This window comes from Castor canadensis, chromosome 7, assembly GCF_047511655.1.
Source record: "Castor canadensis chromosome 7, mCasCan1.hap1v2, whole genome shotgun sequence".
Taxonomy (NCBI): Eukaryota; Metazoa; Chordata; class Mammalia; order Rodentia; family Castoridae; genus Castor; species Castor canadensis.
The window spans coordinates 98,523,849-99,572,753 of NC_133392.1; the positions used below are offsets into that span (position 1 = coordinate 98,523,849).

Sequence of the window (1,048,905 nt, forward strand, 5' to 3'; positions counted from 1 at the left end):
AAAGAATATGTCACGGAGGACAGACTTTGAAAATGGCTGCTCAGCTGTCTATAGTCTTTAGGACTGTGGACTCTGGAATCAATCTCACCGGGTATGAATTCAGGTTCTACCTCTTATTGCCTTTATAAAAATGAGGGTATAACAGTATCCATGTGGGGTTATTGTAAAAATATTTATTTGCAGTGCGTCTAAAATAGTTCCTGCAACCCAGTATTATACGTGTATTACCTAGTTTTGGGGGCTTTTTTTTCCAGATCTTGGGCCTAGGTTAGGTGAATGTCTTCTCCTATTAGTTCCAAACTGCTTTGGAGATGTAAGCAGCAATTTTAACAGAGTTTAATCATGAAATTTTGGAATCCTAACACCCAATTTCAAAGTATAGGAGAAGATTGCTGTCTGGAGAAGCATGATATTTTTCTCTTTGTAATTATTATTTTTCAAATTTCTAAGAATAAGGCAGGGCTAATTTGATAATTAAAAAAAACATAAAGATGGAAAACAGAAAATAATTCAGTATCTTTACTCCTACTGAGAAATGGAGGTGGTGGAGAGAGTGGTTTGAAGAAAAGATTATTGCTTTCATTTCAATCAGTGAGCTCATCAGCCAGGAAACAGAAGAGTTGAGAGGCCCTGCTCCTGCCCCCCAGCCAGGCGGCCCACACTGCACCTGGGAGCTCGGTAAGTTAGAGACTTAGCCAAAAACCAGAGAAATGAATAAAATAGAATAAAGAATACTCAGTTTGAGTTTCATGAGTTATTCTGATGAAAATGCACAAAGCGAAGCAGGAAAGAAAAGGACATCAATAAGTTTGGATGGTTATTTAATGTGAATTTATGGACTTCATTACAAGAAAACATTGATTAACAATAACTTACTTCCAAAGAAAATTTGATGTGTACCAAAACTTGAAAGTAAAATTAATAAACACTTGAGCACTGTTCTCATAGTTTTAGGTTACAAGATTCTTTTGTATCATAATTTAGTCCATTTATAAAGGGGTACAATGAGAAGGAAATGTGGTAGAAAATGTTATTAAAATATGCATAGCATTAGTCCCAATGACTACTATATTGATTGCTAAATTTCCTGCATGTTATGGAAACAAATTAAATGAATCTTATCATCAAATTACAAATGATGGTCACAGATTCTTAAGAGTAGGAGGGGGACTTTAAAGCCCAACCACTCTAGCTTCATATACAAGGTGGCATTACAATATGCACTGTAAATGACAGGTGTAAGACCCCAGAGGGAACCTCCAACCTGTCTGTACTATGCAGATCTTACCCTAATCAGTAATAATAAAACAGCTGCCACTTAGCAACCCCTGTGTTCTGGGAACAGTGCTCAGTTTTTGTTTGTTGGTTTCAGTCATGCACCTGATTTTCCCCCTTTATGTCACTTATCACATTTGTAACACTATTTTACTAGTGCATTTATCTGGTCACTGTTCATTTCTTCACTAAACTGAAAATTGTTTGAGGGCAAAAATCATGACTACTTTGCTCACTGCTGTATCCCCAATCCCTTACTACATAGCCTGGAACCCACCAAATGTATGTTAAATTGATGTTCTCGGTTCTTGGTGTTCACCCTATTTTAACAGTAAGGGGAACTAAAAATGAATGAGGTACTACCTCAAAGCTAGTAAATGTCAGAACCAAGATTCAGACTCTGCTCCATTTGACCACAAAAGCCATTGATTGTTGTTCTTTTCTTTTCTTTTTTGGCAGTTGTAGGGGGCCTCTGGCTTGCTAGGCAGATGTTGTATCACTTGAGCCATTTTGCCATCCTTCCCTCTTGAGATATGATCTTACTTTGTGCCCAGACCAATATAGATCATGATCTTTCTATTTATGCTTCCCAAATAGCTGGGGTTACAGGTGTACACTACCATGCCCAGATATTTGTTGAGATGAATCTCTCCAACTTTTTGCCCTAGGGTAGCTTTGAACCCCAATATTCCCAGTCTCTACTGCCTAAGCAGCTAGGATTATAAGCTTGAGTCACTGTGTCTAGCCTGCCACAATTGTTTTACTAATCTTCCCAGCAATCCAATTAGTTTGAAGGAAATTTATTCAATTTCAAGTGAATTGCACTCAATTCCTTCTCTCTCCCAAAGAAGAATAAAGTGTGAGCTTAAAACCTGCATTTCAGTTTTCTATAGGATGGGACTTCAAGTTTCTGTAAAATATTGCTTTATATATATCAAAATTTTATGAACACTCACCATTGGTAATCATCCCTGTGACTGCCTTTTCTCTCCTAATCCATAGTGCACATCCTATATGCTGAAGCCAGCCTGTACTGGTTCCTAGACCTATTGTTAAGGCTTGAGGAATTTTGTGAGCTACTTGTTTAGTTAAAAATTAAACTCACAAAGAAATAAATTTTACTTAAAACAAAAGAAATTGCAATGAAGAAAGGATAATCTTTTAGCAAATTGTACTGGAACAATTGGACTTCTGTGTACCAAAGAATGAACCTTAAAACTTCACCATATAGCGGGGTTGGGGATTTTGCTCAGTGGAAGAGCGCTTGCCTGGCAAGTGCAAGGCCCTGAGTTCAGTTCCCAGCACCAGAAAAAAAAAAAAAAAAAAACCAAAACTTCACCATATAAAATTAACTCAAAATGGATCATGGATCTAAATGTAAATGTAAAACTATAAAACTTTTATGAGGAAAAACACATGAGGAAATATTCAGGATCTAATCCTCAATGAGAAGTTCTTAGACATGACACCAAAAGCATGTTCGATAAAAGAAAAAATGATAAATTTTACTTCATCAAGATTAAAAAATTTTTTGTGTGGTACTGAGGAAATTGAACTCAGGGCCCCAACACTTGCTAGGCAGGCACTGTACCACTTGAGCCACTCCACCAGCAAGATTAAAAACTTTTATGTTGCAAGACCCTTTCAAGAGGATGAAAGGAAAAAGTTACAGACTCAGAGAAAAAACTTCTCAACCATGTGTCGGATGAATTTCTTATATCTTGAATATTCAGAGAGCTCTTAAAACCCAATGGTAAAGAAGCAAATAATCCACTTAGAAAACTGGCAGGAGATATGAAGAGACACTTGAAGAAGTGTGTTAGGTGGCAAGTGGGCACATGGTAAGATGTCTACACTGTGAGCCATTAGGGAATGCAAATCAAAAATCAAAACCACAAGATGTCAGTACATGACAATTAGAACACAAAATGCTGGGAAGGATATGGAGAAGTTTGATCTCTCATACATGCTGGTGGAAGGTGAATCAGTACAATCACCATGGGAAATAGTTTGGAAATGTCTTGCACTAATCGTGTGACCCCACCATTCACTCTTAGGTGCTTATCTCAGAAAAATGAAAAATTACATCCACACAAATCTGGACACAACTGTTTATGACAAATCCATCATAATAGCAAAACTGTAGGAACAATTCAGATATCCATTAATGGGCGAATGGTGAAACAAAGACTGATATAGCTATACAATGGAGTACTACTCTGTAATATGAGGAATGATACATGCCTCTTTGTAGGTGGAAATCCAGGGAATGTTCAGTGGATGGAGAAACATGTAGGGAATTAGTGAAACATGCCTCTGGGTGCTTCTCTTTCCAGAGAGGATTAGCTTAAGAGGGAAGACTTTCCCTGAGAGCGGGTGGCACCATCCCAAAGGCTGAAGGCCCGTATGGAATAAAAGAGGAAGAGGAGAAAGTCAGCCAGCAGGAGCAAGGGCATTTTCTCTCTGTGCTTCCTGTGCTCCAGGAGGTGAACAGTCTTCTACTCTACACACTCAAGCCACCATGATATTTTACCTCACCAAAAGCCAAGGACTATGGACTGAAATCTCTGAATCTGGGAGCCAAATAAATCTTCCTCCTTTCAGGTTGTTTGTGTCAGGTGTTTTGTCATAGCAACAATAAAAGTAACTGACACCACAAAAAAGGTCAGTCTCAAAAGTTCGCATTGTATATGGTTCCATATTTATTTACAACATATGGAAATAATAAAACTATAGAAATGGAAAACAGGTGAGTGGTTGTCAGAGGATGGGTGTGAGGATAACAGAGAAACCATGATACAGCTAGAGAGAGAGAGACAGAGAGAGAAAGAGAGAGAGGAGAAAGAGGGAGAGAAAGAGCAAGAGAGAGAGAGAGAGAGGAAGAAGGAGAGGGAGAGAGGACTCCTCTGTGGTCTCTTCTTATGAGGTTAAAAATCTTATCATGGAGGCTCTTAATAACCTAACAAAAAACTCTGCCTCCAAATACCGTCTCATAGTGGTGGTTCATCATAGGAATTTTGGAGGTGCACCAACACAAACATTCAAATATCCAGTCCATAATAGTGGAAATATTTTATGAGGTCTGCTAAAGTACTTTTTCCCACATCTGCATTTAGTGATATTCCGTTAGTAGTTAGAAACCACTCATATAGAATATTTATCACAGAAGTAATAAAAACCAATCACTAACTACCAGAACTTAGCGTATTGTACTGTTGATTGTTAAAAAAACTGAAACAAAACTGGTAAAATGTTTCAGCTGGAGGAGCAAGTTCTGGTGTTTTATTGCATAGTACAGTGACTGTGGTCAATAATAATGTGTTATATATTTCTAAATAGCTAGTAAACAGGATTTGGAATGTTCTTACCACAAAGAAATGATACATGTTTAAGGTGATATATTTGCTAATTACTTTGATTCAGTAATTACACAATGTTTACATGCATTGAAATATCACATTATACCCACAAATATGTATAATCACTATGTCAATCAAAAAGTAATATAAAACTTGAAAAATAAAAACAAAGTGAAACTGACAGATAAAATGTCATTGTTGTAGATTAAACCTAAAATGTGTCATGTTTGTAGCCATTACACAGTGAATAACTTCGGAAAAATAGTTTTCTATTATTTAAAAAGTAATTTTTGAGTTGACTGTCAGTGGTTCACACCAGTAATCCTAGCTCCTTGGGGGGCTGAGATTGGTAGGATTACAGTTCAAGGCCAGCCCAGGCAGAACGTTCTTGAGAACCCATCTCAAAAGAGTGGGGCATAGTGGTGTGTACCTGTTATCCCAGTGACAACAGGAAGCATAAATAAGAGAATCAAAGTCCAGGCCTGCCGGGACAGAGAGATTTATCTCTAAAATAACCAGAACAAAAAAGGGTGGAGGTGTGGCTCAAGTGGTATAGCAGCTGTCTTATAAGCCTAAATCCCTGAGTTCAAAACCCAGTACCACTAAAAAAAGAAAAAAATTTTTTGATTCAGTAAAGAAGTTACATTATTGAGAACTGAGCAAAGTTTCAACAAAGGTCTTTTTGTTTAACATTCTTCTTACTTACTAAAGTAATAAAAATATCAACATGTTCCTGTTAGAATTGCATTCGTTCACCTATTACATTCTTAGCTCAGCTGCCAACATTCTTCCAAAACTGATTGGCAATATGAAATTTTCCACAAGTATTGCATATTTTTTCTGTTATTTATCAATTATAAATAACACTTTTTTATTAGCAAAATTAATAATAAACCTAACCAGGTATATGTAGTATATATGAACATTTTTAAAAGAGCTAGGTGTTCAACGATTTACCCACACAACACTAGTTTAAACCCAATCTTCTCTCTGCTCTTACTTCGGGGGAGAGAATCACAATTCTCTGGTCTTTGAAGTGGTGGTTGTAGGCTAATTGCATTGCATGTGGCTTTTATAGTTTGTAAATGTCATGTTTCAGGGAGACTGATTTGATGCAGGGTACATTCAGAGCTGCGTATTGACGAGTCAATGACCCATTCCAGCTATAAACCCCATGGACCTCAGGGAAAGGCCCTAGTTTCCCCTCTAACAGCTGGGTCACTTCTAACTTGTTTCTTTACAACAGAGTTTACAAGCATTCTAATGGTTTTCCTATTTCTTTTGGTATAACAAAATCAGAAAAGAATTCTTCATGGCAGGTGGCTCATGAGATTAATTCCATTTGGTCTTTTCCTAATAACACTAAATGTTTTACACTCACCATCCCTTTGTTGTAAACATGTACTGGCCAAAGATTAAACTTCTCAACTGACTTACTGTTTGGCTCCAGGCATATTTCATGATTTTCAGGCTCATTTTTACTTTTTACCCCTAATTTTAGTGCCCAGAACCTACTCTTCTTGTGAGATTCAGCCCAGTTAGACCTCTTCCTGTGTTGTTCCTTCTCTAATATATTTGATGTGGAAAAATGTATCTTTTTCTCAGAATCACCTGAGAATCTAGACAAATATCCCTATGGCATCAGTCCTATTTCTCCCTATCTCACTGCAACATGTCCTATGTTTCCTTGAGGACACATCTCCTTCCTAATTCAGCTCTAACTTTCACTACTATGACTAATTTAATGCCTGTACATAGTAAAAACTTTAAAAGTGTGATTCAAAGGAGTGAATAGGCCACATGTCACCAAATGAATAAATTAGTTCCTTTCTTTAGGCCTTAGTTGCCTGCAAGTTGGGAATGATAAGAGGTTATAGATGTGTTACATGAAACATAATTATCTATGATATGCCTATAATCATATGGTAGGTAATACACAGCTACCACTTTGGCACTGTCTTTAACATGTTATAATTCTTGGTACCAGGTTCGGGTTTCAGTGACTGTGTCCATGAATTATCTGCTGCAGTCCAGTGGAAGGACACTGGCCTGAAAGTCAGGAATCAGAAGACATAAACTCTCACCTTGGTTCTGTCCACTGTGCATGACCTTGGCTCAGTTAGCCTCTCTGGGTTTCAGATCCTTGTTTGTAAGATGTGTGTGTACATGGGGAGAAGGCTGAGACTCTGCAGCACTCAGTGTCTATACCTGTCCAGTGTTGTATGACAAGTCCCCTCAGGCTGAGCTGGCTCCCAGCGACAGGCAGTGCTCTGCCTTCTGTAACTTCTTTTTCCTAATGCATGGGCTCTCCCTCAGCAGGGAGCAAAGGCCGTCCAGGTGATGAATTAGTGGTACAAAGACACCTGACCACTCCACTTTAGGGACTGTACTGACTAGAGAAGGATTATTGCCTTCATCAGTTTATGACCATAGTGACCATTTAGAAGTTATGGAACAGAATAATCAATGCCACCAAGTTCCAGAGGTAACGTGTCTAATGGTTTTTCTCTTCGCAAGTCCTACGGGTGAGATGCCTCTCGAGTTGATTGACCTGGTGACACTGCTCCAATTCATCCTCCCCAGGATTGGAGGCCACAGGAATGGTGACCTCAATTACAGAGGCAGGAACACAATGCTCAGAATAACAAGGGTGTCACAGCTGGAAGAGCCCTTGCCTAGTCCAAACATTGGATTTTACACATGAGGAAACTGGAGCGCACAGAGGCCAGAGGACATCTTCAAGGTCGCAGAGTGAGTTAGTGACAGAGCTGGATCTAGATAGTGCACATGGAGTCCTGGGTGACAGCTTCTGCTCCTCCTGCCTGCCCTACACATCTCAGGCCAGGAGCATCTTTGAGGGGAGATGGGAGTTCCCAAAGATGCACAGATAGGCAGTGTTCAGAGTACCATCCTTCTCTTGGTCCTCAATTCCAAATAAGATCTGACAGGTCACAACTGGGGGAGAGTTGAAGTTGGTCTTGGGAAAAACTAATTTCCATTTCTTCACTTCCATGAGAGTGGCAATGCCTTTGTCTTCAGTGCATGTTCTGTTGGGTTTGATTATTCTGGAACCACAAGCAACTGGTGCTAGGGGCCCTTCATTTTCATGGCTGAGCACACATCTAGCAATGTGGATTACAAGGACCAGTGGTTTTGTATCCAGAATTCTATCTGTCAGGACGTGGAAGTCACCTGCTGGACCATGAGCTCCCTGGGAGGAGCACCAGGCCTGGCACTTGGAAGACATTCCAAATGTGGTTTGAATGAGTCTACATGGTGTCACTCATACTGGTGACCACAATGTCACAGGACAAACAGAATATGGACGGACTCGGCAGTACATCCTGGTTAGGAATTGAGGACAAGGTCGCTAATGAGAGGCTCAGGAAGGAAACTTATGGTTCTTGACATGTACTGGAGTAAGGAAAACATCCACTCTAACTTTTTCTTCTAATTGGTATCTCAAGCCCACCTTATCTGAGGATGCCAAGGATGCAAGAGGCAGGGCAAGAGGCTTCTGCATTTGTCTGGAGATCCTCCCCTGCAAGAGTATGAATGTGTTGGTGCAGGACTAGAGGGATTTGAGGGGATGATATGTGTGTGCCTGTATTTTATCTTCTGCCTTAACATTTTCCTAATGCCTTGGTTTCCCTTAATTATTCCTACTTTGTTTAAATGTCCACTAGATAAAGCTGTTAGGATGAAAAATATAACTTTCTTGGTAGTACTGGGGTTTGAACTAAGGGCCCTTATTTGCTAAGCAGGTGCTCTACTATTTGAGCCATGCTTCCAGCCCTTTTTGGCTTTATATTTTGGATTGGGTCTCATGCTTTTTGCCTAGGGGCAGCCTTGAGCTGCAATCCTCCTACCTATACCTTCCCATGTAGCAGAGATTACAGAAATGAACCAGCACACTCAGATTGTTTGCTGAGATGGGGTTCTGCTAGCTTTGTGTCCAGGTGGCCTAGAACAATGAGGTTCCTGATCACTGCCTCCTAAGGAGGTGGGATTATAGGCATGTACTATCATTCCCAGCCTTATAAAACTTTTAAGGTTAATTAATATTTCAGATGGCTTCGTACTATAAACTCAATATTTTTGAAACATTTTAATAATCAAGACCTAATTTAAACCTGAAGAATTCAACATTTCAGTTCTTAAAAAGCTTAATTTCTACTTATTTCCTGCTAAATGATAGAGCACATTTTCAAAAAGTTACTGCTCTTAGGCCAGCATCCTATATTATCATCAATCCAGGTATATAAATATATTCATCCTAAACTCTAGCCAATGGCTAATGAAAAAAAAAAAAGAAAATTCATGAATTTTGGACCTGACTGCATTTTTGTTCTTAAAATTAATCTGCTACTAATAAATAAACTATTGTTTGGAGGTTGAATTGTCACACATACATATTAGAACTTATAAGTGACTATAAGTTAGTAGAGTGGGTTTGAGTTTTGATAAGTATATTTCATAAGCTTGGTATTTCACAAAAGGAAATTAGACTTGGTTAATATTTTCACATACTAATATCTCTTAATTCTGTAATCTGCTAAGATGACAACCTATTCATTCAGTGATAGGTATACCCACTTAAAAATAGCTAAGTTGAGATTTGGAGGTGTGGCTCAAGTGAAAGAACACCTGCTTTGCAAGTGGAAAGCCCTGAGTTCAAACCCTAGTCCCATTAAAAAAGTGAAAAAAAAGCCACCTAGGAAAACTAGGTAAGTTATGTATGTAAAAATGTGTGTGCTTGTCCTTATACGTCTATAATTCATCTTCACATTTAGACACCAAAGCACAAATCCAAAATCTTAAATTCTTAAGTGAATTTATTTAAAGTGTTAAAACTAAGCAACATCTGGTTAAATTTTTTTTCACCTACCAATCGATCACTCTGGACCACTCTTGTGAAAAAGCTCACAAGGCAATTTGGGTTGAAGTTATTTTTCTTCTTTGACTCTTCCACATTCAGCTTTGTATTAGCATGTTCAATAAAGCAAGTAACACTTCCACTGGATTACAGGGAACCATTCTTGACCCTCAGTTCATTCCAGTTGGAGGTAATTACTCCCAGCTAAAGTGAAGTATTGAAGACAGCCTTCAATTCTGTTGAATTATTATGTAGATTGGAAACCAGACCTCCCAATTCTTCTCTTAAAACAGCACTGTGACTGTATTCTCTACTTTGTCAAATAGAAAAGTCAACCTGATTTTTCTGAGGGGAAACCTTTTACTGAAAATATAACATACTGGTCCTGGGCCTACCTGATGGAGAAAATGACCTAACTGCCTGGGGACTGAAGTCAGGAATTAATAAATCAACTAGGTAACATGTATACATCCAGCATGTCATCGGAAGAGCAGAACATAGCTTTTCCTTTCTCTTTCCATATGGTGCACTGAAAATACAAGCTTTTGATTAGGTATTCTAAGTAGCAACTCTGAAATTTAGCCAGTCATTGGATAATTTTGTTGTTGATCTGAGTCTAGATGGAAACTCTGAACATTAACTCATTTAAATTCAAATCAATCACTTCTGTACACTAAGAACTCATCTCTGGATTAATAGTATTTACAGTAAAATGGAGCAGAGCTTCTCTCAGCCTCATTCCACGAATCAATAAAAAACAACAGTAAAAGGCTATTTTTTTCTGTAAATACCTAAATGACTTCATAGCCATTATTCCACTCAGAGGAGAAATTATTCTTATATCACAGTGAGGGAGAGAGAACGCATGGTTCCTATTAGGGCTAATGGAAGCCAGATGCAAAGTTCAGTTGTCAGAAAGAGAGTGATTTGCCACAGGCCCAGAGAACTGGAGAGAAATTTACCAATTAGTTCTTCCTAAATGAAACAGCATACTGTTTGACTCTCTCCTTCAAGAGCGCATAAAGCACAGGACCACCATGCATCTCTGAAAAGGAAAGGTGTAATACCCTGTATAAATTTAAAAGATGGAAAATATAATAATACAAGCTTAAACATAGGGGACTGTGCATTAGTTATTCTGCACAGTGTAGAAAATTAAAGTCTGTAAGATATAGAAACATTACACTTGAAAAATAGAGAATTGAGGGGAGAGGAATGACCTATGAATTTGGTCCATGTCCAGAGGGTAGGCTCAGGCACAGTCTACTGCATTTCCACAACTTCTCATTTTCTAACATTATTCTTCTTGTCTAGTTACACTATTTTGATCCAGTCTTTTTAATCTTTTTTCCCCTTTATTCCCACAAACCTCATCTCAGTCATCTTTAATGTAATTTATTGGCAATCATAATCTTGAAGAACAACTCAACCTCTACTCTGAGTCCTTCTGGATGCCTTTTTTCAGGTTTAGATGAATCCTAGAATCTTAGAATGTCAGACCAGGCTCCTGTCAGAGGGAGGATTTCACAGACCCTCACTACAAAGGAACCACCCCAAAGCCATTTGACGCAGTGACTTTGGCATTGTTCCCACGGTTCTGGGCCAGGACAGAATCCAGAGTCAGCCTCATGTTCCCTGGAGGACCACTCCAGGCCAAGCTACTCAGTATCCCCAGGCAGCAGTGGGAATGTCTATCTTGTTTCCAGACATCTTATATCTCAAAAGATGGTCAGGCTTTTTCTTAAGTTGGTGTAACTTAATTTGCTAAGCTTCAAATTTCATTTCCTCCCAGGTAAATCCTGAGCTTAAAAATCTATAACTATGGGTCCAAAACAAATGCTGGGAAGAAAACCAAGTGAAAGGAAGCAGAGAGAGATTTCTCTGGGAGAGTCACATCATTAGGCTAGGTGCTGAAATGGCATAGTCCGTCTCATGTTAATCTTAGAGCCTGTCTCTTAAGTAAGGATGCTGCTTTAGAGAAAGTGTGCTATCCTTCCTTCTGGAAGAATCATTCTTCAGGATGCAGTGCAATTCATTCATTCAATCATTCATTCACTGATCAATAACATATATTGAATTCAGATTACACCTCTGTTCAAGACACTGGGGATGCTACAGTGAACAAATGGATAAAAATCTCTGCTCTTGTGTGCTTTTCATTCTTGGCGGGGGGAGGTACAGACTAAATAATTATTGGTATAAGAAAGGGAGATGGGGGCAAATCTAACAAAAGTCCTTTCCCAAACAAAACTTTCTTTTTCCTACTGCATCACAATGCAGATCACGTTTTAGCTCCCAATCATCTTGTCTTACTATTAGCTGTGACAATGATATAACAACCTTCATTTCTCTCTTTAGAAAAAATGAAAGTGATGCTGAAGGAATTGTTGCCAGTGTTCTCAGACAGAACTGGATACATTTTCCTCTAGATTTCTGGCCCTGAATATCAGGTGTGTGCTACCGGGATGAAAACTATTGCCTTGGGCAGCCTTGGGGTGAGAGAAGCAAAGCCAGGGACACACAGTCCTCCCCTCTTTTGATCTGTCTTCATTTGGGCTGCTCAGCACATGACCACCAAACAAATTACCTGCTGGGCCCCCATCCCTCCTGGATCCTATGTGTGCAAACCCACACCCTAACTTTCCTTAAAGAATGAAACATTCAGGTATTATTACGCCAAAGAAATCCCATACCATTTGACATGCACACTAACCAAATCTAGTTTACTGACCTGCCTTCCTATTTTACAAGTAGTTTCCATGAATTAGATGCATATATTGTCACAATACTGAACTAAAAACACAAATTATATATTGAGACATCCGGGGGAAAAAACCAGATTCTTGGTAAACTGCCATCCTTCTTGCAGCTCTGATTGCTGTAATAGAGGAATCTTGGGTTGGAAAACCCAGGTTGCTTCAGGATGGCATGTCCCATGGCAGAAGTCAGTGAAGCTGGGTTTCACCCTTCAGGGTGTGGAGGCTGGTTTGGAAAAAGATGTGCTCTGACTAGGGATCACTTTTTGTTTGTTTTATTCTTTTTGTGTTTTATACTTTTGAAGTAGTGTCTCACTATATAGCTTAGGCTGGCCCAGAACTGCTTCACCATCCTGTATGCTGAGCATTTGTCATTACACTCAGCAGGAATACTTAGAACTCCTCAAATATAAGGTTTCAGTGCAATGACTTGGGACTTTAATTTTTCAGTCTCCTTATTTTCTACAGTTTTTAAATGTAGAGAGATCAGTATCTATAGTCAAAGAACCTGGGCTCTTTTCAGTTTGGCACTGATTAGCTAACCAACCTTCAGTCACAGATAGGTTACCAGTGTATGTTGGTGTGTTTGTGGGATGGCAATCAAGCATAATGGTTAAGACTGTGGACCCTAGGGCTCAGCTTTCTGGGTTTGAATCTCACCTCTACCACTTGTAAGTTACTTCTCTTTAGCTCCGTGTCTTCATCTATAAAATGGGAACACTGCACTCACCTCAGGCTGATGCAAGAACAAATAAATTAAACCCCTAATATGTTTAAGGCAGCACAACTCAATAAACATTAGTTATGGTGAGAGACTGCTTGTGAAAAACAAGCAGTTTTGATTAGTCAAGCTCTTTGTAAGTGTCCATTTTTACTCTTAATGTTATCATCGCTCTAGGGAGAAATAAGTTGTTCTTTACGGAATTAAAGGTGACTCGAAGTATGCTTCTAGGGGCATATTTATGTTTTTAGTTCATTGGTTTGCTAAGTATCTGTGAAAAAATCCAGGGTACATCAACTGCTTTGGATCTTGAGTCACGTTCTGTCTAGACCTGGCGTTGGGCTGAGCTGCTACAGATGTCTGTGGAGATAGAGGGCAGGAGGACAGGAGACTTCTGCCATCATGTCATCCCATTTTCCCAGAAGGCCAATGGATGACCTCATCTATTTCAGAGCTGGGTTTCTCTGATTCAGGTCTAAGAGAAAAACCAAGTAAGTTAGGTCCCCAACAGATTTCAGACAACACCAAGCCTAGAGTTGCCAAGACCCAGAAGCTGTGCTACAGGGCTGAGAGAAGCGCCATGTTGGTTCAGTGCACCACTTGGCACTCGGTACCTGACAGTGCCGAGACATAGGGCTTCATATGTATCTCCATGGGCTGAATGAAGGAATGCACATTCATTGGGAGGATTTCCTCCAGGTGCTCTTAGACATAGATATCAGGGCACCAACTGTCCCAACTATTTTGGATAGAGATCTGTTAGGTGTAGCTTACTATGTATCTACTGCATACCTAGTAAGAATGTTGGCCCTTTGTGTGACAGACATGTGAGGATAGATGGTAAAAGACATCTGAATGCTATTTTTACTACTTTTTTCTTCACTCTTTTTTCTGTTGTCTGGATTGAGGTTGTAAATCCCTTTCAGTGAAGGGTAAGCTTATGAGATCTGAAGGCTGAAAAAAAAAAAAAGAAATCTGAATGCTAATTAAATAAGTCAGAAAAATAATTAAAAGCAATTTATGTAATAGTGTTTGCTAAAGTAGCTGGCTCCAAAGTCTACGTTGTTCTTGTAAGTTAGAAGAAAAAGGCTTGTTTTTGATGTTCTCCCACCATAGATGGGTGAGGAGGGAAAAATGGAAGCATTTGTGGGAAACAGGTAAGCAAACAATTCCTTTAGAAGCAAAGAACCTGAGCAGAAGAATAGGTCAGTATTTCCTCCAGAATCTGCATAAGGCCTCTTCATACTTCCATCTGGTCACCCTTCTACCTCGCTAGGCCTGTCTCTCTTTTTCACCCCAAAACTAGTGTTCTTCAGAATCCATTCTGAGAGCTATTACCCTAACCCTCAGAGTGCTACTTTGTTAATGGCAAGTGTGTTCATTTCCTAGGGCTGCCTCAGCAAATTGCCTAAAGTGGTGGCTTAAAATAATAAGAATAAATTCTCTCACAGTTCTGGAGGCCAGCAGTCACAAATTGAGTTGCTGGGAGTACCACACTCCTTGCCAAGGCTCTAGGGGAGAATCCTTCCTTGCCATGTGTGGCTCCAAGTGTTCCTATATCACTCCAACTTCTGTCTCTAATTTATCAGGCTGTCTCCTCTTCTCTGTGTCTGTGTCTGCTCTTCCAGCTCTTAAAGGAACATTTGTTATTGGACTTAGGGTGTACCTGGGTAATCCAGGATGACCCGATTTCAAGATCCTTAACTATATTATATCTGCAATGATCATTTTTCCCAAATAAGGTCATATAGGCTCTGGGCATTAGAATCTGGAATATGTTTTGGAGAGTCACCATTCAATCCATTAAAGCAAGTGAGAATAGCAACACATCCTCTTAGCTCAATTTGTGAGGCTCACACAGAACTCTGAGCATTACATCCCACAAAGATGGTGAGTGATGAAGTACCTGTATTGATTGCAATATGGAGGTACAGGATGAAGAGCTAAATCCAGGTCCATTTCAGAAGGCTCTTCCTAATTTTCCTGTATGCTGTCTGCTGCATGTTCAGTGCAAACAGCTGAGCATAACACTGGATATTTAAGAAGGCACAATGGCAGTTTAAGAGGTCTGTGAGGCCAAGGAATTTCAAAATGCCCAACCCATTCCCAAACTCACAGAGATGTCATCCTGACATCTGGTCAGCATGGCCACATTTTCTACCTCTTGTCCCCCACTGCTACTGCACTAGAGCTGTGCCCAGTGATGACAACTTTCCATTAATACTCCCAATTAAAATGCTAATTTTGTGAGGCTCCAAAGAAATTTTCTGAAAATCTACAAAGGCATCACTGAGTCACAGCAATCCAGTGCAACCAGTTGTGATTGTCAGTCCGACCTACATTTTTTATATTTGGGTTGCGTTTTCCCTAGGAATCCGAAAAAACAGGTTACAGAAAGGTGGGGAGTCAGACAAAGCAAAATTTGTGCACTCCACAGCCTCTAACTAAGCTTGATGTGAGTGAGAAAGAAAGGTGTGTGAAGTTGACCACTGTGGTATGGGTGCTGCTTGTCAGTCTCGTCATCTCACATGAGATGAAGCAGCCAGAGGCTGTGTGGGGTGCAAGAGTTTCTTCATTTCTCCAGATCTCAAGTTTCATCATCCTGAGGGATCCACACTGCACCCCTTCTAAGGCCCCTTTCCTTTAACACATTTTAAATAGCCTGCCATAAAAATGCACTCCAATATGGGTATGAGTATGGGTGCCAGTGCGCACGTGTATCAGCTAGCATTTGTTAATTATTTGAGATGAGCAAGCACTACACTAGTGCCATTGCCAGTTTTACTTACCAGGCACAAGCCTATCAGGTTAATATGAAGCCCTCCAGGCTTAATAACGGTAATAAAACAGCAACTAGTATTTATTGAATACTTATTTCATACCAGATATAACAGTAATGAGTTGAATTCAACCTGAGCACAGAAAGCTTTATTCCTCTAAAAACCAGACACCTAAACAATGAAGGACTGGGATGTAAAACAGGGCATGTTAAAAGAGAGGGCACTACAAAAGACCAAAAATCGTATGTTCTCTCTCATATGTGGACATTAGATCAAGGGCAAACACAACAAGGGGATTGGACTTTGAGCACATGATAAAAGCAAGAGCACACAAGGGAGGGGTGAGGATAGATAAGACACCTAAAAAATTAGCTAGCATTTGTTGCCCTTAACTCAGAGAAACTAAAGCAGATCCTTAAAAAGCAACCGAGGCCAATAGGAAAAGGGGACCAGGAACTAGAGAAAAGGTTAGATCAAAAAGAATTAACCTAGAAAGTAACACACACGCACAAGAAATTAATGTGAGTCAACTCCCTGTATAGCTATCCTTATCTCAACCAGGAACACTTGTTCCTTCCTATTATTGCTTATACTCTCTCTTCAACAAAATTAGAAATAAGGGCAAAATAGTTTCTGCTGGATATTGAGGGGGTGGGGGGGAGAGGGAGGGGGTGGAGTGGGTGGTAAGGGAGGGGGTGAGGGCAGGGGGGAGAAATGACCCAAGCCTTGTATGCACATATGAATAATAAAACAATAAAAAAAAAAGAGAGGGCACTGGTGGGAGGGGGAGGGTAAAAGAAGAAAGCAAAGAGGGTGAATATGGTTGATACACTTTCTGTACAAGAATGAACAGGAACATTGAAACCTGTTGAAGCCATCTTAAGAAGGGAAAATAATGGAGGAAATGAAACAATTCAGGGCATAACACATGTATATATGGAAATATCACAATGAACCCCCCTGCATAACTGTCATATACCAACAAAAATGTTTTCTTAAAAAAAAGGACAGGAGGGTAAAACAGGTCCTGTCTGTGTGTGGGGACCAGCAGGAGGCGGTGGGCATAAGGAAATGGTGAAGTAGGGTGAATATTGGGGGGAGTATTTTGTATTCCTTTGTGAAAACAGAGCAATGAAACAAATTGAAATTGTTCTGAGAAGAGGGAGAGGGGATGAGGGAAAATGATAGGGGGTGACTCTAACTAAGATATAATGTAAGCACTTTTGTAATTGTCACAATGTACCCTCTGTACACCTATAAGATGCTAATAAAAATAAATTAAAAAGAAAGTTGTATTCTCTACCATTTGGTCACCCCAATCATATCTTCTGCTCTTGTCTCCAACTGATACTTAAACTAGAGTTGTTCCCAGTAAGGATGATTTTACTTAAAACTCATAACTTGTTAAGCTTCAAATCTAAGTGTTTAGTGAAACCACAGATGCATAACTAATCTCCGACAACCCAGTTAAGCCAGATGTGAGTGCCAGTCTTATGATTTTGGAGTTGTACATGCATTCACAGGTAAATAATTAATTGTAACTACCCTGTAAGGAAGGTACCACGAATATTCCCATTTTACAGATAAGGAATTTGGGGCCTGGAGTGGCTCAGCAACTTCCTCAAGGTCATTCAGCTAGTAGTCGCTGTTGTGAGTCAGTTCTAGGGAATCTCACACTAGCTGGACTCTAAGTTCCGTGAAGGCAGGCACTGTGCTTGTTACTTCTATCTCCCAGGTGTCTATCCCAGCTCTTGGCACATAGTTGGTGATCAGTAAATACTTGTGGAATAACTGAAAGTCTAATTCATGTCCCACACCTATAGCTACTATATGCTATACAGATCACATAATCATCTCTGTCATTGATCTTGTAGTTGGTGACAAGAAGGACAGTTCTAATAAGCATGGGAAGGTCAACGCAATTTCTTCTATCTCCACTCCAGGAAATTAGCTGAAACCTGTATACATTTTGTTGACAATGGGCTCTTTCTTGCTTCACAAGAATGTGGGTCTGGAAGCTGCTAGTGTCGGGGGTCTAAGGGCGGATAAACCTGTTCCTTTGGCTTCCATTCTGGAAAAGGTATCCCTACTGTAGTACTAATTTTGCTGTGGGCCAGCTTTCTGGTTCATGGGTTGTGTGAGTGACTGTCACATCTATGATCACTTTTCACCATGCATCTTCCTTTTATCCACAAATAATGTTTTGCTTTGCAGTCACCAGAACTAGCCCTAAGTTAAAGTGTTTTCCAGCCCTACCAGAAGAGAAGTGGAAAGAGAGAGTGCCCCAACAACACTCCACCTGCTAATTCTAAGGCCAAGGCCAAGTGGAGCCACCTGTCCCATTAGAGTTGACAGAGTGTCTCTGAGACTAAAAGATGCTGCCCAGACCTCAGCCACCTCCCTAGCACCAGTGTGCAGAGGAAGAGTCCTGGGGAAAAAGCTTGCTGTAAATCAAAAATGTTTAGCTCATTGGAACCCAGAGGGTTGATTGTTTAGTAAATATTTCATCGAGAACATCAGCTGTGGAATTTGGATGCTTAAGTAATGCAGATAATTAAATGTAAACAATTAAAAATTAATAACGTTTGAAATGCTAAGCACAATTAGGCAGACAATGTATCACTGATGAGGGGTCCCCTCGTGCTGAATATCTGCTAACAACCTTCAGGGATTGTCACAAAAGAAATGTCCTCCAGCACTCCAAGAAGTTGTTCCAGGATTCAGCCATTCATGTTGACTTTTGAAAAGTGTGATCTGCAGGTCTTCTGCTAAAAGCTACTTCTGTGCCGGAATCTCTATAAATGAGCTGCACAGGACATTTATTGGGGCTTTTGTGAAGAGGGCCAGAGAAGATTCTGTAAGTATTTCTAGAAATCATACTTCCAATCAGAAGAAGTGAGAGATGAAACAAAAATGAATTCATGTTTGTTTAGTGAATGATGTCATGGAAACAGACTCTCTGGAGAGTTGTTCCATTTATTGTTTTCTTCTCTTGCTCCCTCATCTTCAATCATTTCCCTTTTCCTCCCCAGTAGTTATGACTTTCAGTCTAAAAATAATACATTTAATGTTCCTCATTTTATAGAGAATTTTTTTCAACGTGTCTCCCCATTAAAGCAGAGAGCTCTCCTCTTTCCTTTCTTTTCTCATGAAATTTCTTGAAAGAGTGAGGGCACTTTCCTTCTTCACTCTCTACAGCTCCTTCTCCCTGGTGTGGCAGCCTGGCTCTGTCCTCATACCATGCAATAACTTTTCTTACCAAGTTTGCCTATGCTGTCCTACTGGATTAATCCAATGACCACCTTCACCTCTCTGCAAGCTGTTAGGCTCACAACTCCATTCTGAAATTTTCTCCTTTGATTTTAGCTCTAGCATTTTCACCTAGTGCTCTTTCTACCACTCTGATGATCACTTCTTAGTTCCTGACCTGCCTTTAAATGTGAGCTTTCCCCCTCAGTTCTTTTCTTCTCTCCACAGGGCCTATGAACTAAAATTCAACAGAGAAAAGGTAAGAAACGTAAGTGTATAAAATGGATAAGAGATAAGAAGGGTGTAAGACAATAGAGAATGGTGGGTACTGTGGCAAACAGATATTGGATACCTTCTCCCTAAAATAATTCAAACTGGAACATAGACAGTTCTTGTAAATTTTACTGGCCTGGTGGATCAGGGGAGAAAAACTTACTTTTTTCCAAATGCTCCTCTGTAATGAAGGGGCTGAGAGTATCAGATACAGGTTCCCACTGTTTTTTTCTTGCCACCTTTATGTTTTTCACCAAATAGCAGACGCTGAGCACAAGGTGTACTCGTCAGCTGAAAGCCAGCTAAGTGCACTCATTGCCTGTTCTTCCTTTCAACTCACATGATTCTGATGTGGAAGTGCCTATTGGATGTTTGTCTTCGCTCTTTCTTCTATAGCTCACAGGCCTCAACTCTTCCTTATACCACCTTCCATTGAGCTAATATTTTCTTTTTATAAAAAAAGATGAGAAGCTGATATATTTTAATTGCACTGGTAATTTAATAAGGTTATTGTTATTTTTGTTAGTGTTATACTTACAAACCTATGAGTTTTTGAGAGGTCTGCCAAATTCCTATTTTCCCCATAAGTCCTATTATTTTTAGTGCATAATTTTGGAAAACTTTTGTCTTTTAGAAAAGCCTGTTTATTCAAGCATCAAAAACACAAAGATAGGCAATCAAAAACCAAAAACTACCTGCAGGGCCAATTTAGGACCTCTGCTCCATATCCTCTCCCTGAATGACCTTGTTTTTCTTCTTGGGTTCTATGACCTCTGCTATGTTGTAGACTCCAAGACCCCTGGACTGTATATCCTTCAGCTCAGACCAGGCTCTTGAAAGGTAGATGATATTTATTACCTACAAAACATCTCAATGTGGCATTCCCAAGGAATGTGTCCAAAATGAGTCTTTTATAGCTCCCCTTTTTGTCTGCCCTTCCAATGCGTGAGTGCACACACACACACACACACACACACACACACACACACTTGTCACATTGGTCAGTGTTGAGTCTCTCCTTTCTCTCACTTCTACCTTCAGAGGGCCACAAAGTCTTCTCCATTCTCTCTCTGAAACAGCTTTTACATCCAGCCCCCCTGCAGCCAATTCTGCAGTCACTGCCCTCATCGAACACCTCATATTTTGGCTAAAGAAATCCACAAACCTTGGGCTGTTTTTCTGGCTCCATTCTTTCTTTACTTCAATATAACTTCCACAATGAGGTTTCAGACAGTTGGAGAGATACAGTGAGAGGAATTGGTAAAGACCAAATAAGCTGTTCTCAACTCTCCCATTTTGGTCAGAATCAGCCTTATTTCTTCACAGTCTTTACTGAGTCATAAGGATAATTGTTATTGGTTAGGTAGGTTAGGAGAAAAAAGTCAGTATTCTGAGAATCACCTAAATTTTCCACTTCATAATTGTTAATAGTAAACAAGGTTGATTTTTTTGAGCATGTGACATTTAGATTGTAAGGTATCTGTTGAATGAAGGATGGAACACAAACCATCAGTACCTTGATAAACCAGGAAACTCCCTAACAATCTCTACATACCTTCTGATTTCAGACTCTGTCTTATTATCTTTCCATTAGTAAAGAGAAAGGGTGAGATGTCTGGTATTTGGTCAGAATCTTCATTCTTCTTCCTCAGAGAACAAACAGTAGATTGACTTTGGGGGATCTCTGGCTTCCTGGAGTGCCTGGAGAACTGACAATGTACTCCATGGGATGGCTGTGGCCTAATAACAACACCTTCTATCTAGTCTTTTGCCTTATTTTGTAGTCAGACTCTTTGCTTCTACCTACAGGAAGCTCTCTGAGTCTAAAGATGTTCAATAATTGGTTTATGATGTTTAATAAGTAAATTAGAAATTGTTTCTCTGCTTCTATGATGGTTAATGCACCATCTTAAATGGTTGGCTAAAACAAATTTCTCATCTTCACATTCACTTAGTAACTTCCAGTTACCTAACTAGTTATGAATAGGCTCCTCACTTAGGCATTTCAGAATCTTTATAATAGGATCCCACCTACCTGTCCACCTTCAGTCCTCATTCAGGTGAAGACTACTGGTAAGAGTCCTCTCAGTCTTATTTATGAGTACATCCTACTGATGCCCTTTTCCTACTCTCTGGCATGTCTTTTCCTTTCATCCTTGTTGGTTCAGATAATTATTTCCTTCTTTGATTCACTCTTCCCTTTAAAAGTGAGCATGTGGTCTCTTTCTGTAGCATTTTAGACAACAGTTATTTGTTTTCTTGATTTATTATCTGTATTAATTTCTTGATAATAATCATGATGTTTTGTTCAATTATGCATCTTTTAGAATGATAACAAAATGGCATCTCTGAGTCTTAGACATGGTTCCCAGGCTCCTTTGCCAGGTCTTCCCCTGTGGAGAATCATTAGGGTACTATTTTTAACTCTCATAATTTCAATGTGTTTCTCATGGATTAAAAAAATTTGTCTACTAACAACTTCAAATGCCTATCTTCACTTTTAGTTTTTCATATGAACTTTGACCCATACAACTAAGAGTATGGAAGACTCAACACATACAATGGAATTTTTGAACTCTAAGTTGTTTAGGAAGGAGGAGAAGAGAAAAAAGAAAACATTTTTTTAAAAAAGAGAATAACCTCCATTTAAAAAAAGAAAGACTTTTCCACTGGTCCTAAAATTACAAACTCCTAAAAAGGCCTTAAAATCATCTAGTCCAAATCCTTATTTACAGGTGAAAACCCACATCTGCTGGTACAAAGTCCAATGCTCTTCACTACATGGTACCATATAACCTACGCTTTAAGCCTTATCTTTCATATCTGAGATGCATCATTAGTAGCAGAACAATTAATGCAGTTTCAAAACATAAGTTATTACAAAATACTCCATTTGGAGAACCTCAAAACACAACTTAGTTACCTTATAATAATGTTCTCTAAATTAAGGGTTGAGTCCCTGTGGAAAGGACCCCCTTCCCTCAGATTCCAATAGCAGATCCATGTAAACTCTCAAAGGAAGAGCAGCCTTCAGTGGAACTTGCCGGTGTACTTGGCTCTCTTGAAAGGCTCCACCACAAGAGAAACGTGCCATTATTTTTGGTGTGCATTTTTTTCTTACTACCTTGCAGACTGTGAAAAGGTTTCGTTCTTACTATACTTTGAATATAAAAATGTTGCCAAATCAGACATTTGGCTTTAACAAGCTATGTCCCAATAAAATGAAGTGATAGACGGGATACTATAGAACATACAAAAGGCACAGTGTCTCAGCTATGTAAAGAGCTTCAAAAGTATGTAAAAATACTAAGACTTCTGGGAAATACTCAAAGTAAAATTCATGAAATGAAATACAATGAATAACTACGCACAAAATGTGCAATTCAACTGGTGTTTATTTTTCAATTTGTTTATTTATTTGGTGGTACTGGAATCCTGAACTCAAGGCTTCACAGTTGCTCTACCTCTTGAGCCATGGCTCTAGCCCTTTTTTCCCTGGCTATTTTGGAGATAGGGTCTGGCTTTTGCCCAGGCTGGCCTTGACTGTGATCCTCCTGTTTTATGCTTCTCACTGTAGCTGTAAACGGCACATGCCACTGCACCCAGCTTTTTTCCATTGAGATTGGGGGGGGTGTCTCACTAACTTTTTGTCTAGTGTGGCCTTGAGCTATCCTCCCAATCCCAAGTTTCCCAAGGGATTACAGGTGTGAGCTACCAGTGCCTGATCCTCTTTTGCATTTTTTTTTCTTACAATACTGGAGTTTCAACTCAGTACTGGAGTTTGGACTCAGGGCTTTGCACATGCTAGGCAGGTGCTTTATTGCTTAAGACCCATTTTTGTTTTACTAGTTTATTTTTCAGGTAGGATGTCCACAATACTCTTATCTAATCTTCCCACATAACTGGGACCACAGATATGAGTCACTGTGTCTGGCTAACTAGAGGTATCTTTATTGCCTGTTATAAGCAAACTTCTCTTGGAAAATTAAAAAATGTTTTTATTTCTGTAGCAATTAACCTTTCAGCCACATTAGAAGAAAGTTCAAAGTGTTTGGAGGAATCAGACAGGAACTAATTGTTGGTTCTTTCTCTTACTAACAAATGACAGCTCAGAATTTCTACTTCAACTGGTAAGAAATTAATATGATACTTCAAAGAGTTACTGTCATGTATTCTTGAGGTGTCATACATAGGGTCTGGCAAGGAGGCCATGCCTAATCACTGTAAGCTCATGAGAGAGTAGGACTTAATTTTGTGCATGTCTGCATACTCAGGAGCTAGAGAAGGTGTGGACTTTACAGGCATTTAATAATAATTACAACCCATGAATTAAATTGCATCAAAACGGTTTGACTTATTATCTTGCTGTAGGTTTTTATACAAATCCTAGATGTTTTTCTATAGATGGTAGGGTCAAAAGTCTTAATTTTTGTGCTAATGTTGCGATTCAATTGTTGGATGTCTAGACAATTTCCCTTTTGCAAGAAAAAAATGGACTTAACCAAGGAATTTAAATCATAACAACCAAGTAATACAATGTCAATTTCATTCCCAAATTAATTATATTACTTCTAGTTATTTAGTACTTCATAGCAGAAGTAACTTGCCAGCCTACACTTCACATATATATATTTATTCAATTCAATAACAGTATGCTTTGCCACATTCACTGAATATTGCTACTACTGATGATTTGTGCCTAAATAATAACTCCTGAATAGAACTTACTGTTTTATGGGTCTTTGGTGGGATTTTTAAAAAATAAATTCTGCACAAGGGATGGCATTAAAAAGCAAAAAACCCCCCATAATCTGAGTTTTCCCTGATGCAGACATTGTATTAGTTTCCTTTTATGAATCTCAGCAATAAAATCACTTTGACACACTGTCATTATTTATTATTTATTTTCCACATATTTCCAAAAAAAAGGATTTAGAGTAGTCCATTTTAACATGCTGTTAGAGTCTTCAAAATTTGCTTCTCTGCAAACAGCCATGAAATTGAATATATTCAGCTAAGTCCAGGCTAACATACTACAGAACCAACTCCTTCTGTGACAAATAAATAAGAGTGTTTATTACATGCCCACATACTTATTTTGCTGGAATAACTTCTATTAAATTAGCAATTAAGCAAAATAAAATTTGAATTATGAAACAACCAATAGCACAATGAGCTGAAAGTAATTATAATCTAATTTGTGAGCACTTGTGTACAGCTTTTAAATATTACCTATGAATTCATGATATGACCGATTAGCTCAAAATGTCAAATGGTAACTGAAGACTCAACAGAGGCTTTGTGAAGGGGGCTGTCTTCTTCCCTGCCTCCCTTCCTTCCTTATTTTTATTTTTTCTTTTTTCTTCAAGAGTGCTTCAGAAGAACTGGCAAGCAAGAGTTTCTCATTTAGCCTGTTAATAACTACCAAAATATTCACAGTATTCCCTGGGCTTTTTACCACTTCTCACATGGTTGGATTTTAGCATGCAGGCCTTATTCTCAACCCAATTACCTGGATATGAAGCCAGAACTTCGCAGCTGTCACAAAACCTATACCATTTTAAGAAGGCATTCCTAAAAGAAGGCAAGAAAAAAATACGGGGATTTTTATCACAGACAATATGTGAAATTGCACCTCACTGACAAAGCCATTGCAGAAGCTGGGTGATAATATTATTATAGTAATTACCATATGTCTTACATCAAATGCAACTCCAGTTTTATTATCATTCAGGTTTCCGGAAAGAGATAGGGAGAGAGCTGTCACAGTTAGACAGAGAGCTTGTCCTCTATTCAACTGCCAGCTCCCCTCTGAAACACAAGCTTTCTATTCTACTAAAGGAAATACAATTATAACTCCATTTGCATTGAGAACAAGAGAAGCCCTAGGTTAATTACAGGTAAGGTTCTGTTTACATTCCCTGGGGCTAGCCACAGCCAGATTCCATTTCCAAGGTGAAAAAAAGCTGCCGGAGTTTGAACTAAATCCACATTTTTTATTCTACTCTTGAAATTCTGTGTGGCCAAAGGGAGCCTGTCACTCAAAGATCTTTCAAACATAACCTCAGAAACCTTCATTTTCCAGAGTCTGAATGTAGTCAAAGAACCCAAAGTTCACAACTCAAAGCCTAAACAAAAGAAAAGATGTAGGTCTAAGGCTACCTATGTGAGAATCTGGAAAAAAGGGGTGACATCATGTGTATTGTCAACATTATGTAATCAATTGATTAAAAAGCTTAAAAAGATGAGGGGTTTCTTTTTGTTTAGTTTTTAAAAAAATTTTTTTTTTTTTTTTTAGTGGTACTGGGGTTGGAACTCAGGGCCTCGTGCTTGCTAGGTAGGCGCTCTACCACTTGAGCCATTCCACCAGAGGAGGCCCCCACTTTAAGGAGACATTGCAGACCAAAGAATACCAAGGAGCAGATAGAATGTGGTTACTGTTGCTCAAGGGGGAACCTGTGCTATCCTTGGGGAAGACTGTTATTTTGGTGTTAATAGATCAGGACAAGTTCAAACTAATATTCATAAACTAACCTACAAAGTCTCTCAATTTAGAAAATGGGCCACTCAGGGATGGTTTGCTTAGGAAAATACCTGATCATGGTTATCCTGGCTTCTCCCCTTCTTGAGACCTCTAGTATCTATTTTACTCCTTTTCACCATTGGTCCTTGCTTTATTAATGTTCTAACAAAATTTGTTTCGTCTCATCTCCAGGCCATGAAGTTACAAATGATGTTACAATATGGGTTCCATTCCCTACCACCTGACCCTCCAGTGCCTCTCAGTCCTCAGGACCACGCTTCTACAAAATTTCATTCTGTTATTCAATTAGACTTTCCATGTCCCCACAGACTGCCCTATAACCTCTGCAAGAACAACAAATATGTAGGCAGTACATCTCTATGTCCTGTTGAGTCTGGAGACCTAAGACAGATGAGTGAGTAGCCCATCCCCCATGGAGAGCAGTATCATTCCTGCATCCTGAGGAGTTAGAGGCCTGCATTCCTGCACCCTGAAAGGGAGTTGTAAACTGCATTTCTGCATCCTAAAGAAAAGATACAGGGGCTGATAGATCTGCCACAGGGCTGATGAGCAAAATGCTCTCAAGATTGTTTCCCCTCCCCCAATAAAGGTGCAAACCAAACCAGTTCACCTGAGAAAGCCCGTGAATCCATGGCCAATGAGAAAAACCCACCTAACCCAGAGTTAGAACGTCCATAAAAAACCCAGCCTTCACCTGAGTAGCAAGCTACCGGCTTCCAGACTCCGCTACATTTCTACCTTTCCTTTCTCTCTCATAAATCCTACTTTATATACTGGCTTTGGCACATCATTCAGCTGCCTCATGAGCTAGTTCTCTGGCCTGTGAAGGTACGGACCCTCAGCAACACTTCAAACTGGCACATAACAGCCCCTACTCAGCTTGAAGCAGTTACCAGATAAGACATTTGCCCCACTAAAACCAGGGTTGGTTTTGTTGTTCTGTCAGGGAGGCATATGGAAGAGACCTCCATTTTAAGGGGACATGGTAGACAAAGGAATACCAAGGAACAGATGGAAATGTGGGGAGTGGATCTACAAAGAGATGTTCCTGTGTGCTCAAAATTCAAACCAAGGCTTGAGGAAGACACAACCAATCATTAAGATCCACATAAAGGGAGACAGCCAATCAAAAGTGGCCTAACCCTGAGATATAAAACTTACTCTGAATCCTGGTCATTGTCTCCTCTTTTAATTGCATCCTAATAAATCATTGCTTTCTCCCTTTCTCCCTCTTGGTATATCCTTTTACCAACCCTTGGCTCCCCAAAATCCAAGAAAATAATTCCATACATGTGTACAGTGTACTTTGAAAAAGTTTACCTTTCCATTATATTTCTATTTCTGTTCTTCCTCCCCCTTCTTCAAACAGTGTTTGGTGGGTTCCTTATGCTATCTTCATATGCATATGTGTAGTGAGCTTCCATCATCTTCACCCCTTGAAATCCTTTCCTTTCCCTGCCACCTCTCACTGCTCTCACATATAATTCAGTCCCCCATATACATTCATGTCCCATCATTATCATCGTCTCGTCATTGTCATTGTCGTCATCATTGGCATCATTTTAGGTCTAGGTTCCACAAATGAGCAACAATATGTGATATTTGGCCATTTGAGCTTGGCTTACATCACTCAGCATGATCTTCAGTTCCATCCATTTTCCTGCAAATGATGTAATTTAATTTTTCCATAAGATAAGTTTGAGTAGTAAAAGTAGAGTCTTGGATGCTATTTCACTAAGTACACTAAGAGGACTATATACTGACAAGAGACTGAGGGTTAAAAAATGCCCTCACCTGCAAGAATTCTTGCTTCCCTCTCTTTCTCCCTCCTTCCTTCCTTCCTTCTCCTGTCTCTCTCTCTCTCTCTCTCTCTCTTTCATAGGAAATCATGGGCCAGCCATACTAACCACAGACAATGTCAGGGATGTGTCTCTGCTCCTAGTTTTACAGAGCCACTTATTTCTCTTGATTTTGATTCAGCTTTCCAAAAACATGGACAGAGCAGGTATTATGGCATTTATGTTCTTGCCAAGTCACTCTCAGGCTGTTTAGCTGTCTGGTTGTAACTTGAAAGTCTCGTGAATACTATAAAATCTAGATGTTGAAGCTAACTTCTTTTGGTTTTTGTCCATTACCTCTCTCTTTGTTAATCTGCTCATTCTCATTACTATACGACAGATTTTTTCTTTTATTTTTTATTACTTGTTTTCTGCTTCCTCTCCTTCCCTACAAAATGCACACAAGAATCTTACTTCCTGAAGTAGGGATCCTAGAATGGCATCAAAGAGAAAACAAGCATCTAGTCATTGTATTAAATGAGAAATAACTGACTACAATTTCAGAAGATCTGGATGTTGGCCCTGGTATAGGCATTGTCAGAGGACTATCCATACATAGATGATCTAGATTTGGAAACTATTTTCCTGGTAGACTCTTTCTCTAGAGAAAAAGATTCGACTTCTGTTTAAAAAATGGAATGGAAAACAATTCCAGTTTCATGAGCTTAGGCTTCTGAAGAAAAGCAAGTTACCTCTAAAGAGTTGTAATGCACACACAGTTTAAAGAAGAGCCAGTCCCAGAGAAAGATGAGGGATGAGACTTACCTGATTTCCTTTAAATTGGGAGAAGAAAGTGGTGGGTACTGAATTTTTTTTACACTGGAAAGGTAAGCATACCACTCCACTGCAAAAAGCATCTCTTACAAATTTCTTACTTCTAACCTGAAGACCTATAACTATGCTGAATTAAAACAAAACAAAACAAGAGCCTACTTTGTCAGCTAAGAAGCATAAAACTACAGTGATGGCTACTCTTAATCTTCGACTTGAATGGATTGAGAAACACATAAAAGATTGGTAAAGTACACCTCTGGATGTGTCTGTGATGATAATGTCCAGATAGGATTAGATCATGAGGGCTCTGACCTAATGAGTGGATTAATCCTTTGATGAATCCATAACATGAAGGCTTTCTACCAGGTGATGAAAGGTAGGAAGTCAGATCTCTTTGGAGGAATTAGATCCCTGGGGGTGTGTTCTTAGGGGCCAACAAATAAAAAAAGTATATCATCATTTAAAGAAAACTCTGTCCTAGAGTCACTGTTCCCCATCAGTTGTCACTACGAGAATATTTACCTTTACTTCCTTATTTCTAACTTGCTTAGTGACTCTGAAATCCAGCTTCCATTCCACCTTGCTAAGGTCAACAATCCCTCTCTAATTCCTAAGTCAAATCAACTCAGGTCTCATTTTGCTTGTGTATTTGGTAAGCTGTTCATCTTGAAACTCTTGGCATTTTTGAAATCACTCTGACTTAATCTTGTTTACCTCCTTGATCGTTGTTCCTTTTGTTGATTCTTCTGCATGATCTTTAAATGTTGCTTCTTCCCTAGGTCCGATACTGAGTCATTTTTACCTCTTATAGATATCAAATAATTGAATCCATTTTAGCTGTTCTAATTACCACATGGAAGATGCTAATAACTTGAAAAAGATTTTTTTTTATCACATCTATCTTCAGAAATCTAGATTTATGTGCCTGATACATCCCAAGACATAGTCATGCCATATCAACATATGGGAAAATGAGTTGCTATCCACTAACCGAAAGTCTTTTGCAGTTAAACTTTTAAAAATACTATTAAATATGTCTGGGTGTACCTCAGTGATAGAGTGCTTTCCTGACATGCATGAGAATGTGTGTGAGTTGAATCCCCACCATCACCACCACACACACACACACAAACACAAAACTATGAATATAAATATAGTAACTGGTTTTATCATTAAGCACCATACACCTAAATCCCTCAGTCAGGCTTGCTAAGATGGCAGATACTGATAAAAAAAGAAAAAAAACGAGCAATGAGTCTTAATTACTATTTTACCTACAAAATATGCTTTGAAGCTAAATTTGGGTAAGTCAAAGTATCATTTTAGTTTAGGGGAGAATTACAATATTGCCCCCAATTAGCAATTTAAAATAGCACACACTTACTGTTCCACAGTTTCTGCGGGTCAAAAGTCTGGCCCTGTTTTACTGGGATTCACAAGCCCTGTTGGCAAGGCTGTTGGTAGAATTTAGTTCTTTGCAGTGTATTTCTGGCTGTTCAAGGAGCCCATGTTCTGCTACTAGAAGATGCCAGCAGTTTCTTGCTAAGGGATTCCCCATGCAGCTGCCTACTTTATTCCATCAAGTGAAGGAGGAACTTCCACCTCATATCATGCTGTCACCTAGCTGAATCATGAACACCTATCACTGTTGCCATTTTATATTGCTTAGAAACACGTCACAGTTCCTGTGCACATTTGAGAGCAGGGTGTGACACAGGGATGAATACCAGAAGATAGGGACCATCTCGTCTCTCTGACACAGAGAAAAAGGAAAAATCACATATTTTTCCTTTATGCATAGATTTCATAGGTATCTTAATTTTTGGCTGACCTCAAGTAATCTCTTCTCTAGTTAATTAAGAAATATGCAGAAGTTTATGAGTGACTGCCAACAAGATTCTTTAGTGGAGCTGTTTTGTAAGGAATCCATTCTCCAAGTTAGACGCTTAGATTTTCTATTTTACGTTTCTTTCAATGTACCCACACAAAGGAACAGGGAATTGCAATAATGTGGATAAAAAAATTTGTAGATTTGCCAATCATTTTAGCATCCTTCTCCCAAAGAGCCTGCTAGAGAATAATGTAATTAATTCATTTGAGTTTTACTCTTCCCTCCATCTGTTCTAGAGGAAAGAGGAGGGTAGGGAGAAGGGAACTGATGTAATAAACCAACAAAACTGTTTACTATGCCAGTCTACAATTGCTACTACTACTCCCAGAAAAAAAAAAAAAAGAAAAAAACAGGGTTACTCACAAACTAATACTTTAAAACTACATTATTTCTTTAATAATTTTACATACTGGCCTGAAAATACAAGTGACGTGTGTGTGGACTTATTTACTTAACAAATACTTGAAGGCCTACACTCTATGCCAGGCACAGAGTTCTGGATAGCTTACACATATAAGCTATCCTCATAACAATGGCATCAGTTAAGAACCATTACTATCTTGATTTTACAAAGTGATAAGGCAGAAGAATTAAAGATAGATCAAGCAAGTTCCAAAGGCTGCAAAACTGGTAGGGGCAGGGATCAGAATTTGAAGAAGAACGGCCTCCAACCTTTGCCCATCCAATGTTGATAAGATGCATACACAAATGTGAGCTACAGCTGTAATTTTAAATGACCCAGGGGTCGTATAAAATTTTTTAAAGGAGCCAGGTGAAATTACTTTTAATAATATGTTTATTAAACATAAAATTTCAAAAATATTATTTAGTTATATAAATAACCTACAAATTATTGAGATATTCTAACATTAAAAAATACTACATCTTGAAAACCTGGTGTGTATTTTACAGTTACAGCACAACTTGAATCAGACTAGCACATTGTAAGGACTAATAGCCACATGTGGTTATTGTCTGCCCTAATGGACTCACTGTGCTGTCGGGAGAACAGCCCAGATGCACTTTTTGAATTTATTTCTTTAATATGAGGGGATGCTTGATTTGTTCATCCACTCTGAAACTTGAAAGCATGTGAATTGGACAAACAAGACTATTGAGTTATTCCATTAGATTTTAACTGCCTGAAGGCAGGGGTGATTTCTACCATTTCCAACACCATGTTCTTGGTGCCAAGAACAATGTTCATAAAATAGCAAGCACTCAACAAATATTTTTGAAAGGAAGAAAGGAAGGCTTGAAGGGAACTTTTAACCATCAGTTGCTCACATTAATTGCTCAATATATCAAGGTGGGGAGATTGGATTCACTCAGTTGAATTCATCAATTGTCTCCTTGTGCCCATGATGATACCAAACCCTGAGGATATACAGGTGACAGGCCCAGATCTTGTTCTAAAGATGCACACAATGGGGGCAGATATGTAAACAATACAGTGTGAGTGTGGAAACGAACCTGGACAGTCTTGGGAATGGTTAATGGGCTCTGGACAGGTGCAGGTGGGGTAGGAGAGAATGGATGGCAAGAGGCCACATCTTGAAGAGAAAAGATGACAGTTGACAAGGCCAGGTTAAGAGTAGACATGAATATTTGTGAAATTAGGCACCATTCTTATTTACTATAGCTATCCAAGTATGCACCTGACCGTTAATACTTGGGGTAGATCCACACATCTGATTTAGGTCAAATGCCATGAAAACTGCAAGCAAAACTCTCACTGTTTCAAAACAACTCCAAAACATGGGTAAAACAGTAGAAACGACATGCTGCATTTATTGCTATGAAATTGGAAAAAACACTCCTACTGAATTAGGAATATTAAGGACTTGATGTGACACAGTTGATGTAGTGCAAATAATCACAAGCATTTCCTGTTAGTAAAAGCCACACTTCCAAAAGCATAATTTTGGTTCGGCACACTGTAATGAGTACTGCTTTAATGCATCACGTCATGTTAAAAATCAATGAAGAATGAAAATACAAGTACAGTATTCAAAACAATTCAGATTAGAATAAAGCTGTCGACCTTTATGTCCTATTCCCTGGTCTTAGTAAAAAAAAGAGAAAAAAGCAGAGCTGGTAGTAAAATGTGGACTATTATTCCACCCTGTTTGGTAATGGAAGTCTCATAATATATATTATTGAGTAACAGCAAAGTAATATGAGCTCTGTCTGGGGACTCCCTCCCAACCATGCATTCCCAGATTGTCCCCATCAAGCTGTGCTTTCCTCCAATAAATCACACATTGAAAAGATCACCATGTTCAACTTTGAACCCCAAATTGGGTCCTACAACATATGGTTAATCTTCTGAAAAGCAACATTAATAGTGGCATGCACAATTATACTAGAATCACAAATAAATGACTTTAACAGATTTATGAACAACCTCTATGAATAAACTCATCGATCAAATTTAAATGCTTGAATGATGCAATAATGCCATTTATTAGATGTGTATAAAAAGAATGGATGCCTTTTATTGTTGTCAAGAGTAAGAAAATGCCATAGAGATCATTAGGGATCCCGTAGTTAAGGATTAGAAAAAAAAAGGCCACGTGTCCCATGAAAACAGAATGGACCAGTGCACAGAAAAAAGCTTGAGTGTCAAATTAAAATTCTATCTAACAAGCACACGAATTAAATGTGCTATAGTTCTCTGTCACCTACAAGAAAAAATTGTCTTTCTCCCCCAGGGCTACCTTTCCTTAATACGCATCTTATCTACTTTTTCAAGATCTCACAAGAGGGCCTTTGCTAAATCTTTGCCCCTTTCCCAATATTGAGAGGGGAAAACCAATCTCACTTTGCTTCCAATCTCTCTCCTTACTAGAATTCTAAGGATCACTGCTACTTTATTTTCTCTCTCTCTTCATTACCTAACTACCCTACAATACCACTATTTATAGTGGTGAGAAACCAAAAAAAAAAAAAAAAAACCATATAAATATAGCTAACAATAGGAAGCAATGGTACACTCCTAACATGTATTTATATATTCATTAAAATATGTTGTTAGGTTTTTAAAAGCATGGGGAAAAAAAACAAAGCAATGTTAATAAAAGCCAAATATGAGATCATATGTTAGGTATTATTTGAAGGTATTAAAATATATACATAATTTTAAAATTTATGCCCAGTAAGAACATCATAAATCAAAAGACAAATAACAAATTGGGGAAATATTTGTAATACATGATAGGCATGAAATATGGATTTGTAATATAAAATAAATCTTCACAGAGCAATTTTAAACAGAATGAAAATCCCAACATGGGAAATTTGCAAGAGAAATAAAATGATCAACAAATATATGAAAAGGTGTTTGACTATGCTATTAGTGAAAAAGTGCAAGTAAAAATGACTCATCATTTTTATCTAACAAATGGGGTAAATATTTCATTTTCTCCTGGTAAGTAGAGGAAATATTGGTGACTCTGATGAGGATGTGGGAATCCATGTTTTTCTATGTGTTGCCATGGAGAGCATAAAGTCTCAGAAACTTTCTTTTGGCAGTCCTAAAATAAATGTCAAAATCGATCCAGCAAATACTCTTTGAGAAATTTATCTCAAGGAGGCATTAGATTAAATTAGGTACAAGTAGAAGAAATTTCACTGAAGCATTACTTTAGAAAAAAGAAAACTAGAAAAAAATCCTAAATAATAAAAAATAAAGGATTAGCATACAACATTCTAGGACATCTATCCCTCCATTTAAGGGAATCACGTGCAACCATTAATATCTGTTGTCGTTATGGTAAGATCTCTCTCAAATTCAACTGAATGAAAAACACAAGATGCAGGGCATGATAAAGAGGTTGAACCCTTCCATAACTTATAGGGATAATAGTGTGGAGATATGAACAAAAAGATGACTAGGTGTTCACTGTCTTAACTAGGGTTGTCGCTCCCTGATGGGATTCATTTTTCTACATTATTTGAATTTTCTAAGTAAGTATTTTAATTTAAAAAAGTATTTCTATAGAGAAAATATGGGCTGGAACATAGCTCAAGTGATAGAGGTTTTGCTTAGCATGAATGGGACCCTGGGTTCAATCCCTAGAACTGCAATAATAATAATAATAATGGTAATGATCAGACTGAGAATCTAAAGGACAGATGAGAGAGTCAGTATCCCATCCCCTATGGAGAGCACGATGAGGAGAAGATACACGGTCTCCAAATCTGCCATGGGGCTGATAGATAGGATGCTCTCAAGGTTGTTACTCCCCTGATAAGGGGCCAACAGACCAGCTCATTGAAGAGAGCCCGTGCTTGTGAATCCATGACTAACGGAAAGAACCCACCTAACCCAGAGTTAAAGCGTCCATAAAAAGCCCCAGCTTTCACCTCAGTGGGGAGCAACCAGTTTCCTGGCTCTGCTGCACTGCTCTAGCTGCAGACTTTTCTTTTTCTAATAAATCTACCTGTGTGTGCACTATCCATGTCTTGTGAGCTTATTCCTAAGCCCAGGAAAAGACAAGAACCCTGGAGCAGCCCCCCTGTACCCCACAACAGTAATAATAAAAATAGAAATAAAAGAATAAATATGCTATTGACACTTGTTAGGTTACTTTTTCTTTTAGAGCATTCAATATTTTTACTATTATTTTGCTTTATTTTTAAAACAACACCACTAAAGTCAAGTAAGAAGACCATGGCTGTAGAACATCTTGGTTGTTTCTATGGCTTACCTATTGTGAATAGTGCTGCAATAAACATGGGTGTGCAAGTGCCTTTGTTGTAACCTGACTCACATTCCTTCAGGTATATCCCTAGGAATGACACTGCTGGATCATATGGCATTTCTATTTTTAGTTTTTTGAGGAGCATCCATACTGTTTTCCATAGTGGTTGTACTAATCTACATTCCTCCCATCAGCATATGAGGGTTCCTTTCTCCCCACATCCTCACCAACATTTGTTGTTGTTTTTGATGGTAGCCATTCTAACGGGAGTAAGGTGAAATCTTAATGTGCTTTTGATTTGCATTTCCTTTAGGGCCAGGAATGTTGAAAATTTCTTCATGTGAGTTTTGTTCATTTGGACATCTTCCTTTGAAAGAGCTCTGTTCAGTTCATTTCCCCATTTCTACATTGGGTCATTGATATTTTGGGAGTTTAGTTTTTTGAGTTCCCTGTATATATTCTGGTTATTAATCCCTTGTCAGATGTATAGCTGGCAAAGATTTTCTCCTATTCTGTGGGTGGCCTCTTCAATCTGGTGACCATTTCTTTTGTTGTGTAGAAGCTTTTAGTTTCAAGCAGTCCTATTTGTCAATCTTTTCTCTTAGTTGCTGAGCCATTTGAGTTCTATTTAGGAAGTTATTCCCTATGCCTATTAGTTCCAATGTATTCTCTGCTCTTTCCTGCACTAGTTCCAAGTTTCTGGACTTATATGAAGGTCCTTAATTCACTTTAAGAAAATGTGGTGTTTATATGCAATGGATTTTTATTCAGCCATAAAGAAGAATGAAACTTTGCTGTCTGCAGGTAAATGGATGGAACTGGAGAAAATCATCTTAGGTGACATTAGCCAGGTTCAGAAAGCCAAAGGTCACATGTTTTCTCTTATATGTGCAATATAGACTCAATACAAATACAAGCAATATTATGAAAAACAGGTAACACTAAGGTGAAGTCACTAAAGGGATAGTAGGGAGGGTAAAAGAAGGAAGTTAAGAAGGTGAACATAGGTGATGTACTTTCTATACAAGAATGAATGTAGAATTTTTAAACCTGTTGAAATCACCATAACAGACTAAGGTAGAAAGAAGAAAAATAGAGGGGGATGAACCAATTCGGATTATAACACATATATACTGGAAATGTCACAATGAAACGTCCTATATGGTTATTAAACAAACAAAAATGTCTTTTTTATTTTTCAAAAATGGGGAACAGGAAGGCAAAACAAGTCCTGTCGGGTGGGTGGGGGGTGGTGCCAGTGTAAAGAAAGGGTGTAGGAGGGTGAGTATGGAGAACTATTATGTACTCCTGCTTGCAAATGGATCAATGAGACCTGCTGAAACTATTTCAGGAATGGGGGAGGGGGGTAAAGGAGAGTGATGGAGGGGATGAATTCAACTATGATACATTGCAAGAATATTGGTGAATATCACAATGTAACCCCAGCACAACAATAACATGAGAAAAATTTTAAAAAGAAGACCACGGAGTTACTGCTACCCGATTCCCTGGGTGCTTCCTAGCAGGTCCAGTTGCTGAGTTTTCCTACAACTATGTCATCAGGTATGGGAAGTGTCAGGGTTCTGCTAACATGATCATGTCAGTAACCCATAAAACCTTCCTGTGGCATCCTAAGGGCTGCAGTTGTGTTGAAAGTCCTGCTTTCAGTGTTGCTGGCTGAAATGTGTCAGTCTAGCTCCCTGTCATCTTTGCTCTCTAAAGTTGACAAATGCAAAACAAGCAGAAATTTTGAAATGACAGTTTTTATCTCCCACAGGTTTAAGAATGGAAGAAATGTTTAAATTAATTAACAGAACTCCTGAAAAATTAGTACTTAACTATATATTTATACATTTGATTTTAAAACACCTCATTAGTTAAGCATGATGGCACACACATATAAGCCCAGTATTCAGGAAGCTGAAGCAAGGGGATGGAGAGTTTGAGGCCAGCCTGTGCTACATAGCAAGATCCTGTCTCAAGAGAATACAATAAAAAAAAAAAAACACATTAATGATGGAATGTATAATGTGGGGTATACATGCCACTTTGTTTCTTCTTTAGATATTTGCTTTGAGTGATTATATCTATCAATGCAGCTTTAAAATGCATTTAAATGAATGCATTTAAGGAGATGTTCTGTCACTTGAAATTTTAAAGCTAAGGACAGACTGCTATTATTTGGAATTTGATTTGAATACAGTGTTGACCAAGAGCAGGAAAATGGACTCTGCTCTGTGCCATTCAGCCTTACAGTCTTCAAGTATGAATTGAAGCAATGCTTTTGGTTTTGACTCAGCAAATTCATATTGAATGGTAAAAATTTAATAAAAACCAGGCCATCTAGAATTACTTTTAATTTTAAAGCAGTGAATCAAATATGTAACTATTGCTTAGAGGACTATACCCATCAGGAATGTCTGGACAAAAAGATCACACGTTCCTTAGCCTATTAAGGTTTTTTGGACTCCCCTGCTTCCCTTTGCAGGTCACCCTTGGCCTGGAATTCTGGGAGTTTGTGCTCATAGGACTGTAGATGCTCCAGTCATTGTTGTACCCCAGTGATAGGACAAAGGGGAAAATGCCCAAATGTGAGGAGCTAAATAAACGTGTTTGAATATTCCATCAGTGAAGTTGTCTTTTGCAGAGAAAAAGGAGACAGACAAAATAAGGATTATAAACATTTTAGTGAAAGGACAGTGAATTATTATTCATTGGTTTTCTCCATGGAGTCCAACAGACACAAAGCTTGACCTCATTAATGTGTGGGTTTGCCCTACCACTCAGCAACTACTTGTGTATCTCCACAAAGAAGTGACTGCGGTTGATCTACCAATGTGCAGGAGCTGGACCTGCCCTTAAAAAACTCGATTTGAATGAACCTTTCCAATGGAAAGACTGTCTTCAGAGACATAGGCAATGGGACTCCCCGTTCAGGATTCTGCTTTTGGCTTCTCACAGTTGAAATCTGAATGGAAGGGCATAGTGGAGACTGATAAAGCAAAGCACTGAAATGCTTTAGTTTGTGTGCTTTGAAGATATAAATAATAGTTCTTTTATCTGGAAGTAAAAGTCCTTAATTCAGGCCTGGGTTATGTGGACGTGCTCACACATCCACACACATAAACTAAGACCACCCAGCAGCAATTTGTCTGTCTCATGCTTTGGTATCACAGCAGGGCCGATTTCCCCACACTTGGCTCTAATGCTCATTTTAGTCTTACCATACTGTGTTTATTTGAGCATGTTTTCAATAGGACTTTCATTTGATGTATTTGCAAAAGCCGTGGAATACAGCATGCAGTAACTTTTCTTCAGAATGGTGTATTAATTTTGAAAGTGTTAGAGCTGATACATTCTAGTTTCCATGAATATCTGTGGGATATTTACCAGTTGGGATAGGGGATGGTCATATCTTGGGATCATGCTCTTCCAAATACACTTAAATATGCCCATTGTTCTGCTGCAAATTTGTGAGACCTAACCTCAGTGAGGCTAGTGACCAAACTGGATAATCTTATTATTCACCTCTAGCAAACAAGTACCATTCACATGGGCTACTCCAAATCCTGTCTTATGGCTATAATTGCATTCTCCTTCCTTGATCTTCTACTCTTTAGTTTTTGAGACACGATCTCACTGTGTAGCCCAGACTGGTCACAAACTTGTCATTCTCCTGTTTCAGCCTCCCAAGTGCTGGGATTAAGGCATGTACCACCATGCCCAGTTTGGAGCGCCATGTTTTTTCTCTTCTCTTTTTTTCATTATGCAATATGGTTTGATTTTTAAGTAAACTTTTATTTTGAAGTAATTTAAACTCACATGCAGTTATAAGAAATAATACAAAGATCCTATTTGTCTTTACCTATATTCTACAACTGTAATACCTTGCATAAGTAAAAGACATTATTATCACAACTAGGACATTAACATAGATTACAGAACATTTCAACACCACAAGGTTACCTCATGTTACCCTCTTATAGATTTACTGTTTTTTTTTTCCTTTTTGGCCATGGATATTTAATTGCTCCAGCACCATTTGTTGGCAATGTTGTCTTTCTTCCACTGAAAAGCTTTTACATTTTTGTTGACAATCAGTCGGACATATTTGTGTGGTTCTATTTCTGGGTTTTCTGTTCTATTTCATGACTCTGTGTCTATCCTTCTAGCAATACCAAATTATGTTGATTATTGTAGCTATATCAAATAAGATGATTGCTCTCATTTTAATTTTTTTCAAAATGATTTAACAATTCTAGGGCCTGTGCCTTTTGTATAAATTTTAGTCTATTTTTTGTGAACACATGCTATAATGGTGAATAAGGTAAATATGGTTAAAGTACATATGAAAATAGAATGATGAAATCTGTTGAAATTGTTTTAAAGAGAGAGGGAGAGAGTATGGGCAAGAGGGGAGAGATAGAAGTCAGGAATTTGATTGGGGTACATTGTATGCATGTATGGAAATATTACAATGAAATCCTTTTGTATAACTAATATATGCTAATTAAAATGTAATGTAAAAAGTAAAATAAATATACTTTAAAAACATGTTGCTTTATCTTACAGGAAGTATACTAAATCAATAGATCAGTTTGGGAAAAATTGACAATTTACTATGTTGATTATTCTAGTCCATGAATATAGTATGTCTTTCCATTTATTTAGATAATCTACATTTTTAGTGTATTTTGTGGTTTGTAGCATATAGGTTCTGTACATGTTTTTGTTAAGTTTGCACATAAATGTCATTTATTTGGAGTGATTGAAATAGTTTTGAGACTTAAATGTTGATTTCCATATGATCATTGTGAATAAATAGAAATGCAATTGCTTTGTGCCTGTTAATCTTTTACCTTGTGACCTTACTCAACCTATTCATTATTTCTGGCAGTAGTCTTGTTGATGTTGTTTTACTTTTTTTAAGTAGATTTCTTGGAACTTCCTATATAGATAATTATGTCATCTGAAAATAGGGGCAGTTTCACTTCTTCCTTTTCAATATTTGTGTTTGCGTTAGTCAGACTTTTTAATTACTGTGACCAGGTAACAATTTAAAGAAGGAATGACTTATATTGGCTCCTGATGTTTGGGCCATGGTGAGGCAGAGTATCATGGCAGAAGGGAGAGGAGGAAAGTTTCGAGGATTAAAGAGAGCAAGAGGAAGGCTCTTGGGACAAGATATAGCTCCCAGGGACATGCACTTGGCTAGAATCCACTTATAAAGTTTCTACCAATTCCCAATAATGCCATCAAATTGTGAATCCATCTGTGGATTAATCCAATGATGAAAGACGAGCCCTCATGATCCAAGCTCTTCTCAATGTTTGTGTCCAACTAGTTGGAAACCATGCCTTTAGTACAGGAGTCTCTGGGAGGATGTTTCCTGTCCAAACCATAAGTGTCTTTTTATTTTCTTTATCTTATCTTATTTCAGGGACTGGAATTTTCACTGCTATGCTTAGTAAGAGTGATACCAAGCATCCTTTTCTTGTTCCTGATCTTAAAGGGGAAATATTCAGTCATTGTAAGAATGATGGTAGGGGGCTGGTAGAGTGGCTCAAGTGGTGGAACGCCTGCCTAGCAAGTGTGAGGTGCTGAGTTCAAACCCCAATGCCACCAAAAAAACAAAAATGATGATGGCTGTAGGGTTGTTGTTTGTAGACATTTTTTCCAGTTGATGAAATCTCCTCTATTTTTAGTTTATTGAGAATTTTTATGGTAAATGGGTATTAGAATTTGTCAAATGCTCTTCTCTGTCAATTGATATGATCATGTTTTTTTTTTTCTTATTAGCCTGTTAATATGGTGATTGACTGACTTTCAAGGGGTGAATTAGTTTTGCACACCTTTGAAGTTTTAGTTACAAATTCAGTTTCACTACTAGTTATAGGACTGCTCTATTTGAAGTTTGGTATTGGTAGTTTCTAAGGAATGATACTATTTTTTCAAAGTCACATTTATGAGGACAAAGCTGCTCATATCCCATTATTATCCTTTTTAATAGCTGCAGAATTTGTAGTGATATCCTTATTTTATTCTTGATACTGGTGATTTGTGTCTTCTCTTTTTATATCTTCATCAGTCTTACTGGAATTTTATCAATTTTATTGTTTTTTTGTTGAATAATAAGCTTTTTGTTTCATTGATTGTCTCTGCTGTTTTCTTGTTTTATAATTCTCACTCTTCTTTATATTGAAGATCAAGTCCCCAAGACAGGAGAAGATGAGCTCTTTCTCTCTCATTTTCTCCTTGGTTTGTTCTCCTCTTTTCTATCATTCCTTCTTCACTAGTCAAAGGCTCCTTCCTGAGGTTAAACATTCCTTTCCCAGCTTTGTTTCTCCTCTAAGATTATGTCACATCCAGTAATTTTGATTTCTCTTTAATCTTTAAGTTACTTCTTAGCCTAAAAATTTGCTCCCACCTCTATTCCATCCTAAAGAAGTCCCTAAGGCATAATTACCAGGACACTATTACCTACAGCTTTCCTTTACCACTAAACTTCCCAAACAAGGCAGTCAACATTCTCTATACTTACTTTTATTCATTTAGGCTACTCTTCTTCTCATGACTTTGCCTTAATTATGATTCAGTTTCCTTTTGATTCTATTTGTCAGCTTTTACTTCTCCTGACACTAACTACTCACTAACTGTTGGTTTATTCTGCTCCAACCAGTTCTGATATCTCTTTTCTTCTTTCCATTGTATGTCTTCAGTATTCTGTGTCTTCTGCCCACAGTTACCCGTGTGAACTCATCTTTGGTTATTTGAGTTTCTGCAAAATAGAGTATTTGACTGATTGGCCAGACACTCTTGAGCACCAATGCCTGAGGGACCACATCTATTTGTAAGAATAGCCCAAAGTCTGACTTTGGGTCAGCTGCCATTCCCTAATCCAATCAGCTGTGTATAGGCAGGAAAGTAGAATGGGTACCCAGCATGATAACTATGCATAAGAAACTTGGCAGAAGATAGTGGACTTCTATTTAACAGAGTAATCCACAATTTAAATTTTCAGATTGGATACACTTATGGTATGAGGTTTAGGTTTTGACCATCTTTAGTAAAGGAGATAAACAGATTATCGAATGATAGATCTTATATTTGAACTTTCAAATCTTTTTAAAATAAATAGTAATTTTTAAAAATAAATAGTAATAGTTTTAGGCATAAATTTATTCACAGTTTCTGTGGCACATGTACCTGAAATTCACCAAAATTATCAGATTATATGGCTCCTTTTCCTTTAAGATATCAGATAATAAGGAGACTCAATCATGGAAAGTTACTGAATTTATAATAGCTTGATATTCAGTTTCTAAGTTTTTACTTCTTTGTAGAAGGCAAGATGAAAAATTCACTAGCACTTCACAAATCCAGATATGTAGAGCTAACTCCAAAAGCTGTTCTAAGATACTGGACTCTCCTTTCTTGGACAGGATTGATATGCATACACTTTCCTTTCCCTTTTTTTCTAATTTACATGTAAAATAAAGTCATGACCAGAAAGATGAATGCAGCATGTCAAGACATGATCCTGGACATTATTTCTCACTGTCTTATTTTTCCACAAATGTTTCCATCTTTGAGCCTCAGCACAGCTTTCCAATCTTATTTAATGCCATAGTTATGGTGTTTTCTCTGATTTTTATTAGCAGCCTTCTCTGTGAAGCTGGTTATGGGAATTTTCTATTATTTCCTGCACAATGCTGACAAATTCATTTGGGATTACTACAGTTCTCATTGTCACTTTAGCTTTAACTCTCTGATCACAAAACAAAGTTATTTTGGAGCAATCGTGTTCTGAGTTTGCCAAGATTAAAATGAAGGAAGGTCAGAAATTTTTTTTTTTTAAGTAACTTAGAACTCTTGACTTCACCTTTGGAAATTCAGCTTAGTTCAGCCCACGTTTACTCAGCATTTAAACACTGTGAGGCATAGCAGTGTAAGATGAATTAATACAAGCTCTAAAATCAAAGATTATGCAGTGGAGTAAATGAGACAGCTGTGTATATACCTATTGTGGCCAGCCACTGGTAAATTTCCTCTGGATAACAGGAAAAAGGCACCTTGTACTTTTGAGGAAGGGAAGAGAGAGTGTTAGAGAAAAATTTTGAACAAGATGCCTGAGCCACACCTGAAACAATGAATAGAAATTCATTAAGGGGAGAAGATAAGAGATTTGTGGGATATCGGGAGAAATTCAGGAGCTGGAATAAATGATGTGAACAATGGTACAGACAGCTTTTGATGCACGTGGAAACTTACTTGATATTTATTACTCTGGAGAATAACATAGCAGTCTGGGAAAAGTGCCCAGGGATCAGCAGGGCTAGATGGAAGGGGCTGTCCCAGCCATGCTAAGAAGTTTTCACTTAATTCTCAGGTTAGAGGAAGTCTGGGAGCTGTTTAAATTGGGAGAGCCCTGGTTATACTTGTTTTTTCAAAGGAATCACTCAGTCAACTGCATAGTAGATGAATTTGAAGGGGTGAAACCAGAGGCAGTGAACTCTGTGCTCACAATTAAAGACAAACTTGAAAGTCTGAGCACCAAGGCTCTAGTTAAAGGAGCAGAGAGATGCTTACTTAAGAAAATTAAATGGTAGGATTTTGATGCTATTTTATAGTATTCTGATGACATTCCAGGCAATCTAACCTAGGAATACAAAGAAATGGAGGAAAAAATGGAAAGTGGGTAGAATACAATCCTCATGATCTTTCATTTACAGAGCTTACTTCTTATCAATAAACCTTCTTTTAAATGTGTGTGTGTGTGAAACAGAGTTAATTTAACAAAGTTGCTTTCAGCTGAGGAGAGTGTGTATTCAAAAGCATCAACGTTTGGCAAATACTGAAGCAGAGAGAAGGAGAAGTGTCTGGTGCACTGCTTGGTGTCCCATTCTTCTGACCTCTCCATCAATGATGCTGTGGTAAAAACAATCCATAAATCAAAAGCATTTTATTTGAGATCTCTTCTTCTCCTCCTTCTTAAACAGTGACAGAGCCAGAAAAGAGATGGAAAGTACATCAGTACCTTGACTTTCTCTTCTATGGCTCCATTTTCTGGAAGGATGATAATTGCTATTAGCTTTCATATTTTAATAGCTTTTTGTCGTTGTGTAGTGTAATAGCTAATTTATGGAGCAGCTGAGTAGGTCATGGGGATGCTCAGACATTTGGTCAAACGTATTCTTAGTGTGTTTGTGAGGAAATTTCTGGGTAAGATTCACACTTGAATCCACATATTGCTCTCTCTAATGAGAGTGGGCTTCATGCAATCAGGAGAAGACCTGAATAGAACGAAAAGGTCCAGTGAGAAAGATAATGTCCTGGTGAAGGCTTGAACTGAAACAGGTCTTTTCTTGCTTTTGGCTTTGAACTGAAAAATCAGCTTTTCTTAGGTTTTGCCCCTGTCATCTTACAGCATAAAACTTATGCTATTGGCCTTCCCAAGTCTCTAGCTTGTCAACTGCAGACATTGGAACTTCTCAAACTCCACACATGCCAATTCATTAGAATGAGCCAATCACTCACTTTTGCTGGTGGATCCCAAAATCTTGATGTTTTTAAGAACATATCCACTCACTGAAAAATAAACTTTAGACCTACATCACAACTGTAAGACAAAATTTCTTCATCATGGAAGTTTTTAGCTGCAGTCTCTGAGATCAATATCTGGCATTTGTATATGGAATACAGAGGAGTGGTTTCTTTGGTTCTTGCTGTTGTTTTGGATTTTTTCCTTTTAAAGAGAACTTAAAACAAGAAGACTAAGAGCCTTTCTGGTAATGTGTGGCTGTTTTAAAATGCAGAACAAGAAATGATTTGTTAGAAACAATGTGAAGCAGCTGTGTACAGCTGTGTGAGGCTGATTCAGGCTTTTCCCTCCTTGTTGTGGTGTCTCTCCTAACCTCTACCTGCAAACATTATGTCTCAGAGATACTTAGAGATGGGAACAGGAGTGCTTTCCATCAGTATGTGAATTCCCTTCTTGGTTCAAAGGTAAAAATACTTTTCTCCTAAAAACTCTGAATGCTGTGAGTCAGTGGGAGATCTATTCTACAAGGGTGATTTCGTGAGTTGATTTTTGCTTTTATGCAGATGCCTCATTCAATCTTCCTTTACTTTGATAGAAAACATGCTTTCTCTTCACCTTCCAACTTTTAAATGCACAAAATGACTGTTATTACCACCTAGTTTTATTAATCTTGACAGAGTTCTACTCTAGTTTTAGCTCTCCTGAGTAAGCATCTGGGCTGTTTTGATAACGAGAAGTTCTTCAATCAAAGATGAACATAGCTCTGTATACTGTGCTCTCAGTGTACATGGAATTCTAAAGCATGAGGGGTGAGCTTGATTCAAACCTGGTTTTAATCAGCTAAGATTTCAGTGGGTGCATGTTAAGGTTTGAATATGAAATGTCTCCCACAGATTTGTGTGTTAGTCCCCAGCTGGTGGCACTATTTTGGGAGGTTCTGGAAACTTGAGGTGCAGCTCAGTTGGAAGAAGTAGGTTACTGGGAATGGCTTCTTGGGGGTACCTTGTTCCTGGCCCCTTCCTGTCTTTCTCTGTTTCCTGTCCATTATGAGGTGAAGGCTGTCCTCCACCACACGCTCCTGCCCCAGTGATGTTCTGCCCAAGTGCCTGGTTCAAATGATCATGGACTGAACCATTTTATTCTGTGAGCCTCTCTTCCTGTAAGTTTTTTAACATGAGGCATTTTGCCACAGCAATGCTAAAGTAACTAACATAGTGCTGAACTTGAATTATACTATATATTTTTAGCCTTGACCACATACTTAAATGTAGTGTTTACCTAATGTGAAATCAGAGGAACAAAATGTTATAATTGCAGGGATTTTGAAAAACATAAACCACCATTATCTGTATCTCTATCTCCAGCAGCATAAATACCTCTAATTTGATAGATATAGTTGTTAATGATGACAATATACATATAGCTTAGGATATTCATATATGCATCTTCAAGCTTACACTGCTAACGACCTCTTGTAATGTTCTAATTAGGAGCACACGATCCTCCGTATTTTATGTTTTAAAGTTAATATGGAAACTTTATAGGTGTTTCAACAGGTATCAAACTGATTATTTAAAACTAAGATTTCCAGATCTCTAAGTTAAAGAACAGACAAAACAAAACCTCTTATCAATGTCTAAATAATGTGTTTGGTTGACTTATTTGGAAAATCAATCCAGACAGCTAAAATACTATCCCCTGAAATCACTGTATTTACATGGATTTTATTTTTTAAAAAGATTTAAAAAATTACACATCTTTAACTACTGCAATTGTGACACTGCATATCACCACCCGCATGTTCTAATTCCATGATTGCATATATTTACACAAATTATATAATAAGATGCAATTACAATAATTACAGAGGAATAGGCAACAATTGAAAAAATTACAAATTCCCACTAAAATAACACTAAATGATAAGAAAATCATCAGACAACCAGTAAAAGAAAAGAAAGTGTTTTAAGATGAACCCAACCATAACATAGTTACCGATCTAGCAAAATACCATAGTCTTAGCAAACTGAACCATGTTCTGCAGGGAAATTTGAGGCCTACGTTTCAAGGGTAAAGTAATGTTTCCTTTGCATTTTTTCCTAGTCCTAGAATATGAGTGTTTAACATCTTGACTTTCCTAAACGTATTATGGCTAAAGAGGCTTTTTCACTGATGATTTCTTGTTGTTATTTCAAAGAAAAGAGGAAGGATAAATACTAGAGTCATAAAACACAAACAACTCTATGGAATTTTAACAAGGACAGAATAGGCCCTGTCATGGTTTTCTTGTCTTTTTGTCTCTAACCTGTTTCCAAGTTCACATGTCACTTTCAAGGATAGAAGGTTCGAGAGTGTTATTTGTCCAATCATTTTCTTTTCTAGGAAAATGTATTCACAAGACAAATTATGCAACTCAAACATTTGAATTCTTTATAAATCCTCTATTAATTGACCTATAGAGTATTTTATTTATATCCCAATTTCTCACTGTTTTGTATTCAAATATCATTAATATAAAAAGTTTGTCTTTTTGATTTCTTTTTTGCAAATATTTTATTAGATCTGAGAGCATGTCTTTCTAGATCACAATAGTGAAAAATTCACAACCTGACACAATAGAATTTTTTCGCAAAATGAGCTTAGATTTATCTTCATTCTAGCTTATTCATATTTCCTATGTATTCCAGGCATTGTATTGAGTTTCTTATTCACATTATATTTTATCTACTACTTCATGACAATCCGATGTGATGAGGTCTCCTATTGGCAGAATCCCCTTTTTATAGGTGTAGAAAATGAGGCTTTGAGAGGTTATGTAAAGAGATAGGTAGCAGATTACAAAGCAGTTGAACCAAGATTTGAATTGACCTGTCTTAAGCATTTATATAAATATTTACTTCCAGTTGTATTGTAGATATGAGGTTGTGAAGATATGAACATGGACATGACATAATCACTGCTGTTGAGGCACATCATGTCTCATAGATTAGAGAGAGACACAAACACCAATGATCCAATATAAAAAGTGCCGAGAGGCCCAAACAAGCTTTACTATGCAAATAAAGCAGCAGTAGATGCTTGCTTAAGGAAGCCATAGATGCTTCATGTATTTTGCTGTACGGAAGCATGATTTTAGCAAAAATTGTGCAGTGATCATCTAAAGTAGGGAATATATCAGATTCCTTAAGAAATGAAACTACTACATAATTTCAGAAAACAAAATTTCAATTTCTTACAGCATTAATGAATTGCATAGAACTATACATTCATTGATTCACTGAATGGAGCAATCTATTTTTCATTCATGAACAAATAATTTTTAAGTACTTGCTCTGAGTTAGGTACTGCATAAGGCTCTGAGGATGCAAGAATGAAGAAGGATTACAAGGTACCTGCCATCATGGAACCTGAACCCCTAAAAACAGCCCAAGAGAGATGGTGCTGTGTGGAGGGAGGAAAAGATGCTATGGAGGCAGACAGGAAAACTCCAACGCAGATGACTTCTAGGGAAAGAGGCCTAAAAGAATGTTCTGAAGCAAAAAGGAGGTGCAAGAACCTAGTGTCTGGTGGCAAGTTATTGTGTAAAAGCTTTGGGAAGAAAGTGTGTGCTGTGGTCTGAATGTTGCATCCCGTTTAGATCAGATGTTGAAAGCCAATCACCAGTGTGCTGGTGTTTGGTGAGTGACTGGATTACTGTATTATAAAAGAGGGTTAAGAGAGATCCCGTGCCCCTTCTGCCATGAAAGGATATGGTGAAAAGACCACTGTTTCTTATCATGTGGGACCTTGATCTTGGACTTCCCAGGCTGTAGTACAGTGGAAAACATACTTCTATTGTTTATAAGCTACCCAGTCTCTGGTATTTTGTTACAGCAGTCAGCTATGGTTTAAATATAGCCTATCTCCTCCAAAAGTCATGTAGGAGTTCAATCTCTAATGTGAAGTGTTAAGATGATGGAAATTTAACCAAACTATGTTGTTTAGAGGTGGAGCCTTTGGGAAGTGATTGGAATTAAGTGAGGCCATTAAGGGTGGCGCCCCTATGACTGAATACTGGAGGCATTATGAGAGGGAGAGAGACCACAACACATGTGCGCTCTCAGTCTTCTGCCTCAAAACTCTGCTATCAAGAAGACAAGATCCAGGCTCTTCACCTTGGACTTCCAGCACTATGAGCCAAAATGCTTCTTTTCTTTAAAATTTACCTAGTTTGTGGTATTATGTTATCAGCAACAGAAAATGGGCTAAAACACAAACTGATACAGAATATATGGCAAAATATGAACCTAAGAGAATTTTAGTCGCTTGGAGCATGGGTGGGAAAGAGAAAATGGTGAGAGGTGAGTGGATAGTATCAATAGAAAGAAAATCTGTTGCACTGAAAGAGTTTTGGGCTAATTGTGCATATTGGAGATAAACCCTGCTAGAAGTATGCAGGTGGTCTTGCATGCTAGAAACATCTCATGTTACCCTAATAGAAATGTTGTGTCATGAACTACATTAATGTTTTTTCTCATTTGTGTTTAGTCTGACATATGAAAGCATGGATAAAATATAAAGAAGAAGGTTGGGATGTTCTTGGAAACAAAGTGACAGTGATTTAAGGGTGTAGCTAGAGTTCATTAAGTGAAACAGAGGCAAAAACGAAGTTTGAGCATATGTTTTGATGGTCCCAATTACAAGATTTCCTTTTTAATCTTAATAAGGAACAAACTTCATTGCAAATGAAGTATTGAGAAACTAGGGACAGAGCAATGTGGACCCTCGGATGGAGATGGAAGATTTTGAATTCAGCATAGAGTGATTTGACATGGGGAAGTACTTGTGTGGTGAATTAAAGGCGCTTTCCAGAATCAGGTGATGTATGAAATGTTGAAGAGAGCTTTCTCTCACTAGTGCAGTTGCAGCCTGAGAAACTCAACTAAATGTCTGTCTCTACTGGTTGTCAGTACTCCACAGAAAGATCATTGTCTTTGACTTGCTGGCTTTTATAATTATCTTCCACTATTAACAAATCTGACACTATGCTGCCCTAATTGTTCTTTCTGTCCTTTCTGCCAGCAAAGATGATTGGCATGATCTGTCAATAGGAACAGGGAGGTCCACAGTAGCTAGAGTAGTCAGCATCAATATCATGATTATATCCTATAAACCATGTTAAGGATTTTATCCTAAGAATTATAGAAACCCAAAGAATGGTTCTAGGTAGAGAGATGACAATGAAATTGAATTGAAATCTAAGAATTCAATTTTTAGGAAGATCCCTTTGGTGATAATGAATTAAAGGGTACCTGGGGTAGATGACAACAGGAAGTGGGGGAAGAGTGGAGGAATGATGGTGACTTCTAAATGGCAACAGTAAAGATGCAGAACATGGATGGATTCAGGTGATAATATGGAAGGACTGATAAGAATTATGGCATGGGACATGCAGAATCCAAGGATGATACCTAAGTAAAAGATTTTGGAAACTGCTTTAACAATAATTAATAGAGAATAAATATAGGAAACCATAATAAAGAGACAATTTTGGTGGCAGAAGAAGACTGAGTTTGTGAGTTTTATTTTGAATGTCTTGAAATGGGGTATCCATTGGACATTCAAGGATATATACCTAGTAAGTGTTGGAGAGGCAGATCTACAAATTAGGAGAGAGACTGAGGGCACAGACATATGTCTTGCATGAATCATGTACACTTCCAGGAAATGCAAATCAAAACCACATTAAGTTTCCACCTCAGTCCTGTCAGAATGGCTATCATCAAGAACACAAACAACAACAAATGTTGGCAAGGATATGGAAAAAGGATACACTATTGGTGGGAATGTAAATTGTATAACCACTATGGAAAACAGCATGGAGTCTCCTCAAAAAACTAAAAGTATGATCCAGCAATACCACTCCTAGTCATATATCCTAAGGAATGTAAACCAGGATACAATAAAGACACTTGCACAACCACATTTATTGCAGCATTATTCACAATAATCAAGCTGTGGAAATATACCAGATGCCCTATAATTGATGAATGGATTAATATATATTATACACACACACACACACACACACATATACAACGGAATATTATTATCCATAAAGAAGAATAAAATTTTGTCTTTTATAGGTAAATGGATGGAACTGAAGAACATTAAGTAAAGTAAGCCAGGTTCAGAAAGACAAAGACTGCATATTTTCTCTCATATGTGGAAGACAGATCCATATACACATATGAGCATTATCATATCCATATGTATATATGCATGTATACACATACATGCACATATATATATATATATACACATACATATTACATGTTTCCAAAAGTGGGGCTGAGAGATGAGACTAAGGGAGGAGGAAGAGAAGAAAAGAATGATAGGGAGTGAATAATACTGAAATTCATTATATTTGAGTAGGAACAAGATACAGCAAAATGCATTGAAAACTGTTGGACAATACAGTGTAGGAAGAAAAGGGCAAGGAACGGTAAAATGCAGGAAGTTAGACTGATTAAAGTATAATATATTTACAGGTAAAATACCAAGGCAAAACCCCACTGAACAGTGAATAGACAAATAATGAAGGACAGGAATGAAAAGCAGGTCAAATTAAGAGGAGGGTAATAGATTGATGGAGAAGGCAAAGGAGGGTGCATGTGGCTGAGGTATTTTCTGTACAGGTATGAATATGGAACACTGAAACCTGTAGAAGTTATTTTAAGAAGGTGAGTGGGGGACGGGGGAGTATAATGAAGGGGATGAACCAAACTGGGTACAATATATGTATATATGTAAATGTCACAACAAAATTCCCTGTATAATTATCATATATTAATAAAAATGCTTTAAAAATTGTGTACACTTGCAAGTAAAAGAGACAAGTTTAATTTCCAAATACATATACTTAACTATTTAAGAGAACTTTCTGTTTATATTCCACCTTACCAATCAGAAGTGTCTTCTTAAGATTCTTGTCATGCCTGTACTCAACAATCAAAAACTTATAGGACGAGTACTATATTTAATGATGACATTCCTCTAAAATCCAACACTTTAAGTGGCATTAATTCTCTTCTCTCATCTTATACAGACTTTCAAGAATAATTATCTTATCAGGAAGTTCAAAAGTTCATATATTATTCTAACTGCCTCTCTCAATTCAAATTCTTTCTTCATCTTTCTCAAGAGTCATGAAAGACACCACCACTTTATTCCCACCAAGGGAGGAAATGGTTCCTGAGAAATGCTGCCAACAAACACCACTGTGAGAAATGTTGAGGGAGGCTTTATTCTAGAAACTCTTGGAAACCTCAATTTGCATAGGGTGGGTCACTTTTCTTGTCATATTCTCCATCTTGAAAGGGCTTTTAACTTGGCTGTCTTACTGCCCTGTAAAAAGAATTTTTGTGGGCACTATTTCACATTTTCTTAGAATTTTTTGTTGCTAGAAAACAGTTTAGGAACCATTTACCACCCTTAATTTTATCCCTTCTCCCCCCAAAATCTTAGAATTACAGCATTTTATTTACTTTCAAGCAGTCAGGTCATGCTAACTTTCTGCATGCCGATGAAAGCAAGGTGGTTCAGTACCATGGACAGAACACCCATCACTCCAGCTACAAACTCACTCTGCTCCAAGGAAAGACAGCAGCAAAGCAGAGATATGAACATATCACTCTCCTGGTCCAAATAATCCTGCCTTCATCAAACAAACAGAAATGTGCCCTACTACATTTACTGGGAAGGCTTTCTTAGTGATACAAAAGTACTATTTTATTCTGTGAAAATAATTTTTCAATGCAGAAATTTTGTCTTTACACGTGGAAAAATTATGCTTATTCATTATCAACACACAGAAGTGTGGTGTTTCACAGAATTGAAGATCCCTTCCCTCCCTCAGTCAGAGTTTTAATTCTGCCCTAATAGTTAGCAATTCTATTTCTTAATGATTAACAATCAAGAAAGAGGACAGCTTCTGATTTAGACATAGGTACAAAACAGATAAGCATACCATTTTGTATCTGATTTACACCCCTAAATAAACCTGTCATCTCTGTGCTAATATGGGAGGGATGATGTTAGGCTGGCATGACAAATGTGGCACGTGATGACCACAACCATTGTTAATCTGATATTAGGAAGAGCTTCCGGACACTTCACTTCCAAGACAGTAAGGGTGAAATGATTAAGAATAGGAGGCCTATTCTTTCTGTGCTGAGGGAACACCCTGCAACTCTGATTACTGTGATTACTCTCCACTGCATCCGTGGGAAAGATCTCTACACCTGGATTGGAGATAAACATGCTTTTTATCATGTTTACTCTTTACTTTTTTTCACTTTTATTAGAATAACATACATAGAAAAAGGTGTATAAACAAATGTGCCACTCAATGAATTTTCATAAATTAAGCACCTTGTGGACACAGCCCCCAGGCCAAGAACTAGGACACTGCCGGTGCCCACAGTCCTTCCCCTGCCACTCATCCACCACAGCCCCTTACAAAGACAGATGCTTGCCTGGACTCCTACAACACATTCATTATGCTCATTTTTGTACTTCATATAAATGGAATCATACAGTGTCTACTTTCAAGAACGGCTCTTTTTCTCAACATTGGGTTGTAAGCATCATACATGTTGTGTGTGTTTTAAGTTTATTCATTCTTGCTGCCATATGGTATTGCACTCTGAATATGCCACAATTTATTTTTTCAAACACTGATGGACTTGGGGCTCATAACTGGTTGCTATAGACACTTATGTACAATTCATTTAGTGAAATTGGATGCCTGTCATAGCACCTGCAACTGTGAATTTGAGTTCCCTCCCTTTCCTCTTCTCAAATGAGATTGAACACACTCCTCGCTTTGTAAATACCAAACAACCTCAAAGACATGTGTAGCAACCCTCTGCTTTATTCATCCCTTCCCAGGCAAATTACTTTCTGCCTATTGACAGTGCACATTTAGGTGGACTCCTTTCCTGGAAGAGACAAGGAGTATACAGCCTGAGCCTGAGTCTGAGCCAGATACAGCATCACATTCTTTATTTTATTATATTCATATATGCATACAATGTTTGGGTCATTTCTCCCCTCATCCCCCCTCCCCCCCACTTCTCCCCTTCCCCCCACCCCTTCTCTTACCCTCCCAACCCCTCACTACCAGGCAGAAACTATTTTGCCCTTATTTCTAATTTTGTTGCAGAGAGAGTATAAGCAATAATAGGAAGGAACAAGGGTTTTGCTGGTTGAGATAAGGATAACTATACAGGGAGTTGACTCACATTGATTTCCTGTGTGTGTGTGTTACCTTCTAGGTTAATTCTTTTTGATCTAACCTTTTCTCTAGTTCCTGGTCCCCTTCTCCTATTGGCCTCAGTCACTTTAAAGTATCTGCTTTAGTTTCTCTGTGTTGAGGGCAACAAATGCTATCTAGTTTTTTAGATGTTTTACCTATCCTCATACCTTCCTTGTGTGCTCTCACTTTATCATGTGATCAAAGTCCAATCCCCTTATTATGTTTGCCCTTGATCTAATGTCAGCATATGAAGGAGAACATAACGATTTTTGGTCTTTTGGGCCAGAGAGTATCACATTCTTGTTTTGTTTTACTTTTACAACAGTTTTATTGATTTATAACTCACAATAACATGCAATTCACCCATTAAGTTGAGTAAATTTTAGTAAATTCAGAGATAGATGAAAATGTCACCACAGTTAGTTTACATTTTTAACACAAGAACTCCTTGCCCTTTAGCTGTCACCTTATCTACTCATCCCCCACCAAGCTTGAGCAATCACTAATCTAGTTGCTATTTCTGTGGGTTTTGCCTGTAGACATTTCATACAAATGGAATCATATAATATACAGACTTTGTGACTGTCTTTTTTAAAACAGCATAATGGTCTCAGAGTTCACATTGTAGCATCTACTAATACTCCACTCCTTTTTATGCTCAAGTAACATTCCATTCATACCATATGTTGTTTATCCATCCAAAAACTGATAGACATAACGTTGTATAACATGTGAAAATTTTCTCTTAACTAGATGCTTTCATTTACACTGGTATATACCTAGGAGTAGAATTGTTGTGATATATAGTAACTGTATGTATAACCATTTGAGGGTTTGCCATACTCCCTGTCATAAAGTGACAGTATCATTTGGCATTCCTATCAGGTGTATATGAGGGATGAAATTTCTTCATAGCCTTGCCAGCACTTATTGTTTTACCTCCTTGAATACAGCCATCTCAGGGGTGGCATCTTCCTATGGCTATGATTTGCATTTTCTGATCACTAATGATGCAGACAATCTTATCATATACTTGTAGTCCATTTGTACATCTTTTTTGGAGTAATGCCTATTTTGATCCTTGGCTCATTTTTAAATTGTGCTTTTTAAATTATTGAATTGTAAGAGTTCTTTTTAATTTTTATTATTATATTATTGTAGTACTGGGGTTCATTGTGACATTACAAAAGTGCTTACAATATATCTTAGTTAAATTCATCCCCTCCATCATTCTTTACTCCCCTACCTCTATTCTTAAAATATTTTCAACAGGTCTTATTTTTCCATTTTCTTACGTGAGTATATAACACTTCCACCACATAAATTATAAGAGTTCTTTATATATTCAAGATACAAGTCTCATGTGAGATTGTCTTCACCTTTTGTGTGTGTGTAGTTATTGGGCTTTGAACTCCACTTGCTCAGCAAGAGCTCTGTCACTTCAGCCAGGCCTCCACATCTCTGTGCTTTAGGTTATGTTTTCAGATAGGGGCTTCAGTTTTTGTCCAGGGCTGGATACAGATTGAAATCCTCTTACCTAGGCCTCCTGTATAGCTGGTACCACAGTCACACACCACCAAGCCCAGTTTATTTGATGAGATGGGGTCAGGCTGGTCTTGAGCTGTGATCCTCCTAATCTTCAATTCCCATATGTGAGATTATGGGAATGCACCACTATGCTTGGCAATTTTGTTGAATGAACCAATGAAAAACTCTGCTTTTGCTGATTTGTTGTTTTTGTTCGTTTTGTATAATAGGGTTTGAACTCAGAGCCCTATGCTCCTAAGCAGGCCTACCACCATGCCCTCAGCTTACCTTCTGGATAGTGTTCTTTTTGAAGCACAGAAAATTTTAATTTGATAAAACAAGTTCTTTCTGGGGGTTGGTACCAGTGGGGGGGGGGGGAGGATATAAGGAAGGGATGTGCGAGGGTGACTCTGATGGAAATATTTACTCATGTATGAAAACGGAAAAATAAGGCCTGTTGAACCTATTCCAGGAATGGGAGAAGGGGGGTAAAGGAGAATTATGGAGGAGGTCAATTCAACTATTATATATTGTAAGAACTTTGGTAAATGTCACAGTGTACCCAAAGTAACAACAATAATAAAAAAGTTCCCTGAAAAAATAAAATTTTAATTTGGATGAAAACCAATTTATTTTTTCTTTTGTTGTTCATGCTTTTGCTGCCATACCTAAGAACTCACTGCCACATTTGAGGTCATGCAGATTTACCTTCAAGTTTTCTCCTTAGTGTTTTACATGCACCTCTATTTATATTTTTGTTCTATTTTGAATTAACTTTTCATATGGTGTGAGGTAAGAGTCCAATTTCATGTTTTACATGCAGATAAGCAGTCACTCCAGCACTATTTGTTGAAAAGGATTATTCTTTCTTCATTGAATGGTCTTGACACTCTTGTTAAAGTTCACTGACAACACACTCATGGGTTTATTTCTAGGCTCTCATTTCCATCTCATAGACATGTGCCTATCTGTATGGTAGCAATGCATGCCTTGACTACTGTCACTTTATTATAAGTTTGAAATGTGAAAGCTTCCAACTTTAGTCTTTTCAAGAGTATTTTAACTGTGATGAGTCCCTTGTGCTCCCATGAGTTCTGAGATCAGTTTGTCAATCTGTACACAACCAGCAGAGATTCCAACAGTATTGTGGTGGGGAGCACTATCTTCCTAACAATTTGAAGTCTTCAGATCCATGAATTTGAACTCTTTTTCTATTTATTTAGATCTTCTTTCATTTTTTCTAAAATATTTTATAGTTTTCATAGAATATGCTTTGTATTTCTTTTGTTACATTTATTCCTATTTTATTCTTTTTGATGCTATTTTTATAAATGGAAGTATTTCCTTCATTTCATTTTCATGCTGTTCATTGCAAGTGTATGAAATGCAACTGATTTTTGTATTATGGATCTTTTATCCTGAAACCTTGGTGCATTCATTTATTGCTTTAGCAGATTTTAGTGGATTCCTAGAGACTTTCTTTATAATCCTCTCATTAAAAAACAATTATAACTAAAAAGTAACTTGGTTATTTCAGGGTATCATTTTGTATCAGTTTTCTGGAGGTGGGAAGATAGTCCCTTTTGAACCTGGGGCAGTAGTATCGCAAAGAAATTCAGGACAGAAGGGATACACCCCACTATTCTCTGATCTGGCAAAACAAAAACAAGTGATGTTTGCTATTAGAAACAGGTTCCACTTATATGGTCCATTTTACATGGCTACCTCATGAACACACCCAAGAGAAATTTAAAATCAGCTAAATTAAGGTGAGAAAACAAAACTCAAATCAATAAAGACATGTTAGAACTTTCCAAAAAGACTAAAGATTTTCTTTGCTACTCTAGGCAAAATATCAAGGAAATATTAACCAGTTCAGAAGACCAATGCAGTGAGCCTTTGCAAGTAGAAAATTCACTCATAGCCAGCACAAAACATTTCTCACTCAAAAGACCTTGTTTTTCCAAAATGCCCTGTTCTCTAGTTTCATGTTATGTTATCAGCAGTTTTTGAATGTACCATAATTTATCTTCACGTTTCCCAGACACAGTGTTAGATGACTTGTAATGAAATCACTAAAATGATACTGCAGCAGACTGTGAAAACATATATAACTACAGCCTGACTCAAATTCTTCCACCTAAAAACCTAGGATTTATAATTTAACACTTATCACTTCCTCCCCCTGCCCCCGCTGAAGATGACATTAGTGCTGCCCTCTGGTGACTAATTCTGAGAGGGGGCATTAGAGATAGCAGGTGGGTCCAGCCTCCTTTTAACCTTAACTGGAAAAGTCCTAAAAAACTGATCAGTATGTTGTGATATGCAGTGACACCTTTTGTTTTAACAAAAGAGCATTAAGGACTAAGGAAGCAAAATTATCAGGTGAATTCATATTCTTTATGACTTGGGAGTATTTTGAGGGTCTGTTGTTGATGTGTGAAATTCACCAACTATGTATTTTCATCAGAAGAGGATATTGAGACGAACAAATGTACCACAAACACTTATTTCAACTATTTCATTCCTCAAATTTTATGTTCTAAAACAAAACTCCTGAGGGACTTTATAAAGTATTTAAGTGAGAACTTAATTGACATCAGATATCAATTAAACACTGACCAAGCAGAGTTTATTTGCTTTTAAAACACTGATGTTCTTAGAAAGTGTTAATCCATTAGACTGTTCAAAACTCATTATCTGAATTAATTGGATAGCCAGATAATTCTCAACCAGACAGTTATTAAACTACAAAAATATTAATCAGCAATAAATGTATCTACATGTGACATTTTAATCACTGAAGAAATAAGAAATATGTATTTAAGAAAAGTTCTTATTTGTGTGAAAATGAAAGGTTTGAAATGAAAATTTGTTAGTTTATTCACTTTTGAAATCAGAATGGCTACTTTCTTATTTTCACTTTTTGGGAACTGAGTAAAGTCCTAGAAAGAAAGAAATAATTGGCTCATCTTTACGGCAGACTTGATAATATCAACATTTTCTTTTGTGAGAGTATGTCCTAATTCTGGGTTAACACTAAAGGTTTCTTAGAGAAATTAATCTTTCCAGTATGTTGTGACCTATATAACCTTTAGTAAATGTTATTAGAAATCCGAAGTCCTTGGTTATCACTAAAGATTGTAGTGAAAACATCCAACCTTACATAAATAAGGTAATTTCATGTATCAAAGAAAACTCAATACTTACCCCACTCCAAATCAGTCCTATCACATACCTACCACACACAAGGTATGTGGTGGCATTTTAAAGAATTTGAGTTAACTGTTGGAACCTCACCATCTGCATTCGTGAATCTACATTGTTGAAAGACAACATCACAAAAGAAAAAGGTGGTTTCCATCCTTGGTCATGACCTCAATTACCCCATGACAACAGGGTGCCTATCAAGTTCACAGGGAAGGTCCATTGGGCACAGCTGGATGCAAAGTTTTCCTGCCTAAAGTGTCCCCCATGTAGTGTTTCTCCTGTGTGCTCCAAACTCCCGTGTCACCAGGTATCATTACCTACACTTGGTTGATTTTTGTTGCAACTCCGCACATGTAGCTCTTTGGGATCCTGATTACTGCTGCTTCAGGAAAGTGTACATAACAGAAGGTCATTTACCTAGAGACCTTTTTCAGGCAGCTCAAAAGTAGATTCAAAGCAAACTTCAAAAAGTTTTATGACAACTCAGTTTCTGTTTCAGCTTCCAGGAGGGTTGAGGCTAAACTTGAGGGATCTGGCAGATTTTAGCAAGGCAAACAGTATATGGATATATTTCTCCCCTTCTACAGATGTTTTCCATGGTCAACACTCTCTTGAGCCTATTTCAGATTTAAAGAAAAATCTAAAGGCCTACCATACAGGATGGATTTTAAAATGTTTACATTTGTGTACAATGGCCACATTTCAAGGTTCAAGATAAAGCTATGAATATAAGTTGTACCTTTTTTTTCTCTGTACTGAGTTTCAACTCAGAGCTTCTTGCATGCTAGGCAGGTGCTCTATAGTTTAAGCCATGCTTCCAGCCCTCTTTGCTCTGGTTATGTTTGAGATGGGGTCTCCTTTTTGTTCCAGCTGGCTTGGACTGCAATCCTCCTATTTTATGTTTCCTGCCTTTGCTGGGATGATAGGAGCAAGCCAGCACACCTAGCTTTTTCCCTGTTGAAGTGGGTCTCTTGAATTTCTTTTTGCCTGGGGTGGCCTGGAACCATGATCCTCCTGATCTCATCCTCCTATGTAGCTTGGGGTGATAGGTGTGACCCACCAGCACCCAACTCATACCTTCTATTAATAGCTAATATTTCCTGAGTTCTTCTTATGTGCTGGGTATCATACTTCAGAGGATGTTGTAATACTTATTTTCTTATTAAATCCCCTCTGTAATCTAATGGAGTAGATACAGTATGTTACTCCTTATATTATAGAAATAATTGAGAGTCAAAAAATAATTAAGTGAATTGCCTAAAACCACAGCCAGTTAATAAAAGATCTAAGATTCAAATTCATTTTCCCTCCAAAGCCAGTGCACTTAGCATTATACTATAATTTTCCTCTCCTGGTTTTGATGCTTTTTTTTTTTTAAAGACAGGGTCTCACTATGGACCCTAGACTCTGGCCTCAAACTCTGTCGTTCAGCTTCAACCTCCCAAGAGCTGGAATTACAGGTGTACTCCACCACACTTGACCTTGATGTCTTCTTTAACTCCTCTTTTCCGGCCTTTTATACCATTTCTGCCTGAATAAGCTGGTTTGAAGGATGGAATCCAAGTCCACCTTTTCTTTCCCACTCTTCCATTTTCTTTCCTTTCCTATTAACAAACTTTTACAAAACACTTTACTCTGTGCAAAACTGTCTTCTGAGGACTGGGTCTCCAAAGCTTACATAATCCTGAGGGTAAGCACTACATTATTTTTTCATTGTGATATCTCTTATGCTTGCCAAAACTACAGGTATAAATTAAAGAGTGAATGCATAAATGATATTTAGAATACAAATCCTGCTGTCTAAGAACCTCGCATGCTTGGGGCTACAGCACTAAATCTGGATACCCCAGCACATGTGATATTTGTTGCTGAGAACAAATAAGTTATGGTAAGCAAGGGACACACACTAATTCATTTTGGGGAGCTGCCCATGAAGCAGCTAGAGGTGCTTATTACTAAACTGCACATTTAATTGTCTTTCTTTTCTTTCCACAACTGCACAGACTGAGGTGCAAAAACTCAAAAAGAGAGATTTGATTATGTGTGCAGGGCTCTTTGTGCTGCTTATATTGGCTTCTTTGTTACTTAAAGAACTCCAGGTATAGGAAGTTCATTGTTCTCTTCTTTCCTAAATTTCCTCTATATTAGCTACTCTTTGCTTAAAAAATGTGTAATGCATGGTCCTGCCAAAGTGGCTTCTGTGCTTCCATCTCAAACATGTGATATTGTATTAGGAGTGAGATTAATTTGGATGGAATAGTTGAAAAGATAACTAGATGTTCCTAGAATTGAAAGGAAGGTTGGAGAGAGTGCTTTTGTTGTATTACTACTCATAAACATACAGACTCTTCATAAAGATGGTGTCAGAAACCCAATTTATCTTCATTGTTTATAAGTAAGGGTGAATAGCTTCCCAGGTGAATGGAAAATCACTGTGACTAAAGGGGACGATGTCCTAAACATGGCTCTCTATTTAAGATCTAACTTAAGGTGTTGCTACCTATCGCAAAATGTGATCTTTTGCAACAACAGCATCAAAAACAATTGCAGCAACAAAAGTGGTAGTCTTTTTCTTGGTCCATAGTAACATTCTCATGGGAGTATTTTTATTTGAAACTGTCATGTTCACGTAATGAAATCAAGCTTCCTGCAAATGTGAGCTCAGAGAGACTTGAGAAATTTACAACCTCTTAACTGCTCACTCAATAGTGTAAAAACTAGACCTGTGCTTCTTCTTAGGCTACATAAACCAACAACAAAAACAAAACCCTCTTGCCTGCACAGGCATCGTCACAGAATCTTTGGAAATAACAACAAATTATTATTTTCCACGGCCAGTAATAACCAGTGTCCAAATCAGTCTTAAGCTTGTAAGAATGCATGATGCCTGATGTGGCTGGTGTCAACATGAGTAACTGTCTCTGTCTCTCTCTCTCTCTCTGTACACACACACACACACACACACACAAGACAACTGAATAGGGGAGAGAATTGTTTTCTCAACAAGTGATGCTGGACAACTGGCGATCCACATGCAAGAGACAAAGTGGAACCCCTGAATCACATCGTACAAACAATGAATGCAAACTGGATCATTGACCTATAGGAAGAGTGAAAATTATACAACTTTTAGAAGAAAACACAGGAGTGATTATTCATGATAATGGACTAGGTGGTATTTCCTTAAATATAATACCAAAAGCAAAAGTGAAAAAAAGAAAACAATAGGTACGTTATTATCATCAAAATTAAAAACTTTTATGCCCTAAGAAATACTGTGAAGAAAATGGAGAGACAATTTACAGAATAAGAGGAAATGATTTGGAAATCATATATTTCACATAGGACTTGTGTTCAGATTACATAAAGAATGCTTACAACTCACCATAAAATATGAATGATCCAATTAAAAATAAGTGAAGGATCTGAATAGACTTTTCTCCAGAAAAGATGTACAATAAGAACACAAAATGATGCTCAACACCATTATTAATTAGAGAAACACACATCAAAGCCAGAACTAGACACTATTTCATATCCATATCCATTTGGCTGAAACAAAAATGATGTGATAACATGCATTGGGGCAAGGATGTAGATAAATTTTGACACCTATTGCTGGTAGAATATAAAAGCCTCTGGAAAACCATTCAGCAGTTCCTCCAAGGGTCAACCCTTGTATTGCCATATAATTTAGTAATTCCACTCCTAAGTATGTACTCATGAGCTGTAAGAACATATGCTCCCTACAAAACTTGTACTTCCATAAATAGAGGTCTGCATAATGATGGTTAAATATATGTGATGGATTGCTGCTACATTAAAAAAATTACATTGGAGTCAAGTGCTAGTGGCTCAGGCCTGTAATGATAGTTACTTGGGAGGCTGAGATTAGGAGGATTATGGTTTGAGGCCAGTACAGGAAAATATTTCATGTGATCCTATCTCCAAAATAACCAGAGCAAAATGAACTGGAGGTGAGACTCAAGTGATAGAGTGCCTGCTTTGCAAAAGTAAAGCCTTGAGTTCAAACCCCAGATACCCCTCAACACAAAAAATATACTATGTATACATATATGTGTTGTGTGGCATGAGACTTGAGATGTTTATTTGAAAAGACATGATATCATTTGCTACCAATTCTCTGTATAATCCTCCACTTCCTTATTTGTGATTATCTTTTAATGATGTGTAAATTGATATATACTGTGTGATCTCATCTATGTAAATGCATGTGAAAAAAAAGAACTTAAAACATTCCAGACTTTTACAATAGCTATGCTATTTCTAGCTTCTAAAAATTCCTAAGGATTCTTTGTTTAGTATTTTCTTCTACTTTTCTATGTTTGTAAATTAACCACGCTATTTATTATTCTGGGAAAGCAAAATTCTAACTGGGTATGGTGGTTCCTGATTGTGATTGTGGCTACTTGTGAGGCAGAGATTGGAGGACCATGTGCAAGGCCATCCAGAGCAAAGGTTAGGGAGACCCCATCTCAACCAACTAAAAATTGGAAGTGGTGGCTAACTTCTAGCATCCCTGATTCACAGGGGAGCTGGGAGAATCATGGTCTAGGCCTGCCCAGGCACAAATCCAAGACCTTATTAAAAAATACCTAAGGCAAAAAGAGCTGGGGCATGGCTCAAGTGGTAGAGCACCCACACAGTCAGCACAAGACCCTGAGTTCAAACCCTAAAACTGCCAAAAAAAAAAAAAGCAATATTCTAAAATTTGCCACTGATTATAGAATTTCAAAAAAAGTAAGAGAAACAGTTTTAAAATTTTTTATTAAGCAAGATAACAAATAAGGAAGATCCACAGAGCTCAAAAAATGATTGTCCATTCAATCTAGCATAATGAGTGGACATTGAAGACAGATGCTAAGGTAAAACTGCGGGTCCCTTCACTTAAATCCTGAGTCTCAATGGCCAGTGAGGGACAAGAGGAGCACTGAACCTGGGGGGTCCTGGAAGGTCATAAATCTGTAGAAAGTCTAAACTAGAAAAAAAAAATCCAGCCAGCACAGGGAAAGTAAAAGAAAGCCTGTCTGTTCTGTCCTGGGCTCTAAGTGAGGAGGGGCCAAATACCTTCTTCTCTGCATAAAAATTGAGAATTGGTAAAAGTCATGTAGACTTGTGGCTGCACTCACACTACTGGTATGTATGCAGAAAGTTTGTGGTCAGGTTTAGTAGGTAAAGCCCTTAGAGTTCAGCAGAAGCAAACAATCTTTCTTTGGAGGAATGAATTTCAGGTAACTATGGATTTCCAAAGACATAGTTCAGATGAACAGAACATCATGATAAACATGTAAGTCCACACTAACACAATGAAAACATAGGGAGTTCATTTTAATGAAATCAGCACAAAACCAAAGAGCATTCTTAATCCTACAAGGATTTAAGATTATGAAGTTATCAGATACAAAAATAAAATGTATATAAGGAAGAAGATGCTAGGAGAAAAGATAAAATTTGAAAAAAAAACTAGGAATGATAAATAAAATTATTAAAATAAAATACTTTGGAAAAATACTTGATGGATGACTTAGATAGTAGATTAGACACAGCTAAATAGAGAATTATGAAACTAAAAGAAATATTAGAAAAAGTTGCCCAGAATGCAGCACAGTGAGCAAAACATTATGAAGAGAGTAGAATAATGGAGAGACAAGGCACTTAAAAAAAAGGTTTAATATACTTAAAAAATTATCTTAATTAGTCTGATAGGAAACAATTTAATATTAAGAATGCCAGAAAGAAAACACAGGGGAATCATCACAAAATGCTAAGAGAAAATAACTGACGTGGACAAAAGTAATTTTAGATGGACTAAAACTGTATTGCCATCAATAGAACTGCATCAGTGGAGGGTCTAAAGTTGTATTTCAGGCTGGGGATATAGGTTGCAAAATAGTTTAATGATGAGCAAAGAAATTGGTAGTGCACAGGGAAACCTACACAGGTATTGTCTGAAACAATAATAAGAATGTTAACATCCAACTTACCAAGCTTAATAGAAAATAAGGCAACACAATGGCATATAAGATTAGTGTTCACATTGACCAGACTCAAAGTACTAAGGTCCTTGAATTATCTGGAAAGAGAATAAACATATTTATCTACTCACTTACATGTGGTTTGTACCTAAAATGTCCCCCAAAGACTAATGTGTTAAAGGCTTGATCAACAATGCACCAATGTTCAGATGTAGGGCTTTGGGGAAGTGGCTGCATCATAAGGGTTCAGATCTTGTAAATAATCTTATTAATCCATTGACATAATTGAGTGAATTTTTGGGAAGCGGCGGAAAAGTGGAAGATGGGGTCTAGTTGGAGGAAGTAGGTCACTGGGGACATGCCCTTGAAGGGTATACCTTGTCCCCAGTCCCTCCCTAACACTCTCTGCTTCCTAGCAGCTATGAGGTGAGCATCTCTGCCCCACCCTGTCCTTCTGCTTTGATGAACTGCCTTACCCCAGACCCAGAAATAATGGAGCCAGCCAACCATGGACTGAAACCTGAAAGCAGGAGACAAAATAAGTTCTTCCTCTTTTAAGTTGATTTTCTCTAGTGTTTTGTCATAGTGATAGAAGACTGACTAATACAATGTGGAATGTAGAAAAGTTGACCTTATAAGGGCAGAGGGTAGAAAGGTGTTTCTCAGAGCCGGGGGTGATTAGAGGAAGGATGGGGAAATGCTGGTCAAAAGATAAAAAATTTCACTCAGACAGGAGCTCTATTTTGCAGCTTGGTGACAATAGTTCACAACGGTATATTATATTCTTGAAAATTGCCATCAAAATAAATTTTCCATGTTCTTACTATAAATTTAGCCATTCCACCATGTACACAAGTATCAAAACACCATGTTGTTCACAATAAATACATATTTAAAATGTATTAATTAAGACTTTGGTAAGTAAGCATATTCAAAATTCAAGAATGATATTAAAAGAACAGAAATAAAGGGTGCAATTTGCAAACCAGTATAGGTTAAAAAATGCAGTAAGTGTGGGGGTAGGAAATAGAAGAAGGAGAAAAAAGTAAACTAAAAAAAAAGCAAAAGCAAAAATAGTGTCAAATACAAAAACAATGTTATAATGACAGGAAAAAAATCAATATATAAGTATTATATTGCAAAAATCACAACAAATATAAATGAGCTAAACCCAACACTTAAAACATAATGATTATAAATTTAAAGTCAATTCCAGCTGCATACTGTCCTTATAGGATCTCCATATTACTCTTAATGTCAGACAGGAGGGTCTTCCAATCTGTGTCCTATGCTTGTGTCTTGCCACTCAAATTGTGGATCTTGACCAATAGCAGGGGCACCACTGAGGAGCCTGTTAAAAGTGCTGACACTCAGATCCACCTCAGATTTAGAGACTTAGAATCTGCATTTCAATACGCTCCCCAGGTGATCCATCTGCACATGAATATCAGGGAAGCTCGGCTTTAAGTGGCAAAGCATGTCACATGCAAACACATGAAATTTACTGAAGATCACATGGCCATATCCAGCACTTTTGTCACAGCACCATCTATAATCCCAAACATCAACTGTTGTGTCCAGTACTGCAGAAGAAGTGCCTCTCTACTTTCCTTGCCCTATATCCTTGAAACAAAAGACCACTGTGCTTAAATGCCATGACTTGTGTGTTGTACAGCTGCAAAGAAGCCGGCCACTGCTTCAGTGCTTGTACAGGGAGAGAGGGATAGAATGAGCAGAATTTGATACTGTAGTAAAATAAAAACTATGAAATGTTAGGGAAAAATTGAAAAAAATAGATAAATAGGCAGCCTGCTTAAATTTTTTAAAACTGGAAATAATGAAAACAGGTAGACTTCTGTCAAGCAATACCCACAAAAGTCCTCAAGCAGCATACTGTACGTTTTCTATTTAATGAAGATGTAAAACAATAAAAATGAGCAAGAGATTGATTCTGATCAAATTCATAACTGGAATAGGTCAAATGAAACCTTTGAAGCTGGATAATCTTTCCTAAATGAAGACATAATTCCTAAATAAAGCAACTGGAATATATGTGGAACTCAAATTCGCACACTTGCATAGGTCCTGCTATAAATATTAGGGGCCGGCCTAGACATACATGAAACCTAAGGACACAGAAAGCCTTAAAAGTATAAGGTGGAAAAAAGACCCAAAGGAGAAGGTTCAGCAAAGAACACCTTAATGGCTACTTAAGTATCAAGAAAAATGAAAACAAAATAGACAAAATCAAACACACTTTAAAAAACACATTACAGGCTCACATTAATTATTTTAAAAGAGTTTAATGCAAAAATAAACCAAAATTATGTAATTAACTATACCAAAGTGGCAGGATTAGGGGACCATTTCTCTTCTCTTTTTTTTTTCCCAAAAATGTTACATATGTTTTTTACACAAAGAAATAAAGTTAACACAACAAATTGGTGTCTCTTTATTTTTCTCTTACTTGTGTGTGTGTGGGGGGGACAGACAGAGAGAGAGAAGGAGGAAGCAGCTGCAGCGAGAGCAGCTCTGCAAGTATGAGAACTGGAGTCTAGGGTATGGGTTGAGACAGAAAAAAAAAAGGAGGAAAAGGGAGGAGGAACTACAGTAATGGAATGGGAGCACCAGTGTTCATTGCAGCATTATTCTCAACTGCTCAAAGCTGGACATGCCCCAAGAGTCCATCAGAATAAGAAAGGGTGCTTAATAGAAGGGGCGAATATGATCAAAGTATATTATATGCATGTATAAAAGTGTCATAATGAAACCCCTTGCTTTGTGTAATTTAATATATGCTAAAAAGATGGTACAAGAATAAAATGTGGTATATCCATACAATGGGACATTATTCAGCATTAAAAAGGTATCAGGTTGTGATAATGCTACCATATTGATGAACTCTGAAAACATTATTCTAACTTAAATTAGTTAGACATGAATGGGTTTACATGCCTTATAAAGGGGCTCAATGGAGGGAGCTTGTTCTCTCTTACCCTTCCACCTTCAGCCATGTGAGGACACAGCTTTCCTGTGTGACAATATTGGATGATTTCACTTATATGAAATATCTAGGTTAGGCAAAGTCACAGGGAAATATAAAAAAAAGGAATGGGGAAGGAAGAATGGGCAAGTCATTGCACAGAGAATCTGTTAGGGGTGATAAAAAATTGGAAATAAACAGTGGTTATCATTGCTAACACTGAATATAGAGATCCACTGAATTGTGCATTTAAAAATTGTTAAAATTGTAAATTATCTACATACATTTTCACAATGAAAGCATTTCTAAACACGACTAAAAGATAAGTGACTTTTCAATCCAGAGGAAAAAAAGAGTATTCAGCCACAAAACAAGGGGCTGATTTGGGAAAGAGTTTGTTTGCAAGCTCTGGTGTTTTCAGACTCCTTCTTTGACTTAGAAGGCACCCACCAAGACATACGAAGCATATCTGCTGCTAGCTGACTGAAAAGCATGGGGCAGGCAGGCCCCAGGTTCTTAATGACAGTTGTTCTACTCATGAAGTGAAAGAATAATGGAGTTCTGGGATTATGCCAAAATCAAGATATAAAAGCACCTCTTGAAAAAACATGATGAATGAAAAGTAACCCAGAGACTTTATAGATTACAAAAAATCAAGAAAAACAGAATTCAAGAAGTTGAGTTAAAATAAGATAACGAAATTGAAGTGTTTTGTAAAATTAGATTAAAAAGATATTCAGAAAATGTCACAGAAATAAAAAAGGTGATAATTTTAATTACTTGTGCTTCAAATTTTCTTTTTGGGAAAGATAGTTATATCAAAGTAAACCTGTCTTATATACGAACAGAGAATTAAAGCTGCACCACCTATGGAAAAGGAATTAAATCAACCACGTGCTGGAAGTGCCCTGGGAAGGTACCTTGGGCCATACCCCCAAAGCAGCTAAGGATTGACTGGAGGAAATTTAGAGAAAAGCGACAAGGATAATTAAGGGAATACTGAGAATGATTTATAAAACTTAAAAATTGCTAGAGCACATTCTACTCCCAGGAAAACAGGCAGGGGTGAGTGCTAGGGAGAGAAGCATCTGGACAGATGAAATGTTCTAGGCCCCTCAAGCACAGAGGAGAGTTCAATCTCGTGGAGGGAAAACATACCTCATGACTATGCACAGAGACTCCAGCACAAACGTGGAAACACATTTCCTAATTATACCAACTCTAATTGGAATCTATTTTGGTTTTGAGCTGAAAAACAAGCTATGTCTTAGCTAGTCCCAAACAATAAGCCTCACATCCTCTTTCACACCACTGACCACTTCCTATTGGTAAACCAATGCCCACATGGACCTTACATATTCAGCACAGAAAGTAAAACATTAAAAGTACATTCAAATGTCACACATACACATTTTGATATGTCTGGAAACATCTGTAGGGAAATGCATTAACACATCAAGAGTAATTATGTTCTAGTGTAGATTTATGAATAATTGTTGCTTTCCTTTTTGCTTTTTTCATTTCGAGAAGACAATGGGTGCATATACATTTACAATTGGGAAGGGAGTAGCATTTGTTTTTCAGAGCTAGAATACTGGCTCTCTGTTTTTCTTATTTATTTGTTCACTTTTTATTTATTTATTTATTTATTGAGACAGGGTCTCAAAAGAACTTGAGATCTTCCTGCCTCAGCCTCTGAAGTGCTAGGGTCACACCTGTGCACCACCACACTCTGCTTTTCTTCTTTTCTTTTGACTGCTGTGGGGGAGGTGAAGCCTCCCAACAGAAGCCTGTCTATGCTCTCTAATACGGTCAATAGGCATAATTTGTATGAAATGCTGCTGAGTTTTTTGTGTTCATAGGTGGACATAAAACCTATGAATGGAACCCCATTCCATCAAATCTTCCAAAGGTTTGTGTACTCTGTGGGCTCATGAAGAATGGTTCTTAACTTGCAGACCAGTCAATATTGAGATTGATTGATTGATTGAAATTTTTGGGCAGCACTGGACTCTGCCACTTGAGCTGTACCTTCAGCCCTTTTATTCCAGTATTCTAGTATTCAAATAGGGTGTCAATCTCCACTCCTGAGTGCTGGGACTGAGGGGAGAGCCACCGCACCTGGCCAATATTGACATTTAAAATTCGTAGAGGACTCGAGTGCTCATTATAGACTCACTGTCATGCTCATTCCAGAACAAAATCTGGTTGCTACTTTTCCTCAGCAGTCCTGGGTCCCAGTCGAAGGAACTTACTTTGACTGATTCTTCTACCTATTAATATTCTGAATTATTGAACAGGACACCAAATCACATTCAATGTAACAATGTCAAACAACTGTGACCCCTTCATAGACAATGCAGAGCCTGTGACAAGCCACCTTTATTTGCCTTTCTGGAACCCAATCAATATTTCATGTCATATGACTAGTCCCTCTGGTTATAGGAAAGAAGCAAGTAATGTTATTTCTCTCTCCAGTCCTTGTTCTTCATCCTGGATCTAATCATATTATCTTTACCTGCTGCAGTTTGAATGTACCCCCTCCAAAATTCAGGCGCTGCCTATGTGATGGTATTAAGAGGGGCCTTTAAGCAAGGTTTAGGTTTTATGAATGGTCTTAGATGCTTGACCAGGGAGTTTGTTCTCTCTTGCTTCCCCTACCCCTTGTCAGCCATATGAGACCACAACTCCTCACTCATCTTTCAGGATGCAGCCCTCACCAGACACCACCCTGCAGAACTGTTAGAAATAAATTTCTATTCTTTATAAATTACCCAGCCTTTGGAATTCTGTTCTAGCAACACAAAATAGATTAACACCACCCTTCACTAATGCAGGCTCATTCAGTTGTGATACCCTGATCTTCATGTTATCTTTCTCTGATGTTTATTTTTGACTTTTTTGGGGGCAGTGCTGGATTTTGAACTCAGGGCCTTATGCTTGCTAGCCAGGTGCTCTACTATTTGAGCCATACCCCCAAACCATTTTTTTAAACTTTTGAATTAAAAATCCATCACATTTCAAGCTGATCCCCAAACCACACAGATTGTTAGTTAGAGCTATGGCACGACTGATTCTTCAAGAGATTTGTAAAGGTTACAGCATCAAGGCTAAGCTTCGCTCTGTGTGGTTGGGGCACTGGAGTGGGGACATGCGTTCCTACATCCACTCTCCCTTTTCCATGTTCTGAAATATAAGCAAAGTGTTATAATTTTCTGAACATTCATTGTTCAAAACTTGTATAAGTGGAATAAAAATGAAATGAATTGGCTTTATGATTTTTAGTGCAGAGTGGAAGCAGACACCACTTCAGGTAATGTGAGACAACTTTGTAAGTTCCTGACAGCAGGCACGCAGGTGCATCACTGCGAGTAACTCCAAATATGGATCCCATACACTTGAAGTTCATTTAGAAGTACAGAACACACTTTTGTTTCCAATCAAATGCTTTTGAATGAATTAGGAACCAGACTCTCTCTTGACAAATTTTACATTACTTTATGGCCAATTTCTTTTGGATGTAAGTGGAATGAATACACTTTCCTTAGAAGTTGCTGACAAACTTAAATGATTCAAAAGAATGATAATTGTTCTCTCTATAGCTGTGTGGGAAATGAAAGAAGAAACCACACTCTATTCCATATTTCTAATAGTCCTCTACCTGGTAAGATTTATTATGTGTCAAAGTCTCCCTTGATAAGAACAAACTCTGCCCACCTCACTACAGAATTGTTACACAGTGTAGTCCCTGCTAGTGCATTTATTCCACACCCCACTGGCTCTACTGCAGGTGGAGGGTTTAATTCCTATTGTACCGGCATGCATTACCACATCTCCATGAACAGCTTGCTTCAGTTCTAACCATAACACCACTGTTTTCCATTTTGCTCAAGTCAGTGTGTGGTATTAAGATGCACAGCAAGGTTCAAAATTAGATGAAGTTGAAGTGCCATCTGGGAACATCCTCAGACTCTTTTCACCAACAATTGAGAGGCAATCATGAACCACAACCCCCCTTGCAGTGGGGAAGTTGCATTTAGACTGTCTGCACAGACACAGTGGGATGGGCAACCATACAATCTCAGGGCAGGCAACAACCTTAGGGATCTTTGTCCTTTGGCCACCAGCCAGAGCTTACTCAGACCACAGCAACAGTCTGCTAACTGATCCTTCTGGACATTTAACCTATGACTACTTCAAATTATGCCACGCCAAAGCAAGAATGATCCATTGAACCACACATCTCACGGAGTTACTCCTCTAATTTACTCTTTAAAGACTTCCCAATGCCTTCTGGATAAGTTCCAGTCTCTGTAGCATGTAAATAATTCTATCCAAATCTGCACTGCAATTTTATAACTATTTCTCTGCCGCTCACAGATGTTTCATGGAGTCAGGGATTATATCTTATTCATCATTAGTTGGCCTCCTGAGTCCTGAACACAATGCCTGGCAGGCACATGATATTATGTGACAAGTGAGGAATGAAAAAATACTGTTCATCTTCCTCTTCAGAGTAGCTCAGTACCAGAAGTTATATGACTTGCCCAAGAGCTCACAAGTAAAAAGCTTGGGCATATTTCCCTGCTTTCTGTGATACTATAGTGCTCTTAAATATGGCCATTACTGCATCTCAACATCTGTTTTCCCATTCTGAAAGGGTCATCGGATGCTGCCCTGTATTTAAAAGGGAAGCAGAAATGAAAGATATGTATGCCACATATGCAAAGTCTTTGTGCTCCATTTGTCATCTCTGTCCATTCCTGTGATTAATGAGCCTATTAGCCAGATTTGTTCAAACTCTTCATATTATATAATCACAACAGGACTCTTCCTACCCAACTTTCAATGAAGATTTACTGAGCTCTGACATGTATAAGAAACAGGATGGATAAATTACATTCTTGGCCTCAAGAAGACAGACCAGTCAGGAAGACCACAGGAGGACAAATAATTGCAGTATTGTGTGATCAGAGTTTTGTGCAAGATACAAGGTATATTTTAGCACTTACTAAGGTATTATTATAAAACAGTCATGCACAGCATGACATTTTGGTCAAAACAGACTGCATAGATGATGCTGGTCCATAAGATTATATGACCAGGTGATATCATAGCCATCTTAGTTTGTGTAAGTATACTCCATGATATTCCCATAACAACAAAATTTCCTAATGATATATTTCTCAGAGTGAATCCTCATGGTTAAGTGTTGCCTGACTATACTTATTTCCTCCACTGGACAGAGACTAGGTCCTTCACCTTGTTTCTCCCTCCCTCCCCCATCATGTCTAACACATAGTAGGTACTCAGTCAATATGTGATCAATTGACTGATGCATAGATTGTCTGAGGAGAATGTCTGCTCTAGTCTACATGGAGGTTGTATTATAGAAAATTGTAGAAAGGAGATATGTGAGCTGGATCTTAATGAATGATTAATTCTTTATCTGGCAAATAAAAGGAGAAAGGATATTTCTTGCTGAAGAAAAAGCAGGTAAGTGTGAAATAGCAAGCTGTGTTCCCAGAGTGCATGGAGCCTGGTCTGAGGAGAGCCGTGGGAGGTGAAGTTGGAGAAGTAGGCCAGGCAGACCCTGTTAAGCCTTCCTAAGGTATCCGAACTTGACCCTCTAGGCAACGGGGAGTCATTGGATGCATGCAAGGAACATAAGTGGATCTGTAAGTAGAAACTCAATAATGCTTGTAGTTCAGCAACTGGAGATATCCCATATGTGCAATTAATTTTCAGAATATGCTTCCTTATAAAAAATAATTGTTTAACTTTGCATTTCAGACTGCCAGAGCATACTTAGATTCTGTGAGGTTCTCAGAAACTCTGCAGATAACTTCTTAGCCATGAAGAGAGAATATAATTTTTAAAAGTTTCCTTTTCATTTTGAGCTATAACAACAATCAAGGTTAATTTTCTCTACCATAGGTAAAGTGGTTTCTTCTTTGCCTGAAGTAATGCAGAATAAGCACTCCATCTCAGAAGTTAGGGGGGAGTCAATGATATTTGCAGAATGGCTGTTTTTCAAACACTTGGTTAACTGAATCTCCTGATGATGGTTTCTTCCCACTGTGGAAAGATAATTCAGCTAAATGAGTGGTCTGGTTGTGGCATTTTCTGCTAGTAATTAAACCTGACTCCCTTTGTCTTGGTAAACTCTGATTTGCAAGTTGTTACAATTGCATTAGTATCATGGCACCTTTAGAGTACCCATTGCAAAGCCAGTCATTGGTGGAAGATTCTCTTTACCTATCCAGAGGCATAGTCTCATATTCATTTCAGAATAATAAGATGTTTAAATATTTATTTCTTTGCAATAACTGGGTAGGCCAAGGCTCTTCATCTTAATAAATTCTGTCCAAATAATGTGGAGTCACTGCTTAGAAGATATTGGCACTGAATTTCCTCGATGATAATGATGTTCGTGTCAGATTCACATTTTATCCCCAGCTCTGCCACTAACCCGTGACCTTGGACAAATCATCTGACTACTCGTGAATTCCTTTTGATGATTTTTAAGTTTCCCATGTAGCTCAAAAATTCTGAGTATGTTTTAAGAGATGTGATTAGTGCGAGAAGGTAGAATTGAATTAGTTATAGAACTACAAATTGTGGCAGGAGAAATTGATATTTATGACATGTAGCATTTCCTTTTGATTAACTCCAAATGGTCAGAAACTCTTGAGAGAGGCTCATTTTAGGAGAAATTTAAAATCATTACATAGATAATACTCATTCATCTGACAAATATTTGTTGAAGACTCAGGCATTATGTTAAATCCTAGAAATACAATGACAAGAAAGAGGAAGAAAAAATCCCCAGCTTCCAGAAGCTGACTGTTTAGCAGGGAAGACAGACAATTCTAGACAAGAAATAACAATAAATCAGAACAAATATTATCATGGGATTCCAGCTGTGAAGACAGACATACAGCTCGGATCTAACATGTCAGGGGAGACTTCCCGTGGATGGGCTGTCTAAGCTGTGAACATGCATACTGTGATTTTTGTTTGGGGAAACATACCGCAAAAACATGCAAGAAAAAAATTTGTCCCAGGCCCAGACTAAGCATTTAAGACTAAAAGAGCACGTGGAAAGGAATCTGAATATAGCTCACAAATGCCCCTATTTCACAAGTATTAGCAATCAGTTGATCATAAATTCACTGACTTCAAAGAGATTTCTGCTTTTGGATCAAGTTTAAGGATACTGGCAATAATATTTTTAAGAGACAATCTATCATTGTCTTTCTATACTTAGGATTTTATACAAATGTTCAGAGAGTATATAATAGATATACTTGTTGATTGATGATGTGTTTTAATTTTTCAAAATCCTTTTTCATCTTCAATCTCCCTTCATCCCAATATTTACAAGATGGAATTATGTTACACTGCTACCTAACTCTAAAGGATAAGCTTCCAGTCCTGACCTGATTGTAAATATTCTGTCCTTTGACCACCAGAATTACATTTACATTCATCACAGCACAAATTAGAAGAACTGACTTAGATGGTTACCATGGGTTAAGAGAGACAGTTAGACCAGGTTATTCTCCTCAAGAGTCCAGGAGACATTATGTCTCACCAAAGGAAAACCATGCAGAAAAAGAAAACCATGCAAAAACTCAGTATTTTGGATGTATAATCAACCACTTTGCAGTTGCTTTGCTATCCAAGTTGGTTAGTAATTATTCCTTGGATGACATAGATATACAAATCCACCTATGGGTTAATAAATAGTGGAATGCTACTTTGAAAGCTTTGTAAACTTCTACGGTAATAATAGTATTTAACTTATTTTATAGTTGGAGAAAGATCACAGAAATTGCCACTTTTTTGTATCTTTTTTGTATCATTTGATTTATTATTTCCTGCTTTCATATTATTATTCAGCACTTGCTTTATTATTTAACTTTTTTTTTGCTTCTTTGTTTTTTCTCTCCAATTTGATCAAAGGTTCTTTGAGGGTAGGAACTGTGTACTTTCTCCAGAAGTCCAATTTTGAAGCTATTAGGCCTTCAATGAGTATTTATTAAGGTTATGAATTGTTCAAAGACCCTCAAAAGGAATTAGCCTCAGAACTCATTGTGATGACTAAAAAATTTCAAACAGCAATTCTCAAACTTTAATGTACACAAGAATCATAAGGAAAGCTTGCTAAATGTAGATTCCTATCTCTCGTTCCTAAAGGTTCTTATGTTTTAAATCATCCTCTTCTCTTCCTCCCCACTATTATCCTTACTCTTTTTTTTTTTTTCGAAAAACAAGACAAGGGCCTTGGGATACACAGATGGTTGTTGTACAGAAAGAAGTTGACATACAATGAAGTAGCTCTGTGCTTCTCCTCCCCACTCCCACTTTCTTCTTTATTTCAGGAAATATTTATTATGTACCCACATGTGCCACAAACTATTCTAGGTCTTGAAGTTAAGCTGCTCAACAAGATGTACAAAGACTTTGTTGGCACAGCACTTAAGATTCTAGATGGAACAGGGCAGAAAATAGACAAATAACTTTATATTATTTCAGACACTGTTATGTGTTACAAGGAAAATAAAATAGGCTAATATGCCAGAGAATGACTGTTGAGGGGGTACTCAAGAATGTGGTCCCAAGAAGATGAATTAAATGACAAGAAAGAACTAGCCATGCAAAAGACCTTAGGGAAGACTTTTCCAGGAAAAGGAGATAGCAAGTGCTAAGGTATTAAAGAAAAGAATCAGCAAGAAATCCAGCATGCTGGGAACTTGAGAGGAAGCCAGGTTAAACTCATCCCCCAGGAACAGGAGGATGGGGGAATATTGAAGTTACTCCCAAGGGAAGCTGGAAAAAGTTCCTAGCTGTCACAGAGTTCAGGAAGGCTAAGTATTTTAATAAATGTCATCAAAACACTTCTCATCACATTATGATAACTCCTTATCCTTAAAAAACAATTCATTTCATGAATCCTTTTGATCAGTTCTTTTTGGTAACAAGATTTCAGCATCATGGGCAGATTGCATTTTGTAATATTTGAGTACTAAAAATTAGCTCACTAAATTTCCTTGAGATCCACATGATTATTCAAAAATCATCAAACAAAGCCTAATAAGTGATATAAACTTGCCTTCTGTAATTTATTTACTTTTCTAAAGGAGAAATACTTATTCCACAATTTCAGAATAAGTTGTATAATGTTCTTTTATTCAGGCTTTGAGTTATTTTTCCATTCTTTCATTGACTTGTCTTACCACTTACAACTGCACATGTACCAATTAATAGTCATAGCTTCAAGCAGTTTTAATAACTGAGTGTCTAAGGAAGGAAAGAACCAAGGACAAGCATGTTATTGGTATGTGGAAAACCCATCCCTGGGGCTCTTCTGAAGTGAGGAGACTGCTGCTCAGCCTCAGACCTCACCAATCACTCACTGCCCTTTCATAAATCATCTCACAAAGAAGGGCAGTCCAGGTGACCATGGGCCTTCTGTGATAAGGGCCTGTCCACTGGAAGTGGGAATCTGCTCATGGTTTCATTTCACAGATAAAGTCATGGCAAATGACTTTATCTACACAGACCAGATCCAGACAGGAAACCCATTTGCATTCTCTTTCTCCTTTACTCTGCTGTAAGACTTGGCTCTCTCCTTTGAGGGTTCCTTGATTGTGTGTGTGTGTGTGTGTGTGTGTGTGTGTGTGATACATTATGCTGCAGTTCCAAATGCAAAAGTTTCCCACAGCTATGAATAACCAAGAAAATTGGTTTCTTTACTTGTGTTTGGCCAACATGGTTAGAAATCAATGGCTTCCAAAATGGGAACCAGGAGAGTAATGACAGATACACTTGCAGCAAGGTGGAAATGAGCTGGTGGAACATTTGTGGGGAAAGGTATGGGAAGAGGGGCTAGTGAAGAAGAGAAAGACTCTAACAGAAAAGGAAATACTTTCATTCTGACAAGAAACTCTGAGTAGCCTTCATTTAGTCATACTGGAATTACAATTGCAGCTCACATCCTTTGTAAGAGAGGAAGTAGGGTAGAAGAGCACGCAAAGTGATATTTTAAGCTCCAACACTGCTCATCACTGACTTGACTTGCAGCCTATCTTTCAACAAAAGCACAAAGTGATTTAATCTCAGCAGTAATTTAGTTTGCAGCCATATGAGACAAGACTATCGTTGTAGGCAGGCTGTAATTTGTGAAATTCAGGTGCCGGGGATTAGGACCACCTGTTGAATTTAATCTTGGAGTTATAATGTTAATGCCATCGTGTAACTGAACATAAACACTACATATTTATCAGTCTTTGGGACCTCCAGCTATGGAGATGTGAACAGTTTCCTAAATACTGTCTGTAACTCTCTGCAGACTCTGCGAATCAACATCAAATAAAAAGTCTGTTGGAATTCTGATTCAATATGCAACAGCATATGGCTTTGTGGACATCCTATTTAGCCTATCCTATAATTTTTCTGAGGCCTGATGTGAGAGTGAAAAATGAAAAGCAATCTGAGTGTCCTTGGCAATGTAAGAACAGGAAAGTGCTTATTTCTTACCCTATCCTGTGTTAATTGGGAAAAAATTCCTAGCAATATTCTAACAAATGATTTTCACCCCTGCCTAAGCAAGACTGTTGGAGGAACAAACAAAACCTAATTAAACAGTAAGCTCTGGAGAGGACAGAAACATGTTACACATGCACCCTCACGTGGTCATCAGAAATGGCCCACTTTCCAGACAGCTAAACAGTAGCAGTAAAGCAGGTCAGTGAATGCATTTTGAGCAGAAGTTTACATTAGTTCTGTGAAAGGAAACAGATACTGCCTAAAGAGAAGGCCCAGTCTGGCCTTGAACTCTCCATCTTCCTGTCTCTGCTTAGGATCACAGGTGTGTGCACCACCATGTTCTGGGAGATGTTGTTTTTTGACTATGAAAGAATTTCCTTGATACTGGTAATTTTTGGCAAAGAACACCTTCCTCTGCCAAGAATTCCAAGGACTTTCACATAATATTTATCATTCACATGGTACTTCACAGTTTATAAAACCCTTCTAGTATAGATCATTTGATTCATGTAGATAGATCATTTGATTCATGTAGAGTTGCAGTATTTCTTCCACCACAAAAAAGAGCTGCTCTTCATTCTAATGATATGAGACTCTGATACATTGAAAATGGAATCCAAGAGATCTGAGTGAATAAATGTTATTTTGAAAATGAACATGAGGGCGTCATGCTTTCTCTTAATTTATCAACATTCTTAGCTGGTGTCCGGCCAGCAGAATATAGGGAGGAAAGTATTAGGAACATCATCCCCAAAATAGATCAGAACTTTCAGTAAATTGATCCTCTGACACCCCTATTAATCACAGTTTCACAAGTATTAGCCATTTCTACTTAACAAATAGCCATGGAAACTCACCAATTCAATATATTCCTAAGATACCAGTTATACAGAAACACCACATCCACACACAGCCAGAAGCCCATGTCTAGACTGCCCTAGAACTTCAGCCCTTATCAATTGTTTGCACATGCAGATCCAAAGCATGTAATCAATCAACAACTAAGAAAGAAAACTGAGCTATAATTGTTAACCTAATGGTGCTCAGCTTTCGGATTTTAAGTCTATCCCAAATCACTTCCTAATCATAATGCCCCCTCCTTCTGCTTCCATGAAATCTTCCCAGCACTAGTTCCACCTTTTCTAAGAAACTTTTCTTATTCCTTCCAGAGAGTGTGACCTTTCTCCTCTGTATCCCCCAGCACTGTTTATGACTAGCATTTACTCTCTATCTTTACCAGTTTGTCTACAGGTATCATGATATGTTTTGTTTTTGGCAGGCTCTGTACAATTCCTAAAGGCTGGGTTCCATCTTAAATTGTTTTATACCCTCCAAATTCTTATCATTATGCACTGCACAGGTGAATGGCAATATTTTGATCATTACTTAAAAAGAAATTTGGCTTTCTCACGTATGGTCAGAGCAATCTTTGCACACAGAAAGAACATCAGCAAAATATTACTTTGGTTTCTTTCACAGTCTTTAGTAAAATAAAAAGTAAAAGAGGTAAGAGATTTCAAGAAATCCTGTAGCTCCATAGAACAGATACAGAGTGGAAGTGTGTTTTAATAAAAACATTAGCAGGTTCAAATACTGAGGGATACATTTAAACTGTTTTAAAATATCTTCACAATCAGGAAACTTGATTAGGATTCTCCCAGAGGCTTCCTACACTGAAACCAGAGATTTATTATTCCAGGGAAAGGAGGCTCAATTTTTAAAAAAAAAATCAGCTTATTAATTATTAGCCAAACCATGCAGTAACTTCCTGGAAGGCAGAGGAAAACAGGCTTTCAAGCCAATGGGAGCTGAGTTTGTGCCTGGAGCTCTCCTAGGCAGCGCCGGCACCGCTCCCTAGGGCTGAGATAAATCAGCTCAGAGCGATCCAGGGAGAGATCAGAGGGGAGCCTGTGCGCCTCAGCAGCGGCCAGAGGCTGCCTGCTACTAGCCCTCGTCCCGCGACGAGAAACGCAGTTGTAATTCCTCCACCATTCCAGGTTTCCTTCTACCAGGGCGCGACTTTGCAGCCAAATCCCAGGTTTTAAGCAATAGGACATCCCCTGACAGCTGCAATTCTGGGGCTCAGAGGATTCCAGTTTCAGGGCCGGTTCCTATTAGGCAATTGAGCTTCGGGGTCCTCTCATCTCATTCCTCCTCCCTGAGAAACTTTGCATCCTTCTCCAAATAGAATTCACACCAAGTAGGAGTAGCCCACCCCATCCCAGCTGGTCCACTCCCCCTTCTAGCCTCTGAATGGCACCTACTCACGGTGCCTCCCAGTCCCAAGAAAGGGGGAAGGCTCAGGTGTGCGGGATCCCCAGGCTGAGTGGCGGGCAGGCCGTCACCTTGTGGTCCGCCACACTGAGGTATCCGTCCAGCTGCCGCGGTCCCGCGGGGGCTGCGACGCGCGGCTGGGGACTGCTCTCTGCGGCGGGCTGCGCGCTACCTGTCGCCGGCGCCTGTTGTTGCTGCTGCTGCTGCGGGGGCCGCTCCTTCTGGCCGCCGAGGCTGCTGTACACGAGCAACAAGCTGGTGCACATGGTGGTGAGCGCTAAACACACTGCCAGACCATGGCGCTGCAGAAGAGAGCAGAAGACAGCAGCTGAACCACGACCCGGGAGGAGTGCGCCCCGCGGGGACACCGGCCAGGCCGGCGGGGGTGACCCGGGCCGCAGCCCCGAGACACACAGCGGGGACAGAGGAGGCTCGGTCCCCGCGCGTATGGTATGGCAAGCAGTGCTCCCCGCGCGTCGCTGGCTCCTGGCCGCCGCCGCTGCCGCCCAGATCCCTCGGTAGAGGGCAGGTGGTGCGCGGCGCCAGGCTGCGGGAGGGAGAGCGCGCCCGCAGCCAGGGTAGGGGTGGGTTTGTACTTCGGGGAGGGGCCCTGCGCCCCAGCCATCCTGAAGGAATCTTTAGTCCTTGCGCACCCTCCTTCTTGGGTCCCGGGGACTCTACCGCGGCGATCCTGGCAAGTTTGAAATCCGACAAGGAAACCAAGAAAGTCTGGAAAGGTCCCCCCTCCCCGCCCCTCTTAGTTTTTGCCAGGCTGTTGCTTTGGGGTGTCCTCTTTCTCCGGAGCAATATACCCACTCCTCCAGCTCTCCGCCTGCCCCTCTGACCACTCGCTGGAGACCCGGGAGCCCAGGCAACCCGACTACCCATCCCGGATTCCCATTCAGGCAGAGCCAGGGAATCCGGAGGGGACACGGAGCAGGTGGAAAGTTGTCCCTTTGTAACAGGCGACCTCGCCGCACAAGGTTAGGTACCCCCCGAGGCTCCCGGCTGTGGCCCGGGTACGCTGCGCCCGGGGAGTCCTCGCCTCTGCCCAGTGGAGTTGCACCACCGACTCACCATCAGGGTCTTCATTTTGGGCACCTCTTTTGTGCGGAATCCTCAGGCACGCGCGTCCGGAGTCACTTTTTCTTGGCGGGTTTCCATGGTGGGTGATGGGGCAGAGGCGGCTGGGATTTTCGCCCGGCGGCTGGCCGCGGCTGAGCGGGCGCAGGAGCCGCGGGATCGGGGAAGCGCCGCTGTTGCCGAGATTAGAGACAGAATTAAAACTGAACCGGACCCTCGTAGTCGCTCAGTGATCTACACAACTGCCGCCTGCCGCCGCCTGCTGGGTCCTAAAGACCTCTGCATCCCCCTCTCCGCCCCCAAATAATCTTTTCAGCAGAGTGAATTTTCTGGGGTGAGAGATGGTGTACCCATTGTGTGAGGACTTATTTATCTTTTATGAAGTCATCGAGCAAAAAGGAAGGAGATCTCCAATTCAATTCTGAATGTGATAGCCATTTAAAAATTTACGAAGTGAATTTTCGATTATGTGGTTTTGATAAAAACAAGTCAACTCCCCAAATGTCAGTAGCATTTATGTTCATTGCCTGGAGAAATCTATCATGAAATTATTTGTCCTTAAAAAATTTGTATTATTTCAGTTTTACAGTTAAGTGTACAAATTTTCTCTTCCCCTTTAATTTTATTTTTCCAAATCCAGTTATTCTTATGCAATCTTTAGATCATAATGTTTCATTTAAATTATTTCATTCATTATTTGCTTCCAAGGTTACAGTTTATATTTCTACTTGACCTTTCAGGTTACTAGTGATAGCTAAATGATTTTAAAGTTTTTGAACCATTCAGCAAATCGTATTCACACGATTAACTGAGCCTATAGATTCTTCCTAATTTCCATGAAGGATTTCTGGCTGCTAGAGATAAAACTGCTCATAGCTTATTTCCTAAGAATTCCAAGGCCCTTGGTGCTTTCCTTTTGTTGAGCTGCTACACTGAAGGTACATAATTTCACTTTCACAACTTTGATTAAAAGTAAAAACATAATTATTGTCCAATGTTAAGGAATTCACATCGATAGCCTATTTTAAGGATACTCTCTTCCCTGCATTGAATTACAAATGGCATTTGTTAAATGCCTAATTTACCTGAAAACATATTTCTTGTGAAATTGCTCAGTGAAAATAGTTGTCTTAATGTATTACTTAATACTTCACCTGTAGCAGTGTAATGTTAAAAATTCCATTAAGATGGAAATGATCAACAGGCCAACTGAACCATGGGCACAAGAGCTTTCTCAAGGCCAAAAAAGGCATTACAATCCTTTTTTAATCTCCACTAATCTACTGCTAGACTGATGATACAACAGGAACTATTTTTAACTTATGAGGCATCCTTCCCTACTTCCTATTAAGACAGTTAAGTGATTGGTTCAAGAACGAATATCAGTGCAATGCATTTGGGAGAGGGCAAAAAATCACGTGACTTAGCCTTTCAAGGAAAAACAAAAAACTGGAAACACTGCCCAACATGCCAGCCTTGAAGCTATTTATTCAACTTGTGCTTCAGGCATGAATAGTACCAGTTGTTAGGGAGGAACAGCAGCAGCCAGAAGAAAATCTTATCGGGTCTTGGCAATTCTTTTTTTGTATGGTTGCACTTGACACTCAAATTAATGAAACAAAGGACCGACTTGATGAATCGTTGCAAGCAGATTATCTGGGTTTCTCCAGGGCTCCTTCTGAGATCCTCCTAGATGAAGCCTCTGCATTTTTCAGGACTGTTCTTCCTCCATCTAGCCCAGTGGCCGATAAAACACTTCTAATATATTTCTCCATGCCAAACAGAGACATCATCTTTATGATTTAAGCTCAGAGCAGCACGTTGGACAGCTGTTACACGGTATGTCTGACCAAATTCATTAAGCTTAGGCTTTCTTTCTCCCTTCTGGGATAGCAGTTAGCTACTTGCAAAATCTACTTATGAAATGATCAGGGTAAATTTAAAAGTTTAATTTTGAGCTTGATTTGAGTTACTTCAAAGCTTTCAAATATTTGATTAAATTGAGGGGACTATTTTAGGCATTTTGATCTGAGAGCTAAATGGACAAGGCATTGGTAGGGGAAGGGCAGATAAAGAAAACAAGTAACACAAGTTAATTCAGTTTGGTCATCATTTAATGATGGGTCTGTATTGGGGATTACAAAGATGAATGAAACACAGGGAATTTTCTCTAAGGGTACAGAACCTAAAGTGAGCATAGACATGTGTGGCATGTGTATGTGTGTTTGTGTATGATTTGAGACAAGTCCATGAATAGACAACAAAAGGCAGAGTGCTTTAGAGTCAACATATATTTATCAAGCACCTACTCTGTTGAGCACCTAATATGTGCCAGGTATTAGGACACCTGAATCAAGGAACTCACAGGCTATTCTCAAATCTGTACTATGTACCTTCATGTTTCAAAGAGCTAGGAATAGCCAACATATCTAATCTGTTTTTTCAACTTTTGATTGCCTACTTATTTAAGATTTAAGGGGTTTGAGATTTCAAGGGCATCCTTCTATATTTATGTAACTTTATGCAAACCTTTAAGTTAATAACTTGAAGAGCCAGAAAGAGTAGAAAATAGGCAGCAATCACAAATACTCGATTGACTTGGAGATAAGCAGACAGGTAGACAAGTCAGCGAAGCATTTTTAGTTCATCTAACTTGCACAGTTCAATACAAAGGGAGTCCAGGAATCACAATTTGCTTCTCAGAACCCAAGTAGCTGAGATGGATTTCTCACCATTTAAAATTTTGCCACATTTCTGCTCTGGTGCTATCACATTCAATCAAATAGATTCCTATTTTTGAAAAAAAAAAAGAAAAGAATGGAATGGAAAAGAAATTGAGTGTTCCACAATGTAGGTTATGTGATAAAATGAAGCTGAGAATTTATGAAGCAAGGCATGTTGGAGGCGATGAGGCAGCAGGTGGAATCTGGAGCTTAGAGGGTATGCTGGCCTGTGTACACAGCCACAGAGACAGCACAAAACCACCAAAGGAGGAGGAAAGACAGACTATTGGAATCCAAGAGCCCTGCTCCAACGCCTAAGTGACTTTTAATGCAGGAATAAACATTTTACACACTTCCAAGATGGATGAAAAGCAGAAAATGACACAATGCAAACTGAATTTGTGAAACAACTGCTTCTCACCTTACGTTCTTAATGGAAAAGAAGAAAGTTCTGCAAAGTGCAACAAAAAGAGAAGGCTTAATAATGAAAGTCCATAAACAAGTTTGATAAACAGTTCATTTGTGTTTTGCAGTTTCCTTAACTTTCTGCATTTCAGAGGCTGGGCCCAGAGGACTGGTTGATTGGGAACAAGTCCTTGGAATCATGCTACTAGCATCCAAATTCTGACCTTATCATTTGATGCTCTGCGACCTTGGGTATCTTACTTAACCTTGCTTTAGTTTCCTCATTTGCGAAACAGCACCTCAATGTATTGTTATGAAGATTAAATGAGACTAACTTCACTACAGGTGAAGTGTCTAAGTTAACAATTAATAGATCGTTCATAAGACTTTATGATTGTGATTAACAAACTGGGCTTGAAGGCAAAACCTCAGGGCTCGAGGCTTATTGATGATAGCAGCAGGACCTCGAGCAAGGGACTTATAAAAAAATTCAAAAGACTGTTAATGTTTCTCTAAAATGGATATAACTCTATCCCACAAATTGTTAGAAGGCTTGTTAAGATATTGATTATGTGAAGGCTTTGAAAACTGTGAAGCTTTGCATATGCAAGGTAATAACATGATTTTTGTTCCCACAAAGGTTGATGTGTAAGGAATGGGAAAATGGTGTGAACCTTTAAGAGGTGGGGGCCTTGAGGGAGGTCCTTCGGTCATTGGAAGGTCCTCAACAGGGATTGTGGGACCTCAGCTTTCTCTGCTTCCTGGCTCATTATATGATCCTTCTTCCTGACTATCCCACCATCTGCCATTTTCCATGTGGTCAGCACCAGAACTGAGCTGATGCAGATGGCAAGCACTCAAATTTCTTAAACCCTGAGCTAAATAAACCTCTTCTCTTGTTATGTCAAGCGTCTTGGGCTTTTTATTATAGAGATGAAAAGATGATGAGTACAAATTGTAATTAATTCATTCACTCAGCAAATATCAGTTTGGCATCTACTATGTGCTAGGCATTATTCTAGGCCCAAGAGATGTAAAAGACATGCAAAGACTCTGCTCCATGAGGCTTACATTCAAGTGAAGGAAAACTTAATAGGAGTGAATGACTTGTGCAAAAGATATGAAGTAAGAGAGAGCTTGCTGGGGGTGTTGAGAAGGCGGAGAAGAGGTTGGAGGGGATGGAACCTGAGGGAGTGAAAAGGCAGAAGGGCAGAGAATATTCTGGGGTCATGTGGCTTAGGTTCTGGCAGGCCATAACGTGGATAGTGTGAAGGAAACTCAATGGGAGTTTCAATGCTAGCAAAGGTCATGGATTGCTAATATTTTCAAAAGATCACTCGGGTGCCATGCTAAGATTAGTTTGGGGGAAGCGAGAGTGGGAAAGGGGAGAACATTTAGGCTAATGTAGTAGCCTAAGTGAGAGTAGACTCATTCATGCTTTTAAAAATACCTGAATTAAGAATTTGCTGGTTATTGGATGAGATACAAGGAGGGAAGAGGCAAGGAAAACTGCAAGGCTTTTGAACTGGGCAACTGGAAGATGCAATTGCATTTCCGAGGTGGGGATTCTGTGTAAGAAGCAGGTGGGTGGAGTAGAGATGGAGAATGTGGATTTAGACATCCTCAGCATGAGATAGCTCAGCCACTTACAGTTCAGACACAATGTTGGGCTGTGATTCAGGAACTGGTCATCATGAACACGAGTGATGTGATCTCCTGGGAAAGAGCCAGGACACAGAAGGGAATTCACAGTTCTGAGCTCTGAGTGCTGCCAGTTTCAGATGCCAAGAAAAAGGAGGACTTGTGAGTAGTGACCATAACACTGAAAACCAGTATTTGACTATCAGAATTTGATGTGATTTAGGTGGCTGATTATTTTCATTTTGAATGGATTTTCCATGTGAAGGCAGTTAGTCATTTATGTTTTCAAAACACTTTTCAAATTCTATTATCGTACCAAGCACATTCAGTCATATTTATTCTTGTATTTATTGTTGATCTTCTCTTCTGCACTATAAATTTTCTAGTACTGGGACTGTGTCTTATTACTGTTTATATCCACTAAGCCAGGCACAAAACTGAAAACGATAACAGTAATCATTAACGTTTATCTAGCCCTTACTATGTGCCAGCATTATTCTAAGAGCTTTACAAATATTAACTGATTTAGCCCCCAAAACAGCCCCAAGACATAGGCACTATTACTAGTTCCACTTCATAAATGAATGAGCCAAAAGTCAGAGTTATTTCCCCAAAGACATGCATATAGTTAAGTGGTACTGTTGCTCTTAATAAATATTTGTTAAAAATAGATACTTGTTAAAGGATGAATGAATAGAAGTTTATTTCATAAAAGTTTCCATGACCAAGTTCTTCTACTGAACTCTAAATTGGACTGATTTACAAGAATTCAGCCAAAATCCAATCTTTAGATAATATAATTATCTAAATTATGAAATTCCTCATTTCATGATATGCTTGTTTGCTATTTTTATTTATCTATATATATATACAATAGTAAAATACATAAAACTTTACTGTGAAATTTGATGAGTACTGACAGAATCATATACCTGTTAACCAGCACCACTCAAGATACATATCATTACTGTCACCCCAGAAAGTACCTTCCTGTTTCCTTGCAGGCATACTACTTCCACCCCTAAAAGAAAGCCAGGAAACCCCTGTTCTGATTTTATAAGTACAAATTAGTTTTGCTTGTTCTAGAACTCACTATAGCTAATGCCATACATACGTACCTTTTTAGTCTGACCTCCTTCACTTAGGCATAGTATTTTTGAGTTCTGTTCATGCTATTGAATACATTAATAGCTTGCTCCTTTTTCTCATTGAATTCTTGTATTTATTGTGTAAACACAGTACAGTTTTTTAATCTATTCTCCTGTCAAGATACATTTGGGTTGTTGACAGTTCAGGGCTCTAAGCTGTTAAGAACATTCGTGTGCTGGTGTTTTGTATGTATGCTTTCATTTGTCATTCTACCTGGGAGTGGGATGATTGGGCCATATGATAGGTATATGTTAACTTCAGAAGAAACCGAGAAACTGTTTTTCAAAGTGGTTGTACCATTTTATGTTCCCACCAAAAATGATGAGTTTAAATTGTACATTCTTGTCAGTACTTGGTGTCATCAGTCTTTTTAATGTATTTTGTTTTTCCAAAGATTTCTATATTTTTTGAGATAAAGTTAAAAAAAATCTTTGCTTAGCATCCAGGACAGCCTCCAAACTGTGTGCTTGCAACTCCTTTTGAGGCTCATCTACTGACCTTTTATATAAGAACCCTTGGAAGTAGCCATAAAAACTGTTCTCTGGGGCTGGGAGCTGTAGCTCAAGTGATAGAGCCTCTGCCTAGCAAGACCCTGAGTTCAAGCCTCAGTACCACCAAAAAAAAAAAAAAACAAACAAAAAAAACCTGTTCTTTGAATTTATGGTATTTAAAGTCACTTGCTTAGTCTTTATAAAAGTACTTCTATCTTTGCATCTCAGCATGGACCCATCCACCAGCAGTCTTGCTCTCTAAACTTCCAGGTGGAAGTAAGGCTCCTTTCTTATGCTCCAAGTACCAACTGGAATCCCACAGACCAGGTTTGGCTCAGCCTCTGACACTTTACTCTTATCTGACCAACAGAAACCATTGATTGCTGTTCTCAATTTCCTCATTTATAATACATGGATCATCAAACCTTTCTAGCAGAGTGTTTGTCTGTGTAGACAAAATATACTAATTATGTAAAGTGTTCATCACTCTTCTGGGTATACAGATGGATCAATCTAAAGTTACGTCTTTCACAGGGACTGCCTGATTGGTGTAAAGAGAGGTACATTGATCCTTCAAAAGCTTATTGAGCTTATAAAAAAACAATAGTTACTACATATTTGTGCCTGCTGTCAGGTGTTGTGCTCATTATAGGCAACAGCTTATTTAATCCTCAAAATGACTATCTGTGGTAAATAATAGCAGCATTTCTATTTCACCAATGAGGAAACTGAGATATGCAGATGTCAGGCCATTTGTCCACAGTCACATGGTTTGAAAGTGACAGACTCAGATTTGACCAGTTCTGCCTGACTGCAGGGCCCTCTTACCACTTCCACATTCTGTTTTCTTAGTCCAGTCCCCAGCTGGATGCTGGAGATGCAAGAGGTGTAAGACAACCCTCACTGAGAGGACAGATCCATGAGCAGCTAATTACAACCCAATGAGCTACGTGTAAAAGTTAGCTAGAAACAAAGAAATAGAATGGTTCCAATGTGATTTTGGCAAAGGGGAAATGGTCAGCTAGTTTTAAAGGATCACTATAAAAAGGCCAGGAAAAGGAAACATTGGCAGTGTTTGTTCCAGACAGAGGGTTAACATGAACAAAGGCATGGAAGCATGAAACCTACTGATAGGTGCTTAGAAGAAAAAAGTTGTTTGTGAATGAGGCAGGGAGTTGTTCCATACTGGTGTGCAGATTGGGCACTGCACAAGGATACATCAAAGCAGACATCACTCATCACACAATTGCCAGGTATAACTGAAAATGACCATCAAGTATTTTGCTTTTTGCTTAGTAGTATGTGATAACAGTTGTCCAGTAGATAGAAGTGAAAGTATTATGAATAACAGATCCTTTATAAATTTGCACCACAGCATTGTTTGTTCCAGGAGTAGTCTGCTCAGAGTAACTTTCTAGGTAGTTGTTGTTGGAGATAGACAGTGAGAAGAGGGTGGATTTGTGGATGGAAAGCCAGAGCAGCTACGAGACTGTTGCAGAAGTTCGAGTGGGAGATAAAGACTTTGGTCAAAGCCATATTGATCAGGATGGATTCAAACACACTTTGGCAAGTGTTCTATTGTAATGGCTATCGTAGATCAAATCTTAAGTTTTCATAAGCAGATTAAAAAATACAAAGCATTGCTTTTCCCAAGTAAAATACTATGTACAATCCTGGCCACATTTCAGAATGATATAGAATAATAATAAAAGTGGCTTACATCTTGTCTCAGTTTGAGTTCTCTCAGAAGCACCCTGGGATAGGGATGTGCATGCAAGTATTTATTTGGCAGGTGAAGCCCATTGGGGGAGTAGGGAAGGAAAGGCTGCCAATAAACTGTGTGTTATCAAGCAAGTTACTACTGCTGGCAACTGGAGCTCAGTTCTGCTGGGAAAATTCTGGCAGCCAGTGTAGACCTTGGGCCTTAGTTATTCCCCCACCCCCCACCCTCCAGGGGTAAGAGTGTTGGGACTGACTCTGCTTGAGGGCTGCTCTGGGTCAGGGGCAGTGGCAGTGATTCTTTGGCACATACAGCCTGCAGCACAGGTGGTGAAGTAGGCAGGCCCTGGAGGCTGGAAAATTCCCTCCTGCAGATATGCAGGTGCGAGAAGTTTCAAGTCCCCAATTTTCACTGAAGTGGCAAAAGCACTGGAACATGGGCGAGCACAACAGCAGCTGGTGCACATGGAAATTGTTCTGCAGAATTTTCACAGGATTCACATTCATTATGTCAGGTGAACTTCCCAGTAACCTTGGAAGGCAGAAGAGCATGAGGCTAGGCATCCAGGTCCTCAGGTTCCAAACCTTCCTGCTATTCCAAACAGAAATCTCTAGTCAAGGTCTCTCTTTTTATCCTACTGACTTGCTTACATCTCAGTTTCCTGATCTCCATTGTGAGTGGTTGAACTTAGTTAGAAACTTTGTATTATTCACATTTGTTTTCCAGTGCCTAGCAAATAGTAGGTGCTTAGTAAGTGAGATTGTGAAAGAATGAAGGATTATTATCACCACCATTTTAACTTTGTCAAAATAGGGACTGAGGGAGCTAAGCAACTTGCTTAGTTAGTAGTGATGGAATTTGAACTCAGTTCTTTTGCTGTCCTCTCCAGGCTTGAACTGTAACACAGCTCAGCAAGGTGACACGGCTAATGCTTGCTGAGTGTGGTGATGGAGTATTTGTGAATATATGCCAAAAAAGAATTACATCCACTTCTCCAAAGGGAGCAACTCAAAGTTGCATTGGTTACTCCAACGTGGGACTGACAATCACTGAACAAATCCTCTTTCTTTAGTTTTATTATGATACTGCATCAATATTATATAGATAGGAGATAGGGAAAATAAAGAGGGAAGAAAAAGACATTAATTAAACTATATAAATACATTCATGAAGGTAGTATTTGAGAGTAGACTGACAACTATGAGGGAGAAACCTGGAGCTTCAGTAGAAGGAGCTTTGCACATTAGGAATCAATTTTCATATCTGTATGTATACATATATAATACCTCAAAGTAAACTGAGGAAAGGAAATAGGGACCAACACCATGATCCCCATAAAAGAAAATATTTTCCTCCAAATACTAAACATAAAGAGCTATCCCTGTGGGAGTCAATGTAACATCCAAAGCTGACCTGGAAAACTCCCTGTGCCCTGGCTGAATCAGGAAGTCGAGGGTGACACTGGTTGCACCTAAAGGATGACATTGCTGTGCAATGTAAGGGGAGTGGCTGCAAGAGGGGGAGCCCATCAGAGTTTTCCAAGTGAATAATAAGTGAATTCTTGGCTGTCCGTAGTTTTGGTAATGTAGAAGGCATGATTGATCCATATGCATCTTTTTGCCTTTTTCCCTCCACACTAATTTATATAATTCAAGCCTTCTTAGTTTTGTTTTGAAATATTACATATTCCACATTATTACATATTAAAGTAGATGATTTTATTAAGCAGTGGTGAAATGGTAAAGTTTAAAAAGTCAACATTTTTAAAAGGTCAATACCTTGCCCCCTAAACAGAAGAACTAACTAGGCGATTTTCAAATTCCTTTTCATCTGTGGAAACTACATTTCACCTCAGTGTAAGAATAAGGATACAGAGTCTGTTGATCTCTGTTTCAGTTGCAGCTGTACCACTTATAAACTGTAACTTTCAATAAGATCCCAAATCTGACTCCATCTGTTTTATCTATGCAAGGAAGATTAAATGCTGCCTTCTTGTAAGGAGACAATTTAAGAACTGAATTAGATATACATAGCTTTTCTATAAACTTAATTGTATTAGTCATTTTTGGTTATTATAACAAAATACCTAAAACAGGCTAATTTTATAAAGTAAAGAGGTTTATTTAGCTCACAGTTTCTGAGAGTCAAGGGCAAGGTACCAACACGGGTTCTACTCTGGTTAGATGGCAGATGGCATCTATGGGGTAGAAACACATAGAAGTTAGGGAGCATCTCAAGGGTGTTTTTTAAAGTAACAACTTCCTCTTATAAGAGCTCACTCCAAGATAGCATTCTTTTCTGAGGACAGTGCCCTAGTGACCTAAGGTCCAAACTCGTCAAGGTGTAGACCATTTCTTAATTCTACCATCTTGGTTCTATCTTGTGAACCAAGTATTTAACACATGAACCTTTGGGGGATACCCAAGCCATATCCCAACTAGAGCATTAATCTACATAAAATTTCTCTTGGTTAGTTGCTACCTCCTTTTTACTGTGCCTCAGTTTTCTTTCTGAGGCACACATAGGCATAATATCTTCTTCACATAGTTTCTAAGCAGTAGTGTTGGTATTTGTACATAAGCTTAAAAAACAAAGCTTTGACTGGTGCCAGTGGCTCATGCCTGTAATTCTAGCTACTCAGGAGGCAGAGATCAGGAGGATTGCAGTTCTAAGCCAGCCCGGGCAAATAGTTCATGAGACCCTATCTCAAAAAAATCCATCATAAAATAAAAAGGCTGGTAGAGTGGTTCAAGGTGAAGGTCCTGAGTTCAAGCCCCAGAACTGCAAAAACAAACACAAAACACAAAAAACAAAGTTTTATCAACTATTTTTGTCATTGAAATTACATCTTACCTGGAGAATCACTATATGAATTGAAACTGGAGCTGCTCTGGTTAAGGCAGATGTGGGAGTCCCAGATGTCTTCCTCCTCCTTGAGGCAGTCACTGACAGGGCTCCTTGGAAAACAAACACAACATGGAAACCACTTGCCTCCCTAAGGCTTCTAGAGAAAAGCAAACATTAATAAAAAATGAGAACAGGTTGATGGATCCCTATACAACATGTTCTGTTTGTAGTGCCTTATATGTCTTATTGGATGCTTCAGACATAACTGCTTCTACTGTCATTCCACAAATAAACAGCTGCAGACAACAGCCATGACAGCACGTTTTATTGGGTCTGTTTTTATGAGGTCCAAGCATGGGTAGATCAATGGCATGCTCAGATGGTATTGCATTACTATTTATACTTAAATATCAATTTAAACTCTTTGGAAAATGTTAATTCATTTGTTCATTTATTCAGTGAATATCGATAAAGCACAAAGTATGGATCTGATATGGTGCTGGTATGGGCTGAAGACACTGAAACAGGAACTAAACCATGTACTATTACACATCCCCTTTCTCAGTCATGTCACTGGGCACCTGCAGGTGCCTCCACTGCCAGCCCAGGTCCCCCTGTGCACAGTCTGGATGACCACTTCTTGTCACTCCATCTCAACCCAGACACTGACATCTTTCTCCCACTCATCTTCATCTGTTCTGTGATGTATCTATCTTCTCCTCCAGTAGAAGTGTGTGTTGTTTCAGTCTCTATTTTCAAAATCTCCTTTCCAGTGTTAACTTCTCACATAGATTTATTTCCCTTTGTAATTCAGACAGAAGGCTGGGATCTCTTTTAGCAGGTTATCACTGAAGGGACAGGGCTGCCATGGCACCTAACTTAGATGATCACGAACTTATCTCACAACTGGCACAGACCCCGCACATGGCAGGCCCTCAGTTACATGTGAAAAGAAATACCATGCGATCATTCACAATTTATGCATTGTTATTCATCAAAGACTTGAATATATGGAGGTCATTTCTTCCTTTTGTAAGTTATTAAATGGAATTTATGAACCCTCAGATTCATGGGGTTGGGATGAATAGAATAAAATTGAGGCAGTAAAGCTGTATTCCATACTTTGCTCAGAACTTCTTTCACACACATTTTCATAACCCAATAATAGTTTGCAGCTGTAAAAGTGATTTTTCTACTTGGACATTTGCTACTACGGTTGACATTATTTCATATTTACACAACTAGTTATATGTACTGATAAGCAGAGTTTTAATTTTTGCATATAAATTTGATCCCTAGATTTACATGTGTCAATAAGTAAAAAGGCCAATTGACAATGAGATTTGAACTGAAGTGACTTGACATGTGCTTCTAGGATTAATTAATTAATTGTTTCACCTATCAAGCAATCATTGAGAATCTGCCCTGTAGCCAGCCATAGGCAAGATGCTGATAATACAGATGAGAGTTTCTCAGGCTATCAGCAGACGCAGTTCTGTGTGGACAGCAAATGCTAGCACTGTGTTCATGGTGTGGTGGCAGGAAGAAGGCAGGAGCAATCAGCACACATGTTTTAAGTTATAGGTTTTGTTATTATTTAGGTGTGATGGGGCCAACAGATCAGATATTCCAAGAGGAAGGGCAAGACATGTTCCGGGGGCCACATGAAGAAGGACTCCTGTCAGTTAGAAAGCAGGGCCAGAGGTAGTGCTGGGGGGTGTAGTATGGGTAAGAGTCTTACTTGTGGTTAGGCAGGCTGGGAAGAAGAGCTGTCTCTAGCTGTCTGGTCCCTGGTCCCGAGGTAGTTAGGGTAGGTAGATGAGGGCTGATAAGGAAGGTAGTTAGGGTACTGCTCTGTACTAGTTACTTTGCATATCAAAGGCATGCTTCCAGGTGTTTACTGTCTCTGGGAATTAGCTAACCCTTGCAGCAGCAAGGCTAAAGATGTCAAGCATCAAAATATATAAAATAAAAAATATATAATTAATATAACCATGTGAGGCCAGGGCAGTCAGGAGGACAGTCCTAAACCAGATGGTAAAAAGCCTTCTGGGCAGATGGTTTATCTTAAGTGAATGCCCAAGTACATGGCAGAAATTGGTTTACTTCAATATGTTTTGAATCTGCAGTGAGAATGCAACCTGAGTAACAAGTTAGGAGTGGAAATAGAGTGAGGGGCGAGGTCATGAAGTCTGCTTGGTTACAGATTTTGCATTTTATTTTGAGAACAGTAGGAATAGCTGAAGGAGGAGAGAGAATTATTTTAGTTTACTTCTGTTTGGTGAAAATCTATGCTATTAAATCTATGCTACTTAAAAATTAATGAGGTTTCATATTTCATTTTTGCAAGATAAACAACATGATATGTTTAGTACTTTCAGTGTTTATGTAAAGAATGTTTACTCTTTCTTTCCTGGGGATTGTAAATCCTTTCTGTTCTCTTTCCACTGCCCACCCGGCAGGCAGGTAGCATAGCAGATAGGCAGGAATTAGAAGACCAGCGTCTTGGTTATTGCACTAGTTGAGCCTTTTCATTTCTCCAGGGAGATGCCCAGTGATTCAGATCATGCCTGGGAGCCAGACAATGGACATTAATCCTTACAGTGTAGCCGGAGGCGAATTATTTAATTTCTATCTCAGTTTCCTCATGTGTAAAATGGAAATAATAAGAACATCTATGGCATAGCATTAAGAGGATTTAGATTTTCTTTCCCCACCTTTTATGCCTCTGACAGCACCAACTCTGGGCATATGAATGCTTTATGCCATGCTATGGTGGTATGCAATGAACTAAAAACGCACTTCATAGCAGAATAAAAGGCAATGAGATCATGCTTATGGAAATCACTGGTACTATTACTTCAACTTCCAGTCTCAAAGCCTCTTCTGCAGTGGAAGAATGGAGTATTGAGGACTATTGTTCTTGCTTGATGCGAAGATTCTCTGAAAGCTGGTGTGTTGTTCCAGATGTTGCTATAGATCAGAGATTTGTATGTTGATTTTCTTCCCACTATTTTCCATGAATAAGATGCAGACATCTGGGAACCAATGGCTAGAGGGGGAGTGGTGTCTTCCGTGATTACATCTACTAGCTTCCTAACAACATTTGTCCTGCCTGTCTTATAATGCTGGGTTCTATTTCTACCAGGAAACACAATAATTGTCCCTTTGATTTGAAGGCTGCCAATGCTGCCTTCACCTTTCAGGTTCTTCATGCCAGTAGGCAATAACACAAACAATTTGTATTGTGGCTGGACTGCTTGACCTTAAGTAATAAGGCAAAACAGGGCATGAATAGTGAGCAGTAAGAATGGAAACAGTAGGTGCTGAATGGAATCTTTACTGTTACAACACTTCATAGGCAGATCCAACAACTAGTCAGATTGCTAACAAATGAAAGTCTGCCTTAAAGAACTGGGTACCAAGAGCTCCAAGGATTGAGTTAATGCTTCAAAGCAAGAACAAAGAGGGGTAGCTTTGACCTGTATTTCCTTATGTGCATCATAGTTGCATACATACATATATAGTAAAACTCCATTGTAACACTAAAAGTGGAGCCCAAAGCTTAAAATTGTACTATTATGAGGTTGGCGAAAAAATATTTATTATTTTGTGTTTTAGTCACTATGAAATAAAAGGAAATGTTTCCATTACTAGTTTTATAGGAAATATACCATCTATTATAAACAGAGTCTATCCTGTACACTAAATTAATCAAATTTCAAATTATTGTAAGGCAGACACTCCCTAATGTGCCCTTTATCCTAACTCTCAAGAAGGTAAGAATTTTGGTCCAGCCCAATTTTAGAACAGAAGCTGGGTGGAACATAGGAATTAATCAAAATCAAATCATATCACACCAACATAATTCTTTCTTTTGGGGGTGGAGGAGTGGTACATTTTTTGATTTGATAAGGTTTCATTTATTTTACCTAATAAAGATAATGCTTAAATTAAGTCTTAAAGATTATAGAATTGAGTTTTGTTAGTTTTCTTGTTGAAAAATTACCTCTGACCCTATTCTTGTTAAGTAGATGGCATTCTCAACTAAGAGATTTTGATCTCTCTCACCAATGAGTAATTTTCTGAGGGCACTGTGTCCTAGGCCAATCAGACTTTCCCTCCCAGGACATGAGGATTTGCACAGAGTAAGGAAAAGATAAGCACAAAATCTGAAGTGGATTCTCCCAGTGGTGGCACATTCATGACTGGCCTCTTCCACCGGGATCTCTCTTTCTCTTGTCTTTTCTGAGCCTGTTTCTTTTAATAACCCTTTAATTTTGTACATCATCCTATATCCTTCCAAAACATTTGCTTTGTATTACAGTGTATGAATCAGAGACTTAGATCTAGTAACCCTAACTAAGACTGGAAAAGCTATTAAAACAGGCAGAAAAGGAAGGGGCAAGTACTCCTGATGTAAGGATCATGATCACAGCATAATGAGTCTGAATAACTACAAGTAGCTCAGAATAGACAGTCAGGGCAGAATTAATCATTGCGGAGTTTAAAACCCTGTTTTGTTGTTCCCACTATGTAGCCTATGGATTCCTAGTATAGGACATACTGTGAAAACCAAACACATGAAGAATCCATATGTGACCAGTGGATTGAACAAGATCTGTAGAATTTCTATCATGTCATCTTCTGTGTGAAAAAAGAGTAAAGTACAAGAGATCTAAGTCAGCAGTTGTCAACTGTGAAGTGACTAACATGCTTGTCTATCATGGTACAATTTGATACTAATATTAGTTGAAATGCCAAAGTTTGTAGGTACACTGCTTCTTTGTAAATTAGAGCAGATTCAAGCTGTCCCTTCTATAAATCTGTCTTGTCTACATGCATTCTGATTTGCTTTCTTGAATGGAAGAGAATGGAGTGGGATTTTAAGTGCTGCTCCAAGAATTGCACACAAATAGCCATCTATCCTATCACAATCACAGAGCATGGGAGTCACTGGTATTATGTGACACAGATGATTACAGCAGCAATATATTGTTATGGTGCTTGTCAAGGTATAGTTCCATAATTAGTTCAGATTTTTAAAATCTTACCAATGGGTATATATTTGTTATTTATTTTGTTAAAAATTACAAATTTGCTGAGTGTGGTGGCTCACACTTGTAATCCCAGCTACTTGGGAGGGTGGAGGTAGGAGGATTACCATTGGAGATTGCCCCAGGCAAAAGTGAGAGGCCCTATCTTAAATATAACTAAAGCTAAAAAGGACTCAGGGTGTGGTTTAACTGGTAGAGCACTTGCCTAGCAAGCTCAAGGCCCTGAGTTTAAACCCCAGTACTGCCAAAAATAAGTATATATAACAACTTACGCAAATGGTAACTGAACAGTGCACAAGGCTCCAAATTCTTTTTGCCTAGATTATGAACAGTTGTGAACATTTTGCCACATTTACTCTATCTCCCCTTACAATTCATGTATACAATAGATATGTGATATTGTATTTCTATGATATTTTCACATCAAAATCATGTTGTTTCTGGTTATGAGGAGACACTGAGTAAGCTCAAACTATGGGTCTTGGTCTCTTTAGTCTTCTTTGATCTGGAATAGTGCTTTAGTTTTTTATATCCATAAGAGTTTTAAACAGTACAGATCTTTCATTCTTTAGGACAGCTTTTCTCAAGACGTGAACCACACCTTGTTTTTAAATTTTCTAGTAGCTACGTTACAAAAAGCCAAACAAATCAGGGGAAATTAATTGTAATAAGATACGTGCTTAACCCAACACATTTAGCATGTGACCATTTAAAAATGTGTTATCAGTACCAAGAGAAACTCCATAAAACTATCAGCAGATTTCTCAACAGAAAATTTGCGGCCTAGTAGAGATTATTTTAAAGTATTGAAAGAAAGAAAGAAAAAAAAAGCCCTCCCAGCTAAGAATACTGTACTCTACAAAGCTGTCCTTCAGAAATAAAGGTGAGATAAGGATCTTCTCACACAAACAAAAGCCAAAGGAGAGAATCATCAATAAACCTACCATATTAACTCTAGTACAAAAGTTAAAGAATGCAAGTATTAAAAAAATCAGTATAAGTAAAATAATTTGTTAATGGGTCAGCAACATAAAAAAGAAGTGAAGTGTGAAATCAACAGCATAGAGTGAGCTGGGTGTCAGTGGCTCTCGCCTGCAATCCTAGCTACTCAGGAGGCAGAGATCAGGAGGATCTCGGTTCGAAGCCTGCCTGGAGAAATAGTTTGAGAAACTCTATCTCTAAAATATCCAACACAAAAAAGGACTGATGGAGTGGCTCAAGGTATAGGCCCTGAGTTCAAACCCTAGCACTGCAAAAAAAAAAAAAATAGCATAAGTGTGAAGGGGAGAAAGTAAAACTATGGAGTTTTTATAGATGATTGAGGTTAAGTGTTAATCATCTTAAAATGACTGTTAGAACTATGTGAAGTTATGTGATTCTCACGATAACCACAGGAGAAAAAGACTCTAGCCGGTACATAAAAGATAAAAAGAAATAAATTAAATGAAATCATAATACTAAAAAATCATAAAATTCACAAAGGAAGAAATAAGAAAGAAAAGGACTACAAAACAGTCAGAAAGCAAAGAACAAAGTGGCAAGAATAAGTCCTTATCTATTAATGATACTTTAAATGTAAATGATTTAAATTTTCTAATGAAAAGGCATACTCTGACTGAGTAGGTAAAAAATAGATATAACAAATTGTTACCTATAAAAGAATCACTTTAGCTTTGAGGACACAGATGGGCTGTAAGTGAAGGGTGGAAAAGGATATTCCTAACAAATTTTAAACAAAAGAGAGCAGGATAACTATACTTATGAAAGATAAACTAGGCTTTAAGCAAAAAAACTATCATAAGAGATTAAGAGATAAAGAAGATCATTATGTGATTAAAGAGTCAGTTCAATAGGATTATCTAACAATTGTAAATATATATGTGTTCAATATCTAAGCACCAAAATATGTAAAGGAAACACTGACAGATCTGAAGGGGGAAGTATGCAGCAATGAAATAATAAGAAACTTCAAATTACTATTCTCTAATGGGTAGACCATTCACAGAGAAAATCACAAGGAAACAGCATAACTAAACACTATATAGATGACTAGACTTAGGAGTCGTGGACAGAACAACATATGTTCTTCTTAAGCACAAGGAATATTCTCCAGGATGGATCATATGTTAGGTCATAGAACAAATCTTAACAAATTTATGAAGATTGAAATCTTTTCCAATCACAGTGGAACAAACCAGAAGTTAGTAACAGTAAGAAAATGAAAATTTATAAATATACAGAGCTAAAATAACACATTTTCAACAACCATTTGATCAAGAAGAAATAAAAAGGAAATTTGAAAAATATCTTGAAACAAATGAAAATTAACCCACAACATACTAAAACTTATGAGATGCACTAAAAGCAGTGCTAAGAAGGAAGTTTATAATAATAAGTGCCTATGTTTAAAAAAGAAGAAAGATCTCAAATAAACAATCTAACATTTCATACCAAAGAATTAGAAAATAAGTGCAAACAGAACTCCAAGTTAGCAAAAGAAAAGAAATAATAAAGATGAGAGGAGAAAAAAATGAAATGGAAAACAGAAAAATAATAGAAAAAGTCAGAAAAACTAAGGTTTTTGTTTTTTGAGAAATAAATATGATAAATCCTTAGCTAGACTAAGAAAAAAGAGATAAAAATCAGGTAAATAAAATAAAAAGGGAAAAATTACAGCATACAGAACAAAAATTAAAATGGTAAGGGACTCTTTTTTAGGGGGGCAGTTCTAGGGTTTGAACTCAGACCCTTGTACTTGCTATGCAAGCACTATACCACTTGAGCCGCACCTCCATCTGATAAGGGAATCTTATTAATAATTTTATGCCAACAAATTAGACCTAGAAGAAATAGATAAATTTCTAGAAATATATAACCAGAAAAACTGAATCAAGAAGAAATAGGAAATCTGAACAGACCAATAGCAAATAAGGACACTGAGTGTGGAATCAAATAAAGAAAAGCCAAGGACCAGATGGCTTCATAGGAAAATTCTTTCAAACATTTAGAGAAGAATTAATATGAATCTTTCTTAAACTATTCAAAAAATAAAAGAGAACACTTCTAATTTCATTTTATGAGGGAAAATTCACTTTGACATAAAGTGAGGCAGAGGTGTAAGAAAACTGTATTTCTTTTGAATATATATACAAAAGTCCCCCATAAAATCCTAGCAAATCAAATTAAACAGCAAGCTAAAAGGATTGTACATGATGACCCAATGGGAATTATTTTTGGGATACAAGGATGTTCAACATCAGTCAATCAACCAATCAATCAATCTGATGCTCCATATTAAAAGTTTTTTTTTTAAAAGATGATAATCTCAATAGGCACAGATAAGGCATTTGAAAGTTCGCCATCCATTCATGATTAAAATTGCCAACAAAGTAGGTATGGAAGCAATTTACCTTAACACAATAAATGCCATTTATGAAATGTCCACAGCTAGCATCACAATCAATGGGGAAAAACCAAAGCTTTTCTTCTGAGATCCAGTACAAAGATGCTCGCTCACTTTCACTTTTCACCATGGTACTGTAAGTCCTAGATATAGCAATTAGGCAAGGAAAAAAATGATACCAATCATAAATGAATAGGTAAAATTATCTCTGTGTGTAGATTGACATGGTCACGTATGTAAAAATTCCTAAAGACTCAACAAAAATGTGTTAGAGCTAATAAAGTAATCCCAAAAACTTGACTTTCTATACACTACCAAATTATTTGAAAACACAAGTAATAAAGCAATCCTGTTCACAATAGCAACAAAATATTTAAAAATAAGCTTAACCAAAGAATTGAATGACTGTACACTGAAATTTATAAAACATTGATAAAGGATATTAAAGAAGACACAAATAAAGGGAAAGGCATCCCATATTCACAGGTTGAAATAAAGAATATTTCAAAATATCCATACTATTCAAACTGATGAACAGATTCCATTTAACCCCTATCAAAATTCCAGTGGAATTCTTTATATAAACAGAAAAGATAATTCTAAAAATCATACAGTTCCACAAAAGACCATGAACAGTCATGGTGACACTGAGCAAGAAGAACAAAGCCAGAGATTTCACACTTTTTTAAATTTCAAAATATATTACCAATCTACAGTAATCTAAATTGTATAGTACTGGCATAAAAATTGACACAAAGATCAATGAAAGAGAATAGAAATCCTAGAAATAAGTTCATGCATCTAAAGTCAAGTGACATTTGACAGAGGCATCAAGAACACATATTGGGGAAAAGGTCTTTTTTTCAAAAAATGATATTAGGAAAACTAGATACCCAAATGCAGAAGAATGAAATTGAACCTTTATGTCATACCATATACAAAAATAAACTAAAAATGGATTAAAGACTTAAACACAAATCCCCAAACCATAAATGACTAGAAGAAAAGCTTCTTGACCTTGGCCTGGGCAGTGATTCTTAGTTATAACACCAAAAGAATATGCAATAAAAGCAAAAATGGAGAAGTAGGACTGCATGAACAAAACACGTTATAAACAGTAAAGGAAACTATCAGCAGAGTAAAAAGGCAATAAGAGAATAGGAGAAAATATTTGTAATCTATACATCTGATAAAATGCCCCAAATATGTATGAAATTCAAATAACTCAATAGCAGAAACAAAACAACAACAAAAACCTCAGTTTAAAATGGGCTAAGAACCTGATAGACGTTTCTCAAAGAAATACAAATGGCAAATAAACATATGAAAAGATGCTCAATATCACCAATCATCAGGGAAATACAAATCAAAACTATAATGAGATATTTCAAATTTCTTAAAATGACAAAAGATAAGTGTTGGCAGAGATGTGGAGAAAAAGGAACTCTTGTATGCTGTTGGTGTGAATGTAAATTGATTCAGCCATGATTGAAAACTGTATGGGTGGTTCTCAGAAAATTAAAAGTGGGACTACCATATGATCCAAGAGTCCCATTTCTAGGCATGTAACCAGAGAAAATGAAATCAGTATCTCAGAGGTGTGTCTATCCTTGTGTTCATCTCCGCATTATTCACAAGAGTCAAGATACAGAAATATGGAACCAACAGTGTCCATAGATAGATGAATGAATAAAGAAATTATAACATGCATATATTAACGTACATATATATTTATGTACACATGCATTGGTATTTATTTATATATCCATCAAAACCCCATAAATTCACACTGATGCCTCTAATTCTAATCTGGTATCTTAGAGTATTTCTAGTCTTCCACTTTTGCATATTTTAAGTCCTTTCTCCAACAGTGAGAACCTTAACTGCCATTATTTTCAGTATATTTATTTACAGCATTTATCCAGTCCCCCTGCATGTCACCAATCTTTGAATCATGCTTGCTGTCTCTTTGTCCTCAGCTCTGTTGGCATGTCTCTGGCCCTGTTGCCACCTACTTGGTTCCACTGTCCTCTTCCCTGCACCCCTGTCTCCTCCCATGAGGGAGCCCTGTCCTCACCCTGCTATACTTCAACCATACAAATACCGAAGGCTCCCCTAACAAACAATTGTGATATTATTTGCTCTTTTTCACCACAAAATGTGGGGAGCAGGCTTGGGTCAGCAATGGGTAGATTCTTGTGTCTATGTGACACTTGTGTTGTGTAGTACAGTGGAGAAGCCACTTACAGCCACTGACGTTGGCCATGAGAAGCTACTTCAGAGAATCAAGCTGGGGAGTGACACGATTAGATTTGTGCTTTAGAAGGATTATATTGGCCTCCATGTGGAGAAACCAGAGGAAAGAGATACACCATGAGAATGCATGGAGAAGGACAGTGCAAGAGGAAAGACATTTGAGAACTGACACAGAGTGAACCTCAGAGCACAGTGCCTGAGAGCAACCCTGGAAGACGTACATTTTAGATTCTAGTGGAAGGTGCACTGCCTGTGGAGGGTTAAACTGACAGAGGTGATTTTACCTCAGGCTGTGACCTGCTATTGGAGATTGTGCTAACTCTAGGCTCCCAATGTAGCTTTTATTTAGTGGAATGTATTTCCATTTAACATTTGTAAATACTGTTGGAGAGCTCCTTGGTCTTTTTTTTTTTTTGACAAGGATTTGAATCACTCTTGATATCAAAACCAATCTAGTAACTCGTTTTTGAAATCTTACAAATATTGAATAAAATTCAGTTTGGCACCTTTTGAAATGTATTTCTGCACCATGAAAAAAATATGTTGCTGAATTATTTAGATAATTTCCTGAGAAAGAAAGTGGACCAGCCTTAACTGGATGTTACTTCCTGTGTCTAGGGAATTCCCCTTCTTCTTTCCTGTTCTCATGCTCTTCCTTCCGGCAGGCTCACACAGCCTGGAAGGGAGGGTTAACCCCACCCTCCTCACCACCTCCATCACCAGTGACTTCTCATGTAAGGTAATGCTGTGTGACTGAAATGTCTCTTTACTGTCCAACGAGAGCGACATTGACTTTTCTCTGCTGAGAGATCCATAATCCAGAACACAACACAATACATTCAACAACAGAAAAGATGTTAGCACACCTTTTTGCATACATTGAGAAGCATTGGTAATCTGCTAAATCACTCATCTTGATGATATTCTCAACTCTTCTCCTCAGAGGGTGAGCAAGTGTGCAAGCATTCAGCCAAGGCTGTCCAAAAATATAGGTGGGCAAGGTGTGACAAGATGGAGGTATTTGTTACCTAAATTTTTTTCTTTATCTGCTGCTATTGTTTAAAATTATTTTTAGAAATTCATCCCTTGATTTATGGGAATATTTCCTGTCCCAGAATAAAAATTCCTCTGGGGTGTCAATAATTGTGAGGATTCTGAGCTTTTACTTACTTGCAAGTTAACGAATTAGCTCTACGATTTCATAGAGGATGGCAGGAAACATGAGATTCCTGGGCCAGAGACAAAGAAGTTAATGACTGAGAGCACAGCAAATATGAGCTTCATTCTTGCAATTGTTTCCCTTGCTCCTGAGTTGTTCAGAGGACACATGGAGGCAGGCCCAGGTGATGCAGTCTTTTAAGATAAAGCTTCTGCCTTCTTTGTTCTGGAAGGAGAAAGCATCTTCTAATGCTACTAATCCTGGCTCGAGAAACAAATACTTTTTCTGTCTTGCAGAGAACTCTTCCAAGGCTGTTTGGTTTGTAAACATCCTTGAGAAGATAGTTCTGTTCAAAAGGTGATAGAAGACATGTAGAAATTTTAAGAGGAATTAGCAACTTTACACCAAGAATACTGAAGGGCATTTTCACGAGTCTTTAAATTCTAGCCCTAAGAACTGTTCTTCATAATAGGGTAACAAATTAGATAAGATCATTTTTGGGGGGAATTAGGATGGCTACATGAAGAAGTTATTTAAGGTTAGATTGGATATCAAACAAGACCAGACAATTTTTCTGGTTGTCTTGGAAGCAATGGTACTTAGAGTGATTTTATGATTATTTGTGCATCAGGGTAAAGTTAAGCTACTGTAACAGAGACCTCACCAACATGGAAGCTCAAATAAGGTAGGTGTTAACCTTTCATCTAACAGTCCCCAGGTAAATGGGTCAATGGACCAAGGTGAAAGGCCATTCTGTTTCAAAGATTCCCTTTGTTACTTAAGATTGATTTTTCATCTCTACTGTTTGGGTTCTGAAAGCACCCAGAGCCTTGTAAGGATCACACATTTCTGGACTATCATCATTTCATTTCTGGTAGGAATTGCTCAATTCTTTTCTGAGGTTTATTATGTGTCATGTAATCTTGACCGACAGCCAATAATAACAAGCATAGAGTTTAAATTTCAGTTTTTCAACCTCTTCTTCAAAGATGCCTGCTCAGTAACACATCATCTGCCTCCTGTATTCCTTCAGGTGATGGTTTGATGGTTTTACCAAATACATTACACATATCTCCATCTCACTAACTTCATTCTTAAGATTTCACTACCAAGCCAATGTCACATATTATAATTTTTTGTTTTTGTTTTCCTTTGTTATTTGGTACCAGCTCACCATTTTGCTTCGAATGTATACATTAGTCATAGTGAGATGGTGCAGCAGATTGTGTTATTGTTTCTAATTATTTTCCATACTTCCCCGTGAAACAATTATAATTCTTTGCACCATTGTACTGAGGCTAGTAAGCTATTTGACTTGCTTTGAACAATGAAATGAGGATAAGAAGTGTGTGTATCACTTCTGAACAGAAGAATTAAAAGTTGCCACATGGTTCTACCAGCTCTCCTGCCTCTCCCGTTATAAGAACAATGATGTTTAGGATAGCAGCTACTTCTTCACTCTGAGTCTCAGAATGAAGATAACACATAGAGCAGAGAGACAATCCATTGCCACTTCTGATATGAGAGCATCTAATAGTGCCATGAACCACTGATATTTTGTGGATTTTTTCTTTTCACAGCAGAACTTAGTGAAAGCTAACTGATAAAGCCAGACTACACTTTAATAATACATAAATTTCCAGATCTCAGGGGCTTAGCATGAAAAGTTCAATGCTTTTATTTAGGGCATGGTAAAGTCCTTAGGGTATAGCCTCCTTTAGCCATCACTAAATGAACTATAATGAACAGCTATGGCTTTGAACTTACCTAACCAGCTTCTATTTGTACCACATTTAACCAAATCCACTCTTAAAGGCCTAAAATGATATTTTTATTTTATTATACTTCAAATCCTCTGCCTCCTGCCCCCAAAATCCTACAAAGAACTTGTATGTATAGTTTGATATTTACCATTCAAAAATTACCATGTTTTAATTTTGGAGGTACCATGTTTTTAATCATTAAAGAAGGATTACCTTCAATTGCTCTAAATGAATTACATTCTATTTTCCAAATTTAATACTCTTGAACTTGTTCCAGAAGCTATACTGGAGAACTGGTCTTATGGGGTAGAGAGCTACTTGGGCCTGTTTAACCTTGTAAGAGGAAGGCTTGGAGAATTCTGCCTTCTTGTTCCCAGTCTTAAACCTCACATAGCATTTCTAAATGGTCCAAAGTGATCTGCCTATTTCTATCTTACCTAAAGGTGGTGATTAAAATTAGCTTAGTGCTAAAGCTTTAAACATCTTTGAGCAGATTTTTAGCAGCTCAGTCTATCTTTGATTAGGATATGTTCATTTAGGTATTCCAACCCTTTTAAAAACTCTTCAGTAAATTTCCAAGCCTCTTGTCTAACACAACTGACCGATTGCCTTTCCAACTCACAGCCCTAAAGGAGTCTAAAATCATTTCTCTGACATTCCCATCGACTAATTGGACTTTGATTGGTGTCAGCTGCTGCCAACTGTGATAAAACTGTTTTCAGTAAGCCTTGACATTCTAGAGGTGACATTAGGTCACTCCTCACACATAAACAGGAAAGTTTTAGCATTAAGGGAAGTTAATGCTATGGAGAGTCATTCATTCAACTGACCTGAATTAAAAGCTCACTATGTGCCAGGTCCTGCTGGAATGGGGTCAAAACTTATTCCCTTTTCCAAATTCTCACCAGAAAGAGCAAATTTATAAAATTGGAAATGGTGGTAAGTTCAGACTGAAGGAAATGTGGAGCTATGTGTGGAGGAAGAGCCATGTGTGGGTAGATAGAAGGAGACATAGTGGAAGTCCACAGCAGCCATTAGCACTGGCAGTGGGGAACTCTGCATGACAGGTGTGTGTGTGTGTTTTCTTAATTTACCTGCAACTGGTACTGGAATTCCCAGAGTGAGGCCGATATGGAAACAACAGACTCTGACATATAGCTCCTGACACACACATATGAAGCAGTCCTCTCTGGACTTATACACAACCACTCATTCCATTATCACATACCACAGGAGGTCAGTCCTATCATTCTATGTGTAGAGGAGGAAACTGGCCCCTTCTTAGTACCCATAAAGGTTTGCATTTGGCCCAGTTTTCAGTTAAATTGCACAGCCTCCTAATGAAAGCAGTTGTGCCAAGTAGAGGTAGGAAGCAGGAGGCCCAGTTCACATACGACTGCTGAAACACATGGAAGAGAACCTGAATTGCTGGCTCAGAAATGAGGCCCATAGACGCTGCAGCCTCCTCCCCATTTCCTGGGGCAGCCAGATGTCTCACTTGCAAAGTGAAACTACAGTAAATCTAAATCTTCTCCTTTTCTATTTGTCTTGAGTATGAAATATTTGATGAGGGACCTATATTCTCAGTGGCAGAATCTGCCTGAACTCTTGATGCTGGGCAAACAGAGCTGTTCCTCTACTGAGTAGCAAACAGAAACCTCACTGGATAAGCCAGAAGAAGCAGAGGCTCAAAGGACAAGGGCAAATTTACCCTTTAAGTCATGAGAAGAAGAAAGAAAATGCTCAGATAATCTCTCGTTTATAGTTTCAATAAGAAGATATTGCATTTATGGTGCAGATGCTGACAATCCTAAAAACATCCAAGAGCTGAAAGTGTTTCTGGGGTGTTACAAACATGAATTCTGAATTTATGCACTGGAAGAAGCAGACAGGAAATGGAACACAATGGAAATCTGAACTGTCAAATGAGAAATAAGCTTGAAAAATTGTTTCAAGACACTAAGGAAAAGTTAAAGGAATGGAAACAATCAGAGAAAGGAGATATAAGGTACCAACTTCTTGATCTAATGTCACATATTTGAAATGCCTTTAGGACAAGACACAATAAATGTAGGGAAGTCACAATCAGAGGAATAGTAAAAGAAAACTATAAGTGGAGAAAGAACTTAAATCTTAGAGGTGGAATAATTAAAATGGCTAAGATATGTCAGGGCAAAGTATTAAATTTCAATGATTTTTCAGCTCTTAAAGCAGGCAGTTCAAGGGAAACAGATTCATTATGAAAGAAAAGAGTCTAGTTGTCATCAGAACACTTTAAAATGAACACTGAGGGAAATAATGGGACATTGTCAATATAGTTTTAAGGGAAAATATGTTATTTTTTTTCTAGAATTCCAGTTGTACCACACTTGTCTTCACGTAGGAGGGTAGAAGAAAATAATCTCCAGTGTGCAAGGCTTCAGAAAGCATACTGTTAGTATAGCCTTCCTGAAAAAATTACTTGAAGAAGTGCTCCAGTGAGCCAAGAAATTAATCATAATAAAGAATTTAGAAATCAGGAAGATTTATCAAAGAAAATGTAGTGAAAGATGGAACCAGTGAAATTGCATTAAGTTTAGACAACTATTGCTAATGTAGTTATGAAGCTTACTGCAAATGTCAAAATAAAGGGAAAGAGAAGATGCATATTGTAATAAAAAGAATTAAGATAGAAATTCCTAGATGATTTAAACACAAACTGAGTGGTGGTGATGGTGGTGGTGGTGTGTGTGTGTGTGTGTGTGCCATATTTGCTGTTCACAAATAGATACATACACACACATATCTTCACTTAAGTTTCTAGAAAGCTTTAAAGATGATCACAATTTCATAGGTTAAAATCCTTTTGTTTTTGGTGGTTGAAATCCTCCTCTCATCCTATGCACATGCCCACACACCTGAAAATAAAAGAGATTAACAGTGAACAGTGCTCTGGCCAAGACAGCAGCAAATCTGACTCTAACTGCTGGGCTTCCCCTTCATCTGCATAGGATCTCTAAGGACTTGTAACAAAATCCTTGAGCTCATAGAGAAAAATTTAAAAATTATTGTCCTAGTAGAATAAAATGAATAAAACTATTGTTCCATTAAATCACAACTTTTGCCAATGTGTTATGTGTGACTAGGTGGCAGGTATGTCATGAGATACTGGTTTCTGACAGTTGGGTGACTGGGCAGGCCTGGAGCTGTTGGAGGCCTATTGCCTTTGACCTCATCCAGGATTCCTTGAAGGGTGGAGTAAACTGAGAATATGTGCCTTGGTTCCCTTAGGCTGGCGATGTATCTGCCTTCATTTTTACTCTGCTCCATTGTACTGTTCACTGCACAGGCCAGGAGTTCCACTACTGCCAGTGTATCTCTTTCAGCAGCCAATGTTAGCAAGATTTTATGGGAGGAAGGCACTTAAAATAGTGGCCCCAGGTGGCACAGGTCCTGTGTGTGGTCTTCCAGTGGTTACAGCTCCTTGTGATAACCCCAATCTCTGTATTCACATGTATCTGAAACTGTCCATTTCTGGCCGAGAGCCTTTGTAGTACAATAGCTAGTTCCAGGATGGCCTTTCTAAGAATATATGCTCATTCTGAAAATGAGAGCATTACCATTATTTTTAACTACTCAACATGGGAAATTTCAATGGCTTCAAAATCCATTCACATTATCACAAGAAATTTCAATATTACATTAATAGATGAAAGGAAACGGTATTAGTTTCTTTAAATATAATTTGAACACGTACATTTTTGAATTATTATTAAAATGCTTTACATTTTTTATCACCTAACTGTGCAAACAAAATTTATTATTATAGTACCTATAAGGAATTTAAAAATGTCAGCATGAAAAATTCTTTATCAGGAATTTTGTGTAGTTATTTCAAATATAAAACCTAATATAAATAAAAGCTAGAGTTGTGGAAGCAAGCTCAAGTTTTTCATTAACCATCTTGAAGATACTTTTAATTGGAAACTTTACATAAATTCAATATTTAATATGTTCCTCAAATTTGCCTTTTTTACATTCTTAATTGTAATTTTATATAAAGAAAATATATTTCACTTTAAGCTCTATATGAGGTGCCCTCATTTTTCTTCCAGTTTATTGGTAGGGGAAGGGAATTCCAAGAATTATTTCTTATGTGTTTGTGTGATAAAGTAAAAGAAGTTAGGAGGTATTATATTAGGAAATAAGAGCAGAATAAAGGAAGCTCATTTGAACACTAGCTGTTGTGTATTAACTGAAGGAAAAAAGCAGTAAAATAATTTGTATGGTTCATTTTTATTTTTGCAAAATAAAAATGTAAAATTATCACAGTGGATATGTGTGGCTGTCTCCCCAGGGCACATGGTTTCTTACTTCTGTATATTGTCCCTCTTCAGCCCATACAAGCAGCCCTGTTTATAGAACACGTACGTATACATGCCCCTGTCTACAGCTTCTTGGATCAGGGATGATGGGGTCTTTGATGAATTCTTAATTTGTTCCCAGGGAACTTTGGGATTGTGGACAAGAGTGTAGAGTCTCGGTCTGGCTGTCTTGAATAGAGGAGATTTAAGAGCACAGGATGTTGGTACTATCCATTTTCTGTCACAGGATGAGGAAATAGAGGTGAAGGACTCAGTGAACAGATTTTCCCAATTCCCTGCAGCGTTTTAGTGTGTTTCTAAGACCTGGTGCATTTCTGCTTATAAGTTCAGGGAGACATTCTACTATTCTTGTTTTAAATTCCCTTTTGCTTTAATTACTTCAATTAGACTTCCTCTGCCCTCATTCAATGAGTTAATTATCTGTATATTAATTCATAGGGAATGATGAAAGAGAAGGATACCTACACTAAAATATTAGCTTAAATTTGGATGGTTAGCTAAGAAGAATTTGGTTTCTTTTTACTTTTGTCCTAAGCAAAACCTTCCCAAGAAGCATGTATTATTCTTGTGATAAGAAAAAAATGAGAAAAAATATTTATTAGATGATAAGAAGTTGGGTAATAATGTTTTAGCTGAATTTACATGTAAGCTCCTAATTTTGAGCTGTTTGATACATGATGTAAAATGAAAGATAGCTGGTTGAGGTTATAGTTTAATGGTAGAGCTCTTGCCTCGCAAGCTCAAGGGCTTGGGTTTAATCCCCACAGCCACAAAAATAACCATACATACATACAGACATACACACATAAAGTGGAAGATCGAATAACTCTGAAAAGACTGGTCTTTGTTATTATTACCATAACACTAAATAAAAACAGAGCAATCTATAACAAATATTGCCTTATAGGGGAGGAACTTACAGGCTTTTTATTAGAGTATAAGTCATACTCTATTTAGAGAAATATCTTGTGAAGGGAAAGACATTTGCCCTGAATTTAAAAAGAAAATTAGAACAAAGTAGGACAAACTAAGATCCCTGATCCTTCCCCAGTGGTAGCTGATGCTCCTCTGCAATGTCTGAAACATCAAGTGAGATTTCAAGGAAGTCTGACCCATGTCAATATCCTAGGGCAGTCAGGGTATTCCATTTAGGAGCTGCCCATTGGTGAGTGGATTAACAAGAGTTGCTAGTGAAGCTAAGAGAAGGTTCCGACTCTCCAAAAACAGATTGCTTTCAAAATGTCAGGAAAATTGGAGCCATTGAAACCCTACATTTAAATTTCAAATTCTGTCGGGGCTGGGGAGGAGGGGCGTGAGTGAAAACTTCCTTCTGAATTCAGTGTCTTCCAGAGAGAAGATATAAACACTTAACACATTAATAATTTGGCAAAGTTGGCCATCTGACTCAAAAACCTCACATGCTGAAATAATTCATCCTGAAAATTGTGTGGTTTTATGCTTAGCACAGATGGGTTCACCTGTGTGAATTTCTGTTCTTATTTAATGTTGTCTTTAAGATGAGAAATGGAAGGTTGACATTTTCTGATGCATTTTCACTGGCAAGACTTCAGCAGAAATAATCACTAGCATTATTTGACTGATGACAATACAATGGGGGTAAAATGAATGATGACAACCCGTTGCATCTACACTTTGGATGAGAAAAGGATATGAGTTTGCTCTAGTAGAGAGGATCACTTTTTTTTTTTTCCTCCTCCATATTTAACCCTAAAGCTCGCTTGGATCTTATTCCTCAGTCTGTCACAAACTCTAGCTAGTCCCAAACTGTAGGACCCAGTGACTCTGAATGTTGACATCTCTGTTTTCTGAGCCCAAATGTCATTTACAACTGGCAGTAATGAATTTCTCAGTTTCCTCATCAAGGTAGGTCCAGGTTGGGTTTCAGTGACCTGGTTTAAACCTTAATTCCCAACAGTAAGACTTTGAAAGGTGACCTCACCTCATTGAATTCTGTTTTCCTTCTTTGTAGAAAGAGCTAATAATACTCACTCCTAAAGCAGTTGTGCAAATAAAGTGTGGTGACATAATGCACACTGCTGCAGAATATTTCTGTGTTAATCTATATTATATCTAGAGGTTTAATTTAAGTTCCAACATTGTCTGCCTTGAAGAACGTCTGCTATAGACTCTCCTTATCTTTTTACAAATATTCTTTGTTTGTTGCATCTGATTCAAATTTCTTCAGGACCACCTAGACATTTGCTAACTGAAGGTTCTCTAGACTATACTTCTTGTATTTGTCTTTAGTTGTTATAATATGAGGATTATAGTGAAGTCAATAGCTTGGAAACAAGATTTGCCTCTGAGAGTTACACTATTAAACCATCGCAAATTGGACTTTGCTTGGATTTACCCTACACAGTTGTTGTGAAGACTAAAGGAGGTAATGTAGGAAGCTGTTAGCATGATGCACAAACATGGCTATGTGAGTGGTGATGTTGGTTATGTTAGATAGTCTTAAGAGTGCCAGGAAAAACATTAATTATAAGTAGTATGTTGTAGATTTTTTCCAATCAAAGATTAGAGTAATGGGTATAGGATAGAGATTGCCAATAAGGCTATACTCCTCTGCTCACATGCTATCTAGAATCCTGGATTAGGAAAGATACTGAAGGTGCATTTTAGGTCAGAGGGAAAGTGTGCCATGGCTGATTAGAGACTTCAGATATGAAAGCAGGAAGTGGTGATGGATAGCAGTTATTTAGTAGCTTGCTTCTAGGTTCCTTCCTTCCTTCCTTCCTTCTTTTCTACATTCCTTCCTTTTCTTCTTTTCTTTTTTCCTTCCTGAAGCCTGCTTAGGTAGATCAAAAGATTCCATCTTTCAGCTATCTTACTCATCACCATTTCCTAGTGTAAAAAATATTCTGTGATGACAAAAAACTGGAGAACAAAATAATGAAATTCATACTTAAATTCTTCCATGTTAGAGACTGAAAACTTATAAAACAAAAAAGTCATTATAAATATTAGGTTTAATTAATCCCATAAATAATTGAAGCAAAAATAAAACTACAGTAACAGTACTTAAGAAGCAAGGATTGCACCCACTGAAAACCCTGATCAATCAAAGCAATACTAGTGGAGCTCTAACGACAGCTTTCTTCCTATAGTGTGAATTTAGTTACCATAGGCCAAGGCAATAGAATGTTTCTAATGTTGCCATATCCTGAAAAGCCATCAGATTTTGTTGAATCTTAAATTAGAAGCTTCTCTAAATTCTAATTACAAATTAATTTTAGATTAATGTGCCAAAGATTACTAATGGTTCACTAGTATCTGTGAATGGACACTGGGCATAATAATTTTATGTGTTCATTTGTTTTGTGGAGATTAAATAAGATGCTAAATATAACACCAAAGACATTGGCTGGCATACAGCACGAGCACAAAAAACATTAGTTATTATTAATTTTAGGAATTCTAGTAAAATGCTACTACTAATTCCTTAAATTCGTGTCTATCTGCTTATGCTATTCCAACTACACCACTTAAATGTACTTCTTTTATGATCTTGAAACATGTTTTTTAAAAGCATATTGTTTTGCAAAGACTAACATTTCATTCCTTTATATGTCTAGTTATTTATAAATGCCTGCAATGAGCCAGATACCATGCAGATTATCATTGAGGGGGAGGAACTCACTAAAATGAATGCCATGGTACATAACCCTTAGCAACTGCGAGTCATTCTGGGTGTGCATGGCTGCCTGGCTTTGTCTGATAACTTCTGTGATCTGGCCCCAAGCCACCTTTCCTAATGAATTTACATTATGCTCTGTGCACATTGAACCAAGTGTTTTCTAAGCAATCCGTGTGTTTTCCTATCCTTATGTTGTATTCTTATATCTTCTAGTTGGAAAGATTCCCATGCTTGCTTTTAGAAGAAATGGATTAACTATAACCTCACCTGTAAACTCTTGCTTTAGTATCAGAGTCTGAAAGCAAGCTTCCCTTCTTCACATGGCTGTAGCAGTCCTTTTGGTGAATAATGGATACGTGAATGATCAAATAAATGTGTATACTGTGGTAGTCATAGAATGTGGGGTAAAGTGTGTGTTGGGAATACTGGGTGAATCTACAGAATATGGTACATCAGTGGCTTGGCCTGTATATATGCTGCAGGTCACACTGCATACTGGGGCACCAGTTCTGGAATCAAGCTTCAGTTCCACTACTCTACTGTATCACCTCAAGAGAGTTACTCAATTTTTTATCTGTGAAATGGAAATAACAATGGTATCTACATTATAGAGTCCTGAGAATTAAATGAGATAAGAAATATTAAGCTCTTGGGTAGATTGTAGGAATTCAATAAATGTAAACTATTATCATTTTCTGTTTTCTGTGCTTGTTACTCTTTATTTGCCTATAAAAGACTAGACCCAATGCTAGGTTTTGTTGGCCTCTCCTTTTGGGCAGATAACCATTATAATTTTATGCAAATATAAAACTGGAGACCATCAAGAAACTATTTGGAGTATTAAGAAATGTGGTTTATAGAAGTTATACTACCTTTTACATATAAGCCAATTCTCCAGTTGGCCACTTCTGTGTAGTTCCTACTCCATTCTCTTTCAAGTTCACATCTATCACATTTATGGTCATTTCCTCTTGTTAGCTGGCAATAGTTGAGACCAATTAAAATGCAATTAATAAGTGATAACTCCAATGTAGAATGATGTTGGATTGTGCAGAGGAGTTTGGAGACAAGCAGCTCAGCAGGCCTGTCATATTGGCAGAGTATACTGGAAACTCAGTTGAATGTTCTTTGAAAACAACTGAAATGCTTTCCTATGAGTATCACCAATAAAGCACAAAAAAGTATAACCAAAGAGTGTATTGATGTGGTGCTGTTTTGCAGCAAATTTCCTTAATTAGGGACAAAACCATCTTTCATGTTTTATGTGTTTAAGTAATGTATTCCAACCACTGTAACAGGAACTTTGGATAGCATAATTTGGAAGGAAAAGTGCAGATGAGAAGATTTGAGCCTTATCTCCTGCAACACTACAAAGGATGTGAAGCAGCATTTGAGGTCAGTCAGAGGTTCTGGGAAATCATTTCACATGAGGTGTTTAAGCTATACCTATTTGCAGTTTCATAGTTTCCAAGTGGACTGGTAGGCCAGACAATGATTAGGTGAATTCCTCATAAAATAGAACTGAAAGATGTTTGAACTGGGGATGAAACAAGACAGGAAGAAATGACATGGGAGAGAGGAGCTAGAGAAAAAGATGGCATGTATGAAAGTGGTTTAGCTGTACTGGTTATCTGCTCTGACTTTCTCAGTAGAGTTTAGTGTGTCCTGTGTTCAGATTGCTTACAATGTAACCCTTTTTCCCCTCCAAAGTGTTCTGGATTATGTCCTATGTTGTATAGCTAGTGGAGTTAAATTGAAGTGCTCAGTTTCACTCTCATAAGCCCAGAAGAAGTAGCATGGACCAGAATCTGCTCCCAAGGTCCTGATGAAAGTCCAAGTTGTCTAATAGAGGCTTAGCAAGAAAAAAAGAGACTACATCCAGAAAAGCCTAGATACATTCATTTGGTGACTTAGATAATAAAGATGAGACATATAAGGCCAGCAGGATAGCAGGATAATCAAGTGTGTTTGTATGTAATGTAAAATTGGTTCCTTGGGGATTAATAATCTGTTCATCTGGGTTCTCCTGTTCATCTTGTGGCAGAATTGTCACTCCCACTTCAAGGTGGTTGAAGTAAGACAACAAAAGATGAATCTTGTGGTTACTTCTAGGATGAAAAGTTTATTCAAGGAGATGGGGTTAGAGGGATATGGTCAAAGGGGATTGTCCTAGTCCAAGGACTGGAACTTGTTGCTCTGGAAGCAATCTCTCTCTTTTCAGAAAGCAGACCCTACCTGTTCAATCATTTCCTTAGTTCCCTGCATGTCCACCTGGTTGGGGACAACTGCTACCTGGGAGAGAATAATTTAGCTGTGTCTCCTTTTGGCAGAACATGTACCAATAATTAGTCCAAGAGTGCTAGTATGACTCCTATGTAAGAGTGGTACTAAAGATTCTACCCATTGCTGTAAGACAATAAAGTTTCCATGAATAAAAATAAACAAAAGTGACTGTTCCAATGTGACATGAAAATTGTACAAATAGAAGACAATATATAGAGACATATAACACACACACAAGGTGAGTGTAATAAGACTGCAAGACATATGGTCAATTTTTAAAAGTCAATTGCATAGGCATACAATGACAATGAATAACTCTAACGTGTTAATTTTAAGTAGAATATGTTCTAAAATAGCAATAAAATATGATACTAAGGAATAAATTTAAACAAAGATGTCCAAGTCCTTTGTGTTGAAATTCTGCTGAAAAGAACACCTAGATAAATAGAGACATGGCATGTTTCCACATATAGTGATCAGAGCTCCTATAATCAAGATGTTAAAATATCAATTGAGTTTTTATAAAATTTGATAGATTATATCCAAACTTGGTGACATTCTTGGCAAACATAGCCAAGAACATCATGAAAAGAGAAAATGTAGGAGAACTTGACCTATCAGCGATAATGATTTATTATAAATCTTATATTTGCTTAATAGATGGACATATAAAGAGATCACTTAAATAGGAAGGAGAGCCAGGAAAAGACTCACTCATCTGCAGAAGTCTGATACACACAGAGCTTGCACTTCACATCAAGGGCAAGATGGACTATGCAATCAATGGTTGGTCCAATTGGCTGTCTTTGTGGAAACAAGTAAAATTGGATCTCTACCTCATATTCCAAACAAGTCCATTTCAGGTGAATTAAAAGTTTAAAAGTGAAACTTTTAAAAGAGAATATAGGGTAAAATCATTACTTACCTCAGGTAGAGATGTGTTTTTAAATAATTCACACAAAATATGTACCATAAATTACAAAGTAATAAATGTGATCACATTTATAAAAAAGTATGTGTTTTTTGGAAGACAGAGAAATAAAGAGGAAACATAAAAGAGAAATGAGCACAAAACAGTGAAAGACAGTTTACATAAGAAGTTCTAAAGTTGATGAATATATGATGAAATTATCCAACCTAATTAGTAATCAAGGAATACAAATTAAAATGGTAATGAATTAGTATCTTATACTCATCAAACTGACAAAGTTGAGCCATACTAGGTTTGGTGAAAATGTGAGACACATAGACCTGAGGCAGTGTAAATCAGTACAATCACTTTTGAAAATGATTTTTTATTAATTATTATTTTAATTGTGCATAGTTATGAGGTACAGTGTGGTAATTTGAAACATATATATAATGTGTAATTATCAGATCAGAGTAGTTAGCATTTCCATATCTTTAAACACTTAAAAATTTTTATTAGTGCATAATTATCACCTAGTTATAAAGTGCAGTGTGATAATACAACACATGAATGTTATATGCACTGAAAAAATCAGTTCTCCTCATTACTTTGTGTTGGAGCCTTTGAGCTCTTGTCTTCTGGTAGTCTATAGAGTACATATTAGGTTATAGTAAATTTAGTTACCCTGCTGTGCTGTAGAGGACTAGAACTTATTACTTCTATCTCCCTGGATTTTAGTATCCATTATCCAATCTCTGTCTATCTGCTTCTCTTCCCATAGCCTCTTATAATTACCATTCTACATTCAGATGGCATTAGTTTTTAAATGTGAACAAAAGCATATCCTGTTACCTAGCAATTTCATTCATGGGATGCATTGTAGAGAAGTTCTTGCTCATGTATGCAATGTATAAGTATATTCATACCATGTTTGCTTAAATGTTCAGCTAAATGTCCATTGACAGAAGAATCAACCAATAAGTGACATACTCTACAGTAGTGAAGATGATTGAATACAGCTAAATGTTTTATCACGGATAAGTCAAAAGCATAATGTGGAGTGAAGAAAGAGAATCGCAAAAGAACACAGTATGATTCCACTTCAATAAAGTCCAAATATATAAAAATCAATAACTAACATATTTTGGAGTTTGTATATATATATAATAAAACTATTCTAAGGGCTATAATTTTTGTGGATGGGGGACACAAACAAAGCAATAGAGAAGACCTTCAATAGCTAGAATTTACTAGAATTGATAATTCTCTATTTTTTAATTTCACTCTGGGCACATGAATGTTCACTTAGTTATTCTTTATGCCTTAGTGTTCACCAGGCATACTTTTTGAATATATGAAGGATTTTGTGAAAAATAAATTTTTAAAGAGTTTTCAGCTGGACACAGATTTTCATCAACTGATGCAGGCAGTCCAATTATTTCCCTATTTACAGCTGGATTTGTACTTTTAACTTTGGCTCATCCCTGAACAAATTTACTGAACATGGTCTAGTGATCAGATTAGCAGCTCTCTGTACTGTTTTAGCCAATCTCAACCTCAGCATATGCATAATACAATTTTAATGAACCAGAACAACGTATTTAGTCATCTAATATAGGCAGTTTCCCCATTAGCAATTTCACAGGAAATCCCTCAGTATGTAATTTCTATTAGTGACTTTATTATGAAGTTCCATGGCTGCCTGCTGGGGCTGTACCAAAAGCCATATTTGATGATCTCAACAAATGTTACTTCCTCAGTGAAGCCTTTCCCAATGCCTGAAGGCAGACTTTGTTACTCCCTTCTGCTCATCCCAGTGGTCATTTCCTTGTTCGCAAAATGGACAGTCCTGACAACTGCCTTATGGGTTACCATGAAGAATAAACCAGATAATGCAGTGCGGTGAGCACTGACAAATATCCATTCTGATATTTGTGTTTGTCTTTATATTACTATCACTCTTATCCACACTTTTATGACTCTATTATTATTTATAATATAATAATATTATAAATTCTAATTTTAATTATTTATTCTATTCTATTCTATAAATAATTCTATTCTAATTATTTATACCACTATCTCCCTCTGAAGTGTGTTACTCATTTGTGTGTCCCTGGTGCTAGTATTGTCCTTGGATATAATCAAAGGAAATAGTGATGTCAAAAGACAAAATTGCGATTTAGTTAAAGATACAATTTTCCAATTGGGCAACATTCATTCATAAAATGGAATGAGGGCTCAATGAGCTGAGAAGAGAAGGTTGGTTTTATAATAGAAAAGTGCCGAAAAAAGCAAAAACAAAGAACAAAGAGAGGTCTGGTGATTTCAAAGTTGACAGAGAAACTGAGCAGTAGAAAAATAACGGCTAACCTGGTTAACATCAGGCTACCTCAAATTATTTTTGTGTGTGTCAGGACTGAAGCAGAGGGAATTTTAGTGTCATGCTGACTGAAACTGGCCTCTTTGTGAAATTTGGCTATTATCTCTCCCTCTTGATTTCTCAGAAAGTCAGGCAACAACTTAGTTTTCGTTTGGTGACATGTTATGAGTGACTTCATTTTGACTTTTGGTCCTGTCTAGTGGGGCCTCATGCAGGAGCTTTGCCCACAATAATGGGCTCCTGAAATATTTACTTAACAATGAGATGATGGCAGGGAACTCAGAAATATTCCATGAAGAAAGTGAGAAATATTCACCCTTCATCAGGTAGTTTAACATTCTGGTAAAAATAAATTCTGTTCATCACCACTTAGCTTGGTCAGAAAATGTAGGACCCAAACATGAGCAAAATCCTTTTTCCCTAAATGTAGTTAGTTTCTTGAAAAAATCTATTTTGGAGAGAAGGCAGAAAAGAAAAACACCAACCATTTAGTGTTGGGCTTGATTCACAGACTGTACACTTTGTTATTCTGTATGCATCAGCCTGAAAAATCAGTGACAGCTCAGATGATGCCAAACAAAGTTAGGGTATGGAACAGTAGTTAGTCCGATCTTCCAAAGTTCTTACATTTGAATCTTTATCTATGATGGATTGTAGTTATGTAGTCATAGGCTAACAGTGTTTAAGAATTTCGCTGTTTGAGAGGCAACATAGTGTGATGTAATGTGTAATATAGATCAGTATGAAAGTTTATTGGGGATTTTATGAGTTTGATTACTAAGCATTAAAATATATTTGGTTAGAGAGTTTTTAAAGATATAATTATGTGGTTACAAACACTTGAAGATAATTTGTGTTATATTAATGGAATAAAATATAACAAATTGGTGGATTTGGGGGGATTGACTTCAGATAATAAGCACTTTCAAGGCACTATCAAAATGGAGAGAAGGAGGTTGTGAGAATTTATGTTTTTGTATCTACAATAATGGTGACAGCCAGGGACATGGAGTCAGAATTTTGTTAAGTGGGCTGGAAGTCTTCCTCCCAAGTAGCTAGGATTACAGACATGAGCCATTGGTGCCTGCTTCAAATTCTTATTTGCTCATAAACATTTGCTGAGTTAGATCCTATGCTGGAATCTGGGAAAGAAAGACAAGATACTGTTTTTATTTATTTAGTTTTGGTTTTTTGTTTGTTTGTTTGGAGGAACTTACTACCCAGTTGAGAAGACAGACAGGTGAACAAGTGTGGTAACCATTTTATCAAGAATGAAGAAAGTGCTAGATGCCTTCTAGTAGTCATCTTTTCTTACAAATAAGAATCCTGAATTTTTTTTGTTAAGAACATGATCCTTTGACTAAAATACTATCCTCCCAATCTTATTTTATAGTCAGATATGTCTTGCAATTAAGTTATAGTCAATTAAAACGTAAGCATAAGTTCTTGGTGTAGTATCTGGGATGTTGCTTAATGGTACAGGGAGATTTCCTTATTTTGTGTCCTTTTCTTTTTCTGGTATTGGGAATGTGGGAATGGTATCTGGAGCTTAAGCAGTCATCTTCAGCCTGAGGTGGAAGTCTTATAGGAAGAGAATGTTGCATCAGCAAAGCACAGTTATAACCAAATCTAGGTCCTTGGTGACCACAATACCAGTCTCTAACTTGGGATTCTTACTATCAATTTACATTATGTAAGCAATTTTTTTTTTGGTTAAGTTGATGTTCTTTAAATTTTTCTGCAACTTGTAGCTTACCTTAGTTGAGTTAATGCAACAGAATACAGTGAGGGACACTAATTAGGGACTGGTTACCTTTGCGTTAGGGTACCAGGAAAGTTCACAGAAGGCGATGGCTAAGCAGGTTGAGGAGGATGAGAAGAGGGGCCACCCACCCGACATGGTGCTGGTTTAGGAGGTAAGTACTGCATTTATTCATAGACACAATGTATACCTTCTAGATAAGCTGATTAGAAGATGGTTTGAGAGCCCTTGCACAAATTGGCCTGCCATTTTCCTAATAAGAGAGGTCTGGAGATCTTCATTGAGAAGACGAAACAGCTGGTCTGGTATTTTGTGATTTACTCAGGGGTGTGTGTGTGTGTGTGTGTGTGTGTGTGTGTGTGTGTGTGTGTGATATTTTGGAAATACTAATAAATGTTTTTTCTTCCTATTTTCTTTTAGTCTTTGACCTTTGTCCTACATTTGATCAGTTAGACTAGTTGGTATTCACTGACTAAGAAGAAAAAAGTAACTATATACAAAAGAGAAAAGGGAATTGCTTTCCTGGCTTTTGGATTTTGACAGCACAGACTCTGAGACTCCCAGACAAAGACTGGAGTGGCTTTCTCTCAGCAGGGGTAGAGATGGCAGAGAAGCAGCATGTAGGAGTCCCTGAGAAAGGAGCTGTGTATGTGCTGCTTCCTGGGCCTAGCTCCAGGCTGGGGTGGGTGAAGTCTGGAAAACCCAGGTGGGCTTGTGAGATCTGAATCCAGAGTGTCTCTGAGGCCTCTCCTGGGTAAAGCCCTGGATGAGCCGCAGGCTCCAGAAGAGAAGTGAGTATGAGGTGTGTAGACAGATGGGGTCTTACACACTAAGAATTCTCCTGGATTCTTGTGTGACATAGGAGCTGCAAAATGATTCCTGGGTGTCCAAAAGTGGTCTAAGTAGTGAAGAAAGAGAGGCACTAAACCCAACAAGTCTGGTGAAGTAGGAAAAATGCCTCAGTAGCTACTAGAAAGGACATTTCTGAGACTGTTGTATGCTGTATGGATCTTGTGTTTCTGGTGGGAACACACAATCACGAATCACTTTCAGGGTGTATGGGTGCCAGAAATAATGATGAAGTACGTAAATTGTGTACAGTTATGCCTTCTGAAGATCGAAGCCAAAGTTGAAGCTAAGTACCAGCTTTTGGCAAAATCCCAGGCCTGAAACTAAACTTCACTTCCAACCTCATACATCATTTCACTTTTTTTTTTTTTTTGTGGTGCTGGGGATTGATCCCAGGGATTTGCACATGCTAGGCAAGCACTCTCCCGCTTGAGCCATGCCAGAGCCTTTTTGTCTGAATTTTGTGTTTGAGATTGGTCTTACTACAGTTGTCAAAGCTGGTCTCAAACTTGTGATCCTCGTGCTTTCACCTCCCAAGTAGTTGGGATTATGGGCCTGCACTACTGTGTCCAGCTACTCAATCTCTTTTATGCCTTCCATGTACTCCACTGGGTACACAGTCTGATAGATGAGAGCACTGATCCTCACAGAGGTTAATCAACTGGATCAAGGTTGTATCAGTATACAAAGCTAGAGTTGTGAATCCAAGGATCTCCTTAAGGACAAAACTGGGTGAGGCTTTCTGGCAGTCTTCATGGGCTGCACTCCTGGACTCTTTCTTGCTTTGCATCCAATTTGGAGGTCTCAGCTGGTAGGTATGACAGGCCTGGGAAATCCTCTGCAACCCTAGAGAACTCTCTGTTTGTGAGGTAAATCTCAAAGTCATAGCACTGCTCTTTAGGATGGAGAGTGAAGTGAGGGAAGAAGGCAGGTAGAAATGTCTGTCACTGAGACCCACAGAAGTCTATGTTACTTTGCAGCAAACCACTATGGGATCTATTCAGCTCTGATCAATTTGCAAATGAAAGAAACATAGTAGTTGTCCTAAACCAATGGATTAGAAAATCAGAAGGGACCTTGGGGATTACCCAATGTGACCACTTTCATAACCTATGAATTTCCTTAGTAGGATCTTTGATGTAGAGGTTATTTTCTTTCTCCCTACCATCTCTTGTTTTAATAGAGGAGTTCTAACCTGATTGAGCAAAAAGTCTCTCTGTTCTACCAGTGAGCAAAGGGTAATGGCCAGATACTAGGGAGGAGTAGCCTTTATTGTCTGAAAGGAACAAGTAAGACCAAAGCTCAAGGGTTTCTGTCAAAATTCCAATGCACTCACTGATCATGGCAGAAGAAGAATATTGGAGCTGAGTATACCATAGACAGGGCTATGGACCCCGATTTCAAGGCATTCCTCAAGGTAGTTATTAACAATAGGGCAATGTTATTGGCTAATTTACTCAAAGAACAAGCATTATTGGAAGAATTCAATCTGAACAATGTGCTGTTTTATGGCTAGTGCATGTAGGTTCACCTGTATGAATTTACTGTGCTTATTTAATACCCCTTTAAGATGAAAAATGATGCTAGCTCCGTGTTAATAGCATCTTTTGATGCTGAGAAAATGTTCCTGTAGATTGAATAGCAGTTGCTTCTTCTGCAGATGGAGATTGAAAACTTTATCTAGAATGTCTTGCCATGATGATGGTGTCACTCACAAATGTTAGCACCAGAGTGCACACTCATGAAGCATCACATCACCGTAGGTATCTTGACTTTGCAAGCTCGCTGGCCAACGATGTCCTGAGTCAGAGAGCCTTTGTCAGTTGCCATCAAGTTGGTAGAAAAGAAACAGCTAACTAACTCATATTTCAATTTACAGGTTTGTTCTTGTGATATTTTCCATCACATGGTATAGTTTGCTTTTTTATCCTATATCTTACTACTGTATCACTTTGAGTCTGAAAAGCACAGCATCAGGAAAAATGATAGATTTATGGAGACACTCCAGTTATGAAATTATTCAGAGGTCTTTTAGAGATTCTGAAAGTGATGGAGAACTTGCTATGGTAATACTCCAGGAAATATGGGAGCACAAGGGCTGGCTATTGATCTTTCCTGGGGCTCAGATTCCCTGTCTATAAACTCTGAAAGTATCTGTTAGCTCTAAATATCTCATAAATCTCTACCCCACTTTTAAGAACAGATTCTTAGAAAACTCTGTTTAGGTACACATCATTTTCTCATTATTTGCTATATAAGACAGTGTAAACTGGGTATGGTGCTGAGCAGAAATTAGCACTGGGTTAGGACTCTGGAGACAAACTGTAGCTTTAATCCATAGAGCTGCATGACATTGAGCAAATCATTGAACTTCTCCAAGTCTTAGTTCATTTATTTATGAATGAAAACACTGGATTAAACTATGAATTTTTTCCTTAGTTCTAAAATTTAAGATCTATTGAGATTCTAAAATATTCAAAATGTACAAAACAACAATTATATATAATAATGTATTCCTCTTTTTTCTTTGAATTAGAGTGTATGGATTGTACAAAGAAGTTTCATTGTGACATTTTATACATACACTCATGCAATGTACTTTGATCAAATTCACTCCTCTGTTACTGTTTCTTATCCTTTCCCTTTTAAAACAATTTTAATGGGTTTTATTTTCATACATGTATATGAAGTTCTTTGCTTATATCCATCCCCTGCCCTCTTCTTTCACCCTCCCTCCTCCCCATGATTGCTTTGGCTTCTTTCTTTAGAAAGAAAAGGGGTTAACCTGTGGGGGCTCTTACAATGGGGATTGTGGATGGAATACTCATATTTGATATCCTAATGCTTTTCAACATGGTATCTATAGATTCCTGAGGCATCATAAATACATACTGAGGTGTCAGCAAGTTCTGAAGACTGAGAAACACTGGTGCAGAGACACCAAAGCAAACAATATGAAGGAGTTCAGAACATATACCCCAAAATATCCTTCTCTGTCATATTGATTATTTTAAGTGAATAGTCACTTGAAATACAACAATATAAGAAGCACATTCTGAAAGTGTGTCCTTTTTCATCCTGAGAATAGAAGGTAAAATGTCCATGTGAAAGATTCTGTCCTTATATCAGGATGAAGGAACCTTCCTAAAACCAGGGATAGAAAGAGAGGCTCAGAGAAATCTATACAAACCAACCTTGTTAAACAAAGCCTTACTTCCTCGTCACTTCTCCAAGATGAACTAGTCTTGCCTAAGCTTCTTTGCCTTGTCATGTTTTCACAATTTACTACTCTTTGTCCAATTTAGTGTAAAAGCATTCAACTCTAACTGCTGCTTTGGGTTCTCTTTTATTTTTTTTGCAAAGACTTCCATGTACATGTAAAAAAACGAAGTGTTATGCTTTTTCTCTTTTAATCTGTTTTATGTTAGCTTAATTCTTTAGTCCAGATAGAGACCCTATGATGGTAGAGAAGAAATACATCCTTCTCTACATGGACCTAGCATCCAATTCCAAGTGGATGAGTAGAAGTGGGTAGAAATTGGAAGTAGAAGTAGTGGGTCTACTGATCATGGTCTTGATAGCAAATAGAGGGACATCCCAGCTGAATAACTTGAGAACAGTTTCTAAAGAAGTTGTTTACAAAGATTCACAGGTTGTAGACTAATCATAAAGGGTAGTATGGGCACCCAGACACCATTAATGTTTTCAGGTTAGCAAGAATGGAGGAAGGAGCAGTCCTCAGAATAGACCAGAGAAGAAGTTGTGACCTTCAAATGGGGACACAGCCAGCCTACGGAAAAACACCCCATGTTTTCCCTTCTTCCTTTCTCCAGTTTCCCTATTGACTGAGTTCAACCTGGCACAAGGAAAGGGCAGGTAAGCCTCCAGGGGGCAGAGGATGAGAAGGTGAAGCAGGAAGATGGATCCGTAGAAGCAAAAGGAAGATAGACTACAGGGGGTTAGAGAAAAAGAGAAGGGAAGGTTAGGAATTCCTAAGCCCTTACAAAAGCACTACTCAAACATTCAGCACCATTTGTACTGCAGATAGGCTTTGCTTTGTGTGATTATATTTCATAATGTCCCATAAATTAATATCTTTTGTGGTACCTCTCTACTTACGGTTCCTAGTACAACATTCTGCACGTGAGGAAGCTCAACAAAGATGTGTTGGTCTGATTAGGTGGATACTTATTAATGCTTTAAATTTGAAGCTAAAATTTAGAGGAATGTGATAGTCTCTTAAAATTCATACTTTTCCTACACATTGATAGAAACAAAGGACATAAAACTTTTCTAGAGTTCATGTTTTCAGGAAATGAAATAAAATGGGGAAAAACATGGTAGAATTTTATTTTAATTATCAGTTATTATTAATGATCCAATTTTGTTTCACCATACCCTTTCAAGGTCGCTATCTTAAACTGGACCTTAAAACAACACTTTGATTTTTTAAAATATTTATTTATTTGTTTGCTTTTTCCCTTCCCTTTACAGATGAAGAGAATGAGGCATAGAGAGGTTGAGCAATTTGCCTGAAGGTCACACTGCAAGCAAATAGAACTGCTCCCAATGTAGACTCAACCATTGATTTTTACTTTAAAAAGACTCCATACATGATTCCCTGGGGCAGGGGGATGTCAGACTACTAATTTATTCATCTCCTATCTTTTCTTTTTGTAAATGGAAAATATGACAATTTTATTTGCAACCTAATGGACTAATTTTTTTTTTGAGAATTGAATTTAAATGATATCATCAATCACCTAGCCAGATGATATATGGCTTTGGGAAACAAAATTAAAATAGTTAAAGCAGTTAAGCATATATTTTGTTTCTCTTTTGCATTTTTAACAGAACCAGAATATAGTACATTCACCAATACCTGTTTATTGTTTACAAAATGCTGTAGTTAACTTGTGCTTTTCTTTAATTGAGCAAACTTCATGTCAAATTCAGATTCTACAGATGGATTGTTTAGAAATGAAATGTCAAGTTTCTTAGTCACACATCTAATTTCTTTTTGACCTCAGAGAATTCCCCAAATTTAATGAAACTGCTAGGTAAGGGAATGCAAAGAATTGCCTGCTATCAGGCAGCTTTCTTCTCCTTATGAATTGTTATGGTATCTACTTTGCAATCACTAAATGGTGGTCTCAGGAACACCCATCTGTCGTGCCTAATTAGGGACTATAAATGAGTCTTCAACAAATATTTCATTAAAAATGAGATTTCCAAGTAACAGAAAAATATTACACATAGCTATAATGACTAGTGCTTTACAGAAATATTACAGAGAAATAGGGAGAAAATGAATAATATACTATATTATCTCAATTTTAATTAGACTCATAGAATGTTAAAATAGGAAGAGAGCTCAGAGAGAAAGCGGCTAGAAGGTAGAGAACTAAACATTCATTTAAATAAATATGCTTCCTTTAATAGCCATAGGATCACTAGAAAGTTGGAATAATTGTTGGTATTTTACATACGAGAAGTGGGGGTTAAGAGAGGCTATGTAATTTGTCTAACATCACACAGTTGAAAATGGAAAAGTCAGAATTCCAACCTGGGCTTATGTGATTTGATTGTGCAAACTCATACTAATGAGTCAGTTACATTAATAAGATCAGAACCCAGACTTTCTGACTTATAGCTCAAAACTCTTCACACTATAGTACCTCTAAGCAAGAGTGGACCTTACCTAAAGAACAAGGCCTTGATAGGTAGCAGTTAGACATGAGTGATGGAACTATGCAAAGGGAACCCTAACGTGGAGAGTCCTTGAGTCAGCATGTCTGTGCTGAAAGCCCTGTTCACTCTCTCTCATGGCCTGTTTGCTCACATGCTGCAAGTGAGACTTTTCTAGACATAGGCTTCTGGTTCCACATTTTAAAAAAATGCAAAACTTAAAAAGAACCCCCAACATAACATAGGGAGGGTTATGATGCAAACTGATACACCAAACTGAGAAGGGCAAACTGAGAAGGCCTGGTGTGCCCTGAACCTTGCCTCAAATGAGAAACAGGCTCTGGTCAAATCAAGTTAAGTTGGGTACTTGGACTGATAGTAATTGCCTTTTGTTCATTACCATGTCATTAGAATCTCATCCTACTCTTCAAATCCCCCCATGGGTTTTTCTTAGAAGGGCATGGGTGATCCCACCCACACAGTGATTCTTTAGAAGTATCCTAATGCTTTCATAGCTCTCATGTTAATCGCTCCCTGTAGTCTGGTCTTGGGGAAGGATCTGATGCTCTAAGCCCCTTAAACTTCAGTAGAAGCCTGTGCCAGGGTGGATGTCATAGTGGTTCTGGATCTTTCCTTCTGGGATGACCCACTTTCACCTCTGAAAGCGCCTTCTATTCTAATAAACTATATGTTTTACTACTCTGCTTTCTGTCTTGCCTGAAATCACCTCTCACAGTTAGGATGGCTGCATTGACCTCTGGTAACAGCCTGAGGCTTTGAATGTTCTTTTTTTCTTCTAGTAACTCTCCTGTATCCTCTCTAACACCCAACATATGAGCATTTATTTATCCATGCATGTGAAGCCCATTGAACAAGTGGCCAAGAGGAAGAGCCAAAGAATCATCTATATCTATTCCCTTTTCTTCTTTATAATGAACTTAAATTCTTACAATAGGTGATACTCCAAGTGCATTAAGGATTTCAGCGTCTTCATAACTATTGGATAAAGCCTTGAACCTGAATGGGCATAATTGGCTTTAGGACCTATTACCATATGCAAATTAAGTATCAGAAAACTTCAAAGACTTATTGAAAAACCATCCATTCATGTCAAGTTCTACAACCAAGTTTTCTGACCTGTAGGAGACTGTGTTATGCCCTCACATTATGTTTTTGTAGAAACAACACTGCTACCCAAAGAAGAGGTTAAAAACTAAAAAAAAAGTATGCCCCATGGCATGGTCTGTTGAATCAGTGGACACTAAAAAAATGTCAGAAAGTATTTGATTGATATCTAAGAAGAAAGAATAAATTATTTTTGAAAGGAAAACTAATTTGGCTCTGGATTTTGGAAGTATTAGAGCAACATTTTGAGAGGTCTGAGAAGAAAGAACGAAGAGTAACCCAAGGATTTGTATAAAGCCAAGCTATTTGTGAAAAAAGACATTCTCAAACATTTGAGCTATAATTGATGAAGATATCAAGCCAATCATGAGACTCAAAATGAAGAGCTCCAACATTAGAAAGTCATAGCAAGAAAGAAAGAAGTAGGAAACCACAAGAATTGTGGGTGAAGATCAAAATGTCCATATGTGGTATGAAAAGGCATGAAAATTAGGATGGCTTCATGAGCACATTCAAGTAAAAATGAATGTATATAAAATATTTATATACCTTCCCCACATTACTTGCTCATCATGAAGACATATGGATTGAATTGGGAAAGGATGAGGAAGATCAGCACTTATTATCATGCAAAGTATTACTTTCATAACATAGTAAACATTTTTTGGTGGTACTGGGATTTGAATTCAGGCCTTTGCACCTGCTAGGAAGTTACCTACTGCTTCAGCCACACATCCAACTATTAAGTATATTTTAAAAATTTGACAATAAAAGTGGTCTAGCAAATAGAGATTTACCTTAAAACTTTAGCATAAATTAGAGTTGGGTATAGTGGCGCATATATGTAATTTCAGCTACTTAAGAGTCATAGGTAAGAGAATTGCAGTTTGGGGCTGGGCCCAAACAAAAAACATAAGATCCTATCTTAAAAATAAACTAAAGCAAAAAGGTCAAAGGGCTGGGGGTGCAGCTTGGGCAGTGCACTGGCACTGAGAGAGAGAGAGACAGAGAGAGAGAGAGAGAGAGAGAGAGAGAGAGAGATTTTCTGAATAAGATCCTAAACTTTATCCAGGCATTTTGGCTTATTTACATAAGAAATGATTTTGATATAAATGAGACACGGTATTATTCTACAAGTGATACTGCAAGCAGAACTTCCAGCTATTTCTCTGCTCAGGTGATTGGAGTGTGAGAGCAAAGCAGGAAGACAACACGACCAAAAGCTCATAGCTAAGTCCTCACATTGTAGGACGGTCCTAATATGAATGACATATAATCTCACCAAGGATATTTTTCGTGTTCCCTTCCAATTTTTATTTTGTGTATGACCTTACAACTAACACCACCTGTATTTTAACACAATTTATATTTCTATTATTTTGAATGATTGAAAATAAAACATTTTTACAATACTGAAGATATTTTCAAAAGTACTGATGCATTTTATTTGAGTGTCCATGAAAAAATTTTAAAGCAAAAATGCTGAGTGACAACAATGTAATTTGGTATTCTTTTGTTAAGAAATAATTACCTATGAAATTCTGTTTTAGCTAAGACAATTAACCAAGAACAGAAGAAGTTCGATAACTATTCTTTTATAGGATACTGTTATGTTATTGATGATTTAAAAATTATTAATAAGCAATCTGGTTGTCCAAAACTTCAGACATAAATGTGTGTTTTAGTATGTCTATTGAAGTGTGTGTCTATGTGTATGGGTTTGCAGTTGTGAAAATTTGAGTCTGACAAAATGTAGCAAGGATGATCCACTTCCTCTCATTTCATGTTCTCTTCAGTCTACTGAAATTGCAGAATAGGCAAGAGGATAAGAATTTACATTTGAGTATACAGAGCTCAGAACTGTCCTTTGGTGGGTTCTGTCAGGTTGGCCTCCTTGAGACTCAATCAACAAGTATTCACTAAGAACTTCTTATGTATTAGGCAGAACTAGGCACTTGGAATGCAATTGAGAACATGGTTATAATCTCAGTATTTTAGGTAATTTTCGTGAGTTGGTTTCCCTGAGCTGAAGATTTAGTAGGTTGTGTTCTCAGAATCAACATGTAGGGTCGTAAAGAGGGGAAGGCAGAACTGTGCAGAAAGTGTGAGCTGCATTGTACCTCAGTGGATCATCACCACTTAGTGCTTATTCTCCAAATTCTTTTCTTGAGCTTCTTGCTCCTTTATTCCTGTCTTTCTTTTTTCAGGCCCTCAGCTAACAAGCCAAGCCATTTGCCACTGTCTATGCCTCCACTTATATTTTCACCTGGAGCCACTTCTCTTCTGACACAAATTGGATGACCTGGTAAACTGCCCAAAGCTCTTCCCAGCGAGAGGATTTCCACTCATTACCATCTGTCAGGGAAACCTTGGAGTGAGGCTAGATGCTGCCACTGTCTATTTTCAGCTTTTACTCCTGTACCACATGTAGTTAACTGTGAACCAAGGTGTCATTTGTTAGTGGGTCCTGAGGGAGCTCCCATGGGACCATGGCCATTGAAGAACAGGTGAGATGTAGGAAATGTGCTGGTGCAAAACAGTGGTAGGCAACATGAGGATCTGTCCTGACTCCTCTTGTTGCTTGTTTGTGTTCTTAAGAGTTGCTCATGCTTAGTCCTGGTGAACACTTCTAATTCAAGAGGGTTTCTTCTGGGTCCATCCAATTTTGTGAGTCGGTGAGTTTGAGAGAACTCAGGTCATGATGGATAGTTCTGATCATGGTCATTTGATTTCCTGTGGTCTGTCTCTTATAAAGCCCTAGGACGAGACCTCAAATACATACTGCTGTCTCTTCAAGTGACTGCAGCGATTTCTGATAGGGTGGAAAAGAATTCATTTGTCAAGTCAATGGCCGTACAGTGTTATCTGAAGTTGCGTACTGTTTTACTATAGATAACATATCTAGCATAGCTGCAGTTGGTGTTTCTACATTTTGAGGCTATTGTAAATGGAATTGTTTTCATACATTCTTTTTCCGTTTGCTCATTGTTAGTGTATAGAAATGCTAATGATTTTTCTATGTTGATTTTATATCCTGCTACCTTGCTATAGCTATTGATGATGTCTAGAAGCTTCTGAGTAGAGTTTTTTGGGTCTTTAAGGTATAGGATCATGTCGTCTGCAAATAGGGATATTTTGACAGTTTCTTTACCTATTTGTATTCCTTTTATTCCTTCTTCTTGCCTAATTGCTCTGGCTAGGAATTCCAGTACTATGTTGAATAGGAGTGGAGATAGTGGGCATCCTTGTCTGGTTCCTGATTTTAGAGGGAATGGTTTCAGTTTTTCTCCATTAAGTATAATGCTGGCTGTAGGTTTGTCATATATAGCTTTTATAATGTTGAGGTACTTTCCTTCTATTCCTAGTTTTCTTAGAGCTTTTATCATGAAATGATGTTGGATCTTATCAAAGGCTTTTTCTGCATCTATTGAGATGATCAAGTGGTTTTTGTCTTTGCTTCTGTTAATGTGGTTTATTACGTTTATTGATTTTCGTATGTTGAACCACCCCTGCATCCCTGGGATGAAGCCTGCTTGGTCGTGGTGAATACTCTTGTTTCTACATTTTGAGTTTTGGGTAGTATACAATTATCCTCCAGGGTCCATCTGCTGCATTATAGAGACCAAACTTATGAATTAAATGCTGCTATAATGGGGCTTGGTACCCAACAGCCTTTAGGTCTAGGAGTGGCACTAATGCCTGCCATTCCCTGAGATGTGATATTATTTTAATTTTTTAATCTGATTTTTGAGTGTAGAGCAATTTTGGAGGCTCCTACTTGGTTTTCCTCACTATGGCAGCTCTTACTCTACAGGCTGAGCCTTTCCTGTATCCGTTATGCTAATCACTAGATGTGTTCATTCCAATTATATATTGGGCACTGAGAAAATGAATACTAAGTAGGTCGTGAGCTTAATGAACCCACTGTGATCTAGTCCTGGGCCCATGCTCTATTTATTGCCTGGTGCCTGTATATCTTCATGAAAATGGAAGACCATGATTCACTTTGGGTCTTCCAATCTCAATGTCAACACAGATTTTGTGTCCAAGAGGACTTCCAGTGTTTGGGTTATATCCTTTCTTCAGTGTACAGATACTAAAGTAAATGGCTATACATGTGATACTCTTGGGGTGTAATATAATATGTCTAGTTCCTGGCACAGAGCTCTTAAAACTCTTAATTTCCTGAGTGATATGGGTATTATTAATAATAAGCGCTTTTCAACCCTACCTGACTTTTTTAATGAGATGACTCTTGGTGTGCCCCTGGGTAGTTTCAGGTCAGGAGCTTGTTGCCAGAACCAACCATGTGATTAGACGGTTGGAACTGTCATCCTCATCCTCTTACCTCCAGGGAAGGGAGAGGATATAGAGCTTGAGCTCAATCATCAATGGCCAGTGATTTATTCAATCATATCTATGTACTCTAACCACCATAGAAACCCTAAACAACTAGGTTTGGAGAGCTTCTAAGTTGGAAAACACTGAAAGTGCTGAGGGATAGTAAGCTCAGAGATGGCATGGAAATTCTGTGCACCCTGCACCTATACCTGGTCCTATGTAGCCTTTGCACTTGGCTATTTTTGAGTTGTATCCTTTATAGTTAGTTGATGATAGTAAGTAAACTATTTCCTTGAGTTGTGTGAACACTTTTAGCAAATTCTCCACCCTCCCCCCGCCCTGCCACTTTACGAGTCAGAGTTGTGAGTTAAAACAGCACATAATGGGAAGTCATTATTGTGTTAACTTGTGTGGCAATGTTCGGCCTTTATTGTTTTAGTCAATGGATTCTGGGTTGAAACGTAGCTCAAGCCTAAATACTGGACACAGAATTGTAACTTTTTATTGAGGTGACTGATTTCTTCCTTGATTCTCATCTTTGCAAGGTATCACTTTATTATTCCTGATTTCTTTTGATTGCGTATAATTGAGTAGTACGAATTTTGGTTGCCCATCTGTTCCCCCCTTGGAAATGCAACACACAATTAATCATCCTCCATATCCTCTGTAAGAAGGGCCCCTACCAGCAGACATTCTCATTTTGCCACTCAGCATAGTTGAACCTATCTGGATTTTAATGTTTCAGAGTCCTATCAGCCCCTACGATTCATGAGTCAGGGGTGTAATGGGATCTTTAACTACTGGTACCCATCTCACCCCTGCATTTCTTTTTTTAATGATTTTATTAGCATGTAATAATTACACAGGGGGATACATTATGATATTTACATATGTGCTTATAATATTTATTAGTTAGATTTATCCCCTCCATCATTCTCCATCATCCCTTCTTGCTCCCCTTCTTAGAACAATTTCAAAAGGTGTCATTCTTTCTATTTTCATATATGGATACAAAATACATTCACATTATACACTCTCATTCTCCCTTTCCTTATGCCCACTCTCCTGCCACTGGTACCTACCCCTGAAAAATATTTATTTTTCCCTCCTGCCCTTCATTATTTTTTGTTAATTGTATATTGATAGTCCAAAGGGGTTTTGCTTTGGTAGTTCAGGTATGTATATATCATGCTTTTATCAAATTAACCCCCTTCCCTCTGGTACTCATTTTCTATCATCATGCTCCTCTAATATTCAACAGTTTACTGTACAGTGAATTATATTATATTCAGATATAAATGTGTTGTTTCAATATTTTTCATTCTCTAACATTTTCTTTCTCTCTCTCACCTCCCGTAGCCCTCTAGACAGACTCACTAATACAATTTTGTTCACTCTGTCACTATATATATGCATATGTATGATCATATATGTTTCTATATATACATTTAACTTATAGGTCTAGCTTCCACATATGAAAGAAAACATGTGACCTTTGATTTTTTGAACTTGGCTTACTTCGCTTAACATGAAGTGCTTCAGTTGTATACATTTACCTGCAAACAACATAATTTTATTCTTCTTTATGGCTGAACAAAACTCCATTGGATATATATATACCACATTTTCTTAATCCATTCATCAGTTGTATGGCATCTGGGCTGCTTCCAAAGCTTGGCTATTGTAAATAGTGCTGCAATAAACATGGGTGTGCAAGTGGTTCTATCATATCCTGGAGTACATTCTTTTGGGTATATGCCTAGGAGAGGCACTGCTGGATAGTAAAGTAGGTCTACTTTTAGTTTTTGCACAACTTCTACATTGCTTTCCATAGTGGTTGCATTAATTGCCATCCCCACCAAGAGTGTAGAAGTGTTGCTTTTCCCCCACATCCTCGACAGCGTTTGTTGTTTGTATTATTGATGACAGCCATTCTGACTGGGGTGAGGTGGAATCTCAACGTAGTTTTGTTTGCATTTCCCTCTGGCCAAAGATGTTGAGTATTATTCATAAGCTTATTGGCCATTTGTACTTCCTCTTTTGAGAACTGTCTATTCAGTTCATTTGCCCCTTTATTCAGTGGTTGTTGATTCTTTGAGAGGTTAGTTTTTTGAACTCTGTATATTCTGGTTATTAATCCCTTGTCGGATGTATAGCTGGCAAAGATTTTCTCCCATTTCATAGTCTTTTCAGTCTAGTACTGTTTTCTTTGCTGTGCAGAAGCTTTTTAGTTCCCTGTAGTACCATTTGTCAATACTTTCTCTTAATTGCTGAGCTATTGGAGTTCTAGTCATAAAGTTATTACCTGTGCCTATGTGGTCCAATGTGTTCCCTATTTCTTCTTGGATTAATTTCACTGTTTGAATCTTACATTAAAATCTTTAATCCATTTTGAATTGATGTGAGTGCAAAGTGAGAGACTGGGATCTAAATTCAGTCTTCTGCAGGTGGAAATCCAGTTTTTCCAGCACCATTTGTTGAAGAGGCTATCTTTTCTCCAGCACATATTTTGGGCACCTTTGTCAAAAATCAGATGACTATAGTTGTGGGTTTGTGTCAAGGTCCTTTATTCTATTCCATTGGTCTTCATGTCTTCTTCCATGCCAGTACTATGCTGTATTCAATACTGTGGCTCTGAAGTATAATTTGAAGTCAGGTATTGTGATATCTCCAGCATTGCTCTTTTGGCTCAGGATTGCTTTGGCTATTCAAGGTCTTTTGTGCTTCCATATGAACTTTAAGATTGACTTTTCTATCTTGGTGAAGAATGTTGTTGGAATTTTGATAGCGGTTATAGGTTGCTTTTGGTAGTATAGACATTTTCACAACATTGATTCTGCTGATCCATGTGATATCTTTCCATCTTCTGATGGCTTCATTGATTTCTCTATTTTGTGACTTGTAGTTTTCATTGTATAGGTCGGTCACCTCCTTTGTTAAATTTGATCCTAGGTATTTTAAATTTTTTTGAGGCTATTGTGAATGATGTTGTTTTCCTGATTTCTTTCTCAGACTGTTCATTGTTTGTATGTAGAAATGCTACTGATTTTTGTGTATTGATTTTGTATTCTACTACTTTGCTGAAAGTGTTTATGAAAACTAAGTGTTTTTGGTAGAGTGTTTAGGGTCTTTCAGGTATAGGATCATATCAATTGCAAATGGAGACAAATTGATTTCTCCCTTCCCTTGTATTTCTTTCTCCTGACTTATTTCTCTGGCTAGGAATTCCAGCACTATGTTGGATAAGAGTTCACTCCTGGATTTTTTACTGGTTTGGTACTATGGACTGTGGTTTGTTCAGCCTTATATAGCATATCTATTTCATTTTGACCTACTTCTTTTAATTTCTTATTCCTTTATTTTACCATATAACATACTTATTCTAGCTCTCTTTGTGTGATCATCATTTTTGTCATCTTGTAGGTGACATTAGCATACTCACATAATCTCCACAAATCCTTCCCAGGCTATTAAATCTTATATATACACAAGATATACTCATAAGCTTTTTATGTCAAGCAATATGTTCAACCTTCTCGATCAACTACCCTCAGAATCAAGTCCCATGTGCATGTTCCCAGCCCCTGCCATTATATACTTGCCATTCCTTGCAACTCCTTTGAGGTATGCATTCCTCTTTTTCAAGTCCAACATATCTTTATTGGGTGATTTTGAAATTTTACTCTAGGTTATTTGCCTAGAAACTAGGAGAGAAGGTAGGGTCAATTCTGGAGAGAGACACATTTTGTCTTGGAGAGTCCTTTTGCATTCTCATTAAACAAGGGAGGACTGATTTTTTTTAAACACTGGAGTTCTTCTGCAGGCTCAGAGGGTTCAGGGAATCTGGGCTTCAGTGATTTCAGGTGCATCAATGAAGATATCCCCATCCCATGTATTAGGGTCACATTCTCTATCAGCCAGGGCCTTGAGTATTGCATAGCAGACCTCCCTTCATTAGGAATTTAACTTCCTTTGGGGCTCTACTGTTCTTCCAATGAAGTCCTTGGGCTTGGTCCTCAGATTTTTCTGTCTTCCTGCTGTAGGTGGTGAAGCATCTTTATATGCTTCCAAACAAGTCCTCTGGCTTTCACACTAACCTTTTCATTGATGATTAAGCACTCCTAACTTTGTGTTATCTTTTTTCTCTGAGATCAGTTTGGCTTAGCAATAGCCACCCAATTCCTTTCTAATTATAGATACAATTTCTCCCATATCTCTTAAAATTCTGGTAGATCATCCAGCAAGTACATTACCTTCCACTGATGTACCTTCTCAGTTGACCACTGGTGAAGGTTTTAACAATTTCACTATGTGTCAGAGACTCTCTGTGTTCCATCTGCCACCAGTGATTGGATTCTTGGTGCCAGCAGATGGTAGATGATTGAGCACCAGAATTCTGTTCCAGTGCCTCTTCCTCTAGTCACCCCTGCACCAACTGTTTCAAGCTTAATTTCCTGGGATGCTGATTCTGAGGTGGAGATTAATGTGCATGATCTTTATTGGAGAGATTTTCAAATGTGGAAGGAAGTCTGGTGGGACAGAGGGAGAAGTTGAGATGTGATGCAATCTATTTGCATGCTAATGGAAGTTCTAAGATTGGCATAAGCATTTGAAGTGGCCCTGAGTTGTGGCAAAAGAGCCTAATATCCCCATATGGATGAGGTTCCAAGGATCCTGGCTGCTCTAGAAAGGAGTTGTGACCTAGGGTAAGGTGGCTTCATTCATGACTGAGATGCCTATAGAAGCTGACAATGAAGAGAATCCTGGCAGCACTCGCCACTGGGACAAGGCACTTTCTTTCTACAGAGTCTGCAAGGTAGTGCATTAGGGTTCACTATAGCTGTAATAATGACGATTGGCATATCTCAGGACTTGGTATGTACCAAGAACTCTGCTATGTGCATTACTTATATGATCACATTTAATTTTCTATAGAACCTGTGGTATATGTTTCCAATTTTTAAAATGAGACATGGAAAATTAAGGTAACTTTTCTGAGGTGACAGGTTGTAAGCAACACAGGAATTGGGATTTGGACTTATACTCAGCCTTTCTCAATTTCAAAGCTGAATTAATCCATGCACTGAAATTTAGCCCAGCTGAATGAGAATCGAGGTAGGTCTTTTGTTGCCCATTCTACCCTCTTCCTTGGGTATTCTTACTTTATTTTTTTGTTTTGTGCTGCTGGGGGTCCAACCCGGGGTCATGCACATGCTAAACAAGTGCTCTACCACCAACCTACACTTCCAACTCTTCTTCCTTGGGTATTCTTTATTCACATTCACTCATGCTATTTGCCTATACTGGGCTTTTGTGCAAATTAGAAAAAGATGGTCCCCTTGTATTAATAAGTATCAAAGTTTCATGGGCAAGAGATTTGTCCAGAAAATAGCTTCCCTTTAAAAAATACACTTTTTATTAACATATATTAATTGTAGAAAATAATGGGTTTCATTATGACATTTTCATGTGTTGTACATAATGTACTTTAGTCATATTCATCTCCCATTCTCTGTTATCTCCCCTCTTCCCTTGATAACCTTTCTATTCCCAAATAGCCCCTTATACTTTCATGTCTTTTTTCATAAGAGAAAGACATGATATTTGTCTTTCTGAGTGCTTTTTCTTCAGTTGGTGATTTCCAGTTCCATCCACTATCTTGCAAATTGCCTGATTTTGTTCTTTATGGATGAATAATATTCCATCATCTATATACACCACATTTTCTTTATCCATTCATCTGCTGTTGGGCACCTAGGCTGATTACATAACTGTTGTTGTGAATAATGTCATGAAAACATAGATATGCAAGTGTCTCTATTATATGCTGACTTTGATTCCTTTGTTTATATACCCAGGAATGATATAGTTGGATCATATAGTAGTTCTACTTTTAGATTGAGGAACATCCTAGTATGGATTAATATATTTCGTTTATTTCCATAGTGGCCAAGCTAATTTACATTTCCACCAACCATGAGTAAGAATTCGCTTCTCCCACATCCACGCCAGAGTTGCTTTTTTGTTTTCTTCATAATTGCATTCTGATTGTGGTGGGACAGAATCTCAGTGTAGTTTTGGATTTGTATTTCCTTGATGGCTAAAGGTGTTGAACATTTTTTCCATGTACTTATTAGCTACTTGTAATTTTTTTTGAAAACTGCCTGTTCAAAAGTTCATTTGCTTGTTTATTATTTGGATTATTTGTTCTTTTGGTGTTCAGTGAAAACATCATTTGCCCCAGAGACCTTGGATCCACTGTAGGAGAGAAAGCTTGGCAAGTCACACCCAGATTGGATTTCTGCCTCTACTTGATCCCTTGGATCCGTTACTGTGCATAGCACTTTCCCCAGTGAATGGTTTCAGTGGTGCTGTTTAATATAGTTGGCTTCTAAATCCTCATTTCCAGTCCATAACTGCATCCTGAGTGTCTTGCTTGTTCAATCAATTGGCCACTAGATGCTCCCATTTGTAATTTCTTCTCACACCTAAAACTGATCATTTACAAAGGCAAATTCTTCATCTTTCTTTTCCATCTCCACAAAAATATGTTACTTATTTTGTATTTTCTAACTTGCCCATAGGCGCTACCAATGAAAAATGGCACTGCCATGACTCCTTTTCCAAGTATAGAAACATGAACTTAACTACCCAGAATTCATCTGGCTCTATAGTGATGAATAAGACAGATATCAGAATCCAGTTCCATGTGTGTACTCTCAGTCCTCACTGAGTGTTTGTCTTAGTGGGAGTCAGACAATAGCTAAGAAACAAATAGATTTATAAACAAATAGCTAATAAACAATTAAGATTGCTATTATGAAAAACATTTTCAGGGTGATGTGATAGGAATTGAAGAAGGGATACATTTTTAATAAGGTGATCATGGACTGCATCTTCAATAGACAACTTTTTAACTGAGACATGAAGGGAGAAAAGAAGAAAAGAGGCAAGTGCAGATGTTTCAAATCTGATGAGTCATTTGTAGTGCTTCATCTTCCTACATCCCACACAACCCAGGTCTATGGCTTCTATTTCCTACACTGCTCATGAATTAGCCTCCTTTAGTTCCACTGCGTGGTTTTGCTTTTAGACCATCATGCATTTTTGGTTTAATTATTTCATGTATCTAGCTGCACTATGGCCAACTGTCCTTTCTCTCCATTCAGCCTCAATAAGCACACACAAAATCGATCATACTTCCCGTCTTAAAGTCAGACAGTAACTCCTTTTCTTTTTAAAGATAAAGCTCACATGTCTTAGAACAGAATACTCTTTATCCTACCTTGGATCTCTCTAGTCTTTCCTGATTCCCTCTTCTAATTCCCTGTGTGTGTCCTGCCTCTTAGTCGTATTGGATCACTTACAATGCCTTTGGTTCCCTTCATTCCATGTATGGTTGCATATTCTGTGTGTCTCTCCTGAAACATGTCACCACCTCCCTTACAGCATATTAGCATGCTTGGGGCTGAAGTTTGTGGCTGCCTCACTTTCCTTGAGAGTTGTTAGCTGTACCCTCAAATGGCATCTTTCTTTGTCATATCTGAAGCCTTCAGTTGAAGGCATCTTGATGGTTTGATTTACTTTGTTTTCTCTTGTTCCCATTTCAGTTTAAAGCACTCTTGGGTAAGTTCCCAAATCTTCTTCCAAACACATTCCTCTAGATTTTGTGATATGTATTGCATCTCTTGTCAGTAATTGCCTCCAACAGCCAAGTCCTGTTCAGTTTAAAATTTGCATAGAGGTATTTGACTCAATGTGTTTCTTTCCCTTACACAGACAGAAATGTTTGTTGAAAGAATGAATTAAAGTGCACAGTGGGTCCCAAGTCCTTCTGTTTCCAAGTAGAATTTCAAACCCATGGGGGTGAAATCCAGATTTCTCTTGTTTGGACTGGCTTTAGAAATATTCTCATTTCACTCAGTATTTATTCATTCCTTCAGATATCATGTATTGAACATCTCAGCGGTTCTGAGCACGGATGTGAAATGAAATACACATTGGTTGAATCCCATTCCAAAACTTAACTCTTGTGCAAGGAAGTTTAAAATTTTCTGCATTTCAGGTTATTTATCTGACACTGATAAAGTGGGCACAGAAAGTATTCAAATGATATTTTGAGGCTTGAAATAAGATGGTACCTGTAGTACTGTGGCCAATGCCTGGCTCACAGTGAGTACTCAATAAGCAGAGGTTTAAAATAATATTTACACAAAGGTATCTGTGCCAGTTGCTAGGTATAGATTTTGGATTTTTCTCCAGAAAGTCAATGAGTATTCTGCACACCTACCAAGTCAGAATGTACTGGGTCATCTTCATGTCACAATGATAATAACAAAAACAATACTTGTCTGTTTACTTGGCAGCTACTTTGTGTCAACCTATGCTACACGTGTTGCAAATCTTGTCACTAATTTTCACAGTTATTCTACTGATACTGAATGTGGGAACATCTGATTCATTGATAATAGAAATAAAGCTGAGGCAAAGAGAATGAATTCACAGGCAAAAGCTTCAATAGAGGATCTTCCTAAAGACATAGAATGGGATGTGAGGGGATATGAAGTTAGAGGCTCAACAGCATTGACAGGAAGCTCTGTCTTCCCCTCCCTGCCTCCATCCCAAATCAATAGAAGGAACAGTCCTTTTAGTGGATTGCTGGGGAGAGCAAGAGTCTGAAAATTTTCTATTGTTCATGGCATTTTGAAGAAGTTTTTTTTCTCATGTTTTAAGAGATTTTTTTTTCATGTAAGATACAGACCAGTGGCGTGTTTGTCTTGGATCACATTATGGCACTGCCTTGCTCTTTATGGTGTTCAGTTAACAAGTGGTAGTCTGAGTCTAGGTCTAGCTTATTAGAAATCATACACTCATCTATTCCTTCTAGAAACTGTAAGAGAACTTATCTCATTTTACTGGAAAATTTAAGTGCTGGCATATACCTCCGTTCTTGAGTCTGGCAAGAGAATAATTCAGGCAAGATGCAAAAATATAAAAGTAATAGTAAAATTTATTAGAATGGAATCTAGCATAATCTAGGATAAAAGTGTGAAGAAATGGAGAAAAGGGGAGAAACATTTCTTGCTTCCCATCCAGGAAATGGGAGTTAAACACTCTTGTTCTTATATTTTCTCAGTTGGAATACATGTGGTCAGGTGTGGCAGCCTCTAATCATTAAGGTAATGGATCATATTGGCTAAGATGGGTGGTAAAACAGGGTGATGCTATCTAGGCCTACCCAAAACACAGTGACAAATAGGTGTGCTTTGGAACTTTTCTTTGGCAGACAAGCCCTTGCCTCTACCCATTCAAGGTGCCTTCCAGCACCTCCCAAAAGATACAGGTTGTCCCTCTATTTCTCCCTGTTCTTGTAACTTAACATCTAAAAAGGGGTGGGAGGGGCTAGCTGCTCTGACTTTTTAGTTTTTACTTTTTTGTTTCAATGTATGAGTTTGGTCCTTTTAACATTTATTAAAAATGATATAATTTCCCTGTCTCCTCTTCTATCTGGCCTGCCTCACCCATCACTCATGGCTAACTGCTTCCTAACATTATCACTGAATGCATATCTCCCTTCTTTCATGTTAGTAGAGACTCTGCTTCCACATTTTCATATTTTAAGAAATTTCTTTCTTTTACAATTGTTCGTAAACATATATATATATGTTACAGCTCTCATGGCATTATTTTATCCTTATTTTAATTTTGTCAAATTTGTTGAACTTACCAATAATCCAAGCCACTTCTTAATAAATTTATTGTTTTATCTAATAATAAGTAGTAAAGATTAACTGAAAAAAAAAAGCATAAGAATGAAATAAAACACACACCAATCCTCACCTTCCAGGCTATTCTTAATATTTGATCTTTATTGCTTTCTGCACAATGGAGTATTTTTTATTGCTCAGCTCCTGGATAAATTGTCTAGGAACCTATCATCTTGGCAATAGAAAGCATTACTCATGCTTTCTCATCTTAATTTGCTTATCTGTTGATGTGTTTGCATTTTAACTCACATAATTGGCCACCACCTAGTTAAAAAGTCAAATGGAATTTTTGATAGCAAATACTGGTCCTATCTACCATGAAAGTCTTTGGAATTACCCTCACTTGAAAAATACCTGCTTTGTTAGAATCCTGGTGAAAGGAATATGAGGTTTCAGCGGGCCCCAACCCCCTTGTTGGAGAAACCAGTACCAAACACTCCGTGTAGATAAGATATAGAATGTGAGGAATGCAAGATGTGCGGTACGTGCAAGATGTGAAGTACGTGCAGGATGTGCTCTGCCTGCTTATCTAATGTTGATAACAAAAATATGCACGCCACTGCAGTCTATATAAGACTTCCCCCTAAGAGGCTCAGGGTCTTGCTTTCCTAACCGGTCCTGCGTGTCCGTGTGGGAGCTCGACCCTGGCTAGCCAGTCCAATAAACTCTGCTTTGTTGATTGCATTCACGCCTGGCTCTCTGTCTCTCGGGGGAATAGGATTCTGGGTCCTAACATTTGGAGGTCCCACCGAGATTCCATTTTCTCGAGAGACAGAACTTGCCTGCGAGAAAGCAGGGGCAATCCCAAGTCCTAGGCATTGGGAGGGGATCCCAGACCCTCATTTGGAGGAACTTGAGTGTTCCATTTGGGCCGCGGCGGGGATTCGGCCAATCCCCAGGGAGATTCATTCTGGGAATCTTGCAAGGAGGACCACAGGGTCCTATTGGGAGAGGCTTTCCTCTCATTTGGGCTCGAGCATTTTAGGAACCCTGGCGCCAGGTGAAGAACTAATTGAGCTAGTCGACCGACCACCCGTCAAGTGGACGCCTTTCGGCCTGATATCCCAGTTGGACGGTGAGGAGGTTGCGCACCAGTGTGAGAGAAGGACCGGTCCGAGCGAGTGCTGGAGAGTGTTGTGTGTGTGTGGAATTATTGTTGCCTTTACCCTTTTTGTTCTATCTCTCTTGGTGTTTGAGTCTCCTTCCACAATGGGACAGGGACAAACAACCCCAAAGTCTCTGATCCTTTCTCACTTTTCAGAAGTTAAAGAAAGGGCCTTAAATGCAGGTCTGGTCATCAAGAAAGGTAAGTTCGACACCTTTTGTTCTGCAGAGTGGCCCACCTTTGGAGTCGGGTGGCCCATTCAAGGTTCCCTCTCCCTAGACCTGATCACTAAGGTTAAAGCAGTCATTTTTCAGCCAGACAATCGAGGCCATCCAGACCAAGTTCCTTACATTTTGGTTTGGGAGGAATTGGTGAGGAACCCTCCCCCTTGGTTAACAGTTTTTCTGACCCACCCCTCCAGTTCGGCCCCCGGGGCTAAAACCCCAGTCACGCCCGCCTTGGTCATAAAGGAGGAGGAAAAACTTCCTCTTCCCACCTTGACCGGTCCTCAAATTAGGGCATCTCCTTCACCATCTCCGATCTTACCAGAGAGTTCCCCCCTTTACCCATCCCTCGCAGGGGCAGAGGAAGATCGGCCGCCTCCATACGTGACTCCCCCTGGCCAAGCCAGTGCCCCGGAGGAGGAAATTTCCTCATCCTCCTCAGCAGGACTGGCAGCAGGAGGAGGAATGGGTCGAAGACTTCGCCCCCGAGGGATCCGGGAAAGGGAGGGGGAAGACGGGCCTTCCTCATCAACACATGGGGAGGAAACTGTCCCTACACTTCCAGTCCGGATGGTAGGCCAAGGGGGACCAGGAGGGGGGCAACAGTTTCAGTACTGGCCCTTCTCCTCCAGTGATCTATATAACTGGAGGATGCAGAACCCGCCCTTTTCTGAAGACCCCAAGTGTCTCATAGATCTCTTGGAGTCCATCATGCATACACACCGCCCCACTTGGGATGACTGTCATCAGCTGCTCAATACTCTTTTTACGACGGAGGAACGAGAGCGCATCCTCAACGAAGCGAGGAAGAACGTCTTGGGGGATAATGGGAGACCCACAACTCTCCAACCGGCCATAGACGAGGCTTTTCCCCTACGCCGCCCTGATTGGGATTTCGGGACCGCAGAAGGTAGGGAGCGTCTTCGGATCTACCGCCAGACTCTTATGGCCGGTCTCTGAGCGGCCGCTAGAAGGCCCACCAATTTTGCAAAAGTAAAAGCAGTCATTCAAGGGGAAAACGAAAGCCCAGCCGGTTTCTTAGAGCGCCTCTATGAGGCATACCGTCAGTACACCCCGATTGACCCTGAGGCGGACCTCCACCGGTCTGCTGTGGTACTCTCATTCATTAATCAGGCAGCCCCAGACATTAGGAGAAAACTCAATAAACAGGAAAACTTAGGGGAGATGACTATAAGGGAAATGCTACAGGTAGCAGAAAAGGTCTTTACCGCTAGGGAAACTCCAGAAGAAAGGGAGGAAAGACAGAGAAAGGAAGACAGGGAGGCCCAGGAGAAATTGAGAAAGGAGGACCGGGAGTTCCAGGCTAAGGAAAACCGAAAGCAACAGAGAGAAATGGCTCGTATTTTCCTAGCGGGTGTCCGGGACCAACCCAGGGGAGGGGGCCACACCAGGACCCCGGATAAGGAACACTGTTTTTACTGTAAGGAAATGGGGCATTGGAAGAGAGAATGTCCTAAGTTAAAGGGAAGAAGAGGGTTTGGAAGGAGACCGGGGGAAAACAGGGAAAGGGAACGAGCAGTAGAGCAGGCCAGAGTCTTCCTAGCCGGAGAAGAGGACTGAAGGAGACGGGGCTCGGACCCCCTCCCCGAGTCCTGGATAACAATGCATGTGGAGGGGAAGCCGATGGGGTTCATGGTGGATACCGGCGCCCAATATTCGGTTTTAAACAAGGCACATGGACCTTTGAACAAGGCACGAACAAGTGTTGTTCAGGGGGCCACCGGTACGCAGTTATGTACATGGACTACCAAAAGAAAGGTGAACTTAGGAAAACACCAGGTCACACACTCCTTCTTGGTCGTCCCTGAGAGCCCCGCTCCCCTGCTCGGACGGGACCTACTCACCAAAATAGGGGCCCATATCCATTTTGAACCAGATGGAATAATTGTGACTGATCGAGAAGGGAGCCCGATTCATGTCTTGTCCCTATCATTGGCTGACGAGCATCGTCTGTTTGAGAGTCAACAGGAACCAGGAGGGGACATGACTCATTGGGTAAAAAGATTTCCCACGGCCTGGGCGGAGACTGCGGGAACCGGCCTCGCCAAACACCTCCCGCCCGTAGTTATACAATTGAAGGCTTCTGCTCTCCCCATTCAGGTGAAACAGTATCCTATGCCTGAGGAGGCCCGAAGAGGCATAGCCCCTCATATCCACAGACTAATAAAGGAAGGAGTACTGCGGCCTTGTCAGTCTGCCTGGAATACTCCTCTGCTCCCCGTCCGAAAGCCGGGGAGCGGGGACTATAGGCCTGTGCAAGACCTACGAAAGGTAAACGAGCGGACGGAGGACATTCATCCCACCGTTCCGAATCCCTATACCTTGCTCAGCCACCTACCCCCCTCCCGAGTATGGTATACAACCCTTGACTTGAAAGATGCTTTCTTCAGCATTCCATTGTCAGAAATTAGTCAGCCGCTATTTGCTTTCGAATGGCAAGAAGATGGGGGGCAACCCGGACAGCTCACTTGGACCAGACTGCCGCAAGGATTTAAAAACTCTCCCACCCTGTTTAACGAGGCCTTGAGCCAGGACCTGGAATCTTTTCGTCGGAGTCACCCACAAGTCACTCTATTACAGTATGTTGATGACTTACTATTAGTGGCAGAAACCCGAGAGGAGTGCATCAAGGCTACTGAACACCTGCTAACGGAATTAGGTGAGCTGGGGTATCGGGCAGGTGCCAAGAAAACCCACATCTGTAAAAGGTCAGTGACATATTTGGGTTATCGGATTGCAGATGGAGCAAGATGGCTGACTGATGCCATGAAACAGACTATTCTAGCTATCCCATCCCCGACCTCCACTAGGGGAGTGAGAGAATTCCTGGGCTCCGCGGGGTTCTGTAGACTCTGGATTCCAGGATTTGCGGAAATAGCCAGACCCCTATATGAGGCCACCAAAGAAACTCCGGACTGGAGTTGGGGAGAGAGAGAACAACAGGCTTTTGTTCGGCTAAAAGACGCTCTTTTGCAGGCCCCTGCCTTAGCCTTGCCAGATCCTACAAGACCATTCACTCTGTTTGTAGATGAGAAAAAGGGGGTAGCCAAAGGAGTCTTGACCCAACAGCTAGGTCCCTGGAAGAGACTAGTGGCATACTTTTCCAAGAAATTAGACGCAGTAGTGGCAGGATGGCCCCCCTGCCTCCGCATCATAGCGGCCATTGCCGTGCTGGTGAGAAAAAGCCGATAAACTAACCTTTGGACAGGCCCTCTGGGTAACGGCCCCTCACCCGGTGGAGGGAATCCTTAAACAACCCCCTGGGAAATGGATGACGAATGCCAGGCTCACCCACTACCAGGGGCTCTTGTTGGATTCCCCTCGGATCACCTTCACAGATCCCGTAATCCTGAACCCTGCCACCTTGTTGCCTAACCCGGAACTGCAGACACCTGTCCATAACTGCAAAGAATTCCTCTCCGAAGTTACACAGGTACGGGCTGACCTAAAGGATACCCCCCTGTCCGACTGCAAATTAAACTGGTACACGGATGGAAGCAGTTTTTTTCAAGATGGAGCCCGAAGGGCAGGGGCAGCTGTAGTTGACCAAGAAGGAAATACGGTATGGAGCAGCGCCCTCCCACCCGGAACATCAGCCCAAAAAGCGGAATTAATTGCCTTGGCAGAGGCCCTGGAGAGGGCAAAAGGAAAGTGAGTCAATATCTACACTGATAGCCGCTATGCTTTCGGTACCATCCATGTCCACGGGGCCATCTATCGCGAAAGAGGATTCCGCACAGCAGAAGGAAAACATCTAAAGAACCTAGCCGAAGTCCAGCGTCTATTAATGGCAGTGGAAAAACCGAAGGCAGTGGCAGTGATGTATGTCCCAGGCCACCAGTCTGCCAAGACGCCGGAAGCTGTCGGTAACAACAGAGCAGATCAAGAAGCAAAGAGAGTAGCAATGGTGAGTCCTCCCATGGAGACAGGGCAACCTCCCACGGTTGCGGCGATAGACGTGCCGGTCCCAGAGCTCCCTCCGCTACCCCCCCGACCAGAATACTCCACAGAGGATTTCACTTGGATGAGAGCCCACTCCCCCTTTAGAGACGGGGAAGACGGATGGAAAAGCGACTTGGAAGGCAAGTTAATTCTGCCTGAAAAACTCGGACGATTCCTGTTGACTAACTTACATAAGTCCACCCATTTGGGGCGGAGAAAATTACTAGACTTGTTGACATCTGCGCAGCTCCGATTTCCGAACCAGACCATAGCAGTCCGCCAAATTGTGGAAGATTGTGCCAGCTGCACAATCATGAAACCAGGACGAAGGGAGGGGCACCATACAGGTACTCGGGAATGGGGGAGGGCTCCGGGAAGAAGTTGGGAAGTGGATTTTACTGAGGTAAAACTGGGAAAGTTTGGGTACAAATATTTGCTGGTATTCATAGATACCTTTTCAGGCTGGGTGGAGGCTTTTCCTACAAAGAAGGAGACGAGTCAGGTAGTGGCAAAGGCTTTGCTAGAGGAAATCATACCCAGATATGGGGTGCCCGAGGCAATTGGGTCAGATAACGGTCCGGCTTTTGTTAGTAAGGTCCTGCAGGGACTAGCCCAGACTATGGGGGCCAATTGGAAGCTACATTGTGAATATAACCCCCAGAGCTCAGGGCAAGTAGAAAGGATGAATAGGACACTAAAGGAGACTTTAGCCAAATTGGCCCTGGAGACTGGCGGTGATTGGGTGACGCTCCTTCCCTTGGCCATCTTCCGAGTCCGGAACTCCCCCTATGTCCATGGGCTAACTCCCTTTGAGATCCTGTATGGGGCTCCACCCCCCATCATTCAGAGGACCTTAAGCCCAGAACTAGGTGATCTGGCCCCAAATTACCTGACCATGTTGCAGGCTTTAGCTAAAGTGCAACAACGGATTTGGCCCTTAATTCAAGCATACCACGCTGTTAAGAGGGACCCGGCTCCGGAACATGGCATAGTCCCGGGTGACATGGTATGGGTTAAAAGGCATCAGTCCAAAACCCTAGAGCCTAGATGGAAAGGACCTTATGTTGTACTGTTTACTACCCCTACCGCCCTCAAGGTTGATGGCATCGGACCTTGGATCCACCACTCCCACGTGCGTCGAGCCAATCATCAAAAACAAGAAGGGGTCAAGGAGTGGACTGTACGGCGGCACCCAGACAACCCATTAAAGCTAAAGCTTTTGTGGCCCCGGGAACATGCAGAGCCTTCAGGAGCAGCCACGGATGGGGTGGCTGATCGCTCTGATCTTGCTCAATGCCCAGAGCGGGAGCCTCACAGAAACCAACCCTCACCAGCCCTATAAGCAAACCTGGATACTCACCGATGGGGAGACTCATACCACCCTCAACGAGACTACTCGCACTGCCCCCATAGGAACTTGGTGGCCGGAGCTTCAGTTCTGCTTCAGAGACATCAATCCTGCCTACAAGTCTACTGCCCCGGAGTCAGCCCGATGTTATGGGTTTTATGCCTGCCCCGGCCATAAAAAGAACCAGGAATGTGGGGGGATACAATACTCCTTCTGTAGGTCATGGGCATGTGTCACATCCAATGATAGTGAATGGAAATGGGGGATATCAAAATCAGACCTAGTCAAATTTGCCTTTGTAAATAGGATATTAAGGGGGCACAGAATTCCAATACCCACCCATAAATGCCAGCCCACGGATCTAGATAGAATCAAGGTCACTTTCACTGAAACTGGCAAGAAGGACACCCCTGGGTGGATACAAGGTAAGGTATGGGGACTTGTATTTTATAAATATGGTGGACATGCTGGCTCGACCATAGTGGTCAGATTAAAAATTGAGCCCATAGGGCCACCGTCCACAGCAGTAGGCCCTAATAAGGTACTTAGGCCGCCCAATGTAAAGCCATCTCCCCAACCTTCCACAACTCACCACATTCCCTCAACCGTAGCTCGGGCTAATGTTACAACTCCAAGACCATCAGAAACCAGCCCTCCCCTGGTGAGGCCCAGTCTCATGACCGCATCTAAAGACCCCCTCTGGGAGCTAGTGGGTGCTGCCTTCCTGACGTTAAACCACACCAACCCTACATGACTAACTCCTGTTGGTTATGTTATGATGTGAGGCCCCCATTCTATGAGGCAATAGGGCTAAACACCACTCACGATACCTCATCTGAGGAAAACCCTACTCAATGTTCCTGGGGAGACCGTAAGAGAGGTCTGACCATACAGCAGGTAAGCGGCCAAGGAACCTGCTTAGGAAAAGTGCCAAAGAACAGACGGGACTTATGTACTGTTATTAACGCCAGTTCTACCTGGGGAAATGCTATTAACTGGGTAATTCCAAAGGACAATGGGTGGTGGCTATGCTCGCGGTCCGGACTCACCCCATGCCTATCAACTAAGGTGTTTAACAGCTCTAAAGAATTCTGTGTTATAGTGGTTGTGCTGCCCCGCATCCTCTATCATTCGGAGGAAAGTCTATATTCATACTGGAATATAGGAACAGGTGAGAGAAAGAAGAGAGAGCCTATTTCTACACTAACCATTGCTACCCTACTTAGCCTAGGGGTGGCTGGGGCAGGGACCGGCATAGCCTCCCTGGCTACTCAACATAAAGGGATGTCTTCGCTGCGCGCAGCCATAGACGAAGATATAGAGAGAATAGAAACCTCCATTAGCCACCTAGAAAAATCCCTCACTTCTCTGTCTGAGGTAGTACTTCAAAACCGACGAGGTCTGGACTTGTTGTTCCTCCAAAAAGGGGGACTATGCGTTGCTCTAGGGGAAGAATGTTGTTTTTACGCTGACCATACCGGAGTTGTTCGTGACTCCATGTCTAAACTCCGAAAGAGCCTGGAACAAAGAAAACGAGAAAAAGAGGCAGGGGAAAGCTGGTTCGAGTCTTGGTTTAACCAGTCCCCATGGTTGGCTACCCTTTTATCTGCACTGGCAGGGCCAATAATAATCATCCTACTGCTTGTTACCATAGGACCCTGGATTCTAAACCGACTTATGACTTTTGTCAAAAGTCGAATTAATACTATCCAACTTCTGGTCCTCCGCCAACAATATCAGGCTCTTCATCCTCTTGAGGATGATTCCTCAATTTAGGCCATAAGAAAGGGGGGAATGAAAGGAATATGAGGTTTCAGCGGGCCCCAACCCCCTTGTTGGAGAAACCAGTACCAAACACTCCGTGTAGATAAGATATAGAATGTGAGGAATGCAAGATGTGCGGTACGTGCAAGATGTGAAGTACGTGCAGGATGTGCTCTGCCTGCTTATCTAATGTTGATAACAAAAATATGCACGCCACTGCAGTCTATATAAGACTTCCCCCTAAGAGGCTCAGGGTCTTGCTTTCCTAACCGGTCCTGCGTGTCCGTGTGGGAGCTCGACCCTGGCTAGCCAGTCCAATAAACTCTGCTTTGTTGATTGCATTCACGCCTGGCTCTCTGTCTCTCGGGGGAATAGGATTCCGGGTCCTAACACTGGTTACATAAAGAACACTGGGCATAGATTAAAAAATTTAAGCTTGCTTAGTTAGTCTTCTCAACCTCCATAATCTTTTTTTTCTCTTATTTTTTATTGTTTTATTATTCATATGTGCATACAAGGCTTGGGTCATTTCTCCCCCCGTCCCCACCCCCTCCCTTACCACTCATTCCACCCCCTCCCTCTCCTCCCCACCCCCTCAATACCCAGCAGAAACTATTTTGCCCTTATCACTAATTTTGTTGAGAGAGAATATAAGCAATAATAGGAAGGAACAAATGTTTTTTGCTTGTTGAGATAAGGATAGCCAAAGGAGTTGACTCACATTAATTTCCTGTGCGTGTGTGTTACCTTCTAGGTTAATTCTTTTTGATCTAACCTTTTCTCTAGTTCCTGGTTCCCTTCTCCTATTGGCCTCAGTTGCTTTTAAGGTATCTGCTTTAGTTTCTCTGCGTTAAGGGCAACAAATGCTAGCTAATTTTATAGGTGCTATCCTCACCCCTCCCTTGTGTGCTCTCACTTTTATCATGTGCTCAAAGTCCAATCCCCTTGTTGTGTTTGCCCTTGATCTAATGTCCGCATATGAGGGAGAACATACGATTTTTGGTCTTCTGGGCCAGGCTAACCTCACTCAGAATGATGTTCTCTAATTCCATCCATTTACCAGCGAATGATAACATTTCGTTCTTCTTCATGGCTGCATAAAATTCTATAGTGTATAGATACCACAATTTCTTGATCCATTCATCAGTAGTGGGGCATCTTGGCTGTTTCCATAACTTGGCTATTGTGAATAGTGCTGCAATAAACATGGGTGTGCGGGTGTCTCTGGTGTAACCTGTGTCACAGTCTTTTGGGAATATCCCCAAGAGTGCTATTGCTGGATCATATGGTAGATCAATGTTTAGCTTTGTAAGTAGTCTCCAAATTTTTTTCCAGAGTGGTTGTACTAGTTTACATTCCCACCAACAGTGTAAGAGGGTTCCTTTCTCCCCGCATCCTTGCCAACACCTGTTGTTCATGGTGTTGCTAATAATGGCTATTCTAACAGGGGTGAGGTGGAATCTTAGTGTGGTTTTGATTTGCATTTCCTTTATTGCTAGAGATGGTGAGCATTTTTTCATGTGTTTTCTGGCCATTTGAATTTCTTCTTTTGAGAAAGTTCTGTTTAGTTCACTTGCCCATTTCTTTATTGGTTCATTAGTTTTGCGAGAATTTAGTTTTTTAAGTCCCCTATATATTCTGGTTATCAGTCCTTTGTCTGATGTGTAGCTGGCAAATATTTTCTCCCACTCTGTGGGTGTTCTCTTCAGTTTAGAGACCACTTCTTTTGTTGAGCAGAAGCTTTTTAGTTTTATGAAGTCTCATTTATCTATGCTATCTCTTAGTTGTTGTGCTGCTGAGGTTCCATTGAGAAAGTTCTTACCTATACCTACTAACTCCAGAGTATTTCCTACTCTTTCCTGTATCAACTTTAGAGTTTGTGGTCTGATATTAAGATCCTTGATCCATTTTTCCATCTTCTAAAATGTTAGTAGTAACTTAAATGAATTAAAGTCAAAATACTGCCAAACTTTACTGAGTTCAGGAAACACTGCTATTCATAGAACTTAGTTTCATGAAGCTATATACATTCTAAATACATAAGGAAGATGGGCAGTGCTAAATATTTTGGATATGAATGGAAATCCACCAAAAGGAAGATAATATTGAAAGGAGTTCAGAAAAGCATGATGAAGAAGTATTCTTGACTTTGTACCAGTGTTTCCTTCCTTTTTCAAAACTGTATTCATCCCAGTTTGTTCAATCAATATTAATGCATTAAAATAATAAAAATAAACACATAAAAGGTTCACATAAATCTTTTGGAAAATGAACAAAGCCCAACGGAAAAATGGGTCAAAATAGGATATATAAACATGTTTTATAAAGGAAGAAATATGGACAACAAATACAATATTCTAATTGACACTCAAAGAAAAATAAGTTTACATGAGACTATTATTACTCAAAGCAATATTAAAGGTTTTTTAAAATTGTTAATATTCAGATTTAGCAAACATATGATGAAATGAACTCATGCTGCCAGTGGGAAGCAATTTGGAAATTTGTATTGAAAACCTTATTCTTCATATCCTTTGATGCAAAAATCCCCTTCCAGAATCACACCTAAGGAAATAATGACATGTATATATAAAGGTTTAGAAACAAATGTGTTTATTCTTGTACTATTTAATAAAAGGAAAACATTTGCAATTAGGTTAGGGCTAGGTAGAGTATGCATATCTGAGTAATGAAATACTGTGCTATTAAAAATATATGTATGAAGAATCTTTAATGACATGGTAAAATTACATTATATTTTATAAGATACATAATTGTATATTTAGGCTGTTAGCAATTATGTGAAGATAGCCCAAACACTGGAAATAAATATGTCTTATAAAAAACTAACAGAGGTTATTCATTGTTATTGGCTGAATTTTAATTGATGTCTTTCTACTTCTTACATTATCCTTTCTATGAGTCCTCAATAGAAAAATAATAAGTGTTATTTTTAAAAAATAGCAACACATCAGAACATTCTTCTTACTATCTATCACCACTTCCAAGTTATTTTGTCCATTTAGTATGTCTTGGAAAAATTGTCTTGATTTTGTTTCCTCCATATCTTCATTTGAGATGAAGGACTGGAGGCAGTAATCCATGACTCTTACAGTCCTCAGAGACCTTACTTCTCCTGACCTTGGCAGTGTTCCCTAAATCTCAGTCTGCTTTTGTTATTGCCCTTGGGACCAGAGTCCTCTTAAGACCCTAAGAAACTCCCCATTTCCCTCCTGTTAATTCCTTTAAGTAGAGGGAGTGTTTACCTGGAGGCTGCCAACTCCTACCTATAAATCAAAGTAATTGGCTGAAGTTAGTCAGAAATATAAGGAGGGCACATTCCTCAGAGGTAAGACAATGATGAGTTGGTTCCACCTGTAGTCATTTTCCAACCCCTTGGTTCTTTGTCTCTAACATTATGGTCTTGATGACTTATGAGTTTCTGAATTAGGGAGAATTGGTTCAAGTCTTGGTTTTCTCTGGCTTTGATCAGAACACCATATTTATTATACAAATACTCAAGAGACATTGATAATCAAGATAAATTGTGCTTTGAATGGTTGCTATCACAGAACACCCCATAAAATCCTCAATTCCTGAGACAGTTAGCCAAACCAAAATGCAAGGATGCTTGACTGTGTGGTGCTTTGAAAACAGGAGTATGCTAAAAGTTTCCCTTTGTTATTTCGCATTTGGTATTGATAATAGGCCCTTTGTTCAGTATTGCTCTTTATTCATTATCCAGCCTAGATGCTAATAAAAATAACCAACACTGAGTAATATGAGTAACATTTTTTACAAGGAGCTCTCATATATATAAAGTATCTCATTTAAGAGAGGAAGTCAGCATGGTAAAGTAAGAGGAATTCACGCTTTGGATTCAGACACATCTAGACTTAAGTGTCAAGCACATACCATGTGCTACTTATGGGACCAATCTGTACATTTGGAAATAATGCTTGCTTTGGGTATTTGATGTGAAGATTATAAGTTACATATGCAACTACCTGGATAGCTCATTCTTTTATTCATCATTTAAAAGTCTTTATGCTTGTTTAACTTCAGTAATCAAAGAAATATGAGTAAAAATAACATACCATAGAGGGGGGAGACAAATCAAATGCTATTGCTATTTACATAGAACTTACAATCTGTTTTGCTTACCTAATCATAAGCCAAATAAACAGTAAATTGAAAATTGCCACTGTGGTATATGCAATAAAGTGTGGTTTTCTGATCCTGGTCAAGTAGGAAGTTGTACTCAAGTGAGATCTGAATGTTATTTATAAGTTCCCCAGGGACAGAGAATAAAGACAGCATTTCAGAGGAGGAGATGGTGTGTAGAAGGGCTGGGAGTATAACAAATATGTGGACTGACAGAGAGCAAGGGAAAGAAGGGCAAAGGTCAGGCCGTGGAGGGACTTCTGGGTGAATTTACAAGCTTGTCTTTATCCTAAGAACAAAGCAAAACCATTTGAGAGCATGATTATATTGCATTTTGAAAATTGTGGCAAAGTTATAAAAACTAGTTAGAGGGAGTTCAGAGAAGATGCAATTAGATCAGTTAAGAGACTAGCAGTCAGCACAGAGATCATGGTAGTTTGGATGAAGATGGTGGTGGCGAAATACGGAAAAGTCCTAAGAAACACTTACAAGGCAAAATTGATTATGGAAAAACTGTGTGCATTGAGGAGAATGTCTGCAAAGCCTCCCCAGTTTCTAGATTATACAACCCAAAGCAATAAAACCAATTTTAAATGGCAAAGGTCAGTAGTTCCTTATCTGGATATGTTGAATTTGAATAACAAGAGGAGAATTAAATAGCACATAGTCAACTTTTAATAAAATGAAATGTATACATTGTACATGTAAACATTTATGTTCATAATAATATAAGAAATTGCCTGTAATTATTCCGGAGGCTAGTACTTCCTATACTTCTCAGAATCCTTAGTTGTGGACAACTCTAATCCATTCTAGCATATCAATTATTAGTTAAAGACAACTAGTTAACTCAGTAATCTATAATAGAGCTAGAGACTAGTTTTGAATAAACTCATAAGCATGACTAACAGGAGCAAAACACAGGAAAAACGCCCAACCATGCCCCTGGACTGCTTTACACTTGTTAAGTATGAGACTGAGAATCCAGAACTGTGGCAGCAACAGGGACCAGACATCTCTGTCAATTCTTACCAGAAAAGCTGATAAGCCCGTGTTTGTCCCTATGAGTATAGACATACTATTACACAATGCTGACTTCTGCATCCAAAATGTGGGTGGCTTTGAATGATAGATGTAAATCAGATGACAAGCAATCATCCTAGCAGATTAGAAGAGGGCTGGATGAGTTTTTTTTAATTCATTTATTCATATGTGCATACATTGTGCCATTTTCTCCCCAGTCCTCCCCCTTCTCTCTCTCCCTCCTCACGTATCTTGCTTCCAGGCAGAACCTGTTCTGCCCTTTTCTCCAACTTAGTTGAAAAGTAGACATAAGCAATAATCAGAAAGACACAGCATTTTTGCTAGTTGAGATAAGAGCTATAAAGAGAGATTCCTAGCATTGCTTCCATGCACTTGTGTATTACAACCCAAAATAATTCATCTGTACCTGACCATTTCACTACTTCCTGCACACCTTCCCAAATTGACCTCTGTCATTTTAAGGATACTTTATTAGCTCCTCTGCAATGGGGACATCAAACACTTTCAAGTTTTGGGTTTCCTACCTATCCCCATCCCTCCCGTATGTGCTCTCCCCTTAGCGTGTGACTCAAGTCCAACAACATTGCTGCATTTGCCCTAGATCTAAATTCCACATATGAGGAAGAACATATGATATTTGGTCTTCTGAGCCTGGCTAACCTTACTCAGGATGATGTTCTCCAGTTCCATCCATTTACTTGTGAATGATAAGATTTCATTCATCTTCACAGCTGAGTAAAACTCCATTGTGTATAAATACCACATTTTCTTAATCCATTTGTCAGTAGTGGGGTATCTTGGTTGTTTCCATAACTTGGCTATTGTGAATAGTGCTGCAATAAACATGGGTGTGCAGGTGCTTCTGGAGTAACCTGAGTTGCATTCCTTTGAGTATATCCTTAGGAGTGGGATTGCTGGATCATATGGCAGATCTAGTTTAGATTTTTAAGAAGCCTCCATATTGTTTTCCAGAGTGGTTGCACTAGCTTGCATTCCCACCAGCAGCGTATGAGGATTCCTTTTTCCTCACATCCTTGCCAACACCTGTTGTTGGTGGTGTTTTTGATGATAGCTATTCTAACAGGGGTAAGGAGGAATCTTAGTGTGGTTTTGATTTACATTTCTTTTATGGCCAGAGATGGTGAGCATTTTTTCATGTGTTTTTTGGCCATTTGAATTTCTTCTTTTGAGAAAGTTCTGTTTAGTTCAGTTGCTCATTTCTTTATTGGTTCACTGATTTTTGGGAGAGTTTAGTTTTTTGAGTTCCCTTTATATTCTGGTTATCAGTCCTTAGTCTGATGTATAGCTGGCAAATATTTTCTCCCACTCTGTGGGTGTTCTCTTCAGTTTAGAGACCATTTCTTTTGTTGTGCAGAAGCTTTTTAATTTTATGTAGTCCCAATTGTCCATCCTTTCTCTTAGTTGCTGAGCTTCTGGGGTTCTATTGAGGAAGTCCTTGCCAATACCTATTACTTCCAGAGTATTCTCTGCTCTTTCCTGTACTAACTTCAGAGTTTTGGGTCTGATATTAAAGTCCTTGATCCATTTTGAGTTGATACTAGTACAGGGTGATAAACATGGATCTAGTTTCAGTTTTTTTCAGGTGGATAACCACTTTTCCCAGCAACATTTGTTGAAGAGGCTGTCTTTTCTCCATCATATGTTTTTGGTGCCTTTGTCAAAAATAAGGTGGGCATAGCTGTGTGGATTCATATCTGGGTCCTCTATACTGTTCCTCTGGTCTTCATGTCTGTTTTTGTGCCAGTACCATGCTGTTTTTATTGCTATGGCTTTGTAATATAGTTTGAAGTTGGATATTGTGATACCTCCAGCATTGCTCTTTTCGCTGAGTAATGCCTTGGCTATCCGTGGTCTCTTATGTTTACAAATGAACTTTAGGGTAGATTTTTCAATCTCTGTGATGAATGTCATTGGGATTTTGATGGTAATTGCATTGAACATGTAGATTGTTTTTGGTAGTATAGCCATTTTTACTATGTTGATTCTACCAATCCATGAGCACGAGAGGTCTTTCCACCTTCTATAGTCTTCCTTGATCTCTTTCTTCAGGAGTTTGTAGTTCTCCTTATAGAGGTCATTCACATCCTTTGTTAAGTTTACTCCTAGGTATTTGATTTTTTTTTTTTGAGGCTATTGTAAATGGAATTGTTTCCATATATTTTTTTTCAGTTTGTTTATTGTTGGTGTATAGAAAAGCTAATGATTTTTGTAAGTTGATTTTGTATCCTGCCACCTTACTGTAGCTGTTTATGGTGTCTAGGAGTTTTGGGTAGTTTTTTGGGTCTTTAAGATATAGGATCATGTCATCTGCAAATAGGGATATTTTGATAGTTTCTTTATCTATTTGTATTCTTTTTATTTCTTCTTTTTGCCTAATTGCTCTGGCTGGGAATTCCAGGACTATGTTGAATAAGAGTGGGGATAATGGGTACCCTTGCCTCTTTCCTGACTTTGGGGGAAATGGTTTCATTTTTTCTCCATTAAGTATGATGCTGGCTATAGGTTTGTCATACGTAGCCTCTATAATGTTGAGGTACATTCCTTCTATTCCTAGTTTTCTTAGAGCTTTTATCATGAAGTGGTGTTGGATCATTTGGAAGGCTTTTCCTGCATCTATTTAGATGATCAAGTGGTTTTTGTCTTTGCTTTTATTAATGGGCTGTATTACATTTATAGATTTGCATATGTTGAACCACCCCTGCATCCCTGGGATGAAGCTGACTTGGTCAGGGTGAATGATCTTTCTGATGTGTTGTTGGATTCAGTTTGCCATTATTTTATTGAGGATTTTTGCATTGATGTTCATTAAGGAGATTGGCCTATAGTTCTCCTTTTTGGAGGTGTCTTTGTCTGGTTTTGGGATGAGTGTAATACTAGCTTCAAAAATGAGTTAGGTAGTGTTCTTTCCCTTTCTAGTTTGTGGAAAAGTTTAAGGTGAGTTGGTATTAGTTCTTCTTTAAGGGTCTGACAGAATTCAGCAGAGAATCCATCAAGTCCTGGACTTTTCTTTTTTGGGAGACTCTTTATTGTTGCTTCAATTTCATTTTGTGTTATAGATCTATTCAGGTGATTAATATCTTCTTGGTTCAATTTTGGATAGTCACAAGTATCTAGGAATTTGTCCATGTCTTCAAGATTTTCAAATTTATTAAAATATAGGTTCTCAAAGTAGTCTCTGATGATTTCCTGGATTTCTGTGGTATTTGTTGTTATCTCCCCTTTTGCATTTCTGATTTTACTTATTTGGAGTTTTTCTGTCTTCATTTTAGTCAGGTTTGTCAGGGGTCTGTCAATCTTATTTATTTTTTCAAAGAACCAATGTTTTGTTTTGTTGATTCTTTGTATGTTTTTTTGGTTTCTATTTCATAAATTTTGGCAATTATTTTAATTATTTCTCTCTTTCTGCTTGTTTTGGAATTTGCTTGTTCTTGTTTTTCTAGGAGTTTGAGATATAGCATTAGGTCATTGATTTGAGTTCTTTCTGTCCTTTTAATATATGCACTCATGGCCATAAACTTTCCTCTTAAGACTGCCTTTGCTGTGTCCCATAGGTTCTGGTAGGTAATGTTTTCATTTTCATTAACTTCCAGGAGCCTTTTAATTTCTTCTTTTATTTAATCAATGACCCATTGATCATTGAGCAATGTGTTGTTCAGCTTCTGATTGTTTGCATGCTTTCTGGTGTTGTTTTTGTTGTTGAATTCTAGTTTTAATGCATTGTGATCAGATAGAATTCATGGGAATATTTCTGTTTTCTTCTATTTGCTGAGGCTTGCTTTGTCCCCTAAGATATGATCAATTTTGGAGAAAGTTCTATGGGCTGCTGAGAAGAATGTATATTGTGCAGCAGTTGGATGAAATATTCCGTAGACATCAGCTAGGTCCATTTAATCTATGGTGTGATTTAGCTCTAGAATTTCTTTATTGATTTTTTGTTTGGATGAACTATCTATTGGTGATAGTGGGGCATTAAAGTCTCCCACTACCACTGTGTTGGAGTCTACATATGTTTTTAGGTCCTTCAGAGTATGTTTGATGAAATTGGGTGCATTGACCTTGGGTGCATATAGGTCGATAATTGTTATTTCCTTTTGGTGTATTTCCCCTTTTATTAGTATGGAGTGTCCTTCTTTATCTCATTTGATCAATGTAATTTTGAAGTCTACTTTGTCCGAGATAAGTATTGCTACTCCTGCCTGTTCTGGGGGAGTATTAGCTTGGTAAATCTTCTTCCAGCCTTTACCCTAAGCCAGTGCTTGTTTCTGTCAATAAGATGGTTATCCTGTAAACAACAGATTGTTGGATCTTCCTTTTTAATCCACTTTTCCAAACAGTGTCTTTTGATGGGGGGGTTAAGTCCATTAACATTCAGTGTTAGTATTGATATGTATGTGGTGATTCCTGTCATTTATTTGTTTTTGTTGTTTAAGGGTTTGATTGTGTGCAGCTGAATCAATGTTACTCTCTGATTCCTTGTCTTTTCTTCTCCTGTGGTTTGGTACTGTTTGTCCTCTCATGGTTTTGTTTGATTTCATTTTCTGTGTGCAGAATTCCTTGAAGAATCTTTTGTAGTAGTGGCTTGGTGGTCATATATTGTTTTAGTTTCTGCTTATCATGGAAGACTTTTACTGCTTCATCTATTTTGAATGATAATTTTGCTGGGTAGAGTATCCTAGGGTTGAAGTTATTTTCACTCAGTGCCTGGAATACCTCACTCCATGCCCTTTTTGCTTTTAAGATTTCCATTGAGAAATCTGCTGTGATTTTGATGGGTTTAACCTTTATATGTTATTTGTTTTTTCTCTCTTACAGGCTTCAACATTCTTTCTCTATTCTCTGTGCTTGTTGTTTTAATGATAATATGTTGTGGGGTAGTTCTATTTTGGTCAAGTCTGCTTGTTTGGTGTCCTAGAGGTTTTCTGCACCTGAATGGTCATAGCTTTCTCTAGATTTGGGAAATTTTCTGTTATTATTTTGTTGAATATATTACAAATCCCTTTGCCTTGAACCTCTTCTTCTTCTTCAATGCCCATGATTCTCAGGTTTGGTCTTTTGATGGAGTCAGTGAGTTCTTGCATATTCCTTTCACAGGTCTTGAATTGTTTGAGTAATAGCTCTTCAGTTTTTCCTTTAATTTCCATTTCATCTTCAAGTTCTGAGGTTCTGTCTTCTGCTTGTTCTAGTCTGCTAGAGTGGCCTTCCATTGTGTTTTATATTTCTGTTTCATTTTTTTTTCCTGAGGTTTTCCATATCATGGGTCACTTCCTCTTTAATATTGTCAATTTTCAGCTTTAAGTCATTTATCTCTCTATTTATAGTGTTCTCTTTTTCACTTTGGTGTTTACTTAGAGCTCCTATGAGTTCATTTATTTGTTTCTGTGTCTTCTCATACCTTTCATTTTTGGTGTCTTGGAATTTCTTGAGTGCCTCTTGTACGTTATTGTTGACCATGTCTAGTATCATCTCCATGAAATTCTCAGTGATTAATTGCAGGATTTCTTCTTTGAGAATGATCTTGTGGGCATTGCTGGTTTCCTTGGTGTCATTTATCTTTGTTTTGTTGGAGTCTGGAACTGGGTATCCATTTTCTTCATTTCCTTCTGAATCTTGTATTAAATTATTTTTGGGGGGAGAATGGCTTCTATCATTTTTTTGTCTTTGCATCGCTCCACTTGGTACTGTGTAACTATGTTCTTAATAAGCTATTGGTGGTTTCAGTTACCTGTGTTCTTTCCCTTGGTTAAATTTTGTTTTGTGGATGTATTGGATTTTTAGCTTAGTGTATGTATGCTATTTCTGTTCCTGGTCTGGGTGTAATTTAACTAGTATTAACTAACTCACAGTAGTAAAACTAATAAAACAAAACAAAACCAAAGAAATCAATGGAGAGAGATGAACAAACAAACACAAACAAACAAACACACAAAAAACCTCCAGGTTCAGGAACAACGGAATTTCAGTCTTAGTAGTTCTGGTGTTACTCCTTCAGCATCCAGTCCTGGTGTTGGTGTTTAAGCAGAGGCTCTGTCTTAGTCTTGCTAGGTGGTTGGGACATCTCACCAGTTTTTCTTCTGTCTTTCAGTGGCAGCTGCTTAGTCAGCTCCTCCCTCAGTGAGGTGTGGCCTGTCCTCAGGTTCTGGATATCAGCTCTGTAGCCCACCAATCATCCTGTTGTTGATCTGCTGAATGTCTCCCAAGCAGGTTTGGAGCTGGCATCTGGTGGCACAGGAGCCTTCCTGTTTTCTCAGTGTAACGTGGCATGCAGAAGCTTTGTACAGGCTAGGGATTCAGAGTTTCAAAGTTTTGATTATTCTTTGTGCTTTATTTCTGCCAAGTGTGGCTGCAGCAAGATTTTTGATTTATGGAGCTCACACTATCTGCTTCTGCACCCTAGTTGCCATCTTGGATCTCCAGATGTCATACACATGTACTTGTGCAGTTAATCCCTTCAGTAGTCTGAATAGGTTGATATATATACATGGGAAGGAATGCAGCAATCACCTTATCTCAATCCTCATATTTACTGTCTTCTTTTCTTATATAGCACATGAGATAGATATAATTGGTGTGGACTCAGCAGCTGTGCTTGGGCTCCCAGTGGCCTGTCGGGTGGCAGCATTGGGATCCTTGGGCTCCATTGGCCCTAGCTGAGTTTTGGCTCCCATGAGCTCCAGGAAGTTCTGCCAGGTGTCTGTCTTCTGGATAAGTTTTGAGTTAGCCTCTTTACAGTGTCTGCTAGGCTTCCTCTTTAGCACTTTAACATTTAGGCACATGTCTTTTCCAGTGATTAACCTTAGAAACAACAGTAAGCTTCTCTTAACATAATATAGCCCTTCCTCATATAAGCAAACCAAACTTACCTTCCTTCCAAGAGATAGAAAGAGGTGGACAGGGGCAAAGACAGCTTTTTGCCCACTTTTCTTCTTTACTAAACCTGATTTTCATCTGGACTGGAAAAGGCTCAGTTTTAAGTGAAAAAAATCCACATTTCCCAGGTTCTTTTGTCAATGGAGGTGGCCATGTCACATAGTTCTAGGTAGTTAAATATGAGTAAAAGTTGTGAGGTAGGATTCTGGAAAAACCTTTCAAAAGGGATAGGAGCAAGTGATAATAACATTCTCCATTTTTGACCTTGATGCTTTCCTCTTCTTTTGGCCTGGAACCTGGAATGTGGATGGACTGGCTGATGCTTTAGTTTGTGACCAGTCCAAGGGGGATAGTGAAAGAAGCCTTAACCCTGACATAGCCAAGACTTTTCATAGCCATAGTCTGCCTCTTATAGGCTTCCTCTTATAGGAGGAGAGCAAGGTCCTAGCTCTCTGTTCTTTCTTTTATTCTCTGGAGTTTTCTAACATAAGCACCCAAACCAAATTCCTGCTCAATAGACCTTTTAACTGGGCTCTCATATTCTCCTTGCTCCTTCACATTAATTTTCTACTCCATTTTCAGGTGAAAATAATGATATAATTTTTATTCAAAGCCGTTCAATAATTTTCCTTTAATTTTAGAATAATTCCATAACCTCTAGACTGGTCCACAAGCCACATCACACTCTGCCTACCTCTTCAATCCCACCTCAAGGGACTTGTCCTTCCCTCACCAAGGTTTGGATGTTTTTCTATCTAAGAGCATTCTACAATTCCTCTCCTTAACAGGAAATTATTTTCACTCCAATTTGATCTTAGCATTAGTCACTTCTCTATGTAGGCCTACTCTGACCCCCATAATCTAAATTAGGCATTGCTTGTCAATCTTTCTGCTGCATGAAGTTATTTTTCTTCCATATCTCTTATGGAAAATTGCATTTAAATATAAGCTTATTTCTTTGCTGCTTCCCTCCTTCAATCATGATCTCCATGAGGATAAAGCCTTTATCTGCATGGTTGATACTTAAACAGAGCACAGATCCTTGAGAGAGTAGATATTTAATAAATATTGGTTGAATGGAAAATGAGTTAATACATCAACCCTGCTATAGCTCACGCATTTCAGCAATCAAATCTTATATGTATTCATAGACACAGAATCAAATAGAGTCACAACATCTTATTGTGGTAAAGGAGAAGAGCTGGAGAAGAACAGAGAGACAAATTTTTTTAAGGCTCACATTATCACTTTGTCCCAAATCTTAAAAAGTTCTAGAATCATAAATTAATTTGTCAAACAATTTGTATTCATTTTGTCAGTTGTCAAATATTTATTGTATGCCAAGCACTAAGCAAGGAGGGAATGATTAGAGATGACAGATATCCTGTTCTTGGAAAGCACATGCATAGATATATATGGCTACAATGTCTGTGTAAAAGGAGCTTCAACAGCTTCTGGGGCCACAAAATCAGGGCACATAATTCAGCCTAGAATTTCAAATGCAAGAGAAAGTTTCAAAGAAAAGGTGAAATGGGATGCCTTGACAATAAGTAGAAGTTCTACAGGTTGATGGGGACAGGGGTGGAATTTCAGTTGGAAGGCACAGTATGTGCAAAGACATGGAAATCTTAAATAGAAAGGCCACCACAGAACAGGGGCATTTATGGGAAATGCAGGCAGGTCCTGCTCTGAATGTTCAACTCAGCTGTCACCATGCAGGGGAACTCTCTAGACTTGATATGCTAGGCTTCTCCCTGTCATGGCCTACAGTGCACTGTGTTATGAATGCTCATTTATTTCTTTGTCTCTCCCTCTAGACTGCATAGAAGTGTGCAATGAATATGTGCTAGTGGACTTTTGAATCTGAGCGGAGAACAGATCATGGAAGGCATAAGGCATGAACATATGAGTGGTGTGGCTGGGTTATTATTTTTGATAGATTACCATGGTTTGGGAACTGAGGGGAAGGCTGATTTAGAGGGGCTGAAAATGGAGGCAGGGAGAACAGTAGAAGAGTATTGAAATAGAGAAACTGTGGCAAATTCACCTTGTACTTAAAAGAAAGTCTCTTTTGTTAAGCACCTTAAAAAATGATCATTAGGAAGAGCTTGAGGCAGGCAAATAATGATTCAACCTTTTTCCACATTTCTTATATAAAGCAAGCCCCAAAGCCTCATGGAGCATTTCTTCAATATGATTTTGGTAGAAATGTAAGTAATCTACTTCCCTCCTCTTTGGTTCCGAGCCCATCTTCCCTCTTTCTCTCCCTTTCATCAGAAAACTTCTTGAATATAAGTCACATCCATTCTCAACTCAGCCATTTCTCAAACAACGGCAAAACATGCTTTCACTACTTTACTGAAAATTCTCACATTGTCTAAATGGTTCATTTGTTGACAGCTCTTTGGCTTCTAAAATCATGTTTTTTCCAAAATCTGAAATCTTACTCATGTTTTTCTCTTTTCATGCCCAGGCTCATCCCCACTCAACAGTTGATCTACTTCACTGGTATTGCCATTTAAATGTTAAATTTCCCTTCCCCTTGCTTCCCAGTCCACTCAGAACAATGCCATTGTCACTCACCTCCCAAGCCTCAATTATAATCAATACATCTGACTTTCAAATCATTTCTTTTTCTTTCAAATGAATGTCTCATAGCTAACTCAAACTCAGTGTATCTAAATGTGAATGCATCAGCTCCCCTCCCCCCATAAAACCTAGTCTGCATCCCTTATCTTTGTTAATGAAATCGTCATCTGCTCAATTAGCCAAGGTGTAATCCTCAGAGTAATTCTTGACTCCTCTTTCCCTGTCTCTTATGCATCCTTAAATCCAATTAATAACCAAGTCTGATTAATCCTATCTACAGACTAACTTTTGAATTATGGTATAATGAGCAGAATTTTCCAAAAGTGATGCTGGAAGTGCATTTTCATCCTTTGAACAATGTCTTCTCCAGGGGGAGAGGCTGTCCCTAAGCTGCCTCTTATGGGACAAGAGGATTCCTTCTTCCAGCCAGGTCAGCTACACCATTTCCTGGGCCCAAGCCTTCCAGAGTCTAAAAACTATGCTCCTAGTCATTTCCTAAAGTGCTAGAACCTCCAATTCAGACAGTTGTGTATCAGAAACCCTCTGTATTCCTCCAAATGGCAAGTTTTCTTTCTCAAACTTGTCCTGTAAAAAGACAGATGCAGGGCTGGGTTGGAGGCAGTTTTCCACTGGAATGAAGATGCAAAATGCATGTCTGGCAGAACTCAGACTCTAGGTTAATCCTCTGTGGAATAACATTAAGTTCTGGGGCTCTTGCTTTTCTTGACTTCTTAACCCAGTCTGTATGCTATCCTCTTCCCTGATCAAGCCCATTCCTTAACCCTTGCCAGGTGCCCTTGCAAAATATATCTCAACTCATTGGACATGGTAGGAGAAGAGCCACAAAGTGCCCACTTGGCATGCCATGCTCCAAGCCCCCCCCTCTCTCCGGATGAAATTCAGCAGCATCTCATGCATCATCTCACTACCTCTCCACTGGGCTTCTGTAACAGCTTCCTAACTGAGCTGCTTCCTCACCTCATGCCTGCCAGCAGCCTAACCTCCACATATTCTCTGAGGGTAAATCTAAAATAAAAATTGGATCACCTATTCCTCCTTTTAAATCTTTTAGTAGCAACATGGGGCCTATACTGGTGTTTTTCTCTTAAAGAAAACAGTTCTTTTGGACTCCCAGTGGGTTTAAATTATTTATTATAATAATAACAAAATATATAGACACATAGACTAGGTATAACAACTTTTATTCCTCATAGATAATATACAAATATAAATTTTAAAAATATTCGCTTAATGATGGGCACACATTGTGAGAAATGTACCATTAGGCAATTTCAGTCATGAGAACAATACAAAACACACACTAAGACAGCTACATCACAAGATGATATAATCTTATGGAGGTACTGCGTCATAAGGGACTAATGCTGAGTGAAATATCATTGTGTGGTGCATGACCATTTACAACTAAATACAAATCAACTTCAAAACCAACAGAATTCTAATTAACAACATTAATGTGAGATTAATAATAGAAGGAAAAACTGAATATATTACTGTTATGTCTTTAATCTGTTTTTATATCTTAAATTTAAATTACTGAAGTAGGCTATGTTGTTTACTTATGAATACTGTTCACAATGGTATTAAGTGATGCCACAGTTTCATTTCCTATTTTTGGATATTCAGAACACCTACTTATACTAATTTTGCAATTATTGTAGAACAATTTTAATGAGCTGCCCCTTGATCCCATGAGGCTATCTTGTTCACTTGAAGATAAGGTTATCATTATGGTATATTTAAATCTGCATTAAATGCTTACCTAATCTAATTATTACTAGATTTGTGAACAGGAAAATAATATCTCAAGTTATTTTTTGTTTCTTTTACTTGTTGAAAAAATAGTTATAGCCCTGGTACCGAGACAGAAGAAAGACAGGGGTAAATACTGGAAGTGACCCATTCAGACCATGTTGAAATGGCTTGAACCTAAATCAGGTTTTCTCTCATTGTCTCCATTATGAAGGAAATCTTTTCAAACTCCATCAAAAGCCTTCTTTATACAGTGTCCCATGATGTTATGTGGACTTTACTTGGCATAAATAAAGCATTTAACTTAACAAATTTGTCTCTGTTCATTTATTATAAGCCAGAAACACTTAGCAGGCAATGTTATCATAATTTCACATTAGAGTATCAATTTGCTGTCTACCTTAAGAAACAAAAATGCCATTCTAGGAAAATGTATTTATTTCAATTATCAGTGAGAAAGAAAGGTTTTGTCATTATAACTGATAAAATAATTCTACATGAATACAGCAAATTCAATGTAGGACAATTGTCGTTTTGCCATTTGGATGTGTCAATCTAACTCCATGCTATTAAATACACTTACTGACCCATTAAAAGTTGAAAACTGTCACTTCAGGTCAGGGTTGCAAACTCATGGTGAAGTATTTTGTTTGGACTACACAGCTATTTCTTTTGAAGCCTCTTTTTAATACTTTTTAAAATGAAGTTTATAATCTCTAGAATACCTTTGTCCTTCCCACTCTTGACTGTTTTAGAGCTGGCATGGTCATTTATTTACAAAACGGAATCTACTGAATAGTCAACTGCCACACGGCATCCAAGGTGACTATAATGTAACCATGGACACCAAATATGGCAATAACTAAATGATCCAGAATATGTATGTATGTGTCTGTGTGTGCATTCATTCATTTTAAGGTTTTGTGTGTTCTTGTTTTGTTTAGTTTAGATTCTCATCAAAATGGGAGGGGATTGTTTTTCTAAGAGAAGTTTTGCATCCCAAGAATTTTCTCTCACTTCTTCTGCCTTAAGGGCCCATGGACTCCAGTTCAAGTATTGTTGGAATTAAAGCTTTAATTCCTTAAATAAGTGTCTGTAATTATTTGGATATGAAATGTTCCCCAAAGGCTCATGTATTGAATGTTTGGTCCCTCGCTGGTGGTGCTATATTGGGAAGTTCTGGAAGCGTTAGGAGATGGGGTCTAGGTGGAGGAAGTAGTTCACTGGGGATGTGCCTTTGAAGGTTATACCTGGTTCTGGGTTAGTTTCTCTCTGCTTCCTGTCCACCAGCCTCCTTCTCTACATGGTCCTGCCACCATGATATTCTCCTTCACCAGGGGCCCAGAGTCAATGGACTATGGACTAAAATCTCTGAAATTGTGAACTAAAATAAATCTTCCCCCCCTTAAGTAGTTATCTCAAGTATTTTGGTAGTAACTATGTAAAAGTAACTAATACAGTGGTCATTTAATTTAGTGCCAATATTAACTTTCAGCAGACCTACCCTTCTCACCTACTATATAATCTGTCCTCTAGTTGCATGAATTTCTCCTCTTTCTTTAAACATCCCATGAATGACAATGTCTCGATGCCTGCACACATCTTTCTTCTGCCTAGGATGCCCACCTCATTAGGTTGACAAACTCCCAGTCCTCTCTTAAGATTCTCCATGATGCAGTTGACATGTCATCCCCTAGTGAAAGCTTTTTAAGTGTCCATGATAGAATTAATTTTCTTTGTACTCCATGTTCCCCATAGCACTGCTTAAAAAGACTTTATTATAGCACCAATTCCCTTGGCATTGTTACGAATTCTTGGTGAGTCACTCATTAAGTTCTCTATATCGTCTCTTTCCATAGAAGATTGAAGAACTGCACCATCACCATTCTTCCAAAGACCAGAGATAGTATAAACTTGTCACAGGGTAAATGCAGATGATAAGAATAAATGAAGGAAAATGAAAAGTGAAGGTCAAGGGCCGTGATAAAGAGATCTAAATCTCTTCCAAACTCAAGGCACATATAATTTGTAGCTATAAGCCTTGAGTATAATTTCCCATTTCTGTAAAATCAGCTGCCATTGTCTTTTCAAATGATGATCCAATCCAATTCTCTCTCCTATCCTTCTGAGAATCTGATTTAAATTTGTATTAGACAAGCTTCTAGTGTCTTCTATGCATTTTATCTTTTCTATTCTCTTTAATTTAGTTTCTTTCTACTATATTCTGTACAATATTTTCTAACTTATCTTCTAGTTCACTAATTTTCTCTTCATCTGTTTTTAACACATGGTTTAAATACAGCAACTTAATTCTTAATTTCGCTTATTATAATTTAAGTTTTAACAGCCCTATTTGATTCTTCTCAAATCTGCTATGTAATTTTTGTAGTTTATTTCTTGTATGTAAAAGTGAGCCTTTTACTTCTTTAAATGTGATAAGCAAGATGTATTATTTTATTGTCTATTTCTGATAATTTAAGCATATCAAGTGTTTGCATGTATACAAGATAACCTTTTGTCCTGCTGCACCTTAGGACCTTACCATTATAGTGCATGCTGACCTAACTTCTGTCAGCATTTGCTTCTCTTCGAGAGTTTTGTCTAGTGATCTAACCCCACAGGCCTGAATAACTGGACCACTAACCAACTCTGGGAGTCACTTTGATTCTGCTATCTTGCCTCTAAGGTAGATAAATCTGAGGGGTTGTGTTTTTTTTAGATCTCAGAGTTCCCCAGACTGATTGAGCTCACAGAGGTAACTAGCTTAGCAATACAACCTTTACTGACTGCTTCCCCTTCTCTGTATCATTCCTCTACTTCTCTGCTGACTTTCTCCACTCAAATCCTTGACTCAGTGAACCCCACTTTAAGATGACTAGTGTGCCTCTATTGCTTGTTTTTTCCTGCTTATCTTGTTTAGAACACCCTGTTTCATTACTTCCTAGTTACATTTCTGTACTAGATATTATATTTAAAATATTTATATGTTATTGGAGATATATGATTACATATTTATTCAAAAAGAGGTCTTGTTGGCCTCTGCTTGAAGCTTGGGACAATACTGATCTTGGATAACATTAATCAGAGTTTAAATTTTGAGGTTCCCTCCCTCTCCTCTAGTGGCTCTAAACCCAGGCTGCAAGTCCAGCAAGGGCTGATTTATATCTGGTTAACTCTTGAGATTGTAGCCCTTTGGGGTCCTACATTAATGTAAGATCATTGTCAGACTTCCCAGACTGGGCAGATCATGGAGTTTCATTTTTCCTCCCATCTTTCAAGGTCACTAGAACCACAACTTGATTTTATAGTTATTTCTTCCAATTTCTGGGCAATTGAGCTCAGAACAAAAGCAGCTCTAAGTGCTGGGCTTACTTCTCTCTATCTTCAGCTCTTCCTAGCTTATAGTGAGTCATTCTTGGGGGAGTTGTTAGCTCTTCTGTGCTTGTAAAAAGATGCTTTTTATATTTCATCACTCCTTTTTTGCTGTTTTCAGTGAGAAGGTTGACTAAAATTACCTACATTGTCATCACTAGAAGAAACTTCTAGATGGTAGCTTTACTACAAACCTTCTCTGAGCCTTAAGTTTGATCATCCCCCGCACCTGGAACAGTGCCAGGCACATGGTTAGTGCTCAACAAATGTGTGCTGTTGAAAGAATCTTAGGCCAAGGATGGCAGCACCTCACCTAAAGAGCTGTATTAAGGGAAAAGGGAATGAGATAGTACATATGAAAACTCAGATTCAAGAAACCATTGGTTACTTCTAGAGTGGCTTAGTGATCTGCTCAAGGTCCCAGAGCCAAGTGAGGAAAGAGGCACAAGTGGAAACTAAGATTTCTGATTCCCATTAGAAATGATGCTCCAAAGACAAAACTGTTTCAGTCTTAGGAAGGCAAATCTTCTTGGGAGTGAGGGAGCTCACTGCAAATGGCCTCCTGTCAGGACAAAATTATTTCAGTACAACCTGACCTCTTCCCAGGTTCTTCCTGGTTGCACATAAATTAACCATGTTAACTCACAGTGAGGTGATTCTGCATTGCATGCACAATTCTGTGAAACAACAAACCAACGAAATGTAGCACACATAGCACTGGGTGGGGGGATAGCATGGGAGAAAGGAAGCTTTTCTCTGGCCACAGTCTCTGCCTTTAAATTGAGCCTAGATCTGTATTGCATCTGGCTGGAACTACACTATAGAATGTGACAAGAGGATTGCTGTTGTAACCTGAACATTTAATCAATTCATCTTGAGTATCATTCATTAAGATTGGCTTAGTTAACATTCACTCTGTTCAGTTTGCCTCATAAAACATTTTACTGAGGCCATACTGTGTGCTGGGGTTCAGAGATTAGAACTCCTGGTAATATGCATAATCTTCCTCAAAGAGACTATTGTCAAGCTAGTATACAAAGACACAGGAATGCAATTATTCTATATTAAAACACTTCACTATCAGTGTCCTCAAAGAATTATTTATTTAGGGTCAGGGCATGGGGAATTTTTACAAGCAAGTTCTCTAAAACTTTGATCATAGATTACATGTTACCTCCTTGATCCAATGAAAGTTGACACCACAGTAGACACTGATCTCTAATTAGCCTAGAATTGGATTCAAATGAAGTCTAATGGAGCACTGAAGAGCTAACAACACCCCCAATAATGACTCAGCTAAAAGCTAGGAGCTGTTGAGGATGGAGAGAAGTAAACCCAGCACTTAAAGCTGAGGTTTCTCTGAGCACAGTTGCTGAATTGGAAGAAATAGCCATAAAATCAAATTGTGGTCCTGGTGGCCTTGAAAGATGGGAGTCAAAATATGACTCCATGGCTTGCTCAGTCTGGGAAGTATGACAAGTGTCCTACATCAGTGTGGGACCCCCAAAGGACTATAGTCTTAATTGGTTTAGAGCAACTAGAGGGAGGACAGGGAACCTCAAAATTTAAACTCTGATTATGGACTGGGAGCAGACTCACTTAATATTGCTATGTGCATGTGTGTTTGTTTCAGCTGTGTGTCCTTTGGCTGTGGGTCAATTCTATTTCCCTGGACCTGAATTTCTCCAACTGATGGAAGGAAACAATGTTCTTAGTTGAAAATGCAGGCTACAGAAAAGCTGGAGACTATGCAAATCTTCTGAGAAATCTGTTTCTTGCCAAATTATTCATTTGCTTTACAAATTCAAAAGCTGGGATAAGTTTCAGGAAAAGAAAGAAAAAGAAATCTGATCAGATAAGCTTCCATTCTTCCTAGCTTTTGGGCACTAATTCACTCTGAACAGATCCAGCTTTCACTATGTAATATTTTCACACATCTCTCAAGGGTTTGAAGAAAAGACAGTTTCTTGATTTAGTGGTCTGGTAATGGGCAGTATGTGTGTATGTATGTGTGTGTGTGTTGTGAGGGGTTATGATGAGAAAGAGGGAGAATAAAACCTACCTTGAACAAAAATAATGCATACCCAAAGTGGATCTGGCACTTGACACTGAGAAGGATAAATTTTCTGCATAGCGTTTGATATAAATGGGAAAAGGGAGGGAGGGAATGGTGCCGTATCAGCACAGGGATTGCAAATGCAATAAAAACAGTACCTGAAACTAAGAGGGCGAATGGGAAATAGTTTACAACACTCTGCACAGAAAAATAGAAAGCAGGTATAGTGGTTTAAATGGACAAAAATAAGTGGTGAATCAGGAAAAGAAGGAAGACAGGGAGGGGAGGGAAGAGGGAAAGAAAGAAAACAAAGCAGAGAGAGAGAGAACAGAGAGAAAGGAACAAGAGCGAGAAAAAGAAGGAAGAAGTACAGAAGGGATTATTTCTGGAAGACCTTGGTCCATTTCTTAAAACGCTTTGAAAATAAGAAGTTAGTTTCCATTAAGAACTGCTCCCCCACCTTTCCTTATAAAACCTCGTTGTTTGCACCATTTGTTTACCCCAGCATCTAGTCTCTTTTAGCATCCAGAATTTCCCTGTGAAGTTTTCTGATAAAACAGCTGTAACTGAAGTATTAAAATGAATTTCTGTCTTATGAAGAGCATGGTAAAGTAAATTTCTAACAGTAGAAGTGTGGGATCATGGTAGAGAGAGTTTCCTTCCCGGAAACTTCATGCCTCACATCTTCCTGGAGAATGATAGAGGACAAACAAGGATTCTAAGAGATGGAGAGAAACACCAAGAGAGAATTTATGGAGAAATAGGGTACGTAACAATATTCACCCATGGAGGTACATTTCATAAAGTCAAGAGGGTAGCCTCCAGCTAGTATTGTGATTATCAGAGTGGGCAAGAGAGGAAACAATTATTGATTACCCAGTAAGTGTCAAGCATATTGCCATTGGTATGGGTTGTCTCAGTTCTTATAATACCCATTTTACAGAGAAAAAGTAGGACTTGAGAAGATTTAGAAATTCACTTAAGGTAAATCTGACATCTAATTGCTACAAATAGTAATAAAAATAGTTATTACATACTGAGAGCTTAGTTTGTGCCACACACTGGGTTAAACACTTTGTAAATATTATCCAATTTAATCTTCACAATGACATTTTGAAACAGAATACATTTCCCCAAACTATTGGAGAAGCAAAGATCCCATAACCAGAGAGTGGCAGAGACTGGACTAAACCCAGGTCTGGCTGATTGCAGACCCTAAGTGTGGTTTTCATCATGGAGTCTCAGTTGGCAGCCCTCCCATAGCACCTATGCTGTGGTCCTGTTTTCCTTGTGGCAATTGATTTCCACATTCCCAGATTCTAGCTCTTTATAGTGCATTCTCCTGTTTTCCTTGAACTCTCTTACTGATGCCCTCCACTCTGACCTTGATCTCTCCCCCCAACCTCTTCTACAAAAGAAAAATATGCCCTTTGCAGTAGGCACTGTTCTGTACTTATCAAATCTTCAAAACAACTCAGCAAAATAGATATTAGTATCTCTGCCTCACAGATGAGGAAACTGAGGCTTAGAGGGTTTAGTTAACTTGCCCAAGGTCACACTCTGGAAAGTGGTGGATGTGGAATTCAGCATTAAACCCATCTCACTGTGAGGCCTGTGTCCTTCCACTTCTCTGCAGGGCTCCTTGAACATGTTCTGGGGAATAATCCTGTGCTCTCAGTGGGGCAGGGGATTAGAATTCTGAACAAAGTGCTTTCTAATCATTTTACTGTCAGAAGGGCCTCCACTTTACTTAGGACCAAACTCCAATTTTTCCAGTGTGAAAAGAAGCCTTTGCAAAACAGAAAAAGTACTTTCATTCCAGCGAGAGCCCTAGGAATAAAAAAAAAAAAAGAATGTGCAAAGAAAAGCAGTAGGGGAGATAGCTAATACTGCTAGTTTCATTCTCAAAAAGGGGAAAAGAGACATTTTAGAAAGGATCTATTGTGTGAACTTGAAAACATGAAGCAGGGTCAGAAGTGCTGTGTTGCAGGCCTGTGGAGGAAGTAGCCACCAGAAGAATAGCCTTGATTGCAAGCCAGTGTTAATTAGGCTTGTGGGGCCTGCAATGAGCAGAGAAGATTGGGTTCTACACTAACCATCAGTTCCCACGTGAAGGCCTTTTATAATATGAAAAATTATTTAATTCTCCTTTTACATCGTCCTCTTGAATCCTCATACTAATGAAATAGTTATCTGGGGAAATAGCAGCAACAAAATATAAAATACTAAACAGCGATATCTTTTTAAAAGTTTTAGCAAGGATTTATTTTAGTATAACAGGACATAATATAGACAAGCTGGTGGGGGCGGGAGGAAAAGAAAGAGAAACATTTCCTGTTCCTCACACAGGAAATGAAAGCAAAGACTCCAATTTTTTTTTAAAATGCCCACAAGAAGAAGCTAGGAAATTGATACCTGATTTCTAGGCATGTTTACAGCCTTGTGTACCATGGGTCAGAGGTAATTTTCTCTTATGAAGAATTTACAAGTTTCCAAATGTATCACGTTGAAGATAGCCTGGATTCAGCAGAAGACTTGGCTTAACCATGAGAAAACCAAAACAAAACAAAAAACAAAGCAAAAACATGAAAGTAAAGTAGGGATGGATGTTTACCAAAGAGGAGGAGGGGCAAGACACCTGGGAAAAGAGAATGAGGGTTATTTCCCCTTGGTTTATTCTCATGATACTCTCAACTTCCAGTTCTTGCTATCCTTTAACATTGCTTGTTCATTGTCTGTCTCCCTTGATAAAACTGAAAAGCTCCCTGAGGTTGGGGCTATATCAAGCAATCTCCATGAAACAGTAGTAATTGGGAATTTTGCTCTGAAGTCAATTTGTTTTTATAATCCAGATCCACTACCTGTTAGCTTTGTAGCTGTGGGAAAGTTCAGTCTCTTAAGCAGTATTGCAAGGATGATGGCAATACCTGCCACACAGGGCTGTTAGAAAAACTGAACCATTTAGTATTTGTTAGAATAATGCCTGGTGCCCATGTGAACTAGGTAAACTGCTACTATTCTTCACACCTATAGTCTCATTACTTAGCATGGTGCTTATGTAGAATAGTTGGGAGAAAAAAAGGAATGAATTGGTATAGAAGTGAAACAAATGTTTTATTTCTGTTTCCCTTTAGAAGGAAATAGGTTTTTTTTTCCTTAAGAACAAATTTGCCAAACTAGCTTTATTCTTTTTCCCATATGCTAGAATAAAGTTGAAAGCAGGATAAGTGCTTGAGTGATACACTGATAATTTTTGTGTTCTTAATAAGTCTAATATCATATGGAACACCAAATTGTGTCTGTGAAAAGGCAATTCACATCCACCCTTGAACATATTCTGGTTCTCAGTGAATATGCTTTAGCTTTACCTCTAAATGGAATGAAAGTTGACCCATTGGGAATTCCGTAGAACAAAGAGCTTCCCTGTTTAGAACTTCCTTTGAAGCCAATTCATTATTCTTGTTGTGAATTTTAATGTCTCCACTCTTTTTCTTTAAAGTCATATGCTAAAATGCCTACTATGGAGGATATACCTGATCAAGAAATGAATAATTCTTCCCCAGGGCAGTAAGTACAGATGACTGAGTTGAGACTGCTTACTCGGGGCAGTGGCACAATCAGAATGATTCATTTAATTTGGTATGAAGCTGACGTCTATGGCTTGAATGTGTCCCTCAAATGTTCTTGTGCTGGAAGCTTGGTTTCCGTGAGGTGATGCTAGGAAGTGCTGGAACCTTTAAGAGGTGGGACTTCTTCCAAGGCAATCAGGACAATGGGGGTGCAGCCATTGGTAGGGATTAACATAGTTCTTGTGGGACTCCAGTTAGTTCCCCTTAAAGGCTGTTATAAAAGAGCAAGACTGGCCTGTCCCCATTCTCTGGTTTCCTGTCTTGCCACGCGATTCCTCTCACATGTACTCCCACCATGATGCCATATGCGAGGTAGAACAAATGGGGCTTCATTGTCTTCAACTTTCAGCCTCTAAAACTGAGGGCTAAATGAATGCTTTTTCTTTATACATTACCCATCTTGAGGTATTTTGTTACAGCATTGAAAAGTAGACTAATACAATGATAAATTTGGAACACTTTAATATTTCTCCCTTCTTTCAGTATGGTTTCTAACAGCCCTGAATGGCCTTACTAAACCTTGTTGGTTGGTTTTGTGTTCAATGGATATATATTTTTTTAATGTCCTCTTCTCCTGTTTTGAGACACCCTGAAGAGATGGAATAATGTTGTCTATATGGACTGCCTGATGCTTATAATCTCTCTGGATTTTAAGCAAAGTAAATGGTCACTGTGATGTCAGCTCTGTTGTGTGTATTCTGAGGTTATGATTTCTTGCCTTTTAGAAAGGTATTTCAGATAGCCTAGAAAAGGAAATAACTTTAAAGGGTAAGGCTTAATAACAATGATATGAAAAATCAGGTATAGCATGCAAAGCTATGGTCAAGGTACAACCTCAAGCCTCTCAGGTAAGAGAATAGAGTTCATTTCAATTTTTCAGTTATTATTAAGTTAGTATTTCACTTCATTTTTTATCTTAAGTAAGGGAACTCAAATGCTAAATTTCTCCTTTAGTAATTTTTCAAATTAAACTTTTAATTTTGAGATAATTATAGATTCACATATAGTTGTAAAAAATAGTACCCTTTACACAGTTTTCCCTAATGAGGATCTTTTAAAATTAAAATACTAATCACTGATCTGTTCTCTAGTTCTATAATTTTGTCATTTCAAGAACATTATATAAATAAAATCATATAATTTTACCTATGGGTAATGACGAGGGGTAAAAGTTAAGAATTAAAACCCTTAACTGGTGCTGCTGTTAACTGGCAATATGACCTCAGGGAAATCATCTTTCCTCATCTTTACAAAGACAGATCTGTGCAAGTGAGTTTCTTGCCAACTTGGACTGCATAGAGAGACCCTGTTTCAAAAAACAGAACAACAATAACAAAGGTACATTGAATGACCTCAAAGATCCTTTCCAATTCAAAATGATGTGATATTAGATGCATCTGAGTTGCCATTGGAGGGGAGAGCTGAGGCTTGGGGACACTGGGTCCTTTTCCAGGCCTTTTGTAGAAGGTGTTCACTGTCATGTTTTCCTTTCTAGTAGCCACATTTGGGTCCCTTCCTACCATGCAAAAATATCCCTTTATTTTCAGTTATAGAAAGCAGAAGAATACTCAGAACTTTTCTGTAGTTAAGTGGGGTTATAGAGACAACTCTGAAACTCACTTAAATAGGAGAGGCATAAAAACCTTTGTTTGAAACTCTTCTTCTCTTACTCTCCTTGAATCCTACCAAGAAGACACCGGAGTGCAGCACCATACAGGGATGGATACTCCCTGCAATGGTGTGCCCCCAGGTCACACAGACTTCAGGGCAGAAGCTGATGGGAGCACAGGAGGTCTCTGGGCTGCTACATCAAATTCAAGTTGCGATATCAGGAACAGCTTTACAATATCTGAACTGTGCAGTTGCAAAGGGCCTCATGCCTAGAAGTGGTTTAATAGTATGTCCTGAAATTCCCCATAATTTTATCCTTGAACTTATGTTTTGTAAGTAGAGTCCACTGTGGTTTTGGAGTAGGTGTGTGAAATGAAGGCATTGTATGTGTTTTCTGTTGTCCCTTGACACCCATTCACATGGTTCTAGTGTCCTCAAGAGGATAGATTTCTGGTGAATCTACCATGTGTGAAAACTCAGTGAGATTCAACGTCAGTATAAGGTAACTGTGCTATGTTTACAACTGAGTACACATGGGCACTGACAGCCCTAAGAAGCCATGCTTTCCATTCTAATCAGAAGTTTCATGGAATACAGAAGGAAGGCAACGGTGTTCCGAGAAATGTGAATGACCAGGACCCTTGTTGTACTCTTTACTTGTGTTGCTTCCCTGAGAATGCTGAGACTGATAAAGCATAAGAGAAGGAGTATATGAGGATATACCCAAAGGAATGCGACACGGGTTACTCCAGAGGCACCTGCACACCCATGTTCATTGCAGTGCTAGTCACAATAGCCAAGTTACGGAAACAGCCAAGATGCCCCACCACTAATGAATGGATCAAGAAAATGTGGTATTTATACACAATGGAATTTTACTCAGCCATGAAGAAGAATGAAATCTTATCATTTGCAGGTAAATGGATGGAACTGGAGAACATCGTTCTGAGCGAGGTTAGCTAGGCTCAGAAGACCAAAAATCGTATGTTCTCCCTCATATGCAGTCTTTAGATCAAGGGCAAATACAGCAATGTTGTAGGACTTGGGTCACATGACAAGGGAGAACATATATGGGAGGTACAGGGTTAGATAGAAAACCCAAAACATGAAAGCATTTGATGTCCCCACTGCAGAGGAACTAATACAGAAACCTTAAAGCAACAGAGGTCAACATGAGAAGGGGATCAGGAACCAGTGTAAAGATAAGTTAGAGATGAATCAACCTGGGTTGTAACACATTTGTACATGAAAGCAGTGCTAGGAATCTGTCTGTATAGCCGTCCTTATCTCAACTAGCAAAAACGTTATGTCTTTCTTATTATTGCTTATTTCTACTCTTCAACGGAACTGGAGAAAAGGGCAGAACAGGTTCTGCCTGAAGGTCAGGGGAGAAGGGGGGGCAGGGCAAGAGGGAGAAATGACCCAAACAATGTACGCCCATGTGAATAAATGAAAAATAAAAAAAGAGAGGAGTCTATAATTCCTACTCTTTTTAGTCCTTCTGCACTCATCAGTAAGGCAAAGGTAGAGTGTGCATGTACCAAGAAGTGACATACAGTCAGCTGAGTTAGCTTTGTGCAGTGTTCCCATTATGCCAGTAAAAGCAGCACACACTTGGATATGTAACCTATGAAATGAGTGTTGTGTGATTTTGAATATCAGTATATGCCCTGATATTTACTTTTAAAACAGGCATTGTATAAGAACTATAAATAGCAGAATTTATAATAACAATTTAAGATTGTAATTTTTTCTTTATTTACAACATTAAAGAAAAAAGAAGAAAAAACTCTGTGATGAATTCAGAGAGAGACTACAGAAGAAAGAGAAAGAAAGCTTTCTATTTTAGTATGATTAGTAACAGTTTCCCCATTTTTTTTATTAGGGGCTCCATATTTTCATTTTGCAAGGGGCCCCACAAATTATGTAACCAGCTCTGAATGGTGGTGAGATACTGAACACATACAGTTAGAAAAAAGCCTCTTTAGGGCACAGTTGAATTTTTTTGATTTAAAGAAAGTGAAGTTGTAAGAAATATTTTGTAAGAAATTCAGTAAGAAATGTTTTGTTTTGTTTGAGGAGGATGCAGGATACTCAAACAATGAAGGAAAAATTGAGAAAATAAATTCAGAAAAAGCATAAAACAGGACAGTGAACCAGGTATAACAATCAAAGGGCAGTGCTGTTGGGGCATCCTAACTGCCGGGGATCTGCTCCAAATGATAATTGTGCATGACTACACTGCTCCTCTCAGCAGTCTCAATCAGCAAGGAGAGTTTGGTTGGTTCCCATCGGCTTGCCATTTAGCTAGAGGAAGACAGACTTCCTACACTTTACAGACTTTACAGTACTCCAAATTTCACACAAAAGGAGGGAGTCATTTCCCAAATAGGAATTGGGATGCTATGCCATAGGAAGAGACTGAATTTTTAAATGAATGAATGCCCATTAAATAAGAAAGACATTCTGAAAAGGGTACTGAGTATATGATTTTCCTGTTGTGCACACCAAAGTTCTGACTTTAATAATTAGGTAAACCTCACCATCCTATATATCTATGAATAGCAAACCTTTTTTTACTTATTCCTTTATTATTCATGCAAAAATGTATATTGAGACACTACAACTTACTCCATAAATGTTAAATACTCATGCTAAATATTGATGATATTAAAGACAGACATGGTCTTCATCTCCACAGTTTATAATTAAGAAAGACTAAGATATTTAAAAGGATTAGTAAAGATTATGGGAAAATAATGATCATACATTTTATGATATACTGATATCTAAAAAATTATGCACAAAGGAAACACAATCTTTCCTTTTGAGTAGGTGATAGAAACCTGTAGCCAGGGTTTGCAAACACATACCCATATTCATTTTTAAAACACTACTATTTTAGGCTCTGGCATGACTAACTCTAGGACCTGGTATGGGTAACTCTCCTTTCAGATCTATGTCATACACTAGAGCTTAGTAGTTAAGAGAATGGGATCTTAGAACTCAACTGCCTGGATTCAAACTTGGTAGCTGTGTAAGCTTGGGCATGTTATAGAATTTTTCTGTTCCCACCTGTAAAATGGAAACAATCCCTGGACCTACCTGGATAGATGTCATTAAATGCTAAGCTATGTCTGAGTTTGCTTTGAATTCACCTTTATTGCTCACATTCTCTAAGCTCTTTGGAAATATGACCCTCTCCTCCTTGTCTAGATTACAGTGCTTTTGTTAGACTTTTCTGTAATGATGGAAATGTTTTATATTTGTTCTTTCCAAAATACCCTTTAGTCACATGGAGCCCTTGACCTCTTGAAATGTGTCATCAAGGAACTGAATTTTTACTTCGATTTAATTTAGTTAAAATTTAAATTTAAATGGCCACATGTGGCTAATGGCTGCCACAGTGCAAGGAAAAGGGACTTAAATTAGATAAAGGACAACATAAAATCTTAGAGACACATTGGGAGTTCTCTGATAGTAATATAGCTGAGTTGAGGAGAAGAGAATGCTAAAAAGTTCCTTTTTCTCCCTTTCTTCCTTTGCTCTTCCATTTTTGTTCCTATTGTTTTATATAGCTTGGATTTTGAAGGACACTTCAGTGATCAGACTCATTATAATTTGGAATTCTGAGGAGTACAAGATGGTAACAAAGTGAAGGTGGAAGTCAGTAGGATCTTAACATCCAGCCTTGAGTTTTAGCCTAAAGATCAACATATTCTTGTGTTTCCATATATACTAGCTCAGTTCATCAGGGTACAAGACCTGATAAAGAGACAATTGGAGTAAGTCTAGTTAGTGACTGAATTTGTTTGTATTTTCTGAGGACTCTGTTGGGCCTGTCTGAACATTGGAAACCAAGATGGTAGCTAGAATTCAGAGAATTTAGTTCTTGGTTATGAAACTTCAGGAAAGACCACAGCCTTTTAAATTTTCTATTTATAGCCCTGCTCTGAATTCCTTTTAGGTATAATCTTAGAAATAATATTGCTCCAAAAGATTTTGCAAACTGCTGATCTCTTGATTCCTGTTAAGATGGTACATCAGGAGATTGTCAAGAAATGTGCCCTTTTGCCTTCAGCATTTTCTTGAAAGTAAATGAAATGTTCCTTAGACTGTTGGGAGTATCCACACTGCCTTGAGAAGAATGAGAATTGTGACAATTGCAAAGAGGAAAAAGCATCAATTGAGTGTTTCTAACTTTCAAAAGAAGCTACTGGAGCCAATAGCTACACTATAGGAGACTCCAGTTTGAACTTTTTTTTTTTTAGTAGAAAAGTAGCTTTCTGTTTTTCTCCCTGTTGGAGAGAAACATGGGCTTTATGCATTAATATTAAACATTCACCTCTGGACACAGTAATCAAGAGTACATTCCCAAGCTTTAGTACAAATTCTGGTCATCTTGCTAGCCCCTTCAATTCCATTTAGCCCATTCACCAAATGTATTAAGTGACAACTCTAAACCGGGCATCTGGCTAGTTGCTGGTGATAGAAAATTGAAGAACCATGTTTATGAATGCCCACAGTCTGGACACAGCTTACTTCTGCATATTTCCTTAAAGATGATGCTGTTTATTTAATATACAACTGTTGCCAGTGTGGGGCACCTGGTAGACACAGAAACATGCCGACAAATGAACTTGTTTTTTTTTCTTTCTTGGCTGTAAACTATCACCGGCTCATTCATAGTGACAAATACAGCCCTTAACGAGGTGAAAGAAGGTATTTGGTGTTCTGCCCACTCCTGCCCCTTTTTATTTTGACAATTCAACCTCTGTCATTCTAGCTTTTCAGCCCTAAAACCCTTAACCAAACCCCTTAACTGCTTCAGTGTCTCCCCTCCCCCATCTCCAGGACAGGCTCCCAAAGCTGAATTCTTACTGGCTTAGTTGTTCTCATTTAGCTCTGGGGGGACAGCTGCTTGAAGGTGGCTGAGTGGGTAGCTGGAGGCTGTCCAGCTCCATTTGGCTTAGACTAATAATTTAGAAGGTTTTTTTTCTTTCATTTGTTTCTCATTCTGGGTTGAAAAAAGTGGAAATGTGTCTGCTGAGTGGGATGTAAAGGTAGCATGTGGGCGAGGCTGAAAGAATGGGAGTGGATGCATCATTCCTGCCACCTGTTAGCTGCGAAATTCAGTTCCTTTCTCTTTTGTGCTTTGTTGCCACCATCTGCCAAGCTATATTAGTCAGGTGTCTTTGGTTGCATGTAATAGGAACTTGACCTCACACAAGTAAAATGATTGTTTAAGGATACAGGAATTTTTCACAGAACCCAACGATAGGAGTACAGGTAGACCTCCAGAAGGACCTGAATGAGCACCTGAGAAGTCTTGGGTCTCTTCCCATCCTTGTCTTCTCATGATTCACTAACATTTCTCTCTCTTCTCTCTCTCTCTCTCTCTCTCTCTCTCTCTCTCTCTCTCTCTCTCTCTCTCTCCCTCTCTATCCTCTTTCATCCAACAGATAGAATGTGATCACCTCACAGCACTAAATTCAGATCTTCCAGTGCCATTCAGCTGCAGAGAACAATACTTCTCAGTTCCAGTACCTCATTCACTTCTGCTTGGTAAACTTTGGTCTGGTGTATATCCCTTGGCTAACCAACCTCATTGAGAGGAGTGGGGGTAGATTCAGTATAAACTGGATAGAAAAGCCACTTCTGTGGAGCAAGAGATAATTCTCAAACAAGGTGAGATATTTGGGGATTGGGCAGACTTACTAAATAAGCTTATCCCCAGTGACATACTATACCATATTCTCTTTTCCCTGGTAGATCTTTTTGGTTTATTACTCATGTGGCTTTACTATAAGGAACATGTAAGCACTGTGTTTCATCCAGCTGCCTACCTGTACCAGGCCAGGTCCATAGAATGGCAGGCACTGGGATTCCAGAGGTTATGGATCTCCACGTATTAATATATTAGTCATCAGTCTCTAAATTCCTTGCGTAATGGGTTTGTCAGTAGAGGTGTTGAGGTCTATGAACTTATGAATATCTCTGTCCAATTAACTGAGTATCCAGTGACAAGAATAAGGGATCAGTAACTCTTTGGATTTCTGGAATCCTCAGTTTTCTCCTACACATCAAGAAAAAGGAAGGGTGATATTTGAAGGCGTGAATACTTGTATTGAAGTCCTGACTCTGCTGATTATGCATACAACAATGCAATCATAGCCTATTTCCTCATCTGTACCTTGGTTTGCTGGTCCCCAAGTAATGATAATAGTGACCAACTCATTAATGAATTTGACAACTGACCCTGTGACTCAATCTTCTTAGCCCTAACCCATGCTGCTAGGTGCAGCATTGCTCCAGGCCTGTGATACAGTGTGCCTGCTCTCAGACATTTTACCATGAAATATATTTTAATTATCAGAGCATGTAGCATGTATTTTACAATTAATATGAAGTATTTTAGATTTGAATAGAACCATAAAGAACAGTAGAGGGAACACTAGTGTATTCAAGATCAGCTTAAAAAATGAAATATCCCCATGGTAGGAGAAGTCCCTTTTAGTCCCTTCCTGAGCACACACTCTTTCTCCTCTCCTGAAGTAATTGCCCCCAGAATTTGGAATTTATCATTGCCATGCATGTCTGCATATGTTTGTGTTACAAACTGAATTGTACCCTTCAAAAATGTGCTCACAGTACCTGTGAATGGGACTTCGTTTGGAAATGGGGTCTGTACAACCGACCAAGTTAGGAAGAGATTATTCGGGTACACCCTAAACCAATATGACTGTGCCCTTATAGAAAGGAAGAATTTGGACACAGAGGCAGACACACACAGAGGGGAATGCTATGTGAAGATGAGGGCAGAGGCAAAGGTCTGTTCTTGAAAACAGGACATGTTCCTGAAAACCAAGGACACCAGAAATTACTGGTAAAATACCCAAAACAATGAGAGAAGCAAGGAACACACTTTTTTTCTGCCTCAGAAAGAACCAATCCTGCTGACAACTTGGTCTCACATTTTTAGTTTTCAATGCTGTGAGACAATAATTTTTGGTTGTTTAAGGCACCCTTTGGTGGCACTTTGTCATAGCAGCCCTAGAAAATTAATACAACTTATTACATCTGCATGTGTCCCTAAAAAAACCATTTGTTTGCTTATATATTTAAAACTTTATATGAATTATACTGTGCTTCAAGTAGTCTTCCAGGAAATGAAATTTTTCTATTAAAATTATGTTTCTGAGATGTTCATTGGTAGTTTTAATGTCTCATTTTTATTGTTGCATAGTAGCCCATTTTATGAATCAAGTTTAGTTCATACAATTTAATCATTCATTTTCCTAAACATGGACCTCCCAAAAGACACAACTATGTACATTTTTATGAATATCTTCTTATACATATTTGAGATAAAACTCCCTAGAGTTTAAACATAGGAATTCAATTTATGTTATTATATTGCAAATTTTTACCACCACCACCCAACAATATCTTCTGACTATTTATTTATTTAATTTTTTTTTTGAGACAGAGACTCACTATGTAGCCCAGGCTAGCCATGAACTCATGATTCTTCTGCCTCTGTCTTCCAAGTACTGACCTAAACCATGAAGCACGTTCTGATGGACTTTTAAATTGCTTCCAATTTGGTCAGTGTGCCTAAATCAGATATTTAAAACCATGAAAGCTTCTGTGAACCAGTAAATATGAGGTGCTATGGGAATATGGGAGAGGCCTGGAAAGAATGGTACAGGTGGTATGGTAAGAGAAGTAACACCTAAAGTAGGAAGAGAAGTGTAAGTAGGCATTAGGGAAGGGAGGTGGGGAAGGTGCTGGGGTAGGGAAAAGCTTCACTGAAAGTGCAGAGGTGAGGATAAATGTGGCATTGTTGAACAGGGAATAGAGAGCACCTTCACTAAGACTAAGAACTCTTGCTGGAGGGGCAACAATGGTCAACACACCTTTGATACTCATTATCTTCTATTGCCTCCAGCTACAGGACATATGCCTTGAAAGTTGAATGAAGAAATAATCTCTCCCTTTTTTTTTTTCTGGTGGTAAGCTTGAGCCATGGTTGTGGTCCTTTTTTCTGTGGTTATTTTTGAGATAGGGTCTTGCTTTTTTTTTTTTTTTTTTCCTCATGGGCTGGCCTTGAACTGCAATCCTTCTGATCTCAACCTCCCAAGTAACTAGTATTAGAGGCATAAGTCAACATGCCTGGCAAGAAACATTCTTTCATAAATCATTGTGGATTTAGGTCAGAGTTCAAAAACTGGGGCTAGAGGGGCTAACATAGATCTTCAAATGTATTTTGTTTGCCACAATAATTTTTGTATTTTATGCCTTTAGTATTAAATAGCATTAAGTAAATTCAGTTCCCAGAATTCTTTACTGTCTTATATACACACCCCTTTGACTCAGTTCTTATCTCTCTGACCTCTGACCTCTGAAGTAATTTACATGCGAACCCCTAGCTAAGACTATACTGATGTGTGTGTGGAGTGGACAATCATCTAACCTGGGGATAAATTGCATAATTGAGATGCTCTGATGCTCTAGTTGAGGTACTTCTGAGATATTGTTCTAGTGGTGAATTACGGGAAAGAAAACTCATCTGGAGAATTCAGTTTCTGCCTTGCACATGGAACTGGACTCCATGTCTCTCTTAGCAAGGAGACATACATGGGAGCCCATTTGGCATCACATATTGCTGTTTCTCACGACTACAGGAACCTGATTTGGAATAGTGTATTGGGTGGGTTTGGGGAAGATCTGGGAATGGGAAGGGGTGCAGTTTTCCTGGAAAAGACAGAGATTTCTACCGAGACTTCAGAAAGCAGGCCTTTGGGGTAGGAACTTGCTACCATAATGGCAGGGAGTCATGGTAAATAGTGGGGAAGCACGTATGAGAGATGCCTCCCTTTCAAGGTTCAGGAGAGTCCAGTTCAGTGAACCTTCTGTTCTCATCTAGATTTGTAACTGCTTTCTGAGATTGCCCCAATTCTTCTGTTAAATTGCAATCTGCCTGGTGCACAGACTGGTGTTATTGAATTTGGGGAGATTGAGAGGTAAGAGAGCAGGGGTTCTCCTGACTCATCTTGCAAAATGTATGGGGCCCATTCGCTGTGCTACAGGTCAGACTCATGGTATCAGCAGTGGTTTAGGAGATAGGTCCATGGAATCCTGAAAGAGCCAGCACAGGATACTAGAGGAATATATCTGAGAGGACCATAACCCTGAATGTCATGGGTTCGTCTCACATTGCTTTTTGATCTTGGCAAATTCGAATCACCAAGGAACTTAAAATAACCCCAAACCACGTACTGCAGCCAGCACTAGTTATGAACCACAATCTCTGGAGGGAGGATCCAAGCACCAATATCTTTATTAAACATCCCAGATGGTTCCAGTGTTTATCCGAGATGGAGAATCGTTAGATTAGAGAATGCTGCCTTCTGAAAGGGACCAGAGGGGCCCACGACACGCTTCTCTTGCATTTAGTCTCAATAACAAAATAAAGGGTATTTGAGTAGAAATTCACCATCTCAGGGCTTCCATGCTGTTGTAAAAGTGATTATTAGTGGAAACAATAACAACAAAAATGGATGACTTTGGGATGGGAAGGAGGAAAGTGTAGTGAGAAAATGTTTTCATTTTTTCCATCTGTTTGTAAAAACTTTGCAAAGTATTAGGAATTTTGCCAAACGAAAGTTGGATTTCCACCATATTTTATCTCTCATAGCAATTCTGATGCCTGGTGTCAAACGCCTTCCTGAACCAACCTCCAGTTCAAAGACCCCAAAGAAGTTGTGCACCCCATGTCAGAAGTTTATTCTTCCTTCAACTTACAATATGTTTCAACTCTGAGGGCATTTAGCAGGAATTGCTTAGAAAACACCCTGCAGGTTGCTGTCATAATGATGCAGTTTTTAAAGAACACCCTAGACCACTTGGAGGGAATCACTAACCACACTCCTGCGTTTCCTTTTCTTTCCTAGTCTCCAAGCTTTCTGCAGTTCTTTGGTTTGGTTTCCAAGGTAGAATTTACGATATGTTGTTGACTGAAGAACGATTCGATTTTATACAACAGTCTTGTTGGGTTTCAATTTCTCACCAGGAGGACCAAGTAACATTTTCCCATAGCTTTTCCAATAACATTTCTTGTGTATTTTGTTCCATGTCTGCCCTTCAGGTGGAATGGATGGGGAGACAGGTAAACACATGTTGTTTTGTCAATGCAGGTCTCCAGGACATGTTTTCCTTTCTTTTTCTAAATAGGGCAGAAAATTCAGCAGTGTTTCTGTGTGTGTCTGTCTATGTGCATGTGTGTGTGTGTGTGTGTGGGTGGGTGTGTACACTTGTTTGGATCCTTTGCGGGGTGGTGTGGGGTGTGAATAAAGAAGAAAACAGACCTTCTTCTGTGGATTCAAATAATGGCCAAGTGGGAAATCAGGCTTTCCTTACAGACATTGCTTGCATGAGTCTCATGACACATTGTACTGGCATTGGACTCAATCTTTAATCTTTCTGCTCAGAGGCTCGTTTAACCTGGTAAGTAGCTCTTTCATCTGGATATGTTGGGATTTAGAGGATGGAATCAAATGCCCCAAAAGTTTGCTTGCAAAGTCTCATTTTTAACCAGAGGAGGCCAACTGCTGTTTATAACAGAAGCACCTCCTTTTTTCTGTGTACTTGGGAGCTCAGTTGAATGGGTTTTCTTTAAAAAATAACAGATTTTATAATCTTCCCATCTGTTTTCAAATGATTTATTTAATATTTGTTTCGCATCACAATTTGGGTGTCACTTCCCACATCTTCTAGCCGCATACTTGACGCTAGTTTCACTCCAGTTAAATGCTCCTGTTTGGCTCTCCTCCTTTCTGCACTGCCACTGTTCGTTTCCCCCCCTTCTCATGTCAGGCCTAAAAAGACTCCACAGGTGTTGTCATACTTAGCATAGTTTCCTATAATGGTTGAATGAAGACGGTGCCTCTGCGGTGTCTAATATGAGTCCATGGGCTAAATCGATAATGAGCCTGTCGAGACAAATAGGCCCACAATTGTTCTAGCCAGGACAAAAGAGGCGAGCAAAATGCCAATTGCAGACGCAGTGGTGAAGCGAGCTGCTGAGAGCAGACAGGACCGGATTAATGAAATCGCAAGCGCTCAGCTTGCACCCGGAACTAAAGCAGCTTTGGGAAAGGCAGATGGCGAAAAATAAGCCAAAGTTAATCGCAAAGTCAGGCTTCCAATCCAGCAGCAGCTGCTTGAAAAGGAAAGCGCATCAGCGGCGGCACGGTGTCTTCTCTCCTGCTCCGTCAGGCAGGGGGATATGCAGAGCCCGGCGGGATTAGCAGGGCGACAACCCACAGCGCAGCGCTGCCAGGGCCAGGGCGGCTGCGGATCCCGGGCGCGCGCGGGCTTGGGGCGCGGTGGCCGCTGATGTGCCAGTCCAGGGAGGCCAGCTGTGGGTCTGATTGCCACAGCAGCAAGGGCAGCTCTGGAGCCCCGGCCCCCTCTCATTTTCCTTCCACTCATGAAACCGCCAGCACCAGGCACTATTGTTTCCTCTCCATTCTTCCTGGACTGCCAGCAATCAGCAAGTCTGCTCTCAAGTGCACGACCTCATTTAAAGGGCTTTGGCAGAATGTGAGCGACATGCTTTTCCCCTCCTTTAATGACGGCGTCCCTTTTTGCCACTTGATTCTGAATCTGTCATAATTGCTAAGAAGAGAATCTATGTCCAGGACTTTGTAACACTCCCATTCTTCTCCCAGGAGAGGAAAAAGACTTGCCTGGAATTTATTCTCACGGTTGTTACAGACAATGACTATGATTTAAGTCTCAGGCTGCTCTTGAATTGGGCTACTTGAAGTCTGATTGAATTTTGGAGAGCTATTCCATGGAACACTACAGAGATGTAAATGGGTGTCATCAAAATGGATTTTCCAGTCACCTAAATTTGAGAAATACTGAGTTTTTATAGAGGTTTTTGTTGCACAAAATGTTTTCTTACTGTAAGTGGTTCAATATTTTTAAGATAACTCATGTGCCTTGCTGGTGTGGAAAATGGACAGAGTGCAAAATAGCATCCTTTTTTTTTTTTTGGTTTTTGGAAGAGTATTTGGTATGGGTAGAATTGTATCTTCCAAAGTTTACTTATTGAATTCCTAATTCCAAGTACTCCAGAGTGTGGTCTTCTTTGAAAACAGAGATCCTGCATATGTTGTGAATTAAGATAAGGTCATATTGGCTCAGGCAAAACCCCCAGTGCGATACGGGCAGCATCCTTTTAAAAAGGGACAGAGACAGACACACACAGGGAGAATGCCTGTGAAGACTGTAGTTTCTGAGAACCAGAAACTACAAGAGAGTCCTGCAACCAGAGGAACCATAACAGGGTAGATGGCACTTGGATCTCAGGCTGCCAGTTTCCAGACCTCTGAACACAATGTCTGTGTGTCTGTTGTTTAAGCTACGCAGGTCAAGTCCTTTGTCATGACAGCCTCAGGAACACTGTTTGAAGGAACAAATGCTGTTTAACTGGTTTATCAGAATAGCAGTTATAGCAGTGTAAGAACATAGTCACAGAAGTTTAAGATTTTAGGCAGTTTGAGGTTCAATTTAAGATTTTCTGTATATTTCTGAGTGAGTTAACTCTGACTATATTGATGCTATTTTGCATGTAAAAGAAAATTATTAGGCCAATCATGTATTTTCTAAAGCAAATGGACACACTGTTTTCTTATATTCCCAAACACTCAAATTATAAAACTCGTTTCATTACTTAAGCTGACGATAATTCTTCTGTCTTACCTGAATAACCGCTGCAGCCTTTAATTACATAGGTTGGCAAAAGTGTCCCAGGAGTGACCCTCGCCTGCCTGAGTTCTATTCCTACATCCCACTGGCTTGAATTAAAGTGGAATGTTTTGTGACTCATGGCTGCACATGAGTGAGTGGTGCAGCTATTTTTTGACATTATTTGAACTTTTAAATATTAAAGAAACCAATGAAATATACCAAAAAATCAACATCTATAATGACCATGCATTAATGATATTGTTTATAAAAGTAAAGGATATTTCCAGAAACAAAAAGGTTGAAAAAACAAATTGTCCTGGTGTACTGATGTCTTGCGTGTTTTGAGTGCTATCTACCAGGTATGACGTAAATGCTTTTTATGTATAAATTCAATTAATCCTCACCAAAGACTACAAGATTAAAATGATCTTTATTTTACAGCTGAGAAAACTAAGGTTTAAAAAGCTTGCTAGGGTCACCCACCTGCTGGTAGGTGGTAAAGCAGAGAGTTGAAACTGTAATTCAGGCTTCTGGAGATGTGTGATTTTGTAATCTGAACATCCTATGATCTTAAATCTAATAAGATGATGTTTTCCAAAAAAAAAAAAGAAAAACCTCAGTAGACTTACTCAGATGTGTTTGGGAGTGAGTGTGTGTGCTGCCCCCCACCCCCAACCCCCATGCTGTTGATCTGTGATAGCATCACCCCCAGCACTCTAGAGTTCAGACAGCCCTAACCTGTAGCACAGGCTGCAAGCCAGCCAGGGATCCAGAATGGAAAAAAATACACTGTGCTGTTCATGGAGGGGATTTCTCAGGTAGCCAGGGGAAATGGCTTATTTTTCTCATCAGTCATGTACGTTTTGTGTAGACGTACAGTTTGAGCAACTTTTTAAAGGTGAGTACAAATCAATCATTTCAGTTGATATTTTGAAAATTCTGCAAGGTGGCAGAAAGTTAATGTATCAAGGTTTAAAACAACGAAAACAAAACTAAAATGCATTACATTTAACCTCAAAACCCAGGCTGTGATTGTGTTGATCTTGATTTATGTGTGCATGTGTGTATGTGTGTGTGCATGCATTTGTATATTATATATATGTGTATAATGAGATTTGGATTTGACAGCCAGGAGATAGGAAATACACTATATAAACCACTTAAAAGGGAATAGCATTAAGCACATCGATGACCTTCTGTACCTAGAAATAACCATGTAGATATACCTTTGCAAGGGAAAACCTTTGCAGTGCAGCATGATTTAGTAAAAGGACACATGTTCCGGGAGCAGGCAAACATGGGGTTCCAATTCCAGCTCCTAGTCTTCCTTGCTGTGGAATTTTGGAGAAGTCAATATTTTGGTTCATTCAAGCTGCTGTAACAAAATACCATGAACTGGGGGGCTTTAAACAACAAACATCTACTTCTCATGGTCCTCAATGCTAGGAAGTCTCAGTGTCTAGAGAGAGCCCACTCGTTACAGATGGCATGTCCTCTTTGTGTCTTCAAACAGGCACACAAGCTCCTTGGGCCTCTTTTATAAGGCACTAATCTCACCCATGAGTGCTCTACCTTTCTGATCTAATTACCTCTCAAAGATCCCACCTCTTGATATTAGCACATTGGGAATTAGGTTTCAACACGTGAAATTTGGAAGGACACAAATGTTCAGATTATAGCAATCACTTAATCATTCTGAGTCTATTTCATTTATAAAATGGGAAAAAGAAAGCTCATTTTGTAGTTTTTAAAATGAAGATTGGACTATTCGTATCCAGTGGCTAGCATTATTATTGACCAAAAGAGAATTTCACTTTTTTAACAAATATTTATATAGCACTTATATTGCCAATCCATTTTCTAAGTGATTTATAAATATTTGTAACTATGACAGATATAATTATTATGTGTAATTTTACAATGAGAAAAATGAGGCATTGAGAGGGTAAGTAACTTGCCCAAGGTCACAGAGCAGGTAAATGCTAGGCAGCCTGCTGCCAGAGACAATGCTCTTAGTCATTCTGTAATACCCTGATAAACGAAGCTGAGATAGTTTCAATTTTAAGTATTTATCAGTCAACCATATTTGAAAGAGATATTTTCCCAGAACACCAGACACAAAAGAAATAGATATGGACATATTGCATATGGATTTACTTAGCTATGAATGTATGCTATTAAAATGCATAGACATTATACAGTGTGGATTTTTCTTTTCACTAGTGGTTGGCAATAGTGTGTGGGCATTGACTTCCCAGATGGCTCTTATGACTCTCTTGTCTCTTCCCAGTTGCTTTATTGTGTCCTTTAGCCTGATGATCCCATCGTCCACCATCTCCCAAGATTCTGCCTTGACTCTCACTGAATACACAGGCTCTCAAAATCTCTCACTGCCACTCTCCCAACCACTTTCCTGATTCCATCCACCTTTCTGTCCTTATTCCTTTGTCCTCATTCTATCACATGTATCCAGTTTTCTCCCTCTTAACTCAGGACTGTGTCTGTCCTGTCCAAAGCCTGAAATCCCATCCAGTTCTTGCTTTTCTCCTTTCCTTGGGTGACACATATCTTGAGGGAGAGTTTGTATGAGCCACCTCTCCTTTCTCTTGTGAAATCCACTTCTCAATTCCTGAAATCAATTTGGCTTCTTTCTACAACACTTGACTAAATAGCTCTCATGGTGGTCATCAGCACTGTGTTAATTGTTGAATAAAATAGCTTCTTCACAGCCATCACAGTTGACCACTCAGCAAGACCCTCATGGTCTGGCCCAAGGCCAACTCACTTGCCTCACTTCCTATTCCACCCTCTTTAGAGCCCTGGTTCTGGAGGCCTATCTACTCTCCCACACACAGCAGTACTGCTCCATTGCTTTGCATGTGCCGATGCCTTTTCCCCTGGAGCACTCTACTGTCTGATATTTGCATGCCTCTGTCCTCTTCATTCAGATTTCTGTGCAAATATTCCTCCTTAAAAAAAAAATCCTCTTTAAAACATGCCATATCAAATGGCATCCACTTTGTGCATGTTGTCAATCCCCTCACATTAAATATTTTCAAAGTGTGAAATACTTGCCATCCCAGGTCTGCCTTCCTCAGAATGTAATTCCAGGATGGCAGGGACTCTTTCTCCTTGTTTGTGGGTACATTTATAGCACCTACAGCAGTGCCTGGGTCAGAGTAGATGTTCTGTAAATATTGGGTTGAATGAAAATTTGAATGTCCCCATCTCAGCTTTGGTTCTCCTTTTGCCTTTCTGACCATGCCTTCCCTTGCTTGTACTTGATCTGCCTCACCCACCTAGGTGTAGCACAGCATCATTTTTGGTCCTTTTTCTTTCCTAATTTACATGTCGCTCTTGAGCAATCTTATTCTTTTTGGTGACTTCGGCCTTCCCTTATGTGGATATCTTTTAGGTCTTTATTTCCTGAACCTTCCTACTAAGAGATAGATCTATATTTCTAATACTCTTATGCAGAGGTACCTCCAACTCAGCACGGACAAAGGAGAGTTAGTTGTCTTTTGTCTTCGTTGAAGGCACTACAACTAAGCTGAACACTTCCTGCCTTTGGCTTACATTTTTAAGTTCTAGAATTCTACTTTGGAAGAAATCCAATCCATTTCTTTTGACATGCTTAAGGCCAGGCCTCATCCTCTCTTGCCTAGACTATTTGATTAGTCCTCTCCCTGTCTCCAGCTATTCTTATCTCTAATCCAATACTTCATACAAAATGTTTCCAGAGTTCTTTTTCTAAAATGGAAATTTGGCCATTATTTCCTCTTTTAAGAATCTTGTTGGATTCCTCCCACCTTCACATTAACATCTGAACTCTCATCCACAGACCCTCATGATGATCTTAAGATGCTTTAAATTGGCTGTAAGAGAACAAAAGATTTAATGAGATTTGTAGCATTGGACCTGGTGTCTTTTCTTCTGGGCAGCAAGGAGAATGTTCTGATGCTGGCCTTTCTCATACCCCAGCCAGGCTCAGTTATGGCAGGAAAAGCCAAAGGTTTCTCAGTACATCGTCAGGGAAGGTGCAGGGTGGGTTAGTGAACATAATTTGTTAACCCAACACTACACCAACTGCCAAAATGTCCTCTCCTCCAAAGACATGGAATTTTTCCTGAAGAAGATTAACAAGTATTTTTCTATGAGGTTTGCTTACTTCATAAGAGATAATGGTAATACTTATCTTTCAGTTCATTGTAAGTATTATTCTGCTTATATGTAACAAATAATTCAATCATTAAACAATGTTAGGCAGATGCTGTGATTTTCCCCATTTTATAAATGAAGAAATTCAGGCACAAAGAGGCTAAGTAGCTTTCTGGGGGTCTTATAGAGACGGGTAGATCTGGATTAAAATTCAGGTAATATGACTTCAGTATTAGTAAAAAGAAAATAATGTTGTGGGACCTGGAAGTCTCAATGAAAGGGAGACAAGATTAGAAGTGGGGAATCACATTCCCTCCTTTTTTCTCTGGAGTGCTCAGTGACTGAGTTGAAGAGAATGTCCTACTGAAGCAAGAACATGCAGGAGGAAATTTTATGGGGAGGAATAGTTTTCTTGAACAATAGTTTTGGTGACTGAACAGAGATAGAAAGGGTTTTGATATAAAGAAGAAATGGTAGGGGAAGAAGAGGAAAAGAGGGAGAGATACAGAGAGACCCCAGAGATGAATGTGGCCTCTTTCCCTTTGAGGCACTGAGAGAGTATAGAAAGTCCTTCTGTTATTTGGCACAAGATATAACTCCATGAATTGAATTGTGGCCCTTTATACATTTCTCACTTCCTAGCTTCTTTCCCTCCAACAAGTCATACAGCGTTGAATGTTTTGGGGCGTTTGGTCAGGTGGAAGTAGACTCATAGAGGAGCCCTCTTCTTTGCATTTTGGTGACAAAGGGTCTGCAGGGATACTGGTCTTGTGAATGAGCTAAGTTTGAGTGCTGGAGAGACCCAAGATGAGCTCCAGACGCAATAGTGCTAAGCTTGTCATTGCCCAGAACAGTGCCCCAGTACAAAGTAAGGGCTGCCACAACTGTACTCACTGGCTTTAGGTACATCGAAAGACTCACCTTTGATCATAGTTGTCTCATCAGCCAGGACTTCTCCTCCTACATTGGAGTGTGTCAGTGAGGTGCTGTCATGGATGAATTCCCCATCTTCCTCCTGTTCTTGTTCCTTTCCCTTCTATAGAGGTCTTGTAGGTGTCGAAGGACCTGGGATGTATTTCTATTATCATATAAAGTGCATAAAATTACGATTTTTCTCCCTAAATAGTGAATTCTTCTAAAAGCAAATTTTAAATTCCATTCTTGGTATTCCCAGCAAGGAGCATAGAGCACATGGTAGATACTTAATAAATGTTTGATGAATACATAAATGAATGAATACCTGTAAAACATTTAATGGTCCTGCAGCTGTTGCTGCTGTCACTCCTCATGCATCTCATTGGATCCTTTTCTTTTTTTCTCCTTGGCACTCTGTTCCCTCTGAGGAGTAAACAACCCCTTTTCCCCTTAGGTGATTCCAAGGGCTTCATTAGTTACAAGGCAGTTCTTATGGCATGCAAATAATCCTTGATCCATTGTCCTTTCTGTTTCCTACTAAAAAACATTAACCTCCTTTGTATTAGAATTCTCTGCTTAAGAATTCACACCAGAAAGACTTTAATTCTTGGTAATGATTATGGAAAATTTCACTGAAGGATTTATTCCATACTGGCTAATGTGCTAGGCACTACAACACATTTTCTCATTTAATCCTTAGACTAATCTCCATTTTAAAAAGCGTTGTTTTTCATTTTAAAATATAGATGCTGAGGCTTTAAGAGGTTGAGTAACTTGCCTAAGACCATCTTATTAAGTGAAGAAGTCAAAATTCAAAAACGGATTCATCTGAATCCAAAACTCCACGCGAGTTGGAGCAGTGATGAGATCCGTGTTTCAGAAGACAATCTGGAATGCTGGGTGGGGACAGCTCTGGGGTGGGCAACATGTCCAGAGTTGGAGAGGCAAATATGAGCACAAGGCTGTGGTGCCTGCAAGAGATGACTGGGACTTCAGGGGACAAAAGCAAACAGATTGAAAATATATTTAGGACATAACATTTGAGGAACTTTGTGGTAGATTAGACAAGAGAAGACTTGCTGGTAACCATCTGAGGCAGGCTAGGATTAGGGAAAGTTTGGGACTCATAGAAAAACATTACATTTCAGGATGCCCCTGCTCTGGCTCAGAGACTGCCCTCACCTGGCCCTGGAGGTGAGGAGTGTGGAACTACCCACACTCCTCCACATTCATGGATTATTGGATGGGAATCAACTGGTTCTTCCCCTCCCATAGATTAGCATAAATTTTAAAAGCACCTGGAGAAGAGAAGCACTCTGTCTGCTTCCAGATTCCCACCTGGGCCCACCATATAATTCCCTTTCTAACTTTTAATAAAAGTTACACCCATGTGTCCTGCCATGGATTCTTCCCCAAAGGACCCAAAGAATTTCTGATCACAGACTTCACCCCTACAACAGCACTTCTAATACCTGATTTGTTGACATGTTGTGATCATCATAAGAAGATCACAAAGGGAATAGGGATTGGTGAAACGATAATGAAGTCAGTTGGGGTAGTATCAAATATTGTGTCCTTGGGCATATCCAATTCAAAGTTCTACTAGACCTTTGTATATAGGATCCTGAAATTCAGAGGGAATGCCTTGACTCTCTTACATCACCACTTGTGCTATGTGACAATTTGAGTTAATATTCTTTTTAGTTAGTAGAAGCCTTCCATGTAACGGTCAGAGGAAATCACGGGAGTGTCACATCCTCTAAGTGAAACCTGGCCCATAATATCCTGTTAAACGCATATGTGAGGTTTTCCTTTATATTGCTTTTTGCCATTGCCTGAAATAATTCTGCATCCTATTTTTAATATATTTAATATTGCTCACTGTCAGAAACAAATAGCTGGTTGTGTCCCCTGTATGTCTACCTCAAAGGTACTTTGTTGTGAGATGAACTACCCACCCCTACCAATTATCTCCAACTGTCTCTTTGAAAATATATGTTGCAGTATCTGCTTTTATTCCACTATACTTCTAACTTAAAAAAATTTCTATTACATTTGGCCCTTCATTTTAGCCTTGTTTATAATCCTGGACAGAACTGAAAATACCATGATTAAATACATCTGAGAGTCCCAGCTCAGATTATTTTACCAAAGGAAACTGCAAAATGCTCTGAGATGAAAAGGACCACAGGATGGTAACAAGTGGTAAAAACCATTACCTCTTTGAACAAAGGAAAGAGGACATGCAAACCAAAATGGGCTGAGTACTGATCTCCTCTTAAACTGGGTGTCCAGTAGAGTTTTCTTGATGTAGCTGAACAACCTTCTTTTTTTTTTTTTTTGGTGTGAAAGCCCAATAAAATTGTAAAAAGCTGGTTCTTACTAGAGAAGCTGAAAACTTCACAATTGTTTTCCCATACCCTGGACATTAAGGCATTAAAGTATGGGTACATACCAAGTTGCTGGCAATTAGAGGTGGCCACTCAGGCTTGTAACTGGCTGTTTGAGAAGAACTATGTGGACTGCACTCTGGTGACAGTAGCAGTGGCAGCAGCCACTTTTAGAGGCAGATGAAAGTGGGTCTGGGGATAGAATGCTGTGTCTACTGCCCCTGGGTTGGGAGGACACATTGTGGAGTCTGTGCCCTGCTCTGGACAGTGTGGTTTTATCAGGCCATTTCTGCAGTATGTGGTTTTGGACACTTCTTTTGTCTGCAGAGCCCTATGCCGGCCACCCAAAACCCTTTAATGAAATCTATTTTCTGCTCACATTTGCCAGAGTTGTCTGTTGCTTGCAACTGAGTGACACATCCAAATTCCATGTGACATACTCAATTTTAAGGATCTCAACACTCTGTTCTTCTATAGCTTTTCTCTGAGAATGTCATTAGAATGACTTTTACTTTGTCTTGAATTGTAGTTACATATTTCTAAATCAGGTTTTTGAGAGCATAGAGTATATTTTATTCATCTTTGCATCCTTCTGCTAATGCCCTAGTCCAATTGCCTTGGACATAGCAATGATTATTTGTAAAGTGGACTTGAGTCAGATGTAGATAGAGCTTTATAGATGCAAGAAAACAGCATGGGCTAAACCTGCTTCTGAGAGTGGATGTGGATCTCTGAAAAACAGTAAAGAAAAGAGTCAAACATTATCTTTTCATAGTCAGACTTTAGGCAGTGAGCTGTTCCCCCATGAGGCTTTGCCTTTTAGGTCCAGGCCATGAGCAGAAGTGGCCAGAGTGATGGTGGTAGTCCTCCTCTAAGCATCTCTCATCAGGCTTTATTCACTGAACAATAATAGTCTGCATCTCAAAGCCTACTAGGTCCTCTGGTGAGCTGTTGTAGTGTATCTGATGCAATTCCTGCTTTCAGCAGGGTTGATAGAAGCTTCTTTCCCTATCAAAGGGGGAAAAAAGTATTCCATAGAGACTATGCATGTGCTCTATCTATATCACATCTTATTTTTCAAGATCTTGCTTTCCTTTATGGGTATTAAAGATGAACTCTTGTGAAATTTGCATTTATTTCTCATACATAATGTCCACTAGCCTAATTTTTCATGGTGCTCACTGGACGTGTCCCTTATGGTACTTGCAGTTGTACTTCCCTGTATTTGGTATAAGTCTACTGATTACACTTTTACTATGTTATGCTGATCAAACCTGAAATTGACTTGTTTTTACCATGGACATGAATTGAGCTCCTTCCCATTTTAACCCCATCTTTGAAGTTAATTATTGTTGTTGCCACATATTTACTTTGCCATTTCAATTGTGGTCTTGACCCTTTCTTACACTATGGTCTTAAAGAGATATGTGAATTTCATTTCTCTTTTACTTCTTACCTCTATACTGCTATTTACCAAGGGTATATGTAATGTATTTTCCCCACACTGTAGAGCGAATACTGTTTAATTTGGTGGAGAGATATATTTGCTCTGAAAAATCTAAAAGAATTCATCTAGTTCCTTTTTCCCGGAGCGCTAATGTTAAGTGTGAATTTGCTTTCATCTAGCTAGGTTCTTCAGAACAGGGCTTAAGAGTACAGTATGGTGTAGTAATTAAAGTGCAGCATCTGATATCAGACTGCTAGGGATCAAATTCAAGCTTTTCCAGTGAATAGTTTTGACTTTGATCCTTGATTTCCTTGTCTGCAATAAGAGCATAATAATCTACCTCAATCTTGTCATGAGGAATAAATTAATTTTCATAGATAGAGACTTCGAGCGTGGTTCTTAGTAAGACCTTGATCAGTGTTAGCAATTATTGTCCAATTTCCCCTTCCTTATTTCATTTGCAAGTGATAAGGAGTATTAAATTGTATACTTTGGTATTAGGTATTCTCAGTTTTTACCCAAGAAAGAAATCCAGTTGCTGAGAGGTTTCCAGTTCACTGAGGTCTATATTTTGAGTAAGAATAGGACACTTTTTCTTGAGGGTTTTTCTGTATAGCCCAGGTTGTCCTCAATCTTGAGATCCTCCTGTCTCTGCCTCCTAATTGTTGGGATTACAGGTCTGAGCCACCACACCAGCATAGTAGTAGTAGGATTATCTGGAAAGAAGAGAATTTCTTCTTTTAGACCATAAGATTCAATTAATTTTAATGGCGCATACATGTACAGGGAAGCAGCATATAGAAATAGACAAAGTTATGCTGCTATTCAAAGTAATTCTTGCAAAGTAAAACACATATTCTAAGTGAATAAACTCATTCACCAAAGTGAATTTCACAGGAAATTAACAATTTAATCTTAAGAGTTTATTATTCTTTTTGAGGGGGGCAGTACTGGCATTTGAACTTAGGGCCTCACACTTGCTAGGCAGATGCCCTACCACTTGAGCCACTCTGCCAGCCATGTTTTGTGTTGGGTATTTGCCTGGGCTGGCCTCAAACCTCGATCCCCCTGATCTCTGTCTCCCAAGTAGCTAGGATTATAAGCATGAGCTCTTGGTGCCCAGCAAGTGTTTATTTTTCTTACCATTCGTGTCTCAGGTCAAATATTGATGCCTCAAAAGAACTCTTCCCTAGCCATCTTAGCTAAACAGACTCCCATCCTAGTCACTCTATCTCCTTACAACTTCTTAATGGCTTTATAGTATAGAACAGAAATTATCTTCTTCATTTATTTTTATTGTCTTGCTTTCTGCCCCTCTTACAATAAAATGTAAGTTCCATGAGGATATAGGATGTTTAGCTTAATGTTATATATATCTCTCTGTGTTAGAATCGTGCTGGGACATAACAGTGTCTCAATAAAAACACATTTGTTTGACTGAATATTTCATGAAGACTGTGCTAAGGAAGTTGATTTTATTTTGAGGTATAATAAGTGCAGTTGAAGGATTTTGTGCAACTGAGTAATATGATTTGATTTACATATTAGGAACACAGTAGCCAATATCGTGAGCATCCCATCTCCTTTAGAAGGCAAGAAATTAAATTTACTTTTGAACTTAAACTGAGAATACTCACAAATGTTATTAGGATACAATGAGAATCATAGGTTTAGAGGAATTGAGGATTAGAAGAGTAAAAGACAAAAAGAAAATAGAAAGCAGAAGAGGAGAAGGAGAAAGAGAAGCAAATATAAAAATTAAAGCCTTGTGAAAATGAATACCTAGGAAAATTAACAACCAAATGGATACATCTCAAGGAGAGAGGGAAAGACTTATGAAGTTTAAATGAATTAAAAGAGTTCCCTTTGGCCAGGCATGGTGGCTCATGCCTGTAATCTCAGCTTACTCAGGATGTGGAAATTAGGAGAATCTTGGTTCTAGACCAGCCTGGGAAAAAGAAAAAAAAAAGATCAATCCTCTCTCTCTACAAATGTCTATAATCCTAGCCGCTCAAGAGGCATAGGAAGAACAATGGTTATCTCAGGCTGGTTCAGGAAAAAAAAAAAACTTACCCAGAAAAATAATGTAAAGAAAAAATGGCAGAGGAGAAGCAACCAACCAACCCAATGAATTTTCTAGCATGAACTGTATGCATCATGGGATGAGCTTCTCTTGAGACTGACTTGCAACTTCTTAGCTGCTCCATCATCTTTTCACCTACACTTTTGTGAAATTTTGTTGTCAAGATCCATGGACTTAGTGATCCAGGAAGTTGCCTATATCATAGGAACATTGTTTAGCCCTTGAATGTCACCTCTAAGCACCAAACTGTTTGTGAGATTGGGGTGAGGGTGCCAATGATCTGAGTGACTATTTATATCAGTACAATGGTGGTGGCTGTTAACCACAGGGAAGAATAACAGGTCTGTTTAATTTCTGGACTCAAGTTCTAGAATCTTAGGTGGGGAATAGAAGAGGGCACATAATTAACTCTGAGTTAATGGAAGGAAAACAGTAATGAATCACACCAAAAAGTAGATCAGTTGAAAGCTGCGAATAAGACTGGGCTGGGCTTTGGAATGTACCCTGTGACTTCTTTGGCAGAAGAGTTATATCTTATTTGCGTTGCTTGAGCCAATAGCAAAATTAGTGTGTATTCCCTCTGCATTTAAAAGATACTCGGCAGCATGTGGATTGGATGGAAAAAGAGTAGGTGGAAAGAGAAGGGAAGAGAAGGGAAGGGGAGGGGAGGGAGAGGAGAGAGAAGCAGCCCAGATCAGGTTGACTGGCCAGAAGTTTCAGGTCAAGGTAAAAACTTACCACTTGTAACCTGTATGATGTGAGACCATATGTGCACAGCAAAGAATAAGCTACAATCAAGTGATAAAATCAAATCACCAACCCAACAGATTAGTGATTATTATTATTCAATAAATAAATAAATGTTTATTGAATGAATAAAAAGATTTTTTCTCTGTATTCCACTGAAAAATCTGCAAAAGGTTTGTTAACTATTGTTTAATTTTTATTGGATGCTATCTTGCTAAGAAAGCACAGAGATCCTCTTTATTTTTTTTTTCTTTCCTTCATCGGACTGACCCCTAAAATAGTTTTTAGGTCTTGGTATAAAATTAGCTGTAGCAACCAGAACTTAATACATCAATTTGAACTTTGGTGAAAATGCTATTTTTGCAAAGCTATGTGTGATTAGCTTTTAGGTATATGTTTTTAAAAGTGTGTAGAATGACTTACTTTAGTCTGAGGTCTGGTGACCTTGGTGTTTGGCTACTTTTGATACCTGTCAATACAATGAGTGCACATTTAGTTTCTGCTGATGAAATAGAAGCCTTGTCTTGCTTGGCCTGCTGTTTCCGACAAGGGTTAGGACTGCTCTCTGTGTGCCTGCCTAGAGGAGGTATTATGGTCAACCCTCCAGACCAGGCTCAGGCATGGAATATTCAGCCATCCATGTTCCTGCTGGGACCCACTGACAAAGTGATCCAGATCTCAGAATATCTGAGGCTATCAGAACAACACCCACTAGCAGGTTGCTCCATACCTTGCCTGGAGTGGTGAGAAACTTGAAACCTTACTGTCTTCTTAGGCAGGGATCCTCCATTCTCTTTTCACTGGATCTCAGCAGTGCCAAGACATTAAAACCTGTTTGTGTTTGCATCCAGATGGTGTGCATCTATTATTCTATGTAAATAGACTAATCCTGGAGAGAGTCTGTTTTGCATCTCTATCATCAGACTACATAGGCATCTGTTCTAAAATGCCTTGTCTCTAATATCTCAGATACACCTATAAGTAAGTGTAGACACTACATTACATCAGTAGAACATCCCACTTTAGGATGAAGACATACAGGGGACAATTCTGCACAAACACCAACCAACCACCCTTGAGAGAGTTACATCATTCCTACAGTTGTGACCTAGCAGTTCTGTCAACAGAATTTGTAAGGTTTTCAATTAAGAGTGCTCATTGTCATAGATTATTCTTATTCATTGTTTCCATATTGCAAGCAAAATACAGAAAGAAAACCAAAGTTCAGGTGGCTCTGTGACACTTGTTAATGTTCTTTTATGTCACAGAATGCTGAGTGGTGTCCCTTATTGCTGATTTAAAATAAGGGTTTCATTTATATTGTTAATTGTGTTTAACTGCATGTAAAAGAAAGTTGACCTCAGTGGTTTAACAGAATAGAGGTTTATTTCTTTGATGTACTGAAGTTTGGCAGTAGATATGCTTATGCTTTAGGGTGAATCCATGTTCTCATCCAGGACCCAGGCTCTGCTTCCCTCTCTACTTTAACATTCTCATCTTTTCTGCTTGACTTTCTTCCTTATGCTCAGAAGACTGCTTTTCCTCTGGGCATCATATCCAATTCCAGTAAGAAATGGGGTGTGGATGGCACAGTTGAGGACAGACAAAGGGCAAAAGAGATATGCTGGATGAGTTTGTCCTTTTCTGTCAGGGAAACAATAATTTTCCTACATTCATGACCAAATATCTTTCTATTTCCATATCTTTGTTTAAAATAGGATGGCCACCCTACTTGCTCTATTAGTGGGATTTTTTTGAGGAGTGGGGAGTATGGATATTGTCCAGGTAACTTTTATTTTCGCAAGCTGTAAGATGTGGGGTATAATTTCCAAATTCATTAATTTTTTTGATATTTTAATGATTTATTAGAGAGGTTACTTCAAGCTTCTGATAACCAGATTCTGACAAATGTTGTAGATGCAGTGATGCTGTGGAAATTAGTGCTGGATCTCAAGAGCCTCCTTTATTTTTCTTCTGTAGTAGACTTTGAGCTCAGGGTCATTATTTTTCTCCTTCACTATTTATTCCCCAAGCATCTAATGCATCAAATATAGTAAGAGCTCCAAAGAACACATTTAATGATGAGTGTATGCATGAGTATGAGTCAGTATATGTGGGATTTGGCACCATCAACAACTGGCTATAATACTCTGAACATGGGATTTGACCTTTTCATGTCTGTTTTTTTTCTGCCTCTGAAGATATGGCATTATATCACAAAGGGCCTCATGAGGTTGTATAGAAGGTCAAGCAAGATGTGTGATAAACATTGCTTGCATTTCTGTAGGATACACATTTCTTAAATGTTGTAGTTATTTAAAATTTGCAAAGTGCTTTCAGTTCTATTGTCCTCTTGATTTCTTAGTTCTAATCTCCCCAGCCCCACCTCTGACCTGTGGTGGAGTGAGCAGACATCACTGAATCTACAGCTAGCAGATTAAGACATTAAAGTTCAGATGGTATTTATGACTGATCTGAGCTAACATAAATTATAAGTGCCAAAGCTTGATGTTTAGATTTGAGAAAAATAGGATGTTAAGGCTTCCTTATTTATATCCTGCTTTTTTCCCAAAAGGATTTAAGTAAGTAAGGTATTATCATTTTAATCTGGCTACTCTGAGAAACACATATATGAAATAGTTTATCTATAGTTTAAAAGATAAGGTACCATTTTGCCCCCTGAAGAAAAGGTTGAAAGTCCTCTGAAAGGTTTTCAAGGAAATAGGGACCCAAGAATATAGAACAAAAGGACTTGAAGCACCATAAAATTTAGGCAAAGTATTGTTAACTAATGAGCATTTTAATACTCTACAATGGGTTAATAAGGTTACTTTCTCTGGCAATTTTAAAACATAAAACACTGCTGGGAGGTAATGTACTTCCAGCAAAAAGAGAACAGACCATGTGGTCTGCCTCCCTAAGTATGCCTTTGAGCAGTATAATCTCTAAACTCTTAGAATTCATTATCACTTCTGCTTATTTACTGCAAAATAACAACTGACACTTTACAATTTACAAGTGCTTTCACACATAGCCTCTCATTTAATTCTCACAACAACCTTCTAATATATTATGCACATTTTGCAAGAAGAAGTAAGTAACCAAACTAAAACTTGAGCCAAGTTCTTCTGCCTCTACATCAGATGTTTTTTTCTAGACAACTCATTCTATGACTCATTTTATAGACAACTCATACCTACTTCGATGTGCTCATGTCATGGCCGGGTTGCTGGTAGGCTCATCATCCTCCAGTTTAAACCTGGTGCTTCTCTGGTCCTTGGACTATAGACCGGCCTTAGTTAGGGGAACTACCTTGTACTCAGAGTCTGAGTCAGAGACCTAGGACTCAAACTGTACTATTTTCTCTTCCACCTCTCTGCAAACTTTCAAATATATCTCAACATTTTCCTTCTTTGCGTTATCACTGCACTTTTTCCATTTAAAGTCTTTACCACATTTTATCAGAATTATTAAAATAATTTTCCTCCCAGGTTTTATCTTTAAGCATTTCTTCCTTAACTCCAACCTGGGACCAGAGTGAAGAGTTTTTAGCCGGAGAGAAAAGTGATGAGATCCTCATGGAAATCCCTGGCCTAGAGCATCTCTGTTGTCTACAGTAGTGCTTCTTAGAGTTCAGGTATTTTCATAGCCCTTTCAAATTATTGTCATAGTCTGATGTCTTGTTCAAAGTAAACCAATACCCATAGACACAATTTAGGAGAATCCATGCAGCCAATTCATATCATGGGTTCTTATCAGTCTCCCAAACACTTATGAGAGCAGTTTCAGTTGGTTCAAGATTGGAAACATTTCTGCCAAACTCTATGCCTGAAATTCATGAGTCTAAGTTTGATGCACCATCAGAACAATAACTATTTTAACCTACTCAAGGAAATAAAATTAGTGAAATCATGAATGAGATATATGCGTTAAAATACATACATAATTATTATTATAGAAAGTTTGTGTGTCATCTAAAACCACCTCCCCTCTACCGGTGGTGAATCTAGTAAACTTTTGAAAACTTACTAGTATGATCTAAATGATTCTGTGTTTTGGCCTTTATCTCACTAGGTAGTCTTATCTGTAAGATGATTGCAGGTTGGCTATATAACTTATAAACCAAATCAAGATACTTTGAAATGTGAGGTAGGGTGCTCTTGATAGCTAGAACAAAAGGAATAAAACTGTACCAGCTCAGAAAAAACTAAGCATGTGGTCTCCATATTCATCTGCTCTTTCCCTAATTATCATTTTAAGGACTTGAGCAATACTGACATATTTTTAGGTCTTTGTACCAACCATGTGATTTCAAATCTTTGAGTTTCTGTACCTCCTGTTCTTTCAGTTTGGAAACCATTTATTAGTTTTCTTCTCATATCTAATTCCTACCTAGTAGCTTCTTCAGGAAACCTTTCTAGGCTTCAAACTATACAAAATGATGCTCCCAGTATTTCTTGAGAATTCTAAACATACATTTACCTCCTTTTAACTCTCCAGAACAGGTACCATGCCTGATTTTGTTTCCTGAAGCACATAACACAGTTCAAGTGATACATCAGTGGCAGGCAGATACACTCAGTGGATCCATGGTATATATGGTGCTGAGCTCAATCCCTGCCTTATTGATGATTTGGCACTACTCTAAAACATTGGAGAATTGCTCTAGGGAAGTGATGGCTGTCTCTCCTGTCTTTTCCATATATTTCTTTATCTTCTGTGCAGAGGCAGAAAGTCATGATACTTAAGACATAGTTTAGTTATTAGACAGGCCTGACTTAGAATTCCTGCTTTGCAGTTAATAGTTTTATGGTATTAAACCAATTATTCAATTTTCCCAAACCTAAATTTCCCTTGTCTATAAAATCTAGATGATAATAAAACCCACACATGAGAATGTTATACCGATTAACACAACTGTGACACATCTGAAATGATGGCTGTAGTGCTTGGCTTTCACAATGCTCTCATTATAAATGACTGAGAGTGATGTTAATTAAATGATGAAATAGGAAGACCCAAGTCTTCCTTCCTCCCACAAACACTCCAATTCAGCAATAGTTCACAGACACCTTCCCTTTGTGAGAAATGAGAAACTGATTAAAGGGGTCCTAAACCCTGGGAGAAAGCAAAAATGGATTCACTGAAGCTTACTTAGGCAGATTTGTGACACCTTCTCCCTAGAGACCCTGACTCTAGTGTAGCACCATATGATCAGAAAGAGACTCCTAACGTAGCTTCACTTAGGAGAGACAGGGCATTGGTTCATACTTCCAGCATCCCAGCTTTTACAAGGAGGCTCCCTAGAAGGCTGGCTTGTATCTTGCCAGCCTTGGAGCTCTGATAAGTCTGGCTTAGTCTAGCTGTCTGGAGGTGGTGGTATCTCGGGCTGGTAAATGTCATTAGCGACCTCCCATACACACACTCAGTTTAGAGTGAATGGATGGAAAGTCCCATATTTGGATCCCCTGGGGAAGAGGAAGGTCACTGAAAATAACAGAAAGAGGACCAGAAGGAAAGAAAAAGGAATAAAAAGAGTGAAGACAACTTAAGAGAATGATGGAAACAATCAAATGGATATATCAGCATTATGAGAATGCCAGAAGAAGATAGTCAGGAAAAGAAACCCTATTCTAAGAAAAAATGACTAAAATCTTCCCAAATCTGGGGAAGGAAATGTATGCTCAAATCCAAGAAGTTCAAATGACAGCAAATAAATTGAGCAAAAAGAAAGTAAGACTGAGACACATCACCAAATTTTCAAAAGTCAAAGAGGATTTTGAAATCAGCAAGAGAAAAATAATTTGTCACATATAAAGGAGTTTCCATAAGACAATGAGCAGATTTCTCATCAAAAACTTTGCATATCAGAAGTGAGTGGGATGATACATTCCAAGTGCTGAGAGAAAAAATGTCAACCATGAATACTATACCAGAAAAATAAACTGCTTTTCAAAAATAGAGTGATACAGACTTTCCTACACAAACAAAAGCTGAAGTTTAACACCACTAGATTTGCCTTACAGGAAATGTTAAAGGGAATTCTTCAAGTTGAAATGCACAGATGGTAAACTACAATACCACAGCATAAAAAATATAAAACTTGATAATAAAGGTATGTATCTAAATATGTGTATATATATGTACATATATATAAAATACAGAATACTATAATACTGTAATAGTGGGGATTAAATCACTTTTGATTCTAGTATAAAAGCTAAAAGACTGAATATGTTAAAATATACAGTATATAGAGATGTAAATTGTGACAAGAATGATGCAAAGTATAGGGGGGAGAAGTTAAATGCAGAGTTCTTCTGTGAGATTGAGCTTCATTTGTTTGGCTTTTTGATGGAACTGGAGTTTGAACTCTAGTTTGAACTCCAGGGCCTTGTGTTTGCTTGGCAAGTGCTCTAACACTTGAGCCATGACCCAGCCCTGAATTTCAATTGTTATCACCTTGAAATAAGTTGTGAGAACTCTCAGATAAGATATTTTATGTAAGTCTTAATGTAAAAACACACACACATATTCCTACAGAAATTACACGAAAAAGGAGTCCAAACATGTCTACATACACAGACACAAACACACACAGAAATTAATAAAACACAAAAAAGACAGAAAAGAAGAAAATACAAACCAAAGAACTATGCAAATAACAGAAACTAATAAAATGGCAACATTAAATACTTTTCCCTTAATAACTACTTTAAGTATAACTGGACTGACATTCTCAATAAATAGGTATGGAGTGAGTGAATGAGTTAAAAAAAAAAAAACAAAACACCAAGATCCAACTAGATACTGTCAGAATAAACTCCATTCATATTTAAGGACACAAATAGTTTTGAAAGTGAAGGGATGGAAACAGATATTGCATGCAAATGATGACTAAAAGAGAGCAGAGAAATAAGAATGTTTTATAATAATTATATATTAAATTAAATATAATTTACAATAATTAAAGCATCAATCCATTGGGAAGATATAGCATATGCACACAATATGTAAACATAAAGCAAACATTGAAAAATTGAAGGGATAAACAAAGAGCAATAAAATAATGGTAGGAGAATTTAGTACTCAACTTTAAATAATGGATGGAACACCCAAGCAGAAGATCAATAAAGAAATAGAGGATTTGAATAGTACCGTAGGGCAAATGTAGCTAACAAGTATATACAGAACATTCTACCCAATAGCAGCAGAATACACATTCTTCTCAAGCTCACATCTATCCTGGTTCTTTCTCCAGGATAGATCACATTACATCACAAAACAAGGCAGCAAATTTAAGAAAATTGAATTCATACCAAACATATTGTGTAACCATATGAAACAAAACTGTAAATCAATAGCAGATGGAAACTTGAAAAATTCACAAATATGTGGAAATTAAACAGCATACTATTGAATAACTATTGAGTCAAAGGGCAATAAGAAAGAAATTAGAAAACCATAAAATAGGGACACAGCAAGCAATAGTACTAAGAGGAAAGTTCATAGACATAAATGGCTATGTTAAGAAAGAAGAAAAATCTTAAGCAACTTAATTTTACACCTCAAGGAACTAGAAAAATACTAAGCCCAAAATTAGAAAAATGAAGTCAAATCTGCAGACTTAAAAAAATAAAATTCTGTAATGAGTGAGAAGATCAATGACTGTTGATAATGTTACGTTGATTGAAATAAGTCAGGCACAGAAAGACAAATACTGCATGATGTTACTTATGTGTGGTATCTAAAATCATAAAATTCATACAGAATAGAGTGGTGGTTGCCTGGTGCTGGGATAAGGGAATTGTAGGGAATTACTAGTTGTCAGGCATAAAGTTTAAGTAAAGCAAGATAAGTAAACTTTAGAGATCTGCTGTACAACATTGCGTTGTAGTCAATAGTAATACATTATACACTTAAAACTTTGCTAAGGAGGTAGAGCTCTCATTAACTCTTCTTACTACAATAAGATGAAATAAGCTGCCAGAAGGAATTCTCAATTAATTGACACTAAGTTTTGAATACCTGATGGAAAGGATGCTCAAAATAAAAATGACATTCAGTTAAAAATAATATAAGTGGAAGAATTAACTGATGAGTAAAATGTGTACTTCAGAATAAAGCAATGAGTGGAAGTGGTGATATTCTAGAGAATGTAATCTTTTTTTCCTGAATTATTAGAGAACCTTGAGTTTCTAAAGTCATGATTGGTTTAAATCAATCATAAAGAAACATTCACTGAGTTCTGAAGAAATGTGGAACAAATTCAGTGTGTTAAAAATGCAATGAACATATACATTAGGCAGCATGGATTTCCTGACATGCAAAGTGGGCTCAAGTAGTAGAGCATTTGCCTGGCAAGCATAAGGCCCTGAGTTCAAACTTCAGAACTGCTAAAAATTATAATAAAAATGAAACTCATATATTCATATGCACATTTACATATAGAACTTACTTGCAATAGTGGGACTGTTTGATGGGTCTCGGGCGGAAGAGGGAGAGGAAAAGAGAATGAAAGAGAGTGAGCAATATCGAAATGCATCTGTGTAGGCATAACAAAACACACTGAAAGCTGTTGAATAATGGGGGTGGGGAAAGGGTGAGGGAGAATAGTAAAGAGAGTTAATCTGACTAAAGTACAGTATAGTCACAGTTGAAATGCCATCATGAAACCCATTTGAACAATGAATATGGACTTAAAATGAAGGAGAGGATTGTAAAACTGGTCCTGTTGGAGGAGGGAGGTACTCATGGGAAGGGGAGGGTGAAAGGAGGGAATAAAGGAGGGTGAATATGGCCAATGTACTTTATATACTTATACGAAATAGAACAAAGCTTCCTGTACTCATTTTAAGTGGTGGGGGAGAAGAATGAGGGAGAATGATGGTGGGGGTGAACCTAAGCAAGTAGAAATGTCACAATGAAACTCACTGTACAATAAATACATACTAATAAAATGTAAAAAAAATGAATCTCTTGAAAATATTATTGTTTTTCTTCCATATCACAGAAATCATTGACTTCTTTTCTTTGGAACCCCTAATGTCACATCTTCTGTTTATTTAAAAAGAAAGTTTTAAATCCCTAGTGCCATCTTCTCCTGTCTCATGAACAATCTGATTAATTAATCAATTGGACTATGATTAATTGATGAACCAGTCATTGGATGCCTGTTACATCCAGGTGCTTTTCTATGCTCTCATCCTGTGTTAGGCATTGCAAAATGTACAGGTGATGATAAAGTAATTATTTGCCCTTGGGACTCAAGTAGCTCAGACAAAGTTTTAATTATATAAACTTCATAAATGTGGCAGATAGGTCCTTGACAAAGCTGTGTCCAGATACCAAGGAGCATAGGGCTGAGATACCTGCATACTCAGCTTTCTAAGGTTGTGACATAATGTCTCAGAATAACAACTTAAAGGAGAAAAGATTTACTTGGGATCATGATTTTTTTCGGAGGTTTCAGTCCATGGCCAGGTGTCTGGGTTTCTTTTAAGCCTGTGGAGAGGCAGAAACAACATGGTGGAAGGGTGAGGCCAAGAAAAGCTGATCATCTTGTGGCAGTCAGGAAGCAGAGAAAGTAGTTAAGAAGCTGGAGATAAGATATACCCTTCAAAGTCACACTCCCAGTGACCACCTTCCTCCAACTAGGCCACAACTCCTGAGAGCCTATTCAGTTATGAGATCATCATTGATGAGGTTCGCACCCATATGATCAAATCATCTCTCAACATTGACACTTGCTGATGACCAAGCTTTCAACACATGAGCCTTTTTTAGTAGGGGAGGGGGCCACTTTGTATCCAAATAGTACCTAATTTCCTATGGGAGTGGGGAGAACATGTCATGAAAAGCTTCCGTCCCACTTCAGTGAATTTTTTTTTAAATGGAGATTACCCAACATGGATGATCTCATCATTCAATGAAGATTTTCAAAGAGCAAAAGCAAGGAACTTTTTCTGACTTGCCAGATTAATAGGGCTGTGAGGCAAGCACTAGGAACCCATCCCTGTCTCTCTGCAACACACCCCTAATTCCTATCCCCTAAACCTCAATGCCAAGATACAGAGTATTGAGTGTGGTAAGCAAAGAGGTAATTAATTAGGTGACCTCTGCAATGCTGGAGAAAAACCCACCTCGGAAATCTCAGCTTATGAGGCAACAGGAGTGAGAGAAGTGAATTCTGAGGACAAGAAGGGTCAGGCTGGGTGACTTGACGATGGGAGTAGCATTACAAGTAAGGGAATCATAGGACAAGGAAGAGAAGAAAGCTTCAGTGGACATTTATCCTACTTTATAGGGTATAACTTTAAAGAACTAATCTTGTTTTCTGATTATAAATAGAAATTTCTTTCTGCCCAAATGTTCTTTCATTTTCCTCATGTTCTAAACAAAATGAATACTGTTAGCCATGTCCTAGTACTATGTAAGCACTCTTGGGACAGGGTGAATTTGAACATTGATTAGAAAGACGGCACAATTCTAGTCTTTGAACAGCTCCAGGCAAACTCTGTCAATTGTTAGCTAATGAGTTCCAACAACTCATCAGTCATTTTTTTATGTCTCTATAAATGTGCTGAAAAAACCCAACACATTAAAAGTGTGGAGGCTGCCAATATCTGGCATGCTGTCCCTTGACCACCTTGGTGGCATTGCATCCTTGAAATATTCATTTAACCATCTCAGATCTGGGTACTTAAAATAAACCTTATTACATTGCCATAGAGTACAAAGATCATGTCTAGTAAAACTGTTCCAGTTTGGAATGATTAGCAAAATGGGCTCTCTTAAAACAATTATAAACATCATGATGCTCACTCTGTACTGCCAGAAATTATATTAACCAACATGTTGCTGGATAGCTGTCCTAACAAAAATAAAAAGTATTTATAGTTATTAAAATGAAGTATGAACATAAGCATTGAGATGACCACAAAGTTTGTATGAAAATGATTGCTTTCGAAGTTCTCAAAGGCTTTGTTCCATGATACATCCAAACATTCTATTTGAAATTTATTTATGCATTTAATTGCTTGGGAAGCTTACACTTTCTCTCTGTTAGTGTAATGTTAAATTGCAGGCCATTTTCTCAATTTAATTTATTGATTTAATTTTCAACAAATGCTTACTGAGGGTTTCTCTGTGCTCAATACTATTTTACATCTCTAAGACTTAAAGCAGGAATTGTCCATCCTGAGTTCTAAGGAAAAAAGAAAGTTTGATGAACAAAATCAAGAGTTTAGTGTAAAACTTTTTGAAGTCACTTTTTGGACATTCAAACAGAGTTATCATCAAGATAGTCATAATTGTGTCTGTAGCTCACACAGGATGCAATTGGAGATGTAGATTTGGTCATCATGAGAGTCAATGAAAGGTGGGGGGGGGGTGGGGAGGAGGGGAGTCAGCAGATTGACCATTCTTGTAGGGGCAAAGGAGACCTGGATTGGGAGGACCAGAGAAAAAGAAATGAAGGGCAGTATTCAGAAAGTAGGACAATTGAGAGGCTGTGTTTGTTATTGGTGAAAATGATCCCCTTGTTAGGATCGTAGGAGGTGCTGAAGTGGAGAGTGGAGGACATTATGTTAGGAAACTGTGAAGACCCCCCCTGAGCATGATAAAGCCACTTACAATGACTGCAGGACCAAAAGTAGAGATGAAGACAGAGGTTAAGATGCTTTAACCACCAAGCTTGAGAAGCAGGGATCTGGATGTTGTTGGTTGCAACCAGGAAGGATGGAGGGTGTCAAATGTTGACAGCATATGCTTTAATGGGTCTGGGAGAAAGGAGGGCACTGGTTTAGAAGCAGCAAAGTGGAACAACCAGGGCATGCCCTACCCCATGCCCAAGACACAGAAGGGGGACATTCAGCCTTGGGAGAGTTGCTAGGAAGGCAGCTTCTTCAGGGGGGAAATCTTGGTTCCAATTAGAACATTGGAATCCTCTGGGGGAAAACTTGTTAAAACACAAATTGAAAAAAAAAAAAAAAACACAAATTGCAGGGCCCAAACCTGAGAGTTTTGGATTCAGCAAGTCTTGGTAGCACTCAAGAATTTGCATGTCTAAATTCCCTAGATATTGGTGCTGCTGATCCACAGGCCATCCATGGATTCTGGGGCCCAAAGACTTAGAGCCAGAAGTCTAGAGAAGAGGTTCAAGTGTGAGGAGACCACTGATAATAGACTGAATGTCAGAGGGTAGTGTGGAAGTTTTGGGAGAACAAGGAGGAATGTGACAATGAGTGAAAATGATCAGCGTGATCATTGGAGAAATCAGAGATGTGAGATGTTCTGGGATTAGTTTTCATTATCTTTGGAAGGAATGTAATTAGTGAAAGCTTGGTGTTCAGGTCACTGGGCAGACCTTTACCTCTATCCCTTGCAGTGTTGTGTAGGTCTGGAGGATGGTGAGGGGACTCCATAAGGCAGCTCTCCCTTTAGGGAAGTTCTACAAGTTTACAAGTTATGCAGGGACACTTATTAGGAACAGGAGATGTGACCTGCAGACCATTGACTCTCTCCCTTGCAGAGAGGGGCTGCTTTGGCAGAGGACAAGCTGGTTGGAAAACACCAGCAGCTGAGCATATGCAGCTCCAGGTATTGGGTCATCTGGGCTAGGGGTGACTTAAAAACAAGTTAAGTCAAGAGACATTGAGCACCTCTTTTGCATATTTCATAGTGGTGGGTTCTGTTGTGGGAGGTCAGACTCTGCCCAGTAGTGCCCTGGAGGTGCAGGAAGGAGAGGAGATTGATTTATCAGGACTCTTTTTATTGCTAATTGCTTGGAGTGATTATTTGCAGGTCCAAGTGGATCCAGGTGCTCAAACCCTGTCATCTGGGCTCTCTCTTCCATGCTCCCTTTTTCAATGATTTCAGCTGTGTTGGCTGCATTTCCAGAAAACTCTCTTTCTAGTGGTAATCTACAACCCCAAGCTTACGTCTTACCACTCTCAAAACCCAAAAATTTAAAAAAGGAAACCTTCCCTTTTCAAATAGTCCCCCATAAATTTTAGTGATGGGCCAATCCTTGAGCCAATCACTGTAGCTATGGGACAGACGTTCCCATTTGACCTGCTTATCCTGTGTCCTGGAAAAGGAGGGTACTCATGAGGGTTCTCTATCAGCCCCACCTGAGCCAATGGACTGAAAGCAGAGAAAACTAGTTTCCTAAAAGAAAATTGTATATTATGACATAAAACGATACTACATGTAGTAATACTGTTCATTGAAAAACAATGTTCTTAAATCTTGGTTCTAGGGGTTTTACATGCATTAACTATTTGATTTTCACAAAGTCTGGCAAGAACATTACTGTTATTATTCCTACTTTGCTCCAAGCACAGAGAGATTAAGTCATTCCCTAAGCTTATGTGGCTTGTGAATGGCAGAGTGGAACCTGCGTAAGGAGCAAGGACAGAGTGCAATGTGGGGACAAGGGAGTGGGAGAGAAGGAGGAACCCAGAGAGATCTATTTCAAGGTGGATGAAAGGCGTGGCACTGGCAGGTGAGGTAGGACAGTAGCTGGTGAATAAGGGTGAAGGCATATTCTCAATGTAATGGGAAGGGAGTTTAGATTGTGACCCAGTAATGCTGTAATTGGTAACACTCCTGGATGGGAAGACGGCATTAAAATGAAGAACTGGAAATGGGGTAGAAGGGAGAATAATGGAGGGTATGAACCAAATCAGAGTATAAAACATGTATATATGGAAATGCGACAACAAAACACCTGATGTAACTATCATATACTGATAAAAATGTTGAAAGAAACTCAGCACTGGGCACACTGAAAACTTTAGACAAGTGACAATGAACTTAATGAGGCTCCACTGGGTTGAGATATTGCTGTCACCATCATTTACTCCCTCTGCATGCAGAATAAATCTGAGGTGGCACAAATGTTGAAGGAGAGAAGATTTGGGTCATGTGTCTTACTGGTACTTCCTTGGCCTGTTGGTGGGAGCAATCATACACTTTCTATCTGCTTTTCAATTTCACTCCATGAATCTGGATTGTTTTGTTTATAGACCCACTCTCTGTTCCCCTTGAGCCAGAGTGATGTATAATTATGCTGATCTTGAGTACTGCCATAAGGATTTCCAATTTATTATCTCACACCATACTTTTCAATAAGGTTGAGGAATGGGAAATTTACAGTCACCAGGCTTGTAGGGAACCAGGCACTGTTTCCTTTGGAAACCCTTTGGTGAAAGAATCTTCAGGATGACAGTGTGTTGGGCACGGTTAGGCTGAGGAGATAGATTTTGAGCTGCCTTTGAAAGAGGCCCCTTCATCTTCCTGTGTAGGTTTTCCTATTCTTATTTGCTGTCAATTGATCATAACAGCTACAATAAAATCCACTTCACCTTAATAAAAACGAACCAGAGAGACTCATTCTATATATTCCAACATCACTTGCACAAGTGCTGATTATTGATCTGAAAACAGGCTGTGCCTTAGCCTGGTAATGTTTAGCTCATTTTCCCCCTTCAGCTTTCAGTAACAGCCTCTGTTGCCTACTCCAGAATTGCCCTAGCAGAATGAGATGATAGCAGACAGTCCAGAAAATCTCTCCTGGGTCAACAATTCATCATTAGGAAAATTGCAGAGGCCCAAGTATGCTTGCTGAACAGTTAACAACTCATGCTTTTCTCCCCCATATATCAGATGTGTTAGGCTTGCTGATTCTCATCGTTAAATTCAATTTCTTCAGTATGGTTGATAATTATGATATTGAACAATTGACTTTGCATAACCACATAACCAAAGCTGACTTGGCTGTCATTACAGTGAAAAGCAAAATGTCAGTGGCTGCAGCTGAATGCCACAGACCCCTAAAGAACTGTGAAGAAAGATGAAACTCAAAAGCATCTAATTCTTCTTTCCAATTGAGCTGTCTCGCCAGCTCCTCCTTGTGAAGTGAGAAGTAGATGTCTTAGAAGTGACAGCAAAATGACACCAGGGCCATGGATACCTTTGCTTTCATTCCTTGATTTCCATCCTCTTCAACTCACCAAGTTTACTGGTTGATGAGGTCATTTTGCCAAGGGCACAGACCTCAGAGCTGTTTCAAGATAGAGACATCAAGCAGAGTGCTGTGCCTCTTATTTTATTGTGGACAATAAGCCCTGTAATATTCTGTTCTATTCAATAGAGGTTTACTGAGTACCTACATGTTTCAAGCTTTCTGCTGGGAGCTGTGGGTTCATGTGATTTGTGTACACCTTGTTTCTGTTTCTGTTTGAAAGTGCCACCTGGATGTTTCCTGGGGTAGGCATTTCACTGTCAGCTAGATTTCCACTCGACTCTATGGCTGTCATAGTGTGTCATTGTGTCATTCATACTCTCACACAAACCAGACTGAAGGGAGCCACTCAGTGGTTGAAATTCCAGGTGTTTTGATCTTCAAGTGGGGAGTTGATACTAGACTATACAGAGGTGGCTGACCATCGCTTTGTGCCTTTGGGTAGACTCAGAAAAATAGGAGGGGATCTGGGTGTAGCTCAGTGGTAGAGCACTTATGCAAGGCCCTGAGTTTGAGCCCCAGCACCATAAACAAATTTGGGTAAGAAGATTTGAATGTGGCTTGGCAATGCATATTTAAGGACATTCTACAGGTGAATAAAAAATAAGGGTTTATAATGATCTAGAGAAAACTGTTACTATATTTGCTACTTTAGTATTTTCTCTGCACATATTCATATGCCACATACAGGTGTGTAACATGTATAGTTAAATTTATAAAATAGAGATATGCTATTTTATACCCTTTATTTTTTCTAATGAAAAAGATGTCATGAATATGTATTCACCTATTCCATACACAAGTATTACCTATCTGTGTACCTATTGTGTTCTAGGCATAGTACATTGGGAACAAAAGAGGTAAATCCAGATTTCATTGAGATATTCATTCTAGTAGGCATGTAGAAAGAATAGAAAATAAAGAAACAAGCCAGAAAATAAAATGAAAACCCAATGGAGTGATGTGATAGATGGAGCTCAAGACTTGATACTTTGGTTTGGATGGGCAGGGCAGCCTTCTTCAGAAACTGATAAACAGTGGATTGAAGGACCAAAAAAAAAAAAAAAAAACAAAGACAAAAAACCAACCATGAGAAGATCTGGGGAAGAGCATTCCCGGAAGACAGAGACTAGCTAATGCAAATGCTGACGTAGTGACCCAGCTCAGTGGGCTGTAGGAATAAGAAGGTCTCAGCAAGAGGAGATGGAGAGGGGAAGAGAAGTGTGGAATGAGGATAGAGAAGGAGGAAAGGATCAGCAATTTTTTTTCTACAGTTTTTTGTGTGTGATCAAAGCCACTGGAGAGGTTTATGTTTTCGTGAGTATTTTTTTTTTTTTTTCAAGAAAGGGTCTCATTATATAGCCCAGTCTTGCCTCCATTTTATAATCCTACTTTTGCTATCCTACTGCTGGGATTACAGGCATGTGTACTTGGCCACTGAAGGCCTTAAAAAGGGGAATGAAAAGAATGCATTTTTATTTTTAACCCCTCTCCCCAAGAAAAAGCTGTAACTTTTGTGTAAGAATGGATTATGGGGGAAGAATGTAACCAGGGTTGCCACTGAAGAGTTAAGGTGGTCCTTGAGAAAGAAAACTCACATGAACTTCTGTATGCTTTAATCAGGTATGAGAAAACTCCATTAGCATCTAGCAAGGTCACAGGGCACATTGGAAATGGAGAAGGAGAGACAAAAATAAACAATGAAAGAGAGAGAGAGGGAGAGAGAGAGAGAGACTTTTCACTCAGACAAATGTCTTCTAGGTGGTGAATGTGTGGAAATCTTGGTTTGCCTAAAATATATAGATAGTATTTGGGAAATAATACTGTTTATGAAATAAGTGCTGGATGTTAAGAAGGAGCAGAAGCTGTGGAGAGATGTGATTTGAATTCTGCCCTGTTAACCTTGTCAGTCTGTGCAAACTATGCTTGGCATAGTAGCATGTATCTGTAATACCAGCTATTTAGGAAGCAGAGATTAAAAGGATCAAGGTTCAAGGCCAGCCCTGGTAGAAAGTTAGCAAGACCTCATCTCAACTAATAAGCTGGATGTGGTAGTTCATGTCTGCAATACCAGCTAAGGCAGGAGGCATAGGTAGGAGGATTCGTGGTCCAAAGCCAGCCCTAGGCAAAAACACATGAATCTGACTGAAAAAATAATGAAAGCAAAAAAGGGTTGAGGGCATGGTTCAAGCAGTAGAGCACTTGCCTAGCAAGCATAAGGCTCTGAGATCAAACTCTAGTATTATCAAAAAAAAAAAAAAAAAAGAAAAAGAAAATTGTGCAACCTCTCTCAGGTCTTCAGTTTTAGCATCTGCAAAATGGAGATTGGCTTTCCTATCTTGCAGAGCTATTGTAAAGAATAGATATAACCATTGTGCAAAGTGCCTAGAATCCAACTAACACTCACTTCCTTCTCTTCATTGCTTTTCTTGTTTGGTCTATACAACCAGTCTAACATGCTTTCTCTGAAGTCTATTTCTGTGTGGACTCATCTACATATGTTGAGACCAAAATACATGACAGCTTCTGTCTCTGTAGTCACCCCTGTCTTCCTGTCCAGTGAATCCTGTGGCCACTTTTTGGTGGATGAAGCTTTGAGCATCCAAGCTGTGAGCCCATTGGGTCACAGTTTGGCTCTGCTGAGCTGGGTAAGGACCATGCAGCATGTAAACAATGGCATCTCTTAAAATATTTTTCATCCCTCATTTTGATGGATGCTTCTGTTCTTCACGTTTGTCCTTTGAGGAAAGAGAAGGAAACTAATAGCTCCTCCTGGTGACAGGTAATTACAAACCAAGAGCTACATGAGCACCTGCACAATGCCAGATGTCTTACTAAGAAAGAGCAAGGAAGAGAGATGTTTAAAATTTCACCCCTCTTCCTGATGTGACAGAGAATGGAGTACACTCTGAATTACCGTTAAACACAAGAAGTTTACTTGGCCAGTTTTAGAATAACCTAGAAGTAGAGTCAGGAGTGGCTTAAGCACCCAATTTCTAGAAGTCTTTGATTTCCAGAGTTCTAAAAAACTTGATTCTGAAAGTTTTTGCCAGTATTTTTATTGTTTTTATGGTTGGATGGAATTCAGGTTTCTTTACCCTGTAGTTTTTGCTGGTATCAATTCCCCTTAGTGAATTTTCTCTTGCCAAATGGATGTTTTCTCCAGAGTCCATATATGCTTCATGATTTTTTATTAGAACTATACATTTTTGAATGGTATAATATCAGTTCTGGATTTGGCTGTATTCCTTTAAATAGTATTAGGGATGTAGGTAAATTACTTGGAAGAAGTTTTCTTTCAAGTCCTATCAAGTTTTGTGAATTGAAGGTAGATTCTGAATAGTCTTTAATCAGGGGTGACCTGTTAGCTATAGTATTGGACTCTATCCAATACTATACATATTAGTAATTTTTTTCATTTTCGTTGGTTTTTCCAATCTGATCCTGAAGGAGCTCCAGGGATTAGTCTGTGTGCTGTCTTTTTGTTTTCTGTCTATCAAGTATGTGCATCTGAGGATACAGAGATTTGAGGTGCCCTCTGCAGAGCTCTTGAAGCTATGTGCAGCTCTCTCATCTCTACTATTCTGATCGCAAATTCTTGTCATTATGAAACGAGCCCCCTCAACTCAAGTGAAACTCCTAACGTATTTTGCACTCCCCACCACCCCTGGTCTGAGGCCTGGAAACTCACCCTGAGCAGAAACAGGAAAGGTTGTAAGACTTATTTATTTTTTAAAAACTTCAGCCAGCACTAATCTGTACAGCCTTCTGTCCAAGGACTGAAAACCAGTGTTCCATAGAGTGTGTCTGGTTCTCCAGTTATTTAGGGTAAGATGTTAGTACAGTCTGATATTCCATCATGGCCAGAAACAGAGGCCTAACCTAGACACAGATAGCACTAATTTTATTGTTCCTTTGGTCATCATTTTTTTTCTATTTCCCATGCCATCCTTCTGTTTGGATATATATTTTGTTTTGCTGAAATATATTCCATTAGAAGTGGTTCTTGGGAGGTATGCTTTCAAAATGTTTGCATGTCTAAAAGTATTCCATCTTTCCTTCATTTGTGGGCTTGGCAAAGAAATTTGTGTTCAAAATAAATATACCTAGTAACATTGTTCTATTGTTTTACAGAATGTGGTGTTTCATAAGATTGCTGACAGCAATTTGTTGACAGTCTGTTTTACTTCTTTAGAAGCATTTAAAATTTTCTGTTTTCCTTTAAAAGCATTTAAAACTCGGAAATGCATGTGTTCCATGAACCAAAATACAATTGTTTTGATGGGAGCAGGGTGGATAAATGCATTTTTAAAAATCTAGCATTGTGGAAAAAACCTACAGAAAATAGTTTCTCCCCAACAAATTTTTCTGAATTCCTGGTCACCCACAGGCTTTCTCTGATGCCTCAGGTTCGCCTTGACTCCTCTTACTTGCATTTGTGTCCTCCTTACATTTTGAACTTCCTCAGCCAGTCTGATGATGGCTTTTGTGTACTTTTGTAGGATATTGAGCCCTGTGAAGTAAGCCTGTATTATCTATTTAACAATCATTTCTGCTATACATAGAAACATAGGCTAAAATTTTTATTTTCCTTATAAATAAAATACAAGTTGTCAGAGAGATCTGCTGTATGCTAGAGGTTTTCATTGTTCATTTATACAAATGTTCTGAAATTAAGGTGTCAACTTTATATAGCTATGTCCTAAGGAAAGACATTTCAGATAGAAATCCCAGTTCCAAAATGAGGATGACATATACTTACTCATAAATATTATAGCCTATTAAATTAATTTGAGGTTTAAAAAGGCACAAAATAATGATATTAGAGGGTGATAATGTGTCAAAGGAAGCATTGCAATGCTTATTTTACTTTGTGAAGTGTTCTCAAATTATGTAATGTCATCAAAACTCCAGCCATGATATGGAAGCTAGAGCAGTTGATTAAAAGTATTTAAAACAGATTTGCCTTTGTATGTGTGTGTTAACTTAGTATGTCTGTTGTTATGTAGCATATCTCTTCCAGATATTCTGCAAAAAAGAGGAAAAATGATAAATAATTTAGGGTGGATGCTATTTGTATGAATCTAATTTCTAAAAGGCAGGTTTCCATATCACTGCAGCATATTCTGACAGATGTTTGATCTGACACATGCAATGTGAGAAAAGGATGAGTCACTTTCTTTTGGAATTTTAACATCTTGTGCAATGAGGCATTCTTTTAAATGCTTTGATCAACAATATTTGTCACTGTCCTCCCTATGGCCACAGAACAAACTATTTTCAGTCTCATGGATTTTTACAGATGAAAAGAGTTTATTAGGGGTTCTGAATACATTGTAGAGTTCAACTGTGTACTCTGGGTGGGGGGAAAATTGAATAAAATATGAAAGAATACATATTTAGGTGTTAACTTTGGTAAAATTGCCTTCAACCCCAGGGAATGGAGTCAGTGGCAGCAGAATGCTGGGGGATTAAGCCAGGCTGGGTTTCATCAGTACCACATTGCTCTGACTTCTGGTACGCTGGTGCTTCAGAATAAGTACTGCAGAAAGCGACAGTAGCCAGTCTAATAGCTTCAAACAACCCTGCCCAGGTAAAAAGACTGGAGGAATGGGAGAGTTCTTTTAGAAATAAATGTTTCTCAATAGGAAAACTGAAGGTAGGGTAAAGAAAAGGTGAATGCTTGAGATTTAAGACAGAAAACCTCACACGTATGCAATGAAGAAAGGCCAGTTGAGAAAGAAGACTTATTGAGATACACTGAGGCAAGGGAGAAATTCTGAGCAACGTGAATTCCTCATAACAAATGCCTCTTTGTAGCCAGAATAAATGCCTACCACAGAAGAGCAGCACTTGGTAGAGACAGAAGACATCATCTTGGCTGTGCTGTCAGTCAATCTAATTGGAGAAGGAACTTTGGGCAAGCCAGATACAGGGAAGTTTTAACTTTTTACAAAGGGAGAAAAATAAAGAGTCAAGAACTTCTATCTTAGGAGAAAGAATTTAGGACAGTAGGGATAATTAATCCCCACAAATGTCAGCTGGTTACATTTAAATTGGCACTTTTGTACATTGCTGGTGACAGTTTTAAACTATTATAATCCTCTTGAAAGCAATATGGAGACACAAAGCGGGACTGTCAAGATGGTCATAGCCCTTAACCCAGGGATGTCCCCCTAGGGAATGTACACTAAGGAAAGAATTCCACAGGAGCAGGAAATCTATTTGCAGGAAAGCATTCATTATAACAGCAAATACAACAAGTCTGAGAAAAAATACGTATAAAACAGTTGTGCACTTGTTTAGTAAATTATGGAACATTTAGTCTATGGAATATTACTCAGCCATTAAAATTATAATTATGAAGTCCATGAAAGATAAAGAAAAATGTTTATACTATTATGTTAAAAGGGAATAGTGGAATTAAAATGTTGTGTACGTTATGACTTCATGTGTTAAAAATATGCATGTGAGTAGAAAGAAAAGGTGCAAAACTATATGGTGATGTTAGTTTGGAAGACTTGTGGATGACTGTTCTGTTTCAAAGCTGTGTTTAGTAAATGATAATATATTTTAAATAAAATTCAATAGAAATAGTACTTGTAAAGGACAATAAAAATAGTAAGTAATGGTGTAAAGTGATGTATGTGTGATATAAACTATGTTTTATAATAAAGATGGTTACGTGGAGTTATATGTCCAATGGAGCTGTTCTAAGACTGAGAATTAAGTGTACAACTTTCTTTACCTCACCATCAGTTAGAGAGATGGATGGAAACAAAGCTGACAAGCCTAAAAGCTTGTTGAATGGAACAGAATTGCTAATTCTGCACCCATCAAAAGGCACCCTTTGACGAAATAGATTAAAAAGGAAGATCCAACAATTTGTTGCTTACAGGAGACCCATCTCACCGACAGAAATAAACATAGGCTTAGGATGAAAAGCTGGAAGAAGATTTACCAAGCCAATGGCCCCCGAAAACAGGCAGGAATAGCAATACTTATCTCTGACAAAGTAGACTTCAAACCTACATTGATCAAATGAGATAAAGAAGGACATTCCATACTAATAAAAGGGGAAATAGACCAAAAGTAAATAATAATCATCAAACTGTATGCACCCAATGTCAACGCACCTAATTTCATCAAGCATACCCTGAAAGACCTAAAAGCATATATAAACGCCAACACAGTGGTTGTGGGAGATTTTAACACCCCACTATCATCAATAGATAGGTCATCCAAACAAAAAATCAATAAAGAAATCCAAGATCTAAAATATACAATAGATCAAATGGACCTACTTGATGTCTACAGAACATTTCATCCAACTTCTACACAATATACATTCTTCTCAGCAGCCCATGGGACCTTCTCCAAAATAGATCATATCCTAGGGCACAAAGCAAGCCTCAGTAAATATAAGAAAATAGAAATTATACCATGCATTCTATCTGATCACAATGCAATAAAACTAGAACTCAAGAACAAAAGTAAAGACAAAAAACATGCAAACATCTGGAAATTGAATAACTCATTACTTAATGAACAATGGGTCATTGATGAAATAAAAGAGGAAATTAAAAAGTTCCTGGAAGTCAATGAAAATGAAAACACAACCTACCGGAACCTATGGGACACAGCAAAGGCAGTCCTGAGAGGAAAGTTTATAGCCATGAGTGCATATATTAAAAAGACTGAAAGATCCCAAATCAATGACCTAATGATACATCTCAAACTCCTAGAAAAACAAGAACAAGCAAATCCCAAAACAAATAGAAGGAGAGAAATAATAAAAATAAGAGCCAAAATCAACAAAATAGAAAACAAAAAAACCATACATAGAATTAATGAAACAAAAAGTTGGTTCTTTGAAAAAATAAACAAGATCGACAGACCCCTGGCAAACCTGATTAAAATGAGGAGAGAAAAAACCCAAATTAGTAGAATCAGGAATGCAAAAGGGGAGATAACAACAAACACCATGGAAGTCCAGGAAATCATCAGAGACTACTTCAAGAACCTATATTCAAATAAGTTTGAAAATCTTAAAGAAATGGACAGATTTCTAGATACATATGATCATCCAAAACTGAATAAGAGGAAATTAATCACCTGAATAGATCTATAACACAAAATGAAATTGAAGCAGCAATCAAGAGTCTCCCCAAAAAGAAAAGTCCAGGACTGATGGATTCTCTGCTGAATTCTATCAGACCTTTAAAGAAGAACTGATACCAACCCTCCTTAAACTGTTCCATGAAATAGAAAGGGAAGGAAAACTGCCAAACACATTTTTTGAGGCCAGTATTACACTTATCCCAAAACCAGGCAAAGACACCTCCAAAAAGGAGAACTACAGGCCAATCTCCTTAATGAACATTGATGCAAAAATCCTCAACAAAATAATGGCAAACCGAATTCAACAACACATCAAAAAGATTATTCACCACAACCAAGTAGGCTTCATCCCAGGGATGCAGGGGTGGTTCAACATATGAAAATCAATAAACGTAATAAACCACATTAACAGAAGCAAAGACAAAAACCACTTGATCATCTCAATAGATGCAGAAAAAGCCTTTGATAAGATCCAACACCATTTCATGATAAAAGCTCTAAGAAAACTAGGAATAGAAGGAAAGTACCTCAACATTATAAAAGCTATATATGACAAACCTACAGCCAGCATTATACTTAATGGTGAAAAACTGAAACCATTCCCTCTAAAATCAGGAACCAGACAAGGATGCCCACTATCTCCACTCCTATTCAACATAGTACTGGAATTCCTAGCCAGAGCAATTAGGCAAGAAGAAGGAATAAAAGGAATACAAATAGGTAAAGAAACTGTCAAAATATCCCTATTTGCAGATGACATGATCCTATGCCTTAAACACCCAAAAAACTCTACTCAGAAGCTTCTAGACATCATCAAGGTAGCAGGATAAAAAATCAACATAGAAAAATCATTAGCATTTCTATACAGTACTAATGAGCAAACTGAAAAAGAATACATGAAAATAATTCCATTTACAATAGCCTCAAAAAAAATCAAATACCTAGGTGTAAACCTAACAAAAGATGTGAAAGACCTCTACAAGGAAAACTATACACTTCTGAAGAAAGAGATTGAGGAAGACTATAGAAAGTGGAGAGATCTCCCATGCTCATGGATTGGTAGAATCAACATAGTAAAAATGTCGATACTCCCTAAAGTAATCTACATGTTTAATGCAATTCCCATCAAAATTCCAATGACATTCATTAAAGAGATCGAAAAATCTACTGTGAAATTTATATGGAAACACAGGAAGCCATGAATAGCCAAGGCAATACTCAGTCAAAAGAACAATGCAGGAGGTATCACAATGCCTGACTTCAAACTATATTACAAAGCAGTAGCAATAAAAACAGCATGGTACTGGCACAAAAACAGACATGAAGACCAGTGGAACAGAATAGAGGACCCAGATAGGAAGCCACACAACTATAACCAACTTGTCTTTGACAAAGGAGCTAAAAATATATGATGAGAAATAGCAGCCTATTCAACAAAAACTGCTGGGAAAACTGGTTAGCAGCCTCCAAAAAACTGAAACTAGATCCATGTATATCACCCTATACCAACATTATCTCAAAATAGATCAAGGATCTTAATGTCAGACCACAAACTCTAAAGTTGATACAGGAAAAAGTAGGAAATACTCTGGAGTTAGTAGGTATAGGTAAGAACTTTCTCAATGGAACCCCAGCAGCACAGAAACTAAGAGATAGCATAGATAAATGGGACCTCATAAAACTAAAAAGCTTCTGCTCATCAAAAGAAATGGTCTCTAAACTGAAGAGAACACCCACAAGTGGGAGAAAATATTTGCCAGCTACACATCAGACAAAGGACTGATAACCAGAATATATAAGGAACTTAAAAAACTAAATTCTCCCCAAACTAATGAACCAATAAAGAAATGGGCAAATGAGCTAAACAGAATTTTCTCAAAAGAAGAAATTCAAATGGCCAAAAAACACATGAAAAAATGCTCACCATCTCTAGCAATAAAGGAAATGCAAATTAAAACCACATTAAGATTCCACCTCACCCCTGTTAGAATAGCCATCATTAGCAACACCACCACCAACAGGTGTTGGCGAGGATTCGGGGAAAAAGGAACCCTCTTACATTGTTGGTGGGAATGTAAACTAGTACAACCACTCTGGAAAAAAATTTGGAGGCTACTTACAAAGCTAAACATTGATCTACCATTTGATCCATCAATACCACTCTTGGGGATATACCCAAAAGACTGTGACATAGGTTACTCCAGAGGCACCTGCACACCCATGTTTATTGCGGCACTATTCACAATAACCAAGTTATGGAAACAGCCACGATGCCCCACTACTGACGAATGGATCAAGAAAATGTGGTATCTATACACAATGGAATTTTATGCAGCCATGAAGAAGAACGAAATGTTATCATTCGCTGGTAAATGGATGGACTTGGAGAACATCATTCTGAGTGAGGTTAGCCTGGCCCAAAAGACCAAAAATCATATGTTCTCCCTCATATGTGGCAAACACAACAAGGGGATTGAACTTTGATCACAAGATAAAGCGAGAGTGCACACAAGGGAGATATGAGGATAGGTAAGACATCTAAAAATTTAGCCAGCATTTGTTGCCCTCAATGCAGAGAAACTAAAGCAGATACCTTGAAAGCAACTGAGGCCAATAGGAGAAGGGGACCAGGAACTAGAGAAAAGTTTAGATCAAAAAGAATTAACCTAGAAGGTAACACACATGCACAGGAAATCAATGTGAGTCAACTCCCTGTATAGCTATCCTTATCTCAACCAGCAAAACCCTTGTTTCTTCCTATTATTGCTTATAATTCTCTCTTCAACAAAATTAGTGATAAGGGCAAGATAGTTTCTGCCAGGTAGTGAGGGGGTTGGGGGGAGAGGGAGGGGGCGGAGTGGGTGGTAAGGGACGGGGGAGAAATGACCCAAGCATTGTATGTACATATGAATAATAAAAAAATAAAAATAAAAAAAAGAATTGCTAATTCTGACTTTCCTGTAACTCTCACCATTGTCCATTCCAAATATGGACTTTTGTGTGTACAGAAAAAGGTATTCAACATGTAATCACAATTTAACCAATGATTACTATGTGTCCCTGTATATAATATATTCTAACTAGGCTGGAAACTAGAATTTTTCCAGACCTTAGAAACTATCAATCATAGTTCTTTCTCTCACTCATTAGCGTAGCTATGACCAGGAAGGACTACCCTGATTTGGGGTGGTAATGACTCCTTTGTTTTGCTTGCCTTTTCTCATGTGTCCCAGGTGTAGAAAATTGTGTTAATCATCAGTCTTGGTTCATGACACTCTGCCATAATTGGTCTATGTATGGCCTTCTACTTTCATTTATTTCATAATGATATGATAAAACTCACATGGAACTAAGCCATTACCACTAACTTAAAGCTTCCTCTGTGTTCCTCAACTGTCTTTTCCCACTGCCTACTCGGCAAAGGTATACTGAATTGTATATTATTCAGGATTCTGAATTTTGTACTACTCTTTCCTTCCTCTTTTTAGAAATACTTTAACTACATATGTATCTTTAAACAGTTTATATTTAATTTTTTTCTGGTTTTAAATTTATCTAGAGGGAGTTATACCATGTGCATTCCTTAGCAACTTGACTTTTCACAAAAATTATGTTTTTAAACTTTATCCCTATTGATGTGTCTATGTATAGTTTGTTAATTTTCACCTATGAGTAGTATTTGAAAGTAGTATTTGATTATATGAATGTACAACAACTTATTTATTCAGTTTTGTGTTGATTGGCACTTGTGTTTTCAGACACTAGAATTATCAGCAGTGCCCTTGTGAACAGTTTTGAATATGTCTCTGGATGTATTCCTAAGGAGAGTCTCTGGTTACATTCTGGAGGTTCACCAAATGTATAGTTTGGCATAGGTTAAAAATCAATATTCAACCAAAATTTGAGAACAAGCATAAATGCCATCAGAATATAATCAAATCTATTATATATAATAAAATCTGGAATTTTATATACAAATGTAGTTATAACTTAACTATGAAAATTTAAGTGGTCAAATTTCAAGCATTTGAAATGGCACACATTTCTCAGTGCTTGATCACATCAGTTCTGTTGACGACCCTATAGTCACCATACTGTACTCTTACAATAGACACTTGCTTTGAATTATGTTCAGGTGAAAACCAGGTATCATTTTGCCCACTTTGCCAGTGCTATAGAGAACAGACTACAGTTTGTAATGGAAGTGTTAACACCAACTACTGTCATGATTTCCTTTCTTTCTGTGGTAATAGGCTACTGTGAAGTCAAAGCTTCACTTCAAGTTCTAGACTTGAACATTTGGTCTAGTGATGATATAATTTTATAGAAGCTAACTAAAGCTTTGGGTACCATTTAAAGAAAATTATGTCTATTTTCAGAAGTAGACTGGAGGCTTATATCTTCACTTATATACTTAAAATTTTTACCTTTAATTTTTCATACACCCATAAAATTGAAGGAAAAAAGGTCTCTAAATGTTGGATTTAGAAATGAGCTAATAAAATGATGTGATTAGCTTTCAAGATAACAATAAAAGAAGTCATATGGAAATTTTCTTTTTTCTCTCTTTGTATTTTTGAGACAGAGTCATGCTATGTTGCCCAGCCTAGCCTCAGACTTTCTATGTAGTACAGGGTGGCCTTGAACTCATGATCCTCCTGCCTCAGTTTCCTAAGTTATGGGATTGCAGGTAGGGGTCACCAAGTCCAGGAAAATTTTCATCTGTATTTAAGAATTCATTGCATGCACAATTTTAGACTCTTCCTTTGAGAGGAATGATAGAGAATGTCTTCTCAACAGGTGTCAGGTAAATACTGGCGTTTTCAAGACACAATTCTGTTGCTTCTATAGCTGCTTCAAGTGAATAAATTATTTCGTTGTGTGCTAGCACATCTTCCTTTATTGATAGTATTTTCTATAATGCATTAAAGTTTTTGTTCTAATACTAGCTTATTTTTTTTTAAAAAATCATGTTCTAGGACAATACAAGTCATTTCTAGAACCTCTTGTGTGTCATGGAGATTGACTTTGGTGGAGGAAGCACAAAATCATTGTGTTTATGACCAGTAATTCTACAACATTGTTGTTTAAAACTGAACATATGATTGAGGATGTGAACAAAATGTCACATGTGCATTATTTTTAAACCACTCTTGGTCTTTGCTATATAGTTTCATCATTAATACAATTGGTTATATATGTTTACTGCTTTTTTCCTGGAGTTAACCAAAATGATGAACAAAATTCACCCAATAAACATGTATAGAACACAGTATCCAACAATTATTGGATGCACATTCTTTCAAACATAACCAAAATCTGAATAATTTGTGGTTCAAAAAACAAATTTTTAAGCATTAGAATCATAGAGAAACATCCTCTGAGCACAATAAAGTTAACCTAAGAGTAAATAACTTAAAATTACATACATATTTAAAAAATTTCAAGTGCACTCTTCTACAGAAAACACATGGATCACAAATGAAATCAGATTGGAAATTAGAAAACATTTTGAGATGATAGTTATGAACATGCTATCCGTCAAACACTGGTTCAGTAAAAACTATTTTGAGTGAAACGTATGGCTTTAAAGGCTGAAAATGCTGAAATTTGTAAAGTAGAAAAGCTAAAAAAATAAGCAAATGACCCAAATTAAAATGAGAAAATAACAGCATAATAAATTCAAAGAATAAAAAGAGCAGAAATTAATGAATATAATTAAGATTTATAACATAGAGGGTTAAATAGACAACAGGTTCTTTGAAAAGATGCAGAAACTGCACACATGAAAAAGTAAAAGATTATCAGTTTATAGGCAGTCTCATGAAAATAAATTAGATAATATAGATGAGATAGCTAATGTCTATTAAAAATAGAAGGTACAATATAATACATATCTAAATGATAATATGTAATGTTCTAGAAAAATGTCTATCCAAATCTGACTCAAAAAGAAATAGGAAATCTGAGCTATAATTAAAGAATTTGTATCAGTAGCTGTCTAAATTCTTCCCAAAATGCAAACTCAAGGACCAGATGATTTCACTGGCAAGTTTCACCAAGCATTCAAGGAAAAGGTACTTCTAATCATAGACTATTCAAGAAATATGAAGAGGATGAATGCTGTCACACTCATCACACTAGCTTAATTTTCATACTGAGAATTGAAAAGAGTTATTTAATACAGGAAGAAGAACACTTATAAACATTGCTGCAAAACCTCTAAACAAAATATTAACAACCAAATGTAGCAATGTATAAGGATAATATATCATAGCTACTTTGGGTTTGACTCAAGAATTCAGGATTGATTTAACATTAGAAACATAGGTTAATATAATTACTTATCTCATCAGCTGAAAAAGAAAAGTTCACATGATTATCCTCCACAGATGCACAAAAATTGCACCACAAAAGTTAACATCTATACATGATTTAAATTCTGAGCAAACTAGGGAAGTTTCTTAACCCATAAAAATTATAAGAATTTTTATCAAACCTTGTGCTTAAAGTGGGTGTTAACAGTTTCACCTTTGATGTCAATGAAGGGGAACAGGTTCCCATTCACTCTTCTTTTAGTATTTGTTGGAGATCTTAGCCAGCATAATAAGGCAAGAAAAGGAAATAAAAGAATTGTAAGGAAACACAGCTGTCATTTTCAACTATGATACTGAGCATTATTAGAATAGTTTTTCACTGAGTCTATTCTTTTTATCAGTTGTTAAAACTCATCATTAGTTTCTACCACTAAGAAAGTAAAAAAGAGATGCCAATTAAATTCTGAAACCATGCTGACAATAGTCCTACTGCTGTGTGAATCTTTCATCGTACTGAGGGATTTCTGTTTCTCCAGTTCTTGTAGTATACAAGGGAGTTCTCCTGCACTGTTTTATTACACACAAAATAAGTATGGTTTGTACTTATTTTGCACTTATTGAAGTAATCACATCACACCACTTTCGTCTACTTGTAGACATTCTCCTTTTTTTGTATAGTACTTGATTATTATTTTGCAAGTAAAAACATTTCAATTTTTCCTCTTCAAATACATATTAATATCTAATTTATGCTCTGTTGCTCTGTTTCTGTGCCTTTTGTGTACTCAATAACTTCCCCCAATACCTAATAGCAGTGTAATTGTAAAGACATTTTAATCAACATTTATACTTAGCACATGTAGCTATGACCGAGTTCACTCATTCATAGGCAATGATGACTACTACTTAGAAAGTGATTATAAAATAGATTCTAAGATTCATTTCAATTTCAGAGATGTTAAAATGTGCAAAGAGGTACACTGTGGAACTGGTTAAATAGAAGACATTTTAGCAAATTTGCAAGTTGCAAGATCAATATAGAAAAAAAGATTGTCTTTCTTTACTAAGCACAGACAGAACACTCAGGTGAGTCTGGAGTTGGTAGTTTTGCCCTGTGTAGAAGGCAATGGAAGGTGGGGTGAAATGAACTACACAAAAGCTTCCTCCCACTTCCTGCTTCTCTTCTACTCTAGGAACTTTCACACTACAGCCTGCACCCTAAGAGCCAGTTACCTCTCTCTCTCCAGGAGTTTCTTACATTGCTTTTGCAATATTTGGGAATCACAAATCTTTGTATGGCTTCACTTCTTGGAGAATGGACATCTGAGTAAAGTTTTTCTTCTAACAGAAAAATTTAATTTAGAATTTTCTAAACCTCTTTAAATCTATCATATTTAATGTGTGTGTATGTGTGTTTCTTTTAAGAAACAAGGACATGAGAGGGACTGAAGTTAATCAACATTGCTATAGAATGGGAGAAAGTCACCATAGGATTCCTTTCTCAGTTTTAGCATTTGTAATCTTTGTAGGTATATATCCGAAATAAGTACTTTTACCAAGTCCTGCCATTCAGAATAATTTAAATAAATTATCACAATATTTGTTACTGGCACTTTCAAAGATCTAATGAAAGCTATTGAATGCACTAAGTACATTAGAGTGATGGGTCTGGTATATATTTTCTTTAGTTGGGTCAATTCTGTTTTGACATCTCAAATCTAAAGAGAATTTGAGATCCTTTTCTACAACTACTTTATACTAAATCCTTTCAGAAAACTTCCAAGAGTTGATTAGCTAATTGTCTTGTATTGAATGAACTCTAATGATAGTTACTCTATGATTGACCAATCTTTTGCTACCTCTCTTTTTGATAACTAACCATTTTTTGAAATGTGTTACCACCAAAAGATCCCTTGCTTATTGAGACAGGTAGGAAACCTGTTTTCAGACACATGGATGCTATCTTTTCACCCTTCAATTGTTTTCACAGCCATGTTAGCCACAGTCTTTCTGGATGATTCCTTTGACTTCATCAGGTAATGCATCTCTTTTTGTTAATCACACAACATGACTTTCTTATCGATCCTACCTACCCTGTACCTTTTCTTTTCCCATCTCAGTTATTGTGCTATGAGCAGACAAACGAAATAAAATACATTTACAGTCTGCTTTGGGAGAAAATGGTTGTCAAAAATAGCACTACTCCATGGATTTTTTTTCCACAGTGACACAGCTGACTGCTTCATTAACAAAAACAAATGTTTATTTAAATAGTAATATTGCATAGCCAAGGAAGATGAAAAAGTATTATTCAGTTTTCATCATCAGCAATCAAATTATATCAAAAGTCTTACTATACAATTTATATTATGAAAATTAAAGCAGTACCCTGAAACTTTTCTAGAGCTTTTGATATGACAGAGCTTTTGGGATGGAATATTTTGGTAGAGTTTTGATGTGACACAAATACATGTTAAATATGTTTGTTGATTTTTTTTTCTTTACTGGAGAGTTATTGGGGCCAATAAACTATAAACTACTAGAGGGTCAATTTTATAGTTATTTCCTTTGGTCTATTTTTTGTGAGCAAGCTTATTGTGGAGGGAAATTGACAGTGGGAGAATTCTTTCCTGGGTGTCAGTTTTGCCTTGTGACCTATGGTAAGTTCTTTTCCTCATCTGTTTGCCCAGGCAAGTTGTCAGGATTCTCAACAGTTGAGTTTGCTGTTTTGAAAATACATTTAAGCTCCATTCACTGTTTATGTCAAGTATCCCTGTTGTGGTAGTGTCAAGTAGAAGTTAAGAGTTTGAGTTCTGGACTTAACAGTTATTAGCTATGATTTTGGCAAGTTACTTTATTTCTCATAGTCTCAGTTTCCTCATCTCTAAAGTGGGAATAATAAATGTACATACCTCATAGGGTTTAAATGAGAAAATCTATATAATCATATAGTCCAGAGACAGGAGGACAGTGAATTATAATAAGTGTTAGTAGTTATGGTTAAAAACATGAGGACAGATGAGCAGAGGAGGAGATGTGTGCATCATAGGTGTTATGGGATAAAAGGCCCAACTTGACGTTTGCCATATCTGCTACATGTTATCAAAAAAGCTTCTATTGTGCTTAACAAAAGAATGAACTGTAAAGTATAGAAGAGTCCCAAAAGAACATAGAGCTGAAATGGATTGGAAAAAATTAGCAATGGCAATCTATTAACTATAAAAACTATTTTAATCTTCAGAAGAAAAGAAAAGCTAATGCAATAAATGGAAGTGAGATAATCTTGCAAGGGATAATTAAATGATGAGTAGAATACTTTTTAAAAATGACATAAGACCTAAATCAAAGCTTTCAGCTAATGTTTGAGTACTTAAGGCATACCAGATGTCTTACAAAAGAACTTTCAGCCTTATACTGAGACCCCAAAGAGAGCAAACAAACAAAATCCAATCAAAGAGGAGATAGTCAACTATAGAGAATAAGTTTAATTCTTGAATCATTTCCTTATCCATCTTTATCAGCATACCTCCCAAAGTAATGCAAACTACTGTATCAGACAGAATGGGCAAGACCAGACCACAGGAAGTGACATATCCAGAAATGTCAAGCAATAACTGGAAGGCATTCAACTTTATTAGCATGAGTGCTACAGACCATGGGTTAACAATCCCATAACCACTGACTGATGTAGCTTTCATTTGCTGGAGAAGCCCCACAAATTTAACATGGTAAAAGATAAATCAGAGCTCCTGATAAAACCATTAAGTCTTAAGTGTTAATTTCCTTAGTGAAATCTCCACTCTACCACCTTGTTATGTATGAATCATGGCATTAACCTGAGAAAGCAGTGCTCAGAGACCCTGAGGACTCAGCTTCATGACTCTAGCCTAGGTCATGTCCTTAAACTTCTGGTAAAAGCTACTAATTTTTAAGAACCTATTTCTAGAAGTTCCAAAAAAATGGAAAGGCAAGCTGGGGGACAGGTGGATACCTGAACAAATGAAAAATTCAGATACATTTCACAGGGATCTCATGGATTTTTAGAAATACTTTGAACAACAGCCATGGCCACTGGGGTGCTGTAATGACATGCCCCATTATAAAATGTAACACTAAGTAAATGTAGGAGTGGAAATTTAACAATTGAACATTTAATGGCTGCAATTATGGCAAAAGAATAATGAACCTATTAGACAGGAGAACTGGCATTTTCTCCACAGCTTATTGGAATACAGCTGTGAAAAAGTAATACAGCAGCATACTTAAGAATGGTTATTAAAAGGGGATAATGCATTCTGTTTACACTGACAGAGCAATTTTTCTTCTGAAATGAAATGGTGCTTTTTGGCTATCAGACATATGAACTCAGATATGATGAATCCTACTATTTAAAGGTAATGTATTTTCAGATATGCTTGTCTAGTTGTAAATGATGTCTCTACTAAGACCATAAGGGTGAGATCTTTTGGGGGAAGAAATGGAAAAAGATGTCAAAATGGACTTATAAACACTAAATAAATCACTGGAAGAAAAGTGGGCTAAATTTTAACTGATTCAAATAGCTGCAATAAATGAAATAGCTACAAGTTCAAAGATGAGGGTTGTCAAGAGAAGGTGTTCAGAACAATTACATGATCTATGAAATCATCATTTTGGTGTCCAGGAGTGATGGATGTGTCCCATTAAATCTTTAAATGTATACACTCCTCAGAACAATTTATATGGCCCTCTCCACTTTCAAATATATCTTTCCAAATGTAGTTATCAGAACCCTGGGAGTCAGCCAAACAACCAGGCTGGCTGAAAACAATAATCTAGACAAGGGGTCAGGCACTGAAGTGTAGTTGAAGGGTAAGAAAAGTGTCCCACCTAAGTGCACTTGATAGAATGGAGAAGGCTTAGTCCCTCAACACCTCAGCACCTGCCCAGAGATTGACTTTGAAGGGGAAGATACATTCCTGTAACAAGCTGTCATTCCTGGCCATTTTCAAGGTAGATTAGAGGATATAAAATAGAAGTCTAATAAAAATCAGAGATCTTAGGCGTGAATCCTCTGGTTCATTCCTCTGCTCCCTGGCAAGACCAATTCAAGCCACCTAAAACAGTGGAGGAGATTCCTTCATTTTGAATTTTTCAATAAGGAAGACTTGTGTTTAAGATAGTAAGTATGGTTGGGTACATTTTTCTCTGTGGGAAAAGACTATGCGAAACTCAAGCTGAGGTCCCTTTTCCTACTACTGTTCAGTAATTTTATGGGACATGATTAAAGTATGGTGATCAGAAAACTTGCCTGGAAAATTCCGTTGTACAGAGGCCCTACCTACTCCAGCTTGCATTTTGCAGCAATCCAATCACCTGCCTGAAGTTTTCAGCCAGTTGTTCTTAGTATGTCCTAGATCACAAGTTAATTTTGGAAGTGACTGTATAAAATGGTGTGTTCTATCCAGTTTAGGACCATTTTGAAGTCTGATACATGTAAAATGAACAAAGCAAAGGAAGTTGCTTGGGGGAGGGAATGAATATGAGTCTGTTAAATAAGAAGATACTTTTTATAGTTTGGAGGTCACAGACATTTTTGAAAATCTAATGGCCTCTGTAGACAATCACTCCAGAACATGCAAGAAGATGAACATAGTTGAAGTGCTTTCTATTTAAGTATGAATATGGAGCACTCAAACCTGTTGAAATCACCTCAAGAAGACTAAGGTGGAAAGGATAATAATGGAGGGGATGAATCAATTCATGGTGTAATACATATATATGAAGAAATGTCACAATGAAACTCCATCTATATCATCATAAACACACAAAAATATCTTTTATTTAAAAATGAAGGACAAGAAGGTAAAATAAGTCCTGTGGGGGGCATAAGAAAAGGGTGAAGAAGGAGGAATGTGGTGGAAGTACTATGTATTCTGTATAAAAATGGAACAATAGACCTGTTGAAACTGTTCTTTCTAAGAAGGCGGGAAGGGGGAAAAGGAGAAAGATGGAGGGGGAGAATCTAACTAAGATATATTATAAGCACTTTCGTAAATGTCACAATGTGTCCTCAGTATAGCTACAATATGCAAAGAAAGAAAAGCTTACCTGAAATTTCAGGGCTAGATACTTAGTAGGAAGTCTGTAGTCTTAGATTGAGGTTTATACAAGAAGTGTACAGGAATCAACTTTTACAGCCCTTCATCCAAATCAAGGTGGTTCTCAAACATTTGATTAGATAAGGCCAATGAGAATGGATACATTAAATGTATTCAGTTAAAAATAACTATAGCTAAATAATTTTCCCATCCTTCCTATCTGTCAGATTCTGACTGGATTTGATTTCATCCTCCCTTTCTTCCCATGTTTAGGTTGGTAGAGGGAGCAATGGAGAACAGAATGTCCAGTGAGTGTGCAAAGTAGAAGAATTTTAGGCAACCAGCTCCTAGTAGTGAAAGTGGACTATTAGTGTGAAGAGGGGAAAATAATGAAAGACTAGAGAATGATTTTGTCCATGTTTTCTACCTCCTCTGGTCTGACCTCTGAAGCAGCCTTCTCTCCATCCAAATTCAAAATGATGGGAAGTACTGAGGACTCCTTACATCACGGGGGTCAATAAAAATGGGTGGAAAAGGTCAGTCCCTTTGTAGGGTTTCCACATTGCCCTCCAGTACTGCATCTGCCTTGCTCTGATTTTTGTGCCTGCCCTCCTGCTGCCCACACTCCTTGACCCTTCTTAGAGGTTTCTCCTTGAATTTTGGGTCTGGTCTTAAAGTCAAAATGTTGTATGTCTCTCATACTTTCGGACAAGTTTGTGTTTAGATTTTTTTCACACTTGCTTGAGTGAACCTCTCTTTCTTGGTTAGCAGTTGCTCAACCAACTCCTACTTCCCAGACTCTGGAACTCAGAAAGACAGCCTGAGAGTGGTCCTGACCTTGTGCTTGCAGAAGCCTCTGTTTTCTGCTATTCTGGGTATGGGTGATAGAAGAAAGAGGACGAGAATTATTGCTAAGGTGGGATAGGAGGTGGGGAGGGAGAGGAGGGCACGTGCGCGAAAGTACTGAAATTTAAACTTCTGGCTTCTTTTATCAGATCATACAAACAGGTTAGTAAGAGGTTAGAAATGCAGGTTAGAAGAGGGCATCCATCCTATAATTTTAGATATGTGCAGTGTTTCAGATCACAGTGCCTTTGTGCAGTGAAATACAGTGATTCTTTAAAAATACCATAATTATCTTAGGAGGAGTATAATTATATTGCTTTGTGTGTATTAAAATTGTCAATTTGTTAAATGGCAATATTTAATGTACGTATCCTGATTTGTCATTTCTTTATTTTCATAAAGAAGCCTGGTACCATAAAAAAAGGTAAAAGAGATACAGAGGAAATAATCTACTTTTGTCTTTTTCTGAGAAGCCATGATAAATGAAAGAGAGGATAGAGGGGGAAAGAAAAAAAGGTGAAAAAAATAAAAAAGATTAAAAGATAGGTCTTTTATTACAGGTGCCAGTGAAGAGATTTTGTCTGTCTTTCTTCATGATCCTTTTTTCCATCACCTCCATTTTTGCCGTTAAAAGCTAAAATGCTCTTTTCCTCTTGCTTTCTGCTGCCCAATTGTATCTGATAAATATTTGCAAATTAAATATGCAGAGGACCTGGTGTGGCTTCCCTAATAGTGTTCTAAAAGGTTTTATTAGATACTAAAATATGAAGTGCCAAAATTCTCTGGTTCTGTGACTTCACATAGTATAGTCTTGATAAACATTCATTTTACTGAATGTGAGTCAGTGAGTTTTGAAAGGATCATGTATTTTGAAGATTCTCTCTAAATACCTATCGCCAAACAATGAATAGCTCTGCCTCCAGATGTCCCCAGGGATCATTTGGGTAGTGAATTGGCTTTGCTCACTTATGACTCATAAATTCCACTTTCTGTACCACAGAAATGTCTGGCTAGTCAGGAACTTTGAGTTTCTAGCCCAAGCTCTGTCTTAAAATATTTGAGTGGTCTTGAGTAAGCCCCTTAACCCTCCTATGTTATTAATTTTTTCCTCTGAAAATATAAGTAATCAATTAGGATGACATGAAAGATGTTTTATATATATCTAAATGTTTGAGGTTCTGTGATTTTAAGTATCGTCATCTAATATAACGCTATGGGTATCACATGATGCAAAAACTCAGTCCTAGACATTTTGTTGTCTGAGTATGCTGTATCAGCATTTCTAAGGCAAACTGACATCTAAGCATACAAATGTGCAGCCCTTGTTTTTCTGAATATATGAAAAGCTTATTTTCACTTGGCATGTTAGAACAGGGCAGTAAGAAGTTGGACAATTGAAGAAGGCTTATCATTATTAATGAATTTATGCAAAAATTTCAACAGAACACACCTCTTCTTAGGTTGTCATGATGAGATTTGGTAAAAGTCTGAAGCAGGCCCTAGCCTGCTTTTAGAAATTATGACACCATGTTTAGACACATTTTATTGCAGTGGGACTCAGTTGAAAGAATCAACCTATTGTGTTCCTTGCACTAGAATTTGCAGCCATGAAGTAATGGTACAAATTATTTTCTTTAGGAAGTGCATTTTGTTTATTAGAAAATAAAGAAATAAAGCTAAAGTCTGGCAAGTGAGATGCTCAAGAAGGTGATAAATAAGAAGTAGGAAATAATACTGAGACAACGTATCTTTGTGAAAGTATACTCACCATAGCTAATATCTGAGGCAAATATTTTAGATGTTGATTTGGCTCATAAATGCAGTTATCAATAGGGTGAAATCAGAATAATTCTTAGAGAATGCATGTATTTTTAAAAAAGAATATATGTAGCGCTTCATGAATAAGTGTGAAGATTTGTTATCAACAGAAAAATTAAAAAACACTAAGGGAAAACTGTTCAGAAGAAATCCTTCAAGCCTATGCCACTTTAGGTAACACTGTGTTTTGCAGAAAAGGGAAGCAGACAACTAGATTCATTAACATGCAGCATGATCTTTTCAATATCTTTGTTGCTAGCATTCCATGTTCACAGTGAGGAAAGTAACTGTAGCCAATGTATCCTTTTCTTTGGTTTCCTTTATCTTTAGCAGGTTTTGAGAAAAATAACATTTAAAAATACAATACAGAAATTCCTGCACTGGGGAATAGCTATACCCTTTCAAATCTAACAAATTAGGCAAGGCCTTTATTTTTTTCTCTTTACTCTCCCTATAGAATATCACTGCACATATCTCTACCAGTATATTAATAATATTTAATGATAATTATATTAGCAACATTAATAATGAATTTAACTCCTTTTGCAGTTGAATCAATTCCTTTGTGCTAAAAGAAAATCATTAGTAATTCTGTATTAACTCACAAGATTTTGCAATTATTTCAATGCTGAATTTTCATACTTCCACAGAGACATGGTAAATAAATAAGGCCTTTGAGTGTAACAATTCAAACCTTTTCACTTCAGTGTTTGTCATCAGTCATAAGGAAAGGAAGAGCAAGTTCTTAGGCATGAAAAGGGGCTAAGAGTTTGTAACTTCACTTGCCAATGTCAGCGGAAGGCTTCTTTAGCAATGTACAACTGGGGTTGAGGTTGTACTTTTTACTTCTTTTCTAGTATTTTAATACATCTGGTTTATTTGCTGCTTTGTCTCAGTGCACAGAGCAACCTTTTATATTTATTAGGATCCTACTACATTAAATAAAGCTCTAAATATCCTTGGATTGGTACAATCAATGTTTATTGTTCATTTATGGCACAGTCTGATGGGAATCCTAGGTACCTGTCATCAAAGTCTATTGGTGACCAGTTTATTTCCATCTTGCAACTCAGGAATCTCAGAATTCTTTGCTCCTAACTTCTTGGCTGGAAAAGAAAACTTGAAGAAGGGACGTCTATCTACTCTCATGGGCCTCAGATTCTAAGGGATGCAGACTTCCTATATTTATCCACTAATAGGAATTAGCCACATGACCCCATTTAGATGCACCAGGGCAGAAAAATACAGTGATGCTCTTGAACGTTGTGTGGATAGTAACATTCTCAGCCATGTCTTGAGAAAAATGAGAATTATGTATTTCTAATGGAAGGAAGGAGGACAAAAATCCAAAGTGTAGCTAGTAGAACAAAGAAATCATTCTTTTTCTTAAGACTGTGTAGGGTTTTTTTTTTCGATGAATGAATTTTGGATTCAGTAATATCAATATTTCTAACATCACTGATGCTAGTACCATATTTGTGTGCTGGGTATTTCCATTTGGGAAAACACTTTTAAAACAGTGTATACTCAGAATCGTTCACAGTTTCTGACAGATAATTGTTGCTTCTCAATAAATATTTGTTGACTTAACAAATGTATGTCAATTCTATTCAAGCATCTAACAACCTTGCATCCCATCACTGGTTAGCTGATGGTGCCCCTGGTGGCAATATAATTTTGCCATAGATGACTTTGCTACAGCTCGTAAAGATCACTGGGAAGCAAATGAGCAGAGCTGCCCTCTTTCTTCTTTGGTTCTGCCCAGCCAGCTGGTGTATGTGAAACTTTCCTGAACCTCTCTGTATGGAAAAGAAAAAGACATCCAATTCATGGCAACATTCTGTGCAGCTGTTCTGGGTCAGGCAGCCTCTTTTGCAATTTTCGCAGTCACTAAGGATCATTTCATCTCAAGAGTCCACTGCCTCCAACTTGGGGCTCCCCATTTACATTGTAGTGTCATTTCCATTCATGTCAGCAGTAATGGAAGTTGTCATAGAATATCTTACCTGGGAGGTTTTTATGGTAGGAGCTTTATAGGATTAGAAGTTGTGTGCATCATTTCCACCCATATCCCACTGGTGAAAACATAGTCATATGCCATATCCAGTTGCAAGAAAACTGGGAAATGATTTCTAGTGATCATTCTAGGAGAAGAATAATGGTAGCCTCTGTAAAAGTAGTCAACAATGGTAAACAGATGTGGTATTCAATAGTTAAGTATGTGTTCTTGGAAAATGTCAGGTCAATGGTACATAAGATTTTAATTCACACTCAACAGATATATATTTTATCTCTATTGATTCTTTCTCACAAGTTGCCACCCACTGAATAATGGAATAATGGAAAAAGAGAAGAAATTAGATTTTAGTTTGATTGAATGATGCAATCTCATACAAGCCTTCTGCTGTGGTTTGAATATTTGTCCCCCTAAAGGTTCATGTTTGGGGAGCTAGGTTTCCAGGGTGGCAGTACTGGGAGGTTATGGAATCTTTGAGAAGTAAGGCCTAGTGGGAGGTCCTAGTTCAATTAGAGGAATACCCTCAAAAGGCATGAAGATATTTCTTGTGGAAGGCTGACTAGTTATGTGAGAGAATTAATAAAAACCTGAGCCTGGCTCTGCCAAGTCTTGCACTGCTTCCTCTGTGCCAGCTTTTCTTTCCATAGGAGATCCTGCCATTGTCATCCACCATGATGTGATGCACCTACAGGGGCCCTCACTGGAACTAAACCTGCCTCAAGTATTTCATTATAGTAGTGAAAAGCTAACTGATACACTTTTTTATCTGATGTGGTCCTTATCAATATTTGGTTGGTTACTTGAAAATTTTAGTGAGGCAGGAAATCATAAAATGTCAAGTACACTAAGAATTTTAGCTTAAAACATGTAAATACACACTGCTTTGCCTAGCTCTTAATATAAGTTCAAAGACTGTCACTATATATGGATGTGTTGATTGAAGTCTACCTTATCTTTCTTGCATAAACTACATATTCTATTTGCTTTTTAATAATTTTTAAGTTTCTCTTTTCTTAAAATAAAGAAGCAAACTTCTACTCAATCTTTAAATATGGTCTCTCCCAAATCTAACTTGACAGTCATTTAACAAAAGGATACAATTCAGAGAGTTTTAATATATTCACAGACTTGTGCAGCTATCACTACAATCTACTTTTAGAACATTTCATTACTCCCCAAAGAAATGGGGCATTCTTTGCAGCTACTCTCCGACTCTCCCTTCCCCCAGCTCCTGGAAACCACTACTCACATTTGTTTCTGTGAATTTGCTGTTTTGTAATCTTTCAAACTGAAGCTCTAATGCTAAGTGTTGATTTTGTTTCCAAGTTCTTGGTGTTACTGATCAGGCTCTGATAAGCATCGAATAATATATGTTTTACATTTTCTTTACTTATGTATTTGTTTTTCTTGCCTTTATTTTCTCTTTTAAATTGGTTCTTTTTAATTAACAAATAAAGTATATATTTATAATTTACAACATGATGTTTTGAAATACTTATGTATTGTGGAATGGCTAAATTGAGGTAATTAATATATGACTTGACTTACACACTTATTTTTGTGGTAAGAACACTTACCTTAGAGATTTGCAAGAATATAATACATTGTTGCTGTCATGTCCATGTTACCCATGAGCTCTCTTGAACTTATTCCTCCAGTTTAGCTTTAATTCTTATTAAAGGATTTTGCACTCTTTAATGAACATTGTCTCTACTCCTCACTCCCAAGCCTCCAGTAACCACCATTCTATCTGCTTCTCTGAGTCCAACATTTTTTAATTCCACGTGGAAGTCAGATTATGTGATATTTGTCTTTTGTGCCTGGTTTATTTCACTTTTCAAAACACTTAGATTCATCCATATTGTCACATACTGCAGAATTTCCTTCCTTTTTTTTTAAGGCAGAATAGTATTTTATTGTGTGTATATATCACATTTTCTTTCTTTCCTTCTTTTCCTTCTTACCTTCTTCCTTCTCTCTCTCTCTCTGTCTTTTCTTTTTTTTCATGGTATGGGACTTGAACTCGGGGTCATCCTATAGGCAGATACTCTACCACTTGAGCCATGCCTCCAGCCTGTTTTTTTTTCTTTCATTTTTCTTCCTTCCTTTCTTCCTTTCTCTCTCTCTCTCTCTCTCTCTTCTTTCTTTCTTTCTTTTTCCTTCTCTCTCTCTCTTTCTTTCTTTTTTGGCTTTAGGTTATTTTTCAGATTTGGTCTCATGTTTCTGCCCAGGTGGATCTCTGTTTATAATCCTCCTGCCTACGCCTCCCTTCTAGCTAGAATTACAAAAATGTACCACCACATCCAGCTTGTTTGTTAAGATGGGGGTCTTGCCAAACTTTTGCCCAGGGCTCTCCTGATCTCTCCCTCCAGAGTAGCTAAGATTACAAGCACAAGCTACCATATTCAACTTCCTCTCCTCTCCCCTCTCTCTTCTCCTTTCCTTCCTTTTCTTTTTCTTTCTTTTTAAAAACATAGTCTTGCTATATAACCCAGGCTGGCCTTAAATTATGTGCCTCCTGCCTCAGCCTCCCAAGTGCAGGGATATATCTCATTTTCTTTACCTATTGATGGACTCTTAGCATGATTCTATACCTTGGCTATTAGGAGTAATGCTGCAATGAACATGGGAGTGCAGATATAAAGTGATTCATTCAGACCAAGATTTTCTGAGACATTCATATTTATTTTTAATGGTGAAATATGTCAAAAAAACCAAAATATATACAATTAAGCAGCATGTGTCTACTACTCAGCTTTAGAAATACCACTTTACTTGTACACTAGAAGCCCAGTAAGTTCCCCTTTTCATTGTACTAATGCTCTTCTTCCCCTTCTGAGGTAACTGCTACTTGATTTATGTTAACCACTTCCATTGCTTCCTGTATAGTTTATTCGATGTGTATACATCTCTGAAAAGATAGTTTTATTTTGCTATTTTTTCATTTTGTATATATGTAATCATATGGCATGACAACTTTTTTGTTCGAAATCATTTTGATTTCATATTTCTGTTGTCTATTCATTTTCATTGCTTTATATTATTCCATATTTTGAACACTCCACACTTTACCCATTCTGCTATTGGTGGGTTGATTAGGGTGTGCTACTATGAGTATTGTGCATGACTCCTTATGTGCATATACACGAGTTATGTGTCTGTATCTAAGAGTGGCAGTACTGGGTGATAGGTAACCGGAATGTTCAAAATCACTATATAATGACAGTTTTCCAAAGAGGCTATCACAATTTACAATCCTACAGCTGTGTAGGAGTGTTCTTATGGTGCCCATAATTACCAATGTATTTTCTTACTATTTATGTGGGACACTAATTCATTGTTAGATATATGTCACATGTATCTTTTTGATGGTTTCTAGATTCTTATTTCACTCTCTTTGTTGGGTAATTTGATGCATAGGAATTTAAAAAATTCCATGTAACCAAAATGATTGTTTTTTAGCTTATAAATAATGTTCCATATGTTAAATCCTTACTATGAAACGGTCTTAAAGAAATTCTTCTGTGTTCTGTTTTGATAGTTTTATAATTTTTTCACATGTAAATATTTAAATTATCCTGAATTGATTTTTGTATCTGGTATGAGTTACGTATCCACTTCTTTTTTTTTTCTTGTATTATTCATATGTGCATACAAGGCTTGGGTCATTTCTCCCCCCTGCCCCCACCCCCTCCCTTACCACCCACTCCACTCCCTCCCTCTCCCCCCCACCCCCTCAATACCCAGCAGAAACTATTTTGCCCTTATTTCTAATTTTGTTGTAGAGAGAATATAAGCAATAATAGGAAGGAACAAGGGTTTTTGCTGGTTGAGATAAGGATAGCTATACAGGGTATTGACTCACATTGATTTCCTGTGCGTGTGTGTTTCTTTCTATGCTAATTCTTTTTGATCTCACCTTTTCTCTAGTTCCTGGTCCCCTTTTCCTGTTGGCCTCAGGCGTATCTGCTTTAGTTTCTCTGCGTTAAGGGCAACAAATGCTAGCTAATTTTTTAGGTGTCTTACCTATCCTCACCCCTCCCTTGTGTGCTCTCGCTTTTATCATGTGCTCAAAGTCCAATCCCCTTGTTGTGTTTGCCCTTGATCTAATGTCCACATATGAGGGAGAACATACGATTTTTGGTCTTTTGGGCCAGGCTAACCTCACTCAGAATGATGTTCTCCAATTCCATCCATTTACCAGCGAATGATAACATTTCGTTCTTCTTCATGGCTGCATAAAATTCCATTGTGTATAGATACCACATTTTCTTAATCCATTCATCAGTTATGGAAACAGCCAAGATGCCCCTCCACTTCTTTTTTTATCTTCTGAATAAACAATTGTCCTGAGCCTTTTATTACGTAATCCATCATTGCTCTACTAATTTGCAATGTCAGTTTTCTCAACATCAGGCTTCTATATGATATAGATTTATTTATGGTCTCGCTTGCTGTTCTTCTGGGTTATCTGCTCCTGAGTTGATGCAAAGCCAGCAGTGGCTATAGTTTTATAATTACTTTTTATATCTTGTAGAGAAACTTTCTTTAATTTCAATTTATGGAAAACACTCAACTTCATAACATTGAGTCTTCCTACCTTTGAACTTGGCACAGTTCTCCATTTATTTTGAATATTTTAAGGTCTTTCAATAAGAGTTTATGGTTTTATCCTTGGAAGCCTTCTATATATTTTCTTAATTTATTACTGGTTAATATATATCTCTTGGCATTATATATATGTAAGATCATATATTCTAGCTTTTGCTGATGTGTAGAAATGCTAAAAATATTTACTTTACTGAGACATTGTAGAGTATTTTGACTTGTCAATGTACATAGTTACAAAATCACTAAGTTATAAGAATTTCATTTCCCTTTTTCTTACATCTTATACAAGTAGAGATAATTGCATTTCTTGCTGTATTGAAAATCATCAAATGCTTTTCCTGTCATCATTGAGATGCTCATAGCATTTTCCTCTTTTATCTATTTAGAAAGGGAATTAAATTTATTGGTGTTTGCCAATGTTAAGCCAATCTCAAATTTTTTTGATAAATCAACTTTGTCATGACAATTATATCTAATCATGCTCCAGAATTTTTTGGTCATAATTTAGCATTTATACATGTGTGCTCACAAGAGATATTGGACTGCAATTTTTTCCTTTTTATCATCATTATCAGATTTTGGTATCCAAATTATGCCAGACTCAATAAATAAAAATAGATTACATTCTTCTTTTTCTCTACTGTAGGAATAGCTTGTAAAAGATTAGAATAATGTGTCATTAGAGTATTCAGTAGCAATGCCAGTAAAAACAGCCAAAAAGTATTCTGGTTTAATTTTATTAATGATTATGTGACTATTTAATTTTCTCATTTATTCATAAGTCAATTTTGGTAAGTGACAGCTGTCTGGGAACCTTGTGGTCTCATCTTAGTTTTCAGAATTTTTTGGCATGCTGTTGATCATAAATTTCTCTTTTTATTACTTAATCTTTGTTCCATGGGTAGATAAACTATACTTTGCCTTCTTAAAATTGTGACTTTTCTTTTGTAATTATGTTTTCCAAAGTTTTGCCTATTTTGAAAAACTTATCTTTCTTAAAGAATGGATATTTGATTTGTTCATACTCTTTATAGTGGCTTCCTCCTCACATTTCATTGATTTTTGTTCTCACCTCTATTATTTCCTTCTTCCCATTTTTTTAGGTTTATCCTGGTATTATGCTTCTAACTAAATAGGCTGAATATTAATCCATTAATTATCAGCTGTTTTATTTCCTAATGTAAACATGTAGGGCTATAATTTCTCCTCTAAGTTGGAGAAATTATATATTGGTTATATATGACAAGTTTGCATATTGAATGAATGATGCTTCAATTATTCTCCAGTTGTAAATATTTCCTAACTTCCACTGCAATTTTTTTTAGCAAGGAGTTGTTTTGAAGTATGGTTTTAAATTCCAAACACTTAGGGTTTTCTAGTTTTTTAAAAATTTGATTCCTAACTAATGTATTCATTATGATCAGAAATTAAGTTATGTTTGGTATTAACCTTTAAATTTTACTGAGGCTCTATGATGCAGCACGTCATTAATTTTCATAAATAGTTCATGTGTACCAGAAATGAGTGTGTATTCCAGAGTTTGGGGTATAATATTCTTGCTATTTGGAAATTGTTCATTATGCTGCTTCACATATCTTTCCTCCATTTTGACTCATTATTCTCTGAATTGTTGAGAACGTTATGTTTAAGTACCCTATTACAATAGCCAAGTTTAGTTTAATAATGGACTTTCAAATACACTCTTGAGAAAGTAGATGGACTTAGGAGTCTTGGAGTTCAGAGGAGAGGTCCAAAGTGGAAAAGCAAATGTAAGAATCATTGTATTCTTAATCTCTCAGACCAAGACACTGGATGAGATAACACAAAGTAAAAATAAGAAAGAAGTCTGAGGACTCAGCCATAGGACACTCCAGCATTTATAACTGAGAACAGATGGAGGATCAGACAAAAAAGACCTCAATAGATGGGAGCAGAAGTCTATGTTATCAGCGTTCCAAAAAGTAGTTATTACTTTCTTAGCTTCTGGAATTCATGGTGCTGGGGCCCTGTATTTCCCATCCAAGAGCTATGAAGAAGGGGAAGCTTGATATTTGTGCTCAGGCTCACTTTCTCTGCTACCTTGCTGCATACTCACCTTTTTTTCTGATGCAGCCCTCCCCACTGTGAGGCAGTATCCTCCATAGGGCTGTAAATGGAGTGCAGCAACAGTCCTTGAGCCCTGACAGTTCTGGCCCTCAACCCAAACACCCTCTTCCCAGGATAGAGTTCATCGCACCATGTTTTCACCACCTCCCCTGCTGAATTCCTACCCACATTTCCTAGCAGCTGAAAGGGACAAGGTTGGTTTTTATTTTTTTATGTATTTATTTTGGGGGTCAGTATTGGGGCCTTACTCGGGCCCTTACTCTTGTTGGGCAAGTGCTCTACTATTTGAATCATGCCCCCCAACCCTGGTTTTCTTTCTTTCTTTTTTTTGCCTGTACTGTATTATTTTGCTCTTTATCCAGCATCTATAGAAAAAGAGTTATTCCTGAGGCTGGGGATGTAAGTCAGTGGTTAGAGTACTTACCTAGCCTGCACGAGGCTCTGGGATCCATCTCTAGCACCACACATACACAAAAAAAGTTTTTCTCCACATTGGTAGAGAAGCAGATGGTCAAATATGAGTTAAAGAACTTTGGAAAAAAGGTTAATGTTTTGCAATTAATAATCTGTAATATTTAGCCTGTAAGAAAGGTAAATTCCCTACTTATCTTTCCTCCCACACACTCATAAAATGGCTCTTAGCTAGACTTTTGAGAAAGATGGCTGCAAGAGACAGGTCTAGTCAGGGAGATTAAAATATAACACCTGAAAGAAAGATATTGTTGGAAACCTTGAGGACATTGACCATGATGAGTCTTTAGCTAACCATCAGGGGTTATCCATAGAAGGATAAATGATTCAACTCATCCAGTACAAGGTCTGTAGGGGAATACTGTCCTTAGACCTGGGGTATAGTTTTCTGTGTTCTCTGTACTTTAAGGGAAAGAAATTCTGGCACTTCTTTGTCAATATTCCTCTTTACTGGGGTAAAATGCCACAGAAAAGTGAAGAATGTGCATCTTCTTCCTTACTTCCAATTTCTTTGCCTCTTTCTGGGTACCTATAACCCATGGTTCAAAGCGTGCTACAAGGGCCTGTGGCAAACTCTTTCCTATTCTCTCTTCCCAAGTATGGACCATACCTCAAATGAGCATCCCTCTAGGCCCTAGGGATGGCTGGTGGGTGGGGGTGCAATGGAGCTTGGCAGGTGGATGGGAATGTCTAGATAGGTTTGCACATGCCATCCTGTGAGATGGAATCAGAATGGGAAGAATGAGCAGTGAACTATTGAGAGTTCCCCAAACTACCATTTTCTAGCATGGAACTTAGATGATTCAAAGAGTTCTTAAATTCAAAAAGAGTTTTCCAAGTTGTTATGAAGGTATTTATCAAGGTAGGATGTTAGAACAGATTTTATTTAACATTTTATAAGATTGATTAATAAGCTATAAAAATTTAAATATATTGTATGTCATATTCTTGGTACTGTAGATATTAGGGATGGGGTGTGGGAGGACTGTGATAAGGCTGGTATGCACGTAAAATAATCTCATAGACAACACATGTATGTGCAATATCCAAGTAAATTTTTTTATTTGTTAGGGTTTTTTTTGTTTATTTATCTATTTACTTATTTGCTGGACTTATTTATTAAGTGCTTCACGATTGTAAAGCAGGTTCTAACTGCTTGAGCCACACATTCAGTCCATTACGCTCTAGTTATTTTTTGGAGATGGGGGGTCTCATAAACTTTTTGCCCAGGCTGACCTTGAACCACAATTCTCCTGATCTCAAGCCTCTCAAGTAGTTAGCATTACAGGCATGCACAACTGGTGTCTGGCTCAATTCATTTTAAAAATAATAAATGTTTTAGTTGTCACTTTTAGTAAGTGTTAGTAAAATGTCACTTTTTAGTACGTGTTTTGCTGTACCTCTTTCTAAACACAGGGTCCTAGCAAACATCCTAACTGCCTTATCTGCAGTGCAATCCTATGAACTGGGCTGATTTCCTTACTCTTCTGCCATCCAAAAAGCAACTTCCTTATCCAGGAGGTGTGCCTCACCACCCTCTGTTTTTTCTTATAGTCCTGCTGAGTTGGAATGTGCCATCTTGCTAATTCCCTTCTACTCTACATGCAGCAGAATCCTACTGTTTCTCCAGGCATAATATGAAGTCCAACCTGTGTTCATTTCTGATCTCTATCTATGTTCTGCTTGCCCAGTAGCATGTAAGTCCTTGAAATCAGGCAGCATATCTGATTCATCCTTGTCTCTCCAGACCTCTCCAGAATCCCACACATGCAGGCATGGGCTTTTAGGGAAAATAAATAAATTCCCTGATTTGTGTAGCATATGCATCTGGCATGGTGGGTGTAGCCCTGGACGATAGGTGAAATATAAGTAAGAAGGCTGCTTCTCTTGTGTATATTGTCTAACCAATTGATTTAGAATCCATTTTTAAAAAGGTTTTGTGGTTATCATTCTATAAATTAAAGTTACTAGTATAGTTGTGAGATCATAGTTGGTTTTTGATCAGACCTTGTTAAGTTGATTTGAGAAAAAATGGATGTGAAGAAAATGACTTAAGATATGAATGAAAACCAGCATTTCTAAAACAGTGATGAATGTAATGCATGTTAGGGAGGAAGGAAGAGAGAAAATTTGAAGAAGACTGGAAATTAACTCAGGATCCTACAGTGAGAATTCTGATTTCTCTTCTCTATCCCTGTCCTTATTTTTAGGAATCAAAAAGATCTTAGAGGTGATCTCCACTGTCAATTCACCCTTTCCGCTTAGTACAGGCTGTCATGCTGCTTGACAGTTGCATATTTCTATATAGTCCATACAACTTACAAATACCTTCCTTCCTTCTGCCTTGAAAAGTAGTGCTGGCTGTTTGGCTCTGTCTTATCCCCTAGACCAATCAGAGGCTTAAAAAAAAAAACCATACTAATTCCCATTGGTCTTGAATGTGAATAGTCAAGAAAATTCAAGGAATATTTAAATAATTTTTTTCTGAACATTATTAGCACAGCAGCGAATTAATTTCATCACAGCTTTAAGTTTTTTTTTTTAAAAAAAACATGATCCCAGATAATACAATTGAGATGGCTAAAAAAAAAGTGTGAATCAAGCCAAAAGCTACGTTATGTTTAGGCAATATGTCAGGATAACACCTTTCACACAATCAAGTCAAATAAAAATAGGAACAGAGAGTGAGGTGGCTGCTGAGATGGGGAAACCTGCCATGGCCATGTCCCTGTCACACTATAGGGATAGGGTTGGGTATGAGATGAGCCAGAAACAGGTGTTAGGACAAGTAGAACTGTTAGCAAGAACACACAATAAAATTTCCATGCATTCTTTTTTTAAAAAATTTATTTATTAGCATAATATAGTAGTATCTGGGCTACATAGTGACATTTACAAAAGTGCTTATAATATATCTTAGTGAGATGTACATGCTCCATATTTCTCCTTTATACCCCTCCCCTCCTTTTTAGGACAGTTTCAGCAGGTCTTATTATTCCACTTTCATTCAAGAATACATAGTAATTCCACCATATTTACCCTCCCTCACTCTTTCCTTATACCTTCCCCATTCCCACTGGTACCAACCCCTCCTCCTGGGCAGGACCTGTTATGCCCTCTTATTCTTCACTTTTGTAGAAGGAAGAGGAAAAAAAAGACATTTTTTGCTTGTTTAAGATAGCTACACAGGGAGTTTCCTTGTGACATTTCCATGTATATATGTATTATAACCCCAGTTGATTCATCTCATCTATTTTTCTTCATTCTACCTTAGTCCCTTTCTTATGATGATTTCAGCTAGTTTAAAAATTCTATATTTTCTGAGTCTTGGTTTCTTCATGTTTCATTAAATTTTTGGATAACATGAAACCAGAACTAATGGACAATATTAGAGATTTTATAGATACACCAAAGAGATCTCAACAGGTTGCAGCAAATAGGCTCCACCTTGAAAGAAATTTAATAAGGAACCATGTAAATTTCTATTCTTATGATTAAAAAAACCTTACATCATCAAACATACAAATATAGTAGTAATTATATACACTCCCAGAGTAAAACTAATAGTATGTTTTTGTAAAAGAAAGGAGGCACCAGTTTTTAAGTTCCTTTTTATAAAGGAAATGACACATGAATTAAGTCTTGATGGATTTCCCAGAAAAATACTTTTGGCAAGAGATTACATGCATTACTCTGGAGGGGGTCATCAGATAGAAATGTTAAAGAAGACTTCAGATCATTGGAAGTCATATATAATCAGTAGAACTGATAAGAATATGGTGGGCTATTTCCAGAACTAGGTAACACTAGTTAACTGGAAATATTCCACGTTCACATAGAGTATATTCCACGTTCACATACAGTATATTCCACGTTCACATAGAGTATATTCCAGTAACACCTGCACTGAAAGCAGGAGAGCATAGTCACTAAGAGCACACATAAACTGCCTCAATTGAGATCCCAACTCTGCCTCTTATAAGATGTCCCTTTTTGTGCTTCAGTTTCCCCATCTATAAAATGGAGTTAAAAATAGTGTCTTCCTTAAATGTTTGTTGTGATGATTAAGTAATTAACAAATGTAAAGCACATTAGTGTTATGCATATTTTAGACATTATAAGTGGTAATATTTTTGAAAGCATTGTTATAGAAGAAAGTCAGGTTTTGGATGAGTTTTGTTGGATAATCAATAAGGGGTCTTCTTCCTTGAGATGTTTTTATATAATATTCCTTAAAATATTAAAATTGCCAGTTGATCACTAGACAAGGTATTTTCAAAAACAAAATGACAGCAATCCACATTTCTCTAAAACATCTTTGACCATCCTTTTTTGAATAATAATGAATAGCATGTTTCAACATTATTTGAACAATTACTCCATGACTCTCAAAAGAAAATAACTCCCCTGTAAACAAGCCTTTGGGCATCTGGGGTCATTAGGGAGAGAGGTGAAAAGGAGAAACAGATGTGAATCAAAATTAAATTTATTTCAGAAGGGATCAGTCTATAAAATGACTTAATAGTGTGTCATATATAAAATGAAAGACAATTGCTCTGGCCATGGAGGACATGTCTGTTTACTACAAATCTTGAGCTTCTTCAGGAACAGGATGGCATCCCTGATGGGGATTTCCACCAGGGATTGCCAGAGTATTACCAAAGTGTCCCTTCTAGAATGCAAATTCACCATGCCTAACAGCCTTCAGAAGCTTCCCACAAGTCTACAGTATGACATATGAACTCTCTAATAAGCCATCACTAACCATTGTGAAGTCCCAACTCCTCACCCTTTTTCTAAGAGAGGATGCTGACTACGGTGGGAATGCTTGTTACAACACAGCTCACTCCTGGCTCTGCCTTAACAGCAGCAATAGCACTGAACAAAGCTCTAAGGAAAATAGCCAAAGATGGCTGAGCCCTTTTCTCTGGCACCGTGTCTTCCAGCTAAACTGGAGGTGTAATTCACAGAAGCAATTGTGAAGCTGCAACTCTTGACAAATTAATTCCATAACAGAAATCAATCATGGTACTTGTTGTCAGCATACATAATATTTTGAGTTTCCTGTCTTGCACCACTGAGACGAAGACCTTCTTGACCTTGACTGCATGAAATGAATGTGCTGATACATTAATGTAATCAGCTGATCACTGCCTGTGCCATCATCCCTGGTCTGCTTCTCAGAGATCAGTGTTGCACTCCTGTCTCCCATTGAGGTACCTAAGCCAACCAAATTACCATTATTTGACAGCAGAAAGAATGTCTCCTTTAGCCAAAAATAGTAGCCATAGCAACATCCTGAGGAGGTCTTATATTTGACTGGTCACCTCAGGCGATATTTCAGCTGATTTGTCTGCTAGCTTTTTCCCTGAAGTATCTGCCAGCCTAGGGGGTGGGGGGAGAAAAAGCACATACTGGAAATCCCAGTTTGACTGCAGAGAAAATAATCACCTGTTCAGAAAATGCCCTTGCTTACTCCTGGGCTAAAGAGACTAAGTGGGAAAGGGAACATGGACAGGCAGCTGGAAGAGCACATCACTGCATAATAAGCAAAGTGCAGATGTTGGTGCCATGAAGTGACAAGGTGGATGGGGTGGAGAGAAGGAAAATAACCTCTCTTTTTTAAGATTAGAGGAGTTGAGGGATCAGACTACACGTGTCAATGTCATTGCAGATAAGGAAGAAGAACCCTTGGGGAACAGGGCTATTGACTCACCCATTGGACTATGCAAGAGTTTCTCAGGTGGGTAAAGATTTTCACTGTCAATGTCATCTCAGAAGCAAAGCTTCTAAGCACCCTAGAGTGACCGTCACTAGAAGTATTGTTTCAGCTGTAAGGAACACTCTTGCTGGTTTCCCCTCATTGGTTATTTGTGGATAAAACAAAAGGTATTTGAGCTTCTCAGAAAGGATTGCTGGTGTGGCCATCATCCCCAGCATCTGATGCCAATATTGAAGCCTGTGTCTGATGTCTAACCAGAAGAAACCCTGCATGAGTATTTTAATTAGAAAAAGACAGCTAGGGGACACACCTGGACTTAGATACCTGAGTGCCAAATGAGATGTTTCATTGTCAAAGCTCTAAATTTACTATTTTATAAAATGATCATGTAACAAAGAAAATAGCTAATTAATCATTTCATTATTTGACTGATATAACAAAGCACAAAGTGACAGTGAAAAAAAAAACAGCATTGGGAAACATCTGTCCTACTCTGATGCTCAGAATTTCACAGCCTAGGACAGCATCTGCAGATAGAGGTTTTAAAAAACTGAAATAGAGAAATCTTCAAATAGCATGTTAGAGAGATGCCGCCAGGGAATAAACTCTAGGTAAAGTTTGCTTTCAAACCTGTACATAGAATTTACTGTTCTTTGAAATGGTAGTGCACCTCTGTACAGAAGAAATCATGTTCAAGTTGGCAGTGATTTAATGAATACAAGAAAATTATCCTGGAATTTACTATGTATAGTCTTTCTTATGCTCAGGGCTTTCTTAAGCGTCTTACTAACAAGCAATTATACTGCCAACAGACCAGAGATGGGTGGGCCATAGTAAAATGTCTGCTCTTATCCTAGTGGCTTATAAATTGCCTGGGATAACTCCTTGACTGCTGGGGGAGCGTTGGTTGTTCATGTCATAGCTGTCTCTGCATATGCATGAATGGGCAATGAGATCTGAGATTCCTTCCAGTTAGTGGAACTTAATAGAAAACTCCACTTGTAGCCTCTTCCTTTAAGGCTAAAGCAAACCACTGTTGGGTGGGAAGGGCCATCCATATTTACTGAAAATGTGCTGCCCAAAGACAGATGACTCAAAATCACACAAGAAAATAAAAGCATCCAGCTTAATTGTTTTTATTATAAAATAGATGATTAGTCTACAGAAAATTCAAATAAGCATGAAGGCAAAAAAAAACCAACTTATAATATCATGTCATGGCACAGTGCCTGATGTATAATGGGCACTTAGGAAATACTTGTTAAATAAATATTTTCCTTCTTTCTTTTTAATGATAATGCATTCAATGTTTAAATAAAAATTGAATCATATTGTATCTACTTTTATGGAATCTGATTGTAAAAATTTTAGCACTAGATTATGAATAGCTTTCCAAATCATTAAATATTCTTGTATACCAGTTTTACATGGCTACTTGGCATTACTTTGTTGAACATATTTGAAGTAAAAATCATATGGCATTTAGTAAAGTAATGTCATTCTTTCATCCATCCAGTAAATATTTTTTGAACAATTACAATGTGCCAGGTTCTAATCTAGATACTTCCACTCAATAAAGGCACAGACAAAATTCTTGACTTCAATTAACTTGGGTTGTGAGGAGGGGAGACAGACCACAATATTAAGCTCAATGAATAAGTGTTTGAAGATGACAGCATCATAGGAGAGAGTAGGGCTGGATAAAGGGATGGAGTATAATAGGGATGTATGGGCAGGACAATGATTTTAAAAGGTGATCCTTGAATAAAATCTTGAAGGAAAATAGAAATGTGGACACATACATGTTTTGGAGAAAATATTTCTGGCAGGGAAGTCACATAAGTCAACAACACGAAAGTCAGAGTATAATAGGCAAGTTGAAGGAACAGCAAGTCAGCTAGACCATACGCGGTGGGATGAGAATAGAAAAATGAGGTCAGAGAAGAAAAGCAGAAAGGTTAAGGAAGGGCTTATGAGATAATGATATTTGGTTTTTTTCTGAGGGAAATTGGGAGTCCTGGAGTGATCTGAGCAGAGTAGTGATACGATCTGTTTTCTGTTTTCACAGAATCTGCCCGAGTGCTATGTTGTAAATAGAACATTAAGGGAGAAGGTAGGAGCAGAGAGATCAATTAGAGGGTGACTGCAGTGAAGCAAACAATGGTGATGATGACTCAAGGCAGTGTAAGATAGCAAAGGTAGGAAGAAGTTCCATTCTATGTAAGTTTTGAAGGTATACCCAATGGTGTTGGTGATGTTGGGTAGGGTTTGATGTACAAGGGAAAGGAAAGAGTGGAAGGCAACTCAAGGTGCTTGGTCTGGGCAACTGGAAAGGCAGAGTTGTTGAATAGGAAGGCTGTGAAATGATTTCAGAAGGCAGAGATTGGGATTCAGTTTGTGTCACAGTAAGTTTGAGATCACTATTAACCATCCATGTGGAGGTTTTGAAGGTAGTCCCAAAAGTATATGATGTCAAGGGTTGAGTTGAGTTTTGTCAAGGGTTGAGTTGAGTTTAAGAGTCTTTTCAGAAGAGGGCAGAACAGGTCCTGCCCACAGTTGTTGGGTGGGGGAGACTTAGTACCAGTGGGAGGGAGGAGGTGGCAGGAAAAAGGGGTAAGAGGGTGAATACCATGTGAAAAGTGTGTGTACATGTATGTAAATGCAAAAATGGTACCTGTTGAAACTATTCCAGGAATGGCGGGGGGCAAATAAAGGAGAGTGGTGAAAGGGGTGAATTCAAATATAATATGTTTGATACATTGTAAGAACTTTTGTAAATACCACAATGTACCCCCACCCAGCACAACAATAAAATAAATAAATAAATAAAAGAGCCTGTTAAGAAAGTCCAGGATGTAAATAGAGTTTGGGGAGTCATGAATATAAAAATAGCATAAAATTGAAGGGACTGGATGAGATCACATGAGTATAAGTATGGCTGACTGAGAGGGGAGAATCAGAGAAAGGAGAATAAGGTGTTCCTACATTAGGATGTCTACCAAGACAAGACAAGGAATCAGTGTAAAATACTAAGAGGAACAACCAGCAAGTTAGGAGGAAACCCAAGTGTATGGGCTCCTTCAAGCCATGTAGAGACAATGTACTAAGGAGGAAGGAATGATTAACGAGGTCAATAGCTGTTACTAGGGTTATTGCTGCTAGTCATGTGTATTATTATAGTCATGTGTATTATTATTGCTGCTAGTCATGTATTGCATGCTAGTCATGCTGCCTTGTGTAAAGTAGAAACTATGCATCCTCTTTTGAGAGGTGAGCTCCTTAAATCTGTAACAGCAAATGCATGTGGCTAGATTCCCTCCTCTCTACCACTGACCCTACTTTTCAGGTGTTTTTATGTAGGTACAACCTGCACAATTGTGCATGGTCACCCCAGGTGTTGATAAGGGTCAAGAAATGATTGTTGAATTTAGCAGTGGTCTAAACTACCTCAACAACGAGTCTAAAAGGGATTGAGAGTATAGACAGTGTAGAAAGCACAGACAGTGAATACAGTTAGCATTTAGAGGACATTTGCCTCAAGGAAGAGCAGAGAAATATGGCAGTAGCTGGTGCAGGGTATAGCAAGTATATTTTTGTGCTAATGGGAGCGATCCATGACATCATCTTCTCTTATCTGGACCATGGTAGTGGCTTTCCCTCTTTTTTCCTTATGTTCACTTTTTCATCCTACAATATTTCCTCCAATCTCCCTTGAGGAGGATGCTCCTGAATTATAGATCAAATAATGTCTCTTCCTATAACACTCAAAATAGTATCCAAGGTCCTTGCTATGATCTGCAAGATCCTTCTTGGCTAGCTCCCCTTCCAGATTTCCTATCGCTTCTTCTCTCCAATAAAACTCCAGCCTCGCCGGACACCTTTTCTTTCTTTCTTTTCATTTTTTTATTTTAAGACAGTTGTTTAAATTCATTCATTCATATATGCATACATTGTTTGGGCCATTTCTCCCCCCTTCCCCTGCCCTCTCCCTCCTCCTGAGCCCCCTTGCTTCCAGGCAGAACCTGTTCTGACCTTTTCTCCAATTTTGTTGAAAAGTAGATATAAGCAATAATAAGAAAGACAGAGTGTTTTTGCTAGTTGAGATAAGGGTAACTATACAGAGAGAGTCCTAGCATTGCTTCCATACACAAATGTATTACAACCCGAATTCATTCATCTCTTCCTGATTTCTTCACTACTTCCCGGTCACCTTTCCATATTGGCCTTTGTCTCTTTAGGGTTTCTGTATTAGCTCCTCTGCAGTGGGGACATCAAACACTTTCATGTTTTGGGTTTCCTACTTATCCCCATTCCTCCCATATGTGCTCTCCTCTTAGTGTGTGACCCAAGTCCAACAACATTACTGCCTTTGCCCTAGATCTAAAGTCCACATATGAGGGAGAACATATGATTTTTGGTCTTCTGAGCCTGGCTAACCTCACTCAGGATGATGTTCTCCAGTTCCATCCATTTACTTGCAAATGATGAGATTTCATTCTTTTTCAAGGCTGAGTAAAACTCCATTGTGTATAATACCACATTTTATTAATCCATTCGTCAGTAGTGGTACATCTTGGCTGTTTCCATAACTTGGCTATTGTGAATAGCATTGCAATAAACACGGATGTGCAGGTGCCTCTGGAGTAATCTGAGTCACATTCCTTTGGGTATATCCCCAGGAGTGGAATTGATGGATCATATGGCAGATCTATGTTTAGATTTTTAAGAAGCCTCCATATTGTTTTCCAGAGTGGTTGCACTAGCTTGTATTCCCACCAGCAGTGTATGAGGGTTCCTTTTTCCCCACATCCTCACCAACACCTGTTGTTGGTGGTGTTTTTGATGATGGCTAGTCTCACAGGGGTGGTTTTGATTTGCATTTCCTTTATGACCAGAGAAGGTAAGCATTTTTTCATGTGTTTTTTGGCCATTTGAATTTCTTCTTTTGAGAAAGTTCTGTTTAGTTCAGTTGCTCATTTCTTTATTGGTTCATTGATTTTGGGAGAGTTTAGTTTTTTGAGTTCCCTTTAAATTCTGGTTATCAGTCCTTTGTCTGACGTACAGCTGGCAAGTAGTTTCTCCCACTTTGTGGGTGGTCTCTTCAGTTTAGAGACCATTTCTTTTGTTGTGCAGAAGCTTTTTAATTTTATGCAGTCCCAATTGTCCATCCTTCTCTTAGTTGCTGAGCTGCTGGGGTTGTATTGAGGAAGTCCTTGCCTATAACTATTACTTCAAGAGTATTCCCTGCTCTTTCCTGTACTAACTTCAGAATTTTAAGTCTGATATTAAGGTCCTTGATCCATTTTGAGTTGACACTAGTACAGGGTGATAAACATGGATCCAGTTTCAGTTTCTTGTAGGCAGATAACCACTTTTCCTAGCAACATTTGTTGAAGAGGCTGTCTTTTTTCCCTCATATGTTTTTGGCGCCTTTGTCAAAAGTAAGGTGGGCATAGTTGCGTGGATTCATATCCAGGTCCTCTATTCTGTTCTACTGGTCTTCATGTCTGTTTTTGTGCCAGTACCATACTGTTTTTACTGCTATTGCTTTGTAATATAATTTGAAGTCAGGTATTGTGGTACCTCCAACATTGCTCTTTTTGCTGAGTATTACCTTGGCTATTCATGGTCTCTTGTGTTTCCAAATGAATTTTAGGGTAGATTTTTCAATCTCTCTGATGAATGTCACTGGGATTTTGATGGGAATTGCATTAAACATGTAGATTGCTTTTGGTAGTATAGCCATTTTTACTATGTTGATGCTACCAATCCATCAGCACAGGAGATCTTTCCACTCTCTGTAGTCTTCCCTGATCTCTTTCTTCAGAGGTTATTAGTTCTCCTTGTAGAGGTCATTGACATCCTTTTCTTCATCCATCAAACAGAGCATTCTCCCAGCTCCAGGCTTCTGCACTTGATGTTCCTTCCATGTGGAGTTCTCTTCTCCATAATTCTTCATGAGTTTTCTCACTTCACTCAGGTTTCTCTTAAATGTTGCCTCTTTGGTCCTTGTTGACCGCCTTATGATCTCAATGAGACTCCCTATTTCATTACCACACTTTTCCCTTCATTGTATCAGTCAACACATGACTTTATGTATTTCCTTTTAACTGTCTGTCTCCCCCTACAAGTGTAGTTTTATAAAGACAGAGACTTTGTCTCAATTTCTGGGTTTACCTCTAGCTTATACATTCATGTCTGGCATGTATAAAATGCTCTATAAGTATATTTTAAATAAAGGAGTACATGGATAATTGAAAAAAAGTGTTACAATTAATTCTATGAATAATTAAATTCTAATGTTAGAATATTAAATAATGCTATTTAACAAATAGCATTTAAGAATATTATAACAATTAAATATAATATAGCAGTTAAATATATCATATTTAATAATTATTAAATATTTAATTAAGAATTGTGGGTTTGAGTTCTGTTTGGCCTCTAGAGATGAGTAGAGAGTTTCTGTACCCTTCTTTTCAACATACATAAGTGCTCAAAAGATATTTTATCCAATGGAAAAGGACCTTTGAGTCAACCCAATGATACTTCAGAATTTTTAATTTAATGAAAATACTTTGGTAGAAAATAAAATCAGAGACATCTTCAGTTGCAGTGTAAAGAACCCTGGGAATGCATTAGAAGGCCTGGCTTAAGTCTGTTCTATTTATTAGTGCTGTGCAACTTTCTATAGGTCACTATCTCATCTACTTCTATTGCCTCATTGCTTAAGGGCCAAGGGACATATCTGGGATAGTGCTAAATAAATGTGCATAAATATTTCTGCAGATGAAAAGCAAGCAAGGCTGATCTTTGAAGAGGGGAGCACAAACATGCAGAGTTCTGTGGTGGCATGGGTAGCATCTGGGTCTTTACAATGTGTCCCTCAGGAAGAAAAATGAGATTGTTTTTGAGACTGCAGTAAAGAATCATTTCAAAAGTGGTATTTTCCAACTCTAATAAGTTTGTGATCAAACAATCAGTATCTGGGGTAAAGGCCATTGCTTTCCACCAAGTGACCTGGAAGCCGGTACTATATATTTAATGTCAAGAGTGTGCAAGTACAAGCAGTTTCAGCTGTGAAGAACAGAAAATAAAACCACCCAGTGTGACAGCCCAGCCATCCCCTGCTAGCTGGGAGCTGAAAGGTGTGCCCACACAGGGCCTCCTGGATGGACTACCTGACAAGTGCCAGTTTGTTCCTGGGGTGACCAGAGGTGGCACTTTAAACACAGCATTTGTGTATGCTAGCTGCAAGGAGAGAGGAGCTGAGGGCAGGATGTGTGGTGATCAACAGCAGGAGTATGGAAATAGCCCAGGGACCTCTCTTCTTTTTTCCCTCCCTCTGGTGCCACTTCTTTGTGCCTCTTCCTACTCCATGCCCCCTTTCCACCATCACCTTCCTCTCTTTACTCAGTCCACATGTGACCTACTACAGTTACTCTGAGCTCATATCATTCTATTTCCTGTGGCCCCAAAGAGCTATCAATAGCTCCTTGCTTGCCCAGTTCTGGTATTTACATAGGAATCTCACATAAACATTTGCAGCCTGGTCACATGAATCTTGGTCACTTCCTCTCTTTAGTTTGGACTGATTGCCCTTGAGAGAGATGTCCATCTTTTGTCAACCAGCATAGCAAAATGAGGTCATGTGATACAGAGGATGGCTGGACTCATTGACCAAGGCATGGTGGCTCATGTCTGTAATTTCAGCTACTTGGGAGACAAATAATCAAGAGGTCATGGTTCAAGGTCAGCCCAGGCAAAAAGCTAGGAACTCTCCATCTCAATAAAACAAGCCAGTCATGGTGGTGTGTGTCTGCAATCCCAGCTATTTGGGATGAGTAGGAAGGGGTATCATGGTCCAAAACTAGTCCCAAGCAAAACCATAAGACCCTATCTAAAATGTAACTAAAGCAAAAATAAGAAAAAGGACTTGGGGCATGGCTCAAGTTTTAGAGTGTCTTCCTAGCAAGTACCACAAGGCTCTGAGTTCAAACCTCAGTCCTCAGTCCTGCCATGAAGACTGAGGGAGAGAGAGAGAGGGGAAGGAGATAGACAGAGACAGAGGAAGAGAGAGAGAGAGATAGAGAGAGAGATCCCCTGAGGAGGGACTTGGGGCATAGATTCTTGGAATGACCCTCTGCTTAGGTGAGTTAATGTCATGTGTATACATTGCCTCTTCCAGAATTATTAATTCCTCAGAAAGCAGAAGCTGTTATTCAGAAATAGTTTCAACAGGTCACCAAATCTCCCTCTTAAAGACTTTATTTTCTTTTCATCTTGACCATTAGTCTAAAACATTTTATGTCACTGTTACTAATTTTCAAGGCTAACAAAGTGATTTCTAGCATGCTGAGAAAGGGGCTTATGCACTAAGTTCTGTTAAGTTGCAAGAGTTATTTCACCATACAGACTTTTCTTATGGTAGCCTTAGGCTGCCTGATGTACAAACCTTCCCAGTGTGGTACAACCTGGGATCCTACTGCACCTCCCCTAGCATGCCCACTTACGCAATTCTAAGTTCTTCAGGAGCTTCTTTCTGCTTCCTAGCAGTGAGAACTGTACATCAGGCCATAGCCTTATGTTTTCAGAGACATCTTTTTGATTTTTTACAAGGTCAACCATTCAGTGCACCTGAGGACATTCTGCAAACTTTCACATGTACGAATGAAAAATGAAGGGTTCCCTGGCCAGCTGCAGGAGATTACAGTTTCCTGCTCCTATCATCAATACCCCTGATACCATCTGCCTGGAGAAATTAATTTTGGGGTCTCAGCAGCATAAGGATAGGAGCTGAAAATACTCTGTCCCTTGGCACTCAGGTATTGGTACTGCTTGAGGGCATTCCTGGCCGAGGGGTTAGACAATCATGTGGCCTTGCGACATCTCATCAAAGTGAAGTTTAGGAAGTTCTCAAGCCACACACAGCCCTATTAGAGCCAGAAGACTGAATCTTTTGAGAATTCTGTGACCTTCTTCATCATACCCAGTGGCCAGCCCAGTTGTTGTTTACTAAAAAGAAAAGTGAGAAGCTTCAGCTTTGAAGATTAATGGGGCTCACTTAAGGTGGCCATGACTCCCATTCATTTTTACATTTCTGGATTGGTTGAAGGCAACAGTCACATAAATAGATTTCTGATGGGTAGACAATCTTTCCATGTTGGAGAGCACTAGGAAGAATATGGAATTTCACACATCATCTGTAAAGTCTGCTCATCCAGAACGGTTATATGGGAGCACCTGGAAGTAGTATCCAAACTATGTCTTTTCTCACCAGGAAGTTGGATGATGAAGATGAAGAATATGATGACAATGTATCATCCTGTGGATATTAAGTGACTTAGATAAGGCCAGGTAGGTAGAAAGTGGCCCTGGTGCTGGAGAGACAAGTTTCTGTAATCATTCAGGCTAAATGTACAGATATTTGAGAGTTTTACACATGCATGAATTGGTTCACTCCTAGTTTATCCAGGCTGGTTGCCTTTCTAACTAGTTTTAAGAAGTGAAACTATTGACCTGGATATGCAGGGGCTCCACTGCTGCTTCCTTCTTAGTTCACCATCTATCTTCCTAGAAAGTATGGGTGCTGTTTTGAAAGGAGACTTATATTGGGGAGTTCCCTAGAAAGCTGGTCCACACCTATATTTACTTTTCATACACAGCGTGCCACAGTCTTTCTGGTATTTACTTTGTGTTTGGCAACACAATACTGAGTCTAAAATTAGTTTCAATGACTACTGAAAGAAAAGAACCCCACTTGTGACAGTTCTGTTTCTTGTGAGCATAATGCACAAACCATGTTGCCAGGTTCGTCTTCTGATGAGAGCAGAGTGATCAGATATGCACAACCACACAGACCTGAGAGGACCTTCCCTGAGATTCATCAGGTAAGCTAATACAGGACTTCCTGTTTTAAAGGCACTGTAATGCAACCTGCCACAGCTTCGAATTCAATGCAAAGTTAAATAACCAATCCAAGGGAGTTATATTACTCACTTGTGCAACAAAAATAACTTGTCCTGAGAGATTTCACTAGCAAGACAGGTTCGTGGCATGGGTGGAAATGACACTCCATTTAACATTTAACAGGTAAAATTATTTAATAAGGTCTTTCATGGATTTAAAAACATTAGCATTTCTTTCTTGCTCTCAAACACACACACACACACACACACACACACACACACACACACACACACACACACTTTCTCTCTTACCACTCCTTCCTCTTCCCCTTTCTTGAGCTCTGTGTATCAATGAAATTTGTAAATTCCAACAAGTTTTTATTCACTGTAATTGTGTTACTGAAGATATCTCTAGTACAACTTGCTATAAGAAAGGAGTAATTAAAAAGAAAGAAAGAAAAAGAAGAAAAGACAAAAAGAAAGGAACCATTGTACCCAGTATAAAATAACTTCTCTCCTGGAAAGATATCCAACAAATATCTTTCTTACCATACTATTAAATAACAGAGTTCATTATTTTCCTCATTAATGTAAGAAAATATTTAGGTATCTAACCACTTTCTTGTCTACTATGGATGTTGAGCATTGAAGTTGGGAAAACTCTGGCAGAGGAAATATGGAGGACAGGGGTGAAGAGTATCAAAATCAAGACTGTAGTCAACATTTCAACATTTGTACATGTGTACTGGGCCAGAACTAACTTATTAAGCTCTATAGGTATGCAGAAGGCCATTGCACCGGTAAAGTGACTTGCTTATCCTTGAGTGTGAGGGAGAAGCTCACTTGTGTTCCACTTCTGTCAGGTTCCATCATCCTTTCCTTATGGTGTTCCCTAATCTACATTATGCAAAAGATGGATGACATCCAGGAGCAAATGACACACCATCTACAGCAGGCTCAAGTGTGTGAGGGCACTCATCATAGAGAATCAGTGATCTGACCTGCCTTGGAATTAGAAGATTTTCAACTTCTTCAGGCCTCATTATCTGTACTAGCTAACTTTCCATTACTGTGACAAATATCTGTGATAGTTAACTTAAAAAAAGGAAAGGTTTATGTTGGCTCATAGTTTCAGAGGCTTCAGTCTGTGGTCAGTTGGCCTCACTGTTTTGGGCCTGTGGCAAGGCAGCACATCAGAGCAGGAGCACATGGTGGAGGAAATTTCTCACCTCATGGTGGCCTGGAAGCAAACAAAAGAGGAAAAAGACTGGTATCCCACAATACCATTTGAGGGCATGCCCCTAAGATCTAAAACTTCCACTAGGCCCCATCTCTTAAAGATTCAACCACCTTCCAATTGCATCAAAGCTGAGGACCAATTCTTCATTACCTAGTCCTTTGGACATTCCAGATCCAAACTACAGCACAATCCCTGCTTGTTAATGTGGATAAATTAATCTAAAATGCAAAATACTCCCCCAGGTCTTTCTAGCTCTGCATTAATTTATTGAGCCTGAAGTGTGATATTAGTTATTCTGTTCACCTAGTGCTTACCACCAGCACATCCCCTCTGGTTTTCCTGGATATATTTGTTATCTTAAAGCTCTGTCTAGGTTTTAGCAGCTTAAAATGGAATAGGAATTGTCACATATCACATTTGAATGGTGACTCTGTCATACAAAAGCACTCAGTTCCATCAGAAGAGTAGGATATAAAATAATTCCTTAATTAGTTTAGGTGGTGGCTCTGTATGCACGTGTGTGTTAGTGTTTGTGTGGAGTATGTGTGCATGTGTGTTTGAGTACATATGTGTGTGTGCATGCAAATGTGTATGTATGTTTGTGTGTATGCATGTTTGTGTGTGTGCGTGTGTTTGTGTATGTGTGTGTTTGTGTATGTGCATGTTTATGTTTGTGTATGTGTGCATGCATATGTGTGCGTGCATGCACGTTTGTGTAGTGGGCTGTGATTGGTGAGGTTGAAGGGAGATAGATGAGATGCATTTTGAAGTATTCTTCATCTATGTAGGAAAAAGATGCTTCTCATGAGATTTTCCCCTTTTTAGGGTTAGTATATTTTATAAAATAAAGACTCCAAAATAATGATTCAGTAGCCATGCTTAGTTTGTCTTCTTCGGAAATGAACTTATGGGCTGGGTAGACATTAGAGTCCCTTTGGCACCTGGAAGAGGTTGTAGGTGATGCATTTTCAGCCATGTCCCAAGTTAATAGGTCACATGGAAAAAATACAGTCTTGATTAGAGCCAGTTTCACAGTTTAAACAATATATCCTCCATCCTACAGATCACCCATAGGACTTAAGGTCAGTGAGTAGAATACCAAAGTACAGAACCTTACAAATCTGGAGAAAATTACCTTCAGCTGCATGAAAAGCATGATCAATTTCAAGAAATATCTTTATTTTTAGAGTGTGGTGACTAACAACCTACTTAACCTTGAGATTCTGATATTATAGGAGCTACAGTGTGGTCCAGCATTGGCAAGATAATGATGAAGCTTCTTTGTTCAGAGAGAGATTTATCTGAAGGCTATTATGCTATGCTGATATTAAGATTAAAAAAGAAAAAAATGTGTAGGCGGGTAAGCAAATCAAGCATAGTATTTTGATCTGAGAGAAATTGAAAGACATTTTCTAAGGCAAAGACATTTTCTAAGTTCCTTTTGTTTAAATAAATTGTCCTCCTCCCACACTTTTGAGGACTATTTTGGTTGCTGATGATTCAGTTTAGGAAACTTTTTAGTGCATGGTTTTTACTTGATAAGACTGACTTCTGCAATCATGTTTTACAGAGAAATTCTCCAGATGTGTAGCCCATGTGTTTGGTGAAAACCACATATCATCATCAGTACTCAGAACTATTCCCAGAAAACTTCAGGGAATTAAGATTGCTTTTACATATAATTGACATTTACTTAATTTTTTCTTTTGTTATTGGTGGTAAAATACTATAAAATGTGTCATTTTAAGTATATAATTTAATTCAGTAACATTAATTATATCCACATTGTAGTGTAAGTATCAGTACTACCCATTTCCAAACTTTTTCTCATCCTAAAAAGAGTCACTGTAACTATTAACCAATAAGTCACCATGATCCCCCCTCCCCAGTCCCTGGTAACTGACAATCTGTTTTCTTTTACTATGAATTCTCTTATTCTATGTACTTTCTATAAACAGAAATATATACTATCTGCCATTTATATATGGCTTGTTTCATGTGGCTTGTTTAACATACTATAATGTTTACAAGGATTACCTATATTGTAGCATTTATAGAAAATTATTTCTTTTAAATTTTTTGGTGGGAATGGAATTTTGAACTCAGGACCTCATGCTTGCTAGGCAAGCACTCTAACATTTGACCCAGACCATGGGACCTAGGAAATTCATTCTTTTTTGTAGCTGAATAATATTTCAATGCACATACAGATCACATTTTGTTCATTGGAAGTGATGGAACTTGGGGTGTCTTCATCTTTTGGCCCTTGTGAACATGGTACAACTACTTAGTTTTTTTTAAAACGTGCAATAGACACTTGCTGAAGAGTAGTTCTTCCTTGGAAGATGAATTATTTAAGGATCAGTTTGTCAATACCTTTGCTGAGGAAAAGAGTTTTCAGCTCTACTCTGTCTGATCAGAATGGTGGGAACCACACTCTTGCTTTGAATGTAGAGTCAGCAAAGTCTCTTAAGAGCTTGCCCTAGCTCCACCAAGATGAACAGCAATACAACTGTCTCTGGATCCCCAGTAAACCTAGATAATAAGCCATGCTCAGATTCAATTCCAAAAGTAGAAGAGAAGTGAGGCTCTAGGAGATGAGCAAGTGGCTGAATTAGTACAAACAGAAAATTAGCAGTTGGATGGGCTGTTTGTGTTTAGAGCTAAGAATAATGAGCCCATCAAAGGTTCATTCAGGAAATAGAACCAATATGGATAAGATGGGAGACTCAGCTGCTTTCAAAATTGTCAGAAGGACTGATGGAATAGGTACTAGGAGAAGACCATTCTTCACTCATGGGATGGCAGTTATTACTCCGAAGCCATCACTGGTATGAATAATTCAAGAATCCCCTCTTATCTCTGTGATCCAGGATTTTGGAACCTGGAATTATTGGGTGGTTTAACCAATACCTCCTCTCCACTACTTTTTTTTCTTTTTCTAAGGTGGTCTGAACAGAGAAATAAAAATATTTATAGATTATTTGAAAAACTTTTAAAAATAAAAATACAGTACTTTGTGCAAAAGCACATTTTTGGTATTTCTGGTAATTGCTGAAAGATTTTTGTCTTTCAACAAAACTTTAGAAACTACATGTCTAGTGAAATTCACAGCATCTAATTGTAACTAACATCTTTGCATGATATTTTTTGTTTTTTAGAAATTGAGATATGGTAGTGTGGTGATGAGACTGCAGAGTAGGGAAGGGTAATGAATTAACATTGAAATTCAGGCACAGAATGAGGCAGCCTCAACTGGGAATTCAAAGGTTCAAGGAAAGTAGGAAGAGGGGAGCAGATGTTGAGTAAGAGGTGATCTAAGTGGGCTGTAAAGTTTGAGTCTCACACTTGTACACCAATGTTCATCACAGCACTATTCACAATAGCCAAGTTTTGGAAATAACCCAGGTACCCTACAACTGATGAATGAATCAAGAAAATGTGGCATATATACGCAATGGTGTATTACTCAACCATAAAGAATAATGATATGTGGGTTAAAGATAAATGGATGCAATTGGAGGACATCATGTTAAGTGAAGTAAGCCAGGCTCAGAAACACCAAGTCTTCATGCTTTTTCTCATGCATGGAAGATAGATCCAAAGATAAACACATACACAAAAACAAGCATGAGCATATGCAAACTCAGATTTAGAACATTTTTGTTATAGTGAAACTACTCTATGGAACTCAGGGAAAGAGGAAAAGGAAAAGAGAATGATAGAGTATCCGTAATATAGCATAACATAGTATGTGAAGGTAGAGGATATAAGGATGTGCACTGAAAGCTGCTGAAAAATGGGGATGGGAGGTAAAGGGGTAAGGGAGAGTAATGGAAGGGGTTGAATGGACCAAAGTAAAATATACCTACAGTGGGCATACATTGAGACACCCCTCTGAACATCAACTTAAATGTTAATAATAAAAAACAGAACTGTAATATATGTACCATGGGGGGGTAGTAGTGGGGGCGATGGTGAATGAAGAAGATTAAGGTGATGATATGTGATAGATGGACTTCATATACCTATATGAAACAGAACTAAGAAACCTCTTGCAATTGCTTTAAGTGGGGTGTTGAGGGAGTTGATGGGAAGAGATGATGGGAGCAGTGTCACTAATGCACAGTATAAGTCTAATTGGAATTGTCACTATGAATCCCCCCATATAATGAATACATCCTAATAAAAAAATCTTTAAAAAGTTTGAGTCTCAGCAAGAAATGGAAGGAGGTTATATACAAAAGCTTCACTTTTGTTCTCTGTTTGTGAAATAGCAGTCTTGCTGCAGTACTTTTGGAGAGGGGCTGGGCAGCTGCGTGAGTGTGTCTGGTGGAGGAGCTGAGTTTGAGAGAAGGAGAAGAGCAGGTATGACTTGGTGCTTTCTCTCTCTTCTGGGAGCTGGCTGCCTCAAGAAGTACATAGTTCATTCTGTCCTTCCACATTGGTAGTTTTACAGGGGCTCAAGTAGAGAGGTGGGAACCTTTATTGTTCAGCCCAACTCACGATTCTCTGGGTTAAATATTTGAATGTTAATGTCTTGGGAATTTCATAAGAGAAAATGGTTTAAACTCAAATAGCTTGGAGTTTTGTTGTTGGAATATCTTTAGGTCATACCACCTTATTACAAAATACTAAGTCAGACATGGTGACTGGACATGATTTAAGGTGGGGGACCACATCGGAGAGTGAATTTTCAGCCTGAGTATGGAATGACTTTGTGCTTTCCTGTCCTTTACCCACTTTAGAGTCCTGAAGGGTGGGGCAAAAATCTAAGCTGCCCACTAGGGAATAATTAACAGCAATTTCTTTCCTCAAGAAATATCCATACCCCGACTGACACTTAGGTTAGGGAATATCTGGGAGAACCCCATTTCTTCTTGCTTCCTTATGGGGGAATTTTAACTACTTAACGCATTTGGTGACACTGCATTCACATGATCCAGTCTTTTTCTCTCCCTGGAGTCTTGGGAGACAGTTGTTGACAAAAAGCATGAATTATGTTGTGCTTTGCTTCTTCCTTTCAAGGCAAGCCTATGACTGTTCACACTTCCAATGACTGTGAATGGGCAAGTCTGTTCAAATCAGTGCAGAGTGTTACTAGGCCCTTCAATCAGTCACTAGTCTCATTCATACTCTGTCTAACTTGGATTTTTCTCTTCGTTGATCTGAAGTTGGGTGGGGAAGAGAGAAGTGTGCTACAGACTAGCATTCTCAAATCCTTACAGGTACAAGTAGGGAGACTTTTTCTCTTTCCTTTAGCTTAGGATATATTGTATGGTGTACAAATGAGGGTCCTAGTGTCACATCTGGATGGCAGATCCACCACACCAGTGATGCAGCCTTCTGGCTGCAACAATCTTCCCATTCATGATGAACTTTTGCTGTGCATTTGCTTTTCAAGTGGATTAACAGTCAGACATAATTTTGTAAACAGTATTCAGATAAACTGAATGGGGTTTCACATAACTCAGTTTCACTACAGTATTTCATGTAAAGGAACACAATCCAGTAACAAGAGTAACCAAAAAGTTCTTTAGTTCCATTTTTTCTAATATTGCATTAAAGGAAGGACAGTAAAAAGGCTTCAATTAAAATTAAACAGAAGCACCTATTCAAAAATCCTCCTTGTTCTCCATTTTTTTACACTCCTGATTGCTTGCCTAGCCTTCTGCTCAAAACTTTGCCAGTCTCCTCTCCACTATGGTAATTGCTCTGTTGCTTCATCTCTCCTTTCCATTCTTATTTCATTATATATCTACTTCATCTCCTTTACCTATTTGTAGTATTCTTTAGAAGAAGTGAAATCTCATTGTCAACATGAACTTTTTAATATATGAAAGTACCTTTGAACATAGAAAGAACTTGGTTTTACTTAGTTACCTGGATTTTAAGTTAATTAGACTATTTATATCAATCATAATTTTAAAACTCAGAATTCTTTAAGCTTTTAAGTTGGACATTAAGACTTGTTATTCTATTTATGGATTTAGAAATTTTAGCATAGAATAAAAGCAATTTATCAATATTGATTAACAACATATTAAATTTGCTGTGACTTATCAATTGGACAATTTTGCATTCCTGCCCTTCATTACTTGTCCTTCAGAAAAGCATTGTTGGAAGAGCCCAGTATCTTTTTCTTTGCCAGCTGGCATGATGCACTGTCAGTGGTTGGCACTGGAGAGACCCTGCAGCAGGGACGGCTGTCTTCCTGGTTTCTGTGTCCTCTTAGAAAGTGCTTTTTTGTTTTTTTAAGGCCATAGTTGCTTCTCTTCTTTATCTTTTCATGCATGCATATAATGTACTTTGATCAAGTTCACCTCCTCTATAACTTTTTTGTCCTCCTCTCCCCACTTTTAAACAATTGTAATGGTTTTTACTGTCATATTTTCATACACATGAAAAAAGTACTTTGAACATACTCATCCATTCCTTTTGTTCTCTCCCATCTTGCTGATTCATACTCCAACACAGTTTGTTTTATACTGTGTCATTTTCTTAGGTATAGGTTCCAAATGTGTGAGAGAACATGTAATATTTCTTTCTTATTCTGGTTTCTTTTTTTAACATAATGATCTATAGTTCCATATATTTTCATGAAAATGACATAATGAATATAATGAATAATACTCCATTGTGTAAATATACCATTTTCTTTATCCATTCATCAGTGATTGGTACGTAGGCTGAATCCATAGTTTGGGTACTGAGAAGAATGCCACTATGAGCATGGGTGTAAGGGTATATTTATTGTAGACTGACTTACATTCCTTTGGATACATGCCCAGGAGTTGAATAGTAAGATCATCTGGTAGTTCTATTTTTACTTTTTTTGAGGAAACTCCATACTGGTTTCCATAATGGTTGCACCAATTTGCATCTCTACCAGCAGTGTATAAGGGTTCTTCTTTGCCTACTCTCTCACCAGCATTTGTTGTTTTTTTCTTGATAACTGTCTTTCTGTCTAGGGTGAGATGGAATTTCAGTGTCATTTTTATTGCATTTGCTTTATGGCTAAGGGTTTTGAACATTTCTTTGTGTGTTTATTGGCTGTTATACTTCTTCTCTTGAGAAATAGCTATTCAATTCACTTGCCCATTTATTAATTATGTTGTTTGTTCTTTTGGTATTTAATTATTGGAGCTCTTTATATATTTTAGATATTTATCCATTTATCTGATGAATAGCTGGTGAAGGTTTTCTCCCATTTTGTAGGTTGACTCTTGATGCTTGTAATTATTTCTTTTCTTGTGCAGAAGCTTTTAAACCTGAATAATCCTATTGCCAATTCTTCCTCTTATTTCCTGAGCAATTGTAGTCCTGTTCAGAAAAGTATGTACTAGGATCCACTGCTATGCCTATATCTTCAAGCATTTTCCTTAGCCCTCCTGCCGTAGTTTCGAAGTTCAGATTTTACATTAAGATATAATCAGCCCAAGACCCCCCTTAACCAATGAGAGGATAAAGAAAATGTGGAATATAAACATAGTGGGTTATTTAACAATAAAGGAGAATGAAATTATGTTGTTTGCAGGAAACTGGATGTAACAAGAGGTCATCATGTTAAATGAAATAACACAGATTAGAAAAGACAAATATGGCATTTTCTTTTCTCATATGCCTATCAGGCATTTGTTCATGTCCTCTTTAATTTTATTATTTACTCATAACCATTTTTGAATTCTTTGAGATTTTATTTACTTTATTGTAATTGGTATTTGTTACTGTGGGGTTGAGTTTTGGAGGAGTCATGTTATCTTGTCTTTCATATACCTTGTGTTTCTGCATTGGGATTTGTGCAGTAGAAGCCTAATCTTTGGTTTGAGGTTTTAATCACCTGTAGTCTTTCAACTGAAATAGTCTCAGTGTCTAGCAGAACAGTGTAGTGGCAGGGATGAAGTGCTATTTCTCAATATTGGACTGGGGATGTGGCTCAGTAGCCAACCATTCACTCACAAGGTCAGGGCACTGGGCCTAATCCCCAGCACTGCTGAGATCATGAAAGCTAGTAGGAGTTTCTTGTAGAAGGGTTGTTTTTCCACTCTGGGTTACTTTCACTATAGAAGCTTCTTTTCTTTGTGTACTAGGATCCACTTCTCACTGCAGGGAGCTTTATAATCTATTGACCAGGCAGGTCCCCACTTGCTCCATAAACTCAGTTTGTGTCTCCAGGAGCAGCAAGTGAATGTGTCAAAGTGGGAGGAGGAAACAAAGTACTGAGTTTTGTGCTGGCTGGGGGAAAACAAAGGGATCTTGGCACTCTGCCTGAGGCATCATTGCTTTTATATCTTACCCAGGAGTTCCCCTCCCTTTGAGGGAAAGGAGGCTGAGGAAATCATGTGATTTGGAAGGCCTGGCTGTAGGGTCCTCAGTTCTACCTGGCAGCCACACATACTACATGCAGTTCTCAGAGGAGGGTCTCAATACCTTCAGACTCTGTTCAGCAGTTTTCTCTTAGAAAATTATTGCAGCAGGTGTGGCTTCTCTCAGTGTTCCACTACCTTAGCATGAATGTCAGTTCCAAAACTCTTAGTTCAAGTGACTATTTCTCCTCCAACTTCTGCAGTCAGCAGCACCTGGCAGCCAGTGGCTTCCCCAGCATCCTTTCAAGGGGTTTGGTAGCAACCTTCCCTGGCAAGGCAACCCTATAAGCACTTTGAGAGTGGATTTCTGCGAAGTTACAAGGGGAGAATTTCCCAACAGTTCTAGCAGTAGAGCACCACATTGGCTTCTCTGCTATTCAGTGACCCACAATCAAGCCTTTTCCAGCAAGGTCTGGATCTCAGCCCTGGGCACACCTCTTCCTAAGGTAAGACTTACCTAAGGTAAGACTGCTTATTTTACCTGCTACCTCTACATCTTTAGAGTTTACTTTCTACTAGGTAATCTTATTGCTCCATTTCCCTATTGTGGGTAATAACTCACATAAGCTTTTTTTATGAAATTTCTGTCTTATTATTGGAGCCTCTAACATGTGCTGCTTGGACACTCATCTGTACACCATACAATACAGCACAGATAAAACAAGAAGTCTCGTGTATAGATCTAACTCATTAAATATGTAGATTTTTAAACTTTACATATATACTTAGTACATTTAATTTTCTTTTAATCACTTAAAATGGCTGAAAGTGCAAACTTAAAGTCTTAATAAGTGAAATGTCCCAATACTTTAGCAGTCCTTATAAGTTTAATAGATTAAATTTATAAATGTGGGAAATTTCAAGTTCACATGAACATTCCAATTTATTTACAAACTTTGTCAAACTGTTGTAGAGCTTTCAACTTAAATTATAGCTCTCAAATCAATTCCTGATTTATATTTGTCATCAAAAGGCCAACTTTTTCAGATTTTTCAATATTCTAGGTAATATTAAATAATTTAATAAAGAAATATGAATTATCTGGATCTTAACACAACAGTATTTACACAATAATTTGAGATACTTATTCATTCTTGTATTTATTTCCAATCTTTCCCAGGGTAGAAAATACACCCAGTTATGGAACAGTTTTGCGTCTGTTTAGCTAAGGTTACTGAATCAACAGCTCATACTCCTATTACTTGCCATGTTGGACAGATAATAGTGATACTTACTGGGAAAGATTTTGAGTACAGGGAAGGTAGGTGAATTGCATTCATACGTGTTGTTCTTTCTGAAACATATATAGATATGTTTAGTCCTTTTCATAGACTAGTCCTTTTTATAGACGAGTCAGTGGAAAAATGAAAGATCAGAACCTAATTTTTTCATGTGACTTAGGAATTAGGAATCCTCTATTTTCATTCAGATTTTAGTTAACCTCTGTTGGGAGGTTCACTGTAGACTTCTGACCCCACTGAGATGTATAAAAATGAACTTTTGGCCTGGAACATTTCCTTACCAAGTGCTTCAGTATCCTCCTAGTCTATGCTGAGCTTATCACTTTGTGTGGTGATCTCCTTGTTTCAGATTCAATGTGTACCTCTCTTTGTCCTGCTTAAGCATTTGTGTTATATGACACCTGGTCAACACTGGTACCATATCTATTACTTCTGTTACCTGTGAGGAGAGGCAGGTCCTTCTGTAGAAGCACAAGAGGGATGTATGCAGGTTAACTGCCCTGTGGCTGCTAGCCATAAGGGAGGGACATTCACCACTGAAACTGCTTTTGCTCTGTGTCTGCTCTGTATGAGCAAAGATTGTTTCATTCAGGGTTTGATGGCACTGTATTTTTCTTGGTGACCCTAATACCAAGATGCACTGGATGGAAGTGCTTGGACTTCAACCCCAATGATGGGCAACAGATATCACTTGCTCAACAATTTCTTTCAATTCTGGGGTGAACTCTGAATTTCTTTAGCAACCAGTCATAATTTTAAAGTCATTTTAGTGCCATTGGATTAGGTTATGCTTTCCTACTTAAATTTTTGTCTGATTCTTGAGGCCTCAACTCTAAAGTATAATTTAATAACGTCTTGAAGCTGACCCAGAAAGGAAAATCCATTTGTGAAAAGATAGTAGGATTGTAGGCTGAGTGAACTTTGTGAACATGGTTTCTTGCATTTCTATTACATTTGTGTTTCTGAGCTCAAATGGTGTGGCCCAGTGAACAGCTAGATTGAGGGTATGGTCCTTTTTCATTTTTATGCTATCTAATCTGTTCACTTCAACAGTGATTCTTATAGCCATCCTTATTTTTTAATAGATTTCTTGATTTCATTTTTTAGTTCACACCAGTCTTGGGGATAATGAAGAGCTTTTGTTTTTGGACCAGAATCTTTAAAATCTGGCCTCATCACTTTCCCATAGGTCCCACATACCTTATACATCTGAACTATTAAAAACTACCATGCTTTAAAACTACTCTGTTTTTCATGCTTTGTGATACTCACAGTATAAATTGTTTTTCTTGCTTCATTCTCATATAAACGCTGTGTGGTAGGTATTTTTCATCACATTTTGGTGGGTGAAGAAACTGAGAAAATTTCCTCAACCCCCCCTCTCACAGAATGTCTACATCATGTCAGGTATGCTTCTGGTGCCAGAGACAGATGGTGAGCAAGACAGTGGTCCCTGCCCTATCAGAGTTTACAGTCTAGTGTGTGGAGAAGAGTGGTATAGACGCATATATAATTATACAACGTGATCAATATAGAACCTGACCAAGGGCAGAGATCAGGAAAATCCTCTCTGAAGAAGTGACATTTTAGCTATAGACAGAATGTCTGCATCCTTCCCAAATGCATATATTGAAATCTCATCTCCCAGTGTGATGGTATTTGGAGTAGGAGTCTTTGAGAAGTGGTTAAGTCATAGAGGTAGTACCTTTGCAATTGAGATTAGTGTCCTCATAAAAGAGTCCTCAGAGGACTCATCCACTTCTTCCAACTTGACCATGAATTTCACAGCCTCCCAAACTGTGAGAAATAAATTTCTGTTATTTATAAGTCATTTGGTCTATGGTATTCTGTACTAACAGCCTGAATGGTCTAAGGCATGTGGTTTGTTTAAAATCCTCTAAAGATTCCATTAGTTGAAAACTGTCAAAAGCATGTGATTTTTAGCTTCTAACAGACATGGATTCAACTTTTAGCTTTAATTTTTAATATCTGTGCTAACCTATCTGAGCTTCAGTTTCCTCATTTGTAAAGTGGCACTGATGTTAACAATGATGCCAACAATAACAAGGACAGAGAACTCACAGGTAAAGATTAAACTAGATGATGTATGTAAGCATTCAGTAAAATGTCTGGCATCCAGATTTTAATCTCTTTTGCATTCCTTGCTCTTGTCCACTTTTGCCCTCCATTTCTGTTGAGTAGTTTTAAATCTAATTCTTAAGAGCATGACCATTAGTCTTGTAGCCCTTTCTTTTTGGAAAGAGCATGGAGCCTTCATGCAAATACAATTTTTAGAGGCGTGTTCTCAGGTCCAACACCCTAAGTAGATAGGCAGATTTCATTCCTATCTCACATACAAAATACCCATTGCTTATCAGAAAAAGCTCTTTACAATGAACCAAAGATGAAAGTACAAACAAAAACTTATCTTCTACAACATTCTTGCCAGTTTTTCTCTGTGGGGTTTTATCATTCATAAGGAAAGCCAGAGACCCTTGCTCATTGCCACTGATTATGCAGGTCTCCTGTTTGCTGTGCAGGCCATGGCCTGGCAGTGCTGAAACTGCCAGCCCAGGATGTAATTACTGCCAATTGCATTGGGACATTTTATGTGAGAGGATGCCCAGTTACAGAGCACACAGAGAAGCAAAACACTGATTATTTAATTTGCATTGTTTTTCCATGAATCTTAAGAAACTCCCTTCTGCAAAGAGTGTGGAGGCAAAATGATTAAGACAGAACAGCCAGTATAGAATGAAATAAACCTAGCTGATTATAAGAAAAGAGGAGGAAAGAAAACTCACAGAAGCAGAAATGGTAATAAAAAACAATGTTATTTAAATAATACTATATCTTTCCTGCCTTATCATCTTGATTACATTCAACTAATCTACAAAATTGAAAGGTAATGAGCAGTATTTCCTTAAAGCACATTAAATAATAGTGTCAAAATGCAAATTTATTCATTAAGTATAGATGAGTATGTTAAATATTCATGAATTGTTGCTCACAGTATATAATTAATGCCATGGTCTTTGTGTCCAGAGCACTGAGAAGATGAAAGGTTGTACTATCACTGTTATAAACTGATACTATTCTCCCACATACCTGGCAGGGCAAAGGTTAGGAACCTGTCAGACCCCAATTGAACTTCATTTTATCAACACATCATATTGCTTGAATATGGCTATCTGATGACTCAAGATTTATTCTTCCAACTCCTGCTGTCTGATAATCTGGGTGGGGAATAAATATTTTAGGCTTGAAGAAACTCTTGTTTGGCCTGAATATACTAGATCTGAAGTTCTCTTTTATTTGGTTTTTGACCTCGGGCAAATGGAAGCATTTTATAAAAGTCTCCCTTTTAAGCAGAAAATGTCATGTTTTTTATCTTCTTCTCTGCACCCATTTTTTTTCCTTAAGCTTAGTCCTTTCTTTGGGGAAGAGTGCCTTAGGTTTAGAATCTCTTGAAAATACAGTCCACTTCCCCCCCCCACACACACACCATGGACCATCTTATCTAGGGCCATAGGAGGTTGAAAATCATTTTGCTTCTTATATTGCTAGTATATCTTTGTAGGTTTTAAAAGTTAAAGCACCCATTCATGGCATTCTTTATTAACTTTATACTTGTATCACCTTTCATTTTGATTCACAATTATTATTATTGGTACCTACAGAAACACAAGTGTAAAAATTTCATATTTTTACCAAAATTAAAGAAGCTTAGATTTTTATTTTCCTTTTATGTCTTCCTAAGTATATTAATAAACTTTGTAGGGCTTAGAAGTTTTAGAGACAGGTGACAGATTCTTCCATTTCTGTAGCTTATTAAGAATTAGATGTAAATGATACCTTTTATATGTTAAAGTATATAAACTTATCTTTATTTCTGAGAGGTAGATTGGATTCTTGCTCCAAGTTCTTTGTCTCTCCATATATTGTAATCTTATAACCACACTTTGTGCCATATGATTTTTCTCAATACATTCCCCAAGAGTGGCTAGAGTATGTTTCTTTGCTTCACTGATGTGGTATGTAGTTATCTAACTTGTTTTGATCAATGAAATGTTGGTCAAAGTAAAAATGAACCAGCTCAAAGTCAAGCTTTGAAAGGCATCAGGTGCGCTCATTCATTCTGCAATGCTTCTGTCATTTACCATGAGATGAGCATGCCCCAGGGAGCTACTAATTCATGGCATATGAAAGAAACATGGAGCTGACCTGATCTTCCCCTTAGGCTGGACTCAAATCCAGTGTGGATCAGCTGAATTCTAGATACCCCCTGCCTACCTGAAAACCTATGAGGGTGAATGTTCTGATAGGACATTGGTTTTGGAGCTTGAGTGTACACATGTACATGTGTGTTTAATGTAGTAAATATACACAACATAAAATTCACCATTTGACCACTTATAAGTGTGGCATTATGTTATTAAGTACATTGAAATTGTTGTGTGAGTGTCACTACTATCCAGCTCTAGAGCTTTTTCATTTTCCACAATTGAAACTATACTCATTAAATGCTAACTCTCCATTTCTCCCTCCCTCATGCCCCTGCCAACACTATTTTACTTTCTCTTTATGAATTTGATTAGTCTAGGAATGTCATATAAGAGGAATTATATAATATTTGTCCTTTTGTGGATGGCTTCAGGGTTCAATCATGTTCAGCATGCATAAGAATTTCCTTCTTTGTAAGGCTGAGTAATTTTTTATTATATTTATATATTGCATTTTGCTTATCTATTTGCCAGTGGACACTGGATTACTTCCACCTTTTAGCTATTATGAACAATTCTGCCATGAGTATGCAAATCACTGTTTAAGTCCCTGCTTTCACTTCTTTTGGGTATATACACAGAAATGTGATTCTTGGAACACATGGTAATTTTATGTGTTTTTTTGTTTGTTGGTTTTGATGGGACTAGAGTTTGAACTCAGGGCTTTCTGCTTGCAAAGCAGGTGCTCTACAGCTTGAGCCACACCTCTAGTTCATTTTGCTCTGGTTATTTTGGAGATGGGGGTCTCAGGAACTGTTTGCCCAGATTGGCCTCAAACTGTGATCCTCTGGGTCTCACCCTACCAAGTAGCTAAGATTACAGGCATGAGCCTCTGGCTCCTGGCTTCTGTTTTATTTTTTGAGGAATTATGATACTGTTTTTCACAGTGGCTAGACCACTTTCTACTCTCACCAGTAATGCATGAGGGTTCCAGTTTCTCCACATCCTTCTCAAAGTAGTCATTTTTTAAAATAATAGCTTTTCTTATAGAGGTGAAGTGATACCTCACTGTGGTTTTGATTCATATTTTTCTAATGACTAGTTATGTTGAATAAACTTTTGTGTGCTTATTGCCATTTGTATGTATTTGAGAAATATCTATTCAAGTCATTTTACTTTTAGATCAGCAGTTACTCATTAATGCAATATATATTAGCACTGGAAAAAACATAAAAAAAGGCATAGCGGTTCTACTTGGAGAAATTCCAGTAAATTTATTTATCCTTTTTACACTTTTTGTGTCACTTGAATATTTTTGTGATTATACATCATTTATAAAATTAGAGAGGGCAATAAATTTATATTCTTACAATTTAATTAATTACTTAGACAATAAGAGCAAAGAAGTGGTTCCAAATCCATATTGGAATCAAAAGCTCTTTTTTCTTTTTTTTTTGTCAGTCCTAGGGTTTTAACTCAAGGCCTAATCCTTGCTAGGCAGGCACTCCACCAGCACTTTTTGGATAGAGTTTCATGGTTTTGCCCAGGACCCTGGTTCAGACCGTGATCCTCCTAACTATAGCCTCCCACATAACTGGGACCACATGTGCCATCATACCTGGCTTGTTGGCTGAAATGGGGTCTCACTACATTTCATGATTTCTGATTTCTCTTGAGAGGAGTTAGGCCTGCCTTTCATCATGCCAATATCAACTTAGGGCTGAGCAATGTCTGCAGACTCATCTTCCCTCTCTCTGAAATCTCTTCTCATGGTTGCTCCATTTGAATTTGTGACTCCTGGACAAAACAGAGTTGTGTGGGAGTTTGGGACATCTCACTTCCTCAAGTTCCCAGATATTCTATGTGGAGACCATGGAATAATGGAAAATGTTTAAGATCTGAACTCAAACAAGACTAAAGCCAAAAATCATGTCTTATTTTCGTTTCCTGATGACATTGCATCAATATTTCAATTCCTCAAACGTCTTCTCGCTTATTTATAAAATGATGCTAGCCTTATGAGAATTACATGTGCTGACATATTTGAAAAAAAAAGTCTGAAAGTGAGTATTAGATGCTAAATACTATTTAGAATACTTTTAATCAGTGTCTTTGGACCCATCATTTCCCACAATGTCTGGGACATTCTTTGTTTAGGACTCCACACCTATGTTCCTTTCTCCTTCAAATTTTTGCCTAAAAGTCATCACAGTGACATCTGTTCTGACCACCATTCTATTTATTTTTTCTCTCTATGTTTCACTTTTGATAGCACTTATGATTATAGTTTCAAGTTCACTAACTTTTTTCCTGTGCTGTTAATCTAATCTATTGTTTGTTCTTTCCAGTATATTTTTAAGCACATATGTTGCAGTTTTCATCTCTATAAATTTGATATGGTTCTTTTCATGTCTTAGCTCTTTGAACATATGGAAAATACTAAGACAATTGTTTTAATATCCTTGTTTGCTAATTCTAACATATGTGTCAATTCTAGTTTGCTTTTAATTGTTTTTTTCTTTATATTTTATTGCTGCTTTGTATTCCTAGCAATTATTTTATTGAATTACACACATTGTGGGGTTTACTTTTTTGGCACTGGACATCTTTGTAGTTCTACAGAGATTTTTGAACTTTATTCTGGGATGCAGTTAAATTACTGAAAGGTAGTTTAATACTTTGGGGTTTTAATGCTTTAAGGTTTGTTAGGTGGAACAGGGCACTATTAAACTGAGGGCTAATTGTTGCCCATTACTCAGTCAAGAATTTTCTGAGCTATGTACTTAATGCTCTGTAAATTATGGGGCTTTCCAGTTTTGCTGGTGAGAAAGGCACTATTCTCAGCTCTGTGTGAGCCCTGGAAATGGCTTCCTCTGATCCATTTGGATAATTGATTCCCTGAACCATAATGTATGTGCTGATGAGCACATAACTGAAGACCCTATAGACCTAGTGCAACTATCCACAGTTCTCTCCATGTGTGTCTTCTTCCTATCTGCCATATTTCTCCTTTCACATGTTTCTTCCTCTTTACTCTGTCACCCTTTTTGGCCATAGTTTCCTAGAATCTCAGTTTCCTCTTCTGTACTCAGGGTGCCCACCAAACTCTGACTGAGATTCATTCTTGAGACATGGCTTGGAAACTCTCAAGGTGATCAGCTGGGCAGTCACAAGGCTCACCTTGTTTGTTTCCAATTCTGAGATATCACTGCCCTTTGTTGCCTGGCATCTGGTATCTTGAAAACCTATGTTTTGTATGGCTACTTTACTTTTTTGTTGTTTCAGACAGAAAAGTAAATTAAGCTTCTCCTTATCTTGGTCAGAAGAGGAAGTTTTCAGTGTTTTTTCTTTAACTTTTTTTTTTGAAAATTTAGTCTTTTGTATATACCACAGTAAAGGTCAGAGGGCTTGAATTTATTTCTGTCAGCTATTGATAGAAGAAAGCTACTTTTGCATGGGTGAAGACTAGTACTCTTTGACTTTCTTAAATGATACATTTAAAATTTTAGAACTAGAAATATGAAACATGTATTTACATGGATCTAAATCTTTCTCTTGCAACTAGCCCTTTGCTCTTTTCAGACAAAAGTAACAATGGCCAGCCTATGCAACTACAACCTCTCACATCTGAGCAAGAATTTTATGATTTGTTATATAGCTGAGTGCCTTCAGCATTTAATCATGTTAATAGCTACTGAATGGGATATGTGGCTTTTGTAGCTGGGGTTTAGAGAGATTAAGACTCACTACTCAAAGTCATGCATTTTATGAGTGGTGAATCTGGAAACTCTCAGATTCCTCATGTGAGAATTTGGATGTCTCCTGGATTCCCTTTGATTGTTAGTTTTAAATGAGAAATTAGGTGAAAATTCACAGTCACAGTGCCTTGAACGAAGCAAGCCCCCCATACTTCATTAGCATCAGTGTTTTGCTAAGGTCACACAGTAAGTTGGAGTCAGGATTTAAAAGTCACTTCTTCTGACTTCAGAGCCTTAGTTTTTAACCATTGGTATCTGCCTACAATTCTACAGGCATTAAATCTATTATCTATTTCATATCATGTATTAAAGTGTCATCTATTTCATATAAACTTTGATGCGATTAGAAGCATGGCTTCAATTCCTGCCTAGAAAATCTGACAAACAGGAAAGTTTAAGAGAAAAAAACAGCAAGATAAAATCATAGGAGAGAGAACACGTGGTTTGCAGAGAAGCAAGCTTCTCTATGGAAGGCTCACTAGATGAATTTCCTATCTGCCTCAAACCTGAGACAAGATAGTGTGTTCAGAGCAGACCAACGAAGAGGAATGCATGGGATGCTATCAGAAATCTCTGGGGATTATCAGTCAAATTGGAAACATGTAAATACTAGAATATAGCAAGTAGTCTTCCATGATTATTAACTGAGTAGTTCAGGAGGTAGATGATATGATCCACAAGATCAAGGAAAGAGATGTGACCAGAAAGGTCATAGACCTTGCCATCCATGGATGGGGTTCCTGATAGCTTCAAGGATCACAGAACACAAAAAGGAGCATAAAGGAAACTTAACCCCCAAAATAATAAAGATCAAGCCAAGAGATCAGTGAGAAAACAAGAAAAGGAAAAGAAATGCATCAGCAATAGTCAGATGGGTGGAGTTGTTTCTGTAACCCTGTTACTTTATCATATCCAGCTCACCAGAGTGCAGGCAATAGCTATAGCTGTCACTTAGAAATCACCTGAGTTTTTCCTCCCACTCACATGGTTACCCTGTTAACTTTCCCCCTTCTCCTCATAGTTTTAGGATTGAAGCTAAATGGGGATTTCCCATATCCGCTTCCCCTACACACAGAGCTTCCCCATTATCAACATTCCCTATCAAAGTGCAACACTTGTAATATGATTATTACCCAGAGTCCATAGTTTGCATTGATTCACTATTAGCGTTGTATATGCTACAGGCTTGGACAAACTTAAAATGATATATATCCACCATTATAGTATTAGAGTAATTTTACTGGCCTGAAAATTCTCTGTACTCCACCTATTCATCCCTCTCATCTCCTGGCAACTAATGATCCTTGCTGTACCTGTACTGTTGTCTTTTCCAGATTGGCACCTAGTTGGAATGACATAGTCTGTACCCTTGTCATATTAGCTCTCTTCAGTTATTAATACACATTTAAACTTCTTCCATATCTTTTCTTGGCTAAAACCCTCATTTCTCTTTACTACTGAATGATATCCCATTTTCTGGGTATACCAATTTATTTACCCACTCACCTATTGGAAAACATCTTAAGTGCTTTCAAGTTTTGCAATTATGAATAAAGCTGCTATATGTAGATGTAGATATGCTTTATGTAGATGTAGATTTCAGCTGGTTTAGGAAAATACCAAGGATTATGATTGTTGGATCCTATGGGAAGAGTATATATAGTTTTGTAAGAAATCTCCAAACTGTCTTCCAAAGTGTTTGTACTGTTTTGTATTTCCACCAAGAATGAATGAGAGTTCCTCTTGCTTCACATTCTTTGGACTTTGGCCATTTTACTAAGTGTATGGTGGTGCCTCATTGTTGTTTACTTCTTTTATAGCATAAAATGTTATAAAAGAACTGTTCATATCTTATTTCCTATGTGTATATCTTTTTCGGTAACATGTCTGCTAACGTCATTGTTCATACCTTAAGTAACTGAGCATTTTATTTTATGTTTATTTTCCTTTGCCTCCTTCCTGGCTGCTTATGCTCACTAAATTCTGAGAACTTAATGTCAGCTAAGTTCAGCCTCCCTGCAGTGATGTGCTAACTGAGTGCTTGGGCATGGAGGGACTTGATTTGATATTTGGTATTTCATGGTGGAAACACTCTCATCACGTTGATTTCAGGCTGCAGGCAGAGTTGGGAAGGGTTTGCACAGTTGGTTTGGGGATCCCTGAGAGTGGGATGCATCACACTGTAGGATTGAACACCCGAACAAACAAGTCAGGGTGCTCATTAAAGTCATTTTCTGAAGGGAGATCTTTAAAATGCAGCTTCTGTAGATAAAGGCTTTTTAAAACTTTTGATTTTTGTTATTTTATTCTTGAATTAATATACATGAATAATATGAGGTGAATTCATTGCAGTAATTCCATACATGCATAACATATACTTTGAATAAGTTTACCCCTTCCATTTTATTTCCATATCCCCCCCACCTTTTGCTAGGGAGACACTCTACCACAGGAGCCATGCTGTCAGACCTTTCCCCTCTCTTTGCAAACAGTGGGGAATTTCATCATGTATATATATATTTTGTACTTTGATCCTTTGCACTTCTCTGTATCCTTTCCTTTCCCCTTCCACCCTCCTGCTGACATCCCCCCACCCCACAGAGTTCACCATTTACATTCAGGCACCATCATCAGCATTATCATTTGAGGTCTAGGTTGCACAAATGAGTAAGAACTTATGATATTTGGTCTTTTGAGCTGGGCTAATCTCACTCAGCATGATGATCTCCAGGTCCATCAATTTTACTGCAAAATGACATAATTTCATTTTTCTTTATGGCTGAGTGATATTCTCTGTGTGTGTGTGTGTGTGTGTGTGTGTAATATTTTCTTTGTATAATATTTTCTTTATCCATTCACAATTTGGCTATTGTGAAGAGAGTTGCAATAAACACAAGTATGCAGTACTTCTCTTGTATATTGATTTATACTCCTTCAGATATATGTCTAAGAGTGGTATGGCAGGTTTATGAGGTAGGTCTGTGGTCTGTTTTTAGTTTTTCAAGGAAACTCCATACTGATTTCCATAGTGGTTACATTAGTTTATATTCCTACCAACAGTGTATGAGGAGTCCTTTCCCCCACTTCCTTGTCAGCATTTGTAATTTGTTTTCAGATGGCCAATCTGACTGGTGTGAGAGAATCTTAGTGTAGTTTGGATTTGCATTTCCTTCATGGCTAAGGATATTGAACATTTCTTCACGTATTTATTAGCCATTTGTATTTCTTCTTCTGAGTACCATCTGATGAATTTGTTTGCCTATTTATGCATTGGATCATTTGTTGTTTTGCTATTTAGATTTTTGAACTATTTATATATTCTGAATATTAATCCATTATCTGTTGAACAGCTGTAGCAGATTTCTCTCCCATTCTATGGGTTGTCTCTTGGTAACTTGTTTCTTTTGATGTACAAAAACTTTTAATTTTATGCAGTTTTATTTTTTCAATTCTTGCTCCAATTTCCTAGGCAATTGAAGTCCTATTCAGAAAATAATTACCTATATCTTCTGGAGTTTTTCCTGTTTTTTGCTATTGCAGTTTCAGTGTCTTAGATCTTACATTAAGATCTTTGATGCACTTGGAGTTGATTTTTGTGTAGGATGAGAGATAGAGTCTAGTTTCAGTCTTCTTTACATAAAGAAGACGTAGATATCTATCTATCTACATAGATAGTTTTCCCAGCACCATTTTTGAAGAGACTGCCTCTTCTCCTGTGTATGTTTTGACTCCTTCATCAGAGATAAGTTGTATACTTGTATGTCTGGGTCTTTTATTCTGCACCACGGTCTTCACGTCTATTTTTGTGCCAGTACCGTACTGCTTATGTTACTATGGTTCTGTAGTATAATTTGAAGCATGATATTGTGATAGCTTTTGCTTAGGACTACTTTTGCTATTTGGGACATTTTATGCTTCCATATGAATTTTATGACCAATTTTTCTATTTCTGCAAAGAATGACCTTGGGATTTTGATAGGCATTGCATTGAATCCTTAGGTTGCTTTCGATAATATAACCATTATTATGCTATTTCTGCCAATCCATGAACATGGGGAGTCTTTCAACCTTCTGATATCTTCTTTGTTTTCTTTCTTCATGGTTTTATAGTTTTCACTGTAGAGGTTTTTCACCTCCCTGATTAAGTTTATATCTAGTTTTTTTTTTTTTGAGGCTATTGTGAATGGGATTGTTTACCTGATTTCTTTCTCAGCCTGTTCACTTGGTATATAGAAAAGCTACCGGTTTTTGTGTGTTGATTTTGTATCCTGCTATGTTTCTAAAAGTACTTATCAGATCTAGGAGTTTTTGATGGAATCTTTGGTGTCTTTTAATTATAAAATCATATCATTTGCAAATAGGGATAATTTGACTTCTTCCTTACATATTTGAATCCCTCTTTTTTTTCTTTGTCTTGCCTATTGCTCAGGCTAGGAATTTCAGTACCATATTGAATAAGAGTGGGGAGAGTGGAAACACTTGTGCTGTTCCTAACTTTAGAAAAAGTGATTTAATTTTTCCCCATTTAATATAATGCTGACTATAGGTTTGCCATATATAGTCTTTTTTTTGGTAAAATTTTTATTAGGATATATTCATTAGAAGGGAGGGATTCATAGTGACAATTCCAATTAGATTTATATTGTACGTTAATTACATCACCCCCATCATCTCTCCCCCTCAATTCCCGCCCTGCCCCACTTAAAGCAATTACAAGAGGTTTCTTAGTTCTGTTTCATATAGGTATATGAAGTCCACCTATTACATACTGTCACCTTAATCTCCTTCCTTCACCCTCCCTCCTCCCACTAGTGCTCCTCCATACATATACCATACATAATTTACAGTCATGTTTTTCATTATTAATATTTAAGTTGATGTTCAAAGGGGTGTGTCAATGTTTGCCCACTGTGGCTACACTTTATTTTGGTCCGTTCAACCCCTTCCATTACTCTCCCTTTCTCCTTTACCTCCCATCCACATTTCTCAGCAGCTTTCAATATACATCCTTGTATCCTCTACCTTCACATCTTATGTTATGTGATATTACTGATGCTCTTTCTCTTTTTCTTTCCCTCTTTCCCTGAGTTCCATAGAGTAGCTCCCACTTTTATAAACATGTTCTACATCTGAGTTTATATATGACCCTGATTGTTTTTGTATATCTGTTTGTCTTTGGATCGATCTTCCACGTATGAGAGAAAATATATGGCCTTTGTGTTTCTGAGCCTGATTTACTTCACTTAACATCATGTCCTCCAGTTGTATCCATTTTATAGCCTTTATTATGTTAACTACATTCCTTCTATTTCTAGTTTATTCAGACCTTTTATTATGAATGGATGTTGAATTTTGCCAAAGGCTTTTTCTACATCAATTGAGATGATGTCCTTGATTCTGTTTAGGTGCTGTATTATATTTTTAAATCTGGTTGCTTTCTTATTTTTGATTTCTAAGTTCTTTATATATTTTGGCTAATACTCCTTTATCAAATGTTTGAACTCCTTTTGAAGATGTTGTCTCCAAATCTGTGGCTTGCTTTTCATTCTTTTGACACTGTCTCTCACAAAGCAGTTTTAATTAAGTCCAGTTTTTCAACTCTTTCTTTTATAGATTGTGCTTTTGGTGTTGTGTCTAAAAGTCATTGCCAATCCAAAGTCATTTACATTTTCTCCTTCATTACATTCTAGGAACTCTATAGCTTCAGATATCACATTTAGATCTGTGTTCTATTTTGAGAATTTTTTCTGGTTTGGGGGAGAATACAAGGCTTTTGTCTACATTTATCTGTTTGCATGTGGATGTCTAGTTGATGCAGCACCATCTATTGAAAAGGCTATCTATACTCATTGTGCTGCCTTTGATCCTTTGTCACATACATGTTAACTAGTTTATGTGAGTCCTTTTCTGGACTCTCTATTCTGTTCTATTGATCCATTTGTGTATACTTTGATCAATACCACCCATCGGTATTATTGCAGTTTCATACTAAGTCTTGAAGTTGAGGAGTATCTGATTTTCTTCTTTTACTTTAAAATTATGTTGGCTATTATGAGGGTTTTTTGTTTTTGTTTTTGCTTCTCATCACCTTTATAATTGCTTTATCAATACCCACAAAAAAACTTGCTGAGATTTTTGTTAGGATTATATTGAATCTATTGGAAAAGCTGAGAGGAACTGAACATCTGAACGTGGATTGCCTCTCCATTTATTTAGACAGCCTATGTTTCCTTAAATCAGACTAGTATAATTTTCCTCTTGTATATTTTGCACATATTTTACTATATTTATACCTATGTATTGTTCTTTGTATCTTTGACCCTTCATTCTAGCTTTCCTGGACTTTCCAAGGCCTTCCTCAGTGTATTTTTGCTCACCTAGTGGGTGTTATTCTCAGACTGATTCATTCCCCCTTACTGTTTCACCTAGCTTTTACTTTTATGGTGAGTGCTCTGTGATCATACAGTGTAGGAGTTCTTAGACTCTGGTCAAGCTGAGCCTTTGGAGCAAGAGCACCAGTGCCCTGAACCATCACCATACTGAGTCAGAAGCTTCAGGATATCCTGAAACCCAGAATGTGGTGAGTGGCTTTTGAAACAATTTTGCACCTTGATTCTATTATTACCCTACAGATGCTTTCCTACCTTTCCCTCTTAACTTATGCTCCCTGTCAGTTTGCTTGCTTTCTTTTTTGGTTGGTTGTTTGTGGAGCTGGGGACTGAGCCCAGTGCCTCCCACATACTAGACATGTTCTGTACCACTGAGCTACATCTGCTGCCAAACTCCCTGATAATTTGAAAAATGTTCAGTCTCTACAACCAGCCAGACCTGGGATAGAGTATCACTTATTGCTTATTAACAACTAGAGTGGCCTTGAGCGACTCAGCCTTTCTGAACCTCATTTTCCTCATCCGTAAGAGGGGAGTAACAATAATCTTCATAGAGTTGATGTCAGGATTAAAATAGAGAACCCCATCACTTATTTGTCCCCTCCCTTCTTTTCATCAACTATCCTGTTCATTCTGTTCTTCTTTCCTACTGTATCTAGGGTATTATCAAGAAATTCCCCTGAACTGTTTTGAATGTGTTTTATTATTAAAAATAATACAGTTGAGGAGACATGACTATTCATTTTAATAAAGCAAAGTTAAAACCCGTGTAACCCCTTTTAGGGCTCGTGCTTCAGAATGTCCTGTACTCTTCCCTTTTTCTTAAAGGACTTCTATCACTCTCTTATACTAACCTTAGACTCACTTCCTCCCTGTTTACACAGATTTCCTTGTACTTTTCTGCATGGAAGTCCTGGTACTTGCTTGTGTGCCAGGAATTCCCATGAGGATGAAGTTAGGAATAGGAACCAAAGATGACATAGGGGAAGGACAAGAAAACTGACAGAAGGGCAGCAATCAAAATCACCTGTGCAAAAACTAACTCTAATTCTATCTGGGGCAATGTCATTTTCTAAAGACTTCCATCTGTAGAGAATCAAGGCCTAGTAGTGGTATTATTTGGCTCTACTAGAGCTCAGTATCCAGTGACTAGCAGAGTGGTTCTTTAGGGAATCTTTCCAAAGATGGTGAAGGTTACTGTTAGCAGCTCCAGGGCAATGCCTTAAGAGGAATTACAACTGGGCTGCATTTCTGAATAGGGCTGTAGTTCCAGGGTGAGGGAGTGGTAATCAGAGGCCTGAGAAGAGAGTCATGCTAACAGGTTAGCCCTAGGAGCTGGAGATTAGACTGAGAAGTTCAGACTGGAAACCTATTTCTAGTTCTTAGTTTTCTAAATTCATTTCAGGCAAGAGTTCATCACAGACTCCAATTTTAGTCTAATGGCTAAATTTTTCCGAAACCCATGGAAGGGTGAGGGGTTGGAGTGTCAAATGTAGCCAGGGCTGACATGCTGCTCATTTTATCCCTCCTTTTCTGCCCATATGCTCACAACACTGTTGTCCACTTAGCTTTTGAGCAGGAGCAGAGCTGGTCTTCTTATAAGGACCACCCTATTAACCTTCAATACTTGGGCAATTGTTTCCTTCTTCCTGTAAAGTTTATGCCGTTTCACTCTATCCTTGACTATTTTTCCAAATTTTTGTAATCTTTTGGCTTTAGGTAACTCCTCACCATTCACAGAGCATTGTGGCTGCCATGTTTTCTTCCATCCTGTCATTATCCTCCTTTGTGACCTGGAAGCAACCAGTGTATTGAACAAATGGTTTAAGATTATGATCAACATACAATCATATGTCTTATATAGTCCTTTTAAAGTTTATTGAGTGGAGGTGACATTTTCCTTTGTCCCAGTATAAAGATTTGGACAGGCAATGACTTTTCTGGTCATTTTCAGGTAATAAACCTTGTCATTTAAATCATGAAAAACAAGAGTTATTTAAGTAATTAAATATTTTTGTCCCATGTAAGAGTCAGTGTTATGAATATGATTTCGCTCTCAGGTATTGTCCATTTTCAGCTCTTCCTGGCTTCAGGTTAGATACTTTTACTCTCTGTTCTTCCCCTAATAGCTGCCTTTCCATTTGTTATGCCATTGAGCTCTTTCCTAAGATCTTGGGGCTGGACTGTGAAGTGGGGAGGGTAAGGGGTTACACCTGTTTTTGTTTGTCTGAGTATCTTCCAGGTCTGTGGGCTTGAAAGATGTTAACCCTTTTCCTTATGGGGCTCCAAAGGATCCCAGAGTATCCTTCTCTCCTATAGTTCTTTTGATCTGGATGATGGATCTCTATCCATTGCTTTGAGAAGGTCTGCGCGTTGGGATGAATCACTTACTCTCATGTCTGTGCAACAAAGCAGGCAGGGAGTCTTTCATCCTCTAGATTTTTCCACTCTTTGCTTTAGCTGTTTTAAATGGGTTAGGTTCCAGGTCTCTGTTTTTCTCAACTTCAGGAAATAGATTTCAAAACTTCTACCATCTTCCTGAGTTTGGAATAAGAGGCTAGAACTTTTTCCACATAAAAGAAGGTGGGGACTCAAGCAGGATGATAGCTTTCTTCAAAGAAATTTCTTCATCAGCTCCTCTCTTCATCCATTGATCCCTCTTTTGTATTCTCATAGTGAGTAAGGGGGCTCAAGATTCCCAGTAAATTGTCTTTTGGTAGAAATTTTTCCATTTCATCTTAAACGTCAAAAAAGGGGCAATTAGTTATTCATAATGTCTTTTATTTAACTTTTTACTATCTGTAATATTGGAAAATAAAAACAATTATTTATCTTTTTTAAATAACCAATATTATTTATCTTTTTAAAATAACCAACTTTTAGCTATGCTGATTTTTAAAATTGTTTTTCTATTTTCTAATTAATTACTACTTCCTCTTTTCTTTACTACTTCTACCCTTCACTTTCTTAGGATTTATTTTATTATTCTTTTTCTACCTTCTTGAAGTGGATGTTTAGTCCATAGCTTTCTAGGCTTTATTTTGACCTACTCTATGCATGGAAAGTAATACACTTCCGTCTATGAATATCTTTTGCTGGGTCACATAAGCATTAATATGTCATATCTTCATTATCTAGTTTAAAGTATTTTCTATTTCCATTGCGACTTTTCCCTTTGACCTATGGGTGATTTGGAAATATATACATCAGTTCTCTAGTTTTCTTTATTTTTATTTATAGCATTATTCCACTCTAACAAGACTATTCTTTGTTCAGTTTCAATCTCTTAAAATACTTAAAGACTTGTTTCAATGTTTATCATATGCTCAATTTTGGAAACTGTTTACTTTATTAAACATTATATTTTGTTAGTTGGGGATATGAGGTCCTATTATTTCAATTATGATTGTTTTGATAATTATATTGATCAGAAATTCTAAATCCTTGCTGATTTTAAAATTGCTTTTTTTGTATCACAGTTTTGTTAAAATTGCCACGTATGGTAATGGACTTTTCCAGTCAACTTATTTCTATGAGTTTTCCTGTGTATATTTTGAGTCTCTGTAATTAGGTGAATACAAATCTGAAACTGTTATGTCTCTTTGGTGTATTGACAATTTTTTCATGGAATGCCCTGCTTTATCCTTAGAAGTACTTATTTTGCCTTCAAGCATGCTTCGTTGGTATTGGTTCAGATACATCATCTTTGTTTAATCAGTATTTGCTCAGTTTATCTGCTTTTACCTTTTTATATACATTCATATACTTATATTTAACATGTATGTCTTATGAAAAACATATTTTTTCTGTGTCATTCTGTATCATTTAGTTTATATCATTTATTTGCTGATAAATAGAGTTTGAATCTATCATCTTAACCATTTGGGGTATATTGGCTCCTTTTGTCTTGTGTTCCTTCATTTATATTTTATAATCTTTTTATTGGATTGGATATTTTTATGTTTATTCATTTACATATGTATGTATTTATCTGAACTCAGGACCTCACACTTGCTAGGCAGCCTCTCTTACTGCTTAAGCTACTCCACCAGCAAGTATTTTTTTTTCATTTTTCTTTTATTATTCATATGTGCATACAAGGCTTGGTTCATTTCTCCCCCCTGCCCCCACCCCCTCCCTTACCACCCACTCCGCCCCCTCTCTCTCCCCCACCAAATACCCAGCACCAGCAAGTATTTTTAATACTACATTTTACCATCACTGTTTGTTTTATAATCTTTAATTATTTTAGTGGTTATCTCATCATTGCAATTTATCTTTTACTCATTAAAGTCTAATATCAGTTTATCCTTTAAGTATTTCCTAGATGATCTAAGGAATATAGAAAACTTTATTTACTCTACTCATGTTTACTAGTTATGTCATATTTCTGTTGAATATATATTGTAAATTCTACAAATATATCATTATTTTATGTGATCAATATTCATATTTATCTGTTCTATTGCTCTTCATTACTTTCTATACTTCTATTTCTAGCTGAGATATTTTACCATCTGTCTCAAGAAATCCTTTGTTACTTATTTCAATCCAGGTCGACTGGTGAAAATTCATTTGGGTGAAGATGTCATTGTTTTAATTTCACATTTATAGGATATCATCACTGGTTATAAAACTGATGATTGTCAGCTTTGAAAATAGTACTGTAATCTCCTGATTTCATGGTTTCTATCGAGAAGCCGGCTGTCATTATGATCATTGCTCTTGAAATTAATGTGTTCTTTTTTCCTCTACTGTTTTTACATTTTTGTCTTTGTCTGTGAGTTTTTTAAAACATTTTTCCCAGTTGTAGTATGAGATGCCTAAGTGTTGTTTTCTTTGTATTTATCTTTGTTGGAGTTTAAAGTACTTCTTGATGTTTTTCTTGTTTTAGAAAATGTTTTTGCCATGCATTTTCCAGTTTTCTCATTTTTTTCCCTCCATGTAGGATTTCAACTGCATGTATGCTAATCTTTTTTCTTGTATTTTGGCCTGGGTGTTTACTACTGGTCTATCTTCTAAAATACTAGTCCTCTCTTAGCTATATCTAGTCTGCTGTGAAATCCACCTAACAAGTTCTTAATTTTAGTTTTTGAAGTTTCCTGTTGTAGAATTTCCATTTGATTTACTTATCTGCTGAATCATTCATTTTCTTCAATATATCAGGCACAGTTATTTTTGCTTTTCACATGATAATTGTAATGTGTATATCCCTCATTGGTTCATTTCCATTGTCTTCTATTTCTCTTTTTGGTACCTTCAACTGGTTTGCTTAATAGATGTTTATTTATTTATTTTTGGATTTTGCATATGAAGATATATAGAAATAATTAGACTCTAAATTATATTATTTTCCTTCAAAGAGGATTTATTTTTCTTGGCGGGCAGTTTGGCTGGTGGCAGAGCCTTTTAATTAAATGAGATCAAGATGATTGGAATTTTGTTTCAGAAGGGCTAGTATAGACTAGAAAATATACTAGTCTTCTTTTAGTGAGTAGCCCTTCAAGGATCTCAATTAAAACCTTAGATGTTATTTGAATCCCTTCTTTCTGTCAGGACCGGAACATGAATTTTTTTTCCTCCCAAGCTCTGTGAGACTGCTAAAAATTTTACTTAGCCTACAAATTAGGAAATGCTTTCAAGGGAAAAGCAGAACTAAATGTCAGGCCTACTACTTTGCATTTTCCCTCTTGGAGAATCTTGGCTGATCCTTATTCCTTGATAGTTCCCTAGTGTTTTCCAACAGATTTTTTTGTTCACATTTTATCCAGCCCTCCTAGTTGTTCCTGGCAGTAAAGGTTAGTCTTATACATGATAATATATGCCATTATTGGAATAAAACTCTTATCATACTTTTCAAATTGTAATTTTTGGCATAGATAGTTTATCTTTACTACTGGGTAGTAAATTCCTGGAAGGCAGGTACACTTTTTATTTGTAACACATTCCCCTACATACAGTATATAATCATTATTATTGAATTAATGAATTTTTATTGGGAATGTTCCAATAAAAAAAATTAACACCAAACTCATTTTCTTTTGTTTTTTAATTCTTTTTTTGTGGTACTGGGGTTTGAACTCAGAACCTCACACTTGCTAGGTAGGTGCTCTACCATTTGAGCTACTCTACCAGCCCTCATTTTCTTTAAGAGTTAAAATTTCACATAAAATCCTATTGAAAAGTCATTGTGATAAATGAATATAGACTCAGAAAAGTGAACCAGCTAAACTACATAAAAGTTTTAAGGTAATGTCAGAAGAGTCAGACACAGAAATTCTGAAAACCTTTAACTCCCCAGGATTTATTCGTTATATGTGAAACTGGTGTTCTCACAGTGACACTTTGATCCAACATCTTCATGTTGTCAGAGTGTGGAGCCTTAACACCTCAAAGCATTCCTCTGATTTTGATCCACAACCATAATCAGGTTTTGATCCATTTCAGAAAAGAGGTCTAATCTCTGGAGTCCATTGGCAGCCATGGAACCAGAGGAATCACTATGCACAGACCAAAGGCCCAGCAAGGGGCAAACGACTGATAAATGTGTTGCTGAAAATGTTTGTCCACTTCCTCTTCCATTTCCTGGTTTACCTGAAATAACTTTATTTCTTTTTGAAATTGTTCATCAACTATTTAAGTCACTCGAATTATAATTTGTATTATTGCATAATTTAAGAACTATTTTTAGTGTTTACCTTGGGCTAACTATCATCAAAATGCTACAGACTGGTGGATGCAGAGAAGGATGTGAAATAATTTTAAATCTGTTGAAATCAGCATAACAAGGGGACTAAGGTAGGAAGGAGAAATATGGAGGGGATAAACCAATTCAGATTATAATCCATATATACATGGAAATGTCATAATGAAACTCCCTGTATAGACATCTTAAACAAATAAAAATGCCTTTTAAAAAAAAAAAAAGAAGGACAAAAAGGTAAAACAGGTCCTGTCTGGGAATTGGTACCAGTGGGAAGGGGAGAGGGGCATAAGAAAAGGGTGAAGGAGAGTGAATATGGTGGGAATATTACATACTCATGTATGAAAATGCAACAATAAGGGCTATTTAAACTATTCTAAGAAGGGTAGTGGGAGAATAAAGGAGAATGATGGAGGGGGTGAATCTAACTAAGATATATTGTAAATATTTTTGTGTCACAATGTTCAGCACAACAAGAAGATGCTAATGAAAAAAGAATAGTATTAAATAGAGTTTTTGCACCCAAATTGGGATAAAGGGGTGTGTGTGTGTGTGTGTTTGTATATGTGTGATGACATATAGAATGAAGAGAGAAGAAAGTCTAGACAGAATGAAACCAGCTTTCATACATACTCATGTATGAAAATGCAACAATAAGGGCTATTTAAACACAGCCAGCTTTCAAATTCCAGATTGAAGTCTTGTTGAAAATACATGTTCATTGAAGGAACAAATAGATTTCTAGAAAATTGTTGGAGTGCAGATTCTAATTGCTGCAGAAAGTGCTTAGATGTGAGTTGCTTTCAACTGAGGTCACAGAAAGATGGTCCTTTAGATTTATAGGATTTGACAAAAGAAAAGCACTGCTGAAGTTTTGCCTATTTTCATCAATACAGGAAGAGAATTGGAGGTTCCAATAGACAGGAAGGTTTGTGAACTCACAGTCCTTATAATTAGGGTTTTAATCTGAGAGTTGAACAGTCCAAGAAAATATGGACAAGGGAATTCTCGGGGAAAGGTTTAGAAAAGAGAAACCACACATCAGCCCACAGTTGAGCATTTGAGCACTGGGTCCTGGAAACCTGAGCCAAGAGAGATTCTGACTGCCTTAGATGGAAAGGTTTCAAACCAGTTAAGTGGTTTACTCAGTTTGCTGGGTGCACAGATACAGTGCCTGACTTCTTAACATGGGTTCAACCAAATCCTTCATCTTACCAAGAAAGAATGATGATGGTAAAAACTTTTCTTTCAACTCACTGGTGAAATGGTTCTAACCATATTTTGTAGTTGACCAAACTGAAGAATATAATGTTTTGATAATTAAGAGATAAAATTTCATTAAGTTAATCTTTTATGTCTTATAGTTATTTACTAAGTACATAAAATGTGCCTGCTGCTATTATGAAATTCTTGGGGAACCATAAAATAAAAATGTCGACTTTGAATAGTTTTGACTGATAGTACTAGAAAATCCTTCAAAAATAGGCACTTCAAGGATAGTATGTTTCCTGTTTCCAGGCAATTTTCACCATCTATGTTTTGATGATCCAAGCTGGCATTCACATTCCTAGGACTAAGTAGAAGGAAGAATGAATAATAATTGACTTTGATTATTATTTTATATCTAATAAAGTTAACTTTTATGCACAGTTTTTTAGTTTGATGTTTAAATGAATTTATACAATCACCACCACAAGTAAGATATAGAACAATTTTGAAATCTCTCAAAATTCCTTCATGTTTTGTCATTTTGTCACCACCCACCCAACTCAAGCCCAGGCCACCACTTCCCTGACTCTCTACCTTTATAGTTCTTCCTTTCCAAGAATGTCGCATAAATGGAATCATATAGTGAGTTTTTAGTATTGACAACTTTCCCATGGCATGATGTGTTTGACATTTGCCCATATTGTAAGAAGAAGAGTTCACTTCATTTTGTTGAAGAGTACTACTCCTTGTGTAGATGAGCCACAATGAATCCAGTACCCATTGAAGGGCATTTGGTTGCCTCCAGTTTGGGAAGATTATGAATAATGTTGATATAAATGTTCATGTTTCTTCTGAAGATAAATTACTTCCTTAATACATAAGAGTGGGACTTTTAAGCCCTCGAGCATATTAACTGTACCTTAATATTATAAGAAATGGCTAACCTGTTTCCATTGTGGTTGTACTAGTTTGCAGTTTCTTATCCAATGTATGAGATCAGGTTGCTACCTGTGTTTACCAGCACTTAAAATTGTGGCATTCTGTTTGTTTTGTTGCTTTTTTGTTATTGTTGTCCATTTTCTGAATTTTTTTAGCTATTCTAATATATATGTTTGTGATGATATTTCATTGTGGTGAAAGTTAAAATTTTATTTCAACTTGTAGGTCTTCATTGGAGAAATAGCTGCCTATGATGGTTGATTTTATGTGTCAATTTAGATAGGCTATAAATAATCAATTATTATATCTGAATTATCACATCTGAATATTGCTGTGATGGTATTATTTAGATGACAATAACATTTAAGTCAGTAGACTTTGAGTAAAGCAGCCTACCCACCATAATGCAGTGAGCCTCATTTAATCAGTTGAAGCTAGGACTTCTAGTTCAAGGACAAATAGGAATGATGGCAGTAGACATCTTTGCCTTACTACAAAAAATAGGAGAAAAGCATTTTTTTTCTTTCATCATTCAATATGATATTAGGTTGTAGGCTTTTTTCATATACAGATTAAAGGTTCCACTTTTTTCTCCTTCCTCTCTGTAATTTCCCCCCAGTGGTTGTCTCCTAGGGACACCTTTTTTGGTGTTCTGTCTAAAAGTCCAGGCCTTTAGCTTGCCTGCATTGCTCTGTACTTTCCCCAGTTTGGTTCACCTTGAAGTGAAGCACTCAGAGAAAAGAGTCCTCAGAACCACAGCTGTCACTGTTACCACAACTACAGCTCCATCCTGCATGAGAGAAAATTTTCCTGGGAACTTTCCTGACAATGCATGATATACGGATTCAGAGTTTTTACTAGTCCAGGAAATATGAAGGGAAAAAATCACAGATAAACATAAAGCAGAACTTCACTGCTCTATAAGATGTCCTTCAAGCTTTCATTTTGATTCCCCATCTAATTGTTATCACTTATTGTTCAAAGCTCTCAGTTTCTTTAGGGTTTTTTTCCTAAGGATTTTAGTTGCAATCAACAGGAGACAGGGTAGATAATACTCACTCTTTGAATGGAACCGAAAACGTGTCAGCTATCTCTTAAAGAGGCTCTATCTTCATGCTTATTCAACACTTGTTGGCCAGGACTTGATATGACCAGACCAATCTGCAAGGATGCATACAAATTTGGCTGACCATAGGCCCAGCCAAAAATTAGAGACTCTGTTACCATGGAAGAATGGGAAAAATTTCAAGGTCTAATTGAGAAGTTAAGTATGCAAACCAGCTGTTACATTATTATGTCCTAAGTGCTATATGACAGGTTTATCCTGTGAGAATGTTTATACAATGAAATGTAGGGTGCGCTAAGGGAAGTTGTATAGGTCCCAAAACTATTGTAATATTTTGAGAAACTTTATAGAAGTCATGTTTACCTTTGACTAAGTTGTATAAGTTAGTAAAGCATGGCACTTCTTTTCTTCTATAATTCTATAAACTCAATTAGCAATTCCAGTTCTCTCATGCTGATTAGAAGTTTTTAATTGATGCAAAGTTTCTTAGTTATTAACATTGTAAAACAACTATTTCTTACTTAATAAATGCAAATACAATAGATAATATCTTTCAAAACACAGAATCTTCATGTTGCTGGTGGGTTTTCTCAGTCTAAATTCTTTTGACGCTAAATAGCAAAATAACAAAAATCCAGCTTGAGTTTTAGATCGTTTTTCTGAAATAAAAAAGAAAAGGGCCATTTATTGGTTCATGTAATTGGGGAGAACATACTGTAATAGGCACTAGACACAATTGTGGGGGTGGGAGTTTCAAAATTATCATCAGTTAGCTTTTGTCTCTTCACTTATATGCATTTAATGGGGTTTTTTTTCCCATTAAAGGGAAGATGCTGTTGGAAAGAGAGGCTATTAACACATCTTTATAGCAATGTCTCTGAGAAGAATCACTTCCTTTCTCCCAGAATCTATGCATCAATCATAGGGGAGGGCGATGATTTCCCATGCTTGGGATAGGTGCCTCTGAGCTGCATCAGACTCCATAGCAACTAGACACCATTCCAAAGCAATCGCCATGCTATATAACATTTGACTTACCCTTGTTTACAGACTCACCTTATGGCCAGACTTTTTAGTAGATGAAGAGGGCGGGAAAAGGAAAGAGTTGTGTCGGGAAAAGCAAAGCAGCAGATACCCAACATTATATGGAGTGCAATAAGAAATATTACACCTGAGGTTATTTTGCTATCTTTTTTGTTGAATATCTTATTTTTTTTTAAATTTAGTTCCGTACGTGTATCATCCACAAGATTTTCCTTTGAGAAAGGTCACAACCAGAGAAGTTTTTTAAATTATTACATACAATATATTCAAACTTAACTTTCTTCTTTCTGTCAAGAGTTCTGAATTGTTACTTTGTGTTCCCAAGTCAGGAATATTATCTATCATTAGAGCCAGAAAGGAAATCTCAATTTCATTTTAGCCATAGGTGGTGTAGATCTGAAAGCTCTTTATTTTATTTTTTCTCTATCCTTTTGCCACATTCCAGCTGTGATATAGGTAACCTAGCAACAGACTTGAGTGTTAATTTGAAATATAGTTTCTTACTTTAAAAAATCTCAAACTATTTTTACTTAAACTTTTAACTGTCACTTAGTAAATATTTGTTAAATGAATAACTGATTGGTTGGCACCTGGTAAATATTGTTGATTTAGATTATCAAATTTATTTTTGTCTTTTTTTGAGATCTTGCAATTTTCCCTCTATACCCAACATTGTATGCATGTTTCATCCTAATTTTTAAAAAGTCACTTCAGCTTTTTCTTTTTTCTTTTTTGGCCTGTGGCTTATGCATTTCTGCTAACAACATTCCTGACATCACATTAATTTTAAAAACTTGAATGCATTTCTCATTCTTTATTTCTTTCCATCATCTTAGAACCTACCCAGTAACAAACCGTATGGGATATTCAATTCAAAATGTGATTGTTCCTGTTTGAGAAGCCAAATCACAAATGATCCATGCTTAGCAACAGATTTTACGCTGTAACTCTTGACAAAGGTTGTGATAATACTCCTTCTATATCTATTCATTCTGCTATGCCTCCTTTCATCACCAAACCTCTAATTTAAATATGTAATACTCATTTTACCAGTCATTTGTACCATTGTAAACAGGGCAACTTTTCAAAAGTCATTTTTCCCTTTCTTTTCTTTGTTTTCCTTGCATAGTCACCTCTACAGGATTATTTCTAACTGGATTCAATCTCTTAAGATACATGCCAGATTTATTACAACTTTGTATATATTGGTAAATTTGGTTCATTATCATACTTGACATAAGGAAATATGGAAATATTGCTGATCAATGTCAAGATGGGAAAGATAGGCATCAGTATTCTGCTTTTACTGACTTGTTAGAATTCACATAGCTTCCCTGAGATTCAAGTGTCAAGTGTCATTGTTGAAGCTTATTAAAAATATATCTTTTTTAGCTATAGATGGAGTAGTAGGTAGTTTAAAAGAAGTTCCCCCATGGTACTGTTTTTCTGGTCTTAAATAACTTCCTTTGACCAATAGAATATCTTAACATTGAGGGCATGGCATGGCTGTGATTAGATTATAAGTGAGTAATTTATGAGCAGATTCTGTGCTTTGGTGATTTTGATGAAGCAAGCTGCCATGTTGTGAACTGTCTTATGGAGGGACCCATATGGCAAGAAACTAGCTGACAGCAATCAATGAACTGAATATGGTCAACAGTCACAAGATTTTGGAAGCGAATCCTTCTATTGTTTATTTTTTCAATGAAACATCAGCCTTGGATTGCAGTTTCATGAGAGACACTAAGGAAGAGGATATATACATGCCATGCTTCTATTCCTGGCCCATAGAAATTGTGATATAATAAATATGTGTTGTCTTAAAGAACTAAGTTTTTTTGTGGTAATTTGCACAGCAATACTAATAGAAACAGCCACCCAATCCTTTGTTCTTTTATAATATTTTAGTACATATTTCTGTCATAGCACTTTTCACATCCTGTTCTCCACTGTATAGATGACTCCTAAATTTAAGCTAAACCTGTCTCCCGAGCTTTATATATAAAACTTTACTTCATTTTCTGGTTATTAGTCCCTTGTCCAATGTATAGATGACCAAGATTTTCTCCCATTCCGTAGAAGGCCTCTTCAATTGACCATTTCTTTTATTCTACAGAAGCTTTTTCATTGCATGTAGTCCCATTTGTTAATCCTTTCTCTTAGTTGCTGAGCCCTTTGTCAAAAATTAGGTGGGCATAATTGTGTAGATTCCTATCTGGGTCTTCTATTCTGTTCCACTAGTCTTTGTGTCTGTTCTTGTGCCAGTACCATCCTGTTTTTATTATTATGGCTCTGTAGTATAATTTGAAAAAAAAATGTCAAGTATTGTGATACCTCCAGCATTACTTTTTTTGCTTGGGATAGCCTTGACTATTTGTGGTCTTTTATGCTGCCACATGAACTTTAGAATTGATTTTTCAGTCTCAGTGATGAATGTCATTGGTGTTTTTATGGGAATTGTATTGAACATGTAGATTGTTTTTAGTAGTATATCCATTTTTACTATGTTGATTCTTCCAATCCATAAGCATGGGAAATCATTTCATCTTCTGTAATCTTCCATTTCTTTTTCTTCAGTGGTTTGTAGTTTTTCTTATAGAAGTCATTCACATCCTTTGCTAAGTTTATTCCTAGGTATTTGACTTTTTTTTGAGACTATTGTAAATGTAATTGTTTTCCTATATTCTTTGTCAATCTGTTCATTGTTTGGTGTACAGAAAGGCTACTGACTTTTGTAAATTGATTTTGTATTCTGCTACTTTGCTGAAGCTGTTTATAGCATCTAGGAGATTTTGGGTCTTTTAGGTATAAAGATCATGTTATATGTAAATAGAAATATTTTGATTTCTTCCTTACCTATTTGTATTCCTTTAATTTCTTCTTCCTGTCTTATTGCTCTGGCTAGGAATTCCAATACTATGTTGAATAGGAGTGGAGAGAGTGGACAACCTTGTCTCATTCCTAACTTTGGGGAAAATAGTTTCAGTTTTTCCCCATTAAGTATGATGTTGGCTATATGTTTGTCATATATAGCCTTTATTATATTGAAGTACATTTCTTCTATTCCTAGTTTCATCAGAGTTTTTATCATGAAATGGTGCTGAATTTTATCAAAGGCTTTTTCTGCATCTATTGAGATGATCAAGTGGTTTTCGTCTTTGGTTCTGTTAATATGCTGTATTACATTTGATGACTTGTGTATGTTGAACCATCCCTGCATCCCTGGGATGAAGCTGACTTGGTCATGGTGTATGATCTTTCTGATATATATGCTGTTCAATTCAGTTTGCCATTATTTTATTGAGGATTTTTATACCAGTGTTCATTAAAGAGATTGGCTTGTAGTTCTCTTTTTTTGATGTGTCCTTGTCCAGTTCGAGGGTAAGTATAATGTTGGTTTCAGAAAATGAGTTAGGCAGTGCTCCTTCCTTTTTTATTTGATGGAAAAGTTTAAGAAGTGTTGGTATTAGTTCTTTAAAGGTCTGATAGAAATCAGTGGAGAATCTGTCAGGTCCTGGACTTTTCTTTTTTGGGAGACTATTGCTGCTTCAATTTCATTGCATGTTACTGTTTGGGTGATTAATATCCTCTTGGTTCAATTTTGAACGGTCATATATATCTAGAAATTTGTTCATTTCTTCTAGAATTTCCAATTTATTTGAATATAGGTTTTCAAATTAGTCCTTGATGATTTCTTTGATGTTTGTTATTTCTCCTTTATTGTTTATTAATTTGGGTCTTTTCCCTCCACATTTTAGCCAGATTTGCCAAAGGTTTGTCAATCTTATTTTTTCAAAGAATAAGCTTTTTGTTTTGCTGATTTCTTTGTCTCTATTTTGTTGATTTCAGCCCTTATTTTTATTATCTCTCTCCTGGTTGTTTTGGATTTAATGTGTTCTTGTTTTTCTAGGAGTTTGTGATGCAACTTTAGGTCATTATTTGAGGTCTTTCTGTGTTTTTAAAATATGCATTCATGGCTATAAACTTTCCTCTTATGACATGCCTTTGGTGTGTCCCATAGGTTCTGATAGGCTGTGTTTTCATTTTCATTAAATTTGAGGAACTTTTTGATTTCCTCCCTTATTTCTTGGATGACCCACTGATCATTGAGTAATGTGTTATTCAACCTCCAATTGTTTGTGTATTCTCTGCTGCTTCTTTTGTTGTTGAGTTCTAGTATTATTGCATTGTGATCAGACAGTATGCAGGGGTAATTTCAGTTTTCTTTTATTTCTTGAGGCTTGCTTTGTGCCCTAAGATATAGTCTATTTTGGAGAAAGTTCCATGGGCTGCTGATTAGAATGTATATTATGCTGTTGCAGGATGGAATACTTTGTCGACATCTGTCAGTTCCATTAGATCTATGGTGTCATTCAGTCCTAGAATTTAAATCAATGACTCAGTAAAGAAATGGGCAAATGAACTGAACAGAGTCTTTTCAAAGGAAGAAGTCCAAATGGCTAAAAAAGAAAAACATGAAAAAATGCTCACCATCCCTGGCCATGAAGGAAATGCAAATCAAAACCACAATAAGACTCCATCTTACTTCTGTTACAATAGTGACCATCAAGAACATAAATGACAACAAATGTTGGAGAGGATGCAGGGGAAAGGGAGCCCTCATACACTGCTGGTAAGAATGTAAGCTAGTACAACCACTATGGAAAACAAGAATGGAGTCCCCTTAAAAAACTAAAAACAGGCCTGCCATATGATCCAGCAGTACCACTCCTAGGGAGATACATGAAGGATTGTGAGTCAGCTTACAGCAAAGGCACCCATACACCCATGTTTATTGTAGCACTGTTCACAATAGATAAGCTATGGAAACAGCCAAGATGCCCCACTACTGAGAAATGGGTTAAGAAAACGTGGCATTTATATACAATAGAATTTTATTCAGCCACAAAGAAGAATGAAAACCTGTCATTTACAGGTAAATGGATGGAACTGGAGAACATCCTCATAAGTGAAATTAGCCAGACTCAGAAGGACAAAAGCTGCATTCTCTCTCTTAGGTGGAATGTAGACCTAATACAAATACAGCAATATTATGAAACACTGGTCACACTAAGGGAGTTCACACATAGTAGAGGTAAGGAAACTAAGAATATGTTTGATATACTTGCTAAACAAGAATGAATATAGAAATCTTAAACATACTGAAACTACCTATGAAGAAAATTAGAGGAGGTAAGCCAATTGGGGTTATAATACATATATACATAGATTATCACAAGGAAACTCCCTGTATAGCTACCTTTATCTCAAACAAGCTAAAATGTCATGTTTTTCATTTTATCTTTTACCTTTTTTCTTCTACAAAATTGGAGAACAGGAGGGTGAAACAAGTTCTGCCCAGGAGAGAGGGCTGGCGACAGTGGGAGGGGAGAGGTGATGAGGAAAGGGGGTAGGAGGGTGAATATGGTGCAAAAAAATGTGTAAACATATATGTAAATGCAAAAGTGATACCTGTTGAAACTACTCCAGGAGTCAGAGGATGGGGGATAAAGGAGAAAGAAAGAGGGGGTGAATTCATGTATGATATATTTGATACATTGTAAGAACCTGTATAAATGCCACAATGTATTTCCACCCAGCACAATAAAAGAAAAATTAATAAATCAAATAGAACTTTACTTCAGCGTCCTATATGCACTTCAAACTGATCCTGTCTAAAACTTAATAGAGTTCCAACCTCTATTCTTTCTTATCTCAGGAAGTAGTATTAACACTCTCTTAATTGTTAAAGCCAAAACTTATGAATTACCCTTGATTTTTCTCTCCTTTCTATGACTCCTTTAAACAATAAGTCATAATACTCTTTAAAAAGAATCTTTCCATACTTTGCATGCTTTGCTCTTATAATAAAAATAAACTACTTATCGCAGTGTATAAGACTTGTGTGAACTGACCTTTGATTACATTGCTCATTTATCCCTAACCACCACCTTCCACCTCTCACTCCTATAGTTTTCTTCTATCCATCCATGCTAACTAAACCTCTTTCATATTCTGGAATATGGTGTGCTTTCTCTGCTCAACACAACTTCCTGCATTACATTATTTCTTGTACATTTTTGCTTTCTTCACATCCCCTTCACTCAATACACTTACATTCATCATCCTGGTCTCAGTTTAAATCCACTTTCTTCAGGAAGTCTGTCTTGACCATTTGGGACTGTCTGCCTAGCCAACCTCTTGTCTGTGTTAATAATTCTTAAATTATCCAATACACCACCCTCCCCCATTTTAGTTACTTTTTCTGGCTGTGACACAATACCTGAGAGAACACTTAGGGGAGGAAGGATTTATTTTTGTTCACAGTTTCAGCCCATTGTTGGCTGACCTCTGTTGCTTCTGGACTGTGGTGAGGCAGAATATCATGGCAGAAGGCTATGGCAGAATAAACCTGTTTAACTCATAGCAGCCAGGAGGCAGACAGCAAGAACCAAGAAGGGGCCACAGACAAGATAAACCCTTCAAAGACACACCCCCTGTGACCAGTTTCCTCTGACCAGGCCCTACTACTAACTCCATTCAACTATGAGGTTAACACTGATAAGGTTAGCATCTTCATGATCAATCACTTCTTCATAGCACCTTCAGCTGGGGACCAAGCCATCAACACTTGTGCCTTTGGGGGGCATTTCATAACCAAACCACAGCATCCTAGAACACTTTTATTTATCTCAATCTAGCACTTATAACATTGTTTAAATAGTCTTACTACTTTCTTGTCTCTCACTGTATTGCAAACTCCATAGAAGCAGGAACTATGTTGAAAGTGTTCACCAGTGAACTCTTTATGCCTACTAGAAGGTTCAGTTTTAATTTGTATTTCCTGTTCACTCTGGCGTTGGGTGTCTTTTCATGCATTCATTGGTCATTCATAGAACTTCTCTTGTGAGGTTTTTGTTAAACTTGTTTGCCCACTTTTAGTTGAGACATTCATCTCTTTATCATTAAATTTTAAGAGTTCTTGGTTAGATATACAGAGAGGTAGATAGGTAGATGATATATGTACTGTAAATATTTTCTCCAGTCTTTGTTTTCCTAAAATATCTTTGAAAAAGGAGCTTTTAAATTTTATCAAATCCATTTATCAACATTTTTCTTTCATGATCTCTGTCTTTTGGGGTGAGTCTTAGGAAATCTTTTCTACCCCAAAGTCATGAAGGTTTTATTCTTTGTTTTCTTCCAGAAATTTTAGTTTTGTCTTTTATGTTTAGGTTAATTATCCATTTCAGGCTCTTTTTTCCATGTAGTACCACATGGAATTTGATATTTATTTTTTCAGCGTGGATATCTGGTTGTATCAACATCTGATGTCTAAAAGATGTTCCTTTTCATCAAATTACCTTCACATCACTATAGGAAATCATTTGACCAAATATATGGGAATCTATTTCTGGATTCTAGAATACAACCTTGACCAGAGCTTATGAAACCCCTGTGTGGCCCTTTCAGCTGATACACACTGGGGGAGAAGAATGACTAGGAAACAATATAAGATTTTGGCAGAAATTGAGAAGAGACATGGAAAAATATTGAATTATGGTAATCAACTAGGTATGTCCTGCTCCTCTGCCTTTCTTCTCCACCCAGAGTAAATTGTTAACCATGCCTGGGACCCGATGGATCACTTCCAGGGAGATAAAAGTGGGCTATTTAGAAGCTGCAATCCATCCACTTATTCAAATAAAAGAGATAAAAGAAGGTGATTCTTCCATTAGGTTTTCTTTAGACAACAGGTAAAAGTTGGGACAGAGACATACAATGATTTTTGCTTTCCCAATCTGTTTCTTAGCTCTGCTGAAGTCTCCAATTACATGCATATAGCTATCATTACATTAGAAAATTTTTATTCAGGCTCTGTAGGTAAGTATAGATGAAGCCAGCATAAGAAAACATAATCAGGATAATTCACATTCATGGTAGTTCCTAAAGCTGAGGGTGAATGCATATCAAGAATAATAACACACAACTAATTGATCTGCGTGGATAAAAGGGGATGAAATGGATCCATATTTATACCTAAATTGGTTCCACATACCATGCTATTTGAATTCACAGGTTACTCTGAAATATCTTTGAAAGGTGCTGTTTGTTCAATGAATACATTTAAAAATAGTACCAGAACTTGTCTGAACCCTGACCCCCTAGCAAATTCCAGAGAAGATAGAAGAATTCTTAGCATTTTACTATACTATGGATGTTTTCATTTCATTTTTCAAAAATAACCTCTACATTTCCAAATAAACATTGCCCTTCTACAAGACATGGCAGTCAGACAGCCTCATCTTGTGTTGGATGAAAGCACTTCTATGTCTTAGTGGCTGTCTCCTCTATCACCCATTTCAATAAGGCATTACTAATAGAGTTCAAGATGCACTTCCTGAAATCCAGCATGCACAATGTCATCCTGAGAGTCTGAATCACTCTATAGGTATTTTGGAACATTACTTGCACATATACATAATACAATGACAACTTTTATATCTGAATCCCCATTCCTTTATGCTTCTGTATACATATGATGTTTTTTGGTTGCAAAATTCTTTTGCACATTCCCTTATTTTGAGTCACCTTAAGTTATTTAGAATTTTGATTTATTTTTTTAACTCTTCGATTGCAGCCAATATACCTCTGTATTCTCCAGAACCCTAATGCAGTATCACAAGTATATTTATTAGGTATTTGTTGAGATGATATATTTTGCTCAGATATTAATATAGGCTAGGATTAATTTCCTAGCTACATACTAATCATATTATCAAGCTTTCACTCTGGTTGTACTGCCAGGAGCACAATTAAGCTCCTGGCCTATCCAATTCTCAGTACTGAGAAGACAGGTTTGACAGTGTGGGATGATTAAAATGCTTAATGTTCAATTAGCCTTCTTGGATTAACTCTAGTAAAGGAAAAAGAAGGTGATTTAAAGTTGCATTATGGTGAGTAAGTATTATTCTACAAAAACCTTAAGAGGGCAATTTGAAAAGGGCATTGATTGCTTAAAACTTAAAATATCCAAGGCTACACTTTGAAACTACAAAGACCAGATAAAAGGATTATAAATATACTGAAAGTGAGTGGTACAGACTAGAAACTGAAAAATGCAACAAAACTCAGTATGAAGAATTTATTTAATCAAGCAGAAACAGGAAAAGGTAGACAATATAAGTGACTCCTAAATCTACAGTGACATCCATTATCATAAATTACCAATATGAGGTATGCTATGACATTAAATGTAATTTTCTAGAGTCATTAGATTTCAGAGAAATATCACAATAGTAAGTATATAAAAAGATGGGTACATGAATTGTGAACGAATTTCCCTGCACTGGAAAGTAAAGAAATTTATACCTTCTTGTGAAGTTTTATAAGAATGAAGTCAGGATAGGCAAAAACAGAGCTCAAAATGATGGTGGTAGTGGAGATGTAGTATCGGGTATGTACCTTATCTAAATTAATCAAATGTACTCCCCAAATTTGGGAACCAATTCTGAACATAAAATGGGTGATTTTGCTGTCATCAGAAGTAATCTGTTTGAAGAGATGACTTCTGAAAGTACTGCTGCTAAGACCAGGGACTCTCAAACAGACGGATTTTAGGTTTATTTCTTCTAAAACTTCAATGTCCTGTCTTTCTGTACACATGGGAGTTGTAGTCTATTTCACAGAAACTGAGTAGCATCTAGAAGGAGCCTTAGTGGCTACTGAGTCCAACCAGCTAATCAGAGGAGGCACTGAAAACTGGGGTCTACTCTGTAAATACTTCACATGATTCCACCTACTCTAACATGCACACTAATTTTGAACTCCTCTAAATGGCCTCCAAAAATAACATTTGAAGTTTCATTTATTTACTCTAGTTCTGTCCAATGGAGTTGAAGAGTTTTAAGCTAATTTTGTTCCTACATTAATGCCTTTTATGTATTTGAATTTACTTCTCTCTAAAACATTCTTTTAATCTGGTTTAGTGTTTCTAACTCATGGTGTAATATAATCTCTACTTCCTTCACAATAAATAGAAAAAATGAACAAAATACAGGAAGAGATAGTTCGTGAAAGAAGAAATATAAATCATGATAAATATGCAAAATTTAAAATTTCCATAATGATTAAATGCTAATTAAATGACAGTAACCTTTATTAGCACATATAAAGTTAGCAAGAAAGAAAAAACACACTGTTTTTTGCAAGGACTCAGGGAAGCAAGCACCACTGTATGGAGATACAATAAAAGAAAAAAAATCACAGAAGTTTTCAAAAATTTATGAATAAAGCTGTTTGCTATATAGGAAAATGTGAGAAGAGAGGAATGTTTGAACAGAGTATGACACAGTTTCATTATTGAAAAATGTTTTAGTATAAGTTAATGACATCAAAGAAAATGCTTGTAATTTCTTATTAAGGAGACAAAGCAGTGAGAAGCACCATCACACACATATAATTTTATTAATAATATCTAAAGAAAAATACTAGATGAATACAGGGCATGTGATACTGGGAAACATACTTTCCAGTCTTTTACATTTCCAGCAATGAAAATACATTACTTTCCAATAAAAACTGAATAATAATAATAAGTTTTAAAAATACAACAAGAGTGGTTTGCCCAGTCTTGATTCTTTGCTTTTAGACTCCTCTGTGGATCTTAGTGTGTTAGTGACCTTTTAAATTGCTGTGCTCCTAGTAGAGGGCTCTAAATCTCCAAATATGTTCCATGAGTACTAATATTAAGTCATGCTCCTCTCTTTTTTGAACTTAAATGTTCTGGCTTTGCATTTGTTGCTATCAAATATCATTTGGCTTCATTGAATTCATGTATTGTGCTGTTGACTACATTTTATTTTATTCTTTTGTTCCATACTCAGTTCCATGTGATTCACAGATCCATTTGCATGACATTAATGTCCTTATCAAGCTTTAATGTGCTTTTCTCCATCAGAATGTGGAGTATGCTCCCCATTTTTTTTTAATTAGGGAGGAAAAACATTGTAATCAGCATTACCAAATGACGAATTGGTCAAACTGCTACAATTAGATTATTTCAAACTACCATTGAAGATGAAAGCCATTCTATGTAAATTTCATTGCATATGTTACACTACTGGGAAAATTTCATCATTTGGTGGAAATTTTGGGTATTTTTCAAGTGATTTCATAAGCATGGAAAATGGCATATTTGAAAAGTTTTATCAGTTATAGATGTAAGAACTCTTAATGCAGAGTGTAAGGTGCTGTTGGTATATATTGTATGCTTGTGTTATTAAAGAATTTTAATCATAAGCATAGGGATAGTAAAGCTACCACTCTTATTATGCTATACAATTTATTAAGTAAAGCACCATAAGATATTCTTCTCACCAGTCACAACTCAGAGATTCAAACCTGTGTCATTTACCTACACCAGGCTCTACAGTTTCTTATCCTTACAAGGAATTTCACATTGATCTGGATGAAGATAAACATTGACAGATTCTTTTCTCTAATTATTCTGCTAATTAGAATTTCTCTAATTATTTCCTGCTAATCTCTCTCATGGGAAAGCTAAGAAAATTTGTATGCTAATATGCAAAACACTTTTTTTCTAATATAGCATAAAGTTTTCTATTAGGTGAGAAAGAATTTAGGAGGCAAAATTCTGAGATGTTAAGGGAAAAGATTTCTAGATACATTTGAGAAAATAATGTCAAATGGAAGAAAGTATTGGGAAGAGGAGAAATATATTGTGAGAGAAAGAAATTGCAAAAGACCCTCTTCTCTTAGTAATATACCAGTATGTTTTGATTTGGTCCAGTCCACTTATGGCAGATTAGTACTTTTTTGGAGCAAATTCATATGCCAATGAGTACAAAGAATAAAAGGAATGAGACGTATATTTGCAATTTTAAGATTTCAGAACCAGAAACCTCATTTTATTTTTCTTTAAAGGAAGCATTACAGAACTGCATAGAGCCGAAGACCAAAGGAGACCTGAAAAGGGAGACTCATCTTTGTGACTTCTTATGAAGGAATAGGCACAAAAGAAAAGAAGGCGTTGATCAGAGGTGAAGTGGAGCCATCTTACTTTAACCACACATCATTAGGACATGAAAAGTCCTGTTGCTTCTATTGTTGATAGACTAAAGTCACTTCAAAGTGTTTCTGGCTTACCAATTGCTCTCTGTACTAACTTAGACAAAAGAAACCATATTCTCTTCAGGCATAATAGAACCTAATCAAGATTTTGTTCCCTGCTTTCTTTTCTTTCAGGTGTGGGTACTGACATCCTTGCAGAGAAAGTTTTTTTCTCAAAAATTAGCATTATAAAAAAACCCTTCCATACAGGTGCATAAAACTGGATGAATTTTTTTTTACTATATGTCATCATGTTCAAGAATATTGTGGCAGAGATAGGTGTTCACAAGAACACCTGTTTCTTTTCCTCTTGGGCCCCAAATTAGACTGCATCGCCCACTTCACTACCAGGCCAGGTAACTGAGTCTGGCAAATGGAATGGATGGACTGATGTACACAACTTCCACACTTGCTCATGAAACACTTGCACATGAGATCCCTCATGGAGCTCTTTCTGCATTTGCAGGCCAAACAGAGAGGACTTGAAGGACTTGGAGGAAGGCAAAGCCTTATGATGAGCGTGCCTTTGTCTGGAAGCATGCTGGTTAGAGAAGATCATCTATGTGGGACTCCTGCTTTAGAGAAAAGCCAACTTCACTCTGTTAAGTCACGGACATTTTGGGGTCCTTGGTGACATCTATGTAATCTTGGACAAATCACTTTACTTCTCTGTGCTTCAATTTCTTCACATGTGAAATGGGGATAATAACACTATGTACCTCAAGAGGATTTGGGGGGATATTTGGGGATAAAGTATTCAGCCATTGAACAATCATGGAATCTAAATTACTGTTATTTGGTTCCAAAGAATACTCTTATTTTAATCAGATCCAAATATAGCTCTCTTGTAGAGTTGCTCAATTACTATAAGCTGACTTGTGAAATGAGAAACTATCCAAATATGACATTCAACTGCAATAGTATTGAGTTTAAAGAAAAAAGATAAGGGATAAAAAGAGAAATAGGAGAAGGAAGAAAGGCAGGAATGAGGAACACAAGGAAGAAAAAAGGAAGTCTCTATTGTAAGCAGCTTATCCACTAACCCAACTTTGTTAGTCAGTCTGGCACAGCATGGAATGAGATTTATTTCAGTATCAGGTGAAAATATGTACTAAGCAAATTCTAAAGACTGACCAACACCTTCTCTTGTTATCAAGGGCAATAATATCCTGAATATCTTTCTACCTTAAATACTGAGTATATTGACTGTCCCCACCATTTGTCTTTTAATCACAAATATCACCTGACTTCTTTAACTAGCCTTACTTCTCCTGCTGTAAAAATGAAACAAACTGAAGTACGCTAACAGCCCTTTGCCACTCTGTAAGCTTTATTCTAAAATGCAGTGCCTATAAATAAAGCAATGATACTAGAAAAAAAATCTTTCACCAAGTCTACAACTGTGTATTTACAGCCTCCTCTGTAAATAGATGAAGATTACAGGTTTTAAAAGTGAATGAGAGTCTATAGCAAAAATTGTGTGAACTCAGAAAGAAACAAGTGAAGCATAAAATATACTATATGGGATAGAAATGCTATTTACAGAAAAGTAGTGACAACAAAGTTAAACACAAGGAAATTAGTACTTTGTAGGTTGAGTAACAAGGAACCATAAAACATCCTGATTTTGGTCCCTTTGCAGTTTCTTAGAGGAAACTTCTCACTACATGGGCAAATACAAGAATTTGGAAGTTGACTATTAATCAAGATTTTGTCATCTTTATGAAAGTGAACTTCTATTTTTCTGAAGTCTCCTAAGCATGGACAAAAGAGACATATTTGAAGAGAAAGAAGAACTTTTATACCTCAAAAACAAGCTATGCCTATTCTGAAAAAAAAAAAAAAAAAGAACTTAAAAAACAGCTAAATAGATTTTCTGCATTGTTACAATGCCCAAGGACAGCCTGGAGTCAATGCCTTAGCAGTTTCCATGCAGTCTTATTCTGGGAGGCTCTCTAAGATTCAGCAAAAGCAAGCAACAGAACAGCACACTGTTTCTAAGCCACAAGAACCATTTCCAGAACCAGTGTATACAATTTCAAAATTCTCCAATCCTAACACTATCATATAAGTGGACTGTAAAGGGAAAACCCTTTTAAGTCCTACAGGCTGATTGACTTCTTCCAGAATTGTATGTGAGCTCAAAGACCACGGGCAGTGCAGAGACGAACAGGAAGCCAAAGGGTAGTATTTCACTGTCCAGTGCTGATGGAGTATTTCACTAACACAAGCAGCTAGGTTAGTCTGAAGATAAGGACACATTTGTTTTGGGGACAAGTTATCCCCAGAGCATACCATAGGGCAGCCTCCATCACACAACAGCTCTTGACAAGAAAAAGTTAGAAATTTATCTCCATATTCTTTATACTCATCTCAAAATTTTACATTACTAGAACATGGACTAGTCTCAACAACAAATGTGGAAAATGGAGATACAGACAAGTACTGGGATATGTGCATCTAATTATGCAAATATGTCTTCACTTCAGTGTGGAAATGATCCCAAGTAGATCAACATTAGTGGGAACTCCTTATTTCCATGAATATATTCTTTTAGTAAATAACATATGCATTTTTCCCAGCTACTATTTTGGACTTTTAAAAAAGTAGTGGAGCCAGGCCTGGTGACACAGGCCTGTAATCCTAGCACTTGGGTGACTGAGGCAGGAGGATTATGTGGTGAGTTGGAAGCCAACATGGGCTATACAGCAAGACTTTGTCTCAAAACAAAACAAAACAGTGGAAAAGTATTAGAGAATATGACAGGAGATGAGAATTTGGGTCTTTTTACTGCTATTAGTTCATTTTATAACTATGATCAAGTCATTTCATCTTGATGGGTCTGTTTTCTCAACTCCAAGATAGAGCGGTTTGATTGGCTGATCTCTAAAACCCCTTTTTTTTTTCTAAAACTCTAGACTACTTAGAAAGACCAGCTGTGCCTCTTTCAGTCATTAGATGTATCAAACTATGGGATCTTGCCTGTTAAAAATGCAGTTAATGACAAAACATTTTCCCCTCCTGGTCCCGGAACTGTAATTCATTTGTTGTGCTAAGAAATGCAAACAATTGACACTGGACAACATAGTTGATTCTTTCATTTGACATGCCATATTAAATGCTAGGTAGTTATGTTAAAACAAGTAAGCCATCTGTTTATATCTTCCTGCTTATCAAAATTAAACTGATCTCATAATTAATATCCAATTTATACTACCAGTTGAAGTAATTGAGTGCTGTTTTTTTCTAAGGAAGCTATGAGTGATTCTTTTCTGAAGGCTTTATACTTCTTAGAAAGTCAGCATGCCCCTAGGTCAGACTCTTGCTCCCAGACCAGCTGATTCAGATCAAATCCTCAAGGGGCAATCTCCTTATATAATTTTCTTTTTTCACAATGGTCACAGTTCTCTAGCTATATAATAAAAATCATGCAAATTTGAATTTTGTCTATGCTAAAGACTATCTTATTTGAATAGGAGGACCAGTGTTCATTTACTTCTGCATGAATGAAGCCTGATGCAATGTTTTTCAATGTGACTTTCGCTGAGCTGCAATCCTCAGAGCCTTGCGATACAGATTGCTATACTTACAGTCTGATTTGTGACAACTGTGGCATCTAATTGTGTTCTCAGTTCTGGATTTAGCGGCTTCTCTCATTTTATTCTTGTGGCCAGCTATTGAATATGATTTTATGTACTTTCAGCAATCAGTACATTTACTTGGGATCTTTGCTTTTTTCATCAGGATTCAGAATGAAACCCAACAAATTTCAGACTGAGTCTAAAATAGGATTTTCTGTGATTCACACATATCAGTGAGGAATACAGCATTACATGTATGCTTTTATATATAGTTGTGAATATATATGTATGTATATGCCTACAAATATATTAACACACACAAATGGACTCTAGGTGCATATATATAAACATCCTCCACCAAATTGCTTTTCCTTTGATAAATTTGGTAGCAATATAAAATCATATGTTATCATATCAATGCAAATCATACTGCTTTTCATATTTACTCTCTTTTAACGTATATGTTTTTTATGCTAGTTTCAGAAATTTGTGGCCATTTTTCCATAGTCCATTTATTTGCCTATTGCCTTGGGTAGTAGTAAAACATTTTTAAAATTTTTTCCCAGGTATTGATGACCGTCTGGAATATGTACACCTCTGTGCTGAGTGAGTTGACTTAAATTTTCCAATGTTGGGTGAAATCTTTTTCGGTGCACTAGAACTTACGGGAATGACTAGATATTTACATGACAAAGAATTCTCTATGAGCTGCTTCTTAGCTTTACTCCATCAGCAAATCTGAGATGGAAACTTTCTTCTCAACATGGGAGGAATTAAATTTTGCATTCCTGCTAGAATTAGGAAACCAGAATAAAGAAGAACAGGAAATGGAAGCAGAGAAAATTAAAACTACAGAAAAAAGTAAGTTGTGAGATTCTATCAAAATCTTGATTACACTGGAAACCACTCAGTTGGGTTACTAAGTTAAGAATAAGAGTTTTTTGTTTGTTTCTTATTTTGAGGAGGGAGTGAGAGAAAGGAGGGGGAGAAAGAAAGAGGGGACAGTAACAATCAAAAATATTATAGAATAGGGGTTTCATGAAAATAAGGACAGAAGAGAGGGGAAAGGAGGATGGGAGGGGAGTGGAAGGGAGGAGAGACAAGAGCAGAGGAAAAAAAATACCTACCTCACTCCTCCAAAGAAAACATTACTAGTGTTAAGTCTGGAGTCTGCCTGTTCCAGACACATAGAGTGAGGGAGGCAGGTACCGCAAAAGTCTCCTTGGTGAGAGAAAGCTATGGTGAGGCAAGCAGATAAGCAAGTTTTCAAAACTCTCTCATCAGTCAGAGTTAAAGCAAATAGACTAGGAAACTAAATAAATTAGGTAATATCATTTCCTGAAGCATTCTGATAAATCAAGGATTCCTTTTTATTTAAAAGTAAACTTCTATATCACAATAGGAAGGAAAAAAGTCAGCTTTACAATATTAACTTTTGTGTCTATTTTTCTTTGAGTAGGCATTTCTATCCACCATTAGTTCAAAAAAACTAAAATTCATAAAACTGAAAACCACTTAAAGAATACGAACTCTCTACAGTGACGAAACTGGAGCTTGGTAATTTTTATGGATGTGGGTACTGGGGTAATAAAATGGCAGGAGAGAGCAGGAAGGAGATTTTTACTAAAGACGAAGATGGCACATTTGAATGATAACTTACCATGATATTTAGCACTGGTGAATATCTGCAAAGTGTTCCTGAGATGAAATACATTGTTACTTCAAGCCTCCAAAACATTGTTTGAATTGAAATTGGCTTTTGTTTGAATCATTCTGCAAGGATGTTTTTAGAATTTTAGCTACTGTCTCAGCAAATCAACTCTAAAATTTAATGTGCAAAGAGAATATGGAGAACTGAGTTGTCTTGCACCTGGGACAGGAATCTGTATTTCTCTGTTTTTATTCCTTGCTATTGTTTCTACACCCTTATGTTTGCCTCATTTGGAGTCGCTAATGAACAAACAAAAGTACCTCAATTCATAGGAATCCTAGTCTATGGTCAACACAATCCTCATGATGCTTTTTTCCATAATCTTGATATAACATGTTATATTTGGCACTGAAAGCAATTGGTTACTAGTTTACATAAGTGCTATTCTGTATAAACATTAGCAAGCAGAGCAATTTGGAATATATCAGAATAATCAACAAATTACAGATCATCTGCTAGAGAGGTGCCAGAGTGAGCAGGCAATAGTCCAATGAAGTGGTTATGGACTTCAGATGGTACAGCATACATGAGAGGATTCTAAATGACAAAGCGCTTTGGATATTAAGGTCATTATTATTGTTGCTATTATGGTATAACAACAAAAACACTCTGGGGAAAAATTAGCCCCAAGAAGGAAAAAGCTGTAGTCAGATTTAACACAAGGAATTATCCATGTCTAGCAGTTTGCACTTGGCAATGGTAACATAATATACAGAGAGACACATCTTGGGCCTATAAAGTAGAAATTTGAATATACAAATATATATTATGAAGTATGATAGGATACAAATTGATGTAAAAAATATGCTTTGCTTTCCCTGTTTCATGATTTTAAAAAGCGTGTAATTTTGTATTGTTGGATGCTAAAGAAGACTTAGGAACCCTTTTGGTTATGTTCTAAGAATGTTTTCACAGTATATGTTATTACAGTGTTGCAACTGGTATCTTACATGTTAAATAGCCTTCTGAAATATTTAGGACTCAACCAAAAATAACTAAACATTAATATAGATCATGGTAATAATATGTTTAGTTACATTGTTTTGAGTAGTGAGAATGAAATCAGTAGGCAAAGTAGAAATTCATCAAGATTTGCTAGTGGGTACATTTTGAATTAAGTGTTTGAGATAGTCAAGTAATCCTGATGTGAGGAACCTCCAGAAAGCCTTCACTGTTAATCAGTTAATGGCCTGAGACTTCAGTTGTAGAAAGTACTGAAGAAAGATGGTATATCAGAAAGAAATACCTTCCATCCCTCAGGCTAACTAGTAACTGTGGTGAGATACTTGTACCCTGATAGCACTTCTTGGGACAGTGTTTGACAATCAACCATTCTTCCAGATGGTGGCACTGCCCCGGTTCAAGAGGTCATGAACTTAATAACTTTGCCTAATGAAGCCAACTTCACATGGCATTTGGACACTGCTATTTAAGACTTCTGGACAGATCTCTTGAAGAATAATCTTCTCATTTCTTAGGTCACAGTTGTCATGTCACTGGCCTTCATTTTGACTCCAGTTAAATTATAAAGTGTGATATGTAGATCCTTCAGAAAACAGAATGCGTAGAACTACCCATGGAGAGTTGAAGCACAGTAAAGAATCCCAAGTTCAAATTGCTAGCAGAGTCACCAGCCATGCTGGAGAATGTACAGGAGCTTGATCATCACTGTTGTCTTCATCATCACCATCCTTAACCTCATGAGCATCACAGTTACTGTATCATGATCAGAATCGGTGGCATAGCAAGATCGGAAGAACCAGCATCAAGACACTGTCCAGTTTGGGTGTGTAAATGTTATTCCGTGCTTCTTGGCCCATTTGGCAAACACTTTCTTTTCAGTAATAAATCTGTGTCCCCCATATGGGGCATGTTCGTGAAGAAAATACTCATCACATTCATCTCTTCCTTGTTCATAATAATGATAAGGAACTTTTCTATACCCTTCTGTCCTAGAAAAGAAAAGAAAAAGGAGAGAAGGATTGAGATGAAGCATGAAGTGTTCATTTATAAGAATCCATTATGTGTCCAGTAAATGCATTTACTTGCAAACCTGCAGATGATCCTTGTCGATGAACTCAGTTAAAAGCTATTGTGTATGAAAGCTTTTAGGAAGATGTACCAGGTTCTTAGTGCCTTAATCAAATAAAATTTATATGTCACAATTATATTCAAACATATGGCTATCCTTTGAAAGAGGAAATGGTATATAATAGAAGAAAACTTTGGGTAGCCTGATGGTTTTGCGGAACTTCTAGAAACTTTTCACAATAAGATTTGGGGTTAGGGCTGGAGGCATGTGTCAAGTGGTAGAGCACCTGCCTGGTATGTGCAAGGCCCTGAGTTCAAATTCCAGTACCATAAAAAAAAAAGATTTGGGGTTCATATATGCTCATTATACTTAATAGTTGGGGCAGAAATATTTGTTGAAGATTGTGGCTGAGAGTTACCATTTTGACAATATGATTAAAACAGTCTCTGAATTATGTTGGGCCAGTTATTGACAGAGAAATATATTACATTATTCTGATGAAGCATGGAAGGTTTGTTTTATTATCTAATTAGAAACTATCCCACCAGCTAGGATATACTGTAGATAAATACACTTGTTTTAAATAAGGATCTGGCAGATTATTCACTTCTTAGTGAATATAATTTCGGGGAACTCTTGTTAAGTTGTCAGTTTCTTTGAGGCTTCAGGACATTTTGTCCTTCATGATCAAATATAATCATTGACTAGATAGCTATCTATCAAGCCATTAGAGCACCAAAAAGACAAACTTGCTTTTGCAAATGAAATTACCTCCAAACTTGTTCTGTATTTCCAAGCCACAAGTCCCAAATATGACACTGATTAAGGGAAAAGTGTTCTTTCTGACATTTGACATTAGACTGTGGTAAATATTTTCCTTTTCATCACCCCTAAAAGTCACAATTTGATGCACTGACAATAAAATGTCATGTCAGCAAAGAACACCAGGAAATAATTGTTCCTTTATCTGTTTCTCAGATTTATGGCATTAAAATGAATTGTGATATTTTGACAAGATATCAGAATTGGAGCTGCATAAAAATAATTTCCTGTGATCTTACTTGCAGTAGGTGTCATTTATCATCCCGTAGACGTGGATGCTATAACAAGCATCCATTGCCAGAATGAAGGTAAACCACCCCGTGCTGAGATAGGAGCCAGACTGGACTCTATGAGAGAACAAAACAGACAAAAACAAACAAAACAAAACACAGAAAACATAGAGCAACAAGAAAGTGCAGTGAGAAACAAGCAACACTTTATCAAAAACATAGCACTGTTATCAGGAAAAAGCATTAACAACTTGACACTCTGTCAAGGATACACACTTATTTTGAATTATCTCTGAATAATTTATAGGCAGGCTCTTGCTCTTACTACCTTAAGCCTCAAAGCCATATTGTGTGGAAGAGAAGCCATATGGCAAATATCTGAAGTCAAATAATTCTGCTTCCTTCAGGTGAAAAATAATTTATTTGATTTTCCATATGACACAAATTAGTGCTATATATCAGAGGATGGATTTTTCTAAAAGTTGCTTAGAGCCCTGATGAGAACAGAATGATAATGGTGCTGTCTTGCTTACCTGGACATAACACTTTCTCAAAGACTCAAAGAATGCAGTACAGGTGAATGACTTGGTATGATAGCATTCCAAGAGTTTTTCTAAACAGCTTTCTGGGCTTCATGAGACAAGATTTTTCCTTTGTACGGCCTGTGTTACCAATCTCTTCACACTTTTACTCAGATGAATCATCTACATGTGCCAATCACTATTAGATATTAGGGATAGCAGTTACCAAGACAACCAAAGTTTCTATCTTTATGAGGGCAGAAGGGTTGAATTTAGAGGTAGTTGTATATAGTCTAAGGGTTGGTAACAGAAGGCCTTTTTGATAATGGAAGCAAAAAATCTGAAAGGGGGAAAAATAGAAAAGAGGGTATGTGTGGCAAGGTGGAAAGAAGTCATGTGGACTATACCAGGAAATGTGTGGCAAGGACAAAAATCACAAACACAAGGTATGCTTGGTGTGTTCAGGGAAGCACATGAGGTGGGAGTAAATGCAGTTAGAGGTGGTGCCAGGTGGAGGAGTTTGCAAATTCCAGATCAACATATGTCTCCATATCTGTCCATAGCCAAGGTGACATACTTCAAATGAAACTGCCTGAAATCTCACCCTGTAGGGGCAAATGGATCACCCTAGGTTGTTTAGCAGCTGTGCAGCAGTACCTCTTGAAAATAATGTATTTCCTATCTTTCATTTAAACTTTGTGACTGGATGGAGCCCAGCCAGTTCTTCTGCCAAGTGACACCCAGAGACCTCTCTGAGTACAGCCCTCCAACCAGTAGTTGCTCTGTCTTGATATCCAGTACTTTGCGTGCACTTCTCTGGTACCAAGCCATTCATATGTTACAATTAGCACTCCCAAATCTTTTCTTCCATTTAAATCAGAGACTAGTATCAAATTACTTACAACAGGCCAGCATCCCAGGAGCAACACAAACTCACAGTGGGGATTGATAACTGAATATTATAGCCCTTATTTTTATTGACTTTGTGTGAATTTCAAGAAGAGGCAAACTCAGCCCACACATATCTCCTCTGTGTACTTGTCACTGAGTCTGCAATGACACTGCATAAGTAGCCATTCCTTTGCATCACCTGGTACATATTTTCTAAACAGAAAATGGTCATCTGTTTATATCTGTGGGAGGTTCATTCAAGAACTCCTAAGGCTACTAAAATCTGTAGATGCTCAAGTTCTTTACATAATAGTGTAGTATTGGCATCAAAGCTACATACATCCTCCTCTATGTTTCAGATTGTCTCTAGATTACATATAATACCTAATACAATACAAACTCTGTGTAAGTAGTAGCCATACTGTATTATTTAGGGAATAATGATAACAAAAATATTCTCTTGGCTTCTATACAGATATAACTTTCTTTTGATCTATAGTCGGAAGGTGCAGAACTTGCAGATTCAGGAGCCCAATGTATTCAAGAAATTGGACCACATTGTATTCTTTTCATTTTTCTCTTGAAAGGAATAGTAGTAGCAATGTAGGGCCAGCATATGTGCTAAATGAGTGGGAAGAAGTTCCTTAGGAAGGTGAGATAGACTACAGAGAAACTTTGCTTAATATGGGTCTTAACCTGTAGTCATTCTGCACTCTGGAGTCTGAGGAGGCGCAACAATGATCTGTTTATTTGAAAACTGAAAGGGATCATAAGAGGAAAGTGTCTTGACAAAAAGTTCCCAAATTGAATCTAGAAATTTTGTTTAGGTACTGACTTTTTCTGCCTATTCTTCCTACTGAATTGTATACCTTCTTCTCTTTTTGTTTTCTCGCACTACTTTTTCTACACTTACACTCCTTTTATGTCCTATCTATACTTCCTCATTACTAGCCTTGCCAAGTACTAATAGAGATCATTAAAAATTATAGCATTTGTTTATACATGATGGGAAAAAACATGTCTCCCTTCTCCTGCTTACTTCTGTTTTTCAACAAATATCTATTGATGCGCTAACACACATCACTCTCTGTGCCAAAAGCTGGTGCTGAATACTTTCTTAAGGAGCACATGATCCAATGGGGGAGGCACACATTCTACCACAACTGATCACAGTCAGTGCAGTATAGTACAAGCCTGTGTTGCAGTCAGAACAGAGTGCAGTACAGCGTTGAAGTGAGGATACCTGCTTTCACATTCCAGCTCTGCCACTGCTAGAATGTGAGGCTGTGGACAACTCATTTAGCCTCTTTGGGCCTCACTGTCCATTTCTAACATAAGATGGTTGAACAAAAGTCATGTCTAAGGTTCTTTCCAATTTTAAAATTAAATGATTCTGTGGTCACCATTTTTATAGCAAATTTGCGATTAAGCTTTAACCACTGGGCAGTACTATGCTCCATGCATGTTGGATGTTAGAATTGACAAACATTTTCTATTGAGTGATGGGCATGACACTAAATGCATGTGGTATATATGAAAAGGAGAATTGAATAGAAAGGGTTTGCCTTATAATGCTGGTGGCTATAATAACTAAAATTTTGGGGAGAGAAGCTCCATGTTTCTCTTTTTCACACTACCACTCATGGTAGGTACAAAAATGACTTTCCAAGGTCAAGTACCCAACTAGTCCTTGGTGTTGAGAGGAAAGCTTAATTTGAGTGAGAATAAATATAAACTGGAGAAAAATGTGATTCCTATGACATGGTCCCTTCACACAACTGCCAAGTAGCAATATGATACTCTAGCTCAAGGATAAAAGAGGATGCTTTGTGTGACATATTGACCCCAACTCCACATATAAAGTCATCTGATTTCTCTAGCCCAGCCCACTTAGTTATTTCTGAGAATTCAACAGTAAGCATTCACAATGGAACCCTCAAATGGTAAGTAGGATGTAACTGTCACACTGATTCCTCCTATATTTTTCTTCTCTTGAACCCATCCTGTGAAACATCTTTCCACCTAACCACCCAATAAGAAAAAGTTTTAACACATTTATGATACACAATTCCTTTTAGGTCTACCCTGATTCCGGGTAGATAGACCATGGTAATTAGCTCCAAAACTCTTCAAACCATATGTGTTGCATTTGATTTAGACTAGGTAGGCTCACACTGCCCAAGTGTTCTGTCCTAAAAATAGCACTTAATTAGATAGTTGCATTATTTTCCCCTAATGCCTCTGATTTGACCTGTGAAATGGCATGAGGTTTCCTACTTACAGTGCATGCTGGGGCTTTCAAAGTGGTTTCTTCTTAAAATAGTTAGAGCCAATGCCCCTACAAGTGATGCCTGCAGTGGAGAAATGTCACTGCTGGATTAATCTAGGAAGTTTTCCAAATAAATAGCCTGGTGAGTTGAGTCCCTGAAGGAATGCACTGCCTGGATGACATTGGCTCTGGGAATCTCTGGTAGCTGTACTACTTCCAAATTCAGAAATGAGTATAAATTCTATCCAAGTAGCCCTTTTAAGGTTCAACTTTTTTAAAAAAAGGTTTGAACTAATGAACCTGAAATTGTTTCTGGTTTTCAACTTGGGGATACCTAGTGATGAGTATCAAATGCCTTTAAAAAATTCTTAAAGAATATCTCTGGGTCCAAACATTATCTTGTAATTTGTCACTCATGAACACAACACTAACAATGTACCAGCTGGCCATCAGCCATTGCACATTTTTATACCTTCCACATTTGAGGATCGATAAGAACAATTATTGTCATCTACAAATAAACAGTCAAGATTCCCATAGGGATGATAAGAGAATTTAAGCCCTTAATTCAGTACAATAGGAAAGTTTAAATTAATGCAGCAGAATAATGATTCATGCAGAGGAAGATAAAGGCAGGAGTGTTATCAGGAAGCTATCAATCATTTGTGTCCACTGGCCAGGCTCTGCATCCCACTGCTCTTTGGTAATCAAGATACTTACAACTTGGAAACTACTTAAATTTATTTGGTCGTCTCTTGGAAAAATGATGCTGTCAACACCTTGATGTAGCACATGCTTGAAGGCATGTCACTTAAAATATGATCTTTCATCTAGTTTATTACTGTGATAAAATATAAGCTACTTTACCCCTTGATGTTTACCCCTACTCCTTGATATCTAAAGGCCCATCACATGAATGCATGGATTTGTTGTCTGTCAAGCTGTCCTTTTTTGTAAAAAACCAATATCAGTATTTTTGGCTGCTTCCCTATTGTTTTTTTTTTCGTTTCTTTCTTTTTCTCAGTACTGGGGTTTGAACTCAGTACCTATACCTCGAGCCCTCCACCAGCCCTTTTTTGTGATGGGTTTTTTCAAGATAGGGTCTCATGAACTATTTGCCAAGACTGGCTTCGAACTGCAATCTTCCTGATGTCTGCCTCCTGAGTAGCTAGGATTACAGGTGTGAGCCACCGGCGCCCAGCCTTGCTTAGTTTTGACCATCCTCTTCCTCATTTCTGGAAACATTGTGAAGCACTTTTATTACATTCTACACTTCCTTTTGGATAATTCCAGGGCAGAAATTGAGTAATCTGAAATGGTTACTTTTCAAAAGAAAACTGCATTATGTTGACATTACTATATATTCTCAGGATGTTCTGCTAATTACTTGACACCTAATGGTGGGTTTTGAGTGTGAGAAGCTAATACTTTGATGGACAAAATAACAGCAATTTCTGTAGTTCAGGCTTCTCAGTTTTGGCACTAACTGACATTTTGGATGAGATAATTGTTTGTTGTGATGGGCTGCCGTGGGCAGTTCTGTTTCACATTTTACCAGATTCCCTGCTGTTCCAAACTCACTTGGATCCTAAGAAAACAAGAGACTTCTTGACTTCCATGTCTTCTCCTGGCTTAGGATGGCATGCTCTGAAGGTATCCCTGACCCTAAAAAGCCAGGTTCTCCTTATCTCCAGTACCTATTCTGCTTCTCACTGCCTTCAGCCTTTCCTCATCCAGCTAAGCATCCTAGCTCCTTTTCCTTTCTTTATACATTTAGCTGAAGCCATTCAGGTTTGACCAATACTAAACCATTATCCTACCTTTTAAATGCAATCCTAGGAATCAGCAAATTCACTTGGACTAGAAACAAACAGCAAATCCTGATCTGCAATGGGGAATTTGCAATGGAGAGTGGAAAAGAAATTATCAGGTGGGAACAAGGACAAGGAGTTCAGAGCCTCAGTCTCTGTGGCTGCCTCCTTTTATCAAAGGCTTCCTTTGGTGGCCTTTGACTCAAATTTTGCAGCCTCAAATCTGTGTTTTGTATTTCTCCCATGAACCAATGAAAGTCAAGCCTGGGGCCCTCAAAGCTAACATTTCAAAAGCTTAATAAGCATTTATCAAAGCCTGAAGGGGATCAAGATCCTCCCAATAATGGAGGTTTATTGGAGAGCACTATATTGGCAGAAGCTTCTGAAATCTGCTATAGTCAGGAGCAAAGAGGGAATTTAAAAAAAAGAATTAATCAATATTTCATGTCTTGTTTTTACATCATTGGACCTCAGTTCTCTCATCAATATACTATACTGGAAGGATAAATGAAAATAGCAAAGTAACTTTCCAGATACCTTCCTAGGAAGAAGGAGTACCTCGCAGAACACAGATATTCAATTAAAAGCATTCTTTCCCCCGTTTCTTTCAAAAGAATACATTTAAACAAAGAGACTCCACAAGAAAAACAGCTGAGATTATCACCAGTACCTTGAGATTCAGTCTAATATTGTATACTAGTCTAATGGAAGCAGAGCTCAAAGTGTGGAAACAATTTCAGCCATCCCCAAGTCATATATTTTTGTAAATCATTCGATAGTCAGGAGCTATGGAAATGCTGTGGAGTTTGCCTATTATATTAACACTGTATATTTATACTATCTATCAATTGAATGTGCCTAGTGAATTTTTAGACAGCAACAACTTTCTGCAAATCAGGCAGCAGAATTCTCAGTCTTGGCTTGAATCATTTGCAAATGGTTATAAAATTTTCAAATGGATAAAAATATCATCCCATGGATGGTAATTCTTAAGAGAATGTGCCAAGTTAAAGGTATCCAGGTCTGGAAAATAATGAAAAATAGTCCATGGGTAAATGGAAAAAGCAGTAAATCTTAGAGGAAGACTGTAGTGTTATCTCAATCAGCTAATGCAAAATGCCTGTGCTAATCAGTAGGCACTTAGACTGTGAATATAACAAATAGTTTTCCTGCCGTAGAATCAACAGGACCCTCTGACTAGTAATGAATGCAATGAAAGTGTACAAAAGAAGCATAATAAGAAATGACTGTGTTCTTTTCAAAATGTACATTTAAAAGTAAAATAGTACAGCTCCCAAAGGCATGATTTATGGCTGCTGTAGGAATAGAAGATACCACTCACAAAAATTACTTTGTTCATTCATCTCAGAAATTAAAAGGTTATTTTGTACTTGCCCTTGGGTTTTAATGACCTTTCAATTGGAAATGCTGATTTTTGGGATTTCATTCACTCTTAAATGAACAATGGAACCCCAGGAATAGCAGGGATGGATGATGGAGATTTTCTTGGTCCACTTCATTTACCAGACACTGGTCCTCAACCACTTAATATGGATGAGTGCTATGGATTGGGCTGCCTCCCCCAACATTCATACATTGAAGCTGTAACCCTCATGTGATGTATTTGGTATTTGGAAATGGTGTCTTTGGGAGATAATTAGTTTCGAGTGAAGTTATAAGGGTGAGTCCCTCATGATGACATTAGTTTCCTTTTAAGAAGAGGCATTAGAGTTCCTCCTTCTTCTGTCATGTGAGGACACAGCAAAAGGACAGCCATCTCTAAGCTGGGAAGACACCCATCAGCAGAAATCAATAGCACTGGTACCTTGATCCTGGACCTCCAGCCTCCAGAACAGTGAGAAAAAATTCCTGTTGTTTAAGCCATGAACTCTATGGTATTTTGACATATGATAGCCAGAGCAGAATAAGACAGTGGGTGTCCTCAAAGCTCTTCCCCAACAAACTCCCCATTGTGTTTTCCAGTAATTCTTTTTCCTAAATTTTGTTCCAATCATTTGAGTCCACTTATTGCTCCTTAGACACATCTTGTATGCCTCTGTCTTTTTACTTTTTATTTATGTATGATCCCTTCTTCTTGAAATGTCCTTTCCAATTTCTAATCTACCAAGCTTTAATTCTGCCTGCTCTCATCCACTCAAGAAACATTTGTTGAGTACATGGGATTTGTGAGGAACTGCACTGGCACTGGAAATACCAAGTTGCCCCTGGTCTCAACTCAGGTTCAAGTCAGGGGGACAGACAAGAAGACTATTTTCAAAACTGCAACTGTCAAGTTGGTAATTCTCCTCCAAGTGCTATAGGAATATTGAGGGAAGAGCAAGAGACACAGCTGGGGGAATTGTGGAAGGTAATTCCTCTTTCAGTAGGAGGTAAGAGCTACAGGATAAGAATAAGCCAGAAAACTAGCCAGAAAAGAGGAAGAGGAGACACTTTCAGGCTGAGAGACTGGCCTATGTAGCTGTACTGAGGTGTGAAAATAACAGGAATGCAGGTTAGAGGTGACCTGTCCCCTAATCTCAAATGGACCTCAAAACAACATTGGTATTTATTTCAATAACAGACTATTGGCTAGAGATGGCATGCCTAACAAACACTGATTTATTTTTCTTTCTTACATTACATTTTGAAATATTAGAGCAATCCTAATGTTTTGTATAGCTATTTTTTCAGATGAATAGAATTTATGGATCTGAGAAAAGTACCCAGAAGAAAATTGGCAGAATTATGTTTTTTCTTCCTCATTAAATTCCTTATTAATTCAGAATTGAGAATGAATGTAAACAACATATGACTAAGAATAAAAACAATTAAAAATGTGTAGTGATGGATGCATCTAGTAGTGCTCATCTGCCTTATGAACTACTTAACAAATCATGAGCAAACTCATCCATTCTCCACTTACCATCAGGCAGGCTCCCTCTGTACACACCTGGAGGCTCTTGACCCATTCCATTTATAAAGGAAACAGTTTTTATCTAAACACTTAACTTGCTGAGGTAGTGTTTTTTAATTTATTAATGAAAATGAAAACAGGTACTGCTGCTGCTGTAAAGATGAGAACACTTTGAAACACTAAACTTAGTGACCTCTAAATACCTCCTCCATCTAGGGATGTTTCTGGAAGAAGGATGACACTATATACTTTTCATACTCAATCTCTACCTTAAGTAACTCTGTCATCTTCTCTGGATCCTTGGTTTTCTCAAATGGCCCCAAACTTTGAAGACACACAAAATTCAGAAAGCCTTGTGGGTTCTAGTTTCAGACTATCAAACTACTCCAGAGGCCCTTGTCTCAATGGCCAAAGATTTTTATGCTTCTTTCATGTGCTAGATTGTATCATTCATTCCATTCCTGAATGTAGCTTGCTTGCGTGCAGAAACTTTTCTGCCACATTGACTTTTATCTTGGCCAAATGACTTGTTGTGACTGATGGAATATTAGTAGAAATGACCTTTGTGATAGTTTCCAATAGAGATTTTTAAGAAGCATCACAAGGTTTCCATTTCATATACTCTTCCTATCCATCACAGGAATGACACATCCCAGGTAGAGGTTTCTTCAGCTTACATACTGGGATGAGAAAACCCATGAAACAGACAGAAGCCCAAACTAAAACCAAGTCCATCGAAGCTTACTAGAGGAATATCTGATCACAGACTTCCGAATAGCAAATAAAATATTCTTAAAAGTTATTGAGTTCCAGTATTATCTGTTATGCAGTAAAAAGTTGATTAAAATTTCTAATTGATAACTATTATTTACAGAGACATTGTGTCAGTAACTGTACAATGGTCATCTCAAAGCCTCCATCCTGTAGGGAGTATTAATATTCCCATTGTACAAAGGTTTAAGGGTGTATAAAGTGATGTATTTGCCCAAAGACAGGCTGACATCAGGGAACTCGGGTTCTAAAATAAATACTTTCTTGTCATCATTCTCAGTATTGCACAAGGCATCATGTGTCTGCTACAGCAGCCACCAAGGATATCAACACTTCTTCTGGATCTACTATTAATCCTCTGGGAAATCCTGGACATGCCACTTCTTCCTGGATACAGTTTCTCTGATGATAGAATAAGAAGATTGGCTTGGGCAGGCTTAGAGTCTTTCATCAATAACTGTAATTTTATAAAAGTCCATGTTAGAGAAATTATAAACACATGGTTATATTTTTAGTACTTCATCACTTTCTACATTTATGTTTGTAACTTCAATTCAAAACACTTTTTAGAATCTCAGCCATAGTTGTGTTCAAACAATAGCTTTATGCCATTGATATGTACATATGACTCAGCTGTAAAAGAAGTAAGGAGGTAAGTCCTGAAATAAAGATGAACTTCCTGGATCTACTGTACTCCTCAGGTCTGGCCTCCTCCCAGTCCTTTGTTTCTATAGTCGTCTAATAAATTACTGACTTCAGTTTATATCAGCTGAAGGAGTTCTGTTCCTTGCAATCAAAGACTGAAGTTGGATTGGTTGACCTATAAGATCTTTTACAACACAACTGAGTCCATCAAATATTCTCAGTATAATTAGGGACTTTATTCCCAACTAATCCTTGACTCTTACTAACAATCCTTCTTTGATCTGATCCTACTTTTATACTTGGGCTCCAAAAAGTTGCTTCTTACCCTTCAACTTATCTTGAAATCATGCCTTTCTTAAATTGATGTGTGCTTCCATTTTCTGAATGTGAATCATCTTTCTCTACCTGTTCCTCTGCTCACCCAATAAAAGTAATTAAAGGAACAGTTTGGCTTTCTCTTCTAGCTCCCCTATAAGTCATTCCTTTTCCATGTATTTTCCTCATGACTTAACAGAAAGAAAAAAAGATGGTAATCAGGTAGGAGTATATCTAAACAGATAAGAGATCTTTCCTTTTTAGAAGAGAAATGAAATGATTCACATTCCCCATTTTTTTATATAACCAGAAATCATGTTAAAACAAGTTTTTTAGAAATGATTCTAGCAAAGAATCAGACTCAAACTTGCCTCTGATAAAAATGCTTTCTGAGTTCCTAGTCTCTTTCAAGATGAAAATTTACATTTAAGAAATAACTTTAAGGATTTAAGACAGTGATTTGAGATGATTTTTACCCCAGGAAGAGATGGGCGATCCAAGTCAACCTCAGCTAGAGCCAAGCCATCAGTCACACATAAAAATGGAATTTAAAAATACAAAGCAGCTCTGACCTTCCTCTAGTTAAAAAATAAATTTTGTAGCCACTTCTTGCCTATCCAAAGCTATTGTTGTCTTTCTGACTGAGTTACATGGCTCAATAAGTCCTGAGATAAATTATTTGAAAGGGAATACTTATTTTCAACAGGACAACCTATTTCCTATTGAAAAACTTCCATTTCTTCCATCTATTAAAATTGTTTTCATCTGGCTCATTAAAGGGAGATAATTCAATCAGAAAAGGTCAGAAGCAAAACCTGACTTATGAGTCTTCAGGCATTTAGAATTTTAGAGTTTTAACCTAAAGAAGAGTCTTGAAAGCCCATTGTTTTTTTGCCAATATGCTGAGATTAATTGACTATCTTATGCATAATATCTTTGCAAAACAATAGGGTATCATTAGTCCATCAAACCAGGTGCTGGTCTAGTGCTCTTACTCCAGCAAATTCCTCAAGGGGAACCTTCCTGCTCCACCCGAAAACCAATAGTTAAATCAGTTAGTGATGGAATCTTCCTTGAAACAGTGGAAAGCTAATGGATTTTCACCGATTATTCGGGTATTTGTTCACTGTACTAGAACTCCATGACCATTAAATTTTACTTAGGAATTTCAATTCCATAGAAAGTCTCTATTCCTCTTTATTCTTGAATCTCCTGTTGGGATGGGGTTTAAGAGGAAAACTCCTTTGTTTGAGGTCCATTCAGATTTTTCAGTTTAACTGGGTTCCTTGTTTGGTGTAAGAATCTCTTCTGTGGCAGTGGCATCGTTTCCATTGTTTCGCTGTATAGCTTAGCCACCACCAGTAGGGGGAAGCCCTGTGCATTTGTTCCCTACAGTAAATCTGTTTTTTGCTAAGAAGTCCTTCTATGCATATGCTGCCCAAGCCAGAATCTCCAGAAGCCTATAGATCTTACCTCTTTTCACATTGGGGAAAAAAATTAAAAATACCCAAAAAGTATCAAGAAGAGTGGTGAATTCCAGCCCTTTCAGGACCATTTTATTCACTAGAGGAAGATAGAGGCAGTAATTCCCTTCTTCAAACAGAAGATAAAATTTCCATGTGTCTGTGGAATTGTTGAAGTGCAGTATTTTTGTTGATCTAGAGTAACCAAAATGCCAGAAAGAGGGGAGTAGAACACAGAGCCAAAGCAGTATATCCTAGAAAATGCCAAACCCCCCACAAAATAGAACTTAGAACATGTCCTTTATTTGAGCAGCTGATTAAAATGAGAGCATGTTGTATCTCCACTGATTTTCCTACAATGCAACAGTTACAGAATGTGAGAAAAAGAAATCTCTATGCTCATCTATGAAAACAACAACACTCAGCAAAACTGTAAAGGAGATACTCCAGCTGGCAAATTTGTGCTCATTAGTTGTTGACAACACTTCATGTCCATTTTTCTGAACTCTGAAATTCTGACTATAAGGGTTGCAGGGAAATGACCAGAAGCAAGAGTTACTGAACTCTAAGAGCTGTTGGATAGCTCTTTTTGGAGCCCTCTTATATTCCTTCTCTTCTTTCCTGTGGTACATCTTTTAAGGGTCCATTAGCTTGCCACAAACATGAAAAGAACTACAGATTTAGAGTTGAAACAAAAGACATGAAATTTTGTGAAAAACTTACCCCCAAATAAGAAAATAGATCAAAGGCAGTTTCTTTCATTCGTCATGAACTGGACAGAGGGAACTGGCAAGTGATGCGATCTCCTTCCCCATTATTGCAGTATCATTCTTTATGCTCTTGGAGCTCAATAGTCCAGCTTCCCACTTCTGAGATACCCTTTACTATCAAGAGATCAAAGTCTGTTGTAGGTTGCAAGACCACAGCACTATTCATCCTTGCATCAATACCCTAGTAACCTAGGCCCCACCCTCCACTCCCTGAAGCTCCAGTCAAGATCTCCCTAAAGTCATTGTTTCTGAATCCTCTCTACCCTTTCCACTTCCCACCTCTGCTACTTATACTGAATTCAGATTTTATTCTCTGGGTATTTGTACTTACTAAATTTTATTAAAGCCTTCCTAGGTGATTGTATTCTGGTGCCCAGGAGGCAGAGCTGAAAGTCATTTCTGTATATGGCAGGTAGGCTTAAAGACTCTATTAGAAGTTGATTTCTGCTTTATTATGAGTTAAATTAGCTTCTGATGATTGGTCTGAGAATCTAGCCACTATTTTAAAATTTGTTCCTTTAGGAAACTATGTCACAGTTTATAAATAGCTGAGTTGCAAACTGACTGGAAACTTGCCAGGGAAGGAATGCTGGCCCATAGAGGTGCTGCATCTATCTAAGCCAACTGTGTCTGGCATAGAGTAGGAACTCAGTTAGACCAAGTTGAACAATTTTTGGAAGGTAGCCTCTTCAAAGTAGGAAACTGCCAACATATTTTTCCCCCAAGGAAATTTAAACATTTTGCTGCTGTTTGCTTATTGATGATGTAACAGAGACTTACTGATGTGTCTGGGGCTGTACCAGGGATACAAACCAAATTAGCACTCCCAGTTCTGTAGGCCTCACATGCAGCTCTTGTAGTGATTTACCTCCAGGATCAAGTTTTAAAAACGCTTTTCTTCTGATCAGTTGATCCATAACTCAGATAGAACTCTGACTTTATCTAATAGGATTGAAATCTGCTCTCTGCCTTTTTTTTTATACATAGTAAAGGGCCAGTCACATATAGTAGGCAATAGAAAAGAGAATGAACACTGTGCTCCAAAAGCCAGGAAGATGTGTTCCCTTACTCATTGGGTCTACAGAAGATATATTGACACCATGACACTTCTTCACTGTTGAATTCCTGAAATCATGAGATAAAATATCAATTTAACTAAATTAATTTCAGTGTCTTCAGTATTGGCTGCAAAACAAACTCTTAGAGAATTAGGCATGCCACTTGTGCCATCCTGGTAGAAAGTACACACCTTAGGTACTCTCATGGCAGTCAGACCCAGGCCATTCTGTAGACATGGGTAAGGCTAGCTCCTCCCTGCTTCTGCTGCCACCAAGCACTCTTATTGCTATGGCCTCCAGTTTCACAGTGAAAGGCCAGAAGGTGATATTTGCATACTAGTTTCCCAAAAAAAGGCTTTCCTAGTTCTATCAGCACAAAGCTCTTTCAATCATGTCCAACTCAAAAGTATCATTTTATTCATCACAAGGCCACTTTACAATTTTAAATGGCTTTGGTCCTGCCACTTCTCTGAGTAACCATGACCATAAAAGCAGTTGCCATCCACCTCAGGCTGTGCTTGTAGCAATCCTTTCAGACTAGCCTACTGTTAATAGGACTAATGCATTCAGAATGGTGCTTAGATTCATTGAAGAGGCTTTTTTCAAAGTGCAACTGCTGATTTTGTACACTGTAAGAGAAGAAAAACTAAGTGCTTGCAACTTGGGTCTGAGAACTGTTTCCTACTGCTGGCAGTTGAAGAATCAATAGCAATATTAACACAGCCAAGGAAGATATCAGGTAGTGGATGGCTCCAGCTCCTGAATTATTTCAGATTATTTTACATTATTAATTCATTAACTCTTTTTTTGTGGGACTGCAGTTTGATCTCAGGGCTTTGTGCTTGCAAGACACATACTCTATCACTTGAGGCACACCTTCAGTCCATTTTGCTCTGGTTATTTTGGAGATAGGAGCTTGGGAACTACTTGCCAGGGCTGGCCTTGAAACTCAGTCCTCCTGATCTCAGCGTCCCAAGCATCTAGGATCACAGGCGTGAGCCACTGGTGCCCGACCAGTGACATATTTGATTAAAGGCACCACTCTCCCCCAGAATGTTGACGTCATCATTGACTTTGTCCTCTTCTCAATCCTTCACACACCAGTAGTTAAGTAAGTCTTGTCAATTATTTCTCTATGTTGTCATTTGTATGTTTTTTTCTTTGCTTCCCACTAATACATTCAAAGCCTGCTTACAAGGAGCCTGAGTAGGCCTCAGATCACCATCTCCATCCCCTGTGGTACGTATACGGAATCTATGGTCACCTTTCACTGAGATAATAGCTGGGCTGGTGACAACAGTAAATCCAGTCCCAGGGAGGCGTCATCATCTCCAAATATGTCTCATTGCAGTCTTGACTGTTCTTTAAAAATTATGAAAAATGGAAGATGAGGAAGGAAGTTAATATTGGAAGACTATTTCCAGTAAGGTGTTGGAACTGAGAAACTACCTGCTGGGTTAGACACAAAATCAATATTATTTGATTCAGCCCGACAATGCATTGTGGCACTTTCCCACATCTTCTCTTTCAAGAAGGCAATACATCAGGAAAATCAGATTTTTCTCTAATCAAGGGTAAAGAATGATTTTTAGCTCTGTGATAATCAAGGAACTTCAAAGAACTCACTGTTGGTTAAAATATTACAGTCATTCAGATCCTGATTTCATATTGCTGCATGCCATAGAAATCTTCTTTTGATTATTATTAATTTTTTTTTACTTTGTATGCCACTAGAGGAGCAGCAGCATTTAATAAGCATATGAAACATAAGCCTAGAACTATTTAATGGGAGGGCTTTTGTATGAATGGGTTATTAGCTTCCTCCAACAGTGCACCTGGATGAATGTGCTGCTTTGACCAGAGGGGAGGAGGGTGCAGAGGGGGAAATCAGGTCCCTATTGATCACCATTATTTTCCTCTAACATACTTGCTTCTTCTCTTTGGCATTCATCACATGACTGAGAATAATAGGAATAGATACATACTCTTAGCCATTTCTTTCTGTTGTTGCAAAAGAAATACATCCACTATTTGATCACAAACAATTGTTTCATGTGAAATTAGTGCTTTGGACAAAGGAACTGTTACTTTTATTTTTATTTTCAGGCTTCCCAGCATATGTAGAAATAAATAAAGAAAACTAATAACTTGTTAGTTTATTTACAAAACAATCATTTTGAATATGGATATGTTAATATTCAAATTTTTTTATGTTAAAATATCTGAGACCATTATTATATCTTGATAGTAGTGGGAAAGGAGAGCTGAAAATCAAAGTTTCAGTGCTGTGAAACATACCAACCAAAAAAGGATAAGAATGAGTGTTTATTGCCTAGAGAGTTTCTCTGTGTGTGTGTGTGTGTGTGTGTGTGTGTGTGTATAATAATCAGGAAAAAAAATTCTTTTCTCTCAATTTTATTTACAGTCCACACTTTAGGACATCTACTGAACAAAAACAGAAGACCACACCCTGCATTTATTTAATAAACAGCATGCACTTATTTAATAAACACCAAGAAGATAGCAAGGTGCTTGCCATGAGTCTGGCAAGGCACAGCTTGCTTTTTAGTGTTGAGTAATTCCTGTAGCAGGAAAAAATAGCATATTAATATCTTTGTGTCCTTTTCTTACTAGGCCTTCAGAAGATCCATGATCTATTCTGCCTATAATAATACGGCATCTTTCTGAATAAAGGGTTCTATGACTTAGGGAGAAACTGGTCTCAAAAGTGGCCTTAACACCCATTTCTACCTTTATAAACCATAAATGTCCCTCAACGTTGCCTCAAAGAAAGTGTTTCATAAACAGGGTTAATATTCTTTGACCCTCTTTTGGGGGTTCTAGTCCCCACAATTCACCCAGCTCCCTTCCTCCCTCCAGACCTTCCTAATTGTCATCTCACTTTTTCTCAGCCTCAGGGACGTGCCTGTGGAGAAGTTTGAGTCCTCTGCCTGGGATTCTATTATTTTCTTCTTCCCTGACGTGACTTTGATGCTTCCCTGTTCTGCAGTGAGTTGGAGTGACAAGAGCAAGGAATTATTGCTTCTAAGCAGAGTAGGCTGAGTGCACCGCTAACCCTCTGGAGCAACAAGCAATCGTGTTTACCACAGCAAGGAAAAATGGAGACTTGAAACCTCATCAGTAAAGAGAATAGAGGTAACAGGGGAATTTAATTACAAGCTCACTGACAACCAGTTAGCACTGTGTTTGGGTTCATTTCTCTCGGCTATTTTAGAAAATATTTCAAATTAAGAAAGTAAAATCCTATGATAATTCCCATGATGCATAAATTGTTCCAGAGCCCAGAAAAATATGGAGCATTTCCCAATTCATATTACCAATCCAGCATCACACTGATACTAAAATCCAAGAAAGAGACAAAAGTGAATAGACAAAAAAAAAAAAAAATGACAGTACAAAACTCATTTATAACTACAGACTCAAAAATCCTCAATTAAAACCTCACTATCTGGTCATAGCACTAAATTAAATAGCCCTAATTTATGACCAAGTGGTTTCTATTACAAGAATGCAAAGATGATTTAATATAAGGAAAATTATTAATATAACACTTCTCAAGTGTGTTAGATTAAGCCCTAAGTCAATGGGATGCTAATAGGTGTTATATAAAAGGAGAGAGAAGCAGGTGATGTTTAGAAATGAGGAGTGTAACAAAGTTAGCTGAGTTGTTGACTCATATACTAATGAGAAAATGAATCTATAAGAAGAGAATAATATCCCACACAGCATTTTCCCAAACTATTTGGTCAGACAGTATCCCCTTACCCCCAAACTTTTCATGGAGCATCCTATGGAAGAAGCATTCTTTGGCAAACATTTTTGATCAATCTTCTATTAATTTAATTTATTGTATCATTCAAGGAAGAAATACCCTATCATTTCTTCAACCAGTGCCCAAAATAATTTGATAGACTTCAGCATTCAGTCTAAATAAATATTTTTGATCTGTGACTAAAAGAATAAATTCTTAACATTTAATTAAGAACATCTCTGTTAAACTAAAGGCACACCTCACAAGTAATGGTCAAATCTAGAGGCATATGTCATTAAAATCAGGAATTTTTTTTTTTTTTTGGCAGCACCGGGGTTTGAATTCAAGGCTTCATGCTAGGGAGGCACTCTTATCACTTGAGCCACTCTGCTAACCCCTTTTTGTGACTTTTTTTTTTTTTTTTTTTGAGATAGGATCTCATGAACTAATTACCAGGGACTGACTTTGAAATATGATCCTCCTGATTTCTGCCTCCTGAGTAGCTAGGATTACCAGTGTGAGCCACCAGCGCCCTGCTAGAAATTTTAGTTCATGAAATGATGTGAAATGTTAACAATGAGTAGAAGCAGAAATCTTCTATCTGGACAAATAATTGTTTAGAAATAGTAGAAGGAAACTAAAATATATTAGAACAGGAGAGTTCGGTGAAATGGTTGAAGAAAAAATCATTACAAAAGTGGTTAAATAAAAAAAATTATTTAAGAAATGAATAGTTTTCTTTTATAACCAGGGCCAATAGTTAGAAAACACTAACCGTGCTATAACCCTAAATTCATAACTACAGCAAAAGTATAAAAATATTAAAGAATAACCTTACTAAAAATTTGAGTACTTTCAATGCTGCTGAATGGTCAATTCACCCCAAATAATGTTTGAATACAATTCCGGTCAAAATTCACTAGAACAAAAATCACTGCAAAGGAAAAATACATTGACTAAGTGGGGAAAAAGCATTGGTAACACACATGGAATTCAAAAGGTTAATGGTTTTTAACATAAAAATCTCTCTGTTAAATTGATTGGTAAAGAGTACAGTCTGGAGGAGGAAGCACATATTCACACACAAACCTACTTCCAGCTCTGGGTCTTTGGTTTTATGCTTATACTGATCACAGATTGTGGAATTCCAAGATGAATTTAGAATATAAGTCTAGACAAGTCAGGTGGTCATGGTGAGGTCTTGAAGTGATCAGATGATAGATGGAGTGGAGGAATGGAGTTCAAGAAAAACAGAATTGGTGTTGAAGGAATACCAGCACATGACATGTGAGCAGAGGGCAAGAAGCCAAAGAGAGACAGAGAAGTCACAGCAGAGACATCATTTGATGCATAGCTCTCATAGACTTTGCTACAAATTACATTTATTGACTCTTCCTATGTCACAGAGAGTATTTGTTTTCATAGGATAAAACTCTAATACAGCAGCCAAATTAGGTGCTTTTCTTTATGAATTTCTGAGAGTGAGTTTCCAGCAGTTTCTAAACACATTTGATTACAGAACAAACATCTGGAATTTCATAGAACAGAGCCCAGAAAATACTAAACTGGTTATTTTATGTTCTTTATGTAAAGAAGTTAAATCGACTGATTCATTATAATAAGGTACTCCTTATCTATTAGAGTTAAAAATTGAGTTGATTTTTTTCTCACTTTTCAAATATTCAATCATTCTTTCAAAGAACTGTGATTTCACAAGGCCCAGCCAATTCTTTTCAAAGTTCTGAGTGAAGTCACAAAGATTTACAAACATGAACCAAATGTGTGCATACACACCAACACCAAGTTTTCCTCTACACGCTTGGCTTTTAATGTTCCCTTTAATTTTCCCCAGATTTACATTTATCATTATAATGAACTATTTTGTACATGTGAAGGATTGTAGGTAATGTGTTCAGAGGTCCACAGGATAATAATAAACCACCAAGCTTAAGAAATGGAGTGTTACGGATTTGGGTGCTATGTTCCTACCCCATCTTCCTGGAAGAAGTAGTCATTACTTTAGTTTTTGGGTTTATTACTCCATTTTTTGGAATACAGTTTTATTATATTGTAAAAATGTGTCTGTGAGCAAGATATCATTTGGTTTTGTGAGTTTTTCATCTTTACATAAATGGCATCATTTTGCATATATTCCTGGGACTTAGCCTTTTCGTTCAATAGTTTCTTCATGAGATTCATCTCTGTTAATGCCTGTGACTTAAGTTCATTCAATTTTTTTTACTACCATAGTAAAATTCATACTAAATACAGAGCAATGTATTTACCATTCTTTTGTCAATGGATATACAGGATGCTCCCAGTTTTGTTCTTCCTCTTGCAGACGTTACCACTAGGAACATTCACATGCCATACTAATGTTTATTTAGAGAAATATCTAAGAGTAGAATTTTAGGGGAACAGTAAGATAATTCTTTTTCAAGAGATGGGGACCAGTTTATACCTCAATCAACAGTATTTATGAACTCTTCTATCTGTCTTCAGGAATACATGTATTTTCAGATTTTAAATTTTTTGCCTATCTGGTAGGTGTTAAATGATATTTAAATTTGATTTGAATTTGCATTGCCCTGATTACTAATGAAGTTGAGAATTTTTTCATGTGTTTATTAGCTATTCATGTTTCTTCTGTGAAATGCTTGTTCAGATTATTGCTTACTTTTTCCAATGGATTGTTGTCTTTTCCCTAATAGCTTTTTTAGAAGTGCTTTATGCTACTCCCATTTGCAGTGTTATAAATATCTTCTTCCCAATGGTTTTTCTTTTTCCTTTTTTTTGACAGTACTGGGGTTGGAACTCAGGTGCTCTACTGCTTGAGGCACTTCCCTAGCCCTTCTTACTCTGGTTATTTTTGGGACAGGGTCTCACCTTTTGTCCAGGTCAGCTTTGAACCATGATCTTCCCTATTATAGCCTTCCAAGTAGCTGATTACAGGCATGAGCCACCAGCACCCAGCTTTTCTTTTTACTTATTCCCCTTTGGCTGAAAATCAGTCAATTAATTAAATTGATTAAATTAAAATGTAAAACTAATTAATTTACTAAATAAGATAAATTAATGAAAGTAACAGCATAATATTCATCTTTTCCTTACAATTTGTGCTTGGGTGGCTATTTTAAAGCAATCTATCTATAATCTGACATCAAATCTAAGATTTTTAAAAAGTGGTGTTTTTAATTGACTCCTAGTAATTGTGATGTTTTCATACATGCATCCATTGTGTAAGATTTCCTTTAAAACATATTAGGTTTGCTTGTCTTGCAACTTAAAATCATGTATCTGTTACTTTAGCATCTTACTATTATTCTAACAACTTACAAACAAAATGGTTTGGGAGGTTTCAAATTCAGTTTTTTACCTTTCCTCCTTCATTTCCCCCTTTTCTCACCCATCCATCCACATAAATTTTCATGACTTTCTTCTGAATCCTGTGATGTGGGCACACTTACAATACCCACAAGTGCCATGTTTGTATTCCCTTTCTTCACCCAAACTCATCCAGTTTTGCTTCCCCAGTACGGGTGAAGGGTTCCCTTCTCCTAACTCTTACATCATCCATCTCTCTTACTTTGGCTTGTTCCCATGTGCTATTAACAATCCTTGGTCAAGCTTCTCATAGATAGGGATCTCTGTCATTTTTCTCTTTGCTGAAGCCACATAGATATACAGCCTCTGTCTCATGAGGACCTCATCTCTCTCAACTGTGCAAAGCAATGAGACGTGCATGTCTCAGAAGTGTCTTCTTTCCTGTATTCCCCAGCTTCCCTGAACATTTCTTTTCTTTGTGGAGGGCATGTGGAGGATTGAACTCCGAGCCTTTCTTGCACTAGCTGGGCAAGTGCTGTACCACTTGAGCCATGCCTTCAGTCCTGTTTGCTTTAGTTTATTTATTTATTTTAAACATTTTTATTAGTATATTGCTTCAGATTATTTTTACAGATATGGTCTCCTTCTTTTTGCCCAGTCCCTGCCTGGAACAGAGATCCTCCTATCTCTGCCTTCTGCCTAGGTGGGATTATAGGAATGAACCACTACTCCTGGCCCCTTCCTTGAACATTTTGGCAACTGTCTGTTTTCACTCAATTGTGTAGAAGAAGGATAACTCCCATTGAGTACAGGACCCCTACTTCTAACTTGACTTCCTTTTATTGTTTGGAAATCTCTTCCTTTCACACTTTTTCTTCTCCGAATATGATACTTAGCTGATTGCTCTCAGCAGTGCCTGTGCTAATCTCCTCCATAATAATCTCCTATTTTCCATTCCTTCCTTTCTCACTGGCTTCTTCTCCCTTCTCCATCTTTAGGTCATAAACTCCACAGGATTTTCTTTAGGAGGCCAAGGGTTGAATCTTGGCTTGGCCACTGATTAGCTGTTCTAATCTTGGGAGGAAAGTCAAGGGATCTCTCTCAGTCAGTGTCTTTGTAAGTGGGAATAATTATCCCTACCTCAATAGATTGTTGGAAGGCTTAAATACAACCTAGTGTTTGAAACTGAGCTTCATGCCAGCACAAGGTAGGAGGTCTGCATGTGTTCATTTGCCTTATTTGTCCTGTAATTCAATTTAATCTTTTAAAATCGTCTCTTTCAACCCTGAAAAACAAGTTTCTATTGCTTCCTGAGCTAAGATTTAAATACTTTTACCTTATAATTTTATCTCTTTAAAATAGGACATAATATTGTAATTCCTTTCTTGCTCTGAAAATAACTACACACTTCCTTCAAATTACCTTACTTCACTTATTGCTATTTATCCAGTTATATTACAAAGAATACTAGACAACAGAAAGCAAAAATAACTCAAACTAGTGAGCTTGAAGATACTGTTTTCCTGAAAGAGAAGGCTGTTCAGTTCATATGGCTTTAATATGTCTTATCTATTTTATAGATGACCATTTCCAGTAAATTTTTCATGGAAATGACATTTGGAAAAATACATTAGATAAATGGCTTCTGAAATAGTGTTCTAATCTAATTATTAAAGCCAATCCATATTTATAAGTTGAAAGATGGCAAAAATATTGCTTTGATGCACTTATTTTATAATAACCTTGACATGTTTCAGAACGTACCAGAAAGACATCTTCAAGACAGAACACAACACACTCATAGCACAGTGAAATAGCCACAGAGCCACTGTAGATTCATACACCAGTTGAGGTAGACACTGGCATACATTCAGAACTAAGACTTTTTTGGAGGGGAAGAGGCAGAGGAAAATGAGTAGGAATCCTGATTTATAAATTCTTGTGTCTTTATTTAATAGCAGAATGTATTTACTCAGAGAAGATAAGACTGAATATGGAGATGGGAATGAAATAAGATTTTTCATTTGAGAGACACTATTTTGTCTTAGTTCAGGCTGCTGTAACAAAACCCTATTAATTGGATGACTTATAAACAACAGAAATTTCTTTCTTGTAGTGTGAGCTAGAAGTCCAAGGGCAGGGTCCAGTGTGACTGAGCACTGGTGAGCGTCCTCGTCTTTGTGTAGACTGCAGACTTCTTCTCGTACCATCACACACCAGAGACCACAGAGGGGAAGCAAGCTCTCTCTAGACTCTGAGGGCTTTACTATCCAATCTTAATTATATCCCAAAGGCCCCATCCTTTAATCCCAACACATTGGAGGATATATTTCATCAGAAGAATTTTGAAGGTGCACAAGCATTTAGTCTCTAACACTTACTTTGGAAACAATCTTTGTTCTCAGCTGGGTGCTGATTCATGTCTGTAATCTTAGCTACTCAGGAGGTTGAGGTCATGAAAATTGCTGTTCTAGGCTAGCCTTAGGAAAAAGTTCATGAGACTCCAACTCAACAGAAAAAGTTAGGAAAGGTAGTGTGCATCTGTTATCCCAGTTACTTCAGGAATCATAAATAGAAGGATCATGGTCCAGGCAAAAAGTGAGAACCTATCTCAAAATTAACCAGAGCAAAAAGGGCTGGCAGTGTAGCACAAGAAATAGAGCACCCACTTAGCAAAAACAAAGCCCTAGGTTCAAACCCCAGTACCACAATAAAAACTTTTGTTCTAAAATAGATGTGAGTTCCTATTTCTCTCTCAGCTGGATCAATTTTCCAGCTTCAGAGAATAAACAAAGTATATAAGATATAAAACCGTATGTTCTGATAGTTGAGTTAATGAGCATAATCTCACTGATGTGTATCACCCAAAATAATAAAATATGATGGAAAATAGAACTATTTATTCATATTTTCTAAGCATCACTCCCCTCTCCCTTGAAAAGTGGGCTAAAAATGAGGGGGAGTAAAATAACCAAACAACTCATTTTATTATAATCACTTGGGTATTTCAGGTAATTTATTCTTCGAGATTGAAGTATACTTTATTTTCTACATAGCACTCAGCTCCTTTCACCACAAACTGTTTATAATAGTGCCTGTACAGTCAGCCCATATTTTAAAGTTGAAAAGAAATAAAAAAACTTACATAAACCTTTCAATTATTTGTATGCATAAGAGAATTAAAAAAGATAATTTATTTTAATATGAACAGCTAATGAAAAATAAATGAGAAGTATTAATGGTATTTCTTCTATCAGATTTATAGAAATAAACAATCTTAATATATCAGTAAGAAAAAAGCAATTCAATGAACCCACAAGCATGAAAAAAAACAGAAGCAAGTAATACTAATAAACCTAGATTTTGAAAGTAAATATTTCAGTACTCTTCAGTTGTGTAAAATTATTTTCTCTTCCCCTGAAAAGCACAAAAATGGAGCAAGAATGAATTACATATACTTATATTTCATATTTTTGTTGGAAATTTTTTACATAGGTATAAGCAGAGGTGCACAGTAGACATTGGTATTATTGAAGAAAATGCCCTAATCAGTCCTCCCTTAAGCACTTGGTAGAAAGAATCCTTCTCTGTCAGTCCAATAGAAGCTTAGCACTTATTATTTAATTTGTAACTATTTATGGCAGGAATAAGCAGAGAAGATCTGTGCTTGTCTATAATGAACAATTGAATTGGAGCAGAGAAGAGATCAGTAGAAGGATTAGTAGAGGTTTGAAAAGGTATTTTGCTTTTTCCAATCATTGAATATAGTGGAATAGATACAAAAAAGGTTTTTTGATCCAGAAAGATTGAAATAGGATTATAATTCATATTTCTTTCTTTTTTCAATTTGAATACTGAATCTGTAAACAATGTTTTGCAAGACACCTGCACTTATCAGCAGCCTCCAGACCTTTCTTTGACACCTAGGGACAGCTCAGCCTTCTGAAAGTCATGGATGCTGTGGGTAGATAGATGTGCACAAATGCAGGGATCCCTGTTCTCCTGGAGTCTGACCTGTACCCACTCAGGAAGAATCTGCCATATTGATTGAGAAAACATTTGATTATGACTATAGATTGAATGTCTGTGTCCCTGCACAACGTGAAACCTAATCCCCAATGTGATGGTTATTTGGAAGTGGGGCCTTTGTGATATGATTAGCTAATGAGGGTGGAGACTTCATGAATGTTAGACACCAATATCAGCCCCCTTACAAAAGAGACAACAGTGAGATCTTTGACCCTTTTTCCAACATTTGAGAACAGTGGAAAGATGCCATCTATGGACCAGGAGGGGGCCTTCCTCAGGCACTGAAACTAATGGAGACTTGCTCTTGGACGTCCCAGCCTCTGGAAGTGTGAAAAATAAATTTCTGTCATTTAAACCACCCAGTCTATAATATTTTTGTCTTAACGTCCCAAACAGACTAAGTCAGTTATATAATGTAAACTAAGCCTGGATGACTGAGATCAGGGCCTGGAGGAGAGGAAGCACGGGAGGTAAAACAAAAATCCTTAAATGAAAGCATCACTTTACGAGTGAATGCCCTGGGGGAAATGGCACAGACCCCAGATGTTTGATTTGAGCTCAGCATCCAATCTCTTTGAATTCAGTTTCTTCATTAGTAAAATGACAATAAAAATACTGAGACCCTCTACTTACTTCAGTTTTTCAAAAGCCATTCAGAAGTCCATTTGTTTAAGTACAAAATAATCAATTTTCAAGTTTCCAAATGGCCATCTAAGCTGGTCCTTCAAAGTTGAAAACCAAGAATACTCTCTCTTTCTTTCTTATTGGTATATCTTATTTGAGAGTCATCTTTTTTTCAAAATGGAGTTCATTTATCTCCAAAACTCTGAAAAGTATATCACTTATGCCCTCCTCCCACGAACCCTACCCATGATGGTCAGAGGGAGAGTTGCAGGCTCCAGTTTCTGAACTCCATGCCTAGCCCACTTCTTCAAATGGTACAGAGCTGGATCTGTACACGTGAACCTGTGGAACCACGATTTGCACAGGTACCACTTGGCTACCTCTCCATGCTTCTCAAACCATGCTTGGCCATTGCTGGGTTAATGTATAGTGTGCTTGAATCTCAGTACACTCGATCAGATGGCTAAAATATACATTTCTTAATTTTTATCTTAAACTTCCATTTGTCCAGGTGACACAAATGCAATCACTCTCAAATTCAGAGCCTTTTCTGTCAACTCAGGTTGTTTATCGCACTCATTCCTGGAGCTGCATGTTTGTTCTAGGTGACTTATGTGGTATTATCTCGTCCTTGGTCACCATTGTGTTCATGCTGGCTTCCCCCACATATCCCCGATCCCATTGAGTATCTCTGGTCACCGACCCATGCAATTTACAGCCAGTAAACTTTGCATCCTGCTCTTTCTCAGGTACTTTTGAGCCTGTCTTGAATTCACTGGAAACACTCATACCACGTGGAGTACAGAGGAGCCTATAAGGCTGTCGGGTTTCTCTACTAGTTCACTCCTTTCAGTCACCATTATCATTTTGAAGTTGTTAATCAGGATGCCTGCTGCAAAGTGATCAAAACATTCCTTTTCCAAGTTCTATTGATAACCTGCTTGGGTAGGTAGAGAGCAGGGAATGTTCCTCTCTCGGCCCTGCAGGATTGCCATTATTTATGGATAGTAGGAGGAAGGTGTTTATTGGAGATTGTGATATCTTGAGGGCTCCCTGCCCTGATCTCTCATCCACTGATTGTATTCTCTGGCCCATTTTAACTATTAGTAAGTAAAAGGCTTTAGTTATTGTATTATTGCCATTTTACTAATAAAGAAACTAAACCCAAAGAAATTGAGTGACAGGCTCAAATCAAACAGCTAATAAAGTATCAGAGCTAGGATTGAAGTAGGGTCTCTGCTCTTTCCACTGAGCTGCTCCTAAATTGTCTGTCTTATTTTCAAGTGTTACATTTCAAATATCCCCTGTTAATTTGACTTGTGGGAGAGTTAGCTCATTTAGCATTGACTTTGGGTCAGATTTTGAATCAGGCCAATAGTGTGACCATGGCCTCGCTGTTCCTTTCTTTATCTGTAAATAGAAATTATAACAATAGCAACAGAAAGGGGCAGAAAGTTATTGTGAAGATAAATTGAATTAATTTAGCTATAGTGCTTAGAACAGTACCTATAAAGTAGCATGTGTTATTTTGTGTTTATTTTTATCTTCTGGCAATCATTAGATGAATCATACTCTAAGAAAAGCTCTAAGGAAATGGTAGAAAGGACAAAGCTGTTTGCATGGGAGGTGAGGTGGGCAGTGACAGACACATTGATCTGTACATAAAATACTATCGCCAGTAAGCAAAAGGGTGAGTGTGTGGGAGGGGGTTGGAGGACATGCTGCATCCTTTAAGAGTTCTGGTGTCCTTTATAAAGAGACAAGTAAAGAAAAAGACAGGAGAAGGCCGAAGACAAAAATCATACTATACAACATGAAGAAAGTGTCATGAAAAGATAGGATCCTGGTTTCTATGCCAATCTCCTCAGAAGACAAAAATAAGGTGACAAAGACAAGCTGGCTCTCAATGCTTTCTGTATGGCAAAAGTTAGGTAAAGTGGTATGTGCGTGTGTGTATGAATTTATTTCTCAGCATTTTGGTGGCTGGGAAGCTCAAGATCAAGGTGTCAGCAGTTTCAGTGTCTGGTGAGGGCTCTCTTCTTCTAGAGGTGGACCTCTATATTGCAGAATGGGTCTGGAATTTTCCTTGAGCTTCTTTGTAAGGGGATTAATTCTACTCATGAGGATTCCAAATTTAGGACTTGTTTTCTAAGACCCCCCCACTCCTAGTAGATTATGATCTTGGGGATTAGGACTTGAATTTATGAATTTGGGGAGGATGTAAACATTCAGATTCTGTGTGTATGTCTGGGCTCTGTGTGGGAGAACCTTCAGTTCCTAGGTAAGAATAGTTTCCCACTTTCAGGGAAGGAAACTCATCACCATCATCACCAGGTCTTGGCACAGGGTAAGCAAGCAATATGTATTTATTGAATAAATACGTAAGATGATTTAAAATTACTAGTTGGTCATATAGAAACACCTGACTGTGACTTTGTTGGAGCTTCTCCCTGATCACCCACAACTCTGGGTAGGAGTATCTGACAGGCCTGTCTCATCAACCAAATGAGGAAACCAATCAGTGGAAAGCGCTCAGTACCTTGTTTGGTTTATGCTTTTAGACTCAGACTAGACTATGGATTTTCTAACCTGTTATTAATGTCCCCACAAATCTCTCAGGCTAGTAAATCTCAGAAAACAGAGAAGTAGTTAGTAACAAGGGGAAAATGAAACCTTTAAAACCATCTCTTAAATTGAGCTCAAGGATAATTATGGACTCACAAGTATAACCATGTTCATTCAAAATTGAATTTAGGTCTAAAGTGAGTAACTGACAGCATCTCACTTGTCTCCTGTGTGTGAACCCCAGACATCCGCAGCTCACCAAGTCTGTCATCCACTGACAGCAATAGTTGTAACAAATGTTCCTTCACGTGGAATATGGTGAAAGGGCCTCGGCTGATGTTATTTCAATTTCATTATGACTTAGTGGTACTAATCATTCACTTGTTAGCAATTTCTATCTCACAATATGTTGCTTTATTTTGGGATATGATTTGCTGGGTTAAATTCCTTAAATCAAAAATTTGAGCAAGACCCTGACTTCAGTTTCCAGTACACAAAAAATTAGAAACTGTCATATTTCTGATAAACATCCATACTACAAGAAAGTACAAAGTTGTCTATATTGACTATCGTAGAAGTGAGAATCTAAGAAGAACTTTTCAGTTAATACTAAGCTATACTTTCTGTCTTTACTCAGATTCATGCTCCCTCCTTTCCTGGGACACTAATTGTGAACTACTGTGCATCTGAGTTGTGTTAAAGGAGGAGGCTGCCTCACGTAAACAGGACATGGTCTCTAGCTGGAGAAACCAACTGCCTAAATGGCACTGAAAAAAATAATTATAATTCCACATGATAAGTAAAATAAAAGAGGCATGAATAAATTATTAAGGAAGTAATTAATTCTGCTTGGGCAGCAAAGGAGAAATAAAAGCTAAAACGCAGGTCCTTGAAGAGTATTCCAGGAGTCCTCCAGACTTGTGTTAATAAGCAAGGCCCACATTGCATGTGTTTATCTGAATTGAAAAAATAAACCCTGCATTTTCTGATACAGTGCTTCTCACCGTTGGCTGCACATTAAAGTCACCTGGGCAGCTCTTAAAAAAATGGAGATGAGGGGACTACACAAATCAATTAAATCAGAATCCGTGGAGGGAGTCCCAGTACTTAACAAAACTTTTCTCTGAGTAATTCTGACTTGTCACTCGACTTGAATACAACCTTCCCATAGTAATCAGCGATAGGACAATCTTTTTGCCCTAAGTCAAGGGGACCATTATTTTGAGGGGAGGATAAAAGATGGAGCAGAACCGTATGTATGCATGCAAAGAAAGTATAAGAAAAACACAAAGGTTTAAAATCTACAACTTCACTTTTATATACCTAGCTTCAGTCAATGTAAAAATAAATCAACAATGTAAGAATACATATGTGTATATATGTGTATATATATGCATATACATACACCAGGCCATATGGATTTGATTATTGATAATTGCAAATGATGTTTTTGATTATTAATGACTGAGCTTTGAAAATTGCTCATCGGTATGTAGACCTGATGACTCTTGTATGCTAAAGATTTTTGGATTCTAAGTACCTAAATATTTCCCACTGCAATTAAGCTATCCTGCCTGGTTCCTGAAAATGTCATGTGTACAATGGATTAAATAGACTATATTAGCAATTAAAATCCACCCCTTTTTAATAAAAAACTGAGGTAATCTGGATAAAGTATAGACTTTAACCATACTGTAATATATAAATGCTGTATATAAATGTTCATTGTTGTGACAAATAGAAACAGCAATATTAGATGCTCCGAAGAGAAGAAATGGGTGTGAGATAAAAGTGGATGCTCTCTGCACAATATATATATATATACACTCTCTTTGCAATATATAGTATATGTAAGACTGTTCAACATCTTAAAGTTTCTTTTTAAAAAAAGTCTCCCTTTTCTGTTTTTAAAGCTGATATGCATAGCCCAATGCCACCTTTCTCCTTCTGCATGAGAATTTGACCTTCTGTTAACTTTCTAGCTCTCTCACTTATAAGCTAATAAGATAAAATATCAACTATATTGCCAGGCCAACATTGCTTATGATAAAATGACACCTGGTTGATAAGTTGCATCTGAGCTGCAAGAACTATGAACAATGGACAGGAAGTCATAGCTGTAGGCTTCCTTAAGTGTGGGGACTCCTGATTGGCATGATCCTTTTGGGTCATGGAAACTCTCCCTGTGTAGTCTTTCTAGGAGATAGTGACTCCTAGGAGGCATACATAAAGTTTTTAATTCAAGGCAGCAGTCACATGTGCCTGTCACGAGACTCATTTAAACTGCTACCAAGATGCCTGGAGAATGGCTCTGGAAGGTCATATGGATTCTTCAAGGGGTCTTCCGGAGAAGAGAGCTTCATGCTGCCCTATTGGCAAGTTGTATTTCCTGTTCTAGAGTTTTTTTTGGTTACCAAATTGCCAAATGTGCCCCGTGGGAGAACTGTGAGATTGTAAAAGGACCATCATCTGATGGATATTGACTGCCTGTATCATTACCCACTAGGGGAGGCTGTAGACAGGTGAGAAATGGTGAACTATTTTCATTCATATATCCAGACATATCTGTTGAATGATTCTAAGATCATTGGTGGCATTAGGTACTTGACTAATTCAGTGATACCATATTTTTTTCACAGATGACAAAAAAAGAAAGAACCCAAAGAAACACAGCTCTTTATTACTTGCCTATGTATGTATGCACGTATGTGTGTGTCTCCTATTGGTCTATGCATGCATTATCAATCCATCCACTCATCTACCTATCCATCTATTTATCCATTGTTATTGATGTTTTCCTTTATGGGGAACAATAAATAAAAATAATTTATGACAGGGTTTAATTTGGCAATACAAGTCCTCTGAAAAGCTAGAAGTAACAAGAGGGTATGAGAGATATTTTCTACTTTAGAAGGTCCTGAAAAACAATAAGGATATTGAGATAAGGGACAGACATATTTCTTTGTAAGAGAAGGCCATAACCTTTTTTAAAAAGGTGGGTAGATGAGGTGTGATCTTTTCTGTTTAAAATTTTTTTTGTTTTCTGCTTGCAGTTGGAAATAATGTAATATATTGTAATATTGACAGATGGGATCACTAGCCCTTTAACTCAAAAAAAATTAGTATGGATGTATAGAAACAGCTTCATTTAAAAACTAGCTTTGTTTTTATGTTAGTAGTTTTTCTCAGAAAAGTCTATTTTTTTCCTAGAGCTACAACAAAAATCATATGGTCAATATGACTAGCTATCAGTAGCCACTGCAAATTTTCCCCTAACATGTTCAGAGCTATGTTCAAAGCCAATCCAGGAGCTTCTTGTGGATAAAACAGAGGAGAAAGGGCAGCATGTAGACCCTTCTGGGGTCTTTCTTAGGTTCCTTGTAATGGGCTTTGCATGAATCTGGGGAATCCTCAGAGATTTCTGTGGGTGAGAAGGTGACTTATTCCAAATAAGTAAGTGCCATCCTTTGCCATCTCTGTTCTTATGACCTATCACATCAGCATGCTTATCACCTCAAACTGAAACCATTGATTGACAGGTCTATGTTTCATACTAGACTCCAATGTGGGTGCTCTAAGAGCAGAGGCTGGGTGCCATTCATCTTTGATCACTACTAGTAACAAGCATCACTTCTCTTTTTTTTTCTTTTTCTTTTATTATTCATATGTGCACACAAGGCTTGATTCATTTCTCCCCCCTGCCCCCACCCCCTCCCTTACCACCACTCCACTCCCTCCCTCTCCCCACCACCCCCTCAATACCCAGCAGGAACTATTTTGCCCTTATTTCTAATTTTGTTGTAGAGAGAGTATAAGCAATAACAGGAAGGGACAAGGGTTTTTGCTGGTTGAGATAAGGATAGCTATACAGGGCATTGACTCACATTGATTCCTGTGCATGTGTGTTACTTTCTAGGTTAATTCTTTTTGATCTAACCTTTTCTCCAGCACCTGTTCCCCTTTTCCTATTGGCCTCAGTTGCATTTAAGGTATCTGCTTTAGTTTCTCTGCATTAAGGGCAACAAATGCTAGCTAATTTTTTAGGTGTCTTACCTATCCTCACCCCTCCCTTGTGTGCTCTCACTTTTATCATGTGCTCATAGTCTAATCCTATTGTTGTGTTTGCCCTTGATCTAATGTCCACATGTGAGAGAGAACATACGATTTTTGGTCTTTTGGGCCAGGCTAACCTCAGTCAGACTGATGTTCTCCAATTCCATCCATTTACCAGCGAATGATAACAATTCGTTCTTCTTCATGGCTGCATAAAATTCCATTGTGTATAGATACCACATTTTCTTAATCCATTCGTCAGTGGTGGGGCATCTTGGCTGTTTCCGTAACTTGGCTGTTGTGACAAGCATCACTTCTAGTAAGCACTCAATGATTAATTATTGGAAAGAAAATGAACTTTTGGGGAAGTAAGGCAAACAGTTTCAGAGGAAGTGTCTATAGGACAATTCTAAAACTCTGAACAGGATTTGGTATACTCTTTACCTAAGAAGGAAAACAGAAAGTTCATTCAGAGAGATACTTGATAAAACCTACTTTTTATTCTTTCAAGTTCTGTTTCTCAAAATTATGCCCTATTCAAGGCCACCAGAGTCTTCTGGTTCCTTTTCTATCTGAGGTAAGTGGTTATTTCCAAATATTCACCATGCTGCAATTTTGTTATCAATGTGGCTGATCAGAATTCTAGGTAGGTGCTAATAGTCTTGTTGCTATTAGGGATATCAAATTTAAAATTAACAATGCAACCACACAAAACTCCGGTTATAACATCACAATTAGGTCTGAGAAACAACACAGTTTTTTACAGAAGCTTTTTTTGCTTCTATACTATACTTTGCCTGATAAGCACTTGCCAACAAAGCCATCATACTAATTACAATTTGTTATACAAAGGGCAGGAAAACTGATAAATGGTGCATTGATTATTTTCTTTCTGAAATAATTCTTCTGTTCTTGTCCTCAAGTTACATTTGGATAATAAATGGAGGCCTTAAGTGCTTTCCACAGAAATTATTTAGGAGAAATACTATTGACAGTTTTAATTCTTAGCAACTGTGAGTAGATATTCATTAAAAAACACTGGAAGACAGATGAATATTAAGCATTCTTTGTGCACAAAAAAGAATTGTCCTTTTAAAAGTAGCTCAGATGCTCTTGGCTTCTTCGTAAGATTCTTCAATTCCTGCTATTCCTATTCCTAGTTATGTAAGTTGCATCTTCCTCTCCTCTCTATCTCCAGATGGCTGTGCCAAAGAAGCAAGATAACTCTCAGCAATTATCCTGGTTTTCCTGTCCTGGAAAGGTCAAAAAATGATAGCTACTTTGTCCAAGGAGAATGACTAGTCAAGAACAGAAATTGAGGGAGTGGGGAAATGTGAACCAATCACAAGTCTACAGAGAGACCAGGAGCCTGGGATGAAAATGAGTAGGGAGTGTAGAGCAAGAGTCAGGGTCAAAGTTTTCATGACATCTTCTCTTCCCTAACTATCCTCTCCTAGTAAATCTGTGCAAAAGGCCTAGAGCTCCCTCTCTTTGGACACTTCCCTCATGTGTACACCGTATGCCTCTTCCATAACATGTCCCAAACTGATCTCTGCATGTTTTTCCGTCCTTTTCCAATTTCTGTATCATCATCTCTGTTTACGACACCATCAGTCCTCTGGGCTGGAAACACTTGCTCATCATCCCTATTTGTTCTCTCTTGACTACACATATTATTCAAAATGTTTCTGAACTTCCTTCTTTCCATCTTCTTTCACTTAGAGCCTTGTTATCTCTACTCTGAGCAGCTTTAATCACTTCTAACAGGTTTCTCTGCTTTTAGTCTTTTCTCCTACTTACCTATATCCTAAATTGCTGCCACAGTGAGTTTCCTATAATGCAGACCAAATTATGTCATCCACTCTCCCCCAATTTCAAATACTTGACTGCTTTCCCCCATGCAGGCTAGCTATTCTTCTAGTATTCTTCACCTTGCATAAGAAAATCTTCAAAATTGTATCCCTGTTATGTTTTTGGCTTCACATCTGCAGGTTGACCATCTGCTTGCATGGTATGTTGGATTTGTTTGGAATAATGGGCAGCACTCCATTCTGTGCCGTTTGTAGATTAAAACAGATATTTGTTCTTCAGATACTATATGCCAAATGTTCTCGTAGGTCCACACACATGCAGTGCCCTTGCATATGTTCTTATAGAATGTCCTTCATAAGCTTCCGTTAAAATTCTGCTCATATACTACCTCCTCTGTGTAGTCTTCACTGGAGGACCAGAGGCCACCAGCATTTTCCATGCTACCAGAATTTATTGATCTCACATACACAGCTCTGATATGACAGCATAAATATGTGCATTGCTCTCTCTTCCTCTCACTAAATCAAGAGTTAAAGTGCTTAAAGACAGAAGCTGTGTCTCATTCATCCATGCATCCTCAGTGATCAGTGTAGTGCCTGGCATGCAGTAGGTACCTGTCAAATATTTTCTGAATGAATGACAATCTGTGTCCAGGATAAATCTGCTTTATACGTAATTGCCCTGTACTTTTAGCATCACCAGACAAACCTCCCTATCCTTCTCATACACCTTCCTAAGTCAACATAATTCCCTAAATTTCTCCATCAAAGTAAAATTTATTTTTCTGGAAAATAAAAATAAGCACAACTGGAAGGGAGGTTAATAATGATTGTATCAGGATTATGGGTGGGTTTTCAGAGGCAACCTGGGCATATACAAGCACACACACACACACACATATGTACCCCACTAATCCTTCATATCTCATTTGTATTTGTTTGGAAAACCTTCCCTGATCCTTCCCCCAGATTAAATGAAGTGCCCTTGTCATGTATTCCTTTAGAATCAAATATCCTCCTTTAAAACCCTATTCACCTTTAATTATATTTATTTATGTAATCATATGATTCTATTTCCCCTTACAAACCATAAGTACAACAGAGCAGACTCCTTGTCTGTTACATAGGGATAGGCAAAACATATTTGTTGCATAATAAACAAATGAGTGATCCTTAATCTTCATACTTAGCCAAGGTAAGCAATGTTATCGTAGATAGTTTTCAGAGAAAATGGACATTGAGTACAATTAAGTAATCTGTCCAAGGTTACACAGTTAGGGATGAAAACTTTGTTCAGATACTAGATTTCTGCATATGGGTTTCCTCTATCACAGAGAACTAATCTATAGCTACTTTAAAACTTTACATAAATGAGTTCAGCTTTATTACTCACTGTTGAATGCTTAAGAAAATTTCAAACATGAGTTAAAAAAATATGAGTGGGTCCACAGAGGGTTTGTCTGTTTTGATCTCTCAGCTCTGATTGGAAATAAATCAGCATTAACAGTGTAGCTGAAATTTCTACTATGAAGATCCATAGGGGTACCTGAAGCCTAATAATAGAAAATGTAAGCCTAGCTTTTTCTCTAACATATGATTCTTGTATAATTCCCAGTGTGAGTTTGAAATAATTAAAAAAGTAATCTGACATTTGCAATATAATGAAATATATCTGACAACTGGGTGTTGAAGAACTTACTGTTGTATTATTTCTCCTACAGAATGGTTGTATTCTTTCCTATTAAAAGGCACTGGAAAGTAATGGCAAATAAAATGTGGTCACATTGTGCAACTGCTCTGAACCTCAGTAAGGTACAGAGCTTGATTACACAAAGTTCTACAGACCGAGCTAATGGGGAACAGAATCACAGACACATTTTGAAAACAGAGGGAGCATAAGGAAGCATAACAGTTACACAGAGCACATTTTACAAGGCCACTTAATGGTCTTGCTCTTAGCTGTCATTGAACTTAGAGTTGACTAAAATACATCCCAGCTTACAGGGTGAAAAGAAATGTTCCACCCACTAAAAAACAGAGCTAGAGCTCACCTCCCACCTCTCAAAGAAAACTATTTTTCTCCCTACTTCCCATGCTTGGTATGGAAAAGAACCCTATGCCAGAAGGGGTACTGGTTGTCAAGGAAGAACTGGTTTCTAACTCATTAGGTTTCTGAATGCCCAGTTCATCTGTTTCTGTTGGGATCATGCTATTTTAAAAGCTAATTTAAGCTACTTTCATAATTAAGTTGGTATTTCCATTCCTCTTCTTTCAGCTGTGTTCTCTTAATATCACTCAAGGAGTCAAACAGCTATGAACAGAGCTCCAAGGAGTTGGTTTCCCCACCTGACATGTTGCATCATATTAATTCTGAATTTCAGATATGAATTATTTTAATGTCCCATTTTATAAGCCATTCATTGTCTGGATTCTTATAAGAATTAGCAAATTTTATTCTTTACTTTATAAAACTCTCACCAGGTTTTCTCTTTCTGAAGGGATAATGACAAACAGGTCAGAGCATATTTGTCCTGAGAGCCCAGCAAAATTCTTCATACCAGGGCAATGGGCAGGCCTTCTGGGGATTATAGATAGACTATATGTCAGGAAGCACAGTGTGAAGAGAAATTCAGTTTAGAGCTGGGTTTTTCGCCTGGGAAAGTGTAAAATTCTTGAAAACTACTGTATAAGTATTTGCTTATCATGCGAATTAATTTAGTTCTGATGAAAAGTTCCCATACTTACAGAATAACAAAAGGAGAGATATTTACAAATGGTATGAAATACTAGAGAACACAGCAGTGCTTTGCTATAAGGGAATGCTCTGGTACATTATTTGTGCACTTTTGTTTTAGTTCAGAGCTGTGTAATCACAGCTTAAACATATTGACTTTCTCATTCTACTGATTCAATAGGTAGAAAAAGAGTCAAATCACCACATAGTATGGTGAGTGTTTCAGTCATGGTTGAGAAAAGAAATAGAAACTACTCTAAGTAGTTCAAATAGAAAAAATTTTATACCTGGAATTAATTGCATACGTGATAGAAGACCTGAAAAGCCAATCAGAATAGATGGAGGCAACCAAAGACTTGCAACAGCAGAAATTCACTACCTAAAGAAGTGAATTTCTATAGAAAGGGAAGGAAAACTGCCAAACACATTTTATGAAGCCAGTATTACACTTATCCCAAAGCCAGGCACAGACACCTCCAAAAAGGAGAACTATAGGCCAATCTCCTTAATGAACATTGATGCAAAAATCCTCAACAAAATAATGGCAAACCGAATACAGCAACACATCAAAAAGATTATTCACCACGACCAAGTAGGCTTCATCCCAGGGATGCAGGGGTGGTTCAACATACGAAAATCAATAAATGTAATAAACCACATTAACAGAAGCAAAGACAAAAACCACTTGATCATCTCAATAGATGCAGAAAAAGCCTTTGATAAGATCCAACATCATTTCATGATAAAAGCTCTAAGAAAACTACAAATAGAAGGAAAGTACCTCAACATTATAAAAGCTATATATGACAAACCTACAGCCAGCATTATACTTAATGGAGAAAAACTGAAACCATTCCCTCTAAAATCAGGAACCAGACAAGGATGCCCACTATCTCCACTCCTATTCAACATAGTACTGGAATTCCTAGCCAGAGCAATTAGGCAAGAAGAAGGAATAAAAGGAATACAAATAGGTAAAGAAACTGTCAAAATATCCCTATTTGCAGATGACATGATCCTATACCTTAAAGACCCAAAAAACTCTACTCAGAAGCTTCTAGACATCATCGATAGCTATAGCAAGGTAGCAGGATATAAAATCAATGTAGAAAAATCATTAGCATTTCTATATACTAACAATGAGCAAACGGAAAAAGAATGTATGAAAACAATTCCATTTACAATAGCCTCAAAAAAAATCAAATACCTAGGTGTAAACCTAACAAAAGATGTGAAAGACCTCTACAAGGAAAACTATACACTTCTGAAGAAAGAGATTGAGGAAGACTATAGAAAGTGGAGAGATCTCCCATGCTCATGGATTGGTAGAATCAACATAGTAAAAATGTCGATACTCTCTAAAGTAATCTACATGTTTAATGCAATTCCCATCAAAATTCCAATGACATTCATTAAAGAGATCGAGAAATCTACCATGAAATTTATATGGAAACACAAGAGGCCACGAATAGCCAAGGCAATACTCAGTCAAAAGAACAATGCAGGAGGTATCACAATGCCTGACTTCAAACTATATTACAAAGCAATAACAATAAAAACAGCATGGTACTGGCACAAAAACAGACATGAAGACCAGTGGAACAGAATAGAGGACCCAGATATGAAGCCACACAACTATAAGCAACTTATCTTTGACAAAGGAGTTAAAAATATACGATGGAGAAATAGCAGCCTATTCAACAAAAACTGCTGGGAAAACTGGTTAGCAGTCTGCAAAAAACTGAAACTAGATCCATGTATATCACCCTATACCAAGATTAACTCAAAATGGATCAAAGATCTTAATATCAGACCCCAAACTCTTAAGGTGATACAGGAAAGAGTAGGAAATACTCTGGAGTTAGTAGGTATAGGTAAGAACTTTCTCAATGAAACCCTAGCAGCACAGCAACTAAGAGATAGCATAGATAAATGGGACCTCATAAAGCTAAAAAGCTTCTGTTCATCAAAAGAAATGGTCTCTAAACTGAAGAGAACACCCACAGAGTGGGAGAAAATATTTGCCAACTATACATCAGACAAAGGACTGATAACCAGAATATATAGGGAACTCAAAAACTAAATTCTCCCAAAACTAATGAACCAATAAAGAAATGGGCAAGTGGACTAAACAGAACTTTCTCAAAAGAAGAAATTCAAATGGCCAGAAAACACATGAAAAAATGCTCACCATCTCTAGCAATAAAGGAAATGCAAATTAAAGCCACATTAAGATTCCACCTCACCCCTGTTAGAATAGCCATCATCAGCAACACCACCAACAACAGGTGTTGGCGAGGATGTGGGGAAAAAGGAACCCTCTTACACTGTTGGTGGGAATGTAAACTAGTACAACCACTCTGGAAAAAAATTTGGAGGCTACTTAAAAAGCTAGACATCGATCTACCATTTGATCCAGCAATACCACTCTTGGGGATATACCCAAAAGACTGTGACACAGGTTACTCCAGAGGCACCTGCACACCCATGTTTATTGTGGCACTATTCACAATAGCCAAGTTATGGAAACAGCCAAGATGCCCCACCACTGACGAATGGATTAAGAAAATGTAGTATCTATACACAATGGAATTTTATGCAGCCATGAAGAAGAACGAAATGTTATCATTCGCTGGTAAATGGATGGAATTGGAGAACATCATTCTGAGTGAGGTTAGCCTGGCCCAAAAGACCAAAAATCATATGTTCTCCCTCATATGTGGACATTAGATCAAGGGCAAACACAACAAGGGGATTGGACTATGAGCACATGATAAAAGCGAGAGCACACAAGGAAGAGGTGAGGATAGGTAAGACACCTAAAAAACTAGCTAGCATTTGTTGCCCTTAACGCAGAGAAACTAAAGCAGATACCTTAAAAGCAACTGAGGCCAATAGGAAAAGGGGAACAGGTACTAGAGAAAAGGTTAGATCAAAAAGAATTAACCTAGAAGGTAACATCCACGCACAGGAAATCAATGTGAATCAACTCCCTGTATAGCTATCTTTATCTCAACCAGCAAAAACCCTTGTGCCTTCCTATTATTGCTTATACTCTTTCTTCAACAAAATTAGAAATAAGGGCAAAATAGTTTCTGCTGGGTATTGGGTGGGGGGAGGGAGGGGGCGGAGTGGGTGGTAAGGGAGGGGGAGGGGGCAGGGGGGAGAAATGACCCAAGCCTTGTATGCACATATGAATAATAAAAGAAAAAGAAAAAAAAAAGAAGTGAATTTCTAGAAGTCAGTAAGCTCATGATGGAGACTGGAGACTGCTCAGAGAAGCTGGGACCATGGAGGAAAGGGATTCCAGTTGGAGTGACGCTAGAGGGAACACAATTTCTGCTGGAAATGCTTCTCTGAGGCAGAGGGAGAATTGTCTTGACTGCCCTCCTCCTCTCATCTTCCAACATTCTACTATTGTCTCCTGTGCTTTGCCCCTGAGAGTTTCATATGCTGGAAGCTTGGTCCCCACGTTTGGGTTTGAGGTGGTGGAACCTTTTAGGAGGTGAAGTTTACTACAAGGTAATTAGGTCATGGGACCCCCTGTTCCTGAAAGGAATTAATTGCAGATCTTGTGGACTAGATTATTTCTCTCATGAATGGGCTCTTATAGGGGAGCCTGAGACTTGTCCCTAAGTCCCTTTTCTGAGTGTGCTATTAACCATTGTTGACAGGCTCCTACCATTGTGATGCATCTACCATGTGGTTCTTACCATAGCTGAGCAGATGCCTGTGCCATGCTTTTGAATCTCCAGAGCTAGAAGCCAAATACATCTCTTTTCTTTATTATGTACTTAGCCTCAGGTACTTAAAATAGGTACACAAAACAGGCTGAGTCATACTCTATTTGGTCTGAACTACCCAGAAGCGTGTTGTCAAGGGTGCCTGGAAGGTGGTATTTCCTATGACTGACAGCAGGGGAGAGCAATGGTTCAAAGCATAAGCAGGCAAATGACCAGCTCACCATAGCATTCCACCCATGGCAAATAACACGTACAGAGGTTTTGTGCTATAAAGCATGAAAACATAGGTGACTTTTACTTCTCCTTTGCTTCTGTTTCTTAGTAACTCTTATTTACCTATCCTGTGTGCCCTTTATAACACACAGATGCTAGAGTTTACTGTGCTAGAAAAGCATGGATCAGAGGATATTCAAAAGGAGAAGACAGCTGGCAAAGGCATTGTAGACTTTATTTGAATACAGCTTTATTTAAAAAATCTTTTCTCAAATGGTACAATGTTTTATGTCTGTTAAAAGTAATACTTCTTTTGACAAGAACTACATTAAAAAATAAAGGATAAAAAGCAAGAGAAAGAGAGAAAAGGAAAGGAAATAAAGGAAAAGAAAAATATTCATGACTACTGTGAATTTACTGGGCCCATTATTTATTTTTTTTGGACGGCTTTAGAGGCTGAGAGAGTACAAGAGAAATGGGCGCTAGACTGAGGTCTGGTCTGGCAAGGAGCAGAGTGGCTGTGGGTAAGAGTAGCGAAAGGGGAGATGTATGCTGTATGCATCTATTTTCCCTCTGTCCCCTCTGGCTTATACCAGATTCCTGGGCAATGCTTCCTCATGGTCTCCACAGGCTCTCTGAGGACCTGGTAGATTCTTCTTGGTAACACTTCCAGGAAGCTGGTGCTGCCACAGCCAACAGTGGGATTCATCCGTACCTGCTGGTGTTTGTGATTCTGCCTCTCCCAAACCCCAAGGCTTCAGACTTTGTCACCCATATGACATTTCTCTTGTCCTGTAGCTCATTAGGTCTGAATGGAACTGTGGGAAGGCCAAGATCTCCACAGAATTTAAGTATCAAGGTCATAACTGTCCAGAACTTGACTACACACTGAATGATCTCACTTAATCCTCACACCAATATCAGTTTATAGATGCAGACAGACTATAAGAGTAAATAATTTGTACAGTAACTCGAGTGGCACAGCCTAAAAGTAGGATTTGAGCTGCCTCCGTTGCATACAAACATACAGTGCACTATATTGTCTCAGACAACTCAGCACCAGCACCAGGACAGAGCAGAGTTGTGAGGCCTCTTTCCACATTTATGAAGCTTTCATCATCTAGAGACTCTGTCCTTAACCAGGCATCTGAAGCCCACAGTCAGAGATCTGGACTCACAGGAGCTGAGGAAAACTGGGTGGGCAGGAATGTCTGCCCAGGGACAGTGTCCATGCTCACTGTTTACTGGCCAGAACTCCCACAACATGGAGTCCTTGTCCCTAGACTCTTACATAGCCTTCCATCTCAGAGTGAGTTGGTGTCAGGGAATCAAACATGTTTCTTTCTTGTCTTTTCTCATTTAGGGGGCTGTATCGACTTCTTACAGCTTATTTTGTGTCATTTATCAGAATGAATACAAAGTCATCCTAATAATAATCTGCCCAACTAACCTTCATATTTGGTGTCTGGAGAATAACAGAAATCTTTTCATTTCAGTTTTAAAGCACTGTTCCATCCAGCCAACTGACGGAGAACTGACACATAATCTAACCTAAAGGTTATGGACCAGTAAGTAAATGCAGAAATTCTATTAGTTTTCAGACTTGAGATTTATGCCATTCATTTAAAATGAAATAAAAATCCTATACAGAAATAGGGGGAAAGCCCCACCATGGACAGATTCATTTTTAACAGTATTCACTTACCTATTACACACAGCCAAGACGGCAGTAGTTTCTACATCATGTAGATACTTTTTATTCAGTAAATACAAAGACAGGAAATTATTCAGACAATAAATAGCACATAGAGAATAATAGATATATTTTGAAGAAATATTAAAACACTGATTAATGTAACATTATGAACAAGTACCTTGCCTAAAAAGAGAGAAAAATTAAAATGTCTTTGGTTCTTAATGAAACTGCACCAGGCTTATATAAATCTAAATTCCTCACCCTAACCTGAGTTTAAAATAATGGGCTAATGTGACAGTGCTTTACAAATCCTAGCAATGAACATTACCATTTATTACCAGAATGAGTGATAATAGGAGTAGCAGAGAGATAGTGCATATTGGGAAGTGTCCAAAGAGTTTAGCAAGACAATATTTCTTTTTCACAATACTAAGATAAAACAGTCATAAAACTGAGAGTTCATTTCATTCATTTGGAGGAGAAAGGCAGGTGGGTGTTCTGGTTAAACAGATTGCAACCCTCTCCTATAGGAACGTAAAGGAAAACGAACAAACACAAGAAGTAATATTCACTACACAGTGCAAGAAGGTGCATGGATTTCAAGCCTATCACTGTAATTAAATTTCGATGTTGACACAGTACATCTCAACATTCGGAATTCTAAATATAGTTTATACAGTGCCTGTGAGCAAAATGCACTGCACATGAATATTTATCTCAGTAGCAAAGATGCTTCTGCCACAAGCTTAGAAAACAAGGGTTGAGATTAGGACAGACCAAAACAGAGCCCAAAGAATTTGAAAGCAATAATGTCAAAATAGTTGCAATGATCTCGTGGCCTCATCCGAGGCAGTGGTTTTCAAGCATTTTTGGCTGCAGACCCCTTGGAACAAATGAAATCTAATAGAAGCCAAATATTTGAAATAGACTGAAGTGGAATAAGTCAGCTGACTTCCCGGGGTCGGGGTGACAGGGAAGCAATGTAATCTAGACCCCTGAATTTCAGTACCATAGTAGACTTTGAGAAGCACAACCTAAATCGACTGTTTAACCAATAAATAAGTAAAATTTAAAAAAACCCACTTGGTACTTGATTAAGTTTAAGATACTGTAGTGATCTGAAAGGCAAGGACAGATGGTAGAGGACAATGTACTCCAAAGTAAAGTCTTGAGGAACTGGTTGATTATGATAGGTAAGAAGCAATAAGGTTACAAGACATAAATGTTATTTATTTACTTTCTGTCAGGAAAAGGAAGATGTGATGATCTCTTTGTTATGTCCAGGCCCTCAATTGTGGCCCTGGTTCCTGCATGGACTGTGCCCCCTCTCTGTGTCTGTCTCCATCCCCACTCTGTCCACCTGTGCTGTCTGAGATGGGTTCTGGGTTCAGGTTCTCCCCCTGCTGGAAGTGCCTGGGACTGCAAGATGCTTTTAGGCCAAACAGATCTGTTAGCATTAGCCTAGATGGCCTCAAGCACATTCTTAGTTTATTAATCAGCTTAGTTAACCATGCTGTGCTACCAAAAAACCCCAAGTCCTCAGTGACTTATAGCAATTTATTGCTGGCTAATATTGCATGACAATAATAGATTGGCTAGATAGATATCTGCATCTCTCTGGAACCCAGGCTAATGGAACACTCATATTTGGCACACTGTTGGCCTTACAACAGAGAAAAAGGCATTTGGCAGTGTATTATACAAGGCCTCTGAAAGCTTCTACTTGGAAATAGCACACATCACTTCCACTGACATGCGATTGGACAAAATAAGTTAACTGTGATTTAAGAAAGCTTTTTAAAAATTTTTTTGTTTTATTATTCATATGTGCATACAATGCTTGGGTCATTTCTCCCCCCTGCCCCCACTCCCTCCCTTACCACCCACTCCACCCCCTCCCTCTCCCCCCTACCCCCTCAATACCCGGCAGAAACTATTTTGCTCTTATCTCTAATTTTGTTGTAGAGAGAGTATAAGCAATAATAGGAAGGAACAAGGGTTTTTGCTGGTTGAGATAAGGATAGCTATACAGGGAGTTGACTCACATTGATTTCCTGTGCATGTGTGTTACCTTCTAGGTTAATTCTTTTTGATCTCACCTTTTAAGAAAGCTTTAAGCTTTAAGAAAGTTGAACTCAGGCCTGGTGCCTATAATCTAGCTACTATTGGAGTAGAGATCAAGAGGTCTTAGTTCAAGGCCAGCCTGGGCAAAAAGCTAGTGAGATGTCACCTCAATAAAAATGAGCTGGGTGTGATGGCACATGCCTATGTTCCTGGCTAAGGTGGGAAGCATAAATAGGAGGATCACAGTCCAGGCTGGCTCAGGCAAAAACATGAGACCCTGTCTCAAAAATAACTGAAGCTAAAAAGGCTGGGGGCATGGTTCAAGTGGTAGCACACCTGCCTAGCAAGCCGGAGGCCCTGAGTTCAAACCCCAGTACTGGTCCTCTCCCCCTGCAAAAAAAGTTCAACTCAACCATCTCAGCTTAGTTTCTTTTGTTTCAATGGTGGATGCTATATTCCTCCAGAGGTGGCATGACTCAGGTCAATTTCCAGTGAGAAGCAGAAGTAGAATTTATTATATATTCTTCCTTTAAAGCTTGTTTCTTCTTTTAGGAATGTCCACTAAATAATTTAATGCCTGATGCTGCTGCTAGTATTTTAAATATCTGAAAAGCAGGGCTACCTACATGTTCTGAGCAAAAGGATTACTGTGCCTTAGTGCTGATTCTCCCTGGTGGATGTTTTTATGGAATCCTATAATTATAAAATCATAACTTCAAAAATAATTTCCAAATACATTAAGAGTGATAGATACAATTTGTATTAAGAAGATTTAGTGTTTACATCACAGAAGCTTATTGGTGAATTCATAAATTGACAGGTCCTTAATATAGGCATTAATTCATCATCTACTGTAAATTAAACAAGCACTGTGGGCAGATAAAAACCTGCTTTCCTGAAGTTCAGGAAAACAATCCATCCTAGGAGGGAGCTGATATCCTAAATAGTATATTTAATATCTGACATCATCCTAGCTTTACCATTTACTTGCCTTGGGCAAGTAATCTAACTTCTGTAATCCTCCCCCTACATAAAGTGTAGTGAATATAAGTAACTACCTCGTAGATTTGTTGTCAAGATTTCTAGAGATAATGAAAAACACTTAATTGTGTCTATAGCATAGCAAGTACCCAATAAACATTAGTTATGGTCCTCATCACTACCACGGCCAGATTGTACGTTGGCATAGTGGTGAGGAAGAGAATTTAGCTCTGTAGAATTTCATCTGCAAAAGATCTGAAGGGCTTCATTGAAGAGGCTTAAGGTATGTTAAAAGCATAATGTAGCTATTTAAAAAGCTAGCATCAGCCCAAATAATAAAGGGAGATGCTATATTGTGGGAAAATTAATTCTATTTTGGTCTTTCCAGGTCAAAACTCACCTATAGAATTAGGCCTTCAGGTGTGGGACACTCACTTCTGCCCTTGCATCATCTATGGTCCTAAGCATATAGTTTCTATAAAGATGAGCTCCTGATATTATAATGTCAAGTGCTCTTCCATTTTTGTTAAATCACTAGAAGTCATGACATGCACTAGCCTTAGTTTCTTCTAGGAATTTTTCAGACAAACGTTGGTCAATCCTACAGGGATGCTTTACAATGCCCTTCAGAATGTCAAAAGGACTTATATCAATCCCTAATTTCCTGCTGATCTTTACCATCTGTTACCTTGACCTTTTCATCAAAGGCTCTTCATGCTGCTGGAAGCCCTGTATGTTAACACTCAGTATGATATTCTTCTTGTGTTTCTTTGCCTCAGTCTCAGTACTACCATTTGCATACATTTTGTCTGCCATTATGGTTTCAAACTGTTCACCAGAACACAAAAATATATGGCAGAAAGAGAGATTCCCGAGGGTATATTACACACATTGCTGAATACTTTGAACTCAGTATGGTGCAGTAGAGTGTTCACTGGCTGAGAACATTTGCCATATGGGGCACAAACGTTTGCTGCCTCAAAGCATCCAGTACATCTCATTGGTTCAGAATATGCTGGCACTCTGAGATTGAAAAATTATGTATTAACAGTATGTTGTAATGAATTGTTCTGTAAATACATAGATATTTCTTTGAGGGGAACTATTTCAAATACAAATAGTATTGCAACAATCCATGTGGCGAGGGGCAGTACTAAATGGAACATGTTCAAATTTAGTAGTGCTTTAAGGGGGATAGCAGTAGGTCATTGTTTGCTTAGCCATAATCAGGTCATGAGGGACATAAGAAACTTGGTCAGAGCAACCAGGATTGTAAACCTCTGAAGGACAGCACAGTACATATCAAAGCTACTTTCAAGCCACAAAAGAGAGCTTACATTCTCTGTCCTGTTCCAAAGGACAGAGGAGGAACAAAAACTGGATATGATAAAACAGCACATTTTTGCCCAGCTTGAGAGAAGATTTTCTAACATTTAATACTATCCAGTGAAGGAATAGTTTACATTCTGTGGTAATGAACTCTGTATCTCTAGAGGGATAAATTTGGATGACCATTTGTTCAGGGTGCTATATGTATATGAGGAGTGCAGAATTCTATAAACTATGGACACAGATTCTTTGACATTCCTTCCATTGAAAGGAATCTGTGTGGACCTGTAATTGCTTTAATTAATTAGTATATGATAATGACACTGTGTGACTTCCAAGGCTAGGTCCAAACAGTCTATACAATGTCTGCCTGATTTTCTTGATTCTTTGTGTTTGATGGGCTCCATCTCTGAAACCACCCTCCATACTGTCAGAAATTGGAGCCCTATGGAAAGATTACATGTGGGATGCACAATTGAAATTAGGTATAAGCATTCATTTATGTCAATTTTGTCATTTGAAAAATTAGGAACAAAATTCTACTAACATATAATATCCTGCATGAAAATGGTGCCCTCATCATCCATCCATCTGCATGTCAGAGTCAACATGTCAAATATTCTCTGAACATATTGTAACATATTCTGATAAGTGGTTCAGTCAAATTGGTTTATGTACTTATTATGATTTTTAGTTTTAACTTACTGATTAGCCCTCTCAAAGTGGGCAAGGGCCTCAAAGAGATTTCTACAAATGACTTATAGATTGGCAAAAAATAATAACAATGCAAATTGATGGACATAACTGAAAGAGCTGATACATGTCCTAAGTCAAGTTTCCAACTAACAACACTGCCAGAGTAAAACCTACAGTTTCATCTGATGAGAACTAACTAAACCATTTGGAAATTATCCAAGAGACAATCTGAATTATATACTTACATCTAGCATCTGAGTGACCCTCACCTGAATGATTATTGTGTCTTGGCATAACGATTAATAATGATAATATATGCAAATTTGTAACTAATAAATAAAAACAGAATGTTGCAAGAGTATGAAATTTCAAATGTTGCATAATTTTTGACCCACAAATGTCAATTTCATGTGACTCAGCTTAATTTATTGAAATTAAATACTGAAACTTTTTTTTGCCCTTGGGATGAGTGCAGTAAAAAACTATATATAGACTAGTGGTTTGAGGAATAAGACATTTGATAAGCAAGGATTTGGGATTAAGTGCACAGGAAATGATGTACCATTGTTTCCTAATCTTTTCTGTGTGTGTGAAATTGATACATGACATGTTACAAAATCCTTAGTTTCTCTGTCTTGGGGATAAATAATTTTATTATAACACATAGATCCTTTCCAATTAGGGTGGTTCCTAGTGCCCTGATAAGATTATGAAGCACTGACTTGAATGAACATGGTTATACTTTGCAGTGATCTATCTAGAAAATCAACACTCCTTAGGAAAAAAACAAGCCTTTAAAAAGAATGATCTTTATGGGAGCCGGTGGTTATAGAGAATTTTAGTGCCAATAAAAAGAAGATGAGGATTACTTGTTCCTTTGAGGCCGTAAGGTAATTAAAAAACAATATTTAGTGGCTTTTAGCACACCTATTTCCATGAAATCTCAACACTAAACAATTCAGGGAAACCAGAATAGATAAATCACCTAAACAAATCAGAAAAAATGGATAAAGCAACCGTAATTCTATGCAACCTCCACCCTTTTCAGATTCATTAAATTATTACAGCCTCTTGGCACAAAATCTCATAATACTCCAAAGCATGTATCTCACTTTGGTGCTTGTTAAAATTAGTGTCTAAAAGACCTCACAGGGAATGCTTTCTGCACAAGGGACAGTTTTCTGTTGAAGCCTTCTTCCCACGTGGCTCAGGAAATATACATTCAATCTGCTTGTGCAATATCAAGTCTCTTATCAGCTAAGTTTGTTCTCAATTTCCAAAATCAGATGTATGTTTCAAACTAAATGATGATCATGGGTTTGCTTACCCATTTGTTTTTTTAGTCATTGATTCTTTTAGCAATTATTCAAGTGACTACTCTGTGCTAGGCATTGAGGAAGACACAAAATATCACAGCAATTTGTAATCTGGGGCTAAAGGACCACCAACAAATTACAATTCTAAACATCAGGTGACTTTGACTCCTTAAAATAACATAATATGTGAGGAGAATAAAATGGGTTGTTGAAAACTAATGTGTACAAACACTTTTGTGTATGTCAATAATTTACATACATAAAACTAGCTCCTTCAGATGCTATCCCAAAGTTAAAATCATGTGACAGACACATGGAAAGAGCCAGGGACAGAAAGGGGAGCTTCAGTAAAGGGAGAGAGTAGCAGCTACTTTTCAAAGTCCCTGGGATATAATATCCCAAGCAGAGTTAAGAGTGGACAGGAATATGTCAAAAACCTTTAGAGCCAATTTTATGAGTCTCCTACTGAGAGATGATGGGTCAATTTGAACATCAACAGAAATAATAACTACAATAGATTGAAATACTTCAATAAATTTTAAATCTCTGTGTTTTATATGATATTTAAAAAATTATTAAATACTGATGGAAACTGCCAAGGAACCAACTTGTTATTTTCAAAACTGTAAATACAAAGGGGAGGAGGATAAGAAAGAAAGGAGGGGGTGAATTTGATCAAAGTACATTATACGTATTTGTATGGAAGTATCATAATGACACCCCTTCATACAATTAATATATAAAAACAAAGAAACCCCTAAATACTGAATCAAGAAATTACTATTTCTTTTCTGCACTAACTGTACCACTGGTAGCTAAAGAGTAGATAATGGAATATATGAAAATATTACATATAATAAATGAAGAAGGCATAAGAAAACAAGAACATTACTACTTTGTAATTTCTATTGCATAAGTGAATCTAGACATTGGACATCACAGCTTATGTCTTAAAAAGAGGTCATAGATACTGTGTGCTTTTCTGTTAAGATACTAGACATGTAAGTGTCTTCTCAAAAAATAAATGTGAATGTAAGCAAACTTCTAGAGCCACCTACTAATTTCAGTCATGTGCCATATAACAAAATTTCAGTCATGACAGATGGCATCTGTGTCTGAGGTCCCATGAGGTTATATTCCTAGTGATGTCAAAGTTATGTTAGTTTGTGTGAGCATACTCTATGACATAACAATGGCAAAACTGTGACTTTTTCAGAACATATTCCTGATGTAAGACTGCAGTATGACCTTGGATTCACACCAGAATAATACTGGTGCGGGTCAGGTTTGGAGAGGTGTGTGTGTGACTGATAATGGAAAAGGGGCAGTGTAGACCAATGAGTCAATGCTTATTGAGGTGGTGATGGATATGTGAAAGTTCATTTTATATTAGTCCACTAATATTTGTGTATGTTTAGGATTCTCCATAATAAAAAGCAAAAAGAAGACAATTAATGGACATACAAACTCATATAACCAAAAGGCTAGCAGACATTGTCAAGTTTAGAACTTTCAGATTTTCCAGTGAAATTATCACACATTCAACAGTCTGGTTTTCTCAGATTCAAATCTATAGCCAACATGGAAATATGAATATATGTTAGCATGATAGAAATAAAACAGGAGCTCTCTCTCTCTCTCTCTCTGCATTAGTAAAGAATGTGTGTATGTCCACACACACACACGAACTTATGTATACATAGATATATCCCCAGATGCATCTTATTGATATTCTGCTTGAAACTGTTTTTAACGTTGTTGGGGAAGCCATCTCAGGCTGACAACAAATGAACTAATGTTTCAATTAGCACACAAACACGTTTCAGATTATGTACCAGACAAATGATCTTAGTAGCATGGGTAGGGTGCATTTACAAAATGTGTCCATGTGAGTGAGCAAGTACACACTCAAAGATTAAAAGAATTTTATCCAATGTCTGTGTCTAGGTCAATTTTAGCCTGGAGAAAATGCACTGGATCAAGGAATTCCACACTTTAGAGAAGCTGCAAATTTCCTGGGATAATTTAATACTGAATATATAGAATCTAACAAATCAAGCAATAAAAAGGTAGTTCTCCTGCTTTTCATATTAAAGGTCAAAGCATCCATTTTCATAACTGTACTATGACATGCTAGTACAATGAAATTGAAGCTAGATAATACAAGCAAACAAATAGTTCCAAACTCCTGGAAAATAACAAGCTCTAGATTATGATAGAATAGTCATTCCTCTGATTGCTTACCACATCTAGTTGTTTACACAACATTGAAACCCTTATGGGTCCCTGCATTATTAGAGAAAATTAGCATGTTTTGAGAAAGTCATGGATTACTGCAGATGAAAGTGTTTTACTGACAGGAGTTTTATGGTTGGCAAATGTGATTATATATCCATTAGCATCTGCAAGCCAAACAAACGTGTCACGAACCTCACGAACCTCTCAGAAACACTTCAGTGTGGATTTCTTACTTCCAACTGTTTCAAACAGACACAAGTAGTTTTATCCAGGCATAACTAATGACAAATTTCAACAAACTGCTTAGTAAACTAGGGCAAGTTATTTCTGTCACTTAAACAATTATCAATGTCCCATCTGCTATCTGAGACTATCAGAAAAGAATCATCTGTCATTGTCATTTTTTGAAATGTGGCAAATGTTGACCATCTATTTAATGAGTCTGCTGTCCTCACCCACTAAACATATTGAAATATTATAGGAGAGAAATTTGAGGCATTTGTAAATAGTGTCCTTCTCCAACTGAACAGAATAAGACATAAAAAATGAGAAAGCCGCCCTTCCAGATCTGCTAGCTCTGTTCGTACAGTACTGCTAGGGCTGGAGTGGTTCTCATGGTGCTGAGGTATGTCTGCAGTTTGCATCATCATAACCAGAGCAACATGCAGGAGAGGACGTCTTGATGCTCTGAGGGTGGTGATGCTAAATATTTTCCCTCATTACCGCAGTTTTGTTTTTTGACAAATGCTGGTGTGTTGTAATGAACTTTAAGCAACAGCTGGAGGAAGAAGACATGCCAGTTTTCAAGGTCTATGGGAAACAGGAATGTTTTTATGACATGATTTATAAATGATATTATATCTATGAAATTTTAATGCTTTAATTTTGGCCCACATGGCATGAATTAGTGAGCCAAGATACTATCAGGCCTCATTTTCATAAGCGCAATTTCCACTAAAGGATGAAGGGGCCATAGCTCTTGTTAAAGGTTACCATCCCAGCAGGAGACAGAGGCAACAGAAAGCTAGCATGGCCTTTTCTGCAGGAAAAGGCCTTTTTTCCTTTTGCAGGAATCAAAAGCTCTCCACTCTATAGTCTTGTAATCAAAATCAGAGTAATGGGAAGATGAATAAGTTTTACTTCAATAAGATTTAAGGAAAATTAGATAAAGCAAAACAGAACAAAAGAGCAAAAACATTTGAAAATATTCACATATCACAATGCCTCTTCCTTTTTGGCCATAGCTAACTAATTATGCAGCAAGTCTACAAAAAAAGAGCCATGATCTTTGTCTTTGAGCTACAGAAATATTTTGCTTTGTCTTGCTTCATTTTATTTTGTTTCCTTGTTCTGTACTTCCCTGCTTTTTGGAGGGAGTGAGGGGGATAAAAAGTAGTGGCTGCTCAGTCAATCAACACTGCACCCTCACCCTGTACTAGACATCTAGACTACATTGCACAAAAATGTCAGAGCCCGTTTTAGTTTCATAGTCTAGGTAGGGAGAGAAAAATAACCATGACAGAACAATCTCTCAGAGTGGATGGTTACACTGTGTTAAGTGACAGACTAAATAGTTCAAGGAGAAAGGAAACCAAGGATGTCTAGAACAGTCAGGAAAGGGCTCCAAGAAAAGATGAAGACTTAAGCTTGACCAGGGTACTGAGCACAATAGACTTTTGATAGCTTCAAGAAGATGAGAGGACACTCTTGGCAAGAGATCCTACTGGATCAATAATGGCACTCAAGAGACTGTGGATAATGAGTGTATTTAGTAGTTTCAAAAGCATTATATATGCAAAGTGACTTCTTTGGCTGTGAGGATCCTCTCATTTCTTATGATTACTGTGGACATGGTTAATGGGCTTCCCAGGATTCACTCCCTGGCATGCTTTCTGAAAAGTCATCTGTACATTTCAAAGTTATTGTACAACTTTTAGAAAAGTAAGTGTGTAACATTGGTTCTAAGGTATAAATGATGTCTCCTTTGCAAACCAGGGTAATTTGCAATTGAGTATTTCACCTGTTCTTGGGGTGTAGTTACCTGTTTTTGTCTGACTTCTAAGTACTAGATTGCCATAATTCCTTGGTCTAACTGCAGCAGAGGCAAAGCTGTTATCAACTATGGATTGACAATTAATCAACTTTGCAAGAATTAATTCAAAAGAAAGTCAAATTTGCTTTTTGGAAATTCCATGATATCAAAACTTTAGTCTAGCGGGAGATACAAAAGCACTTAATTTTCCATAGTGCCATTAACCTCTATACTTTGGTCTTCACTGTGCTATCATGGTCAGAAACACCCACTGTCAAATGACTAATAATCCTTTTCTTTGTTGCATCTGACAGTCTCCAGAGAAGAAGCAGAGAAATTCTTTGTGCAGAGTTGCCTAAGGTTTCCCTAGCTGGCCCTGACTATACTGGCCACCTGTTTCCTGTTGGAAGAAATTATCCTTTTCCCCCACCAACCTTCTGTTCCTTGTCTCAGACTAATGATGATATATGGGGTGCTGTGTTCCTTCTAATTATGAAAATTGCTTTCTATTGGTTCCAAGATTTATATTTGATATCTTCTCAGAATCTTGGTTAGCCTCTGTGCCTTGGGGGCCCTTAAGTAAAATTAGCTCTTAGAGCCCCCATATGGGATCTGACACCAGGAGCTCTTATTTATAAAAGGAGAAGAGTGGTACTTCAAGGAAAAGATACCAGTTCTCTACTATGTGGTCCATTCACCACCAAGCCTGGGCTTCCATAACTTAAGAGAACTTACTGGACCCTGAGACCAACCACCATCATTTGTGACCACATCACTGACCACCATTGCTTCCCTCACATTTTCTTTCCTATGCTGATTCTTTGCCATGTGACTCCTTACCCATGTTTGTGGGGGCAAACATGTAAATCCTGAGAGTTACTCCTGATGCTTCTACCACTCTCATATTAGTTATCAAGTCTCCCTCCTCAACATCTTCTAACCCAGCCACTCAATCCATCCATACTTTATTACTTTATTTTATTTTGCAGGGCTGGGGATTAAAGCCAGGGCCTTATGCGTGTGAGGCAAGTGCTCTGTCACTAAACATACTTTATTTTAGGCTCTCATGATTTCTCACTTGGATTGTAGAAAATAGGTAGCAATGTTTACTTTGTCACACCTGCCCTCTTTGCCTTCACCCTTGCTTCACTTTAATTTTCCATACTTAGTCCAAATGATTGCTCTGAAGTGCAAATCTGTCGTCATTATTCCCATCCTCTAAAGCCTTCAGTAGCTCCCTATTTCTTCAGATCAAGTGCAAGTCCTTTGCCAGCAGTGCCTGAAAGCTCTTCCCCTATTTGTAAGTAACTCTGATTTGTTCCTATGACATCTTACAGATGTCGTTCATAACTGTGTGCTTATTCTAACACAATATTGGCTGGACTCTTTCCATGAACTCCTTTGGAGGTTGGAGGGATACCCTTTCTCATTTGTCTGTGCATTCTTAACACTAATGGTAGTGTTTGACATAACCTAGGTTCTCAATGTATGTTTGGTAGATAAATCTGAATAAAGCCTGTCTTCCTGATTGGCCATTAAGGACAAAAAGGATATAACACTAGTCTCAGGTGCTACTGTATATCACAAGATGGAGAGATAACTCGATTTTTCTTTTAATAATGAAACTGTTAGTGTGTTTGTGTTAGATGTTGGGAAGGAACCTGAGAACCTAAAATAGATTTTTAATTTTCCATGCACATAAAAATAAACTTTTGCTATTACTCAAAACAAGGCATTTCATCACTGGCTTCTCCATGATAGTATGCTCTGCATATTTGAGTCTCTTTCTAGTTATAAAAATATGTATTTTGGCTGCTTCAAACTGCAATTCCATATCCATGGTTTCTACTACAGTGATTCAGCAAATCAAATATCCTTGACCAATGGAAGAATTCTGACATGAGTTCTTCAAGGTCAATGTCTTTACCTTAGCACACGTCTGGAGAATGACCATAGAGCAGGGAGGGAGGAAGGGACCCCCTTCTCAACTAGCAAGTGAGTTACTCAACCTGCTTCAAGCAATGACAGAGGTCAAAGCAGATTGCCTCACCACCATGCCTTCCCTGTGCCACTGCTGCTCTTTGATACACTCTAATTTTTTTTTTTATCAGAAGTCTTCTTGGATGTTTGAACTTTGAAGCTTGAGGAAGAAATACATACATTTCTGCTGCCTCAAAAGGTTCCCAGAGACTTTTGAGCAGGGGGGCAGGGGTTTGAACTCAGGGCTTCACACTTGCAAAACAGGCACTCTACCACTTGAGTCACATCTCCAGTCGATTTTCCTGTGGTTATTTTGAAGATGGGGTCTTGTGAACTACTTGCCATGCTAGCCTGGAATTACAATCCTCCTGATTTCAATCTCCCAAGTAGCTCAGATTACAGGCTTGAGCCACCAGTGCCTGGCTCCCAGAGACTTGTATATTACTTTCAATAGAATAAATGATAGACCCATGGATTTCAGATTAATAGAAGGAAGACTATTTTAAAAACTAGAACTACTGGCTGATAGAATGAGCTGCCTAAAGAAGTAGATAACTTTCTGTGTGAGACATTCAAAACGAGGCTGATAATTACTGTTTAATATGTTAGGAAAGAGTCAGCCATGGGGAGCAGTAGTGTGTAGAGCAGGTAGGAACAGAGAGGGCAGACCATGTGAGTTCATCTCTGAGATTCTATGATACTAATAGATGTTAATCAATTGGCAATAAATTTTATATGTAGACTTAAATAATGGTCAAAAGGCTATAAAGTATCATCCAGAAATAACACTTATATGACTATTTCATTTTTATGTAATCCACTATTTTAGAAATGTAGTTTAGATAAAACTTCTTGATTTTGAATTTAACATATAATCATTCAAAACTAAGCTGGATACTAAATCCTGGACGTCTTATCTAAGACAATTTGGCCGCACAATTTTTATCAGACTGTCAAGTTTTCTACTTCTACCCTATCTTTTCCACTTTCTGTAGATTATATCCTCTACAAAGACATTTTGCATTATTCATGACAGTATTTCTAGTATCTAAGCAGTGCTTGGCATATAGTAGGTGTTCGATGAATATTTATTGAATTATGAGCATCTTATTACCCACAAGATTTCATGAAAAAGATAAAGGTATGTCTTGATCCAGAACAAATATTTTCCTTGAATTCTTCTCTACTGCCCCTGCCACCTAACCACTCCCACTCATAATTACTTTAAAGATTTCAAGAATATCACCAGACTACTCATAACTCCCAAGAAGTATAAGAGCAGAAGATAAATTTAAAATGTTTACAGTATATATATATATATATATATATGTAATATATATATACATATATATATACTGTATCTATCTATATATATATAGAGAGAGAGAGAGGAAAGGAGGGAGGGAGAGATGATGATGATGATAGATAGGTAGGAAATTCAGAAATGTGCTTATCCTTCTTTATGCGTTTCCATTTTAAATAATTTTTTTCTAAAATAAAAATTTATTGCTTATGTACAAAAATAAAAGAAGGAAAGAAAAGATACCACCTCAGTAATACCTATTGGAGCAATATTTTAAAAAGATGGAGTCAAGAAGATATTTTTCCTTTTCCTTATGTAGATAACACATAAGCAATGTGTCCAGATCACAAAGTCAGACAAGAGAGCTAAGCACTTAGGGGCACTTCTTGGGTTGCTACCCTTCTGTGCAATATGCACACAGAGCCCTGCTCCCTCAGGAACAAGAACACTATTCTGGTGTTGATGCTATATGTGATACTGTTGCCATATGACAATTAATGAGGGGATTTCTAATGTGGAAGGGGGAGGAACGTGACATGATGACCTTTCGTTATATTGCCTCTGACATTCCACCAAGTGACTGGATGCTTCTGTGAGGACCTAAAAGGCAGTTCCACTCACTTGCACTGGTAAGCACTTAAGAAGTGGCTGTTGTAATCAGAAGATGCCTTGCATGGCCCTGGGACAAAGACATGGCCAAGTGAATTCTGAGGTTTGTTCCTCATTGCTTTAGCCAGAAGCACAACTGGATGATGAAGCTTATTTCCCCACGACTCTTCTGGCAACTCACTTCTAATCTAACCACATTGATCACTGAGCAAAAATGATCACTTCTACAAAAGTTAGTTAACTTTCTGGGCTGTGGTCTGAGATCAGCGAAGCTTCCCTTTAAATGGTAAGACAAGCAATTTCATTTTCTTCTAGTGAGTTTAAAGTACTAAGTCACTACCTTGAATTGTTCAGAATGGTATCTTCTTGTCTTCTTGCCAAGCTGTGAGACTAACAATTCTTCTGACAGGGTGAAAAATTCCTTAGCTCCCTGCTGTCTCTGCAACAAATTTCCTTCATCAACTAATTCACTAATTTGGGCCTTCTTGAGAACTCAGTTAATTTGTAAGAACAGGTGGCTCATCCATGAGTGTTCAATAAGGATCCATACATGATTACACATATAGCCTTAAGAACAAATGATAAAATAAATGTGTGTATTTACGGAGAAACTGAAGAGACAGACAAGAGATTCTTCAGTAGCTAACAGTGTGCATCTGGTGATCTGGCAAAACTCTTCCAAAACTGATAGGGGGAAGGAATAGAAGCAGGTGACCTAAAACTATTAAGTCCTTGTCACATGGATAATTCACTATTCATAGGAAAAGTACCAAAAGGTGATAGATTTGAAGCAAACCATAAACACTATTAATCACAGTTTCACTCATATTTTTTCATCTATTCTTATGTTTACCTAAATTTGACTTCATTCATTTATGCTACACTTATTGAGCAGTTAATAGCACTTACTAAATGTGAGTGCTACTTCAGTCACCAAAGTCAGTGGCTATCTTCTTTCATTCTAAAAAGAGAAAATACTATGTTATGTGGTTAAGAAAATACCATTATCATGTTTATATACTAAATTAGATGCTGAGGTATTACTGGGATAGATAAGAAAAAGGATTGCTTGAATAAAAAAATTAGAAAGATAATCATTCTGCCAATTGATTGGACATAAAATAACCAAAGAAAAGAATGATGGCAAAAAATCTGACTGATGTTTTTGTCAAACTTAAGAAATTGACTTTTTTTCTCACAACGAAGATATAACTTGATTAGTAAAACATGCCTAACATACCAGAAAAATAAAAGATACAAAATGATGTTAACATGTTGAATCTGGTTTAAAAGGGTAATTATTTTTGCTAAGAGTTTCTATAAGAAAACACAGGAACTCCATCCATCTTCCTTTTTTTTCTTAGTATGGAACTAACCAAACCTGTCTGGAAATTTCATAAATCACTATCTTGCAACCCAACAGAACCAAATAGTATAAAGTACAAGGAGTACCACAATAGTTTTGAATTAACACACACATAACAGGGTGATAATTAATTCAGTCATTTTTTATATATGGTAAATGAAGAGCACCAGCTCACTCAGGCACAATGGACCTTTTTTTCCTTGTTTATAATCTAGCTCTCCTTCTATTCTTTTATCTAGAAAAAAATGTTTGCATTTATAAGAGTGTAAATACTTCTAGTTCTCTTAAAGTTTAAAATAAAGGTTAATGGAGGTGAAGAATCCAACACAGTTCTTGAACAAAACATGATTTCTAAAAGAAAGAGGATCTAGTTTCTACAGCCTCTGATAAAATCATGACTGTGAAAGTCCTTCAACTAGTAAAAGGATTACTAGCCTTTATAAATGTGAAAATTATTCCTTTTAACAGTTGATAGTGAAAATTATTCCTTTTAACAGTAGATAGATACTGAGGTCACCAATACCTTTTGCTTCAAGAGGGACTTGGTTATTTATTCACCTACATTAATTTGTTCATTTGTTCTAAAAAACATTTACTGAATATCTATCAAGAGCTGGGTATCATGATGAGTGCAAGGACTATTAAGGCAAATAGAATGCCATCATTAGTGACCAGAGTAAATTAGCAAGTGTAGAAGAGGGGTATGTGAACTGCAGATGGGAGTCTAGACCACATTTCTCAGTAGAGGTGATGACTGTTCTAAAGTAAGTTGAAGACAGATGAAGAAGGGTGTTGGAATATAGGAAGTATTCAATGCAAAGGGAAAGCGCAGAGTGATTTAAAGAAAGACACAATGACACTACATACCGTGAAAATAAAAGTGATTTGATGTAGCTGTAGAGGTAAGAGGAGGGAGCCATGGAAGTAGGAGATAATTTCAGGATGAATTTTTCAGTCTCCTGTTCTAAACTGAGGTCAAGGTACAGTGGGGAAATATGAGATAATTTAATCAGGAGTGTGATGATTGAATTTGCATTTTGGAGGCCATATCAGAAGCAGGAATAATGTTTCAGAAGAATTGTGGTAATGTGGTGGAGAAATAACAACTAAAAGACAGTGGAAATGAATAGAAGTAAACAAATAAAATGCAATGCAGAAGATGTTAGAAGAAATTGGCTAACTGAACTCTGGCTGTAAGCCTGGATAGAAGCCACTTCTGTCATCAAGGTTAAAAAAATAAGCCAAGGAGCAGTTTTGGCAGAGGAGGGCATGCACTCAGTTTTGGACAATTTTGAGTTGCAGTTACTTACAAGGCTACTGAAGTAGAGACACCTAGCAGATCACCAGTAGTTGGTCAGGATCTCAGTAGGCAGGCATAGGCTGAGGATATGAATGTACAAATAAGTACCTGAAGCAGTTGTCCGGTTGGAGTCACCTATGAATTAGGTGTAGAATGGGAATGGATAGAAGTAACAGGAAAGTGCTAGAGAGATGATATTTCTAGATCAAGAAGAAGAAGATTCAAAGAAGAAGATGGAGAAAGAACAATCAGAATAGTGTTCACTAAAGTAAGAGAATACTTCAATAGAGATATATCAAATGCTCACAAAGTACAAATAAAAACAGAAACAAAAAATGCCCATGTACTTTAGCAACACAGGATGTCATTGATAAGTTTACTGGCGTGGTAGTATGATAATCCAATCATATGAATTAAAATAAATGAATATTTAGGGAAAGAGATACTGAAGTTATCAAGTATGGATGGACTTGATCATAGTAAATAAAAGAGATGATAGCATTGGGAGAATAAAAAATAACAAAAGATGGATGGAATTTCTTTTTTTGGGGCAGTACTGGAATTTGAACTCAGGGCCTAGTACTTGCTAGGCAGGTGCTCTACCACTTTAGCCACATGCCCCCAACCACAAATTTTATTCTATACAGCATAAGGAAAAATCTGAGGGCAGAAAACCCAAAGCACAGGTGAAGAATTGCCCATTACTATACATACATTTTATGATATTCCATAAAGGTTTACATTTTATAAAGATATTCCATAAAAGTTTAAATTCCTTATTGATTTAAGATGGAAATTATTAGCTCAACCAACATGAGTCCACGGTATTCATAAATGGCCAGATTAACTACTTAGATTCATTACTTCCATAATTCAGCGTACAGCCAGGTCCTTCTTTAACTGTGCCCTTTATCACAGAAAATGGATCAAGTTCACACCTAGCCTCAGATAGAAAACAATCACTGATTTAGATTGCCTTAACATGGATGAGATGCCACATTGCTTGATTCTTGAGAAGTAAATATTAGAAACTTCCTTAAGCTTATGAATGTCAAATCCAAAAAAAACTGGAACTGCATGGCATAAAAAAAAAAACTCTGATGCTTATGTGGTCAGTGATAAAATGCCGATCTAATCCAAAAGAATCAGTATTGAACTGTAGCCCCTGCAGCAGCTAATTACTCAGTGTTGCTTCTAGTGATACGATGATATTTGGCTGTATAACCTAACCTGCAATCAAAACGAATATACAGGGCAAAAAGAAAGCTCACTGTCCGCTGTCCTCCATGCGCTTGACGGTAGTCCCACAGGGGAGTAATTATTTGAGGAGGGAATGTGTGTTTTCCTCAAGCAACCAAATTTTCACATCCAGGCAGCACTTCTTCTAACGTTGACTTGCTAATAAAGTTGCATTTGCAACTGGCATTACCATGATTTTATTTTGAATGTGTCATTTGATTTGCCTAGGAATCTCGTTATGATTTGTCTGGGCTAATTTTGCAGCAGGACAAACACAGACTTTCTTCTAGTTGTTTCGGTTCTCACAAGGTTCATCTGGCAGCCTTGTACTTGGGTAAATAAGTCACCTGCCACGTTTCTATTCATTTTTGCCAAGCCAAAATCTATTTTCAGGTTGGAATATTTCCTCCTCCTTGCATTACTGAACTCGTTTTGTACCAATACAACAAATGTATCTTGGAAAGAAAATGTAACTTGAAAGTGAAGAAACCAGCAGGGCTTTTTGTTCTGTTTTGTTTTTGTTGCCTTCACTTCAAACAAGTGTATATTTAGGCAGCAGAGACAGCAGTATATAGCCTTCATTCATTTCCCTAGAGAATGGTTTATCAACTGCTGAAAAAGGAGTTATTTTTTTCTCCAAAACGCACATCAGATCTTTTGACAAGAAGTAGTCATTAAGGTCTGTTCTGTGCGGTTCTATATGCGTGGGATGCTTCTGCAGACAGGCCAACCCCTGGGGCTGTTAAACCCCATTATTCTTCTCAACTTTCCTCTAGGTTTCGAGCTACAGAAAGAACAAAATAAATTGAATTAACACAATCCATTTGGAAAATGAATCTTTTGTAATGGGTTCCAGGAAATGTTTAGTGCAGGCATGGATATGACTAGCATTTCCACTCACGCCCGGGATGACTCTGCTTTTGAGGCATGGGCGGTGACATTCTTGGCAAACCTGGGATTTGAGGCAACAGCTCATTAATGCACCTGCACGCTAAGTAACGTACTGTGTGTCAGTGTTTCCGCGGCGCCTTTCCATTGCCTCTTCTCCTTGATGTAGAACCTCAGTCTGCTATTGTTTGTTGGGTAAAAACTGCCGGCATGAAGTGGGTGTTAATCCATGCATTGGTTCAGTGTAGTCGGGCTCCTGTAGAGATTCCAAATTACGCTGTGACTGCACAGGGTTTGTAGACAGCTCTCACGCTGAGATAGAGATGGTCTGCAAACAGAGCGCCGGGAAGAAAGTATGCACACGACACAGAAGCGGGCTTGGGCACAAACCTGGAACATTTCCGTAGGTGGGTTTGGTGTGTTAAAACAACACGACATGCTTCACGTAGAAATCAGCTTAATGACTGGAAGAGATGTGCAGGTGTCCTGGAAAGGGAAGGGCTCAAAGCAAGCCTCTGCTGTGTAGCTATGGTCTGGTCTTGGGAAGCCATGAGAGCCCTTTGAACTTTACAAACAGGGTGTAATGACACTGGCTTCACGAGGTGGCTTACAAGATGAAATGACATGGTAGATAAGGAACCTCCTTGTGCCCACAATGTGTTAACTGGGTATGCTTCAAGGAACCAGGAATACGAACGATTCAGATATGATTCCTGCCTTGAAGTTAAACTGTTTTCTTCTTTAATTTCTAAAGCTTCTTCTTGCATTTCTATAAGATGTCAAGGTCAAAGACATCAAATATTTTTATTTTTACCATGCAGATGGGACTACTGAGGCACAAAGATATATAATTATTTGCTGAAAGAAAATTTAATATATACTCATTAGAGAGCCAGTGATCCTGACACCAAACTGATAGTGCTAAGTTCAGAAGTTTGGAAGGCAGGGACTGTTCTCCCTTATCACAGTCCACGCACTGATTACAAAGCTCCACATCCACTCTGGACAGGCTGAAAAACTGTGAGGTAAATAACTGAAATGCACAGTGGTTTCTTGGAAACCAAAATATAAAGATGTAGGAGAGATACCTATTTCCCATAAGTACCAGCTTGATTTGATTTGGGCTGTTGAAAGCATATCTTTGAAATACCAAAGGAATTAAAACTGCAATATTACTAACTATCTTCACATTTGGATATTACTGCGTTTGGTGGGGTGACTGCTTTGTGGTACTTCTTTTAAATGGTTTATTGTAGAAGAGGAAAGAAAAATATGACATTTTAGAACACTAGTTTTAGTATATCATCAGAAACGATCTTTCATTTTGCTTGTTTTTTCTACAAGCAAATTGATTCTTCCCCAGTTTCTTTGATTATTGTTCTCTTGTTGGTACCTTATTTTACCAGTCATATCAAAAGTAAGGGTGTGATCAATCCTACGAATATGCACTATCTTAGAGCCTACAGTGGCTTGCATGGTATATTAAACTTGGTATTCAAATTCCAATCAGATTTCTTATGGTTCTAGGAAACTTTAAAACCAAGAATAAGAGAGTATCATGACTTGAAACAGTATATTTAATTTGACCCAGACATCCCCTGAAACCAAAGTACAAAAGTATCTTGTTTTTTTAATATATAACAGAAATATTAATATCCTTTCTTTCTCCCTCTTTCCTTTCTTTGAGCTGTCTCCTTCCTTCACTCTTTTCTTTTCTTCCTTTCTTTCATTTAACACGTAATTATTGAGTGTAGAGAGGGCCCACTGTTTGAGATTGCCTGAGATGGAGTAGGCTACCAGGATGTGGAATTTCCCTTGCTAACACTGAGAAATTCCTGAGTAAACTGGAATGAGTTGGCCATAGTAATTGAGGATGTACTTTGTGTCAGGTGTTATTCTTACGTGTTAGACATTCAGCAATAAATCAAGCAGACCCTCTTCCCACATAGTGTACTTTCCAATGAGGAGAGGCAGTTGAAGACATTCTGACAATGTAAGTGCTAGGAAGAAGAATTAACAGGATAAAAGAAAGAGAATGATTGGTAAATCAAGAGGACTTTTCTTTTGGGTGGGCCAACACACCCTTTCTGGTTAGGTGGCATTTGAGTGAGATATGTGGGAAGTGAGACACAGGGTAGTTCAATAATGAGTGCTCCTGAGGCAGGAAAGTGCAGGAGGTTTAAAGAAAGGAGGTTAGTGTGACTAGAAAAGACAGAGGCACAAGGTGGGAGTTTGAGTTTTTATTCTGAATCCCATAGGAAGCCACTGAAAAGTTACTTAAGATTATAAGGAAGGTTCTGGTTGCTGTGTAGAGATAAACCACAAGGACGGATGATAGTTAGCAGGTTCTTGTCCTTTCTTTATTGAGTTGTTTTGAATATGAATTGCTCTTCACCTTCTATTTGTTAAGCAATCAGCAGTATACAGCAGGCTATGTCATTTTGAAGTAGGATTTGGGAAATACTTGCTGGTTGGGATTTTTCTGTGCTCCAGAGAGCCATATGGCACCTGCCATTCTGCTACCTAATATCTGTTATCCAAACAAGTCACTATTTCTTCAAAAACAAAATCTCTGTTAACCAAGGTGAATATATAATTCACCTGACTAGTTTCTAAGTGATATCAGAATAATAAAGTGTTACTTAGAATAATAACTGAGGTAAAAAGAAACTCAAAATAGAAACTTTTTCAAGGAAAATTTGTACAAGGAAGCAATGCTAGGAATATCTCTGTATAGCTATCCTTATCTCAGCTAGCAAAAATGCTTTGTCTTTCTTATTATTGCTATGTCTTCTCTTCAACAAAATTAGAGAAAAGGGCAAAATGGGTTCTGCCTGGAAGTGGAGGGGTTGGGAGGAGGGGGGGGGGGGAGAAATGGCCCAAACAATGTATGCACATGTAAATAAATGAATAAAAAAATTAAAAAAAAAAAGAAAAAAGGCTTCTTACTACATTATGTAGAGATAGTAATTTTGAATTATATTAATGAACTGTTTTCTTCTGAATTTCTTTGTGCACAACCCCATGTTGTTCAAACTGTTATCTCTAGGGAGCATTAGGAGTGCAGGGCAGCATTACAAAGGTAAAAGGAGAGTGGATTTGCATGTTTATGTATCTAGATCTTTGGTTCTGCAACAAGCCAATAGTTTTAAACAACTGAGTCTGTTGAAAAAGACCAGGATTGTCTAAGATGTGTTGGATTCAATGTGTGCACTGCTATTGTTTGAATATTGAATGCCCTACAAAGATCCAATCTGTGGTGCTACTATGGAAGTGTGGAACCTTTAACAGGTGGGGCCTAGAGGATAGGATTCGTCATTACAAAGCACCCCTTTTTTTTCTTTTCTTGTCTTGATATTTTTCTTTCTTTTTTTTAAACCATATGTAGCAAAGTTATATTTATTCATTTGTTTTTATTTTTTCATTTATTCATATGTACATACAAAATGTTTGGGCCATTTCTCCTCCCTACCCCATTTCCATCCCTTCCCTCTCCTCCCCACCCCCTCGCTTCCAGGCAGAAACTATTCTGCCCTTATCTCTAATTTTGTTGAAGAAAGAGTATAAACAATAATAAGAAAGACAAAGCAATTTTGCTAGCTGAGATAAGGATAGCTATACAGGGAGATTCCTAGCAGTGCTTCCATGTACAAATGTGTTACATTCTAAGTTGATTTTTCTCTAACTGACCTTTTCTCCAGTTCCTGATCCCATTCTCCTATTGACCTCTGTCACTTTAAAGTTTCTGCATTAGTTCCTCTCCATTGAGGACATCAAATACTATCATGTTTTTTGGGTTTCTTACCTATCCTCGTACCTCCTGTGTGTGCTTTTGCCTTATTATGTAACCCAAGTTCAACAACATTGCTGCATTTGCCCTAGATCTAAAGACCGCATATGAGGGAGAACTTATGATTTTTGCTCTTCTGAGCCTGGCTAACCTCGCTCAGAATGATGGTCTCCAGTTCCATCCATTTACTTGCGAATGATAAGATGCCTACAGTGCACCCTTAAGGGATTATTGAATCCCTGGTTCCTCTTCTTCCTCCCTTTTCTTTACTTTCTGGACACCATGAGGAGAATAGACCTCCTCTACCATGCACTCCCACCATGCTGCACTATGCCATTCCTCCCTTTTCTTTACTTTCTGGACACCATGAGGAGAATAGACCTCCTCTACCATGCACTCCCACCATGCTGCACTATGCCATCACAGGTCCAAGGCAACAGGACCAAGTGACCATAGACTGGAAAATCTGAAAATGTGAGCCAAAATAAACCTTGCCTTCTTTTAATTGGTTATTTCAGATATTTTTGTCACAATGACAGAAAGCTGGCTGACACACACACACACACACAAAGTCAGGTACATTTGTGAGTTTTCTATAAGGTAGAGAAGGCAGCTTTTCTTCTACTTTAGCTGAGTTGGGAGGTTTAGTTTCCTAGGAAGAAGGCCATGACTCAGAGGAAGCCCATTCAAGACAGGAAGAGAAAATGAAAGTCTCTGCTTTCCCTGAGGAATTTCCCTATGGGAATAAGCAAGGAGAGAATAAGGAGGTGAGTCTACAAGAGAACAGTCCTCATGCTGCCTGGGAGAGAGGACAGTTGTGCCCTGAGTGGAGACCACAGGGGTGACTCCACCAAAATGCGATAGTCTGAGGTCAGCTCTCCAAAATCCTCAATTCCTGTGTGGTGCAGAAAGCATCCAGAAGTTTCCTCCCTGCATGCCAGAAGATGGCAGCAGGAAGGAGAGACATCTGGTGAGCTTTGAGGTGGGTCCCCTCAGTTGGTTTAGCATGGTCAGTCCCTTTAAACCTTGCTCAATGGGAGCCCAGAAAAAAGCACCGGCAACATGAATGAGATCAAAAAGGGTCTCTCCCCTGGACGACCAGGAGCAAGCCCCTTCCAGCATACCACGCACCATTGTTGGGAACAAAAAGGGTGAGAAGAATTCTGAAAGACCAAGAAATTTCCTGCAGGTAGGATTTTAAATGAAACCAAGAAACAGAAGTAGTACATTAAAGTTTTTCTACCACCCAGGAGTAAGGCAAGTGCTCACAAAATTGGATCCTTTTCTGGAAAAAGAAGATGTTGCATTGCATATTTAAGTTTGGTGTGTTAATTTTTGATCTCCCCCATTTGGCATCACCAGTGGATATAACACAGGTGTATCACTGAACCTCAAATATGGCCTGGAGGTGAACACTGAAGTCATTTGCCCTGGCATTCTTTTGAATTAAATACTTAGTAGGTGTGATACAGGTTGTGTGGGGCATAAAGCCTTTATGATTAGAGTGAGTGTGGGTCATTAAGAAAAAATAAATTACAGGGCCTGGAGGGGTGGCTCACACTGTAATTCTAGATATTCAGGAGATGGAGAGAGGAGAATCATGGTTAGAGGCTAGTCTGGGCAGAAGGTAACAGAGACCTCCTTTCTCAAAAAACAAGCTGGGTGTGGTGGAACACGTTTGCAATCCCAGCTATGTGGGAGATACAGGTAGGAGAATTGGAATCTGAGGTTGCCACAGGAAAAACTTGGGATCCTAGCTGAAAAATAACCTAAAGGGCAAAAGGGCTTGAGTTGTGGCTCAAGTGTTAGAGTGCTTTCCTAGCAAATATAAGGCCCTGAGTTCAAACCTCAGTATCATAAACAAACAAATACCTATGTACATATATATGTATATATATATATATATATACACGTTACAAATACAAAATGTATACAAAAGTAAATATTCAGAATAAAAAAATTAAATCAAACAAAGTTATTGGAAACTTGGAGGTTCGGTTTCTTCTGGAGAGTGGGAATGTGGTCAAGTTCATCATATGGTCACTCACATATCCCTTGTCCACTGCTGGATGCCCTTTTCTAGCAGTATTAGGAACATTTACTCTCCATTAGCCAAAGTAACTTTAAAGAGGCTGCAAGGAGCAAAAACATTTGCTGATCATTCTCTTAGAAGCAGTGCTAATAACCATTCTATGGGCTTTACTTTTTCGATGGAGAAAAAGGTTTTGCTTCGTATTTTTTTCATGACAAAATCAAATACAACATTTATCGAACAGCTAAATGGCACAGTTTTCTCCACTGGGTAAATTAAATAAAACAATGTATATGAAGTCCTTTGTAACTATACCATCCTAAATTAATGTAAACCATTTTTATTATTGTTATTGTTGTTATTATTTCTACTGCTTTGGGGCATGAATGCTAAATTGGATTTCAAGTATGGTTGACTTTGCTATCAGGATGCTTCTGAGATTTGAAAATCCAAATATTATCTTTTCTTTTTATGGTACTGGGGTTTGAACTCAGGCCTTTAACGCTTGCTAGGCAGGCACTCTACACGTGAGTCACTCCATCAGTCATTGCAAATATTCTTACTTTAGGGAATAATGAAGAAAACTATGGGCAAAAGAGCAATATTTTAAAGAAACAGTCAGTATGACTTCTAGAGATAACTCCAGATAAAAAAGGCAGCAAAAGCCTGCCTCTCCAGGTTCATCCCTTTGTCAGCGTATGGAAAGTGATGCAAACTTCAAAACAGATGCCTCAACAAAGGTTTAATTTCTTGTGTGGCTCAAGGCCTAACATCCCTTTCTCCTTTTATTCCAGGTTTCCTGCTTGTTTGGTTTAGTGAAGGTTGCCAAGCAAGATTGAAAACTGATTGATTTCCCATTTTGATACTACTACATTGCTGGTTGTATTATTCTTTAGTGGTGTTCATTAAATATTTAATGGAATCTTAAGAGAAAAATTCTGTCTGTGTAATGTAAACATATTGCTTGGTTGCTTGAAAGGGTCACATCTTGATTACACTGAATGTAAGGAGTATCGATAGTACCTTCTCAGTTTCCAGAAAGATGCTGTCAGTAAACACCCAACCCAGCACCAAGGCGCCTCTGTCCTTTGTGCAGAGCCCAAATGTTCTGATGGTGAAAGAATTGGTCCAGGCCCACAAGGTGCCTGATTGTTTCATCTGCACATCTGACTAACAATTGCAATTCTTGAAACTGGAATGCTAATTTGAGACTTTGTCTCTCTGACCCTTATTGTGCAAACATTATACATTCCATAATCTGCAGCAATATTGATCACTTATTAAACATACAAAAGTTTTCAAGTGTTACCTTAATAATAATAACACCTGTTTTTACAAAGCAGAATGAAAGAGAAGGGGTAGATGTTGCAGAGATGTGAATTTTGCTTCCAACAGTAAAATCAGTTAAAATGATTGTCCAGCTAGACAGGCTAACTCAGGAGCTGGTGGACAGACACTAGCTCTGGGTGATTTTAAATAAAGTGGTGGTTACCCCCCAACAGAGATGATGTTGATGATGTTGAGACAGCCTTCTGGGTGACCTCCATATAATCCTGCATTTGTTTCTACCATATCGTTCCCACCGCCACTATGCTAATTCAGTTCCCTGGACTAAACCAATATTCATTGCTTGTTTCCTTGTCTATTATCTCAACCTCTTATAACCTGTCTTCAACTATGACATGTAGTGATCTTTTCTTTTTTAATAGCTTAATTCTGTTGCTAACTCATACACCATATGATTCACACTTTTTAAGTGGGTTCAGTGGATTTTAGTATACACACTGCATTGTGCATGCATCACTACAATCTAATTTTAAGATATTTTCATTAGCCCAAAGAGAAACCCTTCACCATTAGTGGTCACTTCTCATTCTCACTACTGCCTCCTTACCTCAGTCTCAGGAAGCAACTAATCTACTGTCTCTATTGATTTGCCTATTCTAGATATTTCATATAAATAGAATCATATAATATGTGGTTTGGGGGGACTGGCTGGCTTCACTTAGCATAATGTTTTCAAGATTCATCCATGTTTTTAGCATGTCTTATTTCAGTAGTTGATGGGGTTGTAGGTTGTTTGCACACTTTGGCTATAAGAATAATGCTGCTATAAACAACCACGTAGAAGTTTTTGGATGGACATGTTTTATTTTTTCTTGACTTAGAATTACAGGATCACATGTAAGCTTTATGTTTAACATTCTGAAGAATGGCCAGACTGTCTCAAAGTGCAATGCCATTTTGTATACCCAGATAAACGAAGGGTCCAATTTCTTCATCATTGTTAATACTTTCTACTACCCATCATCCTAGTAAGTATGAAGAGGTGTGTTGTGGTTTAATATGCATTTTCCAGATTCCTTATAATGTTAAGCATATTTTCATTTGTGTATCTTCTTTGAGCAATTATTATTCTAATCCTTGAGCCTTTAAAAATTGTGTTGTAATAAATCTTTATGTATTCTAGATAAGAGTCTGTAATCTGATGTATAATTTGCAATTATTGTCTCCCATCTTGTGTTTTGGATTTTCACTTTTTTGATGTCCCTCTTTTAAACAAAAAAGCTTTTACTTTCAATAAAGTCTTAGTTTTCTTTTTTATTTTACTGTTGTTGCTTATACTTCTAGTATCAAATTTAAGAAATCATTTCCTAACCAAAGATCATGAGAATTTACTACTATATTTTCTTCTAGGAGTTTTATAGTTTTAGTTCCTATACTTAGGAACTAAAATTAGTTAATTTTATTTTGAAGTTTTAACAGTATTTATTTTAGCATAACAGAATTAAGTATGGGGTAGGAGGAGAGAAAGAGAGAAAAGATACCTCCGGCTAGAAGTGCAGGGGTGGGAGACAAAATTAGTTAATTTAAATTTGTTAATTTTTGTGTATTGTTTGAGGTAGTGATCCAGTTTCTTTGTTTTGCATGTGCAAATGCAGTTGTTGTAACACCATTTGTTGAATGGGTGATTTTTGCTACACATAAATCAGTGTTCATTGCCTTTTTCACTCAAAATTCTTCAGTAATTCACAAGATTTTTAGACTTGGTATTCATGAACCTTGTCTCCAGTAGACCTTTAATATTCACCCTCACTTTGTTTCAATCACTCAGCACTTGCTGTGTCTTTCTCATTCATCTGTTCATATGTCCTCATTGGAATCACCAACTCAGTTGAAAGCAGGAAGAATCCCTTAAGGGAAGCAGTAGCCCATCCCTCATCATATCACAGCTAATATTAATGAAGTGTAGAGAAACTGCAATTCATGCTGAGTGTCTGCTTACTTTGCATTTGTTGCCATTTTGTTCTTTAATTATTTCAAATAATTCCTTATGTGTTTTTACCTCTCTGATTATAATCTTCTTGAAGATTTATTGAAGCTTCCTTGCATGTGATTTTTGTGTGTGTTAACAATAAAGTATGTCCTTTTTCTAATAAGTTGACATTTCTAGTGTCTTCCTGAATTGTATCTTGATATTATTGAAGGAAGCTCTTACTTTTAAGAGAATATAGGCTATTTTATAAATGACAATAATGAACTGGTCTGTTTCCATTACACGGAAAGGAAAAGACTTAATCTGCTAAAGAAAATATTTAGGTATTCTTGGGCCAATCATGCAAATGTTTTGAACCTCAGTTTCTACTTATAAAATGACCTAATACCTATATCCTATTTTTTTCTTGAGTATTAAACAAGTTCATACTTAATATTTATCAAGTGCTTGCTTGTGGTAGCTGCCTATGAAATATTAGTTACTTTTATCATCATAGTCATTATGATGATTGTCAGCATTTCTAGAGTAGAACTGGTCCTTAGCAGCCCAGGAATTGGAACGTATTTCTCCTTCAGGGCATTGAAGCCGCTCTTTATTAGCCTGTCTGAATTAATAGAGTCTCTCTGATTGCTAACTTTCTTCCAATGACTATAAATGCTTAGAAAAATATATGAAACAAATGTTAAAAATCACAAGTTTCTACTCAATCCTACATTAAGTCACTGTTTAAAGAAGCTTGTTTCCACTCTTGGGGATATACCCAAAAGACTGTGACACAGGTTACTCCACAGGCACCTGCACACCCATGTTTATTGCGGCACTATTCACAATAGCCAAGTTATGGAAACAGCCAAGATGCCCCACCACTGATGAATGGATCAAGAAAATGTGGTATCTGTACACAATGGAATTTTATGCAGCCATGAAGAAGAATGAAATGTTATCGTTCACTGGTAAATGGATGGAATTGGAGAACATCATTCTGAGTGAGGTTAGCCTGGCCCAAAAGACCAAAAATCGTATGTTCTCCCTCACATGTGGACATTAGATCAAGGGCAAACACAACAAGGGGATTGGACTTTGAGCACATGATAAAAGTGAGAGCCCACAAGGGAGGGGTGAGGTAGGTAAGACACCTAAAAAACCAGATAGCATTTGTACCCTCAACACAGAGAAACTAAAGCAGATACTTTAAAGCAACTGAGGCCAATAGAAGGGGACCAGGAACTAGAGAAAAGGTTAGATCAAGAAGAATTAACCTAGAAGGTAACACACATGCACAGGAAATTAATGTGAGTCAACTCCCTGTATAGCTATCCTTATCTCCTCTAACAAAAACCCTTGTTCCTTCCTATTATTGCTTATACTCTCTCTTCAACAAAATTAGAGATAAGGGCAAAAGAGTTTCTGCCGGGTAGTGAGGGAGTGGGGAGGAGAGGGAGGGGGCGGAGTGGGTGGTAACGGAGGGGGTGGGGGCAGGGGGAGAAATGACCCAAACATTGTATGCAAATATGAATAAAAAAAATTAAAAAAAAATAAAATAAAGGAGCTTGTTTTATTAACCAAGTAAACCTCTTGACTCTGATCCCCAGAGAAGGAAGAACTTATGTCCCAGAGTACACTGTCTTATTAAGAAAGAACATGCCCCACGGAAAGCATCCTCATTAGTTCAGTTCTCCCAGCAATCTTTAGGTTGAATGTTTTTTGAAGTTGAGTAAATTTGCTTAATTGGCTTCTCCCCTCCTAGCAGAAGTTTTGGGGGAAAGATGTATATCTGGAAATCTAATTACATATCCTAACTATAACCTGAGAAGCTTAAAATTCACAGATGTACTTTATCTGTCAAATATGGAGACAGTTGGCAAATGCAGGCCATAAAGATGGGGATTTAGTACCCAACTGCATGAATTGTTGCTGTGTTCCTATGTTTATTACTTCACAATTAATCTAGGAGATAACTCCCAGGAGTGTGTTGTCTTTCTCCTTATCTTCTACATGATGGCAGTGGAGGGAGGGAAGAGAAAAGAATATCCTCGTAATATATAACCATTTGGAATAGGGTATTTGGTTCACAAATCCTTGAATGAAGGAATGGAATTAAATGTTCTAATCAATTTCTGAAATCTTTTTTAAAGTCAACAGACCAGGTCATCACATTATTATCACTATGTGTACATAGTTTTTTTTTTTTGGTACAGTAATTTCTCAGTAATTATATGCATATGTGCATGTAATTAGGAGAAATATTCAAAAAGGGAACTGCTCAGCAACCATCAAAACCATATTTCTACATTGGCTTGGCATTTTACCACCAAGAGCAATTACACTGAAATAATTTTGTATTATTGAAGCTCTCATTATTGAGCAGAACATAGTTCCTTTGTTGAGCATCAGAACAACAAAAGATCTTACATACATAAAAGTCTCAAAATGATGCAATTACCAAAGGTGAATAAAAACAGAGAGAAAACAGAAGTGGTTCTAAAAGAATAAGAGCAAAGCCATTCTCCATCACAAGCCATCATCAGGACAGCTCCCAAGAAGACAAGTCCTCCAGGTGCCCGCACAGTACCTTGTTACCTTAAGCAGGTAGGCTTACCTCCTAAATGATTCTGGCACAGGTGTCACCAGGTCTGTAGACATATGGCCAACATGATCCATCTCCTCAGAAAATAGGGTAATTATAGCACTGGCTCAAGTTACACCAGAATTCCTTGGCTCATAGATTTTCAAATCCCAGATGTATTTCTGAGGAGCTTCTACTAACCCTTCATTTCATGGTCAAAAATAAGCAGAACTGAAGTCTGCCTTGAGAAAACCTGCCCACATTTCTCCCCAGCCACCTAGTTTCAAAGCTTCCTGCATAAATCTTCAGACCCAACAGAAGACAGAGCCTCAGCCAGAATCGGACGCTGCAACATCCTGGGCCCCAACCAGTGGAAAGCCTTCCTCTGCCCCACTGCACTGAGCCCCGTCCCAGGAATGTCTGCCTTGAGAAAACTGCCATGCCATTTCTCCCCATGGCCAGTTTCAAAACGGCATGCATAAATCTGCAGACCTAACAGCTTACTATACAAACTGTACACGTCCCCAACCCCCTGAAGTCCCTGACACTAGCATCCTCCACTACAACAGTGGAAATACACCCAAACACACACAAGGGCCACAAAGCTCAGTAGCCCCCATTGCTCTTCCTCCACCCACCCCCCCTTTCCACCACTACCCTTTTAGTGCCACCTTTACCAATTACCCAAATTTCTAAATCCAGCCCAACAGCCATTATTTCCCAACTCCCACTGTTTAAAGATATTATCACCAAGGGGTTTTCTATATAACAGGTAAGCAACTGGTCTGAGATTGAACCTGTGAATTTGATTTTGATTATTTATACCTCTAGGCAGGAACAGAAATAACACACCAACCTAGCTAACACCTAAGTCAATCACAACACAAAAATTAAGTCAAGGGAAAGAAAACAGGCAATTAAAACCACAAACTAATCAATCAAGAATATAGCTGCACAGCACTAATTGGAGTGAAGGGGAGAAGAAGGGAAGGAAATTACACTCCTCAAAAACACAATTCAATAGAGGACTTACTGGGAAATGAAGAAAATGGATGTTTTGTTCCTGACCCCAACAAAACAATGATAAATGTCACTAATGAGCCCAGTAACACCCACAAAAAATCTCTCAAAGAGGAAATCATGGAAGAGGTCACTGAGAAACTCATGGAAAAGATGCAGTTAACCAGAAAGTACAAGATGTACTCAAGAAAGTTCAAGACACCACAAATAAAGAACTTCAGAAGAAACAGAAACATCTAAATGAATTCAGAGAGGATTTCAGCAAAAAACAAAGTAAAACAAAGAACACCATATAAAAAGAGATATATGAAATAAAGAAGCCACTACTACAGAAGACTCCACAAGGAATTCTGCCCACAGAAGATGAAAGCAAATAAAACCACAAGAGGATGGGAAGTATCAAACCACAGGAGAAGAAAAGACAAGGAATCAGAGAACAACATTGATTCAGCTACACACACTCAAATCCTTAAACAACAACAAAAAAAAATGGCAAGATTCACCAAATACCTATCAATATTAACAGTGAATGTCAATGGACTCAACACTCCCAACAAAAGACACCATTTGGCAAACTGGATTAAAAAAGAAGATCTGACAATCTGTTGTTTACAAGAGACCCATTTTATTGACAGACATAAATGCTGGCTTAGGGTGAAAGGATGGAAGAAGATTTACCAAGCTAATGGTCCCCGAGAATAGGCAGGAGTAGCAATACTTATATCAGACAAAGTAGACTTCAAACTTACATTGGTCAAATGAAACAAAGGAGGTAACCTCATAGTAATAAAAGGGGCAATACATCAAAAGGAAATGGCAATTATCATTCTATATGCACTCAATGTTAGTGCACCCAACCTCATCAAATTTACACAAGGACTTAAAAGCACATATAGACACCAACACAGTGGTAGTGGGAGACTTTAATCCTCTCTATCACGAATAGATAAGTCATCCAGACAAAAAAATCAACAAAGAAATCCTAGACCTAAATGACACCATAGATCAAATGGACCTAACTGATGGATGTCTACAGACTATTTCATTTGGCAACAGCACAATATATGTTCTTTTTAGCAGCCCATGGAACGTTCTACAAAATAGATCATATATTAGGGCACCAAGAAAGCCTCAACAAATATAAGAAAATTGAAATAACCCCCTGCATTCTATCTGATCACAATGTAATAAAACTAGAACTCGACAACAAAAGAAGCAGCAAAAAATACACAAACAATTGGAGGCTGAACAACACATTGCTCAATGATCAGTGGGTCACAGAAGAAGTAAGAGAGGAAATAAAAAAAGTTCCTGGAATTTAATGAAAATGAAAACACAACCTATCAGAACTGATGGCACACAGCAAAGGCAGTCATAAGAGGAAAGTTTTTAGCTATGACTGCATATATTAAAAGGACAGAAAGACCTCAAATAAATGACCTAATACTACATCTCAAACTCCTGGAAAAATAAGAATAAGCAAAACTCAAAACAAGCAGGAGGAGAGAAATAATAAAAATAAGGACTGAAGTTAATGAAATAGAGACTAAAAAAAAAAAACCTATACAAACAATCAGTGAAACAAAAAGCTGATTCTTTGAAAAAAATATACAAGATTGACAAGCTCCTGACAAATCTGACTAAAAGGGGAGGGAAAAGAACATAATTAGTAAAATCAGAAAAGAAGAAGAGGAGATAACAACAAACACCAAGAAAATTTAGGGAATCATCAGAGACTACTTTGAGAATCTATATTCCAATGAATTGGAAAATCTTGAAGAAATGGACAAATTTCTAGAAACTTATGACCATCCAAAACTGAACCAAGATGATATTAGCCATCTAAACAACATGTAATGAAACTGAAGTAGTAATAAAGAGTCTCCCCAAAAAAGAGAAGTCTAGGACCTCACAGATTCTCTGCCTAATTATCTATAAAGAAGAATTAATGCCAATACTCCTTAAACTTTTCCATAAAATAGAAAGGGAAGGAACACTGCCTAACTCATTCTATGAAACCAGTATTACACTCTTCCCAAAACTGGACAAGGAACACATCCAAAAAGGAAAACTACAGGCCAATCTCCTTAATGAACATTGATGCAAAAAATCCTCAATAAAATAATGGCACACCCATTCCAACAACATATCAGAAAGATTATTCACCATGACCCAGTCGGCTTCATCTCAGAGATGCAGGGATGGTTCAGCATATGCAAATCATTAATTGTAATACAGCATATTAATAGAAGCAAAGACAAAAAGCATTTGATCACCTCAATAGATGCAGAAAAAGCCTTTGATAAGATTCAACACCATTTCATGATAAAAGCTGTGAGGAAACTAGGAATAGAAGGAGTGTACCTCAACAAAATAAAGACTATATATGACAAACCTATAGCCAACATTATACTTAATGGGGAAAAACTGAAACCATTTCCCCTAAAGTCAGGAACGAGACAGGGTGCCCACTCTCCCCACTCTTATTCAACATACTCCTGGAATTCCTAGTCAGAGCAATAAGGCAAGAAGAAGAAACAAAAAGGAATACAAATTGGTAAAGTGGTAGTCAAACTATCCCTATTTGCAGATGACATGATCTTATATCTTAAAGACCTGAAAAACTCCACCCCAAAACTCCTAGATACTATAAACAGCTTCAGCAAAGCAGCAAGATACAAAATTAACTTACAAAAATGTGTAGCCTTTCTATACACCAACAACAAACAGATTGAGAAAGAATATAGGAAAACAATTCCGTTTACAATAGCCTCAAAAAAAATCAAATACCTAGGAATAAACTTAACAAAGGATGTAAATGACCGCTACAAGGAGAACTACAAACCTGTGAAGAAAGAGACTGAAGAAGACTATAGAAGTTGGAAAGATCTCCTATGCTTATGGATTGGCAGAATAAACATAGTAAACATAGCTATATACCAAAAGCAATCTACATGTTCATTGCAATTCACATCAAAATCCCAATGACATTCATCACAGAAATTTAACAATGTACCTTAATGTTCACTTGGAAACACAAGCCAAGACAATACTGAGCAAAAGGAGCAATGCTGGAGGTATCACAATACTCAGCTTCAAACTATACTACAGAGTCATAGCAACAAAAACAGTATAATACTGGCACAAAAGCAGATATGAAGACTAGTAGAACAGAAAAGAGGACCCAGATATGCACCCATGCAGCTATGCCCACCTAATTTGTGACAAAGGTGCCAAAAATATATCATGGGAAAAATGACAGCCTCTTCAACAACTATTGCTGGGGGAACTGGCTATCTGCCTGTAGAAAACTAAAACTAGATCCATACTTGTCACCCTGTACTAGTATCAACTCAAAGTGAGTTAAGGACCTTAATACGAGGCAAGACACCTTGAATTTAGTACAGGAAAGAGTAGGGAATACACTGGAAGCAATAGGTATAGGCAAGGATTTCCTCAGTAGAACCCAAGTGGCTCAGCAAGTAAGAGAAAGGGTTGACAAATGGGACTACATGAAATTAAAAACCTTCTGCAAAACAAAAGAAATGGTCTCTAAATTGAAGAGACCACCCACAGAATGGGAGAAAATCTTTGCTAGCTATGTATCAGACAAAGGACTGATAACCAAAATATACAGGGAGCTCAAAAACAAAACTCCCCCAAAATCAATGAATCAATAAAGAAGTGGGCAACTGAACTAAACAGAACTTTTTCCAAGGAAGAAGTCCAAATGGCCAAAAAAACACATGAAAAAATGCTGACCTTTTCTGGCCATAAAGGAAATCACATCTAAACCACACCAAGTTTTCACCTCACTACTGTTAGAATTGCCACCCACCAAGAACACCACCACCAACAAATGTTGGTGAGGATGCAGGGAAGAAGGACCCTAACACACTGCTGGTAGAAATGTAAGCTAGTACAAGTACTATAGAAAACAATATGGAGGCTTCTTGACAAACTGAAAATAGATCTGCCATATAATTCAGCAATACCATTCCTAGGGATATACCAGAAGAAATGTGACTCTGGTTACTTTAAAGGCACCTGCACACTCATGTTTATTGCAGCACTATTTCAAGCTATGGAAACAGTCAAGATGCCCCAAGACAGACAAATGGATTAAGAAAATGTGTTATTTATATACAATGGAATTTTATTCAGCCACGAAGAATAATAAAATATTGTCATTCGCAGGTAAATGGATGGAATTGAAGATCATCATCTGTAGCACAGTTAGTCAAGCTCAGAAGGCCAAAAATCACATATTCTCCTTCATATGCAGATTGCAGACTTAAAACAAATGCAGTAATATTACTGGATATGATACGGGTCACACACTAAGGGGAGACTGCACATGGGAGGGATATGGAAAGGGAAGGAAACAAAAAACGTGAATGTGGTTGATGTGCTCACTGTATAAGGAGCAAATATAATAATCTTAAATTGGCAGAAGCCACTATGGGAAGGGGACTAGGAAGTGGTGAAGAGATCTTATAGAGATGAACCAATATGAGTTGTAATATACATATGCATGGAAACAACACAAGTTATAGTTATCTTCAGCTCAAACTATCAAAAACACCATGGCTTTTTTTATTACCTTTTATGTTTTTGTTCTCAACAAAATCGAAGAACAAGAGGGCGGAACAGGTTCTGCTGGGAGCAAGGGGAGGAGGCCCAAATAGTGTATATACATGTAAAAATGATAAAAAAAAATATGCAGAGCTAACACTTCCACCTTCCTCATCTCTCTCTGCTTGTATCTTTTGCTACTATTATATAAATTTCATGTGTTTCACTTTTAAACTATAGAAATTGTAAGAAATGAAAGAAATAGTAAGTTAAGCATGTAAAGATTTAAAATTAAATTATGTGAATCATGTAAAAATACAATTGTTTAAAAAAATCTTCAAGATTTTTGTCCCTTAGTAAAAGACCTAAGTGTTTCTTTGAAACATTCTTTGTAAACAATGAGTATTATTTTAGGAATGAAAAGATGTCTTAACATTAAACATTGTTAACAAATGAAAAATAATTATGATAAACAACAGATGCTCCCAAAAGTACTTAATGAAATTTAACAGCAATCTATGTGTAAAATTTTAGTAAACTAGAAACAAAAGGAACCTTCTTAAATTGATAAGTATTATCTATGAAAAACCTGTAGTATCAAACTTAATGGTAAAAAAAAATTACTTAGGATTTAAATTTAACCAAGGAAGTGAATAATCTCTCCAACGAAAATTATAAAACACTGTTGAAAGAAATTGAAATTGATTAAGAAATTGAAATTACAAAAAAACTGATGAGCAAAACCACTGCATGTAAAGACATACCATGTTCATGGATTGGAAGAATTTATATTGTTAAAATATCCACACTACCCAAAGCCATCTACAGTTTCTATATAGTTCGTATCAAAATACCAATGACATTTTTCACAGAAAAAAGAAAAAAACCTCTTGAAATTTCTATGGAACCACAGAAGACCCCAAATAGCCAAAGTCAATCCTGAGCAAAAAAGAACAAAGATATTGTATTAACATCTGACTTCAAAACATACTACCAAAACGCATGGTACTACCATTAAAACAAACAAACAAACAAAATAGCCCATGTGATAGAACATGGAACAAAATAGAAACCCAGAAATAAATCTACATATTTATAGTAAACTGATCATCAACAAAGGTAGCAAGAACCTACATTAGAGAAAGAAAAGTCTCTTCAATAAAGGGTTCTGGGAAAAATTGGTATCCATATGCAGAAGAAACAATCTCAATCCCTATCTCTCACCATGTAAAAAAAAAAAAACTCTAATTTGATCAAAGACATAAATGAAGAATCCCAAACTATGAAAGTACTAAAAGAAAACATAGGAGAAATACTTTAGAATATTGGTTTAGGCAAAATTTTTTGGATATGACTCCAAAATCATAGAATACAAAAGCAAAAATGTACAGCAATTATAGCAAACTAAGAAAACAAAGTGAAGTGGCAACCTACAGGATAGGAGGAGATATTTTCAAAGTATTTATCTGACAAGACCTTAATTCCCAGAATATGTAAGGAACTCAAACAAGTCAATAGCAAAAAGAAAAAAACCCCACAAATAATCCAGTTAAAAGTGGATTTTAAAGTAGGCAGATAACCTGAATAGACATTTTTCTTTTCTTTTATTTCTTTATTTTTTTTCTTTATTCATTTATTCATATGTGTATATATTTTTGGGCCATTTCTCTCCCCTGCCCCCCATCCCCTCCCTCTCTCCTCCACCTCCTCACTTCCAGGCAGAACCTGTTCTGCCCATTTCTCCAATTTTGTTGAAGAGAAGACATAAGCAATAATAAGAAAGACATAGAATTTTTGCTAGTTGAGATAAGGATAGCTATACAGAGAGATTCCTAGCATTGCTTCCATGCACAAGTGTATTACAATCTGAATTGATTCATCTTTCCCAGACCTCTTTGCTACTGCTTGGTCACCTTCCCATATTGACCTCTGTCATTTTAAGGTTACTGTATTAGCTCCTCTGCAGTGGGGACATCAAATACTTTCAAGTTTCGGGTTTCCTACCTTTCTCTCTGAATAGACATTTTTCAAAAGTGGTCATACCAATGGTGAACAAACATATGAAAACATGCTCAACATCACTAATCATAAGGGAAATGCAAATCACAGCCACCATGAAGTATCATCTTACCTTAGTTAGAATGGCTAATATCAGAAAGACTAAAATTAGCATGTGCTTGCAAGGATGTGCAGAAAGGGGGACCCTCACACACTGGAGATGGGAATGTGAACTAGTACAGTTATTACAGAAAACAATATGGAGTTTCCTCACAAAACTAGAAATAGAACTACCATATGATCCAGTAATCACACTAGTAGGTATATTTCCAGAGGAACTGAAATCAGTATGCTGAAGAGACGTCTGTACTCTCATGTTTATTGTAGCACTATGCATAATAGCCAAGACATAGAATCAACCTAGGTCCCCATCAGCAGATAAATAGATAAAAACTATAATATAGACAGATAGATGGATAGATAGATAGAAAGTTATTCAGTCATAAACATGAATGACATTCTGTCATTTGTAGCAAGATTGGTGGAACTAGAAGACATTATTATAAGTGAGATAAGTCAGGCACAGAAAGAAAACACAGAGGCTAAAAAGTTGATCTCACAGAAGTAGAGAGAATAATAGTTACCAGAGCCTAGGGAGGGTGTGGGGTGAAGGTGGAGAGAAGATGATTATCAGACAGAAGTGTCCAACAGATGGGCGAAAATAACTTCTAATGTTTTGTGGCTTCACAAAATAACTATGGTTGAAAACAGTTGAATATTTCAAAAAAATAGTTAATAGAGAGGATTTTCAATATTTCTGACACAAGACATGATAAATGTCTGAGGTGATAGGTACATCAAATAGTCTTATCTGATCCTTACACATTGTGTATGTATATACACACATACATAGATATGTATGTACTGAAATGTCATACTATACTCCATAAGCATGGATAATGACTATGTGTCCTTTAAATATAAAAATATAATAAAGTTCAAACCACTGAGTGATAGATTGATAAATTTTACTATATTAAAATTTAATAATCCTATTCATTAAGCAATATGAAAAGTCCAGCAACATTCTGGTAAAATACATTTTCAATGTATGAGAGCCAGAATACACAAGGAACTTTATGAATCATAAGAAAAAACAATTCTCCATTTTCTCAAAAAGAATATGGAAAACAAATAGCTAATTTTCATAAAAGGAAAACCTTATGGGTCAACACACCTACTGAAAGAAACTTAGCCTTCCTCATTGTTTGGGATATACATTAGACCTTGGTATTTATCTATGGTTCCAAGAAGACCCCTGTGGAAGAGAACCATGAATGCTCAAGACGCAAAGAGCTCAGTATATACTATGGATGCTTGATTCATTTTTGCCCATAACCCTACCAAACTTCCTCTAAAGATAGATTGCCTTTCAACAATTCTAATGTTTTCACTTTATCACTTAAATTAAGTGCATTACATGCCCTTTTGGCTTAGGAAGATTATCATAACTTTTACCATGCTTTTTGGGCACCACCTGCTTTTAGGTGGTAGATTTGCACAAAATGAAGGGCAGGAAAACATTCAGCACATCACACAAAGATTTAAGCACAACTAAGGATGACACAGGACTGACTGAGAGCTTCTCCATATCAACTGAGTTGTATCATGCCTATATGGAAATTAAAATTTTTTGGTTTTGAAATTTCCTTTGATTTTTAAAATTTATTTTTTAACTATGGTTGGTCAAAACTGTTCATAATAAATCTGTGAATAAGGTGATTTTACTATACCAAATAAAAACAATATGATATTGTTTTACAAAATCAGAGTTTGATATTATCAACTATTGAGTATAGAAAGAGTTTCTCTCATTCACTGCTAATGAGAATATTAATTAAAACAACTATCTTGTTAGAACACTTTTGGCCAAATCAAAGAAAACTAAAGAAATCTATTTCCCTTTAAATTTATTTTTAGACATATTCCATAGACCAAGAAGCCCTCACATGTGTGACAAAGAAATATATAAAAGAATGCTGATTGTATGTAGCATTATTTGCAATAGGGAAAGATTTTTAGCAATCAAAATGCTTATCCATTCAAAAATGGAAAAATAAATTTCAGGATAGTCCCATAACAAAACACTACACATTCACATGCAAAAATGTCATTAAATATTAATAACAAGATACACTAAAAAGGTAATAATATTTTTAGAACTTTTTTATATGGTGTTTGTATAAAACATAATACATATAGCTTAAAAACATGCAAAATAGTATCTCGCAATTTCATATGAGGTATGGATATTTACATAGCTAGTCAGTATAAAAACACACAGTGGAGTGGTAATTCAACTTAAGGGCAGTGGTTACTTCCACAGAGAGAAAGGCAGGAGCATGTAACCAGGAAAAAGGACGCAAGGATTTCAACATTATGGGAAATGCTTTTGTTCTTAAAATACCGCAACATCAATAAATCTCACAAGCCCAGGTCAAAAGTCTGTGAATGTGATAGAGCTGAGTGTGGATATTTGAATGCTCATAATTTCATTTCATATATACCTGTCTTTATATGTGAAATAGTTTGCAACAAATACAAAGAGGGTATGAGTACATTAAAATTTGTTAATCAGAATCCTATTGTTTTAGAAAGTTTTGATTGTATGATAATTTCAGAGGTAGCTCCTCTTCTCTTTTTACCTACAAGTCAAGCAGCCCACAAATTAAGCAATATTTATTAAGTACCTATCATTTGTCATGACAAAGCTAGTATATTGTTCAGCTTTGTATTACTATAACAAAATACCTAAGGCAATTAACTCACAAAGAGAAAAGGGAGGCTCCTTCACTTTGGGCCTCTGAGAGAATAGCACATCATGTCAGGAGCATGTGGCAGATCAAACTGGTTGCATCATGAGACTAGAAGCGAAGAGAGACAGGAAGGGACTAGGATTCCAAACCCCCCTTCAAGAGCATGCCCCTAATGACCTCCCACTAGTCATTACCTCTGAAAGGTCCATATCACCTTCCAATACCACTACCTTCAGGACCAAACCTTTAACAGAGGACCTTTGGGGGATACTCATTCAAACTGTAGCAGCTAGGTTCTAGGGATACAGTGGTGAGAAGACCAGCTATGGAGTATATATGTAGCCATCCTAGTGGGATTATAAATTGGGTTACAAGTACAGATCATGATCAATGCCATGAAGAGAAGAAGTAGGGAACTATGACAGAGAGTAATTAAGAGTGAGGGTGGGGAGTAGGAGAGGCAGAATGAAAGTTATTCACATCTGCTTCTCTTTTGCCTTCCTCTAGTGTGGAGGCTGGAAAGCTAATCATAGCTTTCTAGATTTGCAAGTGACAGTTCTAACCAATTAAATAGAGTCAGGAGTCTCTGGAGACAAAGCTCTGTTTTGGATGAAAAATCAAAGACACACTGGAAGAAATAATGAAGATGGAAGCTATTGGCATAGAGGTGGAACACAGAGATGGACACTGGCTCCTTGAGATGCTGCTGTGTCATGGTACCAGCACTAGACTCTTCACTGCTGTGCTTTGTTTCAATCAAGTGAATGAGTATCTACCAGCCCAAACCAGCGTCAGTGTGAAAATTATCCCAAATAGACCCAAAACATAACATGGACTTTTCTTTTTAGAAGTGACATTTAAATGAGAGGAGAGGAATGTGAGGGAGCCCTCTGGCATACAAGACTCCAGCAGAAAGAGAAACATGTGTTTCTGAGGTTGGCATGACTGAAGAACTCAAGGAAGCCCACTGAGCCTGGTATTTAATAATGGCACTGTGAGGGTTTGCAATTGACCAGGAAGCTGAGTACTTGACTCTCTTAGGCAATAGGTTAAGATCAGTGCAGTTAATGATCTGTAAACAAACACACACTCAATAGCACCAAGGGTACTTGCTGTTTTTAGAGTCCCCAGTCTATAAAACAAAGAAGCACCCTTTATTCATCCCCTTGGATATTTGCGATTGATGTTTTAAAAATGAAATCCACCAATTCCACCTTTATTCCAAATGTGCAGACTTCTCTACCCCTCCTAACAGCCCAGGGCAGGGTGGGGTAGAATGTTAGCACTGTGTTCCCTTTGATATAAAGTAAATTGCAATGATAGGATTTAACCAGAGCCTAGCCAACCATGTCTTAGGTTTTCCTGTGCTGAAAGGTTTCTGTTTTCTTCTGTTCATGTCTGAATGCAAAGAGGCAACTTCACTGCTGAAAAGTCTGACTTGACTAACACAAATCCAAGTTCTTTTAATCCTGTCCTCACCGAACACTAAGGAAAAGGTTGGCTGACTTTTTAATGGGCTTCTGATTGGTCTAGCTCCTGGATCCTATGCTCTTTTGGCAAAGCAAAGTGATTTTATAAGATAGTACTTACTGAGCACCTGGCTAGGCAGAGTGCCGGTTCAGGCAAGAAGCCTATTGCTTGGAAGAATGTTTCCATTTTCATCAGAAAAATCTTCATTTGATGAGTATTTTGCAAGTTTCCACTTGGCTATTTCAGAACAGACCTGGATATTTATTCTTAGTTTCCTGGCCTCTCCTTTCCTTTCCCTTAGCTTTCTGCATCTAAACTACAGCTATCCAATCCTTCTGATCTTTCCTCAGGTTCCTGAATTCATTCGCTCTTGTTGCTATTCTCTGCACTCTCTCCAAATTGCCTGAGCTTTCCTAGTAATGAAGTGGTGGGAACACAACATGTGGTGCCAGGTGCTGTTCGGCAAGAACTGTCCACAGAAGAACCATTATTCTGTGTCCTTCTGCACCGGCAGCTTCAATCTGGACTTCCCTTCTTCTGCCAGACTATGTGGCTAGTCTGAATTTAATTTGCAGACCACCAGGCCTCCCGGGCCTACTTTAGCATCGCTGTGAATGATAAAGGCTCTGTGTTTGGATGCTCTTTCCCCAGGTGTATTCATTGCCTCACCATTTTCAAATGCTCACAAAGTTATTATTCCCAGCTTACATTCCTCAAATCTCAAAGGTCATTTACATTTTATTTGTGTTGCCAGAGCTGCTTACAATACTTTCCAAATTGGAATCATTAGTAAATTCCAAAAGTGAGTAGCTTGTTCCTTTTATCCATCCAGGTCATGAATAAGAATGCTTAAATAAGAGTCAGATCTGCAGCTGCAGCAACAGTCTAGGTGGCACATTTTCTTAATTCTCTTTCGGCATCATCACTCTGGAACTTCTTAGTTTACTGGAGTTTTTCAGCCAATCTTAAATCCACATATGCAATCTTCCAAATATGTATTGAGAATCATACCAGGTCCCAGAATACAGTCCAAATCATGTAAGGCACATCACTGCCCTTCAAAAGTTTCTCTTACATTAGAGGATCTAAGGTCTTCCATAATTTAATATTTAATAAGTATCTTCAGTATGACAAACACCATTAGGTGCTGAGATTCCAAATGGAGAAAGTACAGAATGTATAGAATGCCAATCTTCAATGAGTTTCCAGTGTAGCAACTGATGGCAGGTAATTACAATACAATGTGAAAATGCTAATGAAATATATACGTGGGATTGTAGATTGTGCAGCCTCTGTTTCTTCATCTGTAAAATGACACCAATTTCAAAGTTGTAGTTAAAGTTTGTGTGAGATGAAGTATAGACAATATTCAGTGCAGTGCATGCCACAAAGCACTACGAATGGTATTATTGGTAATAGTTGCAAGCACAATAATGAATTATTATTATTATTATTATTATTCCTCACATTCAATCTGATTGGTTGGGGCTACCTTGGATACAATAATAGGTGAATTCAGAAACCTATTCTAGGTTCAGTAGGGTGACTGACAATACTGAGATGGGCAGGAAGAGGAGATATTTATGCAAGTGTTTATACTGACTCTGCTACACACAAATAACTAAGGTACAATGTGCAATGTGATCTTCTGACTTTGGAATGCCACAAAGTGCACGGGATGTAACTGGCTTTGCATTGTAGGATAAAAAGGATCTGATGTCATATTGTAGGAGCTGTGCTGCTCTTTGACTTTTAGTCCTATACTAAATTGATTCAGAAACTATGGATGTTTTAAGCTTGGAGTCTAAGAGGTCAGGTGAAGCTGGATTTGGATAAGATTTTCGGCTACCAAAATGAGGTCATTCCTTCTTAGGGCAGTTGCAGAAATACAGGGTAGCGGCTTGCAGCTGCTGTTCCACAACAAAATTCTCACTGATCTGCCGAGAAAATTATGCAACAAAGTCTCCTTAACTTAGAGGACTGATATTGTGTTCTATTTTGTGGCTGTTAAAATGTCATCTCTCTCTTTGATGATGAGAGAGAAATTTGATGATGCTTTGAAATTTTTCTGTCTTGGATTGGGCCAAAAGATGTTAGAAGTTCCAAAGTGCTTATTCCCATGAGCCTTATCTCTTCCCATGGCTTTAAATACCAATGATTATGCTGATAACTCCTAAATGCATGTCTACTGGCAAAACATTCACCTGTGCTTCTGACACATATCCTCCTGCATTCTATATCTCACAGGCACCTTACATTTAACTAGTCCCAAAAGGAACTCTTGACTTTCCCTTCCTACTCTACCTTGTTCCTGTTTTAATCTCAGTAAACAGTATTTTGAAAGGCAACTTGCTCTAGCCAGGAATATTGGAATCATCTTTGATAAGGCCTCTGTTTTCCCTCCCTCTCCTCATCTAGCAATTGCTTCAGCAATTTGAGTTTCAAGAGCTGTTTCAAATCCAGCTATTCACCAGCACCATGGCCATCACACTAGTCACAGTTGGGGCACTGAAGTTCCATGCCAACTAATCTCACTTCTCTACTCTTGATTCCCCCGACCCTTCCCTCAGTAGCATTCAGAGCCATCTTCCACAACATTAATCCTGCCTAAAATTCTTTACAGGCCATCCATTACTCTTAACATAGAGTTCACAATTCTTACCACGGCCTACAAGGGCCTAGGTAGTCTTCGGTTCATTAAGTACAAGCATCAGTTTCAAAGGAGACTTTCCTGACATCCTCTGTCCCTATAAAATTAATATGTAACATGCTCATAGACGGCCATATTTATTCTGGTCAGAACATTTATATCAATGTGAAAACACACACATGCACACACATTAGTGTAATTAATTGATTGACACTATCTCTTCCACCAGGCGATAGGACGTGGATTGTGTCTAACTTGTTTTTCCTTGCATTCTCAGAGTATGCCTTAATAGCTATAAATAGTATATGCTCAATAAAAATTCACTGAATTACCAAATGTGTAAAAAAGGAAAACATATATACATCTTTACTTAGTGACATAAAAAAGAAGATCACCCTTTAGAAGACTTAATTAATAATAATAATTTTTTTCTTGGTTCTGAAATTCAAATTACTGTTCTGTATTTGAAAAAGATACATCAGCTTGAGCCTCTGGATGTTACCAGGAGGCACAGAGCTATACAAATGGCCTTTCAGAGCTTCAGAGGAGGTGCTCCTAAGAATAGCTAATGGTAGGCTGGTTCCCAACTCCTGAGGTGGAGCAGTTTCTTTGGACTAATTCTAGGTCTAGATCTTTCAGAGTTGCAAACTCTGGGCATGACTCTAGAACTTCTTAATTTAATGCAAGAAAAGAAAAACAGTAACCGTACATAGTATTCATCTCAAATTTAAATGTTACAATTTGGAAGAATTTAGTTGCATAATTTTGTCTAATTTGCTACAAAGGTATAAAAATAGAAAATAGAAATATTTATTTAAGGTGAAACTGTGCCCATACACCAGTTGGTTCTACAGTATCCCAACTCAGGACATTGGGCTATCAATTAGAAAAGCAAGATTCTAAGCCAACCAATCAGATTTACATTCCCAGTAGCAGCTTGCATTATAGCATTTGGATTGTTATATCAAACAATTTTATTGAGATCCAGATGTTCCAGTTCCTGACCTTTCCTGAGTGAGTGGTTGTTAGGTACTCCTGTCCAAAAACAAGGCAGTCAGTACTTAACTGGAGGGTACCACATTTGTCAAATGCTCTCCAAAGAATATGAAATTGCTTGTCATCTTTGTCAAAATTACATGTGAATGGGATATTTTCTATCTGTATTGTAATTAAAAACTCAATTAAAAGAAGTTTTGAAATCATTATCAACTTTTTCAGGCATGAGTTGTTCTGCAGAAAAGCAAGCTGTTTGTCACTTAAGCATTTATCAGCATTCGGAAGATGGCTGGATTCCAAAACAGGGCCTAGGAAAAGGAGAGATGTGGCTCACAGTGGAAGCAACACAAAGGAGAGCAAAAGCAAGGCAGGAGAGCAGCCTGTTACATAGCGATTCCTCCCATGCCAGCACCACTGTGTGTGACTGCAACTCTCTAACTAGGTTGTGCCATTTCATTAACGTCGAGGACCACTGTCCCTAATGAGTCTTTTCAAAATGAGCAAACAGGAGGTAGCTTATTGTTATGGCTCTCATTTGTAATGTGCCTATCTATCAGATGGATATTATTGGAAAAAATTAATTGCCTTACAGTGGGTGCCACTGAGTGTAAGTACACTTGGTTCTTTGGGAAATGATTACCCTAAGTGGCTGATCATTTTAATTGACTACGGAGGGTAGGTGTGAGAGTGATGAGAACGAAGCAAGCATGTATGCTTATCTGAAAGGGAAACTCCATTTTATATTTGTGTAGCTGAGGCTGGATGAGAGAGCAGCCCAACCTCTGCTTGCAGCTGATTAAACCAGCCAACTTATTTGTTTATTTTGGTGGTACTGGGGTTTGAACTCAGGGCCTTGTCCTTGCTAGGCAGAGACTCTACCACTTGAGCTACTCCACCAGCCCATTTTTTTGTGTTGAGTATCTTTGTGTTGAGTATTTTCCGTCTAGGCTGGCTTGGACTGCAATCTTCATACTAGTGCTCGTCTTATAGTTGGGATAATGGGCATGTGCCACCATGCCCAGCCGTTGATTGAGATGGGGGTCTCTTGAACTTCTTGTATGGGGTGGCCTTAAACCTGGTCCTCCTGCTCTCTGTATTCTGAGTAGCTGGGAGTACTGACTTCGGCCACTGTGGCAGAGAAGCAGGCATTTTTTTTTAAATTAGGGCATAGATTAGTACTAATAATTCAATAGCAGGCTGTATTTATTGAACGTTTGCTATGTACTGGCAATGAGACTAAGCTGTTTAAATTCACAATCACATTGAATCAACACAACAATTTTGAGATACTTCACAACTTGCAAGTGGCAATCTAGAAGCAAATCAGTTTGCTTCTAAAAACTAGTATGCTGAATCACAAAGCTGTACATTTTAGACCCAGACTCAACAGAGAATGGTGCCCTGGGGTATTATCACTATTGGCTTAGCCATTCTATCAGCTTGGGCATAGACAGTACATCCAAGGATAAGGCATTCAGATGAGTCCAAGAAACCTCTATGGAATTTTTTCTTCTATTAATTTAGAGATTGTTTTGATATATTGGAAAACACTATTTTTTAAGGAGAAAACGGCTTAACCTTTACAGTTATTGTAGCAGTAAAAAGCACAAGTTATTTTGTCAAGTACCATAGATTCAAATTTTCCTGTCTATGAAGACAAAGCCGGTGAATGGTACTCCTAACCTGCAGCAGGAAACTTGCCATGAATCAAGGCAAGGCCATAGAAATCCGGAGTCTCCATGCAGAAACTGGATACTCCTGAGAAGGTTGACCCAGTTAGCTGGGTGGCATATTTATATCTTCAAATGAAATGGCTTATAATATGCCTACATGCAGACAACGGTGGATATTTTAAGGGGAAGACAGAGGCAGAAGATCTCCAGCATGGCTGGAGCAAAGCAACACATTGCTCAAAGCAATGTGGAGGTGGAAGGGGATCAGATGCTTGGGAGGAGACTCCATCAGGCAGCATAGGAACCTGCTTAAGTGAAGGGGGTGAGCTAAAGGCCACTGAGAGGGAACTCTGAAAAGGACAATGAGGCACTTCCAAGATGGAGCTTATCTGTTTAGTGTGTGTTCAGTCTTAGCAGGATGAGTAAGTACTAATGGCCTTTGCCCTGAAGTCAGGAGGTATCTCTCTTCCTCTTCTATTCCCCATTGTCCACCCCCTCCTTCAAGTTTCCCTCCTACACAGACATCAAAATTAAAGTCCTTCCTGCTTAAGGCCAACCTTTCTTCTAGATCTCTTCCCTTCCTCTCTCACTTTTCTGGGAGTACGCTATATCACTTTTTTCTTTTACCATGCTCATCTATCTTTTCCTATTACTGGTTCCCTCCTCTCAGCCTCCAACCTTGCTTACATTTCTGTACTCTTTATTTTTTTTATTTTTTATTTTTTTGGCAGAACTGGGGTTTGAACTCAGGGCTTTGTGCTTACTAGGCAGGCACTCTACCACTTGAGCCACAACTCCATCCCTCTGTACTCTTTAAATAACCCATTCTCTACCCTGATCTTCCTTGAGCCACTATCACATCTATTCTCTTTCCTCCCATCCAAAGTTCTCATAAAGAAGGACTCTGTGCTCCCTTTCCCTGCATCCATTCCTCAACTGACCAGAGTCTCAAATGTAGGGAAATTTCTGTAATAAAGTCACCTAAAGCCATGACTTTCCTCAATCGAGGGATCTTTTTTAAGTCCTTGTCCTGGATCCCATTGCTTTTGTATCACTTTGGATCACATCACCTTTCTGTATCTCTATTCCTCTGATCTCTGTGATGTGACACTCTCTTTGGCCCATTGTAATTAAGTTTCATCCTGGACCCTTTTCTTGGCTTTCTCTTCTTTGATCCACTCTCTAAAAGTTGGTATCACCCAGGACTCTATTTTTGCCTCTGTTCTCTGAGGCCTCATCTTCTCTCAAGGTTTTAGTTACTACTTATATATTTATAACTTAAAAATAGGAATTTCCTACTCAGATCTGTTGTTCACAATTCACGACATAATGCCCTGTTGCTTCTTAGACACCTTAAAATGTCTTATGGAAACCTTAAAATAAGCATGACAAAAAGAACATATATCTTCTCCCCTATACCTAATTCTTCAGTAATTCTGTATGTGTATTATACTACAAATTATCTAATAAGCTAACGAACTGTGAGTTTGAGGGTCAGTCTCACTCATTCATAAAATCAATCACTCACATAGCCATTCTTAGCTATTTTTCAAATAGGTCCTCTACGTTCCACTCAACTATCCCTGACAAAATTCAGGGTCTTTCACCTAGATTACGGCAATACCCTCCTCACTGATCCCTGTGACTCTTAAATACACCTGTGTACACCCCTATAGGGACTATGTTATCTCCTGTTTCATTAAATTTCTATCAAAACAGGATAAAATCTCAACCTTTAGCATAAAATACAGACCTCTTCTAATCTGGCTTCTAGAGAGTTATCTTCTGCTAGTCTCCACTTGATATTTTAAGCTCTAGTAGTATGAACCTCTTTACTGACCCAGAATTCATCATGCTATTTCTTACCCTAAAGCTGCATACAAGCTACCCCTCCTCTGAGATTCCCTTGTCCTCATCTCCCTAATTTCCTCTGAACTCTTTGATTACAAAAACTTGGGGATCCCATTCTGTGCTCCCAAGTGCCTTGGCATGTCTGTATCTCTTACCATTGCACTTAGCACAGTATATTAACATTATCTGTTTTTATGTCTGTTTCTCCAACATAAGTATGAAATCACTATGGGCAAACATCCATATTACTGCTTCTCTGTGAATCTCTAAGGACCTAAAGCAGTTCCTGTAATGTAGTGGGCACACTTCTGCTTTTTATTTAATGAAATAACAAATATGTGTATAGGACTTAAGATATTTCAAATTGCCTTTTTATATATGATCTACTTTAACTCATGGCAACCCTTCCTATGAATTCAAATTGCATATTTTATTTTAACTTACACCATATATTTAAAAAGGGCAACTTCAGCTGAGAATATTCTGAGAAACACAGTACAAAGTCCTTATTAGAGCATAATTCACCATTATTTTAATAGGAAATTATGGTACTCCCCAGTTCATGAGTTAAAAAATTCCAGTTCACTATATTTAAGTCTTACAGTTTACTCTAGTGTTTCTGAGATTGAAAACAAATTATTTGTGATCATTTTCCTATGTTGTTCTTGACAAATGAATATTTTACCTACCTATTTCCCAACCTTTTTAGTACAAGCTTTAATCCTCTGTAGTCCAAAAATTTCTAGTCCATATGGAGTTGCCAGTTCTCATCTTGCATTTTTATCTGATTTTTTGGTTAGCTTTTAAATGGCAGATGAATTCACAAATTGGATTTTGCATGTAAAAACATTATACTGAAATGATGTTTGATTAAGACTTCTTTTGCTTGGTAGAATAGTAGTTATCAAATTCTATTTTTGCTCATGAAGCAAATACAGTTATTATAAAACTTGCAGCCCAATTACCAATACCACTTAATGTATTTTCTTTAAGAAAAATAGCTTTACCTTTTGACCTAACAAAAAAGAAGCCTTATAGAAACAAACAAGCTTATGCTTTAAATGCTGATCAGAATTTTAATAATGGTTTATCCAATATGTGGATCCACTTCCCTAAGGATAAGAGAAATCAAATTAGATTATTTAGTTACTACTTCCTTATGAAAGGGAAAAATGTCATCTGCTTATATCAAATTCCCAGTTCTATGCTATTTCCATTTCCAAGTGACTGTTCTATAGAAGAAGCAGTCATTTCAAGATTCGGGTCCCAATATCTTTCTTGGCTGCTACGTGATCTTAAAGGACAATATTATTTCCTGTGCTTCGCTCTGCAAACGTTATGAAAATTAGTACTTTTCCACTACCAGAGAAAACAAGTTTGGTCCTGAAGGAAATAATACTGTGGCCTGGGGATTAATGTGTTATGAAAGGAACCTGTGAATTTCAGCAATGACACTAGAATTGTGGTACTCTGATTTATACATAACCATGAGGACCAGATTTTCTGATTTATACATAACCATGAGGCCAGGCAAGAGTTTATCACAAAGACCAGTAGAATATTTTAAATTTATGAAAATAATTGTAAACACTTGTATAGCACTTACTGTATGCCAGAAACTTTTCTAAGCACTTTACAGATTATTTTATTCTTCCAACCTTTCTGAGAGCCTAAAAATGGGAACCACAAGCCATGCTCATAACTCCACCCAGTACTATCTCTTCCACACCCTACTGCCTAAAATGATTACTCTGTGCTTCATAATTTCATAGTACACATGGTCTTGCTTCACACTGAAAAATGTCTAATGAAGTCACAGTCTTAACAAGTTGGAGTGGACAGGATGAGGACCTGAGAAATCATCTGGTCTAACCAAGACCCAGAGAAGTTACCTGATATACCCAGTGTCATACACTGCAGTGTCAGATTAGAAATTAGAACACAGGTACCCTGACCTCTACTATTCCATAATCTCCTTCTTATGTGAGTGGGGAGACACTCATTTAGTTCAAACCTATTACCTGACCATCTAAAAACATGCCAGGCACCATATTAGATATTGGAGATATGGTTGTGAATAAAAAATACCTAACTTTATGTAGTTATGCTATTCAAATCATGAAAAAACAGGGATTTATTAAGCACCAATTATATACTGAGCTTCAAAGCAGGTCTACAGAGGTGGTGATGGGTGAAGAAGGGAGAGGGGAGGGTTTATCCTTGATCTCAAAAGAATTACGTAAAAGATGGGAAAAACATGAAATATTCATAGGAAAGTAAAAAAACAGCATACAATTAACTATAACTCCAGTTGTATCGTAGATGAATACAAAGGGATTTCAGAGAAGGGGAGTGCTATGGTTGGAATGTCCCCTCCAAAGCCCATATTGAAATTTCATTGCCATTGTAACAGTATTAAGAGGTGAGATCTTTAAGAGGAGACTAGGTCATGAAGGCATGAATGAATTAATGTTGTTATTGTGGTAGTGGTTTAGTTTTATGAGGCAGAACAGGTTTGTTATAAAAGTAAATTCCATTCGGTTTCTTCTCAGTGTGTCTCACATGCACTTACTTGCTCTTCTGCAATGCTATGAGGCAGCACAAAGGCCCTTTGCTACAGGCCTCCAGAATGGTGAGCAAAATAAATTTCTTTTCTTTATGAATTACATAGCCTGATATTCTATTACAGAGGTAGAAAATGGACTAAGACAGGGAGATCCAGAGAGTATGGGAGAACTGAATGTCCAGTTCCCTACCATGGAATATGCAGTGGCCACAGAGGTAGAGATGTGGACCACAGAGACAGAGATGTAGATGGACTTCAAAGGTGTAGGACTGAGCAAATAAAATTAAAAAAAAGCTTAAATGTAATATTATTTATGTAAACTAAAATATATGCACCCACAATAATATTTTGGCATAGGTATATGGAATAAGGAAAGATGCACTTAAAACATATTAGAGTGAGACTCTAAATTCAATCCCCAACAATGAACATAAAAAGACAACCAAAACCAAAACAAACAGAATAAGAACCATAAAAAAATGCTTTTGTCTACACAAACAGGGGGAAAGGACTAGGAATAAATATAATAAATGCCTTAATAGATTCACTGAAAAATGAGATCAGGGCTCTCACTGACCAATGAAAACATGTTATGACCTGATCGTGTCAACTGTCTCTATTAAATCCAAGGAAAAGCTCATGATGACCTGGGATTGACAAGAGTGGAGCTTTGTAGGATGTAGCCATGTTCATGCTGAGAGAGGGATGGGAAAGGCCATCTGGATGAGGGGATAGGAGGAGACAGCAGAGACCTGCTATGCTTTGAGACAAAAGAACAATGGAGAGAGTGGAAGAATATGGTAACTGTGGGTTGGGTCTCTTAGGGGAGCCCTCAGAAACTAAGCAAAAGTCTCAGACTTGAGGGGGGTAGAAAACACAGACTGAAATGAGGTTCTGGAACAGGTAAGCAATGTAGAGGAAAAGAACAATAAAGATAGCCTAGGAGCATCCTCACGAAGAAGAACCTGGGTAGCAAAGCATCTTGGAATCCATCTGTGGTGGATGAAGGCCTGTGGTAGGAGTGTCCGTGGGAAGAAGAAGGAGAAGAACGGGCATTGCTGTGGTGTAAATAAGTTTGCCTCCTCTGAAACACATGTTCACATTTGATTGGTGTTGGGATGTGGGGCCTTTAGGAATGATTATGTCACTAAAAGGGATAAATTCTTTTCCTGTGGGAGTAAGTTCTTGCTCTCACAGGGCAGAATTGGTATTTGGGGAGTGGGTTGTTATAAAGTAAGTTTGCTTCTCATGTTTTCTCTCTTCTTTGGGCATCCATTTGCCCTTTCACCTTTCACCACATTGTGACACAGTTTGAGAATACTCACCATGCTGCCCCCATGTCCTTGGAATTCCCAGCATCCAGAGCCATGAGCAAAATAAATGTTCTCCCTTTTAAATTCCCAGTCTCTGGTATTATGTGATAGCAACAGAAAAAAGATTAAGACAGACATGTTTCCTGAGAACACCACAACAATGCCATGGGGATGTGCTAGTTTGGTTCTTTGCTCAGGCCGTTTTTGAAAGTTTGCTTCATTTTTGAAAGTAGCCATGGTTCCTGAAAGCAGTTAAGTGGGTCACTTGCTTAGCTTTCCTTAGTGGTAGATTAATTAGCCAGCTGTAACTCCCGGATCTCTATTTTTAAATAATGACTTGCATAAATCTCCAAAGACAAGAACTCACCACTGGTACACAGCACAATTCAGCAGCTGCAAGTTATTATGCCCAGTGGAAATTAAATATCTTTTAGGGAAATCATGCAAGATCTCATGATAAATATGAAATTAACCCCTGCCACCTCTAGGCCCACCTCATCTTTTCACTCGCCTGCTATTCTAATAAGCAGAGTCTCTGGGGTCCTGAAATGACAGCAGAATTGGCAATATTTTAAAAACGCATTATTCATCTATGAACATCCACAGAACCTTTGTCCTTCATTGGGCTAGAAGTTCTGGAAATCAAAAATCAATAAATATACCCAACAGGCCCCTCCTTCAATATCATGAACCCAAGGTCACATGGAAAGATATTGCTAATTGTATGGATGTAAACAAATAAACAAATGAATTTTATCATTTAAGTCTTCTTTTTCCCTCTGCCTAACATCCTCAAATTCATACTTCTCTTTTCTTCTGACCAAATATATGCCAATTCTTTATTCCTTCTTTATTTCCAAGCTCCAGGTTTCAGATGCCATGTGAGTTTTTACTTTTCCTTTTCACTCCCCATCTTTACATTAGGTTTGGGTTCTTATAGTTTGTAGGGATATGAAACACTGTGTTCTTAGTCAGACTGAAAACAGTAAAGGAGATACAAGAGCTGGCCACAAGTAATTCTGACAAAGCTGCATTAGGAAGGGCCCTAAGGTTTGAAGTAGCATTTGGCACTCATTTGTAAATGAATGTTTAATAAGATGACAGTCAACCCATTTGACATAACCATCAAGTGGAGGGAGGACTTGCTCTGTCTTGTCACTTTCAGTAACCGGCTGATATCAGACCACCCCAACGTTTTGGCAGGAAAGTCCTGGGAGAGAGAAAATGTGATATTCAAGTTTCCTACATTATTATACAGACTTCCTAACAAATTTCTCATCTCCCTCTTGAGCATCAAAAATCGAGAATCCCGGAGAGAACAGCGAAGTAACATCTCAATACAGGTGATATAATTTTAGGTCACATGTGAAGCAGAGGAAATCAGTAAGAATCTGAAAAGAGAAACAGAGCCCATGATCATTATGTCCCCTGGGCTTGGGAAGGCCCATTGCTCAAGCTTATCACTGGACTTGAGATTGGGTGTTTTTTTTTTTTTTTTAATCAGTTACTCCACTTCATAATGGCTTCTCTTAACTTGACACACTCTCTAGGATGTCTCTGACTTTCCCAGAGAGGGCTGCAAACTAATGCTGCCAGGCAACACTGTTTTCTTTCTATCTGAGCCTGGCTGCAGCCTGGGCCCTCACCTTGACCTTTGACCTGCTCTGCTAAGAAGTTAACACTGTTCCTGCCTCCAGCTAATAGCTTACAATATTGCTGAATTGAGTGTATCTTATCAATTTTGTGAACTTTAGTCTTTGGCATAAAGGTCATTTTTGTGTTTTGCACCTGGAATCATATTGTAATGAGGCAAATCATACTCTCTTACAGTCAATGAGGGGGAAAAATGCATACAAAACAGAAATTACTCCTAAAATGACCTTGCTAGATTTCTTTATCTGGCTAACAGAGCCTGTCTCGATATATAAAAAACCAATGGGCAAATTTGTCATATATCCGAGCAGCCCAATCCCATGTTAGCAAACGTGCTTTTATGGAACATATGGCACAAGCCCGTTAATAGTGTGCACAGTTGATGAATTCCCAGTGTAGAACCAGTGGTGTTTACTGATTCACTGCCACCCTGCCCCAGGCTGCCTTCAAAAACGTCAGAAAAATAAAATGTCATCCGTATTTGCATTCAAAAGTTAGTCCATATTTACACATGCTAATAAAAACAAAAGCTTGCTTTGTAAAGGAAGATGCACACTCCATCATCAATGTTCCAAGAGGCCCAAGTGTTTGACATGTTCTGAATACACTGCATTCACTGCAATAGCACTCTGAAAGAAATAGATATGCTGATTTATGGTTTCCCACCTCTTGCTGGGTGGATAGAGTCTTAGAGTAGATGTCTATCATTTAGGGCTGGTGGTACCTGCAGATCACTCACTTTGCAAACAATTTGCCTTATATTTTTCTTAATACCTGAAGAAATATTTGATACAGCCGCAAATGAGATAGCTGTAAGTATAGCCACAGCTTGATGAAGCTCCGTAACTTCTCTGCCCTTTTCATTAATAGTCAGCTCCTTCTCCAGCTCCCTGACTTGCTCTCTTGACTAGACTATAGCGTTTTGGGTCATTAAGTATGGTATGAAGTTCTGCCTCTGAAAATCACTGACAATGTCACCATGAGCAAGTCACTTAACCTCTCTGGGCCCCAATCCCTTATCCATTGAAAATGGATGAATTACAGCATTTGCCTTTTAAGGATTTAAGTAACAAGAGATAGAAACCCACTTCAAACTATTTGAAGAGAAACAAGAATATGTTTATTGATCCACGTGACTGGGAGACATACTGGTCTACCTAACCAAATCAAGACGGGGACCAGGGCCTCAAATTTTAGAATCAAAACTAAAGTCCCTAAAACTCACTCCCTCCTTCATCTCAACTCATCTCTGCTTAGCTTTGTTCTTTTCTGCTATGACTATACTTTCTTCATTTGGCAATGCTCTTCTCTTGTAGACCTAATATCACATTTTTTAGTAAAATGAACCAATTGGTAATGTTGTTTATTTTTTACTCTCTCTCTCTTTTTTTTTTTTTTGATATATTGGGGTTCAAACTCAGGGCTTCAAGCTTGCTAAACATTCTACCACTTGAGCCACTCTGCCAGCCCCTATTCTTTACTTTCAGATCAAAGCCATATTTAGTGTTCTAGGGGAGACCTCAAACTAGCTGCAGATAAGTACTGTGACTGAACAGATGTGGGGTCAGGTCCACCCCTATACATGGGTTAAAGGTAGTGGCTAGAGTGAGTTGCCAGAATAAGAGGAATAAAAACCCTGTTGAACAAATAAGGTGAAAAAGAAAACCTATTCCTCTAGTGACCTATCTCACCTAGTTGCAAGGGTCCTGGCACACAGCAAATGGTGAATGTGCTTTGTAAATTGCCAAAAGTTATATATGAGTCATAGAAAAAGAATTACCAAATTCTATTTGTTACTCTTCTATTTGACTGAAACTGACCTAGACCATTCTAGTGACAATTACATTGATAATGCAAGGAGCAATTACTGCATGTCAGGAATGGCTTTCCTTAGCATCTTGTATGTATGGGCTGGGAAGTAGGTACTATTAATGTCTCTAGTTGTCACCTAAGTAAATTGGTTGAGAGAGAGATAAAGCAATTTTCTCACAGTCACATAACTAGTGGTGGAGTTAGGGTTTGGAAGCAAATTCTGGGCCAGAGTTTCTATTCCCCTTCTTCTTATAACAGAGTATGGAGTATATAGTAGGTTGAAAAGCAACTAATATTTTGACCATAGATGTGCTGAAAACTCCATAAGATTTGTAATTGTGCTTATCTGACTCATAGTTGCATAATTTTGTTATGTTAAGGCCTGCATGACAGGTATGAGAAGAGCAGAGATAATTAGGATTGGGCTAGAATTTTGAGTGTCTGCATATCATTCAAATAATAGTGATGTTGAAAATGAATATGTACATCCATTTTTCTGAAATTCAGAAAAGATGCATAATATTCAGGTGCCTAATAACTTGGCTGCTAGTTAATCATGTCTGACACTTATATAGCACTTCACCTTTTAAAATAATTTTAGAATATGTTAATTCATTAATCCCTACAACATTCATGTGAGGCAGAGAAGGTTATGGGCCTGAAGGATCCTGCCTCTGATCTCTCTGCCTTTGGTATCCAAATACTTGGTAGACTGGAGAAGGAAGAAAAGAATTGGATAAACTAAGCAAGGAAACATGCAGTCAAGAATGACAGAGAATTTGAGGTAGTCAATGTGAAAGAACCATCCTCTGACTTTGTAGTGGTTTGCCTTTGGCAAATAAATCTTTAATATATATTATTAATATTATGTGGATAATATTATTTTTTCACTTCTGATTGGTTAACTGTAAGAAAATAACCATCAACTTGTGTCTCCACTATCAAATGCATATACCCTAATCATGTGACCCTATCAATGGTTGTTTCCCCTGATTAAAAGTGCTTTTAGTTATAAATTTTCATATTTGCGTACTTGCATTCTAAGACCTATTTCCTACCCCCAATTCTATTTTTCTAAAATCAAGTATTGGCCCAATGTTACTTTCTGATATGGTCTTAGCCATGTTCAATTTTAGATTCTCTTGTTTCCTTGTCATTTGGAGGCATTCCCATTAATTGAATGACATAAAAATCAGACCCAACCCAGACTGACATACAGGAATGTGTCTGTTTAGTAAAGAGTTATCTTCTTACTAGCATCATTTCCTTCCACCTTCTCAGAATACTAAAAATTAAAGAGAAATCTGTACAGCACAATAGCTATGAGCTCAAATTCTAGGATCACAAGGAGCTGGGTTCAAACTGATTGAACTGATTACTACCTATGTGACCTTAGACAAGTTGCTCAATGTCTCTGAGTGTATTTCCACAGGGTAGTCTCAGTACCTGCTTCATAGAGCGGTGACAAGATTAAATAATCACGCATAGGCTTAGCACAGTGCCAGAGATATAGTAAATGCTTAGAAGTAAATATTATTAACTGTCTTCAGATTTTTCTGATATCTTCACATTCAATATTAAGGCATGATATTGAAGGTACCTGAAAATGATAAACTCACAAATTCTACGTATGATTTTCTGTGGAACGGGAATTTATTGTGGTCTGTGTTAATACACAATGATTTTTACCCATCCAGGCTAGAAACAGAAATGTTCTAAATCACCCAAAAGGTCAGCAGCTTGTCATCAGTCAGCAGACTAATATGCAGTGTTGACCCTGAGCAAAGTCAGGGAACAGCTGACTTGTCTATGATGGGCCTGAATTTGTCTGCTCATGCCCTCTTCTCTCTTGTTGGGGTGTTAGTCTCATTCCACTATATTTGGGGTAATTGAAGGCTTTTTGGATGCCTTGGAAATCCCAACATCTAAATGACCAATTTACTCACTTAGGAGTGCTATTCAGGCAGCATAAGACTCTTGAGATTACTAATGTTAGCTCTGTCCATTTCCCATAACCACGTTATTAAGTTGGGAAGGTGGTTTTCCAGTTCTTTTCCCTCTCTTCAAATAGCTACAAAGATAATTTACAATAAGGATACGTGACAAAATCTTGATTACATATTAGCATGAGACATGATAAGGGTGTTAGGAGTTGGGTAAGGTGGTATCATGTTCATGGATTAATTTGCCATGTCTGAAAAAGTAGCTTTTTTTTCTTTTTCTTTTAGAATTACTCCACTGGGGCAAAATATAGAACGAAGCATTCAAACCACAGTGTTCAAGGAGAATGAACACTTACTTCACAGACACAATTACAACTGCCAGGGGAGAAAATTTTTCCCAAACTATTTAATCTCTGAAATGGGCAATAAGCTTGTCAGCCTCTTGGGCATTTCAACCTTGATGCAATGGTTCATAGCAAATCTTTCCATGACCAAAACTCATCAGATTCATCAAGTATCTCCATTCTCTCGCAATAAAAGTCTTTTAAGGCTCTGAGGATGAAGCAAGCTTTGTGTGTGTAATATATGCTTCTCTCTGTCACCAATGCAAAACCTGGAGATGTGCTAGAAAAAGGGGCCTAAAAATGAGGATATTTATCTTGCAAGTGTTTGAGATGTTATTTCTAAGTTAATCTCACCTACAAATCAAAGAGTCCAATTCAGTTCAAGTTCAATTCAAGCTTGTCTTCCAGAACATCTAGTAAATCCTCAAAAACATGAACTGTGTACTTTGTTTCTCACTTTCTGCCTACCCCTCTCAGCCCTATGAGTCCCTACGGCAATGAGAAATATTAGGATTAAGACTGGAATTAGCACTCAGAGAATTCGCTAGAACTAGACATTTTTCTTTTCTTTTTTTATTATCATGTCTATTAATGACTGCGACATCATAAACAATAAAGTTTAATTAGGAACTAAAGTGTTTACAACAAATAAATATGAAGGAAGTATTCAAAAACAGCAGGAAGGATAATATTTTAAAACATTTAAATTGCAAATGATGTTATTGATGGAACTTTTAAAAGAAATTTTGTGTTTGGGTAAAACAGAAAGCAAGAAGTCTAAAGGGAAGTATTGATTCAATGGCATTTGTGAACAAATAAATATTTAGGATGGATCAATTTGCAATCATGAGCAGATGCTTCAGGAAATATAAAAGCTAATAGGAGCTGTCCTTAATTTCTACCTCACTAAGTCAATGAGAAAAAATAAAACTCAACTTAAAGGCTTCCAGAGTAATGACATGACTCATTAGTGTTAAGGTCACTTCAGATTAAAGGATTCATCTTCAGTTACTGAGAGAAGATAATTTTTAATGAGTTTCATGCATGAATATTTGGAAAGGGTTATAGTGCACTTTTTGGACATAAAACCACCTGAGGCTGTAACCACAAAGGCTCTATGTTTTCTGGACCATATGCTAATAAAAATTTTGCCCCACTTTGATTTTATAGCTCATTGCTTGATTATCATGGATGGGAATGGAATTTGTATGCTTCCTAATCCACTGATACAGAAGTGTTGCAAACTAAATAATTGGGATAAATGCTAGAAAAAAGGGAAATATCTATCCCTATAGAGAGATTTGCAAAGGAAGGGAGAAGATGAGCCTTCATTCCACTAACTAATGTAATGGAAGTTAACTCAAAAGATAATGAAAGACAAGGAAGGTCACACAACTTTTTCTGAATTCTCTGAAGTATAGTTAGTAAGTTTGTCATTAATTTTGGTATTTGCTCTTGAGGTGGGAAAATGAGAAGCCTTTGGTAACAAAAATTTATGTTTGGAGAAACTTGCTGAATAACTAGTCTTGATTCTCACAAACAAGTTAGGTAAATAATTATTTCATGAGAAATGAAATATTTTGAGTGAAAAATCATCGAAGAAGTCCAAAATGTGAGAAATAAAGGGACTGGAATATTTGTAGATAGTCGTGGTTCTTCTTGAACCAGTTGTGAGAAAGACATTAGATTAAGGTTCTCTCCACAGAGTTGGAATACTAACAAACAATGCAAGTGAACATTTGTTCTTTAGCTCCTGGGATAACCTATAACCTAATTCGTTTCTATGTCGGAGAAGAAAAAAGCAGAAGCTGACCTTTTTGGAATTCTTTTCTAGGGGCTAGGAATGATGGCAATTTCATTTCCTAGTAGAATTATGTTTCTTCTTACTCTGTGTTTGAATTACAAAAGAACAGAAGTATAGCATTCCTCATTGAAGTTCTTTAAGCTACACGCTGATACTCTGATCTATTTTTATTTATTTTTCAATTTAAATTCAAAGTCAGTGTTCCTAGGTGCCTTCACAACATGCTGCAGACCTATGGGAAATGTTCTCTGACTCCTCTGTGTAGCTAAAGTTTGGCCTCATTTTGATCAATTAATATTTCAGACAGTTAAATTTTTCTGATATTGGAATAGATGCTGCTTTCCAGAAAAGTCTATGTTATTCATTTTCTTTTCAAAGCCTTGTTTTTGACTAAAAAAATGCACTGATGATTTCATAGTGACAGGATGCTATGTAGAAATGAGAATATAATCTTTGAAAAGTACGACTTCTTATGTGTTCAGTAACATTTCTCTTAAATTTCTCTTTTCATGAGTTTTTTTTCTTTTCTAAAGGGAAATATAAGTGTTAGGAGAGAACTGAACTATCTATCACAATTACATATATTTAGAACTACTACAAAATCTGGAGGGACAAGATTTAAAAGATTTAAAGTCCTTCATTTTTTAAATTATCCTCTGAGATATCTTAGCAGTTGGAGAAAGATTGTTTTTATTTTTGTTTAAGTTTTGCTAGGAGCATAGAATATTCCAGGTTCTGTAATGAAACAAAATATTTGTTTTTATTTCTCTAATGCTAAATACAATATTTTGGACCATTAAAAGAACTACTAGTCATCCTATGAGTGATCCAGTTAATCTAGGCATGGTGGCATCTGCCTGTACTTCCAGCACTTGGAAGGCTGAAGCGGGAGGAACATGAGTTTAAGGTCAGTCTGGGCTTTGAACCTTGTCTAATAAAAAAAAAAAAAAAGCCCAAAAACGAAAGAGAGTGAGAGGAAAAGAAAGAGGACTATGAAATTCATGCATTCATTTTTAATAGTTATTTAATAAATAAATGATGCATACCTACTATATGTATTACATATGCTAAGCATGGACATGAATAACACAGTCTCTACCTTTAAGAAATTTATCTATAGTAACAGAGAGACATAATCAGGTACTATAATACAAGACAATGGGTTCAAAATGCAATGGGATTTCTAGTTCAAGACAGCTTACTGAGGGAACATGGCCATATTCCCTTTCAGGTTACTACTAGTTGACCTTTTAACAAACCATTGTAAAAGCCAGGGCAAGACTGGAAGACTGGTCTTCCTAACAGCAGAGCAATAGACTCATAGGAATTCAAGGAAGACATAAATAAGAACACATTGACAGGCTTACTGGTTCCATGAACATTAAAGCAGTTTTAGTAGGGAAATTTACCTGCTGAAGAGAATTTTAAAAAGAAAAAATAAACACAATAAGCATAAAATCATCCATTTAAAGATACATAATAAACAGCATGGAAATAAGGACTAGAAGCTGAAACGATGGGAGAAAAAGGGTGATGGAAAAGTATCATAGTGGTTTTCAGCTGGATTTCCCCTAAAAGCTCATGAGGAACCTTGGTATGAGTAGGCTAGGAAACTGGATGTTCTTTATAAAGAGGGCTATACTGCAAGGGAGAGAGAAATGAGTAAACATTTTGTTACTTAAATAGAATAGAGTCACAAAATTAGATACTTAAGGAGCCCCAAAATACCACTGATTCATCCTTCAAAATACATGCCAAATTTTGAAGGTATACATAGTTGCTAAACTATTAACTCTGAGAAGTAGAGTGGAATTTTTGTACTTTTAGGTACTAAGAAGACAAAGACCTGCTAAGATGAATGGACTTATTGAATAAAACAGTCTCCTAATTGCAGTCAATAGAAGTCTCTGGATTGGAGACAAATAAAGCCAAACATAGAGTGAGTCTTTAAACTTCCAGCTAGGGAGGTGGTGAACACATTATTTTCAGAGAAACACCAATAAGATTATAGCTGATTTCTCAGTAGAATGATGTAACATTGAAATACTATCTTAAAAGTGTTCAGTATAACTATCATTGTAGCATTCTACACTGAGTGAAAATGTGGCTCCAAAATAAAGTTCAAATAAAAACATTTCCAGAAACATAAAAATTAAAACAATTGGTGCCAAAAAGACTGTTCTAAGGAAATATTAAAGGAAGTTCTTTAGTCAAAAGAATATGATCAAAGAGCAAAATGCAGAAATGGAGAAAGAAATTAACAGGGATAGAAAATAAATATGTAGACAATTATAAGTAAATATTGATGACAAAAAACAACAACAATGGTTGTATCTGGGTAGTTTAAACATATAAAGAATTAAAATGCATGACAACAATAAACCATAGGGATAAATGAAAATAAAGTGTTCTAAGGTTATTTCATAATTGTGAAAGAGGTAAAAGTAATCATTTATAGTACTGTAACAAGACATGGATGCATATTTAAACCCTTAATTATTATAACAGTTGTTTAAGTAAAAACTAATATCATAGTAGATAGAAATATTGAATGATGGAAATCACTTGATTAATCCAAAAGAAAACAAGTAAGCAAAAGGCATTTTTAAAAAATGAGGCCAAGTAGTAAGTAAATAATAATAAGGTGGATATAAGCGCATATATGTCAGTAAGTATATTAATAAACAAAATAGTCCAAGTAAAAAACTAGTATTTTCAGTCTTCATTTAAAAAAATAGGTAAAAATTTAAAAAATTCTGAGCTTCCAATAGCAAGCTAGTATCATGTACCATGCAATAACCAACCAAAGAAAATTTGTGAAGCTGTACTAACAGCAGTTAACATGGCTTTAATGCAAGAAAGTGTTATTAGAAATATTATAATGATAAGGTGTCAATTAACCAGGAAAATATATCATCTTTAAATACATCCAAAAAAAAAAAACTTAGCAGAACTCTGGAATCTATAATCCATAAAGATAAAAGAACCTATGAAATAAATGAACTTTGCCAAAAACAAGCAAGCACAACAACCACAGAAAATCTACAACTGAAAGTAGCTAGAGTGGGTGCTTGGACCAGCAATATTTACTATTATTATTATTATTATTATTATGTGTGTGAGTGTGTATGTATGGGTGTATACACTATGCCAATCCTTAGTCTCAGGGCAGATGGCTCAAATATGTAGTTCTAGAATTGTGCTACAAATGTGTCTTTATAAAATGTGAATTCTGAGAAGTGCTTCTGACAGGTTTTGGTCTCCTGTACCTAGATGAGGATATGAACTCTGCTTTAAGAGGAGCTTTTCTAGTTATATGTCTCTCTTTCTTTGTCTAATCCCTAGAACAAAGGCTACTGTTATTGGAGTTTATATTTGCTGCTAGTTCAATAGGGATTCTCATTTGTGCTGAGTAAATAAGATGTCACTATCAATACTTTTCAATCAAGATCCTCATATACAAATATAAGCAAACATCCATGAATTGCTAAGCATTTGAGCAAACTACAGCTTGAAAAAGAGTCACTGACTCAACAAGCAGAAGTAACCACTAAGGAGACAGAAGTGAATAGAGGAAACAGGAATGGGTGTGTATATATATATATTTTTTTACACTTCTTTTTTTTTCTTTTATTATTCATATGTGCATACAAGGCTTGGGTCATTTCTCCCCCCTGCCCCCACCCCCTCCCTTACCACCAACTCCACCCCCTCCCTCTCCCCCCAACCCCCTCAATACCCAGCAGAAACTATTTTGCCCTTATTTCTAATTTTGTTGTAGAGAGAGTATAAGCAATAATAGGAAGGAACAAGGGTTTTTGCTGGTTGAGATAAGGATAGCTATACAGGGCATTGACTCACATTGATTTCCTGTGCGTATTTTTACACTTCTTAAAATATTATAAATATCTATGATGTACGAAACTGGCCTCAAAAACAGATGGGCAAAATCCTTAAAAACTAAAGACACAACTACTATAATCTTACAAATCAGCAAACTAGTTAAAATTGAATAGTGCACTAGAAAATCAAAATTAAAGACTTCTAGTGAAAGGTACAAATGGCAAAATGTTGAATAGTATGAAAGAAAATATAACTAATGGAGAATGAAAGCAAATGCTGAGTATTAATAAAGAACAGCTAGATACATTTCCACGATTGTAAAGCTGCACTAATACAATAGTCATGTGCTGCATATGACTATTTAAACTGAAGATTAAATTATTTTAAATTTACCAAATTTAAAAAATTTAAGCCCTCCATCTACTACCCACATTTCAAAGGCTCAAATGCCACATGTGGTGAGTGGCTTCCATTTTGAGCAGTGCAGTGAGAAAATATCACTTACAAAAGAACAAAGAGGTAACTGATGTTATTCTCTTCACCAGAAAGTTTGGGTGCACAATGTCTTCCAAGTTCTGAAGGAACAAGATTTTTATCCCGGGATTTCACATTTAAATTATCTTTAATGTGTGATGATTGAGTTGACATTTTCAGAAGCAAGATGTCAAAATGTTTTATCCCATAGGATCTTTTTGAAGGGAATACTTGAAGATATACCCAAGAAAAAACAAAAAACAACAATACCATCAAAAAATGAAAAGAATCTAAAAAAAAAATAAAGTGAGATGGAAGAAAGCTAGGCAATTATTTAACCAGAATGCATGTGGATAGGCCAAAAAATTATTGATAATAAGCTGTAACATTTAATGCAGTTTCTCCAAAATAATTACTAAATACATTTTTTTAATGAACTAAATATATAATTGCTGATCATGTCAACAAAACACAGGGAAAGGCAGAGAGATGGAAGGGATATGAAAAGTATTAAAGGTCTAATACAGAAGGAACAGTTGAAGAATGTATTTAAGTCAACATAGAATTGGAAATTGTATATTTACAAAGCATATTTAAATATACACTATGGGACAATAAAGGATTGTAATTACCAAAGAAGGAATGAAGGAAAAAATAAACCCAATGAAATCAACTTAATACAAAAAAAGATAAAAATGTTAAGAATATATAATCAGTTATAATAATACACATGAATTAATAGAATAACACATTAAAATATGGAAGCCCTAAAGGACACTCAAAACAGCTTCACCTATATACTCTTTACTATAGTCATACCTACATTAAAACAGCACAAAACAGTTCAAGACTGGTCCTGTTAATCACAAATATACTTGAGTCTAAAATGAAAAGGTTGAAAATGATAAGATAATATATCATATATACAAGTATCTCTTAATATCTGCAGTGGATTGGTTCCAGGACATGCCACAGATACTAGAATCTGTGGATTCTCAAATCCTTTATATGAAATGGCATAGTCTATGCATATTCGCTATATGAGAGAATCATTTAGAGATTACATATAATATCTAATATAATCTTAATTCTATGCAAATAGTTGTGATACTGTATTTTTAGGTATTAACTATAAGAAAAAAAATTGCACATGTTCAATATAGACACTTTAAAAAAATTTGATCTAATATCCATAAAGTACTTACAAAAACCAATTGTGAAGTCATAGAAGGTTTCCATACAATTTTAAAAGTAGATATTAAGTTCTACTTGTTCTGAATAAATAGTAAAAATCAACAAGAAAACTCCAATTATAAATGTAAAGATACCCCTTACTTTTATTAAATCTTGACTTAGATCTGGTATACCCCCAAATGTTCATGTGTTAAAGGCTTGGCTCCCAGCTTGTGGTGCTATTGGGAGGTGGTGAAACATAAGGGAGTAAGGCTGAGTGGAAGGAAGTTAGGTCATTGGGGATGTGACCATGAAGGAGAGATTGGGAGCCTGGCCCCTCCTCTTCCTCTCTCCTTGCTTTCTTGCTGCCAAGAAGTGAGCAACTCTGCAGCATCCCATTCTACTTGCCTTGCCACAAACCTGGAAGCAAAAGGCCAACTGACCATGGATGAAACCTCTGAAACTTCACAGTTTAAATGCAATGAATCTTTCTTCCTTTAAGTTGATTTATCTTAGGTGTTTATCACAATGGCAGAAAGCTTACTAGTAATGCATGATTTTAAGAGGAACTCAAAATTAAATCAAACTCTGTTTAAAAGTGAATAGAATTAGAACACATATCAAAATGGGCTGCCCCCCAGTAAAAAAAAGGAAAAAGTGTGGCCTGACAATGTACAAATTAACAAGAAAAAATGCTGGAAATAATGAATCAACTTGATTAAAACTAAACAAATAAAAGAATGTTGAGGAAAGAGTTAATAAGGGCAGGAAGGAAACATAGCAGTAATTGATGATAAACCGTAAAAAGGCAGGTTTCAAGGATAAAGAAAAATCCATAAAATTGAAGAGTCTAGTGAAAAACTACATGAGACAAATGAAGTAAAATAAAAATAAACTTTTCTAAATGCCAAAAATAAGATATTAAAAGTGAACTTAAAAGGTCAAATTCATTATAAAATCATAAAACACATGGCTACTAAAAACATACAAGACCCGTATGAAAAAACATGGTGAAATTTTAGTGTAAGACACACATAAAAAGTGACTTAAATAAATGAAGCACTATACCATATTTTTGGGAGGGAAGAGTCCATACTTAAAATGTGTTGATTCTCTTGACATAACACTAAAAACTTTATAAAATATCAATGAATGTCCCATGATTATTATTCAATTCAAACAGATAATTTTTTAGTTTATCTGAAACAATAATATGTGCATGAATCCCAAAGAAAAATTTAAAATTCATAATTGTTTAAATTTTCTATATTGAAAAAACTATAATACACAAAGTTAAAAGGTAAGTAGGAGGAAATAACTCAAGCATGTATAAGATACAAAGGCTTAATATTCATTTTATAGAGTTCTTTCAAAAAACTCTAAAGATAAGCCAATAAAAACCTGAATAAAGAGGATGCAGCTCACCTGTAGAGAGCCTGCTTTGCATGATCAAGGCCTTGGGTTTGATGACCCACCTCACAGATCAACCACAAAAACCCAAACAAAGGAATATTCATAAGAAACACATTGCCTAAAAAACAAAGACAATGTTGGTCAAGATTACTAGTATAGGGAAAAATAAATTAAAATGAGATGATCTTTTTGCTGATTAGACTGTGAATGTAAGAAATATTTATAAATTTTTTGAAAATGTGACAAACAGCACAATCAACTGCTTATTACCCAGGCACAGTTCTTTTAGAAGAAATCTGTCAGTGTATGGCTGTCAAAATACAAAATGTACATACTCTCTTATCTTGTAACCTTACTTGTAGGAATCTTTTCTATCAAAAATCTTGAATTCATCAAAAGGCATATATGATCAGTAATAGCAAAAAAATGTAAAGAAGAGTTTTTCACTTTCTGGTTATAGAAGCCTAATTCAAATAGTTTAAAGGAAAACAAAAAGGAAAGCATACTTATTAAAAGCAAACCATAGGGAAAAGGAAGTGTGTGAATATATGTGTGTATACATACACACAAGTATATGTGCATTTTCTATGTCTACATATGTATGTATGTATCTTTAGCCCTATATAACCCCCAAGATATATTGTTGAATAAAAATTTAAAAATTAAGTAGCAGAATAGGAGGAGGCTGAAAGAACAAACACTACACATAGTGCATGGTGCACTGGCTTGGGAAAGTGCTAGACTGTTACCAGGAGTTACCCATGGACAGCAGCAGGGTTTGAAGACCTGAAGGTAATCTTTCTCATTTGTAATTCTATTTTCCAATGTAGCAAACTCCTCCCCCACAAGAATCATAATAGTCGACTATGAGGTTTTCATGTGAAAATAAACATTTAAAGAAGAAAAAATTATTTTATGGGAGTACAGAGAAAGAAGAGACTAATGCCAGGAAACAATTCCAAATTTTGAGGCTAAGATCCACTTCTTGTCATTTCAGAGGTTAGGAGACGTAAATATTTCTCAGATTGCCATGACATGCAGTATAGATGTCTATAAGAAGTAAAAACAAATCATAAGCGGACTCAGGAGAGAGCTATTACTTCAAATACATTATCTAATAATTCATCTTATTCCATCACTTAATGCTGAGAGAAAATTCAATGCATTTGAAATCATGTATTCATATCCCTAAACTGAACAGCATATTGATTATGATATTCATTTCTGACATTCAAGAGGCCTTTGATGTGGAGCCCTTTCCATTTTTAAGTGTCCTCAAATCACCCACGATTGTACTGCCATTCAAAGGGCAAAAAGGCACAACGAAGGGTGATACCTTCTGTTCAGTTTAGTTGAATTTAGCAAACTGTGGCTTCATGGAGTTTATGTGTCACATAGTGTGCAAGGGCTGGGGAGGGAAAGAAGAAAATTCTATGTCTTTCCCTGGAGAATCTTCAAATCTCCAGAAAGAGCAGAGGCATAAGCACCATCTGAGCTGTGTTCTAGTCATTGTGGGAAAAGGCTAGGGGAACACATAGAAGCTGGCGATGTGAAAAACAGCAGGATTTAGCCAGAAGGGACATGAAACAATAGAGCTGACTGCAAGGAGGCAGAACTACTCCTTCTGGACTGTAAATGGCCAGAACTGTAGGAAAAGAGGGTGGAGGCCAGCCAGGTCAGAGAGGTGGAGACTCTTGAGGGCTTCAGATGGAGAATTAAAGATTTCAGGCTCTATTTTGGGAAAGACTTGAAGGGTTTTAAGTCTCAGAGTTAGATTTACTTTGTAAATTGTGTGCTCTAAGAGAAAAAAAGATAAGGATGCTAGTTAGGAACTAGTAGAAGACCCTGATGTCCTGAACTCAGTGCAATATTATGCAGGGGTAGTGGAGATGTGTTTGAGAACCCTCTCTAGGAAGTCATTTTGCCAGATGTGGGTTAAGAGGATTATATTAGTTATTGTGTATAAAGATCTTAGACAGTATACACCATATGACTGCTGTTACGTTGTTGCATCTATCTTGCTGTCTCTCTATCTTTGTACTTTCTGCTTCCACTTCTTCCCGCGTGCTGCTCTTTGTTCCCATAGCTCAGTCTATCGTAACACATTCTGATATTCTATGTGCTGTCTCTGACTGTGGGCTTCTAGATTGAAAAGTCTGTATGTTATTTGTATTTCCTTTCCAGTACCCAGGACACTGACTGGCCTTGAGGTATTTTTGATGAGAGTAGGAGCCAAAGGTCACAATATTTTACATATACTATTTTTAGCTCATAAATCATGCCTTAAAGTGTAAAGAAATAAACTTCGGTTTGAACATCCATTCTTAATTTCCTTCCCAGAGCTCCAAGTATGCTGTGAATTAAATTCTGTCCTTTGTATTTATGTTGTGATCTCTTCATCTGACATGGAAAATCTGTGCCATCCAATACTTTGACTTTAGCAGTAACAGATGACAATTCAGGACAGCTCACTATGTTTAACTGTACCCTGCATTTTCTGCTTCAGCTCTCAAAAAATACACTCTTTATTACCTTCATATTAATATTCAAAGGACTAAGAAAAGCTTTTCTTTCCGTGGTAGGTAATGATCCCCTGAAGATGTCCCTCCTCAACCCTTGAAACTTGTGACTATGTTACATTCCAGGGCAAAAACAGACTTCATTGCTGTTATTGAGTTAAGGGTCTTGACTTGCACAGCTAATACTGGACTTTAGGTCCAATCACAGGGATTCATAAAAAAGAAAGAGGGAGAGGAAATTCAGAAAGGGAAATGTGAATGTGGAAGCAGAGGTCAGTGAAGTAAGATCATGAGCCCAGCAAAGTGGGCAGCTTTGTACTACTTCTGGAAAAAGAAAGGAAACAGATTCTCCACCAAAGTTTCCAGAAGGAATACTGCTTTGGCAATCCATTTTAGACTTCTAACTTCAGAGCTGTAAGAAAACAAATTCATGTTGTTTTAAACCACTAAGTTTGTGATAATTTGTTACAGCAGCAAGAGGAAACTAATGCATTCCCCAAGTCAAACAGCATCAATTCAGATCCTTTCCACTTTATTTATTCCCTTTAATGTAGCCTTGCTACCTCAAAAACTCCTCTTGCATTTTAAAGTATCAGAATAATCATGGCTTCTGATTCTTTTGATGATTTTAATCAAGAAATTGCTGTAGTATAAGACAACCCCAATGTAAATTTCCTAATTTTAATATGAATGTCAATCTATCCATGCCAGATTTCTGAATTCCTGCCAATATTTTTTTGAATGTCAATTGGATACCAGCTATGCTCAGTGCAGAGACCCTCATCTTCCATTTTGTATTTCTCTGTTCCTTTGCCTGTTTCTTTGTTTTAGGCTGCATTAGGTAACAAATGATACGGCCTGAGATCATCAAAATTCAAATCTTTTTACACTATATCAAAAATCGAAGAATCGCTTTATTTTTCCTAAATAAATAATTCCATTCACATTTGTCGACTGAGTTTAAAGATGACAAGCTGTTCAATTCTTAAGGCTCTTATATTAGAAGCATGCCAGAACTAGAAAATTCTGTCCTACTTAAGGTATTTATTCTAAATGTATATTGTCCTTACTAAGTTGACACTCTAAGCTTACCATCTGGTTATCCTGGCAATTTACATATATTTTTTATGTGACAAAAAAACCCCTTTCTTTTTGGCTCTTAAATGAGAAATATGCCCAGTGTCTCAGAAATCAGATGAAAAATTTCAACTTTTCCATAACATAATAATGACAGTGTGTTTCAGTAGGTATAAAATTTTAGTGCATAAAATGGGGACAATGAAAGGCAATCATGGGGATATACATGACCTGATGTTCATCTAGAATTTTGATCTCCAGCTCAGCTTCTAGCAGATTCTTATTGTGAAGCCCTCCTTCTCTCTCATGAGTCTCTTCTAGATGCCTCTTCAACAACACTGCCAGGCCCCTCTCATGACCTAGAGGTCATGCTTCAGCAATATGGAGGCCCAGTATCAAACTTCAAACATGTGCAGGCTTCCTGTGTCTTACTGCAGAGATACTAAGGGCTGTCAACAGAAATTAGAGTATTCAAGTTTTTCTGTCATTATATCTCTACTGTGTTGGGCCAAATTCCTTAAAAACAAGTCTACTAGCTGATATAATGAAATGCAAAGAGCCAATCAGCACATGAAAAGATGCTAAACTATTAGCTATTAGGAAAATCCCAATAAAACAATGAGGTACTCCCTCACACCCATTACAATGGCAAAAATAAAAAAGAGAGGTAATAACAAGTACTGATGAGAATGGGGGGAAATTGGAACTCTTATACACTGCTAACTGGGAATGCAAAATGGTGCCGTTGCTGTGGACAACAGTCTAGCACTTCCTAGAAAGTCTTACAGAGTCACCATATGACTCACCAATTCCATTATTAGATACTTAAGAAAAATAAAGACTTGTGTCCTCAGAAAAACTTGTATATGAATGTTCATAACTGTGTATTATTAACAGCAGTCAAAGAGTAGAAACAACACCAAGTGAGCATCAGGTGATAAGTTTATAAATAATATGTCATATATTCATATAGTAAAATATTATTCATCCACAAAAAGAATGAAGTACTGATAATACTACATTGCAGAAGAACCCTGAAAACATGTTAAGGGAAAGAAGCTATCTACAAAGGACCATATATCTTGTTTATATAGACTATTCAGATTGGGTAAATCTATACAACCAGAAAGTAGATTAGTGGTAGCCTGGGTCTAGAGGGTGCTAGCTGGATAAGGACCATGGGGTTTCATTTTGGAGTGATACAAATATTCTAAAATTGATTATGGTGATGATTGTACAACTCTGAATATGCTAAAAACCATTGAATTATATACTTTGAGTGGGAGAATTACATGGCATGTAAATTATAGCTTAATAAAGCAGTCATTTTTAAAGAAGTAGAAGGAAAATGAATGTTTTCTACAGAGCTTGTTTTCTGAGTTGTGCCATTGGTTAACTGCCCATGTTTATCTCCTTTAATCACCTTTACCTCTAGCCTGAACTACTTTTTACTTAGAGTTCAAACTAGCAGGTGCTCCTGGAAGACACAATTCTATACTGGTCAGAATTTTACATATTGACGAATGGATTAAGAAAATGTGGTATCTATACATAATGGAATTCTATGCAGCCATGAAGAAGAACGAAATGTTATCATTCGCCGGTAAATGGATGGAATTGGAGAACATCATTCTGAGTGAGGTTAGCCTGGCCCAAAAGACCAAAAGTTGTATGTTCTCCCTCATATGTGGACATTAGATCAAGGGCAAACACAACAAGGGGATTGGACTTGGAGCACATGATAAAAGCGAGAGCACACAAGGGAGGGGTGAGGATAGGTAAGACACCTAAAAAATTAGCTAGCATTTGTTGCCCTTAACGCAGAGAAACTAAAGCAGATACCTTAAAAGCAACTGAGGCCAATAGGAAAAGGGACCAGTAACTACAGAAAAGGTTAGATTAAAAAGAATTAACCTAGAAGGTAACACATACACAGGAAATTAATGTGAGTCAACTCCCTGTATAGCTATCCTTATCTCAACCAGCAAAAACACTTGTTCCTTCCTATTATTGCTTATATTCTCTCTTCAACAAAATTAGAGATAAGGGCAAAATAGTTTCTGCTGGGTATTGAGGGGGTGGGGGGAAGAGGGAGGGGGTGGAGTTGGTGGTAAGGGAGGGGGTGGGGGCATGGGGGAGAAATGACCCAAGCCTTGTATGCACATATGAATAATAAAACAATAAAAAAAGAATTTTACATATTTTGTTTAGTTTGTGTAATAACAAATAGCAGAAACATTTGTTTGATCCTATTTGCTTCTTCCTGAACTCTCTGGTCAGAGACCAACTGCGTGTCATTTTTCTTTATTTCCCTAGAAATGTTCACCTTAAATATTTATTTCTGCTGCCTTCCAGTTATGCTTCAAGGCTCAGCTCCACTATGTCAACATTTATATCTATTTACTTCTACTGACTTCTAGTAATTTCTCCATGACCTGCCCTACGGGGAGAGATGACAACCAATTGCCTTTATGACATGCTCTGAGTGTTGACATCTGATCCAAGCCTCCTTAGGCAAATTGTCTACATCCTCCTCTTTTCACTAGCAAAGACATCGGCCTCAGACTTGAAACCCCCATTATTAGTCTCTCTTTGGAATAAGACACTAAAGCTTTTCTCGAAGTATAAATGTAACTTGGGAAGGAAAACATATTGGTATATCTTAAATATGTCCCCCAATATAGAGTCAAAACCAATAGTTACTCAATATTTTTAAGGAATGAGTTGGAAAAGTCTGAAGCAACCTAAGGAAAGTTTTGCTATGTGGCAACCTCAGCAAAAGTAATGGAGAAAATTCACAGAGCCAGGGAAAACCTCAGGGCAATCAAAATTTGTTTAAGTGGGCCACCAAAGAAGAGAAAGGGACCATTAAAGAAGGTAAAAGGTTTTGTTGTAAGAGATCTTTCACTTAATTTATAAGTTTGCTTTGGATAGGACCACATTCTTTCCTTCTTAGGATATAAGTCTTTTTTCTCTTTTCCATCTTAATGCAATAACACTGTGCTACTCTTGAACTTCTGTCATATTTCAGTGGTAGAAGAAGTGAGTGCTCTCCCCTCCAAGTTTACATTAACAAAGTGTTGCAAGAGGTCTGGGGTTGTAGCTCAGTGGTAGAGTGTCTAGAATGCACAAGGCCTCAGCTTCAATTTCTAGCACCGCAATAAAACAAACAAACTGTTGCAAGAGTCTCAAGATCCAACAGGGTGAAGGGTACCATGTGAAATGTGAACAAAAGAGCTTCATGATTTCACAGGTCCCATTCCAAAGAACCATACCAACATTCTGGAATTTATTAGTATGTAATGTGTCAAATAAAGCTGAAGTTTCATATGTAGCACTTTATTAAATAATGATTACGTCCCAAGGTAGGAGCTGAACATATTTCAGTTCTTCCTCCACTGTTAAGTAAGGAGATTAACCTCAGCAACTATTGACAAGTATGAACAGTCAGATCAACAAATGCTTGGCACTGAAAATAAGTGGCACCGCTTCCCCCGTGCTTTTGTTATTTCACATGACCTTTTAAAAATTATTTTTGACTTTTAAGATTAGCAAAAGGGAAAGACCAATGATAGCATAACCTAAGGCCTCACATTCTGAGCTCCCTTTTTAGTGCCTTTAAATAGGCAATGCTGTATTTCAAGCAGAACCCAGCAAGAGGGACTAGACCTGCTTCTCCAGAGATGTGGAAGTACTTTTACTTCTAAACTTATTGAAGTCTTTGCCTCATCTGAAATAAAATTTTCAAATTAGACTGACTGACTCTTGCCAGTCTAAGCTCCAGTTTAGGTTTTACTTGGACCTATTTCTAAAGTGAAGAACTATCATTCCCTGTGATGTCAACAATTGATGTAGTACAAGCTTTAGTTTGATTACATGTCTAAATATTATGTGACATGTTGCCTTGAGTTTTTCAATGACAGCTTTGGCTGTCCAGTTCTTGCCTAAGTATTTAATTAGTACATCACTACTAAAAATACTAACACTTGTACTCGGTACCTGAAAATATTTTGCCGTATTATCCATAAAGCACTGTTTTGTTCAGTTAGGTCTGTGATGGGAAGACGTGTTTCTCATCATTGGGTAAATTGCTTTTCCTATGTGAAACTGTGGTATGAAAAAGACAGATAGAAACCTCTACCTTTCCATCCGAGACAGTGCAACATCTGAAGCATGGAGGAAAAAATGGGAGTGAGATCAATCCTATTAAAAGGCTTCTATGCAACAGAACACCTTTCTATAATCTAAAACTTTTTAAAAAATGGCCAAATATCTAGTACCAATACTAGCAGATAGTACTACTTAATAATAGGCATGGTGGTACATACTTATGATCTCAGCTGCTTAGAAGGCAGAGGTAAAAGAATCTCAAGTATGAGGTCAGCTCAGGCAAAGTTGGGGAGATTTTATCTCAAAAACAATATTCAAAAATACAAATAAAAGGACTGGGGGCATTGGTCAATTCATAGAATACTTGCTAGGAGGCCATGAGTTTAATCCCTAGTACTGCAAAAATCAAAAAACAAAAAATGGAAAAGCTCAAATAGAAAATGATATAACTCAGATGTAACAATAATAAAAGCTTACTATAATAAGATTTATCATGTTACTGCAACACAAATTTTGTTAGGCTCTTTCAAATCTAAGACTCCATACAGTGAAGACGCAAAATAACATGATGTTATTCTATAAAACAAGCACCCAACATTCTTTGAGTTTCCTATTCTACATATATATTTGATTGTCATTTACATTTTTGTATACTTTGTATGCAGATTACATTCATGTGGCCTGAATGTGTTGTTCTATTCATGTTGACTATTCACTTACTTTTCCTTCAAGTGTTTATTCAACACCATAGTGGGTTGCATAGTGTACCATTCCTTACCCCATCACCACCAATATGTCTTCCAGGATCCTCAGAATATGCCCATATGTGTGAAAAAGATCTTTGTAGAAGTAATAAAGATAAGAAAGTTAAGATGACATTATCTTGGTTTAAAGTAAACCCTATATCTAATGGCAAGTTCTTAGAAGAGAAGAAACAGACACAGAGACACAGACAAACACACAAAATGAGTATGGTGGCAGAGATAGGAGTTACACAGCTATAAGCTAAAGACTGTTAGAGTCACTGGAAGTTAGGAGAGAGGCATGGACTAGATAGTTTGAAGAGCCTCCAGAAGAAAGTAATACCATTAACACCTTGATTTCAGATTTATATTCTCCAGAACTATGAGAGAATAAGCCACCAATGTGTAGTGATTTGTTATGGTAGTAAAAAGACCTAATATAAATTCTGGCCTTGTGCCAAGAGCTGCACTAGGCACTTAACACATAGAAATGAAAAACTCCAGTTCCTTCCTCTGTGGTCACATGGGGGCAGAATAACCAATGAAGTGACAATGGCCTTGCAATGGAATGAACTGGGAACCATGAGAATGTCAAGGAGAAGAATCAATCCAGACAGTGAACATGAAGTAGTCAGGGAAGCCTTCAGGAAAAGCAATGGTTGAGTTGAGTTTGTAAAGACTTTCCAGATTATTCAAACCCGCTTAGCACCAAACACACATTTCAGTCGACTATTACACTCCTGAAGAGTACAGAATGTTTAAAGCAAGTAGTCCTGACAGTGTCTACCATTCTTCTAGATTTTAAGACTTCTCTAACTTCTCAAAGCTCCTTCCCTACTAGATTTTTTTTTCTTTTTTTTGCCATACTGGGGCTTGAACTCAGGCTTGAGTAGCTTGAGACACTCCACCAGCCCAATTTTTTATGATAGGGTTTTTTGAAATAGGGTCTTACGAACTATTTGCCTGAGCTGGTTTCGAACTGCTATCCTCCTGATCTCTGCCTCCTGAGTAGCTAGGATTACAGGTGTGAGCCACTAGCACCTGGCCTCACTATATTTTACTAGACCAACAATTTGCTTCATAAAAATTAATAATTCAACAGAGAGTCAAATACAATTGTTCATTTTCCTATTAGCCTACTACCTTATGGTTAAATATCAAAAATACTGAATCTATAATGAAAACTGTAAGTGACCAAAGAAAGATATCAGAAGATGAAATGATCTCCCATGCTCATGGATCAGTGGAATCAACATTGTGAAAATAGCTACACTATCAAAAGCAATCTATATGTTCAATGCAATCCCCATCAAAATTTCAATGTTGTTCTTCACAGTGATTTAAAAAAATCAACCTTAAAGTTCATAAGGAAGCACAAAATATCTTGAATAATTAAGGTAATACTGAGCCAAAAGAGCAACACTGGAGGTATCACAATACCTAACTTCAAACTATACTACAGAGCCATAGCAATAAAAACAGCATGGTACTGGCACAAAAACAGACATGAAGACCAATGGAACAGAATTGAAGGCCCAGACATAAATCCACACAATTTCAGCCATTGGATTTTTGACAAAAGAGCCCAAAACATATGGTGGAGAAAAGACAGCCTATTCAACAAATGTTGCTGGGAAAAATGGATATCTGCATGCAGAAGACTGAAACTAGATTTCTGTCTTTCACCCTGTGTTAATATAAATTCAACATGGATCAAAGAACTTACTATAAGGTCTGAAACTTTGAAACTGTTATAGGGAAGAATAGGGAGAACACTGGACAATATATGCATAGGAAACAACTATCTGAATAAAGCTCCAATTGTTTAGCAATTTAAAAAAAAAGGATTGACAAATAGGACTGAATGAAACTGAAAATCTACTGCACAGCAAAGGAAATGGTCACCGCACTGCAGAGGCAGCCCACCAGAACAGGAGAAAACCTTAGCCGGTTATATATCTGACAAGGGATTAATAGCTAGAATTTACAGGGAGCTCAAAAAAAAAATAAATCTCAAAGAATCAATGACACAGTGAAGAAATGGACAACTGAACTGAATAGAACTTTCTCAAAAGACGTCTAAATGGCCAAAAAACACATAAAGAAATGCTCAACATCTCTGGCCATAAAGTAAATGCAAATCAAAATCATGTTAAGATTCTACCTCACTCCTGTTAGAATGGCTACCATCAAGAACACAAACAACAACAAATATTGGTGAGGATATGGGGAAAAAGGAATCTTCGTATATTGCTGGTGGGAATGTAAATTGAAAACATTATGGATGCTCCTCAAAAAACTTAAAAAAACACTGACATGATCTAGCAATGTCACTTCTGGGCATATATCTAAAGGATACAATATAGACACTTTCACATCCATGTTTACTGGAGCATTATTCATAATTCCCAAGATATGGAAACAGCCCAAATGTCCTATAATTGATAAATATATTAAGAAAATGTGGTATATAAATACAATGGAATATTATCAGCCATAAAGAATGAAATTGTGTTATTCACGGGTAAATGGATGGAATTGGAGATCATTATGTTAAGTAAGCCAGGTTCAAAAAGACAAAGCTTTCCCGTCTTCTTGTATAGGGAAAATAGATCTAAATACAAAAGCAAGCATTATCATACACACCTGTATACATATAGAACATATTTCCAATAGTGGGACTGTTGGAGGAGACTAGGGGATGAGGGAAAGAAGAAGAGAATGGTTGAGAGTGAATAATATTGAAACATTTCACATCTGCATAGGAACAAGACACAATGAAAACACTGAAAACTGTTGAACAATATGGGGTTGGGGGAAAGAGTAAAGAAGAGTGATAGAGGGGATTAGAATGATTAAAGCACTAATTATTTATGGGTAAAAAACCAAGGAAAAAACTTGCTGTACAATGAAGCACAAGGATGCAAACCAGGTCATGTTAAGGGCAGGGCACTACTGGGAGAGGGAGGGTAAATGAAGAGGGTAAAAGAGGGTGAATATGGTCGATGTATTTTCTATACATGTATGAATATGAAACATCGAAACCTGTTGAGGTCATTTTAAAAGGGGGAAGAGGGAGAGTAATGGAGGGGATGAACCAAACCAGGGTACATCATACTCTTATGTGAAAATATCACAATGAAATACCCTGTACAACTATAATTTACTAATAAAAACGTTAAAAAAGAAGAAATGCAAGTGAAAAAAGGAAAGAAATACTGAAAATACTGATTTCAAAAACCCACCCTGTCTGAGGGTGTGGGATTTCAATAATTTCTTTGGGTTAAGATTGTATCTTCTATAAAAATTGTCCCTCATGGTAAGAACAGATTTTGTTATTACCTGTCAGTAATACCTTAGCAGGAACTAGCCCAACGGTTCCTATCTGCCATTCCCACTATCTGGTGGTAGGACAGAGGCATAACGATGGCAGTGGTGGAAAAGCAAATGGACAGCCCATGCTGGGGTGCCCTCTCTGTCTGGTTGAAACAAACTAAGCCAAATATAAGGAGTTGGACATCAGGGTGAATGCTGGTGGGGATGAGAGGATCAGCAGGACACACAACTGGAAAAATCAAACCAGTGAAGGCAAGAGTGAGCTGTAAGAGTGGCTTTGTCATTGGTGGCTTTACCTATGGCAATCCAATTTGCTCACGGTGTTTGGTGGACCAGTTATTCTCTTGGGCCTGCTTCCTTAAATTCTTTCATGGTTTCATTTATTTTAGCACATAGAGATTGAAGGATACAACTTTTTTTTCTGTTTGTTTTATTAGGATGTATTTGTTGTACAGGGAGGATTCATTGTAACAATTCTGAATAGGCTTATGTTGTTCATTGGTTGGCTTATCCCACCACCTGTCCCCTCAACATCCCCCCACTTAAAACTATTGCAAGAGGTTTCTTCCTTCTATTTTGTGTAAGTACATGAAGTCCATCAACCATATTCCCTTACATTAATCTCCTTTGTTCACCCTCCCCTTCCTACAAGTACCCCTCCCACTGTACCTATTTTACAGTCCAGTCTTTCATTATTTATATTTAAGTCAATGTTCAAAGGGGGTTCTCTATGTATCCCCACTGTGAGTATACTTTATTTTGGTCTGTTCAACCCCTTCTATTACTCTCCCTTACCCCTTTACCTCCCATCCCCTGTTTTTCAACAGCTTTCAATACATACCCTTATTTCCTCTGCCTTTATAGATGTTATGTTTTATGATACTGTTTATGTTCTATCATTCTCTTTTTCTTCCCCTCCTTCTGAGTTCCATTGAGTATTCTGACATTACAAATACGTTCTAAATATGAGCTTGTACATGATTATGCTTATTTTTGTGTTTATATTTATCTTTTTCATTTATATTCCACATAAGAGAGAAAACCTGCAGCTTTTCTGTTTCTGAGCCTGACTTACTTCACTTAACATGACATCCTCCAATTGCATCCATTTACCTTAAACCACATGTTGTCATTATTCGTTATGACTGAGTAAAACTCCATTGTGTATATACACCACAATTTCTTGATCCATTCATCAGTTGTAGGGCATCTGGATTGTTTCCACAGCTTGGTTATTGTGAATAGTGCTGCAATGAACATTGGGATACAGGTGTCTCTATTGTATCCGATTTACATTCCTTTGGGTATATGACCACAAGCAGTATCACTGGATCATATGGCAGGTCTATCTTTAGCTTTCTGAGGAATCTCCATACTGCCTTCCATAATGGTTGTACTAATTTGCATTCCCACCAACAATGTATAAGGGTTCCTGTTTTGCTGCATCATCACCAGCATTTATTGTTGTTTTTGCGCTTGATCATGGCTGTTCTAACCGGAGTGAGATGAAATCTAAGTGTAGTTTTGATTTACATCTCTTTTATAGCTAGGGAAGTTGGATACTTCTTCATGTATTTATTGGCCATTTGTATCTCTTCCTTTCAGAATGCCCTCTTTAATTCATGTGCACATTTCTTCATTGGGATGTTGATTCTTTGGCGGTTGAGTTTTTTGAATTCCCTATAGATTCTGGATATTAGTCCTTTATTGGATGAAGAACTGGCAAAGATTTTCTCTTATTCTGTAGGCAGTTTCCTAAGTCTAATTACTGTTTCTTTTTGCAGAGCAGAAGCTTTGTAGTTTGATGCAGTCCTATTTATTTATTGTTTCTCTTAGATGTTTACACTTTTGAGTTCTATTTAGAAAGTTGCTCTGTATGCCTGTCTAGTCCAGGGTATTTCTTACTACTTCCTGTAGTTGTTTCAAAGTGTCAGGCCTTATATTAGGGTTTGTGATCCACTTTGAGTTGATATTGGTATAGGGTAGGACACAGGGATATAGTTTCAGTTTTCTGCATAAAGCATACAACTTGTAAATTATGTTTCAAGTCACCTGATCTATAGCTGTACTTCAAACTCTATCTACACTGAGATTACTGTTCAAAAATTTTCAGCCAGAAATGTGTGGTTTTCCCCATATATCCCTGTAATATTCTGACATTCAGTCCTCTACATTAGTGATATTAAAATATTGTTAATTCATTTTATTTCTTTCCTTTTAAAAAATGTTGTCCTGGCACCTGCACATCCATGTTTATTGCGGCACTGTTCACAATAGCCAAGTTATGGAAACAGCCGAGATGTCCCACCACTGACGAATGGATTAAGAAAATGTGGTATCTATACACAATGGAATTTTATGCAGCCATGAAGAAGAACGAAATGTTACCATTCGCTGGTAAATGGATGGAATTGGAGAACATCATTCTGAGTGAGGTTAGCCTGGCTCAAAACACCAAAAAACGTATGTTCTCCCTCATATGTGGACATTAGATCAAGGGCAAACACAACAAGGGGATTGGACTATAAGCACATGATAAAAGTGAGAGCACACAAGGGAGGGATGAGGATAGGTAAGACACCTAAAAAACTAGCTAGCATTTGTTGCCCTTAACGCAGAGAAACTAAAGCAGATACCTTAAAGCAACTGAGGCCAATAGGAAAAGGGGAACAGGTACTAGAGAAAAGGTTAGATCAAAAAGAATTAACCTAGAAGGTAACACCCACGCACAGGAAATCAATGTGAGTCAATGCCCTGTATAGCTATCCTTATCTCAACCAGCAAAAACCCTTGTTCCTTCCTATTATTGCTTATACTCTCTCTACAGCAAAATTAGAAATAAGGGCAAAATAGTTTCTGCTGGGTATTGGGGGGGGAGAGGGAGAGGGCGGAGTGGGTGGTAAGGGAGGGGGTGGGGGCAGTGGGGAGAAATGAACCAATCCTTGTATGCACATATGAATAATAAAAGAAAAAAAATGTTGTCCTGGGTGAGGGTACATTGTGGCATTTACAAAAGTTCTTACAATGTATCAATATATCATACTTGAATTCACCCCCTCCACTGCTCTCCTTTATCTCTCCCCCTCCACACATTCCTGGAATGGTTTCAGCAGGTATCATTTTTGCATTTACAAGCATGTGTACACATTTTTTGTAGCATATACACCCTCCTATCCCATTTCCCCACCACCTCACCCCTCCCAATCAATGATTTCTGGGTTTTGTGTGTGTGTGTGTTACAGTGAAAAGAACACAAGTTTGTAGTAAGACAGAGCTAGTTTTGGAACTATCATCATCTTAAGCAAATTATTTCATCTCTTCTAGCTTCAGTTTCTTCCATACATTATGCTACGTTGTGTTATGGGTTGAATTTTGTCATTCTAAAATTTATATGTTAAAATCTGAACCTCCAGTACTTAACAATATGACAGGTCTTTATAGAGATAATCAAGTTAAAATGAGATCATTGTGGTAGGCCATAAACTAACATAACCAGTGTCCTTATAAAAAGTTCTGATCTTTCTTTAGGTATCAGGAAGAAATCCCTTGATCTCAAAAAACGTAGATGCTGTCCCTGAAATAGGATGAGAACATGATCCAGTTGTGGCCAACAAAATGTATGGGGAAGCTGCTGGAAGATCTGAGAAATATGGTTTTTCCTGTGCCAAGAGGACAGGAAGAGCAGGGCTGCCCTTTGCCACCCTTTGTCCCAGGTTTTGAAGTGAATTGTGGGAGGATGCAGTGCTTGATGCTGCTGTAGGTGTCTGAATGTAGGAACATGGGAGAGTTCAAAATCAGGAGCTCTGATTTCATTGATTTGTGGAATCAATTCCGGTATTTGTGTACATTCAAGCTGCTTGAATATAAAAAAAAAATAAATAAACTTTTGTTGTCCGGGCCCAGTTAGTCAGGGATTCTGGGATTATCTGGAAGCTATATGACTTCTATTTCACAGAGTAGTCATTAAACACTGGCTCTTTTTCCCCTTGCATTGAAGCTTCTGTGGCTTTGTTCTTCAATCTTCCTTTTGAGACATACTTATTTTGGCTACCTTGATATCCTGCTTCTCTACCTTTGGTTTCATTTATTTGGGAAACTGCAATTAACTTGTCCATCAGTCATGGCCTTTACAATGACCAATCTCATGAAATTTGCTTCCTTCAGACTGTTTTCCACAGTCTGGCCTCCTCTCCTGCTTTTTCACCTCAACATACGATTACCTTGTCCGCAGGTGTTTGTTTTGTGAAACTTGGAGTAGAAGCTCCTTTTCTTTTGAATCATTTGCCTTGCAAACCATTCTGTACACATAAGGGATTTACAGAATATAGACTGAGCATAACCAGGGCTTTAGTGAGTGGTTGCAGCAGAGAACAGATGGGAAGGAGCGTAGAGACATTGAATAGGCTCTGACCTTTTCTACCAGTAGGTCAGTGTTTAATTTGGCTCAAGATAATAGCAAGCAAAATTCCGAAATGAGAGATGGAATGTAAGAGAAGAGAGAGGGAAGAGAGAGACAAGGAAGGGAGTGTATTTTAAACTGGTTTCCATTTAAAACATTGTGGCCAACATTGGAGGAACAAGGGTAAAAACAGACCTCCTCCTAAGGTCTTGCTATACTGCTCTAGGAGTATTCATGACATATTTTTCCAGAGGAGTTATGAATATATGGTCACATATAATTATAGGTAACATTTACTACAATAGCCTTTTTGTTTTGTACAAATGAGTTCACTGTAAATACTATCCTGCAATCTATTCTTTTATTTGAGAATATATCTTAGACACTTTTTCCACCTCTGTATACATTCCAGAAGTGCTTGAGTAAATGATGAAGTTACTTACTAATAATTGCTCTTCAGAAAGGAAAGATAATTGTCATTGGGTCCTTTCAAAGCCTCATGTTATGGGCTTCTTTCATTAATTTCGAACAAAAGATTGATGCTTGGAAGATACCTTAGTTTGAAAACACATCATTCAATACAAATTTGGAATATTTATTAAGATCACTGAAATTGATAAAAAAAAAACAAGGAGGACAAAATGTTTATCATAAATTAGCTTTTATGACTGGGAGTAAGAAGTCAAAATTTTAAGCTTAAGAGTATATAAAAAAAGACTTTCAGGGAATTCCAAGATGGCGGCTAGAGGTAGGAAGCAGAAAGCTAGCCTCCTATAGTGAAATCTTGGAGAGACGCTGGAGACACACTTTGCAGGCATAATCACCGAGAAAAGGCATAACTTTGACTCCTCCACATCTCCAGCTGGAGCAGAGAATCTCCACTTCACGTTAAACGGAGAACCGAGGAGGCCCCCGGGCCGCCAGTGGCCGGCGCCCATACGGCTTGGGAAGACGCGGACCAGGTGAGCTTCGTGGTACCGCGGTTCCCCCACAGACAAGCCTGGGCCAGAGCAGCATAGCCCCCTGGACAGACTGACCTCCACCCGGGAAAAAAGAGAAACAGTACTAAGCAATAAGAACAGTTAAGACACGCTGGAAAGAGGGTGGGGCGCCCTGAGCGCTGAAGATTGGGGGAAGGGAATCCTTCCCGGGACTGTAAATAAATGAGCCGGGCGGGCCGGAGAGGCTCTGGCGGGAGCGGGGCGCACCCAGCAACCAGGAGCGGGGACACTTGTGAGAGGAGGGAAGACCCACTTCCCATGTGAAGTGTAAATAAACACGCAGGCCTGACAACGCGGGGCAGTGTCACCTTTCCCAGTGCAGCAAACAAAGCCTGTGGGACCAGGTGAGTGCTAGCTCACCCCAGAGATCTGCATAAATAACGCCGCCAGCTACAGGCTGAGAGCAGCAGGCAGGCAAGCCACAGTTGCAGATACCACTCTCAGAACTGCCTCCAGACGCTTTTTTTTCTTTTTCTCCCTACCTTTGATGAGAGAACAACCGAATTACACCTGCAAGCCGAAAAACTTACTGAAACTGTATTGCATTTGAACTGGGGACACTTGGTGGGGCTTTTTTTTTTTTTTTTTTAATCTTCTGTGTGTGTGTGAGTGTAGTTTTGTTCTACTCTATGCATCCCCTTTGATGAGACAACTACAGAACAACATCTGAGGCACCAACTCCAGGACTGGATGTTGAGACGGACATCCAAATTATTAAGGCTGAAATTGCATTGCATATAAACTTGGAAGTTTTTTGGTTTTTTTTTTAATTTTCTATTTTCCATTTTATTTTAATTCATTTTTATATATAGATATTACTTTCATATACTTATTTTTTATTTTTTTATCTTTGATTTTCAATCCTCTCTCTGTCTCTCTATTGTCTGTTCAGCTTACTGTCGATTAGCACACTAACGCTCCCTGTTTATACCTTTCAAACTCTCTTGTCTGATACCTTGTTCTGCTTTCTCCCTCTTGTCTGTATATTTGTTTTCCCCTTTTCTTTAACTTCTTGCTTTCCATCTCAGCTCACTCTTCCATTCTCAATATTACCATTGTTATTATTACAAGCTAGAAAATACTTAATTACACACAGTACAGGGACAGTAACAACACCAAGGACAATGACAGGAAGACAGAAAAAACAAGGAAACCAGTTTCCCCACAGCAAAAAATTAGTACAGGAACCAGAGGGGAATGAAGAGAACAGAAACTCAGATCCAGACTCCAACAAAATGAAGATAAACTATGCCAAAGGACCCAATGAAGCCCACAAGAATAATTTAAAAGAAGACATACTACAAGTACTCAATGAGAATTTTATAGAGATGATACTGGATAGGGTCAACCAAAATGTACAGGAGACACTCAAGAAATTCCAAGACAATAAAAATAGAGAATTTGAAAAAGCAAAAGAAGAAATGAAGGAAACCATAGAAGCACTGTATAAACACCAAAGTGAAAGAGAGAACACAATGAATAAATGGATAAATGAACTCAGGACAAAAATAGACAACAATAAAGAAGAAAACAGCCAGGATATGGAAAACCTCAGAAAAAAGAACGAAACAGAACTGCAAAACAAAACGGAAGGCCAATCAAGCAGAATAGAACAAACAGAAGACAGAATCTCAGAACTTGAAGATGAAATGGTAATTAAAGGAAAAACTGAAGAACTATTAATTAAACAACTCAAGACCTGTGAAAAGAAAATGCAAGAACTCACTGACTCCATCAAAAGACCAAACTTGAGAATCATGGGCATCGAAGAAGGAGAAGAGGTGCAAGCGAAGGGAATGCGTAATATATTCAACAAAATAATAACGGAAAATTTCCCAAATCTAGAGAAAGATATTCCCATACAGATGCAAGAGGCCTCCAGGACACCAAACAGACCAGATCAAAATAGAACTACTCCACAACATATCATCATTAAAACAACAAGTTCAGAAACTAAGGAAAGAATATTGAAGGCTGTAAAGAGAAAAAACAAGTAACATACAAAGGTAAACCCATCAAAATCACAGCAGACTTCTCAACAGAAACATTAAAAGCAAGAAGAGCGTGGGGTGAGATCTTCCGGGCACTGAATGAAAATAACTTCAACCCCAGGATACTCTACCCAGCAAAGCTATCATTCAAAATAGATGGAGCAATAAAAGTCTTCCATGATAAGCAGAAACTAAAACAATATGTGACCACAAAGCCACCATTACAAAAGATTCTGCAAGGGATCCTGCACACAGAAAGTGACACCCAACTTAACCATAAAAAGGCAGGCAGCACCAAACCACAGGATAAGAAAAAGCAAGACAGTAGAGAGTAACATCAAGTTAGGTACACACAATCAAACCTTCAAACAACTAAGATAACTAAATGGCAGGAATCACCACATACCTATCAGTACTAACACTTAATGTTAATGGACTTAATTCACCCATCAAAAGACACCGTTTGACAAAATGGATTAAAAAAGAAGATCCAACAATTTGTTGCTTACAGGAGACTCATCTCACCGACAGAAATAAGCATATGCTTAGGATGAAAGGCTGGAAGAAGTTTTACCAAGCCAATGGCCCCCAAAAACAAGCAGGAGTAGCAATACTTATCTCTGACAAAGTAGACTTCAAACCTACATTGATCAAACGAGATAAAGAAGGACATTCCATACTAATAAAAGGGGAAATAGACCAAAAGGAAATAATAATCATCAATCTGTACGCAACCAATGTCAACGCACCCAATTTCATCAAACATACCCTGAAAGACCTAAAAGCATATATAAACGCCAACACAGTGGTTGTGGGAGACTTTAACACTTCATTATCATCAATAGATAGGTCATCCAAACAAAAACTCAATAAAGAAATCCAAGATCTAAAATATGCAATAGATCAAGTGGACCTAGTAGATGTCTACAGAACATTTCATCCAACCTCTACACAATATACATTCTTCTCAGCAGCCCATGGAACCTTCTCCAAAATAGATCATATCCTAGGGCACAAAGCAAGCCTCAGCAAATATAAGAAAATAGAAATAATACCATGCATACTATCTGACCACAATGCAGTAAAAGTAGAACTCAACAACAAAAGTAAAGACAAAAAACATGCAAACAGCTGGAAACTAAATAACTCATTACTTAATGAAGAATGGATCATCGATGCAATAAAAGAGGAAATTAAAATGTTCCTGGAAGTCAATGAAAATGAAAACACAACCTACCGGAACCTATGGGACACAGCTAAGGCAGTCTTGAGAGGAAAGTTTATAGCCATGAGTGCATATATTAAAAAGATTGAAAGATCCCAAATCAATGACCTAATGATACATCTCAAACTCCTAGAAAAACAAGAACAAGCAAATCCCAAAACAAATAGAAGGAGAGAAATAATAAAAATAAGAGCTGAAATCAACGAAATAGAAACCAAAAAAACCATACAAAGAATTAATGAAACAAAAAGTTGGTTCTTTGAAAAAATAAACAAGATCGATAGACCCCTGGCAAACCTGACTAAAATGAGGAGAGAAAAAAACTCAAATTAGTAGAATTAGGAATGCAAAAGGGGAGATAACAACAAACACCATGGAAGTCCAGGAAATCATCAGAGACTACTTTGAGAACCTATATTCAAATAAATTTGAAAATCTAAAAAAATGGACAGATTTCTAGATACATATGATCATCCAAAACTGAACCAAGAGGAAATTAATCACCTGAATAGACCTATAACACAAAATGAAATTGAAGCAGCAATCAAGAGTCTCCCCAAAAAGAAAAGTCCAGGACCTGATGGATTCTCTGCTGAATTCTATCAGACCTTTAAAGAAGAACTGATACCAACCCTCCTTAAACTGTTCCATGAAATAGAAAGGGAAGGAAAACTGCCAAACACATTTTATGAAGCCAGTATTACACTTATCCCAAAACCAAGCAAAGACACCTCCAAAAAGGAGAACTATAGGCCAATCTCCTTAATGAACATTGATGCAAAAATCCTCAACAAAATAATGGCAAATCGAATTCAGCAACACATCAAAAAGATTATTCACCACGACCAGGTAGGCTTCATCCCAAGGATGCAGGGGTGGTTCAACATACGAAAATCAATAAACGTAATAAACCACATTAACAGAAGCAAAGACAAAAACCACTTGATCATCTCAATAGATGCAGAAAAAGCCTTTGATAAGATCCAACATCATTTCATGATAAAAGCTCTAAGAAAACTAGGAATAGAAGGAAAGTTCCTAGACATTATAAAAGCTATATATGACAAACCTACAGCCAGCATTATACTTAACGGAGAAAAATTAAAACCATTCCCTCTAAAATCAGGAACCAGACAAGGATGCCCACTATCTCCACTCCTATTCAACATAGTACTGGAATTCCTAGCCAGAGCAATTAGGCAAGAAGAAGGAATAAAAGGAATACAAATAGGTAAAGAAACTGTCAAAATATCCCTATTTGCAGACGACATGATCCTATACCTTAAAGACCCAAAAAACTCTACTCAGAAGCTTCTAGACATCATCGATAGCTATAGCAAGGTAGCAGGATATAAAATCAACATAGAAAAATCATTAGCATTTCTATACACTAACAATGAGCAAACGGAAAAAGAATGTATGAAAACAATTCCATTTACAATAGCCTCAAAAAAAATCAAATACCTAGGTGTAAACCTAACAAAAGATGTGAAAGACCTCTACAAGGAAAACTATACACTTCTGAAGAAAGAGATTGAGGAAGACTATAGAAAGTGGAGAGATCTCCCATGCTCATGGATTGGTAGAATCAACATAGTAAAAATGTCGATACTCCCCAAAGTAATCTACATGTTTAATGCAATTCCCATCAAAATTCCAATGACATTCATTAAAGAGATTGAAAAATCTACTGTGAAATTTATATGGAAACACAAGAGGCTACGAATAGCCAAGGCAATACTCAGTCAAAAGAACAACGCAGGAGGTATCACAATACCTGACTTCAAACTATATTACAAAGCAATAACAATAAAAACAGCATGGTACTGGCACAAAAACAGACATGAAGACCAGTGGAACAGAATAGAGGATCCAGATATGAAGCCACACAACTATATCCAACTTATCTTTGACAAAGGAGCTAAAAATATACGATGGAGAAATAGCAGCCTCTTCAACAAAAACTGCTGGGAAAACTGGTTAGCAGTCTGCAAAAAACTGAAACTAGATCCATGTATATCACCCTATACCAAGATTAACTCAAAATGGATCAAGGATCTTAATATCAGACTCCAAACTCTTAAGTTGATACAAGAAAGAATAGGAAATACTCTGGAGTTAGTAGGTATAGGTAAGAACTTTCTCAATGAAACCCCAGCAGCACAGCAACTAAGAGATAGCATAGATAAATGGGACCTCATAAAACTAAAAAGCTTCTGTTCATCAAAAGAAATGGTCTCTAAACTGAAGAGAACACCCACAGAGTGGGAGAAAATATTTGCCAATTATACATCAGACAAAGGACTGATAACCAGAATATACAAGGAACTTAAAAAACTAAATTCTCCCAAAACTAATGAACCAATAAAGAAATGGGCATGTGAACTAAACAGAACTTTCTCAAAAGAAGAAATTCAAATGGCCAGAAAACACATGAAAAAATGCTCACCATCTCTAGCAATAAAGGAAATGCAAATTAAAACCACACTAAGATTCCACCTCACCCCTGTTAGAATAGCCATCATCAGCAACACCACCAACAACAGGTGTTGGCGAGGATACGGGGAAAAAGGAACCCTCTTACACTGTTGGTGGGAATGTAGACTAGTACAACCACTCTGGAAAAAAATTTGGAGGCTACTTAAAAAGCTGGACATCGATCTACCATTTGATCCAGCAATACCACTCTTGGGGATATACCCAAAAGACTGTTACTCCAGAGGCACCTGCACATCCATGTTTATTGCGGCACTATTCACAATAGCCAAGTTATGGAAACAGCCAAGATGCCCCAGCACAGACGAATGGATTAAGAAAATGTGGTATCTATACACAATGGAATTTTATGCAGCCATGAAGAGGAACGAAATGTTATCATTCGCTGGTAAATGGATGGAATTGGAGAACATCATTCTGAGTGAGGTTAGCCTGGCCCAAAAGACCAAAAATCATATGTTCTCCCTCATATGTGGACATTAGATCAAGGGCAAACACAACAAGGGGATTGGACTATGAGCACATGATAAAAGCGAGAGCACACAAGGGAGGGGTGAGGATAGGAAAGACACCTAAAAAACTAGCTAGCATTTGTTGCCCTTAACGCAGAGAAACTAAAGCAGATACCTTAAAGCAACTGAGGCCAATAGGAAAAGGGGAACAGGTACTAGAGAAAAGGTTAGATCAAAAAGAATTAACCTAGAAGGTAACACCTACGCACAGGAAATCAATGTGAGTCAATGCTCTGTATAGCTATCCTTATCTCAACCAGCAAAACCCCTTGTTCCTTCCTATTATTGCTTATACTCTCTCTACAACAAAATTAGAGATAAGGGCAAAATAGTTTCTGCTGGGTATTGAGGGGGGGGAGCGGGAGGGGGTGGAGTGGGTGGTAAGGGAGGGGGTGGGGGCAGGGGGGTGAAATGAACCAAGCCTTGTATGCACATATGAATAATAAAAGAAAAATGAAAAAAAAAAAAAGACTTTCAAAGATCATGTATTAAGCAACAGAATAAGTACTTGCATTGTAAAATCCCACATACATACCTATAGAATAAATGATAATAAAATAATTTCCCTGATATTATGTTAATGGGTGCTTGTAGTTTGGGATAAAATTTCTAGCAAGAACATTATATGTGTGCCAACAAATGGTGCATCTCAAGTAACAGATGGAAATAAAGCAAATGTACTCTGAAAAATATGTGTTAGATGATTCAGAAAGCAGCCCCAGTTCATAAGAGACTAATGTCAAAGATGCATTGAAGTATATAAGTAATACTGATTCAAGAAATACAAAAAGTAGAAATATTTTTAAAGTGATATGTTATATATGTTATCTTAAATGTGAATATGCAACTTGAGTAATTAAATATAAGCAGATATTTGATATTTTCATTTATAATTCTAAAAGCCTATATTCACATGCATCACCACATAAGTTGTCTAGAGTCTTTTTAAAAATATCTCTCTGTTGAGGAATAAATGATTCCACATTCTAAGCAAGTTGTTATTAGAGTAGAATGGACGATCCACCCATTCTTAATGTTTGCATAGTGCTCTATTATAGAGATGGATCATGTTTTATTTTGTCAGTTTATTGATGGCCTTTACATTTTATGTTCTATAGTTACAAACAAGATTATAATTACTTCCCTCAGATGTTTTCAGGGACTCTTGCAAGTATATCTATGGGATAAATCCCTTCAAGAACCATTTCTGGGTCAACTTACAGTGTAGTTGGCTAGAATTTTTCACAGCTTTATTTTCTTTCTTGCTTATCAAAAGGGAGGTTCAAGAAGTACAGTGCATTTGAGTTACACTATAAGTGGTGGCCAAAATCAGGAAATGTTTTATTATCTTATGTATTTTCAATCAGAAAGCCATGGGAATCTTTCCCCTCCACTAAAGCCCAGGGCTCAACGAACACAGAAGGATCCCACAAGTGGAGAACCTAGTGGAACGAGAGCCTGATAGCTGGAAACTTATGGGAAATCTTGAAAGAAGTATTGTGTGTTAAGTATAGCTGATCAGTGTATCAGAATATAGAAAAGTAGTTAGGGTCTTGTCCCAGCCACTTGCCAGTGAAGTGACCTTGGACAAATTGCTCAAACTTCAGTACATTTCTTCTTCTACAAAAAGAAAACCCTTTCTTTTCTGCCTCTGTTTTTCTCTGCTGCCTTGAAAATCAAAAGAAGCAAGGTTTATCAAATGCTCTTGACTCCACACAGTCTACATAAATGGCTAAGCAACTCAGATCTGAAAAGTGTAAAGTGTAGAGTATTTTTAGAAATTGAATATCTCCCTTAAATTAGGTAAAAAGTAATGCAAATTTGTGAGTCAACTAAATAGACTCTAAGCAAGGTTAAGAGATATTTTCTAAACACTTCTTGTCCTCTATGAATCAAAACCATCCCAGACACCATAAGCCTTCAGGTTTAAATGACCCTCACATTCAGGAAGTTCCACCATGAGTCTCATTACCACTGGAAACTGGTGATTGGAAAGAAATCTAAGCACACATTCCTCCTCTCTTAGGCATTCTAAGCAACTGAGTACAGAAAGAGACAACATGTGATCAAAATGAAGTATCAGCATTATTGATGATAAAAGGCATTGGGGAATGTGAAAGATCTCCTAACACCTTCTCTGAGCCTCAATTTCAGGAATGCATACCCCTGCCCTAGCTACCTGGTGTAAGCAGAAATTCAGAAACCAGGACTCTTTTCAGAGCCTTGAGTGGGCCTCAGGAAATAGCTCCTGTATGGCCTGTTTATAGTATGGGGTCACAGGGGCAGAGCCCTCTGAGCAAAGTCCTCTCATGTCCAGGGATTGAGAGAGAATTCAGCCCTAGGGTAGTCTGTGTTTGTTTCAGTATTGTGGTCCTGCTCCTGACCAACTCCACCCAAAACTACAGGCTGTCCACATTCACCCCTTTCAGATGAAGGCTCACCCTGTGAGGAGAGTGAGGGTACTAAGAGAGAAGAAGGAAGTGTGCCTCCTTCCTGCATGTGTAGAGGTACTGAATGAAATTCCCTTGTCTTCTATGGGAAAGACCAGGAAAGAGAAAAGAGAAAAATCAGTATTCATCTCCTAAGAGTATGGGATTTGATGAAGACATTCTTGGTTCTGAATCTACCCACAATAGCTGGGTACCTTCAGGTAATTATTTAAACTATCTGAGCCTAGAATGCTTCCTCTTTAAAGGGGCATATAAATACTTATCTGCCAGACTAGGTGAAACAATTAAAGAGACAATATACGTGAGGCATTTATAAAGTAAAGTTACTGGAGCACAATGTGAACTCAATAAAGGTTTATTTTCTTCTCTATCCCCCTAAATCTCTTCTAAGGATCAAGCTCAGTTTTGGTCCTTCACCTCAGTGAAGGTGAATAGTCACAGATCAACCTTCATCTATTGTTCAGTTTCACTTATCAAAGCTAATACAATTGTCCTCCCCCTCCTTAGCTACACCTTCACTTGCCATGGTCTCAGCTATCAATGGTCACCCATGGTCCAAAAACATTAAACTGAAAATTCCATAAATAAATAATTGATTTTTACATAACTTTTATTATAGTATATTGTTATAGCTGCTGTACTTTATTATTAATTATTATTACTAATCTCTTGCTGTGCCAAATTTATAAAATAAACTTTATTATAGAAATATTTCATACAGGAAAAGACAGAGTATATACAATTGGCTCTTTCTATCTGTGGGTTTCATATCAGTGAATTCAATCCAACATGGATCAAAAATATTTTCAAAAATTTCATGTGTATTGAACATGTACAGACTGTTTTTCTTGTCACTGTTCCCTAAAAATATTATATAATAACTATTTATCTTGGCACAAGTGACTCATGCCTGCAACCCTAGCTATTTGAGAGACTGAGATTGGAAAGACAGTGGTTCAAAGCCAGTCTGGCAAAATAGTTCTTGAGACCTCTCATCTCCAAAACAACCAGAGCAAAATGGACTAGAGGTGTGGCTCAAGTGGTAGAGTGCCTGCTTTGCAACATGAAGTCCTGAGCTCAAACCCTAATTCCGCCAAAAAATAAAAACAAACAAATAAATACTTAGATTGTATTAGATGTTATAAGTAATTTAGAGATGATTTAAAGTATGTAGTTGGATGTACACAAGTTATATGTAAATACCATACCATTTTTTATAAGGGACATAAACATTTACAGATTTTCATATTCTCTGGGAATCCTAAAAATAATCCCTTGTGGATTTCTAGGGACATCTGTATAGCATTCAGTGTTATCTTCAGTTTCATGCATTCACACCAGATAAGGAGGAGCTACTATAATACCATTTCTTTTATCCTCTTCCAGCAGAGTATCATAACCAAATCCTGGACTTCACTGTCGCCCTCTTCAGACCCTTCTAGTCCTCTCCATTTCTCTTAGTCTGTGGAGGAACAGCCTAAGAGGGCTCTTTAGGTCTAACAGGGTCCATAAGCACAGGTCCTTTTCTTCCTGTGGTCTCCATAGCAGTCTGTCCACAGTTAAGTCCTCTCCTGGCCAGGACCACAGAGTCCCTTTCTTTTAATTCACTTTGTTTCAATGACTCCTCATTTCCTGCCATTCCAGAGAATGTGACTCCCCCTTCCTCAGAGAGTCCCAAATAAGGGTTATTAATTTTCATGACTGGGTCTCCAGAAGAAAGCAGACCATCTGGTACCATTGATAATGATCCAAATTGTACATTTTAAAAATACATCTCTCCAAATAAATGAAAAATAAAAGAACTAATAATAAAGTTAGTTTCTCCACCCATCTGAAGAAGCTGGCTGGCAGAATGAACACAGAACTGGGGACGCTCCCACCTGAGGCCATGGAGAAGTCAGCCTTCAAAGGCAGTGACTTCTGGGTGCAGACATATGGAGAGGTCATTTGTTTCTCATTTACCCAACAGATAAGAATATGGAAATAGTCTCAGTCCATTTGTTTGATGGGCCTCCTAGGCTGGTGATAAACAATCAATACAATTAGTTTTGGCTCATCATCATTAAGAAACCCTCACTGCTGGGACACAATTTAATTATACCTCTCCATCCACGGGAAAGGGAACCTTGTGAGATGGGTGCTGTGTTTTCAGGTAGCCAGTGAGAGGCTCCCAGGCTGTGTCTGTAGATTCCTTGGTGGCATTGTGCACGTGTAAGGCAGAGCAACAGGCTGTCCAGGACGGTGTTCCTGCTGCAACGCCTTGAGAATTCATTTGTGCAAATCTGCATTCGGTGTGGAGCTCAGACATGTAACAATACTAACAGACTGAAACAATGAGTAAAGATGAAAATGACATCTAGTCCAGCACTAAAGTCTAACCAGAAGCCAGAATGCCTGGAGTGGGTTCAAGTGTTCCCCCATCCACCCTGTGACAGTGACAGGGTTATAGACCGCCTTCTGCCTCAGCCTTCCAGCTTACTTTCTGGTACATTATAACTCGCAAGTAGCTAATAGCCTGTAAATGAGACCTGGGAACTTAACCTTGTTTATCAAAAGCACTCTTTGGACCACAGTTAGTGCTCAATGGACTTAAACTTTTGAATAACACCTGTCTACATTACAGATAGACTGTTTCATGTAGAGGAACAATTTCCCAATTTCCCACTTACTTCCCTTACCTCCAAGTAGACCCCACTCTTACACCAAAGCCAAAAGGATGATTGCAATTCGGAAGTTATCTTAGAAAAATGAGTGTGGCTAACATCTAATGTTCAAATGAGGAAACTAAGGCACAGAGTGGTTAATCTACTTGTCCAGAATGCCAAGCTTGATGACAAAAATTTGAAACTTGAATCTAAAATTCAGTTGAAGGGTTTCCTGTGCTATAAGTGAGTATTTCCAAAGTTGCCCATTAAGGATGCTTTCGTAAGTAACAAAATATCTTCAATGTTTGATTTAGTGTTTCAGCCTATAGTCCCTTCCTACTGCTTTCCTAACAGGTCATCAATGAAGTAAAATTGCTTGTTCAAGATCAGCCAGCTTTTAAATTATAAGCGCCATTGTTATTAAATATGTAGTTTTGGTGACTTTATGTCACCTTCTTTCCCAAAGTACTGTGAGGTACTCATTGATTTAAAAGCTTATATTCTACATCTACATTCTACAACTAGAGGTGATCTATATAGCAAGGCTTATAGCTACCAGACTTGAAGAAAGTGAAAAATAACTGATTTTTATTAAATGAGAGAGTGATGGCATAGTGCGTAGCATCACTTGCCCTAATTAACACATAAGATTTCTCATAATCTTCTTTAAGATCACAAATGTAAGCCAGGCGCCGGGGACTCATGACTATAATCCTAACTATTCAAGAAGCAGAGATCAGGAAGATCATGGCTGGAAGTCAGTCTGGACAAATAGTTCATGAGACCTTATCTCAAAAAAAACCAGCACAAGGTAAAGGATATAAGGATGTATATTGAGAGCTGTTGAAAAATGGGGGGTGGGGGGTGGGAGGTAAAGCAGTAAGGGAGAGTAATGGAAGGGGTTAAATGGACCAAAGTAAAGTGTATCTACAGTGGGCCTACATTGAGACACCCTTTTGAACATCAAGTTAAATATTAATAACAAAAAAACAGGACTATAAAATAGGTAGTGGAGGGTACTAGTGGGAGGGGAGATGGTGAATGAAGGAGATTAAGGTGACAGTATTTGATTGACAGACTTCATATACCTATATTAAACAGAACTAAGAAACCTCTTATGATTGCTTTAATTGGGGCAGGGAGGGGACTGAAGGGGAGAGATGATGGGGGCAATGTAACTAATGTGCGGTGTAAGTCTAATCAGAATTATCACTATGAGTCCCCCCATATAATGAATAAAAAAAAAGTTAACAAAAGAAAGAAAGAAAGAAAAAACCCATCACAAAAAAGGGGTGGTGGAATGGCTCAAGGTGTAGGCCTTAAGTTCAAGTCCCTCCAAAAAAAAAAAAGAAGAAAAAATCACAAAGGTACTCATAGCATATATTGTAATCAAAACAAGAACTCCTACACTTAAATATCTGCCTACTTCATATCCAACAATGTTATGATGACAAGCCCAAACTTTACTCCAAGAAAGAAAGGCAACTTTACCTTAAACTAAGATTCCCCCTTCCCACTAGAATGCCAGAAATAAGATGGCTAGATGTATAAAGTGGTATGGATTCCAGAAAGGGTAGGATATGACTAAGTTACATTTCCACAAAATGTATTAGGAACATCACACTGGGGATGGATTTAGAAATCTGGTTGCCAAGATTGGTTGAGGTTGTGATAAGACATCAAGACATTTAGACAACATATTCTAGATTTGAGAGACTTCACAGAGTTGCAGAAAATTATGGAGATGCTGACATAGCAGAAAGTCCTGGTAAGGGTCTGGATAGAGGTGATAAAGGAGCTCTGATGATAAAAAGAGAACACTTTCTAAACCTGCTCAGATATCCTGAGAAAATGGCCCTCACACAAGAGAACTTTCATATTGTGAAGATTCTTGGAAAGTTTGTTGATACCAATTTGGAAACATTCTAAGTGACCAAGTTCAACACTTCTTCAATATATGTTATATATGTGTAAAAATCAGACTATAAAAAGATAAAAATCATATCCTGCCTCTGCTTTATCTTCTATGCTGAAGAGTTAGAAATGCATCCATATCTGTTATTCCATATAAAGTAGACAGATGAACATTATTTCAAAAGGAGAAGAGAACATTTAACAAATTACTAACTGAAGAGTTAGTTTTTTGAAATAACAGTGCAATATCGAGAGCGAAGGGTAGGCTTGAGAAGAGAGACCAGAGGTAAAGAAGTTATAGCTATAGTTTTTGTTTCTTTCTTTCACGCTAGGACCACATTGTGGTCTCTAGTATAATTAAATTCCGTCAAGTCTTCCTCCAAAGGTTATTTTACATTGTCAACTCCTCAGTTTCTCTTGCTTTTGTGCTCCTGTAGGTCATATGTTTTGGTCTTTGTCAACTCTACATAGCAGCATCTGCCTCTCTAGCTACTTGAAAAACCTCCAGCACAAGTCATTTTACAAGAGATGCTCTTTACTTCCAAAGACAGCATTGAATTTTGAAAGGTTTCTGAAGGATATAAGTAAATGGAAAAAACAAATCTAAAATTGAACTTGATGGGGAGAGAAAGTAAATCTAATGATACTTTAAACACAATTCAACAAAAATAAGGTATCTACTTTCTGTTGCACACCATCCCCTCTCATGACCTTGTATCAAGGTGAAGTAAGATTGTAGGATTGGAAACAACTGCCCCAATCTAGGACACCTTGAAATGACCTCTCCATTTAAGAAAATCAGCTAGTTGGTAAAACAGGTGAAGAAACATTCTTCATGAATGACCTTGACATTACCCTGCAACAGATCTACAAAATCCTCAAACATCTCAAGCCATGTGCTTGGTCTTACATATTTATTTAATCCCTACCTTCAGGCCCTCCTTTATTCATTGTCTTATTTTGAGTCTGCTTACATTTTTGCTCAGTACTTCCTTCAGAGTACTTTATATGTATGCTAGTAGTCTTATACTATGGCCTACTTCCACATTCAAGTTAGGTGTACATATTGCTATAGTTTGGATCTGAAATATCCCCCAGAGGCCTATGTGTTAAAGGTTTGGTCCATAGCCCATTGCCTAACTGTAAGGTGGTAGAGCCTTTAGGAGGAACCTAGTAGGAGGTGTTCAGGTCATTGGAAGCATATCTTTTAAAAGGGTAGTGTGACCCTGGCCTTCCTCTTTCTCTTTGTCACTTCCTGGCCATGAAGGAAAAGGTTTGCTATACCATACACTCTCTCCATCATGTGCTACCCCCACAACCAGAGACTCAAAAGCAATGTGCTCATCCAATCTGGAATCTCTAAAACTGTGATACAAAATAGCCCTTTTTTTCTTCACAACTTGATTATTGTAAGAGTTTTTAGAGTGGTGAAAGCAGACTGACTCATATTTCTACTTCCTTGTATTACCAGGGTGCTACAACGTAAGAGGTGGTTTGTTGTCCCAAGATATTTCATATGGCATGGGTCAAGTTCATTACTGGTGATAGGTCATTGCTAATCAGTTTTCTTTCAAATGTAGGAAAATCACATTAAGCTTTTACAAGCATATAATGAGCTATTTTCTTTTCAATAATAAGTGAGTTTTTTCATTTTAATTTTCTTATATTTGTATTCCTAGAGCAATATTTTTTGATGTAAGCCTATTTTCCTCGCTTAAGCCTACTAAATCTAAACCATCATTAAATCTACAATTTTATGTTATTTACTTCCCACCACTGTGTTTTATTTAGTTGGCATTAGAACCTCCTGGTCACTTTGTAGAGGACCAATGGGATTATCGAACATCAATGGGGTTGTTCCTTTTCATCTATTCATGAGATCCCCAGTTCTCCTCAGAAAGACAATGTGCCAATTTATAGAAAAGTAAAGAGTAGTTATGGCACAAGAAAATCTAATGAACTGCAGTACAGGTCACCTTCTTTTCTAAATCTTGGTTTACTCATAGTCAAATAGAAATGACAATAGATGCTGCTGGTGAGAGAGGACAGTTGTGTGCATCTAATTGTATATACTCATCAAGGGGTTAAATGAAAAGCTTTAGCTGAACACTCAGCTCTGTGAGACAGACCAGCCTGCAGGACTCAAAAGGCAACAACCAAACTAATTATATGGCTCATAAGCAATTTGGCCACGCTAAGGATATGAAAGTTTTGAGAGAGAAAAGAAATAAGGGGGAGTTTCTTTGAAAAGAGCTATGCTGTGAGTTTCCCTTCCTCACAGTGCTGTATGCCTCCTTGTTTCTAATCTAGGGAAAGGACTTTGACAGGACCAATTGGAAATTTGGTATCTGTCCTCTGCAGCCGGGGAGATAAAATGAGCGGACATCTCACGTCCACTGGCAACAATGGCACAGTGTCTCCTAGAGGTTCCTGGGCCACAAGATGTGAGTTTCCCTGAGATTAAACGCAGACCAGTAAACAAGGGAACCAGAATGAGGTTATGTTAGCTCCATTCTGTGCAATGGGGTCTTTGACATGGAGACTGAAATCTCAGCAAATAGAAGCTGGTGATAAATACCCCCTCCCATTCTCCTAATTCCTGGGGACTACAAAGGAGGAAGGAATGACTCGGAAGAAAATGCTTTACTTATATCAAGAGGACCATGCAGCTGAGAGGTTCCCAGATTTAGGAATGAGAGAAGCATTCCAAAGAACTCGAGAGGATTCCATAGGAGACAGAGTTTTAATATGGGCCAGGCCCAGAGGCAGGAAGCTGACTTATAGCAGAATTGTAGATGAAAGAATTTGCCTCTCCTACCTCTTGCTTCAACTTTCTATAAATACCAGCTAGCTAGTTCAGAGAGCAGTAAGAGAGAAAAAAAGTCAAATGGATCATATTCCCAGGCTTCAGGCCCACTGAGAGGAGAGAGAAAGTACCTTTAATTTTGGATAAGTTGGAAAGTTTCACTATTACATGAGACCGGACATTTGAAATGCCAAACTGGACACTGTTTTGTTACTTAAAGTGACCATAATACTTTCAATTACTTAAAAGATATCAGAAAAGCCATGGGAATACCTAAATTGAATTTTCATCCAATAGCAAAGGAAGGAATGAATATATTTTAAAGGGAGAGGTGATAAAAATAATTTTATCATTGCATTCCAAAAGTTGTTTGTGTGCAACGTATTTGAGATACACATACACACACACAATGCAGGTGTGCATTCACATATATACTACCAATAGTATTCTAAAAAATTGAATTGTCTACAGAGACCACAATGTATAAAGGAAATTTCCAAGGCAAATCCAACATATATAGATTTTTTTTTTTATGTTCCTGGATCCTAAAACTAACTTCACCATTTTGAGAAACCCAGCAAGGGCAGTGTGGTAAGAGGGAGCCAGGTTAAGGAACTTCATCAGAAGGTGCCTCATGACAGTATCCACCTCCCTACTGCACTCCAAGTCTGGTGCAGGGGTCTTCAGGAAGATCATTGGGAGACCTGTGGGCTGGGTATCCCCATCAGGAGATAGAGAGGCCCCTACTAACTACCCTCCCCTCCCAGTGTCTGTTGGGCAAGTTGTGAATTTTTCCCAAGAAGCAGAAGTGGGTTTACTAGGGACAAATGGGAATTTAATTTTTTTTTACATCACCCATACAAGTCAGCCTGGAAGATGTGCACTGAGGCTGAATATACACTTCCAGCTACTAGTGGACTTGGTCCTCTACCTCCGGGAGGGGAGAAGACATAATGTGAACTCAAGTTCAGAGTTTTGATTATTCTAGGTTACTAAGAGTGATGACAACTAACTGAATTGAGACTAAGTTTATGACTCAGAGGCATTTTAGGATGTCTATTATCTATGAGTGAGTGTGGGAATGGTAGAGAAATTATGGGCAGGGAATGAGAATTCCTTCTTCTAAAATATTTAAAGGATTATGGAAAATGGAAGTTTCCTATCAATTGATAAAAGCCAACAATAATACAACCAGTGACTAGAATAGTCCCAGAACTTAGTGAATACTTCATAAAGATATATTTTGCTAATAAATAGCAAGCTGCATGGAAACACACACAACACATACACCTATAACTCTGGAATCTATAAAGTTTCCAAAAGTAATACTTCAAACTAGTAAATTATTAAAATAACTATTGGATACAATAGTATCCAATGACCTACAATAGTCATGAGTAAACTTTGCAGTGGAGAACATTCCTCCATCAACAATTCATTCATTCACAAAGTCAGGTGATAAATGTTGCTAAACAATTACTGTATCCCAGGTTTCATTCTGGGCACTGGAGATACAGTAATGATGCAGCTACTTACTGTCTTCACAGATCTCCCTGCCCAGAGGGAAGGCACACCAGAAAACAAAGAGTAACTTCCAAAAACCAGCTATAATTTTGACTTGTGGAGAAGAAAGGAAGGGAAAAGAAAGATGAACACAAATTTTCACAAGTGAGGTTTGCCTTGGGACTGCTGAATTCTGGATAGCCAGTGGTCACATGAAAGACAGCATGGAATTAGAAAATAGCAGTACCAGCAAAGCATGACAGAGGGCAGAGGCTGCCAAAATGCATTTTACTCTTCACAATTTGTGCAGAACTGGTTCTGGAAGTGGAAGCCAAACTACATTATAGAATCATGGACAACATACAGATGCTACAATGGAGAAAGGATGACTAGTGGTAGTTGAAGGGCTAGAATGCCCGTAAATGTAAGTTGGCTTACATTGTCTTGTTTTTATCCATGTAGTCATTCATTCAAGAAATATTTATTAAGTGTTGTCTTTGAACTGGTCCTCATAACCACAGGATGAGTCTGGGCTCTGGGGAATTGTGACTTGGAAGTGCATCCTGGTCCTCACGTAACTGAGTTACCTCTTCCTCCCAGGAGTTCTCATTCTGCTCATCTCATAGAGAAAGCAGTCACATAGTTGAGCAACTAAGAAGATGGACTTTGGAATCAACCCTATCTAGGTTTGGTATGGGTGACCTAGTTACTTAATGTTCCAGAATTTCAGTTTCTTCATAGGTAAAAATGCACCTTGTCGCAGGGCTGCTGGGTGGGTGAAATAAAACAATGCAAGTAAAGAACTTGGCTCCATGCCTTGTACTTTGGAAGGCCTGGATAAAGGTTAGCTATTTGTCATTATTCTTCTCTTCTTTTCTTTTCTGCTTGCCTTTCTGGGAAATTGGACACTGTTCTCACCACAAATGCCACAGTGTTTAAAATATTTTTACATTGTGAAGTCACTTAATATTGGTATGTGGATGGAAGCAATTCTAGGAATCTCTCTGTATAGCTATCTTTATCTCAACTAGCAAAAATGCTTTTGTGCTTCTTATTATTGTTTATACTCTCTCCAACAAAATTAGAGATAAGGGCAGAACAGTTTCTGCCTGCAAGAGAGGGGGTAGGGGGGAGAGGAAGAAGGCAGTGGGAGAGGGAGGGGGCGGGGTGGGGGGTAGGAGGGTGAAATGACCCAAACATTGTATGCACAAATCTTTGAATCACACACAAAAAAAATTCCTTTTAATCAGTGCTATTCTTAACAACTCAGAAGCAACACAGTGATTATAACTCTAGAAGGAGTGAAATCACAGGGGCTCATAACCTTTCAGAAAATAAAAATCCTTTGGACCGAAATTCCAAATGCTGGCTCTTACTGCAAAGGTGAGGTTTTTTTAACGTATGAAGAAAATTTGATAAAATTCTCTTTGACAAATTTCTGAGTCTTTGGAGCATGAAAAACGAGTTTCTTTTCCCTTGAAAGAAATTCTGGGTGTCTTTTTCAGTGTATGAATATCTCAATAGGCAGCTTGATTTTCAAATGTCAAACTTGCCACTGAACTTGGTTCTTGAGTAGGACAAATGCCTTTGATTTGTTTGAAGAAATTTGATTTGGAAATAGTCAAGTGATTAGTTGTTGAGACTAAGGCTTTGAAGTCACAGAGTACAGATTTCTATTATAGGCCCTTGTGGAGATAGATATTTGCATGTAAAACAGTTCCAGAAATTTTGCATATGCTTAGATATTAAAATAAGCAGGCCTAATGCATTTGTAAGATCCCATCTGTCACATACACAATACACTTTAAAATGCTACCTGATGAGAAATGTATTTTTGTTGTTTAACCTTAACTGCATAGGAGAATGAACACAAGAGTGCAGATGAACTATGGTTATTGAAGTCCAAAATGCAAGTTATATTTCATTCTCTACATCACACATTTGGGATACACTTAAATAATAGCTGTTATGAGATCTACATTTGAAAGAAAGTTAAGAATTTCAAGCTGAACCAATGAAAGCCAAGAATCATTCAAGCATAAAAATGGAAGTCTTTTAGACTTTGAAAGGTTATAACATCCAATCCTTACCTGAAGGTATAGTCTTATAAGATGTTAGGCTCTGGGAAGACCCAAAGGAGATCACCTACTCTACCTAAACCTTTTATTTTAAAAATAAAGAAATTGGAGTCCAAGTTAGAGTTCATTGAAACCTTGTTGTGCTTTTCTTTCAGACTTTCATTAGAAAATTCTACAACTTCCCTAGCAACACATTCTAGTGTTTAATCACCAGGGAACTGAAACTATCTTAATTTCCACCAATTAAGCCTATTTTCTTGATGTGTATACATTTAAGTAATAGTATGCCATACATCTCTGTTAATGACTAATGCTAGAACATGACTCTATGACAAAATATTAGAAATGGGAATTAATTATTCTGGACATCAGAAAGCTCACAAGGGACCTTACCACACGGAGGTTTTCCACAGATGTTCAGTTTTCTTAGGATGATGCAAGGTCAAGGGGGAGTCTGGGTCTGAATTTCAGATCAGTCTCTTACAAACTGGAAGTGGGCAAATTAATTATCTTCTCTAAGTCTCTATTTCTTCATGGATAATGACAGTGAATACTAGTAGAATAATATTAAAAATAAAAGAAAATTAACCAGCCTAATTAAACACTCGATATATGACATCTTCATTGGGGTTGATGTTATTGTTATAATCAATATTTGTAGGAGAGTAAAAACATTAGTGATTGTTATCACTGTATCTTATTTTAAGCTATAATACATCTTTATAGTTTTCTGCTATAAAGAGCATTTGGGGACTAGTATTTGAGCAGGGGTGAGCAGTATCTTACAGCTGATTACTAAAGGATTTTTTTTCTTCTTCCTTCTTGGAGATCATTAAGTGTGACAGCAGCTAGAGGTACTGTGTGTCCCTTTCAGTGACTATAGACTATGTGACATTTCCATATCGTTCAGATCTATGATTTCCTGTCTTGTCAACATCATCTTCACATTCCAACTCTTTTTTTTTTCATGTGACATTCACTTCGTGTTTACACTTAAAGGAAACTTAAGATCAGATAAGGAAAGCAACATGTACAAAGTTTATGTTCAAATTCAAGATCCAGTTATAAGAAATTGCCATTCTTTCATCTTTTTTTCAGAAACACAGAAGGTAAGTCTTGCCTATTATCACCTGAGATTCTAATTTATCTGGGGAATTCCAAATGCTTATTGATAGTAGTTTCTCTTATGCAAATCCCTTTTTATTTAGAAGGTGAATATTAATGTGTACCATAATGAAAAGAAAATCCTCTAAGTTCTCATTCTCTCAGTCAATACAAATTGATGTTACAACATGACTGGTTAAGAAACAAATACCTTTATTATTTCCATTTGTTAGTTTCACATTTTTAATTATGGATCTGGGAGTTGCCAATTCTGATGCCTTAATCAACCAAGATTTAGGGACTTTACTACATACAGTCAGTTCAGTATGCTATATTAAAAAAACAAAAAAGTGAAATTTTTACTTGTGATTGACTCACAAAAGGGATAAATTCTTCCAGGGGAAGAAGATCTTGTAGGAGGCTTTGTGAGGCTTGGGGTAAGGGAAGTCCTTTTGATTTTGTCTGTTTCTATAATCCAGTGATGCCTCCCCCAAATCTGCTTCCTAGAGTAACTTCTTCTGGTGATGTAAAGACACATACAGTTCAAAATACCCTATCTTGGTGTGGAGTAGACAAATTTTAGTTTGGCTGTAACATTCTAGAAAACTATTTTAGGTGTTCTGACAGGAATGGATAAACCAGGGCAAGGACTAGGGTTACAGATTTGACCTAGAAAAGAAGGTCTACCAGAGAAAAACTAGAAACATATGACTGGCAAAAATAGTGGTAATGGATGTATCTGGATTTTAGAACTAAAAAAACCAAGTCATTTCTCTTGTGGGTAATAAAATCCATTTTCTGAATGAGAGTTAGAATTACTGGGTCTGTAGGACAAGGAACCTGACTTCAGTGAGGAATTCAAAGCTCCCTAGAAATTAGTGGCAGTAAGTCAATTGGAAGAGAAGAATCTGGATACACAAAATACAGGACAAGTATTGGTTCACCTTGGGAATTAAAAGAACTTCATAAGAAAATAAACCAGGAGGAACTCTAGAAGACAGAAATCAGTATGTTTGCAAAAGCTCAAGACAGGTGGTCTACTATCCAGTAAAGTAACTTCCTTGACCCAAATAAAATAGCACCAGACTGCCAGAACATGCTGAAAATGATGAGTACAAAGTTAATGAGACAGTCCAGTCCTAAATAGGCTGAGACCTAATTTAAAGACCATAATATAGACTAAAGGGAAATTAGTCCATGACCAGGCAAATAGAAGAGAATCAGATGAATTAGGAGATCCAGCACACAGAAACACATATGTTCTTAAGACCTGGAGGTAAGCAAGAATGAGAGATCTTTTATCTACAGTGAGAGGCAAGGCCTATATGCAGAAGCAGCTCATAGCTACTTTCTCGACACTCTGTACTACCTACCCTTCCAAAGATGACCATGCCATGAATAAGTCCAGTTCAAAGATACTTTCCTTGGTCATAGGCCCATGCATTTCATAATGCTAAACAAAAGGGCTCAAGGGTAGATTCCACAGAAAAGTGGGATCTTGAAGGTATCTGTTTGGAGCAAGGTATGAAATAAAATCTTCAGAGACTTTGTTTCTTTAGTTTACTGTTTTGTCACTAATACTTAGAATAGTGTCTAGCAAGTAATAGCTGTTCTCTAAATCTGTGTTAAGTGGACTAATGACAGAATGAATCAGTAAAAGGAAGGTAGAGAGTATGACCCTTGCCCTGAGAACGCCTGCAGTGAAGAGCCCCACGAAGGCCAAGAGCGATGGGCCACTCTGTCCTAAGCCCAGGAACAAGTGTGCACAGGTTGACATGGTCTTGAGTTGCTTTTCTTCCTTGACAATGTGCTCTTTATAAGCCAGCTTTCCCTCCCTATTGAGTTGTTGAAATGTCTAAGGCCAGGCTCCAGTATAGACTTAAGGTGAAAAGAACAAAGCTCCTTGATCTAATTTATTCCAGGCCCTATATCCTACTAAGACCAACCCAACAGAAAGGATACTCCTGGTCCAGCCTGGATCACAGGGGACAGCATTCAGGCACAGGTCCAGTATGTCAGTCCAGCTTCTCCTTTACCTGACCTAGGTTCTCAGGGTGAAAAGGAACACCCTAGATTGTGAGTCATGATTCCATATGCCCTTTTAAACTTAAAGTTACCTCATTTGTTTTAAAATTATTTCTTCTTTTTATGTATTTTTATAGTCAGTAGGAAATGGAGGGAAAGACAGAAAAATAAAGAGGGGGAAATGGCTGTACTGATGTCTCTATGGAAGCATCTTGGGTCATGAGTCAGAGAAAAAGGAAAAGATCAAGACATTTGTGGCTTCTCATTCGCTTTTTAAAATACTTACTGGCACAAGGACCCCAGTAATAAATAAAACAAATTTATACTAGAGTAAGAATCAGAAAACTACATTCTATGGGTCAGATTCGACCACTGATCTGTTTGTGTAAGTTAAGAGTAGCTTTTATATTTTTTAAGGGCTGTGAAAAGTAACAAAGAGCTCATATATGGCCTACAAGGCTAAAGTACTATCTGGTGCTTCACAGAAAAAGTTTGTTGAGTCCTGCATTAGAATATTCTTTACCCAAAATTATGAACAAAAAAACCAAGGAGGAGATGGTAAGGGTATGTCAGTTTTGGTTCTTTTGAACATTTACAAAAATTCTATGAAACAATAGAAATTGTCCCTTGAGAGGGAAATCTTAATGGCATTCATAAATTGTGAAATGACTTACTCTTATATACTATTATGTTCCCAATAATCTATTAAATATTTATTACATTTAAATTGACCAAAATGTAGTTGGGCTTCATTCCCTTACATTATAAATAGTCTTGAAAAATATTCTCAATGATAATCCAAATATATAAAAGGCTCAAATTGTGAATAATTCCAGTGATTTTAGTGATCACTTATTTCCTTATGAGACTAAGTGCTTCTCATACACTGTCTGCTTATTCTTCAAAACACCCCGATGAGATACACTATTCTCCCCATCTCATAGCTGAAGCTACTGGGGCTCAGAGGGATGAATAGTGCATCCTAGGCCTCATAATTAGTAAGTGACAAAGATGGACTTGAATTCAATTCTAGTTGAACACAGAGCATGAGCTGCTATGCTATACTGTAGGGTCTCTCTTAAAAGAGAGATGGTATATTTTATTTTTCATTCTTTTTGCAAATATTACACAATTTGGTGAGAGGGCAGGTAAAACATCACTGCCTCAGCATTCTCTGCCTCCTCTGTGTGCACACAGAACAACAGTACCCTTTCTGAAGGTTTTAAGAATCCATAAAAGGAAAGCATCTCTTATCCTTCCATTGTGATCTAAAGAGCTGATTTAGGGTTTCTTATTTTCATTTGGTGCTATTGAAAGGGTGAACCTCTGAATGGTGGTAATTTTAGTTGAGTGTGTATATTGGTTTTCTTATTTTTACTTAGCCAGTAAAGCCTTCCAAGAGGTGCACCTAAAATAAGATACAGTCCTACAGGACAGCAGGTTGGCTCTTTGATTCCTTCTACCTCTCTCTTTGCATTCTCCCTTTGCCTTCGCTTGATGTCTCCACTTTTGCTCCTAAACACTAGAATTTGAAAGGAGTTAGCTAGAACAACGTGAAAGGACAACCAACTGCTTCTTTTTGTTTGAAACTTCTAAGAGCTCCAACCCCTACTCCACCCTCTGCTTCTGACCTGCTAACCTCCAGCTGCTCACAGCATTTTTACCTGGAGGTTGTGTTGTCATATCAAGAAATGACAACTACTAGTTGGACTTATATTTCTCAAAAATTCAGGTCTTTATCTAGACCAAATTGCTGCCTGCAACATTATTTTCTTAGTCATAGTTTCCAAATAATCCTTATTTCTCTTCTTATCCTTTGCCCCTCCCTGATCCAATCATACTCAACCTTGCCATCCACTGTTCTCTTAGATTTTCCTCTACCTCGCCTTCTGAACTTTCCAGCTCATCAGCTGACATCTGGTTTGTGTCTGTGGTCTTTTAATTTGTCTCTTTGCCTTGAGACCCTTTTCCTTCACACCCTGTTGCAGCATGGCAGGGTTCTCAAAGCTTATCGGCTTAAAGCAACAGCCATCACTTATTTGCTCACAGCTCTGCATGTGAGTAGGGTTCATTGGCAATGGCTGCTCTCTATCCCACATGTCTTGGCTGGGGTAACTTGACTTGGCACTGCTGGAAGCAAGCTGCTGCTGCTAACATGTCTGGCTTCTCTGCTGGGACTGCCTTGGTCTACCTCTTCCCAAGGTTTCATCCTCTTGGGCCTCTGTCATCTGGTCTTTCTTGTTAGCAGTCCAGGAAGCTGGACTTGTTTAACATAATACCTCAGGACTACAGGAGGGCAAGAATGGAAAGGCAGTAAGTATCTTTTAGAGCACAGACAGAGAAGTTATATTGCACCACTTCTGCCTCATCCTCATCAAAGCAATTTATAAATGTAGCCCAGATTCAAGGGGAAAGGGGTTCTACTTCTTGATTGGAAAAAATGATATAATAACATTGCAAAAGGGCATGTAGGATAAGAGGACTTTTTGTATGATCATCACAAGATAAACCCATATTATAATTGCATGTGTCTACATTAATGGATTCCAGTCTACTCAAAAACAGAATAGTCATTCTAATAAAATGTGCATTTCTTATCTGTAAGTGTTTTTAAGATGGAATGGAAGGAATAAGCTTAGAACCTAATGCAATGCTAAAGTCTACTTCCCTAGTAGCATTGCAAATTTGTAAGAAAGAGAAAAAAAAGTATGGATATAATAATCACTCATTAATTTCTGCTTTAAAGAAATCAATTAAATTCTAACTTCACATAGTAGACTACAAAAATTTTCAAATGGTTCTTGACTAGTCATATCCAGAAATGTGCCACAAACACCGGTGTCTCATGTTAAGAGCACAGTTTCTCATGATAGCACAACTCTTGCTCCTCTGGTCAGACTCTATTCTGGCCAGTGTCATCTGTGTCCAGCAGTTACCGCCATGTGACTTCCTCATTTCTCAGTCCTACTCTATTCCTCACTCTCGCAACCTCTTCTCTACCCCAAATGACCTTGTTCCTGTTTCACAAAGACAGCATATTATTAGTCTTAAACACTTAAACTCTGTTCTCCCCACTCATAAGACATGCACACTATGTTTTTCTCTCTTTATTATACTCATGCCAGCCCTAGCCTTAGATAGTAAAAGCTCCTCCTATCCAAGTTTCACTGATCCATCCATCCACCTCATGTCTGAGTTCCATCCTCCCTCACCTCAGTAATATTACTCCAGCAATTAATCCCTCTCCTTCCTATATCATCAACCTCTCACTCTCTGAGAGCCACTTATTTTCCTCTATCAAAGTATTCATCTTTTGCCTATTGGGGAAATAAACTTTCTAATTTCTGCCTCCTATCAGACCATGCCCTCCTATTCTCTCCAGTCTTCATAGTCAAGCTTCTGAATAGTCTCAAAGTTCTGTCTTAGCATACTCATAAAAAACAAAGACTAACATTTAGTAGGTATTTGTAATGAAATTGATATTGCTCTAAGTACTTTCCCCACCTGAAACTTTAACTCATTTACTCCTCATAACAAACTTGGAATAGTCCCATTTTTGTATTATAGAAGAGGAGATTGAAATGAGAGAGAGAGAGAGAGAGAGAGAGAGAGAGAGAGAGAGAACAGAGCTGGAGTTTTAACTTGGTGACCTAGGTCTAGAGCCTATGTTTCACTCACCAAATTATTGACTCAAATGATTTCCATCCTGTGCAGTCTGGCTTCAGCCTGAAATTGCTCTCCCATAGGTCACCAAGGCCATTTAAGTTGTCAATATCCATTGACACCTATTGGTTCCCATCTAACTCAGCTGAAAAATTATTCATGAAGAGGAAAACTGAAATAAAAGGAAAGAAGAGAAAGGTTTCTAGTCTGTTAAACAGGATTAGATGGCAGCATGGGACACTGTTTCATCCAGTATGGCTAAGATCACGAAAATGAATCTCACCTACCTGGCTAGGATTTAGCTACTTTAGACCAAACTTCTATACCTGAAATGTTAGTGAGTCCAAATCACAGACTCACAAATGAAGGCAAGTTGCTCAAATGTATTTGCAAGTGACCCTACAAATCTAATGCTTACTTCATTAGACACCAAGTCTGCTAGAGCTGCTGAGAACTTTGACTCACTAACACTTCCACAGAACATGAGTTTACAAAGATCTTTGGCTATTAGATGCACTTTATAAACCTCAGTCTTTTAACAATGGGTCAGTGACATCAATAAGTACAATCCTTGAGGACAGTTTCTATTATTTTTTTTAAAAAGATCTAACTCTGCTTAAGTTAGAAGTCTGATATCTTTGTAAAAGCTGTTTGTAAAAGAAAAATGACAAATTTTAAAAAAATTATGCCAAAAGACTGAAAAATGAAAAACAAAGGAAAAGAGTTCATTCTTAGATATGTGAATATTTTAAATTTCTAGTTCATTCAGAGAGTCAGCAAATGTTTCCTGTTATGTTGGCCACATTCATGTCATCATGTGGACAGAGAGATTTGGGAGAAAGCAGGGGCCTACTCTCCTAGGCTTTAAATGCCAGTGCACAATAAATGTGCAAATTGGATGAACATTTTTTCATTCATGAGGCAGGTGTTGATTGCCCATCATGGGCAGGTAAATCACTTCTTTTAAGGATCCCATCTTCAATGAACTTATAAATTATTGGAGGTGAAAAGACAAGAACACCACAGCAATAATAAAAAATAGAAAAAGACTTTAAGCACTTCGATTAGCAATGACACATAGTGGTTGACAAAAAATTGTTAAATAAGTAGGAAGACTGGCTCATGTTAAATGCTCCAATTAGATGAAGGAAATCAGTAGATGTTCTATGAAGACAGCATCTGAACAGGACCTTAAAGAGATTCAGACTAGCTGTGACAGCCAACAGAGAGACATTCCAGGATAAACACAGAGAAGCAGGAGACCTCAAAAGATATGTAACCAGTTGCCTTTGTCAAGATTGGGAGGTAAATAGGAAGGGAGGTTAGCCAAGGACTTGGTATTTTAACTAGTAAGTAATAAAGAGCAATCAACAATATTGAAGAGTTGCAGGACCGGATTAGAATGTTAAGTTAGGAAGATGACTTGGCAGCAGGGTATTAACATAGATGTTTGTTGTCTGTAGGAGATTCTGAGAGGGAAGGAGATCAAGTCATGTTTGCCTCTGTCTCAACAATCTGCACAGGATCCAATCATTAGCAAGGCATGTCATGCACATAGAGCATCCAACTGCTGCTTCTGGTAAAAGTATATCAGCACAACCATTCCTACCTCATAACCTAGCCCAGCTTGTGAAGATGTAATCCTGGCTCCAGGAGAGGACTGTGGCCTAGGCACTATCTTGGCCTCATCAATGAACTTGTAGGATGGACAAGTAACTCAGTTTGAACTGAGATCAGGACTTGAGCTTTTAATACAAATTCTTGGGGGGAGGAAAGGCTCTTTACTTTTTCTTCTATTGGGTTTGGGGAATCTTGAGAGAAAAACCTGTTTGAAAATGGAGACAGCATAGGAAAAAACATATTACATGTTTGCACTGTAGCTTCCTTAATTTGTGTAACTTGCAACTGAAATCCTTTCTGATGCAATAAGAACTTTATTTAACGAATACACATAAGAATGAGTGACTGGTTTTATGCGTGGAAATAGAATAAATGTGGTGGAAGAGGAACCTACTACATCATTTCCCACCCTAGATATCAATGATCAATTTCATGTGGAATCTCTTTCACCTGTAACCCATGAATCATTTCCACCCAACAACATTATGATCTATGCTTCTATGGAGTCAGTTACAGGGAATCAAAATGGTCCACTCCTAGTAGCAATGCACTAAATCCATTGACTGGTTTATTGTAGAACCTAGGCTTCAGAGAGAAAAAAGTCATGAAGGATCCTGTTTACTTAAAAAAAAAAGCCACAAATTATTAACTATGGAATCCAGATCATTATTGTGTGGGCCCTGACATACTGATGTGGAATGGAAAGTAAACCTTCAGCCTTTTCTTCAAGATGGCAACATCTTGGTCTTAAAGTTATGGTTATAATAATAATGACAATGAAGGTAATTTCATTGCAAAAAAAGTGATTAGCAGTATAAATGTCACCTAGTTTACCCAAATAACCTCCTGGCAAATACTTGAGGAGCTATTTTGATTGACACTCACCTGAAACAAAGGCTCCACTGACGTAAACACTTCAATGCCCATCAGAACACTTCAAATCATTTCATTCTAGGATCTCACTGCAAACTGGTCACAGCCACTCAACCTTCCCATGGGTTGCATTGAATTGTCATGGCTTTGGCTATTCTGAAATAAAGTAACTGCTCATCTCTGTTTCACCTATTGTTATATTGGTACATTTCATACACCATTTATAAACCTCCCAGTGAAATTTATCGTGAATATTTTTTGGTGCGAGTCACATTCTATCAACATATTAGAAACAAGTGTTCCAGCCACTAAACAAAACTTTTGTATGAAGAAAAATGAATTGAAATGTGTTTTGGATTCAGCTCACCTTAATACAGTTAACTGGATTAGCTGTCAGGGATATGACTCTTTGTGAATTATTTGATAAATGTGTGACTTTTTTTCTTCGGGGTTCTGACTTTAATTTATTCCATGCTTACTGAAAGCCTGTGCTATACAAGACACGGTGCTATGTCCTGGGGCAATTCCATGTTTTATACTATTAGATATCATCCTTCAAATCCACAAGGAAGTATCAAAATTGTAAATGCTGGGCACAGTAAGGAGAAAACAGGAGCAGGTGTTACGGTGTAATAAATAGGGAAAAAGAAATGCTTTAGTAAGTCTTTTATTATGGCAAAAATCATTTTTGGTTAATTCCCAGTATAAACCTTTGCAACACGTAACTGAGGAATTTAAAAGACACAGATGCAATAATTGTCTTCTGTATAACATTCTTTTATTATCTAGCTAATAGTACTGTAATAATCAATAGTTTACTCTTTTCTGAAACTACAAAGGTAGAAAAGGCAAGTGAGTCTATATCAGCATATACAGTGGGCAAGGAAAGATGTGTCTCCAGAATATTTCTCTCCTTCCCTCTTTCTCTTCCTCCTCCACCTCTCTTTTCTTTCATAAACATTTACCAATATTTAAAACAAATAACAAGGTAAGGAGAAATTCCATAAGGCTTGGCTAGTGTCAAGCCTTGTCTAAACAATAAATCATATTGTGTAGAAATTCTTTCTAATGATTACACTAGCCAATCACACCCTGGACTGGGAAACCCTGAGGTCCTTCAAGGTCAGTTGGGATGATAGGAATACAGCTCCTCAAGTATTACAAACAGGGATAAAAACATTTTGGTAAAAGGTAAATAAAGAACATACATAGAACCGTAACTACCTCACCCTTTTGTCAATACATTTAGAGGGGTGGGTAAAGGTAGCCTTGAGAATTTGCTTCATCCTATAAACTTCAGGGCTAACAAAGATGGTGATGAGAACCTGACTAATTTGGGAGCCAGTCTTCTTTATAATAAGACTATAATAAATGTTTGAACTTCAGAAACAAAAACTACAGTATTCTCATTTTTAGTGTGTTCTATTTTGTAAGATTCAAGCCTAAAGGGCTTTTTGTTTCTTATAACATTAAGAATAATCCAAGCTGGGTACCATTGACTCATGCCGGCAATCCTAGGTATTCAGGAGGCTGAGATCAGGAAGCCACCCCGGGCAAATAGTACCTGAGACCCTATCTCTAAATAACCAGAGCAAAGTAGACTAGAGGTATGACTTGAGCCATAGAGGGACTGCTTTGCAAGCATGAAACCCTCAGTTTAAACCCAAGTCTCACAAACAACAAAAAAATAAAATAAAATAAAAGAATAATCCAGGAAGCTAACATCAGATTCTTTGATGTGTCCCAAATAGCTATTTCAATTAAAGGCAATATGTGTAAACATTTAGGGGCAAAATATTTATCTAGTTGCTGACTTAAATGAAAGTCTTTTGCTGTCTGTTATTTTAATTTTTTCAGGATTTTATGAACCCAGAAACTTTAAAAGATGGGAAAACATGGAGACAAACCCACCTTCACTTACTCTGCCTACTATTGTAAAATGAAGGGAAAGAGGAAGGGAGGAAGGAAGGAGGAAGGAAGGAAGGGGATAGAGGAAGGAAGGAATGAAAAAGGGATTATCCTGGTGTATATATAACACAACATTATTAGCAAAAAGTAGTTTCAGGGAAAAAAAAAAGGTGTAAGACTGTCAGGAAGAGTTTGTGTATATATGTAAATACCAATATCTGACATTTCAATGCAAACTATTCACCGCTGGAGTAAGTAGAAACAATAAGAATCATATTCTATGCATGATTTTACATCTCACTTTTTCACGAAACTTTACTCTAGACATTTTACTAAGATTAACACATATTTAACTTAATTTCTAATGCTTCCTTAATAGGTCATTATATGACTATCGCATGCTTTTTCACTCATTCTGTGTTGTTAGATATTTAGGTTACTTATGAGAATTTTTTCTGTGTTTATAAGTCTAATTGCAAGCCTGGCAGGAAAATATCACCTATACTCACATTCTCTTTCCATTTTATACTACTTTGGAATAACCACCTCCCCTCAAAACCTATTTTACCTGTTCACATCAGGACAGTTCAAAGTTCATGAACACAAGCTACATCATTTCATCACGCTAAAAGAAATTACTTCTACTGAGTTACCTGATGAGATGCTCTTACTCCAAGTGCCAACATTAAAACTCCCCCAAAGAGTTATGCATGGTGGTACACCTATAATCCCAGCTACTCAGAAGGTGAGGGTTGGAAGCTGAAGGATTGTGAATTCAAGGCCAGCCTGGACAAAATGTAGCAAGAACCTGTCTCTAAACAAAATGAAAACTAAAGGACTGAGGGTATGGCTTTTCCAGCATATGCAAGGCCCTGAGTTCAGTCACCAGTATCACAAAATAAAACAAAATCAAAAGAACAAAAGTGGAATGTTTCATTATTTTAGAAGTATGTATCTTTCTTTTGTTCATCTATTTGGCTTCTATTTTCCAAATTTGATCATATAAATGTTAATTTTCCAAATCCTTGGCAAACTCAGGCTTCAAAGGTTTATTATACTTTAACAACTATATTATTGTAAGGAAAGTTTCAATTAAAACTTTCTCATTGATATTAATCTTCACAATCAAGTACTTTTTAGATTCTAATTATTACTAAATATAAAATAACACTGTAAAATTAAATTTAAATGCTAAATATGAACACATTTTGGAAAATCTCATTCCTCTTATGTGTGTAATAATTTTTCTGCTTCAATGACCTTGATGTCATAAAATTTTATGCCATCAGTTAGATTTCATGTATTAAAGTGATAGATTTTACAAAATTGACTAAGAGTCTCCACTTTTGAATACTTAGGTTGTTTCTAACAATAAAAGTTATTAAAAGTTCACTAATAAAAGTTCTGTGCTGAACAACTTATCTTTTTCAATTCTTCTCAATGATTTTCAAGTGTGAAATTCCTAGAACTATAATTATATAGTACCAAAGGATATGAATACTTTTATATATTGCCAAAGTGTTTTCCAAAGCAATTACATTGCTACCAAGAGTATGTAAGTGCAGAAGCTTCACCAATATTGTACCAGCAGGAAGTATTATACCTTAAAAATGTTTTCTAATCTGACAGATGTAAAATGGTAATTGTTCATGGTTTGTAATCTGTCTATTTCTATGTGTTGCTTTCTGAAAAACCCTAGAGGGCTATGTGCAGAACTCTCCTTGGCACTGTGTGTGAACTAGTGGTCAGAATAGGCAGATGAATAAGTGAAATGGGTCACCCCAGAGCAATTTCAGTTCCATGAGTAATCTTTCCTTTTCTACATAAAAAATGATATGGGGAGTTGGTATAAGTGTGTATCTCCTTACAGCTGAAACTGTATCATCTTCACAATGATTTAACCCAACTATTTGAAATTAAAGGTCAGTTTTTTTGGAGACTAACAATATTCCACTTAGATTTACTTGATATTAGGGCTATTACAAACCAAGAGAGGGAGAAATGTTTGTTACAACACAGTTTATTTTATATGAGCATCCTTTACTCCAAGAGTCATAAAACATTTTACAGTGATACATAAGCTAATGGTCCTTGTAGAATGCTGATTTTTCAATGTTTACTTAACTTGTGATGAAAAATTGGTTGTTTTATTTTCTGGCAGGTAACAGCTGACTTTTCAATAACTCTGTTAAAGAAAATAATCCCAGAAGTTAAGAAATACTACAGACCCAGACCATCATGATTTACCCTTTTATAAAGCCTCAAACAGAACCAAGGAAATGTAACTTTCTGGTGAAAACAAAGAAGAAGAAGAAAAGAATTAGGAAAACAGAATCAATCCTTACCATCAGGGAAAAATCTGTCAACTAAGTAAGTTTTGTGGAGTTTTTTTCCCCAAAAAAAGAAATGAGAAATATCCTGTCTTTTCCCAGTAAGTCTGCAACTCCTCAGCTGCTCTGTGTTTGGCTGATATGACATTTAAATGATAAAGCAAGAGTATTTGAAGTCTACCATATCAAATATAACAACTGCTCCCCAAGGAACTAGTAAAAAGAATCAATGTCTGTAGTGTTGGATGCTTTAGGCTTGTGGTATTATTTTCCTAAATTAAATGTATAAGAGACTGGATGGCTTTCTTTTGCTTTGCCAGAGAAGTCAAACATCATTACTCCCCATTGAGATGACAGTGACAGTTTTCAGATAGTAGTCTTGCCTTTCTTTTTTCTTCTGCTTCCAGTCCTTCATCTAGTACAGAAATTCTGGGAAATACTTGCTTCCAGAGGAATAAAGTACAGAGTTCTAAAACCACATAGGAATATCTCATCCAAGAAATAATAAAGCCTTTTATTCCCCAAGGACATAAGTTCAAAGTCTAGAATCAGAAGTAAGGTTCATTGGGCCATCAAGCAAACAACTCAAAATCCAAAATTCAGGAAATTTAATTTTTAACTGTTATCCACTTATAGTTTTCCCAGGATTTTTTAGTAGTATGGAGTTCAGTTATTCCTCCTTCTTCCTCAAATTCCATGCCCTCTAATCTTTTCCCACTGAAAGAAAAAAGAGATGAATCTGAATGAAAAATTTTCAACTTATAGTACCTGATTTAAAAATTGTTTGAAGGTTTGGTAAGTTTAAATTTGATGCCAAATGCAGCTCTTGGCAAAGTTGGTGCCAAAAATAGTTTTTGTGAGAGCTGAAATAGTGGAAGGAATCATTCTGAGTTAAATCTTAGCTCTGACTATCACTAGTTGTATAGCCCTAGACAAGTCACTTATCCTCTTTTGCTTCTAGCTTCTCCATCTATAAAACGTAAGAAAGAATTACTTCATAGAGTAGCTGTGATGATTTAAATTGATGATTTAGCTGAGTGTGGTGGCGTACACTCCTCCGTAATTACAACACTCCAGAGGCAAGAAGATCGTGAACTTGAGACCAGCTTGGGCTACATAGTGAGACCCTGTTTCAAAAAAACAAAACAAACAGACGATAACTTGATACCTTGAAGGTCTGAGTATGGTAACGATCAAGTATAAAGCCCAACATAGAGCAGGCAATGAATAAATCATCATTAACTCTGCTGTCACTGTTGCCATTGCTAGGTTTTTAAATTATGATCTCATTCTTCCCTGAGATCAGATGGCAACACTTAAAAATAAGACTCACAAAGTGGAGGCTAATGTCAACTTTTCAGCAGGAGCTGAATTCCCTTACTCTTCTGTAAGACTTTTCCTCCCAGGACATTTACCTCCAGCCTGTCCACAGAGCCCAGTGAACTGGGTAATTAACGATGAAGGCTCTGACCTATTCATGGGTCATGATCAACATCACCCACAATGGCAAATAGTTATTGAGCTTTTCAAGTATCCGTTGGATAGAGATAAAACATATTTGGAGGAATCAGAAGTTGCTATTTTAAATACCTTTCCTCATTGATTAATAAGCTGGCTTCCTGGAAACATATATTAAAATAAATAAATGGTTTCAACCATATGGCAGAAAACGAGCTAAGGCATAAAAGCTAGGAGCACAGAAAGGTCCTAAAAGGAAAAATGTAGAATTAAAGTGGTGCTCAGTGGCTTCAATCCGCCAGAGGGATGATTTGGACAGATGTGGGGAGTGTAGCAAACCCATGAGGGATCTCACAGGACCACGGGCTTGTCATAGAATGCGATGAAAGGACAAGAGGAGGGAGGGGCAGTCGTCAGAATGCTAACAGAAGCAACTGCCTGAAGAGGATGCCTGGAAGGAACTGTGACTTTTGGTGGAGGGATAGCACCAGCCTGGGGTGACCTTGCAAGAACAGAGTTGGGACAGTACAACTCCAACCTCACTCTTTTCCCTCTGTCCTGACATGGTTTTAATAGTTCCCACTAAAACATGTAAGTGTTTGAGCTATGGAGTGAGAGTCTTGAATAGACTCCTGTTGTCTCACAAGTGACTGAGTTCTCACTCTCAGGACTGGATTAGTTACCTCTTATGAAAGAACATTGCTGCTCATGTTTTGCCTCCTCCTTAGGTGCCCTCTTGCCCTTTGGTCTGTCATGAGTTGAAGGTACACAAGACCTTCACAGCAGCTGAGTAGATGCTTGGTGCCATGCACCATTATAAACCTCTTTGTTTTATAAATTATCTAGTCTCATGTAATCTATTATAGCATTGACTAAACCCAACCAGAAGCCAGACTGAAGAGAGTCTTGGGCTGCAGTTCATAAAGGCCATCTTCTTAGAGAACAGAGCAAGATGGAGATGCTCAGAGTGGGCCTGAGAGGGCAAATGAGAATCTTCAGTCTACCCACAGACCCAGGCAAGATGAATCCAAGCCCTGCAAAGGGAAACCTTCTAGGCTAAGATGTCTTTGAGAACAGAGAATGAACCTTGTTCACTTTTGTAACCTCAGTGTCCAGCAATTGCTTAGCTCAGAGTCAGCATTCAACAAATATCTGGTTTGGGAAAGGCAGCATTGTTTGGTATTCACTTCAGTATTAGATTTTTTAAGAAAAGCATTTTCAATTTGCTGCTCAACCGATCAAAAGCTTGTCTCTGCAGAGTCATAGAGAAATATGAAAATAGACAAAGTGACAAAAGTTTGGCATGTGAAGTCAAAACTGTCTTATCTCCAATGAGCTGTGCAAGGAGGCTCTGCACATGAATGCATTCCCTAGCAAAGTCTGGCTCCTCACAGCAAGTTTAAGTTTAAGTACTCTGTGAATACTATTGGCTGATATAAATGGAGCCCCCACAATTTACCTAAAGTAGTAGAGCTTTTAGGTTAACATTTGGAGGAAAAAATTTAAAGAAGGTATGAAATGAAATAATTCTGCAAATTTCAGTGAAACACCCACAATTAAAAATTTTTAGAACTTTCAGGGTTTTTTTCCTATTAACTTCTCTGCAATATTTATATTTTAGCATCTTTAAAATAACTGCACTGAGATTAAACTTTTGTGATAATTTTATAAGTTTTGACTAAATATAAGTACTTAGGAACTGTTTAAGCAGGACAAATGATGTTTGGTCACAAGTCACAAATTGGGATGTCATTTAAGGCAGCATATTTCAAACAATAAGCAATATACTTTGCAGAGGTATTCAGCACACACTCAGGTATGTGCTGGGACACAATGGGACATCCCAAGCATGCTGTGTACCACTGAGCTACGCTCCCAACTCCGCGATGTAAAATGTTTTCTTAGTGTGCTTAGTGGTCAAACATTTTGAAATACACTACTTAAATAAGCATCCCAATGTGATATCTACCCTGCTGACACCATGACATAGTATATGGTATTTAATTAGTGCTATTGATATATCTAATTATCCTCTATTTAAGTATCTTCTATTTAATTGTCCACCTTAAAAAAATGCTATGTCTTTCCATGTGCCATTCACGCTTCTAAATCGTGTTTTTTTCTATTCTCCTTGAAGAAAAATGCTGACTGCCACCTTTAAATTAATTTCATGATCCGCTAATGGGTAGGATCCTCCAGATTTAAAAGATTTGCTTGAATTAGTCCACATGTAAATGCTAATTGTAGAAAATAAGAAAGCATAAGGAAGTCTAAAAAGGAAACAATGAGAACTAAATGAAACTAAAATGAAAAACAATTCGGTAATTTATCCAAGGCTGGACTCTTTTTATATTGAGTTGGGAGAGAGGACAAGAGATGACCTATTAATTTACTCATGTACACATTTATATACACATTTATATTTTTTGCATATTTATTCCATGAACTTTGGACTGCTATTCTGTGTTGTGTCTTGAAATCTATGCTCACAAAAAGCCCACTCTGTGGGAAGATGGAGACTGGTATGGAGATGGATACTATGTTGATGACAGCACATGACATAGAGACACGGGCAGGGTGCTAGGGAAGCAGGAGGCCATGTGGTCAGCCCTGCTGGCATACTGAGTGTCAGACATACTGTCCACAAGAGAACATGGTGAAGATAAGAGTAGGGAGCTTTAAGAAACTGCCCAGCTGAGTCTTTTAGGACAGCAATCAGAACCTAGGTCTGATCTTTGTTCTGTCTTTTACTACTTGAATAACCTTGATCAACCTTCTGAGCCTCACTCTTTACATCTGTAAAATGAAAGGGTAATAGCACCCTCCTGTGAGGTTTCACTAAGGATTAAGTAGGAAGATGTACATAAAGGAGGCTAGTGGCACATAACATGATTACTGCTATATAAAAATTGCTATGAATAAAGATCATCATTGCTTTCCCCCTCAAAGATGGTGGCAAGAACTCTCTTGCAAAGCAGTCTCATAAATTATTAGACTTTTTGAGTTGGGTCATCTTGAGCTTATAACAAGCCCTGCAGATGCTCATGCTAAGGCAGAAACCTCAGCTTGGAGACTTTCAAGGAGAAGGAGGTGGTATAAAATGTCCAGCCTGAAGCACTACTCTTCTGAAGTGAGCATCTTTTCCTGAAGTTTTAACACTGTTACCTGAAGCACTTAATTGTGTGTTCTTAAATATTTTGATGCTTTTGAAGCTTAAGGGCACAGGGTATAATTACTTACAGATGAATATGAAACAAGGAATAAAAAGCTGTGAAACTCCAAAGTCTGCCATGGGCAACCATGAGGGGAGAAACTACTTAAATATAAAACACAGCATATTAAAGTTGTACTAAGATTCAAATGATAACTGATCGCTGATCACTATGGGTTTTGGAGTTAGAGGATTCAGTGGAGGTTATTCAGAAGCACGGCGTCATGAAGAACAATTTTACAGCAAGAAGAATAAAGCAGAGTTAGATTAAATAAGACAATGACCAATCTTGACTCCCAGAATGCAATTTCTTCCTCCAGCTTTCCCAACTTAGGCTTTTTTGTCCTATGAATTTGCTTTAATAAAATAAGACGATCAAATAAAATGAACACAAATACTATTCTACTCACCTCATCCAAAACCTATAGAAGTCTAACCCGAGCATTATAAACCTGTCACTCTTTCCCTCCTGTCCATTTACTGAAAATACTTAAACTAATTCAGAAATTCTAAGTCTCTCACTTAGCTATTGGACATAAAAAGGAATCCATCCACATTATCTAGCTAAATGTTTCCATAGAGAATGATTTTGGAAGAGAATATGAAGAAAAGTAAATGCTCTTTAAAAGACATCCATGCCTATGTATTAAATCAAATAAATGATAGATAACAGGCTGCTAGCTTAGGTTGTAATCTTGTTACTGCTTAGAGCAATTGTTAATGCAAATGAAGAATAATGAAATCAGGGCCATTTAGCAATTGTCTTTGATGGCAATGGTGACTTCCAGAAATGCATAGCAAAGAGACTTTTCAGGTGCAATAATGTGACTCAGTTCTGCAGTGTCTAGTTCCTTGCTGGAATCAAAGGCTGCCTTGTTTCTTGATAGGTGAAGCCAGAGGGGCAATGATCAAAGGGAAATAAATGAGAAAGTGACCTCTCAGGGGACAGTGGGCAAATAACTTAGCAAAATTTACCCTTGAGACTTTTGCAATAATTTCTAATAAAATAGCCAACCAGTAACTCATATATTGCCTAAAGTTTTCTGTTTAGAACACTATGGCACAAAGACTAACAACCCAGTTTAAAAAATGGACAAATGCCAGCGTCAGTGGCTCCTCTGGATTTCTGCTTCCTTAGTAGCCACATCCTCCCAATCTCAGCCACTTACACAGCACAAAACATGTTCTTAAACTGTCATTCTCACTCAGTAATAAGGGATGTAAAAATATCTTCAATTTTAAACAGATAAAACGTGGAGCAAGATGCAAGACCCATGTAAATTTTTAAGACTATATAAGGCTTAAAAGGAATTTCTCATGAGCCTCCAGACTCTGAAGGGACAATTTCACTGTCCTCTGCCTTTAGGGACATGTAAAGACAATTTGTAAACTGCAACAGACCATGAAAGCCTGATCCCATGCTTACAATGCTCTGGTGAGGTTGGATTTTTATAGATAAGGATAAGAAGTCATGGAAAATTTAGGCAATTTTCTTTTATGGGTATAGCAACCATGTGACTCAGGTATCCTAAAGGGCAAAGCAAAATGCTGGACTAGAAAACCAGTGGGGTTTTGTTGAAAGTTGGTACTTAGAGAACAGTCATGCAACTGTGCTCCACCTGAGAGGAAGCTGCAGGGTCCTCTTCTGTGAAATAAAGAGAGATGGACCCAACAGAGAATGGGGGTAAAAACTTGCAGCTGAATCCTCCAAAGTGGCACACTGAAAAGGAAGATCGTTGGCAACCTAGCAGTCAGGGATCTCCACAAATAGGAGATGGGGGTGTTTTCTGGAGAAGTTCGATGTCTCCTTGGAGTAAAATCCATATATCCTAAATTACAAGTCCTCCCAAAGAGCCGACTTAGCAAGATCAAGCTACAGCAAACACAAAACCTTCACTCATCACACAACTTTTATCAATCTTTTTCTTGCTAAATGTAAACCACCAGCAGCAGATGACTATAAATTGAGGATAGCTATCAAAATAAAAGCCAAAAATCAAAATATACATACAACATGGAAGTGGGAAGAAGTAATGTGGATGTCTAATATGTGTGAGAAACAGAAGAAAATGTAATGATATGAAGCAAATAAGAAAACACATGGCATGTATAAAATAGGGATGAAAAGAGAATCTGTAAGAGAAACAACCTGATAATGCAAAAGGACTCTTAAAAAATTAACAGCTGAATATTAGAAATATACTAATTGGGTAGATGTAATGGTGCATGCCTGTAATCCAAGCATGAGGGAGACTGAAGCAGGAGGATCATGAACTTGAAGCGAGTCTGGGCTACAAAAGGAGAACCTGTCTCAAAAAAATAATGGGAAGATATATTTCAGTAATTTAAGTAAATCTCCAAGAGTGTAGAATAAAAGGACAAAGAGAAGGATGTTAGAAAAATAAGCCAATAGACCAAATTCATATCTTATAAAACCCCAACAAAATTTCCATTAAAAGCTGAGACAAATACAAAGGAGGAAATTATCAAAGAAATAATTCAAGAACATTTTCCCGGAACTTCAGAGCAAATTAAAATCTCTACATTCAAGATCCTTACTGAAGGAGAATTCCAAGATGGCGGCTAGAGGTAGGAAGCAGAAAGCGACCCTCCTATGGTGAAATCTTGGAGAGACGCTGGAGACACACTTTGCAGGCATAATCACCGAGAAAAGGCATAACTTTGACCCCTCCACACCTCCAGCCGGCGCAGAGAATCTCCACTTCACGTTAAATGGAGAACCGAGGAGGCCCCCCGGGGCCGCCAGTGGCCGGCGCCCATACGGCGTGGGAAGACGCGGACCAGCTTACTGTCGATTAGTACACTAACACTCCCTGTTTATACCTTTGAAACTCTCTTGTCTGATACCTTGTTCTGCTTTCTCCCTCTTGTCTGTATATTTGTTTTCCCCTTCTCTTTAACTTCTTGCTTTCCATCTCAGCTCACTCTTCCATTCTCAATATTACCATTGTTATTATTACAAGCTAGAAAATACTTAATTACACACAGTACAGGGACAGTAACAACACCAAGGACAATGACAGGAAGACAGAAAAAACAAGGAAACCAGTTTCCCCACAGCAAAAAATTAGTACAGGAACCAGAGGGGAATGAAGAGAACAGAAACTCAGAGCCAGACCCAACAAAATGAAGATAAACTATGCCAAAGGACCCAATGAAGCCTACAAGAATAATTTAAAAGAAGACATACTACAAGTACTCAATGAGAATTTTATAGAGATGATACTGGATAGGGTCAACCAAAATGTACAGGAGACACTCAAGAAATTCCAAGACAATAAAAATAGAGAATTTGAAAAAGCAAAAGAAGAAATAAAGGAAACCATAGAAGCACTGTATAAACACCAAAGTGAAAGAGAGAACACAATGAATAAATGGATAAATGAACTCAGGACAAAAATAGACAACAATAAAGAAGAAAACAGCCAGGATATGGAAAACCTCAGAAAAAAGAACGAAACAGAACTGCAAAACAAAACGGAAGGCCAATCCAGCAGAATAGAACAAACAGAAGACAGAATCTCAGAACTTGAAGATGAAATGGTAATTAAAGGAAAAACTGAAGAACTATTAATTAAACAACTCAAGACCTGTGAAAAGAAAATGCAAGAACTCACTGACTCCATCAAAAGACCAAACTTGAGAATCATGGGCATCGAAGAAGGAGAAGAGGTGCAAGCGAAGGGAATGCGTAATATATTCAACAAAATAATAACGGAAAATTTCCCAAATCTAGAGAAAGATATTCCCATACAGATGCAAGAGGCCTCCAGGACACCAAACAGACCAGATCAAAATAGAACTACTCCACGACATATCATCATTAAAACAACAAGTTCAGAAACTAAGGAAAGAATATTGAAGGCTGCAAGAGAGAAAAAACAAGTAACATACAAAGGTAAACCCATCAAAATCACAGCAGACTTCTCAACAGAAACATTAAAAGCAAGAAGAGCGTGGGGTGAGATCTTCCGGGCACTGAATGAAAATAACTTCAACCCCAGGATACTCTACCCAGCAAAGCTATCATTCAAAATAGATGGAGCAATAAAAGTCTTCCATGATAAGCAGAAACTAAAACAATATGTGACCACAAAGCCACCATTACAAAAGATTCTGCAAGGGATCCTGCACACAGAAAGTGACACCCAACTTAACCATGAAAAGGCAGGCAGCACCAAACCACAGGATAAGAAAAAGCAAGACAGTAGAGAGTAACATCAAGTTAGGTACACACAATCAAACCTTCAAACAACTAAGATAACTAAATGGCAGGAATCACCACATACCTATCAGTACTAACACTTAATGTTAATGGACTTAATTCACCCATCAAAAGACACCGTTTGACAAAATGGATTAAAAAAGAAGATCCAACAATTTGTTGCTTACAGGAGACTCATCTCACCGACAGAAATAAGCATATGCTTAGGATGAAAGGCTGGAAGAAGATTTACCAAGCCAATGGCCCCCGAAAACAAGCAGGAGTAGCAATACTTATCTCTGACAAAGTAGACTTCAAACCTACATTGATCAAACGAGATAAAGAAGGACATTCCATACTAATAAAAGGGGAAATAGACCAAAAGGAAATAATAATCATCAATCTGTACGCACCCAATGTCAACGCACCCAATTTCATCAAACATACCCTGAAAGACCTAAAAGCATATATAAACGCCAACACAGTGGTTGTGGGAGACTTTAACACTCCATTATCATCAATAGATAGGTCATCCAAACAAAAACTCAATAAAGAAATCCAAGATCTAAAATATGCAATAGACCAAGTGGACCTAGTAGATGTCTACAGAACATTTCATCCAACCTCTACACAATATACATTCTTCTCAGCAGCCCATGGAACCTTCTCCAAAATAGATCATATCCTAGGGCACAAAGCAAGCCTCAGCAAATATAAGAAAATAGAAATAATACCATGCATACTATCTGACCACAATGCAGTAAAAGTAGAACTCAACAACAAAAGTAAAGACAAAAAACATGCAAACAGCTGGAAACTAAATAACTCATTACTTAATGAAGAATGGATCATCGATGCAATAAAAGAGGAAATTAAAAAGTTCCTAGAAGTCAATGAAAATGAAAACACAACCTACCGGAACCTATGGGACACAGCTAAGGCAGTCTTGAGAGGAAAGTTTATAGCCATGAGTGCATATATTAAAAAGATTGAAAGATCCCAAATCAATGACCTAATGATACATCTCAAACTCCTAGAAAAACAAGAACAAGCAAATCCCAAAACAAATAGAAGGAGAGAAATAATAAAAATAAGAGCTGAAATCAACGAAATACAAACCAAAAAAACCATACAAAGAATTAATGAAACAAAAAGTTGGTTCTTTGAAAAAATAAACAAGATCGATAGACCCCTGGCAAACCTGACTAAAATGAGGAGAGAAAAAACCCAAATTAGTAGAATCAGGAATGCAAAAGGGGAGATAACAACAAACACCATGGAAGTCCAGGAAATCATCAGAGACTACTTTGAGAACCTATATTCAAATAAATTTGAAAATCTAAAAGAAATGGACAGATTTCTAGATACATGTGATCATCCAAAACTGAACCAAGAGGAAATTAATCACCTGAATAGACCTATAACACAAAATGAAATTGAAGCAGCAATCAAGAGTCTCCCCAAAAAGAAAAGTCCAGGACCTGATGGATTCTCTGCTGAATTCTATCAGACCTTTAAAGAAGAACTGATACCAACCCTCCTTAAACTGTTCCATGAAATAGAAAGGGAAGGAAAACTGGCAAACACATTTTATGAAGCCAGTATTACACTTATCCCAAAACCAGGCAAAGACACCTCCAAAAAGGAGAACTATAGGCCAATCTCCTTAATGAACATTGATGCAAAAATCCTCAACAAAATAATGGCAAATCGAATTCAGCAACACATCAAAAAGATTATTCACCACAACCAGGTAGGCTTCATCCCAGGGATGCAGGGGTGGTTCAACATACGAAAATCAATAAACGTAATAAACCACATTAACAGAAGCAAAGACAAAAACCACTTGATCATCTCAATAGATGCAGAAAAAGCCTTTGATAAGATCCAACATCATTTCATGATAAAAGCTCTAAGAAAACTACGAATAGAAGGAAAGTACCTCGACATTATAAAAGCTATATATGACAAACCTACAGCCAGCATTATACTTAATGGAGAAAAACTGAAACCATTCCCTCTAAAATCAGGAACCAGACAAGGATGCCCACTATCTCCACTCCTATTCAACATAGTACTGGAATTCCTAGCCAGAGCAATTAGGCAAGAAGAAGGAATAAAAGGAATACAAATAGGTAAAGAAACTGTCAAAATATCCCTATTTGCAGATGACATGATCCTATACCTTAAAGACCCAAAAAACTCTACTCAGAAGCTTCTAGACATCATCAATAGCTATAGCAAGGTAGCAGGATATAAAATCAACATAGAAAAATCATTAGCATTTCTATACACTAACAATGAGCAAATGGAAAAAGAATGTATGAAAACAATTCCATTTACAATAGTCTCAAAAAAAATCAAATACCTAGGTGTAAACCTAACAAAAGACGTGAAAGACCTCTACAAGGAAAACTATAAACTTCTGAAGAAAGAGATTGAGGAAGACTATAGAAAGTGGAGAGATCTCCCATGCTCATGGATTGGTAGAATCAACATAGTAAAAATGTCTATACTCCCAAAAGTAATCTACATGTTTAATGCAATTCCCATCAAAATTCCAATGACATTCATCAAAGAGATTGAAAAATCTACTGTTAAATTTATATGGAAACACAAGAGGCCACGAATAGCCAAGGCAATACTCAGTCAAAAGAACAACGCAGGAGGTATCACAATACCTGACTTCAAACTATATTACAAAGCAATAACAATAAAAACAGCATGGTACTGGCACAAAAACAGACATGAAGACCAGTGGAACAGAATAGAGGATCCAGATACGAAGCCACACAACTATGAGCAACTTGTCTTTGACAAAGGAGCTAAAAATATACGATGGAGAAATAGCAGCCTCTTCAATAAAAACTGCTGGGAAAACTGGTTAGCAGTCTGCAAAAAACTGAAACTAGATCCATGTATATCACCCTATACCAAGATTAACTCAAAATGGATCAAGGATCTTAATATCAGACCCCAAACTCTTAAGTTGATACAAGAAAGAGTAGGAAATACTCTGGAGTTAGTAGGTATAGGTAAGAACTTTCTCAATGAAACCCCAGCAGCACAGCAACTAAGAGATAGCATAGATAAATGGGACCTCATAAAACTAAAAAGCTTCTGTTCATCAAAAGAAATGGTCTCTAAACTGAAGAGAACACCCACAGAGTGGGAGAAAATATTTGCCAACTATACATCAGACAAAGGACTGATAACCAGAATATACAGGGAACTTAAAAAACTAAATTCTCCCAAAACTAATGAACCAATAAAGAAATGGGCATGTGAACTAAACAGAACTTTCTCAAAAGAAGAAATTCAAATGGCCAGAAAACACATGAAAAAATGCTCACCATCTCTAGCAATAAAGGAAATGCAAATTAAAACCACACTAAGATTCCACCTCACCCCTGTTAGAATAGCCATCATCAGCAACACCACCAACAACAGGTGTTGGCGAGGATACGGGGAAAAAGGAACCCTCTTACACTGTTGGTGGGAATGTAGACTAGTACAACCACTCTGGAAAAAAATTTGGAGGCTACTTAAAAAGCTGGACATCGATCTACCATTTGATCCAGCAATACCACTCTTGGGGATATACCCAAAAGACTGTTACTCCAGAGGCACCTGCACATCCATGTTTATTGTGGCACTATTCACAATAGCCAAGTTATGGAAACAGCCAAGATGCCCCAGCACAGATGAATGGATTAAGAAAATGTGGTATCTATACACAATGGAATTTTATGCAGCCATGAAGAAGAACGAAATGTTATCATTCGCTGGTAAATGGATGGAATTGGAGAACATCATTCTGAGTGAGGTTAGCCTGGCTCAAAAGACCAAAAATCGTATGTTCTCCCTCATATGTGGACATTAGATCAAGGGCAAACACAACAATGGGATTGAACTTTCAGCACATGATAAAAGCTAGAGCACACAAGGGAGGGGTGAGGATAGGTAAGACACCTAAAAAACTAGCTAGCATTTGTTGCCCTTAACGCAGAGAAACTAAAGCAGATACCTTAAAGCAACTGAGGCCAATAGGAAAAGGGGACCAGGAACTAGAGAAAAGGTTAGATTAAAAAGAATTAACCTAGAAGGTAACACCCACGCACAGGAAATCAATGTGAGTCAATGCCCTGTATAGCTATTCTTACCTCAACCAGCAAAACCCCTTGTTCCTTCCTATTATTGCTTATACTCTCTCTACAACAAAATTAGAGATAAGGGCAAAATAGTTTCTGCTGGGTATTGAGGGGGGGAGCGGGAGGGGGTGGAGTGGGTGGTAAGGGAGGGGGTGGGGGCAGGGGGGAGAAATAAACCAAGCCTTGTATGCACATATGAATAATAAAAGAAAAATGAAAAAAAAAAAAAAAAAAAAGATCCTTACTGAAGCCTAGCACAATTCATTTAAGACTCATATTTAAGTACACCATATTTAAATATCATATCTCCAGGAACCAAAAGCATTCTTAAACTTTCCAAAGAGGAAAAACCAAAATAGTGTCAGATCTTACCAGTAGAAAACAATAAAAATAATGTCCCCCAAATTCTCTTGGAAATGATTTTCCATATGCATTGTATACTTGACCAATTATTCAAATATAAGAATAGAACAGAGGCTTTTTGACACAAAAACATATTTTTTCAAAGAAATATGTTCAAAGAACATATTTTTCTCATTTACCATTTCTTAGGACTCTTTTGTAGGATGTAATCTAACAAAATAAGTTCAGAAACCAAGAAGGAGGGGTACAGAGAAAAGTCCATGATATTCTGGAAAAGGCAAAATTATGGAAACATGAAAAGATCACGGTTTCCAGAGACTAGCAGGGAGGGTGGCATGTATTAATGCGAAGAACACAGAAGACTTTTAGGGCAATGGAACCCTCTATATGATGGTATATTGATGGACATATGCCATCATCTATCTAAGCCTAAAGACTGTTCGACACCATTAGGGCTGTACTAATCCTAATGTAAACTCTAGACTTTGGGTGATAGCGATATGTCGATGTAGGCTCATCAACTGTAATATAACACTCTGGTGGGAGATACTGATAGTGGGAGACTGTGCATGTGTAGGGACAAGGGGTATATGGAATATTTCTGTATCTTCCTCTCAGGTTTTCAGGTTTGTGTGTGTGTGTGTGTGTGTGTGTGTGTGTGTATTATTTTGTTTTGTTATGTTCTGAGACAGAGTCTCACTGTGTAACCCAAGCTGGCCTTGAACATGTGATCTTTCTGTCTCAGCCTCCTGAGTGCTGGGATTATAAGTGTGTGCCACCCAAGGGAGGGGTGAGGATAGGTAAGACACCTAAAAAATTAGCTAACATTTGTTGCCCTTAACGCAGAGAAACTAAAGCAGATACCTTAAAAGCAACTGAGGCCAATAGGAGAAGGGGACCAGGAACTAGAGAAAAGGTTAGATCAAAAAGAATTAACCTAGAAGGTAACACACATGCACAGGAAATTAAGGTGAGTCAACTCCCTGTATAGCTATCCTTATTTCAAGGAGCAAAAACATGTGTTCCTTCCTATTATTGTTTACACTCTCTCTTCAACAAAATTAGAGATAAGGGCAAAATAGTTTCTGCCCGGTATTGAGGGGGTGGGAGGAAGAGGGAGGGGGCTGAGTGGGTGGTAAGGGAGGGGGTGGGGGCAGGGGGGAGAAATGACCCAAGCATTGTATGCACATATGAATAATAAAACAATAGAAAAAATTAAAATAAAAAAAAAAAGTGTGTGCCACCATACTCAGCTTAAAACTAGTTTTCTTTCTTTCCCTTCCTCCTTCCCTCCCTCCCTTCATTTGTTTGTTCCTTTCTTCCTTCCTTCTTTCCTCATTTCCTTCCTTCCTCCCTCCCTTCCTTCCTTCCTTCCTCTCTTCTCCTCTACTCTCCTTCTCACTGCATTGAGGGATCAGATTTAGGGCCTTGTACATGCTGGGCAAGTGTTCTACCATTGAGCTATATCCCCAGCCTCCTCTCATTTTTTTCTGTAAACCTAAACCTGTTCTATGAGATGAAGTCTATTAACAAAAACATTATCACTCCCCACAAAAAGGTCTATCAAAACAAGAAACATAACCAAAGCATTTTGCTTGGTTGGTTTTGCAATATGTATGCAGTTAAACACTGAACTTTTGCTTTAAACAAGAATTAGGATAAAGCTATACTGGGAAGATGGGAGGAAAAGGTATGTGGGGACATGAGAGAGATAAATTCTCAAATACCATCAAAGGAATTTCATAGATTATATCTAAAACTGAGACACCAAAGAAGCATATGCACATCACTTAGAAACCTGGGGATAAACAGTATCAGCCAAAGGACTGGGGAGTGATTGCTGCTAGAAGACAGATGCTGAGTTATAAGGGCTGGAGGAGGTTGCTATTTTAAAACAGATTTTTAAGTATATCCATGCATTATTTTCATAAAAATGACAGTTAATTTTAAAAAGAATTCTATGGTGTCCTGTAGTCGAGGATTAAAGAAATTTTGGAATAACCAATGCATTAAGATACTACAAGTCATTAAATACCATATTAAAATGAATCTTTATCCATAAGAAAAAAGGCATGGGAAAAACAAAAGTAGGTTACAGGAGTAATAAACAGTTTGCATATACTGTGGCTACAAAAATGTATGCTTTCTTGAAGGCTGATGGTTTAATAAGATGTATTTGTTACTAAGATGCAGGGATTCTCAAACTTGAGCACGAATCAGAATCACTTGGAGGACTTGTTTAAAAAATATTTAGGGGCTATAACCAGAGTTTCTGATTTAGGAGGTCTAGGGTGTAACACATCCCCTAGGCCAGCTGCTGTTCTTGGTCTAGGACTCACTTTGGACACCACTAGGATGGTTACATACAGGATTCTCGGATACACCTTGTGACCATGGGAGTCATGGAAGCCTTTCTGAGGGATATGCTGCCTACTTGCATCTTGAGTCTTTGAAATTCTCACAAAATCAAAAAGACACTCACAATTCTATTGGAAAATCTTGATTTACCAATGATAAGGTTGTACATACTAACTACAAACACTATTTTTCCTTGCTGTGGACTAGAATTTTGTAATCACTAGTGAATATTCGTGAAAAAACAACATCTGTGCTTGGCATTTTTATATATCTTTGATTAATGAAATGAGTAAATGAAAAATTTATTCCTTAAGAATTGTAGTTTGTAAATGTTCACCATCTCTAGCCATAAAGGAAATGCAAATCAAAACCATACTAAGATTCCACCTCACCCCTGTTAGAATAGCCATCATCAAAAACACCAACAACAACAGGTGTTGGTGAGGATGTGGGGAAAAAGGAACCCTCATACACTACTGGTGGGAATGCAAACTAGTGCAACCACTCTAGAAAACAATATGGAGGCTTCTTAAAAATCTAAACATAGATCTGCCATTTGATACATCAATCCCACTCCTGAGGATATACCCAAAGGAATGCAACACAGGTTAATCCAGAGGCACCTGGACACCCATGTTTATTGCAGCACTATTCACAATAGCCAAATTATGGAAACAGCCAAGATGCCCCACTACTGACGAATGGATTAAGAAAATGTGGTATTTATATACAATGGAATTTTACTCAGCCATGAAGAAGAACGAAATGTTATCATTTTCAAGTAAATGGGTGAAACTGGAGAACATCATCCTGAGCAAGGTCAGCCAAGCTCAGAAGACCAAAAATTGTATGTTTTCCCTCATATGCGGACTTCAGATCTAGGGCAAATGCAGCAATGTTGTAGGACTTAAGTCACATGCTAAGGGGAGAGCACATACGGGAGGTGGAGGATAGGTAGGAAACCCAAAACTTGAAAATGTCTGATGTCCCTACTACAGAGGAGCTAATACAGAAACCTTAAAGTGACAGAGGTCAATATGGGAAGGGAATTAGGAACTAGTGAAAAGGTCAGTTAAAGATGAATCAACTTGGGTTGTAACACATTTGTACATGGAAGCAATGCTAAGACTCTCTCTGTATAGCTATCTTTCTCTCAACTAGCAAAAATGCTTTGTCTTTCTTATTATTGCTTATGTCTTCTCTTCAACAAAATTAGAGATAAGGACAGAACAGGTTCTGCCTGGAAGCAAGGGGGAGTGGGGGGAGAGGGGGGAGGCAGGGGGGAGGAATGGTCCAAACAATGTATGCACATGTGAATAAATGAATAAAAATAAAAGAATTTTAGTTTGTTATCAGAGAACAAGAGGGTAGAGCAGGATCTGCCCAGAAGAGGGGGGAAGGAGGGAGGAAGGTGGCCCAAATAATGTATACACATGTAAGTAAATGTAAAAACAATAAAATAAAATTTAAAAAAAGAAATGTGGTTTGTTGATCAAAATCTTCAAGCCAGGGATGACTGGGAGTGTCCAGACTGAGTTTGGAGACTCTGGTGATGAGAGAACCTTGCTGGTCCTGGCTCAGTCCAACAAGGAGAGGGCACACATTGCCAGGTGGTTATGAGATGGCCAGCACAGCTCACTATGAGATGCTGCTTCTTACTTCATTTCTCCAGAGGACAGGCCAGCATGGAAAGTGGAGTAAGACCAGTAAGACTCCCTACAAGAGTCCAGACACTGGCCCCGGCACTTGATAGTCCTTATAACAGAAAGGGCATTGCTACGTGTTTAGGATGTTGAGGAAACATCATAAAAATGCATCTTTTTGGCCAGTTGGTTTCTCCTTTTTTTTTTCTTCTTTTAATTTTTTCCCTAAGGATAACAATAAGACAGGCTGTTCTCTAGTTTCATCGCAATATTTCGTGAACTTGCTTGTTCTCTAACTGGACTATGTGGCTAGCTCAATGCTGGATCCAGAATTGGTAGTAAATAAAAATTGTTACGTAAGTAGGTAAACAAGTGTACTAACTCTGGAGGATTGGGTCACACATTCAGAGCATGAAAAAAAATGTTCTTTCCTCTGGTTTCAGAAAAGTGAGAAAGGATCTGCTAATATCTCTTAACCTAGGTAAATGCTACCCAGCTCGCAGCTATCAATTTACTGACCAGGAGAGGAAAATCCCTAAGTGTGTACATGAGGATGCCCATAGTTGGCCAAGTCTATCAGAAATGAAACACTAAACCACCTTCCTCAGAAAGTGGCCAAGTTCTTGCTTCTGATTTTGTGGGCAGTAGGTTAGTTCCAGTTATCCAAAACATTGGTCTCCTGTTGAGAAATAATTGAGAATGCTCTTTTCTGCCCTTTTATATTTATTAAAATGCCAAATTGCATTAAATACCACTAAAGAGTCTCTAGAGAGCAAAAGCAAACAGTACTTATGTGAAATACAACTTTCCTGCCATCTGTCTGGGATGGGACTTGACCCCTGTCATGCATTAGGCATGACTAGAAGGCTACTTTCTATTATGATAACTAAATTTTTAAATCAATTTGTTTCAAAATTCCTACAGTAATTTTATAAAGCATTACACTGTGTGCTTGGAAAACTTGAAAAGTTCAAAAAAGATAAGTCATTTTCTCCGTTGTACTTTGACTAAAGCTATTGAAAATAGAAAGTAAAATCCTTCTGGGTAGAGTATGGGAAGGGAAAGACGTGTAAGAATTGCAGGGGGCCATGGGTTTTCTGCTCCTGTTAGTGCTTCTGACAGTTCTGTCTCTTACCCTGCAAGAGAAGCATACAGACAGGTGGAAAACCTCTCCAAATTCTAGCCCAAATGAACTGATTGAGTCTTTACTCGTTAAGCCAAGCTAGATGACACTGCCTTTTTAGTTGTCCTAGAAACTGTCTGAATTAACAATAGTAAGTATGACTTTGGCTTTGGTTTGGCCAAGACACTTAGATCTTATCATTAAAACATACGTCAGTAAATGTGCTGATATAAAGTCAGGGTTGGTAGTCTCAAGTCTCATTCTGGTCTTCAAAAGTGGAGACTTCAAGGAAGAGAAATTTTGAGTAATCATAATTGTTATAGATGTCAGACATCATAGAAGAAAGTTAACAGAAAGCCAGTAATTTGAAGAGGAAAAAGTAAAACTCTTAAACACAGTGGGAGACCATTTTGATCTTTATCAGTCCTAGGTGTGAAAAAAATAAGGGCTGAATTCAGCAGGAGTCTGATGGAGGAGGAATAGCTAAGTTATTCTGATTTAGATATTTGAATCTTAAATTCCATTAAAGAAATACGTACTCTGATTGCCAGTCCCCTTGTGTTGGTGAGACTCAAAAGAAAGATGTAAGAGAATGTCGATGTACCCACTAAGTCAGGCACATTTTTTTTTTTTTTTTTTTTTTTTGCGATATGAGACTAATGTCACGCTGAGTGCAAGTCAGGGGAATTCTTGTCAGATAGCAGATCTGTTATTGGTGACAGATTGAAAAGGTATGATGTGCTCTTGGCTGATTGAGCACAAAAAATATCCCTTATTTTTTTCCCCTAGACCACACTATCACTCATTAAAGCCTGAAATGAGTTATATCACAATACTGAGAGATTGCCACTTGGACATATTTAGAATAAAACTAATATAAACAACTATTAACTCTCATGCTAACGAATGCAAACAGTGATGCAAATATCCTAAAATAGTGTAACATCAGAAAATCACTTATTTCTGGTATATTGTATTATTTGAAAGGTAACAGTTTGGCTTTGTGTTTCGGTTGTAGAAATGTGAAAATTAATCACATTTATAAAACTGGGGTAGGAGAAATAAATCAAGGATTGGAGTTTTTCTGTAGATAAATTCTAGGGGACAGATTTAGAGTTAACTAATCATTAACCTGCAAAGTTACATGCACTCATGTTTTGGAAGAGGAAATTGCATCTGGTATCAATTTACCTAATCTAGGACACATAACAGAGATCCCAGATTCTCACTTCTGATTGCAAATCCTTCTCTCTCAGCCACACCCCTTGTTCCAAGCACTTGCACATTTGTCCTTACCAAAGTGGACCGGAAGAGCATACATAAGTCCACAAAAGCTTTGAAAATTGATTCACAAGATATCTTCAAAGAGTTGTTTAGTGAAGATCAAAACTGTCATCAAGAAGAACTTTTCCTTTCAACATGTATCCTCAGAGAGCTTGGCCAGAGAAAGAATTAGATTTGAGACTAATGTTTTTGGGTATTTTCAATATAGGATGAGTAAGTGTGTGGGCTCTAGAATCAGGTTAGGTTCAAATCCTGCCTTGACCACATGTTTTTCTTGAAGCCCCTCCATTGCTTGCAAGGGAAAGTAACGTAATCTTTCTGAGGCTGACTTGCCTTGCTGTAAAATGAAGACAGTAGTTGTACCTAACTCATGTATAGGATTATTGGTACGATCAAATGAGATAATTTATATAATACACTGCCCAGGGTTTGACACACAGTGGGTTCAATAAAATATATTTGTGATAATTACATGCACACATACCTTTCAGTGGTTTGAGTTACACAAACCCACATTCTTTCACATATTCTTAAAGTTTGATGTTACATTGCGTTATGTTCTTTTTCTACTTGTTAAGATTTTGGAAAAAAAAAAAAAGGTCCATCTTTTATTTTGTTTTCTCTGCCTTACTACTGCCAGCAGGATATCTTATGATAAAAACAAGTTTTAAAATTTCCATTTACTTACATAGTGAGTCCTAAAATTAATCAATTAAAGTTTAAGGGGCTATATTATATTTCAGGATGGTTTGAAGGAAAACTTCTAAAACAGAATTTGATAATGATAAGATTCTATCAAATAAAATTCTATAGAAGAGGAAAAGGATAAATCTGTAGTATGTATTTTGGCCTAGGCATAGTTTCTGCTTTGAAATTCTGGTTCATGTTTATCCCCATCCTGGCTCAATCAACTCTAACATCACCCCTAAGTAGTTAGGTCTTGGAGCTCACATTTTCGTAAACCTCCATTTTTTTTTTCAATAGAGTTTGCTTTTTGAAAGTATAAACAACAAAGTCACAAAATCTTGATCCGGCCCTTTCTGATCTTGGCTTAAGAGTTCTCTCCAATTTTTTCTATTTAGACATTTCTACCAACCCAACTCCTCCAACATACTTCACACCTTCATGCTTTTGTGGTTTTTTTTTCCTCAGGCTGTTAACCTTTGCCTGGGAAATTCTTTCCCACTTTCCTCCTAAAAATCTAGTCATGATTACATTCTATCAAGTACATACTCAGGATCAGAGAGTGTTCTAAGCTCTTACAACACATAACTAACTTCTGCTATAAACCTATGGGGTAGTATTTTTATTGCCTGTATTTACTGAAGAGAAAAGTGAGGCACGTAGAGATTAAGAAATGTGGCCAAAGTCACACTGAAGATAAGTAGAATCAACTTTTTGTTTTGTTTAGCTTTTTGGTGTTTTGAGACAGAATTTCATGCCCATACTGACCTGATTCTTGCTATGTAACCCAGGCTGTCCTTGAACTGACAATCCTATTGCCCTGCCTCCCAAGCAATGTACTTATAGGCATGCACCACTATGCCCAGCTGGAATTTACTTCTGATCAGTTAGAATTCTGTCCTCTTTTCTGACGGAGACTCTTGTTTTTACTGCCATTTGGGGACTTGTTGCAGTTTGCAACCTTCTTTCATTTGCCTTTGAATCCTCAGTGCCCAGCACTGAACCTTACATTTAGTAGGTGCATAATGTTTACTAACTGTGTGAATTCAAATAAGAAAATCACAGCTACATGCTCTGCAGAGAATATCATGGCTGCTATTGTATCTTTAGTTGGTTGCAAAAATGGATTTAGTGACAACTGAACAGAAATGAGAGTGGGTAGATGAAAGGACATAAACAGATTCAGAGATGGTAGGCTTTTGTAAAAGTGTGTGCTTCAACCCACAGATATAACCAAATGCCTTACACTCTTAAATCTTGAAGAGCTACTGAAGCATATAAGGAGAAATTGAAAACATCAAGTATAGCTTTTCAAAGTCCCAAACCTTTATAAACAAACTTCCTTTTTTCATTTTTATACATTTTATTTTAAGCTATACATACTAGGGAGAGTTAAAAGCCTCTTTGAAGCAGATTGGTTTAGATTTGACAGTAACTCTTTTGCCAAAATCCTTTACTGCACCATCCTCTAGGACTCTCTATTCCCCTTAGCTATCACAGGAAAACCAATGACAAATGATGTTGCAGGCCCTCCCTTGAAGATCACATATCCTGACCAATGGTTTAGGTGAAAAGTCTTCATGTTACTATAGCAAATCATCAGCTTTCTCCAAAGACATCTCAGTCCCCACTTTATTTAGTCTTCCAAAAAAAAGACACATAGCAATAAGCAATCGGTCTTATTTCAGAGACAAAAAGTTAAATGAACTATGGGATATTTAACTCTCATAGTATTACTTATCTGATTTCCAAGTTAATATTTATTGAGCATGGTGTTGCAGATATAAAAAGAATGACACTACTCCTTGTTCTCAAGGAAGCTTGTGCTCTAGCAGGTCAAGAGGACTTTTGTTCATGTTACTATTTTATTCTAAAGTCTGTCCAGAAATGTGATCAACCAGAGGAAAGAAAGAACCATTCCACCTAGGCACAGGCATAGCAGGGAGGGTCTGTGGAGGCCATGACACTTCTGAGCATCTCAGAAACACAAGATGTGGCTAGGGGAAAGGTATGGAGAAGATGAAGTGAGAAGCACAATCATAGGTCAAAGGAAAAGTACTCATGAGCAAGGCAAGAAGAGAAGGTTGACATACTGACATATGGGACCACAGGATGATTAATGACTAAAAAGGAGAAGAGAGAGAGAAAGAGAAGAGAATAAAAATATTTTGTTCTAGCTTATATAAGAAAGGCAGGCCTGAAGCCATGAATCACACATAAGAATGTGAGGTATAGGAATTAATCCAATTAAATGATATATTTAAAAAGTCAGCATATGCTCTTTGACAGCATCTCATTTAGTGATGGCAGAAGTATTTAAGGAAAATTGAAAGGTCCATGTGGTCCTCCTACATGGACCACAAGTCATCAGCATTTATAAAACCAGCATAAAGATTTCCTTCAAAAATTTTAGAAGATTGATCATTTTAAGCAAAACTAAGTTTAAATTAAGTTTATGTTACACCTAGAGTATTCAGATCTTTTTATTTTGACATTTTTTAAAAAATAAAACTTAATTGAGAACCTGTTATTTACTAAGTAAATCCATAGAATTGATTTTTAACAAACTGAGAAAACACAAAAATTATAGTTCCAAATGAAGCAAAATAATCACTGTTATTATTTATGTAGAATTACATGTATTTTTCTGTAACAAGTAATTTTTCAAGAAAGAAAGAACTTCATTTTAGACTAAAAGTAAACCAGGGAATGTTGTATTTATCAGAGAACAAATTCACTTTGGAAATAAAAAAAAATTTGACAGTGAGCACAATCACTCAGTCAAAAATCTTACTGAATGAAATTGCTGAGAAGCAGTGACACGAAACCCAACAGAGCTGCTCCAATAGAGGATCCCATGTGTCAGAAAAGGGGTCTTGAATGACTGTCTTGAGAGGCCTGAGCAACCTGGGCTGAAGAAGTTCCAAGGATAGGATCTTCTCTTCTAACAGGTAGGACTTCTTTCTGCTTTTTCATTCAGTCTCCATTTTATAAACTACATTTCTGTTGAGGATGTGAGTGGTAAGGGAACACATAAAACAAACAAATTAAAAAGAAACTTTTCCTCATTTTGGGGTATCACACGTTCAGTTGATTAAGGGTATTCAGAGCTGCATGGAATTACAGATTAAAAAGTAGCATAAGAATGCCGTGTGGACAGTAGTAACAGCAGGTTGGCTGAGTGCTCAGCAAAGCACATCCAGGATGAAGGTCTGGTTAGAGCAAGAATCTGCTTTATAACATGCCACTAGATGGGAGATAAAATTCCTAGTACATGCAAAGATTTAGTTCCTAAAAAAGGTGCTGACAAAATCAAGAGTGATTTCAGTTTTCAAACTGGGACATCTTTCAAAATTAAGCAAAGGAATCCTGAAGTTGGGGGTGTTGCTTACTATCATGCCTGAGGCCCTGGGTTTGATCCCCAGCGCTACCATAAAGAAAAAGAAGAGAAGAAAAAGCAATCAATGATTATATTGTATAACATCTTAGATGAAGATAAGGTTGTAACATCATATTATTCTATTATTTACCCTGTGTACAGGACAATATCACTATGTCACAATTCTCTCATCTGTGCAGAAAGAAGGGGATTTTTTTCTTGTTCAGTTATTGAAAAGACTGAATGAAATAATGTGAGAAAAGTAATTGATACTGTGCCTGGCACAAAGCCAAGGTCCATTAATTGCTTTTAAAAAGCGCTAGTACTTTTATAACCACTATATTTTTGGTTGAGAACTTATTTCCAATATCAAATGTATTAAATAATGGCTGCTGCAGCACAAATATGAAAAAATAGACACATTGACCTTGATTTCTTAAGGATTACTGAGCCCTCACTAAATTAAAAAAGTTGTTACTTGGGATCCTTCAATAATAATACTGGCTAAGAAAGCATTGTTCCTTTAGGCTTAAGTTTACAACCCAATGCTTCAATGACCAACAGTTTCCTAAATGTGATATTCTGATGGACTTTCAGGTCCTTCAGGAATTGCTGCTATCTTCAATTAGCTGTCCTTAAATCTTTCTTAGATCAAGGTCTCATTTCATAATTAGCAGTTCGAGCTTAAATGAGTTTATAAAATTGCATATTGACAGAGAGAAAATTTATATTTTCCATCCAAATGCTTTAATGCAAAAGAGATTGGATTACAAATTTCATTCAAGGGAGATTTTTTAAATTAAAAAAGTAATTTTAGTTTTCATTCCATGTGGAGGGTTTTTAGAAAAGGTGAGGCATAAGGCATAACAGGGCTGTTATTGATTGATATTCTCAATGGTTCATAGAAATTTATCCTCTGAAAATAATTTACCAATACAACCATGAACACATCAAAGCTATTATTATTTTGAAGTTACACTGAAATATTGACCTGAGTTATATGGAAACTACTTTTTCATGAATGAGGAAAAAAATATTAATTTGGGGGGAATTATAGTTAAGTCTTTTTAGCTTGGCTCAAAAACATTATTCAGGGACTGTATTACCAAGGCTTCAGTAAAAGCACTTCACGTTTTTAGATTTATTCAAGAATTTACCCAGCATTCAAGACAGTCATTACCTATGATCAACTATGGGGATGTCAAAGTCTTTAATGCTTCCTTTAACCTTTGCTATAGCAAATAAATGAGAATGGTTCTTTTTTTTAAAGAGAAGACACTAAGCATTTTTTGCCATTTGCTACATGCACATATTCACTTCATAAACTTTTCTTTTATAATATGCACATATTTATTTAATCACTTATTTTACTTACATATGAACCAGTAACAATTATAATGTGTACTCTTCATTTTATATATATATATCTCCTCAAATTATTTTTAGATCATAATCTTGATATTTTAATCATCCTTTTGATATATATATTTTAAAATATTCCCTAATCTATATACCATTTAATATTAAATGAACAAATTATCAACTCAAATTTAAAGATAGGGAAACTGAGATAGTGAGAAACAAAATGACTAAGTACTAAATGTGAATTATCAAAATGTAAATGTCAATAAAAGCCATCTTCCAGTAATAGCTCATAATATGCAGCTATCCACATCTACCTACCAATTGTAATGAATTCAATGCAAAGACAATATTGTTCATATGAAGATAAAAAATGCCATAATATAGCCTGTTAACTCTAATCTCTTCTACTCTCTTCTGTAAATAGATACCTTTTCTAAAATACTTCCTTATAATCCTACTTTGAATTTATTTGCTAATGCATTTGCATTTATTCCTAGAAGAAAACTCTTTAAAGAAATTTCCACATTACTTATTGTTGCTCATAGTAGGTGTTCAATAAATGCTTGTGGGATAAATAAATGAAGTGCTGATTGCCACGGTATGTGAGCTTGATTTCTTAGAACTGACTGAACAAAGTGCTTAGAACATGACAGCTGGTATATATGAAACACCAGGCATGTGTTCACAGTGGAGCAGGAGCACTTTGAGTGACAAGAGTTTCACAGACACATAAAAATGGGCCTCCTCTCTGGCCAGAGTTTATTACTTCTGTCTCTGATTTCTGCTACCTTAAAAAGGAGCAAACCTATATTAATGACCCCTCTGATTGGAAGGAAATTTTGGAGCCTATATTTCATTCAGGGCCATGCTACTTGAGTTTCTAGAACACCTAGCATGGTTTTCTTTTTGAGGTTATTGGAAAAAGAGTGAGCGAATAGCAACACTTGCCAGACAGTTAAGTGAGCATGCAGTAGTCAGTAAGAGCAATCAGCTTGCTCACATCTGTAGTCCCAGCTACTCAGGAGGCAGAAATCAGGAGGATGGTGGTTTGAAGCCAGTCTGGGCAAATAGTTTGTGAGAATGTATCTTGAAAATACTCAACACAATAAAAGGCTGGTGGAGTGGCTCAAGTGGTAGAGTACCTGCCTAGCAAGTCTGGGGCCTTAAGTTCAAATCCTAGTACTACCAAAAAAAAGAAAAAGAAAAAAATAGGAATCAACAAATGGATAAAACAAAATAAATAATCTTTGCAACCACAGTGTGATATTATCATGATGAATAAGCATAATAGTGCTTCACCTCTATCTGCTATCATAAGAAGCTTCTAAAAATAACTGCCATGTTAGATTAAGGGTGCTGCATTCCATAAGGCAAGCAATGTGGTTTCCCTGCATTTCTTCCACTTAGGAGCTGAGCCCTGGGAATCAACAGAAGTGACCCATAACTTGCAGTTTTGTAGGTTCCTGCTAACTATTGGATCACTTCCACAGTCCCTGTGGACTGCTGTCCATCTCCAGCTCAGCCAGCCATTGTAGTGATGCTTAGTGATGAAGACAGATAAGGAAAAAGAGGCTGAGGAGAGAACTAAAAGCAAGACGCAAAGCCAGGCACTTATTAAGATTTTTTTTCTGGAAAAATAGAAATAGTTTGCTTTTCTTTTTAACTACAAATATTTGTACATATGTACCATCAAATGATTTCAGGAAATACAGAATGCCATAACCAAGAAAAGAGAAATCATGCATAACTCCACCACCCACGGTGCTGACTATCCTTTTGGACTTTAAAATATATTGAATACATGTCCACATTGCAAAATAAAATAAAAAGGAAAACCTGCAATAGGAGTGGGGATAAAATCTCTTTGTTCCTCTTACAGTAAAACAAACTCAACCAATTTACCAAACAAACAAACAAAAAACTTAAGGAAATCAAAACAAGAATAAACTCTAACAAGAATGACAAACATCACCAGAAATCTAAAAGCTACACAGGACAGAGAAAGCTTTCAGAGCAAGAAAGAAAAGATAGTAATCAAGTCAGTCTGTCTCTAAGAATGGCAGCACTGAAAAGCTGTAAGTGGCAGAGGCAAGAGCTCCGAGAAAGAACAAAGAGGTACAGAGGGACCAGAGTGAGCAGGTACCAGAGAGAAGGAGGAGAGAAAAGACAGCACAAGAGGTGGAAGCAGGAGGGATGGCAGAAGGTCTCCTCCACAAGAAGAAAAGCAACATAATGAGAAGGAAGATGACCCCATATGTTACCCTTGAGGATCAGCTGCAGAAGTGTGGGAGCTGCAGGATCCCTTTTAAAAAATTGTTCTCATTGAACAATAAAAGCATTTTGATAGTACAAATGAAGGGAAAAACTTCAGTTATATTCAATACCCATAATTCAAAAAAAGATACATTTTTCAGCATTATAAAAGAAAAAAATTGTTGAGGGCAACTTAGCTACATATTTCAGCTAGAATTTTTCATTATATAAAAGAAAAGATTTCTTACCTAAAGAAGTTGAAAATTCATGTCCACACAAAAATCTGCACAGGGAAGTTTATTCATAGTGTACAAAACTTGGAAGCAATCATAATACCCTTCAGTAGGTGAGTGGATCAATCAACTGGTATAGACAATGGAATATTGTTCAGCACTACAAACAAATGAGCTATCAAGACATGAAAAGATGTAGAGGAAGCTTAAGTGCATATTACTAAGTGAAAGATGGCAATCTGAGAAGCTTGCATATTGTATGATTCCAAATTACATGACACACTAAAAAAGGCAAAAACGATAGAAACAGTAAAAAGATCAGGAAGGAGTTACTGAGGATGAATAGGCTGAACACAGAGGAATTTTAAAGTAGTGAAAATACTCTCTATGGCACTAGAATGGTAGATACTGTTATTATATAAATACAAATGTCCAAACCCATACAATGAACAACACAAGTAAGCCCTAATGTAAAAAAAGGACTTTTGGAGATCATGACATGTTAACATAGATTCATCAATTGTAATAATATATGTACCCATCTGACAAGGGTTTGTAGATAGGGTGGGAGGATGTAGGTGTGTTGTGGCAGGGAGTAATGCAATTTTTCTGTTCCTTCTTCTGGATTTCACTGTTAGCTTTAAATGGCTGTTTAAAAAAAGTCTTAAAAAAAAACAAACAACTTCCAATAAATAAATAATGAATAAATAAATAAATAAATAAGATATTTTAAAAGGGACTCAGCTTCTTATCCTATTCCTATATCCTGTTTAATTTGTAGCTCTTACTACATAGATGAGAACACGCAGCATGCAAGAGATTTCTGGGAAAAACTGATTTGATGGGAAATTATGCAGGGTGTGTGTGTGTGTATGTGTGTGTGAGAGAGAGAGAGGTAGGGGTGAGAGAGACAAAGACAGAAACAGAGACAAAGAGAAGAGGGAGAATTTGTGATGGATTTGTCTCTATGAAATAAAGAGTTTCATGGTACTGGGGACATGGTTCAGGTGTAGAGCACTTGCTTAGCAAGCATAAGGCTCCAAGTTCAAATGCTGGTACCTGGCAATACTCATCAAAATCCCAATGACACTCATCACAGAGATTGAAAAATTGACACTGAAGTTCATTTGGAAATACAAGAGGCAAATGGCCAAGGCAATACTCAGCAAAAAGAACAATGCTGAAGGTATCACAATACCCAACTTCAAACTATATTACAAAGCAATAGCAATAAAAACAACATGGTACTGGCACAAAAACAGACATGAAGATCAGTGGAACAGAACAGAGGACCTGGATATGAATCCACACAACTATACCCACCTCATTTTTGACAAGGTGCCAAAAGCATATGATGGAGAAAAGGCAGCCTCTTCAACAAATGTTGCTGGGAAAAGTGGTTATCCATCTGCAAGAAACTGATACTAGTTGATACTACCTATAGTTTACCATGCTATAGTAGTATCAACTCAAAATGGATCAAGGTTCTTAATATCAGACCCGAAACTCTAAAGTTAGTACAGGAAAGAGCAGGGAGTACTCTGGAAGCAATAGGTATAGGCCAGGACTTCCTCGATAGAACCCCAGCAGCTCAGCAACTAAGAGAAAGGATGGACATCTTTCCAGGCCACAACTAAGAGAAAGGATGGCATCTTTCCAGGCCACAGTCCCTATGGCCTAATTCCTCCCACGCACAGGAAATCAATGTGAGTCAATGCCCAATGGGACGTCATAAAATTAAAAAGTTTCTGCACAACAAAAGAAATGGTCTCTAAACTGAAGAGACCACCCACAGACTGAGAGAAAATATTTGCCAGCTATACATTAGACAAAGGACTGATAACCAGAATATACAGGAAACTTAAACAGGAAACTCCCAAAATCAATGAACCAATAAAGAAATGGGCAACTAAACTAAACAGAACTTTCTCAAAAGAAGAAATTCAAATGGCCAGAAAACACATGAAAAAATGCTCACCATCTCTAGCCATAAAGGAAATGCAAATCAAAACCACACTAAGATTCCACCTCACCCCTATTAGAATAGCCATCATCAAAAACACCACCAACAACAGGTGTTGGTGAGGATGTGGGGAAAAAGGAACCTTCATACACTGTTGGTGGGAATGCAAGATAGTGCAACCACTCTAGAAAACAATATGGAGGCTTCTTAAAAATCTAAACATAGATCTTCCATATGATCCATCAATTCCACTCCTGGGGATATATCCAAAGGAATGCGACACAGGTTACTCCAGAGGCACCTGGACATCCATGCTTATTGCAGCACTATTCACAATAGCCAAGTTATGGAAACAGCCAAGATGCCCCACTGCTGACGAATGGATTAAGAAAATGTGGTATCTATGCACAATGGAATTTTACTCAGCCATGAAGAAGAATGAAATCTTATCATTCTCAAGTAAATGGATGGAACTGGAGAACATCATTCTGAGCAAGGTTAGCCAGGCTCAGAAGACCAAAAATCATATGTTCTCCCTCGTATGTGGACTTTAGATCTAGAGCAAAGGCAGTAATGTTGTTGGACTTGGGTCACAAGCTGAGGGGAGAGCACATATGGGAGGTATGGGGATAGGTAGGAAACCCAAAACATGAAAGTGTTTGATGTCCCAAAGGCAGAGTAACTAATATAGAAACCTTAAAGCAACCGAGGTCAATATGGGAAGGTGACCAGGAACTAGTGAAAAGGTCAGATAAAGATGAATCAATTTGGGTTGTAACACACTTGTTCATGGAAGCAATGCTAGGAATCTCTCTGTATAGCTATCCTTATCTCAACTGGCAAAAACACTTTGTCTTTCTTATTATTGCTTATGTCTTCTCTTCAACAAAATTGGAGAAAAGGGCAGAACAGGTTCTGCCTGGAAGCAAGGAGGGGTAGGGGGAGAGGGAGGGGGTAAGGGGTAAGGGGGAGAAATGGACCAAACAATGTATACACATATAAATAAATGAATAAAAAAATTTTATTGTAAAAAAATGCTAGTACCTGAAGTAAACAAAATAAATAAATACATACATATGTAAAATAAGCTATAAAAATTCAGGGGGAATTGTCTTGAATTTTATTTATTTTCAGCCAAAATGTAATTTCCAATTTAGTTGGATCCACCTAGAACACTATTTTTAAAAAATCATTGTATTTTGATTCTGGATCTCATCACCCATTTTAAAGTAGAAGAAATAATGCCTGAGATGGTGGGAAGTTACCTGCCCACGCTTATCCAATTAGTAAGTAGCAAGGTGGAGGCAAGCACTCAGTGTAAACCTGCTTTTATTTCTGGGGTTCACTATGAACATTGCTTACAGATGGCCCAGCACCTGCTCAAAACTAAAATCAAGCAATTTAAGGGCCCTATTAGAATAAGAAATTGAGGCAGTTATCCATGGCAGAAGGGAATAGCCAGGGCTGTGATGTTGATCCCTGCTGTCTGTCTTCTCCTAAACACTTGCTGTTAAATAGGTACTTCCCTCAGGGGAAAATCTTTGAGTTCAGGGCAGAGTGGATGGCCCTTGATTCTGCCACAAGGTTTTACAAGACTCCTGTAAGAAAGAATCTCAGAAAACATTGCTTCTAAGCATAAAATCAGCTTCGGGCAGATTTCAGGAGTTGCAAGAAGGCTTTTGAGTACTGCTTCCAAAGTGTTTACAAAATTGACATTCTCATCAACAAATATTTGTGGAGGATCCAATATACACCAGATACTCTGCAAGTCAGCCATTGGGGCTAACAGTCTTGTCAATCTTGTTGGGCAGCCAGAATTATACATAAAAGATAGGCAGTCAAAGCAGTCTATACAAGGAGCAAGATACAGGGCAGGAAAACAAGTGCTTGAGGAAGGCGAGATAAATGGGGCTATTAGAGATAGCTGCGTGAAAGAGTTGAGTCTTGAGCTGTACTATAAAAGATTAATATGACAAGAGTATAAAAGAAAGGACATCTCAGCTGAGGAAATGGAGCCTTCAAAGATGCAAGGCATAGAATGTGCACTGGGGATTAATGAGCAGACATATTTGGTTTGGCTAGACTATTTGTAGGGACTAGCAGGTCACAAACTTACAGAAAAGGTTGGACAAAATTCTCAGAAAGATAAGGATGCCAAGTGAAAGCTATTACAAGCAAAGAAAAGCCATCAAAGTTTGTGGGTAGGTAAATGAAATGAAAAGTGATTTAGGAAAATTAATCTAGTGAGTGTACAAAATGTAGATTGAAGGATATAAAATGAGAAATGAGAAATGATGGGGAACATTATAATAGTCTAGGTGTGGGATGATAAGACCCCTGAAGTAGAAATAAGGCTATAATCAAAGAAAATTATGAGATAAGAGGTGGTACACCATCAGATTTTGATTTGGAAAGATGAGCAAATTTAGACAGATTATGTTTCACATAGAAAATGTCTAACAGACAATCTAGTTGAAAAGACCAGTGCTTAACAGTGGTATCAGAGATGGAGATAATATGTAACAGAGTTGGTTGATCCTAGGGGAGTGAATGAGTTCTACTGGGAAGGAATGTTCCAATTGTGATAAATATATAAAGAAAACAGAAGTACAACAATGGTCAGTGTTGTGGCGTCTTAGAATGATGGCAGCCAACTTCTACCTGGATTTTCTTGAATAATCTGGTTCCTGATATTTCCTGATGACCCAAGACTAATGATGCTTGTGGTCAAGGGTCATCCCAGCGACAGAAAGAAGCTCCATAGTCTACCATTCCGAAAGCAACATTTGTGCTGTCAGAAACCCTTGTGACTTTGCCAATGCCTTCCAGGTTCAAGTCTTAAACTTCTATTTTAGGAAAGATACCAATCCCATATGCAGGGTCTCTATGATGTTTTCCATATCATTAGCTAATGATTTTTTTTAAAGGTGGGAAAATAAAGTGATTAAATATACAACAAAATGTTAGTGAAGAAAGTTTGACAGTAGCTTGGAATTATTCTTGTGATATTATAATGGGTACAATCATAATAATGTTTAATAATGTTTAGTAATGCTTACCATGTGCCAGACTCTGGCTATGAAATTTATATTTATTTTAATTCTAACAAAAATGCAAAAGGCAGATTTAAATTTTATCCTTATTACACACACATGAAAACTAAGAATTTACACCTTGTCTAGATCACATAAAATCTGGTGGACAGTTGTGCACTATAATCTGCAGAAAGGAACCAAGATCTCCTTGATCTGTCACTAACCCAAATTTGGGTAAACTTCCTCTAACCTGAGAATTCAGTATGACAGTTTAGTGTTAAAAATAAAACACAAATGAATCTATTGCACACAAACATACATACATACACACAAATTTGTGTGAGGGAAAAGGCTAATGAATATTTTAAATATATCATTGACAAAATCTAAGAAACTTACAGTAAGAACACACATTTCTAGTTCTAGAACTGAAACTTATATTTCAGCCCCCTCACAGCTCCAGTACAGTTGTTCATAGGATTGATGGTCATATTTCAAAACTCATATTAGAGATAGGTCTCACAGTCAGGCATGGTGGCACACAACAGCTACTTGGGAGGCAGAGGCAGGAGGATCATGAGTTTGAGGCCAGCCTGGATGTCAGCAATACATTCTATCTCCAAAACAAAATAAAAACAAAAAGGCTGAGGAAATGACTCAAGAGGTACAGTACTTTGCCTAGCAAGTATGAGGCCCTGGTTTCAATTTCAATCCCTAGTACCACCAAAAAAAGAAAAAAGAAAAGAAAAATAGAGACAGAAAGGCCTTGGCATCACTAATGTCTACACACACACTATTTCAAGCAAAATATTGCCCACTTACAAGAAGTGCAGAAATGTTGTTATGCTTAATTAGATATAATTGTCACACTTTCATTAGCTATTAACATTAGATAAAGATAAACTAATGCATAATGAATTCTTTCATTGTCACATAATTGTGATTTTAATGATTTTATTATGACCATTATAATACCGTGCATATTTTCAATTTTCCCATTAGTGGGCAATTATTTATAAGGTTTTCCATTACAATCTGTCCATAGAGACTAAGTTATTAATCCTATAGTGCTGATCATAGTGTCAAAATCAATATCATGGCTATGGGGAGAATTGCAAAGTGACATGGAAAGAACAACAAAGCTACAACCAGGAAGCAGTGAATTCTGCACACACCTGAGGACATTTCAAGATGGAGAAAATAATAAGACATTAATATTCTTATGAGAAGTTCTAGTTTACAAGATTTCCTCAAGTATGTTTTTCTGATATTTTATGGCCTTAAGTCCCTAACTATTTCCTAAGACAGTTTCCATGGTATAAAATATTCAATAGCTTAAGCTTTGAAAAATGTCTTAAACAGTTTTCACCATGCAGAGAATTAAATTAAAATCCCACAAAGCCATTTCTGGGAAAGTTTTTGAATTGTTCAATTTCAAGGTTGTATGTCAAGAAGCAAAGTCCTGATGAACTATATAATTCATCCCCAAAGATGATAGAGTGGAGAAAATTCATTAGAACAAAGGCCAAGTGCAATGAGACTGGACAGGGATTATTTCCTTTCCTTTCCTTCCTTCCTTCTTTACTCCCTTCTTTTCTTCCTTCCTCTCTTCCTTTCTTCCCTCTTTTTTAAAGATCCTCCACCACCAAGTCCCCCGTTTCTTTACTGAGATCTCTGTTCCACTAAAGGGACCATGAAGTTGGCAATGGATTCCTAAGCTATGAGTGAAATGCATTTATTTACCCAATATAAGATCTTATTGAGACATCTGCTTTTTTTATTTTTGGCTACAGCTATATCATCACTTGAATGTGGTTCCTCCAGTTATCAGAGTCTCTGATGGCAGTTATATTTATCTCAAATTTATAAAAGTAGAGAAATGACTTAAATGATACTTGAAAATACAGTTTTCTACAGATTGTATCTTTCAAAGTATAAAGTGTAAAGTGGTAAAATTGTCCAAAGGAATACTGAAGGAAAAATGCTGGAACAATAGAGTAACAGAGATTTCTATGCTCTGATCCAACCCTAAGAGTTCTTGACTAATGTTACCTCTTATATTGTTGATGTAACCATCTGGAACAGCCACGTATCATCCATTCAACAAATGGACAGTGACTGACACCTATGTGCCACGTGCTCCTTGAGGGGGCAGAGACATAGCACTGTGCACGTGAAGTCCTGCTCTCATTGTGCTTACCGTTTAGTGGGGAATATTGACAAAAGCAAACCCTAATATGCCAGGCCAAAATAAGTGACATAAGAAAAACGGACATTGGTAAACAGGTTGAGGGGGTGGTGTGGTGGAGGGCCTTGTCAAGGAAGGGTTCCCTGATAAGATAACAATTGATTCAAGATCTAAAAGAAATGAAAGAAAAAAATTATGTAACTATCTGGAGGGACTCCAGAAATACTGAGTTATAGAATATATGCTTTTCAAAATAGGAAGAGGATTCATCTTCTACATTATCATAAGCTTTACTTAAGCTAACATATTTATGAGCTCATATTCTGGGCAGACTCCAAGTTTGTAGGAACAGTACATGGTTTTGATTCCTTAACAGGTCTGTGGGGGATGCAGGTGAAATCTCTAGTCCATTGATTATCTCACACTGAGGTAAAGCCTGGATTTTGGCACCATATTTTTTTTCTGCCCCAAGAACACATCTTGGTTTGCTGCACATCCTTGTGGTCAACATATTTTTAGTTTACTCTGGGATTTGTTCTGTCTTTGCAGGTTTTCTCAGCTACTTATATTTCCTTCTTACTGTCATCCTGATGAGCATGATTTATAAATATTAAAAAAAGGAGGTGAGACCAGATGCAAAGGACCTGCCAACACATGCCAGAACCTCCAGTGAGTTCCCAGTAAAGCTAGAGAATATGTTTCAAATATCAATGGATTCCTCTAGGACAATGTCTGGCACCTACTTAGAACCCAGGGAGTTATGTGCTCAAAGAATGCTCGCAAAGGACTTGAAGGAAGCTACATTTCTGTGCTGCCTATCTTAAGCCAAAATAAAAACTTCCCCTAAACAGAAGTGCTTAGTGTGGGTATATGTGGGTGCAGCAAATGGGCGTTATGTTAGTAAACAGGATGTTTTCTATCTTCCATGAGAAAGCATGGCAGCTGCTAGCTAAGCTCCTAATGGGAAGCTGCTAGTTTTATATTCTTGAAAGTCCCATTTGCATAGACCCTTTATAGAAGGCAAACTTTAGAAATGGAAGCAGTATCTGATCACCAAATCTCACTTGTGCTAGAAAGTTCCGCCTATGGTTTGTGATTTTTGGAAATGTGGATGTGCTGACAACAAAATTAACTTCTCCAAAGAGCTGAGAATTGCCTACTCTCATCATCCAGTTCACTATAATTTATATGACTTGACGAAATTAGACTGTTATTTTCATCGGGGTGATCTTTAAAATCATAAAATGATGTGTATTTTGGGAATGCCTAATTAACTCTCCTTAGTTCCACTGAGGCTTCAGCTATGACTATAAGCATTGCAAATATCACAGAGGTGTTCACATTTAGCTTTAGTAACCACAGAGAGACATTCCAAGGACTCAAAGAAAAAATGTCTATAGAAATCAGGCAGTGACATCAATTCAAATCAAATAGTGAGTCTACAGGATAAAATCAAGTATATACTCCTTTGACAAAATGTGTCTTGCATCATATAGCAAAACATAAATTTATAGTTGAAGCCAATATTAATAATCAAAACAGCAGGATTACAGAGAGACACAGACAAAGTCCATCTCTATTCACACTTTTATCCCAAACATTAACTAATATTGATTAAGCTATTTGACACAAAAGTTGCTTTAACATGTAATCAGCATCTGAAGTGAGAGCCATTTCCTAGACAATTGCCAGCACCTTGTGTCACACTTGTAAATAATGGGCTACTCCTATTGAGCGCCATCTGCTTAATAGAGAAAAATGTTCATCTTAATTAGGAAATTCTTCTTATTATTTAATATTAATGAACACCCACAATGTGCTTGGCAGCAAAGACATCAGAAACACACTCTCTGCCCACTAAGAACCCACCTGCTAAGGAAGTAAGATGAGCCAGTTTTATAGTCATTTCTGTTTTTATCAGATTTTATGTATTCCTTTCCAGATGATGGGGTTGCAAATGGTTCTCTTTTGGAAGGGTCTTCTCTCCTTATTAAAGTGGGATGGTAAGCTATCACATGCATTATGATGAAGACAAAGAGAAGATAAAGGGCAAATTAATCACAATTGCCAAGAAGCACAAGTGAAATTTGTTCCATTGATGGAAGATGCACTTCTAAATAAAACCAACCATATGTGTTCTTGACTGAACACATACCAGACTGACTACAGAAACATACCAGAAATATGGAACAGGCAGTGGAAAAGTCACCTTGAAATAGCAACTATTCTGTGTTTTGTCTTTACCATCAGAACTTATGTGTCTCCACAATGATGCAATTATTCTTTGGGACACTTTTTAATTTAAATGATATGAACAACTTGCTTAATAAAGATTTAGTGGTTAAAGATCTACTTTCAACTCAAAAAATTAAGACAGTTTGTCAACCCTTCCTTGAAGCCCCAACTATATCCCCTTCCTTTTCTCCTCCCTCCAATCAATAAAAGGTCAGGAAATTTCACAAGTTCAATATTAAAACTGTGTAAAGAAGTGTTCATGGAGAAGAATAAATGGCCTATTAGCATCAGGAGTCTCATCTTATTTATCTGCCTATAATAGTGCCTGTGCATGAATTATCCAGCAGCAACTTAAATTCTAAATTCTCCTTTAGGTGAAAATTATAAATAAAAAGATAATATTCTTTTGCTCAAATTATTGAATATTCATATATGGCTTTTTTTCTCAGGTCCTGAATTCTATTCAGTTCTCTACTTCACACGGTTTCTATGTTTCTGGAAGGTTGCCCATCCATTTTCCCAGTGTCTCACTACATGTGTCAATTGTTTTCACACTTCTCATTAAATCGTATGCTTCCTTCATGCCACCTTCATCATAAGGAAAACATACAATTAATGAAAAAGACTGCTTGACTTTGTCTTATTACTATTTTTTTTGTCCTCAGGTTTTATTGTCGCTCATAAATTAGTAATGCAAACCCCAGAGCTGAAGCTCCAAGGGAATTGTCCCAGTTATTGGCTTGTAACATGATAAGTCAGAGAAGGGCAATAATATTCAATATCTTAAATTCATGGATATACTTCCTAGATAACCACCACACCTGATAATTCAGGCAAAGTAGAAATTACATAGTAGTGGAGGTCATACTGTGATGATAGCAGTTATCAAACAGTGTCAATTTGAACTTTAAATGAATATAACTTGAAAGAAATTCATGACAGAGGGAAAATGACTAGCTCATACATTGGCAGGGTAATAAATACCTAATGAGCAAAATTGAAAAGCAAATAGTAGGCTGAACATACACCCAAATGTTGATGCTTCACTCAAAAGTCAGAGAACAGAATGATTTGTCTCTCTATCTAGAATGATAAAGCATCGCTTCCTTATAAACTAATGAGCAGCACCATCTGGCATGACTACAGGGGAGCAAAAGCATAACAGAGTGAAGAAGAAAATGACAGAGCAGTAGTAGGATTTTCCCAGGAGGTTAAAATATTTCCCATCATTAAAAATATTATAGCAAAAATACTTCTAATGTTCACACTACAGCACACCAATGGTAAAAAGATCATAGGACCAAATGCTTCCAAAATAATTGAATGTGACTCCTGTTATCTCAGAATCCTTCTGTCTGTACCACAGTGGTTCCCAAAGTGTGGCCCTAGGACTAGCAGCAACAGCATTACTTGAAAGTTTGTTAGAAATGCAAAATTCTTGACCTCAGCCCAGAAAAACCAACTTGGAAACTCTAGGGTGCACCAAGAAATCAGTTCTCCATGTGATTCTGATGTAAGTTTATGTCTGAGAACCACTGTCTTACCAATCCTAATAAACGTTTTGCCGTCTCTACTGGATAACAAATAAATTAACCAATTTGGTAACTTATCTTTGAACAACCATTTATGGACAACTGCTCCATATACTCAAGATTAAAAATCATTCAGTTCACTTCCTTACATGAAATTATGTTCTCTTTGATTAAGAGACCTTCCATCCTTGCACCCTTTTGCAGAACAAATTGCTTTAAACTTGTAACTTGATTTACTGTTCCTAAAGTATGTGTTTTCTTTGCTTTTTCTTATTTATTTATTTTTGAGGTATGGAGTTGAACTCAGGGCCTACTCCTTGAGACACTCTACTAGCCCTTTTTGTATTAGTTATTTTCGAGATAGGGCCTTGTGAACTATTTGCCCAGGGCTGGCTTTGAACTGCAATCCTCCTGCTCTCTGCCCCCTGATTAACTAGGATTAAAGGCATGAACCACTGGTGCCCATCTATTTTCTGTTTTTTAAAAGCTACTTTGATAGATCCCCTAAGACAAGTTTTGCAATATTACCTGCATTTCTTATTTCTTTAATTGTTTTCCATTCCTAAGACATTCCTAAGACAATCATCTAATTTCATCTAATCATCTAGTACATACCGTGCACTATTTCAGGTTCCTCAGCTATGTATCAGTGAATAAACTAGACAATGATCCTTACCCTTAAGGAACTTATATACTAGTGGGAGAGACACACAGAAAGCAATAAACAATAATATAAACTAGTATATTGTATGGAATATTAGACGATAAACAATGCCGGGGGAAAAAGAAAGGTAGAACATAGTAAGGAGAATTGAGAATGCTGAGCTTATGAGCAAAGATTTTTATTTTAATTGGCATCATGGTAGACTTATTGAGTGGGTGACAAACAGCTAAGGCCTGAAGGAGGTAGTCATAAAATATATTGGGATGACAGTGTTCTGGCAGCTAACTAGAGCAAACGTCCTCCAAAATGAACATGCTTAGTGTCCAGATGACTAGAGCAAAGTGAGCACAAGAGAAGTTAAATAAACAAAGGTCAGAGGGGAAATAGGGAGTGTGATCACCATAGAAGTTATTCCAAGTCATTGTAAAAATGTGTGCTTTGCAATATTATGAAAAACAAGTCACACTAAGGGGAGGTCACTAACGGGAGAGGGAGGGTAAAAGAAGGAACTTAGAATGTGAATATGGTTATGCACTTTCTATCCAAGAATGAATATAGAGTTTTTAAACCTGTTGAAATCACCATAAGAAGGGGACTAAAATAGGAAAAAAATAGAGGGGATGAACCAAATCGTGTTATAATATGTATATTCATGGAAATGTCACAATGAAACTCCCTGTAGAGCTATCTTAAATAAACAAAAATGGCATTGTTTTTCAAAAACAAAGAACAGTAAGGTAAAACAGGTCCTGTCCTGAGATTGGTACCAGTGGGGGTGGGGAAGATATAAGGAAAGTGTGAAGGAGAGTGAATGTGGTGGAAATACGATGTACTCATATATGAAAGTAGAAACATGAGACCTGTTGAAACTATTCCAGGAGTAGGGGTAGGGGGGTGGAGAATGATGGAGGGTGTGAATTCAACTAAGATACATTGCAAGCACTGTTGTAAATGTCACAATGTGCTCCCAGTACAACAACAATATGATAATAATTTTTTTAAATGTGTGTTTTGATTCTGAGGGAAAATGGAAACCGTATTGCAGGGTGTCAAGCAAAAGAGTGACATGCATAGTCTGAACTATATCAAAAGTTTGTTCATCAAATTTCCTCCAATTCTTTACATAAATTCATCAGCCATTTACACTGGAGACTGGAAGACTTTGCTGCCATTTCTTTAGGCTCATTATGAAGTTATTTAAAATATTTTCACTGCAGCGATTCACTTTCTTCATTATCAAAGAAGAAAACATTTGGTTTTCTGGAAGATAATTAAAAGATAAAGTTGGGTCTCAAAGCTCAGATTATTTTATTAGTGTTTTTAGCTCTCCTTTACTTAGGTCTTTTGTTTTTTCCATCTGTGGTAGTGGTTATATTTGCCTCTTATGACCCAAAAGAGTAACTGGGTTTTAGTGCTAGGACCTGTTGTTTTCACCAAGCAACTGACAGCTAACAAAATGGTGAGTGAAATTTTGGAACCTGTTTCACCACTGAAGAGAGACTAAAATGGAAACCTGTATTTGAGGAATAGCTCTGTAGGTGACTTATTACAAACCCAGCACCCAGTCACAAAAAAACGAGAGAAGGTAATAGATTTGCCAACCTTTGGGTAAGGTAAAGCAAGCATGGTCTCTCTGAATAGAACCAGGTAAACTTTTCTATCAGAATCCAATAGTAGAAGAATTTGCCTCTTTGGCATTGCTATAACCCTTCTGTACAAAATAAAAGCATTTTGAAATTCACAAGTATTTCACCAAAAGACAAAGAGATTTTGAAACTAAAACAACTATCAGGAGGCATTTCTTTTGTTCATTCATTTATTTATTCATCAATCCATCAGATGTTTACTGGACACCTATGACAGTGAAGCATCATATCATGGTGTCCAGGGAAACAAATGCATAAGAACTAGCATTCTCTCAAAGAGTTTATGAGCCACCTGGAGAGCCTGGACATAAATAACAGCAATATATGGTAGAAAGTGGTTATTTCTATAGAAATACAAGTATAAAGCACTCTTTTTTTTCCCCCCAGAGGAAGTAGGAGCTCTATTTACAGATATTACAAAAGCCTTCATGAAAGAGGTAACATTTGATTTGGTCATGAATTAAGGACTGCATTTGTGTACTGTGATGGAGGAAGTGCATTTTAGGCAGAGGGAAGTATCTCTGCAAAGGCACAGAGGTCCATGTCAGTAGTCACCTATGTGATAGGCAAAAAGTGCTAAACCAGAGAAGTAGCAGTGGAAATGAAAAAAGAGAAAAATGAGTTATTGCTGAGGTCATTTCATGGAATCCTAAAATATCTCTGGGGCATTTAACTGAAAGAAGTAGAGGGGAAACAAGTTTATTTGGTGTTTTGGTGGCAAAATGGTCATATTCAACAGTCTTAAGAAGTATATTGTTCCATGAAAGAAATGGACAAATAGCACAGTAAGCCAGATAAGTAAGTCCCCTGTTAAATGCGTAAGTGGCTTAGGAATAGGACAGGGTCACAAAACTGGGATCCAACTATGGATTACCCAGGCTGTATGGGAAATAGCTTTTGTTTTGTTTTGTTTTTGCAGTACTGGGGGTTGAATTCTGAGGTTTTCTTTCACTTGAGCCATGCCCCCAGTCTTCAGTTTGTTTTTCACATAATGTCTCCCCATTTTGCCTAACAAGCCTCAGACCATGTTCTTCCCTCCACCAACATCTGCTTCTCAAGTAGCTGGTAACACAGGAGTGTGTCACCACCCACAGTTTGTTTTTGAGATAAGATCTCATAAACTTTTTGCCTGCACTGGCCTCAGTCTGTGATCCTGCTATTTCCACCTCACAAGTAGCTGATATTACAGGCTTGTGCTACTATACTGGGAAAGTTGTTGTTGGGTTACTTCTCTGATTCAAAAAACAATGACATGTTATCTTGTTCATTGTCCAAAGCAATCTAAAATAGCACAATTTAAAGTGGCATCTACAGATTAACAACATTGGACTGACCTAAGGTTTTGTTAAAATGCATACTTTCAGGTCCTACCTCACATCATCTGAATCAGGAGGCAACATGACAGACATTAACCTTTGAAAAGTCTGTACTGAGCTAAAGTTCTTACTCTTTATTGAGGAAAAGACCGAGTAGGGAAGTCCATTTCCAAGGTCTGTAATTCCATATCACTGTCTCTTTGTTCACAGAGAAGTAAAAATTCAATCCAGCAAGCATTAGCTGAGCTCCTACAACATTCTAGATATTCTGCAAAGAATTTTGAAATGGTTTTCTAAGCCTTAAAAACTCTAAATGTCCAGATAGTCATAATATAGGATGAAAACTCCCCAAAAATCAACTCTGCCTTAAAAAGAGTCAAAACATGCAAGAATAAAGGGGAAAGAGATTGCTCCTGGATTATACATTGTTAAAGAAAAGTACATAACAATTCTTAATAGTCTTAATGTTGACCTAATCTTAGAGATAGTGATACAGACACAGAGTCTAAGAAAACGAAATAAAAAATAATAGGAGAGGAGAAATCCAAACTATAGAAAGAGGAGGTAAATTAATTGTAGAGGTAAATACCAAGAAAAATAAATTTAAAAATACTTTTAAAGTCTGTATAAAATTTAAAAGCCTGGATCTATTTTAACAAAGCTATTAATTTAAGGCATATTTGTCTTCAAGACTTATGGCCTTTGCAAAGTTCAAAAGTCTTTACATTGAGGTTACTATTCAGTGTAAGTGTCTCTTGGAACGTCATAGACAGTATAATCTGGCTCTGTGTGTGTGTCCGTCTATCTGTTAAGTTGCATCCTCTACCCTAGCAGATCCTTGTTTCCCTCAGTAGGTTGGTTTCAAATCTTGATCTCCACAACCCTCAGTGATATTCTCAGTCTTCCTTTTAAAAATATGATCACTAAATTTGAGATGTTGCTCTTGTTTTAATCCAAACTAAGCTGTCTTATTAAAAACATCATAATTTCATCCTGTGTGTGGGTATGTGTATACATGTCCATGTATGTGTTTTTAAATACATGAGGGATTGGTTTGGCTATTTCGATAAATTATAAGTGTCACTCTAATCCCCCATTATTAAAATAGATCTTTTCTTTTTTACTGAATTTTTAATTTACAGCATATGTGTATTAAAGAAGAGATCTAATGTAGGTCACCGGATGCCATCATGAATAATGGGAAAAAGGAATCCTTGCCCCCTAATGCTTGTTAGAGTGAAAACACAGGCCTGGATGCCTTATTATGCTTTTTGACTCAGGAGTCCTACAGATCTGCCCATGACTGCTGTGTGAACTTATTGTTCCTGCCAAAGATATCAGCTGGGGTGGGAACATTAATTCATTTTTACAGAGGCGTGACAATGATGTTCCTGAAAAAGTGCTGAGAGGCTGTATTTGCAAAGACAGTCTTCAAAAGGAAAAAAAAAGGGAAAATTGTTTTTAATGCTGTGTCTGGTTTTTCAAATCCAAGACCTTTTGTTCTTTGCCCCTTTTCTCTTGGTTCAGGTTTTCCTGGATTAAGAGCAGAGTATTGAATTAGAACTAACAAGACCTCTTTGTGTCCTCTTGGAGTCCTGGTACAATAGTAGTAATATTTCTTTGGGTGAACTTGGCACATTTTTGTGCATAGTGACTCTTACAGTAGCACAAAGTTTTGTTTTGGTTTTGGTTTTGGCCCCTCATCCTTGCCACACTGTGCTTGTTGAGGCAGTTTGCCTTGTGTACTGGCAGAGAGACCACAAAAGGGGTCCCAAATTCTCTGGGGAGAATACTTGAAACCCCCTCATATTCTAAACACTGCTAAGTACTTGCAAACCCAATTTAATCTCCATAGTCAATCACACAATGGCACAAGAAACTTTCCAAATGACCAAGCTGAAATAGGGAAACCTGAAAGGTACTTCAAACCTTTGCTAGATTATAAAACTGTCACCACAGACAACAGTGTGGAATGGCACTCTTCTTAAGACTGAGTGGGAATAAATGGAGCATGCTGGATGGAGCTGGCAAAGATGAGCAGGTAGACACTTTGATATTTACAAATCAGTGGCCATTTTGTCAGTATTTTCTGACAGTGACTTCTGTGCATCCTGCTTTCTAAACAATCCTTAAAAGTGACTCTCTTTCTTCTCACCCTCTTCACCTGAGGCAGGAACATCTTGAAACATCGATCTATTTGCTGCTAACTTTCATTAATTTTATCCATCCCTGAAGGTGGAGCTGCATTGGTGCCAGCTAATTAAGACCTATTTAGGGCATCTCAGAGTCCTTTATCTGCCTAGAATTAGCTGTGCTCTTTCTCAATTACTAGTCAATTAAATAATGTGCCTACATTTGCCAACATATTTCTGAAGTGGTACGCAAGCTGCAATTACCCACCTGCCAACAGGTAAGCAGACTATTGGCTCTCAGTGCTTCTCCAGAAAAGTTAACAATCTTTTTGCATCTGTACATGTGGCACATAATCCCATTCTTCAATGCTGAATGTGATGCCATGTGCCACGGTATGCCCAACAGCACCCCTAGGGGTTTCAGTCTTAAGATGTATGAATGCAAATGCACAAATGTCATCAGGCTAATATTATATTTGCATACCAATCATTCAAAAAGGGAAGAAACAATCCATTCTGGTCAGATTGCTTTGAATATAGAATTTTTAATTTAAAAGGTTCTGGAAGAAATGAAAGTTCTACAGAATTCATAATTCTGGTTTTCTAGAAGTATGTTAGTAAGCAAAACTATAAAGGTGACTACTGCCCAAAGGACCTAGAATTCCAAAGAAAACTGGGTCCCAGAAGATAAAGAAAAGGCAAGCACCTTCTCTTTCTAACCTGTCTGTCTTCCTTACAAGATTACCCTTTCTAATTGATAAGCCAAATAATTTTAGGTAGTAGCTAATAAAACAATTTAAATTTCATTTGGTTGGAAAATATTTCAAGATATCTGTAAGTTGGTTTAGATCTAATAAGCTCAGTAGAAAACACATTTCTTCTACTGCTTCATGCTTCTGCAGTGAGGGCTACCTTAAGACAAAAATGAAACCACTGAAAAAATGAAAAGATGCCTACCATAAGACAAAAATGAAACCACTGGACAAATGAAAAGATGACTACCATAAGTAGGAAGGTTATTTTTTTACAAATGACTTTGATGGCTTGAAGAAGCAAGCTGGGAAGAAATGTTTTCTTTGAGGAACTCCATCTAATAATTTTTCTGTCGTGACTTACTTTAACCACCAGTTACACATAATAATAGGGATTTGATCTCTCCATTAAAAACTTGATGATGAAAATGAATACTTTCTGGCAAGTTTTAGTAAGTGCAGTCGAACCAAACAAAAGTAAAATTAAATAAACACCTCTTCTTCCCTACTCACTCATGCCAATGTTACCACTTGACTTCCTCCTAGTGACTTAAGAGAAAAATACTAGAAACATTTTTAGTGATGTAATAAAAACCCACTTAGTGAGTTTAGACCTGTATCAATGTATAATCACATAAAACATATTCTTTGATGGAGAGTAATCTTAATATACTTGTACTAAACATAAAGCTTGTGGAGATATTACTCTAAGATTGCTTTGTGTGTATGTTGCAGGGTAAAGCAGATGAATTATTACACTGGTGTCTCTGGTGCCTGTGATTGTCAGCATGGAAGAAAGAAGAAACAGATGCAAGACTGGTGAGGTAAAATGAAAACCTAGTGATGCTCCCTGATTTTAATTGAAAATTTCAGTTTGAACTTGTAATAATTTTATACTTAAGCAATATACACAGCATATACTATTTATATTCTTTCTCTGTGCAATGTTAGGGTCAAGAAATAAAGATCAACTCAACAATAATGAGTACTTGTACAGAATTATGCCATATGAACTACTTAAAAGGAATCAAAGTTCTTTAGAGAAATGTTTGTTTCCAAGTATGCATGTAGCTATGAACAAGAAGAGCCTGAAACATCCTGCAATACCAGAAAACAAAGAAGCTATCCAAGACTATTAAGGTACATCAAGCGGATACAAAGCCAATTGGAAGAGTTTCCCACAGGCCAAAGTAGAACAATGAGACAATCTGAGCACGAGGGTTTAATGTTAATGAATTGAGATATCATGCTTCGAATATGTTTAAGTCTGTAAGTAAATATATAGATATTAACAATCAGGATGCTAGGGAATGACTGTATCAAAACCAGTAAGTAAAGAGAAAAGACTGGCACTGACTTTTATCTTTTGGTGACCATATGGTTAATGGAGGCAAGTTTCTCTTATGAAGTATATTCAATACATGAAAAAAGATATAATTAAATACCACCATTTTGCAACCTTAATAAATTCTTGTGTCTAGACAATGATCATTAATAGTTTCTAACATAAAAAGAGAGAAAACTAGGTAATATTCCTCCTGAAAGAAGTGCCACCTAATGGTCTTGGCAAAAATATCAGACCTGAATGCAATCAAATCTAACAGAAACACCAATGTAGAAGAATACCATGGAGGTACAATTAGAAAATGTGAATTGTGAAAAACGATGTGAAACAAATGAGTAGAGTTGTTGAGAGAGAGAGAGAGAGAGAGAAGGAAAAAAGAAGAAAAAGGAGGAGGTAGTGGAGAAGGAAGAGGAGGAGGAGGAGGAGAAGGAATACAGTTAAGAGAAATATAGGAAATGTATCCATAAATTATGATGTATGGACCTTATTCCAATCCTGATTTAAACTGTTAAAATATATTATTGAGATGACTAGAGAAATCTGTAAACTGATGAAACATATGAGGATGGTAAGGAAATGTTGATTTTTATATAAGAAATGGCACTGTATTTTTTTGGATTCTTTATCATTTAGAGAGATAAATTATTTATAAATAAAAAGCTATAATGCCTGATATATGCTTAAAATAATGCTTGGGGAAGGAGAAAGTGCATAGTGGTACACATGAAATAAGATCAGCTTTGAGTTAATAATTATTCAAGATGAACAGTGGCTAAACAGAGATTACTATCCTACTAGTCTCTGCTGTGTAAGTTTGTTTTCCTTCAGAAGTTTTTTAAAAGACTGCTGTTTGAAATTTGTCAATGAATGCCAGACTACCATGGGAAATTCTTAAGACAACACACCTTTATCACAGCTAAAGTTAGCATATAGATTTAAGTCATCCTGGTATCAGATAACAGCCTTTGAGGTCATCTTAGCCAACCTTATTTTCCAAATCAGATACTACCTAAATCACCTACTCTGTCCATTTCTAAAATACGTGCATAGTTGTCTTCTTCTGTCTGGCTGTAGTACCCAGAAGAACAATCAGACAAAAATGGACTCAATTAAAAAAACAGCAAGAATTCATCACAAAGTCATTGTAACCTTTTAAGAAACTTTAATTTTGGTAATTCTACCAATTAAATATTTCAAATTAATTTTACCAAGAGAGTAAAATTGCCAAGCAATTTTCTCACTATACAGCTCTTCTCAGCATAGACAATGGGAGAACAATTTCCCAAAGCTATTTTGTCTTCATTCCTGTTGTACAATCCACACATCAGTGACAGTGTTGTCTTACTGACAGATCACAGCAAAAGCCAACATAATACAAATTCATGGGAACAAGCACCATGCTGAGATTTTCTCTGATACCTCCAGATGACTCTAGGGCTTGCTTATGGTCATGACTGGCGGGAATACCCTGGGAGAGAGTTCTAATGAAAACCCAAAGATATCTAATTAATTGCATTGCTGTGGGCTAGTGAAGGACCAGAGGTTTCCAAAGCCCTTGAGAATGGTCATATTCATATAGAATGGTGCTACATGCGAGTGTGGTTTTTGAAGCAGCAGACCTACTTCCTTTATCTCTATTGCCTGTCTATTTGGATAGCTTATGGTATACTGATTCAAATCTAACCTTTGGGATTATTCTTGCTAACTCCAACAGTAGAAAGTTAACAGGAGGCCCATAATATGAATTTCAATGGTCTTGCATTTTCATTTGAAGCTGTACATTTTGGGTTCTCAGAAGTAGAAAAAGGTAAATTCAAATCAACCAACATTAACAGTTGGAAGTTGATCTATACAAGATTTTAAAATAATTATCATCATTGAAATTACATCCAGAGACACCAGAGACATCCTCACTCCAAGCAATACTCCAATACAGTTAAAACTTTAGATTTAATACTATTCAATATTATTCAGTGAAATCTATTCAGTGAAAGATACACATTTTTAGGAAATCAGAATGTGATATTGTAATTATAATTGAAGCTCAATTTATTTATGGTATTGCACAAACAGGCAAAATTCACAGATAATTTAAAATCTTAGCCATTGGTTTCAATATTTTACTACAGCAGTTTTTTATTAAAGCTAAATTATCAACCAAGACTGACTGATTTGTCATTCTGCTTCTCTCCCTATACTTGTTATATCTCTGAAGAGGAGGAAAAAATGGCAAGTGACTAAGTTGTAGGAGATGAGGGGGATGAAAATGGAGCAGAGAGGAAACAGGAGAAGGCAAGGGATGGGAAGAAGGAGGTAAGCAGGCCATAAGAAAAGGAAGTGGAAAAGGTGTTTCACAGAATGCTACCCAAAAATGGATGAAATACAAAATGCAAAGTGGTTTTTGGATAATCGAATGAAAGATATTTATACCTCACTTCTCTTCAATAATCCAACTCTTAATGATTTTGCATAAGTAATGCACAATTCCAATATGGTATTTTGCTTACCATGTTAGATACCAAGTTATGGTATTTAAGATTATAGGGTCTATTTCCATGCTAGAAGCTGTGCAATCTTATTAAATCACCAATAATAGACTGTTCTGTTTGTGGTCTCAGGTAAAATTTTTACCTCAAAATTTCCAGAAAAGTTTAAGTCAATGCATAATCCTGAAGTCCCTTAACATTTCTATGTTTTGAAACAGAAATATGTAGACTTCCTCTTTCAGCTGAAATCCAATTTAATCAATAGCAAATGAGCTACATAAGAAAAGATTTAAAGATATCTTGGAGAAGCATCCAGCATTTCTTGGAGTCTCAAGCCAATTAGAATAGAGAGAACAGAAGGCAGTGTAGGTGGAATTAATGGGACCTAGTTGCTGGCTCATCAAGTAATCATAATAGTCAAAAAACATGTAACAATCAGTTTAAAAAATAACTCTGTTCATTTGATAGCTGGCAAAAGGATGTAGCAAGAACTTATCATAAAAGACAGTATGGCTGCTTCAGAGAGGACTCACCTGTCTTTCCCAGTTTCCTTCTTAAAAATTCCATCACAGTAACTCATACGCTTCTCTGTGGTCACATAAATTTGGGCATTTGGATAGACATCAACCGTCTTTTTCAACATGTTGTAAACAATGCCATTGCCATCCTTCCTCATATTGCGGAAAGGGCCCCAAATAACATAAATAGTAGTGTTTGCTTCCTTGAAAAAATAGTCGGGGTTTTTCAGCAAAAGAGGTACACTAGTATGGGACACTACTCGGATCATGGTCATGCGTCCAACGTCTTCTTCATAACCCCTGGTGGGGGCATTGTTCATTCGCCAAATGCAAGATGACTGATCAATTTCATTTCCCACCTTCTGTCCAACCATCTGACCCGAGTTTGACACTATGGCACAATGGTCACAATCCAGTTGCAAAGGCTGTAAAATAGAAAGAAAAAGAAAGGTGGTAAATTTCACTTAGTCAAACAAGTTCTTCTGGGAAAATTGGTCAGAAATCCTATAATTGTCAAATGTGGAGCTATCAGAAACACATATATGCAATTCCTACAGTCGCTGCTATAGGTTATTCGATTGGCAGTATGCTCCCATTACAAAAGAAAACACATTGTTGAAAAATAATTTAACTTTCTGTATTCTCATGCTGGTTTCAAATCAGGTGTAAATCATTTTATCTTTTTTATTCTAAATAATGAATTTTTAAATTTAGAACTATAATTTCAAATAAAATAAGGAAATGTGGAAAGATTTGATCTCTGTAATAAGGCTTGTGGCTATAAAAGAAATGCAAATGAAACATATCCCGGCATCAATTCTGTATTTGGTTATATGTATGCATGGTTAAGGAGCAGTAGATAAAAATACAGAGAATTCAGCAGATGATGACGGTCTGAAGATTTTTCAAAACCCATAACTACTTAAGATAAATCCCTGGTTGGCAAAATATTATACAGGTTCTTAAAAATTTTCCCCAAGTCACCATATTCATTGGCCTTTCTGCTTACATTGATTCTAGATGAATATGGAAAGTCCTCTTTTAAGAATTCAGAGAAGCCTGTACACAGACCGTCTCTAGAGCTAGTCTAACTCCCCCATTTTTTTATTTAACCATGGAGTTAACAGAGACTCAGAAGTGAAGCATTAGTTTTCAAGACTTGTAGATGATAACAGCTGCAGTGGTAGATTCAAATCTAGATTTTCTAAATCTAGCTCTAGCTCTTTGCTTTGTTCATTTTTTCCTGCCTTTTTTCCTGCTAAAACAATCACATAAAACACTTTTGCTGCTTCTCTCCCACATGAAGAACTTGCCCTATCTTTAACACTGATAAAGAAACATGATGCTTTGGTTCTTTCCCCTTCTATTTGACTGCACATTTTGATCCTGAATTTTTATTGTGCCCTTTGGTGAGTTAACCTCTCTCACACAAGGTCCTGTTATTACTTTCCTTGTTGGGTTGTGTTCTAATTCATTGTTTAATTATACCTGTTTTCTAGATAGTGAGTTCTATAAAAACAATGTTTGTCTTCATTTTAACCACCCTCCCCAGAGGTCCCAGGAATACATTAAGTGCTTTACTGGTTGAGTTAGAATATAAAAGGAATTGAATCAAAATAATTTATTAGGAATTCAAGCACTGAACTTAATAGTAGGTAGAATTGTTGATTTAGATGAAAGGAGAAAAGCAATCCAAAAGAAACTTGTCAGCAGGCACAGTCTGTCACATCTAGGTGGATAAATTGAGAGATAAGTTACCTCAGAAAAGCCGCCTGGACAATTATCATACAATTGTAGCAGGTCACCTGTCATATGCACGGTAGGTTACTTGCACAGTACCTACCGTCTGCATGTACTATGCAGCAGTCACAGTTCCAAGTGTTAAAATTCAGCTATGAAAATATACACAAAAATCCCTGACTTAATAAAGCTTATCTTCGTTGTGGGGGTGTAGGAGGAGAACAGCATAATAAATAAATTAGCATTTTGTATAATATGTGAAAGTGTGATTAGTTTTAAAATAGAGAAAATTAAAGCAACAAAGGAAGTTAGGAAGTTGTGTGCGGGGGTGAGGTGTTGATGGAGTGAACAGAAAAAGGCCTTGCTGAGACAAATCTTTAAGGAAACACTTTAACAAGCTGAAAGGGCTGGCTGGACAGATATTTGGGGGAAAGTCAATGTATATACCTCAAAGTAGGACAGAAATAATAGGGAGAGCCATGTGGCCTGGCAGAGCCAGTGGAAAGAGCAAATAGGTATTGGGGACAGAGACAGGGGGGTGAGAATCATTTAGGGCCTTGGAGTTCTTATGTGGTGAAGAGGTAGAGGAGGGCTCTGAGGAGAGTGACTGATCTGAGAAATATTTTAATAAAAGGCAACTGTTACCATTCCACCAAGAGAGGACAGTGGTCGAACCATGGTGAAGAGCAAAGGAGGTGGAGAGAAGCTAGTCACATTCTGGATGTATACTCGAAGCTAGAGCCCACTGGATTGACCTGTGGACTGAAGGTATGAAGGGGGTTGTGAAAGAAGAGTCAAGGATAATTTCAGATTTTTAGCCTAAGACATGGGAACACTGGAGCTGCTTCGAACTGAGGAGAAGAGATGGATTCAGGAAGCAGCATCAGGGAGGAAAACCAGTTGCTCATTTCCAAACTAGGAAGACTGGAGACCATTGCAACAAGTGTCATAAGGAAACTACTCTGACTGCTTTAAAAAACTTCCCTGCCCTAATTATTAAATTAATATGAATTCATTGTAAGAAATTTGAAAAATTAAAAAAGAAGTAGATAAAAAAATATGAACTGTTCATATTTACATCACTCAGAAGCCACTACAAACATTTCATCAGATTTTCCTATTTCTACCTATATTATTTTGGACAGGTCGGGAAATACCACTTACACAATTTGGCACCATTGATTTTCATTTAATTTCATGTAATTAACCTTTCCCTTATTAGCAAATAATTCTTACAGATAATTTAAATGCCTGCTCATTATTCTACTATATGAACATGATATATATATATATATATATATATATATATATATATAATAATAATTTATTATTATTATAATAATTATAATAATAATATATGATTATAATATGATTATAATTATTATTATAATTATAATAATTATTATAATTATATTATAATTATAATTATTATAATTATAATTATATTATAATTATATTATAATGATTATAATCATTATTATAATGATTATAATAATATATCATATATATATATATATATATGATATATATATATATATATATATATATATATATATATATATAATATATATATATATATATATATATATATATATTAGTATCTAATTGACTACTGCAGGGTATTTAGGTATTCCCTGATTTTTTTCTACTTTCAAAGTGCTTTGATAAACATACTTGGTTCCCATTGTATTTTGGAGGTTAGCTGTTATTTTATTCATTTAATTTTGTTTCTTTGATTTAGTTTTTATTGTGTGCTTATAAAATACATCAGACTGGCAAAGGCATCTCTTTATTTGAATTGTCAAAAGATAATAATTTCAAAAAACTTGACTTGCAGAATCCTCAAAAATCCAGTTGTTGTCTTTTGTGGTGCTAGTGATTGAACCTAGGGCCTTGCACATGCTAGGCAAGCATTCTACCACTGAGCTATAACCCCACTTCAATTTAGAAGGTGTCTTAAGACTCTGCTATCAAAGGGGCTGCCTTTCATCTCTGCTGCCATGAGGATTCTGAATTAAGGGAAGCAGCAAGTGATGAGCGCCCTAGGCTAGAACAGGTTTACTCAAGGTGTGTGAGTATGTCAGAACACTTGGAAATGTGGCTTTATAGGTTAGTGCCATAGTGGAAACTTTTCTTTAAATTTTAATTTAATTTTATTGTTTTTACATTTACTTACATGTATATACATTGTTTGGGCCACCTCCCCACCCCACTCCCTTCCAGGCAGGATTCTCTGATTTTGTTGAAGAGAAAACATAGGAGATAATAAGAAAAGCATAGCATTTTTTGTAGTTTGAGATAAAGACAGCTATACAGAGATATCCCCAGTGCTACTTCCACACACATGTGTACATTCCACATTGGTTCATCTCTACTAGACCTCTTCACTACTTCCAATAGTGGCCTTTGCCAGTTTAAGATTACCATATTGTGAAAACTTTTTATTAGTGGGTAAATGAAGGCACAAGAGGGTGTCTTTTGAGGTCAGGCATTGACCTAAGAACCTTCTTCATCCATTTAGGAGACTATATTTTAGATAATTAGGAAGGATCAGTGTTCTTCCAGACAGGCAATTTGTGGCAGAGTTTGACATCCACTACACATAGCTGAGTTTTCCAAATTCACTTAGAGATGCAAATCAATGCCTCAGTTAAATTGTGTATGTTGTATACTCTAACTCATCACCAAGATGCATATGGTGGAGGGAGGTTGCATTCCATTTACTGTTGCAAAAAGATGCTTCATTGGATAATTCAACTGTGTTTGGGATATAGCCTCCACAAAAATAAAAAAATCAAAAAGAAGAAAGAAAAAGTCTTGGATTTGTTCTATAAAATACAATTATTTGCATTGAATTTCCCAGTCATTAGAGTGAATTAGCTGGTTCTACTATATTAGGCTTAATTTAACTAATAAGAATCAGCGTACTGGTCTCACTTGATGATTGTAACCTCTGAAAGTGATCCATTAAGACATCACAATCTGTTTCATGACAACACATTGGGATGCCACAGCTGTGCAGATTATGAGGTCAACAGCTGACTAACTACTTGAGGGCAAACAGTAGGAACAACAGTCTCTTGTTTATATGACAAATACGGGATTTGGAAGAGTGCTGGAAATGCAATGGTTTTGGGGGTAGATGATGATCCTTGAATTGTCCCCTTCTTTTTACTATCTCCTGATCACATTGTCACCATGGCTAGACTTAGAATTTCATATGTGGATACATTGCCACAATCCTGTCTAGCTGTCTGACTTCATGAATGAGGTGCCAGGTTGAATATGATGACTGCTCTACTTGCCATGTAGTTATAGGAACCAATTTTGAAATATGGTGGGAATGGAGGGTCCCATGAATGAAACATTCCTATTCATAATCAGAAGCTTGAGGCCACAAGAAGAGCTGGTGAAGTCCTAAGGGATGCAGTTAGGCCTAAGGGACACTTTTTTTTTTTTCATTCATATGTGCATACAAGGCTTGGGTCATTTCTCCCTCCTGCCCCCACCCCCTCCCTTACCACCCACTCCGCCCCCTCCCTCTCCCCCCTACTCCCTCAATACCCAGCAGAAATTATTTTGCCCTTATTTCTAATTTTGTTGTAGAGAGAGTATAAGCAATAATAGGAAGGAACGAGGGTTTTTACTGGTTGAGATAAAGATAGCTATACAGGGAGTTGACTCACATTAATTTCCTGTGCATGTGTGTTACCTTCTAGGTTAATTCTTTTTGATCTCACCTTTTCTCTAGTTCCTGGTCCCCTTTTCCTATTGGCCTCAGTTGCTTTTAAGGTATCTGCTTTAGTTTCTCTGCATTAAGGGCAACAAATGCTAGCTAGGTGTCTTACCTATCCTCACCCCTCCCTTGTGTGCTCTCACTTTTATCATGTGCTCAAAGTCCAATCCCCTTGTTGTGTTTGCCCTTGATCTAATGTCCACATATGAGGGAGAACATACGATTTTTGGTCTTTTAGGCCAGGCTAACCTCACTCAGAATGATGTTCTCCAATTCCATCCATTTACCAGTGAATGATAACATTTCATTCTTTTTCATGGCTGCATAAAATTCCATTGTGTATAGATACCACATTTTCTTAATCCATTCATCGGTGGTGGGGCATCTTGGCTGTTTCCATAACTTGGCTATTGTGAATAGTGCCGCAATAAACATGGGTGTGCAGGTGCCTCTGGAGTAACCTGTGTCACAGTCATTTGGGTATATCCTAAGGGACACGTTTGATGCCACCTTCAAACTACTGTAAGCTACTATAAAAAAAGAAATATCTTTGCACAGATGGCTGGCTTGACCTAAGAACTGCCTTATCTAGTTATCTCACTTACTTTTATTAGCGATGTTGCTACATCTTTTGATCTCGATTTTCTTTGTTAAAGGTACTGCTGTTTCTTGAACTGTTTATATTTGATTTGGGGGCCTTGTTTGAAAATATAGTCCCTACATCTTCACTGAGTTACTCTCTCTTTCTAGATTGAGGACCTAAATTTTCTAAGACCTTTGTTAAGATCTATCTGGTTCAAAAAAAATCCATCTGTTTCCAACTTATCAAGCTCTATCTTAATTTGGAATTCTTCTTTTCAGTTGAATTATATATGGTTTTTGTTCATTTTCACTAAAACACATGTGCCCTTTATCTTGTTTCTTGTATACTCTAATCATATTTCAAAACTTGTTGGGCTTGGGCTGTATCTAAACTAAAAGTACCACAAATATTCAACAGATCTTCTTTGGAAAGTTATGTCACTGTTACAGAAAGGTCACAAGTGTCAAACACTTTCTTTTATTTTGGATCTAAAATATTGATTTTTTTTTTGTAACAACACTGTATTTGTTTTGGGGTATTTTTACCTTCTGCAAGAGTATACAACTGCACATCAATATATCCATTTAAACACACTCAGTTTGAGAGTTAAGAATTTGGTAACATCTATTGAACAACCAAATAATTTTTATTTAGTACCTAACTGCACAAAGCATCATGAAGGGTAAGAAAAATTTAAAATTCTAATCAAGATGAACTTCAGTCTCAGTACACAGCTCTGAGGTGTGAGAGAGAAGTTCTGTGATCAACCAAGATCAATTTCCATACTGTTTTGGAGGCCTAAGGGATTGCCTTGAAAACCAAGGCATCTCTTGGCTAAAATGAATCTTAACACCTTGCTTCCTTGCAAGAAAAAAGAATTCTTGATTGTTAGCTGGAGCATACAAGGAGGGTAAGAAAGAGTAAAAGAAGAAATGGTATGAGAGAAATTATAAGTATAGGGCACATTTTTTGTGTGTGATTGAAAGCCTGTGATGGCTCAGTCATACTGCTCAGCATTTTATTATATTATCCCACTTAATTTTCAAAATAGATTTTTTAAATGAGTTTGTTTTTATTTCTTATTATAGAGTTGAACAAATTAAGGTAGACATGATGACCAATAACAGCAGATATCTTTCAGGTTAAAAAGAGGAGCATATGCTATCTGTCATGAAATGCACTCACAGTAGCATAAAGAAGTGGGGGATATTAAAGAAAGTTATCAATGTACAGTATTCTTCACATACACATATGCAAATACCAAGTGTCATTCAGTACATTAAAACATTAATTATAAATTAATACTTTTAAATTTGTTGCTAGTGAAAAATTTTATCAAAATAGAACAGTCTCCATGGATAAAAGGCTCCACAGGACTGCTAGAATTCACAAATAAGGGAGGAAACCAATCTTTTCTGGTAATAGTACTGGCACGGCATAAGAAATTATGTATAATTTTTTTTCTTAAAATTTTCAGTTTCTAATTTGGCTGAAATTTCATGACCAATTTTATTATGCTTAAAATGGTCCTTCACATTTGCTTTCTCAATTTGCTTTTCAAACTGTTTCTTTCACAAAAGTAGCATGTTGGATTTCTTTCTCAAGCCATAAATGATCAACATCAATATCTGAGAGGAAAAAAAAGACCATGTCAAATAATTTTGTTTTCAAAGCTGGTCTTCAAAGCTAGCAAGAATAGCTCCCCTTGCTCAAAAGCCAACTTGAGGTGCATTCACTTTAGGAACCCACAATGGTTGTTTCAAATTCATTGTCAACCAAAGATAGTCAGGCCATTCTCTAACTCATGAATCACTCTTTCTTTGGTACTTATGAAGTTCCAGAATACTAGGATACTCTGTTCCTATTGCAGGTCACTTTACACCATACATCCCTTTATTTTTATTTTATTATAAGCACAAGCATTTGATAGCACATTCATGAATTATTTTTTTAAATACTGAAAGAATGCAAGCATGAGGGAATTGATTCCCTAAGAATGTCCTATGTCCTTGATAGGAAGAGTGATAGGAAAGGTGTAGATGTTCTCGCTTTGTAAAAGTCCGAAACATTTTAATAATTAGTCATTTTTATTTCCTTGCATTTAAACAATATGCAGACTCCAGACATCATTATACCACGATATTACCAACTGATCCTTGCTTGACAAAAAGGAAGGAAGGGAGGAAAGAAGGAAGGAAGGAAGGAAGGAAAGAAGGAAGGAAGGGGGGAAGGAGGGAGGGAGAGAAGAAGGAAAAGAAATGGCCCAAACTAACAGCATACACAGGGGCACACTCAGGTGGTGGTGGGCTGGCTCACTCTTCTACATTAATGTTCATCTTGTTCCTGCAAACTATCCTGAGAGAATTCCTTGTTCTCTTTTAGGGTTTGAACCTGAAAAATTGCCCTATCTTTTTTGAATGACATATTGGAACAACCTCAAACCACTTTACATTTTAATCAGAAAGAAGAATGAAATATTTAAACTTTACTTTTTTCTCTCTGAATAAGCTTATAGGCAATGAAACAGACAATTAAAATCTGTGAAATAAAACCTACAAAACAGTGAGATTTCCCTAGCAAAAAGGTATGGCCACAATGAAAGGTCACCTGTCAACCAGTTCTAGTTATTAAATCTCAGGTGGCTCTGTGGAAAACGAAGGTCAAGACATTAAATTATGAAACAGTCAGGATTAGAAAAGGTCACCAAAAATCTAAGTGAAATTTAACCAAACCTGCTAATTCTACACCCTACTAGAAAGCAGAAACAGCCAGGCATACAGCAACACTGGATAGCTCAATTCTTTTTCCCTATTTTAACCCCAGAGTGAAAATGAATTTCTATTTGATGCTTTGAAATCTGAAATGAAACCTTCTCATCTCAAATAAAAACAGGAACTTCGATAAATATTTCAGAACAAAAATCATGTTTGAATTGAACAAGCCTAAATTATTAAAAACATTGTTGTACGCTACTCTAATGGTTGCTTTCATTTCAACCGTAAAAATGCAATTTAAAAAATAAGAGATGGGGCACTCATGGCACCTTAAATGCCTTACAGGACAATTAGCAACTCACCACTCACTAATTTACTGCTTTAATGTTGAAACAAATGAGATCCATGTTTTTCATCATCCAATTTGAATGAATTTGAACAAAGCACATTGAAGAAAGCTCCAGAGGCACACTCTTCGGTTTGCTGTCATTTATTCCTCCACTCTTACTGAATGTCTTTAGAGTTTTAGTTTTAGAGGCTTCAACATGTATAATGATGCCATTGGGGAATAGATTTTGCCTTTATTCTCCTCAATGTTCTTTGAGGTCTTTCAAGTGAAAGGTACAAAAGAGGCATTAACAATCTGGCATTGTTTTTGTTGCTTGACAAAGAAAAAATGTATTTTAATTTTTCCCATGTTTCAGGAATGATTAAGCAAGCTGTTTTCATCTATACTGAGTCACTTTCAGCAGACCTCTAACTGTGAGCAAAGAACTATGAAGACTGTTCTAGAGAGAAATCAACACAGTTCAGTCAAGGCAGCCTGTAAATATACTTCTTAGCACCTCCACAAACCAGCATCTTCCAGTTAATGCAGCTTTCAGAAGCAGTATGTATACATCACACACTATGAGTAACAGCAACATAAAAATACAGATTTGATAACCCACTGTTTGGCTCTGACTCTCTGTGGATTTGGGATATAGCATTTACTTTGGTTTCTACCTGGTGGCATTATATCCAAGCATAAAATTTAATATGGGGGTGCATAAAAATGTTAATGTCAAGAAATAATTCTACAACAGGCAACATAAAGCTATGCTTCTCAGTTGCCATAGAAGATATGTTCCTTTTATTTGGAAGTTCCTCAAGGGAATGGAACTGTCTAATCATGGAGCTGTGCCAAGAGAAAGCAGCCTGCTTTCTCTAAGCTGGGAGGCAAAAAAAAAAAAAAAAAGAAAAAACAACCAGGTCTTCTCAAACCCCAAAGGAGTTTTTCCCTGAGGACTGGAATAAGGGAAATAATTTGTATTGTACTATCACAATTGGAAAATATTAAATGTTGACTACTTGTAGGTTAATTTACCTTTAATTTATTTTCTCCTCTCTTCAGGAAGATAATCTCAGAACCTGCTGGTAACATACAATTCAGGCATGTCACATATAGAAAGAAAACTGATGCAATGGTATTTGTAGGGACATAGTTCTCAACTTACTGTACATTATAGTGATCAGGAGATGTGTCATATATAATAATGGCTGGATGCCACCTTAGTCTAAATGACATGCATGGCTCCTGATGATGGCAGCACACATTAGTATTTTCTTTTAAAGTTCTACATGATCCCCATTGGAAGATGATTTTGAGGGACATTGTCCTAGAGAAATTAGAAGTGATGAAAAGGAGAGCAGACAGTCTGATCAAGGGGATGAAAAAAATGGCAAATTCGGATCCCTGGGAACCTAAAAAGAGAAGATGCAGGGATGTGAAATCCTACCTAGTTAGTCTTTTAATTATTACAGATTGGCAAATAACAGTTACACATGAAATTATTCCTGGAAGTCAGACATTTTGAAGAGCAAGTGGAGAAGATACTGGAAGCTCACATGTAGTACCAAGCATATAGATTTTATGTCCCAGGTAGTCATTTGCTAATTATATAGCATTACAGCTTTGCTTTACATTCAGGCTAGAGTTTGCTTTGGAAGCAAGGAAAATCATGTTATCTTAAAAATTCTCTTAACTGTCATGTGGAATTCCTGTCAGCATGCAAGACTAGTAGCAAATGGAAAATTGATTGATATTCCATCAATAAATTTTTTAATTGGTCTTGTTTCTAGCTGGTGGATGCAGTGGGTTTGTAATTTGAGTGGAAGGGGTTGGTAGAGATGGAGTGATTGAAACTCTAAGAGAAGGCTCCACTAGTGGATAGTAACACTCAGTAATTTAAGAGTATAGTTGGGTTGGTAGCTTTGAAAAGGTAGAGTTTTCTTCTGATAAGACAGGAAAAAACAGCCAAGAATGAGGGGAGAACCAAATAACCATACAAGACAGGACTACAATTAGAGTTTATTCCAGAGTCTCTTATATTTCCAGAAGGCAGATATGAGTTAATTGTAGAGAGGCAAGGTGCCTGGAAGTAATGTTACTGGGCTGCAGAAGAAGGAAAGATTTTTTAGAAAGAATATTTTGAGCAAGGGAGTTAAATAAAAAGAATTGTCAATAATGACTCAGTTGGGATTTAGAATTTATAGATGGGTGATAAACCCACCATAAGATTATGTATTCTTTCCCATAATGATCAAGAGCACAGAGGCAAGATAAGAAAGAAGCTATCTAGATTGATCCAGGGCTAGAGATTGTGGGAAGTCATGTACAAAAAGTTATAAAATTGCACATAATCATGGACACTAGGAAACATGGATTCAAAGTTGAAAGTGGATGGAAATAGTAGCAAGTGAGAAAATGTAAGAGATATGGAAGGTGAATGACTTAGTGGAGTTATATACCTTTGTGAAGAAAAGAAGAGTTATGTTTACTTTGTAGATCCTAAAACTAGGCTTATATTAGGAATAAGGAAAAGAAAAGTGGCTTGCATAGGCTTTGAGTTAAAGGTCTATGATTCCAACTGGGTACAAGCTTAGGGAGAGAAGTTGTAGTATAAATTATTCCTTCTAGTATTGAAATGCAAAATCAAAGCACAGAGGATATTCCACTTGGTTGTTTTGAAAAAATATATACCATCAGGAGAACTTCTACTTCAATAATATTAATTTACAAAATTCAAACCAATTGTTCCATGGAAAATAACTCAAACTGGAAAAAAATTATCCCTTTAAAACCATCAAGAGTCCTAATAAGACGGTAAGGTACAGCAGCCTGGATACAACTGCAGTTCACTAATACAAAGGGTTACTTTTTGCTCCAGGGGCATCTGTGGCTCTGGAAGAAGAAGCTGACTTCTGTTCCTGGGAACCTCTGGAGCCTTAGGAGGACAGAAATTCAAACCCTGAGCTCAATAAGGGTAAATCCTAATTCCACTTTGAACTAAGATTCAAGGAATTTTAAGATCTATCTTAAATTAAATCTGAACTGAAATAAACCAGTCTTATAAAATATATCATCCTGTGTCATGTCAACTGGTTGTCTCCAGGAATTTCAGTTTTGTAAATTATATTATGAGGTTGTGAATGTCCAATGATCTCAGACAATTAGAACAAGCAAAGAAAATTTTTTTCTAAGGGAAAATAATTACCATCCTTGGCCTAAAATCGTTGCAACAAATAAAATTTCAAGTACAATGCCTGATAGACACAAAAAAGCCCAAACATATGAAGAAGAAAAAAACCTGTTGAAGAAAACAGTCATATAAGGACCCCACAAATGGCATTATTGGACAAAAACTAAAACTAAAAAGACTCAATCTCAGGAAAAAAAAAATATCCACATCTAAACATACCGTAGTGAAGCTTCATAAAAAAGCAAAAACAAAGGGGAAACTGGAATTAAAATTACCATAAAGGAGCCTATAATTTGAGAAAGACAGTAGTTTACTTTTAGGTCTTATATTGTCATGGGAAGAGATAGAGCATATTAAATGTCATTATATTTTCATAAACCTAGGATGGCTAGGCTTTCATAAACCTGGGGCATCAACTTTGTTTTTGAAGTCTCACTTTCTTATATCTTTAAAAATTATTGAGAACTATAAGATCCTTTATGCATGTGACTTATGTAAATACTGATGTTTAACACAGAACTTGAAATAAGGAAATTTTAGGATGGCTATCAGTTCTTTTACACTCAACAATAATATAGCCATTTTATATTAACATTAAGAACATTTCTTATAAACGTAACTGTATTTTCCAAAATAGTGAAAAAAATAACATTATTTGTATTACATTTATGCAAATTTCTTTGTTTAGCTTAATTGAAGACAGCTGGATTCTTTCTATTTTTTTTCTTTCAATCCATCATGACATGTTGTTTTGGCTAAGATAGATAAAGAAAATTCAGCTTCACATACATATGTAGTAGGAAGAAGGAGGAAATTGTAGATATTCTTTTTGAATCTATGCCAAATTCTTAGGAACAGCAGGTTTTTAAAATTTAATTAAAGTTTTTAATTAGCATACATTAATAATATGAGGGGAAGTTAATGTGATAATTCCATACATGTGTACAGAGTACTTGGAATAAGTTCACCCCTTCCATTGTATTTCTATTCCTCTTTTTCCTCCCCTGTTTCAAACAGTATTTTGTGGAAGACATATGTGCATACGAGGTATACTTCATTCTCTTCACAGGTCAGTAATGTTTCCTTTCCTCTCCTCCTTCTTCTGCTGTTCCCCCATAAACAAGCTTCCATTTATATTTACATTTGTGGCCCATTATTGTCATCATCACCATCATCATCATCATCTTAGGTCTAAGTTGCACAAAAGAGTGAGGACATGATATTTGGCCTTTAAGCTTGGGCTTATCTAACTCAGCATGATGATCTGTATTTCCATCCATTTTCCTGCAAATGACATACTTTCATTTCTCTTTATGGCTGAGCAATATTCCATCGTATGTCTGTATGTATATATATATGTACATATATGTATGAGGATGATAACAAAAATTGGTCACAAATATAGATGTATATTTCTTCTTTATCCATTTGTCATTTTTGGGCACCTTGGCTGATTGCACAATTTATCTATTGTGAACAGAGCTTGCAATAAACATTAACATTTCTTCACCTACTTAGCCATTTTTATTTCTTCTTTTGAGAACAGTCTGCTTGCTCCATTCATTTGCCCATTGATTAACTAGATTATTTGTTCTTTTGATATTTAGTTTTTTTTTTTTAGCTCTTTGTGTATTCTGGATATTAATCCTTTATCTAATGAGGAGCTGGTGAAGAGTTTCTCCCATTTTGTGGGTTGTTGTTTGATTGTGGTAATTGTTTCTTCTGATGTGCAGGGTCTGCTATATAATCAAGGCTAGCTATGTGGCCTTGAACTAGCAACTCTTGCCTCAGTGTCCCTAGTGCTGGGGTTATAGTCATGAACCACCATATGCAGCTATCTTGCACTTTTCATGAATCTTTTATTCATGCATGATTTTTGTAATATCAAATATTTTCCATTTAAAAGTATGAGTCCAAGGAGTTATGCAAGTATTCTAAATGTGGAAGCTTTCTATTATATGTTTTTTGTCTTAGTTTATTCGGGTTGCTATAACAAAGTACAATAAACTGGTTATCTTAAAAACAATATAAATGAATTTCTTGTGGCTCTGGAGGCTGCAAAGTCTGTGATCGAGGGACTGGTAGATTTGGTCTTATAAAGGTCTGCCTTCTCTTAGATGTCCTTCTAGCTGTATATCCACACAGTAGAGGTGATAGTTTGCTCTCTGAGGCCTTTTTCATAAGGACAGAAGGGTAGATTCCAAGATGGCGACTAGAGGGAAGAAGCAGAAAGCGTGCTTCCTAAAGTAAAATCTTGGAGAGACACTGGAGATACACCTTGCAGGAAAAACCACCAAGAAGAGGCAAAACTCTGACTCCTCCACACCACCAGCCCATGCATAACGTTCCTACTCCATGTTAAATGGAGAAACCAGGAGGACCCCTGCGCTGCCAGATGCCAGCTCCCAGACTGCTTGGGAAGACGCAGACCACAAGGTGAGCTAAGCAGCACACAGTACTGCCACAGACAACCCTGGGCCAGAACAGCATAAACCCCTGGACAGACTGACCCCCACAACAGGGGGAAAAAATGAGAAAAAAACAAACTGAATAATAACCAAGCAGCTGAACAAAAAAAATAAAAACAAAGACACGTAGCAAAGAGGGCCAGGGGCCCAGAGACCTGGAGAGTGGGGGAGGGGCAATCCCTCAGGTGAACTGTAAATAAACAAGACAGCAAGAGAAGGGAGGAGCAGTGGCATCAGCCCAGCAACCTGGGAGAGGGGAAAGCTTGTAACTGTGGCTGTTGTGTGGAAAGTGCCACTGGAGGGGGGGGACACTCACCATGCAAAAAGAAGTCTACAATTGCAAAAGATGGGTAGGGCTGTGTGCTGAAGAAAACAAAAGGGACATGCGTCCAGGAGAACTCTAAATAAACACAGCCTGCAGCAGCAAATGGCTGACAGTAGGAGGCAGGCAAGGTGCAGTCTCAGATAGACATTCACAAAGCTATCTCCAGATCTCCAGACTCCTCCTGTTTTTTATTTCCTCTTCCTTTGATAAGACAACAACACCAGATGCTGAAGGACTAACTGAAACTGTTTTGCATTTGAACTTGGGATTTTTGTTTCTTTGTTTTGGTTTTTGTATTTTGTTTTTTTCCCCTTTGATGACAAAGTGACAGAACTACTTCACAGGCACTGAGAAGTTTTCAGGACTGGAGTCTGAAGGAATAACACCAAAATTATTAAGACTGAAACTTTATTGCATTTGAACTTGTGGGTTTTTTGTCTTTTTAATTTTATTATTATCATTATTTATTTTAATTTTCATTATCCTCTCTCTGTCTGTCTAATGCCTATTTAACTTACTGTGGATTAGTACACAATCTCTTCCTGTTTATTTCTTTGGCTCTGTTTTCTCTTTGGTTGGGTTTTTTGTTTGTTTGTTTTGTTTTGTTTTTCCCTTTTTCTTTACCTTCTTTGCTTTCCTTCTCCTCTCACCCTTCCATTCTAGATATCACCATTGTTATTATCACAAGCTAGACAATACTGAATTGCACACAGTACAGGGACAGTAACAGTAGCAAGGGCAATGATGGGAAGACAGAAAAAAGAGGGAAACCATTTTCCTCCCAGTAATAAATTAGTACAGGAACCAGAGGGAAATGAAGAAATTAGATACCCAGATCCAGACTCTAACAAAAGAAAGATAAACTATGCCAAAGAACCCAATGAAGCCCACAAGAACAATCTGAAAGAAGAAATCCTGCAAGTAATCAATGAGAATTTTATAGAGATGATATTGGATATGGTCAACCAAAATGTACAGGAGACACTCAAGAAATTTCAAGACAACAAAAATAGAGAATTTGAGAAAACACAAGAACAAATAAAAGAAACCATAGAAGCACTGTACAAACACCAAAGTGAAACACAGAACATGATAAATAAAGAGATTAATGAACTCAGGATGAAAATAGACAATATTAAAGAGGAAGAAACTCAGGATATGGAAAACCTCAGAAAAAAGAATGAAACAGAAATGCAAAACAAAATGGAAGGGCAAACCAGCAGACTAGAAACAGCAGAAGACAGAATCTCAGAACTAGAAGATAAAATGATAATTAAAGGAAAAACTGAAGAACTATTAGTTAAACAACTCAAGACCTGTGAAAAGAAAATGCTAGAACTCACTGACTCCATCAAAAGACCAAACCTGAGAATCATGAGCATTGAAGAAGGAGAAGAGGTGCAAGCAAAGGGAATGTGTAATATATTCAACAAAATAATTACAGAAAATTTCCCAAATCTAGAGAAAACTGTGCCCATACAGTTACAGGAAACCTACAGAACTCCAAACAGACCTGACGAAAATAGAACAACCCCACAACATATTATCATTAAAACAAGTACAGAAACTAGGGAAAGAATATTGAAGGCTGTAAGAGAGAAAACAAATAACATACAAAGGTAAACCCATCAAAATCACAGCAGACTTCTCAACAGAAACATTAAAAGCAAAAAGAGCTTGGGGAGAGGTCTTCCGGGCACTGAATGAAAATAACTTCAACCCTAGGATACTCTACCCAGCAAAATTATCATTCAAAATAGATGGAGCAATAAAAGTCTTCCATGATAAGCAGAAACGAAAACAATATATGACCACAAAGCAACCACTACAAAAGACTCTTCAAACAATTCTGCACACAGAAAATGAAACCTAACATAACCTTAAGGGCAGGCAGTACCAAACTACAGGAAAAGAAAAAGCAAGAAAGTAAAGAATAACATTGATTTAGCATCACACAATCAAACCCTCAAACAACTAAGACAACTAAATGACAGGAATCACCACATACCTGTCAATACTAACACTTAATGTTAATGGACTTAATTTCCCCATCAAAAGGCATCGTTTTTCAAGCTGGATTAAAAAGGAAGATCCAACAATTTGTTGCATACAAGAGACCCATCTCATCAATAGAAATAAGCATAGGCTTAGTGTGAAAGGCTGGAAGAAAATTTACCAAGCCAATGGCCACTGAAAACAGGCAGGAGTAGCAATACTTACCTCTGACAAAGTAGACTTCAAACCTACAATGATCAAAAGAGATAAAGAAGGACATTCTATACTAATAAAAGGGGAAATAGACCAAAAGGAAATAATAATTATCAACTTATATGCACCCAATGTCAATGCACCCAATTTCATCAAACATAACCCGAAGAACCTAAAAGCATATATTAACTCCAACATAGTCGTCATGGGAGACTTTAACACCCCACTATCACCAACAGATAGGTCATCCAAACAAAAAATCAATAAAGAAATACTAGATCTAAAACATACCATAGATCAAATGGACCTAGTTGATGTCTACAGAACATTTCATTCAACTTTGACACAATATACATTCTTCTCAGCAGCTCACGTAAACTTCTCCAAAATAGATCATATCCTAGGGCACAAAGCAAACCTCAGAAAATATAAGAAAACAGAAATTATACCATGCATTCTATCAGACCACAATGCAATAAAACTAGAATTCAACAACAAAAATAAAGACAAAAAACATGCAAACAGCTAGAAACTGAATAACTCATTGTCTAATGTACAGTGGGTCATTGATAAAATAAAAGAGGAAATTAAAAGGTTCCTGGAAGTCAATGTAAATGAAAACACAACCTACCAGAACCTATGGGACACAGCAAAGGCAGTCCTCAGAGGAAAGTTTATAGCCATGAATGCATATATTAAAAAGACTGAAAGATCTCAAATCAATGACCTAATGACACATCTCAAACTCCTAGAAAAACAAGAACAAGCATATCCCAAAACAAATAGAAGGAGAGAAATGATAAAAATAAGAGCTGAAATCAATGAACTAGAAACCAAAAAAACCATACAAAGAATTAATGAAACTTATGATCATCCAAAACTAAACCAAGAGGACATTAATCACCTGAATAGATCTATAACACAAAATGAAATTGAAGCAGAAATCGTCTCCTAAAAAAGAAAAGTCTAGGACCTGATGGATTCCCTGCTGAATTCTGTCAGACCTTTAAAGAAGAACTGACACCAACCCTCCTTAAACTGTTCCATGAAATAGAAAGGGAAGGAAAACTGCCTAACACATTTTATGAAGCCAGTATTACATTTATCCCAAAACCAGGCAAAGACACCTCCAAAAAGGAGACTATAGGCCAATCTCCTTAATGAACATCAATGCAAAAATCCTCAATAAAATAATGGCAAACCGAATTCAACAACATATAAAAAGATCATTCACCATGACCAAGTAGGCTTCATCCCAGGAATGCAGGGGTGGTTCAACGTATGAAAATCAATAAACGTAATAAACCACATTAACAGAAGCAAAGACAAAAACCACTTGATCATCTCAATAGATGCAGAAAAAGCCTTTGATAAGATCCAACATCATTTCATGATAAAAGCTCTAAGAAAACTACAAATAGAAGGAAAGTACCTCAACATTATAAAAGCTATATATGACAAACCTACAGCCAGCATTATACTTAATGGTGAAAAACTGAAACCATTCCCTCTAAAATCAGGAATGAGGCAAGGATGCCCACTATCTCCACTCCTATTCAACATAGTACTGGAATTCCTAGCCAGAGCAATTAGACAAGAAGAAGGAATAAAAGGAATACAAATAGGTAAAGAAACTGTCAAAATATTCCTATTTTCAGATGATATGATCCTATACCTTAAACACCCAAAAAACTCTACTCAGAAGCTCCTAGACACCATCAATAGCTATACCAAGGTAGCAGGATATAAAATCAACATAGAAAAATCATTAGCATTTCTATACACTAACAATGAACAAACTGAGAAAGAATATATGAAAACAATTCCATTTACAATAGCCTTTAAAAAATCAAATACCTAGGTGTAAACCTAACAAAATATGTGAATGAGCTCTCCAAGGAAAACTATAATCTTCTGAAGAAAAAGATTGAGGAAGACTACAGAAAGTGGAGAGATCTCCCATGCTCATAGATTGGTAGAATCAACATAGTAAAAATGTCTATACTACCAAAAGCAATCTACATGTTTAATGCAATTCCCATCAAAACCCTAATGACATTCATCAAAGAGATTGAAAAATCTACCATTAAATATTTATGGAAACACAAGCAGACATAAATAGCCAGGGCAATACTCAGTCAAAAGAACAATGCTGGAGGTATCACAATACCCGACTTCAAACTATATTACAAAGCAATAGCAATAAAAACAGCATGGTACTGGCACAAAAACAGACATGAAGACCAGTAAAACAGAATAGAGGACCTGGATATGAAGCCACACAACTATAACCAACTTACCTTTCACAAAGGAGCTAAAAATATACGATGGAGAAAAGAGAGCCTCTTCAACAAAAACTGCTGGGAAAACTGGTTAGCAGCCTGCAAAAAACTGAAACTAGATCCGTGTTTATCACCCTATAACAATATTAACTCAAAATAGATCAAGGATCTTAATATCAAACCCAAAACTCTAAAGTTGGTACAGGAAAGAGTAGGAAATACTTTGGAACTAATAATTATAGCAAAGACTTTCTCAGTGGAACCCCAGCAGCTCAGCAATTGAGAGATAGCATAGATAAATGGGACCTCATAAAACTAAAAAGCTTCTGCTCAACAAAAGAAATGGTCTCTAAACTGAAGAGAGTGGGAGAAAATATTTGCCAGCTACACATCAGACAAAGGACTGATAACCAGAATATACAGGGAACTCAAAAAACTAAATTCTGCCAAAACTAATGAACCAATAAAGAAATGGGCAAGTGAACTAAACAGAACTTTCTCAAAAGAAGAAATTCAAATGGCCAAAAAACACAGGAAAAAATGCTCACCATATCTAGCCATAAAGGAAATGCAAATTAAAACCACACTAAGATTCCACCTCACCCCTGTTAGAATAGCCATCATTAGCAACACCACTAACAACAGGTGTTGGCGAGGATGCGGGGAAAAAGGAACCCTCTTACACTGTTGGTGGGAATGTAAACTAGTACAACCACTCTGGAAAAAATTTGGAGTCTTCTTAAAAATCTAAACATAGACCTACCATATGATCAATATACCCAAAAGGATGTGACACAGGTTACTCCAGAGGCACCTGCACACCCATGTTTATTGCGGCACTATTCACAATAGCCAAGTTATGGAAACAGCCAAGATGCCCCACCACTGACGAATGGATTAAGAAAATGTGGTATTTATACACAATGGAATTTTATGCAGCCATGAAGAAGAACGAAATGTTATCATTCGCTGGTAAATGGATGGAATTGGAGAACATCATTCTGAGTGAGGTTAGCCTGGCCCAAAAGACCAAAAATTTTATGTTCTCCCTCATATGTGGACATTAGATCAAGGGCAAACACAACAAAGGGATTGGACGTTGATCACATGATAAAGCGAGAGCACACAAGGGAGGTACGAGGATAGGTAAGACACCCAAAAAACTAGCTAGCATTTGTTGCCCTCAATGCAGAGAAACTAATGCAGATACTTTAAAGCGACAGAGGCCCATAGGAGAAGGGGGCCAGGAACTAGAGAAAAGGTTAATTCAAGAAAAATTAATTTAGAAGGTAACACATGCACAGGAGAGCAATACAAGTCAACTCCCTGTATAGCTATCCTTATCTCAACCAGCAAAAACCCTTGGTCCTTCCTATTACTGCTTATATTCTCTCTTCAGCAAAATTAGAGATAAGGGCAAAATACTTTCTGCCTGATAGCGAGGGGCTAACGGGGGAGAGAGAGGGGGCGAGGGGAAGGGGGGAGAAATGACTCAAACATCGTATGCACATATGAATAAAAGAAAAAAATAATAAGGACACTAGTCCCAGTCATGAGGGCTCTGTCCCAATTATGTAATCATCTCCCCAAAGGCCTTATTTTTAACATCATCACCTAAGGGGTTAGGATTTCAGCATAGGAAACACTGAGGGGACACAACATCACACAATGGTAATTTTAAACATATCCACTGATATTACCACCAATCTCATGAGAAAAGTCTTAAAGTTTTGAGAAAATGGCAAACAGTTGATAACGGATGCTACTTTTGACTTGAAAGCTCTATTTTTGTCAGTAGTAAAAAATGCGGCCTATTATTTTCTTGAAATGACAGGCTCACTTCACTTACTTGGTGAAAATGTCTGCCAAATACTGAAATCTGAATATTTGTAGTTTGTTATTATTTAAAGTGAAAATCGTGTGCAACGAAACTTGAATCTCATGAAATTCTTCAAAATAAAAAAATTGGAGGAAAAATAAATCGATGTAATCTGCAATATTACAGCACAATCATATCATCTCAATGGATGGAGTAAAAGAATTTGATAAAATTAATACTGACTAATGATTAAAAACTCCTAGTTAAAGGACAATAGTAGGGCACTTTCTAACATTGTAACACGTCTCTATAAACAAAAATTCCATAAGCAAACATAATAAAACTTAATAATAATAAGTTGAAAGTTTTTTCTTTGAAGTTGAGAATAAAGCAGTAATTTCCATTATGTAATGTTGTGCTGAGGCCCTAGGGAGGGAAAACATATAATGATTGGGGAAAGAAGAAATAGAAATATAATTATCTACAGATGATATGATATTATAAAAGAATTCACACATAATTTGTTATAACTTCTATTACAGTTAGAAGGATTTCTAGATACACATCAGAATGCAAAATCAATTGTACTTCACTACTAGCAACAATGAAAATTTAAGGATACTGTTTATAATTGTATCATTATTTTTATAAAAGACTTAGGAGTAAATTTAATAAAGATGTGCAAGGTCTTTGTAGAGAAAATAACTATCTTGAAAAACATTAAAAAATATCAATAATGAAGACATATAGCATGTATGTAGAATAGACCGTTGCATAATGTAAAGATATAATTTCTCAAATTCATACTAGATTCAAGGTAACCTCAGTCTATGTCCCCAAATACCACAGATTTCTTCTGTAGAACTTTGCAAGTGGATTCTAAGCAAATTTTGCACCTAATACTTAATAATAAAAATAAAAATTTTTGTGGAAATGCAAAACCCCAAGAAAGCTACAACAGTCTTAGGAGGAGGAAAGAGAAGACACAGGCACAAAGAGAAAAATGGACTCAAATAGACATAAAATGAGTTCAGGTAAGTTGTGACAGGTTGCAAGCAGTGTAGTGGAGAAAAAAATCAATTTGTTTCAAAAGTGGAGCTGAAAGAACTAGATAATCTAATGGAAGAGAAGAAATCTAGTTTACTATTTGTACACAAAACCAGGCAAATTGGAAACTTGACGGATAATACACTAATGCTTTAAGAAGAGAAAAGCAGAAAATTTTCATAACTTCACAGTAGGAAAAATTTTCTTAAATACAAAAGTACATGCAATAAAAGGGAAGATTGATAAAAGCAACTAAATTCAATTTAAGAATGGTTGTTCTTCAAAACACTAATTAAGAGAATGAAAAGGCAGCCAGGGAGGGAGAAGACCTTTCCTAGAAAGGTTAAGTTTCCAAGTATATAACAAATCCCTACAAACAGATAATGAAAGAAAAACAAAATAATAGAAGACTGGGCAAAAATTTAAATCAGGAAAATTCAAATGGCAAATAAGCATGAGAAAAGGTGCTTTTCATTAGTAGCCAGGAAAATGTAAATTACAAGAAGGAGATGAGATGTTACTGCACTCTACTGAGTTGCCTGAAATTAAAATGTTGATGATACCAAGGGTTAAAAGAATACACAGTGACTGGAAGTCTCATGCAATACCTGGTGTTAAGTGTAAACTTCAGAAAACCATGGCATTATACTGTATGTGAGTACACAAACCACACTCCGCATCCCCACAGCCCTGTAATTCAGAAATTCTACTTTCTGCTATTTATCAGTTCAAAATGCATTCTTTTATATGTCAAAATCCAGGTACAAGAACATCCAGAGAAGTGTTGTTTATAACACACTCAAATTGCAACCAGTACAATTATTTATCAGTGTATTGGTGCAAGAAAATTCTATCCAGCACTGAAAACAAGTGACCAACATGGATGGTGTTAAAGACATTATGTTGAGCAAAAGCCAGACACAAAGGAGCATACAGTAGAAGGTTCTGTTTCTATAACACTCTTAGGAGGGTAAGAGAAAGATATTTTTAGCACAATAAAGACTATCATTATGAAACCAAGACCAACACCACAACCAACAATGTTCTCTGGACATATATGTTGGGAAAATACACATACTTTCTCAAGAAATTGTTAATGCATATTAAATTCTAAAAATTATGGACGTTCATTCACTGAAAAAAATGTCTTTCATTTTGGTTAATATAGTTTCAGAAAATTATTTAGAAATCTCACCCTCCCCCACTCCATAGGAAACCAATGAGCCCCATGGGGTAATGGTTTGGATCACAGCATGGAAATTCTGAACTAGGCATATTCTTATGGGCTGGAAACAAAACCTGGGTGCCTGCTGATATCATAACTTTCTTTTGTTCTGGAAGTTCTACTCAACATAATAGCATAAGCCTAGTAGTAGGGTGAAGTAACAATACTGCAGCAGAGGAGGAAAAGTATCATTATTGTTTACAGATGATATAATATGCTTCCTTGCAAATACAAGCCAGAGATAAGCCATTAGAATTTATAGGAGAATATAAAATGATAGCCAGCTATGACATGGATACACAAAATCACTGACAATACATCAACAAAAACAGGAACAATAGAAACAAATCTAAACATGCAAATCCCTAGGAGTAAAAATTGAATAAGAATTTTGCCAATGATCTAAGAAAAATGATCGCTAAATATATGAACAAGCTGCATAAGCTATCAGTCTGGATATTTAAATATAAGTGATTTTTAAGCAGAAAAATTAATTTCCATTTGCAGACTAGATACTTGTTAAAGTTTATTTCGGGTCTAAGGTCATGTGATCTTTACTGTTGGAAGAACTTTGAATTATAGAAAACATACATTAAGGTTTAAATATAATATTTATACTTGCTTTTGAGTCTCCTATTCCTTTATCGCTATGGCAATTATAGTTTGAACTCTTTTCTTGTTTGAGTAATTATTTTTAAACTACTTTAAATCTTATTCTAGATATCATGGGTTACTGACCCAGTAAATGAAATTACTGAGCCCACAGTATTTTTAATGTTTTAATGAAGTGGCATTCTAAAATGTTCAATCCCTGTAGCCATGTAAAGTACAGCAATTATCTAAAATCGAAAATTACCACCCTTCTACTATTAGAGACTGCAGGAAGTAGACAAACTAAAGACTCCATTCAGTTTTTAGAAGATCAAAAGCAGACAATAAACAAATGGCTATTCCTAAGATGATTGAACCAAAATGTTGTGCTGAAGGGTGTGGTGCTCACTGGACAAAGAGTTAAGAGCAGCTTTCAAACGGGAGATGTCTTAGCTTGTTTTAAGCAGCTGTAATAAATATCTCAGACTGGGTAACTTAAAAAAAGCAGAGATATTTTTCTTATAGTTCCAGAAGCTGGAGAGTTCAAGGTCAAGTGTCTCGCATCTACCAAGAACCTTTCTGGTTTGCGTCATCACATGGTAGAACACAAAAGGCAAAAGGGCAAGGGAGTATGCGTGCACACACAGACATGAGTCAGGGGTTGGAGTGTAACTCATCCTTTTATCATGCTCTCACTCTGGAAATATTTAACTCCTACAATAATGGTATTAATCTATTCATGATGACAAAGTCCTCTGAACTAATCTCCCCTTAAGGTCCCACTCTTGCATTACAGATTAAATTTTGGGGAGGGTGCATTCAAACCACAGCAGGGGACTTTTGACATATTCACTAAAATATATGGACTTGAAGTTATGATCTCAGTGGGATAATTCTGATAAATAATAAAATATCAAAAAATTTAGTTTCAAAGGTCAAGCTCATTTTTATCAGAAATTCAAGAATCAAATAATATCCCATCTTCAAAATACAAAGATACTCCTATGAGTTGAGCTAGTACACAGGGTGGGCTTCATAGGGAGAAAAGGGATGAAAAAAAGCAGAAACAAGAAAATACAAGCAAATTGTTGTTTGAAAGTTACTTTCTTCACAAGGTTAAGATACAAGGGACTGCCTATCATGCCTACTCAGGTGGATTCACTCTCTTTGGATTGGTTGCTGTCAAACTCCTATTTTCTTGGAAAACTGGCCTGTTATGAGTTCATTTTGAATGTAGCACCTGGCACAAGTAACTGCATTCTGGCTTGGCTTGGTCTGGACTGTTGTGGTCCAGTGTAGGTGCTCAGTCCAAAAGGATGAGCTTGTATAAATTTTATGGATCTTAAATTTATAACTCCCTATTGGGATAATTTTGACAAAGAACAACAATGAAAACAATAGTAGAGTCACATAAACACTGAATATATAGCAATTCAGTTTACAGATGAAGAAAAGAAATTAGATCAACTGGCATAAAATGTTAAAGTGCAGCCAATTCAAAATGTAAAGAAAATTTTATTTTTGTTTCATTTCAGAAAATAAGTTTACTGACAGGCAACAATACACAGGAAGAGAAATAGGGAATCTTGGAGACATTTAGGAATGGAGACTGTGGAAAGCTAAATAATTTTTCTGGAAAAATCTGCTCTGACACTTATAAAACATTTATGTGTGTGTATTTAAGTATGGGGATAACTACTAAAAGAAAACAAGTGCCTCTCCACTGTCTATTACTGCTATTTGTTACTGATTCTCAAGCACAGCATTTTAGGCAGAGTATAGGTAATACCTCAAATACAAAGACTTATTTCAATTAATGTTCATTTCTTAGTAGAGAGGTCAAGTTCATCATAGTGTGGCCATATCATCTCTAGGTTTTTGGGTATTAGGAGCATATAAAAACTTACAAGTTCTATTTTCCAGTATGGATTAAATAAATGCACTTGTATGAAAACAGAAAAATGAGACCTGTCGAAACTATTCTAAAAATGGCATAGGGAGATAAAAGAGAAAAATAGAGCGGGTGAATTTAACTAAGATACATTGTAAATGTCACAATGTATCCCCAGTATAACAAAAATATGATGGTAAAATTAAAAATTTTTAAATATATAATTTAAAAGTTAATAATACCAAGACTTTGAAATTTTAATATGAAAGAAATATATAACTGTGTAGAATAATTTCAATACCAACAGCTTTCAACAGTTCGGCATATGCCACTCCCATCTCATTTCAAAGGAGATGGCCCAAAATATCAAGACCAAATAATCCTGGGCTGAAACTTCTAAAACTGTGAGCCAAAATCTTTTATCTCTATAAGTAGATTATCTCAGGTGTTTTTTTTTTATAGGGATTAACACAACTAGCTTCTAGCAGAATAATAGAATAAAAACAAGCGTTGGGCCAGATGTGGTGATCATGCCTGTAATCCCAGCTACTCAGGAAGAGGCAGGAAGATCATAAGTTTGAGGCCAGCCTGAGCAAAGGTAGTGAGATCCTACCTCAAAATCAAAAGGGTTGGGGAATACCTCAAGAGGTAGAGCACTTGCCTAGCATGGGTGAGATCCTAGATTCAATCCGCAGTACATAAAACAAAAAACGAAGTATCAGACTTGGGTTCAAATCCCACTCTGCCACATTTAAGCTATGAGCTCTGATATAGATTTCTCAACTTCTATTTCTTAACTCCTGGAAGCTACTAATCAGTTATCCATAAACACCTGCTATATTTGCCCTATGATAACCCTGAGTAAAATTCAGTACTACTACACATCTTGCACAAAAGGAACAGCATTCCCAGAAGGATGTAGAAAAGAACCCTTCACCCAGCACCTTATTTCTTCTAAGCCACATGCCTGCATATTATTTCTTTACAAAGTGGTTTACAGCTCCTGGCTTCTCTAAACTTGTAATCATGCCACTATTACTCAATGCGCAAAAACTCTCCAGTGACCAGGATCCACCTTTCCTAGGATTTATTGGTATTTATCAATAACAAATCATGTGATTCATAAATAAAAGCACACATACACAAATTTTATAAGGGGAAATTGGGCCTTTCTATTTTCTGCATTCATCACCTGGGGAATCCCTTCACAACTTATAAATTTGCTTTGTTTTGATTTGAACTCTCTGCTATTTTTCTTAGAAGATGCTAGCAATAAAGTTAAATGTGTTTTAAAACACATCATGTACTTGATACCTTCCTTTTTGCACATAAGTCTGCTTATAGAAAAACGCTACTTAGAAAACATCAGGAGGTAAAATGTCAGATGTACCTTAAGGATACACAGAGTTAAAACTTCTAGTGAGTAGGGTAATGAATGTAGAATATGAATGCTGAATAAAATCATTCCTCCAACTCAGGAAGGGCATAGTTTCTCAGATCTAAGTCCTTCCACTGCCCCACAGTGTAAGAATCTAAGTAAGAATCGTGATCCTTTTTTAAGTCTACTCTACAAACTTCAAAAGACAACCAGGGACAGGCAGGTTCTGCTAATGGCTGCTTCTCTCCTCTGTGTGTCTGTAAAAGTGCCCCACATGACTGACCAAAGAGAGCAAGTCAAGCTGTTTCATAGAAACAAAAGGATAGATTACCCCCCCAAAAAATTAAAATGAAACTAATTTCAAAATCAATTTCCTGGCTAATGTTAGCAAGATTGTTCTCAAATATAAACTTTTATTTGTGGTCTTTTTATGGAAAACTGGTAGGGGTATAATTATAGATAACTACAGATGGCAGTGAAGTGTATAATACATGCAAAAACGAATGATCCCAGGCTGATGTTTTTTTCCCTTGGAAAACTTTCTAATACTTCCTTATTAATAATGGGTCATTATTTAGAAACTGAAGCAGCTAAGTCCAAACACCACAAGCCCATAGCTATGCTTTGAATGTGTTCTTACAATTAGCCAGAGGCAAGTTAAATGCAGTGTAGCCTATAGCATCCCAAGCTGTGAGGTTTGACTTTTATTTCTGGACAATTGACCGGTGCTCTGTTTTGTTTTGTCTTTTTTATTGGAACGTTAGGTCAGTGGACAAAAATATCCTGATGACAGATGACATTGCCACCAAACTGCGAGCTCCAGCTCTTAGGCTGGAAGTCTAACCTCTAATTTACCCCAGTCCCAGGCTGATTAGGCCCATTATTTAATGAAGTCTCCCTTGGTTGTCTATCAAATTATTTGCATTCATGGAGAGAGAGTGATAAGCCAAAACGCTAATTATCCATTTTTCTATAATAAAGGGTCCATGCTAAGAATGACAATGAGTTATTAAAATAGCACTTTTCATCTGACATAATACATCTTAACAAGTTCTTTAAATCCAGGGATTTTCATTGTTGGGTATCTTATCTAATAAAAAGGAAGATGTTTACTTTCCATCTATTCAGACTTTACTGGCATTGGGCATCAGCTTTTGAATTTGAATGGCGTTGGAAAAATGAGAAAAGATGAGGGAAATACAGTCTTTAAAGACTGATTTTTAAAAACCTTACACTTAATGCATTGGTTTATGTCAACATTTGTCCAAATATCTGAGTCTAAAATCGTTATTGTCACATAGGAGTGAGCTTGTCCCCTAAGAGATGTCTGGCAGTGCACGTAGACTTTAGACTGTTAAAATTGGGGAAGTAATTTTGCCATCTTGTGAGTAGAAGTCAAGAATGCTGCTAAACATCCTGTAACAAGGGGCACAGCACCATTCTGCCCTCAACAGGGAACTATGCTGACCAAACTGTCAATATGCTGAGGTTGAGAAGCCCAGGTCTAAAAGAAAAAGGAACCATGGTAAGTAATTAGGCAATTACTAATGAAATTAGGCTACATAAGTTCCAAGAAAGTCTTCTGTGTTATGAGTTTTATCATTTTTTCACTAGTTTACCTTCTTAGAACAATACTAATTATACTAAGTATAGGGTTGAGCTCTAATTTCTTATGATCCCACATATGAAAGGAAGGAAGGAAGGAGGGAGGGAGGGAGGGAGGGAGGGATAGTTTTGCAAGTTGTTTCTAAAGAATCTTCAATTCTGAAACATTTGTTAGCTCTTAACTTACCTTCTACCGATCTAAACAGCATTACCTCCTATATAACCCGTGTTCATTCACACATAACCATCCAGCAGGGATAATCTCCATCCCCTGCCATGCATCCACAGAACACACACTGGAAGCCTTTCACACACAGGGATGGCCTCCATGCAAGAGCCAAAATAACCATCACCACAACGATGATTGTCATTTAAAAGTTAATAGAAATCTTGACAATTATAAATAAAATTATTTGGAGAGCAACTAACGCACTATTTTGCCTTATGTGTGAAGTCATAGCATTAAGCTTCCAGTCTGAAGTCCTAAATCATTCCTAATGACAAATCACCTTACAGGTTTAACCTCTTCCACTCTTCCTAGAGGACAGGGCCAAAAGAAAACAGTTTATTTTCTAGACAGGTTTCTGTTTCCTTGGCACACAAACTCCTGGCACTAGAGAGCTGTGAGGTACACAATGCTTTTGGGTTGGCAAGCTGTCAATATATCATTTGCCAGCTCCTCTGAGTCCTGCCAAAGCCACCAAGCAATGCTTAGCCTTCAAAGCCAAGAGCCCTTGGGAGGCAACCGTCTTCTGTGCAGAAATCAATATATGCAATATTAGCTGAAAAACTGATTACCAGGACAAGAGTTTTTAGTAAATTGTAACAACACTTTGAAGTCTGAAAGATTCTAGTATTATAACAGTTTGGTGTTTAATCTTACCAATGACACCTATGTCAGAAATTAATATCAAAGTTTCTCTCATTGGTTCAGATTCTTCCCTTAAAAAGTAAACCTGGAGATTCAAGATAATCGGAGAAAGAGTCATGAACATTTATTTATACAGAACTTATCCAAAATCCATGTATACCCAGTGAAGAAGTATTAGAATATGAGGTGACTCCACCAAACGTGAAACCAGCATACATAATAAATCACTTTCATGAATAAAGGTGCACAGAGAAAACTATCAAACCCCATTAAATCAAAAATCTTATATGTAATTGAGTTTCTATGTAGGAAATGGATTAAAGGTCAGTAAGATACAAAGATAGGAAGTGGTAGCAAATTATTCAAAGTAGAGAAAACAAATATCCAGCTGCCTTAAATTGTTGGCTATGAGGAAAAATTAAGTTATGTATGTTCTTAATGAATGATACCAAAAAGTAAGGCTGAGTATATGAAAGCTGTAGAAGCAGAATACTAACTCATCCAGAAAACAAATGCATTGGCACTTGGCCTTGCTTTGCAGTACTTTCCCATAGTATGATAATTCTTTTTCTCTTTCTTCTTGACCAACAAATTAAGTCCAAAGTCAAAATTTTCTAGAAGAAATCAATTAAAATGTCATTAATATATTTCATACTTTCTTTTTTTTATTTATCCTTTTTGTTTTTTAATGTAGTACCTGGGGTTTGAACTCACAGCCTTGTTCTTGCTAGGTAGACACTCTAACAGCCTCTGCAATACTTTCTTAAAAGAAAACTTTTTTAAGAGGATGAAGTGGTATCAAAGGTTAAATATAATGAAGTGTGTATAATATACAGTTTACAATGCCATATTTGTGGCAATTAGCTTACAAAATAAACATGGAGATTTTATTTTTTTTTACATGTTATATGGTTTTATTTATATAAAATATCCACAATAGACAAATGATGAAGACAGAAAGTAGAGTAGTGGTTGCCTAAGGCTGGGTGGAAAGCTGGGAATTGGGGAAAATGAGGAGTGAATGCTAATGTGGATGGGAGTTCTTCCTGGGTGATGAAAATATTTTTGATTGGAAGTGAAGCTCGAGCTATAGAAGCCTGAAGCCTTGAGTTGAAACCTCAATACCATCAAAATAGAAAATGATCTAAAATTCTGTTGTGATGGTTATACAACATAGAATATATTTAAAATCATTGAATTGTATGTTTATCTAGAAACATGGAGAGTTTAAACTGTAGAATGCACATCTCTTATACTCACAAGGTGTATCAGTCACAAAAGTAAAACACTAACCACACAAAGAAAGGACTGATCTCTAGCACTTTCTGGTAGAAGAAATCTTGAGGAAGCTGCTTTGCCACTGTGTTAACTCAAAAGTCAAAAAGGTTGCCAAAGCCCTTTATGTGACTTCAGGCACACTGGATTCTGGTCCTTTCAGCCATAGTCAGCCACTATACTTCATTTCTTTACATTTCTCATGCTATGCTCTTGTCCCCTTAGGACTGGGAACATTCTTTTTTTCCTGTAGCTCTTTGTCCTCCTCTCCCACTCCAATTTGCACTTGCCTTCTCATCATGTAGTACCCAGCCAAAACATCAGCTTCTCTAGGAAGTCTTTTCTTGACCCCATCCTCCCCCCTGAAGCATAAATCTTCCCCCACGAGGCCTTTAATGGATTGCAGTTTTGCATCCTCAGAGATACTTGTTATAATTACCATCACATATTTATTACTCCATTTCTTCACCTATTATCAGTTTCTCCCATTAGACCTTGAATTTCTTGGAAGAAGAGAACATTTGGTTTCCCACTATATCAACAACACTAGCAAAGTACCTGGCTCGAAGCAGGTGTTCAATAAGTATTTTTGAATGCATAAAAGTAGAACCAGAAACACTATAAATATCACACCGCTTGCAATATCAGATGTGCTTACCAACAGAGTGGTTTTAACACCTTTACTCAACAGCAACGTCAAGTAAGGTCCCACTTTATTTGCACAGCATATGATACTTTCCAGAGCACATGTCTTACATTTTAAGTTCAGTGATTTCTGCAGGATCCCTAAGAATGCGTTGACCTCAGGTTCCATTAGGTCATACAGTTTACCACCTCCTATTGAACTGAGAAAAAGCATAAAATACAATCACTGTAATGAGTGCCTAAGCCACACAACGTATGTCAGTGTGTACGTGAGCAGATGTGTGCCCATGTTTCAAGACATACCCGTAAGCAGATTTGTCATGGGCCCCCACTAGACAGACTTTGCTAAAATAGATATGTGAGGATTCAACCCCTGAGTTCTTTCCTACCCTAAAATTTCCTTTTCAAAAATTGCTTTTATAACCTGCATTTTACTTTAACATCCAAGAGGCCTTAATACGAAATTTCAGGTAAAGGACCACATTGAGTTAAAGGAATTGAATCTATAACAGATTTGAATCTGTAATACAAAGGCTACGATAACTGGAGAATCCAGGATTATAGACTTTTTCTTAATTGAGCAGGTTAGTCCATCCAGGCAATATGAAACAGAAGACAGATTTGAAGAAACCCAAAAAGTAAGGAATAAAAATACAGTTGGATTATTCATATATAGGCAACATTGTAAAATTATTTTCCGTCTCCAAGTTTAACTGAGAAAATACGCAGGGAAATTTTTAAGTATTACTAGAAAAAAAAGTATAAGGTATAAATTTCAATTGCAATTTTAATGAGGATAATAATTAGATGGTAAGTTTTATACAAACAAGGAAATCATTTTATTCTCTATACAATTCCAGCATCTAGAATAGTGTCTGACATCTAGAAGACACTTAATAAATATTTGTTGAATGAATAACAATAATAACCACTACTATTAATGTTGTTAAATACTGTACTAGGTAAGTCATTAAAATATACCAATTAATGATCACACCAACCTTAAGAGGAAGGTTTATCATTATCATTATAAAAGTGAGTCGACAAAACCCAAATTAATTCTCAAGTATCAGAGGGCAAAGCCAGCATCCCCACCCCCAGGACTGATTACAGAGCCTGCTTTCTTAACCTCTGCACTAAACGGACTTGTTGCACATCCAGAATCAAACGGAGGAGAAATGTGACCATATTTAAAAGGATGTGCAGGAAAAAAGTCAGAATTTAAGATGAACTGCAGAGCTGGGGAACGGAGTCTATTTCTGTGCGATCAGCTCACTGAACCTGCAAGTCCAGTGTCAAAGGATATGATGAAGGTGGTTAAAGGCAGGCTGGGGGTAGGAGAGGGAGATGGGAAAAAAATCGACAACAAATAAAGACTGTATTCCTTTTCCACAGTAACAACTATACCTCTAGCCACAGTATTGCCAGTGTTGTCAGAAGAATCTTACAGAAATAAGGCAGACCCTGGTTTTCAAAGAGTAATAATGAAAAAATAAAGTCCTGTGGTGCTTTTCCTCTATCAGCTCTGCTTATAAATTCATAGCACAGCATGGAAGTTATTAAAATCTCATCTGTGAGAACCACACACAGCACAAAGAGATATGAATTGGTGTTCTGTGGAGATAATGCTATCTAATGGGCAAAACAAGTAGTAGGGTTTCATTTTTATTCTGAGTACATTTGAAAAGGGCTCAGCATCCAACTAGTGAGCATGGATAGCTAACTGTCCAAAGACCATTTTCTTCTTTTCTTCCTATGGATTAATAAGTGGGATATAAAGACTGGGGTAGTTATCTGCCCAAGTCTGGGTATTCCTGTGACATTTCTTTACTTGGAACTGTCTAAAATAGAGTGGATTAAAGACTTTCCAGGCTGCCTTTACATGGAGGCGAAGCAGAGTAAATCCCCCTTCCCCCTCTCAGGACATCAGGCAGGACAAGGAGGGAGAAGCAGCTTAGGATTTGTGCTCTAGAGTCCATCAGATTTGCCTGGAGACTCAGGGTGACTTGGCTTACTACTTCTTTGTTAGGTTTGTTTGTTTAGGGCAACTTATTTGGTCAAAAGAGGCTTCTGGGAGATAGAGAAGGAGTAAGTAAATCTTATTAAAACACAATATGTCTGAAATGTCAAGGTAAAATCCCTTTGAACTATCAATATCTATCTTAGAAAATGAAGGAAAGGAAAGTAAAATAGCTCCTTTCCAGGGGTGGGTACCAGTGGGATCAGGGAGGGCATAAGGAAAGGGTGAAGAGGGGCAAATAAGGTAGATGAATTTTATATTAATGTATGAAAATAGAATAAAGATATCTGTTGAAATTGCTCTTGGGGAGGGGGGACAAAGAAGAATGATGGAGGGGGTGAATCTTATTAAGATATATTGTAAGTACATATGTAAGTGTCACAATGTATCCCCTGTATAAATTATTATATGTTAATAAAAAAAAGATGCTTCTCCTGCTGAATGTCCTGTCAGGAAAAGCCAAACCCAAGTAATAGTAGTAAATGCTATTCTATATGAAAATAGAATGTAGCAACTCAGAAGCTACAGGAGGAAACAAATTTCAGAGTATCCTATGACTTTAGTCAGCAGAATATGCCATACCTGAAATTTCTAGATTAGAAATTAATTATTAGATTAGAATTAATTATTAATACAAAATAATAATAATTTTAATTTATTTAAAATAGGTAGATTTGGAAGCCAGGAAGTTTAAACTCCAGCTAGAATGTAAAGTCACTCTATAGCCCCTGCTCCACAAGCTACCAACACCATAGGTAACCCAGAAAACATCTAAACCAAAAATGTGAAACATACAATAAAGGTGATAGCAAAGATACAAAATTAAAATGGGAGTGATTTCTGAGTTGGGACATCATTCATTCAGCAAACATTTCATGAGCACTCATTGTGTGCTAAGTCATATTCCGTGTTCTGGGAGATTCCCCAAGAAAACAAAGCCCTTATATTCATGGAGTTTACATTTGGTGCTGAGAGTAAAGATTAAAGAATACTTCCTGCAGCCCAAGTGTCACCATTGTTAAGGAAAATTAAAGGATTTGGTAACTGACTTAAAATTTCCTTAAGAAAATCTTGAATTCCCAATGTGAAAACTCAATGCTGAGTCTAAGCCGATGGCTTGAAATGAACAGCAATAATCTTGGGAGCGATGAGACCTTCGTCTTTAGCAAGCTAAGAGAGAATGAAAAGGACTACCTGGTGATGACAGGAGTACAGTATGATGAAAGGTCATCCTGGGAGATGTGGAGGCTAAATTAGCCCAATATGGGAGAGTGAGAACATTTGGGTTCTTAAAAGAAATTTTGAAATCAGATCCCTTAGATCTCTTTAAAACCTCTATGAACACATGCCAGATATCTAACTACCATGTTGGAAAAAGATCTTTTGTTAGCAATTTAGAATATTCTTCTTTCAGGAATCTTCCGCAGAGATGTGATACATATTCTCTCACTGACTATATTAGGAGATAGGAACATAAAAAGACCAGGAAGGAGTAAAACTCTCATGCTGGCATTGAGGAGCACTGGGTACTAAGTTCATTTCTAACACCAATAGTCATGAGATAGTTAGGCAAATCCTTTCATCTCTGCATATTATCTCAAGTGTCAATGTACATAATAGCACCTACCCTGTCTGAACTCTCTGGTTTGTCAGGGGAATAAAAACAAATGGATTATTAAAAAATAAGAAAGGAACACATTTGAAAGGCATTTATATAACTAATTTTCACAATTTGGTTTAATCTGCTCTGACCCTCTTTGCTGAGAGAAATAAAAAGAACAGTATCCTCAACAATAGTAATTGCTATGATTTGCTGAATACTAATACATGGGCATTACTTATTTAGCCCTTACAAAAACCCTGTGGGGTTCCTACGATTATTAGCTATGTATTACACACAAGGAAGCTGAGGCCCTAGTGAATCAAACTCAAATCTATCTGGACCTCAAAGCCCATGAATTAAACAACTAAGCCTTTCTGATTCTTACTCAGCTTTCAAGATTCACTTCAGTCCCAGTCAGTACAATTCAATTCCATCCAATCCACAAACTTTTCTTTCAGAGTTCAGTTACAAATTTGTAGGAAATTACACACACAAGTTTGCTAGACGTCCCCAGCTTCCTTAGCCACGAATGAAGAGCACAGTGGAAACAAGTGACTTTTTACAGAAGGGACTGGAACGACATGTCTCTGGCACTCACCACGTGGTCCCCATAGCAGAACACCAATCTGCTCAGGACTTTCGGCAGGGTCTTGGGGTCTCACCAGAGTTGAGAAAACAAATTCTTCACATCTTATTCCTAACACACTAATTTATGCAGCTCAATGTAAGCTCCTGGTTCATGAGCCAGACTTGTCATAGTGTAAGCTCATCCTCATCCACAGAGAGAAAACAAAATCAGCTCCCAAAATAGCTTTGCTTCCATCTTTCCAGAAATCCTGTCTTGCTGATTGCTCAGTATAGTTCTACGGATTAAAGGGATTTAAAATAAATATATGGAATGATCCAGTCTTCCAGGTAATTATAGCAACAGCCATAAACATTTATAGGGTGCTTACTTTTGTGCCAGACATTGTTGTCAGTAATTATTGACTCATTCAATTCTCAAACACACTATAAAATATGTATTGCTATGACTTTTATTTTGTAGCGAAGAAACTGAGACCCAGAGTTTAAGTGACTTGCTTGAATATTAGAGCTGGGATTAACCAAGCAGACTATCTGTGGGACTATGTCAAGAGGTGCTACATCACGCTACTCCACGTGTAATCTAGATGGGGAGGGAAAAATTAAGACAGTTAAGTAATACCATCAGTCAACATATTTATTTTGATAATAAATAATAGATAATAATGCTAATAGAATACAAAAATAGGAGTTTACTGGATGGAAGAGGATATAGAATTTGAACCTATGAAAATATCCTGTTTTTAATATTTGCCATCTTTCTTTACTTGGAAAGCAGTTGTGTATTTTTCAATCTTGAGGTGTTTTTGGTTTGGGTTTTTAAAAATACATTTTAATGAGGAATAAAATGTATTGTGAGAAAAAAAAAGTCTTATCCTGACTTGCATTACTATGGCTCAATTTTACCTGCTTCAGAATTTATAACTTTAGTGTGGATCCGTAGTAAATTCTCTGTTTTTTGTTTGTCCACAAATGTGCTCAGTTCTTCCTCATTTTAAAGGACACCTTCCCTTGATATAGAATTAGGTCAGCAACTATTTCCTGTCCTCACTTTTAAGATGCCATTCCACTGAATTCCAGATTGCACCATTTCTGTTGAAAAGACAGATTTAGGCATACCATTGCTCTTCTGAGAGTCTTGTTTCTCTGGCAGTCATGAGATTTTTTTCTTTGTCCTTGATTTTCAGCATTTTCACTTTGCTGTACCTCTGTATGATTTTGTTTGTATTTATGCTGCTTAGGATTCCTGAAGCGTCTTGAAATTTGAAGGTTTTGACAAAAACCTCAAGATTTTTGAAAAACTATTAGCCAACATAGATTCAAATGCTACTTCTGCACCATTCTTTCTCTCTCTGATTTTTAGGACTCCAAGTGTGCTTGTGATATTCCAGTGTTTCTCACACTTTTTGTCGTGAGTATTTCTCTTATTTATAATGACTTACAGACTAATTCTGTCATAAAATATATTATACGTGTTGTGGTAAACATTTGTAAAAAAGAAAAAAAAAAAAGCACTATTCCATTTCCTCATCTTGTCAGAGACCATGCCAGCAGAGGTCTTAAGATCATCCATTGAGAAGAACCATATGACAGTTTTTACAGGGTCTCATATGTCTGTTGTACCCTCTTCTTTTCTTTCATCTTTTGACTCTCAGTTCTTCCATATGCATTCTTATTAACAGATCCAGCTTTATTATTCAACTCTTCCACTATGTGTAATCTGCTAGTAAAAAACAACTCATGTCTTAAATAAGTTTTCAATTTTAGGGTTTCCATTTGATACTTATCTATGGCTTCCAGTTATGAAAGAATTTTTATATGACTTTCTTAAAACATTTTAATCAAGGTTATTTTAAAATCTGATAACCTCACAATAAAATATAATTTCTATTTTCTCTTAAAAAATTGAGTTATTTGGTACTGTTTCCTGACATGCCTGGTCATTTTCTATTGACTATCATACTGGGTAATGCTATTCTTCCACAAGGAACATTCCAATCTTTTTTGGAAGATAGAGCATAGCCAGATTATCTCGCATCTATTTTCAGTTTGCCCTTACATTGGAGTCTGGCTCTCGAGGGTGTCAGTTGAGAGTCAGCCTTGTTTACTAGTGCTCTTCTTTCTTGAGGGTTCTGACGTTCAATTTCTGTCTCTTTAGTTCTGTAGAATTGCCTTAATTTCTGCTCAGACTCTTCCCATCTTAACTGCTGCATTCTTGTTGGCTTTTTAGCATCTCACTCTGCTCATACACAGTGTTCAAGTCTGCAAATTCCTCAGAGAAGTTACACGCAGAATCCTGGCTCAGATCTCTGTGTTTTCTTTTTCTTCAGGATTTTGGTTCTTCATGTTGTGATTATCTTAATATTCCTGTATATGAATTTTTGCCTACAAATTCCACTAAATTTCCTGTGTTATCTAGCCTATTAATTCTCTGCTTAGGCCTTTTTTGACCCTTGTATGTATTGCAAATGAATTGTAGAAAAAGAGTCATGGAGCTCCTACTCACCTCAGTGCATTGTTTCTCTGAGTGATCTTAACCTCTCAAAGTCTAGTTGCTTTTGGTGCCCTCTGATACCTTCAAATGGTGGTTTATCCAGCTTCCTGGTGGAAGGTTAGTCTGATAACAGCTACTTCATCATGACTGCAAGCATTGTGCTCTTATGAGAATTAAATAATGTACAAACTAGCTAACAGTACAAAATAATACTAAATAATCAGTAAATATTTACTAGCATTATTATTATTACTATCTGTTAGCTAATTTTTATCAGGGACATCTTTTAGTATAATGTTCCTAGAAGTCTTTACTTAAAACTCCCAATTCCAAGTGTTATTTATTCCAACACTTGCCCTTATCTTTGCAAGAATGTAGATATTGCTTTGAAGTTAGATGCCTTGTGTGATAAATTCTCTTAGTGCCTTGTAATGTCTTATCATCTTGCTGTAGCAGTCCAAACTATTTTCAAGCAAAATTGTATATAGATCCCCAACGAATGGATGCATAGCCATCTACCTAATTTGTTTACTTGTATCTCAACCTTCTCTGCAATGGGTAGATAGGTGATGAGAAAGAGAAAGAGAGAGAGAGAGAGAGAAAGAGAGAGGCAGAGACAGAGACAGAGACATACACACATATTCCTGAGTTATGATGTCTTAGAACCAAAGAGTGCTGAGGAATCATTTTTTAAACTACTGCCATAGTAGTGATAATTTATGGGCACTACATTTCTTAGAGCAAAATAATCCTGAAACATTAGTGTCATAATTCGGGAAACATTACCCAGTATTTTAACCTGTTTAGGTACCATTATTGCAAGTCTCAATCCAAACTTCTGGTAATTTTTAGACGTCATTACATTTCACCAGATTCCAAGTTATCATTATATTTTCCTCCACAACAAGCTGAACACACATACTACCCCATGCACTATGCAATTTACCATCCACAATTAACAAGAACCAGATGAGGCTGCCAAGACATCTCACACATTCAGGGATGACGCTGACTCAGGATGCTCTAAACCCCAATCTTAGACTCTTCATTCCCAGAAGAGAACTGCACAAAAGTCGGCAGTTTGAAAGCAAGAGGAAGGAAAAAGGAATGGAAATGACAAAAACATGTTCTAGATTGCATGTGATATTGTTCAAGTGCAACATCACATTGAAAGGAGTTCAACAAATACAATAATTTAAAAACAATTTCATTCTTAGTTTACTCTCTCAAAAATAAAACTAAAATGCAATCTAATTTTCTAATGCTTCTCTTCCCCTTTCTTTTAATTAACTTTTTAAAGTTTGCAATTCAGAAAAAAGGCAAAAATCATACACATGTAACTTAATGAATCCGTTCAAATTATCATGGGTAAGTAACCACAATAAAAAGTTATGAAATAGAGTGATACAAGATCCCAGAAACTCTTCATCACTTTTCCCAAAGACTCCCCTTTTCATTCTCCCAAAACACAACCACTATCACAAACATATATTTAGTTTTATCTGCTTTTGAATTCTATATAAATGCCATCATAAATCATTCTCTTCTTATCACTGTGAAACTGGTCCACACTTCATGCTACACAGTGTTCCGTGACAGAAATACACAATATATATTTATCCATTCCATTGTTGATGGGAATTTTTGTTTCTAAATATGGTTATTATGAATAAAACTTATAACCATTCACGTACATGATGGTCTGCACTTTATTCATTGTGTTTGAGAACCTAAAAGTCACATTGCTAGCTAATAGGGAATGCATATGTCCAATTTTGATAGATAATAATAAAAAGTTCACCCAGGGGTCATAGTAACTATACTCAGACCAGCAGGGTAAAAGAACTCCAATTACCCTGTACTCACCAACACTGGGTCTTGTCAATCACTTTTGGTTTAGCTATTATGGCACTACTGTTAACCCTTTGAGGTTTTAATTTGCACATCCCTGATGAGTAATAAGGTTGAGTACTCTTTCATTTATTATTTATTGCCCACTTTCACTTTCCTCTTTTGTGAAATGCCTATTCACATTTCTTGCCCATTCTATGACCATTCTTATCTGCTCCTCTCCTGTCTACTCAAGACCTCAAGACCCTCAGCTCCTCTCATTAATTTTTCTTGACATAAATTGACATGGCTTAGCTGCCATACTTTTCTCTTTATCTCTTTGTTTCTCCTGATGCTCAGATTCTATCCAGTACAAGAGAGCTTAGGGCTGGTGCACTCTGAGGCATCCTTCCCACTTCCTCCAACACTGCTACTCTCTACCACCCTCTTTCTACACTACTAAAACCTAGGAAACTCCCCTTTAGATATGTCCTGTGCATTAGCTGACCTTTGAAAGCTCAGTTTCATGACTACCACTTCCCTGTACCATGTTGGGCACCTGGCACAGACTGCATTCTGCAGATGGACTAGGAGTGGAAGGACACACACAGTGGACCACTCTCAGTTCTCAGAGCCAAATTTGACTGCTTGCCAGGAGAAGCTTGCTTTCTGGGAGATGAGCCACACATTGCCTCCCACCTCTCCTAAGGTTCCTGGGGGAGAGGGGGCCTCATTTCTTAGGAAACCCAGAGCAAAAGCCATTATCCGATTCTCTTTTTCTCCACCATGGAAAACTACTTGGCCACAGTTTGACAGGCACAGATGGTGCCACCAGCTGCAAGTTTTTTCAGTTCTTGTTGACTCTAAACTGCCCTTAGTATTAATCTTTTTACAGTTTGTTCAATAGAATAGAAGATGGGGTCAAACCTCTAACTTGGGAATAAAATTCATGGTAGGGGATTTAGCAGGGTCTGGTAGAGGGTAAGATGGGATTAGAGATATTGGCAAATGGATGGGGAAAAAAAAAAGTCCTGGAAAGAAAATCCATAGATAGTCAAAATGAATTAAAGATTGTTTAAACAGAGGATCACAACCCATACAAGGAAGAGGTCCAAGAAGAGAAAAATATTCCCACATCCACTGAGGCTTTTTCTGCACTCATCTGGGGGCATCGTCTTTTCAAGTTGAGGATGGCAACATGTCACAGAGCACCTGCAACCCTCTGACTCTGGTAGACACTGAGAGGGAAAGTTTGGTTATGTGATAGCAAGGGTTTATGTGAGTTTCCCCATGTGTCACACGAGATGCATAGAACTTTACATACATTTTCTCAGTCAATCATCATGGCAATTCGATGACATAGGCTCCTTTATTAGCTTCCCCTTCTGTTTGAGACTTGGAGAGTCTGAGGGATGGAAGAGCTTCCCCAGGAGGTAAGTAGCAACCCACAAAGACCCAAGGCCTGGATACTCAGTGCCGTGGATTTCTCTGCTCCATGCTTCAGAGGTTGTAGTGAGCCCTTGGTTTTCGATTTCTTACTTATGCCCTGGAAATTTTTGCCTGAATGCTTTCTTCTAAGCCAAGATTTCTTTGAGCTATTCCTTCTGAAGTGCTTTGATTTTCACCTCTCTTCCTGTCTAAGGTGACTTTTTGGTGAGTTTTTGTTTTATTTACTTTGAGTAATTATGCATGGAGTGTTTTGGTTTGCCATTTTCATTTATTTTCAAAATTTTTAACATGTAGATAATAAAAAGTAACCCAAAAGATAGAAAAGGGGCTGTAACTCTAGTAGATTTTGCTAATTTGTATAGGTATATTATAATAGCTAGAGCAACCACTAGGAAAATTATTCAAGTGATAGACTCAAAAACACACAAATAAATAAATACATAATCTAAAAAAAGTTCAAGTAACCCACAGGCAGATAAGAAAAGAAACACTGAAGACTGAAAAAGAAAGGAAAAGAAAATAATAAAATGGCAGATTTATGATCTAGAAGAGTAATAATTTCCTCACAGATAAATAGTTTAGCCTTTAAGTAAAAGTCATGTCTGCAGATAAAAACAATGCAAGAATGTGCTGTCTGTGACACCTCCGTTAACTTGGGTGATTCTCAAGGGGATTTCAAAAGGTCACGTACTGTTTGACTCCATTTACACACATTCTTGAACTGACAAAATTGTGGATATGGAGAAGGGATTAGTGGGTGCCAGGGGAAAGGTGGGGAGAGGAGAAGAACGCATATATAGCAGGCTGTGTCTATGAGGGGCAGCTCGAGATAAACTTGTGATCCAACTGCTTTGTATCTCCACTGTGGTGTTGGTTATGCAAACTTACACATACAATAAAGATGCATGGCACTTCACACACCGTGCACACACAAAGACCCCTGAAAGTGGTGAAATTTGAACTAGATAAGTGGCTTATATCAACGTCAACTTTCTAGTGTGATATTAAACTATATTTTGCAAGATGCTGACTTTGGGGGAAGCTGGATGAAGAGTACAACAGATTTTTCTGTATTATATATATAATGCAGAATATATGTATGTGTGTATATATATATATATGTGCGTGTGTGTTAGAGACCGAAAATGGCCTCATCCACACGAAGCAGGCGCTCTGCCCCTGAGCTGCACTCCCAACACTCTAAGCATTATTTCTTAAAACTTCATGTGAAGCTATAATTATCTAAAAGTAAAAATGATTTTTAAAAGTGAGGGTAGGAGGTGAGGCCATTCAGAAATGTAGGCTTCCTATTCACCTCTGTGTCCTGATTCTCCTTCCCAACAGTAACTACCATGGCTATTTTCTTACATCTAACTTTTCTAACTTCTAGAGACAGCCTATGATTTCTTCATAGATCAACATATGCGAATGTATACACACAATCTGTACAAACTTCAGCACTATACACACTTTTACCCTATCTTACTTTATTAGCTAACATTGGAGCTTTCAGTAATGATAGAGCTCCTTTGAGGGGGCAGTACTAGGATTTGAACTCAGAGACTTGTTCTTCTTAGACAGGTGCTCTACCACTTGAGCCTCACTTCTAACTCTTTTTGCTTTAGCTATTTTTCCACAGGATCTTGTGTTTTTGCCTGGGCTGACCTCAGACTACAGTCATCCTACTTACTGCCTCCTGTGTAGCTGGGATTACAGGTGTGCACCATCAAACCCAGCTTATTGGTCAAGATGGAGTCACACTAAGTTTTTGTCCAGGCTGGCCTTCAACTGTGATCCTCTTGATCTCCACCTCCTGAGTAGCTAGGATTGCAGACATGAACTGTTGTGCCCAACAACCTCCTTGTTTTAATAGTTACATAGTATTCTATCATTTGCATAAACCTGGACTTATTTATAATCAATTCTTTCTCCACAGAAAAAACATGGCCCAACAAAATACCCAGACATTTAGTTTGTTTCCAAATATCTCCTATTATGAACAATGCCGCAGGTGAACCAGAGGACACTGAATTGATTTTCTAACCACGTCGGCCCCACCACATCCATGTCTTCTTAGAAACAATGCATGGTTCTGGGGTCTCATGAGCCAGTTCTAGACTTCCCAGACTTCACGCTGTGCTACATCCTGAACAGATGCTCGTGCATCTTCATGACTACTTCTGTGACAGTACCTCACTTGGCTTTTCGTTGTTATTTTACTATAATCAGACCTGTAACTTTTCCTTAACAAAAGTGAACCTATTTACAATTTCCTTCCAACATTTTTTTCCAATCTAGAAACATTTTCCCTCTAAATTCTCTCCCAATACCTAGAACACCTTTTCTTCTTTACTCACTACTTTCCCATGTCTTTCACAAATCATCCTCCTTCAGTGAGGAAATATTTTTCCGTACAACCCCATTTTGACAAGTAGGTCAATCAAAAGTATAGTCCTCCTTCCTTCTAAAATTCAACGGAGGGAAAGTGTCTGATCTGCCTTGCAGGTAGGTGTACAAGCTTGTTGAATAGTACACTGTATACTCTGACTAGGTGCAGGCACTTATTCTTTGGCATCCTGTGTCCCCATTCTCTCTTCAAGTACCACCTTCCCTCATCTTTGTGGAATGTCCACTTTAAACAGAATACTGGGTATAGACCAGTGAATGCTGCTACAACAAAACTAGAAAGAGAAAGAGAAAAACTGGCCACTTTCCAATGCCTAAAAAGCAATGTTGGCTATTTATCTTATTTTCATTACGGAAGCATACCTCAGATCATGCACTGGAATATTAGCTCGTTTCTACCAATGAGACAGAAAAGAAACATGATGACTGAATTCAATGTGTGTGTGTGCGTGCATATTGGTGTAAAATTAAGGTGCAACAGTAATTGACATGTCCCATGACAGATCCAAAATAGTTTCAAAACTGTCTCTGTGTAATTTAAAATGTTTCCAGTGGCCAGTGAGTGCTGAGTATATATTTGTCTAGTGAATTTGAGTGAAAAATGAGAATGCCTGTTCTTGTAAAGAGGTTCTTCTTAGAGTACCTCTGTCGACATGTCAGATACCTGTTTTATTAGGGTTGTGTGTGCCTGTGATTATGAAAGTTTAATGAAAATTACACGATGAAGCTTCCTTGGCTTTTCCTCCCAGGCAAATATTCTGTAGTCCGTGCAGTACTCTGCTGTGTGCAAACTCTGCCTTACCCCTAGCCGTTCTTACTCTGCGCAGCAGGACTATTTTAACATCTGATCTATTCCACCAGGTGAAGCAAACAAATTAGACAGAGCACTGCAGCTGCTTGATATAGGATGTCCTCATGTTTCTGCTCCCGTTTTTAATACACCCAAGCATCACATTTATTTTTTCAACAGCTGCTGCACATTGAACAGACTTCTTAATTAGCTAATGTTTGGAAAGCCCTTTGAAGATAAAAAGCCCTATATAAGTGCTAAGTGTTATTATTACCTTGACAAAAGACTTCTCTATTACCTTGGCTTACTGAGAAATGTGTGAGCTTTCCTTCTCCCTAACTAGCAGTCGTCAAACTAAGGGTACATAAATCAATGGAGAAAGAACTTAGAAATTCAGTGGTGGCCCCTGAATGCAGGCAATGGGTACTTTGACATGTTCCTTCCTGTCCTAATATAATCTTCCCCTGCCACCAAATGAATGCTGGGACTGGGAGGTAGTAAGAAAACACATTTTTCAGTCTCTAGAATGCTTTTAAAGGAAGCAAAAATACTTACACCATCCTCTTTCTTAAAGGGCCTTTTGAATATCAAATCTGCATTTGTTTCCTTTACCTTGATTTCTGAAAACAAAGCAAATGTCTGGTTATCAGAGACTGTGTCCTTACAAATAGATATCCATGGTCTGCAGATGCAAAATGAGTTGCCTGAACCAAATTCATCTCCGAGTTGCCTTCTTCCCCCTTCATTTCCAGGAGACAAGACACTAAGGAAAATCCACTAAAAAATAGAAAGCAGAGGCTAAGAAAGTCTCCACATTTCAGTCCTCTCTTTGTACTCCACCTCAACACACACACACACACACACACACACACACACTCATCTTTGCTTATCAAAAAAAAAAAAACAACCCTGCAAGGTATATCAGATGTCCTGTCCTGGAGGATCTTCCATTTTAGTATAAATAAAAAATGATAACTATAATAACAACTTGTATTGGTATCTATTTACCAGGTCCTATGCTATGTGTACATGTCTTACATATCTTATTTACTTCCCATGATGATTACAAAAGATAGTTGCTATTTTTTCCCTCTTAAACAAGTAAGAAGAAAGGCTCAGGTCCAGGAAGGTTGAGTGACACGCCCCAAGATATCAACTAAGTAGTGGAATCATAATTTAACTCAGATCTGAGCTCCTTCAACAATGATGATATTTTAAAGCCATAGTCATGAGAGCCCTGATAGTAGAATATGTAAGTATGGCACCCTCTCTGTCAGAATTTGTTATTGTAAAGCATGCAAGGACCACATCTGGCTGGAATGATCAGGGAAGTTATTGCCGAAATGAATTTCATTGCATTTGTGAGGAGATAGGTTTTCTACATCCAACAGTGTAAAAAATAGGCACTCTCTGATCACTACTTTATATTCTCCTTTCAGAACTTATTCAAGACATAGGAGGAAAAACAATGGAAAAAGATGAATTAAAGACAAATCACCATTCAGTGATGATTAATGCTTTCTTTCAGTCAGTTATTCATTGTTAAGTTAAATAAATTATTTAAATTTATTTAAAATAAATGATGCTATTCTCAGTTCAAATCTGGATACTTATAAACACAGGACAGTAGTTGTATTAACTGGCAAGTAATGAAAGTTAGGAGAAAAGAAACTGAAAAGGGAGAGAAATGATAAACTCTACCAAAAGATTCAAAATTGAAAATGCTTCCATGATAATCTTCAAACTATCTTGGCAATTGTGAATAATGCTGCAACACAACTGTTGCAGTTGTATATATATATATATATGTATATGTATATATATATATGAAAATGCTACATGCACCCCAGAAATATAAGCAATTATCTTTTGTCAATTAAGAATAAAAATATAATACCCTGTCATGGTGGTGAATGCCTCTCTCTAATCACAGCTATCTGAGAGTAGGATTGTGGTCCCAGACCAGTGGGACAAAAGCACAAAATCTTATTTGAGAAATAAACTAAATGCAAAAAGCCCTGAGTTTAATCCCCAGTACAACCAATAAACAAACAAATAAGTACATATATTTTTTAAAAAATGTATTTGGACAAGGGCTTTGCAAGCAGCGTTAGTACTGTCTGTCCATGTAGAGCTCTTAATCAGCATGCTTTTCCCATCACCTGAAACCTGCTCTCTCTGCTTTCTGGTATCAAAGTACACCTATGGAACAAGGACACACTCAACAGACTCACATGCCAAGATAAAAATTTTCTTTTGGTGTCCTCCGTAAATGAAGGTAGGAGGAAAAAGTACTATCTGTGGTTACACAGCTCTGAGGTTGCAAATTAAACAATTGTGAAGGTAGAAACCCATACTCAAGATCAACTTTGAATGAAACCCTAGGACCAGGGGACAACCCATGGCTCCCAGAGGAAAAGCAGGGGCAGGAGAAGTGAGATGCTTAGCGATGAGAGTTTGTTTGTGGCTAATATATTGGATAAATTATTCAAGAGCAACATCCTTGCGAGTCCTGTAATTACTGCCAAGTAACTGTGCTTGTTGACCTACAAAATGTAGATAAGACTAAATCTCCATTCCATACAAAATTCCTTCTAGGCTCTAGCAAACCGGGCTGCCCAAGTGACTGCTTTGAAACTCAAAATGAAGAATACAATATTGTCATTCAGAAGCTATCTCATAGGAGAGACAGAAAGTTTTAAGTAGTAGAGAAAAAAGAATCTTGGACTCATCCCTACCAGCAAATGACATCAAAATCTTCCATTATCTGACCCAACCACTCTTCCCAACAGATCTTCCATCACCACCTCCAAGGCTCTAAGCTTCTTCTAAGCTGACCCAATTGCTTTTCATGCTCCACTTACACTGTGTTGCCCACCTCAGCTTGTTAATTCCTACTGTCACATTTTTTTCTACAATGTTTTTCACCACAACTTCCAATTTCAAAACCTTCTCTTGTTCAATGTCTATGTCATGCTACTTCTTCAGAGAAGGCTTTCTCTCAGGTAGAAGTAGAAATAGCACTTCTACTTCTTTTCTCATATGAAAGCAACTTCTTTCTCTTGTACAGTGATGTCATTAAAAGGCTCTATTTTAGTGATGGCTTTATTAGTCTAGAACCTCCTTGAAAGTGATCAATAGTGCTTCAGCTTAGATCAATTCAGACACTCAGTCTGATGCTTTAAAAGTAGTGCATGAAGACAGCACAATGAAACGCACTAAACACTTTGAAAAAGGTGTGTGGGGAAGCAATGGAAATATAATGGAGGGGATGAACTTGCTTAAAGCATACTTCATGAATGTATGGAATTCCTTGAATTATTAATGTATGATAGCTCAAAAATAAAATAAAAATAATTTCAAGAAAAGTATTGCATACTAAATAATTATTTAATCTAAAATCCTCTTTATATCTCTCACTATTATCATTTATTGCCTACTGTTCTAGATCCTAAAGAGAAGCTATGAACAAATTGCACTGACATTTCTGATCTAATGGAAGTACATTTTAAAGTATGAGGCAGACAAGGAACAAAATTAAAAAGTGTAAGATAGTAAAAGTTGATTGGTAAAAGAGAAAAAATAAAGAATAAAAAGAGTATACAAAGGGTCAAGGGTGGCTAGAATTTTAGATTGGATGGACAAATAGGTAGGAGAATGGGTGGATAGATGAGTAGAAGGATAATAGTAAATGCATTCATTACATGATAAGAAAAACCTGATTTTATTAATAGTAAATGAAACCTTCCAAAACAATTTGCTATATAAATCAGCTTCTGGGGCCATAAAGGTGACAGTTTAGCTCATTTGAATAATCTTAGAAAAACAGAGAACCAAAAATTTGATTTATCAATTTATTGCCATATTGATGCAGATGACCCTAAATAACTCAGTTTTGATAAGTTATTAACCTTGCCAAAACAATGTTAGTATCTAAGAGTTTGGGAAGAAACCATGTCATTGGGTCAGAAAGAGCATGTTTTAGTTTGGGGATATTCCTATAAATAGAATGAGAATTAAGCATTTGAGATAAAAATGTAAGGCAAAGTTTAGAAGGAAAAGGGAGGACTTTTAAATTGGATGATGAATGAGTTAATTATCTGTTTCTTTTCAATCAAGTTTGGGCTGAAGACAGTTTTCAAAAAGCAAAAGAAATATATTACCTCAGACCCATAGTGACTAGTTCCTGTGTCACAGTTCAGATCATTTAGCTGCTTACAACTAACTTATTAATTTTTATGTGCAATATAGATCACTTAGACTCACTCTGTATGTCTCCCTATTCTAGAAATGAAGTGAGTACCTAGTGTAAAATTCAACAGGGTGGCAATATTTTTCATGATTGGCCCATGCTGCATTGTCACTGGGGAAAACATCGTCTTCTCTACATTATTTCAAAAATTGATTTTAGGGAAAACATTTATTTAGGGTTAAAACAGGACTTTGTTCTCTAACAATCAAAAATACTTAGTGAATAAGAACATCGTTTCAATGTTCCAAGCAGGCACTTTGAAAGAAAAAGCAGTATAGCCATTCAAGGACATTTTCGTGTCTCTTGTGATTTCCAAAGCTTAGAATATCTTAGATTTCAGATTGTCTGCCAGTTACACAGATTGCATCCCCTAATGTCTACTGTGGACTCTAAATATTTCAGGTCAAGTTCTCAACCCCTGATGTAAAGTAGGCACTGTTCCTCCTTCATCCCTATTTCCTGAGATTCTCAGAAAGAAGTGTGTAGACTGGAGGCTGTATGTGCTGTGAGGGCAGAGAGGGATGAAGGAAGCAGTCACAGTACCAACAAGAAATCAGATTGTTCAAGTTCAATTTCTAGCTCCATAACTTCTGGCTATGTGACTTTAGGCAATGTGACTAACCTCTATTTACTTTCATTTCTTCTTTGGTAAAATAAAGATAATGGAATAGAATTTCCATGAGGGTCAAATAAGTTACCATCTGTAACTCACTTACAGATAGTAATGGCTGGCAGAGGTAAGCATGTGTTATTAGTTGTTTTCTCTGCAAATCGGAGAGGAAAACACAGTGGCCAAGACTCTGGCTTGCTCAGGCTAGGGTCCAGAGTGATGTTTGGGCATTCTGACAACTGGGGGACAGCTCCCTTAAAGTATGTGCCTGAGAGGGATTCACTTATAATCCTGACAAAATAAGAAATGTGTAAATAATTTCATTCACAAGCCCTTCTTGTGTCCCAAGTACTGTGTCTGATATGCTCAGGAATGGGGAGAAAAATCAAGCAGGTTTCTCCCCTTTTGGAGATCATGGAGAGAAACAGGTCTCCAGCCAACTGGGAACCAGAGGCTTCTCCTTTCAAAAAGTGAGCTCTGCTAAGATCTGAAGAATGACTAAAACCTAACCAAACAGAGAGGGGGAGGAGCAGTCCTAAAAGTCATGGAAACAGGCACCTTCATAGACCGTTGTGAGCAGGTTCAGTAAACTAGGGCCTGTGGGACCCTGCCCAATTTTGCAAATTTAGTTTTATGGAAACACAGCCATGTTCATTCATCTGCATATTGTGTATACTACAGGTGATTATGTATGACAATGACAGAGTTGGGTAGTTTTGACAGAGACTGTACAGTCTAGGAAGCTTAAGATATTTCCTAGCTGGCCATTTACGGAAAAACTTTGCCAACCCTGGGCTTGCACACAGAGCAAGTGGCAAAGTGGTAAACATTCTCTCCATGGACTTCCTGCAGATTATTCAGGTGTTGGGTTGACAATAGTATAAAGCAAAATGGAATGACTTGACAGGTTCACTTTTCTGTGCACTTTACAAGTCAGTAATCGCCCCTGTGGCACCATGAAAGGAAGAGGTACTTTCGTAGCGTGTTTTGCATTCATGCTTTGTGGAGTCTGTTTATGGGATACATTTTTATCCAAGGTACAGGGGGGCACTAACTCATTGCATGCTGCTGAAAATAAGAACTGTGTTCCTAGTTGGCATCCTAAAGTTTCCAGCTGCATACAGAGTAAACTCACTATCTGCATCAATAACCTAACAAGCTGCCTTACAACCTTGTAAAGCAAAATGTTGAAAGAGAATGGTTTACTCCAACTGGCTACACCATCAGTTCTTGACTGAAATCACAGTTGACATACATCTGGTTCAGAGAGCTATTTGTAATACATAAGTATACTGTGGGGTTTTATAATAAAAACAAAAGTGTCAACTGAATTTTTGCCCCATTCACAATTCAGTACATGCTTCTGTATGAACTTTCCCCTACCTTTCTGCAATCTGCCCATCCTTTGTTTCTAGTTAACATTCATTTCCCCTGCTCATAAGGATTCAGATAAGTTTCACTACTTCCTATTCCCTAAGTGGAGTATGCTTACTACACAGTATTGTTTCTTGCCATCTGTTTCACTCTTATATAATACTTGAGGGGAAAGCTATGTCCTTTTCACTATTGTAGGTCCATGCCTGAGGCATCGCTGTCCTTCAGTATATATTTTCTTAATATTAAACAAAAGGAAAACCTGATAATGATTGGATTTATGCTATGGAGTGAGAATTTTATGAACAGTTTACAATTAACAAGCATAATTACATCAATAATAAGCCATATGTTTTTTATATTAACTCCCATCTCCCTCACACAAAGGAATTAGCTTAGTGTCACTCAGAATGTTCTTTTCTGACACAGTATATGTCTTGGGCTGTCTTTCTTTTTCCTGATTTTACAACCCTATCAAGTCTCACCTTGGAATCCTACAATGTCATGTTTTAATACTTGTCTGCTAGTATGGTCACTATCCTATATCAAAATTTCCACACTTACTACAAAGCCTTTGCAATATCTTTGTTATGTAAGTGTTGGTTCACTGTTTATATTACAGAGTTTTGGTTAACTTTATTTCAATGAATTTTCACTTACTCTAATTTGTCCTGTAAAGCACTGGCTTCCAAATCTCATACCCAGAAATAGTACTACTTAGCAGATATTATACTTTTCTTTTTTAAGGACTTGTGTTTTTAGCAGATCAGGGAGATGAGAGGTAGTTTTTAATACATGAGAAAAAGTAGTTTCTTGGTTGATTTCAAGTTATGATATCAAGGGCACCTTCATAATTGCTGGGAGAGAACTTTTGGTTTAATTGTTTTATATCGAAAAACACATAGAAGTTAAAACAACCAGGAAAGGACCTACAACTTCGCAGTGAAATAAGATGTTCACCAAAATAGGAGAAAAGCCATGGTACATGGCAGTCTGCATGCAATAGCCCTAAGTTTATTCTTATTCTTGTCATTTATGCTTTAGGAAAGTAGATGCCTCATGGGAGGGTGTCATAGGCCATTTTCAAAAATTTCAGGAATCAAGTAGAACTGACTACTTTTGTACTTAAGATCTACTTTCAAATATCTAACAATGTAAATAGCAGATGCTTCATTTTTGGAGATAAATTAAAAGCCAGCAAAAGAGATTGAATTTTAGAAGAGTCAATCAGATCAGAATTTAAAAAGAAGTTCCTGCATTTTTATTCACAGCTCGTCACTACCTTGAAATTAAAACAAGGGGGGGGTTGCTGTGGACAATATTAAGCTGTAGTAAAAGTTGAATCTTTCATACAGACTGGTTCATAAAGAAACATGACAGAGGGGTGAGGAATTCAGAATGAATTCAATAAAAAAAGAATTCAGTAAATTAATTTTTAATTAAGGAAGCACTTAATGTAAAAAGAGGACAGGGACTCGATTTGAAGTAGCAAGGCAATTGCTTTTACCACTGCTGGCAATTCCCAGTTTTCTCTCCGAACACACAAGTATTGCCAAGGACAGGACAGTATTAAGACTGGAGGGAAAAAGAAGAGAGAGAAGTGAATGTGAGAGACCCTGGCACAGATGTGTGGCTCAGTACAGTTGACACAACAGCTATAACCATGAATTAAATTACTGAATCCAATCTTCAGAAAATTGGAGACAAGGCAAATGGATCTATTCATCAATTGTCAGAATGTGGAAAAATTGAAATATTATGCTTGTCATTAATGTAAAAGAATTCTGGGACCTATTTTTATGTACACACAGCCCTTGTGAATTCTTAGAAAAGACCGTGGCAAGGCATTGATTTCCATTGGCACAGATCTCTAAGCAACAGTCATTTACCTCATGGAATTATCTAAGGTGTCACAGAAAACCCTGCTCACTATAGTGGTAAAACAAAAGCAATAACTTTACTACCATCAATAAATGTGGAAAGACATTTAATTTCAAAGAGTTCTTTTAAAGGATAGGTTTGTCCTAATAATTCTGTCCAAGGTTTCCTTGGTCCTTTGGGGGGCGAGGTTAAGATTCATTCATTTCCAGAGTTTATTTGCCTATCTGCCAAACACACTTAATATCCATTTTTACATTTTAAATATTTCTCAAACTGTGTTTTATAACATTATTCTATCTAAAAAATGTTTGATACCATTTTTGTTAAGGAATAGCAACCTAGAATAAGAAGCCTTATGTGTCAAAGAATTTTAAGAATTTTTTAATTACTTTAAAAGTCTGCCTTCATAAAAGAAAATCTAACCTAAAAACTTTATATTTTCAAATTACATTTAGCTAAAGAGAAAATCACAATGGCCAGGAACTGGAAGCAGCCCATAGGAAGATGAATGGATAAATGAGACATATAACATTCATACAATAAAATATTACTCAGCCTTAAAAAGCAAGAAAATCTTGAAACATGACACAATGAAATAACTCAGTCAACAACACAAACTGTGTGATTTCACGTAGTGTAGGCATCTAAAGTAGTTATATAAACAGAAAGGAGAAGGATGGCTCCTGAGGGTGAGGGAAGGGAAGAACAAGGAGTTGTTGTTTAATGAATAATTTCAGGTTTGCAAGATGGAAAAAGCCCTGGAAATCTGTTCAACAATGTGACTATACTTAGCATCACTGAAGTATACACTTAAAAATAGTTAAGATTATAATTTTTATGTTACATGTTTTTAACCATAAATTTTTAAAAGATCTAAGGTATGTTTCTGACTCATTGACATTTAATTTATCATTCATTTGCAGAGAAATCAGAGTGCCATTAAACCCTTACCTTCAGTCCATTAATTAGCTTCTAGCTCCTTTTTCCAAGACCCAAGACCTTCTGTTTTCACAGGAGTAAATGAGCAGGAGTACATGAAAAGAAAGGCTTAAATTTTCCTTGAAATTGAGGCACCAACTCCCAGAAGTCCAATGAGGTTCTAAACTTGAAAAGTACACTTGACGATCACTATTAATAACTAAGATATACCATCAGACAAATTCCCCAACCTACTTATTATGTATGAGCAGAAGCAATTATGCTTTCACACAAAAAATACACCATGTACTGCAGAGCATGGAGTCAAATTAATGCATAATATAATCTCACATAGGATAACTGATAACAGGAATATTGATTAGCTTGCAGAAATATTTTATCTCAACACTTTATGTTTTCATTATTAAGCAAGGAAATGGACAGGCATATTTATTACTAAACTATTGGATGAAATAGCTGAGGTAGAGAATATTTGAAATTGAAGCTCAAACTTGTCCATGTTCAACACAGCAGTGGTTATTAAGTGATTATGCATATATACCTTAGTGTTAGACTCCAGTGCTGGTAATATTAACATAGCTTGGTCTTTGCTCTTAAATTTTTACCATAAAATTAAGAAGATCACAAGGTCTTTTTTGAATTAGAATAGAAGCAGAACAATATGAAAGCCATAAGTAAACGCTACAGGAATACAAAAGAGAGTAGTAAATAGACTGAAGTCATAGACTTAAGGTCATTCAGATGCTCACATCAGCTATAGAAATCCACTTCCCACAGGAGTCTATTCTATTTTAGGGGAGTTCTGGCTAATTAAAAAATTTTTTCTCAGGTAGAATTAAAGTATAGCTCCCTTTAATATACAATTATTTAGAGAAGTTACATATTAATTCTCCTTTTTTATCTACTTGGTAACCCTTACTAATTATTTATCATTAATCAGCTTATTCATTTATTTAAACATTCATCAAAGTGACTGGAAAATCTAGGCAGAGCTGAACTGGTGTTCAGATATGAAAATCTGGAAGGCTTAAGAGAAGTCATGGCTAAAGATGCTCACTTGGGAATCATCAACCACAAAAGGATTTGAAATCTATCATTTCTCAAGCCACTCTCCTCTCAACTCTGCAAGCCTAACTATTCATCCATTTTAGTTGATCCTACTTTCAAATTAGCTTTCTAAACTTTTTGACAGTCATTATCATCTCTTAGCTTAATAATGCCAAACCATCTCCCCACATCCAGTTCTTCCCACTTTCAAACCAGAATTGTCCTTACAATATTAGTTTGATAAAGTACCAGACTGAGTGATTTAAATAACAGAAATCTAGCATATCAGAGGTCTGGAATGTAGAATTTAGAGATCGATATGCTGGTAGAGCCTGCCACCTCTGGAGGTGTAAGGCAAAAATCTGTTTCAGGCCTCTCCTAGCTTCTGATGGTTCCTTGGCTTGTTGTAACACAACTCCAAGCTTCACATGGCATTTTCTCTTTGTGTACTCCTACCTCTCCACATGGCATTGTTAAAAGTGAAGATACCAGTGTTAATGGTTTAGATGCCTACACTGCTCTAGTAGGACCTTAGCTTACTAGTTACATTGGCAATGAGCAATTTCCAAATAAGAACACATTTTGAGGCTTCTGGGGTTAGTACTTTAACTTACAAATTATAAAGGAACACAGTTCAACTCACAACACTTACAAAATATAAATATGATCTTGCCATCCTATTAAAATGATCTCATGGCTCTCTATTGCCACCAGGACAAAGTCCAAAATGACTTAACATGACTTACTAAATTTTTCACAATCTGCCCTTTAGATTTTCTTGTTTCATCTCTTGCAAACTTCCTTTTCCTCATTCCCTCCCCAAATTAATCAGCAATAAATATAAAATTATAAAGGCAACATGTGTTTTCATAACATTGTGCTAGAAAGATCACAAGCTACTTCCTCGCAGAAGTAATGGTTAATCTGAGTGGTAAAAGATCTGAAGGATAGATACACTGGAGAGAAAAACATTCCAGACTGAGGGAATGGTTTGTCCTCCATGCTTGAATGATGGTCTGAAGGAAGGTCAGGGAAGCATGTTCTGAGATGAGACTGGAGAGACAGGCAGTCCAGATGGACTAAGACACTGTGGACCAAATCTAGAAGGATATTGGAGAAGACACTGAAAATCATACCTAAGGAAATCAGGTAATAAAACTTTGCATTTCACAAAGTCAACTTGCAAGCCATAGAGAACTGTGAACAGCATGGAAGAGGCAAATGTGGACGTGGAAAGCCCTGTAGGAGGCTATTGGAGAAGTCTAGAGAAGAGGCAATTTTATCTTATATGAGGGTGGTAGCTTGGAAATGATCTACCTTTAAGTGGTTTAAGATACATTAGGAGGTAAAAATTGAGAACTTGAAAGTGGATTAGATATTAGAGTAAGGGTGAAAATGTCAGAGGTCACTTCTAGAATTCTGGCTTGGGTACATGGAAAGCATACAGTATCATTCATTAAAACTTGAGAGAATGGAAAAGATTCATGAGTTCCAAATGTACACATTGGCTCTAAGGAGCTTTTTAGGCACCTTGAACATGGAATTGGGAATTCAGACTCTGGTCTCATCTGAGATGGGTCTATAATTTTATCAATTCCCATCATGTAGATTATAATTAAAGACACAAGCATCACTAAATCAGAACTGAGAGGAGAGTATCTCAGACTAAGCTAGATTCCAAAATTTAATTCTAACAATTCAATATTTGATAGGGGAATAAAAGTCAGCAAGAGATTAAAATCTTTTAAAACATATCATCATGGAAACTGAAGGGAGGAAACATTTTTTAAAATGTGATCCACTAATAAATATTGCAGAATATTGCTTAAGGACAAAAAAATGAAGAATATAATACTTTGCTATAAGTTCTTTTCTCCTCTCCACGTTGAATATTCTATGTCTTCAACTGATTAGGCATTTCACAAAATTTTACCAGTTGTAGGATGTTCATCTGGTGTCACTCCAGCATGAATTGTCACTGAGCGAATATGCCACTGAGCACATTTGTTAATCCATTGTGGATACTGTGCTGAATGTGGAGGAAGGATCAAAGACAGTTCTACCAGAAGCCCAGCACAGCCTCAAGTTTATTGGAGATGTGGAGACACATATACATAGGTAAACATAAAGCAGAGTGCAACAAAAGAGTTCGTTGTTAACATTCTGAAGAGGAGGGGCATTATTTCCATTAAGTTTTCATAGCAGAGGTAACATTTGATCTGAGGCCAATTGAGAATTTAGATCCTGAAGATATGGTAGAAAAAGATCTTCCAGCTGGATAAAAAGCAAATAAAGGCAGCAAGGGTAGAAATTGGAAGCTTGTGGGGGACTGTGAAAAGGAGTACTAACAAGGAAATAAGCAGAAAGTGACTGGGGTCCCAATATCCTCTTCTAGGACACACCCACCTTTCCTTCCACAAAGCCCCATCTCCTAAATATTCCAGAACTTCCCAGTAGTGCCAGTAGGGCTGGGGAACAAGCCTTCAACATGTGGGCCTTTGGAAGATATTCCATATCCAAATTGCAGCACACAGGGATGGCCCAGGTGGAGTGAAAACTGCCCAGCAGTTACCATAATATTTATGCAGATTTACAGTTGTGTAAAAGTGATGCACATTCAGTAGAAATTATATTTCGAATTTTGGGTTTTCATTTTTTTCCAGGTTAGTGGTATGCAATCAACACTATCTCATGACACTGGGCAGTGACAGGAGTCACAGCTCCCAGTCAACCATGCAGTTAAGATGGAAAACAGCCAACACTCTACAGTGTACTGTGTTGCTAACTATGATGCTTGAGAAGCTGGGTGCATTAAATGCACTTTTGATTTATGGGAATTTAAATTACAATGGGCTCACTGGATATAACCCCATCATAAGCTGACATGCACCGGTAGTTCTTGTTGCGTTATGCTCAGGTATAGACGTGATAGGATGATCATCTGATCACTGTGGTTTGAGACCAGGGCTAGCAAATTCAGGAAATGAGTGATAGGATTAGAATGATTTTTGATGTACTCTTTTTGCTCATGACAAATGTTTTTTGTTCATTATACTCCATTAAGTTTTAGAGAACTTTGATTATCATTCCTACCACATGATTTAGCTCTATACTTTCCCTCTCCACTCCCAGCTCTGCTATGACCTTCTAATTCTGTACTTTATGCACTGAGCAACATTAAACTACTATCTTTTACTTATATTATTTTTTGTCTTTCTCTTCTCTTTATCCCAACACTAAAATATAATCTCAATTAGCCACTTTTTCTTTTTCTTTTTAACTTTATTGTTCATTGATATATCTCCAGAGCCTAGATGCAGACTTATTTTAGGCTGGCAGGCAGTGTTATTAATTACTTGATTTGTTTTGGCCTTTATATCCGGATCCCACCAAAGGCATTCTAAACAGATTGCTCTGATTCTTTAAAAACAGTAGGCACCATAATAAGTCCAGGAAGCAAAGGCAAAACAGATAGATTCAAAGAACGACAATGAAATGCGTGTCTGGAAGAGGGGTTTGAAATGAAAACATGTTAGGTTTCCAGAAGGAGTAAGTCAGAAAGATAATAGGTGCTACCAGCAAAAACAAAACCAGGGATACTAGTGAAGAAGCAGGCTTAGAAGAACACCATGATTAAAGTAATGTTCTGGAAACTGATCAACATTATGATTAAAATCATATATCCACTTCCTATAGAATATGATTTTACACTATAATTTACTATTTTGGAAAAGTGAAGAGAATTGGTAAACTGTTGCATTCTAAATAACCTTTTTCAAGCTAACAGTGCACACATGTGAGATAATACCATATGGGAAGGCAAGAGAGAGAAGCAGAACAAAGAAACTCTGACTTTGATAGATTAAACCCTTGACTTGATAAATGGTTCATGCAGATCAGTAATGGAAAGGCCTGTGTGCCAGCAAGAAGAGCCAAAAATAATCTTGTAGTTTCAAAGAGTGAATGAATGATACAGCACTCTGAGTTTGGAAAAGCCTCAGTCCTGATCATGAAATATGTATCAAAAGCATTGGCTCTGTGGGTGATATGTAAAGTTTCCTCTCTGACTGTGGTGAAAGTTATTTTTTCTGATTCAGAGTGAGCCAAATTCATATTATAGATTCTACATTTTATAATTCTTCTAACATAAATTGCTTCAAACCAAGCAAAATCCAGAATACACTTTTTCTTGGTTGGTAGAGAAGGTGGCAGTCTATAAAAGGAAATGAGCCAGCAGATTTATCCTCTTTATCACACAGGAAAATCAGAATGCATATCTCAAAGTGGAAAAGAAAGCGGTCATACATCAGAAAAATAACTGGAAGGAAATACACTAAAATGGAAATTATCTTTCATTGGAATGCACATAATTTCCACTTTATTTCTTTACAACAAATATATATTATTCTCCAATTAGGAAAAACTAAAAGGTTTCCTTTAAAAAATGCTCACTGGTACAAAGCTGTTTGGGGATTAGCTTGTGGGTCACTTTTAAGAAAATTTGACAGTGCAGCATCTTCACTGATAAAAGAAATTAATCCATGGGGGAGGATTTTTTTCCATCCCAAATCATTTTGAATTCATGCAAAAAAGAGTCTACATGATATCTTTGGAAACAACTAAAGCATAGGCGGTGCTAATCACCCAGATGTGATGCTAAGTACATCACATCAAAATCATAGATTCTTCTTAAATTCTGGTTGAGTCAACAATGTCAACCTTTACATGTAAAAATCATCTCAAATTATTTAGCATTTTTAAATCTCTTAAATGTTTCCTTATTATCTCAAGGAGCGTCTACCAAGATAGTTTTCTTTGCTTTGTTTAAAGACCATAAAAGAAAAAAAAAAACAGCAAATTAGCATGGGGTCAATAAACAAAATGATAATTGAATGACAATAAATGTGAAATTGTCTGCCCCCTGGACACATTCCCCCAAACCATCATTCTTATAAGTTTTGGAGCAACACAAGAAAAGCATAACTAACTAATCACTTGAAAGGAGTAAAAAAGAAACCTTTTCCCTCTCTAGTACTCATCCACACAGGCAACACCTCACCAAATTCCAGAAAATTTCATATATGTAAAGCCTAATGGACTACTTGATTTTAAAACCAACCAACACATCAAGCAAAACCTTCTAAATACACCAAACCTCCTGCATTGAATGACTGCACATTCATCATTGGACTCTGAAAGAATTAACTCCAAAGTCCACAAAATAAAATCTGCACACAAATATCTCTATGAAACAGGCACTGTTCAGGTACTGAGAAGGAATGCACTATTAATGGAGAAGCAGGTCCTTTTCTTCTTGGCATTGACACAGCAGAAAGCTATGAAAAAAAGATGGAATTTTACCAAAAACTAAGGTAACACTAAGAAGACTGTGCTGGATAGATGATGTCCAGACAGAGAGACAGAACAATGGGCTACAGGGTCCAGGCTGAAGCTGGAGAGACTGAATGCTTTGAGACATGGAATGGGCTTGGTCCTCACTGGAGCTGCCATCATGGAGTCATAGCAGAGGCCATGGCAGGAACAGGATCATTACTGGAAGGAGGAGATGGATATTTGGGAACCTTGCCATGACCTTTATAATGGTGGGTGGGAAATACTATCCTGGCATTGGTGGTGTTTAAAGGGGATCCTGGGAACAAAGTAAACCAACAGAGTCCCACCAGAGCAATAAGAATGCTGTTTAGAGACCCTGGGGCATTTCCATCGGCTGTTCTAGACCTACTTGCTGGGTTTGTGGAGTAGTCTAGGGCTCTAAAGGCCAAGAGTATCATGGTCCATGTCTGAGTTCCAATGTCTCTAGGACTGGCCAGAGGGAACAAACCCACAATACAGAAGAAGGCAAAGTTCATCTTCTTGCTGTCCATACTGGTGGGGCCTTTGGGAAAGAGTCAGTATTATTAGGTATTTCCACCCTTTGGGGATGAGGGATCTCAAGATTTTCAGTAGTGATGGAGAACAGTATACTGAAGGCCCTATATGGGCCAGACCACACAGGCCTTACCAGATATCATCTCACAGCTGTGAGACCCACATGCAGTCACCCTCCTGCTACCCTATTGTGACTCACTACCCAACCCTGGGCAAGGGCTTGGTCTGAGTTCAGCCATGGCTATGACCAAATTAAACACACTGGTTCAAAACAAGCAAAGTGGATAGAGTGTCTTAGTCACTAGAAGAGAAAAGTCAATATTTGTTATGTTGCCAGAGGAAGGTGAGAAACAAGTGAGCTGAAACTTTCAAGACAAGAATGGCCAGCCACTTGAAGACTGGGGTCTGAAGTGTGTACATGGAGAAAACAGCCAGTAATGGCCATTGTGGCTGGAGAGGAAATGTGGGTAAGTTTCCATAATAACCATGATAAGGAGGTTGGCATTCTGACATCAATGAAAGGCCAGAAGTGGAACCAAGGAATGGGGATTTATATTTTCAAAAGATCTCTTAGGTGATTCTGTACAGAATGAATGATGAAGACAGGGGCTGGGACACTAGCTTGGAAGCAGGAAACTAGTCAGGAATTTAGGCCAATTTATGTGGAAATGATGGCATCACGAGAGAAACAGGGAAAGCCAAGAGAAGTGGACAGATTTGGAGATACAACTGCCATGCTGATGGGTGGAATGTGAAGGAAGGCAGGCCACAAAATTTCTTTGATGCATCTTAATTTTGTCACTTGAGAAACTGAGTACATGGCAGTAACCATTACTGAGAAGTGGAGGAATAGAGAACAGGCCTGAAAATAAAACTCTATTTTGAGTATGTATCTAATTAAGCTAACTGTATATCTGCACAGGAATGTCAAGAAAACAAGAAAATATACAAGACATGAACTCATTGTAGGTCTCTTACCTAATAAAGCCTCTTTTTCCAATCTTGCAGTATGTCACTCACTGAAATGACTTTTGTGAAAGAGTTTATTTACAAGGCAGTCGAGTATGTGTAGATGGGTGAGCAAGTCTCCAATCCATCTCCCTGAAGATAGGGTTTGGGATATTTATGGGCTGAGGCATCAGGAAAGATGGTTGAACTAAGAGTAGGAAAAGTGGGTTAAGTCTAGAGGACTCACTTAGGTTTTCCCTTGGATTCATCACAGCTGGAAGTTTAAAGTTATACAGAAGGATTTAAAGTGATGGAATCAGATGAGGTCACCTAGCTATAAAATATAGATAAAGAAAAAAGGGCTCAAGCTCTTTAGTAGTTTAGCTATTAGACATGAGCCAGAGGTGAAAAGGCAAGCCAGCACGCCTGAGATAACCAGTCAGGCAGATTGAAACCCAAGGAGTGGGGACACAGTTCTAAGCACTTCACTATCTTAATTTATTGTGTCCTATGAGGCAGGTAACATTTATGCTATAAGAGGGAAAAGTAGTCAATTTGGTCAGCTGTTGTTGAAAGGTGAAGTCAGCCAAGGACATAGATAGGACTACTGGAAATGTTGGTGGCACTAATGAAGCTAACAAGGGTGCTTCAGTGTTGAAACAATTGTCTGTTGGGGGATGGGATGTAACTTAATGGTAGGGTGGACACGATGCATACTCAAGATGCTGGGATTGATTCCCAGAACCACAAAACAAAACAGAAACTACAGTTATTTGCAAATTATAAAACATATAACAATTATGTCAAAAAAATCAACTAATCAATGATAATATTTAAATAGCATTAGATTAGTATTTGTCAACTTCCATTTTTGTATTTCTAAGGAGTCTGGTTTAGAATGTTTTCCCCCATTTGTATCCCCATTCTCATGAAATGTTAATATCACAGATAAACTATACAGTTGAACCTTGATAACCACAGAGGACTGGTTCTAGTACCTCCCATGGATATCAAAATCTGTGGATGATCAAGGTCCTAGAATAAAATAATAAAATATTTGTATATAATCTACACATATCCTGCTGTATACTTTAAATCATCTCTAGATTACTTATAATAATTAGTACACTGTAAATGCTATGTAAGTAATTGTTGTGCTGTATTGTTCAGGAAATAGTGACAATAGAGTTTTCAAATAGTCAATGCAGATATATTTTTTTCTCAAATATTTTCAAGCCATGTTTGGTTAAATCTGTGGTTACTAATGACTATATCTATATTTGTACCATGACCCTTTGGAAGGCCAAAAATTATAATATCAACCCATCCCTATTTCCTGAAAATCAATTTTCACACCTCCCCCTGACCAGAGGTAGATATGTTATCATCCTTACTGAGAACACATGCAGTATAATTATAGGCTGCTGCTGGATATAGGTTAAATTGAACAATAAATTTATCATTAGAGTGGCCAGCTAATTTATTATCCAGCTGACATTTTTAGTAGAAAAAGGGTGCTACTCATATTTATGTAGGGACAGGATGCATGCACCAGAATATCACAGGCATACTAGGATATTTGACCATCCTTCTCATCATGAATTCTGAGAATACTGAAAATATCAGTATAAAATTGGAATTATATGACTCAAAAATGGACAAATAGATCCAAGACCTAGTTGTCAGAAAAATGAACGAAATGAGCAAACACGAAAAATCTAACAGACAGAAACAGAGAAAATGCAAAGCAAAATAGAAATGATAAAATTAACATAAAAACACAGATATGGTGGAGTGAAAATGTACCAGAAACCACTATATACTTTATCTTAAGAAATTTGAAATCCAGATAAAAAGGTAATTTTCTAGAGATGTGTGTATTTTAAAAATTGACTCAAGAATGAGTCAAAAATAGTAGTACAAAAGATAATGAAAGGAATTGAAAGTGTTATCAATTAAATATTTCCTCAAAGAAATTTAGGATTATATATTTCTTTAGAAAAAAATCTTAGAAATCTTCATAAAACACATAATTATTATACAACATAGTCTGTTTTGAAACTGAACAAAACAAAAATTATTTCGTTCATTAAAAAAAAACTAGCATAAGCTTATTGCCAAACTTGAAAAAATTAATACACACAAAAAAATCTAAAACCCAATCTCATGTATGAATATTGATATACACATCCAAAAGAAACTCTAGTAAATATCTCAGGGCAAGTTGATTAGTATGTGAGATCTAGGACAAAAACTGGCTTGCTTCTCAACAGCAAGTTACACTCTGAACTTTTGTGCTTAGTTTTAACACTTTTCTTTAGTCACATGAGCAAAGAGTGAGAGAAGAATGTGATGCTGCAAATCCTTTGAATTATGAAAGTGAAAAATGTGTCAGAAAATTGAGATGTGCTGAAAACAGTATCAACATTCATCAGAATAATAATGCTTAGGAAAGCTGTGGTAACCTATTGATGACTTCACAATGGTCAGTTCCTGTAATAGTACATATACTAAAAGACATTATAGCAATAATACTTCATGTTTTAGATGAGATAAAACAATGATCTAATATATTATCACAATTTTAACTTATGTCTGAGTTGGTATAATAGAAAGATTACCTAAAAAGCTGGAAAACATCTTTATTTTCAACCTGTCTTGGTTTAAAAATCTAAGATAAGATTCATGTATTTACCCTCTATTGATGATCTATTTCTTAGACTATTCATTGTACTTGAGCTGGAGAAATCTGATTCAAGATAATGGCTTTTAAAATTTGTCAGTCATAAGATACTTTCACATTCTTTTTCTTAATCTCATTAACACCTAGTAGTTAACTCTAAAAACAAATTAAAGCTTGAATATTTCTTTTTGAGCCCTATACTTAGAAAAATCTTGTCAGAGAGATACAAACATGATTACATTCATCTATTTAAAAATAGATATTGTTCTAAAAATGTAGATTTTGAAATAGATTAGATTTTTCTGTTCTTTTGAAAAAAAATTAAACATATAGGAAAAGACATTAGTAAGGGAATGTACATGTGTTTCCCTTGTACCTAGATTCACTATTTATTAACACTTAATATGTTTACTTTATATATCTTTTGTCTTTCCATATATGAGTATTTTTGTTAAACTGAAAATATGTTGCAGACCTCATGATCTTTCAGGATATTGTAAACATAATGACAGTCCTTTATGTAGGGATAATATAATTACCAAATTCAGAAAATTTAACAGTAAAATAGTATTTTTTAGTATACTGTCCACTTTCAAATTTTGCTAATAAAAGTGCTAAAATAAAGCTGTCTATTGTTTTTCAACTTTCATTATCATCCTATGTATAAAATTTGTAAACTTTAAATATGGTTATAAGACAGAACATTAGTGAGTGTAATCTAGGAGAGACACCGGAGACACACTTTGCAGGCATAATCACTGAGAAGAGGCATAACTTTGACCCCTCCACACCTCCAGCCAGCGCAGAGCATCTCCACTTCACATTAAACGGAGAAACCAGGAGGGCCCCCGGGCCACCAGTCACCTGCGCCCAGACAGCTTGGGAAGACGCAGACCAGGTGAGCTTCGCGGTATGCAGTACTCCCACAGACAAGCCTGGGCCAGAGCACCATAGCCCCCTGGACAGACTGCCCTCCACCGGGGGAAAAAAGAGAAACTGAGTAATAAACAATAAGAACAATAAAGACACTTGGGAAAGAAGGTGGGGCACACTGAGTGCCAAAGATTGGGGGAAGGGAATCCTTCCTGGGACTGTAAATAAACAAGCCGGGTGGGCCAGAGAGGCTCTGGCAGGAGTGGGGGCAGGGTGCGTGCCCAGCAACCAGGAGCAGGAAAGCTGGTGAGAGTGGCGGAGGGAGGAAAACTCCACAGGAGAGGAGGGAAGACCCACTTTCCACGTGAACTGTAAAGAAACATGGCGGCTGGCAGGAGCAGCAGCACTGCCCAGTAATCAGGAGCAGGAAAGCTTGTGAAAGTGGCAGTGAGAGGAAAACTCCACAGGAGAGGGGGAAAGACCCACCTGCCACATGAACTGTAAATAAACACGCAGGCCTGACAACACGGGTGCAGTGTCACCTTTCCCAGTGCTTGGAAAGGGGAAAGCTTGTAGCAGAGGCTCATGCACAGGAGAACTCTGAAAAACACAGCCTGAAGGGCCAGGTGAGTGCTAAGCTCACCCCAGAGATCTTCATAAATAACGCCTCCAGCAACAGCAGGCTGACAGCAGCGGGCAGGCAAGCCACAGCTGCAGATACCACTCTCAGAACTGTCTCCAGACGCTTTCTTTTTCTTTTTCTCCCTACCTTTGATGAGAGAACAACCGAATTACACCTGCAAGCTTACTTGTAAAAACTTACTGAAACTGTATTGCATTTGAACTTGGGACACTTGGTGGGTTTTTTTTGTGTGTGTGTGTAGTTTTGTTCTACTTTATGCATCCCCTTTGATGAGACAACTACAGAACAACATCTGAGGCACCATCTCCAGGATTGGAGACTGAGATGGACACCCAAATTATTAAGACTGAAACTTCATTGCATTTGAACTTGGAGGTTTTTTGGTTTTTTTTTTTTTTATTTTCTATTTTCCATTTTATTTTAATTCATTTTTATACATAGATATTTCTTTCATTTACTTATTTTTTATTTTTATTCTTATCTTCATTTTTTTTATTTTTGATTTTCAATCCTATCTCTGTCCCTCAAATATCTGTTCAGCTTACTGTCAATTAGTACACTAATGCTCCCTGTTTATACCTTTGAAACTTTCTTGTCTGAAATCTTGTTCTGTTGTCTCCCTCTTGTCCGTGTATTTGTTTTCCCCTTTTCTTTAACTTCTTGCTTTCCATCTCAGCTCACTATTCCATTCTAAATATTACCATTGTTGTTATTACAAGCTAGAAAATACTTAATTGCACACAGTACAGAGACAGTAACAACACCAAAGACAATGATGGGAAGACAGAAAAAAACAGGGAAACCAGTTTCCCCACAGCAAAAAATTAGTACAGGAACCAGAGGGGAATGAAGAGAACAGAAACTCAGATCCAGACTCCAACAAAATGAAGATAAACTATGCCAAAGGACCCAATGAAGCCCACAAGAATAATTTAAGAGAAGACATACTACAGGTACTCAATGAGAATTTTATAGAGATGATACTGGATAGGGTCAACCAAAATGTACAGGAGACACTTAAGAAATTCCAAGACAACAAAAATAGAGAATTTGAAAAAGCAAAAGAAGAAATAAAGGAAACCATAGAAGCACTGCATAAACACCAAAGTGAAACAGAGAACACGATGAATACACAGATAAATGAACTCAGGACAAAAATAGACAACATTAAAGAGGAAACCACCCAGGATATGGAAAACCTCAGAAAAAAGAATGAAACAGACTGCAAAACAAAACAGAAGGGCAATCCAGCAGAATAGAACAAACAGAAGACAGAATCTCAGAACTTGAAGATGAAATGGTAATTAAAGGAAAAACTGAAGAACTATTAATTAAACAACTCAAGACATGTAAAAAGAAAATGCAAGAACTCAGCGACTCCATCAACAGACCAAACTTGAGAATCATGGGCATCGAAGAAGGAGAAGAGGTGCAAGCGAAGGGAATGCGTAATATATTCAACAAAATAATAACGGAAAATTTCCCAAATCTAGAGAAAGATATTCCCATACAGATGCAAGAGGCCTCCAGGACACCAAACAGACCAGATCAAAATAGAACTACCCCACGACATATCATCATTAAAACAACAAGTTCAGAAACTAAGGAAAGAATATTGAAGGCTGTAAGAGAGAAAAAACAAGTAACATACAAAGGTAAACCCATCAAAATCACAGCAGACTTCTCAACAGAAACATTAAAAGCAAGAAGAGCATGGGGTGAGATCTTCTGGGCACTGAATGAAAATAACTTCAGCCCCAGGATACTCTACCCAGCAAAACTATCATTCAAAATAGATGGAGCAATAAAAGTCTTCCATGATAAGCAGAAACTAAAACAATATGTGACCACAAAGCCACCATTACAAAAGATTCTTCAAGGGATTCTGCACACAGAAAGTGAAACCCAACTTAACCATGAAAAGACAGCCAGCACCAAACCACAGGAAAAGAAAAAGCAAGACAGTAGAGAGTAACCTCAACTTAGGTACACAATCAAACCTTCAAACAACTAAGACAACTAAATGACAGGAATCACCACATACCTATCAGTACTAATGCTTAATGTTAACGGACTTAATTCACCCATCAAAAGGCACCGCTTGACGAAATGGATCAAAAAGGAAGATCCAACAATATGTTGCTTACAGGAGACCCATCTCACCGACAGATATAAGCATAGGTTTAGGATGAAAGGCTGGAAGAAGATTTATCAAGCCAATGGCCCCTGAAAACAGGCAGGAGTAGCAATATTTATCTCTGACAAAGTAGACTTCAAACGTACATTGATCAAATGAGATAAAGAAGGACATTCCATACTAATAAAAGGGGAAAGAGACCAAAAGGAAATAATAATCATCAATCTGTATGCACCGAATGTCAACACACCCAATTTCATCAAACATACCCTGAAAGACCTAAAAGCATATATTAACACCAACACAGTGGTTGTGGGAGACTTTAACACCCCATTATCATCAATAGATAGGTCATCCAAGCAAAAAATCAATAAAGAAATCCAAGATCTAAAATATGCAATCGATCAAACAGACCTAGTTGATGTCTACAGAACATTTCATCCAACTTCTACACAATATACATTGTTCTCAGCAGCCCATGGAGCCTTCTCCAAAATAGATCATATCCTAGGGCACAAAGTAAGTCTCAGCAAATATAAGAAAATAGAAATTATACCGTGCATACTACCTGATCACAATGCAGTAAAAGTAGAACTCAACAACAAAAGTAAAACAAAAAACATGCAAACAGCTGGAAACTAAATAGCTCATTACTTAATGAAGAATGGATCATTGATGAAATAAAAGAGGAAATTAAAAAGTTCCTGGAAGTCAATGAAAATGAAAACACAACCTACCAGAACTTATGGCACACAGCTAAGGCAGTCTTGAGAGGAAAGTTTATAGCCATGAGTGCATATATTAAAAAGACTGAAAGATCCCAAATCAATGACCTAATAATACATCTCAAACTCCTAGGAAAACAAGAACAAGCAAATCCCAAAACAAATAGAAGGAGAGAAATAATAAAAATAAGAGCTGAAATCAACAAAATAGAAACCAAAAAAACCATACAAAGAATTAATGAAACAAAAAGTTGGTTCTTTGAAAAAATAAACAAGATCGATAGACCCCTGGCAAACCTGACTAAAATGAGAAGAGAAAAAACCCAAATTACTAGAATCAGTAATGCAAAAGGGGAGATAACAAGAAACACCATGGAAGTCCAGGAAATCATCAGAGACTACTTTGAGAACCTATATTCAAATAATTTTGAAAATCTTAAAGAAATGGACAGATTTCTAGATACATATGATCATCCAAAACTGAACCAAGAGGAAATTAATCAACTGAATAGACCTATAACACAAAATGAAATTGAAGCAGCAATCAAGAGTCTCCCCCAAAAGAAAAGTCCAGAACCTGATGGATTCTCTGCTGAATTCTATCAGACCTTCAAAGAAGAACTGATACCAACCCTCCTTAAACTGTTCCATGAAATAGAAAGGGAAGGAAAACTGCCAAACACATTTTATGAAGCCAGTATAACACTTATCCCAAAACCAGGCAAAGACACCTCCAAAAAGGAGAACTATAGGCCAATCTCCTTAATGAACATTGATGCAAAAATCCTCAACAAAATAATGGCAAACCGAATTCAACAACACATCAAAAACATTATTCACCACGACCAAGTAGGCTTCATCCCAGGGATGCAGGGGTGGTTCAACATACGAAAATCAATAAATGTAATAAATCACATTAACAGAAGCAAAGACAAAAACCACTTGATCATCTCAATAGATGCAGAGAAAGTCTTTGATAAGCTCCAACATCATTTCATGATAAAAGCTCTAAGAAAACTACAAATAGAAGGAAAGTACCTCAACATTATAAAAGCTATATATGACAAACCTACAGCCAGCATTATACTTAATGGAGAAAAACTGAAACCATTCCTTCTAAAATTAGGAACTAGACAAGGATGCCCACTATCTCCACTCCTATTCAACATAGTACTGGAATTCCTAGCCAGAGCAATTAGACAAGAAGAAGGAATAAAAGGAATACAAATAGGTAAAGAAACTGTCAAAATATCCCTATTTGCAGATGACATGATCCTATACCTTAAAGACCTAAAAAACTCTACTCAGAAGCTTCTAGACATCATCAATAGCTATAGCAAGGTAGCAGGATATAAAATCAACATAGAAAACTCATTAGCATTTCTATACACTAACAATGAGCAAACTGAAAAGAATGTATGAAAACAATTCCATTTACAATAGCCTCAAAAAAAAATCAAATACCTAGGTGTAAACCTAACAAAAGATGTGAAAGACCTCTACAAGGAAAACTATACACTTCTGAAGAAAGAGATTGAGGAAGACTATAGAAAGTGGAGAGATCTTCCATGCTCATGGATTGGTAGAATCAACATAGTAAAAATGTCAATACTCCCTAAAGTAATCTACATGTTTAATGCAATTCCCATCAAAATTCCAATGACATTCATTAAAGAGATTGAAAAATCTACTGTGAAATTCATATGGAAACACAAGAGCCCACGAATAGCCAAGGCAATACTCAGTCAAAAGAACAATGCAGGAGGTATCACAATACCTGACTTCAAACTATATTACAAAGCAATAACAATAAAAACAGCATGGTACTGGCACAAAAACAGACATGAAGACCAGTGAAACAGAATAGAGGATCCAGATATGAAGCCACACAACTATAACCAACTTGTCTTTGACAAAGGAGCTAAAAATATACGATGGAGAAATAGCAGCCTCTTCAACAAAAACTGCTGGGAAAACTGGTTAGCAGTCTGCAAAAAACTGAAACTAGATCCATGTATATCACCCTATACCAAGATTAACTCAAAATGGATTAAGGATCTTAATATCAGACCCAAACTCAAAGTTGATACAGGAAAGAGTAGGAAGTACTCTGGATTTAATAGGTATAGGTAAGAACTTTCTCAACGAAACCCCAGCAGCACAGCAACTAAGAGATAGCATAGATAAATGTTACCTCATAAAACTAAGAAGATTCTGTTCATCAAAAGAAATGGTCTCTAAACTGAAGAGAACACCCACAGAGTGGGAGAAAATATTTGCCAGCTACACATCAGACAAAGGACTGATAACCAGAATATATAGGTAACTTAAAAAACTAAATTCTCCCAAAACTAATGAACCAATAAAGAAATGGGCAAGGGAACTAAACAGAACTTTCTCAAAAGAACAAATTCAAATGGCTAGAAAACACATGAAAAAATGCTCACCATCTCTAGCAATAAAGGAAATGCAAATTAAAACCACACTAAGATTCCACCTCACCCCTGTTAGAATAGCCATCATCACCAACACCACCAACAACAGGTGATGGCGAGGATGTGGGGAAAAAGGAACCCTCTTACACTGTTGGGAGTGTAAACTAGTACAACCACTCTGGAAAAAAATTTGGAGGCTACTTAAAAAGCTAAACATTGATCTACCATTTGATCCAGCAATACCACTCTTGGGGATATACCCAAAAGACTGTGACACAGGTTACTCCAGAGGCACCTGCACACCCATGTTTATTGTGGCACTATTCACAATAGCCAAGTTATGGAAACAGTCAAGATGCCCCACCACTGACGAATGGATTAAGAAAATGTGTTATCTATACACAATGGAATTCTATGCAGCCATGAAGAAGAATGAAATGTTATCATTCGCTGGTAAATGGATGGAATTGGAGAACATCATTCTGAGTGAGGTTAGCCTGGCCCAAAAGACCAAAAATCGTATGTTCTCCCTCATATGTGGATATTAGATCAAGGGCAAACACAACAATGGGATTGGACTTTGAGCACATGATAAAAGCGAGAGCACACAAGGGAGGGGTGAGGATAGGTAAGACACCTAAAAAATTAGCTAGCATTTGTTGCCCTTAACGCAGAGAAACTAAAGCAGATACCTTAAAAGCACCTGAGGCCAATAGGAAAAGGGGACCAGGACCTAGAGAAAAGGTTAGATCAAAAAGAATTTACCTAGAAGGTAACACACACGCACAGGAAATTAATGTGAGTCAATGCTCTGTATAGCTATCCTTATCTCAACCAGCAAAAACCCTTGTTCCTTCCTATTATTGCTTATACTCTCTCTACAACAAAATTAGAAATAAGGGCAAAATAGTTTCTGCTGGGTATTGAGGGGGTGGGCGGGAGAGGGAGTGGGCGGAGTGGGTGGTAAGGGAGGGGGTGGGGCAGGGGGGAGAAATGACCCAAGCATTGTATGCACATATGAATAATAATAATAAAAAAAAGACAGAACATTAGCAACCTCAACAATGAAAAAGGGTAAAGAAAGTAGGGGAATTAATACTCTCAGCTGGTGGATAGACAAGAGAGGCTGCCTAAGGTGATGGGAAAAGATACAGATCTAAGTTTATCCCTAAACACTACAGAGAAATACAAAAGAAGAATCAGTATACTAATAAAATTATCACACTTCGGGAATAGGACAAGAAGCAAGGTAGGGAGGAAATATGACCCAAATATTCCTCCCTTTTAATAGGGAGGCATCAATAAACAATATCTGAAGTTTATAGATCAGGGAATTGTAAAATAAGGCAAGTAAGACTATCCTCGCTTATCTACGGTTTCACATTCAAGTTTCAGTTACTTGTGGTCAACAGTGAGTCACAAATATAAATAATTCATAGATTTTAAATATGTGTCACTCTTAGTAGTGTAATGAAACCTCACTCCATCTGACTGTGTCTCATTCAGGACATGAATCATCCCTTTGTCCAGTATAGCCATGCTACATATGCTACCCTTCTCTGAGTTACTTTGTAGCTATTTCCTTTATCAGATCAACTGTCATGCACCATAGTGCTTGTGTTCAAGCCCCAAAGCGGAAGAGTAGAGATGCAAAGAAGGTATCAGTGAATAAAACATGGAAGGACAGATGAACTCTGGTACTATGTGGTAAAACTGCCGAGCATATAGGAAAAATATAGCATAGATTTAGTTCAGACATCTGTAATTTTCAAAATCGCCCAGGATTCTTGCAACATAGCCCTTGTGGATAATAGGGGACTACTGTCTAGTAGATAGTCTTATCTCAAAATACTAGTCTAGTTCTCTATGCATTTCCCTACAGCTCTGTGTCATTGGCACCACGAGAGCTATCCCCCAGTTCCAAGTCCATATCAAAGGAGAAAACAGATCCAAAAAGCCAAACTAAGAGGTTTGTAGAGCTTTTCTTTGCAGAGAACACAGAACCTGAAGAAAGGTCTAAGAAAAGGCAAAAAGGGGCAACAAACTGAAAGGAATGAAAAGGTATCTGAAGGGACAAAAAAGGGAATCACCTACACAGTCTGGAAAGCAGAAGGGACCCAGAAGACAAATTGTCCCCTGCTGTGGAGTTTCCAGTGCCAGCTCATTTCCTTGGATAATAGGTCTGATGTTCAACAGTTTGGACATTTATAAGAATACCACCTGACAAAGGATAAGAGGAAACTTTGCTCATGATTAAGGTGAAGTTAGGTTTTAGGTAGGCCAGTAGGGAATTTCCCCATCAGAGTCCAGTAAGAGCTGCCTCCCCATTGGTACTTGGATTATTTAATGCAACATTAGTAGTCATCAGAAAAAGGGAATCATCTTTTTTTTAAATTAAGGCTTTGTAGACGTTGTAGGAGAAAACAGAGCAAGATAAGGAGGTTCTGCCTTATTTTCAACTCTTCTGCACTGTTGAATGCTTTACCACACACATTTATTGCTTTTGTAAAATTTTAAAGAAAGGATTAAAACTAATGGCTTTCATTACCAAATACCTACTATGAGCCAGGCACTATGCTAGGTGAAATAAATACATTGTTTAATTTATTCTCAACAGAGTTAATTATTACATATGTAATGCCATAAACAGAGAAGCTGGTGTGCTATTAGTAGGTCAGCATTGCTTTAACAAGTGGATTAATACATGAATGCACAGCACATGTGCTTATGCACGCATGTGCGAATGAACAAATGTTGCATGTGATGCTTCAGTGGCTCTCAGAACTGCAGTCTTCTCACCACATACATGATGATTCTGCCTGGATTGCATAAAATTGCATCAGCATTTTCAAAATTCTTGGTTTTCAGGAAGGAAAATAAATTAGAAAAATCTATCACATACTGATAATTTCAATTTCTGTAGCCCCGCTTTGTTTTGGGAGTTCTCAGTCTCTGGTGGTTTGGAAGGGAGTTGGTTCATCCTGGCGCAGAAAACCTCAAATTAGAGTGAATAAATGGAGACTTGGCATAGCACTTCTGAAAGGTTGCCAACCTCTGCTCAGCTGGCTTTTTCTACATCAACTCTCATGTGCAAAGGAAATCAGAAGTACAAGTTGCTGGGAAAGATACATCCACATTTTGAAATGTACAAAAATCACAGGTGGTCTCTCACATTAAATTAGACTTTCAGGGTAAATCAATAGGGTCAGAAAGTGCACCAGACAATAAAAATACAGAATGCAACAACTGCTGCTAAATAATAAGCTATCTTGGCCAACAACACAGTGCAGTGCAGAAAGTTAGAAAATAAGTAAGGGAGGTCATTTTTCAAATACATTCTGCATGGGCTATTTTAATTTTTAGGGTTCTCCAAAAATAAAATACTTTCATGGCATACAATTTGAGACCTTCTAGTTGGAAGAACTGGAAGAACATTGTCTTATTGTACACTCCTGGCTAGAATTTGTAGAGTATTAACATAAAAAATTATCAATAGATTTGCAGAGTTCCATTTTTATGATTAAGTTCCTAAAATAAAAATCAAGCACAACTCATAACCAATATTTGTTAATCACGTGTATCAGATACCATGCTGAGCACTTTATAAGAAATTCTCCAACTTACGATGGTTGTGACATAAGGATGTTGACATCACAATGGTGTGAAAGCATTTTCTTTCCCTTTCAATACACCATTCAGTAAATTACATGAAGTGTTCAACACTTTGTTATAAAATATGATTTGTCTAATTATAGGCAAATGTAAGTGTTCTGAACATATTTAAGGCAGGCAAGACTACCTTATGCTCTTCAGTAGGTCAGGTGTATTAAATTCATTTTTGGTTTTTTGTTTTGTGTTGTTGTCTTATTACCATATTATTATTGTACTGAGGGTACATTGTGACATTTACAAAAGTCAGCACAGTATATCATAATTCACTCCTCCATCATTCTTCTTAAATTCATTTTTGTTAGGATGCAAGATGAGACTTCTGGTTGGTGACCCAAGGAGTAGACATGGGGAGGAGGAATGAGAAAGGGCAATGGTTGCCAAAGCAGGAATCTGCTCTTGCAGAGGTCACAATCTAGTGGAGGAGGCGTGTCATTAGGAATGTCTTGTGCTATTGTAAGTAACAGAAGAAGAGTGGATACACTTCATTAATTTTCTACTTTTTGTGATATCTACCATATGCAAAATTTTTGTATATATGTAATTTAAGGAATATAAATACTTATTTCCCTTTAGGGCATTTGAGTAAAAGAATTTGTTAATACAGTTAAAGCTTTCTTGTCTTTCTCCCCAGATGTAACCACTATCCTGATTTACTAAATCATGCCTTTACTATTTTTTTTGTATATGTGTCTGTTCCTAAACAATACAGTGATTCATTTTGCATATTTCTAGTGTGTTTATTCAGTCTGGGGTTCACTGAACTTCTTTAACTGAAGATTTATAGTCAATAAAACTGTGAAAAAAATGATTGCAGTTTTGATTTGATAGTTTTAACTCATAACAAGTTTGTTAGGATGTAACCCTATCAGAAGTTGCCAAGTATCCACATATGTATCATTTCATTTAGTGATGAAAATATTATTTTGTTGATATAGTTAAGAAACTTGTCCCAGAACACAGAGTTAATAATAGCAGAGCAAGAGCTTGAACAGGATCTGGCACAAGCCAGATCCATGGCTCTTACTTATGTAATAAGTAAAAATACTTTAAATTATAAGTAGTCAATTTTATCTGGAGGTACTAAGTATCTGGTATGTTTCACCAAGATTTAAATAGCTTAAATACAACCAATTCCTCACTAGAAGATCATACTATATTTTATATTCTATATCCATTCTATTCCATTCCATTCCATTTCATATTCTCTCCCTCTCTTTCTCTCTCACATACATATATATGCATCTATATACATATAGATGTATATATATAACAAAACAAATTATTCTTATACAAATGCATGAGGTATATGTCAAAGGTATATTAAAAATCACTTTAAAAGAACCAATGATACAATAAAGCAGATTTAAAAGGGAACACAAAAAACTGACAGAGGTAAGTATGTAGGCAGATGGATAGATGGATGCATGAATAGGCAATGTATGGATGTAGGAGTAACATTTTAAATTTATATAAACAAAACTGCTTGCTAGAGGGCAATAAAACCCTAACATTTGTGATTTTCAATACTGTTAGAAATCATTTACTTTTGTATAGGACAACAGCGATTTTTTTCTGTATGTTAACATTAACTTCAATGTTAATGTCTCAATGGTAGATACTAAGCCAAATAAAATTATGTTGTCAGGGTGTCCTTAGGAGTGCTTGATAGATAATGTTTTATGACAGTGAAAGGCTATGTAGTCATCTCTTTGTCTTATTTCTAAATTGTAAATGCTTTTTTGTAAAAGAGAATAAAAACACCTGAACAGATAAAATCTTAGCCCAAACTTTCTTTGCATATATGTAGTAACTCCATAATGATTATAATAACAGTAATTTCTTGAGTGGCTTATTGAGCCCTTACCATACTGAGAACAGTATCCTGTTTATTCTTTAAACCAGCCCTAAGAGTAAGCATTATTCTTACTCCTATATAATTCTATGTCATGTTTTCAGTCCATGAAACTCCAAGATAACTTGTCCAAGGTCTCAAAACTAAGAAATCACTCAGAAGGAATTTAAATCCACTGCATCTAGTTCCCAAAACATATCATTAGCAACCATAAACTACTGATTCTATAGCTTCTAGAACAACTAAAATAAATCACACAGATCCAGATTTGATTTGTATGTTTCCACTCACCTTGCTTCACAGACCATGTTCTGCAGTCTTTTCCTCCTTAGTTTACACAATCAAATCTGCACCGATCATAATTGTGCACAGAAAGACATTGCCTGAATTGTCAACCTACTCCTTGGAACAAGTGTTCTAACCATGTGCAAAGCATCTGTGTGACCACCTAATAATTGTTAAAGCATGTACTTGGGTGTGGACAGATCTCTATTGGAAACCTGCCTTCATCACCTGTCTATGACCTTGAAATTTTACTTACCTGATACAGGCTTAATTCTTCTCTCTGGTACAATGGGGAATAGCCCTTACAGGCTATTGTGAGAAACTAGTGGATGCCCATTGTAACTCAAGAAGACAGCTAACAGAGTCTCAATAATAAAATTCATATTCTAAAAGCAAATGGCAAACAATTGACATAAACTAGTGGCAAGGATTCTGATGGATTAGGATGACAGACATGTAGGACTTGATGGTGAAGAAGAAAGAGCAGAGCTTAAGTTTTGTGTGGCTGAGGAAGGCTGAACAAAGGCAATGAAAGAGACTAGGGGGACCCCAAAAGGGGAATGGAGAAACATTAGACATCACTTTTACTACCTTAAAGCATTTTTGTAGCTCTTACTCTCATATAGTGTGCTGAGGAAGAGAAAATAGGAAACCACCAGAATGATATTTACTCAGCCCTATTTGTACACCAGTACAGAACTCATTTTAATGTACATTCTCTCTCATTTAAATCTAACAATTCTGTGAGATGTAGCATATTATTTCAGATCTAATAATTTTCAAAATTCTTTATCACTCATCTATCCAGGGGCAAAAGAAATAGCCTAGAAATAGCTTAGTATAGTAGAAATGGTAGTCATCAAACACTAAGTACCAATTACTCTTCTAAGCACTGGAGACCTAGCCATCCTGGACAAAACAGAAAATCATCTCCTTGTAGAGCTCACATCCTAACAGTGGACTGCTATGGTTTGGATGTGGTTTGAGTGTGTCCCACAAAGGTTTACATGCTGGAAGTTTTGTTCTCAGTGTTGTGGTGTTGAGGTGGTGAAACTTTAAAAAAGAATGTCTAGTGGAAGGTGGTTAAGTCATAGAAGTATGGCCAACAGAGGGGACTAAGGCTGATCTCATGGGGGGTTAGTCCTTGAAAGAGCAGGTTGTTATAAGGCCAAGTCACCCCACAAGCTTAGCCCTTTCTGCAAGCAGCAGCAGATTCACTTTCTGCTTCCTTGTTGTGTTGTCACAGGATGCTGGCACCATATGCTTGTACCCTCAAGCTTTCAGAATGTAAGCCAAACAGACCTCTCGATCAGTTACTCAGTGTCTGGTATTTTATTATAGCAACACAATTGGATTAATACAGGGAGCTAGACAATAAACCAGATTAACCAGTATATCAGAAAGTATTTCAGATATTAGTAACAAGTAGGGAAAAGAATAGTTCAGGTAAAAGGAACATGAAATATAGACAGGGAGACAAGGAAACCAAGAAAGTTCTACTCAGAAGTATGAGTAAAAGCCTCCTCTCTAGACCACATGGCTCTGTTATTAAAAATCTCCCTTTATAACATGTGCTTTCACATTTTTGCAGAACAGCCAGAGTGAAAATTGTTTCCATTTCTGACCTGTAAGGATACATATACCCAGCTCTGTCACACTGATCAGGTCTCAGATTAAATTTTAGGCAGGTCTTCCCTAGCTATTCTATTTAAAGTTGGTTTTCTCATCCTTTGGTTGCTAGTCATAAATAACTCTCTAGCATAGTATCATGTTTGTTTCTTTCATAACATTTTTAACAATTTGTAATGTAACTGCATATTTGTTTATTTCCCTATTTGTCTCCCCCACCATCTAGATTACAAGTTCCAGGGAGCCCAGGATAGGGTCTTGTCCCACACTTGTGACTGCCACAACTCTTTGTTGAATGAATAAATGAGTACATCATTTGAATCAGTTCTCAAAGTTGTCTTAATCCCTCTGTAAAGACTTGTTTTACAATTACTTTTCACTAGCACATTTATTATACAATGCCAGAGAACCCTACTAGTCCATGGCATTAACACGCTCTCAAGGCTTTAAGAAAATAAAAGGCAAAGAATATCAAAGAACGTGGGAGATAGAAGGGCTTGTTTGGCCGCAATTCTGCTTTGTACTCTGTGGGTGTTGCTGTAGATGGTGAGGAGAAGAAAGGGGATGTATGATAGGAATTTGTTCTGACCTTGAGGACAAGGGAAGCTGCTGCACACCAGTGTTTGACAGGCTACAGTTCCAAAGAGTTTTTCTAGCTGTTCATCTTGGCTCCATGCCTAGTTTATTTCTGGTTTGGACTACTTTCTCAAGCTTTCTAGGATACAGATTCAGCCCCCAAAAAACTCACAGTACACACTGATCTGACCCTCTTTTATTTTCATTCCTCCAGATTCGGAGTTTCCCCATCTTCCTTCGCCTCCCTTTACTTTCCTCTTCTAGCCCCTTCAGGCTGCAGAGTTGACTGATAGGAAAGTGCAGGTCATATAAGAAGGTTGTTTCTCTGAAGGAGCGGTGTATGGAGATGTCCATTTCACTTTTATTACTATGGGTATAAAAAAGAAAAGCTCCCCCTCTCAGACAGTTCTAAAGGCATTTCATTTTTCTTATCAAAAAGTAGAGAAAGACAGCTTGGAGAAACTCATTTAGCCGAAAAAAAAAAAAATTAATGAGGAATGCCTTTCACTTACAAATGACATCTTCAGTATAAAGAAGGTTAAAATGCACACACATCTGCTATGACCTTTCCCTGGTCATGCTGAAAAGAGAGGTACAAAATGCACAGACAAAGCTCTGTACCCCTGAGGTGTTAATAGGTGAGTGGATAAGCCTGCTTTTTGACTTTAACAGTCCTCTGAGTGCCTCATACTCTGAGCCTCTAATTCCCCCCACACACACAAAAGGGAAGACCTGGTACCAAACACAAAGCCATGTGCAACACTTCAGCATCATAATTTTGTCAGCTTTTTATAAAAACTAGAGCATTTTACCACCTTCTTTGGAAAAAGCAGTGTATAGACTATATTTCAAATATTTAAATTTCATCCTTTGACAGAGTTTGACTCCGCCAAGGTCTTTGAATTTTTTTGATGGTTTCTCTCTTAGTATGGCATTACATCCCTCTGAGAGAAAGTTGATGGCTGAACCCCAACTATCTCCATGGGGTGCACCCTCCTCGGAATGCAGAGGTGTAAGGGACCTGGAGGCAACAATCTTCCATACCATTCCTAAAGGCTTACCAATGAGAAGGGAACATACAGAATCCCATCTATGGATGGGAACCTACATCTATGTTGGGAAAATACTCCTATTTCTGGGCCTCTATGCATAACTTCTATTGCCTGGGGTCATAGCTGCAAGGTCACCCTGAGGGTCACTTGGCAGACCCATAGATTCACACAGAGCGACCACAGCAATAATAACCAAGTATTTGTGTAGTGCTTTGAAGTTCACCAAGAAGTTTTATGTATGTCACCTCGAATTCTCACCACAGCCATGTAATTATTATCATTATCTATACCAGTCTCCCCTCTGCTCTTTGGATTCTTGAAAGCTTCTAGCTCAGGGCACATATTCTTGCTGTTTCCTCTGCGAACACTCTTCCTCAGGTATCCACATGGCTTTCTCTCTTACTTCCTTCAGCTTTTTGCTAAAGGCATCTTTTCACAGAATCCTTCTCTGAATGCCTCACTAAGAAACAGCCATGGACTCCAGCTCCTCACCTCACTTCATCTCCCTTCCTTGCACTTACCAGTTATGAGTCATATACATTTAGGTGTTTGGGTAGTTTATGATGCATCTCCTGTCACTTAGTTTAGTCTGTGTTGTTCGCTACTTTGTCCCAAGTGCCTAGAATAGTGGACACATAACACTTAAGAACTATTGTTGAGTGGATGATGAATACATGAATGATCGAGGCCCACGTTATAACAGGTCAAGCCTTATTTTATAGTAGAACACTTCAGATGAAAAAATGCTTTTCTCAATATATAGATTCTACTTGTTTCTGTACCAAATTACCATAAACCTAATGTCTTAAAACAACACAAATCCTTATCTTACAGTTATGCAGGTCAGAAGTACAGAAGGCTTCTTATTGGATAAATAAATGTTATCTGGTGGCTCTGTTCATCTGGAGAATCTAAGGAAGAATTCAGTTTCTAGAAGCTTCCACATCCCTCAGCTGAAGGTTCTTTCTTTCATCTTCAACTCATCTTCAAAAATAGAAGCATGGTTCTTTAAACCACTGACTCACCCTCCTGTCTACATCTTTCACTTATATGGATCCACTTAGCTAATCCAGGATAATCTTACTTTCTTAGGGTCCTTGACTTTATCGCATTTGCAAGTCCCCTTTGCCATGAAAGATATTGTATTCACAGGTTCCAGGGATTAAAATATGAGCATTTCAGGGGACTATTATTCTGTCTGCCACTCTCAAGGTCATTCAGTTAGTAAACAGCAAAGGTGAAACTACAACACAATTTAGGCCTTCCAGCCCCTGGCTGGTCCATCAGAATATAGAAAAAAGAAAGCTAGGATGATGCTGATGACAGGATGGCAACCAGTGTCAGTACTAGATCTCTCCAGGCAGGTAAAATAGCTGGGGAGCCACTCTAGGCTCTCCCATTGTGAGTTCATCTTGACTCCATCCTGAGTCAGGTGCATGTCCTGAAAGATACTAGATAACCAGATATGATCCTCATAACTAATTTCTCTGTTGTTAAACAGAATATGGACTTGGCCCATTTCTTTGGGTGAGAATCAGAAGCAAGAGTGTTCTAGAGTAAGAATTTCTCAACCTCAGCACTACTGATACTTTAGGACAGATAATTACAGTATTTGTTGGGGATGGAGGTTTTCCTGTGCATTGGTAGGCTACTTCACATCAGCATCATATTTGGCCCCTACCTACTGTCCTCATCTTTCCCCAGTTAAAACAGCCAAATTTCTATTTAGAAATGTCCCACTGGGAACAAAAATCACCCTAGTTAAAAACCACTCTAGAGGAAGCAGATCTACCCATGCTAAATGCTACAGCCCCAATGAAGAAGCCCAAGAAGCCAAGCCCCTGGAGGCATCAAGCGTCTGAGAATCTGGCATTATAGGAGTCTTTGTCTTTATCCACATTTAGGTGACCGCCATTCACAATACAATTTCTGGCTGAAATGCATTTGGCTGCACCAAGCATAAAGTGCTTTCCCATCCTGTTGGCAAAACATAATTAACCACATGACAATGGCTTTCACGTACACATTGATTCCTGTAATTTCAAGTCTCCATTACTAGATAAATCAACAGCAAAATTATATTTATCAGCAAAAGCCTCCTCTCCTGGCAGACGTTTTGTTAAATATATTAATCCTGGAAGAGTAATACTTTCCCTCAGCTTTGCAAAGCAACCCACCCATAAAAATGTTAATAGCCACAACTTCATTTCAGTATGCTGCTCTTCTGTTAGCTGTGTGGCTCCCCCATGCAGCATAGCTGTTGGCTTTTCTGAGTATTCAGTGCAATCTAGTAAATAGCTGCTCTGTGGAGGGCCACATGGCTCAGGCACCGCTAGAAGAAAGCCTTGAAATGCTCCTGTGACTGCTAATTACTTGTATGGACACACCACACAGCCCCTTAGAAATGGGCATATGGGCCAAAAAAGACAAGCGTGTAATATCACCCACCTTCCAGTTCTAAAGGGAGCTCTCCATTAGACATGACCAAATTAGGCTACCAAAGGAACCAGAAATGTCATAGCTCCCATGTGTCTTCCAATCTCCTGAGATTCTCAGCAGTCTTAGTGTTGTTTAGGGTAGGGTTTCTCAGACATGCAAACAACCCTCTGGCAAGCTCGTTAAAGATGTATGTCTGGGCTAGGCCCCGAGATTCCACACTTCCAACCAGCACCAAGAAATGGTGGTTCACAGTCCACACTATGGGTGCCAAGTATAAGACACCCTGTTTTTTTAACCCCATTACTCTTTCAATGCACAAAAAAAGTCTCCTTCACCAAGAGGCCATCCTTGAAGGGAAGACACTGGCACTCTAGTTGTGCCTCCCAAAGGGAAATTTGTTTGCTGCTTCAGTGACCTTGGATTCCAAACCCAGTGGAAAGGAAATTTCCTACCTTCTTTCTGTGCCACTCTAATTGCACAGTAGCTCCTGCCATTTGTTAGCAGGCACAACTAGCTATGCTCCTGCCTCCAAGCCAGCAGCTCCAAACTCCAGAGTCCTGCAGAGCCTGGGCCAGCATCCAGTTGCTTACACAGCAGCCACAAAGCACCTGGGGTACACAGATGATGGGTTCCATGTCCAAAGGGCTCAGTCTGGCCTTTGCTTAAGCAACAGGGAAGGGGGTGTGTAGGAGAGGGGAGAATCTGGGAGAAAGAAGAGACCAAAAGTTGGAGGCAGGGCTTTGTGTGAGGGGTCTGTCATCCCTCCAGCTGTGAGCAGATTTGAATAATTGGGGTTGAGAAATGAATGCAGGTGTCCTCTTGAGCCTGTAAAGTGAGCCCTGGTTGTCTCCACTCTGCTAGGGCATTGGCTCATCTGGAAGAAGCCCTGGCTACTTGCTAATGCAGCTGCTGTTCACAAGTACACCAGACCAAAGGGGGGGGGGGAAGAGCTAAGGAATCCCTTGGTATGGCAATGCTAGGCGATTTCTGCTTAGATGCAGATGTGGCTCCCGAATCATCTTGCACAATGTTTTCCTTTTTGACCTTACCATGTCACTCACTTTCCCTCTGCTTGATATTTTTTTTAATCAAACAATTAAGAATAAATGAGCTCCTCCACATCAAGATTCTGGGTGGGATATACTGCATCACCTGGCCATTTAGCAAGGAGGAGGAGAAACTGAGAGGTTGCCACAGCCTTACTTTCCTCGCCAATATGGAGTTAATATCACAATGATTACCTCATGAATTTCTAAGGAAAATCAAATTAGGGTATGACTATTGCAAACCTCCTACTGTGCAGAGATTCCACCAATGACAAAGAATTAAATGGAATACTAAAAACCTTGTTTACACCGCAAAGATACACAATGTTTGGGATTGGAGACCTGTAAACTACTGCCTGGGGATTCACTTACACAGTACAGTAAATATAAGGGCATTCTGTGACAATCATTAAGGAAAAGCAGGACTATTCTGTGCTTTGCAAATCTATACTGTAATAAGAAATATGTTTTGGATCACAGTTCTGTTGTTCCAGCAAATAATTGAAATGGTGCAAAAAAAAAAAAAAAATCAAGACCACCAAGCTCTACCTTGCTTCCCTCATGTAAATGCAATCTACCCTCTGTTCCTCTTGGTAAGCTAATGGCACTCTGAGGAAATCCACAGTGAGAAATTGCAGCTTCCTCCCAGCCTTCTCAGCCTGCTCACGCATTTTAATCTTTGCCTCCTGTCAAAAAGGCTTTGAGAATGTGACCCTGCCCTCCAGACTTGCTTATAATCCTTCCCAGAAATATGAGTCCTTATTAAAATCCATGCAGTCTGTTCAATGATGGAATTGTTGGCTGGCCCATATTGGATAAAATGAAAATATAAAGCAAGAACAGGAAAACAATTTTACATGGCTCTTTTGGATCAATAAAATTAACATTTTTTATCAAGAATAAGTCACTCTTATTCCAGCATGGTTAGACATATGGGATCAGTCCAAGCCTAATGGATTTATTTTTTTTTTAAAGACACTCATTCATTTACCAAACATTACTTGAGCATCTACTATGTGCTGGGCAATATGTGGTAACCACAAAGCATCATTGATAAAGGAAGTTCTAAAAGCCTTGATTAATTGCTTGCTTAGTCTTTATTGAGGTAGGTTTCAGGCAGAGTTCCTCCCCAAAAATAGTTTCTTAAAATAGATACAGGCTTTTTAATCAAACAGAGAAAATGTAGTGTTATGTAGGATTGGTAGGAAGGAAATAGAAGGGACTTGAGATACAAAAAACGATCTGATCTTTCAGGAAATTATGGCTGTACATAGGGAGACAGCTCAGCACACAATGGCACCAAGTTGCATAGCTGCTGTGCTAGAAACAGGGGTATCCTAGGAATATAAGTGCACCAAAAAGGCAATTTGAAAAGACCAGGAAGGTAAGTAGTTCACCTGGTAAATGAGGGGAGGAGCAAACATTTGTAAATTCGAAACAGTGATTCAGAATGGCCAGAACATTGAGCTCCACAGGGAAAGGATGCAAAGAGAGAGGAGCCTGGAAGGATGCAAAGAGGCAGACTGAGTGGTCACAAGAACTATATGTGGATTGATTCACAGCATGGGTTTAACCTTGTAGTCAACTTATCCACTACTTCAAGGAATACTATTAGCCCTGAAACACTTAGTACAGCCTTTGCATGGTAAAAAACCGACTCATCATGGCCTTATTTCTTTCCAGGGAAGTGGTATTGACTTTGTTCTATACAAGGCAACATAGAGCTCAGTGAAGTTAAGTACCTTATCTCAATCTGAACACTATGGGACGAACATAGGAAAATCAATCTTGCAATTTGCCAAGTCCCAACATTTCTAAATGTTTCTGAGTCCCTTTCCTGAATTAGAAGAACAAAATTAAAAGAACAAAAGGAATGACTGGAGAAAGAAAGTGCAACACATCTGCCAGCTTCACTGAAGAGAAGTTAATGGGACACAGATTCCAGTTGTTGGCAGATTAGTGATGAAACCCCCAGAAGACCATTCCAGCAGGTTCAATGCACATAAGACATCTGAAGCAAGTTTCTTATTCCCTTTGGGATCCCCATTGTCATTATCCTGGGTAAGTTCCAATGAAAACACTAAGTTGGTAGAAGATATTCTGTCCACACTGATACATTGCCATAGAATTAACTTTGGGTGAGAGAAATGGTGAGTTCAAGGAAATTTATAACATTAATGACTTTAACAAATCTGAGCTGATTAACAGGATGGCATGAACTGAAATCCTTGTGTTCTAATCAATCTTCCAGGAAGCTTCATAAAAGCACATTTAAGGGAGAAAAATCCATGAGATATTCAGAAGGTCTCTTAATAAAAAACAGAGGAATAATCAGGAAAGACACAATGTACTGACAAGTGGAGTGATTATTAGCCAGTAAGTCTTAGGTTACCACTCTGTTTGGTAAATAAATGTCTAGCTTTATATTTCTATTTACTCTCCATAAAAGGAGTCTCGATATATATTTTGAAACAAAGGCCCACCTGAGACCTAAGCTTATCAGAGCAAACACTGTCCTCATCAGTTGAAGGTGGTAGGGAAAATAAAGAGAGGGAACACTTTCATGCTAGGACTGTTAGCAGGATGGGAGCCTGTAAGGAATGGTAAAGCAAATGATTGGGCAGATGAAGAATTTGTGGCAACCTATCCAGTATTTAAGTAGATAAGTTGCAGAGCACTTAGGAAATGATGGTTATGAATAAGAAGTAATGCTAATGAAGTAGCATTTATGCAGGAAATGGGTAGCAATGGTTCTATTTGATCATTGCTTAGAGAGTTGAAGGATTAAGGATGCATTTAGATAGTTGCATGTTCACGGAGCTACTGCAAATAGGAATGCATCTGGATTAAACCCTATGGGCATTTGTTTACCTGATTAATTTCCCATTAGTTTTCTATAGCATAAACATCTCCTCATAACCATAGAAAACATTCACTTCTTTTTGAGTTCTTTTTCCCACTACTCATTGACAAGTAGTCTTTCAAGATGCCAAACTATGTGGTTGCTCATCTCCCCCCAGTGGTCAGGTGATACCACTGCATCACAGCACTCAATAGTCAAATTAACAGGGTCTCATTCAAAAGGAATGCCAGTAGTCTCATAGCAGCTAAGCTGGTTATCAATTACTAGCACTCAGTATCCATATTTACTTTCTTCTATTACTCTTGCACAATGTGCATAAGCAGAAGCTGAAAATCTGATACACAAGGGTCTTGCATGCTATTTAGATTCTGCCAATGAGATGCAACCCTGCAGGATTTGAAATGCAAGAGGTCTTGGATTCAATCTTCCTGTGTAATGGTGGCTGAAGCATGGTCGCTGGCAATTGCAAGATTTTGTAGCATTTTCTCTTACTACTGACCAGATTTGTAATATGGAAAGACTATGACACCCCCAGCAGCCTTCTACAGTTATCTGACTTTGAATAAATTATTTAATTTCTTTGTTCCTTGGATTCCTCATTTGTAAATCCTAGGAAGATAATGGTATCTATTACATAGAATTGCTTGATCCTAGGAAGATACTGGTATCTATTACATAGAGTTACTTTGAAGACTAAGTGGGACCATTTTGGAGAAGGCCTGGCATACAGAAGTACTCAATAAGGGTTAGATAAGTCTACAATAATTTGATGCCAACAGAACATATCTGTTAAGGAAAAAAATTTGATAGTAGAAGACATAAAACAGTATGTGGCATATAAAAAATTACATAACTTTAATTAGTCATAGCCAATGAACCTTTGGGTTATTCATTTTAAACTCTTATTATGTCTATAAATGTAATAGCTTAGAATCATACCAAATGTATTGTATGTGCATAATAATTAAAATCAACCTGATTTATGCAATTGTCTTCCCATACCATGCTAATATCATTTGTACTTTTCTTATTAAAAATAGTTTTGGTCTTATGTAAATGTTTATAAAATTATGAGGTAAATTCAGTCTGCCATCTTTATAAAACCTGAAGATAAACAGCACTTTCACTAATTTCCTCTAGATTCAGTGACTCATTGGCCTCACTTAACAAATGTGTGTGCTAAGGGGGAAAAACAAATTACTTAACTTCTTAGTGCTTTGTTAATTTAATATTCTCAGTTGAAAATGGAGGATACAATCAAGGTCATGGGATTATTTATGAAGTAGGATTCTGTGTCTACACACTTTGTAAACCACAAAAAACTGTGTACAATTGTTGGGTATAGTAAAAAGAGCCAAAAGAGAACCACAACTACTAAGTAGGAAAATCAGGCAAATCACCATAGAAGAAATGGTCTTTAAACTGTGCTTTGAGACATGAATATATTGTCTACATGTAAAGATGCCATATAGAAAATTGCCAGCTTGAACTAAGTCATGAAGGTGAAAAATTGTAGATCCAACATAGAACACATTGTTATTTTTCTAACATCTTTGTCTGGCTATTCTGCCACATGCACTTTGAGAATCAGTGAAGGAAAGGAGTCCTAAGTGAAATCTCCTAATTGGCTTTCTGCATAGTTAACATCACTTACAGAGAAAAATGGTTATGGGGGCAGGGATGCATTGAAAAGAGAAGGCTCATGGGCATGATTATAAAGCCTACAGAATTTAAGATGTATTCTTCTATGTTAAAAGCAAAAATGACAAAGGAAAGCTTCTTACTAGCAGAAAAATGTCAAAGTGGCTCAGATGCTGAATATTATTCAGTTGCTGTGATTTTTATGTTTTTGTCAACATAACAAATTTTGACACAGTCTCACTACTCACTGGAGAGATGAATGACCTCATGATAGGTGACTCCATTCTCAGCCTCTAAGTGAGGATAATAACAATGGCCAAGAGTGGGCTATTTAATGAAAAGGAGAATTATAATGATCATGCTGGTTTTGAGAATCAAATAAGCAAATTGACCAAAGGCCTATGCACTAAAAAAATAAATAAATAAACTCTGGAGATGCTGAGGGCAATTGGAGTTGGTCATATTCATGTGGCTCCCGTGGCTATCAAAGACAAATCTGCCTCTTTGAAGTAGACATTTAAGAAAGAAACACAAGGGCTTTTGGCACATAACTCAGCACCTAAAACTACGCCTCATTTTTATCCTCAGCGGATTTCTGACAAACGATGTCAATTTCTACCTAATTTAAAATCAAGACCACAGATTACCATATCCCACTAGTTCCTTACTTAAAGGAAGCCAGAATTTTTACTCCAAAATGCCATCCCGTCTGAAAGTTCATATTATTTCAAGAATACAGGGTTAAAAGGCTTGGTGCAGCAAGGAATGAAACACAGTTATCAACCACACTGCTTTTGAAACAGGGCTTAAGTAACTCAAAACAGCACTGCTGCTTTTGAAAAATGCAGAGAGACATAGGAGGTCAATTCATCAGCAAGCTGGCAAGAATGGTGTGGTGGTTGTTATTCCTAGCAGTATAATAGGGTAAAAAGACAGGAGAGCTAAGCTTCTGTATCTGTCCAGCTGTAGACTGTAGTAAGATAACTGACCTAACAGAAACTCACATCAGAAAGCAAAAATCTCAAGCTCCTATGTTCACCATCCATGAATTTCCCAATTCAACAGAAGCAATCAAAATCAAATCACACATGAGTCACAGACAGTTGCATCCTGAGCACAGGAAGGAGAGTCAGTATATGAACACGCTGGATGCTCTTTCTCTGCAAATGTGACTAAAACCTAGAGGTCTGGAGTCAGGATTCAAAACTATTTCAACCCTGCCACCTTGAGTATGTGTGACTGTGATGAGTTCTATGACTTATCTTAGCCTCAACATGGAATAACAATTTTATGTAACACAAAGAATATTTGTGAGAAATTTTCAAATTTAATGACCCAATAAAAAAGATACACCATGATCATTAATTTCGTATGTCAATTTGACTGGGCCAGGGTATTGAGATATTTGGTCAAATATTATTCTGAATGTTCATGAGGGTGTTTTTACATAAAATTAACATTTGAATCAACAGACTTTGTGTCTGTCAGACTTCCCTCAATAATGTGGATTGTCCTCATCCAGTTAGTTGAAGATCTGGTAAAACAAAGACTGATCTCTCTTGGCAAGAAGGAATTCTAACAGAAGGCAGCATTTGGACTCAAAGTGCAAATATTCAGAGCTGCCTACCCTGTCTCATATTGACTTAACAGGTCTCCATGATTTCATAAGCCAATCCCTTAAAATCTCTGTGTCTGTCCCTTTCTCCAAATACACACACACACACACACACACGCAAACACATACATAAATAATGAATATAACACACAAATACATCTTGTTGGTTCTATTTCTCTGGAGTACCCAATTAATGCATACTCTATAAAAAGTAATTAATTGGCAAAATATGGAAGTGCCACTTTGATTTGTTTCAAGAGGAAAATTGTTGTTATTTTAATAGATGCCAAAAAAGTCATTTGATAAAATTCAACACACTGAGGTATCATTTTAGAAAACTAACTTTTAAAAATGTTTGTATGTTTATAGAATAAAGAATGCAAAGTCAGATTAATAGTGCATTGAGTGGTCAAACATTACAAGCACTCTAAAAATCTTGTATTGTTGTTTATTATTGTTCTGTAAGTTGTATTCAACGGAATAAATGTTGTGAAGGATGAAAAAAGATGCATTTGAAAAACTGAGGTTATATAAATTGAGGTTATAATCTAAAAGAAACTTCTAAAACTAAATTAGAAACTCCAAATAGCACAGTGTAGCAACCAGATTCGAGAAAAACATATAAAATTAATAGCAGTCTGCATATCAAAAAAACTCTTATCAATATCATTTATAGAACTTGCACTCAAAATTTTAAAAATGCAAAATATCACTAAATGAAAGTTCAACATTTATTGGTCTCCTGCAACTGCTGCAAGAATTCTGCATGAAATACATATTAATGCTCTAGTTCAACAAATTAGTATAGATAAGATATTCTTAATAGAAAGAGTAATTGTTATAATAATGTGTATTTTCATAAAATTAACTACAATTTCAATAGATATTTTACCAGTATGGTAGATGAAATAATTAGTGGCAAGTTTTCACTCTCTATGCACTTACCTCTGTAGAAAGAGTATTCTTCCCACTCCATTGAGATTGGATTTGGGCACACAACTTGCCTTGGAATCGTGGTGGATAGAGGGTGCTTTCCTGCCCCCTTTGGACTTGCCTTTGGTTAATGGAACATTGTCAGTTGTGAGGACAGCAGAAACTTGCAATGTGCTTCCAAACATGGGCTTACTCACCTGCACTTTGCTTGCACCATGAAAAGAATATGCACCAGGTGACCAATGGCTAACAGTGAAGAGAGACACATAATGTAGTCCTGTTCTCAACTTGAAGCTTCTGAACTAAACCTAGCAGATCTAGCCTGGGTTTGGGGTATCCCAGCTGACCCAGAGGGACATGAATAAGAATAAATTGTTGCTCTTTAAACCACCCAGTTATGCAAATAGCTGTCTGATACAATCAATATTTCCCATTTAAGTTTATCTACAAATATTTCATCATATATTTGCATGTATTATTTATATACATTTTATTAAAATGCATTTGCCCATCTCCAGCATAAATAAGACATGGAAGAGATAGTTGGGGGAGTAGGTAAGAAGTTCAAATGAAATGTCCACCAAACTCTCTCTCCATCTTCAAGTTTTGCAATCCCTTTCCTAGCAGAGATGTGATTATTTTATTCAAGTGCTAGTTATTACTATAAGAGGCAGTAATAAGAGTAGAGACTCTGGAGTCAGGGTTCAAATCTCAGCTTCTCCATTTAGAGGTGGTTTAACTTTGGGTCTCTATTTCCTCATCTGCAGAATGACATGATAATAATGCCTAGTTCCCAAGGTTATTGATGTAAATAAAGCACAATAGTGTTTGGCACACAGTAAGCACCATTCATGTTGGCTTATTATTATTATTATCATTAGTAATTATTTTATTATCATTATCCTCATCTGGAGACATGGCTGAAAATATCATCCTGTGAGCTTTGGGAAAAATTCCTGAAAGATAGCTAAGTGTTCTCAATCCAATAAATATTATTTAAAGAAGCAATTACTGGCATAATTGTTTCAATACAATATTGAGTCACCCAAAAGTTATTGACTTTGTACTTTTCCTTCCTAGTAATTTCATAAATGATTCACATTACAAAAACCTAGGTTAGGTTATAATAGAAGAAACTGTCATCGTGCATGAGTACAGACAGAAGATTAAGAAGCTCACACTGACTTCTACATGTGTCCTTGAGGGATCTTTGAAGAACTTGTATTTCATTAGCAGGGAAGGAATTATTCTTAGAATACTAACATTTTTCCCCAAGAGAATTTTTGTATTTGATATAGAAATTTAAAACAATGGTAAATATTCATAATGCATTAGTCTTATACATTCCTTTCCTAGAGAACTAGGCTAATTTCAAATTGCTCGAAATCACCTTCTTGTCATTTTCCCCCATTTCAGTCAAAGGCAAATCCATCCTTCCAGATGCACAGGTGAAAACCCAAAAAGTCATTTTTAAAAATGAACTTTATTTAACAGAAAAACTGAGAAGATAGTAAAGAGAGTTACCATATACCCCCACTACCACTTCCCCTTCTCTCCACATCTTGTATAGGTGTTATATTTGTCACAATTAATCAGCCAGTACTGATAAATTATTATTAACTAAAGTCCATACTTGATTCAGATTTCCTTAGTTTTGACCTGACATCCTTTTTTCTGTTCCAGGAGCCCATCCAGTATACCAGATTACAGTTACTGGCTGTGGCAGGTTTTCATACTTTCCTTGTCATTGATGACCTTAACAGTTCTGAGGAATTCTGGTCAGGTGTTGTAGAATGACCCTCCTTTGGATTGTTTCAGGTGTTTTTCTCATGATTAATGGGGGTTATGAGTTTTGAGGAAAATGCCACAGAGGTAAAGTGGCATGTTCATTGCATCATTCCAAGGGTACAGTCTACTGATCTAACTTGTCACCATTGATGTTGACTTGATCACCTAACTGAGGTAGCTTGTCAGGTTTTTCCACTGACAAGTTATTACTTTTTTCTCCTTCCCATATTCTACTCTTTGAAAAGAAGTCTCTGTGAGTAGCTGATACTTAAGGAGGGACTCAATACTCACTTTTAAGTCTTACAAATAATAGATTTGTCTAGACAGTTTATTTTCATTTGTTGACAACAGAAACAGCTCCTGAGTATTTTACAGATAGACATTGCTTTAAAATATACTTTTCTATTAAGGTATGCAATATACGTTCACTGGAAAATTGGAAAACATGTTTAAGGAAAAGATATCTGAAATTCAGAATCCATAGACCACCACAGTAAGTATTCTGAGAATTGTCTCCAAATCATCTTTGTATTGTCTATATTTGAAGAGTTGAAGTAATCCTCTTTCTATATTACTCTATCACTTATAATCAGTTAACATTGCAAAAATTGTTATGTACTTTTAGACAACAAGTGTTTCATTCTTTACAACTTTAGGATCTAGTACAATATGTGGCATGTGGTGAATTTAGCAAATGCGATCCTGTGAAATCAGTGACTTCATGAATTAACAAACCCTCCAAGAAACCACTTAAAGGTGACCAAGACAATCCCAGTCTCTTTCTTTACCCACAAAGGACAATCACAGTCTCTGGCACAGAATTGCTACTTTGAGGCCTTGGAAAATTTGTTAAATCAGTATAGTATATACTTCAAAAAGCTAAAAGACAAAATGGCACATGGTAAGATGTAATGACCACAATTTGAATTAACTACAGAAGGGTTTTTGTTTGTTTGCTTATGCATTCACTTACTTATTTTTAAGTATTATATGTAATTACGTTGCCAAGTAATCTGATTTTTTTTCCTAGAATCTTGCTTCCTGCATTTTTATTCACTATTAATCATGTTAGAGTTTATGACCCAGCCCATATTCCTTTATTCTGTCATTAGAACCAGGTACATTTTAGAATTTAGGATTTTTCATATTTGAAGACAACAGAGCAAATATATAGTAAATTATGGAACACTACTCCAAGGTATAGAGAAACACACTGTAATCAAGCAGTAATATTTCCTGTAGCAAAACATGAATAATCACAATAAATAGACTGCTTTCTTCTGCATTTTATAATTAATGGTGCATTTTAACCACCCTTTGGGTCTGGGTTATGTAAATACCCTCTAAAGGAGTTTTCAACAACTTTAGCCTAGAGCTTATCACCAACTAGGGACCATTTTTTGGTTGATTTCTCAGTTTGCTGAGATCCTAGAAAATACTAGAGATAAAGTTCAAACTCTAAGACCATAGTATACAGGCCTAATATGAATTTCCAGAGATAATTCTTTCTCACCCAAAGACCAAATATATAAATAAGCTTCCTTGTCAGTTTTCTACTCCTTTTCATGTTTGATGTGTGTGTGGGGGGTCTCACTTTTTGCCTTTCCAGAGACTAGTTCTTTCTGTCCTGTAGGGTTGATATTACCAATCCCCTCAGTTACTGATCCTGATAACCCCCCAGGAAGTCATGCCATCTATGATTATGCTTATCTCTTTTTCCAGTCCTTCTCAGCTTCTAGTTCATGAAGATTTTCCTGTTTTCCAGCCAGACCAACTGGGCATTAACTAATGTGTCTATTTTATTTAGCACGACTTGGTGTTTCAGCAGAAAGGTCATCAGGTTATCTTAGTCCATGTACTGCCAGACAAGAACTCTTAATTTCATTTTCTTTTTAAGTCAGTAATCCGTTTAGTAAATACTTGGTGTATTAGTCAGTTTTGTGTAACTATAATGAAATGCCTGAGATATTTAACCTATAAAGAGAAAACATTTATTTTGGCTTACAACTTCGGAGGGTTTTTTGTGATTAACCCTTTCAATGGATTACTCTGAAAAATGAGAAATCAAATTTGATACCATCTACTTAATGACAAATTGTCTTCCAGACACTGAATCCAATCACTTAATTGGAATTACTTGAGTGTTCATTATTCTTAACAGCAAGATGGTGACTGAGTGTACATAATTACATGCAGAATGTTCAAGATCGGGCAGACTCATTGCTTTGGGCTTGTGATGAGGCAGCACATCCTCGTGGTAGTTGCATGGCAGAGTAAACTGCTCATGTCATGGCCGGCACACAAAAGATAAAGAGGAAGAGATCGGTGTCTCACAGTCTCTTTCAAAGGCATGCACCCAGTGACCTAAGGACCTCCCACTAGGCACCAATGCCTAAAAGTCCACAGTACCTCGAAAAGCACTACACTGAAGAACAAGCCTTTAAAAATCATGGGCCTTTGGGGGACACTCAACCAAATCATAGAAACTTGCAAATGTGTATTAGTCAAATATACCACTTTTCAAGCTTTTCTTGGATAACTTTTGATATAGAGGCTACATGGTTTCTCTTGGACACAATATTCAATAGTGAATATTTTTCTTTTGTGAGCATTCCTTTGCATGGTTTACTCTGAAAAATGAGAAATTACAATTTGATACATCCATTACTGACAAATTATCTTTCAGACACTGAGTATAATTGTTTAATTGGAACTATTTGAATGTTCATTATTATTAACAACAGTGGACTGACTATTATGTAAGATGGTTACTCAGCCTCCATAATTACATGCTGAATGTCAACACCATCTAGGTGGTATTTTTCCAGGATACTTGTCACAGAGACCATCTTGGTCTCTTCCTTGGTGAACCCCAATTTTAATCCTTCTTTAAAGTCCTTAGCACAGAACTAGAACAGAATGAGCACTTATTAAGTATTTGCTGATTGACTAATATTCATGGTTAATACCAACTGCCATTTGATGAATGGTTTTTGTGCCACTCTGCCAGCCTATCAGGTTAAAAAAAAGCTAACAAATACTCTTAGCACCAGAACTCTTGTTCTATCCTTCTCCAGCTCTCCTACCAAGTTATTTGCGATAGGTAAACTCTTTTTGTTTTCTTTTGCTTCTCACAAATGAAGTAACTTGATATCTGAATTTGTAATAAGCTCCCTTCAAATATGTTAACATGACAGTTGGCAAATGAACATCTTTCTACTTAAGATTCTCCAATGAATAAAATCCTCTTATATCTTCCTGGGGAAACAATTACTACAGTAAAAAACTATGATAATAATGGATCTTTCATTAATAACAGATGTGATATGTAAAGTGAAAATCAATCTCTTTTGATTGCTGATGCCTCATAGCAATAGAGAAAATTTTATGTGATAATTATATTAAAACTATATGATTTATTAGCTGAGTATAACTAGAAAGTCAGTAAGTAATAAGTAAATAGTCAGGCTTTTCCAGCCATTTTCTGCCTTCATGGTCTTTGGAAATTATGACCTTCATCCTATTCCCTTAAAAGATGAGCTAGTTTACTAAGCAATGTATTCCTAAACAGAAACATATACAGTGCTCGTCTCTTGTGGATCCTCAACCCAACTCATGGATGTGACTTCTCCCAGTAGGTTTGAGAGCACAGAGTTAGAAAAGTAGGTACTTTCATCCTAGAGGTGGCAACTTGTTTAAAGGTGAGTTACAGAATGTTTGGTGGTGGTGGTGATTGTAAAATGACTACAAAATGTCAGTGAGGACTCTTTAGCTTGCATGTAACAAAAACAGTTTAAAACACAGCACAAGTGAAAAAAAAAGATTACTGGTTTATATTCACACATCACAGCAGAGGGGAGGCTGGCTTCAAAAAATGGCTGACTTAGGACTAGAATATCATCTGGGAACTCAAATTAGCTCTACAATTTATTTCTGCTTTTCTCAGTTTCTCAGTATCATTTTCTTCAGGGATATGGTCATTGACATTCAGAGAATTGCACTATAACAGCTCTATTGCCCAAGAAAAGAGGGTCCTTCTCACACTGTTATGATGAGAGCATAATCAAATCTGGGAAGGTTCAGAGTGGCTAATCTTGGGCCATGTGCCTATCTCTTGGCCAATCATTTGATCAGCCAATCACTAGTCTGACATTCTGCTCAGCCCTCTGGTCATGAGGGAAGGGCTGGGTTCTCTTACAAAAGGGACAGGGAGAGAAGACAAGCACAAGAGGCACTATATATTAACTATTTTGTTATGTTATGTAGCGGGTATGTGTATGTTCTATGTATGTTTGTAACTACAAAAGTAGAAGTTGCTCTGTGAACATGTGCACATGTTTATACACATGCAAGCATGCATGTGTCTATCTCCTGTACATTTATATACACCAATTCATGAATAGGAATGCATGCATATGTTGCATGTAGGTGTCTTACAGGTCTGAGTGTGGTCTTTCCCTTTCTATGGATGCCATTCACATTCTAGGTTGTAACTACCCAATGAATGCATTTTCTACCTTCTTCTATAGCCCAAGGTCAGGTTGGCCTACTCGTTACCTCCATGTACAAGACTTCTTTCTCTGGAAAAAAAGGGTGTTGTATGGGCTCAAGACTCTGCCTCAAGGACCACTTGGGCACAGAGTCCTGTGTCTATGTTAGGGGTACACCAAATGAACCATTATTAGAAGTGACCCTATGTAATTTGCAGGATGGAAGGACTAAAGTGAGGGCACCCCAAAACTGAGTAACCAGCCAAACAAATGCCCGCAAGATTAGAACAAAAAGTAGTGAATCCAAGGAAAGGTAAGAAATGAATCCATAGATTTGAGGCAATCTGATTTCTAACACAGATATGAGGAGTTTGTTGCAACTTTAGATGCACCGAAATTGGCCCACTGGGTGTGGTAGGAGCAGAAGGAAAATGCACAATGTGTATTCTGACTTTCAGTTTTGCTCTTTTTTCCAACTCTACATTTTCTCTCTCTTTCCCATGCAAATCCTTCTCAGCACATGTCTGTCTCTTCCACAGAAGCTTCCTACAGTCATTCCAACCTACAGTGATGTCTGTCCCTTTTCTTTTGACACTCAATCATACATTGTCCTGAGATGTGACCATTGACTGAGAGTTGCTGTTTCACAGTCAGAATGAGAAACATAATCCTCTCTTATCCACTCAACAAATATATTCCCTCATGTTCTTGGAAAAATGATAAGTTATCTTAAAAGGACAAATTCAATATGCACATGTTGAATAAGTAATCTTTATTAGATGTTAATTTAGTTGTTTCTTTTTCTAAAGCAATTTAATAGTTGAAATTTCTTTTGCTTTATGATTACACAAATGGGAATATTCAGATTTAAATTAACAATTAAACTGCTCAGTTTGAAATTTTAGGAACATATATTTGCATATAATTGCTCTCAATATACTTGTGTAAAATTCAAACCCAATATTCCCAAACATAGAAAATGCATTCATGTCAGTCTTAGTTGCATGTGTACATTTATTTGAATGTGTGGAGAGTGTGCTTTTATTGCCAAGAAAGTCAGCTCTGTTCCTTAATTGTTACTATAACCACAATTTGGGAGATTCTATTGCAACATCAATATGTTATGCACATCTTTAATTAGGCTAGTGTGGCCTGTCTGTCACGGCACAAATATTCTTATTTAGTCTACTTTGGGCCTTCTAATGTTCTCATTTTTTAAAGAGGCATGCTTCAGCTTCATTAAATTCTTAAGCAATTCAAAGTGCAATCCTACACTCGATTGCTGTGTTCTCCGCATCCCATGCTTCTCACTTAGCACCTCTCCAGACCCAGGTGAAAGGGAATTCTTCTCCAAATCCAAGCAGCTTCTCCATGTATGGCTTTGTCACTCCCATTGATCACCAGAAAGATCTGGCTGTGGCATCCTAGGGATCATTAGAGCTCAACTCACTCTCTTTGCCAGCAGTAAATGCAAATGTGTTGCAGGTTGCTTGTTCTTCACACAACAAAAAAAGATAACACAAAGACTGAGTCGATGGAGGAAAACTACAAAGCCCACCTAGCCCAAAGTTAATTTCTTTCTCTTTCCCCCAAATCTGCCATGATCACAACAAAGACAAACAATGATGCCTTGAACCAATCTCTGTGGTACCTAAATCCTTTATCCCTTCCTTAGCTGCTATAATAAATAATTAAAAATAGTTAAAATTTGTGTTACAGAGAAAATAGGATTTACAGGATATTTCCAAGTGCATATATATATATATATTTTTTTTTAAATATGTGAATGGAAAAATGAGACCTGTTGAAACTATTCCAAGAGTGCTGGGTGTGAGGAGAAAGGAGAATGGTAGAGGGAGTGAATTCAAAGATGATATATCTGATATATTGTAAGAACTTTTATAAATGCCACCATGTACCCCCACCCAGCTTAACAACGAATAATAAATAAATAAACAAAGAAACAACACACGGTGACACATGGTTTTTACTATGTCCAAGGGCAGTCGATAACACAATAACTCTACAATAATACTATAGGCAGTTTCCATTTTCAGTCCTGTTTCCAATGGAGGATTCAGGATAGACATGGTGCATGCCTGTAATCCGAGTTATGAAGGAGGCTGAGGTAGGAGGATCTCCATCTGAAGCTGGCCCAGGCAAAAACAGGAGGCACTATCTGAAAAATAAATTTATTCAAAAGGGGGTAGGGATGTAGCTCAAGAGGTAAAGCACCTTCCTAGCAAGTGTGAGTCTCTGAGTTCAAATTCCAGTATTGCCAAGAAAATAAAAAGGTTCATCTTCAACACAGTAATTGTATGGGAGGGCAAACCTGAGCACTAGTGGGCCAGAAATTAAGGGGAGGAGAGTACCTCTATATGATTTCTGATTCAAATTTCAGTTTTACATTGACATGATTTTTGTCAACTCAAACATAAATACTAATGAGGAGTTCTGGGTTGGGTGACCAGCAGAGAATTTTAGAGTTTCAGCACTCACCTATTGCTTATACTCATCTTGCTTCTCAAGACCTCCCTCCGTACCCCCACCCCAGGATAGGAACTTTAGCATGCACTAGCTGAAAAAGGGAAAGGGGACCAGGGAAAGAATGAGGCCAAATCACCACTTGTATTCTATCTCAGTTTTCATTCTTACATTGGGAGGATTATTTTAACTCATTCAATTAACTCTTCTATGATAGTCCTCATAGTTTCACAACATATTCCTTTTTATGGGTCTGAATTCAAATACTCAATTTTTAATATAAATGAGGCTACATGCTATCTTTCTTGTGTTCCTTGTACTTTTACTTTTTGTGTGTCCCTTGTGTACAGATTAGACAAAAGTCAGATGAACTGATTAAGTGAGGTGCAGCTTAAGTAAGGCACAATTTGCAATATTCATGTTCTGTAGGAGACTGCCTATTCCTCCAGTTAGGGTAACCCAAAGAAGACCAGAACTCAGCCCATTTTTGAAAGATGAACAGAGAATCAGATTTTGTTCCTAAGCAGAACTTTTCTAGTGTCCACTAACTTTATACCTAATTCTGCTACCTCCCACCCTACATTATTTTAGATGGTACTGAAGAGATATTGCTTATAAACATCACAGTTCATAAAAATCTATGTCTACACACACCCATGTCTGGCCCAGTTGAAACATCAGGCGATAAAGCCATTTTGACAACAATCATGTTAGTAGATGCTCTAGTTCTGGAAATCATTGTTTGCATGTCCACAGATGATTAAAAAAAATCTAGGAAGTTTAGTGATTTCTACAAAGTCACTAACTATACATTTTAGGGGAAAGACACTTTTGAAAAAAAAAACCTTAAGGATCAAGATCTTGAAGCAAGTATACCAGTGTGGTCATGACCTGACTCAGTTCAGTCAAGGTTATTGACACTTCTCTGGATCAGAATAGAATGAACAGGACATTAGAGTGTGCTGCTGCCTTTAAAGTGTTGAGGCCTAGGAAGTAGCCTGGGAAGGAAAGTTTCTCTCCTCCTCCTGCTCTCTCCCATTTGTCACCCCTTACTTGCCCCCACATCTCCCAAGACAAGACATAGAAACTAGAATTCTTCTCCAAGGTGGATTACAGAAATCAGAACCCTTCCCTCCACCCCCACAAAGGCTGGCCATAAAGCCTAAAAATATTACTCTAGCTTTTCTCTAACTCTCTGTGTAAGAGTTGGGAATAAAGAAATTCTCTGACCAACCTTGTTTCATTATACGTCAAAGGACCTCCTTCCCCATTTCAGAAGGGATCCTTCCTCAAATCTGGAAGAAGGAAACACTACAACTGAGAGGCCAAGAAGAAATCGGAAAGACAAGCTTTGTGAATTTCCTTCCCTCACCCTGTTAGTATGAAATCAGACCAGTTTTGTCCAATCATTTTTCATATGGCTGTTCATGTGTCATCAAACCTAAGCATAAAAATGGACAGTTCACCCTGGGTATTTGGGTTTTCAGTCTGAAGGTTCTTGTGCTATGTAAAACTATGATCAAAAAATTGTATTACACTTTTCTCTTGTTAACCTGTCTTTTGTTATGGGGTGTTTGTTGTCCATTACCCTTTATGATTGTCAGCAGAGGTATAACCCCCTTTTCCACATCCACGCAATTACGCTTTGAGGGTCCCTATTGAAGTATTTTCCTTGGAACATCAAACCCACTACCTATTATTTTAATTATATTACTTTGACTCTTGAAGTCTTTCTCATCCCAAGTCTCTTGTTTAATGCAATCCTATATGGGAAGGTTTGCACCCAGGGCTATTATTTGGAAAGGACTAATGAACAGCCATTTGGAGTGAAAATGGAGCACTGACATGGGGATGGGGTGATATCTCCGTGGGAATGCTGGAAGGAAAGATGAAATCAATGAGGAGAGAGGTAGAAAGTCACCAAATTTTGCTTTCCTCCCAATTTAATCTGGAGCTGCTTGAATTCAGGAGAAAATCTGTGATTCTTTTGAGTGTTTATATGTTGTTTTTCAACTTACATGTGAAAATTTCTGCTCATTATGTACATTCATAATTCACAGACCAGAATTAGAGGAATAAGTCATCCGATGAAATTCCCTATTTTAGTATTTCTGTTGTGTTCTGATAGCTTAATGTCCTATTGCTTGTGTTTAGTATTTCTTGCTGTTAAATTATACAAAATGCATTGTGTGATTCCTGGTCCACAGAAGGGGTCAATAAGTACCCTACCTGGGTTCAGAATATCTTTTATTATAATAGCTTTTAATCTTTTATTTTAAAATTGACAGACACAAGTGCAGAAACCCTAAACATACTTAATAAATGATTAGAATGTAAAACCTATGTAACTTCCAACATGATCAACAACCCATCCTGATCACAAAGCACACACTCCTCCACTCCTCTCAATGATAACTGCTACTCCTACTTGTATGATGATAATTTCCTTGCTTTCTTTTTTTACTTGTGTATATGTCCCTAAGCAACATCATTTAGTTTTGCCACTTCCTGTGAACTATAAATACAATGACATCATGTGTATAATTTTACCCTTCATGTTGTCACATACAGCTGCAGTTACTTCATTATCACTGCTGTATGGAATTCCAGTGGATGCAGCACAATTTTGATTCATTCTCTGAGTTACAGATACTCAAGTATCTGGCAGTTCTGAACAACTGTGCCATGCATACTGTTTATGCCTTATGGTGTATGGGTTCATAAACATCTGTAGTGTAGAAGATACCAATGACTGAAAATGCTGTTGAACAGGATATGCAGATTTTCAACTTTACTCAGTAAGGTGAAATTGGTTTTGCCAAAGTGATTGTTCCATTTATACTCCACTACTACTATAAGTTTCTGTTGTTCCATAGTCACCAACACTTGGCATTGCCAGACATCTTAACTTTTTGCCATTCTGGTATTTAACATCTAGTGATATCTGTTGGTGCTTCATTTTTTTTTTTTACTCTTTTGATTTTAATTTGCAAAGCTCTGATGATGAATGGATTTGGGAATCTCTTTGTACTTTTATTTTCCTGAATCTAGGCTCTTTAAGATTTACATGTAAGTGCTGGCTGTCTGAATTTGGTGTTCTGATGCTAATCATACTGAACACTTCATACCATACTGATAAGCACAGGGAAGCAAAACAAACTCACCCATTGAACATAAATCTAGAGTTGAGCAACTCATACCTTGTCCTATGTGAGCCACCTAAGTAACAATTAAGTTGATGGTATTATCTGTATTTTGCAAATAAGGAAATTGAGACTCTAGGGTTGAGAAATTTATCCCAAAGCAAACATACTGCCTTTGTAAGTGTAACTAAGTATCAGAAGTGGAATTCTAACTAACCATGCCTGTGTGCCCCCAAAACCTGAACTCTTTCCAATAATGATGCTTTATCTCAAAAATCACCTGTGCAGAAGCAAAATAATGTTCAATATCTTTCAGTAAAATCATCATATTGAAAACTATATCAAAAGAAGTTCCAAGGTAGCCTGGTTAACATCTAATTAAAAAACTACATTCCTAGGTCAGTTTTCCCTTTAACATTCCAAAAATCCAATTCACAATGTTTAAACAAATGAAAGGTCTTTCATAGTAGATGGGATTTTCCTTTTGAGAGTAATTCATGAGATACTCTAGTTGCATGTTTCATTTTCAGGCTATGACAGGCACTTGTAAAATGATAAATACCATATTGTAGGGTTATAGAATATTAAATGACAGCCAGAAATTAAAGTAACAAAAGATGAGAGTGAGACAAACTATTCTCTAAGAGACATATTTTTATATAGGTAATCAATTTATTAGGACACTCAACAAATTTCAAGCAATAGACACTTAAAAAATTTACTTAAAACCAATTAAAGGATAAACATCAAGTAAGACTCCTAGAAATTCATATGTTATTAATGGTTCCCTTTTTCCCCCCAACCATAAAGGCCTAATAAAAAGCCTGTAAATCCTGGAAATACGGAAACAATTTTGAAAGAATCAAATTAACTAGAAGCAATGACTCAGGTATAAATTGCTCACAAAAGGAGATGGACCAAGCCAACTCCCAACAGCTCTCACAGGATTCTAAGAAAAACTCTAAGGAAAGGAGAAGCATTCTACATGAGACTCTCCTCTCCAGTATCTTTAGAAATGACATTTCAATGAAATCTGATACCCAAACTCTCCCCAGTCATGTAGACACACTGATGGTCTGTACCTTTGTCATCAACAAATTCAAACAAGTGTAGATTTTGTATCTATAGATATGAGCCTCACATTAATCTCACTCCACAGAAATCAAATAGTGAAAAAAATTTTATTAACCACTTCTCTACCCCTCACACATTTTCTGAGGTTCATTATTTTTTACTGTATTTCATGAGACAAATGTTTGCTGGGGAAAGTGCTAGCACAGTGTGCACTGTCTAGTTGTCAATATATGGCCATTCTCTCTTGTGCCACCAATTGGCTATAAAGATTTAAAGGTTCAGTGATTATAGGATATAAATGATTTTAACCCCTTTAAATTTAGAAACTCTTTAAATCCCATTATCTCTGCAGCTACTGTGAATTTTAAATTCAGCTTGGCCTCTTCTAGCTCCAGGTCTAAGGATTACAGAGTTTTAAAGGGTACAAATGCATTTTTGAAGTTCTAAAAAGAGCTATCCCCAACCAGTTGACCTACAGGAAATAAAGCCAGCTAGTTCTCCAGCTAGCAACTGCTGATCAGAGTTTCTAAATGGAAAGATATGTACGTTATGCCACAAACCAGCAGGAAAAATAGGTAATTGCTTCCTCAACTCCATGTGAAGTCAGTGAATTGGAAGATTTGATGTAGGAGGGGTGGTAGACTTTACACATGTGTCTGTCTAAGAATGACAAAAGAGAAAGAACCCAAAGAATCTTTCTGGGACACAGAGTAAATGCAGTGAGTTAGAAGCCATCTTGCTCCTAAAGAAAAGTTGTTACCATGGATACCCTCCAAATCGTAGGTAACCCTCTGAGGCCTTACCTCTTGTGTCCTCACATTTATGTATCCGTAGTGAGTTCGAAGGGGCCGCCTGTATGTGTAGGAGAATGGTATCCATTTTGTACCAGGTTGTCCAAAGCAGTTTAGTAGCAATGGGAAATTCACTTCATTTACAAGGCGTACAACCAGCAGGAAGAGGAATGCTGCTATGAAGCTCACCGCAATCACAGACTTTCTCTACAAAACATTCAAAAAAGAAGATGAATGAATGAATGACTTTCAACTAAAAGCAGTCACAGATGGGGTTCCTTTATTTCTCATTCTTTTTCTTTCATATGCATAAAAAGATTCTGTCATTTAGTATATTTATTTAGAGACAGAAAATAATCTTTTGGTGACCTTTGTCACCTTTGTGTGCTGGACCTCTGAGACCACGCAAAGGAGTTTTCTTGTATTCTTCCATTCTGATTCTCCCCTTCCTTACCTCCCTATCTTCTTGTGCACTTTTATCTAGTTTTCAAAGCCCAAATCAGGCATTTCCAACCATAGAAAACCTTTCCTCATTGTTCAATCCCCTCCCCTCCACCACTCTATCCCTCCCAACCTGCACAATCTAACAGAAGCAAGAAGCTGCACCACTCCTGTAGTTATTTACTTTAAAGGATTTTCTATTATTGTACTTTTTTTTCACTATGTAATTATGTGATTTTTTTGCTGCATGTAAATGTGAGTTCCTGGAAAATGAGGATGTACTATGTCACATTGTTCTCTGCATCCAATGTCCTTATCACACTACAGGCATTTAACAAATACTTGATTGAAATGGATGGATTTTTCACGTTCTTGTAGTACCAGTTTCATTATTACTTACTCTTCTGTTTTTGTGTATAGTACCCTCTACAGGCTAGAAATTCTACCTGTGGTGTAGGATGTGCAAACATAAGATTTTAAATGTTAACAAAAGGAGGAAAATTTTCATGCCAAATAGCACAAGAACCTTCCCCTACATGTGCTGTCATGGAATAAATGCAGGAGCAAATGCATCTTATTGGGGTGGGAAAGAGCAGAGATGTATTTGAGATTGACCTTAACAAAATCCTGAATGTTGATTAGTAGGATGTGTGAGCAGAACTTTCTAGGTATAGAAAACAGGCAAGAGACATAAAAGCAAGGGGTTATTCATAGGCCCAGAGCAGTTTGGTTCACTGTGAAGAACAAAGGAGAAAAAGCTCGAAATGCAAACAATTATTTTATGATGGACTGCCTTAGATACCAAGATGAGAAGTGTGTACTGAATTTGTTAGGTGATAGAAAGCAAAAGGAGATTTTTTTATCTTATTTTTTCTAAAGGTGAAAGTTATAAAGCATAATCAAATATGAGTGTTTAAGATGCTTTGGAGCAGAGACAGAATAAAGAGAATAGGTAATGACTAGTTAGGAGGCTGATCCCATTGGTGAGGACTGAGGAATTGAGGAATGGAAATTAGAGTGGAGGTAGAGGGAACAAAAAGGTGAAAAAAGACAAAAGAAACATAATATAAATGGAAGGACTAGAACTTGGCTATGGAAGGGACAAAAATGGCAGAAATAAATTTCAGAGGCAATGAGACTGAACCTACGTGACTGCAATAGTACTGGTCAGGAGAATGTGGCCAGAGCAGAAACTTATGAATGATAGTGAGAAGATAAAGCCCTTCGCTTTCTAGGTCCTCGTTTTCAGGGACTGGCTGGTCATCCTGGTGGATCCACACAAGGTCAAGACAAGAAGAAAGTGCAGAGCTGAGGGCGGACCTCAGGAACAATTCTGCTAGGAAGTGCAGGTTAAGGACAGAGTGTGATTCTCCTTTGTGAGGATAGGCTTGACTTCCTATTCTTCAAACTTAAGGGAAACCAAACAACTTTCTGAGAATAACAAATATTTGTTGTTGTTATCATTATGTTTTGAGCATGCCATTTCCTGGTGGAATTAGATTTATTTTCCTCCTCACAGAATCTCTCAAGAAAAAAAAAGAAATCCAAAGATGGTCCAGGTTACAGCCTCTGCCTGGGCAGCAGAACCAGCCCCAGAAGTCAGACACCCAAAGAAAAGTCTTCATTCTTTCTCAGCTCCTGTAATTTGTAAAACCCACATTCCTCCGTCTAGCCAGCCTAATTTTCTAATCACCTGAAGGTCCCTTGAGCTCTGCCTCCTCAAAACCCCTTATCTCACCACTAACTACCACAGCCTTACCTCATTTAACCTTCTAATCATGAAAAACTGTTTTAATTTGCTCCTTTGCGAAATCATTATGTCCTCAACATTGCAATGTGTCAAGGTAACAGCTTAAATTAGGTGATGGATCTTACAAGTTTAAAGGGACATAGACCAGAACAGATGGCTAAATAAAAGCAAAGAGGCCAGTCACCCATTAAGTAAACAGGTAAGAACCTCTTTCTTCTTCTTTTTTTTTCTTTTTTGTTGTTGCCATCCGGTAGCTGGTTACAAAGCAACAGCTTGCTTTGAAGGAGACCCAGATGGGATCTGTGCTTTTGACTATCCCGGAGCCCAGCATGATTCTTTGGTTCTCTGAGTTGCTGAACTGCACTTCATGGCTGGGGGTTTAGGGACAAAGTTGTAGAGAGCCTTTCTGAATCTGCTGATCACATACATAATGCATACATCAGAGGACAAGTAAATCAACGACTTTGTTAGAAACTTCAAGATAGAATGAAATCACAGTGGTGAAAGCCTTCTCCCTATGTCTATCAAAGGGGACCAAGTAATATGCACAGAGAAGGTAGGGAATCACTGAGAGTGGAAGCCAGGCACCCACCATCTGCAACCACCTGGAACTGTAATCACAGTGGGCAGAGTTAGCCTTTCTCCAGCCCAAATTCTGTCCTGTTGCCTCAACTTAACTCTACCTTTTCTTAGGTTTTTGTATTCCTGTTTGACATGGAAGTATTCTTATAGTGCTGATAGAAAACCACCCTGAAATTTCACTAGAAAAATCTAACTTCGAGCACCTTCTGTACTCCAGATGGTAAGGACAACAGACCGGAACACAGGTGTACATGCGCCTAGTAGTCATTTCTGTGAGATGCTGAACTTCGGCTTCAGCAACTGTAAAGCAAGCCTTAGACTAGGCACTTTGTAGTCTACACATTGCTAAGTCTGGTGAGAATGTGTGTGTGTCTATGGAAGGGATATGGGAGGTGGGCAAGTGAACCAAGGGCTAAAACACACGGCTTACATAAATGAATTCACACCTTCAAGTCACAATTGTTCATCAAGTCTATACTCTGTGTAGACTGAAAAACAGAAATAAAACCATGAATGACAGATGATGATTCCAAATAGTCATGACTTAGTGCAGCAGGCAAGTAAATAGAAAAGATATAACTCCATGTTTCAAATCTGGGAGATCTGCCTGGGTGCTGTGGAGCTCAGAGAAAGGGGAGCTCTGGAGACTGCAGGAGGGACAATTCTGGAGATATCTGTCTGCAGGGACAGTATTGAAGTGGAGTCCTGAAGAATGAGGAAGTGTTAACAACTTAAAGATGGAAAGGCCATTCCAGCCACGAGGCGCAGCAATCTGACAGGCTATAATTTGGTCAGAAATCTTCACATCATTTGACAAAAAGACTACAAAGACTCTGTAGTGGGAGAGAATGCTAGGCAGAGTTCAAATCATAAAACAAAAACTAATAAGCACAACTGCATTAAGTGAGATGCAATTATCTGTCCTATCTACTTCACATTAGGATAATGAAAGGATAAATGCATAAAGTGCTATGTCTTGTAATTCTAAATTATTATTCATTTTCCAATCAAGTGAAATGCATTAATCACTTCAGTTTATATGAAATTGCTATTTAACATACCGCAGTGCTTTGTTTCCAGTTGTTTGATTTATTCCACCAGTAAATTTATTCTGCCAGTGGCATGTTCTAGCAACAGTTTTGAGCCCATCAACTTAAAAAAATGAGAAGACTGCACATGTTTACACCTGCATTCTATATCCAACAATTTGTGTATGGAACTGATCACTGCTGCTTTTACTGAAGTGGTCAGAACATCCTTTGGATTAAGCAACCAGCAATTAGGTCAGAGAAAACACTAAGTACTTGTCAGTTTATAATGTAAAAGACTTGACTCGACAAATTTTCAGACTTCAAAAAACAGTCATTCCTCTAAGATCAGAAGCATGAACATTAAATGATACAATGGGCACAAAACGAGCACTCAAGAAATGGCGGATACTATTATGATATAATTGCTAACTGTTAGACCCTTGATGGATATTAGCCAGTTGGTAAGCACTGGTTGTGTCGTGTGAAATGGATAAGAAGAACTGAAGAAATATCTTTCTCAAATATTCCAAGCAGCTGCAAACCCTTGAACTATTTGGTACAACTTATCCATATAAGCTCTGGGAGAATGTCATTGCTCCCAAAGAGATCTGATGAATTGCTTTAGGGAAAGCTTTCTCCTTCTTTGTTCTTCATTTTGGGCAAGTCTTAAGGGGCCTACAACAGCTGAGACATTTAGAATTTAATCCCTTTTGTGCTGCAAAAATATGCATCAAAAATGTGACATTCTAGTTACTTGCTCTTTAAAGTTGGAATATAAGTTATCAGACTTTATAGCAGAAATGCCTATTTCAAAATAAAACCCATAGAGAATTCATGATGTGGGGAGAAGACACAATTGCAGAGATCTGGACCTAGTGAATTTGCAAGCTTTATTCACTTATGTATGCTTTTTTACTTTCTACCACAGAATTAGTCATTTGGCACAGAATAAAGATTTCATTAATTCAATCAGATGCTGAATTTTTTAAACTTTTTGCATAAAGGATAACTAACATATAAAGATATATTTTCTATTTAAATAATATTATTTAATGACTTGACATGCTCATGTTCCAGTGTAAAGTGGTGTTAACTTTTCTTCATATGCTGTCATGTATCCGACAATAAATGTAAAATAAATGTCAATTGAATTATTTATGTCAGTGGTCAGTTGTCTTACACATGGATGAGTTCTTATGCATTGCTTACCTGTGATCTTATCAAATGCCCATCTTTCTTCCACACACACACACACACACACATACACACACACTTACACCCCCCAAAAAATTATGTCATCAGTACAGTTCTACATTGTACCATTGGCCAACTGGTCCTCCATGAATACAATATAAAGCTTCTTGCCATTTGCAAAAAGATGAATTAGTAAAGCTGAGATTATATAAATAAAACCTTCATTTGTTTTTATCTGTTGAGTCAACAATCTGTTTGAATCCTGCTTATTAAACTATAGTAACCTCTGGGGAAAATGTCACTCATTTGTTGTGGGGCAGGGATAGAAAAAGATGGTAATAAAGGATGTCCTCATGGGCAGAGTCTATGCAGCTGCTTATCAAGGGCAGCCTTAGGCACCATAGCTGGAGATAGAATCATTGAGGTTATCAACAAGAGAGTAGTGAATGTCAAACAAGATCAATATGGGAGAATTAGCAGCAGATGACAATCCAGGAAGCTGATGAAAAAGATGTGATGTGGTAAAAGAAACAGGTTTTCAGAGGGTGGAAGGGGAGGAGCTAGAGTCAGGAAAGGAAGTGATCATGAAAAGTCTTGAATATCAGATAGTCAAAGAGTCTGCACTCACACTGTAGAATGCAAAGAGGTCTAAATGTGGGGTAGATAGATTCTGGAAAGTTCAGTCTAGAGGTGGTGTAGCCAGTGGGCGGGAAGACAGGAAAGATAACAATAAGAACAACAATAGGCTACTTCACCAGATATTACTAATGATATTAAATTTGCAGTATGAAAAATGGCAATTATTTCTTTCAGAGATTGATGTTTCTTCTCCTAGTAGGGGCAGTAGTCAAGTACGCTCAATCTAGATAAAGCATAAATGTATGAATAATAGCCATATTCTTAACAGAAGATAATAATTTAATGAGTGTTACCAGTTAAAGAAATGCTTATGTAATCTCTATTTTACAGATGAGGAAATAAAGGTATAGAGAATCTGTGCGATTTGCCCAAGGTCACAGGTGAAGGAAATGGTAAAGACAAGGCTTGAACTCAGATATTCTAACTCCAGGGCCTATATTCTAGTGTGTGAATTAAATTAAGCTGTTGTAATTGTTATTCATACCAATGGGAATAATCTCATAAAGCTGGTTCAGACATTTTATTTATTTATTTTAATATTATTTTATTTTTGATTTATCATACATTAATAATATGAGGAGATTTCATTGTGATATTCCATACATGTGTACAGGATCAGAAATTTAAAAGCGGGTGTCAGCCATAAGTAATTTTTGTATTGTAGTTTGCCATAAACAAAATATCTAATTTCATATGGAAAATTAAAAGGCTATGTAAACTATGGTAATTACATTTACTTCAAAATCAGTAATTGTGGACAAATTTAATTCCTTTTGCCTAAGTCTGGCTTTATTCTCAGTATTGAAAAAAAAAGTGACAAGGTACCCTTGGTCAGTACTCAGGAACAACAAAGCAATTTCTTTTTTGTTCTAGAGAACACTAGATGCCCTTTGTCTCATTGTAGGCAGTTGGTAGGCACCAGCGTGGTAGCATGGGGATGTCTTCCTTAGCCACAATCTCATGACCCCTTATTTATTGAAGATATCGCTAAATAGTAAAATGTTTGGTGGTTTTGTAAATAAATACTTTAAAAAGTTTAAAAATAACAGAAGTATGTTAACCCATTAATCTACTTTAAGAATTTGGGACCCATATCAGCTTCAGACATGGGTAGATATAGTTAGTAAGAATTACAAATGTAACAAACAGAGGAGGAATTTTTTCTGGGAGAAAAAAATTTTCTGGAGGAATTTTTTTTCCCCTAAGAAAATGTCCTATGATGTCAAATATTCTTGAGAAGATAAAGTTAATAGGAGTCTTATGAGTTTGTCAGATGATACAAGAGGTCACACTGAACTTTCTAACACCTATACTAAAACCATAATGAAAAATCTCCATGAGTTTTTAATATGCTTGTACATTTTCTTATTTTATTTGAAGAGTGACTTTAGGTTTTTCTGGTCTTACTGGATTTTTAAACTGCTTCAATGTCACATGAAAATAATCATGGTTACATTCTCACTGAATTTGTTTCATTTTCTTACAAATAAAAATCAGTTCCTCTCACTTTGCCTACTCATTTTTATCATATTCCCTTAGCATGTACTTTTCATAATGCACGAAGAAATCAAAGCTCCTCAGAAACACAAGACAGAGATAAGATTGATGCTGAATATGTCATGACTGGACAGATGGACACATAGACATTTAGTCCAAAGGGTCAGTTCTAATGATGAAATGAACAACAGAGACTGGGGCAGATGGTGCTGAAGCTGTTTTTTCTTTTCTCTTAACCCCTTGTTCTTATGGAATGAAATACATTTCTGCCTACCTGTGGCCCTCACCAAGCCCCTGCATTCTGTTGAAGGAAGAGAGGTGCTAACTAACCAAGGACAGTGAAAGTCATTAAGTGATAACACCAGGTGCTTTGGCTTCTGTCTCAGCCAAATCACAGTCTTCATTGGCTTTATTTGGCTTCTGCAAGTATCTATTTGTGTTTCAGAACCCAATTCTTCCTTTCAAGGAGTCCAGGACACAGAGAACAGAAACATTCTGGTGTTCTTAGTGTGATTAAGGAGTGAGTCTTGCCCAGAGCCATCAAAATTATGACAATGAATTCAGCATGTCAATGATGGTATCATTAACTGGGACCTCTCATTTTTATGTGAATCTGTATACCTTTATATTATATAGCACTGACTTTTAAAACATACTCATACCTGTCACCTCACATGAGTCTGTCACCAGTGAAGTAGGAAGGGAATGATGGATGCTTGAAAGTCTCCTCTCCCTGTTTCTAGCTGGATTCCTCACCATACTCCAGTGGTCCTTTGCTACCTAGATCCTGTGACTTTGTTCATGTTGCTACTCCCTGCTCCCTGTCACTTTCCAACACCCTCCTCTCTCCAAATCAGCTGAATTAGTGTTTCTTCCTTGGAGCTCTCTTCATTCCTCCCAGGCTTTTAGTGCATGGATCAGAGTGGGGTGGGATGGAGTGAATGGAGAAAGAAGGAAGAGAAAAGAAGAAAGAAGGGAAGAAAATAGGGAGGGAAAGCCTTTCCTTTAATTTTTGTCATGGAAAAAATCTGTGAGAAAGAGAAGAACAAAGTCTGAGAAACATCTCTCATATGTCACCAAGCACAGCATCTCAAGCTTAGGAAAGCTGAGAAAGAAATGGAAGAATTAGAGAAAGGAGGAAAGAAATACTGTTATTGTCTTTTAAATATAAATGTTAATTTATCCAAGAAGCTTCAGATTAGGATAACTAAGAAAATATTTTTTCTCTAAGGGAAAAATAAAACAACCCAGAAATTATTCTTTCCTTTTCCTTCTCTCTGGGAGATTTCTATATAGATTTGATGTGGCTCTGATGGGAAGGTGGGGGAAGAGGTTTAAGATGAAAACTATAAAGAGAACGGAGAAAACCTGATTTGTTCAATGGGACTTTTCACTGAGAAATGGCTTGGAAGTTCCTGATAGAACTTGTAAATCTGAATGGCAGTAAACTAGTAAACCAGCTTACAGCAACATTCTTTATATGACACATAATGGAATGACTTACAAGAATTCATACTTTTTTAGAAAACCAACTCTTGTCTGAGGATAATAACACTTAAAGCTAGAATCTCATATCATGGGAGGAAAAATGGATAACAACAGAGTATCTCATCTTTCTGATGAGGACAATGGTCCATTTTCTGAGGAGAAGGGATTTGTATTGTGCTCAGCAGGTATCAGGTACTTGGATAAGTGCTTCTCAGGATGAAAATGGATTTTTACCGGGAGCCTACCTGTAGACTTAGAGTGGCCAAAGTACACTAAGTAGTCAATATATTTAACATTGGCACCTTGCTTAGGCTCTTTTTTCTTACCAAAATTGCACAAAATAATAGTACCTACCCAATAAAATTAATTAAACATTCAAATGAGTTATTACATATAAAAAACCCTTAGTGTACTGGCTGGCAAAAAGAATGAGCTAAGTAAATGTGAGCTTTTACTGTAACACTGTTTCATTAACTATAAGACATCATTAGCTATCAGTTGCACTATTATTCTAAATATGATAAGGAAGAAAAAATAAGATGGAGAATCTAAGAAGAGACCTTTGTAAAAAGCTAAAACAACAATATTTCCTTGGCATAGAAATGTCCCAGAAATAAAGTTGCCATTCAGAAAAACATGCTAAGAATAAAAAAAAAGAAAAAAAAATAACCTTTCCTGGGACTATGAACCTCAAAGCAAGTACTCATGCAGATTTTTGATATGTCATACTACTGGCATAACTTAAAAATTGGTCTCAGGTTGGTAGTGTTCCCAAGTGACCATGTCTCCCAACGCTAATCCTTTCTGGAAGAATTTAACTTGTTGAAGGCTGATAAGGACTGCAATGTGGTATTGAGTATAAGACACACTTCACTCTCAGATATGTAAAAATGTAGAAAATATCTTAAAAATCAGTGAACTATGGTGGTGTCATCATTGTCATAGTTGTAGTCACCATCACCACCACCACCATCATCGTCATCTTTCACCAAGGAGATAAAGAGCATCAGAGATGGTGCCTAGACTATTATAAACATTGTTCCTCATCCCGTCCCCCAAAGAAGACATAACAACAGACCCAGAAGGAAAGAATGACAAACTTCCAGAGTTGCCTAAGTCATTGGAATTTACCAGTGTAAAATACCATTGGACTTTTATTTCTTGTTGAACTTGTACCTATAAAAAAACAACCCTCCCTTTTATTAACATGGATTAAGCCGTCTTACACATGCAGGCATATCTACCCACAACCTTATGCATAAAAATCAACCACAGCACCACCAAGCATGTCTCTAAGGAATATGCACAGTCTTCTTGTAGGTCAAAGTTGAACCTTAGCAGAGTAACACATACATATTAAAGAGTCTTTTACTGAAACACATGCAGAGTTTTGCCAGAACTCAGGTCTCATGGTAATAATAAATAGTACTGTGCCAAGATTACTTGAATTTCTAAGTAGACCAGTTTTCTTATCAATTATGAATTTAATATTGTATTGGCAGTAATTTGAATTGCTCATATAACATAAAGCTTATTAGTTTATTACTTGTAGTACCCCCTCGTAGACTAGCAAAGGCAAAAAGATCTCTACTGCTAAGCAGGAGTATACAGCACAAGGTCTGTCATCAGTGAGTCTTTGATCATTTTTACCACCACCAGATCAATCAGTGCCATATATATAATAGCTTACCAGTCATCTCAATTTGGTTGTTCTAGAAACAACTCAAATTCAACAATACAAATACTTACCCCTACCCCACTCTTCACCTTCTAAGTAGCTGCCACAAAAAGTTACTTTAGACCTCCAAGTCTCACCTCTGCTTAATAGATATATGTCTTTAAACATCGTATTTTTCTTTGCCTCTGGTTCCTCATCGTAAAATCATATAGCCTTTATGAAAATTACATAATGAATTAACACAAAAAGAACCTGGCTTACTGTATGGCATATGGTAGGCTGTTAATAATTACTAATTTCCTTTTTTTTATCCACATACCAGTTCCTTACACAAGCAATTCTTTTTAATGGAATGTCATCTTCTTTCATCTTCTTTCTTTTTTTTTTTCTCTAAAGAAAACTACTTGTCCTTCAAGACCAAATCCAAATGTCATCTACTCTGTGAAACTGCTCTGCCCTTCCAGGCAGATCTTAAAGCATGTTGTTATGATTGAATCATACTTCATATCATACAGTGATTATTTTCTTTAACAATCAAAAAATGCAGAAAATCTAAAGCAACATGCCCCATCTTCTTCTCAGACAGACATTGCTAATCAATCATAGCACCACTTCCTCTAGTCACAATGCAACTTCAGAATACCTTCAACACAATGCTCCAGATAGTAGTGGTGCTAACCAATTTACCACTTAGTATTAAACAGGTAGCTTAAGGCAAGAGGCTATAGCTTAATAAGCCTGCAGTCCATTGGCCACAAGCCACACTTTTGACTTCTCTAGACCTTGATTTTCTCATCTGTACATCCATTTTCCTAGAATCCCTGCCGGTTCCCAAGTCTAATGACTCTCTAATGAAGATCCAGGACCCTGATTGGCCAGAACTCATATCAATAACAAGGCAAGTTCACAGCACAGCTCTGGGTCAAGGCCCATCTCTTATCACAGAGTTAGGCATGCCTACAGACACTCGCAAATTGAAGCTGGTGTCTATATAATTGAAATAGAAATGAAGTGAGAATTTGTGATCTTTCAACTTGGCCGATAGCAGCTGCCACTTACCAAAGTCTACCTGATTGCAGCTATTTTGCACCTGCTGAGAAAAAGTTTGCAGCAAAAAAGATTATTTCCTTTTTTAACCCTTGGCTGAAAGTAAGCCTCTATGCTTTTTTCATCCAGCTGTAAAAACTAGATGGCCGTTGATGGGTTAACAGACATGATCAAACAACTTCCATGAAACCCTAGCTATTATAATGAGAATTTTAAATGTCCACTGAACTAGTTTGTTGAAAACTTGCAATCTTATTGGAAATGGTGCTACATAAAACAAAGAAAGCTTGAGAGTTTTTATTCTATGCATATTTCTTAAAATAAGGAGAAAATAACTCTTTGTATCTTATACTGGACTGCATAAAGTTGAAAATTTCTCTGGAGATTATTTGTTGATTTCATAAGCCAAATATTCAGATTTATTCAGTAAACATTATCATGAAAATACACACAAAGCTACTTCCCAAGGAAAGAATTGCCAGTAAATAGTTGTGAAGAACCAGAGACCATTTCTCCCAATTTAGAAAACAGACTCAATTGGTGAGTGGCTAGTCTGTAGTGGACCCCGATACTTTAACAAAACATTCAACTCTCTGCCCAAGACTCTCAATGGGCCCCAACCTCAGTGGGTATTCTTTGAAGAATTAGGTCCCAATGACTATACTTTCACAAGCACTGAAGAGCTTCGTCAACAGCACCCTGGACCACTGCCACAGACCTCTCTTCACTAAAAGTAATGACCCAAAGCAGGATGTTCTGCTCACCCTCCAATAGCAAAAAGAACCAAGCTGGAAACCATGCATGCACGGCCCTAGAAAACACAGGAGAATCTAGGCACACGTGCACAAGCATAGTCTGTTTTAGCCACATATCTCTCATACTGGTGCAGCAGGAGAAAAAAGGCCATTTCCATAACCTCATTCTAGCACCCAACCTCCAATTCCCACAATGATGCTTGGAAAACACATAATTCACATTCACACAGAAACACCATTTGCCAAATTCGTTAGGCAATTTTCCAAAGCATGAAGTTGGCCCATATTCTTAGCATATTTTGACATTTGCATGTGTTTTATTTTTAGGTGATATTCTACAAATCAGGCTTTCCTCCTGTTTTGACAAAGCCTTTTCTTTCTGAGTAAAATAGATGAGCAGTTCAGCAAGACAGGGCAGCTTTTATCTGCAGAAAAAATCTGCCTTTCAGCAGAGCAGACAATACAAGCAAAACGGAGGCAAACACACACAATATTTCCTATATGTGAATTGTGCTACTTTTTTCCTGTGGGATGTGCAAGTGGCAAGATAGTTTATTCCCATGTGGCACTGATACCAGGTCCTGAATACTTCTGAATATATCACTTTTATTGCCTTTTATATTGAATTACTGTGAAAGAAAAAAATACTTTTGTGAGAATTCAAAACCAAAATACTTTAAGAGCTTTTAGAATCTACCTCTAGGACATAAACAAAAGCTTAAGAAAACAAGTAATTCTGCTAAGGGGTAGCAGATGCCACTCCCACTGAAAGGGGGCCCCTTCACGGGAAAGTAGGCATTATCAAATATTTATGCTGACTTGCAGGAAAAAAACTGCGAGTGCTCCACTTGGGGTACAGGCACTCGAGTCCTGTCCCTCATGCCATATAATGGACAAAATTTTGCCCTAAGGTGGTTTGGCCTGGAACATTCCAGCACTTCATGCTCCTCCTGGGATTTGGTTTAAGGTACATTTCACAAGAAATCTCACCTCTTCACTGACCACTGATCATAAGAATTATCATTCAATACCTATCATTTCTTGGTTTATGGTGTGAATTGTTAGAATATTTCTTCTTCTTTCCATGCAAACAAGAATTCCACAAACCAGAATATATTGCTTCAAAATTTTCCATTCTTAGCTTGTCATTTTCTCTTGAACTGAAAAAAAGTTTTCTCTATGGAGAATCCAGGTGTTTTAGCATGATTCAAAATCCCCTTGATGACCTGACTGCTGACTGTTCATCCGGCCTCATCCCTTGGCCTCCCCCAACTCATACCACATACTTCAGTCGTACCATGCTTCTTGTGGTTCTTGGTAAACTCTTTGCTTCTTGATCACCTCAGATTTGTACACCTTGAGTACTTCTTGTTGGATATGCTTAGGACCAAAGTACTTCAGATTTTGGAGTTTTTTGGGGGGTTGGGAATATTTATACAGATTTACAGTTGTCTAATCAAAAAATCTGGAATCCAAAATGCTCCAAAATCTGAAACTTTTTGAACTTTTTGAGCATCATGTTGGTACACAAATTTTGGATTTCAGAGCACTTTAGATTTTAAATTTTAGGACTGCATATGTTAAATTTGTATAGTTATTTTTTCACTTATACAAAACTTCAGTTTCTGGGGGGAAATTTTTTCTTTAGACTCTGAAAAACTTCACTTTGTTTCTGATAGTTCCTCTAAACTTTCTATTTTATTCCTAGATTCTTCTGGAGCCCATAGCCAGGTAGATAGATGGGTAGCAAGACACATGAGAGAGACAGGATGCAGATTTAAGACAAATAGATATAAACCAATTTTATATATTTATATATAATCTGCACTAAGTCAGTCATGCTGTGATAGTAGGACTATTACTAGGGCTCTGGAATTATGGTAGGCCCTTATACATATCACCTCTAACCTTTACAACTGTAATACAAAAATACTCTTATCCCTCATTTTACAGTTAAGACAACTAATTGTCAAAGGAGATACATGATTGCCCAGGATAACTAGTTAGTAATAATGTCAAGATTCAGACCAGACTTATCTAAAACTAGTGATCATTTGTTGTATCTCATGAATAACTTACTCGTATTTATTTAGTCATATGACTGTCTACTTCAATAAGTTATAATGCCTTGAAAAAAAGGACCACATCCTGTGCTCTTCACCTTGGAAACCTCTTTGACACATTTAAGTATATAAGAAATGTTGGTGAATCAATAAGTTAAATAAAGACAATAACTAGGCTTTATGCTTGTCAGATAAAAAGTATTAGAATAGAAATTGAGATGCTTGTATAACTTTGAGTGTTTGAATCATTTTCAAGAGGTAATATAGTCAGATGATTTGAAGATAAGAAAAATTAAACTCTATTGCCAGATCCAAACTGAACAAATTACCTCCCATCCAGAGATTTCTCAACTATGTAAGTGTGGATGATAAGAGCCCTTTACTCACAGATATGTGAGGCTTAATTCTGATAAAACATGAAAATACCTTGCTTCATTTACTTCCATGTTCCATACAAATGTTGACTGATGTTGATGGTCAACTATACCTGATGAGTTTCCTCAGAGACCATTTATATCAAAATATTGTTGTTATTTTATTATGAAGAAAAATTGAAGACTAAGAGGTTTGAAATTATACACAAATGAGCACTCATCCATTGAGTGGCTGTACCAGACAAGGTATAGGGTCCAAGTTCAATTTATTCTCTCCCAAAAAGAAGTTCATGGCAGAAGAAAATATAAAGGAGAAAAACTAGCATACATTCATTATAAAAATAATGTAGTGCTTTCTTTCCCATTAGGGTTAAAATTCCTCAAGAGCTGGAACTGCCTGTGTTTCAGCCACAACTGTCATCCTAGTATAAAGTACGACACGTGAGTAGTGCCCAACAGACATTTCTTGGTTACATGTTCATGCCTCATTATTTAGTAGAACACTGCCATGGACATTTAGGGTTTCTAAGATAAGCTACACCTACAAATGAAGGTAAAAAGAATGAGAACAGAATTTTCGTCTTTTTCCTTCTTTTAGTTCATTATTTTTAGATTCATTAACATGAAAGCAAGTGACTTTCATACCATCCTCTTTTTTAATGATTATGAGAGAAAAGCAGCAAAAGAACTGATTCTTAAGAAAAGGGGAAGGATCTTGCCTTATTTAAGAAAGCAGAGCTCTGTGGAGGGAATAATGCAAACACACCATGCAGATTAAGAGATGCACTGAAAAAAGTTCTATTTAGGGAGAAGGATTTTCTTTGCAGGGTGCAGTAGGAGGGATGCTGAAAGTGACAGTCAGTACTGTCACTCTCCAAAGAGAAGAAAGAGAAGTCCTTCTTTCTCAATGCCTGTAATTTTCTACATACAAAGAGCAGATTGAAAACTGAGAGGCTGGGATTAATGGTTTATGCCTGCAACTCCAGGAGACTGGGGGCATCACAGCTTGGGCAAAGTCTGGACAAAAATGTTAGTGAGAATCATTGTCTCAACAATACCAGATATGCAGGAAGCATAAATAGGAAGAATGTGGCCCAAGTCTCAGGCAAAAATGTGAAATCCTATTCAAAGACTAGCTACAAAAGGGAGTGTGGCCCTAAATTCAAACACCAGTATAGCCGGAAGGAAGGAAGGAAGGAAGGGGAGAAAGGAGGGAGAAAGGACAGAGAGAGAGAGGAAGAGGGGGAGCAAAGAAGGAAGGAAGGGATGGAAGGAGGGAGGGAGGGAGGAAAGAAGGAGAAGAAAAGAAAAAGAAAAAAAGGAGTAGAAAGGAAAGAAAAAGAAAAGCAAGCTGGCAAATAGGAAAATAGGAGAAGAGTCAACAGAAACAAAAAAGTCCAAGAAAGGGACAAGTCAGGTCTCAGGGGGGTGACCCAAAGACATTTCCTTAGAAAGAAAAGAGACTATCTGAGCCTTTACCATCTAGGGATGGTAGGGCACGTCAGTTCTCAAAGGATGTCACTGCATAAAAATGATTTTTCTCCTTCCCACCCAGAACACATGCAATGCACATGCTTGTGAACACACACACACACACACACACACACACACACACACACTACACACACACACACTTTTCCATAAAATTTCCTTTGCTCTTCAGGCTTTCATCCTTTCTTGAATCCCTCCTCTTTAGAGAATGCGTAGTGAGGTAATCACAGATGTTAGGTCCCTAGAAAAGCAAACTTTCCCTCTCTGAACCACTAATGTGGAACCTGCCACTTCTCAGACTAGCAGTGAAGACCAAATGAAGTGATATGTGTGGAAGAGTTCAGGGCACACTATTCCCAAATATGCCACTTTGACAAATTAATTACTTTGAGCTGAAAGCACTTAAAAAACTGGCAATATAGAAAGGAATCATTGAGCTTCCTTCTGTTTCTTAGAAGCAGGAGGTAACATTCATATGGCGAATGTTATGCAAAAGATCCTCTCCTTATACAAGAAAATAGCAACACTTTTTATGAAGAATGAGAAGCAAAGACTGAGAAAACTACAAATCTTGTTAAAATCACTCGTAATCTTCTGGCCTCCCCTTGTAATTATTTGTCTTTTCACAATTTACTTTTCTTTGCCCAATTATAGTATATGTGTTCAACTCTGTGTCTCTAGGTTATGTTCTCATGGAGTTTCCAGTGCTGTGTAAAATTTGAATTAAATAAATCTGTATGTTTCTCTCTTGCTACTCTGCCTTATGTCAATTTAATTCCCAAAAGGGTAGAGATAAATTTTTGCCTTTACTACATGTATTTTGTAACTAGTACATAGTGAAGCTCAATAAATGTCTATGCCATTCTCTTCGCTTCCTAACTTTTTTATATCCATCGTTCATTAGGATACAAACAATTTATAACTAATGCGACTCAGTTGAGCAGAGGTAAGATGCACATGTGCACACAGACAGACATACACACAGACTCAAACATTCTACCTTTTACCCAATGCAATAGTACTGCAGTCCAACATCTCCAAGTAAAGAATAATACGCTTAGTAGAACATTCTCAGAGTTTTTAACTACAAAGGGCCATGCTAGTAGTACCTTGAAATACAACCTTTGGGTCTCTTTAGTTTGAAAAATCTTCAAGAAGCTCTTTGATATCAAAGAACATACCTATTTCTGGTAGCTTTAAACTATAATTGCTCAGGCTTCCTGGTGGGGAAAAAAAAAAGTCACATAAAGAAAAAGAAAAAGAAAACATCTCAATAAAGGCTTTGGGGGTTGAGGAGGAGAAAGCTCTCAGTGATTTGCAAATGTTCTTAACAGAGCTTTTCCTTTGCATAGCATGGACTGGGGCAGCTGCCAGACACAGGATCCAAATTATAATAAGAGCAACCAGTAAAGAATTACAACCTCCATAATCTGATCAGTTCTTAACAAGTTGAACATCTTCTCTTGTTCCTCACAGGTTATGTAAATTTGAATTATTTTATCATCTAAAAGGTGAACAAAATATATAAAACTAATAAAAATCTTTCCCGAACATTTTGTCTTCTTAGGGTGACAGACAAGTGCATTAACTTCACAGAATTTTATGCGAACGTATTCGAGCTAAAAACATGCTACCACATACTCATCACTCTGCTTCCCTTAACTGGGTTGAACTTGACCTTCAAAGCCCTTGAAATGAAAATTAAAAAAAAAACTTACTCTTTTTTGACATTTATGAGTGTCTTTTCTGCTTGACTGCCTTTTACCAGCTGGAAATAATAGTGAAAGCATTGTAGACGAAACCTGCTATAAACACTGACAAGAAAAAGGAAAGGGAGACAGTTTTATTTCAGGCAGGTTAAAGCTAATCTAATCAAATCTAATTCTCTCTCTTTCAGTAAGCCTACCACTAGGTTCAATTTATTTTTTGATTAGACGTGCAATATGATAGTCCTCTGTTGAACTACAGTTAAACGATAGTGAGGTTTACATTTTCCCTACAAACCATTCTGATGAAACAATAAACTTTAAATGTTTTTCTTAAAAAATATACTCTCCCTCATATTAAAGATAAGTTCTAGGAAGACTCTAAAGGAAACTTTTTCTCATGGCTTTTTGATTTTGAAACATAATGCCTGTTTCTATTCTAACCAATAATACTATACACCTGGGAGAAAAGTGGTCCTGGGTCCTAGGCTTCAGAAATTTAGGAAAAGAGATTTTTGAAAATACTGACTAATGGCAGTAAAGATGTGACATTATGTGTATTTAAATACTGACTAATGGGAACAATGAGACTTGTGACTGGAGAATGGTTAGGAATTCCTGTTACAAGGTACAAAGAGCTATCTTCTTTTCATTGAGAAAATGCACAGTCCATTATCAAAATAGTGCTTCTTGGCACAAAGCAAGAGTACATGTCCCCAAATGGTTTTGCATAAGTGACAAATGTGCTTCCTGATTATAAAGTTTCACTAACCAGGAAGTCATCCTGATTGTCCCACTCCTCCACAATGGCATAAAGCAAACGTACATTCATTTGTACATATCCACACCCTCTGGGTACATGCATACCACATGCAAGGACTTCCACATGCAGTGTGCCAGCTGTTAGGAATCATTACCTATCATGTTTGAAAGCTTTATGTTCAGAAACAGAAGAAATCTCACTGTAGGTCTTACAAGAAGAAAGAAGAAAAAGCCACTATTTTGCTTTCTCTTCAAACTAGCAGCAATGTACGACCTTCATATAAAAGACCACGAAACATAACACAGTATACTGGGATTTCAGGGAGATGTTAAAGTGCTTCTTCTATTGACCTTGCAAATGATATGAAGAGTGGTGGCCAGGACACAGAAGAAAGAAAAGCTGCCGTTGCTATCATTCTAGTCTGTGTTTTTCTATTAGCCAAAAATGTGGCTGTAGATGCTTTTGGAGTCAGTTTCCTCATGTATAAAATAAATAGAAATAGTTGGACCTAATATTTTCTTTTCTTTTTCTCTTTTCTTTCTTTCTCCTTTTACTTTATCATTTTTACATTTACTTATGTGTATACATTGTTTGTGCCACATACCCCCGCACCTCTTCAACACGCCCCCCAACCCGCTTCAGGCAGATCCTGTTCTGCCCTTTTGTTCTCTGATTTAGTTGAAGAGAAAGCATGAGATAATAAGAAAGATATGGCATTTTTGCTAGTTTGGGATAAAGATAGCTATACAGAGGATGTAATATTTTCTTAAGTCACTTCTAGATCCATATGGACATTGTGTAGCACTAATAATCACATAACATAGATTAATGTCACCATAAGAGAAGAGGACTCTAGTCGCATCTGTCAAAGCATTCACATTTATCTGCTACCAACTCTGTTGATCAATTCTGCAAAAGATAAAAAACTATGGCAATAGCATTACTGATTAAATCAACATTTGAAAAACTTGCAATAAGGTAGAAATATAGGTTTAAAAGCATTGTGATTAAATTTTATGTTATGGTTTGAATAAGAAAAGGCTCATGTGTTGAAAGCTTGGTCCCCAGCACTTGGTGCTATTGAGAGGTAATTAGACAGTGGGGGTATTAACCTAATCAATGATGTGATCCATTGATGAGCTCACAGCTGAATGGGCTGGTTGGGGTTGGGGCCTGGCTGGAGGAAGTACTTTGAAAGGTGTATCTTCTTCCTAGCTCTTTCCTGTCTTCCTGTCTTTCCAGGTACCATGAGGCAAGCAGCTCTGCTTTTCTACATGTTCCCTGCCATGATATTTTGTCTCACCACAGCCAAAGGACAGCAGATCCAAAGGACCCAGGACTAACACCCCTGAAGCTGTGAGCCAAAATGAATCCTTCCTCCCTTAAGTTGTTTCTCTGAGGCATTTTGTCACAGCTATGAAAAGCTAACACACAATGATAAATAAGATAGGTCACAAATTCAGTTAAAAACAGTTTTTTTAAAACAGTGCTCAAAAAAAAGATGGGTGGAAATGTTTCCTTGATATTGGTGGGGAGAAAAAGAAGATCTGAGTTTTTAGTAGAATAGGAAATGATTGCTAAAGAAAGTAATTAGTTTAGGGGACTAGGTGACTGGGGATTAATCAGTTCCAGAGAAGACCTGAGGAGTTCTGTTTTTGTGTTATAGATAGAAATGGGTCCACCAAGTTGAAGATGAAGGAAGCCAATGTTGACTTCATATTAATAATCATTTTGGTTTTATATATGAGAAAGGATTTATAGGGTGTTCAATGGGTTCTGGGCATAATTGAGGTATGGGGTTACAGAAACAGGCTCAGGCCCACACTGAAGCAATGAACATGCTAGTGTGAGAGGCAGTGAATGCCCAAAAGAGGAAGTCAGGTACAGTTTATTGATGACTTTAAAAGGAAATCCCATTTGGAGTGAGTTCTGAAATTAAATCTCTTTTCAACTTTAAATTTTGTTGGTCCAAGTGAATCAATCTTATTTAAAGGCACTTAGTAGACACCAAGTGTCAAGATGTTTGTTACAAGAACTTTAATGAAAGGAGGAGGACTCATGGTTACCAGTTTATTCATTTTTTTTCAACAAACACTTCATAAGGACATCCTCATACCTGTTTCCTGCAATCTCCCCCTAAGATGCAGAATGCTCAAATGGTTTCTCTTGAGCATTTCTCTGAGTCCAGGTATCCTTCCATACTATATTGAAACCACCATTTCTAACAAAATAATATTAAATTGGGACTGAGAGTGCTTTAACTTCCCATGAGATGGAACATCAACAACCAACTGCCCGTTTTTAATGTTGCTGTCAGAATATTAAGTTCCTGAGAAAGTTCACTGCTCATTACTGGTTAGGGCAATGTTTTATGACAGGCTACAATGAATACAAATCCCAAGAATTATCTTGGAGGGATCTCAAAATAGTGCTGTAAGAATTCCTCACTAAGGCAGCTCAGTCTTTGGGCTATAAATCTCTCCCAACAACACTGCTTATTCAATTTAAGGCTGCAAGCCGAGAGAGATTAATGAGATGAGTTGTCCAGTAGTCAAGGGAAGAACACAAGATCTATCCTATCTTATTTCATCTTCTGGTTTAATCATTATAAGTGTTATGTAATGTGACATTCACACATTATTGAAGACGTTCAAGGAACAAATTGCATTTCACTAATCAGCAGATCATTTTTCATTTTTCTACAGAGTCTAAAATTAATGATGCCCTCCCTTTTTTATTAAATCCTTTAAAAAAATAAGTTATATCAAATAAGAAAGTGAACATGGGAATAATAAGTATTTCCTTTTTTTTTTTTCCTTTTGCAATTTGGTGCTTTTCCTTAAGCTAACCCATTCTAACAGTGTTAGAGGCTTAAGAAGCTGCAACTTATTTTGTTTCAGTTCGTTAGATCTCTGACAAGCAACTTGCTCCTTCAGGATCCAAAATGTTCTTTTCCCACTTGATTCTTTCATGTCTGTTATTCCTCTTTAATTCGGTGGTTGTAGCACACTTGGATGCTATTTCCAAGCTGCTAATTGGGTCCCAGGGAGTGTCCCAGCTGGACTGAGGCAGTAAAGCCACAAGGAACTGGCCTGGTTCCATGCTTTGGCCAGCATCTGCTCTGGCAGGATCCCTTCTGACAGAGCAGCAGGACACCCTCCTCCCCCGGCTGGGATGGCCAATGAGGTAGGCACCCTGCCCCAGGGTTCTGTAGTCCCAGTCAGTCCACTGCTCTGATGTGCTGGTGGTTTTAATTAGGAAACTCTCAATATGCCATTGTGAAATATTGAAGGAGACTTATTCAAAAGAAGCTTGGGTTTTATGAAATTTAAACTCTTAGTACACACCAGGAAACCCTTCTATTTTAAATATGGTGGTCACTTAAAACACCTATCTCTTCCTTCCCTGCTCAAAACAAGCCAGCCTCATAAGTTATTATTCTCCATCCCCTTGATGACCTTCTTCCTTAATAATTTAAGCACTGCTTCCTCCTGACATTTCTCAATCAAACCTTTCAATTTTTACCTGTGAGTGGTAAGACAGTGCTGCTTTGGCATATGAGCATAGTAAATAGGTTGGGTCAGGCTCCAGTGTGATCCCTTCCTCCCCATTTGACTCTGAGAGCTGTCTACCTCCGGAAAGCCGCCTTTCTCTGGAGGACACACACTAGCTGATCTATCATCAGAAACAAGACAAGAAGCAGCTATGGCCTGGGATGTTACTTCTAGGAAATAGGTTACCAATAGCAAAGAACCCAATATTGGAATAAGTGTGAAGGTAGCTATGAAAGATGAGGGAGAAAAAAAAAACCAACAAATATGAATTTAGGACTGAAAGGCATGGGTTCTGTTCCTGATCTGCTACTCCTGCCTGTGTCCTAACTCCTCAGTGTCCTTTGCTGTAATATTCTTGTTTGAAGGAGCAGCTATAGAAACATAACTACATACCCAAAGAGGCAGCATTTTAACCTGTGATAAAAGAACACAAAATGGAAGCAATGTAAACTTCTACCAGAAGGTGGAATGGCTAAGTGAATAATGGGATAGTCCCGCCATGGGCTGTGGCAGTTCAACAGAGTGAAACAGGTTTGTTTGGAGCACAGCAGGGAATTGGAAATGACACCGAAAAGGGATTTCTACTTTTGTCTGTAATATTTCAATTTTCTTATATAATTATGCATTTCTTTAGTAAATGCATAAGTAGAAATTATTTTAAAAGGCAAAGAGTGCTTGTGAGATAATGCTTGTGGAACTGAAAAACAAAAAACTGCTGAATGGATAGTGAGCTTTTCTTATGAACTCTGTCCAGGCCAAACCACACATATGCAGGTCTTTTTCCTTTGGACTAGGTATAGAACAACACACCCTTACCTCAGCTCTGCTATTCCAACACCATAGTTTCCAGAAAGGACTGCTTCCATCATTCACCACACAGTACAGAGGACCAAAAAGTGATGGTGGTGGCCTCAAGGCTAAGCCTACAGAAGGCCCTTGGTGAATGCCTATTGAAAATCCTCTGTTGATCACTGGGCCTTACAGTACAAGATCTAAACTCTTTTGTAGATTCTTCCTATCAAAGCTTCATTGGGTCTAATTTAATAGGGTTGGTTTAATCCAGTGTCCCCAACTACTTTTGTCCTCTGCCCTCACTCCAAAAAAAGCTTCTTTTAACCACTATTGTTTTCCTAATCACACCACACATGAAACTTAAAGTTTTGTCCCTGTGGGAGTGTTATTGCCCCAACTGAGAACACGCAAGTAATGTTAACTATTAATGTGCCAGATTCTGCTTAAAGTCCTCCACCTGAATCAATGCATTTAATCTTATAAAAAATAGATGAACAATGGAGGCACAGAGAAGCTGACTTCTTACTCTAGATTCCACAGTGAGGATCAGAGTAGAGACCCAAACCCAGACAGTCTGCCTTCTGTCCAATGCTGCCTCTCAATAAGTGTACCCAAAAATGCTTGAGAAAAATATCTTGCCTCAAAGACAGAGATCAATGGAATTTATCCCAAATGAAACTGTGAGCACTTGGTGATGTTTGTAGCAAATAGAGGTTGAGATTAAAGGTAACACACCAGAGTGTAAGTAAGCTAAGGTCCTGTAAACACAGGTTTCGGAAACACAAGTGGGAGGAAAGAACAAACGTGCTTTTATTGGAGTTTATGGCACTGAAAAAAATAACTTCTTAGACAAGACAAGAAAATATGAAAGCATGGAGTATGCTTTGAAGGGTGAAGACTAGTTCTTCATCCACACTCACAAATCAGACCTTTGGGGCCTACACTTGATACACCAAGTAAGCAAGAACCCACTACTGCCCTTCTTCTCCCTAAAGTGGAGCCCACGTCAGTTATCTTTCCAACCTCATGGCCTATGACACAGTCATAGCCTAGATCACACAACAAAGGTAGCAGATTAAAGTCCTGGTAAGCAGAAGAGTGTGCCTATCATTCCAAAAATGAATAAACATTCCACACGGAGCAGAAGATGAATTCCCCAGGTGGCTCCTCAGCTGGGTAGTGAAGGACAGGCAATAAGAAAAACCATGGCTCACAAGCTGCATCATCCTTGACAAGTTACTTAACTTTATTACCTCAGTGTTTTTTGTTTTGTTTTGTTTTTTTGGTGGTACTGGGGATTGAATTCAGAGCCTCATGCTTACTAGGTCAGTATTCCATCACTTAAGCTGTCTCACCAGTCCTTTTTGCTATTTTTAGGGTATACATATATATATATATACTTATGGCTCACACTTTTGCCAGGCCTGCCTCAGCCTATGATCTGCCTACCTCTGCTTCCTGACTAGCTGGGATTATAGGCATGTACCACCACACACAGCTTAACTTTATGTCTTAATTTCTTCTCCTATAAAATGAGGTTAATAACAGCATTCTTATTTCACAGGTTGTAGTAATAATTAAATGTTGCACACATTTTATTTAACACATTTTGTTGTTAGCTGCATAGGGCAGTTTCAATAGTCAGGAAAGATGGAAAGAGCAGATGCTCTTTATGTATGCACTGTGTGGAAGAACAAATGCACCCAAAGGACTAACTTTTACCAATGCTTAAACTCCTTAGCTATCAGTGGTACGTTCTTCACATGACAGCCATCAAGCAGGCTTGCTTTTATAATGCCTGCAATTTGGGCTAGTGATGATAGAGTCACTCTTTAATTAACCTGCTGCTACCAGAGGGTCTTAGATAAACTCTTCATCTTCTAAACAGACAGGGTTCTTGCACCTGCTAAAAAGAATCCAAAGTAATTGCTGTTTTGGGAGGAAGGTGAGAAAGGGAGGCTCCAGTTCACTGTGATCATATAACTCTGTCTCTGATGGAATTTATGCACCATCCCTCACTCCTCTAGTGTCAACAAACAACAGAAAAATAACCTGCAGCTGTCAAAAAGCAAACTTATAAATAACTTCAACTGCCCTTATTCTCCTAACTGAGCAAATTATCTCCGTAATGATGTTGGATGGTGGCTCTGACTTCACAGGCAGACACATGCTGTGGTCATTTGTGCAAAATGAGAAATTACTTCACTTAAAAACACTTTCCATGGCCAAGGATGTGTGAGCAGAGTGCCTGCTCAAGACTGGCATTCCCGAGAACCTGCTCCCCGTGGCTTCCTTTCTGGCCCTGAGCGTCAAGAGGGCTGAGCTAGCTATGGTTTAATAATGTTTTTTAAAAAAAAAAAATTATTATTGATTTCTTCCTAAAACCATCTCTGGTCAGACAGGAAGACCAGAATTCAGAATTGATTGAAGTACATACGGGTTTTAGTGTAAATTATTTCACGTGACTGGGTTTCTTGATGGGCATTTTAAATACAGTATATCTTACTAGATCTGTTGTAAACAATCCCCATCTATCCATCCCCAATTTTCCAGAGACAACAGAAGTGAAAAGAAACTGTGAGCTTAATTAAGCACCACGATTTTTAGGTTGCAATGGTCCCACCTTCCTGAAGCCCCCACAAGGCAGCACCAACCCAAGGCTCAGGTCAAAGCATTTCCTGTCTCATAACAATTTTGACTTCCCAATTCCTACTTAGTTTGGCTGAAGCATGGCCACAAGTCACTGGCTTCCCAGCATCAACTGAGGCACTATGGAAAAAAGGAGCAAGTAATTGCTTCTCATTTCACCCAAAGAGAAGGAACATTACTCAAGTTGAGAGTAGAGATTGACAGCAAACCTCCTTCTCCTATTCCTGTGGATCTGAGAGCATGGAAAAATAAAGGGCAGGAGAAAATCTGGCCCTTTCTCTCCTCTCTCTCCCTGTTTTCTCCATGTCTAGAAATAAAGGGCAGTATGAGAGGCCTGCTTCCCTCCAGACACATTTGATCCTGGGAGGCTGAATGAAACAAATCAGATGAAGCTGCTAGCTTCTAGTAGAAAATAAATTCCCTGAGATATCTTTGTCCATGTCTGTCTGTCTAGTTCTATATATGTGTCCTTATTCTCTCTCTCTCTCTCTCTCTCTCTCTCTTTCTCTCACACACACACACCACACACACACCCTACTTTGTCAACCAGGGTGTCCCTTGTAGTCCCAGCCTAGAAAGCTATATGCTAGCCCATCTAGTCCACTCTGCTCTGGGTTTGTGAGCTAATGTTATTTTTTTCTTCTCACAGATTGGGATGGTAGTCATTTTCTTTTCCTTATGTTGGTTAAGATCTGAGCTTCTGGTTGCAGCTTCAGGATAGAAATAAGTATGTGTTCTTGCCTGCTTTAGATCTAGGTTATGCATAAAGAGTTCTCCACATGACCCAAGTCCAGTCATTTAGAAATCTGACTTGGGATCCAGATGAAGACTCAGAAAAAAATCTGATGTTCCTTTCTTTGTTTTGTTTCCTGCCTCTTACCTGGAGGGCTACCTGGGAGAAAGTATCAGAATTGTCTAGCCATCTGTCTACTTAACTGCATTCATTGACACTCCATTATGGCATGAGTTATAACCATCATCTATCTGAGGATGCCTTGGCTTCTCATATGTAATAAAGCTTGATGTTTCTGCTTCGATGTTTCTACAATGACACATAGTATGAGTCAGAAGCAACTAGATATGATCACCTTTATCTGTGAAGACTAAGAAACCATACATGAGAATCCTTCACAATAGTTTGTCTTCAGATCTAGCCACCATCCACATTTTATCTTCAAAAGATAGTTGTTCCTTTTGATACTTGGTTTTTTAACTTGTTTCTGCAATAGTCCTAATTAAAAAGTCTCCCCCCAAAATCCCCAAGCTTTTTGCTATCTCCCTGGGAAATAGAATAAAATGAAATTGATTTTCTTCTTTATCGGCAAAGCTTGTAAATTGAAGGCACAAATCCCAGGAAGCCAGAACATTAAATTTATCTTAATGTTGCTAATTGGACCAAAAAATGTCCTTTTTGTTCTTTTAGCTTATTAAAGCTTTAAAAAACAAGTAAATCCTACCTGTTCTACCATACTTTTTTATCTATTTCCTTGGTCCCCAATAAAACAGAAAAATACCCAATGCATTCTTTAAAAATGATTTCTTACATGGGAAATATTATTTGACTGTTTCTGGCCTCTAGTCTTTCTCTTTGCCAGTTTTCACTTACAATGATATACTCTTCTTGTTTGTTTTTATTTGTTAATGTATTTCCTTCTCTGATCATTTGGTGTTATCTACATACATTTGCATTCTAATTTCCTTCTGGTCTCAGAGACTTGTGAACAATTCACCTTATCTAAGACCAGATGAAAAAAATAAAATTATAAATCTAATAATGGCAATATTTTAAGCATAAATTTTTGTCCTTTCAACATCCTATACATATCTAACTCAGTTCTCTGGCCTTTCCACTGGGTTTAGCCGATCATAAAATTCTCATCTTCAACAAGCAAGGGCATAGAAAGGATGAATGACAAAGAGATTAGGGTCCTAATAACATATTCATGAAGATTCCCTTACACATGGTCACATGAAGTCTGTAAATTAGGCTCAACTTCCGCAACTACTAAATGATTTGAATGCCAACATCTGAAGAAAAGGCAACCACATATTTATTTATTGGATAGACAGGATCATAACCACTTAGAGAGGTTCACCTTGGGGATGAGGCACAAACAAAAGAACGGCAGTAAAAACACTGAAGTCATTGGCTGTTTTTCTGCTTCCCTTCTCCTCCCACCCCAGAATCACTGAAGAAACAGAAAACTCAGAGAGATGGAACTCTGTTGCAGGAGGAAGAATCTGACCATTTAAAGTCATTGCTAGGTGTGTAAAGTTAATCTCTCAAATGTAACCTTAGGCAGAACATCAAAAGAAGCAAGGCATAGAAAAGTGCAGTTGTACTAAACACACCATATTTTTCTTTTATTTCTAATTTCCAGGAGACATGGTAGGTCATCCCATCATCCCATCATACACATCTAGGGTACATGGTAGGTCAACCCATCATGTCTCCCAAGATGATTGGACAAAAGTCCCCAGTTAGAGTTGTGGTCTTGTTCAGATACATGTAACACTTTCAGTTGAGCTCTAAGTCCAAACTGCCTGAGGGTGGTTGAGTTTGTTTAAATATGAAGGGTCCATTATAATATTAAGTAGATAGAAAAATTAAAAGAAACACTACTATCAATTCAGCTGACAAGGTAGTATATTGAAGGTCAATGTGAATTTTTAAAAGTATAGTTTCCTTGTTTTAAAAAAAGAGAAATTTCAATACTCTATAATATCTGTAAATAATAATATTATAGAAAATTCTAGTAGGTCTTACCAAAGTGTCTTGGCACATTCTTGGGTATTGTGGAAGTTCAGAGGTTATGGGGACATGGGGTGATGGGACTAGAGGAAGACTTAAGAAGCAAAGTAGTAGGTGTTTCATATAGTAACTTCTCCGTAGATATGCTTACAAGAGCAAGTACAGATTTCCAAGAATCAGTTTGAAGTACAAGTAATTCCTCTGATCTTATATAATCAAAATAAAGCTGCTTCTGAGAAGTATAAATTGGTGCCATTCAGGAAAAAAAATTCCAGGAGTTATTGTAGCACTAGTAATACAGCTAAAAACTGGACACCAACTAAATATCCAATAATCAATATTGGCATATTGCTAGAGTCTAAGGCAATATTAAAGATGATACTATGCAGTGTAGCTATCTTAAATAAACAAAAATGTCTTTTTTCAAAAATGGAGGACAACTGGGCACTGGTGGTTCATGCCTATAATCTTAGCTACTCAGGAGGCAGAGATCAGAAGGATTGTGATTTGAAGCCAGTCCAGGCAAATAGTTCCAGAGACCCTATCTCGAACAAACCTTCACAAAAATGGGCTGGTGAAGTGGCTCAAGGTGTAGGTCTTGAGTTCAAACCCCAGTACTACAAAAATAATTTTTTTAAATGGAGGACAGAAAAGTAAAACAGGTCCTGTCTGGGGTTGGTACCAATGGGAGTGGGGAGGATATAAGGAAAAGGTATAGGAGGGTGAATATGGTAGAAACACTATGTACTCATGTATGAAAATTGAAAAACGAGACCTGTTGAAATTATTCTAAAAATGGAGGGAAGGGAGATAAAGGAGAATGGGGGGGTGAATTATTTAACTAAGATCTATTGTAAGCACATTTGTAAATGTCACAATGTACCCCCAGTAAACAATAAAAAGAACAATGAAGATGATACTGTGTTTTAAATGTTTTTCTTTGTGTTTCTTTTTTTGGTTTAAAATGTTTGACATGGGGAAATGTTCATTGTAAACTTGAAAGGGTTAAAATACGTAACAAAAGATTGAAGTTTAATAGCATTTAAAATGTGCATCATTTATATGAATTTATTTATATTACATCTATACATGCTCAAAGGAATTTGCATATGTGTTTGCAAGCTTCTTTCCCCTTCTTTTCCTTATTCTCTCTCCTAAGATTCATCACAGAAGCTTAATTTAGCCAAGACAGGACAAAGGGAAGGAAATGAACTGCACGAGTATACCCCAAACCTCTTCAACAAGCAGAAGGAGAAAAAAAAAAAAAAGATGAGAAACACATAATTTTTGCCTCCTCAACCAGAGCAATTACAAATTCCTTTTAATCACTTCAGGTGACTTAAGGGCATTGATTTGGGGATTAAAAAGACTTACGTGCATCCTTACCTTTTCCACTCCTATTTTCCATACATACTACCTTCCCTGTTAGTCTTTTCCTACTTTTGCATTACCATCTGAGGATATTTACACTTCACTGGTGTCATCAGTTGAACTGACATACATAGACGTGTCCACTCCAGCACCAGACACCTGGTATCACTTCACTATAAGTTCTCTTTCTCCCTTTCCTCTCTGTTCATTGCATCTAACACTAAGGTAATGGTCTTACATAGTGAGTGGAGGCCACACATGTAAACTTTTCCTTGAAAACCCCTAACCAAGTATTACGACTTATAGCAAAGTGAGGTTTGGAAACTTCCCAAGGACAAAACATCAGAAAATGAGACAAAGATGTTGAATAGTCCCTGCCACAACTAGTTTGTAATTATTATTCTCTAGGTCTGACTCCAGCGTTGTAGTTACACAGAAGGGAGCCGTTGCCCCCTTTTCAGTTTTCGACACTTTTCCCAAGTCTCTTGTCCCCAGGTGAATCCCCATCTGCATGTATCTGAACGCTGTGTGCTCTGTGTGGACAAGGAGCACAGGCAAGCTGCAGGATGTGCTGGTCACAGCCTGTTGTCAGCAGGCTACAGGCACCTCTGGCCAGCTTTACTGCTGAAAAGCAGCCAGGACTGCAATCTGACACCTCCCTCAGCCTGGAACCAAAGAAGAATATATTTTATGCCATCCATTCACCATTTTACTAAATGAACACAGAAAATTAGTTCATAATTAAGAGTGCTTTTGTTTAATGTTGGATTTTTCCAAAGTGTGCTTTTGTTTAGTGTTTTTTTTTCCCCCCTAAGACCTCAAAAAGAGAAAATCTCAGACTCAAGAGAGAAAACTATATTAATTTCAAGGCAGTATCTCAGGGCAATAATATCTTGGCTTAAAAGGGGGAAGACCCTCACATTAAGTCTACAAGAATATCTGTGGCTTTGACATTTACTACTTGTGTGGCTTTCGGCATGGTATTAAACCTCTCTGGGTTTCAGCTTTCCTATCCTTAAAGTGGGGTAATAAGTACTCAAAATCTAATGTTAAAGAGTGAAATTTATAACATGCTTAGACCAGTACATGGCACAAAGTGAGCATTGGATGAATGTTTGACATGGGGCCCAAGAAAGAGACTCAGTGGAGAGAAAGAAGACAATATTCAGCAAGCATCTGCTCTGTTAGGAGATTTCACATGTTGTCTTATTTACCGCTATGACCAAATTGCAATGGATATTATTGATCCTATTTCATAGAGAAGAAAATCGAGGCTCATACAGAATACAGTGACTTTCCCTAGTGTACACAGCCAATAAGTGACCGAGCTGGGATCTGAGCAGAGCTCTGCCTGATTCCAAATCATTTTCAATTTTTTATTATCATATTATTGTTGTATGACATTTACAAAAGTGCTTATAATATATCTTTCTCCTTAATCACCCCTCCCTCATTCTTAACATAGTTTCAACAGGTCTCACTTTTCCAAATCTTTGAACACATGATACATATAGTATTAATAATGATAGCAATGACTAGAACCACTGCCTATCATGCATCTAACTCAATCTACTGTCTCTGATGGCTACAGCAGGGACCTGCAACAGAAGGTCACAGTCCTTGTCCCTGACCACAATAAGGATGAATTTAGCTCCCCAAACAATACACTAGGTATTCATTTAACAAAAGTAATACATGCTGAAAGTATGGTACAAAAAATATAATCCATTAATTCAAAGTACAAGGGGTGTAACCACCCTGGGATGAAAACAGAAACAAGTGAGAGCAGTAGTCTCCAGTATTTCTTTACTTCACTAGCAACAGATTTTAGAGAATATATCCCCATTGTACTCAAAGAAAAATTGGCAATTGCAACTAATGAAATAAAATACATATAAACAGGAGTTCTAAAACTTTCCAACTTTCCAATTGGGTGATTACTGATTCAGAATACAGTGAAAGGAGAGGTGGAAGAAAGGAAAGAAGATGGAGAAATAGAGCAAAGCAGAGAAAGAAATGAGAAGAATGAAGAAGTGGAAGAATAAGTGAAATAAGAGGATGAAACATAAGAACAGGAGAAGGGGAGAGATTAGGAGAAAGAAAGAGACCAAATGTTTATTGGGCATTCTTTCTCAAAGACTCTTTATAACAGGGAAATGTATTAGAACTCACTCAATTAAGTAACCTGTACCTCTGTACTGTTCTGTTTTTCAAATTGCATCCATGAGGGAGATCTCTAATTCCTACTTTATTTCTGAATTCTGACGAAAATCTAGTGAGGTTCCCAAGGTCTAGTGTGCTTAGTGCAGGCATCACAAATGTGCCCAATCGTAAGAAGCAAAGAGATCATCTGAGAAATGTCTACCATGGGCTCCACTTTTGCCTCAGACAGCCACTTGCAGACATTCCTCTTGGAGCCATGACTCTGAACCCAGCTCAAATACTGTGCTCAATTATGGTCACTACTGCCTCTTACAAGCCATTAAGAATACCAGTCATCGCTTCCCACAAAAGGCTCCTCTTTCTTGTTTCTTTTGTAACAACATCTACTGCCATCCCCTAGGCTCCACGGGCCTGTTGGAAAAAGCAGGTTGATTGATAGCAACATTGTCTTCCCGCATAAGATTCCACCCTAGAGGGTCACAGATGGCGAGATGACTTGCGGAAATTTTTTCACCAAGAACACTAGGCTCAGGCATCTAGGCCATTTTCAGCAGAGAATCCTTCCTGGTGAAATCCACAGAGACTATTCACAGCCATAAGCTTTCATTTGCATTATTATTCAGAGTTTTTCGTCACAGACTATTTAAGGAAATATTAAAAGGACTCCACACAGACTGCTGCTTTACAATTCCATTCCCTGGCTGGGCTGTGGCATCAAAATGCAGTCTAGGGAAAGCATGTGCCACCTGTCTCCTTAGGTGCGCAAACCCCTCCCTGGGGACCAGTTGTCCTACTCAACCAGTGACAGAAATAAGGAAGGGATGAATAAAGTAGTTACCAAAGCTCTGTTGACTTTAGAGGTGGGAGGAGAGACTCACATAACTGGGCTACAGAATGGATTATCCATTCTGATTTTTGTATCTGATGTTTTGAAAATTCTGAACATTCATCTTGCCTGAGCGAAAGCACAATGTGAAGAACAGAATGACTTTGGAGTGGAATACACCTATTTTTAATTGACCTGTCATGAATTAGGAGTCTTATCCACTATTTTTTAATGTGGTCATTAATTGTCTCAGCATGATTTATCTTTTCCCAACAACCTACAGTGTCATCTCTGACATCTACCAAGTTTCCATATATGCATGAATTCATTTCTAGGCTCCATGTTGTGTTCCACTGCTTATCTGTCTTGGTGTCAGTACCACACTGCCAATATATATTTGCACACATATGCATACACATACGTATATGAAGTTTCAGTAGAAAATAATTTTCTAATAAAACATCAAAATATTATTTATAAGGAATAGCTTAATAATTTAAATTTTTAAATTACAAAATTTTAATTTATTAAAATAAACTTTTTTAAAGTGACAATATAAATCACAAATTGGGAAAAGATATGCAACTGATGCTGAATTAGTAAGCATAATGTTTAAGAGCTTCTACAAATCAATTAAAAAGAGAAAAACAACCCAAAATTAAAATAGGTAAAAGTCATGAACTGACAATTCACAAAAGATGAAATAAAAACACTAACAGACAAATGGAAATCTTTTCAGCCTAGTTTATTTTCTGACAAAGTAAATTGAATTACAAAGTAAATTCCATACACACCAATTTGATAAGCAACTGTGTCTCTGTACATTGGGCAATTATGATACAAATATAAAGTCAAGAAAAGAAATACTTTAGCCCTCTCTCCCATGAAGGAATAGATCTTAGTCTTAGTATCATATTACAGTCAAGAAAACATAGAGGAAGAACAAAACTAGTACCTTGATGACACTGCTGTTGAACTGTGGACAATCCTGAAGCTTGTACTACCTGTGGACTACTCAGATACACAAATCAGAGCATCTCACTATTGTCTAAAGGGAGCTACTGAAGGAAAGTAAAGCTAAGAAAGTCGTTAATTACGGAGAAAACAAAGCAGTAGAACCCAGTGTCAATAGCCTTCAAAAAGAAGGATGAAAAAATTTTTGTGGCAAAAATCAAGAGTAAGAAAAAGGACTCAAGTATTGCCCATGAAACCTCAGGTTGGGTCCTGGGAAAGGGGCAACTTGTCAAGTGTGGACACACGAACAATGACCAGAACTCTATACAGTGCTAATGGGTTGAGGTAGAGTGCCTAAAAAGGACAAGTTTATGGTTCCTGCATCTGGGAGGAAGGAGGACATTAAAAAACACAATTTAATATACTATTTCTTGAATATCTGAACTTACAGACCAAGATTCAAATCTACAACACAGGCAAAGCCCCACCATAGAATTTCATAAAGTAGGCCTTGGAGAACACTCATCTTCCTTGGAGAAAGTTTCTTGATCACACAAGTTTAACTGTAGCATGCTACAGCCTGTGGCTATTTATTCATAAAGCACTTTAGCATGTTACAGTCCTGCAATGACTCTCCCTAAATACTTTTAAGCAATGAACATTCTAGAGGAACATTTGTCACAGCCAAGAATTGCACTCAACACATTTTGGAAAATGCTGTCCTATGGGCTCCATTTGTTTATTTATTTATTTTTGTGATCTCTAGAGAGTGACATTTTCCCATCTTCTAGTGAAGCAATGCCCTCTACCACATCTGAACTCACCACAAGATGAAGTTCCTTATTTCCTGAATTTGTGTACTTCCACTGTACTGTAACAAACTGTTGCTGAAAGACTTTACCAGAAGCTGTTAAATCAAATGAGTTTGTCAGAAAATGTTCACCCTGGAAAAGCACCCCTGTCTGCCCCAGCCCTTTCAAGCCTCTGTGTTTGCATTTACTGTTTCCTTCAAAGACTGGAAGTCAGATGGAGACAACTAAGGCTAGCATTTTAAACATAATATTAGAATGTAGTAAGTTCAGACTAGAGAACAGATGACATTCTTCTATTGATTGAAGAGGTTTGGGCTGCAGAAATAGCTTTCACTCATGTTCCACTCAAGGAGTTGGAATTGCTTACTTGTGGATTCTTGATGAGGATTGATGAGTAATGGGAGAACTGTCTGATCAGAGATAAGGCTGATCAAGGTGGAACACTGAATTATTGGAGGCTGAGAGAGGTTGGGGGCAAACTCACAAGATTACCCCATACTTGCTCGGGTGACCAAGTCAACAGATTTCACAGATGAGCCTTCAAACTTATCTTTGTGCAGCAAGTATGTTTAAAAGTAAGTAAATTAGAGGTTTTATAAAACTTTAAAAATTTAAGATGTGTTAGAATATGTTCAGAGACTAATTTTAAGTCGACAAATTACTTTTTAATGTGTTTTTCTTTTTTTCTCCTTTTGATTATTTTTACATTCACTTACATGTATATACATTGTTTGTGCCATCTTCCCCCAACCCTCCCACCGAAGTCAAAGAATTAGAATATAAACTTGCCTATATATACAAGCACACACATATATATAATTGCACACACACACATGTATAATTTATGAATAGCTTAAAGAAGTTTTTTTTTTCATTATTTAGAAATGACAACAAAGCAAAACCTCCTGGAACTAGGAATATATTTTGCAAAAATTAGAAAGGAAAGTACTGAAATATTAATGACGTTTGACTTTAGATGTTGGGATTATGGCTGGCCTTTTTCTTTCTTTTAGTTTTATGTATGCTCCAAAGTTTCTGTGATAAATAGGGCTCTCACCTCTAAGCCATATAACATGTTTCCTCTCAATGAAGCAGTGAGGAAGTACAGATTTTTGCACTAGCCTTCCATAAAGCACAAGAATAGCACAGAGAGTCTGTGAGGGGTGGAGGGAGATAAGCATCTAGATACATCATTCCATTGTGCAAAGATAGGAAAATTTGCTTAAACATACTAAGAGTGGATATTTAGATTATTTTTCAATTTTTCCCTATTACAAATAAAGCTAGGGTGTGAGTTTTGCTCAATTTTTAGCATTTCATTTTTTAGGATAATGTCCTAAAAGTTAGATTAATGGATTGATGATTATCAATATCTTAAGATTCATACACATGCTTCAATATTGCTTTCTATATTAATATTTGAGGAATATATAAAAAGGTCTAACCTAACTTGCTAACTTTCAGTGTAAAAATTTTATTTATCCTTTATTGATTTTACAAACAAAAATTATTACCTTTTCAGTTTAAGTTTTGATTACAAGGAAGTTTATATCACTTCTGGTATGTTTATTTTCCATACTTGTACTTCTTATTTTGTGAATTGTTCCTCTCAGCTTTATTTTCTACGGACGCTTAGGGATTTTGCATATATATATGCAATATAATATATAATATATAATATATATAATTATATATATAATTTTACATTAAGATTATTAACCTTTTGTCCAGTATTTATTTGAATATTTTTTGGGGTTTTGTGTTAATTTTGTATGTAATAAATGTTATGTGATTTTTTTCCTATTTCTTCTTTCATTTAAATTTCCAAAGTCCTTACCTATCCAGAGATCAAATAAAAACTCACTAAATTTCCTTAGAGTTTTTTTTTATTATTTCTTTTCCTATTCAAATTCTAATCCATGTAGATTCTTATTTTGGTCAATGATATGAGATGAAAGTACAATTTGATGTTTCCCCAGATACCTAATTTTCTCAACATTCTCTTCCTGGCAATATCTTCTTTATCTAATCTATTAAATTATTCTATGTACCAGGATCTATTTCTTTTATAATAGAAAAGAGCTATTTTTAAGTTTATAAATGCAATAAAAATCTTGTCACTGAAAGGAATATGAAGTGAAGCCTTTGAAAACTTTTTAAATTGACCATTCCTCTCCTTGCACCCACCCTTGATATGTTATACAAATATTGATCCATCCTTCAAGTTGCTAGAACCAAATATAGCCCACAATTTCCATGTCATAGAGGCTTCCTCTGTTATTCTTCTCTTGCGGAGTGACCCACCAAACTAGTGAGGATGCTGAGTTTCTCCTATCCTCTCACTGGTGCCAGAGCACAAACATCAAGTCAGGCAGTCCCAAGAGCAGTGTTTGGGGTGATTGGGAAAGCCAAGGGCTCATAAACTAGGAGATGATTTCTGATGATGGTGGTGAATAGAAAAGTAGAACAATAGAATAGCAGAACGGGCACATCATGCTGTCCTAGTGGTTAAAAAAGAACATTCTGCTCTACTGGCACACACTCAGAGAGTGACACTAAGGTGAATGTGGCCCAAGTGCTGATGTAATGAAAGAATGCTGTACACACATGAGGAAGCCAGTCTTCCATCCTGTTCTGCCTCAAGTGATCTTGGAGAAGTCAATGAACTTGGTAGGACCTTGAGTACCTTATCTGTATAACAATGAGTTTGACTATTTGAGGATGTAGTTTGGAAGTTTACAAGTCAAATGTGCAGATCTATTTAGTTTCACTTGACTAGTGTTTTAATTTTTTAATGTAACAGGATTGCTTTCTATTTCTAAAAGACCCTATTATTGTTATGAAGCTAGTTTCACCCATTGTGCTGCTTATCTGTGCACAAGGGGGTGTCTAAATGATCTCTAAAGTCCCTTTCAACTTTATCAATTTACCCAAATTATCAGAAATCTACATTGGCCCTACTCTCAAAATATACGTGAAATCTGAGTACTACTCATCACCTCCAGCTACTGCCCAACTCTAAGCCACCTGCCAGGACTACTGCAATGGCTTCCTAACTGGTCTCCATGCTTTCAACCTAGCTATTCTGCAGTTTGTTCCCAATAGAAGCAACCAGAGTAGTCATCTTAAAGCATAAATCCATTCAAATGTCACTTAATTGGAGACACCTACTCTGACTTTCTCATTTTAAATAGCAGTGCCTTTCCTTGTACTCCTGATCACACTTGCCCAGCTCCATTTTTCAGATATAATAGTGCCCTACATAGGCAAGAACCATGGCTCAAACTTGTAATCTTAGTTATTCAAGAGGAGATCAGAAAGATTGCAGTTTGAGGCCAGCTTGGGCAAAAAGTTCATGAAACTCCATAGTGCATGAGACCTCTTCCCTATTTCAACCAATGGTTGGGTATGTTGGTGTGCTCTCATTCAGCTACTATGGAAGCAGGCTGGGCATAAAGCAAGACTGTATCTCAAAAAATAATGAAAACAAAAAGAGCTAAGAGTGTGGCTCAAATGGTAGAGTGCCAGCCCAGCAATTCCAAACGTGCAAGTCCTGAATTCAAACCACAGTGATGCCAATAAAAAGAAAGAGAGAGGAGAGGAGGAGAGGAGAGGAGAGGAGAAAGGGAGGGAGTTTTTGGTTTTGTAACTCAAAGCTAAAGAAAGGGAAGGAGGAAGGAAGATATTGTAAGTAATTGTTTTGGCTTTTGTAATTCAGGGACTCTCTACCACTTGAGCTGTGCCCCCCTAATCCTTTTGCTTTCAGTTCTTTTTCTCAGATAGGCGCATGTGTTTTTCCCCAGGCAAACAGGGCATTATTATCTGTTTTGTTTAGTAGTTACCATAGCCCCTACATCTAGAATAGAGTCTGGCATAGAGTATACACTCAATAAATAACTAAATAATTATGGATTTATATGTAATTTTCTCTCTCTCTTCTACAATTAATTCTTCTGGTTCTAAGAAGTTACATTAATTAAGCAGCACATCAAAATGGGAATAGGATCTTCTTCAGAAAGCACTCTGTTCCAGTAAATCACTCAATACCCACTCCACAGCCAGCAAAATTCTCAGCAAGAGTTGAGGAGACTTTTATGTGATCAGCATAAAGGCGGCCCACAAAGACACAAGTTCAAACAGGATGGAAACTTCTTTTCCACAGCTATCAAATAAGGAACAGATATGAGGATCAATTTATAAGACAAAGAAAGGAAGCCAGGCCCCAAGTGCAGGTTGGTGATACTCAAAAGAAATAGGTCAAAGTTTCATGATGTCATCTATGTTCTTTAAGCCCATCATCCCTGGAGGTTATCTCCAGGTCTGTTTGCTGAATTCAAACACACTGACAAGAAGATCTTTTGCTTCTCTGGAGTAATACATTCTCTTTCAAAGAGCTAGAAAAGGTCACCCTTGCCATCTTCCCCCCCCCACCCCGCCAAAAAAAAGAGAAAAACCCCTCAGGTGTTTGCAACAGCTTTTGGATAAATCTCTTTCAAGTGTGAACTGAATGACGACATGCTCTTCTCCCAAAGGTGACCAATCTCACCTTAGGCCCCTGGCCATTCTTCCCCACCCCCACCCCCATCAACCTAGCAGCAACTGAGGTGTGGCTCAAGACTGGCGACAGACATTTAGATTTCACAGGCCAACACTATCTAGAAATAAAGGGTTAAAGAAAGATGGAAAGAACCAGTCTAAGGTTAACTATTTTCTATTTTGTCAAGGAAATACACCCAATTGCATATTTTGGTGCACCAGTGAAAAAATATAGGTATATAATCTCAAAATAGATATAATAAGTTTAACTTTATGAAATTCATGTTTTTTTATGTGAGGGAAATTTTCTCAGGAACCAGTATTTGGGGAGCATTTATGCAATGCCCTTGAATCTCTTGTCTGGAATGCTAAAATCTCAGTCTAAGGCTCCTTTGGGGAACATGGATGAGAGTCTATCTGGATATTTCACATTAGGGCAAAAGAGAACTCTCTCTCTCTTACTTACTGAATGTCAGGTGCACATACATTAGGGTGCCCCTTTTGAGACATAGCACTCCAAGAATGGTTAGAATCTGGCTGTGAAGACCAACTTATTAGCAAGCTCTTAGATTTTGGAGGGTGTCTTCACAGCTAGGAAACTAGCCTTCCTTTTTTTTTTTTTCTTTCAGAAACCCCAACATTTGCTGATCAGAAATGGTACTTGGCAAGTGAGCAAACATGTATGTCCTTAAACTAAAAAAACCATTGGGGGAAACTCTCTCTTGGGAACCTCCAAATTCTGGGGGCTCTACTCTCCCACCTTACACTCTTCTATCTCAATAAACTCTTCTTCTTTACACTTTAAAAAATACATTAAAAAAACCCCACAAGAGTCAGTGGTAAGATAATCAATTCTTCTATAACTGGGTAGCTACCAAATAAACCTTTAAATCAGACTGCAGACCAGTGCCACACAAGTTAAATATGGCACCCAAATATATTTTTCATGTTGGAGGGGGCAACAAGGAAAAAGCATACATAAGTATACCTACTCTTTAGGTGCTTACATTTAAAATTGTGGCATTTACTGAGGTCTCTAGATTTCTGATTTCTATCTAAAAATTTGGCCACAAAGGGTCCTCATTCCAGCATGGCCACCAGTGACAGCAGTTATGCAGAGACAGGAGAGGCTGTCCTTCCTGGCAGATCTGTAAGCATCCATGTTGGATTGATAGAAACTTAGACGAGAGCAACAAAGAAAAAGTGGGAAGGAGAAGAAAAAAACAATTAAATGAATCCAGGAATAAAGGCATAGCTCATGTTGTTCACCCTGCAATTCTGTATGCTTTGTTGGTTTTGACTTTCTTCACAACTGACAGTCTGAGACCAAGGCAAAGTCAAAATTTTCATCCTGTAAGTACAATCTTACTGTAACAATAACATTAAATTCCATAAAACATTTAAACATGAAGCATAGAGCAAAATAGGCACATAAGGTGCCAAAATGTGTGATCTTGGTGGCAAAGCGACTGGAGTAGTCACAGGTGGCAGAGGGGAATTAACAAGAGACAGTAAGATGTTAAGGTACAGAGGTCTGAAAAAGTAGCCCTGAGCTGGGTCTCATCAGACCTCATCATTAGGCAGAACACCCCATGGATGGCACAAAGGAAAATACAACTGTATCAAACAGCAGGAGAAATGAGTATCAGATTCATTCAGATATCAGGTGATGCCTTAATTTCTAGCAAATCCACTTTGCTTCCTAAAGTATTTTCTTTATTTGGATTGTTGTCAAACTACTATGGGAAACTCTAAGCTAGTTAAAAATGAAATGCCTCTTAGAGTTTAGTGCATACAGACCTCAGCTTTGAGACTTTGAGATCTAATTTCTTTTCCTCCCTTCAAATCAAGTTCACTCATGCATGGCTGGCCTGGCTTGCTTTGTGTGGATACTGAAGAGGCAGACAGAACTCAGGAAGGAGTGGGCCCTGCTCATGGTGGCAGCCTCTCCTGAATGCAGCACCCCAGCACAATGGATTGCTTTTGCTTCCCCCAACACTCTCTCAAATCTGCATCAAGCATCATCAGGACAAATTTTGGCAAGTGCTGGACAATTCCACCTCCATTTGTGCATGTCGCTGGTGTGGAGTTTTGTGTGGCCTGAGTGAGATTAATGGCAAATCCACTTGGCAAAGCAAAACAAATCTCGAATTAACAAACAGAGCTGCTACCATTTCTTGTTTTATTAGCAGAGAAAGATATATTTCGTGCATTTTCTTCAGTTCAATATCTTATCTGTATCAAAATGAGGAACAAAGAGCTCATCACATCAATAATGGAATTTCAAGCAGCCGAGGGGATAGAAGTACAATTTTCTTCCCTACATAAATGGAGATCTGTGAGTTCTACAGGGAATAGATTCTTTTCAGATGAATCAATTAAAAAATTATAAAGCATTTTGGTGGCTTACTCAGGTGGACATGAGAACATCTCATACTTCCTCTGCCCTCACTACTGCAGGAAGGTAGAAAACTGGAATCTTTTTTCATAAGATATCAACTACATCCTTCATATCAAAGCAGTCACCATCATTATAGAGTCAGCCAATATTTCTCTAAGAAATCCTATCTGGGGAGGATTTACAGAATATTGGCTGCTTGTGATTCACAAAGAACCAGTTTTAAAACTGGGGTCTCAGTGCCATGAATTCATTTCACTTGCATATTACACATAATCAGAGCAAAGTCATTTCTCAGGTTCTAACCATTAGCAATTTTACAAAGGTGATACTTATGCTATCAGTCTACTTTCTTCAGAAAATATGTATTTTTTTCAAATGTAAGGATGATGAAGCTCAGAATCTTTTTAAAGTTTGAATAATATTTATTATAGTATATTGTCATAATGGGTCTGGTCTATTTTATTAGTTATGCTATTAGTCTCTTTCCAAGCCTAATTTACTTATTTTAGTATTGCATACATTTTTATTTAGCTAACATTAATAGTACATGAAGGTTCATTGTGGTAAGTCTATAGATACATACTATGCACTTTAAACAGCTTCATCTCCTCTATTATATTCACTCAACTCCCTCCCCATCTCCTCCCCGCCCCTTTTTCAAACAGTATTTGGTGGATTTCATTATGCTGTCTTTGTGTATGTGTTGGGTGTGTGTGTGTGTGTGTGTGTGTGTAATGTATGAAGATCAGATTCTTATTTAGCCTCAGTAATACCACATTTTTTCTTCAAAAATCTTTATCTTATTTACAGGTAAGCCCTGAAGAAACAGTGGCAAAAACAGAGAGGATGGTTGCAGGTATTTGTCCATGGCACATGGAAGGAAAAAGCAGAGTAGAAAGGAAATAGGAGAGGGATGCAGCTCTGCCTCACCCACATTTGGACAGAGCTTGGGCAGTATGGGAAGAGAAGCAAAAGGAAGTAACTTAGAAAGATCATAAGTGAAGCAGACTAATGACCAAATCTAGAGAAGTCAGTAAGAGCTGGAAGGAGGAGGCAAGCAAGGGTCATGATTAAGAAGCTGGACCTTGGAGTCGAACTGAGGTGCATAATTGGAGGTGATAAGTAGGAAACAAAGGGTCAGAGTCTTGAATCACAGTGATCAGGACATAGGAAAGCAATCTCAACACGGGCGCTGGCTGCCATAATCCTCAGCATTATGGAGTTATAAGGAGAGTTTTATTCTCCTTAGAGATTTGCCACTTGGCTAAGATTGGGAAGTAGGCTGGAACAGAGGGACTTCTTGCTAGAACTGCCAGCCCCCAGCCCAGTTTTTTCTCCATCCATCACGTGCCTTTCAACAAGACTTTGGCATGGCCTTACATGGGACACAACCCAAATAAAATGCTGCCATGAGTTGTCTGGGGCAGATCCTATGGTGGAGCTGAGCTTGAGTTAATGGATAGACACACAATAAAATGCATCACTAAGTTAGTCAACAACAGATGAGAGGTCAATTACTTTTCGAATTTCTGGAATGTTTGGGACCTATGTAGGACATAAGGGAACATAGTTAGTGGCTGAAACACTTACAGGGAGGTGGCACCATGAAACTTAGATGAGTGGTTAGAATCAAGATGGAGCAGATGGATGAGAATTGTAGATAGCACCTACTGAGCCAATTGTTAGATGATGTGCTAGGAGCATCTGCTGTTCTTTCATCCCTAGAGACCAATCTTATCCTCTTGGCTTTAGAGAACCTTGCTTTCATAGGCAGGAAACCACATCTGCTGTCCCGGATACCTGTGTTCTACATAGGATAAGGAAAAGTACATCTGGATCCAGGCATTGATGCAGAATCTGCTTCCCCAAAGCAGAAGTTTCAAGCTTTTCTTCTTCTGAGAATACTTCCTTTGAGACCCACCACCTTTCTGGAACAAGGATGAGAGTCCTGGCAGTAGGGACTGGGAAGTATCTACAGACATACTTGATAGAGCCAGCCTTATGCTAAAGAAGACAGTTTGTCCTGGAATATAAAGACCAAGACTCCCAGGAAAGGAAGTTTTTAGCTTGCAACTTCATGCTTACCCTGTTAATCACTGTTTCACCTGCAGGCAGGAGAGAGTTGGCCAGAGAGAAGGTGCCCAAGGACACATAGTAAACAAATAAGTGGATTCCACAACATCCAGTTTTCTACTACCAACTGTTTGCAATTGTCAAGTACTCCTGAATGTTACAATTTCTTCCTCTGCAAAATTTCTTGAATTTGACCATAATCCAGAGAAGTTCGAAGAGTTCACAGTAAAGCTCATTTGCTTAAAACCTAAAACATAGTATTTCTAACTGTGATCCTTCAACCATCTATGTATGAGACTGTTGATATCTTGGACCTCACCAGACCTAGTACACCAAAATCTTTGGGTGGGAGGTTAGGAGTGAGCACAGAATTGGAGTTTCTCAGAACAAATGCAGGTGTTACTCATGCACAGAACAATGCAAGAGTTACATTATTGAAAATATTACTCTACCTTCTAGCCCTAAACTTGAGACCTCATACATGCACTCATTTAATCCTTACATTTACCCTCAAGAGGCAAGGAACAGTCCCCTTCCTTTACAGATAAGTAAACTGACATAAACAAGCCCACACAGCCAGTGACATCAGAGGCAGCATCCATCCCAGTTCTGCCTAAATCCCAAATCCCTACTCTTACAAACTGGAATGAGTTCAATGAATGCCAGCTCTTGAACCTGTAGTAAATAAAATAGTCTGTCTCATTTTCAGTCTTACTTTATTTTCATTTTGATCATAGTAAATGCCTGTGATGAAGAACTGAGGAGAAATAGAGTTGCATTTGATGGTAGACACTTATGTTCCTTATGTTCTCACAGTCTATCAACATGAAGAGCAGTAAGGGGGGGAAAAACATGGGAAAAGAGGAAAATAGCAACACAGATGAGCGCAAGCAATGTTTGTGCAATGAAGTGAAATGTTACAACCGAGTTTTGTAGTTTTTATTTGGAATGGTTAGCAACACTGAGCTATTATCCCTTGACATGCTTAGGACATGACATTTTACCAGTAGCACCATCCCACACAACTGGTCCCTTCAGGTAACCTTGAGGGACAATAACACAGCCTTAGCTGATCTCACAATATTGAACTGGCACACTAAATCACACTTACACAGCCACACGCACAACATCACTCACTAAAGCTGCCATCTCAATTTTTTTCTTGTTACTGAGCTCAAAATGGCCTTTTTTTTCTTGAAGGCAGTTGTCACTGTCAAATGTCACCTGTAGAAGTACTCCTAGAGGAAAATGGTATTGAGTTTTATTATAGGATGTGTGAATGGTATCCTGATGCTCCTGAAAGAGTTAACCGGCTTCATATAATGAGCACTAGGCAATTTGCTTCATAAATCAGAGAACAAAGGCCAGTCGTCAGATTTACCACTGCGTTATCAAGAAAAATACATCTCTAGGTAACATCATCTAGTAGAAAAGCATCAGAATTACAGTCAACAGTCTTGGGGCACTATTCCCGCATTAATCAGTTTGGTGTTCTTAGGGTCCAAAATGACTTCCCCATCTCTTTTTTTAATCACCTGTCACAATATCTACTGCTACTATTTCAGAGGGATTTAATGAGGTTCTATAAGTCAATAAAAGAAAAAGCTTTGAACAGATAAGCTGTTATTCTAATGTGATGAATAAGGATCACATCTGAACAAAACCAGGCTTAGGTTTGGATTCTTGGTTCTGCTGGCACTCAACCCTACCTCCTACTAATCCACTCCACTGGAAACTTTTCCATCTACCATCTCAAAAGATGGATTTAAGTAAGTGATTCCTGTAAGGCACTTTGAACAACTCACAGAAAGAGACATTTGAAGCGCAAATTATTATTTTTATAGAAGACATTACAAGAGCAGGGCAGCAGTTACTACAATTACTATTCAGTGAAGAATCTCTTTAAGTGCATATGGCAGACGTGCTTGGTGAACTGAAGTATTTTCATAGGTCTTAAAGGTTTAAACTAATAACACCTATATGGTTACTGAAGATAATTTGATGACTGTAATGTAAAAGGATAGATAGGTTCATTACTACAAATGAATCTATTGCAGTATGAAGAAAAACTGAAGCCACTACTATTATGCAGACGTGGCTGCCTAGAGCTAACCCCAGCTCTTTCCAGACACCTTCTTGCTTGTTCTAAGTAATAGAATTTCAGACTGTTATCATCTTACTTGGAAGTTTCTCCATCTGTAAAATAAGGCAAATAGAGGTAATTGCCATGGCTCCTTCCAGCTGCATGAGTACAGAACGGTTCCTGTGTGTGGTACAAAATAACAATAGCATCTAACCCAACTGACACAGAATGGCTGGCAGCCTCCTCTTCACTCTCTGCTTCAGCTACCCTGACGAAGCAACTTCATGTAATATGATTGGTCCACCAGTGCCTCTCTGTTGCTGTTTTAGTTCAAACCTCCTCCTACCTTAACCAAATGTCACTCATTGCAAGATGCTACTCAGTCATAAAAAGCTAATCAACAGATGCAAGTGTATTTCCCAAGCCTACAAGAAGTATAACCCTGACTTAGGTAAAGAGTGATACTGACACAAAAACAGAAAGAGTATGTTAACTACCAAAACATTAGAGAAATGTGGCATTAGAAGGGCAAAATATGTTTTGCCAACAATAGCCAAAAGAATAAAACATGGGAGCTGAGAAACTGAATCAATTCTATTGCCAGAAAGGTATCTGATATTGTGGAGATGAAAATTTTTTCATTTTCCTCGTGCTTCAATGTTACATGCTGTATCACTCTGGGATCTCCAGGGGAACAGAGCCAATGCCCATTGATAAAAGAACATTCGACTAAACTATGATGTATCCAAACCAATATATGACTGACTGGATAAATTATGGTATAACCACGCCACATAATGTAGCCATTAAAAGACCAATACATTGTGCTGGGGATGTAGATTAGTGGAAAGAATACTTGCCTACTTTCCACAAGGCTCAGGCTTCAATTGTCAGCACTGTGCAGGGGTAGAGATGGTGTGGGAGGCAGATACATGAATGGGAGATATGTTGATCAAAGAACACAAAATTTCAGTTAAATAGGAGGTATAAGTTCAAGGGGTCTGCTATATATCATGTAGACAATAGTTAATAATATCATATGACCAATATATAGTGTACTGAAAATTGAGATTAGATTTTAAATATTCTCATTACAAAAAAAGCATGTGAAATAACACCTATGTCAATTAGCTTGATTTAGCCATTACACAATGCATACAAAAATCAAAAGATCACGTTGTACACATAAATATACATAATTTTTACTTGTCAGTTAAGAAACCTTTTTAAAAACATTTTTAAAAGGCACATATGAATTGATGTGGATAAATGTCAATGCTACATTATTAAGTTAAAAAATAAAAGAATCCTTTAAAAAATTGTTTTTAAAAATGAGCCCAAGGGGAACAAAAAGTGATGAATATATCAAACTTAATCTGAATCTGCACCTAATTATCTTCAGGTTTGACCTGATTTATCTTCAAACTAAAATGCCCTTTCCCTAGAAGCTGTATGCCATGACATGTACATGAAGTATAGCAAAGTGGTTCAGAGCACAGGCTTTGAAGTCAGAGATACCCTAGTTCATATCTCATCTCAGCAGTATCCCGCAACCTTGGGCAAGTTACCTATCTCTAAACTCCAGTTTCCTCAAGTACAACAAGATGATAATACCCTATCTCATAGGGACACTGACCTGATCAGATGAAATGATGTAAAGAAAGTGCTGAGCACAGTATTGGCACCTAGAATGTACTCAATAAGTACATTCTATTATCTAATTGCCTTAGAGATCAGCCTTTACTAAAAAGAGAAATCCTTCTGCAGTGTGACATTTAAAAGGCCACCACCGCAAAGAGTACGCTTAGGCTTCCAGGAAGGTACTTGTGAAAGCGTGGGCTGATGAATAAATGACATTTGATTTTCTATTCCAACATCTTTCCATTTCAACATTTTCTGATTAGGCAGCCACATGGCGCTCTCAAGCTGCCCAACCTCCCTCCTACATTTTCAAATCAGTCAAGACTATTCCAAATATGAAATATGGTCCCCAAGGCTCCGTGCTCGCCGTTATCACAGGTCACCCACAGGTCTTTGGGCTCTAAGACTCTAATGTAGGTGAGGTAATTAGATTGAAGAACATAGCACAGTTATTTTATGCTTTGGTCAAAAAATACAGGAAGAAGCAAGAAAGAGGGAAAGAAGACCAGAGACCAGTATCCAGTCACCCTCTGGATGCTGCCCTAGGTTCTAGACCAACCATAGAAGGAAGGAGATCATCTTTAATTTGGGACGGAGTTCCCAGATTTTAAGACAATCCCAGCTGCTTTGTAAACCAGAGCAAATACACAAGCTCATTAATGGTGAAAATGCTACTTCCCCAAATTCAATTAAATTCAACTTCAAAGTATATGTACACAGCAATATAGTCTTTATCTACCAAAAGAGAGAGGTGTTATTTTCAAAAACATATAGGTCATGGCACCCATTTCTCTTACAGTTTTCCCCACAGCAATCTGCAAAGTGATGATGCTTTTAAACTATTTAAAAGTAGGCATTGGTATTAAATTATGGGTTTATTCAGGAGAGAAAGGCTTAATTTTTATTAAAGACATATGATGTTGGTGGTATGGCAATGATAACAGCTAGCATTTATGGAGCAGTGAATAGGTGCCAGGCATTATGCTAAGTGCTTTACAAACAAAGCAGATGATAGATATTGTCACATGAAACAAGGACACAGAAAGGTCGAGTAACCATTTCCAGTTAGTGATGGAGCCAGGATTTATATTCAGACCCTCTCTCCTCAGAGCCCATAGTCAGTTCAGTACATTACAATCCACTTAGGTCTCAAAAGTCCATGTCTCTACTCTCTGTAGCATTTGGTTTCTTTTGCCATTTCAAGTTTCCATTACTGCAACTGCTTTGTTTTCTTTTTTTTGAAGCACGTGGCAACATAGAGAATTTCATTCTTATGCTTCTCACCCCCCATGCTTAATTTTTTCATCTCCTACAAGAAATCATGGCCATTTCAGCTGAGCATCATAATTCTGTATTCTTTCGGAACATGCGTTCATCTTTTATTTTCCTGAATGAGGTTTGGTTTATAGCATATAAGATAGGAAAACAGGATTGAAAAGGCTGAGAGAATATAAATCTCCTCCTGGAAACAAGATACTCTTACCACATTTGAAAGAGTTTAGAGTTCTTTGATGCCCTCATCTCACTAGAAAATTCTGGGGGAAGTAAATTTTGAGGGTCACAAGTACATACAAAATGACTTGCTATGTGTTTTTTTTTTTAAGTCTGTCATATAATCCAGTGTTTTCAATTTCTTCAATTATATTTTACATTCTGTAGTACATAGCGTCTGAGCCCTTCATTCAATCTAACTGTGTTTTCTCATTGTCAGACACTTCTTTCCTGCCAGACTACAAGCCCCTTGAAGACTAAAGTCACATCCTACAAAGTTGTGGCCCAGACGTTCCCCAGAGCCTTTTATGTAGTAGAGGCTCAAAGTTTAATTAAGTCAGAGATCATTTATTTTTTAAGCAAACTCCAAACCTCTAAGAAGTCAACATTCTAGAATACAGTGCTTTCTCCAATATTGCTTCATCCCAGGGGAGGCTTCAAGTGACAATAAAATTGATTTCTTTCCCTAGCCAAACCTAAAGCCTTGATGCCTCTGGAGTTATCACCTGGATCAAACCCATGTGTACTACTAAAGGGGTCCATTTCTTTAACAAGCTAAGGAAAAAAGGACCTGAAGAAGCAATATTTGATGACAATGTCTGGTTTTCTAGTTTAACAGTTAGGCAATTCTGGATGGAGGTGTACTGTGCTGTATAAACTGAATTATGCCAAACTAGAAAGTGCTTAATGAATAGCTACACTACCTTACTTTACAATTTACAGTCGAATATCCCTATAAAAGTTGGAGATAAGTTTATGGTGAAAAACACTTTAGATCACATGTGAGTCATTTAATTTAAGGACCAACTCTACAATGAGAACATATCCATTATCCTACACTACTTAAACATGAAAGGGTCTCTGCAATATGCTTACCGCCTTTACACAGGACACAAAGCACAATTAAAAGTCACAGCAGACGCAGAGAAACTAAAGCAGATACCTTAAAGCAACTGAGGCCAATAGGAAAAGGGGACCAGGAACTAGAGAAAAGGTTAGATCAAAAAGAATTAACCTAGAAGGTAACACCCACACACAGGAAATCAATGTGAGTCAATGCCCTGTATAGCTATCCTTATCTCAACCAGCAAAAACCCTTGTTCCTTCCTATTATTGCTTATACTCTCTCTACAACAAAATTAGAGATAAGGGCAAAATAGTTTCTGCTGGGTATTGAGGGGGGGAGCGGGAGGGGGTGGAGTGGGTGGTAAGGGAGGGGGTGGGGGCAGGGGGGAGAAATGAACCAAGCCTTGTATGCACATATGAATAATAAAAGAAAAATGAAAAAAAAAAAAAAAAAGTCACAGCAGTTTTCAGGTTCACATGAGTCAGAGGGCCTGGGGACAGTGGTGCCTGTGTCACTGGAGGGCCGTCAAAGCAGCTCCAAGTCCTCCGTCTGCTTTATAGAGTGGGTTTCTGCATAAGGTGCTGTTTGGTAAAAGGAAAGGCAACCAAAGGTGTTAAGATACTAGAAAAATAAAATAACATCATTAGGCTTCTATCACACTCTCTTTTCTCAGTATCATCCAGCAGAAAAACCAGTCACTCTTTCTCAGTTTGTATCAACTCTGAATCTCAGCTCAGTTTAGAAGCTACCGGCTTTTCTGAGAGAACTGTAGGTATAAGCCAAAAAGACAGAGAGGGAGAAAAGAACTCAAAGCAGGAAAATGAAAGAATAAACAGTAGGGAGATTACTGGCACACACACGATAATAACAGGAGCCATTATTGCTGAAGAACACAGCTAAACACATTTGAAAATTCTTTTCAATATATCAGTTCTGCCCAAACCAGTTCTAGCATGACGATACTGGCCAGAACTGGCCATGGTGCTAGTTGAAAATGCCTAGGTTCCATTCTAGATTTGCTAAATCAGAATCTTGAGGGAGTGGAGAGATACCCAGACACTGAGTATTTAACAAGTTCTAATGTTCTTCTGATGCATATTCAGGCTTCAGAAACACTAATGCAAGCCACGTCAGTGTCACGGTGCAAATTCTCAGCAATGTAATTCCTATAAAATGAATTCCTTTAAATTAAGAAATACCAAGACGTTTTTATTGGTGATAATAAAACCATATTCATGTGGTATAGGTATTAAAGCACCTTTTGACATCCAAGAAAATAAGCTGTCATTTTTTTTTAAAGTTTGGGGATTAAACCATATGCTCTAAAACCTTCTTTATAAATATGACATTATGATGTAATACTTCTCAGTAATAGTTCTATACTTGCAACAGATAAGAAAATTCCTGGCTTACTCATAATAACAAGCTGCCTTCTGACAACTGTCAAATTTTCTCATTGCTGAGACTAGAGATTCATCAAAACCAATTGCCAGCCAGACATCTGGTTTGATAAGTTTCTTTACAAAAATAATCAGTAAGCCGGAATATGGACAGGATATTCAAAATACTGTGAATGTCTCCGATTACACTGACTTTCACTTCTGTGACGGGAGTATTTTTCCCACTTTGTGAAAGCACTGTTTGGTATGGCCTGCTTATAACTTACATGCCACGTGTTTCCTCAAGCCTCATGGAGATTTTTTTTTTTAATCCTAAGTAATTTCATGTGCTCAGAATTTTCTGTACTCCAAACACACACCACTTCCTTGGAGATATCTTCTGCCATCCTCCAAGTTCATGATAAATACTAAAAGAGATTTTCAAATCTTACTTTTTAAAAAAGCCTCCAATCTAACCATGTGTATCCTTCAAATTCTCACTTTTAAAATCGGCTTCTATTTTGGATTTAGTTGATACAATTTAAACTCAACGAAGCTGTGGGATTCTAGTCGTGATACCACTTTAAAATACACCCACCCTTCAAGAAAGCAACTCATTCAGTCACTCGCTTTTATTTCCATCACTACTCTTTGCACCCATAATGGGGTCTCTTGCTGCCTCTAAGTTTTAGTAACTTTTTGTTATGATCAAGGAATATTTCAAACACTTGGCCTTCTCTTACATAAAGATTGTCTTTTAAAATAACTACAATTTTGAAAACTGCCCAGATTTGCAATCTATTTAACAATGGCTCTTACAAAGAAGCAGAATATAGAGGGAGGCAAGACCAGTACCTTTTTCTGTTCTTTTCTAAATTACAAAAGTAATTTAATGCTTGCTATAACAAGTCAAGTAATACAAATGTACACAAATGTATGTTTAAGCTAGTTTAAAGTACCTTAATTTTTCTTGTTAAAATATTATGTAGTTTCAGATTTGCCGATTCGACTTGCTATTCTTTCATAGCTCAGTGTGAATTGCCCTTGACAGTCTTTTTAAAAAAATCTTAGCCAGGTTCTCAAGCCTGAAATCCTGGCTATTTGGGAGGCTAAGATTGAGAAGATCACGGTTCAAGGCCAGCCCAGGCAAAAGTTCTCGAGACCCCATCTCGAGAACTGGGTTTGTGGGGAGTGCCTGTCATTCCAGATGTGGCAGGAAACCTAACATAGAAGGATCATGATCCAGGATGGCCTGAGGAAAAAGTGAGATCCTATTTAAAAAACAGTAGAGAAATAAGGACTGGAGGTGTGGCTTAAGTGGTAGGGCACCTGCCTAGCAAGTGCAAAGCCCTGAGCTCAAACACTAGTACACCAAAAAATAAAAAAAAAAAAAAAGAATTTTATTATTACCTTGTATCATACATTGTTTTATTATTTCCTTTATAGAAGTTCTCACAGTAAAAAGCATATTGGATCTTTATTGTATTTTCCTTGTATCATTATTTCCTGCCATTTATATTGCTCTTTGTTTTTATACATCTTTTCCTTCTACTCTTCTAGTTTCTAATTATTGTTCTCATATAGATATACTTTCTTTCCATATAAGAGATAAAAGTTAAGTCCTTAGCCTAGACACCCACAGTTTCATAGTAGGAAAAAACCTTTAAACTTTAAAAAAAAAAGGGCTCCAAACACAGTATCATGCAAGGCCAGGCAGGCAACAGTGCAGTGAAACAGGAGGGGTACAAGACATTAAGGATCAATGGGGACTGTAGCAAAGAGGACTTGAAAGCCTCTTAAATGCACTTCAATTTTTCACTAACTGAACAAAATACATACAAGGGCCAAATTCAGCCTTGCAGAGCCAGTTTGCAACCTCTGCCAGATTTTATTCCCATTCTCATTTTATGTCTCTTTCTCCAAACAGAGAGTCCAATTGATTCTTTTTTATTTGCAGTTATGGAAAAGTTCTGTAATGTAGACAGCATTTAAAAGGCAGATAATCCAAAATTTGCATGCAGATAGCTTCAGAGTACATTGCTTTTTCCACAAATTTACCATTTAACTATTATTTGTTCACACTAACCTTGCAACAAAAATGTTCTGTATTCTTCCCAAGCACAAGCAACTCTGTGGTTTTGGGGGACAGGGTAATGAATGGTCACAGGTAATGAAATTGACACAGGGCTATAGGCAACATCTGTTAAACAATATTTATGGGAGGCCATTGTTTTGGACTGAGTTCCTGCACTAAGACAAAGCAGGACCAGACCCAATCAGAATGGAGTCATTCAGGCCAGCTGCCATGCAATCAAATTAAGCTCAGAAACAGGCCAGTTTTCTAAAAGACAGTCACAGCAACCAATCAGGAGGGACACAGTTCACCTGAGCCAGCATAAGGGCGCCACCTCTGCTTTAATACAAGTAACCTGATGTCACATGATATTTACTTCCCTTTTTTTTCCATCATGCTGTTTCCTTGTTTCTGCTCAAACTGCCTTACCCAAACCAATCCTTCTAGCATGCTCAGGGGAGCACATTTATATTTCATAGAATGCTACTGGATTCACTTGTGAATTGCTAGTAAAAGCCAGTTAGATCTCTAAACTCAAGGTGTTCAAATTTTGTTTTCTGACACATCATAGAGCAAAGACAACTTAATGTAAAATTCAGGACAAATTTAAGGGCAGAAATTTACAGTGAGTAGTTGCAACAACTAGCTTCCCAAGGTCTATGGGTCAGGTTTGAATTTAGGCTTTGCAGAAGGTGGAACCTGGTAAAATAAAAGCAAGCTATTATCTCTCTTCTACCATTTTACCACTGTCAGGAGTGAATGCTTTTTCACATTAAAAGAAAAAAAGCTTTTGAAATTTGATCCAATGTAAACTCTGCCCACTGCTTACCAAAAATGGAAATAACACAAGAGGAAGAAAATTGTCATTTTCTCCTATCACAAAAGAGAGACTTCTAACACACTGAACAGGGGAGAAAAATTAAAACCATGGCATGAAAAAGCTTTGCCATCCTGATGAAGGGTGGGTCACTAATTCCCCAGCAGCTTCCTTAATTGCAGCTAAGCACACCAGTATCCAGCTTAACATTCCTTTTCTTCTTAGAGCATTGGAGCACTATTCTCCTCAGATCCACTTAAGTCTAGAAATAGTAACTGTCCTAAGAACCTAGGAAAATCGCATACTAAATTGTGTATAGTTAGCATCTATAAAGCGTTGCATGGTTTCAAGATTTCATAGGAACATTTTCATGATTCCACCCATCCATAATAGCAGAGAAATAAAGTCTTCAGCTGGGATAATAGTAAAAATTATTACAAAGAGACTCCAAACTTATAGCCTCTTCCAGACCATTGCGTCATTCACAAAGAGCTTCTATATCATTTACTACCATTTCCTTCTTAACTGCTGATTGGCCATTGAGCAGCTTTGCGAATCCTTGAAAGGATCCCAAGATCTGTGCTTCATACACCATCCTTCTACAGAATCCCACTGGAAGATGTGAGTCAGTGCACAGAAAAACCAATTGTACCCAACGCATGCCATCTGCCTGACTACTGGAAGCTAAGGAGTCAGAATGCTCTGACTAAAAATGCTAAGGATACCTGGCTTCCTTGTCTTACAGTGTTTTCAGCCCCGTGTATAACGAGCTGTGCATGGTAATTAGGGGTAATGTAATTGCATCAATAACTTGGAGGACATGCTCCAGATGAGCCCATCTTAAATAAGAAACAGTAAAAAGAATTCTATAATCTAATCGAATACAACATACACTATAGCAAAGACATGGGATATCCTAAAAAGTCTGATGCTTCACAACAATTTTGAGACCTTGTGCTGAAATAATCAATCTGTCCATCATGCTCTCAAAAAGCTTTGATTCTGTATCAGTTCAGGTTCATGTGAAGCTGTCATGCTCAAAGGCTTCATGTTTTAGGTGAGCTCCTCCATCTTAGTGCAAGCCAAAGGCAGTAATAACAGTATTTTCTTGTCTAAGATTTTACGGAACTCAGCACATGTTCATTTCTACATTCTCCCTCAGAAAAAAGATAAAGCATATTTTTTGTTTCCAGTTTGTTAAAGAAAGAATGCTGCAGAAAAGTATATAAGTTAGAAATAATTCTAATCATTGCATCCTAAGGCTCTGGAGAATTTTTTTTAAGAGAAAAACATACTTTTCTCTATTACTTCATCAGATTCTACTTTTAGGGTGTATATGAGTCTGTATTTTTGTTTCCTATGAAAATACCAACTGATATTCCAAAATAGTGAGCTAGAGCCTAAAGTATAAGCAGCACAATACAGAAGTGGTAAAATTCTACTTTATCGCCTCAATTTTTCTACTCGCCCCACTAGCGCTACACCATCGAAAGGAGAATCTGATCGATCAGCTCATGACAATAGACAGTGATTTAATATCTGACACATGGCAATAAGGTAGACTTCATCAGCAATCTTTGCTTCATGAGAGATTGCCTTATGATTCTCTACTCTACAAACCTCATTTAAACTGAACACTGTCGCAGAGCGGCTTACCAATTAAATCAAGATGTCTTAACATTACAGAAAAGAGATTCTTAAATGCAATAACAGCATTTCTCAGCTGTGTTTACAGGCTTGGACATTGATATTTAAATACCCCCAAGGATAAATTCTAGGAAGAATTTCACTTTGCACGATTTCAATTCACTAGCTTTAACAACACATCTCTCTTGGCACTAGTAGAATACAGGACTGAAAGCTTGGTCCCCAGTCCAAGAAGTAAAGAAAAAGGACTAACCTCCTGGGAACTGGTCAGATATATTAGAAATAATATGTGAATTTTCCAAACTAGTTAAATTATACATATATATATATACATTCTTACATATGTATATACACCCATATATTAAGCATAAACAGGAAATAGCTTCTACTTGATAATACTTGTCAGCATTGGCCAAATGTACCACATGTGTTTTTTTATTTGTTTATTGCTACAAAGCCCTCTAGGGAGTGTTCATATCATACTGAAGTTCAGATAAGTTAAGCAGATGAACTTGAATGGTACGAACAAATCTGGATTCAAGTTCCCTCTGACTCTAAGGCCCGTGTCCATGTAATGCCACCCACCCTGACAGGTACCACATATAGAATCAACTGAGTCTCACCCTCCATAGGTTATTCAGCATGACTAAATTCATTGCACTTGATTCTTCCAGTTTCATATCATATGAAAAGCACTTGAACCATAATGTAGCCTAATTTGAAATTTGGACATGTTTGTCTTTAGGTGGGTGAGAACAATTTTAATCATATTTGGTTCATTAAGTTCATTCCTGAAGCAGCAATCAAGAGTCTCCCCAAAAAGAAAAGTCCAGGACCTGATGGATTCTCTACTGAATTCTATCAGACCTTTAAAGAAGAACTGATATCAACCCTCCTTAAACTGTTCCACGAAATAGAAAGGGAAGGAAAACTGCCAAACACATTTTACGAAGCCAGTATTACACTTATCCCAAAACCAGGCAAAGACACCTCCAAAAAGGAGAACTATAGGCCAATCTCCTTAATGAACATTGATGCAAAAATCCTCAACAAAATAATGGCAAACTGAATCCAACAACACATCAAAAAGATTATTCACCACGACCAAGTAGGCTTCATCCCAGGGATGCAGGGGTGGTTCAACATATGAAAATCAATAAACGTAATAAACCACATTAACAGAAGCAAAGACAAAAACCACTTGATCATCTCAATAGATGCAGAAAAAGCCTTTGATAAGATCCAACACCATTTCATGATAAAAGCTCTAAGAAAACTAGGAATAGAAGGAAAGTTCCTCAACATTATAAAAGCTATATATGACAAACCTACAGCCAGCATTATACTTAATGGAGAAAAATTAAAACCATTCCCTCTAAAATCAGGAACCAGACAAGGATGCCCACTATCTCCACTCCTATTCAACATAGTACTGGAATTCCTAGCCAGAGCAATTAGGCAAGAAGAAGGAATAAAAGGAATACAAATGGGTAAAGAAACTGTCAAAATATCCCTATTTGCAGACGACATGATCCTATACCTTAAAGACCAAAAAAACTCTACTCAGAAGCTTCTAGACATCATCAATAGCTATAGCAAGGTAGCAGGATATAAAATCAACATAGAAAAATCATTAGCATTTCTATACACTAATAATGAGCAAACGGAAAAAGAATGTATGAAAACAATTCCATTTACAATAGCCTCAAAAAAAATCAAATACCTAGGTGTAAATCTAACAAAAGATGTGAAAGACCTCTACAAGGAAAACTATACACTTCTGAAGAAAGAGATTGAGGAAGACTATAGAAAGTGGAGAGATCTCCCAAGCTCATGGATTGGTAGAATCAACATAGTAAAAATGTCAATACTCCCAAAAGTAATCTACATGTTTAATGCAATTCCCATCAAAATTCCAATGACATTCATTAAAGAGATTGAAAAATCTACTGTGAAATTTATATGGAAACACAAGAGGCCACGAATAGCCAAGGCAATACTCAGTCAAAAGAACAATGCAGGAGGTATCACAATACCTGACTTCAACTATATTACAAAGCAATAACAATAAAAACAGCATGGTACTGGCACAAGAACAGACATGAAGACCAGTGGAACAGAATAGAGGACCCAGATATGAAGCCACACAACTATATCCAACTTATCTTTGACAAAGGAGCTAAAAATATACGATGGAGAAATAGCAGCCTCTTCAACAAAAACTGCTGGGAAAACTGGTTAGCAGTCTGCAAAAAACTGAAACTAGATCCATGTATATCACCCTATACCAAGATTAACTCAAAATGGATCAAGGTTCTTAATATCAGACCACAAACTCTTAAGTTGATACAGGAAAGAGTAGGAAATACTCTGGAGTTAGTAGGTATAGGTAAGAACTTTCTCAATGAAACCCCAGCAGCACAGCAACTACGAGATAGCATAGATAAATGGGACCTCATAAAACTAAAAAGCTTCTGTTCATCAAAAGAAATGGTCTCTAAACTGAAGAGAACACCCACAGAGTGGGAGAAAATATTTGCCAACTATACATCAGACAAAGGACTGATAACCAGAATATATAGGGAACTGAAAAGACTAAATTCTCCCAAAACTAATGAACCAATAAAGAAATGGGCATGTGAACTAAACAGAACTTTCTCAAAAGAAGAAATTCAAATGGCCAGAAAACAAATGAAAAAATGCTCACCATCTCTAGCAATAAAGGAAATGCAAATTAAAACCACGCTAAGATTCCACCTCACCCCTGTTAGAATAGCCATCATCAGCAACACCACCAACAACAGGTTTTGGCGAGGATGCGGGGAAAAAGGAACCCTCTTACACTGTTGGTGGGAATGTAGACTAGTACAACCACTCTGGAAAAAAATTTGGAGGCTACTTAAAAAGCTAAACATCGATCTACCATTTGATCCAGTAATACCACTCTTGGGGATATACCCAAAAGACTGTTACTCCAGAGGCACCTGCATACCCATGTTTATTGCGGCACTATTCACAATAGCCAAGTTATGGAAACAGCCAAGATGCCCCACCACTGACGAATGGTTTAAGAAAATGTGGTATCTATACACAATGGAATTCTATGCAGCCATGAAGAAGAACGAAATGTTATCATTCACTGGTAAATGGATGGAATTGGAGAACATCATTCTAAGTGAGGTTAGCCTGGCCTAAAAGACCAAAAATCGTATGTTCTCCCTCATATGTGGACATTAGATCAAGGGCAAACACAACAAGGGGATTGGACTATGAGCACATGATAAAAGCGAGCGCACACAAGGGAGGGGTGAGGATAGGTAAGACACCTAAAAAACTAGCTAGCATTTGTTGCCCTCAACGCAGAGAAACTAAAGCAGATACCTTAAAAGCAACTGAGGCCAATAGGAAAAGGGGAACAGGTACTAGAGAAAAGGTTAGTTCAAGAAGAATTAACCTAGAAGGTAACACCCACGCACAGGAAATCAATGTGAGTCAATGCCCTGTATAGCTATCCTTATCTCAACCAGCAAAAACCCTTGTTCCTTCCTATTATTGCTTATACTCTCTCTACAACAAAATTAGAAATAAGGGCAAAATAGTTTCTGCTGGGTATTGGGGGGAGAGAGGGAGGGGGTGACTGGGTGGTAAGGGAGGGGGTGGGGGCAGGGGGGGAGAAATGAACCAAGCCTTGTATGCACATATGAATAATAAAAGAAAAAGAAAAAAAAAGTTCATTCCTTTGGCCCTTATGGAACATCTCTTCTGAGTGAGGTTCCATGCTCACACAGAAAAGGGGTTCATGCAATATAGTTTCTGCTTACCTAGGAGCAGATGGGTTTAGGGTGGAGATTTGAAGTAGAAATTGAGGGAAGTAAGAAGGAAAGCAAACGATTGAAGAAATGCAGTGAAAAACTTGTGCACAATCACAAAAGTATGATCACAGCCATGACCAAAGTCTATGCATGGATCTTGAAGAAGACTCTTCGAGTTCACTTTGGAAACAAGACCTCACGGTGAGAATTTATCCAACAGAGAAGAGAAAGAAAACTCCAGACAGAGGCAGAGAATGGGCAGAAGTATGGATGCACCAAAGGCCATGGTGTGATGGGAGAACCATGAGAAATTTAGACTCAGGTTGGATAATGGATAGGAAGAGATGTTAGGACAAGAATTAGTCGGATTACATCAGATGCACAAAGATTCAGAGCTTATTCTCTAAGTACTGGAGAGTAACCAAAGATGTATGAACAAAAGACAAGCAGGATGAGGTTTAGGGTTTGAAAATAATTTTGGCATAAATGAAGAGAAAGAATTAAGGGAAAAACTGAAGGTGGCAGAATCCTTATATAGTAATAATCAGGAAAGAGGTAGAGTCTGAACTAAGGCAGTATGAGTGGAAAGGAAATCACATAAATAGACCAGAACTAGTGAAGGGAAGGTAAAAATGAGAGGACATGGTAATTGGGTAGGTGGTTATGCTGAGATCAGAGAAGGAGAACAGTCTGGTGTGGGCAGAAGAGGTGAGTAAGAAGGGAGAAAATAACTTTGATTTTAAATGTGTGAAAATTGTGCTGCCAGGATTTCTTATGCAAAGATGTATGATAGGCAAGTGGAAATTCAGGGTGGAGCCAAGCAAGAAAACATCAAAGCCATAAGAGCAGATTTAAAACCTCATGGAATTTGGCAACTGGTAGGTTCTTGGTGACTGTCAAATTGAGAGGACAATTTGAGTAGCGTGGTTGACTAATGCCAGGACACATTAAACAGAGGAGTGGATAGAAAATGTCTTACACCATTAGCAAAAGACATCTAATTGCTCCTGAGGTGAATTTTCTATCCCTTCCAAAGAGTAGAAGCTCCTTAGGACAGGCAGCATGGCAGACTCCCCCACACACCATACTTCACAGCTTTGTGTCAGACTGATAAACAAGTGCTGAATTGAAGACATAAGTGAGGTTCAAAGGGAACAGTTAAACAAAAAGGCCTTTCTCCAGGCTCTTGGAAGTACACTTAGAACTGCTGGAAAGAGACAACAGCTCTTTCTTTTTCACCTCTGCAAATAAAATTCAGGTTTCCTCCTGGCTGAAGGCCTCTGCTTATTTTCCATGGATTAACGCTTCCAAGTGAGTGGGAATTGACTTGCCAAATAGTCTAATTCACTTGGCTGGGGTGTCTCACTTAAAAAGCCATTAACAAGTCAGACTAGAGAGGTGAGGAATGTCCAATTAAAGCAGTTGCTGCAGTGTCCAAATGCCTAGCATCTGCGCCATCCTCACACCATCAGTTAGCTATGGAAATAAGATTTTAAGACTTCATTGATAGCACAGCCAAAAGTTGGTCTGGAAGCCATTGAGGCCTGACAAGAACTGGTTAGAAATTACAAACTATTGTCTTCTGTATTTCTCCATTTTTAAAGACCTGAGAGAAACTTCTCTTACTTAAACCATGATTTCTTAGATGGGACAACTTATGAGGAGTATAAGAATAATAAAGTCGGCTTTATCAAAAGTAAAAATTTTATGCATCAAAAGATGCTATCAAGAAAATGAAAAGACAATACATAGAATGGAAGAAAACATTACCAAGTCATGTCTAATAAGGAACTTGTATATAGAATATATACAGTACTTTTACAACCAATAATAAAAAGACAATCAACTTTGAAAAATGGACAAAAGATTTGAACAGGCATTTCTCTACAGATATAAAATTGACTAACAGACAGGCACGTGAAAAAGCATTCAACATTATTAATCAACAGACAAATGTAAATTAAATCCACAGGACACCCTTTCATACTCATGAGGGTGACTAAAATTTTAAAAATGGACAATGAGAAGTTTTGACAAGAATGTGTAGAAATGGTCTACCACATACATTCCTGGTAGGATTGTAAAATGATACGGCCACTTTGGTAACAGTTTGGTAATTAAACATGGAGTTGTCATATGGTGCAGCACACTGATCTCAAGTATATATACAAGAGAACTAAGAACATGTCCATAGAAAACCTGTAAACAAATGTATAACATTAGTAATATCCTAAAAGTAATTACAACAGATGAATGGATAAACAAATAAGGTAAATTCGTGCAATCCAATTTAGTTGGCAATAAACATAATAAGGTACTGATACAATATACAATGTGCATAAACCTCAAAATATGTTAAATGTAAGAAACTAGTCACAAAAGGCCACATATTATGTGTTGCTGTTTATAGAAAGTGTCCAGAATAGGCAAGTCCATAGAGTCAGAAAACAGGTTAGTAGTTGTCAAGGTTTGAGAGAAGAGAGAATGGGAAATGACTCTCAATAGGTGTTTAGTTTTTAAAGTGTAAAAGAAATAGAGATGGTTGCATGATTCTGTGAGTGTACTAAAACCCACTGAACTGTATACTTTAAACTGGTGAATCCTATGGTAAGTGAATCATATCTCAATAAAGCTATTATTGGAAAGAAGGAGGGGAGGGGAAGGAAGGGGAGGGAAGAACAAAGGAAGGAAGGAGACCTAATCTCTCAGGGTTACTCCCTCATGTGAGAACAAAAACAGACATGAGAGGATGCAATGGCCTCAAAAAAAAAAAAAAGTCTTAAAAGTCACATCAATAGAAAGAAGGTAAATCAGATCTGGAGAAGAAAAGTATAGTGTGGATCTTTGTGACCTCATTTCTAGCTGGCCTCAAATGAAACATTTTCTCAGACTCCCTAATGTGTAATCCTCTTTCCATCTTTGTCTTCTTGAACAAACAAAGGAAAAGGCAGATGGGAAAGAGAGAAAAAGGAAAGGAGGAAATGGGAAAGAGGACAGCCGAGGAAGAAGAAGGAGAGTGAAGAAGACAAAAGAGGGAGGAAGACAAGAGGAGAGAACAGAGTAGGAAAGAAGAAGAAAGGAAGTATTTGATTTCAAGAGAGCAGTATTGGAAAACACATGCTTCATGTAGGCAGTCAAAATATGGGTCTTTAACTAAAAACAAAGAAAAATAATACTTTCCTTCATTCTAAATAATAGCTATTTAGTTTCTGCTCCCTCCTTTAGAAGCTAAGGTGCAGTGATTTGATTAAAGAAAAGCTTTAGCTAGGCAAAAGGCTTTAAGTAGACATTGCTAGACTTGAAACCCATTTCCCTAATACCAAAAAGGTAATTGCTCTCAGTTTCCTTAGATTAGATCTAGAGAGAGGTTAGCTGTTATAACTGCATGCTCAGGGAGATGGTGACATTACAAAGGCTACAAAGGAGAACAAAAACAGTCTCAGCTTTGATACTGCAAATACATTTTAGAAGGGCTATTTAAAAAAGAGGAAACAAAAGAATGTTTTCCTTAATGAGAAAATTCAAAGCCAATATAGCAGTGATTGTGGGTACTGCTTTTGGATGAAAGGAAAAGGTGGGTGAACAATGGTTGCCATTTTCTGAACACCTTCTGCAGGTCAGGCACTGCAGATGTAAGATATTTAATCCCAGTAACATCCTGCAAGATAAAAACCATAATTTCTGTTTAAAGAAATCTTGCTTCTCAATTTTCACTACCCAGGATGACCCACATTCAGAAGGATTAGAGGATTCCTGCTTGCACTAAATACAAATACTTTAATGTTTACAGCAGGGCTGTCCAATAGAAGTGTGACATGAGCCATAATCTTTCATTTTTTCACATTAAAAATGAAAAAGAGAAATGGATTTCATTAATATATTTTATTTAACTCAATATATCCAAAATAGTTTCATTTCAACATGTAGCTAACAGAAAAAAAATTTTTAATGTGCCATTTGACATTCTCCTTTGAGGTAATAAGCCTGAGCAATCCAGTGTATATACTTGCAGAATTTCTTATTACAAACTCTGTTTCTGTGAGTGGCTATCATTTTGGATATTGAACTCTATAGTACTCTACAAATTCAAAATTATACAATGCATTATTCTCATTCATCTTCACAACAATTCTGGGTGAGTAATTAGATAACAAAAAAGGTAAATGATGCAAGAAAATCACATAGAATATCATAGTTTTTTTCTTTTCAATAAGGAGAAGAATGAGTTAATAAAAAGGTTGCAAAGCTGTTAGGTACAAGGCCATCTTAAACCTAGTTTTGCTTCTAAGTTAGTACTCTTTCAAAAGTGCCTTATAGTTTGGCTTTTTCCAGCTATCACAGTCTAACTTAGAGATAAAAGAGGAAAAAAGAACATTAAGGTAAAATAAATTTCCAGAACAAAAAGACTTGAAAATTACATGGCTCATAGAAACAGTTTGCTTCTAAATGTTTCATTTCCGTGTGCGTGTGTGTGTGTGTGCGTGTGTGTGTGTGTACAGATATGTTGCTATGTTGATGGTGGCGGAGGGGACTGGGCTCTACAGTCAGTCACTCAGACACTCAGGCTGAGGGGCAGCTTGGCTGCCAAATCTGCTCTAGGCATCTCCATCCGAGCTACTGAAAAGAAGATGTGAGCACAGAGGAATGAATATAGGAAATTCATGGCCAAGCCTGGAGGTGGCACCCATCACGTCTACTTATATTCCTTTGATGAACACCTAGTCAGGTGACCACATTGAACAACAAAGACTGAGACATGGAGAGAAGATGGTCAAACTAAAGAAGAATAAGAGAATGGGTTCTGGTAGATGGTTAGCAGTTTATGCTTCACATTGACTAAGTGAATATAATCCTGCCAAAAACTGAGACAGAATTGCTGGAAAAAGTAAAACAAATTAGAAACTGTATAGGCCTGAAGAGGAGAGGCTCACATTTTTAAGCATACTTAAATAAAACACCATGCTATATGTTTCTCCTAATTAATCCCCATTAAAATCTGATAAGGTTAAAAAAAATCTGATAAGGTTTCATCTTAATTTTCAAAAACAATGAGCTGCTCATGTACAAACAGCTAATAATTGTCAAATATAACTGATCTCTCAGTCAGCTCTTTCCAGCATACTAGGCCAAATGATAAAGAAATAAAAGAGAAAATATACATAGCTACCATATTGAAGGCCTGGACTGTAAGGCAATATAGCATGAACTATACTTAGGCTATTTTATTTATTCTTCCCAGCAAACTGAAAGACATAAATTTATTTATTAATTTATATTTAAGGAAACTAGGACACAGAGAGGTTAAGTAGCCTTCCCAAGGTCATATAGCTAAGCCAATAATAATTTCTGGATTTGAACTTGTCTCTGATTCCAAGGGTATACACTTTCCTAGAATTAATTTATCAATGCCATCTTACTAAGGAGAGGCAGACATAAAGCAGAGGATAAACCTTGTGTCTTGAGGTAGAAATAGACTTTAAAAAGGAGGGCAAATACAGAAGAAAAAGATTAAGGATGGAACTAGAACAGCCTTCTGTTAGTACAGGACCTTCTTTACATCTCATTTCAGCCCTGTATCAGATTTCATCACAAAGTTGGGTTGGGAAATTGATGTTTTCTCATAGGAGGTTCAAGACTTCTCTTTCCACATCTTCTCCTTGACCCCCATGGAAAAGGAATATTATCATTGACTGGTTAAGTTCAAGAATGCTGATTTGGGCTATATATTCAGAAGCTGGGAGGATAGAAAAAAAAATCATTGAGGTAAAATGCCCTACCTTGATCTCTTCCTCCATGTGGCCACAGTGCTAATAAGACTGGACCTTCAGATTCTTCCTTCTAGGAGGCCAGTAAGGACAAGACCAGGTGTTTTCCCAGGGCTCCAGGCCTAAGAAACCCAGAATGCCATGATAGCTATTGGAGCCCAGAGTCCCCTTGCTCTTGTTTTCGTTTTTGGATTATCTCTTTTTAAACATTAAAAGATTATAAGGGCAGACTCAGTGGGAAGGTAAGGCTAGTTATCTGAACTGTCCCAAGTTGAAAAACTTTTAAATACCTCAATAAGAAGTCTGAACCAAAAAAAAAAAAAAAAAAAAAAATCCCTAGCCATTGTAATTATCTGCACAATCCAATAAATTTGCATGTACTATTGCCCAAAATATTCTCTCTCACCTACTTCAACTATTTCACCTGAAAAAAATCCTACCCATCATATATCATAGTTGTTGTAACAAAAGTCTCTCCAGCTTCTCTCCACAGTTGGTTCCTTCCCCCTTTGAGCCCTCAGAGCTCTTTGTTTACTCTCTACAGAGGCAATGACACTGCATTACAATTAGCTGTGCTGCACCATCCATCTTCTGGGCTAAATTGCTGATCTCCTGGACACAGGCCATCTCTATCCATGTCCAGCACTGGGGCGGGTAGGGAACAGATCCTCCACAAACATCTACAGATGGACCAGCAAAGGAAGGTTTTAAAATACCCCAAGATGGACTGCTGGGTTGCTGGTGTTTCAGGAGGCTCAGCTTCTCCTGGCTGAAGGTTGCCTCATGCTGTGGGCATCCTCTTGTGCATTTTTCATTCTCTGTAATGGCTTCTTCTTATCATGAATTTTATTGATCTGTCTGAGCAATGAAATTTATTATTTATTAGACTTCAGTAATAGCTTTGCTCCAAAGAGCACAGTGGGAAATGTGGAGAGTCCAAGGCAACAGCAAAGAAGACCAGAACAAAGGAAGCACAGTGTGGGAAATGGAGACCAGGGACAGAAGGCTCTGGTTGGAAAGGAATTCCAAGGACAACAACTGCCCTCAGAAAAGTGGGAGCCAGGTTAGGCTCTGGAAGCCTGTGAGAGCCCCAGACTCATTCAAGCAGCCATGCAACCCAGGTTTGTCTGACAGTCTGACAGGAGAAATAGTAGAAAATGCAGTTTGAAAAGTTAAAAGCATACTACAAGTACGAAGTAATATTATTCTGTTATCATTAATCAGCATCAATATAATTCATTCAAAAGCAGGAAGTATTTCATATCTGGGAAAGTGAGTAGAAAAGTTTGGAGTGTCTATCTTCCTCTACTAAATTATGAGCCAAGCCAGGGCCATACCATATTCAGTTTTTGCACATGATAGGTGTTTAATGAAATTTTCCAAATGACACCAAACCCTTCACTCCCATCTCCAGAAATGCATTAATTCTGTCTGGAATCATAGTAGGTGACAGGGAGTTCAATGCCCTACAACTTCCTTCCATATTGGTCTGAATTCCCATGGCCCTAAGAGAGAACAGCTGATTTTCTTTCTTCCATTTACCTTAACATCTTACGAATTCTTAGCCTATGACACCAATTTAAGGTCCACCATATATCTGGAAAATTTGGAAAGAATTGATATAGATAAGTATATCTCCAAATAAGTGACTCAGTGACTCCATGTGAGCCCATCTGCACCCTCAGATACCATCAACCTGACCCTTCCTCATGTCCTCCAGCCCCACTGCATCCAGTCACTTTTATGCCTTTAACAGACACTTGCCTGACCTGGGCCTGTCCTCTCAGGAAGCTCCCCACCCCAAATGTAAGTAGTGTAAAGGCAGAAGGCAGGTTTTATGGGTGTGGGGATTACTGGCATAGGAGAGGGGACTCTGTTCACTGAATATTAGCTATACCAGGAAACTGCTACTATTTTGAAGAAATATTGATAAAATCAAAATTACTATTTTATGTCTATTAATAGTTTTGTACACCTTCCTTATTCAAAACGTTATGGTGGAACCTTGATTACACAAACTCAATACGTTATACAGAAAATTGCATTCACACACAAAAACTAAAGAGTTAGGAGTTTCTTAATGTTCTTCCACTTTTCAAAAACTTTCACAATTAGGTTGATATTAAACTCTTGTTTACAATCATAAGCAAGCTGGGAAGCCTCAGCCACACCAAAACCACTTCATCTCTCTATTCACACTATGAATTTGTAAGCTGGGGATACTGAAAATAAAGAATATACTTTGAAGGTTTCTATGAGGACTAGAAGGATGGTAAGACAACACAGAGCTTGACAAACTCTATGTCCTTAAGTAGTAATGATAATTTACCTTTTAAGATATTTACTCACCAATAAATTAGCACAAACTCTCACGCAGCACTTTATATACTGAGTTAATTCAAACCTCACTGTATGAGGTAGTGCCATGAATTGAATTGCATCCCCTCAAAATACATATTGTTGAAACCCAAGTGCCTCAGAATGTGACCTTGTTTGGCAATAGAATCATTAGTTAAAATCAGATCAGGTCATACTGGAGTAGAATGGATCGCTAATATAATTCAAGTAGTGGTACATATAAAAAGAAGAAAATTTTAAAAACTAAAATTGGGATGCTGACAAACACACAGTGAAAATACCATATGAAGATGAAGGCAGAGATGAATACCAAAGATTGCCATCAAACCACTAGAAGCCCTCAGAAGACCCTATGACACTCTGACCTCGGATTTCTAGCTTCCAAAACTGTGAGAAAACAAATTTCTAATTGAAATAACCCAGTTTTCAGTACTTGGTTACAACATCACTAGAAAACTAATGCTGGTCAGTATTCTTATGAACCCCATAACAAATATTATTAACCTGAGGCACAAGAATTCATCCATTATACCAAATGAGAGATATCTACTTAATTACAAGTCTAAGAAAATAACCCTGCCTTTCACAGGCATCCAATGCAGGCATACTTTATCACTGGATGCCCACATGTATGCATTTGGGCACTGAAATTATGGATATTTTTCCCCTTTTTGAACAATAGCTCTGTTTTTTCCTTGAAAGCCAGGTACCACCAGCTGAGTGGCTGATTCTTGATACCTCCTGCAAGGAAGTGCCCAAATGTCAGACCCTCCTAGCTTAGGGTTAGCCTTCAGCATCTCTGTTAAGAAGCTGAAGCCCTCTCTTCTTGGATCAGAGCAAAGGTGGGCTGAATTTGGGTGTGTGGGGGGGGGAATATTAACATCTGATTATCCGGGTAGTGTCCTCCAAAGTAGCCTTGTAAAGGATGCTTTGTAATGTAAATTTGGTCAATTTGCTGTTATTGTTTATATTCCTCATTTTCCATAAGCCTATTGGGAAGCAGAAAAAGGTATCCACTTATTGCTGATAAATTAGTCCCAGAAACACTAGTTTAAAAGCTGAGACTGGTTATTCAGTTCTTTCAAAACAACAACCTTTGAAAGTAACAACAAAGTGTTTCTCATGGCTGCCTCTGTTTACTACAAAATGTGTTTTGAAGATTGAATTTTCTTGGAATTGCTACACAGAGAAACTCAGGTACAGAGCCCAGTTTATAGAATAACAGCAGGGGATTCTGGAAAAGAGGTCAGATGAAGATGCAGAGCACAAAAGGCTTCAGTAGGAATAGGCATCTGCCTTCTTGCTGTGATTTGCTAGGGTCTGCAAAGCACAGGGATCTAAATTGCTTCCCACTGGCCTGGGACAGACTTCAAAATCCCACTGGGAAAGAGCAGTCTTTCAGTAATTCTTCTGCATGGGCATGAAAATGCAAACACATATTCCTCTAAACCCCAAAGCAGCTCCTCTCTCATTTTGGTCTTGGGGACTGATCAAACCCAGGACCTCACCCATGCTGGGGAGCAGAAATACCTCTTGGAGCACTCCTCAGCTAACAATGGAGTCAAAAAGTGGAGTTTCAGATCTTATATTGGGAAACAGGACAGTTTAGGAGGACCTAACCCACCACCAGGGGAGGATGCATACAAATTGAGGAGGAAGGAAGCAGAAAACCACCTGGAAGAAATGGAAGGTCCAAGAGCTAAAGGAGCAATGCAGTATGATGTGATGTGTAAGAGAACATGCTTTGGCATCACAGAGACCATTCTGAGAAAGAACTTTTCTATCTACTAATTTTATGACCTTGGACAAATTGTTTAACCTCTCAATCTACATTTTCACACGTTTTATAAAAATAATAATTCCAGATATCAGTACTTCTTAGACTGTTCATTATTACCCCTCCCTAAGGAGCCTTTTTAGACATTTGTAAATTGCCAGTCCATTAAATTTTAATGCCACAGATACACTGTGATGTGTTTATATAGTATATGTTTATCTATGTTTTAAAGAAGTAGGATCATTTGCTCCCAGGAACCATTTTTACCCTTTGGGGAGATATTGCCCTCACTGAGAATGCACTCTATATACATTTCTTGTTAGGAGGAAATGATAGGCTGTCCATGGAACTCTTAGCACAATGTTTGGCAATGGGGTAATACTAAGAATATTTAGCTGTCCTTACCCTGGTCTACCAATCAAGCACAGGCAATACTTATTTTGAAGAGATAAATGCCTTAAACAATTTGTCAGCCACACCAGCGGATTTCCCATGTGGTAGATTAAACTATAGGTCACAATTCTTTACTCCCCTGTAGTGGGATTATGCACCCATGCTCTACCTTGGTCTTCTATTTGGAGGATGTCCTTCCCCATCTTCACTTTGGGGACTACTAATCCCCATCTCAAGCAACCTGTACTTATACAAGTAAAACTTTGAAACCAAAAGCAAGTCTTTATTTATAGTTACCTTAATTTTAATCATATTAGATACTACCAAATCTCACTGAACCAACCTCTTCCAATGTTAACACTATATGAATTAGTAGTAGTGGTTTTAGTTGTAATTGTTGCAATATAATAGTATTAATGGAGAGGAATCTGGAAGGAATTGAAGGAAGGAGGGAACCAGAAGGGATCAATGCAGCAACAGTGAACATGGATTGAGCATTGACTACATAGTAGGTACTCTTCCAGTCCTTGTAGAGATGTTATTTTTAGATACTACAACAATCCTGTATGCCAGACACCCTCATGATGGAGGGGTCAACAGTCTCCCTACACTCAGAGGGAGGGACTTCTTGGTGAGGAGAAGAGGTTGCTGTTGAGCAATTTCTTCACACTCAACTTCAGTCCAGGCACATAAAAGGACTCAGAGAAAGGGGCATCTCTGGTCAGATGATCACTCAAAGGTAACACCTTTGGAAGACCAATCAGAAAAAAGGCCCCTCACTCTCAGATGGCCAGAACACAGGTTTCATCCCACCTAAGTGGAATGTGGGCTGAAATTCAGAGCATATTAATGCTCTCTCCACCAAAGCCCTTAGTTCAGAAACAACTTTCCCAACCATACGCAGCAACCCTGAGGACAAATGAACATCACACAGATCACTCAGTACCATCCCCACCACCAGGGAAAGCCCTGTTGACAACACAAAAATAAACTCAAAATCTGCCATATAATGGATAAATGTTGTTGACTTCCTGATCTACACTGATCATAGACAGGCACTTTGCAACACTGCTGGTTCCTGATGCTTCTCTCTGGTCAGTGTCCAACACTATAGGTAAAACAGTGCTCAGCTTGCTTTTTTATAAAGAAATGCAGTGTGCATTCCTGGGTTCCGGTATCAGCCTTCTTGGTCTCAAATCCTGGTCCTATTCTGAACAAACCATATGACCTTGGCCAAGACTCCCCTTTATAAAATGGAAATGATGATAGTGTCTACTTGTAACCACCGTCAAGATTTAATTAGGTGTTTTGGGTATCTATCACACATAACAACTTCAATTATTAATGGCTTAAAATAACAACCCCATTTCAAAAAATTTAAAATAGAATTACCATATGATCTTGCAATTTGATTTCTGGGTATAAGCTCAAAAGAATTGAAAGGAAGGTTTCAAAGAAATATTTGTATTCCCATCTTCATAACAGCGTTATTCTCAATAGCCATTTTGGGAGAAGCAACCCAGTTTCCTTTCACAGATCAATGGATGCACAAAGTGGTATATACATACATGCAATGGAATGTTATTCAGCTTTAAATATGAAGGAAATTCTGATGTATGCTGTGATGTGGATGAATCTTGAGGAATGCTAAACTAAGTGAACAAACCAGTCACAAAAAGATAGATATAGCATGATCTTACTTATATAAGGTATTTAGAGAAGGAAAATCTGTAGAAATATATAATGGAATGGTTGTAGCCAGGAACTGTCAGAAAAGGGAAGATGGAAAGTTGTTTAGTGGGAATAATATTTTCAGTTTTGCAATATGAAAAAGCTTTGGAGATTGGATGTCCTGCAATGTAGAATACTTAACACTACTGAATTACATACTTAGAAATGATTAACATGTTAAATTTTATGTTATGTATATTTTGTCACAATTAAAAATAAAATAACAATAAAAATTTAAATTAAAAAGCAACCATTTTCTTGGCTGATAGCTCTGTGGAACAGCAATGTGGGCTGTGCCTTGCCCACAGCCATCTGGTGGCTCAGCTGGACCGGTTGTGCAAGATGGTCTCTCACGCTCAGTAAGGGGTTGGTGCTAGCTCTTGGCTGGGCCTCCCTGTGTACATGGTCTTTCATCCCAACTCTGTGTTCCAAGAGCGGGGGAGAGACAAAGTAGAAAGGTGTCTTGTGACCTTGCCTTGCAATTTATAAGAATGTCACTTTCACCATAGTCTATGGTTCAAAATAAAGGTCACAAGTCCAGACCAGACTCAAAGAGGTGAAGGGCAGTGAGCAAATTTACATTGCAAATGTGCATGCATAAATGAGGGAAAGGAGTTATCACAGTGATATTCACAAATAAACTATCACTCAAGGTAAAGCAGTAAGAACAGTGCCTCGCACTTTACTGCACTTTGTTATATTTGCTATAAGACTCAGAAGTCCACAGGCCAGGAGGCAGCTCACTGGTAGAGTGCCTGTCTAGCATGCAGGAGGCCCTAGGTTAGATCCCTAGCACCACACACACACACACACACACAGGAAAATGTTTGACATTTCTGGAGTAGATTCTGATACCTTCCCATGTATTTCCTCTTACCAGAGAGAAGAGAAAAAGCCTTCAGTTAGTATGAGGGATCTATATTCATAACTAAATTCTAAATAAATGTAAGCAAATGAAATACTACAATATGAAATTTAATAATGATTTTATGCTTTTCCCATAAATTAATTCAATTCAGTGGGTTCACCTAATCACAACTACATGAAAATAAATTATTTTGAAAAGATACTTGGACTCTAGTATATTGCCAGAGGATCCCAAAAGCTCAACTAATAAAATAAAAGACAATTAAAAAATAATATAGGCCTTTCCCCATGAACAATGTTTAAGTATTTTTGCATCCTTCTTTTCTTTCATCTTATTAAAACTCCATAATTGGAATTTTTCAAATGCAGTAATAACAGTGTGAACACAGGTAATAAATGTAATGCAGAAAAACCAAATATAATGGTAAAATAAGGTATGATATGATTTTAAACTGTTCTTAGGCAACTGATCCAATTTCTCATCTTAACATTTATATATACTCTAAGGTTTAAGAGAAGTCATTACTGAAATGTCATTGAATTTTCATTAGAAAACGATAGAAGACCAACTGACTTTGTTTCTCACTCCTGTTGTCCTAGGTGCTATTATCAGTACAAATAAATGCATGGATGAGTGGGAGCATCTGAGTCTACTCATTTATAAGCAAAGTACTAGCCTGTTGGTGACCTACTAAAACCTATTTCCCAACCTTTTGAGGATAATGTCTGAAAAGGTTTTCCTTTACAGTATTACACTGCCTGTTATAAAGAAACCCCTCTGCTCCTCTCTTCTCAGAGGCATGAGAATGGGTTCACCTGCAGATAGTAATGCCCAATGCATACACTGACATTTAGTAATGGACTATATCATTCTGACCTTTCCACAAGTGAGACCACATCCTTTCTCTCTCAAGTCATCCATGGGCTCCTCCAGAGCTAGGAAATGCTAATGTACTCCAAGGAACAACAGCCACCTGAAATTGTCAACCCACAGAGACCTCAAAATTAAAACAGTGCTCCTGGACAATATGGTTTCCTGCCCAACCAAGCCCTGTGGAAATAAACAAAAACCAACCAAAGAAGAACAGGCAGAGGACAGGTATTCAGCACTTGCTGTAGCCAGGAACCAGTTACACTGTCGCTTGTGCTTTGCAGAGACTCAAAGGCAGGCACAAAAGTGGGAAAGCTCTATCCTAAAACAAGGAAGGCTTGAGCTATGCCTGATTGGAGGCTGATGGCAAAGACAAGCTGTAATTGAGCAGTGGACTTTCCTACGAGATTGGCTAGGCTTTCTGGTTGGTCATAAGTTGGATGTGGGGACAAAAATTTAGGGAAGCTTGTAGTTATTAATCATGCCATTTGGGACCAATCATGATAAAACTTATTGTTGAACCTCCTGGATTATTACTAGTGATAACAGTCTGAATTCTGTAAGTCTAACATACAGTAGGCTGGCTTCTGGGGCTGTTCACTGTAGATGAACAGAGGCAGGATGCTGCAGACTCTGGATAGTCTCTGCTTGTACATTTAGCCTCTCAGAACTAAATGAAACCAGAGCAGGTGCAGTGAGCACTAGCATGGTGGGTCTAATTTGAATCTGATCAAGTCCAGTGGAGGATAACTCCCTTCCTAAACCTGTACTACCTATCCAGGAGTCAATCAACATTTATCACCAGACGATAATCATCAGTGCACAGAGTTCTCTTCCTGTTTGGTGTGAGCCCCTCCAGGCAAAAACCATCATTTATGATGCTTCATTTAGAACATATAGTCACGGCAAGTGACTTTAATTAAAATTGACTCTCATCAAAAATAAAAAAAGGGTTACACATTTTATGGTGTTTTGACCAAAGAAAGAACCTCTTTTTTTAACAGAGATTTTTTTTTTCCCTAAAAGTTAACCAAGTGGGATGTCTGAGGAATGGATAATTAAAAAATAATTTGTAAGACTAACATAGTAGCTTCCTACTGAGCTCTAAAATGTACTGCTTTGGTTTGACCCAGAGAACAGAGGAGATTACAGAAAGTGGTGGATTAAATCCGACAGAAAGTAGACCAAAAATGAATCTGAAAGTCACTGTTTCACTCTGAACTGACCTTGAGTCCTAAGGTTACTGGACCACCTATGGATTAAACTAATTAACACAAACATTTGAGGAAAAGTCGCATTTGTTCCTTAAACTGCTGAGATTAATGAAAGAAAGAGAAGAACCAGAATATGAAGATACCTATGTGTGAGAAAGCTACAAGTTGGTAGCAGAGTTTGCTCTTACAGGCGTCAGGATTTGATTCATAATATTGCTGCAACCACAGGATTTTGCTTAAAATTTGCCACGCCTGAGCTATAAATGGTTGGCAAAGCTCTGTACAATGGTCCATTTCTGCCCTTCAGTAGGAAAATCCATCGTAGTCGAGGGCAAGCATATTTTGCTATAACAGACATTTTCCTGCTTTGACATCCTAACCTCAATTCTCTTGGGCCTGAAGCATAATTGTAGCTGACTGGTGTTTACCTCCAGACACACACTTTGTTAACAAAGTAATGCAATTAAATGTTCCACAAATGAGTACTTGTATGTTTTAGATTTTTTTCACCTAGATAGACTCTAGAAAGCACATCACTTACAAAAGGAGTTTAGCACAATACTTTTCGACATTCCAAGTTTTCCACAGCCACAGCTGTAAATCTCTGGCAACACACACACAAATAATACTAGAAACATCCTAGTGAGTTATTAAGTGCTGATTAGCTGATTATTACGGTTGTCAAACATTTAAAAAGAACAAGAAAGTTTTAGAATTTTCTCTATGGATTCTTAAAATATAAGTACTCATTCAGTCAATGTTAGGATGGTAGACCAAACTGACAAGTGGGATTTAAATATGTGCATGACACAATGACACACTTACATTTATCTTAGGTTAAAAACTTTAAGTATCTTCTACAAGGTTAATTATTTTTTGCAAATATTTACTGAATGCTATCTGTGCTGGTCACCAAGTCAGTGATGAAGATACAAAGATGGGTAAATACAGTCCTACCTTCAGGTACATCACTGTCTAGAGGGAAATTAAGCTGGACAAACAAGTACCTTTAATTCAACAAGATACATGGCACGAGAGAGATTGATCTTGAGTTTCCCAGGCATTCCAAATGAGATTGCAATGAATTCTTCTGGGAAGGTCCAAAGAAGGCTGTCACTCAGCCATGGTACCACCACCAACCAGTGTTTATAGCTAGCATCCACTTTGATTTATGGGGGTGATATGGCTTGTGTTCCTGAATGCAGAGGGGGAAAGCAGGTAAAGAAGGACATTCCAGGGTAGAGAACTTTTAAAACAGGAGTACAGTTCCTGAGTTTACCTATAAGTCTGAACCACCAGCTTATAGTTATAATTGCATTTGCTGTTGACTTTAACTGTGAAATCAAATCATTTTTAAATAAAACAACAGCAAATATCTGTATTTCTACAAGATAAAAAAATATTTCTCTTTTATCATAAACTGGTTAAACTCAGCTTAGGAGCTGAATTATTCTCTGATATTTCAAGTTATTAGGAATCTAGTAAAATTCCATGTGCCATTTCCAACAAGATTCCTACTGACTGTATTTGTATTCATTTTTAATTGAGTGCCACCCTCTAAAAGAAAACATAGGTCATTCCAACTAGATCATGGCAAGCCACTGAGGTTCTCTTGGAGAGTGAACAGCCCCCCCTCCCTTGGAGAGACATCCAACCTCGGGGTTGGCACAAAATGCCAAGCCAAACATCGATCACAGTTCACTTTAGGAGACAAAGTGAATTCTCTTTTTCAGAAAAAACACATAGCATTAAGTCAAATTTCAATATTTCACACCCTTCACTATCTGCCAGACAAGAAGAAAAACCCCAAGTGTAGTGTTTTATACCTACAGTCTGGGTGCAATTGATTTACTTTCATTGGAATCATTCATCTATCAGGGCTGAAAACATAAATGTCAGAGCAGCTATAATATATTTGCACCAATAAAGTCATCAGTTATGCTTCTTACTACATAGAGAGAGAGAGAGGACTTTATTAACCTTCATGAGGATTAAATACAAAAATAGCATTAAAGGGAAACACTTGGCGATATTCTGAGTAACTAGTGTGTGTGTGGGCAAGTGGCGTTGGGGGGGGTCCTAAGATGGAGGCAGAAGGAAAGTTGACTCTCAAAATAAATAGATCCTTTCAGATCTTAAATTTTGCTGTTCCCATACAGCACTCATTGTCCTCTCATCCCAATTTATCATCATTTCCTCTCCATGATGCAATTCATAGTCACATACAGCTTATTAGCAAATGATTTCCCCTGCTTTACAACAAGCTATTATCTAAGTAATATTATTTCCTTGCAGAATGAGAGAGCATTAACTAGGCTCTCTAAATCCAGGGAAGCATATGGCAGGTTAGAAACTTCAGAATAAACAGTGACATAAGCAATGCTGCCTTTGGTGGCCTTAAATATTATTGGGGCATACATATATGGGGAGTTCTGTTTCCTTCTTTAATGTTTTTTCCCCCCACACATCTGTGCTCTCTTTCTTGCCTCCATCAATGGCTAATATCAGAAAAGAAGCTTAAAATGGACTCATTCATGCGAAAACACACATCACTTAAAAATCATAATGGGGTCCCCCTTCACAGAGGAGCAAGCCTGAAGCCTGAGGTTTCTAATTATGAAATTCCTGGGGTCCATATATAGGAATGGGGACTATGGAGAATTTGTTCTTTGGGTAGGAGGCAGAAGATTCTATTTCAGAAAATTTAGAGTCATTTTAAAGTTTCCCGGAATAATAGATTTTGATTCTATCAAAGATACTTTGAAATGGAATGGCTTTCTCTTTGGATAAGCAGGTGAATACTACTTCTCAATAGATAAAAATTAGAAGGTTTGAGAAAATCACTACAAGTGTCAGCTTGTGCTCCCAAGCCACAAATCTGGAAGTAGCCATCTATACAGGGCTTCTTGTCTTATAGTACCAGCTTGACATCCACACTACCTGAAATAAACCATACCAATCCTACTGGGTCTTCTACTGCCATCAGATGCCCACATTATCACCTAATCTCCAGGGTACCATGACTCCATATCAGATCTCTCTATTCTTTTTTTTTTTTTTTTTTTTGTAGCAATACTGGAGTTTAAACTCAGGGCCTCACACTTGCTGAGCAGGTGCTACAGCACTTCAGCAATTCCATCGGCCCTTTTTGTGTTGGGTATTTTTGAGATAGGGTCTTATGAACTATTTGCCTGGGCTGGCCTCAAACCATGGTCTTCCTGATCTCCACCTCCCAAGTAGCTAGGATTATAGTCATGAACTACCAGCACACAGCCCAGATCTCTCTATTCTTTTTTTTTTTTCATATGTGCATACAATGCTTGGGTCATTTCTCTCCCCTGTCCCCAGCCCCTCCCTTACAACCCACCGCCCCCTCTCCCCCCCACCCCCTCGATACCTGGCAGAAACTATTTTGCCTTTATCTCTAATTTTGTTGAAGAGAGAGTATAAGCAATAATAGGAAGGAACAAGCGTTTTTGCTAGTTGAGATAAGGATAGCTATACAAGGAGTTGACTCATGTTAATTTCCTGTGCATGTGTGTTACCTTCTAAGTTAATTCTTTTTGATCTAACCTTTTCTCTAGTTCCTGGTCCCCTTCTCCTATTGGCCTCAGTTGCTTTTAAGGTATCTGCTGTAGTTTCTCTGCATTGAGGGCAACAAATGCTAGCTAATTATTTAGGTGTCTTACCCATCCTAATATCTCCTTTGTGTGCTCTCGTTTTTATCTTGTGATCAAAGTTCAATCCCCTTGTTGTGTTTGCCCTTGATCTAATGTCCACATATGAGGGAGAACATACGATTTTTGGTCTTTTGGGCCAGGCTAACCTCACTCAGAATGATGTTCTCCAATTCCATCCATTTACCAGCGAATGATAACATTTCATTCTTCTTCATGGCTGCACAAAATTCCATTGTGTATAGATAACACATTTTCTTGATCCATTCATCACTAGTGGGGCATCTTGGCTGTTTCCATAACTTGGCTATTGTGAATAGTGCCGCAATAAACATGGGTGTGCAGGTGCCTCTGGAGTAACCTGTGTCACAATCTTTTGGGTATATCCCCAAGAGTGGTATTGCTGGATCATATGGTAGATCAATGTTTAGCTTTTTAAGTAGCCTCCAAATTTTTTTCCAGAGTGGTTGTACTAGTTTACATTCCCACCAACAGTGTAAGAGGGTTCCTTTTTCCCCGCATCCTCGCCAACACCTGTTGTTGGTGGTGTTGCTAATGATGGCTATTCTAACAGGGGTGAGGTGGAATCTTAGTGTGGTTTTAATTTGCATTTCCTTTATGGCTAGAGATGGTGAGCATTCTTTCATATGTTTTTTGGCCATTTGAATTTCTTCTTTTGAGAAAGTTCTGTTTAGTTCACTTGCCCATTTCTTTATTGGTTCATTAGTTTTGGGAGAATTTAGTTTTTTAAGTTCCCTATATATTCTGGTTATCAGTCCTTTGTCTGATGTGTAGCTGGCAAATATTTTCTCCCACTCTGTGGGTGTTCTCTTCAGTTTAGAGACCATTTCTTTTGTTGAGCAGACCTCTCTATTCTTAAGGGATCCACCATCTTGCCCATATAAGCTGGTAAGAAAACTGCATTTTAATACAAGGCAAAGGTAATCTTGCCATGCAGAACTTTTATCAGGTTGATTTAGGGTGGATCTTTCTATCCACATAGGCCCTTTGTCCCCTAAGAGATTTACAGAGAGGCTTATAACTACCAAAATCAATCTCTAGCACCAAAAATCTTTTGTTTCATAAAACTTAGAGATATTTCTTATAATTGTGTTGAACAGAGAATCAATGTACTATTATTATTTAATATAAGAGACCAAAATACATCAACCAGGGGATGGGCAACTCAATGCCCAGATTGCATAGACTACTTATCTGCAAGAAGGAAATGTTGATTTCATCATTGTGGCTCTCCAAGTCTATCTTAGCTCCATCTAATTAAAGGACATGTCTTCTATCCTTTTCCCGAAGTATCCAACAAATATGTAATGAGCGTTACCTTTGAGTTAGCACTGCCCTCTAGACTAGGGATACAAAAATGAACAAAATGTGTTTCTTGTTCTCAAACACAGTGTAGATGTGTGATGCGTGCTATAAAAGTGGCAAAAAAATGAGACCAATATGCTGTTTCTGACAAAGTAATAAAATCTCTCCAGAAAAGGCAGGCCTGTAGTAAAATCTCTAAGGTAAAATAGAAGTTCAACAGACAAAGCTGAGGGGAGAAAAGGGCATTACAAGGAGAATGAGCATCTGGTTCAAGAATAGAATTGCCAAAAAACGTTGAGTAAGAGATCAGTGTGAGGAGAGCATCACACTGGCGGTAAGAGTGTAACACTGGACAGGTTGTCATAACAAGGTATCACAGATACCTTGGAGACTCTGCTCCTGATTCTGGATCCTCTTCATATAAGATTTTACATGAAAAATTCAGAGTTCACCAATTATTTTTTTTTAACTGTATTTCATGGTCCCAGGTTTAAAACTGCCTGCTAGAGGCAATGGTAAAGCCAGAGAGGGTCTAGCCAGAAAAATTTGTATAATCAAATGCTTTCAGGGGAAAAAAAATCATATGAGCATTAAAAAAGCATGAGCGACTGGAAGGATGAATTAGTAGAGTTGGAAAGACATTACATATCCCGGAAAAGACAGCTACACAGATTCTTAACGACTGGAAGACAGAAAGTCGTTACAATATTCTAGAAAAAGACCATTACACAGGTTTTTACCAACATTAGTAACTGTAAGATAGTAACATGGATTGATATAAGCCCTGGCCTGACCTGGATAATTTCTAAAGCACATTTCAAATGTCTAATTTTTAACACTTGGAGGTACCTCCTTCACTACAGTCAAAAAATAGAAAAAGAAAAATATACACACTGGGATGAAAAGGAAATTTTGGGATTTTCTTCTTCAAGAGGATGGTCACTCACAACAAAGGAATTCCTCCATCCATTACTCATATTATAGAGCCAAAGCACAGTTCATTCTCTTAGTAAAATCTGAGTCCATAGTGATTTCTCAGGGTTAGGATGCAGCGGCAACTTTGAAATTCAGAGCAAAATTCAGACCTACTGCCTTGAACTGTAAGTTAACTCTCCAATCCTAACTTGAATCATAGCTGGATTACAGGATTCCAAGTGTTTGTATGGATCATTTTTTACCAGGGAATTTGATTTAGTTACAGATGGAAAATGGCATACAATCAAACAATACCACTCTATATGTAATATGAAATATTCACCACATCCAACCCCACAGTTGCCCCATGCCACATGTACTTAGCAATATATGGTCAAACCCTTTCACTGTTTAGGTCCCCTTGTCACCAGAAATCCCCACATAGTACAGAGAGAGAGCTTATTTCTGTGCACAGGGAAATGATAGCTTGGAGAACCCACTTGGTCCCCAGCACCTGCCCTACTGCAGAGACAGCCTGGGGAAACCACCTGGCATTGATGTGAACTCCAGGAACACAGAGGTTTAGGTATATTAGTCACAGAATCAAATGGAACCTTAAAAACGTCTCATGAGCCCTCAATACTTCCATTTTCCTTTAGTTTTCTATCATAATGAAAAGAATAAAGCTCTGAACGTTAAGTGAGGAGCTAGGAAGGAGTTAAGAGAAGAGAATGGAAGCTTTCAGCTGAAGCAAAGCAAGATCTGCCATTTACTGTGTGAACACTTGTTATGTGCCAGGAACCTAACTGCAAATGCAAAATACTTCATCTTATTGAATCATACCAACCAACTCTCATGGCAGGAATTAGTATTTCCATTTCACAGAGGAAGAAGACAATCTCAGAATGTTTGAAGCCCAAAGTTATTCTCTGTGCCTTTACTTACGTACTTATGTGACCTTAGAAAACACATTACATAAAATTTCAAGGCTGTTTCCTTAGCCAAAACGTGGGGAAACTAATGTTACCTGTAAGAATTAAATGTGAAATTCATACAAGTACCTTAGTACCCAATACAGTAAGTGACGAATATAAGTAGCAGAAGTAATTGCTGTCTACAATAAAAATATCAACAATAATGGCCATAATAACAAATACAATAACGTGATTATCATGAAATAACAGAGCTAAAGTTCAAACATAAGTATATCTGATTCCAAAGCCCTTGGTCTTATTTCATACACGTGCAATACAATGCTTAGCTAATCAGAATGAAAATGTATAGGATGATGGTGGAGATGGTAGCATCACAGTCAGAGGCCCTGGACATAAAACGTGAGATCCTATCTGAAAAATACACTAAACCAAAATGGGCTGGGGTGTGGCTCAAGTGGTAGAGTGCTTGCAAGCACACGGCCCTGAGTTCAAATCCCAGTACCACCAAAAAAAAAATGAAGATGTAGGAATGGATGGACCTAGGGAAAGAAAAGAAGGAAGAAAGAAGGCAGGTGAGAAGGGAAGGGGAAAAGGGAAGGCAGGTAAAGAAAATGACAAATTTTTAATAAACACTGGTATATATGAATATTTAAAAATACTTCTATTACATATAATTTCTCTTCAGAAAATCTTGAACAGACTCTCTTTACTTAAAAATGTTAACACATGGCTTATATCAGTTCTTTGGGCTGGGTAGTTAATTGAAAATATTGTTTTCCTCACCATGGTATCTCCAGCCATAAGCACGTGCTCTGATATGCAGAAGGTACTCAGTAAAAAAAGATTTATTGAGTGAACTTCAGTACATTTTCATTAGACCCTTAGTACAACTACGCAATCCCATAGGCCTCTGATATGGACAGAAGGCTGCCCCCCTTTAGGAGAGCTGCAGGGTTGCTCTGCCTACAGGTGGCCTCCTGAGCCAGGATGTGTGATCAGAACCATATCCAGCCCCAATTTTACAACCTGTTTCAAATTTGTGCTTGCAAAGTATAGCCTTCAGGCTACCAGGAAGCTGAGAAACAGTCACTGTACATAGAGGAAAGGAGGCAATATTTATGCTAAGACTGAACAATTCCCAAGTTCTACCAGATGCAGGAATAAAATGTTACTGGGTAGAGAGCACTATTTTGGACTATCTTATCAAGCTAGAGATAAAATATTTGATTCACAAAGCTTTTCAACATCCTTCTGGACTATGATTAAGAGAAAAATCTTCTTCTAAAACTGAAAGAGATTTAGGATTTCAATTTAATTTCCTCTCCTCCTTAAGGAAAGCACACAAGAACGCAAAACAAAGTAACTGAGGATTTCTTTAAAATTTCTGTCAATAAAGGATTGTTATTAAAGAAGTAGAGAGAGGTTTAAATTTTTTTCCACAAGGAGTTAAAGAGTATTATTATGATTTCAAAATGTATATCTTAAAAGACCTTTGAATTGATGGATTTAATCATGTATGAAATTAAAATGAGGTGTTATCTTAAAAGGCTAAATTTATTTTTGTTCAATTCAAGGAATTTAATATATGCCCAAGGCTGACTGTTTATCAGAGTTGGCATTTTTAAAATAACAAAGGATGATGCTAATATTTTTGGCCTAACAAGATTTGTAATTTATGTAGCAGGAAGGACTTAATGTGCCAGTGATTTGTCCTCCTGCAACTGTAACTGATGACAAAGCACTAATTTTTTCACATCAAAGAAATTAAGCCCAGCTTTCCTGTGCATTATTGACCTTTCTTTACACAAAGTGGCTCAGAAGAAACAAATTACACTGCAGCAGAGTCGTGGATTTCTTTTCCGCATTGGATTTTGTTCAGTGGTTGCCCGAAAACTGCTAACAGTGAATAAAATTGTATGTTTAGAAAATGCTGTTCCCATGGGCAGAAAAGCAGAAAGGTGAAGGGCTCAAAAGTAGTCACCCTATCCTCATATTATGAAATTCTTTCTTCAAAGAAGTAAACTAAAGCCAGGCATGGTTGTATACAACTATAATCCCTGCACTTGAGAGGCTGAGGCAGGAGGAATATAAGTTTCAGGCCAGCCTGGCCTCCATAGCATGATCCTGTCTCAAAGAAAAGAAAGAAAAGGAAAGTTAAGCTATAATCAAGGAGATTCCATAGAACTAGAAGATTCCAGAGATTTCTTCAACAGCGAATACTCCAAGAGCACTTCCAAAAGCTCAGTGTTATTCTGGATATATCAGTGAACACATGGGACAAAACTCCTGGCCCATGTGGGGCTTGAGTTCTATTTTAAAAAAGACATATAAATATATACACATTTGTGTGTGTCTTTGTGTTTGAGTGTGTATGTGTGGGGGGGAGCTGTCCATGTGTGATTACGTGTGGTGATAGAGAAAAATAAAAAAGAAAGAGGGACAAGACAAAGAGTTGGGAGAGAGGTTATAATGAGAGCAAGAGCTAGAAAGACATGAGAGTCACTTGTGCAGCTATCTGGAGGAAAGCGCTTTGACCAGGAGGAACAGCACTACAAATACCTTGGGACAAGACCTTGAAGAGGTGTTTGAGGGGGTTTAACTAACATCTATGAGACTAGAGTGCCAAGACAGAGGAAGAAAGCAAGAAAGTAAGAAATGAGACCAGGAACAAAAAGAAATGTTGGTAGCTGAGTCCAACAAGAAATATTGCAGCCTCTTTAAATTTATAGCAAAATCTGTGGATTTCTGCTAATTTCCAGTGCCTGACAATCTTACCATCTCCAGAAAGCACTACTTCAACAAGTGCTACCCTATGTTCACCTCCTGATGCTTCTACCTAGTGGATCCCTTTCTACTCTGTGGTATGCCATAGACAACTGAATCCAGCTTCCAAAGACAGACAAACCAGTAATGTTCAAGATCATACCTCATTCTACTGTTCTCCAAGACAAACTTCTTTGTTTTCTTCAACCTTTCCCTTCAAATATTATAATTACGTGCCCACTCACTGTCCTGATGCTTCCAGAGCATACTCCAAGCTTTGGGCGAGCCACTCAGAACTTCAGGCAGCATGCATTCTTCCATGCAAGAAACTTTTTTAAACTGCATAAATATGGAGCAAACAGAAGTTGGCAGGACCTCCCTCTGTCCAGACCACTAGTCATCAGCACTTTTAATTTCCTACGAGTTCCAATGGGCAACTCTGGATGCCTAGTTACATTGCCAAAACTGAACTTCTGGCAGCCACCTCACTGGGTGAATAACACTGTTTATTAAGAAGTCTGAGTTGATTGCTCACTGAGGTTAAGTCCATTACTGTCACAATGTCCTTTAAATCAAGTATGAATCATAATTTTTCTCCTTAAGAAACATTAAAAGATTAAATTTAGCTCATCTTTTTAGTCTACTAAGGTCCTTCTGAATTCTGACTCCTACTCTACCTTGGGTCATCCACAAATTCAATCTGTGTATTTTGATTCATATCAGAGATGTAAACATTGGCTAGCTTACATTGGATAAACACACTATAAAACTCTACTAGAGACTCTCTTCCAGGCTGTGTTCATGATAGCTTTATATATCTCCACAATTTAACATAGTAACCAAGTGATGTTGTAATGAGTATTATTTGCCCATTACTGAAGATAAAAAAAAATGACTGCCTGTGATCACACAGGTTAAGTGAAAGCCTGAATTGAAAGTAGGTCTTTATCTGATTTCAAGCCTTATGCTCTTTTCAGTAGCTGCTTCTTATGGTTGGTTAACTAATTAACAACTCACCCAAATGCCCTATTACCTGGCAACCATCTCTGAAAGTTTCCCTTTTATCTAGTAATATTGAAACAGCATCGACTTTATTTCTGATAATCATTCCAAAGATATTTATTAAGTACCTTATATGTGCTGTCACTACAAATATTAGGGATTCAGCAAAGAAGAAAAGAGATGAAAATTCCCTCCTTCAGTGAAGCTTAGATTGCTATGCCTGTCAACAGAAGGAAACAAAGTGAACTTGTCATAACCTAGCTTGGTGAACCATTGGTGACTTTTAGTTATCACAACTCCCTTTTGTAAGTACTCAGAAATCAATCTTTTTCTGATTTCCAGAACCATTTCCAGAATTTGTATTGTAATAATCCTAAAAGCAGCTTATGTGCTTTAAGAAACAACATAGTGCTCAAATATATGAGAAGTGAGGAGTTCTGAAAATTTACTTATCTTTTCATTTACCATGAAAAGATAAAAATATCAAAGCTAGCTTTCTAGACCAGTGCTATCTAACAAAGCTTCCAGAAATAAAAGAAATGTTTCAAATCTGTACAATATGGTAACCACTATCCCATGTGGCTAGTGTGACTAATTTCAACTTAAATGTCACCCATGACTAGTAGCTGCTATACTCTGATTCACAGCTCTTGAGGAATCTAGGTTATAAACTAACAACCACTCAAAGGGGAAGAAAACACCAAGGCCTTATAAACTCAGTCGTTACAGCCCTTGGCCATTGCTCTTTCTAGGATTTCTTTCAATTACATTTAATCTTTTCCCCCAAAAAATATCCCAAGAGGCAAGTGGGTCATAAATACAAAACCTAAGCATTCACTTGGGACCTAAAACAAAATAGGTAATGGGCATACATGGAATTCGTGAAGTTTGCTTGTGCAAACATACCACTTTCATATGATTTTCACAATCCAGGAATGTGTGTGTCTGAATCGAGTCCTACCTTTCCTTAATGAAGTGCTGGTGGCCACCAGAAGTTGGTGACTTTATCTATTGGTTGTGCCAGGGAAGGCAGGATCCTGACCAGATTTCAGAGACTGACCAGACACTTGGCATTATTCACCTCTATAAAACAGTGTGTGTTTGTTGTTTTAATGTGCATGGAACAAATGCTCAATTGTCCTAGAAACTAGCACATCCTTGTGATTCTACTAGAAATAAGTGGAGCAAAAGGAATATGTCCTTAACAGAACAGAAACTGGCATAAGAACATGTGACTGCAGAATTAGTTGCTCTCAGTCCAAATATTTTACATCTCAATGATACTGGGAAGCTAAACAAAGTGAAACTTTTTGCAATTCACATACACTATTAAAACAAACAACTTCCCAAATCAAATTTTGGTATCTTAACACACAATAAAGGTTTGCTTCTTATTCGAATCATATCACAGTCTCATGTAGGTAGATGGGAGCCTTGGCTTCATACAGCATTTTCAGGAAAGCAGCATGCTTCTGTCTTATGGCTCTACTGTCCTGTAACTTTTCCACTGCCTCCTCTGCCTCCAGTCAGAAGTTAAAGGAAAAAAGAAAATGTGGAGGATTATGCAGCAAGACTTTCAGGTTTTGAAGTACTGTATGCCATTCCTGCCAAATTCTGTTCCCAAAATCCAACCTCATGGCTCTACTCAATGACTAAGAGTAACTTAGGCAATTTCCACTGTGTGTCCAGGAAGAAAAGGGGACATACACTGTACTTCTTTGTCACTATCCCTAATTTAGATTATTTAGAAAATAAGCCAACCTACATTAATGAAATGGTTCATGTATCCATTCAGTTATTCATTTTAAAGCATATGCAGTAAACATAACTACCAAAGGTTCTAGTGCTTACTGAGTCAGACTTTATAAGTTTCAGCTGATTTGTTTCCTTTCTTATATCTAAAACATGCCAGTGGCACCCACAAATATTATCTAGCCCAGTGAATAACCAACAAAATAGAATAAATCGACCCAAAAATTGGCCCTTATTTTACTAGTCTGAAAAGTTTCCTTATAAAAATCCTGAAACATTTCATGAATTTGCATTTTTAAATCATGCACCTGCATTCCAAAGTGGCTTGAAAAAAACCCTTCTCCTCAAAGAAAAAATTTCAATTGTTGATTTTCTCCAATATTATATGGTAGAAGTGGAAATGAGTCTTGATGCACTTTAAATATTTAGAGGTTTGGGATTGATAATCAAATTATCCTCATTATCATCATTACCCAGATTGTCTGTTAATATTATGCACACATCAGGTGCTTTTGTCCTGAAACACTAAGACCTTGAACTCCTCCTCATGATCCAACACCCAAGAATCTAACTCCAAGTCATTAGGAAGCATTTTTCAAATGATCAAAAAAAGAGAAGTTGCCAAAAGGAAGTTCTTGATTAAAAATCAGCATGATTACTGCAAACACAGGCTTGGGGCACCAGCCTTCACAGCCTTTTGAGAATGCTTCTTATGGGACAAATACTGCCCAGAAAACACCAATTTAATTTTAACAAAATGAGATTGTCTGGAAGCATTTCACTATATTTAACATAGGAGAGCAGCTTCCAAAAATGAGGCTTAGATTTCTGGATATAACAATTAGGAAGCCATCTAAAGGGCAAGATCCAAAGTATAATTATGGTTAAATTGAGTGTTTTTCTGAGGATAGAAATGAACTCTTTAACATGGCTGCATGAGTCCAAATGGAGAGAAAAAGTCTAACTGAAAGGCCACTGTTGTTTTGCTACCTACTGGACACACTTAAGTAAGAAAGCCTAGCAAGTGAGGGCTGCTATGGACTGAATTATATCCCACCCACCCATAATTCATATGTCGAAGCACTAATCCCCATTGCTGGTATATTTGAAGAGGGGCCTAAAAAGGTAGCTAAGATAAAGTGAGGTCATAAATTTAAGGTCCCATCACCATAGGACTGGTGACCTTATGAGAAAAGGAAGAGACACAGGGATACCTATGCACAGAGCAAAGGCTACGTGAGGACACAAAGAGAAGAAAATCACCAGAAAGCCAAGGAGCGAGGCCAAACCTGCCTCCACCTTGATTTTTAACTTCTACCCTCTAGAAGTATGGGAAATAAATTTCTGTTGTCCAAGCCACTGGGTCTTGGTGTTTTGTTATGGTAGTCCTACAAGATTAATTTAAGTATGAAACAGACAGGTTTCCAGGCAAACAGATAACAAATTTAGTCTAATATAGACAAGGTCCAAGTCAAAATAAAGGATAACATTAAGAAACATCTATCAGGTTGAAGTCTCACTTGGCATACTAGGCAGAGGAAGGGTATTTGCAGATCACATAAAGGAAAAACTAAGGTGCACACAGATCTTAGACACAACTATAGTGTGGCAAAGAAGGGGACTGTCAAGTCTCCATGTTGTTGACTTCTAGAAAATGTGGTCCTAATTGCAAGTGGACCTGCTCTGGGCCCCAAATGACCAAACAGGTTGGAAAATGGAGGCTGGCTAGACAGAGCCCCCTAAGGACATATTATTGTAAAGGAGATGTCTGAATATAATTTCAGGGGCAGCAATTCTGACTCAAATCCAGGAGCCAAAATGAGCCCCAGTATAATTTTCTAGGGAGTGAAGGACTTTGATTTAGCAGCAAGAGAGACCCATGGGCCACACAGGCTGAAATAGAAGCTAAAGCTTTGACTGCAAGTACCCTATGAAGTCAAGAATAACTGACGGAACCTAAGACATCATTCTGAGTATGTAAAAGACTAGCAAATGACAACAGTGGTTCTTTACTTTTAAGCCTTTCCTTTTTTTTTTTTCTCTTTTGCCTTTAATGATTTTATCTTGGGAATCCTCAAGATTCCAGGTAAGAAGAAATACCATCATCACCACTACCACCTAGCTAGGTTGTGCAGTATAGCTGCTAGCCCTCACAACACCTCTGTGGGCATTAGTCAAAGGTTCTCCTGTGAGGATACAGCCCTGCACCAGGTGTGAAGCTTGACGAGAGGAGCCCAGACTGGCTCTCAGCCTCCCTGGGCCATCAGCAGCCATCCTCGAACAGAACTCAGTCTGCAGAACCATATCAGACCTTCTGATGTGAAAGCCCGAGTCTGGAAAGCCTTCTGAGCCACAGTGCAATAAGACAGTGAACATTCACACTTTTATCATAGCACAAATTCAGGGGCTTTAAGAAGCACTTCAAGTGTAAAGGATTCAGGATGGAAACAGTCATTAAAACTGGCACAACATCAGGAACCTGCTCTCAAGACAATGTATCTTAGCAATTTACCAAGTAAATGTTAGAGTGGCCGCCTGCATATTCTGAGAAATCTTTGAGAATAGGAGGACCAAACAATGAGACAATGAGAGGCCTGAGAAGGCTCCAGCAAGTAGGCAAAATGAGCCACAAATCACAAAAGCCTTGAGATGAGAAGCACAATAGATAAATTTATCTCTAAAGATGAAACACTGAAGAGACCAAAGAGACCAGAAACTGGGACAAGAAGAATTAAAGAAAGCAAGAGAGAGAGAGAGAGAGTGAGAGAGAAAGAGAGCTCATTAAAATCCTTATCAGCACTAATTGACTCCAGAGAAATGTGGGGGAAAAAAATCTATAGAATTCAGTAAAAGCAACTGAAAAGGCTGTTTAATGTGAAAAATATCTATGATGCATATTGCTTCAAATTCAGGGTGACTAGAAATGGAAGAGGAAGATGTTTAAAAAGTAAATCAGCAATTCCTTTAGAAACCATATCAACATAATAGAAATAGAACCTTGCTCTGTGACTCAGGGGCAATCAGATCCCAGTCCAGTGACAGAGTCCAGAAAGAGCAACCCATCCTACCTTTCTAGCTATACAGATGATGGGCTCACGTTTGGACCATTCTCAGCCTGTTGGGTTACAACCAATGGCTTGACACTAAAAAGGTCCTGAATACATCCTTCAGAAAGTTAGACAGAAAACCCTCAGGTTTCATCCAAACAGGAACTACATGCTAGAGTCAGACTCTGAAAAGCAGAGGCACGTGGTTTGCATCTTCTAGTAGGCTGCATCTTCTAGACCTGAATCCTTTCATAGACTCCAATCCTCAAGCCAAATATTTGGTTATAAACATAAGGGGGGAATGACAAAACTGTGGCTAAATTTGCATGCTACCTTATCATTGGCAAAGCACTTGTCTTATAGAATCATTGTCCTTTTTTCACATGTTTAAATGCTTTTTAGAAGATCTTTCTGCATAATCTGTGGGAGTATGAAGGCAGAGGTGAGACCTGGGCCGGACCCGGATTTAGCTTCACACGCTGAGAAGTTACATAAATTCCCAGGTGTCTAGACTTGTCTGTGCAAGATCTTCACTGCCTTCCACCCAGGGCTCTCTCAGTTTCATGAGGAAAGGAACGCTGATGTGACCTGAACTGGAAATTTGTTGGGAATATTGGAAGAAAAGCAGGATTCATTTTCTCTTCGTTTGTTCACTCCTCAGTGTCTCCACAGTGCCTTCTCCATCAGGGCTAATGTCAATATCGTATTCAGCTGGCTGAAGGACTTGAGGAGGTGACCACCACAGACGGACAGCTTACTACTAAGTTTTAAGAGAAAGGGGTTGGTTCAGGGGGTGACTCAGGGACAAGGGGAAAAGGGAAGCTGTCAGCAAGATTCCTTATGGCATTTTCATAAGGAAGGAATGGGGGAGGGTGCTGTGCGACTTGGATTCTAAGCCAGATGCCCAAATTAAGGGGTTACACACACAGGTCTGACCACTTGCCCCAATAAGCCAAAAATAGACATGGTAATAAAGGGCAGAAAAGGGAGTTTTATCATGCTGCATAAGTAAACTGTAAGAAGAGACAAAGAAAGCACTTCGCCCATTTTCAGGGTACACACATATGAGCTCAGATAAATCATATGTGACCCTTAGAATAGGGGCAGATATATGGGGACCAAGTTCAAGTGTAGACTGGTAGGAGTACACCCTGCAAAATCATACACCTGTGTTCCCTGGTTGCTTTTTTTATTTAATCTTAATTTTAATTTATTTACTTTGCCTTACGATATCCATTTGTTCTAATAGTATTTGTTTAAAATTTTTGTTAGTATCTATTCATTATACAGGGGAGTATTCATAGCAACAATTCCAATTAGGTTTATATTGTACATTAATTACATTGACCCATTGTCTCTCCCACTCAACCCCCCCCCCACACACACTTAAAGCCATTGCAAGAGGTTTCTTGTTCTATTTCATATAGGTATATGAAGTCCATCAACCATATGTCCTCACCTTAATCTCCTAGAATCATTGTCCTTATGGTTGTCAGGACAGCCTGCAAACTTTAGTGCCATCCTAACAGCTGCCCATTTCCCTCGGGCCTAGGTGTGCTCTCACCAGTAGTGTCTGAGCAGCCCTCAAAAAGATGGACCCATGGGTTAAGAGCTGTTTAAGTGGGGAGTTCTGAGGTCCTGGCTCCCGGTGACATAAAGGGCCCTAATGAGCCTTGCTCTGGGGAAGAGGGCCACTCACTGGTAGAGCAGCTGGAAGAGGAAAAAGTATGTTACTCTGAAGCCCAGCATCAGGCTCAGGGCCTGGCTCTCCTTGCCCTCAGGACGGTGCAGCACCTTCACAAAGCAGGCTCCAAGGTAATTTTCTATGTTACTTGGGGGCATGTAAGGTGAAAGTTTAATGGCTGGTAAAGAATGTGGGCTGTGGGGAATCAACACAGGGGAGAAGATAAACTTAGCATCAATTTGAGTGGAAATCAGGAACAGCCACCCTTACTGGATATCCTCCCATATTAAGGTAAACTCCAAATAAGCAGGAGCAGAGAGTAAACACTAATACAGTGCAGCTTCCAGCATGGTACTAAATCTGTAATATAAAGAAAGGCAGCTTGACCCGAGCAAGGATGAATGGAGTCATTTTGCTGAGGGTCAACATTTAAGTGTAAGCTTAGTGGCCTAAAAGAAATGTCATTGCTCTTATCAATTATTGTTAATAAGTTGTCACCTATTGGGGCCCTTTAAGTAACAGCCTTTCCCATCTCTGAAAGGTATAGATGTATTTAGTTTTGCTCAGAAATATTAAGTCACCTACCTAATGCTCTGCAACTAGAAAGAAACAAGGTCAGGATTCAAATCTGGAAATAACTTTCACAACCAGTGTCTCTCCACCATCCCTAGTGCCTTCCACAGCTGAAAGGAGCATTAAAAGCCACCAGCCTCAGCTGTCTCAGACTGACAACAGAAGAGGCACAATTGAACTCATCCTGAAAGGTGGCATTATTTTCTCTGCTGCTCCCCTCACTTCAAAGGATCCTTTCACAGCAGCATCATGGAACTTCATTACATAGGACCTCAGAGGATCAGTTTATGTTCTCATTTTCTGTTTCTTGAAATACAAGCTTCTAGATTCCAAAGACCATGTTTCACATTTTGTTATATCCTTCTCAGTAGCTAGCACCAAGCCATAACATGGAAGGAGCTCAAGAAATACTATTAGAATAAATGAACGGTATTCCAAAGAGAGAAGTAATGTAAGAACCAAATTGGGAGGACATAATGGTGCTGAGTATGGTGAGAAACACAAAGGCAGTTTCATTCAGTTCCAAGATAGAAAATAACACCGCCATTCACTCTTGGGGGAATCCATGGTCTAATCTCCTTTAACGTCCCTAGTGCTTAATCTGTCAGTCACCACACATAGATTTAGCACTTACTGCCAGGTATTCATTCTCAATTCTTTGAAGCATAAACCCAGCAGCATCGGATAATATAGCTGTGGAAATGCTTTTGGTTTCTTTGAGAGAAAAAAATATATGCACCTTCATTATTTCTCAGTGCCACTACAGATTTCCCTCCTCCTTTATAACATAAAAGCAGCAGCAAGGGCTCCATTCATAAATGCACACTAACTTTCCCTCTGAGGTTGCCTGATGGGACCAAACAAGATGCTCTTTTGAAGGGGATCAGGTGTCAGGCTGGCATGTCACTAAATCTCTCCCTATCCTCATCTCCTCTATCATATTCACCACCCTTTTGGCCCTGAGGTCAGTCTTCCATTGGGCACAATGAATAAGGGACTGACCTGAGCTATGGGGAACCAGGAGCAGGCAGGGGGATAGAGGGGAAGGTGTAGTGGCCTGCCCACGCCAGGATGGTAAAAGGGGAGGCTGTGGACTCCTGAGTGTATACAATGGACCCTTTCTTCTACAGCAGCCACTCTGCACAATGTTGACTAGGTCAAGCACTGGGAAGACACGGAGCTCTTCTCTCAAACAGAATAACTTGAAATACTGATAGAATACAATTAAAATAATTTTATAAGTGCCTTGAGGCTAAATCAGACTTAAGCTGGCTGGTCCTTCACTCGGCACACATTGAAGAGTGCTAGGGAACTGGGAATATAAAGACAGGGAATAGATCTTGCCTGCCCACAAGGACCCCATAGTCCAGGAAACAAACAATGATAGGGGTAACAGCAGTGGTGGGGAAATCATAGAATTGCTAGCATGTGTGCCCTGCATTTATACATATCAATTCATCTAAGTCTTCACTCAGAAGAAACCACTGAGGTAAAGTACCTTTAATATGTAAGAACCCAAGGTTACTGGGACTCACATGAACTGCTATGGAACGCCAAAGACATTTCTAATATTATCTCTCAATTTTCTTAAGAGCCTCTTCAGAGTGGTTGTTTTGAAACAGCTGTAAGATGATGGGAGTAATACTTACGATGAGATAGTTCTTCCAAAACTTCCATCAAATCTCTCATCCCATAGAAAAAGTCTGCAATTGCCTGGTTCTTACATTATGATACACATAATGCTAATACTCACAATAGTACAGGTTTGAGAAACACTGTTCCTAGATAACTAACTCCTCCCATGCCCCCCTACACACACCTCACCTCCACCATTGCATGAAAAGGACTCCCACCTTCAGAGTCCTCCCAGAGCACCCAGATCCACTGGACTCCACTCTGCAGACACTAGGCTTATTTATGGACCAGATTAAGCACCCAGATCTCAATTCTAACTCTTTCACTTTAGAAGCTCAAGTAATTCTAATAATAACAGAATAAAATTTTCATCTATAATGTAGGATACATGGTGAAAATATGAAGAGAAAAAGGTATTTCCAAGAATTACTACACTTTAAGAACTCAACTCCATCATAATTAACATAAAATGTAATCATTTTTAATTTATTCACTAAATATTTACCACTTACATTTTCGTAACACTCTTTGTTGTCTGCAATTTATTTTTAACATTTAAGTGTAGACTTTCTTGTGTTTTTCTTCAACAGTTTTACATGTTACCTTTTCCCCTCATTTGACCAAATCATCTGGAAGATAAGATCTGTATCACTGATTCTGAAGCCTCCACATGCATAAGAATCCCCAGGTAGCCCGCAAAATTGACCAACCCCTGCTCAATCCCCAAAGGTTTTTTTTTTTTTAAATCGATGTTGGGAGGCTTCTTAAGCTTTCCAGAGCTTTTCATCTACCTCATAGCATTGCTTGGAATCAAGGGAGTGTTGTGAAAAAAAAAAAAAGAGAGAGAGAGAGAGTGAAACATGTGTCCACTGACAGATACTCTGATTTAATTGAAATGATTGCTACCTTCATAAATCTGATGTAGCCAACACTGTCCTGAGTGTCACCTCTATTATTGACCCAAGCGCTGACTCCACTGATGAATATTGCCTGCATCTCAAGATTTTTCTAACGTGCTTCATATGACTGTAACGTGAAGCCAAGACCAAGAATGCCCTTCCACTTCTTTGGCATGTACCCTAGGATCTAGCCTAGCACTAGTACATAATTAACTTTCATAAGTCTCCTCTAACATACAGTAAAATAATTTCATTTAAAATGTTCTAAACTCCAGTTCTACAACTTCTTATAAATTAATCAGAACCAATAAAGTTTAATTGTATGTTAAAAGTTACCATACTTGGACTCCTGTGAAAATGCAAACTGACTACCTGAAGAAGTGTTTTCTTCATTGACAGGGAATTTCTTCACAATTAAGATGAACAGCATGGCATTCGGATCTCCATTTTTAACACCAAGGGCCCAAAGGCCACATCAATATATACCTAATCAATCAACACACTGAAAGTGCACTGCTCCAAGGCCACATATAGATATGATTTGTCTGCATTTTTAAGACTGTATGCATATTGTAACTGAAAAAAAATTGAGTTCAACACCTAAGACTTACTTTCATCAGCAAAGAATGGGCAGTCTCAATTGCAAGCACTTTATACTTTACACTCCTCAATTTGAAGTTGTGTATCACCTCTCCTTCCTGTCCCAAAAACTTACCATGCACATTCATCACTTCTGACTGTAGGATTTCCTGGGAGCCATGATTAGAAGAGTATGAGGAGAGGGCTTGGGGTGGAAATGGTGGTGCTCTTTGCTCTCACTTGATCCTCAGCTATTTATAAGCAAGGCTTAGGGCTTCACTTACTAGTGTCCCTTGAGGACCTCACAGAGGCCTTTCACAAGAAAAGATCCCAATAAGTACTTGTGCTGAATAATACTCTCAATGCTTTGAATCTAATCACATACATGAGTGTAAATGTACAAACACGAGTGTAAATGTACAAACACACACACACACACACACAATGCTACACTGGATACACACTCCCCTCACAGCTCTTTAAAAGATCCCCTTGGAAAACATCAGTGGTATTTCTCTGTTATTTGGGTAAAGGACATTGCCTTTGAGTCAAAAGTGCATGCATACTTTTGTCTCTGTGTGTCACCCTTTTTATTTCAGCCAGAACATTCACATGACTTGCCCTCTATGTCCTTCAGGGGCATCTCTGACATCTGCTCTCTTTACTAGGAGTGCTGAGTCAGTCAATTACTTTTGCTTTAATGTGGATTCCATTATTTTACCAAGTCAATTCTCCCAGAGGCTTTAGGATAGTTAAATTTTACTAATGCATTTGCCAATAGATTTTGCACATGCTGAATGCTGCATACATGGGGGTTATAAGTTATTATAAACTTGAGGCTGCCACTCTGTTTCTAAGGACAGCTTCATACCCTTTTGCATGTCTTCCCTAAGAGGAATCCCAAGTGATTCATCCAACCACACTTTTTTACCTCTTTTTCTAGAGACACAGCCAATGTTTTCCCTTTTCCCCCTACTCTTCCTTATTTTTTTTTTAATGTAGTAGCTCTGCAGAAATACAGTTTATCTTTTTCTTTGTGGTCTTCTTTTTTGGAAAATCTATTTTCTCTCTGCCACTGTATCCTGGCTTCCTAAGTGAAGAGACCATTATTTTTTCTAGACACAGAGAAATGCAAACAATTGTCATGAGGGCCAACTAGCCACACAACCATCTCTAAATTCACTGTCCAATTCAGTAATGAATTCTTTTTGTGGTCAGATTTTCAGTCTCAATACATGACTTCCTTCTCACCACCAAGAGACTGCACCCTCTCTTCCTTGCCTTCACATCATATTTCAAAAGGCCACGTTACCCAGATATGGAACCATCAGTTTCACATACACACTTTTCCTTATTTTAAAAATTAATTTCAAATTTGTGCAAATTTTTCATCATCTGTGTTTATTGTTGGAGGTTTTTAGAAAATATTAACAACACTAACCCAATGACTAGCTCCACGAAACCCATCAAATGTTATTCAACTCATGAAAGACCTTGATTTCAGGAGATATACAAAGCCTGGAAACCACCATCTAACAGAAAACAGAAATGACAACTGGGCATGGCATGGCAGTACACATCTGTAATTTGAGCTATGCTGGAGGTGGAGGCAGGAGGATTCCAAGTTCAAGGACAGCCCAGGCAAAAGGTAGTGAGACTCCACCTCAAAAACAAAATACAAAACAAAAAAGGCTGGGGTCATGTTAGAGAGAGAGAGAGAGAGAGAGAGAGAAATGACAATGCAGCTCATTTTGTTGCTCCTACATCCGGGAAAGTGATTGAATTGGTTTAAACACACAGGATCATTTATTAGAATAATACACGAGCCTCTTGCAGACCTGAAAGGCATGGATGAACTTAGTCTTGAGAACTCCTTGGAAGTGGGGATTGAAATGCTCCTATCTCTCTCTATTCTCTCATTCTCTCTCTCTCTCTTTCTCTCTCTCTCTCTCTCTCTCTCTCTCTTTCTCTTTCTCACACACACGCACACATCTGTTCTCTTCTCGTTCTCTCTCTCATCTCTGTTTCTCTTCATCTTTTCTTCTATTTCTGCAGATGTGACTTCTCAATTTCTTTACTTTCACAGCAGAAAATGGTCACAACCAAAAGACATCCTGGGAATCTGTATAACCTATTACAAAGTATCAGGTGTAGGGGCTCATTAGAATAACAGTATAGAAGTTCAGTCCTAGTCCAATCAACCACTGCTTAAAAATAGATGTTATACAAAAATGGGTTTCCCATACTCACCAAATGTAGCTAATTGGGTAGGTCATCGGGAAAAGGGAAACTACACTAAGTTCAGGAGGTAACCCAGTACAAATTCAATGAAAATTTTATTTTATGCAGTCACATTTTCGATTTGAATATGCAAACAAGCTCTCATTTAATGAAGAATTTTAACTTGCCCTGATGGGATGACAGTAAATCTCAACTTCCTAACTCTTTTGGGACAAATGGGACACATAAATTAGAAAAATGAAAGTTGCCAGACCAGACTATGTAAGCCTTCTAAGAATTTTAATTCAAATATGAGCTACTGAGTGCTTTCTACATTATGCAGAAAAAGTTATGAAGCATCTTGCTTTAATTAATAGAGCGTTGAAACTATTGCTGAAATTTTTAAGGATGAAATTCAAGCACACAGCATAGAATTTTCTTCAAGTCAAATTAGCATATGGCCACAGGTCTCAATAGAATGCACTGGATCTTAGTTTCATGTAAATAATACATTAGTATCTTCAAAGGTCAAGCATCTGCTGCACATACCACTCAGGAAAAAAGTACACAATACTGCAAATGCTGATGCCTGACACTTGGCTATATGACATCATAACCCTTCAGCGATAGCTACACAATCTCTAAATTAAAGTTATTTTTTCCACCAGAAGTAAGTTTTATGAAAACAGAAATACAATTCTTCTACTCTTCAACTCAAAAGGCATTTTCCTTAAACAATGGCAAATGCTCTCTGGCTGGGAGATATATCTCCATTATGAAGTCCCCTGCATAATTCTGCAACCTAGCCAGAATCAATCTTATGTCATACAGAATCTGCCTTCCAACTCTAGACTTTAAAATGCAGAACTTCTGCTTGGGTTATATTAGGTATAAATGTTGTAATCTCCATAACCAGGATAGTCTCCTACATCTTAGAGGACCCAATCACTTCAGAATAACCCTAATAAACACCTAGAACCACGTGAAACTTCCATCTATAGAAGGGAAGGAAAGCTTTTGAACCATGGGCAGGAAGTCTGCCTCTCTTCACAGAGCTACCTCTAAGTTTCCCTGGCACATCCAATCCTTCCTCCTCTTGCCATGCTCTACTTGGTGCTAGCCAGGACCTGCCCTTAGTTCTCCACTCTTCTCACTCCATGCATCTCTCTCAGCCTTGCCCAGTTCAGCATCCAGTTGCTGATTGGCTCAGATCTTTCTTCCTGAGCCAGAGCTCCACCTAGAGATGAAAATCTCCACTTGGATCCCTCAAGGAACCTCAAATTCAACATATCTAAAATATGTCATCTCCTAATCCTCCCAAATAAATCTGTTCTTTCCGTGCCCCTGTCATCAGTGAATCCTGCTGTCATCTTCTCCAGGGCCAAAACCAGAAACTTTGCATCATCCTTGATTTCAGTCTCTCTCTCTCTCTCTCTCACTATTGACATCCAGTTAGTCTGGACAGTGGTTCTCAGCCAGGGGAAATTTTACTTCCCCAGGGGACATTTGATAATATCTGAAGACATTTTTAGTTGTCAAAGTGGGAGAAGTGGGAGTTACTACTGATATGGGAGGCAGAGGTCAGGGATGATGCTAAATATACTGCAATGAACACAACCTCAACAAAGAATCAGGCCAAAACATCAATGATGCTGAGGTTAAGAAAATTACAAATCCAGGCACTGGTGATTCATACCTGCAGTCCTAGCTACTTGGGAGGTTGCGGTCAGGAGGATCTCAGCTCAAGGTCAGGGAATTTGCCTGAACCAATCTCAGGGGAGGATCACAGTTCTAGGCCAGGCTGGGAAATAAAAATGTTTGTGGTGAGACCCGTCTTAATGATAAAAAGCTGATCATGGTAGTGTGTACTTGTCTGCCCAGCGACAATGGGAAGCATAAAATAAGAGGATTGCAGTCCAAGCTGGCCTGAGCAAAAAGCAAGACCCTATTTCCAAAATAACCAGAGCAAAAAGGGCTAGAGGAATAGCACAAGCTGTAAAGCACCGGATTAGCAAGCACAAAGACCTGAGTTCAAACGCTACCATTGTCAAAATAAAGAAGAAAACAAAACCTAAAAGCCACAGAGGTCCCTGCCTAACCTTTCTACCTTCTTATCATTCCCTACCTTCTACATTTCCACCTTGACATTTAAACTTGGAGACCCAGCAAAATTAACCTTTTCAAAGACTTTGTATTCTCCTTCTCTGTGCTGCACACACTGATCATTTGGCCAGGAATACTGTTTGCCTGCTTTCTTTACCTGACTTATTCAAAGTCTCTCTGAAGCTGTTACTTAGCCTGGGTAACCTTCCTTGTGACCCATGCATTAGATGCCCAATTAGCTCCCTTCCCTGCTCTTGTCATCATACCGTCTTCGAATTGCCTGTTGACTTATCTTCATTTAGCATATCTTTATTGGCAGCCTGAAAACTAGTTACAATTCCAAGCACTACAGGAAAGTACACTTGCACAAAATGTCCTATGAAATCAGTCAGAGAGCTCAGAGCAGGTGAGTGAAACCATCAGCAGTCAGGCATGTCTTTGGAACCCAGTCATCTGGTTTTAATAGCAGTTAGGCACAGCAAAGTAGAGCAAGTTAGAAAAAAATGTAAATATTGAATCTGTTACTGCCCAGGTTATTGTCCAGAGAGATAAAAATAAAACACAGGGAAAACTTAAATTCAAAATTTCAAAATTTCACTTGAAATGAAATCAAGTGAAACAGGAAGAACAAAAGGACATTAGTTTCCATCCATGGATTCAAATAACAGGAACTGGCTTACTGAGTAACTAGGAAAGAAAGGAACACAATATGAATTCTTGTGATGAAGTTTCCTGTAGTGTGTCACCCAAAGCATCAGTGTCACTCAGGAACTTGAGAGAAATGCAGATTCATGGCCCCAGCTCTGATCTTTCTTAACTAGAAACCCCAGAGGCAGGGACAGGGCTCAGCATCTGTGCTTGCCACCTCTTGGGCACTTGTGCTTGTCAAAGTATGAGAGCAGCTGCCTTAATTCATCAGACAACCAGAGCAAAACTCCACATTCATAATAATTGCACTTATATAGGACCTCCTATGCCAAATCCCCCTCTAAGTTGTTTATACATTAACTCACATAACAATACTACTACTTTCCTACTTTATGAATGAGGAGACACATAGGCAATGTAATTCAATTTCAACAAATTACAGAAACTCTTGGTTTCCCATGGAAAGAAATCAGAATGCCCAGAATCTTAGCTTCTGAGCTGAACAACTTAAAACCACAATTAATAATGGCTTCTCTATAGCCCACCCCATAATTATTTCACATTCCCTGATCTTTGAACTTTATACTCAAACCAAGTGCGTGGCTTGTTCTCGACTTCTCTTACGGAACTCATTCCCATGGACTAATTTCTTTAGACCAGCAGTTCTCAAATGTACTCCTGGGTGGGTGGGGAGGGTCTCTTTAAGATCCCACTAGGAACTCCAAGGTCAAAACTGTTTTTGTAATAATACTAAAACATATTTGCCTTTTTTTTTTACTATGTTGGCATTTGCACCAAGTATACAAGAGCAAATGGTGGGTGAAGTGCTAGCACTTCAACATGAATTAAAGCAGTGAGTGCAAACTGTACTAGTAATCATTGTGTTCTTCATTGCCATGTACTCTCAATAAAATAAATACCAGTTTCAATTAAGAATGTTCTTGATGAAGTAGTAAGAATTATTAATTTTGTTAGGCCTTCAGTACACATGCTTTTAACATTCTGTGTGATGAAATGGGAAAATGCATAAACCACTTCTATTGCATACATAAATACAATGGTTGTCACAAAGAAATGTTCTCATGTAAGTGCTTCAGTCACAAGTTCAACTAGTTGTGTTTTTATTGAAAACCATATTTACTTGAAAGGAAAACTAACAAAGTAAAGTTGTTTAGACTTGGGCATTTGGCAGGTGTTTTCTTGAAAATGAATGAAGCAATCTTACCACTTTAAGAAAAACAACTGACAGCATTTGATGCAATCACAAAAAAAAAACATCTACTCTTCAAGTAAAAAATATGATTTTATAAAACTTGTATTTGCCACAGAATCTCTGGCAGCTTCTCAGTCTAAAAAAATGTTTCGATAAGATATTTGAGTGGTGATATTAAGGAATGTGATTTTTTGGGTAACATATTATGAAATGTGTCAACATTTGAACAATCTGCATTAATTCAGTGAACCGACATTTTCAAATGGCCAATATAAAGATGCTACTAGATCATGCATGGGTGAGAACCCTAAAGTGCAAGCTACACCAATGGATTTGAAAGTAACTGAATATGAAAAGTTCATTGATTCAGTTTCAGATTTCACATTGCATCTAACCTTTAAAAAACTGCCAAGTGGAGTTTTGTGATAGTAACAATGCAGCATGTTCACAATAATCTGAAAAGGCTACTCAAATACTCCTCCTCTCTCCCACTGCATTTCTGTGTGAAGCTGCATTTCCTTCATCTACTTCAAACAACACAACATATTGCAACAGATTGGAGGTTGAAGTGACATGAAAATCCAGCTGTCTTCTACAAAGGCAGACATTAGATTTGTAAAAATGGTTTAAATGCCACCCTTCTTACTAATTTTTTTTGGAAAATGTAATTATTTCTCATAAAGAAATGTTACTTATGCTAACATGTAATGGACTTATTACTTTCAAATGAATTAATAAATATTTTTAAATCTTTCCAGCTTTAATTTCCAATCCTATAAACATCAATATGTATAACTCAGGTAAACAAAAGCATTTTGAGATACTCTGTACTTTTTTAAGAGTATAAAGAGACCCTGTTATACTGTGGATATGAAGTGCTCCCCCAGAAGGCTCCATGTGTTGGGAACTTGGTCCCCAGGGAGTGGCACTATTTTGCCAGGGAGTGGCACTCATTTTAGGAGATGAGACCTAGCTGGATCAAGTAGTTCCCTGGGGGTGGATGCTAAAGAGTTATCATTTTTTATTAGCATATAATAGTTGTACAGTGGGATACATTGTGATATCTACATATGTGCTTACCGTATATCTTAGTTAGATTTACCCCTTCCCTTTCCCTGCTCCCCTCCTTCTTGGAACAATTTCAAAAGTTCACTCTTCTATCTTCATATATGAATACAAAATACATCCACCATATTCACTCTCATTCACACTTTCCTTATGTCCACCCCTCCCACACTGGTATCCATCTCTAGAAAAGACTTGTTTTACTCTCCCATCCTTCATTTTTTTTTTTAGAGTGTATGTTGATAGTCCAAGGGGGTTTCACATTGGCACTTCAAGACTGTAATCAAGCTTTAATCAAATTGCTCCCCCATTATCTACTCTTTCTCTATCACCATGCCCCCTTAATATTCAACTTATGGTGCATCAGGTTATATTATATTCATACATAGATGAGCTGTTTCAATATTTTTCATTCTCTAACATTTTTCTTTCCCTCTCTCCTCTCTGGCAGTCCCCTCAGACAGACCCACTAATGCAATATTGTTCTCTCTCTCTCTCTCTAATTATATATGTATGTACATATATATGATCATATATGTTTCTATATACACATTTAGCTTATAGGTCTAGCTTCCACATGAGGCAAATCATGCAACCTTTGATTTTTTTTTTTGAACCTAGCTCTACTTCATTTAACATGAAATTCTCCAATTCCATCCATTTACCTGCAAACAACATAATTTCATTCTTTATGGCTGAATAAAACTCCATTGTGTATATATACCATATTTTCTTAATTCATTCATCCATTATGGGGTATCCAGGCTGCTTTCAAGGCTTGCCTATTGTAAACAGTACAGCAAGAAACACGGGTATGCAAGTGGCTCTATCATATCCTTGTGCACATTTCTTCCAATATATGCCCAGGAGTGTATCCCTGGATCATATGGTAGTTCTATTTTTAGATTTTGAGGAAACTCCACACTGATTTCCATAGTGGTTGCACTAATTTACATTCCTACCAACAGTGTAGAAGTGTTCCTTTTCCTCCACATCCTCGCCAGCATGTGCTGTTGTTTGTGTTATTAGTGATAGTCATTTAGACGGGGGTGAGGTGGAATCTCCATGTCGTTTTGATTTGCATTTCCTTTATGGTCAAGTATGTTGAGCAGTTCTGGTCATTTGCACTTCTTTTGAAAACTGTCTATTCAGTTCATTTGCCCATTTATTCAGTAGCTTGCTGATTCACTGAGAGGTTAGTTTTTTAACTCTAGGAAGGTATCTTATCCCTGACCCCTTCTCTGTCTCTCTCTCTCTCCCTCAGCTTTCTGTCAATCATGAGGTAAACAGCCTCTGTAGCCACATGCTCCTTCAACCATGAAGTTCTGCCTTGTCATAGGCCCAGGATCATTGGCACCAAGGACTCCACTGAAATCTCTGAAACTGTGAGTCAAAATAAATCTTTCCTCCTCTAAGTTATTATATCAGATATTTTTGTCCCTGTTCCTTCCCTTTCTATTTTGTGTAATTATTTGAACAACATTGGTGTAAGCTCTTTAAAAGTCTGGTAGAATTCAGCAGTGAATTATTCCAATCCTATTCTTTTCTTTGTTTGGGAAGCTTTTTATTACTGCTTCAATCTCATTGTTCATTATTGATTTGTTTAGGTTCGTAAGTATATGCTAATTAGCTCTTCTTTCTATGGCCCCTTGGTGATAGTAGAGTCTGTGTGTTCTTTGGTTTCCTTTTTTATCTTTGTGGTATTCACCTACCAACCAAAGGGCACTGTTTGTAGACAGAGCAGACTGAAATTACTCTGGGCTGCCCTGCTGCCCTGAACCAGATGGGGCAATCTGCAAGCTTTCTGCCAGTTAGTGCTAGTCTCCAGAGCCATTAAACATCTGGTCATGGAGTGGGGAAGCTCTATGTGTGTGATGCAGCAATCTATACCCAAACGCCATCCTTGTGGGTCTTTGACTTTCTGCAACATAGCTCCTGTTCATTATCACTTGCAGCCATTTGCTGGGCCCTCACTTTGGTACCTATTTCCCCTAATTGGCAACTCCAAATGGGAAGTGACTCCTTCTCCCCAGGGACTCTGACCAGTTTCATATGTGTGACTCACTCTACTTCTGGGACTCAAAGTCTTTTCTTTGTGCTAGAACAGTTCTCCAGGCCAGCACTTGGTGGATCAGACCTGACCCTACTAGAAGTTCTCAAAGATAGGACAAGACTCAGAGATAGAATACATCAAGATACAGACAGGAACCTCTCAAAATGGCTTCATGATACCATACCATGACTAAATGTAGGGAATAAGAGAGAACTTTCACATCCCAAAATGCTATCAGACTCCGGGGCCCTTATCTGGCTAGACTGTAATCTAGCTGGTTCTGTGAACAGGGACGTTTGTGTTTTCTAAGTCTCTCATTCATTTGTTCACCTTAGTCCCCACCCTCTGCTGCTCCACCTTCCATGGACTGTGGCAGTCTTTCTCTCCCTTTATTCAGCTCTCCAAATTCTCTATTTTCACAAGGTTCTGTCTGTTTGCTACTAAAACTTCAGTGTCTTCCTGGTGTCACCCACCTTGAAGGTTTTGGCCCTATCTACCAGAGACGCTAATGATGGGGGACACCACTAGTTCCCATCATATCTCATTTATTAAGATTATTTTGAAACTTATGAGCTAGCACAATTTGCCTTGCTAGATTTTGGACTTTCTTGGATCTGTTACTCCTTTCTTCTTTCCAATGTCTCCTTTTAGGCATTGGATGCCTATCCTATGCCTGTCCCACCACTGTACTTTGGAAGCACATAACTTCAGGCTTACAGCTGGAGAGGAATTTCACCTCAGAATGAATTGTATCTGATTCAGAAGATACTTAGATGAGACATTTGACTTTAAACTTTAGGGTTGATGCTAGAATAACTTCCAACATCTGGTAATGTTGGAATGGAATATTCCAATAGGAAATAATTCATGAGCAATGACATGAATTTTGGGAGTATCAGGTATGGAATGTTATAAACTGAACACATGTATTCTTCCAAACTTCAGATATTGATGTCCTGATATCCAGTATCCAGTGTAGTTAAATTCTGTATTTGAAGTACAGAAGCAATTAAATTTAAATAAGGTCTTAAACGTGGGTCCCTTATCTAATAGAATTAGTGTTCTTATAAAGAAAGACACAAGAGAAAATTCTCTCTCTTTTTCTCTCATCTCACACTCTCTCTCTCTTTCTCTCCCACTCCTCACTACCAGGTGAAAACACAGCAAGAAAGAGCCAGGAAAAGGCTCCACTAGACAACAAAGTGTCAAACCCTTGATTTTGGACTTCTAATGTTCAGAACTATGAGAAAATAAATTTCTGTTGCTTAAACCATCCAGTCTTTGGTATTTTGTTATGGCAACCTAAGTAGACTAAAACAGAGGAGTAGTAAGATAAGATGGATAGAGTTATTAGCACAGTTTCTGGTACACTGTGAGCATAATAAATATTGTTATTATTATTGCTATAATCCACTCAACAAATACTCATTTATTAACTCTACAGAGTTTCTATAGCTCCTGCCTTCATAATTATTCAAATAAATATGTAATTATAGTTGTATTAAATGAAGGGGGAAGGGGGAGAAATAAACAAAAAAATTATATGGGGGAAGTCAAGAATGCTAAGAGACCTAAAATAATGTGTACATATGCTAATTAGCTCAATTTAGCTATTCTACAATGTGTGCATACTTCAAAATAATATATTATGCATGATAAATATATGAAATCTTCTGTCAATTAAAATTAAACAAATCATCCTTGGTTTGTGTGTGTGTGTGTGTGTGGTACTGGAGATTGAACTCATGGCACAAGGCCCTCTACCACTTAAAGCCATACCTCCAGCCCCTAAAGAAATCATCTTTAAAGAAAAGGGAAGAGATATAGATTGGGTGGGGTGGATTTACACATCAAGCAAGGCTTCCTTGAAAAATTGTCATTATGCTGTCAACAAAAGATGAATAGATGTCTTTCATGTCTAGACTCCTAAGAGAAAATGACACGTCTACACAGGGTGGAAGAATCTGCTACTTTCATTAGTAGATATTTTTCTGTCTAATTTAAATTATACTCAGAATTAAAGAAGCTTATTTTTAGTTTTTATATGATACTACTAAACTTAATGATTATTCTGGTTTTTATATGTATGTCTTACACTTGGTGTTGGTCGAGAATTACTAAAAGAAGTAGAATTACCTTCTGAAAACATTGAAAAATGACCTTTACAGACAAAAAAAAAGCAGAAAATAAAAGGATCAATAAATAAAAGTTCCCAGTTTCCCAATTCACCTGACTAATGTTATAGTCAGAAAAAAATTAATTCATAAGGTCATACTCTTCAACAGGAGGTGAGAACAAGGACACGTGGGAGTTTATGAAAGTAGATTCCAGTCTCACTGTTAAGTGATTTTTCCTGATCAAAGAGCAGAGCAATGAAATTTTTGAAAAATGATTCACAGTGCTGAGAAGCACATCTCTTCAAATATCCCAGTGAAGGCAGTGTATTTTAGCCACTTGCTCTCAGACACAACCTTCTCATCAACACAGGTCCAGCAACAAGGTGCCAAGAGCAAGAAGAAAAGCAGCCATGCCTTCATGTTGACAGAAGCAATGAAGAGGATCTCTGAGGCTGTGTGTCAAGACAATAAAATATCAACTTGTCTCTCCTTACCTTTTCCTTTGGCATTCCCACAGATGTTCTATGACAGCAGGACTCTTCAAAATTTTTTTTCTCCAAGCCCATGAGAGTGCAAGTTCTTCAAAACAATGATTTCTAAAAAGCCTCATGAAAGAAACCTAAACCTTGGAGCCAGCAAGCTTAGTACCAATCTCAGTTTATGACTACTGGCAAAATTTGTCATGTTTCTGAGGCTGAAGATCCCCCAACTTTCAAATGAGAATAATGGCCTTCGAAGAATTTTAAAAGTACTACTACATTTGATATAGTCCCACATTTTATAACAGGATTTTATCAGTTGAATTATATAAATTTCAGGAATTAATTTAATGTACATAGTCATAGGGGATCTCTTCCAGTCTAGAGATCTGGAAAGTGTTTTGAATTGTCCAAGAGAGTATTTCATACACAGTAGAGCTCAGGTCCCCTTACTTGCATCTACACTTGGTTTCCCATCAGTGTATTTCTCCAAGGGCCCCAGAACTCACTTTCCTTAAGTTTCGTGACCAGGTCCTGCCCCTTTCCTCTCAAAAACATGACCTCACTTCCATCGTCAGTAAAGACACACACCACTTTTTACTGTTCATTTTCCAACTTCTTCAATACACACATCAATTTATATGTGGCTCATCCTTTCTTCCTTCCATCCCATCTCAGACACATGAGTGTCCCCTCATTCAGTTTAACACAATCTCCCCTTGTCCCTACATCTCAGTCCCTGCAGTCCACCAGGAACCTCAGCCATAGCTTCTTTCCTGACTGTTCAAAACTTCCTACCTAAAGTCCACACTAAGAGTACATGCTGAAATGCCCTGACCCATGCATGCCCCACCTCTAGCTAGGACTCTTCATACCCATCCTAACTTTCTGTGCAGCCAGCCTTCTGGACAACACAGTCCACATCAGTGGTTCTCAAACTTTAATGTGTAAACAAATGATCTGAAGATAGTAGTCAAATTCAGGTTCTGATTCACTAAGACTGGGACAAGCCAGAGATTCTGAATTCCTAGCAAACTCCCAGGAAATATTGATGCTGTTGGTTTGCAGGCCACACTTGAGAAGTTTCACACTCTACTTTCACTTCCCCAATTTCTGCTACTAAAATCAGTATCAGTTTTTAAATGGTTTTCTGGGGGGGAAAGAAGTATAAACATAACACACCCTTACTAACCTTCTTGTATGTCCATAAGAACAATGGCAGAGAGTGTTCCAGTTCCAGAGGCTGGGCTGAATGGCCTATAAGCTTCTTGTCACCAAGAGGAGGTCCCTGTGGGTAAATAAATATTCCAAAAACCTAGAAACTGAAGTTTTTCAACAAATGATGAAACCATTGTCTTACAAATCTGATCAAGGGTAGATTAAATTCTTAAAGCCATGTGAGCCACAGGCAAGAACCATTTCTCTATATTTGTGGAAAATTTTGAAATTTCTGGGAAATTACCTGAATACTTTGTTTTATTTGTGTTTATGAGTTTTATTTTTTAATGTTATTTCACTTTGCTTTGCTCATCTTGTTTTATTTGTCAATATAATGGTAAGTAAAATCCTTCCAGCAGCTGGGCATGTATCCCAAAACTTGCAAAGGAAGAAATATTAATCATTTCAAAAAAGCAAGAAGTTCCTGGACTGAATAGGTGGAGTCCAATGCACTTTTCTAAAAATTTTGCAGTGCAGCACAAAACTTCTTCCCTCCCATCTCTGAGCCTGCCTCTCACCCCCAATCCATTAATGGAGATAGCAGGGAAAACAGTCCTTGAGTCCTATCACAGAACACTCCTGAACAAATTACTATAAATGGCCAATTGGTGAAATGTCATGGGTGTTACATACTAGTTACTTTTGGTACATTGGTTACTAATGAGACACAATGAGATGCTGTATTTTATTTATTTATTTGTTTGATGGTACTGGGGTTTGAACTCAGGGATTAGAGCTTGCTAGGCAAGTGCTCTACCACTGCAGCCATGCCTCCAGCTCTCACAATGAAACGTTTTGAATTAGGATTGTTAAACTCTATCCCAAGAGTCAGAGGATCTCATAAGGAAATGTATATATATCCTGTGGACTTTATATCATCTGCCACTGACCTCTCAGAATTCACAATCCATGGTGATATAATGACTAGAAGCAGCTCATCCCCCTAGCCAGCCTAAGAGTTGGGTTCTCACATATTAGTCCCCACTTAATGGCCTTCAAAGGTCATGTGTCATGCCTCCAAGATGATGCTTAAACACTGTAGCCTAGACTATACGACCCTTCTCAAGCCATGGACCTGGCCTCCACAGGTCTCTGCAGCAGGTGTGGCCCTTTAATTCTCCACTTACACTGCTTATACTTCTCTTCATGAGCCTTCCTCTCCTCCATTTATATGCCAAACAAGCTAGCATCCCTATTTAAAGTTATGAAATTTCAAACTCTATAAACTTTTTTTGTTTGTTGTTGGATTTACTTTTTGCCAGTATCTGAGCTGTATCAGTCATTCTACTCACTGTTCATCCAATGGTATATCTGTCTCAAGTTATAACATTCGACTAATTATAAGGTCTTGTGACTTATATAAACTTGAGTTTAGCCACATTTCACTCCATTGTCTATTGGCCTTTCAGCTTTGGCCCAGCCAATGGAAGTGACACCAAGATGCCCAAAGTGACTGTATGCAGAGGTAGACTGGAAAGACACTAAAAGGTCCTCTGTGCCTGGGGTTTTAGAAGCAGTGGACTTATCACAAGAGTGGTAATGTACATGGGCAAAAAACCCAAATCACATTACTGTAAGAAAAGAGGTTAGGAGCCAAGCATGGTGTCTCACCTGTAATCCTAGCTACTCAGGAAGCAGAGATCAAGAGAACTGCTGCTCAAGGCCAGTTAGGGTAAAAAGTTAACAAGACATCATCTCAACCAATAAATCTGGGCACAGTGTTCAGTGCCTATCATCCCAAATACATGGAGAAACATAAATAGGAGGATCATGGTCCAGGTTGGCCCAGGCAAAAATGGCCCTATCCCCAAAATAACTAAAGCAAAAAGGGTTGGGGCATGGTTCAAGTGGTAGAGTCCCTACTTAGCAGCACAAGGCCGTGAGTTCAAACCCTAGTATCACCAAAAAAAGAAAAACTTTAGGAACTTAAGCTATGTGAAGATAGGCATACCCAGTGTATTCTGTCTGGCAAGCTCACCTGTGACTTACCATGGCTGGCAGAGCCAGAATCCCTGAAGGAAGCTCCCTTTCCCATTTGCCTTTGGAAAGATGGAGTAAGAGTTACAACTTCTTGGTGCTATCTAACTCTGCTGGAGAGACTGGCTCTACCCCTGCAGCTCACCCACACCAGTGCCTGCCAAGAACCCTGGCCAGGCCCAAGTACTTAAAAGATAATGTAATTAAAACATCAATATCCTCCACACAATAATCCTGTAGCAGATCTCTCAAGTCTAGTCCTACATTTGCTAATTCCCTCCTACTCCCAGATGCACTATGATAATCATTTTTACCTTTACCTACAAAATACATACAGCTTATTTCTGAATCTACTTATATCTCTTGATAGGCTGTTAATTACTGCTCCTTTCTTTGAAAACAAATAAGATTCTGAGTTAATGCATTTGTTAAGAGTTGTGTCTCAGGGTGATTTTACCAGGAAGCAAAACACACTAAAGAATAGGTTTCCCTATCAAAAGATGGAGGGCTGAGGAGGCATGGAGTCTCATGGTAACCCTGGGATGGACACAGTGACTGGAAGTTAGAGGCATAGATGCTGCCAGGAGTGGGTCCCTGAAAACACAAGGCTGCTCTCCACTGTTTTTGGAGGCAGGAAGTGTGAATGTGTAGTGTGTGTGAGTGTGTAGTGTGTGTGCATGTGTGTGGGGTGGGGAAACAGAAGAGTGAAGGGAGACTTCATTCAACATAGTTCAAATGTCTAAGCAGTGGGTTTGCCCGTGGACCACCTTTGACTCCGTGTGCCTACCACATGTCTCCCCATGGCTCCCAGCAGGATTACAAAGTGTTCCAGAGTACTTTGTAATAAGTAAATATTTCCATGCCTGTTGTATTGACCATGGATGCCTGAATTCAGTGTTTTATAGAAAGCCCAAGAATATTTTTAGTCATCAGTAGCATAATCTACAGAAATGATGATTGGCTTCAGTAATTATCTGTAAATTACAAATGTATTGCCTCTATCCGGTTAACCGGAATACACATACATACTATGAGTAAAATATGCATGTGCACCACAGACTACCCTAGACTTTATTCCCAGGACACACCATGGAATATCAAGAGAGTAATTAGAGAACTCCAGGATGGAAAACAACCAGAGTATTTTGGTTAAAGAAGCTGTGACTCTGAAGTATGACACATTCATCTATTGTGTGTCATAATGAAGGCAGTAATTTATTTCAGTGCCATTTAGACTGCATGGCTAGTCTACAGAAAAGCATCCAAAATATTCAGAAAAAGATCAGAAGCAAAACTACAATTTCCAAGGAACTGCTGCCAGAACTAAAACTTGAACAATAGTGAGAGGTTGCAATGGCACATTCTGAGTTTAAAAAAAAACAAAAACTCAGGCTTGAGGAAGAGAAAGAAGTCGGGGAAGGGATGGCTATGCAGTTTCCTTGGAAACTAAGTGTGATATTATTGCAGCAATAAGCCTCAGGAATCATTGTTTAGAGGGTGGAAATACTGTTCATCTGCTTAAAACTGAACAAGGGTAATTTAGAACCTAAATAATTGTGATCTCTATGAGAATCCTCAGGGAACGCTAAAGACTTCTGCAGAGTGGAGGTGCTATATACAAGCTCATAAATCTGCAGAGGAGCATGAGAAAGACTCCCCCCATGAGGTCGCGGAAGGCGACGACCGCGGAAATGAGTTACACGTACAATTTCCAGGGTGTGGATATAAATAGGCGCCAGCAGGCAGCTCACTTTCTTGCCCTCCTTGGTCTTTTCTTGTGGCCTTGGGAACACACCACAATGCCAGAGAACCAACCTGCATTTGTTACCTAGTTCTGTCACTGCCAGTTCTCTGAGCTTAACACCCTACTAACTTCACTGAGCCTCATCCAGCAAAACAAAGAAAGTACCATTTTCTTCTCAGAATTACTGTTGAGAATTGAATGAAGGAAAAAGAGCCCCAGAGCCCTGCCTGGTACATCAGAAGAGGCTCACATTCATTCTCTTCTCAATAGCCAATGGATATATTTTGCCTTGCCTGGTTTTTTTCCACCAGGGTAATCCATATGAAAAACGTAGACTTAGACTCCTTTGCAAGGGGTCTTTATAGAAACTTCTAGAGTGTGGCGCCTGGTGAAGTCAGAATTGGAGTGTGTTGGTCCTCACTGCCAACTCATGCACTGAAGAATCAGGGATGTGGTCCACACCACTGGCTCATGCCTGTAATCCTAGCTACTTGGAAGGCTGAGATCAGGAGGACTACAGTTTGAAGGAAGCCAGGCAAATAGTTCCTGAGATCCCCATCTCCAAAAATAACCAGAGCAAAAGGTATTGGAGGTATGGCTCAAGGGTCTGCCTTGCAAGCCCAAAGCCCTGAGTTCAAATCCCAGTTCCTTTAAAAAAAATCGGTAACCCAAGCATTCCTGAATCAATTCTACTCCTCATCACACACATGATCTTCTGCTGCCAGATGAACTGAATCAGGAATGCCTGAAAAACAACTGAGTAGGAGAGCATTTCACCATGATAAGAAAATAGAGCAGTTTATTTCATAAGAACTCTACTCCACTAATTACTAAGGGCAGAAACCACTTTGTGTGACAAAGCTTCCTTTTGTCAATTCCAGTGCCTTTCCTACATTGGGCCTGGTTTCAAACCCAATTCTGAATGGCCTTGTATCACAGTGATCATCCTCATTATTGGTTTGCTTTCAGTGACCATTCTAAAATGGTCAATGTGCCAGGAGCAGTGGCTCACGCCTGTACTCCTAACTACTTGAGAGGCTGAGATCAGGAGGATTGTGGTTAGAGGCCAGGTTTGGCCAATAGTTAGTTCACAAGACCCTATCTCCAAAATAACCAGAGCAAAATAGACTGGAGGTGTGGCTCAAGCTGTAGAGCACCTGCATTGCAAATGTGAAACCCTGAGTTCGAACCCCAGTCCTACATAAAACAACAACAGGTCAGTGCTCAACTGAAGAACTAGAACCCTGTGGGCTGCCTGTATGCTTATGTTTCCTAAGTCAGTTCTGGGGACTTGGATAAGCTGACAGAAACAATTCTGTCAAAGAAGGTCCCACTGAGATGCTTTTGACTCACGTAATGGGGATATCAATAAGGAAGGAAGAAAATTGTGGAAGTAAATATTAGTCATTATTAAAGTGGGTTACTTACATGGGCTCAGAGCAGAGAGAGCAGCATCAAGGAGAAATAACAGAAAGGCTAACACAAATTTGCAAGTATAATTGTACATGAATGCGTAAGTAGGCCATATATTTCCATATATATATATGTATATATATATATACATAACAATGAACTGAGGTTTTAGTAACACATATAACATATTCAACAACACATGTATGTACATATACATATATGTACAGGACATATGCACATATGTACCGATCTTCATTCAATCATATGTAACATGCATTTGATAACACATTATATAATATACATTTCATACTCACACATATAGCTGTACTTCTTTACCCTGAGGAATCGGTTTCAGAACCCCTTGCAGACCCCAAAACCTGTGAATGCTCAAGTCCCTTACATAAAATGAGGTAATATTTGCACAGAACTTATGCACATCCTGTAGTGCACTTTAAGTCAACTCTAGATTATTTATCATACCTAACACATTGTAAATACTGTGTAGTTATTACACTGCACTGTTTAAGAGAAAATGACAAGAAAAATATCTATACATGTTCATTAAAGAAACAGTTTGTTTTTAATATTTTTATCCACAGCTGGCTGAATCCACAAATGCAGAACTCATAGATATAAGAGGGCAGACTATACAGTCATTACTTGTTTCCACCCACTCTGGGGGAGTCATTTCTTAAATTTAGTATAAAAATCAACAACAAAAACAAGGACATTAAAGCTTGAAGCTTTGTGGTATTGACCATTTTCTTAAGTAAATGATAATGTAATAATATATCACTGAGCAAATGAACTGAAGAAATAAGCTTAAAATAAATTGCACAAAATCTTCCCTGGATGAGTCTAAAAATAATGAAGCTAAAGCAGTGTACAGAAAAGTCTCTAAATTCTCATTGTGTTCCCACAAGGTTTACAGGAACTAGTCCTTCCTTGTCATTCGTTTCTAGTTTTCTCCGTGATTATTAAACAGAATCACAGACAGCACTGCACAGGTACCATGTTACACACAGCAGCAGCTTCACACTCTGCAATGATCCTAACATCTAGACATAGTTACCAGCATCATAAATGCAGGCACCACTTCTCAAATGACACCTCTGCACATAGTAAAATAAGTGTTAAGTCAAAATTCAAATGACTGAAGTTGTTTTAGGTAATTCATAGGTTATAAAAACTAATGAGAAGTGAAAAAAATTATGAGGATGTTACAACACTGCCATTAAAATGAAAATCTATGTTACAACTTTATGTTCTTCAAATACCATACCAGACTGAAGCATCAACCAATATATCAAGTGTTCTGTTTCCCCCAAAAAAAGCATTTTGTTTATGTGGTATGACAGCCTTTATTAATTTTCAGAAATACCTGCACTGTAATACTTTTAAACAACAATTTATTTTTAACAACAATTTATTTGATTAGCGCTTACCACACACATTCATATTCTCTCTCCCTCTCTTTCTCCTTCTCTTTCATATATCATCAAGTATAACAAACTAACAGAAAGTAGATAGACAATCATATTTCAAAAAGAAAAGAAAGTCATAAAGTTGACATTATGAACAATTTTATGAATAGTACTAAAGGATTTAGCACATGTGTGAGAAACAATCATGCAACAAGACCCAATGAATCAGATATTAGTTACATGCTGCAGAATAGATTGTGTCTAGACTTGTCCACAAAAATGGTCTTATCGTCACTCCTTTATTGTCTCTTAAGAAGGAGTGGCCAGTGCAATTGGCCAGTGCTGCCATTCTGTGTTCGGGTTCTGATTGGACAAATAGTTGCTGATAATCAGATGGCATGATTTATTTTTTGAAAAGCCGTGGAACAATCTCCAAGGACCACCAGTAACATAAATAAGCATAGCTCACTGGTGTGAAAATGTTTATTTTATTTCAGTCTTTGAACCCAGGGCACAGAAGAAACAACTAGACAGGGTAAGTTTGATACTGGACTCTCAAATTTTTATCAGTAGGGTTTGCTGATAACATAGGGTGATACTGGCCACATCATAAAAGAGATTGGGTGACCCTTGTAGGCATGAGAAATAAGCATTCTAATTCGAATTTCTGAGTGCTCCTGTCCTATCATGGTATTAAAATAATCATGCAAATCTGCCTCCAGCTGGTCTCTGATTTGCATTCATTTTTTCTGTCTGAAATGATTTATACTTACTTGTACTCACTTCTAAATTCTAATCTTAACATTGAGTCTTAAAAGAGATTTAAAATATTTGAACTAAAGTTATAATATTAATAGGTAGCAATTAATAGCAATATTTAAGTATGGCTGACACCAAATCTGGTTAATAAGTAAACTACCTGCATGTGTGTTTGACACAGAACTGAGCAATAGCTATATGTTTTAGGCTGATGTGAAAAATAGCTAGGTAATGTGGACATTACCTTTTTTAACGCATGCATGTTAAGAACACATAAAATATCGTGTATTGGTTAAATACAAGAGGACAAAGTCTATCTGAACAAATCACATATAGTTGAAAGAGTAGAACACTCCCCATTCTGTAGTTATATTTAATTTCAATGATTTGCTAAAGAATAATAGGAAATTTTACACTGTGAAAGCCTGTATTGAGTCAAAGATTATTCATACAGAAACCCAGGAGCCATTAGCAGGTAGCCCACACTCTTCCAGAAGTAAAATAGAGACAATCAAAACTTCCCTTCCAGAAAAGCCACAGAGGATTAAAGTCAGTTCCTGGATTCCACTTCCAATTAAATTCTACTCATGCCTGAATAAATTCAGTCTTAAATCAAAGTTCAGTTAATGCTAACAATAATAATAATAATCATAATAATAGCTATTATAGTACAAATTTCATCTATTCTGAAAAACAACTTCATTTTTAAAATAATGATACTTGAACTCTGAGGAATAAGTTGCTGCATGTCACGCAATGGATAAAAGACAAAGGTGAATCTAAAACTCGGATTTACAAATAAATCTCTTTCCACAAATATTTACTGAGCACCTACCATGTGCTGGGTACTTTTCTACACTTGGGGAGTCTTTAGTGAACAAAATGCCCTGTTCTCACAGAGCTGGTATTGAAGTTTGTGAGTATGTTATAAATAGTAAACCAATAATGTCAAATGATGAAATGTATTATGAAGAAAAATAAAGCAGGGCAAAGGAAAACCAAAATATGAAATTTACAGTGGAGGTTCAATTTTATTTAAGCTGGTCTGGAAATTATGCTCTAAAAAGGCAAAATTGATCACAGTTGAAGAAAACTGAGGAAACAATACAGATACCTAATTTTGAAAAGAAATCCTTCAGGCAGAGGAAACAAGGGAAGTGGTCCAGACTCAGGAGTAGGCTTGGCCAAATGATAAATAGCAAGGAGGAAATTATGGCCAGAGGAGAGTAATCAAAGACAAATAAGTCAGAGATGAGGTGAGAGAGAGACCAGGATGAGGGACACCAGGAGGGCTATGAAGGCTTTGGATTGGACTCTGTGAAACAAGAGTCCTAAGCAAAAATACCAGGGACCCAAGTTATGTTGTAAATGGATCAATATGGTTTATGCTGGGGAAAAAAAACCTTAAGTAACAAGGGCAGAAGTTGGTAGATCAATTAAGAGACAGAGGCAAAAATCCAGGCAACAAATGCTGATGATTCAGACCAAGATGTTAACTCCACAGCTGGCGAAAATTGAGGGTCCCTGATATATTTTAAATAATTTACTAGTGAATGTAGGATGTGAGGCAGAAAGGAGATAAGAATGACGGTGGGGATTTTTATCTTAGCAAATGGAAGGACGGGGGTCACTTGCTAAGAAACCTGCAGAAAATTCATCAGGCCTAATCAGATGTACTGAATTAGAATCTACAGGGAGGAAAGGAATGCAGTCTTGTTCAGAAGCCACCCCCGACGATTTGGCAAGAAATGTCAAAGACATTTATGACTTGTAACTTGAACACGGTCATGTTTGCTTTCTCCCTGTACCATTAGAGCTCCTGAGTTGGCCCAAAATCTGCTGAGTTTTCCACATTTTTCTTTGAGGAATTCACAGGCAGAATTCTTTTCCTAAAAAATTACTCTGTGGATCTAGTGAAACTCCATTACACCCTTCTACAAAGTCTAGTACACGACCTCTCTTTCTAAAATGGCTTCCCTGTCAAGGGCAAACACAACAATGGGATTGGACTATGAGCACATGATAAAAGCGAGTGAACACAAGGGAGGGGTGAGGATAGATAAGACACCTAAAAAACTAGCTAGCATTTGTTGCCCTTAACGCAGAGAAACTAAAGCAGATACCTTAAAAGCAACTGAGGCCAATAGGAAAAGGGGACCAGGAACCAGAGTAAAGGTGAGATCAAAAAGAATTAACCTAGAAGGTAACACCCACGCACAGGAAATTAATGTGAGTCAATGCCCTGTATAGCTATCCTTATCTCAACCAGCAAAAACCCTTGTTCCTTCCTATTATTGCTTATACTCTCTCTACAACAAAATTAGAAATAAGGGCAAAATAGTTTCTGCTGGGTATTGAGGGGGTGGGGGGGAGAGGGAGGGGGCGGAGTGGGTGGTAAGGGAGGGGGTGGGGGCAGGGGGGAGAAATGAACCAAGCCTTGTATGCACATATGAATAATAAAAGAAAAAGGAAAAAAAAATAAGATAAAATAATAAAATAAAATAAAATGGCTTCCCTGGTGGGGAGGTCAGATAATTTTCTACTTCTTTACACTGTTTATTCTCCTGCACAGACGCTTTAATTAGTTTTTAATCTTACTGCATTTGTGCCTTGAGGCAGAGACTGTGAAGGTTACAGAGTTCAAAATCATGGCCTCATGATATTCCACATGTTTAGAATCAAATAACCATGACAATTCAAAAGACCAAAGCCTCACTTTCCAGTCAAACTGTCAAAGACACTGGGCCAGTTTGCTCAGGCCATTTCTGCCAAGTCTATCATTTTCTTTTCATTCTCCAACTGTTATACTAGTAGATGACTATTTCTGCCCCCTCATTCTAAGGGAGGGGCTGGAGTCTGTGATAAAATGACTCCATCACTCAAGAGTGATGAAGTCAGTGGAGCAATGCTGGACTAGAAATAATTACTGAAGGCCCGTTAGGAGAAGCCAGCAGGGACTCTGTATGAAGCAGTATCCCCTCTGAACACAGCAATATAAAAGAAAAGGAAAGAAGACTTTCTACTGTCTAGGGTATCTTAGGGAATCATCTGACAGCTTATTTATTAAATGCATTTTAATATTAATTCTCCTCTACACCATAGCTGACCTTCAAACTCATTTATAGTCTCAAGAACACAAAACACAATGGCTTAAAGAACAGACATGAAGACAGCTGCACTTAAATCCGCCTCTCCTCTACAGTTTAGTAGAAAATCAGTTTAAATGAAGTATTTAAATAATACGTTAGGTAGCTGATCTTTTAATATAGAGCCTAAATTAAATACCCAGATAAGTTAGAACCCAATTAGCTGAGATCTGAATTACTTTTCTCTGTATATTTCAGAAAAGAATGTACCACAGGAATGTACAGCAGCACGAAGACATCTTTAGCACTTTCTCCAACAAGTTTTGACTCCAAAACACTTTTTATCTTTTCCGGTCCTAAAATGAGAACTACCATCCAGAAAAATGACCCTCAAACATTCACAAATATTAAATTATATTTAATATTCTATATTTACTACATCAAAGATCAGACCCAAAAGGTTTCCGAAAGAGTTTTCTACTTAAGCCTTTTTTACATAAAATTGTGGCAAAATACACTTAACATAATCTTAACCATTGTAAGTGCACAGCTCAGTGGTATTAAATACATTCACACTATTGTACAACCATCACCTCCAGAAACTGCAAAACTGAAATTATGTTCCCATTAAATAAGAAGTTCCCATCCCCCCTCTTTAACTCTTAGTCAGAAAATTCCACTAAACTGAAACCCTCATTCTTTATATATTTTGACTGAAGTTTTATTCTTATAGAGGGTAAAATTAGTACTATCTTTTCTATGATTTCTTTCATCTTTAAGTCTGGTTTGTACATTATGCTTAAGAAAGACTGTTCTTTTGTTCCAGAAAGTCATATTTGAGCCTCAAATATCTGCAAGCCAATACTGAAGGGTGACCAATCAATATAGTTAGCCTATTGTGAATTAGAAGCTGTAGGGGAAAATCTTTCTTTACTAACTCTGAATCTGTTCCCACCATCAATGAGGATTAGAGCTGTTTTCAAAAAGATCTAGGAGATGAATACCCATACAATCACATTTTAATCTGTTTAAAGCACTAGGAAAAATGACTACCCAGCGCTCCATCAAGAAAGTGCCTGGGATCTCCTAGAAATGAGCACACTATAAGTAGTCAGACCAGCCCTTTGATGCCTAGTAACTTAGCAGGTGCAATACTGAGACCCACTCTTGGGTGGTGGGCTTTAGTTTTTATCTAGCAGCAAACCTGCAAGAAGGCAGTGTTCTCTGGAGTATGCAGCTCCAGCATAAGATGAAGCTCTGTGTCAGGCTTTCTTGGTTCTGAGTCATTAGTTCTAGGGAGGGAAGGCATTAGAAAACCTTTCAAGCCACAAACCACATATCTTAGGGAGATAGCTAATTAGAATTCACCCTAAACTGTGAAAGAATTAACAGACATTAAATAATCATTATTTATAATTGGGGAATCAAGTTACCCAGAAGAAAAAAAAAGGCAAAGCTTGGATTGCTTTGGTTAATGTTTGATTTAGAAAAATAAAAGGGTATGTATTTCCCCCAAATGACCAATAACTTATGTTCCCAAGGTTAGTAACTTGAAAACTTTTTCTGCAACAGCAATGTTAAAAACTGCAATTGGGATGTACATTCTTGAAAGGAACACACAAAAGTTTCATCCACATGTAGCCAGAGTATAGGACAAAAAGTCTGTCCGGAGCTATGGATAGTGGTCAAGAGATAATGCAGCTAAGAAGGGAGAAAGATGTTTTCTTCCTCCTTCTCAGGCAAAGCACTAATCTAAGAATTTTTTAAAAGTTTGATTTATTGGGTTTTTTCCCCTATTGTGTACTTCTTTTTCACCATTTGGTACTTCTCTTCTAAGGACATGATAGCATCAAACTTTGTAGGCTTTCTCCTCTCCTAAATAGGTTCCCACCCTACACAGCTCCATCTCCAGTGACCTATCCTTCAGAGCAATTGACCTATCCTTCAGAGCAATTGACCTCTGTGGGACCAAAGTCAATAGCTCAAGATATGGATGAAATAAGGCATCACGTTCTGTTTTGCTTTAAAATAATAGTTTTGCAATATTTAGCCTCAAAAGGTCAAATAAATGCAAGCAAAAACGAAAATATATCCTCATCCAATGGGCTAAAAATGGCAAAAATGGCAAGATTACTCAGTACAAGAAGGTGTGGAAAAATAAACATTCTCCCCAAAACTCTTGGAAGCAGTGCAGACCTGTTATAATCTCTCTGGAAGTCACTGATTTTACTTGTCCATAGTCTTTAAAATTTTTTAAGTATAATGTTGATGACTAAGAATATACAAAATAAATAATAAAAGATGTGCATAAAAATGATATGTAAAAATACTTAAGAATAAATAGAAAAATTGAAAAGCCTAAATGTCGAGCAAGAGCAGATTATCAATTAAATAATGGAACTTCCATACAATAAAATATACAGGTAGCATTAGGTAGCGTATCATAGAAAAATACCCACTGATGTGAAAAAAATCTTCATGGTTTGTGCCAGGTAAAAAAATAAAGACTAGCAAATAATATATTATGATATAATGTTATTGCATACTGATAAAAATAAATAAAATATTAGAAAGATGTTCATAAAAATATAAACAGTGGTTAATGCTGAGATTATTTTCCTTTGTGCTTCTGTGATGTTTTAGGATTTCTATACAAATCACAACACTAACTAGAATAATCTATAATTACTTAGAAAAAGATAAAAAATTTAATACAGAACACTAAAAACCACAAGAACGTCAATACCTTCAATAGAGAAATTCCAACAGAGTGTGGGGATATAGAAGTTGCCAATTGCCAGCATTGTCAGTGTAGATTGTAGCCTGCTTCTGTTATTTGGGATAACATACTCCCCAACACAGACACAGACACACACACACATGTCACTGAATAACTTTTTGGTTAAGGTCACACAAACAGAGTTTATGAAAATGCATTCTTGCCAACATTTAGTTCCTCCTTCCTTTTTTTCAAAAACATTTGGCTGTCTGTTCTACTGTAAGAAATACTGTACATCCTGTTGATTTAGAAAACTTGAAATCATGTAAATTATTCCTGGGGAATGTTTAAAAATTCATATTATTTACTCCTGAGAGACTACAACAATGTTTTTGCAGATCGCACCAGACTATTCTGTGAATCAAGGATTTTAATTTCCAAGATGCAACAGCACAGCTTTGTGCTCAGATCAATAAAAGGAAATGAGCTACCTTGGTTTGACTGCCTTCCACCAGCCACCACCACCCCCCAACACTTACTCACAGCCCTGAGTGTATCAGAACTCCATTTGTAAATTAAACTAGCTTTTCTGATACAGGAACACAGCTAACCCATGTACAGTGCAAACCACACACATGCCTTATTCTCAGAACCACAGATCTGTCTTTCTGTGCCAAATCCTTGGTCAGAAAGGAGGTGGGCTTTACAGAAGCCAAAGCTTTTTACATAGACTTTTCAGATGTCTGCAATTTTCACTCAAATACATTTTTTTGTTCTAATTCTACAAAATCAGTCTTGGAATTTATTAACATCCTTCCTCCTTCCTAACATATTTACTCCTGTACTTTTATGTTTAAGTTAACAATGGCAATTCCTGGGTTACAATACCATATTACCGTGGGCTTGATGTGATTTCACAATTTTAATAGTATATATCAAGATTGCTGACAGATAAGTGTTTTTATTTGTTTGTTTGTAGGCAGCACCGGTATTTGAACTCAAGGCCTCACACTTGTTAGGCAGGTCTCTTACCACTTAAGCCACACCTCCATCCCTTTTTTGATTAGTGTTTTAAATCCATCTGACTTGAGTATTGCATAACAAACCAACTGATCACTGAGCTCAGAATAACTGGAATCCATAGTTAGGAATCTTAGACAAACATAAATGCATTCTATGTCTACTTAATGTAAAAACAGAGCATTTTCAAAGTTTGGGATCACTCTTCTTTCTTTTTTAAAGCTGCCACGACTTTCGTTAGTAGTTCCCATATACTAAAAGGTCAGCATGGTAGTACATATCTATAATCCCAGAACTCAGGAGTCTGAGGCAGGAAGACAATGAGTTTGAAGCCAGCCTGGGCTAATCAGTGAAACCCACTCCAGATGTTTCCTTTAGTTGGGTGGGTCCTACTATCTCTGGCCTGGAGAGTGACTTACCGCATCAGTGAGTCTCAGTGGAAGCCAGCTCCTACCTCCTGCCCTCCCTTCTTGAAGCAGACTGCCTACAGATGGCCATGCTTGCCTTACAGCCTCCAGGGTGTCAGCCTTTCAATGCACCAGTGACTGCATGGGCGAATCTGGGGTGCAAGCCCAATGAACCCTTACCTGCAGGCACAGGATAAATAATCCAACCTAGACATGGTAACGATTTGATTCTCCATCCACTGGTTCTTTCATCATATTTCTCAGTTGGATAGGAGGGTGAACCAAGACCCCCACAATTTGAACATTCTGCCATGAACCTTACCAATAAGAACTTACCAATAAGAACCGACAAAAGGAGGTACTGGACTAAGGACAGCAGCTCTGAACTCTGGCACACTGTACCAAGCACAGCCATAACAGGTTTTAACTTTGGCAGTTTGCAAACTAATTTAACTGGTTGTAGTTTGGAGCTACCTTTTAACTGTTATGGCAACATCAGGTAAATGAATCTGTGGACAGATTAATGAAGTACATTAGCTTGAATCTTCACAACAGTCCTAAAACATAAAGGTTATTGTATTTCATCAAATCTAAAATGCCACTGAATGTGAGCCACACCATTATTTTATGTAACAACAAGAAAAAAAAAGACACTATGATAGCATGCCATTTATTGTAAGACACATCCATGTTTTATAGATGTTAAAATGTAAAAGAAAAAACTGTCTGATCATCGATGAACTATGCTGTTATCTTCATTTTTTTTATTGAAAGAAACTGAGGTTCCAAAGAGTGGCTTGTCATTTCATCACACACTTAGAAAATCTATCTGGATCCCAAAAGTACAGCTTTCCCACAGTACCCAGGGGACAGTACAAGATCTCAGGTAGATGCTCTAATTCAAACACCAAGCATTCCATGTTAGTCGATCACTACAGATTCAGAATTAAGCTGAGCCCTCTAGAGACTCAAAAAAGATGAAATTGGGGTTCTTCTCATCAAAAAACTTTCCATCAATATGGTAAGTCAAGAAATACACATACATAAAACTTTGAGAACAATTTTTAAAGGCATATATAATTAAGCATTGAAACCTGTAGTCCAGACTAAAACATCGTAAGTTTTTAGAGTAGCATAGAATCAGTACATTAAAGAGAGAAGATGGTGAGGCTTCAGAAAGGCACAGGCCCTGTGAGCCAGGGCTCAGGAGCCTGGGATGGAATCCAGAAAATAACAGCTGTGCTGACTGGGCTCCTCCCAGCTTTGTGCTGGACTTCACTCTGCTCTTCAGAGCAGCACATGCTCTCCTGCCCGAGAGTCTAGACACAGGCTGCTCCCTGCGTGGCACAGTCTTCCCCAGCTCTACATCTGGCATCTCCACTTTATCCTTAACATCTTCAACACCATATCCTCCATGATGCCTTATGTGATCCCAGGTCCACCTGGCCTGCCTGCTAAATGCTCTCTTAGCTCTTCAATGATTTGGCCCCTTGTAATTATTTACTTCAGTGCTTATAGATCCATTAAACCTGGACATCCCACCATGGCAGGGACTGTCCCATTTGGTTACTATCTCCAGGAATAATACAAAAAAGAAGCCCAATAAATTTTCTCATAATTATCATAACTGAACATTCACAAGCCTTATTTCATTTTATCCTCACTATGACAGACTCAGTTACATTAATTCCCCTGTCACTTGAAGTGAAGAAATTGAGGCATAGGGAGGCACATGAATTTACCCATGTCCCACAACAGAGAAGGCAGAACTCCAGCCAGGTGTGTCTGACACCAAAGGCCATGTTGTTGACCATTAGGTCATAGTCTCCTGCTCATAGATAAATGCAGGCAGGAGGGGGAAAAGTGGCATCTTGTGGTACAGAGAGGCTTACTAGCTACAATAGATAATGGACGTGCAACAGATTCAGATTAAATATTCACTGAGTAGCTGCCATGTGCCAGTTATCTGCATGGTGATTGTGTTTATTCTCACAATTGCTCCAGGGTTGGATTTATTGCCTCTACTTTATGGTGGAGAAATAGATAGGGAGGCTGTACAGCAAGACCACTCATGCCACTTAGAAGCAGCAAAGCCAAAGGGATGAGCTGTAAGTTTGGACAACTGTGAGTCCTCAACAGATTTCAGAGGATTTGGGAGCACACTTTTGGAAGATTTTTCCCCTGGCCCTGCTCTCCAATCTGAATGCTGGTTGGCTTTAGACAAATGACATCGATGGCTGTCAATTTCCAACGACTCTTTCTTACCACCCCAGTCTTCAGTGGATATTTTTTCTGACCAAGCCCTGATAATATTTAACTGAAACACTAACAAATGACACTAGAATTAGATATCATTTAGGAAAAGCAAACCAATAGAAACACATAGATCTAGCATCGGGCACTATATGGAACTGATGCGTGTGCAGACTATGTCCCAGTCAAGGGTGGCTCTACAAGGCAAATTATGTGGCCCATTGCTAGGGCAAGCCAGAGTTGTAAGAGCCAAATTACGGATCAGCTCCTTGGTAAAATTAAATTTGACACCTCTTTCCTCAGGAGACTGGGAATTATCTTCTCAACATGCACTTCTGAGCATCGTTGTCAGCCATCTGCAATATAAATTTAGATCTCAATACTGGATGCAAAGAATCTTTAGGCTGTGGTCATTAGCAGAGAGGAAAAACCTCCAAAAGTGCCACCATCCAATGGAGACCCACAGCAACTCTTCTATCCTCCAAGGAGACTGTTCTCTGTTCTGCAGCTCATGACGAACGACTGAGGGGAGGGGCTGGGAAGCAGACCAAAGAAATGGTGTGACAAAAGGTCAAAAAACCTAACTGCTGCTTGCCCCCACTCTGCTATTACTATCTCTGTGACCTTAGCATCAAAGAATTTCAGGGTTGCAAAGAATCTTTCAGGTTAGTAAGTCTGGACCCTTTACCAATGTTTGAATCCATTTCATAGTTCGGCTACAAAGTAACAACTCAGTTTACACTTCATACTCAAGTGCTAGAGAAATCATTATTTCCAGTAACTCTCCCATGCTCTACCACATCTGAGGAACTCAGAGAAGGAACCTGAAGTCTGAAAGGCAGCTAGCTCTTAACAATACCGGAGAGGAGGAGGTCATCATCCCATCCCATCACCAGGGAAAGAACTGTCGATTTTTAATCAAGGTTAAGTGATCAGGTAAGGTCCCAAAATAAAAATTTAAAGATGAATTCTTAACATAAGTGGATTATATAGAGAGTGAAAAACTCTTAAAATATTGAAACTTTAAAATAATGATTTCCATATGCCAGATTCAGATATTGAGAAAAAGAGATTTGAACTCTAAAGCCTACATGTAACAAGATAATTATAGAGCAGTGCCACTGTAATTTTGGCTGTGAGGTGGTGAAGGGCCACCAACTACTGTCAGGCTGTAAAGAGGCAGGAGCTGAACTGGAATCTAAGTGAACTTTGCTATAAGCACATTGTTTGCTTCAGTAGTGTGTGTGTGTGTGTGTGTGTGTGTGCACACGTGTGTCAGCACACATGCATACAAGACTTTCTCAATAAAGGAAGCAATATATTGCTTTCCATTTTGGGGTGAGCACCTTACCTTGACTTGAACAGTAATGTACAGTTCATAGCCTGGCCACTGTTAGACAATAAGAAAGTAGATGTTTCCTACATCATTGGACACCCCAATGGGACTGAAATGACCCTGCGACAGTTATTCCTTTGCTCTATGATACACAGGGCAGGCACTCCACTGTCACAGACAGAAGCTGTATACTGCCTTCCCTGGACTGAGGCACAGCTTTCTGCTATGCTACCAAGCCTCCTGACTTCAAACAATTCTAACACACGTCCAACCCAGCCTGCACATTGCTGCAACAAGAACGGTTTTGAAACTTCCAAACACTCATTCCCTTGCTTAAAATCCTCTAAGAGCTCTCCAAACTCTACTGCGTCAGCCTTAGCCTTTTAAGTTTAATCACCATCTACTTTCTGTCAGTGGGATTGGCAGTCATTCCCTGAACGCATTACATACTTTCATCCATCTGTGCTTTAACTTCCATTGCTCCTCTACTTGAAATACTCTCTTCTTTCTATTCATTCAGCTCATTCTTTACTACCAGTCATGACTATCATGTGTGTTCTGAAAGTTTCACCAGCTGTCCCAGGAAATATGCACAGATCCTCATGAGGGTTTGGGGGGGGTAGTGAAGTGCCCCCACTAACAAGGAAGATCTGGGACTCTACAACTCCTATCCCTAGAGCCTTGAGCAAGTTACTTAGCATACCTCGCTCCAGTTTCTCTTTCTGTTAAATGGAAACATCACAGGACTTCCCTCATAGGGTTGATATAAGGATTAAATTAGCTAATCTAGGCAAGGCATTTCACACAGTGCCTGACATAGAATAATTTTTCTGCAAATTATTATGTTCTCCAAACACTTCATCTCCTGATATTATATTGTATTAGATGCAATTATTTTCATGTGTGTTTTTTCCAACACCTTCTAAAAGGTAGACCTTTCATGAGTTTTATTGCTCTTTTTGCTTCTATCCTAGCTCAAAGTTTGATACACAGAAAGCACTAGATAAAATGTTTGTCAATAAATGCAGAAGGATACAGTTGGGTGAAGCTAGGAACAGCCTTACTCCAAGCACTGCCCATAGCACAGAGGCGGTTCAGAAATTCCTCAGTGTGTCACCATAGTTAAAGACCACCACCTGCCACCCAAGACTCTTCAACTCTCTGTCCCTTGGGAGCTGTCTGTGCCTTTCTACCCTTCTTCTCTTGTCCCTGAAAATGAAAAGGAAAGTTGTCTCCTCTGTCCATCATTGCTTAGACTGAGCTTCAACCACATAAGAGCCTGGCAGTTTAGACAGAGCCCTGACTTACCAGCAAAGTGACTTGGTAAAGTTCCTGGCTCAGCCACTTGTCGGTTTTACCATCTGGGGCAAACCTAGAACAGCAGCATGTCCTCATCTGCACAATGTGGATTCTATTTCCATCCAGTTGGTCAGGAGATAAGCCAGCAGCACAGGACTGTGCAGTTTGTATTACAGAGCACTAAGTGAATATCAAGATTCATTAATAGATGTCAGCAAAAGCTACTAATCACCAGGTACTCGCTCACTGACAAGTACCACACTAACTGCTTGGTACTTTGTCTTATGTAATGTGGTAGCTACTTTTACTTCTTACAGTAATTAAGATAACTGTATAGAAGAGGGCCTGATTCTGCCTGACAAGTTTAAAAAGAAGAGGGAGGAGGAGGAAAAGGAGAAGTAGGAGAAAAAAGAACAACAGCAAAAACAACAAGAAACCGAGGGAAAAGGTGACTTGTAAAAAAAAAAAAAACAAAAAACAAAAAAACCTTGAATTACTTAAAGAACTAATAAATCCTTAGATATCCATCCCAGGCTGGGAGGGTATGGAGCAGCCTGGTGAACCCAGGCAGGTGTTGGTGGCCCGCCCTCAGACTGTAAACACAGAGGTGCCTTAATGCTAGTAGGCCCTGTGCTGGTTTCAAATCCCTGGGTAAGAGAAGTTGATTGACAGATGAATGTTTTTACCTCAATGCACACTTGCTTACAGAAAGCAGAAATTGTTTAGTAAGCCAGCAATACACCACTAAATGAGTCTATTATGTTCCCATTTCACAGGTGAAGATTCTGACCTTAGAACCCATGTTTGCCCAAGGTATTGCGGCTTTTAATTGGTGGAACCACGTGCCAACCCAAATCTCTGATATTAAAGGAAGGACTCAGAGACTCTTTATTATACTGCCTACTTTCCAATGAAACTGGTCAAGGAAATCATCCTGTATTTTCACTAAGTCTTCAAAAATTAGCAAGCATTCCTTGCTTATACTTTCAGAGGCCATTTGTGAAGCGGCTATGAGCCAGACTGTACAGCTAGACTTCCAGGAGCTGACAAATTTGAGATGTGATTTGAGCAGGTTGTCTAACTTCATGGGCCTCCTTAGTCTTGAGTTAATATATTTAAAGATCTTTGATGGAGGGAGTGAATTCAACTATGATATGTTGTAAAAACTTTTTAAATGTCACAATGTATCCCCAGTACAACAATAATGAAATAAATAAAAAGAAAATAATGAACTTAAAACCATACCTAGAGCAAAGGCCTAGATTGGCCAACTCAGTCCTGACGAAGAAAAAAGTTGGAGAAATAACAGTACTCAGTTTCAAAATTTACAATTAAGGTTTGTATTCAAAATTGGTTGGTCCTACTGAAAGACACATAGATTAGTGGACCAGAACAGAGAGCATAAGGACATAGTCTTACACTCGCCTGACCTTTGACAAAGAAACAGAGGCAATTAATACAGAAATGAGGGTCTTTTTCAATAAAACGTACTCAAACAATTCAATGAATTCAATGTCCATACACAAAAAAAAAGAAAAAGAAGAACCTGAACACAAACCCTACATCTCACAAATACTAGTTCAAACTGGGTCATAGAACTAAAGGTCAAAACAGCAGTAAAATTTTTAGAAAAGAACAAAGGAGAAAATGTAGGTTGCCTTGTGTTTGGAGAAGAAATTTTAGATACCGTACAAAAGCATGATCCATGAAAGAAAAAATTAAGCTGCACTTCATTAAAATTAAAATTTTCTGCACGACACTATTAAAAGAATGAAAGTGCAAGCCACAGACTGTGAAAAAATATTTACAGTGCGTATCTAATAGAGGACTTATAGCCAAAGAATTCACAAAACTCAACAATTAAAAAATAAATTTTAGCTGGGCACCCATGGCTCACGCTTGTAATTGTAGCTACTCAGGAGGCAGAGATCCGAAGGTTCCTGGTTCAAAACCAGACCAGGCAAATAGTTCATGAAAGCCTATCTCGAAAATACCCGACACAAAACATGGCTGGTGGAGTGGGTCAAATGGTAAAGCATTTGCCTAAGCATGAGACCTGAGTTTAAACCCCAGTTGCTATCAAAGATAATAAATGAATAAATTTTAAATTCTCATGAGGCAGAAATCAGAAAGATCATGGTTTGAGACCAGCCCAGGTAAAAAGTTATCAAGACCACATTTCAATAAACAAGCTAGGGTGGTGATAAACAACCAAAAAAGTATCAGTATTGGTTGACTAATTCTTTTATTAGCATATTATAGTAGTACTGGGGGTATAGTGTGACACTTGTAAAAGTGTTTACAACATAACTTAGTTAGAGTCAACCCCTCCATCTTTCTCCTTTATCTCCCATTCTCTTTTCTTTGGACAGTTCCAATAGGTCTCACTGTCTCATTTTCATACATGAATACTGTTTCCTTAAGCCCTTCCCCCTCCCATTGGTACCAACCACCAAACAGGACTTATTTTACCTTCCTGTCCTTCATCTGGAAAAAAAATAGACATTTTTGTTCATTTATGGTTATACAGGGAGTTTCATTGTGGCATTTCCTTATATGTATGTATTATCCCCCACATTGGTTCATCTTCTCCATATTCACCTTTCTACTTTAGTCCTCTTCTTACGATGATTTCAGCAGGTTTGAATGTCCTATACTCACACTTGTATAGAAAGTACATCAAATTTCTATTATGTTGACTGAAAGGTATCATCCTTTTTCAAAAGTTCTTCAAAAACATTTAGAAAACATTTCACGTTTTCTGCAAGTGATTTGCAAATAACTACATTTTCAAAGACAGAAAAGAATACCAGACTGGAGTCTGGCTCAAGTGGTAGAGCCCTTGACTGAGGCCCTGGGTTCAATCCCCAGTAAGAGGAACATCAAGCAGAAATACTCTTGCAGGATACTCCTGGAGGTCTATGTGTACTTTCAAGTGGTCCTATAAGTCTTTCACCCTAGTGATGGTTCCTAGAGCTGAAGACATCAATGTCTCCTCTCAATGAGCTTAGAAACCCACAGGAGAAAAACAAAATAATTGTTTGAAAATTGATCTTAAATTAAAGGAAAAGCATATTTATCCTTAGAGAAGACTAAGAACAAGGACTTGATTATCTTAAAATATACAAAGCCAAATGTGTAAATAACCAATACCCTTTCTTCACTTTTACTATGAACAGATTAATAACAGAAAATTGAGCCAACACTAAACAGGAGGAATACAGACCAGATATCATATAACTCCTAAAACTATGAGTTTCTCAATAACTGTGGGATCCCTAAGGGCGGGGACTATGCCTTCTTTGCATCCCAGCATCTACTACAGGATCTGGTATCTATGAAGTACTTAATAAATATGTGAAAAAAAATTAATAAGACTTCATCCAAAAAAAAAAGTACATCAAGAAAGAAGGTGTTCACCTTCTTTACTTTCTTCATTTACTTTCCCCCTCCAATTAGTGCCCTCACCTTAGCATGACCTGTTTTACATTCTTGGCTCTCATTGCTTAGGTTTTTGTTTATTGTTCAGTGGGATTTTTGCATTCATATTTTACTGGTAAATATATTGTACTTAAGTCAACATAGCCACCCTCCACTGCACTTCCTCACCCTTTTCCCCCATCCTCTGTTTTTCAACAGTTTTTAGTGTGTTTTGTTTTCTCTTGTTCCTACATGAGACATATTTCATTATTGTTCACTTTCTTTTCTTCTTCTCTTTCTCCCTTAGTCTCCTCTATCAGTCCCACCTTTGAGTACATGTTCTGTGTATATTAATATATGGATATATATCATATATAATATATATGTGATATATATACATGTATATGCCATATATATATATATATGTATGTATGTATGCTATTGCTTAAATTTGTATTGGGCTTATATTCCACATACAAGAGAGAACATGTGGCCTTTGGCCTTCTGAACCTGGCTAACTTTGCCTAAGATGATGTTCTCCAGTTCCATTCATTTACCTGAAAACACAAAATTTCATTCTTCTTTGTAGCTGAGTAAAATTCCATTGTGTATAAATAGCACATTTTCTTAATCCATTCGTCAGTAGTGGGGCATCTTGGCTATTTCCATAGCTTGGCTATTGTGAATAGTGCTGCAGTAAACATGGGTGTGCAGGTGCCTTTGTTGTAACTTGACTCACATTCCTTCTGCTATATCCCTAGGAGTGGTATCGCTGGATCATATGGCAGTTCTATTTTTAGTTTTTTGAAGAGCCTCCATACTGTTTTCCATGGTGGTTGTACTAATCTACATTCCCACCAACAGTGTATAAGGATTCTTTTTTCCCCATATCTTCACCAACATTTGTTGTTGTTGGCTCACTAATTATAATAAATGTGCTACACTAATGTAAGATGTTAATAGAGAAAATGGGGAAATCTGTACAATTGTTTGATGAATCAAAAACTGTTCTAAAACAAAGTTTATTAAAGTAAGAAAACAAAAATAAACCATGAGGACACATAGCAATTCTGTAGATTATTAGCTATTTGAGTGCTTTATGTTCTTCCATGGGAATTTAAATTCAGAGGCCCAGAAGAGATGCTGTCCCTGTGTAGGTCATCACACAAGAACCCCTCACAAACCCTGAAGCAGAAACAGCACTAGAGCAGTTTTGTGGATTAACACTGGCACCTTGGTAAGGAAGAGGGTGCTCCCCATTTCCACAAATAAAAGGACAGTCACCCCCACATCTTGAAAACCAAGGAACAGGAGATGGAAAGATTCCAATTGAGGATGCTCTATAATCAGAAGAAACTTGTGAAAGTTTGAGGGAATGGAGGGAGGTGAGGAAATAGAATCAGCAAGTATGATGTCTCTTTTATTAAATATTCCTCTGAAGATAAAATCAAATCTAGATGAAAGAGAAGATGGGACAGAAGGATCATCATTTTAAAATAGAGAAGACTCAATGCTTAAATCTGGTAGGGAGTGAGCAGGAGAAAAGGAAATTTAAGTCACAAAGAGAGGGTCTATCATCAATGTCCCTAAGAACAAAATAAAATGCCATCCATGCATTAAACCATGAAATTGGCTTGGAGCAGCAAAATGGGGTAAATCTTCAACTGTAACAAGACAGAGGTAAAAAAAATGGGTACAGGTATAGTGGAGTCTGAGGTTTTCATGGCAAGAGAGGGAGAAAGAGGGAAAAGGAAAGAGGGAAAAGGAACTTCTGACCAAAGGGCAAGGAACTGATCCCACACCATGGCTGCCAAAGGACCTAGAAACCCAGAAGTCAGAGTGGTGCTTTTGTTCAATGGTTTCACTCCCCAGTGTGCTGAGCGGTAGGTGAGTGAGTAAACTGTGGCTTGTATTTCCCTTGCCTCAAGTCTCAAATCCCACCTGAATGGAAACTCTCCTGTCAGGCTGATCCACACCAAGCATGGGCACTCTTCAGAATGCGAAGTCCTGTCAGACCTTGGTGCAAGCATACTTCTGCCAAATCAAAACCAAGAGCAAAGGAGAAGAGCAGACTGGATGGGCAAGTGTGGAAAGGCCCAGGTTACAATCCCAAATCATCAATGGAACACAAATGATCAGGGATTGTGCTCATTTACAACATGAGTTTCCAGACATTAGTCTTCCCCAGCATGGCTGGGTTGGAGAGTGTTCTTAAGTTCACAATGCACCTTGAAAGTGGAAGCTGGGACCCAGAATAGCATCTTAAATGTGGTGTGCTTCTGGGGACCACAGCTAAAGTACAACCCGTTTTCCACAGTGCTATAGCTTTAAGAGTGATGAGAGTGCCCTCTTGTGGGTAAGACAAGGCCCTGCATGCCTGGTGTAAACCAGGCCTGACAAGGGTCCATGGAACTGGTTCCTGCTCAGCTTTCTCCTCTTCATAATCTTAGTGGTTAACAAGAGAGAATTGTCCACCCACATAAGTACAGGAAATTCTTGTGGGAAATGAGAAGACCCGTTTTCAGGAGTGCAGGGCTAGGTTTGGTTTCACTTCTGAACAGTCCACATTTACCTGGGTTTATAGCCCGTCCTCATCACTGAAAAGTCATCATTTCTGTAGTCCCAGGGCCAATACCTCACTGCCATTCTCAATGGTCAAGCCAATACTACACCAGGAGGAAGGTCCCAAAGAACACAGCAAAAGAGAAAACGTTTCCATTTCTGAATGTCCCACCTTTGGCCAACACCAAAACGGAGATTTTTCCTAGCACCCAGCAATCCAAAGCATCATTTTACCCAAAGGAAAATGATTTATAAAGGGGCTCAGAGGCACCAGAAACATATAGAAGTGACTAACTGTCCCCTTACTCATGGCACTATAAGACTTTCATCAAATAAAGCCATGTTTAATGTTTTATTTAAAATATAGCTTTTGCTAAAAAGCAGCACAGAAGAAGTTGCATCAATAGCAAAATCAGAAGGTTTTGACTTGAAAGGATCAAAAGGGATACCCTCTGCCTGAGTTCATTCCAGGTTTTATTGAAATGAACAAGAGGGACATAGATTAAAATCCCCTCCCCATAGGGACTCCTCAGCTGAATAGACATTTGGTGTAATTTGCATGCCCAGACCAAGTGAATTCAGAGCTGCAAGCAGCTCACAGGTACTGGTGAATCTCCTCCAGGCCTCCCAAGTACTCTGGAAAATCCATTGTTTTCTGGGAGTCCTGAGGAGGAAGCAATGGAAGGCCCGTCTTAGTCTATGTTGTTCTGGCAGCAAAAAAAGAAAGGGCAGGGAATAGAAATTATCAGTGTTCTCCAAGAACAGGAAACTTCATGTGAAATGCAAATCATCAACAACCACAAGAAAAACATTCCCAAAGATATACAAAGTAAAGTAAATTAAAATAAATATGTTATGTCATTTTCCACCTATCAGAAGAGCAAAATGAAAAAAGCCGACACATGGACACATCCATTGCTGAAGATAAGAAGAAAGAGACACCAGAAATCACTATAAAGGGGAGTATAGAAATGGTGTTCCTATTTCTGGAGAACAGTACCTTAAAAATGTGCATATTTTAAAATCCTGCAATTACCTTCTGGGAATTCTAAAATAAGATTTGGACAATTTTTTTCAATATGAATATCTGTTTTCCAAAAGTTTATAAATGATCACATGATAGTATTTAAACTTCTGACTGGACATAAATAAGAAAATGAAGACAGAATTCAACAGCCAAAAATCTCTAAGGATTAGAAGTGTTGGTGAAACCTCCAAACCCCTTCTCTACTTTTCCAGTGGACATGATCCATGGCTAATCCCATCCTTGGAAACCTCTGCCCAAGAGTCAAAATGAGTTGTCAGGCTTCCGGCTAATCTCACAAGTTCAGCATCACACACAAGCACTTTATTTGCAATCTGAATGTTTACAGTCTGCAGGGGTCATTTGCTTCTGCCAGGAAGCCAAACACAGCATCCTTAGGGTGTATCCTCCTTGGCACAGGTTCCACAGAAGCCTCAGGCTCAGCTATGGGGGTCACACAGATACTTCACTCTTCATTACCAAAGACTTTAGGCACCTGAAAATGTAAGAGTGAGTCCACCCACACCTAGCACGATGCTTTATAAACAACTCTGACCTTCATCTAAAGGAGCTCCACAAAAGTGAGGAACACAGGCAGACATCACGTGCCTCATCACCCACCTGGTGGGACAGGTTTAGAAGCTGTATCTCTATATAAATATTTTCTCCGCATCACAAATAACTTGGACAATAATGAGTCATTGTTAAAGCAATGACTGTCAGGCTCTTCCAGAATGGATCAGCAGTGTCCTTGGAAAAGCAAAAAGCTAGAAGCCCAAGTAAACACTTAAGACATGACAATGACAAAAAACCATGAATAATAAATGCCTTCAAAAATATGATCTTCCTGGGAGACTTTGTTTACACACTCAGCCATTTTTTGCTCTTTCTCTAGCTCTCAAAGAGGATTTAATCCTTTTGACAATTTTTTACTCAGAGAAAGACAAAGGAATCCATGGTAGGAAAAGGGAAATGTTGTTCCATGAATCAGGTAATGTATACCTCATAAATCACAATAAACTTAAATTTCTGCTGTGAGAAACCAAGAGGCAAGAACAGTGGAGAGGGAGTCAGGAGGCTGGGCTTCTGGCCCAGGTCTCAAGAACTTGCTCTGTGGCTGTGGCTTCAGTTGCTTTTCTGAGTTTTGGACTCTCTCTGTGTACAGATAATATCTAGGTTCCTGTGTAGGGCCTGTGGTCATTCACGTGGCCTCATGCACAAGACAGAGTTCTTAAAGCCACACCCTCACCCCTCAGCCTTCATTGTTTTGGTGCTACTGGCCTGACCTCCACCTGTAGTCCCTGCCTCTCTCTGAAGGGGCTCTGTGGCCAGTCTAGGTAGTCCCTCTAGGGAGGACAACTATTTCCCAGCCATCCTTAGTGGAACTGAGTAACAGTTGTCTGCAGGGATTGCTGGCTTGAACCACATCTTCTGCTGAGTTCCTTCCCCCATGCCCTCTCCTCATTCCCCTCCCAGTGCTCCTGAGATCATTTCCCACCTAAAATACATGCACTGGAATTCTTGTCTCGGGTCCTGCTTTTGGGGGAACCCAAATTCATTGGAAATAGTATGGCTTTCTGGCAGGAACTAACATTTTTCAAGTGGACAGTCCTTGCATCTTTAACCCACCCTTGTAGCATAAGTAGGCAATTTTCTCCAAAGCTGATTTTAATCTGACCTTTTAAAAGTGACAAAGCCTGATTTTGATGTCTTCCCCAACCTCTCTGATGGCTCCCCCTGATTTCCAGTGATTCTCACCATGGAAACAGCAATGAAGACAGAGGGCCCCTACATGCGTCTCTACTCTCCCCATCAGAATGTAGGGCCACCACCCACCGTCTGTGCTAGAGACCATCAATTTACTACTTCATTCTTAGAAAGGAGTCTAAATGATAAGGCTTTCAGACTGTGAAGTAGGCTGAGCAGGAGATTTGACTGAAGATTTGGGGCTTGACCATACCTTTTCAGTATCCAACTAATTGGAATGTCAGAGCTGCCTGGCTTACAAGAATAGCACAAAATGCTAAGCTCCACCAAGATCTAGACTATGCCTGGATTGGCAGAAACAAATTTGGCTGCAGCCAAGATCTGAAACAGGCCTTGCTGGTTCCCAGCTTGCTGCACACACAGACCACACTAGAGAAGTTTCTGTACCTGTCAAAGGTGCCATCATTGTCATCATCCAAAAGAAACAGGAGTGGGATGCAGGCTGTAAGTGTGTACTGTTAATGGCTTTCCATACTCACACATCAGACAATGTTACACAATGTCCTACCATTGCATAAGCCACACTCAGAGGAAAGGTCCTAGGCTCCACACCACCAGAAACTGGAGGTAGTCACAAAAATTACAAAGAGAAGGACATGATGAGGGGAGAACATGGCAAAATTTCAAGGAAATACCAATGCATCAGATGTGAATGATCCAAAGAAAAAAAACAATTAGGAGGCAATAGTCTACCCACACTGAGACATCCTGAAATCTAGCCCCACTCATGGATTTCCCACCTCCGAAAGAAGAGTGATTTATTGATGTTGGCCTTACTTGACACCATTAAAGAAGAGAGTAAGCAAGAAAAAAGGAGAAAAGGTTAAAGAGGAAAGTTGAAGTTGACTTGAAAGAACCCGCCTCTCACACCAAAGCACTCAACATAAAAGCCAGCCCACCAGGCCAGTGATTGATGAAGATGCCCTTACAGGAAACACAGAGGCTTTTAAATGGGGACTGTAAAAGAAAAAAAAAAAACAGATGTAGGATCTGCAGAGCTATAAGATGGAAGATATAATCTGGCTCAGCCTCTTTCTTCATTTTGCAAAGAAGGAAACGCAATGTTTGTCATGCTTTCAGATGAAGAGTTAAGTCACCTGGCACATCCCTCTCCAAGAAGAAACAAGCTCAGGTTAACCCTGTGCACTAGGGAGAGACTCCATCTTTAAGACCCTCACCATATCACTCAGGAAACATTCTCTCTCCAACACATCAAACAACCTGTAGAACTAGCTTATGATCTAGCAATCCCTCTTCTGGGTATATGTTCTAAGAAAATGAAGTCAGTGTGTCAGAGACATCTGCACTCCCATGTTGATTGCAACACTATTCAAAGGAGTCAAGACATGAAACCAACTTCAGTATCCACTAACAATGAATGGATAAAGAAAACACAATATAAATGCACGATAGGATTTTATTCAATTTTAAAGAAGAAAATTCTGCCATTTGCACTAACATGGATGAACCTGAAGGATAACAATGTGAGGTGGTAGAACCTTAGCTCACTTGTACTCCAAAACATCATGCCACACCCATAAATCCACATGATTTTTACCTGTCAGTTATACAGCAATAAAGCCAAGAATGGGAGCTGTAAATGTTGCTCCTTTGCTTACCAGTCTGTTTACAGACTAATAGAAAATGCCAGACTCCCCGAGAATATGCTCTTCCTAGCACACTAGATAAGGTAACTCTCATGGGTGAGCTTTTCCTCCTAATGTCTAGACACGGCAGACAGACCAACCATGAGTTGCTCACAGTAGTTGGTTGAATGGCTTATTAAGGTAAAACTCTTCATGCTTGTCTTTCAAACAAAAATGATTTGACCATGATGTATCAGGCACACAAAAATGGAAAAGAACCAGTCGCTGGAACACCACACCTTTAAAACAGAAAACACCACTAGCCAGGCTTTTGTCATTGAAAGAGAGATGACCAGTTGCCACATGCTGTGTTCAGTTTACATGAATTACATAATCTGATACTTATAAGAATACTGTGAGAGAGACATTACTATCCCCATTTCATAGGTGGGGAAACTGAGGCTTAAAAAGAGAATTGCTTGCTTATGGCTGCACAATGAGTAACTGGGGATGAACCAGTCTCTCCATTCCAAGCCCTTTGCTAACTTACCTCCCAAACAAATGCATGCTTTCTCTCAGTTAGTTAATTCCTCACTTGGAACAGAACAAATTTCAGGTAGGGATACACAAATAAGTGGAAAAAAATTTTATTAGATGAAAGTCCTGGGGATTAGAGAGAGTTTATGAGAGACAGGACAAGGTATTGCTTAGCTTGCCCTGAGGAGAAGAGGCATGCCATGGAAGAAAAAGAATGGCACCCTTTCCTGTGGCTGGATGGAAAGTGGTGTCAGCAGCCATGACGCTATACTTTGCAAAGGGCTGGGGGGGAGGCATGCAATCAATTTCACATTTGACAACTCATTGAAGTTATTGTGGTGTCTGAACTCATTTGGAGAGAACAAAGGAGAATCAAATAACAAAGAAAAAAGAAATAGAGGTGCTGCAGCTCCTTCCAACTCTGCTCTTTCTGATTTCTTAGAACATTCTCCTACTGGGATGAGCAGGTGAAATTTTTTCAGTGGATCTTTGCTACCAAACAAATGCCTTTTAAGAAAAAAGAAGCATTAGGGAAATAAAAATCCCTATTAATGGTTTCTTGAGGTTATGAAGCATTTATCCCAAGGGCTCCAGTGAGGGAGGCTTTCAGGATCTGGCAGAAGTACACTTTGTGAGCCTGAGACGTCAGGAAGACTATTTGACTCAAAGCACACTTTGCATTTTGGGTTTGTTCCACTCATTATAAATTTACTGAGCAGGTTCCACAATGATAGAAGGGACCTCCATGAATACCCCAGTATCCTCTTTCAGCTTAAAAGTAACATTACTACCAGGGAGAATGATAATGAAAAGGCAAGTTTATAAACAACAGCATTCCAAAGAAAGGGACTTATACAAAGAGAAAGGGCCATGATTCGAGATTTTGCAAGTCATACTGCTTAGAGAGTTAGACTCTGAAGGATGGAGATAGATGACAGTTAAATACCAAGGACAGAAAGAGTAAACAAGACATGGGTGGAGCAAGGAATAAAGACCAAACATAGGCAGGTAAGGAAACAAAGAACACTCACTCATTCATCCAATCTGTATTTGAAACATCTGCTGAAAACTTACTATTTGTGGACATTGTTGTAGGTGCCTGGGAAACAACACTAGTAAAGCAAGTACCCCAGGCTCAGGGAGCCTGTGTTCTAGCTGAGGCAAAACTGACAATAAACAAAATAAAACAAGTAGAATAGTATGTATGTGAGGTGGGGTAGTATAAAGCTTATCCCATGAAGAGACTCCAACTGCAGAGAGGATGTTAAATACTGGGGAAGGGGGAGTATGGTTGCATGTATGCTTCCTAGAATACATGTGGTCATAAATATCAGGCTAAAGCATTTGAACTTGATTTCATACACATCAAAGAGCTAAAGGAGCTTTTCTGAGAAAATACTTGTAAGAGGTTAGCAGGAAAAGTAAGTGATCAGTAGAAGTCAGCTATTGTTGGTGGTATTTAGTTTTAGGATATATTTGAAGATGTTAAATTTGCAGTAGCAAGTGGAATAATCAGACACAGTATGGAACAGAAACAGCACGTAGGAGGAACACAAAGGAGGAGGCCAAAAAGTGCATTTCACTGAACCCTGGTCTTGTTGGTTACTTCTCAGGAGGGTTCTACTTGGAAATAAATTTAGGAATGAGACAAGCTTCTTCCTGGCAGCATTTTAAAGATTCTGATTTGTCCTAGAGATAAACCAATCAACAAAACCATGCTTAACTCTTGTCTAAACCAAAATTTCCCACTCTTTCCTGGCCCATTAATTTGTTTAAGGGTGACAGGAGGCAGAATATCTGTTGAAACTTGGCAAGATGAACTCTGTAAAATGCTGATCAAGAAGGACAGTAATAAAATCCTGTAAACTGAAAAGAATGGAGGTTGTTTGGAGGGAGAAAGAGATGAGGGAGACAGAGAGAGGAGCATTGAGAGAGAGAGAGAGCTGAATGACAGGCTTTGGCAAGGATTTGACTGCGAGTGTGGGCAGGAGGTCAGGAGGAGGGTGGAGGAAGGAAGGAGCTGTCAAAGTCAGAGCAGACTAGATGCTAAGACCACTAACACGGAATTCTCAAGAACATCTCAATCAAAAGTTAAACCGCTTTTAAGGAAAGCACAATGAATGCTAACTCACTTCTGAATACCTCCCATGTGACAGCAGTGAAAACAAGGAATTAAGAAAGGGATAAGCTTCCTTTTATAAAAGGAAGTTTTAAAAAAAAAAAAAAAAAGTTGAGGCTTCAGACAGGCTCCATCCCAGATCACCCCTGCAATCAATCTTGAAAGGCTGGAGAAGGATAATGGATTCTGAAGAAGCAAAGAAAGGGAGAAGGTGTTTAGAATTAAGCCTTGCTTAATCAGGCTAGAAAGGTAAAGAACATCACAAATCATTAATCTTAAAAAGCACATCTGTCCACTCACAAAAACTTACTTAATTTAGGCATTTCTTGTTCTTAGCTGCTTAGCAGGTTGTCTGTATTTCTTAAATTACCTTTATGCCTTTTAGATGGTCATAAGTTTTAAAAAGCAAAGAAATAGTAAGCCATTTTTGTTTATTTGCCAAGTTGTCTTAGGTATAAATTATCAATGTCCCAGCCTATTCAGAGAGCAACATTTTAGTGCACTTGGAAATTCACAATTGAAAAAAAAAAATTTAGAAAAGCACACACACACAAAAACAATTTTTAATCCCACTACTCAGGGATGTTCATTGACAAAACAGTGACTTAAACAAATTAAATTTTAAATCTTAAAGTATCACGTAGATTCATACTTATCTAATTTTTCAACCCACATAGAATATATTCTGTAGCTCATAAATGCCATCAGTTCTATGATGTCATTACCACTGCACTAACACATGTCACTTGAAACAGCCAAGTGGCCCTGAATCAGAAGTGAGTGTCAAGTCACTAGGGATTACCACAATGAGAAAAGAGCAACAGGCCTGGATAGTAAGTAACTCCATGTGGAGATATCCAACAGACTGCAGCACCTCAAATGATGACGTGCAAAGGAAGTGTGTAGGGAACTTGTTCAAATGGGACACTGACTTGCTAAGTCTGGAATGGGACCTCAATTTCCCATTTCTGCCAAGGCTCCTGGCGATGGCGTGCTGCTAGTACATGTAAGGCAACCGATCTCCCAGGGCTTAAAGCAGATCACACAGTTTGATGAATGAGGCTGGGTAACAGGGACAAAGTGGTTGTATTGGTTGGCCTACTGATGCCTACTGACTCTGGAGAAGCACAGCTACTGCTGAAGTGTAAGAAGAATTGAAAGACCAGGCTCAAAAAACCATGTGCAACAGCTAAACAGAAACAGGAAATTGTAATGAGAAGTATTCTTAGTTAAGGCTGGGCAGAAGTTCAGAGTTTGGATTTTTATTACTACCCAGCTGATTCTTATGACCCAGCAAGGTCCAAACAAGCTACTGCAAGATAAGCAAGCACCCTTCACATTTTGTAATAAAAAAATTGGAAACCTGGTGCCAATAGCTCATGCATGTAATCCTAGCTACTTGGGAGGCTGAGATTGGGAGGATCATGGTTGGAAGCCAGCTGGGGCAAATAGTTTGCAAGACCAAAATAACCAGACAAAATGGACTAAAGGTGTGGCTCAAGAAGTAGAGTACCTGTTTGCAAAAGCAAAGCCCTAAATTCAAACCCCAGTTCCACCAAAAAAAAAGGAAAAAGAAATTGAAAATTCAAAAAATACAAATTCACCTGTCCTGTCACAGAGTTTAGACAAACCCAAGAGACCTTCTGCCCCCATGAAAGGAGTCATTTATTCTAATTTACACTACATGTCAAGGTGGTCCCCAAACAATCACTGAGAGCCAGTGTTTGAGAAATTCAAAGAAGCTGTCAGGCTCTGGAATTCAATTCTCATCAAGGTCAACTTTTCAAGAAGGAAGCTATCAGGAACTAGACACCAGACTGCTTATCAAAATGGGGGGAGAGAGGGGACATTTATTAGAAGAGGTAAGCATTAGGAGCTAGCATGGGCTCACTGCCCATCCCTTCTCTCAGATGAAACCAGGACAAGGGGACTGTCCTGGTCTTTTCCCTTCACTGCTAATTTTGCGGTCTTGGAGAACTGGCTGTCCCATGCTAGGTACATATAAATAGATGTTGAATAACTAAGCAAACAAATGAACAAGGAACAGGTCCACACCATCCAACATTTACGAATCTCCTACTAGGAATCAGAGCTATTAATATAAAAATAATAAAAATAGTCCTGGATCACAAGTGGTTAGCACCTGTTTTCTTAATCAGTATTTGGAAAGAAAATTACAGTTTCTTGCTTACCTGACTTATGTGCTGTTGCTTCTTCCTCCTTCCCCTTCCCTTTACCTCTGAGCAGGCATTCCTGACTTTGCTCCTTGACTTTCCTCTTTCCACTGGGGCCAAGAGTCATGTGTTCCCATCCTAGCTATGGCCTCCTGCTATGCCCCCAGCCCACATTTCTTAGTTAAGTTGCTTAGCAGTGAAGTGGGAAAAATGAAGGTTCGAGATTTGAAAACTTGGTTCGTTTATTGGCCGTTTCCATGTGTTGATGCCAAACTGAGCACTTTACGGGGAAACACTCATTTATTCTCCCAGCAACTGAATGACATTTTTTGGTTTGTTTGTTGGGTATTAAGGATTGAGTCTAGGTCTTTGTGCATGTTAATCATGCTAATTAGCTCTACCACTAAGCTACACCTCTAGCCCAACTAGAAGTATGAGGTGGTGTTTCATCATCTAACAGATGAGAAGATGAGGCCCAGGAAGACCTGTGACTAGCTCAACTAAGATGGCCAGTCAAGCAGGCTGAAACCCAGACAGTCTGCCATTAGAGCCCAGTCTCTTCACCATAACTCCAAACTAGCGCTCAATAACAAGGCCCTGGGGACATCCCAGCCTCATACTACTGTTAGCGCCCTAGCCAGCACAGCAGCAATCTCCCTTACTTCAGCAGGAAACACAGTCTTTATTTCTTTTCAAACAAAGACTCCATGCTGCTACTAGGTAGCAATTTTTCTTTTCAAAAATTTTTATCTCAGCATGGGAATGGGCCAAAGAGAAATTTATTGAATTGTGTGAAAAATGTTTATGGAACATGTATAGGCAAGAAGAAAACAATACATTGTGTTTGGTATTGTATTCCAAGAGAACTGCTTGATTGATTTTTATCAAATGTTTTAAATTCTCTTCCAGGTCATTATTCAGTGGGGACCACCTAAAGGAAAATGAGTGCAGTAAGCTTGTCTAGAGTGTGCTATGAACACTCTGTTTGTTGTTGTTGTATTGGGGGTACACTGACATCTACAAAAGTTCTTACACTACATCATAGTTGAATCCACCCTTTCTATAATTCTCCTTTATCTCCTCTCCCTGGATTCCTGGAATAGTTTCAACAGGTCTGATTTTTCCAGTTTCATACATGAGTACATATTATTTCCACCATATTCACCCTCCTACATTTTTTCTTCTATCCTGTCCCCCATCCCGATACCAACCCCCCCACAAGACAGGACCTGTTTGCCTTTCTATTCTCTGTTTTTGAAAAAAAAAAAAGACATTTTGTTTGTTAAAGATAGCTTTACAGGCAGTTTCATTGTGACATTTCCATGTATATATGTATTATAACATGAATCGGTTCATCTCCTCTATTTTTCTCCTTTCTACCTTAGTCCTCTTCTTATGGAGATTTCAACTGGTTTAAAAATTCTATATTCATTCTTGTACAGAAAGTACATTAACCATATTCACCTTCTTATCTTCCTTCTTTTACCCTCCCTCTCCCATTAGTGTGACCTATTTCTTACATTGCTTGTATTTGTTTTGGGCTTGTATCTCACATATGAGAGAGGCCATTGGCTTTCTGAACCTGGCTGACTTCACTTAAGATGATGGTCTCCAGTTCCATCCAAATGGCAAAAGTTCATTCTTCCTTATGACTGAATAAAATTCCACTGTGTATAAATACCACGTTTTCATAATCCATTCATCAGTAGTGGGGCATCTTGGCTGTTTCCATAGCTTGACTATTATGAATAGTGCTGCAATAAACATGGGTGTGCAGGTGCTTTTGTTGTAGCCTGATTTACATTCCTTCGGGTATATCCCTAGGAGTGGTATTGCTGGATCAAATGGCAGTTTTATTTTTAATTTTGGAGGAACCTCCACGCTGTTTTCTGAAGTGGTTGTACTAATTTACATTCCTGCCAACAGTGTATGAGGGTTCTTTTTTCTCCACATCCTTGCCAACATTTATCTAAACACCCTATTTCAAATATACACAGATGGGCACACGCAGAGACACACATACACACAGATCTTTGTAGAAGGTCCTGGGTTGGGGGTTGGGTCTTAGACATGCTTCTTTGAGATCACCTAGAAAGGCTCTGACAAATGAGTCTGCTAATAGGACTGTCAAGCAACTGAAGAGAAACTGCATGTTCTAGAAATACTACAAAAATTCTCTTCCCTTTAAGGACAGAAGACAAGCTAGCAGTAAAGAGATTACTTTTTAAATAAATCCAAAGTTAGTTTTAAACCCTTTACTGCCAAGATCCATTTCATTAAGTGCAAAAATAGGTTCCTTCCCACTGCCCAAAAAGCCTGCCATAAGGATAAACAGGATAAATTTAATTTTCCTAAAAATTGTTCTTAAAAAAAAATCACTATATCACTAGCTTAGGCATCTAATTTCCTTGTGATAAGAAAGTAATCCCTCTTTTGCCCTCTCCCTGCTCTAGCTGCAGGCCAACATGTTCAAGCAGAACAAAATCCAAGAAACAAAAGACATGTGAATTGACCTGATGTGGCTTGCAGCAATACGATCCTGAAGCAGATGCAAAACATAAAAGAAAAAGAGCCAGGTGTTCAAGACAGTGAATTCTGATATGGCTCTCACCAGACAGTTGAGGCTGGCTGACCCTCACTGGCTAAAATTGTCCAGATCATGATTCTTCAGTGTCTTTAAAATAACTACAGGTTCTTGAATAAAGTACTTAACATCTTTTGCTGTTTTTATTCCAGCATTACGCATCTCATGATGGCAGAGGTAGCTCTCTTTTCTTTCTTCTCTAGAAACAGGTCCTCCATCCCTACCAAGTTTGGGGTCACACTGCCACCATTCCTGCAACTAGGTGTGGCCATGTACCTTAATTTTGGGCTCTGTGTGACTGAGCATGCCATCTGTAACTTCACGCCTAATCATTAAAAAGACACTGCCTTTCCTCCTCTTCCTCTGGCTCATTTTGGCTGTGGGAAGCCAGCTGTGACTACGAGGATATGGATGACACCTTAGGAAATGGTGGTGTTCAACAGAAAAGAGGCTTGGGAAGACGCCACCTTTTCCAGATGCCTGCAATGTCTGCACGGTCATGTGAAGAGAAATAGCCTTATTTGACTTTAGTTGCTTGTGTTTTAAATCTCTTCCATGTAACAACTTAGCCTCTTCCATAATAAGTTCAGTCATCCTTGACTCCTATCCCAACAAAAATGGGATTTTTCTACCCTTCCCCTCACTTACTGCCATACCCACCTCTTTGCTTTCGGGGGATCTGTCCCAGACTGGGATGTCCTCTTCCTCACTAATGCCCCATTCTCCAAGCCCAGCAGCTCTCTCCGCTACCCTCTGTAGAACCCTCCATTAATTCTCTCAGAGTTTCTGCTGTCCTTTGATCTGAACCTCTGGCACTGGATTGATACTGAGGAGTATGGTATGCTACTTGTCTTTGAGTGTGCTCCTTCTCATTCTCATGGGACAGCCAAGTAGTATATAGGAAAAACCTACGGCCTAGGCAGGAGTCCTGGTTGATCTCAATTCCAGAGTTTGGTAGTGTTGAGAAAACAGGCAGCTAAGCTTCTCAGACTTTAATTTTTGGTTGTTTTGAAGAGCCCAAAGCACATGCTCAAAGTACCTATTATAATGAAGATGCTCAGCCCATTTTGGTTGGTCCTTTCATTTTCTGGTAGAAAAGAGGCTTGAGAAGACATCCTTGGGAATAGGTTATATTTCCACAAAACTTTGTTATAAATCTGGGCATTAAACAGGGATTTTAGTAAAAACTTTAAATGCCCCTCCCCCAAAAAACCCTTTTTTTTGGTGGGACTGTGGTTTGAACTCAGGACCTCACACTTGCTAGGCAAGCACTAGACTGCTTGAGTCACACTTCTAGTCTATTTTGCTATTTTGGAGATGGGGTCTTACAAACTATTTGCCCAGGCTGGCCTCAAACTGTGATCCTCCTGATTTCAGTCTCCCAAGTAGCTAAGATTATAGGTGTGAGCCACTGGTACATGGCTTTTGGGGGGTTTTGTTTGTTTGTTTGTTGGTGCCACAAATAAACATGATGCTGACTGTCTATGCTCAACTTTAGCCTTTCATGCCTTTTTTATTTTTAATGCATGCTATTTTTTGTTGGATCTCATCTCCTCACTTCTGACCTGGATTCTCTAAGAGTTTGCACGACTTGAGAACAAGTGTCACAGGGGCCTTGTTGGACCTAGGACATGCTGTTTGCTTCAGGATTGGCTGGGAGGAATATTAGATTCCCTAAGTCTAGCATGCCAGTTTGTGGGACCACCTCTCAGCCTGGCCAAGGACAGATGGGCTCATTTCTTTGCTGGGTTACAGACAAGCAGAACCCTCTCTAATGTAGGAATGGGGACAGCTCTTAGAACTTGCCTCCACCAGAGAGGCAAGTTATGCATTGTTGCAGGTAAGCATTATGACATGAACCACATGAGCCAGCAAGTTGTTTCAATATATCCCAAAAGAAACTGCTGAGCACCCTGGATCCACGCTGTAGAAGGGACTGCCCAGAACATCCCAGCACAGGGCAAGGAAATCAAGGCTCCAGCCTACTAAAAAATGCTGTCCATACATCCCTGTTTTCATCCAGATTAATCCGTCATTAATTATTCTAAGAAATAGTTATTGAGTACATACAAGAAATATGACAAAACTCTTATCTTTGAAGTTCTTACCACTCAGTGGGAAACAGAAGTAAGCAGGCAATTTCAATATAATCTCATAAATGCTATGCTAAAGGGAGTACAAGGATCAATGGGAAAGCTAAAGATGGAGCAGCAAGGAAAGGAGGGGACCATCTGTTTGGTTTTGGTAGAGGGGACCAGCCTAACCCCTTATCAGAATGCATGCAGGTTTTCTCACCCTTCACCTGGCAAAGAATGGGCCTGCTTTTTTAGAGGCACTGGAAAGGCAGCCAACAGCAAAAGGGGCATGAAAAGTCCACAGTGTTAATGAAATACCTTATAAACACAGAATAGGCAGGATGCAAAATTTCTCAGTGCTCAGGAGATCTTGATACCTACCTTCCATGGAGCATAAAGTTAATGTCCTTCACCATCAAAATCAATAAGAGCTAAGACAATAGACAGGCAGGGGAAGCATTCACTTCTGAAGTCAAAAAAAAAAAAAACAAAATTAGACCAATTATATTGTTCAAGAGCCTAGATTTCATGGTGAGAGGCACCATATGAAACAACCAATGATTGACAGATACATTTAACATGAGCACTTAGTAAGATAGTGAGAAAGTAAAAAGATTCTGTCCTTTGGGTATGGGAATTGATTCTAAACAGTTGGGGATTCAGCTCTTACTCATGTGTGATGCCCATCCTGTTCTGCCTTATTCTTCCTGTCACTGGGAAAGAAACATGCACACTATTTCAGAGTTAAAACATGAGAAAGCATCATTTTACAGGTGAAAATCTGAGGCTCAGAGAAGGCAAGTGACTTGTCCACCTGGTCAACAGCAAAACCAAAACTAGAATTCAGGTGCTAGATTCTTAGTGAGGGCTTGTTCCCCTGGTCCACTCCAAGCCCAGGAACCTGGAACTGGAAGAGTACTTATTTGGGAAAGGTTTTTATTTCTTAGAGACCTGTTTCCTTTAACATCTCTCCCTGTCTCTGAGAATCTGTGTCACCAGGACAAGAACTGGGAGCTATTTGAAGGATTTCAGCCTGGCTTCCTACAGGCATGAAGGTCAAGTGGAAAATCTACAGAGAAAAGAAAGCACTGTCATTAAATAGACAGCTCTTCCAAGGAAACAGCACATGTGTATCTGAGAGGATGCATGTGTACGTTTATATATGTGGATATATTTGTCTGTGTATACATACATGTATATGTAAAAGCATATGAGTGGTATACATATATATGTGTGTGTGTGTGTGTGTCTATGAGTTGTAAATGTGCATGAGAGGGTCTGTGTAGGTTTGTATGTATAATGGTGCATATGTATGCTTATGTTTATGTGATTGCATGTGTATGTATGTATTTATGGGTGTATATGTTTTTCAAAGCTTTGTCTTTATAGGGAAAAAAGGAAAAGTAGAAAATCTTTACAAGCCACTTTCAGTTGCTTTACAAAGCCATGTGTCATCCTCTGGAGAGTTTACTCGGGGGGTCTGTTTACTTGCCAGTTGTTTTCATTGTCCCTGGTGGATGGAAAAGCCACTGTACCAACATTCTCAAAAATAAATAGAGACCTAATAAAACATGTATGAAGGAGCTATGACACAAGAAGTAGATGAATACTCAAGAGGTTTCACTTCTATTTTAGAAAGAAACTACATAAAACCTGTGGAAGTGGGCAGTGACATTCTAGCAGGAAAGCTATTTGGATTTGAATGTATGGCCAATTTGAGGAGGTGCTCACCAAAAGTGTTAGAACAGCTGTGACCTAAGTTTTAAGCCCTGGTCCCAAGGCTGGTGCTGCCTCTTTTAAATATTGGTCTTGAATCATGCATTTGTTTGAACTTCCTCACTCCTCTCAACTTCATGATGCCAGGCTGGCAGTATCAATATTATCCTCAGAAAACACTCTACCCTGTGTCCTCAGGAAAAAGCCTACAGGGGAACACATCACTCTTATCACCTCACTAAAGCACTAGGGGTTCGATGACCCTCTCATTTGAAAAGTTCAGCAATCTTCCTTCAATAAGCCCTTCTGAAAATGATACTGCTTCTCCTCATGTTTGAGAGAAGGTGACATCTTTTCAAGCAGCATTTTTTTGAAGTTTCAAGACTTCAGGATGGGGTCTTCTTCACTAAACTGTAAGATCTTTGAAAACAAAGACCATGTATTTTATATCCATAAGGTCAGGACCTGTAGCAGTACACAGCTTATGCTTAATGGAATGGAGATGTGATTTAATACGTGTTTGAATACAGAGAGAAGTTTTACAAAAGAGCGAAGGTTTGCTCTGAGATGATACAACAGCACTTAGAATAAGACCCCCATGTCACTTGGGCCATGCCAGAGGTTTAATAGGGAGTGTTTGTGTCCAGGATTTGAAGAAAGCTTCCTTAGATTGCCAGTGGACTCAGAGTAATGGCTGAAAGCAGTATTTCATATTCAAATGGACATTTCCTGCTGACAAAGAGAAGCATCTTGGCTTTGAATAAGAGACTAAATCCCTTGGAAAGCCTTGCAGCCTAGAGAATCCTCACCTTGAATCCTTGGAAGCTCACACACACTAGTGCCCTTTGCAAGAATAGCCACAACTTAATGATAAGCCTTTTGTTCAAGTACTGAGCAAAAGTACTGAAGACTACACCTCAAGACTAAAGACCACGAAATCAAAATCTCCTTTGAGTAAAGAGGGATTCTGCTCTACTAGGAGTTTTTATTTCCAGCAAAGTATCCAGAACTTGCTCCGCATTTATTCAGATTCCACTCTACCTATTTCATGCCTCATGATTATCATCACTTGGATCAGCTGCCTCCCAGAAATGTGTTTCTACCAACACACCTAGACTGTGGAATGTGTTTCTTTAGAACAAGTTTCATCTCCATGCGGCTGGCCAGAGTCCAGAACTCCCAAAACATCAGGACCATACAGTAGCAAATAGCTGATGGTGACTAAAATCAGGGCAAGAATCTCTGCAATCAGGTATCCAAGGCAGCTATAAGAAATTAGAAAAGGCAGCGCCACGTAGGTTCTGGCCATTTAGCCTCGTGGGTTCCCTCCGCTCTGCATACATAGGCAGTGAGGCAGAGCAGGAGGCAGTACAGTAGGCAGAAAACAGCAAGGGCTCCCAGGTAGGCAGACACTGTTTCCAAACCCTGCCCTATTATTTCCTGGCTCTATGATCTTAACCAAGTTACCAAACCAACTGGAATTTTTATTTTATCAAAAACTTAAAAGTAGGCCGGGTGCCAGTGATTCATATCTGTAATCCTAGGATTACAGATCCTACTCACGAGGCAGAGATCAGGAGGATCGTGGCTTGAAACCAGTCCAGGCAAATTGTTCATAAGACCCTATCTTGAAAATACCCAGTTAAAAAAAAAAAACTGGCAGAGTGGCTCAAGTTGTAGAGCACCTGCCTAGCAAGTGTGAGGCCCTCAGTTCAAACTCCAGTACAAAACAATGCTTAAAAATATTAATTTCATAAGCTGTCAAAAAGACTAAATATGATGTTTTTCAAGCACCTACACTGACTCTGACACTGGGTAAATGATGTTGGGATCATTACTAGGATTTGTATGCAAACTGCTGTTACTGAAGTCTACAGATTTGGCAGACTTTGGGGGAAAATCTCTCCAAAGTGTTAGGGACAAAGACTACAGTTGCAAATCATTCTAACCAAGGGACTAAAAAAGAAAGAAATAACTTTCCAAATATTGAAACCTTTTCTAAGCAAAAGGAAGTTTCCTAGAAATGATACGCACTAGAGATGCCATATAATTTGGGGGTCAGAAGCCTTGCCAGCTCTGCTACCTAACCAACTATGAAAGCTATTTGCACATCTAAAGGGAATTTTGAGGGGAAAAGGGAAGACAAAGGTGGGGAAGAATATAATCAAAGTACATTGCATGCATATAAAAAAAAGGTCATAATGAAACACATTAAAAGTTGCAAGAAAGATTTAAAAGGGTGAAGGCAGGGATATAAGAAAGTAACAGAGGGGGTGAATATGATCAAAGCATATTATATGCATGTATGGATTTATCACAATGAAACTCTCGCATTATATAAATAATATGCATTAATAAATTGTGGGAGGAAAATAAAGTTAATACAATGGGGAAAAAACGGTATTTAAAACACATGTACACACACACACACACACACACACACACACACGCCCTTGGGGCTTTTTTTTCCCTCTTGTGAAAACCAAGTCAGGTAGAATTTACTTAGGGATCTCTACACCGAATCACAGAAGACACACTTAATGAGATTAAAATTGAGTTTGTCAAAGATGAATGACTAGATGATATATTAAAGACTGAAAATTTAGCACTAATTTCAAAAAGCTCTCACATTAGCAAGTCCTATAAATGCATTTATTTATAAGATGCGCATCAAAGAATAAAGCATCTATTGACAACAAAGCTATTTTGGAGAAAGTTTGTCTCACGACAGAAATAAATGCATTTAAAACAGCTATTGACCATGTTCTGCCATTTACTCAACCCTCTGAATTTGGTTTCTGAAAGCACATTTATAAATGGCCTGTAGCTGTCTCTTTTTATTAGCTATTTACAATGAACAGGATAAACTTCTGAAATGAAGCACCTGTGTTAAAAATTCTGCAGTCTGTCAGCCTGGTAGTCATGGGCGGTGCTGCACTGTGCAGCACTGTGCAGCTGATTCCAGAAGATTGCACATGAGCAAGCACAAAGGGCCTGACCTTAAAAGGGCCCCCATCTGGAGCAGAGGTCTTTAATGGAGCCAGAGCAGAGAAGCCTGGGGCTTGCAATGGAATCACAGATTCAAGGGCACAACTCAGACACAGACAAGCCTTTCCAGGGCACTATTGTGAGGCTCCTTCAGCACAGCACACATAGGGACACATGTGACACCTAGAATCAATTACTTGTGCCACAGATTAGAGCAGAGGCCTACAGGTGGAAACCTATGCCCAGAAGGAAAGCAGTCACCATTCTGTCTGCATGGTTGTGTGCCTGACTTGAAGTAGAAGGACCCTGAAAGGAGGATTCTGTCTTGTGTGGCAGGTAGCTTCACCATGAGTCCCTCACCTGATGTTCAGTTCACAATATGCTGTACTTAGATGGGATATTTGATAGCTATTAAAATGCAGTCAAAAGAACAGTTTGTGAAGTCAGCCCTAAGTCAGATGAGCTTTCTGGTCCTTATTAGCTATACAGCTGAGCAAGTAATAAAAACATTCTGAGGCTTACTTTCCTCAACTGCAAAGTAGAGATGATAATACATCCACCCCATTTGAGTGTTGTAGTAAATGAAGTGACTTATATAAAAATACCCAGTTCATTTTTTGTCACGTCATTTAATATTTGGCTCATTTTTAAAACAAATCATGTGACAACATGGAAAATATATATTAAGTTTCAAAATCAAAACACAGCTTTTTGTAATAAAGAGAGCAGATATACAAAATAAGAGGAAACACACTAAAATATTAGCCATGTGGCCTTTGTGTGTATAGGGGTACAAGTTTTTTTCTTTTTTCTTCTTTTCCAAATTTTCTTTGAAGAAAGCATTATATTCATAATGACAAAACTTAATAATTTTAGTAAAAGGTAGTTATTAAACCTGAGAGTTCCTGAAAGAGACAGTTTGAAGATGGATGGCTTTTATCACAAATATCTGGGGCCAGAACCATTCAGTAGTCACTGCACCTGTGGTCAGGGAAACACAGTCAGGAAATGAGCAGTGGTCAGTCCTGGATAGGTTCACATTTAAGGGGCTTTCAGGAAGGAAGAGATGAGGGAAGGAAAGAGGCTTCTAGAAACCTGGCAGAAAAAAAGTGGAGTCCCGCTTCCTGCTCCTGTGGAACTCATGGCTCAACCATTGGCTGATGTAGGACATCCATACACAGCATGAGACACAGAACATTAGCGATGAAGGAAACCTAAGGTGCCATAGGTTGGACACCAGCATCTCACAGATTGAGTTTCAAGTCCAGAAAAGTTAAATGACATCCACTTACTCTTGCTTCAACCAAACAATTTCTATTAAGTGTCAGCTATGAGCCAGCTGTGAGGAGTGGAGATACAGCTGTGAGCAAAGTCCCTGCACTCCTGACGTTTGGAAGAAGAAAGTTAGTAAATATACAAATACATAAAGTTGGAGAAGCAGCCATGCTGCAACCTGTCTGCCACTCTCCACAACTGCCCAATCAGGGACCTGGGCCAAGAACATTCCCTTCTCTAGACATCAGGTGTCCAGCCATCCCTCAGCCCCAGAGTCTTTTCCTTATTAAAAGAAATGTTTCCCTGTTCTGGGTAGACAGTGAAAAGCTTCCTTGTAATACTTTAGAATTGTGACAATGGCACCTGAACAACTTCACTTATGTATCTGCCCATGCATCTGACCAGCAGCAGGATTGTAGGGCTTTGTCTGAGGCCTGAGGGGCTATGTGCAATCCATCATCTGCACTAGCTATCAGAAAGAACCTGTCTTCATTCCGTGAGTAAACTGTTGTTCCTACCAGAGACTTCCAACTCACAGAAGAAGTAGTGGGCAGAGGTGGGGGGGCTCTAGCTTCTGGCAGCTGAGATTGCATGCTCTTGGTTGTCTTCCGTGTGTTAGGAATTGGTAGGTGAATTGTCCTGGCCCCAGTTTCTCTCTGTTAGTGGTTCACCAAAGAAACTGACTATGGCCTGGAGGAAAGCAAGTCTGTAGATCTTTTGCCGGTTCCTGGGGGTGATAAGATGAGGGAAATTTTGGACACCTCTAAGGACAAATTAGATTTAATAAGTCACTCTGTAAATTGGGGTAAATTAGGAGGAGGAGTCATAGTGGAGATACAGAAGGTGGGACCCAAAAAGGTCAGGGAAACCATCCCCTGGCTGCTAGCCACCTCACTGTTTACACACTGATTGCCCAAGCAGTTGGGACCTCAGTGTATGCTGACTGAGGCCCCAGAATGAAGCCACAAGCAGTGAGGCTCAGCTGCTACTCACTGAGGAGACCCATTTTCACAAAGCTGAATACTGTTGGTGTCACTGAAGAGGAAACAATGGAAATGTGCTTCTTCTCTGGGAGATAAGGGAATTAAAAAGACAGATGTGGGCGGAAAACTGGAGAGCCCTTGCTGCCTGGTTGGTGTGCCTGTTTGATGAGAAGGCCTTGCTGACTGAAGTATCTCCAGTTGAAAGGTTAGTTTGGGAAAGCTGACAACTTATCCTGTCCTACAGTGCATTTTCACCCACATCAGGCAGAACCAATATGATCTGACCAAGACAAATTGATGCCACTATTACTTTGGGGACTGGGAGCATGACAGTAGTGTATCCTATCACAAAGGGCCAGACCCCCAGAAAAATGGTTGAGGTAGAAATCTGGCCATTAAAATGAAGATCACAGATCTGGCTCTATGACTGTGCATGAAACTGTCCTGCAAAACACAGATCAAGAAGTCTTTATGAGGCAGGGTCCCTGACACAGAATTCATCCCCAATCTCTTCTACCAACCCATGGCATAACAGAGGTAAGACGCTGGAGAAACAGCACCAGAATGTACCATTGTTTAAGAGGAAGGGGGGACAGCAAGATAGTAGCCTCCATAACTGGGATAAGAGACCTAAGAGGTGAAAACCAGGGAAGTAGTGCCAGAAGACACTGAAAGCATTCAGCCATGATTTAAAGCAGATCGTAGTGGAGTAAGGAGTCTAAATTAGAGATGAAGGTCCTCAGGTGGACTAGTAAGGGACAGGAGGAGGAGGGTCCTCCAGATGAAAGGACTTAGAATCTGGGATTGCTGCTCTGTGTGTTCTGATACTGCCTCCCACACACACACATGCAGGAGAAAAGGCAAGCTATTGCTTGTCTCAACACCCCATTTGGATAAGTGAGAGCAGTATTTGTTCCAACCATGAGCCAGACTCAGATGGAGAGGAAGAACTGTGTCACTTGCATCCCAACCCCCTTTAAAAAAATGATTAGTGTTCAAAGAGAATGTCTAAGAGTCCATGTTCACCAAGGACCTGCAGCCATACACCCCTGTAGGGTTGGAGGGCAAACATGGGGGTGCAAACCTTCATGGAGCTATTAGATATGGGGGTTTAGGTGACATGAATCCAAACCTGCAAGGGAAGGAATGGGATAGAGGTTTGGAATGGCTTGGGAGAGTTGATCTGAACTTCAAAAGGTCTCCCTGAGACCGTTTACATGGATCTTTTACGGAAGACAAATACTCATGCATCTATGAGTGGAACCATGGCAGGGGCTGATTATTTCGATTCCCATACTGCATGCGTTATAGGTATTAATGTTTTGGTGGCCCATGGACTGAACATGCAGGGATCTGTACTTCCCCAGGGAAACATTTGAGCCATGTGTGCTCTCCCTACCCCTCAGAACTGCCCAATCCCCTATGCTCTTTTGATCCAAAATCTATTCCTGCAGGAGAGCTTCCCTCAACCTTGTCCCAATTTAACAGTCTGATTGTAAAGGCCTCCAGGGTATGGAGGCTGACCACAGGTATCAGCTTGGCTGCTAAGTACTAGACATTGCCACTGCTTTCCAGACAGCAACAGCACACTGCTGTCATGAATGTGGCTGGCCACTGCCTTTTTCTCAATTTCCCTGCAGTAGGAAGACCAAGATCAATTTGCATGTCTGCAGAATGACTTGCAAGACACTCCCACTGTCCTCCACCAGGGATCCCTTAACCATCCTACATTTGTCATCAATGGGTAGAAACCCAATTCACAGCAAGCCCAAGTCTTGCCACTGCTTTTGGTCATATGTCATATAAATGACCTTGACTATAGGTCATGATGAGGAACAAGTGGCCTTGGCTTTTCATTAGACCATCGATGTAAGGAACTATAGAGGTTGAGCTATAAATCCAGATAAAATTCAAGAACCCACCCGGCTATTTTTTAGGGCCACTTGGTCAGGAAATCAACAAAGTATGAAGATGATCAACCAGAAGTTATTGTCTCTGGATTTTCCCACCAATAGAACAGAAGGACAGTAGCTGGTGGATATTTGGACACTGGAGACACTACACACTCCATCTGGGTGTCCTTTTGCCCTTTTAATCAAGGGAGTGCCCTTCTCAACAATGAGCACTGGAAGCCACTCAACAAGCCATAGCCCAGGCACTGCCTGTGGGTGAAACCTTTAAAATCTGCTAGCCTGATAGAACTGCAGGTGTCTACAAACCCCAGCATGCTGACTGAAGATTGTGATATCCAAAAACCACCACTGAGATGCCCCACCTCTTAGATTCTGGACACATGCGATTCCTGAAGCTGCTACCTGAGATGCTTTACATGGCAGCTTCTTATTTGCTCTTGGGCTTTGGTAGAGACAAAACATCTTGTCACCAAAGCATATTATATATCTCAGAGATAGATCTGAGGTGCCCGACTTTACCTGGGTTCTCACCAATTTTGCTAACAAGATTGATGAGCCCAGCAGAGTTCCATCACTATAAGCAAAATGGTACATCCAAGATTGAACTAGGCCAGGAAGCCAAGGAATCTGTCAACTCTATGAGCAGGTGACTGCTCTGCTGGAGAGAACAGAGCCTTGCCTCCTCACCTGGCCACCTGGTGTCATAGATTTAAAGGGGCTCCATCTGAAGGCATACTTGCTTTATCAGTTGTTCAACTAAATTGAACGTTGATGGAGTCCACTGGGCCAGCACAGCTGCAAGGATAGCTTCTTCTTAACTGAACTGGAGGAAGATGCTTGACCTATGGGGCTTAATTTCATGTGGTGGTAATGGCTGTGCAAGCCACCTCACCCCACAAGCCTTGCTCCACCTTTACTGATTCCTGGGTAGTAGCAAATAATCTAGTCATTTGGTCGGGATACTGGCAACTGAATGACTGGATTATTTAGAATCCCCTGTGGGGATAAGGATTAGGGCAAGGAATGGGTAGTCTGGGTCCTCGTGGCTGTTCACAGTTTGCAAAACAAACTGCAGTGGTCATCCATTGTAGGTACATTGCCAAACCAGTCATGGAAGCCCACCTCAAATACAGAAATGGGAAAAATTCAAGTGAGTAATCTTTGAAGAGGTAGAAGCCAAAAATGTGGTGCAATCTTGCAATTCTCACCAAGTCCAAGCAGTAGAACAAGAACAAGAATCAGGATGTATGGGCAAAGAGCATCAGCAAGCCTGGGTCTGGCAGATTGATCACCCAGCCACAGACTCCTCTGATGTGTAACAGCAGTTGACACCTACCCTGGATACAGACTGGTCATGCCATGCAGCAAACAGATACCACAGGTGCCCTGAAGAAAAATCAGCCATGAGTGTGGGTACCCTACCAAAGTCTAACCAGATCAGAGTACGTCTTTTATAGCACAAGTCACAAAATAATACTCATGATTCCATGGTATATGCTGAGTCTTCTACACTTCATACCATCCACAAGCTAACAGAGCCATGGGATAATAGGATAGAATACTAAACAACAATTTCAAAAGGGACATCAAAAAGATTATTAGCAGTATGGTATTGTCACCTCACTAAAGTTATATGGGCACTCAAGTAGCACTTGAGTCAAAGGTAAACACAGTGCTGGAATGCATGTTAGGGAATAGTGAGCTTGGAAGGGGTAGAGGATGAGACAGTTGCCTGATTAAGCTACACCTAAAGAATACCAATCTCAGTGTTCACAGTCATTCCCTGTCCCCCAACCTCCTGGTACACGCTGCCCAAAGTGGTTTGTGTTCCCTGAAACAGATCTCCGTATACCCTCTCTAACTGGGAACACACTTTCCCCAAGGTGCTTACCTCCTTTAGGACCCCACAGGAAAGGGTCACGGAACACCACAAAATCAAAACCCTCTTGGTAGCCTCAGGAACTTCCAAATTCCCCTAGAAGTATGTGAATTACAGGATATGCAAAACTTATACAGGACATAACCTCAGTACCTGGATTGGATGAATAGGGCAGGAAGACTTGATTAGATCACAAGAGCAATCCATTCCTATGAAGGTAGTGGTCCCGGTGTTAGGACAGATGGCCTGGGTAATCACCCCAGAAACTCCAATCTCAAGTGATAGGACAGGAGTTTCTCTGGCCTCAAGAGGAACAGTGCAGGCATGTGGGGGGGTGGGGGTGGACAGTGATCTCTCTCCCTTTTCCTCTTCCCTCAGAATCCGGGTGATGCTCTTATTAAAATCAACAGAGCTGTAGTGAAGGGAGTGACCTGAAACAATGTTGGACCTGCTAGCCAACGCTGAAGTAATTTTCATCCCAGACTCCAATTGTGGCAACATGGCCAATACTTAACACAGAACTTCCTCAGACCATCAGTAGATCTACCCACCAAGCAACACTACTTATATAAGTTCAGGTGCAAGATTATTTCAGCATCACCTGCTGTAATGTCACCTATTATATGATTGGAAAGGATTCCTACAAGGCTTAGGTGTTACAGACTCATACTGGAACTTTAGGCAGGAATGTAGGTATAATTTTTCTCTTTAGACCACAGTCTGGCAACAGGCAGAGCCAACATATGCCTGAACAAACCAGCAGCATAACAGTCATGCTCTGTCAGGGTCATCTGTCCTGCTTTCTTTGTGGTCCTCAATGGGAAATGGAATGTATCCCCCTGGGGAAGTATCTTATTGCCTTGCATCACTGTCTATTTGGGACGGAAGGGCAGAGCAGCCCCACTCTGCTGGTCTTCTGAAAGGTGGCATCTGATGCCCTTCCTGGGGACCAAACTGATGGGTGCACTCAACTACTTAAGGGTATAGGGATACAGATACTAGAAAAGATTATAGGAAATCTCTATGATCATGGCATAAACTGCTAACACTATAGCCTTGGCCATTCAGGATCAACAGAATGTGCTGAACTTGCTAGCAGAAGCAGGGATGGATGACCAAATTGTCTTTGGGTATCTGCTGACAGAACAGATCAGTCTTGCTGTGTGTACATCCACTATCCAGGAAGGTAATCACACTCAAGTAAGATGGTTCTTATCTAAATCCATGGTCCTCATTGGTCCCATTATTTGGCCTTTTAGTTGGCTAACCTCTGCACCTGAGGCTCGTGGCTGAGAATCATATTTCAGGGAGGACCGACCATGCTCCTTGGACTGGATCCTATCAAGTGCTGCCTCAGTTGGACAGGGAGGTTCTGTGAACCATGTGAATCACTCATGACCATGTCAGAGGTACCTAAGGAAACCTCATATTTGTGGTGGCCACTGGTCCTCTTGGGACATGCTTTTTTTTTTACCTTGCATCCCAGTGAGGGTCAGGGGATATGCTGTTGGGGAAGCAGACATTACTTGGCCTGTGATCCCATCAGTGCCATTCCCAAAACAGTTCCTCATCTGGAGCTGCCATTGAGCCCCAGATTCTTTTTCTTGTTAAAAGAAATCTTTCTTTGCTCTTTCCTTACACTCCCTATGTGTGTGCATCACGGTACCTGGTTTGCTCCCCTTATATGTCTTGGAGTGAAAGAAGTGCTCACCTGCAGTCCATCATTCTATGGCAGCTAACTAGAGGAACCTGCTAACCATGAGACTGGTGCACAATGCAGATACTGGTATTGCTGTGTTTTTTTTGTTTTTTCTTTCTGTGAAAAAAACTCTATTCCAAGCAGCACCTGTGTGCTGAGTTTCCCTTGGGGACTCCAAGCCCCAGGTGATGCAGTGGGCTTCCACTCCTGATGGTTAGCACTGATATACTTTGCTATCCTCCGTGGGGTGGGAATCCTCAGCTGGGATTGGTATTGGATCTTCCTGTATCAGGTAGAAAATACTGCTACATAGAAATATAAGGCAGGGTAAAGACCAAGAAGCACATGCAAAGAATGAAAGAAGATGAAGTCAGATCATGTAGAGCCTTAAAGGCTCTCCGTGCAATGAGTACATTGGAGGGGTGTGTATGTTGTCACCTACCTTGTGTTGACAAAGTCTTCAGGCACACATTTCATGGTTTCTGGCACTAACAGAAGACAAGACTGCCTCCTTGATACATTGCCAGGCACCCTTGCATACTTGATTCCAAATAATGGGTACTACTGAAAATAGTATAAGTAATGGTAGGAAGAAATGAGATAATCTGTATAAAATATTAAACACAGTGAATGCCAAAAGCACATAATAAATGTTTATTATTTTATCACACAGTAAGACATTAAGAATAGACAAATCCATTTAACACATAAAATTTATTGCAAATAAAAACAAAGCCTTGATTTTATTTCCATCTCAGAAAGTCTACACTTTGCATAACATAGTTCTTGCCATACTTCCTTGAGTTACCAGGCACCCCTCCCCAACATCTGCCATAAGAAAATAGGAAGTTTATCTTTTCAAGCCAAAGTAGATACAGCATTCTCTGCTGCCAATTAAAATATTACTAATGGCTCAGGGCCCCATGGTACTTATTCGTGTTGATTAAAAGCCTCAGGTGCAGTCAGTCTTCCCCACAGTGAGCTGTTCCGGCCTCTTCATGGCATTTAGGTTCCAACATGGCAGCTTCCTCATGTACACAACCACCCACATCTTGGAGGGCATGCATTTCACATAGCATATCATAATGACCACAAAAAATATTGAAGATGGTTTTAGAGATCTATTTCCCTCCTCGAAACTTCTCTTTTAAAAGCACCACTGCTGCACTGGGGACCTTTGTACTTTATTGGAATCATTTTTTTCCTGTGTCTTATAAGAGGGTTTTGGAAGCACAGAATCAAGTTTACTAAAGTTTGAAGGTCATATCTTTGGTGGGCTCAAGAAAGCCAAGACGAGCTCCTTTAATTTTTTCTACACTTTTGGTGTGCACTCTTGATAGAAAATTCAGAATAAAACTGAATATGGATTTAAAAAAAAAAAAGAAGAAGGCCAAGGCATTTATCAAAGATCCTAGGGGAGTTGTTTGGAACTACAATTTGAATGCCACTAGTTACTTGGCACTTTCTTTGTACAGTCTTCTTTAATCCTTAATACACTGTGCAAGATAGAGATTACGCTTGCCATATTATAGACAAGTTAATGGAAATAAGTTTATTTGTTCAGGAGAAAGGGAGAGCTGAGTTCAAACCAGCTCTGATCCAAGGTCTATACCCTTTTTTTCTGTTAGAAAGACTTTGCTTCTCAGAGCAAAATCAGAGGACAGTATCCTTTATGTGAGTAAACAGGATGCTCACTTGATTAAGAAAAAAATGTATTTCATCATGAAATATACTGTTATTTGTATTTGATAAGGGAATTAACAATGAAGGGGAAAAAGGAAGGGAGGGAGGGAGGAAAGGAGAAAGGAAAAGAGGAAAGGAAGGAAGAAAAGGAAAGGAAAAGGGAGTGAGGAGAAGGGAAAGGGGGAAGGGAATGGAGAGAAGGGGCAGGAGGGAGGGAAGAAAATAAAAAGGGAGGGAGGGAGGAAGGGACTTTTCCCTCACTTAACAAGTTTTGTGGTGAGTAATTAATTCCATTTGAAACAGAGGCCTAAGGTTAATGACCAAGTGAGAGAACAAGGAAAAAGAACAAAGAAGAGAGGCAGGAAAAGATAGCAAAAAAGGAAGTACGTGGAGAGAAAAAGTATTAAGAACATAGAAGACTTTTTGTGCTTTGTTTCTCTTAAAATATCAGAAGTAACTTCCTTATCAGCAAGACTCTTGAGTCAGACCTCTAAAAACATCTTATGAAGCAAAGAAATGAGGCCCTATACTATTTGGGGGGGTTTCTATATTAACTTAAGTCTTGCAAATCCAATAAGATTTCCAGACAGAATCCCAGGGGAGCCTGCTGTGTCCAACAGCAGCAGGAAGATTTACACTAACTGAATATGGCTTTCCGCAGGGCCTGCTCAACTGGCTCCATCCATCTAAATAGGATTCTAATACAGATGCAGGAAATAAAAGCAAGAGACTGGTGTGGTAAGTGCCAGCAAATACGTGGTCTGGGCACAAGTGGCATTTCCTTATTAATATTTAAGAACTCATCAGGATGAAGTAGACCTTGGTGTTAAAGAAAAGGCAGAGGACAAAAAAGGTATCACCCCCAGATCCACAAAAGCTGAGAAGATTCCAGAAGCTGTCAATAAGAAAGATTTTTGAACCCAGCTACAAAGAAGTCTGCTGTCTATAGATGAGAAACACATGCCTTGCTGTACAGAGACCCGCTTCTCATCCTCTGAGCATATTCTAGGTGCTAAAATAAGGCGACAAAGGATGCTTTATGGCTCTTTCCAGATGGACTGCAGAGCCTCACACTGCCAGTTGAAAGGGGTTTAATGAGAATCTGAGTCCCACACCCAGGGAGGGGAAGAGAAGAGTGGGCAAGAGGGGAAAACCAGCACTGTGAAGTTTAAGGCTGGCAGACCAAGAGGAGCTGCTGGGAAGTCCCCAAGAAAGGCCAAAAGATAAGACAAAGAGCCACACAGAAGCCAATGGGTAAGCAGTAGATTCTGCTTAAACCTGAACAGCATTTAATTAGTAGGTCCAGGGAACCAGTAAGGAGGGGAAGGGTTGGAAAATCCTAGGGGGAGGAATTAAATTTACTTGACCTTTGGCTGTAAATATGGATTCCAGCTGAAAGAAACCTGCTGGCTACTCCTGATCAAATGAGTTCGGACAGGGCTGTCCCAGACAAATATAACACAGGCACAATTGCAGGCCGTATCTGTAATTTAAATTTTTCTAGTAGTTACTTCAACAAAATGTAAACAAGAAACAAGCAAAATGAATTTTGACATCATTTTTTACTTAACTTATATAACCAAAATATTCAATAAGTAATCAACACTTTTTATTAATGAGATAATTCATTTTATATTATCTTTGTCATATGGTGTGTACCTTACTCTTACAGTAAAATGTATTCATACATCTATATTTCAAGTACTTAGTAGCTTCATGTACCTACCATGTAAACAAATGGCAATTATTTTGGACAATGCAGATTTATAGTTTGCATGTGAACCCTACCTTTCCCCAAATTTTACTTAAACAAATAAAAAATCCTGAAGATGTATGTGATCAACAGGAGCTCTGAAAGGCCTAATAAGAGGAAAGAATATCAAATCCAGTGAAGGAACACTGGACAATTGAGGAGCTGGTTTTTTTTATGACACTATAACAAAAGAAAAAATAGGGAAAGACTGACCCTGCGTTCGCTGCTGAACAATACAACAAATGACAGCAGCTGTGAAATGGAAATCAGAGCTAGTTCCCTAGGAATAAGTCAATACACCTTTTTAATATACCATAGGCAGAGTACTGCTTGCCCCCATCAAGGGACACGCTACATTATGCAAGGGCAGGTAGAGGAGGATTGCAGCTTATCCAGGAAGACACAGGCCCCTGCCTGGCCAAGTCAATGCCATCTAAGATTTCCCTCTGGAACTGCTCAAGACCCGTTAGCCATCCCTTTACATCACCTTGAAAGAATGTGTGCAATTTCTTCATCATAGGGATACTGGCTTTCTGGCTCTTTACCTCCGACTCATCAACAAGGTGGGCTCCCCAAGGAGGAAGGATGTGATGAGTGGAATTATCCAGCTGAGGACCACCCGGCACTCCAGCAATCAGTCAGGAACCCAACTAAAGTCAGCTTCCTCCCTCCACCAGATTTTACAACCCTCACAGTTGTAGCTGAAACCAAGAAAATTCTTTTTCTCTTTGGATAACCCCAAAAGTTGTTTGTTTGAAAGTTCACCTCCGAGCAAACAAGAGTGCAAAGAAATAAAACATTGCCCCCTAAGTCTATAAAATGGATGTAGATTCCTGCCCACCTCAGCCTCCAGTCTCCAGTCTCACCTCCCACATGTGCCTACCCTCCTCAATTTCTATTTCGTACTTTAGTAATAGGAGACAGCTTATGGATGCTCTCTCTCTCTCTCTCTCTCTCTCTCTCATGCATACAAGTGCACACATCTGTGCATTCATACTTGCACACACACACACACACCCCTAAAGGAAAGGCAGAATAATAGCCAATATTTAATAGACCAAGCTTTAACAATAAACCCAAATTCCATTGCTAACATTTGCTAGCTGTGTGACCTTGGGAAAAAAATTACTCGACTTCTGTGAGTGAATTTCTCTTTCTTAAAAAAAAAAAAAGGGTATAAAAATGAAGTACACAGAGACATGTGAGAATTAAAATGCATTAATGTCCTAAAATGAGTTCATTGGAAATTAAAATGAGAAGATCTGAGAACTATACAAGTGATTACTGTTACTTATTTCACCATTATTCAGTATTCAATAAGTGAAAGCTGTGATTAGTAGTAGTAGTATTAAAATATTTACTCCTTCCTTCAAAGTTTGCCTCAGATATGACCTCATTCTGCTAGTGTTTCCTGATCAGTCACTATACCAACCCGTATGAACCACACACAAAAACACACTCATAGACTAACATGAATCTGATGCCCACCCCACCAGCTATGGCTTCCTACTCCTGCCCTTCTTACCACAGTCACAATTGTGTATAGTAACTGTCTGTTTATTGCTCGCCAGTTTCCCTACAGCAATGCTTCCTAAACATTAAATTGCAGGTAAATCACCTGGGCATCTAGTTAAATTCACATTTGGATTCAGGATTTCTGGGATTGCTCATTTCTAAGACATCTCCAGATGAGGTTGACACTGCTGGTCTACAGAGCACACTCTAAGTACCACCATGTAGACCATAAGCTCCTGCAGAGCAACAAAAGGAGCTGTCTGCACTGTGTTTCTGCACTGTACTCCAGCAGTCACTCCGTCCCTGGCACACAGCAAATGCTCAACAGATTCTGACTGAACTGATTGAAACAGTGCTACCTCAGGAGCCTCCAGAACATGGGAGGTGCTTTGGGTTAAGGTAGCATTCTCCACCCCAAAAATCTGTTTAGTCAGGAAGTTACACTGAGTATGAAAACGCTATGTGCAAGGTCGCCACACCTCATGAGCAGGTAACACAACGTGTGCACGTGATCACAAGTGGGGCATAGCCAGTGGAGAAGGCTTCCAATGAACCATTTGGAAACCTCGATGAATCTCGATGAACCTCGGAAAACACTCAGTAAACAGCTGAGTGCTATACGAGGGAGTGGAAATGCCCTCACTGGTGTGGGAGAGAGTGAGTCCTTCAACTATCCACCAATCCACCTCCCAAAAGACACAGGGCATGTTTGACTCATTCTTATTGATATTTAGGAAGGAGTCAGAAAAATAAAGAATTCGCAGATATTACAAAAATGATACCTTTCTTAACCATGTAAAATGAGAGAGTATGGGGGAGGGGCAGCACACTCTCTCCAGAACCAGAAGACCTGGATTTAAATCCTAGGTTTCACATGCATTTATTGGGCTCTTACTATGCACAAGGCATTATTCCAAGTTCTGAGAAAATGCAAATTCTGTGCCCTCATGGAACTAGCCTCTCAGGAAGGAAGGCAGGTAATGTGCTTGAAACAGATACATAAACAATGTATTGTGCATATTGCTTGGATAAGAAAACAAACTGGGACAAAGTGGCAGAGTATCAGGACAGGCACAATAACATGGAAGGTGGCCTTGAGGAAGTTCAACCTGAGCAAAGCCATGCAGACATCTGAGGAAAGAATGTTCCAAGAATGGTTAAAAAGCAAGCAGTCTGGTGTGGCTGCAGCAGAGTAAGGGAAACAGAGAGAAGGGAGGAGGTGGGAACTGCAAAGCCAAGGGGGGGCAGACAGTGGGACCTGAAACTGTGGGAAAAGACCATGCATATATTTCCTGAGTAAGATATAAACCTCTTGTAAGGCCTGTGTGCAAGGGAGTGGTGTGATGAGACTCACATTTTTAAATGTTCTGCTGCATGGAGGACTGTTGGGTGCAAGGGTGGAAGCAGGGAAACTAAATGGGAAGTTTGGGCATAAACAGTCCAGGAAAGAAAGGGTGGACAGCAAGGTGGTGGTTATGGAGATCCCAATAGGACTTGCTGATGGACTGATGAATGGAAGACAAGAGGGTGACTCCTAAGTTTGTTTGTCAAAACCTGGTATGACAAATAATGGTAAGCAAATAATGACCCCCAAAGATGTCCACATTCTAATCTCCAAAGCCTATAAATATAATACATTCCTTGCCAAAAGGGACTTCACAGGTGTGATGAGGATAAGGATCTTGACCTGGGGAAATGAAATTATCCTCGATTATCTGGGTGGATCTAACGTAGTCACAGGACTCTCGTAAGAGTAAGTTGGAGGCAGGAGAGCCAGAGTCAGAAAAAGAGACATGATGAGAAAAGCAGAGCTCAGAGTGATACAAGCCATGGGCCAATAATTGTAGAAATCTCTAGAACCTGAAAAAGCAAGGAAATGACAGCTTCCCTACAGTCCAGAAGGAAGTCAGTGCTGCCGACCCAAGGTAGACATCTCATCTCCAGAACCGTGAAGTAACAAATTTGTGCTGTTTTAAGTTGGTGATAATATGTCACAGCAGCAAAAGGAAACTTAAGGTTCTCTATAATGCCATCCATTGAGACAGAGAGGTCTGAAGAAGGAGCAGGAGTCTGGAACTCTGCTGAGGTCATGTTGGATTTAAGAGGCCCATTACCTGTCCAAATGGGAAGATGATAACCAGCCCTGGAGCTCAGAGGGAGATCAGAAATTCATATGACCTTGAACAAGTCACATAATTTCTCTGAGCTTCAACGTCTTCCAAAAAATGAGGGTTAAATTTTCTTTATCTATCTCAAGAAGACATTTTATGCAAGTGTTCAAAGTGAGCCACTAATATAAGGCATTTGTTATTCTGATAAGTCAGCTTCCAACCCAAAGGCAATGGTAGTAAGAGACCTTTTAAAGTTTTCTGTCTCTACAAAACTCATTACATCCCATCAGGCTCCTCATAACGCAGGGAGCAGCACTTAAGGCAACAAATGGCTACAATTTTCAAGGAAATACCAGATCACTCTGCACATTTCCAATTAATTGAACTGTAAAAAATCCTACCTTCCATGTTCTCACAACTTGCCACTCTCTCCTCCAGACTAGCCTTGCCAGGCTGTGACAAGCTGAGATCCAGCAGCCAAGAGATGGGCATGTGTATCTTATCTCCTACTAAGTGACAGGTGAATCTGAAAGAGCCTCAGAGTGCAGCCAGAAAAGAAAAAGCTCCCACAAAATGCAGGTCCATTCATCTGTTCATTGTACAGAGCCTGCCTAGGGCCAGGCTCCGTGCTGAGCACTCTGGATAGAGTGGAACATAAGGCAGGACCATCCTCGCGGAACCTATTTCTCACCTGCCCAGGGTGGGGCACATTAGCTCCTCACAAAGCTGGAGTCTTATGGAAGAAGTGTCCTTGCACCAATTCCCAAATCTGTTTGGATGCTACTCTCATCAGCTATAATCCTTGGGAAGAACTGAGCACAGGGCATAGTACTCACTATGGGCTCAATAACTGGTCACCTTAATTACTATAATTGCTGCTTAAGTCTCATCTAATTTTTTTTATGAACGGACTAAAATATCCCCCCAGAATTCTCCATAATGAAAACATAAACATTTGATGAAAGCACTCATTACCCCTCTTCATCTCTGTTCCAGAGCAAATCCACCAAATTTCTTTACAATCTGTTATGGTTTGAATATGAAATGTTTTCACATAGGCTCATGTGTTGAATACTTGATCCCAAGTGACGGCCTTGTTTTGAGAGATTCTGGAAACTAACTGGGGCCCAGGTGGGTGAAGTAAGTGATTAGAGGCTTGATGTTGAAGGTTTTACCTTGTCCCTAGTTCCTGACCCACTCTTTGCTTCCTCCCTCCTCCTCTAAATGCTCCTCCCACCATGGTGTTCACCTTCACCTCAGGCCCAAAGAAGTGGAGCCAGCATGCCACATATCCAACCTCCTGAAACCCTGAGGCAAAATAAATCCTTCCTTCCTTTTCTCAGGTATTTGTCACAACAATGATAAAAGTAACTAACACACCATCCCTCACATCACTGTCAGTACTCCTTCTCATCCTCATTGCTTGTTCTTATGTGTAGTTAAGTTTGGCTGCATTTCTTTTAAAACATGGACCTCAATCGAACACAGGGGTCTGAACAATGTCAAGTCTAATGGGACAATTACAGAGTAAATATTTAGCAAGACAGGACTTAATCACTGTTTCAATTATTCACAAAAAAAAAATACAAAGATTCATGTTCTAGTGTGAAATACAAATCTGGATACTCTAGATGATACAGCCAGTATTTAGAATAGTTATTTAGATCCCAGCATCTTTCTGCAACAAAACTTAAGATTTCCTCTTTATCCTTTGGTGAAACAATGCCCTTAAAATGATTGTAAATACAGTCTCCTTGTCAAAATTTGCCATCAAGCAAGGAAAAATATTTTAGTAAAATTGTGTATACATAAAAGGACTTGCCCAAGAAATATGTGACTGCTCATAGAAATACAATTTGGGAAAATCAAGAATCCACATAAATATTTCCATATTCACAAGGTTGGAGTGGCAAAGGCCTCTAACGGTACCTTTTGCGAATGTCACATGTCCTTTGCATACAAATCAGTATGCTAGGTCCTCTGTGCATAGTGCAGTGTAGTGTACTGAGCTGCTAGAGAAACTGCTGGGCTCAAACCCACCGAGCTGTGCCAGCCACAGACTGACCATGAAAAACTACCATTTGTCTGGGTGTCAATCCCCCTGCCTGCAAAATCAGGAGGTTAAATTACATCAGGGATTCTTAACCTGTTGTACAGAGACAGGTAAATCAGTGAGCTGTTTAGCTGATGACATAATAAAGATATGGATACATACATTTTGGAGGGTAAAAAAGACAGTGTTTATCAAATTCTAGGCACCACAGTAACTGCTTTACATAGTAATAGCATAACAACTGGGTATTCATGTGCCTCGTATATATTATTTTACTGAAGGATAGTATTCCCGTGAAGGATATAGTATTTTGACCCTATTTTACCAATAAGAAAGTTGTAATTCAGAAAGATCAGATGACTTGATTAAAACCACACTGCATATAAGTAGCAGAGGTAGGATTTCTACCTAGGCCTGAATCCACAGAGCCTACTCTTTTCCACTATATCACACTGCCTCCCGATTAGCTCAGTCACTAGGTAACTGGACCAGTTGATTATCATGCCACAGTGTGGGATTTTCTTTAATTTGCCAATCTGTAGACTAGACTTTCTCAAAGCTCAGCAGTGGTTGGCAGGGACTGTTCATTCAAATTAGCAAGCTGAGACCAGTCCAGCGTGAGTGGCCCTGCCATTTGCAAAAACTGCTTTCTCTAAGAGCTGATAAAGCAGCAAAGACAGCATTAGGAAAATGAAGCTGGTCATACCCATAAATAAGCCGAATTTTAGGTTTATGCTAATACTATTTGCTGTTTGCCTCACCTTCAAAATGAAATAAGACCTGAGTGGCTATAAAGACACAGATCACAGAGAATGCTACAGGTAAAAATTCATTTCTTATTTTTACATGCAAACCCATAAATTACCTTGTTCAAGTGTTTCTGCTTATACAGCAAAGTTCCTTCCCATTATGTTTCCATTCTTGGGAAAAGTGAAATTAACTTAACTTTTCCTGACCCTTCATGTCTTCAATCTAAACTACAGGACAATTGACTCTCCATGAACTAGCCAGCTATGAGGACCTTTAAAATCAAAACATGCCCCTGAAGCAGAGTTACCATGTATGTCTACAAACATTGGCACACAGAGAGAAAACAATTTCACACTAGTAACAGAAACTAACTGTGCTAGCAGAACGCAGAGATAGGGAGTGGAAGTTGTTTACAGGAATGCTATCACAGAATCTAGAACCAGACCTGGAGCGCCTGGCCTGATCTCATCTCAAGTTCTCTGTGAATTTGCTTTATTCTCTATCACAGCTCCTCAGGCAACTTGACAGAACACATCTACAGGAGCACTTCGCTTACAGAACTCTGCTTCTTCCACCACCAGGCAAGAAACTATCTCCTCTTTCTCAATTCTAATTCCATAACCTGAAGGAATCAAGTAAGCAAGCCCCTGGATCAATCAACTGAGGTTGGGACAAGAATAACCTAAAGCCACATGCCGATTCCATGGTAACTATGGAGCTAGAATTATAGAGAAACAATTTCCAGAATGGGCAAGGTAGCTAAAGGAGAGGTGATCAAGCTGTAGGCAAACAGAATAATGTGTATCCTCTCCATACCCTCCTTAGACACTTTTCTTAGATAGCCAGAAAGTTCTTGGTACAAAAAATCCAAAGTTCTCTCTGACTCCCAGGAGCCTCAAGACCCAGTGACAACCTCTGATACGCCCTCCTCTGAGCACTCTCCTTGCCACACTGAGCTCCGCTCAGTCCATTTCTCATCATCTCTTCAGTAACAGAACCTCTCTCTCAGACCAAAGCCTTTGCACAAGATTTCCCACACTCGCTCTCTGTCCCCACATTTGACCACATCCCCTCAGCCTATCTTCTACTAAGAGTCCCTTGGCCACCCTCCCAGACCACAGCAGTGATCACAACTGCTATTAAAGGGCTAGGTAGCTTCTGAGCTTATTTTTCCCTTGCCTATCATGCAATAAGCTTAATGAGAGGTAAGCCTGTATCTAACTCCATAGAGCCTAGCACAGTGCTCCCAATGGGGAATGGCCAAAAAAATACTTAATGCATATTTTCAAGTGAAAAAAATGAGTAAGTAAACTAGGTCAAATCTTAAACTTTCAAACGTAATAGTATCCAAAAGGGAAGAGTGGCCTAGAATCAAAGAAAGTATTTCTCACACCTCATTTTCCAACTCAAAACACACAGACAGGAACCAATTGGCAGGTGATTGGCTGGCAAGGACAACTCCAAAGGCATAAGGGATGCTTTGTTACACCAAGGCAACCCTGAAAACAAAGTCAAACTGTGGTCCACCAAGAAGCAGAATTCTTGCACACAAAGAAGCCAAGTCTATGTTCCCACCCCACTGTCTCTCTAAAAACAAGCTATTAGCCACTCATCTGAAAACCAGAAATCCCAAAACATCAAGGTTCTTTTTAACCTAAAAATCAAAAGACACATCAGCAAGTAATCATTACTTAGGACCCACAGCTCCTGCTAAATGTAAATGACTCTTCCTGTGGTTTTAATACTAAGTGTGGCTTTGGAACATGATTGGCATGAAGTACATTTAAATTCTTTCCCTTCAAGTTGACATAAAAAAAAAAAATAATAGCCATCCCAAATCAGTTGTGAATGATGTCAGATGGTGAGGTGCTGAGGGGTGGGGATCTTTCCAGTATACTTAGACACATACTGGAAAACATTGACATATATTTTCTACATATATATTGTGTGTGTGTGTGTATACATATATATATATACACATATATATGTAGAATATATATTGAATACATATATTGAATATATATGTAGAAAATATTCCAAACCAAGCTTATGCTCCAAGAGTCAAATTTCCACTAGGAAATGCCTGGAAAAAATCCTAAATTGTAATGTACCTATTAATTCCTATAGTATCAGTCTCATTTTTTTTTTCCTAATAAAAACAAAACCCAATTTTGAGTGAAGATAAAACTGCCACATCAATTACTGGCTATTGAAGGAAAGACTATTTTCATTCTTAGCACACCTTAGACACTTTTTAGGATATCTTCTCTATTATCAGCTCTTAGATCCAAGAGCAGAAACCCACCATTCATATACATTCTCCAGTCTGTCCTGCTCTTCAATGATTTCCTTCCATGGAGATCTCCAGCTGGACAAATAAAAGTTCTTAAAAGTAACTGACACTTAATTATGCAGTCTTTATTTTAATAAGATTTATATGAAAGAAGAAAATAAGCACCTCTCTTTCTATTGCTCAAATGTTTTATTTATACTACTTTGGCTCTGGTGTAGAAAATAAACAGGTAACCAATCACACAGGTAATGACTTTCAATTTTTATAAATGCTACCATGCTTTACATTTTGTACAGGATAGGATGCTATGAAACCCACAACTGAACCTTTCATTCTAGTTAATATTTGATGGCCATGCTTCCTATATTTTTCAGAGCAACTGTTAAATAAGCATCATGTTTTACCAATCTAGGATTACATAGTGCATATTCTTTTAGAATAGAAATTTCGTTTGTCATTTCCAAAACTAACTTCTACAAATAAGGGAATTGCTTGTCTCAGAATTTCCATCAGAAATCCCCAGGAAACAATGGTAGACAAGAGAGCCATCACTGAGTTACAAGTACCCACAGGAATTACGTTATCCAGATCTCGCTGTCACAGTCAAATAACATCTGGCCATAAGGAAGCCATTGTTGAGAGCTAAATGAGGTCCTTACATCTTCTCAAAGACACAACTGAAAGTATCCAAGAATACATTCCAGATTCTTCTTCATTCTTGCAGGATCTTACCAATTTGTTGAAATGGCTCATCCACCCTGCTTTATCACAGAGTTCTGGGTAAGATCTCATAACAATATCTTACTTGCCCTATCTGTTAGAATGTTGGAATACCGAGGAGCACTGAAACAATGTAAATATGGCTACCCTAGATAAAAGAGCTAGAGAAAAACAACACACAAAACTGCAGAGCCCCAATGGCCTTCCCAGCCAATGTCCAGCACCTCTCCTCATCCTCCCTTCCAGCCAGGCTACCAATCACACAGGTAATGACTTTCAATTTTTATAAATGCTACCATGCTTTACATTTTGTACAGGACAGGATGCTAGGAAACCCACCATTCCCAACCTCCCCCTTCCCGCCACGTGATGCTAAAAAACCCCAGCTCGTAAGAAAAAGATGGTCTCCTCCCTCTCAGAGTGCTACTCTGATAGCCGAGGGTCCCTCTCAGGTCTTTCTTCCCAAATAAAGGCCTGCTGCTGGTGAAGATCTCAGATTTTTTCTTAGTGTCTCTCCTTTTCCATTCCTTAAGTGCCTCAGTTCTTTTCCCTCATTTTTCCTTTCAGTGGTGCTGAAACCCGGGAGAGAGTTTCAAGCAGGGGTTGTCGGGTCTGGCCTTAATATGGATGCACTATGGCTAAGAGGCTGAGAAGTGCAAGGGATGCAGCCTATGCCTGCCTTCATCCCCAAATCTCTCCAAACAGCCCTCTCTCTCTTTCTCTCTCTCCTCACTGTTTTCTTCATGACTTTGAAACTATTATGCTTTCTGCTGAGCCTCCCCATTATACTGACAATTGTTTGGGGCATAGGACTAGGAGCAACTGCTCCTTCTAATTGGACTCAAGCTCAGAAAACATTGTTGGTAGGTCCTTCTGTCTAATAGCCACACTACTCTGGGGCCTGACCTCTGTTCACACATACACCCTTGACTTCCCATTCCTCTGCAACCTCCTGCAAGGCCCTTTGCCAATTCCACTTCACACATTCAACAGCAGCTCTGGTTTCTACAGGGACAGATAAGACCTGGCCTTTCTGTCTGGAACCCGGTGGCACCTTGCTGTGCAGGTCTCCAGCCATTCTTACCTTCAGTATCCCTATTCCTCCCTTTTCCTCTCACCTCCCAGCTATTTGGCCTAGGCGAGTCTGCCCCTGACTGTGTAGGTTAGAGACGTCTGTCTACTGCCCCAGGTTCGTTCTCCGGTTTTGCAAGTTTTCTCCGGGGGACATCCTAGGGAAAACTTCCTAACCTGGACCATGGGTAATACCTACTCAAAGATTCCCTCTGACTCACTCTGGGATGCCTTTTACACAACCTTATTAATAAACTGGGCCTAAAGAGAGATCTAAAACCAAAAAAATCTCATCCGTTTTTCTATGGAAATTTGGCCTCAATATAAATCAGATAATCCTCTAAATGGCCCAGATTTGGAACTTCTGATCCCAGTGTCCTCTGAGACCTTGACAACTTTATCACGAGAAACGGCAAATGGCAAGAGTTCCCTATCTCCAGGCTTTCTTCTACTTCAGATCCCGACCTTCCCTATGTTCAAATTGTTGCCCCTTTCAAATCCTTCTTCTCGACTTTCTTCCCTCTCTGTCAGCACCCAACCCCTTCTGTCAGCTTTCCACTCAAATCCTGCTGATGATCCCAGGCCTTAGTGGTCACCCCCAGACTCACTTCTCCAGACTCCCCTTCCTTTCCAGAAGGTCCCTTTGCCCTCCCCCTGGAAAATCTCTCCCCAGGTCCAGCCTCTTCCCCTCCTTTGTCCCCTCCCCACACCCAGTCATGGTCACATGCACCCATCCACATGCAGCTGCCTGTGCCTGCCCATACCCACCCAATTCCCTTTCTTCCCTTACCCACCCATGTTCCTTTTTCTATGATAGATATCTCCCAAACTCAACAATGACTGAGCTCCTTTCAGGATACCCAACAAGATAGCGTAAGGAATTTCTCCATCTCACTCGAACCTGCGCCCTCACATGTAGGGACATTTACAATCTCATAAATGACACCTTCACAGAGGATGAAAAGGAGAGAATACGGAAGGCAGAACAACATGCCGACCAACTCCATGAACAACATCCCAATAGACACCACCCCACTGCCGAGGTAGTACCTAAAACCGAGCCTCGTTGGACCTATCAAGATGGGGTCCCAGGATCAAACTCCCGGGATCATATGATCTCCTGCCTATTAGCAGGTATGGGCAAAAACAGTCATAAACAGGTCTATGACAAAATTAAAGAGGTCACACAGGATTCCCTTGAAAACCCCACCCTTTTTCTTAATCGCTTAACGGAGGCAATGACCAAAGACACCAATTAAAATCCAGCCTCCCAAGAGGGTCGTATATTCTTTTTTTTTTAATTATTCATTTATTCACATGTGCATACATTGTTTGGGTCATTTCTCCCCCCTCTCCCCCTCATTTCCAGGTAGATCCTGTTCTGCCCTTATCACTAATTTTGTTGAGAAAAAGACATAAGCATAATAAGGAAGATGAAGCACTTTTGCTAGTTGAGTTAAGGACAGCTATACAGAAATATTCCTAGCATTGCTTTCATGTACACATGTGTTACAACCCATGTTGATTCATCTCTAACTGATCTTTACACTGGTTACTGATAATTCTTACATCTCCATTTCATCAGCCAGTCAGCCCAGACATCCAAAAAAAGCTACAAAAACGCAAGGAGGGCTCCCAGATCCCCCAACAAATCTAGATTAATACGGCCTTTAAGGTCTTCAACAATAAGGATGAGGAAGCTAAACAACTAAAGGATAAAATACCTACATAAAATATCAAATGCTAGCCTCAATCCTCCAAGATCAGATGTCCCATACTGGCCCAAAAACCCCGCCCAAAGGATCCAGCAAACAGCTCCCCGCAGCCTGCTTCCGATGTGGAAACCCAGGACATTGGGCAAAGTCTTGCCCTAATCCTCACTTACTGACAAGGCCCAGTCCACAGTGTAGACAATTGGGATACTGGAAGATGAACTATCCGCAGGGAAAACAGTCTTTTCCTCACACACAGTCTCAAATCCCTAATAGCATCCCAGCCAAAGATCCAACAGTGATGTTTCCACTGGGTGACTGGCAAGGCCTGGATCATAAAGCCCTCAACACTGGCAAGTCCACTGATCAATGGGTAACAGGGAAGGTACTGGGAAAATATATTTCCTTCTTCCTCAATACCAGGGTATCGAAATCAGTTTTAATCGAATATGCAGGTCATCTCAAAAAGGCCTCCTTCCCAAAATAGTTTCTTCCTGGAAGCGAGGGGGTAGGGAGGAGAGGGAGGGGATAGGGTAGTTAAGGGAGGTGGCGGGGGGAAAGGGGGAGAAATGACCCAAAAATTGCATGTACATATGAATTAAAAAAAAAGTCCTCCTTCCCTATTGTGGTGGTAAATGGCATACCAAAAACACCTGACATCACCCTCTCCCTTTACTGCACCTTTGGATCTAAATCCTTCACTCACCCTTCCCTTGTCATTCTGTCCTGCCCCTTTCAATACTAGGAAGAGACATACTCCATATACTTGGAACCACCATTTTTGTTCCATCCATTAATCCCTGCCAACCCCTACAATCTATCCTCCCGATACAGGAGCTTCCACTGCCCAAAACCTCTCCCACCTCCTACAAGAGGTCAACCCCCAGGTTTGGGACATGTCCCACCCCTCCATAGCTTCACACCATACCCCTATTAAAATTACTCTAAGGACCCCTCTGACCCCACCGTCATTTCACAGTGTTCCCTGGGTTGAGAGAGACACATGGGAATAAGATAAATTATAGATCAACTGAAAACCTCTCACCTCCTACTCCCTGTCAACTACCCTTACAACACTTTCATCCTTCCTGTAAAGAAAAACCTAACAGCTGTTTTAGATTAGTCCAAGACCTCAGAAAGATCAGTGCTACTGTCAACCCTATTCATCCTTCGGTCCCTAACCCATATACTCTTCTCTCCCAGATTCCTCCCCAAACCTCCTTACCTCCTTCTTTTTGGTCCTAGATCTCAAAGGTGCCTTCTTTATGACTCCCTTCCCTTACACCTCTCCTCCCAACACTTATTTGCCTTCACATGGATAGATCCTATCACCCATCACACCCAGCAGTTAACTTGGACAGTCCTTCCCCAGGGATTCAGAGACTCCCCCTACTCTTTTGGCCAGGTCTTACAGCAGGATCTCAATTCCCTCGCTCTTTCCCCAAGCAAGCTCATCCAGTATGTGGATGAGCTTCTCCTGTGCAGCCACTCTAGATCTTTATGCGAGATCCACACCATACTTCTTAATTCACTGGCACACTGGGAATATCGGATATCAAGGCGTAAGGCCCAACTTATTTCAACCTCAGTCTCATACGTGGAACTTTTATTAACTCCCAGATATCATCAAATACCACAAAACAGAAAAATTGCCATATTCCAAATTCCTCTTCCAAAGACAAAAAGGGACATTCTCTCTTTTCTGGGATTAACTGGGTATTTTAGAATTTGGATCCCCAGTTACTCGATAATAACCAAACCACCATATAAGGCTGCTAAGGGAGACTCAGATGAGCCTTTACCTTGCCCCCAGACCCTCCAAACCCCTTTTAACCTCCTCAAGCAAGCCTCATCAAGAGCCTCCGCACTATCCATCCCAAATCCCAACAAGATTATTCACCTATACCTACACTCGGATAAAGGCCAAGCCTTGGGCCTGGTGGCTCAGAGTACAGGAGACTAGGTGACTCCTATAGCCTACCTCCCAAAACAACTAGACCCCATTTACAGGGACTGGCCCTGTCTAAAAGTACTGGCCACAGTGTCTCTCTTAATATTGGAAGCCCAAAAAATAATCTTTAATTTACCTATGACAGTCTGGTCGTCTCAAAATATTTAGGACTTAATCAGCCATAAAACCCTTAAGTCCATTTCCCCATCCTGTGTTCAAATCTTACACTCTTTCTTCTTACAACCTGACCTAACTTTTCAGCATTGTCAAAGACTAAACCCTGCTACTCTTCTACCCTCAAACACACCACCCGACCCTGGACCTTTAAGTCATGACTGTATTCAGATACTTGATGACTCACTCACAATCTTTCATCATATCCTAGACACTCCCATACCTGATGCCCCCACCTAGTTTATAGATGGCAGCTTTACAAAAGCCTCCACTACCACCCTGGCTAGGACAAGATACGCAATAGTTGAGGGGCATCCAAACAACACAACACACACAATAATAGACACAGATAGCCTTCCTCCTACAACTACTTCCCAACAGGCAGAAGTATATGCTCTTACATTAGAAAGGGCATTACAAAGGGCAAAAGACGAGATGGTAACATTTACACAGATTCAAAGTACACCGATAACATCATTCCTTCCAACAGCCAGATCTGGAAGGAAAAAGGTTTTCTTGACAACGAAGGGATCCCCAATAACAAATGCAAAGTACATGTGGCCCTTCTACAAGCAGCTACCTTCCCCCACAAGGCTGTTGTCCTCCACTGTAAGGGACATCAAAAGGATAACACTTTCATATCCATTAGCCATAACTTGGTAGACACCACTGCTGAACAGGCAACCCCAAAATGCCGCCCCCCCCCCAGGCCATTCTGCCAATTCACTGCAGTTGCACAGAGAAGGACACAGAGCTATTAAAAACTCAGGGGGCAAGCCAACACCAGAGCTACTGGTTTCTTAATAATACCCTTGTTCTACCAAAACAACAAATTAAACCCACATAAACAGCCCTTCATCAAGTCTTTCATTCTAACCCTCTGTCCTTACTTCATTTTATTAAAACCCATATCATCCCCAACCCCAGCTTCCACACAATGCTAAAAGAAATCTCATCTTCTTGCCCTATATGTTCCAAAACTTACCCTTTATCCAGCCCCCCTCCTTTCCTACCCATCAGGCAAGAGGGTCAGACTGACAAGTGGACTTGACTAATGTGCCCCTCTTTAAGTGCACCAGGTATCTTCTAGTTTTCATTGACACTCTAACAGGATGGATGGAAGCTTTCCCCACTACTAACAAAAGAGCCTCCATGGTAGCCACCATACTTTTAAGGGAAATAATCCCCTGTTTTGTTCTCCCCAAATCGCTGCAATCAGACATTTACTTCTACCATTGTTCCACAACTAACCTTTTACACTGGGTCAAAACAGCACTTCATACTCCATACTATCCACAATCCTCTGGAAAAGTGGAAAAGGTCAATCACACCCTAAAAACATACTCACCAGACTTACTTGGGAACTCAAAATGGGCTGGATTAAACTATTACCTTTAGCTCTCCTCCGTATCTGAGCTCTCCCCCAAATGCCTCCGCCAATTAGTCCTTTTTTTTTTTTTTTTCATTTTTCTTTTATTATTCATATGTGCATACAAGGCTTGGTTCATTTCTCCCCCCTGCCCCCACCCCCTCCCTTACCAACCACTCCACCCCCTCCCGCTCCCCCCCTCAATACCCAGCAGAAACTATGTTGCCCTTATTTCTAATTTTGTTGTAGAGAGAGTATAAGCAATAATAGGAAGGAACAAGGGGTTTTGCTGGTTGAGATAAGGATAGCTATACAGGGAGTTGACTCACATTGATTTCCTGTGAGTGTGTGTTACCACAATTAGTCCTTTTGAGGTCATGTATGGCCACCCCCTTGTAACAATGGGTCTTCCTACAACACTCTCTCACATTACCCCTCCCCTGCTTTCTTCTTCACTACTCTATATGAGGACAACACTTTGGGCACACCTGGACATCCAGCTCCCAAAACCCACCTCTTCCTCTCCTTCAAACCCCGACCCAGTTCAGATCAGGAAATGGGTTTATTACAAAGGACCCATACCCCTTCTCCCCTTACAACCTCCTTGGAAAGGAGGTTGTACCCCTATGGGGTATTTTAACAACCTCCACAGTGGCTAAACTGCAGGGATATAAACCCTGGATACATGTCTCTTCTATAAAGCGAGACTTGTCTCCCCTTGATGCACCACCCCCCCCCCCCGCCACTCTCTCATGTTTCAGGACTGCACCCACCAAAATTCATATTGCCCTTCTGCCCTCCATCCGGGAAGCAGATGAACCAACTCCTCCGACTCTACCAGACCTTCCTTCAAATACTTCAATGCCAACTTAGGAACTACCATCTACCACAAGATGACTTTCAGGAGATCATCTCAGACCTCTGACTACAGGGAGACCTCACAGACTTCATGCCAGACCAAACACTCTCCTTCCTCCTTTGCCTTTCCTTTACACTCGATCTTCACCGTTCCTCTCACAACGACTCTCTCCTTTGTCTCAACTCTCTTTACACAAGCACTCCTCATCCCACCTCTCGGACAGGTAGCTACCGCCCTACCCTCTCTGACTGCATACTCTTCCTTATTAACGCCTCCACCCAACTACTTTTAGCCATCAAAACTCATCTCTCCCCTTGGTGGGTCTGCACTCAATCCACGGAAAAGGGCTGGATGGCACATCCCACCACCTTAGTACACTGGACTGCCACAAGGGAGTCCCTGCATCAGGGCAGAATTCACCTAGGCACTATGTTCTTCACTAGCCACTCACAGAGCAATAACGCCAAATCCACTTCCCGGGCATTATGACTTAAAACTCCAATGAACACCCTTATTGAGAAGTTCTCAACCTTCAGTTCTTCCAAAAACACCTCCTCCTGTAACAGGCTCTATAGCTCAGGCCGACCTCTATAGGACAGTCCCATTATGCACACAAAGACCCCACTTTCTGGATTCTCAGCCCATAGGCTTCCTTAATACCTCCTGGTGCACACAAACCCTCTTTCTCCCAACCCCCATCATTGGCAATTCAAATTCTTCTTAAAGTGGCCTACTCTCCAACCCCCAATTTACTCATTTCATCACACCTCCATCCTACCCCCCGCTCTGCAGGCAACTTCACTGCAGCCACTTCAAAGTTTTGTAATGGGAGACTTCACCCTAGTGCCATTCCAATCTTCAGTATACTGGGACTCTACCCAAACCCCTTTTCCAAGAGTAACTGCAGACTGCTATCCACACCTCACTCCTGGCTCTTTCTCTACCCGCCAACCTACCAACTCCTTATGGAATCTCCCATGCCCACCAATGCCTCTTCCCCTCTATTGCAATCCTCTCTGTTTCTTTCTGCTCTTACTAGAGAGAGCAAAATGCAGATCGAACAGAACCCCTCCTCTCCTTCAAACTAATGGGATGTCTTTCCCTCTCCACAAGAATCTTCTTCCTATGTGAGTCACAAAAATATACATGTTTGCCTACTAACTAGATGGGAGTTTGTACACTCATCTTCTTAATTCCCCCAGTCTCATATACCACCAATTCAGAAATCATTCCCATCCCCATTGTTAACTTCATAGGTACAAAAAGGGATGTCAGTCTCACCCCCTTGGTGGTGGGACTGGGCCTTCTCACAGGAATTGGGACAGGTTCAGCTGGACTAGGAGCGTCAATTAGCCAGTTCCAAGAACTGTCAGAAGCTCTAAAAGAAAGCCTTAACGATATTACTTTACAAATCCCTGCAATCCAGGACCAGATCAACTGTCTAGTAGCTGTAGTTTTACAAAACAGGAGAGGACTAGATCTCTTCACAGCTGAAAATGGTGGTTTATGCCTTTTTCTGGGGGAAGACTGTTGTTTTTTCACCAATAAGTCTGGCACAGTCAGGGCTGGGATCAAAAATTCAAGGAAAAGGCACACCAGCTGACATCATCACGACCTACTAATACTCTTTCCTTTTTATATCCATGACTCATCATGTTGGAGGCTTCTTTCATCCTTGTTTGTTTGGCCCTAATATTCCTACCATGCCTTATTAATATTTTTCAAAAATGTTTACAGGAACATATTGCTGCCATCTCCTGAGCTACCTCAGGGGAACAACTCAAGACCATCAGGCGTCTCCAGACTTGACGACCCCCCACCCACACACACATAGTCCCCAGCCAGCTGGAGGTAGCCAAAAGACAAATGGCACCCCCACACCTATATAACAAAGAGCCTGGAATGTTAGAATGTCGAATGCTGAGGAGCTCTGAAACAATGTAAATATGGCTACCCCAGATAAAAGAGCAAGAGAAAAACAACACACAAAACTGCCCAGCCCCAATAGCCTTCCCATGTCCAGCACCTCCCCCATCTTCCCTTCCAGCCAGGCTACCTGACACCCACCTTTTCCAACCTTTCCCTTTCCCACCATGTGATGCTTAAAAACCCCAGCCTGTAAGGAAAACGCACTCTCTCCTACTTTGATGGCTGAGGGTCTGTCTCAGGCCTTTCTTCCCAAATAAAGGCCTGCTGCTTGTGAAGGTCGCAGATTCTTTCTCAGAGTGTCTCTCCTTTTCTGTTCCTTAAGTGCCTCAGTTCTTTTCCCTCATTTTTCCTTTCACTACCCCATAAGATCTAGATAAGATTGGTTAGGGATCTCCAAGCTCCATAGTCAATGAAAATATAACCACTAAAACACCTGAAGTGTTGTAGGAAAGGCTATGTTCTTTGATCACCTCAGCCTACAAGATTTTATTTCCACATTTTTCTATCTCTGTTCTTTCCCCTCCATTAATTTGGACAAAAATCTCAATGTTTTCTTCAGTTTCCACAAAGATAAATCCCTCAAAAACCATCTGTAAAATTGAGATATACTAAACTATGGTAGGTCAAAAAGAAGAAGAAAAAACAGTACAACACACAGAAAAACTAACTGAAAAATCTCACATTGGATATTACAGTCCCTAATATCTCTAGAGTTTCCAACACATAGCACCCAGTCTGAAATCTTCAGATTTTCTCTCTTCCCTCTCTTGTTGCTACTCTTTTGCACCCATGCCCAGAGTTAAACAAAACAAAATTCCTTTCACTTTCTCATGTACAAAAGATTATCCATCTCTTTTTGTGATTTGGGTCCTTATCCACTAATATTTTCAGCATTTCATAATCTAGTCCCTTATCATGGTATTTGCCAAAGTTCCCTCTCTCAGGGAAAATATGGTATCAGCTGTTAAAATTATAACCTTTTCTCATTGTATTTTGGATTTGTAAGGACCAAAGACCATGATAAGGGAGTCTTGTTACTCCAAGACTACCCAATGGTGGGCATCTGTAATCTGTCTATACAACCTGCTTCCTCAGGACTCAATTTTACCCTTGGACTCAGGTCTAGAAAGAAACTTATAGATCATTTAACAAAACCTCCTCATTTTTACAAAAGTACAGTTAGCTGATACTCCCAAAGGCACAGAGCAAGTTAGTGGCAAGTCAGAATTTCGTAGCACCCCATCCTTCCCAGGACAGTGTTGGGTTTTGTTTTGGTTTTGAGGTTGTTTGCTTTTTGTTTTTTTGACAGGATCTTACTATGTAGCCCAGACTGGCCTAGAACTAGCACTCTTCTTGCCTCAGTCTCCCAGGTATTGAGATTATAGACTTATACCTCCAATCTCATCAGAACAGTATTTATAAGGCTTCCATTTACACAGTTCTATGCTCAGAAAGTCTCAAGATTAATGCAGACAATTCAAAACAGGACAAAGCACAAAAGGTTCATGCTTACGTTTGGACTATTTTTAGGCATGCGTTTATACCTCCTCTATAAAGGAGGCAAAGGGTTCCATTTCACAGTAGGTAATAAATACCTCTGGGAGTCTTAATTTCCAGGTTTCACAATGTCCTAACATTCACAGTACAGTATATAAGGTGTAGTGACAGATCCATTTCTTTCCTGAGAACAAGATTCCAGGGCAGGAAGCAATGTGGAGAATCTGAGGGCACTAAAAGAATGAAAAGAATTAGAATAAGCACTTTGGGCAAAAGAAAGGTAGAAATGAAGGAAGTGGGCATGGCTAGTACAGCAGGTTTCCATACAAATATCCTAGAAACAAGTAAACATTAAACTACAATGATAATTCTCAGCTCACTGCCTGATCATCTCTTCTTCTGTCTTAGAATTTTTAAAATGAGTGTGCAGTCTAGTACATGTTCAAATACTGGCCATCTTTTCCCAGTGGAAATTTACCTTAATAATTTGTTAGTAGAAGAAACAATAGAAGTACAAGTAATGTGATCCCTGTGTAAACCTATGCATGAAAGCACACGCTCTCCAACCTAATTCTCAGCTAGTAATTGCTAAATTTTCTCTCTTCCTTCCTACGTGATGGGAGATTTCTCCCTCCTCTCAGTTTGCAGGGACAATGACTTCACCAGAAGTGGGTCTCACCAGCCCAGGCTCTGCATGATGCCTGGCAGGTAAGCAATGCTAGAAATAAACCAGGTAGATACGGCTGCTGCCTCTTTCTGCTTGGCCTGAGAACTGACCCAATAGACCAGAGAAAGCTGGGTTCTCCACCTGCTGCATTAAAACAATGGGGCATGGATCAGGACCAGAGTCACTGAAGACTTTGGTAAAAAAGAGAAAGAACTTGGCTGCCTCTCCTCTGTAAAGAACATTCCAGAATAACGCACAGGTAGTTCTGGACAAAGAACTACAGTAACAACATGCCACACAGCTCTTAACAAGTGACAGACTCCCAGCCCTTGGGTTTCATGCCCTTCCTGCTTCAGCTCAGTCTACAGCAGGCTTTGGTTTTCTGCATGGAAACACAATGCCCTTTACTTTAAGAATTCTTCCATTATTTTTTAAGAGGAGGGAGCAGTGGGTGTATAACCAGGAGGATGGTCAGCAAAAAGATGTATCCACATTTTGCAATTAGCCAACTCCTGTGGATGTGGATGAAGTCAGACCTATGAAGTCAGTAGCATGAACGGCAGCGGCATGAAGCCTTGATGATGGTGCTCTCTCCCTGTGTTCGAAGATTGCAAGCTGTATATGATTCCTTTCAGGAACACAAAGACTGCAGCAGATCTGTCAGGGAAACTATAAATCATCTAACTAAATAATACAAAAACAAAGCCAGAGTGTGGCAGCTTTCTGATTAGCTGTCATATTGCCACGAACAGGAACTCCAAAGGGAAATGCTACTTGATTTTAGATGTGAAAATTCTCATTTTCTTCAGACACACAAACACCACACACACACACCACAAACATCTAGAGGTTTAAGAATGTATTGTTGTACTGGTATCACTTTTTTCAAAATACCAAGACTTTAGCAAATACCCAACCCACTTTATCTAACCATTGCTGAGGTTTTCCTTTTCTTCCCTCCTAGGATATTGATTTCAATCTAAGGATTTAAATTTCCCACAAAATATTTTAGGCACCCTCACACCAAGACTCAGAAAGCTGATGGGATGAAGATGGTGGCTTTTGCTAAGGACACCTTTTTGAACATGCGTATTTCTACACAGTTCCTCTGTTTCTTTTTTAACCACCTCATAAAACTCTGGTGATTAAGCAAACAGAACTTGGCCGAACACGGTTCCGTCAAAGTCTAAGGTAAGATTCTATCTCTATTCTTAATGGAGAAATAATTGACCTGGAGATGAGAATGTGATCAGAACAGAAAGGGAATACACCACAAAGCTAGGTGTTCAAGCTGGGGATCCTCAAAAGGACTTCAAAAGATCTGTAAATTTCCTCAAATTGCATGCAAACTATGCTATGTAAGCTTTATGTTGTGTAAGCCCCTGCATACCAAGAATAATAAGAAAACAAGGATGATGCCACAAACGAGAACATTTATACAGCAAGAAGACATTCCTGGTACCAAGAGAGAGGAGAATAGTCGTTAAGAACATGGCTCTACAGGAAGACCAATCTGGGGTTGAGTCTAAGCTGTGCCTCTTAAAATTGGGAGTTAGCAAATTTTTTAACCCTCAGAGCCACAATGAAATGAGGATAAAATGGGACAGATAGGCTAGATCTCATTGCATTATTGATTATTGTGAGAAAATGGGTCCACATTTAAAGAATATTGTATTTAATCAGTACTTCATTAGCAATCGCTGATATTATTCTCAGCAGCCATTGTGCTCACTGGGTCAGTCAGGGAAGAGTTTAGTCAGGAAAGTGAGCTGAGTTCACTTCAGACTTGAAGAAATGCATGAACTACAGCTGAGAACCAGCAAGAAAATCCCCTCTGTGATCAACTAAACCCTACTTCAGTGGGGAAGACTCAGAATGAAGCCTGTGTTTCTTTCCATAATCTCATGACTGGGGAGCATGTGATGATTGTTCAGGCTCACAGGATGGGGAAAAGAGAAGTTAACTTCTCAGAGAGATGGCAAGGAATTTTCTTTTAGCCTTGAGATTGTACATGTCTTGGGCAAAGGGAATGCATCTGTCTTTCCGTTTCAGAATGAATGTTTGCACACACACCTCCCATGACAATGACAGTGAGCCTGGGGAGGAAAGACACTTAGGAAGCACCACTATCTTATCTACTCATAGCTCTTGCAAGGCAGTTTCAGTCACTATTCTCTGTCTCACGATCTTTGCTGTTGTGCTGTTAATAAATCACTGTGTTTCAATCGAAAATTAATGCTCCTCATATTTGAATTATGGATTTTTGCTTAATTTGAAAAGAAAATATTGTATTTTGTTGCTGTTACTCTGCTCTACCCGACCAAAGTACATGACTGCACAGTTACGTGGAGGACACAAATCTCAAGCATGAGGTGTAGCCCTAAAGTCAAAGCACAAAGTCCAAGGTGCACAGACTAGGAAGGAAAATAGCAAAGAGTCCGAAGAGTCCAATACCATTTCTCAGATTTATCAAAACTCTATTCTGAAGCTGGGCACCAGCGACTCATTCCTATAATCCTAGCTACTTGAAAGGCTGGGATCGGGAGGATCGTGGTTTCATGTCAGCCTGGCCATGAGACCCCATCTCAAACAATAGCTGGGCACAGTGGTACAGGCCTGTTATCCCAGCTACGCAACAAGCTGAGATCAGGAGAATAAGGTTCTGGGCCAACCTGGGTTTAGATCATCGCCCAGGTTGGCCTAGACAAATGTGAGACCCTATTTCCAAAAAGCAAAAAGGGTTGGAGGTGTGGCTCAAGCAGTACAGTGCCAGCCTAGCAAACACAAGGCCCTGAGTTCAAACCCCAGTACCACCACAAAAAAAAAAGCCCTCTGCATCATCTGCCTCTCTTGTAAATTCATTAATAATAACAATAAATTTAGAAATAAATTGATTAGTTAAAAAAAAGAAATTTCCACTTGTATTCATTATTATAACCATCATAATAACACCAAAAAAATATGATTAATTGACTGTTTATATGTTTTAAGCTAGATATTTATATATGTGTGTGTGTATATATATAGATATATATGTATATGAATTCTAAAAGACAAATATCATTGTTGTCTTGCTGTCATTTGACAGAGGAGAAAACTAAGCCTCAGAAAAGTTAAGAAACTTGCTTGGTTAAGAAATGTGCACAGAGATCAATCTAACTTCAAAGACCACCCTCTTCTGAGGTCCCTGACCTGACAACTAAACTTTCTCCACCATGTGAACATTTGCCTCTCATAAAAGAAAGCTAATCTTTCCAGTTTTTTCTAAGAAAAAATGAATAAAGAAAATTGTTTAAAGTGGTATTTGTACAATCATTTTGAGGATTTAATAGCCAGATGATTATAACACCAGCAATCCAGGATGTATTTTACAGGGCTATTAATATATGCCTTGAGTGGTCAAAGGCTTTGCCATTCACTTGGCAAGTAGTAATGGCCCATAAAGCTTGCCTTGTCGTGTCTTAATGCCCTATTGTATCATTGCATTGGTAATGAAGCACTCTCAATTTCAGTGTTATCAGCAGAGAAGAAAAAGCTAGCAAAGGGGGGGGGTAGGTGGAGGACCTCAGCCTAAGCCACTTGGCACTTCTAAGACCAAAAACAATCTCAAACCCTCAGGCTTTCAGCATCTCCATCCGAAAATTGAGGCTCAGTCTAACAAGTGAAGGCCTCTTCCAAGCTCCAACGGAGAACTTACATTCATTCAACAGCCACTCAAGGAGCACAAACCAGGTACTAGGCACCAGGCTTGCCCTGAGCCAGGGGTTAAGAACATGGCAGCTACCAATGACAAAGGCCCTGTACCTGACACTGGACTGCAAAGGGGAATGATGGCTGTGAATTGGTACACTGTCCAGTTTTACAATTTTCTCTTCTTATATACCACAAAACTTTCCAAACACAGAATTTCGATAATGGTTATAGGAAACAGAAGAAAATCAGCATGGAATGCTTTAAAACATGTGAAAGCTATCAAGATGGGGTGTGGAGAAGCATAAAACCAGGATCAGAGAAACGACATGGCATTCTGAACCTGTTTCCCTCCCTGGATGTTTCCAGGAGCTGAGGAAGCTGAGGATGGGGGACAGATCTGGGCGTACCACTTGGTTTGGATTGGGATCCGTAAGGAGCTCAACCTAGGAGGAAGACAGAACAAAGCTAAGAGGCTCCTGCAAAGGACCTGGATCATCTGTGTGCCATCTGGTTTCTAAAGCGGAACCACAAAGTGCTCACAGAAGCAAATGTACAACTCTTCTAGACTTGAAAATCCCAACTTCTACCCCAAATTAAATCTGCAAAACACTGTGCACGTGTAATGTCTCACACACAATTAAAAATCACCAAGCATATTAGAAGATAAAAAAGCTAACCACAAAAATAATCGAAAAAAAAAACACCCACAGGACCTCAGACACTAGAATTATCTGAAATGGGCTTTTAGTTAAAAACCTTACTATTTGTAGAGAAGATAAATTTGTAAGGTTGAAAATCCCTACTTAGATTGGTATTGCAAGCTGATTCATGCCCCCAACCCAAGAAAAAAAGAAATGCTTACCTTCTCATTTCTGGGACTTGTGAATATTACCCTATGTGACAAAGGAGTAAATAATGCCTTATATGGAAAATGACATAACTAAAGGGTGCTGAGGGGAGGAACTTACTTGGACTATGGAAATGAGCTCTGAATGCAGTGACACGTATCCTGATAAGAGAGTAGCAGGATTTGAAGACACACACAGAGCAGAAGGAAATGTGAAGGGGAGCAGAGAGTCAAGGTACAAGCAAAGGAATGCCTTCAGCTGCCAAATACTGGATTCTTCCCAACAGCCTCCAGAGGGAGTGTGTGAGGCTCTTAACACCCTGACTGGAAGTTTACAAAACAGTGACAAAACACATTGCTGTTGTTTACACTATGATGTTTTGGATACATTGTTACATCAGTCCTATGAAGCCAATATTAAAGGACAAACTCCAAAACTCAAATGGAAACTTTAAATGTAAAAATATTTAATGAATATTAAATATTCATTTAATAACTTAATGAATGAATGTAACTCTAGACAATAGACACAGTTGGAGCAGGACTCGGAAACCAGAAGAAGGTAATCACTAAAATAAAGCACTGGAAGGCAAATGAATTTAAAAAAAAAAAAAAAGACACATTTAGGTTTCAGTGAGAGGATAACACACATGTTATGATAGCCCAAGGAAGAGAGGAGAGTGAACAGGCAAAGTAAGATCTCACAATATGATGGCTGAGAACTATTCACAGCCATAGAAAGATACTAGGTCCCAGAAAGAGCCAAGACAAGAAGCCTAAAATCACCTAGGCACATTATAATAAAACTGCTAAACCTACAGAAAGCAAAACTTAAAATCATCCTAAAGAGAAAAAGGAACAAAAGTTAGACAGTTAGCTAACTTATCAACAGAAACAAATGAAGTCAGAAGTAAGCAAAACATCTTTAAAGTGTTGAAAAAAAATAATTAACTATCTAGAATTCTATGCCCAGAGAAAATATCCTTGAGAATGATGGGGAAATAAAGCATTTCAGATGAACAAGAACTGAAAGAATTTGTTACTAGGAGACGTCCAATAAAAGAGACAATAAAGGGTATTCTTCAGGCAAAAAGACATACATCCCAGATAGAAGATCAATGACACAGAAATGAAGAGTCAAGGAAAGAATAAATATAAGAGTAAATCAAATGCATTATGCTTGCATAAAGCAATAATCATAATAAAATAATAATAATAAAACTGTTTGGGACATTTGAAAAGCATACAAGTAAAATATACAGCAATGACTTAAATTCAAGAGAAAGAAATGCCATTAAGCCTTCTACAGCCTAAATCAAGAATGCATATTATAATTTCTAGGTTAAGCACCAAAATAATAATAAAAGTGTGAAACTTCCAAGTTCATAGAAAGGTAAGGTGAAAAGGCTAAGTAACAATCGCAATAACAAATCCTCAAACAAAGGGAGGAAAACTGGAGAAACAGGAATATGGAAGCTGCAGAACTAAAAGAAATTAATAAGACAGTAAATTTCAAACCAACTGTAATCCTGGCTACTCAAGAGGCACAGATCAGGAGGATCGCGGTTCAAAGCCAACCCGGGCAAACAGTTTGTGAGACCCTATCTCGAAAAATCTTAGCACAAAAATGGTCTGGTGGAGTGACTCAAGGTAGAGGCCCTGAGTTCAAACTCCAGTACTGCAAAAAAAAAAAAAGTAGGCAAAGGTTGTCAACCCAACCACACACTATATACAAAAAACACATCTAAAAACTAAGACTACAGAAATATGAGAATAAAGGAATTAACATATATATATATATATATATACAAAAATATATATACAATTATATACATACACACAAACACATACATGAACACACCAGGCAAATACTAAGCAAAAGAAACTTAATGTGGCTTTCTTAATATCAATAAAACAGATATTTAAAAAAAAATCTTACTAGGTATATTGAGAATAACTTAAGAGAGAATAAGACAAGTCTCAAATCATAGTAGAATTTTAACATACATCTCTCAGAAATCTAAAAAAAAGACAAAAGAAACTGGTGAGGCTGTAAACAATAAGAAGATCACAAGCAGCAAAGTTGACCAAATAAACATACATAGAACACCACACCAATATCTAGAGCACATGTATTATTTTCATGAACATGGGAAATGTCGGCATAGCCATATGCTATGAGACCAAACACATATCAACACACTTCAAGGTATTGAAATCGTTCAAAGTATGCTCTTTGCTGTTAAGAGCATGAAAGCTAGAAGCTAAAAATGAGTGATTAAAGAAGGCTAAGAAATCAGATAGAAATTAGGAGCTACTTCTAGCTGATTAAGAATAAAATGATTTCGTGTAGAACTCTCAGGACACAATAAAAGCAGTGCTTAGAGGGAGACTTCCTACTTAAGCATGTATGTTACAACAGGACAGAGCCCACAAACTAAGCATCCCATCTCAAGCACAATCATTAAAAAATCAACAAATTTTGGCCGGGCACTGGTGGCTCACCCCTGTAATCCTAGCTACTCAGAAGGCAGAGATTAGGAGGATCACAGTTGGAGGCCAGCCTCAGGTAAATAGTTCAAAAGACCCTATCTCAAAAACATCCAACACAGAAAAAAGGGATGGTGGAGTGGCCAAAGTAATAGAGTGCTTGCCTAGCAAGCTTGAAGCCCTGAGTTCAAATCCCCAGTACCACAAAGAAATCAAATTTCAAAGAAAGCAAAAGAAATAGATAAAAGATAAGGGCAGAAATGAAAAGAAACATACATTTTTTTGCCTAAGATGGCCTCAGACCATAATCCTCCTACCTATGCCTAACATGTAGCTGGGATTAAAGAAGTGCACCATAATTCCTGGCTTGTTGATATGATGGGGTCTTGCTAACTTTTTCCAGGCTAGCCTTGAACCATGATCCTCCCCATCTCTGCCTCCCAAGTAGTTGGGATTATAGGCACTAGCCACTGTGCCCAGTCAATTCAAATTTTTTAATAATTTAATACTATACAGATTTTCTATTTCTTTTGGGGTCCATTTTGGTAAGACATATATCCTAGAATTTTGCCCATTGCTTGTAAAATTTTAAGTTTATTGCCATAAAATTCTTCATGATATCTTCTTATGTATTTATTATCTATATGGTCTATGTGGTTTGGATAGTATTTTTTCCTGATCAGTGTTTCAAAGGTTTGGTAATTATTATTTTCAGGACTCCTTGTGTTGATTTTGTATATAGTATGTTTCAGTACTTAGGTTGATTCGATTTCTTGGCTATTGTATGCACTACAATAATTAAAGCAAAGCAAGGCTGAGGGTGTGGCTCAAGTAACAGAGGAATTGCAAGACCCTGAATTCAAACTCCAATACCAAAAAATACCCCAAAATCTTATAACGCTACAATAACCAAGAAATCATATCAACCTAAATGTCCATTAACTGATAACTACAAAAAAATGTGGTACACATACACAGTGGAATATTATTCAGCCATAAACAGAATGAAATACTGTCATTTGCAATAACAACATGGATGGAACTAAAGGATGCTACATTTAGTGAAATAAATCAGGCCCAGAAATGCAAACATCACATGGCATCACTCACATGTGGACTCAAAAGAGCTGATCTCATACAAGAGTACAACAGTGTGGTTTTGGAGTCTGGGAAAAATGTGGCAGGGGAGCAAGACCGAGGAAAGCTCGGTGATATTTTATTGCATGTTGGGTACCTACAGTCATCTATGCATTTCAAGGAAAATTAGTACAAAGGATTTTGAATGTTTTTAATGACAAAGAAATGATAAGTGCTTGAAGAGAATGGTATGCTTACCCTGATCTGAAAGTTATTCAATTGTGTGATGTATCAAAACATTACATAGTGTCCCATAAACATATATAATTTTATGCATTAATTTAAATTTTAATTATAATGCACAAGTGAAACAATGAAACTAGACACAGACCGTATACCTCTCACAAAAATTAACTCAAAATGAATCTCAACCTTAAATGTAAAACACAAAAGTATTAACTCCTGAAAATAGCACAGGAGAAAATTCAGAGGACTTTGGAAGTGGTGACAACTTTTCAGTTGTAACACCAAAGGCATGATCCATGGGGGAAGGGAGAGAATTGAAGCCGGACTTTAATCAAATTAGAAATTTCTGCTCTGTGAAAGACACTGTCAAGAGAATGACAAAAGCCACAAATTGAAAAGAACTGTTTACAAAGGACATATCAAACAGAGAACTGTTACATGAAACATACAAAGAAGTCTTAAGACTCAGCCATTAAAACAAATGTAAACCAATTAGAAAACAAGCCAAAGCCTTCACTAAAGAGTACATGCCTCTAGATGGCAAACAAGCATATGAAAACATGCTCCAAATCACACAGCATCACAGAAATGCAAACTAAAACAGTGTGATACTATACTGTCCCTGACAGATTAGCCAAAACTCAGAACACTGACCACACCAAATGCTGGTGAGGATGTGGAGCAGCACGAACTCTCATTCATTGCCGATGGGAATGTAAAACGGTACAGCATGTTTGTTACATGGTTTGCTAATTTCTTACAATCCTAAACATATCCTTACTGTATGATCCAGCTCTGTGCTCCTTGGTTATTACTCAAAGAATCACAGGCTTATCCATAACAGCTTTATTCATAATTTGCAAAACTTAGAAGTAAACACGTCCTTCGGTAGATGAATGTCTAAATGATCTGTGGTACACTGACACAACAGAATATATTCAGTGCAGAAAAGAAATGAGTCAAGGAGTCAAGAGAAGATAACTGCATACCACTAAGTGAAGAGTCACTCTGAAAGGCTGCATACTATATGATTCCAACTTTGTGACATTCTAGAAAAGAAAAACTACAGAGATAGTAAAAAGAGCAATGATTTCCAGGGATTAGGAAATGGGAGGGATGAACAGGCAGAACGCAAAATTTTTAGGACAGTGTGTGATGCTATACCAGCAGTTATATGTCATTATATACTTGTTCAACCCTACGGAAAGTTATGGACTCTGGGGAACCAGACTGTGTCAGTGTAGGTTCATCAAGTGTCATAAGTGTGCCTCTCTGGTGGGGGACACTGGTAACGGGGAAGCTTTGCATTTCTGGGGGTGGGGAGTGTATGAGAAATCTCTGCACCTTCAGCTCAGCTTTGCTGTGAACCTAAAACTTTCCTAAAAAAAAATAGCTGATTAAAAATTATGATGTATAATTTAAATCCTTACACATAACCCACACACACACACACATAAACCAGTTCTTGGTGACTGCACTAGAGAATTCTACCAGAAGTTAAAGAGAAGAAACAAGACTGATCATTGTCCAATACAATTAGGTTGATTCTAGAAATGTATGGTTGTTTAATATTTTAATGTTACTTACCACATTAAAGGAGAAAATTCACATAATAATTTGAGTAGACAGAAGAATAGCTTTGATAAAATTCAGTATCCTTTGATGATTTAAAACTCTAAATTGAATAAAGGGGAAATCCCTCAATATGTGTCTTTGGAAAGACTACAGAAAGCCTCGCACATATTAATGCAATAGTAAAAGTTTTCTCATTGAAATCATCATTTATTAAAGGTTGTAGCCAACACAATCACAAAGGAAAAGAAATAAAAGGCAAAACAATTAGAAAAGAACAAGTAAAAGTGACATTACTATCCAATGATGTGATCACGGATGTAGAAATCCACAGACTCTACAAATAAAATTAACAAGTGAATTTAGCAAAATTGCTAAATGTCATGTAATACTTGGAACTATATACCATATTCATTGAGTGGAAGACTCAACTTGTAAAAAATGGTAGTTCTTTCTAAGTGTATAGAGTTAAAAAAAACTTTGAAAACAAAAACGAACTTTAAAACCCCTTATTAAAGTTCTATTTACTTACAATAAAATGCATGTTTAGGAAATGGCTTGCTGATATCACAACAGGCACCCACCTGCCCCTGTGCAGTTTACTCCCTCTCCACTTCGGGCAGCCACTGATGGATTCATCACTATACTGTAATCAAGGCTGCTATAAAACTTCATACAGATAGAATCAGACTGTATGTACTATTTGATGTCTGGCTTCTTTTGCTTAATGTACTATTTTTGAGATTGACCTATACTGTTGGATGTATCAGTAATTAATTCTTTCTAGTTGTATAAATAACAGTTTGGTAGTACTTTACAGTGTATCAATATATTGGTTGTTTCTAGTTTGTAGCAATTAGAAATAAAGTTACTGTGAATATAGATGTATAGCTCTTTTTGTGGACATTTGCTCATTTCTCTTAGAGAAATACTTGGAAGTGAAATTTCTGAGGATTCAATGTAGTGTAAATAAAATCCAAGAAATAAAATTCCTTCACTTTCTTTGTGGAACTTGATGACCTAAGTCAAAACTTCAAAAGGAAATACAAAAGTCCGAGATGGACTTAAAAGATCAACAAGGTTGAAGACCCAAGTCAAACCAGAAATACAGACTTTGATAACACTTAATAAAAACCATAGTATGGTCACAGTATAAAAATGTCAAATAGAAAACAAATCAATGGAATGTAACAAAAGTTCAGAAACTGAACATTTGGGTGCTTCTGCCAAGTCCCAGTGAAAGGACAAGTCATTTTAACAAATGATGCCAGGAAAATTAGATAGCACAGGAGGAGGAGAAATATTCTAGTTCACATAACTTACAAAAAATAAATTCTAAGTGAGTTTTAGTTTTAAATTTGAAAGGCAAAATTATGCCATTTCTAAAGTTAACATACTAACATATCTTCATGAACTTGAGGTGGCAAATGACTCCTTATATAAATACTTTAGAAGTCATTGCAAAAGATTAACAAAATGGGGTGTATTCAAGTTGTTTTCTTCATCAAAGACACTAGCAAATGAGGCAATAAAAATGGAAAGTTAATAAGATGGAGAGGATATTTACAAAACATGTAATAGGAAAATATATAGTATTAATATAGATAATAAATATATAAATTCCTACACACACACACACACACACACACACACCTCAATTAATCCAACATGACTGCACTTATGCTGCAGTTTACTCATGCAAAAACGTATCTCGGTTTCAGAGGTTTCAGTTCATGGTCAACTAGCTCCACTGCATCTAGGCTGTGACAAGACAGAACCATCATGGCAAAAAAGGCATGGCAAGAAACAGCTACTCACCTCATGGCAGCCAGGAAACAAAACACTCAGTTTTTTACATTGTTTTGTTTTGTTTTGTTTTGCTTTTTTACTAGAACAGGTGGAACACACAGGAAAATATTCTAATAGCTAGTAAACAGATGAAAAGATGTTAAACTTCATTCATCATCTGAGAAATGATACCATGGCACTCCTATCTACATGTTAAAAGTTTAAAAGTCTAGCAATGCCAACTGTGTTTGTCAAGAACATGGGGGAAATAACTCTTGTACACTTTTGGTGGGAGAATAATTAGACACAATCACTTTGGAAATCCCTTTGCATTATCTGCCATCAGCAAAAGTTATGAAAGACTTTGAATAGGGAATAAAAAAAGGACTAAGTTTTCAGTGTCCAGTCAAGTACAGCTCTGTGTCATCCTTGCGTTTCTCTGTCTGAACTAGTCTATGACTAGTTAAGATGCAAAAAACTCATAATACAAAACATCCTGATCACAGAAATGGAAATGAGTTGTGTCTGGTGGAATGCAATGGATCATTATTTTATGAATGGAATAGCTTTTCATCTACTCAGAATTTCACTTCATTATCTCTTATTGCCTGTATTTATGTGAGTCCAATTCTCCTTTGAACCAGTTGTAACACTTTACTGGTTCCCTCATGACTAAATGTGTTCATTTTATTTGAGTAATGATTTTGCTTTTGAGTTTTAAAGATAACCTTTTATACTAGTAAGGCCAAAGACAACAATTATCCTATGCCCCAACAATTCCACTCCTGGGTTCACAACTACCAGAAGTGTGTGCATATCTGCCCCCAAGAGACAAGTACAAAAATATTCATAACATCATTATTTATAATAGCTAAGAACTAGAAATACCACAAATATTCATCAGTAGTCATATGGATAAGTACTCCTAAAATGAAATACATTAAGTAAGATGAATGACCCATAACTACTCATCACAACCTAAATATCATGTTAAGAAGAAGAAGCCACAAATAAATTAATACTATGTGATCCCATCTAAATGAATTCAAAACAAACTGGACCATATGAAATATATGGACCAAACTGAAATATATGATTAGGTGGCAAAACTCCTAGTAAGAAGTTCTTTGCCCTCTTTACAAAGTCAGGGCAGTGGTTTCTTTTGGGGAAGCAAAAGAAGATGAGACATGGGAATGAAGAGGAGGAACCCTTCTGAGACTCTAGTAATGGTCTGTCTTTACCTCAATGGCAGCAGCAATCATAAACATATTCACTTTACAATAAATCATTGGGCTATTTAATTGCTTAGTGTACTTTTCTTAATGCATATTATCATTCACGATAAAGAAAACATTTTTTAAAAGGCTTCAGGGAGTGAAGGACCCCATAGCCAATTAGAGACAAAAACTATAGCATTCACTGCATTATCCAACAAACAAGTTTTCCATATTAATATTCCAAGTCATTAAAGAAATGGCCTTCAGAGACTCTTTTCTAATCCCCCAAAGCAGTAAAAATAAATGCAATAAGCTGCTGAAAAGATAGGAACCCTAACAATCCTAGAGCCAGGACATTTTTTTTTTCTTAGCAGGCTTGCCAGGTTCATAAAAACTGAGTATTTTCAGCTAGAAGTTTGGGTTTAAGCTTTATCCTCTTTCCTGAAAACAGAAAATTAGCTGCCATTCAAAAGAAATTAACACCTGCATCTACTTCATTTCAAGAGAAAATTGTTTCTTTCCATAGGCCCTGTAACTTGATATACTTCTGCATACATCAGGCAGAGGTGACAGCCCCTTTGACATCAGCCTAGGTAAACGTTGCCTAGGTAACCAAGCCCTCCACTAGCCGTGCCAGCTCCTTCAATCTGTCTGGCTGACTTGCCAGACAGACAGAGTAGGCACCATTCTCACACATGGGTGGGTGAAAAGTTAGAAAATTCAACCAACAACTCTGGGCTATTCATGTTTTGATTATGTCAGAGTATTAGCGGGGCATATCTGAGAGCCTCATGGCAAAAGCTGCACATGTTTACAAGACATCCAATTTCATTCAGCCTTGAGGGGAGAAAACAACTGGAGAGGGGGGCAGTGGGGAGAGGTAGCTGAGAGGAGAGGAAGAAAGTACATGAAAGCCTCTTATGCTCTCTCCCCACTCCTCTTACACTCAATGCTGGAAAATTAACTCTTTCCTCTTTGGAATAAAAAAATAACAGTAGTTAGAAGTCACTGGACACTTGCTATGTGCCAAGGATTTATATGTAATATCTTTTTTAATTTTCTTCACAACTGTCCTTGTAAGTAGGTAGCTTTGCCTTCATTTTGTAAAAAGAAACTCAGGCTCAGAAAGCTTAACCAAGCTCACACCTCAGGAGCAGTCTATGGCTGGCAGGGAAAGCATCCTGTCGATGGACCACAAGCCCGTCCTTGCAATGAAACCTAGTAGTTTCATTAGCAGTAGTGCTAAAAGGCAACTCATTAACCACCACACACCTTGACTCTCCAGCTTTGAAATGACATATTGGGTAAAGCAACCATTAGTGATATCAAAAAGAAGAGTATATGCATATGAACAAATGAATAAATAAAAAAATAAAAAGAATTTTAAAAAAAGAAGAGTATAGCATAGTAAATAGAGTCTTTCACTAGAGACAATTTAACCAACATTATGCACACAAAGTATGCAATCTTACTTCATATTGTTCCTGATAACCACCAGTGAAGCAGGTATGATTTTTACGCCCAGCTTATCTCTGAGGTTCAAGGAGGTTTGCTGCTGATCCCCAGATTCCAGGGATGTAAATAACAAGAGTGAGGACTCCTGACTCCACAGTTCCTAACTGTCTCGTATACTGACAATGACTTTAACTGATACAGCATAAGAGTGACCGGGGACCACATGGACATTTATAACATAGGGAGCAGCATCAAGAACAAAGAAGGTTGGATCAGTGAGCGTTAATGATGATGGCTAAGTAGCCTAAAAATCAGTGAGTAATGGGACAGACTCAGAAGAAGAGAGGAATCCGTTCAGAGACAGCATTAAAATGTATTTTAAAGTTGGAACTGACTGCATCAGTACATGAAAGGAGGAGAAAAGTCATTGTTGAAGACTATACTTTCAAAGCTAGTATGGTAGCCATGCACAGTGATGCACAGCTGCAATCTCATCTACTCAGGAGAAGGAGGCAGAAGAGTCATGGGTCCAAGGCCAGCTCAGCAAAAGGTAACAAGACCCTGTCTCAAAAGCCAAAACAGAAACAAAAAAGCCATGGGCAAAGTTCAAATGGTATAGTGCTTGCCTAGTAAGCTTGAGGCCCTGGATTCAATGTGGGAGGAAGGGAAGAAGAAAAAAAAAAAAAAACTTACATGGTATTGATCCCAGAAATGCTGATCTCCCTGCATCCAAGGGCCACATTACCACAAGAACAAGCTTTAAAAATTTAAAGTATACACATGCTCTCCTTCCTTAAAATCCTTTCTTCGCTGGAACTAAGATAACACTGTCATAGGAACAGACTCTTACAGATTGATGTCTTCAGTTCACAATCCTGGCTCTGAAACATCCTAGTTGCGTAATCTCGGACAAAGGATCTCTGTACTTTGGCTTTCTTTTTGTCAAAGCATATTAATAATCAACCTTAAAGGAGTGTTGGAGAATAAGGTTATCACTGAACTAAACAGTCCCTGGCACTTGGGAAGCCTTTAGTAAATGTTAGCTTTTACGATCACCATCCCTAATACCATGGTATATAGACACATACCCCTTAACTTAGCACACAAAGTCCACCAGTTTGGTCTCTACCTCCCTCTTTGACACCATCTCAATCACTTCACCCAGGGCCAGATGCTTGCAGTTCATCCTGGCCGTGACGGCTCTCACTCCCACTTCTTATGGTGGCCTCTCTCTAGGACATGCCTTCCCACTTCTCTGCCTAAATAATTCCCCTAGCTTCCTCTTATCTTTGTCAGTCACTTTCCTGGTTCTCCTGTGGCCTTGTCTGCCTCTTTCAGAGCCCCTGTTGCTCTGTGGAGACTGTCCAGAAATGGAAATAACTGTTCTCCCTCAGCCCCCATGATTTCATTGTTGGGACAGATCCCAGTACCAAACAACAGATAAACAAGAAAAAAACAAACAAGTTGATTACCATATGCAATATTTATCACATGGGAGAAACCTCAGTGAAAAGTAACCCAGAGCAGTGGCTTAGCATCTGGCTTATATAGCATCCTCAACAAAGAACAAATTTATAGAGAAATGACAGGACAAAGGAATGAAGTTTTAGGCTTCCAAGGGTGAGAAGCTGTGAGAAAGCAAATAGTATGGGAGGAAACTAATGGAATGAGATTTGTTTGCAGATTCCGCTGATGCTTTCTTGGGCTAATAAGAGTCTACAGTTGTCTCTAGCAAGAGAGAATTCACATGCTGTCTTTACACAGAAAAGTGGGGGAACAGAGCTTTCCCTCTATTTGCTGCCTCTTCCTAATCTTCAGCTCAAACATGATTTTTATCATATATGAGGTATATTTAGGAGTAACATAAACTGCTTTCTTTTATGCTCATGCCTGTTTCCTTGTTCTATCTTGCACCTTTGAACTCTCAGGTCTTGTTGGCCTCTGCTTCTTCCCAGAAAGTTCTCAGGAAATGCTGAGGGATGGAATTCAGTCTGTTTCAGGTTCTAGCCATAGACCACAGAAGAACAATTTTTGCTAAAGTGATGGAAATCCTCCTCTATCTTTCTATACTTCCCTTTACTACAATTCATGAAAGGCTAAAAAGCAGCTCCTCATAAACAGTCCATAAAACTGTATGTGGTAATTAAGTGTCACCAGTCCACAGCACACAACACACAGCTAAGCACGCTGAGGGACTGCCTCCTTTTCATATTCAGCGGAGCTCGTTTCCTTTCCTTTCCTTTCTTTTTTTCTCCAGTAAAGTTGTACAAAACAAATATGATACAATATTTCCATTTTATCCCATCTTATTTTTAAGCTATGATTTTACACCCTGGTAAGAATGTACAATTCTTCCCTATCCTCAAGTTTTATTTCTGCTCTCTTACAAACCTAACTGAGGAATACTATGTGTTACTCCAACAAACAAAGCTCAAAATCAAAGAATTCAGCAAAGATGAGTCAAATCACCTGCCTCTAAAGATAGGTACCAAAAAAAAAAAGAAGAGGCAGGGACCAGGCTTTAAGACCACAGTGACCTGGGAAGCAGAAGAATATGACAGGAAGAGTACACAGAAAGGATCAAGCAGTCTGGCTTTGAATCCTGACTAGTGCTCAAGGCTGAGTGAGCGTGGACAACTCACAGAGGCAGATCAGTGACATAATTTGAAGGACCCTGTGCAAAACAAAAATGCAGAGCCCCTCATTCAAAATTATGAATAATTTTAAAACAGCAATTACAAAATATTAGGCCAAATATAAGACCCTTTTAGTCTTACACCTAGTCTTGTGCAACTGTACACCCTGAATGCTATGAAGCTATCCCTGCATCTAACATTGCTTGCCTCAGTTTCCTCTGCTGTCAGATAGATATAAAAAGTAGCACCAATTGGATTTCAGACTCTCATAAAAACAGCTTAGAAGTGTACTTAGAGGCTGAAGGTGTGGCTCAATGGTAAAGTGTTTGCCTAGCATACATGGAGTCCTGGGTTCAATCCCCAGCACTACAAAAGAAAAAGTGCACGTGGTACATATTAAAATATGTTAGCTTTGGCTATTATTAGTTTTTGGAAGTCAAGCTATGAAACAGAACAACTAAGGCAATAATATTAAATTACAAAATAATTATTTACCAAGGGATTAGTCACAAGATGTTTAAGTAGCAAACTTCCTTATTTAACTCTGATTAAATCTGTAAAACACTGATGCCTGTACTATTTACTAAAAAGAATATATTAGGCAAAGGAAAGTATGTCTCTAATCATGGAAGCAAACCCAATGAAGAAATATGGGCTTCAGACATAATGGTCTAAGAGACATTTTTACTTAATGTCTGTAAGAAAGGATATCACTTTCTATGTTCATACCTGCCATCCTGGCCTGTCTGTATGATGGTCTTATGTCCTGGGTGGGGCTGGTATTTAGAACATAAGTTTAGGGGTCAGTAAGAATTGAGATAGAGCTGGGAGTCGGTGGCTCAAGCCTGTAATCCTAGCTACTTGGTAAGTTGATATTGGGAGCATCATGATTAGAGGCCAGCCTGGGCACAAATTTTGGAGACTCCATCTCAACTAATAGCTGGGCATGGTGGCATGCACCTGTCTGTCACCCTAAGCTATGTGGGAGGTTGAGATCAGGATAATCACAGTTCCAGGCCAAACTGGACAAAAAACAAGTTTGCGAGACATCATCTTCATGGGAAAAAGCTGGATGTGGTGGTGTGTGCACACCGTCATTCCAACTACAAAGGTAAGCACAAACAGGAGAATCGTGGTCCAGGCTGGCCTGGGCAAAAAGCAAGACCCTATCTCCAGAAAAAACAGAAAAAAAGACTGGAGATATGGTTCAAGTAGAATGCCTGCCTAGCAAGTATGAATCCTTAAGTTTAAACCCTAGCACTGCCAAAAAAAAAGGAATTGAGATGTTGAGATGGACTCTTTGGCTCTAGATCCCCCAACTCCTTGATGTCAAGCAATTAACTTCTCCAAGCCTGTGAATCCTCATTAACAATCTAAGCTCACAGAGGGATTTAAAAATAGATTCACAACATTCTCATAACCTTTAACTGACATATATAATGTGGTGCGTAGATCAAGGATTGGCCCATATTACTGCTAAGTAAACAGTTGCTTTGAGGACAAAAACATGGGGCCAAGCCCAAGTCAGTAATGGGAAACAACCAGTAAGCATTTCAATGCAGAATAGGCCAGAGAAATCTTAATCCCCAAAAATCACCATTTAAGATCACAAGCCTAATAATTCACCATATCAGAAAGAACCTCAACTGAACCATTAAGAATCCAAGGGTATAAAAAGATGACATTTAAATTTGTGATTTTCCTGACAAAATGGAAATTTCAAAACCTGTATTAATGGCTTCACTTGTCAAGAATATTTACTTTTATTAGGACTATCAGACAGATTAATAGGCTTACTTATCCTCACTTTATGAATGACACATTCTTGAGGAAGTGTGCTCACACAGTCTGTGGTCTGGGGCCAATACAAAACCCCAGCCCAACTCCTGCATTTCAAGAAACATGTGCCTTACATATGCTGGGCTGCACCATACCCAAGGAGAGAGGTGGCCCTGCCATATTTTAATTTACAGGTTTCTGATAGAAATTCTGCCTGTGCAATCACTAAGACCACCATAATTGGCACAAATAACTTCCAAATACAAAGGACAATGAACAGAGCCAATCAAAGGACTCTGGAAACTCCAATGATGCAACAACTTATTCTACTCCCTAGCTTGATGGCTCCACCACTAATCTTCTGCTCAAAATGTCTCAACAGTCTTCTGTTATCTATAAGGTCATGTTCAAACTCCATAGTCTACCTAACTTCCCACCAGCCCTAGAATTCAGACTAAACACCAGCCATACAGAACTACTCACTAATTTCTACAAATGTCATGTTTCAGGTCCAGGACTTGAAAAGATCCCACAGTAGCTAGAGCAAATAGAATAAGAATTAAGTGAACACCTTGGCAGGGAGTGGGGAGAGAAGCAACATATCCTGTAGGCTGTGGGGTCATGAGAAAAAGACTACAACTTATTCCAAGGGAAAAGAGAAGCCATTGACTAGTGAAGAGAGAGAATGATGTCCTCTCATCTGTGATTTTAAAAGTTCCTTCTGACTGCTGTGCCAAGAATTGATACAAGAGTGAGGGGTAAAGAAGAGGAAGTTGTGGTAGGGAGACCAGTACGTGACCAAAGCACAGAGTTAGCCTGAGAGAGCTCATGCTTACCCACCAAGATGCTGGTCAAGTGTCTGCTCAGTGGTGAAACTATCCCTCTGGGGCTAAGCTGAGCTGAGCAAGTTAAATAAATGATCTTCTCATGTCCTAAGTGTGATCCAGGCTCAAAGTTCTTCAAATTAAACACAAGTTTAAGGCCTTCATTGATTTTTTTAAATTCAATTTATAAACCTCAGATCAAAATTATTTCCACAAGTTTCTTCAACAGGTATCAATACTTAGTCCATCTCCATAGCGCTGTGTGATGCTCCTCCCTACAGAGGTACAGCAGCAGATGGTTAAAGCAAATCTGAATTTGAGTCCCTGGATGTACCACCACTTCCTTAAGAGAACTACCTAACTTCCAAGAGTCTGATTTTCTGCACTTTTAAAATAAAATGGGGAATAATGTACCTCAAAGGAAAGCTATTTTACCTCTATAACGTAAGATGGTTAGTTCACCTGCTACATAGAAGGTAACTAACAAATAGTAGCTCCTGCAGGACAATAATGTTGTCCTGAGAAGGCAGGGCTCAAAGACAGTTGGTAGCTATGTGGTGACCTTGAGGACAGTAGTGTTCCCCCCCCCCCACACACACACACCCATCCTCCTTAAAAGTAGTGCTATCAACTGAATGGAAGAGTCAGCTCTACCAAGACAGCCTAGTACAACGTCTCACCAAGCTGACCCAACAAATAATGTCCAAAGTTAGGATTCCCTACATTAAATGGGATATTCAACAACCTGAATAATAACTAATTTGTATAAAATGTTTAGGTTCATTTTATCACTGGTTTGCCCAATTTGATACACATAAACAAGCACACTTAAATCTTTGGCACATAGTATTTTTCAGTGTTCTGAAATTTAAACAATGTTCTGTTTGAAATTCTGCTTGTATAATCATTGTAGTGAAATCATAATTGGGATAAGTAATTTCCATATGCAAAGGATGATGACCAGAGTCAACCCAGTGACTCTGGATACTTGAAAAGACAGTAAGACAATAGAGTGTTCTTCTGGCTCAACACTTCTACCAATTTAAAAAACATTAGTGAATCCTGATGTCTAGGGGATAAATTCTAGACAGAACCTACATGACCCTTCAGGATCTGCCCCCAGCTGGATCATCTCTTCCAGCTCTCCAAACAAGTTCAATGCCAGCCAGCCACAACTTTTCACTGTTTCCCAAAACATCATTCATGCCACCATATCGTTACACATGCTATTCTTTTTCCTAAAATTAATTCATTCCATCTGTCCCTTATTTGTTGATTGCACTGTGCTAAATAGTAGGTACACAGTGATGAACAAAAACAGCTATGAACTCTGCTCTTTTAATCTTTGGGCTAATAGCTAAATATACATGTGATCGTATTTCAAGAAAATGCTATGAACACTAATAAGGATGAACACTAATAAAGAGGGAAGTGAAATAAGGATTGCCTATTCTTGATTAGGAAGAGATCTATTTCATTAAAATAACAAGCAAAGTAAATTACACATTGGGGCTCAAAAGGTGGGAAGAAACAGCCTTGGGAGAATCTGGGAGCCATGCGTAGCAGGCAGCAGAGCAGCATCTTAAATGCTCAGGAGCAGGAAGGAACTTGAAATGGCCAGAACTGGATGGAGGGAAAGTAAGTCAGGAACCAAGGGACGGAAGCTGAGATCTAAAAGCAAGACCGTGAGCACCGTACACCACAGAAAGGCATTCAGAGTCTGTCCAAAGTGAAATAGAAAGTCACCAGAAGGTTTAAAGAAGGAACTGTCCTGATTTTATTTACCTTTTAAAAGATCACTCTGGTTATTCGGTGACATTATATGGTAATGAAGGGGACAAATGAAAGTTGGGCCAGCAGGAAAACTGCCTGGCATGCCCCCACCCAGTCAGAATGATAGGCTCAAGTTCAAACACCACCTCTGCAAGGAAATTAATTCCACCATGTCTGATGGGACTTAAGTGAATCTTCCTAATTGTGAACTAATTTGAAACTCTTTAAAGACATTCTTTAAAAGCTTCTACAGATTTAAATTCAGTTTATTTTGTCAAAACTTAAGCCATCTTTTCTTTTTCTTGGTGGTACTGAGGTTTGAACTCAGGGTCTCACATTTGCTAAGCAGGTGCTCTACCACTTGAGCCACTCTGCCAGCCCTCAAGCCATCATTTTTATTTCTGTAAGCTCCTTTGAAGTAAGCTGATTTGATACTGGAATGGATTTCAAAAGTCCTAAGTGATTCGCTGTGCTAGCAGGCAGACCACCAAAATGGAAGGGGAAAAATGAAAGATAATAAAAGAAAGGAAAACAAGGCTAATAGTCATATGAATAGACTCCTGGGGCTAAACTGCCTAGGCTCAAATCTCATCACTGCCACAGAATAGCTTTTATGATCTTGACCATTCTGGACCTCAGTTTGCTTACATGTAAAGTGGGTATAAATGAATTAACAAGTATCAAGGGCTGAGAATGATACCTAGCCCTTACTGCATGTAGTAAATGTTAGCAAGAAAAATTATAAAAATAGTGTGGCCCCACAGGTTTCCAACTTACCATGGGATGGCAGACCAAGAATTTTAGTTTTCTCCATGCCTCAGTGTACTAACAGATAAAATAAATATGACATAGTACTTTTGTAACAAATTATTTAATATTAAAAGCAATCATGTGTGTGCCTTAAATACAGTACCTACCATATACTAGGTGTCCAGAAAATGTCTGCTGATGTTATATTATTAAAGTTATTATTTTATTGTGGGCAAGCTACAAATGGTTTGTCTATGAGCTTAAAAGTATGTTCTATTAAATGTATTTTCTTCAGTCAACACCTGGATTCCAATCTTCAGCTGTCTTTTAGTAGGAATACAACCTTGGGGAAACTAACCTCTCTAAGCCTCAATTTCTCACCTATATGGAAATTTACAATAGGATCCACCTTACAAGGTTATAAAGATTAAGGGAGGTAATGTGTAAATACAAACCCCCAACACAGCACATGTAAGCATTTAGTAAATGTACTGTATCAGTACACTTCATTCAGGAAGGAATTAGGAAGAATTAGGTCTTCTATTTATCTTCATTCTCTCCACTGCTCCCCCACCCCACCCATCTACAGTACTAGGACTCTCACCGAAAGCTTAATAAATAAGTTTCCTTTCACACATCTCGATTTGCTGAAGATAAGTAGGGGGAAAAAGGCCAAGCACAGAACCTTTCAGCAGATAAGATAGATAGAGAGAAATTTCAATTTCTCTCATAGAGAAACCTAAAGTGGCATAAGTTTGGATGCCATTTCTTCTAATAAGTTTGTAATATCCTGGGTCAAAGGTGAATGAGAAGAAAAACAAGCAAACAACAATCTGAAGTCATCAATGGGCTAAAAATCACATACAGAAAGCCTGGCCCAGATCAAGTCATTAACCAGGCTGCTAAGTTAAGCAACATGACAGAATTAAATAGACATCAAATCAGTCACAGAACAAATAAGTAATCGACACACAATATGGTCAGTGAGAGAGGTTGTTTTACGCCCTGCTATAAGAATAGAAAATAAATAAACAAACAAACAAATAAATAAGGCTTCAGCCATAAGGTGGCAATGGTTCAGTACTTGCTGCCTCTGGGGAATGAATTTTCTCCTGGAAACAGGGAGAAAGGAAGGGCTACAGGGTTGAGAATGTCAGAATAAAAGACAAACACAAGGAGTAGTAAAGTCAGCCTCTAAACCATGGAAAAGATGTAAGAGATAACACCAGTGGGCCTGCCATGAACACCAGACATACAAATGATTCACCCAGAGAATTCCTAATGGAATAGCCTACATCCTGGGATTTTATCTGCCTGATAATAGAGTTCTACAAGCTTCCCTGCTCTGGGGCTGAGATGACCATTCTTTAGACATATTAGCTAATGATCCCTATGACATTTGTATCGGGAAGAGGCATGGAGCCAGAGATGAAAGGGGCTTAATCAGGAAAACGGCTGCACAATAGATGAAGGCATAGAAATAGAGAGCCAGGAAGAAGCAAAAGGGAAAACTTTACAGATCTATTTCCTTCTTTACACCAATCAGAGCTTAAATGAAGAGATTAAATCAGCAGTTTCCAATGCTTTTGCTACTTATTAAAATCCCAAACAAGGCTATGAATCATCAACATGAAAAATAAAACGCTATCCTCTTTCACCAGTGCTCGCTTTCCCGGTTCCTAATCCTTAGATAATGACTTTTTAAATATCAGACTGGCTCGACCAATAATTAAGATAGTGAACTCTGCACTAGGGCATTAACTTTTATGAGCAAAGCTAGCACAACTTGACTACAGAAGCTGTTTCTTGCACCCCTAATTTTCTGGAGGGGGGCCACAGAGTGAGAAAGGATTTGACATACAGTCAGCAGAAACTAAATTCCTTGGATTATATTCATCATAAACTGATTTTCCAGAAACAGACAAGTGATGTCACCAGAAAGAGGTTAACTTTTGTCCCAGCCACTTGCTTCTGGGGCAAAACATTTCAACATGCTTGCAGCCTCAGCCCCATATTATCAGAAAGCTTAGGATTTTAAGAGAACTATGGAGGCAGAAATCAAATGATTAGAATGCCTAAACAGTTTATTAGAATGTGCTGAACTTAAATTTCTAAATTGACCTAAATTTCTGGTCAATTTTGGATGGATGAATTTGAATCCCTGCGTGTAGCTTCCATAATTCAACAACTATTTCTTGAACTGGATGTAGTATGATACCCAAAGAGCAGTCTAAGGATGGGCAACCTCAGCACCACCTAAAGAGCTGCTACAAATACTAATGCTTGGGCCCTATACCAGACATTCAGAAATTCTGGGCGTTTGTCCTAGCTGTCTCTAGTATACTAAACCCTCCAAGGGAGTCTTAATACTCAAGTGGAGCAGAGCTGTGGTCAACTTTATCTCTTAGGAGATAAGATATCTCTTTGGGTCTGAATTCCACCCCCAGTATGTGACTTTGGGGAGGTTTTTGTTCTCTAAGTTTCAGTCTCTTCTTCCATAAAGAATGAGTGACTCATGCTCAGTAAATATCCTCAATATTCATCGTGCAAGGCACTAGAGCTAGTGCTGGTCATACATGGGAGAATCACATTGCCTTTGACCTTGATTCTTACAGGACTGAAAGAACTGAGCAGTCCAACCCAAGGTTGGCAAACTTAATCCATAAAAATATAGATATTATCATTGATTTTGCAAGCTATGCAGTCCCCCACTGCAACTTCTCAACTATGCCTCCGTGACATGAAGCATACTAGGCACTAGAAAATGAATAGATGAAGCTATGTTCCAATAAAACTAGTTTGATCACAAAATCTGAATATCATATCATTTTTGGAATCATGAAATCTTGTACTTATCTTGGTTTTTTCAGTCATTTGAAAATACAAATACCAGATTTGCCTCAGGAGCTGCAGTTTACTAATCCTGGTCTATTATTCTCAAACCAGACATGTCCAGACTCTCGTGTCAGAACCATTATTAAGCTATATGAATGAACCAGTTTCCTTCTCTGTCAGATGAAAGTAACACTGCCCAGTCTAACAGCTTGTTCTAAGGCAAATATCTGATAAGCTGCCTGGCAGAGAAAGCATTTAGCAAATAGAAACTACTGTCCTTGTTATAGTGAAATGTTCACTCATTAAAAACTCTAGTATTCTATGATATAGGAAAAGTAGTTGACACAGAGCAGAAATACAATGCAAAAGTGTAAGCAAAACAGATTGCAGGTTTACATACCGATTTGCTCTAAGCACAACATGTATCTATAAGCATACTGCTGAATTCATAGATACAAATGCACAGTGAAAAATAAGCAAATTTTACAAAGGACCTTACTCTCTGGACCTAAAAAAAGACATGGTTTATTCTGGACATCTAAATTGTTCCCATATGTGCACTACCCTCCTGGAGCAGGAAACAACTCAAATAAAAGTGTGTAAGGTCTGCCTTTGACCTCAAAGTCTCCAGGAGTTCCCACTACCACACTGAGACCAAATAGCCAACACACACATCCCACAAAGCAGCATCCCTCAGGAGAATTCACAGCTGTACAACATCTGGGAGCTGAGGGTATTGGGACCAGGATATGAAGAAACCTAGGACCCCATTTTCAGATGAGACTTCAAGGGCTCATCAAAGGCTCAACTATGCCCCTGGGTCAAGCACTCATGACTTATCATTTGCTTTCCTTTGACCTCTAAGAATCTAACCACAGATGTGTTTTCCCTTCTGATTCCAGGGGAGCAGTCCATTCCCTCTGCCTGTGCATTACTCTCATTGTCTGAGTTTAGTGGTCCCTTCTGATAGTGAGGATGGATATCTAAGAGAACATGTTGCCTGATACAGTAGTTACTAACCACGTATGCCTACTAAACATCTAATCTGCCTGGTACAACTAAGGAATCATACTTTTGTTTAATTTCATTTTAATTATTTATATCCAAATACTGATACTCCATTTGATTATTGGGAATGTTTAAACACATGTGAAGGAATTTGGATCTGTAAATTCACTTTTTAACTTTAAATCAGAAAATCTAAATATAGACCAAGTATTTCTCATAAAAATTTAGCATCTGAATTGAGAGATGTGGTGACTGTAAAATATACAACAAATTTTGAGGACTTCTTATAAAAAGGGATGTAAATATTTCATAAATAATTTTATATTAATTGTATATTGACATGACATTTGGGATATATTGGGTTAAATAAAATATATTATTGAAGTAAAATCTACATTTTTTCCTAATAGAAAATGTATAGCTGGTACCAGGTATAGTGGTATTCACTTATAATCCCTGCACTCAGGAGACTAAGGCAGGAATATTGAGAGTTCAAGGATAGTGTGGGCAACACTGCAAGACCTTAAAACCTTGGCAAAAAAAAAAAAGACAAGAAAGGAAGGAAAGAAGGAGGGAGTAAAAAAGAAAAGAGAGAAGGAAATGTATATCTGCCAAAGTGGCTACAATATATTCCTGATTATCAGCTCTGCTACAGAGCATTCAATACAGGAATTATTGTTTTCTCATATCCTTCAGTAAGCTTAAACAGACTTCAGATCAGTCCAGCTCTGACCTCTGTACCTCATGGTCTTCCCAATGCCCATACCCTAAACAACAGCTGCTCTTCTCCCTGATTGATAAGGCAAATCCTTCACAGAGACACTTGCACTTTCTCTTTCATGACAGACCAAGCAGGCATCAAACAAGACCTTAGCTCTGCTATTCTCAGGTACAAGCCCTACTTGATCCAAGGAAAGGAATCATCTCAGAATAGTTATTTGCTCATTACAGTTCTTAAAATCTATGATGAACTCCAAAACCAGACTTTAATCCCAAAGCATGACTCATTCCCAACTCAGGACATACATATTTGACTTCCAGTTCCCATGTGATCATAATCTTCACAGAGCAAGACTCAAATATAGTTTCATAACTGATCAAAGAAATTTTTATTTTTTGCGTCTGGTGAATGCACAAGTAATAAATTCACTAGGAAACAAAACAACCTTTGAAATTGGAGGGAAGTCTTTTCCAAAAAAGGATTTTTCATGAAACAGTTCTCAAATCTGAGTAAATATTAAGATATGAGTGGATGAATATGAATGCATATTCATATTTATATGTATACACTGAGACACACACAAACACTAGTTTTTACACAAATACTAGAATGATGCCAGGACAGGACTCCTCTTTACTTACCTTATGAGCTTGTAAAGATTAAGTGCAGTAATCCACAAATACAAAGCTCCACCACAGTACATGTAAGCATTCAGTCAGTGTTACAGTATTATTAGCATTCACACAGACCTTAACAAGACAATCTCTTTAGGAGTTAACTCTCTCCCACTCTCCCAAGAACCAGATGTTGTGAGCCTCCACTCCTCCACATCACACAGGAAATGAAAGAGTGGCTGGAGATATGGAGTATGGGGCAAAGGGTCTCTCAAAGAATGTTACCTACCCCCAGACTGTTCTTTATTGAAGTCTCTTGAGGTCTTAGGCCAAAGACTCTGACTTCGTTACTTTCAATCTGTTTAAAATCAGAACCAGAGCCCACTCTCAGCTCTTGAACACAGAGACAGCAATAGTGAATGCACTTTCTTGCTGACAAACCTTTAGAGAGCTGCTAACAAGGAGAGGAATTAACCAATTTGATGGCTAGCCCTCTTCCTTTCTCTGCTTAGGTGGAGATGCTAATTGGCAGTCAAATACATAAACGGTATATATCAGAATGGCTGGAGACAAACAGGTCTAGATAATCCATAACCTGAATAATGAGCTCTTTAATACCCAGGATTGGAGGTAACTGCAGCTTTCAGTAATGGGATCATGGTAGCACTTGTAAATCTTTCTCTCCAATTAGAGATATGCCTTTTTCCACTTTACCCTCAAGTCAGGAAACAAAAAAGAACTCCTCCAATGCCTAGCTTCAGGCACAAATCTGTCTTAAATTCTCACAAACAGAAATTTTTCCCATAGAGAGATTTTATAACTTTGGAAGTCACTAGTAGGCTTTCTCTATTCTCTTCAGATCTAAACCCCTTCTTTCTTCCACCAGCCTCACAATAGGTTTTTCTGATTCCAGCTCTTATCATTATTAATAATACTAATAGTGAGTTTGCTATTTGCACTTCAGATGTGTACAGCACATTCTGATTTGCACAGTGCATTTATGAAAATTCTCTTTTGGTTTTCCAACACTACCTCAAGTAGATTCAGGTTAAAGAGACTGAAGTTGATATAATTTGTGGGCTCCCTAAGAAAATGGATTTAAATTTTTTTAAAATACAAAAAAATGGGGGGGACTTCTTCCCAAAGTCTTGGAGGAACCTGATTCAAATCCAATTCTGTATCACCCAGTCTCCCTCACTCCCACCCCATCTCCTTCACCCCTACCCCCTCTCCTTCACTTCCATGCTCAAATTGACAGCACATGTGGGTCCTAAAAGCAAGGATTCACATGACTTTCCCAGAGTCAAAGGGCTATTCATCACTAGACACAGAATTAAAACTTTGTTATCTCCTAAACTCTCTGACCCTTCTAGTTCCTCTGTCACAAAGGAAACTTCAAGGTGAGAATAAAAACAACACAGTGTAAAATGGTCTCTACTAGGCAAATGTTCAGAAGCTGTCTGTATTATGTATTGCCTGGGGTAGAAGATGCTGAAAAAAACTCAAGGGCCCTACAAACATTGACTTCATCAACAATGAAGGTAAAGTACATTCTACACAACCACAGGAAGTCAGGGTCAACTTCACCTCCACCTCTCATGGAAACTGGGATGAGTTACTTAGTTTTCCTGAACGTCAGTGTCTTGATTTGCAATATAATTTTCCTTAGCCCAGAACCCACTCCAAGTACTCCAGTTGTTTAATGAACAGTAACTATCACTACCATTGCTATCATTCATCCAAAAAGCACTGCTTTTACATAAGCCACTCACCCTCGAAGTATGCTAATATACATAGCAAAAACATCTGCTCAGTCACCAAAACAGACCAGGCAGCTCCTGAGACATCAGCATTTCCTGGACAGCAGTTAGAAATCCACTGCAAATGGATTAGACGAAGTGCCTTGTCTTACTTATGTGGTGGACTTTTTTTTTCCTAGAGTTTCACATTTACAATCTGTGTACCTGGGAAGTATGTGACATTCCATACTCAGTGAAGCTATATAATTTTCAAATGCTCTGTGGCTGCATAGTTTGAGAACCACACTATCACTTGGCCATGGGTGTTTTTGGTTTTGACTTTGTTTCTGTTAATCTGGGGGAAAAAATGATCATAATGAAAGTTAAGCTGTTCCTACCTGTCCCCTCTTTTACTTCCTTACAGTTTAGTTCTGTTTCCCCTCCCTCCAGCCAGATTTGAAATTAGCTCCAGATTTTCTATAAGGAAAATAATAGGAAGAAATAGTAGCAAGAAAGATGGTGAGAATTTAAGAAGCAAGCTAATTGATAGAAACTCTAAGTTGCTTGCTATACATTAGGGTGCAAAATCCATGCTACATCCATGAAGTTGCTTACAGAAGATAGGTTAAGCTCATTTCTGTAACTGGCATCTGAGAAAAAAAATGAGTAACACCACTATATATTGAACAAACCATTAGAGACCCCTTACTAAAAGTTAGCCAAGCAAATTCAAATTCTTTCCTCAATTAAGAGTCAACTGAGCAACTACAACCACCCCTCCCAAACACTCCCACACCTCCAGGTCCACCTTTCAAAGTGCTTGGCGTACTTTCAATTACTAATTTAACCATTTGCCTATGAGTCTGTCATACTGCTTAAGATAAAAATAACACTCATTTGCAGATGCTCAGTGACCAGTCCCCTATGTGTTCACAGTCAAACAAAAGAGTTAGGTATGTAAGCAGATCCCTGACAGGACAAGGCAATATGTGCTGTTGCAGAGATAAGAACTAAGACCACAGGAACACAGAGGAAGGAAGTCTTTCACTGCAGATGCAACCCTGAAAGATGTGCGTAACTTTTGTCAGTGGAGGAAAAATGATAGCAGAGAGAATTTCTGGCAGAGAAAACAGTATGAACTAACAGTTCATAATAATTGAGGATTTAATATATGTCAGATCCTGTTTTATAGAAATTAGCTCTTTTATTCCTGTGGGCACTATTTTTGCTCCATTTCATAAATAAGGAAATTGAGACTTAGTGATATCAGAACCAGAACAAGTTGATCTGTCCTCAGAGTCCAGTTCTCAGTTCCTATGCACAAAGCCCAGATTGTGAAAGGAGGAGCTTAGTAAGTAGGTGGTGAAGTCAGCTGTGTGGACAGACACCAGAGTCCGCAGGAACTTCAATGCCATGCTGAACAGGTCTATCACAAGGTTTGAGGCCGAGATAAGCATTTAAAGCTACACATGACTATGTTAGCATTACATGACAGCACAATACTCTGAGAATAATGGAGAAGAAGGGCAAAATTGTGATAAGCCTCAAGAAAAGGAGGCTGTTTGAAAATACAAACCAAGTATGAGGTTTTGGAGGAAGGATGGGGAATAAAAGGCAGATCTGAGTTTTTCCTGAGATAGAACTACCACAATATGTTGAAAGGTTTGTCTAGGGCAGGATAAGGAAGAGTAAATGAGAAGATAGTAAGTTTATAACTTGATATCAACATTCATCCAATTTGCCATCAGTCAAGATAAATTTATAAGGACAAATGACTAAACAAAATATCAAGGATCTATTGCATTATCTTTTAACTGCTTCATGTTCATTGACTCATGAACCTGACTAAGTCATGATCTCTTTTAAGGCAGAAATTACTCCCAAATGTCTGTGTCCACATGTTCACTCAGTGTCCATTTCCATATTGAATATACAATTCAATACAATTCATCAACTATTTGTTAAGTATCAAAATTGTACAAGACACTATGCTCAAAAAGTACTTGCTGACCAAAGGTTGATATCATAAAAGAAAACAAACCTCTTATTACACAAAACTATAAAGTATCTATAATTTAAAACAGAAGAAAGACAAATGCCTAATATAAATTTGAAAGCTTAACTTCACTAATAAATAACTATAAATTAAACCAGATATTTTTCTGGTCTATCAAATTGTAAAGACTTTTACACACTCCATGAGATCGTCCCCACACTCTTGTCTTTGCTGGAGTAGCCGAGATGAGAATTTTGACCTCAGAGTCACTTGGTAAAAAGGACTTCAAGCCACTATTCCTTGAGTTGACTGTTCACTAAGAAGAGCTGCCTAACCAAGGAGCATGGCAAGAAATGACCTACCGAGATTTGGAGCTAAACTGTTTTTGATTTCTGCGATATAACAAATATTTAGCTATTCTCACTTAACCTCTACAATAACCCATTGGAAACTGGGGGTGAAATCAAAAAACTCGTTGTGGTTCTACAACTAGTAAGTAGCAGAGATGTAACTAAACCCCATATATTCTTAGCTTCCTGCTAATGCAATGTGGAATGGGCATGTTTCCCATAATTAAATGATTGTGAGGTGACTATAACTCTGTTATGAGAAGCAGTCCTGCAAATGAGCAGAATTGACCCTCCGCAGGTCCATATTCCCTAAAAGACCAACATTAGTTACTGGGGTATAAGCCTCTCCTCTTAGCTACCCATAGATGTCATCATTCGAGTCACTATTCAGGTAATAAGGACACGTTAATCCGCATCTCTGTGTCTCAGTTTTCTCATATGTAAAAATGCGCAGCATAATCTACTTCAAGAATCTGTAAAGAAATCAAAGTCTTCAACCACAGAAAAAGTTGACACTGCCTCAACAGTTATCTCACTAAAACCTAAGCTCCATCACAGAAAACCCTAGGTAGCTCCATCAGCAGCAGCAGGAAGCTGCCTTGAGTAAAGCGTTCTTTGCTCTTTCCCTCCACTCTTCCAGAGACCTTTGCTATTTTATTCTTCACACTGAAACATAAGCATTCATTTGAAAATGGGGTAAAGAGCTTACATATCCTGTGATATGAAGGAAATTAGACCATGACATCTCAAATAATCCACTTTGGAGTACTCATTATTTTGAGTTGAAGGCAACTAAGAAAAAGTAAAGGCAAAAAGTACCCTCCAGCCTCTCCCTTTCTACCTAAAAGCAGGGCATAAAATTTTCCATGAGAAACTTGTCTTCTCTATACTAGGCAGGGAAAACACCTTGATCATCAAAGGTAAGGGTCAGCACCAAGATAAATCTGTTCAAACAAACATACTTTTGTGTGTATGTATATATATATATCCTCATTAGTTTCCCCCTATATGTTTCCCAGTCACTTTCCTACAATCTACTACCTGGAGCCCTGACTTTTTCATGTGTCTTATCATATCCCCACAGTTTATTATTCTTTGTTTAAAATGGTATATAAGCCCTCAGGCCTATCCCATTCTTTGGCTCTGCATTTCTTACATTCTTTGAACTCCTCTTTATACACATAAAAACATTAGCATCAAACAAAAACTGTATGCTCTTCCCCTGTTTGTCCAGTTTTTTTGTTTTGTTTTGCTTCTTTTTGTTTGTTTGTTTGTTTTGTCAGCTTCTATTATCAAGCCCAGGCACAGAAGCTAAGAGAAAAGAGGAAATTCTTTCCTCCTCCAGATGCTAACACCTATCTAGGGCCAGCATACGGCAGAAAATGTTTCATTAAAAACAAACAAAAAAGGTGTCCATTGTTTTACCCTCACTACAACCCTGTTGAGAAATAGTTATAACTGTAAATAAATATAACTGTATACTGTTCTACAACTTGGGAAAAGAGAGACTCCAAGTTGAAGAGACTGTCTAAGATCAAATGCAAGAAGCCAAGCTTGCACTGAACTCAGGCCTTCTGACTGAAACCTTCATGTTATTCTCCATCATGTGTGTAGCCTTTGAAAGACAACATGAGGAAACAACCCATCTTGGATCATCTAGACTGTCACACACAGAGGTGTCTTTTTGCTCAAGAGTGGTAAAAACTGAATGGTATTAGGAGTTAGAGAGTCATCTTCTGAGAAAGTACAGGGAACAGCTTTAAAGTATAAGGAAAGCTGGAAGATCTGCACTTGAATCCAGGTTCGTTCTGTCCTTAACCCTGTGTACCCCAAAACACAAACTCAGAACCCTGATCTTCCTCATCTATAAAATGGTTTGGAAACAAAGCTATTTACCATTCAGGGTTTAAAAGTTATGTTAAATAAACAGACTGAGAATATGGTAAGTACTAACTAGCCAACAGTTGTTATTATGTCAGGAAAAATGGCACATGTTAAATGTTGTGCCGCACAGTACTTACCACACCCTATCTTATGTCCCCCCCCCGCCCCAGCAACTTTGATCTTACCTGAAGGAAACCAAGACTCACAGGCATTTAAGTAATTTGTCCAAGGTCACAGAGGTGGCAAGAGACTAATGTCTTTCTGCAACTAAAGTCTGATTTTTGCAGTACAACCATCTGCAACACTGATTACTTTTGGGGAAGGATAAGGAAGGCTTGGCTATGCCCCCAAATGTCTGAGGTCAATGTGAGGTGCTACGAGTGCAAGGTTAGATCAGACTCATGTGTAACTTGGGATGTGCACTAAAGATGTTTGCAGGGGGCTGGGGATATAGCTCAGTGGTAAATGTATGCTTAGCAAGTGTGAGACCCTGGGTTCAATCCCCAGCACCCCTCCCCCAAAAAAGAGATGTTTGGAACATGTGCAGAATGAGGCAGGGGAAAAACCAAAAGAAGATGACCAACAGCAAGTTTCATGTGTCTCAATTTCCCTTTCAGCAAATAACACAATAAAAATAGAAATAATGCCTCATATTTACATTTTAGTACTTGTGCTAAGAGTCTTGAGGTTAAAAATCCCATATTGTAAAAGCAATATATTACTTACTTTTGATTTTGCTAACATTTGTTATGTACCAGAAAGTGTTCTGACACAGAAGAAGTTCAGAAAAATCACAGGAAATGTTTGAACTCCTTTACTCCCAAGAAAGGGTATCATAGTCTACTGGACTCATTTCTTATTTGCATTATTAATGCCAAGGCACGTGGTAAGATGATTCAAGTAACTAAAACAGCAATAGATGGCTTCAAGCCATCCTACTGAGAAACAAAATGCTATTTTACAATAACACAAAAAAAAATCAAAAAATCGTTTTCTGATGTTTTCATTTGTCACTCACAGCTTCCCCCAAGCTGGGATCAAATAGGCCTTTGCATTCTCCAGTTAAGGTCCAGGAAACCTTCCTGCTGTGAGTGGTTTTTATCCATGCAGTCAGGTTAGGCACTTGTAGAACAGTAGGGCAGAAAAAACGGGGTTAAGAGTATACTTTCCCAGTGGGATGGAAAGTTATTCTCAAGGAAGGCCCTCCAACCTAAAAGGACAAGTCTATGAACCCGGAAGGATACTCAGTGCAAGCAAAGAACCTAGACTTGAGAAAGACCTCAACAAAAAAGGAGGTGGCGGAGTGGACTTTAGGTGTAAAATCGTGTTGTCTGTCCAAATTTATAATACAAAGGCGGTCCAAGGTTCTCTACCAATTAATGCATCTCCCTGTGAACTTTTCCAAAGTACAGCTAATGTCATGAAAGGCTAGCAGATCTCACAGAAAACTCATTCCTAAGGGACTACCTGTAAACCCAGAAGTTTTTGTCTTTGCCTTATCAAATGCTCACTAAAACTCCCCTTAGTCTCCTCCCCCAGCCCCCTTCAAGGCGCTATGGCCCTCATCACCAGCCCAGGCACTCCTCCCCAGTGGCCCCTGAAAGGCCTCAGGCTCAACAGAGCCTCGGGACTGGGGGAACACCCCTCCTCTCCTGCCATCCCCATTATTCGGCACACAGCCCTGCTCTCCCATGGAGCCAACAGTCTGCAGCTCTTTCAATGCAGGCGCGAGCAGGCAGGAATGGTGGGAAAAGAAGCCGTGCCAGCTGCATGTTTCAGAATCTCCCTCCATATGCATTTGCCAAAGGAACAAAAAGAAAATCAATGCCAGGAAAAGACAACTGAGATGAGGATGCGGTGGGACCGCGGCTGACTCGGTGCCTCTTAGCAGCAAGGGCTGGCCAACCACGCGTCCGAGCCACAGATCCGAGTCGTTACCTTCAGGATGCAGGCCATGGCGCTCCGCCGGCGCTCCTGCCACCGAGCAGCGGGCGCGCCTGGATCAGGGGCAGACTTGGCGGCAGGCTGGAGACTGGTACCGCGGCAGGACCACTCCAGTCCACATTCCCGCAAATCCAAATAAGGGGACCGCGGCGCGAGCTGCGCGGCCCCAGGCCCCGCCCCCGAGCCTCGGGCCCGCCCCCGGCCTCCGCCACTGGCCAGCGGCCCGCTCGGCCCCGCCCCCAGGTCACGTGCCGTCCCCGGCGCTGGCGCCAGCGGCAGCTGCTCGGTCCTTGCCACTTCTTTCCTTTTCTGTAAACGTTGTGTGGTTCACGGTATGCAAAGTAATCTCTGCAGCAGGCAGTGATCTGGGTCCCGCTGGGAACGAAAAGCAGCCTTTTCTTCTCGCTTCGGTCTCCTTTCACACATCAGAGAACTCCTAGCAGATACTTCACACTTTAAAAAGTTAAATAGGTTTGGCATAGTCCCTCTGCAGGCTTTGGACCCATCAAAGGATTCTTCGAAAGTAGCACGGAAGTTTTCCCCAGGCTGTTAAAGGACAGAGCCGAGCCTTCACTCTGCAAAACTCTACGATGGATATGTCAAACTATTGATTTGCTATTAATCAGCAAGCACCAATATCAATGAAAAAAAAACCATGAACTGTCTGATATGTTACGTGAATACATACATGGATTATATGCACACATAAATAAATGTATGTATATATATTTCATAAATCATTGCTCTTTCCTACTGCAAGCTTGTTTATACAAAATATATATACATAAATGTGCAGCATAGAGACAATGTATATCTGCATGTCGTGTATTGTGCATAGGTATACATTGTGTATGTATATAAAAGTGTATGTGCGTGCGCTTGTGTACATACCTAGAACTTTGCTTTTCCGTGCTATGGCTTCAGAATTTAAAAGAAGTTTGTTACAACTTCAATAACGAATTTAGATATAAATTTAGACTCGAAATTCAGAAAGGTTTTTCTGTTAGACTTAGAAATCCAGGAAGGTCCTTTTCCAGTAATCCAACATGAACTCTAACTAAAACAAAGGGTCATATGGCAGCTTTAGCTAAGAGGCAGGTGACCTGGGAAAAGATGCCCTGGTCCACTCCACCAGTCTTCACCAGGCTCTGAATCAACAAGGAAAGCCTGTTTCTCAAGCCAGAGCCAACTTAAGGGAAGTCATTTCAACAAGGAAAGTAATATATCACATGCAGAACTCCTTGGTCAGGACTGTATACTTTGGTCTTTAGCAAACCAGGAAAACTCAGTCGTTTTATTCATACATTCCATTATTAATTCAACAAACTCTTACTGAGTTACTACTAAGTGGAGGAATAAACCTTATTTGACTAACTGGACTTAAAGAGATAAAGAAATTGACTTTTGTGGCCTCTAATATCATCAAAAAATCACAACTCAGTGGGAAAGATAAGATGCATGATAAGAGCCTTAACCAAAGGAGAAGCAAAGCTCTGAGTTAGGAGGAGCAGGGCAAGAGTGGAAAGAGCACACCAAAAGTCTGTACATGTGGGAAGCAGCACAGCAGACTCTGGGAAACAGCACTTCTGAGCACTTCTGATCAAGTTTCTTTACCTCTCTTTAGTCCTTACCTTATATATTCTCACCAGAATTAAATGAGATAGTGTTTGTGAATGTGTACACCTCACTTCCTGGCACTATGCACACTTTCAAATGATGACTATTTATCTAAAGACAACTTCCACTAAGGACATTTGTAGGAGAAGATAACTCCAATGATTGCCATCATCCTTGGTTCTCTCAGGAGGATAAACACTAATGGAGCAAACATTTAGCGTCTTGTGAATTGAGCATGCCATGACGGGGCTTTGCTGAAGGTTCAGTCTACTTTAACATGGCTTTCTCAGTTGAACTCCCACCTGCCCATGTCCACACTTCTGAAAATGTAATTTTTTTTATTAGCAGGTCATACCCAAGTACAGCTGGGACTAGAGATACATTTATAACAATCTAAAACCAAACTCAAATTCTAGAATAAATCTGGTCTGGAAATTTTGCAAAATAATATTAGCAATCACTGTTTCAGATGGATCACTCAAAAAAGCTTTCAGATAGAAATAAAAACAGGTTCTGAATCTACTAGGGAATGAAAGTACAGCCAGACTTGTGGGAGGTGGGAGTGGAGGAGAATGTGGCCAAGATATTTTTGTTTTAAAACAGGCCAAACTTCAGGAATAACTTAGTCTAGCCCATAGGTGTAGAATACTTTTCCAACTCTTAAATTATGTAACTTAAAGCCAAGAGGCCCCTCTTTCCAAGAATAATAGCAATGAAATGAAAGCCCTTTGCAGCTGGATGCGACATACTGTTTGATTCTCCCACATCTAAGGATGCTATCATTCCCAGCCACTAAGCGGAGGAATGGAGATTCTGAACCCAGGGACTTAGGGGTCACTCTGCTACACTCAGCTGGTCAATATGTCAGTAAAGCAGTTTCTACCATTGGCACCCTTCAGATGTAATCTGTCACCTTATACCTGATTATAATAAATTAATTCATTAAATTAAATTTTAAAGAACAGGATAAATATGTATCCTTTCTAGAATGCATACAAGGGTACAAAACCTAGGGTAAGTATGGGGGGATAGATATTCTCTATCTGCATGCCCAGAATGCGTATACTCATCTTGTATGTTTCAACCTCCAGCCCCAGGGAAATACTTCAACAGTGACACTTCACATCTCATCTAGGTCTTCCACACAACTCTGCTGCTACCACATTCCGCCCATGAAAATAACCTCCCATCAAAGAACATCACAGCTTTCTCATTCTTATTCTATGGGACTTGCCACATAGTAGCCTGCCTACCTCCATGGTGAAAGCCTTGGGGACTGGCACTGTCACTTTTTCTGCCTCTTGTTTTCAAGTGGTTCACTAGGCTTGTCACCCATGAGAGTTCAATATGCCTTAAAACTAAGACCTCATAAGTTATAACAAGTCATGGGCTAAATTTGCCACTTCAATTCTTTTTTGTTTCATTGTAAACAACCCCATTACCAACTAATTCTCAGAGTTATACAGTTCCCTGATAGAAATAGAATCAAAAATGCAGACATAACTTTTCCAATTTCATCATGCACACATATTAATTTAATATATTTATATTCAACACAGAGTCATTTATTAAGGTTTTAATCAGATCCCAAATTTTTCCATCTTAAGATTTTAAATGAATTCCAGATATCATAAAACTTCTCTTGTCATCCACTACATAAATTATGTGTCCATAGGAGACTGTAACTGGAAGATCCATTAGAAAATGTTATGGGAAAGTCATTTTTTTACATTCTAAGCCAGAATAGGAAATGATTTTTTTTCTAGAAACCATTGCAGTGTTACAGTTTTGACCTAGAAACCTTTTCATATTCTGTAGCAGGTGTCTTGTCTGTCCACATCCATACATGTGTCTATACCTACATCCACGTCCAAGGACCTCTGTGGCTAGCCTTTCAGTTAAATATTTATGAGGTTAGGCTTCATTAGCTTCATTTGGAAAGAAGATCATTCCAAATGTCATCCAGTTTGCATTCCCAAGACATGAGCTTACTGCTATTTCAAACCTTTACACAGTTCTAATTCACCATTATCCCTGACTATACTGATACTTATCTGGGATGAACTCCCAGACCAGTTATGTAGGACTTAAAATTGCACATTTAAAATATTTTATCTTTTCCCATTCAGTAACATTCTCCCTAAATTCATCTCTGCTCTACCCTTCCTATTAAAAGTTGCCATGTTTTCTCAAACAAACAACAAAAAAATTCCTTTCAAATGAACCAATAAAGAAAAAGAAGAAATCTGGTTTTCATTAAAAGAAAAAAAATCTTAAATTAATGTTCTTTACCTAATTTTCATTACATAGAAAAACTGTAGCTTTTACTAGATTTGTTTTCTCAAAGAACTCCCCACACACACATACACACACACACAGGATTCTTTTTAAAACATAATCAGTTGAAAGTAAATATGGCTGGAAGCATTGGCATGTAGCTTGAATTTGGTTTGTATTGGATTTCTCCAAGGCTATTGGAGGCTCCATTATTAATTAAGTCTGATATTTCTTAACCATGTTTCCCAAAATTTATTTTCTTTTTATTATGAGGTTTGTCCCATGTATATTTCTCTATACTCATCTTAGATTTCTCTCTTAGTGAGGCCTCCTCTTGCATACTTTCCTGAAAATATTAGACTGGAAATTTGGTATTTGAAATGCATCTGTGGCAGATCTGATGGAAACAAACCACAGGAGGGGGGCTAACACTTGGGCATCTCCTGCAGTTTGTTTTGTCTGACCCACTTTTTTTCAAATGGTCTGGACATCACAAACCCTCTGGAAAGAGCTAAGATTTTGGTAATTCTTTGTGTCAACACCAGCCCCTTCCAGGGACTCCCTCTAATCCTCACTTTCTGTATCCATCTTAGCTGCTGTAGGAAAGGTAGAACAACAGCATGCAATCCAAAGAAGTGGAAAGGTCCAGGGAGGAGTCACTTGAAGCACCCAAACATAAGTTTTGTTATTGTGAATTGACTTCCTCTATACTAGAAACTTACAGTGGCTCCTCTTTAGGTGCAAAGTTTGGCATATATACGAGACTGCCAACATTCCTTCTCACCATTATTGCCATTATTCCCTTATACCAGGGATTGGCAGACTTTGTCAGTAAAGAGCCAAATAGTAAATATTAGGTTTTGCAAGCCATTTGGTGTCTGTCACAACAACTCAGCTCTGCCATTACGATATGAAAGCAGCCATAGACATAAACAAATGGGCAATGGCTGTGTTCCAATAAAACTGAATTTATGCATACTAAATGTACTTTGCAATGTTATGAAATATTCTTCATTTTGATTTTTTTCAACCGTTTAAAATTGTGCAATCCATTCTTAGGTCTGCAGGCCCGTGGCAATAGTTTAGCACTCCTGTCTTCACCTTTGAACTCTTGGTTCAACTAGATTTTGCCATCCTTCAAGTCCAAAACAAATCCCATTTGGCCCTTGATGTCTGTTCAAGTCACCCTGCTCTAACACAGTTTCTCCTCCTTGATTTCCAACAATAAATGTTTGAGAAATTCTTCTGGCAATTAATCATATCCTATATGCTGGCATTTCTTCTAGTAATAACTTGAGATATTATCTACATCGCTTCTTTTTTTTTTTTTTTTTTTTTTTGCCTTTAACTTTTTCCCTTACTTCTCAAAGAGATTGCAGGCTTCTGGCTTTTTTCTTTTTTTCATTCTTCACCTCTCTGGGCCCCTAGCAAGGAAATACAGCTCTTTATATGTTTGGCAAATGCTAAATAATTTGGTATAATTCATTCCACTCTGAAGAGATATGCCAAGTGATAAGAGGTTAGCAACTGTAAATTCCTAAAACTAAAAGCAGATTGTCCTGCCATTCTGAGTGCTACTCCAAGATATTAAGTCAAGAATTTCGGATGTATTATGAATTTCTCTATCATATACAATATTGTCAGATCATTTAATAATACTCTGTAAGGCATGTGTCAGATCATCTTTGCCTTTTTTATTTTTTAATCAACAGGGTGATTACTCAATTTAGATGGATTTTCCAGTTTGTGTTTAATAAGAGAGGTCTGTAATTACCCCCATGTGTATTATCAGTTGATTGAGAAATCAGTGATGCTTTTCTACCAAGTGGTAGCTGCCTTATTTCCATCGTGATTTTTAAAAAAGCATTGTAAGGTACTTTTAATCACTGATAGTGCATTGTGTTTAGCTTGTATTTATTCTAGTTAAAAATGTCTCACTGACTTAAGCTATAATTTTTCACTTTGCTTCACTTCATCTTTATTTTCATTAAAAATATGAATAGAATCTCATCAATAAATCTTTGTCTAAAAAGATGAAGAGATCTAGAGTTTCAGAATTATCAAACATTTAAATAATGGAATTTGCAGCTTTTACTGACACTTTTATAATTAAGGAATTAGTAATGAGTTACAAACTAAAAAATGGAATGTCCTAACATTACTTTTCTCTTCCAAGTGGTGAATTCAGCAATATTTAGAACAAGCACAGCAGGATCTGAGCATTAGAAAAATGTCTATTTCTTTCTTTTTTCATAAGCTAACATTTAAGAGAGTTGTCACATCTGTATCCATTCTTGAATTATAACCAGATTTTGAATTCAAAAACAGATGAAAATAGTAAGCCACTTTTTCCCTATAAACTAGCTTCTTTGTGCTTTCAAAAAAGTATGTTTATTAGCATAAGCATTACATGAATCTAAAGTTTTCAAAAGCACACATTTATCTATGTGTATAAAAACTTTAATACCTGTGCCTTTACTCTTTTGTTTGATTTATTTCTTTTTTCACTGTTTTTTTGGTGTGTTGACACTCCATTTTACCTCTTTCCTTTACCCCTTTTTAGTTTAAATTTAAGAAGAAAATTAAAGTCCTGCTGAATATTTTATCTTGAGAAAGTTCTAGTTCAGTTCACATATTTGCCTGAATAAAGGCAAATGATCAAGCAATTGGGAAAATTATGAAAGAGTTGAAATTTTATCCTATGTGCAAACTAAGAAATGGCCTATACATTTTGTGGTTGTATGAGACCTACAACCATATGAGACCTTCATAGGCCAGTGTTGTAGAATTATTCATCGTTTGGAGTCATTGAACTATTTTTTATAACAATTACTCATAAGCAGAGAATCAGTATTCCCCTAAGTCCCTGTTTCTATAAGGAAACTTGAAGAAGACCAGCCTATTGTGGTTGTGTTTAAGAAGAAAACTTGTGCCTAAGGAACTCAAACTTTTATAACAGGCAGTAGACATACTGGCCAATTACTCCTGATGGAAAAAACTATTTTTCTTCCAAGATTGGTAGCTATACAAATATCCTTGAAAAGATAATGCAGAACAAAGACATTCTGTCTCTTTGTTCACAAGGCATACCAAAATATAAAAAAGCCACTAAGAACTGTCTCTCACTAGTAGTCAGATTTATAGTACATGCCATTATGAATTTTGATTGATGTAGTGCTTTGTACATGCTCATAATAAATTTAGACCTCTGGAAAATCGTAAGTCTTTCAGTAGCGTTTGTTGAATGAATGTGATAGCTTCAAATAATTTTTTTTTAGTAAATAGAACTTTTAAAATAATAATGATAATTATATATGTAATATTTGTTTCTCCTCCAGCCACAGACATCATATTCTGTTAAAATACTCTATACTTTTAAATAAAATGCTCTACCCACTGACTCTAAAAATATTCTGTATTTCTTTTCCATTTTCTTCTGCTAAACATACATATCCATCCTATTTTTCTCTTGGCCAGAGATTACATGAAATATTACTAAAGTTTTAACTTTGTAAGAAATGGTTATTGAATTTCTGATGAATAACTCATACTCTTCTAAACATTCAAGGTGTTCAGGTTTCCCCAATAGATTTTTTCCTTCTATACTGTACTTCTTTCTCTTTTTGTCTTTATTTTCAGCACGGCCAAAAATTCCCTTGCCATGACCAAGGAGGAACCAGAGAAAGTAAATATAGTAGGGTCCTTTATTTGCAAAATCATTCTATTTTGTAATGATATGAAGCAGGCACACAGACCTAGCTACGACACAAATGTTGATAGTGTCTTAAGAAGACAATTAAGTTAACTGTGTTTATAGGAGAGATAGTACTAACACAATCCACCTTACAATGAAGAGAATCCTCCTATTTGAGGAGGAAAGCTGAGTATTTTTTAGGAACCCTCTGCTCCAGTAGTTCTAATTTTTCCAAAACCATCCTCTTGCATCAAATTAAAACTCTGCTGTTACATATAATTCTGATTTTCCAGTCTCTCCCCAGTCCCACATCCCACCTGAATTGGCCACACTCTTCCTGTTGAGTCCATGTATGTCTGCGTGTTCAGTGTTCAATGTGCGGAGTCCTGAAAGGACTGTCTGGCAATGAGCCACTGATGAGAGACATAAGATAAACACTCTCCATCCCTCTTCAGTGGTGAGTCTGCAGTCGGGGAATGGGAGTGACATCACTAAACATGTAATGTGTGATGTGTTGTGGGGTCAACTGAAGGGTAATATCTAGGAAGTATGCCTATTCAAATGACAAATCAATGTTGGCATTGAGCAGGGCACTTAGCAAAATGATGCATTTGAGATGGCATTTCCGCAGGGCACGCAGAGCCAGCAACTACGCACACCCACCCAGCCAGGAAGACAATGGGCCCACTAGTGTTCTTTAGGGGCACCTCAAGTGTCTTCTTTATGGGAGAGCAAAATAATAAGATTCAGACAAAGGTTCATCTTGATTTAAAGCAAAGACATGTTCTCCAATGAAATACTCCTGATACCTTTTAATGCTTTCTTTTATTTAGCTCTGCACTTAAAAGTGCATGTGCCTAGATACTTCTGTTCAAAATGCTTTAAGGCTAAAATTTAAGCTGACCCTAACAAGAAGCAATGCTCCTTCTACTAATCCACAATGGATTGGGTGTGGGGTGGGGGAGGCAGGAGAGGTAAAAATAATATTCAGAAGCATTAAAACACAAACAAAATCATCGAGCATGAAATAAGACCAGAAGGATAATATACTAAATAATTTTATCCATATTTATGTAGTTTTTCTTTTACCCTTCTTCTTCCACTTTTCTTTTTACTTCTCCATATTTTTCACAAAGTATTCTCTACCTGGTCTTCCTTTCTTTTCTTTAGCAATCCAAAATTCAACTCATCTTGAAATTTCTAATCCATAAACTTTCTATGATGACCATTCTAACAGGAAGTATTTATTGAACAAATTAAGTGCTTGCTGCATGCATCAAGCTGGACATGTATTCCTGAAGAAGGCAGATGTAGCTCCTGGTCTAGTGGCACCGGCAGCCTTAAATTTATCTTGCAAACTCCTAAAGTCTACTGTAACTCTGAGTCATTACATTTTAGCCAATTTTTTGAGTGCTCTCTCATTTTGCCATCCAAATGGTAGGTAACTTATCTACAGAGAATTTAGAAAAGGTAAAGCAGAAATACCTGGCTATTTTGGAGTTTGGGTGGGTTTTTTTGTTTTGTTTTGTTTAGATACCTTGGCTTAATTCTTAATTTTGCTACTCATTATTTTACCATTCTACAACTCAGAGAATTCTTTTGGGTTTCGTGAATGTCTTATTTTGAAAAATTTCAAAACTAAAGGAAAATTGAAAGAATAATACCAGAAACATCCTATATATTATCCAAAGATTCACTAATTCTTAACACGTTTTCACATTTTTTCTTCTCTCTCCACACACACATTTGTGAACACACACACACACACACACACACACTCCTGAAACATTTAGGGGTAAGTTACACACATTAAGAAACTTCATCCCTAAATTGTGTGTCTTCCAACATCGAGAATATTCCCTTACATAACTCCACATCTTTATTACATTTAGGTCGATATTTTAATGTGCTCTTTTGCACCAATAATGTTCTGTATTATTGTTTCCAATCAGGATCCAACAAAGATCATGCATTGTTTTGATTTATCATTCATGTTTTATCTCCCTTAGTCTATAACAGCTCTCTTGTTTTGTCTGTTTTGAAGAGTTGTTCACAATTTACTTGCTTGTTTTGCTGTGGGTGATTTTACCTCCCAGAGCCTTGTGTGTGCTAAGCATGTACTCTACCACTGTTACAACTCTAGCCCTGAAGAGTCACATTTAACAGTTGTTTTGAAAAGTTGTTCGGCAGAATGTTCCTCACATTTGATTGTCTGATTGTTTCTTCGTAATTACGATCAGATAAACTATCATAACAAAAATGTAGCTGTATCATTCTTCTCTCCACAATGAAGATTGTAAGACTGCAAATATTCTAAACAGTTTATGTGAGAAATAAATGACGTAATATAAATATGACAATAAGCAAACAGTAGGCGCTCAGCAAATACTTATTTTTCTCCTACTTCTGTATAATTTTTTCTAGACCATAAACCCAGTCTCAAAGTTATTCAAACTCAATGAGATTTCCCACTAACAGAGCAAAGATTATCTCCTGGTAAAGCACTTTTGGGGGCGCATACATGGCTTTGTTTATGGATCTCTTTGGTAGGCCTGTTTAGAGATGTCACTAACCTTAGAGACCCTGAGAAAGATGTCAGGTCACAGACCACATTACCAGTCACTATGGAACTTAATTACCTCAATGGTGGGGGTAGGACTGAATAAGTGAAAGTGTGGTTTCAATACAATGAACTAAGGGTTTCACAGTCCTTTGCTCGATTCATATGGTTAAAAATTACTCTGAATGTGCTTGTTCACTTTATAAGAGCAATATTGCAAAAAAATTAGTATTTCTTTGAAGGTTGAGGTTTCTCATGGTCATCCTTAGCAATAAGTGTTCAGTAACAGAGCTTACTGAAGTAAGATGGTGGTGACCTAGGAAGTTGGGCTTTACATGTACTGTTTTAGAACCATGCTCAGGAATTCACTGAAATAATTCTTAGGACTGGAAGCATAGCTCAAGCAGTAAAGTGCCTGCCTTGCAAGCACAAGCCCTAGATTCAAACCCCAATACTTTCAAAAAAAAAAGAAAAGAATTAATAATGCCTCCTATTGGTTACTGTCTTAGCATTGCTTCTTTTCTACCAAACAAAAATACAAGGGGGGGAAAACCAGTTACTCAAAGGTTCCAATGACTGAGAGTCCCATTTAACTTCCTCTTATAGTCACTAGTCTGTTGGGCTACAGTCACACAACCTTCAGCTGCAGAGAGGAGCCCTCTGACTGTGTCCCTGCAGTTGGTGGGTCATTTCCATGGCATTCAATCAAAAACTGCAAATTATTTCTAACACATGGGTATTCAGCAATTTAGCAAAGTACTCTGTCAACATGAGAGTTAACAACACAGTCAAACCAAATAACGCATCAAACAAACAAAATTGCCACTAAGTTTTATTTTGTGATGTCCCAAACTGTTTTCTGTGTGTGTCTCATGCTTGTGGAGGCCATAGGTTCCTCGTGGGAAAGAGCTGCGTCTTTTCTTTCTTTGTTTCAGAAATGTCTAGTACAATAGTGCAAGGCATGCAGTCAGATCTGATTGTGACTTGTAAAGGCCCTAAGCATTTAAAATATTATTGCATGTTAAGATGTATGCAGATACTATGCATGGTGATACATGCCTATAATCCCAGCACCAGGGAGCTGAAGCAGGAGGGTGACAAGTTCAAAGACGGCCTAGACAACATAGTGAGACTCTGTCTCAAAAAAAAAAACAACAACAACAAGGTATCAGTGCACTATTGAATAGCCATGACAATTAGTTTTAGATAATAAAATTCCTTGGATGATGTAACTTTCTACACTAATCTATTGGGAGACAGAAATCTCTGCTAACGTTCTTGCCCCAGTCAGTGAAACTCCTAAGCATTGAAAAGCTTTCACAATTTATATATCATTCCACCATTGTATAAATGTGCTCAGAATTGAAAATGCCTAAGAAAGAAAACAGTAACTTCGATTCCATTGTCATAAAGTTTACTTCTACTGTCAGAGGGGAGTAGTTTCCATTCCATTTCTCAGTCACCGTGTTCATGTGTGTACAGCTCCCCTCAAGCCTATGTAACTCCTTTACCAGAAAATTTCAGTTTAGAGTGAACTTTTTACCACATTCCCACTGCATGTCTATGTTTTCAAAAGCCTGTATCATTATTTCTTATATTTTTTGAAGCAAACATCTCCTATCTAGATTCTTATGCATCATCCAAACTGAATTTCTCATCATGGTTGTGTGCAAATACTCCAAGTTTAAAAACAAATATGATTTTGAGAGGCACTGTGTTGCTCTAACAAAGGGAACATTGTCCATCTTCCCTGACAGCTTCTCACTAATTAAAGAGGTCCTGGTGCTGTGCAGAATGCAAGGCCCCTTACACACCCCCCTGCCACCTGGCATTTTCTCTGCACAAACAGGAGAGAAAACCATTTGTAGCTTACTAGGGTCTCTGTAGTAGAAGAAAATTTAATAACATCCCAGAAAGGATAAGGAGGCAAAATTTCCTGTTGGTACATGGCTGCCTTTTTATCAGATACCACTGGCAAGAGGATTTGGTTAGAAACAGGACTCCCTTCACCACCATCTTTCAGTTATCATTCTTTAATCAATTTTTGTTGTTTTGTTGTTGTTTTTAACTGTGGTCTCTCACTAATTTTATCCATACTGATAAACAATCTTTGACATTCCATTCTCTAAAATATGGCTCTGCTAAAACACAAAAGCTGAGAGATCATTTCATGTTAGAATTGTCAATTTCAACTTCTTCATTTTCCAAACCTCATCTTTAGAAGGACATTTTGCACAAACCAACAAAGATGTGCTGGTACACACTAACCCCAGCTCTAATGTGGTGGGTCATGATGTTCCTTACAGAGCTTACAAAGGGAAATTGTCCATTTCTCCAGTTTAATATAGGTGTTTGCTTATGAAACTTCTGTCTAGAGGACATCACCTGCACACACAGCTATCCAGTTGTAAAAAGCACACAATGATATCTAACAGCCACAAGGTTTCTAATTGGTTTTCATTTCCATATGAATCTTGCTTACTCAGTTAGAAGCAACTCACAATGGACTTTATGTTAGGACAAAAGTACCAGGAATGGCAATACTCTATATTCATGCTTAAAAAATTCTAAAATCGTCCATTTGTATTCTATCATTTAACCTTTGTATCAGCCTGTGGATCATACAGCTAGTAAAAGTTAAGAGATGATAAAAAGTCCAATTCTGATGCTTTAAATCAAGGATCAGCAAACTTTTTCTGAAAAGGGCCAGATAGTAAATATTTTAGGCTTGCAAGCCATATGATTTCTGTTGCAAATAATGAGCTCTGCCCTTGGGATAAGAAAGTAACCATTAACAATGTGTTAATGAATGAGTGTGACTGTTTTCCAATAAAACTTTATTCCTCTAGACAGACAATGGGCTGTCTGTTTAAAATAAACCACTATACTTTACAGTCATGAGAAGGCAAACGTCATAAGACGGTTATAGGTCAAAAATATTGTAGCTTGAATTATCAAAAAGGTCTTTATAGAAGAGGAAGCACTTTGACAGGGCCTGAAAGATGGATTGGATCTAGATGTACATCCCCAAAGCATTGAAATTGCATGCAAGGAGACCAATATGAGCAAAGTGATGGAGGCAGCATGTGGGGTGCATGGGGGTGGGTATGCAGAGGAAGAGGAGGCGATCCCACTTGACTGAGGTACAAATATGTAAAGAACAGTAACATAAATGGGTTTTTGTTTGATTAAAAAATCTTGAATTAAAAAACAAAACCTTCATGTCAAAGAAATTGGAAAATATTGTCGGGGATGTGGCTTAAGTGGTAGAGCATTTATCTAGCATGCACACAAGGCCCCAGGTTCAATCCCCAGTATGATAAAAAAAAAAAAAAAAGAAAGAAAGAATAAAAGAAAGAAAGAAATTTGGAAATAGTATATGTTTGTGAGCAGAGGAATGTCATGAGAGAGTATATAATTATTCATTTTTCTTTATGATGATCAGAGAGATTTGTCAAGAATTAGGCTGGGTCTTAATGAGTTTAGTTGCCTTTCCAGTCACTGCAATAAACCAATCTGACATGGAAGGGTCACAATGAAAGATGGATTTGAAAAGCTGCACCACTAAACTAAAAGTGATAAGACAGCCTGTGTTGGCCTACGCCTTGAGTGGAGAAAGTGTCTGCTGAAAACATCAGATTCCTAAGGCTGCAGTGGATTCAAATTCTGCACTCATAGTCAGGTATTCAGTTTTGTTACATATTCAGGCCAAGCTTGACCGGATGGTTCTTCTGCTCATTTAGGGATAAGGTTATATTCACTCTTCTTGCTTTAGCTCCCCTGGGCCCAAAGAGGATGACTGAAGAAATGTCCACTCATATGCTTAATTGTATTGGCACTCCTCCACTTGGCCTCTGCCTCTCTAAGTAGACAGTGTTGGCTTCTTCACAGCACAGTGGTCTCAGAGTAAACAACATGATCCTGGGCTTCAAAGAGAAGCATTCCAAGTGGTAAGGATGAACGTTGGGACTCTTCTAAGGTCAATCTTGGAAGTAATAATGGTATCACTTCTGCCACATTCTGTATTCGCCGAAGCTAGTCATAGATAGCCGAAATTCAAAGGAAGGGAAAGTAAACTGCAACTCTTCATAGAAAACTGGCAAAATCACAGAAAGAGGCTTGAGAGAGAGGTTGTTGTGGCCTTCTCAGGAAACACAAGCTACCATAGGAGTTTAACACAAAAACTAAGCTGAGACCAATGAAACCCTTAGGAACCTGGGCAGAGACAAACCCGAAACCACTTCCCTAGCCCAGGCATTATGGAAATCACATGGTAAACAAAACTTGCTGCAAATGAACTTGTGACTGAAGTTACAAACCACACAGGAAAACAGGATGCAGATACAACAGAAAGCATAGCAAGCACACTGTGACCTGGAATAAGAGGAAAATAAAAGCGATTTAGGAAGAAACATATTTAAAACATGCAAGAAACAGCAGTCATAAGAACTAGAGACTATTAAAAACAAATAGTCATGTTTGGTAAACATGAAAATGAAATTGTAGTATTGAAATTAATTGAAATAAAAATTCTGACATAGTGAAAAGAGAATTAATGAAATGCAGGAAATTATTTTGGCATAAGTATAGCACAAACAATATGAAACATTAAAGAGAGTAATAGTTAAACTTGTGACATTTACATGTGCATATGTATTATAACCCAAATTAGTTCATTTCCTCTATTTTTCTTCACTCTGCCTTAGTCCCCTTCTTATGGTAGTTTCAACCAGTTTAAAATTCTATATTCATTCTTGTATAGAGGGTGCTCAGTCATATTCACCTTCTTAATTTCCTTCTTTTACGCTATCCTTCTCATATGTGACCTCCCCTTAGTATGACCTGTTTTTTATACTATTGCTATATTTGTAATACATATATACATGGAAATGTCACAAGGAAACTCCCTGTGTAGCTATCTTAAACAAGCAAAATGTTATTTTTTTCTTCTACAAAATTGGAGAACATGAGGGCAGAACAGGTCCTGCGGGGAGGAGGAGGTAGGGAAAGGGTGTAGGAGAGTGAATATGGTGCAAATACTGTATACACATGTATGTATGTAACTGTAAAAATGATGCCTGTTAAAAGTATTCCAGGAGATCAGTGGAGAGGGTGAATTCATGTATAACATACTTGATACATTATGAGAACTTTTGTGAATCCTACAATGTACCCTCACCCAACACAAGTTTTAAAAAGCTGAAAAAAAAGGTTAAACTAAGAGAGCCTAAACTACATTTAATAGGAATTCCAAAAGGAGAAATGGAAAAGATGAAGAACCAAATTCCAAAGAGATAATGGCTGAGAACTTTCCAAAAATTTTTGAAGATTTATGAACCACACTAAATCTTAAGCAGACAATTTGCTTCTTTCCAGTATTGGTGTTTGAACTCATGAACTCACACTTGCTGGGCAGGTGATCTACCACTTGAGCCACTCCCCCAGACCTTTCCCTTTCATTATTTTTCAAACAGCGTCATCCTTTATACCTGGTTAGCCTGACATGTACGAAACACTATTCTCCTATTTACATCTCTTGCATAGCTGGATGATGGGTGGGCGCCACTGCATCCAGCTTTCATTGGTTGAGGTGGGGTCTCATGAACTTTTTGCCTAGGTTGGACTCAAACTGTGATCCTCTGCCTCCCGAGTAGTTAGGATTACAGGCTTGAGCCACTGTGCCCCACCAAACAGACTAAATGTTTTAAAAATCTGTAAGTAGACACGTATTAGGGAAAGTTCACAATACCTACAACAAAAAGTAAATCTTAAGAACTACTGGAAGAGGAAAATGAGATATACTAACAATTAAACTGACTTCTTCCCAGCAACAGAAGGTAAATAATAGGATAATAAATATTTAAATGTTATTAATCTAGAAATCTATAATTATTAATAACAGGGCAAATTAACTGATGTTATTTATAAAAGATAGAAACCATTGCATCAAAATTTTTGTTACTCTACTTTATCCAAACATATTTTATATGCAATCAAATAACTCTATTTTAACAATAGCATTTGATGAGTTTTGATAAGTAAGTAGAACCTGTAACTACCACCACAACCAAGATAAAGAACATTTTCATCCCCATGAAGGGTTTCTTGCGTTCCTACTGGGTCAGTTCTTCCTCCTGCCCCCCACTGCCCTTGACCTCAACCAACCAATGTTCTGCTTTCTGTCACTGTAAATTAGATTTATTTTTCTAGTTTTTAAAATGGAATCATAGTGCATGCAATCTTTGTGTCTGGTTTCTTTCACTCTGCTTAATGTTTTTTGTGCTTCACTATCACTAGTTCATTCCTTTTTATTGCTGAGAAGTTGTTTGTTGTACAGAAAGAGAACTGATGCTTCAATATTAATTGCAGAAAAAATTAAAGTTAGAAAGTACTATTGTTGGCAGCATAGTGCAGTCTGTGATCAGAAGACTTCCAAATTCTCTGTGACCCCCTGGGAAGAATCCATGGCAGGACACATAGGTGTGAATGGAGTTTATTAAAAGTTACAGGAGGGAAAGACAAAAGGGAGCATGTGGGGCCCGGGTGGAATCTAGAGGCAGATAAGTGTGCTTCCTTTCTCCAGGTGCTTTTAAAACTTTTCTTGACCTATGGGAAGGGAGGAACCAGGTGATTTCCATCCAGTAATCCATGAGTGGGGCAGGGCATGGGCAGCCCCCAGGCCAAGTGATGGTAGTCCCAGCTGTCCGTGGGTGAGACGAGGGCAATCTACACACACACACAATATTATGTTACAGAAGTATCCTAAAAACTTGTACTAAGATGGTGAATTCTAAAACTTCTCCTTGTAACTTTGTCAGATTTACTTTAAGTGTTCAGTGTTTATATTGTTAGTAGGATACAATTCATACTTATTTTACTCTCTTGGTGTAATTTGCTTCTAATCATTATTTACACGCTGCTGACCATGCTTCTGTAGATTTAAAAACAGAAGTGGGCTGCTGCTCTTCCTTTTGCCATGAGATAAAAAACAAAATGACAAAACTAAGAAGCAGCATTAATTGAACACTAAGCATGTATCGGGTAATATACTCTGTGTGGGCATTACATCTTACTTTTTTTTTTAATAGTACTGTGTTTGAACTCAGGGCCTCACACCTGCCAGGCAGGTATGAGCCTCACCCCTATCCTTTTTTACTTTCGTTATATTTTTGAGGTAGGGTCTCGCCTTGGACTGCAATCTCTCCTATACATGCTTCCCACATAGCTGGAATGACAGACATACCACCACGCTCAGCTTTTATTGGTTCAGAGGAGGTCTCAAAAACTTTTTGCCTGGATTGACATTGAACTGCGATCCTCCAGATCTCCAGCTCCCAGGTAGCTAGGATTACAAACATGAGCCGCCACTCTGGCTTTTATCATTTACTTCTTACATCAACTTTTGAGTTCATGAAAGAGGAAATTGAGGTGTAACATCAATGGACTTGTGTCTAACTTTAGATTCACCATCTGACAAGAAGACCGCATCCACCCAGAGTTCACAAACTCCCACGGTTAACTTCCTCATCTTCTGACAGCCATAGCACATTCCTGACAGGATCCTACTAAACCACAGGCTAGTTCATTCTTATTCAAACTGTGGAGCAAAGACTCAGCTGGATTATTTCTCATGTAAAACATCCCATCTGTAGAGAAACAAGGTGGGTTTATTTTTTATAACAGTCTGCCTGGGGCTGGCCTTGTGATGGAAGTGAGAGGCAGCAGGGTGCCATGGCCATGCCTGACAGTGAAACACTGGAGATCAGGGCTGGGGAATGACATGCAGATGCAGCCCATCAAAGCCAAGAAATGTGGCCTGAAAACTGACAGCAGGGCATTTTCCCAGCTCTGCTGCAGCAGGAGCTAGGATGCTGAAAGGGTCCTTCCTCACCGCTGTCTCTGTCTGGTTGCCCAGCCCCACAATTACCAATGCCTTGCATTGAACTTCCATGGATCCGCCTTCCTTTGACCTCAATTCTTACCTCACCTTTAAATGATCTCGCAAAAAAATTTTTAGGAAAAAAGAAAAGAATTTTAAAGCAAGACACTGGAGTTCTTATGTGGGTTTTAGAAAGCTGCAAAAACTAAAACCTGAATGAATCCCACATGTTTGTATGTTACCTCGCCTAAACTTGAGTTTATGAAACCAGCCCTTTCCATAACCTGAATTATGTCTGACACAAAGGAACAGAAAGGAATGACTCATTGTCATTCTGCAGCCAGCTTGTAGTTTTCTGCCGAAAGATTATGACAAGATACAACATCGTAGGGACCTGAATGAAAAACCGTGGAAGGTAAACATTACCTTAGAACTTGCCAGACGCTGTATATATTGGCCAGTTAGTATGAGGCCTGGCTGTGGTGGGTGCTAAATAAATGGTTAGTGACAACAATGAATAATTATTTCACTTTAGAAGGCTTGGGCCAAACTATCAGTTGAATTAAGTCAAAGGAATGCTGTACTGCATTTATTTGAGCAAAGTAAAGGGACAAATGAGCAGTTGTTAAACATATTGATCCCTTGGGATTGTAAATTAGTTAGGTTCAAATCCCCGTTCTTTCCTTTGACCTTCAGCATAGCACTTAACTTCTCTGTGCCTCAGTTTCTTCCTCTGTGAAATGGGAATTATGAGGTCATATGTTAGGGTTGCTGTGAGCATTACGCTAATTAATACACATAGGCATGAGGCATGATGCCTGGGATGCAGTGAGCACTGGCAAATGCTGACTCTTGTCTTTGTTATTTCTCTAGGCCATTTTCTTTACTGTTTTACCTTTGTGAATAAAATGTAACCACAGCAATTTCAAAGAGGCTTTTTTTCTTAACACAGAGGGCTATAAACACTTAAAATCCCAGTCTCCACACCAAAATTGACTTTTGCTCATGGAGAATGTGATGGTTAGTGCAAGCCAGTGTTTCATTAAACACTGACTTTTATTATCCCCCCTTTTCACAAAAAGCACCTGTCTTTAATGAAGACAAGACTGATCTCTTCATTGACATTTTAAAAAATATGACCCTATTCTGCACCATTTGTCATCAAAATAGATAAGCATGTAAGAAACACTCTCATAGGCAACAGGATAAAAGCAGCTTTGATTTCAAGGTTAGAAGGGCTAGGCAGAAGTTTCTATGATGGGAGAGTATTTATCTATTCACAATCACTGTAACTTGGGTTCTAGGCACAGGGCCTGCCATGTACTAAGCACACTCTTAAGAGAATATGTCAAAGAATGCCTGGTTGATTCCTCTCTGCCAAATGAGATTGTTCTCTATGACTTCATCCTCCAAAGATAATGTGGTGTGGTAAAAAGAGCCTAAATAAAACACCTGCATTCAAATCCCCTGCCCCTTACTAGAAGTGTGACCTTCACCAAGACAATCTTTCTGAGCTATGCTAGAGTTTTCCTTTTGTAGATAAGGCCAGTAAGACTGCAGTAAGAACTGGAGATAGCAAATGTAAATATTTCTTGACATAAAACACTTAATATATGAGACATATTAACTTCCTGAATATTTTACTAACCATGGATTCATCTAAATTTCAGCTGAGTCTGTTTAAATCATTTTTCCTATTCCTCACATTTTCTATCTTTATGTATGAATATAGAATAATAGTAATGCACTTAGGTGTTGGAAATCAACGTATCTTGGTTCAGAGCTGTCTCTGACACATAGGGTTTGCTGCAAGGGAGACAAAGACCGAAAGAAAAGACCCTGACTTGTCATTTGCTGGCTTCATGACCTTGAGGAAGGAAGTAATGTCTCTATGCGTTAATTCTTAGATGGAAATATTAATAAATAAAACTTCAATGCATGGGGATTTTTAGAGATTAAATAAGAGCTTTGTCTTTCTTTCCTACAGAGAACCAAGTGGAGTGAACACCTAATAAATAATATGAAGGAGAAATAAATGATCAAATGAATAAACAAATGGGAAGGAAGGGAGGAAAAATGGGAGACATGAAGGAAGAAGGGAAAAAATGTGCCTCATAGCTATTTCAAAGCATAAGTATCTTACTATGAGTGTTTCCTTTTAAAACATAGGATAGTGAAATGTTGAGAGCAAATTCTGAAAGACGCTATTTGTAAAAATTAGCACTTTCTATAAGTGCATCGACTCATCCTTACCAGACCTCATTAAGCACCCAGAATACCTTGGGAAAGCACCAGATACCAAATCATGAAAAATGGGAGAAAAAATTTCCAAGGCAAAAAGATTGTTTCCTATCTTCCCAGGCATCTGTTCTTCATCCTGAAATATTTCATGCAAAATATATTTCATGTAATTTAAATAATTAACAGAAACAAATATTAAACAACTAACATAGTAACAATTCTCTTCTGATTTCATTGCCATTCTTCTAAGCCTTCAATAAGATATAAACATTCTTGTACCCAAATTGCTAACAAAATTAAGACTGTATTACAAGTTTTATTAGAAAGAATTATTTGAAAAGAAATGCTATTTGAGGTTTGTTTGTTTTTTTTTTTTAAATCATAGAAAAGCAAAACAAGCCTTTGGTACTGTGAGTTCTTTAATAAAAAATCAAAAAAGCTATTGGAGTCAATTAAATTTTTTGTATGAAGGGAACATCCAAAATGCATTGGAAATAGTCTATTTTGAGTAGTCATAGTTTTCATTTTTTCTTAAATTCATGAGACATAGATTTCACAGCTCATAATTAATTCCCAGTGCTCACATCACCATTAATTTTTAATCAAAGCAGAGCTGCTGTGAGTGCCACTGCTATTTCACCAAGGTTAGTAGGGGGTTGCTTGCAGGGCCAGAAACCCTTATTTGTTCTGTGTAGCAGAGACTGATGTCTAAAAGGATGACCAGATGCATGCTGCAGTCCCAGCTAATTACCTACAGGTTATAGGGACCAAGCTTTCTGTCTTGACTCACAAAAACAAAACAAAAAGAAAAAAGAAAGAATGAAAAATCAAAATCTATTTCACAGATAATTACATTTACATGGGCTAGGGATTTGGGGTTTCATATTCTTGGCAATGTTAGATTTAGCAGATATGTATTGCTAGAAAGTGAAGGAGTTCTCCACAATCAATTTACCATCCTTGTGCTATAGATGTATGTTTAGAGGAGCTCTCCAGACAGTATAGTAACATTGCACTGGGGAGCAGATGTGATACAAATTCATAGAACTTTTCTTACATAAAAATCACCAGACTAGGAAATGATTTCAATGTGAGTTTAAGAAGGCTCCAGACTAGCCATTCTCCAGCTCAACATTAAATAACACAAGGCAAAACCAGAGAATGAATACTTAATTTCAAACCAGGTAAGAATGCTAAACTAAGTAGAAACAAGTCCTATCAACTAAAAGAAACCCCACTGCAAGAAAATTTCTTAGATTTAATATCTTGCACAAAAGACATAACTCCATCATGTAGGTAGATATAAATAAATATATAAAGTTCATATAAATTTCTCTTAGGAAAAGCAATGTCATCTTTATAAGACCTAATAAGAGGTCTAATAAGAAAAGATTAAATCTGGCTAACCTAACTGAATCTAAATAAAACTCAAAGTGTTTTGATGTACTTTAATGAGCTACACACACATGCACAACACACACCTTAATATGTATACATGAAATGTATATATTTATTAAAGATTTTCCAACATAGAATTATTAGTGGAATGTTAGTGATCATTTTAATTTTTACTTATTATTTTATTTCCCAAATACCTAAAATGAATATATATTTTTAAGAAAAAATTAAGTATCTTTAGCCTTAAAATTATAAGCTTATTAATTCCCTCATGTACCAAATTTGATATGTGCTATAAAATAGAAGAACTTGGTCCACAATAAACTACCTAAGTAAAATAGTCTTCTTACTTAATCATGCCTCCTACTGTTGAACCTTCCATAATATAGCAACTAGCATTTAATAAGTGATTTACAGGTGCTTACACAACAAACATACTTTTCCAAAGTCTTCAGCAGTAACTGGTTGAACAACTCAGCCAATGACACTAGTATGGATAAGATTGAGTGTTACTACTCCCTGAAATTGTGCAGCTGTAAATGAAGTTTAGAACTCCATGCAACTTCAACACAACTGCAACTCCGAATAACATTGAATGCAACACAATATAAATCCAGGGTTTGTTAAATGAACTGCTCATCAATCTCAACCTTCCTTCTTACATTTTTCCTCTGTCCCTGGGTCTCCCCATGCTTGGAAGTATAAACCATTAGATAAGAAGGTTCAAATTTTTCCTACTTCAAATTATTATTGCCTGTACCGGAAGGTAATACGCTACCAAGATATCTGAATGTTCTATATTTTAAGACTCTTAACTAAAGTGTACACACCAGAAAGTAAAGAATCAGGATTTTATTTTAAAGTTGGGAATGAAGGCATATAAGCTATGAGAATGAGTGAATGAAGTCAGCAAATGCAGAAAAGTGGGAAAGGAGGAAGTATGTCCAGATGGATGAAGTAGTACCCAACTGAAGGGAAAAATGGGGCACATTTGCAAAGAGAGTTTAGGGTCTTGTTATAGAAGTGTCTAAGGGTGAGTCTATGGTGACATGTTTTATTCCTAGTAGACAGCAACCTATTGAAGGTTTCCAACCAGAGGTCAATAGGATCAAAGTGATGCTTTAAGCAGAAGATGCACTGAAGCAGGAAAGATTATTAAAGGCAGGAAGACCAACTAGAAGGAAATGCCAGTGGTTCAGGCAAGATGTGTTAAAGGCTTTAGCAAGGCAGAGGTGGAGGTATGGAGACAGGAGAGGCTGGGGGACAGATTAGTATTAAAGGAGGATTCACATATAACTTTAAGGAATGAGATAGAAATGGTCTTAGTGAAAAAAGGACGACCTGAGCATGCTTTACACTATGGAGAAGGAGCTGGCAGAAAGGAAGACATTGAATCAGTGCATGGGAGAATAAAGGAGTTGAGGTAAAAGAAAAAAAATATACATTTACTATGTGTCAGACCAAGGCTAGATATTGTGAATAAACACCAACTCTCTGAAAGCAAAATCTATATCCTTTTTCAACTTGGTATTTCCAGTACTTCACTGATAATAGGTGTTCAATAAATGTTTGTTGAATGGTGGTACACAGGGAAAAGGAAAGATTAGCTTTGGAGATACAAAAGAACACTTTCTCAAAGGCAGGGAGAAGGAAAGGAGAGCTGAAGAGCTGAGAACAGCAAACTTTATGACTCAGTAAAAAAGCAGTTGGGCATTTTGTAAGATGAAGGACAGTGATGTGGTTTGTAGGAATGATGTGGTCAAGGTTTTAGGAATAAAACAATTATTTTAAATGGTGAAATCAGAATTCACGTAGACATGTATAAAATTTTCCAAATAGCAATGATGGACTAGCTAATGTTAGGATGACCTTCTATGTGTCTATTTTCTGACTTCCATCAGTAACAACTCCCCAGACAAGGATTAGAATAGAAAATTCCAGAATAGAAGGCATTCAGGTCATCTGGTGCATAACTTCATCATGTATTTATCATATTCGTTTGAGTTGATTTTGTTTGGGTCTCTTCCAATACACAGAAATCTTTTCAAACATAAGAACTTTCCTTATGCATCTGTGTATCTCCAGTCCCAAACATGGTGCCCAGAACATCATCAGTGCTCTGTTAATATTTCTGAAACCATGAGCCAAGAGCTGTGTACCAACAGGCAGGAACAATGGAAGTTCAATGCCAAAAAGCAGATTGTGGGGCAGCAGACAGCATATCAGCTGGAAGCACATAGTAGGTAAGCATGTGGAATGATGTAAGTAGATTGTAAGAACAGTGAAGATAGTTGGCCTCAAGGAACAAAGTAGTAGGCTACAAGTGTCTAATTAAAAAAAATAAAGACAGTAGTAAGGTTGGTGCAGTGGCACAACAATGTCTAAGACCCAGTACTACCCATCATTTTTGCTCAGATTTTGGCATATCATCACCATTCACTCTGGCAGCTGTGTCAGCTATAGGTATCATTATAGTCACATATAACAAAGTCTGGTAAAAAATAAGAGGAGTTCATTTTTGTGTTAAGAAAGAAACACATTTTTAAATATCAGGTGCAGAGCTCAAGTGGTACTGGCTACATTGGGACCATCTGCCCATGCCTTAGCTATAAACTGGGCTGGAGAATCTCCAGCCTTTCCAGTTTCTATGCTGGAGGAAACTTACTCTTTGAGGAAGGAAGAAACAGCAGTGGTATGGGAGAGGTAATGATAACCAGGCAATAGCATCTTCAAGAGTAGCTGAAGGAATAGGGATCACAGTTTGGGTTTTATGTAGTGGGAGAGCCTCAGAATAACTGTCTGTTTTGCCCTCTCCACCTGCCCTCCCACACCCATAATCACATGGAATTTGCCAGGTGTATGGATAATGTAATTCAATCCCCTTCAGCTGATTGGATCAAGGGGAAACCTAGGCAATAAAGTTAGTAATCCATATAACATGGGTCAAAATGATAATCAAATCAACTAGATTCTTTTTCTGCTATTCATATTAAGGATATTAAGGATGAAAGATTCCCAAATATATTAATGTACTTTGTTCGCCTGCATTTCTCCGTAGCTTCTCGTTTGATCTACAAAAGATACTTGCCAATATCTTTAAAAAATTAATATTGTTAAAACAGAAATGCAAATGGAAAGAGAAGCATAACTATTATCTGTACCCCTTATCTAACCCTCCAAATAAATGTCTCTCTGTTTCTTGCTGTTAAAATTGCTGAATTATAACATGGGATAAACCATGGGTTATCTAACTACCAAATGGATACTGAAAGACTGTGCACAGGAATAAAATTCCTGAATGCCAACAGAGTGTTACTTCATAACAACCCTCTGAATATGGTATAATTATGATCCCCATTTTATTTTCATGCCATGATGTGTATCAAACCCAGGGCCTTGGGCATGCTAGACAAGTGATCTTCCACAAAACTACATCCCCAGCCATTATGATCCTCCTTTAAAGATGCAGTTTGCAAGTGATCTGGGGAGAAGATATCCTTGATTGCCTACCCAGGCTAACCTCACTCCAATGGACTCCACTGTACTCCTGCCTGTCCTAAATTTAGACTCTCTCAGCACAGTAATTAGTTCTAGGCCTATGGCAAAATCCACAGGGATTCTTTAAGAGTGGGAATATGATCTAATCTAGCAAATGAGGAAGTTTGCTTGGAGTTCCTATGAACATCTTCTTGCTCTGCAGACTAGCACTTGTGAGAATGGCCCTCTCTCTCTCTGCACATAGTGATCTGCAGATACAAAGCTTTCTGGTACAAGAGGATTTGCCATGATATCAGTTAGAGCCAGTTGGGCAGCAAACAATAACTTACCTAACTAAGTGGTTCATACAACTGGGGGAATATATTGTTTCACCACAGAAAGTCAGGTGGACAATTTAGGCTTAAGGTCATAACCACTCCATGTTTTCCATCTTTGTCCCCTCCGTGCTTAGCATGTTGACTTGATTCCACAGTTCCAGGTGCTACAGGAAGATGCAAGTGTCTGCTCAGAGAAGTGACATATTTCCTCCTGTGTGTATCCTTTAGCTTTAGAGAAAACTTTTCAAGAATCTCTCAGAAGATCCTCCTTTTTTCTCATTGACCATGATTGGATCACATGCCTATAACTAGAATAATTTCTTGCAAGGAGAAGTATTGTGTTGGGTTTAATTAATATTTTCCTCTAGGTTGAAAAGGTTTTGAGAACATAGAAGTACTGACAAAATCTGAACTGTCCAGAACATTTTTTTTAAAAAAGCAAGCATTGGAAAGGTGATGTACATGCAAGGAACCAACAGGGAAAATATCTGGCACACAGATGATGACAGAGGAAGGCACATGGACTCCTTGGGGGAGGAAATTATGGTTAAAAAAAAAGCCAGAACCACTGACATAAGCCACCCTACCTTGAGCTGCTGTTTTTGTCAATATCTTTTGCTTTCATTTAAGCTCATCTGAGACAGGTTTTCCATGACTTGCAGCCCAAAGCATCCTAACAGGTGCAGTTATGAAGCAGAACTCACACCTATGAACCATGTCTGAGCACTGACACCGAAGTCTAGAACCCAACCACTATGCTACACTATGTCCCCAAACCTGCCTGGGCAATGACATAGTGACCGACTATGGTCCTTCCTCCAGGATACTTAACTGGTCCTTCCTCCAGGATACTTAAGTTCTTGTTTCTCACCCAATTCTACCCTTTAGGTTATGGCAGGAAATGAAAGCCAGCTAGTCAGCTAGGTGATAATCTTCCAGGGTGCTTCTCTCACACATCTGCATCTTCCTCCATCTCCTCCTCTTTACTCTGCTTTTCCTCTTTACTGTCTCATACTTCCTATTTCCTTCTCCTTGTCTCTTAGTGTCATCTGTGCCCACATCAGGCTTCCATTTGGTGAAACAAAATGAATAGTTAAATAGTGATTTTGGAAAAGTTAAGAAAAATAAAACAGAAAGATTTGATGGAAAGAAAGACAGTAAACCACTTTTTTTTGAGTTTTGACTACTGTTTTATTTTACTTTATTCATTTATTCAAAAGCCATTTTCTTAAGTCACTGGGAAATTTGAAAGTTCTTTATGTCAGTAGGTCAATATATATTGAACACTTATTCTGTGACAGGAACTTTACTAAGCTCTAGGAATACAAGAGTGTACAAAACTGATATTCTTGGCCTTTTTGAACTTGCAATCCTGTTTTAAAGATAGACATTTACGGTATAATCGTAGATAATATAAATGTAACTGAACTAAATGCCATGTGAAGGAGAGGTGTGAGTGAAAAGTTATTACAAGAGTGCAGTGAGACAATGGGCCAAAGTTAAGTCATTTTAATTAATTTTTTAGTCTAGGTTCTTCAGAGAAACAGAACCATAAGTGTCTATGATTTATAACAAGGAATTGGCTCACATGATCACAGAAACGGAAAAGTCACATGACCTGCCATCCATAAGCTGGGGATTCAGGAAAGCCAATGGTGTGAACGCCAGTTCCAATCTGGAGTTGAAAACCAGGAGCACTGATGGTGCAGGTCTCAAAACAGTGCATAGTTTAATAGTTTAAGTGGGGGGGGAGGGGAAGGCAAGCAATGTATACACATGTGAGTAAATGTAAAAACAACAAAATCAAATGAAGGCCAAAAAAACACAAAAGCAGTGACAAGATATTAATTAATTAATTAATTTTAAAAAATAGTAAGACAGAGGGAGAGAGGGAGGGGGGAAAAGAAAGTCAGGAGGCAAAGAGAGAGGTTAGTTGGTGCTACTCAGTCCACCAATTCAAATGCTAATGTCCTCTAGACACACCCTTGCAGACATAGCCATAAATAAAGTTTAACCAGATACTTGGGTTATCTGTCCTCTGACAAGATAATTCAAATTTAACCATCACAATTACCTTGAAAGAAGAAGATTACCCAGGCAGTACACCCTGTGTGTACTAAATAACTCATTACTTAATGAAGAATGGATCATCGATGCAATAAAAGAGGAAATTAAAAAGTTCCTGGAAGTCAATGAAAATGAAAACACAACCTACCGGAACCTATGGGACACAGCTAAGGCAGTCTTGAGAGGAAAGTTTATAGCCATGAGTGCATATATTAAAAAGATTGAAAGATCCCAAATCAATGACCTAATGATATATCTCAAACTCCTAGAAAAACAAGAACAAGCAAATCCCAAAACAAATAGAAGGAGAGAAATAATAAAAATAAGAGCTGAAATCAACAAAATAGAAACCAAAAAAACCATACAGAGAATTAATGAAACAAAAAGTTGGTTCTTTGAAAAAATAAATAAGATCGATAGACCCCTGGCAAACCTGACTAAAATGAGGAAAGAAAAAACCCAAATTAGTAGAATTAGGAATGCAAAAGGGGAGATAACAACAAACACCATGGAAGTCCAGGAAATCATCAGAGACTACTTTGAGAACCTATATTCAAATAAATTTGAAAATCTAAAAGAAATGGACAGATTTCTAGATACATATGATCATCCAAAACTGAACCAAGAGGAAATTAATCACCGGAATAGACCTATAACACAAAATGAAATTGAAGCAGCAATCAAGAGTCTCCCCAAAAAGAAAAGTCCAGGACCTGATGGATTCTCTGCTGAATTCTATCAGACCTTTAAAGAAGAACTGATACCAACCCTCCTTAAACTGTTCCACGAAATAGAAAGGGAAGGAAAACTGCCAAACACATTTTATGAAGCCAGTATTACACTTATCCCAAAACCAGGCAAAGACACCTCCAAAAAGGAGAACTATAGGCCAATCTCCTTAATGAACATTGATGCAGAAATCCTCAACAAAATAATGGCAAACCGAATTCAGCAACACATCAAAAAGATTATTCACCACGACCAAGTAGGCTTCATCCCAGGAATGCAGGGGTGGTTCAACATACGAAAATCAATAAACGTAATAAACCACATTAACAGAAGCAAAGACAAAAACCACTTGATCATTTCAATAGATGCAGAAAAAGCCTTTGATAAGATTCAACACCATTTCATGATAAAAGCTCTAAGAAAACTAGGAATAGAAGGAAAGTTCCTCAACATTATAAAAGCTATATATGACAAACCTACAGCCAGCAGTATACTTAATGGAGAAAAACTAAAACCATTCCCTCTAAAATCAGGAACCAGACAAGGATGCCCACTATCTCCACTCCTATTCAACATAGTACTGGAATTCCTAGCCAGAGCAATTAGGCAAGAAGAAGGAATAAAAGGAATACAAATAGGTAAAGAAACTGTCAAAATATCCCTATTTGCAGACGACATGATCCTATACCTTAAAGACCCAAAAAACTCTACTCAGAAGCTTCTAGACATCATCAATAGCTATAGCAAGGTAGCAGGATATAAAATCAATGTAGAAAAATCATTAGCATTTCTATATACTAACAATGAGCAAACTGAAAAAGAATGTATGAAAACAATTCCATTTACAATAGCCTCAAAAAAAATCAAATACCTAGGTGTAAACCTAACAAAAGATGTGAAAGACCTCTACAAGGAAAACTATACACTTCTCAAGAAAGAGATTGAGGAAGACTATAGAAAGTGGAGAGATCTCCCATGCTCATGGATTGGTAGAATCAACATAGTAAAAAGGTCGATACTCCCTAAAGTAATCTACATGTTTAATGCAATTCCCATCAAAATTCCAATGACATTCATTAAAGAGATTGAAAAATCTACTGTTAAATTTATATGGAAACACAAGAGGCCACGAATAGCCAAGGCAATACTCAGTCAAAAGAACAATGCAGGAGGTATCACAATACCTGACTTCAAACTATATTACAAAGCAGTAACAATAAAAACAGCATGGTACTGGCACAAAAACAGACATGAAGACCAGTGAAACAGAATAGAGGACCCAGATATGAAGCCACACAACTATAAGCAACTTATCTTTGACAAAGGAGCTAAAAATATACGATGGAGAAATAGCAGCCTCTTCAACAAAAACTGCTGGGAAAACTGGTTAGCAGTCTGCAAAAAACTGAAACTAGATCCATGTATATCACTCTATACCAAGATTAACTCAAAATGGATCAAGGATCTTAATATCAGACCCCAAACTCTTAAGTTGATATGGGAAAGAGTAGGAAATACTCTGGAGTTAGTAGGTATAGGTAAGAACTTTCTCAATGAAACCCCAGCAGCACAGCAACTAAGAGATAGCATAGATAAATGGGACCTCATAAAGCTAAAAAGCTTCTGTTCATCAAAAGAAATGGTCTCTAAACTGAAGAGAACACCCACAGAGTGGGAGAAAATATTTGCCAACTATACATCAGACAAAGGACTGATAACCAGAATATATAGGGAACTTAAAAAACTAAATTCTCCCAAAACTAATGAACCAATAAAGAAATGGGCAAGTGAACTAAACAGAACTTTCTCAAAAGAAGAAATTCAAATGGCCAGAAAGCACATGGAAAAAATGCTCACCATCTCTAGCAATAAAGGAAATGCAAATTAAAACCACACTAAGATTCCACCTCACCCCTGTTAGAATAGCCATCATCAGCAACACCACCAACAACAGGTGTTGGCGAGGATGTGGGGAAAAAGGAACCCTCTTACACTGTTGCCACGTGGGAATGTAGACTAGTACGACCACTCTGGAAAAAAATTTGGAGGCTACTTAAAAAGCTGGACATCGATCTACCATTTGATCCAGCAATACCACTCTTGGGGATATACCCAAAAGACTGTTACTCCAGAGGCACCTGCACACCCATGTTTATTGTGGCACTATTCACAATAGCCAAGTTATGGAAACAGCCAAGATGCCCCACTACTGACGAATGGATTAAGAAAATGTGGTATCTATACACAATGGAATTTTATGCAGCCATGAAGAAGAACGAAATGTTACCATTCGCTGGTAAATGGATGGAATTGGAGAACATCATTCTGAGTAAGGTTAGCCTGGCCCAAAAGACCAAAAATCATATGTTCTCCCTCATATGTGGACATTAGATCAAGGGCAAACACAACAATGGGATTGGACTATGAGCACATGATAAAAGCGAGAGCACACAAGGGAGGGGTGAGGATAGGTAAGACACCTAAAAAACTAGCTAGCATTTGTTGCCCTCAACGCAGAGAAACTAAAGCAGATACCTTAAAAGCAACTGAGGCCAATAGGAAAAGGGGACCAGGAACTAGAGAAAAGATTAGTTCAAGAAGAATTAACCTAGAAGGTAACACCCACACACAGGAAATCAATGTGAGTCAATGCCCTGTATAGCTATCCTTATCTCAACCAGCAAAACCCCTTGTTCCTTCCTATTATTGCTTATACTCTCTCTACAACAAAATTAGAAATAAGGGCAAAATAGTTTTTGCTGGGTATTGAGGGGGTGGGGGGAGAGGGAGGGGGTGGAGTGGGTGGTAAGGGAGGGGGTGGGGGCAGGGGGGAGAAATAAACCAAGCCTTGTATGCACATATGAATAATAAAAGAAAAATGTAAAAAAAATAGTAAGACAGAGGGAGAGAGGGTGGGGGGAAAAGAAAGTCAGGAGGCAAAGAGAGAGGTTAGTTGGTGCTACTCAGTCCACTAATTCAAATGCTAATGTCCTCTAGACACACCCTTGCAGACATAGCCATAAATAATGTTTAACCAGATACTTGGGTTATCTGTCCTCTGACAAGATAATTCAAATGAACCATCACAATTACCTTGAAAGAAGAAGATTACCCAGGCAGTACACCCTGTGTGCTAGAGTGTATTCAATGCATTAGGAGAAAATAATTATAAGAAGCAGCTAGAGACTCTGGTTAGACACATGTGTTTGTTGAACTCTCTTATGCAAATATCAAGGAGCCGTCACTCATATAGTTAGAAAACACTACAATGAATGGGGAACCTAGAATCTTCTATGTTAAAATGTGTCATTTTCACATGGCCATAGAAATTTTCAGCACTAGTGTGTTGCCAACCAAGAAAAAAACTGAGATTCTTATTTTGTTTTGTTTTTAATGTGTCATAAAATTTCATATTAACCAAGAAGATATAAAAGCAACAGAATGAAGACTCACGTGTTCATTACTCAGTTTAGGAAATAAAATATTCCCAGTACTAAGAGTTTCACATTCCCTTTCCATAAACACAGAGGTATAATTATCCAGGATGCAGTGATTATCACCAGCCAGCATGAGTTTTATACTTTTTATAAATGTGCATATCCCAAAGAATATCCTCATTCTACATGGTCCTATACTTCACATCAATATAACTACATTATGTATATTCTTCTACAACTTGTCTCTTTTCTTTGTTGTTGTATGTATGTGATGCATTTATGTGAATCTATGGAGATCAAGCTTGTTGATTTTCACTGCTACAAAATATCCTGTTATATTCATAAATTCTCTTGAGCATAAAAATTTAGTATGCTTCAGTTTAAATCCTTCTATTAAAAAATGGTATGTTTCTCCTCTTAACTGGATCTCTTGAAATTTGCTTTAAAAATCTGTTGAGGGCTGGAGGCATTGTTCAAACCCCAGTACTGCCAAAAAAGTTCCATTTTGCCCCATGTCACAGAATAAGCACTCAACGGATAAGTCCAAAGTCTACCTCTGAAACTCTGTTTCCTGTGTTTGTTGCTTATGTGTGGTTTTTTGGTTCAAGCATACTAGGAAAGACTCTGGGAAATATCTCAGCAATGATTTTTCTCTATGACATCCTTAAATACTTTTTCTTTGCTACCACTGAAATTGCAGTAGCATCCAAGAATGATCACTCTGTAGACTCAGGAGAAGTGATGTGTTAGAAGCCTTTGTTCCTATGTGGATAGAAAGACATGTCAGCAAAGCTATCATTATTTGAATATATGACATGCCTTTCTTCTAAAAGTTCCTTAAAACTATATAATTGAATTTGTCCTGAAAATACGCCTGAGAATTAGAGGTTTCTTTAGCTCAATTGAATAAGTGGTTCTGAAGTTTCTTAGATCATCCAGATTGCACAGACTGGCTTTGATTCTTGCTCAAAAATGGCATATACTGAATTTAGCTACCTCATCCAGCTTTTGTCTTTGATAGAATAGTTAAAGCCTACATTATTCTAAGTTCTAACACTAAAAAGCTATTTCAGCCTCTGAATGGACCAAGGCTCCAAATCCCCTCGGACAGTTTTATCAGTTATGGCCCATTGGGCTGGCAGTAAAAGAAACCCAAGGGTGTTAACAAGAGGGAAATTTATTATCTCACAAAGAGTCTAGAGGTAGTCAGTTGATTCAGAGGATATCGTGGTCATAGGAGAGCCAGGTTCGGTTCTTTTTTTTAACTCTGCAGTGTCTGCTTCAGCATTAGCCTCTGGAGAGCAGAAACTGATTCAAGTGTCACCTCCAGACACAACAGCATTCAGAGGAATATATTTTCATAACTCTCTCTCAGGAATGCTTCTCAGATCCCCTCTTTTGCCCCAGTCACCAGTCTTGGCCACTAGATCACTGGTCACATGTGAATTATGTGCCCGTTACTGAACCACACATTCGTGAGGGGATGGTGCTCACAATTCTGCCAATCAGGCTGATCCCTAGGCCTGGAGTCAAATCCCCTGAAATACATGACTATGCAAGGGAGGAGGAAATGCCTAAATAAATAAAGGTCCTGGTAGAAAGGAAAAGAGGCAAGGATATAATGTAGGTAAGCCAACAGCCTTCACCAGAGCCAATTGTCTTCAAATCCCTAGATTTCAGTGACAAGGGAGTAAATAATTCCAGTTCTGCTACAGTCCCATGACAGATTTTGCAAACTCCATATCCACCCCTCCCCAAACTACCCTACGTTGGTCCCCCAAAGCTTATAGACTTCTGATCCTCAAAGCTGGTCATCAATATTTGGTCATTCATAGTCCCAAACAAAGAAGAACTGGGGCCTAGATATTAGAGTTGAGTGTGCTAAGAATGATTGTTTTAATCTAGTCTAGTTGGGATTTGGTTTGTGGTCTTAACCACGTTGCCTAACGTTAAATGACACACTAATATTCAATATTTGCTTGAAGAATTCTCTAATGTTCAATGCAAATTTTAAAGCATATGGAATTAAGTTAAATTACTAGAACCATTTCCTTTCATTCCCTTTCTTCCCATTCTCTTAAGTATGAACTGCTGCATTTCCAGGCTAGCTTGGAAAAAATAAATCCAACTTCAAGTTGGTAGTTTAGATTAACTTGAACATTAGCTTCCTGTTTTGATTGACAGCTAGTTATTTGCCAAACGCTATAGATAGACACATCCAGACATTCTGCAGGAAACTTGCCTGATCCAAAACCTTGCATATATACTTCTTTTCACATTCAGATGTTCCTAAAAATAAGTTGGTTTTTAAATGATGCCAAGATACCTGAAGATGCCAGTTCATTTTAGACAAATTTAAAAGACTGCCTCAATTTGAGTGAGGTAGCTGTCAAAAATAAGAAGGCAATGAGAAAAATCTAATGATGGGAGTCTGGGCAGATACACTGTAAACTCTTTCAGCTGTTTTTACTGCCAGCTTGAGATGCCTGTTAAGTAAACTGCAACCCAGGTCTTTAAATTATAAGGGGCTTCCAAAACTTCCAAATAAAAGGAGATTTCTGAAGCATAGGTGAGTTTTCCATCAGTTTCTCTAACCCTGTGATATACTTCTGTGAGGTTTGGTTATCACCCATGTGCTCATGAGTTTTTGAAGTATATTCAAAAATACACTAGCATCTCCCAACACTGCTTTTGCATCAGCTCCAAGACAATTCTGATTTCATCCTTAAACAACTTTGACATGTATTTCTTTCAAATACAGATTTATTCTCTGTAAGAGTCCAATAGTATTTGTGATGTACATGGAAAGAAAAGTCTTCTGACTTCAAGATAAAACCTGAAGATTTCATCAATGTACATGGTAATCAGCTGTTTGAAAGCTCCTCATTTGCTCCATTCTGCAATGTTTGCAGAGAGGATGCGTGGTGGGGGAAAGCTGAGTGAAGTTAATATGATTTTAAGCCACTTTACTGGTTCTTTCCTTTGACCCCTTTTGTATTCAACCACTGTTTCCCCCACCATATACCTTCCCAAAGGAAATCTTCCAGCTTTAGTAGCAGACAGTGGTAAGAGAAATGTACGTCAATCAAATGGCCTTCATGACACTGATCTATGGAAGAGGGAGGGACACACAAGGCACTTAGAGAAATGAGAAGAGAGTGAAATCATAAGGCAAAGAGAGAGGTTGCTGCAGTCTTAAGTCTTTTCTCTTTCTATCCTTTTAGCAAGATTCAGTCTCTTATTTTCTCTTTCTCCCCTGCGTCTTTCCCTTTCTTCAGTCTCTGAAACATGGAAAAACACTTTTTTTTAAAATGTCCTGCAGTTAAAAGATAGTAAGTATATCACTTGTGTCTGTTGTCTGCTCTCTGCCACCTGCCATGGGCACATTGTTCATCTATTAAAAATCAAGACCCAGTAAAACCCTATCTAAGCACAGCAGCTCTTCCTCCCTCCTCATCACTGTCTTCAACAACTTCCAGGAGGATAAGAGCTGCCTCTGGGTCACTAGACTTTACATGTAAGAGTTTCTGTTGGAAAAAACTAAAAATTATGTGGGATTAAAAAAGACTTTGAAAGGGAGAAGGAGGCCATGGAAGCCAAGGACCACTTTGACTGGACTTGGAAGTCAATTTTGTGGTTGAGAGATCAGTGAAGAAGTGGAGGGGTCTCGGGTGGGTACAAGATATGCAAACTTGATAGGGACCTCACCCATGTCTTACATGTAGGAGACATATAGTAAATATTATTGTACTAATTAATTATGAACAAGGGTAGTGGAGGAAAAAATCTTAGTGAGAGCTACAAAGGAAATCAACTTGAATATTTTCTAAGAATCCAACAAAGATTTGAATTCTTTTTTAATTTATTTTACTTAATGGGTTAATGTTCTTTCTGTGAGACTCTTTGCCCTGGTTCTTATTCCAGTTACTCACATACCTTGCCATCCACAATGCTAGAAAGGTTATGTCATTTAGTTAACTGCAGATTAGAACTGAGTTTGTGACTATTATGGATGAAGATCTCAATGTCAGGATAAATGTACTCTTTACATATAAAATTGTCTACCCCAAGAAAGCTATAGGTTCTTAACCACTTAACATAGTATTTTAGAGAGATAATAGTCAAATGCTTATTTTCACAAGGTATTAAGCTGAGTTATAGACTTCTAGATGAAATGTGAGAAAGCATAAAACATATGTTATGAAGTAAAATGAAGGTATCCCAGATACGTCAAGGTTCTAATGAAAGCCTCATCTTTTTGACTTGACTGATGAGTCCAAAGATGAGCATGTGATGTAAACCAGGCAAGAATGCTGCTTGAAGCTGTATTTCCCACTGCATGAAGAAATTCACCTGGAAAAAAGAAGTGTTGTAATTGGTATGCAAAAAGGAAACGTAAGAGATGGAAAGAAAGAAAGGTTGACAGGGCAATGTTCCCTGGGTCCCGCGTGTCTGTGCTCAGACATTCCCTGCTTTTGTCCTGCAGACAATTGAACAAATACTAAATAATAAACTGGTTTGAGTTGAGGTGTTTTGTCATTAGTAACCAAAATATTTCAAACTAATATGTTAATAAGTTTGGCCTTAGCTAAATCATAGAATTATTTTATTAGTCTTAGCAGTGAATCAAATGAGAGAGCAAACATTAAACACTGTAAATGCTGTCTATGGTCACTGTTCACACTGTGAGGAACTCAACTTCAAGGAAACAGGGAGTAAGAGTTACAGAAATGCTGTTGCTATGCTGTGAGAATGCAGCCTGGGATGATTAGGGGAGTCTAAGAACATTCCTAAGTCAGATGGGGAGAGAATTATGGCTGTGTTAAGTGAACTCACAGAAATTACTCAGAGCAAAGTCAGCAGAATTATCTTGCCACAAGGCCTGATAGAACAAATAGATTACCTCCTTACAGAGTTAATGTGAAATTATTTGGTGATATGAGAAAGAGAGTAGAAGAAATAACACTTCTAGAGGTAATGAAACCACCTCTGAATGTCCCTGTTTCTCCCAGGTCTCAATTGCATTCATAATTCTTGGTTGTGTGTGAACTAAATGTCACACTCAAGATTGATGAGGTACATTCAAAATTTGGCAAGTGATTCAGCCATTTTCAGTAGCTGTAAAGGCATCATCACAATGTTTAACCAGTGTTAAAGATCACCTGGAACATCTCAGATCATTGCCAATTGAAACCTATTGCCCCTAGCCAGGGGTGGTGGCACATGCCTGTAATCCCAGCACTAGGGAGGCTGAAGTGAGAGGATGGCAAGTTCGAGGCCAGCCTGGGCTACATAGCAAGGACCCTGTCTTAAAAACACAAAACAAAAACAAAAGGAAAAAATAAAAGCTCCCCCTTCGTCAGAATCTTCATTATTTGTTTTTGTTCTTAAGTGTGTGTGTCACTAGTGAAGACATCCAATAAGAAGACAGTGACTTTTAAAGATGACCAATATCCTTCAGTGAACCAATTGAAGTAATAGCCAAGGAAGATGGCCCATGGTGGGCAAGGTGGCTTTTCTGAGGCAAGGTAGGATTTGCCTCTCTAAGGCCATGGAAGTGGGACCACAGATCACAGATCTGGATTAATACACTAGGACACTTAAGTCATCCCATTTATGTGATTTAAACAGCATAGGGAAGGTCATTAATTTATCCTTATCTCAGAGTATTAAGAAATTCTTGCAAAACTGAAATTTATAGACTGCTCTTGAAAATTCCAGATATTTTCCTATCTTCAAAGTATAAAATACTCCATGATAAATGATGTTAGGATCAGATATTTTAAAAAGCTATTTAGGATAAAACACACTGTTGTCTACCCTCGAAGAAAAGAATTAACAGAAGAAAGATATTTGGCAATCATAGCTTTGATAAAATCAGGATTTCCAGAACGTGTTTCTGGAAAAATATCAAAGTGACCAAGCTTGTCTCCACAACTTTGGAGCAAGCAAGCTGCTTGGGTGAGAGTGTTAAAAGAGCAGTTTTCTTCTATCTTGTAACCTATGACAGTGACAGTGCATAGCAGGCAGTGGTTTCATCTTCAGTCTGAGCACTGCCCACTGTGACCTTGTCCAGAGAGCACCACATGCATGTCTAAAGGTAAAACTCACACATTGTTTAATTTGTCACATTTGCTCCAAATAGTTTCCTGTTTGGATATCCACTCATTTGGGAGTAAATATAGAACTGGTAGGTTGAGAACAAATGGATATTTGTGAAACCCTCAAAGGTAAACAGTGCAAAGCCCTTAGCTCTAAGCTAGCTAAGCATATGGATGTCATCTCCTGGCACAGTCAGCAAGTTTTAGACCATGAAGTTATGGAGAGGGAGTGGTCAGTTCTGAACACAAAATAACTGGAAATTGTTTCCCTGACAATGCCAACTCTAAGAACCTAGCCAGAATATAAAAAAACAAAACAAAACAAAACCCCAACTCTTAAAAAGGCAAAAGAAAAGCCAAAGCCCATGTGCTTTCCTCATACAAAAAACCTTGGCTATTACCTAAACCTTACTGATTGTGTGTGTGTGTGTGCATGTGTGTGTGTGTGTGTGTGTGTGTGTGTGTGTGTGTGTGTTGCTGGGAATTGAACTCAAGGCATCATGCATGGTAGGTAACCAGTGACAAATGGAGCAGATGCTAAGAAGCAGCATATTGATCTGCCCAACACTGTACATAAACTGGCAAAAGAAAATTTTAAAAAATATTAAAAGTTCAAAGTTTGATGCAACTAGATCCATGTTTGTCACCCTGTACAAGTATCAACTCAAACTGTATTAAGGACCTTAAAATCAGACCTGAAACCCTGAAGCTAGTACAGGAAAGAGCAGGGAATATACTGGAAGCAATAGGCATAGACAAAGACTTCCTCAGTAGAATTCAAGCAACATAGCAACTAAGAGATAGGATTGACAAATGGAACTACATGATTTTTGTACAACGAAAGAAATGGTCTCTAAATTGAAGAGGCTACCCACAGAATGGGAGAAAATCTTTGCTAGTTATACATCAGACAAGGGACTGATAACCAGAACATACAGGAAGTTCAAAAAACTAACCCCCCCAAAATCAATGACCCAATGAGGAAATGTGCAACTGAACTGAACAAAACTTTTTCAAAGGAAAAAGTACAAATGGCCAAAAAACACATGGTGGGAATGTGAGCTAGTACAACCACTATGGAAAACAGTATGGAGGCCCTTGAAAAAACTAAACATAGATGTGCCATACAATCCAACAATCCCACTCTTAGGGATATACCCAAAGGAATGTGAGTCATTTGCTACAAAGGCACCTGCACGCTCATGTTTATTGCAGCATTGTTCACAATAGCTAAGCTATGGAAACAGCTAAGATGTAAATGTGGTATTTATATACAATGGAAATTTACTCAGCCACAAAGAAGAATGAAATTTTGTCATTCTCAGGTAAATGGACAGAACTGGAGAACATCATCTTAAGTGAAGTTAGTCAGGCTCAGAAGGCCAAAAATCTCATGTTCTCCCTTATATGTGGAATTTAGACCTACAAAAATGCAAAAATATTATGGGATATGGGTCACACTAAGGGAAGGCTGCACAGGGGAGGGATAGGGTAAGAGAAGGAAAACAAAAACTTGAATATGGTTGATGTGCTCATGGTACAGGAATGAATATAGAAATCTTAAAACTGGCAGGGGCCACCATGGGGAGGGGACCAGGGAAGAGTGAAGAGTACTGGTAGAGATGAACCAGTTGGGGTTATAATGCATATATGCATGGAAACAACACAAGGAATCTCTTTGTGTAGCTACCTTTATCTCAAACTAGCAAAAACACCATGTTTCTCTAATTATATTTTTTCTTCTACAAAATTGGAGAAGAAGAGGGCAGAACATGTTCTGCCCAGAGGGTAGGGGGTTTGCTCTGGTTGGAGAGGGGAGGTGGTGGGAAAAGGGGTAGGAGGGTGAATATGACACAAATAATGTATATTTATATACATGTATATAAATGCAAAAATGATACTTGTTGAAACTGTCCAGGAATTAGGGGAGGGGGAGAAAGAGAGCAGTGGAGAGGGTGAATTCAAGTATGATGCCTTTGATACCTTGTAAGAACCTTTGTAAATGCTACAATGTATCCCCACCCAGCACAACAATAAGAGAAAAAGTTCAAAGTTTGAAAGTCACTACAAAGTCCTACCTTCCTTGTGATCATAAGGACATCACTGTAATACAGCCTGTTAGCTTCCATCTTACTGTCTATAGACATATTAGTCAAGAATCTAAAAGAAAATCATTCAGTAATACTCTGCCTATGGCTTTAAAGACAGAAAAGGATTAAGCAAGAGAAAGAGGCAAGAGGGAGGGAAAATTTTCACTGGTAACTCTCAATCTTAGAACCATGTTGTTTTAGTCTGCAGCCATAATAGAATACTGTGGCTTAAACAACATAGGTATATTTTCATACAGTTCTGGAGACTGGAAGTCCAAGACAAAGGTGCCAACAGGCTTGGTCTCTGGTAAGCGTTCTCTTCCTGGCTTGCAGATGGCTGCCTTCTCACTGCATCCTCACATAGCCTGCTCATCTACATATGTGCACTCCTGATTACTTCCTTTTCTTATAAGGACACCAGTCCAATTGCATTAGGGCCTTACACTGTGACCTTGATTAACCTTGATTTTCTCCTTAAAGTCCCTGTCTCCAAATACAGTCACTGGGGATTAAGGCTTTACCATATGGATTTGGTAGGGGAAGACATAAGTTAGTTCACAACACCTGTGAATACAGTACTTATTCAAAAGACAAACTAGAACCAAACATTACCTACAGCCTTACCCTTTTCTAATTCATACTAGGTAATTAGTCACAATAATGGGAACTCAAGATAGAGCAACAAAAATAACAACAGAATGGTTTTGCTTTAGGGTTTTTTTTTTTTAATTGTTGTTGTTGCTTTGAGACAAGTCTTGCTATGCAAACCAGGCACTAACGCTTCAACTTTCAATTCTCCTGCCCCAGCCTCTGAAGTGCTGCTGGTATTACAGGTATGTACCACCATGCCTACCTACAAAATGTTTTGACACTTAATCTTCTGGAAAATGAGCAGTTGTTTTCTAATATTTCTAAGAAGTTGTTATATATGATGAGTGAAATATAATACAGGATGTATCAAATATAGTACGCAATATATCAAATATCCTATTTTCCTTCCTTATCTTCTTTTATTCCTCTTTTTTTAAAACTTCTTAATTATTCCCCTATTTTTATTTCTTACTTATATTTTCAATGACTTTTCAGTGTAATCATTAATTTGATTGTTCCTAGAGAGCTGGACATGGTGGCGTACCTGTAGTCCTGGCTATTTGGAAGGCTGAGGCAGGAGGATTGCTTGAATCCAGGAGTTGAAGGCTAGCCTGGGCAACATAGTGAGATTAAAAAAAAAAGAAGAAGAAGAAGAAAGGAAGAAAATGAAAAAGAAAAAAAATAGCCTACACACTATTGAAAGTTCCAATTCAGTCTTGCTCATTTAAAAGTATTTAGGGTTTCCAGCCAGGCACGATGATGCATGGCTATAATCCCACTTACTTGGGAGGCAAGGCCAGTCAGGGTAATGTTACCAAGTTCCTACCTAAACCACAAAAGGGTTGAGGGTGTGGCTCAAGTGGTAGAGCACTTGCTGAGCAAGCACAAGGCCCTGGGTTCAAGCCCCCACCCCCAAAGAAAACTATTTGGGGTTTAATTCAGTGAAAATTCTGCAGTTACCCCACACCCCCTTGCTTAGAGTGGAAGGCAGCAAGGATTCTGGTTTGTAGTAGGAATTTGCTTTCTTTCCATCTACCTTTCCCACATAATTATTAATTTTGAATTGCTTAGATAATTTTTTGGCTGTCTGACTCAACTATAAAAATGTATCAGAGAAGCATAATTTTATGCACATATAATTCTAGCAAAAGACTGGAGATGTGAAATTCTAATTTGACTCATTGTCGTAAAGACGACTAAGCCAAGAAGTCAAGGCTAGTGAGAACATGAAGGCCAGTAGCTACAGTTCAGCGTTCCGGCAGCAGACTATCTCACTCACCATTCCAATGAGCTTTTCATATCTTGGCAGTTGAGGGCAGTTATTGAACAGGCCTAGTCATTTCAAGGAAATGTTTACAAGGAATACATTTTCATCTTTGACTTGTGAATTAAAGTTTCTTTTTGCCAGATATCCAAAGCACACAGGGGATGGCATAATAACTGCTTTGTTACAATAAACCTGCTGCACCAGGGACAACTGGGGACAGCTTATAAACATCTTATAATTTGCCAGAAGTACTGATGCACAGTTTTATATCAGGTTTTCCTGTTCTTTTTCAAACCTCCTGGCATTCCCCTTATCAAGATTCAACAGCAGTAGGTCCATAACTCAGCTGCCTTTTTATGCTTTAGTAGAAGGCCGAGAAAACATTTCACTGCTATAGATAACTTTCGAAAAAGTTAGATCCCTATTTAATGTGGAAAGCTCAAAATATGCCTGCTTAAAATTGTCAGTCAAGCAGTCACTGTGGAAATTACATTTACTGAGGGGGAAAGACAAGATTGAAGTGGGGAGCAGATGTCACCCAAATGGCCTTTGAAGTCAATTTTATAAACGGGGCATTGAAATTAAGGGCCATAAAATCAATTTGAGCAATTCCCAGGCTGATGACCAGCTGTAGTCAACACAGCTCCATGCTGACCCACTCACCTTCTTATTCTAATGATGGCCGTCACAAGGATTACCAGTAGTGTCAAAATGCCCCTGCTGGTGGGGAGTAGACAGGGATGAAAATAGTCACAGATTGCAGTCTTATTTTCACTTTGCATTCTGCCCTCAGAATGTCCCTCGTCTGTGTAAATTTCTGACTGTGGCTATAAAATAAACTTTCCTTTTAAATTTACCCAGAAAACACAATGTTCTTGAGAGCTAAAATTTAGTGATATAAAGACTTTTGTGACTTAAAGGCTATTTTAACCAGAGATGCTTATTTTGCAAAATGTCCGTGACTCCAGGATGCACTTGGTACTTGATACCTAAAAATTCACTGTAGTGGGGGAAGCTGTCAATGTCAATTGACATTGAAATGCTTATTTTGCAGCTTTAGTGTGTCAAGGATAGCATATGTCTCCTCTTACTAGATACAGGTAGGTGGGTGGCCTCTTAAGAGTTATGGAGCCAAGGTCATCTGTCCAGTGATTCCAAATCATAGCTGTGCAGCTGGTTTTAAGCTGGGAGCAAAGAAGCTTTTAAACTTTTGAAGGCATACCCCTGGGACACTTGAGGTAGATCCCAGGAATCTGAAGGTTTTATGCCTCCCTGGGTGATTCTGATGAGCAGTCAAGATTGGGGGCCATTTCATTACTTTAAGTCTGATTCCTCATCCCTTACAGACAATTCTGTTTTATCACCATTTAGTCTTCCCAATCACACTAAAATTCCTTGGGCTTTTGGCAAGATACACATAGGAATTTACCCCTGAAAACTCATGCAACTGGGTAAAAAGCACATTAACAAAAACAGTAACAATAAAAATACACTAGCAAGGTTTTAAAACTTCAAATGCCCAAAAAAAGGATATAGTAAATATAAGACTTAGACTTACAAAAAAGTGAAGTTGATGTGATGGAAGGGATTATGATGAGAAAGGTTAACTATTGAGTTTTAAAAATCACAAAGATTGAGAAGAACTGTGCAAGTGTTTCTAACTCAGAATTCTTGGTTAAACTGAGCCAAGAGAAACTTGGACTGAAGGGACAAGGGCTTTACGCTGTTCTCCATAGCTTGCTGTGCTCAGCTGTATGACGGCACACTGCACTCAGCCACAGTGGCTTGATGGTGCAAAACATCAAAGGACTGGAGAAAGTCCTGAATGATCCTGAGTGATGTCTGTATTATACTGATACCAATCCACTAGTGACCAACTGACATTCAGAGACACATGTCATGGTGTCATGGTTTAACAGACTTGAATCAGTCTTCCAGACAGCATTTCTTCAAAGGGTTGATTCTGCCTCTTTGTGAGCATTTCAGCCTGAGGAGGTCTACTCTGCTTCTGCAGAATTCTAATAATTAAAGCCCTTCTGTATGTTGAGCTAAAATTTGTCTTTCTGCAGTGCCTACCCATCTATCCAGGTCTAATCAGAGCTTTTCAGATATTTAGAAGTGGTAATGTCACTACCCTATACCTTCTCTTTGCCAGGCTAAGCATCCTCTGATTTTTCCATGCTCCTCACATGGCAATCCTTAGAGTCGCTGATCACTCAGTGTACATTCCTTTAAAATACTCAGGGTTTTGATATCCAAAATTATTGGCCACAGTTCTTCAGATTTAGCTGATCAATGTAAATACAAGTAAGACTACCAGCTCACTTTAACTAGACACCACATTTCTCTGGATGCAGAATAAGCTAGATAAATTTTTAGTGGTCAGATGAAATCATCAGTTCATATTGTGCTTGCAGTCACCCATGACTTCACTCTAGTTGCCTCCCAACTCCAGAGAACAGCCTTCCCTTAGTTACAGAGACCTGACATCAGGCCTCTGAGGCTACCCATTCATTGGTTAAAGGAGTTCTGCCTGTCCTCACCTTGCCAGGTCCTCCTCATGCCTCCCTAGGAGTGGCTATTTGTGATTCTGAACTTTCCCTTGAAAATTATATTATTTTCAACACATCACTTTTCAGACATTCTGATTTTGGACTGGCATATCCCTGGAAATATCCTTATCTTTTTCACATTAAGCAGAGATCACGCTCCTGACCTGAACCCAAGTTAATTCCTTGAGGATACTCATTCTGTCCATGAAAGGAGCAAGAATGACTAAAAACCCTAAGCATATTTTAGTATGCACTTTGTTAAATCACATCTCCACAGGCATATTTATAGAGGTTGGATTTGGTACACAAATGTTGAATGATGCATCCATTCCTATAAAACCTTACACTGTTAGATTTGCTATTGTATTGTAGTCTCCACGGTTCTGGACTATTATTCAACACATTTGTTACACTCCCAGATCTTTATCACTTGCCAATATGATTTTCATGGCATCAATAGTCTTTTCTAAGTCATTAATAAAATAGTTGAAGTGAAAAGAACCATGACAGACCCCTATGGACTTGGTCCTAGAAAATTCGATCCATATGACATTGATCCATGCAATTACATTCTCTGCATATTATTCTTTAATAATTTATGAACCTATAAAGTAACTAGCTAAAATATGAGCAAATGAATTATATGAAAAAGTAAGATCATTTAAAAAAACAAAGAAAACCTTTAAAATCTATCACAGATCAGAGAAGAAAAAGGAGATGTGACAAGGAATGCACCATGATATCCTGGTTGAGATCCTGGAGCAGATAAAAGGAATTAGTAGTAAGCAAAGCGAAATTTGAATAAAGTCTGTACAGTACTCTATAGTATTACACCAATGTTCATTTCTTAGTTTTGATAAATGAACATGGTTGTCTAACATGTTAACATTAGGAGAAGTTGGGTGGAGGGTATATAGGAACTCTGTACTATCTTGCAACTCTTAGTAAACCTAAAAGTAATTTCAAAATAAGGAGTTCTAAATATTTAAAATAAACATATTTTGAAACAGGCAATGAATTCTCTAAATTCTTCATTTCCTAATTGTTTCAGTATTATGTTTGAATTTGAGGTTATTTACTTCTATGGTTTCTATACTCAAACACTTTTTTCCTCAAAATTCTAGTTGTTAGACACTTACCAGCACGCCGCTCTTCAAGACCTTTTTTACTAACTAGAAGAATGGTGATAGTCTTTGCTTATGCCTTTGGCCAGAGTAGCTATTTTTTGTCAATTGAAAACTATGGAAGAATCTGATCCTCTATGTTACTCGTAAACAAAATGATTTCAAAATGATGCAGTTTTGGAGCTCTTTTGGTTTGTTTTTAACATGTTTGTTTTGTTCTTTAATTAACTTTATTTTTTAGAGCTGTTTTAGGGTCACAACAAAATGGAGCAACAATTACAGAGATACTGCATATGTCCTTTTCTCCCATGGGAATATAGGCTCCCCCATTATCAACATCCCTCTACAGAGTGTCACATTTGTTACAATTGATGAAGAAACAGTGACACATCATGATCACGAAGTCCATCATTTACATTGTGATTCACTCTTGGTGTTGAAAAGTTCAATGACAGATCCTTTCAGTACATATCCTATGAATTTGGATCAATGTGATGACATCTGCCATTATAGTATCATATAGATAGATTCCTTGCTCTAAAAATTCCCTGAGCTCTACCAGTCCTTGCTCTCTCCAAATTCCTGGAAACCACTAGTCTTTTTACTGCCTCCATAGTTTCATCTTTTCCAGAACAGCATATATTTGGAATCATACAGCCTATCACCTTTTAGAGACGCTTCTTATACTTATTAATATGCATGTAATTTTACTCCATGTTTTCTCATGACTGCTAGTTCATTTCTCCTTAGTGTTGAGTATATTGTCTGGAGACACCATAGTTTATTTATTTATTTTTAAAAATAGTTTTAGTATACTTTGAATTAGTATACATTAATAATATGAGGGGACTTCATTGTCATAATTATATACATGTGTATACTGTACTTTATATTTCCATTCTTTTCTCTCCCTCTGCCCTTTTTATGCAGTAGTTGGTGGGTTTCTTTATGCTGTCTTTGAACATATACATGTAGCATATTTTTATCTCTTTCCCCCTTAGTATCCTTTCCTTTTCCCCTCCCCCTTACTGCTAATCCCCCCTCAGACTGCCCCTTTCACATTCATGTCCCTTTATCATCATTATCATAATCACCACCACCATCATCACCGTTTTAAATCTAGGTTCCACAAATGAGCAAGAACATGCAATATTTGGCTTATCACACTCAACATGATGATCTCCAGTTTTATCCATTTCCAGCAAATGACATAATTCTATTTTTCTTTATGGCTGAGTAATATTTCATCATGTATCTGTATATATACATATATATATATACGTATATGTACATATATATATACGTATATATATATATACATATATATATATATGTATATATATATATATGCAGGTATATGATTTTCTCTATCCCAGCTTATTTATTTTGGATATGTTTTCTGGATTGCCTATGTGTCTGCATTTTCTCTCATGATTATATTTTCTTCTGAAGCAATCTGAGTTTTCTGAAAACTATAGTAATTAGAGGAGTACTTTATACTAAAATTAGAAAAATCACTTTCTTTTTATAGTCCAAACTATAAAAGGTTTGTTGCACTATTGTGCAAAAGTGTTACAGCATTAACCATGCCCTGGCAAACTCAAAACATTGCTACCTAATCACTTTATGTCCTCCGTGGAGTAGATACAGTCTTATATACCAAAATGTGGTATGATCAGGATTATATTTACCAAGTAGACTACAAAGTTGCTCCAATATACCAAGTAAATGTTTTGCTGAAATAAGACACATTACGCCAGTCCATTGACAGACTAGCCTGGTAACACCTTCTAAAAGTTTTAGACTGATCTGATGTGATTTGTTCTCAGTAAACTCTATAATTACATCAACCTCTAAAAAGTATGTGGTGACTCCCTTGATTATTGGGTTGATTGCAAACTGTCTGAGACTGAGACAAATGTAAGAGAACTGAAGGAAATTGTTTCCTAATTGTCACACTCTCAATCTGTGTTCAGGAAAACACAATCACAAAGCTTACTTTAGATTTGCTTCTATTTAACTTCATTTTAATCAAAAGCAAGTAATTAAGAAATTTTCTCTCTGGGAGACTCCTAATAAGCAAATTTCCATTATCTTTAGCCACATATTGTGAGCTGACTTTCCTTTTCTTAATGAATCTGGTATTGTGGATGTGGACATGCATTTATCTGGCCATGGGTGAGCAGAACAGAGCCCACTGAAGACATGGACCAAGGGACCTCCTCCCTGAGTACACAAATTAATAAGTGCAGGATGTAGCATTTGTGATCCAAAAGTTGAAATGGACAACAAAATCTGTATCTCTTTCTAGTCCAAGGGACTAGACATTATTATTCACATTTTTAATGAAACCATGTTAAATGGACACATCTAAAAATGTGGCAATTTAAATGACAACTTGAATAGTGGATTTTATAAATGATAATAGATATTATTTATTGTGCCATACATTCTAAATAAATGATCCCATTTAAAATAATAAGATTATTATCCCTTTTCCAGACAAGAAAATTGATGTTCAGAGACAAACTTATCCTAGATCACCAGGGTGGTAAGTGGTTGCATTCAGCCATTTTTCATTACTATAATAACGCCTCAGATAGAGGCATGCTACACTTGTAAAGATAAAAGGCTAATTTAGCTCACAGTTTTGGAAGTGCTGGCAATGAGTTCAGCTCTAGTGAGGGTGGTCTGGGCTTCATCACATCATGGTGGGGCAAAAGGATAGGAGTACATATGGGAGGAGGAGAAAACATTGGTGAAGAGGAAGGCAGAGAGACAGACAAAGAGGTCTGACAATGGCTTTAAGAAGGCACACTTCCAATTGACCTATAGACCACACACTACACTGTCCTTTTAAACATCCCATAGCCTGCATGCCATCATCACACTAAGAATGAACTTTTAAACACATAGGAACCCATGGGAGGACAACTACATTCACATCAAAACAGTGGTTGAGATAAAATTCCAACCCAGGTCTGCTGGGTACCAAAAGCCTTTCTCTTCGGCTCTGTATTCATCTGAACTACTGGACAACGAAGTAGCAAACTACTTTTTCTATAGTGAGAGTCACATGAAATATCTCTCATATCCCATCATATAATCTTTCAAAAACATACTTCAGTAAATGCATAGCTATGTGTTCATAAATTTTATACTTGTGGTGCTACAATTACATAAGAAGAATGTCATAAAAGACAAAATTTGAAAAAAATTAAATATATCCTAATATTCTCTTCTTTCAATCTAGTGTGTCACTTTGCAAGAGTATACTTGTAGTCTCTGCTCCTTCAAAATAGGGGCTACCTTTGACCAAATTTAATTAATTATATGCCATTTTGGTAAATTTTTGTGCAATTATTTTGAACTAGTGTTTTCACATGAGGGGTTATGGTTTCAAATGTAATTAATGTCACTGTGGATGACATGAAAGGAAAATGATTCTTGGAGAAGATCAAAGGGTAAAGGCCAAACCTAATTTTAGTCCTATCCAATGCCTGTGTTGAGACCTGTCTCCTCACACAGCCTCCATCGTCACATGCACTGTCTGTGCAGGAGTAGGAGTGACATCACTAACCAACTGTGTATGGCATGAGGATTAACAAAACTTTCTAAACCACAGAGCTCCTGGTAGCAACCAGAGTGCCATGTAACGTTTTCTAACTCAGATCCATCACCTGTTCTGTGGCATGACCATGGATTTGTATTAAGTGATTGAAATGTTAAGAGCCCAGGCAAAATGTAAAAAGTTTTACAAGTGGGAGAGGTTTTTTTCATCACGGAAATCATTTATGTTTTTTAGAGGATGGTGTATGTTCACTTAGTGCATGACACAGGCAGTACTTTCCTATCTTAAATTTCCAGCACATGTGGAGGAAGAGTTTTGCGGAAGAATAAGCACACTCTTGGTGTCACAATTTAGCAAGGAAGAAGGACACAAAGCAATTACACTACACAGGTCAACTGGGATGAATGAGCATCCTTATGGTGGCACAATTAAATGGGTTTTTTGTATCATTTTACTTTAGTGGTTATCAAATCATATTCAGAAGAATTCAAGAAGAAGAGCAGAAAACCATCAGGGGGTGCTCTGGTCCCCTTCTAGAACAAGCACACCTCTTCTGGTCTGATTTATATCTTGGGGATGCTTAGAGGAGTCTATTCAAAAAACACAATCTATTTTTAAAAATTAACCAAAGACCTAATATGAGTAGGATAATTTTAATGTGATCTTTATGAGTAAAATATAAGCACTTCCTGTGGTTTTTTTGTTTCTTTCTTTGTGGTACTTGGGTTTAAATGCAGGACCTTGCGTGTAAGACAGGTGCTCTATCACTTGAGCTACACCCCAATCTTTTTTGCTTTAGTTATTTTTGGGATAGGGTCTTATGTTTTATTCCCCAGGCCAGCCTGGACAGTGATCCTCCTATATGGGCTACCCATGTAGGCGGGGATGATAGGCATGCACCGTCATGCCAAGTTTTTTTTATTGGTTGAGATAGGGTCTATCTGTGGTTCATTTTTTAAAACTTGAAACAAGAATGTGAAACAAAAATCAGATGTGATAAAACTCCAACAACAAAGAATAATGTAAAAGTACAACAAATAATAATTTTATAACTTTTACTTGGGCTCCAGAACACTTGGATCCTCCAAAGTTAGCATTTCAAATAGAAACATACAAACTTAATCCCTGGTACCGATGACCTCAATGACAAAGTCACTTAGCCTGGACTGGGCTGAGTCTTCACACAGACATTTTCTGGAGAATTAATAAAAGATGTTCTGGGATTTTGAACTCTGAGTTGCTGATTATCAATCTTTGTGAGTGCTTTGGGAGAAAAATCAAGATAGGTGAGACTTCTAGCCTGCAGGGAGAAATTATAAGAATTAAAACACATGAAAAGAGCCATTGTTCTTGCTCTAAGGGTTTTTTCTGTGCCATTTTCAGTGGAGTGTAACATTCTCACTCCTTAGTGCTGACACTGTTCAACATGGGCCTCATTAGCCACTTGCTGTAGGCAAGACAGGGAACACTTCATCTCAGGTAGTTGCAACAAACCAGCATTTCAGTCATAGACTGACTGCCACAAACTTGGTGGGACCAAAATTGCTTTGACAGGAGTCACTCTCTCAAACAGACCTATTAATGCCTATGCTTCAGAGGAAAATCCTCACTGGTCATCTCAGCTCCAAATGATCTATGGCTAAATAAGCCACAGCAGGAAACAAACCTCCAGTGAGTCAGGTCTCTCACAGCTCATTACTTCTCCCCAACTTTGGCCCTTCTAAAATTCCACTCCTGAGACTGAGGTATCTCTGCTTTTACCTAGACCAACTTCATTCATCAAGAATGACATCAAATGGCTCCCGCTCTTAATCAGTTCTGTTTATAGTCATTTCTCTCTTGTCAGAATTCACTTATGTATTCAACAAATATTGATTGAGTGCCTACTATGTGTAAGGCAGTGTTGTTGTGGTTGTGGATATATTATTAAGACCCAAAAGTTTCCTGCTCTTGTTGAACTTAAAAGCAAATGGGGAGACTAGTACAACCACAATAGAGAGAAATAGAGATATGTAGATACAAACGTGTGCACAGAAGCCTATATCTGTATTTATATTTACATAGTCTGATTTCAGGAAGTAGTGATGTGAGGAAATATAAAGTCAAGTAAGAGGAATTCCTACTACCTCTGTGCCATTCACTTCCAATATAGCACCTTATATCTCGATTTAGTTTTTAATCTGTGACTGTTTTGTAAGAGTGTTAAGGGAGAGATGTACTATCTCTGTATCATCTATAATGCCTAGCTCAGGTCTTACAACAGATGTTCAATAAATATTTGTTGAATTTTCTCAATTAGATGAGATCTGTTTGCCAGCATCATGGAGAGGGATTTTAATCTGATGCTGACTAATGGACTGGCTTAGACCCATGTAAAGATGAGCAGCCTTGGGAATGTTTCACAGCTGTCACAATGACAGATGCTAATTTAGGTCACAGAAATTTTGTTTTGAAATGTGCATAGATTCCATCAATGTAATACTTACTGGAGCTACACTGTGGTGGTTCATGAGATACAATGTTCATTTTTTTCTTTATTCTCTAAAATTCTCCTGCATCCATAGATTTTTATTCTTTTTAGAATAAATTTGTAAGTATTTATTTATTTTGATAACTTTAATTTCATGTGTAAGAATTTCTCACATTAATAAATCCATAAATCATGGGGGAAAGTTACTCTGAGTGAAACAGAGTCTGCAGGAGCTCCTTTTCTGTAATGCCTTTGGCTTCCTTACATAACCAAAACCTGAATAACTTGTTCTCTATGCCATTCTCTGCCTTATGAACAAATTATACTTTACATGAAGTTACTCCATTAAATGCCTTTGAGTGCCCATGGCTACAGGATTGTCCTAGTGAAGGCTGTAGAAATGCAAGGAATAATGAAGATCTGCAGTCATCCTGGGAGTGGAGACCAGCCAGACATATAGTGTGTTAACCTTATCAGAGGATTTTTTTGCCTTCCATCTTATTACAACTAAGGAAGCAGACTATCCTTCCAGGACAAACTCACATGTGGTTGTAGAGAACAGAATTGTGATCTGGGGGATTTTAATCCTAATTAAGCCACTCACTGGCCAATTGACCTTGGTCTACGAACTTCACTTCTCTCAATTTGAATTTCCTCATTGTAAAATGGGCATAACAAGAACTGTCTTTTAGAGTGGTGGTGAGGATTAAATGAGATAAGTTATGTAAGTGCTTCATATCTCACAGAGGAGGTTCTCATTACATTGTCACTATTTTTACTTATTTTAAAAGAGGAATTTAAATAACACAATTTCCAAGAATTCAAGGCACTCATAATCTAAGTCTAGATTAGAAGAAAGAAATACAAGTAGACAACTCCAACAAATGAATAAGCAGAAAGCAATGAAAGCAATGATAGAGAGGTGCCCAGGTTTGGGAGGTTGGAGAAAGAATATCTAACTCGGGGTGTAAGAAGGCTCTCCAGTGAATGTCACCTAAGAGGTCATAAAGGGGAAGTATAAGTTCAGGAATGGGGAGAATGGAAAGGCAGTATATGTATGGAGACCACATGGAAACAAGATATAGAAGCCATCCAGTGCCGCTACCTACAAAATGCAACATGGCATGGTAAACATGGAGAGGTAAGCTGGAGGGAGAAACAGGAAGCAGCACATGGAGCTATGCCATAATAAGGATCTTGAAATCCACCCTATAGAAAATGCCATTTAAACAGTTAAATAAAAAATTGACTACATTTGAACAAAACATATTACACAAGTGGTGATGTGGAACAGGGATGAGATGGATATATTAGGAAGTGGAGAGACATTTAAATAAGATTATAAACTAGGTATGACTGTAAGGTCAAAGATCATGAATCAAGAGGCAATCTGACAGGGCTTGATAGAGCAGAAAAAGCCAAGAGAATCCATAAGCTTCTATGTAGGGGGCTGAAATACAATGAGTTTAGAAAGTCTAGGGAAATTGTAAGGACCTCATAAGGATTTAGGACCTCCCCAGGGTCCTAAAATACCACAGGAGTATAGAGTGCTGGTAGTAGTTAGAGACTTGTATGAATTGGAAAGGACATTAGGGCTCCATAAGCAACAGTGTACCTGGCACCACAGCACGGTGGTGTCAACCTCTCAAAAGTGTGTGATTTACACAAGGTAAATGCATGCCTGTGTGACATGGCAGCAAAGAACCTAGACCATTATCATAACCCCATCCTTCCACCCATGGTGTGCATGTTATGGGAAAAGAATAACCCAACTGAACAAGACTGCAGGGACTGTCTTGTTCTCAGTTGAAGCCAGGGTTTAATCAAGATCTAAGAGGAAAGCAGCATTCCGTGAAAAGAGCTGAAGGATTTAGGCGCTTTGTTAGCAGCAGCACAGGCTCTTCCCTCACCCCGAGACCTGTCAATTGCCATTCTCTCTCCAGGGATGTCAATATTAAGTGCTCTCTAATTTATTATCCCTTCTCTTCTTAGCAGAGCAGATTGTTAACTGTTCTGACCCCCGCAGTCACATGCTCCCTCACTGATGCAGTGATCAATGCCCATATCTTTTTCCTGAGAAGTTTCAAGCACCTTGGAACTCATCACAGTGGATGAGCAGCTTAAACTGCTCCTTGAGCCTCGATGTGGTCAGTTGAGTATCAGGGGTCTGTGGTCATGATTGATTCCTCTGATGGGGTGATGGGGCCAGGTGCAACTGTCACAGATGCTCACAGATACATCTGCTATTTAATGGTCATCTGCTGAAGAGGTTTTTCAGCACATCCAAACTCCCCACACTCATCAAGACTAAGCCAGCTGAGTCTTTCTAAGGATTTCATTACTTTGCAGTGTTGCAAGCAGACTTATTAACAGTTGTGAATTTCTGACTTTTAAAATCCATTCTTATTGAAGGTATGTATGAATGCTCTGATTTGGCTAATAAAATATTTAGAGGGAGAGAAACCTGTACAAGATACATAATGTATCTTGGTTATATGTGAATTCAAAGTCACTAATAAAAATCCGTGATGAACACTGAGTTTGCTTCATTCTCCTAATACAAGGACAGGGACAGAGCCAAAGTTCTGACTCTAAGCCTAACAGAAAAATCCAGCCACTGCACTGATTCCTCTTCCTCTACTTTCTGACTCCCTTCTTGATTGCTTTAGGAAAATAATTAACTCTATGCACACAGCTAAGAGACGCCTTGACATGTATTCATGCACTTGTGAATAGGCTGGATGGTGAAATTATTTTGACAAAGAGTGACCTTGCCACCCTTAAAAGTGTAAATGAAAAGCATGGTGGCATTGACAACAGGCCTCTTCTGACATAGCCAGGTGGAATCCCAGAGTGGAGACTTTGCATTTTAGAAAGACTGGCTTGGCACGGAATACACTTTCATGGGTATGTTTTCTGACTGCTTTTTGGAATCAATTTTAGGGCGAAAGTGTGTGAGACTAGAAGCAAGAAATGGAGAAAATCTTGTAGAATGGAATTTTCAAAGATAGAGTCACTTTGTGGTAGAAAATATGAGAGAGGATACTGACAACTTATCTATACAAAAGGACTCAAGTTGGGTTCTGTGAACAAGGATTTGATGGAACCTATGCTAAGCACATTTATAAACAAGATATTGAAACTTTGGATTTTTGCTTTTACCTTTTAAACTTGAGTTGTTACTTTTCAAAGCAAAAAAAAAAAAAGTGTGTGACTGCTCATAGCCAATTGAGGATATGCTGACAATTACATTTCAGCAACATTTGCAAAATTAATTTTGACCTTTCCATTGCTATGTGCATTGCAAAGGGTTTTATTTCTGCCCAGAATAATGATTTATTTTGCAGTCTATTGTTATGTCCACAGTCTATGGGTTCATACAGACGTGAACCTAAGGGATTCAGGGTGCATAAATTGTGGGGTTCAACAATGTACAATCCCAGGAGACTTGAAAAGTCCCATTCAGAACTAAGTAGCTGTGGCCTCCTAGTCCTGGCACAGAATGGAAAGGGATGAGAAACCAGAGTCTTCCTCTTGACCAGCCAAACTCAGCTAGTTGGGAAGCAAGCTGTATATTTAAGCTTTCTATTCTTTAAATTTATGTTAAAGTTAAATTTATGTCCTTATGTTTTTAAAACACAAAGGAATGACTGGCCTTTAGTTTGGTTACACTGAACATTTATTAGCTATTTTCTACATGCTAAACAAATTCAAGACACATGCTACTGAATTAGACTCAAAAAATAAACCAAGATGATGACCCATGGGATGTGGTAGTACATGAGAAAGGAACATTGTATATGGTATTAAAAAATAAAATGCCAAATATTTTAGCTATCAAAATTATTTTAATGTATATGTAAAAAAATACATTATAATGAAAGTGCCTGTACTACTAATGTATGATTTAAAAAGGAAGAAAAGTACTAAGTACAGTTTTATAATTGTTGGTATTATGTTGCAGTCCACCTTTAAGAAATGGTATCCTGCAAGCTGGGTGTGGTGATGCATGCCAATAATCCTAACATTGGGAGGCTGAGGCAGGAGGATCATGAGTTCAAGGACAGCCTGGACTACATAAAGAGACTCTGTCTGAAAAAAAAAAAAAAAAAAAAACAAGAGAAAAGAGCAAGAAAAATAAAAAAAGGAAATTGTATAGTGGTATCTTGTACCTGAGAGCACCAGGGGATCCTATAAAGGATCCCTGGCTATCTGCTGAATGCTGATCTCCTTGTCCACACACATGCAGCATTCACCACTTAAAAACCTGAATTAGCTATTCTCAACTGGCTGCTTGTGGTTTCTCTATGACAATGATCTTCAAACATCCTTGCTCATGTGTCTCTTTAAATAAATATGAAAACTAAATACCTCTTTATATAGTTAGGTTATCTAAAGTACTTCACTATTAGCACTAATTAAAAAGACACAATTTCCAGCATATCATAAATATCCATGTTTATAAATAGCAAATGATTCATTGTATTTGAAAATAAAAACAATGGAATCTAAATACCAAAGTGTTTTGATACCACCGTCACCCATTTAAAAGATACACAAGTGTGCCCTTGATGACTGGACATTTTACACCATTCCTGCCTCTGTGAAGTTTTTCCATTCCAATTCCTGCACACAATTTCACCCTAATGTAATATAATGCTATGCTTGAAAACATTTTGTTGATCACCCTATCATATTTCTCTGCTACAAATATATTTTGAAACTGAAATTTATAAGAAAAATGTATTCCTTTTGTAAATATGGAGTTCTAAGTATTAAATTGTTTATCTGTATTGTGTTCTTAACCAATATTAGTTGTACATGGTTGATTAAAGGAATGCAACTATATTTCAAATTTTGAAATGTAATTTTGAACAGAACAAGTACAATGCTATTGAAAGCCCACTTCTTAATGCAATAGATTTTTTTCTTAGTTCACATAAGCTTAGATGACAATCACTCATTGCTGAAATGAAACAGGATTCAATATTATCTCAATCCTAATTATCACTTCATGCATATAAGTTCTGAGGACTCATTCATTGATAATGGGTGGAATTTAGTGATAACAATTATTCAGTTTTTGATATCCTGAGTTAGATGCCAAAAATCACACCATGATTTGCTATCAGCCATAAATTTTTTGTGATCCTTTCTCTGACAATTCAAAGGGTTTCTTCATTCTTATTCATAACAATGAAATGAAAAGTCTGGCTTATAAAAAGGTATATTATCAGGTCATTAGGATGACTCAGTTTTCTGGGAATGATAGTAAATCATAAAAAATATACAGAGACTAATCAAATGAGTAATAGTCATTAATTAAACTTGTTATAGCACTGGGGACATAGCTCAAGTGATAGAGCACTTGCCTAGCAAGAGTAAGGCTCTGAGTTCAAAACCTCAGTACCATAAAAAGCCCAAACCAACAACAACAGCAACAGCAACAGCAACAAAATCCTCATTGTATTCTTTCACTTGGAGGCACCTTACCTATGCCTTTTTAAAATTAAAACTTGTAAATTTTTGGCTTTTCCTTCTTGTCTATAAACAAAGACTTTTATCTTTTTGCTAAATTTCTGTTCATCAGAACATATTAAAATAAGCTTAAAAGAACGTGGCAACTAGAGAGGCAGACAAGTGATTTTTAGATAGATGATAGATAATTTTCATTTCTTAATTGAAGATTTTCATAGTTGAAGGTTATTAAGTGCATAATCACAAATCTGACAGAATTATGACAGCATATCAACATCTAAAGGGTAGACATCGATCCTATTTAAAAGAGTTGGTTTTCTAAAGTCCAGTGCATCGCATGTTAGCTTGCACTTGGGGAAATTTTTATTCTAGAGTGAAAATTAACAATGCTAAGTAATAAAGGGAGGACTTTTTAATTTAATTTTATTTATTTATTTACTTATTTTTTATTATTCATATGTGCATACAATGCTTGGGTCATTTCTCCCCCCTGCCCCTACCCCCTCCCTTACTACCCACCCCACCCCCGTGATAACCGGCAGAAACTATTTTGCCCTTATCTCTAATTTTGTTGAAGAGAGAGTATAAGCAATAATAGGAAGGAACAAGGGTTTTTGCTAGTTGAGATAAGGATAGCTATACAGGGAGTTGACTCACATTAATTTCCTGTGAGTGTGGGTTACCTTCTAGGTTAATTCTTTTTGATCTAATCTTTTCTCTAGTTCCTGGTCCCCTTCTCCTATTGGCCTCAGTTGCTTTCAAGGTATCTGCTGTAGTTTCTCTGCATTAAGGGCAACAAATGCTAGCTAGTTTTTTAGGTGTCTTACCTATCCTCACCCCTCCCTTGTGTGCTCTTGCTTTTATCATGTGCTCATAGTCCAATCCCCTTGTTGTGTTTGCCCTTGATCTAATGTCCACATATGAGGGAGAACATACGATTTTTGGTTTTTTGGGCCAGGCTAACCTTACTCAGAATGATGTTCTCCAATTCCATCCATTTACCAGCGAATGATAACATTTCGTTCTTCTTCATGGCTGCATAAAATTCCATTGTGTATAGATACCACATTTTCTTGATCCATTTGTCAGTAGTGGGGCATCTTGGCTGTTTCCATAACTTGGCTATTGTGAATAGTGCTGCAATAAACATGGGTGTGCAGGTGCTTCTGGAGTAACCTGTGTCACAGTCTTTTGGGTATATCCCTAAGAGTGGTATTGCTGGATCAAATGGTAGATCAATGTTTAGCTTTTTAAGAAGCCTCCAAATTTTTTTCCAGAGTGATTGTACTAGTTTACATTCCCACCAACAGTGTAAGAGGGTTCATAAGGGGAGGACTTAAAAGTGGATCTGGGTGCATTAATCATTGTCATTAAGTGAATTCTTTACAAGAGAATTCACATATATTCTGGTTGAATTAATCTATGTCATAAAGGAGATGTCAGAAATAAAATGAATCTGCAGAGAAGAGATTGTAAAATGATTGTGAGCAGAAGCCTTATTCCCATCAAAAAAGAAAAATATGGATTCACAGTATCTCGTTGTTTTTTGATAAAAGACCAAGAAATGATTCTCCTATAGATCTATTATATCTCCTAAAATTGTTTAAAAACTACCCTTCATATGTGCTTCACTTCACAAAGATATAATGTTGATTTGTCCAAAGTACATATGGCTATTTTACTTCCCCTTCTTTGAAATCATGCAAAACATGCAACTTTGCTCATTTTTTCTTTTTTATTATTGAAAATGGTGAATAAATATGCCAGCGTGATATATGCTTCATAACCAGCAAATATTCCCCAATATCCTTGTTACACATTTTAAATACTCTAAATATGTATCTGGTATGTGTATGCCAGGATACAGTCCAGAAAACAAAAAACAAGAGGCACTTCCTGTGAAATTTACTACAGGGATTTGGCTTCCCAGGTGGTGGAGGGCTGAATGGGCAAAAAGGATCAACAAAGTAACATATGCAACAGTAGGAGTGGCTGCTTTCCAAAGAAGAGGTTAGAATTGTCACAGCCCAAAAGTTCCTAGAGTGTCCCACAGAGCTGGAGCTCAGACCTCTGAAGAGGAATTGGAGCAGTACCCAGCTGCTGCTGTACTTCTGAGAACAAGCTAACAGACTGGGTCTGAGAGCTTTACCCCCTACAGCCTCCCTATTGGTGAGCCCTTAATGAAACATGCAAAGGAGAGACATGTTAGCATCCTCACAGCCCCTCAGTGTAGTGTACTGAAAGGGAGACTTGCAGCTGAATGGTCGTAACTTAAAAACAAGCTCAACATAAGGCTGAGCCTTAAGCCTGTCACCTGGATGGTAGTGGCTGCTTCTCTGGCCAGCAGGTAGGCACCCACATTTGGGTTTTCCATTTTGACATCCCAATGCCTTGAACAGAGTCCATCAATAGTTGTCACTTAATAAATATTTGTTGAATCATTAAATGAACGAATGGAATTCAATCATAGGTCTCTCTGATTGCAAAGTGCATGATAAAATTTTCTTTTACTATCATTACAGTATTTACTGCCTTCTGCAGGGAATAAGCCAAAGAGAATCATCTCTTCTTACTTTACAAATCTGCCTGCAGGTGACCTTGGCAGCCCATTTTATGAATGTCTCGTGTGCTGCTGGAGTGAACGAGAAAGACCTGATAGAACACCGTTGGTGACTAATGACTTGCAATCTGCCTCTTTTCACAACAGATAATGGAATTTTCACTGATGATCTGTTGACATAAAACCTTTGCACACAGAGACAGCCCAGATTTTATTTTGTGCTAACCTCGAACTACAAATAAACGAAGTAATAACTGTTATGAGAATTTCGGGAATGTTTCATACATGAAAGAGAACAATATATACACATAGTCACACACACACACACATATATAATTATTCTCTTAAAACCTATAAAACCTTAAGTGACATCAGTGGCAAATAAGTTATTCGGATTATGTGGATTTCTACTTATTCTTGAGAATGTCATTCTCTACCCTTTTTGAAAGCTGCCCTGAGTCTTGCATCACTGCACAGTGAGCAGTCTCTTCTCTTCGAAACCCTGATACATTGGTGCTATTCTCATTTGCATTTTTAAAAAGAGAAAGAACAGGAAACTTGTCAGATTAAAAATAATAACTAATTCCATACAACTACATGACAATCCTTTGATTTACATGTGCTTTATCTCTAAGCAGGTAAGCATTTAAATTGTGGTGACCATCCCTTGTCAATGGTATCAGACAAAATACTCAGCTCCATGACAGCAAGATGAGGAAGTAGGTCACTGATAATTTGGACCAGAACACACACAAAAGAAACCTTTTATGTACCCATCACAGAAATTTCAAACCGTGTTACTTTTTAACAGCAATTAAGCTTGTGTTACCATGCTAAGTAAAACTCAGTAGAACTCTGGAAGCCTGTGACCGGCCCACTAAAATCTGTTCTGGTCTCTCTCACATCACCTTGAAGTTCAAGCCGTGAAGTGATGTGGATTCCTGTGGCTCCTTTTGGCAAAAGTTGAGCATTAATGTAGCTTTGGTTTTGAATGTCATTTACTGATTCATTGTGTTTTCTGAAAGGAAAAGCTGTTTTTTGCCTTTTGCTCAGTTTGGAGTAGAGGACGTTTTTCCTCTTTCTGAGGATGCCTGATTATAATCCCTGGATTTCTAATCCAGGCGAATGAGGCACTGGGTTATTTTACTTTTGTTCACACTTATCTAGGGTGGATTTTATGGCAGTTATGGTATTAAAGCCAGAGTTTCACTTGGAGAAATGAAGTGCTGGCATCTGAGCTGGAAAAGCTCAGACAGAGGTTATTTTTGCATACTGTGGAGGCATTAATGTTACAACATAGACTTTAGACATGAGAAGGTCTCCTCCTTCCAGTCCCTTCTGGTGGGGGAGATACATGCCCTTTCTCTTTTGTTGTTTCTTTCTTCTCATTGTTGTGACTCTTTCTTTTTTCTTGCTTTTTTGTCCTCTGTCTTAACCTTTGCTGATCCATGCTTAACCCTAAATATCTAAAAGACCATGGATCCCTAGTTTGAAGCAATCTTTAACCTGTGGTCTATTTTTCTACCGTCCCTCAGTGTTTGTAATTGTAAATGATAAAGAAATTCTGCAATGGTTTTATCATTCTAACTTATAGGATTGATATTTATAACTCTTTTAGATAGTACTGTAATCTTATCACCAAGATGACCTTTCCTTTATACCAGCAGTTCCCAAAGTATAGTCTAAGGAACCCTGTATATCATCAAGATCACAGAGTCTGTGAGATCACAGTTTAAAAAATACTAATAGTCAGTATGAGAGACTTTTTCACTCTCATTCTTCTACTTGTGTACAGTGGAGTTTCCAGGGACTACATGATGCATGAGATCACAACAGGCTGAATGCAGAAACCAGGGTAAAACTCCATCTGTCTTTTCTTCCTTTTTTTGGGTCAGGGGCAGTACTGGTATTTGAACTCAAGGCCTTATGCTTGCTAGGCAGGCACTATATGATTTGAACCATGCCTCTAGCCATTTTTTCCTTTAGTTATTTTTTTGGATACTATCTTGTGTTTTTGCCCAGGGCTGACCTCTGACACATCATCCTGTGCAGCTGGGATAATGAGTACACCACTACCCTCAGTTTATTTGCTGAGATGGAGTCTCACTAACATTTTGTCTAGACTGGTCTCAAACTCCTATTCTCCTGATCTCTGTATTCCAAGTAGCTGGGATTACAAGAATGAGCCACCATGCCTAGCCCATGCAAGAAATTTACAAAAATGTAAGGCAATACCATTGTTCTCACCATTTTTTGTTCTGGATAATTTAGTTAGTTTTCATAAAAATAGCTTCTTTCTGTTAACATGTAATTTGTTTTTTGTTTATTACTGTTGGTTTTTTTTTGAGATAGGGTCTCACTGTGTAGCCAACTGGCTTTAAACTTGTGATCCTCTTGCTGTACTCTCTCAAGTGTTGGGATTAAAGGTGTGCACCACCATGTTGGTTTTGTTCTCTTTAAATCAATCAGTCAATCAATCAATAATTTAAAGTAGATATCAATAGATCTAATTCACATAAAATCTCTCTAGGGTCCTCCATTTTTGAAGAATATGAAGTCCTGAGCCTAAAAGTTTGAAAAACAATGTGTTAGATTATAGCCTGTGAAGTCAAGTATTGGTCTTCATTTTAGAGTAACTTTTATAAAGTCCACAATTTACAACAGGGGAGTTAATAGGTCAAAATAATTCCTCATAGTTTAAGCTTCAAATGACATTGGGAATCTTATCACAGCTCATCATCCTCATCTTCTATTCTCTAGCCCACTCCTACTATAGGTATTTTCTCCAAATGTTTTCATTGCATCCACCTATATACCACTATAATCCATCCTGGATATTGCAACCAGGATGACCTTCTAACAATAACTATATTATCATGCTACTTCCTTGCCTAAACCTTCCATTGGTTTCCTAGCATATTAAAAACAAATTTTTGCATGGACCATAGATCCTATATGAGACTGGGCATGGTGGTACACAGCTATAATACCAGCTATTCAGGAGGTAGAGGCAGGAGGATTATAGTTCAAGGCTAGCCTGGGCAAAAGTTAGGGAGACCCTGTTTTAAAAACAAACTAAACTCAAGAAAGCTGGGGTATAGCTTAAGTGGTAGAAGGCTTGCTCAGCAAGAACAAGGCTCTGGGTTCAATCCCCAGTGCTGGGAAAAAAAATCTTATATGAGCTGGCTAGGCTGGTCTCAAGCTCCTCTTCCACCATCGTTGCTGGTCCATTCACATCAGATATCTGATTGACCTCATTTGTCACTTGTCATCTCCTCTGAGTTCTCCTAAAATACTGACACATCCCCACTCTACCCAAGCCTATCCTTCTTTATTTCCTTGTCAGCATTCCACTGCCTGACATTGTATTATATAGGATTGTGTATTGTCAGCTCCGTCCCCCAGCTGGCAGAGCAAAAGTTCCATGAGGGCAGAGACTTTGACCATCCTACACATCACAGTATTGCCAGTGTGTAGAGCAGGACTGGTACCGATTAGATGACCAATAACTATAAATAGACTTCACTTCTATAAGTGAAGTCTAAATACCTCCACTTCATTCTATAAGTGAAGTCTAAATACCTCCACATACAGAGGTGCATAAATCACAACAAAGTCTAGGTTGTAAATCAGAATAAAATTGATCTTAGCAGAGAGGTAAAGGTGAAGCTTACAGGAGAGAAGAACAAAGGATAGAATTACTACAGCTGGAAGGTTCAATGAGAGCCTCATGATGGCAGCATAACTGAAGGTGTTTAGTGGTGTTGATGTGTATATTATTGGTTGAGCTTTGCAAAGTAATCCTTTCACTTTGCTGAAGTTCTAGCTGCAATCAGGATTTTGTCTTAAAACAACTAGAGGGTCTCTTGGTTCATTTCTATATCATGAGTTAGTTCTTTCAATAGGTGACAGAAGTAAACAAAGGGAGTCAATTTTTGCAGAAGAATTGGGAGGAGGAGGAAGAGAATGGGGAGGAAAGGGAAGGGGAGAAAGAGAGAGAGTGAATGAAAAAGAAAGGGAAATGCACACACAAAGGGTATAGTCTTTACTTAGACTTTCTAGTATTTTTCTAAAAATAGAACTTTTTCTAATAAACAGCCTCAAATACCATATAAATCCATGTCACCTCTAAATACTAGATGACTTTTTGGTATAATTTGCCTTAGAACAGAGGTGTATTGGGTCTAGTGTCTCAGCGGAATTCCACAATGGAAAGCTGTCAGTGATGCCTCCTTTCTCCAGTACACACAGATTTTCTACTGTGCTGCATGCAAAACTCCCCAAGCCAGTGACAACCTTGATCAATATTTCAAGCCCTGTTTGAAATTAAAACTGTTAGGATATTTAAAAACTTGTAGTAGTGCATCAGGCTTCTTTTGCGACTCTCTCCATCATTAATTCCATTGAGAAGGATCTGATTTCTGGACTACACATCCTATCACATAAGTGTGTGAACACTAGGCTACATTGAAACTCTACATGACTCACCCATGTACACTACTGTCCCCTCTGAAGTCTCACAATTTAAACATTTTGTGTACTATGTGGCCGTCCCTATGCCTGTATTGTTGGCCTAGTCAGGCATCCATTACTTCTCTTGGTGCCTGCCTGACGGTCTGCCAAAGTGTAGGTATGTCAGGATGCTTTCAACAGCAAGACTCATCAACCACACTCAAACTGAAAATAAGGAAATGTGTCCACCCATGTAGTAAGTCCAGAATAAGGCTCAGCATTGGTTTATCCAGGGACTCAATGATATCATTAAGCACCGGGATCTTTTTCCATGCCACCACTCTTCTGTCTTAGGAATGGCTTCCCTCACAAAGCAAGGTGAGGGAATAATAATCATTATTGCTTATCATTTTGTTCACATCCAGCAGATGAAGGTGATTTGGGAAGTTGTCTCAAGAGTAATAATATTCTTTCCCAGAAGCTGTCAGAAAATCTTTGACTCTCATTGTCCTGAACTGGCTTTTGACCTACCTATTCTTGAACTATTCTTTAGCTGACTACCTATTCTTTAACTGTGCGGTGGAGGATGGAATTAACCCTATCTGCTCCTGAACCTGTTAACTGTAGAAAGTAGAACGGGCTCCCTTGACTGGGTGACAACATTCCAAACTTCATGGCTGAAGTACAATGGAGAGAGAGTGAAATTGGGATGATGACCATGTGTCAGCTATAGGAGTCTGCTGTCTCACCCCAGTTCAGGGCAATGCTGGAACTTCTTGTTTGTCTGCTTGTTGTTTTCTTTTTGAGAGACTAAAGTTTGAACTCAGGGCCTCATGTAAAACAAATGCTCTAGCACTCCAGCCCCAGCTCTTTTTGCTTTACCTTATTCTTCAGATGGGTCTCACACTTTGGCCCGGAGTCAGCCTTGGGCAGCAATCTTCCTACCTCTGTCTCCAGAGTAGCTAGGATTGCAGTCATGAACCACCATGCCTAGCTGAAACTTCTTTTATAGGCCTGACTGTGTAACTGTACTTCTCTCCAGTTCTGAAAAGCAAAACATCCTTAGGTTGAGAGCTCTCCTACTGCAGATCTGTAAACACCAGTCCTGTAGGTTCTTTAATCATTTCATTTGTGGTAGTTTGTATGGATTCACCTTTTCTCTCCACTTAGGCCGCCTTCACTTGGGAATAACTGAGTGAAGAGATCCTTTCTGATTCTCTTCTTAGATAAGAGAAGCTGTACCTTCATCCAGCCTCCTGGTTGTGTAAAACATGACATTGACTGATACACTGGCTCTGACCAGCTCCTGAAGTGACCCTGACAGCATGATTCCTCATCCTTTGCTGACTATGGCACATCTGGAGGGGACATAAAGGGACTTTAGAAGCTAATTCATTAATACCACCTTAATGCTGAAACTGTGGTTATTTTATTTGATCACAGGCATGATTTAAAAATGGAAATCTGTAATTCATGTGATCCTACTTGTCATGTGGATCTATTTGGCTCATCCAAATACTTGAACACCTCTGAGGGTACTAAGGGAATGCTGAACCCAAACTCTTTACCTAGAAGGTCTGAGATGGCCTGCAAGCCTCCCAGGGGGCATTCTCTGACAAGCCAAGTCTTCATTTGTGCTTAAGGCACACTTGGGCGTCACCTGGCTATACAAAGATGCTTTAAAAAGAAATAAATGAGCAAATTCCACAGGATTCCCCATGAACTTATGATGTAGTGAAGACTTCCTCCATGTCTACTGGAATGTTCCACTTAGGCCTTTGTTGCTCTGTCCTTTTAAGGAAGGATGATGATTCTTTCTAATGAATGATACTCACCCTTGTATGTACAGTAAATTTTACACAAGCTGTTTGCTTCTCCTGTTGCTCTTTTCTAATGTTAATTTAAAAAAAATCAAAATTATCTTTCTTAGCTTGCCTCTGCATTCTCTTTTACAGAAAGAGGGAGAAAAATGATTACATATATTGCTTTCATCATGTGAAAAGTTCTTTCCAGAAATTTTGTTCTCTTAGATCTTAACAATGAAAATTTTAAGGCATTCCTTTTTGGATGTACTTTGCTCCAAATATTTGTTCAAGACACTGTACACATGTCATGTGACTTGGTACTAGACCATGTTATCAAACATCAACTGAATCAGTATTGTAAGCAACTGTGCAATCCCACATGTAGCAATTTGAAAGTACAGGATTCTGGGTGAACCATGATGCAGCCCTTGGGCAGATTTTGAATGATGGCTTTGTACTACACAAAGCCACAAAGGAAATGAAATCCACAAACATTTGCTTGTCACCCAGATCTCTACTAACAAAATTTTATAGGTCAAATCACAAAAAATGCAGCCACTTGCCTATTTTTAGTTGAAAACTTGTTAATAAAAACAGAAGAAAGTCCTTCTCAGTACATACTTAGTGGCTGCGGGGAATTTTTTTTAAGTCAATACCACAATCCAAAGTTATGGCAGTCATTCAGGATCATTCTCTTTTGCTAGCAAATTTGATAACCAATGTTTCTGCAGCATCAGCTGAAGTTACCACTTAAAAAATTTAGCCAAAAAAGGGATTAGAAGATGCATAAGAGCTACTGACATTTTCCAAGAAAAGGCAGTAAATTCCGAAGTCAGAGCATTACTCTGTGTTGTTGTACACCATCAGTTTTGATTGTCAGTTACACATGTCCAAGCTGGCTTAAAATTGGACAAGCCTATAGTTTTGTAAACTCACTTGGAAAATGGACAAAAAATTGGACATCTCTTGTTACTATGTGTCAGTACAAACTCCTTTCTGTCATTATCTATCAATCTGAAATGCCCTTCAGTAATACAAATTTCAGGTTTGCTGTTTGCCTGAAAGTTTGCCATTGGAGCCAACTCTATTTTCTACTCACTTAACACTAAAAGAGAAGGTCTCATCATGACTCCATCACATTTGTGCCTTTGTCCTGAACAGAGACCCATTTTGAAGCACAGGAAGGACTGGGGCCCTGGTGATTGCTGGAAGAGAAAAAATGATAGTGATTTCTTTCCAAAACTCTGCTTTTGTTAGTGGTTTGGTGGGGGAAAGCCTCCCTGGAAGTCTCTCTTTTTAGTCACTTTTTGACCCTCTGTTGAATGCCTACTAGCAGGACTGTAATGATGCAAAGGCAAAAGACATCCACTTAGAAAGGGGGTAATTGTTAACTTTTGCAGCTCAAAAACAGGAAAGGCAAAAAAGTTTCCTGCTTACAGCTAGAATTCCACAAGAAATCCTGGGTAACCTGTTACATCTTCCTCTCTAACCCTATCTGTAGTGAACCCCTGAGCAACTTACATACTGCATAGTGTCTAGTTGAATTGAGTTTCTCCACTTTGTACTTATAGGATCCAAGAAAATTACTTAATCTCTCTTTTTTTTTTTTTGTGAGACTGGGGTTTGAACTCAGGGCTTTGTGCTTATGAAGCAGGCACTCTACCACTTGAGCTACACCTCCAGTCTACTCAACCTCTCTAAACCTCATTTTCCACATATATGAATAGGATTACTTCTACTACACATCTCAGAAGACTAAGTTTATGTACATAAATAAGAACTGAGGAGTGATGCTGGAATTTAAAATCAATCTGTATAAAATATTTTTATTTATTTTTCAGGACTGTGGTTTGAACTCAAGCCTTCATGCTTGTGAAGCAGGTGCTCTACAGCTTGAGCCACCACACCTTCAGCCCTTTTGATTGGTTACTTGGAGACAGGATCTCACTTTTTGCCCAGGTCAGCCTGGACGCTGATCCTACTATTTTATGCTTCCCACTCTCACTGGGATGACAGGCACATGCCACCATACCTAGCTTTTTTCTGTTGAGATGGGGTCTTACAAACTCTTTTGCTGGGCATGGCCTTGGAACTGTAAACCTCCCAATCTAAGTCTCCTGCATACCACAGGATGACAGGTGTGTAGCATTGCACCAGCTATTCCTTGAGATGGGGTCTCATGAACCCCTGCTTGGGCTGGCCTCAAGTAGTGAGCTTCTCTATCTCAGCCTTCCAAGTAGCTACGATTAAAAGTGTGAGCCATCAGCTTATGATATATATTTTAAACAATTAATATGCAGAGGAAAAACATATTTTCTGTTATATATAAAGCTAGTAAAATTATATAAATTTCATAATAAAATATAATAAATGTAATAAGGTATATAGTACAAAAAACCTACTACATTCTCTAAAATTGTTAGACAAATGTATATAGGGTTAAAATTCTATAAAATAGATGGTAAAGAAATGCACATGGCAATTATAAAAAGAGATCTCAATGTAGAACACAGGTAAAGTGGCATAAAAAGTCTGATCTAAAGCTTATATGCTAGTACCATAAATTTATGAATGATATGGGAATGAGAGAAGTTTTCCAGACCCAGCTCTATTCCACTGAAGTACCATGGTGAACTGATACCTTCTTCTTTTTTTTTTTTAATTCTTTTTAGCATTGAGCAGCACCATCAAAATAATTTTATTAGTCTCATAATTTAACGTAATGGGCACTCAATAAACATCTATCATGGGTAATAATTATGATAGTGATAGCTCTTACAAACAAAATAATAAAATTTCATTACTAACAGCTAACATTTGATTAGGTCTTTATAAAGTACTTCCCATGTATTTCCTGGTAATCTCACAGCAATCCTCTGAGAACAATGTAGTTGTCTTTTTCATAGATGGGCAAATTATATGCTGGATGGTTGAATGACTTGCTAGAAGTTGCTTGGCTTCCAGCAGTAGAGACCTTCATATTCAAATTCATTTTCCTATTTACCATCCTCTAGAGAGGTAGATGAATTTGACTGACTGAGGTCAGATTGTTGATATTTTTTAATCAATGTTTGGTGATATCATGTGGTTGATGGTAGGTGGAGTTTCCCCTTCAAAGATGATTACCTACTGCCTTTTATTTATTTTATTTTATTCTTCCCTCAAAGTTACCAGTGCAGCTGTGTCAATATTAGATCAAAGCAGTGCTCGGAAGAAATAAACCTATATGGGTTTAGTCACTCTTTCTTAAAGTTCTTTCTGGTCACTGTAAAAAAAATCCTCATCCTGTAAGAGTCTGTGGTTATTAAGAGCAACAATATGCAGCACTGTTATACTTTTTTTGGCCAGACTTCATTCAAAATTACTTTAAACTTTTTCAAAAATTAAATTTGGAGGGGAATATGATCAAAAAATATTCATGTATGAAAATCACTCAACAAAACCCATTTTGTACAATTAATAGTAGCTAATAAGAAAAGTTAAATTTTAGAAGAGTAAATTCACCTTCAAAGAGTAAAACTTTGCTACAAATCATAGATATTCAATATACAAGGGAATTCTCAAAATGGGTTCTAGAAAATTTTGATCAAAGATTCATCATTAAAATGAGTCATGTTCTGATTGTACCTGGTGTACAAAGAACTGGATAGAGTTCCACCTTAACATTGAGAGCTGAGGTAGCAAGGCTGCACAATTACCCAAATTCCAAGCAGAGGCAAGCTGTACAAAAACAGTATGATTCATACACTGGCTTATCTGAAGCAGTGGTGGAACAGGTTCAGATACTGGCTGCCATGCAACGGTAAAGAAATTAACTAAAATCTTAACAAGTTTCTAAAGGCCAAACGTTATAAATGTTACAAGTGTTACAGGAAAGATCCCCAGAAGCTTCAGACACAAGAATTTTTACTCCCAGCACAGTGGCCCCAAACTGTCTGTCACAGGAAGAGTGAGGGCACATGAGCAACTAGAGAGAGCTGCACAACCTGCAGATGTGCAGAAGGGTATTGGTCCTCTCAGAGGGCACATAAACCTTACCTGGATCCCTTCTCAGGTCCCATCTCCCTAAGAAGAAAAAGCCTTAAATTACTGGGGAAGAGCAGTTAATTATTGTGTCCCCACACAAGGCATATGTAAATACACATTGTTACTGAAGAAAGACTAGAAGAAAAAAATCCCCACCCATGGAGAAGAAATAGAAGTCCATGAGCACACAGGTACACCACTGGGGGAAGGCAGGGACCCTGTTCTGCCCATGAAACACCACAAATGTAAGACCTCTTGACTGCCAAGAAGAGGAGGGACAGAAGCACCGAGAAGGCTCCAACACAGAGGCTCAGGCACCCAGGGCCTACCTGGGACTGAGCCTGGACAGGACAGCAGAGTAGTGGAAATCAGGAAGTTATTGTAGTAATTCAGAGGAATTCAGTGATGGTGGCTTGAAGCAAGATGGGAATTTTGCATGAATTCTGAAGATATGGTTAACATTTCTTCATGGCTTGGCCTATCGGAGTAGTGTGTCACAAATTTTCTTTGCTCTTGACAATTCAATTTGATAAGCCTATCATCTAGGAATAACTAGTAATAACATTTCCTTTCACTCTGAAGGATCCTAGATTGTATAATAAATTGTATGGATTCCCTAAGTCTGAGAGATGGAGAGAAATCAAGGCTACCTCCAAATGTTTGGAAGAGCAGCTGAAAGGATGAAGTTGTTCTAAAATGGGGAAGCCTACAGCTAGTACAAGCTGGGGAGGATTGCCAGGAGCTGGGTTTGGATGTGTTGAATTTAAGATATCCATGGGACATTCAAGTGGAGAATGTCAAATAATGTCAATTTGCTGTTCACATCTATAAGTTTGGGAGGAAGGATAGACTGGAGATATAAACTTAGAAGCCATCAGTGTATAGATGGTAAAGAATTTAGACTGGAAGAGATCACAAGAGGGAAGGTAAAAATGGAAGAAAACAGGATCATGGACTGAGCCTTGGACTTCCCCCAACTCAACAAGAGATAGAAGGCTCTATTACCAACACAGGGGAATGCTATATCCTGGATACCAAGTGAAGAATGTGAAAGTGCAATTAAAAATATATCACATACGTCAACTTTTACACAGTCACGTTGACTTTTTCCCAAATTAAACTGTTAATGAGCTTTATACTTTTTACAAGTTTCTGGAATAAATGTTACATGATTATGTAAAGCCATAAATGCACTAAGAGAAAACATACATGATACACTTGCCAGATCAGGAGACTTGTGATTTAGTTTGAATTCAAAGTTGACTTGCTTTGTAACGCTAAGTCAGTCCTAGTCATAGTTGATGTGTATTTCAACTCTTCATTTGTTATATTTTAGTCCTTCAGTTCTTTAGCATTTATTATCTACCATGTGTAAAGGCCAAGCAGGATTGAAACCATATCACCTAATTACTAGGACAGGTGTGATAACGTAGAACTTTGGGAGGTACACTGTATAAGTCAGAGTCACATGGCACACATGATTTTGCTGACTATTTTTCTCTGAAGGAATGCTATGACCATGTCTCTTGGATGTCTCCAGTGCAGCCTTGTCAAAATTAGAAGCATTCCCAGACTTTCTTTCCATATACATTCGTTCATTTTCATGTTTTGAGTGTCCACTGGGTGCCAAGCCCTGCATCTTTATATTCCATCTGTGAGTATAAATATGAGTAAGACACAGTCCTTTACCTCGAGCAACTCACAATCCAATAGGACAGTCAGATGAACACGCAATGGCTCTTTTAAAGACTCCTCAGTTATTGTTCTTAACTAAGCAATGGTGAGAGCTCCTTAATGAACCACTGATGATAAAGCTTCCTCACACTACCAACAAACTTAAAGCATTTTAATGAATTTTATAATAGAGAGGAAAACTCTTCATTTTCCATAAATTTAAGATAAATAAATTAGGGGCTGGCAGCATGGCTCAGTGGTAGAATGCTTGCATAGCAAGCTCAAGGCCCTGAGTTTAAACCCCAAGACTGCCAAAACAGAAAGGAAAAAAGAAAAGAAAGGTAAAGAAATTGAAGTGAGTTAAGAACCTCCTGGAAACAAGTGGGTTCCCTAACAACATAATTATCTTAATGTTTCTTCACTGAGAGGTGAATTTTGTATAGGCAAAATAATGCACAAGAAAGTTGGAAATAAAGAGACAAGAAAATTAAGGTATTAAAGGTCCAAAAACCAACATCCTGACAGCTATTTTTAGGAACACTTACCCTGCTAAAATACAGGGGAATACCACCTTAGAATTCTCTCCAGGATTCTCTGAAACCATGGGCCAGCACTCGTATAGTTTGACCCTCCTTAATAACAAATCAAATGTTGTGTTGATTTACAACAAACTCCATGAGAAATGACAACCTCAAGGATGAGAAAACAAGTACATGAAAATGCCTTGAGGGGGAAAACATTTAGTTTCATTGCTGACTTACATAAGCAGTTACTTTGCTACTGAGAAAAGAAGAGCTCATTAAAATTAGAGGCAAAATGTTTGCCTTTCCAAGTGCAATGGCAAGAGGGAAAGACACATATTTTAGAGGGAAGAATTAAAACTAAAAGACCAACATGGAAAGAGAAAATGGCTTCAAATTTATTTGCATGAATTAATAATAACAGGGCTTTTGTAATAACCAAAGACTTTCAAGGGTTTCCTTTGAAGTTTATACCACTGACTATTTCATTTCAGAGAGAGAGAGTAAGAGAGAGATTTATCAAGAACCACAGATTCTCAATTTTCAACAATCACAGAAGGGTTAATTATGCTTATGACTGTGACTTAAGGCAATTAATTTGATTTGTTTAGGAAAAAAAATTTCTGAGTATAGATTTTCCACTGCAGCTTGTTAAATTGGTGGTTGTTTGGTTTTCACCAGTTTCTCTTATCAGTTGAATGAAGGGTGTTGATTTCATATGAGTTTAGGAAAAAAGATTATATACTTCCTTTGAAAAATCCAATACATGTCATATTCAAACAATGACAGTCTAAATTGATTTGTAAGGCCAACCTATATAATTTTCAAATATATGAATAGACTTCAAAGAATGAGATTGCTTTTGCCTCATAGACATTATCACAGATGAGGACTCCATTAAGACCATTTTCTGGGCTTTAGAAAAATTTAAATGACACCCTAATAATAGTTAACTTCCAAACATAAAACATTACCACTGAACCTAGGCAAATAAAATGTATAGTTAATCTATCATAGGAAATGCTAACACTTTGTGCTTCTACCACCCCTTTTATTCAAACAACAATAAAAATATTACAAAAGTAGGCCATCTTTAGCCTCCAAATTTAATAACATTATTGCTATAATAAGCAATGTGACAAAAATGCTTTAGGACCAAAATGTTATGTTTGACATGAAGCACTTTACCTGTGGCTCATGATGCTGGAAAGAGGAAGAAATTTCAGGGATGCCAGAAAGACCATCTGCTATGTCTCCCGTACAAGCCTCTCATAGTACCAAAGGTTCTTATCCATAATGACCCTGTTCAAAAGTAAAATATGAAAATGGGCAGGAATAAATCAATAGGTTATTAGAATTTGCCAGTATGTGATTAGGTGTTAGTGGCTATCCCTTTGGAAAGAAAATAATATATACAAGTCATAGAGGTTGTTGTGAGGTTAAATAATCAATGCATAGAAAGCACTTGGAACAGTGCTTGCACATTCTATGTAGCAGATACATCATATATAACTATATACAATTATAATTAGCTAATACAGGTTATATATAATCTCAATAGTAGTTATGAGTATTAAATAGGAAGCTGTTGTATGGTCAGTAGAATATGAGAGGAATCAGAAAGAATCCCAGAGCACTACGAAGTCTTCTTTCCTATCCAATGATACTAAAGGAAAGGCTTAAATGTATAATAAGTTACAGAGAGTTTATAAAGGAATAAATTATATCCTTTTATTCTAAGTTGGCAACCATTTTTCTTTTACTCCCATCTCTCCTACAACAGTTAACATTTTCAGTGTCATCTGAAGTTTTTAATGTGCTTATTTCAGTATAAATACCTTAGCACTCAGGAGGCCGAAGCAGGAGGATCTCAAGTTTGACACCTGCTTAGGCTACATGGTGAGTTCCAAGTCAGCTTTGGTGATACAACAAGACCCTGTCAAATCCATAAGAAAAATACTTCCTTATGTTACTAGGGAGGGACAGTTCAAAGGCTAATCCAGTTATCTGGACACTTACTCTCAGAAGCTGTTGCCAATATTCAGCATATAGACAGAGAACACATCATGCAAAGCCTGTACAGAGGTAGAAAAGTAGAGCATGCAAGAATTTCCTAGGTTAAAGTAAATCAGACAAGCATCAGGATTTTAACTCTCTTCATTGTACAATAATTAAAATATTTTAATACGTAAAAGTATAAGATCTTTTATCTATTGAGGCAGAACTGAATCCTCTGGGTGAACATTAAAAACATACAAAAACAAAAGAAAATTCTTCAGTGAATAATAAATTCCAGACTGCTCTGTGCACAGGACAAAATACCAATCTAGCACAAAACACTCATCATACTTCCTCCTAACTGAACCTCTTTTGGGTGGCTCTCTGATTTGAAATTGGCTTCAGATTGGGTCTGGCCTGGGTTTTGTACTCTAATGTGAATATACCTAAGGCAAAGAAAGACCAATGCATAAAAGAGCTCATGACTTCCTTTATTACAAATGTCATTTCAATGTGGGTCTGTTCACAGATCTTTTGCCATTTTGATGGAATAGAGAGCAAGGACTTCAATAAGCTTGTACGGTCATCTTGATCACACTGTCATCCCGACAGTCCAGGAACGCCGTCACTCAACAGCCTTGAAAATCATTCATCTGGTCATGGACCCCACGGTGTTAGAAGACTAGATTAGTACTTCTCTTGATCTGGAAGACTGCCATACCCTAAAGCATCACTGTTTCTTGGGCCCTTGCTATGAAAGGTTTTGCTTAATCCTAGTAGATTTAAAAAAAAAATGAGACAAGCACCTAAAGGCATACATAATAAAATGAAAATTTTATGAAAAGTCTGAGGAAGTTGTACATTTTGATTTTGATATACCTATACTGATATTTCTCATAGAAATGGCTCTTAGGAAAACCTTTGAAGACAACCCTGGTTCCATGACCTATAAATAATATAGAGACAAATAAGAACATTACCCTATGAGCTAAAGCCACAACAAAGTCACTAGATGGTAAGATCCTGATGAATAATATAAGCAGATCTGCAGAGGCCTCCTCATGTACAATTCCCCTTCTCCCAATCAGAGACACAGGGCAGGAGATGTAGCTCAAGCTGTGGAGCTACTGCCTAGCAGGTGCAAAGCTCTGAGTTCAAACACCAGCACCACCAAAAAAAAAAAAAATCAGAGACATAGTTTTGGATGAAATCAAGAACGGAGAATAACTGAAAGGAATGAAATCAATTTGATCAGTGTATCAGGTCATGTAACATAAACAAAGACATAAATTTTGTCCTTATTTACATCCCTGTAGTAGAGTAGAATGAGCTTCCCATTTTGCTCTTTTAAACTTTAAGTCTGGGCCAGATGTGGTGGCTCACATCCATAATTCCAGCTACTTGAGAGGCAGAGGTCAGGAGAGTCACTGTTTGAGGCCATCCTGGGAAGAATTTACTCCTCTAGCTTAACAAATAAATTAAGCATAGGTATGTACATCTGTAATCCCAGCTACATGGGATGCATAGGTAGGAAGAACATAATCTGAGACTAGCTCCAGGCAAAATACTGAGACACTCTCCAAAAAATAACTAGAGCAAAAAGAGCTAGAGGCATAGCTCATGTGGTAGAATGCCTGCCTAGCAAGAAGAAGAACAACAAACACAAAAATCAAAAAACCCTTTAAATCTAATCCCAAGCATATGCAGACCATGCTGGATTGTCTTGTACTTTTTATCTACTTCCTGAATCTCTGTCAACCCTCTCTGTGTCTCTCACTGTGTGTCTCTCTCTCTTCTTACTCCCTCTCTTCTACTCTAAGTCTTTCTTTTCAGAAATATGGTCTGACTTAGTCAGAATTAACTTGTTCCATGATTCCTGGGCAGTCTGTATCAGATTCCGTTTTCCATAAGGAAATCAGCAGTAAATTGAAGTTTCGGGAAGGAGGCATTTAAAATTATATGACCATTAATTCTGAGGCAGTATAATATTTCAAATGGAAAACACCTAAGAACTCCCGTATCAGGAATTAGATTTTCCCCATCTCCCCCATTCCCTTATATACAACCCCCTTTCCAACTAAAACAAGGAACTGGCTGCCTGCCAAGCATAGTCTGTTGTGGTATATGAATATATGAATGAAAATATCAGAATGAACTTTTCACCAAAAATATCAGCCTGTGAATGCTAGAGGGTTTCTAGTATTTCTTCCCAATCACATCGTTGGGCTGTGTGGTGATGCCATGGATCCAGATATTTTTTAAACCCCTTTATAATTCTCTTTTTCAGATTGTATCATGTCCAGATCTTTAGCTTGAAATAAATCTCTGAAGGTTGTGTATTTTATTTTTGAAATCCATCAAGTCACTTAAAGTTAGACATTATTGATGTCAAAACAAAATATGGCTACAAAATTCTATCCAGTATATATTATTCTTTTTTCAATCCCGTTTAGTGTCTAATTCTCTACCTAACACATATTCAGGATATGCAAGGAGAAACAGACAATAGATTTTCATTGCATGGCTCATAAAACAGTTCTTAAGGTCATTCTGAGAGTTTCAGATTAACCACAGAATATCCCTAGGTGTCTACTTTGGGTGGAATAGTGCTAGTTATATATATGAATAACAGTCTAGTATTCTTTTTATAAAAAATTTCATTACTTTATAGCCACATTCTTACTATGTATCCATTGATTGGGTCTGGCTATTTGCAATAGCTCATTTAATCCAGTTTAGCTTCTGCTCAGATTTACTGATATTCCTGTTAGTGAGTGATACAGACCAATCTGTGATTTTCCATTTTGATCCTGAGGAGGAGTCAACAAACATTTTCTATAAAGAAATAGTAAATACTTTAAGCTTTATAGGCCAAGGAGCAAAATTGAGGATATTGTCTAAATATTTAAGTGAAAGAGAGAAAAAAAAATTCACAAATATATTATTGATGAGATTCAATATATAACAATAACAATAACAGAATGTTTCATAATGCAGACCTACAAATGATAGGATTGCAATTCTTTTAGGAGTGATGACACTTCACTTAATTGGAGTCATAGTTAATGCCTCATATCATCAAATTTACTGCAAATGTACATCTGTAAAAACCATTCTTTGACTAGCATCAGAAAGATAAAAAGGATGCAGAGGATGTGAGGATACAGAGAAGGGAGAACTTTTGCATATTGTTAGTGAGAATGTAAATTTCTATAGCCATTACAGAAAATGGTATAGAGGTTATTTCAAAAACAAAAACAGAACTACTATATGATCCATACTATTGGGTATATATCCAAAGGAAAGGAAATTAGTATCCTGACAAGATAACTGTATTACAATGTTCATAATAAGCAAGATATAAAATCAATCTAGGTGTACATTACTAGATAAAGAAAATGTGGTACATGTACACAGTGGAATATTATTCAGACATAAAATGAGTGAAATCCTGTTATTTGCAGTGACATTGATGAGTTGGAAGTCATCACCCTAATTAAAATCAGACAGGCACAGAAGGGCAAATGCTGTCTGACATCACTCATGGGGATGCTAAGGGAGGTGATCTCATGGAGTAGAGAGTAGAACGGAGTTAGAGAGAGGAGAGAAAGATAGGGTTGGTTAAATTAGTACAAAAAATAGAAGGATAAGTTCTAGAGTTCTATAGCACAGCAGTGTAGCTACAGTTGACAGTAATTTACTGTGTGTTCTGAAATAGCTAGAAAAGACAACTGAGAATGTTCCTAACACATAGAAATGATAACTATTTTAGGTGATGTTTATTACCCTCATTTTATCATTATACATTGTACACACGTGTTGATATATCACACTGTACCCCTATTAATATGCAAGTTATTGTGACCATTCAAATAAAAATTTAAAATTCAATATGTAAATAAGAACCTTTCTTCATCTGTGGGTATTGGGCTGAATTTGGCCCAAGGGCCATAGTGTGCCAACCCCTGGTCTAGTGGCTGTGAGAAGCCATCATTGACCACAGGGGTTTGTTTGTCTCTCCAAGGAGAAGTGAAAGGAAAGGATCTGCACTGAATCTCACCAAGGTCAGTAAGATTAAGGCTACTGGCAGTCCCAAGGCCATCTCCTAGGTACTCTAGGATACAGACAGATTAAGGGGAAGGCTGAGATAACTGGGAGGCAGCTAGACCAGAATTCTGTCCTCAGAGTTAACAAATTTCATTGATTCAACACAGAGTATTCTCTGAAATTAGGTTCAGCCTTACCATCAACAATTCAATTTAATTGCAGGATTTTGTTTCTTTCTTGGTACAAGTAAAACAATGGGGGTACATCGAAGCTTCTATGAAATATGATAATATTTCTCACTCAAGTCTACAATTCAGCTGCTCTGAAGTCTCTTTATTTCTGCCTGAGTGACTACCCTCTCTTGTTAGAGCTTATGTTCTGCTTCCTTTTCCTGTTGCACAGGAAAGGGTCCTTTTGGAAATCTCATTCCCATTGAAGGCCCTGCACCAGCATTAAGAAGCTGTCAGTTTTGGATGGATTGATAGCTGGGTGTTATAGGACCTTGTTTAGGGATGGACATTCTTATAAAATTGGAGTTTACTTTTAGTAGAAAAAAAAAGTTCATTACAAATGCTAAGAGGGAAAAGAGAATTCTTGAAGGTTAGCGTGCCCAGCATACAACCTCTCCCTTCTGGATTAGCATCCCTGGAGGAGGAAATCCAGATTGATTTCTGAGCTGGCATAGAGCCCTGTTCCCTTGACAACTGCCTCTCCACACCTGATGCCAGGCGCCATCTGCTGTCCACATCAAGCAGGCGCAACGGATAGGCATCCTGTTGAAGCAACATTGTGAGAGAAATCACAAGAGATTCATGGTGAGCAAAAGAAGTTTGAACAATATATCAAGATTGAAATATAAGGAATAGAACCAGGAAGGCAGGCTCTAACCACATGAGGTGTTACTACACATGTGCCTGTTTGACCACACGGGATACGAAGGTAATATGCGAGTGATCATAATGTAACAGGACTGACGTTTTTAGAAAACAAAAAGTTACTGTGTAAAGAACATCAGAAGAGAAGTCAGATGTTCTTAGTATTTATGACTTTGCCATTAGCCAGCAGATGGATACATGGTGGATATTCTAGTAGGTATTTGAACCTAGTGTTGTGCTACATGTTCTTCATACATTATTTCATCCGAACCTCAAGAGGGACTCATTAAACCTCTGACACTTAAGTTATCAGAGAGACATCAAAATTCCATTAGGAAACTAAGCTCAAGGAAGTTAAATAATTTGCCCAAGTTCACATAGCTTGTAAGTGTCAAGGCTGAAATAGAAATTTTCTGCTTGGCATTGTGCCTGCTGCTCAGTGGGCTCTAGTTAACATTGGTTTACTGAAGAAAATGCATATCTGCATGATGGCAGAGCCACCTGTCATCACTCTTACACAGCACACATGGTGCCATTACTCCCATGCCTAAAACAATTTAGGCCATGACTTAGGGTCATCTTATTATCCTTTCTATTACTTGTGCAAAATATTCTGGAAGTAGCACTTGAGGCAGAACTCAAGAGATCTAACTCCATGGAAGGCCATGACCTCTTGGTCAAGGGGCATAAATGCAGAAAGACAAGGGAACAGCAAGCATGAGAAAATTCCACTGAAGGCCTGATCAAGAGCTAAGAACCTTGTTTATAGGAGTAAAGGTATTTCACTCATAGCCAAGCCTATTCTGGATGACTAGAAAAGTTTGCTCCCAAACTTCTTTTTGGTGATCTCCTGGCCTCATCTAAAAATTAAATGATTTCCTGGTAAAAGTCAGAATTCCAGTGTTATTTCTACCACCCCTGGCTGTCGTAACTCTCCATCCTTGTGCAAATGCCAAGAATTGCATTACATCAGTCTAGCAATGGTCTACACTGTCCTCAGTCCCCCTAGCATTCAATCCCCCCAGCGCTACACATCTCTCAAGCCAGAGATGAATCACAAACATAAGGAAAGAAAAATGTATAAACATATGGAGGAAATAAAACTCTCCCGGAAAGTGGCAGAATTTATTTTCACTCTCCGGGAGCTGTCCTCCAGACTTGCAAACCTCTACCTTCTTGAAAAAGCATCTGGAAGTTCAGAATTACTTTCATCTGGCAAATGCATGGGCTGTGATTCCTACATTTTGTATCTATTTTCTCACTTAAAACTTTTGAGAGTACTACAGGAAGAGCATTTCTCTCATCTTTCACCATCTGTACTCTTGAGGGGCTTACAGTTTGTTTAAGGGACTCCTAAAGAAAACAATAATAATATTAATTTGAATCCCAGGAAAGTTTTGGAGTAAATGAGATCATGTCTATGAAAGTTATATATAAGCTGGCAAATACTATGAGTGCATCAAGGTTCAGTTACTGTATTATGGGAATGAAAGATTTAGTGCAGGAGTTAGACTTTACACTAAACCTGGGAAGAAATCTGGAAATCTGGAAGTGGAAGTGAAAGTCTGGAAGGGGAAAGAAAAGAATTAGAGAGTCATTAACCATGTGCCTGAAGCCTTGTCCACAAATGGACAAGTTATTCTACCTCTCCAAGGCTGTGCATGGAGGCTTTAGAACCTCCATGGAGGTATATGAGGCCTAGGTTTGCCACTAACTGGTTTTCTAGCCTTGGAAAAATTATATTAGTTCTTTAAATCTTATCTTCTCCTTTGTAAAATAAGGATAATAATAGTCTATCTTACAGGGTGTTGAGAATCAAATGATACTAGAGCAGGGCCTGGAAAGTGTAAGCACTCAGTAAACACAACAATCTTCACCATGACAGGAGCCTGGTGATAACTGAATAGGATGTACACCAAGGAATAGGCTTATTGCTTAGAACATAGTACATTCTTAATACTAGCTACACGCTATGGGGACTGAGGATTTTGACTCAGACACATTGTAAGAAAAATGTCGGAAGTTTGGAGGTTGGAGATGCTAGGACATATTAAGCAACAACTCATATGGCTGAAAAACAGGTGCTTAGGGGAACTAAGGGGACCCTGACTGCAGAGACATATCGGGTCTAAAGTAGGAAGTGTGTGACTATTACATAAACAATAAAGAGCCACAGCAAGCCCTTGAGACTGATCTAATGAGAAGGGCTTTTTTTAAAGGATTAATTACCTGGCACATTTTGGAGACTGCAATGGAAGAATGGAGGTGGGAACCAAATCCACAGACAGAAAGACTAGTTCCACAAGCCTTGCAATAATCTAGGGAAGCAAATATGAAGACTTGGATTATGATAGTCAGGACATAAATGAAGAGATGGAATAAAGATATCTCATATGCAAGAACTAACAGACCATTGAAATTAATTGGTCATAATTAAAAGAATATAATGAAGAGATATAATGAAGGGATCAAAGGTAATTTTTCAGTTAAGGAAGTCAGAAAAAAGATTAGCCATTGACAGGAGATGGTTTTTGAGCACACGCATGGAAATGAAATGTTCAGGTAAAAATGTGTGGTCTGGAGTTTAGGAGCAATGTTAGAACTGGCAATAATGATCTGAAGTTCATCTAAGGGAGCTATGAGAGTGGAAGACAAAAGAACTTTTGTTGTCAGGCTCACTATGGAAAAAGAAAAAGGAAACCCTAAAAATAATATTAGCAAATCTTATTTAATGATGTATGTGTGTATATAAATGTAATAGGCATAGATAAGATACTATGATTGATGAAGATTTATTCCATGATGGATGGAAGAAATCCTTAACCATTCAAGAAAGTTTAACAATAGAAAGTCTATTAGTATAATTTAGTAATTACCAATTAAAATGAGAACTTGTTTGTTCTTCATCTATTGACCATGTCACCAAGTCAATAGATGAAGAAAAGTGTTCAATAACATTCAACATCTATTCATTATATTTTTAAAACGTCTAGGCAAACTAAGAATGAAAGAGAAATTTCTTAATGTGGTAAAGAATATCTTGGTAGCTAAAGAATCTACCAAGATAAAAATATCTTGATAGATAAAGAACATCTACCAAGATGTATAGCAAACTTTATATATACTGGTATAACATTGTAAGCATTCCATCCCAAATCAGAAATTAGAATATACACTCTCTAATTTCCATTCAATGTGGTAGTAGAGGTCCAATCTGATAAAGTGAGGTAAAGAGAAATAAAAGAAATATAAACTAATAAATAAAATGCATTATTTTTGGATGATGAGAATAATAGAGAAATTATTTAAAATTAATGAGTCATTAATAATTTTCCTGCAAATTTGCAGAATATAAGATCAATATATAAAATCAATTACACTTCTAAACACTAGCAAATAAATATATTTTTAAAGCGATCACTTATAATAGCAGCAAAGATATATTTATATAGATATCTATAGATTTTTATCTACCTATCTATACATGAATATATATAATAATGAGAAATAATTCAAATAAAATATGGAGAACATTATGGAGAAATGTTTTATGTATTATAAGATATTACATAAATTACATACACAATGTTCATGGATAAAAAGACTATTTTAAAGGTATCAATTTCTCCTAAATTCACTCATTAATTCAATGTCATTTCAATAAAGCATCCAAAAGTTTTCATGAATTTAACTATATGATTTTTCAAATGTTTATGAAAAAACAGAAGACCAAAAATGAATGTGAAAACTTTGAAGGAGAAAAACAAGAGTGAGGGATATGTTCTGTGTAGCATTGGTGCTTATTATCTATCTGTAGTAATTAAGATATTGAGATACTGACCAGAGATAGACAAAGACTAAAGGAACAGAACAGAGATTCCAGAAACTAACCCATGCACCTAATATAGACATATGTGACTTCATAGGTCACGGGGTAAAGGATAAACTATTCAATATGTTACTAAACAATTTTTCCTTGTGGAAAAAAATTAAAGTAAACAGTAATTCACACTTTAAAGAAAAAATAAATTCCAGGTGATTATAAACTTGAATGTGAAAAACCAAACTTTAAAACATTAGAATATATTGATTACAGGTATTTGTGTTTCTTACACAAGACACAAAAATCATAAGCTATGAAGGAAAATATCAATAAACTCAAATGTATTAAAATTTACAATTTAAGTTAACTACATCCCATAAAAATGAAAAGATAGACAAGTCAAATGTGTCAATAATTTGCACAACTATAAAAGCATAGTATCCATATATCATAATATTAAAAGACTCATACGAGTTAATAAAGAAAAAGACAACTCAAGTGAAAAATGAGCAAATGATACAAATAGGCAATTTTTTTTTTGGTGGGAGTGGAGTTTGAACTCAGGGCTTTGTGCTTGCAAAGCAGGTGCTCTACCACTTGAGTCACACCTCTAGTCCATTTTGCTCTGGTTACTTTGGAGATAGATTCTCACAAACTATTTGCCCTGGCTGAACCACAATCCTTTGCATCTCAGCCTCCCAGGTAGTTAGGATTATTACAGGCATGAGCACTGACGCCCAGCAAACAGGCAACTCTTAAAGAAGGAAACTCAGTGGCCAATGACACTATTAAGAGTAGCTCACATAGGAACAGATGGTGAGCAACGAGACTGAGAATCCAGTCTTGGCCCCTGGGAGTATTCGAAAAATTGTCAGCTGTTCACCTGTCTCTGAATTGCAAAATCTACCTCCAGTCATAAAGATATGAGAAGAGTAGCAATTTTATCTTGAAAATATGAACAGTAATGGGTTGAATTCACTTACCTATATAAAAGTGAGATTTATTCTGTCTTTGCAGTCTCTTAGTGATTTCCTGTGATGCACAACATATTCTTGTTTAAAGCTTTCTCTCTCTCATAAAAGGCTCAAATTCTCTAGTAATCATAGAAATGCAAATTTAAACAATGAGATATCATTATATACCCATAAAACATAAAAAATAAGAAAATGTAACAATAGTAAATGTTTGTGAGGGGATGAAGCAGCTGTAAATTTCATACACTGCTAGCAGTGTATAACTCCACATTGGAAAACAGTTTGACACTGTTTAGTAAATATGAAGGAACACATATACATATATACATATGTGCATATATGTATACATACATATGTATGGAAATATATGAACTAGCAGAGCACAACATCTAGGAAATGTAGAGTTTTCAACAGGACACAATGTCTAATAGTGCTTCAAGGAAGATGAGAATGATAAGAAATGATAGGTACATTTAGCAATTAGATCATTTTGATTCTTCAAAGAGCAGTTGTAATTGAGCAGTGAGAGTGAAATCAGATTGCAAGAGGCCGGAGTAAGAAAAGATGGAGTAGAAACAATGAGTGTTGATGCCACTCTGTGGAAGTCCAGGAATACAAGAAAGGAGGCAGAAAAAGAACTGCAGCTGCAAAGAATGCTAAGATTAAAGTTGATCCTTTTTTGTTTTGATTGTTCTGAAGGAAGGAGAGTTATAAGCCAATAGTGGAAAAGGAAATGCTAGAAATTGGAAAGAAAATACATAATTTTGTTTTAATTCTTTGGAAGTAATCACTCTCTTTACTGAGGTACATCCAGAAGATGGTATAGTAGTTGGAAGTGACAAAGTTTCCTTGGCAAGATGGGAATATAGAAAGTCTGATTCCACTGACCCTCACAGAAAGTTGAACTAGTAGTTACAGACCAGAACTTCTTTTTGTTTCTCTTTATTCATATATTCATATGTGCATACATGGTTTGGGCCATTTCTCCCCACTTCTGCCATCCCCTCCCTTTCTCCCTCAGCCCTTCGCTTCCAGGCAGAACCTGTTCTGCCCTTTTCTCCAATTTTGTTGAAGATAGACATGAGCAATAATAAAAAAGACAAAGCGTTTTTGCTAGTTGAGATAAGGATAGCTATACAGAAAGATTCCTATCATTGCTTCCATGCACAAGTGTGTTACAACCAGAATTAATTCATCTCTACCTGACCTCTTCACTACTTCCCAGTCACTTTTCCATATTGACCTCTGTCACTTTAAGGTTACTGTATTAGCTCCTATGCAGTGGGGACATCCCTGCATAGGTTTCCTACCTACCTCCATTCCTCCCTTATATGCTTTCCCCTTAGCATGTGACCCAAGTTCAACATTACTGCCTAGATCTAAAGTCCACATATGAGGGAGAACATACAATTTTTGGTCTTCTGAGTTTGGCTAACTTCGCTCAGGATGATGTTCTCCAGTTCCATCCATTGACTTACGAATGATACGATTTCATTCTATTTCATGGCTCAGTAAAATTCCATTGTGTATAAATACCACATTATCTTAATCCATTCGTCAGTAGTAGGCATCTTGGCTGTTTCCATAACTTGGCTATTGTGAATAGTGCTGCAATAAACATGGGTGTGCAGGTGCCTCTGGAGTAACCTGTGTCACAGTCCTTTGGGTGTATCCCAAGGAGTAGAACTGCTGGATCATATGGCAGATCTATGTTTAGTTTTTTACGAAGCATCCATATTGTTTTCCAGATTGTTCGCACTAGCTTGCATTCCCACCAGCAGTGTACAAGGGTTGCTTTTTTCCCCACATCCTTGCCAACAGCTGTTGGTGGTGGTGTTTTTGATGATAGCTATTCTAACAGGGGTGAGGTGAAATCTTAGTGTGGTTTTGATTTGCATTTCCTTTATGGCTGGAGATGGTGAGCATTTCTCCATATGTTTTTTGGCCTTTTGAATTTCTTCTTTTAAAAAAGTTCTGTTTAGTTCAGTTGCCCACTTCTTTATTGGTTCATTGATTTGGGGAGAGTTTAGTTTTCTGAGTTTCCTGTATATTCTGGTTATCAGTCCTTTGTCTGATGTATAGCTAGCAAATATTTTCTCCCACTCTGTGGGTGTTCTCTTCAGTTTAGAGACCATTTCTTTTGTTGTGCAAAAGCTTTTTAATTTCATGTAGTTCCATTTGTCCATCCTTTCTCTTAGTTGCTGAGCGGCTGGGGTTCTATTGAGGAAGTCCTTGCCTATACCTATTGCTTCCTGAGTATTCCGTGCTCTTTCCCATACCAACTTCAGAGTTTTAGGTCTGATATTAAGGTCCTTCATCCATTTTGAGTTGATACTAGTACAGGGTGATAAACATGGATCTAGTTTCAATTTCTTGCAGACGGATAACCACTTTTCCCAGCAACATTTGTTGAAGAGGCTGTCTTTTCTCCATCATATGTCTTTGGCGCCTTTGTCAAAAATAAAGTAGATATAGTTGTATGGATTCATATCCGGGTCCTCTATTCTGTTCCACTGGTCCTCATGTCTGTTTCTGTGCCAGATCCATGCTGTTTTTTATTGCTATTGCTTTGTAATATAGTTTGAAGTTGGGTATTGTGATACCTCCAGCATTGCTCTTTTTGCTGAGTATTGCCTTAGCTATTCGTGGTCTCTTGTGTTTCCAAATGAAAATTAAGGTAGATTTTTCAATCCCTGTGATGAGCGTCATTGGGATTTTGATGAGAATTGCATTAAACATGTAGCTTGCTTTTGGTAGACTGCCATTTTTACTATGCTGATTCTACCAATCCATGAGCACAAGAGATCTTTCCACCTTCCGTAGTCTTCCTCAATCTCTTTCTTCAGGGGCTTGTAATTCTCCTTGTAGAGGTCATTCACATCCTTTGTTAAGTTTACTCCTAGGTATTTGATTTTTTTTTGAGGCTATTGTAAATGGAATTGTTTCCATATATTCTTTCTCAGATTGTTTGTTGTTGGTGTATAGAAAAGCTAACAAATTTTGTAAGTTGATTTTGTATCCTGCCACCTTGCTGTAGCAGTTTATGGTGTTAGGAGTTTTTGGGTAGAGTTTTTTAGGTCTTTAAGATATAGCATCATGTCATCTGCAAATAGGGATATTTTGACCATTTCTTTACCTATTTGTATTCCTTTTATTTCTTCTTCTTGCTTAATTGCTCTGGCTAGGAATTCCAGTACTATGTTGAATAGGAGTGGGGACAGTGGGCACCCTTGTCCCCTTCTTGATTTTAAGGGAAATGGTTTCAGTTTTTCTCCATTAAGTATGATGTTGCTACAGGTTTGTCATATATAGCTTTACAATGTTGAGGTACATTTCTTCTATTCCTAGTTTTCTTAGAGCTTTTATCATGAAGTGGTGCTGGATCTTATCAAAGGCCTTTTCTGCATTTATTGAGATGATCAATGGTGGTTTTTATCTTTGCTTCTATTAATGTGATGTATTATAATTATAGATTTGCATATGTTGAACCACCCCTGCATCCCAGGGATGAAGCCAACTTGGTCATGGTGAATGATCTTTCTGATGTTGTTGGATTCGATTTGCCTTTATTTTATTGGGGGTTTTTACATTGATATTCATTAAGGAGACTGGCCTATAGTTCTCCTTTTTGAAGGTGTCTTTTTCTGGTTTTGGGATGAGTGTAATACTTCATTAAATGAGTTAGGCAGTATTCCTTCCTTTTCTATTTTGTGGAAAAGTATAAGAAGAGTTGGTATTAGTTCTTCTTTAAAGGTCTGATAGAATTCAGCTGAGAATCCATCAAGTCCTGGACTTTTCTTTTTTGAGAGACTCTTTATTGCTGCTTCAATTTTATTTTGTGTTATAGATCTATTCAGGTGATTAATGTCCTCTTGGTTCAGTTTTAGGTGGTTGAAATCTGTCCATTACCTCAAGATTTTCAAATTTATTGGAATATAGGTTCTCAAAGTAGTCTCTGATGATTCCTTGGATTTCCATGGTGTTTGTTGTTATCTACCCTTTTGCATTTCTGATTTTACTGATTTGGATTTTTTCTCTCCTCATTTTAGTCAGGTTTGCTGGGGGTCTGTCAATCTTGTTTATTTTTTCAAAGAACCAGCTTTTTGTTTCTATTTCATTAATTTTGGCACTTATTTTTATTATATCTCTCCTTCTGCTTGTTTTGGGTTTTGTTTGTTCTTGTTTTTCAAGGAGTCTGAGATGTAGCATTAGGTCACTGATTTGAGATCTTTCTGTCCTTTTAATATATACACTCATGGCTATAAACTTTCCTCTTAGGACTGCCTTTGCTGTGTCCCATAGGTTCTGGTAGGTCATGTTTCCATTTTCATGTTTCAACTTCCAGGAACCTTTTAACATCCTCTTTTATTTCACTGGTCATCAAGCAATGTGTTGTTCAACTTCCAACTGTTTGCATGTTTTCTACTGTTGTTTTGGCTGTTGAGTTCTAGTTTTAATGCATTGTGATCAGTTAGAATGCATGGGATTATTTCTGTTTTCTCTTGTTTGCTGAGGCTTGCTTTGTGCCCTAAGATATAATCAATTTTGGAGAAAGTTCCACGGGCTGCTGAGAAGAATGTATATTATGAGGAAGTGGGATGAAATAATTCTGTAAACATCAGCTAGGTCCATTTGATCTATGGTGTGATTTAGTTCTAGGATTTCTTTGTTGATTTTTTGTTTAGATGACATATCAATTGGTGATAGGGGAGTATTAAAGTCTCCCACTAACACTGTGTTGGAGTCTATGTATGCTTTTAGGTCCTTCAAAGTATGTTTGATGAAATTGGGTGTACTGATGTTGGGTGCATATAGGCTGATAATGGTTATTTCCTTTTGGTGTGTTTCCCCTTTTATTAGTATGGAATGTCCTTCTTTATCTCATTTGATCAATGTAAGTTTGAAGTCTACTTTGTCCAAGATAAATATTGCTACTCCTGCCTATTTTGGGGGATCATTGGCTTGGTAAATCTTCTTCCAGCCTTTTACCCTAAGCCAGTGCTTGTTTCTGTCAATGAGATGGGTCTCCTATAAACAACAGATTGTTGGATCTTCCTTTTTAATCCAGTTTGCCAGAGAGTGTCTTTTGATGGGGGAGTTAAGTTCATTAACGTTCAGTGTAGATATTGATAGGTATGGGGTGATTCCTGTCATTTACTTGTTTTTGTTGTTTGAGGGTTTGATTGTGTGCATCTGAATTAATGTTACTGTTTGATTCCTTGTCTTTCTTCTCTTGTGGTTTGGTGTTGCCTGTCCTCTCATGGTTTTGTTTGCTTTTTCTTTGTGCAGAATTCCTTGAAGAATTCTGAAGAATTGTAGTGGTGGCTTGGTGGTCATATATTGTTTTAGTTTTTGTTTATCATGGAAGACTTTTATTGCTCCATCTATTTTGAATGATAGTTTTGCTGGGTAGAGTATCTTAGGGTTGAAGTTGTTTTCATGCAGTGCCCGGAATACCTATCTCCATGCTTTTCTTGCTTTTAAGGTTTCCATTGAGAAATCTGCTGTGATTTTGATGGGTTTACCTTTGTATGTTATTTGTTTTTTCTCTCTTAAAGCTTTCCATATTCTTTCTCTATTCATTGTGCTTGTTGTTTTAATGATACTATGTCATGGGGTAGTTCTATTTTGATCAAGTCTGTTTGGTATCCTGGAGGCTTCCTGTACCTGAATGGACATAGCTATCTCTAGGTTTGGGAAATTTTCTGTTATTATTTTGTTGAATATATTATGAATCCCTTTTGCTTGCACCTATTCTCCTTCTTCAATACTCATGATTCTCAAGTTTGGTCTTTTGATGAAGTCAGTGAGTTCTTGCATGTTCCTCTCACAGGTCTTGAGTTGTATGACTAAAGCTCATCAGATCTTCCTTTAATTTCCATTTCATCTTCAAGTTCTGAGATTCTGTTTTCTACTTGTTCTAGTCTGCTAGAGTAGCCTTCTATTGTGTTTTGTATTTCTGTTGCATTCTTTTTTCTGATGTTTTCCATATTATGGGTCACTTCCTCTTTAATATTGTCTATTTTTATCTTTAATTCATTTATTTCTCTATAGTGTTCTCTATTTCACTTTGGTGTTCATTTAGGGCTCCTATGAGTTCATTTATTTGCTTCTGTGTCTTTTTGTATTCTTTATTTTTGGTGTCTTGAAATTTCTTGAGTATCTCTTGTACGTTTTGGTTAACCATGTTTAGTAACATCTCCATGAAATTCTCAGTGATTACTTGCAGGATTTCTTCTTTGAGGTTGTTCTTGTGGGCATCATTGGGTTCCTTAGCATCTTTTATCTTTGTTTTGTTGGAGTCCGGAACTGTGTATCTGTTTTCTTCATTTCCCTCTGAATCCTGTATTAAATTATTTTTGGGGGGAGAATGGTTTCCATCTCTTTTTCATCTTCCCATTGCTCCACTTGGTACCGTGTAACTATGTTTTTGATGAGCTAGTTGGTGGTTTCAATCACCTGTTTTCTTTCCCTTGGTTTAATTTTGTTTTGTGGCTGTATTGGATTTGTAGCTAAGTATGTGTGTGTTATTTCTGTCCCTGGTCTGGGTGTAATTTAGTATTTGCTAATTCACAATAATAAAACTATAACAACAACAAAAACCCCAAAGAAATCAACATGGAGAGATGAACCAACAAATACAAGCAAACAAGAAACAGAACAAACAAACAGACAAACAAACAAACAAAAATTCCAGGTTCAGGAACAATAGAATTTCAGTCTTATTTTAAATTCTGGTGTTACTCCTCTAGCATTCAATCATGGGTTGATATTTCAGCAGAAGCTCTGTCCTAGTCTCACCAGGTGGTTGGGTAGTGCTTTGTTTTGTTTTTTTCTTCTGTCTTTCAGACGCGTCTGCTTGGTCAGCTCCTCCCTCAATGGGGTGTGGCAGTTTAAGTTTGTATGTTGTCCTCAGGTTCTGGAGTCAGCTCTGTAGCCCACCAGCCATCCTGCTTTGGGGTTGGGTTCTCACTGTATTGGTTTACTGGGTGCTTGTTTCTTTCCTTGCCCCCTTTCTCTGGGATAAGGCCAGTGATCTGTCAGCCAGCCCCTTGCTGTCAGCATGTTGTGATGGTTTGCTGATTATTTTTCAATTTTGCAGTGTTGTTTGACTTTGGATGTTGCTCACTGGTGCAGGAGATGAGCTTTGTGGACTGCTACCTGTCCTATTTCAGGAAGCAGCTTATCTCCCACCTTCTGTCAGCCCTTCTGCCTTTCCAGCATTTGTTTACTGAAAGTTCATGCAGAGATCAGCTCCTTGCCTCTCCCCCCTTCTTTGGTGCTCTTTCAGAGTTCCTACCCCTCTGCTGTGTGTTAGTTTTTAGTTCCTTGTTTATTGTTCAGGTTTTTTGTTGTTGCTGCTGCTGTTTTGTGGGAGGGGGGGTAGTCAGTCTGCCCAGGGAACTATGCTGGTTTATCGTAGGGGTGGCTGGGGGAATACTGTGTGACATTTGGTTCTCACCTGTTGGTCTGCTGAATGTCTCCCAAGCAGGTTTGGAGCCAGTGTCTGGCAGTGTGGCAGCCCTCCTGTTTTCTCAGTGTAACATGGCATGGAGAAGCTTTCCATGGGCTAGGGGTTTAGGGTGTCAAAGTTTTCATTTTCCTTGCTGTTTTATTTCCACCAAGTGTGGCTCCAGCATTTCAGCAAGGTTTTAGAGTCACAGAGCTCATGCTGTCTGCTTCTGTGCCTTAGTCACCATCTTCAAGAACTTCTTTTGAAAACTTAATACTTGAACACAAGCTTTGGAGATAGCCACATGGTCTGCAGAACTTAATCAAAATCAAAATGGAAGTGTAGGAAGAATATTCTTGGTTTGACCACATTGTCCCTGTACCTCCCTGACATTGGCATATTGGAGAAAGTATTTCCTTGGACCTGTGGTTTCTATAGGTGGAAAAGAGAACCAGAACTCCAAGATGCTTCCCAGGAAGATGTCTACTCTTCCCTTTTGGGGAGTACTGAATAATGACAGCATGGTTAGATTGTCTGTAAGAAAGGAAATACTTGCCTAGTATGCACAAGGTGCTGTGTTCAATCCCCAGCACTGCACAAAAAGAAAAAAGAAAAGAAGAAAAGATAATTTATCAGGACACAGATCGTGGTGGTACCTCTGTGTTCCTGCTATCTAGGACACCTGAATGAAGATGCTATCAAACTTCATAGACCACTTTCAAAGCAGAGCTGATTGCCTTCAGAAGAATGGTGAGAAATTCAATTCAGCTTGAGTCCCTAGGCAGCCAGTCTCCATAGCCAGCCTTAGAGCCCACTCCAGTGTCACCACCCAAGAAGGGAGACACCTGCCTCCATGCATTTCAGAGACACATAGGAGCCAGACCTGTTCGATCTAGGAAGTCAAATAGCTGTTCAACTCACCCAAATGCCCACCTCACCCCTCTACCTTCACAGGGAGGCAATCCTCAATCATGTATTTCTGGAAAGCATAATGGCTGGTCCCACCAATCCTAAATAATAGCTCTGTCTAAGATCAGCCCAGCCCCCAGCCCTAACCAATCACAGATCCCCCAAAAGAGAATTGTCTGGCCAGAGAATGCATCTTATGACTAGCCAGACCAGAAGCCATCACAGTACCTAGACAGCAGCTCCACTTGATACAGAGCACAGCCAGTGGCCACAGCAGATAGCAGCCTCATACAACATCAGAAGAAAGGCATCAACCCAGCCAACTGGAGGACAAGCTCTGCCTGTCCAGGATCATCATCAGGGTGCCTTTCCAGAAGCACATGTTAGACTAAATAGTGAAGGTTTATTCTTCCCAAAGAACACATGTAAAGGCTAGGAAAGAGGGCTGTCTTCTCAAATGTCCACATTATAATGCAGGGAACCACAGACTGAGAACAATCAAGGAATCATTGACAACCCCCCAACCCCCCAAAAACTAATAAATCTCCAACAATTGACCTTAAAAAAATGGAGATATATAAAAAGGAGTCTTCCTATTATGGAGGAAGAATTCAGAATAATCCTCTTAAAGAAGAAGTAAACTACAAGGATATATGGATAAATAGTTATATGAATTAAATTGGAAAATAATATGTGAGAAAGTGAGAAGTTTGCCAAAGAAACAGAACAATAAAAAAGAATCAAAATAGAAATCCTAGAGACAAAGAATGTCCAAACTGAAAAATTGATTAGAAAGCTTCAACAGCAAACTCAATCAAGCAGAAGAAAGAATCAATGAGTTAGGAGACAGAACATCTGAAATTTTTCAGTCAGAGTGGCAAGAAGAAAAAAGGATGAAAAAGAACAAGGCCTATAGAAATTATGGGACAACATCAAGAGACAAAGCTTTGCATAAGAGGAGTTGTAAAAGAGAAGAAAGAAGATAAAGAGCCAGAAAGTATGCTATAGAAATAATAGTATATTTAAAGAAATGTAGTTTCTTTAAAGGACATTTAAGTAAATAATAAAGTGTATGTAAATAAATAATAATTTTTGCTAATCTGGAGACAGGAGGCAAAATGCAGATACAGGGACCAGAGGGGCTGTGCTTCAACCTAAAGAGTTCCTCACCAAGACATATAATAATCAAACTAAAATAATCCAAGACAAGAGAAAAGGTGTCAAGATGTATTAACAGAGGTACCTTGTATATGACTATTCAACAGAGATGAGTCAGGGCAGCAACGAAGGAAATGTATTTTGAGAAGAGTGAGAGAGGGAGAACACTGGAAATTAACAATGCATCAGGAACCATAAACAGCACAGAATCCAAAAGAGAAAAGAAAAAATCAATTCACAACTTCAACCTGGGCTAAGAGCTGGGGGTGGGGATGGAAAAGTGCAGTGACTCTGATCATAGAAACAGACCAGCAATTTTTATTCTGCAGGAGAATTCAATTGTACTAAACCTTTAAATACAGTTTTGAGACCTAACTGGTTTAAAGTGACACCTCTGCTCCAAAAAAGCTACTCACTTTGGACCTCCCACACCCCAAAACTCAAACTACTACAACTACCACCACTAGATGCCATCTTGGCTTAGTGACTGGCAGCGGAGTGCTTGACCTCACCAGAAGCCTTGGACTGGACAGAAGACTCAGCATCCTTCAGCTTCAGGACCAGCAGTTGCAATAGTCATAGCCCAAGTCCAGTCTACACTTGCTCCATAGGAATAAGGGAAGGTCTCATTCCCAGCCCACAACCTTAGGACTTTCCACTCTTATAAAGTTCCAACTTCACCTGTTCCTGACCAGCAGGATCTGGGAAAGCTTCCAGTTAAATCCCACAGCTCCAGGAATGCTGCTGGTGGCAGCCTCAAACTTCAATACCTGCACTGGATCTAGGATGGGTCTCCTTCTCAGACCCACCTTGGAACTGTTGCCACTGTTGCAAAGTCCCAGCTTCACTAGTGCCTTTCCATAGGGGTCAAGAAAAGCTCCTAGCAAGTCTTTCAGTTCCAGCAGTGTGGCTACCAATAGCCCCCAACACTCCCCACCCTGCCTGTGTCATATCTCTACACACTGGTGGAAACTAGAGAAGCTTTTCTTCCCAGACCACACCTTGGGATTGCAGCTACTGATACCTAAAGAGTTGGCATCACTGAAAATTGTCCCCAGGGATGGGGGAGGACCCATCAGTACTTTTCAGCTCTTAGACTGTAACATCCAACTCCACAATTCTCATCTTCACCAGAGCTTTTGCCGTATGACCTAGAGGGATATTTGCACTCACACCCTATAGCTGCAGGACTGCAGATATCAAAGCTACAATCACAGCATCACCTATGCTCAACCCACAGGACCTGAAGAATGTTTCTTCATGTCCTATACCTCCAGGAGAATGAATACCAGTAGCCCAAACATCACCTGCATATGTCCCCAGAAGTTCCCCAGGGAACATCTCCTCCATAGCCCTCAGAGTTCACACCATAGCTGCTAGCCAAAAGCCATGATACCACTTGTGCTTGTTCTGTAGGACTTGGAGAAGGCGCTCTCTGGGTCCCCTAGCTCCACAAAAGCAGCTAACAGTGTTAGAAACTCTAGCGGTGTAGTCACCCCGCAGAGTTGAGGGAAAGTCTCATTTGGGTTCCAAAACCTTGAGCCAATTGATTATCAGTGCCGCAGCACTACTTGTGATCATCTGGCTGAACTTGGAAAAGAGCCCACCCCATCCCATGGCTCCAGAACTCTGACTACTAGTGCCAGAGGCCCAGAAATCTTCCATATTTACCTTAAAGGTCTTGAGAAAGGCTTCCTTCACATCCTTTAGCTTGGAACCATAGCTTCTCCTGCCATCTCTGGTTAGGCAGAAAAAAGAAAGAGAAGAGGAATCAGTAATGTATTTTAGGGACACCTCAATCATGCTAAATAATCATGAGCTAGATTCTGGTTCCAAAGTAATAGGCAGCTCCAAAGAAACTAAATATGCGTCTCTGTTCCCAGAGAGTTCCATGAGTCTCAAATCCTTTGTCCTGGGTGGGGTTAGAGGAAGGTTTCAAAGCTAAGATGTTATGAGTTGGAGCTTAGCCAAAGAGAGATCTACACAAACGTGACAGGAGGAATTATGCCTACATTTTATAGGCCAATGACTATGCTCCTTTCCTATGATTGCCATACCTTTGGACCCACCCAAACCTTCCCTTTTAAGACCTCAATTCACCACCTCCCAAAAAACATACTTAGACTAAAGTTGTATGATTGGGCTTGTTGAATCCCTGATCCTCTAGTCCTGAGAGTAGTCTGGTAGCCATGTGGAAGCCTGAGCCCCTGAGATTGCCACCTCTGAGCATAAGTGGCCTATTCTGCTGATCCAAATGCACCACAAAAATATTATTTTCAATATGCCACAAGGAGGGAAGCGCTGCTAACTCATCTGTCAACAGAATTCTGCCAGCACTGGGATTTGAACTCCTTGTACTTGCTAGGCAGGCACTCTCCCACTTTAGCCATTGCCCCCAGCTATCAACAGGGCTGTGTATGGAAGCGTTTGGCTTGAAGGTGACCTTTATCCTCTCTGTGACTGAAGCACTTTTTTCCTAGCTGCTGTGACTGCTGGTAGCTGACAGCTCTCAGCTGAGTTCCTCAACCAGGCTTACCCTCCTCTAAAGAGAACCATCTCCCTGAAGGTCACGCTCACTCTCAAGAACAGCCTACATGCAGGGGTGAGAATAAGGGTCTGGCACCATTTTTCCAATCCAGTCAAGCTGGAAGAACCACCCCAGTACCAGAGTTCCTGTAGGTTCAGCTGAGCTTCTATTTCAGTGCATTACAGTTTAATTGCCTTTCTGCCAAACCCTGTTTTCTGTGCTTCTTGTAGATGATCTCAAGAGCACATCCACCAGACCTACTGTGTGCAGATCTTCATCTCAGAGGAACTGACCTGTGACAACCTCCTGATTCAGTCTCTTTCTCATAAAACTCATCCCCTCTGGAAGCACATAGAAACATAACTAAGCATGGCCTTGCTATCGCAGATGAATCTCATTTCAACGTCCATTTCCCACACAGGTTATTAAGGTCTTAATTCCTTTTATGTCTTTTGTTCTCATGAAGGTCGTGAGGTCTGTCCCGTTTGCACTATACTATACTTCTTCAGGGAGGTTTAGAGAACAAGTTTCATACAGTGGGAAGGGAAATAAAATCCACAAAAAGTAAAATAAAACCTCCAGCTGTACCATCCTCCTCCAACTCAGTGATAGATTCCAGATTGACTTGTTCATCCTATCATCTCTACTAATATAATAATCATCATCATAATAATAACCATTGCTGTCATCAGTTGTACATTTGATATATTGTAAACCCCACACTAAAAGTTTTTAAAAACGTAGTATAGCTAACTTTTCCAATCCAATGGGGAGAGTATTATTAACCTTTTCTAAGGAGGGATAATGTGAAAAGAGCCAAATTTCCTGAGAACATGCTGTTCTGGAGCTGGGAATAAACACAAGAACTTTCTCTTTCAAGGCTTGAGCATAATCCTCAGCATCACACTCTCCCTGTCCTCTATTCTTCCCTTCTCCTCAGTTCAAAGTACATTTTGGAAGGATGTTCCCTGAGGGCAGGGAATTTGGCCTGTTTTGTTCTCCTTTGTATCCTTCTGCCAACAACAGTGGCTATCATTCAACAGATGTCTGACTAGTTGTTTATTTGAATGAATGAACAAATTAATGATATCATAATCCGACCAGAGTCACAAGGATCAAGGAATATAAACTGAGGAATATGTCTGAGCTCATTTTTTTTTGGGAGGGATCCAGGGCTACTGCCAGCCAATAGTGTGTTTTTGTGAAAATTAGAAAAGAAACCCTTCCTCCAGACTCTTGCACCTATCAGAAAATTGTCCTATTATATGAACTTGTTAGAACAAGGCACTTTACTTTCAGCACAATAAACACTCACATATACAATGTCTATGATGTGAATGATGGTCTCATCAGCAGTAGCACCTACAACCTACACAACCCCATGTGGGCTCTGCCTGGGGCTGGGCAGGCCTAGTTTATGCTTTTGTGTCCTGAGTTATTTGCATCATATTTGTCTTATTGTCTGACAGATTCTGACTCACATTTGTTTTTTGATTCCTCATTTACCTCCCTTTTCTCAACTTTCAGATGATGGCTAACATCTCAGAAAGTTTGTCAGATGAGAGTTCTGTTATCACCTGGGCTCCCTGTTCCATAAAGGGTTGTGCTTGCAGAGAGCACTCATCACTCTTGGAGAGCTGTTTTCAAGAGCTGTATAATTTCCTGACATTTTTCTTGGCTTGTTGAAAAACAGATTCTCTTGAAAGATTACAATAACTTAAGTACTTTTAAAATGCTGAATGCCATCACCTCCCTTCTGAATCAAGCTTTTTTTCTCATCAGTAATTTTGCCTCTGACCTGTATTTTATAGCCTGTGTTACTCCCTTTGTTCCAGACAGATAAAACAACTGGTCTGGAAAAGGTCAAATTCAGCATGTCAAAATAATATATATTTCTACATTTTCAGTGAAAAGAAAGGGAAATTGATAGATAACATTAACCAATCCATCTCTGAGGTTGCTGAGGAAGAGACACCATATGAAATCATGAATAGCCTTTGATCAGGGACATTCAGATGCCAATATGCAAAGCAATTGAGATTTTTTAATATACAGTTCTTTATAAACAAGGCTGGGAGAAAAATATGGATGCATCAAACTAGTCTGCTGCTATGAAATGTATGAAGGCCAAAGCAAATCTGACAAACCAAAATTCTAGTTGGTGTAATTCCCACGCTACTAACATGAGTGATAGAACAATAAAGTCACCATTTATAAATTGTGGCCATTTTATCCTCAGACCTCACTTGAGAAACTTCCAAGGACAGCCCCCCACTTAAACAGAAAATCCCACACTCTAAGACAGCCCCACCCCTACCAGAGACTACCGCATGTGCTAACTTCCTTAACCTCCCCCTTCTTAAAAGCGATTCCTAGCCCAGATTCACTGCTGCGCCATCTTTTCCCTGGCCAGCCTGGCGGTTTGGGCCTGCCACTAAACTTTGCTCTGTGGACGTGAGACTTTTCTTGTGAGCTTTCTTTTTGAGTGGCATTTTTCCTAACATTTGGTGCTGTGACTCGGATCAGGGTACACTCCCGGCACTGACCTTGCTTTCCCGGCCTCCCCCACCCCATCCCGCTCTCTCTCTCTCTCAACTCCCATTCCCTTTCCCTGGGATCTGAGCTGCTTTGCTGGAACCCCTGATCCTAGAAAATGCTACTCTCTCACTAGCTCACAGGGAAGTTCCTCCGCCCCAGCACACCTCCAACCGCCATCCACCACCAGCCAATCTTCCCTCAAGGTCTTCTCTCTCGGTGAGTCCTTCTCACACACAGAGCTGTGATCTCTCTTGTCTCCTCAAAATCCTAGTGCTAGGTCTCGGCTCACTCTTGTCCTTGGGAGCCTGGTTCCCTAGGACTGTGGACCCCCGTAAGGAAGACGTTCCTCCTGGTTGCTCCACATCTCTCTCTCTCTCTCTCCTGAGGATCTGTTATTTTGAGGACACCTGTCATATCTCTCCTCAGGTCAGGCCTCACCATGGGAGTTGGACTATCCCAAATTCCTTCAGACTCCCCATTGGGATATCTCCCGGCCAACCTTGGGTCCTTTGGCCTAATGCCTGATCTTAAGCCATGAAAACCCATTTTTCTCTGTAATCAGGCATGGCCCCAATACCCATTAGACAATGCCTCCAAATGGCCACTTAATGGCACTTTCAATCCCAATATTTTAAGAGATTTATACAATTTCTGTGAGTGTGCTGGTAAATGGAAGGAACTTTCCTACATCCAATCCTTTCCCTATCTCTGCACAAACCCTCCCTCTGTACTTTCTGTTCCCCTGTGCAGACTCTATTAGTCTCTAAACCAGTTTCTATGTCAACCAATTCCTTTCCTGAACCTCCTCCTTCCCCATGTAAGCAGACTTCTTGCACTGCTTACCATGCCTGTCTCTTCCTATCTTCCTAAGGGACTTTCCCATCATGGTATTAAAGTAGTTTAAAAAAAAAGTAGTTTAACCTAGACCAGATCCCTCATTCTTCAAGTGAGGAAACTGAGGCCCAGAACAGTTCAGAGACCTGCTCTTCAGAGTGTCAGGTGTCAATGTAAAATAACAACCTTACTTTACAGCAATGTCCTAAAGAAAATCCCCTTACCTTTCTGCAGCATCTTAAAGATGCCATCAGAAAGCTTACCACAATGGACCCAGAGTCACAGGTGAGAGAGGTTCTCCTCAAAGATAAATTTCTAACAGTCATCCCCAGATATTTGTAGAAAACTCAGTCTGTGGCTGAAGGAGAAAAGTCATTGGATCAACTAACACACCTAGCCATATCTGTATATTATAACCGGGACATTACTAACAGAGAGAAAGATAAGAGACATGACCTCCTTGCTGCCCCCACCCGATTGGGGCCTACATTTTGAGTTTGCTACCATGGTGGACAGGAGGGGCATTTCTGCAGAGAATGCTTAAGGGGGGACAGCCCAGGAGACAGCCCTGCCCCCAACCAGGACTCTGTCCTCCCTGCAAAGGTAACCACTGGAGGTCTAATTGCCCCCACCTCCAGATGGAAGGCAAGGTGCCACCTCCTATGGATTGATGGGTCCTGGCCCCCTGTCTATGCTCCACTTCTTGGCATCAATGTTGAGGAGCCTCATGGTAGCCATTACTTTTTCTCCTAGTCCCTAGTCCAGTGACAAAAGTTATCATTCAGGGCAAATCTGGCCAGCCCCTAGAGTGCTAGTTTACCTGGCCTCTGGCCTGCTCTTGGGGAGACCTCCTCTTTTGTCACTCTTTCCTCATAGTACCTAAAACTCCAAAGTCCCTGCTGGGACAAGATTTACTATCTCAACTAAAAACTCAAATTTTCCTCCCCCCAGGCAGCTATCTCTGCTGCTCCCTCCTTTAGAAACAAATAGATTCCACAGTGTGATGAGATGAGTGTAGGGTGAGCCAGGACAGCCCTCCCTATTCAAATAAAACTCAAAAATCCCTCACAATTTCCACATCCAAAACAATATGCCCTCAAGCCCCTCTGAGAAATGATAAGGACTTATGCCTATCATAAATTTCTTAGAACACCAAGGGCTACTAATTAGTTACTCCAGTCTATTTAATAAATTCAAAATTCTTATAAAAGTTAATTTTAAAATACAAATTACAAAGTAAACAACTAAAAAGGGTATAGATAGGTAGTAAATATATTTTTTTGAGAAATTAAAAGAAAAAGGAATATTTTTAGGTAAGAAAGGATTTTGTAAAGCAGGGTTTGTCCTAAAGATTGTTTCAAATAAGAGAGATAAAGACAAGCCATCAAATGGTTTAATATGTTATATAAAGGTCTGAGTAAGTTTTAAAAGTATATAATAAAAAACTTTGATGTGTAATAAAGTTAAAGTTGAGTAATCTAAGAGCTGCCTAAAAGATTTTTAGGGTCATGTCAAACTAAAATCAAATTCTCTTTCTATAAAATAACAAGGTTATCTTAATATTGTACTGCTCTGAGTAACATCTACAAAAAACTGTTACAGAGAAAGATTTTATCAAAGAAATTATTTGTGTTTTCTGCTGAGATTGTCAAGCTTTAAGTACTACTAAGTCAGAGTTCATTTACATATTTACTTATGTGTCTTATCACCTTGTAACAGTGTTTTGTCTATACTTTATCTAAATATGGTACAAACATTTACAAAGTTATATACAAAATGAGCTAAAACTCTCTTTTATCCAAAGGTGTTACATTTAACCTAAATCCTGACAGCCCCTGCCTCCCACAGGTCACCTACCTAGGTGTGGCCTTAAAGGGACAGACTCACTCCCTGGGTCATGAGTGCATCAACCCAATCTTCCGATTCCCTCCCCATCCCATACCATAAAACAGCTTACAGCTTTCTTGGGAGTTACAGGATTTTGCAGAATTTAGATCTCTAGGTATGCAGTCCCTTAGCAGACACCTTTTTATGCTCCTCTTAATATTCCTATTTGGGTCTTAAGTAATGTATGGCCACCCATTTCTCTTAGAAAACTTGCCTCCAACAGACTCTGCTCTTTTGGCTGACTACCTGCCTTACCTTAACCTTATCAGGGAACTTCTCAGAAAGCATGAAGACCAGACCCTGCCCCATCCTATAACAATTTCTGTTAAACCAGGGGATCTTGTTCTCCTAAAAGGATCTTCTACCCTCTCCATTGGGACTTCGGTGGACCAGCCCTCATCTGGTCATTCTCACAACACCCACTGCTGTCAAGCTCAATGGGATCCCCAATGGCAGCACCTCTCAAGGTACAGTTAAAAAAAAATGGAGAAGGGATTGGAGGACTCTTGAAATTGTCTAGGGAAGAACATTTCACAGTGGTTCTCCTGGCCAATGCCCATCCTAATGCCTGTGTTCTTGCTCTCCTATTCTTAAGCTTCCTGCCTTGTATCACACTGCTTGTCTGCCATTGCTAATCAAAAGTTTAACCACTTGTACCTCCAGGGATATCAACCTACCAGGACGCCACAGGATTCTGAGGATCCTGCCCCTACAGTGCCCCCTTCCAGCAGGAAGCAGCTAAAGAGACCAATGCTTCACCCCAATTCCTGACCCTCAGCCCCTACCCTCATCATTATTAAAGAAAAAATGGGGGGATGATAGAACAATAATGTTGCCATTTATAAATCAGTGGCCATATTATCCTCAGACTTCACTTGAGCAACTCCCAAGGACAGCCCCTCCTTTAAACAGAAAATCCCATGCTCTAAGACAGCCCCACCCCTACCAGAGTCTACTGCACATGTGCTAACTTCTTTAACCTCCCCCTTCTATAAAAGCCATGTCTGGCCCAGATTTGCTGCTGCACCATCTTTTCCCTGGCCAGCCTGGCAGTTTGGGCCTGCCATTAAACTTTGCTCTATGGACGTGAGACTTTTCTCATGAGCTTTCTTTGCGAGCAGCATTTTTCCTAACAATGAGTATGACTGACAGTGACAAATACCAACTGTACTTTGATGATCCATTCATCCCACACTCACCATAGTAACTACACCAAATCTTAACACCCAGGTACACCAAAGTTGCTCCTTTGAGAACCCATTGTATTTTGTTTGTTCTTCTGTTGGAATATTTAGTACATTCTATGGCATTTTCAGCATAATGACCAATCTTTTTCCCATCAAATTAGGAAATGTTTGAAGGCAAAAACCACATCTTATCTATTTTTATATTGTAAGTGATAATTAGAATGTCTGGTACATCATAAATTTCCAAATGCTTTGTGGGAGTCAATTGGATAGTCCATTGATGCAGAAAAATTAGATACCTTTCTTCATTATGAAGTGCTGCTTCAGGATACTAAAGGAGGAGATGCGATTAGCAACATCCAGAATGTCCTTAAAAAATTCATTTTCACTCACAGTGTTTTTAATCCATTGAATTCCTATAATTTCTCCCAAATTTGCTTAAATTCACCCATTTCTTAGAAATCTTTGTACATTATTCTTTTGCATACAATGAGTCAAGTAACGAAATTCAGGTGCTTACTTCACCATGCTAGGCATGAAGTAAATGAGTAAAATTCCGCTAACTACTATGCCAGGAAGATGTTTCATGATGCCGCACAGCAGGTGCCATGGTGTTACCCAAATGAGGACTCTCATAAAGAGTTCCCATCCAACGAAAGACTTTTAATATCCCTTTCCATCACCCCACAGTATTCAGCAAGAATCCAGTGAAGGAAGTAAAGTCTCCCACAGTAAATAGCACTTAGTCTTTTGAAAGAATATAGTTCCTAGAGATACCAGTACAGAATGTGGTTAGAAAGGCAGTGTTTACAAGTAACAGTTGAGAGCACTTACTGTAAGCAGGGGCCTTGGTTAGGTATTTGACATACATTCATCCTCAGAGTCACCAAGGTGGGGTGAAGGTATTTTTAGAATTTATATTTTATAAAGAAACTGAAGTTTATTAAACAGATTAATGATTACCTAAGATTTCAGGGACAGCAAATAGCAAAGCCAGCCTTGAACCCGAGATTGTCTGCTGGAGCTAAGTATTGAAGCAATACCAAAGTTCACCCATGTATTTGAGTTCTTCTCTCCTGTGAGGATTACATGATTCTACCCCTCTAAGTATACTGTGGTCAAGTGCCATAAAAGACTTCATTACAAAAGTGTTGAAGATCTAGAGTCGAGTTCTGTACTTCTTGTGCCACAGTAAAGCTTGAAGCCCCATGTTGAAATGGCAGCATCATCCAATGCCCACTTCAGTTATGGGTTCATGATGATGAAAGAGAAGGAAGGATCACCTAGGGGCCAAACTAAAGGCTGTAAATATTGATGGACTAGGAGATTCTCCTAAGGAGAACAATCTGTACCTGCATGGTAGGGAATCATCACTTGCCAGTGGTTTCAAAATTGCTCCAGACTAGCTACTATAATATGTCTCCCATTCTTCATCTTACAGAATGTAAACTTTTACTGCACATGTTCTGTCCCTGTTCAGTTGCAAGGTTAAGGAGGGGGGGAGTTATTAGTACTTTCCATTTACAGTATTCCATGGGAGATTTGGGAATCTTACTCTTTCAGGAGTAGGGAGGAGTATATTCTGATTGTGTGGGGGGAGGGCAATAAACCTAGTATTTGGCCATCAGATTATGGTACGCATCACAAGTACTTTCAATGTACTTCTTCTCTCCTTTTAAAAATACTTCTCTAATTTCCCTGTTTTTTTGAAATTTGGCAAACCCAGTGCTTTGCTTTGGTCCATTTACAACATAAATGATGTAGCACTTATATGCAGATGCATTTACAATTCAGTTGCATCATCCTCTGAGCTTATTTTCCTTACTCAGCAAACCCTGAAATTTTGTGTTGAAATAGCAATGTATCTCTGAATGAACATTAATGAGCATTGTCCTGTTTACAAATAAGACATAAGAAATAAAACTTTGTTTTCTAAACACAGAGAGTTTGGTGTTTGTTACCACAGCATAAAATTTAGCATTACATAGAATAAAGGCAGTGGGAGGTAATTGAAAATCTACCTGAACTCTTCCTTAGTCATACTGTTTGTCACCTGCTCCTTAATAAAGAAGAGATGAATAGACCCAGTAAAGTTTATTATAAACACACATGTATGGCAAAAGAGCTACAGTTTATGGAGCCAGTCATATGCTGAAAATACTTTACTGATTTCCAAAAAGAACTGAGTTATAAAATTCTTTAGGGATCCCTACAGAGAGCAACCAGGTAAGGAACACCTGATATAATAGTATTTCTCATAGTATGCCTTGTGAGCACCTTACTTCAGAAACACTAGGGTCTTTGTTAAAAATCATAATTCCTAAACTAACTGCTTTTGCAAATTGTGTTTTAAGGAAATTTATTTCTCTCTAAGTATACTACATGTGTTGACTCCCAGCCTAGTAATCCCCTGTCCTTTTAAGTCAATAAAAGTTTAACACCATTAATAACTTCTTAGGAGTTAATCCTCAGCTAGTATTAAAAAGTGACTCATGATATCTAGTCTTTGAACTGGCATACTTGGTGAACTGGGAATAAGAAAGAGCCTATAATGAACAATTTATTCATTGAGGAATTCCACAGGCACATAAATAAACAAACATAGTTGACTCATGTTATTAATAAGAATTATGTTCTATATAAAACTACTCTGAATACTGAATTAGCAAATGGTGAACCACTGCTCCTATGGGAAATAAAAGTTTAGGTTCCTATGAGTTTCTGGTCACAATAATTTTTATTAACTATCAATATGTAACTTTTGTTATCAATATAAAACCTTATTTTGATTGTGTTTAAAGACATCCTTTAAAAATATATATTGTTGAACTCATGGTTAAAGCATTGTAATTTGTGCCTGAATAAAACTTATCTAACACATGTATTTTCTCTGAAAGGCTTACCAGAAGCTGCTGTGTTTGGGAACATGAAGCAGCACATCAGCACTATTCTTGGGAGCCATTTTCAGCAATGAAATCACCAACAAAGAGAAAATATGGCACTAAACAGATCATGAATGGATACTGGTTCATAGAATGTCAGTTCAAAGAAGAAGACAGAATGTAATGGTGATGGATGGTAGAATCTATGAAAGAACAAGATATGCATGTGTGGAAATATCACTGTGAAACCTTAATTAATCTGTATAATTAACATGCATTAATAATTATAATAAAAAAAGAATTTTGTAATTCTTAAATGAACAAGCCTAACATATGAATATTTAACAAAAAAAAAAAATGAAGGCAGAATGTCACCTCATTTGGCCTCGATGGGAACATGAGAGTTGCATGATACAAAGCTTTTGTCACTGTAAACATCCCCCAAATGGCTATGAATGTGCCCCAATTATTGATTTGTGGCTTACAAATAAATGTTAATGAGTAAGAAAATTTGCAAATACAAAGTCTGTAAAAAATAAAATCAACTATATACACATATACTATGGTTTTTATGTGGTTGAAGTTGTTCTTCAAAGGCTCATGTGCTAGAAGCTTGGTCCTCACAGGGCAATGCTGAGAGATGGTGGAAATTTTATGAGATGGGCCTTGTGTGGTGGATAGGTTTTAAGACAGATTAATGCTTTTCTCTAAAGAGAGTATTCTTGTTCTTGTGGGAAGTCCCATGAAAGCAGGCTGTTACAAATCAGATCATGAATTTCTCTTACTTCCTGTCTTGCCTTCTGAACTTTTCTGCATGTGCTCCCATCATTGTGATAACCATCTGTCATGAGTGCCCACCAGAGCTGAGCAGAAGCAAGCACCATGCTCTTGAAATTCTAGAAGTATGAGCTAAATACACCTTTTTTTTCCTATAAAGTGTCCAGCTTGGGTGTTTACTATAGCAACACAAAAAAGATGAAGACAGCATCCATAATAAGCAACTGCTGTTATGGAAGCATAACAAGACACAGTAGAAATGCAGGCAAAGGAAACTTAAGAATTCAAGGGAGGCAGAAAAGCCATCATAGAGCAGGTTATGCTTAGCAAAGACTTATGGAATAAACACAAATTTGACCCACTGGCAAATTCCAGGAAGAGGGAATGGGTGTCGAAAGAATATAAGACTAAACAGACTGGGAGGCCAGAATATGAGACTCCATATAAAGAAGGAGGTTAGATTTTTTACATTATGTTAATAGCAGTGACTGATATCCTGCTTAACTGAGTGGGCTCCTCAATTTGCATTTCCCTTCCATTTGACACATCGCTATTCCAGTGCCATGCACCAGGTGAGTATGAATGATTATTATCAGAACACCAATTGTTTGCCCTATACCTTTTGTAATTTCTCTTACTTAAATTTCATTTTCTAAACATGGCTTGCCTTAAAACCTCACATTATCATTTATTCACTAAGTAATTTCACATTTAGGAGACAATGTTTTGATTATATGAGAATCCAAGACATAGAACACAACGTGAATCAGTATCTGTTTAATCCTTAGATAACTACAACTCAATCAAATAAAACCAGTCAGAGTAGTTAGGATGTCTGTCATGTATCAGTAGCCTGTTTTTGACTAAACAGTGAAAAATTCCACTAAGGAAAGAATTTCTATGTATGTGGAAAATGTAAAGTATAAACCAATCCAAGGATTTGACAGGTGAACTGGCAGGCCAACTGGTCAGAACTGACACTGTTGGGGGCCCTATGGCTATTGGAGTGGATTGTTGAAGTATTTAGAGTCCTTTTGTTGCATTGCTAGCCTTAGACAGTGGCCAGGTAGGCCTGCCTTTTCTTCACCAGATGGAATTGAAACAAACCCAGATGACCAAATGTGGTCACCAGGCATCAGTTCAGGCCACTATCATCCATCACCTCTTTCAGTCTCCTAATTGTCTTTATGCTCATCTCCCTTCTCTCCCATCCATTCTTTATACTCTTATCAGAGTAGACTTTTAAAAGTGGAATTAAGGACTGAATTTGCCAATAAATGCATATGTTGAAGTCCAAATGTGACATTATTTGGGATAGGGAATTTCAAGAAGGTAATTAAGGTTAAATGAGGTCATAAGGTTAAATGAAGTCCTAATCAGACAAGACTAGTGTCCTTATAGGAAGAAATATTATTTTTCTCTCTCTTTCTCTCTTTTTCTCTTCCTCCTTTCCCTCCCTCCCTTCCCCCTCTCTATACATACACAGAAAATGTGATATGAGAAGATAGTGAGAAGGCTGCCTGCAAGTCAGGAAAAGAGGCCTCACCAGACACCTACTCTGGACTTCTAGCCTTCAGAATTTTAAGAAAATTAATTCCTTCTATTTAAGCCCCTGAGCCTATAGTATTTTCTTTCATGCACCCTGAGTAGACAAATACAATAGCAAAGCTAACACATTACTCTCCGCTTAAAAATATACAAGAGCTCTCCTAAACATGGTCTTAAGGCCCAACCTGCTTAGAAATCTCTTAACTTTCTCATGACTCCATCTTCACTCAGTATTTGAGCCATATTGGCCTTTTAAACACTTCCTAACTATGTCTAGTCTTTGCCTATGTTGTCCCCTCCTACCAGAAAGTTGTTCCCTGTTCCCTATCACAAATTCTATTTATATATTTTGACTCATCTTGGGCATCACCTCTTCCAGAAAGCTTTTGCTGACTGCCCCATCACTTCCTCTGTCCCCCTGGACTAGGTGTCCCTCCAGATATCCCATCATGCCCTGAGTATTCTCTAACAAAGCATAGACCATCCTGTGTTGCCACTTCCTGTTTACTTGACTATCTTTCTCCATTAGAGTGTAAACTTTACCAAAGCAGGGACTGTGTCTTCTTGTTTCTTGCATTTCAAGAACTAGTACATTGCCAATACTGCATTCACAAATATTGGCTGAATGCTTGAGTAAAGGGACAGTGAGCAATTCAGTACAGCTTCTTCCTCTGAGGAGAGAAAACATAGGATTTAGAATCTGAAAAAAAAAAAGGGTATAAATTCCAGTTCCACTAGCTACTTAGTGTGTGGCTTTGAGCAAGTCACTTATTCTTTCTGAGACTCAATTCTTATCTGAATAATAGGGAAGAAAATAACACCTACTTTAAAGAATGTGGTAATACTGGTTAAAATATGCATAAAGAAGCATTGTAAACAAATCTGTTAAGCATATTAGTTATTATGTACAGAGAAAATACACATATTTATTATTCAGAGGGTTAATCTTTTAATCACAGATTTCATTTTAGAAGAGTTTAATTTGGTACTGCAGGTACAGTTTTATACTATAAATGAAAATCATTGTACAGTGACTAGATTAGAATATTAGGACTCTCATGAAATGCAGCAGGAAATTGGAAAAATTTTTAAAGGCTAAGTAGAGGGAGCTGTTCAGTTCTAAGCTTTTAGCATTCACTGAAAAAAAAAAGCTAAGAAATGCACTTCGTGAAGATTTTTTTAAAAATCAAAATTCTATCCAGTATTAAATAAAAAGATAGCCTATGATAACTTTATTTGCTGACACTAAAGCAATAATTTAAAGTCAACCCATTTTCTGTGTAGTCAGGTAGAAAACTGGACATTGCAGATGATATTAAGAGATGTAGACAATGGACATCCCACTCTTCAGCTCATTCAACCATACAGTACTTTCAACTCACTTCTCTACAGACCCTGCAAGAACGCTTCATGGGCTCAGCTTCACTGAATGACCAGAGGAGCTAACAGACAGTCATGCTTATCTGAAAACTGACACATGTATTTCTCACTGATGGCTTCCTGAATTGCTTTCTTTTTAAAATTTCTAGATCAGTAATCATTTTTAAAGTTGGGGAATTGGCTGGTTTATCAGTATATGACCTACCAGTGAATAAGGATTAACCACATTGTTCACATAAGACAGGGACTTATTTTGATGAATTCCTGCTCCCAGACATCAACTGTGAATGGAGATCATGCAACAAGGTGGATTTTTCATTTGTTGTGTTTACTAAATAATAAAGTTGAATTCCATCAGTCTAGAAAATATTTCTCTAATTATTTCCTCTAAGCCCTGATAATAATAAGCTGGGCACTCCTCAGCTACCTGTCTTTTTTTTTTTTAAAGATGCATAACTTATTAAAAGGTATAGATCATTTTCACCCAAAATTAACAGGGATGAAGGAAAAGGACAACACAAAATGGTGTGAATGTGAATTGGCACAACCCTTAGAGTGGGCACATAATGAAAGCTTCTTAAATACTATAACATTCATAAAAGATGTCCCTTCTGGTAATTTGACTGTTGTTCATTTTTCCCTACTTACCTCTCGTTTGCTTAAGAGATATGTAAGACTGCTAGCCCACTAATTCTTAACTCCTACTTTAGTCATTTGTTTTCTTACTTCCTGGTTCAGCTCATAAAAGCTGGACAAATACAAATTAAATGAGAAAATGCATTTTTAAAAAGATTTAATTTCCCTCTGAAAAACAAAGAGACCTCTCTTCCCCCTTTCTTTTAGAATCTTTGTGCCCTTTTCAAGTGAAAATCTCTCCAGTGGCTAAATAAGCCTTTGGTCAGTTTCAACATTTATTTTCCAAAAAATTACTGTTAAATATCAATATGAGTTTATGCTAGTCTTGCTGATGTCTTTAGATTTTTGAAATGCAACGTGCATGGAAGATGTGCAATTATGTAGAAAGCATTAACTGTAGAAGATAGATGACTATAAAATTTCAAAGTTTACATAATATGACATGTAAAACTTTTGTTGGTAATGAATGGAAAAACCTGCATGGGACTAAATGAAACAAGATTGTTGTTTATCAAGCTGGGAAATCCTTGGCTGATGACAAAGACTCCTTCTCTGCTGTCTAAGTTATGCATATATTTACATATCTGCCTCACCTCTGCATTTCTATTTGCCTCTGAGCTCTCAGCACAGAAACTGTCCATCTCTTTCTAAAGTCAAACTTTCCTAAGGGCTCTGTCTTCCTTTGTTGGTCTATATATTAGGCAGGAAAAAGATAGTCAACAAACTTATTGATTAATTAACTTCAAAGCCACAGAAATTCTTCCCTCTGTGGCATCCTCAACAACTACATTAACCCTTATTTGACTCCTTGAAACATGAGCAAGTTTTCCCTTCCTACAAAAACAAAACAGAGTGCAACACAACTCAGTCAATTCATTTTCAATAAATGCTTAGACTTTAAATGTGTTCAGACAACTATAATGGCACCATGAGGAACACAAGTCAGGCAGTCTCTTCCCTGAAGGAACTCCTTGTGTGGCCCAGGAAATTAGACACACACACACACACACAGTGAGATGATGGCTTAAAAGAGTCTAGCTCTGCTCACACAGATCTGCAAGTCATGCCCCAATCCTAAACATCAGTCTCCTCATCTGAAAAAAACAGAAGGAATAAGGGTATAAACCTCAGGGGATTATTCACTAACACTGAAGGTGTTAGTGAATGCATAGCGTGATGTGGCTCAAAGTAAGAATATGATAAGTGTTTTTTTTTTTAATAATAAAGTACACACACACACACACACACACACACACACACACACACACACACAGATACCTAGCTGTAGGATAAGCCCACATTTCCCACATACCTTAAACCCAGTGCAGGGATTTGATGTGGCAGGCTAGAATTGGAAAAAAACAGACATCTTTTCAGTCCTCATATCTTGTATGCTACAGCCAGGTGCCCTTTTGAGAAGGGGCCTATTATTTGAGACTAAGTTATTCTAGGGACCTGAAAACAAGGAGCAATAATGGTTCAAGGAGCCTGGGGATAACCTGCCACAGTGATCAGGTGGAAGATGACTGTGAGAGGGTTGTGGAGAGGGGGGAGGATCTGACATAAATCCACTGACAAATTTAAGCAGCAGAGAGCAGAGGCAGTGACAGGCATGATGGTCAGAGACCCTGCCCTCTATGGGGGAGGAGTGAGCCTCATTACTTGAGGATCACTATGGAAATGGAGCTCCAAGTCCATGACTGGTGAAGTGCTTGGCCTCCACCTACTAGCTATATGGGGGATGTTACCAGGTGGGCTATGAGCCCAGATCCCACAGATCATGTGATTTCTCTAGCCTCCTCCCTCCCACAGGGTGGCTAACTGCTGAGCAATCTGAAAGCATTGAAACTGGCAGGCAGAGTGCCTGATTCCCTCAGTTTCCCTTCTCTAGCCCAGAACTTGTTTTGTTTGCTCCCCTTGTTGAAATTGATAACCCTTCAGTGCCAAAAACAGACACACAAGAGAAAGAAATCTTGACAAGGCAATTTTCTCTTGATCAAGAGGGTGCAAGCATGTACTCACTCCAGCTAAACAAACATGCAAGAACAAAATGGCTGACAGTGGCTCCTCCTTATATCCCTGACACAGTTGTACCTGCCCCTCACCTGGGATTTGTCCTGGTCAAAGGTTCACAGTCTTTCCCGATTGGCTAAAAGGCTTGGGGAAAGGGTTAGAGCATCAGTTTGGCAGGCAATGGAGTTGTACAGGAATCCAGAAGAAGCAAGGACCCTTTAAACATGCAAGTCACTTAAGATGGTGACCTGAGGAATTTTTAAGTAATCTAAGAGGGTAACAAATACTTTGATAGAAAATATCATTTTTCTTACACCCTCACTCTCTGACACATTTGGGAGTAGGAGGATCACTGTCTAAGGCAGGTCCTAGACAAAAATGCAAGACCCTATCTGAAAAATAACTAAAGTCAAAAAAGAGCCAGGTGTATGACTCAAGTTGTAGAGAGTGCCTGCCAATCAAGTATGGGGTCCTGAGTTCAATTCCTACTGCTGCAAAATAAAAAGAACCCAACAACAATTTAAAAAGGAAGGAGAGCATGGAATGATGTATTTCAAACCCTCAAAGAAAATAACTTTCAACCTAAATTACCATTCATAGATACCCTTCATAAATATTTAGAAATAAAAACCTTCCACTATAAATAAAAAAGGGATTTGTGATCATTATGGCAGCCTTGCAGAAGATACTTAAAGGAATTCTACACAAGAAGTAGAAGATAAACACAACTAAGAAAATACAGGAAAGAATAAATCTCACTAGATGAGTGGATAATCAAATTAGGATTGGCAAAGCATCAATAATACAAAAACAACAAAGTGATAGGAATTACTACATGCCTTTCAATAACTACTCTAAATGTGAATGGTCTCAATTCTCTAATCAAAAGACAAAGACCAGTGGACTGCATTAAAAAAGAGACCTAACCATTTGTTGCCTTCAAGAAACATACTTCATTGGGAAATACAAACACAGGTGTAAAGTGAAAGGTTGGAAAAATGTATTCCAAGAAAATGGAGCCCAGAAAAAAGCAAGAGTAGCTAAATCATATCTGACAAGTCAGATTTCAAACCAAAATTAATCAGAAGAGACAAAGAAGGTCACTTCATATTGATAAAGGGAACAGTCCATCAGGAGGATATAACACTTGTAAACATATTACCAAACATCAGAACACCCATTTCATAAAAAACTACTCTTCATAAAAGCTCAGATAGACCCCCAACACAATAATAGTATGTGACTTCAATATCCCACTCTCATAAATAGATATGTCATAGAAACAAACAAACAAAAAACCCCACAAAGGAACTTCAGAATTAAACAATACTATAAATCAAATGGGCTTACCAGACAACTACAGAATATTGTACCAAACAGCCACAATACACATTCTCTCAGCAGATCAAAACATATTTTAGAACATAAAGCAAATACAATAAAATTAAAATAATCTCCTATATTTTATCAGACCACAATAGAATAAAACAACAAGAAAAACTGCAGAAATTATGAAAACACATGGAGAGTACATGATACACTTTCGAATGATCAGTGGATCATTGAAGAAATAATGAGGGAAACCTTAAAATTCCTAAAATCATAAAAAATCATAAAAAGAAAACACAACTCTCCAGAACCTCTGGAACACAACAAAGTTTATAGCTATGAGTGTCTACACTAAAATAATCATAACAATCTCAAATAAATAACATAATGATGTACCTCAAGCTCTTAGAAAAACATGAATTCTTACATCAGTAGATGTAAGAATTAATAAAGATGGGGGCAGAAATTAATGATATGGAGACTAAATGAGCAATACAAAAAAAAATCAGTGGAACAGAGTTACTTCTTTGAACAGATAAAAAGATTGACAACCTCCAGCCAAACTAACCAAAAGAAAAAGAATTGATAAAATTAGAGATGAAAAGGGGGTTATCACAACAAATGAAATTCAGAGGATCATTAGGGAATATTTCAAAAACTTATACTCCAATAAACTAGAAAATCTAGAAGAAATGGATGAATTTCTAGATTCATATAATATACTAAAATTGAACAAGGAGAATATAAACAACTCAAACAAATCTATAATGAGTAATGAAATTGAAGTAGTAATAGTCTCCCAATAAGAAAAGCCCAGGACCTTAAGGATTCACTGATAAATCTACCAGACTTTTCAGAATAACTAATACCAATGCTCCTCAAACTATTCCACAAAAAAGAAAGGGAAGGAACAGTATTACACTGATGTCAAAACTGGATAAGTACACAACAAAAATAGGAAATTATAGGCCAATTTCCATGATGAATATAGATGCATATGTTCTCAACAAAAATGCTTACAAACCTAATTCAACAACACTTTAGAAAAATCATAACACCACAATAATCTTGGTTCTATTCTAGGGCTGCAAGAATTGTTCAACATACACAAATCAATAAATGTAACACAGCACATAAATAGAATCAAAAACAAAAAAAATCACATGATAATCTTAATAGATGGCAAAAAAAAAAAAGCCTTTGGCAAAATTCAGCATCCCTTCATGATAAAATTCCAGAAGAGGGTAGGAATAGAGGAAATGTATCTCAACATAATAAATGTTATATATGTCAAACATAAAGTCAACATCATACTAAAACTGAAACCATTTTCTCTCAAATCAGGAGCAAGATAAGGATGTCTACTTTCCCCACTCTTAATCAATACAGGGCTTTAATTCTTAGCTAGAGTAATAAGGCAAGAGAAAAACAGAAAACAGAAAAATCAATCCTAAAATTCATGTAGAAACAGAAGACCCTTGCTAGTCAAAGAAATCCTGAGCAAAAAAAAGCAATGCCGGAAGTATCACAATACCTGACTTCAAATTATACTACAGAGCCATAATAATAAAAACAGCATGCTACTGACACAAAACAGATGTGAGGGGGAAACTGACATCTTTACCCCAAGAACTGTGTGGAGAAGATTGGTGTCCAAACAAGAAATGTACCCAGCATGTGAATTGCTAAGGAAAGCTGCTTGGATCAGGAGAACAGCAGTGGAGCCTCACTGCACCAGTGCCTTTGAACAAAGACCCATCCTGGAGCCCATGACCAACACTCCCTGGAACCCACCCAACACACTCCCTGGAGCCTGTGCCCATCTGCAGTGGCAGTGAAGGCCAGAGAACTGGTACCTGCCAGGGAAAACTTACTGGGAACCAGTGGCAGCCCACAGATGTTCCAGGGAACATGGAACAGTGTGGCCTAAGAAGTTAGTGAGTGCATAGTAGCAGCAGTGGCAGAGATGGCAACACCTCCAACCCTCCCCTTCCCTCCCAGGCCTCTACCAGTGAGAACATCTGAGCAAAACTCTGACTCTGTGTGTAACTACAGTCTGTAAGTTCTGGGGTACTTGAGAGAGGATAAAGTTGCACATGTGGAAGGGATGAGACTGGCAAAATAGACAATGTAAACTACAGAGATCCTACTTAGATCTTCAAACACTCCCTGCCCATATCAGTCACCATTCCTGAGGCAGGTATCCAATTTAGCCTGCCATCTAGTAGACTAAATGACTCAGGCACAGGGTGGGGGTGAAGATCAACAGGTCAGAGGAGCAATAGGACATTCACGATTTTTACATTATTTTTGTGGTTTTTGCTGATAAATTTGTGATATAAACTTTTTACTCATTTGTAGCTTCTTTTTCTGTATACCCCAAGACCTGTTTTGCTTTCTTGTTCCCCAATTTCCCTTCTCCTTGTCTAACCATCCACAATCCTCCTTCACTACCAATACTTTTAAAGGAAAATAGATTCCTGGATTTAATTTATTTTTTTTTAACTTCTGTGGTGTTTATGTCTGTTTACCTGTCTACTCAATTTTCTCCATTGTTCTCCCCCCCTGTCTTAATATCTACTTGATCCTTCCTATCTGTCCCAGTATGCTTCTCAATTAATCCCTTCTATTAGCTCAGCCACCACCCCTTTCTGCTGCATAAATCTTTCACACCATAATATCTACTAGAACTAACCCCTGTCTCCCTCCCATCACAACCCTTACTACCTTCAGTCCTTTATGGCCACAAAGATTCATCTTTGCTTCAAAAGACAACTAAAAATACTGGAATAATAGTAGTAATTGACACTCATTAGTCAATTACTATAATTGCAAGTCTGCAGCTTAACAACTGTGAGAGGCTTAGAAGGCTTAGAAGCTAAGCCTTCATTCCTATGTGGAACAAGTGGTAGAATCCAGCATCTTGAGAAGAAGAAGCTGAAGGGTTTACTACTGAGCCACTACTCCCTCACACACACACACATCTAGAGATAAGAAAATACACCAGAACTCAACTACCACCTAATTCTGTATAGTCTTTCTTAAAACCCCAACTAAAGGAACACAGGGAACTGGAACATTCAACAACAAAAAAAAGACCCCAGATGCCTAAATCTCAATGCAGAAACATGAAGCAGCAAAGCAACAGCAATGCCTCAAAAGCCAATTCCACCACTAAGGATCCAAACAACAGCAAAGAAAAAGAAATATCAAATATTGAATTCTAAAAAATAATAGTAAAAAATGATCAATGAGCTCAAAGAGGAGAGACATAAGCTAGTGACTGAACTCTAAGAGGATATCAGTAAACAACTAAAAGAGCTCAAAGAGAATTCAAACAGATGAATAAAATTAAGACAATGCCCAATATGAAAGAGGAAATCAATAAAGAGATTAAAATCCTGAAAAACAACCAAATTGAAATGAACAGCTCAATATCCTAAATAAAAACTTCAATTGAAAGCTTGGCTAACTAAGTGGAGCAAGTTGAAAATAGAATGTCAGAAACAGAATATCAGCACAATGCATTAAAACTAGAAGTTAATAACAAAAACAATAGTAAAAAACATGCAATTGGAAGCTCAACAATATACATTGCTCAATGATCAATGGGTCATTGATGAAATAAAAGAGGAAATTAAAAGGTTCCTGGAAGTTAATGAGAATGAAAACATGACCTACCAAAACCTATGGGACACTGCAAAGGCAGTCCTGAGAGGAAAGTTTATAGCCACGAGTGCATATATTAAAAAGACTGAAAGATTGCAAATCAATGATCTAATGCTATACCTAAAATTCTTAGAAAAACAAGAACAAGCAAATCCTAAAACAAACAGGAGAGAAATAATAAAAATAAGGACTGAAATCAATGAAATAGAAATAAAAAAACCATACAAAGAATCAATGAAACAAAAAGTTGATTATTTGAAAAAGTAAACAAGATTGACAGACCCCTGGCAAACCTGACTAAAATGAGGAGAGAAAAAAATCCAAATCAGTAAAATCAGAAATACAAAAGGGGAGATAACAACAAACACCACGGATATCCAAGGAATCATCAGAGACTATTTTGAGAACCTACATTCCAATAAATTTGAAAATCTTGAGGAAATGGACAGATTTCTAGATACTTATGACCACCCAAAATTGAACCAAGAGGACATTAATCACCCGAATAGATCTATAACACAAAATGAAATTGAAGCAGCAATAAAGAGTCTCCCAAAAAAGAAACATCCAGGACTTGATGGATTCTCTGCTGAATTCTATCAGACTTTTTAAAGAAGAACTGATACCAACCCTCCTTAAACTGTTCCACAAAATAGAAAGGGAAGGAAAACTGCCTCTTCTTTGAAGCCAGTATCACACTCATCCCAAAACCAGACAAAGACACCTCTAAAAAGGAGAACTATAGGCCAATCTCCTTAATGAACATTTAAGCAAAAATCCTCAATAAAATAATGGCAAACCGAATCCAACAACACATCAGAAAGATCATTTACCATGACAAAGTTGGCTTCATCCCAGGAATGCAGGGGCGGTTCAACATACAAAAATCCATAAATGTAATACAGCACATTAGCAGAAGCAAAGATAAAAACCACTTGATCATCTCAATAGATGCAGAAAAAGCCTTCAACAAGATCCAACACCACTTCATGATAAAAGCTGTAAGAAAATTAGGAATAGAAGGAAAGTATCTCAACATTTTAAAAGTTATATATGACAAACCTACAGCCAACATCCTACTTAATGGAGAAGACTGAAACCATTTCCCCTAAAATCACGAAGGAGATAAGGGTGCCTACTATCCCCACTCCTATTCAACATAGTCCTGGAATTCCTAGCCAGAGCAATTAAGCAAGAAGAAGAAATAAAAAGAATATGAATAGGTAAAGAAATGATCAAAATATCCCTATTTACAGATGATATGATCCTATACCTCAAAGACCCAAACACTCTACCCAAAAACTCCTAGACACCATTAACAGCTACAGCAAGGTGGCAGGATACAAAATCAACTTACAAAAATCATTAGCTTTTCTATACACCAACAACGAACAATCTGAGAAAGAATATATGGAAACAATTCCATTTACAATAGCCTCAAAAAACCCCAAATACTTATGAGTAAACTTAACAAAGGGTGTAAATGACCTCTACAAGGAGAACTACAAATCCCTGAAGAAAGAGATTGAGGAAGACTACAGAAGGTGGACAGATCTCCTGTGCTCATGGATTGGTAGAATCAGCATAGTAAAAATGGCAATACTACCAAAAGAATCTATATGTTTAATGCAATTCCCATCAAAATCCCAATGACATTCATCACAGGGATTGAAAAATCTACCTTAAAGTTCATTTGGAAACACAAGAGACCACAAATAGCCAAGGCAATACTCAGCAAAAAGAGCAATGCTGGAGGTATCACAATACTTGACTTCAAACTATATTACAAAGCAATAGCAATAAAAACAGCATGGATCTGGCACAAAAACAGACATGAAGACCAGTGGAACAGAATAGAGGATCCAGATATGAATCCACACAACTATGCCCACCTTATTTTTGACAAAGGCACTAAAAAGATACAATGGAGAAAAGACAGCCTCTTCAACAAATGTTGCTGGGAAAAGTGGTTATCCATCTGCAAAAAACTGAAACTAGATCCATGTTTATCACCCTGTACTAGTATCAACTCAAAATGGATCAAGGACCTAAATATCAGACCTGAAACTCTAAAGTTGGTTCAGGAAAGAACAGGAAACACTCTGGAAGCTACTGGTATCTTCCTCAATAGAATGCCAGCAGCTCAGCAACTAAGAGAAAGTATAGCCAAGTGGGACTTCATAAAACTAAAAAGCTCCTGCACAACAAGAGAAATGGTCTGTAAACTGAAGAGGTCACCCACAGAGTGGGAGAAAATATTTGCTAGCTATACATCAGACAGAGGACTGATAAACAGAATGTACAGGAAACTCAAAAAACTAAACTCTCCCCAAATTAATGAACCAATAAAGAATGGGCAACTGAACTAAACAGAACTTTCTCAAAAGAAGAAATTCAAATGACCAAAGAACACATGAAAAAATGCTCTCCATCTCTAGCCATAAAGGAAATGCAAATCAAAACGACACTAAGATTCTACCTCACCCCTGTTAGAATAGCCATCATCAAAAACACCACTAACAAAAGTGTTGGTGAGGATGTGGGGAAAAAGGAACCCTGTACACTGCTGGTGGGAATGCAAACTAGGGCAACCACTCTGGAAAAAAATTTGGAGACTTCTGAAAAATCTAAACATAGATCTGTCATATGATCCAGTAATACCACTCTTGGGGATATACCCAAAGAAATGTGACACAGGTTACTCCAGAGGCACCTGCACACCCATGTTTATTGCAGCGCTATTCACAATAGCCAAATCATGGAAACAGCCAAGATGCCCCACTGCTGACGAATGGATTAAGAAAATGTTGTATTTATACACAGTGGAATTTTACTCAGCCATGAAGAAGAATTAAATCTTATTATTTTCAAGTAAACGGATGGAACTGGAGAACATCATTCTGAGCGAGGTTAGCCAGGCTCAGAAGACCAAAAATTGTATGTTCTCCCTCATATGTGGACTTTAGATCTGGGGCAAATGCAGCAACGTTGTTGGACTTGGGTCACATGACAAGGGGACAGCACATACAAGAGGAATGGGGATAGGTATGAAACCCAAAATTTGAAAGTGTTTGATGTCCCCACTGCAGAGGAGCTAATCCAGAAACCTTAAAGCAACAGAGGTGAACAGGAGAAGGGGATCAGGAACCAGTGTAAAGATCAGTTAGAGATGAATCAACTTGGGTTGTAACATATTTGTGCATGGAAGCAATGCTAGGAACCTCTCTGTATAGCTATCCTTAGCAAAAATGCTTTGTCTTTCTTATGATTGCTTATGTCTTCTCTTCAAGAAAATTAGAGAAAAAGGGCAGAACAGGTTCTGCCTGGAAGCGAGGAGGATTTGGGGGCTGGGAAGGGGCAGAGGGTGCAGGGGAGAAATGGCCCAAGCAATGTATGCACATGTGAATAAATAAATTTAAAAAAATAAAATTCTTAAGTTAAACTTAAAAAAAAAAAGGAACAGAATATCAGGATGTCTTTGAGAAATCAGCATGCCAACCTCAGGTATCGTTATTTGGCTTCTTTTATGAAAGAGAAAATTAAATTTCTATCATGTTTAAACAAATTATTTGTTTATCCTGTCATAGAACCATCAAATCTAGCTCTGATTGACGAAGAGCAAAAGAGAAGGTACTACTGTTTTCTGGATCTGATACTCTCAAAAGTTCCTTATCATTTTCTTCCTGACCCTATCAGCAATCTTGATATTCATAATTAAAACTGGCTTTAATTAGATTAGTTAAATTAATCTAATTAAATTGATGTCAAATTAGATTTGTGCATTTAAGTTATGGTGGGCTCACAAAATGTATTGTGTGTATAAAATGAATTTGGGTACTTTCTGTCTTTTTCTATGTGTAAACTGCTTGAAAAACACTGTGATTATCTCTTCTTTAAAAGTCATTCACACCTGCAATCCAACTATATGGAGGCAGAGATAAGAGGAAGTGGTCTTTTTTTGCCCCAGGCAAAAAAAAAAAAAAGCCAAACTTTACCTAAAAAAATACACTAAATGAAAAGGACTGAGTTGTTGTTACTCAAGTAGTATAGTGCTTGCTTAGTCAGTATGAGGCTCTGAGTTCAAACCCCAGTACTGCCAAAAAACAAAAAGAGAAAGTCAAAATTCAGCAGAGAAACTTTTGAGATTCTTCTGTCTTTTTAGATAATTGATACTTAGTCATGTTTCCAATGTCTAATAAAGAAATTGGCCTATGGGACTTTCTGCTTCTTCTTATGCCAAGTTTGATCATTTGTATTTTACTAGTAAAATATCTCTTTCCCCAAGATCTTTAAATAACTTGTCAAAAAGTTGGATTTAGTATTCTCTTTACTACATCTGCAGTTTCTTTTGTATCTCCAGTCAAAACTCTTTCCTCATTTCTAGAATTTTCTCTTTTTCTTCTATTTTATTGAAGTTTTTGTTGCAAACTTTTTGGGTCCTTTCTCAAAAACTTTTTGAGAAAATTTTTGTTTAGGTGGAGGACCTTTCTTTTCTTCTACACCATGAATTTTATATTGGCTCTGTATTGGATCCTTAGACTTTAGTCCTTTTCTCTAAGTCATCTGTCATCTGTTACCTGAAATACTGCTAAAATTCAAAGTTAGTCTGGTTGTTGTTGCTTGTAATCACCTCTTTTTGCTTGGGATATTGTGAGATTTTCTTTTTTATTTTAGAATTCAGGAATTTTACCAGGATATGCCTAGATAATTCTTTTCTCTTTAGTCTTACTGGAAGGTAGAGTGTACTCTAGTCAAGTCTTTTATCTCTCTCATCCATCTGTTGCTTTTTTTCTTACTTAGAGTTATTTTCATGTTAGGATATTTCCAAGTCTGTTCTCTTTCCCTTCATGAGTTCCTCCTTTTTGAATCTTTACTTTGTATCTTGATGAATTTGATGTTTCAGAACAATACACAGTTCTTGACTGGGACTGTGCATTTCTTCCTTCATCTAGTGAATGTTTTCATGTGTAAACCATGTTTTCAGTTCTGGACCATATATTTTATATTCTCCTTTAAGTGTTCTTTTATTTTATTTAAATTATCTATTGTCCTGTAGCTATATTTCAGCAAGAGTCCATTCCAAGAGTCATACCCACTTCTCCTGTCTCTACCTGAGTACCTTGTGTGCCTTCTAATGTTTTCTTGTCTGTTTACTAGGGGCTCAGTATACCTGTTCAACTACTTCTCAACTCCCTGAGGTCCAGTGAAACTGCATCATGATATCAATTCTCCCCTAGGACTGACCCAGAACAAGCATGTTCCTCTACCAACTTTCTCTGACAGCCACTTCCCATTGCAAAGCTTTCCGACCTAATACTTGGCTCAGAAATGGATAGGTTGGAGTTGGGGATGGAGAGGAATAAAGTCATGTTGAAGTCAGATTCTTCCCAGGATCCCTTCAAGTGTATGTAGGTGAACATGTTTTGTGTTTTCTGTGTGGTAATGAATAAGTGTGTTTTAATTAATATTTATTGAATACTTACTAATTGTACTCACTTGAATAGTGTTCCCTTGCCCCAAAGTTCATGTCCACTTGGAATATATGAAAGTGACCTATTTTGGAAACAGGTCACTTTGCAATTGTGATTAGTTAAATTTAAGATCATAGTGGATTAAGATGAGATGGGACAAAGAAAGCACTAGTATGAATCAAATGGGCCCTAAACCCAATGACTGTGTCTTAGTAAGACAATTCATGAAGAAGACAGAGACACACAAGGAAAACATCATGCACCAACAGAAGCAGAGAATGGAATAATGTGTCCACAAACATAGAAATGCTAAGAATTACTGCAACCACTAGATGCCAAAAGAGGTAAGGAATTACTTATTCTTCCTTAAACCTTCAGAGGGAACTGTAGCAGTGGCCCTGCTACCACCTTGATTTGTGACTTCCAGATTCCAGAACAGTGAGGGAATAAATTTCTGTGGTTTCAAATGACCCAGCTTGTGGTAATTTGTTACAGAAGTCCTAGGAAACTGATATATTAGGTTCAGATGTGTGAAAATTTTTATTTCAATTAACTTTAATGTTAATCTTATGAGGTGGGAGATTCCAAGATGGCGGCTAGAGGGAGGAAGCAGAAAGCGAGCCTCCTACAGTGAAATCTTGGAGAGATGCTGGAGACACACTTTGCAGGCATAATCACTGAGAAGAGGCATAACTTTGAACCCTCCACACCTCCAACCAGCACAGAGAATCTCCACTTCACATTAAATGGAGAAACCAGGAGGGCCCCCAGGCCGCCAGTCACCGGTGCCCAGATGGCTTGGGAAGACACGGACCAGGTGAACTTCGCCGTACCGCAGTACTCCCACAGACAAGCCTGGGCCAGAGCAGCATAGCTCCCTGGACAGACTGACCTCCACCAGGGGAAAAAAGAGAAACTGAGTAATAAGCAATAAGAACAAATAAGACACGCAGGAAAGAGGGTGGGGCACACTGAGTGCCGAAGATTGGGAGAAGGGAATCCTTTCTGGGACTGCAAATAAACAAGCCAGGTGGGCCGGAAAGCCTCTGGCGGGAGCAGGGGCACACACCCAGCAACCAGGAGTGGGAAAGCTGGTGAGAGTGGCGGAGGGAGGAAAACTCCACAAGAGAGGAGGGAAGACCCACTTCCCACGTGAACTGTAAAGAAACATGGCAGCTGGCAGGAGCAGCAGCACCACCCAATAATCAGGAGCAGGAAAGCTTGTGAAAGCGGAGGTGGGAGAGAATTGCACAGGAGAGTGGGGAAGACCCACTTCCCACATGAACTGTAAATAAACACGCAGGCCTGAGATTGTGGGTGCAGTGTCACCTTTCCCAGTACTTGGAAGGGGAAAGCTTGTAGCAGAGGCTCCTGCACAGGAGAAATCTGAGCAAACAAAGCCTGCAGGGCCAGGTGAGTGCTAAGCTCACCCCAGAGATGTGCATAAATAATGCCTCCAGCAACAGCAGGCTGACAGCAGCAGGCAGGCAAGGCAGAGTTGCAGATACCATTCTCAGAACTGTCTCCAGACTCTTTTTGTTTTCTTTGTCTCCCTACCTTTGATGAGAGAACAACCGAATTACACCTGCAAGCTGAAAAACTTACTGAAACTGTATTGCATTTGAACTTGGGACACGTGGTGGGGTTTTTTTTGTGCGTGTGTGTGTAGTTTTGTTCTACTTTATGCGTCCCCTTTGATGAGACAACTACAGAACAACATCTGAGGCACCATCTCCAGGATTGGACACTGAGACTTCACTGCATTTGAACCTGGAGGTTTTTTGGTTTTTTTAAATTTTCTATTTTTTCATTTTATTTTAATACATTTTTATAAATAGATTTTTCTTTCACTTACTTATTTTTTATTTTTATTCTTACCTTTTTTTTAGTTTTGATTTTCAATCCTCTCTCTGTCTCTCTAATGTCTGTTCAGCTTACTGTTGATTAGTACACTAAAGCTCCCTGTTTATACCTTTGAAATCATCTTGTCTGATACCTTGTTCTGTTTTCTCCCTCCAGTCTGTGTATTTGTTTTTCCCATTTCTTTAACTTCTTGCTTTCCATCTCAGCTCACCCTTCCATTCAAATATTACCATTGTTATAATTACAAGCTAGAAAATACATAATTGCACACAGTACAGGGACAGTAACAACACCAAAGACAATGACAGGAAGACAGTAAAAACAGGGAAACCAGTTTCCCCACAGTAAAATATTAGTACAGGAACCAGAGGGGAATGAAGAAAACAGGTACTCAGATCCAGACTCCAACAAAATGAAGATAAACTATGCCAAAGGACCCAATGAAGCCCACAAGAATAATTTAAAAGAAGACATATTACAGGTACTCAATGAGAATTTTATAGAGATGATACTGGATAGGGTCAACCAAAATGTACAGGAGACACTCAAGAAATTCCAAGACAACAAAAATAGAGAATTTGAAAAAACAAAAGAAGAAATAAAGGAAACCATAGAAGCACTGTATAAACACCAAAGTGAGAGAACACGATGAATAAACAGATAAATGAACTCAGGACAAAAATAGACAACATTAAAGAGGAAACCAGCCAGGATATGGAAAACCTCAGAAAAAAGAATGAAACAGAACTGCAAAACAAAATGGAAGGCCAATCCAGCAGAATAGAACAAACAGAAGACAGAATCTCAGAACTTGAAGATGAAATGGTAATTAAAGGAAAAACTGAAGAACTATTAATTAAACAACTCAAAACCTGTGAAAAGAAAATGCAAGAACTCACTGATTCCATCAAAACTTGAGAATCATGGGCATCGAAGAAGGAGAAGAGGAGCAAGCGAAGGGAATGTGTAATATATTTAACAAAATAATAACGGAAAATTTCCCAAATCTAGAGAAAGATATACCCATACAGATGCAAGAGGCCTCCAGGACACCAAACAGACCAGATCAAAATAGAACTACCCCACAACATATCATCATTAAAACAACAAGTTCAGAAACTAAGGAAAGAATATTGAAGGCTGTAAGAGAAAAAAAACAAGTAACATACAAATGTAAACCCATCAAAATCACAGCAGATTTCTCAACAGAAACATTAAAAGCAAGAAGAGCATGGGGTGAGATCTTCCAGGCACTGAATGAAAATAACTTCAACCCCAGGATACTCTACCCAGCAAAACTATCATTCAAAATAGATGGAGCAATAAAAGTCTTCCATGATAAGCAGAAACTAAAACAATATGTGACCACAAAGCCACCACTACAAAGGATTCTTCAAGGGATTCTGCACACAGAAAGTGAAACCCAACTTAACCATGAAAAGACAGGCAGCACCAAACCACAGGAAAAGAAAAAGCAAGACAGTAGAGAGTAACCTCAACTTAGGCACACACAATCAAACCTTCAAACACCTAAGACAACTAAATGACAGGAATCACCACATACCTATCAGTACTAATGCTTAATGTTAACGGACTTAATTCACCCATCAAAAGGCACCGCTTGATGAAATGGATTAAAAAGGAAGATCCAACAATTTGTTGCTTACAGGAGACCCATCTCACCGACAGAAATAAGCATAGGCTAAGGATGAAAGGCTGGAAGAAGATTTACCAAGCCAATGGCCCCCAAAAACAGGCAGGAGTAGCAATACTTATCTTTGACAAAGTAGACTTCAAACCTACATTGATCAAATGAGATAAAGAAAGACATTCCATACTAACAAAAGGGGAAATAGACCAAAAGGAAATTATAATTATCAACCTGTATGCACCCAATGTCAACGCACCCAATTTCATCAAACATACCCAGAAAGACATAAAAGCATATATAAACGCCAACACAGTGGTTGTGGGAGAATTTAACACCCCATTATCATCAATAGATAGGTCATCCAAACAAAAAATCAATAAAGAAATCCAAGATCTGAAATATGCAATAGATCAAATGGACCTAGTTTATGTCTACAGAACATTTCATCCAACTTCTACACAATATACATTCTTCTCAGAAGCCCATGGAACCTTCTCCAAAACAGATCATATCAGGGCACAAAGCAAGTCTCAACAAATATAAGAAAATAGAAATTATACCGTGCATACTATCTGATCACAATGCAGTAAAAGTAGAACTCAACAACAAAAGTAAAGACAAAAAATATGCAAACAGCTGGAAACTAAATAACTCATTACTTAATGAAGAATTGATCATTGGTGAAATAAAAGAGGAAATTAAAAAGTTCCTGGAAGTCAATGAAAATGAAAATGCAACCTACCGGAACCTATGGGACACAGCTAAGGCAGTCCTGACAGGAAAGTTTATAGCCATGAGTGCATATATTAAAAAGATTGAAAGATCCCAAATCAATGACCTAATGATACATCTCAAACTCCTAGAAAAACAAGAACAAACAAATCCCAAAACAAATAGAAGAAGAGAAATAATAAAAATAAGAGTTGAAATCAACGAAATAAAAACCAAAAAAACCATACAAAGAATTAATGAAACAAAAAGTTGGTTCTTTGAAAAAATAAACAAGATCGATAGACCCCTGGCAAACCTGACTAAAATGAGGAGAGAAAAAACCCAAATTAGTAGAATCAGGAATGCAAAAGGGGAGATAACAACAAACACCATGGAAGTCCAGGAAATCATCAGAGACTACTTTGAGAACCTATATTCAAATAAATTTGAAAATCTTAAAGAAATGGACAGATTTCTAGATACATATGACCACCCAAAACTGAACCAAGAGGAAATTAATCACCTAAATAGGTCTATAACACAAAATGAAATTGAAGCAGCAATCAAGAGTCTCCCAAAAAAGAAAAGTCCAGGACCTGATGGATTCTCTGCTGAATTCTATCAGACCTTTAAAGAAGAACTGATACCAACCCTCCTTAAACTGTTCCATGAAATAGAAAGGAAAGGAAAACTGCCAAACACATTTTATGAGGCCAGTATTACACTTATCCCAAAACCAGGCAAAGACACCTCCAAAAAGGAGAACTATAGGCCAATCTCCTTAATGAACACTGACGCAAAAATCCTCAACAAAATAATGGCAAACCGAATTCAGCAACACATCAAAAAGATTATTCACCACGACCAAGTAGGCTTCATCCCAGGGATGCAGGGGTGGTTCAACATACGAAAATTAATAAATGTAATAAACCACATTAACAGAAGCAAAGACAAAAACAACTTGATCATCTCAATAGATGCAGAAAAAGCCTTTGATAAGATCCAACACCATTTCATGATAAAAGCTCTAAGAAAACGAGGAATAGAAGGAAAGTACCTCAACATTATAAAAGCTATATATGACAAACCTACAGCCAGCAGTATACTTAACAGAGAAAAACTGAAACCATTCCCTCTAAAATCAGGAACCAGACAAGGATGCCCACTATCTCCACTCCTATTCAACATAGTACTGGAATTCCTAGCTAGAGCAATTAGGCAAGAAGAAGGAATAAAAGGAATACAAATAGGTAAAGAAACTGTCAAAATATCCTTATTTGCAGACGACATGATCCTATACCTTAAAGACCCAAAAAACTCTACTCAGAAGCTTCTAGACATCATCAACAGCTATAGCAAGGTAGCAGGATATAAAATCAACATAGAAAAATCATTAGCATTTCTATACACTAACAATGAGCAAACTGAAAAAGAATGTATGAAAATAATTCCATTTACAATAGCCTCAAAAAAAATCAAATACCTAGGTGTAAACCTAACAAAAGATGTGAAAGACCTCTACAAGGAAAACTATACACTTCTGAATAAAGAGATTGAGGAAGACTATAGAAAGTGGAGAGATCTCCCATGCTCATGGATTGGTAGAATCAACATAGTAAAAATGTCGATACTCCCTAAACTAATCTACATGTTTAATGAAATTCCCATCAAAATTCAATGACATTCATTAAAGAGATCGAAAAATCTACCGTGAAATTTATATGGAAACACAAGAGGCCACGAATAGCCAAGGCAATACTCAGTCAAAAGAACAATGCTGGAGACATCACAATACCTGACTTCAAACTATATTACAAAGCAATAACAATAAAAACAGCATGGTACTGGCACAAAAACAGACATGAAGACCAGTGGAACAGAATAGAGGACCCAGATATGAAGCCACAAAACTATAACCAACTTGTCTTTGACAAAGGAGCTAAAAATATACGATGGAGAAATAGCAGCCTCTTCAACAAAAACTGCTGGGAAAACTGGTTAGCAGTCTGCAAAAAACTGAAACTAAATCCATGTATATCACCCTATACCAAGATTAACTCAAAATGGATCAAGGATCTTAATATCAGACCCCAAACTCTAAAGTTGATACAGGAAAGAGTAGGAAATACTCTGGAATTAATAGGTATAGGTAAGAACTTTCTCAACGAAATCCCAGCAGCACAGCAACTAAGAGATAGCATAGATAAATGGGACCTCATAAAACTAAAAAGCTTCTGCTCATCAAAAGAAATGGTCTCTAAACTGAAGAGAACACCCACAGAGTGGGAGAAAATATTTGCCAGCTATACATCAGACAAAGGACTGATAACCAGAATATATAGGGAACTTAAAAAACTAAATTCTCCCAAAACTAATGAACCAATAAAGAAATGGGCACGTGAACTAAACAGAACTTTCTCAAAAGAAGAAATTCAAATGGCCAGAAAACACATGAAAAAATGCTCACTATCTCTAGCAATAAAGGAAATGCAAATTAAAACCACACTAAGATTCCACCTCACCCCTGTTAGAATAGCCATCATCAGCAACACCACCAACAACAGGTGTTGGCGAGGATGCGGGGAAAAAGGAACCCTCTTACACTGTTGGTGGGAATGTAAACTAGTACAACCACTCTGGAAAAAAATTTGGAGGCTACTTAAAAAGCTAGACATTGATCTACCATTTGATCCAGCAATACCACTCTTGGCGATATACCCAAAAGACTGTGACACAGGTTACTCCAGAGGCACCTGCACACCCATGTTTATTGCGGCACTATTCACAATAGCCAAGTTATGGAAACAGCCAAGATGCCCCAGCACAGACGAATGGATTAAGAAAATGTGGTATCTATACACAATGGAATTTTATGCAGCCATGAAGAAGAACAAAATGGTATCATTTGCTGGTAAATGGATGGAATTGGAGAACATCATTCTGAGTGAGGTTAGCCTGGCCCAAAAGACCAAAAATCGTATGTTCTCCCTCATATGTGGACATTAGATCAAAGGCAAACATAACAATGGGATTAGACTATGAGCACATGATAAAAGCGAGAGCACACAAGGGAGGGGTGAGGATAGGTAAGACACCTAAAAAACTAGCTAGCATTTGTTGCCCTTAATGCAGAGAAACTAAAGCAGATACCTTAAAAGCAACTGAGGCCAATAGGAAAAGGGGACCAGGAACTAAAGAAAAGGTTAGATCAAGAAGAATTAACCTAGAAGGTAACACACACACACAGGAAATCAATGAGTCAATGCCCTGTATAGCTATCCTTATCTCAACCAGCAAAAACCCTTGTTCCTTCCTATTATTGCTGATACTTTGTCTACAACAAAATTAGAAATAAGGGCAAAATAGTTTCTGCTGGGTATTGAGGGGGTGGGGGGGAGAGAGAGGGGGCGGAGTGGGTGGTAAGGGAGGGGGTGGGGGCAGGGGGGAGAAATGACCCAAGCCTTGTATGCACATATGAATAATAACAGAAAAAAATCTTATGAGGTAACAGTAATATTGTTATTCAATTGCATAGATAAGGAAACCAAGGCATATATTTAAGCCTCTTCCCCTTGATCAACTGTTAATAAGCAGTGAACTCAAACCTAAGCAAGCTGATTCTTAATCTCTGTTCTCTAAAATCCACCAGTATAGGAATTTAAGCACCGTGCATATAGTTGGTTTGGTAGGCAAATACAGATCAAATATGCCTGTTGGTAAGGACTTAGCTTGCTATTACTAGAGGATCTTCAAAGCACCTGTCCATGCAAAGAGGGAACGACGCTGGGATGCAAATGGCTTAACAGCCGCTTTGTAGCTGAGTGTGAGGTGCTACATGACAGAGAAGAGCTAATGGTACCCATGGGTCTAAACTAGTGTGCTTGGCAGGAAACACACCTTCTGATGTATGCTGGCATTATTCTATTAGGTGAAAGTATATGTTTGTAACAATGATACACTAACTGGCTAAGTTAGAGAAACTGAAAAATTGAAGATCTGGACACTGCTCTTGGAGAAAAGAACATGTGTGTCATTCAGAACTGGGGAGGGAGACTGTTCTGGTGACCAGGCAAGAAAGGCCAGGAGAAAACTGACTGATGGTGCAAAGTCCAGTGTGTGTCTCAACAGCCAGAATTGAGAGAAAAATCAATTCTGTACCAACATCTCTGAAGAACCAGACACAAAAGCTGACCTGATTGGTCATCCTAAGTCTTCAGATTGACCAAGCTTCAAATGAAAGTGCAGTTCAAAATCTTTAGGAGAAGGTAAATGACATAATGGAGTTCTGTCAGAAGAAATGGAGCTTCTCAGGAGATTACCTGTCAAGGCAGATCAGAAATTCGGGCAAGAAGAGGACAGTTCTGAAGCAAATGACAAGATGAACCATAAGGAAAAAAAGCTGGATGCCTTAAATAGCAATTCAAAGACCTTGAAGAAAGGCTGCACACTGGAAGCAGTGATGCTCACCTGCAATCCCAGCTACTTGGGAAATGGATACAGGATGATTGTGGTTTGAGGCCAACCTGGGCCAAAAGTTGGCAAAATGTTGATCTCAAAGAACAAGCCAGGCATGGTGGTACACATCTCTGTAATCCCAGCTACATAGAAGGCATAAGTAGAAAGATTGCAGTCCCAGACCAGACTGGGTAAAAATGCATGACCACATCTGAAAAATACCTAAAGCAAGGAGGGTAGAGTCATGGTCACTTGTCTAGCAAGTGTAAGGCCATGAGTTCAAACCCCAGTACCTCTAGGATGCTACAGACTTGAGACAAGTCAAACAGCAGTTACATTTGAGCTTCTTAAAGTAGATCCCCAGGCATCTAATGATCCAGGTGGCACAGGTGACAGGGAGAATTTCTTCCCTAGCCCCAGTCTTCTGAGACAGGGGGGTGACTCACACCCTTCCCCTCAGTCTATATTCTTGACCACCAAGCTTTTTTTCTTCTTCCATCATTGTCAAATCCAGTATTTCCTATGGATCCAAAAGGGGAGTTTATGGCAAGTGGGTTTTCTCTTTCTTCCTCTCATCCATAAATCATGGATAACCCTCAGCCCTCACCACCATCACCTCTCAGCCCCTGTCATGAGCTGGCTTTAGATCAAAGTGTTCTTGTCCTTATCTTCCTTCTTGGACTGGGTTTACCCTGGATACCACCATACAGAAAGTACAAGTGATATATTTACTTTGTAATATTAAATGAAAAATATAAAATATTAAATGAAATATTAAATAAAAAACTCCACATGCCTTGGAAGGAAGAGAATACTGATTAAGCTGGGCTCAGATGAAGTGAGAGGCATGGGTTGGCCAAGAGGGGACTGGAAGGCATTCTGAGTGGAGACAATAGCATTGGTGCACTCTACAGAGACGGGGTGAAGAAAACCCTGGTATGTATAAGGTAATGGTGATTTGTATTGTGATTGAGGGCCTATATGAGACAGAAAATGAGAAATGGTAAGCCTGGGCTTGATACCTGGGAAGGGGAGAGAGCAGGTCTGCTTTGTATAGGTTGTGATTTCAGCCAATCCAGGGCAGTTTCCTGATTGCAGCAAATTCCTGCTCAATCCCATTTTGATGCCTAAAATTAAAGCTCTTCAAACTATACAGCTCATTCAATTATAGAGGGGACTGGTTATAAGGACAACAATAATTCTTGTAAGTCACTGTATCACAATGCCTGAGTTTATCACAACCTTTGCTGAGAACACAAAATGTAGAGATGAGAGAACATGAAGATTTTGATCCCTGAGGTAGATGGAGGATAGGAAACCTGTGTTAATTAGTTTTCCATTGCTATAAGAAATACCTGAGATAAATCAACTAAGAGGAAAGGTTTATTTTGGCTCACAGATTTTGATGTTTCAGTATATGGCTTATTGATGCTATTGTCTTTGAGCCTGTGGTGAGGGAGTACTTCATGGCAGGGAGCATGAGGCAGAGAAATATGCTTGCATCATGGCAGCAGGGAAGCACAAAGAGACAGAAAAGGGTTGTGGGTCTGAATAGCCCCCACAATAAGCTAACTTCCTTCTACTAGGTCCCACCTTTTAAAAAAATCTTATACTAGTTTTATTGTCATTAAGATGACACAGTTTTTTTCTCTTTTTATTAGTGTTATTAATTGAACAAAGAGGTTTGATTGTGATATGTCTGTACATGCATATAATGTACTTTGACCAAATTCACCCCCATTACTCTTCCTTATTTCCCTATCACCTTTCCTAAACAATTTTTAATGATAGCCTCATCTCTTTAAGGTTCCACCACTGCCCAATAACACTAAAGGCTTTAATGTATGGGTCTTTGGGGATACTCACCCAAACCAAAGCAAAATCAAATGACACAAGAATTTTAAAAGCACTAAAAATCTTTGGTAATTGGCGAAATCACAAGATACAGAAAACAGGCTTGGTTGCTCCTCTTCCCAGGCATCAAAGGAAACAATGGAGTGAACATACAGCTCACAGAATGAGAGAAAATCTTTGACAGCTACTCATCTGACAGGGGATTAATATCCAAAAACTTGAACATCAAAGAAATTAATAATCTAATCAATAAGTGGGCAAATGAACTGAATAGACACTTTTCAAATAAAGAAATTCAAATGGCCAACAAATGCATGAAAAGATGTTCAATGTCTTTAGCCATCAGAAAAAATGCAAATCAAAACTACATTGAGATTCTATGTTACCCCAGTCAGAATGGTTATCATCAAAAAAACAAACAAGAAACATTAGTGAGGATGTGGAGGAAAAGAAACCTTTATATACTATTGGTGGGAATGTAAATTTGCATAGCTGCTATGGAGATCAGTATGGAGGTGCCTCAAAAAACTAAAAGTAGAACTACCACATGATCCTGCTATACATAACACTCCCAGTTATACATATCCAAAGGAATATGAATCTACATATGATAGAGATGTCTGCACCACATGTTTTAGCAGCTCTATTCACAATACCAAATCACAGAATCAGCCTAGGTATCCATCAATAGATGAATAGAGGTCTAAAATTTTGAAAGAACTACAGGAAGTAGTAGGAAATATGCTGGAACATATAGACATAGGAAATGGCCTTCTAAATAGAACTTTAACAGCTCAGCATTTAAGAGAAAAAATGAATAAGTGGTACTGCATCAAACTAAAAAGCTTCTGCACAGCAAAAGAAATAGTCACTGGACTTAGACTGCCCACAGAATGGGAGATAATCTTTGCCAGCTATTCATCTGATAAAGGACTAATATCCAGAATCTACAAAGAACTCAAAAAACTCAGCCCCCAAAGGATCAACACCTCAGTGAAGAAATGGGCACATGAATCGCATAGGAAAACTTCAAAGGAAGAGGTACAAATGACCAATAAATACATGAAGAAGTGTTCAACTTCCCTGGCTATAAAAGAAATGCAAATCAAAACTATACTATGTTTTCATCTTACCCCAGTTAGAATGCCCATCTTCAAGAGCAAAAATAACAACAAATGCTAGCAAGGATGCAGTGAGACAGAAATCCTTATGCGCTGTTGATAGGAATGCAAATCAGTACAACCATTATGGAAAGCAGTATGGATATTCCTCAAAAAGCTAAATTAGAACTGCCATATGATCCAGAGATACCACTTCTGGGCATTTACCCAAAGGCACATAAGTAAGGCTACATTAGTGACACTTGTACACCGATGTTTATTGCAACACATTTCCCAATAGCAAAGCTATGGAAACAACCCAGATTCCCTACAACTGATGATTGGATCAAGACAATGTGGTAAATACATATAATAGAGTTTTACTCAGTCATAAGGAAGAATGACACTATGTGGTTTGAAAGCAAACAGATGCAATTGGAGAACCTCATTAAGTGAAATAAGACAGGTTTAGAAAGATGAAGGCCATATGTTTTCTCTCATATGTGGAAGATAGATCAAAAGATAAACATATACACAAAAACAAACATGATCATAAACAAATGTATATGTAGAACATGTTTGTAGTAGTGGAACTACTCTATGGAACTTGGGGAAGGAGGGAAAGGAAAAGGGAATGGTAGAATGTCAACATTATTATAATACACAACATATGTGAAGGTAGAGGATATAAGGACATGTACTGAAAGCTGTTGAAAAATGAGGGGTAGAAAGTAAAGGGGTAAGGAAGAGTAATGGAAAGGGTCGAACTGACCAAAGTAAAGTATATTCACAGCAGGGTTACATTGAGAAATCCCTTTGAACATCGACTTAACAAATAACAAAAGATGGGACTGAAAAATAGGTACAGGATGTGTTTGTATGTGTGTGGGGTATGTATGGGAAGGGGGAGGGTAAATGAAGGAGATTAAGGTGAGGGAATCTGGTTAATGAACTTCATATACAAAATAAAACAATGAAACCTCTTGCAATTGCTTTAAGTGGGACAGAAGGGAATCGAGATGATGGGGGTGATCTCACCGATGTAGAATGTAAGCCTATTTAGAATTGTCACAATGAATCCCCCAGGTACAACAAATACATTTTAATTTAAAGAAGAAAAGAAAAAGTATATACATACACAACGATGTATTATTTATCCATTAGAAAGAATTGATAATTGCTTAATTGAAATTATGTTGTTTTTTTCAGGAAAATGAGCGGAAGTGGAAATCATGTTGAGCAAAATAAGCTGGACACAAAGTATCATATGCTTTCCCTCATACATAGAATCTAAAAAAGAAGGAGGAGCCAAACCTGCAGCCCTAGAAGGGGATCTATTAAGTAATAGGAAGGGGACCAGTGGAAGGGGGAGGAGGAGGAGAGTGTGGATAATTGGGGGAAATAAATACAATCAGGTATGAAAATGTCATAGTGAAAACCACTACTTTATACAGTTAACATTCGCTAATTGAAAAAGTTGTTTGGCAGGTGTAATAGAGATTACTAGAGCCTAGGAAGGTTTAGGGAGAGGAAGGATAGATGGCGGTTGGGTGATGGATGCCAAAACACAGTAAACTGTAAGTAATAACTTCTCGTGTTCCACAGCAAGTGGAGTGACTGCAGTTTACAATAGTAAACTATAAGTATGTTCTTCATAACGTACTTTATGAAGAACTATAAGGGAGGAGCTTGAAGGTTCCAAACACATAGTACTGATAAGGAGATGGAAATGCTAATGACTTTGATGTGATCAGTACACATTGTACATGTGTACTCAAGTATCACACTGTTCCCCATAAATATGTTCAATTATTATTAATAATCAAAAGAGTTTTGAGAGATTACTACTATCTAATCCACAGACTCCCATTCAAATTTCGCCAAGTGTCCCAGTAGCGTTTTTATGGCAAAAGGATCCAATGCAGGATCATGTGTTAGAGTTAGCTGTCATGATTTTTAATCCCTGTATGCAGGGTGGAATTCCTCAGTCTCGCCTCGATCTTCATGACTCAAAAATATTTAAAAAGGGAGAACTGTTAACTACCTTGACTAATCATTGTGCACTGTGCACATATCAAATTATTACACTATAACTCATACATGTATAAATTATAATCAATACAAATTGTTGTAAATATATATATATGTAACTAATTTCACAATTTTTCTGTAGTCTTGCCTTAGAAATGAGACTAGGAATCTGTAGGATAAAGTCCTTAAAGAATATTTATTGCCTAGAAGGCTATATTTTATTTATACACTGGGACATATGGCTTCTTAATTCCTTTTCCAATACCCTAGGATAAAAGGAAACAAATACCACAGTGCCTTATTCATTGAAAGTGCATAAATATTTTATTTCTATCACATGGTATAGAGTAAGAAAATATACTTAACCAATTTCTACTTTTCCCCAACTGCTTTTGATCTTACTTTCGATTTGCTATAAGGCTTCTTAAAAAGGCACTTCAAGGACAAACAAGTTCAAATCTGATTATTATTTCTTTTGACAATACTTATTAAAAGCTGGAAAGACAGAGGCACTGTCAATTTCTCATTTTGGTTGACCTTGTCATTTTCTAATGACATCAGTAGGAATAAAGTATATCTCTGCCAAAAGTAATATTATCTTTGCAAGAGGATATATTGGAGAAATTAATTGTCTAGTGACTTCCAATCTTTTATCTCTATACCCCAAAACCAAGGAAAAGACGATATTAATATTGGTCAAATGTATTTTCATTTAAAGTTTACTTTGGCATCCTCACTATCAAGTATAGTAAGACAAAAGTTTATAGTAACAAAGTAACACTTCCCTAATAATACCACTAATAACATTATCTCTAATGAGTCTCTGTGTCGTGCACACAAGTACATAGTTTATATTCTTTTTTAAATGTAGTTCTCCCCCAAAAGCCAAACCCTGATCTCCATCTCTCTAAATTCCAAACCCTGGTCTCCATCTTTTAAAGCTTCCATCTTTTAAAAATATTTTTTATTAGTACAAATAATAGGTTTCATTGAGACATTTTCATACATGCATATAATGTAGTTTGATCACAATCACCACCACTTTCCTGTCTTCCACCCTTCCCATAAGCCTTTTCCTCATCTCTATTGTCCCCGCTTGAAACTTCTCTTACCCAGCTTTCTTCGCTCAACACTGTTTACCATTGTCCTTCTGAAGATGAGCAACACTTTCTGCATTTCAAATCCTGAGGTCCTTTTAAAACAAAGTGATTTGGTCAGTCAGACCTGCTTTAGAGAAGATTATCTGTCATTTACCAGTTGTGCACCACAAGAAGTTATAGCACCTTCTTTTTCCTCATGTAAAAAGCAGGATTAGTCACAGAACTTGCAACATAAGCATAATGATGGTTGACTGTATGTCAACTTGACTGAACCACAGGGTGTCCAGAAATTTGGTCAAACACTATTCTGAGTATTTCTTTGAGAGTACTTTTGGATGAAAGTAACATTTAAATTGGTAGACTGACAACTCCCTGTATAGCTATCCTTATCTCAACCAGCAAAAACCCTTGTTCCTTCCTATTATTGCTTATACTTTCTCTACAACAAAATTAGAAATAAGGGCAAAATAGTTTCTGCTGGGTATTGAGGGGGTGGGGCGGAGAGGGAGGGGGTGAAGTGGGTGGTAAGGGAGGGGTTGGGGGCAGGAGGGAGAAATGACCCAAGCCTTGTATGCACATATGAATAATAAAATAAAATAAACATAATAATAATAAATAAATAAATTGGTAGACTGAGTAAAGCAGATTGCCCTCCCTAACATGGGTGGGCAGCATTCAATCAATCGAATGCCTAAGGAGAACAAAAAGGTTGACCTTTTTCCAGGTAACAGATAATTTATTCCATCTGACTGCCTGTGAGCTGAGAGACTGACTTTTTTCCTGTGTTTGAACTCAAACTGAAACCAGCTGTTATTAGGTCTCAATTTTGCTGGCCTTTAAACCGGGACTAAACCATTGATCTCCTGGATCTCCAGCTTGCTAACTCATCCCGCATATGTTGGGACTTGCCAACCTCCATAATGTATATGCAATCACATAATAGTTATATATAACTATGTTATATGTAATTATATTATAGACAATGTATTATGATATAATAAATTATTATTTACATAAATTTTGTATAATATCACACATATAGACATGTACATAAAACACAAATGGAATCAGTATATAATTTATATATGTATAATATGTTATGTACAATATATAGTAATGTATATATGTACACAATATATATGTGTTATATAAAGTGCATATGACATTATATTACATAAAAATATAACATATTTCTAGTCTATAAATTATGTACATATAACTGGGTCCATTTCCCTGGAGAACCCTGACTAATACATTAGGGTAGTAATATCTAAAGGAGGCAATGAAATAAAATACTGAGTAATTTATTGAGTACAGTGACTGGCACCTAGTAACACAAACCAATATGCAACTTACTCTCTAATAACAGTCACAATAAATGAATTGTTTAGGCCTCTTTATGAAAATACTTCAGCATCATTCTCTTGGACTTAAGACACAGAATAAAATCATAATATTGATCATCTTTGCTTATCATTCATTTCATGTGCCTTTTGTTGTCTGAATTATTTGTTGTAAAGAAACTACAAATGGGGTGATTTTAAGATCTATCTTGGGTTAGTTATTAAAGCAGTGCTATCAAGAAAAAAAAATAAAGCAGTGCTATCAAAGATGGTTTATTGCAGTGTCAAGTGTTTAGAATCCCACTGCTTACTTTCTTTTATATCTTATGCACAGATATTTTATATGCTTCGTCTCTTAGAGCAGTATTTTTCTAAAAGAAAGACTCTATGAGAAAAATAGCAGCTTAATAAATAAGCTGTTCAATCAATACAATGATACTAACCTATATCATAACAGTGATAGAATTCCTTTCTATAAAATATTCTTGTGAAAGGCATGAAATGAGAGCATGCAGAGAGAAGATGATGCAAATTGTTTTCAATGACCTGTTCACAAAATGAATCTTCCAAGTAAAACTAGAAGAGTAGATAGAGGAATCCTGACAAGAGTGGTAACCAAGTATCACATGGCATGTGACCCTCAGATCCATGACTCTGCTCACAGTATTGAACACTGATTTTGTGCGAGGTACTGTGCTTACTGCCAGGCATACAAAGTTGAGTGACACATGTTAGATGAGACATCTAAATACTCTCTAAGTGAAAATCAGGGGTAACTGAAGTTACCACATATTAAAATGAATAGTCTTTCCTTTCATTTTGAAGCAACTTACTTCTTCAATTCTTTCCTCCATGTCCACAGTTTCATCGTTAAGATCTTTTCTGTTTCTCTCCCAGACTGATAGGAAGACTTCTTGAGAATAAGAGTCAATTTTATGTTATCAAGCAGGTGACTAATATTATTTATTGTTCAAATAAAGAAAATCTAGGATAGATATTCTACATTTAAAATTTTACATTGGCAACAGGAGGATTACCTTTACATATGATTGAAAGATTGACTGAACATGATTCACAGCAAAATGTTAAGAAAGGAAAAGAATGTAAGGCTAGTGATGTTAGTCCCACTGGGTAAAGCAAGTCCTGAAACCAGGAGTTAGATCGCTGTAAAAATAAAATTAGTAAGACATTATTGAACATTTCCAAAGCCCACAATGTCATAATGTAGGAGGAGTGAAGACCACAGAGAAAATGTGTTAAAAAGGAAATCAGGTAAAAATGAATTTTTTTTGGCAATATTGGGGTTTGAACTCAGAACTTTGTGCTAGCTAGGCAAACATGCTATCATTTGACCCAAGCTTAATAAAAATGAATTCTGGGGATGGAGGTGTGGTTCAAGTGGTAGAGCACTTGCTTAGCCCTGGGTTCAATTTGCAGTACTACAAAAAAGAAAAAGAAACATGTTTTTTTAATCTTATTGTTCAACAAAAGAAAAAACAAAATTAAATATTTTTTCCTAGTTTAAAAAATATACAATTTTGAAGTAAAAAATTTCCAAACAATTAATCTCCTTAGTATATTGAAAAAACTTAAACCTTTAATTTGGGTAGTGTTTTATAAATCACAAGAGATTTTTCACATTTAATTTGTGGGGTTTTTTGGTCATTGTTTGCAAATGAGATAAAGTTAAAAGAGGCTAAAGGGTTTGTTCAAGGTTACCCTTCAGGTAAGTGGCAGAGAACTTTTGACTCCAAATCCAGTTTTCTCTCACCATTATCACACTAAAAAAGCTGAGTTGCTGCGTACATGGGAAAACCAATTCAGTTTATCAGTGAATGAATGATCTGCAAGCACAGCAGTATTTCCTAGCAAACCAGAGCCATAAAAGCTCCATCTGGAACAAACTGCCCAATTCCAGAAATAGAGGCCACATAAAAATCACACCTACCCTGAAATTAGGAAGGAAAACTCACAACACTGCTGAGTGATGGCCCAGTCACATAAGGTGGCTTCCTTGACTTTATAAAGGAGCAGTTCTCCCATTCATTATCATCATGCTGCACATATTCTCACCTGACAGATGACAGCCATGGACATAAAAGAAAAAAGTTCTTTAAACAATTTTCTCACACATTTGAAGCTTATTTCAACTTTTTCAATGACTATAACTTTGAATCAATATAATTTCTATGTTGAAAAGCTGTTAGCTCCAGTTGAAACGCTGTGTTGAAAGTTATAGAAGTAAATGCCATGAACTAACTTGTGATCACTAAGAAAAACTGAATACAGAGATTGATTCTAGTGGTGTGGGGTGAATCATAAAGGAAGTAACAAACATTAGCCCAGGGTAATCATAAAAGAGATCCTAGAGAAAGGAAGCAAGATATTGAAAGCAGAGGACAGGGGTGGCAAAATAATATGTAAAAGACAAAAATCAAGTTAATTTAGTTGGAGCAGAAGAGTTTTTTGGGGAGGTGGGTAGGGGAGAAAATGGAAGGCACCTGGGAGTGCCTGCACCAAGGAAGTAATGGTATAATTAGGAAACTTTGGCAGCTAGCAACAAGATGAATGCATACCTGGAAAATTCAAGAGTTCAGCCCTGAAAATCAAAAAACAAAACATAAGAGCTGGAAGGGAAAAAAATTGAATAATCTGGTATTCACCAACTTAACCAGGGATCAAATTTTACATCACTAATAGTTGGACAAGCAGACATCATATACCTTCTGCTTTGATGCAAAATCTCTTTCAGTATCACCTATGAGGAAAATTTATTTTTAAAAATGTTCATATTGAATCTAATGAAATTAGAGAAAATAAAAAAGAATGTAAATCTTGGCATGAGTAAACAATCAGATAAATCCACAATGTAGGATATTATAAAATTATCATGGATTCAATATCATGCTAGAAGTTGAGAACTGTTCCAAAGTCTAAAAAGACAATCGACTGCAAGGTAGAGATGTTTATTGGGTTCCTATTTTAAAAACCTAAAGTCACATCTTTGTACACATGGGAAATTTGAGTATGGAGTATATATTCAATGATTTGAAGATGAGCTGGAGAATTATGTGGTATAACCCATTTTGCATAAGAGGAAACTAAGGGTCAGGGAGCTTTCTTTCCAGTGACTTGCTCCAGATTACACTTTTAATTAACCATAGTGCCATGTTTAAAACCAGGTCATTTCCAGTACAAAGTCCATTTTACTTCTAGAAACAGATGCTGTGTATATGAACTATGTCTATTACATGGGAAAATTTAAATAACTGAGTGTATAGGATATAGGAAAGAAATGCTGCCTCTTTTTTCTTTAGATATGCCTTTTTGCAAGTCATTGGCTTGCAGGTTTGTTTTTTTACTTGCTTATTATGAAAGAGAAAGAAAGCTTTGGTTCCTGCATTTGTTTGCAGAAAAATTAGCAGAAATACGAGTATATGCTCAATTCACATTTAAGCATTGGGATGACGAGAATTGACCAAATTCAGTGATATTCCACAACAAAATGTTTTTGAACAAATATTTTATGTTAAAAACAAAAGTAGCTTTAAGAAAGTAGCCAGACATATTGATTTTAGTTAATGTTCTATGCTAGATGCTGCTCGTATTGTAAGTAAATATAGGTATTTTTAAAGGATGATCTGGAGAAAAGTAATAAGAATAAGAAGCCTAAATAATGCTAGCTTTATATCAAACTCCCTGAAGGGGTTGGTCATAGATCTGCAAATATTTAAACTTCCCATATTTTCCATAATTCTGTTCTTTGTTCTAGCTTATCATTTTGTGAATCTGAGTCCTAGACATATGATTTGTCAAGTTAGGTCCTAGTTTTATATAATGTTCTCATCATTATTACGGAAACAAAATATATCAATGATCAAATAGCCATATAGGAACACTGGGTAGTAGAACCAAAATAAAGCACAGTCTCATTATTTTGGAGAAAGAGGAAATTTACTTATAGTTTAAACCTAAGTAGAGGTAATTAATTTCCCCCAATTAATTAATAATGGGAAAAAAGTAATTTCTTTATGATATGTTGAAACTCAAGAATTTTCATAATGCAAAATGTAGCTGGAATCCTGAAGCAGAATGAGTAAGAAAGAAGACTGTAAAATAAACCCAAATTCAAATGACACCCTTGATGATGAGGACATTGTACCTTTGAGGATGTAAAGTAACAACTCACTCTGCCCATCTCTGCATACTCCCTCTGCAGCCTCCCTAAATGGAATATCCATGAGGGAAGTACCTTATCTGTTTTGCTTATTTTATCCCCAAAGCCTAGCAGTCTTGCAAACTATTCTGACAAAAAGAAGATAAAGTGAAGAGCATACTTAAGAAGGTTTTTTTTTTTTTTTTTTAAAGACAGGGTTTTACTATGTAGCTCAGGTTGGCCTCAAACTCACTTCCTCCTGCATGGGCTTCCCAAATGCTGGGATTAGGGATGTATACCACCAGGTCAGTCCAAGAAAGTCCTTAAAATACAGAATAAAAAACTGTAGAAACAGTGAGACATATATGAAATCATCAAGCTATCAGAAATAAGTTCAAAGAGAATAGTAGAAGAATTTTTAAATTGACTGGAAACTAGAATGTTTACCAGGTACCACTTAAGATTATTTTAAATGACCAGCATATAAACATGATCCAACTAAATTTGAAAATTTCTTCCTTTATGAAAGAAATCTTACAGATATTCAGAAAACTAAAATTAAAAAACAAACAAATACGTGACCTGAAATGTTTCCATAAAAGTAATTCCAAAAGATAATAGTTCAGCATTTACCAGACTTTGTAAGGGAAAGATTGTATGTAATACACAACCAGGTTATCGTTTGTGTACAAACAGAAAGTAATTTTCAGTTATACAAAGATTCATATACACAGCCCTAAGGTTACCTTCCTAAAACATTTACTTAGAAGTTTCCTCAAGAAATTAAAAGAAAAATTCAAATAAAGAGATCAAGATGGAGAAAATTAAAAAAAAAACTTATGGTTACCATTGAAACTCATCATGTATATATTCTAAACAGTTGCTAAAAATATAATAATAAGGCATTTAAAGTCTAAAGAAATGAAGTAATGATTTAGAGAACACAGGTAAACATAAAATTATTATATAACATTGATAATATAAGCTAGAACTTTATATCATCAAATGTAGAAACCCAGATAGTATCACTTTTGTTTTACTCAGTTGACAAAGAACTCACAAAGACATTCCCAAGACCAAGAAAAGGGGATATAGATCCAACATTTGATATGAAAGTATCAAGTCATCTTGTTAGAGGAGTAGGAGGGACGTGAAACTTTATTGTAGCCATCACAGGAAAACAAAATCTGCCTCAACAGGTCAGTCTCAGCTAGGGGAAATACATATTTTCAGGTTTCATCTCTCATTGTGGCCACTTTGCTAATGGGCCCATTGAACAAGCACATAGGCATCTGGGGAAAGTGACTGACATGCACAGAATATGCCATCTTGCCCACTTAATTACTAAGAGTCTTCTTTATAGGGCATGCTTTTTGGAGCTCAAAGTAGAGAAAGGCATGTCTCAAAATTCTTCGTGTTTGTGACTTTTGTCTAAAAGAATGGAAAATAAACTGATATGCAAAAAATCCCAGAAAGTTTAAAAGAACTTACCTACTTTAATTGAAAGGGAAAGACACGGTGGGACATGAAAAGTTCTGAAGCACGCTGAACTACTGCAGTGAGGTACCCACTCAGTTGCAAACACAGAACATTTTTAATGGAAAAAGGTGACTCAAAAAGGCAGAGTAGGGCCATGACTCTAGGGGCAGAGGGAAGAGGCATAAAGAACAACTTTAGTAAGTAGGCATGAATCCTGTTCAAGAAAATGGCAATGTGTCTAGATGGATTTCAGAATTGCTTCAGTCCAGTGACTGTTGTGTACCTTTGGTTATCCTTCTTTATTTGTACTTATGCCCTGCCATTGTATATTGCGTGTGGGAGACTGGTGAGGGAAGATAAATTAGCTTTTTTAATTTGCAAGTCTTCAGAGAGAGGAACAGTACTCAAGGAACCACACCCAAGGAGCCTCATCTGCACCTGGACCTGAGTAAGTGGCAAGATCTAACATTTTGAGTTGATGCTGCAATGAGTTAAGATTTAAGGTGGTGGTGGTAGATCCTAAGGGAGAGGATGAATGAGTGTTACATGGGAGAAAGATATAGATTGCGATCAGAGGGGTCTAGAGGGTGGATCTAGTGTTTCTTATGGATGAAATCACACTTAAGGAAATGTGAAACTCAGAATTACATTGCTCAAATTATTTCTTAATATATCTGTCATATTGGAACAAGTTCACATTTTCAAACCAAGCATTATAACAGAACTGACTACTTGAAAGGAAAATTAGTAGTTTGAAGATTGATTGATTGAGCATAGAATTAGAGCAAAGAACAGATTTATGCAGGAAATATAGTCTAATGATTTCTGATGAAAAGGTGATGCTTCACAACAGTGAAAGACTACAAAGACCTCAATGCTTATGCTATTCAAATTCAACAAACCCTCCAGAAAATGCTGGGTGTGTATTGCTACATGTTTCTATTAAGAACTTCCTTTTATTATGCTGGCTATATCCCTTAAGTCAAAAGCTTTAAAAATGTATTAATACCAGAGATTAACAAACCACCAAATAAAATAATTTATTCTCTGCAGATCTAAGGTATTTTGTAGTATTCATAATTGTTCATTTGATTAGCTTAACTTTAAAAGTTATTTTCCTTAAGAATTCATATCAAGTATAATTTATATCTATACTTTGTATTTTATAAATTGGTATAAAAATCAGACAGATTAGCAGAACTAGATTTAGTAATATATATAACATAATATAATGTTATATTATGTCATATAATTCAATGATTGCATATATGTAATGCATATATAGAAAATTCACTTATCTAAAATTCAAGACATTCAACTGCAATATTCATTAACCCTCTTCATTGCTATCATATAAAAATCTCCTTAAACTCTCTCTTATTAGTAAAATCCCTTATTAGGGATTTTATTCTCATTCTTTATCTGTTCTAACTTCTGCAACCTATGATGCCATGCCATCATCAACATGGACAACTCATATAATGACTTAATAATAAAATTTGCAGATTCTTTTCATTGCAATAACCTTACCTCTACTCTTGGCCTGTAGCGTGTATCTTGTCTTTGGTATAACTTTTCCATTTCAGATATATTAAATTTTACATTGTCCTCTCTATTCATAACTTCCTCCTGTTTCAAGTAGTCTTTAGCCATTGGGAGATTTAGAACCATTTTCTCCCAGTCTGACCCTTTCCTGAGCTCTCTTCCTTCCAAACTTGGACATCACTGTTGATCATTTCAAACAACTCTATGTACCACAAGATAACCAGAAAATTGCACTACTATAAAAATAAAAAATAAAATTAATTTGGTTTTGCACCCCTAATTACAAAACTAAGAAAAGAGCCATGCACTGGTGACTTCTGCCTATAATTCTAACTACTTGGGAGGCAGAGATCAGGAGGATTGCAGTTCAAAGCCAGCCTGAGCAAATAGCTTACAAGACTCTGTCTCAAAAATACCAAACACATAGACATACCTGGCAGAGCATGTCTCTCTCAAGTGGTAGAGAGCCTGCCTGGTACACATGAGACCCTTAGTTCAAACCTCAGTACCACCACAAAAAAAAAATATCCCTTAAAAGGACTGACAGAGTGGTTCAAGAGGTACAGCACCTGCATGGCAAGCATGAGGCTCTGAGTTCAAAAAGCAAAAAGTCAAAAAAAACAAGAAAAACCACATTCAACATTTTAGAAAACAAAGAAAATGAAAAATGTCACCAATAACCACATTAGAAATGACCAATATTAATATTTTGATATATATCCAATTATTTCTATTGATGTGTGTGCATATACTTTTAAAAATGTATTTTGTATTGTATGTATTAGTTTCTTTAAATCATGTGAAATTTTGGGAGGGTCAGTATTGGGATTTAAATTCAGGATTTCAGGCTTGCTAGGCAGGCATCCTACTACTTGAGCCATACATCCAGTCTTTCTTACTCTGGTTATTTTGGAGATAGGGTATTCACCCTTCTATTTTATGCTTCCCATCATCACAAGAACAACAGGTACATATGCAGCTACTGATTGAGATGATGTCTCACAAACTTTTCGCCTGGGCTGGACTGGAATCTTGACCCTTTGATCTCAGCTGCCCAAGTAGTTAGGATTACAGGCATGAGCTACCAGTCCCCAGCCTATGGTGTGCTTTTTTAAAATTCAAATGCTACTCATTATATAATAAAAATTAAAAGTTTCTACAAAACAATATCATTTTTTGAAAATCTAGCATTATAAATGACTTTCATGTAGATCCTAAAGTTATTGCTGTGGTATAATCTATGTAACAAATACTTTTGCAAATATAATGACCAAAACTCTTACAATATCACATCTGTTTCTGACACCCTATAAAGTTCTAATTGTGATATTTCTTTCTTGATTAAATATTTCTGTAATTAGAGATCACTGCATATTTTATACAATGATTGGAAACAGAATTTGGCAGAATGTCAAAACAAAGGTCTGGGTTTTTCAGTATTACCTTTTCTTTAAATAGAACATAATACCATTAGTCTTATATACTAATTTTCAAGGATACATATTATCCTGTTGTTATTACTACATTCCCATTTAAAAAAATGTACATTACTATTTTAAAAGGAAAATTTTCTTCCCTAAAATAGCCATATCAGAACCCTCCCCTTCAAACACACCTTAAGCAACATCTCTCTATATATCCCCCATTCTCCTAAACTTAGAATACTTAATAATGGAATACCTTCAAAAGGTATGTTTGAAGCCCAGAAGAATTTTTTTTTGGTTGGATATATATTAAATTGAATTTCACCAGACCATAGGCAACTTTTTTCATGCAATGCCAGGACAATATTTCTCAAGGAGAAATCCTAAGGACCATTAAAATTCAAATCATGAACAGAAGAAAAGGAAGATCTTTGGAAATGATTAAAAACATTGACAAAGAATATTTCCAATTTGAGAAAAATGTGAAGTTGGCTTCGAAAAAAAAAAAGAACCCTCCCCTTCACCTCATTAGGTAAAAGAAACATGTTAAAATGAATTCAGATTTAGGAGAGGAAGTAAGGAATTCAAAAAGCTGGCCTACTTTTCATGAGTTGAGAGTTTAAATGGCAAAACATTTTTAAACACTGTTCATTTGCTTTTAAGTATAAGAGAACTCACAGCCAGTAGTATTCAAATATTTTTAGCGGTATGGATTTTATGGAAGCTAATGCTTATAATAGACCAACACATAAAACACATGAAAAGGCCTACTTCAGATCAAATTTGAGGACATCAGTCTCAGTTACTTTCTGGTTGACATATGCCTCACCTTGTATTGGTCCCTGCCTTGCCTTGACTGGAGTACATGCTACTGGACAAATATGTATGACTTATACACTTCAATGATATTGGCAGCAGTGGTGACAGTACCTGAGACATTTTCCTTCCCCCTCTATCAGACTAGACAATCAGGTGGTGGGAGTTTGACATAGGGGTGGGAATGTGGCTGCTTCTCATGGTGGGCCTCACAAGATTTCTCTAAAAGGTTTTCAGATGGAAGAAAGCCATGTTATCCAAGTCACACAAACACAAAACAAAAACAAAACAAACAAACAGGAATTCCCTTCCAGAACTAAAACTAACAGGTGGGAATATTTAACAGAAGCCAGGAGAGAACATAAGTTCTCCCCAAATCAAATGGGAATGAATCCTCTAGATTACCTAATGTTGCTTAATCTAAGTCTGTTGCCCTCAAAATGATGCCACTTTCTCGGGGCCAGATGAAGGTCCCTGAATGGGACCTTCCCAGATAAATATGGCCAGGCTTTTCAGGTACATGCCCAAAGGATAATATGTCCATGGTAGTTGTGACAACTCACAACAGAGATTACAACACAAACACCTTGGTTTCTCCATGTATCTTACATCTCTTCCCTGCTAATTGCCAACACAATTACAGGCTCCAAATTTCCCTGTCAAGCAAATGGCAAAAGCTCAAATCAGTTCAACTGAACTCAAAGGGGGCTATGAAGAGGCTCCAAACCACAGGAAATCCCAAATTTTCCTGTCAGACAAACAACAAAAGCCCAAATTAGTTCGGATGAACCCCCCCAAATGGTTCAGAAGTGCTTCCAAACAACACAGAAAAGGGAAGGGCAAAGTTCAAGATACACCAATTAGGGATTATCTACCAAGAGTCAGACTTGAGGGCCCATCAAACTCAAATATTCATTTTGTTGCCTCATGAAAGGATGCTAAAAATTGCAGCTTATGCTGACCAAAGTCAAAAGATAAGAAAATGTTCCTGGAATAAAAAGAATTCTAGCAGCTGCATGGAACCATTTTATCTTTTTTCTCCATCCAGGGTCCACTATCTATGAGTGGCTAACACCTAAAAGGGCATATTTTGTTCCTTAATCATAGTCACCAATTCTGTTACAGGGTGTTTTAGGTCCCAGAAATAAACTCTTGGGTTTCATAGGTCTAGTCTGGTCACTCACTCCAGCATGCCAAATAAAGGATGAGTAATGGTGAAGGGCAGAGAAAGGAAGTTTATTATATGGCATGGGCAATCATGGGAAGAGGAAAAGTAGCATTTTAACTTATCTTCACTGAACAAACATTTGCTTTAGGGGAGAGCTATACATAATTATTAAATAGTTCCAGTTACAGGTGTGTTCTGGTCATCATAGGTGGCTGGAAGCAGCCACAGGTGGTTTGGCAGCTCATTGTCTCAGGATTGGTCAGGTAGGAAGGGGCTTGTTACAATGAGTCATTGAAGCCTAGCATGTGGTCTTGGTCTTTGTCTCTTGTCTGGTCCTTCTTGGACTCCAAGATGGCTACAAAGTGACTGCAAGAGAGAATGTCTCAGAGCAAAGGACTAAGATACAAAATGGAAGCGGGGATGCCTGGCTTTTTATCCTGCCTTCAGTTAATTCATGAGCCCAAGTAAGGAGTCAGTACTTATCAACAAAACAGCTTTTAAGTACCTGTCACATACTCTAAGAGTGCTGAGGTACCTGATAAGTTTGGAGCAAAAGTAAATCTTACAAAATGGAGATTACTGTCAATTCTATTTATAAAAATTAAATGATATACATGTAGAAACTAGATGCCTGCCTCTCACCCTGTACTATTAATGATATCAAGATCTCAATGTAAGACCTGAAACTACAACAGGAAAGAGTAGGGAAAACATGGGAACATATAGGCATAGGTAATAGCTTTCTGAATGGAACTCCAATAGCTCAGAAATTAAAGAAAGAATTGACAAATGAGACTGCATCAAACTAAAAACCTTTTGTATAGCAAAGGAAATAGTCACTAGACTGAAGAGACCGTCTACAGAATGGGAGAGAGTTTTGCCAGTTATATATATAACAAGCAATTAATAACCAGCATATATAGGGAGCTCAAAAAAATTAAACTCCCACCAAGCACCAGTGGATCACACCTGTAATCCTAGCTACTTGGGAGACAGAGGTCAGGAGGATCATGGTTTGAAGCCAACCCAAGCAAATAGTTCATGAGACCCTATCTCAAAAATAGCCAACACTAAAAAGGACTGGTGGAGTGGCTCAAGTGGTAGAACACCTGCCTAGCAAACATGAGGCCCTGAGATCAAACCTTATTACCACCAAAAAAACTAAACTAAACTAAATTCCCAAAGAATCAACAACCCAATTAATAAATGGGCAAAGAAACTGAACAGACAATTCTCCGCAGAAGTACAAATGGCCAATAAATACATGAATAAATGCTCAATATCCCTGGTCATAAAGGAAATGTAAATCAAAATAACATTGGAATTATAACTCACTCCAGTCAGAATGGCTATCATCCAGAACACAAACAATAACAAATTCTGGAAAGAAAGCAGGATGGGGGCACAATTAAAAGATCAAACCTATGAACCATAAATGTAGACAAACAAGAGATACAAAAGACTCATCTCACTGAATACAAAAAACCAAACACTAGCTTAGAGTCAAAGGATGGAAAAAGGTTTTCTAAGCAAATGGACCCAATGAACAGGCAGGAGTAGCTATACTCATTTCCAACAAAGTAGACTTTAGACTAAAATGAATCAGAAGAGACAATTAAGATCACTTCATTTTAATTAAAGGAACAATTCACTAAGAGGAACTATTAATTCTTAACATATATGCACCAAACACAAGGGCAACTATCTACATTAAAAAAAATCTAATGGACCTAAAAGCACAGGTAGACCTTAACACAGTGATAGTGGGAGACCTGAGTACCCCATTTTCACCTATAGATAGGTCATCCAGACAACATCAACAAAGAAACTTCAGAGCTACTTCACCCATTAGATCAAATAGACTTGGTTGATATCTACAGAGTATTTCACCCAAAAATAAAACCAGGCAATACACATTTTTTTCTAAAGCTCATGGACATTTCTCCAAAATAGATATTTTAGGACATAAACCAAGTCCCAACAAATTCAAAAAAATTGAAATAACCTCCTATATCATATCAGATCACAGTGGAATAAAACCAGATCTCAACAACAAAAGAATTCATGGAAAATATTCAAACACATAACGACTAAATAACACACTGCTGAAAGTTATGATTTCTTCTCTTATTTCTTCAACAAGAAGAAATAAGAGAAGAAATCATAAAGTTCCTAAAATCTAGAGAAAATGAAAATACAACCTACCAGAATCTGTGGGACACAGCAAAGGTCATGCTAAGAGGAACGTTTATAGCTATGAGTGCCAACATTAAAAATACAGAGACCTCTCAAACAACCTAATGATGACATACTTTAAGCTCTTAGAAATATAAGAACAAACCAAACCCAAAACCAGCAGACAGAGAGAAATAATAAAGATCAGGGCGGAAATCAATGAGATTGAGACCATGAAAAACTATACAAAGAATCAATGATACAAAAAGTTGGTTCTTTGAAAAAATTAACAAGATTGACAAACCCTTGGCCAACATGACAAAACAGAGGAGGGAAAAGACCCAAATTAATACAATCAGAGATGAGAAAGGGAACATAACCACATATACTAATGAAATCCAGAGAATTATTAGAGAGTACTTTGAAAATTTATATTCAAGCAAACTGAAAAATCTAAGTGAAATGGATAAATTCCTAGATGCATATAACTAACCATAAATGAACCAAGAAGATATTAACTACTTAAATGTTTCTATTACAAGCAATGAAATTGAAGCAGTAATAAAGAGCCTCCCTACAAAGAAGAGTCCAGGACCTGATGAATTCACAGCTGAATTTTACCGAACTTTTAAAGAAGAAATAATACCAATATTTCTCAAACATTTCCAAGAAATAGAAAAGGAAGGAACACTACCAAACACATTATATGACATCAGTATTACTCACATTCCAAAACCCCAAAGAGATGCAACCAAAAAAGAGAATTATAGACAAATAGCTTTAACAAAAATAGATGCAAAGATTCTCAACAAAATGTAGGCAAAAGGAATTCAACAGCACATTTAAAAGACCATACACCATAATCAAGTCAGTTTCATTCCAGGGATGCAAGGATGGTTCAACATACATAATCCATTAACATATTACAGCAAATAAACAGAAGCAAGGACAAAAACCACCTGATCCTCTCAAAAGATGCAGAAAAAGCCTTTGACAAAATTCAACACCCTTTCATGATAAAACCACTGAAGAAACTAGTAATAGAAGGAAAGTTCCTCAACATAATAAAGGCTATATATGACAAATGGATAGCCAACTTTATACTAAATGGAATACAATTGAAACTATTCCCATTAAAGTCAAGAATAAGATAGGGATGCCTGCTTTCCCACTCCTATTCAATTTAGTTTTCAGATTCCTAACCAGAGCAGTAAGACAAGAACACAAAATAAAAGGGATTCTAATAAGGAAGGAAGAACTCAAACTATCCCTATTGGCAGATGACATGATCCTATACCTAAAAGACCCTAAAAACTGTACCAAAAACTTCAAAATTATAAACTCTTTCAGCAAAGTAGCAGGGTACATAGTTAACATGCAGAAATCAGTAACATTCTTATATATCAACAATGAACACACTGAGAATTAAATCAGGGAAACAATCTCATTTACAATAGCCTCAAAAACAATAAAGTACCTCAGAATATATTTAATGAAGAAAACCAAAGACCTTTTTACTGAAAACTATAAACCACTGAATAGAGAAATCAAAGAAGACAACAGAAGATGGAAAGATCTTCCATGCTCATGGATTGGTAGAATGAACATTGTGAAAATGGCCATACTACCAAAAGCAATCTACATGTTCAATGCAATCCTTATCAAAATTCCAATGACATTCTGCATAAAAATAGAAAAATCAATCTTGAAATACATATGGAAACACAAAAGACCTCAAAAAGCCAAAGCAATTCTGAGCAAAAAGTCCAATACTGGAGGCATGACAATACCAATTTCAAACTATACTACAGAACCATAACAATAAAAATAGGATGGTATTGGCACAAAAACAGACAGGAAGACCAATGGATCAGAATAGAAGACCCAGACATAAACTCACACATCTGTAGCCAACTGATCTATGACAAAGGAGTCCAAAACACATGATGGAAAAAAAATAGCCTCTCAACAAATGTTGCTGGGAAAACTGGTTATCCACATGTAGAAGACTGAAACTAGATCTCTGTCTTTCATCCTGTACCAATACACTGGAACATATAGGTATAAGGAACAACTTCCTAAGTAGAACTCAAAAGGCTCAGCATCTAAGAGAAAGAATGAACAAATGGGACTGCATCAAATTCAAAGCTTCTGCACAGCAAAAGAACAGTCACTAGGCCCAAGAGACAGCTCAGAGTATGGGAGAAAATCTTTGCCAGCTACTCATTTGAAAAGGGACTAATATCCAGAATCTACAGGGAACTCAAAAAACTCAACTTCCCAAAGAATCAACACCCCAATGAAGAAATGGGCACATGAATTAAACAGGGAATTCTCAAAAGGAAGAGGAACAAATGGTCAGTAATACATAAAGATGTGTTTAACTTCTCTGGTTATAAAAGAGATGCAAATCAAAACAACACTTAGATTTCATCTCACCCCAGTTAGAATGGCCATATTCAAGGGCAATAACAACAACAAATGCTGGTGAGGATGCAGTGAAACAGGAACCCTTATACACTGTTGGTTGGAATGCAAATTAGTACAACTATGAAAGCAGTTTGGAGATTCCTCAAAAAGCTAAAGATAGAACTGCCATATAATCTGGTGATCTAGTCATCTACTCAAAGGAATGTTAAGTCAGGATACATCAGAGACACCTGTATATCAATGTTCAATGCATCAGTGTCACTGTGAATTGCTCCCCTATAAAACAAATACATCCTAATAAAAAATTATTTTAAAAAAAGAATACAAACAATAACAAATGCTGGTGATGAAGTGGGGTAGGGGTGGGGAGAAGAAGCCTTTTATACACAGTTAGTGGTAATGTAAATTAGTCAACCACTATGGAAAGAAGTATGGAGGTTCCTGAAAAAACTAAAAATAGAACTACCATACGGTCCAGTGATACCATTCCTGGGCATATATCTGAGGAATGTAAATCAGGATACAATAAAGACACTGGCACACTCAAGTTTATTGCAGCACTGTTCACAACAGCCAAGCTATGGAAACAGTCCAGATGTCCTACAACTGATGGATTAAGAAAATGTGGTATATATACATGATGAAGATCAGTCATAGAGAAGAATAAAAGTATGTCATTTGCAGGTAAATGGATGGAACTGGAAAGCATGTTAAGCAAAGTAAGCCAGGTTCAGAAAAACAAAGTTTGCATGTTTTCTGTCATATGTGAAAGCTAGACCTAAAAGATAACTGTATACATAAAAACATACTAGATCATATAAACATATGTATATATATATATATATATATATATATATATATATATATATATATGGAGAGAGAGAGAGAACATGAACATGTTTGTAATAGTGGAGTGTTTGAGGACTAGGGGAAGTTGGGAAAAGAGAATGATAGAGAGTGAATAATATCTAAATCCATTGCATCTGTATATGAAGATGCTACAATGAAACACACTGAAATCTGTTAAAAATATGGGGAAAGAGGGAAAGGAAAAAGAGTAAGAGAAGGGAGTTAATCTGATTAAAGTAAAATATAATCGTGTGAAATACCACAGCAAAACCCCTTTGAACAATGAATACACACTAAAATAATAAAGAACAGTAATGTACGATAGGTCCTGGTCAGGGTAGGTACTTGTGGGAGTGGGGAGGTTGAATAAAGAGGGCAAAGAAGGGTGAATATGGTTGATGTACTTAATATACTTGAATAAAAATAGAACAATGTGCCAGGTGCCAGTGGCTCATGCCTGTAATCCTGGCTACTCAGAAGGGAGAGATCAGGAGGATCATAGTTTGAAGCCAGCCTGGAGAAATAGTTCGTGAGATCCTATCTCAAAAAACCCTTCATATACACACAAAAAAATAGGGCTGGTGGAGTGGCTCAAGGTGAAGGCCCTGAGTTCAAGCCCCAGTACCGCAAAAGAGCAACAAAAACAACAAAACAATGAAACCTGTTGAAATTGTCTTAAGAAGAGGGAAGTAGAAAAATGATGGTGGAGGGGATGAACCTAACTAAAGCACATTGTAAGCATTTATGGAAATGTCTCAATGAAACCCCTGTACAACCAATATATGCTTATAAAAGTAATTTTAATAAGTGAAATGTGTGATAGCCCCAGTTCTCTGAAAAGCAGATGCCAATATAGAATTAAATGTAAAAGAATTTAATGAACTGAACACCTGTCAGGGAAAGGGGAGAGATTCTGAGAAGTCCAGGAGAGTTGCTAGAGTGTGATGCTAGTCTAATATCAAGTAAAGAAGCAAGGGAGGCAGGTTGGTAAGAAGACTCCTTGGCTGAGACTGGAGAAATACCAGGCATGCTAACAGCCACCATAAATTTATCATGGACATTTATGCAGCATTATCTTTTTGTTATCATTCAAAATATGTTTTTTGCTGCAATCACCAAATAAGTTGTTTATGATTCTTCTCAATGTTTCACCAGATTTAGATGGCAAAACTTTAGCCTTTTAGATTTTCTTCATTCAAGACAGAATATAAATTTATCCAGCTATGGACTGGCTGGGGGTGTGGCTCAAATAGTAAAGTGCTGAGACAGGAGGATCTGAGTTTAAGGCCAGCCTGGGCTACATAGTAGACCCTGTCTCAAAAAACGAAACAGAACAACAGCAACAAAAACACAGGGGGAAAGAAAATAGAGGAGCCATGGGTGACTCTGTACTTTCAATAAGCTTAAAGTTCAGAAGAGAAATGTATGCTGGAGTTACAGATTCTGGGAAGTCATGTGGATGACATGAAAGGAAATGAGTTTAACCAACAAAAGTCTACAAAGTGAGAAGAGGGAGATAAATTAATTTTAGAAGGGCATGAAAGTTTATGAAGTGAACAGAGTGTGACTAAGCATTCAGAGACACAGGAGCATATGGAATGCAAAACACTGAGAACATCAAAGGAGGAACTAATTCAAAAATTATAGGAACACCCCCCCCAAATCCATCAGTTATTAAGTCATATAAAAGAAGAATTATGCAGTGCCCATTGAGATAATAACAAAAGGAGCATCAGAATCTTAACAGCAGTCTCAAGTGGTGAGCAGAAGCGACATTGCAGGTAAGGAGTGCACAGTGCAAACATGAACTCAAAACATGGTTTCAGGAGTGCAGAAAGGAGAAAGGTAGGTGATTAAAGGAATATAGGGGTTACATATGTAGGATCTGTTGAATACTTTCAAGAAGGAAACTTGAGTATGTTTGTATGCTGAGAAACAGAAAAAAAAGATAAAGTTTGAAGACACATGAGAGGAAAATGGTACTTGGAATAAGGTCACTACAAAGAAAGAAGACAAACTTGAGAAGTATGTTCTGAACCAGAAGAAGATTTCTTATTGACAGGTTTAAAAAAAAAGAACCCAGAAAGTAAGACTGGTTGCTGTTGTGGGTTGAGTTGTGTGCTCACGAAATATAGGTTGAAGACCTAACCCTTGGAAATTGTGAATGCAATCTTATTTGGAAATAAGCTCTTTGAAGATGTAATTAATTTAAACTGAATTTAAAATGAGTTGGAGTGGAACTTTGTCCAATGATATCCATATAAGAAGAAGATTTGGGCATAGACAAGCAGACACAGAATAGAGAAGGCCATGTGTGCACAAGGCAGAAAATGGAGTGGTGAATCCGTAACAAAGAACAGGATTGTCAGTAAATTAACAGGGTAGGCCAGATACATGAACAGATTATCCCTCACAGCCTCCAGAAGGACCAACCCTGCTGTCACTAGATTTCAGACTTCTGTCCTCTGTAATTGTGAAAGAATAAATTTCTTTTATTTGGAGCCATTCAGGTTGGTAATTTTTTATGGCATTCTTTCAAAACTTACATGAGAATACAGAAAGTGAGAGGGAGTTTCTAGTTGAGGGAGTTTCCTCATAATTGCCTCTATTTCCACTATGAAGTAGAGAATGAAAGGATGTGAAAGACTAATGGGGTAGATGGTAGAGTGGAGGTTAGAGAAAGTGAAAGTGGTTTGAGATAATTACACAGAATGTATAGAAAGTTTGCCAGCCTCACCCATTACACTTGCTTTCTCCCAAATCAGTGCCCAAAATCTAAATCTCTCAGATTTCTCTTCTGAGTATCAGACATATCCAATTCCCTGGATGGCCAATACTTTACATTCTTCTGTCACAAGTATTATGGATGAAGTTCACATGTGATATACTTTCATGGATATTTCTAGGATTTTGTTCAATTTTTAGTGGGTTAGGCTCAACTCTACTTCTTTCCTACTCAAGAAAGCAGACCATAATATTACGGAGCAAGAGCATAGATTAACCAATTTTTGTAAAAGTAAATAATCCTCAAATGTGGGTACTTTATTGCTAACAATAAAATGCTTAGGAAACAATTCATAAATGATCAGTTTATCTGTGTTTTTAGAAAATATAAGAAAGGTTGGTGAAGAAAATTATGAGGTTTTTAAAACATTTGATTTTACTATTATACTGGAAATTTCAAGTATAAATATCTACCAGATAGGCCAGAGATTTGAGTCAGAAGTTTCACTGTACTTAATATGCCTTGGTAATAAAGAAATGAAACTTACATAATATATCAAAATATCATGGGGTACCTCATAAATAAATATAATTTTTATGTCTTTATGTATTAGTTTTAAAATAAAGTAAAAAAGATGCCTTGGGATCTTTTTGATATGAGTTAACTGAACCAATTAAAATCAGTAAATGAAATATGGAGATAGATGAAAAACTATTAGACTGTCTTGGTAAGTTCAAAGCTGGAGAACTTGGGAAATTGATGAGTTGGCCAGTCTACTAGCCCTTCTACTTCCTTAAGATTAGTTGGTGTCAATCTGGTGACTCAGTTCTGGATCAACAGTAAGTGGAGCTTGTAAGGAGCTCTATATCGAGTTCATAGGACTCAGTACTAAAAGGAAACTTGACTGGTCATTTGCATTCAATACTCTAGTTCATCAATGGTTGGAGGCTAAGGAGGGCATGTTCTGTGTTAGTGTGTGGAAAAGGTTAGTGTAAAAGCATTTATGATGGTACCAACATTACACAAAGTTTCAGTGTTGGAGAACAGTGGGACCCAGTTTTCTAACTCGCATTTCAGAACATTTTCCGGATTCCACAGGGAAGCATTCCAACTTTATTTTGTTGCAAAAAGACGGGGAAAAAAAAGTGCTAGTTTCTAATATTGAAGCAGGCTAATATTAGGGAACATTCAGGACTCAAAAATACCACATCTTAGATTAACCATGCTTTGGTTCAGGGACTCCCCTCACCTGGCTGGGAATCACCTGGTTCCTCCCTCCCATAGGTTAGCATAAGTTTTAAAAGTACCAGGAGAGAAATCTGCTCTCTTGACCTCCAGATTCTACCTGGGCTCCACCATGCTCCCTTTTGTATTTACCTTTCCTAACTTTTAATAAACTCCATTTACACCCATGTATCCTGCAATGGATTCTTCCCACAGGACACAGAGAATTTGTCAGTCTTCTGATCACAGATTGCACCAGCACTGTTAACATTTGTGGTAAAGCTAGCCAGGAGAAATGTTGAGCCCCGAGATCCTACACTTTAGAGAATCATTTTTATTCTTTCTTCTTTTCTTCCTTCTGCACAGCCAGGGGAATGAGCAGAGCTCTGCCCTCAGGAAATGTAGCTGGGAGATGTAGGGTCCAAGGGACCCAGCGTTGTCCACCCCACACATAGGATTGGTCACAAGTGGCATGGCAGGAATGCAGCTGGCAGACATAGGACCCAGCAGTGTCTGTCCAGTCAATGTGTGGTGCTCCCCTCATGACTTGGGGTTCGTGGAGAGCACTCATGCAGAGGTTCATGATTCCTACAGTTTCCCTTCAGGGCAGGCCACCTTAAATCCTCAGTTCCCTTTTCTCTTCTCCTCCCCTCCCCCATTCTCCCTTTTCTCTCCTCCCTTTCTGACTCCTGGGCCCAGGCAGCCATGTGGCCCAGAAGGCATGCTAGCCCTGGTGGGTACCAGCTCTGGCAGCCATCTCCCCATGCACTTGGGCTGGATTCCTCTCTGACCAGCCCCGCCTCCTAATCTGTTCTGTGCTATGGACTGTCAGCAGGGTCCTGGAGGGAAAGTGAGGGGCATGCTCCACCTGACAGGCCCCAGGCCTTAAACTGCCTTTGAGGTGCTCCAAAGGCCTCGCAGGTGTTCCTTGGTTCTTGCCTCTGGCAGGAGACGATTCAGTAAAAGTGACAGTAAAATTTTTTGGGAGGGCTATCTATCCACTTTCAACAGATCGAAAGCGGTTGTCTCAAAAGTGAGAACAATGGGGTCAGGTTTTAAAGTTGAAATATTTACTAAGAAACTCTAAGTTTTTGATCCTCTTGGCCCCTGGGGTACTTTTCTGAGTTTGGGTCATTGTCTTGTTAAGAAAGAAACTGAATAATCTGCTAGTTCCTGCTCTAATTGATAGAGAATTTGTTTGAAATTCTTAATCTTTGCTCTGTCTAGCTTCTAGGTTTGGATCTTTGCTTTGTTAAATTCACTTGTCAAAACTTCCCTGCTCCAGACACAGTTGTTTAGGATGTGGATCATTCTTGGGAAAAGAGTGAATAAAGCCATCAGGGTAGTGGCGAACTTTAGAACTTCCTGTGTAGCTCCTGGGCTCTGGTTACCTGGTCTTAAATAGAAATTAGCGGAGTTGGAAAGTTAAATTCAAATGATTTCTTCCTGTGGCCAGCGTTTATGCCTACCTGCTACCTATCAGGGGAACCAGGGATGTGCCTGCACTGGGAGCATCAGCTTGGATGCTGGAGGCTTGCAGTACCAGCCCGGGCCCAGCCCCACCAGTAGCAGCAACAGCGGCACTAAACAGGAGCCCAATACCCCTGTCGGGGGCCATGTGGTCTATCAGGCAGGAGGGAGCTCGCCAGTGCTGGGCATGCACCGAGATCTGTCACTGACATGGCCCAGGCTCCATGGCCACCATGCCCCCTCTGCTGCTAAAGGTGCCAGCAATGGTGGCTGCCACCCCAGGCCCCAGGTCAGAAAGCTCTTTCCTGTGTCTGCCATGCATCCATAGCCTTCTTCCTCCTCCCCCTCTGTCCTGCTGCCATGCCTGCCTACCCACCATGCTTCTGTTTGCCCTGGGCACCTGGTCCCAACTCTTGCTCTCCTTGTCCCTATAGCCTGAAGGGGTCATGGAAGTTCTCACCCCAAGATCACATTTCCCTTTCCCAGGGACACATGCCCCAGGTCCATCAATAAGTGGCTGGCGCTCTTTCCTGATGGGATTAATGGGATTATTTGCCAGATTCTAAATATAGTTTCTAAGTCTCCTTTCTTTAGGGAAGCTAACCAGGACTTGCCTGCCTAACAAATGTGAAACCATGAGCTCAAATCCCATCTTAGTTTGCTTCAATTATTTGGTCTTTTCATTAGGAGCTCATATGGGTAGTGACACCTGACTCCCATGGAGAGGTGTCTTTTACTATAACAGACTGCTATTTTGAGCCTGTATGTTGCATGTAATGTGTCTTTGGGTTCCATGTGAGAGACCCTTTGAAAAGACCATGTGGTCACAGGAAGTGCTGCCATCATGATGAAGCCACCATGTGTCCAGCACCATCTTTCCACTCCCTAGGGTTATGAAATTCATGGCTGACGTCATCTTGCCATCCTCTGGGAAAATTATAACTTGTGGTTAAAATTCTCTAAATTAATTTAGTTTTTACACATGCTGTTTTTAATACATTAATCTGTTAAGGACTGGAACAGAACAGAATATCTGAGTTAAAAATCTGTTAGAAACTACTTAAGAATCTAGCTGGCTAATCTCCTAAAGTTAATAACAAAAAATGATTTGTTTAAGAGTGCACTCTGAATTAATGTGATTGTTTTGTGTGTCTTTGTGTGTATTTTCTGTGTATGTCTTTGTCTCCTACTTATTGTGGCCACCAAGTTTTTACCTTTTTTTGAGCTCAAACATACATGCTTAAAATGACATTTTTGGGCATACCTAGGTCAAAACATCAGTGTGCATGTGTAGGTATCTTTAGGATGGTTCTTAAATTACTTTTATGTAGTTAATGTGTAAAACTGTTGTTTAAAATGCTATCTACAGTTCTAATCCCAACCAGGCCTAACTATCTTCTGCTTTAGAACTAAAGAAAATTTGTAGATAAGAATCTGTTTTATTCTTTGGTGAGTCTAGTTTACATTCAACTCTTTTATAATTAGGTTTATTGACCCATATGTTCTTGTAATTGTTATTATTAAAAAAGGTGGTTTAATTTACTTTTCTTCCTGAGTCTTTTAAGGTATAGAGTTTTATTAAAAACAGTGTTATCTAAATTCAGGTTTTTACAAAGGTTGTTTTGAGATACAAATTAAGGTCTTAAAGCTTGTAAGTTTATATATGTGTGATTGGGGTAACTATAGTTTAAAGTTTGCCTAGAAAGTTTTCTAAGGTCGAAATTTAAGGTACTAATGTATATTTAAAAATGAATTTCTGTTTTATCAAAATAACTGTCAGGGATTGTTGGTGCTATAGGCTGATACGAAATTTTACCAAAACAAAACAAAAGTTTGTCCTCCAAGTGAGGATAAACTTAAGTTTTTAGGAGTCTGCTCAATGGTGATTAATCCTGGAATACTAAATTATGGGTGTCCTTAACTTTCAATAATACAGCCTGTATTTTGGCTGTAGGGGATGCATGCAGGTCAACAACAACACTGCTGTGTGTTCCCAGCCATTCTGCTAGTTAACATCAGCAGTCTAGGATGTGATTTTTTACTGATATTCAAGCCATGAGTCTCAGTCATTGGGTTTCCTAATTTTATGCTTACTTACTTATTTCTGTTTCTGTATCTAATCACTTGAAACATTAATCTTGTTGGCATATTATTTTTTTAAATGTACTTGTTCCCCCAAAAGGATTTTCTATTACCACTTGTATCAATGATCCAAAACTATTCAGTTTTCTTGCACTGAGAAACTGTTTCCCCATCACTGACTCCTAACTTACATTAGCCAAGCTTACCTTGGTGTGATTTGGATTTGGTGGCTAATTCTATGCTGTTTATAAAAGTTCATATTATCTTTTCATTTTACATGTTGTTCTTGATATCAGGTTCTTTGCCCAGTGTATAATAGTTCTGATGCTATAATAGTTGGGTTGGCATTCAGGAGCAGCATCCCATTTAGGAACCCTTGTTTAGGTGTGTAAGAGAATGGCCCTTTAGAGAACAGCAGGAAGTCGGGGTACACTGCTGCTAGTTCTCACAGAGACATCTGCAGGGGTCCTTTAGGACAAGCCAGGTCAGAAGGACTTGCAACTGAGACTTCCAGGACGAAAGAGGATGCTTTGAGGATCTTCGAATGATCTCACTCTCTCACAAAGGGAAATTTTCCTCCATTCTTTTCCCTCTCTCTCCATCAGCCAGCCAGGGAATTCCATTCAGGAGCCCTCGCACAGAGGTGGAGCGATGACCCTTAGGAGAATGGTTCTCTCTCTTAAAGGACAGATTTTTCTTCCTTCCCTTTCCCTCTCTCTCTTTCCACCAGCCAGCATCAGGGAAGCCAACATATTAACTTGGCTGTATCCTTAAGTACTGGGAGTACTTTGATTCTGCTAACCAAAAATAAGATGACTAGTTCTCTTCATAGTCCATTTAAAATTATTTACTGTTCTTTGCATCCTGCCTAAATTAGTCTCTGGCCAGATGCAAAATCCTAAAGTATTTTTCTGGTAACCCTGAGAAAACTACATTTAAACTAAATAACTTTCAAGTGGTTCTAATACTGCTAGATGCCTTATATAATGCATCTAAATGTTATAAAATTGTTTATAGAGTTAGAAGTGTAAACAGCTATACATGTAAACAGCTACAGTGCTTTTATCTAAGATACATTCCATCTAATAAGGTCTTTGACATTTCTGCTGTTTATGACAAATGCTACAAGTTTTGCCATTTAGGCCTGACATCTGTTGTCAGATAAACATTGTTTAATCTGACATTGGCTAGATAAACTTTGTTTTATGTATATATTGCAATTGAACATTAAAACAGGGGCTATTTAAAATTACTGACACTACCTTCCCCTAATTATTGGAAAATTTAGGATTTTTAATTGTCAGTACTGTATTGACAGTAATGACAACCACCAACTTGTTACTTTACCTAACCAAAATTCAAGGTTCAAACTGTGATGTTGCTACTGGCTCCTTCATATGTTAGGTGTCTTTGTGTTCTTCAAGTATATTAGCCTTCTATAATAATTATAAAAAGGCATAGTTTGGTATAGTTTACCAAACTAGTGTCTTAACTTCTTTTATAAGTTAGTGCATATGTTCCCAATTGTAATAAGTGATGCTTAGTAATAGTATACTATTATACTAATTACTAAACTATTAGCCATGTTTAAGTTTTATTACAGTTCTGATCCTTCAGGAGCATTTACAGGCAAACCCATAAAAAATGACTCTGACAAATGCATATCTCTCAACCAGGACAGACATGCTTAAGTATTGGGATTGTTTTGTATTTTTATTGTAAAACTTTATAACTGTTGTCTGTGGACACTTTACAACAATTTAAAGGCATCAGTACATCCTCTATGGGACAATTAGATCTAATTAAGCCCAGCCTAAGAGCCATTTTTAATAAATCTCTTTGTTGCTTAATTTGACCAAAAAGATCGCATTGGCACTATGGACTTCTGATCTGTTTGATGTGTTACTTCCCCTCCTCTGTGGGACAAAATCTGACTTTCCAGGAGTTACTCCTGATCTGGGGAACAAAACTGCCAAATTGGCAGAATCTTCAGAGATGATTGTTCAGAGAAATAGTTTAAGAGGACATGAGCCCGGAGCGGTCCATGTCCCCAACTTCTTAGAGGAACAAGAGGCATTCAACCACCTGAGACAGTTCAAAAGGGCTACACAAATGAGGGGACTTCTCCCAATCTAGATGGAGTCAATTATGCCAGATCTCTAAAAGTAACCAAAGCTTAGAGATTTTAAAAATGGGCTCTTACACATGTGCTCTAGTCTTTAAGCCTTGTAAGCTTCTGAAAAAAGGCAAACATGTCTTTGGCCAAGGCCTTCTGTTTAAACAAAGGCAGTATTACTTTCTATGTGATCTAACTTCTGCCTAGGGACACTTGAGTCTTCTTTCTGTACAGAACTGACTCATTGATGTTTACTCTCTAATTGGACTGACACTTAACCCCTGATACACCTGGCCTCTGATATAGATATTTCCCCAAACAACCAGTCCTTAACTGCCCACTACAATGATAGTCCAAATAGTGGGACATCTAAGGATTAAAAATAGCTACAGGTATAAACACCTATTAAAAAAAACCCATAAGCCTCTCTGTCACTTTTCAAAATAAAAACTTAAGACTCTTTTATCCTTCCTGCTACACCTGGAAGGGCCCCTTCTGATGCTCCTATCATTGTTCATGTTTGTGTTATGCCTTCTAAACCAAATTTATCTCTTCAGAATAAATGCTTTTAAGACCCAACTCATGAGGCAACAGGGCTACTGATCTCCATAAGCAACTCAGATTTCCATGAGGAACCTTAATTGTACTGACAATAATTCAGACACCTTGTCCAAATGAGCTCCAAGGGAAAGAAATAGGAGAGACAATTTCCCATTGTAGGTATGGTATGCTGCTCCTTGCCAGTTCAAAGCAGATTCAGAAAAAGAACTCCAGCCCCTCAGCAATCTCAAAAAGATGTTTTTTTAGGGGATTTTGTCTCTCAGGGGAAATTTGAAGCAGGCTAAAATTAGGGAAAATTAGGAACTCATAAAAAATATTACATCTCAGATTAACCATGCTTGGGCTCCGGGATGCCCCTCCCCATGCATTAATTATTGGATAGGAATCACCTGTTTCCTCCCTTCCCGTAGGTTAGCATGAGTTTTAAAAGCAGCGGGAGAGGAGAAGCACATTCTCTCAGCCTCCAGATTCCACGCAGTCCCCTCCATTCTGCCCCTTGCATTTCCCTTTCCTAACTCTTAGTAAACTCCATTTACACCCATGTGTCCTGCATGGTGTGTAAATAAATCTTCCCATGGGACATAAAGAATGTGGAAGTCTTCTGATCACAGACTACACCAGTGCTGTTAACAATATGATCTGGTTAATTAGAGATTAGTTTTAACAAAATACAATATTTTTATTTGGGGCAAAATTTAGCTAAAGAAAATTTATTTTTGTTTGAGGTTGGATACAATGTAGTACTAGGTTTCAAGTCTCTATTCAACTAGTGATGCTGATCAACAGAGTGACTGCTTCAGACCAAATGACCAAGACTCACTAAGCTTACTTCTTTACTCCCTGTCTAGAAAACAGAAAGGTGTCTCTCATAACATGCTTTGGACATCAGGTAACTATAGTGATAAAAAAACCTGCTGTACACAATTCATTTATAAGTAAACTACCAAGACAAACCCCCACTGAACAAAGAACAGACACTTAAATAATGAAGGGCAAGGATGTAAAACAAGTCATGTTAAGGGGAGGGCACAAATGGGAGGGTGAAGGAAGGTGACTATGGTTGGTGCACTTTCTATATGAGTATGGAACACTGAAACCTTTTGAAGTCACTTTAAAAAGGGGAATGGGGCAGGAGGGAGAATAATGGAGGGGATGAACCAAATCAGAGTATAATACATGTATACAGGGAAATGTCACAAATAAACCCTCTGTATAACTATCATACACTGATAAAAAATGTTTTTTTTAAAAAAAGACAAAGTCACTCTAGTAACTAGTTTTAATCTCTCATTAATTTATTGATTTCCACTGCAAATTATTTTGTCCACTGACATTAATTCCCTCTGCCTAGATGATTGGATATTCAAAAGAGTTCAAATTAATAATGTTTTACTCTAGTCTTTCTTCAATCTTTTAGTCAGCTGCTCCTTTTCCTCTTAAATGATTTGTAATGCAAATGAAAGAATCTGAGAAGTTACAAGTTAGATTCTGACCTCTTAAATTAACTTCATTTAAATAGTTCTAAAGACAGGAAAGAGCAGACCTTCTTGCTTTTGAGGTGAAAAGAATCACAATTTGAAATGTCAGTTGCCTTGGGCAGGCACAGCACATTGAGTTGTATTTAAAGATAGTTTAAAGCTAGTTTCACACTGAATTATATAGAAAAGTCACTGAAGTCATCTCTTTTAATCTCCAGCAGAAAAAGGAAAAGGATTTTATTATTACTTAGCATTGGAAAAATGTTTGATGGACATAATAACAGTCCACTAATTTTACCTTTACATAATAACAGTTTCTCTCTAGAAAATAAAAAAAGCTTATAATGTTATCCAATAACTGGTATAATTTAGTGTAAATGTAAATTAGTATGATAAAAACATAGATTAAAAATTCAGTAATTATTGTGGTTGGCAATGAAGATTTGCAGTTAATGATTATGTAAGGGGTCAAAACAAATCTTTGTTAAGTCTAAAAGTATAAATTTGTGAAAACAAGTAAAACCAGCTCAGAAAAAAATAAGTTTTAAAAAGAGATCTCTCATATTTTCAGTAGGTCCAACTAACATTCCAAGGTCAGGTGAGTAATACCTTCTCTTCATAACATTAATAGGGTTCAGGATATGCCACTCCAAAATATGACAACAAAAGAGGGGTGAGGGGAAGCAGGAAGACTCTCACTTTCTCTACCATCTTTCTTAGTCAGACTATAAAACCTAGAAAAGATACTCTCTGATCTTCTTTCTCCTTCCCACCCTCCTGAAGACTCTGGAATGACAGGTGATTTTCCTTTGTACATTACTATAAACTGACTGTATAATCAACAAGAGTTAAAAGTGAATAAAATAATTACCTGTCAAAAAGAGCCTATCCAATATAATTAATGTTTATAAATACCAACGTTATTTATTATAAAGTATAACAGCCTCAAGATAAAACTGTTCTTCACAGTAAACAACCCCAGATTCTCCAATAGTGGGGAGACGAGTTTACATGAGCTCTACCATGGAAACAGACCCCTCTACTGGTGCTCATTTGGTCCTACCTACTACCCCTTAAGTCAATTTCCAATTTGGAGAACCTGTCAATCATGAAAGTTACCTGAGAACAGCAAATAAACTGGTTGGTTAAGTCTTAACATTATGTGAGATATTGTTATCTGACCATTTTCAAAGTACATTTGATTTATAAATTGCTATTTGCTTTGGTTTAGTTTTTTTTAATATTATACACATCCATCTATAAAGAATATTTTACCTTCACATTTGTGTTATAGTTAAGATTATCAAATATACAATTTATGTATATACATATAATATGAATTGACAATGTATAAAAATCAAATTACAAACTTAATAAAAGGGGAGTAGTGATGCATTAAAGAATAAAAATGTGTGCATAAGGCCCAGACTCAATCCCAAGCACAGTAAAAGAAAAAAGGAAGGAAGCAGGGAGGGTGAGAAGGAAGGAAGGAAGGAAAGAAAAGAAAATGAATACCACATGCTTCCTTTGACTTAATGGATTGTAAATCTAATTTTTGATGCAGTACTCAAATAAAGATTCATACATTGAATTAGAAGAGTGGTAAAACAATGATTCAAATAGAGTGGCACTGTTTTCAAAGACATTTTGACACATAAAATCAATTGTGTTACTGACACAGAGCATATAGGATATAGAAAAATGTTTTGAGTTCCAAAATAATTCTTGGCAATTGCCAATATTTCCAAGTTACTCAGTTTCACTGCAAAAAAAAATGCACTTGGATAATGTTTTCTAGACTTATTACAGAGTGTCTTCATTGAATTACTAAGTTTCAAACTCTCTTAGTAAATGAGAATTAGATAATAGAAGAAATATACATTTAAAAGTTTGAGGAATTTTATAAAACTAGCAAAATATTGACTATTATACTTTAAAAGAATGGATTTATGGTTTATGACTTAAAGTATTATTCATTATTCTATTATTCAGTGTCCATTATCAAGTGGCCACATGGGGCTGGCAGAGTGGCTCAAGTGGCAGAGTGCCTGGCTTAAAAGATTTGAAACTACTTATAATCTCAGAATGCAGAAATAAAGCTGGGATTAAGCTAAATAAATACATAATTAATTTGTACCTTAGAACCTTCTGCCTTCCAAAAATCAATGTTCCACTGATTATTAAGTGAGTGGTAAATTCCAATAATTTCATGTTTGAATTGCCTGAGATGCTGATTTATCAGGAAGTGGTAAGTGACGTCAGCAAGACTTCCCCCATTGAGACACTAAATTAGCAACTATACAGGGACAAACTCCCTTCTTTAAAAACCCAGGAACCAGTTAAGAGGCTCAAAACCCACAATGAGTATCAGCTTAATCTTGTTAAAATGGTCATTATCAAAAAATTAAACAGAAAGAGCCCCAGAAAATAGTAAGTGCTGACGAGGATGTGGCATGACTTTGGGCCAGATGGTGACCTTGGGTCTTCTTAGTGTCTGATGTGTTGGTGTGAGTCTCCTCATGCCAGAGTTGTATCCTTCACTGTCCAGGACAGTCCTGCATTCCTTGATATGCTGGGTGTTATTTCATTTTCACAATCATCTCCTTTCCTTAGAGGAACGTGATGATCTTGCCTGGAGCAGTAAAGACATTCTTGAGTTCCCTCACATGAGGGAATGGAGGGAAATAGAACAGTAAGAGGAAAAAAAAAAAATGTCCTGAAGGGAGACTGGGCCGCAGCACATTACTCGTAGTAGCAGCTGAATCGTGAGAAACTGAAGGAGAGGCAGCTGTGCAGCCGGAGCTGCCCGGAGGCCTAGGCCTGGGAGTGGACAACCACACTAAAAACTTCCCCGCGGGCCTCCGCCATGAACCTCCATGCATCCTGGAACAGGAAACTCCTCCCGGACCTCTTCATTGCTCATGGTCAACACGTGAAGTCAATCAGCAGGAGACTGCCCCTCGTGCCCCTAAATCCGGAGTACCATTTCAGAGACTACAGGCCCAGATGGAAACAGAGAAGGGAAGGGAGAGGGGAGTAAAAGGAAAGTCCCTAGGCACTTGGGGTACTGCAGGTTTCCCGGTGCCCCTTCTCCCCTGAGAAGCATTTTTGTTTTCGTTCTCCACTTTGCTATCTACTTAGTTATACTTTGATAATTTGATTCAATTAAAGGATGGACAGAGGGTCCTCTCGTTTACTTTGCTACTTTGTTTCAATACTTGTGGTTTCAATAAACCCTGTTTTGCTTTATGCCTTTCCCATTTGCTTTATTTCCCTGCCTTTTCATTCTTGACTGGGGGAGGAAAAGGACCCTCCTCAGAGCCTTCAGACTGTATCAGTCTTTTTAAAATGTGCAACTAAAAGCAGGCTGGTCGGTAGTGACTTATTCAGTTAAAACTAATTAGGTGATTCTTTCCTGTTACACTCATGCTGAGATTATATAATCATGTCACACACTTATGCTACACCTACAAAACTCATCTCTGGTGAAAGTGCTCAGCCAGGTCAGCCATTTGTCCTTGATGCCTGTACTGCAGTGGGTGACTACCTCTCAGTTGCTTAGTGCTTTTTTGCCATCACCTTTATAAAAACAGATGGCAGGGACCCACCTTCCCCTGAAACAGAAGTTAAGCACTGTTAAGAGCATTGTTAAATATTGTTAAAGCACGGTTGCTGATAAGCCTCTGTTTCAAGCACCCTTCGAGAAAGATTGTATTTTTCCTTTAAATGTGCTGAGATGTTGGGAGCTGGGGAGATTTATTTAATTCCCCACAGCCGTTAGATCTCTTCCAGGGTCCCAGCTGCCTTGAACTTTCCTTCTGCCACTCTCCAAAGTATGACTCCAGCTCCAGAAGGCAATGCCTCAGTGAGCATCTTATACTGGACTTTGGCCCCACAGAAGACCAACTGCCACAGCTGCCACTTCCACCCAGGCCAGAAGTGGTACACTTCTGCCCAGCAGAAGACCTGTGATTGATGCAAACACAATCATTCATTTGCATAATGGACTGTACCATCACTGGTGCAAACATGAAAGGACTGTCATGATTGATGTAGACACCCTTGTCCCCACCCCCCTTTCTGGCTATATAAATGCAACTGGGAGAGACATATTCTCTTTGGTGCCCCTGTGGTGGTACAATATCAGGTCCCAAAAAAGGCTTTCTTCGAGTGACTTGCCCACTTTTGCTGAGCTTTTAACACTAAGAAAAAGAAAAGAAGCAGCAATGTGGCAGGAGGAAGCTGCCCTGACAGTAGGGCAAGCAGAAAGTTAGGCCAGCTTAGTGGCTCCTACAAAACTGACAGGAGTGGTAGGGGTGGGCAGCAACTGGTAACAGAAAATATAGGTGGGCAGGAGGTCACCTGGGGTACAAAAAGCTGTAAGACTTAGAGCCCTGCACCCTGTGCTGCTGCCCTAGCTGTCAGAGGCCCAGGGTTGACTGCCATTGCTTACTGTCATCCATTCTTTGCCACCTGCAAACACTGCAAGAGCCAGAATAAGTGGAGGAACTTCTCACCTATCCATGATTTCTTTCTCGGTAGAGCAAAAGAACCCCAGCCAGCTGGTTTATAACATATTTTCCAAGTCTTTCAGCTATTGCTGGGACATTTTTCTGATAGGCTTCTTCATAAGTAAAAGGTGTGGGGCAAGCCAAGTTACAGATTTGTCACCCTAACTAAAATTAATTACCTCAAGGATAACAATAGGTTCAAATGTAAAATCTTCCAGATAACTCCTGGGCCTGAAATGCCTTTACTTGATGGAAAACTGTGTAAGAATTTCAGGTAGCATTTGGGACTTAACATGGCTCTTGACCTACTCATAAAACATAGAGACCAACATGCAAAAAAAAAAAAGAATCAAACTATTTCTCAGCCAGGTGTGGGATCACTCTCTTATAATCCCAGCACTGATTTTTGCCTTATTATTTTCTGGTTATTATATTCAAAGTGAACATGAGTAGTTTTTCCTGTTTATAAAAAAATACACACTAACATTCAAATTATAAAGTAAACTATAAAGAAAAAGGGGGAAATCACTCAAATTTATAAATCCAGAGATTTACATTGTCATTAATGTATATTCTAGAATACTTTTATCCCCAAATCTATCATGTTTATCTTGTTTTGTTAATATATAATTATAGAGCACTTGTTTCACGACCTAGCCATAAAAACAAAAAAGTAGCTGTCTCTTTTTAGAGAAGCAAGAGAGTAGAAATAAAGCCTCTATCCCCACATTGCCTGGGTTCAAAACTCACTTTTACTATTTACTAGACATATCACTGTGGGCAAGTCATTTTTACCCAAGAAGCTCTGCACCCCGCTTCCTTGTCTGTGGTATTATTGTAAATACTGAAGAAGTAATATATAAAATACTTAAACATACCTGGTATATAATACGTGGCATATAAGAGTTAACTATATATGACCCATATACGGTCACACAAAGATGCCTTTAATAAAGTTTTATGTAAATGAAAAGTAGCTCACAGAATAAATAATGCATAATCTTATCCCATTTGTATTAAAATGACAAAATATATAATAATATGTTTATAAATAGCATAAACATATATGAAAGGTCATTCATAAAATTGCTAACATGATTATCTCAGGGAGAGATTTTCACTGGCTCTACAATGTTTTGAATTTTTATAATTTCCACATATTTTTGAGAAATCAAAAAAAAGTTAATTTAAAAATGCCCTTTTGAGATGGAGAAAATGACAAAAGAAGAAAATAGAGAAAAACCCTCCATTTAAGAAAGACAATAATAGTTATTAGGTCATCATAATGAGAGAGTATAGAGTTTACAAAATTAAATGCAATATTGGTGAAAGTATGTTACAAAGAATCCAAAGTTATAATTTTCTCTTACTAAAGAGATATTATTCATGTGATTTAAGTAAAAATATGCAGAAAAAACAGAGAACATTGAAGTCCCTTTAAAATGTGAGTACATATACCCAAAGGTGTCAAATCTAAGACTTATCTCTCCACAAAAGGCATAGGAAGGTGGCTGAGATGTGAGCGACTATACAATATGGAAACAACCATAACATATTCCCCCTTGATTTTCCTGGGGGCAAGGATACCATATCAAGCTTGAAGTACTTATGCTTTTTTGTTTATTAGTGCTGGGGATCAAACCCAGGTCCTCACAAATGCTAGGTAAGCACTCTATCACTGAGCCACACCCCAGCCCCCACACTTGAAGTACCTTTAATGTCCAAATTGTTTATATTCTGCCTGGTTTGTAGAGGAATAATCTCTATAAAATTGAAAATTCTAAAACCTAGTTTCTGTATTTTGTTTGATATTGTATTACATCCTTTCTTACTGGGAATGACACAGTGTCTATTAGCAAGGTAATTAACCTATCTAATGAGTCTCCTTAGTTATAAAATAGGGAAATAACCTATGAGGATTAAGTGAGAACAAGTATTCATGCATAGCATGAGAACAACAGTAATTGATTATTTATGTTTATATGATGGCCTAAAAAGAAGAATCAATGTTTATTAAGATTATTTAGTCTAATGTATAAACTATGTTTTTAGCACTTGAGAAACATACGAAGTAGACTGAGCTGAATTCTTGGAAAGTTACAAGTTCTGTCTCCTAGCTCTTCTGCAGGCCGTTTCTGTCCAGTGTGTTTCTCTCAGCTGTCACCAGTTACATATACTATCTCAAGTATCTGACCTATGCTGAGTACAGATCTTCAACTATTGTGATGTCATCCAGTACTTTCTGGTAATAATGCGTATGATATTTTTCTGGCTGCAGCTTAAAGGGCACTTTCTGTTTGTGGAGCAAAGCCTACCACACTATCAAAATATGTAACTGAAGGATTACAGTATGACTACCTGTGATTTTATTTCTATATTCCTGCCTTAAGAAGCAATGAGTAAATCTTTTAAGCTATGTCGAAAGATTTCTTTTCCAAGAGGCAATATATTCTGCAATCTCATTGACAAAATTGTTAAGAGACCCTCCTTGCAGTTTTTGGGTCAGTGGGGCTATCACTGCTATGAACCTAGGATTTACAGAACATTGGCAAAAATTCTGAGGTATGTCGACTTGGATGGGTTTGACATACTACTCACAGATTATATTGCATTTGTGGAAAAGTCAGGATACCGTTTTGAACTAAATTTTAATCTTGAATTTACTGAAATTTGTGTGAATACAATTCTGTACTGGGTTTTTGCCAGAAAAGGTAATCCTGACTTTGTGGAATTGCTTCTCAAGAAGACAAAAGACTATGTTCAAGACAGAAGTTGTAACCTGGCATTGATATGGAGGTAATATCAAATGTTTTTAACTATAGAATGTCAGTTTATCTTTTTTAGTAGTAATTATACAAAATAATGTGTTGAATGATGACATTTTCATACATGTATATAACGGACATTTTATCTCAGTTAAATAAGGCAAGCACTATACATTTCACAACATGTTGCCTAGTATGTAATAAGTTGTTATTACATGCTAGGTGTCATATAACAGTTTGTCTTTGGGAGAGTACGATATTTTAATATATGGATAAATATGACTTAATTGCTCATTTGTTTACTCCTTTATTCCTTCATTATCTACTCAATAAATTTTTATCTATATGTACACTATATACCAATAAATTATTACTGATTCTTCTCTATACAGCTTACATGTTAGTGCCCAATGTAATGCATTGTTAGAAAATATACATTTAAAATTTTTTTAAAAGAAAGAAAAAGTAGGTTTCCCTAACTAGACAAAGACACTGCTTTTCAACTCTTTCTTTCTGGTAACACTGGAATTTGAACTCAGGGCCTCACACTTGCTAGGCAGGTGCTTTACCACTTGAGCCACTGCACCAGCCCCAAAGACATTGTTTTGTGTAATACTGTGATCTCTTTTGAGAATACTGAAGCTATATATGATAGTGTGTATATTAGTTGATTTTCAAGGTGCAATTCCATATCTCTCATATCTCTCTCACTCACTCTCTCTCTCTCTCCATATATATATAATTTAATTCTCCGCTACTGAATATAATGAAAATCAAGTATCTGATGCAGTGTGTTATAGGGCCAAATTTTTACATAGTCTGAACATATCACTCTACATAATGAATTCTACTGAGCATCTTTGAAAATAAAATCCTCATTGTGTCTATAATACAGATTCTTAAGTTACTTAGTTTGCTATAGCTATAATTTATTTTTTAGTTTTATGTATTAGTTTGATTAGAATTTGGATGGACAATTTATTAGTTTGATCAGAATTAGAATTTGTCCATTTATTCATCAAAGTATTCATATTATGTGTGCAGCACTATAATAAATACAATGACAGGAGCCAGGTATACAGTGAAAAACAAGACAGATAGTACTGAAGACTAATCCAGTTTAGGTTCTCCATGAAGCAGAGATTGTTTTTTATTGTGTATCACTGTGCCATGGGAGAACCACTGGATATGTTCCTTAATGTTACTCAAGTATATGAGCTGACAGATGTGGTTTAGAAATATCATTAATTAGCCCCCCCATGGCACTTTTTGTTGTTTTGAGTATTATGTTTGTAAGTACAGCATAGATTAGCAGTTTCCAAAGGTGAGAGCCACTAGCTGGGATAAATAATGCCTATGTGTAGCCTTGGAAGATCTGCAGGAAAGAAACATGGAGTGAAACAGAGGAAGAGAAACTAAATGAAAAGATTATGGAGGGGAAGAATATTGGAAGGAAAAATGAAAGAGAGACACACAGAGGATCATGGTCATAGAGGTCCTTTAAAGACTGTGTGTGTGTGTGTTGCTGATGTTTGAATCCAGGATCTCACATTTGCTAGGCAAGTGCTCTACAACTGTGATTTTATTTTTACATACATCCCCATCCCCAGTTAGCAGCTATTTAAGGGAGTTTTTTAATTAATAAATTTTTACTTAGATGCATTCATACAAGATGCATCATTAAAAGATGCAAGTCATTACAAGCCAATTCTACTGACCACAACTTGGACTTTTCAGAATCATAGAATTTTTAATTTGGATGGACAGTTTATTGGAAACCTTTACTCTGAGAAGCAGCCTCCTGCAGAACATCCCTGGCCTATGCTTATTGATTTCCGATTGTACAATTCTACTGGTAATGAATTAGCTATTTCCTGGTGTGATATCAGGTCCTTTGCCCTGAGGCCTTCTGTTTCCCAGCTATTCACATTCACCCAAAGATTTACCCAGTTTCATGAAATAAAATAGTACATATATGTCAGTGATTCCCAAGTGCTCTCTAGTCAGACCTCTCATGAGATCCAGACTCCCTTTACTATCTACCTGACATTACTACATGGCATCTCAAAGTTAACAGGAACAAAACACAATTTATTGAGCTAACTCATCCCTCTCCCTGCCAATCTGATCCTTCCCCTGACTTTCCCACTCTATTAACAGCTCGCATTGTTCTGTGGTGTTGCTTACAGCAGAAATCTGAGATTTATTCTCGATTCTTTTCTTTCCTTCACCAGCACATCAGTCAGTCCCTATGACTGCCTCTAAAACATACCCTAGTTCTTCTCTTTCTAGTTTTCCACTATTTATTGCACAATCTCTCCTTTCTCCACTGAATTAAAATGCCACACTTTATTACATATTAAATTATTACATGTACTTAGACTTGTTCCTAAACTTTCCAGATGAATCAGTCTATTTCTTTGTCATGCCACATATTATTAGGGCTTTATGATTAAAAATATCATTTTATTTTGAATTCACATATATTAATAACACAACGCAATTTCATTGTGAAAATTCTATGCACGTGAATAGTATACTTTAAACAATTCACCCCCTCCATTATATTTTCATTCCTCACTCCCTCCTCCCCCTTTCTCAAACATAAAACATTTCCTAATGCTCCTTCTTTTCATCTCCTCCTTTTCTAACCCAGGTGAAACCACCATCATCTCTTGCCTAGAAAACAGCAATGCTGCCAGATTTCACTCACTCTTCCTTCTAACTCCTATAACCTATTCTTTTAGATATCTGAGTGGATATTTTTAAAACATAATATAGCTACCATCACCCATGCTTAAAATCTTCCAAAGTTTTCCCACTATAAATGGTATCAAACAACACCCCTTTTTATAAAGCCCTAATGAATGGGCCCTTAATAATTCTCCTGAATCAAGTCTCATGTTACTCTCTCCCTTGAACACTGTATTTTATTCCTGCAGACCTTTTTATCTGGAACATCCTGATGTTCATTCCTGCCTTTAGGCTTTATAACTGTTCCTTTAGCCTAAAAACCTCTTCACTCAGATCTTCCTATAGCTGTCTGCCTATCAGCTGAATCACAGTATTAATGTCATCTCCTCAAAGAGGCCTTCCCTAGTCACCCAATGCAAAGAAGCCAGTCAGTCCTTGTCAGCATTTATGTTCATTCTCTGTCCAGCTCTGGCCACCAATCTCTTTATTTGCTGTTCATTTATTTGTTCCCTATCTATATTCACTAAAAAGTAAGCTCCATGAGAGCAGGAACTTTCTTCATTGAATCCTGTGCCTAAAACTATGCCAGACACATAGCAAGGGCTCAAACAAGATTTTGTTGAACTAATGTATTTTGATTGTTTTTTCAGTGTGTTGAGATCTACTGCATTTTTTTCACTTTGGCCCCTGTAACTAGAAAGAACAAATTACATTTATTTTCTGTTCTACATGAAAACCTACCAAATATTTGAGCACAGATATTATGTCATCATAATTACTACAGTAATTTTCCTACTGTTTTTTTAATTTCTATAATAGTATCATTCTTTGATCACCCTCCCTTGATTTGATTATTTTCCTCTTATAATAATGAAGTTTTTACATAGTCCCTGCAGTGGAGGCAGAATTAGTAAGGGAAAGGAACTTGTTTGACCATTTTCACAACAAACCTGCAACAAATATTTAAATGCCATGTGTGACAGATTGAGACTAGTTAGGATGTTATTCACTTAAAGTAACAACAATCATTTATTAAGCATTTTCTAAAGTGTCAGTCTCTATGTTATTTGTTGGAGATAAAAACCAAAGAGTTATTTTTGATTTTGGAGCGCTAACACAATAGTGAAACATAAATGTAAAAAAATTGTAATGATACTCTAAAGTGTAAAAATAGAAGCATGTGCAGGTAGAGATGACTATTTTAACACTGTTGGGGAGAGGTATATATCTGAGGAGTCTCTTGAGAAGAACAGGTATCTTAAATTGTCATGAGTAAATGAGAGTTTCTTTCTCTTAAAGAAATATAATCTAGGCAGAGGAAGGATAACTAAAACCAACAGGAACACAATACACCAATCACTGCAGGTAGTATAGTAATAGCTAGATGAGAATCAGGTAGTATGGACACATGAATCCTGGAAATGAAACCTTGAAGGACTTTGAGGACCATATTGAGAAAAAAATTTTAGGTTAGGTACAATAGCTAATCCTCTACCCTATTACTATGGAGGTAGAGATTGGGAGAATTAGGGTTCTAGGCCAGCCTGAGCAAAAAGTTCACAAGATCCCTCTCAACTAATGGGAGGGTGTGGTAGCATGTGTATATCATCCTAGCTATGCAGGGAAGCACAGAATTGGAGGATCACAGTCCAGGCCAGTCTGAGCATACAACCGTATCTCAAAATTACTAACATAAAAAGGGCTGGCAGAGTGGCTCACATGATAAAACATCTGCCTAGCCAGTGTGATATGCTGAGTTCAAACACCAGTGCTACAAAAAAAAAATACTTTTTTCTGAGACTATCCTTGAACTTGTGATCCTCCTGACTCAGCTTCCGGAGTTTTGGCATTGCAGGTATGCACCGGCATACTCAGCTAAGAGAAATTTGAAATTTATAACATAGTGATGCCCAGCTGGTGAAGGTCAAATGTGTAGAAAAAATTCATCCACTTCCATTTGAAGACTGGATTGTGGGAAGGAAAGATGGAGAAGCAGGGAAGCTAGTTAGGAGACTACCCAAACACTCCAGGTACAACAGCATTCACAGAATTTCTATATAGGAAGAGCTGGAAGAAGCAATCTGATTTGATAAAGGGAGGTGGTTTAAAGAGTTACTTGAAGTTGAATTTACACAGCAAGCATACTGTGCTTCCTTAGCTTATAGGCATATTTATAATGGTTTTGAGGGGAGAAATAATTCTGCTTTGCTACCATCCTACCCACCCTTTATTGCCTCCTTTGATAGTACTATTGTACATGTAAGTTTCTAAACTAAAGCTGTAGCAGTGAGGAAAAAGATGTACCTTAAAATAGAAGAGTAAGACACAGTAAATGATTTAGATGGGGAGAATCAGAGGGCAGAGCTGGTCTTCACATGTCTAAATTTTGAGACTGGTTGTTGGTTATATTAGTTTCCTATTGCTCCTGAAACAAACTGCCAGAACATAATGGCTGAAAACAACACAGTTTTATTATTTTATACTTCTGGAGGTCAGATGTCCAAAATAGACTTTATGGGGGCTAAGATCAAAATTTTAGCAGATCTGGTTTCTTGGGAAGAATCTGTTTCCTTGCTTTTGCCAGCGTTGAGAGGCTACCTATAATGCTTGGTACACAGCCTCTTCCTCCACTTTGAAAGCTGGCACTGTAGTAGAACCCTATCTCCTTCACAGACTCACTCTCATCATTTTGACACTTCTAGTACCCTTGTGGGCTGGAGGAGTGGCTCATGCCTAGCAAGTGTGAGACCCTTAGTTCAAACCTCATTATTGTGAAGAAGAAAGAAGAAAGAAGAAGGAAGAAGAAGAAGAAGAAAGGAGGAGGAGGAGGAGGAAGAAGAAGAATTATTTAAAGATCCTTGCAGTCAGTCACATTGGGCCCATCTCAAGATCCTTATCTTAATCATATCTGGAAACTTCCTTTTGCCATACTCATACCTATTAAGGTATTACAAAGCACCTACAAACTCAGTTTTGGACATATGAGTTTGACCTGCCTATGACATATACAGGTAGTGATGTACAGTAGGTGCCTAGATATGTAGTGCCATCTCTGATGTCTTTCTCTTACATCCCACATCTAATCTGTTAGAATATCTGATGATTCTATCTGCAAGCAGTTTACACAATATGGTGCTTCCATTGCTATTACCCTGTCTCAAGCTAAGCAGTTTCCTTCCTTTTGTTTTACAATAAATTCTCTACAAAGGGCAGGACATGTTTCTCTTCTACCTGAAATCTCCAATGACTCATCCATTCCATAAAGGGTAAAAGGTAATGTTTTTATAGTGATCCATAAGGTTCTCCACAATGTGACATCCCATTTCCTCTGTCCTACATCCTTCTATTCTCCACCCTTTTCACCCTTTTAGTCCTGCTGGCTCCCTTATTCTTCCTTCACCACTCCAGCCACACTCTCCTGTCTTTGGCACCTTAAATATCTACCTAGCTAATATTTCCTCACTTCCTTCTAGTCTTTTGGTAATGCCCTCTCCTAACATCCCATTTAAAATTGTAAATTGCCCTCAAAGCAATTCCCAGCATATCCATACTTCTTATCCTTCTCTACTGTACCTATTTTCCACAGCATTTATTGCCTTCTAACATTATAAAATTTGCTCATTTGCTATGTTCACCCTATGTTGTTAGTCATCCCTCACTTTAATACAAGACAGCAGGGGGGTTCATTTTTGTTAACTAATATATCTCAAGCACCTAAAACAGTGTATATATTCAATATTTGGTGAAATAAATGAGTAGACAGTAGTTGAAGTTATGATCATGGATGAAATTACCTGAGAATAATCAAATGAAAATTGGTCAAAATGCATAGTTAGTTAGGTGTTGAGAAACCTGGGCAAGAGTGTCGAGAAGGAATAGACAAAAAGATAGATGGGTAACTTAGAGATATTAGTCTGATTGAGTAAAAGGAAAACATGGCTTCAAGACAGTCTACTATGTTGAATACTACAGATATAAAATTACTAAGGAGAAGTATCTATTAGCTTTATCATCTAGAAACAAAGAACATGTAGAAAAAATTAGAAATAATTACAGCTACAAAACTGAATCATCTGCATGTCTGTATGGAAATATATGCCCCATTTCATAAGCACAGATGACAGGTTTTTAGATACAGGTTTCAGTTCATTAACCTCACATTTAAAAACTGATTCTTGCCTTGCTTGCCTCACTACATCCATATAAGTACTGTTATAATTAACTGTCAGTACAGATTAAGCAAATTTTGGTTTATAGCACCATACTCTTTAAACATGAAGATTAATCATATGTCATTTGGATATAGATTGGACTTTTAAGTCTCATTTTAAACCCATTTGAGTTTTAGTCATGTTTTCAACATTTTCAATATTCATTCAATATCTTCTAAAGGTAATATTAATTTTAACATCTTTGAATAATCTAGTATTTCTCCATCTTAACAATGACTACTTAGGGTTCCATGCTTATAAGGCTAAGTCAAATACCTTCTCAAGAACTAGCAAAATGAATAAATTACATTGGATTTCAAAACTTTAAGTGATTGCAGATCACCAGAAATCTTGTTACAACTGAAAGCAAATTCCAATTAAGAAATATGTGAGTGCCTCCTAAGGGCTTAATGTTGTTTTAGGTACTCAAAGAGATACAGTTGTGACCCAAAAAGACAAAAATTGCTGCCCTTTTGGAGCTTAAATTTTTATAGATCCTCTTTCTCAACAATATTTTTTGAAGATGAGAAAAATGAAAGTTTAAAGATACTAAGGAAGTTTTCTGAAATGATAAGAGCTTGAGGGAGGTAGTTATGAAATACCATGAGTTGTAAGACAAAGTTCAGGGTAATCAAGACTTCATGAAAGTTTACTGGTGAAAGTCTTCAAAGATATGCTAGGCTTGTCTCAGAATTTTAAAAGGAGGACAACATACACAAAGCAAAAAAAATTGTGAAGAGCTACATAAAATGGTGGATACTGGGTACCAATGATAGGTAATGCAGAAGGAGTAGTTAAAGACTTCAACTTTGGGCAACTGAGGCCAATAGGAAAAGGGGAAGAGGTACTAGAGAAAAGGTTAGATCAAAAAGAATTAACCTAGAAGGTAACACCCACGCACAGGAAATCAATGTGAGTCAATGCCCTGTATAGCTATCCTTATCTCAACCAGCAAAAACCCTTGTTCCTTCCTATTATTGCTTATACTCTCTCTACGACAAAATTAGAAATAAGGGTAAAATAGTTTCTGCTGGGTATTGAGGGTGGGGGAGAGGGAGGGGGCGGAGTGGGTGGTAAGGGAGGGGGTGGGGGCAGGGGGGAGAAATGAACCAAGCCTTGTATGCACATATGAATAATAAAAGAAAAATGAAAAAAAATCATCAAAAAAAAAAAAGACTTCAACTTTGGACATACATTGGAAGTATTTGTGGAAAAAGTTGAGATGTTCAGGATAATATTAGTCTGGAGATGACTCAGGAGAGAAAGTGAATAGGTGAATTGATCAGTTAAATATATATATATATATATATATATATATATATGTTTGCATATACACACACATATACATACATATATACACACATATATGTGTGTAGATAGAAAAGATAGCATCAGTGGCAGAATTATTACCTATATCTTGAGTTCTAAAACATTAATTTGCATTACACTATTGTATTTTTAAATTATGATTGTCTGGCTTTTATGGGCTTAATGAAGTTTTAAAGATAACCTAGTTGGTCAAGTTATTCTGCAACTATACTTTTAGGAGCTCCTGACAAGGGATTCAGTAGGACAGAGACCTCTAGGATCCTCAAATTTACTTCAACCAGAGATGCTCCCTTTTCTTAGTTTTATAGAATTATTCAGTAAAGACAGTTTGAAAACAGTGCCTCTAAAATAAAATGTATATTTTATATAGCTAGTCCAGGTGTAATAATCCTCCAATGGTGGTTCATGCTTGTGCTTAAAACATTCTAATATTTTTATTGGAAAACACTAGTCTTCAACTATTAGTTCCCAGATAATCTACAGGAAATGACTATTCCATATAGAGTTCAGTGACAGTCCTCAATGTTTCTATAATAACTTAAGCTGACTTCTATCATAGCAAATATCACCTTTTATTGTATTTACTGTATTAAATTATTTTCTGTTGTCTGTGATACTAATCAATGAATACATTTTTCATCTCTGTATGAAAAGGCATGTTCTAAAAAAGTTAATGAAAGAATGAGCAAATTATTACAGAAATGCATGTGGAAACTAAGACTCAGAAACTGACTTACCCAAGATCACACAGCTAGTTTTAGAACCTAAACAGAACCTAAAATGCTTAAGCCTCCAATGTTTATACTATTATACCATGCTTCCTCCCATATTAATTAAACATATGCAATCTTAAAGTTCCCCTTTCTTTATTCTGCATAGTTGTCTAAAATCAATTATACTTTCTATGTTATTATATAAAATATATTAATATTTTATTGGGTCAAACAAGAGAATTCAAGAGACAAGACCATTAATCAAATTCCCCTTTCCTTAGTTCTAAAAGACATGTTACTTGGAAAAATTTTTGTTAAAATTCCCTATGGTCAGAGACATATCACCATGTTTACTCTACATTGGTAGTGACCAACTCAATAGTAAGTACAAAAGTCTAGTAAATGAAACACTTGCAAACACTATATAATTGTCAAAAATTTAAAATTTTCATTCTGTCATGGGGGGAGAAATTTTCAAGTTTAGACCTTATGTGCTACCTAGGGAAAATAAAATTTTAGAGGATATTCTTTGTTTGCTTTGATTTGTTTTGTTTGAAAAAGGGTCTTGCTGTGTAGGCCATGTTGGTCTTGAACTCACTGTGTAGCCCTGGCTGGCAAGAAGAAATTCTAAACTTTACTCTTGAAGAAGGAAAATAAAATTCTGTCCTGGAGAGTTCTGATACAGCTGTCATCATAATTTACATTTCTTAAGTCCACAAACATCCATCTTAATTGTATTAAAATGAAAAAAAAAATAATCAAAATAGTCATACTTAATCCTTTTTCATCTAATCTCTACTCTATTCAAGCTCATGTCTGATATGCTATTGAGAACAAAAACAAAAAGATATTAAAATAGTCACATAATTCTATTAATAAAGTGAAATGAAAAGGTCTTTGTTTCATTTCCATTTTGGATTTTCTAGGGCTTCATGAATTTTATAATACTCGCCTAATCAATGTGGATTTCTCAATTGAGAAACAGAACTGTTATAACTAAGAGTAAACAATTTACATACACTGTAAAGGGAAGTTTCAATCTGCAGTAGGAGATTTATTTTAACCTTCAGTTTGGTCTAGATTTATACAATATAAAAATTTAAGACATACTATATGCAATGTAAATTATATTATACATAAATATATATTAAAAATTAAGATAACTTGTACTTAAGAGATAATACTATTATTTTGAATCACTGCTAAGATCACTTTACTCAATCCTGTATTCAGTGGACTTTTGTTTTGTTTCATTCACAGAACTTTCACACCAGTATATTGTCCAAGCCCATTAAGTGGCATCACACCTCTACTTTATGTGGCTCAGACAAGACAATCTAATATCTTAAAAATACTCCTGCAATATGGAATTTTAGAGAGAGAAAAAAATCCTATTAACATTGTCTTAACAATATTGCTCTACCCTTCGAGAGTGAGAATAATGGTTGATCATGAATTGATTGACATCCAGGAAGATGCCAAAACATGTTTAGTGCTATGTTCCAGAGTACTTTCTACCATTTCAATCAGGGAAATAGAGGTAAGCAAGACACTGATATTTGGGTTCGGGATTAAATATTGATGAATTTCAATATTCCATTTTTATTTTTGCCTTTCTTGGCAAAAATAAAAGTTAATTTTAAATCTATAAGTTACATCCAAAGACAAAATAATCACTGTGTAAATGCTTATTAATTAAAAATGAGGTAAAATCTAATTTAGCTAAAAAATTAGTCCTTAAATTTTGATTTTGTAAACAGAGAAACTTAAAAGTCAAATTTAGTTTATTTCAGTGTTATTAAGTAGATATACATTATTGTATTCCAAAAACATAAGCCATGTTTAATATTTTTGTCTCATAAAACAAAAAATTGAAAATTTAACAGACCTCCTTTCCAAAGGAATATTTCAAAATGAGGGTTGCATTTCTCCACACAAATACAAGTAATACAGTAAGAAATACGTTTTTCCATTCAAAATCTCAAAACAATTTTAAGCATTATAAAGACTTAAAACATATCTTCAACTGAAAATATCTCACAGAAATGTTGAGACCTTCTTAACAAGGCTTTTGGAATAAACAAAGTTTAGAGAAAAAGAAAAAAATCAATCATATCAAGGCAATGTTCACCCTTCAAAATGAACTACAAGTTTCAGCACCAAATTGAATCATGTCCAGTTATTGAAAGAAATAAGTCTGCTTTACGGAAACTTACTTCTTTAACTTAAACCAGTCAAATTACAAAGGAACCAGTAGTTCCCCTTATCTTTAAAAGTGAAACTTTAGAGGGACTTGTGGAATGGTTCAAGTGGTAGAGTGCCTGCTTAGGAAGCATGAAGCCCTGGGTTCAAACCCCAGTCCCTCCCCCCAAAAAAGTACACTTTAGAAATAAATTAATAAAATACATAACTGTGCTGTTTTTTTCAATGCCTCAACAATAAATATCAGTCCCTGGACCAATTGTAAGGAAAGAAAATTGTTCAAATTATTTTGGCAACCCATTTTTAAAACAAAAATAATTCTTTACATCTTCAGTAACTTGCTGGTCCTTGTCCAGTGTTAGTCCTGAACAATTATTACAGAATATATTAGTGTTCAACCAGTTCCAAGAATGGTATTCCTGAAGTAAAACTACAGTAGAAAAAACACTAGGATAGAGTTGAGCAAAAAATTATCTGCCTGGATGAAAGGATCGCATTAAACCTACTTAAAGAACACTTTAGTCCCTTCTTTGTACTTCCACACTTTCCCAGTTTCCACCATCACAGTACATACAGTTTACTGCGAATATATCTTTAGATATATTAGACCAGGGGTCTTGGGAGCACAGAAAACTCCCATTTTGTATGCTCTAACAATTAGCCCAAGTACCTACCATAATGCTGAGCATAGAGTAGAAATTCTTTAAATAGCTGATGTTTAAATAATATATATGTACACATATATGTGTGTGTGTATATATATATATATATATGTTAGATAAGCAAACTGTTAATGGAGTCTGGAAAGTATAGGTTCTACTGGGAAACTATCTCTGTAGTATAGCAATATTCTTTCCTTCTAAATTAATCTATTTGTATTTGACCTCTAGAATTGAACCTTTAAAAAGGTATCTTTTCATTTGGGCAGGACTCCACTCATGTCTTCTTGTGTGTTAATTTTTATTTCACACTTGTTGGAACCACATGGAGAATTTTAAGGAATTACACTGTGTCCTGTGCCAAACCAATACAATCATTTCTGGAATAGAACCTAAGTACTGGTAACTCTTATATTCCCCAAGATAATTCCAGTGTTTGGCCATGTTGATAATAACTCCTCTAGAAGGAGAAACTGATAAAACATAACTAGGATCCATCTAAAATTAAAAACTTACCTACTCATAGCTGTAAAACAATTTTGCTTTGTGTCCTTAGACTTATAATTTAAACTTCATTATCATGAAAATAACATGGGAATAAAATACTTGCCTCGAGTGGAAACACTTTGACAAAGGTTACAAGGATTGTATAAACTTAAGACCTATTTTCTGAATTCAAATAAAAAATAAAAGCACTAATAATCTGGACTCATCCAATGATTAACACGATAAAAATAAAGTATATCATTTTTCTTCAGACGCAGCTGAGTTTAGGAAGACGTCCAATTATTTCAAATTGGTTGGAATACATTCCCTCAACAAGATACGAGGACCCATGTGAACTACTACATCTTTGCAGAATAACCATCAGGACTCAACTATTGAACAACAATGTGCTCCCAAATGGAATATTTTCACTTCTAATTCCTGTTCGTCTACAGAACTACCTGAATTTAGAAAGCTAATATGCATCTTTACAAGTACTTTAAAGATGCTCATCATTTACAGCTTAAAAGTTAATAAACTATTAACCTCATGTAAGTCCTTGTTGCATTCAACATTCTATTAGAAAATATATTTTCACATTCTGTTCTAAATCAACCCTCTTAAGTCAATACGAGACTACCCATTACCTTCTATACTGTGAAATAAATTATATGTATTATGATACAAAGAGAAAATATCCATTTTGATCCAACATTATGCCAAGATTAAAATGTATATGATAAAGTATTAACACTATAAAGAAACTTGTCTTACAAAATTAGAATTTACAGAAAAAAAAATTTTAGCTCTTTTCTTTTTAAATATCCAGGCACTAGACTTTTTTCTCCATAACTCTAGTGTTTAGGTTGTGACACAAAATATTCAAAGATAATAATTCTCCATGGGCCTCTGGTGCTTAAGAGCAGAAGCACTGCCATTTATTATGGACTAGCTTTTCAAGGATTTTTTTTAATAGTAAGCAGTCATGGAAGATGTAATGTCTCTCAGACATTATCAGAGCACCTTTGCTTAGTATCATAAAGGTAACATCTCTCTCTGGGGCAAGAAAGATTAAGCAAGCTTTCTTAAAGTTCATTATAAAACACTGGAGTTTCTATAGCTACTTGGGAGGCTGAGATCAGGAAGATCATGGTTAGAGGTCAGTCCTGGCAAAAAGTTTGCAAGATCCCCATCTTAGCAGAAAAAGGTGGGTATGGCCATGCACAGCTGCTATCCTAGCTACCATGGGAAGCGTAAATAGGAGAAGTGAGGCCCAGGCAAGCCTGGGGTTGGGGTAGCACAGACAGAGATCCTATCTCAAAAATATCCAGAGAAGAAAGGGCTGGAGGCATGGCTTAAGTCATAGAGCACCTGCCTAGCTCAGTTCAAACTTTGAACTGCCTAGTCCCTCAGTTCAAAACCCAGTATGGGAATAAAAGAAGATTAGAATTCCCCTAGGTCATGGTTCCTCAGCTGTGACACAAATCCACTGTGTGCAAACCAGCCTAGACCATGTCATGTGTTCTGGGCTGGGTGTGAGAGGAGCCAATAGAATCATGAAGCTCATGTTGCTTGTTGTGCCATTAGTTGTGAAGTCCTGTATTTCTGACTCAGGACTCTCTTGTCTTCTGACAGCAAACACAAAATTGTGGTAGGCCAAACTGCTAGTATGCAATTAATATGTAAATTACAGCTCCTCACAGTGACCATCTGTCTGACCTCATCACTGCATACTTTAGGGCCTTAGTAAATTATGGCAGACAGCATCAGTTTCCACTATCCAGTTGCAATCTGAGGAGTATTAAAATTTTGACAATTCATAAAAAGTGTTCATTCTGGACTTATAGTAACCTAATAAACTGTATTAATATTACAATTTTTAAAGAACAGAATGTAAATAATAAAGCAACAAAGACATGAAACAATCTAACTAGATTACTTGTTTTTTTTTCTTCCACATTCACTTAAGTGAAGTACAAATACATTATAGGATTTAAGTATAGGAATGCTTATTTATACACTGACTTAAGATACATTTAATTACAACTGAGAATATTTTTAACTTCACAAGCACAGAGAAATTCATACTAACCAGAACATGTTAACATTTGAACACTTCCACTATCTAGTAATAAACAAGATAGTTACTGTTGGTTGAAAATACATGTTCATATAAAGAAATACAAAACTGCCTTTAGCATATAAAGAATTACAAGATTCCTGATCTAGATTGATTTGTCTGAGAAAATGCTTCAGAAAATCCTTTTACATTTATTCTCTAACTTACATCTTTTTCTTCCACCTTTTTCTTTTTATGGCTTCAACTTTAAGTGTGTTTAATGAATTTGGCCTAGTCATCACTTTTATTGAACATAGTACATCCCTATTCTAGAGAATGGACAAGCAGCAGCATTTAAATTTCATGAACTTTTTCTTACTGGAATTCTGATTACTTCCATAGTTTTCACTATGGCTAATGATATCTTCATCCAAAATCATAATGAACTCTTTCCTTCTGTATTAGTTTCCTAATGTTATCATAATAAAGTACCTTAAGCTGTGTGGCTTAAAATAGCAGAAATTTCTTGTCTCACAGTTTTGAAATCTAGAATCCCCAAATTAAGATGTCACCAAGGCCCTGGTTCCTCTGAAGACCACAGGCAACTCCTTCCGTGTATCTTCCTAGCCTCTGATGGTTTTGCATGAATCTTTGATATTCTTGGACTTGTACATGCATCACTCTAATCCTCCATCTTCACATGCTGTTCTCTCTGTGTCTGCACAGTCATCTTCTTATAAACACACCCGTTATGTTGGATTAAGGGCCTACCCAACTCCAGTATAACCTCATGTTATCTAATTAAACTTATAGTATTTCTATTTCCAAATAACATTACATTCTGAGGAATGGAGGGTTGGGACTGCAACACATCTTTTTTTGGGGGGAGGGGTATGAAACTCATAATAACTTTCCTTCACTAAAAATTCAGATCAGTTACTAAGTCTTCTTAGCAGCTTTCAAGTCAATGTGTTCTTTCTCTTACCAGCCATTCTACCCTCTTCACTAACCTCTCTTCCCACATATATTGTCTTATTCTCATTGTTTCTACCTTTAACCTCTATCAACTCTATTGAAATAGTCTCTTAAGCCATCTGGTCTCCTTGGCTCTGGTATCAACATCTTATCTCAAAATCGTTCATTATAATACTCAGATGATCTTACTAAAATGCAAATCTAACCATGTTACACCTGCACTACCATCACAACCATCATCACACCTTTCCTACCCTCCAGCAACAAAAATAACTTAAATTCTACAGTGGTCCATAGGAAAAACTGATGTAAAGAGCCTAGCTTTATCCTTTTGTTACTCCAATAAGCACTCTGTCCTCCAGTGAAACCAAACTGCTTGCTGTTTCACATCTCTTTGCTATGATTATCCTTCTATGTAAAATGCCCTTTCCTTCCTAAACACCTACAATGTTATCCTTTATCCATTTGCCTCACAAAGATTATATATTCCTTACGCCATTTCCTTAACACATTACTGTATTATACTTATTACATATGTCATAATATATGCATTTTTCTTTTTACTTCCCTGAGGTCCTCAAAGTTAGACATTCTAGCTTTTGTACTATTAATGTCTAATATGTTGTCTGGTCCATAGTAAATATTTATTGAATTAGATTTGCTGTGTGGCTGTTTAATTGTAAGAACTATTCTAAAAATTTTTGCTTGGAGGGAAAGATTTAGAAATGTGCTACCAGGGAAAGTAAGCTAAAAAAAGTTAAAACAATAATTCAACTGGGCAATGGTGGATCACTCCTATAAAACTAGCTACTCAAGAGGCAGAGATCAGAAGCAGTTTGAAGCCAGCTCAGGCAAATAGTTAGCAAGACACTATCTTGAAAAAAAAAAAAACCTATCACAAAAAAAGGGTTGGCAGAGAGGCTCAAGTGGCAAGAGCACCTGCCTGCCAAGTGTGAGGCCCTAAGTTTAAACCCCAGTGTCACATACACAAAAATAATAGTAATAATAATAATTCAGGAAAAAAGAGAATAAAACATCACTGGTGACTAAAGAATTATTAGACTAGCTTTAAAAATTTTGAAGGTATTACTCACTACACACCTTTAGTCAATAATGACTAAATTTTTAAAAGAAAAGGAAATTAACAATACCTAGTACTAGTGAACAAGTGGAGCAACTAGAACTCTCATACATAGCTGATGGGAATACACAATAGTATAACCAGTCTGGAAAATAGTTTGGCAGTGTCCTATGAATTTAAACATACACTTAACACATGACACAGTAATTTTACTCTTATTTAGTAAAAAAAAGATAAATGAAAATTTATGCTCCAGGAAGGTTTAAAATAACTTTATTCATTATCACTGAAAATTGGAAACCCAAATGCTATTCAAAGAATGAATGGTGAAACAAACTATGTCACATTCAAACAATAACAGTTGTCAGCAATAACAAGGCACAACAACCTGTGTAAATCTCAAAGTGGAAGAAAACAGTCTCAAAGGGTTATATATTATGTGATTCCATCTGTTGGATATTCCAACCAAACAAAACTATAAAGAAAGTAGGTCTATGGTTGATGGGTTAAAGCCAGGAAAAACACCATGGTAATCATTAGGGGGTGGTAGAACTATTTCATTTCCTGGTTGTGGTAGTACAAGAATCCATGAGTATGCTAAAATTCATAAAACTGTACATAAAAGTTAATTTTCCTACATGAAAACTTTAAAATAAATACATTACTTATTAAGCATGAGGATAAGCTTACTTTCTCCTCCACCTCACATACTTTACCTTTAGACTTGAAGAGACACTTTATTGTGTAGAATTTTGTCCTGTGAGGAGAAAGGTAGAATGGACTAATAAAATAGCTTTGAGGTGGAAGCTAAAGAAGCTTGCTAAGACATTATGGGCATTTATGCTGAAAGGATGGATTACAAGATAATGATCTATAATTTTAGAGAAAGGCAAAGAACTAAAAAGCAGAGCAAATAGCTCTTAAAATTAAAGAATGGTTTGTCTCCCTAGTATTCACCTCTATCCATGACTTGACAATTATATCTTTATTTCATTTTCTTTTAAGTGTGCTTCCACTACACACAAAATAGTTTTAAAAAGTTATTTAATTTTAAGAAGATAAAAAAACTTTTTATTTCAGTATCTCAATTCTAAAGTAAAAGGAATTAATCACTTGGCTGTGGTTTTGCATCAAAAGCATTAACTGATGAAAAATTCTTCACAGTCTAGTGAAATCCAGCATTGGGGTTGAATCTAAAAGGAGGTTAGGACATTTGGGGAGATGATATTCAGCGAATTGATACTTAGCACCTGTCTCTGCTTGCCTGTTTTTTTCTCACTGCCTACTCTCCTTCTACCTTTGATCTTTTATTGCTGCCTCCCTTTTTTTTCCCATTCGCCCAATTTGCCATGACCCTTTCTTCACTGCCCTCTAAAAATTTGCCACAAGTGTGCATTATCTAGCTGTTTTTAGCAATGATCATGTAAAATATAACTCATTGCAAATGCTGTGAATTAAAATGTGGCTAATTGTAAAGTTCAAATATGCTGATTTTCTTTCTAAAACATGCCAATAGGGAATGTAAGTAGCCAAACAAGACATTTGGTACACATTGAATGTAAATTAACACTTTACAAAGTGTTTACCTTTTCAAAAAAGTATATATGCCATTTAAATTATAACATTTTAATATATCTGGCTACTAATATTAGAATGCTAAGAATAAGTTTAATAAAGTCAACAACTATTAAATGTAAAATATGCATATATCGCAAAAATGTCCTAATCAGTCAGTGAATAAATTTGCTGACCACACTGCTGCAGCTATTGAATAAATGGTTCAAATATATTCCCTAATTCCAGATACTTTTTGCCCAAGAAAAGAATAACTTCCCTGTTAGGACTTTGGGCTTTGATTTTGTGAATAAGTCCTCCACTGAAGTGGAATCGTAGAAATAAGGTATTTGAGAAGACAGAGGTTCTTTTCAGTTGGTGGTCTTTTACTTTTTCTCATTTACAAAACAAGAATCACCTTTGTGTAAAGTCTGAAATGGTGGTAAAAGTGACACGTCTGTGAAAGAACAGCTCTATAAAATTCTCCCTTGTGAACCCACAAATGAGGCAAATAAACAAACCAATATTACCTTCTTGCTGCCTTTTACTTACTTAATAAAGATGGTCAAAAACAAAAACTAAGGAAGAGGAGAAAGTCCATACTTGGAAAACTCAGAATAGGTGGTGGTGATTT

At 37.8% G+C, this 1,048,905-nt stretch overlaps 4 protein-coding genes across 7 annotated transcripts in view; 2 read left to right on the forward strand and 2 right to left on the reverse strand.

The window, feature by feature from the left end:
* The window catches only part of St6galnac5 (ST6 N-acetylgalactosaminide alpha-2,6-sialyltransferase 5), a 200,161-nt gene extending 118,407 nt beyond the window's left edge, over nucleotides 1-81,754 (reverse strand). For both annotated transcript variants that reach the window (XM_074079736.1, XM_074079735.1), the window contains exons 1-2: nucleotides 81,503-81,754; nucleotides 80,497-80,727 (exon numbers count right to left, since the gene is read on the reverse strand). In XM_074079736.1, the coding sequence (XP_073935837.1) occupies nucleotides 80,497-80,727; nucleotides 81,503-81,517 (246 nt within the window). In that variant the 5' untranslated portion in view covers nucleotides 81,518-81,754. The remainder of the gene's footprint in view (nucleotides 1-80,496; nucleotides 80,728-81,502) is intronic.
* A 61,857-nt stretch (nucleotides 81,755-143,611) lies between these two features.
* Nucleotides 143,612-146,678, forward strand: LOC141424910 (uncharacterized). Its single transcript, XM_074079737.1, has 2 exons — nucleotides 143,612-145,157; nucleotides 145,279-146,678. Exons 1-2 carry the CDS (start codon nucleotides 144,465-144,467, stop codon nucleotides 145,441-145,443), a joined length of 858 nt encoding a protein of 285 aa, XP_073935838.1. The 5' UTR covers nucleotides 143,612-144,464; the 3' UTR covers nucleotides 145,444-146,678.
* A 172,888-nt stretch (nucleotides 146,679-319,566) lies between these two features.
* St6galnac3 (ST6 N-acetylgalactosaminide alpha-2,6-sialyltransferase 3) lies at nucleotides 319,567-857,482 on the reverse strand. 3 transcript variants are annotated; one of them, XM_074079738.1, is made up of 5 exons: nucleotides 857,310-857,482; nucleotides 638,193-638,387; nucleotides 533,286-533,695; nucleotides 323,025-323,132; nucleotides 319,567-321,883 (listed from the first exon to the last, which is right to left on the reverse strand). In XM_074079738.1, exons 1-5 carry the CDS (start codon nucleotides 857,325-857,327, stop codon nucleotides 321,697-321,699), a joined length of 918 nt encoding a protein of 305 aa, XP_073935839.1. In that variant the 5' UTR covers nucleotides 857,328-857,482; the 3' UTR covers nucleotides 319,567-321,696. The 3 variants fall into 3 exon arrangements, with proteins under 3 accessions (XP_073935839.1, XP_073935841.1, XP_073935840.1); XM_074079740.1 differs by lacking the exons at nucleotides 638,193-638,387; nucleotides 857,310-857,482 and adding an exon at nucleotides 578,927-578,998; XM_074079739.1 differs by lacking the exons at nucleotides 319,567-321,883; nucleotides 323,025-323,132 and adding an exon at nucleotides 520,504-520,652.
* Nucleotides 857,483-1,029,938: 172,456 nt separating this feature from the next.
* On the forward strand, nucleotides 1,029,939-1,043,081 carry Asb17 (ankyrin repeat and SOCS box containing 17). The gene is made up of 3 exons (XM_020187743.2): nucleotides 1,029,939-1,030,339; nucleotides 1,040,516-1,040,795; nucleotides 1,042,875-1,043,081. The coding sequence occupies exons 1-3, from the start codon at nucleotides 1,029,939-1,029,941 to the stop codon at nucleotides 1,043,079-1,043,081; spliced, it is 888 nt and encodes a 295-aa protein (XP_020043332.1).
* Nucleotides 1,043,082-1,048,905: the final 5,824 nt, after the last annotated feature.

Excerpts from the sequence above, each read along its gene's own strand:
- LOC141424910 (XM_074079737.1), top strand. The coding sequence starts at position 144,465 with ATGGGACAGGGACAAACAACCCCAAAGTCTCTGATCCTTTCTCACTTT. Across the intron at positions 145,158-145,278 it reads CTACACTTCCAGTCCGGATG|ATCTCTTGGAGTCCATCATG; the intron begins GTAGGCCAAGGG and ends AGTGTCTCATAG.
- St6galnac3 (XM_074079738.1), bottom strand. Across the intron at positions 533,696-638,192 it reads TAAATGTGAGGACACAAGAG|CCTTTGCAACTGGATTGTGA; the intron begins GTAAGGCCTCAG and ends TCTATTTTACAG. Across the intron at positions 321,884-323,024 it reads ATAAATGACACCTACTGCAA|GACAGAAGGGTATAGAAAAG; the intron begins GTAAGATCACAG and ends TTTCTTTTCTAG.
- Asb17 (XM_020187743.2), top strand. The coding sequence starts at position 1,029,939 with ATGAGTAAATCTTTTAAGCTATGTCGAAAGATTTCTTTTCCAAGAGGC. Across the intron at positions 1,030,340-1,040,515 it reads AACCTGGCATTGATATGGAG|AACTTTCACACCAGTATATT; the intron begins GTAATATCAAAT and ends TTTCATTCACAG. Across the intron at positions 1,040,796-1,042,874 it reads TTTCAATCAGGGAAATAGAG|ACGCAGCTGAGTTTAGGAAG; the intron begins GTAAGCAAGACA and ends ATTTTTCTTCAG.